This window comes from Accipiter gentilis, chromosome 18 (genome assembly GCF_929443795.1).
Source record: "Accipiter gentilis chromosome 18, bAccGen1.1, whole genome shotgun sequence".
NCBI classification, from domain to species: Eukaryota; Metazoa; Chordata; class Aves; order Accipitriformes; family Accipitridae; genus Astur; species Astur gentilis.
This window is the reverse complement of record NC_064897.1, coordinates 10,850,306-12,003,738: the sequence shown is the minus strand read 5'-3', so window position 1 is coordinate 12,003,738 and position 1,153,433 is coordinate 10,850,306. Positions and strand designations below refer to the sequence as shown.

At 40.6% G+C, this 1,153,433-nt stretch overlaps 5 protein-coding genes across 25 annotated transcripts; 4 read left to right on the top strand and 1 right to left on the bottom strand.

Annotated features, from left to right (window-relative positions):
• Window positions 1–46,832: 46,832 nt before the first annotated feature.
• PYROXD1 (pyridine nucleotide-disulphide oxidoreductase domain 1) lies at window positions 46,833–69,937 on the top strand. 2 transcript variants are annotated; one of them, XM_049822501.1, is made up of 12 exons: window positions 46,833–47,088; window positions 51,299–51,379; window positions 53,557–53,676; window positions 55,081–55,209; window positions 57,049–57,122; window positions 58,067–58,227; window positions 63,110–63,210; window positions 64,495–64,624; window positions 65,537–65,649; window positions 67,842–67,964; window positions 68,260–68,397; window positions 68,915–69,935. In XM_049822501.1, the coding sequence occupies exons 1-12, from the start codon at window positions 47,008–47,010 to the stop codon at window positions 69,161–69,163; spliced, it is 1,500 nt and encodes a 499-aa protein (XP_049678458.1). In that variant the 5' UTR covers window positions 46,833–47,007; the 3' UTR covers window positions 69,164–69,935. The 2 variants fall into 2 exon arrangements, with proteins under 2 accessions (XP_049678458.1, XP_049678459.1); XM_049822502.1 differs by lacking the exons at window positions 46,833–47,088; window positions 51,299–51,379 and adding an exon at window positions 54,192–54,228 and having other exon boundaries at window positions 53,596–53,676; window positions 68,915–69,937.
• A 51-nt stretch (window positions 69,938–69,988) lies between these two features.
• On the bottom strand, window positions 69,989–93,794 carry RECQL (RecQ like helicase). 7 transcript variants are annotated; one of them, XM_049822495.1, is made up of 16 exons: window positions 93,754–93,773; window positions 92,566–93,247; window positions 91,632–91,698; window positions 90,012–90,209; window positions 87,933–88,112; window positions 86,947–87,053; window positions 85,781–85,979; window positions 84,465–84,631; window positions 83,874–83,955; window positions 82,662–82,810; window positions 82,459–82,576; window positions 80,657–80,795; window positions 79,717–79,808; window positions 77,344–77,563; window positions 76,321–76,450; window positions 69,989–76,111 (listed from the first exon to the last, which is right to left on the bottom strand). In XM_049822495.1, exons 3-16 carry the CDS (start codon window positions 91,645–91,647, stop codon window positions 75,923–75,925), a joined length of 1,986 nt encoding a protein of 661 aa, XP_049678452.1. In that variant the 5' UTR covers window positions 91,648–91,698; window positions 92,566–93,247; window positions 93,754–93,773; the 3' UTR covers window positions 69,989–75,922. The 7 variants fall into 7 exon arrangements, with proteins under 7 accessions (XP_049678452.1, XP_049678451.1, XP_049678456.1 ...); XM_049822494.1 differs by lacking the exon at window positions 93,754–93,773 and adding an exon at window positions 90,826–90,943 and having other exon boundaries at window positions 93,184–93,475; XM_049822499.1 differs by lacking the exon at window positions 93,754–93,773 and adding an exon at window positions 92,031–92,143 and having other exon boundaries at window positions 93,184–93,473.
• Window positions 93,795–93,887: 93 nt separating this feature from the next.
• Window positions 93,888–106,114, top strand: GOLT1B (golgi transport 1B). Of its 2 annotated transcripts, XM_049822507.1 has the most exons (5): window positions 93,908–94,150; window positions 98,645–98,736; window positions 100,575–100,753; window positions 104,178–104,259; window positions 105,617–106,114. In XM_049822507.1, exons 1-5 carry the CDS (start codon window positions 94,126–94,128, stop codon window positions 105,653–105,655), a joined length of 417 nt encoding a protein of 138 aa, XP_049678464.1. In that variant the 5' UTR covers window positions 93,908–94,125; the 3' UTR covers window positions 105,656–106,114. The 2 variants fall into 2 exon arrangements, with proteins under 2 accessions (XP_049678463.1, XP_049678464.1); XM_049822506.1 differs by lacking the exons at window positions 104,178–104,259; window positions 105,617–106,114 and adding an exon at window positions 102,340–103,775 and having other exon boundaries at window positions 93,888–94,150.
• Window positions 106,115–117,967: 11,853 nt separating this feature from the next.
• BCAT1 (branched chain amino acid transaminase 1) lies at window positions 117,968–185,419 on the top strand. 2 transcript variants are annotated; one of them, XM_049822504.1, is made up of 12 exons: window positions 117,968–118,085; window positions 136,009–136,080; window positions 153,024–153,224; window positions 154,416–154,472; window positions 156,523–156,633; window positions 157,541–157,660; window positions 159,962–160,125; window positions 161,763–161,905; window positions 167,778–167,863; window positions 169,761–169,901; window positions 171,054–171,128; window positions 177,881–185,419. In XM_049822504.1, exons 1-12 carry the CDS (start codon window positions 118,077–118,079, stop codon window positions 177,920–177,922), a joined length of 1,221 nt encoding a protein of 406 aa, XP_049678461.1. In that variant the 5' UTR covers window positions 117,968–118,076; the 3' UTR covers window positions 177,923–185,419. The 2 variants fall into 2 exon arrangements, with proteins under 2 accessions (XP_049678461.1, XP_049678462.1); XM_049822505.1 differs by lacking the exon at window positions 154,416–154,472.
• Window positions 185,420–285,918: 100,499 nt separating this feature from the next.
• Window positions 285,919–934,229, top strand: SOX5 (SRY-box transcription factor 5). 12 transcript variants are annotated; one of them, XM_049822486.1, is made up of 17 exons: window positions 285,919–285,990; window positions 445,518–445,604; window positions 479,158–479,220; window positions 677,297–677,528; window positions 711,303–711,513; window positions 772,435–772,521; window positions 786,224–786,396; window positions 788,903–788,971; window positions 833,788–833,911; window positions 846,555–846,640; window positions 875,465–875,611; window positions 898,344–898,521; window positions 903,341–903,513; window positions 919,050–919,158; window positions 920,081–920,254; window positions 926,595–926,811; window positions 930,179–934,229. In XM_049822486.1, the coding sequence occupies exons 4-17, from the start codon at window positions 677,298–677,300 to the stop codon at window positions 930,480–930,482; spliced, it is 2,283 nt and encodes a 760-aa protein (XP_049678443.1). In that variant the 5' UTR covers window positions 285,919–285,990; window positions 445,518–445,604; window positions 479,158–479,220; window position 677,297; the 3' UTR covers window positions 930,483–934,229. The 12 variants fall into 12 exon arrangements, with proteins under 12 accessions (XP_049678443.1, XP_049678444.1, XP_049678449.1 ...); XM_049822487.1 differs by lacking the exon at window positions 285,919–285,990 and adding an exon at window positions 287,633–287,728; XM_049822492.1 differs by lacking the exons at window positions 285,919–285,990; window positions 445,518–445,604; window positions 479,158–479,220 and adding an exon at window positions 639,385–639,485 and having other exon boundaries at window positions 677,297–677,423; window positions 833,791–833,911; window positions 903,368–903,513.
• The last annotated feature ends 219,204 nt before the right edge of the window (window positions 934,230–1,153,433 follow it).

Genomic DNA, 1,153,433 nt, shown 5'->3' with positions numbered 1-1,153,433 from the left:
CACACTGAAGTTCTCAGTTTCTGCTGAGCTTCAACTGATTAATCCAAGTGTTTATAGTAGTATATAATGCTATTTATAATAGTATTTCCAGAACTAATATCAATATTAATTTTTATCTTTCTGAAAAATTCTTTTTGTCAAAATTCTTTTTGATGAATGCCAAAATGATAAGAATATCAAAAAAGTTTGAAATCAGCACACGTGTTATGACATGGTCTGGGAAATGGGGAAGAATGAGTTAGGAAGCATGATTTATTAATATTGTGTTTGGTGGCCTTGCAGGTAAAGTAGGAAAATATTAAGGATAGCGTGATGAAAATCAGGAGGCACCTAATGAGCAGCCTGGAAAAAAAGCTCAGAGACATAAGTGAAAATAGAGAATAGCTGAGGTAAACGGGACACTATAGGTGATAGAGCTAACTTTTGCATCTTTTGAGACCAAAATAAATCCCAAGGATACACACCAGCACAAGAACTTAACACTTTCGTCTGATTCTCAGGACTCAAAGATCACAAGCTTTGGACAGGTTTTCTACACAGGAGCTAGTTTAATCCTAGAGGTGAAAATCTCAGTTTCTTCATTTAATCATCATATTAAGTAACAAGTTTGACTGAGTAAAGACTGCAGGATTTAGCCTACTCCTACTACGTGTCATGGAAAGAATCAAGATTGTGGATGATTTAAGAAATTCTCTTCTGTACCCTCTCTTCAGAAACACAAGCAAGAGATTCCAGTGAGATCAATCAATGGTCATAAATTTTACTGCTCACGTATTACACTATATTTATTTATATATCCTGAAAGGGACTGAAGATTGGGTATGTGACTAATGCTAAGGTTATAAATTGCTCAGAGAAGAAATCTAAACATAACTGTGAACTTCCTCCTCATCCAAACACATCCATCACATTCTAATAATATGAAGTGCAGTTCTAATCAAAAGTGATCTGAACTTTTTTTAATCCAGATATCTGCATCCAATGCATATTCACTGACAAAAATATGATTATTCAGTTCGTGGGGTTGTATTACTAGAGAATTAAAGAAATAGAGAACTAGCACAAATCCCTGTGACCGCAGCTTTTCTTGTGTTTTCCATATCCTATAGAATCTTTTTTTTCCCCTCAAAGTTTGTATAACATCTTATAACTGAAATCAAAATATCTATCAAATGAGCTGGCACAGACAGTGAACTTGTTATTTTACATGCTGGGTGCCATCCTATGCCTCAGAATCTCTCTGAAATACCTCTTCAAGAAAATGCCTGATGTTTCGAACTGACAAAGATAAACAGGAGACAAGACCTAAAGAAACTGTGTACCTGCCTCATTGCTTTACATTGTGTTTCACTCTCAAACCCAATAAACACTGTTCATAAATGAACACTGTTAACTACTGCACTGTGGCTGTAAGCAGGCAAGGACGTAGACATAAAAATTACAATGGTGATCTGCCAATCTGTTGATAAAGCCATTTCCTTTGGGCAACGTGTTTTGCTATCACCAGCAGCTTTGATTATCAGACTACTATGGAATTCTCCTTTGGAAAACAGTAAGTTTGATACTCAAACTCATGTGAATCTTCAGAGATTCCATTTGGCCAGATCAACTTTCCAAAGCAAAGCTTATTAACAAAGTCATTTACATCACATACCAGGTGAAGTTTAAATACAAAGCAAGCCCTAATAAAGCCCAAGTGCACAAGCATAAGATAAAGCATGAATATTTTTTTCTAAGCATGTCACTCATTATGACCCAGTACCATTTTCTGTTTATCCTTTTATTGCATCTGCTGGTGTCAGTCACTTATACATACACTTTTTAAGCCTGTGTACTTTTCCCCCACTTTCTATGTAATGCTTTTATTTTTCTTATGTAATGTTTTTACTTTTCAATGCATTAAAGGGTATTGTTGCAGCCACAGAACACTCCTGCTGCACTTATCTTTCCCCAATATGCAAAAAATAGTATTAAGACAGCCTCCTCCCGCCCACGTGCACACAACTCTTCCTCTAAACATTGCTTTCCAGGAGATTTGATCTCTACATCCTGAGTTTACTGCAATCTGTCTTCCCCTGCTCAATCACTTTTAACTAGTGCTCTCACTCCTTTCTCTTCTTAGAAAGGACAGCCTAGGAAGAAATTAGTCTCAGCAACATCCCTGCACATAGACAGGACATCTTATACTATGTAACCTGACACATCCTAGTACCAAAGGTACTAAAAGGAATAGAAAGTGAAGGACTTCTATGAGGGTAGAAGGAATAACAGCAAGCTCTCCCCTCCCACCCCCCCTTTTCCCTTTTTTTTTTTTTTTTTTGAGCAGTGTCAGTCTGAACAGAAACATACAGAAGAAAGTTGAGAACAGGGAAGTAGACCTTGTGGGTATGACACTGACACACTTGCGATGAGACGTTTGGGTAGCTCACAGAAGCAGCTCTACTCCCTCTGAGCTCCCCTTTTTTCCCCAGGTGTTGCAGAGTAGAGGAAGGCAGTTCTCAGTCAACAGCAGGGCCAGTTAGGCTCCACATATTGTCTCCAGATATGAGTGCAACTAAAAAGGACATGGCTGTAAGTTTTAAGGCAACGAAGGGGGCAGAAGACAAAAGGGGCAGCACAAATCCTAGTGCAGTGGAGGCTTCTTACCAAGGGGACACCAGCCACTGGTGTCAGTGTGATGACTCACAGGACAGAAGAGGAACTCAGTGAGGGAGAGGAAGAAGCAGTGGCAAATGAAATCCAGCCTGGTCACAGGACCTTTTCTTCAGGTACAAGATTCCTCCTTCAGCTGTATTATGAAGATCCTTTCCCCATGTCCTTAGCCCCTGCCACCTCCTGCCTCTTATCATGGCCATTGCTCAGCCTGCCCAAATCTACATGGTACCCAATCCTTCCAAACCTTTATTTCCCCAGTACTGGTACAGCCCCTGCTCTCCTGTCCCTCCAGCCTCTTTGCCCCCTTGTCATCCTAGAGGCTGATAGCAGCTATCCTGCTATGCTCTATCTCAGCACAAATAGTGTACTTGAAAAATATAAGTCAGTGCCACCTGGAATAGGATTCTGCTGCAATCAGCCGCTACCACCCAAGGAATCAGAAGAAAACAGAACTGGCCAAACTGGCTGGACACTTGAATACAATTACACAGCTGAAGCCATACACAAATAAAACTGTTATACCCCAAAGGAAAAAAAAAAAAAAAATTACCGGTTTTCTAGTGAAGGACAGAACAGCATCAATTCCCACAAATGAGACTTAGTCATAATCAGACAGGGAATGATTGCTCTCAGTCTATGCTATGACAAGAACATGAAAGTCACTTCTGATGGTAAGGCAGAAGGGACCCAGTGCCCTCATCACATCCCCACTACCAGAACTGATGCCTTTCTCCCTTCTACCTCCACATCATCAGCACACTGCCAGTTCCTCATTGGCAAGCCATGGGGTATTGATTACCATCCACACTCACCCTTGCTCCAGGCTGCACGTGATAGATGAGCTACAGCTGCCCGTCTAAGAGCTGCAGCCCACACTGATTACTGACAGCCCCAGCACTGCCCAGAGAGTACTCCTCTCCTCCCACACCCAAGTCCACTCTCTCCAGCAGAGCAGCAACATCCAAGTTCAGTGTTCAAGCTGCTCTTCTCTCTTTCAAAGAAAACTTAGAGATAAAAGCAGCTGTGAGCCAGGAAAACAGCCAAGTTTGTTTGCCCTTGAAAGGTGGTGGTCAGTCACAGTGAAAGACAAAGCGAACAGAGAACTCCTGAGAAAATATATTCACCCTAGTATCTTCTGAGGGCATTAGTCAAAAACTCCACAAGTTGGGCAGCAAGATACCATTTTTCAATCCCAAGGTAATATTTGTGTGCTTTTTCAACACAAATAAAGCAAATCCTAACATAAGGGCATACACATTGGCGAGGAGGAAACACCTTATTGATGAGTTGATGTTCCCTCTCACTAACGTAATGTGTAAGACAGTCAAGTACTTCCTTTACTTAGTGCCAGAAATGCTCTCAGAATTAATATAGTGGCAACTTCTATAAGCAACAGTGTCAGCAAAGGTGGCAAACATCTGTGCTTAAAATAAGTAAGTCTGAGACAGATACTGATATCATGAATGAGTTAATACATATATGTATACATTTGGCACAATTGCCATAACACCCATAGGTGACTTGCACATCAGCAGAAGGGCATTTCCACAGAATGATACCTTGGAAAATAGAGAAGACAAGGGCAAATAACTTGGTGAGCAGGAGAAATGTTTTCTCCCTGAGGTCACCCCTAAAGTGGGGAAAATGAAGTCACAGAAGCCTTGTTACCCACCACTTTCACTTGAAAATTTCAGCTGATGGCATTATCGTAGGCTGTAAAGGTTGTGAAAGACAGGGAGACCTTCACAGTGTTAACCCTCTGGCCAGAAAAAACTTCCAGGTAGATGACAAAGCAGACAGTAAAGCATGCTTTAATTCACAGCATGCATGCAATTCATCCACCAGGGTACAAGGTTCCCCACTCTCCTTTGCCTCCTTCCTTCTGCCAGGAGAGCAGTCTGGAACTGTCCTCGCTGTTTCCACAGACACAGGCCATGAGTGTCAGCAACAGGACTGAGGTTCACCCTCTCACTCCGAGTGATGAACCACCCCATACAGGGTCACCAGTTTCAGTGCATGGTTGCCATGTGTCATGCTCAACATCTTTGTAATGAGAAAGACAACCTCGGGGATCCTGGACCAATGCTCTGGCTGCCAGCAAACCCTGAAGTCCATATCTTCACTACTACTGCAGTCGAGGCTGATGAGATTAAAAAAATGCAGACATGCGAAAGGCATTTAGTGAACTCATAAATACACACGAGACTATTCCTTTTTTATATTAGTCCCTGATCTTGCACTGAACTTCTATTTTCTCCATTATCCACTATCTCGACAACCAACCAACCCCACTCAAACAACAAAGAAAGCCATGCTACCCAACCTAAGATGGTTGTGAATGTGGAGAAGTTCTTCTTTATTACCACTGCAGCTCTCTTCTTCAAAGAGGTACTCTTCCAAAACTTCCATTTTTGTTCAATTGAACTGCATCATTCAGTAAGGTTTTCTCACTGAACTAAGATTATAATCAATAACAGATTTGCTACAGATTAACAAACTGGCTCCCTAAATGAAATATCAGAAATAAGAATCAACATAACTGATTAGTAAGAGTCCAGCTGTATTAAATACAGGGCAAACAATATCTACATCTACAGATGTTTGTATCTGATGGCTACAGGTTTCAGAAGAACACGAACCATCATGAATTAGTGGAAAGGCTGAGCTGGGGGAGAGCAGGTAGGAAATAATAGGTACTGCTGTAAAATGCCTTTAGCCACTGAGTAATCTAATCACTGCAGTGACACTCCTTTTTTTGTAGAATACATAAAAGCAGCAAAACACTACCAAAACAAAAATAAAAGCCTAAGTGAATGGAAAAGAACAGCAGAAAGGGCTGTAGCTCAATACTGTGGTGTGCATCGTTTATGGGGGATGTGAGGAATGAAAATAACTGTTAATATTATTTACGTTTGTAGCTTACATTAGATATAGGAAAAAAGGCAAAGGAGAAAAAAAAAAGCACTAGGCAATGAAATGTTAATAGAAGTTATATACAGCTCTTAATAAAAATAAAACAATCATATGAAAAGTAGGTGAGCTAGACAAAGGAGAAATTAATGTAGGAAAAAGAAAAAAAAAAAAGAAAAAAGCTGAAATTGAGAATTGTAATATAATTCTTCAGCTCACAGTCTGGAGAACAGAAAGATACCCCAGAGGCTGTTTATATTCCGAATACCCAGAGGAAAGTTAAGAAAAGTTAGACAGGAAGAGACATTCAGAGGATGTAGAAAGTGCTAATCAGAAAGCTTATGAGCAATTAACTAAGGCAAAGAAATGCACTTGTGTAGACCACGCTAAGCTCTGGAAACCAGAAAAAAATGGGACAAGTAGCACTCCAGCCAGAGAGGCTTCTGAAATAATTTATACCATGCCACACAGTACATATTCCTCTGGAAACACAAATAGTAATGATGGGAGCTAAAGAGCTCTATGCTATCAGGGATATAGTCTTGAATATGTTGGCTCTTGTGTTGGGGAAAATAACAAAAGAAACCAGGCAACAGCATAAGTAAAGGCAAAACTTTCCTCCACAAAAGTGCCCAAGGCAATTGGAAGGGAACATATCTGTTCCTTAAATCTAAAATCCTCACGTCCCACATGTTGAGGTATATACTTCTACAAAAAGGGACGTACATTATGAGAATGCCAGCAGAGTTTCATCTTATGACTCAGGCCATTTGAGTGAAAATTTAGTCAATTATTCTTGATAGAAATAGCTTCATACTTCTTTTGTTTCAGGGACTGATTTGGTTCACTATGGAAATTTAATGAGCAACACTAACTTCCAATGGAAATAAAACATTAAAACTCTGCAGTCTCTTTCCTAGTTCATGATGGTATCTGTTAAATTCATTATCTTAGGAGATTAATTCTCTTTTTTAAATTGAGGCATTTACAAAGTGATAAAATCTTCAGGGTTTCCTCCCAACCCCTAATGCTTCAGCTCAGAAAAAAAAAGTAGCATCTGTTGTACTCTGAGGTCTTTTGCAGGACTTGAAGTTAGCTCAACAAGTCCTTTAGGAGAAATCTATCAATTTTATTCCTGTTTGTGTATCTGTAATTAATGCCATGAATTTTCATTAAAAGGCTATGGTTACCATTTACTTGGGGATGAGTTTACTTAAAAATAGAATCTTAACAGTAAAATTCAAGAATATATGGGAGTAAGCTGCTATCACTACACCTTTGTAGCATGGAAATGACAATTCCACAATAATGCTGCCCTCTTAGGATGCAGATGGAAGCAACAAGTGGCCATTTTCATCACAAATGAAAGTAAATTGTAAAAGCTAATAGTGATATTAAGACATTGTAATACCATTCACTTTTTAGTTCACTCTGAACTATCAGTATTTATTGACATTACTACAACTAGCTCTTTCAAAACACAAAGGCCTCTTTGAAAATACAGTTAATTGCACTGGACGCATAATTTGTGAATTAACTTCTGAGATAATTTAAACCATGGCCAAGTAATAAACTGCCTCAAAGCTGATTATTTTAACATTTAATGCATCTTAGGCTTTCCAGCTGCATATGAACTTCACACATTCATGGTACATGTTGGACTTCTGTCTAAATGGAATATGTTCTAAATCTTGCCATAATACACAATAACAGACCTTGGTCACTGTGACCGATAATTTAAAATGAAGTTTCCCCTGCTCCAAAATATAGACATCAGGACTGTACTTTTAATTACTTGGCAGTAATATTAACTACCCACATCTGAAGTGTCAGTGCTCATGACAGCTTTATTGGGGCACTCACTGAAAAAGTGAGCAACGACAAAGCCTAATTGGCTTTGCTTCCTGCTAGAAGGACAAAGTGAGCTGAAAAATTCTGGATACCACTGAAGTCAGAACTGAAATTCACAGGAGCTGTTGATGCTTAACACCTCTCAAAAATGGGTCATTTGTTAAAGCTTGCATATCACATTAGAAATAATGAATCCACCCCCTTTAAAATAGTGCACAAGAACTAGTTTATCTTTAAAGCCCCTCCCCCAATATTTAAAAAACCCATTGAATTCAAAGCAGAGAGCTCTGCTGAACAGAATGCAATTACCCACATACCCAAATCAACATGTGCTTACATATGTTGCTGATGAGAAGTCTGTATTCCTCCCCTACCCGTTCTGCATTCAGTTCTGCCTCAGCTACAACCCTACTCTTAGTGATGCTCCTTGTCCTTCCTCAACCATAACATTGCTCCATGTTGGGCACACTTTCCCCACACTTGTTGAATTCTGCATGTGATTCTGTGTTTCCCTTTTTAGCCAGGTAAGAGATCAGGTGTACAGAACAACTGCTAATTTTTATCTTCCACACCCTTTCTAGACTGAAGCTTTTTTAGGAGGAGGTAGGAATAATGGCACAATCCTTGAAATCCTCTAGGATCCTTTCTACCCCAGGAGAGAAGAGAGTGGGGCAGTTTTCAAATACTGAAGGGTTTCCTTTAGACCAGCCTAGAATATTAGTGGGCAGGAATTTCCTTCCTGCTCACAGGTTGGCTCCAACCTTGAACTTTTGTGTCACCTGGCAGAAAAGAGAAGGCAAGAGCTACTCATCCCATCATGAAGCGCTATTGAGACAAAAAATTGCCACTGAACACTTCGAACACTTGTATGTCAGGTGAGATACATGATAGCTGACAGTGTAATTTTGATTATGTATTAATGACTTTTTTTTTAAACACCAAATACCTTTCATTCAAGCAACATATGTTTGATACCTTCTGCTGACTCATCTGAATTTGAATATGCTTTCTCCATACTCACATGTGCATACACGTATAGACATGCAAAGATTGAGAACACTTCTAAAGTTATTTCTATAGCTCATTAACTGACTGAATTTGCTGGAAAAGACAAGACAATATTAGTCAGAACAAAATGCTGGATGCAGTGAATGTTAATACAACCTCGAAACAAATCTAGCAATAATACCATCAGCATTAGCTAGCCTTAAAACCAGATCAACTAGCAAAAACTGAGTCCCAATTCACTGAAGGAAAAGAATCATTCCTCCCTGTACTTAAAATAGTACAGGGGGTAAGCTGAATCTCTGAGCTTTCTTCCTATCTGTGTGGGTGTCAGTCTCTTTGTGGGTGTCAGTCTCTTCTCCTAAGTAACAAGGGATAGGACAAGAGGAAATGGCCTCAAGTTTCACCAGGGGAGGTCTAGATTGGATATTAGGAAAAATTTCTTCACCAAGAGCATTATCAAGCATTGGAACAAGCTGCCCAGGGAAGTGGTTGAGTCACCATCCCTGGAGGTATTTAAAAGACATGTGGATATGGCACTTAAGGACAAGGTTTAGTGGTCAACTTGGCAAGTTAACGGTTGGTCTTGATCATCTTAAAGGTCTTTTCCAGCCTAAAAGATTCTATGATTCTGTCATTCCTGGGGAATTCTTTCAACAGTCAGGTTTATACTCACATTTCTCCAATTTTCACAAATTTTGAGTAACCAACATGCATAGCATTCACATAAATACATACCTGCCCTCTTATTAACCACACTTAAACATCAGCAGATCCAGCTGAATTTTGCCCTTGCTATGGTTTTCTCTCTACATGATTGTTATCAGTATGAACTTTACAGGGCTTCTTTAAAAATTAGGGCTGACGGCTTTTTTGGTCCACAAGAACAGAACATGAAGAAAAGTTAAAAGCAACAAAAAATTAAAGACATTTTGCTTCAACCCTTATTGCCAATCACAGTAAATTCTGCATTAGTAGGTGTTCCCTTCTCTTTTTCTCCTGAAAAATCTGAAAAAGCTACATGATGCACCAGCACTCCTGCAAACTGTTGTTCTGACAGTTTATTGTCACTTATAGCTAGAAATACCCTTTCCAGCCTGAGATTTTGAGCAGGATTCATGCAGCCAAACAGCCTGCAGGACAGTAAGAAACAAATTTTCATCACTGAATTTATTATACCATTTGTGTAATCATCAGTTATCTTTGAGGAGTCTCTCTTCACGAGAGATACACCTGGAATTGTAACCCTGAAGTCCATACAGGTAACAATAAACAATCATTAGATTTATATGATTTTTCCAATATTCTTCAGGTGTTTAGAACTAATATCAATATCTTTTATTTATTCATTTATCAGCCATATTATCTGGCTATATGTCTCATTTTCTAAGACAAACTGTTTTAAAAATATTTCCATGAATGTATGCTGTGGTAAACCACATTTCTAAATTGACCTAGATTAACATATTTGTATAATGTAATGTATCTTTTACAAAATGTGATTAATTCCTCCTCAGAAAAATGTGTTTATTGGCAAGGGCTTCAGGGTGCCCAAAAAAGTCAACAAGAGTCTTTCTCTTGATTTAAAGCACACCATTCTATTATCATTCTCTACACTAAAAAGGACACTGCTTGCTGTGTCCACATAGCAAACACCCAACAGGAAATAGTGGAGTATATGAAATAGCATATTTATTTGTAAAAATACCTTTAAGGAGAAAGGTTTGTTTATGGATGAGGAGAGAAAAGGTCAAGGGACAGTTTCCAGTTTCTCACTGCTTTACTTGTGGTAACTTTAAAGGGTAGTATACCTAAATAAGGTAAATACTGTCAGAATCAGGCTGCAAAAGATGCATTATTTAGTGTCCTTGGAATTTTTTTTAAATCATATATTAGAAAAAATGAAAATTACAGATCATTTTAAACAAGAAATCCACTCCTTGACTTTGTAAACTAAGATGGCTTGCAGCCAAAAGAACTGTGCTGATTTACACTCCTGGCTCAGTCCTTATTTTTGTCACCAATTCACGGGGATTCTGTATTTATTTAAGAATATTTTCCAAAACTGTTAAAAACAAATGCAAAAAGTGGATGTAACTTGAAAGATGTTTCAAAAATGTGGATTTTCAAAGGTAATGTCCTTATTATTCATACTTACATAAGGCCACATTTTCTGATCCCAATAAGGTGATTGTTAAGGTCATGGTTATTCTGTCAAACAAGGTTTTGATTTTAAACCTTGACCAACATATTGGATTCTGTCCAGAAGTTAGGGCCATGCTGACCTTTCCAGAGAAATTATATGTCAAACAAGAAACCAATTCTGATAGCTTCCTGCTATTAGAAAAAAAATCATGTTCCAAAAACTTGCAATCAAGTTGAGCCTCTGATGTACCAGCAGAGTTAAATGACAGCATCTCTGTTAAAATGAATCATCTGAAGGGACTAATGAAAAAAACATTGCAGAAGAGTTTCTCCATCTGCAAATGATTCAGAAATCTAACCTTAGGGAAGAGAGAAAGAAAAGGGAAAAAAGGATAAAGGTAGAAAGTTGTGTATTTGGAAAGTAAGAGGCCAGAAGACAAAAATCATGGAAACATAGATTGTTTTGGGTTGGAAGGGACCTTAAAGGTCACCCAGTTCCAAACCCCCTGCCATGGGCAGGGACACCTTCCACTAGACCAGGTTGCTCAAAGCCCCATCCAATCTGGCCTTGAACACTTCCAGGGATGGGGCAGCCACAGCCTCTCTGGGTAACCTGCTCCAGTGCCTCACCACCCTCACAGTAAAGAACTTCTTCCTAATATCTAATCTAAATCTACCCTCTTTCAGTTTAAAACCGTTACCCTTCATCCTATCACTACACTCCCTGTTAAAGAGTCCCTCCCCATCTTTCCTGTAAGCCCCCTTTAAGTCCTGGAAGACCGCTATAAGGTCTCCCTGGAGCCTTCTCTTCTCCAGGCTAAACAACGTCAAGTCTCTCAGCCTGTCCTTATAGCGGAGGTGTTTCAGTCCTCTGGTGATCTTCGTGGCCCTCCTCTGGACCCCCTCGAGCAGGTCCATGTGTCCTAGTGTCCTAGTGTCCTACACTGGGGCCCTAGAGCTGAATGCAGTACTCCAGGTGGGGTCTCATCAGAGCGGAGTAGAGGGGGAGAATCACCTCCCTCGACCTGCTAGCTACACTTCTTTTGATGCAGCCCAGAATGCGACTGGCTTTCTGGACTGTGAGCACTCATTGCTGGCTCACATTCAGTTTTTCATCCACTGACACCCCCAAGTCCTTCTCCACAGGGCTGCTCGTTCATCCCCCAGCCTGTATTTATGCTTGGGCTTGCCCTGACCCATGTGCAGGACCTTGCATTTGGCCTTGTTGAACTTCATGAGGTTCGCATGGGCCCACCTCTTCAGCCTGTCAAAGTCCTTCTGGATGGCAGAGTATGCTTTTCTTCGAGTACCACCATTAACTTTTTTATGCGTAGTTGTATACTGGCTATACCTGGTCAGAAAATGAAGCATTGCTTACCACAGTGATTTGTGCAGAGCTTTATGATAAATTCATTTAACGTGCATCAGTATTTCCTCTACTTCAATACTATTCACTGATCAGTCTAAGCAGAACTCATCTAAGACACCAGACCTCTAAAACAGTCTTCCTACAAACACACACCAAAGAAAAACCTGCCATTTTCCTTTATACCAGACTGGCCAGAGACTAAAGACAGGCAATATTCAGTCCTCATCATGTCAGAATTACAATTCCTCTGCCATTATTCATTTCGGAATTAATAAGGCACTCCTACGATAACACAGTAACTAGCAAAAGCAAGGGAAGCAGAATCTGGCCATTAAGGTCTAACTTTTAACGAATCTCACAGTTTAAAGCAGAACTTGCAAACTACTAGAAAGAGGACATATTTGAGTTGCTGAGTGAAATACACACTAGTCTCAGACAAATCTAGGGTACAAAATTCTAAAACTGTCTCATTTTAGTAAATAAATGAAATGTGTTATTTCTAAAGATTTTTATGAAGTTGCTAAGTGAAAATTTCCTTTAAGCCTCAGTCTTGTGCTGTTGAGATTACGATTTGTCAAACTTACTAAAGCATTTTTAAAAAAAACAGCCTTAAAATGCTACAGGGTTTTGTTGTTTGTTTGTTTGTTTTTTCACTTTGTGTGTGGGAGTATTCAATTTGTCTATTGGGATCTCTATGCTAAAGACAAAGATGCCACAAGTAATTTACAGTCATCCAAAACCATGTAAGTAAAGCCACCAAGTATTTCCTATAACTGATAGTAAACCCACTATATTTTCTAAGCCCACTCCTCCTGAGAAGTAATGGCTGTACCAGAATTTATCTCTGGCTGCAAAGCTTTCTGATCAGTATGTCTACTTAGTAATCTCTGGGTCTGCATGTGTAAAAAAAACCCCAGTAATTACACACCTTATTCCACAAGGGGTTACTTCTGGGGTTATTCTATTCTCCTGCAAGAACAAGATTTGAATTTCATATGACACTTGCGGAAGTCTCATATCCTCTGTCAAAATATTTCTCCATTGCTCAGTACACTGTCATTACTGTAGGAAATCATGGTCAGAGGAGAAAGATCAACCTTCAGGTAGGAAGAACAAACATCATTGCAGGCTTGGATACTGAAAATAATACAGTCCTATGTATCTACTTAGGAGCATAACTGCACTTTTCTCTTCCTAGCAACATTCATGCAGTTTGGTTTGAATTCTGCATCAGCCAGTGCTGTTTTTTCAGATGCAAGCCTTGTATTTATCCAGAAATACATGTTGGCAAACAGATATGTTGGATAAAGCTGTGCAGAGCTATCAGACAGTGCAAACTTTGATAATATTCCGTAATAATTTTGGTTTGTGGAGTTCAAGAGGTGACCCCGTAAAGTAAAGAAGAATGTGTCCTATAATGATCCTGTGAGAAAACTACAGTCACCTCAGAATATCTAACACATCTGCAAATAGCCAGAAGCATGTGGTACCAATTTCATGAAGCCCTCAGTTACAGTAAGTTGAGATAGGCTTACCACTTCTGTACAGATGAAAAGGAAGTCACACACAAAAAAATAACAGGATATTGTCTTTGTTCCATTCCTTAGTCTGAATGATCAAGGATGATCAAGCTCCATTTCCAGAACTGCAAATCATGGTATGACTTCTTGCCATCACTTGCCTACCTGTGAAACATGTAAAGCATTTTGAGATGCTGAGATTAAAGTGGCCTTAACACACCACAGAAATAACTGACACAGAACACTGTAAAAAAAAGAAATGGGTTAAGTTAATGCATTTAAGGTAAATCTATTTTATAGTTATGATGTTATTAAATACTCTGGTTTAGACTGCAACCTCTCACTCTGGAAGTTTCTTAACTGAAGACTGAGACCCTGGAAGGTCACTCCATGTTCTCTCTCTAAGTTGATGTGATCGTCAGAGACTAGATGACAATATGGAAGAGCCTTTGAACCAACCCTGTATGACTGCTCTTATGCACACATGGAAGAAGTATACTGTATTCCATTTCTGTTGCACTATATTTTTTTAAACTTACAGAAGAACTACAGTCAGAGTTTTATAAGAATCCACATACAGAATTACCTGTATATATCCCACTTTGCCACACATTACAGATACCATCACAGTTCTATGTTGTAGTAAGAAGCCTTGTAAAGTTACAAACTTAAGATTTTAGAGTTTTAAAAGACTACATAGAAATCATGCACTGAATGAAATTCTTAATGGCAAGGCATCTGTGACAGCAAGGCAGGAAATACATCTAATGTATAATATGCACTACAGTTGTTCATCATAAGCCCCTGGAGAAATGACAGAAATATAAACCAGTTCAAAAAAGAAGTTTATGTCTCTGTTCTGGCTTCATCTATCAACAAACAAGTTTATCTCCGTGACAAGACTAGATTAAGGGAACTATTAAGCTAAATGTGACCAAAAGTTATTTGTTTTACCTATCAAAACTCATTAATGTCAGAACCACTGTCAACATCACAGGCTGGGAAAGAGAGACTCAAAAGCTGGTTGTTTTAACTATTCCTCTAAAAGCACAGCACAGATAGAAGGTTTTCCCCTTACCTTGTGCTACCATGACAAGCCAGGAAATATAACAAAACCTCAAAAAAAAATTAAAGGTTAAATCTTTGTTGTAGATGAAAATAACCCTGGGGAGAATTATATGTACATCACTAAATCACCAGTGAACATCTTACATACATATCTGTGGATACGTAGAGTTGGCTGGCCATATCAACATTAAGGCCATTGCTAGGACTAGCTGGGGAAATATTGCTAGAATGGATAATTAAAACTGATCTGCAGACATTAGATGTTTGAAACACCTGGTTTAATATTATCCACAAAATTAACTTACATGTTATTTATAACTTCTTCCAGACAACAGAAGGACAAGGGGCATCTCTGACTGCATCTAAACTACCAGTTGCCTCCTGGGTTGATGCAAGTAGACTTTGCAGGGAGAAGGCAGCAAAACAATTTGGAGGGTGGCTCATAACACCTTCTGGCAGCAGGCGCTGCAGCAAACTGCCCCCAGCATTGCACCTGTGCTTCATCTCAGCAGGATCTTGTTGCCTAACTCCAGGTGGCAGCCCAGAAGCAAACTAACTTCTACAAAATGAGAACAACCAGAGGACCAGGAGATGGATAAAAGGTGTGAGGAGCTGGAAATGAACAAAAATGTGCAGATAAAAACATTACTGTTAGGCACTAACAGGCCTTAATTTCCCTGATTGGCCTCAGCTGAGACCCCCCACATCCTCTGCCTGAGAGCCCCACTGCAGCTCTGCTGGGCTTTGGTGTACGCGTACCTGTCTCTGGACGGGTCGTGGGCCTCCCGTGTAGTTGTGTCTCCTGGTGGGATTCCCTGGATGGACCTGGCTCATCACATACCACACTTGGGGCTGCTGATAACCCCCTAGCCAGGACCTGCCCTCCATGGTCAGTCCCGTGGGGCTGTGCTGGCGAGTGAGCATGAGTCACCCCGACTCCAAGCTTGTCCTCGCTCTGGGGACAGCTCTGCTCCCACAGCTCCCTCATGGGTCGCTCCAGCTGGTGGAGCTGAATGCCTGGCCCTCAGGCTCTGCAGGACCCGCCCCAGAGCGCAAGAGCCATGGTCCTGGCTCCCAGGGACCCTGGGGCTCCTTGGTCAGCTTTCCTGTCCCACAACCGCCTCCGGAGCTCCTCACGGGAGGCTCGGTTCCCTCCCTGTGCTCGGCTTCAGGGACCTTGGCCTGGCTCCATGGCTCTGACCCGGCAGACCCTGAGGACTGGGGAGGCCGTGGAGGGCACCAGGAGGCCTTAGTGGCTCGTGGTTCCTGATGCCCCATTTTACATCAGGCTGGGGCCTCCAGCCTTGCCCATGCCATGCTGTGGGCATGCCTGACCCCAGCCTAATCTCTGTCCTGCCTCCTGGACGCACTGCAGCCCTGCGCCATTGTTCTGCCTCCTGCTACTCCCCAGCAGCCTCCCTGGATGGGCCCGTCCCCTGCTCAGGGCTGCCCCGTGGGGCCTGCTGCTGCCACCGGCCTGCCAAGCTGCCAGGGTCTGTGCTGGGGCAGCTCCCTGCCCGCCATGCCCCGGTCCGGCAGGCTCTCCCTGCCCCTTGGCTGTGGGGGTAAGGCCTCCTCCTTAGGCCTGTAGCTCAGGATCCTGATTAGGAGGAAATGCAAGTTAAAATATCAAAGCTTCTTGCAGGACAAACTGGTTTTGACTCATCTGGCCCTTAAAGGCTTTTGAAATGTGAGCTCAGCCCAAACCCAGGGTCAGACACAAGGGCAGGTTTACTTAGGAAAAGATGAGCTGCAGCAATTTCTGCTGTTAGTTTCGTGAAAAGCAACCCTGGTTTCCACAACATTCAGTAAAACACCCTTTAAACAGTATCTACAAATTTTAAAATGTTTGGAGGACAAAAAAAATCCCTCTGTTGGTAATTTAGCTTGAATATCTTCACAGCACGGGCTGCCACTGGGACGAGCCGTGCCATGCACCGTGCGTCCTCTGCTGCCCCGCAAGTGAGACTGCTCTCCTCACAGGGTCTCATTCAATGCTTCGCTCCTGCCCTGCCAACAAAGTATTTCTATCAGCTTTGAAAGGACTAGGGTTTTGGTTTACTAGTTCAGAGAAAGTATGCTGGGAACATAATTTCTAAGTGTTCAGGACACCAAGAAACAATGAGACGAAGTGACGCTTGCCATCTAGATGATGCTAGAGAGCAGGGGAGGGAGGTACAAACACATATATAAAAATAAAGCTATGGGGAAAAATTAATTTTCTGTCCTGAAAGCAAATTACTTCCCAAAGCTGAATTGTGAGCCAGACAATTTGCTGAGGTGGCTCTGTGCTTGACCTAGCTGGGGCCAGGCTTCTCCTCATCGATGGCGCTCTGTCCAGGGGCAGTGCAGGTGACAAAGAGAAGCAAGTAGCTGGCAAGGGAGCAGTGTCATGGCCCCCGATACTGTAAATTTCCCTGGCAGAACTAATCCAGGTTAGCACAGGCAGGCACAATTAATGGGAAGTGACATAACTGTGATCTGAAAATAAGTTAACAGAATAGAACTGTCAGAGTGCTTCCTGGGGCAATGATAAATGATGTCATCTCTATTTCAGGATGTTTCAGGTGGAAAGCAAGCTTTAACCACACAAATTACAGAAGGAGAATGAAAATGTATTATACTCAGGAATAACAAAAAAGATATTAGGTTACCGTTATATTGCATTCTTGCTATATACCACCTCATGGTGCATACTGAAAAGCATTGTGCTCTTTTCCCTGGGTGGATCCTGGCTGAACCCACAGGCCTTGTTCAGTATCTAGGTACATATCCATCCCAACTATTATTTTGCTCTCCACATGGTTGATTCACAATGGGTGGGTTACAGAGTGGCTAGGAGCTACAAGACTCAGGCAGTCCTTAAATGTTATTCATGGGATTCCCCATTTCTGGGTTTTTCAAGTCTATAGCCCACACTTTCCTGTGTGCTTTCTATTCCCCAGGCAAGGATGGCAATTTATATATCCATTTTGTAGCTTAACAGATCAATCCAGACTATCAGCAAAGCCTCTAGACCTCGAGTTTATCCGCACTCTGCCAAGCCAAGAATGCTTATGTTGTGCAGCTGGCTGGGCAGCCAAATGCATGAATTACTGGTGACAACTAAAAGGTATGTGTTAGGTCCTACAATTGAAAGGTAAATTACAGGTCTAGCAGGGCTTGCATCCTGTTGAAGAGTTACAGTTGCTCCCCGGGGAGAGGGTCCAAGCCAGTGTAGACTAGCACTGGTGAGGGTGCCTACACATGGGCAGACACAGGTTCACACACCTCTTGCAACTCTTCTTGATCCTCATTAAGCAGTGACAGAAATTTGGGAATTGCAGCTTCCATTGTCAGAATTCACACACTGTCCAAGAGCTCATGAATTCCCTTGAATCAGACAACCCAGAAACTGTGGGGGACAAACATTTGTACTTGTGGTACGACACAATGGTTAAGAAAAGGCAATAAGGGGGAAACATGACAATGCAGCAGCAAGCCCAGTATATTTCCATTATACAGGTTTCCAAATTTCCAGAATGTTTGATAGACTATAAGAAACTATATTGACTTCCTTTAGCAGTCAGTAGGTCCAATTATACTATTCATATGTCTTCTCACATGTTTATAAATTCTGAGTTTGCTTAGGTATTTGCTGTTGTCCAGTCAATCTTAAAGAAAAGGGGAGCTGCCAAGATTTCATTTTTAAAAGCTAGCACTTACAGAAGCCAATGAAATAATAACCCAGTCACACATAGGGTGTTACATTAATATTTTATGTGGCAAATACATCAATCCCAGAACAAATCATATTATTAATGAGGTAAAATATCCCCCATGCAGATTAGCAGCTCCTTCACACCAGGAGGTTAAAAACAAATACATTGTCTCCTTGCAAGAAAAAGTGTTGCAAAATGGTAGAACAACTTGCATGGTGTTTCTCTAAATTAGCCACTCACATACAAGTGCCTTACAAATAAACAATTCACTAAAAGGACTTCATATGTCATGCATAGGAGCATACAGGGCATTAATAATTTCCCTTCTCTCTGAACCCTGGGGTGTTATGGCTAATTGAAGCATTTTCCGACTGTGAATTAACTAAAGAGAACCTCACAATCACAGGTCCTCTCAGCCACATCAAGACCCATGAAAAGTGAGAGACTTAGGCTTCTGTTCTCCCATTTCATGCCCCTTACTGCAGTGTCAACACTTTGCAGTCACTGCAATTTCCACTGTTTTCTTTTCCCATGGGCACTTGTGAGTGCAGCACAGCTGATCAACGCACCTCCAACTCACCAGCTAGGTCTGGTTATGCTCCGAGCCAAGCAGAGTCAATGAAATAGTGCCATAGCTGGAGCTCCTGCCATAATACATAATTTAGGGCAGAGGAGTACCTCTGCCATATGAGTTAATGAGCAGCTATGCATTTACCACTTGACAAGCATCTGTCACCAGTCTGCAGCTTGACAGAATTCTGACTCCCATCCACTGGGTTTGCCTTTAGCCCTGCATATACTGTACAGAGTGCAGCAAGCTGTCATCAGACACGTACCATATGTGGTGCTTGCCCCGAGCACCTGTGTACGTTTTCCCACCACGCTGTAACTGCTGCCAGTGACACTGGGCCTGCTCCTGGAAGGGCATATTAGCTGGAATGGGACTATCCATGAATGAAGCGCTCTTCACAAGCCCCACATCTTTTCTGCTTTTATCTAACATAGCAAAACATGAATATTAGTGTTCCAGTAACAGCCATACTAAAATAAACCTCTCGGAGATCCCTGGTAATAATGTTTACTCATACTCACAGAAATGAAAGCAGAACCCAGTCAACATGTTTTCACTGGCAAGTTCCCGAATGTTTTTGCTAACTGTTGTACTTCCAACTAACAAAAATATTATGACAACACAAAACATTCGTTTAGCTGGAATTTAATGATCCGTTAATTTATTTTCAAGTCCAATGTGTCAAAATTATAATGCTTGGCACACAGACATTTCTCAAGAGAAAATCCTAGTAGCAATTATTTCAGAAATAAAGAAAACATACTAATCTCTGGATATCTCATTACAGAGCACATCAGAATCAGCTAAAAACATACTGTGTTTGAATGCACTGAAGTGACAATAGAATGCATAAACATATTATAAAGGCATTTCCAAGCAGCCTAGTGATGCTGACCTGAAGACCACTGTACACGGAGGAGTTAGCGACCCACAGAGCCGGTACCCTGGCACGGCAGGCACAGCTGTGCGCTGCAGGTGCAGCCTGGCCTTGAAGCTGTGCTGTGCTGCACACACATCGCTTGGCCACAGGATGAACTTAGCCGGCTAATTGCAATCAAAGAGACTGTTGCCAGCTCCCACTCAGTCCTGTTGATTACACCACCTGCGTGGCCTTGCCTTTATCTAAGCGCAGCAACGAGTTCTCATGAGAACATCCATTTTGTTTGACAGTAGAAATGATGAATAGCGATGTTTTCTTGGAGGAAAATCCTATAAGAGCTCCCAAGACCGCAGCGCCGGGTAACCTTTCTGCCGACGGGACCCGCACAGCGTGCTGCGCCCTGACGGGAGACTCGCCCGATGCTGCACAGCCCGGGGCTCCCACCCTCCGGAGGGACGTAAGATTATGCGCGCTTCTCCTCTTCTCCCTTACAGCCTTAGCTCTGACAGACGGCATTTGGCGGGGCACTTCACGCAGTCCGAGCGCCTCTCTTACCGGGACCGTAACGAAGCGCCGCGGGCGGGATCCTGCTGGAAACGCCGCTCTGGAGCGGGCACGGGGCGCCGGGGGGGCTGCGGGTGCCCGGCTGCCCCCTCACGCCGCCGGGGTCCGGCGTTCCGGCCCGGGCGCCGGGCGCAGGGCAGGGCCGCTCTCTCCCCGCGGGCACGGCTCGGCCGCGCCGGGGCTGGTGCGGTGAGGCGGCACCCCGGCAGAGCGCGGCCGAGGCCGGCCGGGCCTGAGGGGAGCCCGCCCCGCCGCGGGGCGCCGCTGCCCGGCCTTCGTCGGCCCCGGCAGGGAACCGCGTCCCCCCGCCGGGGAACCCGCCTTTCGGCGGGCGCCCCCGCCGCTCCCGGCGGAGCGGTGGCTTCCCCGATGGGGGCTGCCCGTGGAGGAGCGGTGCGGGACGCCGTCATGGCTGTGGGGAGAGGAGGGCGGGCTTCGGCCGGAGCTGAAGGCCGCCCGCAGAAAGAGGCTGCCGGCGGGGACGGAGGCGGGCGCGCTGCCGGGGCTGGTGCAGAGGAGCCGCCGCCGGCCGGGAGAAGGCACGGCGGGGTGCGGAGGCGGCTCTCCTTTGGCGGGGGTCCCTTCAGCGGCCCCCCACTTCCCCCCGGTACCGGGCCGCCCTGGGACCAGGATGAGGGAACGGGCGGCCCTTCCCCGGGACGGCTGGAAGGGACCGGGTGGGGGCCGGCTTCTAAGTGGTGGGTTATGATTCTTCAATGGCTCGTCTGTTAGGGTATCTAGACCCTAACTGATGGAAATGCGTCCCATTGCACCAAGAATAAGATGATGAATATTAACATGGGGGGGGGGGGGAGAGCAGACGTTCTCGCAGCCAGAGGGATGGACGGTATATTGTGGGGTACAGGAGCGCCCCAATCTGTCATGGGTGACAGTCAAGCAGGCAAGGCCGTCAATACCTCTGGTGAGAAATGCCTAATTTAATGCCTGGGGGGGTGGGGTGGGGGGGAGGGGGTGTACTCCTTCAGGGCCCAGCCCACCCGAGCCCAGGCGCTGGTAGTTGGAGGCCCGCGGGTGCGGCAGGGTGCTAACCCTGCTCCTCGGCTCGGTGTACGGGGCTGCGGGGCTCTGGGCCCCTCCTGCACTGCTACACAGGGTGCGAAGCAGGGCTGCCGGCGGGCACCTTCCCCTCGGCACAGCCCCGCTGGGTTCATGAGAAAGTGGTGGGTTGTGGCATGCCAGAGGAAAATTTTGGGAGTGAACCTGTAGACAGCATGAGGGCTGGCAGCTGAAGTAAAGCTTTTAGGTGTCCTCTGTCAAGCACCCTGCTGGGCTGTGTTAGGCTGCAGACGGGCAGCAGCTGGTGTGGAGGAGCGTGCAGCCCTCCATCTGATGGCTGATGCAGGCGTGTGCCTCTGTGTCTGCACTGTGTGAGGCTGCTGCTTACCCCAACAGATGTCCTTTTCATCGATGTCTACTTCATCAATGTCCATTTAATCAATGTGCAATTAACACCTAATTAACCCACATGCACTTTTGATAATGTCATGGCCCATGTGTTTTCATACTGCCCTGTAATTGTCTGGCAGGACCAGCCACCCCAAAGAGCTTATTCATAAGTATCTCGGAAAAGGAAGCCCCCTCTCACTACATACATGGAGGCTGCCTTCTTTGACAACATCATTTTCTGTGTGTTTTCATACTGGCTTGTGACTAGTTGGTTGCCATTTTTTGACACTAACATACCCACGTGATCTGAGAGTGCCCTCGGCTAGATTGGCTGCCCATTTCCTTTGGTCCACAAATAAAAATTAAACTTTTATTTTAGGTATATAGATAAAGCATTATATAGGTATAGATATGGATATATGTTGATCCATTTTATATATGCAGAGGAGTGTACAAATATGTACATATATTTTATTTCTACCTAGATATACTTTATATGTATATATATTTATACGTGTGTACACACAGTATATATATATATGCAAAGATATACAAATTCAACATATGTATCCATCAAAGTGTAGGTATAAAATGTATAAAGCATCCTTTAATAAGAGCTAATTAAATGAATCATTGACTGACATTTACATGTCAATAGAAAGGAGTTGAATAAAAGTAAAAAGCAGGTTTGAGGCTGTCAAGAGTCCAATACTCTCTGACCAGGTCCTTTTAGAAACTCCATGCATGGATGGTGTAATGTTTAATATCAAACTTCACTTGTTAACTCCAGGAGTTGAGTAAGTCTCAGCTCTTCCATACAAGAGAAACATGGACATATTGGAGAGAGTCCAACAAAGAGCCACAAAGATGATTAAGGGTCTGGAGTAATTCTTCTGTAAGGAAAGGCTGAGAGAGCTGGGAATGTTTAGACTTACTAATGCATATAAATACCTGAAGGGAGGGTGCAAAGAGGACGGAGCCAGGCTATTTTCAGTGGTGCCCAGTGGCAGGACAAGATGCAATGGGCACAGACTGAAACATAGGAGGTTCTGTCTGAACATTAGGAAACACTTTTCAGGTATGAAGGAGACCAAGCTCTGGCACAGGTTGCCCAGAGAGGTTGTGGAGTTTCCATCTTTGGAGATATTTAAAAGCTGTCTGGACATGGGCCTGGGCAACCGACTCTAGGTGGCCCTGCTTGAGGTGGGGGATCAGACCAGATGACCTCTAGAGGTCCCTTCCAACCTCAACCATTCTGTAATTCTGTGCATATCCCTTGGGTTAGTTTGGGTCAGCTGCCCTGGCTATGTCCCCTCCCAACCCATTGCTCATCCCTACCCTACTGGCCTTTGGGGGTGTTATGACCCGGACTGGACAGACCAGGGAGTCGTGCTGAATTCGGAATTCCCTTGTGCTAAATTAAGTTGAAAGGACACCAAACAATCATTTAAACATTTTATTCATGACAGAAGCAAACTGAACTTGGGGGAGGTATAACAGCAGGTGGTGGGGTTTCTCACAACAGGAATTGGCATGGAGCTATCTCTGTGCCCCATGTAACCCGTGGTAACCATATACATCAATTCAGGGAATAGAGAGATCCCTCCTGTTGAGTCACGAGGTTCAGAGCTGACCCCCTTGCTTTCTAGACACCTTCTCAGAGAATGGCCTAGGGGTGGCTGGATCCACTCTAAGTCCCAGACTTGGTCAACGGCTTTATGTCTTAAAGGGATGAGGCGTAGGGATTATGGAAAAGGAAAAAGAAAGGGAGAACAAGACAAGGAGAGAAAAAGGAAGTGAAAATTTCACTGGTCCTGGGTGCAGCATTGGTTCAGTCAGCCGAGAAGTCCAGTTCTGGTGGGCTTGCGCACGTGGGGCTTCAGTTTGTGTCCTTTTATCATCCTTGCCCCTCCTTCGGGCAGGCACTTGAACTCATTAGGCCAGTTAGGTGTAACCTTCAGGCGGTGGGCTTGGTGGTCGTTTGGGGAGTAACTTCTCCTTCCCTGCAGACTTGACCATTATTTGATCTTTGTATCACAACAGGTTGTCAGAACAGGGAGCTGCACAACCTTCGGCAGACCCTCCCTACCCTGTTGCTTATGTCTGTGCTGATCTGTGCTCAGCTGCCGCTTTTCACCTTGGTTCCTCACTGGACAGGGTTCCTTGTTATGCAGAGTTTGCCTTTTAAGCAGAACTTGCCCCACCACAATGTTTGAGAAATTAACTCTTTCAGTCTCTCACACCTCCCCATGGCTCAAACATTGTCTATATAATATTCTCCATAGTCTTCTCCCAGGCTGGTGATTTAGATGTAAAGAAAGGAGAAAGCAAGAAAAGGAGAGAGAGAGAGAACTTGTATAGAAGTTCAAACTTTCAGACAGTACAAAATGGTATAAACTTTGAACAGTGCAACAGTATAACAATTGCAAAGCCAAGCATTAAGAACAAAAATCCACATAACAGGAGTCCAATGCTAACAAGCCATTTTCCCCACCCCATGAGACCCAAGGATGTTAGGAGAGAGGTCAGCAATGAACCCCCATTAAGTCAGTCTCTTGGTTGCATTGCTTGGAGAAGTTCTCCAGTCTTGTCTATAATTTCTCTCATCTTTCGTGCTTCTTCTAAGGAGGTAGTTGCATTGTATATGATGAGACAGCATTCTCTGTCAGTGAAATTTAACATCCCATGCTCCCCATGTTCTTTTAACAACATCAGAAGATTCAGTTTCCTCCTCAGGGAAGAAAATAAATCTCTGAATAGTCAGAGGGAGGTTTTTTTGGTTTGGGTTTTTATTAGAGCCATAAAGGTCCCCAGGAAGCGTTGTTCCAGGAGGAATTTGGTTTACCAGCTTCTTTTCAGAAGACTGGTGATATTTAGATTAATGAGGCCAAACTGAATTCCTTTGTATGAGCACCTTGATTGTTGTCATTCCAGAAGTGCATGAAACCTTGAATCAAATTCCAAGCTAAATCTGGAGAATCTTTTCCCTGTCCTCCAGTGGAAAGGATCAGGATAAGGGAGAAGGTTCCCCAATGCATCTTTCCCTATAACAGACAGAAATTACAAGTAACAATAAACTGTTAACACAAATAACAATTAATATAGTTAGGACTAACACGGGTCCCTTGCCATCTTTCTCCATTTCTCTTTGGTTCTACAAAGTGTAAATACAAAACATACATAGATTAAAATGAGGGTATTATCCATCGCATGTAGATTCTTGGGTCTTTTCCATGTGCATCAGCAGCTACCCATGAATAGGTGTTCAGCGGAATTTTAAGGGTTAGAGTCACCTCTCGCACTGTTGGGAGGTCAACCAGAACAAGTTGTCCTGGGTAGTATAAGGGCTTTACTGGGTCTTTTGTTTCCCTTTCCCCTGGAGTAGGGAGGGGGGGTTTGGGGCAAAAAGTTTGGGACATCCATTTACTCTCCTGTGACTGTTCACCACTATGGCATCAGGGAGCCATGTAGGCCATCCAGAATTGTGGGGCCTAAGTATATGCTTTAGTAATTTGTTTGTCCTCTTCACTATCCCATTAGCTTGGGGATAGTAGGGGGTGTGAAATACCCTATATATTCCTTCACCCTTTGCCCATTCCTGCACCACCCCGGCAGTAAAGTATCTACCATTGTCTGATTGGATCGACTGGGGTTTAGGCAGATAACTGAACCATAGCTTTAATCCTTTCACTGTATTATCCTCAGTTGCTCTTGCAACTGCTGCCACTTGGGTAAGTCCTGATACCACTTCCACCTCAACAAGAACATATTGCTTCCTGTCTGACTTTTTGAAGTGTCCCATATAATTGATTTGCAAAGTCTCCCAGAGTCCTTTCCTGTCTCGTAGGTGGAAAGGGGGTTCTTGTAAGGGATGTCTTTCCAGCCAGGTCCGGCACTGACTACAAGCAGAAATGATTGTATTACAAAATTCCTGAGTAACAGGCCAACCTCTCCCAATGGCTTCTTTGAAAACATCTCTAACCCCTGAATGACCACGCTTCACATGTAACCGCTCTAACAGGTGTCCCCACTCTTCTTCTTTGGCTCCTGCCGCCATCATAGCTTGTAGCATTCACTACGTATCAAGGTGCCACGATTAGATCACTAGTCGGCCCGGACCAGGGAAAGAGACAACACACACAGTGTGAGCGCCAACTTCCGCCTTTTATTGCGCAGTCAATTCCTTTTATACTAACAAGGGTAGGTGGGATTACAGATATGTCATAGGGCTGCAACTAACCGTCCGTCTTTCCGTGACATTGCGAGATCTTCCGAACGCCGTTCCCTACAGTAGCTAAGTGAGTTAGAGAGTCTACCCAATTATTCCAGATGCATGCCGGGTGATTCCCTCCTTGGTGTGCAGCTACCCATCCCACCAAGAAGGTTCCCCATTTGGCAATATTCAAAATCTCCTCCCATTTTTCTCTTTGCCACACAGGTACCTGGTTAGCCTCCCACTGATTCTGTTCCCAGAAAGTGAGCCACTCAGTGCACCCTTTAAACACCACATACACATCAATCATACAAGGTCAAGCTGACAGGCCCGTAGTTCCCCAGATCCTCCCTCCAACCCTTCTTGTAAATGGGTGTCATACTGGCAAGACTCCAGTCATCTGGGACCTCCTCCATTGACCAGGATTGCTGATAAATGATGGAGAGTGGCTTGGCAAGCACCTCCACCAGCTCCCTCAGTACTCTTGGATGGATCCTATCTGGTCCCATATATTTGTGAGTGTCCAGATGGTGTAGTACATCACTATTTCCTCACGGATCAAGGGGGCTATATTCTGCTCTTTGTCCTTGCCTTCCAGCTCAGGGGGCAGAGTACCCTGAGGATAACTGGTGTCTCTATTAAAGGTTGAGGCAAAGAAGGCATTAAGTACGTCAGCCTTTTCCTCATCTCTGGTGGCAACGTTCCCTTCTGTATCCATTAAGGGATAGATATTCTCCTTGGCTCTCTTTTTATTGTTAACATATTTGTAAAAACATTTTTTGTTGTCTCTTACAATACTGGCCAGAATGAGTTTTAGCTGAGCTTTTGCCTTTCTAGTTTCCTCTCTGCATGACCTAACAGGATCCCTGTACTCTTCCTGAGTTGCCTGCCCTTTCTTCCAGAGATGATAAACTCTCCTTTTTTTCTCTAGTCCTAGCAAAACATCCCTGTTCAGCCAGGCCAGTTGTCTTCCCCAACAGTTCGTCTTGCAGTGCACAGGAATAGCCTGGTCCTGAGACTCTAAGACTTCCTTGAAGAATGTCCAACCTTCCTGGACCCCTTTGACCTTCAGGACTGTCTCCCAAGGGACTCTCTCAACCAGTGTCCTGTACAGGCCAAAGTTTGCCCTCTAGAAGTCCATAGTAGTGGTTTTGCTGACCCCCTTCCTTACCTCACCAAAAATCGAGAATTCTATCATTTCATGGTCACTAAGCCCAAGACAGCCTCTGATCACCACATCTCCCACCAGTCCTTCTCTGTTTGTAAACAGTAGGTCTAGCAAGGCTCCTCCCCTGGTAGGCTCACCTACCAGCTGTGTGTCATGGTTTAACCCCAGCCAGCAACTAAGCACCACGCAGCTGCTCACTCACTCCCTCCCCCGCCCCCCTCCCCCCAGTGGGATGGGGGAGAAAATTGGGAAAAAGAAGTAAAATTCATGGGCTGAGAAAAGAACAGGTTAATAGAACAGAAAAGAAGAAACTAATAATGATAATGATAACACTAATAAAATGACAACAGCAATAATAAAAGGATTGGAATATGCAAATGATGCACAGTGCAATTGCTCACCACCTGCCAGTTGACACCCAGTTAGTCCCCAAGTGGTGATCCCCCCATCCCCCACTCCCCCCAGTTCCTATACTGGATGTGACATCTCACGGTATGGAATACCCCATTGGCCAGTTTGGATCAGCTGCCCTGGCTGTGTCCTGTGACAACTTCTTGTGCCCCTCCAGCTTTCTTGCTGTCTGGGCATGAGCAGCTGAAAAATCCTTAACTTTAGATTAAACACTACTTAGCAACAGCTGAAAACATTAGTGTTATCAACATTCTTCACATACTGAACTCCTAGGAAGACAATTAACTCTATCCCAGCTGAAATCAGGACAGTGTCCACCCCTTATTCTATACCATTGACGTCATGCTCAGTTCCCATACTTTCAGTTACATCCCGGTCAATCATCATCACCTTTTCCATCCCTTTGAGACACATAAACAATAATGCATATATATATCTCTGTATATATGTATACACACACAGAGATATCATTCCTTTAGTTTATGGGTTGTGTTCATAAAATGTTCGTTGAGTTCATTTTGTTCCAGACTCTGGGCTCCATCTGTCATACCAGTCTTTCTGGGCAGGAGGGATGGTGCAAAGTCCTCTCCGTTGGTAGAGCAGGACTGGGCTTCAGTGAGGTGTGACGAGCAGGTGACATTGGATGCAGCAGGACGATGGTGTACACCGTTGGATTGTTGCATGCTAGAGTCAGTTCTGGTTCCACCACGACTGTGCTTTGCTCAGTTTTATCACAGTTCATTCTTGCTTGATCTAAGTGATTCTTACTGTAGTACTATGGATATAGCATATAACAATTTTAGTAATGATAACATACAGTAGCAGGGTTATATAGCAACTAATATCATACAGTTTAATTCTGGCTATTCTCACCTAAAATCAAATCCCCTTGAGGCACACATTGGACTTCCCCATCTTTTCGCATCACCCAACAAGTGCACCCAGGTCCTTGAGCAAAAGCAATCCCACAAATGGGTTTACCTTTGCCTGAGGCAGGAGTAACCCAGACTGTCTTCCATAACATATTTATGTGCACTACAGGGACTTTGTCCCCTTCTACAGTACGTAAAAGTTCTGACTGGGCAGGGCCACCCTGATTGGCAGATCCTCTGGTGTTGACTAACCAGGTGGCTTTTGCTAAATGTGTATCCCCATGTTTGAAGGTTCCACCCCCCATTGCTCTCAATGTAGTCTTTAACAGTCCATTGTATTGCTCAGTTTTCCCAGAGGCTGGTGCATGATAGAGGGTATGATACACCCACTCAATGCCATGCTCTCTGGCCCAGGTGTCTATGAGATTGTTTCTGAAATTAGTCCCATTGTCTGACTCAATTCTTTCTGGGGTGCCATGTCACTACAAGACCTGCTTTTCAAGGCCCAGGATAGTGTTCTGGGCAGTGGCATGGGGCACAGAATATGTTTCCAGCCATCCGGTGGTTGCTTCCACCATGGTAAGCACGCTTGCCTTGGTGAGTTTGTGGGAGTGTGATATAGTCAATCTGCCAGGCTTCCCCAAATTTATATTTCAGCCATCGCCCTCCATACCACACGGGCTTTAACCGCTTGGCTTGCTTAATTGCAGCACATGTTTCACATTCATGAATAACCTATGCAATAGTGTCCATGGTCAAGTTCACCCCTCCATCACGAGCCCATCTATATGTTGCGTCTCTTCCCTGATGGCCTGAAGTATCACGGGCTCACCGAGCCATAAATAGCTCACCCTTATGTTGCCAGTCGAGGTCCACCTGAGACACCTCAATCTTGGCAGCCTGATCCACCTGTTGATTATTTTGAAGTTCTTCAGTGGCCCAACCCTTGGGTACATGAGCATCTACATGACGTACTTTTACAACCAGATTCTCTAGCTGGGACGCAATATCTTGCCACAGTGCGGCAGCCCAAATTGGTTTACCTCTGCACTGCCAGTTGCTCTGGTTCCATTGCTGTAACCACCCCTACAGGGCATTTGCCACCATCCATGAGTCAGTATAGAGATAGAGCACTGGCCACTTTTCTCTTTCAGCAATGTCTAACGCTAGCTGGATGGCTTTCACCTCTGCAAACTGACTCGATTCACCTTCTCCTTCAGCAGTTTCTGAGACTTGTCGTGTAGGACTCCATACAGCAGCCTTCCACCTCCGATGCTTTCCCACAATGCGTCAGGATCTGTCAGTGAACAGGGCATATTGCCTCTCATTTTCTGGCAGTTTATTGTACAGTGGGGCTTCTTCAGCATGTGTCACCTCCTCCTCTGGCGACATTCCAAAATCTTTGCCTTCTGGCCAGTCTGTGATCACTTCTAAAATTCCTGGGCAACTGGGGTTTCCTATGTGAGCCCGTTGTGTGATCAGTGCAATCCACTTACTCCACGTGGCATCAGTTGCATGATGTGTAGAGGAGACCCTCTCTCTGAATATCCAGGCCAGCACTGGCAGTCGAGGTGCTAAGAGGAGCTGTGTCTCAGTACCAACCACTTCTGAGGCAGCTCGAACTCCTTCATACACTGCCAATATCTCTTTTTCAGTTGGAGTATAGTGGGCCTCGGATCCTCAATATTCTTGACTCCAAAAGCCCAGAGGTCAGCCTCGGGTCTCCCCAGGTGCTTTCTGCCAGAGGCTGCAGGTAGGGCCATTCTCTCCAGCTACAGTATAGAGCACATTTTTAACATCTTGTCCTGCTCGGATGGGTCCAAGGGCTACTGCATGAACAATCTCCTGTTTAATTTGTTCAAAGGTTTCATGTTGCTCAAGGTGCTATTTAAAATCATTATTCTTCTGTGTCACTTGATAGAGAGGGCTTACAATCAGACTGTAATTTGGAATGTGCATTCTTCAAAACCCCACAACATCTAAGAAGGCCTGTGTTTCCTTTTCATTAGTCAGTGGAGACATAGCTGCTATTTTGTTGATCACATCCATGGGGATCTGGTGACATCCATCTTGCCATTTTATTCCTAAAAACTGGATCTCCTGTGCAGGTCCCTTGACCTTAGTTTCTTTTATGGCCAAACTGGCTTTCAGAAGGTTTTCAATTATTTTCTTCCCCTTCTCAAAGACTTCTTCTGCTATGTTACCCCATATGATGATGTCATTGATGTATTGCAGGTGTTCCGGAGCTTCACCTTTTTCCAGTGCAGTCTGGATTAGTCCGTGGCAAATGGTGTGGCTGTGTTTCCACCCCTGAGGCAATCGATTCCAGGTGTACTGGACGCCCCTCCAAGTAAAAGCAAATTGTGGACAGCACTCTGCTGCCAGAGGCATTGAGAAAAACGCGTTAGCAATGTCAGTTGCGGCATACCACTTGGCTGCCTTTGACTCTAGTTCGTATTGAAGTTCCAGTATATCTGGAACGGCGGCACTCAGTGGTAGTGTAACTTCGTTCAGGCCATGATAGTCTACTGTTAGTCTCCACTCCCCATTAGACTTTTGTACTGGCCATATGGGACTATTAAAAGGTGAGCGAGTTTTGCTGATCACTCCCTGGGTCTCCAGTTGACTAATCAATTTATGGATGGGAATCAGAGAGTCTTGGTTTGTGCGATATTGCTGCTGGTGCACCACTGTGGTAGCAATTGGCACTCGTTGTTCTTCAACCCTCACCAACCCCACAATTGAAGGGTCTTGAGAGAGACCTGGCAGGGTAGACAGCTGTTCAGTCTCCTCCGTGTCCAAGGCAGCTATACTGAAAGCCCATCGATACCCCTTTGGGTCCTTAAAATACCCCCTCCTGAGATAGTCTATGCCAAGGATACACGGAGCCTCTGGACCAGTCACAATGGGGTGTTTCTGCCATTCATTCCCAGTTAGGCTTACTTCAGTTTCCAATACAGTTAACTCTTGGGATCCCCCTGTCACACCAGAAATACAGATGGGTTCTGCCCCTTTAAAACTTGATGGCATTAGAGTACACTTTGTGCCGGTGTCTACTAAAGCCTTATACTCCTGTGGGTCTGACGTGCCAGGCCATCGAATCTGCACAGTCCAACAGACTCAGTTATCCCTTTCCTCCGCATGGCTGGAGGCAGGGCCCCTCTAATTCCGGTCAGAGTATCCAGTACTCACTTTTTGTAAAATTGGCTCAGAAGTCCCTTCAAGAGGATCAGAAATAAGATCAGCTCTTCTACTCTGTTTGGAAACTGGAGCAGCATTTTTCCTGGTAGAATCCCCTTTTGTGGTGGTTTTTCCTCGCAACTCATGTACCCATGCATTTAGGATCGAGGCAGGTTTTCCATCCCATTTCTTCATGTCGTCTCCATGATCACATAGGTAAAACCACAGGGCACCTTGTGGTGTGTACCTTCTATATTCTGTCTCTTAGGCAGAAGAACACTTACTCCTAATAGCTGAGACATTGGTCCTTACAAGTGGGGAGTAGGAAATATCCTCTTTGATTTGCTGGGCATCCTGGAACAGCTTCTCCACAGCTGAAATGCAAGCTTGTAGGCAGGAGGGAGGAGGAGAGATTTTCTTCGTATTGCCAGAGTTGGTGAGCCACTTCATCCACTGTCGATGCCTCTTCATCTTTCCAGGTCATTATGTTATAAATTAATTTAGTCCCAAACAGGATTCCAAACAAAGTTAACAATTTATTAAATGAACAAAGGCAAGCAAACAGCGCTGGGCATGCCGGGAGCTTCTGCTCTACCAAGATGTGCGCTGTGAAAAACAAGACAGCTTCTTTTATAGTCTAACGTTAGTTACATATTCATACTAGGCTGTTCTTCTCCATCTCCTGGTTGTGTGGGTGCTTAGAAACTTATCTCTGACCAGGCTCCCCACTGTTTGCGCCAGACAGCAGACATGCTGTGACACCTTGCACAGCACCAGCCATGATCACCAGAACCCAAACAAGTTCACAACAGACACCTCCCCCCTCAACAAATGCATACAACAAATCGCCCATCAAGACCTTAAGTACTGCAGTCTCTGAGGCTAAATATACATCTAAATGCCTCAGTTCTCCCCTAGGATCTCTTGTTTAACACTGTGCAGTTAATAACAAAACCCGAACTATATACATATCATCTGTCTCCTCCCGGCCTGCGGTTATACAAGGACCGACAAAATGGTTAAAGATTACATATACAGTGAGGGTCACATTTTGTTATGCGGCCCTAGTATTGTTTATATTGACACGAATCAGATGAACATATTTCACAATTATCACCAGTGAGTTGGCATAGGATGATGGTGCACTCTGTACAAACTTCCACCACATGGGTCATGTGCATGGGACTTCATCTGGATCTTTGGGTACTTGTGGGTCATCCAAGTCATAATGAATCATCTCTAGCATGGCTAATTCTCTCAGATATTGGATACCTGTCTCCATGGTGGTCCACTGGCCTGACTGACATAAAACATCTTCCTTAAAGGGGTACCTTCCCTTCATGCTTGACAGGAGTCGCCTCCAGAGGCTGACGGCTTGTGTCCCTTTTCCAATTGCCTTGTCAATGCCACCTTCCCTGGCAAGCGATCCCAGCTGCTTGGCTTCCCTACCTTCTAATTCCAAGCTATGAGCCCCATTATCCCAGAATCAGAGGACCCAGGTGATAATATGCTCACCTATATGGTGGCTGAAATCTTTTTGCATATCCCGCAGCTCACTCAAGGATAGGGATTGGGTGATTACTTCTGGTTCTGCCTCTTCCTCCTGTTCCTGTGATGACCCTGGCTCATCTTCATCCTTTGCTAAGTGAACTGATTTTTTTGTATATTGCCTCTTCTGTATGGGTGAAACTGATACTGGTGCGGGTTGGTCCACTGGTTCAGTTCCAGTGCCTGTCACCAAGGTTTGGGTAGCCGCAGTGCTCATCGCTGGGGCTGGAGGACCCGCCAGTGCCTGTCACTGAGGTTTGGGTAGCCACAGTGCTCATCGCTGGGGCTGGAGGACTGTCCTGATCCAATGTCGGGGTAGGTTTCGATATGATCCCAAGAGCGAGATTAAGACACAAATGAGGTCAAATGCCGTATAGTCAAAAAGCTTTTATTATCAAAAGTATCAAAAGTGGAAAACGGTGGCAATAGGATAGAATGGAAGAAAAGGTAGAAATTAAGCAAGCAGTCGGGATAGGATTGCTAGGATAGTCACCACCATGGATCCAGTGGCGTCCCATCAGTCCTCAGTCTTCAATTCTTTGATGATGAAGAAGGCCACCACAGCTTGTCTCTATGGGTTTTTATAGGGCATATTTCGATGCTGTCATGTGCTGCACGTTTTGTCTATCACACAACCTTCACGTGATCAACACCAGATCAGCTCCGGTTTCCTCCCCTGGATGCTTCACTGGCCTGGTAATCGTCCTTAGGGACAGAGGAGTGTCCTGCTTAAACAGGCCATCTTAGAGACAAAGGGCTTGAGATAAGCAGTTCACAGTTCCTTGAGAAGACAGCGCAGTCCCTCACACCTAACAATCTGAGGCAAATGGTTCAAGATAACAATTCAGTCTCTTACAAGGACTCGCAGTGCCCATCCCAGAGGTTTGGGTTTATGCAGTGCTTGTCCCTGGGGCTGGAGGGACTGCAGTGCCCATCACTGAGGTTTAGGTAGCCATAGTGCCTGTCATCTTGTTGTTAGATCCAGAGACCTTCTCTTCCCCTTGAGGGTACTGAGTGGTGTTGAATAGGGCTCTATAGGCATGGGCCAGGCCCCAGCACGTTGCAGTGATTTGTATCTCTCTGGAGCTGCCAGGGCGACAGCATACCTTTTCCAAATATTTCACTAGTTCTTCTGGATTCTGCACTTGTTCAGAGATGAATTTCCAAAACACTGGAGGTGTCCACTGTTCTAGGTACTTGCCCATACTACCCCACACACCCTGCCACTGATAATTATCCAGTCTCAGGGCAAATCTCTGGGTGATCATAAATAGTTGTTTAACCTTAAACAAGAGCTGAACCACATTCAGGAGCATGCTAATTCCTAGCAGTAGGGCTAGGACCGTGCTCGTCTCAACATCCCAAGGGAATTCAAATTTTTCAAAGTTCCCAAATGCCATTGTAACTGGACTGAAGGAGAAGGGAAAGGGGAAGAAAGGGACCCTACCCATAGATTGGCTCTCCGAGGAGGAAAGGTAAATCTTGTAATTATTAATAGTTTCCCACAGATTGCTCCCAAAGTATAGAGGTGACAATGCTGAGTGCAAATACCGGATTAATCCCACAACCGATAAGTTTATCATACCATAAACCAGTGTTACACAATACATCAAAGTGAAAATCTTAATCCACCTCCCATGGATGTTCTGCTGCAAGGGCAGAACAGGGACTACATATACAGCAAGCGAGGTGATACATAAAAGAACTTCAAAAACAAGAGCAACAACTCTAAGAACACATAAAACAACAGAGTGACCAGCAACTATTATACCAATATAATGAATGCTTGTAACAAATTTGTTTTAACAGGCTCTGGTCATGTTTGTCGTTATCTCAACCCTTCATGCCCCATGCTGGTGCCAAAAAGGACTGTCGTGGTTTAACCCCAGCCAGCAACTAAGCAGCACGCAGCTGCATCCCAGTGGGATGGGGGAGAAAATCGGGAAAAAGAAGTAAAACTTGTGGGTTGACTGAAGAATGGTTTAATAGAACAGAAAAGAAACTAATAATGATAACACTAATAAAATGACAACAGCAATAATAAAAGGATTGGAATGTGCAAATGATGCACAGTGCAATTGCTCACCACCTGCTAGTTGACACCCAGTTAGTCCCCAGGTGGCGATCCCCCACTCCCACCCCCCCCAGTTCCTATACTAGATGTGACATCCCACGGTATGGAATACCCCGCTGGCCACTTTGGGTCAGCTGCTCTGGTTGTGTCCTGTGACAACTTCTTGTGCCCTTCCAGCTCTCTCTCTGTCTGAGCATGAGCAGCTGAAAAATCCTTAACTTTAGATTAAACATTACTTAGCAACAACTGAAAACATCCGTGTTATCAACATTCTTCTCATACTGAACTCAGAACATAGCACCGTACCAGCTACTAGGAAGACAATTAACTCTATCCCAGCTGAAATCAGGAAGCCCTCCTGTTTATTGCCCATGCTGCGTGCATTGGTGTGGATGCACTTGCGCTGGGCTATTGATTCCACCCCCAACATTGGCATGCCGCCCCTAGGCTCATCTCTGGTGAGACTAGTTTTATCCCATTCCCCCTTCAAATCTAGTTTAAAGCCTTCTCTATGAGCCCTGCCAACTCATGAGTGAGAATCCTTTCCCCCCTTTGAGATAGCTCAACTCCATCTGTTGCCAGCAAGCCTGGTGCTGTGTAAATCTCCCCATGATCAAATAACCCAAATTCCACTGATGGCACCAGCCTCTGAGCCACGTGTTAGTCAGGTGTGTTTTCCTGTTCCTTTCAGTATACTTCCCTGCCACTGAAGGGATTGAGGAAAACACTACTTGTGCTCCCAATCCTTCCACTAATCACCCCAGTGACCTGAAGTCTCTTTTGATTGCTTTTGGACTTCTCTCTGCAACCTCATCACTGCCAACCTGCACAACCAATAGTGGGTAATAATCAGAGGGCCAAACCATACCAGTGAGTTTCCTAGTAATGTCTTTTACCCCGGCCCCAGGGAGGCAGCAGACTTCCCTGTGGGATGGGTCAACTCTGCATATTGGGCCTTCTGCCTCCCTCAGAAGGGAATCGCCTATGATAATTACCCTCCTTTTTCTCTTAAGAGAGGCTGTCAGAATGCATGGGCTGACTGACTCAACCTGGGCAGCCCCCTGGATAAACCTTCATCTACATTCTGATCTTCATTTGCCTGGCCCTCAAGTTCCAGAGCCCCATACCTGTTGTGTAAGGGCACATGGGAAAGTGAGGGAGACCGGGAGGGGATTCGCCTGCCTCCCCAAGCAGGGACCTGTATCCGTTCCCCTCCATCTCTTAGGTGCCCTCCTGCCTGGTGGCAAGAGTAGGGTAGGGGATCCTCTGCTTCTTGTGGGGCCTCCATCTGCTGCCTCCGCCTCAGGGACAGTAGGGTGTGGGTCCACCAATCTATCTCCTTCTCACACTCCCTGATACTCCTCAACCTTTCCACTTCCTCCTTCAGCTCTGCTACCAGGCTGAGCAGGTCATCCACCTGGTCCCACCGCACACAGGAGTTGTCTCTGCTGCCCTCCAGTACCAGTGACAAGCTCAGGCACTCCCTGCAGCCAGAGACCTGGACAGCTGCATGTTTACTTGGGAGCTCTGTCTGGGTCGCCACATTTTTCCTAGCAATGGCTTTCATCCGAGTAGCAACCATAGCTGGGTCTACTTCCAAGAGGACGATGCCCACTGGTTGAGTAGCCTTCTTGAGCTGGGAGGGGGACTGCTCCCTCCCTGCGTGAACTGTCATGCAAACTGCCACCCAAACTGCCGCCCAAACTGCCATGCCATGCACTTATTTGCCCATCCTGTTCGTGGCGGTCCTGGTCACTGGCACTCCTGTCCTGGTTTCAGCTGGGATAGAGTTAACTGTCTTCCTAGTAGCTGGTACGGTGCTATGCTTTCAGTTCAGTATGCAAAGAATGTTGATTACACTGATGTTTTCAGTTGTTGCTAAGTAGTGTTTAGACTAAAGTCAAGGATTTTTCAGCTTCTCATGCCCAGCCAGCGAGAAAGCTGGAGGGGCACAAGAAGCTGGCACAGGACACAACCAGGGCAGCTGACCCAAACTGGCCAACGGTGTATTCCATACCATGGGACGTTCCATCCAGTATAGGAACTGGGAAGTGGGGGACAGGGAATCGCCGCTCGGGGACTAGCTGGGTGTTGGTCGGCGGGTGGTGAGCAATTGCACTGCGCATCATTTGTACATTCCAATCCTTTCATTATTGCTGGTGTCATTTTATTAGTGTTATCATCATCATTATTAGTTTCTTCTTTTCTATTCTATTAAACCGTTCTTTTCTCAACCCACAAGTTTTACTTCTTTTTCCCAATTTTCTCCCCCATCCCACTGGATGGGGGGGGAGTGAGTAAGCAGTTGTGTGGTGCTTAGTTGCTGGCTGGGGTTAAACCACGACAGCTCCCCAGGGCCGTTTAAATCTCCCGTGGTTGCTCCTGGTAATGCCCGTGCCACATCAGCCTCTCTCGCGAGAGCTGCCGGCTCTGGACGGGTCTCTCAGCTCTTCCTTGGGCTTCTTGGGCTCTGGGAACCTCCTTGCCTGCATCAGTCTAGCACTCAGCCGCCAAACTTACTATTGCCACTGCTGGGCTCATCACTGACTGTTAACCTCCACCCTCCATCACACTTTTGCACTGGCCATATGGGACTATTAAAAGGTGAGTGAGTCTTGCTGATGACTCCTTGGTTCTCCAGTTGATGAATCAGCTCATGGATGGAAGCCAGGGAGTCTCGGTTTGTGCGATATTGCCACCAGTGCACCATCCTGGTAGCGATTGGCACCTGCTGTTCTTCAACTCGCAGCAATCCCACAATGAAGGGATCTTCTGAGAAGCCAGGCAGGATAAATAGATAGGTGTTTGATCTTCTCTGTGTTTACAGTGGCTACACCAAAAGCCCGTTGGTACCCCTTTGGGTCCTTGATGTACCCTCTCCTGAGGTAGTCTATGCCAAGGATACAAGGGGCCTCTGGGCCGGTCACAATGGGGTGCTTTTCCCACTTGTGCCCTGTTAAGCTCACCTGACCCTCCAGTATAGTCAATTCTTGGCATCTCCCTGTCACTCCAGAGATCCAGATGGGTTCTGTGCCCCTGTACCCTGATGGCATCGGTGTACGCTGTGCACCAGTGTCTACCAAAGCCTTATACTTCCATGGGTCTGATGTGCCAGGCCATTGAATTCACGCAGTCCAGTGTATCCAGTCATCCCTTTCCTCCTCCTGGCCGAAGGCAGGGACCCGCTATTGCTGTTCCTCATCAGAGTATTCACTGTCTGACCCTTGCGGTGCCAGACCAGAAGTCCCCTCACCAGAATTGAGGGAGGTGGTTTCAGTTCTTCTATGCCTGGAAGATCGCCGATTGCTTTCTTGGGCCTCTACAGCAATGACACTGACAGCCTTCTTCTTGGGTGACCCCTTCTTAACAGCTGTCTTCCCTCTCAGTTCACATACATGGGCTTCCAGCTTAAAGGTGGGTTCACCACCCCACTTCCTCATGTCCTCCCCTTGGTCACGCAGGAAGAACCAGAGTGTACCACGTGGCATACGCCTTGGGCTCCCTTTCCCTCTGACTGGGGCAGGAGAGGACTGATTTCTTGGAGCATCCCTAACAGCCAAGGCACTGTCCTGTAGGGATGAGGAGACACAGAGGTTTTCCTCAAAGTTTTGGAGCCAAGACGACACTTTCTCCACAGTTGGTGTTTCCATATCTGGACAATACATTGCTGCCAAGCTGTTAGAATATGACGCTGGGGCACCTTGAATCACCTTTCGCCACATGGCCCGTGTGCACAGGACATCCTCTGGATCTTTGGAGACTTCCTCATCATCTAGATCACTGTAGATGACTTCCACCACTGCTAACTCTCTCAGGTACTGGATGCCTTCATCTGTGGTAGTCCACTTTTCTGATGAATTGACAAGATCTTCCTTGAATGGATATCTTGCCCTCACGCTTGAGAGGAGCCGGCTCCAGAGACCGCAAACTGCTGCCTCTTTTCCAATTCCTCTTTCAATTCCCCGGTTTCTAGCGAGGGATCCCATCTGTTGGGCTTCCTTGCCTTCCAGTTGCTGACTATCAGCCCCGTTATCCCAGCATCAGAGCAGCCAGGCAGCAATCCGCTCACCTGGCTGGCGGCTGTAGTCTTTCCGCAAGTCCCGAAGTTCTGAGGACGTCAGGGACCGGGTAGTTTCTGCTTCCTGTTTAAGTTCCCTCACTCCTTCCTGCAATTTCTTTATCGAAGGACCAGCTTCTAAATCAAGCCTTTCCTCTTCTTCTTCTTCCCTCACTAATCGATGGTATGGACCCGTTGATCTCCTTGTCCACTGTTTCCGTTTCACTATTGGGGCAATTACTGTAGTTGCTGTTTGGGTCCCTATCTCGAGCATGGTGTCCTTAGATGCAGTCTGGGTTCCTGCCTCAGCCATGGTCCTCCGAGAGTGTTGAACTGTGGCTCAGTAGGCATAGGCCAGGCCCCAGTACAGTGCGAGAAGCTGCTGGTTTTCACTGGAATAGGCAAGACACCCTTCTATCAGGTGGCGCATCAGTTTGTCAGGGTTACTTGCCTGTTCGGGTGTAAAGTCCCACATTATGGGAGTGTGGTGGGTTGACCCTGGTTGGATGCCAGGTGACCACCAAAGCCGCTCTATCACTCCCCCTCCTCAGATGGACTGGGGGGAGAAAATATAACAAAAGGCTCGTGGGTCAAGATAAGGACAGTTTAATAAAGTGATAGCAAAGGTTGCACGCGCAAAAAGCAAAGAAAAAACAAATGATGTTATTCTCTACTTCCCATCAGCAGGCGATGTCTAGCCACTTCTCGGGAAGCAGGGCTTCAGTACGCGTAGTGGTTGCTCCGGAAGACAAAATGCCCCCCCTTCCGTCTCCCTTTACTTAGCTTTTATATCTGAACTGACGTCATATGGTATGGAATATCTGTTTGGTTAGTTTAGGTCAGCTGTCCTGGTTATGTCCCCTCCCAAGATCTTGCTCTGCCCCAGCCTGCCATTGAGGGGAGGGCAAAAATGTTGGAGAGCCAGCCTTGATGCTGTGCCAACACTGCTCAGCAGTAGCCAAAACACTGGTGTGCTATCAACACCTTTCTTGCTACTGATGCAGAGCACAGCGCTATGAGGGCTGCTATGGGGAGTATTAACTCCATCTCAGCCAGACCCAATACAGGGAGGTAATAACTGTCCTAGGAATCTGCCCAAATCCTTCCATATACCCTGCCACCCAGGGATCGGTTGCTTGAGGGCACATTTCAGTATTGCCTCACCTGAAACTTGTCTTCTCTTATACCAGGAGGAGACCAGATTCCACAATACCCATAATATACCACCAGTATTAATTATTAGTATTGAACAGCTCACATAAGGGTGAACAAGGACCTCGGGAGCCTGCATAATAAAACCATTCACATCAATCCCAGAGAGGGAGAGGGAGATGTGTTCCCTCATCTCCTCCACAAGATAGCTCCCACAACACAGCAAAGCCATCAGTGCCAGGACAAAGCACATAGACATTATTTGTATGAGCATGTTCCCGCGTTCCCTCATTCTCACCACAATATAGCTCCCGCAGCACAACAAAGACATCAGTGCCAGGGCAAAGCACACAGCCATTATTTGCATTAACATGTTCCCAAACTCAGCAAGATAGAGATAAGCAAGCAGCCAACAAGCTCTGTGACCTGCACAGGAGCTTGCCACTTAATAACTAGCTATAGAATGCTTAATGCAAAACTGCTGTTGTCATGCCCCACATTGGGCGCCTTCTTGATTGCATGCTCTGCCTTCTGCCTTTTATTTGCAGCATTACTCTAAGGACAAGGTAACACATTCAGCACAAGCCTGTACCCCATAATGGTCTTGCAGGCAGTTATCAGACCCCGCAACCACTGTTGGCAAAAGGAGGTCCTCACCACTCCCCACCCTCTCTGTGTGAAACTTGCCTCAGTTTCTGACTCACAGGGCCTTCAGCCGGTTCTTCTGCTTCCTGTGATCGTACTGGGAAATGCCTGTGGGGCTTTTCCTTATTGTCCCCAGGCATACATTCTTCTGAAGTTGGCATTCTGTTCTGTTCAGTTTTCCATTTTCACCGACAGTGTTGCCTGAGTCTTGCAGCACCATGCAAAACCCAAAGCTTGCCCCAGTTACACTGAATGACCATGTTGTTGGGTTGGGACCAGGTTGGGGGGCCTCTTGGTCCAGCTTCCAGGACTGGTGTCTCTTTTGCACAGGGCCACATAGGATGGGTCTGTAGCCTTCAGGCATGTTCTAACTTGTTTGTGTCCCCCACCCTTCCGACACCCTCTGCCCTCTTGATCTTCCCCCCTCCCCAGCCATGTTAAAGCCTGTTCAGCAGCGTTGTGAAGCAGGGGCCTCCAAGCACACTTTTTACTTTTATTTAATTTCTTTCTATTGTCATTTAAATATCAAGTATTCATTTCATTAGCTCTTATTAAAGCATGTTTTATACCAACACTTTTATGGATATGTATATATTTAATGTATATTATATATCTTTATAGATGTATATATACATACTTACATGAATATACATATATAAAGTGTATCTAGGTATAAATAAAAAATAAAGACATGTTTTTATGCTTCTTTATATATATATATTTTTATTTTTTTTTCTCTCTCCATATATATACATGTATAAATATATACATGTAGGCCCTGGTCAGAGGTCCATCTGATGCTGTATCATCTCAGGGTCCCCAGCATCACACAGAACATAAGATTTTATAACTTGCTATTACCTTTTCTGGGTTATGAATTTTTCCTGAGAGTGGTAGTGCCTTTCTTGTTGGGATCCAAAAGGGAATCAGCATTCTCCTGGGGCAGAACACCCTGAATAATTTAACAAAACAGAAGAACCAGTTTGTATGGGGAGATGACGAAAAAGCCACTTTCAAACAGGCTAAACATGCCTCCCACATTGTTGTGTTAGGTCCCAGTCAACCCCACAAACCTTTGTAAGTCCTAGTATCAGGTGATGATATAACACCTTGGATTTTGTGGTAAAGAGGGAAGGGGAGGCAATACAAGTGCAGAGTGATGGGCAGTGTATGAGGGATGAGCCAGAGGGGTTAGTAAGAGACAAGTGGACGACTGCACAGTACATGGGAAACCATTGTGGAGTCAGGACTTACGCAAGCAGAAGGCAAAAAAAATACAGGAATTCAAACCTGTGGGCTTGACAAGTTGATTCTCATGTCACCCAAGGTGTTGGGGAAGAGGGACCACAATGCTGCAGCAGATCTGTCCCCTCAAATTAGGAGTGTTACTTTATCCGCTGATGCTCTGTCTCCCAGTACTCATTTCCTGATGAGGAAACGCTTACTTAGCAGGCACATGAGAAGTCCAGACACCCTGGTGCTGATGCACATATAAATGTGGCAGTGTGCAGTTTGTGCAATACTGAAAGCTAAGAAGTTACCTCAGCAGCCTTACAAGCAGATTCGGTGAGGCCCTGTTATTGGTCATACTGGACAAACAGATTATATTGGACCATTACCAAAAGCGCAGGGATTACAGAACATACTGGTGATGGCAGACACATATACCAGCTGTGTTGCTGTGTCCCCAGCTGCACATGCCAACCAGAAAGGAACACTGAAAGGCCTGTGGTTACTAAGTGGATAGGGCCATCTGCCTGCATCCAGTCAGACAATGGGTCTGATGGTCTGACAGTGGGCAGCTGAGCACAAAGGACACAGGGTATATCATACACCTACCACCCCAGAAAAGCTGATCTAATGGAATGGACCAATGCCTTGTTAAAAGAGCAGATGTGTGCATGGCTGCCCTCTCACACTCTCCATAACTAGCCAACAGTGCTATTACAGGTTGTAAAGAATTTGAATAGTAAAGCATGCTTCCAGGGCTATATCTCCTATCCTAGCATCTTTTGCTGGGACATCAGCACTGTGAGATACAGCCCATGATGTTGACAGAGCCCAGTGACCTCTCAAGAGTCAGAGGCAAGTGCAAGCACCAGACTCTTCAAAGGAAACTCATCCCTGGAGATGGGACACATGGACCAGGAGGCACACACTTAATCCTAAAGGAGCAAGCAGACTCATTACATGTCTAAACTTACGCTGTATGTAAAAAAAAAGTCTTTGTTTTATCTCATGCAGAACTGCTATGTGGAGCCTCACAGCATTGCTTTTGGTCTCTGCGTGCTGTATATCAGTGAACATGAAGTGCCGGACATCTCTGCCCTCCAGCAGCGCCAAAGCTCATCTTCATCTACTACATCACATAACTGGACTGTATGGTAAAATTTGCACCACCGTGTCTTACGGTACATGGGACTAGGGGTGGAACCTGATGGCAAGACATCTCTGATGGTCCTAGTTCCAAGGTGACTGCTATCCTACACTTATTCTCACAAACAATATTTCGTTTATTACTCTTGTATTATTAATTTTAGTAAATTTTTTTTTGTAAAATAATCTTTCTAGTAGCCAAAAAAACCTTACTGGTATAATTTGCAACTTACGGTACCTGTAGGAAAGGTCAACTGTATGTGGATCAAGGGGTGGAAGTTAGTCATCCTGACCGGAAGATCATTGTACATCGAGGAGTTAGTGATCCACAAAACAGCTGACCTGGGTTGGCCCGAGCCTGTGCTGTGCTGTACAGTGCTGCACATAGAGCCTGGCCTTCAGGCTGGGCTGTGCTCCACACACCCCTTGGCCACAGGATGAACTTAGCCAGCTAATTGTAATGAGGAGTCTGTCGTCAGCTCCCAGTCAGGACTGGTGATTACACCACCTGCGTGGCCTTGCCTTTATATAAAAGTGCAGCAACCAGTTCTCATGTAAACATCCATTTTGTTTGACAGTAGAAATGATGAATAGAAATGTTTTCTTGTAAGAAAATCCTGTAAAAGCTCAGAAGACCACGGCGCTGGGTAGCCTTTCCACGGACAGGATCTGTATGGTGTGCCTCGTTGGAGATCTGCCCGATGCTGCACAACCTGGGGCTGCCAGCGTCTGGAGGGATGTGAGATTACCTATACCATCCTCTTTTTTGTTATAGTATTAGCTCCAATAAATGTCATTTTAAGTGATACTTTACAGAGTCTGAGTGCTTTTCTTACTAGAATCGTAATGAACCAGCACCTCCTGGTGCCAGAACATTCAGGTGTTTTTCCAGAAGCAAGTCTGTAGTTTTAAAAGTCATCACAAGATAATATTATATCGATAATATTACACCTTCTGCTTTTATGTGAACCAAGTGACAAAAAAATCTTCCTGGAATCTTTAATGTTTTGTGCTCTTTTAAGGCTTTATCACTTCTCTGATCCCCTTCGAAAGGCCAATCAAATAGTATGTAATTTTCAGTTAATCTTTATCATTCAATCAGTGGATCGGGCACCTCTTGCCTCCCTCTGCTCTCACTGTATGAACAATTTTTCCATCTGCTTGAGGAATGGAAGACAGTGAAAGAAAAATAATTCCTTATAGTATGTATTGCTAGAAAGGCTTTATTGTCATATTCTGTACATTAATTCATTATTCCTGAGTGATACATTACTCATATTCCTAGACAAAACCTACCGTCTCCGCCCAAATCAATGAAGGCCTACAGACATCTGAGGTGCCCAAACACATTTGCAGAAAAGGAAGGATGATAGAAATGCAAAGTGCATCACCACCGGCAGGCAGTGCGGTCGGCTTTTCACAACAGATCCATGATCTAGCAGGCCTTGCTCTGTGCCAAAGCACAGTGGCCATTTAGCAGATGATGCAGGGTAGCAGAGACCCTGTCAACCTGTAAGCGTACATGTCATTTTTTTTCCTTCATAGAAAAATGATTGTGCTTTACAGACAAGTGGATTTCTTCCAGAATTTCTGTGAGGACTCCTCCAGGTCAATACCTACTCCATCTATGGATTGCATCAAGGATTTGGCTACTGGAGTTTGGGGTGGTTATGACAGTCACATTTATATTTAGATACAAATATTGATTGTGAGTGTCAGATAAGCAAAGTCATGCATTGACGGTTATGCACACACTGATACGAGTGACACAGGCACCATGATGGCTGCACAGTGATTTTCAGAGTTCCTCAGAGAACATTAAGAGTTCTCGTTTAATAAAGAATAAAACCTACTTAAAGACTGCCATCTACTTTCATGGTCTCACATCCTCTGCTACTCCTTTCCAATGTATATGCACTAAGCTTGGTAAGAAGTGTCAGGAATGAATTTGCAATGGGTTAGTGATACTAAAGCCAAGTTCATTACATCCCCTACAAAAATTAAATGTTATTAATCTGGAAAAGTTTTTACAGATCTGCATTTATGTCCTTGCTGTCAATGAGGAACTAAGAAGGTATGCTGTAATTGTGAGCAACTGTTTTCACAGTCTTGATTTACCCCATTGTGTCCAAAATGGCTTCTTACATTTTTTTGTGAATGGAGGCAGTAACAACTTTTCTCAGTTTGCACAAGCAAATGCTCTAGGTAAAATGAGAATTTCTCCCGTCATTTATCATATACTGCAGAATAAAATCATTGGAAGGTATTCTTGTACTTGATGACGCAAGTCTACCCAATTTCTTGCACTGTTTAGGTCAGCTCATTTACTCAGGTAATTTACAGTGGAATGGGATGTGTTCAGAGAACAGAATTTAGTCTGTGACCAAAATGGCCAGCAATTGTCTGGATTGTGAAATGACCTTCAATGGCAGGAAAAAAAGTTACTTCTTAAAAAAAAAAAGACAAACTTAAAGTATTTATAACTAACTGCCATGAGGAAGCAACTGTTTTGAAGACTGATGCCCTGATACCAACAGGAATGTCTGAAAAGGCATCGGCCATAAAATAGCGTAATTTTCTGTGGTGCATGCAATTAGTAGTTTTATCTTTCATAGCTTATCCCTTCCTCCAAGAGGAAAAAAACAACACTGAAGGTCAGTTTTACAGTGAAAATCATACTTACTAATATGCTGAAAACTAAGGTAAACCAGACTGCAAAAGCTTCAACTCATTTTGAGCAGCTCACATCGAACTATAAGCATTGCTGAGCAGTTTATCACAGCAGTTTATTTCCCTTACTTTGACACACTCCTCATGTTACAGTACCACGATTTTCACCCTAGTCTGAAAAACGAAGAAAGAGAGCAGCGAAGTCGCTTGCTCCGATGACTTCAGAGAGAACTGGGGACTGATTCACCGCCACCGAGCCCTTGCAGGGCGCCGCCGGCTGTGTCCTTTGCCAACAGCGACAGAACTCCGTCGAACCGAACTCCGTCGGGTTACAGGGTGCGAAGGGAGGCCCGCAGGTAGGGAGAGGGGCCTCTCAGAAACACCAGCTCGCCGTTCATCTTCACGCCATGGTCTAACCTGTCCTTGTAGTACTGTGTCCAAGACTGATGGGAGGGGCGGAGGCCTGGGGGAAAAGGCAGTCTGTCACATTTCCGTGTTTCTTTTTCCTGATTTCCGGTTAAGGAATGAAGAAAGGCCGGAACGTAATTTTTTTTTTTTTCTTTAATTTTTATCATAACTACTTGCTATCTGTTCTCTTTGCTCCCTTGACAAAGTCCATCGACATCCTCCAGCGTCCAGGCCCGCGAAGTCCTCGCCCCGGCAAGGTGAGAAAGTAAACTCCAAAAAGTCACGATAATAATAATAATAATAATAATAATAATAATAAATTAAAAAAAAAAAAAAAAGGGCAGCGGAAAAGCCTGTTTGGGGGCGGGGTTTCGGGGCGGGTGAGCGAGGGGTGACTCACGCAGCCCCGCCCCGCCCCGCGTGAGGGGCGCGCCGCCCGCGAGGAAGTTTGGGTGCTACCGCGCACCGTAGGCCGAGCGCCGCCTTCCGCGCCCTAGAGAGAACGCGGCGGTGGGAAATCGGCCCCGTAGGGAGCGGCGATTTTTTTTACCTTCAGTCGCTCGGCGCGCTCGGGAGCAGGCGGGGAAATGGCGGCTGCCCCCGGGGTGGCGCGGAGTCGGTTCGTGGTGGTGGGCGGAGGCATCGCGGGAGTCACCTGCGCGGAGAAGGTAAGGGCCGGGGCCCCCTTTGCCCGCCCCGCGCATGCGCGCACCCCCCTCAGCCGCCGGAGGACCCCCCCCCCCCCCCCTCCCGCGCGGGGGCGCGAGGCGCTGCCGGACCCCGGGGAGGGTGGCCGCTTCCGCCATGTTGTCCCCGGGGGCTTCGGCCGAGCCCTCGCTGGGCTCCGGCAGGCGGGAGGGGGGGGTCGTTTCAGCTGTTAGTGCCGGGACTTGACTCTTGGGCTGCCGGAGGACGCTTCCCGGCCCCGTGGCGTTATTGCGGCTTCGGCGGGTGGGGGCCCGTACGCCTTACCGCCGCCCTGCGTGACGGCGTGTGGGCGCTGAACTCGGCCCGCCGGGCGCCGGGCGACACCGGCCTGCGCGGCGGTAGGGACCGCTAGGGCCTTTGTGCCTGCTCGGAAACACACCTGCCTGCAGGGTCGGCTTGTGAACTTGGGGTCATTAGGTTTATACGGTAATTGCGTGAATACCCTCATCTATACAGCAGTTGCACGAACAGTCTGATAAGGGCGTACGACCGCCTCACAAAAAGAGGATTAAAACTTTGTAGCGTGGGAAAGTTGGCATTCTGTACGGTCAGAAACTTGAAGGAGCACTGCATGCGTTACTCCTCATAGCCACGAAGCATTGTACTGCAGCTAAGGTGAAAGCCGCTATGATGCGCTCCTTTTATAGAAATCTTGCTCTGTTTTTGTTGGGTCCATGTTCAGGGCTGTATGCCTGTGGAGATTATCCAATCTCTTCAGCTTTCCATGAGCTCAAGCTCTAAAACCAAATTTGTGTTTCTTGGTTTCAAGGTTTTTGCTGTTTTTAAAGTAACGGCAACTGGAGGTAGTTTAACGTGGAATAAAATAATGTGGATATTGGTTCACTGAAGAACGTTTTATCAGTTAAAACTACAAAGCAGTATAAAGATTGTTCTAGATGCATCTATTCTCTTATCATGAAGTGATACTATTTCATTTCTGACATACTGTGTAAACTACATGCAGACTAAATTAAAAAAAATATTGATATTGTTCTTTATTTTTACGGAATTGGTTTGTTTCTACCATTTATTAGTTTGAGGTGGTTTTTTCCTTTTATTTATGGTTAATGTGATGTGGGCTCTGGTCCCATAGACACTTAAATGCTATATTAATATGAGTAATCCCTTAAAAGTTTATTAAACTATTCACATAGTTAAGGGTCTTGTGTATCCTTATGTGCTTGCAAGAATAAGATTTGGGTCAATGTTTAATATTCCTAGAAACTTTGTTTTCCTGGAAGTAATGTAGAATTGTATCTAATAACTGTATTGTGAAACAGGATCATAGTAATTTCCAATATATATTGGATGTCTATAGTCTTTAGGATTGCTATAAAAGGGACTAATGCTTATTGTTTTCTTGAAAATGCTTTCTGCTGTGCTAGTGCCATAGAGTTTGGGCTTTGTTTTCTTCCAAAGCTTGTAGAGAGTGCCACTTACTGCTGTAATTCACCCCTCTTCTTATGCTCTGCCTTTCCCTGACCATTATATTTTTTTTCTGGAAAACCCAAATCAGATTGTTATGTGGTGGCAGAGACTTGCTGCTTTTTCTCATCTCTTAGTACTGCAGGAAGCACAGTTAGCATTTAGTATTAATGATCTAGCATAAGTTTCAAGTCGCTAAGTCTGTTAAAAGCGGCACTGTGTGATCTAGAAGGATTTCTGTGTTGTACATCCATAGCTGGGGGCACGCTTTATATAAAAGAGGAAGGTTGAACTCAATTTTTCTCAGTCCTGGTTTTGAACAAGTACAACTCTGTGGAACATAGTGGCAATAAACAAGTCCATCGTATTGCATTTTTGGGTATGCCTTATATGATGTCTTGTAGTTCTGACTTCTCAGGCAGCTGAGAACAATCGTTGTATCAGGTCTGTCTCGAAAAAATTCACAGTTAGTTATTTTTTTAGTACATCTTGGAAATACTCTGACAAAATGTCTTAAAAGCTGAATTTTCCTTAAAAGCTTGAGTTAGACTTATTTTGTCACAAAATGTTTCGTCTTACATTGTGACATTTCTATCTGGCAGATTTCTAATTTTAGTATTTTAAAAGGTAAAGACATGCAATAACTTTTAATAATAATGAATGAAAGTTTCAAGCAACCATTACATCTTAATAAGAGGGCAGGGGTAAGCATCTGTAAGTGATACAGAGTACATGATAGCATTCTTGAAATTTGGGGTTACAGCATAGATCTGGTGATTATAACATAGAATCATAGAATGGTTTGGGTTGGAACAGACCTTTAAAGATCATCTAGTTCTAACCCCCGTGCCATGGGCAGGGATATTTTCCACTAAATCAGGTTGCTCAAAGCCCCCGCCAACCTGACCTTGAACAATCTCCGTGATGTGGCATCCACAACTTCTCTAAGCAACCTGTTCCAGGGTCTCACCACCATCATAGTAAAGAATGTCTTACTCATACCTAACCTAAATCTATTCTCTTTCAGTTTAAAACTGTTACCCCTCATACTGTCACTACAGGCCCTGGTAAAAAGTCTCTCTCTGTACTTCTTGTAAGCCCCCTTTATGTATTGAAAGGCCACAAAAAGGTCTCCTCAGAGCCTTCTCTTCTCCAGGCTAAACAACCCCAACTCTCTCAGCCTGTCCTCAGACGGGAGGTGTTCCCAGCCCTCTCCGATCATTGACCATGGCCCTACTCTGGGCCTGCTCTAAGAGGTCCATGTCTGTCTTGTGCTGGGGGCTCCAGAGCTGCATGCAGTACTCCAGGTGGGTTCCCTCAACCTGCTGGCCACAATTCTTTTTATGCAGCCTAGGATATGATTGGCTTTCTGGGCTGCAAGTGCATGTTGACAGCCCTTATCCAATTTTTCATCAACCAGTATCCCCAAGTCCTTCTCTGCAGGGCTGCTCTCAATTCATTCATCACCCACTCTGTACTGATATTGTTGATTGCCCCAAGCCAGGTGTAGGACCTTGCACTTGGCCTTGTTGAACTTCCTGAGTTTCAAATGGGCCCACTCCTCAAGCCTGTGAGGGTCCCTCTGGATGGCAACCCTTCCCTCTAACTAACCGACTGTACCACTCAGCTTGGTATTATCTGTAAACTCGCTGATGGTGTGCTCAATCCCACTGTCTGTCATTAATAAAGATATTGAATGTGGTCATGTGCTTTCCATAGCATTCTGTAGTTTTTCTGAGTCTTATTAGATACAGCTGGGAGCAACTGCTGCAGCGGAGTGGGTTACATGTCAGCCTTTCTCATATTGTCTGTCAGTGCAAAGCATACAGTTAAAATACGTGTTAAACACGTTAGGGATTCATGCTATAAAATATAGATTACATGAAGTTTTACATAGCCTCCTTAATTTGTATTTGTCAATGGTGTGACCATGTGAATCTCCCTTAAACCGGCAACAAGGTTTCACCACTTTCACCTTCAAATTACTATGTTAGTTTGCTCCTATCTGAGGTACAGGGGTACATGCTAGTCCCTTTATAGCTCAGTTGCTTGTGTACAACATGAAATGTGCTTCTCGGTGGCTTATACAACTGTTCTGTTCATCGGTAGAATGCAGGTGACAAGGAACCCTGGGTTTTATCTGTACCTCAGAGATGAGGGGTTTGTACTTGACAGACCTGATTTATTTTCTGTGGCAGAGCAATGCACATTTAAAATGAGAACTCTTCACTTTGGCTTGAGGCCTGTAAAAGTCTTGTATTGCTTGGTAGCACTCTGAAGATGATAATCTATTTATCAGTTTACTAAATAACACTTAAAATAGCCGATAGGAGTCAGCATTTCCTCTGTCAAAATGAAATCTGTGAACAATTAATCATTGCTGTGCAATAAAAAAAATATGTCCAGCAACTGGGTGCCCCCAGAAATCATGTGATCATAGTCCGTTCCTACAGTTGGCCGTTGGAATACTGTCAGAATAGTCTTTTGAGTAGTCATTTATACCATGGCTCCAGTTCTTGAAGATATATTTGTGTGTGAATGAATTAAAATCTTGGGTCTCCGAATTCTGTTCATTTCAGTCATTAATCCTTCCATAATCTTGAAGTAGTATTTATCCAATAGGATTCTGCAAGACTAAAGTAATATAGTAACACTTATTACTTTTCACCAATAATTTTACTGTCTTAAAGTTAAAAATCTATTGAAGGCTGTATTCACTCATCATGATTTCTGTTTCTTTACAAGCTGGCCATGGAATTCCCATCAGAAGACATTTTTTTAATGACAGCTTCTCCAGTTATAAAAGCTATAACAAATTTCAAACAGGTAAGAGAGACTTAATTTTTCTTATGTTAAGACCCCTTCAGAAGTTTGTATATGTGCAGATAATTTAGAACCTAATCCTGAAAATTATGATTCTCAACTTGTTTTCACATTAGTGTGGCTGCAGTGGTGTTAGTAGGTCTGATGAGATATTTTATAGTGATTCATGATCATTAGTAATTAGTGAATATATTCACAACATTCAAGCAAAGGTTAAACTGGGGGCTTAGATGGTTGAAGTATTTTCTAAGTTACTGAAGCTTTATTGCACTGCTCTGTTAACGGGTGCTCCATTTTAAGCACTGAAATGGTATCTTTGGAATAAGTTACTTAAGAAATTTAGCCTTGCTAGTGGTTCTCATGTACAGTAGCATGTTTGAATTTGGGGCAGAAACAGTCTTCTGACAAGTAACAAAAAAAGGGATAGCCTTCTATGGAATTGCCTTCACCTTTATCTACATCTCCAGCAGCTGGTGATTCAATGACTTCTTTCCTGCTGGTTTGAAAAAGAAAATAAAATCCATACATGGGTTCAGATTTTTGGCTAGTAGGTTCATTAAGCTAGTTTCGTAGAGGTACTCAGATCTTGGAAAGCACTGCTCTCTCACTCTGAGGGAACTTTAAACTCTACCATAGTACATGGAAGGAGTTGGAGACTGGATTGCACAGAACTCAGGATGCAAAGCTGCCAGACAGTAAAAAATTAGGTTTTGCCTCTCAGGGAAAGTTAAGACACCAAGAGCTGGGCTTCTACCTGGTATTTATATTCATGACTTTTTCTGAAACATTGTATCTAACAGGTAAGGCATGTCTCATGACAAGTAAAGAAAGACTACTCTGCAGTTTATCTGACAGCTTGGTTTTAAAATAATTTTTCCTGGTATATGAATACCTAATTCAAATCACTACAGGAGGAAAATAAAGTATAGAGAGATTTGAATAGCAGTTCTTTGCATTTAGTGGCTGTAGTTGGCTATCAGCATCTCTTCATTTTTGCACTGTGGTTTTGGTTCAGGGCTAATGGGATGCTCAGAACATAGCTGAGAGACTGAGAACTCTTTGTGAGGCTGGTAGAGTAACACCCAAGTAAAGAATATCTTCTGAGCTTGAGAGTGCTGGCAATATGGTCATATGAGTATCCAGGAAAGACATTTACATGTTGCAGAGATGAAAGTCTGTAATGTACATCGGCAGTTTTAGTACCTGAAGAATAAAGGAATAACTAAACACTATCTGAAGGCAGCAGCATCTAAGTTTTGGACACGAGCATCTTAATTTCTGTCTGAATTGCAAGTATGGAGTGTCTTCTGGTTTGTAGCTGTGTTCCAGACAGAATCTTTGAGTATTCTATAAAGTAGAAGGCCTGGAGGTTCCCATGCAGCTGCTCGCTTCTGGAAGAAACCCAAAATCAACATAACTTGAATGTTTTCCAAGTTCTGGATTGCCTCTTCCTCCCCGCCCCCATCTCTGAAATATCAGATAGTGACTATGTATAAGTTGCTGAGTAAATGCTTTGAGGTGATCTTGAAAAACACTTGTCTTATATCTCCTGCTTACAAGCTGAACAACAGTGAGCACTTTTCCTGACATAGGGGCCAACTACCTGCAACAAGAGGTTTTTGAAACGTTAGGTTTTTGAACAAAATGTCACCAGATTTTTTTTTTAAACTAGAATAAAAATATTTATTCCAGAAAAAAGTGTTCCCATAATTCTTTAAGCTATTTTGACCAAAAATTTTTTTCCCAAAACGCTGAGGAGAGGAAGGTGCTTGCATGGGAGAACATCCTTGAGTTATTTTATCAAAGTTATAACAAACAGAAAAATGGGCGCTTAACACTGCAGGAGGTAAGTTAAAAAGCAGTGTTAACAACTCTAATAATACAGTCTATTTATGGAATAACATTAGAGCAGCCATCAGGGTTCTCCATTTTTGCTTACTCTCTAGGTTTAGAATTTAAATTCTCTTTACTACTTTGACTCTTTACCAGGAATAGGCATGAAAAGATTCTGTATATAAAAAGGAACCTAAAGCAGTAACGTGATAACATGTTTTGAGACAATATGGGCTTTATGTTGTGGTTTCTTTACTGGTAATGAACATAACACATTTTGTTACAAGCTTTAGAAAAAGGGATGGATAGATGACTCATATTTTTAAATACCTCTCTTCTTCCTACAGGTCTCCAAAACACTTGAGGAATTTGATGTAGAAGAGCAACCAAGTTCTTTATTAGAAAGACGATATCCCAATATTAAAGTTATACAGTCTGGAGTAAAGCAGTTGAAAAGTGATGATCATGTAAGCTAATGTTTTGTCTTCTACTTTTATGTGGGTTTTCAAATTATTTATAAAAAAAATAATCTAAACCAGATGAATGTTTTGGGTGTGAATTTCTGTTCAAGAACATTCTGGTTATTAAAGTGTTAAGTTACTGAAATTACAAGTAAACACTTCCTAACTTTAATTTCACTTATCACTTACACATTTTTTCAAGTAGACATGTATACAGGGGACAAAATTGTAGATCAAAAATTACTTGTTAATTAAGAAACCATATCTTTTAGATTTAAATATTTGATGCCTTTAGAGATATTGCATTGAATACCTGATTGGAATAGCAGGGAAACCAGTCAATGAAACCGATACTGTTTATCAATATAGGTGTCTGACAATTTCTGTAACCCTTGATTGGAGATGTCTCTGATTCCTGAATTACTGCTTGTTGCTACAGAGACCAAAATATTAACAACTTTGATAAAAAAAAAAAATATCTTGAAAGAACCAACATTTCCACCTTTTTTCTTTCTTTTTAGCAGGAAATATGTTGCAAGTATGAGCAATGTACAGCAGGTACAGATCCTTCTCAGTATCTCTGTCAACTCGACATGTTATTTTTCACTTCAGCATTCATCAGAAACTCACATTCAGATCCCAAACTGGTTTTGCTTATTTTAAGTCATAGAGATATGATTCCAGTTAGATTCTGCTCATATTCTGAATCTAATTATATTCTTGTATTGTTACTGTAATGGTGTTTTAGTTTAGGTGTGTCTCTGTGGGCACGAATATTTCATGTATATGGATTTGCAGGACCTTTAAAAACTCTGTGCAAACCCACTGTAAACTATTCAGCTTCATGTTTGGAAAACCACAAATAAGGTCATAAAATGTTTAAGTATTGCTTGTTGGCAGAATGATGTAGCTTGTTTAGTACCTACCCTTTTTCTTCAGCAAAGAACAGAATTTCTGGTCCTTCTAAACTGTATTCTAGCCTGTGCCTAGTTAACACAGGTCTACCATGTTGAAATGTTTTGAGTGAGATTCTTAATAGCTAATACATAGTAGTGCATAGGTCTACATCTGTTACTGGGGTGGGGAGGGCATATGTTACATAGTAACCTGTTCTTCTTTTAGCACAGATAGTACAGAGTGCCACCAAGTGGTAATCTTTGTATTTCATCTGAGTGCAACGTGTACACTCCGTTTTATCAGTCGTATGATGTCATTACTTAGCCTTCTAAGTCTGTGGTGAGGGTAATGCATAAAAATGACACACAATCAATGAGAGTATGAAGGCTTGCTCTTTAAGAAAAGCCAGTTACAGCTTTTAGTATCTGCAAAATACTATGACGTTAAGGAAAAAAAATATGCTGATGTTCTCATAGATTTCTCCAATTGTTTTTTCTTTTCTCTTTATAACAGAAAATTTTCACTGAGGATGGGAAAGAATATATTTACGAAAAACTCTGCCTGTGTGCTGGAGCAAAACCAAAATTAATTTTTGAAGGAAACCCATATGTATTAGGAATCCGGGATACTGACAGTGCACAGGTAAATGTGTTTTGGACTTATAAGTGTATAATATATTCCTGCTTCCGATGCGAAATACTAAAAAGGAGTGCAGAGTGAAATGAAGAAACATAAGATGATGTTTGTTACTATATATCCTTAAATAGGAACACTTTCAGGAGCAAAGAAATAGCCTTAAATACATGATCATCTAGAATAAATGGTATTTTACCCTCCAGGCAGAAGCCAATCTGAAAATATAAACAAGAAGTAGGCAGCAGTAGAAACTTCCCTGAGAAGGTGTATCTGGTACACGGTACGAAGGGCTACTTCTTTCAGTGAAAAGCTACTGAAGGACATTTTTTTCTAGTTCTACTGTAGCTTCTCCTCATTGTACAGGAAAGAGTTACTGTCAAAGATGTGGAAAGGTTTTCACATGAGGAATGACTTAATAGACTAAAACTTCAGCTTGGAAGTAGAAAGTGAGTTTTCGCTGCTATAGGTCTTTAGAATTAGAGGAGGCAGGGTGAAAATGAACACTGTTTCTCCATAACATAAGAACTGTAATTCATCAAATGAAGTTTGACATTGAGAATAAAAAGGAGTTACTTTTTTAAGCAAACTGAAGTGAAACTATGAAATTGTTGTTGTTTATTTTGGATACTAAAACTTTACCTGGGTTAAAAAAAAAAAAAGAGAGAAAGAGAAGAAGAGGGAAGAAGAAACACACAAAAAAGAAAGTAGTCAACAAATTTATCTTGTCTAAATTGAAGAGAAAGATGCCATCTGAGGCACCAGTGGTGTCTGGAACCTGTGAGGGTGTTCCAGGATAGTATCATTGTGTGCTTATCATTTTCTGATGGTCTTCCCTGTGCACCCACTGTTGGCCACTGTGGGCAACAGTAGACTGGGCTACCATTTGTCAAAACTGATGTTGAACTTTGAATAAGGCTGAAAATACTTGTTTCTGTGTGTTGGTTTGGTAGTGTTTTGTGTTGTTTTTTGTTTTTTTTAAATGGTGATTGGTTGCATTCACTAGTCCCCTCTGATACAATTTCAGTATCCTTCTTTGAAGGGATTAAAGGACTGCTAGTTTCCTGGTCTTTTACAGTTTAGGTTCCGTGACACAATTAGTCATGTAAACTGGAAGCATGGATGAACAGGGTTTTGAGTAATTGCAATAGTTGGTCTGATAGTCATGATTCTTGATTTGTTTGAAAGAAATACTTGAAGTGGTTATACTGTGATCTAAATACTGTCTGGGCTCTGTGGTTTTTTTTATTTTTATTTTTTTTATTTCTCTTGCCACTAAGATGTGATTTGGAGATTTGTTTCTTTCTGAAATTTGTTTGTTTGGTTTTTTGTGTTTTTTTTTTTTTTTTACAAATAAAACTGGTTCTCAGATTTGCTACAAATTATTTTTTAAATTCCTGATTTCTGATCAGTAATTTTTAAACTCCTAAATTTCTGTATCTTTGCCTTTTTAGTGTTACACAAATTACTGTGAAAGTTATGCAAGTTGTGATAAAACTGGATTAATAGTTGTCACAATGCTAATGGTCTCTAGGACAGGGAAAAGTCTCCTGGATTCTGTTAAGGCCTCTGTCAAATTGGCTTAAATGTAGTTATTTAACTTCTACTGTCTCAATTTGAGACTTTTAAGGCTGTATCAATAACTTAATCCCTTAATGTGATAGAACTTCACGGATTTCATTAGCTTCTGTTTCAGGTCTCAGCATAAGTAAATGTGTATCATTAGTCTGAGAAAATCAAAATAAGACGACTAAGAAAGAAAGAAAATATTGAAAAGAATATAATTGATCAGTGTGAGGGAATAGTGTGATCTAAGTTGTAACTGACTTTTTTACTTTCTTAATGCAGGCTTTTCAGAAGAATTTGGCTCAAGCTGAGAGAATAGTAGTGGTAGGAAATGGTGGGATTGCACTCGAATTAGTGTGAGTAAATGACAAGTTTTAAAGATATATGCAAATAAAATCTTTAACAATGCAACGTTAAACCTAGTACGCATGAGTTTGCGAGAATGTTGACTTACAAATTGTAGCTCTTAAAGCATTTAGTAGCAAAATTGATTGAAATAATGTTTTCACAGTATAGTGGTGCTTACTGTCACATAAAATTCAGCAAGCTTCAGAAGAAGCTGTGGCACATAGATAGTAAGAATATACAGCGTTTTTCTGATTTGGCACCAACAGAGATTTCTGTTAAGACTATTAAGGGCAATATTTAAGTTGTAAAACTTGTCTGACTTCTGGAGACAAAAGATGTAACAGGAATAAAGAGGCAGTTTAGCTTGCACCCAGCCTAATTTAAGTTGATAGAACTTTTGAAGTGTCTGATGTGGCCTTTGTCACAGGTAGGATACTGAACTATGTGGTCCTTCAGTCTGCTAGATAATAGAACCACCAGTATTATGCAATTATATGGTCTTGTTTTGTGTTGCAGGGAATCACTTTTACTAAATTGTCATCTGCATGTTTCTACCAGTTCATGTTCCAGGTAGTACAAACAAGATCCAAATTCCTCTTCTTAGCAGTGGGCAGTCTGGCAAGAATGCACATTTTTTTCACCGTGGGGAGCTGGAAGTACTAAAGTGTTGTTATTACAAATTTGATGTGCCTCCCCACACACCCTGCCCTAGTTCAGTCGAGGTTGTGCTGGTGGGAAAGTATGACCTGTCAACTTGAAGAGATTTTTTTTTTAATGGGTTCCTTATGTAAATATTTAGAAGCATTAGTAGATTTGATAGGTTTAAAAGTCTTGGGTCCCTTATTTCTAGCTTCTGGAATGAAACCTGGCATGCTTCTAGTTGTGTTGCTAAGAGTCGGATCCTTTTCAGGTAGTCAGTCTGTCGCTTTATCCATTGTTTAAATGTCCACAGGTATGAAATCCAAGGCTGTGAAGTAATCTGGGCTATCAAGGATAAAGCTATTGGGAACACTTTTTTTGATGCAGGAGCAGCTGAATTTCTCATTCCAAAGCTAACTGCTGAAAAACGAGAGACTCCAATTGAATGTAAAAGAACCAAGTATACAATGGAAGGTATGGTGGTTTAGTCTCCTAATGCTACAGCTGCAGCATTTAATATTAAAGATAGTCCTAAGATCAATTAATTTAGCAGGGCGTGTGTTCCTTCTTTAAAAAAAAAGTTAAAAATGATATAAAACCTATACAGAATTTATGTAGACACATGACAGCATGTAATACAGTTACCTACGAACTGTAAAAAATGTGCTTATCTTTATATCTGTGCCAAGTTTAAAATTCATTTCCTGTATTCTGTCTGCTGAAGAATGTGTTATATTTTCTGTAATATTTTAACGTTTTTCTGAATTATGTCAGCATTATGTAGGAAGGAGCTCTCCCATAATAAGTTATTGGAGGACCAGATGAAACCTCACAGAATGTTATTACAGATGCAGTGAAACTGCAGTCTTAATAGATAGACTACTGGAATTGCACCCTACCTTCCCTGAGACAGGCCCAACAAGCAGACAGGATGCATGATAGAGAGGATTCCCTATCCCCTCTCTGCCTGGCTGAACGTAGTGACTTAAGGGATAGGGGGTAATGCTGACAAGTTCCTGTCCGGTGCAGCAGGCGCATCTCCTCTGTGACCACCCTACCTTCCCAGGTGCTCTTGCATAATAGGTATAAGGCTCTGCAAGTAGACCCGAATGATAATGAGGATGATGGTTCATCTAGCTTGGAGGTGTCACCGAGGTTAAGTCGGACTATATCCTGAGTCAAAACTGCTTCCATAAAGAAAAAAAGATGGGTTGTTGTAGGAGACTCTCTTCTGAAGGGAACAGAAGGCCCAATATGCAGACCAGACCCACTTCTCAGGGAAGTCTGCTGCCTGCCTGGGGCCCAGGTTAAAGATGTGAAGAAAAAGCTTCCTACCCTGGTACGGCTCTCGGATTGTTATCCAATGTTGATTTTTCAGGTAGGCAGCAATGAAGTTGCAACAGGAAGTCCAAGGGCAATCAAGAGAGACTTCAGGGCCTTGAGACGACTGGTTAAGGGATCAGGAGCAAAAATAGTGTTCTCCTCTATCCTTCCAGTTGTAGGGAATGATGAGGGAAGAATCAGGAAGAGACAGCAGATCAATACCTGGCTCTGAGCCTGGTGTCACCAGCAGAATTTGGGGGTTTTTGGTCATGGGTTTGTTTACAGGCCTGATGGCAAAAGATGAGGTACACCTGTGTCAAAGGGGGAAAAGGATCTTTGCACAGGAGTTAGTAGGGCTCACTGAAAGAGCTTTAAACTAGGTTTGAAGGGAGAAAGGGATAAAAGCAGGGTCACTAGAGATAAGCATGGGGGCAGCACACCGATGTTTGAGGGACAGTGTTTTAGCAAGGCCCTTTGGTCTGCTGCCTCGGTGGAGATGGGGGATGGAGATCCATGCAGCAGCAAAGACATAAGGGTTGATGTGTTAGAAACCATGGAAGCGCCTGAGAATGGTCACATAGGAATTAGGGCTTCTGTCCCCCCAAAGGTGGTGGGATCCATAGCCCAAGTGAAGTGCATCTACACCAATGCATGCAGCATGGGCAACTAACAGGAGGAGCTGGAAGCCATTGTGCAGCAGGAAAACTATGATGTAGTTGCCATTGTGGAAGCATGGTGGGATGACTCGCACAACTGGAGTGCTGCTATGGATGGCTATAAACTCTTCAGAAGGGATAGGCAAGGAAGGAGGGGCAGTGGGGTAGCCCTGTGTGTTAGGGAGTGTTTTGATTGTATAGAGCTTAATGATGGGCTTAAAAATAGGGTTGAGTGTTTATCGGTAAGAATTGGGGGGAAGGCCAACAAGGCAGATATCACAGTGGCAGTCTGTTATAGACCACCCAACCAGGATGAAGAGGCAGATAAAATACTCTGTAAGCAGCGGGGAGAAGTCTCACAATTGCTAGCCCTTGTTCTCTTGGGGGACTTCAACTTACCAGAAGTCTGCTGGAGATAGAATATAGCAGAGCAGAAACAGTCTGGGAGGTTCCTGGAGTGTGAGGAAGAGAGCTGCCTGACACAGAATGAGCCAACTAGGGAAGGCGCCCCACTGGACCTGTTGTTTGCGAACAGAGAAGGACTCGTGGGTGATGTGATAGTTGGAGGCTGTCTTGGGCATAGTGATCACAAAATGGCAGGTTTTGATTCTTGGAGAAGCAAGGAGGGGGGTCATTAGAACGGCTACCTTGGCCTTCCAGAGGGCAGACTTTGGCCTGTTTAGGAGACTGATTGACAGAGTCCCTCGGGAGGCAGTCCTGAAGGGCAAAGGAGTCCAGGAAGGCTGGACTTTCTTCAAGAAGGAAATCTTAAAGGTGCAGGAGCAGGCCTTCCCCATGTGCCAAAAGATGAGCTGGTGGGGAAGACCACCAGCCTGGCTGAACAGAGATCTTTGTCTGGAACTCAGGGGGAAAAAAAAGAGAGTTTATGACCTTTGGAAAAAGGGGCAGGCAACTCAGGAGGACTACAAGGATGTCATGAGGTTATGCAGGGAGAAAATTAGAAGGGCCAAAGCCCAACTAGAACTTAATCTGGCTGCTGCTGTAAAAGACAAAAAAATGTTTCTATGAATACATTAGCAGCAAAAGGAGGGCTAAGGAGAATCTCCCATCTTTTATTGTGTGGGGTGGAACACAGTGACGAAGGCTGAGGTACTTAATGACTTCTTTGCCTCAGTCTTTAATAGTAGGACCAGTTGTTCTCTGGGTACCCAGCCCCCTGAGCTGGAAGACAGGGATGGGGAGCAGAAAGAGGCCCCCATAATCCAAGGGGCAATGGCTAGTGACCTGCTACACCACCTCGAGTCTATGGGGCCAGATGGGATCCACCCAAGGGTACTGAGGGAGATGGTGGAAGTGCTCACCAAGCCACTTTGAATTGTTCATCAGCAGTCCTGGCTAACTGGGGAGGTCCCAGGTGACTGGAAGTTAGCAAATATGATGCCCATCTACAAGAAGGGCCAGAAGGAGGATCTGGGGAACTACAGGCCTGTCAGTTGGACCTTGGTGCCAGGGAAGGTTATGGAGCAGACCATCTTGAGCGCCATCATGCAGCACGTACTGGACAACCAGGTGATTAGGCCCAGTCAGCATGGATTTATGAAAGGCAGGTCCTGCTTGACTGACCTGATCTCCTTCTATGACAACGTGACCCACTTAGTGGATGAGGGAAAGGCTGTGGATGCTATCCACTTAGACTTCAGTAAAGCCTTTGACACCATTTCCCACAGCATTCTCCTGGAGAAACTGGCTGCTCATGGCTTAGACAGGTGTACTCTTCGTTGGGTAAAAAGCTGGCTGGATGGCCGGGCCCAAAGAGTTGTGGTGAATGGAGTTAAATCCAGTTGGTGGCTGGTCACCAGTGGTGTTCCCCAGGGCTCAGCAATGGGGCCAGTTCTGTTTAATATCTTTATCAATGATCTGGACGAGGGGATCGAGTGCACCCTCAGTAAGTTTGCAGACACCAAGTTGAGCAGGAGGGTTGATCTGCTCGAGGGTAGGAAGGCTCTACAGAGGCATCTGGACAGGCTGGATTGATGGGCCGAGGCCAATTGTATGAGGTTCAACAAGGCCAAAGCCGGGTCCTGTAGTTGGGTCACAACAACCCCATGCAACGCTATAGGCTTGGGGAAGAGTGGCTGGAAAGCCGCCCAGCAGAAAAGGACCCGGGGGGTGTTGGTCGACAGCCGGCTGAATAGGAGCTGGCAATGTGCCCAGGTAGCCAAGAAGGCCAACACGGCATCCTGGTTTGTATTAGAAATGCTGTGGCCAGCAGGACTAGGGAAGGAATTGTTCCCCTGTACTCAGCACTGGTGAGACCCTACCTTGAGTCCTGTATTCAGTTTTGGGCCCCTCACTACAAGACAGACATTGAGATGCTGGAGCATGTCCAACAAAGGGCAACAAAGCTGGTGAAGGGTCTAAAGAACAAGTCTTACAAGGAGCAGCTGACAGAGCTGGGGTTGTTTAGCCTGGAGAAAAGGAGGCTGAGGGGAGACCTTATCACTCTCTAGAGCTACCTGAAAGGAGGTTGTGTCGAGGTGGGTGTCAGTCTCTTCTATCAAGTAACAAGGGATAGGACAAGAGGAAATGGCCTCAAGTTGTACCAGGGAAGGTTTAGATTGGCTATTAGGAAAAATTTCTTCACCTCCGCCTTGGAACAGGCTGCCCAGGGAAGTGGTTGAGTCACCATCCCCGGAGGTATTTAAAAGACATGTAGATGTGGCACTTAGGGACATGGTTTAGTGGTGGACTTCACATTGTTAGGTTAACAGGTGGACTCTGTGATCTTAAAGGTCTTTTCCAACCTAAACGATTCTATGATTTTATGATTAATAATAACAGTTAATTAGAACTGTATGAACAAACATTACAGAAACATATATGACCAATATAATAACAAAAAGAAGAGCATGGTTCTAGACTTCAGGTCAGAAGAATAAATTGTAAAAAGAGTCAGCCTAAACATCACAAAATGGCACCCAGCGTTCTTCATATGGGTCATGGTATGTTAGAATTTGTACTTTTGTGCAGTGGAGGGGACAGCGCACATTTGCTAGCTCATGGACATCAATTTAAATATTAGCAGTGATATTCAACAACTGAGTCTACAGTGGGTCTCCAGAACCCTGGTGCTGCTGGGATCTGTCTGGCTGTTAAGGGTCTATGCAGGCACCTAACAGTGGCACGGTTGTTTTGGAGGTGAGTGAAGTAATGAAAGGCATAAAGTTGAAAGGTGTTAAAAATACTGGCTTAGAGTCTGATTTGTCTGCAAATTAATGGGGCTGGGGACATTACACACTTTTGTCTTCCCTTTTGGCAACCAGATCGTATTTCTCTTAGTTGAGAATCCTTGTTCTAAATTCTGCAGGCAATGAAGCATGCACACTAAATCTGATATTCTCATCTCTTTCCTTCAGGAAGTGAGGAAAAAGAAAGAAGTTTAGCAGCATCTGATAAACTGGGCAGTGCCTTAGGCCCTGATTGGCATGAGGGCTTACATCTTAAAGGGACGAAAGAGGTATGGTCATAATCTTGCTTACACATTTATTTAAATGTTGCTTTAAGTGGGTAAGGATGACAGAATGTGAAATGTTCAGGGTTAATTAGAAGAATAAAAATAAAATGTACTTGAACTGATTCTCCTGTCAGACTTAAACAGGAAAATATGTTAGAACAAATAAAGTAATTTTCTGCTTCAGGAAAAAGGTGGCTAATTGGATCCACTGGCATGGTTTTAGCAATTTGCTCTTCAGATTGAAACATCAATGTTCGTTTGTGTATTTCTGTAGGACTGGTGTCAATCTTAGCTTTAACCAGAAGCAGTGGTACCTCTATTGTCCTGATTTTAGCTGCCATACATACATTTTCTTATGTGAAAAATAGGACAGTAGGATTTGTACAGAGGTACAGGGAACATCAGTCTCCTGTCCCAGCAGATTACAAAATGCGAAATCAGTAGTGGACATGAGCATTGTGAGGAGTTTCATGTTTGAAATAAAGTAAAAATCCTCACATTTCATAATTTTTATCAGGTTTTTATTTATTAATTTCTTAGTTGTTAGGTGTTTGCATCTATTAACATGCTTTAAAAAAAAAAAAAGAGGTGATCAGTCATAGATTCTACAGAATTGGCTTTACAATACCAACTAAAGGATGTTTAGGATATTCAGCAGATTAATCAGTGGTGTTTTGGCTGTTGAAGGCTCTGGAAATACGATTGTGTAGTGGAGAATAAAACCATTCAAGGCCTGAATCTATAAAGTAGTTCAGAGACACAGGTAACTTTACAACTTCTATCTCGAGCTCAGAATAGGAGTACATGGTTGAAACATGGGTTGATGAAACACGATATATTTTCTTTTTTTTCCCCACAGCATTTAGAACATAAACTTACTATTGTTATCAGAATTTAATTCATGATAGAAAAATGAAGGATTTGGACTCCTGAAAGATAGGGAAGATGAGTTTACTTTTTTTCTACTCTAAGTTCTGAATTCTCTTCATGTAAACTCAGGGGAACTTGAATTTGTTTTCTGGCATGCCAGAAAAATATAAACTGTCATGAATTTCAAGGAACATCAGATACCTGCTGAAAAAGCAGGTAAATTGTCATTTGCTATGTTAGATCTGTGCCAAAAAAAGAAAAAAGTGTGGGAACTATGCTAATGTGCTGTGCTTTAGGATGGGATTTATGGGGTTTTTTTCCAGTTTAGTAACATCAATTTAGGTGAAGGTTTACTTGCTATTAAAAATATTGTTATTGCTAATCATTATTTTTACAATTTTGTCAATCTTTCTTTAGTTTTGTCATAAAGTACATATTGAAATACTATGTGAAGTAAAGAAAATACACTTACAGCAAGAATTTATACAACTGCAACGGACTTCTTTGACTTTTCCTAAGGAAGAGAAAAATGTAGAACCAGATGAGGGTAGGTGCCAGTGCTGATCAGAAATAATGTGTTGAAGATAAAGCAGTGCTGGAGCATGCTTGATCTTGTTTGCTTTTTTAGAGCAAATAGAGATTTGGAAAATAAATCCTTTATTTCTATAAAATAAATGGAGCTCTAGAAATTTATAGTAGATGAGAATTTGATTTATGGGCTACAATTAAATTATAAAATGTTATGGGTCAGACCCTTTTTCCACAAAGTTGCCTAAATCCTGTGTGCAGACTACTCCTTCCTTGTGACAGTCCAATAAAATAATGTATTAATAGTGGATTTAACACAGAAGCAAAAAAACCCCCAAAATATTAAGTGTCAAAACTGAATTAATCCTTCAAAGAAGGTAGAAGAAAATACCATTTGTTTCATGAATAATTCTATCTATAAATTCCACTGAATGAAAATTAATATTTAAAATTACATTTTAACAGCCAATTACTTTCAGCATAAGATTGTAGGAAGTAAAATCTCTGACATTCTTTTTCCTTTTGAGGCACTTCCTGTGCATCTGTGAAGTTATATATAAAAGAATACTTGCCAATTGTGTACTTGAGAGAACATCCCACATATGTGAAGCAGTGGCAGGACACAGTATTTTTCCCCTACAAATGAGGGCTTTGATTTAGGAAAATTCCAGAGAAAGTTAATAGTAGGACTTGGAGCTAAGATCTATAATCTCATTTTTTTTCTTGTCCTGAGTGAAGGTACGAAATGTTATAGGTAACATCTGATTATTTTTTTCTTCTTTTTAAATTTTTTTTTCCCTACCCTAATCAGTTAGATATCTTAAAAGATTTTTTTTTTATTTCTTTTTATTTCACGTCTTATTTTAAGACATAATTAATAAAATAACTTCTGTTGGTTACATTCTCAGGGCAAAATTTTCCCCTTTTTCAGTGCTGTGGCCTGTATATGTGGAATTAACTAATGGAAAAATTTATGGATGCGATTTCATTGTCAGTGCAACTGGAGTTGTGCCAAATGTTAAACCATTTCTTGATGGCAATAATGTGAGTATCCTATTTCTTTTGAAGTTTAAGGTTTTGGGGTTTTTTAGTAAGGTGAAATAAGCTTTTTCAGCTGGTTTATGCTTCTATTCTGACATGAAACAATTGCTAAGGGTTTTGAATATTTTACAACATTTAAAAATAAAGCAGGTATGTTGATATTGGAAATACCCAACATGATAAGAAAGAATTTCATTTGTTGTCTTGGCTTATTATGTTGCTCCTCATATGTACTGATACACAGTATATATATATAATATACACTGTTAAGATTAAGCCTATACAAAGAGAGAAGAACACTTGTATAATTGGTCAATGTGGTAAAAATGTAGAATAATTTTTATGTTAATTCCGCACCATATTCTTACCTTACAAATCTTATTAATTTTTCCTGGAAGGAACCAGTTATTTCCAATATTCTGAGCTATGAAGGTGCTCATATTCATTGAGGGAAGTCACACTTTGAATCAGCATCCAAACATGGATAATGATCACAGAGTTCATAGCTGCCTTGTGAATTTTCAGGCCTTGAGATCGTTCTTTCTCCACGTTAGGTGTCTGGCTTAACCCTGGCCGGCAGCTCAGCCCCACACAGTAGGTCGCTTACTCCCCGCAGTGGGACGGGGGAAGAGAGTCGTAAGGGTTAGAAGTGCGAAAGCTCATAGTTTGAGATAAAGACAATTTAGGCAAAGCAAAAGCTGCACACACAAGTAAAGCAAAACAAGGAATTGATTCGCTGTTTCCCATTGGCAGGGAGATGTTCAGCCATCTCCAGGAAAGCAGGGCTCCATCACACATAACAGTTATTTGGGAAGACAAAATGTCATCACTCCAAACCCCTCCTTTCTCCCCCAGCTTTCTATGCTGAGCATGACGTCCTATGGTCTGGAATATCCCTTGGGTCAGTCGGGGTCAGCTGTCCTGGCTGTGTCCCCTCCCAACCCCTTGTGCCCCCCCAGCCTCCTCACTGGTGGGCTGGGGTGAAAAGCAGAAAAGGCCTTGGCTCTGTGTAAAGCACTGCTCAGCAACAACTAAAACATCCCTGTGTTATCAACACAGTTTTCATCACAAATCCAAACCACAGCCCTGTATAAGCTGCTATGAAGAAAATTAACTCTATCCCAGCCAAAAATCAGTACGTTAGGGTATTTGGTGTTTTGTGGTTCCTTCTGATTAGGAAGTAAAATGCTATCCTCTGAATAAAGCAGAAGAAAGTTGATGTTGAGCCATGAAGTATTTCAAGGCCTACATTATAAAGTTAGATTAGGAATTAGGTATTTGCAATGGTATTTTCTGGCCTTGGCAAAAATACAAAATGGACTCTTAAGACTAGGTCTCTCTGTAACATGTGTAGTGTGATTTGAAATTTGGCAAGTTCTGTTACTTCCCTGCCTACCTATCAGTAATAAAATTTTAAAAACCTATGCTGTGTTCTAGAAATAATGCTTAATGCTTTGTTTCTTACCATGGATGTCTTGCCACTCTGGATAGTCTCATGTAAAATAATTTTACTCAGTATGTAATTCTGTTCTAAGCTTTTTTTAATACATAGAATTTGAGATATTTTAAAGGATATGTGAAGGTGACTTGTAAAATGCAACACTGATCTGTTCTTAAACTTGTGAGAAAAGAATGCAGAGATTGCTAGGAAATTATGCTTTTGTAGGCTATTTTTTTCTGCTTATTTGAAGGGTTCTAGGTGTGGTAAAATTCAGGAAAAAATCTGCAGGGGGCAGGGTTGCATTATATGGAGAAGTAATACTTAATATGTAGACAGTTGTGAAAAATACTTCATTATGGCACTCTTCAGGGGATCTGTTTTCTACCCTTGAAGACAAAGGAGACTTGAGATTGTGAGGTTTGAACAACATGTTTCTCTTGTGGTTATCATCAGTCTTTCCTAATTGAGTCAGATGAGATGGGAGAATAAATAGCCGTAAGTTGTTTACACTGAATGACCTTTTTCTTTGTTGCTATATGGCAATCAGAAGAGCATCTTGCTGGGTTCCCCTAGTATTTATTCATATAATTTTATATCTTCAAATGTTTTGATTCAGCAGAATAGTGAATTTACTGAAATTTTCTTAGGACTCTGCCATTAAAAAGTAACGAGCGAGATGACTGCTTAACATGGATGAAGTTGAATTACATAGCAATAAGAAAAATAATCAAACTGATCTTTACAAATACTTTAGTTTGCTGTAGGTGAAGATGGAGGTCTTAAAGTAGATAAACACATGCACACATCCCTGCCAGATATATATGCAGCTGGAGATATCTGCACGGCGTCGTGGGAACCTAGTCCAGTGTGGCATCAGGTAAATCAAATCATAACGATTATGTGCTCAGCAGCAGTCTAATCTGCAAAGTAAATTACAGACTATTACACAGATGGGAGAAAAGAAAGTTTAATTGAAGCAGAAACCAGTGAACAAGTAGATAATCCTGGGTATGTTGATGACAGATAATTTTATCTATGTGGCTGAAAGCCAAGCTGCTCAGCCTTTCTGCATAGGATGGAAATATGTAGTATGCATTGATGAGAACAGCGAGTGTCGCTCATTGCACAGGGATGTGTATCTGTGTTTTTAAATCTTCATTTTTTTTTTTTAGATGAGACTGTGGACTCAAGCTAGGCAGATGGGATGGTATGCAGCAAAATGCATGGCAGCAGATACTTTAGGGGAATCGATTGATATGGATTTCAGCTTTGAACTATTTGCTCATGTTACAAAATTTTTCAATTACAAGGTAAAGTATAATAGTCTTAAACCACTGAGTAACACACATTGCTTGCTTATGTTCACTTGCTAACACTGAGCAGATGCTTTAATATTGACAAAACAATTTTCTCTATATAATAAATGTAGCTTAGATTTTCTCCATTCATACTAACTTTGGATGCTGAAACTGAAGAGGACAAAAGATCTTTACAGATACATTACAAATCTTAATTGGTGAATGACAACTGATAGATTTTGCATCTATATATTCTATTTCATTAAGTTTCTGTTCATGGATAAATTCAACACAGTTTGGCATGGTAAGTGGTTCATTATTGGGTTTTATGTATGATGTTTCAAGGTGAAGATTTTTTTAATTCTACTGTGGGTTTGCAAGCCGGTGAAGCAGGGAGGCTCCCCAGGGACAGACATTTCCCTGTTTACATCAGTCTTTTGAAGCTTAGAACTGTTATCAGCAGAAATACTAAAAGCCACTGCAATGTTCTTATGAGTGCTTTTTTTTTTTTTTTTCTTCCTTCTGTTAGGTGGTGGTTTTGGGAAAATACAATGCTCAAGGCTTGGGCTTAGACCATGAACTGATGCTGAGATGTACCAAGGGACAGGAGTATGTTAAAGTAGTGATGCAGAATGGCCGAATGATGGGAGCTGTGCTGATTGGTGAAACAGACTTGGAAGAAACCTTTGAAAACTTAATTTTAAATCAAATGGATCTTTCAGCCTATGGTGAAGATCTCCTGAATCCAGATATTGATATAGAAGATTATTTTGACTGAACAAAACCCCATTTCCATTTTGTATAAAGTTTTGACACCGAGTAATGTGTCTTAAAAAACCTGTTTCCTCAGGATTACCAGCTGTGAGGGATAAATGCACTTCCTTATTAAGATTTTGTGTTGATCTTGTCAAAATACTCACCAGCAAATTAAATCTGTGTAGAAATGCAGCAACAAAAGCAACAAAAGAGTTTTCATCTAAATTAGATGAACATATGAGAAGAGTGCTATAACAGTCTTAAGCCGTGGGCTCCACTGTGCTGTTAAGATGGCACTGCATTTGCCTGAGTGTAAGGTAGCCTTCACTTTTCAAAAGTAAATAAAACATGTTAAATCCTGTGCCTGCCTTATAGCTCCCTTCTTCCCTCAACCTTGCATCATTTGCCTGCCATGGTTACCAGAGCCTGGTTTCCCTATGGCTTAATGCTGTGCATGTTCCTAATCTCAACCAGTAAGCCACCCTTGTAAGCCAGAATGCCTTGATGGGATGGTGCTGCCTTACCTGTGTAAAGCTACCTCCACACTTGGGTGGTGTGAGTACTGGCTAGGGCGGGAAAGCCCCTGCTTCCTAAAAGCACTTGCTCAGGTGAACCTTTACAAGGCAGTTGTGCAGTGTGTTACCCTCCTGCTTGCACCTGTGAGTACTTGTCACAGGTTCAGGACTCCCATTCCAGCTAATGGGACCATCTTGGTGGAGCTGGCTGAGATTAAAGCTGTCCTGTTAGGGCACAGGGTGCTCTTGCTACTTGGAATGTGGTCTGCAAATAATGGCAAGATGGATCTTTTATTTCCCACACTCCCATAAGTTTTCTTCTGAAATACATTTATTTTCTACTCTTAAGTATAGAACACAAAAGCTTTGACCAGTGAAAGCCAGGATGAGATGTACTTCTCCCAGAAAACCACTCCAATTATTTTTTTTTTAAGAGAATGTCTGTTCAACTAAATTAATTAATTCCACTTTGGGCAAAAGTTTCAGTTAAATGACAGGTAAAATACTAAGCTTTAGTCATTGACAAGATTCAATCAAAAATAAAGATGAAGACCATGTTTGTAATCATGTTTGGTTTATATTTAAGTTATTATACATCTCGATGTCTATGCTTGGAGATCCAAAATGAAACCTACCAGAACTTACGTTTATAATGAGTTTGACCTTGCCTTGCTGATCATCAGCTGCTAAGATCTTTAAAAAAAATAAATTAAAAAAAAGAAAAAATCTAGCATTCAACCTAAGCAGTGCTTGAAGTCAGCAGCAGCTGTTGGGTCTTTACCACTCTGGCAGCACTGTTACTTGTTTCTGGAAACACTGATGTTCATCAGAGGAAGTCAACAGGTATATATTTCTACTTCACATACAATTAAGTACTCCTGCTGAAATAGGAGGCAGAAAAATGCTGTAGCTGAAGATTTTCTTCAGTCCAGAGATCACTGAGGAAAGAAAGAGATTGAGACCCTTGGTGTAGAATGGCTGCAGTTCAGCTAGCAGGATGTGGTGTCCTACATTACAGGTTGGGTTAGGCATGGAAAGAAAAAGACTTCGTAGCCCTTCATTTACACAATGCAGAAGGTAGGACTGAGCAAATAAAACAATGTTGATGCACTTTAAATAACCAATTTCAGAGGATATTAATTTTATAACTGTAACTGCTGCTTGACTGGGAAAAGTAGGAATGGAAAAAAGCTTATACTAAGCCCTCCATTGCAAAAGAACTGAAGCTTTTAACATACACTGGCACCTGCCTGGACTCAAAAACTTCAGGTGTTCTGAACTCTTCAAGCATTTTTTCAGGTTTATTTCAACATAAGAAAGTTTTTAAAGTGAGAACAATCAATCGCTGGTACAACCCCTGCAGGGCAGTGGTAGAGTCCTCATCACAGAGGGTGTTGAGACACAACTGGACAGGGTGCTGACAATCTCATCTAGGCTCCCTTTCCCACAAGACATTGGACCACATCTTTCAAGGTCCCTTCCCAGTTGGGCTGTTCTGCAATTGTGTTGTCTGAATGTGGAACAGTGCTAAGCCAGGTAGTTTGCTCCTTATTTAGAAAAGAGTATGAAAATGTGCCATTATTATGAAGATTTTCCTTTTATATAATTAGTCAAATGTAGATATTAAGATGGCAGTAGTGTTCTAGCAACTTCTTGAAGTACATGTGAGAGAAGGGAGGTCACATGGTTCTAGGCTGAGATCAGTCTCAAAGTTGTTAATAAGGGTCAGTTGCTGGTGACTGCATTTATCCCAGCAGCATTTTACAGTCCTCAAATTAGGCGCTCAATATACATCATCTTCTAGTTTAGAAGAAGTTAGAAGGGAAATCCAGAACCCTAAGGGGCAAGGAAAGGACCACTCAGTAGCAGCAAAAGGCCTTATTGGGGTACCAAAGGCTAGGATTGCAGTAGCAGCTCATGTTTTTCCAAACTTACCAAGGTAATAGCTCAAGCATTCTTTCTATCGTCTATCCCTTTGCACCTAGGACACTAAGGTCTTCCCATGTTCAATCTCAGGTCCTGACAGTGTTCAGCTTCAAATAATTTCTTTTTTTTTTTTTGCTAGAAAGGCAGAAAAGTACCAGTTTCCATCTAATTCTAAACCTCAAAATCAAAATTCGACCATAATTTCCTAATTGCCAAATTCCCACTAGTGAAACATCTTAAAAACAACTTCTGCTCTACTCTTACTTTGTAATCCTGACTGATTTTTATCATCTTTCCTCTCTCAACTATTACAGTTTTGACTAAGCTTGAACGTCTGTATTATGGAGAAACACACTCAGTGTTCACCAGACAGGTGTTTAATTGCCATCAGCCTCTCAGCTTTGTGGAATGAGGTAAGAACATTTGCAGCAGTAAGCACTGGCTTGCTCTTACCTTGACGGACCAAGACGTTATGTGAAAGGGATCACAGGCGAGTCAAAAGAGACAGGTTGCTCTTTGAAATGGTGGAGATGCACTAGTTTAAGCCCCAGGCCAGCAGTGATACTCTCCTATAGTTGCTTTCTCATCTCCACAAACAACAGAAACATAAACAAATGGATAGGTAGCATAGCAAAGTTAAGAGACTAGAATTCAGAAATTTAACGTAGCCCACATTTAGGGCTTAAAGTATGCAACTTTCAATGCAGTCATGTTCTAATGCTTATAGAACAGAAGAATATTTCTTAGGATGACCAAGATTCAGTGCTAATTAGAATACAGATATGTAGTTGGAATATAAGCCAATTCAACAGGGGAAGAAGGGGAAAAGAGAAGAGAGCGCTAAGTATTTCTTGAGTGGCATTTTTTCTATATTTCCCAAATAAAGTACAACTTTTACAAAGGGAAGAGCTGAGATCAAGAGTTCTCTTGTTTTTAAACATAAATTTAGGTACTTCTGAAAAGCACATAAGTGGTAATTTTCTATTTGAATAAAAAGCTAGAGAAATCCAGTTCTAAGAGCAAGAGACATGTTTTAAAGGGATAAATACATATAATATTTCACAAAAATCTCTACAAGTCAGAAGTAGTGCAATGTTGCAACAATGCCCTGATGAAATTCTTCAATTAAGCACACTCAAATACGCTGCAGTAGGTGTAAGTATTGCAGAAACAGGCCACATCTCTCTGCTCAAAACTACAGTGATGGGGACATCCACGTGGGCTGGAGCAACCGCCCCTGGCACAGCAGAGGCTTTGACCCACCCATGGCTCCAGAGGAAGGGCGCTGCAGCAGACCAGCTCTCCGGATGCCTGATGTCTCTCCCTGGGGCTGGCGACAGCAGCCTCACCGGTGGGAGTTGTCCTCTGGTTGCAGGGCCAAGTTGCCAGGTGAAGGAGCTGCAGGAGGAGGTGAGCTGCCTGTGCAGCAGCCAGGAGGAGGAACAGGAGGTGACAGGGTCTTCACAGAGATGCTGCAAAGCTAAGGACCACCCAAGTCCTGTGCTGCAAAGGAGGGAAAACCTTGAGACTACCCTCACAGGAGCAGTGGATGGAGACTCCCACAGAAGGGAAGGCTGGAAACCTCTTGTTTCCAGCAACACGCAAGGACTCCTTTTCCACCCACAGTTCTGTTATTACAGAGTAGGTACGGTGCCCTGAGAAGGACAAGGTTGATGAACTCCACCAAGGGATGCATAAATGCCAGCTGACCCCGAGCCAAGTGTTCACACAATGAAGAAAAGGAAGATGAGAGTTACCAGAGAATCCCTCCTGTGGGGGACAGAGGCCCTCATTGCCAACCTGACTTGGAGACATTGACAAGGTTTCTTTCTTACTAGGTGCCCAGATCCCAGATGTTGCTTAGTGACTGTGTGATTCAGAATTTTAAACTTGACAGAGAAGTGAGGAAGACATAGTAGAACCACTACCCTGGACCTCACAGAAGAGCAGATTTCAGCTTGTTCAGGGATCTGCTTGTCAGGATCGCAGGGAGACTGCCCTGGAAGGCAAAGGGGCTCAAGAGAGCTGCTTGATTTCCAAACCACAACCTCCTTAAAAACACAAATAGTCTATTCCTATGCGCAGAAGGTCAAGCAAGGGTGGCAGAAGGCCAGCACAGGTCAGAGAACTCCTCAGCTAGCTCAAACACAAGAAGGGAGGCAGAAGGTACAAGGTGCCCAGAACAAATAGAGACATTGCCTGAGCATACAGGGAGGGAGTTAGAAATGGAGGAACTCAGCTGGAGGTGGAAACTAGCACAGGATGCGAAAAGCAGTAAGAAGAGCTTCTTTAAGTACCTTAGCAGCAAAAGGAGGGGTAAGGGAAGTATGGTCCCACTGGTCAAAGGGGTAGGGGCACTAGTGACACAGGATGTGGAAAAGACTGAGGTACACAACCCATTTTCTGCCTCATTTTCACTAGCAAGGTTTTCTCTCAGACCTCCCAGGTCCCCAAGCCTAACAATCTGCGGGAGTAAAGCAGCAGAGGAAGGTGGAGTTACAAATCACTTGGGCCAGCTGGCCGTACACAAATCCTCAGGACTGAATGGGCTGCACTGAGGGATGCTGAGGAAGCTAGCAGACATCAGTGCAAGACTGGTATAATTTCTGAAAGAACTTGGAGACTCAGAGAGGTTCCTGACGACTGGGAAAAGGCAAGTATCTCACCCGTCTTCAAAAAGGAGGATCTAAGGAGTTACATGCCAATCAGCTTCACCTCAGCCCCCAGAAAACCTAAGGAGCAAATACTCCCAGAAGACATTTTCAGACACACGGAGGTGATCAGGAACAGCCAGCTAGTTCTATCAGAAGCAAAACATACCTGATCAACTAGACCGACTGAGATAACTGCCTGTGTGAATAAGGGGGTAGCAATGGATGTTGTATACCTTGACTTTAGCAAGGCTTTTGACATGATCTATAATTTCCTTGCAGCTAAAAAACATCAGTGAGATATAGACTAGATAAATATACAACAAGGTACGTAGAAAGTTGTCTGAAGCACCTGGTTCAAAGAGTTGGGATCTGTGGCACAAAGTCCAACTGGTGGCCGTTTACTAGTGGCAACACTTACAGATCAGTACTGGGGCCAATACAATTTAGGGTCTTCACTAACAATCTAGGTCCAGGGATGGAGTGTGCTCTAGCCAGTCTGCAGATGATACCAAGGTTGGGAGAGCTGTTGATACACTGGAGGGCAGGGCTGCTATTTACAGGGACCTAGACAGGCTGGGCACATGGGCTGGCCGGGACCTCTAAGTTAAAGGTGAAAACAAAGTCCTGCACCTGGGATGGAGTAACATGCAACAGTACAGGCTGGGGCCACACTGGTTACAGAGTAGCTTTGCAGAAAAAGACCCAGGTTCCCAGTAGGTAACAAGCTGAACATGAATCAGCAGTGTGCCTCTGCAGCACAGACAACTACATAGTAGACTGTATTAGCAAGAACGTAACCAGCAATTTAGGGGAAAGACTCTTTCTGGGTATTCAGCACTTGTGAGATGACAGCTAGAGTGCCGGGTTAAGTTTTGCACTTCCCAGTAAAAGAAACATATTGATACACTGCATATTGATACACTGGATTGAGTCTAGCAGAGGGCTACCAAGCTGCCTAGGTGCTCAGAGAGCAGAAGCAGGGGCTTAGTGAGGAGAAACAGACAACTGGATTTCTTCCAGATCAAAAAAGAAGAAAGCCAGGGGAGAGGGCATGATTGTTGTGATCTCGCTGTTGTCTTCAACTACCTAATGGAAGAGCATAGCAGCAACGGGGCCAGACTCTTCTCAGAAGAGCACAGTGGTAGGACAAGAGGCAACAGACAAGTTGCAACATGGGAAATAACAACTAGCTCTAAGAAACATCCTTTTTCCTTTTTTTGGTCATGAAGGTGGTCAAACACTGGAACAGGTATTGAGAGGGGTTGGGGGGATGGTCAAAACTTAACTGGACACAACCCTCAGCACCCTCTTCCAACTAGACCTGCTTTGAGCAAGAGATTGAACTAAATGATCTCTGGAAGTCCCTTCCAGCCTGTTGATTCTGCAGTAGTGTTACTATACACTATGCTTCCAAAAGACCTAGAAAGGCAACGTGGTAATTATTTACATTTTGTAGTCATTGCTGTATCAAAAGATAATGCATCGGTTATTTTGATATGAAGCATTTTTCCCTTGACTACTAGACTTTTTCTAGATCTGAGGGTTTTAAATATACTTGTTGCCCGGTTAGTTTTTTATTAAAAAAATGCACAAAAGGTACCATTACTAAAACACAAACTGAACTTACACACTGCGTTGTCCATGGAGAAGCAAACATGATTAGATCCTAAATGTAGTCTGTGAAACTCAGTCAAGAACCACTGGTTGCTCATCTCCACCTGCCTGTAGCTTAAGCTTCTTTGCTTTTAAGTTCGAACCACAGTTAGGCCGTTTATGTTCCTGTGCCTTCTTCACCACTGAGTCCTGCACAGTCTTTGAAATATTCTGAGCATTTTCTCTGCTTCCTTTTGAATTTGAAGATTGAGATGGTTTATCCTGTAAGTCATAAACAGTTCTATTAAAATTCTAACATTGTTTTCCTTCTTTTTCAGTGTTCCCCCACAAGAGAGAAGATACTTATGAGGTCTATTTTAAATCCTGTTGATTGCATTACTATGAAAAATATATTGAGCAGATACCACACTATTTAAATAAACTATAGTGGAAAAGATATCTATATAGCAAGTAAGCACAGATATAAATACCTTGTAAACACTTTTGTTGTTTGTTATCCCTTCTATAGTTATGACATGTGCCTTGTTTTTCAGCAGATGTGCTTTTGGTCCTATCTTCAGGTAGGATATTGTAGCGAATGCCGTGAAGCTGAAGTCTTCCCTGCATAAATTAAATCTGTGTTACAAGGGAAGGTTGGAGACAAAGACAGGCTAGACCATGCAGGGAGAAAATGGGACACATTAACCCTTCTGATGGATGTTCCAAATAGCAGCTTGATTCTGCCTTATGTATTCAAGTGGATAGTCCGTTAATTTAGAACGAGTCTGGTCAACACTTAACATAATTCAGTTTGTGGACCTTTACACACACACACACACACACGTCAATCTGTTGGAATACATGGAGGAAAATGAGGAAAAAAAAGATGTAATAAGTCATCTGCTCATCCTCTTAAGAGTATAAGAGGTCACCTATACAAACAGATGCCAAAAAAAATTTAAGACAAAAATGAAGGGATTAAATATTTGATTTGTACATATTCCTTGAACTTCTAAAACTATATGGAAAGACAAAACACATACCACACAGACAACCAGGTTACAAGAGAAGCACTGTTGTTATTTGCACTATGCTTTCTTAAAATTGCAAAGTGCCACTTTCCATATTAGCAAGCCTATCCTGACTTAGAATTCATCTGGGCAACCCCATTTGTTTTGCTAATCCATGGAATGTAAACGAGACTCCACATAAACAGCAGACTTCTCCAACATGAAGCCTGCTGCAAATTTCAAGGTTCAACCTGAATACAGAAAACCCCAGCTTTTTAAAATTGCAAGACATGGAGCATTTCAAACATTCCTCCAACTTCTGTTTTAACATTTTGAAGTAGAAATATAGTGGTATTTTGAGTTTTTTTAAATACAATAATGCATCTGAAATAAAGGCTAAAAATGAGACTACAGAATGTACCCATTAATACCATACAGAAGTAACACAAGAGTAAAGAAATATGACTACTCGATGTTAAAAAAAGTAGTAGTCATCTTACATACTTCAGATACTGCTGCAGCAGTAAATGGGCAATAACTCTCTCCAGTTCCTCTCGAGGGTGCTTTGGTGGAGTAACTTCAGCCACCCTGAATTTTGATACACCTTTCCCAGACCATGCATCGATTAATTTCAGTGGGGTGAGTTTCTCACTCATGTTTTCAGCTTGTTCAAGTATCTTGATTAGATCCCTGCAGTATCCTGTTACATCCATTTTCTCACATGCTACAAATAAAAGTGAAGTAATATTTAAATAGCAAGTTATTTATAGATATTTAGATAGTATCCATATATATATATATATATATTAGGTGTATACATATATATGGACTTTTATATATTTATAGATACATATATCTATAAATATATTTCTATGTGCTATATAATAGCAATGCTTTTTTTATTTTGTTTTTAAACTATAACTTAACAAATAAAACTGTAACCTTCCCTCTGTTAAATTGGGATATATTTGTACTCAAACTTACATGTATCTTTCTATTTCATTATTAAAACTCCAATCCTGCAAACATTTTTACATGTATTTAACATTACAAGCCACACAAATTATTTCAAAGAAGCATTTACAAAGCATAAAATTTGTAAGGTAGCTACTATACTACTCTGAAGCTGGATTGCTTTTCCTCACCCATAATATATATCATGGAAAGATTAAAGAACAAAGAGGAATTGAATAATATAAGCAAGACAGTTCTTCTCTCAATACACTTATGGACAAAACAAGACAGAAAAAGAAGTATTAATTTAATTATACAAATTAGCTTCATCATGAATAATTATTCCAAGCACTAACACATCTGGGTAGTACATAATGATCACACTTATACTGCGTGATCAGATCATGGCATAGAATTACCCCAACTGCCTCCTCCAATACTAAGAATCAAGTACTGAAAAACTAGTACTACTGCTAGGTTTCCTCAGACTTGCTTATATATCAAAAGGCCCTGGGAGTAAACCAGCAGTAAACAGGATATATTTCAACCGTATTTCATCACATGGCTCCTATAAGTCTTGGGTACAAGTCAGCTCCATACTCTTCTCAACCTCTGATCCCAGTATAAATTTCAACTAAGCCCCATTTCCAATGAGAAGATAACAAGATATTGTTATTTGCATGATTTTGCAAAATGGTTTTATTATCTAGATATAATTAACTGTATGAAAGAAAAAAAGAAAATAAATATCTTTGTTTTGTCTACTTTATTCCCCCAAAATGTACAGGGAAATGAAGTCTAGTTATGAAAACAGTTTTGAATACAGAACTGTTCCTAAGTTTTTAAAGTGTTGATCACTACATTATCCAAATGCTTTGCAATGGATATGTGGTATGAGGAGATTCTATTTTTCACATATTACAAGAATTCACCTGGTACTCAAAGAAATTTAAAAGATGGTTTTATGTGTCCAAGAAAGATGTGCAAGACCAACTTTTCCCCAGCACTCTTTTCAGAGCTTTCTAGCCTTGTATGGGATTTCCTGTGTCTAAACCAGAGCTCTCACTTAGTAAGTGCAGCAACAAATACTTCGTGCATCTTCAGAGACTTATTAAAACAAGCTACCCAACACTGGCCAGGATGTTTGTGAGCTAAGCAGCAGAAGAGTTTATGTCCCAGAACCACGTTCTACTGAAACCATCCTCCTTCACCATGCAGCAAGTCTTATTTCAGCACATCTCCCAGTTCCTTCTATATCTGGCCCATATACCTTCCCTCTTATGTTCCCAACTTTCTTCCAAAGGAAGAGCACACGCTAGACAGACATTGTGCTGTTAGGGCTAACACACAGCAAAACCCTATATTTGTGTGCTCAGTTGTTCTGCACAACTGTCATGCACAGTCCCGACACAGGTAGGTCTCATAAGCATGCAGCACTGAAATCCTCAGAGGTTTTACCAGGCAAGTTGTAAAAGGACATGTGCAAACTGTGCCTTCTCAGAGCTGAAGTGTGAACAGTTTGCCATGTAGAGAGTAAGAGGCTCCTTCTCAAAATAAAGCTTTCACACTCGGAGATACCCTGAAACAAAACCTGACACAAAAGAGAATCTTTTTAAAACAGGTAAGCCAATCTCCCCCTTGCCCCAGCTTTTGGGAACAGCTGAATGGTGGAGCCTGAAAGATACCAAAGATACCAAAGTGTTTTCAGGCAAAAAGCCAAACCAGAAAGCACCCTGCTAAACATCATGAATTTGGCAACACTAAGCCACTAAAAACCGACATTCATAAAATTTGCACCTTGGAAACAGGCAGTATTACATGCACTCTTTACAGAAGTTGCTTACAGTTTGTCTAAAAAAGATATTTCTTTAAGCCAACCTTCTCCATGTTTTCTGTCCTTAGTTATAAAAACAATTTACTTACAGCTCTCTCTACAGCAGTTATCACACATTCTGTTGCAGTTTGCAGAATCCCATACTTCATCAAAATGATGGGCTATGAGGACCCGGCGACACCTGAAAGAGCAGAGAGCAAAGAGGGACTATAGAGCATACATGTATAAACCTGTGTTACAAATCATGAGTGTGGCAAAAAGAAGGTCCCTTGGGTCAGCTCATATCTCAAAACAAGCATGAAGAATTATCTCAGGAAAAATCAGAAAACAAGCACTGTGACACAGTATTTGCTGTCAGTTATGCTAACAGGAGTAACTAGTAGCTTTCAGTAATAGTAAACACTACTGTAGGAACAGTTTGGTTAAAGCAGAAAAGTATAATCTGCAATTTCAAAAAGAATGAAAAATCATAAGAATATGAACTAATTCTTAGACTGAGGACAACAAAGACTATACTGAATGCACGAGTTGTCCACAACACAGATACAAGTGTTTTCCATGAAGTATTCCATACAGCTCAGTACACTGGATGAAGCATTAAGAACATGTGAATTCCTGTATGGGCAATAAAAACTGGTACCTTAGAGTAAAAACCAAAGTATTCCAGTTTTTGCTCTGAATGGAATTTGAAATCCAAAGTGTTTGTTGACAGATATTTCACGTCAACATAACTGCTTCCAGAACTTTATCCTGAAGCCGGCAAGCAACGCACCAACACTCAGTTTTATGCAGGAGTACACGTACTGAGCAGCCAAACCACAAACTCCAAACTCAAGACGTTGTTACAATAGTAGCATTTCTACAGTGTGGTGGGGTTTTTTGTTTTGTTGTTGTTGCTTTTGTGGATGGTTTTGTTTGGTGGTGGTTTGTGGGGGTTTTTTCCTTCAAATGCGCTCAAAGAAAAAAAAAAAAAATCAACAAAATTAGCCTATTTAAAAACTAAGCAACCACACCACCACAGTAACTTACTTGCTCATATTCTGGCAGTAAGACACCATATCGTACAGCTTCTCTTGCCCTACGTTTTCCATCACTACCATTGAGCTGATTCTGAATATATCTCCAAAGCCATAGTACAAAATGCAGTCAGCTTTTTGGTCATCTCTACCTGCAATGCATTAAAATGAACAAAAAAATTTAGAAGATATTTACTTTAAGCATAGCATTTTCTGGTACAAATTCCACTTTTTCTGCATGGGCTTCTGCAGCCCCTGTAAGAGAGTGCATAAACTGTAAGAGTATCAAGCATAACATATTAGCCAACAGAACATAGCATGATACAGACTAGAAATAAAATAGATTTAGAAGAGTCTTCTACAACTACAGAATCAAGCAAACTGAAAACAATGAAGATTTTGACCCTTTAACAACCACAATAAAATATTAGTATCATACAGAAAGTCAGTGAAATCATTATTTTCTCACCCTAAAACCTCTTGGAAAATCCTAGCCAAATACGTCTTGAAGCCCAATTCTTATTTGTTTAATAGACATTGTAAGCTTCAAATACCTTATTAGGTATTAATGGTAATAAATAAAGAGAGAATTAGGCATGATTTAACAAAATATTCTGTTTAAAACCAACTGTGCCTTCTATAGCTGAACTTAGATCATCTCTTTGTTCCCGTTGCCCACCCTTCCCAATGATGTGCTGATGGGTGTCCTCCTGCTATTTAGAAGATCCAGAGAGCAGAAAAGGCCTAAAAACCCTAAACTTTTTAAAAAGTTTAACATATAACAGAAAGGAACTACTTCAACTGGATGGGAAGTCAAGGGGAAAAAGGAAGGTTTCATAAGCTAAGTACTATGTTCAGGCAAATGAGCTGCAGTGCTTAATTAATCCTTCCCCAGAAGAATCTCATTTAAATTGAGTTATGAAGAAGAAACACAAAAGCTTGCTTTAATTATGCCAAGTTGATAAACACTGTGAAACAACTATTTCAGCACCTATATGGCCCTTGTCTCACCACTTCAATATTTATACTTCCTGCTACTTCCAGCACTATCTGGAAGTAACCAGGTTCTAGCATAAGCAGATGCAAACTCCCACAAACTTTGATGACTGTTTTATTTCTTAGGCCAGCTAAGGCCGATTTCTATTGCACAGGCATAGTTAAAATCTCAACCAATTGCCCCTCAGGGTCCTTACAAAGCTTTCCTCCACATAGATTCAACTCTGTCTTTGAAAAAGTAATAATGCACAAGGTCAAAAAACCCACACCAAAATAAAACACCACAACCCCTTTTTTTTTTAAGCCATAACAGCTATTTAGTGCTGCTATACATTAATCAATCCTTAAAATTCCCTGCTCCAGACTCCCATCCTACTTGTATTTCAGTGGCCACTGAAATTCATACAGCAATTAGACATCATCTAGAGATAATGTGAGCAAATCACACAAACCAGTTGCTATGCAAAGAAAAAAACAAACAAAAAAATCTTTTCTGTAACATATATCCCATCAGTCAGTGTCACGTTATGAAATTATTCTGGTAAGCCACAGACGTCAGAAAAATCCAGTAATTAAAAAAAACGCTGAGTAAATGGCTAGGTACCCAGTTATTCTTTGCTACACTGCAGTACAGAGGCCTGAGATCATGAACATAGTTTATATTTGCTTTAAAGTCTCTTTACAGAGGCTGAGTGCATTACACACTTTGGAACCTGTCTCAAAGACAAGACACACTGCACTGTGACTGAAGTCAAAGTACAATTTTATTGGTTTAATGGATGTAAAAGGCAACTTTGCAAAAGCCATTTCCTACAATACCTGCACGTCCACTCTCTTGGTAGTAGTTCTCCATGGACTTGCTCATAGAATGATGAATTACAAACCTCACATCAGGTTTATCAATTCCCATGCCAAAAGCAACAGTTGCCACCACAACCTGAAAAAAGATTAAGAAACCGTCAAGGTACCAAAACACAATTTGTTTAAATGAGACATAAGTCTATGAAAAGTATCTGCTTCACCTGGATTTGATTCGCTGCCCATCCTTTATGAACTTTGGTCTTATATTTAGCATCCATATTTGCATGGTAAGTCCCTGCCTTGATTCCCAGTTTCTGCAAACTCACAGTAACTTGCTCAGAATCCTTCTGAGAAAAACAATAAACAATTCCTGCAGGAAAGTGAAAGTTGCCTTATTGTAATGTCTTAAAAAATCCAAACAATTACCAATACTTAAAAACAGCTTTGAAAGTTTTATTAACTTAAAAATAAATAAATAAAACCCAGTAAACAACCTTCGTGCCTATTCAGTCTGCAGTATTGGTAGCCATGAAGGGAACTTCAATTATGAGCTTTGACTTGTAGACTAAAGAGAAAATATGGGTGCCAACCCACATAATCATGGAAGTATTCTATTAATGTTCAAGGAAGACAATGGTTATTAATGCTTACGTAAAGGGGTGCTGTTCCTTATGACACCTGTGACATCTCACCTGATGTTTCAGATAAATCTGCTTTTTCTCATTAGTCAGTCTGGGCTAAGTCAAGGATTACACACAAAGCCATGCGATTTGTGATCATCTTAACACAGTTTGTACTCAGGGAGCTGCTCGTTACAGCCACAGCGTTCCACAGCAGAGACAGGGACACACTGCTGCTCCAGAAAATTGGATTCTGTTGCCTTTGTAATATGGCTCTCCTCTTTATTTGCACTACATAGTTCATTGAATTACACAAAGTCCAACTCTTACAGTTCTGCTTTCATCACGAAAGTACAATTCACCCCACCACAGACCCATTCTGGGAACTGAATAATACATGAATCTTATGATCAAATATGAAAAAGAAGTATTAAAGATAGTAAATATCCTGACACATAGATACTAAATGACATGTGTGATTTAAGAACACAGATAACCTTTTTTGAGCCTTTTTCTTACAGATCTTAAAAATTGCTATTATTATCTATACAAACATTGTTCTATATACATCAACATTATATTTCAATACTTCAGAAGGTATAAGTAAACTGTAAAGACATTTAAACACTAATGAATGAAAAGAGTAATTATTCAAGGTACAGGTCTTACATCCATCTAATGCTGGATGTTTAATGTATGGTGAAGGTAGAATTTCTCTACACGTTTCAGAATCACTTGAAAACATGCCTGTAAGGCCAAAGATTATAAAAAAAATAGCATGCTCTTTTTTCTTTTCTTTCTTTTTTTTTTTACCTGAGAGTCCTTTGTATCTTCCAGTAATGATCTTGACTATGTCCTCAATGAAATCTTCATTATTTGAAGGCTTATGACGAACCTCGAAAATATAATATACACATGCTAGAGAGTTCTTCAAGTGGGCACACCGTCTGTTAAACAATCCTATTATTCTGCTTCTTCCACTAAACATAACTATTCTTCCATTTACAGTCAGATTACATATCAAAAGTCCATAGATAAAACAAACCCACAAGTTTTCCCATGAAGAACAGAAAAAGAACCTGTGACCAAACTGAAAATACAGTACAACATAATAATTCACAACTTTTTGCAATCATATGCAATCTGTTGAAAAATGTCAGCAGTGAGCCTGCTACCTACCTCTCCCCTCTACAGAGTCCTATCTGCTAAGCCTTGCTCACAAAGACAGAGCAGCCCAAGTTCCTCTGCAGATGACACCAAGTTCAGCAACACAAAGTAATGAAACAACACCATCATTCAGTTGAAAAATGTGTAATTGAAAATCTACTCTAAAATTCATCAACTGTACCTTACAGAAGACAACATGACTGCAATGCAGTCAAACAAACAGGTAGTAAGACATACCTCATAGTAAAGATTGGGCCGGTTGAAAGAAGCAGTAAAGGTAATGCACTTCTGAACATGCAAAATTTTCTGAGCATCCTTTAAAACATGATTTGTAGCAGTTGCTGTCAATCCAATCAAGGGAGCATTGGGAAACTGTCTTTTCAAGATACCAAGAGACTTGTAGTCTAAGCAAGAAAACGAAAAGGAGAAAAAAAAAGATTTCTCATACCATAGATCCAAAGTTAAAAAAGATATTCATGTAGATTACTATCTACAATAGTAATTGTAGTAATCAATGGGATAATACTGAAATAAATGTTATTACTGATGAATTTACTACAGTACTAATTTATACATCCAAATTATTTCATAAAGAAGGTTGCACTTATCAAAATAGATGCTCTCTCTTCTAACTGAATTTCACAGAAACAGCCACAATTCAGAAGGCAAAACATATCGAAAGAGAAGGTCTTAAAAAGATAGAAAAATGTAAATGGCATCGCATTAACCAACATTCACGTTATTTTGCAGGTCTGTTTTTACAAACAGCTTTTCAGTAAACACAGCTTTGCTGATAAACAAGCAATGTAGAATTTGGATACATAGACCACAGTACACCAAGGAAAGATTTTAAAGACTCAGTGCTGACAATTACTTGCTGCCTTACTTATTCAAATTCTACATTGCCTGTTTAACTGGCACGGGTCTTTGCTCAGACAACACTTTTTAACAAAACTGCAAAGGTTGATTTTACAGTTATTATTGCCTCAAATCAGGTTTTCTTTCAAAGGCAAAGGAACAGTAACCAGCAAGTAACAGACTTCTACTACTAACAAGATAGGAAACCAACGAAGCACACTTTCTTTCCCTGCAAGTCAAGGGCATTTGTTTCAACTTGCTTTAGAAGCAATTAAAATACAACTCAAATTTACAAAATGCTCTACCTCTGTCACACAGAGTGTTAGGGAGTGGTGTACAGAATGACTTTTCCATGTAACCATAGATTAAAGATGACTGTATTGTCCATATTAAAGACAGCAGCCAAAAACTTTCATTTTACTAAGCTCCAATTAAAGTAAACTTAATTAGGAGTTTTTCAGAATACTGACAGCAAAATCTACATTGAAATTGCCCCCATTTGCATGAACTTAGCTCCTGGGTAAGGATATAGTAATTTGTGAATTTAATTTAAAGTCCCTGAGCTAACACAGGTACTTGCCATACCTTAAGTATTTACTTAACACATGAAGGAAGCACCTGGCTTTATTTCAGGCCTAACTCATTATTTATTGATGTCTGAATAACACTGCAAACTGGATTTCTAATGTGCATACCAGGCCTGAAGTCATGGCCCCACTGACTACAGCAATGGACTTCATCTACGGCAATGCGAGCAAGACACCCTGCTTGATAAGCTTTCTCTAGCTTTGACATGAACATTTTGCTTTTTGCAATCTTCTCCGGGGTCACGTAAATGAGCTTCAGTTGTGAATTTCTGTCTAGCATTTCGGTATGAACCCACTTCACATGCTCCTGTTCAAAACAAAAGGAGAAATCAGGGGCTAACAAACTAGGACAACACACTAAAGTTGCTTAGTGCTAAGATTCTTAAGAGGTTATTAACAATTCATATGGGGCAATTAAGAGAGTCTGATAAATTGTTACACAGTATTTACCGCTACTATAAGTCTTTGTTGAAGAACATTATATATAAAATGTTAATTTTAATACTTGGAAAATCTGCCACAGAACTTTGAAAAAGCAAACTACTGAATATTTGTCTTTGCTTCATCATGTGATATCAGTATTTTTCCAATAAACTATAATGTACCAAACATGCCTGCGGTACTACAAGAGTAAAATAATTTCTTGCCCACAACTGTAGTCTTTATTACTGAGTTTTCAAAGCACTCTACCTCAAAGCAGGCTCCAAGTTTGGCACATTGCAAAAAGCCACGAACCTATCAAATCCAGCGTCACGTTCAAGTTAATGACCACAGCCTCCTGCTAGTCAGGAAAATATATTTCACTGTAAAAAGCAATTGACTAATAAACAGACTGGGAAGTAAGCTGCTTTTTGGCCTCTGGATCAAACAGCTTACCATCCTAAAGTAAGATAAATAATTATATGTAAAAGCCTGCACAACTTAACATGTTACTAGTGGACAAAAGTCATCTACTCCAATCATCTTTTAAGTCTAGAAGCTGAGTAAAAATCTACAACACACACCAGCCAAAGGTACTTCACATCCTCTAAATAGCCCAATGAAATCTATTTATTCCATGAAAGGTGTTGGTTTACACGTGTTCTTGTCATTAAAACAAGAATGCAAAATACTTATTCACATATCACAGCACATAGCTGGCAAAATACTGTTGACAGAATGGCATTAACTGATAAAACTGTGCCATTCATTCAGTATTCATAAATAACATACACAGAGGCAAGATGCCAGCACATACACCACAAAAACTGTGAAGAATTGGCAGTTAAACATACCTTACTGCTTGAGGCATTTAATAAAGTTGCAGAAATACCAAGCTGTTCCAAAACCATGAGTTGATCTTCCATAAGTGATATCAAAGGACATATCACGAGTGTGAAACCTGTAACAATCAATCACTGTGCAAACTGAACAGTTCAGATGTCACAAACATCTCGTCTAACACTTCTTACTAATGCATCAGTCCTGTTCTGAAGGAACTGCCAAACGTGAGCTTAAGCTTCACACACAGTAGCAGAATCCCCTCCTAGAGAGCTGATAAGTGACTGCTGGGTCACATAGGGATACTTCCTATCAACTGCCCATGACATGCACCTTCTCTTAGAATCTAGACCATAAACAACTGAGCTGCAACAAACAGAGTATAAGAACTAATATACAAAACAAAGAAAGTTGGATTCACATCTGTGTTGTGAGATGCTAATTTACCATACAACTAAGCAATGCTAGGTATTGGTAAATTTGGTCTTTGTAAATAAACAAACTTCCATGCAATTTGATGGGTTATTTTTCAAAAAGAAAGCTCAGAAACTAGAACAGGGTAACTTATTTTCAAAAATGAATATGCAAAGTCTCTCCTAAATAACCTGAAGCTAAAGCTTTAGAGTGGAAGAGACAAATAACAGATATCCATACCTTAATAATTTACAGTCTGTATATTGAATTAAGAAAGAAAAAAAGAAGTGACAAACTTTTAAAAAGTTCTTTCAGTATTTAATAATATATTGAGAGGAACACAGATAAATTTTTTAAATCTAAATCACATCTAAAAGGCACATCTATTTTAAAGCTGCTATTGCTCCTTCAGAGAAAATAAAGAGAGCAAACAAAATATTCTTAGTTAATCCTTCTCTCCTATCTTTGCTCTTTTTTCCACCTACTGTGATACTAGACACCAATGTAACGTTCATTCTCCAAATAACTATAAAAGGGAGAAAATAAATACAATTGTTTATATGTGACCTTTTCTTCCCTTACATACCATCAGAACACACAGCTGGTAACTGATAGCAAAGGCTCTTTCCACCACCTGTAGGCATGACAAGAAATATATCCTTTCCTGCCATTGCAGCATTTACTGTTTCAAGTTGCAAGGACCTAAACTTCTGGAGTTTAAATCTGCCCTGCAGTGCAGTTTTTATCTTCTCATACCATGGAAAATCTGTTAAGGGAAAAAAACCAAACATGTTTCACAACCAAGTTAAAATATAAGAAGGAAGGGCAATTTAAATAAACAATAACTAAATCTGGAAGCAACACAATTTTAGATCTGGGAAAGTGTTCAAAGATTCAATAATGGCACACAAAAAGCTACACACAACCCGAGTCTGTAAAAAACAGTTTCTATGGTGGACCTTTGAGAACTCTGAAATGTAAACACAGTGCACCTCCAGACTAAAGGCTCTTATTGCACATAAATGTGAACTAATGCGAAAAACACACAAGCAGATGGAACTTCAAAGTGCTAGTGATCAAGTTAACTGATTAGTCCAAAATTAAAGGGAAATGAGAAGCCCACCCTGAAAATAAATAAAACCAGACACCAAGCCCTACAACAGTTGCCCAAATGCTTCCTCCATACAAATGCGGTGATTACAAACAGTGCAATGAAGCAGGGCTGCCATTTTTTCCATATATTCCAGCGATAGTAAGTATTTATTAAAAAAAAAAAAAAAAAAGGGGGGGGGTAATCTTCCCCCAAATAACCACCCCAACATGCTTATAACAGTTTTCTCTTTTCTTCAATAGAGCTAAAGACTGCATCATTTAACAAGATAATACTGTAAAAACTTAAATTTCAGATGCATCAGGAAATATATTAACCATTTTTTTATTATTAAAATTAAAATGCAGAAAAACTGTGGGAACTCCAGGCTACACTGCATGCAAGAACTAACTTTGGGAATTGAGGTGACATTGCTTCCTAATTTACAGAGAGCACAGACAAGATCCAAGGCTCTCTGAAACCAAGCCTCCCACTGACTTCAGTGAGCTTTATACTGGGACCAAATTTAGCTGCTGCTCTTATTCAGCATGTACACAGCATCTGATTGCAAAGATGTTAGTTTTCAAAGCATAGGAGGAGAGAATTAGGCACAAAGCTACCCAAAACAAATCGATTTGTTCAATAGCATCAATGTGCAATTATAAAGTATCATTATTCTTACATATGCGTAACACTTTTCTCAAACCCAGACAAATATGGATTAGACTACAAAGTTAATTTCATTTTTAAAAAAAGCCTAAAAAGAGAATATATACAATGGATACAGGCAGAAATTAACAATGAATTTCCAAATTGCAAGTGAAGTAAAAGGGGGGGGGGGGGGGGGGGAGGAATTAATAATAAAAAGTTCTGAATCAAATTTGGCTAGGCATAACGTGGTCAAGACCCACCAATTACCCAGGACATTAGTCAATGTTTAACTTGAAAGACAGCACTTCCAAAAGAACAGCAGCCCTCACACCACCATGGGGCACTTGCCACTTGGACTAACTCTACCATACTAATGTATTCCACATTAATTTTGACAGTCAGCAACCATCTAATTTGCATTACTTTGGTAAGGCAGTGAGGCTACATAACCCGTGGCAAACACAACAAATGTCCTACTCGCTGAAGCAAGAAGAAACACAAACGGAGCAAGAAGTAACTCTGAGAGTGCAAGACTGTTATTATCAAATCCTGAAAAGATCCAGAATAATTATTTTTAGAACATAAACAGGGAATATAAGTATTGCAATATATCCAGATTTACTCTAGGATTCCTAAGGCAAATCAAATCAAGTTGTGACTTTGCAACAAGAAAAGAATAAAAGTAGTTATGACAAGCCATTCTTGTGATAATTCTGTCCAGAAGAACTCAGATTAGTATTCAGGAATGTCCAGGGAGTCAAGTACAAACATTACCCTGAGTCATTAAGATGGGAGGTCACCCAGCTGAACAAAATGAAATAAGACAATATAATTATCCAAACAAAAAACTCCGTATGAACACATTTTTCCCCTACTGAATTAGTTTACTTCTATGTTAGAATACTTGAATTTGACTCTGCAAACCTTTTTTGTTCCATGCCTCGGATGAGGTTTCCATGTCTTTACTTCCACCTGCCTCCAAGTCTCCTGAGGACTGCTTTATCAGACTCTTTACTCTCATCTTCTTTTGAATGAGTTCCTGCTGTTTATCCACAAGTTCCTGAATCTGCATCTCCACTGCTTGCAGCTCATTTTCAATGGAAGCCAGTACCTCCTCTAGCACTGAAAGGAAAAGCAAGGTGAACACAGAATAGAGACTACAGTAACATGCTAATTCCAATTTTAAATGATATCTTAATTTGTTGATTGAGAAGAATCAAAATTAAACACAAACCAAAAGCACTTAGAGAAACAGACAGCCTGACAGGCCCACTGATAAGATTATAGCATCTAATATTGTATATGCCATGTAAAAATACTCAGCAAGGCTTAACAATGTATTTCTTACATTAGTAGGTCATATATACACAGGTATACTGTGAGTTGTAACCTCCGATACAGTATATGATAGATATGCAATACTATCATTGCCTGCATTGATTAATAAATAAAAAAACCATATCACAACCCAGTTTCTCAAACACAGTGCCTCTCCAGAGAAACACTCAAAATTATTTTATGTTCTGCAGATGCATATTGAGCAGTGAAAAGCGTATCGCATCAGCCCTGATATTAAAGCTGCAAATGTTTCAATGAAGACGAGTACTCCAGCCAATTCCAAGGCGAGCACAACATTAGAACATTTTTAATAGAAAGAATTTACATGTGAGAAGCAACATTAATCTCAGGAAGTAAAGGTCTTCTGAAGATGGAAATAGGGACATTAGCAAAAAATTACGTTTTGTGCACCCCGATCTCCCTCCTATACAGGACCAGAGGATCTGCTGAATGTCAAGGTTTGAACACAGAGGATGAATGCTTTTGCAAACACAAGCCATTCTTCACATCTGAAAAAACTGAAGCAAATAATCCCCAAAAGCTTGGGTTAGATAAGTGAATCTTTGGTGGGAATTTGTCTCTTTATATGCTAATACACATCTATGTGAATTATGGATTGTGTTCTAGAATCCAATTCCCAGGGTTAAAACAATAATTAACACATACCACAGCATGCCAAGCGTGTATCAGTGTTTCAGAGCCAGGTCAGAAAAGCATAAGAAATAATGTCTTCCTTTTCCCATCCCAAAAATTAAAGAGATTTTTAAAAATGCACATCATAAAGCACATATCATAAAGCACAGCAGATATGATAATGAGCTTATGGAAACAAAAAATGTATAACATGGAAAAAGATATCCTCATTACATATGGCATGAAATGGGGACATTTGTCTTCCTAAATGCCCGCAGTTACTCAGCAGGAAAGAGTTGAAAATATCTTAAAACATGAAGCATATTTTCAAAATAGTGAAAACCAAGTAATTTCCTTGACAAACCTGCTTTTGGTTGAGTTTTTATCTAAGAAACAAATAGTTACCCAGTAGAAGAACTTTTTCTTCAAATCTGAAGTATAATAGCACAGACACCACAAACTCTTTTCTGCATACATTAAATTCATATAACTAACAATCAATAACATCAGGTGATTGTGTCTGTTAGCTAAAAGATAATAAAATGAACATATTGAATACTAATGTTGGATTACCTGCAACAGCTGTCATCTTTGGAGATTACAGAATGTTATCCTTAGGAGGCCTTATTAAACCGAGCAACTGTCACCAAGAATAAAATACAATAAATTAAAAAAAAAATAATTTCATCAGTAATCCTTCTAAACTTAGAACAAATGTACTGCAAGATAGTTTTCATTAATATAGGAAGTGCTAATGTAACAGTTTAAGTACCAGTTCATTTAATCTGCCTATATAAATATCCCCAACTAGATGACAACATACATTTTCCCTTCTGCAAAAGAGACGGATACCAACTCGCAACCAATTCCTAAGGCCATAGCTCACCAGCCTTCTAAATGAAACCAAGTGAGTTTTGACCAACTCATAAATTTTCTGAGGCATGGTCTAATATAGACCAGCCATTCACCTACCTTTGACCTATTTTTTTTTTTTCCATCTCTTCAAAGACTATTTTACAGAAAAGTCTGAACAAATTATGTTGTGCCCCTTAGAAAAGCAGCCACCATAACACCCAGAGGATCTTCTAGGAGGAAGCAAAAACACAGTTTGGTTCAGAGAAGGGGCATCAGTTTTGATTAGATCATCAGTGAGATGAACTTAGAATTCTATTTATTGGCTAATTTTCTGAACAACATTCTTTGTCACATTATATGCTAATAATACAAAACTCAAGAAACTTGGTATTCTCTCACTCTTGGTGAATTCTGAACTATTTGTTATACACATGGGAGCCAAATCTGAGGGAAGGTGAAAGGGAACAAATTCATCTGACCCCCACTATAAGCTGATCTTAACATAACAAATACTTTACTGTGTTCCTATAAATGGGGGGGAGGGGGGGGGGATATATATAAAAAAGAATGTGAACAAAATGCTGACTTTGCCAGAAAAGGTTATAATTAAAAATAAGGTAAAAGGCCCACACTTCAGAAAGAAATTGATTACTGTGTAAGATAACTCAGCAGTGTCCAGGTCACCCACACAATTTGAGTTACACAGTCCTGTTCTTTATACCACCTCCCACTCGCACAAAAGTATTTGGAAATACTGGTCTCACCAAAATATAGAGCAACTAGTGGCATCCAGAAACAACAGTAGGTGCGAAACAGACACACAGTGCAATACACTACTTCTGTTCCCCACAGCAAACACGAACCTCATAAATACCACTAGGCCGATAGCTCAGGAAACCTAAGCCATTTTCTTATCCAAAGAGTGGGAAAAGAATGAAAATTACCTATGAAAGTTTCAAACATCTGAATTGCTGTGAATACACCCCATAACAGCCTTTCTAAATAGCCCACTAGTGGGGAAAAAGAGGCCTCTAAGCAGATAGAGGCCGGCCATGCCTGAAACAGACAGGCTGGTAACCAGCGACACTTCCCACCCCGCACAGGTTTAAGTGCGTGTCCCAGTACTGGAAGCTGTCTCACCTCACGTTCTACCCAGCCTCCACACAAAACTTCAGCCCCAACTCTAAGAAGTGACGTTAATAGTGCATGACCAAAACCCCTTAAATTAGGCAATAAAGCCAGCAAGAATTGCACAGGCAAGATGCGTCACCTTAGCGGTAGCTTAACCAGGTAAAAAAATCGCCCATCCGGCCATAAAACCCCTGAGAAGCCACCTTCAAAAGAAAAAAAACCCAAACAACAATAACAACAACAACAACAAAAACATCATTAAGAGAGGAAGAAAAAAGCCAAACCGGCAGCAGGGACGATACCTTCACACCGGCCGTGTCAGCACCCATCACCCGCAACCCCACCACGGGCCACGGGCACGAAACGCAGGGCGCGACCGCCTCACCGAGGCGGCCCCACGCCTCACAGCGGCGGCCCATAGCGGAGCCGTCGCGACCGGGCAGGGAAGCCGCCTGCCCGGCGGGCCGGAGGAGCAGCGCCGCGGCGGAGGGGCGGCGCGGGCCGAAGGCTGCTGGGGGCCGCGGAGGCGGACGCGGCCGGCAGACTCCTGCCGCCAACGGCCTCGGCCCCCGCCGCGCCTCTCCTCGCCTCACCTCGCCTCACCACCCCCGTCCTCCCGCACGACGGTTACGGCCCCGGCACGCGCCGCTCGCTTCTCCCCCCACCCCCTCCGGCCCCGGCCCCCACCGCCACCACTCCCCGCTCCCACCTGGACGGCCGGCTCCCAGGCCCCGCCCCCTCCCGCTTCCGCCTCTTCCGCTGCCGGCTTCTCTCAAGCCAATCGCCAAGAGGGGCCAAGAGCGAGGGTGACCACGTGCATCCTCTCCCCCCCAATCAGCAGCGGCCCGGCGGCGCTCCCGGCGGCGGTAATGAGAGCAGAGAGGCGGGCGCCGAGACGGGAGGGGGCCCAGCGGTAGCAGCGGCGCGAACAACGCGGCTGCTGATTGGCGCCGGCCCCTCCAATCGGCGGCTCCCTTCCACCCGGCGGCGAGGCGAAGGGGGCTGCGTGTTTCCGGAAGACGTGGCCGCTGCAGCCGCCGCTTCTCAGCCCCGCGCTCCCGGCCCCGCCGCTGCCGCCACCATGATCTCCCTCTCGGACACCCAGAGTAAGCGCCGCCCCCTCGCCACCGGGAGTCCGCCAGGGGAGGGGAGGGGAGGAAGAGGAGGGGAGGAGGAGGGGAGGGTCGCGTCGCGTCGCCCGCCGCGGGGCGGGGGGCGGCGGCCGCCGGGGAGGGGGCCCCGGTGGCGGCCGAGCGGCGCGGGGCGAGCCGGGCCCGGCCCCTCGCCCTTTGTCCGCGCTCCCGCGGCCCGCCGGTCGCAGCCGTGGCAGCGGTCGGGGCCGAGGGCCCCGGCCCGGGCCGCTGTGGCGGAGCGCCCCTGCGGAGAGCTCTCCTCCGTCCTCGGCCCGCGCCCGCCCCGGAGCCCCGGCGGAGCGCGGCGGGGCGCGGAGAGGAGAGGAGAGGCGGCTCTCGGCGCTGGCGGGGGAGTCGCTGAGGCGGCGTCCGGCTTGCGCGGGCACCGGCTGGAAACCAGCGGCGGGCCGGGAACGGGAGGGGCGCAGGCGGAGCTCACCTGGCCGCGCCCGTCGGCATCGCCTCTTCGTGGGGGCGGTCAAAACGGCGCTGGCCCCGGCGTCGGGTCTAGCGGCGGTGCCGTGAGCCGCCGGGTGAAGCGGAGAGCGAGCTGGGGCGCGGGGCTGCGGCGGAGCGCTCGGCAGGGCCGGTCCCCGCGCCCCGGGGAGGGCGCTTCTGCCGCCGCCGCTAGCGTTTGCCTTGGGCTGGGCGATGTTCCGTGTGGGCAGGGGTGCTGCGATGCGGCGGTGGCGAGAACGAAGGAAAGCCGAACGGTAAACAAAAGTAACCATTAGCTGAAGTCTTCCAGCGTGCCTCCACGTGGACGTTAGCGGTTTGGAATCACTGAACTGTGCTTTAGTGGCTTCTCTTACCGTGCCGTTATCACGCTGAGCGTTTGCAGGTGACACCGAGGGGGGTTTTAAGGTGAGGACCAGACACTCAGTCTGGAGGGGGGGTGCTTGCATGTGACCGCAGTTTTGTTCTCACTGAATAGAAGTACTTGGAAATAGAGGTGCTGAAAGGGAAAATACAAAGAAATCAAAGCAAAGGCGTTTGTAAGAGTTTGAACTTCAAGGTAAAGGGAGAACGGTAGGTGTTTGATTTAAATTAACGTCTCACCTATGATGCGTTTCTGGCATGGTTGCCATGAAAGGAAATAAAGTCGCCTTGATAAGCACTGTACTGTCAGTTACGAAGGAGGGCAAGTGTGACAGATGTAGAAAAGAAAGTTAAAAGAACTGAGTTTAACTTGGTAGCAGGATACTGGAAACGGAGGCATTGGAGAGCCACTCAAGGCCAAGCGTGAAGACAGGCAGAGAAGAAGGTTAGCGATGTTTCAAGGTCAATGATTTCTTGAGAAATTTAGGTGCCGTGCTCTGTTACTGGGATGGGTACTAACCCTTGGGGTTAACGTTTAGATTTCTGATTGATTAAACGCTTGCGGGCTTTGCTTTTCCTATTCTCCTGTCCAGAGTATTCATTGTGGAGAAAAAAAAGAAAAATCTCTTCAGAAAGAGAAGATCTGTTCACTGTTTCCTTTTCTTAGTTCCTTGTTTGGGACCTTCAGCTAACTCCAGTGCTGATTCTGTTGGTTTTAACTTCCAGAGCCAAGAGTAGTAAGCAAAGTACTGTGGAGTTCAGGGGGGTTTTTTAGGGGTTTTTTTTCACTGTTTTTTTGAAATTCTGAAGATATTTCATCAGATAGTTTTAAACTTGCTGCGGTCTAGAAAAATATGGAGTTAGCTGCAGAGTCACTGCTGGAGTAGTGTGATAAATACCTGGAGAGGACTGCTGCATTAGTTGACGTTTGGAAAGTTTAAGTTTGCAGCTGTAGTCTAGAACATTTTGTAAGTGATGCATTGAATGGTGTTATAAATCACCAGTAATAGCAAAAGAACGCTCTTAGTTTTTCCCAAACAAATTAATTTTTCAGTGCTAAAAAATACTACTAGCAAAATAATAACAGTTAGAAATTGAAACTTTTCATAACCTATAAACTGCATGAATTTTTGTCTTCTGAGAGCCTGTAGTGCACGATTCCATTCTTATTTTGTACACAAAAGATGGAGGATGTGTATTGTCTTCCATGAGCTTTCACAGTCAATGTATCTTAATTGTAAGTCTTAATATTTACTAAGCTGTTTTGATACAGTGCTGAAGTATTCTTACACAGCTTACAGGATTTCTGCAGAAACATTTGAGAAAGCATTGCTCCTTTGTTTCAGTAAATCATAATTTTTAAAAAAACAGACTAAATGTCACATGGTTAGTATGCATTTCTGCATTGCTAGGCATTGAAATGTATTTGAGTAATATGGGAAGGCTCTTCTGGTGCAGGAGAAAGCATTTAAAAATAATTCACGCCCTCTATAAAAATTCCTAGTCCATTGTTGCAAAGATTATGTACAAAATCACTGTGCTTTTTTTTTTTTTCTTCCCCTAGGAATGCTAGTGAAATATATTTCCAAATTCTGATATGAATCAAGTCAGTAATACCTTCTACTGAGATACTAGCAACAGGGAGTAATAGTCCTGGACTACTCATCTTCTTTCAGCAGTAATTTTGGGACCGTAAGAATGGTGATCCTCTTTTTTTTTTTTTTTTTGTTTTGTTTTGTTTTGTTTTCACTAACCAGAGAATATGCTTGACTTCTAAAGTGAATCTGAATCCGTTGTAGGAGTAGGTGATTACAAACATGTTTCAAGTGAATACAGGAGAAGTGACAGAATAGTAATTGCAGCAGCTGTTGGGAGTTGGCCTCTGCCTTCTTGCTAGATCCCTACTCTGTGCTGTGTCTGCGAGAGGAATGAATACTTGCTTTCCATGACTGCATATTTATCTTATTGGCAGCTGGTAATTCCTTTGGAGTCCTGCCTCCAAGTGTTTTCCTTCCAGAATACAGATTGTTTCTACTCTTCTAAAGTAAAGAGTAGTAGAGAAAAGGGCAGATTGCAATTATTATATTGCTTTCAGTCAGCAGTTTCTCAATACTTGTTTACAATGAAAAATGGAATTGCAAATTGTATTTTCAATGAATGTCTGCAGTAAATAAATTGTAGCAGGTTACTTAGTAGTTTTAATTCTGGGTGGTTAAAATGCTTATAGCAAAAGTTTAAAGTGGCAGGCAGTGCTGTAGAACTACAGATTTAACACCATGTGGTCTGCAACCTTACTCAAGTCAGGGAAGTTGAATGTTGCTGTACAAATCTCTCTACTCTGAGGTGTTTTGAATTTTTTTGCAATAACTAAATGGAAGTTCTGAAATAGGCAGAATGATACTCCTTTACTCCTGAGCTCTTCAAGCAACAGTAAACAATCAACTAGATCTACTCTGCAGTCAGAAGTGCAACTGAAATACATTTATGTAGATCTGGCAAACAGTAGCAGTGAAGGCTATGATAGTGTGGGTGGGGTTTCTTGTTTGTTTGTTTCAGGCTAGACTAGTACTGGGATCTTCAAAATATACCTATATATACACAGAGACACACAAACTGGGCTGCCAGCCTGTCTATAGTAAGTATCGTGGCTGGTTTTGCTAGCTGGTTTTATGTATCCTGTAAGTTTCTAAATTTTCTGGTCACAAGGATAACAATAATATAAGGATGAGTGCATAGATAAATGCAAAGATTTTTGCAGCTGTGTTGTTGTCGTTTGTGTTATTTCTCCCATTCAGTCTGCATGAGAGTGACAGGAAGGCCTCAGAGGTTTCATTTTAAAAGTAGGATGTATTTCTAAGTATGGTCTTCAAGATACCTTAGAGGTTATTGTCAAGTGGTAGCTTTAATCATAGCTTGATATTTTTAACCCTGTTTGTCAGACAGACCTTACATCCTACTCTTGCCTTCACAGTATTTCATGAGCAACCTTTACAGACAGGGAGAATTCAAAGATATGTAGTATCTACAAGTTTTGTGAAAACTGGCAACTGGCTGGAGACCCAAGCTAGTGTTTAATAGCCATCAGCGCACGTGTAACTTGTAAAGAGCCTACAGCATTAATCTGAGTTTTGTTCAATTCAGAAGTTCAGGAAGGTGGGACTGCTATGCAAGATTATGGGAGGTGGAATGTGAGGTCTCCAGAGGATGGAAAGGACCAGGGTACTTATCCCATTATGTTTACCACAGTAACAAAAGAGTTGCAAATGGAAAACAAAGTTTCATTATCTGTTCACAAAACAATCCTTTTCTCCACACTAGCAGTAAATCAAAAGGGATGTCTTTGTGGTATGTATATATGCATGCATGCTTTCTTGTTGCATTCAATTTCAGTATATAGTTCTGAGTGTGTACTTTTTTGATAAGCAGCTTCCAAAGATCTCTCTGTCTGTTACTGAAGTAATTGGTGTCTACAAGACTTACTATATTTGTACACTCAGGAAAGTTTTTAGGTAGTCATAAAATAGGCTGAGTTTTTCTATAAATTTAAAATGTCTGTAGCTTGGACATTCTAAGTTTTTCATAATTTTTATGCATGAGTTTTTCCTGGTACTATGTTCTGTTACATGTCTAAATTTGTTTCTTTTTCAGAAATTGGAATGGGACTAACAGGGTTTGGAGTGTTCTTCCTTTTCTTTGGAATGATACTCTTCTTTGACAAAGCTCTTTTGGCTATTGGAAATGTAAGTGCCTTCTGTTTAGTCTTAGATTCTGCACTGCTTAGAATTAAGTATGTGATATATTAAAAATAAACTGAAAATAGAGCAATAAGTTGTCAATTTGAAACTATCACAAAAAATACTGTGGCAGTTTGGTATAAAGGAAGAGTTATGCTCAGCCATATGAGTGAATCATTTTTCCTGATAAAAGTTAGAACAACTCATGTGAATCTAAATATTGTACCTCCAGGTCAGGCCTGCGGTATGTTGGTCAGACAAGAAGCAGCTTGTTCCGCAGTTATGCTGCTGCAAATACGATTTCTAGATTGGCTGTCATTACTAATGCTTTCTTTTTTGTGATCTTGCAACATAACTGTCAAATTTAAGTATATATTTGGGTAAGAATAGTGAAGTGTTCAGTACATGCTAGCAAATGTAGCTTTGTTGTGCTTTATGACAAAAGAAACAAGTATGAATTGCTGATAGTCTGGCTTTAGAAGAGCCAATCACCCTTCATAGTAGAGAGATTTAACATCTTTGGTTTTTACCAAATCAAACTTCACTTAAAGCAGTATACAAACTAAATCCTAGTTCTGGTACACAAAATTCCCAATTCAAAGCAAATATGAAATGACAGGGTGTTTTCTGAATGTGATAATCTCTGTGCCTCTGCTGTTCTCAGCTTTGCCAGCCAGCCAAGAGCACAGCCTGGTAGAGGTTTGCATCCTCTTTTGCTGATGCCTAGAAGTCTGTGGTCAAAACTGATCAGTTTCATTCTCTGGCAGCAGAATCAAACACTGAGATTCATGAAAGGAAAATATAAATATATATATATTTGCATTTGGGTGCATAAGTTGAAGCAATGTTCTGAACCATCAGTAAAGTGTATAGTGGAAGAGTAAAAAAAAAAAAAAAAAGCTTATTTTTTCTTTTCCTAATGTAAGGTAGAAATAAAACATCCTGTTCAGGGAAAATGACGAAAACATAGGTAGGAAGAGACAATGACAGGCTATGTCATAGCCAAAGATAATGCAAGAAAAGGTACTATATCCTTACAGAAAGCTTAAAAAAAAAATAAAAAATCAGAAAGGGGAAGAGGTGGTAAGAAAGTAGTTTATTAAATAACATACAAAACTTAAATTTCATCTATAATCTTGAGTAAAATCTGAGATACTATCCCCTTCTCAGCAAAAATGTTGCCCAGATATACACTTAGAAGCTGAAGTAAGTACAAATCCTGTTGCTAAAGGACACTAAAAGTAGTTCAGACTAGTTGGGACTAGTGTGATAGGGTTCAGTCTATACTGGAACTAGTAAACAGTAGAAAGAATATACACAGAAAAAAAACCCAAAACCAACAAGTAAAGTAACTGGTAAAGCTCTTCAACCGGTTTCCTTTTTTGCCTTTTAACTGTTCAGTAGATTGGTACAAGCTGTTGAAGATGTCCATAGTATAGAACAGAGGTGCTTTTGTAACATGTCCTCAGTTTTTAGGAACCTTTGCTGTCAGTGGTACTAAGCTTCAGCACTGCTTGTGGATAATGATTGTACTTATGTTATGGCACAGATATAACTATTGTCACTGGTTTTTTTTGCCACGATTGTGTTTGTCAGAGACCACAAAGGTAGACTCTACTTTTTAAACAGCTGAGACAAGAGTTTTGAATGCTAGCTACAAGTACTTCAAGATGGACTTTACCAAAGAAAATCACTAGTAAATTCCTTCTCACCATGTGTCTTTTGGTATTAAAAAAAGTTATGCAAGAAATGCAATATAATTTGTAGAATATATATGTTTACATCCTAAATTTAGGAATATAATTATCTGTTTTCTTTCTTTGATTGGTTTTTGTCTTTTCTAGGTTTTATTTGTGGCTGGCTTGTCTTTTGTTATCGGTTTAGAAAGAACATTTAGATTCTTCTTTCAAAAACACAAAATGAAAGCAACAGGCTTTTTCCTGGGTGGTGTGCTCATAGTTCTCATTGGCTGGCCTTTAATAGGAATGATCCTTGAAATTTATGGGTTCTTCCTATTATTCAGGTAAGACTTGTTTCAAAATACCTTTCTGTATTGGTGTATCTAGGAATAAATGTATTTGTTTAGTGTTGCTGCATTACAGCTGACAAAGCTGCATACTTTAAATGTTCGGTTTTGATAGGTTTTATATAAAGTTACATTTGCAAGGGGTGGCAAGTAGGTAAGTATTTTTCCAAGACTCAAATCTGCTAAGGTTTGTGAGGTGTATACCAAACTGACTTTGGCAATGTTGTTTATGTCTAACGAAAGAATTGTAAAGCTTCAAAATATCTGGGATCCCAAATTGTTAGCAGTGCGAAGTTTAAGTATTTACTCCTTAAAGGCAATTTAGATACTAAGTATTTATTGGTGGGGAATTTTTTCTTTTCTTTAACAGATGGGGAAAAATACTTGGTTACAAACATGCTGTGTCTGTAACCTTACCATTTCATTACTATGGCAGCCCAGTGGAAAGATGTCTTCTGTCGTGTTTCATTACACTTGTGCCCTAGTATAGTCAGAACTGCTGGGTTTGGTTAGCATTATCTTGACTGAGTTAAGGAAAGATGAAAATTCTTATGTTTTGAACAGCAATCTCAATATATGTTATAACTTTCACAATGTGTCATTTAACTTCTTCATAAATGCAGTCATAATGGTGAAAGAATTTAACTTGTTACAACCTGTATATATCTATATTTTATCTTTATTTCCATGGTTGAAGTTCCATACTTCAGTATAGAACAAAGTACAACGGTAGTAAGAAGGAAGGCTTTTAGTTGTTCTTGGACTTCTGTTCAGATGAAGACTGTTTCATTAATGCTTATTAATCTAATAACAGACCCCTAAAAACAGACCTCTTTCCAAAGTGTTCGGCTACTGGCTAAATAGTACAGTTCCTGTTAATCAAAATCAAACCACTATTCTCATGGCGCCTTTTTTTCCACTCAGTGAAATTGTATGTTAATCTTTGTATTTAGTTTAGATAAAATGTTTAAATATTTTTTAAAAAAAATCTTAACTTGGCTCCTACAGAAGACAGTGAGGTTTCTGAAAATCAATTTTGCAGTTTTAATATATGCTTCTTATTGTTGTACTTCGTATTACCCTGAACTCTGTCACTGCAAGTGTTTTGAAAATCAGTGTTTCACTGAATATTGTCATTTCTTGCATGTAGAGCTTGGGTTTAATCAGCCAGTACAAAGCAAGTAGAGTGTGTTTTTAACCAAACACCCCTCCTTTTAAAAGATCTCAAAAGAATTACAAATTACTATGTCCAAGCAGGTATGGTTGTGGATTATCTATTGGTGCTAGCCAGGGGCCAGCAAGGTAAAATTATGTTGAAGAGATTATAGAAGGTCAGTAGTTATCCCTACTAGGTCATTAGGACTATCCTTTAGCCAGAAGAGTATCAATAAGGGATAGATAATTCCAGGTGTGAATGTTTGTCTGATCTGTTTTAATTTAAAACATCTCTAGATCATCTCTTCTAGTGCTTAATAGTTCTTAGAATCTAAATCCCTTGCTACAATGTCAGCTAGTTACTACTTCAAACAAAGCTTTATGTTTTGCTTCAGTCTTGTTCATTTCAACCATTATTGTGTTTTCAGCCACTTGCTTCTTTCCGAAGAAGTTAAAAATGGAGCCTTTCTGAAAGCATCATTTTATACAAATCCTCAGGATCCCGCTGTTTGTTTGTGTAACAGAAAACTTCCCTGGTTATCATTGGTCTCTGAAGTACATAATTTTCTTAAGCCCAAGGAATACCAGATCAATTTATGCACCTTTGGATTTGTTAGGGCAGTGTGCTGTGAGGATGGGCATTTCTATGTATCTCGATGGCTCTAGTCATGTGGATTACCAGGACTTTTATATGGAAAATCTTTATATTTACCAGGAGCAATTTAGCAGTTCTAGTAACTTCAACTCAGACTAAGATAGTACAAATGTAAACCACTGTATTGTACTTTTTTCAGTCTCTTGTTTTTAGACCACTAAAGAAGTTCTACTAGGTGTTCAGATCCCTATAGAATCTTTTCTCGTAGGCTGTTGTCTTGCATATCTAGACTACTTTTACAGTCACCTTTCTTACACCCTGTAGCAGTAATTGCAGAGCCCTTGCTGTCCATAAAACAACGGTTAGGAGCTGGTGAACAAGAACATGTAAACAAATGACAGGATTGCAAAGACTTTTTTTTTTTTTTTAAATATGCATCTGACTGAAGTGAGACACACACACACAATTATTGTTTTACTCTGGTTTAAATCTAGCATGTCTTTCCCTTCTTGTCTTTATTTAACATGCTGCCACAAGTTTGCCATCAGACGTTTAGGTTTTTTCCATACTTCTACATGCTCAGATTGCATTCACTGGAGAAAGCTATTATGGGACATTATCTCTTGTACTCTAAGCTGCTTTTGGAGCCTTGTTCAGATTACAGGCATCCAAAGTTATGGCTAACAATATTATCCTTCCTGTACTGACTATTCCTTATTCTTGGCTACACCAGTTGTTTTAATCTGTTACAAGGGGTTTGTGTGCCCCTGCATGACAATTTACTGGACCACTGAAATGATTCGGTCTTTAAAAAAAAGAAAATGTCCAGGAAAAACTTGCTGATATTGGTACTACCCAGCAAATAGTTCTTACCAGTGTAGTGAAGAGGATGATGACTTGTGAAACTTCCCTGTTTCACTGTGGCTGAGGTCTCATTACATGTTAATCCTTAATCTACACAGGGAACGTATAGCTCAACAAGAGAGAACTCAGAACGCCACCACCAGCTGAATTGCTACAATTGACTGCAAACAGCTGAGCTGCTGCCATAGAAAATTTGTTTTCCTGCAGCAGAAACAAAGTGGAAAGCACAGGGGGCTACACCACAGCAGCTGTGCTAGGCAACATCCTCTGGCTCATGATTTAAATCTCTGACTTTACATAAATCTGTGAAATAAGTGAATACACAACTCTGTTGTGCTCAATTTTCTTTAGTTAATGTAAAGAGTACCATATATGGTTTCAAAGGGGATTATTCAGAATTAACTTCAGTTGTTTTTACATTGAGTATTGAAAGAATGTATTTCCTATAATGTAAGAAAGAAATTACCTCAAAATATGTATGGTAATTTTGAGAAATTAGTTGGGAGCATCAGTTTTGTTGACTAAGTTGGGTATTCTTTCTTCGGTTATTTTTTGAAGAGCTGACTGAGGGTTGCCATCTATGAAGAAAATTAAGTCCGTTTAAAAATAAGGTGTATCTTTCCTGGTTTTCTCCTTTCTCTGCTGAATGTATGTCGGTGTAGTTGGTAAAATTAATGTGCTACTAACAAGCTAAGAGATTTTATGTAACCTGGGTTTAAAAAATAACTCCTATTTCTTCATTTTATAGCAATATGAGAATAGTTTAATTATAAAAACTAATACAATCTTCTGATATCTTAACTAAAGGGGGTTCTTTCCTGTGGTTGTTGGCTTTATTAGAAGAGTTCCAGTTCTTGGATATCTCTTGAATTTACCTGGTATAAGCTCGGTAAGTGTTTGGTACTTCATGCAAAACCTGTACTGTTTTTTTGTTCCATTGTTACAGCAATAGTAGAAATGCATCAGAAATAAAGCAAATATAACTTTAGAGCAATGTCTTTGAGTGTATTCCTGTATAGTTCTTGCAGTGTACAAATCACCTTCGTTCCCAGTGAAAGACTTCTAGATGTAAAAGGAACAAAAGGATACCTTTGCAGAAGCTGCCCTTGCTTATATGTTTTGAAGTGGAAAGAGCCCTGGATTGTGATTTGGAGCGCTGGGGTTCTGCTTTCTGCTTCACTGTTGGCCTTAGGTGACCAAATAGGCAAATCATGACGCTGTTCTCTGCCTCTTCTCCTGTCTGTACGGTGAGGAGGACACTGTTCCTTGCGTAGTATTTGGATATATTTATGAAAAGTTGCCTGTAAAAGCAAACAGTTTAGTTCAACGTTAAGTTGCAGCTTGTATGGCAAATCCAGAAACCCTCATGTGCATAATCATTCATCAGATATACTTTTTAAGGTCCACTGCACCAGACTGCAGCTTGCATTTACTAAGATTTGTATTTTTTCAAATGCAGTTTTCCATTTTCTTAACCAAATAGCCAGGGATTTGAAGACAATTAACAGGTGCCAGAAAGATGGTAATCTAGGGTGTTTCAGTCAACTACTTTTACTGTGCTAATTTCTGTACATGTTTTGACACAAGCATTTTTAACCCTAGTTTTGAAAGCAACAGTTTTAATAGCTACTACTAAAAAATTATAGGGGGTATAACTTAGATGTATACAGGCTGGTTCTTTTTAAAATTAGTGTTCAAGGTCATCTGTTCCAATCTTACAGTTAGGCCAAGTTCTGGCTCATAATTCATGATCAATTGAATGTTTCATTTGTCAATTGATCTTAGTCATATTTAGCTTGATCATAAAGGGGTTAAATCTTGTTTTAAAAAGATAATTGTTAATGTTTTGTTCAAAGCCTACGTAGGCTCAGAAGAGAATCCACAGTAATGGTCAGTTGGAATATCTTACTTGGTCTACTAATGCATGTGTGGCTGATACTGTATTGTTTTGTTTTAATCATTAAGCTAGCAGTGTTATCTGCATTCTTCTATTTCCTTTTTCATTCTGTTGCATCTTCATGTTGCACTGTTAATGTCTATATGAGAAAAACATGTCATGCAGAAACACAATTGCAATGTAAGGTTTTTAATTTTCACAAACTTAAACCATGAGACCTTGGTGAGTACTACTTGACTCTCATTTTCAGTCGCATACTAACTGTGCAAGTAGCAAGTAATATTTGAGAGTAACTTCACTTTACATAAATGTCATGCAGCTTAAAACCTTTTTGTCTCCTTTTCTACAGCTTGTAGATAAAGTTGGAGAAAGCAACAACATGGTATAATGACGAGAGGGCAGAAGACTGATTCTAAACTTACTGTATTATTTATAAAATCCTTTTGAAGAATACTCAGCACAAAGATTAAGTTGTGTACAAAGGAAAAGCTTGTTACATTCTTTACATAACAGTTTAATTTAAAATGTATAGTCAACAATATACATTAGAAAAGAAGCCCTGCAAGTGTGCTTCTAGGAAAGTAACTCCAGAGTTCAGGAAGTATACTGAAGAGGTGAAAGTCATGGAATAACCCATGTTACAACTGTTCAAGACTATCTTTGTTTTGGAAAACATGCTAGAGGCAATGAACCCTTGTGGAATTAACGGTGCCTGTACTTTACCTCCTTATTTTGAAGGTGCAGTAGAGCAAACCGGCCTACATTTTTAAGGGTGACCCAAACTTATCCAACCCTCTGCTTGCTATCCTCAGAGTGCAAAAAAAAAAAAAAAAAACCAAACAGAAAACTTCTTGTGTAACAAGAGATGCGTCTTTGCATGAAGGTTAAGATGACTATTCATCTTTAAGTGTATTATGACAAAAAAAAAAGGAAACCCTACACGGTTCTGTTGTAAACGTTTTTGTAAATATGTGGCTGAAATAAAACATTGTTATCTTAATGTTTCAAAGCCAAATGTAAGTTGATTGTATTTGCCTTCCGTTTTGGAATAAGCAAAAGGTCAATCTTGAATAACCGTGGTCTTAAATGTTGGTTCTGAACATGTAGAGCTCAGCAGGGAACTCTGGAAACTGACTTGCACTCCTTCCAGTTTGTTCTCCTTGAGTCATGTTACATGTGCATCCAGATGAGAATGTAGCCCCTTGTCACTAACATAACTTTGTGAAATATGCGTAGTTCACAAAAAATGCATTTGGTTAAGGTGCTGACATGAACCCTGTGAAATGTATCTTATCAAAATTTGAAACTTTGTTTTTAAGTAGTTTGAAGGTAAGGTTTCTTTGTTTACTCTGGAACTACAAATTGACTTTTATTTTTTACAGTAATAAAATGAAAACTTAAAAGTTCTGTGTACGTGAGTCTCTGGGGAGAAAATTAAGCTAATGGGGCTAACAAAAGATCAAGTGCCAATCTCCATATGTTTTGTAACTTGTTGCTTGGGTTACCTTCAAGTAACTTCTATCAGTCACAGCAACAGCTTTGCTGTTACAGAGATTCTTAGCTAACCTGGAATAAATGTCCCCTACTAATGCAAGGGTCACATTTCTGCTTCTATTGGAATGTTAAACATTGTGCACTTTCAATAGATTTAGTTACGTAGTGTCCTCACCTAACAAAACATGATCATTAAGTAAATTGTATTTGTGCAGGCTTTGGGGGTTTCTGCTGTTTAACTTTCTTTTCCCTTAAATGTAATCTTAAAAAAAATTACCAAAATGCAATGGTAGTATTTCAAGTAGCTATGTAGTCTTAAAGGTCTAATGACTGGGTTTTTTTGTTTGGTTGGTTGGCTGGTTTTTTTCTTTATCATGCAGTTAAAATTGGTATTCCAAAATAACTGTTAAGTTAAGAAGAATCCTCGTATACCAACCCTTTTGGAAATTGCTGTGAAGTTTATTTGTATAAGACATCTTATTTTCATTACAACTGTATAAATAGCCACAATCTACTATTCCAAATGTTTAATTTGCTTCCTTCTCAAACATGCACAAAATGATTAAGTGAAAAAATGCCATTGTATTTACAATGAAAAAGTTACAATGAAAAAAATCAGTGTTTTTATTTCATAAATGACAAAAAATGGCTATATTTGCCTGATGGCACATGTGTTATAGTTTACAGACAGGACTAAATATGGCTTGTGGCTTCTACCTCAAGAGATAAACCAATTTTAACTGCTCCTGTAGATCTGTTGTGTGTTAAAATGACTAGAGAGTAACACTACAGCAGTTTAGCAAACTCATCTTGTTTGCTTTGATAGAGCACTAGTCTGTACTGTGGGAATCAAGTACTGTTTAAAGCAGACAGTGTTCATCATTTACATTGGAAGTCAGCTACCTGAAGGTTTTTGTTCTTGTCCTTTGAAAAGTAATGTGATGGGAAATGTGGATTGCACCCCATGACTGTGGAGCTCTGACTGAAAGCAAATTGCTTGGTAAGCTGAAGTACCTTCATCAACAAGAAAGCTGATGGTACCTTTCAGAGGTGATGAATGTGGTGTTGTATGTGATCTTTTAGCCCTCTGAAACACTGGGATGTAGGCAGTTCATCTCACTTCTATTTAATTCATTGTTTTAAATCAAAAGTCAATTTTTTGTCAGATGTGAACTGTTGTGAAAAGCGTCTGAGGGAACAAAATTGTATGTTGAATTTAGCATAGTCTTTATCCCTTAAGGTAATGTCTTTGAGACAGTTTTGCCCAGATAAGTGTGGGTGGCAGCAAAGGTCAAAATGACAGCCTTAAAGTGTTTCTGTCGTTGCAAAAATATCTCTAACAGAAACATGCTTGGAACATTTCCCCTTTTAAATGTAATTTATAATTGCTGCTTTAAAAATCATGAGGATGGATCTTATTCTGAGCAGATGAATACTGTAAATATCCTTGTCATACCTTGAATAAATGGGTACCTTTTTTCTATAATTTGTCTTTGTGTCTCTTTATATGCATGTTTTAAAAAAGTGTTTTGACAAGTTTTCCTTTCCAAAGGTTAGGGCATGCATGCTGCTATTGCTTCACTATCTTAAACTGTTGTGACTCTTATAGTAAGTAGTGTCTTTGATTAATCTTTAATAGAAAAGTTTCCTCTTTTTCTTACAGTAAACCTTATACATAAACATCTCTCTAGTTATTCAAGCTTCACTATCTTACACTGTTGTGACTTTCATAGTAAGTAGTGTCTTTGATTAATCTTTAATAGAAAAGTTTCCTCTTTTTCTTACAATAAACCTTTTACATAAACATCCCCCTAGTTATTCAAGTTCCAGTTTCAAACACATCACAACAACATGTGGAAATTACAGTTACGTGGGAAATACTTTGTTAAACTACCTCCTCTCTGAGGCAGTAACTGTGAAACTTTAGGAGAAAAAGGATACATGTCTAGAACTTAGAGCAGGTTCTAGTCCCTGCGCTTTCAGTTTAGTTCAAGGATATGAGTGTGAGCTATTGATAGCCTAGAGAGTGGCCTGATAAGCAGGTTTACTATTCTGAGATGGTCTGCAAGCTTGCAGCACACTGTTGAGGATTTTCACAAAGAGAATAGAATAGCAAAGCAGGGATTTTAATTGGTTGTTGAGGTGGTGTGTTGGTGCTATGTGCTAGTTAATGCCCTAAAAACTTATTTGGACTAAAGTTGCAGCCTCTCAACTATTACCAAAGTTGGTTCTAGCTGAAGAATACCAAGGCATTGTCACTTCCTAATTTAAAAGGACAAAATTCCCAGCTACATCTAGTTATATTTGTTAAACTGTGAGAGGTGTAATGGTAATTATAATTGATGTAGCTCATGGCCAGTTACTTTCAGTGAACAGTTGCTGTTTATTAACCAGGAACACTTTGTTATTGCTCACAATATAGTACCACTAGTTCAGAGTCTCTGTCAAAAACGTTGTAAAGAAAGGTATCTTTGCAGTAGATGTCAAAGCAAGGTTTTATTGGATTACTTTAAAATTGTTTCTGCACCAGATTTCAAGGTACAGGCCCATCTAGGTGTTGCCGTTCTGGTTCGCTTGATACCAGGCTGGAAGATAAGAGTCTGCATCCCTAAACCAAATGTAGTAGGTAGCTGTCTCTTCAGATGTCACTGCCAACCCTTGGACTCCTGTCTCTTATTTCTCTGGCTGCCATGTCCTGGCTTGCTTTGGCTGTTACTTCTACCCTTCAGATTGCCATTACCAGCTATGACAGCACTAGTGTGCCCTTACCAGACTAACTTACCCAGAAGAATTTGGCCTTTGTGGCCCATTTGCTCTATGCTTCACCCTTCTAGTATTGGTCTTGGCATATCAAAGCATCTTTCAGAAGACTTGGATATCGTGCTCGGTCCAACAAAGAGATTCTGCAGATGCTGTAATCCTTGGCCAAGCCTAATATCAGCACAATTATTATATGGTGAAGCATCCTCCTCAAATAGGTAAGAACTTAAAGAAAAATGACATGCAGTAATTTGATGTGGAATTTGTTATCTCAAACTAAGTGTTATGGCTGATAATCTGGGGTATTGCTCAAGATCTATTTATAGAAATGTATTTATGTGTTTATACCAGTTGTTAATGTCTAGTTTACCTGTGAAGTACCGCAGGTCTGAAGGAACCCACGTGCTTTTCAGCAAGTACACCTGTATGCTTGCTAGCAGGTAAGTAGTAGTAGTACCACTTTGCTGGGGTATGTAATGGATCTCCTATAAAAATATATAGGTTTGGACTATCTTATTGCATACAATGCTGAAAGCTCATGAAAGCATCGGGTTCCTAGCTGGCTTACCACATACGGGAATTTCTCCACTGAAAGGGCAGCGGTGTTTAGCCTACTGTTCGGTACAGGGGCGTAGATCTCATCAAGATCCGGGAGCCAAGATGTTTGTAACCGAGAACTGGCCTCCTGCACCATCGAACTGGCGGTGCAGCTGACCTCGGGCAAAACGTAGGTGACCCACAACCTCTTTATTTTCTCTTTTTTCGGTGCCCCGCTCTGAACCTCGGTCCGGGTCCGAGCCGGCCCTCCCGCCATCGGGTGCGGCGGCGGTCACCCGGCGGGCCTCGGGCCCCGGCGGGGCTGCCGGCGGCCACCAGGGGGAGCCATGAGGGAGAGAAACGCCGGGGAGGCGGCGGGAAGGGCCCGGGGGGCGCGGGGGATTCAGCGGCGCCAAGCACGGAGCCTACGCCGCCCAGGCTCCCCGAGGCAGCGAGCGGGGCTGTACCTGCAAAGCCGGGGCCTGGAGGTCGAGTGGTGGTACCTCACGTGGCGGAGAGGGCACAAGATAGTGTTTATTGTCGTCTTTTCAAATCAGTCGCACAACGAGCCAACGGTTCGGAGTCCTACAGAGGGTAAGCGGGGCCCAAAAAATGTCGTGAAAGTTTCTGGCTGGTTTGTTGTGTGCTTCTCTTTCAGCGTGATTTAATTTAGACTGGGGAACCACAACGTGGCTATAAAACACGAAGCGGATGTTGAGCTTTTTATAGAGAGACGGTTGTGCCAAAATGCTGCTGCACGTCAGGCCCTGTCTTGGCTGGCAGGATTTGAAGCAGCCGAGTTGTAATTTGGAGATTGGGAAAGCGGGCTTTCCTCTTGCCACAACCCAGCTGCCTCCGTGCGTCCTTTTCTCCAGGCACTCAAAAGCTCTTCAGTAACCTCAGAGAAATCAAGATTTCACATTGATTTCTACAGTTTAACTCTACTGCTTTGAAATGAAAGGCATTTTTGGCCCTAAATGTTTTACACCACCCAAAAAAATCACACTGAGTCAGTCTTTAAATATTAATTTAGTTTTTGTATCAAAACCAAGCAGTTCAGCAGCGCGTCTTCCAGGCAGCCTGGCTGAGTGGCTTTTATCATTAACCATCGAACCTTGTGTGTCCAAAGAAGGGCAACAAAGCTGGTGAAGGATCTCAAGCACAAGTCTTATGAGGAGCGGCTGAGGGAACTGGGGTTGTTAAGCCTGGAGAGAAGGAGGCTGAGGGCAGACCTTATCGGTCTCTACAGCTCCCTGAAAGGAGGTTGTAGCGAGGTGAGTGTCAGTCTCTTTTCCCAAGTAACAAGGGATAGGACAAGAGGAAATGGCCTCAAGTTGCACCAGGAGACGTTTAGATTGGATATTAGGAAAAATTTCTTCACTGAAAGGTCTATCAAGCATTGGAACAGGCTGTCCAGGGAAGTGGATGAGTCACCATCCCTGGAGGCGTTCAAAAACTGTGTAGACGTGGCACTTTAGGACATGGTTTATTGGTGGACTTGGCAGTGTTAAGTTAATGGTCGGACTCTATGTTCTTAAAGGTCTTTCCCAACCGAAATGATTCTATGAACTTATGTGGAGAATTATCCTCAACTTGCTTACTCCCCCCCCCCCCCCACAAAAAAAAAAATATAACAGCCCAAAATATAAAGTGTTTCCCCTCATACTTTTCTGCCAATTTTTAAGCAGGGCTGAGCAGGGGGAGAAAGAAGCAACTTAGCAGTTATGAAATCTTGGCAGTTACCTGGGATGGGGAAAATGGGCTAGCGAGGAATCATGGTGCTTCCCTTGAAAGGTGAAGGATTGGGTTGATTTTGATGAGAACTTGGGATTCATGTGGCCCAGGTGCTAAAGCCTCAGATGGAGCCAGCTGAGGGGGGCTCTGCTGCTGACCCAGCCTCTGAGGTGCTGCTGCCACCTGCAGCATCTCCCTGTGCTCCCATCCCCACCTCTGGTGCACCTAAACTCATTCTAAATGCCTTTTGAAGGCTTTGCTTCAGAAGCGTGATTGACACTTCCACCTTCTGGACGCGAAGGAAGCCAGCCCCATTCCGGCAGGGCTGTGAGGCGGGCAGGGCTGAGGTGAGGCAGGTGCAGCGGCCCAGAACCTTCTGGAAGAGGCCTGCAGGGAAGGCCCTGCCCTGCCCCCCCCACCGCTGAGGAGGCTGTGAGGAGGTGAAGGAGAGCAGCTAGAAAACTGAAGTCTGAAAGAAATGTTGGAAACAAACTCTGTTCTTGGTTAATTCCCAGAGCGTAATGTTTTTCTTGCCTCTCAGGGCAGAAATAAGTGACACATTCACAAAGTGCTTATTTAGGAAGAATGCGTAAAATGCTGTTTCCCTGAATGGGTGGGAATGAAAGGGCAGGAGACGTGTTTATTTGGTTCCAATTACTCTCGCACATGCAGGCGTTTTCTTTTCACCCTTTTATTTAGTGTTTTCCTGGTTGTCAGGTGTTCTGTGGCTGCTTTCCCCTTTACCTTCTCTCACAGCTCTTGTTTTTTAATGTCTTTCTGAGAGTGTAATTATGCAGTCTACTTCTTTGTGAGGATGCCAGCTTAGACACTTCCCACCATTTAGCATCTACAACAATTACTTCCTACCCCCATGCTTTTTGTCTGGGTTTTTAAAACCCAGATCACTCTATTAATTTGTTTTTACAGCAGAACCCGCACACAGCAGAGTTGACATGTCCAAAGAGGTGGAAAAATGGCATAATGATGGAAATGAGCACCCCGAGAAGGTGCTGCCACAAAAAGATCTTGCTTCTCTGAAAATAACATCCACTGAAACCTTGCATCTCATTCGAACCCTTCTGTGAGGTGACGTGTGCCTCTGACTATGAGTGCCACTGTGCCTTTATCTTTCTGTTTCTACAAAGAATCCTGTTTCTTGTTTTCCAAAATGAAGACTAGTAATTGCAACCATCACTTTCTGTGTATAAGGCTTATTATTTCAGCTTCTCCTATCATTCTGTTGTAGCCCAAAATGACAAGACTCTAATGACCTGTCCTTCTCTGAAATAAAAATAATTTTAAATATTATCTTACCCTAATATTTTGTACATATATGAACACATATATAAACATAATATCTACTTTTTTTTTTTTCCCTGTTAGGAAATTTCTACAATACCAACCTGATTCTCATTCAAAGGTTTCTCTTCCCCTCACTCACTTCAGGACTTTAAAAACTTTCCACAACTGTATTCCCATTTCTGCAAGGCAGCTATATGGAAATCATGTCCTTCAGTTACCTTCTTAATTGTTCTGAAGAGTTTTAGTTTGGGGACTGAAATCAGACACGTTTTCCCTGAAGAATATTTTAGATGAAAGTTGATGTTTCCATATTTTAAATATTTGTGCCAGTGCACTTTCATGCAATTGCAGCAACTAAGCACAACTCAGTTTTAGTACAAAAGCTAAGTAGAAGCAAAGTATTTCAGAAATATCAAAACATACCATTCTGATATTTTTGAAAAAGATACTTAAAAAAAAAAAAAAAAGCTTTGGAACACATTTCAAAAGGGCTTATATTACAAAAAGCTTTGAAAATTTTAAAAGATCAAAATCAAACTGAAACACAAATTTTGTCAAAATTATAATTTTTGATTGAATCAAAATTGCTTTCCCCACATTTTAATACAGGAAGTTTCCATTCCATTTCAGAAGGAGAACAATCTCAGAATCCCAGGTTTCTCATAAATGGAAAACGTGGTTTCTACCCATCTTCACTCTATCCTCTTTATGCAGACCAGGGTTATAAGAGGAAACCTTTTAAAGTGTATCAAGCTATGGGGTTCTGCTTTTTCATTCCTTGTAGAATTATGGAATTATACAAGTTGCCTCTTTCAAAATTCCCTGTTTGGCTTTATATCATAGAGCCTTTTCATTTTCCCAATGGTAGTTCCTCGTATTTCTGTGGCTAAAATGTGAATTTATTCAGTTCTGGTTTGGATAATGTGCGTGACTGAAACCCCTTTGGTCTTCTGCAAAAATTCCACTCATGAGCCCACAGCAGGCAGAAGGAATGCTGCGTTCTGCACAGTTTCTGTGCAGACCAGCAGAAGGAATGGAACATACTAATCACAGGTTTTTGTGGCCACTCTACAAACATAATCTGCCTCTAGAGCCCCAGGTATCACAGCTCCTCTTCACCTTGTGAATCTCTAGAATTTTTTGAAACGCTTCAGACTCCAAGTATATAAATTACCTAATTCTCTGTGAAAAACTTACTCATTAAAACTTCTAAAGTTTAACAGAGCTGTCAAGCGTTCACAGAATGCTTTGCATTAATGGAAAATCTAGCATAGAAATAAACAATGGCCTGTTTTATGAAAATAAAATATTCAGAATGTAGAAAATGTATGTTCTTATTGATGGATCAATACAACTGATTGAATCAGTAGAGGTAAAGTCAATGTCCCTTGCGTTATAACTTCTGAAGTGCTACATAAGGAAGTGTAAGTAGATTGAAGTAATGCACGCCAACACTGCAAAAATAGGTGTGTATGCACATTTACTAATGGCAATTTTGGTTTTGGGAGTGTTGCAGCAAGATGCAAGTTTTGAGGTAATTTCTGCAGCTTCTCTGAGTTTTAGTCCCCTTTTCTTGATTTTTATTTACAAATTCAGGGCCAGCTTGACTATCGATAAAAAGATCTCTTTTTAATATATATCCTAGGTAACTTGGTGTTTTGGCTTTGCACAAATCCTCTGTAGTTCAGATAACATTTCTCCTTTCTTTTTCCTTTCCTTCTCCTATTTCTTAGTTATGCCCAGGCCATGGATTCTGCTCTGTACCTCAATAGTTGGCAGTAGTTTAAGGATGATTTGAAGTGCATCTGTATGGTGGAGCATGATGCAGAGAACTAGAAAGAAAAAGGGCTCACAGCACAGTACTGTTCACACTGGCAAAATGAGATCTGGAAACAGTAAAACTGCATTTAAACAGCTCTTGTTCTAGAGGGATTCAGGATACTGAAGTAAGTCTGGAGAAACTGTAGAACTCTAATAAGGAATGCAAAAAGATATATGGATAAACGTCACATTGAGGGGCAGAATCAGCATGACTTTTCTGAAAGGAAATCCTGACCTGACTACCTAGAAACTTCTTTGAAGGATTCAATGAACATGCAGACAGTAGAGGTCCAATTGATACAATCTACTTGGATTTCTAAAGGACTTGACAGGATCCCTTACCAAAGGCTCGTAGAAAATAACGTCCCGTCAGAAAGGTGCTTTTATGGTTGCTCTCATTAATTGGTTGAAAGACAAGAAACAGAAGAGAGAGAGTCTGTGCGATTGAGAAAATAGTAGGGAAATGGAGGCAAGTAGAGAAAGGACAAAGTTTGCTGATGAGATTAAAACCTTCAGAGTAATGCTGTTCAATGGTTCAGCCAAACTAGAGCTATCTGCAAAGAATTACACAAGGACCTTATGAAATTGAGTACACAGTTGTCAAAATAACATATAATAATGTCTGCAAGTATAAAATGATACACATGCCAAAAAGAATACTAAATATATGTGAACAGTGATGGGTTGTGAATGACCTCTTACCTTTCAGGAGAGAAGTCTTGGAATTAGATAGTTTGTAAAAATATCAGTTGAGTTTAGTGCTCAGGAACAGTCAAATTAGGAAACAGAACACCAAGCATTATTAAGAAAAGAAAGAGAGTAAAAAAAAAAAAAAAGTTAAAAATAAATATGGCTACCTGCATTTTGAGTGTTTTGTGTAGTTCATATCCCCATCCTAAATCAAGGATGATCAAGGGTATGGAACTGTTTTTATATTAAGTCTAAAAAGATTAGGACTCTTCACCTGGAAAAAAGGAGATGGCTGACAAACGATTCAACAGTAGCCTGTAAAATCACCAATGACAGAGAGAGGATGAATATTTTGATCTTCATTTGTGTTTACAGTCTCACAATATCAGAAGGGAGCATGATGTGAAATTTTCAAGTGGCAAGTTCAAAATAAAACAAAATTATGTATTTTTCCACAGAACAGATCTAAGTTGTAGAACTTATTAGCACAAGATCTTACAGATGCCAAATTTTACATGGGTTCAAGGAACAACTGAATTAATGGAACAAAAATCCATGAAGAACTGTTAAGCCTTAAGAATCCATCTTTCAGGAAACTGCTGTGGTACAAACCCCTCGAGCCTCAAAGAGCACATCAGGAAAGTGCCCCTGCATGCTTATTCTGTTCTTGTAACTCTTCTGTAGGCATCGTTATTGTTGACTGTCAGAGACAGGATATTGAATTAAGTGGACCTTTGGCCTGACCCAGTATGGTTGTTCCCATGTTGTGGTTGTAATCTGAAGGTAATCCATTGTGAATGGATTGAATTGCTCTCATGACCACTGAGTAGTAGTTCACTGATGATGAATTGCATCTGTCTGATGCTTCTTCACTGCCTTCTTTGCCTCCTGGTTTTTGCTCCATCTTTCTTCTCTCCTAAATAGCCACTAAAACATGACCATTCAGATGAACTTTCATTTTCAGTAGTGTCGTTTACCTGTGTTTCTTTGGAATCCAAGTTTTTGTAATTCCATTAAATATCATTTTCTTACCTGGCTGAAGAGTGGCAGGAACAGCGATCTACTTATGTTTATGTAACCAATCTCTGGCACTATACAAGAGAGAATAATTCACATACATCACGCAAAGCAGAAGCTGACACTTTTGATAGTAGCATGGAGATGAAACAGCTTTCTACAACTACTCTCAAACAGATCAGAAGGGGAAAACATTTATGCAAACAGTAGTAAAGGAAGAAAAGACTTAACCATAAAAACAGTAAAGATGAAAGCAAGCAGATCGTGAACATTACGCTGTGGGTACGCTAGGATTTTCTCTTAAAAAATCATGGTTTTGTTGTACTACTACTGTACGGTTTCACTGGCAGCAGCACTGGTAGAAGTAACAGAGTAGACCGGCCTCTGATGTTTAATCTTTTTTCTTCAGGTGCTGGTCACCTGCCTGCCAGGTACCTACGCACAGAAATCAGAGACAGAGTAGTACACGCCAGCTGGCTGTAAGGTGGGCAGCTGAGGTGTGAAGAGCTGTGAAGGTGTAGCTACGTGGACTTCAGCATGGACTAGGCAGTGGTTAGCAGGGGGAGGACCCAGAGCCCCGTTGTGAAACATCTGGTAATCCCAGCCAGCTCCGAATAAAATGGGTTGTGCGGGCCCCTCCTGCGTTCGTTGCCAGTGCTGGAGGACTTGGCACCAGTGGTGGCCGTAGCGGTGGAAGGCGGAAGGCCGGGGGAAAGCCTGCCTTGCAGCCGGAGAGCTGAAGGGCTTGCTAGCAATGGGAGGGGTAAACTGCGAGGTGTTCGGTGCGCCAGACAACTCGGAGGCAAGAAGGAGGAAATGACTCAGGGACTGAAAATGACGAGTTTCTTAATGCTGGTTGAGGCAGAGGGCTATGAAGAACGCGTTATCCTCAGTACAAATGACAGTAAAAGCATTGAACGGTCTCTGCCGGGCAGGCGCCGCGCACGATGCGGGGCCATTTTTGGCACCGGCCGCGGCTGACCCTGCGAGCCGACCTGTCCCCGCGGATAGGTGCGGGCGGCGGGTTGGCATCCGCCGGCCTCGTCCCCGGCTGGGGCGCTGCCGGCGCGGCGCTTCCCCAGGGCGAGGCCGAAGCCGAGGGCGAGGCGGCGGGGCGGCCCGCCGGGCGGTGTGCGCGCCCGCCCGGCGGAGCGAGGCGGGGCGGCCCGCAGCCCCTCGCCGCTCTCCCCAGCGGCGGCCGGCAGCGCGCCGCCCTCGCCCGCTGATGCAATCGGAGCCCGCAAGCGGCGGCAGCGGCCCCGGCGGCGCCCGCAGGCGGATCGGCCGGCCCTGAGCCCGCGCAGCGCGCCGCCGCCGCCGCAGCAGCAACAGCCGCAGCCGCAGCCGGGGGCTCGGCGATCCGCGGGGCTCCAGCACCAGCGCTGCCCGAAGCCGGCGGCGGCCCGCCGAGAGCCCGCTCCGCCGCGGCAGGGAGATACCCGTCGTCTGCCAGCATGATCAAGGTAAGCGGAGCGGTCTTCCTGCCAAAATCCCCTCGTCCATCCTTCGGGGGACGCGGAGCGGCAGGGGGACTTCTCCTTGGCAAACAAGGAAAGCGGTAGTTTACCGATTTGTATTTACAGATTTCAGTGCTCTTGCTTGTTATTTGTGCTTTGCGAAGGAGATTTCTGTCCCCCAGAGATTTATTGTTTGAGATTCAGAAGCAGCATGCGCGCGATTCTACCTCTTTCCATGTTCTTTCATTGCAGGCAGCATGTGTGGAAAAGAAATAATGAGTCGGGAGGGAGAAGGGGGGGAAGGGGAGGTGTATCATTTGCTCTTGGGGGGGGGGGGGGGATTTCTTACTGTTTATTGGTAACAGGGGACTCTTAATGATTAAAAAGAAAAAAAAAAAAAAAAACCTGCAAAGGGTATGGTCTCCTGGCAGGCATCATGCCTTTTTCTGCCTGTGAGTTTATTATAGGTCTTATGTCTGCCATGGTACTAAAATAGACTATGGGTAATACCCAGTAACATGTATTTAGAGGTTTTGAGTAATTTCAGAAATAACTTTAAATAATGGAAGAGGAGTTGTCGGTAATGAACACTAATGTGAGGGATAAGCATCTCTGGGAACTCTCCTTTTATGTCATGTTTATGTTCTTCTGCTTAGTGAGGCTGATCTGGGGATTAAAAAGAAGTCTTGTCAAGACAAAGGGCATGGACATAGCACGGGTGATTTTCAGTTAGATTGAGGGAACATCACAGCAACTTTATACCCTGTGGAACAGCTGCACTAAGAATAATTCTTGGGTTTTGAAGAAGGTCTGTGCTGGGCTGACTGTGGACTTCACAGTCTTAGCCTGGTGCCAAAGTTAGCAGCTGAGGAAAAATAAGACTGAGTTATTTGCTCTCCTTGGGTAACTGTAACAGATGGAATATAGGCACAACAGGTATGTGACTGGGAGCCATCCCCCCAGCTCCTCTCTGCCAACGATGACAAGTGTTACTCTCATCCCATCCTAGGTCTCATCACCATTGCTCTCTCCTGAGTGGGTCTAGCAGTGGTACAGGTGCTACTGATGATGGCAGGGCTAGAATGGGTGAGTGCTCTGGAGGAGCCTCAGGAGGCTCTGATTAGTCCCATTTGCATTTTCTCAAGTTGGAGGGTGGCAGACCAGCCATGGCAGAAAACCAATCTGAAACTACTCTCGGAAAATACCCAAGCAGCTGCCCCCAGCCAGAGTGGTGTTATCCAGCACCTGGCACTAAGGCTCTGGCATACCCATGCAAAAAAAAAAAGAAAGTAGCAGGCAAGCCATAGACCTACCTGCCTGTTTGCTCAAAGCAGCACTGACATCTCATTGGGTTCTTCCCACCTGCACAAAACCTAATTTTGCTTTGTAATTTTACTGTAGAGTAGACAGCATGAAGCAATAACTACAGCAGTAAAAGTAGGCTCTTGTCACTTGCAAGTGGTGTAGCCTTGGGCAAGTCAGTTCTGTCTGAGCCCTTTACCCTTTATTTGCCTCATCTGTTCAGACTGTAAGCTCTTCAGGGTTATGGCTGTCACTGTGTGTTTGTAGAGCATGTATCAAAGGTGCAGAAAATTACCATTTGATTATCATGATACTTATGCCAAACCCAATAAATTTATAAAGGTATCAGTAAGCAACAGCATTATTACACCTCCTTATCCCTTCATCTCCCCCTTCATCATTTCCTGCTTCAAGTCACAACCCTCCCTTTCTCCTTGAACCATTTCCAGCCCAACCTCAACTGTCTCTTCCTTGCCTGTTTAAAGGAATGTTATGTATAAGAAATGAATTATGCCTCTGGTTTCTGCAGTCCTGCCTTGTCCACCTATTGCACTCATTGTTACTGACAGGCCTAGCGCTCCTGACATTGTGTGATCCAGTGGATATTCTGATTTCTCCCATGGAAATTGAGTATTGAAATCTGCTGCAAAGTCATAGGTAAAAAAGAAGATTGCACAATCATTAGGTAGCTTTAACACAGGTGATACCTTGCTAAACCAGTCCATAGGCCATATCCTTGGTTTAATTTGATAGAAGGAAATAGTTTAAATGGAATTCACTAGTGATGAATTTACCCCTGGGAGGGCAATGTTAGGAAATGAAGTAAATCAGCTCATTAATTGTGTAAGCACTCAGTTACTCTAAATTTGTTCAGCCATTTTAAAACAATTTATTTGATGTGGGCATGCTAAAGAATCAGAACAGACATTATTTTCATTACTTTCTTATGTTATGCCATTTTCCGAAATGAATAATCTTAGCTGAATGTATAGCAAACTGCAGATTATTAGTAGGTTTGAAGGCAGGACCTTCAGTGTTAGAATGAAGGAGCTAAGGGGTAAGTTCTGTTTGGAAATTTTGCACAATTAGCCTTAGGCCACGCATGTGAGGACTGGCATCTTCATGTTATGTACTCCACAGTGCTAGATAAACTCATCAGAGACTTCTATGAGCTCAATACTGATTGTGGCTTTTGATAATAAATTGTGGCTATCCAACTGCCACAATGGCTGTGATGTAGAGATTAAATGCATAACCTTCATCTTGAATGTCTGAATTTTGGTGATATTTGGGCATAAATCAAAGTAGTACATGACCCTAATTTGTTATTCATTGTCACTTACATGTTTGCAACTTGATACCTCCAGTTCTTACATAGGATGAAGTGAATGGGTGGTCCCATTTACCTTCGAAAGAATTTCATTACTTTATGACTTTATCCATTAAAGGGACGGGTAATATTACTTCATAAAATAGAGCACCTGTTGTAGAAGGGCAATTTAGCAAATATTACCATATGCTATTGCAGATGAAAATCCAGTGTTTGGTACGTATATGAAATGATCCAAAAGAGTTAACAAGAACTAAATAATTGAAACTATCTATAAAATGATCAAGAAGTTTTACCCATCTGTCTTTTCTGCATCTTGGCCCATAGTTTATTACTGTTTTTACAAACCAATGTCAAAATACTCTTCCAGTAGAGTTACTTATTTACTTTCTTCCCTTAAGGTCTGCAGGTTGTTCCAAGTTTTATTTTAGAGTATACCTGATGCATTAATGAAGTGCAGCATATGACTTCTCAGTAGGTACACAGCTATTGCTAATTCAGGTTGTCTATTAGAGCATTTCAGACAATATTTGATAAAAACACTCTTAGTAAGCACAGAAAATACACTCTTTTTCCTGGTATATGAATAGGTTTTAATTCCACAAGCATTCAGAGAGATCAGTGCCACACAAGTCATGTCCACTTGTTTAACTTTATTTAGACTGTTGTCTTAGGGGTCATCACTTCTGTAACAAATGCTTGATTTTGCATTACCCTTACTGAGAATGAACTTTTTTTAAACTTTGACACTGAGAGGCTGAGGGAACTGGGTTTGTTCAGTCTGGAGAAGAGGAGGCTTTGGGGTGACATAATAGCAGCCTTCCAAAATTTAGAGGAAAATCAAGGAGATAGTGCCAGGCTCAGCAATGATGTATGGTAGGAGGACAAGAGACAATGGCATAACTTGAAATGAAAATGGTTCAGACTGGATATAAGGAAAAAAAATTCTCCCCACAAGGACAGTCAGACAGTGGAGCAGGTTGCCAAGAGAGGCTGTGCAGTCTCCATCCTTGGGAGCTCTCAAGACCCAGCTGGATAAAGCCTTGAGAAACCTGGTCTGAGCTCAGAGCTGACCCCGCTTTGAGCAAAAGCTTGGACTAGAGACCTCCTGCAGCCCCTTCCAGCCTCAATTTTCCTATGGTCCTGGAAAAAAGTTTATGAGCTAAGATTATTTTTTTTTTAATCTAGTCTTAGTCTATGACATAGTAGTGTGGATTAGTACATGTTTGTCCAGAGCTCTGCTTGCTAGGCTTTTAACAGTACAAAGAACTCTGCGCAAAGATGGTCTTTAAAGTCACCAGTATAGATGGATTTCTTTGGAGAAGGTAATTTCTTTAACATGTCACTATAGCAGAAATATTTTGTTCTTTATTATCTTGAGGAACTCCAAGTGCTTAACAGAAGAGGTTGAACAGTAATGTTGGTGCAAGTCTCTTCACAAGAATGCTACTTTATTTGGACCCTTCGGAGTTGGTTTGTTGGGGATTTGGGGGTTGGTTTTGGATTTTTGTTCTTGGTGGTTTGGTGTTTTTTTTCCCCGGGAGCCTTGTTGCTTTAATTACCTCATTAGAATCCATGGTAAGGTTTATCAATACTCCACTGAGCCAGGAAAGAGGACTGTACCTCCTTCCTACACTCTCAACACCTTCCCTCTAAGTACTGTACTTTTCTTCCCCATGCACTTTGGAGACCCAAGCTAGTACTTTTTCTCATAATCAGAATACATCCTGGTTTTGCAAGACTGTTTTTTTCTTACCATGTATTTTACGAATATTTCTTTAAACAAGGATCATTGTACCAGTAGGCACTGGCCATGGGAAGGGAAGAGTATGTCAAAACTACTAGGGAAGTTGCTAATGTCAAGGGAGAGTTAAGGGCATATCTCAGGGATTCAAACATCTTTTTCTTAAGGTTGGGGGTTTTATAATACTGCTGGCTTTTAAAAAAATAACAGCTTCTTGTTGGTTTTTAAATGAATTCAGCAGGTCTTTTTACTTCTTTTCAATGCAACTGACTGCAAGTAAAGTTCAATGCACTGTTAGAATTCTTACAGCTTTTGAAAAGGTTCTGTCTAGTAGTTTTCACTTCTGTAATAGATGATGCTAAATTTTCTAAATTGTGTAATTTTTTGCTTGATATGTGGAAAATAAAACACTGGCAAAACTATATGAAGCACTGAAAAAAAAAGAGACCATTTTTTATTTTCTGGAATGTGAACTTTAAATTACTATGCCTTAAATGTAATACACAAATACACCATACAAAATTGCATATTCTACTCTTACAACAAAATTGTTGATTCACAAGTTTTTATACAACTGCATATCATCATGCAATTCATTAAAAATCACATAAAGTCCACTTAAAATCAGCAGTAATAGTATAATTTCTGTTGATTCATGGAGTTTCTCACCCTCCAGTAAAATAAAGGAAATTCTTAATCAAAAGAATATGGGGAAGAAAATTCTATAGCAAATTTTAATACTTGCAGTATCCTCAACATATTTAGAAGGCTGCTTGTTAAGTAAGTTTCTTACCAGATGCATGATGCAGCTTTTATTTCCCTGATTTTAAAGTTCGAGGAAACAGGTGGAGAGGTTAAGTTTTTGATCCTGGATGAATAAAAGTGTAAGTCTTTTTTTTAATAGGATCTGTAGTCTTAAAACATTCAGAAGTACCATAATTTTTTTTTTTGAGAACTGAACATCAAGATTTATTAAGATCATCAAGCTATCAAGGTCACAGTCAGTGCTAGTGTTAACAGTCAAAACTGTAAGTCCTTCTGAATCCTGCCCTATACTGTGGCAGTGCCTACGTAGAAACTTGAAAAAAGTCCTTCCTAATTTCTAGAAAGTATTGGCTGAAGTACAGGGGGTGAAAGCTATAAAAAAATGAATAGTTGTCTAATAGTATAAAAGTGTAATGTGAGCCAAGTTTATTCTTACACAACATGAAGTACTAGTTGTTGTAGCATAGGGTATTATAGCATATAGTAGCTACACAGCCACAATCTTTGCCACAGCTGCACAGCTGTATATATACATGCATCCACACAGAAAAAAAACCCAAACCCATATTGTATTCATATGCTCGTATATTGGAGGCATTTATCCGTCATGAGCATACAATTTGTTTTTTAAGCAAGTATGGTGGTTAGATATGCCGTAACCTATTTATACATGCATGGGAACTAAATTGCAGACTCTGCCTTAAACTGGATTAACTGTCTTTAGAAACAGAAGTACAGTTTGGGAGACAAATGAAACAAAGTTTCCCATGCTGGGGGAAGTGTTTTGTTTCTGTAATCATAAAGGAAGTCCATTGGGTTCTTTGAATTTGGTTCAGTTCAGTTTTTCTTCTTTCAGTATCCTTCTAACACAGTTGTGCTTTTTTCTAAATCTGATCCTGTGCTGTGGCCCAGTCCATGGCCCAGGCTTTGTCCTTAGTATTACACAGTGCTTTATAGAATACAAAGACAAGTTCTGTAGTCTATGCTTTTTTCATATTGACAAGTGTCTGTTCTGTTTTTAATACTATCCTTTGCCTTTCAGCACCTTTTCAGATGATTTTTGGCAGGTTGATAGGTTTATATAAACCTATAGTTTATAGGTTGATTCTCTTCTTGACATCTGGAGATAGAAGTTCAGTAACATCAACATTCCTTTCTGGTTCTCGATTGAGCTGAAAATGCTGCATTTACAATTGCTTTCTTTTGGATCTTCTTTTAAGTGATTTTGCTGTAGCCAGCAGTGTTTTCATCATGTCAGTTGGGCAAAATATTTCTTGTGACATACATACAAAATTAATGTTCTGTCCTGCCATTTCCAGGTGAACTGGATTTTGACAGTGGACAAATCAGATCCAACTCTAAACTCTTTTTAAGATGCTTAAGATTGTCTCTATCATTTCTGAATGTAGGAAGCTATTCTAGTCAAGAGCATTGAAATTCATGTAGGTTGAAGCTGGGCAAAATCCTTGGTTCATGGGGATGTTATAAATAAGTCATTTGTCAATTTAGATTTACTGAGCTGAGCAGGGCTGGTTGATCATTTATACATATGTCAAACTGTAAGAGGACAAGCGTAAATTACTTGTCATAGGCCTGTTTATTATCTTCATTATTAGTGCCATTTCTTAGTATTTCAAAGTTATCATTTTTCTAATAGAGACTGCATCACTCTTGATTTGTGATGACCTCTTACCATGCTATAGTTTTGGCAAAGAGCCTCTGTTTGCTTTGCGTGCTTAATGCGCGCTTAATGCTGACACCTCTACAAATACCTCATCTGTGACCATACTTTTTCAAGGCCACTTTTAATGTGCTGAGTGCTATTTTGCTCTCAAATTCCCTGGGCAGAATCCAGTTTGCTCTGGGCACTGTCAACAAATGATAGGGGATTTCAGATGAAGGGCTTGCTCACAGGGTATTTAGAAAGGACATATAGGGTAACTAATACAACTCCAAAATTTTGGAGAGTAATAATGCATGATTTTTCCCTGTCTTAGAGTTGTTACACAGTTCAATATACACTAACTAGGTGGAGCGGCTTTGTCACTCGTTTAAAATATTTTACCTCTTTTGAGCAGACATCATCAAGAAAATCAACTTCTGATGGGTGTTATCTTGGTGTTTTTCCACGTTCAAGGTAGTAATGTGTGATACTGTACAGTGACACGGTAGTTGTGCTCTACTTTTCTTGCTTGTTAGTAACCTTCTGTGTGATCATTTACATTTGCTTGGTGTGGTAGATTATGCTTACTACCTTTCGTTGCACCCACTGAAACTCATAAAGACTGTAAAGCAAGAGAAGTTCCTAGCATATTCTGAGCTGGATGTTTATCATGCATATACATTCCCTCTCAGTAGTTTGTTGCTAATTTGAACACAAGAACACAAACATCATTGTACTTATTGTCTTCAAATAGGTTCCAAGGATTTTCCCTGTGAGTTAGCTCTGTTCGTAATGCCCTTTATGTCAAGAGAAAAGCTTCAACTTCCTTTCTACTTTGTTGAATTGTGTCCAGTTAAATCAAATTAAGGCAGTGTTTGAACACACAACAAAAGACATGTCACAAGGATATAACCCAGGCTTTGGTAAAAGTCAGGGAGAGATCTCCCATTACTTCAAACCAATTATGCCAGGCTTAAAACCCACTGGAGCTAGTATAGGCAGGTCTTCTGCAGCCGTCTCCTGTATGCTGTTACGCAAGAAGCTTCCATAGGGCATAGCTGTGAATAGAGTGCACAGCCAAAACCACATCAATCATTTACACTTGTTCTTCTTCCTTGAGAAGAACTGTAGTGAATCTGATGGGTACATCTCTATAAGGAAGAAGAGCTATAGATTTAGTTCCTGGGGAGGTCTGCACGCCCTATTCTGGCACCCGTCCACCTCTCAGTGAATTCTCTGAAGCGACTGCCAACCAGTGTGAGGTATGCCGATGAGACAATCTATGCCTAAATTTCCTGCCTGTAACAGATATTTCTACCTTCCTTCACTTAGGTGCTGTGACTGTAGAGCCAGTATTAATTTTTAAGGCATCCAGGTATTACAGTGAGAAGATTCGTTTAAAGCTTGCAAATAATGAAGGTCTCAGAGTTCTTTATCTGGAACAAAGAGTAAAATAACTGCAAGCATCCTACAGACCAACCCACCATCAGAATTCAAGAGAAAGCTCAGTATTTGCAACACCTCTAGACAAAGCTTGCTGTCTCTGGTTTTTTTCCTCTACCCTGGCTTGCATCACCCATTTAAAGAGATTTACTAGATCACTCAATCTACTGTAAGCCTTGAAAGCTCAAGTCTGGGTCCTTCTGCACTGTTGTGGCCAAATGTCTGGGCAGAACACATATCTAGGTGTATACAGTTCTGCCTGTAAGCAAAAAACAGGGTCTGTGCTCAGCCATTTGAAAAGACCAACACAGTAGAGAAGCACATTTATAAGGAGTACTCCTCTGACTAGTCAGGCAGAGTGTACCTGCAGTATTGAGCCCATTCAGATCCCCAGGTTAGATTGCTGCTGCCATGCTTTATCAGCTTCATCTGTTGGACACTTAACACTAAACTAACCACTTGGGGAGCAGGAAACAGGCAATAACTGCACAAACAGCCTAATACAATGCAGAAAGTCATGCTTCTTATGGTTTCGCACCACTGGCATTTGAGACTCAGTGATGAATTAAATAGGCCATGCAAAGTTATCGGGGCTAGATGTGATACCAAGCCAGCATACCTCTGCCCTTTACAGAGCAGCAACCACATGGACAGTTGCATAATGTTTTATTGTACTTACTGTTATTTGAGAGCTGGCTGTGTAAGTTACTGTTTTATTATCTCTAGTGGGACTGTATACAGGACTTGTGGTAAAAAAATGTAACTCGTTTTTCCTCCAAAAGCTTTTTTTCCCCCCCAGAGCTTTTGTTTTCAGTGTGTGATTCGTCACTGCTCAGCATCTTATGTAAACCTTTATTCCAGTGCAAAATGGACTTAAATGGGACACGGTCTAAGCACTCTGAGAATAGCTACAAATGACCCCTTATACAGGCCAGTGATTCAGGCCTGACCCTGTGTTTCTTCTGGTTCCACTGTAGTTATGAGGGAGCTTGCAAACAGGAGTATGTCCTTAAATACAGGGGTTTGTCTGCTAGGTCTTTTCTTTAAGCATGTCAGTTCTCATTTTGGAACCCATCACTGTCTGCTGTGGTTTGGTTGGGTTTTTTTCCCCTAGGAGTCTACAGTGATTTATTTGCAAACTGCAGAAGCTTTGGTCTCCCACACTAAATTGTCTGCTTCCAGTTCTAAACCCTCAGTAACTCTTCAGACAATGATTTTATTTGTTTCTGCTGTGTATGCATTCATGTTATTCACATTATCATTTGGTCATTGCATCAAGCCACTTGCCTTGGTTATCAGCTGCAGGATCTTTGTGTAGTTTCCACCATGAGGGAACTTCACAAAAAAATTTGTAAGCTATGTTTTATGCATCTTTAAATCAGAGCTGTACTTTACCTGTACAGCTGTCTCAGGATAAAAAAATATAGCTGGTATAACTGAATCCCTGAGGAAAACAAGCAGAATAATTTTTATTGTGCTTAGGCTCATCTTTGCTGGTATAACAGTGCAGTGAAAAATGCATCCCATAGCTCTAGTTAAATTTACTATAAAATCTTAAAATGCTAATCTAGTACCTGACATTATAGAATGCATAAGCAAAGAGAAATGTTAGAAAAAATGTGATGAACACAAGCTTCCTTATGGTTAACAGCAAAGCCTTTTTACAGTGGTAGGGGAAAGTATGCAATAGCATTTATACCCTTTTTTGTTGCCAGTTTGATGTAAAAGATCTCATATCAAGGAGAACTGGGCCTAAACACAGTGAAACTGTGGTGACTTTCTGAGTTTTCATTTATTTTCTTTGAGCAATAACCATATCACATAACCATGAGACACTATCTAGTTAGAAAACAGACAGATGAATTTATAGGTCAACTAGATCCAGCTGGTTGCTTTAACATGTTTTTCTTTATGCCATTCTAGCAAACAATGCACTTGTTAAAAACCTAATTAATGCTAGGGCAGACAAACAAACCAACAAAAGAGGCACTTAGAGGCAGTGTTCATAGGAGTTAGAGATGGAAGAGCTCCATTAGGTCATCTGCCTATTCCCCTAATAATATGAGGCTGTTTTCCTCAGTCAGAAGGGAAGAGTCGGTTAACTGAGCAAGAGGGTAAAGACAGAGGAAATAGCACTGGGGAGTGACAGAGCAACAAGAGGGTCATAGGAAGGAAAGCAAACAAGAACAATATGAGCAGTGGGCTTAGAAATCAAGGTTAAAGCACATTGCATTTGGAGGTCATTTGCGTAGAGGATTTCTTTAGAGTGCTTGCCTATTTCTGTAAAGAAAATAGGATTGTATGGTTGTGCAGGGAATGTATTAAGACAGAAATAACTATTGAATAAAGGGACACAACACAGACATGTATAGCTGCTTTATGTCCTATATTGGATGGAGCTGGTGGTAGGTTTTCAATATTTTTCAGTTGGGAAGGATCACAGTTTAGACTCCATGTTGTATGAGTGTAATCCACAGCTCATATTGTAAATTTTCTGAAATATCTGGCAAAATAATTTTAGCCTGAAGCTGAATAGTCCCTGGTCAGGTTCTCTTTAGAGTTAGTTACAACAAATTAATCTATTTTCTATTTCTGGTGAACTCTTTCCTTTCCTTTAGCCTTCTTGATAATCCGGTTTGTCAAGCACACATTCTTTTTGGATTTCAGAAGTAGTTATCCTTCACCTTGCCAAGCCTTGCTACGTTTCAGGTGAACTGATACAAGCTTTCTTGTACAACAGGTTAGGCATTATTGAACTCATTCAAATATTAATTTAAGCACTGAGTGAAAAAATTGGCATTATTTCCTAGAAAGGTTTCTCACCTGAGTGCTGACTGCAATGACTTTACTTTGGCAACATGGTCCTGCATTTATTTAACCTCATGAAACCAACTTGGTCTGCTTTTAGAGTTGTGATACAGCTATAAATGTTACTAAATATGAATCTTGAATGGACTAGCTGAATATTTCCATTTCTTTATGTTTTCTGGTTTAAGGTTTTTTTTACCAATAAGTTGTGCTCATATAATCTGAATTGTCTCCTATTTAAACATAATAAAAACAGTGATACTTGTTTTAAGAGGAGCATATTTCAGTTTTATTCAAACTACTCAAATTGCTTTAAATTAAACCAAGTAAACTGCTCAAGCCAGAAGATAAGTGCCTGCACAGTCTTATGGACTAATTTAATGATAATCTATTTAAATTCAACCTTACTTTATGCAATTCAGCTTTCTTAGATAAAGAAAATCTTTTATGTCCTAAGCCCTGATGCTTTCACTCTGATGCAAAGTTATCATTAAATAATGCGGAAGCTTTGTTTTCCTGCTATGCAAGTTGCCTTGTATTTTTCTTTATTGGATACTGTCATTACATTGCCTCACTTTAAGCAACATTAACGCCAGCTCAAGGCTGAACAAGCAGCCACAGTAAAGTGATAACACCCAGGTGACAAGGCATCAGAGAATACATATGTTAGGTAAGAGTAGTCTTAAAGAAATGTATTGGAAGTGCAGAAATCAATACAAATGAGAATTCTTGGCAAACTAAGTAAAAAGCTAAGCACTGAAACTGCGTATGCCAAATTGTCCTTTTTTTTCCTTTGTGTGGTTTTTTGGGTTTTTTTGTTTGGTTGGTTTTTGGGGTTTTTTTTCCAGTGCTCATCTGTGCACACATTGAGGTATATCATTGGAGCTGCTCTGGGATTTGTGCTGTACATGTTCTTTGAATTCATTTTTGAAGACTGGCAAGCCAATACATGGAAAGTGCTCCAACCTAACAAAGATACCTCAAAGATCTCTGTTTGGTTTGATAAGTGGTTAGAAATACAATTTAAGAATTAGTCTTCTTGCTCCTTCTGTCTTGATTTTGAAAAGAGTAGATTTAAAAGAAGTTTTGTGGGTAAGGCGTGCCATGCTATCATGTAAATGACCCAGCCCAATGAACGTACTTGTTGACACTTGCATGGTACCACATATGTATGTGTATGTTCACATTCACATACATACAATATAAAGATAGTATTAAAATATTTTTATATCATGCAACTACCCTCATGACAGCTGAGGTAAACATGCCTGGCCGTTAGATGCCATAAATGATCTTCCTGAGCTCTGGAAGTCTTTCATAAATGTCATTAAGGAAATATCTTTTTAGTTGATATTAAAAGTAGTATTATATGAGTTGGCCCTGCAGCAATATTCAGAATTCTCTCTCAGTCTGACAGCGGGTGGATTTTTTTTTTTTTTTTAAAGCTATGAACTTCATTACTGTTTTTATCTGCGAATTCATCCTTTATGTGGTATGGCTGTCAAATTGTATTAACATTTCCTAGGGGCAGATGAAAACTGTTTTGAAGTCATGGAAGTGTTTTGTATGACTGTAACAATACACAGAATATTTGGCATTTGTGCACGTTGGACTCTATTTCATACCTGGAATTTGTGCACATTGGACTCTATATAACTTGCAACAGAAAGGCAACTCTTACTTGTATGGCTTTGGATGCCGAAGTACCTGTCATCACACACCTGATTTGGCTCGCCTGTAGGCAGTACCATAGAATAAGTCATGTATTGAATTTGTTGATCTGCTAGATTCCTGGAATCTGATAAGTATTCTCATTTCATTATCCTTCCAGTGTAAATCAGAGCATGAAATATTTCTTAGACACTTAGTAGCCAGAAGCAAGCACAGGAAAAAGCAGTAAGACACGGTTTTAGCTTGGAGAAATGTCTCAGAAAGGACTTTCTTCATTGAAAACTGTTTTTCATATGACTTCTGACTGAGAGAAAACTCCCACTCCATCTTTGCTGGGGCCTGATGACTTACACAATAGTCTTGGTTTTAAGTTTCTCTGCATAGCAGGAGATGGGGTTGCCTCAGTAGAAGGAACTATATGCAGCCATAGTTGTGTATCTGTGGCTTATTTGCTTCTTTAGGTTCTCGTCCTCCATGAACAGCCAATGCCTGTCAACAAAGCACTGTCTACAATTCCTTTGTGGGCATGAAACTGGGTTTTCAGATGTTCCCTGTCACTGGTAGTACTCCACCCAGGGCACTGATGCTTTTGATGAAATTCTTACTCAGAATGGAGACATCAGAGCTGTCTGTGACCTGACTTGGATAAGCATGGTGAAACCAAAAAGATGACTAAGGATTTTGTGAAACTGCAGATCTTGAGTTGTTTTGAAAAGCAGCCAGTATGATTTCCTAGCTGAAAATGTGAACTCTGTAGAAATTATTTGCAGTTTATTTCTTTATTCCTACCTTCCACTAGGGAAAGGTTTTTGTTCCCTAGTGGTTAGAAGAGCGATCAGACAACAGGAAAATTAAGTGAGCAGAGAACTGATTAAAGAATTAGATTTCTTTAAAAAAGTGTGACAAAGTACACAGCATATAGTGTTGACTGCAAATTATTTTTTCAGAATGGGTGCCATTTTTTTTTAATTAAATAATGTCATACACCATAGGTTAAAGAAGTACAATTTGCAGCTTAAGTTTACAGTGATGAAGCTTCTGATAATCTTCAGCTCTTATTTCATAACTGAGAATGAGCCTATGGGATAATGGTGTAGCTAAAACCTAAGAACACCTAAGTTTGACGAAAGATCTCATAGAGTCGCAGTTTATAGAACAGATAATTCCAAATGAGAACAAAGACATAGGTGCTACCACTGGGTCTCAAAAGCCAGCAAGAGTGAGGGCACAGGAAAAACTAAGGCAAACTCATGTAGTCTAGGAAGTCTAGGGAGTATAGGGAGGAGATGGGCCTATTTTTGTAGCAGAAGGTCCTTTCAGCTGAAGGACGAGTGATCTGACTGCATAAAAGAGGTAGATTCTCTGTTTTGAAGAAGCTGTGAGATGCAGGAGGATGCCCTAAAAGATGAGCATACCTAAAGGCATGGCAAAATGGTAATAGTGAAGCTGATTGGGTGCTCTTGCAGGTCAATACTTTGGCTACAAGGTCTCATGCCTGTAACACAATAATAGTCAGAGAAGGTGTGCTGAAGACAGCAGGGAAAGCCAAGAGGCATTGACTGGAGCATCCTGATGCTAAAAGATGTTGAAAATACATATGTCTAGTGCAGTCTGAGGACCAAATGCAGGAGCTGAATCTTCAGGTTTGGGAAAGCTCTAGCAGAAGTGCAGGTGACGACTGTTAAGTATAAAATTTCCAAAAGTGCTGGTAAGTGTTACACAGAAAATGGTCCTTCACATGTTGGGAGGAGACTAACCCCCCTAAGGCTTACCTCTTCTTTATATAAGAGTGAGATTGGAGGTAAGTACTAATGTGAGGGAGCACTATTATCTAGCTGAGTATATTGTAAATACTTTTGCAAATGCTAAAGGATTTGCAGTTATTATTACAACATTGAGATATTCTGTAAAAGTAAAGACAGAATTACTCATCACCAGGTCTTTATTTTAGTAGTGTTTCTCAGTGATACAATGATGTATAAAACACATTTTTTAACAAAATTTAATCTAGTGTAATGCTTTACACTTTTTTCTCATACAGGCTTTACAGTAATGATAAAATCAATGTGCAATTTCAATATTTTTTGAAGGAAAACTGTGAAATACTGTCCTATTTCCAACTTAGAAAAAGCAATTACATATACCATAAATAAAATCTTGTTAGCTCTACACTACAACATAGGAAATACTGTCATGCTTGTGTAATTGTATAGCAACTTGATACAGACTTGAGTGACTTTTGAGGAGACATTGGCCCAGTGGCTCAAATGCATCTTTAGGATATCAGTGTTTTATATCTACCATGCTATTAAACACAAAGGGCAAATTTATGCTTGGTGTATCTCCCTTGGCAATGTTGGCACTACACCAGGAAGTAATTTTCCCTATTACATTTAACATGTTTCAGATTTAAAAGCCATGGAGCCATTAAAATATGACTCCATCAATTAGAAAGTAATTGTGGTATGTCTTTCTAGTGCTAAGGGATTAAGTCAATTTGATCTCAGTGTGGTTAACAAAGGCAGTTAGCTACTTGCTTTAAATATGAGTTAAATCTGTAAAACATAATGATTTCATGGAGAACAGGATTAGCCCCATGGCACATGCCCAAAAAATGGGCTGTTGACTTCACTGAGTTCAGTGGGAACCTTGAACTGAAGGGCAACACGATTGAGGCCCTAGGGGCTGTTCCTGTAGGTGGTCCGCACTTGAAATTCACATACAAGTTTTGTATCTTTTTAAAGATCATGAAAGAGAATATTAAACTATATCCAACTTCAGTCCTCTCTGTGTTGATGCCAACACTTGCTTTAGGGCAACTTCATAAAGCAGAGATGGGAAGAAACTGAAGCATAATGGTCGAGTATTTGTCAGTATTTGCTGTCATGAGTAATTATGATTAGAAAATCCAACTTTGCATACTAGATATTAGACAAAAGCTAGCAATGGAGCTGGACCTGCTCGAGAAATTCTTGTTCCACAGCTGGCAGTTACCATCCTGTTAGCTAGTAACCAGCACGCTCTCCATCCTAATTCACTGCAGTGCAAAGAAAAATCAGTTGGCTTAATCTGCAAAATACTTAACTGTTATAAACTGATGGTGTCATGAAGGCCTTCTGGGATTTTACTACTGAATTTGGAAGTATTTGAAGGATTACAGGGAAGGCAAGGACCCATTATACAGTGCTTAGTTCAGACTGTCCATCAGTTTGGGTAACACTTTAGTCCTGCTAGGGTCTTACACTGAATGCCATTGAACACTCTACCAAAAAGACTTGTCTTTCTGGAGTAAAACCGCCTAAGCTTTAAGGCAAATAAAACATTTTTAATAAGGTTTTAAGGTAAAGCATATTGGTACATTGTAAAGAGATTTGTGATTTCTCTCGGCAGATCCTGCTTTAGTTGATAGGAAGGAGCCTGTAGCCATAATTCGGTGTCTCGCTGTAGAGGGTTAGGGAAAAAAAGAGGAACAGAAGGGTTAAAGCTGCTGGTGAGAAAAGGCAGGAGGGATGTTATGGCCTCCCTGGGGCGTTTGGGGGGGAGGGGAGAGGAAATGAGATCTGCTGTGGCTGAGAGTTTGCTTTTTCTTTTGTTGGTAGCAAGCCTGCTATCTGTTAAAGGCCCACTGAAGATACCGCTTTTTTTTTTTTTTCTTTTTCCCTCCCTATCTACTGTATCCCCAAGATCTGCAAAAAGGGGGAAAAAAATCACGTTATTTGCCTTGTGTGCGTCATGCTTCAGAGCCCATGAGCCATGCGGCCCCAAGTCCTGGCCCCACAGTTTGGTGGCTGTTGCAGGACTGTGGTGACTGGTGTCTCCCTGGCACTGCGCAGCCCTCCTTGTAGTGAGGGCTGCTCCCTGGTTAGGAGCTTGGGGCAGGGATCTCACAGGCTGACCACGAAGGGTTTCCTGTGGACCTCCTTCCTTCAGGGGATTATACCTTTGTCCTGGGGCTTTCCCACCTGGGCTGGGGCTTCCCACCCAAGGTGCAGTGAGGGTGAGAGGCAGCCACCAAGTGATGAGCAGCCAGTGCAGGCTTCTGCCAGGGCTTTTCCCTTGTAGGGTTGAAAGCCCCTTGCCTGTCAGCCCTAGCAAGGACATCTCTTACCTCTGTCTTTCCTTCACTCACTTAGAGAGCCCCTCTGACTAGCCTGACTGTTTCCCCATGCCCACCCATCCCAGGCCTCATCTCAGCATCTAGCCATCCCTTCTCTGCCATCGTCTCCATCTTGCCAGTTGTGCTTCCCTTAAGCCATCCTCCAAACCATCCCCTTCATGGCCCAACCCCCAAACAGTCTTGCTCCTGGCACCTTCCTCCCTCTCCCAAGCCTCTCCCCCCACTTCACCTTTCCAGCTCTTTCTTAAAGGCTGCTCAGAGACAAGAAATGCTGTCAGGGTTGTATTTGTCTCTTTTGCTCCATGTTGTTGGGTATAGTGTGCATTTACTGGCCGCTGGCAAGGAAGGTCTAGCTAGTGCAGGAGGGTCTGCAAAGATGCTAGCCTGATGCTGTGGAAACTGGGGATCTTGCTTTTAGGTAAATGGCTTGCACCTGTCTGTGGTATCCCTCTGTTGCTAAACAGAAGCATGCCTAGAACTATCACTCCTTTTCTTTCAGTTCCTTTCTAGCATGGCCAGTGACAGAACCCTTAAGTTCAACATAGTAGATAATTCAAAATATTCTGATTATAAATTTATATAGGTGGGCATTCCTTAATGCTGTTTTCATTTAATGAAGGATTTAACAAAAGCAATCCTTTCCCTTTTTCTTCTGTCCTGCCTAGTCAGGCTTCTCTGAAGAAAAGGCAAAACCAAATCTGTTGGTGGATGTTTTAGTAGAGAAACTGGGATCTGATAGAATTGTGTAAAACCACAATTTATTTATTCAGCTTTGAATGAAAAACTTGTGATGTTGTCCATATCCTTCCACACTTCAGAGAGATAATCTAATCTAAGGCGTTGTCTCTCCCATAAAGCACTGAAATACAGTTGCACAAAATATTGCAACTGAAGTAAAACTAAAAGCCTAGAAAGTGGAAAGTTGTGCTAAGAAACTACCAAAAAATTCTTTCTAATATATTCACTGATGATGAAGTCTAAGTGATCATTCAATACAATCTGTTCCTAAAAAGGATTAAATGAATGTGTATCAACTTTTCTGCAATGTGCATTGAGTTTGATTTCCTCTGTTTTTATTTCTTCTAGGGCTGTCACAATGAGTGCATGGCTGGAGGATGTTCGGGAGAAACAGCAAAGCATATAACTGAATCTTTCAAGGTATGTTGTTTGTAAAAAGATGAGTGTCCGAAGCATTTCAGTAGATTGTGCCAGACAGCATCTATAACATGGTAGTGATTGTTGTGCAGGTGTTCATAACTACTGACATGCTTGAACGTCATAATTCTGTAAATCTGTAAGCTGCATTTGCTGAAGATGTTTTCAATGTAGAAATTAAGAATGTTACAAGAAGAACTTTAATTTATTATAGTTTCAGGTACTAGCTAAAAGGTTAGTAGTCATTAAGCAAAAATTAAAATGGTATGGGTGATTTTATTTTTAACTCTGGTCCGCTTCAAAAGCAATAGAAATAAAGATTGATTCCCCCCATTAAGATTTTTTTCCAAACAGAGTCTATGTAACACTCTATTATTTGTTAAACTTTGGCATTATAAATGGTGTTCGAAAGTAGGTTTTTCCATCTGCTCTCAAAGATGCAGAGCTAAGGATCTCAGAAGGACTCCAAAGCACACCACAGGTCTGGCACATTATCAGCACTCAACAAGCAAACAGGGCTATGATAATAAGGAATGCTGAGCAGCTGCCAGGAACTGACATGAAATTGAATCCCTCTTTTTTTTTTTTTTTTTTATAATTTTAATCTTATGCTTAGAACTGAGCTCAGTTAAGATATCAGTCTTCTCTACATCCTTCCTGAATGCAGTGCTAGTAACTAAGAACTCATCTTAAACACTATATGGACACAGATGTCAACTTTTAATTTTCTGTTGGAAATGTAAGGCCCATCAGCATGTGCTCCTTTGAATTCTACCTTCTGTCCTCATTCCCTTTTTGTTTTGCCTCTCTTTTACACTTCTTTTGCCTGTATTCCTTATGTCACACATCTCTAATTCTTTCTCTCCCTCTCTTTCCCTGCTTTACAATCTTTAAAAAGCTTCATATATATTTTGCAGATGTTTAAAAATAGTACCCAGAAAAAGGTGACCTCACTTGTGCTTTTTCAGCAGTTCCCTTCCTGTTATTGCTGACTATTGTCAGCAGTACATGAGACGAAATTATAATGTTACACTTTGTAACTGTCATGTTCTTCCTGATTTTTTGGGCAGCGTCACTGCTGTGCAGTCTTCTGAATTACGCTTAAGTGGTTATTTCCCTTTTAGTTGCCAGACTTTAACCAGATATGGAAAATAAATGCTGCAGCAAATGTGTTGGATTCCATGGTAAGATTTATTCTGATTCTGGTCTCATTGAAAACAGCAAAGAATTCTTGAGAGTCCATGACTACAGAATTTCCATGCCATGTAGCAATATGCCATTTAATTTCTTCTTCCCTATTCTCAGCCCTTCCCAATTCTTCTCTTCCTCATTTCTGTGCATTGTGTCTCTCTGGCAATTCTGCCCAAGAAGGAAGATTTAGGATGACTTTTCAGCCAGGAAGTCTGATTTGGAAAATGTTGACAAAACCAGGCATGCAACTAGTTTTGAAACCCCAAGAATTCACAAATATGGAGTGCAGAGTTGTTTTGTGAATTCACCTTTAATGAATAGACAAGGTAGGTCTCAGTAGATTTATTCAGTAGAGTGTACTAGTGTATTTAAAAACAAAAATTGCTTTACAGAGAGGAGACTCTTGTGTAACCGCATTGTACTGTTTCCTTTCACTCATTGGTGTAGTCCAGAAGGAAGATAGACAGAGTGGCACCAAACTCTGATAGTGTTTGGGCCATAGGTGAACTGGGCACAAACTAAAGCAGATTTAAGGCAGATTTAATTATATCAGCAGTCAAGCAGGTGCTTTACCAAAGCTCCAAATATTGGGTGGCACAAACTTGGTTTCCTTTCCATCGATACTTGTATGTCAGCCAGAATGGCAAATGATTGTAGTGGAGAGTCTGTGTGAGGGGGAAGAATACATTAGCATGTGGGACAGATGGTCATAAAGGGTATAATACCAGAAAAAACAGCTGGCTCAGGCTGAAGTCTAATTTGTAAGTCCATTCCTGCCTTATGGCTCTGTTTCTGAAGATCAGCTGCAGTCACCAGAAAGAGGTACAGCTTTTTAGAAAATATTGGTACGGGGGGCGGGAATGTATGAAAGTTATGATGGCAATACAGGTACTGATTGCAGTGTCATGCATTATAATAATCAATTTCAGTCTCTTTAACTTCATTGTGAAATTAAAAAGAAAAACTTTATAAATGAAGGAAGAAATAACACCAGCCAATGACAAATAAAATAGCCTGGATTCATTCTAGGGAACTTCATAAACATTTCTGTGGAAGACAGTTATGATTACAACTTCAGAAACAATAGCTAATAATATTTCAAAGTAATCAAGTTGACCCATGGGGCTGATTGTGCTGAAGAAAGCTGCAATTTTGTGCCAGTAGCCCAAGTAATCCAAGATTCTGGGAATGTAGAAAACAGGGCATGGTTTTCTTCTATACTTACATAAAACATATTGTTTAAAGTGGATGATGCCCAACATTTGAATGCCAGATTAACCCTCTGAAGACATTTCTTTTTAGAATGCAGTGCTGTGCTTTTTAGGTGGGGTGTGCTTCTTTGAATCTTACTGCAATTTCTGCCTGACTTGGACAGGTGGACTCAGAGACTCCCTATATACTGGTAGTGAAGGAATGAACGTTACCCACAGCTTCTAGCAAGCAGTGAGCACCTCTCCTAGTTGCTCGCTGTTTTCGATTCTCATGGGCTTCTCTTAAGTCAATAGGTCAGAATTGGCACTTTGTTAATTTAACTGCTACTGAGCTACCTTAATGTAACTCACTTCTGCAGTTAAAAATCTCATCCTGACAGGTCTGGGATTTACAAGATACTTAGTGTATCTCATTTAGAGTTGACACATGACCAGTGAGCTTGGAACAGATAAGAAACATCGAAGGAAATAGTGATTATGCTAGAGTTTCCTGTATTGTAGAAAATGTCAGATCTCCAGGATTTATCTACCCAGCTCCTTCCACTAGAGTGAAATCTTCTTCCCTCCCCAACTGTTGTATGCACATGTTTATATATTTGTTTATTTAAATAACTGGTTGTGGTTTGTGACCATAACCCAAGAAGTTATGCTTGTAATTTCTGCCAATTGTCAGCACTGGATCTCTAGGAGGGGAGTATGAAACCTGTAACGGGAAGTGCCGTCACCTTCTGTACCACTGAATATATTTTGGAATGCTGAATCAAGAAATGCACATATCTGGTTTTGCTCTTATATGTGGTTTTTTTTCTTTTCATTCAGAAATACCATGAAATAGCACACAATTATGTGTAAGGCACATAATGTTTATGATTAAAACTCTAGTAATTTCTTTAATGCATTCATTCTGGTTATTGTACTGTCACAAGACAGAATGAATGTTTGGATAATGTAGCAATCTATTTCCATACATAACTCTAATTTGGTTTCCTTTAATGTATGTATTAGATCTGACTTTGAATTCGTGATACTTGGTCTTAAGAAACTAAAAGCATCTATGATTGCCTTTCTTTCCCCTCATGTTATCAATCCATATCCAGAAAGATAATCTAAGTTTTTATGTAAATTTTTGTCATGGTATACATTGTCTCTTTGAGACACTGATACATAGAACACTTTAAGAAGGTATTACCTACTCCTATTATGTTTCTCTGTGTTTTAATGTTCTGAAGCTATATAGAATTAGTTGGGCGTCTTAATGGTGCAAAGTCCAGTTGTTTTGTCTTAATTTTTAATGGCCTATTTAGTGTATCAAAATGGTGCAGACCTTCTAGGGAATACTGGCTAGTGTGCTACACCAAAGCAGAATAAAGTAGCTGTAGTTTACAAGTGAATCTGGGTTGACTTGCTAATATGAAGACTTCTGGTAGTGGAATGAAAAGTGTTTAAGTGGAGCTTCTGTATCTGAATGGCTCATGTTACTCTAAATAACTGTGAGTGTTCCCACACAGTCTTCTGCAGACAGACCAAACCTTCCCAGGCTCCGAGCCAGTGGGATGTGAGCCCATGGCAGACTGGAAGCTATATAGGCAGGTTAGTGCAGTGCTGTGCTCAAACCAATAATCCCTGTTGAGATCTTGGACTTGCTGGGCTAAATACAGTGCAATGCTAATATGTTTGCATGGTTTCCAGTTTGAAGCTAGCTCACGTCTAGCTGTGTCAGATGCTGCATATAGTGAATTTTCTGTGATGATGTATGTTTTAGTATTTGTTTCTTGTATTGCTACAATGTTTTAGAGCCCAGGTTGTGAACTAGCTGACATTGTGCTAGGTATTGTACAAATTAGAACATAAAGATTGTTTCCACGCTATACGTATAACCTACAAATAAGCAACCAAGATCTCTGACAGGTTTTCCACAGAGTTAAAGCTGTAGTGTGTTTTACCTCTGGATGAAGTATGAAGAAACTGAAAATTTATTTCCAATGCAGGCATTTGTGGTTCAAATTGAGATTGCCCATGAAAGTTTTACAGACATTGATCTTGTTCTTGGAGGTGTCTTGACACAAATGTAGTTGTTCCTTGTAATAGGACCTTTAGTTGCATGTTTTAAAATGTGTAGCCTTTGCATGACATGATTGTGAACTTGGTTGGCTCCGTGCAAAACATATTGTGCTGATTCCAGTTCTCTGCCTTGTTTCATGCAATAGCATTAACAATAAAGAATGGGTCTATATCTTACCCTGGAAACATTTGAATTATAAATAAGGTAGTATTATAGGAGTAATGCGGTAAAGTTGTAGGTTAGATGTTATTGCAATATGAAGCATTTCTTGTTACATAATGTACGCTAGAAAGAGTTGGAAAAATTCCTTTTTTTTGTGGAGAAAGATATGCCTATTTTCAAAACAGTCTTTCAAAGGAAAACCTGACTAATTATTGCATTTTCTATGTTTACATTAATAAAACTACATTACTGTGATTCATTACCATGTTTATACTAATGGAACTCATATGCGTCTATAATTTGTGCCAAATATAGTGGGATATAGGATTCCTCACTCTGGGAATTGGGAGAGGGACCATTTTGAGATATTAGACAGTTTTAGCGTTTATTTTAGGAAACTATGTTATATGTGAGAAGGCTTCTGGGAAAGAATAAACAATTCTTCAATTCACTTTTTTCAAATAAAATTGTTTCTTCACCAAATTTTCTTCATTCCCCTCCAATGCTAAGATTAAAAACCTATGAAATACAGAATAGTCTAGTTTTTTGAAACATTTTTTTAAAATCTGAATTGACTTATCACATTGGCACAACATTAGAGTGACATGGTGGAAGTTTCAGTCCTTGAAGAGTTTAGGAATTACATAGTACTTCTCCTGTGTTTTCATTTTATATGAGAAGTGGGTAAATTTTCTGACATGCTCAGAGCATATGAATCAAGGGAACACTGAAATGTTTTTGGAATGAGGACATATATGCATTATAGTTACCACATTATTTACAAGGCTAGCAAATATAAAGCAGTTTACATGGTTTATATATTTTCACATGTCTTCCTCTCCAGCTTGTTCTCAATTTGTCATTTTCTACTGACATCATAAATTATTTGCCTGCCAAAGCATATGGGCACTCAGTGAGGCTTTTTGTCGTGTTGCAGCTGTTGATTCTTCTGTGGTTTGGGGGCTAGTGGAGGTGTTAGAAGAATGCCCTACATTTCCATTTTAAATTCTATATTAGACCCCATTTTAAATTTTGATTGATAAGATAGAACATTTCCTTTATGTTTATGTGAAGTTGTATGGGCAAAATTTTATTACAGAAATTTACCAATATCTTCATGCTGTGATGAGCAGTAGCTCCCCAAAATGTGTATATAGGAAAGCTGCTTTTATGTAAACTGTCTTGGAGCAGTAAAAGACAGACAACCAATTGGATATCTATATGTGTGTGGGTAACATTACACAATAAGTCATCTCCAAGTGTTTTGTGTCTTAGAACCATAGGCCATCTAGTCCATCCTCCCACTGAAAGTAGACTCTCATCAGCACCAGACCAGGTCAGCTGTGGCTTTGTCCATTATACGCAGTGCTGCACTACTTTCTTTAAGAAAATATTTTTTTCTGATGTCCAGTCTGAATGTCCTAAGCTAAAACTGTCAATTACCATTCGGTAGGTCATCTCCATATCATTTCCATGGAAGTACATAGCTGTAGCTACTGTTAGATCAGGATGCCAAGCTAGAGGCCAATTCTGTTGTTGTTATAACAATATTTAGCATTTGTGGACTGGGCATTTCTTTAGAAAAGGTCATTCTGATTTTATCTTGATTTCAGATGAATCTATTCACTCTAGCTTTTCATCAATGGCAATAAAATTATTTGCTTTTTGTCATGTGTTGAATCAAAAAAGATTGGTGAGTAATAACATTATTAGATCACAGTCCCTTCGTATCACTTGATTAGGCCTCCTAGCAGGGTACGTATGTGCTGCAGAATTACTTCAGGTGATTTACAATCAAATCTGTTCCCTCATGTTCACCTGCCAAGAGGGAAGCCATCTGCAGTACAGCAAAGGTTGAGTGCTGGGTGGTTTCTGTGGTATTCTGCATCCACACAGGTATTGCACAATGCCTTTTGAATATTACTAGTAGCTGGGCAAGGCTGGCTTATGTATCTGCTGCTTTCATTCCACTTATTAGGAAAGTAGAGATGTTGGTCACCATAATGATCAACACACAGTGTGCTTACAGTTGAGCATCCTGTTCTGATGAAAGAGAGAAGAAACAAAGCCCAGTATGTGTTAATGAATGTTTCAGTGGTTGTTGGTTGCTACAAGAAAGTGGCTTTCCTGAAGAAGACCATGCAAGTTGCATGCACAGGTGGAAGGTACACTAATGCAGCTTAGTATTGCTGATTGCTCTACTTGGCACATCTATATTTCTAAATCAAGCTTGTTACCACAGAGTAGCAGCAGTAGTGTCACTGCTTCAGGATCGTGGGAGCCAAGAAATGCTACTTAGCAACAAGTTCTTAGTGCTGTGAAAATAATTCACTATGATTCTTCCATGATATGCTAAGGGATGATTTCACAACAGTCTGCAGGTGGATTTCTTGTGCCAACAGGAACCCATCTATAATGTGGCATCCGAGATATGTGGCAGCTCTCTTCAGTTTTAGCTTGGTGGCAAGTAGTTCCATGTTTCTCTTCAGGTGGGTAATGTGCTTCAAATAGTTGCAGGCTTTTAGCAAATAGGTTTTCTAAGCTGTAGTAGAGAAACTGATTGTCCCGTTATCTGAAGCTGCAAGATTTGTAAATAAAGCTAATTGTCTTCTGCAAATAACAGGAGCTGTTAGCCAAGATAAAAGGAAGATGCTAGAAGGACAGCCATGGAACAGTTTGGCTGATTTATAGCACAAAGAAAGTGATGATTTATCTTCTTTTTAACTAGGAGCTTAAGATGTAGCTGGTGTCTATAAAAGCACAGAAATTGTTCTAGAATTTTGGAAATTCCATTGGCTTGTATACTGGATTTATTTTTCCCAAGATGAAGAATTGCTTTTAGAATGTAGGGCTTTAGCACCAGCCAATGATTCCCAAAGGAACCTATCTGACTCTGAAAGTTATAAAATCCATGATGTCCATACCTATTTCCAAGAATTCTTAAATTTTAATGTCATTGTGATAGCAGGTCCCCAGGTTTGATACTGAATGTTTTCTTTGCTGAACACACATGAATAAAAACTACAATTTAGGAAAAGAATTTAGTCTTTTTTTTTTCCATAGGATTCTGTTGGCCTTTCTGTTTGCTTTTGAAATCATGTCTATATCTTAACTCTCATGAACAGCTTAGAGAGCTGGAAGAGTTTTATCTTAATCCCATATTTAGTGCCTGTTTCTAAGAAAGTACTGAATGGAATGAACTGGCAAAATGTGGCAGTTTCAGTGGCAGATCAAACATTGAAATTCATGGCAATTTGTAAGTTTACCTTGTGTCTACCAGCGTGAGAGGAAGATGGGATAACAGAAAAAGCTGGCTTTAGATAACTGAATGTTTGAAACTATTCCTGTAACCTTTATGTGAGAGACTGTACCATGAAAATATTTTATATTCCCAAAAGTTTTTGAAATTCCATATGAAATGATAAATTCTGAATGCCTTCATTCCATGAATCCACTTCCTTGCATGTCTGCAAGCTTATTAAAATCACGGTAAGAAGATTTAATTGCAGCTGCTTAGGACTTCGACATGTGAGATTATGATTCTATTCTCGGCTATTCCACATAACATGTTTGTGACTGGCCAGGCTACTTAGGCAAAATATTTCCAACTTGTTTGTCTGAAATTTAGACTTGCAATTCATTTCTTCCTTCAATATGGCTACTTCTTTTAGAAAAGCTTCGATGTAAATATCTCAATTTTTGTTTCACTTTCTTCACGTGAAATAGAAATTATGTTTCCCGAACCAGGAGACAGTAGTGTCTCAAATATTTGTGGATACATTTTTAAGTTTTGTTTTCATACAGCGTTATTTGAACATCTAAAACACTGCGCTGCTGTACAAAAATATGATATCAGTGAAATGTCACAGATCTCTCTATTCCAGTTTTGTGTCACAGGCCAGTGTGAGCCCTCAGCTTGTGTTAGGCTCAAACCTTCTCCCAGGCAAACTCTTTTCTAAAAATGGAACATTGTGTTTATGCTACAACGCAGAAATACAGTGGTTGTGAGGCAAGGAGCAGCACAGCATCAGGAATCGCATTAACCAAGCTGTCAGATCTTTTGAGAAGAAGCAGTACATACTAATATAATATGAATAGGGTAATTAGTCAATCTATTCCATTAGTGAAGAATGGTCCTAGTTTTGTATTTATGGAAATGTTTGAGTATGAGTCTGAGAGGACTCAGTACAAGGAATTGGCCTGTTACAAAATTGCAGTCTGTGATTCTCTATACGGAATTGCTTCTTTCTAATCAAAAGCCCAGATACACCTACACTGCAGACATGAAGTGCAGTTGCATGGCCAAAGAGGATTTTTATATAGCTAACTGGACCAACAGTAACAGTGGGCTACAGCAGTGTGTTTTTCAGTCCAGTGCAATGACTGCATTAAAGCCTACTCACACTTCCTCCCTATTCACACTTTCTGATCACCCCGCTTAGTTAACTGGAATAGCTGTTAGTAAACAGAAGTAGTTTATAGGACCAAAATGCAATAAAGTGTCCAGTTTCTGTTCCTAAGTTTAATAGTCTTATCAGCTTCTTGGTGGTTTATATTTCAAAGAGGTAGTCATATTTGAAATGTTTTATATAATTCTTTGATTGATGAGATACTAGATGACTGTTCTTCGTAGATCTGAAAATACCATTAGCTGGAGTAGAGGAGAGAGACCCCATTAAAATCAAATAGATGCTTCCTTAAGAATTCCCTAATATCATGTAGAAGGTTTCCTTAGGATCTGTAGGAACCCCATTCCTTCATCTTTCTTAACTTTATAAAGATCTATTTTCTGAAACTTGTGTCAGTGGAGAACAGACAAAGGAGTAAGGGACAAAAAAAACCCAAACAACCCCAAACCATTACTAGTCCATTTAGTTTTCCTGGAACAGTAGAAAAGGGTGAGGCTATAAAGATTTAGGTAGTTTTGCCTCCCTTACAATCCAAATTTTTACAAAGATGGAGTAAGGGGTCTTGATTAACTTGAATGGGCTTTGGATCAAATCAATGGGAGTTGGTGCAGGGCAACTTTTTAGCAACATATGGAAAAACTCTTAAAACTTAGTTAATGCCACTGAAATCGATGATACTGTGTATTATCCAAGTGCTCGAGTGTTTTGTAGAGCAAGATTTGTTTCTTCAATGCTTTCTCTACAGTCTAGCCAGACTGTAGCTTTCCAACATGTTTATTTCCCTTCTGGTGCATTTTGGGAGCTTCAGACTGCATTTTCAGCTGTGCTGCTGCCCTAGGTGCCCTTTTTATTCTCTAAGGCAAGAAGTTTGTCAATTCCAACCACTTATCTGTTGTCTTGTCAGAGCAGGTTTAATTCCCTGCCCACTGCTCCAAGTCAAACATTCCTGCATCAGAGTTGGAGCATCCATCAGGTCAGGGGAAAAGTTAAACAAGCCAGCAGTATGTTGAGCCCTTCTCCTTTTCTTCCCATTGCTTGCAGAGTGTAACAGAAGCTCATTCTTTGGTTTGACGAATATTTGATAAATATCTGTTATTAACAGTTTGGGTTAGATGCGTTGCAGAGGAAGGACTAGACAAAGTCCTTCCAGCCATATTTTCTGTTGTTTCCGTGATTGACTCACAGCTGATTCAGAGCCTTGACTCCCTTTTGCTTTGTCATTTGTTCTGTGGTTTATTACGCAGTGTACAGTGAACCTGATGCAATGATTCCAGGCCCCAGTCCAATTACATGTGCTAACATATTCTCAGATGAAGTCTCAGGGAAGCTTTGTGTTGAAAGATTTCTCAGTATTCTCCCTGGGGTTGCAGAAGTTATTTTGTTTTATTTTGTTTCTCTTTATTTTTTTTTATCGTAGGAAAATTAAGGCTTTCTTCCTGCTCAAATCTTGTAATATCTTCGCACACTTTCCATTCTCAAGCCTCAGGCTCTGCTGTAAATTTTAAATAGTAATGATGGTAAAGGGATTATAGGATAGCTTACATTAACATTATTTTTTATACTTATAAGCTAGTAATAGATTTCTAAGAATTTATTTAACTCTGTCTTATTCTGTTTTGAGTTGATAGAACTCTTATTGTTCTTACTGTTTCTACTATAGATCTTATTATTGCAATCAGAGCATACAGGGCTTAGCCCTATACAGAAAGTGATGGTCTCTGCCCCAGAAAACTAGCAGCCTTTTCTAAAGAAGATGGGGATGGGAAAAGAAACAGAACCACAGACCTTGGTTTACCCAAGGCCTGTAGGACATAAATCTCCTCTTTTGTACCTAAATAGATGCTGCTGTGGTGTCAGCTAGTGATTAGTGGATAGAGGTGAGAGGTAGTAAGTCAGACAAACCAGACAAAAATAACACCTGCTAGAAGAGGTTGCAGTTGGTTTCTTCTACTGGAGCAGTATTCAGCATTTCTAAGACAGGGTTTAGGGACAGGCAAAACAGGTGATTTTTTATTTTGTTCCAGTGGAGGAGAAAAGTACCAGTTGCCCTAACCCCACCCACAGCCTCCATAACCTTTTCCTACTTTCTAGTTGCATAGCCTAGCACTGCTGCTCTCTGCTCTGATGCCACTGATGGAGGAGTTGGCAGTCATCGCTGATTCCTTTCAGAGTTTGGCACAAGCCTTTTTTTTGAGCAATAGTAGCAGTAGTAGCTGTTAAGCATGATTCATGATTTCTGCCTGCAGAAAGCAGGCCCATGTGGTGAAGGCTATTCCTGGATCAGGTTGCAATTCCCTGTGGGCTGCTCCTAGTAGCTGCTCTACAGGAGCAATTATATGCAACATATAGTAGTCTGAACCCTGCTGTTTGAGGTTGCTGGGCTGGAATATCTAATGGTTGAGCTTCTCCAGCCAGCTAAGATCACTGCTTAGGTGAGTAAGAAAATGGGGGTAATCCTCTGCTATCTGCAGCTTTACAACTGGAAAGTGATGGAGCTGAATGAGTTACACGAGAAAGGTGATAGCTTGCTTATTGGCTGCAAGGCCAAAAAAAACTTCAGAGAAGAGAGGGTTTCAGCTTCCAAAGGTAAATTAACAAGCTGCTTTCTTCAGCCTAGTTAGTATCCTCAATCTAGTTCACCACCACTGCTTCTCTTTGGCAGTGCAAACCTCTTCTCAGTCTGTGATATAGGAGCCTCAGGTTCAGAAGGACAGGCAGAAGGTGTTGTAGGATGAAAGTAGCTGCTCCAGCAGAAAGAATGGCTTCTTAGGATTGATGTGTGTGTGCAGGGGAGGGCCCAAAAGCAATGATGAGAGTGCCACAACCATAAGGACTGAATGGCCAGAAAATTACATCCTCATCCATGGAGCCCTCCTCAAAACCATGCTGTCTAGTCAGAGCCTCGTTCTCTCCAACTCCCCCTGGCTCTTTGTAATCTGTCTCCTCAAAATTTGCTCTGCTACTGCAACCACATTTTGCTGGCAAAACAAGTTACTCAGTTTTGCCTATGCTTCCATGTCTGTTGTTGCATCAGAGGGCCCTGATCTTTCCTAGGATATGCTTACAAACTCAGCATAAGTAATAAAAAATAATAATTGCAGTTGGTTTGTGATCTTGCATGAATCACCTTAACTAGAAGTCAGGGAGGTTACTTATTTCATCAGAATAGATTACAGTCAGTCTCACTGAATGGATGTTAATGTTTTGAGGATCTCTGCTGAAACTTGCTGTTACAGTTAGGTAACTTGTAAGCTATTTTACAGCTGAGGCTGCCAGTTCTGTTTTTATTCAAGTAAGTGATAGAAGCGCTTGGCCCAGCACAGTGTTTGGAGAAGTTTGGGTATGTCGAATGAATTACACCTGTTACAGCTGCTCAATCTACTGCTTATGGTCTAGCATTTTCACTGCAGTGAAAATAACCACAGCCAAGGATCATTTGGGAAGGTATTGGCAAATCTTGATGGAAAGAGTAAGACAAAATATGCACTTGCCATCTGCACCTACCTGAGACAGCTCTCTAGGGTAAGAAAGGTAGGAATGTAGTAATGAGAGTAACAGCTCTGGCCAGAGGCTGCTGTCATCTCCAAATCCACCTAAGGCTATTGCAAAGGCTGTGTAAAGTAAGCATTAAACTGACATCTTGGCTAGGGGCACCAGAATGTCTTGCTACAGCTTTGGTTAAAATTGACACTGGCCAGCATGTCACTTTTAGTTTGACCTAGCTCATAATTGACAAGATCTGTTTTGATCAAATGATGAATTTTAGTTTCAGGAGGTCACAATATATCTTCTTTACTTGGGCTGGGTAAAGCTTCACTCTGGAAGAAGTTGCACTGGAATCAGCAGGCACCTTTCAGATGAAAGACTATTAAAAAAAGTGCATCTGGTTGAGACAGTGGCTGTTTGTAGGTGTACTGTTGCTATATAAGCCCTGAAAATCAGCAGTATCCAACTGGCTTCTCCACAACTCCCTTTTGCCTATCATAAGCAGGGCAATCTGGTTCTTCCTATTTCTTACCAGAATGCTCTGGGCTGGGACCTAGGCACATACATCTTGTACGTACTACACTGCTGCGACATGAAAATTTGCCAGGCTGGAACTACATCTTTGTCATTTTACTTTAGGCAACAGGGAACGAATAGCTGCACTCAATAGACTGCGTTCAACATCTGTTTCTTTCTTTATCTCCCTTATCCTTTTTGTTCTTGCATTTACTGGTTTTCCTTCCAGTTTAATGGTTTTATTAGGCACCGGTGTCAGAAGGTGCTTGAGAGCATGTTGATAAACAAAGCAAGCAAAACACAAAGCTAGTTGAAAATTGCCCTTTGTATTGGCAGTACAAACAGCAGAGATCTGGATGGGTGTTAATGCCAATCTCTAATGCAACCTTAATATGCTGCTTTCAGGGCTGGGGGAATGTTGACAAAGAAAAGAAATAAATTGCCATTTATAAAGGTCATAGGTGATACCATGGTAGCACTGCAATAATTTTTTAATGAGTGATATTAAAGTAATAGGCATAGATACTTAATCAGTACTCCTGGTATTAGTCACCTGGCCTTGATTTGCTCTCTTTCTGGGTGTTCTTCTGAGTGTTTGGTTTCCCTCCTGCTGGTGTGGCTTGAACAGCACCACAAAATACAGGGACAGGACTTCAGTCAAGTTAAGCCAAAAGGGTCTGTGGACCAGGTGAGATATTGTGTAGGAGGTCTTACTACTCAGGGACCTAGAAGAGGTTGAGGGTGCTGGCAATACTTCATGCTGCAGACCAGACTGTGGGAGAGAGTACTCCAAGGGTGGGTTCTCCAACACCTCCCCTGAATACCCCTCTATGGAAAAAAAAGATTCAATGTATTACAGCACTTGATGGTGTCTTAACATAAAAAGCATTAGGATTCTGGTGATTTTGCACACTGTTAACTTGCACTGCTCACTGCTCGGTAAAAAGAGGGAGAAAAATATAATAGAATGACTAAGGGGGAAGAGCCTTAAGAAAGGATCTTAAGAAAGTAATGGCCCAAAAAAATCTTAAATGCATTTCCCGAGAGCTTAACAGGATTATAAGGATCAGGAAAATTGCCTTTTTGCCTGTTTAATGATTGTTGCCCTCCTGGCCTGTGCAGTTTAGCCTATATTTGAGGTCTTCTGCGCGGTGTTCCTACTGTTGTTTGAAGGAAGTGTTCTGGGTCAAGTGTTGTACCTGATATCGTTGAGTCAGGTGTTTGCAAAATGCCTGAATGAAAGCTGGTTTCCCTAAATGCTGAAGGAGGTGAGAAACAGCGGGTGGGTTCCTTGTGCAGAGTGCAGAGCTCCAGGAAGATCTGTGGTCCAGAAACTATTTGCTGCTTTTCTGGATAAGCATCATAGCTACCTACCTCTCTAGGCTTTCTGCCTTCAAGTAACTGAACTTGAAGTCCAGTCCAGTGATTTCTGTTTGTGACCGCAGAAAATCCCCAATCCTTGGGGCTGAGAGCTAAGCAGTGTGGGCTACTGCTCTGAGCCATTGTCACTGCTGTGTGGCCACCCATCACACAGGAGTACCCATTTTATTGAACTTGCAGGAGGGAGTGCTTGGCCTGCATCTTATGTCTAATGAGTCAGCATAGGAGCACTCTGGATCTGGGACCCTCTTTGTATTAACCATTAGAGCATAACAGTGTGCTTGTATTGGATCAGCATAGTTTTATTAAATTATCACTCACATGATAGAGACTGTCCAAGGCGCTCTTGAAGCCCAGGTCTACAAATCTGGAGAGATATCTTTGGTGGAAAAACTGGGTCAAAGAAAGCCCAAATGCTCCCAAGTGAGCGTGTTTCTTCACTTGTGGCTGCAGCTTGCTGCTCCCTCTACATGTGCTTGGGGGCCTGTGAGAAGAGCCAGATTAAAATCCTTCCCCATTCTTAAAACAAAAGCTATTTGTTAACCCTCATGAACTTAGCAAACTGTTTTATAGGGCTGCCTTTCAACTAGTTGTACTACCACAACTGAGGAAGTGGCAAACTGAGGCATAAAACCAGAACTCAGCACACTGATGGGAGTTCTAGGGGATGAGACTCCATATGATAATTATGGTGCCCAGGCCAGTTTATTGTAAAGATAATGACTTTAATGAAAATGACCTGAGATGAGACAGAAGCCTTGACTTCAGGGAGAGCTGTCAATACCACTGGCAGTAGGAGTTCTTTAGAAGCTGTGATTCTGTCCAGAGATAAAGCCAAGGATATAACTGTGTTCTACATCCTTGTTTAAGCCCCATTGACATCCTGCTCCTGCATAAGTGTTTTCCTGAGCTGAGCCTTGCATTGTAGATAATTACAAACACTCCTTTGTGGCTTTTATTTTGATCCACACTGTTCTGTGATATATTTTTTTCCAAAGTGCATGATAAGAGGTTGTCAGGTAAAATTCATTTTTATTTTTAGGACATCATTAAGTAGTGCATTTCCCATTGGAGCATTCACTGTCAGCAGAATAAAGGGTACTATTGAGAGTTAAGAAGAGTAATTGTTATTTCATCAGATTATGTATTAGTTCAACCAGGCTAATGCACTGTAATATCTAGACAAGACCTATAATTGGAGATAGTTTGAAACAAGCTTTTAGCTATTCATGTGCTCTAGCTCTAAGTTAATTTCACATCTAAGCCATTAAGCAAAAAAACCACCAACCAACCAAAACCAACCAATCAATAAAAATAGGCCATTGTTCATTAAAGACATCTTGAAAATCAGGTTGTTTACAGAGATAGGGGTGCACATGTTTTTGTGTTCTTTTTCAAAAGCTTGGGTCTAATTTTTTCTCATTTTGCAGAATGTGTGCTGAGTCTGAGAAGTCAAAGTCAATGATATCTCTTGCAGAACTGCCTTTTTAGTGCATGTGCAAATCATTTGAACAATAGTCTGAACTACCTGCATTCCAGTCTATTCTGTATGTACCCAACATAGAGGAGTAAGATTTCACTTGGGGGTCTGTAATAAGGGTCAATGCTTTCTGAGTCATGTTAGGAAGGAAAATGGAACTTTGAATACAGTTTGTTGTTGAATTCTTCCTTGCCTCTCACCATCACAGTTTAAATGCTCCACTGGCATAGAAAGTGAATGGAGAGGGTAGATCAAGGCTCTGCCCACTTCATAGCCCTCTCTAGTTTTTTAGCCCCTGTCTGTGTATAAAAGGGGAGTGACCTGCCAGAGATCCTGCTTTCCTTCTTCCCTTGCTGTTCTTGAGGATGATTCACACCATACAAGCTACTATAAAGAAAATTAACTCTATCCCAGCCAAAACCAGTGCAAAAAATCACCTAGGCTGCATTTCTGTAGCTAGTCATGGCTCGAAAGAGAAAGTTAATCATGCAGGGAAACATTTAGCCTTCTTTGCTAATGGGATCTTTCTAGGGAAATATGGATGTGAATGAACAAGCTACTGTGACCCAAGTAATCTGCAGACTGCTGGCTCTGATCTTTCACTTTGGTTAAATTTATGCATTAAGGGAAAATCAGCATAACATATCTACTTAGTTGTGAGCGGGATTAATTTCTGATGATCAGCTTATGTTCTGAGGTACAGCAACTGGGTGTTTCTGGAACTTGTATATATGTGTTAATCTAAATGTCCAAGAAATTTTCAGCTCCTAGTTTTCTGTTTTTACACCTTGTACTGCTTCCTCCACTTAACAGTACTTCAAAATACACTAACTACTTCAGGTATAAGCAACACTGCGTATATGTGTGCATACATAGTATGAATACTTTGCCCGCTACTTAGAGGTTAGCTGTCTTTAACTGTTCTGTCATTAAATGTTCCAGCACATAAAATATTGCATTTGTCCATGTTCACTGATGCAGAATAATTTTTAAATCAGTCTGACTTAATTATATTTATAGACTTCGTTTTTGTCTTCATGTTCCTTCAGGCTTCAGACTTGATTATAACCCCAGCTACGACTTTCAAGGAAAAACCAGACCCCAGTGGTTTGGTATTTGGAACTGTGTTCACTGATAATATGCTGACAATTGAATGGTCCTTGGCTTCAGGATGGGAGAAACCTTATATTAAGCCACTTGAGAACCTTTCATTACATCCAGCCTCCTCATCTCTGCATTATGCTATAGAAGTGAGTACTGAATAAATTTGGAAACTGCTATTTTCTTCCATTAGCTCTTGAAGCCATAGCTTTGTAATACATGGACTACTACTGTCTTAGGTTTATAAATATAGTGTTACATATTGTTTTGTTAACTGATGTCCTTCCAGAATAATTCCATTATTTACAACTGGGTTATGTTTAAGTTAGTATAACTCAGAAGCCACTCTGGCCTGTGGAATCCAGCTCACTTAACTTTCTAGCCTATTGAAGGTGAGCCCTTTCTTGTATGGTGACAAATTCATTTGAGAAAGCATTCTAGTCCACTGATGGTGGATCGGTCCAATTACTGTCTCTGATGTAACTTAATGAAGCACTGGATAAGACCACGTGAGATTCCAAGAGTAGCTCTAATTTGGGGACTGAACATGCACTTTGTGAAAGTAATTTTAAGCTGTTTCAAAGGTTCATAGCTTGGATTGCAGGACAGACTAGACAAATGCTTGTTTGCAACTCCTAACAAGTTTCCAAACTAGATCTGATATGTTCAGCATATACAAGCGATTTAAGCAGAGAATATACAGCAAGGAACTTTGGAAAGTGAAATGTTAAGTCGGAAACCAGCGTGGTTAACAGTTTCCGTGCTTAGCTGCTTACTGTCTAAAGCTGCCTTTTGTGTCCCCAGAGCAGCTTTGGCTATACTCACATCTGTGTGAGAGCCTCAGTGGGGCACATATGCTGAAATGGAAGCCTGCTTCTCCTCCCACTTCTGGGTAGGTGGGAGTGTCTCCACTGAAGTTAGTGGAGTTGCTTGTGCTTCTTTTATTATTTCCTTTTTGTTGTTGTTGTTGTTGTTGTTGTTGTTGGGTTTTTTTTAAACCACTGATAGAAGGGAAGGATCAAGCTTTTCCCTGCTTGTCCCTGAGCTCCTGCCTTCACCATTTTTTGTTGTTGCTGTTTTTTTCTCCATCTAGTCACCAAGCCTCCAAAGGTCCTGTGTAAATTAGAACAGGCCACTGTGACTAAGGCTGCAGTTCTTGATCTGCCCAAGAAGTAAGAAACCACGCTGGAGTCCCAAATCTATATTTCACTCTTAGTAGCATATTGCTTTAATGCTCGGCCTCTGGCCCAGTCTGAAATCATTGCTAATATGAATATGCTCTTATTTTTTTCCCATTTTTTTTTTATTCTTTTACCCTTATTGCATCACGTTTCCTCTAGCCAAGAGGACAGACAGAGGAGAATCTGGTGCCAATGCTGTGGCTCAATGAATACACAGTGGGTATAATAAAAATGATGAATTTGGCATTCCCTCCCCTTTCTCCTTGCCCTCCATGATGCAGTGTGATAGTCTGGATCTGCTGAACTCCAGATCCAGCTCCTGTGATGTACGGATGTCAGATAATATTGTTTGCACACCACTGTAGCAGCCAACCATCAAGCAACCACAGCAGTTGCTTTTATTCAAGTTGAGCATTTCTGGAACACATCACTGTCTCCCTTTTTAATGAGTGAAAGGTTTTACTGAGCTCTGGAAGGTTTAAAATATTTCTTTTTGGAGAAAAAGATTTAACAGCTTGAGAAGGCTTTGTGTTTCAGTAATGATGTGATTCTTCTCTCAAACCATTGATCAAACCTTAGTAGTAACATTCCTTCCTTTTCCCTCTCATTAAAAGTTCTGTGAATGTGTTTGGGAGAAGGGTGGGGGGAAACAACTGTTCTGTGATGAGAAAGTAGCATTACAGGAATATGGTATTAGTAACAGACCCAATAAAAATCGTTTCAAAGTATCAACCATATCACCAGCTATGCTATCCTTTATTAAAGGTAGAATTTTTTTCTTGTACCTACAATGTCTATCCTAGGAACAGTTTCTTTTTCAGAACTGTGTACAAAGTTTTCAATAGGGTTGGCATTGCCATAGGAATAAGATAAATTTTGAAGGCAAAAAGTTCTGGGTTCTAATTCTGGTTCTGCTACATAATTGGCATGTAGCCTAAGGAAAATTGGTGGGATTCCTGCAACCTAGTTAGAACCCAATTAAAATTTGTCATGTGGAAGGACCTAGCTCTGTCATGGGACTGCACAAAAGCTTTCTAAACATTGCATTTCACTGATCTGCATGAGAAAATGTTATAGAATTTAATAATAATGAAGCCTTGAGTATACTACTAAAATTATTTATACACAAACACTGGGGGGGGGGGAGGGGGGCAGAGTGTCCAAATAAAAAACCTGCATACATAGACTTCCAGCCACATAGAATGTATTTCCAGCCATTTTTTGTGGAACAGTCAGGAGGAGAATTCTGAGGAGACTGGCAGCAGTGATGCAGTTAAATTCATAGAACTTGTACTGAAATTTAATGTACAAAGGAATGCTTTAGAAAACAAATTATAAAAATCTGAACTCTTGTCTATAAGCATAAGTGATTCTTTAATGCTTAATCTAAATAATACCTGTATATATGTATATATTAATGTGAGCTTATATAATACATGTGTTTTCTGCCTATAACTATAACTGGAAATTATCAATCTGTAGCTGAAAATAACTATGGACATTTTGTGGGCCTACGTTTTTTGCTGTGGTTAGGAGATGCTGTAGAGCATTCTGCTGGGAGTACACTGGTGGGATAAGGTTTTCTGGTAAATTGGTTGTCAACAACAGTCATGTGGATTCTGCAGTTTGACAGGATAATTATGACTAATTTAAGTTTCCTGTAAAGTATAGATAAAACATTTTCATGCATTATTCCTCTAGTGTAAGGCATCTGTCTTTCATGCTAGCTAAACCCCCTTCCACAGTGTAGGGGTATATGAGGGAAATAAGTGACCAAGATTTTGCTACAACTATATCAAGAACTGCAACAGAATTCCCTTAATTACCTTATTCTATGCTTCCTGCCAAAATGTATTTTGGACAGAGCCCTAAAAATTATTAACATATATAATTAAATTCTATAGATCTTTTATGTAAGGGAGAATACTGGTTTGGCTGGATGTGAGAGAATAGTTAAGTCAAACACATGCTACAAATTTTAATTGTAATCAAATTATGAAAAAAATGGTTATCATTAAGTCCCCTGACAGAGAAAGATAGATCCGAAGCACAGACAGGTCGTCTTTGTAATATAAACTTCATAATAGTACCTCACAGGAGTGTCTTGCAAGGATTAACTAGTTAGTATTTATGCTTTGAGTACTGTGAACAGGAAAGTTAAGTTCTTTTATTTCCAAAGGGTGTGCTTTGCTTTTGCACAGATTGTCATGGGATAACATGTCTCAATTATTATTTGATTTCTTTTCCCTCCTTTTTGGCTTGGTAGTTGTTTGAAGGAATGAAGGCTTACCGAGGAGTGGATGGCAAAATCCGCCTGTTCCGGCCAACCCTCAACATGGATAGGATGGCACGATCAGCAAAACGAGCAACTCTGCCAGTATGTAGACCAGGCATCTTATTCTCCCGAAGTCAGAGTGTATTTTCATTTTCAGAGTGCAAATCTCTGAAACTTTACAGGAGTGTAACTTTTATCGAACTCACTAGCTCTTGAATAGTTCAGTTAAACTTTGTTAAGACACCTTATTCAGTGAAGGGAACTGTTTGAAATGCATTTTTCTTTTAGATCACAACAGTATTTTGCTTTCTTTGTTGTCTCCCTACTGCCTCAGATGTACATAGTCTATTTCTGAGGGTTGAGTGCTGTTCTGCAGGTATTTGCATGCAGACAGCTGATGAAGTTTTTCTGGTGCTAATGTTCTTCCTTTTCTTCTTGCCACTTCACTTAAGTGCTTCAGCCTCTGAGTGCCTTCATTTTTGGTCATGCCTAGCAACTTAACACTGCTCTTAGCAGTTGTATATCAGCCGGTGAATTTCCTCCCACACTTAACTAACTTTATTACTGTAAGAACTTTGCAACTTTGCAAAACTGGGAGACTTGGTGGGCCTTTTGGAGTTACAACCCAAAGCACTCTTCTGCAGAAGAGGTGGTGCCATAGCTCGCCGCCTGCCACAGTGAAGGTGCTGGCTGCACAGGGAGTTCTTTCCATGTGCTTTGGACTCAAGAAGAGTCAATGGCTCTTCTTTATGATCTTGGGAGGATACTTTGTAGCAGGAGGAGGGCATTCAGGATACTGTATAAAAAGGCACAGTAGCAAAGACCATGGGATCTTAAATTCTGTAAGAAATGAACTCAAGGAAGATGATGTAGTCCTATGAACCTCTATGGACTGTCACTGTTGCACATCCGGATGAAGTGTTCCCCTTAGCATATGGATCAATAAAGACCACAGAATGTTTGGGTAATATTTCTCCATTTGCTTTTCTCTCTTGCTTTTCCTTCCTAGTGTTTTGACCAGAATGAGCTGTTAGAGTGTATCCGGAAGCTTGTGGAAGTGGAAAAGGAGTGGGTCCCATACTCAACTGCTGCCAGCCTCTATATCCGTCCTACCTTAATTGGAACCGAGGTGTGAAACATTTTTTCCCCTCTTACCTTTTGTGTATTTAAGCACGAGGCAGAAGCCTCCATCCATAAAGGAAAATATGCAGCAGTCACTAGACAACAGTATTACAGTTCAGGGGCAAATTGTTTTTATGCTTTTACTTTTGAGTTAGTCACCTTTAGCTCTACCTCACAAATTTATGTTGACCACACCACCACCTAGTGGACACATTGGTTCAGGTCACAGAAAATAAACTTCGATTAATTCTGAGTGGTAACGGCAAAATTCAGATTAACTTTGGTTTTGTACTAAAAGGATAGTTATTTGTGCCATGGTAATGTATGCCTTTAAAATACTAATAATACAGAGAAAATGTGAGGGAAGAGAAATTTGCTGTGTAGATTTTGTGATTTCATCTCATACCTTCATCCTGACCTTAGTGAGGAGATTTTTGAAGATTCTACCCAGCAAATTAAGATGGCTCTTCTGAGAGAGACTTTTAACAGAACTAAGAACAAGTTATTTTATCGATTTATTCTTGAACCCAGACAAACCTGACTTTATAAGAGGCTCCTTAGCAACAAGGTATTAGTGTGTACTCTGTGAGTTTCATGTGGGTGTGAGTCAAGCCTGTAGTATTTATAAAGGGAATTAGAAACAGGGAGTTTATTTTAATTGAAACTTTAAGGGTGTTTTTTAGCAGTGGCAAGAGAGAAACCTGTAGTTGTAGAGCATAGGACAAGGAAGCTAAAGAATGTATGGTTCCTAACTAGGCAAGTTACTCTTCTGCAATATCCACATCTGTAAGTAGTTAACCATACATGAGCATTACACATTTCACATGTGTTCTAGGACTCCATTAATTTAATGCTTGTAAACTAGTTGCAGATTTTCAGGTGGAAAGATCTCCACTCAGTAACTGTAAAGTATTAATATTAAAAATTGATTTTTTTTTCTCCTCTTTTTTTGTTTTTGGAAATTCTTCTGCTGTTGAGCTTTGTTTCAGGTTAGCCAACATATCTGTCCTTTCCATGATGTCATTTGTTGTTTCTGGGTTGCATGTCCTGCTAATCTTTCATTAATCAGCACAATTATGAAACCCAGTCAGCACAATCTTTTGAATGATCGTGTAAGAATCCAGAAAAATATGAAGATCTCAGTTAGTTAATCTTGTTAGAAGTTTTGCTGAAGGAGTAAGGTAGACAGAAATCAAAAGAACCCTCTCAGCACCTGAGGAAGGCTTGTTTGTATTTTCCAGTAGTTCCATTATTACACTATTATTTTCCCTCCCACCTCCCAGTTTAGCTTCACATGCTTTGCGCAGTGTTTTGCTCATACCTTTGGTCCTAAAGATTTCAGTTCAATAACTTTTTTCAGTGGAGACCTAATCTTAGAAACCAAGGATGAGCTTGTTCTTTTTGCGAGACTGGTTTCTCTGAATGGAGACAAAATACTAACATGTTCCATTGCATAGAAGATTCCAAGAATTGTGGGCAACCAGCTGTACATAGCCCTGCTTGAGCAGGGGGGTTGGACAGAGGTACCTTCCAACCTCAGTCACTCTGTGATTGTGTGGTCAGTCCTGAGTTTTGCAAAGAATCATATAGTTAAGCGAAGTCTCCTACCACAGGATTCAGGCTTTGACCAGTGCCAGACTTTTCACATCCACCTTCAAGTATTGATGGTGGTGACTTGAAGTGTGAGAAGCCATCTCTTGGAGAAGAAGAGGGGAAAAAAAAAAAAAAAGGTGATACATTCCAGGTTATTTCCTGTGCTGTTGTGTGAACCATTTCCAGCAGGCAGATCATTTTAGCTTGTCACACAGCTATTCACAGAGCCAGCACTCAACTCTACCAATGCCAGTTCTAAGTGGCATTGGCTAATTCTCATCACTATTGCAGCTGACAGTGGTTCCTCCATGGTTGTTATTGCTAGCAGTGGTCCTTGCCACTCCTCCCCCCAGAAAGCTTTGCAGGCTTCTGCTGTGATTAATTCATATAATTATATAGTATCTTGTTAAGCTAATTTCTGAATTCTCAAAAGCTTGAAACTGTTTGAGGAGATTAGAATAATATATACATAAATGAAACAGCTGTAAGTGAATGGTCACAGTGGAAAAAATTAGGGTTGTTATGTTGCTTGGACAGGGGGGAAGTTATATAAATATTTTCTCTCCATTGCAGCACTTTGCATTGTCCTGGTAAAAGCACTCTCGTGCTGCAGTTCCTCTGAAAGCAGTGTTTCAAAAGCTAATTGTGCAGCATCTGATGTTTGGAGTGAAGTATACCAGTAACTTTTTATTTTTTTTACATTCCTTATTTTCAGCCTTCCCTTGGAGTGAAGAAGCCAACTAAAGCCCTACTGTATGTCATACTTAGCCCTGTGGGCGCTTACTTTGCAAGTGGAAGCTTTAATCCAATATCTTTATGGGCAGATCCAAAATATGTAAGAGCCTGGAAAGGAGGAACGGGGGACTGCAAACTGGGAGGGTAAGAAAACATAATTCTGCATCTTCTACATGGCTCACAAAGGAGATTTGGTTTTTAGTGAAGTAACTAATCCAGCAGAAGTAGGGGTATTAAATGTAGCAGTTAAACAAACAATGTACTATAACAAAGGTTTCAAAATTGTACTTTGCAAATATTCTTTATTCAATTCAGTTGCATATTTTTGTTCAGAGATTACAGCCAAGTGGATTATTTGCAGATGCAATTTTGCAGCATCTCAAGCTGAGGAACTGGACCTGGAAGGTGTCTATGTAATACTTTGACTGTTCCCCTTGCAGAAGTTGATACTAAAGATATTACTTCTGTGATGCAGCATTCAGTATAGCAGCCTGCTGCCAATTGGGCAGTGAGCAGCATTGACTGCTGACCTCCTTCCTTGGCAGACTGTCCTGATGAGCCATCTGCAGTTAGCTAAGGGAGTATGGGTGTTTAATGGAAAGCATAGGATAATTATCCGCATTGACTTGACCATAGTCTGGCAGTTTTCTGCTGAACTAAGCCAAAGCACTAGTTAGGTAGAAACATAATTGATAATGGCCAAGTACTTGACTTGTAGAGTGAAGCTGCTTAGGACTTGACTGGAGCAAGCAACTTGGATGTGCCTAAATAAATTACTTGATTATACATCCTTGGTCTTTGGTTTAAATGAAGCTTATTGTCTCTACCTGGGAGTTTCTTTTCCAGGCAGGAAGTTAGTAGTTGTCAAATGCTGCTGAAGTGAGCTGGTAGAATAATCAAAGGGCAAGAAAACAGCTTTTCTTCATTCAGTCTGATGTTCTGAGACCTTTACTCTTTGTTTGTGAGTTTTTGCTTAGTTTTAGAAATATATTAACTGTGTCCTGTGCGTTCTTCATATGTCAGCTGTGAAAAAAGAAATAGTCTGGAGTCACTACTGACTTGATTTGTGCCCAGAGGTGAGAAGTCCAGTGTGGTCAGCACTTTGGAGCTGCTGACTTTGGGTCTTGATGGTTGTTGAACATGAGAAGCAAAAAGGGTTTCCCTCCCTCTCAAAGCAGCTACAGAGTAAACACATCTTACTCAGTTATGTTCACTCCATAAGCAGCATTTTAGGAAAACATTTGCTCCTCAAAGATATGGAATTCAACAAGGCCCATCTGCAGCTCCTGAAGCTACTAGTTCTGTGAATATCTTTTACTAAAAAAGAAATAACTCTCCTCTGGTGATTTTTGTGTTCCAAGAGGTTCATCTGACATATATGAGATGAGGTAGATGGTTTTGTTTTGCCTTTTTTTAACACCATGAGCTGGATGGGAATTGTTGCTCTCTCTCCAGGATGCCAACTGCTAAATAAAGAGAAATACTTTCCTAAGGTGTCCAACTGCAATGATTAGAATGTCCAGACAATTGAACAAGGGGTATTTTAAAGACTATTTTGATGGATATGTTTGAGCTGCTGATGTTGTTCAGCCCTTCAAAGTTTTTGGGTTGTAGATACAAATGATCTAGTAAAATGCTAGTAGAGTATTTCCAATGAAAATATTCCAGGGACAAGCAGTGACTGTGCAGAGCACTTGCTCGTAAGGTAGATGTGCACAGAAATGAGAAAATACCCAGCCAGATACTCATAACTGTTTGCTCTTTCTTTTTGTTTCTGGAAGGAATTATGGTTCTTCTATTTATGCCCAGCAAGAAGCCCTGGAGTTAGGCTGCCAGCAGGTTTTGTGGCTCTATGGAGAAGATCACCAAATAACAGAAGTTGGAACAATGAATCTGTTTCTCTACTGGATAAATGAAGATGGAGGTATAGTAACATGAAACACGAAAACTTTAACAGAGTAGACCATAATCCACAGAACTATTATTAGAGTGCAGATCATAAACCTTTTAATGAAGATGATTTAATAAGAAAATCTCTATTCTATTCTGAAAACTGATAGGTGACTCTTAGTTATACCATTGTGAAAGAGGAGATTCTGGAGTAGCTGTGAGTACTGCCTGCTGATAACATACTAAACTGTTGGGCCGGTTGATGTGCTCAGAAGAGTCTAGCCATACAAAAGGTCACACTGCAGGTTTGGTGTCAAGTCTAGCAGCAAGGTTGATCTTGAAGGAGGTGTTGGGTCAGAAACAATGCAGACATACTAAAGACACCATATGGCTGTGTAACTCTTCAAGCTCTGTAGCTTGGGCAGGACTAGTTGCCATCATCACTTTCTGGCGAGTCAAATGTTCCTGAAGCATAGCCAAAAGTATTTCAGCATCCAACTGATGAAGAACTCGGCTCTTTCTTTGAAGAATTTAAAGTTCTGTCCAGTGGAGGCAGAGAGAGCGAGAAACATGTCAGTCAGCGTTCCACATCACTAGTGCTCAAATGGTACGTTCAAGATATACCATCATTCTTGAAGCCATTTTTACCTCTTTGTACCCACAGTCATCTCTGAGCATGTACATGCTGATTAGAAAACTGTCTAGTTAATGAGCAGCCAACTATTTAGGCATCTCAAAAACACCCATTGGGTATGCAAGTATTCAGTGCTTGAGAATTGATAGCTGCAACTGAGAACTGGTTTGGAAGACTACATGACTCTGAGTCCTTAAAGTATTAAGCCAATGTATAGGCAAGTGAATAAAAGGACACCTCCTGACTTCCATGAGTGCTGGTCCTCCGTGAAAATTAAGTTATTGAATTTTTTCGTGGCAGCAGGTGCAGGGTTCAGACAGATATCAACATAGTGCCATGGGTACCCTTGAAAATTGACATTTTTCTAACAGTGCTCAGCTGCAGTACAGAGGCAACATTCTGTGGGGACAGCAGTGTGCTTTGGGTAGTGTGGTTAATGGGAGTCCAGCTACCTGACTCCTGTCTCCAGTTTCATTACTTGTTCTTCTGCAAAATCTTTACCACTTTTGTAAGAAGAGGGATGTTACTCCCTCAGTGTTGAATGAGTCTGTGAATCCTTGTGAATTAAACTATAAATATGAGAAATCTTCTTGTTGTTGTTTTTGTAGCAGCAGATTTGTCAGTGTAGCTAGATGGCCAAATTCACGCCTTGTGTAACTTTGCTGGAGAGACATGAAAATAGATTTTGGATCATTCTGCCCAGGGAAAGGACGCTGAAGGGGGGACGTAATTAGAATTCAATGTTCTCATTGTACTTAAACCAGGAATATGCTGGAATTATCCAGCTGCAGCACCGTGCTGTTCCAAAGATCTGCCAATCACTGTGTTACCAGTGCACTACTGAATAGTACTATTGTGAGGTGGCCGTAGCAAACAACTTGTAATTCATGCCACCCAAGCTAACTGTATACTGGCAAACCTGCCATTTCAAATGACATGGTCATTAGCATCATTGGAGCACTTTGCTGTCTCCCAGTGTGTTGATTAATGCTTAATTTATGATATCTTTGGTTGAGAATCACTCTTGCTGCCAATGTGTGTCATCACATACCTGCCTATGGCTTTACATTGTGGTTTAAAAAGTGTTTGCCATTATGTTCTGTGGTTTTGTTTTGTTATGCAAATTCTGCAGCTGAGAGAGGGATCTAATGTAAAAATAGTGAAACAGAAATTGCAGATCATCATCAAAAGGAAAATGCCCTTCTTTGTGTGTTCAGCAGTCTGGACTGCTCTACTTGCTTTATAACAAATCAAAGACCTAGCCCAGTAAAGCCTAGACTAAAGGATATCTATTCTTCTAATGAGAATAGGCTTTTCTTGCAAGCCTTTGCCATATATTTTTAGTTATAGCATTGTGACTAAACATGACATGTTGTCTTAGGTGGCAGGAGGAGCCTGGAAAAATGTTTTGTTTGTAACATTGACGAGGGATTAGAGGAGGAAACTATTCAATTTCTGGTAAAATAATATGACATGTTCCATGCTGCTCTTGTATGCCCACTGCTGCTCTGGCTGAGGCTTATAATGACCAAATCTGGATCCCTGCTGTTGTATAAATACAGGAGTGTTATCATACATCAAGTACTGTTTACGGTTTATGTTCACAAAGTGAAAATTTTGGTCACTCTACAGTTTCTTTCACCTGCCTCTTCGGAGAACATAACAATCCCAAGAAGCTGTTAACATTGAAACTAATTTCCTTTAATAATGTCTGTTCTGCTGTCTGGAATATAGGCTTGACTTTATGGAAAACCCTAAAATTTAAACATATGTCCAACCTGAAGGTTGCTAACTATGTAATCTGTGTGCACTTTCCAAAAACTCAGTTTCTTCAGAATGATTTGGAACCGTCTGGGCTCTACTTCTAGCCTTAATGTTAAGGCATTGCGGATAGCATTCAGGCATTACTTAATATTTTTGTGCTGTTACTAAAATGGGGATTAATAATGCCCACTTCAAAATAGCTTACATAAATGGTTATGTAATTAAATAAATGGGTTAAAAGATTCTCTGGAACAGCCAGGTAAAATATCAGGCAAATTTGCTTAGTGTTCTGTAGGTAGAGGATTATCTGTGCTGCAGAAGTATCTTGTACAAGTAGGCTGCTAATGAAATAAGGATCTACCTTCTGCTCTAATAGAGAGCCATAGCAATAGCATGGAGGGGAGAGCAGCTGAGATGCCAGACAAAGAAAAGGAGGAGAAAGTGATTGAGGAAAGTAAATTGACAGAGATACAAAGACACAATGATTGTGTGAGGGGACAGTAGAAGAAAAGCCTGAGGGAAATATGGAGAGAGAAATAGAAAGGTCTGGAGAGGAAGTCAGCTGTTAATACTAGTGAAATCAGGGCTGCTGGGTTCTCCTTGACCCTGAAGTTCACCTGGTATCTGTTATCATTTTGGTAAAATATGTGTTGGTAAATTTCTCAGCATTGTTGTAGTGTGACTAGCACTGAAGGCATCCCATATTTGGAATCTTATCTGCTACATGTTAAAAAATACAGGTGTGTAAAAATTGAAGCTGTGTAATATGCAAGACCTCATTTTAAAAATCCCTTTAAACACTCTGATGGAGTTCCATTGTTGCAGCATGCCTATACCATGCCTGGTGTAATGGGGTACTGGACTGATAGTGCTACTACTGTAACAATACCAGTAGTTAACTAAAGAGAAACCCTGACATTTTCCTTCAAATGCTTTCCCACCCCTTTTTGCTACTCTATATTTTAAGGTTTCTAGCCCATCAAAATAATTCAGAAGGCAAATGGATTCTGTGAGCTTACAGTCTGGTTTTTTGGAGATGGACAAACTGATGTCATATGGAGCCTGGTTTGGCATCAACTCACAGAGAGGATGAGATTTTTGGCATGCCATGTTGTATAGCATTATCATCTGCCGGATACCAGGGGAGCAGATGTTCCTTGGGTGGCCCCAGGCTGGTAGGAATCATATGTGTACTTGACAAAATTGTACAGAGCAGGCTGTTTGAAACATTTTGAGACTCCCATGTCCTGTCTGCTCAGTGCTGTTTGGTGGCAGGTTTGGCCTGGCACCTTTTCAAACTATCTCAAATCAATTAATATATGTTGTTGAGCTTAAACAGGTTCTGGCAAAGATCTGTGGCAACATCATCAAATAGAGAACGTCACGTGGTGTGTAGTCACAATCTTTGGTATTAAGGTCCATGTTATTTGAAGTTTTCTGTTAGAGAAAGGGGAGCACTTACTTGTATATGACTGGGTCACAAATGGAGAACATCATGTTTTCAGTATTCAGAATCAGGTGAGCCCTGTGGCTCATGAGAAATGTTTAAGTCCTCTTTTGATAGGTGTGCCAGAATTAGGACCAAACACATATCACGATTGGGAGTGATGCTAGACAGGCTGGAAAAGGAAAAGCTATTGTTCCTGACTGTATGAGAAAGAAGAGACTACTGCTGTACTTAGGAGTCTGGGATAGGTTAGGGAATGGCACTATTGGTTAGTCAAACCAGAGCAGAATATATCTAGCCTGTTCTAGGGCAGCTTTTTTATACATTTTGGCATGGCAGTTTACATCTATTACTTATGCGTGTATGGGTCCTCATAAAAGGAACATGGAACCATAGGTAAGAAAAACTTCTAGTCCAAATGAATAAATCCAGGGCTGGCTGCATTAAAAAGTTAGAGACATTTCCTGAGAGAATGGACAGTGAGTAGCAGATTCAATGAACAATTCCATTTATTTATCCTCCGTTTCCTCTATCCCACCCCAGCTCCCAAAGCACCCTCTTGCAGAGCAGGAGAGCGCCATGCTGTAGTCAGTCTGGAGCAGTGTATGCACTGGCTGGCAGGCAGTGTTTGTGCACATAATTATCTAGCTGATTGCTGAAAACAGAATATTAAGCAGCTGAGCTCAACCTGCTCTCTCAGTCCAAGGATGAATACCGTGTTTCTCTCTTCTACCCAGCTGCAAGTTTTCACAGGACCTATAGAAACATTTTTAAGACAGCTTCTCCTTTAAGACTGCTTCAAACAGTCCTGGATTCAGTGATCTTTAGCAGGTAGGAAGAAGGGGGCATAATAAAAACATGAAGATACATATCTTGTCCTTTTGTGTGACCTAGGTAAAAATTAATCAAAAACCTTAATGGTTTGTGGATTTAATGCGCAGGCTAGTACTAGTATCCTTATAAGATGAAGAAAGATAATGATTGATTCTCATTGGGAAGAGAAGATGGTTAGGAAAAAAAATATGAAGAGTATTACCAGAAGACTGTGGATGTCTTCACTTCTCAGTGCAAATTTGAGACTCTCTTAGAAGAGCACGGCTGTCAGAAAGAGTAAATGCTCAGTGTTCTTTGATAATGGAAACCACTGAGTATGCTATGTGATGGTTTAAAATGAAAGTGATGGTTTAAAATGAAAAAGATTAACTGTGATTTACTGCAAAGGTCAGATGGAAGAACACAGACTACATAAAAACTTTTGTGTTGTAATTTAAGTATTTACCAAGTATGGATTACCATTTATCTACTGTTTCATTAGTTATGTTAGATGAACATTTATCTGATGTTCTTTTAAAAAAGCAAACAAGAAAAACAAGCTAACAAACAACTAGTTGAACAATTTGAGTTGTTGATGCTTTTGGAATTTTATTAGGACTGCTTTTTTTTGTGTAAAGAGAAAATTAGAGGAAAAATAGGACAAAAGATCATTAAGGAAGTCTCCTCTCAAGATGCATTTGGCAAGGTTTCTGCTGCTTTGCTTGTTCAGTAAATGGGCCTCAACATTTCTGGTAGATGTTTCATGTTAATGCTATGAGGTAGGTATAACAAACCCCATATTACTAAATTAAGTAAAGCAGTTCAGGGAAAGTTATGATCTGCCCTAGGATTATTAGGCATGGCTTTCCCTTGTGCCTCTCTATTCTGAATTCACAGACTGGGCCATTCAATGGTTCCCAGTAGTTACACAGTGAATCCATAATACCCTGAGGAATAAAACCTACTACTAAGCTTTCGCCATGTATTTATTAATGTATGAAATAAGTTTCTTCCCCACCCACTGAACTATACTCAAAAGGTTCCAAACACTCAACAACTTATTGGAATTGAATTTGTGTAACTTGTGTTCTTACAGAACTCTGATAAAAGTTGCATCTTGCTGGGTAGGGAACATTTCTGATATCATTCAACTTCTTTTTAATTTTCATGTTTAGTGTAATATCAGTAAACATTATTTTTGTTTCTTTGTTTTTCAACCAGTGTTTCTATTTCTTTTGTGTTTGACAGAAAATGAACTGGCAACCCCACCTTTAGATGGCATCATCCTTCCAGGAGTGACAAGACAAAGCATTTTGGATCTGGCACGCGATTGGGTGAGTGTTTTGACCTTGGCAGTAATGGTTTCAACTATCACATTATAACATCAACAAAAGTTAGCATTCCTGGTGCTCAGTATCTTGAAGTTCAACTGATCTGGTCAAATCCCTTAACCTAAATGGGAACTAAGGGCATGCTAATTCATAGATTCCCAGCAACATCATCAGAATACCCACACCTGTCACACAGAACAATACCAAGCTTGTTAAAGTAGCTCCGTGTAGTATTTAACATGAAAATTCTCATTAAATCCACTGGTACCAGCAACTTAAAGCAAGGAAACAAACAATTACCATGCATGACCACAGCTATACTTCAGTCATCAGCACTCTATTTGTCCACTTAGTTCTCATGGTTCCACCCTTATTTCCAATAACTAGCATGCAGCCTAAAATCCAGCCACAGTCTTGAAGTCATCTGTCTGCTTCCAGATTCCAGTTCTGTAGTGTAGCCATCCAAGTACTTACTTGAACACTTGGGACTAGCTCATATCTTGAAATCCAGCAAACTGTTCACTCTGCCTGTACTGTATTCAAAGGTTTTATTGCGGCTTGGATAAGAATACTATACAGCCGAAGGCTCATCAAGCCAAGTATGCTGTCTCCTGGTTTTGGCTAGGCTTATGTTTAGGGAGGAGGAACAGGAATAACAGGGGCATGTGTGATACTTACTCCCTGGTATTAACTCAGCTTCCAACCACCTGTAACAGAAAGACTTCCTGAAATACAGTCACAGTTACATCACTTAAATCTAAGTTGCAGTGAAGAGAGCTAGGCATGTCCTTCATGGTGCATGTGTGCCACTTGTTGACCTGCACCGAACTCTTATGTGTCCTTACTAGTATTGGTACTTCCCTAGTGCAGATATGCTTGCACACTTCTCAGTCCCCTCTCCTTTACAAGACAGATATTCCCAGTTGATAGGACTTGTTTGTGACATACCAGACTCTCACCTCAGTCCTCTTGAATAATTAGGTTACTTCTACTCTCACAAAGGTTGTTCTCTTCTTCCTGACCTCTGTTCCCTAACGTATCTGAAACTCTGCTTACATGGTGCCCCTGCCTCTTTCTCCAAATACTATCCCATCCAGAGCTAATCATGTTTTCTGCTATCGTAAGCATCTCTCGTGTTAAAAAGTTTGTATCTAAAACAAGGGCTAAGCTTTAGTTTGGTCTGATAGGACAATAAAGTCCACATAATCCATTAAATGAAAATTTCAAAGTTTGAAGTTTGTTTTTGTTCTTTAAACACATCCCCTCAATCAGTTGCTATGCATTCTTCAGCACTTGTAGAAGGTAAGACACTTCCTATGTTAAGACTGTTCAGTGTGAACTGCTTTACTCATACCTGCGGTACAGTTAATTATTGTATGTGACAGCTGTGTGCAGGCTACAGTGTGAAATTTCACCAGGGGTTAAAGAAATATATCACATCTAGTTGGCATTGCAGGTAGAATTAACAGCATGTATTTTGCTTAGGTATTGTCTGAGAGTGGGATGCAAAGATCTCTTGACATAATTGAATAATTTTTGTACAAACTCTAGCATGCTGGAGACCATGAGTAGTCAGATCCTGTGTCACATAACCCATGGCAAATTCTGCTGTGTTGTTCCCTGATGCAATACTGATATTCTGTACCAAATCAGAGGGAAGTGCCACTTAATCATCAGCATTGTATCTGGCAAACCACTGGCTTCCTTGAAGGTCATTCTTTTGATTAGAGACTATCTTGTGTGATACTGGGAGGTTTGAAAAGATCACAATATCACAACCAAAACTTGACTGATTGCCACTAGGCTAATTTTTCTGTTAGAGATGTTTCAACACGGAAAACAAAAATACAAACCATTTTTAAGCTTTTTACAATTTTTATGGTTGATTCTTCTTGTGCAGGAAGAGTTTAAAGTATCTGAGCGATACATCACCATGAGTGATCTGACAGCTGCCTTGGAAGAGAACAGAGTAAAGGAGATGTTTGGTGCTGGAACAGCTTGTGTTGTATGTCCTATCTCTAAAATTTTATATAAGGGCAAGGTAAGAAAAAGTGTCTCTTTTTTTTCTTCCTTCTTTCTTCAGAATTTTATCATTAATTAATTGCAGCTAAGCAAAAAACAAGTAAGATAGAAAAGGAGTGCTGCCAGAGGCTCCTGGAAAGATGAATGCTATCAGTATGTTGTTTCCCAAGTGAGTTACTGCTCTGTTGTCAGAAGAGAACTTTCCCTCTCATCTTTTGGGGGTTTTTAATAGCCAAAATTATAAAATCTCAATTCCTGGGAAAGATAATAAAAAAATATTTCCTACCTCCCAGCCTGTTTGAAAATATACAAAAATACATTCTCCCATGTTTCTTTTAATGATTTTTTTTTCCAAAGTTAAGGCACTTGGGAAAGGTGAGAGGAAAGACTTGCCCAGGGAACCGAATTTCTGAGCCACTGCATTCTTTCCTTTTCAAGTTCATCTCTTCTTCACCCCTCATTGGAGAGAACCCAGCTCTGATGGAAGAGCAGTTTCAGGAGGGTGCGCAGCTGCTTCCACCTAATATATACCGTATGGGAGATTTCTCCTGCACAGGTGGAGTTCCACAGGCATTCCGACTGTTAAGCTGACTTGATGGTATTTAGCTAGCACAAAGTTAGTTCAGAAGGCTGGGTTATTGCAGCTGCATATATAGATGTGCTTTGTTCCATTAAATATGACAAGTACAGTAAATGTCTGTTAGGTGATACTTCTTGAATTAACAAGATGGAATAAATGTATTGATATTATCAGATGCTAAAATAATATGAGAGACATCAAGGTGCTGAGTGATGGTAAGTACGATAAATGTACCTGTTGTGTTTGTACATGGTATACTTTGAAATAAAATACTGTATACAGTGTTACTACTCTTGCCTGTACTATACACCCTCCATTTTGGACAGATCTTTTGGAAGGCTTAGATTAGCCTTTGTTTAAAAATAGCTTAACAGTTCAACTAATGTAACTTTTCACTGGCTCAACATGCCCTCCTATAAAAAACATTATGACAATCTTTGCCTACTTATAAGGAGGGCTAGAAAGCTTGATAAATATATATTAAAATTCTTGGTGACCCTAAGGTATTCATATGTCTATAAAGCTATTATTACATGTTATTCTCTCTCTCTCCCTTCCCTTCCCTTCCCCCGCTTCTTTATTCAATGTCAGCATTTGCACATTCCAACTATGGAGAATGGACCTCAGTTAACCACACGTTTCCTGAATAAGCTGAGTGATATCCAGGTAAGATTCTTTCTCTTCTTTAACCAGATAAAATAATAAAAGGTGAACATTTGAAAACATGGGAAATAATCTTTTAATTAGTGGTGCTATAGGCACCATTATATAATAATATGGGCTCTTTTGTTTGGTGTGATTATTCTATCCATTTTTTTTTTCCCTTGAGAAAGTATGATATGGATGGAGAGTGATATATATTTTTTCCCTGTTCATCTTGGAAGCTGGATGAGAGTTATAAGATGTTACTGTTACCAGTGAAATCCAATACTGTTGTTATAAGTTCCTTTTTAAGGGGAAAAAATAGCGTTATGAAGCATCTGAATAACCATGATCACAAATGAATATAGGCTAACCAATAAAGAGATGGGTGAAGTAGTAAGCACTCACTGGATGCAGCCAACTGATCACCATTTCTGTTTCTCAGCATGTTTCCAATCATACAGTCACTTCTTGTTCTTAAAACAATTCCTTCCTCTGTGATTTGCTAAATGTCAAAGTTTGTTTAGAATCAGTGCTTGACCTCCATGTCTGGGCATAGGAGTCTATACCATTTCAGGTAAAGTCAATGAGCAGCACGTGATGCCCCTTCTTATTTTAGTTGTTTGTTTTCTTTTACTTATTTAGCATAGTTTATGGTGTGGGGGATTTGGGAATAGGAGCAGTTCTCAGCAAGTTACAAGCCCCTTTATTTAAGATCTGGTAGCAGCTGCTTGGCCGTATTGTCATGATTTCTTCAAATCAAGTCTGACAGTTACTCTTCTACATTCTTGGCTTTTGGCTCAAGGTGTTCTTAGATTTGCTACTAAAATGTTTATATTCCTGCCAGTAACCCCTGAACTAAGAATCTTCTTGAAAAATTGTGAGATGTACTGTACCATGTAGCAACTCTATGAATCCCATAAAATAGCAGAACTTTTTAAGAAAACGTCCTAAAATTTATTTTTCTTTCTATTTTACAGGCCTTTTACTAGTGTGTAGAAATAATCTGACACAGGGTTCTTCTGATGAGACCCCAGACAAAAACTACTCATGAATTGCAGTCTGCTGTCATATGTTGACCTACCTAAAATCCGTGATAAACAGATTCATTTATGTAATGTTATGTATTCAGTGGTTTGTGCTATATTGCAGTCCAAGTTTAAATCCTTTGCTAGTCATTGTGGTTTTTTTTCATTGCTTAATTCAAGTAGGGTGAAGCAGTCTTAGACAAAGGGAATTCAGGCTATCTCATATAATTTCAGTGGTTCTTCTGTACTCTTGTTTCTCTACATATTTTTACATTTCACAGCTGCTGGTCTCCAGCGTAACTACTTTTTTTTTTTTTGCCTTCCCCCTTGCCCAAGACTGGTAGCTCAAATGATGCAGCAAGACCACTGTTGTAGTTTAACCCCAGCCAGCAACTAAGCACCACGGAGCTGCTCTATCACTCCCCCTCCTCAACTGGACAGGGGAGAGAAAAATATAACAAAAGGCTTGTGGATAGAGATAAGGAGGGGGAGAGATCATTCAGCAATTATGGCCACAAACAAAACAGGCTCGACTTAAGGAAAATTAACTTAATTTATTGCCAATCAAACCAGAGTAAGGTAATGAGAAATAAACCCAAATTTTAACACACCTTCCCCTCACCCCTTCTATCTTCCTGGGCACAGCTTCACACCCGAATTCTCTACCTACCCCCCACTTAGCGGTGCAGGGGGACAGGGAATGGGGGTTATGGTCGGTTCATCACACATTGTCTCTGCTGCTCCATCCTCTTCAGGGGCAGGACTCCTCACACTCTTCCTCTGCTCCAGTGTGGGGTCCCTCCCATGGGAGACAGTCCTCCATAAATTTCTCCAATGTGAGTCCTTCCCACAGGCTGCAGTTCTTCACGAACTGCTCCAGCATGGGTCCTTTCCACAGGGTGCAGTTCATCAGGCACAGACTGCTCCAATGTGGGTCCCCTGCAGGGCCACAAGTCCTGCCAGAAAACCTGCTCCAGCGTGGGCTTCCTCTCTCCATGGGTCCGCAGGTCCTGCCAGGAGCCTGCTCCAATGCAGCCTCCTTTGGGCATCCCCCTGCTCCAGTGTGGGGTCCTCCCCAGGCTGCAGGTGGAGATCTGCTCCACTATGGACCTCCCTGGGCTGCAGGGGGACAGCCTGCCTCACCAGGGTCTTCCCCACGGGCTGCAGGGGAATCTCTGCTCCGGCACCTGGAGCACCTCCTCTCCTTCCTTCTGCACTGACCTGGGGGTTTGCAGGGTTGTTTCTCTTACATGTTCTCACTCCTCTCTCCAGCTGCAGTTTCCGTACCACAGCAACTTTTTTTCCTTCTTAAATATTTTCTCCCAGAGGCACTACCACCATCGCTGATGGGCTCGGCCTTGGCCAGCGGTGGGTCCGTCTTGGAGCTGGCTGGCATTCGCTTTGTTGGACATAGGGGAATCTTCTAACAGCTTCTCACAGAAGCCACCGCTGGAGCCCTCTACTACCAAAACCTTGCCATGCAAACCCAATACAACCACTTGACTGTTCTTCACTAGGAAGGTGACATGGGATCAGCATCTCTTCTTCTATAGAATAGTGTTGGACATTTCTGGCTGCAACTCAGGGAGGAAAGAATTCCTGATATTCTGGTACCTTTTGTGTTAGTGGCTGAGCCAACATTCATGGGGGCAAGAAGAGGCACTCCCCCATCATGTTTCTGTTGTTTCAGCTGTGCTAGCTGTAACAGCTTGGGGTCTGGGTCTTTCTCCTCAAACAGTAGGACTGATAGCTAGGAAGAAGCATAGGCACCTTTGGTTCTAGATTTTATTATTTGTTGAGAGGAAAGAGAGGCTCAGTATTCTCCCAGCTCAGTTACTTGTAACATTTTCATCTTCTTACTATATGAGTATACACAGTAGCCTTTCTCCAGAATCCCACTACATACCACAGTTTTATTTCATCTTTCTCATCCCTAGTGCCTGATACAAATATCTAAAATAACAGTTAATGTCCATCACTTTATTTTTTTTGTTGTCATATGTCCAGATTTATTACACACTTTTCATTGTGATACATACTGATCACTGTTTCCATAGCGCTCTGCTCTGTGTTAAAGCCATCTTGTTAGTATGTCAAGTATCTATCTTTAATGTCTAAAAGCACTTGTGTAACTCGTGTGTTGCCTTCTGATGTCTAGGTGATGCTGTTGCAATATAAGGGCCTTCAACAATTTGTGATCAGTTTGAGTCTGCAGTGATCACTTCTAATTGCAGTCACGGAACAGCTCAGCATCAGAAAGAGTTGAGGCCAGTTCTAGCACCTTGTTGAGTGTTATGCATGGGAATAGGTAGTGCCTTAGCAGTGTGTCATGAGACAAGCAAGTGTCTTCTCTAGAAGAATGGCTTATGAAATCCAGAATTCTGTTTCAGAAGAAAACACTGGAATAGGTGTCTTTCTCCCTTGGCCAATCGACAGTGAGTGGATTATTATGACAAATTTATCCAGCCTGCTTCCTGAGGCTTCCTCCCATGCCCTCCCCAATCACCCTGCTTTTCCACCCCAACCAAGGCTCAGGAGGAAGCTGAAAAAGTGTGGATTGCTTCTAACCATTATCTTTCTTGGATCTTTTCACTTCACAACTATGCATATGGACCTTTTTGCCTTTCAACTATGTACATACCATGTGTTCATTAGTTACATGCCAAGAGTAAATCCATCACTCCTGAAAAGTGCTGGACTGCTATGTATATGTTTACTTCTGGGTTTTCTTCCTTCTTTAAAAAAGCCAAGAGAATTAGAACACTTCATCATCAGAAACATGATTTTAAAGAGAATGGTGGCTGCTTCCTCTTTAAGAGTCAATCAGTGGTTGCTGATTGTGTTTCTGCACATTTCTTTCTGTGGAGAGATGAGCTCATATCCAAATTAACCCCAGGTTGTCATACGGAAGACAATGCTGCAACACACAAAATAGAATATATCATATTCTTAAAATGTCAGAGGAGTTTTCAGGATCTTTCACAAAGATCTTTTATATATTCTACCAGGAGGGAAAAAAAAAAAAAACAATCGCTTTGCAGTACCATGAGACTACTGTCATATCATTTGGACAGTCTGTGGCTGTTATTCCAAAGAACGTTCAAGTTCTGAAGAATAAAATACAATTGAAATTACAGCCAAACACAGCTCTGGTCTCTGTGCTGTGCTGTGCTGTTGCCTGAAATAAGGCAATGTACCATTTAATGTTGGGTGATGGACATTTGTAAAAAAAGTAAAAATTCTCAGTACCAACATTGTCCTGCATTTGAACCTGTAACCAAGAGGTGCAGGGCTCTGTATCCAATATCATTATACCGATTCCCCTGTGTACAATACATGCTTTTTTCACATTTTCAGATTATCTTCATTATTGTGTTTTCAAGTCTGTTTTCATGCTGCCTGTTGTTCTTTTGCAAGTCTTCTGGGTTCAACAGGATTTCTTTGGATTTGAACAGCTGTTCAGTGGAACTAGAGCTAGAGTGACAAATTAGAAACTCATGGGCAGAACTGATTCCATTTCTCATGCCAATTGAGAGAGACAGTAGTAGCACTGCAATATACATTTCCCTTCCTATCACTGAGTGGAAATAATGATAACTAAAGGCTGATAAAGCTTTTAGATTAAATCATTTACATTGTATACAGTAATGTTGTGCTTATGAATGAATTAGTCATAGTACACTGTCTTCTATAACCATTTGAGTTAGAAGATTTAGAGAGGAGATTCTTTTCTCTGGGAATATACTCACTGAAATACCACTCAGATGTTTTTGTGGTTTTGTATTCCATGCCTTAAGAATAAACAAGCTTTTCCTATACCCTTTAAAGGGTAGATCAGGATGCCACTTGGAAGGGATGGATAGAAGGTAAGATATATTGTTTATACCACATGATATAACATACATTTAAACACTGAAGTCAAGACAGCAGTGAACAGACATTTAGTCAAAAACCTTATCTTTCTCAAAGTTGCACAATCTAAATGGTTAGGTCAGCGGAAAACAACCAGGGAAGGAGAATGTATGTGTTAATTTTTACAAAGCAGGACCTGTGGGGGGGAGGGGAAGAGGAATGGGATTGACTAGCCTGAAGTCACAATGTCTTTGACAGAATCAGAAGAGGAAGATAAATCTGCTTTTATTTCTGGAATGAAAACATCTTGATTGTAGTATAACGTCTTCATTCCCCTTTTAATTCTGGAAGCAGGTTCAAACCCTAATCAAATGGCAACTTAGACCAGCCCTTGCAATTTCTGAAGTCAGCATCAGAGCATTAGAAGATACTACTACCTAAAGCCAGCAAAACTTACGAATAATCCCCTGGCCTTTGCCTTCTTTCTGATTTGGGGGGGTAGGGGTCCCACCTTTTCTCTGAGAAGCAGCGATATGAAGGTCAAAGACATCTCTTTTTTTATCCCTTTGTTCCCATCCTCAACAAAATTGCCTTACATGAGAGTAGTCCAGTGCTTTGTGGTTAAACTAATGATACATCTGTTTTTCCTTGGTTAAAGTTCCCAAGGCAACTACATTGACATCTGGGAATGTAAGCTGGAAATCCTTTGGACAAGTAATTCATCCAAGGTCCTGTGTAGCACCATACCAGCGTTTAGTCAACCACATAGCAGACTGTAGAACAGGAGCAGCAGAATTAGTAATGAAAAGAAAGAGTAGATGTGATGCATGTGGAGGTAATTTAGAGGCTTTGCCTGTTGTAGTAAAGAGTAAAACACAAGCACACTGAACATCATTCCTTTGTGGATCTAGAAGTGTGTTTTTCTGGCTCATCCTGATTTGGAGCTTTTGTCTTTTCCCTGCTTTAATGTCCCTTTATCTGCTTTCCTGCTGATGCAGAACCTGGATTGGAGGAACTTCCTTTTACCCTCTCTGGAGAAATTATCATCAGTGATAAAAAAGTGATCTTTTCAGCCTACATAAAGCCTCTAAAACCAGTCCTCATTCTCTGCTGAAAAGTGTTTTCAAGCTCCCTGAACATGGTACTATGAGGGAAAGGGCTCCTGACTTAGATCTGCCACTAGTCTGTCCATCTCTGCTTTGGTTACATATTTGAGCCCTATGGGCGTTTTTGGGGCTTGCTGGAGCATTGTTTACAGGACTGGTGACAAAGAGCTTTAGAACATGGAACGAGTTTAACAACCAAAAGTGCTGTCTTGGGACTGTATCCTCCCCTGGAAGAGATACAGCTCCATGTGGTAGGTTGCCTTCATTTCTGCCTGATGATCCTGTTGGTTTGCATATGGAAAGATGACTTGTTTTATTTGGGTTACAGTTCTCCCTGATTGTACTCTGTGGTATTTGTGATGGGTTTTATTTCACATTCAATCAGAATGCTGTAATAAAAAGCCACATTGAAAATAAAAAGAAATAAAAACAAATGTGTGTGTTTATTGGAGCTTGAGCAGGGGCATACTTATGCATGAATTAGTGAACTCACCTCAGGGAATAACTGTATTAAATTGATAGAAAGCTCTAGTGAAGCAGGACTATTCTGTATCATCTCTAGTGAGTATCAGTATCACCTCTTCCTAGTCTACTTATTGGAAGATGCATAAAGCTTCAAGCTGTCTTTAGGCTTTGCTCAAATCAAAGGCAGAAGTAAAGGCATAAGAAATAATGTAAACTACTATCAAGGTGGTGGATATGAATCTTTCTGAGGATAGAAGACCTAGGAAGTTATAATTGCTGTTACTTTCAACTTCTATTCTTAAACTCCATTTTTGCTTCATTTCAGTATGGAAGAGAAGACAGCGATTGGGCAGTGCTGGTGTCGTGAAGGTGGAAGAGTTCAGACCCTCCAGACAGAACAGACATGAATAATGACAACTTCTGTAGCTGCCTGTGCGTAGCGTAGTTTCTGTACCAGTTTGCTCCCCAGGATGATTGTTTCCACAATCTGGCAAATGTGAACACAATCATTTTGATTTCTACTGTAATCCTGTTGGTAAAAGCCTGTCTTCTTGGTAGAGGTGCTAAATGTTAGCAATAGAACTTTCCTAATGGTTTTCTTAGTGCCTCCTTGTGTCTTATGTACAGTCTGAAAACTTGTAAAATGCTCTTCAACTGCTCTTCAGTTTGGTTTGTTTTAACTGCCATCACCAGTGGAGCACATTGTCATATAACACAAAGATGTTGCCTGTTAGCTGGCCACAGGGTTATGTTGACATTATTCTGCCTTTTGCTATGTGTTCAGGAAACAATTAAGTTTAGACATATGCTCTTTCCTTTCATTCTCTGCTTGTATGGGAGATTCCTGAGTCTGCATAGCCCTCTAGATCCCCTCATGCATACTCTGTCAAATAACAGCTCTGTCCTTTAGGCTAAAATTCTCTGAGTCAATCTAGCCTGCAATAGGCTCTCTGTTGGCCTATTGGCTTTCCCTCCATGGGGATATGCAGTGGCTGCTTGGGTGGTGCATACCTCTCTAACAGTTGAATACATCCTTCCATATGTCATTTATAGGGCTGAGTCAGGCCCTGCTGAGACAAGAATTACCCTTTGTCTGGCCTAGCACAGAGCTGGGTGCTGCAGACACAGTGTTGCCTTCCAGGTGAATGTCTAGAAAATAAGATTAGACAACTGTGGCTGTGAAAGTTGAACAGCTCTTCACAGCAACCAAACCTTTGGATTGAGGAGTTTCTTTCATCATCCAGTCACATAATTTAGATCACCAAAATATTTTTCTTGTCCCCTTCATGACTCGCTTTGAAATGTATCCAGCCTCCATTGACAGACATGTACTTTAATAGGGCCTTCCTATTAAGGAACAAGCTATGTTGTCACCAGAAACTATCTGGCACAAGAAGGAAAGAGATTTTCTTCAAACCCTTATTTCATTCTAGTTAAGCACATACTTCGTATACAGCTACTCTCTCACATGCAGTCTTGATACTATCTGGAAACAATATAGAGCATGTAGCCCATACTTAGGGAAATAACTTCTGCAAGCATTCAGTAGTGATCATGCTGTAATATTTATTATCTTTCTCTTTGCACATGGTTCTGTCAAACAGCTTTAAGATATCTCTTGCCAAAAAGGATCACTGTATTCTGTATCAATGTTCCAAAGTGCTATTTCTGTGTAAAACTGGTGGAACTTTATTGACGCCAACGGAGTCCTATAAGAAGTAAAAGTGAAACATTTATTGCCATAGTTTGCAGTAGAGATGCACAAGTATCAAGGGAAATATTTAGCACTTTATTTCTTTTGAAGACCCAACAGTATCTCTCCCATGCTTTATAAGTCCTTTGTAGTTACTGGCATTCATTAACATAGTTTTAAAAAGCAAAATATAATTTCTAATAGACAATTCATGCCTTATGCAACTGCTAAAAAGTATCCTTATGGCTTTCCCGTTCATTTTTGGACAGATTTTAAAGACAACCCCTACTTAGCCAACACTTTCTTTTGCTCCCTCAAATAATGACTTTTGCTGTCTTTCACTGCAGTCCAGTCTAATCTTTTAATGAAGAACAGTTGAAGGTTCTCCCTGACAACGTAACCATTGTTAAAATCTGTTGGATAGTTTTCTCTTTAGAATACAACTGCAAGCACAAAGTGTTGTTTCACTTACAGTAGCAATAGTATTGTGTGTCTACTTTTCTGACCATTTGAATCTGTATCTTGTGCTGGTGTTTGTGCAGTATCTTACTATGTATTATAAGCTGCTGTTAGTCTTTATTTAATTAGATGGGTGGAAAAATTAACATGGGGAATATGTCAAGATGCAATGTGGGGTAGAGAGTTTTATCGAATGAGACAAGTATCATAACTGAAGAGTGCCTTTAACTAGAGTGTGGCAAGGAGCTCTCTAAAGATTATGTAATGAGCAACCACATGTGGCTTCCTGTTACTGAACTATCTAATCTGTCCCCTTATGTTCAACTTAGATTTAGCAACAGAAGGAAAAGTGGAAATATTTAACTTCAGATGCATGGCAAAGTGGTTGTACGATACCTTAACATCTCAGGATGTTGATAAAGTTAACAGGTATCATATATCAAAAATCCCCATAAAGGTGTCAGTATACCAGCAATAATCTATTCACTAGTCAGAATGAATAAGGGCCAGTTAGAAGAATTATTTTCCTGCGGTGTAAACCTAAAAGTTGTGTAAAACTCTTCTTAAATTGGATGCAAGTAATTTAATGTGAGGAAACCAGGCAGTTTCATTTATTGTGGTTTGCACTGTTTCCTGCACTGACCGTAGAGACACCTTTCCTTTTACTGCACATTTTGAGCTGATGGAGACTTCAAAATTATGAGAGTTGAAACTGGAATGACCCACAGAAATGTGTAGACTTTTCTAGCAGAGAAGAATGAAAACATGTAGCGTATGTGTGTTAAGTGTTGTCTTTAACATTTTGGTTAATTGCTTTTCTCTAGCTATGTCATCTCAAAGCTGTGCTTGTTTCCAAAGGGGATGCAGGTGAATAGGTTCTAGATTTCAAACTTTAAAACCTAAATAAGGGAGCTGACGGGTCAGTATAATACAGGAAATTCTTGTGATGTTGCATGCTCTCCCCTGCATTATGCCACTGCTTTTTTATCCTGTTAACCAAAGGAAAGAAACAATATGTGTAAATAATAGTGAGTATTTGTTATTGCATTCTCCCTATTTTTGCCTGTAAAATTTAGGAGGGAACTGTGGTATTCCCTGAGCTAATAATAGATTGTAAAAGAACATCTGCACATCTTTTCTCCATGTGCCCTATTTGTTTAATTGCAACAGATTTACATAGAAAGAGTATGGTACATCATAACTAGGCAATTATCCATTCTTCATCACTTAGTTATGGTGCTGCTAATTGATCATTTAAGACATAAGATAGTCTAACATTAGGAGAATTTGAGACTGTTCAAAAAAGATCAACAAATTAATATTGTTGTGTGATATTTGCATAATTGGCTGCAATTATTTAATGTTTAATTGGGTTGATCAAATGAGATTCAGCCTTTCACATGCTTATGTTTTACAAACACTGGTACTTTAAAATGATAATAATGAACTCTAATTTTCGTATGTTCTTTCTTCTCCCCTTCATTCTTTTGATTGTTATTTTCAGTATTGAGCATGTCCTTCATTTTCAGTTTTGGTGAGCATGATTCATGCGTAGGAAAGAAGTCCTTCAAGTGAGAGAACTTTTCATGAAACTGGCTTTTCATATAAGCTGGTGTGATGCCAAGAGTTATGGCTTCAGCAACTGGCATTACTTAACTAGATTCTTGACTGCAATGAGGGCAGATTTGCTGAGAATTTACAGTGACAGACTCTGGTGAGAATGCTAATAAAGGTTCCTGCTTAGGGTAGATAATCTGTTCAGTCTGTAGCAGTGCAAAGCAAACATGATTTTTCTGGGATATAGACAGGAAGTCTGATAAGACAAAAGGAAGATAAGAGAGAGATCTTTCTGCCCAGCCATTGTTTACACCTGTTCGACTATTTCAAGCCAAAAAGCAGTTGTCCTCCACTCCTTCTCTTTCTAGATAAACTGTTGGTTAGGGTTTACCTAATTCAACAGAGAGGTATCATTGATCCTCTTCTGTATGCTTATTTTATGCTTATTTTTCCTCAGGCATGAAGAATGGTAATTTGGAAAAACATGATATTTGAAAGAGTCATTTGGAGTGCAAGTTATTTGAAATGTCTGTGTAATGCATGGTCTTCCAAGGAGTTAGAGAGAAAAACAGCTGGGACTGATCTCATAGCTACCTAATTAGAGGAGGAACCCTCTTGAATTCAATGGCCTCTCCAAAACAATCTGCATAATCTCAACAGATTGCTTAGTGTGAACTGTCTGTTGATAGTGCCTTCCTGTAAAATAGAATACAGATATGGTAGCACAGCCTGCCAGACTATGGCACACTGGCTCTCTCTGCATGGGATTCACCCTACTGATGGTAAGTTTTAATGTTCTAGTGGCAGGCTCATATACTGAGAGGTGGGCAGGTGTAAATGATGGCTGAGCATGCCCTGAGCTGGGCCGTTCCTTGCTGTCTTTTTCTCCCTTCCACACAGACATGCAGCCCCTTTTCCCCAGTCTCCTATCATAATGCCACTTAGTCTCTTATATAAAAGTGACCATTTAAGCAAATTTTGCATTCTTTTTGCTTTTAGCATTCTGACAGGTTTTTTTATTAAAAAAAAAAAAAATGTTTTGTTCATCTTTCAGGTGTTCAGGGATCAGAATTGCACTTTACCACCTGCACATGTAATGCCTGAACAGACTGCCACTGACTTTGTGAGCCTGGACAAGTTATCTAACCTCTTTGTAAGTGCAGAGTAGTAGTACTACCACTTATACCACTTTTAACTCTAATCCAAACTTTTCCATAAAAAGTTACTTCACTACAGATCAAATAAGCTTTCCAGAAAGCTTTTTAAGCAGCAGAGAAGGATGCCATGTAAAGTCCAGTATTTCAAGGATTGCTTTAGAGTAGAAGTATCTTGGTTATGCAGAAGAAAAATATTATTTGAATGGGATATATATTTAAGGTTTGCTGTATGAACCCATAAACAAGTAAAATATATAGTTCAGAATATAAAGTAGCATACACAAAGATCTTTAAAAGAGAATTTACCTCCACCTCTCAAACAGTGCTATCTTATTTAAAAATGATGCTTGAAGAAAGCATTTTACCTCTCAATGCAGAGTCATTAGATTACAACTAACAACTAACAACTAACACTTCATCATGTAGCACTGAGACAGACCTCTTTATCAATCTTCACTACAAATTTTCTGAACTGCAATAGTTAGCAATTGGTAAGTGTCAAAAAGCTATGTTTTACTGTATTTTGTCACTATCCTCAAGACTGGGAAAAGTAACTCGTAGGTCCCAAATCATTTAAGCTAAGTAACTTCTTAATAAGTATTTGCATTTTTAGTCATAATAGCAAAAGAGAGTACTGGTATTGCATTGGTGAAAAATACTGTTGTCAGTCCGTCTGTCCATGCCTTGCTTTAAGCATGATGGCTATTAGTGGGAATTCCAGAATTTTTTCCCTGACTATGCAAAATCTGAGTGCCATCTATAGCACAGTTGGCAAATATATCCCCAATTCCATAAACAAAACTGACTTAGCCATTACCTAGAATGGTCAAGTACATTAGGGCTTAGCAGATGTGGAACAATACTCAATTAAAATAGTCAAGCCTTAGATTTGGAACAAATTTTTGGAATTAGTAGCTGAGATAGAAATAAATCTTGTTAACCATACCCAAGTTTACTAGAAATAATGGTGTTTAAATTCACTAGTAATACCAGCATGTCTAGATCCTCATCCCTCTCTCTGAACATGAATTCATACTGTTTGCTTATCTTTAAAACTTAATTTATTGTGTCTCATTTTTACTACAATCCTGAATTCTCATGCCATGCTTTAAAAAAAGAATCTAAAATTTCATGTTCATAGGAAGATCTTAAGGAGAATTTAAGACCTTAATACAGAATTTTACAGTCTTCAAATTATCTGCTGGATAAAGTTCAGGTAGAAAAAGAGAAGACAACTTTGGGGAAGTAATTAACTACAGTGTTCCAAATGGTTTTCCAACACTGGTCATTTTTGGGTTTTACCAAAGAGGTATGCAGGGAATAGTAGATAAAATAAGCATAGTGCTTTTTTTGCTAAGCAAGAGTTGGGGAAGTTTCCAAGAGCTGGTTCTCTTAATAATGCTAACTCTTTATAGGACTTGATTCTGTCAAGCTTAGAGGAGTCATTTAAGTGTGAGATGGAGGAGCTCAGAAGTTATCTCAGGCAGTACTATCTTGCAGGAACAGACTTTGTTTCATTTTATGATCAAAGTGATCAAGGTATGAATAAGGAATCTTTTAAGTTTTGCACCTTTTTACAAAAATTTTGCTTTTCATTTTAGAATTCTGATATAGTATCACTGAACTATTATCTTAAACTGTTGTGTCTCAGTTGGTTATGAGAAGAAAGCAAACATTCTTATTCTTTATGTAATCACCTTCTTCCTGTATGCCAAATCCCCTCTTCATTATGATGTGGTCACCACTAGAACTGTGACCTCTTCAGATGAAGTAATAGGGTTTTTCTGTACTATACCCTACTAGTGCACTCTTGGGTTTTTAGTAAGTACTAAGTACTTGCAGCAAATGCCAGAGCAAAAAGTAAAGTGAAAAGTCTTCTGTTTCCAGAACAGGCATGCTAAGGAATGAGGGCATGCTAAGGAATGAGAGTAAAATGACCCATCAAGTCAGTCAAGACAGGAGGTCAGAAGAACATCATTACCATTCTCATTCAGTTCAAAACAGAGACTACCCAGGTATACCAAATGTCTAGCAGGATGGTAGATTGCTATTGCTATTTAAGAATGCTCATATTCAGTTGCTTAAATATCTACGTCTGTGCCTGCATTTTCATAACTTGGGCCCTAGTATCTTAACTGAAAGCTGCAACACCTCTTTATATGTCATGAAAGAGTAAAATATTAGATCAAAACAGGTAATGCTTCAGATCATCTAACAGTGAGAAACTGTTTGCTAGAGGTCAGTGGCCTGTTCTGTTCCCATAATTTATATTCATTTTCTAATGGCCCAGTAGTTGACTAGAACTGCAAGTAGGAGACAAATAATCATTAACTCTATTCCATAGTCGAGAATGTTGACAAAGAGTGAATCTATTCCCTCCATCTCCTGGGGAGATGGCTTGGACTCTAGCTTGGCCACTATAGTAGAGAGTGACAGAATGAAAATGTTCTTTGCCATGATGGAGACAAGTAAGAGTTTTATCTGAAGCTATTTGCAAACAATTTGTGTCAAAGCAGTAAATTTGGAAAGATAGATGTCCCAATCTACCTGACCTTTGAGGCATTTAGAAGGGTGCAGTAGTAGTTACTGGAATTGTAGCATATCAGCAGTGGGAAATTAGCAACTTAAAGAGGGAGAATTATACACCTCTGAAGGGTCTCTGTTTTCTCAAATGTTAAAGTTAACTGGGTATTTTATAAGGATCTGAGAATATAAAAGCAGTAAAGGACAGATGTGTGAAAAAATACTGGATAAACTAAAGGAAACTCTACCTCATTCTTCTCTAAAGGTTTTGTAGAAGCACAATTAAGCACTCCTAATGGCATTGTTACGTACAGACCATCTGGCATGAAAGAAACACTTTATATTTGTATGTCTATAAATCCTGTAATAACTGTATTTTGCTGGCAGTAGAAACAGTCTACACTATTTGCAGTTTTCCTCATCAAATCTGTAATTATGCAATGTTTCTGTCTCCAATAAAGGAATTTAATGGGCACCTGTTTGTGGCATGTTATGAAATCATCACTGTTGAGTACAGCTAACTACACATAATTATCCGGTAGATGGGAGCTGTTACGAAATACATTCTTGAAGGCTGGATTAAAAGAAAAAAGAATTACCAAATGAAGAGTGACATTTAAGAGCAGCAAAGCAAGATGCAAGTGGAGAGAGATAAGCTAACTCTATAGTCAAAGTGCAAAGCCTGCATTCTTCCTTCTGGCCTCCACTGAAGTCTAAAGGTGTGACACTCAGAGGGAAGAATGAGGCCAATGGCAGACATGCATCTACCTTGCCAAGCCTAGAGGCTGAGCCACTTGTTTCACTTACAGTAAAATGCTGGACAAATCAAGCAACAAAACTACCTACCTGCTAACTATGTTGTCATGAAACAGCTTTTAACATGCCAGGACTATGTAGCAGTGCTTGAATACAGTCTCTATTCTAAGGGTTTTGGGGTGATGAACTCAAAGGAGAGAAGCAAGCCAGAAAACAACTTTATACTTTGAGCACTTCACAGGGCAGTTTTGCATAGTCACTACTCTAAAGTTTGTCAACCAATGGGAAACCCTTTGAAGACGGAAAGCACTGAAAAGTGAGTGTCATTAAATTCTTGACATTTGCCAGGTGTAATAGGTATATTTGCCAAAATACTTGACGTATTCCCCCTTTTAAGTGCAGGGAGTACTGCGATTAAAGATAGTACTGATTCATGCTGTGGTGAAGTACACATCAGGATAAATTTTCCGTCTGGTTTGGTTCTCAGTGACTTCAGAGAAAACTGGCATGGATACAGGACACTTTAAAAAAGTAGACAGGTAAGTACTAAGGGTTGTTAATTAATGCTAGGGGAATGAGCCTAACATGTCAGAATCAGACTTTATTCCTGTATTTTGGCCTCTCCACTTTCATCCCAAGGGAACCTTTCTTAACTGTAACTCTAGCTTAAGCTTCAGTAAGACAACTTTCAAAACTTGCTTATCCAAAGTAGTAATAACTGGAGGACTGATCCTACAAGGTGCTGAGTGGGAGTCAGAAACAGACAGACCTGTGCCTTATAGCAAACCTTAAAAAGACCCCTTTTTTTCCTCCCTTTTGAAACATCTCAGTAGCTGGCAATAGTTCTGTTCAATAAAGTATGTGCAGTACCACCACCAGCACTGTGTTCTTGGGGGTGGAGAGTATCAATTCTGAGGACTCTGATCTGGGATACATAGTCTTGTAAAGTTGATGTGACAAAAAAAATCAGTTTTAAAATAATACAGGGGGAGGACAAAGCAGAAGGAAAAAACTGCGTTCTGTACATATAAACAGGGCAAGAAAACAAAGTTGGGGATTCCAATATAGGCAGTCAATATAAGAATTACACATGCCAGTTTTGAAGGTATATCAACAAAACTGTTGAATTTCAGTTTTTCTTCTTCCTTTCCTTTTGCTCAGTGTTCTGATATTATGACATGACAATGGTGATTTTAACAGAGCTGCTAAAGAATTACCCTATTACCAAGAAGAGCAAAATGTTCTGTAGTAGCACCTTTGTCGTTCCTGGATGCTTCTACAATGAGGAACTTGTAAAAGAAAATAAAAGAATGTGGATGGTGTCTACTTCTCTTTCTCCTGAGGGAATGATTTTTAATGCCAGGTAAGAAAATGTTTCTTCCTGCTTCACCTGCAGGTGGTATTATATTGTACCTGTACAAATTTAGGATATTAAATTCTGAGTATTGCCAATGCCAAGTTATATAAGACAAAACAATTTCTCTTCACTCATATAAGTTTTTGTGGGTGATTCAGAGAAATTATGTTCTTCTGAAGTGATTTCAGAACAACCTCTCTTTCATAACTTTTTTTTTTTCCATCTTGCTCATGGAGTAATTCTTTTCGAAGGTTCAACTTTGGTTAATTTATGCTCTTAGTGGTATATAGGCATTTATCCTTTACTTTGATGGCAGTGTAGACTAACTTTTTTTAAAGCGAGGTAAAGAAAATTCACATACAAAGAAAGTATCCTAACCAAACTCAGTATTTGTGAGATAAATGCCCAACTCTAAAGGATAAATGGAAAAAACAAAATTTTAAAATGGGTCAGTTCTAACCACAGACTCTGTAAAATGCACCCACACTTCAATTTTAGACAGTCTCCATATTATCAAAGGGACTTAATAATGAAATATTTTGAATTGTCTTCTTATTGGGTGAGATAACAATTGCATGTCTAAGGCACATATGCATATTCATAGTCTACAAAAAATATGCCTTTCAAACAAAACGCTGATCAAGTCAATTAATACTGACTTGATACATGGTAATATCTATGAAGCAGGCGTTTTGTAAGTGCTTAGCAGCAGGCCAGTCATCTTCAGTAGACAGCATGTATTCAAGGACACCTCTGGGTCTGCCCAAAGGCAGATGTGGATAAAACCCTGGTCTAGGTGGGCCTGTGTAGCTGAAGCTGCGTCATGATAGAGAAGCATGTGTTTGCAGGGTTGTATGTGTGAGGGAGGTGATCCTTTAAAGGACCCATCCTTTATAGATATACAAATTAAATACATGCTGGGAGTCTGCCACTACCAGAAACACTATCACCTGTAAAACAGCTAGGCCTGTTCTAACTCTCATTTTGACAGGGATGAAATTCATCTAGTGTACCACACCTAAGTTGACGACAAAGACTGTGATTTACCTGCCTTTTAGGTGAAGGTTGCACAGATCTTCACTAAGCAGAGCCAGTGGAAACACTAACTTCAGTAGAAACTTCAAATTCAGCTGGTGTTAGCTCAGACCCTAACTTGAGGTGACTTTCATGCTCTGAGCATGATGAAGAGAATGGCTCCACTCTTCTTATTTCCAGCTGCTCTATCCTTGACCTTCCCTTTTTGGCACTGCTGGCACTAGAGCTGTTGCAGTGTGACCAGGTCACTACTTGACCACAGGAAGGCAGAAGCATATGCACAGACCCCATCACTAGGAAAAGCAGGACTGCTGTTTCAGCCACAGCAGAGTTTTTAAGGAGCTGAAGCCAGTTAAGAAGTCAAGCCCATATGAAAATCTCCCAGGTGTTAGCCACTTTTATTATGGCTCTTAAACTTTTATGCATCAGACCTTGCTTAAGTCATTGTTGAATTCTGGGGTTGTGTTGTTTGGGTTTTTTTAAACCTTTAGCTCATACAAGCCTTGTGCCTTAGCAAAGACTGTAATATTTGCTTTATTGTGATGTCCCAGGTTGGAGAGAAAACTTCTGAAGATTTTGTATCTTCATCATAAAGGCATGGCTGAAAACTGATTAAAGCAAAGATAGTGAAAACTGCTCCCATCTTTTTAGGGAATCTCAGTGCTTAAAAACTTGAAGAAAAATGCCACAGATCAGACTACTCCCCCAGTACCTTTTACCTCTAGGGATGGGGTTCTGACCATCCCATTGCTTTGGATCCTACTAGCTAAAACTCACGTTGCTCCTGAATGCTTATAAATTTATCATTTATCATCATTCCCTTCCTCCACCACAGAGTCTGTCCTCACTTATATCATGCAAAGAACAGAAAACCTGAGTGGTTTGACAGCTGCTTATATTCCTGTCTTGAAAATGCACTCCCACAAATACCAACCTCTAAGCATAACTTGCGGCACAGGTTCCCTTTGCTATTCCCTCGTTTTGCAGGTGGAATATTTTTATGGCTCTTGAGGAAAAACAGTTCAGTCTGAGCTAAACTCAAGGTTAGAAATCCTTCCTAATCCCTGCTGCCAATCAGTTTTCTACAGAGGGTTCTTCCTCTAAAGGGCTACGGTCAGTAACTCACCCATGGGGAGATACCCCATCTGTAACTGTACTTGCTATAATCAAAATGCTTACTTAGTTGTCAGGTGGTAGCAATCTTCACACTATTATGCAGGCTTGCAAAGTCATTATTAGGATTGTGAAGGTGAGACAAGAGTTGGTTATCCATAATACATTGCCTTAGTAAGAGAAATCACATTTTCTCTTGCTCTGTTTTGGTATCTTCATTTAGCATTGGTGATAGTGTTAGGCTGGGAAGTGCTAATAGCTGCTCTCAGGTGAATCATTAACCCAAAGATCTTCATAATTTGTCAATAGCTGTGCCAAGGACTTTTCAGACTGCAGAGTTTGTAGCCTCTGTGTGTGTTAAGGTGGAGAGCAGAGAAAGGTAGTGTTGCATATGCTTTTCTGAAGTAGAAAAGAAACAGTTTTGGGAATGTAGGGTTTACTTGCATGGCACACTTGAGGATTCCTGAGTGAGGAACCTGCCTTTTGCTGTTTGGTCCCATTGCATTCCTGAAATGAGGCTTCTTTTTAACAAATAAGCAAGCTAAAGAAATAATATTATGTAACTTAATTGCCTGTATTTTGCTGTCATGGAAAGAATCTGATGAGACCCCAAATGCTGATGCACTTTCTCCCTTGTTCAGTATGACCACCAAAGAGGCAAATCATAATTTTTTTTTTTTTTCACTTCAGGAGACCAGACTACAGTCTGTCAGCCTAGGCAGAGGCTTATTTAACAATATGTGCATGAAAGCCTTGTAGCTGATACTGGCATTATGCATATGAGCCGTAATCAATCAGCAGATTTTTTAGGTCAGATGGCTGCTCTGTTTTTGAAAGATAAGTGTTATTGAGTTCCTACCTTGCAACTCATTACCTCTGCTAAGCTGAATCTTAAGAGCTTGATTGTACCTGTTTAACTCTCAGGGTCCCTTGGAAGGATCACCTTTGTCTGTCTACACACTGCTACATCCAAACAGCACAAAGGAGAACTCCTTATTCCACATTTCATTTCACATTCCAACAAAAAGGATATCAACATCTGTACTATTTCCCCATTTTTGCATATGTGTAATATTCACAAGCTCTTTCAGTACTAAGATACCATCAACACAAAAGTTGAGAGTTGTCAATAAGGTCAAAGTTCAGGCTGACAAAAGGGAAATTCTCCAAATTTTACAGGATAAAATCATCTTTAAACACAGACTTTATTTTCTGAACACGTACATATCTCTGCCAAACCTCACAGCCTCTTTATGGCAACTTTTTCCTGGAAAGAGAAAGTTACAAGGCTTAATTATCTGTTACTACGATTTAAGCAGCATGAGGGAGAGCCAACAGTGTTTGACCCAGTGAAACTCTCAGCAAAGCATATATGAAGTTCAGGGCAAAAGTCATCTGCTGTACAGTTGTTTAACCTGCTTTAACCATTTTTTTTTTCTCTGATAAAATATATATTGTCAAGAAAAATAATTTTGTCCTTGTGTAGAGCTGGTAGCCAGAAAAATGTATGGTTTTCATTTTTTTAAAAATGAAAAGTAGTTTTTCAGGGAAAAAAGAAAATTATGACCCACAGATCATCAGTAATCAACCAAGTATATTTTAACAATTACTGTTTCATTCAGTTATAAGATGATACGTTTGAGATCTTTCACAGGAAGACTGAAAATCAAACTGCAATTACAGTAAATTGCTAAAAGCATGTTGGCTTGTAACGATTTATTTTTAAGAGACACTGCTTCTCTTGGTTTCCTCTGCAGTGCATAATATAAGTTTATCAGATAAGAAGTGATTTTCATTAGGGAAAAATTATAAGCAATCTGGAGAGGAAGAAAAGATTAGCAGTTACCCTTGATCAATTCCTTTCCGTGCCTTTGAGCAAGGCAGGTAACTCTCCTAGCTCCTATTTTCCAGCTGTAAAATGGGGGTAATAGTTCTCAGCAAACTGAGAGACTCCTGTGAGGATAAATGCATGACAGGCTGTATGATCAATGAGCAATGGAGGACCATATGGATCCAAAGACAGATTCCACCATGGCTGCCTTCTCCACATTAATTTGTAATAGCATGCTTATTCTTTCAATTAAATCTTACAGTCACATTTCTGCCAAGCTCAGTGTTGCTTCCTGTTTCATTGAAATTTTGCAAGCTGGAACATTGCCTACAGCTGACAGTGACATTTAAATGCAAGGAAATCAAGCTTATGCATGGCCAAACCTTCTATAATTCCAGGCCTTGTCAGCCTACAGGATTGATTCTGGTTTAAACAAATAAACACTCAGCTCATTTTCACCTAACCTTGGAAGAGTTTGCATTGCCTAAATGTTCCACTCTGAATCTCAGGTGATATCTTCTGGGATTGTGAGTGTTCGAAAGCAAATTAATTATACCAACAGCACGCATCTAGGCACAGTGCTATGTTTTTTCAAAAGAGTGCCTGGCTGCCTGAAATTTAAGCCCTTCTCCTTTGTGTATGGAGACCAAACACAACTTGGACCTCAGAGGAGGGAGGCAAGTTGTAAGAAGAAGGGCTTTGGAGACTGCACCAGAAAGTCAAGTTTCTATGCTTACATGTTTAGTGGCCTTATCTTTCACATACAGAGTTTTCTTAGTTGAGGACCAGCTGTTTTGCAAGTACAAAGTTCTTTTATGTTACTAACCAGCACAGAGTAAAAGAATCCACACAGGTGAGACTTGAAGCATTTACTGTGTTTATTTTTGTGACCTTGACCCAAGCCCACACAACCAGGAAACCCCACAGCCATCTGTGGAAAAAAACAACACATTGGTTATTGCTTAGGGGAGAAAAGATGGACTTGAGTTGCAGGTCAGTGACTTAACCAAGATTGTTCTGCTCCGAAAATGCCTGGCTGCATGTGCAGTTCACAGCTGCAAGAGCCCTTTGGTGCCTGTGTGTGTTAGTGAGGAACTGAGCAGTGTGGACTCTAGCCTGGCCAGGCTAGGGCAGAATGTGGTCAGGCTGGCTCTGCTCCCTGTACCTGTAGGAGAGTCCCCTCCACAAGGAGGTTATTCTGCAGCTGCCTTCTGGCTCCTTTGTGTAGCACCACGTTTATTTAGCTGACCAGATAATCTTTGGGTGTACAAGATGAGGTAAGGTGGATGAGACAGGGAAAGTAAGACCCATGTTTGGCCTCTTCCTTCCTGCCCACAAGTGAACTATTTTTGCTGCTTAAATGCACTCTGTAGTGCTGGTTTAAAAGAAAAAAACAAAGTACCAAAAAGCTTCTTCCATGACCTCCGCTGCAGAAGTAAGAGCTGACATCTGCCCTGGAGCCCCTGAAGTCAGTATCTGTTACTTTCATGTCTGTATCTTCTCCCTGCTTTGGCTTTTCCAGGTTAATGCGATTTTTGAATGCCTGAACTGCAGGAACATTCATTCCCTGATAAAACACAAAGCTCCCAACTTTTCTTCATTTAGCTTGTGCCTAAAACCTGGCTTGGCTCCAGCAATCAGGTTGTGACCCCTCTGATTTCCACTGGCAGAATGACTCTAGGTTGTTTATCACAATTTTAACTTTCCAAGCAAATTACTCTCTTAACTTGAGATGCCTGATTGGATCTTTCTTCCTACCTGAAGAAAGATGTCCATCGAGGGATATGTGCAGTTCTCCCCTCCCCTGAAAACTGTAGGGAATAAGAGAAGTGTTGTTTTTCATGCACAAAAGAGAAAAAAAAAGCCTTGCATATTTTCAGTTCACAGTAGCTTCCTCTGAGTAAACACAACACTGCAAAAGAGAACAGTAAAGCCTCTGTGAGGTAGCAATGGATTTTTAGACCTGCTGTACGTAGTCAACCTCCAACTCTGCTTACGACCGAAATGTGATATACTGTGCTCTTATGTCTATGCTTAAGTGCATTTTATCAATGCAGGTATATAGCTGCAGCTCTACCAGTGAAGCTGCATTTTTTGTTTATACAGTAAGACCATACCTGGCCAGAGCCCCACACAGGAAAAGTTATACCAGGAAAAGCACATTTTTGCTAGAACAACGGAGTCATTTGGGGCTTTGGTTGGCAGAGCTATGCTGGGGAAATCACAATTCACCATGCTCCTAGTTGGCATTGCTGTTAGCAGAAGTTTGGAACGGAGTCACAGTCTCACAGGACTCTCATAGCTCAGGAAGAACAGATTGCCTTTAAACTTACTGATCCCAGGCGACTCAGGTCTTTGGTGTTTTCTTGACAGCCCTGGGAGCTTGTGTGAGTTAGAACAGGCTTTTGCAGAGCTTTTGTAATATACCATGATTTGTTTTAAACTAGAATATCCATCCTTCACCCATAACTACTTCTACCACATCACTTAAAGGAGCAGATTTGAGTACTGTCTTCTCCAGAATATAATTTGTAGCCATTTTTACTTTAACCCATAACCACTTATTTACCAGCTGAGAATTTTGCTAATTGATTGGGAAATTGGATCTTGTTCTAGTTACCTTCCCAGCTTTAAACCTGGTGCAGGAAAAAATACCTTAACCCTCCAGACAAAAAACCATCCTCCCTTTCCCCTGCCGTCCAGCACCAGCACCCTGTCCTCAAAAAAAAAAGAAAACAAAGCCAAATATAGAGAACAGAGGTAGAGAGTGTATTTCGACATGAAACGTTCTATATCAGTCCTGCCAAGAAACACAACTGTATTAAATTCATTTTGTACTTATTTAAAAGCTTTAGTACTATGTTTCTTCCAAACCAAACAAAAACTGAAATGAAACCCCTCTTATGCTGAAATAGTGTACAAAGGGGAGCATTTGGGACAGTCTACCTAAGAAGGGACTACAATCATCATCATCATCATCATCCCCTGAGCACTACCTTACAAGTTTAGGTTCTTATGTCACATTCTCTACTTTTCCATTAATACACCCCGGATCATTACCAGTAGTATTCAGATTCATGGTAAGGTAGTTTTTTAATTCTTCACTGTTTGAATTTCAGCCTGCCATTCACTTTTCAGTCTTTATAGTAGTCTGTTTAGTTACATTCTCCTGGTGGGAGGATGCCCTCAGCAGACACAGGGCAGCATTACTGCTCCTGAACCCTCAGTGCTTGTCTCCCAGAGACTTGTTGGATTGGCCAGGTGGCTTTGTACCCCAGCTGTACCTACCGTGTGCCAGAGGTGAGTGAGTGTGTAGGTGCCCTGTCAGGCCCACACTCTTCTGATTCAGTCTCTCTTCATCCCACTGGGGGCTCTGTCTAAGCACCACTGCTGATTTGCTGAGTAGAAGAAGCAGCTACTAATAAATTTGGACAAATTTTTCCCTACTGAGTGTCTGTCTTGCCTTGTCCTTTATATTGGTCTAAATTAGAGCTGGCCAGTGGATGGGCCAGATCTGGTCCATAATAAAGTTTTACTCTTCCCTTCTATCCTCCTGGCAATGCTGGCAGGACAACCTGATTGCTGCCACTGCTGATGTAAGGCTCTGGGGAACAGGGAAAGGAGATGGGGATAAAATAGTGAGTCAAAGTCAAAGCTGTCAGGACTGGCTCAGCAGCAGGGCCATGTGAACCAGGCTCTGTTCTCTAAACACATAGTGGGAAATGAAAGTGGTCTCCTAACTTCCAGGCAGCAGTGAGAAATTATCTGGGCTAGAGTATATTAAACTAAGGGAATGGCAGAGTCTGAAGGAGAACACACTGAATTTATTTGATTCTTTTTTTTATTTCTTGTTCACCCTTCTGTTTATTTGTGAGGAAGAGTTTTTCTTCATTTACAAAAAGCAAGAAGTCATTAGCATGCTGACTACACAGTTTATGTTGACTTTTTTAGAATCAGTAGTATAGCCTAACCCAAAATCATGATTCAGGTCTTACAACCCTTCAAGACAACCTTAAAAATCCTAAGCATATTTTGCAAAATAAACCAAACATTTGGATCTCTCTTTCTTGGCTTTCCTGTTTTTAAACTGCCTGACACACTTATTCCACCTTTTCTCTCCATCATATGTGCTAAAAAATAACATTTAAAAAGAATGTTTTCCTGTCTACAGCATGTAGAGCTTTAAAAAAAGGTACTAGGTGTTATGGAGCTTGCAATAAAACACAGACAGCTGTTTACATTGTATCAGGTATTTTTTCTAGTAGTTTTAAGATGTCCCAACTTTATGGCTGTAGACACTTTGAAGTAGTGTTGCCCATCTTTTTGTCATCTCTTACCTCTCCTTTTCTCAGGAATCTTTGCAGCCACATCTATTGGAGATGTCATAGAGTTAGGCAACATGCTTCTGGTCTTTGCAGGTTGTGTATAGCAGCACTTTGGTTTAATAAGCATTTTCAGATGTCTACTCACCTATCCTACTGACTTTAATCATCATCATCACAAACAATCTTTACCTTTTTGTGAAAAAGATGGCAATATCAGTAGTTGCTTCCAGTGAGAAGCAGAGATTAAGAGCATTATAATCTGGTGCTAACATGTCATGCAACTAACACACATCACTTCAGATGTATTAAAATGTTATATATGGGGCTGTGAAAAGACCCAGCTTTTGCTTCTCTTATGGAAATTGACACACCCTACTCTCTAGCCTTTGTCTCTTGATAGGATTTTTTGCAGTTCTTGTCTTATTAGGGACATGCATTTGTAAATTATTGAATCCCATCCAGGTAGAAGTCCCAAGACCTTTGACAAGCATATAACTTTCAGCTTCATTAATGTCTCTTCAGGAACAGTCCATTCCCCACCAGCCAGCAATGCTGATCACTTAGTCTCCTTCTCAGGTTCTTGGGGTGTTCCTTGGCTGCAGCTGAGCTCAGGGGGATGCCACTTGCTTTCGAGATTACTTGCTTCTTTCACTTCATTTGTTCACAGTCAGAAAGGGGGTACAGCCAGTGTTGCCAAGGGCTTGTGCCTACAAACTGTGAATAAAGAGACCAGCTTTAGTTTGTCTGTGGTAGATGTACAGTTTAGGGGATTGTTACCAAAATACCAGTAGCGTAACAGGAAGAGAGATCAATGCCATAGTATTACAGGACAAATTTTAATTAACAAATTTTTAAAATTTTGCAAGCAAGCTGGTTCTCACAATATTTCCAGGTTGAAGAAATTTGCTAGGGTCACACCCCAGGCTTATAGATGTATTTTCTAGAAAGCTGCAAGGCTTTAACTATCAGTTCAAAGTCGAGGAATTTCTGGTGGCCGTGGGGATGCTTCTGCTGGATTGCAGGAATTCTACAGCCAAGGGTCCAGTAGGGAAAGGGCCCTTCTCACATTCTTACCAAACCAATGTTTTATTAGTTAGCAATAGATGGCGCTAAATTTCCACCTGTCCAACGCCGTCAGCCAGAAAATGTATTTGAAGTAATTAGGCCTGCAAGATAACACTTAAAAGGGTTACTGCTGAAGTTGATGAAAGTGTGTGGGCATAGAGAGGCAGGAGCGCCAAGATGCTTCACCAGCTGGAGAAGTCTTAGGTGAGATAGTCTGGCTGCCAGAACAGGCTGCCAAGATAGTCAAAGGGAAGGAGCCAGGAACTGGAGAACGCTTTGCAAATTCTTGAGAACAGCTATCGCGATCCTCTTGCTGGCTGGGTCAGGTAATGCCTGTCATTATCAGCGATTGAGGATCCTAGGCCAGACGTGTTAAAATCCCACTAGAGATTCTCAGTCTAGTCGGTGGTTTGTCACAAACTCCCCTCATCCTGGGATTAACCCATTCCCCAGCGCAGGCGATACATTCGAGCTGTGTCATTTGGAGTGAGGCTGTGCTGGCAGGACCAGAGAGAAGGGCTTCAACAACTTTCTCACAGTCAGTCCTGCTGCCTCATCACCCCATGGCTCTTGGCGCTTACAGGTGTGGGGAGCAGACATACTCATTTCTCACATGAAGCAGAAGGGAGAGGGAAGAGGCTTCCCTACAGACTTTCTGCTTGTTTTCTGGCGGCAGCAGGGAGCGCCTTCACAGCGTGGGGCTCAGTACTTGCAGTTTTCATTGCACTGGCTTTTTCTTTTGTGTGATAGCCCAGCATCCCAAAGGTGACAGGTATAGGTGAGGAAAAGGACAGGACAGCTTATTGCAATAGTGATTCACTCTCATGCATGCTGTGGAAATTACATTCATAAGAGGAGAGGTTGTCCTGCTGGGAGCCAGAGCACAGCTGGTGCCATATGGCCTTCTCTATACTGCTTGGTTTTCTATCCTCACCTGGCCATGCAGAGCAGCTGCCTGCAGCCCCCTCATGGATTTCTTAATGCTGTGCAGTCTGCCCTCATGCAGGATCATGCCTGAGATCCCTGCTTTTTAAGGTACAGACATGATGTTATTTAGAGAGGTGCGGAGTGGGGAGAGGAGGCTGTGTTTGCCGTGGTTAGTTGGGAGGAGTATGTATTGCATGCTGCTAGGCAGTTGTGGGTACTGGTAGCCCTCGAATGCTTTGCCAAAAAGAGAAAAGCCATGAAGCCCATTCACAAACTTGTTCTCCTGAACAGTTTTACCCCCACAGACACACCTAAACATAACTTGCAGGGCTTTTTTTTTTTCCATCGTGGAAAAATGTTTTTCTGCATTTCTCAGAAGGCCTCTTCTCAGAGGTGTTTTGCACAATGGAGTGAGCAAAGTTAAAGTGTCTTGTGGATGATGGCTGCGTTGCGTGCACTCTTTGCAGTACACTGGCTTCTTTATTAGGTGGGCAGAAGCTGGCACTTCTGGAGCCAACACAAGTAAGGGTGTGCAGAAAGAAAAGGAATAGCCCACAAAATAAAATCCAGGCATAGAAGGTACAGAAACATTGTGTCAAAGCAAAGAACACAGGCAAATTTTGCTCAGAGACACACCATTTGAAAATGAAAATGTAAAAATTCCCCAAATGGAAATCTTGTATTAACTTTGCAAAATCACCAGAAGTTGTCAGATCTCACCCTAGATCCAGTTGCCCATCAGGACGAACTAGACTGTGACTTGCCTTGTGTGAAGAAAAGCATCCAGGTTTATGAGGCTCATCCGGACTTTCAGTCCTGCATCCTTCAAGGCAATTGAATGTTGCAGGACCGAATAATCCTCCTCCTGAATAATGCCTGCTGTTTTAGAATATGACCATTCACTGGTTTGGTACTGTTAAAGCAAAGTATAGTGGATTTGATGCTTGAAATATGTAGCCTAGATGTTAAATGTGGAAGCTCCTCTGCTCCTCTCCTTGCCTCTTGTCCCTCGATAGAGTCTTTCACCAAGGATTTCAGTTCTCTCTCCCTGTTCTTCTAGTAGTACTCACATTACAACAGTGGTGTGAAAATGATTGGTTGTATCTCTGTTCAAAGATCTAATTAGAGCTGGTATTATTATTATTATTATTGTTATTATTACTACTACTACTATGGTATCCCTCTGCAATACTTTGCAAAAGAAAATATTGCCATAGGTTGAAGTTAAAGACAGTCAAAGGAGTCCCCCTGCCACCAACCAGCTGTTTCCTACCTGTGCTTGCAAAGCTGTCTTTTAGCAACACACAGAAAGGGTTGCCTGTCCTCTTTGGCAAAAACTTAAAAGCCCCAGTGCCAAAGGCTCTTAAAGGCTCTTCAGTGGCAGAGGTTTGTTTATAAAGACACTAGGAAGGCCATGGTGCTTATCTAAGATTGTAAGACACTCAGATACTCAGCTGATGTTAAATGTAGGCCATTGCACTTCGGTTGCTGGTCTGCGGCTTCAGGAGCTCTGCTGGAGGCAGCAGGGTTTGGAAAGGCTGGTCTTCGTGCTGGCAACTTGTGCTGTTCTGAGGGGAGAAGAAGTGGCTGCTGCCACGGAGCAGCGGGGCGTTCCTCCACTTTTTCATATCATCAGACAAAGGGTGTATAGAGCAGAGACTTAGACCCATAAATCCGGTGTAATTAAAATACTGAATGTTAACTGTTAAAAGTACTCTGAGCAAAGACTCTGAAAGAGTTATTAGAAAACCACAGAGTTTTCAATTACTGCTAAATGAAGCAATAAATGCACATACAGTTAGTGATGTATCCTAATTATTATGCTGAACTTCTGCCTTATTAGTAATGTATGCTGGCTGGTGAGTGCAACAAGCTGCAAGAGGCAGAAATGATTCTCCAGTGTCTCCCTTCTTCCAGAAGGTGTTGCTATTATACAGCTCTGTTAAAGACACACAAAGTTGTGTAGAAAGCAGGGTGGAATAAAATGTGGTAAGGCTGGATAAAAAAATGTAAACCATACTAAGTATATAGAATTCAGTCACAAGGATTTCTATTATGCAGGGAAAAGAGAGCCTTTAGTGTAGTATGTGTCCACAGTATAAATAGTTCAGCAAAATGTAAACACCAAATATTTCCACCAGAGATCTTTGCAACCTCACATACAGTAGCTCTACTTTTCTTTTTCATTAAGGACTTCTTTTAATAAAGGGGCTTTTGTGGACTGAATTGGGAAAAATAGCAGCCACCTGTACCTTTTTTTTAAAACCTAACAGTACATACAGTACATCTATCAAAAGCGGAGGAATTTGAAACCTGCAGACTTTTTAAAGAAGCAAGTTCCACACATGATATAAAACAAATGCCATGTGTGCACCAAGCCAAGCAAATTAACAAAAGGGCAGGGGCATTTCCAATATTGCTTAAATAACTCAGGCTTAATAATGGGCTCTTTTCACACAAGCTCACAAAAGCTAAAATGTGTTTAAGAAGAAAAACATGCATTTTCATTGTATTGTGTGGCAAGAACCCTGATTTTTTTAAAAAAGCCATTAGCCTAAGCACATGAATTCTCATGGGGTTTGGGGGGGGTGAATGTAGCACCTTCATGTAGAGCTGTTCTCTGTGGTTAAATGGGAAAGAATAGTTTTCCTGGACCGTTATGTATTGCTTGCCTGTCAGAAGTACTCTCTTGAGGTCCCTTCCCCACCAGATAGGCATCACAGTAGTCCCCTGGGTGTTGCTTTGTTTGCTATCAGTATTCAGGGAGAAGCCAAGAGTTATGTGGGTACAGAGACTGATGCAGTGCAGGGGCTGGTTTTCAGAGAGGCAGAACTCACTCTGTTCCTGCTAGAGCCAGGTTGGTGTCTTTGGATGCTCAACAGTTCCATGTGTAAAACTGCGAAAAGTTCCCAAAGGTGGCACCTTTAAGTCAGGGCAAGTGTATTTAGTTAAATTATTCTTCAGAGCTAGCAAGTACCTTATTTTTCACAGCCCCAGATAACTTATAAACCCATTCGTTAGCATGACCATTCAGCTTCCGCTCTTGGTGGCTGATGTGCTAGTGGTGAAACACGGTGGTGCTTTACAGAGATCTAAATTAATTAGGATTTCCTTAAAAAGGAAAAAAAAAAAATTTAACATGATGGTGCTTATGTTTTTCAGTCCAGTGGAGAGTGACAAAGAGACAGGACAAAAAGATACCAAAAAAATGACTCATGCAGGAAATATAAAATTATGCATTGGTTGATATAAACAGTCTTTTGTATAGAACTGTTGTTCCCAATCTTCATTGGCTTTGAATAAGCAATACAACATGTCACATTTTGCTTTTCCTGTTGGCCTCCATTTAAACTTCTCAATTTCCTGTGGCCATAGCAACATTAAAAGGTCTTGTGAATAAAATATTACCGTCCTTCCATATAAAAAACAAAAGGTCTCTACCACAGATCCAGTAGAGATGAACTTGGACTCCTCTGTCCCTGTAACACAGAACTCTCTATTACTACAACACTTAAAAATTACTGCCTTTTGACTCCAGCTCTGCCTGATTGCATTCAGCCTGAGTTTAAGGACTGAGATATTGCTGTGTCAGTGCTATACTTGCCTGGTATCTGAAGCTGTTGGTGGTTTGTTCTGCATCTCAGGTGTTACAGAGGTCTCTGCACCAACTGCTCAAATGCAATTGGCATTCGAGATGTCCCAGAAATGCTCCAGAAAGTTCCCAGGTGTCATTTTGTCAGTGCCAGGGGTCAAAGGTGTGAACAAGAGCCACCTACATCCACCAGAGACTGTGTCACAGCAGGGGAACCTTGAGTAGTCAGGTAGGCTTTGTTATGGTTCCTCTGTGCTTCCATAGTGTCAGCCAAGATTTTCCCTCTAGCTAAAAGTGCTTTGCAAACAGTAACAAGTAATTGTGTGATTTAAGATTTTGTTCTCCTTTGGAAAAAAACAGAATAATGTTAGAGAAGCTAAGATATCCAAGAATCACAGTCACACCAAGGATGTGAATAGAAATTATTAGTTCCCAATTCCTCTTTTCCAGCCATGGGTTTTTTCTTGTAATTTATTCTCAGTGGTCTCCTATTGCCTTGCCATGAAATTAGATACAGCTTTTTGAGGTAGGGACATCACCTTCCTTTTTGTCTGTTCTAGGCCTCACAGATTGTTACCTCTAGGGACATAATGAGTGTCATGAGCATTACTGTTGGGTTGGACTTTCAGCTGCTTGGCTATGTGATTTCAGTGCACTTGAAGTAGAGCCTGAACACTGATTTGGCTTTGAATGCAACAGTTCAGATGTACAATCAGGTTATCCTGGATCAACAAGCTCCTGTGCATCAGCTGAGCAATGGTACCTTGGATGCTGAGGCCTGATGCTATACCAATTTCTCAGTTTTGCTGATCTTTTAAAAAAGATGTGGTTCCATGTACAGGCTGCTGTGGCATTTCCAGCCTACCTGAAGAGCAGCTGTTACTGTTATTCTCTGCTATCATACTAAAAAGAGATTTATTTTTGTTAAGTATTTTGGATGTACAAATTGCATCATAATATATTGGCCTAGTGCGTGTATGAAACAATTGCCTTCAGTGGATAGATTTAGAAATGTCTAACTATCCTGTGCTTGTGCACATGACTTGCTTGCACCGCCCTGGAACGGCTGAGCATCAACAGCCAGTCTCCGTTAGACTTTGTCCTTAAAAAGTAAGACCCACACTCCATGCCACCAGTTGCTGTGGAGTGGTTGTTGTGCACTGGGTGAAGTTCCTGGATGGGTGTATATTTGTTACAGTGTTCATTAGTATCAAACTAAATAGTTTACTGTAATATGTATGTTTGTACATAAGCCAATGTAACTAAAAGGAATGAGCCATTACCTTTTTCCACCGTTGAAAACTTCTTCACCTTTTCCCCTTTGAACAGTATTGGGTTTTTTGGATCCAGCTGTACCAAAGAAGGTAGATTGTCACTATACAGTTCAAGAAACAAGATACCAGACTTTGGAAAGGGGCTTCCGTCAGCTTTGAAAGAGTGTACTCATTTGCTATTACACTGTTTTAATCAGTATCTCTGAAGCAGAGCTGGATGAAATTTTTTTGGTATTCCCACATTTATTTCTTTGCAATTTTTTTATCATTGTTCAAAACAAACAACAAATAAAAAAGAGATATTTGACAATTTTAACTGAGAAATACGCTACATCCTTCTTTTTCAGTACAGAAATGAAAAAAAGAAAATGTGAAAAAATTTAAATAAAGGGGTGAAATCAAGCAGTTAACAGAATTCCTTTAAACTGAAACACTGAAGAATACGCTGTTAGAGGAGAACAGTTGTTTGCAAAATACTCATGGTTTTGAATGAAAAAAAATCATGGTTTTTTTCAATACCAAACCAGCCTTCAGCAGAAAACATTGCAACCAGTTTTACTATACTGTTATCTACACTGGTGCTGTTTTCCCTGATCTGGCTCTGCATTACTTGCGTACAGTAATAAACTACAAAACTGCCTTTGGTGAATGCAGAGTCCTCTCATGTGGCTGGCTGCATTCTTGACCTGGCGTTTGGTCTGATTAAGATGAGGCAGCTGAAAATAATGACTGCCACAAAGTGACAGTAACCCCTTTCTGATCTGAGACTGCCCCTCACCTCTCTGGGGCATGCAAGTCCGACCTCAAAAACCAATAGGCTGAGTATTTCAAAGGCCTCTTCTGGGCAACTGTGTCAATGGATCAGTTAGATTTCAAAACAATCTCTGATCTACCCGTAGCAATAAAATTGGCCCTCTTGAATAGCCCAGTAATAGAGCAATCCCTGATCTCCAGTTTGACCAGCACAGGTCACTGTTGTCTATGTGCAGCCTGTATCTGGTAAGGAAGCTTGCTATGCCACCAGCTGTAGAAGCCAAAGGAAAACAATAGCATCACGCAGGGATTTTTTTCTCGTATGCGAGAAAGGAGAGGCTATGTAATAGTCATCAAGCAGCAGTCTGTAAGGTTTTGTTTTGTTTTTCAGTGCTGAGCAATCTGGTCAGTCATCCGCACTTAGCAACTGAACTCCGTGTGTCCTAGTGCCAGCTGCTTGTGGCCTCTGTGTCTGTCTACTGATCAGTCAGTCGAGACTATGTGCTTTATCACTCTCCAGGCAATCTAGATTTTAACAGGTCTCCTTTGGGGCTCTTCCCCTGACAGTTTCAAACATAGCCCTCACAGACTGTAGGTGTGAGCCCTATCACTCTTCCTCCCTTACCCTATACCCTTGTGGCACCTATAGCAGCACACAGGCAGAAGCCAGCTCCTGCTGTTGCTCTCCCTAGTACCAAAGAGCATCCTGGCTATGTGAGCTTTCCTTGTGGCAGGGAGGGAGGAAGGGTAAGCAGGAGGAAATCCATCTATGATTTTCAATAAACAGACAAATTTTGCTGGGGAAATGGCCCATACATGGCTTGCTGGCTGGATTGAGCAGCAGGCAAGCCTACAGTTAATCAGCTCTGCCTTAGCCACTGGGTTTCACAGCAGCTGGAGCCATGTCCCAGAGGAGGCACAGATGATTCAGCTGCTGGACAAACAAGGAATTAACACAATAATATTAAGCAAGAAATATCACCATGGGCTCCTACTTCTTTGCCCTCTCCCCTTCCTCCCCTTATGTAAGGCTGTATTAAAAACAGACCTTGGCTGGTGGTTTAGAGAGGAATGTTTGACATGGTGAGATGGATAATTGGGGCTAGCACTGGGGCCGCCTTTGGCTATGGCACAGCTGGGAAGGAGGTAGCGGAGCCCCCTCAGCTGTGCTGGGTACTCATACGTGGCCGGAGAGAGCTTACTGTGTGTAGCCATAGCAGTGTTTTGGGGGCAGCCTGTGGAGGGGTGTACATCTGCTGCTTTCCTGCTCTGCGAACAGGTGGGGGCACAGCGGGCAGGTCAGGACGGTCAGCTGTGCCACAGCATCACCTTGTCCCGATAGGGAGAAAACCTTCCTGAGCCTAGGGGAGAGCCCTGTGGGAAGAGGGTCCTTCCCTCCACCGCCCCAACCCTCGTCCTTCAGCAAGCCCTTCAGCGGCTGAAATCTGCTCAAGGCTGAAACAGTGTTAGTGGGAAGCTGAAAAACATGCCAATGCATTGTTTTGCTGCACCAGAAAACCTTTGCTGGTTTTCACAATCTCAGTGTACCAGGGATCCATACTGCTCTTTGAATTGAGCTGACCCTGAAAAACTTCTTTGGCTGGTAAATGAAGAATATCTTGACCTGTTTGTTTAGAAAAAAGGCACAAGAAGGACATCTGGCAGTAGTGCACTTTCCTACTCAGTTCTCAGTCCTAACAAGCAAATGACTAATGACGTACCTGAAGATTGTCTTCCTTTGTGTGATCCAACATACTACAGGGTCTGCTTTTCACCTGAATTGTGAAATGGCCACCTGAGGAAGAGATTTTATTGAGGAAGCAACCTAAGATGGGGGTCCCACTGACACAGACTAGGGAGCCCCTCTGGCATCAGTACCCTCACATTCAGGTCCAATACAAAGCACCTGGGCTGGGCTGAAGTCCTTCTTCACTCAGCTGATACTGACAAGTTTTAAAATACATATATACCACCCCAGATGAGAGAACTGTGCAGGATATTCATACAAACAAACGTAAGCCACAGAAAAATGGTCTCCAAAACAATCAAGCTATTCCTTCTACCAACCAAGGTGGTAAAAAGAGAAGAGGATTTCTGTTGCTATCCAATTAAAAATGCCTAGACAGCACTCAGATGTAGTCCTATGCCAGATACGATCTCTATTTACATAGATAAGTCCACCACATTAGTCAAGAGTGAGATGTTGGGCACCTGAGGGACATGTATTGCCTTCACAGTTGGAAGGAAATTATTTGATTGTAGTTGTCCTTCACTGTTGCTTAGTATTATTTAATGGTCCTATTTCAATAATGCCCCAAGGCTTTGATAAAAAATTGGCAATGAACTAGAGTGCAGTCAAACTGTTCTTGCTGTTACTGCAGTTGTACCCTGTCACTGGAGAAATCACCTTTCCCTTGAATACTCTCCTTCTGTAGGTCTTCCTCTGCTTTTCATAGTCAGCATGCAGGCGTGTCAGCAGCTTGCCCTCTGAGCAGTGAGATGTGCTTACTGGAAAATTATCCATCGTCTCTTAGATATCAGTCACAGTATTTAATTTCAATTTGCATGTGCTTTTGGAGATGCAAAATGCTGAGCAGTTGGGGGGGTCTATTGCTATTATAATTTGATTTCAGATGGAAGATTGTGTCCCTGGCACCCAGTTGTGGTTCTGGCAGTCCTGGTAGGTGCCCCTTGGCAAGTTACTTTCCTATCTGCTTCTTCAGTCATACACTGACTGGTTTGGGTAGCATAAAATAGCTGGTGAAAATAATGTTATTCTTTATCTAGAATTTCACAAATATTAAAAACTGCAATATATTCTTTACATTTATTCTTGTTCTGTAATACCATTAAGAACAGATATATATGTAATATATCTTGGGACTTAATACATTGCTTTGGTTAACTGTCCTTGTCACATCCACTTTGTTTATTATGTTTTATAGTTGTCATGTCCATTTGTTCTGCCCAGCCACTGATCTTGAGGTGAAATGTTCCAAACCTTGGTGTTTACTGTTTACCCAGTAAGTGCCCTCGTAGAATGTGGGTAGCAATAATCCAAGTGACCTCATGCCATTTCCACAAGACAAAACTTTGCTTAATCCGGTCAGTAAAAAAACTTAATAAAACTTATACAATTAATCAGAAGGTGTTTTAAAAGAAGGAAAGCTTGCCACAGCTTACCTGAGCTTGACCACCTGAATGAGAGAGGGGATCTGTCTGAGTATCAGTCTTTTCCTCACGGGAAGTTATCAGGCAATTGTTCTTCTTCAGATGGAAAGAAATCGAAAAACTGTTCCTGGTCAGTTGGTCATCTGGCCTTCAGGACTGGCAAAATTGGTAGTATAACTTGTCTGAGCCCAGAAATCAAGATAGATTTAGTTCCTCCCAGAGCACTCACTGGTTCATCTCTGAACTGAAGCTGTCAAGTTGTTCTTTGTCCTCCACAGCCTACTGTTAAATTAAAGCAGGATGCAAGAAGTACACCAATATCTGTTTCATATCAATTAGTGAACGTTATTCTAGTGCAGTCCTCTGGTCTTCACTTAAATATCCAAAAGGATTAATCTTTCTACCACTAAAGATAAATATGTGATATTCAGTGTCCCTAGGGAGGCACAGGTCATCCGTAATAAGTGGCATTACAAATCTGAAGAAAGCAAAGCTGTTGCAAAACTATCTAGATTAAGGAAGGTATGAAATATGATGAGAAGTACAGGGTAAAGAGTTTAAACAGGAAAACAAATGAGGAGATTGGGAGTATCAACTTTAAGGTCTTTGTTATTCTAAGAAAGAATTAATTGGGGGATTATTATTGTTCACTGACTCCTATCAAAAACAACTATTGCACAGAAGCCCACTTAATGTGTAAAAATGGTTTGCTTAATTTACAAGGCATTTATGAAGCACATGATCACTATGGAATTATAATGCTTACAAACATCACCTGTTGAGGAAACAAAGTATTAATATTTCCTAATTTCACAGGGAGAAATGGAGAATGAGGAGATTAGTCTCAGACTAGAGACTGAAAACCAAGCTTTTCTCTTTCCTGTGTCTTCTTCTGCAGGCGTTAGCCCATGGAATGAAGATGTCCTTTCCTTTACAGAAAATATAGGATGCAAAAAGAGTTCCAGAGGAGTCGTTGATGACAGCTCAAAGAAAAAACATACAGATGCTGTAAGCAGTAAGTACTACACATCCAGTATTTTCCATATTTTGCTTTGCTCATAAATATTGATCCAATCCCATGAATGTATGTAATGTTTCAATACACTATGATGTCCATTTTTAGTTTCTTGACTCACGAGAAAAGTTTGGGATCTCAGCAACCCAGGTACTTGGCAACCCAGGAACTCTTTCTTTGTTTTTCTTCTCATGTAATACACTAAGGCTAATTCAATTGTTGTAAGCATTTTTGAAACTTGAGAAGTCAAACAGTTAATTGAATTATGCAGGTTAAGGGTCTGCTTCTCCCTTACTTTGCATGTTAGTTAGCAACTTACAACTGCTATGAGTACACGAACAACTCTGATCCAGTAATATTTACATGCTGACTTTGTTCTAAGTGATTGTTCAGTGTGCAGTGAGGTGAATAATCTGGTCTTCTGTCTTCTCGCAGCATTGCTGGGATGGGTGCTGTATGGTCCTCCTCTCCCCTGGTAATAATTCAGTGTCATATTTAGAGTGACCAGTTTAACTGAGTACATTCTAATCAAAGTTAGCATAAAACTAACTATCTCTTAAGTTAGATGTCCATGATTTTTTTTTTTTAATGGTAAATGTTGGAACAAATAGTATCCCATATTGGTTCTGTAATTAAGATATGCATATGTTGGCTCCAAAGATCCCTAATTACATCTGCTTTAGGGATGCTGTTAGAGAGAAGATAATTGTATACAGTTGCTGCAGAGACAGTAGAAGAGCTTAATCTGAAGTACAGGGAAAGCTCAGAATAGTAGCTTTGGATCACCATTTATCTTGTGAATTCTTATCCGCAGATATTACTGCAAGTGTGCATTGTCCTACACGTTTTATTAAAAAATGATAGATATTTATGTTTTGGATATAGCTCTTCAACTATGGGCTTCCTCTTCTTGATTAAATCAATGACAAAACTCTCATAGATTTCAATGGTGCAGTAGCAAGTCCCCGAATAATAGGTGCTGCTCCTGCTGAAAATGGCTTTCATTATGTAGCATCTTTCATCCAAAGATTCCTGAAACATCCCAGACTTCATAAACCAAGTTCAGCACCATAAGCAATTATTAAGCCTAAGTGTACAAGTTTGTAAAAAAAAAAAGGTGGGTGTGTCAGATGCACAGTAACAGTCTCCCATAGAAATTCTGCCTTTGTGTTGATGAGGTAAGTCAGAACAAAAGGACCCAGAAACACATGGTATGAGGATAAAAAGGCAGGATGCCATGGAGGTTCAAGCTGCAGTATATTAAAGCCTTACAGCAGATTGCAGAAAAAGAGCAGTGGTGAACAGGATTAGAGGTACCAAGACAAAATGGCCACAGCCTGACAGTGACTAAAAGAGTAATTTTAAAATTATCTGTGGAAGGATACTGTCTGATGATGTAGGAAGAATTTGAAGTGATGCTTCCTGTCTAGGCACTGGCAACCTTGCAAACAGCAAGAGTTAAAAATTAACAATCTGAAGACAAGTCAGAATCCACTCCCTGTCTGTAAATCAAAAAGTACTGCTTCAAACTCAGCCAAATCTGGCTGCTCCCTTATCCCCCACAACCACCATCATAATTACAGCAGCTGATTTTCCTCACACCCACCTCAGAGATTTCTGGGGGTTTTGGCCAGGTTTGCATCCCCATATGATTCAGCCTACTTTTACTTATGTTTAGCGCATTGTGTAATAAGCAAAGCTTACATAAGCTAGGGACTGTGGCTCCAGCTTCAAAAACCTTCATCAAAAATAGGAGATCAGAAGCAGGATAGCAACTCATGTAGTTTTTTTCTTAAGCGCAGATACAGAATTAACTGTCTTTGGGCTAAATGCTCAGCTGTTCAAATCTGTGTAGAATCATTAATTCCTATTCAACTAAGCTAATTTACACCTTGCGGAAGGTCTGGTTCTCATCAATAAGTGTCCCAGTGTTGAAACCTTGACAGTAACTAGTCAAAAAGAACTGGGATGAAAATTTGACACATTAAATTCAGGGAGAATTTTCTCATTACCACCAGATAAGCCCTTACCTTACCCCAGAACAACCCGCTATTCAAAGTAAAAAACAGACTCTGCTGTGTATCTCTGTTCCTGTCCTGAAACTGTTCCCACTAGAACAGCCAGCAGTCCCCACTCCAACTCATTTTATCTGGAAAAGGTAAATAGAAACTGCCAGTTCCTCACAAGAAGATGTTTGAGTGTCTTATTGAACTGATACAAACTGGAATCAGTGAACTACAGCTGCATGGAACATTTTCACATGGTCCAGACCATAATAAGAATAACTGTATTACTTTAGCACCCTAACAGCCAAGGATGTGGGTTTCCTTGCAATAGGTATTGCAAAAATATAGAGTAGGAAAGCTTATGGAGAAGTGAATATCATCTACGTGATATCTACTAGCCTGAATGATGTGATGTTTTCTAAAGGTTAAGTTAATTCCACTGGCATCTTTTGGGGTGAAAATGCTTCTAAAGAAAATATATTTTCAGTTGTTGGGTAAGTCTGTGATCACTGTTACACTGATGTAGATCCAGAATTGTGCTGCTGAAGTTAATAGAGCTATTGCAAAGTTGTACCGTAGTGGAGATCAGTCTATGGTCTTGTGTTTTAAAACATGAGTTCTTATAAATCTAGTGTTTTCCACTTTATGCAAAATAAATTGATAAAGGTATTTCTAGTAATGAAGGAGTTAAAAAATACAGCCCCAGAAAGGGCTGAGTTACAACCCAGGCAGTTTATGTATTTAAGGATTTATTTTTTCAGTGTCTCTGCACCTTCAAGTTTTTTGTTGGGTTTGTTTTTGGTTTTTTTTTTTTTGCTTTTACAATTTAATCTTTCACATAATGGGACAGACACAAAGCCTTGGTTAGAAATCTCCCCCTAGCCTGTTGCAATATTTATAAAGCTGTGCTTTTTAAACATGCTGCAAGATGGGTTTAGTAAAACAAAAGGCATTATAATTTATTGTTCCAAGATTATTGATTCAATAAATTAACAATAATTTCCATGGAGGGTAGGAGCCCTGGCACTATAAAAGTTTATTTATCTGCACTTTAACTAGCATTGATTAGAGTATTCAAATTGTCCCAGTGCTATATAATTGCTCTTTATAGGTGGAATGCCCTCTGCTGTGCAGGAGACAGTAAAATAAACATTCAGCCAGAAGTGACAATGGCTCTTTTAAAAGCCTGGATTTTTTATTTTTTATTTTTTTTAAGAGGGAAGAAAGAGTTTGTGTAATGCTTTAAAAACACAGCTAGCTTTGGCCAAAGTACCTTGTAACATCGCAAGGACAGTCAAGAAAAAGGTTGCTATTGCTATTGTTCTGAGAGGCACAAGACATAAATATAGTAGTTATATCTTCATATTTGACTATATCCAAATGAGAAAGCCTTTTTCTGTTGTTGTAAAGTGCTGTTCCGTGTTGCACTGAAGTGCCAGGTGGAAATTTTTGTTGCACATGCTTTTCCCTTTCTCCCTTTTGTTTCTGAAGTGCCCACTGAACCTGTTCAAGAGAACTATGAAGCTATTGTAGATGTGTTAATAATTCAAGCAAAACAAACCATACTTCTAGATTCACATTTACCATGCAGGGTTGCTCAGAAAGGAACATTTTGCCACCATGGAGAACAATAGCTGATTTAGTTCACAAGCAATTGTTTTCCCCTTATATACAATACTACTTAGGACAGTTATATTTTTTAGACATAGAGTTATGATAGGTCTATCTTCTGATACTTATGATAACACTGCTTTTATTTTACAACTCTGTTGATGTAAAAGATTAACAGTACCTTTTCCCTCTTTTGGTTTTAATAAAACATCCAACTGCTAGAAATGTCACTTAGAACCACAAGTTTGCAATAATTAAAACAAATTATGCATCTTAGTAACCCAAGGTGGATGATTAATGCAGGCTTTAAATGATTGTTTGTGTTAAATTGTTTCTCCAAATGCAATTCAGGAATTTGAAGTTGTCAGATTAACTGCTGTATTTACTGGTCTGTTTGATTAGGTGAGCATAGTTTTATATTCCCTCTTGGAGACCTAAATAGCAACCATTTCCTACCAAAACAGCACACAAAACAAAGGCCCCATTCAGAGGACTATTCAGAGTGGGCAATGCTCTATAGCCCTTTGTATCCTGAAACAACATGGTTACTGAACTGCCTCTAAAAGGTACAACAAATTTTTAAAAGAAAATAATAATGGCTGTTATAATAATAGTTGGAATATTATATTTTTGTTTAAAGGTAAATACATTCCACCATCAATTAATGGATTAATTTCATTATTGAACTTAAAGACATCTCTCACAGCCCTTTATGATTAATACTGTAAAATAGGTTTTAATGAATGCTGTTAAGAGGATGGCAAATATTCATCTGAAACAGTAATCTACACTGCCAGAGTTTGTCCACTCTGTACTCTTTTCATGAACATCCATGGAGTTGAATTTTAATAAGCATTCATAGGAAATGAATTCCAGGCTTGGACATGTGGATTTTTAACCAAAGTGAATTTTAATTTCTTCTTTTGTGGGCCTTTTGCACCAGAAACTTCGTCACTGGAGCCAATCAGGGAATGGTAATAATGTCATGTGTCTTCCTTCTCTTTTTCCAGTCAACAAATGCATAATAAGCACAGCTTGAACTTTGATCATCACAGTTCAAATATCAAGACAAATGAAGTATTTACAGTAGATTTTGATGAAAATCGTATAGTGCCTTTCTATGTCCAGATTAGATACTAAGCATTTTTCTCTTAGTTTGAGGGTAAATTTTTCATATATGCACTTTTCAAGAGCAGCTAGCTAGCAGCTTTGCTGGGACAGTGGAAAAACACTGAGGAATAATAAATATTATTAATAACTTCTTGGTATTTCTGGGCAAAGCCAACCTGATTGCCACATCATTCCTGAGAAGGGAGGGAAATTGGAGGACACAACATCCTTCACCTTCCCTTGATGCAGTTTCTTTCTTTCCTTCCTTTTGAACGATGACTTATGGTAGGAACAACTATAAACAGCAGTGGAGGTGGGAGGGCTCTGCCTTTAGGCATCTTGTGCTAATGGTCAGCAGTGCTGGAGGAAAGCCAGCTATGTATGGTAGAGGCACACTTACATGTAGTTCCACTTGATTGTTTTAAGAACTGGAAGGGCCAAACTGTTAGGCTCAGCACTGGCTTTACACTGTGCAGAGAGGACAAAGAGACTGGGGTTTTTGGAAGAGGGGACATGGTTTCACCAGAGCAGGAAGTTTCTGAGTAAGAAATTGTTGGAAGCTGAGAGAGCATTTTTGAGAAATATCGCGTTCTTGCTCTATTTTTATACTCTTTCCCAGGCATCCACTTATGGCCACAGTTGGAGACAGAACAGTGAGCCAGACAGTCTGACCGACTGAAGGTTTTCTGCTCATATTTTCTTGGGATTATCCTTTCTAGAGAAATGTCATTCCTTTGTCATTCATGTGGACATAGGTGGAGTAAAGCAACATGTGCAACATGGGATTTGGAGAGATCAGAAAATATCTGCCTTCACAACTATTTCTTTTGCTGGTTTAAGGGAGTCAAACATCATATGGGATGATTGCCAGTGAAATTCAGAGAGGTTGATACGGTTTTCCAGCTCAGGAAGCTATAAAGTCTTCAGCAACACTGAATCCAAAGCATCCTTGATGAGGAGAGTTGGCTATTGTTTTTTCCTCATCCTCATGGAGAGATACATGATGCTCTGCCTGGTTAGTGGTAAAAATGTACCTCTGGGAAGTTTTTGTGGCTCTGTGCTCTGGATTGATAAAACAATATTAAAGCAGCAGACTAGTGGAAAAATCTAACAAATGCATTCCCAGCTATGAGGACACATGCTCCTTCTCCATAGATATTTGAGTTATAGAGTTAGAGATCTTCAAGCCATGCCTCTGCAGCCTCCCTTCTAGGATCCTTGATGAACTATGGTGGATGGCTGTCAAAAATGAGCATACTACTTCCCAACCTGCCTCCCAGCCATTAGCAGTAAAGAGAACATAGCTGGGATGCTGGCTGCATCATTACGTCAGGACTGAGACAAGGATGGTATAACCAGGGGTAGCTGTTAAGAGTAGGGAAACTACTTGTTGGAGAACATCCACAGGGTTCTCAAAGGTATCCTGGACCCTGGAGGAAATGAGGCACTCAAAGAGAAACTCTTACACTGAAATCAGTAATGTGATTTGACACAGTGCTGCTATAACTGTCTCGAGGACTAAGTGGCTAATTGCAAAGGTATAAGCAGAGGGAGGAGCCTTCTTCATCGAGCAGGAGTGTTAGAGCCTGGGGGAAAAAACAGGAAATCTATTCATTAAATTTATTAAATTTCAATTAGGAATTTACATCTCATAAGTGTTCATATTCCTAATGAAGAGACAAGTATATTTCAGCTAGTGGTGAACTAGCTATCTAACCTCTTTTTCTGCAGTGCTCAGTGGCTCAAGCCACTTGTACCAGACACATACAGAAAAACAGCTGGGGAAGATGGACAGTGGTTTTAGTTTGAAAGAAATATGGATCATAGGAAACTGCTCTGATGATATCTTCTGCTATTTACATTTAAATTTCAAGTAAAGAGCTTCAGCTCAGGTGTGTTGCTAGAAGTGCTTCAAGCTGAGCAGCTGGGCATCCATTTCCAGGAAAGCCTGGTTTGGTCCCTGGAGCTGGCCTGTTGGGTGCCCTGAGGGTCAGATGCTTGCCATACAGCCACTCACTCTCTGATTGGGCTTGCAAAGGCTGCCTGAGCGTGACTTTAAAGATGACCCTCACCCACTGTTTTTACTTAGCAGTGTACTGATTAGTACATTTGTTTCCCCTTCCTTCTGACTGCCAGTGAAAATGTCCTTTTCCTTGACTGACTATTACTTGCAAAATATGGTCCCTGGGTAGGGACCAGATCCTAACTCACCTCTTTGTTAAGGAACTGCCCGGTCACAAAGTTTCAACTTACTGAAAATGCTTTTCTCTACCAAAGCAGAACAAATCCAGTCACACTGAAGGCACTCAAACAATTTCTGAAGCCTGTTCCACAAGAGCAGCCACATCAGAATAAAGGACTTAAATGTAGTGTTCAAAGACTAGTGGAATGACTCTGCAAGTATGAAGCAGAAGTTGCACAGCCAATGTGTATTAAGCTATTTTGATTGTAGTAGCTGATTTTTAATTTATATTTAAGCATCCAAAGATGACATAAGGACTTCTGATTTAAAAAAACCTAAAGAGATATGTGTTACATATCACAGTTTTTCAGTTTTCCAGTGGGAATTTGTTTCTTTCACACTACCACATATCTCTGACAGGACTAAATGCCACAAAAGATGTCAGTCTCTAGGTCACAGATGACACGTATCTTTTCAGTATTAGAGCTTGAGCCTGAATGCTCAGTGAGACCCACTGGAGTTAGGCGCTCAGCTTCTGCTGCTGAGTGTCATCATATTTTGGAAGCTAATTTCCTTTGAAAATCCCAGCACAAAGGAACATCAAAGAGCCATGACTGAACATCATATTATTGTGAAGTGAAAGGAGGGAATATATAGTGAAGGGTTTTTTTTTGCTGCAAGACTCCATTAGCAGTAGAAAACATAGGGAAAGTGGAGACTGGTAGAGGTAACCTCAAAATATTTGTGGCTAAAATACTCAAAACCTTTTTGTTTCAACCAGGTTTAGATTCTTGTTAAGGAAAGAGCATGCTATTAAAAATGCTGGCTAGCAAACAATCAGTCTTCTAACATAGAAGTATCAACAGAAATCTTTCGGCTAGCTGAAGATGTAAAATTGTTTTGAGGCAGGGACAGGGGACTGAGTTGTTTCTAGCATTAAAGTAGAAGAGGTGATATCTTCCTCTGAAGATGGTATTTGCGCTGTCAGCTAGAAGAAAAGATCCTACAACCGGATATTGTGACCCTTGCAAAAGATCATAAATTAAGGCAGGTTATTTGTCCCTTTCACTGTGCTGGTGACAGGGCTTTGAGGGGCGCTGCCCAGACTCCCTCCCCTCTGCCCACAGCCCAGGACCCCATTTCAGCCCCCCGGGGCCACCAGTTGCTCCCCCAGCAATGCTGCAGCAGGGCTGGTCTCCAGCTCCCCACAGCCCTGCCCTGCCTGGCCATGGGTCCACACCACACTGGAAGATGTTATTGCTGGTAGCTACATACAGCACAGAAATAACTCAGCTACCAGTATACAGGCTGCTTTTTGCAGGGCTTATATTTTTAAAAAAATCTATTACTGAGATTTATAAAAAGAAATATTTCCATTGTCTTTAGCCTGCTTCCACTGCCTGCAGTGAGAGATTTTTTTCCCCCTCAATTTTTATGGGATCAAAGGCAGGTCAGTATTGAGCATTTTTCGAGATCTTGTCTAGTATTGTTGTAAGTTGAAAGCATTTGATACAGAAATCACTAAGGGTCTGTTTTCACTGAAGTATTAACAAGAGTATTGCCCCAAACATGAATCTTACTGACACAAAAAAATCCTTAACTATTAATATGAATTTTCTGTCTTGTTGTGGAAAAGGCGGGGAATTTGCTGTAGTTCACACACCTCATCTGTTGCTAACCCTGCAGCAACTCAAGTACTATTTTTCAGCATGGCTATTCTCACTTAAGCTTCCCTAGCTCTAGAGGTGAGTAGGCAGGTTGAGCTAATTCTGTAGCAAATGTATAGCATGCGGTGGTTAATTTTACTGAATTATTTTACAGTATAACATGCTGAATTATAGTTCATCTTGCATGAACCCAGGTTTATACACATTTGCTTAAAATTCTAGAGTAAGAAGACCCCACTGCACAGAACTTTATTAGAGTTTGCAAGGGACATAGAATTACCTTGAATAAAGAAATAGTATCTGTAATTGGTGACCTTATGCTAAGAGCGGCAGAGTTTGCATGGCTCCTGGAATTTTTGTAGATAACTGTAAGCAATGACTGTTGACTGGATTAACATGCTGCCTTGCCTTCTGCTGATCTGTTACTCATGACCAAAAATGGTTTGCAACTGTGGAGTGCTTGCACTATATACAGTCCTGGAGCTCAGAAGCATTAGATTCACTGGTAACGACTGAATCAGTTAGTTAATGAGTCTGTGAGATCTGGCATTGGCATCCCTTAGTTCACAGCAGTTAGTAATATATAGACTCTGTGTGTATACATGCCGAAGCTTAATTTGCAATCCTATTTAGAGTGGAAAAAAATGCCACACTTTAAAAAAAAAAAAAAGTGCAAACAGGGTTCTTTTCACAGTGGACAGAGAATACTGTTAAACAGAGGAAGCACAATATCCCTTTTCATAGCAAGAGATCAAATGTCTGCAGAAGAGTTTAATTTATACTTCTTCATGTGCCAGAGCTGTGTCTGAGACATTGCAGCATTTCAGTACTTTCAATCAGGTCATAGTTTCCAGCACAGATGACTTCATCCCTTTTAAAATAGAACAAATAGAATAAATGGAATTCCACATAATCATGGTAGGAGCTGGGATTATAGGAAATTAAAACACATATTTAAAAGTAGAGGTCTGTGCGGTAAATAATTGTGACACAGAGCTTGGAAAGTAGTGCTTGGTCTCTTCTCAGTAGTTGATGGGCAACGAGGGTCTTTGGCTCTGCAGCTTTCTGTAGCATGGGGCTGTGGGTGTATCCTAGAGGAGGATGACGAGAGTGGTGGTGGATAATTTGCAGTGTCACATTTAATGAAGTTGCTACCTTTCCAGAAGAAATATTAAAACAACGCCATTTGACTCAAATGCAACCTAGACAAATGCTAGATGTGAGTCGGGTATGGCCTTTATAGTCTGTGCACCTCTATGCAGTTTTGATTGCTTTCCCCAGTTAGGTCCTCTGTTCCCTAGCTGCTACAGAATATTTCACATCTCCCAGCCACGGCTCTGCGTTGGCAGTTGGAGAAAAGGTGTTGATGAATTCTGTCTCAAATTTCTGCATGTCTGAAGAAAGCCCTTATAAAATACCAGCATATATTATACTGCTATCCCCCAAACAGAGAAGTAGCTCACTGCAACCTGGAATGCTTTGAACTAGTACTGTAAGACAAGTGTTTGCAGTATTTATTACAACAGGAGAAAATGAAACTAGAAACATGTTGTTCCTTAATTATAGTATTTGCCCAACAGTGCCCTCATTGTGATCCATTTTTAGCATTAAAAAAAAGAACTATCAATAACTTATTTGTGACATGACAGAATTCCAACTCACATCAGAGCTATTATTTCATTAGGCAATACACAAGCATGCAGTGAAGACAGCCCTTGCCCCCAAAGGACTGTTTTGTCTACATAAGTGAATGAGAGACTAAGATATTACATGTGTTACCTCAAGTCACAGAAGAATTCAGTAGCAAGTCTGGGAATCAAATTCTATTTTCTTGAATCACAATCCTGTGTCATTAAAGATAAGCTCACACAGGTCATGTGTGTTTTATGTATGTGTATATATGCATGAATACAATCACATTTGTCTAGTTTCACATGCAGGCTGGACTGTGGGTCTGTAACTTGCATATTTGTATCCTTTTTTTGCATCATGTCTAACTATGGTAAAGATTACACTGATAGACTAATTCCGTTTGCGAAGGTTTCTGTTTAAAAGCAAGTAAAACTCTGGAAGAGAAGGCAAATTCATCACTGGTGAGTTGGCTGAATCCAGTCACATGCTGTATAATATAACTTATCCTTAGGAATTCATGCCTCCATTGGGTCTGCCTACCAGATAAGCTACACCGAGATGAAAGTGAGTTGCATCAGATTCTGGTGCCCAGAGCACACAGTTCAGGCTCTGTTTCTCCTTTGTTCAGCTGGATGCTATATAAGAAACAGCATTCTCTCTCTCAGAAAAAGAAGTTAATCGAGGGGGAGATATACAGGTAAAAGTTTTATGCATGGCACTGTTAATATTTCTGAACATTTCAAAAGTGTACGTCAAAGTTATTTGTGTTGACTCGGCTTCTTTAAAAGTTTAACCTGGATTGCTTTAATTGCAGAAAACAGAACTCGTTTGTTTGATTTTGGTAAATGCAGTCTCCTACTGACATCAAAGATTATAGCAACTGCAAGGCACTAGTTTGCCTTTGTAGTTCCAAGTTGCTCAAAAAACTTTTAATGTATTCTTGTAGGTGTAACCATGTGTCATAAATATACCCACCAACAAGAGATAAACCCTAACTTGAAAACAACTGTTAATCGATTACTGCAGAAAAACTGACAAACCCGTAGTGAATAATGCTACAAGGTGTTAATTTGTGGATTTCTGTAGGCTTTGAAAAGCAAAAAGTCTATATGGGATTTTGGATGTGTAACATAAACTGTGGGCCATGTGCCTTACTGGTATAAATCAGCATCATTGCACTGAGAGCCAGGAGAGCTCTGCTGCACTCCAGCTGAGAAAGTGGCCCGTGCCTCTGAACACATGGTGATCAACATCAGTTTTTGTTTCATTTATCTGGGGAGGGAGGAAAAAGAATCTAATGGGGATTCGCTAGGCTATTACTCAAGTCCATAATCATTTTTCCTTTTCTGCATGAATGTTGCTCCTACTGACTGGTGCAAACTGAGCGTGAGCTTGCACGGAGCTCTAGATCCCAAAGCCTTTTGGACACTGGCAATCATGCTAGGAGATTATATGATCCACAGCAAAATGATTCCAGACAGGCAGCAGACAGTAGCCAACATTGGCAATCAAGAGGGGCAACGCTGGCAGCTCTAAGCATTGTCCTAGCTTGCTGAATGGCTCCTCTTTCCATGCAAAAATGCAGGCACACAAAACCCCACTTCTCTTCAGAGTTAGGCAGAATTTTTACAGTGAAACTTCTTACCAGCTTTGTATATTTAGCTCCAGAAGAAACAAATTCACAAATCTGTCAAAAAATTTGAAATTTTGAATTTCAAAAAGAAATGTTTTGACTTTTTTATTTGAAGTGCTTTGCTTTGTTATCTTAAATTTTACTTACATTTATAATTTAAAAAATAATTATCTCAACAAAATGAAAGAAGGGTTTTTTCAGGTAGAATAAAATTAGAGGAAAGATGGAATGTAAAATTAGAGGAAAAAATTGCATTTGGTTTGGTCAGCAAAGTAAAAGATCACTTTAGTCATAAACTTCACCACTTGTTTTCCTTTGCTCCATCCTTCTCTGCATGATTTTGCAATGTGTACAAGAACATTTAATGAGGAACAAATTCAGAGGAAAGGCTATTAGAATATTGGCTGAGATGGATACCAGATGACATCTGACTCTAGTGTACTGGAAAGTCAGGTGAACCATACCTTTGACTTGTGGTAGAATTGATGTAGGGAGAGGCAAAGGAGGGAACAAGTAAGGGAGAGTCAGAACCAAATTGTAGGTATGTATGCATGTACAAGTATGTGCATTTTTTTTTAGTACTTCAAGCTAGAATTGCGAAATCTCCTTCAGCCTGCTTTTGAATTATACTTGCAAAGTTTTATGTAGCTTTTTGCCTTGAGTTGGTAAAGAAGAAGATAGAATTACTGTCATGGATCACAGTAGCCATTGAAGTTAACGCTGGGTATGCAATTTAGCATGCTATAAATGGCAACTAACTGAAGCTCCCCACTCACTTCTTTGTGCTGTGAAGTGATAATGAAATGAAACAAGCTTAAATATCCCTAACCAACCTTTTGTCCTACAGCATTGTGAGCGAACCAAGCCTTGGCAGCTCTGGGACTGCAGACCTCTCGTGGACAGTGGGGTGAAGCTGAAGGCAGGCTGGGCTGGAAAAGGTTGGCTTCACCGGAATGCGCTGGTCCCATGGCTTAGGGGCTGCTCAGCCTCACAGGAGGGCTGGTGGCACTGTCCTGCCAGGGGGGTGTAGGAAACCTAGTGCTGCCACTGCAGTTGGCTCACATTGACGTGGGAGAGAGGGAAGCTGCCCCAGGCAGAGAGGAACGTGCTCAGCCTTGCTGACTTGCTGCTGGCTCAGTTTCGTGGCGTGGGGTGGGACTTGGAGTCGGCGGGGAAACATTTTGAGAAATTGATGTATTTTGAAACTTGGTCAGGTTCTTCCAGTGCAAATAGTTGTACTGCTTTAATTTAAGCCGTGGTAAGGGCTTAGGGTGGTTGGCATTGAGATTAGTGATGGAAAGAAAAGTGGAGGGCAGGCATGAAGAGCCTGTGCCTCGAGCACTTCCAACACTATCTACGCTGCTTTAGCCTGCTCTGTGTAGATGGGGGCATAACCTGGAGCAGCGTGAAGCACCTCCATACCAAAGCACTTGTGCCTTCTGTAAGGGTTTTGGTCATTTCTGGAGTGGGAGAAAACTACTTATTTTGCAGCTGAAATTACTCCATAGTTACAAAAACTACTGAGGTAGGTGTCGTGGCCAGCAGGCAGTGCCTGGCCCTTGTCTAATTAGTTGGTTTCTCAAAACAACAACAAACAAAGCAGCCCAGCCCTACTCATCCTGCACTTTTCCTTTTGATATTATTTGCCTAGTTTTCAACCCTGCTGGCTATGGGCATTTTCTTCCCAGCAGGGCCTGACATTGTCATATGAGGGAAAAAAGGCTCCTACTGCAACAGTTAGCTGATCTCAAGGTGCATGCAAATTAAACCTTTTTAACCCAGGCTCTGTTTGGGCCCATTGTACTGAATTTCTCTTTGTCTATACTGACATCAGTGGGACTTTTTTCGCCATCCTGCACGATCAGGACTCAATGTTGCAAACAGTAAATTTACTTTTTGCAACATTGATGTAAAAGACAAGGTATGCACAATGTGGCTGAGTTAATTGTTCAGGAGAAACATGGGGCCAGATGCACAGCGATTATTGATTGAACTGAAGCCAGAGACTCAGCCCCTTAACTTTTCAAATCTCTGACTCCCTGATGTTGCCTCTCCCTCTATCGCACTGCATTAACTCACAGCGTAGCTGGAACGTTCCACAGTTACTTACAAAAAAAGGATCTGTGTGGGAAGGTGAAGGAGGATGGTGGGGGCGACAGGCAATTCATGGGGAGGAAAAAAAAAGAGCTGGAAAACTCAAGAAATAGAAAGAACATAAGGGGGAATTGCATCTTTCCCTATATTTGAGTGGGATACTCTTGGCATTTCTGCCACTATGAAGTGCTGCGTGAAGTTATATATTGGCTCACCTCTTATTCAAATAATTTAAGATGGCATTTCAGAGCAGTCGAGTGTTCCATTATCCAGTCTCTAATTATGCATTGCTCCACCAAAAAACAATGGTGAAATAAATCCATTTAACTCCCTTGCAATGTTGTTTGAGAGTCCTGAAATATTCTGGAATGCGGATGGCATAGGTTTTTTATAATCAGCATCTGCAAATGTGGTCATTCAAAAACCCCTTGGCCAATCTGCCTCAGACTTTGTTTTTTCAACAGGGGCTGTAAAAACTGAAGGAAACTGCATTTGAAGTTTCTAATTTTGTCCATTTTTTTTTAAAAAATGACATTTGAAACTTACAGCAAAAGTGTTTTCCATCCTACTCTGGCAATATAAAATGTCTAAGCAGACTTTCTCTCAAACTTTCTGTAATATGTTACCTTCCATTGAGACCACACAGGGAAAACTTCAGTGCAGAATTTATTTCATAACACTCACGTTAACAGAGATTAGAGTGGAATCTCAGGGTATTTAACTAGAGCACCTGCTCTTCTCCAAAGTTATGTCCCCAACACACACACACGTGCACACACACACACACACAGACAAAACTACTACAACAATGCAAAAATCACCATTTGCCAACAGACAGGGCAAGTAATTGCATTTATTTCCTGTTCAAAGCAATTGAGAGGAACCAGTGGTCTATCAGACCCTACTGTGTGATAAATAATGGCTGGCAAACAGAGAACTGATTTTTAGAATTATGAGTGTATGTACATGCCTATACTCAGAGATGGTGTGCAGTTGCATCTGTGGTATGAATTTGGAAGCTGTTGGTGTACACAGACAATGTACCCATAGATACAGCCAGGAAGGTGGGTAGTTCCCAGAATGTGTGTGTTAGGGGCGAATGGCTTCAGAGAGAACGCTTTGACATCCACTGTGGATTTGCATAATAGGTGGCCACTGAGAGTGGAAGTGCAGCAAAGACTGAGAATTCCCAGATTTCTCTTTATAATCTCCTGAGCAGCACACAGCAAAAGATCGGCCTTAGCATTTATTGCTCCTCTATAAAATGGATGTTTTTCTCCTTCACCAGAAACCTGTGGTCTTAACTGATGCCTCTAAAACATCGCATGCTGGGATGGCATGTGCTGCAGAAATGCAAAAAATATAATTAGCATCGCTGTCCAGTGGTAGAGCTTGATCCAAAGCCTGCTGACTTCCCTAGATCTTGGCTCAGGTCATATAATTTGTAAGCACTACGATTGTACTTGCAGTAATACTCTGCCTCTCTGGTGTTCTGATCCTCAGTTACACAGGGCATATAAGGAGCAGAGGGGAGCAGAAATGCTTCAGGTTTGCTGCTGAACATCTAGTAGGAAAAATTGGTATTTGGATGGGGGCAGCCTGCTATGCATATCTCCACTGATACACTTCTGACTAGGATAAAAGTCTAAGCTGTATCACAAGGAGCCTGTGTACCCAAACGGACTTGAATGTAACCGTTTTGAAAGAGATGGTCCTGCAAGTGAGGTAGCACAACACACGGGACATGGTATTTTTCAAAGAAGTAATTCAACGGAGACTCTTTTCCTGAAGCAAAGAGGCAGGAGGCTACCACTGCATCAAACCTGCGAAAGCGCCAATCTGTGGAGCACAGCCCCTCCACTTTCTTTTAGTGTTTCCCATCTCATTCCCTACTTAACACAGGCTCTAATGCTCCATGACAGCACCTGAGAACATGGGCCAGCCATGAGCCATTCTGCTGAGCTCCTTGGAGCTGCTCGCAGCCACAGCAGCCATCGCTCCAGCGGAGCTTGCCAACCACAGGCAGCACCGGCTGGCTGCGGGGTGTCCGTGCCTGCCAGGGGCAACCTCTTTGAAGTGTGGCCGCTCTTCCCGGCCCTGTTCCCTCCCTTCTGCTAGGTGTTAACACAAACATCGCCTCGTCCAAAGGAGTTTCATTATTTATTGGAGGCTACTTTTCTGCCAGCTGAGTCCCAGACTTCAGTAGTTTTGCAGGAGCCAAACAACTGGATATATGTCTCCAAAGATATCATAAAAACCCGGGTAAAATGCCTATTGAATGTGCATATGGAGCACCTTATGAAAGTCATCTCTTGTGAGTGTGAGAGCACCGTGTGCCAAGAGAAACGGCGAGTGAGCTCTCTCTGGAAAGAGGTGCTGACAGTGACAGGTATTAGTAGGCTGATTACAATGGAAACATTTGTATATTAATTGCAAACCACTCAGACTCCCCCCCCTCCCTGCTTTGCTTTTTTTTTTTTAAAAAAAGAAAAGATGGAGGAGGGAGGTTTTTATTATTGCTGATCAGGGAGTATTACTTGCATTTCTCTCATGGCATATGTTCATACGCCTGTGGGCTCACACACACAGCGTTCTCATTTCAAAGCTGAACAGCTCTCTTAGCTATTTTTCTTTTCCCTTCTTCAGGACTTCAAGGAGTGAGTAGGATGTAATCTCAGAGTGAGGAGGCTTGGTTCTGTGCCAGGCACTACTGACTTACCACGTTGTCCCTGAGTAAGTCACCTCACCTCTCTTCTCCTTCATCTTACCACCTGTAAAAAAAGGAGTGTGATATTTTCCTTCTTTTGTTTAATTAACTAGCAGCACTTTAAAAATTCATAGACTGAAAGCCTTCACGTCACTTTTTTTTTTTTTTTTAATTAAAACCTAATTGACTTCAGGGCATTGTAGGAACCTCCAGAAACATGCAGTTTGAGTCTTATCTTACATGATTACTGTAGCCTCGTTGCTTTAAATAACTTCCATCATTTTAAATGCTACTTTGCCTGTTGCAGGGGATGTAATAAGAAGGCAGTCCTGATCCAGCAAGGCTCATCAGTGGGACAATACTTATATAGGCTGTTACTGAGCACTAGGGGGGAAATGCTGCTTCACTGAGGGCTATGGGAAAGAGATTTCACCCTAAGTAACAAAAAACTGACATCTTCCCAAAGCAGGGATTTAATTTGTACCATACTATATAAGAATCCAAGTTGCCTGCAATAGGTGAGGGGAAAACCATACCGCTGTCACTGAACCCAGCTTTCTTCTTGTTGCCTGTCTTGAGCTTTTTAATTTATCTGTACTTATATCATTGAAGCTTAAAAATTAGAGATGGAAAAGGACACCTGGGTCTCCTAACTTGTTTTTGTGCACTGCAAAGTTGCCTCTTACAACATATCTCCTGTTTTATGTATCAGCATGTAGGGCAGAAAGGAGCAGAGAGGTGATCAAAATAAGGGCAACTGTTTACCCCAGAGACCCCCATTCACACTTTTCCTGTAAGCCCTTCTTTCAGGTAGCAGCTGGGATCTGATTCTGTGATTCCTGCTAATTTGAATATAAGCCATTTTTGTATGCAAAGGATTGCTGACACCAGCAAGTTTCACTGTAATGATTACTATGGAAACGTTTATCTATAAATATAAAATTCTTTAAAGCTTAGCCTTTTATCTTTATAGAAAAAGGCCTGTTTATGTCACTTCTAAGCTTCCAGCTTTAATGTAGACATGAGCTGTTCTCATGCCAAACAAGATAACCTCAGTGTTAGAGCTGTGTGAGCTTTGAAACATGGGAATTTGAGCTAAAACTATTATTTTTTTAATACAATATTAATAGCTGAATGGAAAATATTTTAAAATGCCTTTCTAAGCCCAAAGCTCTAGTTCACTTGCAGTCTTCTTTTCTATAGGTTTTATTGTAATGTTGCTTGTATGTAACAGCTGCTCTCAGAGGCTAGTCAGTCCTTCAACTCTGTGTGTGTGTATGTGTGTGCACGTGTGCACACACACGTGCATGTGCACTTGTGTGTATGCATGGTGGTGAGGCTTTTGGAAGCAGAGCAAAAATGGAGAAGCTACTTATTCATTAACCTTTTTCCTTTGGAATGTTTTTAGATTTTGCTTTTCAAAGCCTATGTAAAAATATGGTTTCTAAGTTTAGGCCCCCCAAAAGACATTTTGGGGTTTTTTTGCTATATAACAAAAAAGAGACATGATTTTAAGTTAATAAGATTAAGGGTTTTGTCACTTAAAACCTACAGTGATAAGGATGCATTAAGAAAGAAAAGGACTAGTATTTTTTCTCTGCATTTCTATCTAAGAATTTTTTAAAACTATTTTTCCTTAACCTCAACATTTACGCTTGAGAAATATCTATATTAACATAGATTTTTTTTTTTCAAACATACGCACTAATACTACAAACACCCACATTTGCAGATACTCTAAAGCTACTCCATTAAAGTTATTCTCAAATAAGATGGAATCATGGGGGTTAAATAATATATATTTAGGGTCAAAGCTTAAAGTGTTCTAAAATGTTTGCAGGATCAGGTCCCCACTGACTTTGGGAACAGAATTCATAACATACACAGAGTAAAATCATAGCTGATGACGATCAGACAGTTAATTCGTTATTCATTGCCAGGGAGCAATTGATAGCAGCAACCTTCTCTACAAGGGCACAATTCATATGTATATGTATTAAACTTTCTCTTTGTGTAGGTTTTGATTATTAATACTGATGATTTTTTCCTTCCACTTTTGGGTGGAATGAGAAAATGGACAATTAAATGTTTCATTTAAAATTCAGCACTAGCCTGATGAGCTAAAACTAAGAAGTTCAGTTCAAGGATAGAAGGGGCTTTAAGTTGCCTTTTGTTCTTCCAATTTTATAGGAGGAATAGGGAGATCCTTGGCATAATTTAGACACTGGGGAGAGTAATTTTTTACATTTAAATGTTTTTCCTGGATTGTTCTAGGGACTGCAGTCCCATCCATAGCGCTTCCTGCGCAGGTGTTTGAGACGGAATCCCATGTTACAGAACTGAAGACACTGCCGGTAGTGAGACATGGTCTCATCTTCCTGCCTGATTCTCCCTTGGTTCATGTCCCTTCCTTGGTTTTTCTCACCAGTGGACTGTTATTAAAGATCTCTGAAATCTTAAATGGAAGTGCATCTGAGGTACAGACAAACCATTGCAGACTTCACTGGGCTGGCTGTACATACCTCTGCCTGCCCTCACTCTGCTCTTCCAAGTTCACTTATGGTTTCATGCTCTGAGAATAGTGGCAGTCAGAGGAGTCACTTGGCCACTGTTAGTAATTGAACAGATTGCCTGGAAATAAAAGATCTAAGAGCCAGCATTAAAACCTTAAGTAGGACATGCAGTAAAAGCACAACAATATACTGTGGCTCCCATAGGGCTGAGGGAAATTCAAATAGTAAAGATCTCATATTGGATTCAGAGAGATACTCCCAAATTTAGAAGCTTACTTGAATCCTATCCCAATAATTCAAACTTGTTAGATCTGCAAAATTAGTCTGTAAATCTCACAGGAAAGGCTGTGGAGTATTTCAGCACTTTCATTTGTGCTCCTGGAAGGAGCATGAGTATTAGTATAAAAACATAAAAATGACCATGAAAGTAACTTTTAAAGCAGTAGCAGCTTTTTATTCTCTTTCAAATCCTACAGAAAGGATTAGAGTTGTGGGAAAAGATTTAGCTTACTTTCTATTCAGTCCTAATTGGCTTGCCCAGCCTTGATATATTAAACCATACATTGTTAATGTCTTTATCACGTCTTTATTTCTTGTCCCATTTCAAGGTTCAGATCACGGTCATCAATCCTCCCCAGAAAACAATCTCCTTTCCTAGAGCATTGCATTGTAATTGTAGCAGTGACTAAACTGGGAGGACTGAGGGTAGGGGCTTAATATGATAACTGGTACCTGGAAGGAGGGGTCTGGATGAAGTTCCCTGAAGTAGACAGGAATGTCACTGAGAGGGACTTACGTCTATGGCATTCTGCTCAGCCTAACACTGTGGGATATTCCTCTAGTCTCCTTGGCATGAGCTGTGCTCACTGCAGTGCTCCAGTAGCACCATAACTAGCACCAATGTGGGGGGTCTTTGGGTTGTGAAGTGTTTTCTACTGGACGTCTCTGTGGCATCTCACACGAGGGGGCAGAGCTCCAACAGGCAGGGGGGAAATGCATGAGTGTGTAGCAGAACCATAGAAGTAAAATCAGCGTCTTCTTTCCTTTAGTAAACTGGAACCAGACTCTTCCCAGCTATGCCCAGTAACAGGACAAGAGGCATTGGGCACAAAATACAACACAGGAAATTCCACTTACACATAAGAAAACACTTTTTTTACTGAGAGGGTGATTGAACACTAGAAGGGGGTGCCCAGAGAGGCTGTTGAGTCTCCATCCTTGGAGATGTGTTCAAAACCTGGCTAGACATGCTCCTGACAATATGCTGTAGGTGACCTTGCTTGATCAAGGGGGTTGTTTGAGGTGATCTTCAGAGGTGCCTTCCCACCTCAGCCCTCCTCTGAGTCTGCTACTGTGGTATGGCTAACTGTTGAATGTACGGGTGAGACGCTGCCTGGGAGGGACAGTTGTTTGGGGACTACGCAGAGCAATCTGCATAGCTTTGCATATAGCAGAGCCTGCCAGACCTGATTTGAGATTGCAAGTATTCACTGCTATCCACAGAAATACCCCTAATTTGGTCTGAGGACTGGCTAGCATTTTGAGAGGATAAGTAGATCATAGTAACCTCTACTACATGCAGATACACTGGTGCAAGTGGGATGCCTTGTTCTTCCTCCAGAGGATGAAGACTATGTGACAGTGAAGAGAAGTCCAACAGATTTTGCCTTCACAGGCAGAAATATGTAATATTGCAAGGCAGTAGGATTGCAAGATGTAAAATTGAAAGGCAGGTCTGCCCTGCTTGGTCACACTGGGATATTCTGGTTTTGCATTCTGAGAAGGTTCATGTGTGTTTTGTGCAACCTGGAGATGTTCACCCCATCTTTCCAGCACAACTGTAAATTTTATACAGAACAAGGCACATGTATTACATGTATATATATATATATTCATGTATATGAATATTAGGCCTGAGGGTTTGGTGGAGAAATAGGTCACAGCTCAGTCACTCAGTTTAGTCAACACCTTCTTTGCTGGGAGATATTGCTGTTACATGATAACGAGCACGAACCTTTCTGATGTGTATGAAGCTGGAGGTTTTTAGCCTTCTTAATCAAGTACACCATAGAAGTGATGATTTATCTGAGGACCTGACCCATCAGGGCAGCCAGATTTAATAGCCAAGAGCTCAAAAGTGCTCCTTCCAAATTAAACACATTGTTGTGTTTCTTTGGGTTCTGTTTCCATATAGTTTGTGATGGAAGTATCTGTTTCCATTCAAAAATGGATAACCACGAGTATACATTTACTCTTCCGACTCTGGGAAAAACATTGCTAGCAGGCTGACATGGAGGGGGCCCAATGTACCTGTAATAATATGAAACACCTTTTTTGCATGTATTAGTTTACATATTGTGTTCAGGAAACAGGGTACAGAAACTTCCTTAAAACTCCAGGAACAATAGCTATTGTTGGTTGTTGATATGGCATGAGCTCATATCCAGGATACCGAGAAAGGAACTCCTGACTACAATAAATAATATACTTCTTAACTCCCGGTGTGAAAGAATGTATTTATTGTTTTTGCAAAGAGAGATGGAGAAATAGGGCTTTAAAAAGAGGGGGTTTGCATGGTAGGAGAAAGGCTGTGATTTTTTTTTTTTTTTTTTTCCTCTTGAAAATTCAATTAAGGAATTTCTTATGGAAGAAAAAAAGTTTTATGGTTGGGTTCCCAACAGTCTGTGTTGAAATCTATTTTGAATTTGACTGCATTATATGAAAATGATAAGATTAGTGTGACAGGTCTATAAAGCTATTCTTTCTGGTTTTTTCTTGCTTACATCTGCAGTGGGGGTGGGAAACTATTCATCACAGAGCTCAAAGCTCTTGGTCAAAGTTATACAGGAATATGTTTCTCTGAATTTTTACAAAGTTGATTAGGGTAGAGGGGCTTCTTTAATGCTACAGTCTGTCTGTCCTTTAGGAGCACAGCCTTAAGCTGTTTGAAAAAGAAATTTGCAGAACCCTGGCTGTTCTATCTCAAACTGACACTTACATTAGATTTAGTGGATACTCATGACTAAATTGTGCACTACAAAAGGAAAGGCCTTGAAGGGAGCCTAATCTTTAAATGGTATGCGCCAGTTAAAACACAGGAGTGGGAGTTAGGGGCTTTGCAGCATTTCTGATACTGTGGCACCAGTCACGTCACTTAGCGGAGGAAAAGGGGAAAGGCTCCTATCTGTCCTGTGGATCCTACACCTCCTAGGAGCGTTACCTCTTTTCATCCCTTTAATGCTTCCCAAGAGAGCCATCTGGAGTACTTAGGTGAAGCAAAACTTTGTCACATACATCATTTTATTGAAAAGTTAGCCTCTGCAAAGCTTTGCTTCGATGGCTTTTGGGTTCAGAGGGAGTGCTTGCTTGGCTTGCTGGAGGTCTGGACTGTGTAACACTGAAGCTGAATCCTCACTCCCCACTGAGTCACTTGGAGCGGACACTCATACCTCAGTACTCCCAGTCTTGCTATAAACACCCAGCTAATGCCTGTGAGGTAGACTCCCCTGGAAAATGGAGTTATCTTTCCTTGTTCCTTAGACAAAAGCAATGGACACTCAAAACTATTATCATTTTTTAAAAATGTTTCCTGCCCTGAAGCCTGATTTTTAACTACCCAAATGGCTATTTCAGATGTTCCATGCATTAATGTTGCTATACAGATGTCTTGTAAAGGCAAGTATTAAGCCTTGCAGTGACACTTCTTAAATGAAATGGTAAATTTTTTAAAGATAAGCTCAATCAATATTAAAAACCCCATAAATTTTAAGCACCAGTGTCCAGCAGTGGTTTTTTTTTTTTTTAATGCTATATATGGTCTGAGGTACCAGTTTCCTGTAGAATTACATATTATTGGCTACTGCATTATATAGGTGTCACAGAAATAAAAATGCAGCATTACAGGCTCCAATCTAGAGGTGAAAAATGGAAAGTGACCTTTAATGGGTTATTTTTTCTTGATTTCTTTTAGTCACTTGCCCCTACTAAACTGAACAATGCTTGGAATATCAAAGCCTTTTGCTAACTTTCTCAGTAAATAATTCTTGGTTAGAGACAACCCAGAATATTTTCTTTTAATATGTGCACTTGACGTGTGCTTCAAAGAGAACATGGGATTCTTTTGGTTCCTTGGTTGCAAGGCTTTAAAAATAAACTCAGTGCAACATTGCAAATGAGGTAAGATGCATGGTTTGACATTTACTTTTGTTTCTCCAAATTTTAATGAGAAATTTAAATAACTTACTATGAAACATGCCTAGGAAGTGGTAAAGCTATGCAGTGTGTGGCTACAAGGCAAAAAGGGTCCAGTTCAAGCTGTTTTCTACAAACAGGCCAGTATTTGCTCAGCCTGGAGTTGCTGACACATTTAGGCCTAGCTCTTGATTTTCCAGGTGAAAAGCAAGGAAATTTGGCTGAGGCTTGTTCTGTGTTTTTTTTTACTTTCTCGTTTTAAATGCACATAGGAAAAGACTGAAAAGCAAACCTAAATCCCTGCAGGGTAAAGTTGTGAAACTGCTTCATAGCTCTTAGGTCCCAAGGCTGTGATCTTGCAGGGATGTTGGGGAGATGCTCTGTACTTCTTCCAAGCCCTCTGCACACACAGAGCGGTCAACCTCCACTCTGCCAGTAGCAAGGTCAAATCCCACTCTTAAAATTTGTTCCCAAACCAACCCCAGCCAGCACTCCCCCTGTAAAAATTAACCCATATACGGTTAACACCATTTACCAGAGGAACAACATCCCTTCTAAGCCTCCCCAAGTGTGCTGGCAGAGATGCGTAAAACCCATAATCTACCAGAAATGGGGCCATGTTCTGGTATCTGAAGGACACTTTTTAAATTATCTTGAGTTTAAAGTGAGTGCTACTATATTTAAAGAATAAGAATAGTTTTCTTCTATTGGCTAATCAATAGCCAATTTCCTACGGGATTTTATTCTAGAAAACTAGGACCAGTTTGTCTTTCAGTGGGTAAAAATCACAGCACTTAGTGCTGAAATGATGAAGACTTTGTATCTAGTCTTATAACATTCTTCAACATTATTGCTGATTCTTTATACCAATGTTTGTAACTCATGTATGATGGTGAGAAAAGTTGTCTAGTTTGAAAAAAAAAAAAAGCATCTCACTTCACAGATAGAATTATATTAAACAATCTTTAAGTATGTGGACACTTTGCTTATACCCTCTTTTAAGTGTTCATATTCCAAGGCAGCCAGCTGGACAGCTCAGCTAGTATAAATCTGAGCAAGGAGAGAAGCAAGTTTAGAATTAATTTTGCAGGACTATTTTTGTTACCTTGGAAAACTACAGGGATGTGAGTTTAGCAAGTTGCAGCTCTGACTAGAAGGTTATATACTCTACACTTTCCACTGTATAGTCCTGCTACAAAAGCTGCTATAAAGGCTGCCTTTTTATGTCCAAGAGCAACCTCACCGAATTAGAATGGCATAACTTTCCTTCCTAATGGGATAAGCCTTGTTTTCCTACCTTTTGATGTGTCTGTATCTCCTCTGATTATTTTACAACAAAAAACCACAGAAGTTGCTGCACCAAAAGTACTGAAAATACTTAATCCTCCCATGCCAGCTTTTTCCTGCTGATCCCGTTGCCAGTTCTGTACCAACATTTTTAGATATTCTTCTCCTTCCTCTCCTGCTTAGATTCCCCTTAGAGAAGCACAGGGAGTGTAGCTGTTCAAGTACTCAAAAGCTGGCTGTTGTGGGATGACACTGAGACAAAGAGCTTAAAGATTTTATTTTATTTTTTAAACAGATTAAGCACTTCTCTTAGTACAAATAGCATTGCAGCAACTAGGACTAGAAGAGAAGGACTCCAGGCACTATGCTCCTCTGCAGGGGACACTTGACATGTGGGGCTGTGACTCAGTCTCTTCAGTATTAAGACAAAGGTCTTATGAAGTGCATAATGAGAAGCTTTTTTCTTGTGACGTACCAAACAGTAACTTTTCTTACAAGCATGACACTAGTGATATATGGTACTTACCCATTCTGTGTTTGCAAGTCTTAAAATCATTATTATCCTCATGATCTAGCAACTCTCACTCCAGAGAGAAAAAGTATTTTCCTTACCTTTACCCTCACCCTTTATCTAGTTTTGTAAGTTTAAATGAGGAGGTTGAAAATTATTTCACACTGATTATGTAGTAGAAGCAGCAACCTAGACTCTGATATAGTTTTGTAAAGTTCAGAGGAAAAAGAAAGATAGGAAAGAAATACGTAAGAAGCTAAGCAATGTTTTGTCTTCTGGATTCTGGTCCAAAGATATGGCTTAAGGAGTTCTCCCAAAAGAAATTAAAGCAGTCATGAAGGGTGCTGTGATATTAAAACACACTCATACAGGTTGTCCAGAGTTCCCAGTCCCCCTTCACTGTGCCATCTATACCAGTACTTGCAGAAGAACAGACACATAGAGCCCTTTATGTTTGTTCTAGTCTGTTTTGTATGGTTAGGGGCCATATACCACAGTTGCAATGTGAAGAAGCTAGAAGGAGTCCCTCCGATTCTAGTTAAAAGAGCTGCCTTTTTAGTATGTGCTTAGGATGTGTGTTAGAGAAACATATTTGTTTTTTCAGAGGTAAATTTGAAAAGTATTCTAAGTGTCTTGGAGTAGTTAAAACATCCCCCTCTACCCACAAGAGGACAGACCCTTTTTAATTCACTTTTCCTTTTGGTCATCTGGTGGCTTCTGTTAATAGACCTTGGATCTCTACTTGGATGACCAATTTTTTATGCAAGCATAATTCAGCTTTTCAGACTATCTGAAGGCAAATTTAGCTGTGCTACATTGCAGAACTCGGAGTAGGTTTTGGTTTATTTTTCTTTGCTTTTTCAAAAAATACAATAGTTCAGGTCAGGAAGAATCCCTCTGGTCAACCTGGTGTACTCCAGAATAATTCAGTTACTGTGGTTATGAGCTTCAGCCTATGTAAAGACAGAAAACATATAGTAAGAAGATAAGCATCAACATAAGATATCTCTGTTATGTGGTTTACAAGAGCATCACCATTACGATGGCATAATCATGATGGAATTGCAGGACACTGCAGAAAGTATTTGGATAGCAGATAATAAGACAACATATAATCCAAAACTTCTTTGTCACAGTCAATATAGATAAGGAAATGGAAAACTGATACTAGAGGAGAAGCCTCTTCCAGCTTGTTCTGTTTCTTTTTAGTCTTTAACATTCAGAGACATCACCTAAAGTAATTCAATGGCTTCACTTTCATCAAAGCATTGCAATTCCTCTACAAAGCTGATGTAGACAATCTAGCAAGGGGAGGTGGATCCACAGAGCTCCTTAGAGGGCACTGAAACCAGATCCATTTGTGGCACCTGCCCTTGTCAAAGCCATGCCACAAAAAAGGCATGACCTTTCTAGGACTGACCTACCCAGTTTGCTCCAGTACTCTTAGCTTTTAGTTTTATAGTTGCAAGCAACTTTGAAAAAAATTATATTTCTGACTTACAGAGAGAGAAGGCTTTACATTGCTGTGCCATGTGTTTGTGGGTTTTTTTGTTGTTGTTGTTGTTGTTGTTTTATTTTAATGCCAAGCATTTGGAAACTCTCCAGTACTTCCAATATTTGCACTTTCTGCATCCCTGTCTACTGCTGCTATTTGGAGCTGCTGTGTTTCAATCCATTAAATTATAACCCCTTTATTCAGAGAGTAACTGACTATATCTCAGCAATTAGGTGCACTGCGGACACGTGAGATCAAGTCTCCAGTGTTATGATTGACTTTTTAATTATGGCAAAAAATGCAACACTTGCAAAAGGAAAACCAAGTATCCCTTTCCTCAGCTTTGCTCCCACCTGTAGTTCTGCATCCATATGCCACAAAAGATATGATCACAGTCTATTAGGACATAGCTTTTTAAAATACCCCTCTAGAAAGGGAGAGATCCAAATGAAAATGCCTGGATTTAATCATACAGAGGAAGTAGAAAAAAATGCAGAACTCTTCAAATCCCAGTTGACCACTCAAATTCAGAAGCTACTGGCTGTTTTGTACAGCTGACCTTCTTTCTGGTTTTCAGAAGGAAGTTGAGATTCTGAATTAATTGAAAACTTTCAAGTTTGTCTCAGTGAAGAGGCAGATTCTGTATTCTCTGTGACTTCCCTGTGAAATTTAGTAAGGAATCTGCTTCAGTGTGCTTGGTGAGCTGATAATCTCCAGCTTTCATTTCCATTTTACGTGGTAGACACCTCTTACAAACAAGGGACTAGGCAAGAAGAGGATGGGCAATAAGGTGTTAATGAGGTGAGAGGAAGCCCCGTGATTTCTGGTGGTAGTTTCTGGCATACCCAGATAGAAAAGGGCAACTGTTCTTCGTAACTGTCGGTCATGGCTTAGCTATATCGTTGGGCACCCAGGAGGAAGCTGTGGCCAGTGTTTTTTTCATTAGTGTTTTTCAAGGCCTTTCTTTTCTCAAATGCAACTTCCCTAAATGGAAGCAAAGACATTCAGCAGAGAAATAAAGCACTAACTCAAAGGCAGATACCGATCCACAATATTTCCTTTGCAGTGCTTTGCACTAGGAGCATGACAGACCAATGATCTCAAGTCTGGTGAATATGCATGTCCATGTGAGTAGCTGTGTGTGTTGGGTGTAGGACAAAGCCAGCTGTTACAGATGCAGAAAGATGTTTAAAAAGGGTGTAGAATAAGAACTTAATGGGCAATATGGGGCTTTTTTTTTTTTTTTTCAATCCAGCTGGTGTTTTTATCCTTTAAGCTAAAAGTGGCTCAGGTGGGGCTGCTCCTTTTAAGGTGAACATCTTGGGGGGCTGGGGGGGGCAAGTTTCCAGCTTACGGTGATCACATGGAAGTAAGGTGATTAGAACTTGAGACTGATGCTCATAGGGCAAAGAGGTTGCTGTAGAGAGCAGGGTGTAAAATCCACAGCCACGTCTCTGGTGACAGGAATGAGTGGTTCCTAGGTACCAGAGGGGACTGTAGTACCTGTGCAGTTAACTGCAAGGCAGAGCCATTAATTTGTTTGAATCCATGCTTGGAAGCAATGACCTACTTGCAAGAATGTAGCTAACAGGAAGTCTTGGGTATAAACCTTTTTTATTTCTGTTCTGCTTTACCTACCCTCTTTTGAGTTTTCTCCATTTAAAGCCAGCTAATTAGTTTATAATCTAATTAAATTTGGCTTTTTTTTTGCTTTTTTTTTTTAGTTTGGTCATCTTTAGGGAGCTTACTATAAGGAAAAGCTCTGGGAACATGTAGCTCAAAGATGTGACTGATGAAGAATCCCATCAGGCTTTCCCCCTACTTTGTTCAGGGGAAACCCAACCTGCACGGCTTGCTGCCAGTTAACATTTGGGCAATGGTGCAGCCCCCTCCCTACCCCAATTAAGATAAGGGAAAGGAAGGAGCTGATAGAGGCCAGAATCTCCAAGCCTGCTGAGCTAAGTCATGCTCCTGTTTCTACCCTTAGCACGAACGGTGGCCCCTGCAGTAAGATCTGCAGCTCACTTTGGTTGTTCTCATGGGTGGAACATTTTTGTGGCAAAACTGAAGAATCACAGTCTTGCCTTTTCTGATATGTGATTGTTGCATATAATGCCATTATAGAACTAACTATAACCTTCAGATGAATTGATAATTACGAAAGAATAACCAAACCATGTGCAATACAGCTGGGCATAGGAGCGCCTGGCTGACATCTTAGAAAATGAAAAAGGGATTTTGGAGAAACATTTCCTATTAATTCATGCTGCCAGTTGGTCCTGGAATTCCTGTGGATATTACTGGGACTCAGTCATCTAATTATGAAGGGTCTTCAGTGACCCATTTGATTCTCTTGCACAATGATGGTTAGAGTCACAAGTTTCAAGAGCATTATTTTTGAGTTCTGCCTCCCTGAAAACTTACTGCTGTCCACTTTCTTCTTAGAAGGAACGATTTTATATTAAACAAAGACATTCATGCAGGTCTTATTGGCTTGCTGTTATGTATTTATTTCTAAAGTAAACTCAAGGTTAGAACTGACTGCAGGCATTAAAGTGGTGATTTCTTACAATAACTAGTATCCATGCAAAAATCTCATTTCCATCTGCTTTTGAAAAATCTTGGCCTTCAGATTTTATTGTGAAGTTCTTACTAGGTCATCCAATTAATAGATTGACCTATATTTATTTTATTTCACTTGCTACAGGTTAATTTTGACCTCTGGAACTCAGCAGAGAAATAAAGCACTAAATAATGCTCCGTCAGATAAAAGAAACTATTGCAACGTAAGTTGAAAAGCCAAAAATGAAGGGCAAAGGTGGCAGGAAAGAAGGCACAGTACATAATTTCTGATGGCAGTATTCATGGCATCTCACAGTAAGTGCATTCAAATCCATTTCTAGCAACTAACAGTTGCTTCTTTTGGATTGGGGGGATTAGCAGTAACAGGAGGTAGGACTTTCAAGTGAAAACATATTAAAATAATCTACTTACAAAAGAGCGTGGCTCCTAAGATCTTCTTTTCAAGGCTTGCATCTTCATTGCTATGTACTGTGTTTGCATCAATACAGCAATTTGTATTTGCAGCTTGTAGAAATTTAACTTAGTAACTGCTACCACCTTATTTAGAGGACTGTATGTTTTGTTGTTGTTTGTTTTTTAAACAAAGTAGGTGGAGTTCTTTAGCATATTTCCTGTCTAGTCTCCAGAAATAATACTCTAGGTCTTAGGCTAATACCTTACTGAGAGGAATCACCTGCCTTTGCTTAGCCCACAAACAGGACTAGTTAGGTATGCGGACTAGCTTGTGTTGGAGCTGGTTTGGGCACCACAGGATTTAGAGCTGTAGCCATTCAGAGAGCATTAGCATTTTGAAAGGTTTAACCAACAAAAGCACACTTGTGGCTTGGGGAATACAGATGCTGAGAAAATGTTTAAATTCATGTAATGATTTGGATCTTCAGGACCGCTTCATTCACCCTTGCAACCTTGTCTCTAGACAGTGCCACAGGCTTAACTCACCTGCCAAGAAGTATGAGCGTTCCTTTGAGTCTCTGTAAAATGCATGTGTGCAACTTTGATAGCTTTTACAAGGCATAAAATTACTGTTCAGAGTAACTCCCTTCAGCTACTTTTAAGTCAAGTGAAGTAAGAGTAAATATTTCTCAGCAGGTTAGAATTCCAAATGCCACTTCTCTTTCTGTCTTTGGAGTCTCTTTATATTTTTGTATGCATATATTTCATGCAGGTTCAAGCTGAGACATATAGGGGTCAAGGGAAAAGGAGTCTGGAAAAATCAGAGAACATTCTTGATAAATATTCACCAATATGGTAAATTCCATGAAAGTGGGGGGGGGGGGTTTAAAGAAATATGAATACATGAAGTGCTAAATCCATATGTAGAACTTATTGTGCGATGGTAAAATGAGAAAAATTTACATTTACCTTGAGATTTTGTTGGTACTCTTAGTATAAAAGACTTCAATTAAACATATCCATTACTGGTTTTCTATGTTGATGAATATAGGCTTTTCTGAGAAGGAAATTATATGCTGATGTGATGGGCATTGCACTAACAGAGTCTTATTGCTAACGTAATGAGGGGTGGGGAATATAGTGAAATACGTATAGTGAAATCGGCTTTGTAGGAAGTCGTGTCTCTCGAGTAGAGCTCCTGTGTCATTGCTCAGTAGCAAAGATTGGCTCGTGAAAGAATGCCAACGGGTGGTGGGGAGGGCTTCCACTATGCTGCGCTGCTCCAAACTTTCAAAAGGGAACCCCACAGACTACTGTGAATGAATTCTTGCCCTGACCAGGAGTAGATGCAGTCTTGATCTAAATGGTGTGTAAGTTTTGCCATGTTGCATAGGACTCTCTGCTATGCCAACTAGTGCTAAAGCCTCAGTACCTCTGTGATGAGTACACACCTCAAGTACTTGGGTATGGCTATGTATGTCTACTTTGGCAAAAGCTTGGGTTTAAGCCTTCTCTACCTTCTGGGGCCAAGCTGTTCAATGTGTAAAAATTTACACCTGCTTTTTTTGCTCCTTCTTTCTCACGTTAACAGGTTCTACGCTTCTGATAAATAGTGGTTAGTTTTGGTTTTTAGACTTTTAGGGAGCAGATTTTAATAGTGGCTAGTCCCGTTTATCTCAGTTCTGCGTGTGTGCTGGTGCACTGGGGAGTGCTGCTCTGGTCAGGGTCAGCTCTGGTCCCACAATGAGTAAGGAAGACTTGCTCCTTCTCTGGTCCAGTGGTGTTGGTTCACAGGCCTAAAAGACTCAAAGCATGGTTCTTACTGTTTCAGTCCAAATCTACCTTCCAGTAAGGCAGACAGGACATTCTGCTCTGAGTCCTCTAGTTAGACCATGAAACTGGTGGTTTATTTTCCCATTTTCAGTCTGAGGGCTGAATCTTTCTTCCAAGGGGCAGAATCAAACGGTTGAGTCTGGGCTCTCCAGACTCTAAACAGGCTCTTTTGCAGTGGCTGTGAGCATAGTGCAGGTAAGATTAACTCTCAGAACAACTTCAGACGGCTTAGGTTTCTTGCATGTCCCCAGTAAATGCCTTCTCATTTGGAAATGACATGATCAAGGTCATGAAAGATGAATTTGTTGTTCTTTGTTCAGAAGGTGTACTGGCTTTGCCTCTTTACCCCTGTCTTAAAAGGAATCTTCATTATCTCATTATGCATGCTCTATTCTGGCTCACATTTCAGATTCTGCTTACTTCCTTACAGTTCCTTAGGTTTTGTTTTCATTTTTTTTAAAGTCATGTTATCACCTTGTGTTAACTGATTAATGCAGAAAAGGGCTGGATGAATAATTCATTATGTATGATTTAATCAAAGAATTTACGTTTCCTTTTGTTTCATAAAATGTCTGCAAATATATCAAAGCTTTCTTTCAGCTATTTGTTTTTGCAAAGTTATTTTGCCAAATAATTGCAATAAATATTCCTTTGTGCTGAAAGTGAAGCATTCTTTGTGCAAGAATTTGACATGGTTATCTAACACCATTACAATGCCAGTAAACAGAAAGTGGAAAGTTGTTATGGGTTGGTTTCATTGGGTTTTTTGAGCTTCACTCCCATAATTTTTCCCGCACCTTACTTGAAGAACCAGAGGAGAATAGGTCTGCTTTGGAAGTAGGTAGGGAGCCAGACTGCTTCCCCTCTAGTTCTGTGTCTGAAGATTTAGGCAGATGACCCTATACTAATTACACTTCAATTCTTCTTTAGAGCTAAAAGGACTAGAAATGAGATGTTGTACACATATCTTCAATATTTACCTTGCTAAATTCTGATTCTCATCTCTCTAAGAGTCAGGTTATTAGGCATGCACCTAATTAATGTGTTTGGAGCAGCACAGACAGCTTCTACCCAAGGAGATAGTCCTGTTATCTGTTTTGTACTGTCATGGATCTCTTGCATTTTGTCTAACAAAGTTAGAGAAGGAAATGGGATTTGTTATTTGCAATGTTTCAATCAGTCTTTGAAATCCACAGACGAGTACTTCAGCTGGTAGGAGAAGATTTGAAATGGCAGAAGCTTATTTGGTAGAGGAAAGATTTACTAGCTGTGCAGAAAAGGCCTGGAATCTGGGGGCAGTGGACAGGCTCTGAGCACTTCTTTCTCTGTAAATGGCTGAACTGATAAGAAACTATTGGTATCTGGTGGTGCCTGTTAGCTGGAGACCAAAGTGTCTTTACCAGCAATTTCCCACTGCAGATTTTGGGTCTTACAGGCACTCTTTTAAAAAAATATATACATAGAAAATTATCCATTTTTCTTTTTTATGTTGTACTCGTATGTGTGTGTGTATGCATATGTGGTTTTTATTTTATTTTCATAACCATTCCTAAGGAGACAGAGAGAAGATTTGCCCTCTTAAAATAATGGCAAACATAGCAAATCAGATGGTAGTGGGGGGAGGAACAGCCTTGAGGAGACTGTTTACGAAGGCTTTCATTCCATCATGTACCTTGGACATAGCTCAAGTGAGGGAGAATCTGCTATGCCAAATCTAAACTTGGCCCTGGTAGAGGCAGATAAGGACCTGTGCCTAGTGCAAGCCATGGGAAGAATCATATTTGGAGACAGGCACAGCTGATTGAATCAAAGATAGTGATAACCTGTGGATCAGCCTATGCATCTTTTTGACAAGCATCAGCTGTTCATTCCCAGCCTCTGGGTGACTCCTTTATACCAGATGCAGTATTTCAAAAAACAATTGCTAGTGATGTGGATTGGGGGGGGGGGGGGGGGGCGGAATGTAAATTGGAAGCGACCCAAGTTCCGACTATGCATGGGTGTCCCATGGGTCAGATGAGAGAGACTGTTTCCCAGGAATCAGAGGCCAGATGACATTTGCAGAAAATGTGGAGGCAAAGGCTATTAGAAATGGAATTGTCTGAATAGGGGGAGGCCACATAAGAGGAATTAAAATTTGCTAATGCACTAAGGTCACCATTAGCAACAATTAGTATCCCTAGTGTGGGCAGCTACCCCTAAACTGATGCTATTATGTGTCTGGAGGCATCAACAGATAAAAGGTTACAGTGGACAAAGGACCCAAATTTGGTGATCCCTGGAAAATGACAAGTGTGGAGGACAAGTACATTTTTGACTGCAGGAGTTAAATAGGTGGCCACTGCTCGTCAGCTACTGCATACAGCAGGAGAAATCCACCTGTTTATCTGATCAAGGCTGCTGCATCGCTACATGCTGTTTCAGGCTGGATGAAGCCAAAGTGAAAGCAAATAGTATTACTTACTGTGAGGTGCCATCAGTCGAAAAATCAGATGTCTAGAAAAGAGTTTGAAAGCCTCTCACAAGAGAAAGAAGACATCAACAGCTTTGGGCAGGACTCACCAGAAACTTCTGATGGCAACTAACAGAAATATACATGCAGTTGCTTTTACATTTTTTTTCCAGGAACAAGGTATTTGTAAGGCTGTGCTCAAATGAGGGAGTGCTCAGACAGATAGCTTTCATGTCCTCTTCCTCAGGAATGGCGGGTATCAGGGAGACCCCAGATGTCTGCCCTGATTCTCAGGTGGGTTTTACAGTCTCAGATGTGCTCTGTGCTTCTGCATCCATACTTCCAGCAACACCTGTTTAGCAAGTTCCGAGTATATTTTTGTGCTCCACAAAACTTATTTACTGAAGTCCAGCAAGATTTGTTCATTCTTCCACTCTCTCCCTGCTGCTCAAATTGATATTCATCTACCTGTGACTTTCCTGTGACTTCTGAGAAGTGTCAGTTCCACCTGAGTAGTGCAGGGGCAGTGGCAACAGCCTCCTACAGCCAGCTACAGAGACATATGATGGAGCTGAGCGTTAGATCTGAGACCTGAGGACTACTTTCTAGAAGGGTGAGGGAAAAACTATGACGTGAAAAGCAGGGGAAAGGTGGGAAATGATGTGTCTTGCAAGAAGAAGAGAAAGCATAGCAATGATCTGGAGAAAAAGATTTTGAATATTTGCTCCTTTCTTGTGGGACATCATAACTAGTCACTTAAAAGCAAGACCTCCTCACATCACAGTGTTTCAAGAAGTAAGGAGAACAAACACTGGGAATAGCTGAGAAGGGATCCCAGAGGTCTGCAAGCAAGGAATTGAACAGCTCCAGCAGGTTCCTGCAGCTCATAGTGTGAGCTCAGCTGTAGGGAAGGAATTGATGATAAGTCCTCAGGACATGATAGTCCTTTATGAATTTACCAGTGCTAAAGCACACAAATACCCTCCTAATAATCTAGAGCCAATCTTGAATGGTGCCCCGTGTACACATGACTCACGGAGTCAGAGCACCAGAGAAACCTGTGGTGAACTGTGGTTACCTGGGTTTGGAGGCACTGCAGCAGTATCTGAACTTCTCATAGCTGTCGTTTCGCACTAGAAATTTGTACTGTCTTTTTTTTTTTTTTTTCTCTTTAATTTTGTCCCTGGAAAAGGGAGGGTGGAAAGAAGAAAATTAAGGCCCGTTTGCGCCAGAACAGAACTGGTAAAACAACTCAAATCAACTGGACTTTTTTTCCTGAAAAAAAGTGGGGTTTATGCTTTAATCTGCCCAAAAGTGTGTATGGTTGGATTTCGCTTTTGGCATTGTGCTCTTCATTATAAACCCTTATGGAAAGCTTGATGTGAATCAAGCTCAACCCCAGCCACAGCCAAGCACAACTCCTACAGTAATAGCATAAGCGTAAGTACTCTGTTGCCAGACCCGCTCAAAAGTCACAAATCCTTTCCCTCAGTATTCAGTTTGGAAGGACAATAAGCAAGTTACAAAATGACAAAAATTCAAAATTATACAGGATGACTGTCTTTTTCTCCCTAATATTCTGAGCAAACCTTTTATATCTTTTTAAATACATTAAAAAGGAGAAGAGGAAGGGCTAGTTTTAACATAACATAGCCACCTGTTGGGAGTCATTGCTGTGGGATAGCTATGAGCCCTGAATTTTAATGGATTTTAAAAAGAGGAGTGGGGATATTTAAAGGGATGGGGAGATTAAAAGATTTAAAACAGAACCACAGAGAGTTGCACTCAGCATTGTGAAGATGAAATCTAAGCACAAATTGACAGAAACAGGCAGATGTTTCTTTTTGGGGTGAATCTTTCTGTAACTGTCCACAAGGGCTTCCTTGCCCTTTCCTCTGAAGCTTTAAAGTGTGACTGCTCTCAAAGGCAGCAGAAGTAGTACTGCTGTAAGCTCTGTTATGAATCTAAAACCCAGCAGAATGGCTTAATGCTCGAAAATAGCAGCTTGTAATACGAGCATCAGAAAACAAAAGTTCCCAGCCATGAAGGGTAAGAAGTGGTAGGTGTTTCAAGAGTAAAGTAAACCAGTTTTATCCAAGGCGTCTACTTAAGGATTCCATTTGAAGGATTAGATCTTTTCTTCTCCATCAGAGTTTATTCTCAGCTTGTACATCAGTCTGCCAGAAACGTAAGACTAAAATTGTCGGTCTGAGTCAACTGAATCCACTTTGGCGTGGGAGACAAGGGCTTGCTGTTTGGAAGAATAGTTTTCAAACTCTAGCACCTTGACCCAGAGTACTTCAAGGTAATGAGAAGTGCACTACTCTTTAAGAGGAGGGATTAGCAAGAACCAGGTAAAGATACTTCCTGGAGTGTCAAGTGTTTCATGTCAGAAATATGACAAGGCAAATGAATAGTTATAAACTTCCATCATGTGAGGGTAAGTATGTGTATACACATATATGTATATTTACATATATGTTCAAAGCTAAATAACACAGATCCTTTCCTTTCATTTTGTTTTCTTAGCATAGGAATAGCTGGTTTGAAACCCGCAAGCAGTTTTATGTCCATAAGAGTATTAAGCAAGAAGTTTCTATATGAAATCATTATCTTCTCTCTTCTAAATCCAAATACTAATTGCAACCTTGCTGTGAGCCTACAATATTAAGGCTATCATAGCCATGGCAACCAAATGCAACATTAAATGGAATACATATCCGCTACACAAGATTGGTTTTGGGTTTTGGTTTTTTTTGTTTGTTTGGGCAGTAGGCACACATTTCTTTTCAGCAGCCATGATATAGAGGTCAAAAGAACTTCCAGTTCATCAAACCTCTGAGCTGTTTTGCCACATATGCTCTGCTATCACTTAATATTTTGTGTATCTGTATAATTAATTTCAGTACAGGAAGGATGGTTTGTTAATCCACAGACACAAATGAAAACACAAATTAAAATTTCAGCATGGATTTTACAATGGCTCATTTACATTTCAGGATTAAACCCATAATAAAAACTTTTGTGTAGTTATAGTTGGGCTGATTTTTCTTAAAACCAGGAGATAAACATCTATGTAAATAGCCTCAAAAAGATATTGTGTTTAGGAAAAGAGCACTTCAAATGAGCTGCTTAAAGTCACCCTCTATGCTTTGCATGATAATTGTAATGCAAAATAATAAATAGCACAGGGCACCAAGCACAGCACTTCAAGGATGATATTGTGCCATTTATATAAAGATAATTAGGCATTTAAAACCAAGCAATATCACTTTAAAGCGTTCCAATTAAAATAAAAAAAAAAAAAGGGGGTGTGTGTGCAAGGTAAGATTATTGAAATAAGCTTCCGTTTGCTTGATTTTCCTGAGGGTATGTGTCCATAATGATCTGTCTGACTCCAAAGCATCTGAGTACACAGTGAAATTAATTGCTGGGGACATGGCAGTGCACCATTGCTCTGTAGGCCACGGGTGATGTTTCAGACATGGATATACTTTACCTCTTTGTGGGTATATATAAAAGTTAGTTTTACCTGGAAAAGATGCTGCTGTGCCTAGATTGTCATGTAGCATAGAGGAAAACTTACATTAGCTGAAGAACTTATTGCTTGGATTGCTTATTCCAGTTTTCAGAGAGAAAATGTGAGAGAGAAAGCTGTATCAACACAAGTGTCTTTATGCAGGTATAATTGTATCCATGCTAACGAGATCTCTCTACCAGAAAAAGCTCTAAAACATTGCACCTTAATTCAACACTACTCTGTCAGCAAAAATTTTTATTCTATAATGTAATATTTATGTATGTTTATAAATGGTTAAGAAAGGGCTAATATAGTCAGACATCATTAGCACGGGCAGAAACTGCTGGGAGGTGTTAGAGATTGGCTCCTTATGCCTGTGATTTACAGCAATTGTCCTGCTAGAACCAGTAATTATCTAGCAATTGATTATTAAAACACCCTTTAGCAAATGATTTATAAGGATGCTTTTCATGTAAATTACACCAAAAGTTGTTCAGAGGAGAGCTTTACATTGATAAATAAATATTTTAATATAAACTATTGAAAAAGAATTTTCACCAGGTCTTGAAGTGTTGCTTTTAATGGTAGAAATGCGTTCATGTAGTTCATCTACGTAACAAGAAAAATAACATCAGTCCATTTCACCCGAAGGAATCTCTCGTGTCCCGCTGTTGTGTGGTTGTAGTTGCAGAGGGCAGCAGTGGAGGACATGCCAGCTGGTTGTGGCCGCTCCGCTCTGCACCTCGTGCACAGTGCGGCGTGCTGAGCCCAGCGTCCTCCCCGTGCAAGTAGGTCTTGTCTGAGGGTAGCCTGCAGAGCATTTGAAATCGTAACCCTTTCCCCAAAATGGGATAAATCATAAATTTCTGTAGATCCTGTCCCACAGGCAACTCATGTGGTTGTTGGGTGTAAACCACAATGTCGCTTCAGGCCTCTGTTTCCCACTTGTAGAGAGAAGAAATATTCGTCTCTGCCTGAGTGGACATTGTGGGGGTGAAGGCAGTGAGGGTGCTCCTGCAGTGACATGGCATGAATTCCAGTGGCAATTTTTGAAAAGACTATTTGTTGCTGGTGAGATAATCTAAACCAGGAATCTTTGCAGTGCTCAGTGTACCCTTAGCCATTAGCAAAGAGCTTAGATGGAAGTGAAATAGTATCTCTGAGCTTTGCATAGGTTCTTGATTCTATGATTCTTTGCATGGGAGGCAATATTAATCTTTTCTGCTCTGCATGACCTTTTTTTTGTGCAAAAATTCAAAAAAGAATTCTTGTGGTGAGTCTGAACTGTGATGTACACTTAGCTGAACAAAAGCTTGTAGACTTGACAGTGGTATTGGTTGACCTAAAAAGACATATTATCTCATCCTGCAAACTGTATCTGTTTGGGTGCTTGGACTATCATGGCTACATCTACACCATAGTTAATACTTGGAGATCAGTTTGTTTAGGGATAAGGGGTAGCTTTTTAATTAACCCTACAAGGGTTCGGTGTAGTGCTCAGCTGAGTTACTACAGGTATTTTGTTTACGCTGGGCACGCTCAGAAGCTTAACTTGAGTTTTGTGTAGCTAGTCATTGCTCTTTTCATGCTGGCTCAGTCATTTTTTTCCCCATGATAATAGTGTGACACCTGACTTGGTGTAATTGTTGCAGGAGGAAGAGTAAAGGCAACCCTCATAAATTCAAATATTCTTAAACGATTTTGACACAACTTGTAAAAATTAAAAAGCTGATTGCACTTTTAATAGCAATCTTGTCAGTAATATTCAAAGTGATAAGTCTCTAGTATTCTAAAGGCACAGATTACCCTAAGTGACTGAAAGAGACTTCAAAGAATCTATAATTAAAATCAGTAATATGTACCGTACGTTTTAAAATACTGAACTCTATTTGAGAGATTAGTTTCTTTATATAGTACCTAAGAACATATTCAGATGTATTGATACCACTATTGTCTTATTTAATGACTATTCCTGCTGAAGACTGGCCTCTGTGTCTGTAGGCTGAGTCCTGCATGTGGGACGATATGCCATTGTACTGTCCCAGGAGGCAGGCTGACAAAGAAATGTGTCTCAGTCACAATACCGTCCCATTCTCCTCTCTCAGTCCAGAGAAAACATAAAAAAGGTGCAGTTTACTTCCCCCTGCCTGTCTATGGTTCCCCTGGCAAGCATGGTATGAGCAAATTCCTCTTAGTCTCCATTCATGTGCAAAGGCACAAAAGGAGAGAACAATATCTGCATTTTCCACTGTAACCCATACAATATCTGGGTAGGCAGTGTGGCTAGACAGGGATTTGGGGAATTGTTCTCCTGCTTGGGACTGAATGACAAACTGTTCTTGCAAGAGCAGAATCTGCTGGTGTCATTATACTGAACTATCACTGACACACCTGGAGCTGCCTGTGGATGAAAGGCACTTTATAACCAAAATTTGTGCCCTTCAGAAGGATTTACAAACCGTTTACAGTGCTGCTAATAAGCTTTTGGTAATTTCACTGTGAGTTATATATGCAGAAGAACCAAGGATTTAGCTATCCTTAAAGGTTTTGAGGTTTAGAAAATGGAAAGAGGCAAGGGGATGGCCTTTTTCAACCATCTGGGACCCCCTTCTTTCCTCCCATCCTCCACAATCTCTCTAAGATAGACAGTATGGAAGTAAGATCCTCAGGTGTGCCACAGCAAACTTCACCTGAAAAATTGGCTTAAATACCTCTAACTTACTAAAATGTTCTTTAGCTCTTTCTTCCCCAGCCTGATCTTTACTCTTATTCTATTATTAATGTTAATTTTGTGGGTGCATCTTGTCATAACTAACATTTTGTGTGAAAACGGGAGCAAGAAAAGACATGAGAATGTGTCAGCCTTTCATCATCCACTGTTTGTTGTCCTCCCTTATTAAATGATGGAATTATTCTTTTCTTTGCCTTCCACTTATATTGTTGCATATAGTTGTAGCAGTAGTGAGAAATATACAACATTCTTGTTTCTTGGGAAGTTGACTTGTTAAAAGTTGAATGGTAGTTGTCATTGGGTTTTTACTTTAATTTTTTAAACTTTTTTTTATTTGAATAAAACTAATTTTCAGGCCTCACCATCATCTGTTCTCAGTGAGATTTTAGAAGCCCTCCCTTTAGTATGGCTTTGAATATGAAAGGTCTGAAAGCAAAATGGGTTATCTCTTAAACTGTTATCACTGGGTTGTTTGAAATACAGATTAGACTAGAGACAAAATAGTTTTGTTGGCTTGCTAGCCATTTATTTAGAGAATGAATTCTTCCTTTCTCCTGAGTATTAAAGTCCAGAGCTGGAACCAGCAGGTCTGTTAGAAATAAGGAGTAAAGCTGAATCCTCTCTTTTTTTTCTTTCATTGTGAGCAATGGGAAGATAATTCCTTATTGCTAGAATTGTTAGCTAGAAGTAGAAGGGAAGACTATGTAAAGAGAGTGGTAAGAAAGAAGATTTGGATTTAAATATTCATGTTTTGGGGACTATTCAATGATATTAGGAATAAATTACCAGCTAAGGACACACTTGATTGATTCTGTCTGAATTTGTTTTATAATATATTCACATAATTTCATTTATTCTTTCCTTTAACATCCATTAGAGGAAAAGAGAAAAAATATACAGCATATGAAAAGAACACGGGGAAGTTTTTAATATAATGTTAATAATAGTTGATATTTAATTGAGATCGTATCTTTAATCTTTTCTTCTTTTCCCCTGCCAGTGTTTCATCTCTATTCTTATTATCTTGTTTTCAGTACAGAATTATCACCCACTGGTTTTCAATTACAGCGATGCCCATATTGATTCTCCCCTTGATTTTAACTCGAAGCTGAAAAATTACTCACTTAAGCCAATAAAAGTAGATGATGTGGTTAGTTTTGGGTTCCTTTTTTAAAATAATAAACGCATAAAGAAGAAGAATGATAAGCTTATAATGATTCTGAGTTACAACAAACTGGTATGGAAATGCATTTTAAATCATTAGAACTCAGAACAGTGTTATAAATTTAGATTTATCTCTTCTCATTGAAGTAAGTGGTCCCTAAGGACACAAAACCTATGTCTATAATTCTAAGTTGCATTTGTCTGTGAGTACTTGGGCACCGAGACCACCTGGCAGATAATAGATTTTGTCTATGCTTCTTTTAGCTTCCAAAACCAGGGTGTCTGTATGCAAAGTGCCTATTGGGAATGGTCCATGGTCCATGCTAGCTCCCAGACTGTGGCCAGGAATTGTCTGGGGGAGCGCCAGCTGGCATGGGCTGAAATCACCACTCTTTTGGTTTAATAGCAGAGATGATCACATTCCTGGGCTTGGGAAAGTTCCCAGGCAATGCTAAATTTACTAACACAGATGTAGCCAGAGAACATTGTCCCATCTAGAAGAAGTTACATTGCTTCTTCAAACACTTCTGTGCATACCTATCTTCTTAACACACAAATAGTCCCATGATACAATGATAACAAGCTTAAAACCAAGATTCAGTGCAAGGTTTGATATTACACAGAGGCAAATGTCAAGGTTGTCATGATATGGTTTTGGTGGCCATGTGCAATTAGGAATCGGTCTTTCTTGATGCTTAGAAAGTTATGATCCAAATGAATTCAGGAGCAGAAGCTGAACAGAAGCTTTCCTGGGTGGTACGCTAAAGGATTTGATTCTGCACCCATTGATGTTAATGGAAAACTCTCTTACTAGCTTCTGTTAGAATAGAATGAGAGCTAGCTATAGGGAAAATCACTTAAAGCCATCAATTTCACACACACAATACAAAATATAGATAGCAAAGGGTCAAAGTTTTCTAACTACAAAAACTAAGATCTTTCAGACCCTTTAATATCACAAGTAAGTTATCTTAAATACTTTTGACAGGATGAGTGGTTTGTAAGGGAATCCACACAGATGCACACATTTAAAGTATTGGTAGGTATGTGTGTAGGTGGGATTTCTCCACAGAAGGAGGAAGGAAAGGTATTGTGTCTCAACTTCAGGAAGATGCTGAATATCTATAGAAGAAAATTGCCTTAACTAACTGCAGCCATAGTGATCTGGGTTTGATATTCCCAGCTGCATCCAACACCTCCTATGTAGACATAGTATAAAACCAATACTTAACTAGTCTGACCAGGAAACACTGAGAAGCCAAATGCTTCTGTGCTGTTGCTTAGATTGCTACATGTAATGTCTCCTTTTCTTTGAGTGTCTTCAGTATTCTTGCCCATGCTTTATTGTGACTCTAACTTTTAAACCCAAGACTACTAATCTTCAATGATACTTACAAATGTTTGAGTCAAAATATTCAGACATGCTCTTGTAGTCCTGGAAACTCCAGAGGACCCCTTGACCAAGATGCCTTTTTTGAAGAGCAGAGCCATCATGAAACTTTTGGTGCCACCCACCTGCTAGGCGTCTGTCCTGCCTTAGTCTCTGGTTGTCCTCTCCTTGCTTCAAACAGACAGACAGTCCTACTTTTTCAGGGGCCCAGGTGTATTTGCCCCATTTCAATATCCATCTCTCATGCTTAAAGTCAAATATTTGCTTTAACAAAGGCAAATTTTTTCCTAGACTTGGCAATGCACAGGGTTCTCTTTCCATGTCTAATTTCTCCACTTTTTATGCATTGTAGCAGCGTTCCCCTCTCTGGAACTGTTCCAGAAAACACCTGCACACACTTGCTCGTTTGTGAAATACCAGTATGGTAGGTTGTAATTTGCCAGCCCATTTCGTCTCCAAGAGTAAATTAATTGAGTTGATACGAGCAGAATTTATAGTTTTATACAGGCTACATGCTATGGTAATATTTTAGCATTAGGATGGGGTAAATGAGTCATAACTGATTATGGAGCAATTCCTGTCTAGGTAGCGATAGGAAACAAAGGCTTCTCTTTCCATTCTTTCTGGGATGCCTGCCTTGTGAGTAAGGTACCTTAAACAGTTGCCTACCTACCCTCCCATTTCTTTTGTACTTAGTGTCACACAGTCTTAGGGCTGGGACCTTTAAAGGGTCTGCGAAACTGCAGGAGACACAAATTTTCTGAAGCAGCTGCAGAAGACACAAATTTTCTGAGGCGGCTCACCATTACGTGACATTGTTTTACTGCCTTTTGTATTTTGAGCAGGTACGTTGATGAGGGCTTCAGACTTGCAGGTACTCCTGCACATCATACATATTCTAATTTTTATCCCTCATCTGCCAATTCTTTAAATGGAATTTATTTTTCTTTCTTTAGGGTTAGGCTAGCAGGTCTGTGGCTCTTTCTGAACCTGCATAGAGGCTCTTCTACTACAGCCACTCCTCCTTCCCCCACCCCCATCACACTAAAACATTTATTTAGACTATAGTACCCTCTATACCTTCAAAACCTTGTTGTTGTTTCCTGTGAAACACCTCGGGTGCCAAACACAACCCGAGTGCAGCCTGCGGAAATGGAGTCTCCCAAAGGGGATGCTGAGTGTGCATAAAAGTGGGCTTTGTTTTTCCAAGGCACCTGCCAGAACCTTGCTGACATTTTCAGCATAGGAAAATATTTGGCACTGGACAGCTGTTCAGAAACTTTTCCCCTTGTAGGTAGTAGAAAATGTTCCCTTTTTTAAACATATTTATATAGTTCTTTTTGGGCCTATACATATGTGAAAGGCTTCATTTTTTCCCCCACTATGATATTCAGGGAGTTTACTTCCTCGGTTCTTCCTATTTGTTCTATCATTCCTCACAGTGAACACATCCAGTTCTTCTTTTTAGTCTCTGTCTTTCCCAGCAACCTGACCTGCAGAATGGTTAATTGCTTTTACTCTGTCTTCCAACAAGTCACCTCAGAAGTCTGGCTCTAGCATCTATTTATTAGTTTTAGGTTCCTCTAATAAGTGCACCTTCTTGAATGCTTAGCGTGTTTGTTTTTAACACCTCCTTCCCCAGTAGTATTGCAAATTGTTTCTCTTCCAGCTTATTGACTCATAAAATTCATGGGGACAAGATTGTACCTGCAAACATGAAGGTTTACCACTTTCTACTTTTCTGTCAGTCGGCTTTTCCAGGTCATGTGCAATTGGCTTGTGTTCCTGTATCCAGTGTAAAATCACCGAGCATCCCATTTCCTTGTAGGGTGAAATTTTAGCAAAGGGTAAGTTGATGTTTTAACTATTGCTTATACAAAGAATTTATAAGAGCCAGTGGCCCTGTGTTTGTCACCTTTGTGTCCTGCACAATTTGCTGGCTTTGGCAAAGAGACAGTCCAGTGCAGTTGCAATTGCCAGGCAGTGTCTTGACTTGTGGTGGTAGCTCTGAAGTGTTTAGCTATATGTTGCGTTGTCCTTCCCCTCTCCTCACTTTGCTTTCCTTTTTCTTTTAAACCCCAGCTAAGAGCTCTGCATGCCTTTCTACCCAGGTCTCTTTTCTTTTAGTATTTTGGATTTTCCATAAAGTCTACTGAATAGATCATATTAATGTTGTCTGTGAGACTATGCTGATGGTGGCTAGATCTTCTTCTATAAACCTTGCTATTAACCTTGTTCCATATGCTGCAAAGTCTAATTGCTCTGTTATGGTTTTCTTTACCTCAGGAGTTTCTAATTGTCTCTCTGAACTGAGTCAGAGTTTTTACTGTCTCACAGCTTAGACCTGGTCACAATAGGTTTTCTTCTTCCCTTCTTGACATCACCCCATCACAGTTGGAAAAAAAAAAGAGCAAACTGTAAACCTACTCTTCAGCCTTGGATCATTTACAGACTCATCTGTTACTTCTCCTGTTTTATACCTTGTTCTAAGACATTTGTAGATAGAAGTAGAATGCAATATTCAAATGCGTCTAATGCACTGTTCTTCAGAACTAGAAGCTGTCAGATTTAAGGTAGTCTTGGAAGTTAGTTAATTTATTTTTCTTTTCTTTTTTTTAATGTGCTTGCTTGGTGAATACAACAGATACTGTGCAGGGAGGAACTCTGATATAGACCTTCAGCACCCTTCAGTTTTCTGGACAGTTTCAACAAACAAGAGTTGTTTGTCTTGTTATTAAGCAATCAGAGCCCAAGATTTGCTTTCCTTCACTGCTGAATTCTCATTGACTAGCATTATGGAACCTCAGTCTTTGTACAGCACAAAAGGCAGCCTATTTTAACAAATTCATTCTGCTGGGTTGTAAATGGGAAGGAGATATTAGGAAAGTCATGAACTGTGTTGTCAGGACATGATCCTTCATTTTATTCCATAAAAAAATACAGATACAATATAGCTAGCTGCTTCTGAGGGAAAATATAGGCTGTTACAAGAGAAGCATATGTAAAGTGTTAGACCATGGGTAAGCTAATACACTTACTTTAGTGCATCGTAATTGAAGAATAAAGTCAGTCATGTTGAAAAGATTTCCTGAAATACCTCTCCAAGATAGTTTAGGGTAGTGTGTTCTTAAATGTGTGCATGGGAACAGCAATGAATAAATAAATAAATACACCATGCCACCCCTCTAAATATTTTGTTGTTCATTCTCAAATACTGTTGACTGAGAGAACAACAAAAAAGTAAGCTTCAGTCATAACTGTTTCTTCTGCACTCATGTTTACTAATTCTGCAACCTGACTTATGCTTTTTGTAGTCAGAAAATAACTGTATCTCTAGTTTGATAAATCTGTACAAGACAATGTAAAATTGAATTGCACAGTTTCCCTAATATTCATCAAAACAGGACTTGAAGCGAGTAGTGGGCAGTGCAACGCACACAGCCAATACCAGTTTCAACCTATTGTCCTTAGGAAAGGACCAAATAACTGGATCATAATAGATGTTTTTTAAAGGGTTCAGGCATTTGTCTAGAAACCGAAACAACCATCAGACAACATGAAATTTCCTTTTAAAGAGGGAGTGGAAAATGAACACACAAAGGGGGTATTTATAAAGAAAGTCCCTCCCCATAGACTAGATTAGCGGTAGTCTGTGGTTTAAATAAGTGAGATGAACTAGCTGTAAATATCAAACCCTTGCTCTTAAAGGTTTGAAATTCTTAGTACTCTGTTTTGCAAACTGGCCTTTTCTTTTTTTTGGGGGGGGGGGAGGGGGGTGGAGAAAAGCTGTACCTTTAAAATGGGGTAGGGTGGAGGGTGGGGGAGCAAGAATTACTGAATAAAGGTTTCTTTCAATTTATTCGCTAAAGATTCCTGGCAGGTAAAACTCGTTTAAAGGAAACACATTTTTTTCATGATCTTCTAAATTCCCATCTGTACTCAGACAGTTGTATTTACACTGTTACATTCTTCAGGAGCAAAAATTCTCTGATGTGAAACGCTGAAGGAGTTGTGCATGAATGTTGCTGAAAAATGTCTATGTGCAGAGTATTTCTTGAAAATGACAGTGGTGTTCACCATGACAGCCTCATGTAATCAAACTCCCAGGGTACCATATGTACTGATCTAGTAAGTTGTTGCAGCCCTAGCTAAGGAGACAGGACTCTTTTCATTAAGTTGTAACAGCTCTTGGTTTTAATTCAGAAGGTCCTCAGCTTGTTCCATGATCTGTCAAGCTCATGGTAGCTAAGATAACTGTGCTAAAGATATTTTTTCTCTGGGATACTTAAATATAAGTATACTAAAAATAAAGCAAGCAAGGAGGGGAACTGACAGCAAGAGAGATGTCCAGTAAGTGCAATCAACAGAAATGATTTGAAATTGCTTAAGTGGCTTTAAAAAAAAAACCAGAACCAAGCCAAAACCAAACCCTAGCTCCCGCTGTTCTATTTGCTGGAACCTTTATACTTAAAATGCCTCACCGATGTCTTGTCCAGATTCTGGGAAAGTTCAAACAATTTTGGATTTGCCAGGTTTAAAACTGTATTTGCTGTTCATTTGTCTCAGGCCTAACAAACCTTTTCTGTCCATGACCTTTGCCGTGGCCTAGATTTTGCAGCATATTTAGGCATTGACTTCAATGCTGCAGCAGAGTTTCTCTCTTCAGTCTCCAATCACCTTCACAGGCCAACAAATCTAGGTGGTATTTGGTATCCAAAGTCCAAAGGAACAAACTATTTTGAAATATCAATAAAAGGGTGGTAAACTTTCATTACAATGCTAACAGCAGTAGCATTACAACAAAACAATCCACTGACAGCAGTTAATTTTGTGGTATTTTCTACAAGACACTAAAATTGTGCTGGTATAGAAAACCTATATAACCGTTTTCCAGGCATGGATTTTGACTTCTTGGATGGTACCATATGCAGGTTGTCAAGATTTCAAGCTCTGTGTATTGTCAGTATCTTTGTGTTGCAATTTCTGAAATACCAGAAAGCAAGAAGTTGTCACTGTTTATAGTACCTGCAGAGTGCAAGACAGTGACTTCACCATTCCTTGCTTGAAATTGTCAGCATATGCTGAGATGTGTTCTTCCAGGATCCTTAGTAGATTAAAAAATTAGATTTTCTTTGTGGGGGATTTATACCAGTGTGGGGAATCCCTGGACTTGATTCACATAAAATAGGGTATCTACAGATGAAGGAAGGGTTAAAACATGTGAATGACAACTTGGTAGTGGAGAATGGATAGCACAATGGTACTTTGTAGGAAGCATGAAAATACTTGAAGATATGAAGCCTGATACATTTCAAAGCAAATGCAGGAGCCATACTGGGGATGGATGCTTATGCAAAGCTTTCTGTGTAGACATGCAGAAGCAATGTAGTGTAGGGGTTCACAATCACAAGCCTAGGAAATTTCCACAATGAATTCCCAGCCAGGCAACAAAGGAGAGCCATGATACATAGACTGCCTTGCTGTCCTTGAGTAAAGTTAGGTATTTGCTTGTTTATGAGCACCGACAAGAAATCGCATGGTGACTGACTCCTGTTTGGGTGACTGGGAAACAGATCCCTCACATGCAACAGCAGCCGCTCTCATTGAGAGCTCATTTGCCTGGCATGGAATTCCAGAGACTGTAATTACAGATAATGTAACTCAATTTTCCTGTCAGGAATCTGCTATTTGTAGTACCAGCAGAACCAGAGTGTGTCACATCCCTGCCACACTCCAGCCAAAGCAGAAGCAGCTGTCGGGGTTGCCAAGCATACTGGGCTAAGAGGGATGCAGAGGAAGTACTATTGTATGTTATTTGGTGGTCAACAAGCCTACAGGATCACCCTGTGCCACACAACACATTGATACTGTGGTGCACAAATGCTGCAACTCAGTCAAGGTGGAAAAGCACTTCATCTGCTGTGGTCTAATCTGTAAAATAAGGCTGTAAAACCAAAACCAAATAGCCCTCCTTGAGTGAAAAGCTCTGGTATGCTCAATATGGTATGTCCCATACAGCAGCAGAATAAGAGGACTTATTTGAATAAGGATGGATGTAATTTATAGTCAGACAGGTTCTCAGCATCAAAGCTACACACAAACTCAAAACCAATGCTGTTACATTTAAGGATGTTGTATTTGTTCTAATTTTTGCATTTCACAAACCAGGCCTCTGGCTTTGTCCTGCATTTGCAGTAAAATATTGCCTTCTTACCATTAGGCCCCAGAAGAAAAGACACAATATGAAATTCTGGGGAGGTACTGAACTTTCACTGCCTGGGACTAAATGCAGAAGCTTAGAAGTAAAATGTCATCATTAAAGCAAGTAGAAATGACAATAGGATTTCTGTTTTAAAAGCTAGCATCAAGACACCTGCTGTTAGTGAATAACAGGTATCGAAGGTTTTTTTCACCAAACAAAGGTCATCCTTTCTCTTCAGCTGACTCTTTGTATTTGTAAAAGTAAAATCGACTTGACTCAATCAAGACTGTCTTTCTCCCCTCTATGCATAAAGGAATTTAACTGACATGAGAAAACCAAGGACATTTCCTCAAATTCCAGAAATCCAATGGCTATTTGTGACTCCCTTTTAGTTTGATTCAGGCTAGAATAACTGGTTGCTGAATCGACCTCTGACTACCCTCATGTTTATACACTTTGACTATACATCCTACAGTTATTTAAAACAGAGACATCTTCACCTGCAGGCACCTGGAAAAAGAATCTCCACTCTCCTATTCCTGTCTTCCATCTTGCCCAGTAATTTTATTCTGAACAAAGATTAAAGTCAACTTAGAGGAACATGGAAGTTTTCTTTCAATGTGCACAGATGCAGTGGCTCTGAAATAGCATTAATAATGCTGTGACAAGTACCTTGTAATTTCTAGAGACGTCGCAGTTCATTTGTTGTCATTCATGTGCCAAGTACCAGTAAGACGGAAAGAAGCAGTGCCTAGGATGTAGAAACTGTTGCATGCTGGTGGGGTGGCAATTGGGACAGATCGGATTCAGAGAATCTGAACAATTCAGGTCACAAGGACCTCTGGAGGTCATTTAGTCTAACCTCCTGCTCAGTGCAAGGTCAGCTTGATCAGGACTTCAGGGCTGTATTTAAGTTTTGAAAATCCCCAAGGATGGAGCTCCTTCAGCTCCTCTGCACTTTTTCCAGTTCTGCACTACTGGCAGAAGGGAGATTTTTCTTTTTTCATTTAGTCCAGTCAGAGTTTCCTTTGCTGCAACTTGTTATCCATTGCTTCTAGTTCTTTTCATGTGCATCTCTGGGACAAGTCTGGCTCAGTCTTCTTTGTAACCTCCCTGTAGGTACAGGCGGGCTGCTGTTAGGACCCCCCCCTGGAGCCATCTCTTCCCCAGGCTGAACCGGCTCAGCTCCCTCAGCCTCTCCTCACGGGGCAGCTGCTCCAGCCCCAGACCGTCGCGGTGGCCCTCTGCTGATTCTCTCTGGTTTGCTGGTATCCAAAACTAGACACCACAGTCCAGCTGTCTCACAAATACCAAGCAGAAGTGAATAACCACTTACTTTGACCTGCTGGCTGCAGTCTTGTGAATGTGGCTCAGGATACAGTTAGCCTGTGTTGTCAATTGATTCATTTTGCCCTGCTACTGGGCTGTGAAGCATGTCAGGGCAGTATGGATAGATACCAGGTTTATGGAGGCAAGGAAGCGAAGAGTTGTTCTTATGGCAAACTATGAGCAGCATATCTCTTCTAGCAAATTGACCATCATGCAAGAGTTTGAGGATAAAAAAAAGGAGGAAAGGGGAAGTGATATAAACAGAAAAACTGAGTGAGGACCAAAGGGAGCTCTTAGGGCAAACACACAAAAAGGCTTAAAAACAACAGCTTCTCATTGCCAAATGTATCCAGAAAGGGATCTGAATGTTTCTAGAGATGTTTAAGAACTGTGCGTTGTGGGTGTGTAAAAATACCTGCGGATTCTGGTTGGTTTTGGTTTATTATATTTTTTTTTTAATTTCCTGCCTCAAACCCACATATGACTTGTCCATAATGGTGGGTTTATATTCCTAATCGGTGAGTACAAACAATTCATTTTCACAAACCGTGCATCAAGTGTACAGTGGGTCAGTCATGCTTTGGCCACTGGCCATGCACATTAATTATCTAGGATAACTGATTGCCCAGCAATCCTAGCAGCTCAGTGTCTAGAAAACTGGTCAAAACTGTAGTCTCCTTCCTAAATCAGGAGAATGGGGGTTGCAGCTTTTACTAGCAAGATAGATTAAAGCTAGTCCTCCACCTAAAAGAACACTCCAAAATATATATAAATGTGGTTTTAGATGGTGTTTACCTCCTTTAAAAAGTTTTCATCCTTCGAAGAAGATGCCATAAGTAGAGTTATATAGAAAGGTTATACAGAAAAGGCAAGCTTATTCACAGTGACATCATACTATAAAACTTGAATATCACTGTATTATTATTTTTTCCTCTTTAGCAATGTCTGTCTCTGGTTTGCAGTATTTATGTCACAGAATTAATGGAATAAGTAAAATAATTAGGTAAGATATTAGTAGGCTTACATCATGCTTCAGTTTATGAGTATAAAAACCAGTAGGGCTTGTTAGGAAAATGCTCCTATTTTTAGGTTTGTGTCTCTTGGAAGACAGTACTGGCATGGAGAATAAATATGTTAAGAATATATAGCAGTATTAAGTTAAATGTGAGGACTTCTCAGTGGCATGAAGTAGGGAAAATTTTGCAATCTTTAGTCACACCTGTTAATTTTTAAAAATTGAAAGTGCAAGTGCATTGTAGTCACAATGTATTTATTTTTAAAGACAGTCTTTCTGGAGTAGCTTACTTTGTATTGTGACGCTGCTTGGAGCCTTCATCAGGGATAGTTATTCCTCTAGATGCCATGCAAATGCTATTGAAAGACAGCACTTTTCCCAGCACATCACATCTGAATTTATTAGCAATTGTGCCCAGACGCACCTGCAAGATCTGACACTAGAAAATAAAAGGTGAGTGATCCTAGCTCTGCCTTTGAGATTGGGAGAATGAAACAAGAAATCTTGTCCACTGAAACAGTGGAGGCTGCTGTAAATACTGCCGGTGTGCAACGGGAGCGAGGGCTTGACCACACTCCACAGCGACGCATGTGAGGAGAGGTTGGTGCCATGCAGAGCCCTTGTGCAGCAGCATTGGCATGGCATATGCCGGCCTCTCCCCCTGGCTCTGCATGCCCCGTTTGGGAATCTGTGTACCACAGTCACTGCTCTCAGGTGTGGTTGTGCCTGGCATGTTTCAAATGATGACTGCATCCATTTTGCAACTTTATAAAACAGGAGTATCATTGCACGTGAAGTGCACTGTTTGCATCTAAGATTAACAGCCTGAATTAGCAGGGGAAGACAGGAAAAGACAGAAGGATAGTTCTCTCTGTTTTGTCACAACTTCTATTTACGTTAGGAAAATGTTAGCGTTCTTTATCTTCTTGGGGTACCCATCAGTGCCCCTGTTCCAGCATTTGCTATATCGCTCCTCAGGGAAACCCTTGAAGCCATATGGTTCCCTTGCTGTTCCTGCGTTTCCGTGTGCCTAAGGAGTTGTTGGTGGTAGTGGTCTCTATTCCTTCTGCTACTTCGCTCCATGTCTCATTTGCTTTTTATGCTTTTTTCAAATGAAAAAGTGACTGTTGCATTCTCTAGCTTTCCTGTAGCTCAATGCTAGCAGCATATAAATACACTTCTGCCAGCATATGTGTTCCTTCTCCCATATTAGAGCAGCCAAAGAGATACGACTCTTCTGGGGAGTGAAGGTATTAGAAAAATCAAGGTTATTAATCTTTTAGGTATAGTTGATCCTTTCTTAGGTAAGTTGATGGACTAGATTTTGGTTCCAGTATATTCATACATATCTCTCCAGGCCTTTTTCTCTGGGACTCTAACCCCATGGGGAGAGAAATCTGTTGTTGTGTTTTACAAAGGCCAAAACCAAAGAGGTTGCTTTAGGAGTGTGCATGCATGCATGTGTGCAGCATGATGTAGTTGGCAAATAATTTCTGAAGAGACTATTACAGGAAAGGCCTTTTGATGGTGTATACAGTGAAAGAGACTACACTATGATATATGAAAACACCACGTAAATGTTTTCACCGGGTAGGGATCCCCAGTGAGTTTGCAAGGGGCGTATTATTCTCAAGTGACAAAGATTTAAAGGGTGCAGAATGACCAGCTACATTTTATCCTGTTGTCAGAGCTTGCTGGAGCTCATGCTTAGACACAATGAATGAAGAAATTCCACTTACATGTCTGTGGATTACTGGTATGCTTATCTTAAAATACGTAAGATTTGGTACAAAGGTTGCATGACATTTAGTCTCTGGAGGCATGATCACTGGAAAAACAAATGCACTATCAGCAACAATTTTCCATAGCTACATGTGAAAGAATTACATATAAATGCCGCAGTAAGTACTACCTGATGTGAAGGTCAGTGTTGTATGCTAGAACTGTGGTTCTGTCCTTCAGGATGCAATTGTTTTTATTCAAAGCAATGCATGTTCAGCAGAAGAACAGGGATCCATGGGCTTATTGCAGGTCAGAATATTGTCCAAAGTGTCAACAGTTTTCAAAACCGGAGCTTGCAAAAAGAGCTGGCAGAGCACTCATGGGAGTCTACTTCAGCCTGAACCAGTGAACCAATTCACATTTTTTCCAAGCAATTCAGTCCATGACAAGAGCTTAGAAGAACCATCTGAAGGCTAACAATTACACTGAACCTGAAGAATTAGTACTTTTAGAGGCATTAAAAAGAGTAAACTGATTTGTGTATCCAGAGATTTGACCATGTATCTCTCAAGGGGAAGGTATTCATGAAAGTACAGTGTCTTTGCAACCAAGAACAGAATGGTAAGTAAGAATGTAAAAAAAAATTAAAAAAATAATTTATCTTCTGTAATGCATTATTTTGGATATTTACATCTGAAATCTGCTTTTCTATGTATATATTTTTCTCCAAGTTCAGACTTGTACTTTACAATTTTATTGCTTATTAACAGTAAAACAACTTAACATTTGACCTTTCTTCTTTTCAATTTAATTTTACTTAAGTCATTTGGGAGAAAAAAGATGCAGAGGTAAACAGAGATTCCGCAAACACAGAGTAGTGCATCTGTTCTTGAACCTACTCATCAGTAATCCCTATCCTAGGAGAGGTGATGGATGCTAAGGCACCATGTCCAGTATTTCAAGGACTTGGGCACATTATACAGCATATCTGAAAAATGGCTGTGTCATTATTTACATTGTACAGAACAAAGGAGTGTTTCAGAAAATGTCATGGATGATTACAGCAGGAAAAAATGGATTCCATTCCCCATACTGCCACTAATTTTCTCTGTCTCCTCATACAAGTCTCACCTTGCAAGCTGTTAAGCACATGCTTTCTGGATGACCCAACTCACTTCAGTGAGACTACTTGAATATATAATACTTGTATGTATTAAATACATGCAAGTGTTTTCAGAAAGAAAGAAGGCCTTAGATTTTGCAAGCCTCATTTCCCATATCCTTAACATCAGGAGGATATATTTCTTAATTTTGTGGGACTATGAGGACATGTTATTGTTTGAGATGTCAAAGGGAAGGTTTTAGCAAGTAAGATGAACATAGAGATAGCAAAAATGCCAGTACACACGGTACAAGTGCAGCTGAAATTAAAATCTACCCTTTTCAGGGATGTAATATATCCACTACTCTAGAATTTTATCTAAACGTTTCATCATCAAATGATTTTAAGCTCTGAAACAAAAGAGTGCTTTAAATAAGACTGCCTGCTAGAAGAAAAAGGACATCAGAAGAAAAATATTTATACAACTTGGGATTATAGGCTTTTAAGGTATTTAGTTCAGCATTTACCTAAAAGGTAGCCCATCCTTAAGCATATCTGTAGATAAAAATGAATTATTTAGTGTGACACTTCGGTGTCATTCAGAATTCTTATTTGATTTGATTCTCAGTGTTAGGTGGACACACAACTATGATGGTTATAGCTGACTCTTAGAGAGACATCCTTTGTCACATAAAATAGGGACAAGCTGAGTGTAAAGCAAATAGCAGGTTCACTCCACATTGTTCCTTAAAAGGAAATAGTCTTTTGAGTGTTACAGTGTTCATTTTTGGGGTTTTGGGGTTTTTTTTCTTTTTTAGTGGTTTATCATTTCTGTGAGGCGTCAGCCTAACAATCCTTCAGATAGTGATCACAGTATGGGTAACGTACAGTATGATGGGAGTAAAGAGAGCAGAAGTTTTATTTGGAGATGGACACTACTGTAAACTGTGTTTTGTTGGTTTAAAGGACTGGGATTTTGCTTGTAGCTTTGCTTACCTTTCCTTGTAGTTCTGTACGTTGGTGATTCTACAACAAAAGAAACTCCCCCAAACACCCTCAAGACATTTTTAGATGCAATAATCTATGTGGCAGTATATTTGTTGTTTTACCACAAAAAGGAAAATAAAATTTTCTAGCAACAGAGATGAAGCCTACACATATACTAAAAAGTAAAATATCTGTCTCTCCATAAATGTGAAAAAAGAGTTTTTCTTCAATCCTAGGATTTCTTTTCTTTGTAGCAGTATTTGTGATATGCCTTGAGATCCAGAATGAAATCCTTACATTTACTTCATGTTGCCCAGAAGAGAACTGTTGGAGAGGTACAATTTGGTCACTTGGGCCCACCAGTAACCTTTCATTGAAATTGGTGTAAGTTAATGCCTAAGGGCTTTTGAGGATCTGGACCTTATTATCTAGTCTAGATGACTAACCCAAATGCAAGAAACCCTGTATCTTGCTACTGCTTTAACTCTCTTGCCCTCAAAAAATGTTCTATTGAGACCTATTTTACTATGAAAAGTAATGTCCACCAGTCACCTTGCAGTCAGACACGTACTGGCACACAACAGGAACTTCCTGATATCTCTCTCAGTTATTAAACTGCTGAAACATGCAGTGCCATCAGTATTTTGGGATTCAAAAAAACTTTTCAAGATAGTTTTGCCTCTGAAATACTAGGGTATTCTTATCCATCTGGGCCTTAATTTCAAGAAAATATGAAGGAAGATAATAGTAAATACCTGCTGAAGGTTACTTTACTTATCACTAGGAGTCCTCTGCTAGAAGCATCTCCTTTTCTGGCCGTCAGGTTGTATTCATTTTAGATCAGATTCCACCAGACAGAAGCAGGCGTGAGGCGAGAGGTGTACCAGCCTTCGTTAACAGGTCAGAGCCCTGTTGCATGAGCACCCAGCCCCTTCCTAAAGAAGAACCACCGGTCTCTGGTGCTGGTTCATGGCAGGAAAACAAAGGCTTGAGCAACCTCCTATCTGTCTATCCTGAGGCACTAAAACTTCTCCCTGAAGGTGTGATTTTCTTCCACTTGGTCCCTTTTATTTTATAAAAAAATAGAATGAGAAGAGTAAAAAAACCTCAATTTACATACTACTTAACATATTGTGGCAAAATTATTCCCTATGAATAGACCCTTCGAAGGTCTCTGAAATGAGTGCTGCATTAGGGTGAACTCCATCCTCTACTTGAAGGCTTTTGGAAGTTTCTTCCTTCTCAGTCCCCCATGAGAATTTTCAGAATAATCTTGTTTGTGTAACATTTAACTATAGTGTTAAAATACACCTGAAAATCCTAGACCTTTTGAAAAAAAAATTGGCTTTATTTATAGGATTGATTTTCTCTAACTTATCAACCCCAAATGGGTACCTCATACATGTTTATTGCTCCTGGCCATGCATAAAATCTACAAGAATAAATGGAAAAAGGCAGAATCCCTACCATTTTTATGTACACAGACTTGGGGTCTGGCACTTGCTCATTTGCACAGTTACCTGTCTGAAGGCAGGCAGGTTTTTGGAGGAGATAAAATGAATAACCTGGCAGTATACTACTGTGTCATGCAGCAGGCACAGCAGCTCCAAATTCTGCTGTTTGCCAGCTAGGACCTCCTTATAGATCAGTCCTGACTGCAGAGCTACAGGTTAAGGTGTAAGTAGGTCAGTTCTGTGGAGGTGGACTCTGTTTTGGGGAAAAGGAGAAGCAGAATTAGTCATGGATACCTCTCCTTTGGCATACAGTTCTTCGAGGTTAAACGCTGTGTGTTATAGCTATAGGTAGGGTGGGATTTGAGGCATGTCACAGCACAGAGCCAGGAGCAGTTGCTGTCGTTTTTAGTGGCAATTCCAGAGCAAACTAAATTTGAAAACCCTTATGGTAAGGGCATCTTTATGAATTTCATCCTTACAAAATTATGGGCTACAGAGATAAGAGAATGGGTGAGAGGAATGTATATGAACATATATATATATATACGAAATGCATGAACTGAATAAAACACGTATCTCATAAATGCAATATAGATAAATAATATAATATAGATTATATAATTATATTTATATATAATAGAATGTATGAACAAAAATTGTGCTTTGCCTAAAGCATGTGGGAAATTGGTGGTCGAGCTAGAAATTGTACAACACCTCGTGTTAGGCGGAAGATCATTCTTCTGTAACTGCAGCAAAAAGCTGAAGGAAGGTTTATTCCTATATTAACTTTCATTTTTCAGGCAGCATTGCCCTTCTAAAGATATCCCTTCAAAAGATGGACCTTTTAAGAATGTCTGCAGATCTGGACTCCCTCAGATTAACTGGGGGCACACATTTCAAAGGGAAGTGGTGTTCATGGGGAATTCTCTGCCAGCCGCCCAGATCTCAGCTGCAGAAGTAAAGGATAAGTAGTAAAGGAGTTTAAATTTCCTCAAGCCGCCTTCTGTTGTGCTTCAGCTTTGATCTGCCAGGATTACCTCTAGAGGTGGGAAAAGTAGTTAATTTTCCACTTTCACTTGACACTTCCCCTTTCTCTAGGGGCTGCTGAGTTAGTGCCCACTACCTACTAGGTGAGCTGAATGCAATACCAGAACTTGCACTTTCTTGGCATTGACTGACTTCACAGGCTGTCAGATAAGGGAGGCATTTGATGATTTTCACTGGTTACAGTGTAGCTGCCAGCCAACTACAATCAGGGAGGTGGACTTTCTACTCTGGTCAGCCCATGATGCCACTGTCTTTACCTTGTCTTTTCCCACATTCCCCCTGTGGTCCCACAGAGCCTTAGACCCCAAGGAACACCCTTTAAATTTTCTTACAATTATTTATTTCTTTTTCTCCAGCTCCAGATTAAAACCATTCTTTGCGGTGATGCCTGCAAAAAGACTTGACTCTGCTTAGGTGACTTCTGCTGTGCTTATAAAGTTGTCTTGTCGTGTTCTTTTACTCCCTCCTCTTTTGTCTTTGGACTTATATTTAGGCTTTTTGATTTATTATTAATTAGGCACCATCTTTTTGCTCTGCTCTTGTAGCACCTCACACAATGGATTCTCAGCCATGGCCAAGCCTCCTGACTTCTTCAGTAACACAAATATTTGGCAACAGAGTACAGCGTGTGTTTGTTTTTAAACAACTGTCACATGGAAGCTCTCATGTCCTTGCACTGTTGTCAGCTGTTGCAAAGGACAGAATAGCAGATGGTAAAATGGACTAGAAAAAATGACTAACCGTGACTTGAGCTCTACTTCTGCACTAGGAGTAAGGGGGGTCAGAAATAATGCTGTCCTCGCCTCCAGGCTCCACGTTTTTGCAAACTTTTTGCACTGGTATCCTGGTTGTGTGCCTACTCGGCACCAGATGAGGCTGGTCCTTGTGCTGTGGCTGGCTGACCAGCCCGCCCGGCACAGGCTGTCCTGGAAGGAGAGAGGTGGTGGTGGAGTGTGATGGCCAGGGTGCATGTCGCCCGCTGGCACCTCACTCTCAGAGGTGCCTTGCTCTAAGGTATACTCCTTAACTGCAGTGTACTGTGACAGCCTTTCAGGCACCATGTGCTAGTATTGTATACCATGTATCTATAGCCTGTCATAGAGCTCAGATGTATACTGCGGACTCTGCCCCACACAGCGAAAACAATAAAACCTGAGATATACTTTTTGTTTCCTCTGTGTCAGGAAGCTGAGGAGACCTCTGTCACGTAAACTGTCTGAGCCAAGCCACTCAGATGGTCACAGCCATCCTTGAACTGATATAGGTATTACTGGCAGCCTCCAGGACTTTCAATATGCCTTAGCTTTCATGGTAATATGTGTTCACATCAGGGACAATTTTAAATCAGGTATGCAAAAAGCCAAATACAGCTCCTTCACTGGAACCATGTCATGTTATAAGGGACCAGCCAGGCCTGCCACCATGGTCTGTGCTTGGGGTAAGCTTTCTCTGGCCTTCTCAGCTCTGCTCCCAAGACGCAAAGGGCAGAAAAAATAGCATTGTGGCAATTTCTAACAAATGCAATGAGTCAGTTCCTGTTAATGATGAGACCCCTGTGAGTCAGATCATTAGCACTGATTTCCATTTCCATCCCTCTTGCTGTTGTTGTTTGTTTGTTTGTTTTTAAGAAAGGGGGATATTTTCATTTGACAACTGTTTTTTAAGCTGCTTTTCTAAGGAAATAGGTCTTATGCGGTGATGATCTCTGCTTGCCTATCCTTCCTTCTTTCCTTTCCCAGGAACTTTTGTGCCTATCAACAAGAATTGGTAAAAAGGTAGCAATTTCAAAGTTGCTAAATCCTTGCAATCTTCATGAAAATAGCTGGCTGGATAGAAGAAAAAGACATTGTTAGCCCTGTGGTGACAGAGATGCCACAAGGGCAACTCACTCTATTAGTCACCAGAGAATCCACACCTCTAGATGGCAGAAAAAGCTTCAGAGTTTGCATGTTATTAGACCTCAAACAGAGACACATCTATTAGAAACTAAAAATAATCTTCACTGCTGCTCCCCGGAAAACTGATTTTTAATTGTATAAAATCCATCCTGTAAAAGAAGTGTCTGTATCTTGCTCTGTAGATTCATACGCTTCCCTCTCTTCATACGCATTAAGATTTAAGGTACTCATCAGTGGGAAATATGTATAATCTCCCACAGGACTGCAGTTTCTCCTTCAGTACTAACATATTAAAGCCAGACTTCTTAAACATTCATATTAATTAGTCTGTAAGGAACCATTATCAAAATATGGTGTGAATACATAATTATGAGGGTGTGTTGTCTGGCAGGAAAATGAGGGTCTGATCCTGCCTCCTCTGAAGTAAACGGCAGCTTCATCACTAGTTTTTGTATAAGCAATAGCGAGCCCTAAAGCAGCAGAAACGGGAGACAATTTTCCCCTTCCTGCCTCACTGGAAACACTGTCCCACCCTTGCTGAGAAAGCACTTCACCCCTCCTGGGAGGGGAGATAGAAAGAAGAGCATTTGGCAGCTATTATCAATATTCATGTACAGCTGCAATTCACAGGCCTTATTCCCCGCTGAAATGTGCCATTAGCTTCCGCAGGGCTCGACCCGCAGAGAGTGGGATGGACCCCTGTTAGCAGCAGTCAGGCATACCCGGCCGTCCTCTAGGTGCATCCAGTGTCCTGCTCCAGGAGAGGACAGCCTGATTCTTCTCCAGTGCCAGGGCTGCCTTTATACCTCGTCCTGGGGCTTGTGAGAAGGGGCAGCAAACAGCCCTGCATGTGATAACGCTTCAGCACAGACTGGAGGCTTCAGACTATTGCAGAAGTTCAAATTCTGCCATTTCAGCAGCCTTAGAACTAGGCAGAACCTTTGTTTGCCCCAGATAAATGCAGTGCCAGAGCCTACGCGATAAGGCAAGCTATGTGTTAATTTTCAAATATCAAGCCTGCAGTTCATCTCAGATTAGGATCTCTTGGTGGTGGTGGTGGTGGTGGTTTTTGTTTGTTTGTTTTGCCTTACGTAAAAATTAGCATGGTCTAGGAAATGCAGAATGGGACTGGAAAACTGGAAAGAGATCTTAGATCTTGTTTTTCTGCCACTGATTTGTTTGCAGCCTTAGGAGAACATGAGGATATTATTTCTCCAGCCCCAATTAATGTCTTGTTTATAATTTGGTGGAAGATCTTTCCCTGCTGTTTCCCATCCCCAAGTTTCCCTTCTTCTTGGCTTAGCCATATGCAAAAGCAGTGGGTTTTGCTAGAACTAGAACATTTCCCTTCTCTTAGCCAGCATTTCTTTCTTTCCTGCAGTTGCTGTCTTTCCCATTCACTGCAGCAAAGTTGCACTGCATTGGGAAGAGCAAGGGTAGAATACAGGCTTGTTCCCAGCTGCCACCTCGCTGCCCTCCCCACTTGAGTGCTGCAGGGGGCAACTGTCCTGACAGAGAGTCCTCAACGTGTCCAAAAGTCTGGATGATCCACCACCCAACATAGCTGCCCTGCTGTTTTAGGGAACGATGCTCTGGCAAGACACCTGCAGAGGGATTCCATTTCACTTACACTCTACTGGTATAACTGGACAGGCATGCTTAAAAACACCATCATGAGATTTTCAGTCTTGAGGCTTTACTGACTCTTATTGAAAGATGGGCAGCCTTAGAGGTGGAAATCTCTAATTCCACACGTAACCTTGACAGTGGCAGTACGGACCTCCCCTTAGTGTCTTGCTGCAACAAGTTCCCACCCCAGTCAATATTAATGACCCTGGTGGTGGTTGGACACTAAAGTCTGGATTGAAATCCCTACTTTATTTTTACCAAACCACCATTGCAGATCAGTAATGGTGAAGGTCAGTTATTGTTTTGAGAAAACTGGATGTATAACAGGGTTTTCAAAAGGGCAGGCATTCAATGGGATTTTCTCCATATGCACAATGGAGAATTTCAGAAGTCCCTTCTAGGTGTGTAACTGTTATCTTTTTTGCATCTAGTTACCTCTAAAAATTTGGCCTTTGGTCACCGATCACTTGAAATGAACTGTTGTTTGTGAGGAAGTGGAGAGGAAGAGAGAACCTATATCAAGCTAGCAGCTTCTTAACACTCAAATATCACCCTTTTTTATTAGGATTTCCCCCACTTGAACATCCTGTTGGCTTTTAGGAGAACAAGAAGTTGCTGTTGGGACCTGAGAGAAAACCTTATTCTCACCCTCTGTCTAAACATTATATGACCTTGGGATTTCAGAAGTGTCCTGAGACTCCCAGTGCCAAAAGCTTGAGTTTTGTCGAGATACACTTAGCCTTGGGTATTTTCACCAACTTTCACGTCTTTCTAAGCAATATTCTTTCTGTAAAATTAAACAGCTACAATCCCTGCAAAATGAGCATTTGCTAATTGGATTTAGTGAAGTCAGGACTGCACGTCGATGATGTGCTCAATAAAGTGCTTTAACCTGGGACCTTTAGCACAGAATTTTACTATGGCAGTGATTGTTTAACTAGAAAATGCCATCAAAACTGCAAGAAAAGCAGGCTGCTATACTGACTGTACCTAGCCACTAGAGAGAGACATTATCCCATGTAGTAAACTGAAATGTTTCACTTTCAAGTGTCCAGGGACCTCTCCTCAGAGCAAAGTATCCTGTTCCTCTGGAGCGGATGATAGAATCGACTCACTGAGTAAACTTTGGAGAGCTGTGGCCATGAGCACACGTCACACGCTGCTTGTACAAGGAGGCCATACCAAAACGGTGTAATGATGACATGGGGAAGGTGTTAAATTTACATTTATATGTTTTCAATTAAATCAGTGCATCTGCAGTTAGATAAGGAAAGAAGCAATTTAGCCGTTGTTCTTCGATGGAGCAGGGCAGATGCTAGTCAAGCCCGTGCAGCTATCTTCTTGCAGTGTGACACTCCGGCATACGCAGACTTCTCCGGTCTTACAGACAAACCAAGAGCCAAATCTTATAAAACATGCGCTGAGCTGCACAAACCTATATATTTTTGTACACACTGTTGCAGAACCTTCAACACCAGAAGTCCTCTATGGTGTTTGCTGAAAATAAACAATGCTGGCCTTGTTCTGAGCAGGTATGTTATAATCCCTGTTTGCTCTGAAGTGCTCCTTTATAAATGTTACCTGCCTCCTTTCAGATGTAAGCGGGGTGGTTGGTGGCTGGCTGAGCCAGTGCCTTTTGCATTTGTAGGCCTGCTTTTTCAGCTTTTCAGTGCTGATACAAGCCTTGTGTGACTACTGGATTTGTAACCCAAACGGGAGAGTGCTAAGGTGCGCTGTGCTGTTGGTGGTGACCTCGGAGACTTCACTGGTGTCTGAAGGGTTAACGTGGGCTGCCCAGTCCTGAGACTAACAGGTGCTCATCTGATCAGAAAGGAGAACTGGGCAGAGTAGAAACTGTCATGAATTGATAGCGGAAACATCCATAAAACTAACACTATGTTCAGGCTGATAAATGTGTGGTGCGGACTTGGATAATGCCCGGAGGTCAAAAGCTGCACTTCTATTTGTAAAGCCTGCCAAAACATTCATGCTTCCAACCACAGGAAAACCTAGTTAAAGTAACAGTGGTGGGAAACTTAGGAAGTCTGAATACGCTAAAAATACATCTGGATACAAAACCGGCTTGTCCTATGAATAAGCAGGATAGTTCCTGATCTGTAAGTGGGGCTCGGTATTTAACCTCGGTGATTTTCTGCAGTCAGGTGCCAGCTTTGAGACCCAGAAGGAATTCCTTGAGAGGGGAGTAAGCACTGCCTTGCTGTTTTGATCTTTCACAGAGTTCTGAGCAGGGATCTGCTATTAGGATCAAGTGGTCATTTCCTACATGATTAGTTTTCTTTCAAGGCAGGCAACGAATGACACTAGCATAGCATGTGTTCTTGTGGATGCTGTTTAAAGTTATTTAGGAGTCATACAGTTCTCCTTTTTGCTAACCTGTAAACACTAGATAACAGGCGTTTGATTTATGACTTCTAATTGATTATTTTATATTGGTTTCTACCTTCGACTTAGAATTTGTATTAGTATCTTTGTTTGCACCTCCACTCACTCTCGATTTCTCAAAATAGAGTAGAGGCTCACATGTGAAAATCCCACTAAATTTCACAGGCTGCTTTGAAAATCCCAGTAGCAGCACTTTAGTGCCCTGAAGATACAGGTTCAGCTGTATGCAAACATGCAAAGAGAAGTCTCAGCAATGGGTTTCCACTAGGACTTAACTAGGTGCATATTGAAAGTGAGCATTCATTTTTTTTGTCTTGCAAATTAGCAAGCACTCAAGGGAGGGGAGTCCTCAATCATTATGCAAATAATAAACAGGTAAAATCCCCTTTTCTCTTCGTTTTATATAACAGCACAGCCTTTAGCACATCCTCGGAATTAACCAGTTTTAAGGTTTGATTACTGTAAGGTACCCCAATCTGCTGTGACATTAAAACGTTAAAATGAAACCTCTTAAAACCCCCTTTTTGAAAAGCTAACCAAATGTGGGTTGCAGGCAGGGGTATTTCCTGGCCAGCTGTGTTGATTCCGAGAAGCTTTTCTAGAATCTGGCACGACACTTTCTAGCATCTTACAACTGTTTCACACTTCTACTTTTGCCACGTTTTCTGAATACTGGAAGATTACCTGTAAACATGAATGTTTAAATGAAAAAAAAGTGTGTAGTACATAGTCACGCATCACAGAGTGGTGCAAACAGCACTTGAAAAGTCTGTAAATCAATAAAGAGTTTTGAGATTATACACTGAGTGAAGAATATAGAATTATATACACACAACTACCATCTTGATGGCTGATGTTAATCTTCTAAGATTAGAAAATGATTTAAAAAAAAAGTAAAGGAAAATGCTACCATCAGTTTCCATGAGAAGAAGAAAAAACACAAGTGCAGGATAGATTCACAGAAAGAAGAATTGTTTTCTGCTTCTCCTCAAAAATGGGCAAGGACAGGTCTCTCTGCTCCTCCTGTCTAACCAGTTGTCCAGCTCCAGTGCAACACAGCATATTGCTATTTGCATTTGCAATATGGATCCATCATCCCACCCTAAAATTCAGCAAGTCCATACTGCTGTGCACAGGGAATAGGAGGAGGTTCAGGAACTTTCTGGAGACTTGAGCTTGGCTGTGAGGGGGCTTCAGTTTTCTCTTGAGATAAACCTGCTGTGACAAATGTTGTGGCATTCCCCGTCTACCATCTAAATAACTTTATTTGAGTTGTGCATAGGCACAACACTATTAACCTGACTTTGCAGAGAGTGGTTTATTAAAGCTTTTCTTTCACAATTATCATTTTGCCTAATGAAAAAAAACCTATTCCTGCCCACTCACCCAAATAGAAATGATTTCTTTTGGAGGTTCAGAGACCTTTTTGTAGTGTATCTAAAAAGTTATTGCCTGTTTTCATTTAGATATGGAGGTGATAGAGTGTTGAAAGAGTGGCTGTCTTTGCAGTACAAGAATTCCTGACGAGGACAAGAAGCACACAACTAAGATGCCATTGTTTAGCGTACCTGGACTAGTTTTCATCTGCATGCAAAGGTGGGGACTCTGGGAACCCAGGTGGCCAGCGCTCTGTGCTTACACACTTGTGCTGTGTATATATACTTAATAACTTTCCTTTGCTGCTGAGTATACACTTCACCTTTGAGGAACTCCGAGAGTAAGTATTTTCACTAGTTTGAAGTTTGGGAAACTGGGATGGGAGAAAGCCAATGGCTTGTATAAGGACGGAAGTCCTGGCTAGTTCAGGACTGTGAGGCTCATAGTTCTGTGTTCGTGCCGTGCAGCCCCAGCACTGTGCAACAATAACATGTTTCAGTTCACTCCCGTTTGTGCAGGAAAATGAGACCATTCAAATAACTAAATAGGCCCCTTCCCTGGAATGGGAATGCATCCCATGAAAACGTATCATAAGAAATAAAGGTAGGCTAAGTTTGTACCTGTTGGGTTTTTTTTTCTTTTTCTCTGTTAATTACATTGTTTCAGCATCCACGTTCTAAAGGACTTTGTAATTAAAGTGGCCGTTTATTAAAAGGAAACTTCTTAGGGTGGCTCAGCTTAATTGTGTTCTCGTTGGGAGTGAAACAGGATGCTTGGCCCGAACCTGATTTCCTTCATTTCACTCTGTTCCATTACCAGCACTTTCCTGCATCCTGCAGTAAAATATCGGTGACGCTGCATCTTTTCGAGCACGGGGCATTTGAAGGGGTGCGTGATCACGGAAATTTTCATTTATCAGTCGCAGAGGCAGTGGGGATCCCCGTGTCTTACGGCGGGCAATTCTGTAGAGCCGCTTTTCCCTGTTTCCACTAGAGGGGGTTGCACGTTCTAGTTCAGAGCGCTACCGCAGCCCCGGAGAAGATGGAGCTGCCTCTTGTCCACCTATATTTTTAACTGATACAGTTAACTCATAAATACAATAATGAGCTGACAGTACTAGGACTTGAGGCCTTAATAACCATTACAAAAATCATTAATTACCAGGAAATTAGAGAGGTGTCTGTTAAGCGCTTAAATTTGCAACCTTCTGTCCACAAACAAGAAATCCAAACGCTTCTCTGAATCATAGCTAACTTCCCACACATTGGTTGTAAGCTATATCTTGTTTATTTCTGCATATATTACTCTCAGTAAATGATTAGATTTGTCACCCATGACCCAGTATGCTGTTTGCAATTATTTCTTATATTAAATTAATCACTACATATTTACTTTGAGAAATTATGTATGATATATCGATGCACGCATGTGTATTAAGTGTATGTGAGCACATGAACTTTCCTGATTGCATTTCCTCTTGTATGGCAAATTAGAAATAACAGACATTAAAGCTGGCAGAGTTATACTGACGGGGATAGTAGCAGAGAGAGAGAGGGGGAAAATAGCTATACAAACTTTTCTTTCTTTTGTATTTTAAGTATTTCCACTTATTTACTGACTTCTAAGGATAAGGACAGTCTAATCTTCATTAGCAGATACGTGAACACTTGGGGCTCGAAGTTTTAGGGCTGCTGGTGCAGACTGCACTCAGCCTGGCTTTTTCCACCTCCCACATCTCGTGGTTGCCCCCGGGTGGGGTGATATGCATGCGTATGGACTCTCACCAGATCTTTGGCACTTTGTGTAGCGGTAATAGTACCCAGAGAACTACTTTGCAGAATCAGACCCTTTGTGAATTACTTACTGGGTGAAAGTAATTCACATGGCTTGTGACTTTTTCCTGGGTAACATAAAGCCTCTCCTTTATACAATAATAATTAATTTGTAGTAGCTTCTTTTCTAGGAAAACTAAAGCTTATGCTATGTATATAAACAGGACTTCCATCAATTTGGACTCCTGTAATGTTGGGGCTTTTTTTAGAAAAAAGCTTTCTATCTCTGTTTAGTTCCATCTAATCTTTCAGATTTTTCATTCCCTCAGATTTCTGTTCTGTATTGTGTTATTTTCCATTGCGATGCTTTCTCTGTCTTCTCTGAACATAATTTCTTCTCAGCAGAATTCAGCCCCACCAACTTCCAACTCAGAGCTGAATTTACAGATCCATTGTGTTTGAGTGGGTTCAAAATGAGACAGAAATATTCACTTTTAATCTGTTACATTTCTGAGGTGCTAATTACTTTGCCACCTCTTATTTGCCACCCAGTTCAAACTGGCAACCCGAATGCTATGAGAAGGTCTTTTAATAATCTTTCAAGAAAATGATATGGAGTAATTTACTTCTGCAACAAGTAACTTGCTTCAGGAGGGGGATCACTGGGACCCAGACAGTTGTGACTAATGTGGATTTCAAATCAAAAACACTTCAGCTTGAAAAGAAACCAGAATTATACCTATTAAAACCCAAGGTTTAAACAAGCTTGTAGGTTTCATTACTTTTGTCTGCAAACATACAGCGTTCTTTATCCACATACAAAGGTGGACTGGAGCCTCCAGCATGTATACATACAAAGTCGTTTCTTGGCTTTTTGACTCTGTTCCTTACTTAACTAATACAAATAATGAATTCAGGGACACTGGGTTTTACATCATCTCAGCGGATGATCTTCTCAGTTACACCTTGTTGTAAAGCAGCAAGGCAGAGATGGGAGGGAAGAGATATTGCTTTGAAAGAAATGGTTTCCTACCTTCACAGAGTGAGTATGTGCTTGAACCCTTACTGACACACAAATGAACTGTGTTTTTTGAAGTATTACATTGTTTTGTCTTCTGGGCTGCCTGGAGTTCTTCCAAGCGCAACTAACAAAGGCTTGAAGATAGGATTCAAGACATCATGCGGGCCGAGGGGGGGGGAATCTTCGCTAAATACTAGAATGGTTTTTTGGTCTGTTGCCAGGTATGCAGGGGGAGGGTGCACCGAGCTCAGGCAGCGGCAGCGAGCCCTGGGCAGGTACCCAGCTGCCCGCACAGAAGCCCTGCAGCTGCCACTTCACCAGCTATGAGTGAGGCCAAGCAGGGTGTGACAGAGCAACAGGTTTGGGGAGGAGGAAGGGGGCATCCCTTCTGGGAAACGCTTTGCTGTGTCCCAGCCAAGACTTTCTCTTTGGCTTTTTCTTGGTGGCCTGCTTGCCTCCCTCCCCTCTGCTCCCAACCGAAAATATGGTCGATCGCTAATGGAAGAACCGTTGGTTCAGGTAGGCATTAGCAAACTGTATGGATTATAGACAGATAGATGTACTGAGCAGAAATCATTTGCTCTCTCTATACAAGCGGGAGAACCTCTAGCACTGAACTGGCTTGCCTTCAGAAATAAAACCAACAGAAGAACCCTGCTAGCCATAGAGCCATAGCCGGGTTTGCTATTCAATTCAAATATTCAGCTCAAATTCTGTAAGACTTTGCTTTCTCCTTTGGACTTAACAGAGGCTTCTATGGACAGTTCTGATGGTAGGTTTCATTGTAGAAATTGAAAAGTCCAGTGTCTGCTCACACGTGGAAACACATAGTTTCATGGAAAATTATTTTACCAGTACGTGAACTTAAAAGTTCCATAGCTTCATTTGTATTTAGACATTTCAGTTGGTTTTGTCAAAAACAGTGTGCTAGTGGTAAAGCAAAATATCACATGACTGCGTATACTTACTTTGTAACTCTGAAGCTTACGAATCTTTCATTAAAAAAGAAATCCCATACCTAATAGCTTAACGTTGGCCCTCAGTCTGCAGTACAAGGATTTGGCCTATGGATTCAGTTTATAGTGGGTACAATTTATCTATGTACTCTGTCAGTGGAAGACACCGTCCATCCTGTCCAGAAGCCTCCCAGTTGCACAAAGCATGTGGGATGAGTTATTGGACGCAGAAGTGTGTGGAAACTCCAGCTGTCACCCTGCCAGGTAGCCCCAACACTAGCTGTGGAAACACGGCTCTTAAAAATGCCCACAGCACCTTCCCACGGGGGCATCTCTGGAGAACTCCTCCCCTTTTAGGATTAAAAATACCAGTAGCTAGCAGTGTACCTGAGGAAGGCCCAGTTAGCACCTTGTAGCTGTTCTGCCTGTGCGATCACAGATCCCATTGAAAACAGCTGCCAAGATCATAATCGCTTTCAGCCAGTGACATTTTTCATGAATGCTACAGTTTTGAGAGGAGCATATTTTTTGATCTGCTATCCTTTCCTCCCCTATCTGTCAGAAGTTGGTTATAATCAATTGGCACTTGTACAACACGTCTTCTAACCAGCCAAGGATCTTTAAAATAGCTTCACCTACTTCTGTTCTCGTTTTTCAGAGAAGGGATTTTGAAGCCAGAGGAGCTGACATGCCTCACTCCAGGTCACGCTCCAGGTCACACAGGAATTGGTGATAGAGATGCAGCTTGAAGTGGGCAGGAATCCTGTTGGTTACTTTCTTACGCTGGGTTTTCCTCTGTGCTTACCTTAAGCATTTTTTCTCCTCCCATTTCTGTCTGACATCCTTTACTAGAAATTTGCTAATCTCAGGATTATGCAAGGGAGCATATTTTCAGTCATAGGATGCTCACATGCTTCACGGACCAGGGTGAACTTGAGCTCTATTGCACACTTGTTGCCTCATACACGCGCGTGCACGCATGCATACACAAGCACCGGCTGGGGATTGATCATCAGGGAATTGATTACACCAAAAGGGGTGCAGATGGGAGCTTCTGAATTACAGTAACAAGCAGGATCGCGCTTACACCTCTGTGGAATAAATCTGCCCAAAAAAAAGTAATTCCTTTTGCTACAAAAATGATGTTCATCTATGTGCATTCTTTTCTGATGAGCTGTGTCACCACAGAAATGGTAATCTTGCCACTTCTCGGTAAGCTGCTTTTTAGGAAAACAGCAGGTGAGGAGGGTAAACAGGTTGTAGAGGAAGGTAACATGAGAGTAGGATGGTGATTAGTTTTCAATGCCATTCCAACTATTCAGCAACTAAATAGATTGTAACTCTGAACAAAGGAAGATGAAATAGGAAAAGATAGCTTTTCCAGCTTCTGAGTGCTTCAAGGGATGCTAACCACTCCTGAGTAAAAAAGCCCTTACCTACTATAAACCAAATACTAATTATTTAATTATCCTTAAATTGGTGAGCCTTTCAAAGCCCCAAAAGGTCAGGAACAGCCTAACTACCATAAGCATTGTGAAAGCTCACGACTTCATGACTGATGCTGTTCAGGGCTCCTGCGAGTCTTCTTTGGTGCCTCTTCCTCGGTGCCTCTTCCTCTTGCCCCATGCCCATTGCTGACCCTTCCCCCCTGCCCCATTAAAATTCACTCTCTGCCTCCTTATGGCTACTACTTATCTCACAGTCACTTTTGTCTTTGAAAACCTCCGTACCCAAAAAGGAAGTTTAATTCATCAGTTGCATGAAGGCCTTTACTATTAAAGTATCAGTATGAATCTAAGAAAGAGAAAAGAATACTCCAGAGATAAACAGCTGATATCTGGGTGAGGACTTCAGGAATATTATAGTTGGAGAATATAGTTGCTGTGATCTCTTGGATTTGCTCTTTGTCTGCAAGCCTGGCTTCTAATCCCTGCTCTGGGTTTACAAATACCAGCCCTGCTTCTGGCTTGGAGGATGAATACAATAGAGTTTTATTGTAGATTTTTTCTGAACAAAACTCCATACTAGAGACCTTCTGGGTTCTTTCCAAACTTTTCAGTTTGCTTTGAAGTCAGTTAAAAGATAAAAAACCACCCCACCCCCACCCCCCCCTTCCCCATCTAATTCAGAGCCCCCTAACTGGTGTGACAAGAGTTCTGTGTGAGGTTTTTTTGATAATGCCCAATACATCCATTTCTGCAGTTTCCAGAGAGCCACTTGACTTTTTGTTTCTATCTTGATTTCATCCTCATGGCCTGCCATCTTCTCTTCTGGCCTTCTTTGCTGCTTTGACTCTTCTGCACAGTGCCCTGAAACTGGAGCCAGGGGGTGGCTAAACCTCGGGTTTCCCTGCCCTGGAGCACTGCCCAGGGGCTCGTCCTTTATTCCAGCAAATGCCGGGACAGTCCCACACTCAGCCATACTGCAGGCCCTGGGCTCTTCACCTGCAGCAGAAGACCACACACAATCAGGTGTTTCAGTTACATGGTCAGAAGAGAAAATAAGCCCATTTAAACCAATCCAAACCAAAAGCTATCTTTTTTACCAGTGAAATTTCAAGTTTATCAATAACAGTTCTTCACATAAACACTTTCAGAAATAGATCATTGGTTTACTCATCTCTTTGCTTCGTTTTGCCTGGAGGGAAGTAGTCCTGTGGGAATCAAAGAAGACAAAAAAAGACTTTCCTGAATGACCTTCATTTTTTGGCAAAAGATTTGCAATCGAGTCTTACGTGTCAGAATGACTAAGAGTGAATGAATGGTGGGACACATGTTCTCCTTGAAAGCTTTTATGGGCTGCAATGTGAAGTGGGGAAGCCGGATCACCAGTCATATGGCATATGTTTAAAAATATTGTTTTAATGAAATGCTTTTAAAAAAATAGTATACAAACGAGTAACATAAGAGTTATTTTGTGACTGTATGCACATACATTTTCTTTGTGTTTTTTTTTCTGGTGACTGAGACTGAGCTCCAGAGAAGCTATTTAGGGACACATATAAGTGCCATTGACTTTCAGTCAGATAGCAGGTATGTAATTGCTTTCGAATAGTTGCATCAGTTATGCGACAAGTAGGATCAATGTATTTAGCACGTGCACTAAAAGTTTTGCTTTTCTGCAGAGAGGCGGCTTCGGATTTTTTAGATGCTGAAATCAGCATGTTGAAATGTTTTAGGAATATCTGTGCCTTTGACTTGATTAGCTGCGATCTCATTCTCGCTGAGGTTCAGCATACGAAACCTCAGAAATTTAGACAGCTTTGTGTGTTTATATATTTTTGCTACTTCGTGTTACTGCTATCTGGCACTTCCTATAGCTAGATGATATTTGCATGTTGTATATAATTACTGTTTATGTAATATTAAGTTACATTTCTGACTTAAATGGATCATTATATAAAGCTGTAAAGTTTCACAAAATAGCTCTGCAGTGTAAAATACCATGATGTAAATTATGGCATACTTATTATGTGTTTCTTATATTGTGAACTATTTTCTTGTACCACAGAAGCATATGAAAATAGTAAGAAAGTAATGTGTTTGGGTTTGTTGTTTGTTTTTTTTCCCCTCATGCTATTATTTATAATTTTCTAATGCCATGTCTTATATCCTGTTTCAAAACAAGAGTCAGATACTCATGTTTAACTGCTAAGAAAGTCTGAACAATTTGATCACAAATGAGGACAGTTCTGATTAGATACACTAAGAAAATAAAAGACAAAACCCAGTCTCCTCTCCTGGATGCAACCTGACTGCCAGAGTAGTTCCCACAGTACTACACAGATAGCTAGGTTCATTTTGGAGCATCCAGCTGTGAGGTGACACACTTAATGCACCAGTGATCTGATCCAGTATAGAAAATCTTTGGGGCCTGATTCTCCAGTGCCTCTCACCTTGTGCAGTCATTTGTAGTGAACAGCCTGAATGCCTACAAACTGTAAAAGTAGAATATAAAATATTTTGCACTGCTTATCCTTCACTACTTACCTGTAACCACACTAGCAGGTGTATGAGGTGAAACAGTTCTGAAGAGAATTTTATTTGTATGGAATTGTAAGACTCTTTGTTTTCTTTAAACATAAAATATAAAGATGTATGAGCCTCCTAGACAGTGATCTTATGAGCATTACTATAGGATACTTGCAGAGCAACAGAACGTGCACACATTTAAAAACGCGCAGGTCTAATAGTCAAAACACAGACTAGGACAAGTGCTAAACCTGAGCCTTCTTTAGAAATTCAGATGTTGCAAGTTGGTTTAAAGTGTTGTTTTCCTAGCCCAGCAATCATTTCAGAAAAGGAGTTCCAATGCCAATTTTAAATCAGTGATTGCCTTGTAGCAAATACAAACAGCATCTCATTGCATTGCAACCTCCTCTCCTCTTTGTTTTTATGATAGTAATTTAGCAAGATTAGGAGCTGTGTTACTCCACAAAAGATGGTAGTGCAAGAAAACAGCTTTACATGAAAAATGTTGTAGCAAAAACTGTACAGGCTCTATGATTTTTCAAACAAAGATCACAAATTAACAGAACAAACTTTCTTGTAAGGAACAGTATCTTTGGCTGGGGATTTGGCCACTTCTTTACTTAATTTTTGTTTGATTTTGTTAGGTTTGTTTGCTTTTCTTGAGGGTATTATTTACTGCATACATGCGGGATGATAAACCTATGGCAACTGTGCTAAATTTTAAACAGGGTCAACACAGGTTTTTTCAGATTTATTTTAATATTAATTACTGCACCTTAGTAGTAAAAAAATACTCTATCTTTGGGACAAAGATTGATTATATTCAAAATTAGAGGCTTTTGGCAATGATGGGAAACTGAGTCTTTTTTTTGTCCTTTTACAGCATTTTTTCTTTTGTTTTCGTTTAAGGGGCACTGTAGAGATACTAATCTTAATAAAACAGTATATACAAATCCCTGTTCCTGTGCTACTGATAAGACACTAAGTGCTCAGTCCTGCTGAAACTTACTCACAGGAACTGGCCTCTATTTTCAGAAGTCACAAATGATTTTGATTACCTCCCTTTTTCAGTCGATCACCAGTTTTAGAAAATGGGGCTAGATTTAAAAAATGAAAGACACCTGCTTTTGGAACACTCTGTGCCACCTGAGGCACCACAACTTCTTCAACTCGTAGAGCACCCAAAGTCCTAATCACTTTAAAAACTTTATGTTGCAGTCCTTGCTTGAATTTAATGTACGCGCTGTGCACAATGCTGCACCATGCACACATACCCGGATTACTTGGGGGTCTGGAAGTGCCACACTTGCACTGTCCTAATGGTCTGCCCTGACTAATTAGTTCTAAGTGACCCCCGCTGAGCCATGCAAGACATATTCCTAGTGGTCTCCGTACCTAAGTAAGCATCACCACATGGTTTCTCATCCTGCAAGTGCTTCCTCCACCTCCAGTGGAGGCTCCATGGAAAACACTATTAATTAACTTGATGGTGGGGTAAACAGCCAAGAAAGGAAGAAAGGGGACGAGAATATATGCGTGAGGCCGCCAGCTGCGATCCTTAACCGATTCTCTGGCTTTTGGTAGGCACATAAGTGAAGCTAGGGTTTGGGTGTCTCTCTGCCTTAGGCTACATTAATCCTCTCCGGTGTCACAGCATATAAACTATGGTCTTGGGATGCTGTCACTTGATCAGGTATTCTGGTATCAAGAAAGGTATATTCTTCTACTAGGGTATAGTTGGGGGAGGCACAAAACATTTTCACGGCCTTTGTAGCACCATGGGGTCACGGGTAGGCTGAAAAGTTGGATTTGGAAATGGAATATATGAGAATATACCTATCTATTCAACTGTTGGAATTTATGGAAAATTTTAGATGATGTTCAGTGTAGACTAAGGCTGAAAGTAAAAAGAAATCTGGAACCTTTCAGTTGGATTTGTGCCTAGGAAAGAAGCAAACCTAAAGGAAGTGTTGTGGGGTTTAGATCCTCCTTTTTCTTGGGGAAGGGTTGAGGGGTGGGCTTCAGCTGTGAGCTCATTGTAAAAGAGAGATTAGGGAGGATCTGCCCTAAATTGTAGCTTTGTAATCCCTGCACTGGGCCCAGTTAACTGCTTGACATGTGAAAATATTGTGTTAATGAAGTTCCAGCCTGCTTCTTAAATCCCTCCTTGTGACTGTCTTTATTCATCTGTGTGTCCTGATAGATTATGCTTCTTTTTATATATGTGAGTAATCTCATTGAAATCTAAGAGTTACTAATGGTAGCATGATAGATGAGTGTTGCTTGGGCCCTTAATCCATTATTGAAACTGAAAGCTGTTTACAGATTCTTGTAATATTTAATTTTTGCTCAGCATGGACAGCTAAAAGCAAGTATCTTAACTTTTTCAGCTGGCTTCCTTTTCTTTTTATCGTTCCATATGCCTGCAATAGTTTAAATTACAGAACACCTAATCAACATTTAATTTAATCAACATTTCCTGTTTCTTCCAGATTTTGTACCCACCTTCTACTAAAAATAAATACATTCCTTATTTAGTTAATAGGACCTAGATGTGGGATCCAAACTGCATTTAAGACCATCAGTTACTCTGCTGAAATATGACTCTATCATTTAGTTTGAGGAACCAGCTAACAAGAAAGTGGATAGACAGCCCTGTTCGGGGACAATACAGCAGTATATGTTCCCTGGGAAGTTATTTGGATGTCTTTTTGAAATATCATAGCTGGGATTCTCTATTGCCTCTGGGGGAAAGGAGACAGGACCTGCACAGAAGCAGATAGCTTCAATTTAAGTAACAGAGGCTTTTCCTTCTAACAGAAATCAGTGCAGGTATCACCCTGATTTTATTATGGAGAAGCAGATAAGCCATGCTGAATGTAAAAGACGAGAACGATACTTGGACTGATTAGGCCCACATAAGGGTGTTCTTGTGCTGATGCACTCTGATACAAAACCAGATGTTTTTAAGTTCCTAAGTGGTTTCTTCATTTTGATATGGCTTTAAGGTTATCACAGTACCTCAATAATTGGATTACTTTAGCACAAAGATAATGTTGTTTTATAGGACTTGGGCTTTGTTCTTCAATGCTGTCATTTATACCTCTGAAAGGTAGTAATAATCCATTTCCATACGAGAAAGGTAGCATTTTACACCAGCTCTTGTGAAAACAAGTGCACCGAGACTGAATGTAGTAGAAAACTGGAGCGCTCTGAATTTTCTAGGAAGATGAGGCATGAAGGTGCACGCAGTAGCTTGTGAACAGTGGTAGTGAAGGGACAAAGTCAGGCAGAACTGAAGACAGATCAGCTCTGCGCAAGCAGAGATCTACCCATATGTTTTTTTCCCTATGAAGCCATGCCTAAAAATGTAATTGTTGAACTCGTACGTATGGGGTGGGGGCGATTTAGTGAAAGTGGACCTGTGTGTAAACCACCTTCACGTAGTATGCACAAATTGATTTCTAGGTGCAGGCTCCTCACTGTAAAGGTGGTTGATACCTTTCAGTTAAACACAGTTGCATTCCATGAATGCTAGAAAAGAGCCAGGCTCAAGCCATGGTGTTGGGAAACTGGAAGTTAGCCAGAGCTTTGCAAATTTCAGATTTAAAATAGGTAGCAATTTTTGCACAGTACCCTACCTTTCATTGGGTAAGTTGCGCCGAAAATTTTCTTTTGTGCTTTCTTTAGTTATTTGGGGTGGAAAAGTGGCTTGAAGCTGTGCTCCCAGCTGTGTCCAGCCCTTGTGTACTAACATTCAACATCCTGTCCTCTCAAATATGCAGAGCTAAATAAGGAGACATCTTTAGGTTCTACTAAAAAAGCATTTGGTTGACTGAAAATTTTGAAATGAGTCAATGCAGAAATGGTAACATCCTTCCTTTGAACAAAACAAAACAAAAAAGCAGAATGAATCCTCAGCGGAAAGTAGTAAAAATTAAATTATTATTGGCATTCACAATTATTGTTTTAAAAAGTGTTTGGAAATAGGATGATAGAGTCCTTGAGGGATGAAACGTCCTCACTATTTAAAAGAAACTCAAATGCAGATAGTACCAGTCCAATCGGGCACTTTTTTTTTTTTTAATTCTCTTTTCCACTGAACACCTTAATCCTATTGTAGACGTAGAAAAATACAGCTCCTGTGGAGAGCATAATACAATCTCACACCATTGTGCTTTTGATCTTAAATAAAATGCACCCACATTTGGCTTTTTTTCTTTGCTCCAGATTAGTTTTGGACCCAGCCACCCTAATTCCTTTCTTGTGTTGAACTGCAAGGAACTTCATGATTGTAAGGAGGAGTTGCCATAAAGCAAGAAGCTGGGTGTGGGGGGGTGCGACACAACACAGTGCTCATGGAAAAAAATGGGTGGGAATAGCATCAACGGAAAAGAGCTCCTACAGATGTGGGGAGGATACACATACCCCTGCCAGCCTAACCCAGAGAAGTCTGGCTGTAGGTCCCTAGGCCTGAGATTACCCGAGATAGAGTGGAGCTACGTGCCCAACATACTTCATTATCCATGCCAGTACTGGGGGTTGCCAGCCGTCAGAGGGGGGCTTTGCATGAGTGGGTGGGGACTGAGGACTTGTGACTTTGATGACCAGCATGAGAACTTGTGCAGAATTTGGTGGCTGGGGCAGTGTAGGGTGAAACTTTGCCATCCAGCGCGTGGGCACCTTTCTCAAATGTCTGAATTTGATCCGGATGAGGCAAGTTTGGGTGGGGTGGTTTTTTTGACACAACTGGGCCATGGGCCACTACCTGTCTGGCCTGCTTGGCTCACTGTAGCCCGGCAGCAAACGAGTCCCAAAGGACCACGCTGCTGAGATCAGGAGTCCCATTCCTCTCCCCCTCTGGCTTTTCCCCTGGTAAGAGGAGTTACAGGGCTGGCTGGGAGGGCTGATGCTCACATCTGGGCAGTGCCGGCCAGCCTCGTGCCAGGCAGCGCTGCGTTAGTTCTGTGCTGCTCCCATCCCACCCACAGGACTCCCGTGGGAGTTCCTGCCACAGAGGTATGGAGGAAGCCAAGAAACATTCCTCCACCTCTTTTTTTTCTTTTTTCTTCTTCCCCCTTTTCTCCTCAGGGTTACCACCCTCTCTCCCCACTCCTACAGAGAGGTCTGAAGTCTCACTGAATCAGCAGTTGTGAATATTATCTGTGCTGTTAATGGTTTGCATCTTTTGGCATCAAACGGTAAAATCACTTAGGGACACACACACACTGAAAAGATCATATACTATAACGCATCCAAGCAGAAAAAAAAAAAAGGTTGTAATGCTCATGAATTCCAGATGATGACTTTTTAAATCCCCGAGAAGGCAGTGAAATTGTTTGATTGTTCTTGTTAATTATTGGACTTGTCCCAGTATCAAATATTTGTAGAAGATAAGACTTCCCTCGTGGAGATGAATAATAACCAAACTTGCTCTTCTTTGAACAATTTGGCTCAGGGTGCGTAGTTCTGCGTTTCCCACTCTCAGGCTCAAACCCCGTCTAGCCGGCTTCACCGCTTCATAAAAGCACGTGTACAAAACGCTCAATTAAAAATAAAAGACCCCGTAAGTAAACAAGCGAGGGAGAGCGAGGGACCTCTTCCTTGCAGAGCGTGACTTTATTAGCGGCGGAGGCGGGCTCCCCGCCACCGCGCCCCCCCACCCTCCACCCCCGGCTGCGGCCGCCGGTCCCGCCGCTCCTTCCCCCCGTTCCCCCCGTGCCCGGGCACCGCGGGCGCGCACCGGGGCGCGTCGCACCCCGCCGGCACGCGGACCCGCTCCCCAACAGCTGTATTGAGTAGAGGCAGAACGCACGGCTGCCGAGAGGGAAACACAAGCCGCCCGCACCCCCCACCCACGCCCGAAGCCCCGGCAGCGGGGCCGGGTTCCCGCGGGCTGGCGGCGGCCGGGCCGCGGGGCCAGCCCGGGACACGGCTGCGCTCGCCCCAGGAGCGGCGGGGGGTGCTGGCGGAGAGGAGGAGGAGGAGGAGGAGGAGGAGGAGGAGGAGGAGGCGGAGGTAACCGGGGGGTCCGGGGCAGAGGCGGGCTGCGGAGCCGGGCGCAACGCTCGCTCCCCGCCTGCCTGCGGGGAGCGGTGACACGGCGGGGGGCTTCCCCCGGCCCCTCCGCCCCGGGGACGGGTTTCAGGCCGCCGGGCGGAGAGCGGAGAGCCGCCAGCCCTCCCGGCCCCGCGGCGGCCACCCCGGGCGGGCGGGGAGCCCGCAGGCCGCCCGCCGCTGAGGTAACCCCGCCGCTGGCGGCGCGGGACGCGGGGAGGACGGCGGACACCGTCGGACCCGCCGCGGCGTTCCCAGGAGCGCCGGGGGGCGTCTCGCCGCCGGCCCCTGGGGAGAGAGTGCGGAGGGGAAGGGCGCGGGGGGGGGGGGGGGGGGGTGGGGGGTGTGGACGCCCCGAAGTTCTGCTTCCCCCCTCGGGTGGCTGCGCACGCGTGGGGGCTGCGCCCGGCCGGGGGTCCCGCGAATTAGGGGAGGGCGCTGAGGAGAGGGGCTGCCGAGGGGGGCGGCGGCGGGCGTCCCCGCGGGCGCCTGTGCGTGTGCGCGACCGCGCCGGTGTGACAGGGGCTGCCGGCGCGGGAGGTGCCAGCGGACACGCACACGCCCACGGACACGCAACTCCCGGGTGTTTACTCTTGGCAAAGAGCGGGAGGGGGAACTCCTCCTCGGGAAGGGACCCGGTAGCGACGTCCCCGGGACCCGCGACAGCCCCGCTCGGTGAAGAAGTTCCCGGGGAGGGGGGGCGGGAAGGGCTCGGAGTCCCCCCCGCCCCCCCCCCCCCAAGAACCGCTCGTTCAGCCGGCGGACAGCCGCCCCCCTCCCTCCCCGAGGGACGGTGATGATGATGATGATGATGATGGTGGTGGTGGCGGCGATGGCCGTTAGCGGACTCCGCGGGGGCGGCGGGCGCGTCACTTACCGTTGGCCGCCCCGCCGCCGCGCAGGGCCGCCCCGGTGCGCGGCGGGGCGGGCGGCGGCAGCCGGCGGGCAGGAGGTCGGGGCTGGTCTGAGGCAGCCCCCGGCGCGCCGGGGGGAACTCCCCGCGCAGCCCCCTCCCCGCTGCCGCCACCTCGCCTTCCTCCTCCTCCTCCTGCCTGCCGGGGTGCCGGCGGCGGCCAGGCGCGGCGCGGCGAGCCTCTCCTCCCCCATTGTTCCCGGTCTCCCTCTCCCTCTCCTGGTGTTGTTCTTTTTTTTTTTTTTTTTTCCCCTTTTGTTATTTGCACTCGCATTGTGTTGTTTGTCTCTGAAGCCGCCTCATGACCAGCAAAGGGATTTCACCTCGTCCTTGAGAGACAGAGAGAGAGAAGGGGGAAGGGGGGGGGAAGGAGGGGGGAGAGAAAGGAAGAGATCACCAAACACCCATCTCCCGGTCCCTCCCCGCACCTCTGCCTCTCCCCACCCCGCCAGTGTCTCACTTAGCACCCCGCGCCCGGAGGAGACATTACAGACAGCGGGTAGGTGCGCGACCGCCGCTGATTTAACTTTCTTCCTCGCTGCGGCCGCCGGCGGCTGCTCCCCGGCGGGCGCTCGAACGCTCGGCGCCCCGCGGGGCTCCCCGGGCGGCAGCGGCGGGGGCGGGCGGGCCCCGGCGAGGGACAGCGCGGGGGGTGGGCGCCGCTGGCGGGGCGGGGGAGGCGGCGGGGCCGGCTGTCAGCGCGGCCGGCTGCCTCCCGGGCGCTCGCACACCTCCCGAAGTTTGGCACAACTTGTCACGCCCCCCCCCCCCCCCTTCCTCCTCCTCCTCCTCCTCCTCCTCGTCCTCCTCCTCCTCCTGCTGCTGCCGGGGCTGGGGGCGGGCGGGGGCGGGCCGGCCGCGGTGCCCGCGCGTGTGTGTGTGCGTGTGTGTGTGGCGGGGCAGCCGCTGCTCCGCGCCCTGCCCGGGCATGGCTCAGCCCTCGGGATCCCGGCGGAGCCGGCGGACAGGAAGCTTTAAATTATTGTAATTGCCTCTCCGTGCGTGCGTGCGTGAGTGCAAAGCGGCGGCCGCCGCCGCGCCGCTGCCGGGGAGGCGCGCAGGGGCGAGCCGGGGCGCTGCGCTGCGGCCGCGGGGCGCGGGGGGCACCGGTGGGCACCGCCACCGGGGCGGGCGGGGGGGGGAGCAGCGGGCAGCGGGACGAGGGTGTTTACATACTTCTGCGAGGCGTGTTCCTCGCTTCTGCCGGAGCAGGAGCGTGGCTCCGTGGAAGGGGCTGAAGGCTCTAGGGTTCGCTCGTTTCGGCTGCTTTCCCCGACCTCCGAAAGAAAACGGGTCGGGGGGAAAAAGGGGCTCCCGGCCAGGGTGCGGAGCGCGGCCGCGCTCGTCCCCGCCGGCCCCCAGGCGGGCTGGCCCAGGCGCTGGTGGTGGGAGCGAGCTCTGCCTTCTCAGAAAAGTTAAGGGACTTTATTCCAGCCCGACTGCGATCCGAGAATAACCGGAGCCGCTTGCCGGGAGGAACGTGATCGGCTTTTCCCTGGGGATGGCATGCTGCCTCAGCCCTGTACTTTGGTCAAGGGTAGAACCAATAGCAAGCTGTGGGATTTTGGGTAATAAGTGTGGGAATCTGCGAGAGGAGTAGGTCTAGGAGTGATTTGTTTTCTTACTGCTCATGAATAATGGCCTCTAGCATTTTTTTTTTTTTTTTTTTTAAACCAGCAGGCCAACGAAATAGGCACGTGGGAGATTTGTAGGCGTTCAACATCGCGATCATCAACAACAACAGCGATACAGTAGGGGCGTCCAGGAGGACGGTATCTGATGAGAACTATTTTCTTGGAGAGGCTAGTATCGCACGCTGGTACAGGTAGCTTTTGTTATCGTTGCTACCGCTTAACTCTCGTAAAAGGAAAGCCAGCTATATCCTAAAATTAGAGAGGAAATGTTTTTGGTTGTTTGTTGTTGTTGTTTGTTTTTTTTTTTTAATAGAGCTGCATTTTGCTCCATCTCTGTCAAAGAACGGAATATTAACTTTAGTTCAAATTAAAAACGGAAGTTTGATTCCAGCTGTAGAACTGTAAGATAATGTGTTCTGGCTTTCCTCCTCCCAATTCAAATACAGCTAGCTGTCTGCAGCCTTGCTGAAGTGAGCAACTCAGATTAAAAAGCAACTTCTTATAAATGAGGAGCTAGTACAAAGTTCTTCATCAAAATATTTTATCACCTGAAACTTACCTGAGAGCAGTTACTTGTATCTGCTACTGTTTTGATATCCTCTTAATCCTTCCCAGCACTGAAAAATACATTATTGCCTCAGAAACGAATTCTTCATCCTGCAAAATGCACTATTGACAACTGTTAAATTGGGATTGCAAGGGGAGATTTTTATTTTTTTTTAATTTAGCCATAATATCTGGCCAGGTTACAGCCAGCCTTGTTTCACAAGGTTTCTCCAGCTGAACAAGGAGAGGCTGCCATTGATGTGTTGCATTTTGTGAATGGATAGTGTGTCTATTCTGACATGATTTGGACACGAGAACCCAATAAACACATGGCCATTATGCATGGAAATCTTGCAGCAGAGCTTTCTGGTTGAACTTAAACTGTTTTGGTTGAGAGTTACACTATAAGGAGTACAAGACTTGAAAGCTGCAAGTGTCTTATGTAAACAGATGGACATTTGAGATGTATTGACTGTTTCAAGTTAATTCAGTTAACATGTGGGTGCACATGTATTTAATTTAGTCTAGTATAAATTTTTGTAAGCGGTGGAAGCTAATACATGCTTTTTAGAAAGAAAATAAAAGCCTGTGAATTTCATCTCTACGTGTTGGAGCTCCAGCTGTAGAGGTTCTTAATGACTGTGATCGTCCTTTTGTCATGATCTCCTAGTACCAGATGAGACTTAACAGAGAACTTACTGTTTTTCACTTAAGTGTGCAGGTAGCTTGCTAATGAATTGTGAAATGGTAAGGTACCCTTCTGAAGTCTCTGTGAAGATATAAAAGTGCTTAAATGTACATCTTGCTGCACTTTTACTGTACGTGCCGCTTGCCAAAACCAGTTAGGTTGAGCAATATCATTAAACTGTCAGATGTATTGTTTACAATGGGATAGTTCCTCAATGTTCAGGATGAAGAAACAGCAGTTTTCTGTTACTCATCGTAAAAATGTACCGCTGCATTCCAAGAAGGTTTGTAAGTGGCGTAGCTAACTATCACTGCATAAAGCATGGGAGGAGATTGAGACTTGGCATCTCTGACAGTGCTGCTGTAATGCAACGTGTGTACAGGAGCTTTGTTTCTGCCTGCAGTTCATACTTACCCTGATATAAAACACTCTCATGTTGGCATATGGATACACCAAAACCCATAGCATTTGTTGAAAAATAAGAATTCCGGCATTTAGGAGAAAGTAAATGAACAGTCCTTCTAAAAATACAACAGTATGCTAAAATATTGCCAAAGCACTGCTGTGACGCTGTTGTAAGCTGTCATATTTTTTGACCATTATAAATAGATTAGTATTATTATAAGGATTTTTTTCTTATTAGCAAAGAAGCTTTTTTTTTTTTCCCATTTTCTACATAAGAATCCTCGCATGTCCCCTGAACGGGCAGAGCCATGCTCACACTGGAGGGGGTGGGAATGTTGCTGGTGAGGAAGTGGGCAACTTCTACACTTTGGGAACGGCCTTTGTAAAGCCTTAAAAGTCTCCTGTACTGTAAACTCATTTCTTTTGTAATCTGTTTTGCTCATATTCTCCATTTGTTCAAGACATCAGGGATGGTCCAATTAATCAGTTATGATATATTACGTAGTCAAGTTCAGATCCAAATTTGATTTAGACAGCGTACAAATTGAAGCCTGAAACAAGAATGCGTTCCTCTTCGGAGGCACTGAAGTGTTGGGGGCTTTTGGGAGTTTTCTTCTTTTTCATGGTGTGCTTAGACCCAATTAGGAAAATTTCCTTTCAGATTTGTGACTAAACTGTAGGACTGGGGCAATTTGAAGCCAGATGTGTTTCCCTTTGTGAAATTTAGTAACAGATAAGAACATTAAGGTCAAGACGAAAAAGTTAGATTCACGTCCTGCTGCTAGTCATGCTACAGTTACACCTTCTTTGGGCATTGTGTGGAGAGCGGAGGCTACAGGTGAAGTGGATTTCCAATGACTTGTGCACAATCTGTTAAAGCAGCTCGAGTCCATGTGCTGCTTGCTCCACTGATGGACATCCTTGATAAGTGTAAGATGATCACTCTTGCAGTACCTTTCCCTATGTCTCTAGCCTTTTCAAGCACGCGGTGAACACACACAGGCACAGGCACATACACAGTACATTCTGTATACGTGAAGTGCATTGTTTGAACAATTTTTTGTTGCTTACAGAGCACACAGCCTTTCTAGTTGCACACGTGTCTAAATGAGGAGACTATACGCTTCATGACAGGTTGGGGAGGGTCTCCTGTAATATTTCTGACAGCTGTATTTTCTGTCTTCTCCAGCCTCTCTTTTTCTTTGAGCTGCAAGCATAGATTGAAACTCGGGTAATACATAAGAGGATTGTTTAATACTGGCTATTTTCAGAGGCACAAAGGACAGTTACTTTCTCTTCCTACTAACCTCCTGCTGGCTTACTAGCTGCTTGGGAGGCTGGTGATTTTAAGAATGCCACTTTATTCAGTGCATCAAATACGGAGCAAATCTTTGCTCACCAAGATCCCAGCTCCTACACCCCGTGGTAGCACCAAAAATTGAACTTGAGTGGCCCAGAGCGCCAGCTCCTACTGTGATGACTCATACAACCATCAGCACTTTTTAGAGTTAAATTTGATCCACTGGCCCTGAGCAGTGCTGACAATTGCCAGCTAAAAGACCCTTCAGTGAATTGTCCTTTAACAGAAGTCTTTCCCCCCCTCCGCCTCAATTTCCCATTGGTTCTTTTAAATAAAAAGAAATCCTGGTGACAAAGCTAATGTGTATTCTGTGATTATTGTTTAAAGAAAGAGTATTTACCTATATTTTGAGGAAGTGAATTGCCTGAAAATTGTGGGTCAAAGTTATTTTATAAGGATAGTATAAGGATACATTATTTTATAAGGATACTATAAGGAACTGGCTTTTGACTTAGGCAGGGTAGAAGGTTGGCTAGTACAGCAAAGAACTGGTGGAATAAAGTGAAGTTGCCCGCTCATAGCTGAGCAATAAGGGCTCCTCCTGCTCTAAGAAGTTGCTTTGGCCACATTTTTGAGGAGAGGGGACAAAATTGGATTAAGCTTGCTCTGCTCAGAAGCATTGAGCTGGCTCTGAAACAGATGTAAATATGGTTTGCAGTATCTTCAGTTTCTATAGGGGCAAAGTGTATACAACAGGTTTAAATTCAACTGAGTGCCATATTGTGTTTTGGAGCAGTCAGTCTAAAGACACATTTAATTAAACTAGTTCAATTTCTAAACTAGGATTATGGAGTCTACCTTTTACACTGCTGTAAAATCCTTGTGTATGAGTAAGCTTTCAGTGTAATGAAAAGGGCTGGGGGACACAGTTGTAATCCTCAGCTAACCAATTAAATATTTACTTAAAGTAAAATACCTGTTATACGGCTAAGTCCGTGCCTTTGGTCAGTGAATAGAGGAATTGCTTTTCTTAGCTGGGAACATCATTTTAATGTGACAACCAACCTTCTAGCGGGATGTTAGTCCTAATGGATGAGGTTTATACTGAGAAAAATTCAGGAACCATTAGAGAAGAGAAGAAATACAGAAGATGAATGGTTTTCAAGTCATTTCAGAGCAGACTAAATTAAAGGCAGATATTGGCTGCTGTATTAAAGAATTCTTTACAAACACAGAGGAAATACCTATTCTGTAAGAGTGATTCATCCACCAGATCACACTCCGGTGGAGTTTCTCCTCCTCCACTGACTCTGGAAGGAGCCTGGAGGCATTGAGGTTCCCAAGCAAAGGCAGCCGTTGTGGCTCTTTGTGTGCTGTCCTTAACGTGTGCATCCAGTAACATACAACTGTGTTTTCACTGAAATGAGATTCCTTCTTAGGCCATGGTATTAAAGATCATGCTTCTCATGCTAGAATATAGGCAAATGCATAAATAATAACAAGGAATGCAATGTATGTGTCAATTACACTTCTGTTTAATAATAAATTGAATGCATCTGCTACGAAGGGTATGCAAAATATATAAGAAGCGTATTCAGTCACAGAAAAGTGAATGTGTTAATGCAGTATTCTGCTTTACGAATTCAAATCTGGAAGAAGAGTGTGTTTAGTAGGAGATACTGTGCTCTTTGCTGTGCTTCAGATTGATTTTATATTTTTAGTTGTATGCAGGCAGTCGCCAGAAGCAGGACATTCTGATTCTGAGAAAACTAAATGATTTGTTCCGATTCCTGGGAATGCAAGTTTGTTTAGTGGCACCATGGTGCATTAAGTGTGTTGTGGTTGAGGCTAACAAGTGGAGGACAATTAATTAGTTCAGGTTTGCAAGTCATGCATAGATTACTCGGTCAGTACATGCACACGTAGGGTGAGCTTTTTAGTTCTCACTGAAACTTGTTGCTGAGATCGGTTTTGTGCCTCCTGCAGATAGTCAGAAAAGACAGAGCTGGAGTAGAAATACTGAAGTACTTGTCACTTCTGTAAAACAGTTTCCAATTGAAACCTGAAATTATATATAATGAGGCACTCCTATAAACAGGGTTGCCGTAGGTAAGTAGCAGTTTGCATGGGCTGATGGAAGTTTTGCGACTGTAGAGGAATAGTATTAATTCTCATGAGAGATTACAAATGAGTAAATGCTGATGAATATGTACAAATATGTATGTGTGAATTTAGTGCTTCTGAAAGGCAGTTGACAGTTCTGGAAACTGAAGGCCTGCCTCTGCCAGGAAAGTGCTGTAGAGGAAAGCAGCACCGTAAAAATGTGTGTGGTGCATCCCTGGTGTGACCTGGGGTGTGTTCTGCGGGCAGCCCCCCCCGGGGTGAGGACGGCAGTCAGGTCTGCACGTGTTTGGGGCCCGCTCACTAAAACGCTTGTGGATGTGATTCTCTAAGCACACGTGTGGTAGATTACGAACACATGTAAAATGTGTGCTTGGGAACTTTACGTGGATGCTTACCTCCTCCCCTGGTCGCAAAATGCCATTAGACCAGTATCTCACTTTATATAAGATATTACCTTTGAATGATAGCAATACCTGTGTTTTTATGAGGAATAATGGTGGGGAGGGAAGTAAGACAGAGTCTTGCACCTTCTACTACATGTCCTGCTGTTCTTGTAATAACTAATGCATTGTGTTGGTACAGAAAGTGGCTCCTAGTGAGAAGTAACAAGCTGAAATGGGGTAGAAAATGGAGAAACCAGGAGATTCTAATCCTTGAACGTGTATTGGAGGTAAAGGTATGAGTACAGCAGTGTGAATAGCAGTGGCAGTTATATACCCAAGCACCTCTGCAATGAACACAAGTATAACATAAAGAAGTAGCAGTAAGAGGCTACATGGATGAAAAATGCTGTTGCATGGTAGTGTAAAGTTTTAAGAATGCAAGATTTTTCTTCTTGCTTTGCTTAGTTTTAAATTCTGTGGGTTTATGTATGAGATAAAGGAAAATATTTACTTGTATAAATACACAGCTTTATATAATTATTTTTATCTCAAGACTATAAGTTTTGCTCCTTCTAAGCCTAAAGTGCTTAGAAATGTTTCTGTGTCTTCACTGTCTAGTTGTAATTAATTCAGAATATGGCACGTGAGTTGTAGAGGTGTGGTTTATGGCCCTGATTAAGACCAATATTTGAGTATAGGCTTAACTTTAGGAATATGGCTTGGTTCATTTAAATTCAGCAAAACGTGAGTGTTCAGTTAGAAAAGTGAGATTTCAATGCAGCCCAAGTCCCATTTTTGAAGGTAGTACAGACAGTATCCTGTTGATTTCAGGGTGCTTTAGGTGCCTAAGTCACTCTAATTAAGGGAAAAAAAGAAAAAAGTTGGTTTCCTAAGTTACCTGCGTTGTTAAACATTGTCTGTTCTGAAAGCCTACAGGGACTGTGACGAGTGTGAGAGGTGGCTTCCAGGAGCTCGCAGAGACTGCAGGATTTACAGGAATTCCGGTTTTAAGGAGTGATACTGAGGGCATTTTAAATGGTTAACAGTAGCAGAGATTGGCTTATCTTAAGTCCTTGGACAGTTTCGTTTTCTTTCATAGCACCAGGGATGTTTGTCAAATTGGACCTCAGGAGGCCATCTGCATGGGCAGGACCGGTGCTAGCAGCAGATCAGGTCAGCCCTGGTTTTGTATAGTTGAGGCTTGAAAGCCTTTGGATGGAGGTGCCAAAACCTATCTGTGCAGCTTTTGGTTTGTTTTAGTGTGTTGTCTTTCTCTCATTGTATTTTGGTTTGTGTTATGTTGCTGTTAAGTACATCTGTGACCATTTTACGATACTTTCTGGTCTTTTTTTCCTGGTTTGATATACTAGGTCAATATATATAGGATCTTTGTTCATAGTTCACGTACAAAGGGTAGCTTTAACCTAGCGAAGCTGATCCTTCATGGCTCCCTCTGTCAACAGAGAGAGGGAGGCTCCTGCAGAAAGTATTGCAGAGAAAGAACTTCCATGTCACCATTGACTGTAATAGGGATGACTCATCTCACGAGGCCAAAGTTGCCTGTGTGACAGTAGAACTTAAGACATGGGAGGTAAGCATTATGGGCCTGGTTTTGTACCCGCTGCCATCAGACCTTGCTAAAACCCTGAGGTGGTGAGCCTTCAGAAGCTATAGCCACTTGAGCGTATATCCACCTGGGACTTCCAAAATTGCAGAAAGAAGTTCAGCAGTCGTGTTCACTGGTGTTTGATGGGCTTGGGAACACAGCTGTTTCCAAATCCAGCTGTTTCAAAAAAACCCAACAACAAACCTTTACAAAAGTCTGAGTGAAATGTTGAGTTTCCCATATTTCCTGTATTTAGTGGGACAAGATTTTGCTGTCTTTTTACTGTTCAGAAAGTGTGGAGTCTTTTCCGTGTCTTAATAGGTTTTGGTTCAGCCTCTTATACAGTTTCCCCTCTAAAGCTTTTGTTTGTTACAGCTTTGGAGAGCAACGAGTGGGGTGTTTCTGTGGAGCTGTGGACTTCTTTTTATTGACTCAAACACACAGTTTAAAGAAAATGGGGATGTGTCTGTGTGGGCAAATGGAAGTGTATTGTTTTTTATAAAGTGTCACCTGCAACGTGCTTTTAAATAAACCCCTATATAACCATGTATGTTTTTTTTTCACTTGAAAGACACTATCTCCTTCTTCTAAACATTTGCACAGCAAAGTAATGCATTATTGCATTTTCATAAATAATTGAAAAGCAACTTAAAAGAAAGTAGGCCAACAGAAAAAAAAAGAAAGAAAGTGTCGGTTTCAAATTTGAGAGAAGAAAATATGTTTCCTTCTTGATAGCAAGTCAGTTAAATGTTATTAAATCCCATTCTCCCACCCTGACATGACCAAAGACAAATCTGACAATTGACAGTTTCATTTAAAAGAAGAGAAACAGGGAAAAAGGTTTTGGAATGCCGAGTCTGGTTTGTTTTGTTTCTTCTTTTTTAATTTTTTTTTTCCCCCTTGGTAAGAAAGGAATTGTGACCCCTTATCAGTTTGCAAGTGACTGAGGAGCAAATCTCTGGAGATCTGCGTGTTGGCTTTTCAGTGCCATTCTCCGTGCTGGGCTGTAATAATGCAAGCTATTTTAGAACTGTGCATACGTTAGTGTTCTGGCGCGGCATGATACAATAATGTGTGAAAAAGCATAAGATCACACCTTGGTGAAACTTGCAGATTTCCTGCATAATCCGACAGTGAGCTCTTGTCAGGTTTTGACTATATGTAAAGTGAGAATAAAGTTTCCAGAAGCAAAGCGCAAGCCTTGGATGCATTTTGAATGGCTGTGCAGGGATTTTGGCCCTGACGTGGTTACTTTAAGCACTTTAGTCCCACCGTAGCCAGCGGGCCTCCTTCAGCGCTTAAAATTTGGCAAATGCTTTAAGCCCTTTGCTGAATTGGAGCTTTATTTTTGCTAGTGCGGAGAAAGATCAAAGAGCCAGTGTAAATAATTTCTTAAAAAACAATCAGTAACGTGAACAGTTTTCATGGAACATACACTGCGAGGTATGTGGCCACAGAACCAGGTGTCATCAGTGGGAATGGTTTATGGCCGTGGGTCTCTTCACCGGGCTGCTGGCATGTCTGTCCTGAGCTGGTGTGGCTGAGAGAAGACGGGCAGGCTGGAAGCGAAAACGTATTCGGTTATAAATGCTCTCGACGCCGGGTGAGGACCAGGGCCTGTATTCCCGCAGGGCCTGTGCGTGGTCTCGGGCCATCAATCTGTGCTATACCAGAAGTTACAGGCACGTTGTGGGAATTACTGGGTGAGGTTCTTGCATCAGGCAGGAGGCCTGACCGGCGGGTCCTAACAGTCCTTTCTGGCCTGGAGATCAAGACATCAGTGATGGCGGGTATTAATGCGTTGGTTAATGTGCTTTAAGATTAGAGCTACTCAAAGAGCAGAGCCCAGTGGGGGGAAGCTTCATGCAACTGATCTGTCCTCCAGAGGAAAAAATGTCAGCGTGTGCGTTCTCTCCTGCTTTCCTCCCAGATTTACTCCATCTCCTTTTATTTTTTATAACCAGCGCGGCTGTATTTTAAGTCACTGCCCACCCTTGCCAAAATGTGTGATACATTTGTTAAGGATTTGGAATTTGGGATACTTTGATATAACTTCGTGTAGGTTTTATAGAAGCACCTGACGTGTATGTTTAGTTCCTAAACACCTTCTGTGCTTGATTTATCCTCACAGGTTGTCAGGGTATTCAGATGACCTGAAACTGAGGAAGTGAGAGGGAGCTCAGCTGGCAAAAGTCTGACATCGAGTCTGACTGCGACTCACATTTGTTTTGCAGAGTTGAGCCCAGGCTGTGTAGGCGGTGAAGAAAGCCTTCTTCACCTTCACCATTGTATCCAAAAAGCTCTGAGCAGCATCATTTTTTGCAGGTGATGAATAACCTAGTTAGCTCACATTGTTTCAATCCAGTGACAGTTCTCCTCTGAGGAGGCATGGTGGTAATTCGTGGCAGCGTACTCATGTTCAGGCTCAGTGGTGGAGATGCTCTGATGGTTCTTTGGTAGGTGTGCTCAGCCAGAGAAACCACGCTGTCAGCCATCTACCATGGAGCACCACGCACTAGTTATATTAGACATTACTTTTTAGTATGGCTCAGTGGGTTGGCTTCTAGTGAAGCAGGCTCATAACTTTTAACTGAGCTGGATATTTTCAAGGTCCTATGGCAGTTATAATCACCACAGGCATGCAGATCTTAAGATTAAATATCTGGAGGATGCTCATGAAACTGTCACAGAGTTTCCTTTCCCTTTGGTTGTCCTGACCAGTGTCTCTTAGGGTGTAAGGCCAGGCCTGTCTGTCTTGGGAGGTTTCTTGTACAGGTTGAAGGAGGGCTTTCTGGGCAGAAGACAGAGTAATTTTGTTGACACAAAACAGTGTGCATCATTGTTTGTGTTATTACTGTTCTACATTTTTTGTATTTGTGAGAACAGCATATTGATGACTGTGTGTTAAAACTCTGTCTTTTAGTGGCCCATTTTCTTTCTGAAAAAGGAAGAAAACTACATTCTTTCTAAGAAAAACCCAGAACTATACTGGAACAAGTACTAGTGCTGTGTTCATACATGATCAAATTCAGGAAGATTAGGGCACTGTGTATAAATTGCCTTTGTGTTCATTGGGTTAGCAGCTGTCAAATAAGTGATTACAGACGTTGGCATAGCTTTTCTTTCCATAATCGCTGTGAAAACAGGGATGGAAATGTAACAGATGCCATTTAATATGGACCAGTACCTATGTTCTGTTTCTGGGTCTGGCTCTTTATTGCCTTGTGGCCAAAGTTTCTTAGCATCTTTTTTGCTTTAATTCCTCACTACTTATAAATGGAGATAATAGTACTCCCTCACTTTACAGGAGATTTCTGAGGCTGTTTGTTAAATCATTTGAGAACCTTTGATGAAATATATGAAGTATACGCAATAGCATTAATGATAAGATTAAACAGAATAATTCTGTTGAGATTGAGGAAAATTATTACTCCTAGATGAGGTTTGCTTTGCTGGGTAGGGCTAACCTTCTGCAGGAAATAATTTGGTCTGAGACTGTGTTGGGGTTTCATTTCCTGGGATTTTTTTGTTTGTTAACTGACAAGGCTTTTTGATACCAGGCATTGCACTTGAAGTCCTGTTGAAGAGCAAATGAAGCGTTTTGATGCTATTTTTTGCAGCATAGGAGTCTATGGTGACTCATTTAGTGTTCGTAATGCCTGTGACAGATTAAAAAAAATCAAATCAGTTACTCCCAGTGAGACGGATACACTCAGCCAGACCCTATTTGAGAATTATTTGCTGCACTGTTAAGACCAAAGTACACATCTTCCCCCTCCCCGCCGAAAGAATCCAGCTTATCGTGAAATGTTTATCAGAGCCATATAAACATTTCTCGACTGCTGAATTTTGAAGGGAGATTCTTTTGGTCTAACATACGTATTGCAAGCAAAGCTCTTCACAGATTTTAAAAAAAAATAATATAATTAACTTGGTTACAGCCCTCCTTATTACCAAGCATGCCAGCATCTGGCAAGGGTATGGCGATCTGGGAATTCGCTGCTTGAAGCCATGGAACAAAGTGTTCTGATCCGACCCCAGGCAGCGAGTCCAGGACTTGAACTGGAATCTTCAGGAGCAGAGAAGTCTTAAGTGTCTGGAAAATTGGCCTGTTGAGTCACCACGCAGGCACTAAAACAAAACTAATTTTAAGCAGGTCAGAGTTCAGTGATTCCCTCTGGAATCTCATTTTTTTTTCCCTTAAAAAAAAAAAGTCTCATGTTTTAAGTGAAAAGGGTCAAAGTTGATGCACTGCTACGATTTTTGAATGCTTTCCCTTAAGAACAGCCACCCAGGCTAGGATTAGCATGAAGGGCTGCTAGGCTGGCACTTGAGTGTCTGGGTTAAAAATATTTTAAAGCAGTAAATGCAGTCAGAACAGAGAGAGATCCCTGGGAGCCTTCCTGTTCAAAGATGTGCGAGCTCAGGGCAGCAACTGCAATGTAATTTAGGGCAGTATATGCTTCATAGCTTTGGAGAATATTGCCTCCTGTTAATGTTACATTGGAGGACAGTGGGATAGTAGTAATTTTAGAAAGGTGGTATTCCTGTTTGTTTTACATTGGAAACTTCAGAATAAATAAAAAGAAGCATCAATTGAGGAAGAAATGTAACTGCCGAAACCCAGCAATGAATCCACCTCTGAGCAGACTATAGAAACAACAGGGGAAAGTGGGTATAGAAACATTTTCGTGGGAATGCAGCTGCAAAAGGAACTTAGCAGACAAAGGCAGAATCAGGTACGTACTTTAAAAGGCATGTGGGCAAACTTTTGTCTGAGAGCCCAGTGAGGAGCCTGCTCACATTAAATTACAGAATGTTTGGGGGATCGAATGACAAAAAGCTTGTATTGCTTTTCCATTGCTGAAGAAGTGGGACTGTCTATATGCAGAGATGATTCAAATAGCTGTTTTAAAAAAACAACACTTATGAGAGTGAGGGAGACTTCTCATTCCCATTCCTTTATTAAGACGATTTCCTTCTTTTTCCCTTCGGATATTGCAGAGTTCCCTTTACATTTGCAAGTGAAAAGGACAGGGTCTAGGCAACATAGGGAGGCTTGAATCTGAACTCTGTGTCAGGCATTGTGAGCTTGGTGATCTCTGTTTATCTCTTAGGAAATAGCCATGCTTGCACAACAGGGCAAATGCAATGCGCAGATGTCAGAACTGCTAAAACAAAGAGGACTGTCTAGGAAAAGCAATGCCAGACCTAATGGCTAGAGTGGAAAAGTAGCAGCTAGGACTTCTGGCTTCTTTTCTTCCCCGTGCCTCTGCATGGCTGTAGGAAAATCTCTAGGCCAAACGGAAAGCTGCTTATTCTTGCTAGTGAGTTTGTAGCTCATGTGGACTGTACTGTTGATAGAAGGATGTTTGTGGGAATGCCTGCCCACATATGGGTGCAAAGACTTGTGCTCTGGTCATCGGTACAATAGTCAGACTGGTCTGTGAAGTACTACCTATTCCATGGGACTTCCCCTTTGATGTGTAGTAATTGCTAAGTATGTGGCTTTTTGAGTGAAGGAGCTATAAGGTTTAAATTTACTAGGAGAACCTCCGTCTGCCTCGCTAGTACACAGAGTTACTGGAATGCTTCTCCTTTGTATTCCCACAGGTACACAACGCATGGGGATTTGAATGGGAGGATGTGTGAAGCTCTGAGATCCAATTTGTCCTCCAGGTTACGGCAAGGCTCCATTTTTCTCAGGCTTAACAAGTAGTGACCATAGTTTACTAAAATATTTATTTGAATTTAGGGAAAACTTACTGACATGCAGTTGCTTTTGCATTTAAGATCACAGTTTATAGCCCTTTGAAGTCTGCATGTTTGAAGGAAAAAGAAGTGCTTAGGATAAGCTGAACTTGAATTAAATTGTGTAGGCAGATAACAGATTGAATTTGCGGTATGGCTCGTTTTGCTAAAGAAGTAAGTCAAGCAATGAGTAATGCTGGGCCAACTCGTATCACAACAGGGGGTGGTGTAGCTTTAGTGCAAGGTAGTGTGGTTCTCTGAGTCTGAATATGGACCAGTTCTCCTGACTTCAGGGATGATGGTGGTTCTGAAGAAAAAAAGTTCATTTATGATTTGTATAACTTTATGATTCACAGTTGTAAAGCTGGGATAAGTCACACAGATTTCCAGCCCTGATACTTTCATCTGCAGTGATTTGAAACTACAAATTGTTTAAAGGTTTGGATTTATTTTTCCTTTTTGAACAATATATTGCTTTTTACTAGTATGTGACCCAGTGGAAACTTTGCAGTAAGGAAGAACTTTAGGGAGCTAAGAGACAGAATGTTTTGGGTAGTTCCCAAATATAGTACTGATTATTTTGTTTGATCTCTGCATTAGTAATTCCACAGTTGTCCTTGTATCGAGCCTCTCTTGAATCTTCTCTTAGTGCAAGAGGGTTGCAGCATGTGCATACTTTGCTGATCCTTTTGGTTAACTGGCGATGCTTTTGCACTCAAACTAGCTATCAGAATATGATGGGTCAACAGGATCGTTCTCTTTATCATGAAGCACACCTGAAATATCTGCTTAGGTAGTGCCTGTGATTTCTCAGCAAATATTCAACCCAGTGGGGAGCTGCAGGACTCACCTCCATTTCCCAAGGGTTAACAGTAACCTATAATAATAATCTTGTGGCACAAAAATGCTTCTTTTTATGCATTACCTATTTCCAGAGGCCTAATTTAGGTTTTGTATCAAAATGGATATCACAAACGCTTGAGCTTCCTGCTGAGAAGGAAAGTGCTACCGAGAGACTTCGTTCTCTGTTATTCTCATGGTGTCCGGGAGGGGTGAGGAGGCAAGGAAACAATTGCTGCTATCTGTAGCAGTATGTATAAATAGTGGCAGGGTGGGTTGCAAAGGTAAAATAGTTTGACAGTATTGTTACTATGAAAGCCTGGCCTTTGCTCTTGGTTAGAATATATATATATCTCTGTGTGTGCGTGTGTGTGTGTGTGTGTGTTTAAATACATGTGTTTTCATATATGGGGCAAATTTACATATCAACAAGAAAAAGAAGAATTAATTTTGTAACTGCACAAGAATTTCACCTGTCATTAAAAGAAAAGAATATTGGAGTAAAATGAAATTATATATTTGTGCTTAAATACACAGACAGCTGTGCTCAAAGATCAGCGTGTGTCCCTTCTCTCTCTGTGTACGTTTCATGCCTGGTTCTGCTGTAGATCCAGTCGAACTGTTTTCATCAGTTATTTTCCTTAAGGATCTGGTTGTTGAATGTTTTCACGTGCAGATAATCGTGTTTGGATTTTTTGTTGTTGTAAGAAGTAGAAACAAGGAAAAAAAAAGCTTGTTTTTAAAAAATAAATTTTTTTTGAGATCAGAAATGCTTCCTGAACACCCAGACAGTTTCTTCCTCCCCAGTATTGATTTTCCATTGGAAGCGTATGTGGGAGGAGAAGGAAGATTTTAGTAAAACCTAAAAAATACTTGTGTTTCTGGATTTCCTGGCAGTTGCTATTTCTTCCTGCTCTTTTGTGCAACACTTGGTTATATCGAATTCGTCCCCAAACTGTCCTCCTCCTTCTGCCGGTGCAGATGCCCTCAGGGATGGAGGGGTTCTTGCCTCGTAGCCTGCCTCCTGCCCAGCCCGCGGGCACGTGCCCCCTCCTCTCTCTCCCCAACCCCTGCTTCGGGTGGGAGGGCAGTTCCTCTTGGGGAAGCCGTTGTCTGTGCTCGGTCGTCGGAAAGAAGGGGTTCCCAGGGTTCCCCGTTGCTCTAGTCTGGCAGGTTCAGGTGCCGAAGTGTGGGTGGGGTGAAAAGCGCTCGCCTGGTCTGCCAGCTCCAATGAGCGTAGGCGCAGTGTTCGACACGCGAGGTCTAGCGGCACAGTGGTGGGGTCTGGTGGGGAGAGGACGAGAGTCCTGCCCCGTCCCTGATGCAGGTCTGCCTCGGCGTGCCGGCAGTCAGTCGGCCATCCACGTTGGACGTACGGTGAGCGTGCTTGGGGGGATGCGTGTGTGTGTGTGTACTGGCTTACGTGCTGTGGGAACAGAGAGTGCAGAGCCAGGTCAGGTCTGGTGGGATTTGTTCAGCTGGTTTCAGCCCTCCACATGTAGGGTTGTATTGGCTTTCACCCGCGGTCGTCTGGCTGAGCATAAAAGTGGTCCTTAAGCAGGCTGGCATTCGCCATCCCGAGTGTAGTGGATGAGTGTGTGGCAGAGAGCGTGGAGGGCGTGAGCTGTGGCCCCGCTCTGCCGCTGAAGTGCTCTGGCATGCTGGGTAATTCTCTTGACCTTTCGTTCCTCAGTTTTCTTGTGTTTAAGGATGTACAGACTTAGCCATCACACATGGGTGTTGCAAGAATTAATTAATTACCATTTGTACGGTTTTGAAGACTTATAACCCTAAATAAACAAGAACTTAATCAGTTATTTTGCTTCGTATTTATACTATAGGAAAAACCTACTAATTTATTTCCAAGCGCATGACACACAAAAACTATCTTCACACTTCTAAGTGGAGCTGGGGCTCGATGCCAACACTTTTTTTTTCCTAGTGAATATGGTATACTGGTACACTCAGATAGAATGGTACAACCTTACAGTTTCACTCATGAGGTGGAAATTTTTTTCTTACTGTGTTTTTGTACTTACAAGCTGTAAATACCAGGTGCTTCTGTTTGGTCAGATTCTTCGTTCTCTCATGACTGCACCCATTGCTAGTGTCCTTTAGCATGTGAACTTACTTTTTTGGAGTGGCTCTGACTAACTAGTAAACTATATGTCTTTTTTTCCATATATTCTGCTGTCTCCTCATACGTTAATTATTGCACTTAAAGAATCTGGGAATTAAGGAAGGAGGATGGAGACAAAGTATAATAGGGATGCTTGTCACCTCTTACGCTGTTTCCTCTGTGTGTGGAAAAGCCCTTTAGTATATTGATTTGGGAAGGAGGAGTAACTCGTGTCCCAGACCTGATGCAGCCCTACAGAAATGTCATACAGTGCCCTGGTTTAATGTGGAACATCTAGGCAAAATGGGGTAAAGGAAGTCAGAGTTTGTGACTGTCTCTGCATTTGCTGTCATAAGGGAGTTAAATTAGAGCTAAGAGTTTCTTCTTTTGTGTTTTAATTTCCTTTGTTTTAAGAAACTATTATTTTAAATGAAGTGGGGGAGGAGAGTAATATGCCACTGACATGCTTTGGGATCTGAGGCTCCTGTGGACCCCATAGGATGTCAATGGACTCATTAAGATTTAGCCAAGTTTTATGCATTATTCATAATATACATTCACAGCATGCACCCTAAAGACTGTCTCCTGTGAATGCTTAGTCAGAATCATTTGCATTCTGTATTATGGATCCATAATATAGAATACATTTAGCTACATTTTGTGTATTATCCTTTACATGTATTTCCAGCCTTTACTGTTCTGGCTTATGTGGGAAATGTGTTTAAACAATAGCATGCAGTTGTGTTTTGTTGCTCCATAAAAACTAATGCATAGTAAGGACGCTGATGAAAATTAATTATTACATAAGAGCAATGGACAGGCTTTTTCCTCTTTCTAGCTTCAGTGGCATTTTAGATTTGCTTTTCTAACATGTTTAAGAAGTGTTTTAAATTCTGGGATGATATTTTGTAAATTTTGTGTTTCAAAAACACACAAAAATCATTTTTGATGTCGAACGTTGGCAGGTGATGAAGCATCGAATTGAAGCTGAGGTGCTTCATAATCATAAGAGTCATTTGCTGTGAGTTTAATCCTATGAACATTATTTCTGCTGTACATGACAAGACGAAAGAGTCAACAAAACACCACATCAGAAAATCAATTCTCTTCCTGTCATCTGAAGCATTGAAGCTTCTCTGTTTTCTCTTTTCCTCAGTTGCCATTACATCACGGTGATTGGTCTGATCTCAGCTTTGCCACCGAGCCACAGAGTGGCCCAGACATGTTCCTTGGCACACCTCTGCCTTAGTTTCCCCATGGGAAATGGTGCTCCTTAAAATCCTCTATAGTAGCTGCCTACTTAGATTTACTCCTTCAGCACCCCGCCACTGCCAATAGAGAACACTCCTGTGGAAAATACTGCTCTTGTGAGAAAATGGGATTTCTTTTGGGGCCAGATTGCAGTAGAGTGAAGTCAGGGAGGCATGAGGATTATCTTCCTTGGGCAGAATCTGTTCAGGGATCATTTTTATGAAGTATCTTCCAATTGGGGGACCATAAAAATATTTCTAGTTGCCAGTCCCTGCACATGAAAACACCAGACAGGCAAAATCCAGGATCTTGTGGCATCTTTTGCAGATCCATTTCCTTTGTGAAGCAGCCCCCGTATATCTTCAGGAAGACGTAGGGAATGTCAGGCTTTCATCCGTTTCCATGTTCAGGGAAGCACTACAAGGTTGTACCGGTTACAAAAAACCTGTTAGTATGGTGATGTCCTTGTCTCAGGAGCCTGGCTCACAGTGGGCAGCAGTGGTTCCTTGAGCCTAAATATATACAATATACATGAAGGATATCAAGTGACTTACTATGTAAAGTTTTTTGCAAGTGTTGTAATACTTAATTAAAAGTCAATGATTATCAAAATACTTAAACGAAAAAGAAAGTCTTGATAGCACGTAAGATTGAAATGTTTTTCCCATCATAGGCTTAACACAGGAGAATGTTTTGGCAAAGCACAGTTGGGTGGCAAATAGTTGGTATAAAATGAGCTCAAAATCCTAAGGATTATTTATATTTACTTTTTTCCACTAGTTCTTCAAGTTTAACTTCAGGCAACATTCAGACATACATGCCCTGAAGGTACAATAGTTAGGAAGGATTTTGCTGTGGCCTAAGCAAAGTGGAAACATGCTATTCTTTAGTCCAAAACTAACTGTCAAGCTCTCAGTAGAGTAACATCTAAAATATAAACATTTTATTGCCTTTCTGTTCAAAAGAGATGACCAGTTTTTCATGAGAATTTTTCACAAGTGAATTTAGAATTGTAAATTTGTAAATACATTTATTTTGCAGCATGACATTGCTGTTACTTGTTCCTTTTGCTTACACGGCAATTGACAGTTCATGATGTTAAAGTCTGATGCATAGAAGCAAAATATTTCTTTCTTCTTTTACATAAGATGTAATGCAGTGGAGTCCTCATCTATGTGTACTGTAGTAATAGTATATGTAGAGTGTAGTAATGTAAAGAAAGGGTAATCACTGTAGAGGGAGTATTGGCTTTGAGAGCAAACATTATCAGATGTGTCGCATGGTGGCTTTATGTCCAGCGGAGCAAAGCTACCTTTCTGTCTTAGTCGCTTGTGTTACTGTTGCATACATGGGACAGGGGACAGGAAAGAAAGACAGCAGGTATGAGGCTGAGATCCAGGTTTCCCCTCAGCTCTGTGCTGAAGTTTTTCTTGTTATCTCCCTTGAATCCTGAGCTTTCCTTCCTTGTCCTCTCCTATTTCCTCTCCTCGCAGCTCCTGTTGCAGCCCTGGCACTTCTCTGCTGTACCCTTTCCTGCTTGCTGTACCCTGAAAGCTCCAGCAAAAAACCCAAACTAATACATTCACTGAAGATTATTAGCTTGGTCTCTGTCACATGCTTACAGCACTTACATTGTTGGTCACCTTACTAGTTGGACATCAGCATCTGGGACTAGTGAGAATGTGTTTTTTCCCGTTGCAAATCAATGGAACAGGAACATAAACAATGCTCAAAAAACCCAGATGTCAAAATACTCCTTTCAGATTCATGAATATGCCATATGTATAAGCCTAACTTCAGAGATTTTCTTTTATTCTCATGAATACCATTTACATTTGAGCAAATTAATTTCCACTTTTGGTACTCTGGAAGCTGCTTCTGGAAAGAACATGCCCTTTAGTCCATCCAGCTCAGGGCCCAGCATTGTATGTATGACACCTGGATCTCCGGAGCATTCGGCAGTTCTGCTCCATCTGATTTTCTTTTCAGCAATCTAAATTCATATTGTAAAATATGCAGGAGTGCAATGAGCATCGTTTTTGTTAGTGTTATTAGGCTTATGATGTGGAAAATAAAGAACTTGCTTCCTACTGTTTAGCAAATTTTCTAGGAAATTCCTAGCAGTTTTATTTAATATTTGCAATAGGTAGCTTTATCTTTCTAAATGATTTTAAACAGTCTTTCTTCAGTGAACAGCTGTTTAAGTAGGAACTAGGGTACATAGAAAATGAGTATTGTACATTAGCTGGACTCACAAGGGATGGTAAGAGAAGGAGAGTTTTCTTTTCCAGTACTAATCTCTGTACCTCCATGGTAGTATCTGGCCTAAAAGAGTACCTCTATACCAGGTTTCAATTCAAGACTCCTCAGGTACTGTGTTACCATTATTAATAAATATACTATAGAAGCAGTGGTTCGAATGGATAGATTTTAAAGGGTTTTGCTGGGTTGCCTACTGTATTGTTATTCTGTTTTACAGATGGAAAGGTTGTGGGTTTTTACTTCTGACTCTGTTCATCAGAGGAAAGCCAGACTTTCCAGTTAGCTGATACTGTTGTACGCTTTGTTCTCTTGGTATTCTTTCTGTCCTTTGTCCAAAATCATCTGCATAGTATTTCTGTCCATCCACAGTGTTAAAAAGTCTACTGTCAGAACCCTCATGCATCATGGGGCTTTAAAAGTAATAGATTCTGATTTCCTTTTTATTAGCCCTGGTTCTCAGCCGTTATAGTTCAGGGTCTTTCATTTTGAAACAGTAAAATTCAGTGCTTTAAAAAAAGAAGTTGAGATTTTCATATGATGACAAGTGTTGAGGCTTTAAGGAAAGCACCAGGTATAAGACAATAGAAAAAGTTCATAGGTATTTGCAACACTGGAACTTCCTGGAGTACACAATTAAAAGGGGCCACAAAGACTCTCAGGTTGCGTGTTCCTCCCACACAGAAGATCTTTCACCTTCTGGTGCTTCATGGGGTGCATAATATCCAAAGAAAAAAAGTGAGACTGTGCCTCTCATATCACTCTTCTCCCGACAGTAGAGTTGGGAGCAGAGGGGTACTGAGAACAGTGAACTGCATTTAGTGAAGATAACACCATCAGATTGTTCTTTCTGCTTAGGTAAAATTATCAGAAGAATAATTTTCCCCAAAACTTAATTGAAGGAGAGGTGCAAATTAGCACAGATTTCTGTACTGGGCATTGCTTAGCCGCTTTGACAGACTCTGAAGACCTGTGCCGTTGAAAGGAGTATTCCTCATCAGTGCTCTAAATCTGGCTGCTTCCACTGGTCTTTGCTTTGTTGCCTGTATCATCAGGAGGGCAGGGAGCAGACCCTTCTCTCCTACTTCCCTGTCTCCTTCCTTAAAAGAGCCACGGAAATCAGCCATGCTTAGCCAGCAGGACTCATCACCTCCCAGTATGGGCAAGGCATCATCTATGTTCTGGATTTTGTTACCTATCTAAAACACTCAGGGCTCTGATATGAGTTTATTCAGAAATAGTTTTCTCTGCTGTTTTGCTGTAACATTTTCTGTGCACATACAAGTGTCTCTTAGGAATAACACCAAAAGTGCCCCCCGCCTTTTCTGGTGATTGCTAGTAAAGCTTGAAGTCATGTTGGGCCTTGCTGTCCTTGCCAGGCTGTTCTTTCACCTCTTCTGTGTCTCATCCTCAGCCCAATTAGCGAGATGTACAGTAGCCTGCCTGTTACTTGTTCCCGAGTTTAAAAACCTAAACTTGCTTTTTACTGTTGTCTCACTTTTTGCCAGTTTTGCAAGAGTGGCACTGCTCTGATCTTACTGATTTGTCTTAGCACTGAGAGTGTTTTGTAGTGACAGATGAAAAAGCAAAGACAAGAGTTTAGAGCTACGTTCATTCATCTCTGTGTTATTTTAATGCTAAATCTCAATGATGAGTAGTATTGTTGTATTACTGCTGGTTAAAACATACAAGAGTCCTGTCTTGAAGATCAGACTATTTTAGTGAGTAGAGGGGATAAGAGCCCTGTTGAAAGGTGTAAAAGCTGAAAAGCCTAGTAGATATGTCCATTTTAAATGTGTGCCATGCGTGCTGAGGGTGACTTGGTTCACACAGAATATTTGCAGTCAAGTCAAAAATAGAACTCATAACTTGCATGCTTGTGCTTCCTCAGTCCAATCCCTTCAGAAACAAATCTCCACATTATTTGAAAAGAACAGAACTGAAACAGGACCGCTGGAGTTTGCATTGCCTGGTGATCTAGAGTGAGAGTGAAGAGGAAGGCAAGGGACAAAAATTGGGACTATATTGGGAAGCTTATGCAGATGTTATGAGAGCTGTACCTGCCCTGCTGAGTAGTACTTTGGTCTTCACGGGTGTCAGTCCATGGGTATCAGCTAGTGCAGTGATACTCTATTACTCTAGTTCACCAGGACTAGCATTTATATGTACTAAGTAAACTGCAGACAATTGCAGTCTTGGTTGCAGCTGGCTTGTTTCCTAAATATTAATACTAATACTACACTGAAAAAGTAAAACAATTTAAAAGAACTGGTTGGAAAATCTGTATAGGTGTAAAAGTTAAGCATATGGCAGAGCAGAGATTGCCAATGAAAATGACAGATGATTAACATTCATTAAAACTTTCCATTAACACCTTGAAAAACTCCATAAAATAATACTGCATGTAAATAATGTGTGATGTCTCCAAGCACTCTTCTACCTGTTTTTAAGGGAAGGAAACAGAAGAGGGGAAGTGTATTCCAAAAGTACTCAGTACAGGATTTTTTTAGTCCTTCATTTGGTTTGGAGTTCAGTGGTCTAGTGATGAATAAATCAAGTTTGAGCTGTCAATATGGGAAAATATTTGGCCTGGGTAAAAGTTAGTCCTTTATGTTCCTAAAGATGAACAAAGATTTTCTTATCTGTGTTATATTGTAAGCATGAGAGAGAACACGTGAGAAACTGCAGGGCAATGTGAAAGATGATCTGATCAGTTAGCTAATTACAGAGATTAGTACACGACAGTAGTTCAGTCCTGCCTGTGTCATTCTACATTGCTCTCAGCTTCAGCGGGATCGCTCCACATTATGGAGAATTCTAGGTCTGTGCCTTCTCTTATTATTGCATACACATGAACTAAGGAAGAAAGATTTGTCTCATCTAAGTAAGCTTTGTGACAGTAAATTAAAAAGTCAGCTGACTTAGATGTCAGTTCTTAACGTCAGCTATTAATTATACTGAAAATAGCTTCCAAAATCAGGCATGCCCTGGCTGCTTTGACCCAAAGAATTGTGTTTCTGGAGGGAAAGAAGCATCTTGGTCTTGTAAAAGCAGGTGTATGGTTTAAACAATGCAAGTAAAATCATGTGAATATTACCTATGGATGCTTTGACACTTGGAATTTGACTTGTTTATTTGAGAAAGCATCCATTGACACTGGTACTTGCAATCTTTTTTCTCTTTTTCATTACTGAGCACTTCTGTGGTCCTGGCTAGATTCAAGACTTGCAGAGCTCTGGGGTTCAGGAGATCTAGGCTTCAGGCTTAATTTCCTCTACTCCACTCCTGTTTGAGGTTTTTGCATTCGTTCCTTTATCATCTTTACCTCCTCTTCATAATCAGGTCCAGTCAAGGCACGAGTGTGGCATTTTAAAATGTAAACCCCCCTTTTCCTTCCTTCTTAAAATGCTATTTTATAGGTTTAGAGTGTCTATATATCACAATGTTTTCACACTGTTAGTGTCTTAGAGCTACCATTTGCCTGAGGTAGCTGAGGACTCATGAAGAGGATGTGATAGTAAAAAATGCTATGAAATAGCTTCATTTGTAAAGCGCTCTGTCTTTGGGGTTGTGGGAGGGATGGAGGGATAAATAAGAAGTCCTCTATCTAAGATACTAATTAAAATGCTCAGTACCTCCTTGGGCCACTACTTTACACATGTGGTTAAGAACTATTTTTTCCTGTTTTAAACTTGGCTGTCACTATGTTCCTCTTACCACCACCTGTAATTATTGACTAGACTTTGCCATATCAAGACTGCAGCTCCTTCCCCACCCAACTGCATCTGCACTCCAGCGTGGGCTGTACCAGGCAGAGAGCTCTGGCCCTGACACCGGCTTCGTGGGTTGGTGTAGGTCCATTATGCTTAGGGCTAACACCCACCCTTCCAGTTGAAGGCTAATTGAGAAAGCTGGGTTGGAGAGGCAGCATCAATTTAAGCATACTTGCAAAGGGCCTTGACCTTCCCATTTGGTCCTGGGGACCCCCTCCCTGAAATAGCATGCAGATGATGGGGTCCTGTTAAATAAAACTATAACTAGAAGCAACAGGAAGGAAAAGAAAAATCTGTGAGTCTGCTATCTTTTTGCATTTGACTGTTCCTGGATTGCTATTTTCAAAAGTGATCTGCAGTGGCATCTCTTGGCTTCCAGGAAGGCAATGGGAATTTTATAGCTGACGTCAATGGGAGCAGAATGAGACTGATGTTAAGTGCTTTTTTTATAACCCCGTCCCTAGTGTACAGTCAGTTTCATTGTTTTCCCTGATATTTTTGTGGGTGTTACATAGATCAAGAAGGAGAAAATAGTACTTAAGAAAGACAAGTTGTGATTGTGAAACCACAAAACTGTCAGAGAGGCTCTGGGGGGCAGCTGTGGGGCTTGGGACTGCTGCTAATTACTGTTACAAATTTGACTAAATTTTAGTATGACACTATTACTTTGAGCACCTTTCTTTCCCGGAGGACATCATCAGTAAAGTCCAACCTCTCTGACACAGGAAAATCCAGAGCAGTTCTTCTGATAAGCTCATGATTTGCTGCAAATAAGAAAAGTTTGGCCCTTTGGATTCCAGTGTGTGTTGTCCACCTGAAGCCTGACATCACTCCTAAGTTCATGAATTTGGCATGGGATATAGAAAGAAAATGTATTTTCCTACTGCATTTTGACAGGCTGATCCGTGGTGAGACCTTTCCACTGGGATGTCTACTCTCCCTTGATCCATGTCTGACATTCACTAACATGAATGGCCAATACATGTGTGTGTAGATGGGCTATTTAGACCCAAGACTTGCTTATCCTAGCACTGAAGCTAATCTTTTTCACTCTGCTAAGGTCAACGTTGAAAGGTGACTCCAAAGAGCAAAGAAAGGGAGGACAGGTTTGAAAATGGATACAGGGAGAACACACAAAATATGCTGCTGTAAATGCTGATTAGTAACCTCTCTCCCTCTCTTGCCATCCTTTTTTCTTTCCCTGTCGCAGGTTATTCATTAAGTATTTATTGAAATGCATGGTAAAAAGAATTTGTCTAACAGTTTGAAGTGCTGATTTTGGATTAGGCAGTAGGTGGTGGATTTAAATTTGGAGAATTCATATTCAGACAGATGGCCTGAAGGTGGGGTCAGAAGTTACCTCTGCAAACTTCATCTGCCTGACAGTACGTATTCTCACATGCTGCAATAGAGTGGTGTTCTCGTGGTATGTGGGGAAAAAATTGTGGTATGTGGGACAAAAAACTGATTAGGCCGATCAGCCTTTGCTGCATCTCCAGGGGATTGCTTTTTAGGTCAATCAAGAGAAATCTGTGTGGAATGTAATGGTATTTGTTGAGCAATCAAAAACTTACCCTTGAGCCTACAAACTGCTCTTGTGGTATTTAACAGGACAAAGAGAAAAAAGATAACCCGTGCTGGTTTTTTCCCTCTCTTTAAGCAAGAAATAATAGATGTTTGGCACTGGCAGGAGTCTGTCATATTGTAGTTCTGTTACTGTTTTTAGTTGAGTGGTTTAAAAATGTGTAAAGGATAGTCGTAGTACAGATAGGTTAGAGGATGCAGTAAGCCTATTTTTCAGTAGTCACGTACCATCATACATAATACAGTATTTTTTGAAATTATAAATGCAGTGTAATATATGGGAAGAAGCCAAGCCTTGCACTGAAAGCACTGATTTCATTGATATATGTTCTGTATATTTCTTGGGGTTTTATTCTTTCAACAATACTAGCCAAAACAAACTCTCTTTGCCTCAGTTTCTTCTTCTAGTAGAAAGAAATAATAAAGTTTCTGTGTGTAGGTTTATCACCTTTATATCTACTCTGAAAACCTTACATGAAAAGAGCACTGAAATTATGATTAAGTGCAGTAGATTTGTAAAAGTGGACTCTTTAAGATAGCATTTAAGTGTGTAAGATGAGATAACTTCCTGCTCCAGAGCTCATTTAATCATACATACGAACTCCTGACATAAGAAGAGTGGCAGAAGTCTGACTGCTGTACTGCAAAGACGGTAGTCATTTCAAACGTCTGCAGCCCCTCAGATGAGTGTTTCTGTCTACCTGTGGTGGGTTTTTCTTCAAAGTGAAATATGTGTTCACTAAAGCCCCAGTCGTGTAAATTGTTTTGCAAGAGGAGGACCTTCACTGGTACTCTCGTAGCAGCATGAAAGTCGATGAGGCTTTGCATGCAGCCATCTACACATATGTCAGGCAGGACTTTGGCCTAAGTTCTCTGACTCGTGATCTGAGAAGAAAGAGTTCACCCTTCAATTGTGAAGAGGCTGTTCTTTCTGCTGTTGTATATATAAAGCCTGAGATTGTCTTTCCTTGAAAATAATTTTTTATTTCTTTTGTTTGGAGCATACCATGTCATAGCATCATCTGAGTTTAGCACAGCATTTGCTTTCAATGTTGGAAAGCCAAAGCTCTCATAAAGATTTTAAATTGTCTGATAATATTTAATCAGTTCATCGACTGTGCGTGCTTGAATAGTAAGCACTCCTGAAGAGCTTGCACCTTTAAAAAAAAAGTGAAGTACACTGATAATATTGCAGAGTGTAGAGAGGTTTAAAATTATTGGAGCACTTAATTTTTTTTCTATAATTGCTTCAATTTGAAGGGAACTAGGCAAAATACCAAGCTGAAAATGAGTTGCATTAATCGAAAAATTCATCAGTCAGAAAGTAGGATGTAAACCAAAATGCCCAATTAGAACAAAAAAAACACACTAAAAATGTTGGAGCTAAAGCCTTAAAGTGATGAGGCTCATATTCCTCCATGTTGGCTGTTGACTTCAGAGGATATTAGAATAGTTTCACACATTCGTTTCACTGGGAACAGCAGAGGAGCTAAGGTGGAGTCTGAGTCACGTTGCTTAGAAAGGAAAGCAATGCACAGGGAAACCCTGGCTCCTTGCGATGTACCAGATTGATAACAATCAAATGTGAGGATAGATCAGTTAAAGGTTAAAATCTTTTTATAGTAAGCTGACAATCAGATAAAATATTTAACACCACTGTGGATACCTTATGGTGGGTAAAGAGCTTTTTGGTACTGCGTAATTATATTTCATAATGATTTAATGAGCCTTCTTTAAAAAAAAAAGTTGTATCACTTGAAAGGTACCACACAAACCAAAGCAAAAATGAGGCACGTTGCTGCGGTTCAAGGCTCTTTTAAAATTTCCAAGTCAATAAGTTTACCATCAAAAGACACATTTGGCTAATAGATAGTCTGTTTTTCTGGTCTGACTTAAATTTAGCATTAAGTACTGATTGTTACTAAACAAGGGAGAGCTAAAAAGAATTTATTTTTAAAAGAGGATGAAATACTAAGTGTGCATATTATATGTAGCTGGAACTTAGTAGGTCCTAACGAGTCTTGACCACATACGGTTTCAGTACACCACATGGTAGATTTTCATATACCAGGTTTCACTCGGTTGTTGGCACTGATACAGTCAAGCAGAGATAGACACCCAGCTTTCAGTATGTAAGTAGTCATGTTTGAATCTGTGGGACAGCTCATGGACTGGAACTTCATTAGGGAGTTGCATATCTTTGTGAACCTTGTTCACCCTTTCTTTGCCATCATGCTGAATATTTCATGATACTGTACTTTGGTAGAATGTGGACAACTGCTGTATTTTCCTATTTTACCTTTTACTTGGCACCACGTAGATGGCTGTGATATGCAGAGGCATAGCAAGGGAGTAGTGGCAAATGTCTGGGGGAAGGCATTTGGTGCACACTCTGTTCTGTGTGGATCCTGAGAGCGTTTGGTGTGCTGGTCACCACCGGGTTGCTACGAAGGCCCCATCGCTTGTGTTTGTCCAAGATCCCCGTGGTGGCAGCTGGCTTCACAATAATGCTGGCAAGAACAATTTCCTTGTCTCAGATCACCACCTGCGTAGCTGCAGGATTGTGTTCTGGTTGTTCCTAATGGTCACGGGGAAGGTCTCCTGCTGTTGATCTTTTTGTCATCTCTCGCACAAAAATGCGTTTGAGCCAGAGTGCGTCACCAGTGGGTAAGTAAGTGGTGCTCACATTAATTTTTTAGTAAATCATGAGTGGAGAAAAACAATGTACTTCTTTTTTATTTAAAGTCTAATAGTTTAATGACTCCTTTCAAAGGTTCGTACTGCGTTTGTTCATACAGGAAGATGCTGTGTTTTGTGTGTGTCCTTGTTGACAGGACTGGGCTGGACCCACCGCCTTTTCCAAAATGGCTTAAAAAAGGTGTGAGGGAAGGAAACCTGCATCCAGGTCCTTGTGTTTCTTAGCTGGGGAACAATAGTCTGACCTGCAGTGAAAGTACCATTACTTGGCTTGAATGCAAAGTGATGTCTGCCTCAGAATTTAATATGGAGAAAAAAATATTTCTAGCCGTGGCCTCCGTACTTGTCTCACTGGGAGGTGCCAGGGGCTGCCCAGTGTTGGCTGTGGTGGTACAAAAGCAAGGAAGCATCATGTGTGGGAGTCATGTCAGAGCAGCAGATGAAGGGGACATCTCTTGGTTGATAAAACCAAGGGGCCTGGAAGACTTGTACCTTTCTCCTCACAGTTTCTTTGCTCCTCATCCTTGTAGTCATGGGAGAACTTGAGCCATGTGCCTCATGCAGAGCTTGCTGGAGCTGGAGTAAGGCAAGTAGGTTGGAGGTGGGCAGCAATGGAGCCTGTGGGAAAGATGACTGCCCAAGTTTTTGGCCAGTTTTTATTTCTGCTCTTCCAAAACCATGTGTTGCTTTACAATTGATGCCACTATGTTCAGATGAGTTCAATATGGGCTCTCAGACAAGGGTCTAATTTGTGAGGCAAATTAAAGGAAAACACATGTAGCTGTGAAAACTTTGTGGTCAGGCCTATTATTATTTTCTAAATATCCTGTCTTATTTACTAGAGATGATGACAGATAATTAAAATTTTGTAGCATTTCTCCAAAGAAAGGAATGAAATACCAGATTTTTGAAGGAAGTTGAGCGTTAATTGCGTCAGGGCTGGAAAAACTTCTCTGAACCACCATTGACATTATGTGTGAGTTTCTATCACACCTGTTTTGATTTATCACCCTTCTCACCTAACCAGCGCATACCTCATTGTGTCTTCTGTGGTGTCTCCTTCTTGTGCCACATATACCTGAAGTTTTCCTCATTCTGATCTTTCACCTGAGGTCTAGCCTGCTACAGATAGTATGCAACTATGAGCTAAGCAAATACTCTGAGGAATTATTTTAAGTATTTTAATGTGCTTTTTTTCCCCAGAAGCGTGCACAATAAATATTAATAATTTCAAATTCTGAAGTACTTGATTACCACTTCAGATGACCCAATTGCATGCCAGATTTTTACTTCTGATATTCTTCTTCCATTCTTTTCTTCCTTCCTCTTTTTCATCTCCCCTTTTGCTGGTGGTAATATAAATCATCCTCAGGAGCACAGATACTCTGCAAGTTGCTGTGCTGAAAGTTAATACTTTAAATAGTCACAGGTTTGGTTTTTTTCCCCTTTCTCACCTGCGCTTAATCCTGTCTTCAGTACAGAATGAAAAGAAGTGAGAGGAACAGCAGTGATGGTTAGCTATATTGCAATTCCACTGCATTTTGATTAGCCTTAGGCTCAGTTTGCATGGGTTTGCAGTCCACTCATCAAGGTGGATACAAACTCAGAGAAGTGAAACCCAGCTGTGTTTTTTGAAAGGATTTTGCTCATTTTGTATTGGAAGCCAAATTCACACCACTAAGCAGTGGTGATGGGAGAGGAGAGAAGAGAAGCTGCTCCCTTTTGGACCTGTGTGCAAATTTTTAGATTAATTTTTATTCTTCCACGTCTCTGGTAGTGTGTGTCTGGTAGCACTGAAAATAATTGTTGTCTAGTACTCTTATTTAAACAATAAAGGTTATTATATTTTACTTCTCAGTGAATGTTACTTACTTTTAAAAGCTCCAAAGCTGGCTTGTGTGATCTCTTATTGACTCTCCTGTGTTAACATCTCTGTAACGTATCTGTGAATACCTGTGAACGTTTACTAAGGTTATACCTCTTCTGGAAGTAAGTATTTTGGTAGAAATACAATAGTGAGTCATAAACATTTCAGTCATTAATCCTCTATTACCCTGCTTTAACATGTACAGTGCATTCTGTTTCTTGGTTTTAATAATCCTTTTTTTGTTGGCTTCTTGATGCTCGTAGAATCACAGAATATTTTAGGGACATGTGGAGGGTTTATGGCTCGACCCCACACTAAAAACAAGGCCAGCTTTGAAGTTATGTCCTATTTTAAAGTTAAATCAGGTTGCTCGGGTCAGCAATCATGCCAAGCACCTCTGAGGATTAGGCACCAGATAAAAGTACGGTTGTACAGGTTTTCTCCACACAGCCTGGCTATGTGAACTCCAGCACTCACACCTCCGATAAGGCTCCCTGAAGGAGAGCTCCTCAGTTGCCAGAGACACGCCGGCATGTTTTCCCTCTGCTCCCTGCGAGGGCTGCGAGGGCTCAAGGACCAAGGGCTTCCTACATCTGGTCCCACAAGTGCTCTGTGGCTGATGGCGAGTGGTACCAGGCTCTTCAGTAGAGACAGTGTGGAGTAGAGACTCCACAGCTAAAATGTATGATCTGGCTTACTTGTAGGAGGAGACTTTATTTTGAATGCAAATATGAATGTTTTCATCCACACGTGCATTAATCTTTCCAAGTCCTGCCAAGCTCTTTTAGCTAGTTTCTCAAGTTAATTATATGTTACATAGTGTCTGGATCTTTTTTTATTTCTTGAAAAAGTGTTTTAATTTTAAATACATTGTATGCCATTTAACTGTGTGTCTTGTGTTAAGGAAAGAGGTAAATACCAGCAAATGATCTCTGCACCATTTACCATTTTGCATTAATGCCCTCTATGGCTGCAGAGTATTTTTTTAGGGTGTCGTGTAAATGTATCCCACACTTCTGAGTATGGGAGTAAGATGAAAGAGGTAGTTTCCAATTTGTCTGTTTTAAGACAGAATAATCAGAACTAGCACCACTGGCAAACATTGTTTTCAAAATAGAGGGCTCTGCACAGAGGATTTGATGGGAAGTTCTGCCAATTCTTTTATTTCAGCAAGGTACAATCTTGTTACAGGAGTCCTTTTTCCAGCCTTTTCAATGAATGGTGAATGATTGTGGACTACTTCAAAGCGCCTGTGAATGGTAGCTGGGAAAAGCAAGTGGTTCTCAATAGGCTTGAATTTATTGTCCAGGGGCCTGAGTTTTTACTGGGAAGTTGTAAGGTTTCTATGAAGTAGTGAAGGTCATAACATATTTTGCTACCTACTAATCTGTCTTAGAATCAGTGCACTAAAAGTGAAAGACTCAAACTGTACCTGTATAACCACTTTAAAGTGGCACCAGAATGGGATGCCACAGTATAAAGCGGTCACATATCCTTTCTAGTGCTTGGCCGTTGTGTGGAGATCCAGAGCAAGGGACTGATCTGGCTGCAAACTCATGTTTAGTTGTTTTTTTAATGACACACCCTGTCACATAAGCATCAGCAACTGTCCTGATGATGTAGCAGGAACATCGGGCTGAGGAGCAAGGGGAGAAAGAGAAAACTCTTTAGCAGACACTGGCTTTTGCATTGGCTCCTGGCTGACCCTGCTTTGATCACAGCCTACCCTGCTTTGAGCAGGAGGTTAGACCAGAGGCCTGCTGAGGTCCCTCTGAATCTGCATTTTTCTGTGATCCTATGGAAGTGATTGTGGAACTGCAGCATTTCTTTTAAATACCTCAGTTGTCTGGGTTTTTTTCCAACTGCATTGACATACAAGGCAAAGACATTGGGGGAACCCCATTGTGGGGCGTTATTCTGTCTCGAATGGCACAGGTATAGTTGGATCCACTTTGGGGCCAAGTATGGACTGGTATTTTTTTTATACAACAGTGAAAATTTGCCACAGGAGGTTATGAATGGTCTAAATTATAACTGTGTTAGAAAGCCATCAGACAAGTGGATGGAAGAAAAGCTAATAGGGGCTGTTGAATACAGACGTAGATAAAGCCCGGAGGCTCTATCTTGGGGTACTTGGGAAGTCTGTGAGCTATAGGTTGCAAGGAGTTGTAGCGATATACCAGAGGAAGAATTGTTCTGTATCTGACTGTCTTCTGTAGTCTCTCCCTGGGTTTATGTTCCTGATTATTGCCAGAGAAGGGAATGGATGGGCCTTTTTTCTTAATGCATATGACTCTGTACAACCCCTTGAAGGTTTTTTAGATCTGTTTTATGTGGTTGTGCCAATTGGAGAGTGTAGCTGAACTGCTGATATTCTTCATGGTGAGAATTTCCTACTTGGAGTTGGAAGTAGGTTTGAGCTACTTGACGATTTGTAGTACCATTAAAAAAAAACCACCACCCAATATGCTAAATATCATTGTTACCTTTTATTATTAGACTTATGTTTGCAGAACCAGCTGTCATTGTGAAGCAAATCAAGATCTTGACTGCTTAAGTTAGAGCCCATTAAAATGGGCTAAAGACGGAATATCCTACATCAGGCTGCTTACTGTTGTACTGTATGCTTGGGTATGAGTACTGTTCCTCTGAGACCTTAACAGAAAACTGGGTGAGACTTTATGAGACTCTCCTACTGTGTAAGACTGATCCATAAAACTGACCGTGCAGCATGGAAATACTGATAAGGGATTAATGATTGTGCATTTAGATGCCATTTGTAAACAACAGGAGAAAAAAAGCTAAACTAAATATTTTTATAAAGTCTCCTTTGTGATCCCATTTTAAAATGGCTCCTACAGTATTTCCTAGGAATGAAGGGTCCAGATCTTGCAGTTAGGACTCTGTGCTTTTGCAGGACTAGAATCAGCAGGGCTCTACAGCAGCACAGGGGTTTGTCCACTGGAATCCAGCTGCAAGCCTGGAAGCAGACTTTGTGTGTTTGTCTTAGTTGCTCTGGACTAGAGTCAGAGTTTCGCCTCTCCTTAAGAGCAGAATTGTACTCTGACAGGCCTTCTGCTGGTGCAAAGAGCTGCTGGGCTGTATGCTGATCCAGTAGGTTTTAAACATATAGTGCAAATTAAATTAGTATCCCTAACTTACTGCCAGCACTTTGACTTTTCCTTCTGAAGCCTGGCCATACTTGTATTAACGTTCATACTCGCATTGAAAAGTTAGTGACAAAGCCCATCTTCACTGTGGGCAAGACCTGGTTTTAAGAGGCATCATTAGGACTGTGTGTGCCTCTGTGTTTCTTTGTGGGCTGTAGGATTTGCATAGCCTCGTTTGTTTAATCTTGTAGACTAGTTATGGGCTTACATTCTTTTTCAATGTCTGTCTGGTTTGTTTTCTCACAGTGATGGGCAGGCCTTTCCCAAACAACTCTGATCCTCTAATTGATCTGGTTTTGGAGCTCCCATTGAATTCAATAGATATTCTGAGCATGGAACAATTACAGGATCAGGACAATGTCTATTTAAGTTCAGTCAAGTCATATAAAAGTGCCTTTTTTCCCTCCCTTCCAGCAGGAAATTGATTTCATGCTTTTCAATCTCCCAGTATATTTATTAAACTATTATTTATTCATTTAGTTACTTTATTATTTAATTCTGTACCAAAATGTGGCTTTGCTCTCTAGAAGGAAGAGTGGGAAACATTTCAATTTTTTTTTCACCCCTCAAAAAGTACTTATGTTCTTGCCTCTTTTTTAAGGTACAACACTACTGTGCACCTTGGAACAACAGTGGCTAACAGCTCTTAACAATAGGAGTGGGAATAATGACAGGGGTAGCAAAGACATGAAGAATTTTGAAAAAGCAATATTCTTCAATGTTGGGAAAGTAATAAAAGGTCAGAATGAAGCTCAATAGAAAAGCCATTAGGAAGGGAATGGGCAGAATTCTGGTTTTATGCTGATGCCAAGGCTTTGGATTTGTTTTCTTTCCATTCTGACAAATTCTATTTAGTTTAATTCAGAGTCTTATTATTATTATTTGCTTTAACTCATACAGTTTTACTAGGTGTGATTTTAATGGTGCACAACTGTAAATGGCTGTGTTTTAGAGACTTCTTTCTCTTTCCCTTTTTTATTTGGAAACTTCTGTATAATGAATTCTTAACCAAGAATTATTGTTTAGTATTATTTACTCAGAGCCAGGCTGTGCTACCAAAATACAGACTGAGTAGTACCATACTCTGCTGTTAGCTCCGCTGACTGCTGTAGGACTGCTTATGAAGGAGGGTGGGTGCTATTGAATGTATTTCATGTACTGTTCAAAAGTCCTTGCCATTAATTGAATTGCGCTGTGTCTGCAGTCAGTGTTGAAATCTCCATTGACTTCCACGCCAGCAAAACTAAATCGGCTGTGACTGCTTTTGATAACATCATCCTAGAATTTACTTTCTTACCCCTAATTAATTAAAAAGACATTCAGCCCCCATTAGTTATGGCAAAAGCATGTTTTGAAAATAGGACTGATAGAAGAAAATATGTGCAGCTGAAAGAGATACATAACGGGTATTGATGCTGGAATCTATCCTCATTTCCTTTTGGTTTTGATCTAAGAAAACAATTACTTGTGACGGGGTGCTCATGTAGAGCAGAGTCCTCCTCTTCCCTTTTCCCTTCCCTATATGTAAAAGCAGCAATGTTGGCCAAGACAATTTAAAATCAGCATTCTTAAGATAAATCTTTTTTCCAGATACATCATTGGTTTTCAGCAGATGCTCAGTCAATATGTCCAGATAGGCAGTAATTTGGTCTATTTCAAACCTAAATAATGTGTAGTGACTACATGTGGGGAGAGCCTGCATAGCTCACATTTATTTCCTCTCTATTGCATTTCATATTTTTTCATCATTTTCATTTCTCCCAGCCATGTCTGGTAATAAGATCCCACTGTAGATAGTGCTGGAAGTCTGGAAGGTCTATAGAAATGTCCTCCCAGAACTGTGAAAGACAGATTAGACATCCATTTCAGCAAAGAAATAGTCCGAACCCTGGACCAGTCCCTCTGGGTGGTTTTATGCGGACATTTTTTTTTCTACAATTTTTTAGAGCAGTTATCAGAGGCTGTTTCTGGTCTTGTTTTGTAGTAGGGGGTGGTGATTTAAAAGCACTCACGATTTCTCTCTGCTGCTATGGAATTAAATACTAAAGCTCTCGTTTACCTCAGAGGCAGATGAACTGTGCCACAGGCTGAATGCCTGGAAATCCTCAGCCTAGAAGTCTAATGATGAGCACCATATGCAATCCCCCACTGCCACAGTAGAGGTTAGTCTCAAATGTAAGCAGTGAGTACAACAGCTGCCAGATTGCTGCTCAAAAGATGCAGGTCCCCAAATAAACAAATTATTCCTTCACCATTTCCTCTTCCATTATGCATGGGGAGGAGTCTTCTGTTTTCTTTTATGTGTCTTCATTTGTTTTTGCCAAGTGCACTTAGCAGATGAGAGACTATCCTTCCTTTCCTTCGCTGAGTATCAGTGTTCTAAAAAATGAACACAAAGTGCATTCGGACTCTTTTTCAGGTTCAGAGGTTGGAATTTCAAATAATTGTAATTGAAAATCTTACTTACATTTTGAATTAAGTTTACCTCTTTCCTCTTGCCAGTTTTTTAATACAAAATTGTTAGACTAACATGTTTCTTGAAAATTTTGTTACTGGGAAAGGGAAATGTTTTTGACATTTAAATCTAATTGAAGACTGGCTTATCCTTTTTCTTTCCTTTTTTAACCTCTCCAAACATGTACTTTTCAGATTCCTTCTTAGCTGTCTAAATTTCCCCTATGCCCTTTCTGCTTGACTTTGTTAGTGTGGTACATTCCTTTTATGGAGTTCTACATTTTTCATTTTTTGTCCTTCAGTGGATTCTTCAGATGGGATTCTTGGCCGCCTGCATCTGTCTCACTCTGGGTACCAGTGTGTACTATCATCTCTTTCATGGGAAATTGGGTTTGCGTTCTTCTTCCCCTAGGGAGTCAACATGGAGAATCAAGATACAAAGTTGTCCCTTGCCTTAACCAGCGCTGCTGGTGAAAGCATGCCGGAGGAGACTTTTTTATATGTCTCATACTTGATAGTACTGGGCATTTGTTCGAATTTCTCAGCTGAATGGGTGATGTACCGGGTTCCTGGGATTGTACACTTGTTGCATGTTTCAGGCTCTCGAAAGTTTTGTCTGCAGTGGTGCTCCTGTATGCACTTCTTACCTTTAAGGAAAGTGAAAGTATCGGAATTATGAGGTTGACCAACACTTGCTTTAAAATGTTGGATGAGCTTAATGGAAAGAACGTGGCCTTTTAATCTAATGGAGCAATAGGTAGCATTCTTGATTACAAAACTGGAAACCAAGCTACCAGCAAAAAAAGCGAAACAATAAAATAAACCTCTAGATTGTATCACAGCCTCCTCTTTTGTTGCAATATGTCAGGGGAAGTTCAGATTGGACATTAGGGAAAGGTTCTTCAGTGAGAGGGGGGTCAGTCACTGGGTCAGGCTCCCAGGGAAGGGGTCACGGCATCAAGCCTGTCAGAGTTCAAAGAGCCTCTGGATGATGCTCTTAGTCATATGGATTATTTTTTGGTAGTCCCTGTGAGGAGCAGGGAGTTGGACTTGATGATCCTTACCGGTCCCTTCCAACTTGAGATATTCTGTGATTCTATGAGTAGTTCCCAAGCTGATGTAAGGACTGACAGCCTAACCCCCACCTATACCACTAGCCCTGAAAACTTCTCTTGTACTACATCTTTGCTCTGCCTTCACATCAGATGGGATTACCTTTCACCGGTCCTTCTGCAGAGGGCTCTGCGTGGATTGTACTGCTGTTCAGTGCAGACGAAGTGAGCGGGATCTCTGCTTTCCCTGTCCTTCAGGGTGCTTTAAGTTTATGGTCCCTCTGTGGTCTTTAACTGGCACACTGATCCCAGCTGGAAGAGTTTACTTGCTGTTTACAGCATGTTCCGGAAGAAGTATTCTTTGCGCATACATGTTAGGTCTTCATAGGGATTGTGTATTTCCTAATAAGATACAAATGATAGACTTGGTACTCATAGTGTTTTTCCCTTCTGCCTTTCTTCAATCCATCCTCCTTCCACATGTCTTTTTTTCCTTTTGTTTCATTGCTATCATGTGTAAACTGCATACTGTAGCAATTGCTGTCTATAATGCATTGTTTCAAAGCAATTAACTTGTTATGAAGAGTAAGATAAAAAGCAATAAACAAATTCCAAGCATGTGGCCACTTGCTTGGTCAGATTTGAATGCAGTCCTACCAATACCATGAAAGGGCAGGTCCCACAAAATAACAGCAGAGTCTACTTTGCCACAGGGAAGCCCTTGCAAGCAAAGCCAATCTATGTGAAATATTCTTGATAGCTGTTTCTATGTTTTTCGATTAAATTAATAGGCCAAGGCTGGAAACCTAATTCTGTGTTGCAAACATTTTTCATGGCAATGTCAATTATGAATCGTTCTTTCTAATCCAGTCATAAGCATTTTTCGTCTTTCAATACAGCATGATTCACTACAATGTACACAGAAGCCAAAAACATAGATGAAATCATAGAGCCATCACTGAAAGCTAGAGTTACAGCTTTAATTTATGGTTTTGGGGTTTTTCCCCCCCCCGAGATTACTCTATTTTCTGCCCCCCCCCCCCCCCCCTCTGATTTACTTTTACATTTAAGTAAATTGTTATTCTGCTCTGCCTACTTCAAGCATTACAGGAAAACTTTGCTTGGGTTTTTAATACATTGAAATGACTGATTCTTAATCTAATTGCAATTTGTTTAACTTTATGTCCAGTTTAGAGCTTTGAACTTCTTGTAAAACACTATATAAAGTACTGGGTGTTCTTGTACTTCCTAATTCTGTCTGGCATTTACAACAATTCTTTCACTATCTGTGAGGGCATGGCTCCTAGCTGTGCCAAGACGGGCTTAGAGTCTGATCCACTCCATTGCTATGAATAGGAGTCTGTCCATGGACTTCAGTGGGAGTTGATTCAGACTCTTTATTGCTTCACCTTTACAAACTGAATTCCAGGCTGTTCTCCATGGTAAAAATCTTGGCAGTATTGAAGTGAATGGGATATTTGCTGTGGAATTCAAAGGAGCCAGGATTTCAGCTAGAATATTCAATATCTCACAATTTAAAATAGCCTATTTTCAGCCTTGGATTTGACTTGGACATTCTGCTTTGAAACAGACACAGGAGATAAGGTGAAATAAAATTTACATACTGAAGCTTGATTAAGGTCAGAGTTACTATTGAATACTTGGTGTTAACTACAGCTGTATGGGGCAGAATTTACTGAAGTCTGTAATTTGCCCATTAAAGGAAATCCTGTGACATGTCTGAGTCAAGGGGATACCACCCAAGTGGTAACTCTGAGTTTTAATCTTTTTGTGTGTCAGTACTTGCTTTTGACTAATAAAAGTGCACACACTCATTGCAAAAAGGAAACAATGTGTGCGTGGGTAAATCTAATTGTAGGTTTATTTATTTGTATTTTACGGGGCAATATTTCATACATTTATGAGCCAGCCAATGAACCCTGAAAAGTCTGATGATGACTGCTCTTGTAGAGGCTTCACGGGGGCCCTGGGAGATTTTCCATTTGTGGGCTGAGTTTTTCTCATGTAACATTAATACCCACCACCAAGTGCAGAATCACACCTGCTTAGGACTTGATGCGGATATAGTATCCTGCTTAAATCTCCCACCCTCAACCATAGCACCTTTTTTTTTTTTGTTTTTTAAAGTGTATGGCTAGTATTAAATATAGTTGGATTTCGTGTCACCTTCCAAGAGGACCTGTTAGATAGCCAGGTAACTAGTTTGCTCTTGGATCCTTAAGGAAGACAAATACTGGATTTGGTAGGAACCATAATCAGGAACCATAATCTTGTCTGAATTGTTACTATATTTTTCTCTTCAACTCTTTCCAACCAACTGAAAAAGAAAAAAAGGTATCCAGGACACCAACTCATTAGTGTAGTTCATGCATCTAATATAGAAATTTACTCTTAAGATCTATCTATGTGTAAAAATATGTATTAGAATATATGCCTGTGCATATTTTTATTTATTACATTAGTCTACACATGTGAAAGTCTCCACTTAAAATTTAAGAAAGGCCAAGGTTGCTTTATATTTCATAATGTTTTAATTTTTAATTTTTTAAAATCCTTTTCACAATTACCAAGTAACTAAACTCTTAAACTGTTTCTGTCTGCCCCAAGGGTTTTTTCTCTTCCTCTATGTGTTGAAGGGAAATCTGAGCCTAAGAACACTAAAGAGGAAAAACATGTCTCATCTACTTGTCACGGCATCTATACTTTGCCATTTTTTTGCCACCCAAATGTGACAGGGCAGCACATAAATGTGTGAAGTCTGTCACAAATGGCAGCCAGAGCTGGGAATTCAGGAAAATGAGCTTTGCCTTTTTGAGGCTTTTGCATTTAAATCCTGCAAAGTGCTGAGTGCCTTCTGAAAGGTTATGCTAAGCCTGCTCAGTGTTAGTTCACGGGAGGTGTTCACCTTGTGGCATTCAGCCTGGAAAAGGCGTATCTTCTACATGGAGCCCTGCGGGGGATGCGTGGGGTAGGAGAACATGACATGTTGCCCGTACTGTCGTATGTCTCATGTATGTGTTGTATCTCATACGTCAGAAATCACAGGTGTGGCTCAGAAGCGTGGGGATGACAGCTGTGGAGACAGAAAGTCTCTCTTCACCCGCAGAAGAGAGCGGCAGCCGTGCAGGCAGCAGTGGTGCAGCCTCACCCAGTGCAGCAGGGTTGTCTCCTTGGAAGTGGAACGGCGTTTCCAGTTCCATGATGTGTGTATCATAGTTCCTTCTTCTAAAGTGCTGTTCAGTGTCCCACATCTGCAGAAGCTCACAATATGCTCAGGCTAAAGAGATTCGAGGGTAATGTGACAACACCAAGCAGGAGGACGAGACCACCATGTTGATCTTTCTTACACTAACATGTAAGTGAGAGCATCTGTGCACTAGTAAAGATGGGCGGTGTTTTAAATCGTTACGTGAGGCTCCAGGTGTTTCGCCAGTCTGCAGCCATTCAGAGCCTTGAACTTCATATTCAAATCCATCTACGTATCTGTCTGCTTCTCTATGTGTCTATCATACGCGCACGTATTTTTTCATTTCATCGGCAGCACCGTAGCAACGCTGATCCTCCCCCTGTTACAGCCAGGCCCTTCTGAGAGAAGCAGCTAGATGTGACCCCAAGAGGCTCTCTTTAGAAAGGGAAACGGCATCATCATAGGTTTTGAAACAAGAACTGACCATGTCACCACGTCCTGCCTTCTAGAGCACATGGCAGCGTGTGCTCCTTTTCTGCTGGGAGGCGAGGGTAGGTCTGATACCTTCCCCTCCCTTCGCCCTCTCTCTCACAAACGCACTACCTGCCGCTTGGTTGGAGGGCGGTTTGGGAACCGGGCACATCAGCGAGCTACTTGTCCTGGGTGTCTGGCAGGACGGGCAGAGCAAGGGATGAGTAGCATGAGGTGTGGAGTGGGCATGTTAACTTTGCAGTCCGCGCTGTCTTCTGTGGTGAGGTATTTCATGTGAAAGGGAGGGGGGGTTAGAAGGAGAAGCGGGGGGAGAGAGTGAAATGCAAACATCACCACTGTCCTCAGTAAGAGATTTAGATCTCTGTGTTGGCATAAAAAGGTCATTTTGGGCCTGAGGGTTTTGACATTGTTCCTTTAAGTTAGACCCACAACATAAACTATTTTCAACACTTGCCATGAAGAACAAATGACCTTTAGTAACTTGCCCAGAAGACAAATGGTACGTTAACACAATAAATATACTTTGCTAGTATCGTGCTTCTTGCTTTAATTTTCAATTAGAAATGTTACCTTTCCCCCTCCCTTTTACCCAAAGGACTGCACTTTCATGCTTTGATTTTGTAACAGAGATTTCTTTGCCCTCTGTGGGATCGGTAATATTCACTGATAATTACTGGCTATACAGGAAATTTCTTTCTGTTCAGGGACAGCATTTTGTACTCATCTGCTCAAAGTGGGCTGGATGGAGGGTATCTGTGAGGGAAGGAGGAGATAGTTAATGAGCATCACCAGACAGGTCTGCTGCAAGAGCAGAGGAAAGGGAGTCAAAGGGACAAACAGTTAAGAGCTGGTGCTGGTAAGTATACCTTCTATTTGACTGAGCTTTGGTAGCATGTAAAGTGAGAAATGGGACTGGAAATTAGAGGTGGAATTATTTCCATTTACATCAGTAAAGGTAGGAGGTATGGATGTCGGTGTGTTGACTTCTGTTCAGGGAAATGAAGGGCTGGCACTCTTCTCTGTGCTCATTTTTATTTCAGTTAGGGTTTCCAGGCTGGGTTGTTATGACACTAGCTGCCAAAGCACGAACTCATTGAAGGACCGGGAAGTGCATCGCTGGTTTTATGAGGGTGGGAGCACCAGGGTTTCTGCTGGGGATGCTCAGGCTGTGGCTTGGCCAGCTGCTGATCTCAGCCCCATGCTCAGGCAACGTGGTGGAAGAAAGGGAAGTCTACAGCGTGCTGGTGTGGAAAGGGAGGACACCCGAGGGAGGAGAGGATAAAAATCATGAGTAGGGATGCACCAGCTCTCTTCCACCCAGTGCTGTGGCTTCCCTAAAAGGGTGGAGACAGGAGGTGGGCATTAGCAAATGCTTCCAGAGAGCTGGGTCAAGTTTTGTCAAAGATATGACAGAAAAGATGTCACTGTCACACAAGCAGTAAACACCTGGAAGAAGGCAGAGGGGGTCTTGGTGGTGGGAAGATAGTAGATCAGGGGATGGCACAGTGGCAAGAAAATATTTAGAAAAGTAGAGTGATTTGTCATCCCTTGCAGTCACAGATTCAGTTCCCTTAACATTAATAGTGTTTGGAAGGTAGGAAGATCCAATGCGTAATGCAGAGGCTCATTTGGCATTCCTTAAATGTTGGTTAATTATTTCTAGGGCTGATACACTGCTCTTCATCCCAAAGGGATCCAGAACACTTTACACAGAAGTAGATTTTTTTCAATCTGCTGATTGTTTTGAGGATTACAGTTATTTCACATCAAATAAAAACATTTTGGAGAAAGGGTTTTTTGGGGGGCAGGAGGAAGACCTTTTGTTTAAGCTGAACAGAATTAATTTTACAGAACCAAAAATTGAAGCTTTCGTATTTAAGATCATAAATCCTTCAGAACCTTACTGAGGGTGTGTTTTAGTAAAGAATTTTTAAGCAAAGCCTCTGGAAATGAAAAAATGAAATACTTTAAGTTGAAATCACCCTTTTACATCTCCAGAAATGTTTGTTTCTTCTTTTGCACCAGACTGCCAGCTGAGCCTGACCTTATTTTATACATAAATTAGTCATCCAATTTTTTTTTTTTAATCAGCTGTAATAATCTCAAATTTTTTTTCCCCAGCTATATGTTTATGCCCTTTTATGATCATTGAAGTGGGAGTTAGAGCTGGAGAAGTGTGCTGCTGTGAGGCAGTTTCATTAGGGAAAAACTGAGCTGGGAAGAAGGAGCTTGAAGTCGAAGGAAGCAAGGGATGAATGAACTGAAAATGAGGGAGAACTGAAAAGAGTTGGACAATGTGAGTAATGGTGACAGTTACTCCCCAGAGTGAAAACAGGAGCGAGGAAATGAGGATTAGGGATACAGAGCTGAAAAGGGGAGTCGAGAGGAAAAAAAAAAGCTGACTAAAAAGACAAAAATAGGACACTCCACCTTTATTTTAGTGAATGCTTTAATTCTCCATTTTCCTCAGAAATGCCATATATTTCTAAATTTGGAAAGGAGGATAGGATGGCTATTTTTAGGAATTACTAATGTTTCTGGCTGCTTGCAATTCTGTAGTTAACCAGAGAAAAAACTAAAACACAACAACGTAGACGTTAGTGGAACTTAAGAAAGTACTTTTGAAAAACAGGACCTTGGTAATGCCTAAACTTCCAGGTCATTGTGCTTCTAAAGGGACAACACAAGGCTTGTATTACTTAAATTTAATGTGAATGTTACAGGCATAATCCTGCAAACACTTACAGGTCATTGGCAATATTTTTCTTTTAATGGAAACTGATACTCCTATGCAATCAGGTGGCTCCAGAAACTAAGGACTTGAGACAAAGACTCAGTATTGCTAGACTTGTGATACGAAATCACAAAAGTTGTGTGTTTTTTATGTTATGTGTGTTTTTAAGCACGCGGAAGGGTGTGCTTTTTTATGCTGGCCTTTAGCCCCATGAGGGAATTCACCCTTAAAAGGGTTTTTTGAGTGATTTTTCTTCAGACGTTGCAACTGTGTGTGCCTAGTTCCCAGCTTAGGGAGCATGGCTTGAGTTTATTTAGTAGACAAAACTATTGGAAACTGGAAGTTCCTTCTGGTGATTCCTCAATCTCATTTTTCCTTGGTTTTTTTTTGTTTGTTTGTTTGTTTTGTTTTGTTGGTTTTTTTTTTAAGTTTTACTCAAAATTAAGCCATTAAAATGAGGTACTCCTCTTACTGGCCCTCCCAGAACCCCAGGGGTGGGTGTTGCTGACCTCTGTCTTTCAATTGTTCATCCTTTTATAGAACAACACTGCGAACCTTGAGGATATGTTTAACTAGCAGCCACAGTCAAGCACTCATGATGTGAGAAGGGGGGAAAAAAAAAAAAGACCTGGGTCAGCAGTACAAACGGGGAAATGACACCAGCATGGTGGTGAGACTGAGGATTTCTGCTTCGCTGGTAATTTCAAATTTTCTTTTTAAATGTGTTTTAGATGTGGATTTTCAAATGAGCTCTTTGAAGTAGAGACAAGGCTATGCAAATTTTTTTTACAAGAAGAAAATATGAGGGAAAATTAAAATGATCCTTGCTCTCACTCCCCTTCACTCTCCCTATTTCTTTCCCCGCCATGGTGTATACAGAGAGGGACATGGTTATTGATTAGTATGTCCATTGTTGAACTACATCCAAGCTACAGGGAAGGTATACTGCAGTTACCTGGGCAGGGGACAATGGTCTTGGTAGCACCCTACTCTCACAGTAGGTCAGTGCTTCTATGTTGGTCTGTTGTTTTTTAATGACATTGGGTCACGATCCTCATCCCATATGGCTCATGTCAATGGGTATTTTGTTGCTTAGTGAAATGGGGATTGGTGTCAGGTATTTCATGGGTTATTCTATGGTTCTGTTCTTGCTTGACAACACAAGGCACATAAACGGTCGTGAGCCTGTTCACGGTCTCTGAGTCATGAGTTCTTAAGAATCGGGTTTTATACAGCACCCATTATTTTTGCATTTGAATGTCTTCATTAAATTCAGCTTTCCATCTCTGTAATTTTTCTTCAAAATCTGAAATTCCTGCTTTTCTTATGGGTCACTATTGAGTTTTTTAAGCCCTCAATTTTAGATGGTAATGCTGGGTAATGATAACTTAGGTAAAGACAGTATTAATTTTGTTTTATGAAAAGCTTATGGAAGTTTTAAGCAGAGCTAAATTCTTGCATATTAAAATTAATTTTCCTTCATGAGTAAGAAATTAAGAAACCTAGGGTGCAAGTATAATAGAAACATTTAGAAATTTGATTTATAGATAAAAATTCAGAAAAAAGTTGTCTGCTTTTGTTCATCAGCTTGGGGAGCAGGTATCTCTTTAAAGAACCGTAGGAAATGGCAGGTTGGCAGCTCCACCTCTGAACTGACCTAGAGCAGCAGGATCCCCTGAAGTCAAAACTGAAGAAAGCTGACAGAAGTCAAAGCATTGCCAGTGGAAGAACAGGGTTTCCTCAGAAACATCTGAGTGGCTGAGCATGTAAAACCAAGCAGAGATAGCAAGAAAACTAAGGAAAAAGAAAAACCATGTGAATATGGGCAGTGCCTGTGAATTGGACAAAAACCCAATTAGGCAGCCTCAACAGTGAAGTCTTAGGAGTTGTCTGAGCTCTAATGATGCAGTGAGCATGTGCGAAGCTGAAAAAGAGGGCAGGAGGGAGTCAGGAGCTGAATGAAAAGTCTCCATTGCTGGGGGAAAACAGATCACCTGCTTGTGATAGTGGCCAATTTGCAGATCGTGAAACTTTAGGCTTCTGGGGAGGCTTGATTCTCCATTGCTGCTGCACATTGCAGTCGTTCAGAGCATTGCAAAATGTATATGCAACAACAGCTTTTAAATTTACTGGAGTCCCAACCCGTGTTGGCACGTGCGCGTGGCGGTGGATGTGCCTTGCTCTTGGCTGTCTGGCAGCAGTCTTCCTCTCGTGTCTTTCACCACCAGAAGCCATAGAACTGCCTTGGCGTGGCACTGTGCTGTGCACTGTGGTTGTGCTCACAGTCTGCATTGCTGTGAATGGGCGGCAGTGTGCATGCCCGTATTTTCTTATTTAAAGAAACTGAATAGTTAATGTAAGAAAAATATAAAGGGTATATTAATGTGGGTGACCTTTCTCTTAGTTTATTCACCTTCTAAGACGGCTACAAAAGGAGGGGACCGAAACTACTATATGGAAAACAGCAAGGGTAGTTGGACCCCATAATCTCCCACGACCTACGGAGATTTACCATGTCATTTGGCATACTGAGAGTGAGCCAGAGTTTTGAAGATATTAGCAGCAAGAGGGCAAGTTGGAAGCCTGTGGGTCAACAGGAGATTTAGGTTAGTTGGGAGGCTTCAGGGGGTTTCTTGATGATGGGAAGAAACTGAAAGCTCATGATGCTTGTTTAGTAGAAATACTGGAGGTGTGTTAAAATTTTGAGTTTGAGGAAAGGGAAGTAAGTGGCAGGAAAGCATATCCAGTACAAACACTTAGGAGAAGTTGGAGCTCTGTTCTCCAGCATGAGCTGACTTTCTGAGGAAAATGGGGCAAATCTGGTCCCTGCAGACCCAATTTGGTTGTGCCAGCAGAGAAGAATAAAACAATGAGGGCAGAAAATGGGACTGCCACCTTGGCTATAAAGGTTCGAAAGTGAGACTGCTCTTCTGAGAGGAAGTCAATCGAAATGTTAATTGGCCTAATATGTTTCCCAAGTTCTGTATTTTGCATAACTTCAATAGAAGAGATTTTTTTTTTTAAGTGGCAAAATTGGAAATAAATGACATGGCAGTAATATTACTTAGTCTCATTGCCTGAAGTCTAAGTGTGGTGTCCAGTCATAAAGGTAGTCAACAATAGCGTGGAGATAAGCAGTGAGGACCCCAAAACCACAGAAGTGTATGACAGGAACTGCAAAGCCATCAAAGTGACCTTTCAGTGTAGGAGAGTGTCGTCTCGTCTCAGGGAGTGTGTATCAGTTTAAGTAGAGTCACAGTAGAAGATCCATACTGTCAAAATTAGCTGTTGCTCTACTGTAGAATTTCATTACATTTTGTTTTTAAGTAGTCATTGCCCAAATGGGATTAAGGTACTAGGTACCTTAACTAAGGTACTAAACACTTCAAATTCCTCTGAAATAGAAACAACTTCCATTTTTTTCCAGATTGTACATTCATTCTCCCATCTGTCTGATTCTCCTTAGTGCATTAATTATTAAGTCATGTGGTCCATTTTTGTTGATGGCTTCTTTAGCTTTAATTCTTTCCTTTCACTTGATTTTCTACACGGAGAAGTTGGCTGGTGTGTCTTTTCAGCCCTGCTAGGCAAAAAGCCATCGTTGTCAATATTGCTGGAAGATTAAACACACGCAGAAACTGGGCTGCTCTCGTCCAGGTAAAGAGGAGTCTTAAACATGAGATGGTGCCGTGAGCTAACAGCTGCTTTGCCTGCAAAAACATCTTCCCCCACTAAAACTTTATTAACAGTTGTATGGCTTCATCAGTGGGAGTAATGGTAGGAGGAGGCCTAATGTAAACAAAGCACAGGTGGCTGTGTGGGGTTTTTATTGCAAGGGCATCTGGACCTGTTCTGAACAAAGCTATGTATATATATATATATATATATATATATATATAAAAGCAATCCCATCATTTCTACCACTGGGGGAACAGAACTGGTTTTAATAATAGTGGGCAATGATAGGGAAAATGAGTTAGTGCCGCCTGAGGGAGCGGTGACATCCCGTCCTCTCCATGTGTCTCTGTAGACCTCTCTTTACCTCGATTTCCCAGCTGGTGAGATCAAGATAGTCCTTACAGAGGTATAGGATGCGGCTCACAGGTAATTAGTATTTTTGAACTTGAAATGTCCAAAAATTGTGAAAGTAGTAAGGATTGTTACTATTCCCCATTTAGCACAAAGTTGAAACGTTGAGAGGCTAAAGCTCTCTCAGCCAGCCAGCCTCAAGCCCCAGTTTGACTGCAGAGGAAATCTATTACTCATTTCCTGCCTTTACTTAAAATAAAGAACACCCTGCTGCCCAGTACCGTGTCTAAGAAGACACATCATCTCTAATTTTTTGCCAGAATAATAAAAGTGACAGAAGGGGATTCCCCTGAATGTTTGATGCTTTTCTGCTGCGCGGCTCTTGCAGTCCCAGAATAGCCACGCAGAATCTGCACCGAAACGGGAAGTTAAAGGGTGCGCGCTGGGCTCACACGTGCCTCTTCTCTGCTTTGGCCTTACTGGAAATGCGTGTCCTTGTTTCAAGAAATAACTGAAGGGGAATGGTAGAAGAAGACCGATGGACTTAAATCCAGAAAAAAGTGTCGTCAAGGAACAGAAGAGAAACTGCCTGTTTTCAAAGAAGATCTTGAGGGGAAGGCACTGAAATGACCCCGGTACAAATTTGCTCTGACAACCTTATTCTCTGACATGCTGAAGGCATATGTGCATTGTTACCGTCTCGCAGTTCTGGATAAGGATGTGACATCTCACTGGTAGGGTTATGCAAGACAAGTCCTAAGGAGAGTGCCGTTGTCACGGACTTGGAGCACATGTACCTGTAGTGCTATGGAGGGTGATACACGTAGAGCTTGCAGAAGCGGTACGCTGGTTTGAAGATGGTTGTGTGAATAAAACCATGTCTATACTTCTGCAGAGGTGAGCAGTAGATGAGTGGGCATAATGGAATGGACCTGTGTAGCTTTAACTATGTCGATACAGATAAATTGGTGCAATTTTTGTATGCTGACAAGATATGAACTTTGTCAGCGTGTGCTAACTGCATTATGAATTGAAGGCATTCAGGTCTCCCTGGCTGATACTTGCAGTTTGTAGGTTTGGCCTCTTTGGAATGAATCTGGCATCTGCAGTGATGCTAGATTTGAAAACCAGCTTTTCACATGTGGAGATTTCAGCATCCCAAGTAGGTAGGCAGATGTGCAGAATGGGAGCTCTTAAGCGTAGAGAGGTCTTGAAAATCTGTGCCTTGTTTAAGTACCTTTGCAGACCCCTCCAAGAACGCTGTTTAAAATTGGGAATGTTGAGCACCAAAAACTCTTGAGTCCAATGTCAATTTTTGCAGTTATTTAAACGTTGGGTTTGAGTTACTAGAGCTTTGCAGTGGGTATTACATGTCGGAGAAATGCAGTGCTGAGGCAGAAGATCAGGAACGTGCCTTCTAATAGGTCTCTCTTGAACATGGGGCCCTCCTAACCAGCTGCTGACAGAGAAATAAATATGCTGATTACACCTGGTGTAAGTGGAAAGCCTTTAAAATTCATTCAAAACTTACAGTGTGCTCCAAAAGGGTGTTATTTCTACATCCTCGTGTTAATTTACAGACAACAGGCCACCACTTAGTCAATTCTAAGAAGTAGAGTATATTAGTACTACTGTTACCATCATGCTGACAACTCGAACATCATTTTCTAATAATTGAAATAAAAAAAGCCAGACCCACAGCCAGTGTAAACCATGTTAATTCTGCAGACTTCACTGAAGCTCCAGTGCCATTCAGTAAGTGCACATCATATGCCCTGTGATGGCCTATGGTTTGTGTTCAAGGAGAAGTAACATGGTGATCCTAGACTTAGGCAGCATCTGCAAGCCACAGCAGTATTTAGTAGTGCCTGTGAGCATCTAGTGCCATACCCTCCAAATCTCGATTTAACAGCATTGGAAGGAATCCCAAAGTGTCCCCTTGCAGCAGCACCACTCCACACAGCAGAAAGGTGGCTTTGCAGGGGAGCAGTTGTCACATCAGGTCCCTGGGCAGACACATACCATGTGCCTCTTCCTGCGTTCCCCAGCGCTGAGCCGAGGGGCTGTGCACAGAGCAAAGCTCCAGCGGCAGAGTTTTGTGCGGGTGAAGATGGGGCTTTGCTTCCAAGAGGACCCCCGTTCTGGCTGCAGCGCAGTGCCGTGGCCTCCTGCCTGTTGCCTCTCTTCCAGGTTCACAGGCAGGGCTGTACGTGCCTTCCCGGACAGGGAGAGACCATGGCCCAGTGATTCGAAGGTTGGGAGATAGAGGCTAGCGATGGGGGAGCGTAAGGAGGGAGCCAGTTGCAGGTCTTGTCTTCACCACATAAAGCTTCACGTTCCTCTCTCCTGTGGGCTGAAATACCCTCACACGAGGGTATCACAACATCTGTTTTCTGTACCTTATATGCCCTGCAGTTTTTGTTTGACCTTGGGTGAGTCATAAGAGGTTACTATCCATTTGGCTTTACTAAAAGTAATAAATAAATAAAGATGGGAAATAAATAGATACAGTGAGAGAGAGAAGCCATAAGAAAGATCTTTAGCTCTTCATTAATATTTTTGATGAGAAGAGGAAAAAGCTGCTCTTTTTACAAACCACACATTTTAATATTGCCTACAATAAATGGTGCTTGAAAGCGTAAAGGTTCTGAGGTAGCTGGTTAGCGTCAGTAATTCCAGAGTTGAGACTGACTACATCTGCAGTACAGCCTCTCCCACTCAGAAAAATACACCCATGCATACATATATGTATGTATTCATATATAAGGCACAGCACTACATATGATACTTTGTGAGTATGAACTGCATGAGCATAGCACCTTCCTTTTGATTTTTCTCTCTTGCAGAAGCACCACTAAAATGACTAAAACGTGAGTTTTGCGCTTTTTTGGGGGAGTCTCTTCTTTCTGAGGAGGAGTACTTTCTTGGATGGTTTCAAGACTCGTTGACTTTTCAAAAGAGCTGACTTCATCTCTCTGATAATGAGCAGTACGTAAGGTTGAATTCTGCCCTCAGCTGTACAGATGCAGCTGCCATTGACTTCAGTGGGAGCTGCATGTACACATTCAAGGGCAGAACGTGGACCAAATTTTTAGGTGCATGTAAATGCTGTTGGAGGCTAAACAGAGGTCTCGTAGTGTTGCTGGCATAGAGCCATGTACGATAGGCTATGTTTTATCTCCCTCAGGACGCTTACTTTTAAAGCCTGTTGTGTTTTTTAGAAATGAGGACATAGAATCTCTTCAGTTAGTTGGTGAACTTTTTAAAAATTCTATCTAATGTGTTAATTTCTTGCTGTGAACTGTGCTTAGGAGTGTTGTGTGCTGTTGATCAGCTCCTGGATTCCTCTTTGGAAGTGGCTGCATTTTCAGTGATGAGACACTATGAAAGTTATGCAACCTGGAAGATGAATATATAATTCTAATCAATATTTTCATTAGGTTAAAATATTTAATCCTTCTTAATGTGAGGATGGGATGAGATCAGGAGAAAGAGGAGTATGTACAGTTTCACTGTTTTATATTAGAAATGTTTCCATGTGGCCAGAAGTGCATTAAGGAAAGAATGCTTATGCTTGTGCGGCATGCCACCAAAAGGTATGCGCCCTTTTTTTTGCTTCGTGTACACTGAAAGTGTGGAAACTAAGTTAAGACCCACACTGATGAGCGACTTCACATGCTGCAAAGTGCTCCTATGTTACATGCTCAGGATCTTTTGAAAGAGAGAGTTTGAGACCTGTAGAAGGATCTCTCCTGAGACCTCTGAGACTGTGCTGAAGTGCTTTAAGAATGAATTTTCAATTTGCTTATTTAAGTGCTGTTCAGGTGAGCTTTGGATCACTGTGATTAAGCCTATTTTAATAAATCTTTAAACTGCAAATCAGCTTCTGAAGTTTGTGAACATCTCATGGAAGAATGTGCAAGAAACTTGTGTGTATGTAGTATAGACATGTATGTGAATACATACATGTGTATATGTATATACACACACTGATGGAGACATTTATTATTTTGATATTTGTAATATTACTGAAATTATTCTGTGTGAGGCAGAGATCCTGCAAATCTATGAAAGCTAGTTCCTCTGCATTATGGCATGGTCTAAGGATATGAATCTTCTCACATGTTCGTGTTTTAAGTTTTTTTAATACATATGACGAATATCTGAAGTGCCAAAATATTTACGCATTCTAGTCCAAATGATATGAGTAAGAAGGATAAGTATTCTTCATTTAAGAAAAGATTATATAGTTGCAATGAATAAAAAACCCCAAAGCTAATTCTGTTACTCTTTGCAAAAAAGAATTTTGCTTCCAAAGTATCTCTTGAAGCCACCTGTGATATTTGCCCAGCAACCTAGAAGAGGCCCCAAAGATGTATTCCCAACAGAAAACGCTTCCTTGACTATGCTCTTTGATTTCTTTTTTCTGTGTCTGTTTTCCTTCAGGAAAGAATGGCTTACAGGGGAAATTCTGTTTTCAGATTGGTTTTTTTTCACTTGGCTGAGTGATGAGAGCAAAAATTCCATACTGGATTGGACTTACTAGGAGCTGCATCTCCAGAAAAGCAGGAGGCCAATCAGGGTATATATTTGAGTAATTCAAACTGCTGGAGAGAACCGTAAAGTGGAAAGGACACTGTGAGGAAAAGTGGCTATAGTGATGCTTTTTTTAGCAAGCTCAATGGAGAAGAACTACTGGAGGGGAATCTAGTTAGTGTCTTATCAGAAATTCTTAACACTAAAGGCTAAGGAGGAATCACTAGTGATTAAACTTATATTAAAGTATGGAGTTTAGGCTTGATTCAGCAATGTACTTTCCGAATCTAGCTATCAGGAATGGCATGTGTTTCCCCTTTTCTTTACATACTGCATGTGAGCTCATGAATGAGGTTTTGATAGGACACTGCTCCCAAGGGTAAGATAGCATCTTCATCTGCAGATGGGGTTCACTGAAGACTCACTTTTGAATTGTTCTGTCCTAAAAAAAGCCTGCTCACTAAGCAATAGTCCTGAGCTGAAATATAACTCCAGTAGACGATTTACAGTGAAATTCCCTCTTTCATAACTCACTTACCTGAATGTCTTCATTTGTGAATGAAACCTGCTGCTTCTGTTGCTGATCCTGCCACTGTTGTTATGAAAGAGTTTAGTATATACACTTGAAGCTCACTGCTTCTTTTCTTTTGTCCTATGCCAAAATCTCATGTTCAGTGGAAAATACAGCCTGAATGGTGTATCTATCTGAAGCAAACATATTTATGATAGCAAATATCATCAGTACAATAATGTAAACTTCCACTAATGCAAGTGGCAATGCAGTCCTGCAGTATTTGTATTGGTAAGAAGATCATCAGGGCTATGGAAGGGTCCCCTGTGGCTAGATCCATGTGTGATACCACGGTGTGGTGCTTACCACAGTCCAACAATGATGACTTGGCTTTTTTTAAAATCTGGGCAGAGTTGTACTCTGCTGTAAAGCTGTAACTAGCGACAGTGCATGGCTTGGCTTTATGGCATGCTATTACTGAGGTATTTTCTCTTAATGAATTCAGAATAGAGGATATGTAAGCTGGATAGATGTGAGGTATTCTTCCTTGTCTCTCTGCACTAAAAATTTACTAAAAATTATAGATCATCATGGCTCAATAAGTATCCAGCTGTAGTTCTGATATGAAAATAGGTTTTCCTCATGACACAAATCAGTGCACTAATTTAGTTCTATTCCACTTTTTGAAACTGCAGTATGTTTGGTGTGTCACCCAGATGGATTTATTCAAACGCAGTATGAAAATGGCCATTACAGAAATAGGCCCAGTCACTCCAGTCGCAGTGTAAAACCTGCCAGAGATAACACTGTAGTGTAATGTAACTTAGTAAAATCACATTTACTGTTCTGCATTCAATAAAGTCCTCTTATTTAGATATTGGAATAAAAACATGATTTACTACTTTTGAGTTTGGCTGAAAACTAAACACAAAGGTTTTTCCAGTGGAAAACATGAAATGTGAAAGAATCAGTGATACTCTATAGGACTTCCAAATTCCAGCATACAAGATTTCTGCAAAGTTCCAAATATATGTTATACCTTTTTTAAGTAACCATAGAGTGTTTCTGCTGCTATGGGAAGAATTCTCTGAAAACCTTTTGGATACAAAAACCCCCACCGAATCGTGGTATACTTTATTGATTGCCTCTAGTTTGTTTTACTCTTGTCCTACTTGTGATTATATTCCCAGTTATTGCCATACTTCTTAGTAAGGTAAATTATGTATTTAATTTTAACAAAAACTCCTAACACAGTATTACACTAAAGTGTACTACTTACTTGAGACTTCAATTTAAAGTCTTCAGATGAAAATGCTTTTGGTTTTTTTTTCAATTTTTTTAATGCCTAGATTTGCCACACTTTTTTCCAGAACGTAATTTTGAGGAATTGCCTTCTTAGGATGGATTATTTATGTTTCCTTTGGAAGAAGTATGATAGCTAACAAGGGTAGTTGGATCTTTGGAGGCAAATTGTTTATGTAATTTGTTGTGCTGTGTAAAGTTGCTGAAAGCCTTATTACCAATGCTGCTGGTACAGTACTAGTTAGCTAGAATTTAACATCTGATTTTAACACAGAGTTGTCCCTTAAAACATCTCCTAGAAGAGAGAAGACTGGACACACACACACTCACACACACAGAGGAGAGAATGTGCAAGCTTGTGTGCTTATTTTGTGTTTATTTTATGGGCTTCAGTTATGTTTGCTAAAATTGCCCTTTTAGGTAAGATGAAATACTGTTTTGTTTTGCAGAGCTAAATCTTGATGGATTTTTTTTTTTTCCCCCTCATGTGACTTAGGCAGGAGGAACTAAAGTCAAATTGAAAAGTTAATAGGTTCTAGATTCAAAAGCCAAGTAGCAACTTTGAAAATTAAGAGCTGTGGTTGTAATTTTTAGCTGTTTGAAACAATTTTCATACAGACCAGAAGCAAGCCAAATTATTGTTTGCTTGTGAGGGTAATCTTTTGGTACAAAAATCGTGACAGATTTTACCAAGAGTGGTACTAAAGTAATTACTGCCTTTAACATTCGGTGTATAACCTGTTGATGCATAAATATGGCCTGAATCTGAAAGTATCAGTTTGGCTGTAGTGAGCTGATAAACCAGCTGCACGTATATATCACTCCTTGCTCTCCAATATGGTTGCTGACATGATGCTAGCAGTAGGATAATGCTAATATCCAGCTTGTTTTCTGACGTACTTTCCTTTTTATGTGTTATTTCCCACACTGTAATTCTTGTAGGCATATTTTGGCAACCTTGGGTTGTGCATCTTGGAAAGCTGCTGCATCTTTCTGCCTGTCCTTTTTCAGGCAACACCACCATTGCTGTTTTATGACTCTGTGGGGTTTTAATGTTTGAAAACCCAACAACATGGCCTCGTCTAAATCGAATTAGCCCAGCTGTAGTCTGTTCTGGCTGCTGATCTGAAAGCTGAAGTCATTCAGTCTGAGATTCCCAGCCAGCAGCACAATACATCGTACTGTTTCCGTAGTAATGAAATTCCCCTACAGTATATACTGATGCTTGTTTTTGATAGGGAATATGTCTGATATTCAGAGTTATATTAACAAAATATTTGAAGGCCAGGGAGATTGTTCTTGTGATGAAGTTCTTCTCTGATGTTGTTATCATTAAAGCTGGCTGAAAATGTTCCATTTAAAACTGGTTTGGGAAAGCTGAGTTCTGAGAAGTTTATGTAGGATAATTTTTACTTTGCAGTTTCAGCTGAAAACAGAAAAATCTTTGTATGTGAATGCTGCTGTGGTGCCTCATGGGAATTTTAGGTCAGCTGCACCCTGCAGATCTGTGTGTCCAGTGCCCTGGCTTTCCTGTGCATCCCAGAGTGCTCAGAGACACTTACTCCTGTAGTCCCAGCAAGAAGAGGGACTGTGAAAGTTTAAGGAGGTGTAATCTGTGCTGTCAGGTCTGTGCCACTTTTCTCACTGCAGTATCTAAATTTCTTGCAGCAGTGAGTTCATTAATGTGGCTAACGCCTGTCACATTCTTCCTTCCCTCTGTTTCATTGGAGAGAAAATTGCGTGTCTAGTGCAAATCTTCAGATCCTTTTTGAGGGGGGCTTCTTTTGTGGTGCGTAGCATTAGGAAAAGCAGGTTGAAGAAGTTCATCCATCAGATGCCATGGGAAATGATGAGGTTTTTCATAGACCCTTATTCCAAGGAGAGCTGCTGCCACATTTTTGACCAGCTCCTGCAAAAACTTTGCCTCCTGCTGTAGCATTACCGTGATAGCATAAAAGCCTGCAGTGCCTAAGTGGAGCAATTCACTGTGATTTTGGAACTTTAAATGATATTTTGAATATGCTGAAAACATGCGGTCTAAGCGGAGTCCTGAAAATAAGGACTGTGTTCTTATATCTGAAGTACTGTGGAAGCCCCTGTAGATGAGTCAGAACATGCTGTTACACATATGAATTAGCGATGCTGAGGAGGTGTGCTGCAACTTGCTGTACGGGAGGACTTCTTATCGAGAGGAGCGTGGGGATGTTGCACACTTGAAGTTCAGGGAAGCATTTCTGAATGGTGATATTCTTTGGAGCCTGAAACATCTACATTGGGGGTGGGGGGATTCATGGATTTCATTAGCGGAGAAAAAGACAAGGGAACTTTTTCACATAACAAGAATAATGCTTTTGCTCCATTGCCTTACTCTGCAACGTTACATGTTTCAATGCACTTAAAAAGCAACTTTGAAGCTATGTTTCAAAAGCAATAAGTGGAATTTGTCTAACAAAAGCAAGCAACATATTGATGCAAAAAATGAAAACCCGTTGTCTTCACTGCAACTCCAGGCTGGATTTCAGGCTCACTGAAGTTAGCCGGAAAACTGGATTGTGTCCAGCACTTGCCCTGCACATTACTTACCAGGATTTTTCAGGGACCTGAATGGTCTTTCTGTATATCCTAGAAGTTGGCAAACTGAGCAGTACAGTGCTGTCTAGCCCCTCTTCTGGTGCCAGGGTTAAGTGCAAGCACAGGGATCAGGGTGCCTTTTTCTTGTTTCTTCCTTTTCTACCACATTTTATTTTCTTGTCAGATTCTGTATAGAGATGCTAACCAGGCTTGTTGTGTCACCTGAAGATTTCGCAAAATCGGATGCCACCAGTGCATACTTGGCCTTGCAGAAGATGAAACTCCTTGCAGGCAGATGCTCAGAAGAGGGGGAGACTAGAGGAAATAGGGATCTAAAGTTTGGCGCTTTCCCACTGGAAGGAACTGTGGCCGTGCCTTGCCACCTTTGGAAACCATTCCCCCTCTTGCTTTGCTGTCTCCCTGCTGTCAATCCAGAGAGTGTCTCAAACTTCATTTGCGCTCATTTCACACAGAGTTTGCTTATCAGTCTGAAAGGCGACTGTCTGATCTTTCCTTTTGCATGCTTTCACTTTTAAGATCTTCCCTTTCTTATGTAAAAAAGGCAATTAGAGTCGTATCTGTTTATTTTAAACAAAATGGCTGTTAATTAGCGTGATCAAAAACCCTGCCATTGTAGACTATGGGTTTCACTTTGTAGTTGCACTAAATTGCGTACAGTTTGGTGCCAGCTGACATGATAGCAACACAAAGTCTAGCTTTTTTTAACTTAATGAACAAACAGATTTATGAGGCTTTGTTATCTTCTGGTTTAGATCTATAGGTTCTGAATGCATTATTTAGAGTTCTTGTTTCTTAATGACTAATGTCATGTTGTTACTTATTAAGAGTGCTTTAACTTGCTGAAGAAGTTTCCCTCTCTTTTGTATCCCCTTTTTTCCCATTTTTCTTCTTCTTCTTTTTTTTTTTTTTTTTGATGGCTTAATTAAACAGTACATCTGTGGTACACAAAACAGTCGAGATGCACTTCTCTAGTCACGTTCAGATGTTTCAGCACTAGCTCTCTAATGGTGTTGTCCTTATGAGGAGACTGGATATTCTCTCATCCCTTAAAATGAGCAAAAGGGCAGTTCCTTAATTTTTTCATTGCCTCCATGACTGCCTGGTATTCGTTCATAATGTCTGGAAAAAAGATGCCCACAATAATCTATCAGTGCAGTATTGCTTTGTTTTGGAAAGGAAAAGATTGAAAATATTGATGGTAAGGCTGTGATACCTTAACTCCCATCCATCTCAACTCAGGCATGTAGACGTGCCATCTTAATGTGAATGACAGTGTGTCCTTCTAAATGAAAAAAACATCTTAAAAATAAAAGACATTTTAACTAATAAGTGAGAATTCTGGGTGCCTTATTTTTTATTACTGTGACTATTATTTTTGGAGGGAAGGTGCTCTTTTCAGAAATTTTAAAGGTCTGGTTTTTGTATTCAGTGTGGTAACTTCTAATTGCCATTGAAAGAGAAACTAGAGCTAGCAAAAATGTGGAGTTGGACATGGATCAAAAGATCATCTACTTTTGTCACCACTGGAGAGCTGGGAACTGCAGTGTAGTTTCCAGAATTTACTTTCCTTTGAATGCACGTATCCCCATCATTGAAGTTTCCGCTGCATCCTTAGCTAGCCATTTTGATGTTAACTTCTTGTGTATGCTGATACAAGGCCTAATTGACCCACTATTTCTAGAAGTAGCTGATTATTCAGGTATGTCATTATTTCTCTGCCTTTTTATCTGTTGGTCATTATTGAAGGATTCAAGTGAAATCCTTATTTGCATAGAGAAAATCAAAATTGAAGTCAAGTCATAAGCAAAGTCAGTGAGCTGGCATAAATTTGATTAAAAGAAGGTGCGATCAGACCATTTTATGGGGTTTGCTTTCATTTAAAACTTTGCATTGAGTGTAATTCTTGGTTATAGTTCTCCAAGTACATGTTTAATTTAAATACATAAGACAATTAGTACTTTTCCACGTGGTTATATTTCAGTATTAAACCATACACACTTTTCTATAAAAATATTGAAGAAAATGTCCTTGCTATTATAGAATAGTAAGGTAATAATAATATTCTGTTTGTTCCATGGAGTAAACGGTCTGTGTATACTCAAGGCAAGTGAAAAAAACAAACACAAAAACACCAGCGAAAGTGGGTATGAAACAAATTGAAAGTACCACACGTTTTAGCAGTGCTCTGATAGATTCACATGTTTGTAACTGCTATACTTGTAATTTCCAAATTAAAGAGAAATGAAAGAAATTTGAAATTTCCAGTAGGGAAGCATTTTTAGAAAGGTTTTTTTTTTTTTTTTTTTATCTGTCGCAACTTTGTATTGAAATAAAATAAAGGGTTTCTTTTCTGGTTTAACACCATAAAATAAAAAGAAGTATCAGGTAGAAGAAATTTTCAGTTGATAATTTGTCTTTATATATCAGATAGCCCTTTTTAGGGCTAATAACTAAAATGGAAAATTTTCAACCTTATCAAGAGGTCTTTTCTAGGTTTTTCAAAATAAAATGTCATAAAAACTTGTGCATTTATTGAAAATGTTGAATATAGATGAAACAGCAATTTACAGTTGAAATATTGCAAGGTTTTTGCATAGATCTGTTTTTTTAATAGTGAACAGAAGAATAAGAAATGGTGTACAGTTAAACAAAATAAATAATTCTGGAGAGAATGGAAGTCAACAGTGTGGTCCATTTCAACCTTAATTCAAGAACAAGGAATTGGTCAATGAAAAAAACAAGGAAGAAATTTTGATTAGGCACTAACTGCAAATAACTTGTGGATCTTATTAATAAAACTAAATTGATTTTCATAAAAATGAAAGTTAACAAATCAAGGTTTTACATGAATTATTGAAGATAAATGAGATGTGCTTTCTGTCTCTGTTTTCTCCTTTTTGCCTCAGAACATGAACTACTTAGTCAGGAGATGGTTTATGAAGGGAAGTCCCTTGTGCCAAGTTATTTCATAATTGTTCAGTTCCAGGAATTTTTCACCTCTTGATGAAATGGCTGATATTAGCAGTTGTTCTTCATATTGGCTAACTGGGATATTCTATTATTACAAATTGTAGAGGGGTATATAAATTTATGCAAGTGCTATTTTTCATGTGCTAGTTAATTTACATGTATTTTACGTTTAATTAACATATATAATATTTTTTTCTGTAGATATAATAGAAATGGGGCTTTGATCCATCCGAGTCCTTCAGCAGATGCTTAACCTTAAGCACATAAATAATCCCATTGTTTTCAGTGTCTTTAATCTGTGCTCTTAAGTGCTTTGTTGGATTGTGGCCTAGTATAATTATATGTTTGCAATAACAGTTGCTTATTAAAAGCAGTTGTTAGATCTCAAAAATAATATAAAAGAAATAACATGAAAAAATGTTTCAAACAGTATTGCAAAAATACATAAAAATTGTTTCAGAATCCTTATTTGCTTGTCATTGCCCATCACATTGCAGATTCTGCTTTTTGAAATGCTCCTTTAATTTATGAGGTCAAGACCAAGACATGTTAAGTAGGATCCCACAGACATTTATGTAAAAATTCAGGAAATTCTTATAAAGTTTTATTTGTTATTAATACTGACTTCTTTGTCGAAGGTGAGATTTTATTAAATGGTTTTCTTATGTATCATTCTAAAGTGCTTAGAAGGACAATCACTAGCTGTTAATTCCTACAGGATTTTCCTTCTCTCTTTAGTAGAAACAACTGAGTAAAAGTAGTGTTCGTATGTTAGAAATACTGGTTTATGTTTTCAGCATTTCATCTCTTTATGTAGTTAGCGCCTTTCACATTTCCTTGCTCTTTTTGTTCCTGGGTCTGTTCTGGAATGTTCCATACTGTGTCAAACCCGCTTTATTTCTTTTAACCCAAAGCAAAGCTGAAAGACCAAAGGGTTAAATATTGTGTTATACTGTGATAAAATATTCTGATGGGATGTGAGTGAGTGACGTTGTTCACCTGACTGCTGCCCCAGCTGCATTTCACAGATCCTTGCTATGAGAGTGAGTAGAATTCTAGAGTATAAATCTTCTGAAATTTAGGGTTGATATTAACAGAGGCACGTGAGGTTTCCATTGACAGTTTAAGAAACCACTTGCACAGGTAGAACACTGATTTTACGATCCAGTGCTTGTGCCTGCAGCTTTGTGCTGGTATCTTCCCTCTCCATAAATTAATTTACTGCTTCCCTGATCTACCTGGTCCTCTGTAATATTTTTTCAGTTTATTTTTCCATGGAAGCTCAAGAAAGACCACAGTAGCAGTAATTTAAAGGCAATTTTCCTTGGCCTTTTGTGTTTCTGAGTCAGAGCTTACGTATGTTTTACAATGAACTGTCCCTTCAGTTCTTCCAGCACAAGCATCTTGCCTGGACTGCCAGCCAAATTTTTGGAGTGCATTTTCAACTAATGGGAGCGTGAGTGAGCAAGCACAAGCATACAGCGGCATTTAAAGGGTAAAAGAAATGTGAAATGATCTGTAAATATCACTGTTGTGTGTGATTTAAAAAAGAGGGCACGACCATCCTAAGTTAGAATATCCAGCAATCTTAAGTAAATATAATACTTACCCAAATAAATTCAGAGTAAATTTATTTCCTTATGTATAATGGAGGTTCTCCTGTTGGTGCGATGGAGCATATGCATACTCTGAGTTGTTTCTTTGCATACGAGCATATAGCCCAGCGTGCCGCTCTGCAATTTCATGTACATATTGTAGGATGCGTCACACACAGCTCCCAACTAGATGGCCTTGTCTGAAGATGCTGTGGATAGCTATGTGAAGTAGTGCTCTTTGGAAAAGGTGAAAATACAGCAAAAGATCGCAAGAAAACCAGAATCTCTTCTGGTTGAAGTGGCAGAGTCGCCTCCTCCCCCACCCACTTGGGAAGTAACAATTTCCCCCCAGAAATTAGTTCATTAGTGTGTATTGCTATTCATGCAGGAAGGTGTGTGATGTCCTGCGGCTGTATGTATTTGAGTAGAAAATGTCACCTCATATCAGATTTGCAATACTCCCAGCCCGTGCTGGCCCAGGGCATATAATCTCTTGAGATCTTCAGTAATGCACAGTGACTGCATCACTACAGCCGAATCAAAACTTCACCGTGTTCAAGGAGAGGATAATGGTTGCCACCTTATGCAGCTGAGATAAATGACAAGTTTGGGGAAGGTCACAGCTCAGTATATAAAGTCTTCCACATCTCACAAGAAAAAGAAAAATCCCTCATACTGCTTGGTCCCCCCCCCCCCCCCCCCCCCCCCCCCCGCCATCTCTTTGCTTACACAGGTAGAAATGCTGAGATGGAACGGGCACTCGGCAGAGTGAGCATGAGCGTGCGGCTGTTGTATTCTGATGTGGTTCTTAAATTGCCCTTCATTGTCAGAAGCTGTTAGGCTGAGGAGTGAAATATACTCCATGAGCGGCGGTAGGAATTGGTAATTATCTTTAATTCTCTACAGGGGCACGCGGAGGTGGGGCGTCTGCCCATGTGTCGGTTGGAGCTGACGCAGAGGGAAGAGGGGCGAGGGCCACCCGTGACACCGGAGTGCGCAGGGGGTGAAAGGGGTCGATGTCCTCCCCTTCCTCAGCAGCCCCCTGCGCAGGGAGCGCCATGGGTGGGTGGGGGACGGCTGGGTGGGAGCTCTTTGCTGGGGCTCCCACCCTGCTTCAGCCCCACTGCAAGGGTAGCCTTGGGGTTGTACAGAGGAAGGGCTGCACGCACAAAGGTGGGAGCATCCCTGATTTTTTTAGCAGGTCTGATCAGCGCTTCGGCATCCCAAGCCCTCTAAGAAAGCAGCCTTCTCACCCCAGGAAAAGGCAGAAGCGTGAGGGAGGTATGTGCTGAAGCTGGGTGGGATGATTGGAGCCGTGGGCAATCTGCACTAGGAATTGCTCTCAGCCACGGTTAAATGCATTTGCAGTGATACAAGGAAGTTTTTGCAGTCACCAGCTCTCCAGTTGAAGCAAGACTGAGAAATGTAACACACCGTGCCCTAATCCACTTAATATGGTCTCTGTCCATAGCTACCCACTTGCTGTCTGACAGTAAAGCTGTTCAGTTTCTCCATGTCCAAGCAGAAGAGGAAGATTAAGTAAGCTGCTGCGCCACATAGTTTCTGGCAGAACTTCTTTTCTGCTACATGGACTGTAAGATGTGCTTTGTTTTATTTTCTCCCTTTCTTTTGAAAGGTACAAAGTACAGTGACAGGAACTATCATATTCAATTGGACATGCTTTCTACAGATTTGTTAAGGATTTATTCTACACATTTGTAGCATTTAGTTGCCATGGCAATGACCTCGGTGCAAGAGGCAACAGCCTTTAGGTTGGACCTCAGATTTTCCTTTCATTTCCATTTAATTTGATTTGACTGCAAAATGTCACTTCCATTGCATTGATTAAGCTTCATTGCGGCCACCAGCTCTGTTAGAAAGGTTAAAGGGCAGGCCAGTGGCTGTCATTTTTCTTCCCCCACCCTTTTCTGATATCAATACAGATGTTTTTTTTCCAGAGGAAGAATAAGGTTTACCCCATGGTGCTCCACAGTAGAAGCAAAACTAATGCAGCAACAGTTTGAAGCTGTGCTAACCTGCAGCTTCCTCATATGATTTTGTAGTGCTTTAAAAAAACAGGAATTTGTTTCTCTTTTTCTTCCTGACATATGCTCCCCCCAGATAAATAAATGTGCCCTCCAATGCTAGCAACCATATTGGAAGGAGGACGGCCGCCTCTTTTTCAAAATGTCTGTTATCCCCAGGGTGTATAATAACTGCCTGCCGGCTTCCGTGAGGCTGGTAATTACTGTGAGCTGGGTGCAGAGAGTTTCCCTTCGGACAGGTTCTTCCTAGTTCGTTTGGTATTTGCTGATTATGCAACAAGTGTAAAAACAGAGAATGGCAGCGCACTGGGATGGGAGGCTCCAAAGAAGACCCAGGCAAAAGCAAGGATCGCTTAAGCAGTTTTATTAACGGCAAACAAAATCAAAACACAACTGTGGTATTCTTCAGTAATAATCAAAAGCATTCTACCTTTGAAAGTGATACTGCCCATCTGTGGAATACAAAGGTACAAAAATTGTTCTGTATTTATAAAGACTTCCCCCTCTTGGTGCCCTAAGACCTCTGCTTTGTACTGTGTGGGCTGTCAAGGACTTAGATAAATTAGGTCTGTTCATTTAGGTATTGCAGAACCTAGGATACCTCTTTTGTCTACATCTCTGTAATAACAGGCACACAAGCCTTACCGGCAAGCTGGCTTTTTGCTGTAAGCCAGGTTTTCTGCCGCATGCTTCAACATCAGCTAAGATACCGTCTTGAAATTCGCATATTGCGTGATAACCGAAGTTATGATTTCTCTTGCATAGTTTGGTCAAAACTTAAGGTAAGAGTCTTATAGCTATGTTTTTCTTTTTTTTTTCATGTATCAGATGTTCATTTTGAAAACACTGAGAAGCTGTTTTGATCTTACTAGTGCTGAAAATAATTCTGTCATTGGGTTTCTAAGTTTGTTTAGTTGGAGAAATTAAAAAATGAATAAACGAGAAATATTAAAACAGCTTGGTATGAAGGGAAGGATATAAAGAAGGCTCATTAAAGCAGGCATGTGAGTATGAGCAAGTGGGTTGGTGAGGCAGAGGCCTGGAAAGGTCAAGGGAGAGAAAAAGTTTGTCCAGCCACAGGGTAAACGATGCAAGGAAAAACCGAAAACCCAAAGTACTACATACGGCTTGAAAGACTTCCCAGCCGAAGGACTGTTTGTCTTTCCTGACTGAACTGAGCTTCAAATTGAGCCTCTTTCTTTTTGGATGGGAGGACTGAACCAGTGTGAGGAAAAATCCAGTTCTGGAGCCTGTATATTGGCTGGCGCGGAGAAATAACTCGCACATGTGTGAGAAGGGGGGAATGCAATTCCTTTCTCATTTCTGCTCTCTTCTCTGACGCGCAGCATCTAGTTATCAGAGCCACCCTCTCACAGAGACATCTTCCCATCGCTGGTGGTCAGGGCCAGGCATGGAAGGGTGCAAATGCCTGGGGATGCACATCTTTACTTCCACAGCACAGTTTGCAGGTGGAGAGGGCTTCGACTGGAGAAGGGCCTTCAGAGGGAAAATGCTTTCTCATGTGCCCCTGTGTATCACGGAGGAGGAGTATGACTTGACCTGGCAGCCTTGAAGCTCAGAGCTTCCTTGGAGATTCGAGTGAAGGAGCGAGGTGCCTGGCTGTGGCCCGAGTTGTACACTGCCGGCGGGCTGACCGCCGGGCGAGGGACGCAGCCGGCACGGTGCGGGGGGCATCACCCGCTCGCCCTCCCTGCGAGCACCGGCCGTGCTGGCTCCCTTTTCTGTTTGCCTCCAAAAAGTTAAATGAATAACTGGGGGGAGAAAGAAGGAGAGGAGGGAGAGAAGGAAGCAACTTCCTATGTCAGAGAGTAAGATGAAAAAAATAAAGCTGGAATAACTCGGGGCGGTCCAGCTGGTGGCCTGTGGGATGGTGCTGTCTGACCTGCCTGCTTTTCTGCTGTGGCCTTGCTTTGGGACTGGGAGTGAAGGGGAGAAGTTGGATGTGAAATCCAGCAGCTGTTGAATACTTTTGCTTAGCCATGCAAATTGTCACCATGCGCACGGAGGGGGAGGAGGAGTTTGGCACTGCTTAAGCCTGGACACTGGCCTGTAGAGGTGCCCCAAAAAATCAGGATCCAGCTCACGGCTTTGGAAGTACTCTATTGTCTTGGCCTGGGTTTGTAAAAGAAAATGTTAACTCTCAATTGCGTGTGTGTGTGTGTGTGTGTGTGTGTGTGTTACTGACGAGGTGTTGCTATCACTTTTTCTGCTTTCCATTGTTTGGAAAGGACACCAGTTTTAGAAGAAGGTGATCAATTTGTGTTTTGAACAGAACAATGTTAATATTCTCAGAGCATAAATGCAGATGCTGTGGACTTCCACAGAAGGTGAGTTCTTCTGCAGTAATGTTTCAAAAGCTCCAAAACTCAAAATTACTTAAACTCTGAGTCAGTATTTGGAGATAAAGTGTGGGACCGTGAATCAGATTAAGAGGAAAGACTTCTCTGTGCACTTTAGATTTTACTTCTTTAATATGGATCGTGGTGTTTGGTTTCCTATGCAAAAGCAATTTGAGGCCCTTAGAGGTTTGTAAATGAATGACATCGGTATTGCTAATTATTGTTGTGATTTATGAAGTGGTTCTTCTTAGGAGAATAGTGTTTAAGACTAAATATTGAATTTGGTGCTTGTTCTTCCTGGCAGTTCTGCCACGTGGTAGGAATACCAGCTTTCTGAACTCTCGTCCACACTCTGTGACAGACAGACGAATAACAAATAGCTTCAGATGTCTCCTGTATCATCCTCTCAGTTATAAACACTGTATAAAAAAAAAAAATGAAGCAGGTGCAGAAAGTTAAAAAGTGTATTGGTTTTGTGTGGCAAGGTTTTGGTGGGGGGGGGGGTTACAGGGGTGGCTTTTGTGAGAAGCTGCTGGAAGCTTCCCCTGTGTTCGAGAGAGAGCGAGCCCGTACCAGCCAGCTCTAAGACGGACCCGCCGCCGGCCAAGGCCGAGCCAATCAGTAGTAGTGGTAACGCTTTTTTTTTTTTTTTTTGACTGCAAAACCTATTGTCCCTTCTGTCACCAAAAGGTTGTCTGTGACTCATGGTCTGAGCAACTGAGATGCTCCTCCGTGGAGGAGCTGCTGCATCTCCTTGCCAAGGCAGGTGTGGAGTGGCTCACCACCTGGCATAGAGCAATTCCCACCTCCCTTGGATGGTGCTCGTGGCAGCAGTGGAGTTGAATTGACACATCCTTTTCTACCTCAAACCCATGTCATTTTATTTTGAGTATTTATGTTACAACATCAGTGAAAGACGCTATCTCACCCAGGTAAACCAAATTTGCCCTAGTCAGTGAAGGGAATCACTATTTAATTCCTTTGCACAAAGTGAGGAGGATTCAGCAGCTCCAGCTCTGACACATTTTCTTTTTCTCTTCTCAGCAGGAGCTGAGTATTGGTGTTTCTTCCACAGCATCATTCCTTGTTGTTTTCTCTCAAGCAAAAAACAACAAAAAAGGAGGAATAAAAGGAAGAAGTAGACAGATTTGAAAGAGGATTGTTAGCTCCAAGGTCTGATGAGACCCCCTTGAAAGTGTTCACAACCCTGTGGCACCCATGCCAAAGTCATACTGCAGTTTTCAGAACCTTTTATAATCTCCAACACATAAACACTGTCTTTATCTTTTTCTGTTTGCTGTTTAACAGAAACAGTTCATAGTAGATTTTGTCTATTTACCTCTCCTTTTTAAAATTTAATAGTTACTTTGTGACATTCATGTATTCATGTCATAGTATGCTATTAATATCTTTGTTTTGTATTAGCCTTCTGAAAGCATTTGTATGGAGGCATAAAAGGAGAGGAGTCTCCCCTAGTTTTAAGCTTAATTACCAATTTGAATGTCAGGACAGGTTCACAAAATTTTCCAAAATAGGTGAGAGTTATAAATAAAACTGAATGTGTTACTGTTTGGGGGGAAAGCTGTGGAACTCAGTTTTTTCTTCCACCTCAGCCCCAGAATAGATACATGCTGTTAGTTTTTCACTTTGAGCTTTTAGATTCCAGCACACCTCAAACTTAGGAAAAAGATAAGAAGAATTTTGTGAACTGAAGAGTGACTTTCATGCAGATATGAATCAGCACTGATATCTTGGCTACCGTCATCATGTGAGTATGCTGTCATTGCAGCTTATATGATGAATTCGGGAATCTTAAACTGAACACACTTGTCCACTGTGCCTGTGAGGCAAAGCAGGGAAAATAAAATTTTTCAAATGCCAGAAATAGTATTTTTAGAGAAAAAATATTTTACCTGTAGTCTCTTAATTCCATCTATAAGCTCCATTCAGATTTTAAGATGCAGGAGGACTTACTGGGGTTTTTGGGCACCAAGCCAATATAAATATTAAAAATAACAGGAAATCATAGAGCTGTTTTCTTATTGTTAATAGTATAATGCATCTTTTGTTGGGTTTCCTCTCTGCAGGACTCCCCCTGCTGCAGTAGGGCTGTTTACCTCTGTCTTCTCCTATAAACATAGTTCCAAGGGCCCTGTTCTGCAGAGCTGCTTCCACAAACTGTACTAAAGGCTGCAAACTCTTGCAGAGAGTTGGACAGATTTGATTGACCAAGTAAACTTAATTCCCAGTGACAACAGAAAAATTAATTCAAGCATTTAGAGAGATGAGATTTGGGGGAGTTTACAGTGTTAGTGTATAATATGTCTTTAATGTCTGATGGCTTCGAGTCTGTGTTTATAAAGAACCCTTTCCACTTTGCCCCCATTTTGAAGCACTTATTTTCCTCTCTTCTTGCAAAGATCTTAAAAAGATCTCAAGTCTTTGTACTTGAGATTGCTTTTGTTCAGAGTTGTCCAGTGTTTTCTCCCCTTTCATGTTTTTTGCACTGTTTGCTTTGCTGTGTGCGAACATGCAGCCTGGGCTGTGTGCACGTTGTGGGTTTTAATGTAAAATTCTGGTGGGTGAAATTGTGCATATCTCCTCCTGTTTCGCCCTTTCTTTTTACTGCATGAACGAACCAGCAAAAGGGAAAATGCTGTTACTAAACATATAAATAAATCATAGACTGGTAGTTTCATAATCAGTTTAGCAGATTTTATTCTAGTTGATATATAATATTGCATGTTTGTATATGAAAACAAAGAGAAAGTAAAAACAAAATTATATTTATCATCAATTTTGTTAATTACGAGAAACTAGTTCACAAATACACAGGAGTACTATCTTCAGCAAATCCTTTGTCTTCTTGTTTGTTTAATAAATTAGATGGATGTACCAAATAGCATGCTGCTGGGGCAACATTAATTTTATTATAGAATAAAAAGTAGAACTATTAGTCTCTGTTTCTGGCATGTTTGTAAGCTATCTGACCTATTTTCTTCTCCGGCCCTCTTCACAGTGCTTACCAAATTCCCCTCTCCTATGCCTAACGTAAAACTGTCTTAGAATTAAACTAGCTGATAGTCAGCCCTGGAGACATTACCCAGTATCCTGCAAATAGATAAGATATATTGTTTTATATATTTGTGCAACAGGGAGAGACGGCTTCAGCACTTTTAGCAAGGGAATAATCTGTTTACATTAGAGGAATAGGCTCACTTGGTTTTCTTCCCTTCAGTTGTGAAAATAATTTCAGGGGGCAATATTTACCTCACTTTTACCAATAGAAATGTCTGGATGGTTTGTCATAGATTTATTACATTTTAAGAGAAGAGTAAGCTAGGAGACCACAGTTCTCAGAATCCTCAAGAAGTGTATGATGCCTAATACAGACTTTTTAAATTGAAGCACTCTGTATGCGATTCGGTTTTTGCTACTGCTTGTCTTTAGGAGTTGGAAGTATCTGGACTGTTTTTCAATGACGTTCCTTGCAAAAAACTCAAACCAACCAGAAAAGATCTACTACCTAGTATTGTGTTGTCACTGAAGATGAAAAGCAGGCCTTTGAGATCGAAAAAATGTTTAATTAACAGTATAGTCATTCCAGGTCTTCAAAAATCATGACTCTGGTGTAAAAAATCTGTCTTCAGTCAAAAATCTAAGACGTGTCAGAAGTCAGGAGTCTTCTTTCCTCTGAACAGCTGCCTTTCCTGCTTTTGTTCTGGGCAGTTGGTGTTGACTTTCAGGTTTTGGTACATGGAAAGAGGGATATATTATTTAAGGTTTTATGTGTGAAAATAAAAGCTACCAATTAATATAGCACTTAATAGAACACGACTTGGAATTTCTGGTATGACCTTGACCTGTTATTTTTTTAGTAAGGGGCATGTCTGCAGGGAAGTGCATGGTCAGACTAGTTGGGAAGTCAAGAAACGCAGTTAATGTATCCCAGCTCTGCAGGTGGACAGAGCATCAGGCTAAGGTGGTCATATGGACCAGGATGGATTCCAGTCGGACAGGTCAGAATGCAAGTAAATGTCTCTGCCCACATCTTGAAACACACGGGCATTTGTGTACTCTTCAGCTTGGCACGACTAACTGCACACTTGGCCCGAGGAAAAGAAGTGTCTCAGTAGCCGAGAGAGAAATGCAGCCCCATGTGGCGTGATACCCAGTTCAATGCCTTAACCAGTAGACTGTGCTGTTTCCTCATTTCAGTAGTCATCAACCCCTGTTCTCTATTTTGTCCAGAGTTTTGAGCCTTTTGTCACACATTAGCAAGGCCAGTGTGTACCGAGGAATGCAAGCTCTCAGGGATGATTATGTTTTATTATTGGACACAATTATAATAATAATTTTCCATGTCCTCTATAATTTTCCCGTTGAAAGCACATTGTAAACTTCATCTTATTAATAGTCAATAATGCATGTATAGTGGATTTTTAATGGTAGTGGAGGGAACTGACATTTGAGAAACCTCACAATGTGTTGAGATCCTAAAATACAACATTGTCTCCTCCACCATCCCTTTGGTTCATACGTTCTCTCAAGATTTGCCAAAACAAGCCTTAATCTTTGTCTTCAAGATACTGTATTGTAGTGTTTTTACAGCCTAGCTGTATTTCAGCCTAGCTAGGCTATCTGGGATGAATTTTCATTATGGTGCAAGGTACATTATTGTTCGTGTGCAATAATAGTGAAAATACTGATTTTTTTTCATTTGTATTCTTTGAGCTTTGTATATACTCCAGAGGTAGATGAAGAGTTTATGAAGAAAGGTTATATTTAAGAGAAATGGGTATCAGTGCTATGAGATTATACCCATGACAGATGGTTGTAACTAAAGCTTCATCTTGGTGCTGAAAAGCTGAATGAAACAGTATTCAGATTTTGAAGTAATGTTGGCTTCATTTCAATGAGACTTTTGCCTGAGTAAGAACAGACTAAAAACTCACTAATGACTCTAATTTTTTGTGTAAGCTTTGAGTAGATTTAAAAAAATAAATTTTCTTTTTTCTTATTTTGGATTGATAAAATTCCAACAGAAAACATGGAGGGGTTGTTTGTTTGTTTGCTTGCTTGTTTAAGGAAATGTGTGCAACATTATGCCTTTGTTCACTGGTATGACAAGATATAAAGCAACATTATTTTATTCACACTGAAAAGCAAAACATCTTACCGGGAATCATGAAAGAGTGGTTAAAGTAATTTCTTTCACTCTCAGTTTCAGAGTTGGTTATGAACCTCAAAATTTCTTGAGGTTCAGTCTGAATAGTTATGTAAGAGTTCAGATGCTAACCTTAAGCAAATCCAAATATCTTGAGGCTGGAAATCTCTACAAGAACATATTTCCCCTTGACTTGTCTAATACAATGAGTTCAGCGAGGCTACACCCTGGGGAATTTTGGCCCACCATGTAGTGTGTGTATGCTTTAAGTGCTTACACTCAGCCATGAGGGTATTTTTAATTTCATCTTGAGAAACTAAACTGAGGGACTTCACAAATGAAACCATCAGGAAGACAAGGTTAATTCTGACCGCTGTTTGTGGGAGTATGGTGCCTTCAAATACCAACACATTTTTTTTTCAGTGGTGGCATTTGGAAGAATAAATGAAGTGTGACTCCCGGCATCTCTTTAGTTGCCCTGAAAATGGAATGTCAAACAGCATATAATCATCTTCCTTGTTTAAAGAAAGAGGAGCAAGTGAGAGACCTAGTTTTCTATTTGTGTCAGTTTTGGGATGTCTTAATATTCTATCTTGTCTAATTTTCCAGAGAGTGATAATAGAGTTCCTGTCAAATTAGAGGTTACCGACTTTTTAACCTATGTCACAAAAAAACCCCTACATTACTTGTTATTACCGTGAATATAATCCAAATAAAAATTTAGTTTTTAATGCTGTTACACTGAAGGTTGCATTCCAAGCATATAATTTTATTCATTATAAATATTAAAAATATTCAGCCTGACATTAGCCTGCTTGCTCCCCCCCATCGCTTCAAAAAAAGGCTGAATTCGATGTGGAGCAAACGTGTTGCCGCTTGGTCTGGGGAGCAGAAGTTTGGCCTCAGCCCCCTGCACTGTCAGGACTGAGCAGGCATTGCCGCTGTGCTGCAAAGTGCAGTGCCCGGGTTTAATTAATGTAGCAAAGAGGCTATTTTCACATGGGCCAGTCTGACGTAACCATCCTCTAGGAGGGAGCGGGGATGAGCCAGGAGGGTAAATTTAATGAAGTATATGTGCCCCGCATTGGGGCTTTGCTATGAGATGAGCCCAATGTGGCAACGCTAGATTTATAGCTAGTGTCATGCTAAGGTGGCTTTTTCCTTTTAGCGCTGAAGGAGCTGCTGTTGAAGCACACTGAATTGCAGAGAGTGGTGCAAAGGCTAAAGTTTCTTTAAAAGTAAAAAGCCCCAGCTCTCTTCAATGTAAGTAGAGCTGTGGCAAGTATGACCTACTGTTTGGTCAAGTTTTATTCTCATTTACATGAATTCCAACAAATTTAGTCCTGCTGTGAAAGGGTCCTACTTTCAAGCTTATAACAAATGAGTAATGAATAAAAGTATCTCATTATTACATATTTTTAGTGCAAAATCCGAATTCCCCGGGACTTCTGCACCAAAGTCTGTGGCACCCAGTGTTCACAGAGATGCAAATCCAAGACTGTTTTTTGGTTTTGTTTTAAATCAGGTGAGAGTCACATGCTTTGGTTTTGTAATGAGAGTTTTTGTACTGTCCTAATTAATACAGTGTGCCTGTCCTGGACCTTTGAAGTAAGTGGGAGTTCTGCCACCAATTTAAATAGGAGAAGGATTTGAGCCAATTTGAACAGAAGTTTTCACTTATCTTAGTGCCTAATCTTCTTTTTAAAGGGATGTGGGAGTATCAGCACCTCCTACGTAACGCTCAGAAGCGTGCAGAAGTAGACTAGTCTGGTCACTTATGAAGACCCATTTAAAACCAGTAGGATTACTCAGGTGAGTGACAAGGCTTTGAGAACAGATTTTAGGGAAGTTAATTCAGAGTGCAAAATGACATTTAACCCATCTGTGTGAATATTACCAGTTGATGCAGGCCACAAATTCATTTAGAAATTGTAAGATTAAAAAAACCCCAAACCTTCTCTATATTTTTCTTGCTTTTGAGTTGTCAGGGTTCACACTTTTGAGGGTGGGGTTTTTTAAGCATCAGTAGCTCCATTTCTTTGTTGAATTGGAGCTGATACTGTCCAATAAGCAGAGCAGATCTTTAAGAGAAATGCCTTTTATGAATCTCATGATAAAATCACAATATTTGACAACACTATGTCTGTGTAAATACGTATGTGTCTTTGCAGTGCTTTGTCCCTGGAGAAACACGGTTGTCTAGACCTCTTCTACTGTCTCCCTGAATTGCAATGTATAGCTCCAGAGTGGCTGACCAAGTATGGCTGATTTATCAGGAAACTGGCAGACTCTGACTGTTGTCTTAGGAGGGTATTGCAAAAACTAAGGGAAATTTACTGTAAGGTTTCTGCACTTCACTGGAATACTTCAAGTATCTGTAAATTGAAGAAGGTGGAAAACTGATGTTCCCTTCATACAATGTCTCTTTTTCTTCATTGAGTGCAGAAGCAGCCCATACATTCTGACTTCCTCTAGTCTGCCCCATGGTCTTTTTAGATTAACCCTGATTTTTCCCAAACTGCCAGTAAAATGATGTGTTGGAGTTTGGGTACTACATGCATCTTCAGTACTTCAGTCACCATACAATGTTTACCTAACTAAAGCCTTGCAGAGAGGAGGGTTAAAAACTTGGTATATTGTATTAGCTTTATGGAAGGACTTTTTGTCCTCCATTCCAAATGGCATGTTACATCACATAATTGACAGTTTTATTAATTTTTAATTTAAAGGGAGTCTCTTTCCCTTAGATGTTCATTTTCAGACTGGTAAGAATAAAGTAGCCATGACTGTAGGTACTGCGGCATGAGGACAGAACTGGGGAAAAAAAACATTTCCTCTGGTGCATCTCTGGCTGCCACTTAAAATAGGTCTGCATTTTAGAAAATGACAATATAGATTTATTTATGCGTTTTTAAATAAAATTTAAAATATTATTTTATACATGCTTTGAAGGAAGTACAGTGAGAGTTTTTGCCTAAAGTTTTTGTTTTGCTCTGTTGCATGGAGGCCAGCTGGTTTGCTAGCTTGAGTGACCTCACATTCCTTAAATGTACTCATAAATCAAGCCAAGGCCATGCATTAAAAGCTCAGCTTTGACATTAATTCAAGGAGGGAGAGTTGGATACATTGTGGGAGAAGTACATAGCTGGACACCTACGGCCAGATTTTTCAATTCTTACTCATATTTAGCAAACCAGTATCATGCTGAGAGTCTCACAGAAGACATGGAAGTCAGCTGGACCCTGTATTACTTAAGGTAAATATAGGTTGAAAAAGCATGCCCTGAAGAACCAATAACTATTTTAAGTAGTGCAAACAAACAAGCTGATTAAAAAAAAAAAAGAAAAGATAGTGAGATGATTATTTAATACTTAATTACTTGAAAGTGTCATTCTTGTGAATGTCTCTAATAAAGGAAGTTTGGTGACGTGTTCAATGACATTGCTACAATGGAACATTTTGGTGTGATTTAGTGAAAAGGATGTAAAGCATCAGGTTTGCATTAATAGGTTAGTATGTCACTATATTTTTTGAAAGTAGTTATGTTTCTGGGTCATACAAGGATTTTGGTCTCTGCAAGTATTTCGTTCTGAGAACCCAAGAAATTATGAGCAAAACTGGTTTGATTTTAGAAGCAGAAAGACAATAATTATTAGAAACATGAAAGTAAAAGACAAGACTTTTAAAAATTCCTCTGCTTTTTAAGACTTGTTGGGTCCCGAGGAATGGTTAATTTAATATCCACTTTAAATATGACAATTCATTCTTATTTACAAAAAGAACTTGATACAAAACCAGAAACAAACTAAGAAATAGTATTTCCAAGACTTAAAGGCATTGTATTGCTGTCTACTTACCACTGCATTTGCCAAGTGATCCCTATTAGCACAGAGCCACTCGTCTTGACTTGGTATGAATGAAGGCAGACTCAGGCTTAGCACCACCATGGCTGCAAAGACTCTGCAGTGGGTTGTGTGTGACTTGTGTTAGGGAGCACAGAATAAGCACATGCAGAGACAGCTCTGGACCAGAGGTATCTCTTCATCAATTAGGGTGGTGTAGATAGATTTGGTCTAACTTGGGAGAGAGGGAAGGACTGCATGAGTTCTTGATGTTCCTACTGGTCACAGTAACTAGGATTTGGTGATAGGTGATTGTGTATTGGTACATGGCCTCAACAGCTTGTACACGACGCCATACAGTCATGCCTGAATGCTCCCTGTGATGCTCTCGATCCCATTTACACTGTGCGGTATCCAGCTATATCTTGAATTTTTGCACAGTGCTCATGCCACGAGCATCTCTAAGATTTCACTGTTGTTTATGTCTACTTTTAAGGTATAAGGTATTAGAACAGTATTTGTCTAGGGCATTAGAACATTTTTAAGGTATTAGAACATTACTTAACCATAAACTTTTTGTGTGGATGCCTATCCACAGGGACTAACTGTATGATAATAACAGCGAAGTAGCACTGAAATCTGGTTGTAGTAACTTCAGGTCAATTCTGATTTACTTTAAGTTGAAGGGGTATATATGAGGACTTTAAATGAATATCAGTAGCAGGAGTCCACAAGAATATTGATAAAATAAATCACATTATTCTGTGAGTGGATCCAAATTAATACCTCTCAAAGCTGAAATACTGCTTTAAAGAGTTACTGAAGCATTTTTAATGGCAAGTCCAAATGAAAATGAAATCTTAAAATTTGGGAATATTTCAGTGGGGTTTGGCTGTCAAAATTGAAGCTCTTGCAGTTCAAAATAAAACAAGGTATTTTAAACCCTCTGATAAAAGAGATAAAGTATATGGGAATGCTGTTCACAAACAGGTGTTATTCAGAGAGGCTAACTTAAGGTTAGCTTTCATCTGTTTCTCTCTCAGTGGGCATGTGGGTAGAAGGTGGTTCAGAGACAAAGTGTTTAGCTTAGGTGCTCTGAATTATTCCTTGCATAAGCTTTTATCTCTTTACTAGTTATGAGTAACCAAGGAAGATTAGCTTCCTGGTGCTTGAAATAACCTTTTTGAATATATTCCTCATTATTGTGGTTTCCTGATTGATTTCTCCACAAGAATAGAAGTGTCCACCTCTTGTAGTTAAAAATGCAGTAACAACGAAATGGAAGTCTTCCAACTTAAAATATTGTTTGGCCTGTATCAAGATGTTATCCTTTTTCTGTACTTACTAAACACTCTCAACACTGGCCATATCAAATGTCTTCTATACAGTCACTCTCCAAGTAATTGTTTCATATACAAAATAGAACATAGCCAAGGGTACTCTAAACAGTTATGTATGTTATGTGTTCCTTCAACAGGTAGGATAAACCCTGCAACAGGGTTTGTATCAGTAGGTAAAATGTCCTTTCAGGTGGACAATAAATCATAGAATCACAGAATGGTTTGGGTTGGAAGGGACCTTAAAGATCATGTAGTTCCAAGCCCCCTGCCGTGGGCAGGGACACCTTCCGCTAGACCAGATTGCTCAAAGCCCCATCCAACCTGGCCTTGAACACTGCCAGGGATGGGGCATCCACAACTTCTCTGGGAAACCTGTTCCAGTGCCTCACCACCCATATAGTGAAGATTTTCTTCCTTATACCTAATCTAAATCTCCCCTCTTCTAGTTTAAAGCCATTACGCATTGTCCTGTCACTACATGCATTTGTAAAAAGTACCCCTCTGCCTTTCTTGTAGGCCCCCTTTAGGTACTGGAAGGTACCAGCAAAAAAATAAGACAAATTATTAACACTAACATTTAAATAGATTATTGTTGAGAAAATTAATTTTATAGTACAGATGCAGAGCTCAATAATTCTTCAACATGGTGTCACTGTATAAATAAAGATACTGTGATAGAAACCATATCCCAAAAGTTTACTGTCTTAGACCACTCCACACTACAGTGGGGAAACTGGTTTAAAATATATAGCACCAGATGTTTATTTCTGCCTTTGCACCTCAATTATTTGCACTTTAACTTGTGCCATTGCAGCTGCTTGTGAGTCCATGGAAACTGCAGCCAGGAGCAGTCTTCAAAGAGTGGCTTCACCATCAAAACCTTACATGGTGTAAAACCTTAACATAGCTGGAAAATGTAAAAAAAACCCCCAGGATATGGATAAGGAGATAGAGGGAATGCATAAAGAAAAATTTACTGTAAAGTAGTCAGCATTGGTTACACCTGTCTTAGCATTTTGGTTTGGAGACTAGTGTGGTTTTGAAGAAAATCTCCCTGGTCTTTTTTACTTAGTATGTGTCAGCTTGGTTTGAAGAATAGTTTTGGTTTATGTTGAACTAGACTCCTCTGGAGGAACATAAAGCAGAAGCTCCTTTCCAGAAACACACCACAGGCGCTCTGAGCACTGATGGAAATACAAGGATTTAAACCAATGGTTGGTCCCTTGAAACAAATGTGAACTACATGCAAAATTCAGTACAGAGGACGAGGCTGAATCTAGCTGATAGTAAACCTGAGCCCCAGATAATATAGCTGTAGGTGCCCCAGTATCAACTGCTATGATCTAGAGCTGTGCCTCTGTTGCACCAAATTGCTTGCTAATGTAGACATACTTATAATAGGCAGATATCTTAATACACCAGCTGCCCAGCAGTCAAGATAGCCTTTGTAGACATCAAGGCAACGAAGGAGCCTTGACAGAAGATTTGCAGGAGGACAGTGAGGTAGCCTTAGTTAATATAATTTAGTTAATTCATCTTGATAGCACAGACAAGAAGAAAATGCTATCACCCCATCAGCCATGAAGGGAACTGGTCTAAGAGAAGCTATGGCTTAGCCATATTGACACCCCTTTGACACAGGGAGACTGGAATTAGAGCTAGGAGTTCTGGGTACCCAGGTCTCTATTTATTTTTCATTTTCTTACTACCTTTCCTAAATGCTGGACATAGACCTTCTCTATTTATATTTGCAACTGAGTTCTTAAATGGATTTTAAAGTAACTGTAAATAGATTAGCCATGTCCATGTAAGACATCACTTCTCTCACTTCATTTAGCTGCTTTCTTCAGAGTTATTGTTTCTTCCTATGTCCCAATTTTTCACACCTTGTTTAGACTCGTGTTTACTGTAACTACTGTTTCAGGTTTCCTACCTCCTTAAGGCCACAAAGCACTTCAAGAAAGGATTTCCATGTATTATATTTTGTTCTGAAAGCTTATCTCATACAGACATATTTGCCATTTTCTTTTTTTTCTATATATATAGAAAAAAAGTTTCAAAACCATTATATATGCAGCATTCTGCTTCCACAGCCTAGGTTAAGATCTCTTTCTGAAACTGCAGACAATAAAGCATTTTACCTAAGAAAAGTTAACAACATGATAAATACTGATGCAGTGTTTCAGCACACTTAATTATTTCTTTTTTTCATTGTTTATCATCATTTTGTCAACTTTCCATATCATTCCCCACAATGCTTTGTGCTAGATTTTCTTTGAAAATTCCTTTCCTCTGAACTTACCATGAACTTCTCTGTAAAATATGGCCATAAAATGCCACCGACAAAACAAAACAAAATCCTCTATTCATTAATGAAAGAACACCCCGTTTCCCTCTCATCCCTCACTAAAAAAAAGAAAAGAAAAGAAAAAGACAGAATTTGTAGAGAAAAATAATTCTTTTCAGTTGCAAGTATGAAGCAGAATGTGAAAGCTGAGTAGAAAACCGAAATAGTAAGTCGTGAGGATGTGGTTTAAGCCATGTGCAGAGTTTGTGCTTCATTCCATTTGTTCTCACTGTACTGATGGCTATTTAGCGGGTAATGTCAGAAGTGTTGGGATTAGACTTGGTGTGATTGAGGGGGAGGAGGAGGATTGTGTTTCTTGAGATGCTCTGTGGGAGGAGAAGGATTATGCATGTGCCTTATGTAATGAGGAATAGGCTGGAGAACTTGCGTGCCTACGAGGAGCAGGTGGGAGGATTAGCTTTTGATGTAAAGGCGAGGGAACGGCCCTGGTCCTGATCCCTGGAGAAGGAAATCAGAAATACATTACCTTCCTGTTTTGTGTATTAGATGGGGGGGTTGTTTGGATTCTTCTCCAAGGTGGGAAGCAGCTGGATTATGGGAGACGCAGGAAGGCAGGGGTGGTGTGGGGAGGCTGGATTGTGCCAGTGCATTAGGTGAAGGTTTACAACAGAGAGCTGGGAGGGGGCTGGAGCTGCCACTTGAGCTACCTGGAATACTGATCTCTGAGGATGGGATGTCCTCATGGTCCTCCAGCGGACCAGCGAGGGGGTAGGGAAGTCCCAAAGTCTCGGTTTCGGTGAGGCTTGGCTCCTGTCACGCTGCCCTCTGACGAGGGGTGGCCAGCCGGTGGTGCAGGGAGAGGAGGTTTCTCCAGGAGCCTCTGTGCGCCCTGCCCTGCCCGGACCCTGCACGTGAAGCTGCACGGCCCTCTGCAGGGCTCATCAAATGCAATTCGCTGCCCTGTGAGGGGAAGGTGGAGGGGGGGGACTGAGGCACCGGCAGACTGAGCAATGGGAATTCAGGAAGGAAGGGTCGTCGGGGTGACCCCCCCCCCTCTGATCTGAGACGAGATCCTGGGCCCCTGTACGCTGTTGTCCATGCTTTCACCTTGTTGGAACAAGGCACGGTGGCATGGTTTTGGCCTAGGCCAAACAGCCTTTACGCCAACAGGACTCAGAGACAGTTCGGGAGTTACCACAGGCCAGGCACGATTCCTGGTCGGCAGTTTGTGCGTTCAGTATGGGCGCGAGCGGCATCCTGCCATTTGGTTTTAAGGCCTGTTTTGTTAAATAATGCTGATGTAGCCCCAGTGGCTGGACCCGTACTAACAAAAGTGGGCAGGACAAGGGCAGGGAGTCGGCACTAATGGCCCGTGGTTTGTGGTGGTCGCTGGTGTGCACTCTGGCGTGGCTGTGGCCCGTGGCAGTGGCCACCATCCCAGCCAACATCTGGGCCTCATTTGGGGGACAGCAGCAAGCAAAGGCATCCCGTGAGGCATCATGGGTGTCCTGTGTAGGGGGAGGAAGGAGCATCGAGCCATAGGCCTGCAAGCCACTTTGCGCCGAAGAACAGGCCCTGGCCCACCTTTGCCAGTCAAGGTGTAGCCGGTGATGCTGGTACTCAGGCTGCAAATGTCTTATCCAGCTTCCCTCAGAGAGCCTGTCCCTGTGGCCTTTTGTCGTTCCCCCCTGGGGCTCCTGCTGGTTGGAAGAGCTGTTTGGGGGAGCACCGGGGGTCCTTTGTACCGCTCTGCGGCCTCTGAGCAGGCCTCATGTTTGCTATGCACTGGCATGGAATGTCCTTCACCTTGCTGATGGCCGCTTGCTTTTCTGACCCCAGGAAATCCAGTCTCAAGCAAACGTGAGAAGAGACATGGGAAGCAGCATGGGGAAACTGGGTAGGATTTTTGTTTTTAACTCTGCCTCTGCTTCAATAACCAACAAAAGTCTGTCGTTTTGACGTACAAGTAAGGGCTGAAGAACATCCATCCCACCAGACGAGTTACGAATTAAGACTCCACAGTCAATGAGGATTCTGGCTTTGAAAACTCAGGCAGGAGCTACTTTTTCAAAGTGATTGAGTTATCATAGCTTAAAAGATTTTCAGAGGCAGTTGCAACAGCCTAAGAGCATCCACACAGAAAGTTATGGCTCAGCTGACACATGGTAGCCCATTACACTGTGGTAAGTGTGTCTCACTGTCATGTCTGCAAATGCTTCATAGATGCATTTATCCTGAACATATTAACATTCAGTCTCTGTAATGTTGAGTTTATGCTTTGTACAGCTGAGTGAAGAAGGCAAAGATAGTCTGAAAGAATACCCTCAGGAACCAAGTAACAATAAATCAGAGCCCGGATGCTTTTATATTCTCTTTATTTTTGCCAAATGCTACTTAGACTATAATAACACCTAATTATGAAATTCAGTTGTTTCATAGTGCTTTTTACTCACAGATTTCAAAATACTTTATCAAAGAGGTAAGTTACTGTTATTCCTATTTTATGGGTGGGGAAATGACAACAGAAGTAGTTAAGATCACCCACCCAAACAAAGATCAAGCTGGAATAATACATGTGTATGTTTTTACTCCGGGTCCAGTATGTTACCCATTGAATCCTGATATTGTTTTCATAAACATGAAATGTTGAAGAGTTCTGAGGAAAAGACTAGGCTGAGGATTTGCCAATTGTTCAGGGGATCAGAGCTGAACCTAAAGATCTCCAAGAGTCAGTGTTGGCTTGCAGATTCACAAGGGAGGAGATGATTAATAGGCCTGTCACCTTGTCAGGTCCACCCTGTCCTCTCCCCTGCATCAGTAAGCATGTCTGCGGGAGCATATGTGATATGTGGTTGAACAGTTTCTCCCTTTCTCTTGTACTTGGCCCTGCTTTCAGTGTGAGAAAAGGAGAAAAGGGATCTCAGGTTAGGCTCACCTCCACTTCCTGACTTGGTCTAGATTAATTACAAAATCTCCACAAGACTCTGCATTGGTGTTTGTGAAAGCCAAACAAAGCCCTAAGAGACATGTACGTTATAAAAGGAAGTGTTTTCAGTGCTTTCAAGTGTCTGAGTTTTGTGCTTGGACCTAGGTTTGGAATTATTTTTATTTTCTGCATAAACCCAGCAATACTTACAGTTGAGAAGTTGTGGAAGATACCTATTTAGAGACTGGAAGAATTTACCACATCAACTTTGTGAAGCAGCAATGATATTTTCTTTAAAGAAGTGGAAACATTTCTGGGGAGCTATCAAAAATAAATCAGACTTTACTGCATCGTTTATGTAGCTCAGAAAAGGTGTCATAAGTAGTCGTGTCCAAGGTGAGGTCAGTGATGGAACAAAGAGATGACAAAGCCCACAACACACCTTTTAATGCCTGCGGAATTACAGTAGCTTTTGTTTCCCTGTGCCATTGTTTTCTTCCAGCACGATCATTTCTCCTTCTTCACCCACTATTGGAAAAAAAAAATACAAAAGGTTTCAATATACAGTAGTTAATTACTATATTACAGCTCTAATTAAATTCTTGGAGACTCTGCACAGTATGATGTCCATGCCAAGAGGGACATATCCCGTTCTTAAGTGAATACATGTTCCTGTCAAGTTAACTTATCCGCATTTTACTCACATGAAATATTCCTCATCTCTTGCTTCTTGACACACGTGACTGATAAATGTTTTAAAGGCACATTTAACATTGATATTTTTGTCATATGAAATGACAATGGCTTCAATAATTCCCAGATTTTATTTTATAGAAAGTGACACATTATGTGATGGCAGACTCCCCAGACCATAATGTAAGCCACACACTGGTAGGAATACATACTACATCAAAACTCGGTCTTTGTGTGATTCAAACCTAGACTTCTCATGTTTCAGCCACATGTGAGTAGTTAAACCTAATGAGTGTTAATATTACAACACATCTTACAAATACCATGGACATTTAGAATAGTCAGAGTGCAGGTTCCTCTATCAGCTATTCAGTTTTCTTTGAGACATTTAATGAAGATAGATTTTTCCTTACTTCTTTGTAATCAAGTAATCTGAGAAGGGAGATACAGTAGAAAGATAGCTAGATTTTTATCAAGTCATTTGCAGATTTAAATGAAGTGTTATGTAGGATTTTATTAATTCTTCTACACTTTTTATCACACATCTGTCAGAGTCATAGGTAAATTTTTTGTTCAGATTTTTAGACAAACATTCAAGTCCTTGTTGTATGTGTGGACGAGTCTGTCTCGAACAGCTTTACTCTTGAGAGAACTTTTGTATTCACAAACCAATAACTATGTTTTCACATTGAAATATATGGGAATGATCATTCTGCTTGACCTTAGAGTTCCATTAGATCAGATGTCTCCAGGAATTGTGTGTGTGTGTGTAGCTTAGTGACAGTGAAATTCAGCTGAATGAGCTTTGTGTTGGCCTCATTAGTAATTCAATATTAAGCCTCTATATTATACCACGTCAACAGTTACTCTGACTTTGGCCCTGATTCAGATTAGTACTTAAACACCTGGCTAACTTTAAGGACTTTAGTAAGCACTTATTCAAAAGTTTAAAGCTAGGCACTTGCTGAATATGGGCCTGTTTATGTCACAACTAAATACTAATGCAATATTTAACAAGTATGTTATGTTGGCAGCAAGCAGATGGACTCACATGTATGGTAGCTACATCTATATCATAATATGCATCTTCATTTGGAAACACTACAAAGTACTGCAGAGCAGCCAAATATCGAGTCTTGATGATGGCCATGATAAGCAGGAAGAAGTAGTTCATGCAGTTAGAATAGTTTATCGCAGGCTTGGTTAAAAGTGTAGTCATGTGCTTTGATGCTTCAATTTGACTTTTTACGTGAATTGTAAGTAAGCTTTGGACTTAAATTGCTGTTCAAAGCTGCCAGAAATTGCTTTGTTCAGTTTATGATGGTGCATAGTGCTGACCAAAGCATCAGTGAGAACTGTGTACAACGGTTTGAGGGTTTATTTATTTTCCTAAGTCTGTCTGTCTTTTCCTGTACTGTTAGATGTGCATTTTTTTAGTTTATTTTATATTTTCCTATGTGGGTCTGTTTGAAAGAGACAAGTTCTACCCCTGATGTTAATATTGACGAGAACGTCAATGTATATAATACATTGACTTCCAAGCTGATGACATGAGGCCAAATAGGCTTACCATACTACTGTGAGTAAACAAGTAGCAGTTCTGTCATGAGCAAGTGAAGCAGAGTTTGGCCTTTTTTTATGTATGCAGTATTTATGCAGTGAAATGTCCTTGTAGGTGAGGAAAAGCTATCACAGACATCTCTCAGGAGCCAGTGAGAATTTAGTTAAGGACATGGGACTTGAGTCTATAGCTTTGCATGGACAATTTTTTTAACGAATTGGATGTGAGGTTTGGGGGTTGGTGGTGTTGCCTTCTTCTTATCTTTGGCAAGAATTGTGGAGAAATTAATTGCTGTCTTTTGCTGATCAGCGTCACTATTTGGTTTTCATTGAACATAAAAAGCCTATATCATTTCTGTTTCTGTTGGGTCAAGCTGAAAGCTAGTCAAGTCAAGAGGGTTACACTGATTTAAATGCAGCTGTGTTGATTTTTGAAAGTTGAAGTGCTGGCCCATTGTCCTTTTCAATAACCTTTTGAAAACCCCTCTGTTCTTGTCTTTTTCTGAATCAGAATGAAAAAGGAAGCTTACATGATTTTCACTTAAAAAAAAAAAAAAAGCCCACCCTCCCAGAAGTCAAATCTAACCTTGAGAGAAAGACACCACTTTGGAGTAGTTCATAGCCCAGAGGTTAACGTACTCCCACAAGACATGTGGAATCATGGTTCAGGGCTCTCATATGAAGCAGGGGTTTGAACTCACAGCTTGGGTGAGCATCTGTTCTGCTGGCCTGTAGGGTATTTTTGGGGTGGGGGGGGGTTTCTGCTTTCTTCAACTTAGTTATTCTGGACTTGAGAATTTTGCTGATGAAACTAGCCAGTTTCCATTAAAAAACATTTTCAATTAAAATGCATTTAATTGAAAAAGTCAGGGTAAGTAGTATTGCTAGGTAAATTTTGGTTAGTGTACCTGATACAGTGCTGAGATGGGAGATAGAAAAGTTGCAGCAACTGAACGAGTAAATCGTTTTAGCCTGTGAGGAATGGACTTTTACCCCCACTGGGAATCCCTTGAACTCCAGTAGAAGGGGAAGAGATCTGCACTAGTAAACTGCCTTGCAAGGCTGTCATCTGCAAATTGAATTTTTGCTGTAGGGAAGAATCAGCACTAGAAACATATGTAACTGGCGACCTTTGATTTTATTATTTCTTGTTACACTTCCATAGATCTTTTTGTTACTGATTTTATTTGGAAGAAGGTACTTCCCCTGGTTTTCCACTTCAAATGATATGTAACTTCACTGCAAATGTAAGATTCTTTCCTAGTCATGTAATTAATAGTTTTTTCCTTCCTTAAAATGGAAGTTATTTGCCCTGGTGTAATGAAATGCCGCTTGCAGAACTGGAGATCCACAGTCTGCATTTTGTTGTTCCAAAGCATAACAGAGAACAATTCTCTTTGCTCAGTCGTCTGTGTTGAAGAACTGTCCCACAGAGCAAGGTGAGATGGCTCAGAGGTTTCAGTACAAGAGAACTGTTTATCTTTTCAGGAGCAATCTGCAGCTTTGCTTATGCCATGAGTCAAAGCACAGTGAAAGAGGGGAAGGATTTCCACTGACTTTCCACATTGTACTCCTTGTATCAAATGCTCCATCCTGTGCTGCTCAAGTGCTCTGTCCTGTGCTGCTGTCCTTTACAGGTGATGATAATCATGACTTACAGCTCTATGTTGTGAATTGTCTGGCGGTGGTAAAGGTGTTTCTTTACTGTCTGTGCAGTCTCACATGGTGAGGCCCTGATTTTGGTTGAGGACTCTTAAGAAGTAATGAAATACAAATGATGTCCAGGAGTAGTGATTTACCCTTCTGTTATAATACCTGTGAAATTGCTGGACCAAACTGGGAGCTTTGGCATAGCTGCCTTAAGTTACAGCAGACTAAATCAGAAGCTTTTCCTTTCCTTTTTCATTTATCCCTTCCTTCTTCCTTTCCCCCTTCACTTTCAATATTTCTTTGTTGAAATAAATTATTGCCACACTCAACCTTTTTTAGTGTTGGTTTTCAAACCCATTGTTCCTTGTTTCAAGAGGAGCATTTCACATGAGGTCCCTATTCAAAGTGAATATATATGATAAGACAAATTGTTTCAACACTTGCTTGCAAGGCCAATAAAAAGAGATGCTGTAGTGCAAATTACCCTTGCAAATGCTCTCTAAAAGGCTAATAACATTCCCCCCCCCCCCAAAGGATAGTTCCCAGCCATAAGGAGAGTTTCTCTTTCATGTTCATTTGCCACACAGATTTATAAAATGATCCAAATCCTTGCATAGGCTGTGAGGGATTGCGGCTTTGAACTGCTGAATTGGAAAAGCTATTAATGGAAAAGTTTTCAATTTCAGTCAGATTGGGTCAGGATGGTATAAACTCAGCCCTCCAAGTTTTGGTGTAAGATGGAAGGCTGTTTCTTCTTTGTTGATAATTTTCATAGTAAGATTCACAAGGTTTTCTGTATAAAGGCATGAAATGAGATGATAAGAATGTAAGGAAAAATCATTAGCATATTCACTGCTTTATTTTTCTTTTTTTTTCCAAGTAAAACCAGTCATTTTAATTTGCTTTCTGTGGAACATGGTATAATTGGAAATTTTTCAAAACCAGAAATATTAGGCAAGTGGTCAAAATCTTCAGAGAAAAGGTCCAACCATTCTGCACTGGAGCTTGTCCTCCATGCAGGCCTGCGGGCAGCGCCAGTGATGGTTGTTTCCCTGTCAGCTTTGTGCACTGGCACATGATATTTTTCCCCTTCTGTAAAATCCAGGGCAGAGTAAAGAGGCAGCCCTGCAGTTCTCACTTGTGTTTAGCCCCGTAGTGATTGGGGGTGGAGGTGGGCCGCCTAACCCCCAAGATCAGCAAGCTGTGTTCCCAACCCTGCAAAAACCCTGGAATTCTTCCACCCAGGGACAGTTTCCAGCTATGCACGCTTTCCCTTTTTAATCGGACCTGTGGTGGCTCCATGATTGTAAAGGACTCCGAAAATCGGAACTTGGCCAAATTACTTCTCCTTCATGCCATTTTGACAGAAGGCTTTCACAAAAATTAAACAGTAAATAACTCCTGTGAAATTGCATCTTGTATTTACTGTTTTCAGTGATGGTGGGATATGTGATCGATTCAAAGCCAAGCAAGCTGAATTTGTGTGTTTATGCAAAGAATGGCTTCCACTAACTTTTCCCACAGAGCTGCTCTACACACCCCAGGTAGTTTGGGAGGGGGACTCTGTCTGTAAATAGAGTGGCCATTTGCAGTCCTTTTTTTCCCAGCCTCTGTTAAGTGACTGTGAAATGCACTGGCCCCTAAGCACTGGGCTTGTAGCATTGACTGATTTTGTACGGGCTCCCACCGCATACCCGGTGGTACCAACTGTCAGTTGTTTCCAGCCTCTCTTGGATTTGAAGGAGTGGTACAGAAGATTTGCCTGTAAAAGGCTCCCTAGCCTACCTTGCATACACTGAGATAAATGGGACTGGTGAAATAGTAACTGCTGTTTCCACTCTTGTAACTGTTCATGACATCCTTTTGAAGCGGAACATGTGTGGCTGTGTTCTTCTGATGGAGCCAGCCCTATCTCCTTCCCCTGTTTCCTTTCTGCTGTTAATCTGGTAACTGACCACTTACCGCATTTATTATCTTTGTAATTGAAACTGAGAAAGCCTCTGGCAGGTAAGCCCTGTGCCTCTGTGTGCTCGCCCTGATTTCTCCTCCCGCAGCCCTAAAACCATAACCCTTCCCCCTCTCTCCGTAACAGCAAGCCCTAAACACAAATAACTCTCAGAAGCCTGACGCTACTCTATATTTGATTTTGTTTGCAAGCTTGTCTTATGACCAGCTCTCAGCGTGGGAAGAAGCAGCGAGTGGGGAGATGGAGAGAGAGAGTTGTTGCAACATATTTTAACATATGTGCTTTAGGCCTCTTGGTGGACTCCCTCTTGGGAAGAGGGGAGGGAGCGTGCCCCTAAGCAGTTGGTTGGCTTTGCTTGTTTCTATAGCAGCCTGAATGAGGAGAATCATGTTTTAACACTAATATATTCAACCAAAAAACCCTAACAATTACAGGAAGAGTCTTTTTTTATTGTTATTAAAGAAATTGCATTAAAGATGAATGAGCATATATTGGAATAATTATGTTTTAAGGTGTGTAACATTAAAAGGTACTGAATGGAATATCGACTGTTTTGTAGGAACAGTAATAATGAGATTTCTGTCACCTAATCTTACAATAATTGGGTTATTACTATGCAAATTAAGGTATTACTTAAAAAAAGAGGAGGTAAGACAGATCCTTGAGGCAGCCATTTATCCATCCTTAAAGCTATGCTGTCGATTCTCTTTAGGCTGAAGATCCCTTTTTAAACAATTTGGAGATGCTAATTTCATTATTTTTTCACCTATGTTTCCTACTAGAATGTTTTTTATTCTCCCCAGGTAGCAGATCAGGAGTGGTGGGTTTTATATATTTTGTGGTCTCTTATGGATTCCTTTAGGAATAATTAGATCAAATAACTATGATTATTATCTTTTTGTCCCCTCTTTCTTTTAAATAAAATAATGATTTGTGTATTTTGTCTGAGATTTTTACAGCAGGATCACAGAGAATATACATAAGTTATTTTTATCCTTCTTTCCCTTTAGCAAAGAATTATTGAGAAGCTTGTTACAGTTTTCTTGATTTCCATTAGTTATTAAAGTTTACTTACTGGCCAGTTATTGGCCTTGAAGAGGAACTGAGGAGTGCTCAGCATGTGCATTTTTTTAGTTTGAGACTTTGATAACTTTTACTGGATCTGCCAGAGGCCTGATGGCATCTGCTCTATTCCTGATTGTTAGGGGTAATATTTAAGATTGGGCTGCTGATGGGAGTTTCCTTGTTTCAGTGTGAGTCTTAGTTCCTTTGTAATGCATAATATTTGTAGAAATTTTGTTTGTGGGAGAAAAGGTGCTCATAAAGGCTTTCTGAAGCCTCGATCTCTGCACTGTGAACACCGTTGTTATCTGAGGTAGTTCAATGCAAACTTGCGTGGTTATGCCCAGGCATGCTGCACTCATGCTTCTGATTGCAGAATACATATCCCCCGGGAGGTGCCAAGCACTTGTAACTCCCACAGACTTCAGTGTTCCCAGTTTTATGTTTGTATCAGGCATATAGATGTGCCACTGCACTAATCTAGAATTTGACTTCCTCTGTCAGCAATTTACTCTGGAAAGCAAAGCAAGATTTAGCGGTTGGATTTCAAGTAATTATAGTGTGTTACTCCATCTCAAACCCTCTTGTAGTGCCTCCCTTGGACTTCTTTCTAGGGAGTTTGTGGTGACTCCTGCTTTCTCCCTTTTTGGTTCACTGCTCTCCCACTCTGTATTGAAGCCTGGTTTTGATTACACTTAGTTTTAACACTTTCAGATCTTTATTTTTTTAAAAAGTGTGACTCCCAAGAGAAGTGGAGGACTATAGTTGGTCAGAATGGGCACAGTATTACCACTTGAGTTCTTATCCTATCACAGGCAGCAGCTTCCTCTGTGGCTTTCTGCAAGCAGCTCAATCGCTCCTCATTTTCTGTATTTAGTACTAGTGGGATGTAAGTATATCTAAAATTCACCTATCCCATGAGTAGTTAAAGGAAGTGATACTACCTCACTATTTACCTACTTATATTATGGGGTGAATAACAGCATACTGAGAACACATTTATTGATTAAAAACCATAAATGAATTGGGGCTTTTAAGGTGATTTATTTCATGAATTAATAACAAGTTTATTAATGATGGTGAGTAATTTTACAAAAATGTGTTTTGATAACCTTCTAGATTTTGCAACACTGTGAAGTATTTTGTGTTACTTGTGGCAGCAGTTGTGAGGTGCTGCCTGTGAAAGAGGGGGGTGTTTATGCGGTATGAGTTACTGCCAGTCCATACCTTATGCCGCCATAACTCCCCTGAAGCATATGCTGTCGGTATCATTTGTGAAGGAGAAAGCTTGGTGAAAGATGTGAACTTCCACAATGTCCTTGAACATAAAAACAACTAACCACACATTAACAGTGATGTGGAGTCACACTTACATGTTTCATGGTACCTGCCATCCATCCAAGAGAAAGCTGTTAGGCTATTAGGGATTCACAAAGAGATGAAGTCCTTTTATTGACTCTTAACTGACAATTTCTCCTATGCTCAGTGTATTAATTCTTGCTTGATTAACAGCTCTGGAACAAACTGAGCCATTGACCTCATGGACCCCGGGTTGTTTGACTTAATAATCAGGAAGAGTCTGTCTGTTTAGCTGGGTGTGTCTGAAAAAATGGGTTGTGATTTGGTTTAGGTCTGAATCACAGCAGCATACAGTGAAAGAAAATTCACCATAATAGAAATAACAAGATGTCCATTAAAAAAAACCTGTGCAATTTCTTCCTTGAAGGGCCATGTAAAACACCCACTTGGTAACCCCTAAGCCTTTGCTGCACCATTGTTCCTAACGTGTGGCATGGTTGAACTAGCAGCAGTGAAATAAAATAACACTAAACCATTTTCCAGAATTCGCAGTAAAAAAAAAAATAATAAAAAAATGTTTGAAGCTCAAAAAGATGATTTTGTTTAAGATTTGAGTTTAACACATATGCATCCTGCCCTGGTGATTGCTGGTGGTTGCCAGGAAGTTCTCCAAGAAATCTGCAAAATGTCTAGTCTGTGTAACAGACGGGAGAGCTGGAAAAATTGTGTGAAAGTCCAGAGAGTTTTAGATTTCTTTCTCCCTTTTCTCCAGAAGGAGTTTTGGACCATTTAGATAAGATGTGTGAAGCTTAAATTCTCTCTTTACACCCATTTTAACAAAACCTCTGAGCCTTTATTGAGTCTGTTCTTCCCTCGCATTTACAGGTTGAGAACAGGGTGAACTCCGAAGCAAGCTGTGCATGGCAGAATTGATGAGTGAACAAAATAAGCATTCCTTAGGCAGGAACTGAAATTTGAGCAGCTACTTAGCATGTTTTGGTTAGTACTGCTGCTATTTTCCACAGTGTGGAAGACCTATAGGATACCTAGCTAGGCAGGAACATCTCCTGACTCTGCCATGGTGCATGTGACACATACTTGGAGCACTGGCACACTTAATGGAGTGATGGGGAGCCCACACTAGCACCAATTAATTGAAATAAAAACTACTACACCAAGGTTGCATTTGCTCTTTACTGGGTGACCATTACTCCTCTGACTGGGGCCATTTCCTGTGCTAGCAACAGATCAGAGCAATAGAGAAAAGACAACCCAGTTTGATTTTATATCTGCTCCAGCTTCATGTACCTCACCAGCTGGGTGTACCTTCACCACTTTTAACTTCTCGTCTTCCAAGGGTCCTTTGACAAAACACCACCCTCCTCTGTGTGGCCCCAGGCCACCTCTGCAAGTCTGGGGAAAATCAGAGTAACAATGACTGCAGTTACAAACTACTGTTTTAGCTAAATGCCAACACCTGAGCTGGGGATCAAGAAAAGCTGGCTCTGCAGCAGGTAAACTCTTTCAGTGGGTGTGTACACTGGGAGTATGGAGGAGATTGTGGATGGCAGTAGAGAAGGGGGCTGCAGGACCTATGCAGGTGCTTAAGTTTATTGCTATTTTTCTTGGTTTAATTTACTGTTGGTCTCTTAAAGCTGTTATATACCTTTTGATAACCATTACTAGGTGGAAGGTGTAAATTTGGTGTTGGTCTGTAATGAACTGAACTTGTTGGTAGGTAGTTTTTCCAGCCAAGTGGAAGGAGTGGCATTTCATTGGTTTTTTTTCTGTTAAAACCCATAATGATTTTTCTAAATCACTTGTTGAGGTTATATACTGAGCCTAGAAGCACTCTATGATCTTTTTGAATGCCTTTAACTGTAGATATCCAGCAATTCCATTAGATATTTTATAGTCTGTCTCTTTTTAAAGGCAAGTGAGAAAAAAAAAAAAAGGCGCTGTCCCATCAGTGTGTCTGAAGTCACTGCTGTTGAGTCTTCAGTAACAGACGGAAAAAGGTTTTAACAGTTGTAAGATGAAGCAAAACTGGCTGAAATGTGTGTTTAGATAGAACAAGATTGGTTGGGAGTGAGATGTGGGAGTCATCAGCACAGAGGTGGTGAATTGAAGCCATCATTCCTCAATGATGTGAAAGTACAGAACTATAATGCATATAATTGCTCATATACTACAGGGACATTAAAAATACACAGTGTTTTATGTAACATAGCCATTTATAAGAATGCAGTAGCAGGTAGTGGGGAAACACTATAATTATTTGGGATATGATGTTAATAGATCCAATGGTAAGCTGAGATGCAGCTCTGAATAATTCATTTTTGTTTTACTTTTTGCAGATTTTGCTGGCTTTCCTCCTTTCTCTCCTTTTATATTTCTCATTTTAAACTCTGTTATCTCTTTCCTTTCTCACTTACTGGTAGGTGATTTCACCCTCCTATGTGATGGCAGGCAGATGGCTCTCTCTGCAAATAATATTTAATGCTGTTCTGTTACTTGGCCACTGAGCAGTGTTGTAGCAGTAGGGCAGTTGAACTCGCTGTGTGAAAAGTATTAATGCACTTGGCCTCTTCTGGTGTAAGGTTTGTGATTCCAGGCTTGCTCATAAATGTGCTTTTTCCCAGGAGACTGTGTAAAACACTTGCTGAGGCACCAGGTCAGCTGTTAAAAGCTAATTCTCAAATGGGTTCAGCTCTCGGTCCATATGTGGATAACCTATAAGTGGGAGTAATTTAGACATTTAACCAGACAAAAATCCATGCTGCAAACCAAATGGAGATGTTGTTATGGATTCACGATGCATTGTTTTTGTGTGTAGTCAAGGATGATGATACTGTGTGCATCTAAAAACAAAGATATATGTGAAGGTGTTAGTGTTTATAGGTTTAAACCTGAATAAATGAAATGCTGTTATTTTAATCTTAGCACCTGACTGAAAATATTAATGGATGATACGGGGCAATGTCCTTCCAACTAAACATCTGGAAGGCTTCATGAATGAAAAGTAATTTCTCTTGACCTCAGATTTCTGAGCTGAGTGAAGTATGAAGAATGACTCCTCAGAGAGAGCAATAGTGAAGATTAGAATTAGCATTGTATGTATGGTTAATTTTAAGTTCCAGGTCTGTTCGTTGGTCGGGGCTTTTGCCCTTCTCCCCACTTCATGAAACCAACTCCTTCTTTTCAGTGTTCATGCAAAACTTATTTCTGTTTCATGTTGCATGGTTTCATGTCCCTTTAGTTTCCCTTAGAGTTCAGGCTTTGAATAAAACCCAAACCCCAGAACGAAACTCAGCTGAAACCACCGCATTTTGCATAGTTTCCACCAAAAACCATGAATTGACCCAGGTTCACTCTATATTTGGCCTGGATACACCAAAAAGTTACTGAAGCCTTACTGAAATTTTCTGTAAAACTGGATTCCTCAGATTTCCTTATATCCTGATACACTGCCTTCAGGCTTGAGTGTAGTCACAAAATTTTGGTACTGCTTCTTAGGCTCTCTGATGACTTTTGGGAACATAGGGTTCCTTTTGACCTATAAAATTGCTAAAGCTGGCCTGAAACATCTGAAGTGCTGCCTTCTTGCATGTTTTGTTAGAAATACAATCGGCAGAAAAGCACACATTGCCATATTCCTGTGACAGGAAGGATGTTAAGTGCAGGCTCTTCTCAAATGTCCCTCTGAATCACCTCAGATTTGGCTATAGGTGTGCTAGTATTTTGTGGGTTTTTTTCTCTTTTTAACATGGGGGGAACCTATTGAAGGGATTAATAGCATTAACAGTAGTATAACCTCCTGGGAGTTCAATTTTACATCAACAGTACTATAATCTTCTGGGAATTAATTTTTATAATTTGAAGAGTGAGGATCACTTCTGTGGTATTTGATTTTTTTGATACCTCCTTCCTTACCCCATCTCCCCCCCAAAAGTCAGTTGTAACCAGACTGCTGGTATTTTTGGATAACCATTCCATGAGAAGTGTTGAGCAAAGATGCACTCTCTGTGTGTATAATCAGTTACTGCTTTGTTTCTCACAAGCTATGTGAAATGCTTTGAATCTGTAGAGCCAGACCTTTACCTTTAAACAGCTTCCAGAGTTTTCCCCTGTTGACCCTGCTTCTGGGCCCAGGAGTCACACTTCTGTTTGTGAGCCCAGCTTCTCCGATTTAATTTTGGTTAGGCTTGTGACCCCAATTGTCAAGGCCTCCACCTCTGAATTGGGAGCCACTGGCTCAGGCAGTTTGTGTGTTCTGGCAAATTGCCATTTGGGTAATTCCATACTGTTTACTTTTGATATCTTCTTTGACTTCAAATCTGGGAGCAATTCTACTTCATTTCTTGTTGTGAAGTGGTGCTGTTGCTTGGTGCCTCTTGAGTAGCTGCAGGGTGGGGGGGAGCGATGCCTGTTCGTAATCTGTAAATGATTGCTGGGTGCTTTGAATTGCAGGGAAGTTGCTGTCTGTGGATGTGTGTGTTCATGTATGTATGTTTATATATAGTTGTTGGACTTGGCCAAGCAACTGTTGTAATGAAGCTAGTAACATCAGGGTGTAACAGCTATGATCTTTAACATCAGTGAATTCGATGGTGAGCTTGTCCTTCTGCATCTGCATTTATGACAGTGGGATGCTCTGTAGGGACATAAGATCTCTATTTGGGTTGTAATGGGAAACTTCATTCATGATGCATGTTTCAGGTTGCTTTTATCCATTTGTTTTCTTTCAGAAAATGTTAGTTTAATTTTTATCTTTACAGCATCTCCCTGAGCAGTGGGGATACCGTGCATTCCCAGGTGCCTTTTTCTTGTTGCTTTGGGAAAACTGGCTTTACAAATGTTGCTGGGGGATTTCTTTGGCAGTAATTCAGTAGATGACAATAATAGAGCCCAAACTCAAATCTTTAATCCCAGACTGTACCTAATATAAGGAATTAGTACTGTTTTGATTGGAACTTTCTTAGAGTTTGTTCCAAGATTTTCTTAAACCAGAGAAACAATTTATAACTCCAATTGGATTTGCAGTTTTAAAAAGGTGAATATCATGCTTATTCTTGCAAAACATCAGTATCCAAACCTTGACCAATATTTGACATTGGATAGAAACAACAGCCTAAATCAGCACTGAAATCTTCCTTCTGACCCATTTGCCACTATTATATTAATAACTGTCATTTATGTAACATCTTTCATCACACTGAATATCCAAGCAATTTACAAACACGTGCCTTGATTCCTCAGAGAAATCTGCAGTTAGTCAGGTTTAAATTTGTCTGGGGTCATGGAGGTTAATAACTCGATTCCTTCAAAAGGTGCCGCAGTTTTAATGACCACAGCCCTTAGGACCTCTGAGACTCTCGTGCCGAACCCAACACCTCTGCCTGCAGGGTGCCTGCAACACCATGCTGGCACACGGACTGACTTGTGCAGACTGGTGGGGAGAGCCCTACCTCTTGAATTAGCCTTGCTTTCTGTAGGATATTTAGAGGTTTGGGTTTGTTTTATTTCCTCCCATCTTTAGAGGCCATCCATCTCCATACTTGCCCATCCTGAGATATGGGTCTTCTGGAGATGCAGGTGGGTCAGATATCAGGGTAATAGGATATGTTTGTGTATGACTTTTTTTTTTTTTAATTAAAAAAGGTGGGGGAAGACAGGAAAACATGGAACCATAATACTTCCAAAGCTGAGTTTTGGGGTGTAACTTACCTGTTGGGCTTTATCCTAATAGTTCAAAGGAGTGATGATTTTAAATTAGCAGAAGGCTGGAGGTGTTTGAGCCCTGGTGTTTCTGAAAATAGATATTTATGCAGATGAGCATGATGTGTGTGTGCTACAATTCACCACTGTCTAACTCCAGATGTTAAGCTCTTTACTGTTCCCGGTGCATAGGTCTAAAATATGTTTGTGCATAACATAAACTTGGTTTTACAGCCACTTACCTTTAGACTGCTTATAGGAGCTGAGCTATGTCTGTGTACTTCTTGCATGAGTTCTTGTTCAGGAAAGTATCAAAAAAGATTACTAAAAGGAGTATTTAATTCATTGCTTCTTAGGTTTAACAGGTTAGTATTTAAAGAAATAGATCTCATTGGGACATATAGGACAACTTTGTTTCATTATGACAGATGTATATTCTACATGGAGTTAAGACCCTTATATATTTAAACAGCATTCAAGGATGTTCTTGAATTGGGCCTTAAATTTTAAGCAGATACAGAGAGTATTGGAATCAGGTAAGTATACTCTCCAAGATACCAAAGGGGGGGCGGGGAAGTGCTAGTAATTAATCTTGTGTAAAATAATTACATCCAAGGTAGCATGTTTAATGTTTACCTTCTCCTGATAACTCACTATTATCTGCACTCATGGGCCATACATAGATAGCTGTATATTTATCCAGATAACTAGTAAAGCAGACATGCAATTGATGGTATTTTGATTGTGTTGAAATCATTACAATGAAGCTGGAATTTTATCCTATATGTGCAAGTAGAGAGAATTACAGACTAATCTATGCTGTAAAATGTCACAGTAAAATGTAGCTGCAAGGCTATTTGAAATTAGTCATTTAGGTAATATAAATATTATTTTACAAGGTTTATCCATTTATCAATATTTCCCAATTCTGTCGTATCCTGGAGAAATGCCTTAGCAGTAGATAGAGACAAATATATATGTACAATTCGGTTTCTTGGCCGGGGTGGGGGGGAAGTTACGAATTCAACTGCTCCAGAGCAGAGTTACTTTGGTGGTTGTCTTCTGTCAGTATCACTGTAGTTTGTATAACCACCGATATTTTTAATAGATGTACTTTTTCTTTTGGCAACTTAGTGCAAAATACAGATCAAAGGGAGAAATTGGTACAGTACTTGTCACTGTGATTATAAGAAAACTTGGCACCTGTGCTTGAGCTGTTGTCTAAAAATACCAAAGGATCTCTCATTAAAAATAAAATGCTATTACCCTTAATATTGCAGTTTATAATAGTATTACTTTACAGCGTTTGGGACTGTTACTAACACTTTTGCCAAGAATATTCTGTCTTGTTTCTAATTCTGTTTTGGGCTAAACAACGCAAGCCCTGTGGTGGGAGCTGGTACTGCCGAGCCCTCTGAAGCATCAGGCCCTTCAGTGTAAGGCAGTAAGTGGCACAGTGCTTGATGCTGGCACAAGTGGAGCTTGATTTGAAAGTGCATGTCACGAAACAGCGTTAGGCCTTTCTATAAAAAGAAGCTTTGTGATAAGTCAAGGCAAAGGAAGACCAGTTAGTAAAATACCCTTCTCTGGTTTGGGAACCTTGGGCATTGCATGCTTGAGCGTTCACTATTTTTCCTGTAACAATCGTTCATCTTGGAAAACTGGTTGAGATTGTTCCCTGAGAGGAAAGTCTGCACTTGGTCCAGTGCTGTGGCCAAGGCATTTACAAAGTAGGTTTTGGGATAGCTGTAGGCAAGCAGCCCTGTGGTGGCAGTGTTTGAAGCCTTGGGCTGCAGTGCTCGAAACAGCCATAGTCTGTCTGCATGCATCAGCAACAGCTGAACACTTAGAGCAGTGCTAAGCCATTGCTTTCTGTTACCTAGACTGTATTTTTACTTTGACATATTTACTATCAAGAGTTTCCAAAAAAAAAAAAAAAAAGTATGTAATTCTCCATGAGTGGGAGTTCATAAAATGCTTGGGGTTAACTCAAGGTTAGTAGGACTTTCACAGGTGTGAGGAATTAGATGCCAAATTGGTTAATGGGAGCTGTGTTCTTGCCTGCATTAAGAATGGAGAATATCTTTGACCCTTGCTAAGTATTGTTTTGTTTCTCTTCTCTACAAAGTGGTGGGAGCCTGAAGGGTTAATTTTTGTTTTCCTTAAAGTTCACTAATTGGGGAAAAACCCCCAGCAAATATCATCTTGCTGACCTTTGAAATCTGTCTGACTGTTTGGGGCCTGGGTTTTGTGCGGGAGCGGAGGGACAGAGAGTGAGCAGTTGTTGTGGTGGCACCAGCAAGGGTTAATCAGCCTTGCCAGCCGGAACAATGGAGATGGGGGCAGCTTTAAACGAAATGAGCTGAATATTTCATTCGGCCACTCAGCTGCCTGCTCCAATTGCCTCCTTTGCTAAAATGAGAGCTTAATCTAAAGTGACAACAACATCAGTTTCTGTGTGCTCCAGTCACACAGAACATGACTTCCTTAACATAAACACTATTTACATGGACCGTCTGGATATAGCAGGGAATCGGGAGCGTGCCCAGCTAAGACAGAGGCTACAATGAAGGACGAATAACAGGCAGCTGAGAATTAACATCGACAAATGAAAGCCTGACCCTCAGAGGGCATGTCCCTGTTACATTTTAAAGCTAGAAAGCCTTGCACCACTAACCTTACTTCCAGTAAAGACTATATAATTTAAAAGAAAATAGTACCTTTTCAGCTTAGATACTTAACCAAATGCATTATGTCTGACCCATTTTCCTACTCTGTATGACATGAGATGAAGGACCCCCAGCTGCAATTACCAGTCATTCAAACAGCTGTAACTGATAAGCCTCCCCCTTCCTTGTGCTGTCATCTCAAAGCAGCTCCTGCTTTTTGGCATGAAATGGGGGATGCTGCTGGGCAGTGGCAGGAGGGCCAGCCCAGTGCCCACCCTATGGCCCTGGCCCCTGTGCCACCAGGGTGAGACCTCTGTGCTGCATGCTGCTGTCTGCAGAAGCTGTCACTGAACCTCAGAGCTGCTGTGCTGCTTCTGAAAGAGGAGGCTGCGCCCTGACTTGCCTTGACGAGATACAAACAAGGAGTGGCCACAGCCTGGTTTCTTCCCCCAGGCTCTGTGGGGACTGGCTCTTTGCAGGAGTAAATGCTTGTGGCCCCCTGCTCCACTAGGGAGCTCTGCCCAGAGGAGGGGTCTGTGGAGGACAGGGTTGGCCTCTTCCTCCTCTCACCCTGCTGTAACTATAAGGCTACTTTGTTTATTCCAGCAGTATCCCAGACTTGCAATCTCTCTTTTGTTTTTTGGGGGGTTGGGGTTTCTTTTTTCTTTTTTTGGGGGGTGGGGGGGGATTTTTTTTTTTTTTTTTTTTTTTTGCTAGGCCATTGAGTTTTAGGCCACTGGAAGACTTAGGTATTTGTACTCCTCTGTGTGTTGACAAATGTTTAAAAGGGGAAGGCTGCCTCATTAGGTACACTCCAGATAATTCACTGGGGGGGAAGGCGGAGCAGGAGGGAGTTTGGAGTAGTGTGGTATTTACCACAGGTAAGCCCAGGAGAGGTTAATGCAACTTCTTTCTGCCCTGGTGTGGGTGCTGTGGGGGCCTGACCTTGCTCCAAGAGGTAACTGTGCTTTTCCCATCTCCCTGGTGATGGATGCTGGGGCTGCCCAGGCAGCAGCATGCATACAGCCATGAGCAGCTTCTCCCCCAGCCACTCTAGCAGCCCTGTTATTCCCTCCTTTCCTCCTTCCTTCCCTCCTTTCCTCCTTCCTTCCCTCCTTTCCTCCTTCCTTCCCTCCTTTCCTCCGGCTTGCTGTTCGTGCAGAGTCACTTGTTCGGCTGAGCAGGCAGGGCACTGTGCAACAGCAGGTCTAGGTATCAATTCCCCTTTGGGTAGTATTAGAAAATTCACTTTTCTTGACAGCTGTGTTAAGCTGACAGTTGCTCAAGCAGACATTACTCACTAGTTATTGTATAGGATGTTTTCTTTTTGCTGGTTTTGCCATCCTCATATTAGAAGTTTATCTTAAAAAAAATAAAAATAAAAAAGGAAGCGTGGGGTATATCGGTGGTGTGTTTAGCTGAGCAGCATGACAGTAGGGTACCTAGATCTTAATTGGACCCTGCAGCTAGCCTTGAGAAACAGGGCAGGATTGTGTGTTTCTATGCAATTTTGTTCTCCATGTAGACATATACATGCCCTCTCATATAAAGGAAGGGCAATAGTTCTGTCCTACTGAAGAAGAAAGTTTCTTTCCCATCATTGGGCTAACAGCAGAATTTATGAAAAATTACTGATCCTGTAAGAATTTTTTTTAATCTTGTTGGAACATTTGCTATTCTGAAAATTCAGAACATGCTGGTACTTATAACATCATTTAATATTTACTTTATTACTGAATGCTAAACTATTAAAATTTAGGAGGTTTGTGGAGAAAATGAGTATTTGTATCAAAATGAGAGGTCCAGTGGCTATAATCCTGTAGCTGAAATCCTGAGCAGGTCATTTTTTCATATTAAAGAGTAATTACTGTTGCCAAGTTAAGTGGACTTTTGTGACACTTTTTTTAAACATACTGTAGTTAACTTTGAGCTGCTGTAGCTTCACTTTAAAGAAGGAACACAGATCACTTATGGTGTCAATACAAGACTTAAAATAGTAGCCAAAATCTGTGCTTTTTGATTCTGTCTGACTACCATCTTTCCTTTTTCCTCACTTTCAGTTCCAGAAGGGAGTGTAAGCAGTCACAGGTTTACAGAATTACAGATGTATTCCTTACACCATCAGAAAACAAGGTCTACTATTCTTGAGATGCAATGCACTGGCATTGGTTCAAGAACTAACACCTCTTCAAAGAGAGCAGTCACTTAAATCAGCTCATGTTGAAGTGCAAGGGAAAAGACAAGACAGAAATTGGACTACAGGGATTTTTAAGGGTCATCTGAAACACCATCTCACAAGTCACCTTTGTTAAGTAATGATGCTGACCATCAGCTGGGAGTGACAGATTACCAGAGGTGCAGGATGTAAGTTTATATTCTTGCTGTTTCATGAGCTAGTCCTTACAGCTTCAACTGAGGGGTTGGTGATCATTTTATTAAGCTTATTTCCTAGAAAAGCCACTCAGTGCTATTTATGCTATAAAGAGCTCCCATAGTTCCAGTTCTAGTAAGAGGCATCATGCCTATCTGCCTTTGGCTGGTGCCTAACTGGAGTTAGGTACCAGATGAGTAACAGGATATGCCTGACCCCTCACAGCCTTTTTTTGAAGAAGGTGCCAAAAAAAAAGTATGAGAAATAAAATAGCAAGAAATGCATCTCTGTACAGCTGGATATGCATTTAGCCTTATTTCAAGTAACTGGAGCCCCAGTCAGTTCTTAGTTTTTAGTGAGATTTGTCTTGTTGTATCCACTTACCCCTTCCAGACCAAGTCCTCTGTCTTGAAAACAAGACTGTGACTTGGCCATGTCACACAGTTGATGTTAGGAAAGGCTGGACTCCTTTCTGGAGAGGTGTGATCTCGGATGCTTCATGGGAATATAAGAGTTGTGGGCAGGTGAGCTTCTTCAGGCTCCCTGTCCTCATTCTGGGGCCCAAAAAGTGTGGATCAGGGAGTGTTAACCCCTTCTTGGCCTGCATTTTTGTAGGCAGGGAAGATGTAACGTGCTGGCCTTCATGTTGGAGACTAGCTTTTGGATGCTAATACAAGTAATTATTAAAAAAATCTCCTTTTCTGAGGATTACTAATCTGTCTATTAGATGTATGCTTATTACATAGTTATTAAACCTGATGAATGTATTTTTTAACATGCAATAATTATCTAATTAAATACAAAGCATTAGATTAAGCAGGCTAGCTCTCATACTAAAATGCTGTCTATTACAAGTAGATTTATTGAGGATTAACAACTACATAATAGAACTGTATCTATTTCATGATTGTTAATCCTCAATGAATGTTTTTAATAATTAATTGGCACTTAACTAAAGGATTATGTTCATTGTGATGGAGTTTATGAAGCAATAGAACGTTTTTTGTGGATGATTAAGTGCCAAAGGGAATATTCCTATGATATAGCTAAATAACTGGGGAGGGATGGGACACCAAAAAAACCACAAAACCCAAGAAACTGAGGGGAATGAGCAAATCGCCTGTAGTAGCAGATTTTTTATTTCTGTTGTTACCTGATAAGAGTTTGAAAGTTTTGTTTGGTTTCTTGCGTAGTATGTCGGAGAAGTAACCAGCTACTTAGGCAGCAAGATATTAAATGCTGGAAAATAGTTAAATGGGAGCATTGTGGTTAAAGATGGTGAAATATTTCAGTGTGGCTGATGAAGATCCTTCAGTATTTAATTTTCATTCTTGAAATCTTTATTACGCATGTGAATTAGTGAACTAGAACATAAATGCAATATACATTTTGATTAAATGAATTCCAGGAACATCTCCCTGTGCCAGCCGTTAGAGGATACAGAAGAAAGCTGCATGTTTTACTTGAGCACAAAGAAGTGCTGTGAATTTTTCATAGTCAATTATGGAAGCAAACAGGAGAAAACACATATTCTGTTGGTTTAGCTGACCCCAAGAGAAGACACTGGTCCTGACATCCAGTAAAAGTTTCAGCTGTTAAGAACTAGAAGGGCTGAGTCAGTGGGATTAATAATCAGCTGTTACTCTAAACACCTTAAGATTATTTTTGTGGATGGAAAAAATTCTAATGCAACCATGAAGCTTTGTAGTGAATATTTAGTGAATTCCTGTAATTAAGGTGCGTACACAGATCCATACACGGATATATGCAGTGTGTTGCTTCAGAAAGAAGTTGTTGCACATATTGCGTATTTTCAAGTGGAAACTGATAGATAAAATATTTACCATTTATTTCAATTTAATAATGAAGGATATTGATAAGTAAATGTTCTGTTGACATTAACAAACTTAACAAGCTTTACTGTTTGAAGACCTTTAAGAGAAATTATTAGACTTCATGAAAAAATGCAACACCTTTTCAGATGAATTGAATGAGGGAAAAGGGAGAGCAAGTTTATGTCTGTTCATGTGAACATATATGCATATATATTTTTCTATTTGCACAGCATAAATTAAATTTTCCTTCTTAAGTGAAGTCATACTGACTAAAATGTTCTGTAGTTATTTGGGGGGGGTTGCTGGGATGCTTTGTAATTCAGACTTCTTAACAAATGACTTGCTGTCATTTGTGTTGAGTGCTGTTGAAATCTGGTCTTTCTGGATTGGAATGTGTTTGAATCAGGTCATTTTTCTGATGGGTTTTGGAAGTGAAGGTAATGATGCTGTTTCTCTTTGGCAGTGTTGGAAGTGCCAGTACTATATGGAACTCAGAACAGTTTGGGGGCGAGGAGGAAGGAAGGTGTGTTAGATATCAAAAAATCACTCTATTTTTGAAAATCATGATTTGTAGTCACTTTGAGAGAAACTTTAGGAGTAATGAGGAAAGTGGAGTGTAGAGCCAGATCTCAGTCTGAGAAGACCTGGTATCCTCTGAAAGCTTAAGGTCTCTGAACTCAAACTTTAATTGGAGAGACCCCGACAGCTCAGAAGGCCCTGAAGGTGCAAGTTCTGCAGATTCCTAGGACTTCAGAGTGTGCCATGCAGGTGACCATTGCCTTCATACACAGCTCTGCAGGCTTTTTAAAAAATAAAAATTAATAATAAACAAAAAAATCTTATCAGGTTAACTGCTATTTCCAAAGGGTGGCAACCCTGACTGTCCACAGGATTTGGCAGACTACGAGACAAAGCCAGGCTTTCCCCCTAAAGCTTAACAGCAGTTGTGTTGCAGCAGCAGCTGCTGCAGAAGGTGAATGTAGTGACGATATTGATGAGATTACTAATTTGTTTAGTAGACAGGGAATGAGGATTTGTCTGTTGGCTGTCATCATCTATCAGCCGTATGTTGCCCCAGGCTGTGGGTATATGCTGTTAGCCTGTTACTAATTTTACTTTGTTTTTTCTCAGCTTAGTTCTTTTCTTTGGTTCATTTCATTCATTTGTTGTCACTGAAAACTAAACAAGAAGGAGGAAAAAAAAAAAAAAGCCCGTTGCTACCTCTCTTTGTTTGTCAGAGCAGGTACCCTACAGTTCCTGCCTGCAGCGTCTTCTGTTTGATTTGGCTGAAAGCTGTTGGTGAGAGATGCGGTGGCCTATAAGGGAAATGCCTTTCAGGGCATAAGAAGTTTTCTCTAGAAACTGGGGTCTTAGCCATATTTACCCTTCAAAAACAGTAGGTGAGAGCTACTTCATCACTACATAGTATTGCACCAGCCTGCAAATGACTTGGTGATGCCTTGATGTTGGCTGTACCTGTGTTGACACACTGCATTGTTGCATGTGCCATGACTTTTTTAAATTTCTGAGACAGTTTAGATTGTGCTAATCAAACTTTCAGTTCTGCAAGGGGCAGGAAGTTTGTGTGAAGGAATTTTGGGGTCAGCAATATTAATTAGAAGCTCATAGAGGGTTTTATCTCATACTGATTATAATTTCCCATTAGGTCAGTTCTAAAGGGGGTATGTGTCTAATTTGTAGCTGCAGATTATTTGACTTGGATTAAACTTTCCAAATTGAGCATCCCTGTCAGAAATGATATTTAATATTGTACCAAAGGGGTCAGTTCCCACTGTTGTCACTAAATCTGTACCATAATGTTGTCACACTCTTATTATTCAAAATGTGCTTAGTGTTGTGTTTATGAGTATCTTCAGAATTTTTTCCAGGTGGAGATGAGAGAGGTGTAAAGGGCTGTAAGGCAGTCTGAATTTCCAGGCTTCATTGTAATGCCTCATTTTTTTATCCTAATACTCCTAGTACTGATTTTCAGTGGCACTGACTACAGCTTTAGCTATTTAGTGAGCTTTGTAGCACTGTAGTACTTTGTAGCTTTGAAAAGTACTAAGGAGCCATCCACAGGGAAGTGAAGTTGATGGTACTATTGTTGTGGAAGACATCATGTGTGAATTTGAAAAAAACGTCATTAAAAACTTAACAGGAGGTAGATGTTGGTAGGTAGTGGGGGAAAATGTAATGTTTTGCGGCTATATTTTCTCTCTTTATCTTTACTCCTGCCTATTTCCTCTCCCAGTGAAAAGTAATTTATGGCCCTCCTCCTTCAGTCTTCATTCAGAGTAAGCATGTTTTGATGATGACTATCCTGTTAAATAGGATTGGTCTTGGGGTCAGTATGGAGTACACAATTGCTTCCTACCTAAGTGGATAGCAGTGGTGGGAAGCCTGTAGAAACCTACTGTTGGTGGCTTTGCTGGGCCTTGTTGAGCTTCTGGGTCTGAGGTTGGTCTTTGCTGCTCCCTTCCCAGCCTCTCTTCCTCTAGCCCACTGCAGGGCCTCGAGTGACAGCTTCCCGGACTCCCTTCCTGGCTTCCTACCTGTTGCTGTGCCCCAGGAGAGGCGAGGTGTCCCTTAGACCAGGTCTTGGAAGAGTTTGAAGATGAGATGTTGGGTGTGGGTGGCTTTCAGTAGTGCCTCCTGTGTACAGTGACTCTGGCTGACAAGGAGTCTCTTGAGTATTAGTGCAGACGTGTCTCTTCCTTACAACCCCTGCCCTCCTCAAAAAAGTCTGGGTTATTTACAGTACAGATATCACACAGACCAAGTGCTCAGTATGATCTTGTGGTAGCAACTTCTTTATGAAGTTATAGGTTATATAGGCAGAGTAGCATTGAACACGCTCAAGGGGATTTCAGGGAATAGACAAGTGAATCTTGATAACACCTTTTTTTTTAAAGATGTGACAGTCTGCCTGCAAAACAAAGGAATTCTACTAATGTTACAAAAGTGCGGTTTTCTAACCAGATCTTTGTATCAGGCTGGTGGCTTAGTAAGCCTTGAGTTGAGTAGAGGGATGACTTTGGGCAGACTTGAGAATCCTGAGGTCCTAACTTTGAAAGCTTGTTAGTTTAATCAGCTCCGCACGTGTAAACAATTTCAGCATGCTTTCTGGGTGGCTTTTAAAATTTACTTTTAATTTTTAGATACAATTGTTGATGTATATCTAGCATAGTTTCATTTTGCTATTTTTAACCACTTTCTTTTGCTTGCATTAGCTTTGCTTGATGCTTTATTCCAGGCTATATTGAATCCCAGATGGGAAAAATAGCTGCGGAAAATGTTTCAGGTAGCAGCGAAGTGGCAAATCCTCTCAAGGATGAGTGGGGCACAGAGGAGCACAGAGGGAGAGCAGAGGATGGCGGAAAGAACTATGCTACAGCTTGTAGATTAGCATTAGTGGTCACAGAAACTTCCCTCTCTATTAGAGCTGTTAGTAACAAGTTAGTGGGATGAGACATGCCACGTGGTCCTCCTTGGGCGCAACAAACTTCCTTCTGTGTCCCTTGGCCTTATATTTGGAAAAGTTGGATGCAGTTTTCAAGCTCAGTGTAACCATTGCAATGCCTTAATATATTTTTTTAAAAATGGATAACAGAAGGAAGTCTTACACATTGCATGTTAGATGTGCCTATGTTTATAACATTCAAATTAGAGGTGGAGAAGCACAATAATAGAATCATTTAGGTTGGAAAAGACCTGTAAGATTGAGTCCAACCATAAAACTTTTCAACATGTCACAAGGATAAACAGCATTCTTGGACTCTATGGGGGAAATTGCTGGCTTTTGGGTTTGCCCTTATCTCTTTATAGTTGTGAAAGTGTCCAGGTACATTGTGATTTTCTTGTCTAAAGCTTCAAATGGGAGCTTTTTCAGCTGAATGTGTGGTGATGATTATGATGAGATCCTTTGTGGTATCTCATAAATTCCTGAGGTGAAAAGAGGTTTTGCTGACTAGGAACTCATCATGATAGTTTGTTTTTCAATAGGCAGGAGTAAAGTTGGTGTATTCTCCTTCTCTCTTTTTGACTGACTTCTGGGGCGGAGGGGGAACTATCAAGAAGTGATGAGAAATGCGAGAGTCCTTTCTGTAAAATACCACTGTTAAAACATGGGAATATTTTGAGTACTTCCAGCTAGTTACAAGTTTTTTATCAAAGTGTTGTTTTTGCAGATTTTTTTCTGTGCTCTGCGTGTGTGTCCATGTACTAAAACAGCAAATTATAGCAGTGAGGGAAGAAAGGCATCCTTCAGTAGGTAGCAGCACAGCGCTGGCTGCGTGTACATGCTGGGGACTGCGGGGTCACATCCTGGGCCACTCGGGGAGGTGAGGGGAAAGGAAGGCAAGGGGGCAAATCAGTAGAAGGAGGAAAAAGTAAAAACAAAGGAAGGGAAGTGGTGGGGGGTGGGTGGGTTTGCTTCTGTTAGCAATGCCTCGAACAGCAGTGCTTGTACCCAGAAGATCCTGGGTAGGGGCAGTGTCTCTTTAAAAGCAGTAGGGGGCTGGAGCTGGGGGAGTGCTCACAGCAGTAAGTATAACACAGCTGTGCTCTGTTTATGCTTAGGCTACAATAAAAAAGCTATAAAATGTGAGATGTCATAGCTCCACTTTGCTTTATTTATACTATTTCCTCTGAGCTCTGTCACACTGCACATTCATCTGCTAAGTTGCAGCAAGAATGGAGATTAAAATATCACAGCTCAAAATAGGAGTCAAGCGGAAGGAGATTCATCATAGCCCTATTAAAAAATATGTAAATATGGGAATGAAGTCATTTTAAAGCTGTATGGCTCTCCTCCTCAGTGGGCTGGGGAAAGCTGTGAGTGATGCACTATGCGAGTGACAGATTTATGGGACTTGTTCTTTCTATTTTTCACTCCATTCCACCAAAATACTTTTAAGATTAAAAATATCATTTGAATTGCAAATTTTCTCTATGCTATATATATATATTTTAAAAAGGTTTTCTTCTTAACCATTGCCTAAACTACTAATGGAAAGAAATATTATTCCTGATTAAAAAGGGTCGGAAGCATGGTCTGATGTTGAATGTGCAATAGATGAGATTTGCCCTTCTAAAGGGCTTTTCATCCAGGGTCCTTGGAGCACTCTGCAGGCGTTATGTCAAGCCTCTGATGCCCTTGGAGATGGAGGCCTGCCTTACCCTCTGTACGCAAAAGTACACTGAACACTTGCAGCTGCAGTTCTCAGAAATGCCCTGTGGTACCCAAACCACAGTATTTTTAATGGAGGTTTGTTCCTTTTCTCCTGTGCAGCTGTTTTGAAAATGGAGCTGGAGTAAGAACTCTGAAGTCCAAGTTTCTGATTGCTTTCCATAAGCACTGTGCAAAGAGAGCTGCTTCTGCTAGCAGGAGCAATGGTCTTCTGAACTTAGCAGCAAGTCTGTGGTCTTTGATGTGGTCAAATTTGGGTACAAGTTTTCCCCTGGAAGAACAAAGCACAGATGTTACAAGATATTTGAGAAATGAGGGATTTTATTAATACCCTGAAGATACAAGAAAGCCACTAAGGTATTTCACCCATGTTTGGTTCTGAAGCCTTGTTTTGAATAAAGGAGGTGAAATGTGCTGCCACTAAATGGAGCTGTGTTTTGTAGGTCAGTGTGGGTAGAGTGCAAGGAGAGGAAAGCCAAAGGGGAGCCAAGGGAGAGGGCTGCTGTGCTTCCCTGTGGTTGCAGTGTGAGCTGAGGGGCTGTAAGAAAAACTGGAAACTTCTTGATGCAAAATGATCAAGGCAAAGCGGTGATTGTGTCTGCATGATCTTTGTAGGCATTCAGTTGGCCTGCCCTTGAAGAATTTTATGTCTGTCCATCCAGGTAGGATTACTGTTCAGCTTTTGATCAGCAACTAAACAGTATGGAGAAATCTCATCCAAAGAAGGGATTAAAATTGATCATTAAAGGTGGTTGAGAAATGCTACCTTTCCTCTTTCTTTTTTCTTAAATGATGGTATAAAAATACGAGAAGTTAACCCAAACTTAATTGACTGACATCCTTAGAATTTGGTGCTTTGTGGATAAAAAAAAATTCAGCTGGGCAAGACCAGGTCACCTGTCTGTCCTGTAACCCTCTCAAGTGCAACACTGAGAACTGAAGAAGTCAGACTGCAGCTTAATCTCCAGTTATCTTATTCCTGGGACTGCCAGCATGCCTCACAGCTTGTGCAAACTGAAGTGCTAGTGCGAGTGGAACATTGCCCACTGAGAATGGGGCTAAACCAACCTACTTCTCATGGCACTTGGTTCATTTCCTGGAGTGGTGCCTTTCCTGATCATGACTTTTTGCCCTATCTTCTACTTCAGTGTGTTGGCAGGAGTAAGGAGGAGTGCCCTTTGGTTTGGGTGTCTGGTTTTTGGTTTTGTTGTTCCTTTTTACCTTTGATGCTGTGAAATTCAGGAAAAGTCAGTGATTTTTACTACTCCAGTATGTGATTCTGGAGTAGTCCTGGGATATATTGATTTATTCATTAAACTCTTATTGGGAGCAGAAAAGACAGATTTCCTTGATAAGCTACTTTTGTGCCATGCATGTTTGAGCATTGCTGCTTCTGGCTGAGGGCAAGGCTTTTGGTACTTTTGAGTTGTTTAACCTGAGAAGAGCTGCGGATATGGGATGCTAATGCTCTTAAAGCAGAAGAATAATTGCTTGTCTCTTTAAGAAGGTGCTGTAGTCAATCACAGCTTATGGTATGAGCATCCAGGAAATGCTTTACATTTACAAACATGCAGCCTTCTCCATACTGGATGCATTGGTACCCTTCTGTGTTCATCAATGTGGCGTTTACCACAGAGCACCTTCCTCAGTATGGGATGAGAGTAACGTGGACTTGTGCAGGGTGTTTGGTTTTGTTTGTGTGCTGTTTTGGCATGACAGTATAAGCCTCTTGACCTGATAACATTAATGTGTATACCTGTATTTTCTTAATGCAGCTATAATCCTGTAAGCTAAAGCAAGCTATAAAAATGTAATTGAGCTTGACATATTCACGACTTCTTGAAGCACCTGGAGGTTGTAGTGTTCTCCCAAATAGTGATCCTCCTTCTCCCAGGTCACTTGTCCTTTTTTCTTTTTCTTCTGTTTGGTTTTGCTTCAATCAAATGATGAATTATTTGGCAGAGGAACCAAGAGTGACATTTTTCAAGATGTAATATGATTTATAAGCCCAAATCCCATTTCAAAAATGACTTGGGAATAATTTAGGAACCTAAGGCTTGTTGGAAAACAATGGTTTTAGACAAAAAAGTGCTTTGTAATATCTTTTTTGTAAAATTTGTTGCCTAAGGTACAAACGTTCAGGATGTATGTGTTATTTCATTTAGCTAATGTTTCACTTGATCTATGTTTCTTGAAAGAAAGATGTTGTTATGAGAAAAGGTAGTAATTTCAATACTGCATTATCTATTCAGCAGTGGGTCTTCTGGTGGGGACCTAGTAAATCCTGTTGTATTTCAAGGTCCAGACAGGTTTAGAAAAACATGTGTCCTTTCATTAAGATGGTGGTAGGGAGAAAACTTACGAACTGAAATTGCATTTCAGAGGTATTCTCAGCACTCTGAAAACCAGACTCAACTCGTGCTTTCTCAAGTTAATCAAATTCTTAGTTCCTTCCAAAATCTGATCCCTTGCATTTCTGAAGTACATGTCTATGTACGTAACCCGCAGTATTTTATTTGCTTGGGTATGCAGTGCTGTGAAGTTTAAGAACTGTAACTTTTTTCTTGCAATCAATTTTTTACATATGTGACTAATTTTTAAGAATAAAATACTGGTGTTACACTAACATAGCTAATAAATTTTATTGCAAAATTCTAAGAATAAAAGTCTTAACAGGTTGAGATTATAAATATACATTATAAATATCAGTGAGTTCTGACTTTTAGATTTGTCATATACTTTTATATACATATATGCTTCATAGGGCTGTCTTATTGATTGATTGGATTTACATATGAAATCATCAAAGTATTATGCAAAGTTGAAGAAGTGCAGCTATAATACGTTTGGTTAAAATTGGAAATTAACTTTGGAATTAGTTCCTAAATTTGAACATCTTAGCCCAGGCAAGAATGTGATTTAATTATTTGGGAGTCTTTTAAGAAAGTCTTAGAACTGTGAATTCAGTTCATTATGAGAACCAATTTGACACTAAACTATATTGACATTTTTTATGATATAACAGAGCTCTTGGTTGCCCACAGTAATCTGTCCAGTTGATACGACCCACAGCTGTTTTCTTCTTTGTTTGAATCTAAGGAAGTATTAGGTAAGAAGTCAGCATTGCTACATGTCTCTTTCTTGCTAGCAATGTCAATTTTCAGCCAAATACAGTACAGCTGGGCTATGCTGAATAATAAAATACAGGTAATCCAGTGAGTCCACTAGAGGATTAATATTTACAAAACATAAGGCTCTCCCAGGCATACTATATCAGTTTGGCTAAATATGGAAGACTATTAAAGCTTGACAATACAACAGGGTAAGTCATTTGCTATCAGTTACATTTTAACAAGAGTGTTTCCCAATGCCAATTGGTTGACACTCATGCTTCGCAGCCTTTATAACATTTATTCAGTATATTTAGTAACAGTCTTAATACTTGCTAGACTGAATATAAAAATTTCTACTAATGCTGCCCTAATTAATATTTTAAAAAAGCAAACAAGAATACATTTTTAGATATTTTTACAGTGAATTTTAAAGTTTTTCCAAAGCAGCATATTCATACAGCACTGTTGATCCAGTGGGTGTTTTTAAATGGATGAATTGCAATGTCTTCATCCACATCAGTGGTTTCTCTCTCTAAAGGAATAAGCCTTTAAAACTATTTAAACTATCATTAGGTTAATGATTTTCAAAAAGGTTGCACTGTTAAAATGTGTATATACAAGTTAATACCACAAAAATAAAATTATTAAACTTTCACTCTTTACAGACTTTTTTGAGACAATTGCTAAATCTGATTTTTTTGCCTATAAATACAGTTGTATCAAAAGATGTAGAATAAATTAATGAAAAGGGTTTTACGATCATTTAGATATAGGTACATTAGCAATTAAAAAGATAAAAATTTGTTTTTGACTTTCCCAAAATAAGCACCAGTCAATTATGCCTGTAATGCTGCCATGTTTCGACAGTACCAGAAAATCTGATTCCCTCCTCTGTTCTGTTATGAAGGTTGTGAGATCTCTTATTACTGTCCTATTACCATGTGTGACTTTTTTTTCCTCTGAACCAGTTGTATAAAGCATAAGACTGTTCTGACTGTGGACATACATCTTGCCCGTAAGAACCAGAATACCTGTGTTTATTGGTTAGTGTTTTATTCTCGTTGCTGAATTAAGTGTAAAGTTGAAACCTTCTGTTTTCCTTTGATTCACAAGCACTTGTGACTCCTCAGAGGGGAGGAAAGAGGGTTGTCTTTTGTCATCTCATTCTCTGCCTCTAGGAATATAGGTACTTTTGGTTTGGTACATTGTATATTTGGCTGGTTATGGGATGGAGAGCATGCTCTGTCTTCAGTAAATCTGCATCTCTTGCATGGCAGGTTGCAGGTCAGCATGTCTTTGTTCCTTCCTGAAGTCTTCTGTGGTACCAAAGGTGATGGCCTCCTGTGCTTAAAGTCATTAGCTCAGTATTTCACAGAATGACAGTTGCTTGCAACCTCTTCTCTTTGATTCACCTTTGGTTGTATTAATTAGTAGCTTACATCTGTCTTCATGTTTGCTTAGTTGCACTGGGATCTCTTCTCTCTTCTATTCTGTCAACCTGCGTAGAAATGAGCAGCACTTAATGTGCAACTTCTGTTTCCTCCCAGCCCTTTTTTGTGCAGCTTAGATGTGGATGGGTTAGATGAGAAACTCTAAGTCCTTCCCAAGCCACTGGACATGATTCAGCCCTGTATATTTCTGTGTCATGTGTTGTAATGCCGTAATTACTTCCATATTATATATTTTAACATGGGTCTCTGCTGGCTACCCACAAAAATTAATTGAAGAATAAGAGCAAGCAAAGAAGCTGAACTGGAAGCTTCAGGCTTAATGTGGAGTTGGCATCTGAGTCAATAAAAGGGTCAATTTTCTTTTTTGATGTATTTGCAGCTCCTATAGGCAGGAAGGAACATGCCTCCCTCATTAGCTTTTGAGGTAGGCTTGCTAGCCATAATTGAGGAACTGCAGGCAGTGGTGGAGCAACTGGTAATAAAAGTGGATGGAATAAATTCTCCTGGTGCCTGAAGCTGCCTGGCTGCTGTCCCACCACTGCCCAGGAGCACCCTTGTTTAAGTTATGAGATCCTGTAGTGGCCACACATCATTTTGGGGACCACACAGATGTGGGTTCCTTGAATGCAGCAAGTGATCTTTCTGGCCAAACCAGAGAGGTTACAGAGCAGATCCAAACACTTAGCAGTTAGTGAGGATGAATTGGGGAGAGGAGAATCTTTTAAAAATACAGTTCTACAAAATTCAGTAGAGAAAACGGAGTAAATGACATTACATGCTACTCACCTGCAACCCCTGCAGAGACAATGAGTTTACACTTGAATTTACAGCTTCCAAGGATAACGAGGAGCAGTAACTACATGACTGTGCCCTGGAGAAAGAAAGAAAACCAAAGATAATGTACTACTTACTAGCTAGCCTAATGATGGCTATGAGACAGTACGCTATTAGTCCGACCATGTGCAACAGTTTATTGAGAGAGAGAGAGGCTCTCTGCCTCTCTCCCTTTTGCTCTCGATGGAGTTGCAGTTACATTTTCTCATTAACTAAACAGGATAGATAAGAAGATAGATCTTTCCTTTGGATATGGTGGGGGTTTTTTTATCATCCAGCAAACATCACAGTTATGTTTCAGAATAGACTGAGAGTAAATTTCAACTGAATTTATTTAGCTGGAGAAGTTTTCACTAGCAATGTGGGAACACAATGTCAGACTTCAAAAATAAGAAAATAAATAAAATAAAGCTGCTATTCTAGTTCAGCAATCATATTAAAAAAAAAAAGAGGTGACTGTTTAAATTTTAAATATTTTATTGACTTTTCCTACTGCAATTTTTCTGGTATAAAAAGATGAATAGGAAAATATTATGTAAATAACTGGGACAACTTTCTAGTGTTGTGAAAGATTATTGACAGAATATCATAATGTCAGACTACCATGTTACTGTATTTCTTAGATTACACTTGTTACTTGGTTTTAATACCTTTATTCAAAGAATCGCTAATGCACTTAATTGTATTATTATTATTAGGAGTAGTAACAATGATAAAATACTTATTTGAATTACAGTAATTACTTTAAGTCATTGTCTCTTATTAATTAAAGTCCGAAGAATCAATGGGAATCTTTTCACTGACTTCAAAGATTTGGACCCTGCCCTATGAGAATATTCAGATATATTCTTAATGCTATTGGTTATGCTACTGTTCACTCTGATAATCATCATAATTTATAGATTCATCATACTTGCCTATAATTAAACTTTATTTTCAGAAGTATGATGATAATTGGATTTCTCAGTCAAGACAACTGCTGACATCAGTACAAGAGTAACAGCACAGAGTGAGGATCCTTGAAGTCAGATAACACATAAGTATAAGTTAGCAGCTAAATTTCAAACAGGTCTGAAATGTGGCAAGTGCAGTGGTACCCAGAACCCTGTGGAAAGTATGGACAGAGTGGTTTGCCTTAAAAAGGAGCTGCGAGAGAGACCTGGTGGGCAGGGAGCAGTCTGCAGCGAATTAATGCTGAGGGTGTGGGGTGTTACTGCCCCTCGGTTGGGTGCTGTTCCCTTTTATGGGGGCAAAAGCCATGATTCACTGTGACAGAAAAAAAAAAAAAAGGCAGCAGCACTAGGGCTTAATGGTAATAGTGATATTTCAAGGATGGTATGCTACATAGTGTTTTTCTTCCCCAAATTACAGGTTAAGTACCCAAAGGACAACCACCAAGCATTATTGAGAAAGCACATGGATGCTGGGGTCACTGCCTCTTGCAGAAGCCAGATGCAATCCATCAGCTGCTTAGTGGTGCTTTGCTTTTTGTGTGACAGTGGCTCACATGGAGTTGCAGCTCTGTCCATCCCAGGGGGAGGGAGCCCCTGTGTCCCTTCTCAGGGGCCCTGTCTCCCTGCTCTGGACTAGGCCTCTGGACAACAGTTCATAGGGGTTCAGATAGATTTGCTAAAGAATGCTGATACTTTGCCTGGAGTGAGCATTTTGTAAATATTTTTCAGTCACTCGAGAAAGTAGCTCAGGATTTGGATGTTGTATTGTGTTTGTTCTGGTCCTGTTTCTTCTTGTGAACCATCCAGATTGCTTCCGTGAGTGGACTGTGGGGAGAAGTGTGGCCTTGATAGTGATCGCTGCTGCTTTTGTGAGGAATCAGGTAGCACCAAAGCTTCCTTTTCCTGCTGGAATCACCAGCTTTAGGGGACAGTAAATTGGATTTGCTCAGAACTGCAGTAAACATCATCTTTGGCAGGGAGTGACAAGCAGGGAAGAACTCAAAATATGTGAGTCAGGATTGCCCCTTGGGTTTGCTGGGGTGAGGCAGCTTTGTGCCACCCATAAAGACTAAAAATTTAGTGTAAAGGCATTGCTAAATTGGGAGGTACTTTCTGCATATCAGTCCCCTGGAAAAAGAGTGGAATGACTGAATCAAGTTTTTATATTGATTAAGGGAAATATACTTAAACTAATGCTGTAATAACTGCTTAACAAATACTATTTTAAATAGGGATTTCATTACTAAGGGGTAAAATACAGTTGTCACCTTTTCTGTACTATATATATGAAGAAATCGGTGTGTTCTGTACTGCTTTTACCGTTGGTACAATAAGCACCTCAGGCTGTATTATATTTATGATGTTGCCACATCACCCAAAGTATACTTGAACATTTGGCACATTTCTTACTTAACACTAATAAGCAAGACTCTTTTCCCTGCCCTTTGATATATGTATAGATATAAAACACTCTAATAAAATTATGTTCATGTAGGCGAATACTGTATTTTTAGGGGTAGACCAGATTAAGAAAGGATTAAATATTCACATATATCATGTTAGATATAGATTTATAAGGTGTGTGTTTTATGGTGTATGCCAGCCACTGGTTGCCTACAGTCAGGAAGAAGTTTCCAGTGTGATAGGCTGTGACATGACTGCAGTATAGCTGATACCTTACAATTCTGAGCCATTGGGTTCTGGCTGCTGTTAGGATACTGGACTGGGAGCTACTTGGTCTAGTGAGCATAACACATCTTTTTCTTTTAATTTCCTCAATAGAAATTATGTTTCATGAGTTCACGTAGAAATCTTTATTAGCATTAGTTACCAAAGATATAACAGTATTACTAGCAGATTTTTTTATCCTGGTTTTGTTTTTGTTTGTCTCCACATCTGTTTGTGATCACTCTCTCATACCAAAATACAAACAATGATAGTGTCAAGTCTGTTTGCACTTGTCTGTATGGATATACCAAATATATACTGAGGAACAGTGCTTGTGCATGTGCTTTTCTTGTATTGTCTCATTAGATAGCATCTGGGATGACATGAACTTTTCTTGTCTCCTGCTAATCACTTGCTTTTTAAAAGTAAAAGAGAAAGTAAAAGGTGTCCTATGAGAGACAGTGGCATCTACGCATGTTAAGTCTGACTGCAAGCATCTAATCTGAGGTCCTAATTCTCTCTGGCTCTTTTTGAAAATCCTCTTTATAAAATACAAAGCCTACAAATGGTAGGTGTGTAATAGCAGTGGTTATTCAGCTTCCCGACAGTATGCTAGAGTTTGCACGCAGGCCTCAGGATGTCCTTGCCTTCTGATTATGTCCGCTGCTAAGTGTGAAGAGGTACCAGCTAGGCTGCATTTTTGGCTATTCCCTGGGCAGGCTAAGTTAGCAGTGTGCATTAATGACAAATTATGGGCTAGGCCAGGGAAGCGATATAGATATATCTTACGAAGAATGCTATAGGGCCAGTTCTGCATATTGGGATGCAGTCACTAGAGAAGTGGTAGCCTGACCCCAGCTTGTATTTCCCAGCTCCTGGTCCTTACCACTTGAGATGCTTCTCAAAACTGGACTCTTGTGCATTGCTATCAGCCCCATTCCTGAACAGGAACACAAGCATTATCTGACATGTTTGGTCTTAGAAGATGCACGTACTATCATCGCAACACTGCCTTCACTGATACCGAACATATTTCTCTGCTACAGCGAAGTACACTGTAAAATCAGAAGTAGCTAAACTTGTTTGGTTAAACCAGCATCTTGAATCTTTATGATGTGGTCAAAATGTAGATGAGGTTAAGAACAAAACTCGGAACGTTTCACTTAAACATATACTGCTCCATCTGGAGCTATTCAGGAACAGAAGAAAAGGTGTCGGTGTTAAAATTGCTGATTAATACATTAACTAATACAACCCAGGGGCAAGTGTATGTTGTTAAGTCCCACTGTCTGTGCTGATCAGGAAGATATGAGCTGCTACAGCCTCCAAGCAAGGGAGTCTCTGCTCTTTGCTCTAAACTGTAGCTGCGCATGCTTCCAGTTTGAGATCCCTGGTCCAGTCCCCAGTGTGTTGGCCAAGAGAACAGCTGTCATACTAACATGAGACAAGAACAGCATCTCTCGCAGTGTTTCTGGCCTGGAAACGGAGAGGGAATATTTAAAATCTCATGAGAGAGCACTTGTCCTGATAAGCTCTCCTCTGTTAAGAAGAGGCAATGGTCGAGCAAGCCATGGGAATGGATGGGTAGCTTTCTGCAGGAAGTCTTGGAACAGAAAATGTCCATGCCCAGCAGTGAATTTGAGTTTCTAAGCTAAGGGGTGCTCACATAAGACCTGAATTGCTCAGAAGAGCAGAACCAGGCCCTTAAAAAAACATACTAAGATTGTGTAATGAGAAAATTTGAGGAAATGGCCATAGCAGAGACCAATATCTTTCTGAGTGCAGCCACTAGTAATCACAGTGTGCTGCCATTAAGTGCAAACAGTGTTTCATCCTGGCCATTGTTGTTGCCAGGGCATTGCTTCTCTGGAACAGTCCCCCAGGAGGACCAGCTTTCCCAAGCGGTGACCTGGTCCTGACAATTATATTGGTGCCATTGTGGGTTGAGTTCCAATAACTTGTATTTGGACCAAATGCTGTGATTTTTCTTTTAATTTTTTTTAAACATGCTTCACACTATGGCTGTGTATTTGCTAAAGCTGGGATGAATTGGTGACTTCTGGATGCCTTGCTGGGGAACAGAAGTGGAGGCAGCTAATCTGTATGAATTTGGTGAAAGCAGAAGCTGGTTGTGCATAACAGCATCCAGGTACTTCAGGCAGCGTGGAGACAAATCTGTGTGTTTGGGTATGCGGTCATCTGGCTGTACTCGTTTCAGAGATTTTCTTCCCCAAAGCTGTTAATCCAGGGTGACAGATAATGACAAGCACATATTCTTTACCACTGACCTACCTTTTCTGTCAGTAGAGCAGAAGACAGGCAAGTTGTATGCAATGGGATTCTCCCTAGCCTGGGATATTTCCCCTGCTATTAGTTCTTCTGTAATTAATAAAGTGTGATGTTAAAAATGGTAACATTTCTGGATAGGTGATGTGCTTTCAGGTTAATTTAAGAATGTCTTTTCATTATGAGGAAAAATTAAATTTCTTGGAGATTTGCTGCTGTCACCAGTACCCAGTATCAGTAAATAACTGAATTCAGAGGAGCCTTCTCTTGCGACTGCCTTGTCTTTAAAAGTACGTGAAGTTCAGCATGCAAAATATTGTGGGAAAGTTGGCTTTCATCTATTGACACTGTTTAATGTTCAGGATTTATGATAGTTTCTTGTGTGTAAACACAATAGGCATTTTATAAATTGGATTGTTCATACAGTAGTATAAGATGTGAATGATATCGTTCCTACTGGTTACATCATATAAAATATATAACCAGCTGTTGAATTTGTAGCACAGAGGTCTGTCATACTGTCTTTTATGTGCTATGGGCTAGGTGCATTGCTTATGTAACTTCATTTACTCCAACAGCTTACTTCTAGAAATACTATTGCATATAGTGGCTATGAAAAGGAGTACCTATGTTTCACAGTACCAAAGGCTGTAATAGCAATTTGCAAGAAGCCTTGAGATCTGCATGTGATTTGCGTAAAATATAGCATGTTTGCATGTTTTTCATCTCAGATAAATATATGCTAATAAGGTATGTATTAACTAGATGTATGTATACTAATATTATTTGTTTCATCAATAATCATTCTGTGACTTGTGCTTTCTATCCAGTGTGCCAGCATTTGTAATCATCATGTAATGTTTAATTCAGAATTATTTGGGGGGGGAGGAGGGGGTGGTGATGTTGTGTTTTTTCTCTGGTATTTTAAGAAATAAGTAGCAAATACATATTTGACTGACCAAGAAAAATCTGATCTGCAGCATTCCACTCTGCATGAGGAGCACATTAGTAAAAAGATGATGAGGATGTAGTTGACAGCAGTATCTGTGAAAGAATCTCTTTCCTGTGGTACAAACCAGAAATGGCATTACTGGCCTTTCTAAAGGGCATTTTAGCACTATCCCTGTTTCAAATCCTGGCTGAAGAGCAGATCAGCAAACAGTAATCAGCAGACATGGATTCTGGAGAATGGGCAAAGTGTCTAATGACTAAATGCAATGATTAGTGAAGGTAGGATCAAGACAGGACTGTAATCCCCAGAACACCCAATATAACTTTTTTCTTTCCAAAGCTAGTTAATACCTTGCCCTTTTAATTATCCTAGCATCAGAGGGAAGTGCCGTCTTCTACCTGGTTTTCATTATTCCATCAGATGCATTAATTTAAATACTTGTGAACATATAAAAGAGGCTTCTGAGCAAGAGGCTTCTTTATTTCTTTTATACACATTTTTATGACTCTGGGGCTTTATCCACCTTCGAACCAGTTCTAAAGTGTGCAGCTCTCGGGTCATTTTAGGTTGTCCAGGGTGGATTTGGCAGCTCCTGCGACTGTAGGGATGACAGCACTGCCCTGGGTAGCAGATCCCTACAGGCATCAACCTGCAAGCAGATCCCCATTGCTGGCTGCTGTGATCTCCAAGGTCTGGTAGAGAGCTAGTGGCTTCACCTGGGAGAAGGTTTGCTTCTTCCCTCCGTCCAAAATTTTTAAAGAACTAACTGGTCCTACCTTTCTTTTTCCAATCCTGGCCAGCAATTTGAACAACCTTGGGATAAAAAGTGGATGGAAAAGAGGAGTAGAGAAGCAGCAGGGGTAAGCTGTGGAAAGAGGGAGATAAAGCAGTTGAGAGAAGTCCTAGGGAATAAGTGAAAGAAATATATATATGCTTGTTAAGCTCCTACAGTTTCAGAGACTTTGTTGTCTAAGACTCATCTTAACTTTTTGGGCACTGATTTCAGTTTATTTTATTCTACCCCCCACCCTTCTCCAATTGTATGGGTTTTGTCCCCCAGGTCTTTTGGGGATGATGGTAATTGTGCTTAATACTGTGAATTGTTATTGTCTGCTGTGAGAAGTAATGTTGATTTCAACAGGGATTGTAAAGCCCTGTTTCATTTCACTTACCATTTTGACTTTGAAAATTCATTTGGCATTGATAATGTGAGCAGAGCATTTTTGCAGGAATGAGAATACTCACCTTCTTTGCGTTACTGGCTGTGAGGAATAGTTCTTTCTGAATTTAATATTTGATTTGTCAAAAAGACTTGTCACTGTAAAGTTTATTCATAGCTCTTCCTAAACAAATCTTAAATGGATAATTATAATGGGTTTAGTTGTTCTTAATGACCTGGCTTTTGTTCTTATTGATGTAAAGGTAAAACTAGAAAAGAAAATGAAATTGAGCTCTTCTGAAAACTGTGAAAAATACAAACATAACAGTTTGTCGAGGCTCAAGATTTTGATGCATCATGGAAGGTGTGGTCTATCTAGGGACCCCAGCCCTTAAAGGAAATGAAAGGCTAGAGGTACACAAGCAACAGTTTTGCTGAAACACTACGGAAGTCTATTCAAGTTTAATTTTGTTTGGCTTTCTGCCATTTGGTGGATGGGAAGGGCAATAATTTGTTTCTGAGGCTTCTTCTTTGTAAAGATCCCCTTATTTCTAGCATGCAGGGAAATACCTGACTAGTTTTTTCTCAAACATCCTTCCATAAGTAGTAGTTTTAAGTAGGAACTTCCTTTGCAGGTGATGGGGGCTGGTACGCTCAGGGAGGAGGACCACTACTTCATGCTTATTTTTGACTGTGGGAAGATAGTTTTTACCTTCCTTTTAACCTGAAACATGATGGTATTGGTATAAAACTGACCTTTGTACAGAATAAAAAACTGTTGCTCTTTAATAAATGCCATTTTTGATAAGGTTTCCTTTTTTTCAAATGGTTATATTTTAAATAGTTACTTCACTTATGGAGGTGTTGAAGTAAGTGAAGACGGCTAGTAAAAGGTCCTACCCATTCTACGTGTGCCTGTTTGTGATCCTCTGCATACTGATAGAGATGTACTCTGAAAGAATTTCCTTGACCACAAGATCAAATGGGGACAAGTAAATTTTAGGCATTTTTTTTCCTAAGTGTGTGCTGTAAATGTATTGTGCTTAAGGGGACAACTGCACAATGGCTTTTGATGTGCAGTGCCTGTCTGCTGGCAATGAATCATGGTGATAGGTGACCTTGTGGAAGATCACTTACTATGGTCAGCTGTAATGCTTCTCCCACCCAGGACACTGCCCTGAGCCATAGTCTACCCTCATGATGGGAAAGAGCTCCCTGTTCCCTTCCACCTTCTTACACTCACCTTTTTTACATTTCTGCATTGCCTTTGAAACACAAGGATAGCAATTGTTCATCCTTGAGCTCAGGCTCGTTAATTTACAGGTGACTGAAGAGTTGCCGTATCTGATTTGTTTGCCTCTGAAGATACTTTCCTAAAATAGGAATGTGAAAAGCATGTATCTTTGTGGCTTACCTGATGTCTGGTATTTTTCTCTAGTCTCATATTTTTCTCTATTTACTGCTCAATATTTCCTTGCATTTCCACTTAAAGTAATCATATATTGATATCCAGTATCTAAACTGATTTTGAACAATGGAGGACTTGGTATCATTTCTAGAAGCCATGTGTGTACCTCATGCTCTGACTTTTGAAGCTTTCATACCCGTGGGTATGACACTTGAGAAACTTTGGGCAAAGATAAATGTCAAGCTAAAATCTAAGGTCATCAATTATTATGATGTCCTGCAGAAGCATGTAAGAATTTAAGTTTTTGTTTTTTAAAATACTTCTTGCTACAAGGAAGTGGAAGAACCCTGGTAACCCTAATCAGATGCAGTACCTACTACAAACATAGCAACTTGCAATTTCTTTAACATGCTGGCAGCCAGCTATATTTCTAGGAAAGCAACATGCTTGCATTTGCTAGCACACATAGGCACACATATACACACAGAGGAGTTTTCACACAAACTTTGGAGAGGAAATGCTGTAGGGAGTAAGCAAGTTGTGCAGAAATCCTGCAAGAGACCCTCCTTGCAGAGTATGTACAGGCCTTGCTTTGTATATGGTAAAGGGTGTACCCTCCTGGAAGTCTGGATAGTGGAGTTTGAAGGTGGCAGCGAGGCTTGTAACCGTTTGCAGAAGAGTTATTGCTAGCTTAAGGCTCAACCCACATCCCTAGTAGATATGCTGTCACTATTGCTTCACACACCAATACTTATCAATGGTTGCCATTTATTTTTGGATGGGTCTTCAGCTTTACAGCATGGTTTCCTAACCTGCCTGATGGACCTCTCTTGGTAACAGAAAAGTCATATTTGTTACGAGGGAAGGAGTGTAAGGTATGTTCAGAGGAATGGCAGAGCTGCAGGATACCCTTGTGAGTGCTGCCTGACCCGTGATGTGAATGCACTGCTTGTGTAAGGTAGATAACAGTTCTTGAAGAGTTCAGATTTTCTGTTCTGGATGCTAGTTCAGATGACTGATAAACACACATTTGCAGCTTCCAACTTAGGCAAGAGTCCACTGTTTCAAACCAATACTGTCCTGTGGTATACAGGTTTTAAACCAGACGTATTTCCAGGTTCAGTGATAATAGCAGGCTTTCTTTCTGTAAGTAGGGTGCAAAGAGGAAAACTTGCAAGGGGGTCATGTTAATTCAGGAAAATAAAATAGTAATATTCTACTATTCCACAATAAGGAAAAAAAAAAATGCTGAGGAAAATTAACAATGGTAGTTGTTCCTACAAAAACTATGGAAGGAAATCAAACTCTTTTACTGACATTTCAATGTTGTTGTTTTTTTCCATTTCCTATGTATTTTTTTTGTTAATTAGATTTTACTATAATAGATTTCTTCTCATTTGTGGGTTATCTTCCCTTTACTGGGAAGGAGCAAGAAGAGACCTTTTAATAAATAAATAAAGGAAGAGTTAAATGGCTATTCAAAAAAATAAAAGTTGAGTACTATGTGAAAAATTGAAATACTTAACCAAATGTAGAAATCTTTCATACAATCTGAACAGCTACACTTGCAAAAACAACCTTGTTTTACTCTTTTTCCACCCCTTACTCTGATTTTTTTTTTTAATCTAGCAGTAAACAGAAATGCAAGACTGTTGATAAAATAAGTGAATCTGTGCTAAGAACTGTGGGATAGCAATGTATATGTCTGAAAAGTCATAGAAGATTTCAGGGAGTAGTAGGTAGCTGAAAAAATTCACCAATATGCAATAATTAGTAGCTGATACTCTTGAAAAGTATCATGGGATTTGCATTGATATCAAGTGGGTGGGATCTCTTTTCTCCAGTGGTATGAAATAATGATAGAGGAAAATGATTGGTGCCCTCTGACAGTGTGCTGGGAGCTCTTTATGATTTCCAATAATAAAACAAAGTTAATCTTAGATATTCTTAGGAAGTTCTGTGTGTATTGTCAGTAAAGAGTTAACAGTAGTTTTTGGTTGACTGCCTGTTTTATAAGCTTGTGTGGAGGAAGTAGTAAGGAACTTGTGTTTCCTCTTGCTTTATTGATGTTTTCTTTCATTTTTCATTCATGAAATTCAAAACCTCTCAGTTAAATAACAGCACATAACAGGCTGCTGCTTTTATTAATAAGTCTTTGGAGGATAATGAAAGGAATGGGTGTAACCAGTTGAAATACTGCTCTTGGACAGTCAATATTGGAAGGCAGTACCATCTCTAGATGAGCAAATGGATTACTTTCCACTCAGGCTGTGCTAGCTCTTTAGGGGGATTGAATTTGCATCTTTTCTGCTGTTTAATAGTAACTCTTACAAACAGAAAAAAAATGTTTTGAGAGAGAGTGAAATCTCAACAGCATCATTTATATGGTCTTTTCCTTGTGGACACTTTTGTTGTTGTTTTTTTTATCCTACCTCCAATTAAATCTATGTGGATTTACACAGTTACTAAAAAGACTCTTTCTTTTGGTCATGATTAGAGATACCTGAAATAATGAGAAAGTGGGGGGCAAGGAAGAGAGTAAAGTTGTGCAAGGATTTGTAACAGTGGAGCATAAAGGGGGTCTTTGTTCATTTGTTTCAAAGGTCCAAAATGTGTCTGGGATTTCAGTACCCTGTTCATCACAACTCCTCAGCCATTTGGGGATGGTGAAGATGTAAGGTCAGTCTGTTCTGTGATGGATATTGGCTGTCAGGCATCCCTGAGAGACTATGGCCACAGCACTGTGCTACTTTACATAGACCTTGGGAGCTACTGAAATTACAAAAAGAAGACTTGGCTCCGTTGCAGCCTTACACCAGCACAGCAGAGAAAGTACGAAACACTTGTGTTTGGCGTGGAAGATGGTTGTAAATGGCAAAGAAATACCATTATTTAGTTTCTCACCAAGCTTTCCTTTCTTTCTGGTTGTGTGGATCAGGCAAACTTTCTGGACATAGACATGTTTATGAGCTTCTGTAATTTTTTTTTTTTTTCCTTTTCCCTGCATTTTTCCTATAGGCTTGTTCACAGCAACACCCACTGGAGGTAATGAGCAGTGACAGTATCACTGCAACTTTCCCCCGCGGAGCTGAACATCATGGGCTCCTGTAAGCCAACGCTGCAAGCAGTGGGGTTTTTTTTATAAAGGGTGGGATGCCTCTGGTCTCCAGCAGCATGTTTTCTGTCAACCAAGAGAAAATGCTTAAATAAAGTCTAATAAACCTGGTCAAAGCAAAGCTGGATTTTGGTTTACTCAGCTGCTGTAATGGGTTATGAGAATGACACAAAGTTTAATGCAATATAGTTTATTTTATTCCTGAAGTACTCTCATTGTAATCCAAGCAAGAAGTGGAGCTGTCATGATAATGTGAGCATGTTCACTAGAAGAAGCATGAGATTCTGTTTTTAAAAGACATTCAACCCTAGGCATATGAAAATGTGGTATTAAGAGTATAAATATAAGAAGCTCCTGCTAAAGACATGGAAATGGCCCTTGCGTGGCCTCCTAATAGAAAGACAGATCAAGTGAACATACAAGACCCAAGAGTTGTGCTGCTGTGAGAGCTGGGCTATAATTTAGTGAGCTGACAGGAGGAGTGAAGTATCTCCTCAATATCTGTGTTTGGCAGAGGAGATGAATGCATACATCAGGAAACAATGTTTAAGTGTTTTATTTCCTTATTTCAACCTGTCAAACTGTCAGCGTAGTTAATGGCCGCCAAGAGAGAGTGAGGAGGAGGGAGGGAGGGGAGTAGGATGGTAAATGGAAAGAAACAAAGGTGCTGTGGGGTCTGGAAGAAAGGAAAACTGGGAAAGATTAGCAGGGTGCTGAAGCATAATGGTCCCCTGGACACAAATGTCCAAACTCCCTCCATCAGCTTGAACCTCCTCTCCCCTCCAGCCCTCCATGGAAATATGTAGAGATAATGAATATCCTGGTGTGCTGCACAAAGTAACTTTATTTTACTGTATTAATTTTGGTGCAGTAGTACCTACGTCCACAGTCACAAGGCACTTCAGCAGGACTTCGTATCGTATTGAAGTTGGGTGGTTTGCTGGAGTGAGATCCAAACTGAACAAGATTGAATTGGCTTGTCTGGACTTGGAGATCTTGGGATTAAGGCAATTTCTTTGTGTTGTTTTACAAACTGTCTGTAGCTGGACTTTTAAACAAACAAGGTTTGAATTTTTACTTTAAGTGTACACGGAGATGTAAGTGTCTTGGGACTTAATTCTTCTGACACACCCATGTACCTTCCACTAAAGTCAGTACAAATGGAATGCTTTTCATAAAAGAAGTATTTTTAAAGCAAAGCCAATATTATGTATTTTCACTGCATGGAAACAAAACGAGTAAAAAAGAATTCTTTAATACATAAAAGACGGTTCAGTAACTGCAGAGAGGAGGATAATGCGAATTATTCCTGTAATTTAGTCAAAGATGACACTTTGTTTTCAATGTCTTGTTAATCATGGGGGTTGGCAGCAAAAGGATTTACTCTGCCATGGGAGGTGGATTTGGCTTACACGCACCTGGATGAAGCAACTTCTGAACTGCATTTCAGAGGTGCAAAGCCCAGATAGCACGTGTCCTGAACAGGATAGATGACAAAACTGAAGCTTTCTGGGCTCTGTGTGGAACATGCAGCTCAGACTGGAGCAACAAAAAGCCTTCCCCTTGTGCATCAAGGCAGAGAGCAGAGCCCCCATGGAGCCGGGGAGTAGCTGTTGGGATTAAACCTTAGGTTATGTAGCTTTGATTCAGAGGAAAGCTTTGGGCATTGCCTGTTCGTGTCAGAGTTATGGGGCCACAACCTTTCATGTGAAGCCACTATGATATCATACAGCAGCATAAGGTATAAAATTGAACTGGGCATGGTAAAAATGGGTTTTCCTTTGGTATAGCATTGTTATAATAGCGTTGTATGTGTTCTATCCAAATATGCAGTTCTTATTAATTATTCCAGTGAAGCCACTTGAATCCTGTAGTTCTTGGTTTTGCCTATCTATTGTTTCTTGTCAAACAAACAAATGGGTAAAATAAGGAAAGAGTGATACAATGGTATTCAGCATAGTTTTTATGATATTATATTAATGGTCGAAGTTGACAATTTTTTGTAGTCATTTCAATGGAGAAGGGTATAAGAGGAGTTTTGAAAGAGAATGAAGTAGTAGCTTTTGTCTTACAGGGTGTTTTTGTTCTGAGGGGAGCTACGGGGAATACTTGGTGTACACTTTTGAAAATATGGTTAATAGGTGTTGCAGGGCGGTACTGCCAGCTGCCTTAAGAGATGATTCAGCCTGGCTGTGCAGAATTGAAGAGAATTAGGCTGGGAGGAGCCTTGGAGGTCAGGACAGCAACAGATGCCTGCTGTGACAGAGAAGGGAAGCCAAAGGAAAATTGTAAAGGCAGGTATGTAATGAGGAAAGCAAGGGATGAGAAGGATGATTTTTGCTGTGGCAAGTGGTAAGAGGGGAACAAGACTGCTTTTGTGGACACTGCAGCTGCCATGTCCTTAGAGCAAGTTTTTAATGGCTTTATAGCGGGACTCAGGTTGAACTCTTAATGGTATTAGAAGTGTTCCGGTTTAGCACCCTTAGAAAGAAGCGTTACTTATTTCTCTCTGTCATTGCATGAGCAAGTGAAAGCATAAAGCCTGAACCCAATCCACAAACTTTAGAAACATTATGTCAGTAGAATACAATAATGCTTTTTTAATGCAAATTTAATCAAACCCATGGACCCTACTTGGCATATGTACAATTGTGTACCCAGGCTCTGTGGTCTCAAGAGATGCAGCTGGTTAAGAGAACAGTATCTCTTCAAAACCTTATTTAGGGATTTCCAGTGACTCGGGGCAGGCAGAGCTGGTGATTGAGTGATATGTGAACTGAATGGGTCAGCCACTGCTGTGCTGGGGAGAACTGAGCTCCCAGTGAGCCTTTCTTTCCAGTAAGACGTGAAATCCATGGTTCAGTGAAAAAGCACATGCTTCATTTCAGACCTGTAGCAGCATTACTAATCTCTGTCTGTATATGGAGACAAGTAACTGTATCTGTATATTTAAATTTTACATATGATCATGATGCAGACTTTAAGTTACCTTGCTATACTAAGCTATGATAGGAGTGAGCTCAATATTAAATAACAACTGTTTCACCCCTGAATTGAGGTTCTTTGCTAGAGTGGACAAATGAGCCCAATGTGCAGGCTTGCATGGCTGGAAAGACTGAAGAGCTGAAGCAGAACTTGAAAAGGAAGTGACTTTGTTAGTCAGCCAGTTTTTCAAAAGGAAAAAGAGTTTATGTGAATCACTGGAAACTACTTCACATTGTTCTCATTCAGGAATATACATAGGAGACACTTTTTGCCAATAAAAGCATTAATTCATGGGTAATGAGGAGTCCTTGCCGTTCCCATGTGAAAGATCTGCCAGATTGGCTCAGATGACTCCACCTACTAAAACTATGTATGCTTATGACATGCACTGCTTTAAGCCATAAATAAATCTGTGGCATTGCGCCTGTAATAATCTTTCTGCAGAGCTGTACAGCCTACTACCCATTAGCTGATGTATTTATCATGCTTAGTGTTCTTTTCCATTATTTCTGTAGTATAAGTATGATGGTATCTGGTAAAGTAATTTTAAAAGTATTGTTAAAAGTACAGAAATACAGATCACATGAAGTACCTGTGAAGGTAATGGAGCTATGTGTGGGCACAGAAGTGATTCTTGTGGATCAGCTTGTTGCTCATATAACTGAAGTTCTTCATCCATATACACACACAGTGTGTGTGTGTGTATATATATATGCACAAACACATTTATCTGTGATATATTCAAACTCTCATACTTACGCATACTTGACTATTACAAAAGCAAAGTGAATATAAATACATAAGATTAAGATGCTACATGTGGAGACATTCACAGGGAGATGCTATTTTAGTATGTAGAAGGAGGTTACTGTGTAATTAAAGACTGTTACAGTTCTCAGAAAGGAGCAGATGTAATCTATATACCTACATAATGTTAGGCATTCAGAAGTAAGGAAATGCAAAGTATGCAAGACTGTTCTGTTGTTCTTAACCTGCTTTTTATAGAAGTAAAAAAAGATTTCTGCAATAAAAACTTTTTGTAATTACGCTTTAATATTAAAGTCCTACTTTAATGAAACACCCCCCCCTTTTTTAACACAAGTGACTGCCATCAGTGCAAGACTGAGATCACAAACCCCAACTTTCTTTAACTGTGGCTGTTTACAGGTTTTCTTCTGGCATTTCTGCTGGTTCCTGGGAATAATAAAAAAAAAAGTCATAACTAACTCTCCCTTGAAATTCAAAACTATCTTGAAGCCTTACAACTTTAGAAAACCTATTATTTCTGATTGTAATTGGGAGTCAAAATCTTGTCTGTCACTTTCCACGGTGTTATATACTCCTAAGGCAGAATTTGGGGTTTTTTTCAGTTTTAATTTGGAGATTTTTATGATGACATCACTCACTCCAAAAGCAAATATTCTATGAATTGTGTTTAAAATTTCAATTTTCTCAAAAGACATTGTGAAGACATTTCACCACGATTGTGCTGGGAAATGCAGGTTGAATATTCTGTTTCTTATTCAACTAAGTTAACTGGGCAGTTGTTTGTATGGGTGTAGACATATTTGGAAAAAAGACAACTTTAAGAGTGGTCATGAAATAGCAGTAAATAAAGAGCTGTGAGCTGAGGATGTGTGTTAACTTGCACTGGATGTGTGTAACTGCTGAGACATTATGAACAATTGCTGTGTTTCTGAAAGGCTTCGCAGTCTTCCTAGAAGTAAGTGTTGGCCTGTGCAGTAATACTCAATTATGTAGTATCAAAACAGAAGTAACGAGCATTTCTGTATCTAAGTATTGCAGAGTGTCCATGTACAGTATGGCGCTTGGGCGTCTCCCTTCTGTCAGCAGCTGTGAATGCCATTAATTCCAAAGTAAAGAAAGGTTTTAGAGCTTGCATGGGACTTCCCTGGAGGAGGAACAGTTCACCAGCGTTGTAGGGAAACTCTGGAGGGCTTTGCTGGAGAAGTCTGCTATCATCTGTCTGATACTGCGCTCCACACTTGCAGTTCTTGATAAATATTGTGATGCTGTGCCCAAAGTTGCTAATGTAGAAGATTTACAAGATTGCCAAAAAAATAACTTTTGTTGTTTGGAGACATTCTTTTGTGGATTTCAGGAAAGGCACAGTTGATGGAAACCTTTCAGAGTTTCTGATACAGATACATCTGGGGATAACTTTGTGCAACAGGAAAATACAAAGGTATCAGTCTTCTGGGAAACATTGATGTCTTTACATTAAGACTAAATCCTAGATATTTTAAGTACTTTGCAGTTATAAAAGCATCCTACATTAGCATAGTAGTAAGTCAGTAGTCCTTTCAAAGTACTCCCTTTCTCCTGAAATGCTGAACAAAAGAACAACATACAGATTAGAGCAAGTTTTCTGCAGTGAGTTTCCATCCTGGAATTTATTTCTTTATGCCCCACCCAGAAAGCCAGTCTTCATCTTCCCAGTTCATTTTACCAACTGTTGCAGTTGCTGTGGTATAAACCATCTCCTTGCCCTGCCACTGCCAAATATTTTGCCACTTGGCCTAAAAATACTTGTGTTGGGTTCTCCAGAAATCTACAGTACAAGAAGTGGGAGCTGACAGGAGCTGGGACTTTCTGGGGATGTCTCCAGAAACCCAGGGGTGCCATCAGTGACAAGTTTTCACATATGCACCAAACCTCCTCAGTTTCATCCACACTGAACCCCAAGACCAGAGTTGAACAAAAATTTTAAAAAGTGTGTGCGAGATATATAGAGATCTCTATATATCTATATAGATATATAGAGATCTCTATATATCTATATAGATATATAGAGATCTCTATATATCTATATAGATATATAGAGATCTCTATATAGATATATAGATATAGAGATAGATATATATATAATGTGACATTTGCACATGTGCGTATATATAAGTTAGTACTTACAAGTGTGTTTTGGTCAGGTCTTTACTGTAACTTACGTGACTTAGTGATTGGCTTAGTGTTTTTAGTGTTGAAAGGTGCAGAACAGAAGTGTTGGAATATATAATGAAATTCATCATGGGATGATGGTAACATTTTCAGGGTAATTTGGGAATGAAAATTATTCTTTTGTGTGTTTTTTCTGTAAGAGATTGATCTTACCAGGTGATAAATTAAGTAGAGGTGACACTTTCTGTGTGATCCCAAGTATGGAAAACAATATTCAAATTAAAGGCTACTTTTTCTTCCACCAAAAGTGATGAAAATATTCCACTGGACTTAAAGGAGGACTATATGCTTTACATTATAGTGGCTATCCTGCAGATGTTTTAGAATCATAGTCATTTAGGCTGGAAAAGGCCCTTGAGATCAAGTCCAACCATAAACCTAACACTGCCAAGTCCACCACTAAACCATGTCCTTAAGTGCCATGTCAGCGTAAGAAATGGCTATCTGTAAGATTTGTTAGAGGCAAACGGGATAACACAATGCAAGAGTTTTTAAAAGACTTTCAAACAAACTTAACCCTTATTTCTTTTTATCTGGATTTTCAGTTTTTGTTTGTTGCCTTAGGAATTAAGTTTGCTAGTTGTGCTTCAAACAGTATATACAAATATCCAAAAAGGGAAGTATATCACATACAGGAAAATGAACACCACCTTTGAGTGTTGCACTCACTAAAACATGTCTTATTTCTTGGGAACTTTTTTATTCATTGTCTATCATTCTGAGACCTTAAGACCATTTTACTTTCACAGTTCACCACATTATTTACTGGTCAAAATTTGGGAAGGGGAGGGAAGTATCAGAGTCTATTCAGAGAACAGTAATTCTTACAGTTACCATCCTGTCTGGAAAGACTGTGATGCTAGGTTTCAACTGTGACCACTGTTTTTACGCCTATTCTGCACTTTCCATCGTACCTCGTGTGTATTGCTGAACAAGTAAGTTAAGCAGCAGCTGTAAGAGCCCTTTCAGTCAAGCAGAAGTCTAGGAGTCCAGATTTCTGGTTTCTAGTGCTGCTTCTGCTGTAATATCACTGTGTTATTTATTTGTACTTTGATTTCCCTATCTGTAAAACGGTAATGGTGATACTTGTCTTGAAATTTGCTGGAGGCTTACAGCCTGATCCAAACTCTGCTCAAGTCAATGGGAACTTTCCATCTCCAGGTCCCTTACTGAACCAGACCTTTACTTCACTGGTGTTTTCTGAGTCTTATGAGATCCTTAGATGAAACTAGCTATGAAATATGAAAAATTACTGCTATTGGTAGTGTTAGGGTGAGAAGATAAATGCAAATGAGTGTCCTTGACCCTGGCTGTGAACAGTCTAAATTAAGACATAACACAGTAAGAATATGGGGGGGGGGGGGAGGCTGTTAAGTGTGGATGAGGAATCATAAAATATATGCATTCTTTCTTCAATCTTCTGAAAGTGCAGCAATAAGGTGCTTCTCAGTCTCTACCTTGTTCATAATTTTACAGCATTCTGTTCATTTCTGAGACTGAAAAAACCCCTCAAAGATCAAAAGCTCTCTTAATAGCTGTGTCTGGTGCTTTGGTTTGTTGGAATGACTGTATGAGCATTGATTGGATTTCTGTACCAGAGGCTGTGCATTGTGACCCCACTGCTGGTGTTTGTCCAATAAAAATCTATCAGTAGCACAGGGTTCCCACTCACTAGCTTTGGATTTGGCCTCAAATACAGCATTTCAAAAAAGAGAGGGGAAAAGCAAGGGCAAAACAGAAAAGAAAAAAGAACTGCCAGGAGGACCTTCCTTTTTGATCATTGAGACAACAACAAATTATCCCTGTTTAGTATACATTTTGAGATTGCTTTTGTGCCAGGAGTTCTGCCACCTGTTCCCAGCAGGACAGTGTGGGGATAAGAAGAGAACTGGTAATCTTTGAGAAATAAAATATACATGTGCACTTAGAAAGTGAACTTTGATAATCTTTTTAGTGAAGGAGATAAACCTTTTCAGTGTTACAAATCACTTGGAGGATGAGCTACTTCAGTGCAGCTCACACAGCTGGGGACTATTTGTTTCATTTATTTAAAGGAACCTGAGCAGGCAGTTTCAAACAGCAAGTCTTGAGTTTTTGGGTTTTTTAAAGACAAACAAAACCCCGCACCTATCACGGTAAAAGTTCTGTATAATATTCTTTCATCTGTATTTTCTTGTATTCTGCTTTTCCTAATGCTTGCAAATGAGACAGTAAAATTAATTCTAAACCAGAAACGATGCTGCTTGGTGTAAACCAAGAAGTTAAGAGTAGAAGTCATTCAGGTTGTATGTTTGTGCTAATCAGTGTAACTTCATGCACCTCAGTGGCCTGGAGGATCTGACCTGTTAGGTGGTGTGTGGGCAGAACCAAATATTTATAACCACTAATAAATTAGAAGGTGCCCTAAGCAAAACTGAGTGTGAGAAAGAATACCTTTCCAGGCTGGGGTTGGGCTGCGTCCTCGGCAGGAAGGCCTACTTTCTCAAAGGCATTTTCCCATTCTTGCTTCCCCCAGCAGCTGTTCAGACAGACCCTCTCTCCAGCCGGAGAAGGGACAAGAGGAAGCAGGGAATTAACCCTTTGCTTACAAGAAACTAGGCTCCTTATATTTGGCAAATAATCAGCAGATCCTACCTCAAAAAAAATAATATATCTGCATTTGCTGTAATTAGAGGTGTCAGAGGTAGCAGATAAGAACATCCTGTTTTTGAAAATGGGTATTTTAAAATATCTCTCACTAGATGGCCACTGTTAAAATGGTGGCAGCGGGGTCTTGGATGCTGGTAGCAATGAAGGGGTTAAATCACTTTTGGCAGCCTATTGATCATGTAAAACCATAAAGCAGTTCCAGTAGAAAGAGATATGTAGAGGTAGAAAATATCAGACCAAGTGCATGCTCTCTGTGGATAATAAAAATTACCCACTTTCTCACAGATGTCAAATCTGGCAGTTTTCCACTAAAAATTTGGATTGCATATCAACTATCCAAATTATTTTAGTGTCTGTTGAAGAGTGTGTTTGGCAGGGTTTCCAGTAGGAAAATAGGAAGTTGATTTGAAAACATTAATACTATTTGAATACAACTGCTTAAGCTGATTGTTCCTTAGATGAACTCCAGTGGAAACACATTCTGCCCTGCAAGTCCCCAGCAAGTCTCCAGGTGGAGAAATTGGAGATGTGAAATTGGTGCTTGAGAGGGCAGGGAGATTTCTACCCCCAGGGGTTTTACCTTCACCCCCACCCCCCATTTTTCTCAATTACATATAGCTTGGTTAAATAAGAGAGGGGGATATAATAGGTGGACAAGCATTTGAGAGGAACAAGAACCAAAAAGGAGGGGTATGGTCATTGAAGAGAGCAAATACGCAAAGTATCTGTATAGCTTTTAGGGTTCTGACTGAAATTCACTGATTTGGGAAAGGGAGGTGAAATCATTGAGGCCCCAGCTAAGATGTATGTGCAATGGGTGGATGCCATTAAAGAAGTAACCGAGGGACTAGATACACCAAAACTGGGAAAAGAAGAAAGCACAGAAAACGGTCAGAGGTACGTACTTATTTAAAATAGTGCATATGGCACTAATCTGCTCCTCCCAGAATAACACAGGATTGCTGGGTTACAACTGGACCTTGCAAGAGGATGGACAAACACTCAGGTGTTTTGCAAAGGGCTTCTTGCATCTTTCTCTGAAGCAGAGACAGGATAACAAAGCAGACGAGTGGCAATACTGCTATTGTTAGACTATAATTGAGACACAGAAGGATGAAGTCAAGAGAGTAAAGTATCAGAAGAAGAAACTGAAAATTTCCTGATGCTGAGTTTGGCTAGGAATGAACTTATAACTAACTATAGGTCATAGATATCATAAAACACTTGAAAACTAAATAACAGGGCACTGATGCACTTACGAAAGGAAGTGATGGGAGTGATGTTCTGGCAGGCACTTCCACTGGCTTTGACAGCCTATTTTAATGCCAACAGAAGTTAGTATTTCTAACTGGGGATATAATCAGAGTAATGTTTTACTGAGCTTTTCACAGAACAAAAATCAATAGGAAAAAAATGCACTCTGATTGTCCTGGTATTCTAGACACCTGGTGTCAGATCTTGAAAATGTCTCATTCCACTGAGCATTATGAAGGATATAAGTCTGGCTTGGGCCAGGAGAAGTGCTAGAATAGAGCCCTCGCATTAATGTGACTTTTCTTTATTAAAGTGGCATCCATTTAAAGCCAGGGCAGTGTTAATAGGGCTGCAGACACGGTAGCAGAGTATTTATCTTTTTAAATCCTGTGACTCTTCTGTTTTCCTCTCCTATCTTTGTCCCCTTACTAGACTCAAATATACTTCAGCAGAAGTGCTCAGTCCTGACTCCCTATTTATTGTTGTTACTACACTGCCAGGAAGATTGGCGTATTGCTGTAGTATGAAGTGTGCATGTGAGAGAGGGAATTTCTGCTCCAGAGAGCTCATGCTCTGTGGAGGTCAGAGTCGAGTTCTTCTCCTGTGTCTGATCTGTCAGTATGCTGATACACTTTGAAAAACGCTCCTCATAAAAATTCTCAGGCTTTACCACATTTAATCTTTTGTTCTGATGCTTTGAGAATTATTGTCAGGCCCTACTGGGTCTCTGATGGATAACAATGGAAATCGGATGGGTTTTTGGTCTGGTGAAATTCTTGACATAGTGAAATTGTTAGAAATTTATTACTTGGATTTTGGAGAGGAAATCAGGATTTTATCTTTCAGAGGACTTCCAGGACTTTTCCAGTAGATGGTCCAGTCTGGTGTTCCCATTTGCCTTAGTTCAAATCAGATTCCTAGAGGTTGTGCCCAAGTGATGTATTGTCTCCCGGGCAGTGTTACGCGCTGCAGGAGAATAGGTCTGCTGGCACTTACTTTGGGGGCGGAGAACACAGCAGGGTCATTCCACTGCAGTGGAGCATAAAGTAAGTCATAGAGGATAGTAAATACACTTGAACTATTAGTCTGGAGCAGTTAGGAGGAGGTGGGGGGGGGAGCAGGGGGAGAAAGAGGTGTTTTGAAAAGTTGTTTGGTTTTGTTTGTTTGAAGGGAAAAGTGTACCTATCGGGTCATGATTAGATTTATTTTTTAGCATCTTTTGTTCATCCTTAATCTTTTGAGTTAGGAAATGTGTTTCCAGATACTTAAACGGCCTACTAGAACTCTACTAGTGCAGAATTGATCTGTGGAGTACTTGAACGATTTTTGACACATCTTGTAAAATGACCACTGTGCCTTTGTGAATAGGTACAGTTTCTTGTATATATGTTAGAGCATTGTCTGTCTTCAGCTATTGTAGTGGCACGTGGGATCCTGATTGTAGGATCCCTACATGCACAACTGGCAAGAAGTAGTCCATTTTTACTGCGCTGTCCCTAGTAGGGAATGCCACCAGCTGAAATGTTAGGTTCTAGTTGAGTATTTCTTCTTTTTGCCAGGGAGAGAATAGGTGAGATAATTCAGTATGTGTATGTGAGACTTGTCAACTTGCTGAAACACTGTCTTACCAGTTTTGATATTTTAATAAGATTAAGAGAAATTTAGGTCAAACCCAAGCAAAGCTATACTTGATCATCCAACCATCAAACGGGAAAAGATTTATTTTTATCATCAAGGAGGACATCTGACAAAATAGCTTTTGGGTCTCCTAATCTGTGTCCATAGTATCAAAACCTCAACAAATCTCAGTTCTGCCTTATGTAATAAAGCTTGTTTGTGGATAAATTCAGACTGTTTGGTATGTATCCTATGTTATTTATCCATCATGAAAGGATGGGTGACTCAATTTGAATAAAAAAAAGTCTCTTCTTCCTAATCCTCAGTGTCAAAATAGGATGCCAACTCTGTAATAGGCCTTTTCGTCTAGATGGTTTGCTTGGACCTGTGTGTGTGATTGGATTTATCTATTAAAGGCCTGTATTACATATTTATTTATCTTTTTTGGTTTTAGGTTTGAGAGAAGGCTTTCAATACTTCCACTGCTTTCTAAATTTTCTACAACCGGGAACTGAAAAAGTAAGAAAGTGAGTCAAATCCTGATGCTGTGGTGGAGTCCGGGGCCAAATCTAATCTTTGTGGCTTCAGCACAGGCCTCCTCTAAAGACTATACAGGAAGCTGCTTTTGTCATTCCTGTCACATGAAAACAGGAAGGTCTAGGAGTTTCATGTGTAATATTTCAACCCCAGTTACAGGAATTTGGTTTTGATAATTTATGTAAGATTATAATGAGACTTTGACACCCCACCCCATCCCCCCCTCTAATTCAACAGAACCAAGTTTAGTGTTTTGGTCACACAGCCAGCTCTTCAGTGCTCAAACATACACAGTCCTTTAACTTTTGGGCATACTTTTATATGTAAAATAGGATGATTTGATTACAGAGCCTTCCCCAAAGCCAGAGGCAATTTTTTTTCCTGCTCTTTGGACACATATATTTCTTCTAGTATGATAGGTATAAATGTCCTTGATCTTCACAAATGTATAGCTGGTGGGCGTTATAACAAGTCTCAGCTTACTGGGAGAAGTCTGTAAAACTAAGAATGTTTTCCGATGTGGATAATAAAATACTTTCCTGCTCCTTTATATAGTTTTAACAGAAGTTCAGGGTTCCAGTTCCTCTTAACCTGCTTTCCAGATTTCTTTGGAAATCAGACTTAAAGTTGTGAGTATACAACTGCCTTAGGTCCAGATTCTGCAGGTTGTAAGCAATCAAAGCTGGTCTGGACTTGCAGTTCTTTGTAGAGTTAAACTATATGGAAGCCTATTATTTGAGATACTTCTACCATCAAAGCTTGGCTTCATCTGTCTAGGACTAATAGAAATGTCATGAAATCTTCCCTTTTGATCTAGCTCTGTGAGATCTGTGGCTCAGTCAGAGATCCAGTTGTCAGGATTTTCAGTTTATTTCATTTTTCATTTTAAAATGGGTTGGTGTATCTTGGTTTTTTTTCTGTTAACCCCCAGTTGAAAACCTTCTCATGTACTGGCAGATAAAATTAACACTGGTCAACCCTAACATAAGAAAATAACATGACCTTAAGTGAATCATTGACAAGTATGTAATGACAATATGTAATTTTCTGATTCTTTTCTCACTCCCCATCCTTCATCCGGGTTTAGGTGAAGGAGATAAGACACGGACTCATCTGAAACTAAGGCTTTCTGTCTTGTTAGGTCTTCCTGTAGTTATTGAATTTAATTTTTCTGTATTTGGGTAGACTGTAGTCTCAGCTAGAGTGTTTGTCTGGGTGGCTGTCTGATATCTTAGGAGGAATTTCTTACCGCTGTTGTCACTTAAGTATTATTCAGAATACTTTTGTGGGTCAGTGTTTTCAGGCTTTTCCTAGTTTTTGTAGCTTGGAGGATTTTAAACATTTCTTCCACACCGTTCTGCCTTGCATGGTGACTTGTAGGACCACAAGGTATCAGTTTCACATGTATTCTTAGTGACTGAGGTGAAGCTTGCCCCATTACTCATTAGGAGTGGCTTTTGCCACCTTTTCATTTGCAACTTAAAATTTGAAAGGCTCACTTCTGCAACCGTTCTGCATTTGAAAATTAATTAACAATTATGGTGTTCATGAACCGATTTGATGTCCTTAATGCAGGAAAGGGGCTTTGCGGGAGAATAAAAAGAATAACATGCAGGAGAAGATTTGTGGTTGCTCAGTCTGAAAACTGGCACTCACAGGATTGTACTGAACCCCAGAGTGCTAGTGTGGAGTGATGGGTGCAGGAATAAGCATCGTCCAGATATGGGTAGGCTTGCAGCCTGGGCTTAGGCAATAATCTGATGGAGATGTACGGGTGCATGGTTGCTTCTGTACGCAGTAATAGCAACGCGAATACAAAGCTGTTTCAACTCTCAGACCTGTTTATGCAGTTAAATGGTGAAACCAGGTCTGTATCAGTCCAGTAAGTAGCCAGCTGGGTCTGCGGAGCTTTCTAGAGCCTGTTGGTTGACTTACCATGTGTCATTTTTATATATGTACTTTTGAAAACCATACCCATTTCTAGAAAATGGTATCCCGTTTAAGTGAAGTCAACATAAGGATGATGTCTACAACTCTCCAGCTACCTTTGAAAGGAAATGTTCACCAGCTCCTCTGTTGGTTGTTCCTTGGAACTGGAAAGTACATAACTAGGTTTTAATTTACAACTTTTCATTTTTTTATATATTTTTTTTTTTACAGTTAATCTTTAGAAGTTTATTTAAATGCCTATCAGAAAAGGAGCTTTATCCTTTTAGCCCTTTGTCATGCAGGGCGGTCCCTACTAGCTTTTGAACAAGATTTGTCCAAGAAAACTAAGCAACTTAGCAAAAGAAAATAAACAAACCAGCACATTTTAAATGAAATGCATTCTAAAATGTTTTTTTACCCACACCACCCACATATATGTTAACATACAGAATTAGTCCTAACCTGCCAAGAGAAGAAAATACACAACACCTTTCAAAGATGCAAATTGACAATTAACAAAACAATAGAGTTCTAGCCTTCCTTTGCTGAGGTGCAAATTGATAATCAGATTGCAATGAAAAACTGGTGGCTTCTGTTTAAGATTTAGTTTGAGACGAAGGCTCCCTACAGAAGAAAGGGAGGGAAAGGGACAAAGTAATGCAACCAGTTCTACACTGGGGAAAAGCTGCATAAGGAGCACTGGGATACCAGGCTGATGTTAACTGTGTAGTTTGCACGTTGTTAATTGTGACAACAGGAATGAGAAGGGAATGGTAAAATTTGGTTATGTTGTAGAATTGCAGAGGGCAGAATCTGAGGGGTAGCAACCTCTTTTTATTCCTGTCCATATCCTATGCTCTACACTGATGGTGATGAGAGAAACTGCAAACCCTGTGTGATAATTTTTTTCACTTATCTTTGTCAGTCTTACCTTCCCTCTGCCCATTAAACTCCATCTCTTGTATTTATCCTAATGTTTCACGCACCCCTAAGCTGCTGCAGGTACCTACCAGTTTATTTTATCCTGACTTGCCTCCGATATCTTTTATCCTTTCCAAATATGAAGTTTTACATAATGATTTATACTTGAAGAGCAAATAAATAATGAGAACCACCATTGGCTTTTCTCATAGTATGTTTTAGTGCCCAGTGCTTGGAAGATGGCAAAACAGGCTTTTGTACTGCAGGAAGTTTCCATGTTATGAATTAGAGAGGATGTGAGGAATTGAAGATTTGTTTGGAAGTTGTAATTTGGATGCAAATTTTGAAGAAACAGTTGTAAACTTTTTTGTATTTTCCTACCATCTGACTTGTGTTTGTTCCATGCTTTTGGCCAACAGCAATGAAATTGGTGCCTTAAATCATGTCCCTCTGTGGCCTGTAGTATTTCTGCTGCTACGTACTTATGAATGTTGCTGAGTTTTAATGGGATTTTTGCTTATTTTTACTTCAGTTTACCAATGACTTGTTCCCAATGCTATTTACTTTTTAACATCTAATCTCTCTTGAAAGATCTGTATTGTAGCATGTGTACACTCATTTGAATTTTGTTCTTCTGATTTCTTTTTTCTTGAAGTTTTGTTACTATGGGAGCTGAATTTTAAAAGTAGAAGAGTAATTTAAGGATAAGACCTTTTTAATAATCTGAATAATTTATGACATTTGACAAATATATAGATGTATAGTCTGGGATTTTTAAGACTGGAGTATTTGAGACTTAGTTAATTTGAATCCAAGCCGTATGATTAAATGTGCTAGATATCTTGGAAAGTTTCAGCCATAATTATACAATTTTAATGAATTTGTTGCTCTTGAAAATGTTGAGTTGACAGCTGCTTAGGATGAAGTCCTGGATAGTTGCAGCACATGATAGGTAGGGGATTGCAGAGCTCTGAGCATGCTGTGCGTTACTCGGCGCTTTCTCAAAATGAAGTTGAACATCACTCAGTAAACAAGCAGCTGGGCCTTCCCTTCCTGTCAACAGAGCAAGTAGATTTTTTTTGTGGACGGCCGGCTAGTAGCAAATGCTTGACATCTTTCTCTCATTTGTGGTTGGTGTGTGTCAGTGCATGTCAGTCCACCCAGGATGGTTGTCACAGCCCTCGTCATGTGAGGAGGAATGGAGAAATTTTGGATGTTGACACTGGCAGTGACAGTACTCTTGAGCCTGAATTCAGGGAATGTATTAATCCCTCTTTCAGGTGTCAAGATTTACACTTAAGTATTTTGATTAGCACTGAATAGGAGATTTTTATCCTTAGTGGTGTAGTGGCTTGTTGCATTTAGATACCATTTATTATGAATTAGATCCTGACATTGAATATTATCTGACTTCTCTGAAAGCCAACCCCTTTTGAGTGGATGTGGTGTTTGACAAGTAAATAATAGTGTATGGTGCCCTATGAACATGTTTTAGCCTGCTCTTGCATAAGTTTTCTTAGGCTTGATGCATGTATTTAAAGAGTGTGGTATGCAAGATACGTAAAGATGAAAAAGTTTGTGTTCAGATTTCTTCTTGGGCAGGATTCATGTTGATATCGCTCTATGCAGCATTTTATTATCCTGCCTCTGGTACAAAGGGGTATGTAATCTGAAGTATGGGGGCTAGACTTATTTTTTCAAGTAAAAGCCACTAAGGCCAGCACTTTTGTCCCTTTTCATGTCATGTGAAGTCTGTGTGATTTCTAGCCCTTTATTTCTTTTTTCCAGACTATTCATGTTTGCTGTCGGGCAGGGCAAATCAATCTTTTCTAAGTACTCTTTAATCATAAATCTAGATGTATTAAGCTTGCTATTACCTAGCCAGTGGTAGTCAGAAACAGAAAAATGCAGGGGGGAATATCTAGTCAGTATGGCTGAACTGTGATTGGGATCACGGGGCTTCTTGCTCTATGCACCTTGACTCTTGACTGCAGCGATGCTTTTGGTTTTGTCAGTGAGCTGTCTTTTTTTTTGCTTTTTAATTTTTTTTTTATTAGAGGCTACTTTAGTATTCTAATTAATGTGCTTTGCGGTGTCTGTTTTGTGTGCTCTGAATGTTCATTTCCCTTAGCTTACATTTCCCCTCTGGTTTTCAATAAATCTTGGTGGACCTTTGTATCCTGCTGTCTTTTCTGCTCTTTTTCCCTAGAGTGTTAATTCCCACCCCCTGAATATCTGTAAAATCAGCATTTTATTTTTTCCCTCCCAAGCAGCTATTGCCATCAGCTGTTATAAAATAATGGCTTTAGATGTGTCCCTTACAGTACATTGACCCCTCTGTCTGATTTATCATTAATTTCTAGAGACTTGTTCCAGGCTTGAACTAATTCCTTCCCCCCAGGGTCTTGAGTTAAAAACCACACTGAAACCCACTTCCTTGTTCTTTTGTACCTGGGATATTAATCATATTGCCACCAGCATCCCTGGCACATGGAGGCATCCCACTACAGTTAATGATATTCTGAGTGTCTTCCATTGTCTTCTTACAACAACATTCAAGCTTCCTAGACTTATTTCTGAGCTTGTATCATATCTTGCCACTCTTTATATCTTGCATTTTACTCCCCAATGCCCACACTCTTAGCGGAAAAGTAGTATTTGTTTCCTCGAGGTTCTTGCCCGATTACTTTCTACTTCTGCTTTGTGCAGTTAAAAGGGGGGGTGCTGGCAGTCTGAGCAGAAGACGTGGCCATTTGCAGTGGAACTTGGGCTCTACCTAACAGTGTAGGGATACTTGTAGGCTACGTTTTTATGAGGCTTGGAAGAGTTTCTATGCATAATTAAGAACATTGGAAGGGGATAATCTTATGAGTGCTGTGACATGGTCAGTCAGTGGAAAGTATTGTATCTTGGGTTGTAAGTTTTCTTCGTCTGAATGTATTGGTCTTAGAGTGGGATGTGTTTGGAACTAGCAGGAAGAAGACATGGTCACTGACGAGGCAGCAGACAGTATTTGCTTGGCTCTACTGACTGTAGGATGCATAAATATTGGTGTGTTCACTGCAGGATTATTGAGAATGCAGGTAAAGGAATGTTAAGATTTGTGAGCCATCACGGTGATGACATCTCCTAAGTTACCTTTTCTAGGCACTGTGAAAGTTATGTTGCCTCTTGAAACTTAAAATCATAAATATCAACTAGTCTTTTGGAGATAATGTCCATCCCAGAGCACATTTACTAATGTCCTGTTTCTTCTTAAAATTGCAGTCAGCTCTTTCTAGGAAAAAGACTGAAAAGGTTGCTGTGCAGGAACCTATTCCTTCATAGCTAAGGCTCATCGATATCTGGCAAGCCGTTACAAACTGCTGCTTAGGATAAGATTGCAAACACGGTGTACCCATATATCTCCCTCAAGACAACAGGAGCTGTCAGTGCTTGCTACTTCTGAAAATTAACATTCCAGAAAACTAAATCCACCCTGACCCTTTTTGAATTTTATACCTCCTGCTATTAAAAAAGAAAAGTTATTTTGACAATGTGAAAATCTTGATACTGAATTGCTTGATTTGGAAGTGCTTTGTACAGCTACTGGAATGGTTTAGTAACCTTTGATCATATAAATAAAGTACGTGAACATCTATGTATATGAAGCAAAGAATAATGAAATGTATGCTCTCTGTTGCTTCTTGTTTGCAAACCTGGTGCAAACTAAACTCGGTTGTAGTCTATGAGAACCCACAGGCATGTTAGCCAGCAGAGCTAATATGTAATAATACAGACAAACATTTTGAAAGGAAAACATCAAGTCCTTACTCGTCACAATGTTTATTGAATTAGAGGCTTTGAACATGGGGGCTGTAGCATAGTGTACAGCTTGCTCCCTGCCTCTGCCTGGTGTCAGAAGGACATGCTGCTTCTGATGCCTGGAGTAAATTTGCCCAAGACCGGTGTCTTGGAAGTTTTGTTTCTTGCAGGGATCTGTGTATAAAGACTCCATTTGTGAGGCAGAAGAAGCTACAAATAGTATGTTGTAGTATGGTTAACAAATGATATCAAGAGCTGTGGAAAAGTCATACTGCCACATTTTCAGGTCTGCTTGCCAGATTGGGGGCATATGTGGGGGTAAAACATTGCTAGTCATCCCTTTGCATTCATGCCTGGTATCCTTGGTTGTTTATGCGTGAAGTCTCAAATACCTGGAGACATTTTCTAGTAATACTAGGCCAGAATTGTTTTTAAAAAGTGCTTAGCCTAAAAAAATTCTAAGATTGATTTAGAAATGTTAAGATGGAAAAAAAAAGCGCGCGTCCTGATGTTTTTGTTTTATTTCAGGCCTTAAGTCAGAAGTTGTGCTTATGCTAGCTTTCCCCAGAAACAGGAGGGAGAGAGACCTAATAAAAATGTAATGCAAGCTGAATGCTCATGTATTCACAGATGTCTAGGAGACGGAGCTGTAAGAGAAGTGCAGATGCAACGGCTTGCGTGCTAACATCATCAACAGTCTTGTGGTGTGTACAGCATTATCAGCCATTGGTGTGTGATAACAAAGCTGCTAAAGTAAAGGCAGCCACTTAGCCATATACTATCTGCCCTTAAGTATCACTAATAGCCTGGCTGTCCCTACCTGGGCTAATTTACCCTGTGTTGCTGAGCTCCATGTTGTGGTGCATCTTTTGGCTACAGGGCAGATGGACCTGTTTTGGTGTTTGTGTGGCTTTTGGGTGGTTTTTGTTTGTTTGTTTGTTTGTTTTTAAACACCTCTGGCAGGTTTTTGTGCCGCTTATCACCATGGACTCCTGCCTTTGCTGGCTCATACGTAGCAATACCAAGCAAGTGGCATGCTGTGAGCAGCATCTTGCACTGTTGTCTCTGTGGACTAGAAGGTCCACTGCTGGCAGTGAAGCATGGTTGCTGTGGGTGATCTCAGGTTTCACCAGTGACATCTGGCCTTCAGCTTCCCGGTTGGGGGTCACTGCCTTCAAACCATGACAAGGTGTGTGATGGTAGTATGGAAACCAGATGCTGTGGTGACAGTGTTTCAGACAAGAAACTAGTATTTCAGCTGTCCTTTATCGGTCAGCTTTCAATTTTTGCTAGCAGGAGGGGTGTGATGGGCAGCAGCCATATAGTGATGGAACAGCACACACAATATTTCTACTACAGGAAAATATCCCATGGTGCTCTATTACTACCAAATCTTTCAGACAAAAGGGTTATTTGAGGTTTTGGAGAGCTGGGTAGCTGTTTCCTCTCTTCCTCTTCCCTGTGTTAACTGCTTCCCATTTGATCTGAGCTTGTGGGAGCACCCATGGTCAGGCATTGGAACATTTGAGTTCTCTCCTTCCTCATCACGGTTGCCCGTTTTCTCTCCTGGAAACCTCACCCATCACATTTCTGCTTTGAAACAGTCATCTCCTGGGCAGAGGGAAGTGCTGCCGGCTGGCTTGTCCACAACAGCATGGATGGGCAGGAGGGGTGACACTGTGCAGAGCATGGGGAGAGATGTGGGTGGTGTGATGCTGAGCCGAGCTAGCTCCAAGGCTGCATGCCTGAAGCAGGACTGGGCTGTGTTGGCCAGAATGGCTCAGGGCAGGCTGCAGGGAACAGTTATTTTGGGCCTCACAGTGGCACTGACACCTAATAATTTTGGCATTGTTTGGGACCACATACATTTATAATCAGAGTCTTACTGCAGGGTCTGTGCTGCAAGGAGAGATTTACAAATAACTTCAAGGGGGGGGAGTCTACTGGAAAGCTGCAGTTTCTGCCTATTTTGGTTAACTGATACAGCCTTTTGAGGTCATTTAGGGTGGATTGATATGTTCTCGTTCTCCGTATGTGCGGCAGTGCAAGGATCCTGCAGATTGCAATAAACAGGGAAAGGGAAGGAGCAGATTGTCCTACCGGAAAGTAAAAGACTCTTTCAGGATTGTGTAGGTTGTGTAATTTGAAGATCAACATTGCTTATGGTGAACAGATGGAGAGGATGATTAGAAGCTACAAGTGCCCTCCTGTGCTATAGGCCCAGTGTCAGATAAACTACCTCTACAGAAAATTATCACTTTCTGAAATTCTAGGACAACTGTAGGTTGTATTCTATGAAATTGAGAGAGAAAACTGGTGTGAGGAGGAGGAAAGGATCTAGACTGTTAACTGTGTGAGACTGCAAACTGCCTCTTGGGAAGCTCAGATTCAAGGTGGTTTTAGTGTCTGTGAGTGCTCAGCATTGTTTTATGAAACTGTGCAAGAAGAAATTCCCGTTATTTCAGTCCTGGAGTTCACTGTGGCTATCATTAGTACAAACCAGGGTGATTTTTCTCTCGGTGAGGGCATGCTTACCTGCCTCACGAGGTCTAAGAATGCAGTATTTATTGAATGCCAGAGCATGTATGCTAAAAACTGACCAAATGATGCATTTTATCACATATGGCTGTAGCAAAAGTGTCTGAACTTCTGGTTGAGAGCTGTAGACCAGAGCATGTATATTGCAACATAGCATGTAGTTAGTATTTAAGGTTGGTTGTGTGAGGCTTTTTGTTTTGAAAGGTGTATTTAAGGCGTTGGTGAATGATAATGTTGTAAAGCAATAGACAGCGATTGGAGCATAAATAATGGGTATGCACTGAGTTGACACATCTTCTGGCTGGCCTTAGCTGGCAAAAATACCTGTGTGTCACAAGGATCCCAGTTAGAATTGATACTGTGAGAACTGGGAGGGCATACAATGGCAGGCTGGAAAATCCAGTAACTGGGTAAGTAAGCACTAGTGTCTGACCAGAGCTTGGCAGACAAAACAGTCAGTCTTGGAGCAAGAAAGCCGATCGAAGTGTCTTAATAGAGCTCTTTCTGCCAGTTCTTTAAGGGCTGGGATGAAAGTTCTACTCGGTAAGTAGAAAAAAATACTGAAATTAGAAGAGGGGGAGAAAAAAGTGTATTTTCCCAAGGATAAACCAAACTGAACTACAACATGTAAAAAGGAAGAATTTGGTCATACTCATGGTTAAGTCAATGGGAGTTATGCCAGTGAGTTAGGAGGGAAGTTGGTCAAGCCGTTTGTCTACCTTTCTGGCACCAATGGAGAGCAGTCCTTTCTCCAGCCCTAGAAGCCGAAGTTGTCTTGGGCACCCACAGTAGGCTGAAGAGCTGTGTGTAGCACAGAGCCAAAAGCAACATCTGCTCTAATCCTACCTCCTTAAAATGCCAAGGAGTGGTCATCTCTGCAGGCTCTTCTTAACAGGGGAGCCTCTGTTCAGGACCCAGGCCGAGAGCTCCGCATATTTGTGTACGTGTGCTCTGATCCACAAAAGGCTCATACACAGTGGATGCTATTTAAAATGTTTTTTAGCAGTGGGTAAGAAGCTGGAAGTGTTGACACATGTTCTGTGTACTTAAAAGCAAAAGGTAAAAGAACATTTTAACGGCTGGCACCCATGAGAAGCTTATTCTTGATGGTGGCAAATATAATGGTGAGAATATGCTGCAGAAGGGGAAAAGGGCAATGGCCAGAATATGACTGTGTATTCTTCTGCTTTTGCAGTATGTCTATGTTCATATGTATGTAAACATACCTTACAGAATCAGAATATGCAGCAATATGGAAGATGTTACTGACATGTGTATATAATGTATGGTATTACATACAGAAACTGTTTGTTAAATGAATGCTAAGATTGTGAAGTCAGGCACTCAAAGCATAGGAAATGCCAGAATTAGATTTGCCTGCACAACCTTAATTCAGCCCGTTTGTGCATATGCATTATGATACAGTCTTTAATTACATGATCACATATCAGACCACTGAAATGATGGTGCTGACAGAATGGAAGATATTCAATATTATTTTTTTAATCCTTATTGTTGGTGTGGCCCTGTGGCAGGCACATTCTGCATACATTCAAACCTCATCTTAAAACCAGCAATTCCATAATTTTATTGGTATAATAAATACATGAAAATTAGTAATTTCCTATAGATTTATCTGTGATGTTTAGCACTGTTACCTGTATATTGTAAATATGTATGTTGTGAGAATCAATTAACATCTTTTTGGTACTGGATCCATTTTACAGACAGGGAAAAAGGTTTTGAAGGGGAAGAAAACAGCCCAATTCATTCAAATCCTACCTATGTAGCCAGTCGACCTAAATCCTGGCAGCAATCCAGTTCATTTAAGTCTGCCTAATTCTGTATATGTATTTGTCTGTGGGGTTTCTGGACCACCTGGAAGTGTTTGAACCCACATACCTCAAGAGAAGTGCCCTTGCCACCTGGCTTAGGGGGAACCCTGAGGAAAAGAGTTTTCTACCCTTCTTCCAAAGTGAAGCTACTGTGCATCCAGGAGGCAAGAGCCATATGGCAAGTCAGGCACCAAGCTGGCCCGGTGATAGGCTAGTAGAGGCGCTGGGCTTTCAGTGGAGTGGTTGATCCCAGGTAGATACAGGCACTTAGCCTTTTCTGTTGGCTTCCCATGATGATAGCTTAAGAGAAGGTATCTAGCTTAAGCAGAAAGGATCCTCTTTGAAGGCTTCTGTTTAGTCAGTGGAGAGAGGGAAATGCAGAGTTTTGTTGGACTAGACTTCTACCCTGCAAGTCTTCAGAGGTATCCCTCTGCCTCCATGCAATGTATAGGGAAGCTAACTGCTGTGATAGGCTTCTAAATGCATCTGGGTCAGATCTGACTTTTCAAAGTGTTGTCTTCACTTTATTATAACTGTTTGTATCTTTAAAATATAGCATCAGTTGACAAAATATGGCATCCACAAGTGTATGGTCAGGTGTACCAGCTGAGAAAGTGGGGCATGTATGACTAAGGGCTTCCTGCAAAGATTTTGGATTCCTGCAAAACTGTCCTCTTTTTGGCTTGCAAATCTCTACCACCTTCAATTCTCATGTTCCAGTACCTAAACTGAATGAGTTAGTGGTCCAGCTTTGTCTTTAAGTATGCAAGTCATGTTCATTCCCAGAGCTGGCTCTTCTTGGGTGATATCCTTCTAGAAAAAATTAGAATGTGATCATGTAATTAAAGAGTCTTGCAATGCGTATGCACAAAGACTGAATCTTAGCTCATGATTTCAATGGCTAAATTGGGAATGGTTGTACAATCATAAGTATAGTATTTTGTAATTTAGTATTTTGTTGAATGCTCACTTTTATTCATCCTTTTTTAACCAAAGGATTTTTATAATGTAAATCTGAAAAATAAGAATATTATCCTGTAGAGCTCTACTGCCCTTTCCCTATCACTTTGTAGTGCTTTCCAGCGTAACACCTGGGAGCTTTCTGATGGCTCGGAAGAGCTGCTGGAGGGAGAGGCTTGTGAAGCCTTTGGGGTGAACAGGTTGGCGTAAGAGGAGCTGTGTAGGATGGAGCATGCTTAGCATACCATGCTATTCAGTCTGTTATACTGATTTTCAGCAGGTCTCTTCTGCATACATGCAATTTGAGAGCTCCCTCTTTCCCAGACTTGGACAGTGTTCAGGTGGGTGGAGGCAAAGGGCAAGTCACAAGAGTCACGTTCTCTCGGACACATTTCAGGGTCATCCAAGAATGGTTTAAGCTATGTCACTTGACAGCCAGGGTGACCTAAGAAAAGACATGTGGCTCAGGTTGTGAATGGTAATGCATTTAGCCACAGCAGTTCAGTTTTTCAATTTTTATACTCACTGTTTTGGTGGTATTGGCTGCTGCATTTATTTTCTTATATATTATATTAGGCCAACCACAATTAAGAGTGTGGCATTTCTGATGAAGTGGTGGTAAAGGTTTGACCAGTCATCGTGTGCTTACTGATGATACCTACAGAAGATATTTGGGGAGAAATGCAAACGGCGTAACAGAGGCTTTACAGTGTAGGTTGGTGAGAATTCTGTTCTCTGAACAGGACTAGTGCAGAGATTTAGAGAATTACTCAAAATTTAACTTTGCCTTTAACTGCGGGGTTGCTTGTGCTGACTGGTTGCATGTACTGCAGTTGCTAAACTAAAAAATATACTGCTTTGCATTCAAGAAAGCAGACTTTCATGGTTGCATCTGAAAAAAATGTCGTAGCTGAAATAAGCAACATTGTCGGCAATATTAATTTACAAAAATAATCTGTAGTAAACTGTTATAATTCAAGTTTGGGGTATGTAAGGTGCAGCTGTGTTTGGAGGTTCTAGTTAGCCTGTTGTATTGGTGATTACATACTGCAAGGAGGGATGAGGATTTGCTGCTTTGCCAGTTTTAATAGAGGCGAGGTTAACTAATTCGATTCTGGATACTCTCATCATGAGTTGCTTGAAGGTGTTCAAATCTGCTTATGAAATAGTCCCTTCTGAGCTAAGGAGATGGAAATGAGACACTAAAAGGCTTTCTTGAAGTGCTTCCATGTTTCTCAGCTCAGAACATCACATTTGATATTAATATTAGGTACTGAGGCAAAGTCATCAGGTAGAAAAGGGAGGAAATGTAGAAATAGTCATTTTCTTGTGTGTTTCCTCAGGATGCTATTTTGAGGCTTTAAAAAAAAAAAAATCATGCTTTGCTGATGAGGCTGCTGTAAACCGGGGAAGTGGCAGATGTAATTTAAGTCCCAGGGCCCTGCCCTAGAAGAGGTCCAATACTGGCAGCATACATATTGCTTATATGAAAGCGAACAGATGGATACATTTGGTCAATTCTGCTGGGTTCATATGGAAACCTTCAGAATTTTTTCTTACTATTTTGAGTGGAATACTTAAATCTGTTATCTGCTGAGAGTCTGTAGTTGCCCGGGTGGGGTGCCTTTGTAGCTTTGAGCAGGGAGCATTGCCTTACTGTGGATGTCTTCAGATCATATGTATTTATCTGACTGATGGAAGTCTCCCCCTATTCCCCCCCCACCCCATACTCCAGGACCAATTCAGCTACTGGAGGAGGGAGCTGGATTTTTTTCAGCTTCTGTGGCATGAGAACTGTCAGCTGAGTCTTAATCATGGAGTTATTACTGGTAGTGAAAAGCAAGAAAGAGAAGAAATCCGTCTTGCTTTTCAGATGCTAGATTGATTGCAGAGGCATGTTTTGGTTACTGTTGGAGTGGGGATGGGAGACGAAGGAGGAGATGGGGAGAACAAAAACATTGTATTTTCTTTAATTAAGAAAACCACTATTTTTATGATACTAATTCATGCTGAATTCTTGCTGAGTTTTTTATGTTTCCCAGTTCAAAACAACTGGAAGCAATCAAGTGAAGGGAAAAGAATGGAGAATCACAGAGGAGGGGGTGTAGCTGTATTAGAAGAACATAGCTCGAAGTGTTAATACTTAGTCAGGGAGTGGGAAGGTGGGATTAATCTGTAATGCCTGAAATTAGTCTGGTTTGAGTGTCCTCATAGGTTAGTGTGTGTGTGTGCGCACATGTGTAATAATGTAATAACATGTTATCTTATAGCATCAAGGAAACAATTGGTGTATGACTAAATCATTCTAAAAGCCCGTCATACAGATGTTCAGCATCTATATTGTCATCTAGCTATCTTTTTTCACGTGTATAGCATATAAAAATGTATTCGTCAAGTGTTTAGACACTATCAATGACAGATCTCTTCAGTATTAGAGATCTTAAACTCGCTCTTTTATTTTGAATCGTGTTAGAAATAAGATACTTTTATCAGGAAGTTTTAGCTTTAAAGCTTTCCAGGAAAGCTGTAAACAAAGCAGAAAGAAAAATGAAATCTCTGATATTAAAAGCATACTTTTATGAAGACTGCAGTTGTGTGAGTGCTCACTTCTCTTCTTTTAAAGAAAAAGATTTCTTTGAACCATTAGTGACAGTAACTTTCATTGAAAATGGGGGCTAGAAGAGTAGAAACTGAGCTCATTGGGAGAGAGAAAAGAAGGCTTGAATTTGACAAAATAGTTTACTCTCTTTTCCTATCTCATCCTCTTGAGCTCCATACTTCTCACAAAAACAACTCCGCCCACTGTTGTAGAAAATGGCCATCTCTTGGTATCTTCTTTGGAGGTTTTGTTTTGATAGGGCTAGTGCTAGTTTAGGGGATTAACATGAATAATCCTATCAAATTTTGTTAAAAGGCATGGTACCAATACAGAAAGATCCATGTATACTATTTAAAATACACTTGTTAACAGAGATTTAACAGTCATTTCATTCTCCACTGTTCATCACGTTCACACATGTGGGATGGGCAGTAACAGATTGAGCTACATCTTTTCATTTCAATTCTGCAGCAGTGCCTCTTTGCAGGAATATTTTATGTAGTAATAATTTTCTTCCTATTACAGACTTTCTAACTATGTTAATGGCAGTAGACTGGCCACAGAGACACGCGTGAGAACTACCTTTGCAGTGACATTTAAACAATTTATTTGATCTTGCTTTAGCATACCTGCTCATGCCTTTTTTTACTCTGTTGTCGACCTTAGGAGAACTTTGTGTATAATCATGGGTCTTTCAATCACATTTAACTTAACAAAATGGTATGCAAATTTCTGTGATATGTCATTTCTGAACTCTTTGGGATTTGCAGTGTGTATGCTATCAGGTGGATACCCCTTGACTGCACGGGCATGTTTGAGTAGTGGCTGCCCAGCAACTCCAAGGCCGGTTGCAGAAGGCAGTGTTTCTTAGCTGAGGATGCTCTCTTACATATATGCAGTTGTTGGATGTGCCTTGACTTATACAAAACGGGAGGTGCTATCAATATCCATTTTTTTGTGTATGATGGTGGAAAAAGCACGGCATAGAAAGGTTGATGGCAAAGGGGGAGTTCTATAGAACTCACATTTACCATGTTGTATTGATCATCTTATTTAGGGAAATTGAAAGTTGTGGATTCATGGCTGAAGTGTGTTACTGGTGTGGGAGTGCTCTTGGCTAAAAGCCTAAAATAAAGACTTTTGCATTGTGAATGCTTATCTTCTCCTGTGCTTGATGTAGCTTCTCCCATACTGGACCATGCGTAAGACTGCTCTTAGGATGAGAATGGTTAAAACTAATTGCCACTGGCACTGTAGTTGTTAACACTTGTATTGGTTTCTATCAGAATCAAAAGTCCTAGTGTAAAGTGGTGTTATACAACCATCCAAAACCAGGGAAATGGAAAGGCAAGAAATTAACTGAATTAATTGGAAAAAATATATTTATCAGCTTGTTGATTATTAGTATAATTCATGGAAACAGATTCTGTGAAATTTTCATTCTGTGACAGCTGATTGGGTGGGAAAAACATAGGATCACTGCTGAATGTTTACATTGACAAGAACATTCCCATTTGTGAAAATCTTGGACACTAACATCATATGTGGGTTACCTGCTGTATTATGTCCCCTATCCGGGAAACACTTAAAGCACATGATTAATCTGTTCAATTTCTGTTGAAATAATAATTTATTTTTTTAAAAAACAGAAGATAAGCTCACATGTTTTAAGTTTGGCTTTTTCATAAACATTTGTAGAATGAGGTGCAACTTACTCTGCTGGCTATGTTTCTTGCCTTTCCATTTCCCAATCCTGGTCATGAAAACAGAGTTACTGCCTCAGTTATGGGAAAAGAAAGCTGGTTGCTTGGATGGGTCATACAGCTGGCCTTCGCATGTGTTTGCACGATGTGTTGTTACTGCATTACTGAACTGGATTCTTTGTCCACATGTACTAGCCTGCCTACAAACAATAGTAATAATGGTACGTGTCACGCTCGGTTCTCTACAGCACTGAAGCTCCTCTGTTGAAGGGGAAAATTCGAAGCAATCTTCATTTCTCCTAAAATTGTCAGTTTGGGTTTCCATGTTCATACCAATTTAGTGTCTAGGTCTGATTTTTTCCATTATCCTGCATCTTGTATACAACTATGGCTTGCTGTCGGAAATGAGTAGTCCAAGGATAAGACAAGGGAAGATCAAGCTTTCTGTCCTTGGGGTAAAGGAAATTATATGTAGTTCAACTTTCTCAAGTGACAACATTCATTAGGCCGTTACTACAGACATCTGTACGTAGGCACAATAAGTTGGTATTTTCTGGGTACTTCCAGTAATAAAATCCTAAATCAATGTTTACAGAAGATGTTTAAGCTTTCTTCAGTGATTCCTTCACATGTAGCTTTTCTTTAAAAGTCTTTGACAGAAATGTGCAATTACAGAAAGCTAAACCAAGGGGCCACGATGAATTTCCTCAGACATCCTTCTTTTGCCTCCTTCCTTTTTACGCAGGTGTGGGTCCCGGTTAATGTGTACTCAACCTGTGCATACGTTCTGGGTGCTCCCTCTGGGGTCCCTATTAGTACTAGTTACACTGTTGCTGTGCAAAGAGTACCTTAGCCATCTCTCTACTGAAAAGAAATAAAACCAGAGTTGAAGATACAAGTGTGGGGAGGGAAGAGATAGTCCTTTCCATTTATTTATTTCCTTGCATGCTTTTTGTTTTGCTTTTTTGGTTTGGTTTTATTTGTTTGGGCAAGTTTCTTGCCATTTACCTTTGCATTTGCATTTCCTATTGATTGGCAATTTTCAAACTGTTTATTGTGCTCTTTTGTTTAGCTGTTCAAGAGCTAAAACAAAAGCCACCAGGCCCTGTGAGGGACACATTTGCATGCGGCGAGCATTGCCCGAGGAAAAAGTAATTGCTAATGCATATTTATGTGGCACAAATTTGCCATTTGTTTATGCATAAAATTATCAATAGTGCAGGGCGGCCCAGCCGTAGAAAATGGTGACCTTTTTAGCTTAATAAATAGAAATCAGCTGTTATTGTGAAGAGATCAGCCATTTATTCTGTGTTGAGGGACACTGTCGGGAAAATGTAGATTGGTGCTGGCAATATCATTAAATGGAAGGCCAGTGACCCTTTCGGTATAGTCTATTATACTTTATCTAATAGGGGATAAATGACTCTGGTTGGCAAATAGATTAAAAAAAAAAGTGAAAGAAAAAAAAAAAACAACCACCACCCCTTCCTGACTTCTCTCTTATTGCTCAGCCACATGAACAGGTAAATACTGAGGAGGTAACCTTGCACAAGCTGGCTGGTATTTTTCTAGCAGAAAAATGATTTTAAAAACAACAACAACAAAAAACCCAACCTGAAGCCAACCACCAGGCCTACTCTGTTTAGACTAGTTTTGACTGGTTTCGAGTGGGAAAAACAACTGGAGCCAGCCTGTGATTCTTCCTAGTTCATGCCATCAAAAGCAACATTCTGAAAGGCCCATATATGCATTGGATTTTGGCTTGTGAAATGAGAACTCATAGTCTGAAAGTGGGAGGTAGCGTCTTTTCTGAAGACAACAGGTTTTCAAAAAGAGTTATGATTTTTTCTTATATGCATTAAGTTTTTTTAAGAGCAGATAAAAAATTTGCCAGATTATACCCCAAGACACTGAAGACCTTATCTGCAGAAGATGTAGCAACAGAGTTTTCTTTATGCTGTTCCACTAATTCACCTCAACCCTAATGGACAGACTTAAGACTTGAAGAGTTAAAAACTAACAGCCTTAAGCCTCAGGAAGTTCTTGTGAAAATGAAAGTATATGCAGAAAACCTCATTTTGCTCTCTATAGTGCACTGCACCGTGCATAACTGGAAGCAGCTTTAACCACCCCACAGGTGAAATGTGAGTCATGGTGACTGTAAATGGTTGTGGGTTTTATGCACACTGTATGGTGGACTGGGCGTTTTTGTTTTTTTCTTTTCTTAATCACTGAGAAAGATGCAGCAGATGTTTGCGATGGCAGTATTTTACTTAGCAAAGGCTATGTTAGATAGCCTTATCTGCATACCCAGTCTGGTTAGGTGAGATGAGATCCTACCCATCGCCACCGTGGGACTGCCCACCTTCAAAACATGGAGGCTGGCCGCTCCTCACTCTTCTCCTTTGTGCCTTCAGAATGTCCTGTTATGCTGGAAAGGCTGATCAGAGTAACTCTGGGGCTTTGTTCTGTTTGCTTCCTAAAAAACCCTATCACAAGCTAACGTCAGCATCACAGAAAAGCCACCACAATGTTTGTCACCAAGTGATGTCTTTTTGGTGGCCTCAGTAAAGAGGCAAAGGGTTGAACAGGACAAAGGAACTCACAGATTGCATCACTGGAAGCCTCTTTCAGGCAGGGTTGTCTGGGCATGATGGTGTGGAGGTTGTTGTCAGAGGTAGGACTTCTGTCTTGGAAGGGTGTTGATCTGTTTTTACCACTATTAAAATTCAGGGAACGTTAAAAAAATATCATTTTAGTAAAATATAATACAATACATAAAACTTACTATAGCACATATTATACGGTAGATGATGTATTACTCTCTATAGTAATGTTGTAGAAGTCTTCATAAGAATGTGCACCCACAGTTTGAGACTTACTCGTACCTAAAATTTTCTCTCATATTGGGACAGGTTTCGGAAAGGGTTTCTTCAGTTTCCTGTTTGTGCTTTTCCATGCTTTTAACTCCTGTGCACAGAGCTCTTGCCTGCTTCTGGAATGCTGCCCTTGCAGTCCTCCCAAATAATGGTCCCCAAACTATGTTGCTGTAGAAACAAAAACATTGTAGGACATATTATGGAAATAGAAAGTCAATGAAATAGCTGTAAGTATAAATTTTCTTAGATACATCCTATGGAAACCATAGTTAAGATGAAAGTGAATTTAATTTCAGAGTAGGATCTAGGTTTCTTCACGTGGCAACAGGTCCTTTTTTTGCTGGCTCTGTCACTCAAGACCATAGCCAAGAACCACAATTTCTGAAGTCTCTATTAATGTCTGGGGATTGTCTCATCCTCTCGTTAATAAACAGTTGTAATTAGGTGGTATTTTACCTTTACAAACACATTTTTATTTTTACTTCAACAAATTAATTCTTGGCTTATTCCAAGTAGATCTGATTTTTCCAAGGGGTCTTTTCCCATACAGGTGTCTCCAGCTCTGCTCCTGAAAGAAAATCTTCCTCTGCATGTCAAAGCTCACGGCTAGGTGTTAGCCTCTATTCTGCTTTTTCTTTTCTAACAGTCATAAAACAACCCATTTGAAGTATGCTGTTTGACACCAACTAGAAAGTTTTATGTAGATAAAATTAACAAGTAGAAAATGCTTAAGCCTATTGTGTGGGAATAAACTGGGGGCCACACTGTTGTAAACTAACCTGGATCCAGCTGAGATTCTAGCTCAGGGTATTATTATTATTACAGCTACTGTTGTCATTAGTACGTATTTTTTGTTGTATCTGTACCTGTAGCTGTCCAGGTCTGGTTGTGGAAGATACTGTGCTAAGTACAGAGAAATAAAAAGTAAGGCTTCTTCACAAATCTAGAAGGTTTATGGGAAATCACAAAGGTTTGTAAAGAGTAGTTGGTTAAGGGAGAACATAGGTCAGAGACAAGGGTGAGCAAGTATCGCCGATCAAAGCTTGTAGCAGCAAACACAAGAATGAGCAAAATGAGTATTACTTTTTCCTTGCGTTCTGCTTATATGAAGAGGACAGGGAGTAGCGCCATGCCTTGATTCCAGGTTGGTGGGAAAGACAAAAACATGGTGGGGAATATTTGTTTACTGTAAACAAATGTTACAGGTCTGATCGTCCTGTGACCTGTCTTCATTGTCCCAGGATCTCAGCCTAAGTGGGAGTGAATTGAGTGGGGCTTGTTCTTTCCTCGGCTCCTGGTGCATGTCTGCTGTATTAATAATGTGTTGGTTAGGGAAGGAAGATAAAGGACAAATTTTATATTATGCTAATTAGTTGATGAATGTTTAATAAGATAACCAAGTAACATGCATTAAGCAATTTATATTTTCTGTTTCTTTGAGATGCTAGTAACCAGGTAGTCTGATAGGTCTTGCAGATCTTGACCTTTCTTTGTAAAAGGAAATTTTGATGACTTATCCGCACTGAAGACTGACTTTTTCCCCCTTCTTCAACACAGACTTATTTGAAAAGCTCACAGAGATAACTCATCTTTCTAAGAACAGAAATTCTGTTTGAGAAAATTTCTATACAAAGTATAGAGGACACATTTCTGTTTCCTCATCTGATTGTTCAAAAATAATATAGGAAATTGAGATTTATCTTCACAAAGTTTGCCTGCGTGCAGAGCTCAGTACGAACCAGGGATGGTTGTCTTTTGAAGCCTTATGCGGCAACCTGATCTTGGTGGTGGTCTTATGTGCTGCCACTTTTCAGAGTGCTCTGAGCTGTAGGGCTGGCAAAGTAATTCCATCAAGTTAAACCAGTAGAGAAAGTGCCAGGTTTTATATATTGAGGTTACTGATTTCAGAATTTGGGTGTTTGTAGTTTAAAAATAAAAAAATTTCTTGTTTATTTTTATTCATGCATACGTTTCATATTACAAATTATCTGTTTTGATGAGACTAGATTGATATGAATAGATTGTAACACAGCATAGGGATGCAAAACCTGACTTAGAGGACAGCCACTTCACACCTGAGATGGTGTGGACTTTGGCTTGTGTGAACTCCATGTGTCATGTCACAAGTATGGTCTCAGAGTTGCTTATGCAGCTGTGTCCGTGTGATCCAGCTAAATAACAGTAGTACTAGAGTTTTTTGTTTCCAAATCCCTGCTTTGATGTACACTTGAGTCGCATAAAAACTTACTTGTCCAGTTTTGCAACCATGTAAACTGAGGCACAAAGCTAGTAATGGCAGGGGGAGCCTATGGCTAGGCAGGGCCGCCTGGGTCAAACAGCCCAGTTGCGCTCTTCCATGCCTCTGCAGAGGATTGCCAGCTCTTACCTCGTGTGTTCCACACACGTACACCTCGTGCCACAAAACACTTCTCCCCTCTGCTGATGGCTTGGGGATAAACCAGCAGCAGTCCTAACTGTAATAGGTGCCCAGAGGGATCTGGGGTGCATCCCAGTCCTGAACTGTGGAGGATGGGGTGGGGTTTGGGAAGTCATGCCATCTAATGTTAGTCATTGAAGTCCTGGGCTGTGTCATACCTGGGGGAGATGCCACTCTGTCACCCATGCAGGAAGCTCAGGTGCAGCTCAGAGAACTCTTAGGCAGGGGTCTAAGTTGTGGAGTAAATGTGTGAGTAACCCTCCTACTCACATGGTGACAGCTGAGAGCAGAGGCAAATGCAGAGGACTTCTTGCTCCCAGTGCCATACTCGCACTGCTAACCATGCTAAGCAGGCTAATCACGCAAGCGTGTTAGGTTGGGGATATAAAAACAGAATCGGTGAGTGTAGGTTAGCTGTTTAAACACTCAAGAGAAACAGGAATATATAGTCATATCTTTCTCCTAGTTCAATCTTTGTATTGATTTATTATGATAAGAGGTGCCACTTTAGTTCCAATAATGTCTACTTTTATTTTCTTTTTTTTTGCTATTACATATTTCTATGGCAGCTTTTCCATGTGATATTTTTTGGGTCACACTTTAATTTACACCAGTCTCTGTTCTGCAAAAAAGAGTTCATGAACTAAACAAAAAGGAATGGGGAGGAGGATGTCTAGCAGAGCCCAGGCTTTTGTTTCATGTTTTGGATGTATTTTCTTTTTAAAATAAAATTGTTGATATGCATTTGCTTTTATTTTTCTAGCCTTCCTCTTGCTGATGACCGGGTTCCTGTTTGATCCTGTTTACAAGCTTACGAAGATTGAAAATAACCCCAACTCCTCTGCATTGGGTAGGAAAACAAAACCATATAAAGACATATGGCAATTACTCTGGAGGGCTAGCAATGTGGAAGAGTGTGGTATGAAGGAAAAGCTTGTGGAGAAAAAGAAGGTTACTAGGTTACCACAAAAGACATTAGTGTACACAATTTTTCTCACCCACTCTTTTGAACTGGGGAGGAGGGGGAGGAGTGAGCATATCATCAAGTAAATAAGGATATTCTCCAGCCGTGTGTATGCCCAGTGTAAACATTTTAAGTTTATACTTTCTGTTACTTATTCAAGCTGCTTTGCAGTGCTCTTTCAATCTCTTCAAAACCTCCAGAAAGATAACCTTAAGATTTTGGGGTTTGGTTTTTTCTTTAAAATTTACTGGCAAGATAAAGATTTTTCCCTAAATTACTATAAACTTGTGGATATATGTGCAATGTTTTAGTAGTATTGATATGAAAGTATATATATCCCAAGAACTAAGTTTTCACAAATACTTTATAAAATGACATTTCTTGCAGTTAGGGAGAGTGGATGGGGAAGAATCCTGTTAAATGTTGTTGTTGGGCTGACAGGAGACTCAGGTACAGGTAATCCCACAGTTAATGTGTCTGCTTGATCCCATAGTAGTCTTTGTGCTTAACACGACTGCCTTGAAGAGTAAATGTTCGCAGAATTAAGGTTTCAAAGGCAAGCACCTCCTTTTGGTAGCGTGGTTTTTATCTTGTTATTGTGGACTTCAGGAACTAGAGTTGAGTATGTCAAATGCTGTGGAGTGTGATGAGTTTGTTCTAGAGTTAGGCTTCACCTAGCATGACCAGGTTGCTATTGTAGTCATGTATTCTGGTATAATTGTTGCCTTTGCAAGGGGAGTGGCAACTGCTACCATATCAGGATTAAAAAATGCAGCCACAGTGACAGGTAACACTTATGTCTAGTTTTCACAGGTGGAAATGAGGAAAAGGTGTGGAAGGCAGTAGAGAGCCAGAGCTGGTGTAACTGAGGATTTAGGGCCAACTCTCAGATGAAACCCTGGGACAGCCTTCTTGATTTCAGTACAATTTTGTCCACATGCAGAAGGCTATTCCACTGTTCTTGTTGGGACAAAATCTCTAATTAAGTTTGAATGCAGGATTGTATGGTTGACAATAGTCTGGTGTAATGACAGTCTGTCATGGTATTTTAAAATGATTGATTCAGATGTGAAAAAGTCTTATGATTCACTTTTCTCTTTCTAACTGCCAGAAGTCAGCTGTGACATTCTTGTATTTTTTCCTCTTCTAAGTAAGCTTATCAAAGAAGAAATCACTAATTTACCAGCTAGTGTTTAATAATCAAGGAAGTGAAACTTCTACTTTAGAGAAAAAAAGAAATCCTTTGCTGAGTTGCTGAATGATTTTTAAATAATAAAAGCTTACCATCTACTGGGCAACTGATTTTTTTTATTATTATTATTTTTTAAGGCTTTCATTCTGAGAGGGGTCACTAGCCTTTGAGAATTGAGCCACTTTGTTGACAAAGCTGTCCTCTAAATTGAACAGCATTAATTAGAACTTTATGTTGCAAATCCTTACTTTTTAATGTGGGTGGTAGTATCAACAAAAATGTCTAATGAATTTGATTGAAGATGATTTTAAAAGGTCTGCCACCTGTAGATAAAAATGTGCATTACTACACATGGTAATTATCAAGACTGAAGGCCATGACATGATCCATTGACCTTTTGAAATCAAAACACTTACTGTAAAGAAAAAAGAAGGCACTGATTTCTCCATCTGTGAATATAGGACACGTCTGTATATTCAGCTATATATATATATATATATATATATATAGGGGGGGAAAAAGGTACTTTGGATTATGTTAGACCCAAGTTTCCTTGTCTTTTCCTCTACAGGCTTGTAAAGCTCTCACTATTTTTATATGTGTTGAGGGATCTTTTTTGATCTAATGAAATAGATTGCTAAAAATATTCAGGTGTCTGAGACAGCAGCAAAACATCTCTGAGCCACCCCACAAAAATAAACTAGTTTTGGGTGTGCAGGATGAAAAAGAAAGTGTACAGGAACAGATTTCAGCTTCAGGCTTTCTATAGGGGCATTTGCAATAAGGGAGGGGAGCAATAACCCAGCAACTATCATTGTAAAAATTATGAAAAACAGTTTGATGGTCCTTTTTAAAGTCAGTTCACTAAACGGGCCAAAGCAAAAGGCTGAAAGGCAACTCGTACTTTTCCATTAACAACCTCAGCCCCTTGCTGCTATTTGCAGTTGAGAATGAGTGCTTCTGCATACAGTAATGGTGAGAAAAACTAAAGGGAAATAAAGGATGCGAATGCAAGATTTTCTGTTTTCATATGAGTACTTGGAACACCAAGCAAGCAAAGAAGCAGCAATTTTAGTTAAGCTAATGTAATAGAAGACCATTGCACCCAAACTGTCTCAGCAGAACTTCCTGCATAATTAGATTGTAAATCTTCTCAACTGAGGAAGTTTTGCCCAGGGTCAGATTGTCTAAGTAATAATCCATTCTACATAAATTAGAAGATTTGAACTGCTGGGATACATTATTACATTAGTTTTGGGTTTTATTCCTAATATAACTAAGGAGAACAAATGCAACAATTCTCTTTCTTTTCTTCTTTTTAATTATGTTATGTCTCTTTAGCTTTTGATTACCTTGGAAGGCCTTTCCTGTAGGTTTTTGGGTTTTTTTCCTGAGCAATGATGATGAAGTTTTCATCTAGGCAAATTAATACATTTTTAATATACTTTAGAAAGTGATACCACAGAATCCTTTGGCCACCGGATTCTGTGATATCACTTCCTTAGTGAAGCATTTAGTCAGAGATGCTGCTGCTCTTTTTGTGCTGCAGTTTTTGTGATGCTGAAGTTTTATCTCCCACTATGACTCCCTTGTTCTGCAAAGAATAGAATTGCTGTCTTCAGGGTAAGAATTAATGGATGAAAATTTACTAATAACTAGTTTACAGCAAGCAGGCTTTTAAGTTTTTAATTCAGTTATTTTCTTTGAGAAAAAGAAGATTGTGGGTACTTGACATGCATATACAGCTTTATGTAAAAGCGACGGGGTAAATCCTGAAGTTGTTATTCAGGCAAAAATTGCCATTGAAATTTCAGTATTTGATCTGCTCGAGGGAAGTAAAGTTTGTAGTGTAGCATGGATTAATTTGTATGGACTTGTTGGTGATCCCCCCCACCCTTACATTTGACTTTCACTATGAAATGGAGGAGTGGCCAACTTTTTCAGGAGAGCCTTTTGGACTTACAGGTTTTGGGCTGGAGTCTCAGGGTGTCTGTGTATACTCTGCCAGTGCTAAAAAACAGAGAGAGGAGATGCGGAGGGTCTTGTGGAAGTGCTGACGATGCTGTGGGCTCCCAGTTCCTGGGGCTATTTCAGGTGTGTGCTAACTCCACAGTCTCCGTTAGATGCACAGCTTAGAGATCTAGACCTGCACAGTGGTAGTAACTGGTGGCAGGTTTGCAAAACCAACTTGATCTAGCTCCGTGATGGGTTGTGTTTTGTTGTTGTTGTTGTATGTGCAAGTGTTGAGAAAAATATTATGAGGAAAAGGTTGGCTTCTGTCATTAATGATGGTTTTAAATATCTGTCCTTACTGAAAATTCGTATGTTCCATAATGGTAATTTTTGGGAAAAAGAGAAGAAGGAAACTATCTGGGGTGGGGGGGGGTACTGAACTCCCTATTTCCCATCTACTTCCTGTGTTCGAGGGTAGGAAATTAAAAAATGGAATAGATAATTCTGTATTTTCAACTATAGAAGTACTGTGATTACCTGATGCCGGTTCTGTGAGCTCAGCTGCTTGGTGAGTTTGTGGTCAACCTACTCTGCAGAGCACTGGCAGCTGAAAGCAAAGCATAAGCTTTGGTGGAAACAGCAAGTGCTCTCAAAGGTCCTGGAAATAGGGGTGCTCCCAGACTCAAGGATGTGTGATCACCCTTCTCTCAACTGCTGGGCAAGAAGCAGACTTCAATGTACTACTTTTTCTCTATTGCTGTGAGACACCAGTGGATGTGAAAAAGGAATAACAATTTAGAAGATATGATGAAAAAAAAAAAAAAGTCCATGAAAGTCCTTTGAAACTGGTATTTTGGGGAAACACCAAAGCATTCAGGTGCCCTTGGAAGCATACAAGAGCATTGGAAGTCAGGAGGTAAAGCATTATGTTTCATTCCACTTAAAATCCAAACCTGCTCTCATTACTGCCATTATAATCCTTATAAAATTACTTTTACATATTGAAAATTTTCATTATTATTAGTAGTAGTACTTATTATTTAACAGCAAGTAGCTGTGCCTTTTCTCAGGAACATCAGATGTAAAGAAAATCAGAAATCAGACCTCAAGACTACTTTTGAGGCAGAAATAATCCAACCATTATTTCTGGTGTAAAAGGTTTGTGAATAGCATCATTTGCCTAGAAGCTGTTTTCCAACCTAATAACTCCCGGAATAATGACCTAAAACTGTTTCCAAGAGGATTAAGGCCCATATAACTATTAGAAAGTATAAGTTTTTGAAAAAGCTTCTTTCTGATTGGTGGAGAGGTGAGTTCTGATTTGGGTTAAAGCTGCTTGCTTAGGAGAATCAGTTTCAATCTCTCTGAAGTCAAAAGTGTTGAAGTAATCCTCTGGAGAAGGATTGTCTGAGGCTTTTTTTTTTTTTCCTTTCTTTCTTCATGTATAAAAAATATATATGTGTGCATATATAGATATTGCTATAATGACCTCAAAGATGGTCATTTAACTGGGTTTTTAATCCATTTGGGAGGGTTTTTTTAATCTTCTGCTTTAGTTTGCCATGGGCAAAACCTGTTCAAAATGGGCTGATTGCAGCTGAACAATTAGCTTGTTGGTTAATCATCACTTGAACACTCTTCATTGGAGAGGCTGTGGAACAGAGACCTTATCTGTAATGATATTGGTGTGTTTTTAAGGTTGTGCACATGTTGTATGTGCTTTACTCTTGTTAATTGCTTTTCTAGCTAGTGTGATCTGTAAAGGGGAGGGAGAAGAAAACATGGGCTCAGGATGACTCGGGGAATATCCACTGTACAGGGGACAGGCAATAAGGGTTAGAGGAATGCATGTATTTGCAGCTGAATCCGTTTGATAAGGAGCTGCTTGCTGAGTTGCACTTTTAAATTGGCAAAACTTCCCAACCGTGCATCAAAACGCTGGTGACAGAAGTTCACTGCAGAAAGCATGTGAATTTACACTGAAATGGCTGTTAACCACCTATTGTCTTTTTTTCACCTTTTTGAAATAACTGGAGCTAATGCTGTGGCTTCTGGCCAAATCCTAGAAATGTCTCAGTAGATCACACCAAAGACCTGAAATCATCAGTGAGTTCAGCCAGCTTTATCCTAGGGTGCCTTCATTGCCAGCAATCAGGATTGGTTTACATCTGTCCCAAGAGCATACTCATGTAAAAAGGTGAAATAAACATCTGGCATTAGCAAAGTAAAATAGAATTATTTATTTTATTTACCTGAGGAACTAGTATCACTGGCCATTCAGGAATTTGTAATAATGTGCATATACTGTATTAAATCAGACCTTTAGATAAGTTTGGCCTTGTGTACAATTTAAAGGTGGTTTAGCAGACCTTCTCGCTAATAAGGTACCAATAAGATTTGGCTGTCAACTGAGTTGTTATGAAAGACAGAGCTAGTTTTGTGGGACACTGAAATCCATCTTTTAAAAAGGCAGAAGGGATTTAATCAGTGATGGTACTTAACATGCAGCTGAACTGGGCCCTGTTTTGAAAAAATCACTGCAATTCTTGCATTGGTTGACTCTAGCCACAATAGAGAAAGGCAAAGAAGTGTTTGCTGATCAGATCTATGGCCAAATTCATATTTCTGATGCAGGATGCATAGTGCCAAAAAGCTGATGCATATGCTTATGAAAGATTTTTCTGCTTCTATATGTACTATAAATACATTCCAAATGGCTTTGTATAAAGCTCTCTGTTATTTCAGTAAGTCACAAGCTACTAAGCCAGATCCAAAGAAGGTGAAGCTCTGAATAAAGTTCTTTAACATTTTATGACTTTGAAACCCTGTTTTAGAGTATATTTGCTTCATTAATTTGTGGCTTTGATCTCAGTTGGGCAAGCATTGAAAAGATAGGCAAAATTTAATGGGGAGGAAAAAAAAAAATCTTTTCACAAAGTTCTCTTGTTGCTGTTAAGCTAGCAGACTGAAGAAAGTTCCTTTTCCTTTTCAGTATTCTAGGTTTTGTTTTTAAACCAGGAATATATAGTTCTATTTAAAATAAATCATTTAAAGGAATGCTGTTGCTGAAGATGGTACTTGATGTGACCAGGTTTGGCAAAACTGCTTGCCTAGTGTGAATGAGTCTTTCCTAGGATTTGGGGGGGGCGGGGATAAAAATTGGGCTCCCTCAACTTCCAGTTCTTGGACTGAGGGTATAATTGTGCAGTATGGTCTTCCTAAGCCCCCAGGCAGGTCTGTCCAGTGTCCCCAAGCAGCAGTAAAATGAAGTCTGGCTACTGTCTAGCTGTTTTCCCTTTTTTATACAAGAACTTTGAATTCTAGCATTATAATTAAAAAGATGAGAAGAGAGAGTGGATTAGGTGCAGAGGTAAACCAAAGAGTTTGTTGAACCTAAGCAGTAAACTAAGAGATATTTTTGCTGTTGCAACAACATGTTGCTCTAGTTCCTCCCCATATATATTTTTTTTTTTAAAACAACCGATATATAGTCAGGCACCAGAGTAAAATGAAGTTAGGAGTGAACGCTCTCCCCTCCCCACCCTTTATTTTCCCCCCAGCAGCAGCTGGATGCTTGATGTTTCCAATGGAAAGTGCAGTTTTGTTCTCAAGATCGGTGATACAAATAGAGTATCATCCTATTTGGTTGCTTTGTCCCTTGCTGTTACTTACAATTATGCCTTCTTACCGTACCTTTTCCACATACATGAGCTTTTATGCTTTCCCAGCATTGCAACCCTAGGAGAGAAAACGGAGTGCACTCCTTGCTGTGCGTCGTCTGGGCAGCCACCAAGTGAATGCCAAGCATAAGGTAGTTTGTGGTCAGCACTTACACCTGTGTAATAGTGGTGGAGATTACTGGATTTGGGAATTGAGAGGTTTGGGACAGTTGTAGCGCATAATATAATGTAGTTATGGGAAGTATGTTGTGGGGGTCTCATGTGGAGGGCTAGCATAGGGGCAGTGACAGCGAAGCTTGGCTTTGGGATCCTGCACCGGGTTGTCGGCAGCTGCAGTCAGAACAAGCACTCTGCGTCTCTTTCCTCAGGTAAGGGGGGGAAAGCGAGCATGAAGGAATACCGACAATCCTGCAGCTGCTTTTTGGTGAACCTCCATAAACTTAGATGAAAGAGGTAAAAAATGAAGATGATAATTTTATAAACAGTCTGGTGTTTTGTGCCTTCCTCTTCAGAGTCAGGCACAAGATAATGTCTAGACTGACAGCTGGGGAGTGCTGAGTCCCCACCCTTGGAAAATGAGGCCTCCTTGCAGCATCTGAAGTGGGGTGCCCCAAGCTGAAGCACCTGAAGCCTCCAGCTACTCCTGAGTCATTGGATGGGAGCCCTCATAAGGAAAAGGGAAATGGGGGTTCAGCAGTTGGAAGTTGTAAGATGGGAGAGCCAATGGCTTCCCATTTCTACACCTTTGAAAGGGTTAATGCCGAGGTGCTCTATTGTATTAATGATGGTTGTTTCTTCGCAGAGCCCGTTGGGCTCTTTCAGGGGCCTCTCAAAACAATGAGTGCAGCGAGGCTGTTCTGTCTAATTACTCCAAGACAGGGATGCTAAAGAGGAATTAATGACAGTTGACAAGTGCAATTAATAATTATAGCAAAGCTGGGAGTCATGCAGCAGGCAGATGACAATAACAGGGTAACTGTACATGACAGCTTTCATCCGTTCCTCCCCCCCGCCTGCTTCTTCTTTCTTTTACCCTTTAATGTGAGCTGCTGCATGCAGCCAGGCCGCACCGTGTACGGACAAGGAATGAGAAGGTGCTGAGATCTAGTTGCTTAGGTTTGTCCAATTTCTAACCTGCCTGCCCCAGTCTTTCTGTCCTAAAAAAAAAAAAATAATAAAAAAAACAATTTAAAAAAATTAGCAACAGCACCAACTTAGCAGCACAGGCTTCTGTTAGCTTTCATGGTCAGGTGTTGACAAGACTACTTAAAATTCATGTTGGGAGATTGGAAGGAGAAGGGGACAGGGAAAGGCAGCAGCAAGCTGGAGTTGAAGTGGGATTTCCATATCAAAGGCCAGGCCTTTGGCTCTGAATGGTAATTAAAGTACCCAGATTTCATCTCCTTGGTCAGCTCATGAAAAGGAAAAAAAAATTAGAGGATTTTTTCACTCCCTTTAGACTACAGTACAGCAAGCAGTAAATTAAATGAAAGTTGAGCTAAAAGGTGCCTAACGCTTCAATCTTTTGCATCTAATAGAATCTATGATGTTTTTAAAGCATTTATTCAGTTCACATCTTCATCTTGCTGTGATTATAAAGGATATCATGTCTGCTTACATTTATTGGGCACACATCTTGGCCTTCCCAGGGTTGTAAAAGGATTTCACTTTGCATTATGTTGCTGTTGTGTTACAGCCTTTTGGTTTAAAAAAAAAAAGGGGGGGGAAGAGTGTGAAAAGGAAGAAAAAAGGCACATTTCTGTGTAATTTCTAGCTGGTCATTGTAGGAACCACTAACAGTGAGAACCAAATAAATGCAAATTTAATGAGGCATGGGGATCTAGTAATGAGATATAACAGCCTCTCACCTTGAGGTTGCTGGTTCAAACTTAGACCATGGCACTGCTGAAAGTGGCCACAAACCAGCAGTCACATGGCAGTAAATGTGCAATGTTTTGTCACCTTGGTCCAGTTCCTAGTGGGTACATAGTGGTGAAACGAAAGCCCTGCTTGCATTTGCTGGGAGTTCCTCTTCAGGGGCAAGGAGTGCATGCTCTCTGGATTTCCTGCCCTTGGCATGGGTCATGTTCAAGTCAGAGTTATGCTGTAACGTGCAGTGTCTTGCCCCGAGCACCTCCTTGGCTGTCTTGGTTCCAGGTCTCCTGCAGATGTGCTGTGGTCTCCAGTCTCTGGAGCTATCGGTCTGGCCTTTCACTGGCAGTGGGTGAACACCCAAAGCTTGAGAGTTTTACCAATACCATTGGTCTCATGGTGTGCCCTTCAGTTTCTCTTTAGATTTGTGCTGGCCAAGCAGTTTCTCAATACCTTGGGCTCCTGCCTCTGGGTTTGTGCCTCAGTAAAACCATGGTTGCACCCTCTTTGGCTGAATGCCCTGAGGGGAAAAAGCAGTTTAGGTCTCTTCAATTCTGCTTCATAGCTATGAAAGACTGAAACCTTAAGTCTCAGAGCTGTACATGTATAATTAAAGGTCACCAGACAGGGTCCCCCTTACCTTGGGGGCTGAGTCAGAACCTGCTACAGGTCACTGAAAATATCTCTCCTGACCCCACTGGATGCTGGATCAGTTCCTTGAGCTGAAACCCTGAAGTCTAGATGTTTTGGTGCCTGTCCTATAGTTACATCTCCACTGTAGCAAATGTATGCCTTTCGACACAACCGTTTTGGTATGAGATATTATAGATGCAGGCAGTGCTGGTGGTGTCCTGTTTGTATTAGTACAGCTGCTGTGATGGAAGGGGTAAGAAAAGCTCCTTGAAACAAAACATGGAATAGTTAAGATCAAAACTGAAAAAAGAAGGGAAGGGGAAAAAAGGCAAATGATTGTTGCTGTAGCAAATAGCAAGAACTTGGACATGAACCAAACTAAATGCCCACTGAACACAAAACCACTGTGAACTTGGGGTTTGCAAACCTAGACTTGTATTCTAAATACTGAGTTTATTTTTCTTCCTCCCCTTTTTTCTTTCTTTCTCTTTTCCTTCTCTCTTGATCTCTAAGGCGTGCTGTTGTCCTCCCCCCCACCCCCTAGCTCAAGTGCATCATTTTCTGCTATTGTGCTTAAAAAAACTCTGCTGCAGGGGCTCTGAAATGAATAAAAATGTAATCCTCAATGTGCCCATTGTGCGCTCTCATTTGTTTTTGCTGTATCGATTTATCAGCGGAGGGAAATTACTTGCTGGAAGAGAGGATGCCAGTCAGAATGACATTTATTTCATAGTACAAGGAGGCTCTCCAGCGTGTTTCCATGTAACCCAGATATTGGAGCTGTAAAAGGGCTTGTAACAAGGTTTAGTGCTATGATTAGATCGTGTGGAGCACCTTGCTTTCATAACAACAGGCACTTGGCTGGAGCCAAGGCCTCAGGTTATGGTCAACTTTTTTTTTAATTCCTTTTTCCTTAACACAGAGTATTTGACTTGCACCCCAAAATATTCCTCTGTTCAAAACTCAACTGTGAAAACTTCTGAAACCTCATTTGGTATTTATAAGGGTCTTGAGCTTTCATGTCAGTGAGTTAAAAAGAGAAAAAAGATAAAATATTTACTTGTTAATCTTTTTGGCTTTGTGTTTCCTTGTGTTTCTAGTGAAATAACCTCATGATTTTAATTCACCAAAACAAATCTCTTCCTCCAGTGATTGTAAGCTACACTTGCTCAAGGCAAACAATTACTTGTAAAAATGAAGCATATTCTTTACGCAAAACCTGTAATAGGTATATATACGCATTGCAAATAAAGGTGGGATTCAGGAGGCTGAATCCTGGCCCTGGGGTTTGTGTTTGGCTGCTGTTGCTGGATAGTTTGTGGTGAGGGCTGTGCTGTACTGACTTGTCAGGTGTCTGTTGAGCTCAGCAGCCCCTTTTCAACAGTGTCCAAGGTCAGGTGGTTCAAAGGAAGATCCCCAAACCCTAGAAACGGTCTTCCTCCACGGGACTTCTCTTTAGCAGATGGATGTTGGCTTATTCTCTGCAGCTTTTTATGTACCTTTGGAAATGTCCTGTTAGGAGATATTCTTAAAATTCTTGACATATTTATAGCTATTTAAGAACCTGTTTCTGGAAATAATCTTCTGGATTGTCAGGCTCTTCCTCCTAGCATGGATATCGATAGCATGTAACCTTCATTAATTTCCTGTGATTTTATTTATTGTCATACACATAAAGTTGTTGCTAACTTCTGTACATCTGTAGTTACCTCTCTTTGACTTACCTGATCATGAGCTTCTGTGGCACTGTATAGCAAGGAGCTTTGGGGTGAAACCTGCCCCATAAGCTGGGAACTGCTCCTGACTTATACAGGAGCTCAAGTGCTGGCAGAGAGCCCACTGCTCCTGACCATTGCAGGAACATGGGGAAGTAGGTAGTAGGAGGTATGGGAAGTTATGTCTGTGTTGAAGATTGCTTGATGCTTTCTATCCTAAAACTCTCTTTTCAGCTGTTTTTATCTTTGCCAAATGATTTCAGCTTTGGCTGATATTTTCCATTTTGGGTGTTTGCCTCAGACGTTTTTAAAAAAAAAAAAAAAAAAAAAAAAATTAAAGAATTTTTCAGCCAAAATGGCTCAGCTGTCCCTAGGCTGAGAGAAAAAATAAGTTGTTTTGCTTTTATTAAAAATATTCTTCCTACTATCTTGATGGAAAGCTCAGCTCCCCAGCTCCAAGCCTCTGAAATGCTGAATTTCTTGTATCCAGTAGTAACTTTCTTGAGTGATAAAATTAACCAGGTTTAACTAACCTGTGGAGTTCTCTGCTAGACTGGCTCATGTGTCTCTGCTGCCTTTCTCTTTAGTGTGGTGGCTGGGGGAGTAATGGTTAAGGGTAGCTTAGAACCAGTTAGCCCATCTGCCTACATCACGCTTTCTGTTTTAAACAGAGGATAATGCTGTTGCTGCAGCTGTATCCAGCTGACCTATAGCTCAGGCTGCATGTGAGCCACAGCTAGCTGAGGGTCTTGCTAGCTAAGCTTGGCCTAAACTGAACTGTTCCTTTCTAGTCTAGATGTGTGTTATTTTCCTCCTAAAGTTCAGGTCGAAAATAGAGAGCAAAAGGGAATAATAGAATGGTTTGGGTTGGAAGGGACCTTAAAGATCACCCAGTTCCAAACCCCCTGCCATGGGCAGGGACACCTTCTACTAAATCAGGTTGGCCAAAGCCCCAGCCAACCTGGCCTTGAACACTTCCAGCAAAGGGGCATCCACAACCTCTCTGGGCAACCTGTTCCACTGTCTCGCCACCCTCACAGTAAAGAACTTCTTCCTAATATCTAATCTAAATCTACCCTCTTTCAGTTTAAAACCGTTACCCCTCATCCTATCACTACACTCCCTGTTAAAGAGTCCCTCCCCATCTTTCCTCTAAGCCCCCTTTAAGTCCTGGAAGACTGCTATAAGGTCTCCCTGGAGCCTTCTCTTCTCCAGGCTAAACAACGTCAAGTCTCTCAGCCTGTCCTTATAGCGGAGGTGTTTCAGTCCTCTGGTGATCTTCGTGGCCCTCCTCTGGACCCCCTCGAGCAGGTCCATGTCTGTCCTACACTGGGGCCCTAGAGCTGAACGCAGTACTCCAGGTGGGGTCTCATCAGAGCGGAGTAGAGGGGGAGAATCACCTCCCTCGACCTGCTAGCTACACTTCTTTTGATGCAGCCCAGAATGCGACTGGCTTTCTGGACTGTGAGCACTCATTGCTGGCTCACATTCAGTTTTTCATCCACTGACACCCCCCCGAGTCCTTCTCCACAGGGCTGCTCTCAAAGAGTGGTACTGAAATGTGGAAGAGAAAAAAAAACAAAGAGTAAGTGCCTGGCAGAAGCAGAGGACAACAGTATTGCTTTTGGTAAGGCTGGGAGCATGCATCAAATAGGCCTGATGGAACTTGTCACAGCAGTGGGAGCATGGCTCTTACCAGCTGTGATGGGCGCCTGTTATTTGCTTGAGACACCCCCTTCTGCGGGCAGGCATTGAACCTTTCAGATTTCCTTTCTCTGTCTCACTGAGGTAGCAAATGGCCAGCGCGAGGAAATGGGAACGTTCCTCTGGGGAGTAAGAAATGGAGTCTGTGAATACGTGGACCTGAGGGAAGGAGGTCTCAGCACACCAAAGACTGAGGAAGATGTGAGGTGGGTTGAAGTAGCCAGAAAATCATCTAGGCAGCTATGATGGCCTACATTCTTGAAGTCTTATGGTTTAGGAATTATCTGTTTTGCCAATACATTGGACGATGTGAAGGTTGATTGCTTTTTTTTTCTTCTTCCTCTTTCTGCATACCCAAGCAGCTATATTTGGAATGAAATATGGATTCTGATAGCAAGAAGATAAATGAAAAAAACTAAGTTTAAATGGTGGTGTTACCTTAAAATAAATGCTTCGGTAACATACAAGCTAAAGCTATTTAAGTATATGGAAATGTATGTAAAATCAATATACTACTATGTCATTTTTTGCGTCAGAATCAGCGTGTGTCTGTGCTGACAAAATGGCATGCATTACCTTTCCCCATCTGTTCAAAGCACATTTAGTAGTGCCTTGAAAAGCTTTTGCAAGTCATGACATAAATACACAACTGGATGGTGCAGTATAGATAGAGCAGCAACCTAGTGAAGCCTCCTTTTAAAGGGAAATTATTTTAATCCTTTTCAACAAAAAGGAATTTGTTTTAGTATAATAATATAGTAGCATTTACCAGTCCATATCCATGTTAAACGTTCTCCCCACCACTATATCAGAAAATAGCTTCCAACATGGATATAATCCAAAATCAATTAGTTCAGTTTAAATTATTTCAAATTTCATTGTTAGTTTTTAAAGAACATCTTCCAGATTGTCTCTAAACTTTGCAGGAAAATTAATTTAGTTAAAAGTTTCTTCCCACTTGCATATTCCAGCCTAGAGGAGCTGAAGATTTGCAGAGATCACCAGTAAAAATAGTACCATTAATTCCCACACAGTAGTACCTGGGTAGTTCTTCAAATGTCACTGTCTTTGTAATTATTGACTTTTTATTGGCTTTTTAGCAGAGCTTCTCATACTTAAATATGTAGCAAAACCACACCACTCTCACTTACCTGATGAGCGTAGGTGTTCATCCATGTGACTTTATTGATGATTTTACATAAAAAATTTCTTAAGTGTCTTTTGCTCAGAGATACACAGAAGGTTGAGAGGTAGCTCACTGTCTATATGGTATCCTAAAATATAGAACTCTCCTTACGTGCCCCTGGTGATTGCCATTTCTAGGGCAGAGTAGCCTCTATCTTTCAGACAACCTGCAGGACCACATAATTTTGAGCTTCTTATCTATGGTTTCCTCCTTATCTATGTAACCTGATTGTAATTGCAGCCATCAACTCATAGTTTTCCTCCAGTAAAACTCCTGGTAAATCTCGGTGTACCTGAGCTGGTGGTATGGGATTGTCATGTCCATCTACATAATCAGAAGGAACTGCAGATAGGCAGAAGTGAATGCCTGAAGTGAGAGCTGGTCAGAGATCTTAAAATGACCATTCATTTGTGGGTTGCTTGTTAGACAGACTGTTTCTGTGGCACCTGGTGAAAGACTAGGAGAAAATGATGGAAGCATGAATAAGTAAATTACTTTGGAAAGTTTCTCTTTAAAATCACAGTGTAGTTTGAGAACCTCCAAACTATTAACAGAGTTGGCTGTGGCCAATGGGAATCAATCAGAGGTTTGTGTGTCTAATCCAGTTCCTCCTACAGCCTTGGAATAGACCTGGCTAATTTTCTGCATCAAAACTACTGAAATGAGAAGTTTTATACAGGTGCAAATTAGTAGTAGCTATTATTGTGACTTTTATCCTCTTATTCTGTGCTTATTATAATGTTATATTTGGAAAGTATTTGGAACAAGAGCCAAAAGCAATGGAAAGACCTTCCTTTTGAAGCAAAATTAGAACCATTAGTTGGAAAATCTCGTGCTGTAATGTTTGTTCATCTCTTCACCATTGCTGAATTTTGCTTTCACTTGCAAGTGTGAACCAGCAGATTAGACACTTCCAAGGGCTCATTCACTGTGAGGTTTTGCAGGTGATTTCAGTTTAATGCAACCAGATAATTGTAGCCCTGGGGCTTGGCTAGGTTATAAAGCTGCTAATCCAGACAATATTATCCGATCACATGTTGTGCTTATATGAGAGACCTCTGCCTTTAATAGTCTCTCCCTGTGCTTGTAAGTGGGGTTTTGGGTTTTTTTTCTTTAGTTTCAGCAGCCCTATAAAAATGAGACGCAGGCTAAGATTAAGCTCCTGAACAAGTCACTAGAGTTATGCAGCACTTTATTACATGTACCCCATACATGAAATACACATACAGCATGTATCAGCTTGTTGATGGTGCCAATCTGTATGTTCACCTCTGCATTTAAGAGAGGGTAAGGTGATGGGTAGTGGCAACTCTGAAAACTGAAGTCTGTTTTTAGCTCTAGGCCCACATGTAGCTGAAGCAAATGTATGGTAATGTTTTATAAGCAGTGTCGTCAAGTAGACAGAGAACAGATACTTTTGTTAAAAAATATGTATTTGTCAAAACAGAAACTTTTCATGGCAATACACTGGTTTGAAAAAAGCTTTTGAGGGGAGAGAAAGGAGGGCGAAATTGCATGTCAGCCTGAAATCTGGACCTCTCTCATTTGGCAATCTTGTTTGTTCACATCTAATGAAACTTCCATTATTTAGTTTCAAGAGAGACTGTTCTTGTAAGTTTGTCATCCAACTCTTTGAAATGTAAGAGGTTGATATGGGTCATGTAAAAACTTAGAGGAAAGCTCATGCCTATCGCTGTCTGTGCTATGGGAAAATAAAGCACACTGTTCTGATATGATACCTTTATAGCATTGCTTTGGCTAAAGATATAAAGTGGAAGGAGGGTCTGTCTTCTGAACTAGCCAGCAAAAGATACTCCTTAGGTTTGGGTGAACTGCTGTGGCTGGAATAAATAATTTGGAAACTGGGAGTAGTAGCATTGGTAAGACTGACATCGTACTGATTTGGCCTGTTACAGATGGAAAGAGATCTCTATACTGCTAATTTTATGAAGTGTGATTGCTTCCAATTACTTCTTTGTACTCCTTTCATTTCTCTGTATGTTGCTTGAGCAAACGCGTAGTCTGGCTGTGCAGGTCCGTATGCTGAGGAATGAGGCAGAGTCCTCAGCTTCTTGGAGGATGTCATCGGGCTGAGGATCATGCCCTTAAGAATAGGAGTGCTGGCTTTTTCCATGGAGAAGTTGGTGGTACCATTGTTTTCTTCTGTGTTGTATTATTAGATATTACATACTTATATAGCTAATGGCAACTCCTTATCAACAAGCATTTGTACGAGACAAACTATCAGAGTAAAAGGAATTGATCTGGATTAATCCGTTTACACTTGTCCTGCTTGGGGAAAAAGAAAAATAACTCCCAACTAGAGCTCTCCCTCTCACTTGAGCTTGCTCTGGTGCTCATTTGACCATGCTCTGCACTGAGTCAACTTGCTGAACTTCAGCCCTTGACCTAGCATCAAGCTTGCTGTCCCTACTCCTGCTTCCAGAATAAAGTGGAGCATAGAGTGCCTGTTTCAAAATGGACTGTATCGGGATGCCATTGCCTCGAGAAATTATGATGGCACCAGAGAGTTACTGAGGTGTAGGAGAAGTCAAGTCACTTGGCTTTTTTGGACTACTTCCAGGCTTGAACTAACTTCAGGGAAGGAGGAGATATGAAAAAACTGGAGGGATTGTGCAGTATTACAGTCTTTGGATATGTTTAGACTATTTTTTGAAGAGAAGAGAGACCCAATGATGTCTCCATGAAATTTCTGTTGCATTCATTTTTTTAAAGAAATATATTTAATTTCCAGCAGTTGTGACGAGGTCTATAGTGTTCACTGTGACAGTCTGGCTCTGATTTTGCAAAGGCTTGGCAAGTGCACGTGTTAGTTTATGCATCTGAATAGTCCCTCTAACTTCAGCAAGACTATAGATGTATGCAGAGTTTACAGGCTTGCTGAAGTCTCTGTAAGATGTGAGCCTAACAAATAACACAGACTTTACGCTGGGGAACGCTAATGTCAAATGTGTAATTAAAAGAATCTTCAGGACAGGCAAATTTCTGAGCGTGTGCAGTATCCTTTTTGTGAACCTCAGGAGCTCAGCTGGTTTTGGTGAAAAACACAGAAAGCAATTAGCTTGCATCTTGGAGGCTAATAATAACTGAACCTTTTGGCAGATTTTGCGATGGGATGATTTTCTCTCAGTGATATAGGCCAAATGAATTACTAAAACAGATTTTTTTTAAAATCACTTATTCTAACACAGTCGTTTTGCTGTCAGAGGTGCATAAAAGCAAAGAATTTGCAACCCGGACTCTGTTACAAAAAGGTCTTAAGTGCAAAGTAAGGATTAATCTAATGTATTTGCGATGTTAAAGCAGTTTTCCCTTTGGAGCTACGATCTTGTGTGTTCTGCTTGAAACTTGAACAAATTTAATAAACTTGAGTCCCCTTTATTCTCTTTTTTTTATTATTATAGAATTTGAGGAGATTTCTTCCATTTCAAAAGTAAAGGTCCAAACAGATCTCCCTGGATAAACAAGATGAGTGAGATTTGGTTCTGAGTCAGGCAGTGGTGGGTGGTGGTGCTTGATCTTGAAATTGATGATGTTTGTTTTCCCCAAAAAGACAACAGTTGTAAGCAGGTTTACTGTCAACTGCTACCTTAATGTGCTTCAGCTCTGAGTCAAAGTGACCTCCTTGCTGCCGTGCCAGGTTGTTCAATCCCTGTGATCACTTGCTCTTCGTGGTCTCTCTGAGCATCACCAGAGATTCAGCAATGCAACAAGAATGGAGAAAATGGTGCCCACATGCACAAAAATGTCACAGTTACCTGCATGGACAAGTCTGCTAGCTTTAAACAAGGGAAGCACCAGTTTGTAGATGGAGGCACAGGAACCCTGTTTGTGAAGAGGAATAGGGACCCTCTGGTAATACTAATCTGGAGTTGAGGTTCAGTTCCCAACTTCATCACAAGCTTTCCTGGCTGACCAAAGGCAGGACAAATCATCTGTGTGTCTAACTGCAAAATTTGAATAGCCGCATTACTTAACCACCCCCACCTTCACTGCTCTCCTTTTAAGTGGTGGTGGTGCAGTGCTTGTGGCCCACATCAGTGCAGCACTCATCAGGGCCCAAGACACAAATGATGCAGTCATCCCTGGGGTGCCAGGTGGGTATCTGAACCTCATTGGTAGAGGACAATGTAATCAGACACAGAAGTTGTGACGGTAGTGTTTTCCCAATAGTGAGAAGCAGTCCTTGGGGGAAGAAGCAAGAGCTGGAACAGAGAAGAGTGAAAAAGCAATGAGATGTGCTCCTAGATCTTTTAGTTCAATTTAGTAAGGATCGAGTGATATGTAGGCAATGCTGGAGAATAGTGCCTGTTACATGAAAACCTAACTATCTGGCACAGGCATATGAGATGCTTCTGGAAAAAAAAGACATCACTTTCCCCTTTGAAAGCGTAGCTGGCTTTATAACACATCTAAACAGGATATAAAATCCTCTAATCCTCTGTTCACCTTATGTCTATTTCCTATCTCTGGATTTAGCTAATGTAGGACAGTGCTGAGACACTAGTTATGGTATCAAAGGATGTTCCCTCACTCGTCCTGTGGTGGGTCAAGCTTGGTGCCCTGGACCAAACGTCAGGGAAGTTTTCTGTGCTTTTCTCCTACATAGCCAAACATGTCTGATGTGTGATGGGCTTTTTTAACTGTTGTTTTGGTCTTGTTAACTGTAAGCCTAGAAGGTTTTGTCTCTCTTGCTGAACTGTGAAACACATGCTGATTCTTCTGAACAGGTAGCCTAGAAACCAAATGTTTATGCCTCTTAGTTTTAAAACATATATAATAGTATCATTTGATCTTACCTTTGAAAAAGACTGGCACCCCTACCCTATTCTTCTGAGCAACCAGAAAATACTGTAAATGCTTCATTCTCACCTGGGGCTCATGTTCCTGTTCCCATTCCTGATCAAAAGCAGTGATGTGCAAAATATGGACTGAAACCATTGCTGCCTAAAGACACTGTCTAGGCTGAGAATAAATCTGGTCAGCTGCAGACTCATATTTTTCAGCAGAGCCTCTGTTTCTTTTTCTCCTTTTCCAAGGGAGATGAAAGCCTCAGCCAAAGTTCACAAAGCACCTACCAGGAGAATTACTCTGTTCCCTTCAGCTTCTCATGCTGCACCCATTGCCAACTCTAAGGTCTGGTGGGTTTGTAGGTGGAGCTGCAGAGTCTTACTGCAGGGCTCGCTCTCCTTGCACAGTGTGACTTCTCTGTGCCTTTTCCTTCAGGCTTGCAGTGGAAACGCAGTGCTGCTTTGCATCCTGGGGTTTAGGCTTCATGAAAATATGTGACAAAGCTAGCACATTATCATTTGGTGCTCAAGTCAGTCACTCGAACATAGGCTTACAATGCCAGCTTAGGTGTTTTAGGATATCCTGTGTTGCATCCAGTTGCCTTTCTAGTAAGGTCCCAGCCCTGCCCTTGTGTCGGAGGGGTAGGCACAGTTTAGCTATAGTTGGATTTTCAGCTCAGTGAAGCTGGGGGCAGCATTTATCTACAGCACCACTGAAGAAGTTAGCTACTGGTGCCATCGTGGCAGTGGGGTGCTCTGCCTAGTCCAGTTAGCCTTGCTGCAAGGCTAGCCTTATTAGCTCAGGGTGCGTGCTCTGGAAATACAGTGAAGTGAGGCTGGGTATCTCTGCAGAGCAGTGTTTGGCTGTGGGTCTCCACTCTGAGGTCTCTTCCCTTGGTCTGAGGGCATTGGAGGAAGCCTGTTAAACCTGGCCCTTTGGTTTCTGATGAGCTGTCAGTGCAGTGCTTGCTGTCCCTCGCCTGGGTGTCCCTGCCCTCGTGCCCTCCCTTTTCATTTCAGTACCCAGTGCAAGTCTTGTCCACAGTGACCTACCCTACCTGCAGCTCTTTTAAAGAGTAATAGCTCACATGGAAGCAGGTTCATAGAAGTTAGAGATCAGTGTAACCTTTTGCTCACCCCTGCCCATCTCTTTCAAGTGGCTGCAAAGAGTGAAGATGTCCTCTCTTCCTTCCCCACTGCCTCTCTGCTCCAGCTCCTTCTCCTTCCTGCCTGGGAATAAACAGTAGATGTTACGTGTATTAACACCGTGCTCTAACACAATGCTCCTGGGCGTGCTCTGTGTGCAAGTCCCTGGCAGCCGTAAATTAATTAAAAGTAGACAGAAACCCTAGGAAAAAAGCAAGTTCCCTTCCCCCTGCCCCTCTTTTCCTTTCTCTCTCTGTGGGTAAATAGCTAATTCCTTTGTTCCTTGCTGCACTATTTCATTTCTGCCATCATTGTCCTCATTGTTCTCTGAAACAGGAGGGGTCTGGGCCAGGAGCAGCCAAGGTCTTAGCTAATGACGGGAAGTCTTTAAAGTTTGCGCTGCATTTCATCTTCTCTGTGGGAGTTTTAGGACGCATCCAGTGTTTGATCCCCACCGTGCAACTTTGCTTCTAGTTAATTAACAGATCCCCATTACACTCTCTCATCTGCAAGCACATGGGAGGCCTATCAGGAGGTAATTCAAGGCCAATCTGAGTGATGGCAGAAATTAGAGAAAACGGTTGTTTTAGGTTTCTAACATTCAGGAATAAAGCTCTCCCTTTGCAGAGGTGCCCTGTAAATTTGGGCTTGTTTTGTTGTATCATTTTAAGTTTTTAAGTGATCTCCTTTTGAGTCGGGTCTGGTTTGGGGGTTCATTTTTTTGGGAAGTGGAGTTGGGAAAGCAGTTTATTTGTTTTGCTACTGCTTTGCCGTGCTGGCAGCCTGCATGGTGTATGGTTTTGAGGGCCAGTTGAAACGAAACCGCAGTGTTATTAGCAAGATGTTTTCACCTTCCTTTCATTCCCAGCTTCCCTGTTCCCACCAAGCCTATTATACAGGTTACAAGTGTCTTATGGCAACTTTTTTAGTGCCGAGTAAAACCACCACAGGCCTCCCAGCTGCAGAGCTTTGTCAGGCTTTCAGCTAAATACCGCATCTCTCAGGAGTGCAACCTTCTGTCGACTTTGAATGTTTAGAGTTGTCTGATATTTCCCCCCCCTTCTTTGCTCTTCCCCTCCCTCTTCCCCACCCTATGAGCAATGACCCCCTTTAACTAATGAATTAGGAACTGCTCCTGCAGTTGCAATTCTCAGTTCAGCACTTGGCAATGAGAATCAAACCAGGGCTATTTAGTGCAGCGTTAAATGGCCCACCACATTAGCCCCCTGGCACGCTAAGCTATTAGGTTGTTTTACTGTTGTTAAAGTTACATTTGTTAGGTGGAGTTGCTGCTCCAACAGAAACTTGGTAATGTGGGAAGAGGCAGACAGCCCAGTGTCTTGTGGATGTATTGTGCGACTACAAGAGACCAAAGTTTCCCTCTCTCTCCATTAGGCTATTGCAGACGAAAGTTTTTAGCTTTGTTGCAATCAAGCGATCTCGATTAACCATTACACTGTAGCAGGGAGTAATCAAATTGTTAGTTGTTGCTTACTTGCTCCTCGGTCAGCTCTCAGCTGGGCTGCGACAAGGTGATGTACCCTTGCAAGGAGCCTCCAGCACTTGGGAGCATCAAACTTCGCAGGCTGTGCCCTCAACTACTGCAGGTGCACTCACCTGGTCCTCTGGGCTCCTCACCGCGTCTCAAGGGAAGAGCAGTGCGTGGGGTCGTTCTCCATTTGCACTTGTTGGGCTGACGTGGGGACCTCTGAACAACTGTGGCTGGACAGCGTCCCTCCAGAGGCTCCTGCAGCTTGTGCACTGTGACCAAATGCAGCCCAAGAAACGGATCTTTCTCAGAAATGCTCCCAAACTCCCTGAAAACAGGCTGTCACAGATGAAGGATTCACCATTTCCTGCTACAAGTGAAAAGGGGTATTACTTTGATCTTGCCATCAGGGATGTCTTGAAGTTCCTGAGCACAGTTCCTGTAGCTGCAGAGGATGTTTATCACACTGGGAGGCGAGAGTCACCTCTGGCCACGAACTTAATGTACAAGTGTAGAAAATGAACTAGAAGGTATACGCACCTTTGGTTCAGTACAGTGTGCTTGACTTTCCAATGCTTATTCTGGGTCTTTATCTAAAAATACTATTACTTGTCTGCTTATTTAAGAAGCCTGCTGTCTTATACTCTGAATGAATATCTAGCTAAAACCTTTACATCTATATATAAAAAAAAAATAAATTGTGCCATGGGTTGAGTGACATGCATAGGAAAAAAAAAAAAAAGGGAAGGGTAGCAAAGGGAATGACTTTAGTATTTGCAGCTCAAATACTAGTTTGAATCCTGACAGGGTCAGCAAAGCCTTCCATGTTCCTGATTTCCCTCCAGCTCCCTGAAGGTTTTATGGACAAGAGGCGAAGGAGTTACATCCTTTGCTTCACTTAGGCATCTATGTTCTGTGGAGCCAACTGTAGGTGCAGGAGTTTGCTCAGCTTGCCTGAGTGATGTCTGGTTGTTTTGTTGTTGTTTTTTTTCTTACGTTGCAGTGATTTGCATCCTCTCTTTCTGCAGCAGCAATACTTTTCCATTGCTAAGTACAAAGATACTATATAGCACTGACTGATTTTTTGGGGCAGGAAGGGGAATCGATGCACCGATGCGAAGTGTAGTTTTATTTAAGCGTAATGAAATGGGCAGCGCGTTCACAGTTGAGGCACCCTGTTGCTGATGTGACTGGGGTAGGCAGGGTCCTCAGCTGCTAAGCAGGGGTGCTTGGATGTGCCACAGGCTTTCAGAGAGAATCCCCCTGCAAAAGGAAGTGTGTGCCAGTATTGTAGAGTGCTTGTGCCAGCCGGCTTGCAGGGTTGATTTTGCATTTGGCATATTGGTGGCGGCTGCCAGTGTGTGTGGTGGAAGAGAAGGGAATGGACGAGAAAAACACATAGGGGTTTAAAATAAAAATGTAAAATTATTTGCTTTGTGCCATATGGACTCCAATATTTTGACAAAACTAAGGCCAAAATTAATCATGCCAGGTTAGAGTTTTAGTTCAAAAACATATGTATAACCGTCCCCCTGACTGTATTTGTTACCATTTTCATACAGAAAAACCTTAACCTTTTCAGTTTCTTGTTCTCTGCTCCACTACCAATTGTTCCAGCCAGAAGAACTTTTCCAATTGTGTGAACTTTTAAAATAGTTTTTGCTTTTTTTGGTAGTTTCTCAGTTAAATGTCAAAGATATTGTTGATTTACTTTTTAAAATTTTGTTTGGAGGAGCTGACTTTTTTTTCCTTTTCATTGAACTAAATGGATTTTAACAAAAGCTGTCTTGTGTCCAGGCTGGACTGTTTGGTCAAAAAGAAAGGAGGAGGGAGTAACCAGGATTGCTAGTAATGGTTGGAGAGCCATTATATGAATAGCAGAAGTCCATCATGCCAGTCCTGCTTGTCCTGACTAAGACGCCATCCCCAATGCACCTGTAGCATAGGGACTTTCAAGTCTGGGATTTAAGTTTAAAAATATGGAATGTGGCTTATCTGTGGATTTTAATTTATAAAGGAACCAATCTGAATGTCTACAGTAATGTGACCTTTTGTGCAATGTAAACCATTGAATTTTTCACCATAATTTTTTCATCAAGTACCCAGCATCTTATTATACCTGAGCATATTATTCAGGCTTACCCTGTGTTAGGTCATTATTGAATAAGCTTGGCTATGCATTGAGGCACAATACTGTTCTGCACTAGTTCCTGATGTGGGCACTTTGCTTCACCACTAAAAATGCCATATGGAGTCTAGCTTAATCCACTTCAAAAGCAAATCTAAACCATACAAAGGCACTCCTGAAAAGGAATAAGGATGAGTGTGGAGTGGAGCTGTTCTGCATTAGTTTTTTGAAGGCTTGTTTGTTATGTACACAAGTCCACAGGATGACATCAAATCTTGAAAGATCCAGTTTTTATAGAGTTCAGGTGTGATTGAATCAGGTATTTTTGTTCATCCCACTACAGAGATATGAGATGGATATAAAATTCAAATATAGATCTCTATCTTTTTAAAGTTTGGAAATGTTCAGAGGCAGGATTTAGGCAATCTTTAATTCATGTGAATGTAAGCAATACTATGACTATGCGAGGACAGTAAATATATCTCTATCTGTGATTGATCTCAAGATCAGCCTATCTATTATCATAAAGCTCCTCCTTTAAGAGCAAGAGGAGGTGGGTGGAAATTTGAAAGAACAAATTTCAAGCAACTGGTTTCCTTTCACTTCTAAAACCAAATAGTGAAAGAGGCATAAAAAAGCCCCAGCTTGGATGATAACGAAACATTGCTTTGAAGTTCTAACTAAATTGCATTTCTTGTTCTCTGCTGTCGCCTGTAAGACTCAAAAAATTGGACAAGCAATGATTAGTATATAATAATGTATGTTCAAATAGCTTATGGTATTATGAAAACAAAAATTCAAAAGGCCAATATACTGACAGTTAAAATCTGTCTAAGGGGCAATAGGGGGAACCTTCACAAAAACAATATGCTGATTGCATGCAGCTACCCTGCCGAGTCAAATCTTACATAAATTATACATACATAGCTGTACTGGAGCTGAGAAATGAAGCAGTTTAAAATGTTCCTGGTTCTGTGCTTTAGGCAAAGCCTATGTCCACTCAGTGCCCGTAATGCATCAGATGTTTGGTCTGTTGGTTTGGGTACCCTGCCACAGTGACTGGGCAGTACTGGGTGCTTTGGAGGCCGGTGAGAAAATCCAGCTTTGTGCTAGATCAGATATAGGGAGAATTGTGGGTTATAATCTTTCTTGGTTCTTTGATAAGGAATCACTTTCTCTCAACAGCACTCCACACCCCCCCACCCCCCCCAATCCCCTCCACCCACTTGTAAAATGTTGATGAAGTACTGAAATGTTGCATGTTTGGGTAGATTTTTTTTATTCCACAGAAACAAATTTATGTATCCAAAAATTCAGTTTCTAAGCAGCTAAAGTTCTTCAGAAATTTGGGTCAAATCTGAGAAGTAATTTCAGCCAAAGTAAAGATGAAAATAAAATTCTTAACATCAAAATGATTCATTTCAATACATATGAAACAAAGCATTTTGATTTCTTGGGATTTCCAAAACGACTCAGTTAACTATACAGCCTATTGATGAGGACTGCTCACAGGCACATAGGAGATCCATGTTCTTATCCTCTTTCTTCCTAAATTTGAGTAAGGTCTTGAATGTAGTTTGTCTTCTTCTCATATTCCATTCTTAGTCTATGTACACATACTCATGCATATACATTCATGGAGGGAGAAACAGAATAATTCTGTAGGTTTGTGAGCAGGCTGATCCCTGTGAAAACAGGTAACGGGTCCACTCTCTATGCCAAGGAATATGTAAGTGTTTATGCAGAGCTTCAACTGGAAAGACTGATAAGTAGGTATGGATGGACTAGTGGTTAGGGCAGATGTTAGGATATGGTGCACACACAGATCCTTGCTCCAAATCATGTTTAATTTAAATTCAGGTCCTCCTAATCTTGGTGAATACTTTAATCCTGAAGACACAATGGTAAGGAGAGTTTGGTAGCAGCATCTTGTTCACAGGATCTACTTTTAAACTGCCGGCAGCACCTTCTTTTGCCTGGCAAAAGTATCCTTAAGCCACAGTTATTTGTACAACTCTACTTTCAACAGTGGAAACTAAGGTTTTGACCTAGGCTAGCAGAAATAACTTGGAAATATTTAATAAACATTAACAGACTTTGCTTGGGTTTTGTGAGTTTCTTAGGATCAAATCATACTTCCTAAACATCAGTTGTCTGAAACCCATGTTAAACAACTGCACAAACAATTTTATATACTACTCAGGAGGTAATGCAGTTTTGGTCTTTGGCGAACAGAATCAATCAAATCACTTAGTTGTAAATATAGCCAAGAGGAGGTGAGCAAAGCATACCGCTGCTCTAAGTGTACTGTCATGAAACTCTTGCTGTTCTATCAAAATCCTCTTCCAAAGTTTTGGAGATAAATCACAGTGAATCAGAGCAAGATTTGGCCCTCACTTTTGGCATAGTTATTGCTTACTTGCTATCTTTTTATTGGTTTTATTTGCTAGAATAGATACTATTTGAACTTATTTTGAAAAGCATATTTCAACATTACTTAGGCACAAACAGAGGCTAATGTGTCTAGCTTTCAGTTAGCTTATTACCATTCGAATACTCTGTAGATAAATTATATTAAAAGCAAAAAAACCCCAAAACCGTTTCAGCTTGTGACTCATTCTAAATGGAGACTTAGCTCTAAGTAATCAAAATTGCTTTGGTTGTGCATAGCAGCATTAAAAGCCTTGTCCACTAATTGAGTGAAGCGGCTCCAGTGAAGCAGCCTTGCCCCCTCATTATGCGATCTTGCAAGTGCTGTTTGTCATCGTCGCTTGCCGGTCTCAATTTAACTGTACTGGTGGTGCAAATTAACGGTAATTCGTTACGACATGCTGTGTCCTTCCAGTGAAACAACAATATGGATCTTGTACCGCCCCTGCCCTTCTCTCCTTTCCTCCCCAACCTCCCAGATCCTTTTCCCACCTCAAGTTATCATCCCTGACTTAGCCTTCCAACTCCTCCTAACTGGTGTGTCAGGGTGTATTGTGGCTTGACTGATGGATAGCACCCTGTGCTCTTCTGCTGACATGTTAGAGATGTGTCAAACAAAAGGCAGTGCTTTCTGGTGACTTGGGCAGTCTCAGTGCTGATGGAGGACTTGTACTTCAGGGGAGAGCTGTGTACACACATGGGTATGATCATCCACCACCTTCTGTAGCTGAAGAACCTTACTGACAGCATGCTTTAGCAAGCAGGAAAGATCAGTGGATAACACTTTAAAATCAAAGTTAGCTAATACACGTGGAGTTTTGATGCATGGCTACTGTACTTAAATTAATAATAACCAATAGTTTATTAAATTTTTACTTCCATCCTGACTGTGAGAAATGTCCTTAAGAAAGAAAGCATTAGTTGGGAGCTCAGAACTCAAGAAATCCATGCCTTGCTTTTCCCCAGATTTCTTTGTCACTTTGTGACAGATGCTTATGCTCCCTTTAATAATAATCTCTACTTCTCATCTGTTGGTTATGCTGTCCTTTTAAATTACAAACTGTATTGTGAGGGCTGTCTCTTCTTTTGCTTGTGTAGAGAGGTTCCTTCAAGGGAGCCCTGATTTTAGCTGGGGCTTCTGTCCCAGATTCTCAGCTGGTGGAAGTTGGCTGAGCGCCACTGAAGTCATTAAGTGTATGTGAAAGGTCTATGGCATGTCACTGTTGTGGCTATTTGCGTTGCTGGAGAGAGGGATCTTCAGCTAGCGTGATCTTAGCCCACATCTTAAAGAATTAACATCCAATTCTCAAAGATACACAGTCTTTTCTCACTTCAGTTATTTTCATTTAAAATTAAAAGGAACAATTTTACATGAAAATTGAACGTCTTTGTTTTGAAATATTAGCTTTGAAACAAAATATACTTCTGGTGGGAGAATTTGTCAAAGTTATTTTCTGAAGGTAATGGTTTTTAGTAGCTCTTTTTATCACATAAAAATCAACCCACTGTAACTTCTCCATTAAAAAAAATATTTGGGGGAGGAAGCAGGAAAAGTAGGGAAGTTCAGATCAAACCTTAGATATTTAAAAAATAAAATTCAGAAGAATCCAGAACTGATTAAAATCAAGGTTGTGGCTCTAGGTTCATCCTAACTAACATTAGGCACTTTGCTGAGGTCACTAGGTTTTGAACATTTTCATCTGAGCCCGCCTTTGTAGTCAGCATAGAGATGCTTTTCAGCAAAAATGTTTCAGCCCCCATTAGGCCTTTATGACCTGTAGGGTAGTGTGTCCACCTCTGCTGGAGGGATCCTGGGCCGACTGTGTTCTTAACCTGTGCAGCTGAATTTAAGTTGTGTTAGTCATCACTTGCCAACAGGTCATTGACTCTGATTTTTTTTTTTTTTTTTTATTGATACTAAAAGGTCCACAAGATGATCTATTATCGTTGAAATATAATGTAGGCCCATCTACAACGCTATTTATCAGGAACGAGGTTAATGCCATTACTCCTATTCCACAGATGAGAAACCTGAAGCAAAGGAAATGACTTGGCAGAGGTCAGCCAGAAAAGATGTGTTTCTACCCACACTGCTCCCCCGCCCCACTCCCATGGTATTTATTAGGAGAGAGCGAAAGCAAGGTTTTCTCTAACCTTAAGTCCTGGAGTCATGTTTTCATATGTTAGACTTTCAGCTAACTTAGTTCTTTCCCCAGTGGATTCAAAGCTTGAAGATGTGATTTCTAACAGTTCAAAGCCAAGTAAATAATCTCCAAGAGTTCATGTATAAAATGTCACTGTACCTTATCACTGATTATGTGATTTCGGGGGGTTTGAAGTATGCCTGACAACAGCACTTCCAGAATCTACTGCATCTTAAAATTTCTGTCGTGGTTGCATGGACTGTTTCGTGTGCAAGACTTGAGGGTAAATATTTTGGAGGCTGTGTCCCTGTGGCTTTATCATAAAAGAGGAGGAGGTTGGGACTTCTGACCACAGAGAGGAAGGGTCAGCTGCCCTCTTCATGTTCCACAATGCACCCAACTGACGGCACCAACACCAAATTAAATGGTTTAGCGTAAGCTCAGGGCTCTCTATGCTACATTGAAATAATTTCTCAGATATACAGCATATATATAACCGGTGATGCAGCCAAAATTACTGCTATAGATGCTTCAGGATCAATACTAGAGGTAAGACCGAATACTCTATCAAATGATTTTGGGAGGCAAAATAAATCTTAACTTTACTGCTTCAGAAGGGTAGAATTGTCGAGATACTTAACTCTGGCAAGCATCTTATCGCCTCTCTATTGAAAGCAACAACAAAAATCCTAACTGATTTCAGTACTGCAGGATCAAGCTCCAGGTGTTGCAGGGCACTTGCATGCTCAATGCAAAGACCTTTGGGTTCTTTGAACTGGGGAAAAAAATCTTTAATTTAGATTATATATAATCATTTTTTATTAGAGCTTTAACTTGGTTAAGTATAATCAGGTAGCTATTGTATAATTTAAATGGCCGGTGATTGTTATTTGATAATAACAACTTACATTTATATAGTGCTGTATATCCCAAAGGGATCCCAGAGGACTTTAAAGACTCAACAATAAAATACACAACAAAGTAAACATTAATTACAATTACACCATTACTAGAAAATATGAGGATATTAAAAATCTGGCAGTCCGTGGCTTGCTTCTGCTCTCATTTGAATTCATTAGCCAAGCTCACCCAGAGTGCAAATGGATTATTAGTGGTTCTGCCATATCTGATTTAAGAAATTTTCTGTACAAGTATTACAGTGAGAGCAGGGGAGGGTAGAAAAGTGTATAAATACCCTTCTGAGGTTGCCTACAAAATCAGCTCTACTCATGCCAGGTCACTTAAGTGGGATGTTATTTTTCACCTCTGAGCCACTTGAATTAAGTCCTCTCTTGTTTGGGTGGTGGTTGTACTGTGTTTAGGCTCTGTGAGGCTGGTTCCTTGTTAGATGGGAGGAGGCTAAACAGGTTGTCTTTCAAATGCCACATGCCTACAACATCAGAGTGGGAGGTCATATAGTGCTTTGTACAGCCTGGTTTTTGGGTTTTTTTCATACATAAGCCTTGAAATAGTTTCAACTTCATCCCTGTTATTGTCATTCTTGGGTTATCAGTGTTAACACCGCACTGAGGTGAACAGAGCAGTTTATACCTCTTGAGCTGCTCTTGGGGGCTTTTGTAGGTTCAGGTTCAAATTTCTTCACCAAAAAGGCTGTCAAGGACTGGAACAGGTTGCCCCGGGGAAAAGGTTTAGTCACCATTCCTGGTGGTATTTAAAAGACATATAGACATGGGGGACATGGTTTAGTGGTAGACTCAGTGGTGTTAGATCATTGAGTCTAACCATTAACCAATACATTTTTTTTCCAACCTAATGATTCTAAGTGTCTGGCTTTGTACTTTCTTTCTTTAAATGCATATTGTCAATGCTGAAGAACAAGACGAAAGCTTGAGGGATGTTAACGTGTTCTGCTGTAGCATCTCGGATAACAGTACCCTGAAACTGCAGGTGGGAACTGGAAAATCCGCTGCAGCAAGCACTTCATGGACAAGTTGCATGAAGGCCGTCCCTGCCTTTGAGAGGTTGCTATTTAGGACTTGAAAAAAACCAGAAAAATGAGAATCCCAGAATTGTTTGGGAGGGGAATCGCTGAAGTGATGGGACTACTTTCAGAGTAAAGTCTTGCTGACCACAAAAATAGAGCCGGGAAGCTGGATGCTTTTTGTGGATGGTTAATATAGGTGGCTTGCTTTGTGTCTTTTCTTTTCTAATGCACAATGAAGTCTAGCCTAATTCTGAAAGATTTCCAGAGCCCCCTGAAATCCTCTTGAATTACAGAGTTTTTTCAACTGTTGAGACAAGTTGTTTATTTGTACCTGAAGATAAAGATATACTCCTATCGAACAGAAAATTGGGGATGTCCAAGTGGGTATGTAAATTACTTTTTTTTTTTACTGGTTTGCAAGAGTTCTTGCCCATCGAGAAGGCTTTCAGTTTCTGAAAATATTAATTTTCTCTTGTTTTTGTCCACAACATATGAAAACACTCTACTTAATTTCTTCTTAAAATCATAGTTCTTTCTTAGTCTCAGAGCTTTTCTTTAGTTTCTAACACTCTTAACCATTGTGTGAAAGTTGTTTCCCGATACTGTCTTGTTTTTCAGATTTGTAATGAAGCATGAGGGATTTTTACATTTTGTGGTGAAAGCTTTGCATGGGTCTTACTGTAAACCTTTCACAATGTCTTTAATTTGTTTATTTTTGGGAGATGGAAGAAAGGGAAATGGTGACTTAGAGACAAGTTTTTTGCTCCATTTCCTCTATACAGCAGATAAGTACAAATGCTGCTATGCCCAAGACACTAAGCTCTAATTTTCGATTATAGGTACATGCACTAGTGGTCTATTTACTAACCTGTGATCTGCAATAAATTTGTTGTACTATAGTTAAGAGCCTAATCTCTGAGTAAAGGTGAACAAACATGCTCAAATAAATACCCAGGTGAAACCTTCTGAAGTTCCCTTCTGTAGTGTTTTGGATTATACCTTTCTGATCCCACTACAGCTGAGCACTGGGAATCAAAACACTTGTAACTCCCAGGGAAGTGCCATAAAAATGTTTCTTTCCGAAACTGTATTTAAGTGTAGGTTGACATAATAATAATGGCACTTGTGATCATTAGGCCTCTGAATAGGACCCAAGTCTTTTCACTCATCAATGATACACAAACTAGTAGAATAATGCTAAGTTGGACAGTGTTTTGTGTGTCATGCTATGTTCAACACAACCCTGTTATAAATGCTTATATATGAAATATAATTGCACCTTCCGTATGGGAAGGTGTAGCTTTCTGCTTGCTGCTCCACAGCATTGTAGAAGTCTCCCTCTTGTTCTGGTTAAAGTTGCCATACATTTTGAAAAGTCGGGATAGATCCTATTAGAAAAGAATCCAGCTGAGGACATTATCTTCTCTGAAAGGAAATTGGTATTCTCCCTTAAAAAGACTTTCTAAAATTATTTTATCTTTTATTAACTTACTTAAAAGAAAAAACTTTAAACCTGCATTTTTTTTTAATGGTCTGATTATGAGTTGGAATTTAGGGACTGAACTTGTAATTACTAATCAAAGTCTACCTGTGGGAGCAGGAACTAGATAGAACCTTGTTTCACTTGTTTAAACATAAATCTCCTCAATTTGAGATTAAATAGAATTCCCTGGGTTACAGTAGTAGCCTTCTCTTTTCTGTGCCTGTAGGCCATCTACTAAAAAGTGAAAAAAAGAGTGGGTGACAGAGATGTCACAAAATGTGACTAGCTTTGTTGCAGGTATCATTAGAAATGGGTGGATTTTGTGGACTAAACATGGAAATGAAAGGCAGACTGGATGGAATATTTTTTTTATTTGTAATAAAACCAGATAACGTTCAAGTAATTTGAAATCACAGTGGTAAGGACTTAGGTACAATGTGATAACTGCAGTGATTTTAGAAGGAAATAAGTAAACAAGAGGTAAGAAATATTAGCTCGAGTCGGAGCTTTAATTTTTATTAAGGTTTGTGGGTTTAGAACAGAGGCAGAATACACATGACATAAAGAATGGCAATGCATTAGTCAAAGTAAGTGTCTGAAAGATATTAGCCTGTGTTTGTGGGAGCATGAAACTGTTGAAAAGAAACTGCTACTTTCACATTGGCATATACAAACCTCACGATGACCCTAGCAATGAAGTGTAGAGAAAGTCTCCATTGTTCGTCCCAGAAAAAAAAGCACATGTCTCATAGTATAAATGGCTCTGGGTTTAGTTTTTGTAGTGTTTGGTATCAGTCTGTAAGACTCAGAGAGATGATCTAAATGAAAACATGAAACTCCACAGATTTTGTTATGAAAACTTTTTTCAAACTTTTTACATAGCACCTTTGAAATATTGAAGAATGTGTTGAAACTAATCTCAAGAGTGGGAAATAATTGGGAATTATTACTGCAAATTCTATAAAGCATCTCCTTTGTATGTTTATAGTGTGCAGAAAATATAAATAATAGCTGATTAGTAGTCTTGACTTAAAGCTCTCTGTTTCCTCCCCATATTGGATAAATCTCCTACTGATGGATCAATCATTTAATCAATCTACTAACGTGGCCTTCAGCACTATGGTATCCGAGTGCCTCCCAGTGTTGGAACGCTCAATAATGCTTGGTTTTTCTCCAGTTACTTTGTACTCCTTAATTTGATTTTGTTCTTAGTTACACTGATGTAAATCTAAATCTACTCCATTGATTTTGATGGATCAAGACAGCATTTGAGCCTGAAGAGCAGAATCTAACCCTCCTCTTGCAGTTCCCCAGCTATTCTTAAGTTGTACTAATAATATTTCTTGGAGTTATTAATCTGCACTCTCATTTATTCTCCCTGTTCCTGCTGCATCTTTTTTTCTTCTGCTGCTTTGGGTATAATCCAAAGTCCACTGAAATTGTTGTCAGTCTATTGATTTCAGCTGACTGTGTCTCCGTTTTCCACTTGCCTCTCTCTCCCCTTTTTTCACCCTCTGCAGACCCTGAAGGTTCCTGTCTGAGTTTGTGTCCATCTGAGTAGAGGCTTCTAATTAATTAAAGTTACAGGTATTCCTAGAGTTCTGTACCTTGCTGTACTGGGATCCTAATCCCCATCTTTTCCTTAATACCCATTGCTTCCTTCAGTTTAGTTTTCCTTTAACGAGATCCTCCTCTCCTCATGCTGCAGGTCTTGCTCTTGGGTTCAGCATCTTGTATTTTAGGGAGAGCTTTGCTAAGGGCCTGACCTGAGTTTTGTGGAAAAATGAGGGAAGAAACCCCACTTATTTCCTTGAGAATTTTGCTCAGCATAAAATGTTATAGTGAATACAAAAAAGCTTTTAGGATGAGAGAGTTATGGCTCTTCCTTTGATATTTTTTTTTCTTTTCTTTCCCCTCCCTGCCTTCAGTGTTGAAAGCAGAAGAAAATAAAAAGAAGAGGAGTTGAGAATTTGAGCTGGGAGACTTGGCAGGTAAGAGGTGTGTTTTCTTACTTGCTGGCAAGGCGTTTCTAGAAGTGCTGATGTGACTTGGCAGTGGGTTGGCTCAGCTCTGGGAGAAGAGGCTGGCCCAGGACCTGCACAGTCAGGTTGAGTTCCCTGTTCCTTCACAGCCTTTCTGCGTAACCGAGGGCTAATGCTTCACTTTGCTGGTTCCTCACCTGTGACAGGCAGAACTGCTTCCCTGCCATGGGAGGGTGGCTTGAGGAGAAATGCAATAAAGGCTGGGAAATAATGAGCCGGTGTAAGAGGTGGCAGCGCGTGTGAGCTACTTGGACAACGTTGCCCAGTTCGAGGGTGACAACTGTGTTGTGTGGACAGCTGGGCTGGTGTTCGCATTATTTCAAGAAATGTTTTACTAAGGTACTCATGTGATATCTGTAACTTCACTGCGTTCTCTTCTTTGAAGACTCATTTGATTACTTTAGTCTCATTTCCTGTTCTACATGTTTTTTAAATAGGGTGGAGGTGAAATATAATATAATCAAGATGCAACTCTTGCTTTCATGTAAAAACTGTGCTGAAAGCACAATTACAACTTTAGAAAGCCAAGCACTCATTGGAGAACAGTTCGCAAAGATACTTCCTAGGGTCTTACTTGAGGCCCATCTGAGGACAAACGGCTTTTCTTGGGGACAAAAGCCATAGCCAGGCTGCCAGACTTCAAAACTTCCTCTGAAGCTTGAAGCGCAGGAGTTTTTTCAGAGGAGGAGCTGAGAAGAAAAGTGTAATATGCCTTAACCTTGTTCTTGGAAAAAGTTGTGCCATTTCCAAAAAGCTCAGCCTGAGGCAGTCATGCATCATAGATAAATCAGCCAAAATGGCAAAACATTGGTGGGGTATGAACAACTGCAGGTAGTTGTTTAATTGCTTGTGTCAAGTGATCTTAATAACAGATGTTGCTACTGATCCAGTCAATTATATAAATTGTCCTGCAGTCTCTCCTGGGTTCTTACTGAGGCAAAGCTATTGATGTGTAAGATGTGTCTGAGTGAGACAGCACTACTTGGCCCTATGACTCTGTCTTAAAAGATAGAGCTTACCCAAACAGGGAGTGACTGACGTATTTCTGCTTCTCTGCCTTTTTCTTCATAGCACACTGTAGCAAGAATCCTTGATTTTACTCTCCTTCTTACGAATTTGTGAGAATAAATTTAAATTTTAATACTTGGAGATCCAGAAGATGTAAATAACATAAATATAAGTATTGCCTGTTTGAAATTCCCTGCTGGGTCCACCTGTTGCACTTTGCCTGACGTAGGGATAATAAGCTGTGTGGGATGGTGAGTGCCTCCCTAACTCATCTGTACAGCGCTGAGCATAGCAATGTTGTGCTGGTTTTTGGAGGGGGCTTCTAGCAACACATCACATGAGACATGAGAAATACCTAACTCCTGTGACTGAGAGTTTGCAGGCATGTTGAGCAAGCTTGGCTCAAACTCAGAGGTCAGAAGAAGTTCGTGGCTGATAAGAGAATAAATCATTTTCTAATCTGAAATAATTTGGTCCTTAGCATTTATGAGAAGACTCATCAATACAAACTAACTGGCAGCATTGTAAAAAAAGATTTCTAGTTGCAAAACTTTTGGTCTCGGAGTGAAGTATTTGTGTTTTCACTATGTCACTAATAGACCTCTAATAAGCTGTACATGAAGATGATTAGGGATATGTTGTTTGGTTTGAAGAATTTATCTTCTGGGTTTGGATGTTTGGTAGTTTTGTTTTGGTTTTTTTTGTTGTTTTTTTTTTAAATTTGCAAGTGCTTTCTTGGTTTCTTGAAATTTTCAAAACCGTATGTTGGCATCTGTTTTTTGCTGTGAAGTTACATCATCTCTGAGCAGACCAGTGTAATGCATCAGGCTGGCTCCCTATGTGTGCTGGGTCATATGTTTAGTATTAAAGCTCAGTTTCTGTGCTTTTTCATAACAGTTTAGTTGTCTGCTAGGAACTGGTAGTTAAAGTATGGCAGACTTCAGATAATTCTTCAGGCTCAGCCTGTTTCCACTGCCTTTGATCAGGATACATTCAACTCTCAAATATTTATAATTATTTTTTCACATGCGCCTTTTGATTTTCATAGATGTGCCCTTCCACACAATAGGAATAGTGAGTGATTTCTTATTATAGTTCCTTGGCATATAAACATTATGTTACTATAAACTGATCAAATTTGGACTGTGAATGCAAGTAAGAATAGAAAGAGATGGATCCTACAACAAAGAGTTTGCAGTTAAAGTGGTAACAAGTGACATGGAAAAGGTGGAGAAGACAACTGTCAAAATACAGCATGTTCATGGATATACAAATACATGTATAGACATATATATCCTTGTTTATCCCTGCAGTTTAATTTAACATCATATTAAAAAAACCCAAACCCAACAACAAACCAAAAAACCCCACCAAAAAACAGTAGAAAGATTAATCTATAAAAAGATTTGAACCATGTGGCAGAACTTGTCTTACTGATGAAAATGAAAAGCAGCCAGAGATTGAAAGAGGGGGGATGTTGGTATTTTTTCTCGATAGGTTGTTTTAAAGTCATTAAAAACAAATTATTCAACCTTTTCCCAAATAAAGTATAAATTTTTATGACTTTTCCCTCTATATGATTTTGATGAGAAAGTGGGTGTTGGTACAGTTGCAGAAACTTCCTCCACACAGATGTGGTAAAGCACATTAAATCTGTAGTCTGCAATTTGTACACCCATTGTAGGCTGAAGAGTGTAGCTCTATGAAACAATGAAAAGGAGTTTGTCTGAGGTTGTATGCTTGCCTCAGATTTTGCTTCTAGTTTGGTAAATAATATAAATGTTCTCAGGCAAATTCTCATTATAATCCCATTTTCTGTTGCAGATATTGTTTTGGTCAACCTGAGAATTTGAGTCTGTGTGGTGACAGTGGGAAGTGGGTTGGAAGGAATTGCTGTTACTGTATTACTTCCCCTCCCAAAAGGTCTCAAAATGAAACCAATTGCTAAATTGGTAATCTGCAAGCTCACAGTATTTGCATGCATTTCTGTGTGGCTGTGAGAGGGAGGAAGCCCCTGGTCTTGCACACATTTGTTTTCTGTGTCATCCTGAACTTTGAGATCTGAATCTTTTATTTGTGTGGATGGCTTTAGTTTTGGTTTGTTTTGTACTAGTTTTTGTAAAAATCCATGACTGAGGCTTGTTTGCAAGAGTGGCTTATGGGTGGGTACCTCTGTGTGATTGATCGTTACACCCACCAGGTCTAAAGAGTATCATATTTATGTCAAAGGAGCAAGTCCAAATTGTATTGTGATATTTTATTGGAGTGTTCATATGTGAGGGTGCTTACTGTTAACGTCTTTGTGGATTTCAGCTGCAGAACTGTTGCCCAAAAAGGAATTAGGATGATTTTATAGCATATGAAGAGACTTAGGATACAGTTCGTTCTTGTCCCTTTATTTTTGCACCCAGCAGTTGCTCAGGTAACTGAGAATCAGTGGATGACTAGTCCCAGATGACACAAGTTAAAATCATGCACACCCTGCACTGATACATCCATGAAAATGGGACCAAATGGGAAGTAACTGAAGCAGCTGAGTGCACCAGAAAACATGCATGAAATGTCCTTTCATGTGTCCTGTTCTGACAAGCAGAAACTATTGGTTTCTGTCTCTCTCTAAAAAAAGTTTCAGTGCAACCAAGACCAGGTTTTATGAAGTAATCTTGATGGGTTTGGGTATTACATTAGTAGGATCGGTGGTGATATCTTGCCTAAATATCATGAGCAATGAAAATCATGTGGCTCTAAGAAACAGCAGAGTAGATGACTGATCAAATGTGACCTCTTCCTAAAAGCAGTGTTGCTAGGGCAGCTGAGGTGAGATTGGGAGAAGGTGGCACTACAGTCGTGGAGAAATGTCATAAACCTAGAAATGCCTTGGATCAATCTGCTTGTGATCTGAAATTATAATCCAGTGTCTTATACACTTGTTTGTGACTTCCTCTGTGAGTAAATTTTGTGTGTGAATGGCTGGATTCTTTTTACTACTGCAGTTTACAACAGAACGCTTCTGGTCATTTTTCTGCTAATGATTTTTCTTGCTCTTTAGAAATGTGTTTGGTTGGTTTTTTAAAAACAAAAAATTCCCACAATTTAAAAGCATTGCTAAGTTGCCCCTGAAGATAAGTGATTCCTCTGCCTTCCTCCTATAAAGCCCAACTTGTTCATATGTCCCCTGCACATGAGTACACTGTGTTAGGTGCGTGATTTTTCTTTCTGAAAACTGGATAATGGGAGTAAGTGGATCGGTAGTTAAAAGTTCAAGTCTTTCATTCATGCTTCCCTGTGGGAAGTCCTGTCACTGTTTCCAGTGCCGGACTGCGGGATCTAACCAGCCCTGGTGTATGTAGCAGGGCAAGCTGAAGGGCAGGGTTTCTGAAAAGCTTTGCCTTTCTTTGGCTTTGAGGCTTACGTGTGGGTGTTAAATTCTTGTTCATTTTTTTCTGAAAGGGGAAATGCTCTTTATTTAGGAAAAAAATTAGTCAAGAGCTTTATCTGGCTTTCCTGCCTTCTGTGCGTGTTTAATAATGTTGCTTTCCACTGGGAGGTGTTGGTTCAGCTTACCTGGAAGCAGTGTACATCTGGACTGTTTTTCAGAGGTGATGAGTAGGTCTCCTTCTGAAGCTGAAGTTGGTGGTATGGGCACCTCAGAACCTGTGAAGATCAGCTAGTGAATGTTTTTCTTAAGTGTCATTTAAAAGTTAGTTAAAATTCTAACAAATATCAGCTCTATGGAGCTGTTAAGCTTTTCTGAAAAAACAGGGTCAATGCAGTGGACAAATCCCCTTGCTCTCTTTGGCCAATATCACGATCACTTACAAAACTTCAGGAAGCTTTTGTCTCCTCTTCTGCTTCTAGTCAGATACCTGTTCAACAGAGGAAAGAGATCGCCTCATTCAGTAAATTGAGTTCTGAAGTTTAAGTAGCATTTATGGTGTTTGCTCACCTGAAAAAAATCATAGTTTTTCATTTCTAGAGTTTTAATCACTTTAAAGAAAAAGATGTTAAACACGGATTAATTTAATCATGTGAATAAGTAAGCATATATAAGTATACAATGATTTAATCAAGCAAATTAACTTGCTTAATGTCAGGATGTGAGAATGTAGATGCACGTGCTTTTCACGTCAAAGGCTTGGTGGTGATGGAAAGGAGTGACCAAACCAAGCCGGACCCCTTGTTCCCACAGGGCAGGTAAGACCCATGCCCAGGGCTTGTAGCTGCAGTCACAGGTGCAGGTGTATGTTTGCTCCATGGCTCCTGCGGAAGGACGACTTCAGGTTTCAGTGCCTACGCTTTGTGGATCAAAGTGCGTTTTGACTGTGGCTTCCTCTGAGAGGAAACAAGATCTACCAGAGTTATCTGGATGATTTGTGTTAGTTATCTGCCACATAAACTCGCCACAGAGTAGCTCACAGTTGTTATACCATTTCCTGATATGGCACAGGGAACATCCAAGGTTGGGTGTGAGAAAAAGAACGGAGAAATATTGGGCAAGAGCTTACAGAATCGCTTTCCGTTGGGAGACTCGGTATCAAGTGAAATGTCAGATTTAGTTGTTGCTGCCACTGCTGTTGTAAGGACAATTATAAGCTTGCCGGTTTAAGTCTGACCCATTGTCCTGAAATGCTGTTGCCAGTTACCATTAGGAAGCCAAGTGTTGCTAACATACTCAAATGCACAGCAGAGTTCTGGCTCTTAAGTATCTGGACAAACTCCCAATATTAGGAACAGGAGTCAAATGGCCATCCTTTCTCCTGTGCTAACACGCACCCTGCCATTAACAGTCTGAAGGCAATTTTAATAAAATACATAGCCCTGCTGAGCTGGTCTCAGAAAATAAATAAGCAGTGTAGAAAAGAAGCTTTTGTTTAAAAGTAATTATTTAAACTGTGCATTACAGGTAATTTTCCTTTACCAGTAAAGCAAATGCTATCAGAATTTCAATAATAGCTTTGTGTTACTTATCTAGATAACATGATATTGTCATTTCCAGGAGCTTAAAATGCTGTTCTATTTTCATTTGTGTCAAATATAAGGGTAAATGAGACCTGAATATATATAAAAAAACCCCATGGGTTTTGTATCATTTTCTGAGAGCAGTATTTTGTTTTCCAACCTTTTAAAGTAAAATAACAATCTAATGATAGCTTCATAAAGTGCGGACTTAAAACAGTAGGGTGAGGAGCGTCTTCCTATTTTCTGTTTTGTGTAAACATGCTGCATTTCACAGGTGACAGAAAACACCATTCTTTGAAGAGGTTTGTCAATAATAACTGTAACAGTGTGGTAACTTTGTAATGTACATGCAGATGTAGCCAAACACTAAGTGCTGCAACCCATATATAGCTCAGAAAAAGCAGAGGTGTCATTTTTTTTACCCGAGATTTTTCACTTTCAAAAATTAAATTAAAAACTTAGCCTCTCTGTTTCTTCCTCTCAGCATTATTTCTACAGTGTAAACTTCTGTAATGATCACAAAATAGTTTCTTATGAGAAAGACAAAGCAGCTGAAGGAGCAAAGCAACTTTTTTTTTTCCTTGAAGTAACCTTTCTGTATTGGGTCTTTAACTAAGAGGATGGACATTTTGTTTCAATGAAAACTTTCTTTATTACTATAATTCCTATTTTGGATATTTGTATATTTTCTATGTCAGTTACGGGTGAGGAAGGGTTGCTGCTTTGAGAGTTGACAGCCTGAAGCCCTGATTGTGCAGCTGAGCCCATGTGGGGTTGTCCCCTGTGATGCTTGGCTGCAGCCTCCGTTTCTAGCTGAGAGCCCCACGGCATGCTTTGGCTGCAAGGAGGTAAGGCAGGAAAGGCGTAAGTGCATTTAGGGCAGTTTTCAACCCAAGTTGAGGCCTAAATTCTGTCTAAGCCCTGACCTAGTGTTTTCTTACTGGATGTCTCTAGGCCTTTAGAGATACTTAGCCAGTTGAAAGTGGAGGCCCAGGGATTAGGTGGGTTTTTAGATCATTTACATCTAGCCGTAGGCTGCCTGCGCCGGAGTTTCCAATTACCCAAAATGGAGAAAATAGCATTTGCCTACTTCAGAGAAGATTTGTGAGGATCAATGTGTTTGAGATTGTGACAGTAGGATATATCTGTAACTTACATAGGTAATAGATCAACTTAAATACTTTTAATAAAAGTGGGCACAATAATTCATTGCTCTGTCACAGGAATATTGTGACGCTTAGTGTTTGTGATCTATGTGAAAGAGGTTGAGATCTTTTGATTAAAAAGTGATATTGATATAACTGTGTGAATTATGATCACGCCTGCTTCCATGCTGAATTTACTTCTTGACCTAGCCAGGCTGGAGTTTTAATCTGCAGCAAGTGAAAATTGTTGTCCCCCCCTCTGGAAAGTTTCACCTGTCTCAAGCCGTGCTGACCCTCTCTCAGCTTTCTCCCATTTCTGCTGTTTGGGGAGAAGGATGGTGCCAAGGCAGAGGGCAGAGCAGGCAGCCAGTGCCAGGCGGGGGTCTTGCTGCTGAAGAGCCTGGCCGATAGCAAGGTAGTGCTGCGACTTGGAGCTGGCAGGCAGAAATCAAAATGCCACCCCTTGGCTGTGGAAAGAGCTAAAGATTTGTCTCCAGCAAGTGGCAGGCGCCAAGGTACTGTCGCCCGTTTTCTAATTTTAGCGGGAAGGCTGGCAGGGATCTTACCTAGACAGACAAGCGTTGTTTCTGCCCGGGCCGATCTGCTGCCGTGGGTCCTGTTCCAAATTGCTCGGCTCAGTGCCTCCCCGACTTTCGGGAGGTGGTGTGCCGGCAGGAAGGAGAGGGGAAACCCCTACCCTTTTCTCAGAAGGCTTGTGAAACTTCTGAGCCTGCTTCAAGACAGTAAAACTCATACCTTACACTAGCTGTCTGAAAAGAAGTATGTAGGAATGTTATTAGTAGCACAGCGATTGATTTACGAAGCCTGTTTGAAGTGCCTGCGACAGTACGTATGGTTGCATGCGTTTGAGAAGCTCCTGTGTGTCCTCTTGCCTGGTGACTTGGGTGTGGTTCCAGTACAGAAGCAGAAGTGGTTAGGGGAGTCCACCAAAGGGGAAAAAGAGTGGGTCTTCCCCCTTCCAAAGTGACTGGGGCTTGTGTGATCATTACACAGCATTTTCTGTCAAATTGCTCTGGTTTTGACTTGATCTTTGAAAATGTCTATGGAAAGGTATGAAGGAGTCCTTGACTCCCAAGTTATCCTCACAGCTTAGAGGCTGTGCGATGCATCCACCCCTCTGTCTCTAGCAAAGTGGTGTGATATTCGTGGCATCACCAGAAACTTCTACAGTAGGGAGCTGTCTGGCTGTTTCCGGGATGGGCTTTATTGGCACTCTAACGAGCCGTTTCAATGGTCTCGGAGCCCTTTAGAAAGGTAAGTATAGTTCAATATACCTATTATGCCCTTGGAGAACTCGAGGCATGAGGGAGAGACTGCAGAAGGTTACAGCAGCAGAGCCAGAGGTCACTTGACGTTCCCTTCTGGTGCGTGGTTTGGTGCTGGACTTGCCCGCACCTACTGCTGGAAGAAAGGGGCAGCCCTGCTCCACCAGCCCTCTGCCCCAGCCACGCACTCCCACAGCTCCCCTTCGCCCAGCACTGAGCTCTTCAGCCCAACCGCAAAGGTAAGCTGGCAGGAAAGTGACTTTGGGAAATAGTGAAGCACTTTCTGCTGGTTTAGCTCACTGAACTGGTTCCTTCTGGGCTCAGACAAATGCCAACAAGGCACTGTTTTTGTACAGTCTTAAATAGCAAACACTGAGTGATCAGTCACATTTTGAAAATATCTGTAAGGATGCTGCAGCTAACAGTGTAGCTGTACTTTTCCTCAAATAGCCCCTATTCAGATACAATCTTAAATTGAAGAGAGCCTATTGGCATTTGTTATTCCTGTACTATTAACACTAGTTTTTATTAATGTGGTTTTTTCATTCTTGTAATGATGACATGACCAGTATTTAGCTGTTCTGGGCATTACGTAAATAATAATTGGAAGTGTTCTTTTGTCAAGTGTGGCTGGAGATGGACAATACAAAAGAGTTGTTATTTATCACATATTTCAAAGGTCATTTTCACCATCTCCACTAAAAGCTATGCTTGCTCCAAGCACATCTTGCTTGATGGTGGATAAGTTCTGCCATTTTGAGAGGGGTAGTTTTTATTTATAATTGTGAATGTGTTTAGCCACATGAGGCTGTCAATCAGTGAGATGAAAGCCCGGTAGGATTATTTCTGTAAGTGGCCAATTTCCCCCACCCTTTCCCTCCAAATCAAGGACAGATGAAAGGTCATGATTAAACCAGTGATTCCCACCCCTCCTGCCTCCCCCCGCCCCTAAATTGTAAGTAACAGTTTGCAACTGTTTTTTACCAAGATGTCAAAACTGTGTTTCGTCTTGGGGAAAGAGGGGAGGAAGAAAATTATAAGTTCTTGAAAATGTTGGCAATTTCCCAAATGGTTGTGTTGAAATTTATTTTAATTATTGTACTTGTGTCAGTTCCTAGCAGGGGTAAAAGGGGGGAAAATAATTCAGTATTATGCAGCTATGGATTAAACAATTAATGGTGAGCCTCTGTATCCTATTAGTATATTTGAATTCATTATTTCAACAAATTGCTTTATGAGTCAGTGACTAGTGGATTTAACCATTTATTTTGTAGTCAAAACAGAACAGAAGAACAATTGCCTTGCTGAAGCACACCTTTATGTGTATGAATCTATCCAAGGAATTAACCTGAGACAGTCAAATAATGCAGAATGTCATTAGGTAGTTACTTTGTCCAAGAGTTTGGTTTTCTTATGTGCATTCAAGGAACTCGCTGTCTGGGCGGGTTTTGGCAGCTGTCTGGTGATCATTGCAACAGCTACCATCCCTAAAAGTGTTGAGGACTTTGGCACAATCAGCATTTCCCTGGAAAATATCTTGGTTGGCATTGTATGTGGTGTTCTTTTCAATACATGCTAACCACTTACAAGTAAGAAATAACGCTTCTTGACTGATCGTGGCATGTAGATAATCGCCAAAGTAAATACTTCTGTGAGCAATATGTGGGCTCAGTTTTGTGTGTAAGACCTATTAACAATGACCAAATAAAAAGACATTCTTAAGAAGTACCACAGGGCAAATTATCTTAGCATGTGAGGACTTCACTGGTGTTTCTCTTTGCAGTTCATATTAGGAGTATGCTAAGACCCTCATGATACCCTCATGGAATTTGGGCCAGATGTATCTTCATAAATATTATTTATGTTAAATATTTTCTTCTCAAATTAGGCATGAAACCAAGATGCTGTCTTTCTATGTCATTAGGTAACACATTTATCTTGATAAAGAAGGTAAAATGGGTAATAGTATAATCTCAATAGCTTTTGGTTTTCCATTTAGTGTTTTTTCTGCTATGCTACAATTTCCTTTTTGCCTTGAAGAATCCTATGCCTTTGTAATGTGTGATAAAATGTGTGTCATCTTCCACCACCACAAGGGATGTGTAATCGGATACTTACTCTATCAGTGATGATGTGAGTGGTACAAGTAATACTGGGTGACTTCAGCCATCTTTGCACTACTACACAGTTAATCCACAACTTTGATAATGCACAGGGACCATGAATTGGGTAGAGTTGACTATTTAAAGGATGGACAGTGAAGTGAGTCATTTTATAATTGCCAAAGTCCTCCTAAAGAAAGGTCCTGTGTTTGAAATGTATGTAGTTTTTATGATCCTTTTTTTTCTATTTACTTTCATTCTCCTGTGCTGAGCTATTGTGTGTTTTAAATATAAGTGAAGAGCTTCCCTTTTTTTTCTTTCTTTTTTTTTTATGTGAGCAGACAAGCAGAAGATGATGGTGCCACCCTCCTTACAAACTTTTAGGTTGGCTAAGAAAATTGACTATTGTTTTTGGTTGTGGTTTGGCTTTTTTGTTGGCTTTAAGTATGCAAATACTTCTTTGGTAGTCAGTTTAAATTATGGGCAAGACGCTGAAGCAACCTCCTAAGTGTCAGTGGAACTGACAGTGTATTCTGCTGCACTTCTGCTGCATGCTGTTCTCTTACTTTCCACTTCTGGGTGAGTCACATAAATATCTAGTGCCAAGCTGGAGGACTAAGAGTGTAGCATGAGATAACTATTCTCAGGATTTCTCAAAAACATCAAGGGTGTTGATGTTGCATAGATGTGGTGCTGTGAGCTGTTTACCACTGGGTGCATTGCTGGGGAGGAGGGGTAGAAGCAGAGGTGTGGTCCTGGATGGTTATGAAGAAGGGTGCTCTGTCATTTTCTTCTCCGACTTTGGTAGCCTGGATTCACTAAAAATAAGGTGTTTCTTGGCTTAGTTCCTTTAAACTGGATTTATTAGTTGACCTCTTTTCAAATGGAAGAATGAAATTAGGGGGGTTTGGAAAGGGAGAAGATTTGGGTGCTAGTTGAGAAGAATGTTTCAGGGGTCCTAATTTTCCATTGTGTATAGATAGTGCAAGCTAAAGGTCAGCAAGACAATTGATGTGAAGAAAAACATGTGAATATGTTGTTGGGAACACTTGCAGAGTATGCCTGTATAAAAATATAAACAGTAGGCCATTTAAAGTGATGAAAAGAAGTGGAAAAAAGTAAATTTTTACATGCACAACCCTTTCCTTCCCTTTTGCTATGGGAGAGGAAAAAAAAAAAAAAAGATTATTTGTTTCAGAACATTTTCTGGAACTCTGTGAAATGATTTATAGATGAGGTGTGCTGTATACAAGAGCTTTTACTGGCTCCCTTGCCAATGAATTAGGGCCCTATTCTACAAAAAAAAAAAAAAAAAAGTTAGCACTTTCTTTGCAGCCATCCTAGGTTTCTGTGGTGCGGAAGTCAAATGTAAATTCTGGCTGAATTGGACCCTTATGGAGGCAGTGTTCAAACAGCCTGTGAGGAGAAGAGAAACCATTCAGGTCGTGGGCCTTTGCGTGCTTCAGAGTCCTTCGATCATTGCTATAATTCTCTGAAAGCAAACTAATAAAACTTCCTATTGACTTGCACTTGTGTGTGCTTTGAGCAGTTATTTACAGTCTACCATCAGCAGATCAAAAATCAATTAAAATCCATAGAAACAGCCAAAGTTACATACTCCTCTTTGCTGGTAAAGATTTTTTTTTTTAAAGATTTTACATTAATACTTACTGCTTGGTATTACTGAAGATAATGAATCAGATTTAGGCAAAGTCTATGCGTTTTTAACTCTATGGGTCTGTGGGTCTTTAACTTTACAGAAGCCCTGCTAAGAACCTCTTATCCTCTGTGCCTCTTGCCCTCTGTAGAAATAGGAGAATTTATGCAATTCATTTAACTGAAATGGAGATGTTGAAAGCTCTCCAATACTATCATGATGGATGCTATTGCAAATGTGTAGGGAAAACAATAATCTTAATGATAAAATGATAAGTTTAATACCAGTTACATTAGAATGGAAAGTGAATTTTAGTATAGCTAATACATTAAAATAAAGGAGACTGATTTGTATTCCTGATTTGCCACGGAAGCCCTGCAGATTAATTTGGTTCCATCCTGCAATTCAGGGGGGAGGCTGTGTAGTCTCAGGGAGGCAGGGCTGGGCTGGGACTGCAGAGACCCGGTTCTGCCAGTGACCTGCTCTGGGGGATTTTGGAGTGTGGGGCCGTTTTTCCTCGAGTTTCCTCTCTATCTGTTTGCCTCCCATTCTTCTCAAGTCTAATCTGTTTATACCATTAAACTCCCAAACATAGTGCTTCTTTTTAATTTCTTTATAGGTATGCATTCCAAAGACTATTATGCCATTGAATAGTTATGATACTTGTTCTGTTACTCATGTAGATTGGAAGGATATAATCTACATTTCTAATTACTGGTTTTATTCATCCTTTCTGTTTCATATCTTAATGCAACTTTTGTCTTAAACAAAATTTACAGTAACTAAAGAAGCCATGACTTCAGTGCATTGCAGTGATATTCAGATATCAACCATAGAAGGCAATGCTGATTACACTAGTAAGGCAGAAGGCCCAAGCACTGAGAAACTGGGGGGGGGGGGCATAGTTAAGGTAACTTGTGCAACCTTAATTTAGTCCTCTTGTGGCTATGCATGTTGGTAGACTGCTCTATTTGATACAGCATCATGATTCCATTGATGGGAGATTGCAGAAAAGCCCAAAAGGAGTTGTTTTATCAGAGAGGACTCTGAATAATGTAGAGTAAATAAGGCCAGGCTTTTACAACAAATGCTGAAAATAAACAAAATATGAAATGACTGTTTGTTAAGCAAGCAGAATCTATCCTGCAGGTGACATTTTAAGTAAAAAAGACTGGAATGATATATTTATAGACTACCATGATACATATGCACAAGTCAACTGAATTAAGATTGCACAGTCAACTTAAATCCTGCAGTTCTCTCTTTCAGTTCTTTACTTTGCAACCTGAATAATGTTTATGTACATGCGTGGGTAAAAAAACAGAAATGTCACCCTGTCCATCATACTGACTCCTCGTTGTTGTCCTTGTGAGAATCTCACATCAAGCTGCGCTGATTTCTGCCCCTCTGTCTATAGGAGTATAGCTATAGGTTGCTGCCTTCTCATCACCCTGGAGAGAGGGAGGATTGTCAGGGTGCTGGGGAAGGAGGGTGATTTTTTGTTTGTTTGGCTGGTTTTTTTCCCCTAAGCCGTTTTCCCTGTTTACCCATCTCCACCAGTCAATTCATGGCTTGTCTATACCATCAATGGCCTTGTTGTCTTAGTGCCTTATTTTCCCATTAAATTGGTTCTGGTCTCCACTTTTCAGTGGATGCTGGCACTCTCTGCTTCTCTTCATCTTGTTCTTCTAGACTATCAGTTCAAGTTTTTCATATTCTCCGTTTGTCCTGTAACAGCCCCCAGTTACCTTCTCGCATGACTCATCTCCCCTAGCTCCAGATGTCAGCAATCCTCCTCTCCTGGTTCTGCAGTCTTCTCGCTTTCCTGATGGTATCCCCCAGCACCTTGTTCCACTGTTGTTTTTAGCAAACTAGTAACTCTCTTGTTTCTCTCGCCCACCACATTTAGCAGCTCAGAAAGCCATGCTCCCACTCTGCCTCGGCGCGGTCACTGACTGCAAAGGCAAGCCCCCTCCCCATAGGTGCCTGGGGCTCAGGGATGCTCAGGGCTCTGTGCAAGCACAGCCTGGTCAGCCTTGGGCATCAGGAATGGCAGGCATCTGCCCACTGAAGGTAGGATCTTAAAATGACTTAATTTTTTTCAACTGAGAATATTTTTTTTGAGTCTTGTCTGTATTTGTAAAGATTGAGACATTTTCTGGTAAATTTGCCTAACTCCCTCTCCAGGTTTGTATTGTTAGCACTAACAAATTAATTTGCTACAGTTAATATATTAAGATACTGAAGAAGTTCTGCTTTCCTTTTCATTACTATGTATACCTCCTAAAATCTGTCAAGAAATATGTCTTTTTGAAGCTATATAGAAATACCATTGCTTTCAATAGCGCTACCATTTCATTCTTGGAACATAATATTGCTCTGCTGTTTTCAGGATTGATTCGGCTACCTTTCTCTAAGCTGAGTCCTGACTCATAACAATTAGCATTACATACGTACTAAATTGATTTCTCAAACAGAGTTGCTTTTCTGGGAGGGATTTTACTTCCTAAGCATTCTCGCCAACTGAGACTGCTCATGTGCTGGGGTATTAGATAACAGAGGGTCAGAGTCTGCCCTCCAATCCAATCCCATTCAGAAAGAAACAAAACCAAACTGATGAGGTTTTTCAGTATTTTATTTGAATCCAAAGAGTTGTATTTCCAGACAAAGGTAAGGTTCCTACATTTCTGAGTTATTGTAACATAAAATATTAACTGCTCTCCTAGAGCTATACACTCTTTCAGTTCTTTCTCAGCATATCATTTCTCTTTTTAGTTATCTGACCTTTCTGTAATTCTTCTAATCTATGGAATAGTGCAATTTATCTTTTCTTTACACATCATCTTAGGGTGGCTGAGTGGAGGGATGGAGGGGACGCATATATCTTCTTGTTACTTTTTTCTGACTCAGTGTTTAGTCATTATTTTCAGTATCATTTAATCTGTGGAAAGTTTCCCCATATGTCAGGCGTATTTTAAACATGCAGCTGAGATCTATACTACAGTAAGCCCTTTTCAGATATGATGCTTAGCAAAGGGCAGAGTTCAATTTCCAGCATTTATGGAAGCGAAGCTTTTTCAAATGTTGTTATTTAAATAAATACCCAAACTGTGTATTCTTGTTTTGATCAACATGTAAATCAGGTTTCCCTATGTACCTCATTTCCCTTAGAAGTGCATTTCTTTGTGTTGTCTACAGAAACACTTAGAAGTATTAGGTGAGCATACCTAAACAGTGGTACCATTTGTTACAACATGTTATAAGTACTAAAAGTTCTTGCAAGAATCCATTAAGTACAATTAAGCATAGGGATGCACCCTGTGGCTGAGGAGGTTGAGGTTCCCGTGTCAGATATCCCTCCATGCGTGTAGCTGGTATATTGAGTATTACTGTATGTTTATCCTTTCTGACTATCTGGTATCCAGTACTGTTTGAGGCAGGCCACTGGACTAGGCAGGCCTTTGAGCTGACACAGTAGGCTTGTTCTGACGTCGAGTTGGATATGTTGACAATTACCAGACAGTTGTAAACTGATAATGTGGTTTTGTACCCACCTCTTTTTCTTCTGACGTGTTTGTTATAAATGCTTCCTGTCAGGTCTATTGTTGAGATTCCATGTTTGTACGTGTGTGCATATGTACAAGAATACGTGAGTGTTTCTATGAATGCCTAATACATTACAAGCCTATGAGGTCCTGATTCAGAGTGCACACAATTCATAGTAGTCTTCCCCGAGATTTCAGTGCATATTGGATCTCAAACTTATCAATAATTGTTTTAAAGATACCGCCTCAATGGTGAAGAGTTTACAGGAGGAGCATAAAAAAAATACAGCCAGCAACTGTAAGAATAATCTCAAAATGATGCTACAGAAGCTCTGATTATTAAGTTTGTTTCCTGCAGAAGTTTGCTATTAGTCTGAGAATGTTGGACCTAAGAGTATTTAGTTTTCTTTAGCAAATATGTTTGGATGTTTAATTGAATGTAGTGGGTTTTGTATGCTTATGGGATGGAGATCACAGGGAAAACAGGTATTCCTTAACCTTCCTCTCTGCTGTAATTACTGAAAAATGCTATTTATGGTAAGGTTGTGTATGTGTGTGTGTCTTGGGAGAAGGATATGGGATTACTTTTTAACAAAGAAATGGAATTCCTTTTTACAGGGAATTAGAATTGTGACTCTAGTCTTGCTAATTTAAATAACTTGCTGGCTAAACAGACTTTTGTAAAGCATTAAATGCTATTATGTTTTGTGAACATTAAACACATTTTCTGAAAATACTAATTTCCCGTTGGTTTTCTTGCCTCCTTGTTGCTTTTGAGACTGGGTGATAATCTATCCTCAACACACCAGAGGTCTGGGAGTTCTGAGACTGCTCTGGTGCCTGGTTTTAGCAGTACTGTTCCCCTCTCCTTATGGCTTTTACCTCTGTTCTTGGGAACAGTAGATGTTCACCATGTGGACTGATTCAGGATGAGGGAGCCAACTGGTAATGAGTTTGCAGCAAACTGATATCCTTGGTGATAATGTAAACCCTGGGTGTGGTACCCTAGCAGCTGTGACCCTGGGTCTTCCCGAATTTCTAAAACCCTGGTAGCTAGCTCTTTGTAAACCCTGAAGACCAGTGCAGAAAGATGATGAGAGAACAACAGATAATCTTGCATTTTAATGAAAAATCAGTAACAAATGTTCAGCTCCAGAGACTGATACGCATCAGTCTTTTGACTTGTATTTTCTAGACTAGTTGCCCAAAGAAGGGGTTGACCTTTTTTGCGAGTGTGTTTTTGGGGGGCAGAGGAGGAAGGGGTTAGAATAAGCTGAAATTCCATTTTTATAACTACATTTTCAACACCTACAAGCTTGAAAAATTTGGTTCTGATCTTAACTGTTAAGTGTGTGGGGAGGTTTTATGACTGCTATTTTTCACAGATTCACAGAACAGCCCAAGTTGGAACGGACCTCGAAAAATCATCTGGTCCAGCCTTTCTCATTAAAGAGTTTTAAGCTGAGATGTTTCTTGGGCAATCCACCATTGCAAGCAGTTTTGTGTATGGGGAAAAATACACTTTAAAATTGAACACCACAGCTAGTGCTTATGCTTAAGTCAAACAGTACTGTAGGCCATGCTCCATCCCAACAGGTTTTAGAAAGTTTGAATGAAATATGAATGTAATCTTGGACATTGGTTATACAGCTCCTATTAACCCGTATTGGCTACTGATTATGTGATTTTTGTGCTGGTCACTTCGATTAGCCTTGATAGTTTGAAAAAAAAAAAATCAATTCACTCTCCTGGTTTTAATTTTGATAATTCAAATTCATGGTGTTCTTCATCTGCTTTGTTTGATGCTATACATAAATCAAGGTTATAGACGAAACCAATTCATGAATGAAAAGTTTCAATTTTCTTTTCTTTTTGGCTACAACTATGCAAAGAAATCATCATTTGGGCAACTAATATGCCTAAGTATCCTTCAAAAGGAGCTGTGATATATTAGAGCTGTTCAAACGTCCTCACAAATCATTTTGCCTTACAGCTTTGATCCTGAAATATGTGAAATGATGTCTGATTTATGCCACTGATCCTTCTTTTAGATAGTTAAGTGTTCTTGCTTAATGTTATTAAATAAGTTCAAAGCAGCAAATAGGCCATCCTGGGCTGAGGACATTTGAAAAATAGCATTCTCAGCAGGCTGCATATACAATATATGTTCTTTAGTTATTTCCTTTGCTTTTTTGTATACAGCAAGCTACTGGAACTTTCTTCTGCTCACATCTTTGGTTACAATGGCTTTGGTTTGGGGTTTGTATTTTGTTTTTGTCTGTTTTGTTTTGTCTTGTCTTGTTGTCCCGTCCCCGTCCCCCGTCCCCCGTCCCCCGTCCCCCCCCCCCCGACAGCTTTCTCCTGCCTTGGTTTTGTTTTCATTTTGGGTATTTTGGAGGTGGGGTTTGGGCAGAAACAACCTTGGGACAATATGGGAAGATGGGAAAGACATCACAGTCTCCCCTAACTGGGAGGCTGTTAACATGTGCTAGCAATGGTATAAAACAAGCTGTGTGACCCAGCTGAAGCAGTACGAGAAAAAAACCAACAAAACTCTGAGGGTGTAAATAAGTGGGTTAAATTCACACTCTAAGGAGCAGAGTAAGTTTGACCTAATTTAATGAAAAACTATTGATATGTTGTGATTTCTCTTTTAACAGGCAAAAGGAAAGAGATGAGAAAACTCTTAATTCTAAAATATTTATCAGTAGAAATATTCCAAATTTACATCAGAATACCAAAATGCAAATCTCTCCAGGCATACGGATTGCATAGGAATCACATCAACTCTAAATTTAGTAAACCTTTTAATGAAAATGTCACACAGTTCAGACACAAGATTTAGGTATTTCAGTATGTTATATGAGCTTTATAACCAATTTTATTCTTGTGAAATTTCAGTGGGAAATATTAAATCACTATTTCCAGTCTGGTATGATCCTTGTTGAAGCAATGAGAGCCATCTCAGTCACCTGCTGCTGGAGAAGACCAATTAGCTAGAGAGAACTTCTTCCCAATGCTATGTCTTCAATACCAGCCCTTAAACATCAGACTTTCAGATGGAAGACTGAAAACAAAGATTAAATTTCAACATGAGACATCATCCTAGTACCTCTCTAGCTGTGTTGACTTTTGTGTCTAGGTTTGGGAATTGAAAGTTGACAACATGATTTTATCCTCACTTGCATGCCTTCCCAGCTTCTGAGCTGGTTTTATGTCTCTCTCTTCCTCACTTACATACTCCTGGAGTACAAATGTAAATGCATACAGTGGCTTTTCCGGAGTCAGCCCACTTTAATAGATACTGGTAGGGTTTGTTGTTCACGACTCATTGTACATGTATGGCGTTAAATGATAGAAGAGGCTGTTTCTGGAGCTGGCTGCATTGGGCATGTCATGGTTATTTCCCCTGTGACCTTAGCAGACTAGCTGACTGTTCCCATCCTAAATTGCTTTCTAGAGGTTCCCAGTAGGTTTTTGTAGAATATTATTCCGGATGCTGGTTACACATACACTTACTTAAGCTTGTGATTCCTGTTATCCTACAAGCTTTTCACAAAGACCACTGACGGTAAGCCAGTAATATAAATGAGACAGTTTTGGCCTCGTGAAACTTGCCATCAGTTTTAGATAACTGCTACTGCTGGTGGCATAGATAAAAATACACGTACACTTCTTGGTAAGGAGGTTAGCCACTGCTGAGTTCTGGTACTCCAGTTGGTCAGTTTATGCATAGTTTGGCCATCTCCATATAATGCTACTACGCTCTTCAGTAAACTGTAACTTGAACGATCCTGTGTTGCTTGGTATTAGCTGCTGGGTCTATCTCCTTTTTCTCAGGAAATTGGGACCTTCCAAAAGTTGACATCGATATCGGTTTTGAGATTTTGCTTTGTTTTATGAGGTTACACTGCTAGCCCTTTTCCTTGTCAAGACAGCTGTGAAAAACACAGAGAGAGTAACAGCACTCTCTGGGAATGCTTTTCTTCTGTGCTTTTCTGAGGTTCAGTCCTCAAAAATATGGCCATCAGATTGCTTTGGAGGAGAAGGCCAGATGGGTTGCTGCTAGGTGAGGTGTTAAAGCCACTGTTTCTTAATGATAACCTAAACCAAGGTTAGTCCGTTACCCAGATGTTATAACGTTGCACTAATGAATGAGGTTTCATGTAAGCAAGACAGAAACTGGCTGAGGTCTATCAGCATAATATTTTAAATTCCCAGCTTTCTTTTGTTTAGCTTTTCTGTCATGAGCACTGCTTATGAAGTTCTCAGTCTTCAAATTATTTGTCTAGTAAGCTTCCATTAAAAAAAAATGAGAGGGACAGTGGAAACAAAAGTAATAATACAAATATTTAAATGTCATGAGTACAAAAATATTTTTAATGAATAAATATGAATATATCTACTTGCTCTTCCCGTATTTTTATATAGCATCCTGAAGGAATCCGCATGAATAGGGTAGCAGGCAGAGGCTCACCAGTTGGTTGTTTTGGTGGCTGTATCTGCTGCTCTTCATGCCAGCTATTTAATTTTTCTTTCATCAGCTTCAGAGAAGTTACTACCCTGGGATTTAGGATGTCTGGATTGATAGTCATTCTCTGCCATGAAAAAACATAATCATTGTTAAATCATTTGATGTCTTCATTATTTGGGGTCATGGGTGTGTGTGTGGGGGGGGGTGCATGTGCTAAAATCACTTCAGACTTTTGTGCTTGTACCCCCTTAAAGCATAGGAGGGGTTCAGGTACCAGTGCAGCTTTAAAGAGCAGTGGAACATAGAGGTGCTTCAGAGGGAATTAAAACAAGTGCTCCTGTCTCTGACTCTGTGCAAAATACTACAGTATTCCGGTTATGTTCCCAAAGGGTGCAATTTGCAATCATGTTTTCACAAGGGTTTAGACCATTATGTTCATGGAGACATGGGTTGTATTGTTCTTCATGTTTGCTTTTTGTATTTCTTTTAAAGGAAGAAATTCTTAAATAATAAATGAAAACACAAAAGATGGTGAGAAGTGTTTTTTGTGGTGGGGGCTGGGTTTTTTTGATGTTGAGAAGCTGTATTTCTGACACCCAGATGACTCTGAGCATTGGACTTTTGCCGTATATGGACAGACAGATCTAATCATTAGTGAATGCCAGAAAGCAGGAGAGCTGGGGAGAGAGAGAGTGTGCAAGAGGGAGCTTAGTTTATTTCTGCGGTGTCACATCAATCTGCCCGGTTAAGTGATTGAAGGGGAGAAACGCAGGCTGCAAAAGAAACTGGGCCCTGATTTGTTCAGGGTCACCAGCAGTGGTTTGAAACCATCTTGTTTGCAGATACCTCTTTCATGTTATTAGGCTGTCAGTTGAGTGACTCTGTAAGATTTATGGCTCGAAGCTGGAGCGCGTGCGTGTGTGCGGCGATGGCAGTGATGGGCAGCGGGCGGGGGGGAACAGACATGTTATTGAGAAGACAGTGATCCATGCCTGCCTTGATTGAGCTTTGCAGCCTTTTGTCTAGTCCTAGTTAACCTCCTTATGCATTTTTTTTCACATGCTGTGTAAGTAGCTCAAGCAGAAGGTGAAGCAACAAGTGGTAAAAGGTTGCTCGTAACAACATAGAACCGGAATAGGCTTGGTGTGGACTTATTGACTGTGTAATGATGGAATAAAGCCGTTTATTGTGCAGGTCCCAGGTTTGACTTACTAATGTCTTTCAAATAATTTACTGTAATGTTGTCAAAGCTGTTGGCTGAGTGTTCCCTTGTCACTGGTAACCTTGTAGGGAAATGTATATTTGAGGGAAAATTTTGAGACAACACTGGCTTATACTGAGAGTGAAAATGTTTTTAAAAGAAAAAACAACAACCGCCCCCCCCCCCCCCCCCCAAAAAAAAAAAAAGGAAGGGGGATGACTTTATCAAAGCAACATATAATTTAAATTTTGTCTGCTTAGTAATAGGAGATTTTATTTTACATATGTTTGAAACTTAGAATACTGGATTTTGAGAAACTTGAATTTTACATTTTTTTAGAAGTTGGTTATAACTCAGAAAATAATGTTTTCTGTTCTACTGTTTGTACAGTTTCTAGTTGTGCCAAGACTCTGTATTATTTCAAACTATGAGTAAGAAAATTTTCAGTGTCAAGTAGACTGTTTCAACTGTGGTGATTCAAAGTCAACAAAATAGACTCCAACAGTACAGGAGCTGGAGAACCTTTTTGAAACAAATTGTCACAGGGTTCTGCTATTTGAGGTTTATAACAGAAAGAATTTATTTGTAATTAGTTTTTCATAGGTTAAAGGAGTAAATAAAAATTGCTGTTCTGTAGTCATTCACTTAAAAAGCAAGCTATATTACTGATCTGGAATAATTTGTATGTTGGCTTTCTGTTTTCAGCCTAGTCAAGTTAATTAACTTAGAAAAATAGACTTGATCATAAATGCGTTGTAAGGATCTGCCAGCACTTTTGGTATCATGGTAGGTTTCGTGTACTTGACCATGAAATGCAAGTGCTGCTTCATGAAGGTGTTCTATCACACTGTTGTTTGCTAATTGATAGTTGTGTGAAAGCTTACAGTAGTTCTGCAGAATTGAAAAGGGAGCTAATATTTGTCTATGAGATTATTTATTCCCTCCCAAATATGAAAATGAGCCCCTTGGTGGCCCAGTCTTCCTAGGCAGTTGTTGTTCCCATGTTGGAATGTCCAACAGGAAGGATGCAGCATCGGTCTTGCAGGGAAAAGAGTATAGCTGCCTGCTTTCCCCTCTCCATATTACAGCAAGAATTGCTTACTGCATCACTTTTACAGCCTTTCAAAATTTTGTGTTGCATAGTGTATAATTTCTGAGAAATTTTAAAATATAAACTGAAAATTAAGGTCTGGGTTTTTTTTTTTAAAAACAAACCCTGAAATCCTTACCCAGTTCCCTTTTGGTTTTTTTTTTTTTTTTTTTTTTGGTAAGTCACCAAGAAAACACCTGTTCTTTTCCTCTGTGATAACTGTACACATTTTGACCCTATAGTAATCTGATACGTTTTAGTATAAATGGGATCTTGGTTGTACGGACACAAAGATGCCATTCTTTCTCTATTTATGGAAGGATATTGATGAGAATCTGAGGTTATTAAGCTGAATAAAATACTGTTTTCAGTAGAAAATTCTGTGACAAAGTCCTGCCGTAATTCCTGGAAAAAAAGATGGTACTATCTTTAAGTCACAGAAACGGGTCTTGGCAGACCGTCACCTTGCCCCGTGCCTGGCATGGCAAGAGCCATGCTGTGTGACCTTGCGCCAGACCCATGCTCCCATCTGCTCTCTGTACTCCTGCTGCAAAATGCATAATGCGTTGGAAAATGCCTGAGATCCTTGAATGGAAAACGATCTGTAGTATAACTGCACTATGAATTACACTGCAAAGTTAGTAGCTAATCTGATTGGTAGAATATTTTGCAAATAAAACCTCAGATTTCTGCCCTCCCTCCCCCTTTTCATTTTTGGTCAAAAATTTTTAGGGGCTTTTAGGAGATTTTAGGGACTTTTTGACAAAAATGTTAAAATTTATGATGAGAATTTAATTTAATCTTTTTTCGTAGAATTCGGGATTTATTTAGCTACTTCTTTTAAAAGAGTGAAGTCATTCTGATCAACCGTAGTTAAACACAATTTTGGGATTACAAAGGAGGAGCTTAAGAAACATTGCCTGGGCACACAGGGATGGTGTCAGGAATGCCAAAGCTCAGCCAGAGTCAAGACTTGCAAGGAGCATCAAGGGCTGCAGAGGGCGGCTTGGTGGGCACCGAACTGGGCACAAGCCAGCTGTGCCCTGGCAGCAGAGGACTTCCAGGACGTACCGCTGGGGACACAGCCAGCAGCTCACGGGAAGAGAGGGATCACCCCCTCTGCTCAGCACTTGTTAGGTCATACCCAGAATGCCATGTCTAATTTTGGCCCCCCAGTACAAGGAAGTCATTGACAAACCAGCACGAGTTCAACGCAGGGCCACGATGGTGGTTGGGTGCTGGGGCACCTGCCCCGTGAGGAGAGGCTGAGGGATCTCGGCCGGTTCAGCCTGGAGAGGAGATGGCTTCGGGGGTCCTAACAGCAGCCCACCTGGCCGTGTGGGGAGGAGGTTAAGACAGAGCCAGCATCTTCAGGGTGGTGCATGGCAGGAGGAAAAAAAGGCAATGGAAACAGATCGAAACCAGAGAGGTTCAGACTGGACAACGAGGGAAGACGCCTTCATACAGGACAGTGAGGTGGTGGGGCAGGTTGCCCAGAGGCTGTGCAATCTCTATCCTTGGGGGCTTTCAGGACCTGACGGGCTAAAGCTGTGAGCAGCCTGGTCTGAGCTGACCCTGCTTTGTGCAGGAGGCTGGACTAGAGACCACCTGAGGCCCCTTGCAGCCCACGTTATTCAGAGAGGGATTCTGTGATCTCTTCAGAGGAATTGGTACAGATTTGTTATTCTGCATTTCACATCTGTAATTTTATGAAATTCTTCAGAGAAGCTTACTGATGTAGTTGTTTGTTGTGCTGACTAGCAAATACGATTCCTAGAATAAATAATATTCTGCCTGTTAAGAAACATTCAGTGTAGAGTTTGGTAGAGTTTGGGGAATATTCAGTATGTGTCTTAAACAGTGAAAACTATTTTAAAGGCAAAGTGTTTGGAAAACAGAAAAGGAACTGTATACCATGTGATTATTTTGGGCACTCTTGTTTTGCTTTTTCACTTGATTCAGTCAGCTCTTGAAAGCTGTCCTGTCTTCTTTAAATCCATGGTGGCATCTATGGTACTACTTCGTTCCTCATTTTAAATGCTTTCTGCCTCTACTTTTCAGTCGCTTACACTTAGGTGAAATTAAGAAACCTAACTGTTGGGTATTACCTTTTAGACCTGCTGAAATAGCTCTTCCTGCTTGCATCCTTATGGTCTCATTAAGACGATGCTCACAGCATGCCTGACTCTAGTGAATATTTGCAGACCTCATTTGCCTGCATTAGAGACAAAAAGCTTTAAAAAAAAAAATCCTTCTTGAGCAATAAACTGTTGAGTTTGTCAGTATCTGTGATCACAGAGCTGGTGTCTCCCAAGGCAAGGGCTCAATGTTGTCCTTGTAGTTGAGTAACTGTTGAAATGCTTCATCCAAGCCCTTTCTGCAGCTGTGATAACACACTTGGTCCATGGCTTTGAGCAGTGGTTTTAAATTGTGAAGGCTGCTAAAATCAGTGAGAAGTGAAGGTATGTGCCACTGTTACAGCAAGCCCTGTACGTCGAGGACTTATGTAGGCAGTATTATCATTCCTGTTCTTACTTTTTTATACCAATTATACAGTTTAGGAATTTATAAATTATTTCTTTATTTTAATGAGTTCCATTTTGTTGAGTCAAGTTATGGTAGCTCATCATAAAGCAAGATCTAAGGTCTTTGGAGTGAAACGCAGATTCCAACAAGTGTTGAGTCATCTTTGTGGTTTACCTTTACAATTGTGACTCAACTGTTTTGTTTTCTCTGTGCTCAGACTTTCAGGCTGAGACTAAAGTTCTCTGGGGATTTAAAAAAATCCTTGACCTGTTCTGTAAGATTGAGGTCATGCTTTAATGCCAGCCAAAATTTCCATTATCTCTCCACTTCATTTCTGCATTGTGTTGTGCTTCAGCTGTTCACCTGCCCACTGCAGGTGGCCCATTTCATTGTTGAATTGATAATGATATATAAGGGATTTTTTTTTTTAAAGCATGTTAGAATGTCTTTGCAATGAAAGACATCATATAAATCTGAAGTAATACTGATGGTACAGTTTTATACAACAAAACAGAACTAGAACCAATTGCAAAAGTAGTAATCACAGGTGATGTAACTGTCATGTTAATGAGAAGTGCTTGAAGATTACTAAGCTCTACTATAAATAGATAATAATCTCATGGATTTCCAACCCTTATTTACTCTATTTAAATCTCATGGTTCTGAAGAACTGGGACAGAAAACTTAAGATGAGAGTTTTTCCTTTGGAGCTATTGAATTTTCCCGACAAAACAGTTTTTAGAGAACTCTCAGTTTACATATGTATTACCGTGAAAATAGCCTTTTTCATGATATTTGAATTATTTTGCTGCTCTTGAGAATATAGAAATGAGAAGCCATTAAAAAATGGCAGTCTTCATTATAGTTTTCTTGTTGAAATGTCAAAATAGAATCATCAAATTTTTAGAGAAAACTTGGATTAGCTTTTTTGATGGAATTGCTAATAAAAGTGAAGAAAGGAAGGTAAAATGGTTTTTCTTCATCTAAAGATGGGTAATTAATGCCTCTTAATCTGACTTTTTTTTCTTAGCTGTTCATACTATAAACCACTGAATGGTAGGAATTGAAATAATTTATAAATTTCTGCAAAACTTTCTTCTCTACCTCAATGTTGTTGTTTTTTCTTTTTTCTTTTGAAAAGTTCATCCCAGACATCGTGGAGAGGGGGGCTACAGAAAAAGAATTTGTCTATGTTCAATTTGGGAAGCTTTTGTTTCTTTGGATAATTGTCCTCTTTACCTTTTGAAGCAGTAACCTGAAAGGTAACAGTTGTGGATCTTTGAACAGATATGTGGCTTCTTTGTCAGGAATAATCCTTATTCTGTTCCTATTAGCATATACTTCGTTTTTAAACCATATTCAGTCAGCCTATAAAAATTAATTTGCAAATGTTCATTAGAGTTTTCCTGATTTTTGCAGATCAACCTCCAGTGCGTCCACTCTTACAAAGCTTGCTCAAGCCTTGCACAGGGCACAGCAGTGGTGTTTTTATTTCTTCAGTCTTGCAGGGCAATAGGTCATAAGCCATTTCACTCTTAGTTCGAGTAGGTAACTGAACCTCAGATATGTCATTCCCAGGTGGTAGTAGTTAAAAATACTCAAATTGTTTACAGTTTGCACTTGTTCCTGGACTAGAGATGCACTGCCCATGCAGCACGAAATGCAGTTGCACAGAAAACAGTATTTCCTAGTTTTTGAGAGGTTGACTTTGCAATTTCCATCATTAACTTTTCTGTTGCTGCCTTCAGTTTTAGCCTTCAGCTTTTACGTGCAACAGATGTCACTGAAGCAATTCTCTGCAGCATCCAATCACTTCTGTTTATTTCCATTAACTAGAAAAATTATTGAAGATAACTGGATGTTGATGTGCTCCTTGAGTTACCCTTTTAGTAGATATCGGACTATTATATGGTCTGTGTAGCAAACCTCCTTCACTTTTGAGCGCAGTGCCTTATTCAAAGAATACTGGGGTCTGGCACTGCCTGGCTCATGAGAGAACCAAATGAGAGCGCACTGGCCAAGATCTTTGTGTTTTCTTGTTGCTTGAATTACCAGTAATGCCATAAGCATTGGCACCATTCAGGTTAGAATGGGAGCAATGCATGTTTATGCTACACACAGGTGTTGCAAAAGAAATCAGTGAAAGTTTTACCTAGAATGTCTCCCTAACGGGGGGGGGGGAGCATTTCCCAAACTATTGCCCTATGATAGGAAAGCTGTTATTAGATGCATTGTTCCTGAAGACGTCAGCGAGCACTGCAAAACACAGTTTTTCTCTGTCTGTAGCAGGGCTAACCAGTCTATAGTCTGTGGGGCACGTGCAGCGTGCCAGGACATTCACCTGACCCGTGGTCCTCTTTGTTCTGTATGCTGAGCCCATTTCAGGGGTGGGCTGCAGGATGGATGACATACTGTGGTGGTGGTAGGTGTCACGCAGCAGAAGAGCTGTATGGTACATGGCCCCGCTGCCATTATTAGAAAAGGCTCAGTTGCTTACACAGCTTGCAAGATTGGGCTGTGCTTTTTAAGAAGATAGTTTTGGGCAGAAGATTTCCTAGCTGGCCATTGTCATGAGATTCATTCTTTGTGTGTGATCTCCTCTCTCCTACAAGGTGATGGTTTTTTTCATATGAACTGAAGCATTTAACCAAAGAGAGTGCTTCATCTTAGGTTTCCCATTTCTAGTCCATGATCACGAATTTGAGTAATACTTCTGGAATTTGCTATGTACACTCATGGAAAATTCCAGTTCATCTCTTCCTCACCTGCATTTCAGCTAGGTATTAGCAAGTTCTGAAAGACTGATTGCATACTCCCTAACAACTTTCATTTCTACTTTATTCTATGTGTATCAGTGCAGATATAATCACTGCAGTGTCCGTAACTACCACAGTTTAAGGTTAAAGTTTAGAGCCGGTCACAATTTTTTTCATCTATGAAACTTATTTTTCTCTGGAATTTTTCTAATGAAACCATACTTTTTTGTTGGAATATGTCAAGTTCAATGAAACTTTTGTGGAGAAAGGTTGCTTGTCTCCAGGTTCTATTTTCTCATCAAAACCAGATGAGAAAATCTGTAAGCTATTCTAATCAGAGTAACTTACAGATATGTGAACTCACTTGTGACTTGACTGATCTGGCTAAATTCTTACCCTACCTGATTCAAACTATAGACTTGTTTCTCAGTTTCCTTCATAATGATTGAAAGCCTTTACCTCTCACCTGTTGGGCTGTCTGGCTGTTACAGGAGGGACCAAAAGACCCAGTGCATGTTCCCAGTAGCTTCTTGGGAAGCATGATTATACAGCATGTGAGAGACTGTGGTAAAGACCTTCATCTGAATCAGTTATGGTAGGAATTTGAAGCTTGTGTTGTATGTTTAAAGTGAATGCTTTAACCACTGGCGTCTATGCAGTTGATTTATCCGTTTGCTCAGGTATGTCGTACTTTTAATGGTGCTGGCATTGTCCCATTTTGGAACTTGAAAATAGTTTGAAATTGCGCAGTTTTCCTCAAGAATGGGAAAACTATTCCCTGCTCAGCTAAATTTGAGAATTTTGAGAAAAATTGTGTGCAGGTCTCTTATGTACTGTACTAACACATGGACTTAACTAAACAAGAGAAATGAGTTTTTTCATTTGTTGCCAGCATAAACAGGTGTTTTGTCCATGGAGGATTGTGATAAAGAGAGCTGGCTGCTAGAAAGCTTTCAGGTTTTGCTATTTTATATGCAATCAGTAGTGGTCTTGTCTTTTATCTTAGGATTTTTGGTAACAGTAGTAGTGGGCAAATCATCTAAAGGTCTCCAGTTGTGTCCCAAGAGTTGAGAGTTCAGCAGTTTTATAAATCTTAAAGTATTTCTTTTGGATGTGATGTTAGTGTTTTTATAATAATATCAAGCCTTTATATATGGCACCTTTCATTCTATAGCACCCCAAAGCACTGTATAGAATTATGAGAGAAGAAGCCTCCTGCCTCATCCCTCCCTGCACCATCGCCCCCACCCCCCCAAAAAAAGGGCAGAGGGGGAACTCCAAACCCATGGGCAGTGATTGTTTCCTTCACTGAATTTATTTTGTTTGCTTCAATTCCCCTCTGCTGTGTTCCCCTCTGTCATACTGCCTGGAAAGGGAGCAAGGAGGAGGAAGAAGGGCTCAAAGTCCCATGAAGGAAGCAGAATTAACACAGTGAACTCCCATGTACTCTCAAGTTTCCAGACACCTTCCCATCCCTTTTGCATAAAGCTTTGTGGATTTGCAGGGACCATGAAGGGAAAAGCCAGAAGCACGCCAGGAAATATTCTTCTCAAAACTATCCATATATCTAAAGAGGATTTAATGCTTGTAAAAAGCAGAATTCTCTCCTAGGATGTTTAAGGGCTTTCAGAAAAGGAAACATGTTACAAGGGGGTGGGGGGGGGGGAGCTTTGGTAAGCTGCCAATTTTAAGCACAGACTCCTAAAGAAAGATTTCTGGTATTTAACCCGCATGGCCAACACATGGATGAAAAGCAAGCAACAATAAATTAGTTTGAAGTGCTGGGATGACATACAGGTTTATGTTTGCTAGCCCATTTTGAACAGGGTGTTTGGTATACAACACCAATATAAGGCATGTAGCATGTGAGTAAATAATCAGGTGGTCTAACCTTTATTAGAAGTAGAAGTAAAAATATGCCAGGTAAATCACTCAATATTGGAGCTATTGGGAATTGTGCAAAGGATCCAAACCAATTCAATTAAGTATGGAATATTTCAGTGATCACTTTAAGTGGCAGAAGACCAATCAGATTCACATTTTGTGCAACTGTAGTATTACAGAATAACTTAGGTTGGAAGGGACCTCTGGAGGTAGTCTCGTCTAACCTCCTACAGCAGGTTGTTCAGGGCTGTGTCCAGTTGGGTTTTGAATGTTTGCAAGGGTGGAGAATTCACAACCTGTCTGGTCAGATACTGGCATAGGCGACCATCCTCCTAGTAAAAAAGAATCTTTTTCTTATACTCACCTGGCATTTCCATTGTCTCCTGTCCTATTGCTGTGTGGCTCTGAGAAAACTCTGGCTTTGCCTTCTCTCTCCCCTCACACTGGGTAGCTTCAAGCAGCAACTCTGCCTCTGGGCTTCCCTTTGCTTTCTCTTCTTAATGCTGAACAGACCCTGTTTCCCTAGCCTCTCCTCGTATGCTGCGTGCTCCAGTGCCCAACCATCTTGGCTGCCCTTCACTGGGCTCACTGCAGTGTATCAGTGTTTTGTGCTGGGAACCTTGAAGCTGGACACAGTGCTCCAGGTGAGGTCCCCCACGTGCCTGCTGGCAACACTCCTGTTTGCACTGCCCAGGAGGCTGTTGGCTGGCTTTGCTGCCAGGGCCATGCTGGCTCATGCTCAGCTTGCCATCTAACTCCCCCAGTTGCCCTGATCCTGTAAGATCAGCCAGCTCCCTCAGATGGACCTTGTCTGGTCCTGCTGTATGTGTCCCATTGGCTTAAGTGATCCCAAACTTGACTTTCATCTGCTGTGGGTACTGCTTTACACTCACAGAGTGCAAGTAGGCTTGGAGACCTGGGAGGTCCGAGGGCAAGCCTTACCAGTGAAAATGAAGCAATAAATGGGTTGAGTACCTCAGTCTTTTCCGTGTCCTGTGTCACTAGTTCCCCTACCCCTTTGACCAGTGGAACCATACTTCCCTTACCCCTCCTTTTGCTGCTAAGGTACTGTATTGGCTTTGTGTGGCAAGGTTTTGGTAGCGAGGGGGACACAGGGGTGGGTTCTGTAAGAAGCTGCTAGAAGCTTCCCCTGTGTCCAACAGAGCCCGTACCAGCAGGCTTTAAGATGGACCCGCTGCTGGCCAAGGCCGAGCCAATCAGCAATAGTGGTAACGCCTGTGGGATAACATTAAGAAGGAAAAAAAGTTGCTGGGACAGACAGAAATGGCAGCTGGAGAGAGAGTGAGAACATGTAAGAGAAACAACCCTGCAGACCCCCAGGTCAGTGCAGAAGGAGGGGGAGGAGATGCTCCAGGCGCTGGTTCAGAGATTCCCCTGCAGCCCGTGGGGAAGACCCTGGTGAGGCAGGCTGTCCCCCTGCAGCCCAGGGAGGTCCACAGGGCAGCAGATATCCACCTGCAGCCCATGGAGGACCCCACACCAGAGCAGGTGGGTTCCCGAAGGAGGCTGTAACCCTGTGGAAACCCTGCACTGAAGCAGGCTCTAGGCAGGACCTGCGGATCTGTGGAGAGAGGAGCCCACATTGGAGCAGGTTTGCTGGCAGGACTTGTGACCGCGTGGGGGACCCGTGCTGGAGCAGTGTGCTCCTGAAGGACTGCACGCCGTGGAAGGGGCCCATGTTGGAGCAGTTTGTGAAGAACGGCAGCCCGTGGGAAGGACCCACCTTGGAGAAGTTCATGGAGGACTGTCTCCTGTGGGAGGGACCCCACGCTGGAGCAGGGGAAGAGTGTGATGAATCCTGCCCCTGAGGAGGATGAAGTGGCAGAAATAACGTGTGATGAACTGACTGTAAACCCCATTCCCCGTCCCCTTGCGCCACTGGCGTGGGTAGGTGGAGAATCCAGGAGTGAAGTTGTGCCCGGGAAGAAGGGAGGGGTGTAGGGAAGGTGTGCTGAGATTGGGTTTTATTTCTCATGACCCTACTCTGGTTGATTTGTAATAAATTGAGTTAATTTTCCCCAAGCTGAGTCTGTTTTGCCTGTGATGGTAATTGATGAGTGATCTCTCCTGTCCTTATCTTGACCCACAAGCCCTTTGTTATATTTTCTCTCCCTTGTCCAGCTGAGGAGGTGGAGTGATAGAGCAGCTTTGGTAGGCACCTGGCATCCAGCCAGGGTCAACCCACGACAGGTACTTAAAGAAGCTCTTCTTACTGCTTTTTGCATCCTTTGCTAGTTCCACCTCCAGCTGAGCTCCTCCATTTCTTTCTCCCTGCATGCTCAGGCAATATCTGTTTGCCCTGTGTACCTTCTTCCATTATCTATAGACTTCTTGTGTTTGAGCTAGCTGACGAGTTTGCTGTTCAACCATGCTGGTCTTCTGCCACCCTTGCTCGACCTTCTGCACATAGGAATAGACTATTTGTGTTTTTAAGGAGGTTGTGGTTTGGAAATGAAGCAGCTCTCCTGAGCCCCTTTGCCTTCCAGGGCAGTCTCCCTGCGATCCTGACAAGCAGATCCCTGAACAAGCTGAAATCTGCTCTTCTGGGAGGTCCAAGGCAGTGGTTCTACTATGTCTTCCTCGCTCCTCTGTGAACCGTAAAATCCTGAATGTCACGGCCACTGTGGCCAAGGTTCCTCTTGACTTTCACATCCTTGACCATTTCTTGCTGCTTCTTGAGTAACAGGCCCAGCAGAGCATCTTCCTTAGTTGGCTTGTCCATTTCTTAATTAGGTCTTTAGGTGTTTTGCAGAAAATTTCAAAATATGTCCCTAATGCTATATACGTTCCTGAGAGAATCAAGGACTTCAGTTCTGTGTAAATGATTTAATATTTATATTGTGTTAGTTGTAAAGTGAATCAATAAAATAATGCACAACCTCCATGCATCACAGTGTTAGAATGACCTGCAGATTAATTAAGTTTAGCAGAACAGTGTGAAAGGTTTGGGTTATTGGAATGGGATGGAGAGTTTTGCTTGTTCTGTTTATTTTTCTTGCAGGGAAAAAGTGACCTTGGTAGGCAGACCCTTTTTGTCTTTCTTTGAGTGTTCTCACTTGGGTTTTCAAACCTCTCTGTTTAAGCATATAAAAGTAAAGTAATACCAAATATATATTATGTACACATAGATGTAAATGCAAAAAGCATCCTTTTTCATGTGGGAGTCAGCACCTTGTTATTCTACAAAAGCTGATACACAATAGCCACGCATTTAGACCCTCTACTACTAACTCTGCTATTGCAGATTATCTTTTCCAGAGCATAGCCGCTTTTCATGGAGTGTCTTTGACACACTTGTGCTGTGTTGGTCAACCACCTTATCTGTATGGTGTGTGGGAGCCATAACCTTATGGAATATGCCAAGGTTTTAGATCACTGCTATTGTACTAATGTTTGCTTTGGTTTTTTCTGCGTAATCTTTTTTTGCATCCATGGCCCACTGAGCTGGTGGCACTTGTGTGCTAACAGAATTAGAGTTAGGGATTAGCAAAGGTGTCTTTATTTTACACCCTCCTTTCTCTTTATGCTTTTTAAAAGAGGATTTTAGTACAGATGCTGGAATTTTTTTTCCTCTGTTTCTTCCCACGCCATAACAGAATTTCAGCCTGTGAAGTCTTGCTTTGTTATTACATGAATATGGACAAGGGCATTCCTCCTCTAGACATTAAATGAAAAAATAAACACGTAAGGAATCATCTTTCTTCGTGAGTTTTAGCTAAGAGTACGCACTTTCGAGGAGATGAACTTGGGCAGCGTGTATAGTTAAAGGTTCTAAATTCAGGTGTAGTTCAAGGAAGCAATCAAGATTTTTATCCAGCTCCTTAGAGTTTGTAGTATGCTGACAGAAATCTTATGCCAACATTTTCTGTCACAGGAAATTTCTTGTTCAGCTTTCTGGAAACTGAGACCAAAAAATCTTTGAACAAAACATTTTAAGGTTTAAAAACTAGTACTGACTATAGAAAGTTACTAGTTTATTTTGCTAATCTAAACCAATTCATGCACCTTCATTGTCAGCATTCATGACCAAAAGTAATGTTTTAACTCAGTCCTTTTGCAGCTGAAATTCCAGGTTACACTAGTAACTTTCACTTGTTTCTAGTTTGCTGGGCAAAGCTCATTCTAGTTATGCATCTCTAGTGATTTTGTCCCAGTGTGCTAACGAGGGGTTAAACTAGCAGCAATTTTTCCATCATCTGGCCATCCCTGTTGTTAAAGGGATGTAAACTGTATTGTGAGGTAAACCTGTCTGCAATTGGCACACAGCAAGAGAACAACACTGCTTGTAAGACACAGTGTTGGTGCACCACAACATTTGAACAGGAAGTCGGAAGAAATAGTGAAGTTTTAGATATTTTAACACTTTGACCTTTTTCAGAAAATGAACATATTCTCCAAAGCACAGAATATGTTGAATCAGCAGCAGGCGATGTGAAACCAGATTGTGATGTAATCTTCAAGAAAACCATATTTGTAATAAGGTTAATTAAATTTGCTGCAAGCTTGTGACAAGCATGCTGTAAGTTTGCCAGTAAATCTGGTCTTGCTTTATCAAACTGAAGGGCAAGAATTAAAAAAAAAAAAAAAGACAGAAAAGGGGGGGGGGGGGGGGGGGGGGAAGAAAAAGCTTCCCTCCTCCAGAACAAGTAGTGTGTTGCCAGAGGACATGCAGACTGGCAACAATAACTAATACGTTATGAGAGGTTGAACAAGTTTAAATGGGATTTGTCTCTGAACTGAAAGGCATATTGTAAGAAATTTCTTTGTCTCCTTGTGATGCTGTTAAATTGAAAGCGCGATGGGAGACTTCAGTAGAGGCAACAAAGGTTGAAATGATAGCCTGCTGTTTGCAGCAAGCATCATGGTTCCACTGATGGTCCAGACATCTGGTAACAACAGCCACTCCTTGTCAGGTTTTGCCCCACACTGGGCGCCTGAGCACTTTGCACTGTTTAACTCATCAGACTCTTCTAGCTCAGTATGCTCTGCATCAAGAATGTTTATGTAATAAAACAGAGCTAATTAAACATTTCAAAGGGAAACATTATTTTAACTCTAATTAGATATGATTACGGTTTCCTTATGCCTGTGCTGGATTGGTACTGAAGCTCTCTTGTTTCGCCTCCTTACCGAATTCTGCAGCATTGTTGTTTCAATTTTTGCATCTGCTTAAATAGGCTTTGTATTCCCCTTGCCCGGAAACAAACTCAAAATCTTTGATCCAAGATCCATGTATTTAAAGTAAACCGCATGTGACCCTGAGATATGTGGTGGTAAGTTGATAACCCAGGCAGCCGGGGAAATAGGAAAAGCCCCCTCCCTTGAAATGTTTGAGGGTATTCTAGGCAACCATGAATGCTGGCAGGTGGGTGCAAGCAATGTACACAACGTCTACTTTCCAGCTATTTGTGCTGTGATGCAAACTTTTAATAATTATTAAATCCAGCGTGAGTGGCGCCAGGTACCACAGAGGTGTTATCGCATGTATAGAAGGGACACAGGTTCTGTGACCTTCCTGGAAGTCCATTGTTAAACAAGGCACTTGTTACAGGCAAATATACAGCATATCCTTCTGTATGTATTTAATCTAGAAAGCTAGCATCTGACAAAGCTTTGGAGACACATCATGTCAGGATACTAAACATCCAAAATGCTGAGAAACAAATACATGGGGAAATCAAAAAGAACAGGCTAATGGCAGTAATAATCAGTGAATATTTTGTCAGTTAAGCAAATGCTGTATAACTTGTTTAGTGTTTTCTAGCTTTTATGACAGAGCCAGTCTGTAGATCATATGGGAGAAGCAGACTGAATATAAGAACCCATCCTTTCTTTGTCATCCCTAAATCCAAGTTTTTATGGGGAATTTCTTCAGCTAAAGGACCTTCAAATGCAAGTTTACTTCAGCTTTTCACTTGGTTTTCACCCCTACCCAAGAATTTTTTAAACTCTAGCTTGGGTTTCAAAAAGAAAAAAAGGGAGGGGGGGGAGACAGGCTTTCATTCAAACTGGTTCTCTGCAGTCCTAATTAAAATAGACTTCAATGAGAAGTTTTCTTTTTCTCTTCCAACTGAAGCTTAAGGGCATAGTTCTAGCTGGAGAGTATATTGTGTTCATTTTACTGTTTGAGTGGTTTGGTAGAGAAGCTGTCTTTCAAACGCAGAGCAACTACTACGATGCCTCAGGACTCAGCTGTCACATCAAGGCTGTTTTCCACATATATGTATTATATAATGTGCATATATCATCACCGTCAGGTAGCTGAAGTTTGTACATCTTACATGGAAGCAACTTTTTCTCAGGTTTAAGTAGTTCTCTCTACAGTGGGATTAGAGGTAAACGTATCATATATTTTAAAGGGAATAATGACATGGGTTGTCGTTTTAAAAAGAAAAGAATGATGCAAATTGAAAGACATACATATAAATCTCTCTGTACATAAATTGAGCTGCAGTACTAGTGCAGTATTCTTTCCTTTGTGCTAGGAAAACTGAAGGGGGGGAATTATTTCCTTTAAATGTTACAGCCAACTTAAGTGACTGCAAGAGTTAGTAGACTGAGAGCAGCACTGGAAAAAGAAACCTCCCATTTAGCCACAGAGGAAATCTTCCATTTAGCCGTTTAATTAAATAGGAAATGGCAGTGCATAGCCCAGTCATTGTCTCGGCCCTCGTGGAGAGGATCAGAAGAAGGTCAGGAGCTTGTTCATTTTTCATGCCCATGGCCTCTGTCCTGAGACCACCAGCAAGGATGGCCAATTAATACCAAGTGCTTTAGGGGGTTTTGGGTTGTGGGGTGGGGTTTTTTTTGTCCACTAGGATCTAGACTGAGGTTGCATGTTCATTTCGGAGAAGCTGCTACACAGTCAGTGACAAGGATTTCAATCACTGCGTCTGAGTAAGAATGAGATATTAGTCAATGAAAAGTGAAAAATCAGTGCCTCGGTTTTTTTTGCAACTAGCACTGCCACAGCACCAAAAGACCCTTTCTTGAAATCTCCTGCAAAGTTTTGGTTTCAAAATTCAGTCTCCTGCCCAGTGCACTGAAAATACAGACAATGTCAAAATGCAACACAGAAAACCCCCAAATTTTCTCAGCTTCAAAGAGCTATTTTTAAATTTTATTTTCATACTCATTTTCTGAATCACCTCTGCCTCTGAGGAGTCTGTACAAAGCTATCGCTGCTTACTGGTGAACTTTTTAAACCTTACTGAAACAGCATTACTGCTGCTGGGCATTCCTTTGCTCTATCCCATTATCTCCGATTATTAAAGACTCAAGTTGGTGCAGTGAAATTCTGGCAAATTTGAGCACTGGGAGTATCTGCAAGCCAGGCAGCAAGCTGTCATTGATAGCGTGAGCATCACCTGTAGCAGTTTGCTTGAGATAGTATTTATGGTGATATCTCCTGGAAATTAGACTGGCAACCCCAATTTGTGTTGCATGCTGTAAATCACCCAGCAGACTTCAAAATGCAGTATTTTTTATTTTTTTAATTTTGCCTACAGTTGACTTGAGCTGGATTCATTCTTTCTGAGAAGCGAAGGTCTGAGTGATATTACTGAAGAAGGATGCTTGTTTTGCTGGCTGCTGGCCTCTTCTTGCCTGATCCAGGTGCAAGTGCTGGTGCTCATGTTGCCTCCCCACCACGGCATGGCAGCCAGGTCTGGTGCCACAGTTCAGGGCTGGCTTGTCCCCAAGTGAGTTGCATAGACTTGAATGCTCTGCGCTGGAGGTCTGAAAATCGGTGAGGTATCAGGCAGGTAATTGAGAATTTAGGAACCTGTTCGACTCCCGCAACAGCCGCTGAGTCTTCTGTTGACTTCAGTGGAAGATGCGTTTTCAGTTCTGTTTTCAAAACAATCTATGCTTTCAGTCGGTAAGTGCTTGGCTATCTATGGCTGTATGCTTTGCTGTGTATAAGGATCTGGGTACTACTTAAACTTATTTTGAACAAATATGCAATTGTAGAGATAATGCTGACTCTGTATTGTCTATCCTGGTAGGAAAGAAAATATTGTGAAGACTTGTAATACACACAGGGCTTTTCAGGAGCTGGATTGCCTTCACCCTGCAGTGTGACTCATTGGTGCTGTGCGACTGTGCACATATAAGTACTGTACACACACACACACAAAGCATACATATATTCCGGGTTTTGGTGGTAGTGAGCAGAGGTTTGGAGATAACTGGGATTTTTTTTAAAATAAGTAATTAAGGCTTCAAAGAACTAGGTGACTGTACATGTAAGAAAAGCAGAGACAGTGTGTGGTAGCTTAATCTGAACAGCGCATAAGGTTAGCTGTTATCTTTCATTGCCCATATTTAAAAACTAGTTCTAGAAGCCCATCTTTACAGCTAACCTTTATATTACATTTGAATTCCCTGTTGGGAAACTCAACTTCACTTACGAATGTATCTAAATGATAAATCATTAGAAATATAAAAAGGAGGGAGCATCGGGGAGATACCCTGCTCGCCTGCACTCGTGTAACTCAAAGGCAGTCTTGGCTGAGGGAGCAAGTACGTAGGTTGGTTTTGTACAGGTCCAGTCTGCAGTGAGGTCTGGGGTCAAGCAGTGGGGTTACACTGGGATTGTCTTGGTGAGATGAAAGGAGATGGTGAGGCACGGCTTGCTACTTCATTCATCCTCAGTGCTGCTGTGTGCTCTGCCCAGCATCCCGAAGGGTGTGGGACTGACTGCTACCCGCCCTACCCACATGTTTTATTTCAGCATCTGCTGGCGCTGGCCACAAGCAGTTTGCGGCCGTGCGGCTTGGTGCTGGGGAGCAGCGAGGCCGTGCCCAGGCCCTTTGCAGCCCCCCGTGGCAGGGTCCGGGGTGCTGGGCCGCCGGCCAGCGGGAGCTGGGGAAGAGGACACCAGGACGACCCTTCCTCCTGTCTTGTGCAGTCACAGAATAGAAATGCAGCCTGACAAGTCTGAAGCTGTATATGGAAAGAGATAGATAAACTCTGTTAACCACAGAAGCAGGTTTTAAATACATTAAAATATTTTATCCCATTATTTGTTTTGACCAATTGACCACAATATTAAAAATTCAATCATGGAGCAGCTGACAAGTGCAGTTGCCTAATTTTATTTAAGGGTTTCCCCCCCCCCTTTCCATTTTTCCATCCTGTTAACGCTGCTGCCTGTGCCCAGACAGTAATGGGCTTCTTGTATGCCCACGACTGTTATGATCATGTAAATTTATTGGTGCTTAGAAGAAGCGAGCTATTAAAACATTACAACAACCATTACAGCCAGGCTCGTGTTGGCTTTCGCTCCCAATGAACATATGCTTCCGAGTGAATGCCTAAACTCTTATTTATGGATTTAATTTAATATGCGGAAAGAATTCAAAATTAAATTTTGTGTCTGCCTCCAGAGAGTGTCAGTGTATAATAACATGGTAATTTTTACACATCTTTATGAGAAATGGGAAAATTAATTCTTTCTGACAAGTTGTAATTATTCGACTTGGAACAGTTGCAGCTGAGCAGTTTGCATGCCTGTTGTCTGTTGTTCCACAGTGTAAGGGGAAAACGTGGGGATGGAGATATATTGTGTGTCTGAGAGTTTCTAATAGCTTCTGACATTTTAGCCCTGCATATTATCAGGGTGCTCTTTAAAGGAGTGGGGAGTGTAATCTGCTGCCTAGCCGGGGACACACATGCTGCAGTGGACCCAGTGTCGGGAGATGGAGCGGGAATTATTTTAGTCTGTCTGAGGCTGAGGAAGGGCGTCTCTCCGTTACTTTGCAAATGGCTAAAGCTGAAAGTGAGGTAGCATTCTTTGTACCCTTTGGCTGCACATTTTTTTCCCCTTTAGTGACGATACAGGTGGAGGAGAAGTGTTTATTTTAGCTGTACACAAGCAGGGGTATCCCGTTTAAGTGTCTCCTCTTTCTCACCAAAATAAATGACAGTTGAAGGCACTTAGCACCTCTCAACCTCTAGGGACTGACCCCCCAAAGGTTAGTGGTCTTTTACAGTGAGAATATTTAAAAATAAAACATGTTTCTTGTTGAAACGTGAGCTTTCACGAAAAATATTTTCATGAGGGTAACTTTATTCTTAGCTAACTTAACTTCTGTTTCAGAGTTTCTGCTGAAAGGTAGGACATGTTCATCAAGCACAAGCCTGAAGCATCACTGGATGCATTAGATAAAAAGGAAATTTATTCAAGTGAATGAAGTGTGTATTCACGGCTTTGAAGGCAAACCTGGCAGTAGTGGGTGCTGCATTTTTTGTCCTCCTAGAATGGTCCCTTTGGGATAAACACATACTAAAGGCAATGCTTAGAAAACATTTTATCAGGCACACATTAAAGGAAATAAAAGTGCCACAAATAAAACAGCACTGTGCTTACTTTTATTCCCAGTGATTTATGATAGTTGCACTAGCTAGAAGGGTGCTAATAGTTTAGAAGGTGCTACTCTTTCCTGTAAGACACTGAGGAAGTTTTGTTGATGTGGGTACTTGGCATATGAAGAAATGGTTTAGAAATATTTATTTCTCCAAAATGTAGCATGCTAGCTCTGATTTACGTCCTGGTTGCAATCTGGATTATTGCTGAATCTAGGTAATTAGTGCAAAAGCCTGTGAGTTCACAACTGCTTGTTTTTTGTAGGCATTTACATTGAACCAAAGAATAAATCAACATCTAAGCTTTCAGGAGTCCGTTTGTGTCTAGTGGACACCTTGGCCTGGCAAGACACCAGTAGTTCTGTGGGACGATGCTAACAGCCACTGCAGCAGAGTGGGGCTTAGCTGGGACCTGAAAACTGCTGGAGGAGAGTAGAAGATGATGCTGGTTTCATCCCAGCAAATGTCTTCTGGGAGTCTGGGGCTTTAGGGTATTATATGGATGAGTGGGTCCACAGAGTTCTTGTACAAGGTAATATGCTTGTAAGAGAGACGGGTGTAAATCAAATTTCATTGGGAGCAATTCATGCCCAGAGATCCCAAACTCTTGGGATATCACTTATTTCATTTAGACCTGTATAGTGGGCTCATCAGCAAACCTTAAAGTTAGGGATGGTAGTGAAGGAAATGCTTCCCAGCTGGTGCAGTAAGAGCACAGGGTGCTTCCCTAGGGAGCTGCTCTGCTCCCTGCTGGGCTCACCCGTGAGCCTGGAGAATAGCCTTGGCAGCACACCCCGGCCTCACCTGCCGTGGACTCGTGGTGCTATTCTTCCAAACTCAGCAGTGAGAACCTGTGCTCTGAGATGGTTGTCAGGACTCCCTGTTAATCAATAGCGAGAACAGATAGTTTGCAAGTTCATCTAATCCATGTTAGATGCTAAAACAGCTCAGGTGAATCATACCCCAAATTGCTTATTTCTCTACCATATAACTCCCCAGAGAGTTAGAGAAATGTAGGAGTCAGATGGATCCTGTCTTGAGGGACCAGACAGAACAGAAAAAGTTGAATCTTCCCTGTAAAGATGTCTCCTCTCTTTTTTTTCTTTTTTTTTTTTTTTTTTTTTTTTAAAAACCAGTGAAGGTTTTATTTCCAGTTGCAGTGAGCCAAGCATTACACAAAGAGAGACCATCTCTTTCACTAGCATAATAAATAACCTCCAAAAAAATCCATACATCCCGAAAGTATGAGAATCACTCCTTGGCAAGAACATGTGCAACAATTGGGATATGCGCCCGGTCTTCATTTTTCTTTCCTTCCAGGAAAGGCTGCAGTTTATTCCTGCTCTGGAGAAACCCGTCCTAACTGTTGTCATCTGGCAGTCTGAGCCCTTTTATTCATTCTTTGTTACCTTTAAGGAAAGGGCTGCTCAGACCTCTTTTCTTCCTGAGAACATGTTCTTCTCACACTGTACTGAGTTGCTGTGCTCAGGAAGACAATAGTACCAAAAGATATTGTCGGTTTTCTTCCAACTCATTTTGAACTGCAACAGGAGACAAATTTAATGATAAGGCAAAGGCTGGGCTTATTTAGCAAGACTTAGGAGCAGTCTTGTAATTACAAATTGGAAATAAAATAAATAAAAAAAGGCAAATAAATGCTGCAATTCTATCTTAACAGCTGGAAATATTTATATATTGGGTACATAGAATATATACAGCATATATATGCATACATTTCTGTAGCTGGCTGACATCTTACTTAACCTAGAATCACCTAGAAAGGTCCCAAGTTGGTGAGAACTCGAGTCTCAATACTGTCCCATGACCTGTGAGTGCTTCCTTCAGTTTTCACTGTCCTTGTCTTTTTATTTTCCCTTTCCCATCTTACTCCTCGTTGGAATTAAATATTGGACTACCACTGTGGGGCTTGTGGTGTTTAACAGTCGTAGGTATTCAACAATGACTTGCCCTTGGTTCACGGATACTAGCCAAGGATATCTGTGAGCTATGCAATTGCAAAAAAACTGACCGCATTTAGCTTGGAGCTGACCAACTGCTTTCCACCTACTCTTACCTATTCCCCTTATAAGTTTATAAATGCATCTACATTAAGGATGTACATAACAAAACACCTGGTGACCAGATTTTATAGTTTTTATTAATGAGATGAAATGGCTGGTTAGTGAGTCCTTCAGCCAGTCATGTCTGAAAAGTAGGTGTGCAGTTGCACTGCACTGTTGTGGCAGCTCAGCCCTTTTTCTAGTAGTCTTTCCACGTTTTTGCTGTGAATGAGGAGGCTGGGGTCAAGGTCTGTGAATTCCCTTTGGCTGGCAGTTGTGCCGACTGTGCTGCCTGAGGGGCAGAAGGAGGATGGTTGGGCCGTGGCCTTTTTTGTTGGGAGGCATTGGGAGCCTACGGAGCGTTTGCTGTGCTGTCATGTTGACTAGCACACGCGGGTGATACTAGTCATGTCCAAGAATTGGTGAAAGAGGAGTGTGTCTTATGGGCATCCAATTCAGGAGGATACATTTTGTGCTGGTTTTGATCTTGCAGTGCATATGAGTTACGTATAGAAGTATTATGGAAAAATCTCCCTCAGAGTATCATGAGTTTTTGTCAAATGGTTTCACCTAATAAAAGCTTGGTCAGCTTAGATCTCATTACCTCTACTCTCATGATACTTGTGCTGGATGCTATTTCTTTTCAACTCCTCTCCCTTCCCAAAACAACAAAACACCCCCACAAAAAAATAAACAAAAAACCAGCCCCTAAATACGCCAGAACATCTTTCAGCACTGAACTCCTGTCAGGTGGCAGCTTGAATGATGGCCTTGTTTCATTAAGAAAAATACAGCTTCTGGAGAGGTTACTGCTCATTAAGTAACACATCTTTTTCTTAAAATAGGGGAGCTTGCCCTTCCCGTCTGAGCATGGGTGAACAGGAACACTTGGGGAGGTCTACAGGCTGTTTTGCAAAGCTCATTCTAGAAAATACTCCTACATTTGTAATCCCTATCCTGGGTATAAATGATAGAGATGTAAGCAAAGGCAAAGCACCAAATGTGCTTAATTGTATTTGTTTATTTAATTCCCAGCTATCACCAAGCTCATTTTGAAATGTATTTTCATGCATGTTGCCCAATGTAAAAACTGTTTTGTGTTATTTCTTAAGGAAAAGAGGGGAGAAGACGAGGGATTATTTGTATTTTATTCCCATAGTTTCCCAAACTATCAGCCACACAGGGTGCTTATGCTGATATTGGTGTTAGCATGGTGCTGTTCAGTGTGTGAAGTCCAGAGAGTTTTCAAATATTATTTGTTGTCCTATCCAGAACCATATCTCACAAGTGCAAGTTTTGCAAAATGGTCCTGATTGCAGCATTTCTTCTCCTAATTTGTTTAAATTATTTGTGGAACAAACGGTGGTTTAGAACAAGATGCAGGGGCTTCATAACTTTCCATAGTTCATGAAACATAGAAATTGCTACTTAAACATAAGTGAGCTTTTATCTGTAATAATGCCTCCCTTCTGTGGGGCATTTTCCACAAACCCAGTTTCTCCGCACCACTTCTCTCTTTTACAGATGGCAAAATGAGATTCAGAGCTTAATTACTCCAGGACTCACAGAAAGATAGCAGCAGATTAAGGAATAAATTATGTTTCTTAAATTGCAGTCCAGTGTTTGAAAATACAACATCTTTATTTACTGTGCTAGATCAAGCTTAGTGATGAGTGACTAAATCGCCAATACAATAAAGGGATCTGGTTCAAATATACATTCAGAAATTGGGATTATTTTTTTTTCTTTTTTTTTGAAGTTGCCGGACTTATCTGAGATTCTTACATTGCCAAACACATGCTTGTGCTCTTCTGGAGTGATCCCCTTGAGAGACTTTTCTATACTAATGACATCCGATAAAATATTATTCATATTGCAAGATCTGGCTGTCTTCTGGTGGTTTTTGCTGACTGAGCAGCAAACTTGCTGAAGAAGTTGGGTAGACGGCTGATCATTGCTACTGATCGTTCTGTGGCTTATGGCTGCTAAATTCATCTATCGGTTTTCCTTCTGTAAACCCGAAGTAACACCTACTTCTTTGGTGTGTGAGGTTTAATGAGTTGTATTGTGTTTGATGAGGTAAAGCACTGTAACAGTTTTATCATGGTGCATCTGCTTCCATTTTCGGCACGATTCAGGCATGCTACAGAGGAGCTTCAACTGTGCAACAGCAGTTACAGGAAGGGATAGAGAAGCTTTTGAGCATGCTGCTAAAATTCAGTCTGGGTTTGGAGGATCACGTTTGTATGTCCTTATCTATGTATGCATGGGACCAAGCACCATCCTGGTTCCTGCCTAGTCTGAAGCTTTGTAACTTGACCTGATTTTTTACCCAGTCACAAACCTTTAAATTCAGGCCTAGTTAGAATTTCGGTGCACCAAATCAGCCCGCTCTTCCTTGCCAATAGGTAGCATTTCCGCCAGCCTCCCAGTGCTGCCCGGATTGAATTTCCCTTCTCCATCTTTTTTGGTTTGGCATATCGGAACGTGATTAAAATTGTTATATCCCTGTCTATATCTTGCTGTCTGTTTTCCTTTTAATTAGGTTGTAAAACAATTAGTTACCACCATGTCTCTCTCTTCCCCCGCTCCATCTTTTTTTTTTTTTCTTTTTTTTTTTTTGTGACTCCTTCAGTACGCCCAGGGCTGTTTGTTCTCCCCGGGCAGGGAGGAGGGGGCCCTACCGTCTTGCTTTATTTACAGCAGGGTGAAGGTCAGATATAAACAGTTTTTGTTCTTGTGCTGTTGCTTTCTTTTGTGACCTATCCTGCATTGTTTGGCTTTTTTCCTCCCCCGTGCTTTGAAGTGCCGCACACCAGGTGTTCCTGTTCTGAATTACACATGAAAGGACCACATCCCTGGACTAATTAACTAGTAAACTGCACCCTCCTCCCCTGGGTTTAATTGATGCTGCTCTTAAAAGGGGAAGCCAGTTTCTTATTCCTCCTGATTTCACACTGTAGTCATCTCCTCTTTATCTCCCTAAATACGGAAGATACTCTTGAATTTCTCACTCCTGGGCCACGCGGTGCTTCATATGTCTTCTCATTTCGCAATTAATAAAACAATTATCCGATACGAAATTTTTGAAAGAAATACTTCACGTTCTTTTTTTTTTTTCCTTGGCTCCTAATTTCTTTGTGCCTAATGGTTGCAGCCTCTCTGGGGAGCACAGTGTGCAGAACTGCACTGCTTCCCGAGAGCTGGAAGATCCAGTATCTTGCTGCTAATTATTTTACTTGATTGTCTTGACCCAACAAAAGCATTGGTGTATACCGACATCTTCCATGGCTCACAGTTTCTTTCCTGGGGCAACATTTCTTGCAGTGTAATGAGCAGGAGCCTTCATGATTTCTTTGTTAGGCCCGGTGGTAGCACACTGATATGCATCCAGCTTGTCTCTGTGGCGGGGTGGGCCTTGTTGATGGCAGAAAACTGCACAAAGTGATCAAAACCGGTTTAAAATCAGCAAGCCTAAATCTCATACAGCTCATTTCTCTGGGCCCTCCAAAACTGCTTGGTGCAGATTTATCTTAAGCTGGTAAAGACCCATCTTTGGCTGAACGCAGGCAGAGCACTGGGGGGAACGGAGAAGGTTATCACGTGGCGGTCACCGTGCCATTTATCCGAACTGAGGTGTGTGTGTATATATGTCTGTTATACTTCCCGCACTCCAGCTGTGTCCTGCACCAGCTAAAGGGCGTTTTGGGCTGCGGCAGAGCCAGCGGCCCCTTGTGTGTTCGGCGGGCGCTCCCTGCGCACCCCGACCTCTGCTGGCCTCCCCGCTCCGGGCAGACGTGCTGCCAGAGCTGTGGTGGTCCCCGCAGGCAGCAGCCCAGCCAGAAGCTCAGCACATCACTAATGATACGGCGTATTGCAGAGCTGTGCAAAAACAAGCGTCGTATTCAGGCTCGAGGACCTTGTGTGCTGCTGGGGCTGTGTCCGTGCTGGGGTGCGGGGAGGTCCTGGCCTGGTGGCACTGGCAGGTGGACTTGCAGCAGGCGGAGAACAACCAGACGTGAACGTTTGCATAATAGTTCATTAATTTCAGACTTGAGGTGTTGGGGATGACTTCATTCCCAGATTTTTTTTTACCCCAAATAGGTAATTTCTTCAAAGGGTACTGGTTTAGGTTTTTGGTCAGGTTATGCTTGCCTATCTGTCTTAAGTACTTATTCGCACACTGTGAGCATCCTGTATCTTCTTTTAAATGAGGACTTGTTAAGTCCAGTGAAGTCTTTCCACTGACTTCAGTGGGAGCCAGCCCCTATTCATTTGATTTGAGTTGTTTTCAACTTGAAATGGAATTTCAAACTTAACAAGCTTATGAAATAGAGGAGAAGGATTCAGAATATTACCAGAAAGTGAGTGGGATGCAGCAACATTTTTACTTAAAAGACATTTTTCTCTCTGGGTAGGTGCCACAGTGTAGGTATTAGTGTATCACATACCTGCCTCTTTCTTGGATATCTGGCAGAGAGAAAACTGAAACACTTTGCTGTATGTGAGCATTTGGTGTCAGAGGTGGGACCTGAATGTTAGTCATATGTGTATATCTTCAAGGCAAAAGATATTTCTTGAAGATGGTGTCTACTTAGTAACAGCTCAGGGCCAGATTCAGGGTGGCCAAGAGAAATAGGAGCTTTGCTGTTAATGCCACAGGGTTTTGGATGAGGGGTTTGGTGGTGTTGACATAAAATGCAGAAAGGAGAACGTGCTGCTTTCCTTTGAAATCACGGCTGTTCAGTGCTGATGTGAATTAGGACTGTAGTAGGGCTGATATCAGTTTTTGTTGTTGAAGATCTGGCAAGATTCCCCACTCTTCCTCCCTACCATGCAACAGCCAGCAAAATCATCACTCTGTTCTCCCTAAGGAGGGTAAATTTTGCACTTTTCTGGGGTGCAAAGTGACTTTTGTGGATCATGCCATTTTACAGAGCACAATGGGACCTTAGGCTTTGGAGTAAGCCAGCTAGCTGACAGTGGAGAACAGACCTCAGAGCAATTAATCGTAAACTGACTGAAGCTTATATGTCAAAGACAGACTGAACTTTAATTAACATGCAGCTTAAGACAGGCATTTTTATACTCTAAAGCAGCTATTTTAAAACACACCAAAAAAAAGCAGTGAACTCACTGAATTTTAGCAGAAGGTAAAGGTAGAACTTTGGCCTTTATAAGCTTCATAGCTCTATTGAAATCCATGCCTTGCTGTCTTGATTTAAATAGCTTAAAATCTGGAGCCTCTTTTGCATTGTATTTGATTGGTTAGGTTTAGTATTTCCTGAATTCTTACATTTCTTTTAATCAGTTTTTGCTAACATTTGCAATAAATTCCTTTTTAGGGAAATTTTGCTTTAAAAATACCTTCAACCTGGTTTTGCTCATTTCCTATCTTATTTTCTAGCAAAGATGTTTTCAGCTTAGGGCAGATACAAATGAAAACTCGAAAAAAGACATTTTATTGCCAAAAAGCACTGGTATAATTCAAAAGCACCTCTTGCTAAATCAGTTGTGAGTGTCTCATCAAAAGCATAGGATATGGTTTTGTTAGCGCAGATCAGGTCTTTGAGAATGGTTGTCATGCACTTTCTTAATCTTAGTCATTTTAACCCTTTTACAAGTCTTTCTACCTTTCCCTCCAAGCTCTGATGGTCTGTAATTTTTTGCTGCCTTCCCCTTCAAAGGCAAGTTTGCCAGTGTTTTTGTGATTAACTTTTATATGTCTGAGTTTTTCAAAACACTACCAGGTTATAACATACTGCTTAAAAGCTCATACTCATCTTTTTCTATTAATCCTACCTTTCTTTATCAAAACTGAAGGTCTTGTCATAGCCTGTTTACATTTCAGCTTTTTTTTTTTTTTTTTTTTTTTTCCTTTTTCTGAAGGATGAAATAAGAAGCTGGGGGAGAATCTGAAAACTAAGAGAAAATTTTCAGTGGCCCCTGTTGTTCTTGCAATCTGGCAACTAGCTGGGTTACCCCACTTCCTTTCAAAGAAATAGTAGTCACGGATAACTTATTTTTCTAATTGTTTTACATTTCCTTATCTCTCAATTATAATATCTAGAGCTATGACACAATGGCATTAAAAACTTATAGGAAAAAGATATATGGATTTTGTTGTTGCTGTTTAAAGAAGATGCTGGCAATGTTTCCACTCAAAAAACATACATAACACTTTATTTTTAAAAATTTCCCTTGTTCCATAAGTTTAGATGTTGGGCTTAAAAAAGTTTGGCATTACCATTTTTACGACGGTTGCAGAACAGCAAAAGGTTATTATAACTTCATGTGTGGAAAAGCAAGGCATAGTTACTGTTGTGCTGCTAGATTTAAATGAATAAGAGTTAATATTTTATATATAATTGTATTTCGGCACTTTACTCTTTCCAGCTGGCTCTTCTCCCTGAATGTGTCCTACCTGCTTCTCATCTTTGCTGTCTCCCAGCGTCTGCCCTCCGAATCTCTGGACTGTGGCATATCATGAGGAGAATGCTCTGAGCGCTCACTTGCACTTGAATGAAAGAATTGATTTGTTAATTTGATCTCTTTTTAAAAATAAGACCTAAATTAAGTATTATCTTAATCAGCAATAAAATACATTCTTTCAATTGCTTGTTTCTCTGACTTATTAAGAGAATTCTAAATACTTTCAGCGAGTATTGTTGTAATTGTTTCCTCCTTTGATTTTCATTTCCTTAGTTGTCATCATCTCCTGGCAGCGGCAGCAGCTGTAAAGCAGATCTTTCAACAGCCTTGTTAATTGTGTAGAAATTAATCTGATTTTAAAAACCTTATTGATATACGGATTCATGTGCCTTAATGTGCATGTGCATATGCCTGCTCACCTCTTTTACTTAGTGTATTCTTCTGCATTTCATGCCAACCTAATGCGCAGGTTGAGTCATTATCTCTGCTTGCCCATGAGGACGTGTACATTCCTGTGGGGTCAGATTTCATTTCGGTGTTCCTATCAAGTGCACTGGATACCTCCATGGAAATACAGAAGCTTGCATGAAATATGCTCATGGCTTTTATGTGTGTAAGAAACGTTGTTTTTCAGCCACTCCACCTTTCTTTCATTTACTTCCATTCTGTGTGTGCAAGGGGAGATAATGTAAATTATGTATGTACAACTTCATGAAAATGTGTTGCTGTTGTCCTGTCCAGCTACCTATTGCCATAAATCAGGAGATATACTTGGAAGTAGCTAGGAGCCCCACACCCACATTCTCTGAAATACTGACCAGCTAGTAGCCAAAGTGTGTTACCAGAATAGACGTGAGGTTTCATTCTTGAGAGGCTTTCAGATGAGCTGAAAGTACATAATGCCCAACATTCATGTCATGCAGGCAGCCATCCATGTTTTCCTGAGACAAAAGATAAGGCTTCTTCATGGAATAAAAATAAAAAAAAAAATTAACATATTAAACAATCTTTTGTAATAAAGAAAAAAAAATATTATGATAGCTTTCTACAACTCCACAAAGAATACTGAAAAAAAAGTTTTTCTGTAGTTTGTACTTACTGGCATATGCCCCTAAGCAAATGAGAAGCTTATTGTTACATAATGTGAGTATTAATATAAGTTGTATACAATTGAACAGTAGATTCTCTTTGTGATCCTGTTTGTGATCATTACAGCTTTCGTGGTACTGGTTATTAATTTTAGCATTCTATCTTAATTTCCAGACTATAATCTGTATACCTTAATTGTGCTGTCTACAATAAAAAGTTACCTCTTTCTTCCTGTCTTCTATCAGCGGCCTGCTAAAGAGCAGCATCCTCTCAGCACGTTGGTGAAATGATAACTTATACATCATTATGTAAAATGCTGCAAAGTGCTTTGCATTTCTTTAGGATAAGCAGTGACATAGAAGGATAAAATGTTACCATTTTAGAGATGGTAAAACAACAGGTTCTCTATGCCAATACAAGTAGTGGAGGCAGGCGTAGCTTTTTCAACTTCAGTGAGATTTGGGTCAATTTCTTAAAAGAAATTCAAATTGAAGCTGTCCTTTCTACATGTGTATCTTGTCAGTAAAATGAACAGCAATTCTGTTGTGTAGAGGAACTTCAGGTGTGGAGCCCCTGCACTCACTGGCTGATGACTAGAGCTAGATTAGTGGGTTTGTTCTTTGAAGCTGCTATTCAGTGTCTGTTAGCCCAATGAGAGATGAAGGCTGAGTGTTTTCTTCTTCTCATGCTGTCACGTAAAGTTAGGAATCTGGGGAAGAAACTTCACATGCAGTTCAGGCTTGTGAATACCTAAAAGAAAGTTATAACAATTATTTTTGTTTGTAGAGTTGCTCTTTATCTCGTTGCTTGCAATGCCAAACACCAAGAAAAAAATTACAAAAAATGTAGTAAAAATGCTGTTTGGGATTCGTAAATAAACTCTCCGTGAAAATCCCAGATTCAAGTCCCAGCAGAATAGGCTTAGCTTTTCATCCCTATGAGACAGATAAATTGAGTATCATGCTGCTTATAACTAGCGTTTCTTCTGAATTAGAGTTATAAAATCAGCGTCCCATCTTTCATGCGTTGACACCAGACTGCTTGATGTTTTAACAATGATGATTTGTATTTGGGAGACTAACAGCTCTTCTTCCTTATACTAAGTGAGAGTTTTATTTCGGTGGTTGTATATGTGCTGTATATATTTGCAAAAGACTTTGCATTTGTTCAGATGAAAAGATATGCCATAGTATTAAGTTATATATATAAAACATGAGACCAACTGAAAATTCATTCCTATTGTGAAATGCAGTCTTTTGCCAGTGACTGTTCATTTAAGCTCTGCACATTTGACTTGAACAGAAACACAAAAATGGAGAACAACCCTGTGCTAAGGCATGTCTTCAGTCACCGTGCTGAAGTAGCGTACGTATTCAAGCAAGCCTTGAATTCATTAGTTCAGCGCTGGTAGCGATGTAGGTGTGGCTGTAGTCTGATACATGCAGAGGCAACTTTCTTTTAGAAGTGATGAAAGAATAAAGAGCAATGCTGGAGTATTAAACTTGTAGCCATGGGTGAGACTACATACGTACACATGTATGCACACGTTGGCTTAAGGTTGCTTTCTAAGAGTAGATGACTTGGGCTGCAGGAATTTTTTCCGTAAAGTGTTTGGGGTTGCTGCAAATGCTACAAGGCAGTCTTACTGAGAATGATATGCCTCTTTTCCTCAGCTTCCAGGGACTTTTAATTCTGTCCTGTATGAACAAAAAATATTACTGGTCTTGTGTTTATGGTGCTGTAAGGTGACAGAAATGAGGAGATGTTCCAGGGTACTGCCTACATGTCAGTTGTCACTTGTCAAGTGGGATTCGTCTCTCATTGATTCAGCAATTTTTCTTTTAGGTGCTTGAGCTAAGCTAATCATTTAAACTTGTTTTGTTGTGGATAGATATAGATATGCATACATGAAGTGAACAGTTTTTCCTGTCTATCTTAGATGCCCATTTTCTTAGAGGCTCTCTCTCTCTGTTCATTGAAGGGATAATTTTTTGAAATTAGGCACTAACTTTCAGATGGTCAGTTAGCTAGGACCAGAAAAATCCTTCAGATTTTTCATCTTGAGTCTTTCTATCTGTATTTATACTACCTCATAGCTGCCGCTTATGTATTACAAGGCAAAGAGTCTAAAGCAGGTTTTAAAATCATTTTGTTTTTCAGATAGGGAAGTGTGTATTTTATTTTGCCACTTTTTCGTTAAACGTATCTCAAAACCAGAGTTGGACAACCACACACAGCAAGTCCACTCAGGCAACATCCTTGTAGAACGGCAAGGTGCTATCTTGAGACTAACCCGCATTCTGTAGGGTTTGGGAAAGAGTAGGAGTCAAAATTCTGGGATACTTTGAAGCTCCTTCAACACGTGAATAGTTTGAAACCCTTTTATAAGGTGGGTTTATCCACAAGGGCCTATGTTAATACATTGCCTCTTCCTCACAAATGCCTGCTTAGTGTCTCTGTGTGGAATACTTGGAAAATAGAAAATATCTTTGAAGGGATCATGAGGGCTGCCAGATGATATCAGATGAGTCAGAGGTCTGTTACTTAAAAGGAATCCTGCTGGACTCTTGTTTCACTGGTTTCCATTCTCCTCTGGTCTCCACTGGAGACTAATGGACTAATTGGGCTAAAATATTACTCAAATGAAGCTGCTGCCCTTTCCTAAACTAAAAGGGGTTACTGAGCCACTGTTGTAATTTAGTTATTCAACACAGAAGAAATGAAGAATAAATTAGTTATAAATATGCGTGGGATGGCTTTTTAATATACAGTCTGCTCAGTGTTATTTTGCAGTAGGTGCTCTGTTGAAAACAGAGGAACTTTGTGAAATAGAGCTGGTGCAAAGTACCGAGCTGGGATCTGCATGACAAAACCTGCAGGGTTTTAAGCTTTTCTGACCAGTGCTGGTATCTTGCATACAGCGTGCTTGGCTTGTGCAAAAGACAGGAGTAATTTTCAGATTTTAATTTTAAGTCTAGGCTTAGATTTTGGGCACCCAGATTTGGTTTTGTCTGTATTGGGGAGGGTCTTGTCTGTTTATCTAAGTGTGTGTGGGATGCACCAGATGAGACTATACAGGATGATCGTATGAACACAAATCTGCTTTTACTGCTGACAGAAAATACTTTGGATGTTGTCTGCCAGAACCATTCTTTACTGGGAAAATGAGGGGTGGGGGACGTGTCACAGGATCTGACTTCACTTCCAGTGTCAGTAGGAAAGGACAGAATAAATCAACAAAATGTGGAGTATCAAATTGCCAGGACCAGACAGTATTCATCCATGAGCTCTAAAAGAATTCAAATGGGAAATAGACACCGTAACAGACCATTTGGAGGAAACAACGGAGAAGAATAGGGTTAGTAAACACAAAGGTAAATATGTTATATTGCAGAAGAGTTAATGTGGTTTCTGTTAACAGAAGTTGTGTTTCACAGATTTCTGCAGTTTGTAGAGGAGTCAAGGAGAGATCCTGGTGTTATCTACTTTGATTTGAAAAGGCATTCAACAGGTTCCTCGCCAAAGGCCAAAACTTAGCTGTCATGAGATAAGAAGTAAGAGTCTCTATGGATAAATAATTGGCTAAAGGGTAGGAAACAAAGGGCAGGAATAAATAGACAGTTTTGACAGTGTAAGGAAGCCAGTGGTATAGTCTCATAGGATGTCTGTGCTGCTGGGATATCTGTTGTTCAACATATTGTAAATGATCTCAGAAAGGAAAATTGAAAAAAAGGTTGCAGCTGCTAATAGGTTATTCAAGGAGTTGAAACCAGTTGCAGAGAAGGATCTCACATTAGAGAGTGACTGGTCAATAAAATTAATGGCAGGTAAAAATCCATGTGTATAAATTGTGAAGTAATGCACATGGGGGAAAAAATAATTCTAATTTTGCATACAAAGTGGTGAACTATAAACTAGCTTACCACTGAAGAGTGTCAGCTCAATGCTTAGTACCAATGAATAAAACAAATAGTATGCTAGGAGTTATTAGGAAAGGAACAGAGAACAGTATTATGCCACTGTATTTATATTATTATTATGTCATTAGTGTTGTATCCATGTTTCAACCACATATGGAAGACTCTGTTCCTTTCTGGTTGTTCTTGCTCCTCCCCCTCTCTCCAAAGTAGAAAAGATGTAAAAAAGGATGGCAACTAAAATCAACTGTACAAAGTGACTTCCACATGAGGAAGAGCAGATTGAGGTCCTTAAGTCTGCAGGAGAGAAATAATAGCAGCCTCTAAAATTGTGAGTGGCTCCAAAGAAAGTGAATAGCAAATGCTTGTTCATGCTTTCTTTTAGTAGAGAACTAGGTGACAGCAAAAGGATCTAGCACATCACAGAGCTGGAACTGCTTTTACTTGCAACATGTAGTTAAACTGTCGATCTTGTTGCTGTGAGATGTCACGGGTGCCAAGCACTGGTATGGGTCAAAAAAGGGGTTAGACAAATTAGTGGAAAAAATGCATCAAGGACACCAACGTGACCACCAGCAAGTTGCTGGAGGGTAGGAGAAACATACCGAGGAAATGCTTCCCTGTGATGGCCCTATTTTTCTCTTCTCTCCTTACCATCTTTTCGTGGCACTGCGTAAGGCAGAAGACAATGGAACTGAGCAGCTCTGTGGTGTGGTCTGGTCTGGTACAGTCGTTCCTGTGTTATAATTTCGCGTAAGGTGTCAGCGGTTTAGAGTGCTCATGTGTATTCCAATTCTTTTTAATTTACCAGTTTGTAGACAGGAAAGTATTAATGATTTGCAGTTTTGGGGGCTTGACAGGAAAGGAACTGTAAAAACATAGGAATGTGTGAATAGGTATAAGACTTCATTGGTTGTCCTCCTGATAACAGAGCTCTTTCATCATCACCCTGTAGTTGCCTGCTCCATTGTTGCAAGCCATATTTGGGGGGAGATCAAACTGCCGAAAGCTGTGGTATAAACTTTTCTTTTTTCTATCAACTTCACAAATAATACTGCCCTAGCAGCTGGATGGCCATAGGGGCAGGGGATTATGTTATAAAGAGGGTCAACCCTACGGATACATAATGCCAGAGCTACTGAGAGACCCACTGGACTTCCATTCACTATGGTCTAGATAATTTCTCAGTCAAAATAGTAGATACCTAGTCTTGCTAAAAACCATGACCTTTTCCCAGTTGATGCCAGTGAAGCTAGATTCGCTCTTGTTCTTTCTTTTAGCTTGAGTATGGTCTAATTTGTTCAAACAGAAGTTGTGTTGTATATTTTCCCTACGCTTTCTCCTATTTCCATAAGCAATGGCTGGGAGTCTTCAAGGAACCTGAAGCGTAAGAGTGATCTGTTTCAGTGGGACTGTGTATCTATCTCCATCAAGATCCTTTGCTAAGTCCTTGGCAATGGATTACAATTATCAGATTGCTTAGCTTAGTGTTATTAATGGACCTACATGTGCCTAGTCAGAAAAGCACCAATAGTTTATAGCTAGTGCAACCCTTTAGACAAAAATAAATGTTAGACTATATTACGTTTCAACTTCTGATGCCCCTTTATTTGTTTGGAAGGTTAGATGTTTCAAATGTAATGTGACACACGCAGACTAAAAGTTAAATGATTTTATTTTGGTGGCTAGATGTGTTGTAATAGCTACAGTCAAGAAATGTGAACTAATCAAGGATTAGATCCAAGAGTTTGTTAGAATACCAGAGAGAAATGACCAGGAGATCTAAGAGAGATCTAAGCTGAAGGAGGCCAGGTACAAGTTAAAATAGCTCATTAAAAACATCTATGTTAATAGGACATTTCATTGCCTAACTGAAAATGTCTCTTCTATTTTACATAGTCATTAACTCAATTGTTCATGTTTCTGCTCCTGGTGTAATAGGGGCTTTTAACAGGTTCTTTTTGGAAGGGAATATCATTTGTGCTTTGTTCACATAATAATATAGGATAATATACATCCCCATAATCTTGTTAATGTATTGTCATATTTAAAAGGCAAGATGTTGAAACTGTGTATGAAAATACAAGAATGGAAGGATCTTTGCTAGGTTGGCATATAGTGAATCTTATTTCCTATTCCTTGAGTCCCCAGATTAGTGGTGAGGGCTCCAGAGACTTTTGGATACATACATGCAGCGTAGTTGATTCTGATACAGGCAGGTCTCAAGCTGAGAGAAAAAATTATGTTCAGAAATAGTTTTCAAGTAATAAAATACATAGACATTTTTAATTCTAAGGTAAAATATATGACAGGGTCTCAACTGCAGGACTGTGTGTTATTTTGCAAAGTATATTAGGCTTTTTGACTCTAATTGCACTGATACATTATTTTGGTTTGGTATCATTTGTGTGTTGTTATTTTAGTACTGCAGTTTGAAGAAGATGCAAGCAATCACACGAATAATTACTGAAACCAGAAAGGGGAGGGGGGAGGGAGGGAAAAGACATCTCTGGACAAAATTCTTGTCAGTGCTGATAGTGCAAGAAGTACTTGAAGAGGAAGTAGAAAAAGCTGGGAGTGCAGCTGTCTGTAATTAATTGAAGGAATAATATAATAACTATTATTAGAACAAACCAACAATAGTTTTGGCAAATATTTTTGTAGCAACTTAAATCAGCAATGAAGATGATAAGCAACTGTCGTAGGGGCAGCATTAGTGTACTAATGATGATCAAAGCCGGCAGTTGGCAGAGGGTGACTGGCACGCAACCACAGCGGAAACCTGCCGAAACCCCTCCTCGCTCTCGCCTCCCCTTATCCTCCCCTCTCCCGACGTGATGTTTCTAGTCTTTCATCCTGGGAAGCCTCCCCTCGCCGTCCGCCAGCCAAAGCGATGCGGGGTACGTAGCGCGCACCCGTGCAGACACGCTCGACGCTTTTTGCCGGCTGAGAAGTCCTCCTGGGTCTCGGAGCGGCTGCCAAGGGGCCTTGCCCGCCCTTCGGTGGACCCGTACCTGCTTGCTCTTGGCTGATCCCGCTCCACAGCGAGCGGGCAGCCAGTTCCAGCTGCGTGGCATTTAAATGTTACCATAGCGATGAGTAGTGGACACTGCCACCTTTCTCTTTTTAATTAAAGAACAGATGCAGGGAAAGCTGATCTCTTGGTGACCCTCTTTAAGCTGTGACATCAACACGCTAATTGTTTTCAATTCTTTTCTTCCCTCAGCAGTCGCAGCTCTGTCCTTCGTTCCTATCAAGGTCTTGCCTCCGGTTAGGTTAAAGAAGCAGTAACTCTTTTCAGAGGCTCCCTTTGGGGACCGTTTCAAGCAGTGGCTGCTTCCGAGTGACTAAATTCTCTCCTCTCCATTAGCGAGGCGGGTACAGAGGAACGAATGCTCCTGCCTGTGATGGGAAACTTCTGACTTTCCTCTGCTAAAAACAATCCTAGCAACAGCGCTAAGTGGGGATTTGCTCAGGGTATCCAGAAAAGTATATGATTATGAAATGTAGGCACGCATCCTTCCCACCTCCCCTCACCTTGCACCATTTCAGTACGGCAGAATCCTTGCTAAACAAACAAGGCAGTTGTGGCTGGGATGGATTTGACTCGGAAGTCTCCTGCCTTTTAATCCCACTTCAGCCCTTGACTCACAGCCTCAGCTTTCTGCCTTAGTTTCCTCTTTTATAAAATAGCAGTAGAATTGCCACTCACCTGTTGTAGAAAATAATTGTGCTTTGTCCAGGTGTTTTAACGCATAAAATATTTTATAAAGAGGAACTGCTGCTAGAGCAGTCAGTCTTCATCAGCAATTGTTGTGTGCCGATGTCAGAGATTGTTATGGCTTTTCTTTAGGGACTGAAATTGCACATGGTATTCATGTTAATGATAGGCAAAAAATGCATTATTTAATGGCTTCTGCTGTATTATCTGCCCTTTTTGCTTAGCTTCAGGCTAGAGTCAATAGGCAATTTAGCTCGAGAAAAACAGTCACCAAACAAGAAAAGGGATATTATTCATCCCGTGCAGGTGTGTAAGTAAAACAAAAATAGTCTCAGATATCAAATTCAGACTTGCAGAAAGTGCTTGCATCACGTAAGTTAACTGATGATTGCCACTGGATGTCCTCATTGCTGAAGTGTAGAGTTCGGCTACAAGATCCTAAAGATCATCAGTGACAAGAACCCTTGAAATGCAGGAGGCTATTCAAACTGTTTATACAGGGAGATGGAAGGGCTGATATTCTTTGTTGTTGTTGTCTCCCTTATCTCTGGGCTTGCTTGAGTTGGAGCAAGATCTCATTTTCATGATAACCTTACAAGGCAGGAGGTAATTTATACATCTGAAATACATCATTCTAACACATTCACAACACTCAATAAAATAATTACTTTAACTGTAGAGTCAAGCTATCTAATGAAGCAAGATTTACATTTGGGGTCATGAATTGCTTTGTATATGGTGCACATGGCTTCTTTGCTTAGCATTTTGTCTATTGAAATGTAAAACAGAAACACAGAATTTGTCAGTTGATCTGTGAAGTTCAGATCACTTTGTCCGCCATGTAAATACTCTTTTCTGGCAGTTCTTGGTGTTTGTCATCTAAGAGGAAGACAAAACCATCTAAAATACTGCTAAATATTTTGTTGTTCCTGGAAGGTAAGACAGAAATTTTCTTTTTGCTATTGTCAACCTCAACTGAGAATTGAGGTTGAAGAATAAAAGACTGACTGACCCTGTCAGAATCCACCTAGCCACTGTTCTGTGACCTACAAATGGATGCGGTCCTTCTTAAAATGCACCATCAGTGTGTCCTCAGTAAGCGTTTAAGACAAATGCTTCTCTACACACAGATTTCCTTCATATGAAATAGGCAGAAATTACATAGCAGTGTTGAGCTGCACAGTACAAGCTCTAGTGAGCTTCCCCAGAGTTTGCTGAGTTTTAGGACGTAGGACTGTATTTTGCTGCATCGTGAGAATAAAGTGAAGGTGTGAAGTTCATATCTGAATGTCAACATCCCACAAGTAATCTTTTAATGCATTATGCTCCCACTTTAATTTGTCTGTAGGCATTTGAATTTTCTGTATCAAGTTAGGGAAAACTGACAGGCACAGCCAAAAACGCATGTTGGCCTTCTATTCAAGTGAGACAGTGTGGGGTTTCCTTTCCCAGCAGAATTTGGAGTCTCATTTATTCGACTGTAGCTGAAAAATGGCAGACTATTCATTTAAACCAAAATGCTAATAATAATAGTGATGCAGAAAGACCTTTAATAATTTCAAACAATGGTGATTTGTGACTTCATTTATGCCAAGAACACGACCACAGAGAGAAGTGCTGTGTGCTGTAATAAAGTACAGAACATAAGACCTAGCTTAAGTTGGGACTAAACGCTCAGTAGGTCAGTACGTTCTGTCTTAATTTGAGCTCATCCACAGTAAGCCTTTTTTGTAGGATGTGTAGCTGAAAGGGCAAGGCTTCTTACGCCTCTTCTAGGGAGAGCATCTGCACACTTCTGGGGGTTTACTGGAAATTATTTGACGCTAGATGTTTGCTTCATTATGACTGATTTTAACAAAATTTTGGAATGAAAATTATTTGAGCAGATTAGTAATTGGACCACCCATTTCTTCAACATCAGAAGGCCAATTTCCCTTTGAGAATTGTCAACTGCGAAGCCATAATGCTTGAAAATTTATCCTAAGTTACATATTTGGTTGTATTTATTTCCTTTGCCTCCAAATACTGGTTTGGTATTTCCTTTGTTATTGACAACATGCCAAGGAAATAGGGTCGCAGCTTATACAAGGGCCCCAGGTTTTCTTACATTTTTCTTTAAGGTCATTCCCATTAAGCATCTTATTTTTGTCATGTGCAAAGGTTCTGAAGTCAGATTCTTTAATATAATATGCTCCCATATTCAAAGACGACAAAGAATCTGTTTGGCACCTTAGCAATGATGCAAGGGGTCTTACTGGTGGATTTCAGAAGGTTGTTTGCCACTCTGTAGTTAATAGAGATGTGACAGGGTATTTAAGCACTAAGTTCTTGTGAACATAATGCACATTTTAAACACTTGAAATTTGGTTTTATGTAACTCTTGCCCCATATAATGTGAATTTCTAACAAAAGCACGTAGAGCTAAAACTCTACATCCAGTTTTTGTCATGCACCGAGCATCGGGTCTATAATCAGCTCCCCGTGCTCATGCACAGCTGCAGTTCTGTTTCGAGATGATTTGCTGTGTGTCACTATGGCCAACAGACCATACAGGGTCAACAGACCAGCTGCATCCATTCTTGTGACTCCTGGAGCCCCTGGTCCTGCCCCATCTTACCACCAACGTAGCCAGCTTAGTTTCCTGGCACACTTTCAACGCACACGATGCACCTCTGTCGCACAACCCTGATGCTCCAGAGGCCCTCCACGTTGTGTGAGGGGTTTCGTTCAGGGGGAGGAAGGAAACTTGGGAGGTGTGCTTTTGCTTTTCCCAACTGAGGATTTTTTTTAATTGCTAGACAAGTAGGTCCTCAAATCCATATACAGCTGTTCAAATTGGAGCTCTGACTTCCTGGGAAGTTGTTGAACACTTTGGGGTCTTGAGAATTGAGTCCCACGTTGGAGCGTGGGACTGGGAATCTGACTTTACATCATGCCTTTGAAAATACTGTAGCTATGTGTAGTCAGTCCAACTAACTTCTGTGGTCTAAAAGGGAGTCCACAAGGCGGAGCAGGAGGAAACTCTCCTTGTCTATCGTAAAGTATTATCCTGTTCCTTGTCAGTATGGAAGAGTACTATACAGATCCTCTGCCAAAAATAGGATAAGTTGGCATGACGGAAGGACGCTGTTCAGAATAACTGCTGGAGATTGTCTGCATAAGGTTGATTTGCTGTGGGATGTATAGAGCGATTTTCTGTCATCCACAGCTATTGGAAATAGGAATCCCAGTTAGGAAGCAGGCATTACACAAGTATGCAGTGAAAAGACAGAAACTCATAAAGCTGCAAGGGTCCTTTTGTAAAATGCGTGTGAGTAGCCAAGTGGGACAATAGTAACACTGCTAATTCATTTAATTAATATGTAATTTACTTGGAGTAGTGTTCATTCTAGTCTGTCTTTCTTCAGAAAGATGTTTTCTGCTGTGGTGAAGCTGTGATTCATTTCCATTTCACTACTTTCATTTTCATGGTCTCTTTGTTAATTGTCAAGGCCTGTTTGATGATTACAGTGGCTAGTAAATGCACTGCTAAATTATGGTCATAAACAACAATGGAAAAAAAGACCCATTCATTTAGTTGTGTTTTCTCTCTCTCTCTCTCTTTTTTTTTTTTTTTTTTTTTGTCCCAAGTGAAAGACTGTGTTCTGGACTCTACAAAAACAAACAATGTAGTATTTCTCCTACCCTGTTCACTTTGGAGCTTATTTGTTGTTTTCGCTTTCATATGCTTTTCCATGGGGTTATGTATATTTACTCTATGACAACCTGGAATGTACAACATGAAGTAGAGTGGGAGTTTGAGTACATGGAAACTCTGAGGATGCAAGGGGCGCACAGGTATCTTGGCACTCCTTAGAGGGAACTGCAAATCCCTGAAGCATCCCATCGCTCCTGGTGCGTGCTCCTCAGAGGAGGTCTCCCTGAGGAGGATTTCCAGCGAGGCTTGAAAGACGCTAGCAAGCAAATTGGATAATTTTGAACTTATGTCTGCTCTGCAGCAGAAAGGATGGATGTCAGTCACTAGGCCAGAAGTTAGGGCACAAAAATTGGGGGGAAATGTAAGCACCATCCATATCGGGTTTGTGCTCTCTGTGTGTGTGTGGTTGTATTAAGTTAAACTGTGCAGAAGGAAATACAGCTTGAGACTTTTGCCAAGTTGGTGTCAAACTAGGCATTACCACAGGCACATTAGTAAAAACTCTCCACAGAGGATGATATTTGAATGCAAGCCTTTAATTTTTTTTTTCCTTGGTTTTGCTTTTGATGTTTTGCTCCTGCTCAACAACAGCAAGTATGAAAATAACTCCCTTCAGTCTGGCTCTAATTTCAGTCCTCCTCCTTTTTTCTGCAGAATCGTGGCATTTTGAGCTTAAACCCAGCTTCACTTCAGAATATATGAAAACTTTTTTGCCCAGCCAAAGATGAGAGATTATTTTTGGCACACAGTCAAAATATGGCTTGATCCTGTCTAACCCATGAGACTAGTTTGAGCAGTTGAACTCTTACATGGGTAGTTTTCCCAATGCTATAGTTTTTCCTCTTATAGATAGAATCTGAATAGGTTTCAGTGTAACGGAATATTTATTTTGTCTGTTTTAGAAATGGTGTAGTTTGAGAATATATATCTTTGTAGCAGGGCTTATATCATTCATTCTTTAAAGCAGCACAATATTGGATAAATTTTAGATATTACAGTTAAGGAGTTGGGTTTGTAAATGAAATTTTTTGTGCTTTCTATTAAATGCAGTTCTGATTGACTCAGCCAAAGCGATTAGTGCCCAACCTGTGTTGTCCAGACGTTTGTCAGATATTTTATTTCATTTCATTTCATACATCTTGAACTACCAAGGCAACCTTGTCATTGCAATTTTCACACCCTTTCTTTTTCTTTGTTCTATATGTCAGTGAAATCTTATCTCTGCAGTCTTCTGTCATAGGTTAATAGTCTGGAACAAACTTCATTTAAGACTCTTACATAGGAAAAATGGGGAGAGATTATAGAGAAGAAAGTTGGTGGCCACAACCACTGTTAGATAGATGGTATCTCACAGACTCTGGTAGTTTTGAAATACCAGACAAAAGTGTGCAAGAGGCAGAGAAGAGCCGACCTCAGAAGATTGACTTACTCGGTTCAGGTGCCTGGCTGAACCCCTGGGACCTCCTTTCATGTCACAAAGTTCAAGTTTTGAATGGCCAAAACTGGAAGTTGTTCGGGCCTTGCGAGGCTTTGCTTTTAAGGATGGAACAAAGCCACAAAGGTCAGGCCTGGATTTATATTTGTTCAGTGTTGTTGTTATTGTACATATAAATCTACAGAAGTATGCGTAGACTCCTGGAAAATCTGTGAGATAAAGTTTTCTTATTTCACAGTCTTAGAACAAGACCTGCACTTGTTTTTCTTCAGTACATCCTTCGTTGACAGGTCCAGGTACCTCTTTTAAACATGGAACTGTCTTGTTTACATGTTCCTCTGTTTCTCCCGTTTCCAACTGCAGTTTCAGTTTAAAGTGGCTCAGAACAGCTTTTTAAAAGCAAAGCATTATTTTTGCACAGAAGGGTAAACCCCAAGCAGACAAAAATGTTAAAACAAAAAGGGAGGGTCTGGGATAAACTGTTTGACCTAGAATCCCTGCTTTTTGCCCGAGAGAAGCAGAGAGCCCCTGAGTAGCATCTTCCTCTGTCCCCTTCCAGTATCTGCTCAACTGCTCTCTCTGTTAAGGCTGTGGACTTTTACTATCCTCTTTGATCCTGTGTTCAGTCCTGGAAAGAATAAACTTTGCTAGGCTAGATTCAGACAGTGAGGAGGCACTCTCCAATTAATAACTGTTCTACTGTTTCTTCCAGGACATTGTTATTAACGAATAATCTTTACTCTTGCTTAATTTCCTGTTTGTCTCCCTGTCCGTTCCTGTAGTTTAATTGTTTGCAGTTAGACAGCTTAATAATAATGACACTGTGATCGACATCAGGTTCATAAAATGCAACATGAATTTTCTTTCCTTTTTCGTAAGATGCATCACAGACTACAGACTCAAAACTCTTGGAGTCCCTGGGGACCTTCATTCAGATCCTGGTAGAAGAGCCTTATATTGTGCCTGCTCTCAAAACAATTCAGCACAAGTTGCTATTGAGACTTTGCTTGGGTAAGACCTTATAAAACAGAGCCTCTCAGCTGGTCACGCGGGTGGATGTTTACATACAATTTGATAAGGAAGTCGGTAGTGTTATGCTGGTGACAGTATTGGTTTCCCGAAATGAGGGCCAACATTTCCCAATGCACAGAGGAGAACTTGGGAACCTCTGGTAGATACGAAGCCCAGATTTTTGAGCTGACCTTCATCTGCTGATACTTGTAGTTGTCCTCTAATCTGGACCCACAGCAGTCCTTGGCTGGGCAGCCAGCTGTGGTGTGATAGGGGAAGAACTGCAGTCGCGGATAGCGTGTCTGCACCCTGACTGCCTGAACCCAGTGGAAGGCAAAACCCCAAGGCTTTATACCAGCAGGCCCCCTGGGTGAGACCTGGGGAAAAAAGCATAAATCTGCTTTTCAGTGGCATGTTTCTCACCTTTTCTTTGTAAGGTTGGCCACAGTCTTCATAAAACACTGAGTCACATGTGAGAGAGATCCTGGCAGACTCACTTGTCTTTCCCACATCTGCTCTTTGCCCTGCTTAGCCTTTCCTCCTCTCTCTGCAAATATTTCTAACCTGTCTCTCCTCTGAAGACACAGAACAGCATGGCGCTGCTGCCGGTGCAGTATCAAACACCGGCGTGCCGCCCCCATGGCACATCTCGCAAAGGTCAGGTGCTTTATGTGAGCGGCTGTGGAGGAGCAGCCACTGGGGAACGAGTCCACAGCACTGCTGAGACTTACAGGTGCTTTATCTTTCTTCTGACCCCTCTGGTTTCATTTTATATATAGTTTCTCCACCCCCCCCCCTCCCCCAACCTCCCCCCTTTTTGCTCCATTTTCCCCTCATTTCTTGTATCTCTTATTCTGATTTATTTTAAAGAAGATTCATAGTGAATGTTGAAAAATGTGTTACTTTGCTGGGCAGGCCAGAGTCAGTCAGAAATCACTCTAGGTTAACCAAGAACCTGGAACCTTTGGGAACAACCTAATAGCGATAGTAGCTCGGGTTTGCAATTGTAACACTTTACCAGTGTGGGTGAGTTTGCATCTTCAACCTTAGGACGCATAATACAAAACCACAAGAAGGCCTGCTGCTTTGATGAACAGGCCTTTTTCTTTAAAACCAGGTCTGCATTAATTGTATGGGAGTAGAAAGATGAGGTGGAAGATTGTGTATCTTGGGGAAGGAAAATATAAGTTTTGATAAAAGTGAACTTCTTGCTGGCATCTTTTGCACAAGCAGACAAAAATGATAGTCTGGAAGGGTGGGTGATGTACTAGAAGCATTATTGTTCATATTCTTTGAGGAACTGCCTGTTTTCTCCTCGTATATGCTACTATCTGGTCTCAGCAATTACGGTCTCTCCAGTGGAATTTTGTGAATGTATCTAAGATTCATAGGGTGCTACGGAAAAAAATATTTTTGAAGTTGTCAAACACTTCCTGTTATAAGACTATAAAGTGTTGAATATCTGCCTCAGGCAGAATTATTGATTTATTTAAATTTGCTGTTCCTAGACATCTGCTTTGGTCCCTCTCATAGAGAAGATGCTGGGCAAGATGAACCTTTGGTCCGACCTCACACTCTCATGCTTGTTTGTTTACTGTTCTTATATTGAATGATATAAGAGAAAAATACTTGGTTCACCCATTTAACAACCAAAAAAAAAAAAAAAAAAGAGAGAAACTGGTATGCTTTTATTCAAGTAGTCTTAATACTCCACAGCAGTGAAGCAAAGACAGAATTTCCCAAGGGGTCATCTCCGAGTCATGACTTTGAGTATGTGTCCATATACGTCTACTTTATGTGCTTTTTAGATATATATGCTGAGGTAGAGGTGTAGAAGTAAAGGGAAAGATTTGGGTTTGGGCAGTCAAGATAGTGAGTCAATACTGATAGACAAGAAGACTAGGACTGAACTGAAAGAGGAGTGGAGAAAAGATAAAGTAGGAAGGGTTTAGGGAAAAGGGCAGAACAGGTACCTTTAATCAGGAACCTGGAATGGATCCCCTTTTGCTGGCATCAAATGTCTCTCAAATTTTGGTGGAAGATTGACTGTGTAAGAGCTACACAGGTATGAATTTATTTTTGCTCTTGGTCACTGCCATTAGCAGAAGAGCGGAGGTGCAGGAGGTGGAGCTGGAGGTCCTCAGCCAGGTGATGAATACGTCATTGGCAGCATTATAAATATGGTGAAACCACTGTTTTCTCTGTTTGCCTTTTTCAGAAATGTAGGAAATTACGTGCACAAAAGCTCTGTTAAAATAACATTGCTTGCAAAGTCAAGCACTCTAATTACATTGCTCAACGCTGTGTTGTCTGTGTAATTTCATTTCAGGATTCTTCTATCTGTAGGTATGATACAGTCTACGATTATATGATCCTGTACAATTTTTCTTCTACACACAGCCTCATTGACCACACGGAATGAAGATGGTCAATTAATGAGCAACTGTTCAATTTTGCATTATTCCTTATTGTACAGTGTACAGCACTATCCCTACCGTTCAATCACATGTCGTTCTTGCTCTGAAGACAGAATTATTTATTTTTTTCATAGTCTTTTGTATGGCACTGTTCAAGAGAATAAGTACATCACAAACTTAATTTATCTTCACAATAGGTGTGTTGGGAACCTGAGGAATGGGGATGTCTCCGTTTTACAGATGGGAAACTAGGGAGCAGAAAATTTCCTAATATGTTGAATCCAAGACAATTTAAGATACTAAAAATTATCTGAGTTTATGTATTCCTTTTCAATAGTAAACCTTATCTAGCACTTCTCATGTTCAGAGTAATGCATTGAGTGACTCGGGTTGCTGCTGCGAGTGCTCAGTCGTTCTGTGTATTGGTTTTAAGTCCCAGAAAATGAGGAAGACGAACTTAGGGATACCTGGGAAAGTTCAGTTACACAGGTGACTGAACACAGTTCAAGTGACTTCACGTAGGCTGTGGCAAGGAGGAGATACAGCTCTCCTTAGCAGGTTCCACCTGTCTGTCTGCTAACATGAGCTTTTGTTTCCTTCCACCCCTCACCTCATTCAGAGCATACCTTCACATGTATCAATGAATGTGAATGAATCAAACCCTCAAAACTGCATCCTCACAGACAACCCACATTTGATTAGTTCCATGAGAAGATTTGTTCTGTGCAATGGTACGGGGATGTTGCAGAAAGACAATCTGTGATTGTGCAATTATTGTATTGCAATTCATCTACGTGATGGGGCCAAACAAAGTTTGTATAGGCTTGAGCACCAGATTTTGAAGCCTCTGTAGGATTTTGGGAGTATATTATTTTGTCTTTTCAGACTAGGCATGGCGTATAAAACAAAACTTTCTTCTCCCTTTCATCTTCCCTTCTTTGGCCTCCCCTGTATCAGGTGATCTTTTTATTTTGTTTTTTTGCTACTTTTTACAGCTCTAGTACAGATATTTCAATGTCCTGTAATTTATTCTCTCTCTAAATGTCAATTTCCTTGCTGCTGCTGATTTGCTTTCAGACATAATGCCTAAAGCAGACTGTCAGCCATTCTGAAAGTATATGATTCTTCTCTCTCAATATCACACAAGCCAAGTCTGGCTGGAAGGACAGGGGAAAACTAAATTGTTCTCATAAAAAAGAAAACATAGCGCTAATATATCTTTATACTTATGTTCAGGTATTCCCTTTGTGTTATTAAGGGGACTCATGATCTTGTGCATTTTCTCTACAGGGGATCACATTAATTTATATTTATAAGGTCTCCCGTAATAGATGCTTTCGAGAAACATAAAAGTGACTCCAAAAGTTCTTTGGGTGCTATCAAACCAGAAATGAGCATTGCACTGTATTATCCAGCAGCAAAAAAAAAGAGCTCCTCAGGATTCAAAAAATGAACTGATAAAGTTGTGTATATTAACTAGAGGCTGTTCCCTCCACCCTTGTGGAGCTCTGATGATTTCAGCGCAAGAGAGCTTTGAAATCAAGCGTCTCTGAAACCTTGGCTCTCCCTGAGATAGAGGCTCTAAGATATCAAGTGTGTGTATACATTTTTGTATACACAAAGACTTAAGTCAGATACAAATGATTTGCTGCAACTCACCAGGTTACCAGGTGGAGCCGGTGCCTAGTGAAGGTTATTGTTGGTCCCTGTCTGGTGTAGCCTGTCCCAGCTTGAAGGTAATGACACTTAGTAGAGTAAAAGCAGTTTAAACTAAGTTTCATTACCTTCTAATTGTGGAAGGTTGCAAGTCATTTTGTTCTGGCTTGGCTGGTGGACTTACATACCCAGAAGCCCTTCTCGGTTTGCACTTCGACACTCATAAATATCCTTTCACTTCAGAAAACAAGATTTTTTTAAAAATTTAGAATATAACTTTCTTCATGTATCACTCTGTATTGTGCATGTGTGTTTTTAAAGGTGTCTCAGTGTTCCGCACTATATTAACATCGTGGATGTAGACAGTTTGAAAAAAACCCATCAATTTGCTTGCCTGTCTTTCTTGGTGGTGCTTGACATCCTTTTAGATTTTGCTGACTGTGTTTTAAGCAAAACAGTGGGTTACTTTGTCTTTTTTTTTCCCCCCTCTCTCCATAAAGGGCATGTCAGACAGGTGCCTGAATCCCATAACAATAAAGGCACAACTCTTGAGTCTAATCCCAGTTTAAAAGGGCAATAAAAGTTGACTCCATTTCAGTGATTTCCAAGGTGTCTCTAAGTAGATTATTATGAACAACTTAAAGGAAAATATAGCTCAGTCCCTGTTATCCTGCCCTACATGTTCCTACCACTGGAACAGGCAACATTTTTCAAGCGTTGTTGGCTGTTGTCCTATTGAGACTGCTCTTCTCAACTATGTGCACCACGTTTTTGCCTTCCTAGGAGTGATGCCTACTGCAAACACAACAACTGCCCTATAGTGGTTTCATGTCAGCAGAAATACTAAGTAGCACTCACTCCAACGCTGTTACAGGTCAGCCAGGTGCCTATAGGTTTCACTTGGTAGAAGAGCCTCAGAGTTCACCCACTTCTGTTGGTGGCCTCTGAAAAGCCTGTAACGCTCCCTCGTTGGTCCTGTCTGCTGGAACACAAGTTGTCGCTGCTGTGACGAGGGAGCAGCCATGTTGTCACACAGCCCTCTCATTGCAGCTCCCAGCCTTGCCTGGCATCCAACCTCTCATGGGACTGTGACTCAGCTAGAGTTTGTGGGAGGACTTCAGTGAGCTTCCCAGAGGAATAGAAAAGGCTTTTAAACTCTGCATCCAGGTTTTTCTTAAAGAAACAAAGACTTTTTTTTACATGTGTAGATATATATTTTAAAGAAAAAAAACCCCGAATGCTCAAAACAGTTAGGTTAAATGGTATAGAAAACCTGACGTGAGTGTATCTCTCCTGCCTAATGGCTCCCTGTGGTTTTGGCTCTCCCTTTCAGTCATGCTTTAAGCCTGGCAATGCTGTGACTTCTTATAGCAAACTGTCCACAGTCCAGTCTGAAACACCAAGAAAAGTCTCTTTCCATCACCTGAGGGACTTGGCTAAGTCATCATCTCCTTGCTCCACCAGCGTGCTGCTTGTGATGGAGACTCCCTGGGAGTTGTACAGGCATAATCGGTCCAGGCTCTTCTCTCTCACCCCCTCTGCCTGCCCCTGTGCGGTGTACCCTCAGAAAGGGGGTGGTTTTTCCCTCCAGGAGAGGGCAAGAAGCACAGAGAAGCAACCTTCCTTGCTGCCACGTGGCCCCAGCCTTTTCAAAGCAGCGTAACTCTATAAGCACCCAGCCCACAGTCCTTCAGATACCTGTAGGATATGAGCTGTAAAGGACGGAGGGATTTTTCTAGCAATGCTCTAATTAGCCCGCATATGTGCAGCTACAGAAAGGCACAATAAATTTCGGCCTAAAGATCATCAGTGCCCTGTGTCCTCATATCAGACATTTGTTCAAGCAGTTGGTTGTGTTGCTAAGTTAATGATGTGCACTTCAGGTGGTGACAAAAATTGAGGATGAAGGGAGATCTCCTACTAGAAGGCAAAGCTGGACTTCTCACTCCTGCCTCCTGCCACTTGTTAAGTGCTGTTGTATAATGGAAAGAAGAGTTGGGTCTGAAACAAGAGAATATAAATCTGAGTTCTAAAAACAGTTACAGTCTTGATGAAGGGCTGTATACTTTATTTAGTTCACTTGTAATTGGTTTTAATTTGTTGCATCTTTTTTTAAAACGTGTGATTTGAATATGAATGTGGTTCACATTAGCTTTTGATTATAAAAATAAATAATATCAGATTCAGTAGACTCAGCAGTTTCTTTGAGAGTGGTACTTCCTCAGCCCACCCAACAGTGGTTTTCTCCAGAATGAAGCATTTGAGCTTGTCAAGCCATAACTAGGAGGCCATCACCTGGAGGGCTGCAGTCATCTTCAGGGCTGAGTATGCACAGCACCAGCAATGGCTAAGAAAATAAGTACGTTTTCTCTGGGGCATCCGCCTGTCTTCCACTCGATCATTGCTGGTAACAAGTAGGGATAGATACAGCTGTGATCCAGGGCTTAGTGTAAAAGGACAGGTTGCATATTTTTAGTAAATATTTCCAGATTCCTTCTGTGATATTTTAGATCAGTGTCTGAAAAAAATACCCATTTATAGGGAGCTTAGAGTTGTGCTCCATCTCTTTCTGTGTTTTCCTTCCTTTGTCCCTGTGTTATTTGATTGCTGGATGGAGTGTTAGCTGCATAAGTTTCTTCTAGGACCCAGGTTAACCTACTGGAGTTGTACAGATTTTTCTCCATAAGTTTGTTAGGTCTAGTAGAAGTGTAGATCGCAAAGAGTAGGGCTAAGTAATTATGGTTTTGCCATGTGTTTTGGGGGTTCAGGAGAGATTTCAAAGTCAACTTATCTACTAGGTAGTGAAAAAAAGCCCTTAATGTGGCTTAAAGGACGACCTAGTACAGAAGCTCCAGAAATTAAGCTTTCAAAGAGTATATGGTCCATCTCTTGAAGATACTGAGATATCATTTTATTTTTTATTATGAAAAGTGAATGATAGCAAGTAAAACATGTTAAGAAAATACCTAAGCATATATATATACCTAGCTGAGCAATTTTTAAAGGCAGGTTCAATACAGTACATGCATCTTAAATGCTGCGTTATCATGTGGTTTTTGAAGTAGCTTTTTTTATTCTTGTATTCTTTCATCGGAACGTCTTTCTTTTTAAATGTGCTTCCTTAATTTCATTTCATTTATTTATTTATTTAAACAGAAAGAAATGCTATTGACCAGCAAACTTTCAAGAAGTCCTCTTTCTGGCCTCTTAATTTTTTCCTGCAGTTTGACATAGACTTCCATTCGTAGGCAGAAACGCTTGGCTATCAGCCTATAGATGATGCTCACATGTATGACCAGATAGTTAAGTTTTACTCTATCAAATAAGAATGCGCTAATGGTACTGACTCACTCATTTCTGGGTCTGCATACAATCAAAATGTGGGGAGCAAACTTGGAAGTAACTTAGTGGTATTAAAAAATTGGCTGTCTTTTCCACGTCTGGAACCTATGAGTCAGTACTCCAACACATACATTTTGCTGTTTAAATAGAATATGCTATAGTTATTTTTTTTATATATTAACAATATGGTTTATCATTCTATGCAACTTTTCATCCATAGATCCTCATGTGGGTTTATCAGCTGAGTAACTCATTCCTGATGGATCCTGAGATTCTCCTAGACCTTAATACACCATTTTTTCAGCCTGAATTAGACGTTTAGTCTCTCATTCAGATGAACATTCATACTGGGGAAGGTTCATAAAATTAAGCCCATACTTAGGGGATTTCCTAAAGTGGGTTAGGATTTAAGTACTTGTTTGTTTTCCTTGTGAGTGAAAGCAGAATTTAGTCCCTAGCATCATGCTAGTTCCTTAAGATAACTGTTCCAGGGAGGCTCAGTATCATAATTCAGTTAAAGTATATTTGATCCTGGTGGGAGGAAAAAAAAAACCACCCAAAAACCCAAAACCAAAAAAACCAACCACAAACCAGCCATCTAGTTGAAGCCCTTGTTTGGTCATTCCTCACTGTCCCAGGTGATCATGTATTGAAGGTATGGCTGGCTGTGCATGTGGGACCTTTTGAGAAGTGTTAGAGCACAGCTTTCAGGTTTGCTCACCATGGCTGTCTCCCTTCCAGCGGTGTGGGGGGTGGAGAGGGGGAAGCAATGCGCTTTCTGGTGCAGGAGCAGCTCCTAACGGTAGTGGGATTTGTCTCATGAGGCTGGGGGTCAGTTTTTTGGGAGGGGAAGGCAGGAGTCTGCAGCAGCTTAATGCCATGAAAACAGCGTGGTGCAGAAAAGGGAAAAATTTGCCAGAAGGGTCAGGAATAGAAATGAAGAAAACCTGTCGTCTGGTTATGGGGTGAATACTCCTAAATTATTCTCTAACGATGAGTTTAATGGCATTTGACTGTCTGCGGGTTAGGTTGCCGTGCTCCCTGTTGTCAGGCGGTGGGGTGGGGGGTTCACGATTTCTGATTAACTGAAAAAAGATGTGTGTGTGTTTTGGAGGTGCGTGGGTGAGGCAGTGCAAATGTCAAGTTAAGTACTGGTTATAAACAGTCTTTTTAAACAGCAGCACATTTTCATTCAGATCTTTTTGGGTTGTGAAGAATACTGTATCTCTAGTGCATATTTAAAATAAAAATCTTTCTGGCAGCAAGCTCGCCATATCTAGTGCAACGTTCTCACTCTGTCTCTCTCTCATCCTCATCTGTTGAAGGAGTAAAACTTCTGAGGTACATCTTCAGAAATAGCAGCAGTAGCCAGTGCAAATGTGCAGTAATTGATTTGCTGCTGTTGTTGTTTGCAAGTGAAGCAGTTAAACCTTTCCGAGCAAAACCAAATCGTGCATGCGAGTTGCTGCATTGTTGTTCAAACAGTGAGTTTTCTAACGCGGCTAATGGCAAATGATACGATGAAAAATAATAGCTTCTGTTTTATCCTTGGTTTCCATTTTGCACTAAACTGTATACTCAGCTATGCATATGCAGGGTGTAATGTAGCATATTTAATCTTCCACTTTGTCTCTTCAGCTTCTCCCTATATACCAAAATAGCAAGGACTGGAGTAGCTACTCTCTCAAACAGCACTTGCTGTTCTTAGACGGGCTTTTTGTTGTTTTTAGAGTTTTCTGTTTTTAATCTGAACTAAGTTTGAACAACTGTAATGGTGGGAAAATCTATCCAGGGTTCATTCTTTTTTACCACGGAATTGGCAAACCAGGAAGAATAGACTTTGTCATGTGCAAATATGGTGACCATAAATGGTGCTGGAGGCTTTCTCCATTGTCCTGTGACTTTGCCACGAGAGAAAGCGCGCGCGAGAAAGAAAGACACGTTTGATAGAGTTGTGAAGAACGCCTGAATGGCTATTGGGTGTTGGGCATTGTCTGGCGGTGACCTCAATTCGGTACAGTAGAGACCCTTGAAAGCACTGTCTGAAGTCACAATACCACTATTCTCCTCCGCTCCCCAAAAGGGATTAGTTAAAAGGGTGACGTTCCGTGCAGAGAGTTCCAAGTATTCCCTGAAACAAAGGGCCCTGAAATGTTTTTGAAGTTATTTTTAATTGAGTTGAACTAATTTAATAAAGGTCCTAAGAAGGGGGGGGGGAAGGAGGGGTAGGAAAAAAAATATAAAGGAATGTGATTGTTTTATGATTCCTCGCAGATGGAATGGACATTTATAGCATACTTCTTCTTTAGTCTTCCAGAGAACAGTAGCCCCATTTACAGCTACTGTTAGCAATTTAAAACTGCTCCAAAATGAAGTCTTTCAAGAAGTTGACAGCTTATAAATAAATCTGTCTGATAAAATTGAACATAAACTGCATCTGTGGTTAGTTTGCCAAAATTAATTCTACATTTAATTAGAGATAGCAGTCAAACATATTTAATAAAAAACAGTCTTGGAGAGTAAATCAAATGAAGTCAGATTTTAGCAGACGCTTTGCTTCCCCCCCACCCTTTTTTCTTTTTTTTTTTTTTTTTCCCTTTCCTCCCAAGGAGTGATGAAATGACCTCACCTCTATGATCCTCAGATTATCTAGAAGAGGAGGCTGAGGAGAGGCCTGGGCAACCCAGTGAGGTTATGTAGGAGAAGCCATGAATGACTTGTCTCAGAGAGGGACAATTATTATGCTGCAATTTTTATTTATTCTATAATTAGGATTTTCAGTCATGCCACTGTGTGCTGTAAACGTTAAAATGAATTAATATGCTAATTATTAACCAAAAGGCAAAATTTGGGTTTGGTCTGGACTTAAACCCTCTGCAGCCCCACAGTTGAGGCATATTGGCACAGGTAGACTGGAAGTTAGGCTGTGCTGTAGTTATTAATTACTGGCATTGTGAATGAAGTTTTGTTGTTACATTTTCAAATCGAGGAGCTGGGTCCCCACATGCAAAATTTATATTCACTACTTCACATTCTTTTTCATGTGCAGCTCATTCATGTCTTTTCAAAAATATTATTAGACTCCTTAGCTGGAGTAAATAGGTGCAGTTCCCACTGTGTAAAGGGAGTCTGGCTCTTGGCAACAACTTAAAAAATACGAGGAAATAAAATAATTCAGTGTCCCAGTTCACCAAATAAAGTTAGACGAGCTGTATCAAAAACATTTGATCCATTACATTTTAAAATTAAGTGGAACATTTTTCTTTTGTAATCCTCCCTATCAAAGCAGCTATATCTCTACCACCAAAACCAAACCAAACTTTATTTAATGCTCAGACCTTGTATAGGATATTTAAGTCCATGCTGTAAAGACATTCAAAACTTGTTAAGGTTACTAGACAAATCCTGTCTGCTTGGCCTTTTTTTTTTTATTATGGTGTAGAAAATGACATGATTTTTAGGCATAAAGTTGAGTGCATGAGCTGATAATAGACTGTCCTTTTAGGAGTTTAGGTTGCTTTTGTATATTTTGCATCCCAAAACAAATATTGTAGGAACTCGCCGTTTCCCGTGTGGAAGGTATTGATTAACCATAGCTACAGCATTCTTCCTTCTCCTCATCCTTTTCTTTTCCTCCCTTTTTGTTTGTTTGTTGTTTTTTTTTTTCTTTTCTAATCTAGTCATTGTTTTCAGAAGAGTTTTAAGTTTGTAGAAATTAAAAAAAAAACAAACAAAAAACAACCAAAAAACCCCATATAGAATAGGTAGTGTGGCTTAAACACCCCTGGAGGGTCACAATTAAAACCTTGTTTAGTTAACCTTGTTAAAGTTCTATTGTTACTGAAATCCCACGTGACCCAGCTATACATGGGAGCCCCTAACTGAGAACTGTGGAACACTTTTGGTACACTTTTGTTATGTGCTGTTGCAGCAGCACAGTAACTTGTGGACTGAAATAAGTATTTGTTTCTGCTTTGAACTGCAACAGAGCGGGATCTCTTTGCTTTCCTTTTCATCCTTAAATTATGAATGGTAATGTTGTTCAGCAGGGACTGGTTTTTAATCCAGTTTATGAGGATATCATGCATGTACACATGTACATCTCATTTTAGGGAGGCTGCAACTTGCAAGTCTAACAAATCACAGTGCGCCCAGTGCCTTAAAATAAATTGTAGTGGTGTTGACTTGAACTTTCTAGGAATTGTGGTTGAAATTTCCAGAATCACCTAGGGAATTTGAAGTCACCAGCCTTTTTTAAATAACATGGGAATTTAGATATAAAATTCCACAGGCAGCTCTGAAATACTCGGTTCTTCATGTTCAAGCAGTGGAGAATTATTTTCTTATTTCCAAAATACTTTGTATTAGCTGGGTCCTCAATCCTTAGAGTCAGCATGTTAAAACATACATTGATTAAAAAAATTGGATTTGACCCTACTGACATCTGTTCATGGCATATGTGTAGTTATTTTTGAGAGCACTCCTTGAGTGAGACAGTTGACTTGAGCGGGACTTCATATGGTTAATTATGCTGAAACAAAAGCACTTTGCTGAATCAGAGGCTTTAACACTACTGTTTTGTGAGCATTATCTTTGTAGGAGTTTTAGGAATGATATATATGCATATGTTCATTACCTGCAACACACGTTCATACAAATACAGGTCTTTTTAAGAACAACTGATTCTCTAAGATGTAATGTATTTCTCTGAATATGGCCTAGTGATGATATATATCATTCTTGTCTTTAGTCTTCATAATTACTTATTCAAATATTTCCTACTTACCCACATTTTAAAGTTTTCAAAGGCTTATCTTTTTAATGTGATGTTCAAAAGTGCTATGTGAAGGTCATTAAGACTTAAAATTGCCATTTTGAAGCCAAGCTAGAGATTTTACTCTTCACTTAACACACAGTTAGGGTTTGAATTTGGAAGAAAAAAAATATCACTTACATAAAGATGTCTTTAAAGTAGAGCACCTCCTTATAGAAATTAGCTCTTTCTTTTAATTGCATATCAGTGCTTGAATCTGGTATGGATTTCTGAAGTAATAGGAGGCTTTGATGTTTTATTAAATATTTTTTAAAAGGTGGGACTTTCTGAGAATTAAGAATACATATTGTAATTTGTGTACCAGGAACATGATAATTTCTTTCCTGTTAGCAGTACTCAAGGACTAATTTGGGACAGTTTTTCCAATTTTTATAGTTCAGTTTTAACACTTGATGTGTAATAGCTGTTTTTCAAAAGGATTAACTTAATATGAGTAAAAGGTAAGGAGATTCTTTATGTAAAAGAAAGCAAGGATACGCTTTCCTTTTCCCCTCCCTCAAAGTGAGAACGTCCATGCTACAGTGAAGAACACATTCTGCACAGGTTGCAATTTTAGGCAGAATGGAAAATCTCAAGGTTTCAGTCATTCCTCTGCAAAGGAGTATACAGCAGAATCTCTCAACGTCTCAAGATCTTCTGATCCTCTGTTGTTAGAATATGACTGAAAATTTTAGGAGGGTTTGGTTTATGTTTTTTTCTAAAAATAATTTGGTACTTGTTAATTGCGTCCAGTATAGAAATAATATAGATTGCTAGATCACTTAGGTTCTCCATTGTGAGAAGAAGGCTGAGGATCATCAACAGCCACTTTCCCACCCTGTACTTGCTTTGCAACACCTTTGGAGCTCCATTGCTCCATCTCCTTCTGCTGTTTTCCTGTTATTGCTGTGGTTGAAAAAAAAAAAGAGGTTCTTTGTTACGCTGTTCATGGAGGGTACACCTAGGAGTAGCAATAAGAATCCATCCAAAGACTAGGATTCAAATTTTGGATGAATCTTTGGGTTAAGTGTGTGTGTGTCTCTCAAATACATGGGGACTATTACACTGAGTAATTAAACTGAATTGGAAGTGGGTGGAGGCTGCCCATAATACCGTTCCCCATGTGGAGTTTACTGTAATGAAGGCAAAGTAGGATGATGGCTTGTTCTGCAAGAAGCTTCAAAATGTGAATGAAAGCGTTATCACTCTACTTAGAGCCTGGTTTGGATATTTTGGTAGTAGTCTGAGTGGAGTTAGTGAAATCATTTTAGGGGCAGATGATGCTGAGCTGGAAAACAAGGGTCTCTAATCTGCCAGGCTTTTCAGTAAGCTGCACTTCAAGAAAATGTGCCTGCAGGTGCAACAGAACTTGAACCTGATTGCTGTGTTATTCTTTCCAGAAAACTGGCTTTGAGTATTTTCACTGTCTTATTAGCTTTCCTTCCTGACATAATCTAAAAAGTTGCCAGAAGGGTAAGAGGAGGTTTTTGGGGAAAAAAAAGGAGGAAGACATGCTCTCATGCGGTTTTAGCCACCCCACCAATCTTTATCACACTGTAAGCGCTTCTAAATAAATAATATTTTAAAAAAGCAAGCAAGGATTGAGTGGTTTGGGTGAAGATGCTCAAGGAGCATTGGCAAATGGATTGAGTCAGATGAGTTTGCTTCTACTACCAGAAGATAAGGGTTTTCATGAATAGAGAGGAATTACAGCAGGAGGCAGAGTAATATATGGAAGATCTGTGCATGTGCTGCTTATGCTGGTTTTTTTGTCCTCCACCCTGTGCTTTGCAAAAAAAGAACTGCTTTGAGTTGAGCATGGTATTCATTTACTCTTTCTAACTATCTGGCTGGTCAGTGTTCCTGAGGCTGAGAAAACCTGCAGGCATCAGAATGAAGTGGTCCTGCTGTATAAACATGGCCGGGAAACTGCAGAGTAATGCCAAGAGACTCGATCTGATATTCAGCGAGACGTGATTTGCACCACTCGGAGGATCGGGAAGGCCAGTCAGTGTCCCACAGGGTCTGCACAGGTGTAATTAGAGAGGCAGAAAGCCCAGTTTGTTACTGAGGAACTGGAGGCCATCTCTGAGGTGTTTTTTGTGTTTTTTTTTTTTTCTTTCTATGTCATCTCTGAGACTATAAAAGGTGATTCAAAATCAGAAGGGAAAAAAAAGTTTTGAAAGCTTTACAGCTTTTTGTATGAAATTTTTGGTCCCGTTTAGAATTGCTGGAACATTTCAACTCCTGTATGTGGGACCCAAAAAACCGAGTAAAAACATTCCTCTGTACCCCTGTTTGAGGGAATACGGTGTTTACTACTTCTGGTGATTACTGCCTAGCTTGGATGAAAGGGGAGGCAAAAAAGCAGTGGCTGCAGAGATCTGCATGCTCTATCTTATCGTCATTATAGACAGGTCACTAGTGGCAAGTATTTGCAGGATATTATTGCCTAATGTCTCTAAGTCAAACAAGGCTGTGTCACAGAAATGAGCTAAGAGGACAATTTCAAATCTGAGTAAAGCTGGAGGTCTGGTTTAGAGAAGAGGCCAATACTGCTGCAAATGCAGAAGTAGTTTGGAGCTGAAAAAAGCAGAACTTTTGACTCGGACTGACTGAAGGTTTTCAGGACTAACAATTTTAATTAAACTTCTGCTGTTTTGGGAAGAGCTTTAACGGGAGGAACATTTTTTTTCTTCATTTATACCAGTGCTGGAAAATGAACCCGTTCTGGTCTCGGATATGGTCCGCATTCAGTACGCTAATGAGGAGCTCATATTGTGGGACCTTAGTGTAAACCCATGATTTAATTCTGTGTAATTCTGTGGGGTCTGGGCTGTGGGTGGGATAACAGTTTTCAGCAGTTCCGTTTCAAAAACCTGCCAGGCACCATTTCATGTAAAATGTCCTGTGTACTACTGGACTTGATTTGTTCATGGAGTCATTAGAGATGCCTCTGAAAATGAAACCAACCAGCAGCCACTTTTCATCAAGCCACTGGAGGTTTATTTTGTATTGTGGCTTCACTTACCTTGCTTTTAGCTGAGGAGAGCCTAAGCCTTAAGGCAGAGAAAGTACCGGTCTCAGTGCTAAAGTCCGCAGCCAAAATGAACATCCATTCAGCCACTGAATCCCTTTTTGGGCTAGTACCCCAAGGAAAAAACAAGTTCAGGTTATCATGGAAAACTTAACCATGGTATTGCCAATTTGCCCACAATGGAAAATACCAAAGAAGTTTTTTGTTAAAAAAAAAGAAAAAGAAAAAAGAAAAAAAAAAAGAAACAAAACAAAAAAAGGCACTCCATCCCTGAAGAAGCCTGTTTCTGAGTGATCCCTAGGTCTGAATCTTTTTGAAGATTCAAACGATTTATACAGTTTGACTAAAGTTCACCTAAGAACCCACATTTTGGGCTTCCTTCTTTGAACTGATGAGAGCCTTCTGAGGATTGCTCATCGCACCTGGAAACCAGACAAATTTTCCTCCTCTGTGCTGGAAACTCCTATACTTTTGGCTTCACTCCCATTCTGCATTTAATTATTTTGAATTCCAGCATGCCAAGCCAAGTTTAACTGCTACTTTCCTGCAAGTACGCTTTATTCTCCGGCTCTCGTGCTGCCCAGCCTGTCGTGGTGTGCAAGTGAGCAGCAGTAGTGTGACAGGGAAGAAGGTTTGTTAAATTAAGACCCTCTTAGTCCCAAAGGAAAAGGGTTACTCACTCTTCCATAGATGAAAAATGACCTCTTCCTCTCCCTTTGCCCCTGAGGGATATTTTCCTGATATAACAACATGAAAACTTGGCAGGCTCCATGTGTTAGATGACACTGTATGTTGATGAAGAACATTTCTGCGATATCTCAGCAGGGGCAGACAAGATGGTATTTGGAGAGCAAGAAGAAAAGAAATCAGATGGGGGGTAGAAGTGGGTTTGCAAGGGTCACGCAAGCTGCTGGTTATAACTCGTAACCTGCCAAGACCCACATGCGTGACAGGGGCCTCTAAAAATGTGTGACAAATACCTCAAATGAGGGACAGGTCACCAAAGCACAGGGGAGGCAAAAAGCTTAGAATGAATGTGGAATTTGCGCCCTTAGTATATGTATGAATTGTAACCTCAGCCTGAAAAATTTGTTATTTCTGATATTCTTAAGCTTACAGGATTAAAAAGTGAGAGTGCCAACACGAGGGGAATGGAGGTAAATTGTTATTCTGAATTATTTATTTCTTAGGAAATGATGCTTGGGTACAATCAAGGATCAAATCCATTTGTGTGGAGCAATATACATTCACAGGCAGAGGGGAAAAAAAGCAGCAGGCGCTGCTGCAGAGACACAGTAATCAAAACGCAGCTAAACAGAATTGGATATAAAGTTAGGGGTATACTTCATAGTGAGGGAGTGGAGAGCTGTGTGGCTCTCCTACTAGTAGAGAATAATGCTGCTGACAGCAAATACTATTGAGATAATGGAATTTCTTTCTTCCTTTTTTGTGGAGGGATGAATGAGAGATTGAAAGAGATACTCAGATTTTAATATGTATTTAACGAGCTAGATTCACTCCTGGCACAGGTCCATTTACGTCAGATTTCACCCAGCAATTTTTTCCTTCCCCCTGTCCTAGGTTTGTATCTCTACACATCTTTCTGTCAGTCAGGTCTGATATACTGCATCAGTCTGATTGCTAACAAAATGCGTGATTATGTATGTGGGGAGAAAATATTAATTCCCCAAGATGTGGAGTACAGGTGGATAGTTAGTCATCTAACTGCAATTTCGGGTTATGCATCCCTTTTAACTCTCTTCCACTGTATTTTTGAAGGAAATCATCAAAGCAAGTGGCAACAAAATAAGCTGACGGCTCTGTTTGGAAAGTGGGACCATGAATATTAGTTTGCTGTGCATCATGCTGAGCTGGGGAAGTGCTGCCCTCCGACCCGTGGTGCCGGCAGTCGGCTCTGCTCCTCCCCTGGCGCAGGCAGAGTGGCAGCTAGAGGTGGCGCGGCCGGAAGGTGGGGTTGTGTTAATGCTCATTTTATTTGTGAAAATACCCCTCTCTGGTTCTTATAAAGCAATCACCACAAAACGCTGCCAACGCAGCTCTGGGACCCGTCTCGCCTGTGGTTGTGCAGGGGCACATCCCTGGCGAGAGCAGTTCAAGGTGGCAGATTTAGGAGTCTCATCACTGAGCAAGGGGTGGAAAAAAATTGCAGATGCAGTTCATGTGAATTTCACAAGTTGAGGAAACCACTTTTTGCTAATAGTTGATTTAACAGATTTTGATAAAGGATTTTGTCCTGTGAGGCCTCTTCTAACCTGGGTAAGCAATTGGAAGTTGAGGTTTACACATTAGGATTTTCCCAAAATTCCTGACATTTATCAAGTGCTTTTGACACGATAATGGCAAACTGAGTTTTATTTCAAGTGTGGTTGAAAACCAGATGAACTCTTGCTATCCAACCACATCTGTTGTTTGCTCCTTCCAGAATAAATATTGCAGTTCCTGATGCTGAAACAGCTGGAAATCTTGCATTCATTTGTTTTCCGTGAGATGAAGTGTGTCCTGTGGGTTTACCTGGCGACACTGCTTATGTACTATTTATTTAAGATGGCTAGCTATGGAAAAAAATACTAGGTGCAAGACTTCTAATGCTCGTATTTGTCAGCCTGGACATCTAGAGTAATGTGCCATGATCACTTTTACCTAAATGTCTCTAGGCAGATTCAGTTTTTGGAGGTGGTGAATATTTCTAATGCCAGTGGCTTTTTATAGGAGACAAATGGGAGCTCTCTAACCAAACCAGCTCATCCTGACTTGAAGTTGCACAATGGGAGCTTGATCTAGGTGCCACTTCAGAATAAGTAACTGAAATAAATTGCAGTTGAGGGAGAGTAAAATATGTAAAATACGTATTTCAACCCCAAACCGACAAAGTTTTTGTTTTGATAATATCGGTTTAGGTGATTTGGGTTTTTTCCCCCTTTGACATGACAAAGGCTGGTTCAATTTGCTGTCGCAAATAATATAATGTGTTCATTCCAGTTGTGCGGTGGGTGAGAACGTGGGATAAAGGTGAGGGGACAGAGGTGCAGTGGAATAAACATTTAAACAGTACACAGGGGTGAAGAAAGGCATCTTTTGTCTGCCTGGTTCCAGCAGAAGTTCTTGCTTGTGCTGCTGAAGATAGCCTGAGAAGATTAGAAGAGGCTCAGCTGGGGCAAGACAAAGGGAGACTGTGTAAAGCAGGATCAAGCCTGTTTGCTTAGCAGAGCTCTCTGTCTTCTTGTTGACAGATGTAGCTGGTGCAGTATCAGACCTTCCAGGCTCCTCCTCTGGATTGTCAAGTGACAATGGTTGCAGTAGTAAATGACAGTGTAAAGTACTCCATGAATCCTTTATTTGTTTGGCAGTTGTAGCCTGGGATGAGGATTTAATATTGAATGGACTCCAGATTGTCTAAATTGCAATCACAGTGTTTGTTTAAGCAGTCTGTGGGGACTCCTAAAGCATGTTAACTTTTGCTTCCATCCTTTTCATGTTGCGAAGTACTGAGGTAGGAAAAAAGGATGAAGGGGATTGGAAAGGAAAAGTTAGCACTGTAAAAAACATGAGGATGCTCGGAGTTCTCCTTAGCTGCTAAGGAATTGTCAAGAGTTTCAGGTCACTGGATTAACGTGTAATATGACGGACAAAAGCCTGCTGCTGTGTTACCTAAATAAGAGCTTTCCCTTTTGCCGGTGCACTAATCTGTCACAGAGTACATGCCACTATCTCAGCTCAGTTAAGTTGCTTTCAATGCCAGATCACAGCTTGTAATGTCAGCAAATAGCATGTACAGTAATTTGTACTTCGATAGCATTGTGGCACCTAAAAAACCCCAGACCGAGTCCACAAAGCAAAGCAAGGGACTGTGGACTGAAGTCATCAAAAATCACCAAAAATAATCAGCTTTCATTGATTCCTATTTCAAAATATAAAGGAAAACGCAATCCCTTTTAGGAGCCAAAAGTACTCCGAGTGTAGCCTTGCAAATAAGCAAGCCAGAAGGGTTAGGAAAAAAGCAGCCAGATGTAATGAATCCTAACTATAGAAAAAAGTGTTATTACAAATTCTGGGACAGAGAAGGGTTTTCTTTAGCAGAAAGGGCCCTTTATTTCATATCGTGGCTCAAGACACACGATCACGTTGGAAGTGCTAACAAACACATTCAGTAACAGGTCGCTGCTTGTTCAGTCAATAAAGACCCTTTCTTGCTCCGTGTTTTGCAGGATCCTATGCCTCAGGTATCTCTGACAGAGCTGTAAACAATTATATGTGGCTATGTATTTGCACAATCTGATAAAGAGGACTTTAATAACCTTGATGCCACGTCTGGAGCACAATCCATCTTTACTGCATCGGGATTCTCTGCAGCTCCTCTCTAATCTTACTATCCAGTTCAGTTGCTTTTCCCTACCTACACGCTGATTTGCAGCTTCTGTCTCTAAAAAACCCCTCCAAGTCACTGCACTGAGCACAGTTCCTTATCTGACCCATCTGGAGCAGGACAAGGGTGTAAAAATAACTTTTTTTCCCACATAATACGTGGTTGTTAAGACTTTAGCCCTGGCAAAGAGGGTATGCGTGCAGCTTGTCTGAAGATAGTTGTCGAGATCTCCCCAGTGAGCTGGGGGTTTTGCAGGAGCGTCCCCTTGCTTGCAGAGTTACAGGCGTACAACAGTGGCCTGTGTTCACCTGCAGCAAGGAGAGAATGCTCTCATTTTCAGGAGGGTTTCTTTCTCCGAGCACTTTGTTTTCCCGTAAAGCAATTATCCTTTTCAAAGCTAATGGAGTTTTTCAGTGGGGGAAGAGGCTAGTAGTAATGACTTGATGTCTCAAGTGGGATAAGGACCTTAATGTTTTAGCTTAAATCTTAGCTATACAAGTTTTGCTGATCCTATGCACTTTGTGTGGCAAATACAAAAGCACCCGGAGATGATTTTGTGAAGAGTTCTCTCTTGTGTTGAAAACCAAGGAATGTTTTGACCTTTAGTTTCAGAATTAATATTTTTCTTCATTTATTACACACAAATTTAAAGTGTCTGTTACTGGACTTCTCTGTGTCTGTGTATGTAAATATACAATAAAAAACTGGCCAGGTGACAATTTTTTTTAAAGGTTTGGTATTCATAAATCACCAGTCACATCATCCAGACTTGTACTGGAAGCCCAGTTTTTAGTAGGCAACGGTAGCGTCAGCTCTGCGAAACTGAGACCCCAGTTCAGAGAAATACCCCTTTGTGTGAGTACACATTTAAGTACTTTCCTACATACAGATATATTTAAGCATGTCCTGAAGTGCCCTTTCCATTTAGGGACTAAGAGGAGGTAATCAGTCTTAGTAGGTGGACATAAAATCTTGAAATGTAGCACAGGCTCCGCTTGAAGTTTGGTGGCTGATGTTACTGTAACAGCATCAGTACCGTTAATTCTGGAGTTGCCATCTTTTACTCTTACAACTCTGAAATAGCTCAATTTAATGACAGTCCACAGCTTTTATTTATAATCACATTGTACATGCTTTCAGAGTTACATGTCTCCAGTACTTAAGCAAGGATTAAGTCAACTCTAATGTCTGAGTATTTGTTTTTATAATTACTACTGCCATTGTATATATGGAAAGCTGACAACCAGTATGAAGTATCTTTGAGGTCTGCATCCTCCCTGCTCTGACATCCAACTTCATCCTTCCTTCCTTTTTTCTTCTTTTTCTCTCCTTTTTTTTTTTTTTTTTTTTTCCCATGATGTCCTTTTCTCAAAGGAACAGGAAGAACAAATCCTCCTGTCCTCTAGCATAGATCCTCTCTTCTTTATCCTCAGACACATGGTGTTCAAGGCTACAAACAGTAAACCCCCCTATTCATTCCTTCAGTCCCACGGCAACACTGGTGAGCAGGAAAAAATCTCCCTACCAACCCCAGCAGCAATTTTTCATCCTCAAAAATAACTGATGTAAATGTGTTTTTAAGAGGTTACTGGACATTACGTGAAAAGGTTGCTTCTGTGTGCGGTTGTCACTAACTCTGCACAGTGTTTGCACGCAGATAGTGGCTCTGCCTCCAAGTCCTCCCTGGTTGTTGCAGGGCCTCGAGCTGTCCCTGCCCCAGCAGCTGGGCAGCAGGGACAGCAAAGCCATCAACGAAAGGAGCAGTGTATGGGACAGCAGCTCTGCTTCGTCCTTTCCCCCAGCCCACCTGAGGGCAATGTGAGTGCTGGGATGTAGGGCTGCTATCAGACCTGGCAGTCCAGCTGAAGTCTGAATTTTGGTGATTGCTTGATGGACACACCAGTTCTGCTGAAGAGTCCAGTTGTGCACAGTTGGGTCATGCTGACTGGACAGGCTGCCCTTCATTCGGTACGTGCTCATCTCTGTTTTGCTAGCAGCTGTTTGCACAAATGTGAGAAACAACTGCTTTTAAGGTGCGTATAAAACAAATCACATGGGGTTCTCTCTGAAAAAGGTATGCATTGGAATATATGAAAGTGCATCTTACTCGGTATGTGGGCATGATATTAATCCATTATTGCCAATAGTGGGATATGTGATACGATACCAATTTTAGATGAAGTATGTACCTAGTGCGTTCAGCAGCAGAGCAATTTCAGGTAATGTTCGGTGCTAAGATCCTGACTCAGCAAAAGATGCTAGCCCTGTCTTCGCTTGCGCTGGAGTCAAGCTAAGCATGTATTTATGCGCTTTGCTGGTCACAAGTAACTAAATTACTCGGACTTTTGTGTGGCTTTGGTGGTTTCCTTTTATTTTTCCTTTTTAACTGGTATTTTTTAAGTGTTGTGCCAAAGAGATAGTAGTGCCAGCTATGACTTTTTAATGTACAGATGATTGACTCAGTAGACCACAAACACTTCTTTGGAGCTGTTACAATCCAGTGCATTAAAGCCTGCTCAGGGATGGAGGGATGCTATATTTCCCACATTACTGATACAGTGGCTCTATTGTGTTGGAGTGGCTGTTGCGCATGTGTATCGTTTCCATCTGTCTGCTGAGACTCCTTAGGAAACTTGTGATGAGAACTAGTTACTGGGCTTGTGCAGCAGCCGGATTTGAATACTTGCTTCAGAAAACCGTGGAAGAGCATGAATCACAAGACTCTGAGAAAGAGCATCTCTAATACACAAGTCAGCCCCGACCTTCCCTATCCCATCCTTTCACACACACACATATTATTTTATTGAAATATCAATAAAAATATATCTGATTTTTAAAGTAGCCCAACATTCAGAACATTTTCGATATGGTAGCAGTGTCTCAAATATTATTTGTTTAATCTGTTTTGAACAATGCATTCGTCCTTGTTATAACCGGTGAATATGAGGAGCTGTAGAGATCAGTGCAGAGCCAGAAAGAACCATCATCTGGGCCGTACATTCTTACTGCCTGATTTCCTCCTTACGATAGGCTGTAAAACTTCAGATTATAATTTTATCATCAAACTTAGAACCTTTCTGTCAGTTCCAATATATGAGGAGTACATTACATAGAAAAGAGTATGTTTTATAGCACTATGAAAAGTATTGGCATAGTAGATCATGAATAGTATCTTGCATGTTATATAGGGAGAAAATAATGTATGTTTTAAAAATGTGAACTCTAATAGAGGGCTGACCTTTGGCAAAGCCTATTACCTGATTGGGAACTGCAATTTTCAGCCTTCCCCCTCTCCCCCCCTTGCAGTGTCAGCTTTGAAAATGTTCAATCAATATAAACCTATCACAGGGGTTAAAAGGAATAAACAACCTACCAGTCTTTCAGCAGTGAGAGGGTTGGGTCATGACAGTTATGGAATTAATGACTCAAAACATCATATGGTTGGCTTCTGTTTAAAAAAAACCAAACCAAAACAAATAATGATTTACACCATGAGTCCGTGACTTTCATTGTTACTATACTTAAATAAAAGGAAAAAAAAAGACCAATAAAGGAAGAACTTTAATTGCTGTTACAGTTGTGTTTTAAACAGAAACCAACCATACAAATTTGAGAAGCACTATCATTTTAGGAGAGGTTCAGGATGCCATAATGAAAAATTAGATGACTTTGAGGAACAGGGGATTAACAGTCAGATAAAACTTTACAGCATAAACAACAAGGTCATTTGGTTAAGGAGTAATGACAAGAATGTTTGCTATACCTTGTCATCTCCTCCTTTCCTCAGAGTGAGAGGGAAAGACCTGGACATTTAGGTGATCATAGGATTACCCTGAAACATTAAAAGTGACAATGTGAAAAAGGCAATATAAATCCAGGATGTATCAGGTTTGGTAATTCCAGCAAAAGAGGGAAGAAAGCCATTGTACAAAGCACGTAGAATGTTGTGTACAGCTCTGTTTACATGTGTTTAAAGAGATTAATTTAAACTGGAACCCACTGAAGAATAGGTACAAAAATTATCTGGGAAACAGAGAGTCTGTTTAATGAAAAAGAATAAAGGGTTTGATTTGTTTAACCTGGCAAGATCAAGTAGTTACGATTTATCTGGTATGAATACACCAAGAAAGAGAAGAACAATTTAAGTTAAGGGATAAGAAAAAAGATTTTCATATGTACAGTGATCATTAAATTTAGGGTGGAAATTAGAAACCATCTACAGGTAGGCCACATCTCAAGAGAAATGCCGCAATATAGTTCCCCACAGAGGTCTTAGCAGTGAAGAATAGAGTGAAAGATTTTCTTTGTGTACCTTCATGTATCATATGATGATACGTAGCCCAGTGTGATGCTGGCCTTTTCAAAATATCATCATGTTGTTGACTTGTAATTCACTGTAACACCCAGATCCTTTCCCAAAGAAGTGCTCCCTAATCACTTGCTCCCAATCCTGCATTTATGCAGTTAGCTGTTCTGCCTAATTATAGTTACATCATCTTGTCCCAGTTGCATCCTCCAATTTTCAAGATCATTTTGAATTCTGATTCTGTCTTCCTACTTGCCATCTCTGTCAGTTTGATGCTATCTGTGGATTTCATAAGAACATACTTTATACCATCGTCCAAGTTGTTAGTGAAAATATTGAGTAGCACCAGATTTAGGGCAGATCCTTGCAGAATGCATTCTTCCATTTTAGTAATGAACCATTAATAATGTTTTCTTTGTAATAGTGTATTGTTTACCTTCCTGCCCTATGATAGTTCCAGCAAGACCATCTCTCTTGAAGAACATATAGTTTACTTATGTGAAGGTAGTGTCAGACGGTTTCAAAAACTGAACCACAATCCAAGTATGGCAACTACTACTTCTGGTGCACTGCACAGAACTGTAAGTAACAGCAAGAAATGGGATTCATTTAGCAAGATATTTTCTTGACAGATCAATACTGATGTGTATTATTTATCTCTTTGTTACCACACATGAACTTACAAAAAGTTTATTTATTTTTTCAGATTTTCTGGGAATTGAAGGTAAACTGAAGTTTGTAATCCCCCCAATTTTAATTTCTTTAAAGCCAGGTACTATTTTATTCTTTTCTACCTGTACTTCCCCTGCCCTTTGTAAGTTTTATGCTGACTGCTCCAGAATTGCTTCAGTTGCTTGCACAAATGCCTTAGGATAAATACCATCAGGTATAGCCATTTGCAGGTAGCTTAAATATACTGAAATTTTTCAAATTGCATTGATCTTGCCCCCAAATATTTGATTTCATTAAAGTATTTTGGCACAATCAAAATTTTCTTATAGAAAAGTTTGATTTAGTGAAGACTATTTTTCTGTCAAAAAAGCATAACAGACAGCCCTGGACATCCCTAAGAAACATGGACTATATGGTAATTTCAGCTTCTGAGCAATTAATATTTTAGCTCTATAAAAATTATTTCTCTTATTAATGCAAGTATTAAACTCTCCTAGTAAAACATATTTAGTAAATATATGCTGGAATATTGACCGGCGTCCTGTTTAGCATCAGGATCTTTTCTTTGCATCTTCCGAACAGTGCTGTCCAACTGGTGCTGCCACAAGCCTGATCTGGTGAAACACCTTCTAGGAGTATTTGGTCTCTGAGCTGAGACTTTCAGAGTTAGTCAACTAATACTGTTTGTAAAGGTGATTGGCCAATTGTAATGCACATCCTATAATCAGTCCTCATAGACACCTATCCTCAATCTTTTTGTGTCAAAAACAAATTCAGAGTCAGGATTTAAAAATAAGTAGATAAAAGAATGGCTTCCTCTAGAAAGGTTCTGAGGGCTTTTTATTGTTGCCGCTTTTCTTACCTGACCACGAATTTCCAGCGAAGGACACTATAACTGGTCCTTGAAAGTTTAGAGCGGAGATGATCGACGTTTTGGATTGGAGAGCTCAGGGAGGCTGAATATCGTCCTGGCTGGCTGTTGTGAGGTTGATAGTATTGATTTCTGTTCAAAGTACCCATGGATGCCTACAGATGTATTCTGCGTCGATTAGGTTCTGAATGTGGAGCTTCTAGTTCTTGGTAAGTAGCAGCATGGTGCATAGGCAGGCTTTGCCCTGTTTGTTTTAGGCGTAAATAGATATAATACCGTGTGCGTCCATTTAAAATGAATTGACCTTTTGTTAGAATGAGGGTTGTGCATTGCTTGTTATGGAGTGACTCTACTTGCCCATGCAAATAGGTGCAAAACAAGGATTCTGTCAGGCTACTGCAAAACTGAGAGGTAGGTCAGATTTAATGGAAACATCAGTCATTAACCCTTTTACAGCAGCTGCCTTGGGAAATCCTTGTGGATGAAAGTTGTGTTATGTTATCTTACCTAGCTCTGCTGAGCCACAAAAAAATGGTAAGCCTAATGCATGTGCTCTGTTTAGCAGAGTTTACTTAGAAGCTCTGCAAGGAGACAAATGTAGACCTTTTCTTTTTCTTTTCACAGAATATGAATCAATTAAGGCTGCAAAGTTCCAGGCTTTTACCATTACTCATGGTCCTGCTGCTTTTCCACTGCTGTGCCAAGACAGTGGGGATTAGGTATGGGGTGGGCAAAGGCACAGAACAGGAATCACAATGTTAAAGTATGTTGCCTTTTCTGAATATAAAAATGAACAGTTTCTTGAACTTGCAATTATAACAGAAAAGGGACTACATTTTTTGCAAACTGTTGGGATTACCATGCTTCCATGTGATTTGCACACCAGCAATAATAAATCTGGGTGGTTACGAGGACATGAATAAGATGAATTTAAAAAGCAAAATGATTGTTCATTTCAAAATGATAGTAGCTCTTAAAAACAGATCGTTGCAAATAAATAATAGCTAAAGTGAATATTATTTTTAAATACTATCTGCATGATGATTTTTTTTACAGCACAGAAGCAGGCATGGTCTCTGTCCCCAGAAGCCTGCGTATTTTACACAATAGAATTAAATAGTTTCTTAGGGTTAGGTCAGAGCTGAGGGCTCAACTGAGGAACACTAAATCAGGTATCATCTTGAATAAGATGCTAAAATTAGAAGCCTGAACCACATCCTTTGTTGAGTGGGAAAGCATGTCCTGTTCAGTCCCCAAATTTTGGTGCAAAGTTGGTTTCACGTTTCTTTGTTCTGTGCTTGTCGTGTTAAGTGGCAATGTTACAATACATGGAAACTAAAAGCATTGATTGTAAGTTGTAGGAAAATAGAGGGTTTTTGTAAGCACTCCCACCCATCTGGAACTTGCTGCTCCCTTATAATCAGTCACAGATTGTTAAATAAAGTAGACTTTACTTCACCCTGAACTCTTGCTTTATTCTTCTGTAAGTAGTCCAAAATAAGTATTGGATCCCTTAATTAGAACTGAATAACCAATTGGCTTCCATTACCTGCTGGCCTTCAGAGGTCTGTAGCCACTTTTCTATTTCCTTCTGATCATATTGTATTTAATGAAGGGGTTTGCTGGCCAGCTTTCACATAGGGTGCTTGCATTCTTGGTGACTGCAGTTAGTGTTTTTATTTATAATTTGTGCAGTGCTGCTTTAAATATTTTATTATCCAAAATGCAAATGATCTCCTTTAGCTTCCCTTTGTGGACGAACCTGTTTGCTTGACTTTCTGTATGTGTGTCATCTTTCCAACTGACATGTAGCAGTGTGGGATCTCACATTTGGATACTTCTCACTTGGCGCCGTGCTCATCCTTCCACTTACATTTTGAAGAGTAATTTCATATTTTCTTCTCTATCATTTTGTTTGCCAGCATGGATGAGAGCCATTCCTGGAAGGGGGTGTGCATCGGAGCTGGCAGCGAGCGAACCACTGGCATAGGGAAGAGAAGCTGTTCCTGTGTCAAGAAGGCTTGGGCATGTCTAGGTTGTGCCGCCTATTCCACTCTCAGCTCGTTGCCAAAATTCTGTGTGCTTCCTTATGCCAAGACCTATTGAGAGAGAGACTGTCTGTGAGTGTGTGAATTTATAGATATTTAATTAATAATCGAGCAGATAATTTCCATAGTAATTGCCTCACTTAGGGTGAGGGAAGAAAGGGAAGGCACGTGTGCGTGTCACATACTTCACCCTCGACTTATAACTAGAAGTTGATTTCCAACCTGAGTGTGATAGGTGAGGGATTTTTTGTTAGTTTGTGCTCTGGTTTTTGTTCGGGGGAAAATTTGTGAGGAGTTGTTTGTTTTGCTTAATTGATGCAACACAGGGTTCTTCCAAACCAGCCCCCTCATCAGAAATCTTTGTTACGAGAAGCCTACTGGAATAAGGATTTATTGCGCATAGCTCTGTTAATGTAACATGTTGGTGAGAGTGTGCCACAGATACTCCTCTACGTTTGAGCTGAACATGAATCTTTCAGTCCTAGCTGGTGAGCCATGACTGTTTAGTTTGAGCTAAGCAGCTTGTGTTTTTAGTGGTAGCTCTTCATTAGTCATTATGAATGTTAGTCATTATGGTGGCTAAAACTAGACTCTATTTTTTGGCCCTGCTGCAAGAAGGTGAGTCAGGGTAAGACGTTAGGTATAGGTACGTGGGGTGTGACAGGGATAAATATTTACTGCAGAGTTACTGAAATAGTTTATACTGGCATTTGTTAGATGAATTTGCTGCAGCTGCTGATTTTTTTCTGAAATGCTGACAGGAGACAGCATTGGCTCCAGCCCTGGTAAGCTGGATAGGTGCTGCATATCCTCTTCCCAGTGGAGACCCGCAGCAGTGAGCTGTGGCCCCTCCTAAGGAGACCCAGAGACGTGAGATCTAGGAGGGGAGCTTAAGAGGCATCATGTAGCTGAGACCTGAGCACGTTCCAGATGAAGTTCACACCATCTGGATCACTTCAGGAGCAGTGATCTACTGGCTGCTTTGTCCGCTGTCCTCAGTTGTCCTTTCACCATTCAGAAGTTGCTGTTTTTTCTTGTGGGATTTTAGGTAGACTTCAAAATAGTTATATAGTTTTGATGTCATCATTATCCTTTGGGTTATTTAGGCACTGATCATCTGGAAGACTCAATTTCCATCTCGTCACAACAATTTTTGCCATTTTAGCAGCCCTGAAGCCAAGGAAGTTGAGCAGAGACTCTTCTCTCGTTCTTGGTATAAAGCTGCCGTAACTCTTAAGATTTCTGTGTAAGATTTAGCTTCTGGGCTAACACCATGTCACCTGCCTGTAATTACTGGTGAGGCGGCATATGACACTTCTTCCATCACCCCAAAGCTCACCAGAGCTACAAGAATGAGGGAGAGAGGCAACTGTGGCCATTTATTGAGTACTGTGTGCATGTTCAGCAGTGTGTCTGCCTGTCAGACTGGGGGCACTGGGCAAAGCACTGGAAAGAAGGACTACCAAAAAAACCATCTAGACCTCAAGGCCAAGTGAACAAACAGCAGATAAGAGGTGGACTGTGAAACAGCCGCGTTTTGCAGAACTTCAAAGTGATTTTGAACAGTTGTAGTCTAGTCACTGACTCATCCCCTCCTCCCCCTTTTCACTTTTCCTGCCACTCCACGAACAGCATGTGAAAGCACTGAAAGAAAATAAGAATCTTAAACTCATAAACATACCTGCCTCCCATTTGGCACTCATCCCAGCAGCCTGGTGATCTCCTTAGTTGTCCAGCAGATAGTTGAAAAACAAGAGTCCTGTGAAGATTAGCATGTCACCATATCCCTGCCAGATGGCGGTTAGTAAAACATGGGCAAATTGCATTGGCTCTGCTTCCATGATGACAATCACAACAGAAACACTACAGTGTTGCAACATCACTATTTTTTAAGCTAGGAAAATGAAGGGACCGTAAAGTAGGGCAATCGTGGAATGCTAAACGCTACTTAAACCTAATTGCAGTGAAGTAAGTAGACTGAGGGTACAAAGCACCAGTGAAGGTGACCCACAGTTTGTAGCTTCTCTCTCTAGGAGTATGGGGGTGACCTTCAGGAAGACGGCACTGGGCATGTTTGCCACACCGCTCTGTTGAAAAGCTCTTGCCAACTTTAATTCCATTTTTAATCCATTTTTTACTAAATGGCTGTTCTTGACTTGATAAGATTTTGAGTCTCCAGACCTCAGCAAAAAGGGTACAGAACTGGACCATAAGGCTTGATCATGTGCTTTTTAAGCCAGAACACCGAGAGACTCCTTATTTCATAAGGATAAGCAATTTGGAGTAATAATGGCATAGAAAAGAAAGAAACTTCGTCATGCAGTAGGAAATCAGGCTGCTGCTAGTGTCCTGTGCTGCAGTAAAACAATGCCTTGACACCTCAGCGAGAAATTTGCACCCCAAAATGCAAAGGACAATCTCTGCTCTACCCACCTTGTCATGTAGTGGTACAATTTGACGCTCAGCTGAGCCGATGTAATAACCTCCTGCTGCTGAAAGGGGAGGCCCTGCTCGTCCCTGCTTGCAGCCACTTGGTCCCGTGCTCTTCCTTGTACCAGTTATGACGTTTTTCAGACGCTTCTCTGAGCTGTGACTGAGTAAATGAGATATTTGAATCAGTGTGTGCACAATCCTTGTGTTTCTGGGATGAGGAGCAAGAACCATCTCCCCAGATACCATCTTCCAGCTGGTAGAGAAGACCATTTTCCCTTAGGTGAGAGGAAGCCGCCTGGCTGCATGTGGGAGCATGATGTGATGCTCGGGAAGCCGAGGTCTGGGATGTTGCTCGGGATCTTGCCCGTGCAGGTCAAAACATCACAGGGCAGAGCACTGGCTTTCTGTACCGCACAGAGCCGGCCAGTGTTTGGCACAGGAACGTGGTACTGACCCAGTAATGTGCCTTAGCGTTTGAGGTAGCAAAAGGCTACCATGAGGGAGCGTGGACTGCTTTTTGCTATTGACTTGCAGTGCTGTTAATGCCCGTTCAGGTTGTTTGAAGAGCCATCCTTCCCTTCTCCTCCCAAGGCCCCAACCCCATCCTGAACAATTTGTTTTGGCTGGTATTGGAAAAAAGTCACAAAAGCATCAGAACTTGTGCAGTTATCCAAAGATGTTTGAGCCTCTGTAGTATTGCTGGTTAGTAGCTAATTTGTGACTGTAGGCTTTCAGCAGGCATTTCAGTTCCTTCTGAACCATCATGGGTGAAACGCTGTGGGGGATGACTTTGTCAGAAGTGTCTTACAAAACAAAATTCGAGATCAGCCTAAGATAAAGAATTCAGTCTGGAAAAGGTACTTATTCTAGTGTTTGGGTGTGTTTTAGGCAAAAGTGCCCATTACCACTGTTCTTATCTGAAGCTGTGAACAACTTACTTCAGTCCAATTTCAAGGATAAAAGCAAGTAAGTGGGCAGGCTGAAGCTGCATTCCCTGCTCAGAGTAAATGCACTGCAGGCTGGGATGCTGGCAAGGTACGTGCCTCTGCTGGTTGGAGAATTAGCTTGCTTTGTTGCTTTGGATTCATTTTAGGTCAGGTATATGGGGAGAGATGGGGTTTTTTAGCCCTTTGATGAGTCAAAAAGCAGTTTGGCAGCTGCAAAGCTGTTCTGCTTTTGTGGAGCGTGAGTGCCATGGGTTTCAGCAGAGCTGCAATGCCTAGCGCAGAGCCTGCCCCACCTTTTACAAGTTAATTTACTATGTACTCAATGACGCTTTGTAGGCAAAGACTACAAGTACCAGAGGAGCTCAAATGTGATTCATTTAAAAACTGATGTTTGTTTTTAAGCATTTATATGTTTGTTTGTGTTCAGCTTGCTTTCCTCTTAACCACAGATGTATTTCATGTTTCTGTGCTGCTTGTTCTGCTGAGCGACCAGAGAAAGACTGAAAATCTTCAGCAACATTTTTAAAATTCTTGTATCAATTTTGGGAACTCTTTTTCTCCTTGAATTTATGGTCTAAATTACCTGGCAGTGTCCTGCTTCAACTGAGAACGTTAACGTTACTAGCTTGGCTTGAGTCCGTATCCAAGAGTTATTCCGTAGCAGCAGTTCAGCTTATTGCTGGCTGAAGAAAAATGGGAGATCTCCTCCAAACCAAAACTTTTTACATCACATCTTAATTTCTTACCATTTCTTCCTCTCCCCTCTGCCTTCTATTCTCTTTTCTTGCCCTGAAGCCTTCTTTATCCCCTTCTCTCACCGTTGCTCTTAAATATGCCTGTTTCCCTCTGGCTTTGACCTTGCGCAGGCAGTAAGCGCAAAGCCGTGTTATTTGGAGTGAAGTAACACCAGTAGTCAGGAAGGAACAATGTAGTTCAGGCCAGATAAAATAAATCTCGCATTTCCTGTCAAGAAACTGGGCCAAAAGCAATGATGAGAGACAGAGGGGGCAAACCACGCAGCTCAAAACTAGAGACATATGGGTTAGAAACAACCACAACCCTCACTTAAAAACAGAAAACAAAAAGCAAAGGCATTAGATGAAAGAGAAATAATACCAGCTCCTCGGCAATAAAAACCACACAACGTGGGGTCTAGCCAGCTTCCAAACCCAGTGCATGTGCGGCACAAGCGGGGTCTGAATTTTCTGCTACTGTACAAGATATTAATTGTCCTTTGATTAATTTGTTTAATTCATGCTTTGTGTTGTAAATTAGAGAGCTGTTCTTACTCTGACTTGTTTCCTTACCAAACTCCCTTCCAGACCCAAGCAGATGTGCTGACTAGAAGTTGTTCCTACTTTTGTTGTGCTTTACTAACTCTCCGGCTGGTTTGCATAGCAGTGAAAGTTTCAAAATCATGTAGGTTTTGTACTGCGACTCCCTTGTCCCAACAGTCAGGCGTTCCTCCAGCACTGCTGGTGCAAGTGACTATTAATGAGTATATGGGTAAAGGGTTCAGGGACTATCCCCAAACCAGTGAGAGGTTTGAGCATGTGTTTATTTATAGAAAAAGGTCTGTAGTACACAGCCAAACTACTGAGTTAGGATTTGGAGGATTTTTTTGTTTTCCTTCTCTGGGAAGGGTTTTGATGTGTGTGTGGAGAGTGATGTCATCTGGGGAGCATCCCAACAAGGCAGAAAGCAAGGGTGGCGGCCGGCGCTCTTTGGGATGGTTCCCATGGGGGACGGTGTTGGATCCTGATCAGTTTGGGAGACTGAACCGAAAGCAACACAGCGGGTGGTGTAAGAATGTTTAAACAGATATAGCACTGTTCATCTTCAAAGTACTGTGCAAAGATTAACTAATTATATTGTTTTTCCTCCTTCTTAGGAAGAGTTTGCAAAATAGTGGTCGGGGAACAACTGGGGATATGATTTATTTAAGTGCTGAAATGCTCTGTATAAAGTCCCTCACGGGAGGCCATTAGGAAAATGCAGTTACTTTAGGATGTGAAGAAAAGTCCTTTGCAGTGAAGAGGCAGGAAGCAAAGAGCAGTCAGTTTTATTATGGACAAAGATAATATTTAAGCACCTCAGCTGTAAGTGCTGAGAGTTCAAAATGGGTCTCAACAGCATACTGGAGAGGCAAAATTTTCTATCACCAAACATGTTTGAATGAATTCAGTACGGGAGGGGGGATATTTGTGAAGCACTTTGGGGGAATTTGTCCGTTTTCAGGAGTTAAGTCACATGGGTGCAGAGGAGACTGGCAGGATGGACCTCCTTCTCCTGTCCTCCTAGAAGAAGGTTAGGCATTGACTTGAGGAGGGCCTATTACACACGTGCCTTCTGATTTTAAAAAAAACAGTAGAAAATGAAAGCCCCAGAAGGTAGCACGAAAGGACACAAAAGGAAGGGGCTGTTTGGAGCAGGAGTAACAGGCTAGCAATAAGGAGCAGCAGTGCACAAACATCTAGCGGTCGAGTCTCCGTGCTCTGCTCTCCTCCGTGGAGGCAGTGAGGGTGCCCCGCGGAGCGCGGCGTGCTCCCAGGGGTGCTGAGGGAGCTGCCCCTCGCCTGGGCAGCCCAGGAAGGGGGAACGCAGCAGGGCTTGTGCGCAGTACGGTCCCGGAGCTGCCCCTCGCCTGGGCAGCCCAGGAAGGGGGAACGCAGCAGGGCTTGTGCGCAGTACGGTCCCACCGCAACCTGTCGCGTGGGCTTGCCTGTGCAGACAGGCCCAGGGTTTGATCATAGCCGAAGTGAGCATCCTGACGGAAAGCTTAACTGATCTGACACAAACTCCAGCCGTAGAGTTGTCTAGCAGGATATCAAATAGCAATATATTCAGCCAGTGAACCACTGTGTTAGAACAACGCATCTTCAAAACAAACTGAGCACACCCTGCAGGTATCCTTTTTTCTAGGTATTTCTGAAAGCTTCCCTCACTCTCTTAACCCTTTCAGGTGCTGTACATCTGGCACAGATGGAGAACTTGCACTGAGACAGGCCCTTTGCCTGGTTCAACGCGGTAACTGCGTTGTGCTGCCTGGATTTTCTTTGCAGCTTTAACAGGATGTAGGTGCCTGCTCATTTCCCACTGCTGTGCGTTGTGAGCTGGAGAGGGAGAAGGAAGGGAGGTAACGCTTTAACGGGGCGTGATATGCAAATATCAGGCGTGGTATTTGTACTGCTGAAGTTCTCTGCCACTTATGAAATCTAACATAAAAACGGTCCAGTGTTGATAACTGAATGCTCCAAAATGGATATGTTAACATTACTGTATTACTGGAACAAATAAGGAATCTTTGGACATTAGGTTTATAGCTTCTTTTAGGAAAAGAATAATCCAAATTTCCAGCCAAAGCTATAGGTAGGTCAGAGAAATTTGCATCTAGAGTAGGATCTGTGATTCCTGGAGCCTGAGAGCATCTAGATCTGCACTTACTTAAGCTCATTTTTAGCTGAAACCTGAATTTAACTCAGTCCCCACTCATTTGGGATTGAGTTAGCTTGTGGCTGACTGGCATGTATGTATGCATGCTACAGTAGGGCCTGAGGACAAAATTGTCACACCGTGTAACCTCATCTAATTTAGATACCTAAATAAAGAGCCAAAGCCACCTGTACAGTTGATAGAGACAGGCAGGCTCCTCCAAAGGGGGCTTCAGATCAGCCCCCCTAGGAACCTCCGTAGACTCTATGAACAGCCCAGTTAGATGCCTGAAGTTAGGTGGTATGAATGCCCTCTTGGGTGCCCAGGGAGTGAGTTACGTCTTTTGAGTTCAGTTTTCAAAGGACCAGAATAACATGAGAAACTCTAGCTTGCACTTGAACCAGGAATTGAAGAATCTGAAGAACAAGATTTCCTCCAATTTAAAGAAGAAAGATCTTGGATAAGAATTCCAGATTTCAGTGTTCCTTATAGCAGAGTTCAACATGCATTCCTGATCAAATTTAGGATTAAATTTGCATTTTGATTGTGCACATCTGTTAAAATATTAACTTGTTATATATCAGAACTTTCCAGGTTTCCTGGCAAGTAATGCTCGGGATGAAGTCTTTCCAACTGTGTGTATTCAAGGACATGTTTATATATATATATATGGAAATACAAACACACACATGCTGTAGACAGTGTGTAGGTGAGTGTGTTGTTACAAAGAAAGACTCTTCTAAATTATTTATTGTAAGATACAGTACCAGTTTCCTGCATTTCGATTGCCTCGGTGCAAATTGCCTTTGCATTTTAAAAGATCCTGTCGGACCTAAAAGCATTAATGTTTGCTCTGTTTTCAGCATTCTTTAATAGTGAAAAAAATTCTAGGTTTCAGAAGACAATTTTGTTGTGCCAGGAGGCTGCCTTCAAAACTGTTGGTGATACAAGCCTATGAAAGTCACTATTTCACATTCATTGTTCATTGTCTAGGAAGCATGTCACAGTGTCGCAACATCCACCAAACAGGGGTGTTACAAGGAGCTGAGCCCAGCTGGTACCCAACCACTTCCATTCCTGCAGCACATATGGCACTAGGCAGCCTTGGACCTGCCAGAGCAGCTGTAGCAAGACAGGGAGCCACGTGTTCTCCCAGCCTCCTCCCTGGACATCCGATTTCCCCTTCCTCTCCCTGCCTAGGCTGGAACTGGCTGGAGTTTCCCCAGCAGTGTAGCTGGGAAATGGGAAAAAGGGGTGAGGTGTCCTGGCTACAGACCAGACTGTACCTTATTTTCTGCAGACTCCAGCTTGTACCCTGAAGCTGAAATGGTAGACTTCTGTGCGGAGGGGCAGAGGCTAAACCTCCTGGCAGGGAGGTGTGATTTGGAAAGCGTCACCAGTTGTATGTAATATATTTAGGTTTTATCTTTTTTCTTTTTTTTTTTTTCCTTTAGAAAAGGAGGAAAGTTCATGCAAAAACAATGTTTAAAGCAAATTGCAAAGCCAAACATTGACAATTAAGGCCAAATTCAGGTTGTCCCTCCAATCACACTTCTGCCCTCTTGTGTGAATGCCCTGTGATACACTTCTGAACTGCAAGAACTTGGGCTAGTTTTTCCTCTTCAGTGCAGACGATGGAGACACAACAAGACAGAATTAATGGGCAAGTTGAATACCAGTATTTCCTTACTTTGAAATGCTTGACTTTAACCTTTTTTCCCCCGGTGTTTTTTGAATGTGTGCTCTGTTGTTATTGATTTCAGAATAAACACTTCATTAGATCTGAAGAGAGATATTCTCTCTCGTACAGCTTCTCTGAAGTTACTGGTTTCATCAGGGCTGAATTTGGCCCATTACATCTAATGAATTGTATATTTCAAAATCAATATTATAACACCGGGTGCTCTTTTTAAATAGATTGTAGGCATTCATATAGTCTGTGTAAAGTTCATATGAGATGATACTTGCCTATTCTTTATTCATCCTTTTGGTTAATAAATAATCCTTTAGCTCTTCAGTAGTTGATTTCTGGGATCCTGTTGGACATCTGTGTTTATCATTTAGGAAGCCATCACCGGTAAATCTTTCTCTCTTCAGATTTTTGACAGCCCAGGGTTTTCAGGATTATTGGCTACTTCTTATTGTGTTTGGGGTTTGTTTGTTGGGTTGTTGGGTTTTTTTAAATATATTTATAACCTATTCTATTGGTGAGTCGCAGTTTATCAGTTGAGAAGTTGTTTAGCAAAATGTACGGCATCAGTGCGGCACTGAGAAGGAAAATCAACCATCCACTTGCTGAATCTCTGCATTTGCTGTGAGGCACCGTTTCATCTGGGGGATACGAGTGACTCACAGAGGTTGGAGGGACTCATAATTTCCATACTACAGCACCGTTTGCTAGGATTTTCTGACTTTTGTATTTATCATTAGAGGCAATGTTACACAATGTCAAAGGAAAAAAATCTAGCCTTCATAATGTGCTTTCCTGATTGTAAATGGGGCTGGATATCCTGTACTGAAATGTCAGGTTAGATCCTTTGTAAACTCTGAAGCCTGCTCTCAGAATAGAACACTTCTGGAGTGTATTAAATTGGTGTTAATTGAGAAACACATATGCCAATGACATTTTAAGCTACGCTAAATAAAACCAAACCTTTAGCAGGTCCCTATCACAGAGAGATCCTGAGATTTCACTGAACCTGCTGCTGCCGTCATCTTTTTTCCATCTATGCATATGTTGCTTGCAATGATATATGGTAACTCCTGATGCAAATACCACTCATGCTGTTATAGCTTAAAAGGCCCAGAAATAGAATGCAAACACAATGTCTGGTTTTTTCTGCTCCACGTTATAAAAACCTATGACCAACAGCCTAAAGTTTGATTCCTTTTCCCTTCAGTTTTCACACCAGCTGACTTCAAAACATACGTTTAGTGCTGCAAGTCATAAAAAATTCATCGTCTCTTTCTTTTTTTAGGGGGACTAATTCTGCAAGTGTCTCAGGGTTCTCTAGCTCCTGTTGCAGCTGAGCCACAGGTCAGCACCTCAGGAGGGGCCCCGTCCTCAGGCGACCCAGTGCCCAGTATATTCACTGACTCCACTTCCCCGACGTGGCTGGCCCCTGGATCAGGCCCTAAGCGTATTGGTAAAGTACATGCGCTTTATCTTAAGATAAATAAAGCCATTTGAAAAACGCAAAGCAAAATTGGGGTTGAAGTCCCAATTGTGTCAATATACTCATGGGATGTGGCAATGTTTTGTTGCACGGTTGACTTGTTACAGAAAAGGACAGCCTGGAAGTTAGCAAGGGCTGGGTCTCAGCAGTGCTGGCCACACGGCAGCTCAGCGGAGCAGCAGCGAAATCCTGCTCTAATGCAACCACACAAACTCTCCCAAGCTGTCTTTGCAGGACCGCTCTTGTTAGAGCAGCTGTCTTCTGCTGCGAGCTAGGGCAAGAGGTCAAGAAGAGTTTATGAAGAGTCTGGTACCATTAAGCTGGCATGATATAGCTACAAGTGAAGCTCTCACTGGCAGCTCATTGATTTCCAAGTGTCAAAGACCACTACTGCTTTGCCACTCAGTAACTTTTTGCCTTTGAACCAAAAAAAATCCCAGATTTTTTCCTCCAATAGCTCATGGAGCTTTTCTTTTTTTTTCTTTTTTTTTTGACTCACAGAAGTACTTTTGAAGGGACATTGTACTGCCGCTGTGCGGTACATTGTAGGACCTCTCTTGATGAGAAGATAGTTTGTGGCCATCTCCTGACTATGTCCTGAAAGTGCTTAAGTTTATTTCTGACTCACTGCCTTTATGAGCATAACTAAATAGACACTAAATCCTTGAAAGGAATTTGGTGTCTATAAAACGCAGACTTGTAGGTGCCCGGCTCCTAAGTGGAGGGGAACAGGGGTCTCTTCCCCGATTGCTGCCCCAGGTGTGCAGCTTGAAGGAGCAGTGAGGGGGATGCTCCTCTTGGGATGGGTGCACAAACTGCTGAGCGGTTGTGAAGGTCTGCCTTATCATCCTGTGTCCCCCAGTAAATCTTAATTTCTTTACTGTACAGTTTCAGAAGTTCATCACGTATGCTGCCAATCTTCTTCCCAACTTACACTTATTTCTGGTGTTTCAGATGGGGCCTTGGGTTGTGGGAAGTCTGGCGGAACTGCATCAGTGGGAATATGGTATCGCATGGGACATGGTCAACTGGTAGCTGTGCTCCAGGTCCCAGTAGGCTGAATGTTGGCCCGTGGTGTTTGTCAGGAGCAGGGACTGGGGTTTATATCTCCAGTTATCTGATAAATGGAAATGAATGAAGCCATTTATTTTTTGCGGAAATAAGTGCCTTTCAAGCCTTCTCCTGTGTGAGAAGTATTAGACCGTGGGTTTGGTAGTTTCTAATTCAGGATAGGTATTTTTCAAGGTCAGTCAGGTTTTCCTGTTCTTGTTTGTTAGGTACAGCACAACATGTGGTTTTAAAGTGAATATGTACCTACAATGTCCTACAAAGATGGTAGCATCTTTATTTGCATTTCACAGATGAGAAAATGCAGAGTGATTGAGTGCTTTGCTAAGGCCAGACGGGAAGACCATGGCAGGAGGAGGGAGGATTCTCCGACCGCCCATTGTGGACATTGTCTGTTCAGCCTGTCTGACTGTCCTTCCTCCTCGTGGCATGGCATCCCACCACCATCTGTTGGAGCAGCTCTGGAGCACAGGAGACTGGCACACTGTAATGACTGGCCGGCTGTTATCCACGCAATCTTTCACAGGGTAGCTGTGTGCAGAATTTGATTATAACTCGCTTAATTGTCCACTTCCTTGTAATTGTTCTTGCTGCTGCCTCTCCCGTTAATGGTGCCTTCACGTTGGCAGGACCAGGAGGCAATGCTGTGTTATCCCAGAGGATCCCTCTTTTCTCCTTTTGCGTGTCTCTCGGACATAATAGCTGCCTTACAGCCAGTGTGTGACCACGCCATTACACACTCAAACATGCTTATTGACCCCGGACTGGGGACTCCTTCGGCGGTAGTGCTGTAGATGCAGTACTTGGGCTGTGCAGATTTTAATGTAAAACATTATGATCTCTTTGCCGGCTTGCCCATCTGTCTATCTGTCCATCTATCTAATGGACCTACGTGCATGCTGGAACAGCTTGGGGAAGGTCAGAGGGAGTTCAGGATCACAGAAAAAAAGGTCAATTTTGGTGCATGTGTTGATCCAGCTAACTGATGAGGCGCCTTGGCAGGGCGTTTTGACTTAGAGACAGCCCTATCCGTTCAGAGGACGCGAGCACCCTTGTGAAACGTGGCTGAGAGTTATTTGCCAGAGGTGACTTTTTTACGGCTTTGCCAATGATAATGTTGCCTTGCAAATATCTCTGCTGGAAACCCGCAAATATCTCCAGCGATTCTGCTGGACTTGTTGGAGATAAGCGTGGTATGCGCAGCGGGGCCCGAGATTTGGTTTGTGTTTAATTGGGACATGTGCACATTCGCACACATTATAAAATGGAGAGAGAAGCTGAGTGTGTGCAATGGGGCTAAGAGGGCTTGAGCATCTCAGGATGGGTGCACACGCGCGGTGGGGTCTGTTAGACGTACAGCGTGCCAAAACAGCTTGGAGATGATTCACTCAGCCACTTTCTGGTGCTGAGCACTCTTGTTCGATTTCAAGCAAGTTTTTGTAGGTGAGCTGGAGATTAATTCCCGTCCACCCCCCCGCCCCAAGCCGAGGATTCGATGGCCGGCGTGGTGCTGGGGTCCTGCGCTAGGGAGCAGCCGGGTTTCCAGCAGCAGCCCCGGCTCACAGAGCGACCATTAGGCAGGCGGAAGCCCCCGGCAGGGTTATGGACCAGACAGTCTATACCAAGGCAGGTCAAAGGGTGAGCTTACTGTTTACTGAATCGTTAAATAGCTAATTATTCAGCCCGGCAACAGGGTGAAACCCCACATGGGATGTAAATCCTCGGCAATTCAGCGTTATCTGGCGGGGAACGGATTTGAGATCCGAGGATCCCTGGCAGTAGCAAAGGGGAGCTCTCTGCACTTTAAAACCTTTTAGGGCCATTGTACGATACCGCGGAGCCATTAAGGAGCCCTCACGTGCCAGAAGCAGTTTAACAGGCCCAGTGTTGGGCACTTAATTGTGTCAATAATTATTCACGCATTAGCACCAGCTCCTCCTTAAAGTGTGTACTGCGGTGACTCATTAAGTTATTACTGGTATTCATTACCAGTAAAATTAGCCTTTTTTTCAAAGTGTAAAATTTATGTTTTGTAGAAAAATATTGCTAGGAGTGCAACAGCTTTGCTCTACTCCCTGCTTGGTGTGGAGGAAAACAAGACTGTGGAGATGAAGCAATGGGTTTTGTCCAAAAAGAGGCCCTCAAATTAAAAAGAATCCTGTGCTGCTCCCCCCCGCCCCCCTCTTTTTTTTTTCCTGGTGGGTTTTATGTACTTAAAATTGGGGTAGGGGAGAAGCTACATTCCTGCCCAGCTTTGGCTGTCGGTCCTGTGTGCCTGAGTGCTGTTTTCTGGTATCAGGAGTGAGAAAGATACCCAGTGTCTTTTGATTAATAAAGTGTTAATGTATATGCAGCTGTCTTTATGTCAAATGCTTCATGGTGCACTTTGTTTCTTTAAATGCTGATTATTTACAGTGAGCATGTACAGTATATATGCCTAGAGGGAGAGCAATTGTTATACAACTCTTTAATCCGAACCATGATTAAAATCCCTTTTGTTCCTCCCTCCCTGCATTACTCCAGCCTATCATCTTCTCTGAGAAATCATTTGGCAAGTAGATACGTGTGTATTTTAAGAGAATAACTCCTTTTAAAGAATCAGTTTTGCTTTTGTTCTGCTTTTAGAACTTAGTTTTTTGCATTTCAATATACAGCACTGTTCGAAAGGCGTAGGAGGGTCATAGCCATTTTTTGCGTGAATAAGGTATAATTGAAATATGATGTATGCAGATATCATCACTTCTACAGCAATTATCCAGATTGTTTGTTTAGTGGGAACATACTTTCAAGTAGGGGTTGGTCAGTGGCAATCATGTTGCGCCACACAGCTGAGAGAAATGACAAAGAATACGTGAAGTCTCACTCACACTGTGAAATTTTACATTGCGCCAAGAGTGTCTACTAGGGGGAATCATTAGAAATTTCGACGGTGAGGGCCACGGAGGTTTCAGAGAGAAATGTAATGGAGGACAGGGAGACTGGCGCTTAGATCTTGGGGAGAGGCTGGGGTTTGGCAGTCTGTTTCATGTGGAGACCAGCAGTTAATGTGGTCCTTGTTGAAACTTGAAACAGCTCTATTAGTAGCTTGATTGGGGAGAGGAGAAGAGACCAAGAGTAAACAAAATTGTGCGGTCTGGAGATGGGCTTAATTGTGCACAATACATCTTGCCTCTGTGCGGCTTATTCTAATCACTCCAAATGGCAATACACACGCTCACACACACACACACACACACAAATTTGATCTGCTCAAGCAGATAAAACTGCTATGTGTATAATATTGCCAGGCTAGAAGAAAAAAAAAAATGGACATCTGTTTAACAATTCTCTATTGTAGGCAGGATCATAGAAACACTGTTGCCTGCCTGTCGTGTTCAATCAAAATGAATAAAATGCTGATTTAAAAAAAAGAAAAAAATCAGGCGGAAGAGAGCCTTTTAAAGTATTTCCTTACACTTTTTTTGTTTTAATTTCAGCAGCATGATGTGGAGGGGGGAATCCCAGGGGCAGGAGGAGGTTTCAGGAACAGTGAAGGGAAGATTTTGTTTTGTTTTGTGTTGGGTTTTATCCTCGGTGCAGCCGAGAGAGAGGCGAACAGCAGTCGGAACTAATTGTAGCTCGCTCAGGAAAGTCTTCATTAGCACTTGCCACACATGGTTACCAGATGTGCCGAAGAAGGGGTGGGAGGAGGGGGGAAGGGGTATGTGGAGAATGGGCTACATACTTAAACCTAATAATCTGTCTTTTGTTTTCAGGTCTATTGTGTTGGGGAGGGGAAGAATGGGGAGAGGGAGAAATCCTGGCTGCTTTTTGATGCAGCCAGTCCCTATTAGCTGAATGGCATTCCTTGTCTTGCAGCCTCCTCCAAGGGAGGAAAAAAACCCTCAATCATGGCCAAGTAGAGAGGGATTTATTTATTTATTTATTTTAAGGCTATCAGTGAAGTATTATTCCACTGAACCCAGCTGAAAGTATTTGGGTAATTAAACTGGTAAACCCCTGTCTTTCTGGCCAGCTCATGAATTTGAGCTGGGGTTTTTTTGTGAGCTGGTGGGCTCCCAGAGTATCAGTGGGGCTGTTGAACTGTCAGTTCAATAGCAGCCGCATCTCCCTAGTTCACGCGTACTTTGCCAATGAGTGTAAGATGTAGTCGGCGACGCCAAGCCCATCAGGAAGGTAAGAAGAGCTCTGTGGTCCTGTCAGTCAGTCCTGAGGTTGTCATCTTGGTCAGATGCTTAACCTTCTGCCTGTTGCTATTAAAAAAACCCAGATATATCTTCCATACATAGCGGCTGTCTCTGCTGCAGACCAAATCATGGTCTTGTTGCGCACATAGATGATTTTCACAGGAACCAGCGTTAATTTTACTGCAGACGTTACCTCAAATGTCACTAGTTGCTGCTTAGGAAAAAGTGACATTAGGAATGTCACTAGTTGCTGCTTTTGAACTGGTCATCTCCAGGGGGATCCCGCACGGGCCGTCCCCACCGTCTCCCCCTACTTCAGCAGCACTGCAGCTCCTTTCCCCTCTCAGCCCTTGAAACCTTCCCACAAGGTGGATGTTTTTCATACTGGTTTCCTCTGTGCTTGGACATCCCCTTTCTTCCCAGACTCCCCTTTTCATTCCAGTTGTAGAAGAACATCACTGTGTCTGGACAAGAGGGCTTAGATGACTCTCTGAGCTCTGAATAATCAGGGCTGAAGGTTTAATTATGGTACTACACATGATATCCACAAGATTGGGCACTCTGGTCATGTGAGAGAACAGCACTAGATGAACTTTTATTAATTAAGCACTCTGTTTCCTTTCCTTCTCAAAACTGCAAGGAGGAGGTATAAACGTGGGAAATCACTTATGTTAAATAGAGACATTTTTGGAATCTTAAATAATCTGAGTTGAACCTAAATCTTTGTGGCTCTAGCCTTGTTTTATCCTGCTCAGTTTGCCAGTCTGTAATCTCATCCTGCTTTGGAGCCTGGAAATGTTCTTGCTCGCAATCTCAAAGCAGAGCAGATGTTGCATAAATAGAAAATAGGTTGTGTGCACAACCTAATCTAAGCACAGGGCACAGAAGGAGGTTTGGATGAATGTAAGCTAATCAGGGCACAGATCTGCTATACTTTGGGACTTAGGACCAAATTTTTTTCCGGATATATTCTGCCTACCAGATCCCAAATATACTGTTCACTTTTTCCCACTGCATGGCAACTCCCACTTGGAGCTTTTTTAATTTTTTGAGAGTAGGGTAATGCCTGTCAGCTCAAGCTCACCAAAGTAAATGGCTGGTAAGAATTAATCTAATCCATTCTCTCTTCTGTGTTTGACTGACTTCTCCATCCAATTATCTTGTTATTCCAGGTCCAAATTAATCAAAGTCCAGGAATTCTTCTTTCAGATTCCCTCAAAGGAAATAATAAAGCCAAATCACTTAGCTGACTTACTTGTATCTGCCTTGCCTACTGTAGGATTGTAGAGTCTCCTTTGACCCTGTTGAAATTGGTTGGATCAACATAACTAGCATAGGCAGAGTCACTGACTGTATGGCTTCCATAAAGTATCTTTATTAACTGTCAGAAAGGCCCAAGGAAAAGTTTGGTAAAAATTAACCTATTTACCATCCCAATTTTGCTGTATTGCATCAGTTGTTTTCTTTAGTGAAATTAAGTGCTGTACTTGCAATTTGTATAATGCTATCCCAAATTATTTACACAAGAATGAACTGTGATTGTGCCAACATGCATTATGTAAAGACAATATCTCTGCTTACAATAATTCACGTTTAGAAAAAACAACTCTGCAAACTTGATGTTTCTGTCAAATTTTTTTTCTTCTGGAGACGCATGTACATTTATTTAGTTTTCCAAGTGTTACCCACAGAATGAGTTTCACATATACGTGCTATTGCCTTCATGGTGAAATCACAGCCATGCACAACAGGTATCATCTTAGTTGATTTTTATCGTCATGTATTCCACAGGGACACTAAGTAGAATTTGAAATGGGTATTGACGACTCAGGTGCCTGTGCTCTCCACTCAACAGGTTTTCAGTTACTTGGGGCTTCAGCAGAACTTAAAAGTGCTTTCAGAAATTTGACACACTGAATGTAATTTTAAGACATTCTTCATGTTATTAACTTCATCTTTAATTATTATGTTAATTATTTAAACATTTTATTAACTTGGAGATGGAAAGCAGAATGATCAGATTTATTTCCTGCTTTTTGTGCATTTCCCCACTGAAGTCAAGGTTTCAGGCAACCAGGCAAATATTTTTATGCAGATGCAAAACTAATCAACCAAACATGAAAATACTCCTATGGGGTTTCCTGGAGGCCTTGCTGGGGATGCTGCAATGCAAATAATATATAATGCAAATAGTAAATAATACAGCATAAGTATTATAAGACAGTAGGATTCAGTTAGGGACCGAACGTAATGGGTGATCCACGTGAGCTGGTACTACCATCCTTTTTATGATGTTCAAAATAGCATGTTTTTGCTGCCTGGATCTCCTATCATGCTTTTTTTTTACCCTCACAATGTTCTTCTATAATGTGCTCCATCAAAATGCATGTTTCCTCACAGATGATGTCATTTAAGCGGAAAAGAATTGTAAATCCTTCTTTGGCCTCCTGTAGTTTTTCCTGGGTAGCCAGCTGAGCTCAGACTACTTCTCTTTCCAGTACGATATATAAATAATCAATATGATTTTTTTTTTTATATGCATGTCAACAGTATTCTATGTAATTAGAGAGTATCCAGCACTATTCTAATGCTGTGCAGTAATTATATATGGCAGCATTTTCCTCTCCGTGAATTGCAATTTTTCCAATAGAAAACAAGTGACCAACACTACAGGCAGGGAAGTTTTGTTGTAATGTTAGGAAAATCGAGAAGAGCAAGTTTACTGGGGAGAGTACAAATAGCTTTTCTCTTTTCCAGGGTAATGACTTGAAGATAGATATGCAGTGCAGCAACATGAGGTCCATCTTTTTGTCACCTCAAAATGAGGTTCCCGCGGTGTGCTGTCCAGGAGGAACCTGCAGGCTGCTCAGGGACAGACGCTGGTGCAGGAGATTGCAGCCTGGTTTGTTTGCAGGATTGCGTGATGGGAGAAGAGCAGCCTGTTGCTCCCAGCCTGCACTGACTTCCAATAAGTTTCTGATACTTGCAGTGGATTTGCAGGTGGTGGCTCTAACCTGTAAAGTTTCCAGAAAGGTTTGGGACTCAGTTACCTTCTCTTGTTGGGAATATTGCTACAGCTGAGACCAGAGCAAGGCTAGATGGAAACTTAGGTACAAAGGAGGGTATAAAGCATCTTGGCATAAATACCCGACACCTGGCCACCACCCCCACCCCCCTTTTTTTTCTTTCTCTATCCCTAAATCTGCTGAGAAAGATATGGGGTCAGATGGATATATTTGAGTGATCGTTATCTTTTTAATTTTTAATGATCGGGCCTTTACAGTTTCATCATACACAATGGAAGAAACGTAGCTATGAAAGGAGAAGCGGTCTTGACTGAATGATTATTTTTATTTTGTTTTACTTGATTCTTTTTCAGTGACAAAACAGATTAGTTTCCCAACACCACACGTGCAATTTTATCATAAAGCTTACACTGTGTGAGGTGTCTTGTAAAGCCCCATCCTGAGATTACATGAATGTGTGAGAATCTCTGCCTCCACTTATGTAAAAAATTAAATTTTTACTCCAATGAATTGCAGTGAAAAACTCAAAAATACGACATGGGGGCACCCTAAAGAAGTAAGAGAAAGATTAAAAAAAAAAAGGATCTCAAATGCATTGGAAGGCATTTGTGTATGTTTTAGGGTCCTGGGGGTTTTGGGGTTTGTTTTTTTTTGAAGCATCACTATTTATGGCAAATCTTATGATTTTAAGTCTTGGTCTGATGACTTTTGGGGGGTTTGCAGAGGTAGTACCTAAAATATCCTTCAGATTATTGGTCCTCTCATCAAGTTGTTTAGTTTCTGCTATCCCAGAGCTGCGTGCCTCATCCTGGTTGGTCTTGCCCTTTCCCCATGCTTTTAGATCCTGGGTCCTGGCAGTGCTCCCTTACTGTGGCTGCGGAGGTCTTGGCTTCTCTCTGGTCCCAGTGAAGCCAAGGCGGCTGGGAGAGTAGCGCACTTCTAGTCCTGCCTTCCGCTGCCCCGGTTTCAGCTTCTGTCGTTTCCCTGTGTGTCGAGCATCTTCATTTAGATTTGGCCATAGGAACGGTGACTTGTGCTGAAGAGCCAGCTATCTTTGGCTTTAAATTTTAAGGAGAACAGAAAGCAAATGACAGAGTATAAAATAAGTACTTAAGCAAATGTAATCTCACTTGGGGCAGTTTGACAAAATAATGAAAACATACCACGTGCGTATGGGTCTGCACGTAATCATTGTCATCGTCATTTGCTTTCATTGTCAGCCAAACTACGGAGCGGAGCATTTTAGGGAAGGTTGTGCTTGCGATTTGGCAGCAGTCCTCGGCTCGTGGCAGGGGCACCCAGCCTTTGCTAAGGCAACCTGCAGCGTATGAGGTGAGCCATGTTGCTCTACGGAGCCTGTTAGTTTTAAGAACAGCCTCTGTGTGTGGGCAAGTACCTGCTCTTACACAACATGAGGATCAAGGTCTCAATTGCTGATTCTTCAGTTTCACCTGAAGGTATGGCTTGCCAAATTTCAGCCTGTTTCTGATCCATGATGGAGCAACGAAAGCAATAGTGCTTTCTAGAGGTAAGGTCATACTGTAATCCAAACCAGAAAAAGAAATTGTGTCTCAATTTGGTTTGTATTCATTTCAAATTCTGTCCAAAAGTTTGAGTAGATTTTTTTTTTTTTCACCAGGCAGTGCAACTATGATCTTTTTTTGTTAAAAGGAAAGAAGCAGCAGCAACAATAATTCACATCAGTGCATTATCAATTCTTTGTACCTTTAGTGAATTTAAAAAAAAAAAAAAAAAAAGGCGCTAAAAAAAGATAAGTATTTGACTACAAGGACAGCAATTTCTAGGTCATTTCTTGACTTCTGTGAGCAAATTTCTTCCAGTTTAGGAAACTCAGGATTATTTTCATTTTTATAAGAATGGAACATCCATTCAACAGACAATAAAAGCTGTTTAAACCTGTTAAATACTATGAAATAGATGTGTACAGCTAATTAAGGTATGTGTTGAATAGTAATTATGTCATCCTGAGGGATTTACAAATAGAGTCTAGTTAAAATTTGATTCAATCTTCTATCATTCACAGAAGGTGCAAATTATTATTCATTTAGCATCCTCTGATTTCAGTTCTAAAGGTAATCCAGAAAAAAGGGAGAGGGATTTCTGTTTTATCAGCATTGTTTAAGAACTAAGATCCCTTAATTATCACACTGTACCAATAGTCTGCTACCCAACTTACTGAAGCAGTCATTCAGCTTTGAAACTAACAATTTACCCTCCAAGCAAAGAAAGATGTAAGAAAAAGCGTTTAGTCAGCAAGCAAATATACCAAATTGTATGTTTTGGCTTTTGTTGGCGCTCATGTTTCTGAGCTGCGCAGACGTGAGTCACACAATACCTTTCAATCAAAGCAAAGGAGACAGATTTCACAAGAAAAAGAAAAAAAAAAAAAGGTAAAGGTGAAAAAAGGCTCCATGGGATCCAGTTCTGTCAAGCTTCTGGAACCTCTTTCCAGGCTCTTTCTTTTTAGGTAACCTTGGTAGACTCTTGGCTTTACTTCTTTGTGTAATTTCTTATCATAGTAACAAAGAATTAGGTAAGATTCCTGATCACCTTGTGAAAGTATTATAGATTCTTTTACAAGGAAGTTACTTTTAATGATCTTGAAAGAAAAACTTTACTGTGTTTCTGGATTTATAACATTAATTGGCAATCTCTGTAGTTACCATCAAAGCTGGCCTAAAATGAAAAAAAAAAAAAAAAAAAAATATTTTTAGGACTTGGAATGAAAACTGTATCTTTCAAGGAAATTGTGAAATTCCCAAGAAGCCTGAAGACTTCAGGAGCTACAGTGGTAGTGGTGGTGTGGTAGAAACACGTTAAGTTTCTGTTCTGCCTGATTTGCAGGTCCAGCCTCTCTATCTGCTGGGACTTCTCTTCTGCATGTCTGAGCTGTCATGGAAATTGTGTCAAAACTGAGATATTTTCTTGATTATTTTGTTTGTTTGTTGCATTTTAAGTTTTTTTAAGTAGGAAGAACTTTTCCCACAAAATTTTCTCACTAAACCTATTCTGTTAAGAAAAAAAAAAAAAGACAATAGTCATATTACCAAAGATACAAGACATTACTCCAGGTTTTCTGTAAATTAAGAACATGTAATCCATGCGGTTATGTTGGCAGTTATTGTTTCGGCTTCTTGGAAAGTAACTTCTAGTGTGCTTAGACTGGATATATTTGTTGTGTGGTTTTATTGCAGAAAGGTAAAGGTTCTCCTGCACTTTTTTTACAGTATATGTTTTCCTGTTGATATCAGCGGGACTAATTATGTATATTAAACAGCTTTATGGGAATAAGGATTGTGTATCCTGCCCTGCTTAATGCCAGCCAGTACTGAGGAGCAGCCACCTCTGAGAGGGAGTGCAGCAGCTGCCCAGCAGCTCTCAGAAATGGTGTGCAATTCTTTAAGTTGAGCTTAAGCAAAGGTGCTGGACTTCTTTGGAAAATTTATCCAGAAGTAAAACCTAATTTGCTGTGTTCTGATTTTATCTTTCTAATCGAGGTGGCATTTTGGTAAGGTGAATAGAAGAACCTACATTATCTTTGGTTGGTTGGGTTGGGTTTTTTGGAGAGAGACAAATGGACTTGACATAACTGGTTTTCTCTGCACATTCCCTCATATTTAATCTTTTGATACAGCGCTTGCTTACAGTATGGTTTGGAGTACTACCCACTGAAAAACTGTAGTCCTAGTTGTTGCTTGGACTGTGGCAGACTCAGACTGCTTTATAGGGGTGGGTAATATTGTAATAAAAGTGGAAAGTGTTCCCAGTTCTTAGCAAGATAAGAAAATGTTGTTTGTTATCTGTGATTTGGAAAGAGATGAAGGGTCAGTGAGGTGGAGATACATGAAAGCTATTGCACACTTGGTAGGAGCTGTTGAGGAGGAATGTCTCTCACCGGTGGCTTGTTTGAGCGGAAGGGAAGAGTAAGAGGCAGCTTCTAAGTGAAGGGAGAGGATTGGAAAAAAATGTCAAGTAAAATCAGAGAAATTTGTCATTTTATTTGCTTAAAGTAACAGGTACACAGCTTTGAGATGGTTACTGAAGAGAGCAAGCAAATTGAGGGCAGCTTTAAATGTTTGCCTGCTGCTGATGCTTTGGGATTTATAAAACTTCATAGGCCCCTTGGGTCTTTGGAGACAGCTGAGAGAAGCAAGGAGAATGGGATGGGCTCTGAGCTGCTTTTGATTTTGAGGGATTGCACAGAAATACAGGGCAGTCTGCTGGTCCCCAGGTGTAGCTTAGCTGGGGCTTGCCTTGTTTCCCACCTGCCTCAGCGTAGCCTTGTCAGAGAGGGAGGCAGTTGTGCTGGAAGTGGTGTGGGGAAGGTTTTGGGCTGTGCCTGTCCCCAGCCAAGAGTTAGCTGCTTGGAAGCTGGTTTTCTCAGCAGCATACACAGGAGCTAAGAAGATGGGCAAAGTTTGATTTCAAGACACAGAATACATCTGCCAAACTTGGCGGTAGGGGCTGGTTGGGTCTGCAGCCGCTTAAATAAGTTCTTTGCCTCACCATCCTCCGCAGATTTGTAGCTGATTTTCATGTGATGTAAGCTGCAGGAGCTGCTGGCTACGTGGCCTGTGGTGGCATTTGGCTTGGGAGTGGAACAGACGCCCTGATACCTATCTGTTCCTGCTGCCTTCTGTAGAAAGCAGAGCGCGCTGTCTTAGGTGCCTTTTTGTGTTACAATAGCAGTGGATGTATTTGGTCACCACAGTGACCTGAGCTATTTTTTTTTGACACATCAGTTTTCATCTTGCGTTTATTTGCACACCATTCTTGGGTTAGAGGTGCATGTCCTGTACTGAGAGGAGTAATGACATTTCATGGGCCTGGGGACCAGAGCTATGAAATTAGGCCCTAACATTCATGAGTGTGTGCTAACTGTTGGAGAAAATCTCGTATTTGTTCTTGAGTAATTAGAATACATTGGAAATGTGTGGCCAGTCTTCTTCCTGTTAGACTGAAGGCTACAAGCTTCATTAGCTTTAAACATGAAAGTTGAAATTCTTCTATATTCAGCTGATGCAAGAAGTTGAACCTTCATGTAAAACGGTATTGCAGGATGCTGGTGTGCAGCCTGAGGAGAGTCCATTTGGATTTTATGGAAGTGAGCCCTTTGCTTGCCTTAAAGAAATAACATGAATGTATACCAACATCAGACAGTCATTTTCCAAAAAGGTCCTGTAGCGTTTCCCGGTGAAGATATTTTACAATGGAGTCAAGAATTATAAAGTCTTTGACCATACTCAAAGGCTACTGTCATTTATCTATATGCAATGAATTATAGTTTCATATCACAAAGTAATAATAACTTCAGGTTCAGAATTTACTATAAAGCAGGAGGATTTTTCCAAGAAGGTGTTGTCTCTTTGGGTCAAGGAGATGAAGAACTGCTCCACAGAACTTGTATTGAGAGTAATGGAATAGGATAAGCTTCTTACTGGGATGTGCACACAGGTTGCCTCCTTTTACAGACTAGTAAATGGGCTAAAGTTTTGGAGCTGCACATTTAAAGCTTGTATCTTACTTTTGCACTGAAGAGTGGAAGTAGCTACAGTAACTGGTAATGCATATAAAATCATTTGTTGCTGAGCTTCTAACAGTAACAGATTTCAAAGATTATGCTTACATTTTGGAGCTGGTGGAATGTTTGAAAGATATACTTCTAACAGAATTTGCATTCCTTGTAATTTGGATTTAATGACTTGGTGTAACACAGGCAAAAGGATTTCTGAGTATGTGACTCTCCTTTTCCATGGCACAGTAGGTGTATTGCATCTTAATTTTCGGTTGCATGCTAAGAAATCAATATGTAAAGCAAAAGTCAACAGATACATAAAAGGAAAGCATTAGAGAAGTTGAATAGTCATTTACTGGGTTAGTATTGAAAGCTGGCATATATTTCTGAGTGGGAAGGGCCTTCAGAATTGGGCAATTCACAAACCACTTCTTCCCCTTCAACAGCTAATTCAGAGGCAGCAGGTGTGTAAGCAGCTCCTTGGAAAGAGGACCAAGTGTAGTTTGTGACAGAATTGAGTGGAGATGATCCCAAGCTGAAAGTCAAAACAAGATCTTCTTTTAAGTTCACTGAGTGACCTGCAATTTTATTCTGGCACCCAACACAGGTAAGAGGCTTCTACAGAATCTGCAGTTCCCGAGGTATTTTAATATGTGAATCCTAACCCTTACTCATTGGTGCCTTCAGGTTTTGAAACTATGGATGCAGTGCCAGGTACCAGTACCAGGTTTTTGGTAGTTTTATTGGGCTTTAAGGTATCTCTGTTGGCAAAATCAAGTCAGAAAGCCACAGTGTATTTGTCAGCAATGCTACAGTAATGAATACATATGCAGAATATGTCTGGGACCAGAATTTGAGAGTAAAAGAGGACGGTTTCTTAAATCTTTGTATCTCATTTCCATGTAAATCAGGAGAAATTTGTTTGAGTTAAGCAAGAGGTCTACATCAAGGTGGGAGGTGGTGTTGGCTCTTGGCCCCTTGCTGGAGCTGATTCCTTGAGAAAGTAAATTTGGTCCTGAACTGTGTTGCTGTTACAGAATACATTAAAAACAAAACAAAACAACAAAAAAAAAACAACAAAAAACAAACCACAAAAAAAAAAAAACAACCCAAAAACAACGGAGAAATTCAAGCGTACCTTTTGAAATGTTGTGTATATACACATCTAGGGAACTGGCTGAGAGAGAGACTACCTGCACCGTCCAGGCTGGGCCAGTTGCAGGCAGCTGTGTGGCAAACTGATGTTACTGGGCTGATGGGCAGAGCCCTTCAGGAAGGCAGTGAAGGTGGGAATGAACTCCGTGTTGCAGGTCCCCACCCTGCAGCTTCTTCCTTGCTCCTTTTCAGTTTCTATAGGCTGTTATACTTGCTCTTGGGCATGAGGTGCCACGTTCCTAGGCAGACCTGGGCTTTCCTTTTTTTTTTTTTTTTTTTCATATAGGATGAGCTTTGCAATCAATGTAAATGCCCTGCCGTGCGAGTTGCTTGAGAAGTCATGTTCAGTGGGAGTGGGGGACAAGCTCTGTATCTGCTCACTGGAGGGACAATGCATTTTAGATCATGAAAACTGAGGGCTGCTTTGCTCCGTCATCATTTCATTGGGAGCGAACAGCAAGAAAACATGCGAGTCTGTACTCTGTGGCTTAATTTCAGTCAGAGATAGGTCTTCAGGGCAGTAATACACTTCTTCCTCAGCTAACGTACCCACAAGACCTCTGTATTAAGATGTAGGCAGTGCATTGAATGTGTGCAACGCATCCAATTCTACCTGCCCCGCTCCAACCCGAGTGCTGTTACTTGTAAGTGACTGCATGATGCTGAGGCGCAGCACTACGTGGCTTCTGCTGTCAGAGAATCCCCCCCTCAAAATGAAGAGCTGCCTCTGCAGCTGCGTGGGCAGTGAGAGCCGGGGTGCTTCCACAGGGCAGCAGCCGCAAAAGCTGCTTTCTGACAGATAGTGTCCTTATTCCTTAATCATTAGCCCTAATGAAGAGGTTTTGTCATATTTTTTAAAAAAAAAGGGGGGGGGGGGAGAAACTGAGAAAGAAAAGAAAACGAGAAAAAGAAACATCCAAGGAGGAGAAAAGATGGGGAATAGTTGGGATTATCTCTGTGCCGTCTCTCAGGTCCAGTGACAACATGACTACAATGGGTAGCTTTCAGGACTGCATATGGTCTTCCTTCCGAGGGAGTTGATTAAGCGACTCCGGATGAAATTGAAATCCTGTGATTTGACCTTTGTCTGGCCTGGGAGGACTGCAATTCGCATAACAATTTCCTTTTGTTCTTTGTTTGGAGTTATTAATCCAACATGAGCCTCGAATTAATCAGGGGTAGTGCGTTGTTACATTTCTAATTCACAGCTCCACTGCTTGTGTCTTTTTTAATTAAGGCCGAATGATAGCAGGCCTTAGCCCCTGATTGCAACACTTACTAACCACACATTGAGGGATGAAGAGGCTAAATAGGCAGAATGAGATTACTTCAAGGTTTCACTTAATTGTTTTCTTCCTTTAAGTAAAGAGCACTGAATGAACATTGTTAATGCCAGGCTGGGAGTATTTCTTTTATATATGTGTTATGTGCATGTGTGTATGTGTGCGTGCAGGGGTGGGGGAGGTTATGACGGCTGCGCCGAGGACTCGGAGCTCTAATGGCTCAAGGGTTTGTAAAATTGAAGCCTTTGGTTATTGATTTAAACCATTCCTCCCACCTCCCCTGGGGGGCAGGGGCAAGGGTAGGGGAAGGAGGAAAAGAGTTGAAGAACATTAAACTTAAGTTAGCTGCATGGATTTTCTTGTATCCTGCATGAACCCGTTTGTTTCTGTAGTTTTTCTTGCTGTTTGCTAGTGGTTCAAAGGTGGAAAATGCAGGAAGATTGAAGGCTATCAGAGATGCTAAAGAAATGTGTTGAGAGACACAAAGCTCTCCAAAGCCTGGGAGTGGTAATAATGATAATAAAATAAAGGCAAGCCAGTTGTGTCACACAGCAGATTTTGCTCATACTGAAGGATGTTTGAGTCATGTTTCAAAAGCTGTTTGTAAATTTGTATTGTCAGAGCAGTTCAGGGCCACAAAGGCGCAGGTGCTATTCCAGGGGAATGGTGTAGATGATCTCAGTTAGATTCATGCTGGATAACAGCCTGTGCCAGCCACTGAGGATGTTGGAAAAGAAAATGCACTGAGCGTCCAGCCTTGCAACATTTATTTGCACAAATAGTTCCATTAGCTTAAAAAAAAAATAAAAATAAAATAATGCAGTATTCATATTGCAGGATCAGGCTCAGTGTTTTGGTTTCTTATGGTGCAATACATTGGTTATGATGGTTATAGAGAAAGGTTAATATTTAGGGTCCCAAGCCTTCAGTTGCCGAACATATACAAGTTCTATTGAATTCAATTTGTGCTGTGCGCCTGCAATATCAGATAGAGCTCTGTAATTGTGGGAAACTAACTCTTCCTGAGTTATTTCATCCATCCAAGGAGCTGGATGGATGGGGGAAGTGCTTGCTTGGAAGAGTTAATGTTTCTGTGTAAAATGGCAAGCTGGCGTTAATCATACCAGGCTGCACAGATACAGAGCTGCCGTTCTGACTCTGGCATGGCACATACAGGGCAGCAACGCTGTTCCTGCTTTTCTGAATTCTCGATGCACAGTGGCTGTTCCACACAGGATTATCTAAGAATGCAATGGTAAAACCTCTAGCTAGATTAAGCAAAAGTAGGGTGTAAGCTCCAAAAGAGAAAAATGCTCCAGGTAAAACCTTATTTCTGTGTTTAGAAATCTAAATTGTGAACTGAGTCTGCTTTTTTAGATGAGCCTGAAAAGAACAGGCTATATATTCAGCATTCCATAGAAACGTATATAGTATCTGGAAACAAAAACAAACCAACACACAAATCTTTAGGTCTGGCCTTCAGCTGGTGCAAAGAAGTACCAGTGACTCCATCTCTTTCCATGCTCAGTTGTGTCAACACAGGATTTACGCTGAATTGGGTTCACAGGTTCAAAGCCATTTTCTTGACTTTCATGCTCTTTTCTTAGGTGTTGCCTGATCCTGTGTGTCAGGTTACTTCTGGTAGATTGCCAGCTCCTGTGCTGGGAGAAGCCAATGGGATAAGAGGATGTTCAGCATTTGTTGGAGTAGGGCTGCCTTACCAGCAGTTCAAGTACCTTACACATAATTTTGTTTTTCAGAACCAGTTTTGATGGTCTTACACTGAATAACACCTTGATCTGCAAGTACTCCTATTGAATCAGACTTTGCATGGAGAGAATAGTATTAAGTATGAGTAAGCACATCAGAATCTGACCATCAATCACTTATTCTTGTTTATTTCCATTTAAAGACTGAATGCTTCACATTTGACCGTCTTGTTCTCTTTTTCCTAGAAATCTCTTCAGACCAGGGTATGTTTGTTTCTAGCAGACACAATTCCAGAATCAAAACCTACTTTTAGTGCTGTTCTGTGTGTTAAATCTGCATATTTCTTTTTTTAATTATTGGTTGATGGTTCACTGTTGTTGATTTAAAGGTGTCTCGTTACACTTCCAAAGAGTCTCAGGATGAATGGGTACCCCCATGTGTTTCTTGTGTGAGTGTTTTAAATAACATCTTAAAACCCAAAGTCCAGTCTGTTCTATCTCCTGTTTAAAAATCTCATGGCAGTGGTCATTAGAATGGGTATATTTGGGGAACTTCTAAAATCTGCTTCTTGTCCTTATTCTTGTATAGCATAATGTTCATCACTAATGTATTCAGTAGCTCTCCTCAGCAAGCTTATAATACCATTTAAGTGCTTTGAGATCCTTAAAGATGAAAGAAGTGGTATAAACAGATGGCAGCAGTATTATAATGCTTCTTTGGATGGTTAACCCTCAGTGTAAAGTGTTTTGCAGGACCTTGCTGTACAGCTAGAGCCAGGTACCTTGTCAGTAGTTTTCAGCAGTTGGCTTGCTCTTTGGGTGATACGACATTCTGAGTCTTTTCAGAATGTTAGGCTTCTTGCCATACTCAGGAACCAAAAGACCAGGTCAGGGTGCGTGAAGACGCTTTCCTGTCCTTGCCCAAAGGACAAGGCTGTAGTTGCACTTATTTGAGGGACAATCCATCAATCAGTAGTTCCTGAATATTTGCAGCTGCAACAGTCAGTGGTGATGAGTCCACAAATACATAAGGAATGACTTTTGTTGTTGCTGCTGCTGTTATTCCTGACAGTTTTAGACAATCTGTTGCTATTTATGAAATATTTCTGTTGAGATCAAAACTGCCCTGAACTCCCCTCTCCCTCTCCCACAGGGATGTGCTCCTCACATCGGCAATGACAAGTTGCCCTTGTGCAGCAAAATGCCAAATTTCAGCAGCAGCGCATCGGCCGTGCTGCTTCTCCACTGCGCGTGGAGGTGCTGACACTCCTTCTCCTTGAAATCAGTGGCAGGTCGTCCCCGGCCCGTTATATTTCTCTGCTCTCCTCTTTCGGACATAAGGTAGAGATTACGATTAATGGTCCTTTGAGTTGCTCCGCGCTCCTCCCTCTGCGCTGTCTCCCCGCAATCCCCCTTCCCGCGCCCTCCCTCTCCCCCCATCAATGGGAGCCTTTGATGTCGCACAAGAGAAGACTGTTGGCTAACAGTCTGGAGGCTGCTTCGTTTGAGCTAACCACCACATGAAAACAAATGCGATCCATCATATTTCATTAACTAGCTGCCCCCTGTTCGGGTGCCCTTTTTTGATGTCAGAGCGCATCCTGACAGAAATCAGAAAGATATGTGTGATTAAGACCAGTAATAATAGTTAGTGCATTGTATTGTAAATTACCTTTCTGGGCCCTGGTACTTTATCAGCACCACTGGCCTTGGCTTGGGTACATTTTTGACTACTCTGTATATACAGTGTATTAGCGCAATGGAGATCATTATGTGGCCTGTATTTGAGTCATTTTTATTTAAGATGCCAAACAATAAGCTGTTGATTGGGGGAACAAGAGGCGAACAATAATGTTCTGTGTCACATAATACACCACCATTTTCCAGCTTTGCTTTAGAAGGGCCCTCTTTATTGTTTTTGTATAAAAATGGTTCTTAGGAGGAGGAATATTTTGCTGAGGTATGTCATTATTTTGCAAATTTCTATTATCTCATCATGTTGTCTTCATTGTAAATTGCAGCTAATTAGGAACCTAGTTAGAGCCCCAGCTTTGAGGCTGGCTTTTTTGTGAAAAGAGCCCACCGATTACCGCACTACAAGAGAGGAAGGGAGAGAAAAAGGAGATTAATCTGGTTACCTAGGCGACACTCGCTTCCATCTGCGAGGAACAATACATTTTTGTTTCCTTGGCTCAGTTCAGATCTGTTTTGTTTAGGGGGAAAAAAAGAGAGAGACCGAGAGGGAGAGGGAGAGAGAGAGAAGGGGAGAGAGGGAGAGGGAGAGGAGGCAGCCCCACAACAATGCTGGACTCTGTCTGGCCCCGGCTTACCCGCTTCCATCCCTCCGAAAGTTCGGGGTCTCGGGGGAGTGGGAAGATGAAAGAGATAAGCTCCAAAGTTGTCAAAGGTCGTAACCTTGCCACACAAAGCCAGCAGTTTTACTTCTAAATCCCCTTCTCCCGAAAAGCACTTAATGAAATAATATACTGTGCTTCTCAACACCCCGTAGTCTTTATTAAGCAGCAAGGCCCCCGAGATGGTGAATTTAAGGAGTCGGTTAAAACTTCTGACTAAACAGTCGCTGACTAGGACCGTCTACAGAAGACGTGATGGGTTTTTTCCGAGAGAGACAACTTTTCTTCCACTGTCTCTCGTTAGCAATATTGCGGCTTCCCTGACACGTGTTTTATAGCTGCCTTCACACAAAAGGCAGAGGTCTCTGAAGGCAGGGCAGTCTGATTTTTTCCTTTTTCTTTCTTTCTTTCTTTCTTTCTTTCTTTCTTTCTTTCTTTCTTTCTTTCTTTCTTTCTTTCTTTCTTTCTTTCTTTTTTTTAAAATTTCTTTTCAGTTACCTTCACAAGGTCATAGTTTAACAGACGACAGCGACCTGTATCTTTCCTGTTGTGCGTCAAACTATTAAAACCTTGCATGGCTTTTGCATAGGGTAGACAATGCAGCCACATTAGTTGCTTCTTATTTTGGAGCAGCTTGCCAGAAAAAGGACGGAGGTAATAACCAGAGCTGATAGAGCCTGGCTAAAAGCTCAGAAATGCTCACGAGCTCTTGAACTGAATTGGCTAAACCCACAGCCTTTTGATAAGCATAATGCTTTCTCCAGGTGTTATGTCATCATGTATAATGTTTTGCTATCTGGTAGTGTTATGGATGATGACATAAAGTCACAAAAATATCAAAGTTACCAATTTTAGCTTATCTGAGCTTTCCAAACCTGAACTGTACTGATAAAATCACAACATGTATCAGGTTAACAACCCTAAACCTCCTGTTCTGCATTGCTCTGAAGTACTACTGTTCTTATATTTTCTTCCTCTAAAGAAGCTTCTAAGAGCTGTTTCAGTGATGGTGCATTGCTCCCTCTGACTGGAAATGACAGTCATCATGTTAAAAAATTACAAATATTCAGGAGGAAAGAATGAATGAAGGTACCACAGCTTTTTTGTGGGGGGAGTGTGAGGCATCTTGCAATTGAAGTAATTTGAATTTCCAGTTCTGACACGTGCTTTCTGTGGGATCTTGGCCAATTCATTTGGCATATTTCTGCCTCAGACCTTGACTTATAAAGTAGGCAAAACTATATTTCTCTAGCATGGAGGATAACTTGAGTCTTAATTAATTAAGGACTTATGAAGAGCTTGAGATGCTTGGATGCAGGGCTCTGTATAAACACAGAACATTTAATCCTTACCTATTCTGTTCCAATAAATGCCTTATTGGGTACACCTGGACCAGTTCTGAGAAGAACTCTCAAGTGAAAATTAAATCAATCATACTTGACTTTGTTAATTGAAGAGACTTGCTGAGATGTTTTGCAGATATTTGGATGGAGCGGTTGTCACCTCACAGACAATTAGCCCAGCGTTAGCCGTCATTTTACAAGCTCTGAGGAGGATGTCCTCAGTAATTCTGCAACACGTTAAGATGAGGCAGAGGAGGAAAGTTACTTGTGTGCAAAAAAGAGAAGGGACAGTACTCTTCAGTACCCAATTGGTACTGTTTGAGAGAAGGATTTGGGAAGTGAAGTAGCGAGTAGAGACTGTTAGCAGTATAAAGAAAGGAAGAGGAATATTTTACAAGTTTGTTTGAAAAGCATTTTTGTATTTTAGTAGCAATGTTCATTCTGAAGGAATGATTAAGAATGCTCCAAAATTGTAGGGGGAGTGGAGATCTTCACCTGTTACTAGAGAGAACCAGCATGACTCCACATAACAAGTTAAAGATGTGACTTTGAACTATGTTCTAATTTGGACATACTCTAGGGTTAGCATTCCTATTCTTAGAGGTGGGCGGGGAGGGGGCATTTAATAACTTTTTTTGGCCTACACTGTTCTTACATCTTGTGGAAAAGGTTGCCAGTGACGGACTGTGGACAGAGCCCGTTACTTGTTAAACAAATATCATAATGTGAAAAAACAAAGTCATATTACTCTTACTGATATGTGCTGTGTATGTATTTAGTCACGAAAGATCATTATCTCCAGCTAGGAATTATCAAGGAAAGAGAAAAATAAAGAAAATGCAATGTCAGTTTAAGTGACTGCTAGGGAGAAAAAGAGTACATTTTAGTCTGATATGGTTTCACTTGGGCTCAGAAAATTAGGAATCAAGAAAAAAACCAAAAAAAAAACCAAAAACCAAAGCTTTTTAGAAAAAATTTCCAGGGTGGCCCAGGCTTGAAGAGCTTTGCTGAGTCCTGAAGCACAGAGATGGAAAGATCCTCCTGGGGAATTGTTAAAGTTTTAGGAAAGATCAATATCTGCTTCATCCCCAATATAAAAGCTGAAGCATTTATTGGCAATTCTGTGCCACTGTCATCACAAGAAGGAATTCTGTTTCTATGTGTGCACTTCTAATGACACTTAGATCTGTTTCATGTTCTTGAAATGGAGGAGATCCCTTATTCCAAGGAAAGGAACTGCAAAAGACCACATTTCTTTTCATGTCCTGGCACTGTTGCTAAGGTCTGCAATGCTATATACTTGTCTAGATAGACCTGGTTTACAGTTGAGACTTCTTAATGCCCCAACCAGCTGGTGTTTTAGAGATGGTGAAGGTAAGATACTCTGCACTGCAGCCTGCAACTTCACCAGCTGTAGCACCAGTGGACTGCTGCCCACCTAAAACCGCCTGGAGCATGGGTTGGGGACAGATTTCTAGAGAGGAGTGCCACAACCTTACTCCTGGAAACTCTGATGCTGCCCTGGAAGGTCTTTCTGTCTTTATTGCTAATTGGTATAAAGTCTGTGTGGGTCTGTCAAATCTGACAAAACCCAGAAGGGAGTATTGCTGCAGCCTTACATCGCCACTTCTGTGTTGCATTTTGGAGCAACACAGAGTGTCATCTTGAGCTGTTAGTCTGAAAGTTCCTCAAAGGGTTTCTGTTCAGGCCAGTCCCTTATCAGAGCCAGTTTAAGAAATTTAGCTCTTAAATTCCACTTCTTTTGAAACTAATTTTTTCTGTTGTGTAATGGTTTCCCTGCATTTCCAGTCCATTACTGTCAGTTCTTTTGGGGAATGTCAGATTGCATAAAAGTTGATATGAACGTTCAGCAGAGCTTGAAGCAGCTCCTGAATGAATTCTGTCTTGGCAAACCTACTCCTTTACCAAAACAGTTTCTGAATAATCATTGCAAGGACAAAGATCTGTGTTATTTCTGTGTTATTCTATAGTAAAGAATCAGTAATTGGTTTTCGTATAGGAGTTTAAGGAGATGTGAAGAACTCGGAGGGACAACATACAGTAGTTCATGTTTCTTGGTCTAGCACTTCTTTAGACAATTTTACCTTCTCTTTCAGCTTAATGAGAAATTTCCCTGGGAGAATAGGACATGTTGCAAATGTGCAACCAGTCTGCCACATAAGCAACCCCATAACTAGCCACTAGCAGCGGACAGTTTGGCTGTTTAAACCATAGTTAGAGTCAGAATTTTGGTTGGAAAGAACCTCTGAAAGTCATCTGGTCCAATCCTTTACTCAAAGGAGGGCCAACTTGGGAGATAGTTCAGGGTCTTATTCAGTTTCTGGGCACCTAGTCCAATGCTGTGTGCCACCCTTACTGTCAATAATTTTCTCTATATATCTATTTGTTATTTCCCTTGTTGTTATTGTTCTACTTAACGACATAGGCTGGATCTAAAAACATTTTAGTCACATTTCTGGACAACATTAAATCCTGTATCTGTTTGGTAGAGGGAGTTTATATGGTAAGGGATTGAATGTTAGTGCAGTTATTGGCAAACATGGAAGATGCTCACCGTGGCTGGATTCACTGAGATGACAAAATTATTGGTGCATGTTGGCTGTCAGACAACGTGGTGCTAATGAGTAACTACCTCTCTGTGTCTGTCTCACTAATACAGCTATCTCTTTCCTGACAAAAGAGAAGAAAGGAGGGGAGGCAAAGAAAGTTAGGAAATCCTTCTTCTGTTACTTAGGTAGCAAATACAGTATAAGAGACCAGTGTGCTATATACATGAGCTGTAGATGGTCATGTGGTTTATCCCTTTCTAGACCAACATCACATCAGTGGCTTGGCTGGTGGCAATTGAAAAGGAGTTAAAGGAAACAGTCGCTGATCACTTTTACTTCTTCCTTACTTTATTTTTATCCATGGTTACCCAGTGCCAAAATGAGAGAAGTACTTCTTTTGTGTGTCATTTTTATTTTCTGTGTGAACAGGGAGCTATGTTTAGATTCTCGTGACTGAATAAATTTCCTACAGATAAGAGCTTTCTTGAAGACAGGCCCTATCATGTGGGCCCTCTGTGAGACTCTTTCTCCATTCTACTTCTACCCCTTTCTGCTCCTTAAAAAGTGAAAAAGACCAGTAAAAACAGATTTTGAGGAAATATCCTTGGTATAAAGGGTTTCCAAGGTAAATATGGAACCAACAGAATACCTGTGCCTTCCTCTGCAAATGAAATTGTTTTCTGTTAGCTCTTGAGAGAAGCTGACAGATACACCCTCTATTTCTTCACAAAACATATGTTAGAAATCTTTGAAGAGGAGTTCAGTATAGTGCACAGAGATTTTATTGGCTGCTTCATTAATATGCTTTGGTTCAACAGTCCATAGGAGAAAATAGAAGTGTTGCCAGCAAAGACTCTTCAAAAATCATAAATGAAGTCCCAAAATGTAAACTTGACATAATAGTCCTGGTATTGTAAACTAATATTTCCTGCATCCCTTTTCTTTGCCTTTTTGTTTCTGAACTTCTTCAGTGCATTCAGCTGATGCATTCTGGGCATTAACACTAAATCTCAAGTTTTAAAAAGTGAAGCCCAATGTGATCTAATGTGATCACTTGATTCAAGGAGTTGCAGCTTTGAGAGAAGCACAGACACTGGAAGATTTGTGAATAATGAAGGGTGAATCTTAGAAGACTCAGAAAGTCAGTTCAGTTTGGATCAACTCCTGAAATCTTGAGTGGCTGTCTGTAAAATTCAGGCAGTTAAATGGCTTTTCCTATGAGCTTGCTAGGATTTTGTCTCCTGCTTATTGTTTACCAACATGCACATACTTCCTGTGATAGATGGTGACAGGAGAAAGGGTTCATTTTCATGGAAGTACTATGAACTTTGAAAAAAAACATTTCATAACAGAAAAGTAGCAGTCAATTGAGGTTTTTTGCAGTAGATACTTCATGGTACTCTGTTAAGTCACATCCCACAGCAGTTCTCCTTGAGCAGGTTTACAGAGCCATCTTCTAAGTACAAATAACTTTTTTTTTTCTTATATCTTGGAATGTTGCACCCGCTATAGTTCATGTACGATAAATAGCTGCGCAGGAAAAAAAAAAATAGTTTTTCTGTTTGTTGCTATCTGTTTGTCTGTTGCATACACTTTTGAGAGGTTTTATTCTTCTCCTGATCCTGCTAATATTTAGTTGTGTGCTGGGCTGTGTGTAGGTCAATAGTTTGCCAGTCTGGGGTGCCAGTTAATGTCATTCTTCCTGAAAACACCCTTCTAGACAACAAAAGGGGAGTGCAAAAGTAACAAAACAGAATGTAAAACATAGGCATTTAAAGTATATACAACATTTACCGGGCACTCAATTTGAAACATTTTATATATGTATTTATTTTTAATTGAGCTGTTTAAAAATGTCAAGTTGATTGGCTTCCTTTTAGAAGATTGTTTGGTGGTATTTTCTTTACTAGTGCCCCCTGTGGACCTGCATACATTGATTACTCTTTCTTCAAGCTTTCAATCTGGAACTTTTCATCACATCAATGACCAGTAATTAAAAAAAAAAAAAAAAAAAAACAAAACAAAACAAAAACCCCAAACCCAAATGAAAGGAAATGGAGGGATTAATGGTCTTCCACACTTTGAAAAGTGACAATATTGTAAGTCAGATTTAAACAGAAAAAGACAAGGAAATGAAGATTTCTCAAGACTTTTTCTTTCTCAGCTGTGCTTATATATGGTGTTACAAAATTCCCCAAACTAGGCTGATTGCATACATTGCAATGACTGAAGGCTTTGGTAATTTAGCTTGAAAATCAAGTACACTATGCACTATTCTCCATACTTTCTCAACTCTTTCTGCCATCTCATGTATATTCTGGCCTTTAAGGACAGTCTTTCTAGAGACAGTGCTTTGTAGTATGTAAATGTTTCAGCAGCTAGATGAAGTCTTTGGCCAGCAAGTCAATAAAACTTGCTGTGAATCTGCACATTTTCTATTGCATTCAACTTTTATGCTTCCAGAGTGAAGATGATTAAGTTTTAAAAAGTTTGGAGAACTTGACTTTAAACATTGTTGACAGTTTCAGGAATCATTGGGCAGCCTGACATAATGTTATTCATGATGAGAGAGCTGTCAGCACAGATCAGGAGTGGTACCAGAGAGAAATGTAAGGCGATATTTTCGCTAGAGTATGTGGGGATTTAGCTGTGCGACTTCTATTAATAATGGGAGTTTTGCAGTTAAATCCCCAAGCATCATCCCCACCCCCCCCCCCAAATGCTTAAAACATGCCCTTTAGTGTAGCTTGAATTGAATTTTATGTTGGCTGTTGTTTGGACATTGAAGATCATCATGTCTGAGCACTGGCTCTGGTTCCAGTTTCCTTCAGGTGCTGCTGAAGAGTAGGGAACTGCAGTAGTGGATGGATAGAGACAAACTGCATGACCAATTTGTGATCTCTGTCTCTTTTTGTGCATTTAAGCATCAGCAGATACATCTGTCTTCCAACAAATGTGCCATCTTCGGGCAGCTCTGATCTATCAGTATTTATATACATTATGACTGGTCCATCGGGATTCTGTTCTGCACATCATAGTTGCACGGCAATGCCTATAGTCATGTTTGTCAGAATTTCTGAGTGAGTTTCTGTTTGGACCTTTCTTTTCGTGGGTTATATTCTTGCTGAGTTTCCAGCATACTGCATAGTACCTTGCTCCAGATGATGCAAATGACGTTAATAACTGGCCTGGAAAAGTCAACATGAGCAAAGGGATGAGATAATCTTCTCTGCAATCATTTTGTCTCTCTCTCTCTCAAACTGACCAAGATTATGCAAGGCTTGGGACATCAGGCATAGGAGAGGGCAGTCTGTGTGAGTATCACCTCAGCTTGTGAAGGCAGCTTGTTCTGCCCTTGCATTCAGAGAGGGAGCGGAAGGCTGCTGGGAATGACCAGCAAGCCTCAGTAACAAGGGAAATCCATAGACTAAAATGTCTGAATTTGCTTTTAAATTAGTTTATTTTTATTCCTATGTAGGTTCTATAGAAATGCAGGGAGGTTGGGAGCTTTCCTCTCTTGCAACAGCACGGAAGAATCAAGGAAAGCAAACCAGTTCAAAAATATTTTGTAACTGGCATTGCATATCTGAGTTAATATATTTCCACTACAGAAACAACCATGCCATAAAACTGTGGCTGCGTACCATTAGAAAGCTCACTTCTTTGGCTGCACAACTGACCAGTGAATAAAGCCATAGGTATTGACTAGAAACCCAGCCCAACAAGTTACATTTTTCAAGGAGGTACGGGTCCTCATTCTCATTGTCTTTAGAAAGTTTTGGGTTTTTTTTTTAGGAAAGAGATTATATCTACGTGTTTGTAAAGTGTGCATTATATTTTGAGTGCTAATGTAATGTAAACAGTAATAATGACAACTTCAGGATTTTTTATGGCCACTAAATCTTTGTTGTCTAAATGAGTCCATAGATATTTTTCCTTTTCCTTACATTTTCTTGCTCATTAAATTTTGATGCAACTCTATAGGGGGAAAAAAAAGAAGAGGAAACATAATGTATTAATCCATCAAAAGCTGTGCTGAAAGTGTTTGTGTGCTTCTACCGAAAGGTCTCCTACCTCAATTTTAAGGCATAGCCTCAATCTACTCTTGTTTCTGTTTACCTTTAAAGTATTTTCAGTCATTGTATACTTATAAAATAATTAGCATACTTCAAAAAACTATTTTTGTAAAGCCAAGGTTTCTATGGTATGAATTCTTCCCAGCTGTGAATAAAACACTCTTGAAATTAACAGGAGCTTGATCTATATGGGACTTGGTAAACCAGAGCAACCTTTGTGCCGCTGTAGCTGAAGTTACCTCAGCAGTTCCCACTGCAACCTGAGTTTTCATGTGATTGTTTCAGCTGTCCGGGTATCCTCTGCAATGATGTTTATTGTACAAAATTTCAGGTTTTGAGCACACGTCATCTATCAGATTTAAATATAAAACATTTGACTGTTTGCTAATTATTCCCCCCTAGAAGCTGATTTCTCTCTTTATATCATTATGAAGATTTCCTTTCTTTTAAAGTAATTTGTTAGACTCCCTGGTTATTTCTGATGTCAGTTACCTTTGGTTTTGTATGCACGTCTCTTAAATATTTCATTGAGGCTTGATCTTGCAAGGTCCAGAGTACTTACCTGATTAAATATGAGTAAGTGCTTTGTAGGATCTTTCACAAGAGTGCTGGGGCAGAAGCAAGCCCTATAGCAGAAGCCAAGGTGAGCTTTTGGCTGAGGACTGGCACTCAGTACTCCTGTCAGTCTGGGAGCCAGGAATTCTCTCACTGTTGGGGTTTTACCTCACTTTACTCCACTATAGAGTAGATATGGGAATATTTATGTCCATTTCTGCAGTTTTCTTTGGTTAATCAACCGATGCTTGAAAAATTCTTTGAGTTCTTACAGAAAGGTACACAGTGTACATATTTGTACTTTGCGTATGTGTGTTTATAAGCATGCAAAATATGTATTTATTCCAATTTGATGTAGTGATAGTCCCAGCTTGAAAGTAGTCTCCTGCAGATGTACAGTAAAATGACTAAAAAACCCCTTTTTAATGCATCAGACACTGTGATGTGCAATCCGTGTCCCATCCTCTAAGCTGTTAAGATGCTAAAACTTGGAATGGCTGCAGAATGCCAGGTAAAAATCATCTTTGTCTGTGTATAAGAGTTTAAGGCAGTTATATATGTTTATGCTGATCATGAAGAGTTCTAGTCTCTATGGTAAGTGTTTTAATTTAAAAACCTTTTGCGACAGACTTAAAAGTGTTTTAAAAACGCAAATACAAAGGAACTTAGCGTCCCCGAGATGCTATACTCCTCCACAGAATAAGACTGGGTAACCGCTGATTCTTGGAAAACTGAAGTGTGGCTTCCAAGCCTGAGCTGTGTCATGAGATCAGCCACAAGTGCACGCTATCACAAGGTCTGAAAGCAATCTAAATCTGGCATTACCAGGTGTCTTCGGGATTATAACACATGCTCAACCCTGTACTGACATGGGGTAGAATGCTGAGGTTCCTGGGGGAACTTTGCCATCTCCTGTCTGAGTTTCTCCTCTCTTTGGCTCTCAAACTATGTGACATGAGTGCTGAGGATCCTGGCCAAAGAAAGATTTTGGCGTATGATTCTTAGGGGCGAGGTACTAGCCGCCCCAGCAATAATGCGTCACAAGCAGAGTAACTCACTGTGAATTTCCCTCTTATTTTCAAGGAGAGCTGGGATTCTGACTCCTTTAAAGACTGGAGCAGCATATGTATTTCTTTTGAGTGCTCTGTTGTGGACTGTTCAGCTGATCTCAGTTTTCCTGGGTGTATGAGAAAACAACAGGATGATAGAGATATTCTGATTGCACGGAGGCACTGGACTATGGTGTTCAGCTTGTTACATTGCTTCTTATACCATGGTTTCGCTCGTGTGTGATGAACAGACTGCCAAGACAGCCTTACGTGTTGGGAGACATTCTCAAATTTCATGTACCTGGTTTTAATCCTATTAGTCAGCAGTGTACTAAAATTCCTGACTTTATTTTGATTAGTGTCCAGGGGAACAAGGAGGGTGATTCTTCCATCTACATCACGCTGGGCTACATGACAAGGTTTGTGTTCTGTAGGTTTTTCTTCCCTCCAGCAGAACTCTGCTTTGGTACATGAATTAATTCTTTGGCGTGGATGGGTTATTTGGGTCTGGGTGATGATGCGCTCTTTGAAGGCAATTCTGTGTGGTTAGTCTGCTTGCAATTATTGCACTCAGACTGGATGTATCTTCTTTGTCACAGGAGATAAAATAACTCTTTTTGGTTTTCCCCAGAGACCAAATGACCGTCTGAAAAAAACCTGATTATATTAATTCCAGATGAACATGAGGGTCTTTCTAATAACTAGAAGTTACAATGCATTAGGCAACAAGGGTTTTCTGTTGTTGATTATCCCCTGTTCAGCTTTTGATTCCTTTCTGCTGCCATCCTGATTGCCAAATTTACTCAGATATTGACTGGAGTTTGTCCAGGTAGACCAAGCACTGAGGTGAGAAGGCTTATATTGTGGAGTGACTTGCTTAGTGTCTCAGTCACTGAGGACGTGGCGATACAGATTCTTTGTACCATATATATTCATTTCCTTCATGCCCCGCTTTTAGCCCAACTTGTATCCAGCTAATAATTCAATAGACATTAATTGTTATAATCTGGCTAAGAAAAGCACACACACAAAGCAAGTTTTTAGTGCTCAGTTTGTATTGGTGTACATGAAAGATAACCCCCGCGGGGGCTCTGTCTACAAGCACTAGGGACTTCTCAGAACAAAATGTACTGACAGATCTCAGGTCAATACCATGATCATCCCTCACAGAGATTGATTCTGGACATACCGTAGGTAACGGATATATTTTTGTTCTGTTGGGATTTATGTCACTTTGTGGTCCAATTGTTCTAGACGTTTTGTCCATCAAAGTAGGAGCATCTACACAGAGCAATAAAATAACAGCTTGTCTCCTTGGATCTAACAAACAAAAAACCAAAAATGCTTTCTGATCATTCAGGCTTTCCCATGTCTGTAGCACTTAAAAAAATTTATTGCAGTAGCTTTCATTGGCAAGAGTTGGCTGCTAGGGGCTTTCTTGACTAGGGATGAATGCAGTTACCTAGCATTGTATCTCTAAATGTGCATCTGGAAAAAGGTAGCGGTTTTACCTGACTCCTTTCTGGCGTATCCCCCTCCTTGTATGGCCTGTAGTGGCTGGTGCGTTACTGCAGAGCAGCTGCAGGAATCTAAAAGTGTGACAAAAAAGGCAAACCCTGCCAGGCCCGGTATGAAAGGAAACTGCTCAAAGAGGGTTAGGCCTGCAGCAAAACAAGATCTTGGGTGGCCTCAGTGCCTCTGGAAGTAGTGTAAGGGATCTCTTTGGGAAGAGTCAGTCCTGCCAGACAGCAGAATGGCAGAGCAAGCTGCATGTGTTTACAAGTCTGAATAAAAGAGGAGACTGACTGAAAATTTGAGGGCTTTGGGTATAAACTCAGTCTCTTGCAGCTCAAATTCTTGTCCCATCCTTGCTTGCTATCTACATCTCCTGTAGTTTTCTTTAACCTCTTTCTTTCTGCATTTCCCTTTTGCCTCCTTCCAGCATCCCCCGCTGCATGTCCATTCTTCTTCCTCTTTCATTGGTTCTTTCAGTCTTCCTTAGTTTCTCTAAGGAACATCTTTTTCGTTGTTATCTAGCCAGCAGGAAGAGCTGCTTCTAGCACTGTAAGTTACTCTGGCTCTGGGGTCATTGAATCTGGCCCATCGAGGTATCTAGGAGAAACACTTGGTATGTTGACATACTAAGATGAAGTTGTCATGATGGCTGTTTGGAACACTGTCTGATTTGACAGTATTTACTTTCTCTGCAGTTTCAGTTGAAAAGGAAAGCAGTGCATCTAGGGAGTAAAGCTGCAACTTGTAGCCTGGACCTGGTGCTCTTAAGAAAAGTGTTATTTTATAAACGGAGAGTGAAAATGGTTAGCCATCATAGAAGATAAGATGTTATTGATCTGTGATAATTTTCTGAGGCTATTAAACTTCCAGGCATCATGAAAACAGCCTTCACGTGTTAAGCCAGACCTTTTTAGGTGAGGGTAATGTATTTTTAATCGTAAATGTTCCCTGTTAATAGCCAGATATCTCCAACTAAAATATATGAATGTAGTATGTTCTGTTATATTGTATGTGTATATGAAGCCAATAATACCTGTGAAATAGTCCCGTTCTTACTCTGTTTCAAAGAAATAATGTTAGTGCTTGTGTAGGCTAATGAATTGAGCTCTGGGGACTGAAATTCTCTGTTCATTCACAGAGCTGCTATACCACACTCAGCAGCAAAGTTCAGCCACACTGTATTACAGAAATGCCCTGTTTTTGATAGATTTCTACTATAGTCAAATAGGTAGTTCTCCATATGATTCATTCCTTGGCCCGTTTAGTTCCTTGGACAAAATTAGGATTATCAGTCCCGGTCCTGAAGATAATTTGCTGAATGTTGCAAACAAGCAACAGTCCAATTATAATCCCTACTCAGAATTAGTAACAAGAGAGTGATATATTACTTTGGTACATTTCCCCGCTTTGGGAGTATTCTTAGCTGGGCTTTCTCCCAGTCCTGTCATTTGTGCTACGTAGTGTCAAGAAAAGAGCAAAAGCTTCAGCTGAAGGCTGGTTCACATCTTAATTTCCACTACAAGTCATGTTTCTTTTCTCTGTCCTGAAAAAAGATTTGAATCGTTTGAACAGGAAGAATATCTGATTAATGTAATATCAATAGACTATACTAATCCTTAAATGGTGCCAACTGCAAATTCCTACCTCTTTTGATGTGTTACTTAGGCATAATTTCATTTCAGCTGGAAAAAAACCAGGAAAGGGTCAAATTGTGCCCTTACAGGCAAATCCAAAGGCAACATTTACATCTAAATATACAATTAGGTCATAACAAATCACTTGATCAGGCAGCTCACTGCCTGATCTTTTCTGCCTGGCAATCAAAGGGCAGATTCTGATACACTTTTGATAAGTAGCCAAATTGGTTCCATCGACATGAACAGATTCACAAGAACTTTAATTTGAAGAAACTTCTTAACTCACATTTCATACATGCGTGAAAGCCTGTAGCTCCCTTATAACATGAGTTCTCAGATCTGAGTATTGAAACAGTGCTGGAGTCCTGGCAGCCCACAGAGTTTCATGTGGATATAAAAAGTAGCCGGGACTGTAGCCCTGAGCAGTAACACCTTACATCATAAAAAAAGATGTAAAAAATTTATCCCCCAAGTTCCCACAGTTAGCTTGAACAGCTCTGTGAGTGATCCCGATTCCAGCTGCACTTCCAGAGGTTTTCCAGAGCTCTGTTGATTCTTCTGTCAGCCGCTAACTCTCCAGCTGTTGACAGCAACTTTCTCCTCCAGTACGTATTCAAACCAGAGCCTAATAATACATTTTAAAAAACTTTATAATTGCTCTTTCGTGCTACTCTGACATCAAAATCCACAGAGGGCCATCAGAAAACTGGGGACTTCTTGTCCTCATAAACCTCCAGGAGTGCCTGCTACTAGTCTGCTACGTGTTGTTCTAAACTTTACTAGGTTTTATAATCAGTTCAGCTGTATGGTCTCCTGTGATCTGCAAACATGAAATATTTACGTTAAAAATCTAATGCATATCACAGGAATAGGAAAGAAAAAGGCATTTTAAAACTTCTCAGAACTAATTACATGAAGTGGTTAGGAAACCTCAGAGAGTGTAATAACCACGAAGACTTTCTTCCTGTCTTTTTATTGAGACCAAGTGGATCGGCTGGATTAGTAGAGCGCTGTGCATGTCAAGTAGGAACAAAATATTAGCTATGTTAAAAGTTACCTGCTGTGTAGATGGACTTAGGAGGTACGTGAATTTAGCTTGAAAGCTGGATGGCTTGCCTGTACTCTTTGAGGCCATTGGGACTGCTTTTCATGAGTAACGCTGTCTTTTTTTTTTTAATTGAAAGGGTCAACTTCTGGAGCATAACATTTATTCAAATAAGCAAATACTGCTTCAAAGCAAGTGCTCTGAAGAGTAGCAAAAATATACCCCATCTTCAATTTCCTACCTTTTCTTTCCCAGTGCAATCCATTATATAATATTGCACACTTCAGCTGGGTGAGCACACTGGCTAGTATTTCCACCTTTTAATAGTATTAACTATCTCTCTGGTTGAGATCAGCTTCATATAATGCTTTTGGAATGTGATGCTCTTAATTTGCTACGTTTTATATCTCAACTATTGTGCATTGGCCACTGACCTGCCATCAATCAACTCAAATGCCTCAGTGCCCTTTCCATCCATTTGTGTTTTCTGTGTGTGTGCTGAGAATTAGATTTAAAGCAATGTGCCAGTGATTAAACAATTACTCTGTCCTCTCTCTTACATATCAATAATTTGAAAGAGAAAAAAGCCAGCTATTCTTTTGTGTGTTTGACTGTGGCCTCTAGCTTTGAATCTAGTATATGATGACGAAGTGGTGTCTGCTTAAAAAAAAATAATAATTGTAACACATGTGGCCTTTTCAATTCCATTTGGGGACCTCTAACCATCATAAAACAAAGAGAGCAATTTAATGCAGGCTTTGATAATGTCATTTTCAGTCACCTTTTAATTAATAAACATGAAAAGCCTGAAATTGGATAGATCTTCTGAACTAACAATGGCAGCAATGTGAACTCATTTTCAAAGACAATTTTAAGGGTATTTGAAGGTGAGCATTACTATTTAGGAAAAGGGCTGGGATGACAAGCTACCAATTAACAGCCACTAAGATGTATTTGGGCTGAGACTGCAGGACACTGATACTATACTGCTGTTCATGTGAGCAACTATTTTATGCTGTGTAAGAACTAAACGGTAGAAGTTTATTACTGGGAACTGAAGGAAAGCACGGGGTAGCTGACTTCCCTACCAAGTTGGAATAAGGATTGGCTGTGAGCCTGAGACATGTCTAATGCATGTCTTCTCTTTGTCTCCACAGACCTTACTGAAGGGTACCGCTTCTCCATATGCTCACTGTGGAGGCAAAGGCATAATCCCTGCTACTGTAGCCTGTATCAGTGTATACACTAGTCTTTTGGATGCTGTTAAAATAATCATTCTAAGTGGATAAAAGTCCACGGAAACTGCATGTTGGTTATTAGACCCCAGGGCTTCTGTTTTGTTTCCTGGTATTTCTGGACTCCATAGCAGCACTGCTTCTTGAGGAGGCCTGTTCCCAGACTTCCCCTTTCCAGGAGCTCATAAAATAGGGGAGGGAAGACACGAGGAGAGGCAGAATGGCTATGACACTGGAGATGGCTGTGCTTCCTGACTTCCCATTGCTTTTCCATTTCTGTCGCACACACACGTGTGATTACACATGCAATGTGTAACCTGCAGCCAGAGCTTAACTCCTGGTATTTTGACAAATACAAGTTTAGTCCAAATTCTTGCTTTGAGCTAAAATATACAAATGGGCAGCACTGTGATTAGGAAAAGTAAAAGTACTGTTTCAGTTTACATACTCCCGAAAAAATGATCTTCAGTGGTGTTAATTGGAATATCAAGTGTCGATTACGATTATCAGGGGAACTTGTCTCTCAACAATGGCAGTATTGTAACAAGAAGACTTATTCTTTTCCTGAAGGATCAGTCTACTACTGGTAATCAGGGGTTTGCCATGTAGCAAAACAATGGCATTGTAAGTTGTGCGCATCTTGCAAAAAATGGGCAAACCAGTATTTTTAGGTTATTTTTAAAAGCCTCAAAATTCTATACATTCATAAAATTGAATTCCTCAAATGACACAACAGAAAAATCCATCATAGTCCGTCTAATTGGACAGATAGTAACCTAAAGGATGATCTCTGTATCAGTGTTCCTTTTGATCTGATATGGGAAGAACTGGTGCCCTTTGTTATTGTGACCCGAAGGGGAACAGTTCCATGCGCTGATGTAAGCTATTAGGGAAGCGGATGAAGAGGTCCTGAATCCACATCCAGGAAAGTACCTGTTGTCAGTCTTCCACCTATTCAAGCCAAATATGTTGAATTTGAATCCATCTGTTGACTACAACTGTGAGGTTTGCACATGGAGAAGATGTCTGCCTGCCATGTGTCAAGTTGTTCACCGTAAGTGTATAGATGATGCTGCTACGCCATCAGTGATTCACCAGCCCTAGGTGAAATGTAGAATATGTGAGGCCTTGTTTGTAAAGTAAGCAGGAATATTCTCTGGTGACTGTATTTGCCAGTTGGTTTCAAAGTATAATACTTTTAGAATTCATTATATTAGACTAAATCCCCAATCCTTAAAGAGATTTAAATTCCTAAATTCCATTGATTTTGGTGGAAGTTAACACCTAACACAGTATGAGCATAGTTTTCTAAGTGACTACAATGTTGATATTTATAGTACAGGTTTCATTTGAAAGGAAAAGTTGTACTCTGCCTGGGAAGAATGAAAAATAAATACCACTGAGGAAACTTGAAGGATGTGCTCCTAAGAGCATTATCAGTTCCCACTAAAATAAGGATGTTCAGTACCCCACAGCCATGAGTTGAAAATGCTTCACAGATACTCAAGAGTGGGATTTGGCTCAGCCACTAATGAAATAAGAAGTGAAGACATCATTGAACTGAATAGAAAGGCCACTGAACTGAAGGAAAGGCCATATCAATTTGAAGTAGCAGGCACAATTTAAAACCTACAGCTGTCTAGATTTTTCCCAGCAGTGTTACCTCCTGATACTACCTGCACTCACACTGGTGAATCTGCAAGAACACATCCCAGAGTAATCCATTTGCAAGCATCTTTTCTGAACTAAAAAAAAAAAGAGCAGTTAATACATATGCAGAAAGGAAAATATTCTTATCTCATTAACAGACTTTCTTTAAGCTTGCTAAGATTAGAATACTTAGTTATTTCAAATTGGTAAAACATGCATTCATTATAAACATGATTATAATGATAACTTTGTAGATAATAATCAATTATTTAAATATGAATTATTTCCCTACATTAGAGTCATGTTTTCAGCTATAATCACCTCGGGTGCTCAATTCCTACCTCCTTTACAGCACCTCTGGCTGTGTGTAGAGCATTAACCATTTGCTTCCAGACAGAGACTGGGAGAGTGCCAAGTCCAGAAACAAAATTTACTGTGTTGTCTTGGCTAACAACTTAAACATGTGTCTCCTTTCTACTTCTATAGGTAGGAAAAAGGGGAAAAAATTAATCCATGCAAATGGCCATCTTAACCCTCAATTTTTTTCCCTTTCATTTTTATAAAAAGCTTGCAAAAATGTGCTGGGAGCAATGCTCATGGGCTTCGTAAATCAAAAACTGATGCCCTGGCTGTTTGGAAGAACATGCAATCATCTATTTTTAATAAGAATTCTGAGAAGATTAGCACCCTGCAACAAGAGCTTCATTTACACTGTTGCAAGGCTTCGCAGCACAATAAACTCTCCTAGCTTGCATACGCTCCGTAACTCTCAGTGACAATTTAACCAAGTTCTTTGCTTCTCCTCATGGTGTGGAGAAAATCCACCTTGAAATATTAGATCTCTTGAGCCATGTGCAACATGCTAAACATTTGTAAGATAGACTATTCACAACATTTATGTGCAGCGAGTGCAATTTAATCTCTTTTATTCCTTGCTCCAAGTCTTGTCAGTTGTTTTCCCCATTCTTAGTAGTGTCTTTAATATGGTTTGCACATATTTAATATATTCCCTCTGAGGTTCTCAACACACTTTCAAGAGCTAGTTTTGCCTTGCTATGACTCTGCAGCATATCTAGAATGTAATAGCACTATAATATACCTTTTTTTTATAGATACATAAACTGAAACATTGAGAAGTTAAATGATTTGCTGGTGGTTATGTTTAGAGTCAATGACAGAAAGGAAGGAATTCATAAAACTGGACTATTAACATCCTGTTTTAACCTCCAGACACAGTGGTGCAATCCATCTCACCTAACTTCAGATGTCTTCAAAGCAGATACTATGCTGAAGTTAGTTATTTGTTCTTCCTTTCTGGGCAAAGCAGAGATACAGGCGCTTCTGAGATGTAACTCACCAAATCCTTTAGTAGTTATTTAGAATGGGTCAAATGAATTCTGTCCTGTGAGACCCCACTTCTCTCCGCTAACTGCGAATGGATCCTAGCTCAGATATTGATGGCTATACTAAAGATGTGTAATGTTAGGTGAGACAAATCCCGTCCGAGCCTTCTTTCCTATAAATTTTAATTCTGAGTGCTAAGTGGCTCTTTATCAAGGTTTCAAGAAGAATACTTTGGCAATAAGATTAATTAAATACTTAAAGGGAAAACTTGGCTGCTACCAGATTTAACCCAAGAAGAAAGGGTTTATTATTGTCACAGAGCACTGAGCTGTGTATGGGGAGAGGAGGAAGCTCTGAGCAAATTTTTTAGCATGATGGGTCAGTGCCTAGGATATTTAGGCACTGGGGGGTTCATCAAAGTGTCAGCTGGGATTTTAAAAGGTGCTTAAGCCCTACTTCTGTAAGCAGTTTTGAATACTAAAAGTGATCTAGTTACATTTTAAGGCATTTTTGAGAATCTGACCCTAGGTACTTAAGAAAAAAAAAATATCTGTGGATATCATAAGGGAGGTTGAGCAAGAGAAATTCATATTTCAGAGGGGGAGTAAAATATACTAGAGAAACTGTACCGCATTTGGGCATGGTGATTTATAAGCTTGTAGGGATTAATAACTTCTTTACTTCATAACTGCTTCATAGCACAGCTGTGTCTGAGTCTGTACTCTCAGCTTTCAAAGTAGCAGTGACAGCCCTGGATGGAAGTCCATTACTGCAGAAGGTGAAATGGTACAGTTCAGCCATTCCTAAGCAATAAACCACAAAACAATGGTATTCTGCAAAGCTTGACAGTGAGGTGTATGAAGCTGTTGAAACTGTGGCTGGACTTATAGTTTGTCTTAATATCTAAAAAAGCTTGATAGGTTTTTGTGAGACCACTGCATAATGATCTTGAGCAAATGTATTTCATTGCTTCCATACTGCTGCAGTCTAACTGCTGCCTCGTTTCGTAACTTGCAAAATGCCTGGGGCAGGATCTATGATTTTCTCTGTGTTTATATAGCAACTACCATCCACTGGTGGCTGAGGTTCCTAGGCACTACCATTATAATAGTTCTGGTCTGATAATTGCATAGGCATAGAGGTAGATGCTCAAAATTTCATATATTCCTAGATGGTTCACTGAATTAGAGGAACATAGAGGAAAAGAAAAGAGAGAAAAAAGCAAAGAAGGGAAGAGTGTTTTTGTATAATGTGTCAATTTTTTGAACAATGTATATCCCTAAAAATATGCACTTATGTTTAGAAGGTTTTGGACTTGTGCAGAGTATGGAAAGATCCTATGCTGATGTCTGAAAATGTTTCTAATGGAATTTGGCTTGCTTCAACAGAATACAATGATAGGTGTGTTTTATGTTGGGCTGGAAAAAGAAGGTAAGAATTTCATTATGAATATCTTTGTAAATAGACCATTAATCATCATGATGGATATAAAGTCGAAAACGTGGCATAGCTGGCAAGCACATTCCTTAAGTGAATCTAACCTGAACTTAATAAAGAAATGCCAAAGTAACTGCAAAACACTATTCTGCCACGATTCAGACTCTGGTCAATCATCCTGCCAAATGACAGTGTGTTTAATGCTAGGACAATATATCACTAACAATATCAGCTGTTACCAACTCAGCAGAATTAGACTATTTACTGAACAAAAGCCAGTAAAGTACTGCCAGTGGCACAGAAGTTAGAGCCACTGCTATTCTTAGAGGAAGATTGTGAACTATAGCCTGCATGGAAAAGGAAGTAGGAAGATGGGAAGTAGCTAGCATTGCTCTTAAATGCCCTTAACAGGACACAGTGGCAGCTCTATCAATTGCATCACTACTCAATTTGGCTGGAAAGTGCAGAATTGAGGAGAGCAAGGTTCCACGCTTGTGGAACTTCACTGTGGCTGACGGTAGCGCTGCTGGTTACGCGCACAATTTGTATGCCTTCAAAACATGACAGATACTCGCTCGAAAGCTGAAAGAGGTGGAATGAGTCTTGTCCCCTTTTATAGTTTTTGAAGGAAAAAGTAGAGATGGTAGTCTTTGTCTCTCAGTTAAGCTCAGATAACTGTCTTAACAAAAAACTCAGAAAATAAGTTTGTCTCAATTATTTTTCATTTTGAAATGTGCAGAGTTGCTTGTAGTTATCTATTCTACCCTAACCAGTGTGTTGCATTTATGTGTATTTACTCTCTGACTAATTGAAAACGTTTGTTGAGTCCTGAAAATGAAAAAGGTACGTGAATTTGAAGCAAGTGCAAGGACACATGTAATTATTTTGAGTGAATTTTTCTCTATAATGTGTGTTTGGGCTCTGGAATTGCCCACGTGCCCCTGAACAGAAACTCAGAGTTACAAATCAACTTGCATGACTGAGGAAGTTTGTATTATTTCCCGTGACTTTGCAAGCTTCAGGGAGTGCTAAATGCTATTTTCTTTTGGTCCTTTCCCTCCATGCTAGAATTGGTGCCCAAATTGGGATATGGCTTTGAATTCTGGACAGATTTTTAGGATAGAAGCTAGGAGCTGGCCACTCGTGGCATCAGTACCATAGGGCAGATTTAGAATGGCACACAGGAAGGCCAGTGCAGGAGGTGTCTCTGAGAAGCACTGGCTCCTACCAAGATCCTAATTCCCCGGGAGCCCAGAGCCCCTGCCTCACACAGAGGCAAGATACTGCCAATCAGCTGATTGGCAGCATGTTGCCTCTTTGAGAGGCAGCGTCTGTTGGCTCCTGCAAAGTTCCTGCCAGCATTCTTAAACTCTAATTTGGGAAAGAAAATTACAATCTGGCACATCACCGTTGGAAGGTTGCCGACCCCTGCTCCACACTGTACGAGCGGCAGCTTCAGAGAACAGTGGTATGAAACTTCCTTTGTTTCGTGCATCAGGAGCAGGCATCTCAATGTGGCTCTTCCACATGGCTGTACAGCCCCACTGAAGGCAGCGAACGCAATGGAGTTGTCCACGTGTTGACAGTGAACAAATTGTCTATTCCTATTGTTGCTGGATAAGCCACTAGGTAACCAGATTGATTTTATGATCCCTTACTGAGTGTTCAGGACTGGTGCTTGAAAAAGACATCTTTTATCTGTCAGCCAGTAAATCTCACATTGAGTTGCAAACATACTGGAGAGCTAGAATTCAGCAGGACCGTTTTTATGAATAGAAACATTTTCAGAATAGACATTCTCCTGAACACACAGTTGTTTTACAGGAATTAAAGAAGTCCTTATGGTGGATGGATAAGCCAACTCAGGATAAAATAAGAACCAGACTATACTTTGAACTGCTGTTTGAACAGAACCTTTTTGAAGAACTTAAAAAGTTCTGAGTTTTGTTGGTCTTTTTGCCTTCTTCCCTGCTTTTCTCTTTTCAGGGTTAATTGGAAGCAAATAGTATACAATACAAGATAAGAGGCTTTTTTTTCAGCATTATTGACATGAAATGTATCAGATATGCAACAAAGGTTTTTCTGGTTTATCAACATATTTGACATGCATATAAAGCAAAATCCTCCGTTGACCAAAATCCAAATACCACACCAAACAGCATATCAGCTACAATGGCCACCACTGTTAGCCTCATCTCTTCAGAACAGCTATAAATCCAAAAGAATGCAAACTAAGTATGAACAAACATTGAGTTTTCTTCAAATGAATGTTCACGACAATTCCAGGTCATCCAGTCAGTAGTATTCCATCCTTTGCCCCATCTCTGCCTTTTTAGTAAACAGATGATTCATGAGAGGACTCCAGAGCAAGCTGCAGAATATAGCCCCACAGAGATCCACCTCTATTCTGAACTTTTGTCTTGGTTTCCACAAATCCTTGCCATCTATTAGAGAAGTTAATAACACAGTAGCAGTGATTCAAAGAAAACGGTCTCTCGATGAGAGAATCCAGATCCATTCTTTTAACGATTCTGTGCACTTATGCAGTAGCCTATATTTTGAAAGTGCTGTAAAAAATTGACTAGCTGATTCTCTTGGAAGCCCCACAAAATAGATACTAACTTTTTTTAGAGTTGGGCTACTTAGTGCTAGAGTTGACAAGACCTTAAAGATCTGAAAGAAGCTGGACCAGCACTGGCATTATAAATTGGGGAGTTCCAAACTATTAGGCAGCTCATCTTCACCTCAATTACATTTGCTGAATGTGGAGATTACATGGTATGTATTTTTTGGTGATGCATATTGAAATCAAAAAAGGGTTAATTTTATAGTCAAAATCGCTCAGAAATTACTAAGTAAGTGTCTTTAGAGTGTTCATTTGAGAGAGTGTCCTGATGATATAGTAGTACTTAGCTCACACCATAGTGCTGCTATCTTATGTTGTCTTGGCTGAGTGCATTGTTTAACTGTACTGAAAGAACCATGTGATGAGTTCTGCATATATCCTAGCGTGGTTTGACAGTAATACTTAACAAAAATTAACTGTTGCTACTCCTTGAACATTTGAATGGCTTTTAGCAGATATTAAAGTTGTAGCGAGCATGTATTTTTAGGAAACAAAGATACTAATTTGAAGGGATTGCTAAAAGCCAGGTTCAAACTCTTGAGTTTACATGTATTTCCAGCCTGTTTCCTGTCTGGGAGTTTTATTCCAACCACATCCATTTTCTTTACATAGGGAATATCTTGTTCTCTTTAATTGGAGCTGCACTTAGGCTCAGATCTGCAAGTGTTTAAAGTGAACAGTGACAGAGCCCAAGTGCCTAAACGAAATCTTGTGATCCCAAGAACCTCCTCTTAGCTTCTTTCTACTCTGATTGTGCTGAAACTTCCCAATTGCATGAGATCCTTAACTTAAAATAAAGTGGACTCAGAAGTGCTGCTGTCTGGGTAGAAGTGAACAGTGTAGCACTTATCTTCCTTAGAGATCTCTCCAGATCCACAAATTAAGTGCTGCTCTGTGGGGGTTAGTCTCTCCTCTTGCCAAAGGGGGATCAGATGTATGTTTCCCACTTTTGAGGAAAGTGGCCCAACCACCAGCATGTAGGAGAATCTCGGATTGGCTGAGATCTGTAATGCTTTTAATGAAATTGGTCAAACTGGCCAGAAAAAATAGAAGACTAAATTGGCTGCAGAAAGAGATTTCTCTCTGAGCTTAATGAATTAGGTAATGAAACAGTTTTAATACTTCATCTATGCTCATTTAATGTAAACTGAAGGAAGAGGCCATAGAAAAGAGTGTGGAAGCTAGACAACCATCTTCTCGGTTGCGTACCTTACCTGCTGTGCTAGCAGGTCGTCATCGTGCTACTTAACTTTCCCATCAAAGTGAGTTTTCTGCATCTTGCAGCAGCTTCTAGAGAGACTTACTGCATTTGACTGGTCAGTAGTCACAGCTTTAATGCCTGGCAGTTGGAGCAAGTCTTGAGGAACAGCAGGGTGTGGGTTTGTAGCCTTCGGGCAGAGGAAAGCTGGCCCCAGCTTCTCCATTTCCCAGGTGAAGTCAGTCATAATCATTGAACTGGTAGGTGTGTGGGACAGGGAGAGCTGTAGGCGCTGCTCTCCCTTCCTCCTCCTCCTCCTCTGGCAGTGTTCAGAGGAACTAGGTGGTCCCTCCTCTCCTCTGGAAAACAATGGTCTGGGAAGATCCAAAGGCAGAAGCTATGGTTGAATTGTGGGGCCCAAGGGCAAGGAGCGGTTTCTCAGTAGCAGTGAATTCACACGCTGGGGGGGATATTATTTAAGTACTGTCCCCGCTACTTCCTTGTTGTCTGCCACCGATCAGTCTCTGTCTAGTGTTTAAGGCACCTCATTCTGTATAGAGAGAACTTAGGCGTGTAACTGGGAGCAGTGCGTTCACCTACGAGCGGCGTGTTCCCACTCTCGTCTCCATAAGGAAGGTGCTTGTGATTAAGGATTTTTATTTGGTTTAGGTATCAGATGTTATTGGGTAGGTTTTGTTACTGGCATTCGGTTATCGGTTGTGTTGCAGGTGGGTGATGACCTAGGGCCGATAGTCAGGTTGCCAGCAGGGGCTGGCGGCTCGCTGGGGACCAGGAGCTATGGGGGCTCCCCCCAGGCCGGCAGGGCCTGGCCCGGCAGCCAGGGCCTGTCCCACCCGCAGCCAGGAGCAGCGCAGCTGGGGGCACCGGGGCAGCTCCAGCCCCAGGCGTGGGGCACCTCCGTGGGGCCCGGCCGAGGCCAGGCCAGGACGCGGGGCCGTGGGCGGGCCTGGGTCGGGCAGGGCAGGGATGTGGGGAGCTGGAGACCGGTGCTGCTGAGGCATCGCTGGGGCTGGTGGCCCTGGGGGGCTGACATGGGGTCCTAAGCTGGGGGGGGGAGTCCTGGGGGTGGGCAGGGTCCATCAGGGCTGGCGGTGCCCTCCAGACCCTGGCACGTATAGCGGTAAGTAAGATAAGCCCACCTTCCCTGCCCAGCTCCACCAGATGAAAATGGTTCATTTCTTCCTGCTTTACATTTTCTGAATAGTCTAACGATAGGTTTGCTTTCACATCCTTTGAGATTAGTCTTTATTTCAGACAATGCTTTCAACACTAAAAGGGTCATAAAAATAGACAGTTCCTGATAGCTTAGAAAGAAAAACTGCTAGTCTCCCTTCCTTCTCCCTCCCCCAAATTATTTGATAATGGAATGGGAAGCCTTCCCATAATCTTTTGCTTGATTTTTGCTAATATGAACCTGTCAAAGATCGTGGCGTTTCCTTACGGTGTGATGTGGAGCCAGCTGGAACCAAATAATCCACCCACGTTTTCCATCATCTTTGTATTCTGGTAGGAGCTTCTGCTTAGCAGAAATGAAAAAATACCTGTTATTCCTTCCTTGCTGTCATGGTGGCCACACTGAGGCAGTTTCCTACTTGGCTAAAGTCTGGCTAGATCTGAATAAATGTGACCAGACCAAAAATAATGGGTTTTCTGCCTGGAACCCACACCCGACTCTTATGGCAGTTCAAGAGGAAAGTAATTTAAGAAATGACGCTTTCCTTTCCACTCACTGCCCCAAAGAAACACTTTCAAGGATGAATTAGGAACATTCCTCCTTTGGCTTGAAGATGCAGAGATTTGGGTCTATAAAAATACCTTCCTTGATCCTCAACCTTACTCCTACAGAAAGGAGAAATACCACTTTTATGTGAGCATGTGGACCTGCTTACCAGAGAACATGAGTAACTTCTGTTATAATTTGAATTGTACTCTTCCTAACGAAAGCATCTACAAGGGTGGGCAGCCAGTGCAAAATACAGCTCCTCAGGCCTTTGGTTTCCAGGCCTGATGGCTCTGCAGCTGGAGGAAAGAATCTCTCCCACTTTGCTTTCCCATTTCCAGACTCTCTTTTGGTCTGTATTGCATCTGTTTTAAGCATTAATGTTTTGCATGTAACATCTCTCAAAGTCTAATCCATTACTATGGACCCACCTAGTGACGGCTTTATAGATTCTTTATATTCATAAAGGCACTTCACACTTATCTTTTAATGATTTTTGTTAGGTTTGTATTTTTTTGATGTTTGAAATGGATCACAGTACCCAAACTGAATGCTTTCTGTGAATGCTTCTTTCATTCAGCTCTGTATTTAAACACTTGATAAAACAATGATACTTACATGGTTACCTGTGAATAAAGGCATAAGTACAAGGAGTATGGTCACACTGTTAGGGAGATGACCTCAAATATTATAGAGTATATTTTAGATCACCAGAAGTAAGAATTGTCTGTAGTCTAAATGTGAGGAAACTTTTACTCACCGGTATGGGAATGGAAATGGTCAGTGTCAGCTTCCAGTTTAGAATGATGCCAGGAGACCCGCATGTGTTGCTTACCGGGATCCTCTTCTGTATTGTAACTGACTCAGTGAATGTGCTAAGTCCGAAAGCTTCTCTAGACATGCAAACTGTAAAGAACCGGGCAATGTGCTATGGCTTTCAGTGATAAGCTGCTTCATTGCTTTGTGCAGTGATCTATGAAATTTTTGGACAGCCAGAAACAGCTCAGCAACATCTGACTCTTAAGCAACCGATGCTGAACATCTGAAAATCCTAGACAGGTGCTCCTGGTTTATGCAAAGAATGACTATGTGCAGTCAGGCTAATGCAACAAAGATGCATGGGATTCACTGTCCACGTGATGTGGGATCCTGTTAAGCATATATAATTGGTCTGTTGCCTTTGTACTGCCCACATAGGTGGGGGAGAGCCTCCTTTCTGTTATTCCTGGTGTTGGTTAACCTGCGAATCTGAATAGTCCAACAGATTGTTTCTAAGATTGTTTCTCACTGTAGTTCTCCCCATACAGTATACTTACTGTGTTATGTTAATAACTGAATAGTCACATATGAACAGCCATTGCCGTATACAGATTTTGTGTGTAACAACCTTTAAAAATACAGTACTGAGAATTTTTCATTGAATATCCTGTATTTTAGGGATGGGTCACATTAGAGGTCCTGTATGGATATCAGACAGAGTGGCAGGGAGACTATGTATATTTGCCAATAATGAAAGCAGTGTTCGCAGCTAAAATTCTAATGCAAGGAAATATTTTGTAAGGTTTATAAAAATTATGTAGTTTTTAAAAGAAAAAAAATAACCTGCCAAGTTTCGGTTAATGTTGAAACTTTTCCATCCTGGTTTCACATGCTTTCTTTCCCGCCTATGAAAATAGTGCAAGATTTGCAGAGTAGTCACACAAAACTCTGCAATCAGATTTGTAAATGCAGGTCATTGGATCATTAATAAAAAAATACTGTATTTCTTCTATGGGCTAGTCCAACCATGCACAGAGACTATCAAAACTCTTACATGGTGGCTTCATCTTGCAAAATCCCTGGCCCAATTGCCTGATGCAGGAAGCTATAGTTCCCTCAGCTTTAGAAAGCTGATGCTGTTCATACTGCCTTGACAAAGACAGGCTCTGATTTTATAGGCTCCCTCGGTAAATCAACGTATAGTGAAAGTCTGTCAACCCCTGAGGGCTTACCAAGTCTAGGGGATGGACTTGGTTCCAAGTTATTTGAAGACTTGGTTTGCACTGCCCAGTGTACAGTATTAGGAAAGGAAGCATGCTGTCGGAATAGGTGTGGCTTAAAACTGGAGGATGTCATGATTATTGCTAACCAGAAATGCAAGACAACCCCATCCAAAACAAGCATAGTGTCTTGAGGATGGGTTGTTCTGCTTAAAATACGAGGAGTAAATTCAGATATTTTCTAAAAGGCTGTCCACGTCAAGTTTGTAAATAATTTTTCCCTCAGTACTGTAACAGAGAATAATAGTTAAGGATTTTTTTCTTGGTATTGTAACACAGACTAATAGGTAAGGAGGATAACGGGCTTGCTGAGAAACCAAATTATTTCATTGTCATATTCTATCACAGAAGACTTAAGAGGGAAATCTAACCTGTAGCCATTCTTTTGCAATATTAAGGATTAGCTGCTGTCAAAGAAAAAAGTGAAGGAAAAGTAGGTGCTAAACTTATCAAATGAAGAGCAACAGACTATCAGGTAAAGTTAGACATATCAGAATGTGCTACTGGAAATTGATGGTGAGCTCAAATAGGCCTGCTGACTTAATGTGTAGTCTTTCCTTTAATATTGGCTTCTAACCTGTAAGGTTGGAGAAAGCAATTTTTCTGCTTCTCTTTAATTGAACAGTAGAATTGATGCTGAAAATTAGTCTAATGAATTTTCTTTCCTTACTTGATAAATTGGTTGAAATAGTAATAAAAAATAAAATTAGGAGACATACAGATGAGTATTGTGATACTATAGCTATCCATCAGCATAGCTTTTGTAAAGAAAAATTAGGTCTAATGATAATTCCTTGAGCTTGTCAACAAATAGTAACAGACAATCATTAGATTTTTTTTTTTTTCCCTTTAAAGAAAGTTTTTTAAACAGACCTTCACAAGGGCTATTAGAAAAGTGGTTGTGGGATAGGAGTACTTTCAAGGATTAAATAGTCGTCTGAGGGACAGAAGACAAAACTAAAAGTATATTATCAATGTTTGGTGTAGAAAAACTACAACGGGGTATCCAAAGTCTGAGTGTTGCAGGTCTTGCTTCACATATATGTATGAATGAATTGAAAATGACAGTGACCAGTGGTACAGAAACATTTGCGTCTGAGGCAGAATCATTCAAGTCAGGGCTGGAGAAGATAGTAGAGGACTCCATGCAGGAAGACGGGAAGGTTGGCTACACAAGTGTGGTGCTGACAAATGCAGAGTATTGCACATCAGGAAGAAAAATGGATGCGATGATGTTCACTGCTCTGTTCTAGCATAACTCTAACCACTTGGTAGTGGAAGGGAAGACGACCTATGTTTCCTTATGGAACACTTAATCAAAGTAGGTGGAATGATCCAAAGACAAGATCCAGTTGTTGAAAATGGAATAAGAAATAATGCTGAAAATACTAGAGTGGCATATGTCAGTAGCAAGCCCTTTCCTGTAATACTGAGTTCTTTATGGCTTAGGCTACCTGAGGAATGTATGTAGCAGAAACAGAAGAAATTCAAAGAGAAGCAGTGCAAATTTTAATCTTGAATAGACTGACTTCTATATGAGAAAAAAGCTAAGAGACTGTTTCGAGAAAAGATAAATAATGAAACCAGAAGTTTATGAAATAAAGGAAGATCGGTTCCTCATTTTTACTCTTTCAGTAATTACAAGTCATTCAGTCAAATGCAAACATACAAATACAAAATAGGAAACCGTTTTCTATGCAACTTGTCATTCACTTTTGGTCCAGATTCCCTGAGTATTTCAATATTAGAGAAATAAAATAAGACTCACATGTTTATCTCTGCATTATGTGTCCAAATACAAGATTTTGGAGTTAGCCATGAAAAAAGTTGCTCTCACCCTGTCTTTGCAGACCACACCTCTAACTGGTGAGGTTCTGTAACACGTGTCAGGCTCTGTCTGTCCAACTTGGCCTGCGTAGCCATGAGCTCCAGCCAGGAGTGCCTGGACCTGCACCAGGCCGCTGTGGTCTTCCGAGGGATGCTGTGGGGTCATGGTGCACCTTGGTTGGTACTTCACGGTATCAAACTCGGTAGTGCGCTTGCCTGTTTTTTCTGTCTTATAAAAATTGGTTTCTTTTGTATTTTAAGCCACTTTATACTTAGGCCAACCTTTTATGAAGTAATGTATATGCCAGAGTTAAAGCAGGCCAGCAGGAGATGAGGGTCAGGAATAAACTTCCCTCTCTGTTCCCACCTTGCTTTGAAACATCTAGGACATAATATAGTGGAGAATTGTCTCTTGTTTTGACAAAGGCTGTAGTTTCTGTGTTTGAGGCAGAGTTCTCACTTAAATTCTGTGGTGATTTTTCAAACTATTGTAAGAAAATTTGCTTTTAATAAATGTTGTACATTTTTATGCAATTAAACACAAATCCCTGGTAATGTCATGGGCATTTTTTTAGTGGCCCTATGTCTCATGGCCCACAAATCACTCTAAAGACTGTGATCTTTTTACAGATTGTCGTCACAAAGCTCTATGGTTGCTTTTGTGCCAAAGGCCTGTCCTGACTGCATACATTAGGTTTTACCTTTGACTACAGTATTGAGACCCCTCTGAGAAATTCATGGCAAGTTGCAAAAAAAAAAAAAAAAAACCAACAAAAAAAACCAAGGCCAGTTAAAAAAATAAAGTAGGTGTCTCTGTCTCCTTTTGTTTTCCACTCAATTTGCACTTCTGGAGACACCTGCTGCCATTCTATTGCTAGCTCAGAATTCATTAGAAAACAAGTTTCACCTGTGACATTCTCACATGTGATATCTTTGCCCAGATTTTGAACCACATTGCTCTCAAGAAAGGGCAGTGGCTACATGCAAATACCATGAGAGATGGTTGACAGGATTGATCGTGTGGGGTCAAATGCTAAAAAGGTATGTACGAATGTGATTTTGTTTCTTGAAAAAGTGTCAAAAGACTATCTCTGATATCTGATGTGGTGACGTTCACTGTTTCCGCGTTTTGACATTTTTCTCTGTATGCTTGAGGCTGTTAACAAGCAGAAGTTATCTAATTTATTTTATTTTATTTATTGGACAGGGGTCAGGCACTTTGTAAATTATGGACTGCATTCTCAGTGAATCAAAATATTTAGGTTGCTTGTGAGGTTCAGTCCTTGGCATCGTGTCACTAATTACTTTTACATAACTCTGAAATAATGACAAAAGGAAAATGCATCAACAAAGAAAGAGAAATTAAACTTTGTAAAACAAAACAAAAGCCACATCAGAAATAGAAAGTGTTATTTAAGGGGAAAAGTGGGTGACCAAATGTGTAGTCTGGATTCAGTACAATGTTACATGGCAAGAGAAGAGACACTCAGCTTTGGATCTTCTCCAGGCAGAAGAAAATTTATAACATAAATTTTCTTTGATAAACATTCCTGAGAAACTTCTTTGTATTTTAATCTTAATGAATGTTTGTCTCAGTCCAGTGGGGTGTCTTTTTTTTTTTTTTTTTGTTGGCTGTGGTTTTTTATATCTCCTTTCTGATTCTTTTATATTCTGAATATACCTCAATGGCAACTGTTGAAGATCTGTCTTGCTTGCAAGCTAATTGGTAATAGAAGGTAGTCAACCCTGTACCTGGATTGCATTAGGGATTTTGAAGAATGTCCCCCGATACTCTGATTTTCCTATACATATGCTTCAGAATACTGTAGCGATATTTTCTGGTTTTCCCCATACAAGGTGCAGAAGCATTCCCCGGGGCCTTCAGCATGCTCCCCCAGCAATGTTTCTAGCCTCTAGCTGTCCCATGTAATGAGGGATGAGAAGCAAGAGTTAAGCCTCCATAGAAACAGCAATAACAACAAGCCATTGGTCTGTTTTATACCGTACTTACGTATTTATTTCTCTATAATAGTGGCTGAATTGGAGTCTGTGTGATGGAAGTAGGAGTTCAGCTTTTTGCTTCGGCAGAACCAAATGGCACTAGTTTTGCTTTTACTCAAAAGTGGAAAATCACTCATAAAACTGCATCAGAGCACCGTTGAAATAAATGAATGGGTAAGGTATGCTATTGTAACTTTATAAATGAAACATAACTCTACATCCTCATTGATTGCTGTTTCAGTGTGCAAGGTGTAAGACAGTGTTTTAGAACTCCTTCCCTTACAGGCATGTATTTAACATCATTAGAATCATTGCTTAATTTACAGTTAGATCTTCCCAGTGACATGTATAACAAGTTAAATATCAGTAGAGTGCATTTAATACACGCTAATTTGTAATAATCTTATCATAGACTGTATATGTAATGTAGGGACCTTGTGTATGGTACAGTAGAAAGGGAATATATTTACAGATTTGTTCTGAATTTAAACCCCTTATATTTCAGCATCTATATTTTTGAAACATTTACTAGATAGCAGTTACATGAATTCTTATGATTATACAGACTAAAAAGGAATAAAATAGATAAGCAATTTACAGAATGTAAGAATGTTACCTTTTTTTGTGTTCTTTGTCTAATTACAATTACAGTCTAAACTGTAAACTGGTTCAGATAGAGGCTATTTCTTACAAAAGACCTAATTCTTCACTGCTTTTCCAGTACAAAGTGAATAGAAAATGGTCATATTATTTGGAAGTATTTTATATTCCCATTTTTTCTCTAATCCAACAGAGTATATAAAATGGAGGGCAACCATGAATTGAGCTATATGTGTTTGTGTCCTGCCTACTGCCAAAGAGCTCAGTCTGGTTAGCTGAGGGTGGCTGTAGTCAAATGCTAAAAGTATAATAAACAATCGTAATGGCACTGAAAGACAACCGCTTCTAGTGAAGAGAAGCAGACAGATGTACCTTTGGGCATGGAGAATTTTGACTGCAAACACCAGAGCAAACCTCATGACCACAAGAGGAAGGCTGGAATGCCTTCACAAAACACACAGGACTAGGTGCTGTGGATTACTCCAAAATACCCTTGCACTTATAATTGCATGATGCTTGTTTTACATCAGACAATCAATGGTAGCAAATCTGTTTGTTTTAAACCCAGCGTCCTTGATACACAGGTTAGTAAGAGCAGACTATAGTAGAAAAAACAGTCAGATTAGAAATACAGAGACAAAATGTGATGACTCTAACCCTGTTCAGTGGATGTGTTAAACAAAAAGAGACAGAATTGTTATTGGGAAAGTGAGGAGAATGTGGTGATAAAACCTGCAAGAACTATATAGAGAGCCATGCAGAAGGGCTCACTGGGTTAAGCAGAAAGATCTCAATTTCAGTGCACTTGGAATCGCGCTCAACAATTATTATGTACTTTTACAAGTAGATCAAAGTTGTGGTTTTAGGATACTTAGGCTCAGAAGCTCATGTTTGGCTATAAAACTTGCCTGTTCAGAAGAGACTCGATTTCTACCAACCGCTCCTCCACACATGCACGGGGGGGAAAAGGGAGTCATTTCCTTTTGATGGGAGTTGGTTATCTGTATGAAATGAGTTAGGTTCATTGTCGGGTATATTGTGGCAGTCATTTACATGTTTGTAACAGTCATTGCAAATGACACCGAGGAGGAATGTTCCTGCTGGCATTGTCATCCAAGAGGCTGAAGATCAGATGGGCACTGACAGTAAACAGGCCTGTCACTCAGAAAGTAATCATCCCAGTCAGGATGGAGGCAGAGTAGGGAGGCTGTGCGTCAGGTGAGGCTGTGGGCTTTGGCTGGGACAGGAGGTTCCGTGCAAAATAACTGCATTGAAAAAAGAACATAGAAGAAAAAGGCTTAGAGCAACAGGTTCCTGTTTTAGTAACGAGAAACTGTAAATTTGAAATCCAGTTAGCTTCTTAAATCATTTCAAGCACAGTTCCTATCTATGGATAGGCTATTTTTGTCAATTATTTTTTAAACTGTGCTGGTTTTATTTAATTTTATTTCAAGCTGCTTCTGTGCAGACCAAGGCTACTAAGACAAACAGTAAAGAGACCCTGTAGCTAACTGACAGCATAGAGAAATAATAAAAAAAGTTGTACCCAAAATAAAGGAATGGGGGGGTGGGGACACACGACAACAGGATAACAGGACACAAAATCAGGAATGTCCTCTCTAATTTTTCCTGTTTTCACAATTACAAATTACTTTTAACCAAAATATATATGTAATTTAATTTTAATTGTATTTACATATACTATTTTTATTTCTAAAACCCCCATTTATATTATAGTTTAAATCTGTATTAATGTTGAGGTTCCTTTACTGTGGCTGATGTAGAATGGATAGGATCAAAGAGTGCCGACCTCCTTTTAAAAATGATTAGGAACTTTATTGTAATATTTAGTGACCCTGAGGGAAGTTTGAATTCAAATTTTAGATGAAGGTTCAGGTTTCTTCTTAAGGGTAGTGTCAGTTCTCTTTTACAGGGAGGGTTGCAGATGGTAGGCCCCTGCTGAAATTGCAAGTAAATAGCTGATAAATGAGGGCTTCCCACTTGCAAATGAGATGGTTTTACTTTTCCTTGAAGAAATACAGTAAATTGAAAAACTCTAAATAGCACAGAAATTTCAGTCCTCCAGACCGCCTTCTCCTTCTCAGATTTTGCTATACTATATTCAGCACTCAGTTTTGCCAACACCGAACATGCCTGATGTGGCATTTACATGCTTTAAAAAAAGCATAGATTAGTTATATTTCTAAGAGTTAACTTCTCTTGACACATGTACTTAATTCCCATTAATGGAAATGGCAGCTAGGCATGCACACTGAAAGGAAAAATCTGTTCCTAAGCATATGATCCAAACTGCATTGTAGCTAAACATTTCCATACTCTGAAGTAAGCACTCATTATTTGCAAGATATTCTTCGTAGTAAATGCATCAACCCCACTCTATTCTCCCTCTGCTCTCTTGTAACCTGTTCCAAAACACCCTTTCTTAGAAATCTTACAGATCCATTCTTAATGCTGCAGTTGTTTTGGATGTGTGCCTAAGAAAGAAAATCCATTTAGGATCTTCAGAGTTTTGCATATTTTCTGTGAGAATTTTCCAGTAAATCATTCTGTGGAACATCTTACATTTCCTTGAACTTTGTAGGTCTCTATTATTAAAACCTACAGTGGAAACAACAAAACCCAAAAAGCTCTTTTTTTTTTCCCCAGCACTTCCTTTACTTACTGTATTGCAGTATCTGCCAAAGGCACTGGGCTGACGTGCTATAATTTGATGATTAAAAAAAATAAATAAATTAATGTTTCGTTTAAGGTTTTCCTTCTGCCAATATGCTTGTATAAAGACCTGTGGATTCTGTGTATGCAATGTTCCAGAGTTACGGTATCTCTAACTTGAGCTGGGTGGATAATTGATTTTTTGGTTCACCTCTTGAACTGGAAAACCACAATAGCGACAAAAAATTCAGTTAAGCACAAAAACTCAGATAGGAGTTTGTGATTTGAGTTGTTTCTCCTCACCCAAATGAAAACCAGAGCTTTTTTGTTTAGTTCAACTCAAATTGTCCTCTTTTACCTGGACTGGTTTGTTTTGGGCACCTCTTAAAGGAAGCAAAGCAAGAGAAATGCAGATTCACTGAACTGCTGGGGGAGGGGGGAGGGGGGAGGTTTCATCTTTCTCATCAGCTGAAGATATTTGAATTTATATCCCGAATTCTCAGTTCGAGAAGAGAATTGAGAGACCTGAACATAGATCTCCCAAGCTGCAAGTGGGTTTTATAACTGTGACTCACTTGGTAAAAAGGGGCATCAGGGTTTGCTAGTACTCATCAAAAGTTTCAGGACAAGATAAAACTTTGTACCTTAAAAACTGGACAGTTGCATATTACATACATTTTCTTCTTTCTCGGTCAGTGGTTATTTATCCCAATTCCTCAGTTTTTCCACTTTCTGATATGATAGCAGACTTTGTGATATGACCTGGCAATTTCTAAAAATCAAGCCAGAAAGTTAATATGAAATGATTTGTAGAAAGGTTTCAGAGATTCCCTCAAACCATTTAACTTGCTTTTTCTCCCTCTTGCAACTGCAGTTGAACTTACTATGAGAACATATTTTTATCAATAAGTCTATACAATGGGCTGTTAATAATCTAGTAATAACAATACAATAATACAGTAGTACAAAACAATATTAATACAATAGTAACAGTAACTTTTGTTCTCCTTTTTGGACCCAACTCTGTTCCCTGCTGCCTCCCCCCTCCCCCCAAGCGGGGAGAGGGAGCTCAGTAGTTGCAGAAAACATAACATGAAGGAAACCAGGAAGAAGGGGTAGGCACCTGAGCGCAAAATGTCTTGAGGTAAGAGTAAATGTAAACTCGGGTAAGGGAAAAGAAGGGTTCATGTCAGAAGCATGCAGGGGAATGATTTCTACTTCCTTCCTTTCTTCCATTTCCACTTGCCTTCTCAGCTCTCGCTCTTGCTCAGTTATCTTTTTCTCCCCTGAACATTTTTTTTTTGCTTTTTTTCTCCCCTTTTGTTATGGTTCTTTGTACTTCTTCCTAGTCTAGCCAATGTCCTCTTCCATAATTCCTGATGTTGATGGTGATTGCTCTGGTTTATAATCATATTAGCTGAGAGGCAGCAACCAAGGAGTCCCATTGTGCCAGGCATAATACCAGCTTGGAGGGAGTATGTGACCATTGCCCTGAAAAAGCTCAAGCAGGAAATGATAGAGGAAGGGGTAGATGTATGTGAACAGATGAGGGAAGGACATGGAAAAAGAAGAAGGGCAGTTGGTGGAGTGGAGCCGAGTTGAAATGTGTGGTTAGAGAGCTGAGTGGAGCTAACATGCAGTCAAAATACAGTAGTCCTGCCAAAACCATTGAAATTTTTTTTTAATAAAAGGTGGTCTTAATTTTCCTCCAGCTGGGGCTTCTGAGTGGCTTCTCTCTGCAAACTTCTCCTGAGGCCGAGTGTGAGGAAATAGGGGAAGCAAAACAAGAAGTGACAGAGAAGGAACAGCAGTTCTGGACGGGCAATGGTGCATCGAGGGGGAAATCAAAGACCAAGCAAAGGGGCCCTGCAAATGGGAATATAGCAATGAAATGTGTTTTAACCAAATAGTAGATGTAAAAATCATGCTTTTGTGGGAGAAACAGCTAAGTATACATGTTTCAGCAGCATAAGGACTGTTGTCGACTGTGAGGCACGTGGCATCTTTGTTTCTCATCCTTTTGCTGGAGTTGGCTAACTGTGTCAACTTGGGCAAGCTACTAAGCCTGCCTGCATCTCGGTTTCCTTATTTGAGGCCAAATTCTCCTACTAAGTAGCCTCCTACTCCACACAGAGATTTGCTGATTTGAATGGAGCCCCTGTGGAGTGAGATACTTTTCAATACAAATAAAGTTTTGGAATCGGCCCTAATTATATTTATTACCTGCAGAGGAGTAATGTGAGACTTAACATGGTTTGAGACCCTCAGATGAAAGAGAAAGTATTTGGAATTGTTCTTTTTAATCATCTGCTGCCTTTTCAATGTCTACTTCATAGCTGTCCTAAAAGGGCTAGCTACTAAATAACAAATGAAAAATCCTTGTACGTATTAACTAGGTTTGTCAGACTCCTATGAATGGACCTCTGTGGAAAATATTATTTGCTAGGGGCTACTGAAGGAAGTCAGTTTACCCTGCCCCACAGTGAGGAGCCATTAGATCTACCTCATGCCAGAAGTTGACAGATTGTACGCGACTCCGCTCCGAGCGCTGTGGTGGTGTAAGGCAGACCGGAGGCAGCCTTCGCAGATCCTCTTTTATGAACTGCGGTGCAGGCGCTATTGCAGACTTGGCTTCGGTGTTTTGTTTCGCGAATGGTCTGATGGACTTTGGGGATGACGTGCATAAGTTGCAAGCGGGTTTGCTACTCGTGGTTAAGATGATCATCCCAGGCTTCTAGCTGGTGATGCCTGCATGCCAACACGGGACTGACGGGCCCCTGTGTGTGAGCCTGCTGCTTTATAACATAGGCATCGAGAGGGAAAAGCAGTGAATTAAACAGTGTAGCTGTTGGATATTAATAAAAATAATAAGCTTTTCTATTTGGCATTTTTTTAAGCCAGCGGGCATGAAAATGTTGAACATTTTATGGCCGCTCTGTGCGAATATGGGTATATATTTGAAAAAGTAAACTTGCTTTCCCTGTGCCGCTGGGAGGTAGGGATAAGAGGGGAAGAGAGGGGGCAGTGGACCTAATCAAACTGTTGTGGGGTCAAAACCTCGTGGTTTTTAAAGGCCCTTAATGTTGTCCAGCTGCAAATTAAAGGAGAAAAAAAAAAGAAGAGAAAGGAATTAGGGCTGGGGAGCTGGAAAGAATGGAGTATAGATATGTGGTTGTGGGTGGGTGGGTGTGCATGTGTGTGCTAAAGAACAGGGAGACCGGGTTTTTTTCTCCTTTTTTTTTTTGTTTCCCTCGCCCCCCCCCCCCCCCCCCCCCCCCCCGCGAGCCCAGTGCCAGGCTGGACACGGGCCGTGCAGACTATCGCGGCATTGTGCGCTCCCGCTTCCAGAGTAGCCCCCGGCTAATCCCCGGGGCTTGGACGGGAATTTCCCCGCGGCGTTCTGCCGGGCGGTGCAGCCCTCCCCGCCGGAGCGGAGCGGAGCGGGCGGGTGTCCGCGGGCGGCGGGGCTGGCCCGCGGCCGCTGCCCGGCCCGCGCCTCCGTCCCCGCGTGTCAAAGGTCCATTACCTGATTGCCTTCCTCGTCTGCCAGATTTTTATCTCGATAATTGGAAGTGCCGCGGAGGCTGCGCTCCGCCGGCCGGCCGGGGGGCTCTGCGGCCGCGCTCGGTCCCCACCTTCTTACCGGGGACTGTCTGGGCGGGGGGGGGGAGGGGGGGGGATGAGAGCGATCCACAGCGGAGGGGCTCCTCTGGCTCGCCCGGGGGAGGGGGGTGTGTTTTCAAAAGAAAACAAGAAAAGCCCTAGCAGACGAACGGAAAGTTTATTTTGGTGGTTGTTTGCGCGCGTGTGTGTGTGTGCGTGCGTGTGTGTGCGCGCCCGCTGTTTTGGCATGTGGCTACCTTTTCCCTTGCACACAACAGGGCTGTTTGATGGAGTTTGGAGCTGAGGAAACTTTGGGTTTGTTGCCAGGACGGTTCGCAGCACTTTGTGGAAAGCAAGAGCTAACAGTGAGACCGACAGAGTGAGTGACAAGTTGTTTACAGGTTTCCTTGAAGGGGCCTCTGCTATATTTCAATCTGTCAAAGTTGCTTTTCTTCCCGCAGAACAATGCCTGATTGTTGTGCGGGGTGGGTTTTTTTTTTTTTTTCTTCCCTTCTTCCCCTCCCCAAAGAGAGAGAAAGGGAGAGAGAAAGCGAGAGAGCGGAGAGGGAGGGGGGAGAAAAAGGAATGAAAATTCTTCGGAGCACAAATGCCTTTGGTAACGTTTTTATGTGTCTAATCTTTTCTCCCCTATTTCAACTCCGAGAGAGTTGATAACTGTTTCAATTTAATCAGTCTGCTCTTGTTTTATCTTCTTTCTCCACTGATCTTCCTCAGCGCAGGGGATTTGCTCCCGGTTTGCCGGTTTAGGTGGATTGTCGGGCGCTCCCCCCCCCCCCCCACCCCCCCCCCCCCCCCGTTTTGTAGGACATCGAACGAGTCGCCTTTTCCCGTTTCGCGGCGGCGGGCGAGCGGAATTTAAAGGAAAGGACAGGCACCCTGAGGTTGCCCAGCGCCTCGCAGCCGCGGCGCGCCGCGCCGCTGTGGGGGGAGCTGTGCGAGCAGCCTGCTGCGAGGCGCGCTGCCCCTTTAAGAGACTGGTCAAGGAGTCCTAGCTCAGAGCGAGCGAGCGAGCCGGGAGGGAGGGAGGGAGAGGGAGGGAGGGAGGGAGGGAGAGAGAAAATCAATCGGTTTAGAAGGTTTGGACTCACTTGACAGGTTCAGTTGGAGGCGACCATAGGTGGCTGCTGTGACAAAGGGAAATTGTGCTTTTCCAGCATGCTAACTGACCCTGATTTACCTCAGGAGTTTGAAAGGTGAGTCGAGTTTTTGGGGCGGGGGGCCGCTGCCTTTTGCGTTGGGGGGGGGGGCGGGGGTGTCTCCCCCCCCTCTTTTTTTTTTTTTTGTTCTGTTTTGTGGTTTGTTTGTTGTCGCATCGTTCTTCTCTCTCTCTTTTTTTTTTTTTTTTTTTTTTTAATTTATATGACCACGCGTGTTTGCGCGCGTGTGCGCGGATGGGCTGCCCGCCGTGCAGCTCGCACAGGCACACGGGGACGGGCGCGCAACTCCGGCGCTTGGCGGCAGGCCGGGGAGATGCTCCCCCCCGGTGTGTGTGTGTGTCCCCCCGCCCCGCGCGTTACCTTGGCTATTCAAACGGCGTGTCAGTTAGCCGGGCGGGGGTGGGGGCGGGGCGGGGGAGCCCCGCGCCCGCGGCGGGCGCCGCCGAGCCCCCCCCCCCGGCCGGCCGCCCCCCTCACCCCCCCCCCCCCCCCCCGGGCCGCCCGTCCCGGCGGCGCGCAGCTTTGTTCCGCCGCCTCGGCGGCCGCCGTGCCCTCCGGCAGCCCACCTCCTCCCCTGGCCGGACCGGCCGGCCGAGGCGCGCAGGGAGCGAGCGAGGAGCCCTCCCCGCCAGCACCTCCCCGCCCCTGCCCGGGGAGTCCCCGGGCGCCGGAGGATGCCCGGTGGCGGCGGGCGAGGCGGGGGGTTCGACTTCCAGCCTCGCCCTCCCGTCAAACTTGGGACGGCGCTCCGCTCGCGGAGCACATGACCTTTTGTTGATCTAGCGGCAGCGATTATTTTTAGGCGAGTTAACATCCCGGCCCTCCGTCAGGAGAAACATCCTTCAGCCTGAGGAGGGGGGGGGTGGGTGGGGGGGTGGTGGTGTGAGAGAAGGAAAGAAAAAAAAAAGTGAAACTCTCGCCTCCAAGTTTTGGCCGTCGCCTCTCTCGTGGAGTGTCAGGAGCCGGGTTTGGGTATGACGAGTGGGGTTTGGGTATGACGTAGAAGCACCCGTCTCCCCCTGCCCGGAGCGGGAGCCTTCCCTGCCCGGAATTAAGTTTTTGCTGTCACTGGCGACAGCTTGTGACCTCCGAGAGTTTAGTCCTTATTTCAGATGATCTGGCGCTCCTGAGAGGTTTTGAAGCGTTTTCTCAGGCGCTCGTACGCACGTCCATCGATGATCCGGCATCCCTTCCCGCTGGCTTCATTTTTAAAGGTTATTAATAGTCCCTTGTGTGGCTGCAGTAAACAATCCAAACTTTCATTTCTAAGCGGTAAATAAAAGAACGCCAGGACGCGCATTACTTAGGTTTTTCTCGTCTTCGTGAAAGCTACCTCCTGTATAAACATTTGGTTGTATCTGACTATGCAATACAAGCTAGGTGCTAGACCAGCTGGTTAAAAATATGCTAAGTCAAGCTGTTCATCGTTCAAACCTACTGAATTTGATAGTAAAGGCATAGAAAAGAAGGCAAGATAAAAACATTTTAAGTGGGCTGAGGAACACGCATGCAGAGAAAGGACAGGAAAGAACGCTTGAATTAAAAGATCGAAGAAAAATAAAATTGGGAAATGCAGGAAAGAACTATTTTAACGCTTTCAACCCTCATTCTGCGACTAGAACGCTTCCTTATTAGAAAGTGGAATTGGCATGGTTGCAGTGCTCCAAGGTCGTCTTTAATACAATTTTCCAGACTTGCTGGGAATACTTGGCGTTTTTCTTTGGTTTGTTATCATTACAATAATAGAACAAAATTAGTTTTGTTCACGTGCATTGTATTAACTTAGTTCAACTACCTGAGGAAACTGTTACTGTTTCTGGTGTTGAATCTGATCTAGCACCATGATCATGCATTTGTCTTGTTCATACAATTAATAGATTATGTATTTCATATGCTTCACTAAGATTATATATATACATTTATAAGCAAGTGATTTCTGTTATTCTTTGAACTTTGTGATGAACAGATTACTTGTAAACTGCGAAGCAGAATGAAGTCCTTTCATTTTCCTGTTGGGGGACTTTTTTTTTTTTTTTTTTTATCTGGAGTCTCTCTGCATTGTAAATATATATTTGTATAAATTTTATATATAAACAAATAATTTGGGACAAAACATTTTCCTTAGAAATAGAATGACCTTCTCTACTCTCTCCCCCCTGCCCCCCCCCCCCAGGCAAACGTTTCATTTTCAGAGATCCCAGCTTTCCTCTTGTAAACATTCTAGTTAAATAATCAATACGCTGCTCTCCTTTTGCTATGCAGATAATAGCAAGCAGTAGAAATGGGAAGCAATAAATGAACCTCAGGATGTATAATTTTTTTTTTCAACAATTTTCCCTCTGCAGTTGAAATTGGTAATACAAACCAATACCTCTGTTAATCATTACCATTTGTTTACATTGTGTGTGTTTGACTATAGTTGCACACACATACACAGAGTAGATACTGTCCATGTAATATACGTGTGGTTATCAGAAAACAGCCATGAGGACACACTTCCTCTTACACGGAGATGCACAGATCCTCAGACACACACACACACACGCTCGTAGAGTTCATGTGTGTGTGTATATGTGCATGATGCACAGGTGATTGTTTTTTAGACATTTATGGCAGGTTATTTTCTCAGATTCTCACAGTAAACACAGTTCTTGGAGCATGTTTCTGCAGTCGCTGGGGTCCAGCATGTCGTATCTGCATCACCGACTTCAGTTTTGTTATTACTATCCATCTCCTACTATTCCCTTTTAAACTTGAATAGCAAATTACAAGGAGGTAAAGATTTACCAGGCGAAGTTGTTTGCAGTTCAGATCTCGGAGCGTCTGTGTATATCTCAGGAGGTTATTCTTCTTTCCCTGTCGTCTTTCCCGTGATGTTTCAGTGTATCCCGGTAAACTGCAAACAGTTCAGAAACTTTCAGTCACCCTAACTGAAGGGATCTGAATCAAGGGGATGTCTCTTATGTGTCTGTGGCTATTATCAGGGGGCATTCACGATACACACTTGGAATGAAAATGATCCTCAGTGTCAGATGAATAAGCATTCATTAATTCATTCACCATCACTAGTAAATTGCAGTAGGTTTTGTGAATTAGCATGTATAATTAATTACCATACCCAAAATGTGAGGGTTTTCGTCCTTTCCTGAGAAGTTACTTGCATGTCGTTATTTCTGTTTGTGGCGGTTCAGCTGCTTGATTGAGAGGAGCATCAGAATGCGTACGCTGAGGGGGATGATGTTTGCAGAAACGTTGTAGGAAGAAATTCTAACTGGAATCTGCTCTGTTTGTTACACAGGGAAAGGATGACTTCTGAGTTGTACTTTGTGATGTACCTGTGGCACTCTGAATTGGCTTTAAAGGTCTCAAAAAGAATAACTCTTTTGTTGTTGTCTTTTTGTGTTTTGTTTTTGTGTTTTTGTTTTTTTTTTAAAGATGGGTCATTACACTTAAATATAACAAGTATGGCCACAATAGAAAGAAAGTTTACTTCATTGAGGAAAAGGTAGAGACAGTGTGGCCAGAACCATCGTAGACAGCTGTGAAATTTACAGAATGATAAAATCTCAGAAATGCCCAACATAAAGTTTTAATGTCTTAATAAAATCTGATAAATGAAAAATAGATAAAGTGACTGCTTAACAATGTCCCTAGTGTATGGAATGTTCTTAAACCCAAATTAATTACTGCATATTTACATTTCTCTGTAGACTGAGAGAGAGGGTACGCTAGGCATCCGGAGTGAGTGACATCCTTTCTTTCTCTTTTTCATTCTTTTCTTCTTGCTTTTTTTTTTTTTTAATTTATTTTTTTTTTTAATTTATTTTTAACATGCCCGTTCAAGGTAAAGAGGTATGCAGTGTTTGTGGAAGAAAGAAGGATGGGTTAGTGCTTCCACACAAAAAAAGGAAGAACTAGAAAATACAAAAGGCATGGATGGGAGCAGTGGGGATGGGGATGGTAGAACAAGGTCAACATTTACAGTCACCAGTTCTGTGCACTCGAAACGTTCTCTGTGCTAGTGGATAGCTTGTAGAGAGAAAGGGCTCAAGGATGTAAAGCAAGCCTCTGCTGGGAGGAAAAAAATATACTTAGCTGCTGCACTGCACGAGTCATTTCGGACTCCCACTGAATTTATTTTGGGGTTGTACCAACACTGTCAAATGGAGAAATCATTTTCCTAAAAGGAAACTTTGCGTATTCCTAAGTGCTTTTCTTAGCTAAAGTTACCCTAAAAGCGTTCTTCTTCTGCTGCGTTTGCTGAGAATTTTGGAGAAAGAATGATACCTTTCTATTAACCGGCTTGCTCAGAATGACGTCCTACTCCTAAAATCTACCTGTAGAAGTAAGAGTGATTATTCCTTCATTAAAAAAAAAAACCCAATGAAATTTCTTTAATATCGGGCTGAATAGCTTTTACCTTCCACTGAGATGTTTTGAGAAAAGGACTTTATTGCTTACATTTGTGGGTCTAGGGGTCCGGGATCTGAAAAATAAATACAGTGCTAGTTAAAAGTTTCAGATGCTGTTTTTTTGCAGTGACGAAAATTAACACGATTTTATTTCTCTGAGAGAAGGCTGAAGGAATTAATGCGTTTGCAGACTACTCATTAATGTCCTGTGTGCGCTGATTTCATTTGTTGTGCTTATGCTTAGAAAGGAAGAAGTTGACTGTTACAGATTACGGATTTTAATGAACATCTCAATAATTTACCAGTTGCTGAAATTGTGAACTAGACTTGGAAGGCCAAATGAGAGAGCTGATGAGTGACACACCAGCCCGCACAATTTGACTGTTGTATCCATTGCATTTGAATCAAATCGGGAGTTTGGCATTACTAATTCTGGGTGGCTGGCTCATCATATGCATTCAAGGAGTTAATTAAAACACACACAAACACATACACACGCTCTCCCACCAAGCATCTTGCGATGTTTATGTGCATAGTGTGTTTGATTGGTACCTTTAGATAGGAGAGGAATTGTTTTTCCTTCTCTTGCTGTCCAGAGATCTTAAATACATAACTCGTTTACAAAATATTTACTGCTTCTCAGGGAGCTTTTAATGAGCATTTATGGCTTTATCATTTAGGAGGTATATAGTATCTGGTTGAGTTACTTAAATGTGAAGCTTCCCTGATAGGATAGGGATACGTGTCTGTGTAATGTGATATATCTGTAGCTGTATAAAATACACTTTTACATATTTATACAGGAAAAAGACTGTCTCCTCCCAAGGTTAGATTTATAGTTTCTTCTCATGCTTTTCATACTATACTTTAAAAAAAAACACACCATCTCTTAATGTTGAATAGGGTACCTGCATGTTTGCGTGTCAGATACCTCTGCCTTCACAACTCCTGCAGAAGTCAGTCTGACATCCTCTTGGCTTTTTTTTTTTTTTTTTTTTTTTTTTTAAATTTTATTCTTGCTCAGGCCTGGTTATAGCATAACTAAGTCGTAAGTCATGTTGTGCCTATACACACTGGAAATACTCAATGCCTGTGAATTCTGCTACTGTAGTCAAGAGACAAGAAGCTCTCACAGCAATTAATCAATAGCTGTAGTACGTCTCTGCTGATGGCAAGGAGTTCGTTTAACAAGTAGCATCCTTAGAAGCAAAGCGCTTTTCCCTTTCAAAGTATCTGTGGGTTTTTATCTAACTTGGAAAACGTGTGAAGTCTCCTGTGCTTCCTACGAAAGGTAAAATTATGTTGTATTTGAGTATGTTAAAAACTATGTTGCAAATTAAGCAAATCCTTGTCACCTTACCGTATTACGTAAACCAGAACTTACTTCTCGAACTTTTGAGTCTTTCTCTTGGGCTTTCGGCTTCGGACAGCGGGCGAGCAGTCGCGCGTGCCGTACCTGACGGGGATTTACGGCGTTTGTACCTTGTGCGTCCCCTCCCGCAGACCCCCTGGCGAAACCCCGCCGCCGTCAGCGGCCATAAAGTTTTCACCCACGCCTTCGCTGAGGGTTATGATGCTAGCCTGCGGTCTGCCACGCGTCCCACCTCTCCCACACCCTACCGAGGGGCCGACTTGGTCCAAGTGGCTTGCGCCTCGCCTGGGGCCGGGGCCGGGCTCTGCCTGCGCCGGGGGGCAGCGGGGAGCCCCGCGCACGCCGCAGCCTCCGCTCGAGAGACGCTGCTTGTCACCTCCGCGCCGAGCCCAGCCTTTGCCAGCCTGAGAAGCCAGGAGTCTCTAGAAGTTGTTCCTGAGCCCACATGTCCTTGTGACAGTGTGAAGTTCTGCGCGCGGTAGTTGTTGGGAGAGAGCAAATTTAGACAAGATTTTGGAAGAATTTTGGTGAGCGCTGCTTGAAGGGGCCATGGTACTTGAAAAGGCTGTAAGGAGTGAATGGAAATTGTGAGATGTGCAGTGGTAATTCGGAGAAGCTGTCTGTCTTTTTTTAGGATAGGTGCAAAATGTATTTATTTTTTAAACAGAAGAAAGAGGAAAAGAGAAAGACTGGAGTTGAATTCTGGTTGTCAGAATCATCAGATGTTAGTATGAAGTTTAGGAGGGTTAGAGGTGCTGCCTGTGGTATTGGGGTGTGTGTGTGTTTGTTTGTTTGTTCTGAAAGAAACTCGCAAACATTTTCCTACCCCTTATTTTTGATCCGGAATGGCACTTCTCTTCAACTTGTCCTTTGTCACCTTGTTTAAGAAAAAAAATAATTCAACATGATGATGCTATTTTTGACTTTCAGAACTCTGAGAGTTGAAATGAAAATGAGGGAAGGCTTGGGGCTTGCTTTGAAAGTTTGAAATGGCTTTGACCTTGTTTCCCTTAAAAGTATTGTGGGATTAATCAGGTAACATTTCTCAATTCTCAAATTGTAATTGTATTTGCTATTTTTTAAATTTGTGTTTGGTATTCTAGATTTCCTTTTTATACTACTTTTTTGAAAGATCAAGTCTGGAAAATCCTATCAGCAACTGCTCTTTGAGATCTATAATAATTTTATTTTATTTTGGTTTACTATGTACTTCTGCTTTTGTGTTTTCTTAAGTTCATGTAGACTGTCTTCATTACGTTTTGCTTTTTTCCTAGGATGTGGGTGTCTGCGTGCTATTTGATCTAAATATACCATAAGATGTTACCTTAGTGCTAATTTTTCTGTGTGGTTGTATTACAGTCTTATTACTACATATTTGTTTCTGTCTTACTAATCTTAATATAATTCTGTTACTTTGGGGGGCAAAAATATAAGCAGAGTGAATAGAAATTTAACTTTCTTGTCTGAATAATCAGAGTTCTTTTTAGTGGTGAGGAACTCTGCGTGTGGGGGGGTATGTGCTATTCTTGCATAGTTAAGACCATTGTCTACATCTAATGTTCTTCATGAACTTTTGTAGCTCTAGTGAAAAAAGACCTAAGAATGTCATGTGTGTAAAGAGAAACCCATACAGTTTGTCATCCTCTTGGTTTCTTTGCTGCTGAGCTTGATTTTTTTTTAAGAATGTGGGAGTGAAAAAATGCCCCATGTTTCATTCATTCATCTGGCAGGTTGGGCATGGGCAAAGATAATGTATCTGACAGTGAGCTGGAGCTACTTGCCATTGCCAACTCAGTAGATAGCGTAAGACCAGGAGTAGGGAAAATGTTAGTGGTTCCAAACAATTTTTAATTTTGTTACTCTTTTTTTACCATAGTTAATGTGAAAAGATTTTGCCAAGTTTTTTTTGCCAATTAAAACAGCCTAAAAAAAAAAATGTCAAGAGTGTGTGTACCCATACGTACAGACGTATTCATGTTTGCTCGGTATAGTTTGGTATGTTCATTTACGGGGTTGCATTAAGTTGCATTATCTTCAGTTTGATGGGAATCCTAAAAAAGACTGTGCTTTAATAGAGTGTGATGCAGCTAAAATTCATCACAGTCTGAAAGACCAAAGTGCATCTCTGCATACAATTTTTATGATTTTGAGGTATTCCTTGTTTCAAGAGAGAGAATGTTTAATGAAAGGTGTGAAGCGTATGGTGTCCTCTCACCTTCTGGGGTGGCCTGCCTTGAGTTAAGGCATTTCAGCAGAGCTTTGTGCTGGGAGGGAGCATTGACTTGCTGTACTTCTGCCCATGCTGTATTTGACTGTAGAGGTCTTCTGTTTTCACAGAAATTCCCTTAGCAGCCTCATTACATTCACTTTGTAAAACAAGACTGAAAACATTTTCTCCAAAGGTTTAGTCAAGTTTCTATTCATAGGGTTTTCTCCCTAAATTTTGATGCTGTGGCCTCACTGGGGCAGAGGCTTTTTTGGATAGAAATGAGATGTGTGGGAAGGTGATGGTTGGTAAGGGCGAAGGGAAGGATGTTCTTACCCGTTTGGCATGTCTATTAACAAACTGGGTCATTTTGTTGTGTTGTATTTACATGACTTGTTCCTGTGCTGGTGTGAAATGTGAATCACCAAAACATGATGATTATTTAAAAAAAAAATAGGCTAAATGAAACAACACTGAAATAGAACTGAAAGGCTAAATGAAATCAAATGAAAACAGAACATGCAGTGTTATTCTCTTGGTACAGTTTCCTTCTGCAGTTGCTGAGTAAAGCCAAATAGGTTTCTTTTCCATGTCTGTTAAAAATATCCAGGCTTTTGAGTTTGAAAATCCCAGAGACATAGAAAATACATCTTTATCTTCAGGTTCAGCGTTTGGTTTGTCTTTTGCTCATGGGTTTTGGAGATTTAAGTAGATGTTTATGGTCAGTGTGTTGTAAAGAAGGCTATTGATTCTCATCTTTGTTGCAACCATGTGAACATCAAGTTGATTCTGGTTTTGCAACTGAGATTAGAATTTGGCAGAATTTCTCAGTGGAAGGTTCTCATCCTTTGCTTATGTTTTTTAAGTTCTGCTCACTTTTGCTGTTCTTGCCTGAACTCTGAAATTAATTGTGTGACTCAGGAAACCATGTTAGGCTATAGAGTTTGCATGCAATACCATGCAAACTAGGGGAAAAATACTGTGCCACTCTCAAGTATGCCGTGCATCTCTTTTATAGATAATCTGCATGTGTATTGCTGTCATTGATTTAGTGTGTTTTTGTAGAGTGCAAGCATCCTGAATCAGGACCCCATTATGCTCGTCACTGTACAAACACAAAAAAGAAGGTTTCTTTCCATTCCACAGAGCAGCCTTTGTGCTTAGAGCTGAGAGTAATATCAATGTGTCTTTGTATGGCGAAAATTCAGAAACGGAGAGGAGGTAAGAGATCCCTAGCATGGTTCATGAATGAGATTTCAGTCCTGAAGCCATGCTTTAGAATTTATAAATTGAGCAATATATGTGCATGTGTATTCTCCCTCTGTATATTTTCTACACATATGTATGTAGAAGTTGCTTTAGAAGTACTGATAATATTAATAATAGATTCATACTTCCTGTAAAGTCCTTTGATTAGGAATTCAGAGCATTTGGAAAACATTAATATACAAATCATGAAGATTTCTGTGCTCTTTAGATTGAGAAGCAAGATTAGTCTCAACCTATAGATGAGAAAACTGAGGGATGGTGTCACAAAATCATTTGCATGGGTGAGTATAAAAAGTAGAGATACCAGCTGCTAGTCCTATTTTTTAACCTCAAGACCCTCCTTTTCCTTCTTCAGATCCTAAGAACTGCAAATCACAGACTTAGTGTCTGTCCAATTATAATTTCCAAAGGTCTCATTCTAGCAAGGTGAACTATAATATTAAGATTACTTAAATATGTACAATAGGGACTTTGGAGTATAATCAATAATATAAAGTAAAGACATATTTCCAGCCCCAACCGCATGGGTTAGGGCTGGGAGGGAATACTTTCTGTAGCCCCTCCAGGTGTCTGAGCAGACTTCTAAACTAACTCCCTGCCTGGAGGCAAGTTTGGAGAACTGCAGTTAGGTAGCAGCACCTGCAGTGTTGAAGCAGTAAATTGAGAGACAGTGTGTGCTACTAACGGTCAGGTAAAGGTTTCATCCTGGAGAACAATTAACATTTTCAGCCATAGGTACAAGAGCTGTCATATGTTTTATAAACTGAAGACCAGGCGCTAGGGCAGTCCAGGAAAAAATTCTTCACATGGAGAGTATTAATGTGAGGAACAGACTCTCCTGAAAGCAGCAATGTAGGCAGCCACGGTGAGCAAACCAACAGCTTAAAAGTAAAAACGATGCTGCAGAACACAAAACGCATTGTGATTCTTACCCGTCTTTTAAATGTGTGACAGAGATCCAAAATGAAGGAAATTATATAAGCTTATTAACAGGGAGGAATTATTTTCTTACTCATGTTAAAAGTTCTTCTAATCTGTTTTAGTATTTTTTTTCTCATTTCCAACTGTATGCTCAGCAAGAGTAGAGCTGAATCGCTGGGGTCTGCAGGTAGATTTAGATCTAGTCTCTGCGTTGCATCTCTTACTACACACTGTTGAGAAAATGGGTATAAACTAAGGGGTCCTGGGTGGATTTGATCTCTGTAGCCTGTGAATATTATGACTGAGCTATTAAGTTATTTGATAAGCTTTTTAAGAGGGAGACTACTTTCCAGATAATGGATTATAATCAGGCATGTTCCATAGTGTTTCAGTAGTAGTTATTCAGCAGTGTTCACAAAGACCTATTTTGTGATAGGGCTAGTCAAGGCATCCTTTAAAATGTGGCCATTCATTCTGAGTGTTTGGACTCGGTGGGACTGAAGTTCAGTGTCAGATCCTAAAAATGTAGGCCTAATTAATTAATGTTCTGCTCAACTCTATGAAAAAGGCTGGCGTTTTTCACCCCAGTAAACCAGCATGGCATGAAATGGTGACTCACGAGATCACTGAGCAAAAGCCTGACTTTCCTTAATCTGCAGCAAACTTCCATCAGTTGCAATGCCGCCAGAATTTCTAAAGCATCGGGAGAGATTTCGCAGGCTTCTGCAAATCTGTAGATTTCAGAAGTTCTGTGTCGGTGTGCTTTAAAGACACGTTAACTGTCTGTTCCTCCTAAACAACATGTATCCCTGGCAGATTAGGATGATCAGAACGGTGGTGATGAAAATGTACCTGAATTCTGCCAGGGCTAACATCTGGGCCTTAGTGGACTTGGCACTGTACACAAAATCAATCTTTGTTTTGAAACTGTGTGTTTCCTAAGGTAGTAATTCCCAGTTGTGGCCACCAAGGTCTTAAGCAAGACTGCTGCACAAAAATGCATTCTTCCAAATACACATTTGTTTGATAACCTCAGTTGTCAAAAGTGTGACCTCTGTTAATTTGTCACCAGGCAAATTATTGTCACCAGTTCCCAGGTTCCATGAGAACCCCAGGCAGACAGCAGAGCCCCATGCTGGTTAGCATTTCTGGTTTTGCTGTTTGTGGTAATAAACAACTTACTTACAAATGAGTTGACTGCCACTGAGGTGACTTGCCATGGGTTGTCCGGTGTAACAGCCGCAGATTCATCAGTGGATTCTTGGAGGGCTCACTGCCCTTGTCTGGAGCTGGTTCCTCCAGAGCAGCATAGCCTGTCTTATATTTTCATATTAAATAAACTAAATGGTTATCAGATAAGAAAGACAGAGCCTTGTTGTTAAAATGATTTATAGAATTTCCTTCTTAATGTTTATTAGAAAGATGGTAAGATGAATGAAGTTGCTGCTGTTATAGTTGGGTAGAGTCTCACATGGAAGCCTGTATTTTTAAAAGCAGCTATAAAAAATTGGAGCATAATAGAAGTTAGAACATTATTTTCAAAAGAAGATAAATAAAATAGCTTTTTACATACATGTGCAGTCTATTGAAAGGCCATCCAAAGCACTGATACCAATTTAAGAAGATGATCTTTTGCCTTAATTATACATCTGGGAGATATTAGCTGAACATTTTGTGGAGAACTGCGAATACCTTAGTTGCCAGTTGTCTAAAATGCTGCTAATGATTGCTTCAGTGCCAGTGTTTTGATGGCTAGAACCTAGGCCTGAATATGAATACAAAGAACTCAATCTAAAAAAACGCATGTGCGCACACACTTTTTATACAAAACAGATTTCAACCATCTGCTTGGCACTTAGCTTTGCAACTATAGGCTCTGATATGAAAGGGAGCACTGTCCAGGTTATGAATGGTATCGCTTTTATTGGTACCTTAGAAAAATTGTAGTGTTTTCAGAAAGCTTGTGTATCCGATGGTTTCTTCAGTGGAATAATGAAAACAACTGCCTTAACCAAAATTTTGTGCCTTCTGCCGTTCCTTCAACGGTGGCATCTCCTTACCCTTGCAAAAGGGATTTTGTAGTGAAGAAAAGTTTCTGTTCTGCACCTCAGCATTTCCAAGTGTATCAGAGGAGTTTAGATGAGTGGCCCTTAGAACTGACACCCCAGATGGTTTATGACACAAAGCACTGTTTGCTTAGGAATACGTTGTATAGCAGAGTCTGTTGCCCAAGCACTGCAGAGCGTGTCAAATCAGCATGGAAGTTAATGGACCAAAAGCCCTTCTGAATTTAACACTTTCCCATTTGATCTGAATTTACAGCTTTAAATCAGGACTGCAGTTTTCCTTTAGTGGTGCAGTGGTGGAGAGTAAAGTTGATAGCATAAATTACAGGCGTATAATACAATCATTTTGACCCAATTCATCTGCTTAAAGGTTTAGAATGAATGTAACGGACTAAAATCTTTGGTAAAAGCCTATTCGTGAAATACATAAAAAAAAATTTAAAGTTAGGAGAAGATTTGAGTATGTATTAATTTGATACTCTGACCAGTCCATGTTTTACTCTTAATAGGTTAAGCAGAAGAAAATGCACTGTACAAAAAATGAAAAATCGTTGGAGCTTTCACTCTTTTTTTTTTAGCAATTGTTAGCAATTTAGGTACTATTTCTTTGCCTTTGCTAGAATTATCCTTAAAATATGCAGGACAAAAATATGCTGCTTCTTTGCTTTTCTTCTTTGAAAGGGTTTGATAGTATTTTCCCTTAGGTGCACGTTTGGAAAAAGGTGACGAAAATGCAACCTCCTGCATGTAACAAAGCCTCTGTGTTTGGCCATCCATTTAGTGCCGTGTCACATTAGTACTGCATTGTTAACACCTTTGGACGGGGCTAAAGGTTCCTTGCTGCTGAGTCTAGAGAGTTGCTTATGTCAGATCATAATGTTGCTGGATGCTTTTCTCAAGAGATGTACTTTTCATTTAAAAGTAGGGCTGGATTGTTTGCTTCTGAGATGTCAGGAGGGTGAATAAAAGGACTAATTGTTACTTACGCCCTCATTTGATAAAGATTTCCTTTTCTCTTTGTTACGCGGTCTGGAGAAAGTACTGCTTTTAACTGTTGCGGTTTATTTGCCCGAGTCTGTCTTTTTGTGGAGAACATCCGAGATGTTGAAAGAAAGATAAAGTTGGATCTCTATGGATAAAACGATGATAATACTGGAAACTTAAAAGCTTCTGCATCGTTTTAGATGAATCATAATGTACGGACAGCAAAAATCCGACTTTTTTAAAAAATGCATGTGAAATAAGCCTTAACAGTATTAAGGCTGTAGCCCTAACAAGCTAATAGACTTACAGCCCTCTGTATTATTCTCGTCCTGTCTCTTCCTTCCTCAGCTTTTCTTCCTTCACCTTCTCCCCACAAGCAGTTGGGCGTGCTTTCTACATTGTTATGGGGAGCCCTGTTATTCTCACAGGTAGAGATTAAAACAATAAACCTATTAAGCTTAAGAAAATTCTGAGGCCTTTAAAGTGGTGATCCAGATGGAAAGCAAGCCAGTTCTCCAGCCACTGTGTCACCATGCCTTCCCTACTGAAGATACTTCACCATCTTCTTAGTGAAGCAGTTCTTCACATTGCGTGCCGTAAGATGGGTGTTTCTTCAGGAGTGGGAAATAGCAGCCTATCTGCTGTTCAGCATTAATGATTGCACAAGAATAAGCTGCTGTGTTCAGGGATGGGTGAGAAGAAATTCTGTATGAAACACCATGAGTGGATTCATAATGAAACCTTTTTCTATTCAGCACCCACGTTCTTGGAAAGTTTAGAGGGGAAGGTCTCCTTGACCAACGTCAACAATTTGGTCATTTTCTTTGCTTCCCCTCCTCCTCTCTTCAGGTAATATAGTTATTGTCAATTTATTTTCTGTAGATTCCTCCAATGCGCAGTGGTTGGAGGGGAGTTCCGGAGTGAGTGCATGGCAAGGTAAATTTGAGATGGCAGTTGGTGGTGTGGGAGGGAGGGTTGGGAGAAGGAGGCGGCAGAGGGTACAAGAGTGCAGCTACAGTTTTAAACAACCTTGCAATTGTCCCCCTTTTTATTGAAATGGCAGCTTTCAAGCCAGGTCCCTGAACTGTTTAATTTTATTTACACTGTTAAAGCTAAGTTCCCTCATGCTGTTAATAAGGACTGGACAAATACCTTGCGCTCTCCCTTTTTTTTTTCTTTTTTCTTTTTCTTTTGTTTTTTTTTTCTTCTTTCTTTTCTTTCCACCACTAAAATTCTAGTTGTGTCTCTTTCTGTTGGCTTTAAACAAACTGCTGCATTGTGTCCCCTTAAGTTTAGACATCTGACTTAACGAAAAGCTTGAGATGGAGAGAGGATGGTTTGCGGAGGAGAACGCCCTTGGTAGAACTAGTATGGCTCCTTCTTATGATTTTCAGCCGGTTCAATGTTACCATCAGGTTACATTTGCATTTGCATTAAAGCGAGGTATGAATGACCACGTTCAAAGGTTGGACTTCAACTCTCTCTGTGGCCTGTCATTGTCATAATCTAAAATAAAATGACGTTCATGATATGCAGGTGCCAAATGGCTACAGAAAATCAGCCTGCCAGTTTCTTTGACTGTCTAGCTCCAGTGTATGAGGGAAAGTGAGGTCAGGCACATGTCAGTACAGGACTTTGGAAATCCTTTGAAGCATTATGTGCTGCTTGTGCCTTCCAGGAAGCCGTAGGTACAGATTTGAAAGTCTCCAGAATGAAGTTGGCTCTTACATTTCGGAGGCTATATAACATCTGTATTTTCAAAGTTTCTGATGTTGCATTTAATGCTGAAAGCAGGAGGAAAGGATGAATGCGTGTGTAGGAAGAGTGCATGATTTTCATAAAGAAATAAATGGTGTGTGGAAGAATTGCATGCGAGTCAGCTAGTACAAAAAAACTTGCGTGTCCTTTTAAAATTTTGGGGCAATTAAATGTTTTTAATAGTTTGGCTCATGCATCTAATCTATTTGGAAATACACCACTTCCAGGGGCGTTTGGGGAGAAAATCAGAGCTTGTTTTTCTCTCTCCTTATTTTTATCTGTATGAAACATCAAAGTGAGTGCCTGAAATAAATTGATCTACATTTTTAGACCCATTTATCAGGTAGAGTTCAATAAAGCAATACATGTGCATTGTTAATTGTGAACTATTGTGCAGATGACTTGTTTTTTCTTTGAGATGAAAATAACCCTGTTGAAGTACATGTACATGGAGGGTACATGTAGCACCAAGTGTGGGTCTTGGTTTGTGGTTTTTTAATTTTTAAAAACACTTCAGGAGAGTAATAGGTAAAAGTTGCATCTCACCAGGCACCAAGTGCCTTGTGTCAGTCCGGTTTTTAGGAAATGAGTTTGATGCTCTTATTGGTAGTCTTTGGAAAGAGGACAGGACCCGAGTAAGTCCGGAGAGCAGTGTTTGCCCTCACCTCCAGAGGGCTCACCTCCTTACTGGGTCCTCCGCAGCTCGGGGTACTAGGAACATCACGGGAAGTTTGTTCTTCCTCTGTCTTTGCAGTATCGTTGTGTGAATAAACAGAGGCTATGCTTGTCATTCAGCCTCCTTGCACAAGCCCCGCATTCACGTATGATCGTAAGGCTCTGTCCAGCTCCTACTAAAACTAATTGTAGGATTCTCATTGACTTGGGTGTTGGATCGGGCCCATTAAATGGCAAGAAAATAAAGTGAAAGCATTGTTAATGATTCCTATTGATGCTTTTCCTGGCACAAAGTACTGCAGATAATTGTTTTTAGATGAAATACAGTTGCATCTGAGTATTACATTTATTAGCTTTTTAAAGGAGGAATAACCAAACTGGACATATGGGGTGTTTGAAGTGTGATTGTGTGAGACTAAGATAATTTCAGGAGAATAGCTTAAGTCGCAGGATATGTGTGATGCCCTTTGTATACAAGATGTGGGGTTGTGGAATTTATTTTGCATGCACTGGTTTTCACTGAGAAAGAATCCAGAATGCAAATATATAGTCAGAATATATAAGGAGTGCAGCCTCGCTCCTGTAGACTTCAAGACCCATTAATCAGGCCTGATAGTGATGTGATCTCTGCAAATACTTCGGTTAAGTAGGTTTAATCCTTATTAACAGTAAGTTGCTTGAAACCATTTTGAGTAAAGTCTGAGAAGGAATATGGTAGATTGAACACACAGATAAAGGCCAGCCCTGTTAGGCTCTGAGTGGCTTTGACTCCTTTGAAGTTCTATAGGTTTTAGACTTGCTACAAGATCAGGACACTAACAAAGAATTTTCACCTTATCTTCATATTTTTCTGCTGTAGTTGACAATGTCATTTCCACATTAAAATGGGGTCCTACTCATGTTTTTGATATAATTTAGGTGTTGCCCCAGCCCTCCATAGGACTTGGTTAGAACATGTGGTATAAGCAGATACTAAACAGTCCGTTTTTCTTAAACCTTATTCTGCAGTGTTCAGGTTAAATGATGTATGTAATTTGTCCACATTTTGGAATGTTTCCTGTTGACTTCAGTGTGATTTAGCTGTGGATGACTGTGATCCAGAGCCTTTTAAGAGCAAGGAGATAGGAGAGGTCACTGCCTGTTTCACTGCTTTCTTCTCATTCATCAAGAGGGTGGAGGGAAGGAATGAAGTGTCAGAGCTCTTGTTGCTACTGTTTTTTGGGAAATGTGTTCAAAGAACTATTTTGGAAGATGATGGTGAAGTTGTTCCTACTATTTGCGCTGCATTGCCAAAACATTGTACTCTTGTATGAGGTAATAGCTGTGGTTTGTGGCGACATTATGAAAACATTGGTTTGTTATGATGATTGCAGAAAAAATCCCAGATACATGGTAACGTATTTGTAATATTTTATTGAAGTGAAACGTGGAAAAATACAGCATAGCTTGGAGTCTCCTTGGACTGATTCATGTTTCAGGAATGAAGAAGCAATTGTGCAAAACTTAAATGGCTGTACATGACATCAATTAAATAGTAGATTTTTGGCCCATCTTAGTATAGTTTAGTCTTTTTTTTTATTTTTTTTTTTTTTTTTAGTATCACTATTATGTGTTGCATTTGGTTGGTAGTAGGATGTATTTTACGTTGCTAATAATCCAAATTAGAATGTATATTTTCTTCTTGTCCTGTGAAATACAGGCAATATTAACTAAAAGATAACGTTGCTGCTGGATGCTGATGTAGAATGAGTGGGACATAGGTAATACCTTACAGGTTATATGTTATAGCTGTTGAAGGCTATCTAAGCATCTAGATGGGCAAGACGACCACAGACTTTCCTCTCAACATCTAATTTTGAGGTAAGGCACTCAGCATAATAAACAGAGATTCATAGTGTCCCTTTACGCACTTCAGCTGGACCAGCTAAGCTCCTGCGTTTCCCAGCTATGCTGACTGAGAGGTTTGAAATTAATTTTTTAACTTCTGATCGCCTCTTTGTTTACGCAACATATTTTTGTTTCGTCTTTAATGAAACTGCTTGTTATCCTATTTTGACAATTTTGTATGCTTGCTAGGTATATGGGTCTTTCAGTTCAAAAGCTCTGCTTCAGTTGTGTTTGGTGTCTTCCATCGTGTTCAGATAATCAGGCCAGAACCTCTAAATGTTTAGTAGAAGTCAGCTGCAAGAGAGTGCTGGTGATAAATGCTATCAGATTGTATGAGAAACAAGTCCCAAAAAGAGGTGTATTAGAACAGTACATCACTATACCAGTAAACCAGCACTGTTGTTTGCTTCATCCTCTTTTTTTCTGTGACCGTTTTCATCTTTTTATCACACATTGCAAAAGACTACTCTAACGTATTTATCTTTTAGAGAGCTGAAACTTCTGCAGTATTTGTGTAATGCCTGTTGTTATGACATGTCTCCTATAAAGCAGAGCAGGATCTACAGCAGCGATGTAATGAATGACCACAGTCAATTACTGTGATGAACAATTGATTTCTGGCTTTTGAAAGTATACCCTTAATAATTATTCATTTGGCTGAACTATCCTATTCTTCTTTATATGAGTTGTGTACAGAAAGAGGCATGATACATGTTATTAGTCATATAGCTGTGTCAATAATGATATAAGCTACATAGATGTGACAAATGGACTAGAATAAATAATGGCAAAGAACTGAACTAAAATATTTTGCTTTAGGTAAATACTGGCTCTTCTTGATGTGTTAAAAAAGCTACACTATAAGAAAAACATAATCTCAGAACAATTATATCAAAATCTCTAAAGATGTTGTAGTCAAGTCAGTGGGGTACTTTTTCTGGGTGTCTCTTTTCCTGCTTTATATGGTGATTTGTCCAAATAGGCAGCATTACATTTATTCTGTGCAAGAAAGAAATATTTAGGGCCATACTCTGTTTGTACAGGAGTGTCCTTTTGTAATGTGGTAGATAGTACCTGACTAACAAAGCAGAACAGTTAAGACTCACAAGGTATGGGTTTATGGAAAATGACCACGGATTAATTAAAAAAGAGATAATAACAATTTATTATCCTGATATTGTAAAGCTCAAAAGTGGAGTGCCCAGAGTTTCCGTTGGAATTGGTGGCAGCTGGAAATGCTGAGAACTTTGCAGGGTTAGGCATCCTCCTCACATGCTTCAGAAGGTGCTAAAGTCAAAAGGAGCTTTTAACTCTTGAGGTCATACGGCCTCACTATGAAACGCTTGTCTGCAGAACATCCACGTACTTGTGGCGGGGTGAAAAAGGGAATGGGAGAAGGAATGGCAAGGGAGGGAAGGCAGGGGATGGGACTCCTTACATAGGTAAACTTGTATGAGAGATAGAGCTAGCTGCCTTCTGTCCTACTTTATCTGTAAACAGGTAGTGGCATGACATTGGGCACTAAGTTCTTCTTGGATTTTCTTGTTATTCTTTTTTTTTTTTTTTTTTTTTTTTTTTTTTTTTTTACAGTAGTGGTGGTGGATCGTTTGGAGTTGCTTCATTCTGTTCTGTAACCAGGGTGAACAGGAGGCTTTGGTTGGCAATTTATAGGTTGGGAAGGGTGCAGCTGGAAATCTACAGGAGTGGCAAAAAGGAAGAAAAAAAGGGAAATGAAGGTTCTTTAATCTTTTCTAAGGTGCATGGCTATACAGGTTTGGGGATTCACTGTCTAGTGGAAAAAAGTGAGAGATGGACCAAGGGAAGTTATCCTATTTATTTGACTAGGCCTTCCCTTGACTCAGTATGCTATAATCATCATTATGCTGGTTGTCTTTCAAAGTACAATTATCCTGGAAGTGAATGTGGGTGGTATGGCAAAGTATTTCTTCAGAAAAAAATAAAAAAGAAATGGTCCGCTGAAGAAAAAAAGTCATGTGTATCTTTCCAGTTTTTTGGTTTGGACAGTGTATGTATGTAACTCCAGAAGCCAAAGACGTCCTGAGTCGAAGTCCAGAGAGAGTTCACTTGAAACAGTCTAATTGGAACATGCCCCAATTTATTACAATGATGATAACACTTTGTGCTTCTATTGTGCCCTCTGTGCTAAGATCTCAAGGTGCTTTACAAATATTAAGGGATTAACTTGCACAATGCTGCTGACAAATAGGTATTATTACTGTCCCCTTTTACACAGCTGGGGAATTGAAATACCGAGGAGTACAACAGCTCAAGTTGTGCAATGCCTATGCCTGGAGAGAAGAATTTATGTTAAGTCACCCCACTGCAGCCAGAGGTTTGAACGTAGCAAGAGGAAAACTTAGTACCTGCATCCTCCTCAGTGTTTGCAGCTCTCCATTTAGCTACATTCAGATTTGTTTTGCTAGACAAACTTGCAACCTTAGAGGGACAGGAGGCAAAGTTGTAATTAATTCCTCCTTAATTGGCATAGCAGTAAGTAATTCTGCTTAATCCATTCCTTGCTGTGAGGATGAAGTAAGGCTAAACATTTGAATTGTGGAGAGGACAAGGGGAAGAGGGGGAGTAGGCAGTGAAGGATGGTCAGAGACAGACATTTCTGATGATGTCGTACACACATGTTAAATAAATAAGATATCTTTCTTATTTTTCCCTCCAATTGCCTCTTGACTTAATTAGGTGAAACGCAAAGAAATAGATGATTCAGTTTGGAAGAATTCACTAAATTTTCCCTACCCTTTCTTGTCTTTCATTCAGTCCGTAAGAGTCTCTGGAGTGTGAAATGTGAGGACACCAAATTGGAATTAATTTTGCTTTTTCATTTAACAGATTGTGTTACATTAACACCACACTATTGCCAAGCAGCAAACCTTTCCTTTCCTCAGATGTTAGCTACTAATACAGACTAAAGATTGCTGAAAGAATGGTTGTACTGAAATGCTTTATTTAAGTTTATCCTCCCTTGTGGCTCGAGCAGGCCCTGATTCTGCTAAGATGTATTCACATAAGCAGTCTCACTGAGTTCGCTTTTATTGCTTCCTGGGAAGTAAACTGGATTCTATTTCATATAACATCGCCCAAGTTAGAATTTCAAAGCTCACTCAATCCTCAAAGAGACCTTTGCAAGACTCTCTTCTCCTGTATCTACACAGGCATTAAACACAATTGAATTAATCAGGACTACTCATGTACAGAAAATCAACCAAGATTGTGTTTAAGAGATGACAACTTTGATATCATATTGTTCATTACCAGCCAAGGAATTGTTACTGCTTATGTAACCAGATTATTAAATTGTTTACTGATGATGAGTCTTGCTTCCAATATTAAGCATGCATTGAAAGTGTAGTTCTACTGGAAAGAACTAGCTATAAATGACATCACAGGATTTATTTTCTCTCCCTAAATTGTGTTTTGTTTGCACTTCTGAGTGCGTTTTGTAATTTTCAGTCCTGCAAGTTTAGCCTGGGATCTGACAGTCAGGCTGAGTTCTCTCATGTGCTTGGATGGTGACCAAAATTCAAATTCTGCAGGTTAAATTCTTCTCCTGAAGATACCTGCCTTTCTGTAAAATGTTTATTTTGTGCCTTTCACAGTCCTGATAGATCCTGGAAGTAAGTTATGCAGATCGCAGGGGGTTAAATCTGATTCCGCAATTAGTACATTATTCTATGGTATGTGACTAGAATGAAATGCTGTTCAGTGGCCTGTGGAGTAATTGGTTCTGCAGGACTTGGGAAGGTAGTAGTAGTAAAAACACCTCAAATTAGAAAATGGAACAAACAAGCAAAAAGATGTACATGACTCTCTGCGCATCCAGCGCTCAGGACTGTTTGTCAAGGATGTGTCATTTGACACTATGTGGGACAGAATTGAGCCTTAATAGTTTGGATCCCTTTGTTTTCTTGCTGAAGATGGCAGCATTTAAAGCTCAAGCTCCTTCAAGAGCAGTTGCTCATTCATTGGCGCCAGCTCAGTGAAGAAAATACAAGTCTATTCCTTTCGTTTTTAGCAGAATTGCGTCTCATATCTCTGTAGGAGACGATTCATTTTCAGGCTTCCTGCCCTTTGAACTAGACTTTTTATATACATTATTTAAAAGATCCTGTGCTACAATTGTAAGCCTAAATTATATGAATTTGAGAGAACTTGAGCAAAACTGTCTTTGAGGGATGGTTCTTCTTTCAGCTGTGGTACTGTTGCCTTTTTCCATCTTTATGACTGTAATGCCATTGCATTTGGAATCATCAGGACTCAGTGTGGGAGTCGCTGCCTGTGGACCTGGGTCATAACCTGAATGAGCAGTCAGTCCTCTTTAATGTGAACAAAACTCTTCTACTTTGTGTGTGCGTGTATGTTAAAGATGACGTGGTTGGACGTGTGTAGAATTATCCTGCATTTCATCTGTTACAAAAATAGAGAAATACGTTACAGTGCTGCTGGGACTGCCATTCTCAAATGCAAAAGGCTTCAGCTGCTGCTGTGTTACACCTACAACCCATGGTGGTGGGCACTTCTTCACCTGTTTATTTATTATTTTTTTTTACCCATAGACCATTTTTAAAGAAAAATACAGTCATGTGCATTGTAATCATAGCCTTTTCGAAGGATACTACATTTCTAAAAATTTTCATTATCTGCCTATGTCTTCCCTGTAATGTTAATTCTTTGTTTCCTTAAACTATGGTGTGCATGACAATACACAATTAAATGGTCGCCAGGCTTGCAGTTTATTGCTGTCATGGTTGGGTTTCCTGGTTGGTGAAATAGGTTTTTAAAATACGATATGTCAGGCGTGTTTGATCCCACTGAAGATGCAAGGCACGTTGACATCTAGGGCTGCTCCAGTAAAGATAACTGGTGACTATCCGTGAAGTTCAGTGGAGTTAAAGTAGGAACTGTGAGAATGTCATGTGTTTTACCTTGGACATAGTATTCCCCAAATTTCTGAAAATGATGTGTAATTTATCATGCCCAGCAGTTCTGGGAGACATTGGTCAAAATTTTTATATCAAGGCTCAACTGCATTTTGACAAGCAGTCTCTTGTACAAAAAGGTCCCCTTCCGTTTCTGTGCGACGTGGGCCTGAGGGTAGCTAATGCTAACCTGCTTTACTTGCAGCTATCTCTTCCTGAGTTCTTTTTCACAAACAAAGCATGGAAAGATCTTTTTAGATTTTTGCTGTTAGATTGTAAGTGTTCACTTCTAGTTAAAGAAAATCAGAAAACTAAAAGGGAAAATGAAGTTTCTGTACATCAGCTCAGGTTTGTCAGTACAAAATGACGTGTGCTTTATTGAGTGCAGCTGAATGGGTCTAAATTACTTGTAACTGCTACTATATGTGGGAAGGTATAGAATGTAAAATATAACATTAATAATGAATGCTTTCCTGTTGGTGGATAACTAATTTTTAAACTGCCTGGAAAATGAAGTTGCTGGACAGGATTCACTTAGCGAGGCTGCTGCCTACCATGTAACTTTGCTGGGTTCAATAATGGCTGGTTACACAGGTGGTAAGAACAACTATGGTAGATTTTCTGAGAAATGCATTATTTTCACAGTGCTGCTGATGGAAGAAACGCTTAGTAGCAGCTGATAATTAATGATCAATTTGGAGATTATCACAAACAATTTACAAAGGTTGACTTTCCCTTTAGAAGTCCCTTTGGATAAACTGGATGGTAAATTACCTGCCTAAGGCTTTTACTTTACTTGTGCTAATAAGATGAAAATGAATGTGTTTGAAGAGCTCTGAACTGAACTTTCCAGACTGTCTGATAATCCGTACAACTCTTCTTTAAACATCTTAAGTGAGTGAGCAAATAGAGACTATAATAAAATTGAAAACCATCATATGGGTGCATGTTACCACCCGGTTTAAGTAATGGGGCATGACAAATAAGAGGCACTGCTGTAGAGTTCATATTTTCATTTTATGGCATACATTAAATATTTGATCACCAGCCAGCAGATAGAAACAATTGGGCTAAGAGTATCATTTGCAAATAGAAGGGTAAGATTTAGACTGTCACAGTCTGAGCAGGGGATGGAGAACTTCTATATTTTAATCCGTGCTTCAATATCGCCTCTTTACGTTGTGGTGTGCAGACCACTTAAAATCCTCTTCTGTATTTCCTCAGTCTGTAAAAAGGAGTTAGTAATCCGTATTTGCTTCAGAGGGGATAATAATCCTTATTTACTTCACGAAGGGATATGTGAAGAGTAATTAGTATTTGTAAGTGCTTTTAAGGATGAAAAGAGTAGTGCAAACATAGAAAGCTCTCTAGTAAACTGTATAAAGGAAAGAAGTAGGATGAGGTTTGTAGAGGTATGTAGGTGTTTTAGAGACATAGATGGGCTCCTAGTCTGATATTCAGAAGTGTATAGGTATCTTAATATTGGAAGCATATTTGAAGATCTCTTACAGCTAGACAAGCTCCGTGGTTTTGGCACTTTAATATGTTTATATATCTGGCTCATGACATAGCGGATGGGAGGGAAAAAGGGGCATAGGGGTGTAAAGGCCTGGTAACAGCTGCACTTTCTGATCTTCCCCCTCTAAAGCAAGGATGGAGATGGGGGTTAGAAGAGAGTAGGAGAGAAAGGAAAAACCTGTGTACATCTGACGAGCTTTTTTACAACGGGGGTTTTGCAGACTCTTAAAAATGCCAGTCGGGAATCCCAGCGTACAGCTGTATGCTTGGTCCACGTTGTGAGTAGATTGGTGGAAACAGAAGCATGCTCTTGGTTAAAAATGTTCCCCTAGCATTAGTTTTATATTTTTAAGACTTGATTTTATGATTGACATTTTTAAAGCTTAAAATCTGGTACACCTGTGTGAGCTACTTAAAAGAGAGAAAAAGTAAACAGAAGGATCTTTGCTTTGTAAATGAAGAGATGGGTGGCTAGAAACAAGTTACAGTAATACAGAAAGTACTCTTTCCAGGGAGTTGTGTCTTTTTACTATGCCTTTATAATTAGTTATCCAGGGCAGAGGTTGGAAAGGGGGCTGGTTTTAGCGTTCCATCATTATCTTGATAGTGTGTTTGATGAATGCAGTATGCCTCATTTTCATTGTACTGGGGAATTATCAGAGCTACTGCATAATAGAGGAAACTGGAAATCAGAGCTTGCAGCTTGCTCTCTGGATTTGGCCCCGATGTGCTGTGAGAGGGTGGGTTAGAGCTCTGACTTTCACTTGGGTGCCAGTATTGGGCAGTTCTGTGGGTAAACAAGAACCAAACTGGTGTCTGTAACGGTTCATCTGTGAAACGGGTGTTGCCATTAGTATTTAATGATGAAGGTGTGTGAGATGCCTTTAGTTTTTCTGAATGAAAAGCGCTCAGTAATTGTAAATTACCATGGCGTTACCTGGCAAGGGGTGAGTTTCCTTCTTGTGTGAAGGACAGAGAAGGGGACCCAGTGAAACTGGCCAGTGTAGTGAAAAGGATTCAGTGACATTCTCCTGCTAAGTGCTGTTTTTCTGGTGTAGGGGTTTGGGGTTGGATTTTGGGTTTGGGGGTTTTTTTTGCATTGTCAATGCCCAGAAGAGAAAGATGAATAGATTTTTACATTAAAAAAATAGGCAAATAGGTTAAAAAAAAATTTCTGAGAATCTGTTGGCAGGACTGTATGAAGAAACTTAGTTTTGCAGTTTCAAAATACAGTAGCTGAATAGAGTACTTAATTTTTGCCCTTGCTTATGTGTCAGTATGCACGAAACCATCAGGTAAATTAATGATACAAGCAAGTAATACAAACAGCGATCACCAATAAAATGTTTTCTTTAAAAAAGAAAACCAGAGCTTGCAGAGCTTTTTATAAAGGCAGTTAAACATTCTTATCTCTTATGTAGAAATAGAAAAACTGGGAGCCAGAAAGATTCAATAAATTATTTGGGATCACACAGGAAGTTGCTGTCTTCTGAATTCTTAATGTTGCGTCCTGGTTTCATAGGCCATGCTGAGGCGGAGAGGGTATTCAGCAGTAAACTACCTGGTCATAGTTTCAATGTTTGTGCTTCTTGCCAAAGGATGTTGCTGTACTGCAGAATTAGATTTCTGTGATGTATTTCGATAAGCCAAGCAACTCGGTATCCTAGGTGTCATTCGAACAACTGTAGAGCTTGCCAGCTGATTACTTACCCAAATAAAAAGCTATTTATTACCTTTTTGAAATTAAAAATGGGATGGTGGACCTTTCTTGTTGCATTTTGTATGTAGTTCAGGATGGTAACCTTGAAAACATAGCTTATCATCAGCCTGTTGATATGGAGGTATTTGTTAATGTCCGGTACAAATGAATCCATGATTTCTCTGAAAGTCATAGCTTAATGTGACTATAATTATTCCTAATCAGTTACTTTCATTGCAGTAGGTAGCCCATGGAGTGACTGGGCATCCTCTTCCAATAGAAGAGTGTTCTTTCCGGTGTCATCTTCAGATACATCAGAAGGCTTTCTTGGGAGATCTACTTTCTGTTGCCTGTGCACTATCTTTTTATAGGGATTCATGCTTGAGTTGCTCTCAGTGCCAAATCCATGTAGTTAGAAAAACAAAAAAGTGGTGTATGTGCGGGGAGTGTAGAATGAAAAAAGAAACGGGAAGTAAGGAAGTTTGGTGGTTCATTTTTGTGTAACAGAGAAGTTAATTTTTGAAGATGCTCAGCACCTCTACCTCTTGCACCTGAAAGGAATCTGAAGGTCCTCACTCTTTTCAGGGCCAGTCATGTCCTTTGAATGCCTCGTTCTCCATGCAGTGGTCATTTTCCTCATAATACTCGTGACATACGTTTTAGATCTGAACATCTGGATTCAGATTCACTTATAATATAATTAGGTGTATCCCCAGCGGGGAGAAGGTTTTTGATTGAAGAAGTCTTTTCAAGAAAGCTATTATACCACTTGTTATGGCAATAGCAGCCAGGTTTACTTTACTGTAATGTGTATTTATTTTTTTCAGAAGACTATAGCTCTCATCTGAAGTTGGACCTCCATGGCAATATGTGCCTTAGACTGCTAAATTGTTTTAATACATCTCAGTAAAAACAGTTCTAGGCAAGAACATTTTAATGGTGATTTTTTTTAAGTGTGTTTGAAGGCAGTGTGTGGACAGTGTGATGTAGGGGAAGAGCCAAATGTTTATTTTAAGATGTGTCTGAATGAATCTGCCTACATAAACTTGCCAGTGTTAAGAAAGAGGGGCTCTGCCCCTTTTAGATCACAAAGGCCTCTCAGTGGGGGATGGTTTTGGTAATGGAAAAAACAAAAAAGGTTCCAGTATGTGGTGGAGGAGGTAAAATAAACAAACAGCAATGGATGATTACTTCTCTCCATCAAGGCTTCTTTATCCTTGCAAGCTCAGTCAGTGGTCAGCATGTTAGACACCCCTCCCTGTTTTATCCATCCCTTAACTGTGTTCTTTGACAGCATTGGTTTATACAGCTGGTCTTTGTGGGGCTGGATGGGAATCGCTGTTGAACAACAGACACGAAGGTAGACAAAGTACCTATGGAAGGGTGAATGGCAGACATCCTCCGAGCTTCCCTGGAGGGAAAGATACTGGTTTCAGGGTTTTTCTCCTCCTTTCCACCCCACCTTCCAATTGCCAAATATTTTTAAAGTGGATATCTTTTTGTGACGGTGTGCCAGTGCCTGCCACTGCAGCGTTTCTAAAGTAAAATTGAGCCTCCTTATGGTCCTAAAGGTATGTTGTCTGTTTAGAACGGTCTCTCATTTTTGTATTTGTGGATTTGTTTTTACTTCGCATACCAATATGCATTTGTTTGCGCAAGGGTATATGTGTCTTATATGACTAATAGCTATATTTTTCTTAGCTAACAACTCCAGCAGTATCTAGGGTTAATGTTTGTTAAGCTGGGTAATTATCAGCTGTTCATGGTTGTTCTTTCTCTTGCAATTTGACAGGCATTTCTTGCATCAGGTAAAGCAAAAAATCAGCTTTTAGACAGTGGTGAGCTGAAGGCAATCCACTTACCTACCTGTGCTGTTACAGTGGTGAGGAAGCATGTTAGTATGTGCAAGCAACAGTTTTGAGAAGTGTTCAGTGGCGTTTTAACTGAACATGCGTGTTCAGAAATCAGAAAATTACAGAAATGAAAGTAGCTTGTACAATACTACTGAGAGTTTGTTAATGTGGATTTTTAATTCTCGCGGTTTTATGAACAGAACCTGGGAAAACAATACAACAACTGTGAACCTTTCACAAGACTAGTGAAGACGACTTCACAGTAAAATATGCACAGTGAGTGAGACAGGAGGCCTCACATCATACCATAAACTTTTTCTGGTTTATCCCTCATGCAGTCATCTGTTGGAACAGAGGTGGCATGACTCTGTGGAAGCAGGAGATAGGAGTGCGAAACTGCCTGAACGCTTGAAAAACATTAATCTTCTCTTTTGGAATATCAGAATCTCTGAGTAAAATTATTTTTATTTAAACAATTTTTGTTTTACTCGATTTGTATTTCAGAGTAATTTTCAGAGGCAGCAATTTTCACTAGTTTCTGAAAGGCAACATCTGGGCTTTGGAACAATCTCTTTTCAGCTTTGAAAATTCTACCTCAAATTGCTTAGGCGTTATAAATGTTCAAAATTTTTTGTGTTTTTGTTTTTTTTTAACACAATAGAGAGGCAATAATGATTTCTTCCCTGTCATTTTATCTTGAAGTTCAGTTTGATTTTTCTTTCTTGGGCTCTCCAGGATTATTTGTTCCTGGGCCAAGAATGCACCTGTCATGTATAAACCTTCCAAAAAGAGGGGAGCACACACATGCATGTGAAGAAAACAACAACAAAAAATTCTAGGCAGCTGGAATTAACCTGTTGGAAAGAAAATGTTTACATCCACTAGAGACCTTGCTCTGCCTAAGTATATATTTTCATACACGTGCACACACACAGACACAAAAATGTTTCACCGTGCCTGTAATTCTTAAAGGTACACATGGGTTCTCTGAGGCCCCAGTTCTGCTCCCAATAAAGTTATTTTGAGGCCCAATATTTCAATGATGCAAGTTCAAGGTATAAATGGATATGTATACATACTTTACTAGCATGATCAGTTTTACCAGGAAACATACAGTATATGTATGGATGTACGTGTTTATGTATTCCCGTGTTTATTTGCATTTTTCAATAAAGTGATAGACATGGTGGAAATGTGTATGTGAGTGATGGTTGGAGCAAGAGTTTATATAATAACGGTAGAATTATACTGTAAGCTCAGATGCAGAAACATCAGCGGGTATATTGAAAATCATTTCACAGGTGCAATTATATATACATTTACTAGAAGCAAATGTATATGCAATATAAACTTATTATTCTGAACTTACCAGTAGGGGAATTCAGAGTGAAGTGGGGAAAAAAGAAACTTTATTTGGGTTTGGGTTTGGGGTTTTTTTTATTTCCTTGTTTCTGGTTTGTTTGTGATTATACACAAATGCTGGTGAGGAAATGTTGTTTAAAAAAAAATAATCCATTTGTTGAGTTTGAAATGTAAGTAAGGAAAGAGAGGGGAAAGGAGAAGGGGGCTTGAAGCTTGATAGCTGTTTCTTTGGCACTCCCATTACTGAGCAATGGTGTGATGGAAGAGTGGGAAAAGCTGTGTCATACTTTACCAAGATCTCAATCCAAAGAATGGCTTCTCGTGCTGAAATCTGGGTGTCTTTTGGGAGAGAATTCTTACTATTAATGTTGATTCTACTGAAAGTAATTCATCATTTAATAATGCTTGAAGAAAATTTTATGTCAGCTCTATTAGACAAAGACTACAAATGACCAAGAATAGGCTCCCTAAATTGCAAAAGTTTTATTAGCTAACTTTGCAGAATCAGCCCGTGCTTCCTCAGATTTCTTTGTAATAAGTAAGTCATTCATAATTGTCATAATTTTAAAGCTTTTTCAACTCCTTGCCTTCATTTCACTCAATGTCAATGGAAATTAGTTATGCACGTCTGTGTGTGATGTATGGATTCCTTGTAGCATGCAGCACAGCTCTCCCACTCAGCGTCTGGAGACTGACTGACTTCTTTTCTGTCATTTTCAAGTATTAGTTTGTACAGTGAAATTTCAAGGCCTGAAATCTCTAATTATTTGACTAGATTCCTCTTTGTAGTTCAGCAGGCAGAAGAGTGATGATTACCTAATGTCATAGTGATTGCGATACTAGTTTCAGCATTGAGCAGTTCCTAAAACTTGACATGAAAATAAAACCAAAACTCTGCTGTTTCTGCTGTGACATGAGGACAAATGTAAAATAATAATAAAAAGTAAAAAGCAAGATGTATGAGAAGCTGAAGAGTGGGGGGAGGTAAGTTTCTAAAACATTGGGGGGGGGGGGGGGGGGGGGGGAGGAAGCCAGAGTTAATTTGAGGATGCACTGGAAAATAAATGAGCTTGTGGATTTAATTCAAAATCATCCAAGCAGAGTCTTTTGCATGAAAGAAGCCAGTGATCAGGCTCAGTTTACTTGAAACATCAACAATGACTGCATCCTGCTGTTTCAGAGTTTGTGCTGATAGATGCTCATCGTCTTTGACACTGCACCATTACGGTTGTATGTTGCCTGTGCTGTAACCACATTGTCTCTACATGCCTCTTCAGGTTCTGAGAAATTCCAAAAAAATCCAGGTTTTGGAGCTTGATCTTTTAGAAACATACTTTTTCAGCAGAAGTAAAATCTGATCCTGTAGTTTCTGGTTTATAAACATATTATTAGATTTTTTGGGCCCTTTTAGTTGACATACACACTAGTGAAAAACAAAAGGTTTATGAAGTTGACAGGTACCAAACAAAAATAGGATACAGGTTCTCGTGCTAAAGCTGATTTTGAATGTGTGTCTCTGGGTAAATCACTGCTTAACACCTACCTACTAGTTGCTGTACAAAACAACAACAATAATGCAAAATCCTGTATGAGATCTATAAAAGAATTAAGTCATATTCTTTGCAGTAATAGAATATAGTATCTTGATAGGAGTTCCTTCATCACCTTACAAATTCTGTTTTGGTTAGAGGTTGGTTTGTTTCAGGCTAGAGTATTTCACTAAACAACTTAGTCATGCACAAAGAATCTTTCCCATTTACCTGCTTCAAAAGGTCAATGAAAATCTTTGCATAATGCACGTTGGGAACATTCCATATATGATTTTTTTTCCACAATGTATTGTTACTAGTCTTGATTTTACAGTGTTTTTTCATGCATAAATTCCTTGCAAATGTGAGAAAGTGGAGTTGATAAATTTTTAGTTGAGAGCATAGAGTTTATAGAAAGTTGGGGTTGTGTTTTTTTTTTTTATTTTTCTAATAAAAAAAATACACAAGGTTTTTGTTAACATTTTATTGAAAAACACTTCTAGGAACTTTCTTATTTGAGGGTTTCAAAACTTGTCAGAATGAAACCATTTGCCACTCGAATTTTAAACTATACCTTTTCTCAAAAAACATTTTCCATAGCATGTGGAATATGAGGTTGATCAGCCAAGCTGCTGATACTTTACTATACTGTACTTTAAAATGCAAACTTTAAAATAGATAGGGGATAGCATATTCCCTGCCTATTTTATATGCAGAATCTTCTAAACTGGTGGACTAAAAAAAATTGTTAACATTACCCCATACAGGGATGAAATCCAGAAAGGAGAAAGTGAGTTGGGTGAAATGGAAATTATTGGGTGGTCTTAACCATAGGTTTACTTGTGGCAGCTATAATAGTAGACAGTGGCACAGAAATATTGCACAGGTTATGCCACAGCCATCTTGGTTTCTATTAACAAAAGTGAACAGAAGTTCACCAAAACCTTTTTCAAATAATGCAACTTATTTGTAGCATATATATGTTTTTAAAAATGGCCAATTGATACAATCTTTGAAAGTAATAATTAAGAGATTATTCCATCTCAGTGTGACAGATGAGAGTATGTTCCGTGCATATTTTGTATTGATTAGCAGATTAGAGGTGTTTGCTTCTCCCCCCCCCCCCCCCTTTTTTTTTACTGTAAAATTACTTCAGTAAAGAATTCCAAACCAGGCTGTAAATGACTCAAAGATATTGCCAAGTGAAGTCTGTTTTTAGTGGTATGTGTAGAAACAAGTTGGGCTTGCATTTCCCAGTGGGACAGAGTGTGGGAGTCTGCCACCCTTACTCATGTTGAGTAATACCTTATTATACAAGTAATCCTGTCAAAATGAACAGAGTTGAGTTTTTTTTAAAGATACTAGTTATTCGGTGTACATAAATAATGAATGAATTTGGGGCCAAAGTGGAATGGAGACAGTCATTGGTTTTAACTAGCACCTTTTGCTTGGACTGTCTGTAGAGAGATCATAGCTTCAATAAACCTGGGAATATGAACCTCATTATTTATTATTAGTTATTAGTACTAAACATGGTCAGAGATGAGGCAGATGTATTGCTGACATTTTGGATAAGCTTGTGTTTGTGCTTCTATATGTGTGTGTGTGTACATGCTTACACATTAGATATATGTAATATTGCTGCTGTCTGTAATCGTATTTCCTGTGGAAAAGCAGAGTCTGCAGATTTCCAACATGTACTTTAATTAGAGGGAAATACCCCTGCAGATCAGGAGGAGAGTCGGATTGACTCCCATTGAAGTTCAGGGACTAGTTTAGCGTGTAACATTTGGTTTGGACGTAGGCTGTGTGAGTGAGTAAATTCTTGATGCTGTTGGTAGCTGGAATGACCCCTCCGCGCTGCTGCTGGAGGATCAGATCTGCTCATCTTGTCCTTGTGCATCTCTTCAGAATGCAGCTCTGTGCCTGTCTCCCATGTACGGGGCCGAGTGATTTAAACTCTACCCATGAGAAAGACTTAGTTTATAGCTGCCAGAGAAACTCAAGGGGTGAACATTTTCATGCCGATTCAAAAACTGGCTGTGCGACTCCAGTCAGGCACTGTCACGCCTAGTTATGGTGAGAAAACAACAATGCCTCTCTTGATAAAGGAAAAAAAGAAAGTCTTGCACAATCAAAATTTTGACATACAATTTAAATCATCTCTCTGCATCCTGTGGACTTGGAGCTGTCAAAAAGGCAAAGCCTGTGTTTGAATGGAAAAGCTTTTTATTTCTTTAAAAAGTGTACCAACTATAATTATCCATAACTATGCAGGCCTGTTTTAATGCTGTTTTATAATTACAGGTCTTAATGCTAGATTATACAAAGTCATTTATAAATAGTCAGAACAGAGGGACTTTGGGAGTTTTTAACCTGTAGATTGCTGTGGGTTGTGGCAGCTGATGGGATTTTGCCTGTATACATATGGGGTGAGCTGTGTAATGATTGATGAATCCCTTAATTAACTCCCAACAAGTTAAGATTTATGGCCTCATATCTTTTTCTCCTGACACATCTGTGTTTGTCACTTCTGAAGACATGGATAAGCCATTTCTCCAAAAGCTTTTGTGGGTATCAGAAATGTTTCTGAGGTATTTTGCTTAATGTAACAAGATTAGAGTTTTATGACATGAAATTTATGAAATTTTATGGCATGAGCAATCAAATTGGGATGGATGCTGGTTGTGTGCTAGAGGGCACTATCTCCTTGAATACTGGATACCATTTTAGATTTATTTTGGGTATACAATCATGTATGAAATGAACCAAAACCAATGAACACATGGAAATGTAGTAGGGACACTTAAATGAGGTTCTGTTAAAAATAATAATAATAAAAATAATAGAGCTGTAGAAAGATCACTTTTGTGAGGTATTGAACTCTGGGAGAAAAAAAAACCCAAAACAAAACCAAACAAAATAATGTTATTTGGTAGCCTGTTATTTGGATGGAACCAATAGTTGTAGATGGCACGAGGAAACAATTCATGTGGATGCAGTGTAGCTCTTACTCTCTCCAGTGGGAAAATCCAGCCTTGCTGAAGTCAGTCCAAAACAACTGAGATCAATAGACACAGGGTATCAGTTTAAGCCTACAAAGAGTCTGTTGTAAATTGAAGGGGAGTAAAGAAATACGTGGAGAAGCTATTGTAAGATGAATCGCATCAAATATTTGTGGCATAAGAGTGAGTTAGAGGACTGAGATTTTACTTTCCTGAAACAAACGTTCCTGCTACCAGGAAAAGCATTTATTTAATGAAAATTTTAAAAAAGGTATGTTTTTTACTGCGATTTCTGCATATTAAAAAGCCTTTCCAAAAACAGAAGACTCTTTTTATGAGAAACAGGGTCGTATTTGAATTCATCACCAGAACTAAATCTTCAGTTCCATCCTAACCACTGATAAAAATCAAGTATCGGGACATGTTTCATAACTCCAATGTGTCTCTACAGTGGTCTGAGTACTGCCTGTGTCCCACTGTGTCTGAACTTTGCAGATTTAGGTTGTCTAAAAAATTACTATTTAACTATCCATATTCAGTAGGAATGATTAATGACAGTTCAAAATGCAGCTCCTCTTGCAAGTCTTAAGTTGCAACAGATTTCATCTGCAGAGACACCCTTTTACATTCAGAATCTGGTCCACCGTATTGCTGCTTTTCTGAGAGTTATATCTTGGGGTTTTTTAATCCTATCCATAAGTTGTTCAGGGAAACTGATGTTTCCTCTCTCATTGTAAACCTTCTTTCAGAGGGGCGTAATTGAAAACCCTTCTGAGTTTAAACTAGTTTGAGGAAAAGATCTTGAAGTCATGTAAGTTGTAAACTGTCGTGTTATCGTTGAGGGTAGATCCAGGATGTTTGCAGTCCTTTGTGAGATGGGATAACTCCAGTCCTTCATTAGACTTAGATCTGTTTAAAAGAGCTCAGTTTCAGATAACGTTGTTACTCAGAATTTAGCAGTTTCCCTTTCTTTATTGTTTATAATGGCAACTCTACTTGCATCTCAGATACAGAATCTGTTAAGACCTAGTATTAGCTCAGTAGGAGAATGAAGATACATGAAAAGAAGAGAATTTAAGGATACACAGTGTGGGAGCATTTCAAATTCAGAAAAGGGACCCATAAAGCTGTAGAAATAATGAAAGACCATCTGTGAATGTATTTACCTTGTATTGTGTTGTTTTCTGCTTGTGAACCTATGGGAGATTTGATCCTTTACTGCTACAGGCTTTGATAGTTACTGTCCTTTTGGAAGACATTTCCAAAAGTAGATACAGATTTAGTTATTTATGTAAACCTTCCATTTTCTTGTGGAAATTTCCCAGATATTTATAAGGAGTAAGTAATTTCTGCGAAACTCTGATGTTTGTGTTTGATGTTAAAGGGGACGATGAGATTTCTGACAAGGCCAGATTATGCCTAACTCATGTTGCTATGGACAGAGCTACCTGAAAACAATTCGCGGTCATCTGAGCTGTGTGACCCTTATCTAGGGTTGTGCATTCATTTCTTTGAGTGTCCTAGTCACTTGGAAGATTAATGCAGATTAAATCCTTAACTTCTGTGCCTTAGCCATTTTAGCTATTTGTTAGCCTTCTAGGACTGTGATGGGCATGTGGCTTGTAATTTAAACTGGATCTTTTAAGAGCTGCATGAGGAAGGAAGAAGTTTCTTCTTCCCTCTCTAGTATGGCTGTAGATTGGCCTACAGTCCAACCCATAGGTTTTCATTTTAGATTAAAAAAATAATAATCTCTGTTATTGCTAGTGTATGGAGGTGGTCACCTCTATTAAACCGCAACACCTTCCTTGCCTGTTTTTATAAATTCCCTGCAGAAAATGATATCATCCCTGTTGGGAACAGTGACAAGCAGAAGGAGATGATCTGCAGCATGCTAACTGAACACGGTAGAGGAAACCATGTATTCACTTACAAAGTTAGCAGAAGAGCATTATTTCAACATGATAGTCAAACTTTCCTTGTGAAGCAATGTGACAGAATCTGGATTATTCTGAGTTAACAGCAGTAGGAGGTTTTAACACAATTTTGGTATATCGTATATAATACAAATCATCAATACAAAGGAAGGCATCCTCTCTCTATTTGATTGTTGAAGGGAATTGTAGTGGAGACTTCTGTAGATGGTTTACAATATTTTCAGTCATCTTATCGAATATAAATGTCCTAAAGTGTAGAACATTATTGCGGCATGATTGACAAATGATTTTGAGTTCCTCTCTTTTTGTTTGCCAAAATTGAGACAACCACTTAGTGCTGATGTTCAGAAAGAGAGATTGTGTAAAAACCCAAGCTTCTATTAAGGCAGTGTTGAAATGAGTAACCAAAATGTTACACTGAGAATCAATAGCAAATGTGTATCTTGGTGCAGTGCAATGCAGAATATGAATAATTCACATTAACTTCAGAAGGGAGTTGCATGGTTTCTGCAGAAGAAAAGCTTGGGATCTGTCACGTCAAACATAGCTGTAAAATGCTGAATTCAGTGGGCTAGTAGAAAACTGCCAGTGAGAGTCTATCTGTTGATCTCTGTCTTTATACATATGCTTTGCTACAGACACGTAGGTGGGAAAGCCTAGAAGACAGAATTCAGGTAGGATGTATGAAGTGTTAGTCTGTTGGACTAAGTCAAACATTAATAGAAAATACAGATTGCTTCTCTATGTACAGGCAATAGGTGGTGTTCAGAACAGGCGATGTGCAGCTTAGTATAGGTTCTGGTAGGGATTTTTTTGTTTGAGTTTTGGTTTCGTTTTATTGGGTTGTGTTTTTGGTTTTTTTTTTTTAAATATCTAACTTGGCTTAGGAGGCAAAGCTCAAAATGAGATCATTAGAAACAAAATAAGTCCTAACAAAGGGCTGTTTAAAGTCACTGTTTGTTTTCAGACCCAGTTGACTGCTGCTAAGAACCATTTCGTGCTCAATATGCCAAATCCTATGGACATGCTCTACCTCACAGCAGCCCCACACATGGTTCAAGAGGCTGCTGGGCTTTTGAAATGCAGTCCTTTAACTGTGAAGTGGAAAATCAAAATGGGGTAATTAGAATCATAAATACTAGATTTTTGAGGAGGAGCAGTTATTACTTCAGACTGTCTTTTCAACTTTTACATATAGTAGTCTTCAGTTTTCTTGTTCCTAACTTCCTATTTTCTATGAAATGTTTCTGGTTTTTTCTTTCTTTTCTTCTTTTGACTATGCCTGCAGGATTTCTTATTTCTCGTTCCACTCCTTATTACAGATGCCCCTGCTTAGCACAGTGGCCCGTTATACCATCCATGCACATACCCTGATTTTCATGAACAATGTTGCTGTAATTAATCCCTGAAGTCAACTGCATTTTAATACTTCACTGGACCCCCTCTATTTTGAAGACCAGGCTGGAAGTGTTCGGGGTTCAGATTGTCCTGTAAGATTTTCAGTAGTGCCTGGTTTGGATGAAAGCTGGATTTTCCGATGACATAAGGATTCTTTTAGTCTTTCTAAAAGTTGAAGATACACACATGCTATTAGAACAGTGTTATCAAGCGGTGTCAAAAAATTTGGAATGTGGGCCTGAATTTTAAGTCAAGATTTGTGTGTGGTTTTTACAGTGTGTGCTGTAGGTATCTTCCTTGTGTATCCTTTTTTATATAGATACAGATATAAATTACACGTGAGCTTTCCTGATCTGGCTATAGGTAGGAAGTACGGGGTATCTTGACAGCAAATCTTCATCTACTTAAGTGCAACCCTGAATTTGTCTTGTCAAGAAGCTTAGATTATTAATGTCCAAATGTTTAATTGCTTAACTATTCCAGATTGGTGAACCTGAAAAGATTCTTGCAACATGACTGTAACACTGTGTTGTTCACATGGGTGAAGTTTTATAAACACAGACGTTTTGGCTTGCTAGCAAGTTATTTTATTTTATTTTACTTTGTTTATTTTTTTTAATCAGTTATGGTTAAATACATGCGGCTGATTATTCCTTAAAAGCTAAGTGGACAATAGCTTGTATCGGGAGACATTCTATCTTCTTACAGTCTCTTGCAAACACAAAACCAGATGGGTATTTTTTTTTAAAGGAATTGCATTTCATTATACAGTCGTCTTAGGTGAATTTTCATGTTTAAGAAGCCAGAATACAAGAGAGTGCTATATTAGTGTATTATTCTCACAACAAACAAGCCACTGTTCTGTTGCTACCTGCTTGGCCATTGTTCCCAATTGTGTATGCTTTGCAGTGGTATTTGGATGGTTTCCTGCTCTCTGCCAGCACAAAAAAGGCATTTCTGTTACAATGGCCCCTAACCACACAATGACGGCATTAAGGATTTATTTGGAGGTTTCATTATTTTCTCCTCTTTTGTTCCTTCCAGGATGTCTTCCAAGCGACCAGCCTCTCCGTATGGGGAAGCAGATGGAGAGGTAGCCATGGTGACAAGCAGACAGAAAGTGGGAGAAGAGGAGAGTGACGGGCTCCCAGCCTTTCACCTTCCCTTGCATGTGAGTTTTCCCAACAAGCCTCACTCTGAGGAATTTCAGCCAGTTTCTCTGCTGACGCAAGAGAACTGTGGCCATAGGACTCCCACTTCTCAGCACAACACAATGGTAGGTTTGCTAATGGTCTATTGTGCTTACATCCATTCTTTGAATTCTGCCTCTACAGTAGTTTGGCATCCAGATCTGTACTTTATGGAGTATACAATGCACAGTTACACGTACAGAACATGCTACAATAATGTGAAAGCTTTGACCTAGCTGGACTGCCTTTACCTTCTGCTACAAACGCTAAATCACTTGCAGTGCAAACTCCACTTTTCCTCACCTTTGCCTGCTGGCATTTAGGGTGATAAATTTTTTTAGCTATAGTGATGCGAATTTGAAGTGTACATGTTCACCAAACAGTAAATGGTTTTGGAACACTGTAAGTGAGAGTCATGTTTGGAGTGGGGTCTGAAATATCACCCCAATGCCAAGTTTATGCAGTAGTAAGGCGCGGAAGTCTGTGTAAAGGGTAAAAAAATAAAAGCAACTTTGGATTCTGCCAGTTTTAAAAATTCACGTCTGATGTGTATTTTACATACCACAGACACCTATAAGAAAATTTGCTGTGCTTATGGAATTAAATCAGCCTTCCACTTTTTCACTTGTGAATTCCCACCTTTTTGTGCACTTTACAAGTGACACTGTGCACTTAATTCATTACGTTTAACAGCCCACTGGAAGTCCAGAACTGGCTTTATCGAAAAGCAGACAAACAAAAGAACAAAAAGCAATGCCATGTTCCCCACTAGTGTCGTAGTGTCACTATTGTAATGTGACGTGTTTGGGCCCTTCATGCAGAGTACTGTGATTCATTTTTATAAAGGTTGAAAGGTGCAGGGAAAGGCATTGAAACCCCAGGAGGACTTAGGCACCTCGACAAAGCCGTCTATTGTGAGCACACTTACGCAGTTCTTGCCTGTTTACAAATTGACTGTAACTTTTCTCTTAGTCCCCCACTTTGACAAGGGCACTGACAATTTCACTTTAAGTGAAGATAATGAATGGACCTGCATATTTGAAGGCTTTTAAAGAGGCATTGCAAAATAGGTGATAGTGTATTCTCATAAAAGCCTGCAACAGCTCCATAGTGGTATTTAAGCCCTTACAGCTCATTACGCATAAAAGCCCTTGGGGATTATTATTTCTCATAGGACCAAGTCACTGGATGTTCACTGAAGCTGCTCTTCGAGACAAAATATCTCACGATCCTGATCCATTTTTGTTCCTTTTTGGACAAATGCTTAAGTTCAAGCAGTGGTTTGGAATATTTAATTTTATTTTGTGTTATTGGAACTCTAAATGAAGAAGGAAGGCAATTGGAAAAATTACTCATGGGCAGACATGTCATTATCTTTTTCTAGCTTGTTTACCTCTCATCCTTTATCATATATTTTATGGAGATGTAATTCGTTCATATACAGTTCCAGCCAATGGGATGTTAGGATATGTAACCAGTGTATGAGCTTTGCTGTATTTTGGCCTATTTTAAGAGAGTGTATTGAAGGTAAGGCGTTGTTCCTGAAAACATTTAAGTCAACAGATAAACTTCTGATGACACCAGTACTGTAGAATCAGAGCCTAATGAAATAAAAACTCATTGTCTTCTAAGGAACTCAGCAGGAGTATTTTAACTATGCCTCACTGGAACACTTAACTGCTCTTTAACGGATTTTGACTAACTTCTTTATTCTTTTATATTTTTTAAGACCAAAAAGTTTAGCTGATCATCTAGTGTTACTTCCTGCTAGGAAGGCTATATTTAATGTGATGCCAAAACAGCGTGTTCTGTGTCTTTATAATACAAGATACTGAATTGTTGCATGTTTTATACAGTTTTGCTGTAGTAGTGAGATGATGTAGGCTTATCTGAAGCATGTTTGGAGCATTGTACAGACTAGTTTTGTCTTCATATATATTTAAGAAACTCTCCAGTTTGTATGAATGTGACATTTTGGTAATACCTCTCTCTTAGTGAGGAGTGTCTTGTAAAAATCATTATCAGGTAGGTCAGAAAGGATGTAGCCTGTGTGTCTCCAGAAAGAAGGAAGTGATCAGTATAAATGAGTAAAATATACATAATCACTCCTGCTGTTGTGGTATGTAGTTACAAGAAGGAAGTAACTGAACCTGGTGCTTGCATAACTTTTAGATGACTTCAGTTTGGGTGATTAGCAGTTACGAAAGTCATTCCCAAAGGTTATTCACTTTGGTAGCATTATAGAGGTAATTTTTATACTGTTTGAGTTGACATTCTGTGCTATTTTCTAGTCTCTGGGAAGCAAATCCAGGCATATGCACATATGCACACACCACCACAAAGTGCGGTCCAATACAGTTTTACTGATAAAGCTCCAGCAGTGTGCTTCACGCTACTTAATAGCTTGTCAGCTGTACTACTACACCTACTGACCGAGTCTGCAAGTGACTATGGAGTTCTCGTTTTGCAGCTGCATGCTGTCCTTAGCAGGGTACACCTTTACAGGTCTCTCTCCAATCTCCAATAAGATGGGATCAGACATACAGCCAGTCTGAATCATTTAGTGCATCACTCTGCTGCACCCTCCTCAACTATACTACTTTGTGTGTGATTGTTGACTAAGACAGTTCTCTAAAGGGATTCTTAGATAGACATGGTATAGATCCAGAGAGATCTTTCTGTGCTAGCTACATGTGCAACATCCATTTGTCTTGGGGAACAATCTCAGCAGAAGCAAGCCACAGCCAAGGGATCTGGAAAGGGTATGGACTTACACAGCTTTGTCTCATCAGTAGCTGCATAGCTGAATTCCTCTTGTCACCACAGCCATCCCTGCCTCCTCGTATTTTGCCTCTCACCACTGGGTCGTGAAGGGGCAGTTAGGAAAACAATTTCAACCTCGAGAATCAATTTCTTGGCCTCACTTTTCTAGCTGCTAATTGGCCCTCTCTTTCTTAGGTTACTTCTAGCTGTGCTTCCTTTTACAAGTCCTGCCAGCTGGAACATCCTAGGATCCTTAAGGTAAAGGGCTGATTGTACCAGAGTGATGATAACTCGACAGTTTACCCCCTTAGACTTTTGAAAATTCACCCTGTTGCACTTCACCAAGTTGTAACAACTGCCAACTTAGAGACACAGCTCAGGATGCTGGGTAAATTCTTATAAAAGGAGGGCAAAATCCCTAGAAAGAAACCTTCAGACCCAACCAGAATTGACAAAAAGCTGCAAACCCCATCTTCCCATCAAAATGAACAGGTTATTTCTGAGGATGCTGGAACTGCAGCCAGAGAAGGGTTAGTGCTGTGGGTGCAAACTGAGATGCAGAAGGCTCCATCTGAACATCAGGAAACGCCTTTTCCTGTGAGCGTGACTGAGCATAGGAACAGGTTGCCCAGGAAGGTTGTGGAGTTTCCATCTTTGGAGGTATTCAAAAGCTGTCTGGACACGGTCCTGGGCAGCCGACTCTAGGTGGCCCTGCTTGAGGAGGGGGTTGGACCAGATGACCTCTGGAGGTCCCTTCCAACTGTTCTGTGGTTTTGTGAAAGGCAGGGGCAACTCTATCCCAAACTCTCTTCCTCTTGATAGAAGAAACTAGATACTTATTATAAGTAAGAAACAGTATTTTGGACAAACAAAACAATAATTTACAAGACTTGAACCAAAGGCTTAGCAGAAAATAAAAGACAAATAATTTGACCTAGAATATATCCGAGAGTCCCTTTAGGATGTTTGTAGCAGGCAATGAGCTTAGTGGGGAAACACTTGAGGATTACAGTATCAGTCAATATCTCTTCTGAAGAAACCTATTAAGGCTACAGTATTTGGATAGCACAGGTAGTTGTTAGCTCATCTAAGTTGGAAGGATTTATTTTCTTTATTTCTATTTGTCTGCCTTACCATGTTGCTTTTGCCACTCTCAAGACTACTGATCTCGCCAGCGGTGTCTGTGTGCTAATTTCTGAAAATAAGAGATGTCAAAGCTAAAAGCGCTAATTGAAATATACCATAGGCATGGTGTACTGTGGTCAAATTCGACTGTTCTTGTTAACTGTAGAATATCAGTCAAATGCTGGATGAGATTCAAAAAAAAAAAAAAAAGGAAGTTCTGACCAAAAGATCAAACTGGTAAAGTATAATTTTGCCACTGTCCAGTTGTTCCAAACTGTGTGACTGCACTGCTAGCCCACATTTGTCCTCCACTTTCAGTGGGATTTAGAGTTAATTTTCAGCAGTGCTGTTAATTGATAGGAAATATTTCAGTGCACTGTTAAGTAGCTTTATTGCTTCACACGAAAAAATGTTGCATTTCTGTGGTGGATAAAGTTATTCCTCTGTAACTTGGGAATAATATTAAGAAATTTTGGTCATATTAAGAACAACAGTACTACTGGTCAAAGAGCTTACTGACACGTTACTTCATGTTTTTCCTCCACTTGACCAAAATAAAAGGTTGTTTAATGCTGCATTTGAATTCTCTTATCACATACATGCTGGCCTGCACTTCACCTGTTGGTCTGGGGTCATCAGCATGTGAATAGTACTGGATCAGAACAACATGCGGCTAGAGCATTTAGCTACTATTCAGAAGTTGTGAAGAGAATGGAAATATGAATGCATATAGCTTTTTAAAAAGTCAAATAGGACTCTAATTATACTGAGCTAAAGAATGCCTATTAAAAAAAACCACAGTGGTTTTAGAGAAATTTTAATTTCCAGTGTACCTTTGTGCATCAAGCTTAGGATAAGTTATTGTGATGGTACAATGCACAGTGTTGTGAACACCAGTGCCGTTATTGTGCCAGCTCTAATAATGAGAATTTCATTGTTTGGGGAGAGCAGTCTCCTACACTCTAGACAAAAGTGTAATTACTTTTGAACGATGTGGAATGTGCTCAGTTTAATAGCACGGAGAATAGATTCACAAAGATTCAGATAAAGCTAGCTTGGAAGCCATATGTGCAATGTGGCAGTATGAAATTGTTAGCAGGCACCATAATTACAACACACGCACACACAATTTCACAGTTTAAACTATAAACTGTTGTTTTTGTAAGAAATAGAGAGGCTTATCTGAACAAGACTAGTTCAATTAAAACAAAGCAGAAACGGTGGTAAGTTTGCATTTGTCATCTTTTGATGTTATTTCCTTCCTCTCTTAATGGTAAATTGATATTTATAAGATGATGAAATTGCATTGTTAAAAACATTGCATTATAAATGCCATCACAAAAGTAGCACATGAAAGCAGTTTCCACAGATACAATTTCAGGCTTGTATCAAGAATTTGATCTTTTCAATCTTTACACTTGCACTGTTTCAGAGAATGACTCTGCGGGCTATTAGGAAAGGGAACAAATAAAGAAGAATCAGCCAGGACCCATCAAACAGCTGTAGAAGTTGCCTACTGCATCATTTAGTCCAGACCCTAGAAAACTCTGCAGCCCTTGAGAACCAGTCATGATGGAGCCAGAAAAAGCTTTGATGCCTCTCATATCTGCCTGACAAAGTATCTTCCATTTAAGTTATTATAACGTGCTTATCCTCCTTGTCATGATCTGTATTCTCCTGGCTCTCCAATCCTATCCCATCTATGTATGTAAGTAATGCTGACAGTTTTTAGCAATTGCTTGCAAACTACTTGTTGTGCAGGTCCTGTATAGGGCAGGTAAAACAAAAAAAAGTTTCATTCTTCAGGTGAGGCAGGGATCAAAGCCATAGTGCAATTCGGAAACAGCAGGCTAGTTTATGGAAGTTCCCTTGTTTTTTTCTACCACTCTTAATACAGTGAGTTTTGCTTACTTGTGGCCATGGAGAAATAGAGTGGCTATATCATTCCAGCAGTCAGTGGGCAGAAAGACTGGGTGAAGCTTGAAATGACACATTGGTGTTTTGATCAGACTCTGAAAGGTCCAAAGGTTGGTTAGGGGACAATAAATAAGTAATGAAGTAGGAAAACATTTTTTTTTTTCCCAAGCAGGAGGGTTAGAACTACATTTAAAACAATAAATTAACAAATCAAGACCAGACTCATCATCTATAAATTGCCTGAAATACAGGGTGCAGATGACTAGTTTTTAAAGGCCACGAAGAGAAGTGGAAACAGCAGTTGTTTGTTTTTGCTGAAGATCATCTTACTGTGAAGCAGTCACGTTTTTAATGGATTCATTTGAATGCAGTTAAGCAGAAAATAATCAACAGAAAAGTAAACACCTTTGTTTTATGGAAGTGCTGGGAACTGTATGTATCCATTGTTTGCAAGTGATTATATGCCTAGGAATCAATTCATTGACTTCATACTGGAAAATATGTTCATTTAAGCTTCTTGCATAAATACTAGTAAAATCTAATTCAAGTGAATAGCTGAAAAATTCCACAGGAGAAAAGATAGGTAAAACCATAAAACCCACAGTCGGTAGAAATATTTGAACCAGATGGTCTCTCTTACAGTGAAGAGAAAAGAACTATTAAGTGTACTATGAAAAAAATACATAAGCCTTAAGAGAAAAAAACGGTCATCTTTCTAAGCAAAGTAATCTGCCCTAGGACATCCACAGTGGACGCAGTTGTTTCCTTCCAAATTAATATCTCAATCCAGACTGCCTTCAGTAAGTAGCTCAGTTTGGGATTACACACATTTACTGAGATCTGCTAGGTAATTTCACTGAGGATTGTATGTTTTTACTGGAAATAGTGCATTGGCATCACCTCTACCAGGTCATCCTAGTAGTATGTGCAGCTTTCATGGCTTGGAAGTGCAGCAGCGTGTCCGCAGCAATACATTGCAGCCAGTACCCAGAAGACTGGGACAATGATATCTTCCAGAGGGAGGTAGGAGATACCACAGATTTGGAACAAAATTTTGAAGCTACCAATTTGAGGAGCGCTGATGAAGAGGAAGACTGGGGTATGGAGAAAGCCCCAGCACAACTGCAAGATTAGTTTATAGCAACAACGTAAAGAGACTGCATTTAAGTGTTCCTGCTTCTTGACACAGCTTTTGCTTTCAGCAGTCAGTTCCTAGCTGTGACGTAACCTAGGTAGGATCTATGGTATGTCCATTCTACCAGAACTCGAAACAATAGCTGTGGACTTCATATGGATTTTCCAGTCCAGGTCCATCACCTGTGGCACTCAGCCCAAATTTACTCTGAAACACTGCCTTTTCTTTGTTGATAGTGAATCTTTACAGTGTTGTAGTACGGCAGAAACCCTGCTGCCAATTAAACACCCAGTTCTCCATGGTTCTGGAAAGAGAAGGCAACAGAAATTTAGTTAAATTTTCATGCTTTCACTTTCAGCCAATGGGGTTATCTCCTTTGGCCAAGCTTCTGCACTGTTAAGAAATTTGTGGCCTTGGGCTGGCAGCGTATCTTCTATCAGAATACAGAGCAGCATACCAGACTTTCGTACTCTCATCTTACGCATGCCTCAAGTTGATTGTATTTTGCCCCCTACATAGTGCAAACTTCTACTTTTTGCACACCACCTTGAGTCATTTTTGCTTCAGTAGTTGCCTATTCATTTTAGAATTTCCAGAACGTTTTCCCCGTGTGCTTTCTCTCTGCAGCATATGCTTTTCATATCCACCTTACTTTCTCCAAGTGGCTGGTGTGGCTTTCTCCCTTTCTTTTCACTGCAGGTGAGAAAGCCTTTTTCTCTGTTTCTGTCTTTATAAGAATAGCATTACTCTATCACTTTCTGTCTGCTTGCAGTTGTCCTCTGAAAACCTTTTTCTGCCTTGCCCATTTTCTTCCTCTGCTTGTAGTCATATTTAACTTAGTCATTTTTATTATTAAATCCATTCTAAAGCCTTTTAGTAAATAGCTCATATGAAGACATTGCACAGTAAAAGAAAGTATTGCGCTATTTGCTTGGACAGAATGTCGATAAACTAGAGGATGGTTGTTTTTTGATATGCAGTTCTGCTTTCAGTAGAGGTATACCAAGACTGAAATGCATTGTGAAGTATTGGTGATGGTTTCTTGAGTTTCAGAGTTGCAAGGAATCTCTGTGATTATCAGCTCTGGCTCCTAGAAGTGCCAGAACCTTCTGCTACTCTCAATACTCACAGTCTTGTTTTACGGTCTCTTCTCTCGCTATCAAATGTTTGTGTCTGTAGCAGGATGTTACCCATTGCAGCGACAGTTTGAAGCGTTTCTTTCTTCTCTGTTCTTTTAATGGCTGAGTGAAATGCTTTATCATGTTTTTTGCCTTCTCTCTTTAAGTATGTTTTCTCAGGTTATACAAATTTAAGTTGGATTAGGCTGTGCCAAGGCCAGCTTGCTTTCTCTAATTTTTCTTGCCACTGCTAATGCTTTTGCAGATTCACCAAAAGTAATGATGGTTGGAGTGGTAATCAAACTGTGGCTTCAGGCAGTTGCTAGCATTTAAAGTGTCATGTCATCCAGTCATGTTTTTTTTCTTTCATGGAGCTAATGACTTCCTCTTTTCTTGAGTATATCAGTGAAATATCACCACCTTCTCCACTGTAATAAAGGGGTTTATTAATTTTCTCTAGAGATTCATGGCTGGAGAAGGACCTGTGGTAAAACAGACTACAGATTTCAGTATGTGTTCGCTCAAGTATGGGCATCTAACATAGGTGGGTTAACTCCTAAGGCATGTGCAGAAACCTCCCTACAGGAGAAGATTGACATGGTGCAATGTTTCTGAACCAACCAATGCTCCAAAGAGTTTCAAGACAATTAATCGGAGGACACAAAATTTCTTAAGTAAAAAGAGTCCTTTATGTCTGGGGTAGCAGGCTTGCCTAAATAGCTTGGCCAGCCTCATTTCCAAATTTTCTTTAACACTGCTCTTTGTTTCTTTTTCTGGTTTAGGTGCAGTTGTGTGACCAGATAAGGTATTTTTTGGTCTTCGTAAAGGAGAAGTAGACTTGATGAATCCTGTGAATTTAGCATCACTAGATAAACCAAGGGGTGTAACTGAGTAGAGTTTGTGCCCAGTTTAACTAAGGATAATTTTTGCCAGAGCAGTGTAAACAAGACTGTCATTATGTGTGGAAATAGTCTGCTTCAGCATCCTTTTTTTTATGCTTTTAAAACTGAATCCACCCCAAGGAAAAAAACTGCTATAAAGATTAACTTTTTGTAGTTTGTACAGGCAACAGGCAAATTATATAGATTGTCTGAAACAGAACAATAAAATCTAACATCAGACTGTTATTATCTTTATTTATATTGTACCCAGAGCGTGATTTATTTTTATAGAGACAGAAAAAAGAAACATTCCTGCCCCAGAATGCTTAGCTTATGACCCTGTTCCTGCAAAATAATCTGGTTGATTGGAACCTAATGCTGATGGTAGCAAGAGGGAGGGAAGGAGAGGTCACTGACTATAACTCCTTCTGCACATAGCTTTTTGTAGGATTGAAGTTTGATGGCACAAAATAAGAAATATTATAGCAAAAGGTAAAATCCTTCCAACGTCTCAAGTCTGAATTGCTGCAGTAGATTGTATGTGTATCTATACGCCAAGTTGTGTCAGAAGTAGAAGCTTGCACTGCTTTATTAATATTGCTGGCCAGAAATAATACAAAATATCTGTGCTTCAGACACTCCTCTCTGTTGTTACTCAGATTGAATTTAAAGTGTGTGTTTCATTTCTGAAACTGTAAGTGAAACTCCTGTCTTTCTCGTTCTTTTCATTTTAAACTGCTGCAGTTGTAATCAGGAGACTTGCTCAGGTTTGGATCCATCTGTGTTCAAAGGCAGTAGCATTCACTGAGGTTAGCATCTAGCTGCCTAGGATCTGTGGGTCCCCAGAAAACAGCCATACAAACGCCGAGCTTAGTGGATTTAGGACTGTGTAGGAAAAAGTTAGTTTCTTGCATAATTTTCAGTTAAATCTATGGGCTTTTTTATGGTATATGACAGCAGGCTCAATAGTAAATTTCTGTTGATTATAGGTCTCTTGGCGCAGTAAGAGAACATTTTGGCTTTCATACAGGAAGGAAGTTAGCATAAGTGTGGTCACTAACACATAATGTCATGTCAATCACAGTGTCACTTTTGGGGTGAGAATTCAAGGGTGAGGACTGGTCAGACTACATGTTTACAAAGTGTATGTTCAGAGGTAGGCTAGTAACTTCAGGTTTAACTTTATGGTTAATGGAAGTAAATAGGGAATAGCAGAGTGTGATTCATTTCGTCCTAACATAGCTTCTAAGTAGGTCAGAGAAATCACACCCTAGAAGTGCCTATTTTTCTTCATAGGTTGGGGCTTAGGGTTATAAGCTCAGCTGTTGATCCCTATAGTTTAGAAATCTGTAGTTAGATAACTTCAACCAAAAAAGCCTTGAGTGAGAGGTAATTGCCTGGCCAGACGGTTTGCTTTTTTGTAAGTAAGTATTTGCTACGTAGTGCTTAGCTCTGTTAGGAATATAAAGCATTCTGTACCTCAGAGTTCAAAACTCATTTGAGTTTGTGTCCTGTGTCTGGCTGATGTTAAAGTGTGAGCCCATGGTACAACCTTTACTTTTATAAATACAAAGTCTGCAAATACCCCCTTTTTTTAATTCTTAAATTTACAGTCTTGACACAGTAATGCACGTAGAGTGTGAGGGAGAACAGATTGATCATTCATGATAGTTACACGTGTAAGACTTGTTTAAGTTCTTTTTAAACCAATTTGATAAATTCTATTGGAAAACAGGTTTTAGAATTTTATATACCTACAAGCAGAATTGAAAATAATGTGATTCAGTTCTGCAAAGAATACATCTCTGGTAGATGATGTACTTTTCCTGTTTGCTTGTGGCCAGTGTAAACTTAGCTTTCGGGCAGAGACCATCGCTTCAGTTTTGAAGCTGTCAACATGAGTATTGGGTAATACATTGACACAGGGCCACAGTGAATTCCCTCGTTTTCCATGTGGATAAACTAATTTGACTGAAATCTTACTTTTATATTTAGGGCCTGTATCTTTATTTTGCTCTGTAAAATACCACAGTTGTTGGACTCCATACTTGTAATTTCGTAAATATTAAAAAAATGGCAAGTTTTCAGTTTACTGGATGAAATTAGACTGTATTCCCAGATTCTCAGTTGTTGATTTATCATTGGTAAATCCTTTCTCTTGTCTGTGCCTTAATTTATGTGCTAATACAATGGAAATGATACTTGTCCTTCATCCATGGTGGTCTGTCTGTGGTCTGTTAGTGTTTCCAAACTCATGGAAATTCTTGAATGCCATACAGTGAGATTGGGGTTCAGTTGACCAAAGTTTAGGCACATAAAAGTTAGGTGTCTGGGCTCTCTTCACAGTTTACGGAAAAAGATAACCACCCTTCTAGAACAACCTTTCCAATCTTAAAATAAGCATTTAAGATAAGAAAGATGAATTACCTTCTGAAAGTGCTTGTCTATTGACTATAGAGGGAGCTTTAATGACTAGTTTAGACTAGTGTCTAATTTGGGGCTAAAGTTAGGTGAGAGTAATTCCATTTACAGTACACAGTGGAGTTAAAGAAATAACACGCATTCTTGTATAAATATCCTCTCGTATTTTTGTAGAAGTAACCATGTTCAAGCTCATCATTTTTTTGGGAGGTGTTTGTGTGAAAATCCTCGCAGACTTCTTTTTTAACCAGCACTGATGGTATTTAGTGGGGTTTTAAGAATTGCATATTCCCTAAAAGCAAACCTTTTGTTGTTTATCCAGGCAGCAATGTTAAGTGCAAATAATACATTTTACACTTACATGTACAGTTTGAAACGTGTTGGTTAGCAACATGAATCAGAGAACAGAAGCAATCCAACATGCCTTTAAAAGGCTATTTTGAGAAGATTCTCTCAGTATTGAAAAATGGTATTGACTCCAGTGGTTTTCCCCATTTTAAATTTAGGGAATTACGTCTCAATTATATTAGAAATGTACGTGCTTAATAAAGCATTCATCATTCTTACTATCAGCTTCAACAAATGTCTAATTTTATTATTAAATTCAATTCATTAAGAGAACATAGAGTATGTAACCTGTTGTGTCTGAAAGATTTGATTTAGCCTTGCTTGGTCATTTTTATAGCAGTATTGACAAGTCCAAATGGCATGCAGAGGCTTAGCAGATAGACTTAGCAATATATTAGTTAAGAAACTGTAGTTAAGTTCCAGTCTTAGTCTGTAGAAACCTGTCTGCTGTGCTTGTTTTAATTCTATTTATGTCCTCATCTATGTTTAATCCAGAAAGTGGGTATATATACATGTGCGCAGTTTCACATTTTGGCACCGTATTTGGTATATTGTGTGCTGTGACTTGTATCATGCCTGCAGGCCATAGGAAAACGACACAAATTAAATGTGAAGTAGAGAGGAGACATAATTTAAAACTTGCATGATCTAGAGATGCAGTATGGCATATGAGAGTTGCAACATATTGCAAAAAATTCACCCTATTTCCCCAACAACAAGACCATGTTTTCAGCTGTGCAGGCTGCTGGAGACATAGGCAGCTTGCTTAGCTGTTTGCTTGAAATAGCTGTGATTGCATTTTATTTGAGGCAGTATCATGACCACTGCTACACATGCTCTGTCTTCTTTTCGTTCCTGTCTAACTACACAGGTCAGTGTTCTCCTCTGCCCTTTTCTGTGATTCTGTAATTATATTTATTTTACATAGACATGTGAGTTCCCTTTTCCCTTTTACATATGTTGTTTTGCTTCATGCTGGGAAAACTCCACAGCCTGACAGGGCGCTTTTTTTTCTTTTTCTTTTTTTTTTTTTTTTTTTTTTTTTTAAGCACTCCAAATTCTATCCAGCTTTAAACTCTTATGTTTATAACCCTGAATATCTCTAAAACGTCTTTACCTAAAACACTTTATGGTTTTATTACCAGGTTTATGCCAGTAATAATATTCACATCAGCTTTCTTAGGGATAATCTTTAAGCAGAACCTAGCAAGAAAGGCTTTGAAAACTATCATTCCCAGGAACGCAAATCTCGGAACATGAAACATCGGTTTAATCGCCCTCTCTGACAACTTAACACGACAGATTGAAAAATACAAGCCGATATGGAAGTGGGATCAATGGATTATCAAAGTCCTAAACATCTTCTCTTGGGGGGGGGGGGGGGGCGGGGGCGAGCTTTGGGGTCCATTGGCATGCATAAGACATGAAGTTTGCATAGCTTACCGCAGATCCGATGCTGTCTGACTGGCAGGGAAGTTGAGAGGGAGAGAGAGAGATTTACATGAGGGAACTCAGGGGGCTTTGTCACGGCAATTGTATAAAGTGATATACAGTGCAAATCGACTCGAGCATGTCCCTGGATAGCAGTCGGTTTACAGCCTCTTCGAGCAGAGATTACTGCTTTATCTTGTCATACTAAATTAACGTGGCAGCACACTGTTAAACAGTGGTGACCTCTTCATCTGTGGAAATTGCTGCCTAGAGGAGAGATGGTATTTAAGACTCTGTTTCTCTCTCTCTTTCCCCCCTCCCCACTTTCTCTCCCTCTCCTCCTCCCTCCCTCCCTCCCTCTCTATATCTTGTCTTTTTTTCCCTGTAGGGCCCTGAGGCATTTTTGGGTTAGGTTGTAACATTAAAGACAAAAAGAAAGAAAGAAGGGGGGAAGGGAGAGGCTTTTAACATCAAGGTGACAACAGCTATGTGTTAATTGGGCCTTTGTTGTTTGATTAATAGCCACTTTGGTGTAGAATATTAAGACAGTTGTTTGGACAACTTTCTAAAAATGACATGTCCTTTCAGTAAACTGGGATTAAGCAATGTTCTCTGGTCTGCACATTTTAACTCCTTATTGTTATTGCCTTTAGTCCTAAACTTACTGTTATTTAGGAGCGAGCATGCCATCCGCCTCTTCTGGCACCATCCTCAGCTGGCATACGTTGACATAGCTCTCTCCAGTGGCACTCCAGTGAGCGGCCCTCATGCTGGTATTACTGAGGGTCAAGGTGATGAAGATACCACTGAAACATAGTGGGGCTCTTGTGTTAGACTGTGACAGAGGATTTTTAGAATTAAATAATCATCCTAGAAATACAGTTAAGTGGGAAAAGGGCCATAGCCCTTGCACCCATCGGCTGGCAGTGCGATACAGAAGAATGGGAAAAATCAGTCTTGCGTTCCCATCTTTTTCAGTAAACTGAGGCGATGAAGGCGAGAATGACATCTCTTCCTTAGACCAGGTTTTCTGTTCCTGATTTTTCTGTTTACTATGCAGTGATTCATTGTGGGTCCAACGCAAAACTCTTTGAAGTCAGTATAAAGACTGCTTTGTCTTTAATAGGCTTTGGATCAAGGCCCACATGACCTTAGGCAAATTATTGCAAATCAGTGTTATGAAGTGCTTTGAAATTTGCAAGCATACATGTCCAAAGGACTAATCTTTGCTATAATTTTTTATAAGCAGTTGGGAGGCCAGGTGAAGTCACGTTGGCCAGCCTAGCATTGGGGATAGCCATGTACTGAAAATGGTAACATTATGGCCATATGTTTGGGTGAAGGACTCCTTCCCTACCTCTTCCTTTGCTGAATCTTTTAGTCTTTAGCAGGTCCTGGTGCTATGTTGTTGAGGTTATCAGCAGACAAGAGAAAACGCTTTTATGCTAAAACCTCAGCACTTAATCTGGGGTGCTATAGGACTTTGACTACTTCAGTCATATGAAGAAGGTTATGGAAGTTTAATGATCTGAGATGGAAAAGGACTTTAAGATCAACTAGCTTGGATTTTTCATAGCTGTAGACAATTGTTCCTTACTGTGAATTTCTTGAGCTGCCACCTACACAGATTCATGCAAAATTCTGTGCATTTTGTATTGTACATTTTGTATGTAACATTTTCAGTGGCAAGCTTTTATTCACTTCTCTGAGATGCCAGCAAAGCTTATTTTTGCAGTAGAGTATTTACCATCTGAGATGCAATGTATCTGTGAACACCGATGTTGTTATTGTTTTCTGTGGATGAATTTTGAAGGCCATTGAGCTAAGGACTTACACTAGAGATACGAAAAGGACTGACTTCCTGATTTATTATTTTTAGAAATCAATGCATTTGATAATTTATGTACAGCTTACAGAGGCCACGTAAGTGGCTCATGAATCGATCAGCAGCCAGCAAAAAGGAAAGCTAATGAGCTCATTTCAATAGCAAGTTGCTCATTAGCAGGTAGGCTTACTGATCTTTCAGGTTTTCCAGTTCAAAGTCACATGGTCTTTCCATGTTCTTGGAAGAAGTAGCTTCCTTGAAAAGAACAAAACAGAAGGCGGCACAGCAAGGTTTTGAACATTTTCTCGTTGCTTTGACATATACATTTACAGTAAATGCTTGATATTGGGTTGGAGAGGCAGCCACCTGATGGTCTGCAGGGCTAAGTCTGTGCCCATCGCTACAGTACAGACAACTTTCAGCAGCTGAAATTGCATTTACTAGTGAATTTACAAGATGTATGGGAAGAGGAGTATGGAGGCCTCTTCTCTGCTTCTGCATTGAAATTGATACGTTCCCAGCACAGCACTTTTCCCAGGACAGCATTTTCAGCCCAGCTTTTATCCAGGTCAGCAGTCAGATGTGGGATGCTAGAAACTGCATTACCACGCAGGACTAGGCAGTACGCGCTTCCCCCTCCCTGTTCGCAGTCGACACTGTGGCCCATCCTGGTCAGCTAACAGCAGGCCTATTCCTCCTCTCTCCTAGTAAATAATTATTTGATGCCTTGTTTGAAAGACTTTGGTGCTTCCAGTAGGATTTTTGTAGGGTGTACGCAAAAACTTGCTTGCTCATTTGGCCCAGGTGTTATCCTTCTTGGTAGAGATACCAAGAGCTGAAGAAACACGGGAATTAACCTCCCCCTAGGAAGTACTCTAAGGGGCAGTACTAAGAAGTATTGTGAATTTTATGTGCTAGGGCTCATAAACCTGCCGGAGAGCAGGTTTTTAGCTTTGTGCATTAATAGAGTACCTTGGTGTCCAGCACGACCACTGACTTTTTTTTTTTTCCTTTTAGTAAAGAAGCAAATTCGTTATTAATCTTTTTGAAAAGCAAATCCACTGCTTTAATTACCAAACCTTTAATAGAAAATTATTGAATCCTTATGTTATTTATATATGTAAGTATATAGGTAAAAATATGTAGGTGTACATATATACAAACACACGTACTTTAACTATCTGCTATAGACATGAGAAATATCCTGCACCTAATCAGACTGGAAGAAAACAGGGTTGCCTGAGGCCCCTGCAAAAGAGGGACTCTTGAAACATATTTTTAAAATAATTTTTAAAAAGACAGATTTTCCAAATCTCAGGAATAGATATTCAACTGCCTGATTTGGCTTGAAATGAGTTGGCTGAATCAGTTTCTTTTTCTTTTAAGTAAGTCTATAAAGCTTTGATGAATCTGGCTCATTGTTTAGCACTTATCTCATGAGTAAAGCTTGAGAGGTTTGGCTTGAAACTTACCAAATCACATCTTTGGAAAATGGCCCAAGCCTATTGTTTTATTTGGGGGGGGGGGGAAGCTGAAGCAAAACACAACCAAAAAACCCCTGATCCAGCTTAGTTGGTAAGTCCCTTACAGACCTATAGAGCCCCTACTGAATGAGCCCATCTATTTCTCAGTGTATGTGAACCCTGCCTGCACTTTATGGAACTGTAGGGCTGAGAGGGATTGAGAGAGGTCATCCAGTCCCAGCTTCAATCCAGGGATCAGCTGTACCAATGTCATTTCTATCAGATAATAGCCTAACTTCCTAAGTTACTCAGTGCAGGAAACTTAACAACCTACCAGTCTATCTGTCCTGGAGTATTGCTGTCGTTACCATTAGAAAGCTATTCCTAATGTGTAACTCAAATCATTTCTGCTTCAGTTCTAGCCACTGCAGCAAGAGAAAAGTAGTTCCTCTTTTCAGCAATTGTTTTTGTGTTTGAAGAGTGATACCACACCCCCTCTTCTCAAACTTGTCTTTCAGTATGTGGAATTCTTGTCTCCACCATATTTTTCTAAAAATTTTTTACTTTTTTTTTTTTCTTCCCGGAAACGAGTAGTAGTGGAAACATTTAGATTTTAACAGCTGTGTCTCCTGCTTAACAACAGATGATTTTCCATTAATGACAATGATGTCTGCAGCAGGTGCATCTGAGATGCTACTGAAAAACTCTAACTCCAAGTAAGAACAGACTCAGGATGGCTCAGTCACGGTTTCATAAATGGTGCTGAGTAGTTTTGTTCAATTAACTTGCAGTTAAATCCTCTCTGGTACTAGTCTGTCTAGTTAGCTGTGGGTTAATTTTCGAATGGAAGGAAGGCTTTGTGTGCCACTGTCTTTTGCTTAATTCACTGGTAGAAGACAAGTTTTGGCGCTGCTTAGCTTTGCAGAGCTCTGACTGCATAGCTGTGGAATAGCAAAATGGATTATAGTGCCTCTTGCATATCAAAAGGATTGCCAGTGAAGTCTGACTACAGGATCTTTTCTTATAGGGAGGAGGAAGAAGAAACGTTGAGTCTCGGGTCCTAGAGTGAGTTTCCAAGACAAGGAGTTGGCAGGGAAGAAATCTTTTAAATTTCAGACATTTGATCTGGAAGTCAATGGGGAAAAAATAAACATCAGACCTCATGATATCAATGATCTGAGGCGCGTTGAAGAAGTAGTCAGTCCTCTGAACATAATTATTTTCATATGTACAAGATAAAGTGTGTAACAGATTTAAAATAAAAATCTATTTCCTTTTGTGATCTTCAAGGAATCCACTGTTTGTACAAGCCTAAATAAGGTAACTGATATAATGAGGGTTATGCTTTTCTGCGTTTTATGGATTTAATAAATCCTCTGTTAAAAGGAGTTACCAAGTCAATCTTCCCACTTTATTAGAAGACACTTAGTGGAAATCGACCTTCATATCAGTCAACAGTTCTCTTTTTACTGTGTTTTGGACTACTTGAGAAAAGCCACATTCCCCTTAAAGCAATTCTTTCTCCCTTGTCTCTCTATTTTTACATTTTGAGTTTTTGTCTTGTGACCACCAGAAAGAAGGTATATGTATGAGCCATCTGGAAATCATAGCTGTTTGTGCTCAGGAAACTTGATGCATTTTACAAAAGCAGTGAAGTAAGTACTGATCTTAAGGGAGAGTGAAGACTAGGAATATAGTTACTTTGCTGCACACCACTGCTTTTTTTTTGGAGCTCTGCTGTGTTAGCTACAACTCCAGTGGTGAATACTTAGTGATTTCTTCCCATCTGTGCAGCTGAGAGAGGCTGGAGGTCAGTCTAGGGTACAGTGGAATAAAGGGGTGTGCTTTACTGCGAAAGGAAAACCAGTATGCAAGATAAGTTGGCAATGATAGATAAAATTTCCAGTTGATCAAGAGTGAATCTTCATGTAGTGAAGCCCTTTTCTTTCCGTTCTCCCTCCTGACACTTTTTGGTGGAAGGTTTTGAGCAAACTCCCCCTTCTTTGGAAGTGCAGAGTGCTACTGCAGTCAAAAAGTCTAAGTAATTGGTGGCAGATGACAGCTACTGCTGAACATCTCAACCTCATGCTTCAGTTAGGAATTCGGGTAGAATTTCACAGTATAAGGATATTATAGAAATCTTACAGAATTAACAGAATTTCAGGACCACATGGTTATAAACTACCATAGGTCCTGTAATAAAAAAAAAAATATAAAGTTTATATAGTGGTAGGAGGAGGATGGTCAGCTCATGAAAACAAGAATATTGTGAACAGGCGTGGTCCTTGGGCTGAAAATTAAAAGCACGTAAGAGTAGATATGACCAGACATGTCAGAACTCTTCTGAATTTTCTGCACGTGTTTCTGAGGGAAGCCTTTGAAGACTCCTGTAAATGCAGGATATTAGTATATATTATTTCCAAGAAAGAAGATGGAAATAAAAAAGAACAAAAAAGCTCTGAGGTTTTGTCAAAGCCAATGTGAATTAAGGGACAGTCCTTTAAAATGGATGGATGTGTTAGAAAACTGACTGGAGAACTTGCCCCCGGAATTGTGGTAGGAAATAGCTCTTCATCACTGGCAAAGGATCAGTTTGTTCCATTACAGTTCCGTTTTTCACTTCCAGATTTATCAGTTCTCTGTTGGGTACTCTTTTGAACTGTTTTGATAAATAATTGTACTTGTGAAGGTTAATGGAGTGTCAGTCCCTTATTTACTCTCAAGTCAAATGTGGTGCATACTAGTCAGAAGTGTGGCTCATGCTTCGTGACCAGCTGACCTTAACGCTTTAAAGTGTAGTTATAGTCAGATAAATGACTGTAAAAATGACATTAAAGGGTCCCATGTTTTCTGTCTTGCTGTGGCTTTAGAGGTCAAATTTAGTTGCATAAAAATACGATACTTTTATTAATTGCCTATAATGCTATAACTTAACCTGGGGTTTGAAAATAAAGCTGTGTCTTTTCTGCCTCATGTCATCTCTAGTAATAAACATTTTGCAAATGGTAGTTAACTGACTATTTTGTTGATGATATGTCTGCAAAGCAGAGTCCAGTTCCCTCTTTTGTAGGCAGTATTGACTCTTTACTGCTAATGGCAGTTAAAAAAATTTAGTCAATAAAGCAAACAGATAGATGTGATTCAGAAAATACATGGGGAGCAAATATGTTGAATAAAGATGACATTTTAAAGCCACTGTTCTGCTTATCCCCATACGTTGTAGGAGGTTCACTGGTTATAGAAGCAGAACACAAATGCTTCCATGTAAACTTCTACTAATCTGTGCCAATCTCAAATTAATTGCAACCCGTGCAGTCACAAGTATGGCTAGCAATTTCCAGACATGTTTGTTGCTGTCTATTTTCCAGTTTATTTTCATTAGTATCTTCACTGGATATTGTAAGAGAGTGTTTCATTTCATCTGTGCTTAAGCAAAAGAGTAAAACCTAAGACAAACTAGTTCTCCTGAGAAATTTTCACGGCTAATTCTGGTTGTGTTTAATTAAGTGTAGACTGTGCGTAAGCTGACCTCTCTGGTACTAAGACTCATTCTGTTACTTCCAAGGAAGAAAGTTCTACTTTTTATTTAAGTGAATAATAGCTGCGATGAAAATTAATAAACTTGCACACAAAGGCTTAAAATAAAATGTGTTCTGGAAGTGAGATTTCCAGAACAGTTTAGTCGTCTGAACCAAGTGATCCTGTTTTCACTGAAGATAACCTGTGGAGGTAGATGCAATTTGCTGATGGAGATCTTCTGAAAGTCTTGCTAATCGTTCAATATTCTGCCCAGCTTCTTTAGAGAATAAATATGTGCTGAAATCAGGAGAAGCAGGCTGATAATTAATGTCTTAATGGAAAAATGTTTACAAAAGGGTGTTGTTCAGACAGTCCTCAGAAGTTCTCCATTTAGTCAGTGAAAATATAACTGTGCATCCCCATTCTGATCTGTGGGCCTTCCTAATCCCAGATTTTCTCCTTTGAAGATGATGTTTTGGCTGATTGGGGTACCTGTGATGTATCATCTAATCTTTTTGCATTACCAGCTCCTTATGTGATAACAGTACCTTCATTTGTATAGGCTTGGGGTGAATTTGAACCTACAATGTAAAGACTTCTTTATTTTATGAATCTGATTCCTAAATAATCAGTGAAAACTGATGTCATGATGAAGTTGTGTAACAGCAGGTTGAAAGACAGGGTAGCTGGCAGAGTATATGTGTGCTCCTTCCAAACTTTTTTAATTTTTCTCTAGCGTAAGGCCTGGATGGAGGGAAGAAAGTACGTTACATTTCTATGAATGACACAAACGTGCTTCCTGATAAATATGTGATACTGGTGAAAGAAACAAAATTGTCATATTATAACTATTGTTAATACTAATAGCCGTGAACGTGACTGTGATGTACTACGTTAACTACTCAAGAAAGCAGTCAGTGGTCAGGTATATTGGACTTTGCAGCATAGTGTTGTGGTAACATCTTCTTTTGGCCCTCTATTTTTAAAAGTTTCTTTGAACCTTAAGTTATGAGACACTATGTAGTTTTTGAATAACAGAAATGTAATACCAAAATGTATTGAGAAGAGCTTTTATATAAATGTGTAAGTGCAACCTCCAGTACTGTCAAAGATACCATAAGGAACATCGGATGCCTATCAGATGGACTGGTCTTACGTGTCAGAAACTAGTTTTTGCCTGCTTTGTACCTTGTAAGTACAAATAAGCTGTCAGCATAATTCCTGTTTATAATGTCATTTGCATGGGATTTTCACTCTCACTTCACATAATTTAATTTATTCAGGCAATTTATTTTTCAAACATGTAGTCTCCACATACGTGCACATCTGAAGATTAAAAAACTTAAATTAAGAAATTTTATGTAACTCTTTTGAGTATGTTTAAATATGTATACTGTAAGTGTAGACACTCATAGACCAGAATAGAAGGGAGGAAGAAAATAAGGAAACCCTCCAAAATGTACTGTAATTTCTTTTAATGTGTGTGTATGTTTGTTTTTATATATATATATAAATAAAAAGATGAAGTGTGACTCTTGTAACCAAATACCCTGTCTTTGTGTTCACCCCCTGTCTGTGCTCAAGGTCTCTAGGTGCTCAATAGGAGCTTTTTAATTATTTTTCCCTGTTTGATGTTGCTAAGTATAATGAATGGATTGCAGAGAACTTTTTGTTAGAAACCTTCTGTACATCAGCTCACTGCTGGTAGGCACAGTGATACCTGGCTGGATCACATCCTGAGACTCACTCTTGATAAATTTAAGGTCAGAAAAAGACAGATTTTGTATAAACCATGCTCTATTAGTCAACCAATACTTCCTCGTCACAAAGTAGGCTTACATTCTTTCCAGCTAAAGTGGAGAAAATTGTGTCTTTCTTATTTGGGTTGGGCAATTCTGTGGGTTTTTCAGCATCACTTCATGATGACTGAAAACTACAGGGAATACTCAGAAATCAGTGATTCAAAGAGGAGCTTGGAGAAGAAAGGCTATTTCCAGCAAAAGTTATTCATCCTTTGCTGATGGTGGGTAGTTGGCTATGAGTGTATAAGAATATATGTTCTTTGGGTTTTTTGTTTGTTTGTGAACATGACATACAACAGTGCACAAAATTAATTGTTAAGGAAAATACATAGTGGACTTAATCAGCTACAGGAATATGAATTCTCTTAAAATATGGCATAAAAGAATGAGACTGAACTGCCTTAAAGCTAATAAAGATCATTTGTATTACTCAGAATAATTTAGGTAAGTGATGAGAAAGGGGAGGAAAATTAGCATTTCTGTACAGTTTGCTCACTGTGTAATTCTTAATCAGGAGTGTCACAACATCCCTTGATACCATCTTATCACAAAGGTCTCTTCATAGTAGGCAATGTATGCTACTGACTGCAGTTTAAAGGAACAGAAGAAAAAAACTCTGATCTGCAGAGTGAGAACAACTGTGAATCTGTCATAAATTAGAATTTATTGGGTTTTTTGCATCACTCAACCACGATCTAAATTGGGTCCTGTGTGCAGGGTCTATGTGCATTTTAAATCTTGTTTAAGACCTGCCTGAATGAGCTTCAGAATGGGACTTAAATGATAAAATGACATCATGCCGCTCCCCTGAGCAGAACATAATGTTACCATTTGAGGAGTACTAAGACCCAGAAGAGCGAACAGGGAATGGGTTCTCAGTAACCCTTGGATGCTGAATGTGCTCTGCCATTGCCTTACTTTGGAACCTGGCAAGTCAGTTCATGTAATTTCCTGATTTGCCCTATACGCAATAATCACAAAGGGATTTTGTGGGGATTAATGAACAAATTTTTAATAGCTCTAACACCTATTACATTTATGTACCAGTGTTATGGGGACTGACCTTTGTCATTAATTTTTATTAATTATTCTGATATATTTGGCATTCTCTGATCAAACACCATCGTCTGTTTGAAGTGCATATGATCCAAGTAAGATTGTTCTGTGGAACTGACTTTCTGTGAATGTCTTATTCTGTGTTGATAAACACAGAATATATATGTGTGTGTGTGTATATATATATAAAAAATTAGTATTTCCTGTGCAATCTTTCCTCCAAAGTTCAGAAAAGTACTTTGGTTCATACCAGAATTCCAAATTCTATCTCACTAAAATTGTGGAACAGTCGTTGATAGAAGGAAAATCAAGTTATAAAAGACATAAAGAGAAGAGCAGGTGAAATGAATTTTGGAGGGAAAATAAGTCTTTTAATAACTGCTAAAACGGATGAAAACAGTTACTGCTTGGAAAAATCCTATAAATTATTGTTTGTGTAGCCATTACTTAGGAAGTGTCAGAGAGTAAGTAGTAGACAGTAATTGGTGAAGTCTATAAAAAGCAGGTAAAAGAAGAGAGAACTTGGGTAAAAGCAGATCCATGAGTCCCATGTGCTAGATGATCTGGATTTCGAAAATAAATGAATGAGACAAACATATTTCAGAACCAAGAGCATTTGTTTTGAAAAATTCATGTTCTATCTGTGGCATCTTATGCTACAGTTAATTCCAGTGGAGACAACGGGGCTATTTCTCAAGTAGCTATTCCGTTTTAATAAAGTAAAGTAATGTTTTCTGGCCCTTCTAGAAAATGAGAACTTCCAGAAGATTGGTTTTGGAAAAAGAAATAAAGTGATACTAATTTCCATGGAAGCAAAGATGATTTTGACAGTTATCATCCTTTAAGTCTAGTTGTAATCTTTTGAAAAGCAAGAGAACAAACTATGGTACAAGTAGATAAACAGATGTGAAATGAGAAGGATCATGAACAATATACAACATACATAAAGCAGAACATGATTATTTTAAAAGTGTAGTAGATTTAGCCACACACTTACCCTTCATGTAGGATATGTGCAAGATTCCTGATATTAAATGTGTGGGCTAAGATCTTCAAAAGTATAAAGAATAAATAATTCCAAAAGAGTTGATTATTGGAAGTTGCATGGAATTCAGTCCATAAGCACGCATGCACTGCGAGGTGCTTCCTTCATACAGTATTTCATGCATCTCATTTGAGTGTTCCAGATAAAGTAAGTATAAAAAAAACCCAGAAATATAGTAATGCATTAACTTGTTGAGAGAATAGAATGATCTTGTACAATGTGATTTTATTTAGTAGAAAGAGGCAGATACACTGAATGTCAGAAAAAGATGGGTACCTCTTGAAAAGCCGCAATGGCAGAGATTGTCAGAGGAATTCCTTCAGTAGAAATGAGGAATTTCCTAGGGCAACATACACTGTACAGGTGTCCTTCGTTATGTTATCTCTTTGCTTACCCTGGCCTGTCAGAGCCTCCTAGTTATGTAGCAGCATCCGTCTCTTGCGTTATTCTGAGGTGGCTGGAAAAAACCGTGGACTGAAAGGAATGTGGTTATGGTAGTTTTTTGCCTGCTGTAAACTGCCTGGTTCTTGGTACAGGATTCATGGGACAGTGAGCGCCTGTAGCAACATTTTAGAAACATGGAGGAATAAACAGATTGTTTTATAAGTTTGAACAAGTGAATTACAATACACTCTTTAAAGTTGCCAGTGGTGCACCAGGGAGACTACAACCATAATACCAAAGAAATCAAAGGGAGACTGCGTGGCAGGAAATACTCCAGTGTAAAAGTACAGACTGATACAGCTGGATAAAGTAATCCAAACCACAGATAATCAATGGGAGTAAGGCACTTGGAAAACAGTAATGCTTAAAAAGATTTAGATGTGTTAAAACAAATTGGATACGAGCTTGTCATGTAGCAAGGCAGCAAAAAAGGCGGTAATGAGGTAATTGTCCTTCTCCTCATAACTTTGCTAAGATTACATGTGAAATAATGTGTTTGATTCTGGCCGCGTTAGAGAAGTCAGCAAATTGGAGGGATTTCAGATGCAAGCAACAAATTACTGAAGAGTTGTTGGAGCTGATTTGTGAGACAAGACTGAAAGAGGAGAGGCTAAACATGGGCCAGTAATAACAAAGTAAATATATGCTAACTGTCCAAAAAGATGTGGATGGTGCAAGCTCTAACAGGGAAGAGTAATAGTGCAGACTGCTGGAAGAAGCAGCTCTATAAGAAGAATTTTGGACTGAAAGGAAGCAAATACAAGGCAATGTTTCAGAGCAATGAGGGTTTTTTTTACTGTGTAGAATATCCATAGGGGGAGTGGGAAACCTCATTGTCGGAGACATTTTACTAGCCCAAATGAAACTGGGACCACACCAGAGGGCTGAGTGTGCTGTTTTGTTACACACCTGCTTTAGGTACTTGGCAGAATCACACTGCCGTAAGATAAACATGAGCACAGGCCCTTATGGGTGCAGGATATTTTCTTTTCTTTTGTTCCCCAGTTTGGAGGGTTGTTCTCTCCAGACAAGATATCCTCCAAATCGTCCTCAACAAAGAGGGCACATTTTTGATCAAATCGTACGTGGCTTGTCTTTCCTCTCAGCCGACCAGACAAAGGCATGAGGTGAGTATGTCTGCCTGGTATGATTTTTTGTAGGCTACCAGAGAACAGGTGAGGTGATCTTGCATCCCTTTCCCATCTGAAAACTGTGGTGAGTTGTAGTGTGAAAGCTAGGTAGCTGGGAACAGCCCTGGAGCCATTGCTAGCCTATGGCATTCCTTTTATTGTATCACTAAATTCTGCTCAGATGGTTCCTCTTCCATCCTTTCAAGGAGTTAGCACAGACAATGGGTTTGTTTCATAGTAAGAAAGCTGGTGATGAAACTGTTTCTGACACTCAATGTAGGTTTTATTATGCTTACAAAACCAGAGTTGTTGTATATGGTTAGTAAGCTTGTATTTTTACAAAGATAATAGTTTTATACCACATAATTTCCAAACTATTAGAAGGATTTAATGTATGCTGAAGACTCTACCAAGCTGTTTCGATAAGTAGTCTTATTTTTTGTTTAGCAAGGTCTTAAGGGTGATCTTTAGTCCCCCAGGGAAGAGATCATAAAAGTCTTAAAAGTGCTTTTGCAGAGTTTTATTTATTATTTTTAAGCATGAAGATTACTAGCATGAAGATAACAAGGCTGTTATAGTACAACATGTTCTTTGTTTTTGCAGGTTATAGCTAACATATTAGGAGTTCTCAAAATGCCAGTTTTGTTTGTTAAGTATTTTGAGAGCAAATAGATGTAATCCTATATTACAGTCTTAAAATGAGTTTTGCTGGAGGAAGAGGCAGTAGGAGAGATCTGGTCTGAGGATGGGTGTCAGGAATTATGTCACTAACTACATTTACCCAATACAAAGCAGTTGTTACTATTTCACTACATGTAATACCTATATTCTGTAGAAAGATTTGCAATTACTTTTATTTAGGGGGGAACACTTCATTGCAATGAATGGGACAAAGAGGTGGGCTAAAAATAAAACCAAAATCCATAGCACAAAAGAAAATAATGTAAAAAAACCCCTTAGACATCCAATGTAAGAGGTTCTAAAATATCACTCACAACATTTTCTCATATATTTTTTTATTACAAACACATCCACAGTTTGCATGTAATTCTTTGATTTGTAATAAGTCAAGTTGAAATGGTGTGATAAACAGTAAGAAATACTAAACTTGTTCTGTATGTTTGGGGATGGGCTGGAATGCAGAACTGCCAGAGGAGAAGAAATATTTGTCTTAAAGCACTGGTTATCAGATTGTGCTCTGTACTGTAGATAGTCTGATAACGGTCTGTTGAAGAAGCACAGAGAGTCAGCCAGTCGCACTGTGCTGGTTCCATCTCTTTATTTTCAGGGACCTATAATGAAATCTGTGGGAATTAAATGAATATATATTATTGTGCATTTTCAGAAATCCCACTAGGCACCTCCTTATATCTTTAGATACTTTAAATCTTTGAAAAATCTGCTCCTATGTTCTGTAAATCACAGAGGATAAAGTTAGAAATCAATGCAAAATGGATTGTAAGTTATTCCTTTTGTGTGAGTGCAACTGAACAGTTTCTTAAAACTCATTTCCAAACCTTGGAAATACTTGAAATTTTCTTTTGCTCATGCAGTTATGGCAGCAGTCTGAGTATCAGGGTATTTGGAAAAAATCAAAGTACATTTCAGTGTTACTCTCTGATACTGTGGGGTGGCGCTTGATATATGAGACAGTTCCCAATTTCTAGTTTCAGATGATTGGGCTGTAGTGCACCACAGAGAAATGTAAGAGCTGAGTATTTATTGCATCAATAAAAATGAAAATACAACCACTATGAGGCTTTTGTCCAATAATCTTCAGGCTTTTTACATCAATTATAGAAAATGCCCTAAGCGGCAGGAAATATTTATTTTTGTCTCAGTTTTACATACGGAACACAAAGGTAGAAGAAGGGAAAGTGTCTGATGTAGCAGAGTTCATAGAGCAGATGGTCTTCTCTTTGAGCTTCAAATCATTTTCAAAAAGGTTCATAGATGTCAAACACTGGAAATACCTGTTAGTCTTCCCATTGAAACCTCTGCCAGTATATCTTCTGCTTCATCAAAAAGAGGTCATTAATTAGATACAGCACTTGACATCAAGTAAATACAACCTGAAGGACAAGAGATAGTAATGCTTGCCAAAAAAAAAAAATCCAGTACCAAGCAAAGTATTAACATTTTAGAGAGAGAGTTAGATGTGATCAGGATTCTCTGATAATGGGTAATACTTCCAAAATATGAATCATGGAGACCCCAATACATCATTTCAGCAAAACCAAGACAATATTTGACTTGAATGTATTTCACTTGAGTGTAGCATGATCATACATGGTAAAAAGAAAAAAAAAAGTGCATCTCTATTTACTGTGTTTATTTCACCTAATTCAGGTAAAATTCTTCTGCCATGATGACCTCTTCAGCTGACTCTTCAGATCCATTCATCAACTTCTTCACTCTCCATTACATTTCATTTCTTTGTAATCATTAAAATGACAGTCCTAGAAAAAAAAAAATTGTGTACGAATAGCTTTTGGTTTGTGTGGATCTAGTTGCAGAACCATAGCCTGTGGATATATATCTTTATAGGTTTCTTTCCGTAACACTCTTCAACATCTCTTTTATCCCTCCTTGGATTATGCGTTATTGTCGGTTCTTGCTTCCTAATAGTGTATTTATCCTCTTCCACTTTTTTTTCCCCCTCTATGCCCTTTTACATAGTCTACCTTTTTCTCACTGTCTCCTCCACTGTTTCTTTTAAATCTCCTTGGGATCATTCCTTTCTATTACTGATGAACAACTTTGCTCCATGAAGGAAACCTATAGACAAAAGACCTGTCTAAATGTAAGATAGAAGCAAAGAAATTCTGAAGCGTAAAAAAACGGTGTCTGTTGGGAAGCCTTGTGGAATATGTATTTCATCTTCCTGAAGGTGCCAAGTTGACAGCCACCATAAACCATACAGCTTTGTGGTAATATCTGCCCTACAGCCCCTATGACATAGAATGTAGAAGGAGAGAATTTTTCAAATCACTTAAGTGATTTGAAGGTAGGATTCCCATTGAAAGTTGATGGCACTTATGCTCCTAAAGTAAGTTAATTATATTAATTAAGGCAAAGATTGTAAGCGGAAGGTTAAGAAAAAATGAAAGATCATTCTTGCTTCGTGAATATTGTGTATGTGTATTGTTTCTTTTAAACCTTAAAAAATATTGGAAATGTCAAGTTTGGTTTTCCTTGTAATTGCTGGTGGACCTCCTGTGGGCATTGGCAGTGTTTTTATAGCTTTCAGATTTTCACTTGAAGTAGCTATGCTGTTGAATCTTAAACATATTCATTCCCTAAAAGTTTATTAGGTAAAGTAAATAAAAATAAGTAGCAAACAGTATTAAACTCCTTAAGAATCATTTGTCTTCAGAAGTGTGAAGTATTCTGGGTTTTGATTGTGTCATACTGTTACCAGCTTCCTTGGTCACTATGGAGACTATAAAATATATAGGCCTACATGTGTAATGTAGAAAGCAGAGCAAAAAATTTGCTTTCGTCTCTTCTTTATACATTCTAAAAGAGCAAAGTATGGCAAAATTCCAGCTTTGAAAAGAGAACTTGTTAGGTTGCGTTTAGGATCACAGGCTTCTTAAAATCAGACAATATCAGTGCTAGTTTTAAAGGCACAAGTATTTTATTCCAGGTGTTTTTGGCTGCAAAGCCAGAAGCTCGATTCTCTTAATAATTATTTTTTTTTTGCTGCAGATGCAACCTCCTTGCATACCATATGGTGGTAATTAACAGTTTCAGACTTAGCTCTCAGTTTTCTTCTGGTTTGATTATTGGTTGGTTTGGGACAAAATTTTAATGTCACAGAAACAGAGTTTTCTGTCTGAGTTTAATTGCAGATAGGAATAATGTGCATCTCTAGATGAGGAAGGAGAAGATGAGATCTAAGATGAGCAGGAAGAGATATGTCGGAAATCTCCCCAGGTACAACCTGTTTGTTTCATTAAGTGTTTCACCATCCCTCTGTAGAACTGAAATAGGCCTCGATTGGACCCTGGAAATGGAGAGAGACAATTTGAAAGATACAGTTGGAACGAATAGTTTCTTTTAACTGCAAAATGTTTGTGCTTTTTATGAGAGCAAGGGTAACATTGTGTAATCTTTAAAAAAAGATAATTGCTCAGTGAGGGTAAGTCCATTGTCCAGTGACATGACTTTTCCTGTCAATCACAAAGGTGACAAGGGGGCTAGATTAAGTAAAGCTTGCCCAAGATTAACAAAGGAAGATTATTGACCTCATCCTGAAAGGGCAGAAGCCTGTTTTATCATTAAACCTTGGAAGAGGTATTTCCTCCATAGGTGGAAAGCTGTTTGGCAATACAGAGACAACTTTCTTGTAAATGAACAGGTCTTCCTGTGGATTCTAGCTTGGAACAGAAGCAGAAGAGGCGAAACGTGGGGCAGTCCTCTTTTTTGTTGCTGTTGTTGGCGGGGAAAGAAGGGCCTAGTGTTTGATCCGGCAGGATCTGTGTCCTTGTCTGCCTTTCCGAAGTGGGAAAAGCAAGAAGCAGCAGCATCAGGTGTTGGTGAGTACAATCCCAGCTCAGAGTTCCATGAAATGTTGTGCCAGCACACATTAGCAGAGCAATTCGCAATGCAAATGAACAATAGAGCCCCATCCACGAAGCAGCTGCTAACTGCATAAAACTGTTACCAGGATTAACAGTGCCAGAGGCTGGAATGTAATCAAACTTGAACAGGTGAAATTGTTACGCAGCTGAGACAGACTGTTCTCTGGTAAAGGAGTGTCTGTTTTCCACTGTTTTGGTGACAGAGAGGTAGGTCTTGTGTGTGGCTTGATGGACTTCATTTTGGCGTGTCAGTAGTAGATATTTAGGTTCTTTAATACCACTCCTTACAGTGTTGTTGGTTTTCTCTGGGGTAACTGCAAAAAGTCCTGTGAATTTGTCCTTTCAGAAAAGGAACCTACTAAATCTCACCTGTTGGGAGGGAACTTCTTTCTCAGGGGATTAATTTTAAACTGTTGCTGACATATCTTTCTTGCCGTTAAGGATTTCTCTGAGTGTTTTCGGGGGATAGTTAAACTCTCATATGTACAATCAGAGGACTTTCCTTGCTAGAAGTTTTTTAGCTTTATACAACCATTGACATGAGTAGGTTTTATGTGAAAATGTCCTTTCTGTTTACATGTTAAAAGTAGAAATCCAGAACCATTGAAAGTTTTTTTTCAGTTTCACCAGTAGTAGCATAAGAAAGAGCAAAATAAAACAGAGGGATGTAAAGCGAAAGCATAGATAACAGCTGAGCATTTCAGGTTGTTGTTCCGAATGACAGAATAAAAAGGTCATGGACAAGTGGGGCAGACAGATTCTTGAGGTGGTGTGCTAGAGGATACATGTTGAACTCTCATCAACAGCAGTAGCTGATGTGTGTGCTCATCCGCTGGTATGGAAAGAAGAGGATTCCTCTTAGACTGCAAATCACGCAGTGGATGTGTGATTGCTACAGATCTTTTTGAATGAATAATTCACTGGTGTACTGTAATTTAGCCCACTGAGATGTGATTGCAGCTGTTCCCCTACTGTATATGTGTTTTGATTAAGTGGAGTGTATCTTAAACCCCACAAGTGTATAAATAGCCCATGTATGTGATACGCAAACACTGCATACATGTACACCTAACAAGAGCAGTCTAAGGAAACATTTTGTTTTGGGGATGATTACTTAGATGTGTATATTAATATATAATTTCTTACAAAAAACCCACCTGTGTAGAACATTTCCCTTTCCTTTTTTGTCCAGCTATAAAGTCATCTTAACTGTGATGCTCTATAAATGCTTTTAGACAACATTGTAGTAGCAGGGCGCCTCTTTGTTATTAATGAGTTTATCGTTCCAGGACCTTTACAATGTAAGAAATTACTTCTTTTGTGCCTGTTTTACAGGTAGGAAAATGAAATGTAGAAAGAAAAGTGACTTTTTCCATGGTTACGTAGAACATTTGAAAGAACTAGGAATTGAGTATCCAGAGTCCTTGCTTTATCCACAAACTACTGTCTTGTCCTCTCCCCCTTACAACTCCATTTCCCCTGAAAGAGAGGCAGGGAAATTTTAGTAGTTGGGTTCCGTTTGAATGCCAAGCAATTTGTGATTTTGAAAATCATCTTGTATTACTTTATGTATCATTCAATCCTTGTGTTCTTATATTTCTTCTCTTATAACAAACTTGTTTTATACTCAGGATATATTTGTATGTATAAAAACACTTGGATGTACCCAAAATGTGCATGGAAACAGCAATGATGATTCCTGAAGCTTAGGCAGCTCTTGCAAGTGCTTTGTGTCTGTGACCAGTGTGTGACATACACAGAAACACAAGTGAGTGTCTTTAGGGCCCACTTTGGAATAAAAACAAGAAACTGGTTCCTGGTAAAATTAGGAACGATACTATTCCCATACATAATTGATGGTATAGGTGGATTTAAGAACTGTAACTAAGGGTGGTATTTGGCTTATCTGTCTTCAAAGTGTGAATAAGAAAACAGCTTTCAAGATATTTCCTCTTTTGGCCTTGTCTGTAGGAAAGAATTGCCACTTGGTGATAATGGGTTTGACTGTTATATAAAATCTGAACTGATGCTGCAGTTAACTATTTTGCTCGTCACAGTTAAAAACCACTTTCTTCAGGTCTATATATGTGAAAAAAAATTACATTCAGCTCCAACTCATTTTTTAAGTCCACTGTTAGCAAGTAGTAATTTTCCAAGTGCAGAACAAAAATGGAGGGAGTTGCAAGAAAAAAAAAGGAGTATTTCTTTTGACTGGAGTCAGAACATTTTTTTAGGGCTTGGTCAAAAGCTCATTGACGTCAGTAGAAAGTCTCTCATTAACATCACTGGGTTTGGCTTTTGGGGCATATGATGGCCCAGATTGTAATCTCAGTTAAATCCGATTCTGTTAGGGAATTTATTCACTAGTATAACACATTCAAGCTGCTCAAAACTGTTTGCACTAAAAGTTTTCTTAACCAGAGGTAATCTTTTTGACAAAACAAAGTAGTCTGTGACAGCAAACACATTCTTTACTTCATAACTTCCCTGTTGCCTTATTTAAATTTTTTGAGATAATTTTTAGCAATTCATGTTCTATTTATGGAAAGACACATTTTTGCTGAAATACTGTGGTTTATTAAACCAGAGACACCAAAAAATACTCTGGAAAAAAATGACAAAATTGTAACATAAATCACTAAAACCAGTGTATGTGTCGGTTTCATACCCTATAAAATGAAAACAATTTAAAAATTACTAAGACTTTTTCAACAAAGTCTGTAACTCAGATCACAAGATGGTCCAGTGACTTCTTTAGAAATAGTGTTCATTAAACACCTGGAATACAAAAATGTAAGAAAATGGGATAATGAAAAAGAAAAACAACTCTGGAGAATCTGATCAAAATAAAAAAAAACTGTTCATGTTTGCAGAATTATATTATGCGGTATATGTACTCTGCAGCAAGCTTTGTTCGGAGACATTGACCTAAGTTTTGCAAGGTATAGATAGCATATGTTAGCAGAGAAAAAACAAGTGTTTCAGAGATGTGTACAGAAGGGTAGGGTATTAAAGAGACATAAAAGGGGAAAGGAATATATGCAGAGAACATTGCTTTATGTAGGAGGCGGTGTGGAAGAGAAGGCTCTCACATTAATGAAGGCAAGTTTGAAGATGCTGGAACCAGTTTTGGTTTCCATTAAAATTAATGAGTAGACCTCTGTGGACTCTCACATGAGGAGAATTGTGTGTATGTTCCAGGGAGTCACAGAGTTTTGCCACTGTGCTGCCAGTGAAAGTCATTAGGACCACCTTTGTGAAAAATACTGTCTCTACAAGAAATGAAGGTATGAGATAGAAGAGGAGTATAGAAAGAGAATTGGAAAACAGAAAACAGTTGCTTCATCCTTTATAGATGGGAGAACTACTTGAACTGCAAGTTAGTCATATGGCAAAGAGCATTTAATATTTGGTTACTATTTCATTTCTTACAACTAGCCATCAAGGCATTCAGTACTTTATCAAGTTAGGAAATTAATGGTCCTTGTAAAAATTGAAGATTTTTTCGAAAGAAAGCTGTAAAAGAACAAACAATTAAAGGTAATCGATACCATTGTTATTGGGAAACCTGCGAGTACAACACTTCTTCTCAATTAGGGAAAAACTGTATTTTATGTTTCTCTCTTGCAAGCTGATCTTTGTTCACTTCAGCCTGTAATCTTGGTTTATGCTTTATGGATAGGCTTTGTTCTGGGTGCTTTTGAAGCATTGCATGCCTTTTTAAAGGTTTCAACAGAAGAACAAACAGCAATGAACTCAAAGAACAAAGGATTGTTCTTTCTTTCCATCTTTATTTTTTTGTTCTCTAAGAAAAGAAAGAAATGTTTCATCTCAGTTTTCTCCCCTTTCAGGAAGTTGATGGCAATAAAGTGATGTCTTCATTTGCCCCGCACAACTCATCTACCTCACCCTTGAAGGCAGAAGAAGGTGGGCGTCAGAGTGGAGAATCATTGTCCAGCACAGCCCTGGGAACCCCTGAAAGGCGCAAAGGGAGCCTAGCGGATGTTGTAGACACCCTTAAGCAAAGAAAAATGGAAGAGCTCATCAAAAATGAGCCAGAAGGTAAGGCCTGGGAAACGGGCCAAAATTTTCTGTTTTGTTTTCTTTTCTCCAGATTCTTTGGATACATATACTTTTTAATCTTCCCATTTTCTGCTCCATTTGCTTTTTGTTGCTAGCAAAATTGAAGTAAAGAACTCATAGTTCTTGTCTACATTAGAGATAAATTTCAGCAATATCCCATTATAGCTAACATTTTTAGCTTTTCGCAAATGAGGGTCTTTGTCTGACATAACAGTCTTTTTGACACAGACACAGCAACATCCTCAACATGGGTTCAACGAACACTGTGATTTTAACAGCCTGGGGATCATTTACACCTCTACTCTCCCCCTCCCCCACTTCTAGAGCAAAAAGCGGTGTTATCAGCAATGTCAATGTTTTTGTGAAATTGTCTTATAGGCATGTCATTATTTGAAAGGTAAGATGTTAAATTTGGAAGTCATGAAAGCTTTTGTCTGGATCATGTCATATCATGTCATCCTCTGTTTATCTGTAGTGCAGGTACTATACAAACAGACACAGTATTGGCTTCCTCTGCTTTATGTCTGGCCAGCAAGTTTCAACCTTGGCATATAGGTATCATCTCTGGAGAATCAGTTTGGTTTTGAGAGTGTATGTCCAGTCGATGACGATGTCACTTGTGCTCTGTGGGCTGAGACTAAGACCAAACATCTCGCTTCTGAGAAGCCACTGAACGGCTTTCCATTAAGTAAGATTTCCAGTTCCTGCCTATTTGGGGCAGAGTCAAACCCCTGACTGGAAGAAGAAGGTCTCACTGTATTCTCCATAGGTATCCAGCATGCATATTTACAGCTAGATTCCCAGGGGACTGTGGGCCAGTTGGTGTTGTGTGAACATACTGAGCCTTATTCCCTAATGCACAGCAGTAAGACCATTTTCATTTACACCCACCTACCCTGATGTAGAAGTCTATTTCAAATGTTTAAAAGCATGGCCCTCAGAGCCCATCTCAGTGTTGAAGCATGAATTGACAACACCTACAAGAAAATTTTAGGACAACCTGCATAGGGAATGAAAATACAGATGAAAACACAGCCACACTGTCACATACATGAGCATGACAGGATTGTAAATTAGTCTTCTCTTCTTGACTGGAGCACACAGTAAGGGTCTGCTGGGAAACAAATTCTTTGTCTAAGCATTTTTTTGAATATTACATATAATCATAGCATTTCTTTTTGCATTTACATTGACTTAATGGTCAGTGCCGTGACCTACCTTGTGCCTTTGAATGGAAAAGATCTTTCCTGTGTATGGTATGAGGTCAGGGGGAAGGAGACCAGAGTTCTCTATACGAGAGAGGAAAGAACAGTGGGTTCTGAGCAATGCATAAATACTCCGTTGAGTATGAGGTGGTGCAAACTGTACAGACTCCATTAAGGAAAGGCCACAGACAGACATGAGAACGGTTACAGAGCCTGTGCATTATCTCAGCTCTACTAAAATGAAAATATACAGTACAAACAAAAGATCTACAGCTTTGTGAAGAGATTGGGAGAGAAAGGAGGGGGAGAAACTGAATGTTGGGCTTTGCAAATGCATGCAACAGAAAATCTTTTCTTCCCTCTAGCCATTGTTCTATTGTCTTTCAAAGGCCATTAAAATGAACAGCAGGTTGTGATGAAAATTTCATTAAGCCCTAGTTAAGTCATTATGAGGGTGCCATATTCATGTCTGCTTACTCTCTGTCCAGGAAAAAATGAATAGGAAAGGGTTGGGGTTTTTTTTCCCTTTCTCCTTAAAAGAGAACTAACAAAAGTTCAGAAGTTAGAAGAGAATGGGAAATGGGACATGAAACAAAAGGAGGCCAGAGAGGTGAGCTGGCTAGGAAGAAAATTAGACTTGCATAAGAGCACTGAAAGGTGGCGAGGGACAAATACATCATTTTGATAAGTCTCCCTCCCTCTCCCCTTCAGCCGACATGATTGTTTTTAGAGTGGCTAATTAAAAAAAATAAATATTTCTGGGTGCAGATGTTAAGACTGTTCTTAGACATCTTCCACAAATATGGTCTCTTTTCCTGAAATAAGTAAGTACTATTGCAAGCACAGTGTCTTCTCTGTTTGAACTCCAGCTGAAAATTTACTTATTGTGATGTCTTCTTCATGTAGTGCTAAATTAAAGTTGTCAGTCATTGCTGGTTGCTAGTCAGGTAATTAGAATATTAACGAATTTCCCCATGAGTAAGATAAGTTACAGGTGGGAATCTTTGGTAGTACATCTAGGTAGCAATTCAACAATGTATGATTACTGTGTGTTTCAGTAATAATTTTTAGTCTTGCTGGTTTGTGGGGCTTTGTAGAGAAGACCAAGAATCTTGGTTAAGTTTTGCTGCATTATGTCAACAGCAATAATATAATACTTTATTTCTCTTTGGGTAGAAAGGGAAACATTTGCACCAGTAGCTGAGGTTTAATTAAATGAATTTCCTGTGAATTTTTTGAAGACCAGATATGAGCCAGATTCCCATTTCTCTATGTACTCATAAGTTTATATATTATTTAACTTGTACAATGGGCTATGTTGGCTCTGTTTTATTGTTTGAAATTGTCTTCTGAATTACTGTGGGAAATGTGCTTTTGAAGCATTCTTTCTCAAATGGCCTGTTTCTTCAAAACGGGGAAAAAAGAGAAGGGCTGGGTAAACAACTTTAGGTCTCGATCCAAACCTCATATCAGTCAGGGGAAGGACCTTTCTTTTCTTAAATCGGTTTTGAGGACAAGTGAGATATCCCAAAATACTGATAACAGGTCTGACTGTTTTTAAGAAGCTTTGTTGATATATAAGGTAAATGGTTTTCTTATGTTCGTTAGAAAATAAGAGTTTCTACTTAGTGAATTTTGTCAGTAAAGGACAAGAATTTTTACAGTGTTATAAAACTTACTGCTCAGAGTGCACAAATGCACACCTGTATGTATGCATGTATGTAAGCACATACATGTACCCACACATGAGCTAACAAGGGAAGCATCACTGTTGATTAAATGTTTTCCATGCTACCTACTCATTCTTAAGAACTTTCCAAAAGCTTGGCACTTCCTTTTCCTCCTTGCATTTGTGTATGGTTTTGGTTTTTGTAGGGGTTTATGCTTAGCTCTAAAGCCCCAAGCTCTTCCCTGCCCTCCCCCCCCAACCCCGCTTTGCCGTTTTACTCTTGCTGTATGAAAGTACGTGACTGACAATGAGTCATGCTGACAGAGACATGGAGTGTTTCAGTGAATCTAAAACTTGTGGAATTTTACTCATTGCTAATACAGTGCTCATTTTTCTTCCTTCAAATTCTGCAGAAAATCCTTATATGCAGCTTTAGCATTAGGCCCCCAAAGGCATAAACCTATTACTGAAGTCACACAATGTTATTTTACATGAAACATTCTGTCCTTTCTAACTTGAACTTCAGAAGAGGAGTCAGTCCCCTTTTATTCCTGGTATACAATAATGAAGATAATGGAGTGGGTTTGGAGAAGCCTTATATACTGTGACAGACCTCAAGCCCTTGCCCTGAGGGTCGTCTGCCGACCATGGGATTCCTTTTGCAGCTAAAATCATTAGGCGAATGAGATACAGGCATGTTTTTCTTCTGTTTTCTTAAGGCATCAGAGGATGGCAGAGACTCTCTGTCTGTCTATTCTCTTCATTTGTAGAAATGAAATGGAAATCTCTTTGAAGTCACTGAGCTTGACACAAGTTCATGAAAGCAAAGACCAAAGCAGCCACTTAGCTTTTTCTTGCACTATTAATTGGATTGGATTGCTGTATTTTAATTTATGGTCTGGGCTTGTGGAAAATTAAATCTCTTGAAATCTGTGTAGCCTTTCCTCTAAATGTATGTCTTGGCTTCTGGAAAAAATAGAGGCAAGCAAGTAAATTCTCTCCTATATTTACAATAAGCCGGAGTACTCACCAGCTCTTTACACCTCCTAATTAAGAATCAATCTTCTTTTTCCATTGTGGCAGTGTATGTTTGTAACAGGTTATGTATCTGTTTATCTTTAAAACTTTCATACTGTATCTTCTAAGGCTAGATCTATGTTATTGTACAGAATTTATAGGAATTCTGGATAAAAGGGATCCTATGGGCATCTACCTGACCACAGAGACTGTGCACATGAGCATGTGCACATGTGGGTATACTCATTAATCTGCATGGCTCATTCTTCTATAATAAGGACCTCTGAAACTCAATTCTGTTTGGCTGTTTAAATGAATACTTTGAATTTTATAGAAACGCGTGTACACAGATATACATATATATAAAGTGCATATATTATATATATATATTTAGACATAAATATGTATAACCATGCACACACAAGAATTGTGTATAAATAGCATTTAGTATTGTTCCTACTTCAGGATTTCGTTCTGCTAGTCCTTAGGTCTTCTGAGCAGGAACAATTAATCTCAAGTGTTTAGTAAGCAGGTAATACATATGTTTGCAGGGCTTTAACAGGTAATGTGAATACTAGAGCCTCATGTATTATAGTATGCTGCAATACTGTAAGTAATTACTTTGTCGGAAAGAAAGGGATGAGAAAGGCCTCTGGGGCATGATTTTTGTCTTCTGAACATCCCCCAAAGGCTATTTGTGTTTGATGTTTAAGTTTACATTATAAATCACAACACCTGTTCTTGTGGTAATTTCAATGGCTGTTGTTTAAGCAGTTCTGTAGTCTATAAAAGTGAACCATGTTGAATTCAGGCTCTCTAGATGAAATAAGATCCCAGAATATCTCCTAATATTATCAAACTCTTAATCAACATATTTTGTAAAAGAAATCAAGAGGTCTCCCTCTTCTTAATCCATAAATTCCAAATCAGACCATTAATGGGCACAAGAAGGGAGGCCTTTGAAATGCAGACTCTTGTTTTTAAATCACATTTGATGAGATGGGAAGAAATAAAGTGAACAGATTTGGGAAAAGCCTAAGGATACTCTAATTGGTTGAGGTTTGAATTTCTTTTATTTGGTTCTTCACTGTCCGTTTGACAAAGTATGTGGTGAAGAGGCTTTGTAACGCTGTTCTACTGAAGAACAAAAAAGGATACTTTGCAGTTGAGTACTGTTAAATTTTGTTCATTCACTCCTGCTGCTGTGGAAGGATGCTTCAAGTGTGTTGTGGTTCCATGTTCCTCTATGCAGTCTGTCACCAGAAAATGTGTCTTTTCTTGTGGAGCAAGTGAGCATCAAACTTCCATACACCTCTTTCAAAGACCCTGCCATATGGAAATGTGCATTCATATACTGCTGATAAAAATAAAAAATAACTAAAAAAAATTAAAAGATGAAGTTTATGAAATAGGCCTATGTGAAGAGAAGGCACTGTTAAATGCTGTGGTAGCTTAAACTTTTATTAACAAGTGCTTTAACTCTAGAACAGAGGTAGCCTAGTTTGAAGCCCTGCCAGTTCTTACTTGCTCAAAGTGAAGTTTATTCATTTGTCACCTTCAGTTTTTAAGTGTTTTCCTTCCTAATAGTTTAGCCTGATAGTCATGGTTTATTTCAATGGATGTTTTCAAAATTTGCTTAGATTCCCTTCCAAGTCTCTCTTGCTTACATCCTCAAAGGTTTGTAGCTTTTGGATTTTTCTTTTCTCTTTTGATAAAGGCATCTGAGGTGCTGATACAGCATCTTAAGTATAGAAGAAAGCATTATGGTCAAGTGAGATTCAGGAAACTTGTGCTTTTGGAGAGAAGATGCAGTCCTTCTCCCCCTCCCTGTTTTAGAATGAAAGTCTTCTCAGATGGATCTCCATAATTAAAATTTCTTTCCAGGGTACATTCACTCCTAAATATTGAACAAGCAGCAGCCAAAGCAAAATGCTTGATCTGTCATCTCCCATCTTTTACTGTGCAGCGTACAAGTGGTTCACCAAGACCAAAATAATTATTTGGGCTCCTGTCTACCTCTAACTCAACAGCCATGATTCATTTCAATAGGGATTTTCAAAACTTGCTGCCACTCTTACCCCCAGATCATTTTGATGTGCCTGTTGCCCCCAGTGTATTCCAGCTAGGTCAGTTTGCAGTCTGCCTTCATTTTTTGCCCCCCCCCCCCCCTTTTTTTTTTTTTTTTTTTTTAATTATTTCCCCCTCCCCTGGAAAAGCCATTAGCTTTCTGAGTTTCATTTCAGTCCTTGGATTACTCCTGGAAAAACCCCTGACCCAGACTGGTAATATACAAATATACATGAGGGAGTGTGCCAGCTCTTTCTGTATGCTTATGTGCCACAGCTTTTGGGGATGTCATTTATTCAAGAGTGAAGAGCGAGCCACCTGTTTCTCAGGCCTCTTGTCCCTCATATTAAAGGTTCAAGCCCTTGCTGAATAGTAACATCTTAATCTGGGCAACATACACAATATTTAGCTGAAACCTATTTGTCAAGCTAGCGGGGTTTGTGGGATTTTTTTTTTCCCCTCTCTTACCCCCGAGGCGCTTGTCACGACCGTGCATATTAAAATTAATCAGACCTCCCAGGCTTGTGTGACTGTGTGGTTTAACATGAAGAAGTGGATATCAAGCATTTGCCCTAATTAAATAGGCCTGCTTGGTTTTGTTCTAGTGGATACTTGGTGTTTTTTTTAATAAGAGCTGCTTATGGAGGAGGCACGGCCAGCTCTAGAGTTAGTGGAGAGCTCACTTCAAAGTTTTCCCCACCACCTGCGCCCAGGATGCTGAGACCTGAAGGGCTCCCCGCGTTCTTTCTTAACAGCACAATTTGTGGGAAGTAAGTGGAGGGGGAAGGGGAAAATACGGCCAAATGAGCGAGAGAGCGATCAGGGAAGGAGAGGCGAGATGCTGGGACGAGCATGTGGATTGGCTTTTTGAAGTTGATTAAGATGACCTATCATCCTGTCTGATTAGCTTTAGATCTCAGTCTGTGCCATGAGCTATTCACAAGGCTGTCTTGTGTCTTCTGTTTACCAGAAGCAAGGGAAAGCCTCTAGTATGGCAAGGAGCAACATTTGCAGCAACTCCCACTTGCTTGTTTAGCTGATGAAGTAGCCTTGTAAAAACACTCTGAAGTTTGAAGCTGTTGCTTACTTTTATTAGTTATGTGTCTGTTTAACGTTGATATTTTTAAAGTGGTTTGAACGTTGCCAGTTTTACACAACTTTATGCATCTCCTGCATTGTAAATAAGCTGTACTGGGAAGATAGAACTCCTTTCATCATTTCTTCTCATACAGTTTAATTGTATTGTGGTTTCTGCATCGCCTCAGGAGAAAACATGCTATATGCGTGCGATTTCTATACTGTCATGTATAAATTCAAAAAGCGCTCAAAAGAGAGTAAAGGAGAGTTGGGGCGGGGACGACACCCTAAAACCTGTTAAATAGTAATTAAGGACTGATAGCATGCAGCAATTCAACAAGTTAATTTTAGCCAAAGATAGTAGAAAATTTGGAACGGTCAACATTTTTAGACAAAATGTTTCATTGGAAATGATATTTTTTGTTTTTAGATGTTTAAGATGATTAATCTGAAAGAGAAATGAAAACATTTCAATTAGGATTAAATAAAACATTTTGGGTCAGGTGGAAACAGCTTTTCCCCTGACTTGGTTTGGCAGCTGAAATGAAAAAATTCAAACTAGTCAAATGAAAATGAGTTTCAAATCCTGGAGAGGTTTTGGGAGTGTTTTTGTATCTGATGACCTGAGGAGGACAAATGAGCAGTTGTTATAAAGACACTTAAATGTATCTGAATGTTATGCACTGTAGTTTTGAGGGTAAACTAATATTTTAGTCAGAAAAGCTTTCAGAATTTTATTTCCTCCAAATGTGCAAATTTCTGTGACTTCTGAAGCCTCCGTCAGAAAAGTTTTGCAGCACCTAGGGCATTCTATTTTGAAACAGATTTTGGAAGTTTATTATACCTCATATGTTAGACATACTTGGCATGTCTTTGCAGCAGAAACCTATGAGTGTATTCTAGAGGGCCTAGAAATCTGCAGTCGTTACACCCCCAGAATTTGATTTTGCTTTCTATTAAAATTCTTGCAATCCAGTACGCAGGCAAAAAGCAAAGCTTTATTTATCTGTTTCTGTAACCGTTTAAATCGCTGAAGTAAAACATCAGCAGGTAGGATGATACTCTATTGATTTAAAAATTTATTGCATGTCCATGCACTAACATTGCTGTCTTTCTCTCTTGAAGTAGTAGTAGTATTCCTATTTTATTTTTTATTTCAAACCTTGGCACAACCCAAATGTAAAGAACCATATTGACACTGCCAAGCATCTGTCTGGTGCTTGACAGCATCATAGAAACCCTTCCACTCTTTCATCTGGGTTGCTATTGGATATTTAACAACACAATGCAAACGGTGCAGTGTGGGTGTATATGAAATGGAAAGAAAGGTTGAGGTGGGGGGAAGGAGCCCTGTACAAGTAAATACATCTTTCATCATATCTTTTGTTTGGTCTGTTTGCTGTGTGCTATTCAGTAGTCAATAGAGTTGTTTGACGGTTCTGCAAAAGGGTAAGAAACCTTTTCGTAAACTTTTATTCTCCTGCATTTGTCTTAGTCCAGAAAGTTTTCAGCTTTTGTTTTGCTTGCCTTGCTTCGTTGTCACCTGTCTGTTGTTGAAGGGTTTTTGTCGTTGCTGTTTAGCTGATGTGACGCAAGCTGACACTTATGAAATGCTCTTTATTGAGCAGTGATCTTGTACAGGTGAAGTGGGCATTTAGAGAGCTTATGAAAGGTTTACTGTGGTAGTCTTTGGGGCAATAGAGTTCTTTAAAGCTTGTGTTTTAATTTATTTATTTAGCCGGGGGATGAAAGTGAAAAGTGAATGAAGAGAAAAATCAGTCTGTGCTTTCTGCTGAAGAATGCCCTGTTAGCACTTGTGTGACTCGGTAAGGTTTTCTGAGATGTTTAGCCTTGATTTAATTCGTATTTAAGATCTCTCCTCCCAGCACATTAATATAATGTCAATGTAGAATGCATTGCATGGTGTAATTACTGAAGAGAGCAGTAGTTGGGAAAACAGACGGTAATTGAACACATGGCTGTTTATTACAACAGGACAGTGCTCCTACGCTGGTATTTAGGGCATTAATAGGGAAGAATTGATTTGTTGTTTTAAGATGAATTCAATCACTGTTGCTTAGGCCTTTGTTTGTTCAGGCCGAGTTATGCTTTGTTTGTGTTATGTGCCCAAGAGGTTTACACACCACAGCGTGGCATTAGTCATGCAGAGGGCTTGGGAGCAGAGAGCCATTTAAGTGAACAAAGGACATTTTTCTTTTTGGCTCTGTTTATCTTCCTCTAGTTTTGTTACCCTCTAATCTATCTCCATCTCTCTCTCCCTCTTTCTCCCCGCTCCTTTCCGCCCCAAACATTTTTGATCAATGCAGAGGTCCTCCTGCTTTCCTCCTTCCCCCTCCTCTTGATTCCCCCTCCTGAAGACGAACGGAGCTCTGATTGACAGCTGGCGACGCGGGGTTGTGGCACAGTGTAAACAGGAGTGGTTGCTCCCAAGTTTGTGCAAGGAGGAATCGGGGTCGGGGGCCGCAGGGGGGAGGAACGTTCAGCTTGGGGGAAAATTACTAATTTCAAAGCAAACAGAGCGGGAGCGAGGTGTACCACTGCACGTCTCAACTCCGGTGGTTGTGGGAGAGGGAAGGCGCGCACCTTTTGTGGCTCCTGCTGGGTTGCGCTCCGGTTGGGCCCTGTGCCGGTCACATCCTGGGATTTAACGGGGCTTCTGCCCTCTTCTCCTTTTTACTGATGCAAGTCGGAGGGAGGAAGAGAGAACCACCTGACTGCCGTTGAACTCCTGGTCTCCCTGTTGTGAGCGGTGTGGTTTATATTTTAGGCTCATTGTGCTTGAGAGGCATCTCGTCTTGATTTATTTCTGAGTGTGGGAGAGTTAATAGACACTTCAGAACTATGTGGGCCAAATTCTGCTCTCAGATGTAAGTTCACAACTCCCGCTGAATACACAAGAGCTTTAAGAAGGCAACATTTGACCCAATACAGGATTTGTAAAGAACCCAACGTGACTTGTTTTTTTTTATCCCTATACAGACAGGGATTAGGCCTGTTCCTAGAAAGAGCGTTATTAAGAGAACTGAAAGGTAACAACAACAACAAAGTCTGTGCAGTCATTAATTGCCAGAAACTTATATTTCCTAGATGGTGAGGTACTTGTATCTAAGTAATAAAGTGCATGATGAATGAGCACGCGGGCTTGCCTTTTGGAGGTATAGAGAGTACTAGCTTATACAGCGCAAGGAAGGAGAGCCACAAATGTGTGACATGGAGATCCAGCTGCTTCTTGTCAGGGAGAAATAGCAATTTAGCGCACATGTTCATACACTGCAACATGCAGGGAAGGATATGAACCTCAGTTGTTCATCTGAGCCTTTTAGCCATAATTAATTAAATTATTGAATCTCTGAATAAATAACAGAAGCACAGGATGATAGCTAGAAGAGGATCTGAAGTCCAGCAGTGTTTTTATCCATGCCTGCAGTCATAGGCCATTGGTTGTGTATGGGACACGCTACTTGGCCATTACTTACAAATCTTTTCCAAATATCTAGGAAGTGTAGTTGCAAAGGCCCAGCCCCTATGCCCAAGGGGAAGTTTCCTTCCCACCTCAAAAAGCCCCCAAGCAGTTATTGTATTGTACTGCCAATAAGCAAGAATGATCATGGCTAAAGATTTATACAGCCCCGAAGTTACAATTTCTGTCCAAGTGCTTTATCAGAAAGGGAAGTGTCTCTCCTGACTTGGAAGTGGTTATCCAAGTGTCCTGTTTTTCCAGTACAGTTTGGAATGTTGCGTAAGTTTTGTACTGTAGATTAGTCCACACAATCTCAAGGTAAATAGTCTAGAGACAAAGATCACATGGAAGAAGAAAGCCTCTCAGTTTTATACGCATTCTTGATCATTTTTTGCTAAACTTTTTTTTTTTCCTTTTCTGTTTTGCCCGCAACACATATCCCATTTCAGTAACTGAGCGTCTTATCTCCCACAGAGTCAGGCACCGGGGGGTGGGGTGGAGTGGGGGGAGGGAAGGCAAAAAAAGTCAACAACTAACCAAAAAAATGGTTTTGACTGTAGTCATTACTGTGTATTCACTACATCCTGTAAGAGCACTGTCTTGTTGCAAAGCGTAAAGCACATTAATGTGTTTTTGCTGGGATGTATGTATAATAGACTTAAATAAAGCAGTGTATTTCCAAATAGTTCCCTTTCCTTGTATGTGAAATTAATATATGAAGATGAAACTAGAGGACAGCAGGCTTTCGCTAATGATTTTCAGCTGCAACAATTCTGGATTCCACACTGAGCTCATGTACAGCCTTAATCAGCAATGCTGTTTAACTAAATATGGAGACATTTCACTGAAGATTATTTTATTTTAAGTCTTTTTTTATGCATTTCCTCTTGCTGTGTCATCTAATTGATTCACAGCTCCTATGAAGCTTTGGGGTGTGGGACGCATATCCAGGCAAAATGCATTCTTCCTTTACAAGTTTGGCCAAGTCAATCCTATCCGAGTTCAGAGGAATTAAGAAGCTGTCATTGGGAATCGTTCTGTAACTAACCATAAAATTATTAGATGAATAATACACATGATGTAGGGCGTTAGGCTATAACCTGTTCTTCCTGCTGAAAAGAAAAAAAATGCAGTCCTTTTGAGATGATCATGTTATTACATTACCATTTTTATCAGTATTTTATTGCTAGCCAGGTTACTGAATGGGGGAACACAGTACCCAGTGGATGTTACATGGTGCGCGTGACCCAATATTTTAAAGTAATGGGGCCCACAAAAGACAAAAAGACAACATAATTAGTGGTGATTTCTTACATTGCGAGCCTGAAAAATTTTCCCAGTGTTTCTAATGTAAACTCTTTGTTGGTTGGTTTTGTCCTGCCGTTATGCCTTAAATATAGCATGGAGCAAACTGCCATTAAATTGCTAGAGAGAGTGAGTTCAGCTGCTAGTTCCGTTTCTTCCTTGGTTTCTCATGTGTCATTGCTTACAATTGATCTGCTTACATTGGACATTACAAGTGTTCACCAGAAATCAGTCTAAATCTACCAACCACCACACTCAGTATTTTCAGGAGCAAATGAGATGCAGTGTATGGCCATTTTTTAACTCATCTGCTTCAGCTCTTTCAGTAGACAGGTCCCTGTAGACATAAAGACAGGTGAAAAAGCATTAAGAGGAGAGGAATGAAGACGCCTTCTGCACTTGCATAAACAGTCACCATTGTGGGAAAATGAAATGGGGAGACAATTTTTGTAAGCTTTTCAATATAACTCTGTAAGAGAGGTTAAAAGATGTGGTGTGGTATTCTTCAGACCTTCTCTTCTTCCTTAGGTTGCACCTTTGCAATCTGATTAATGTTGGGGTAGTGAAAATACTAGTGGGGATTTGTTTGTTTGATTGATTTACTTTTTTTGCAAAATCTTGTTCCTACTAGAAGAGGGCATTGGGATTGTTTAGGCAATCCCAGGTAGCTTTCCTCCCAGGCTGAATGCATTCCATAAAGCTGTCAGTTCTTTAGCTTAATACTGGGTCTTAGTGTATTAATTCAAGGCTTTCAGTGATCTAGGACACAACATGTGCCAGGAGTAGGAACTAAAATTAGAGGCAGACTTTTGGCTGTGAAAGCTGCTTGAGGCTACTTGGGGTGAAAGAGGAGGGAAGAGGCGTGACGTCAGTCACAGCCCAAGGACTGCAAGATGTCCAAAACATCCCCTCAGATACAGGTTTTTCTGCAACACGCACTGCAGTGAATGACCCTTCCTTTTTTGTCTCATCCCACTCACTGATACAGTACTCGGTGGTTCGTTTCACACACCAACTCCTTATCAAAAGCTCTCGTAGTTCACTTGTTATAACAAAGCCCAGTTCTTGATATACTGGGATTGTGATTTTATTTTTTTCTCCCCTCTAAAAGAGGAATGAAAACTTAAATAGTAGCTAATCTTTTATAACATGGACCTAAAAAAAAAAATTGAAAACATTGTGAAACAAAGTGAAATCCTTACGAAGGATTCAAAGTTTTCATTCACAGAAAACAGCTCTTGGTGCTGTAACTTAATGGCAGAAAAAAGATCAGGCAAAATAGGGCTGAGCGACAGGAAAATTGCTGCTTCTTCCTTCACTTCAGTGAATATATTTTATTCTGTAAAATTTTATGCTCTTGGCTGTATGCAAGAATAATTTTCCTGTTTTTTTTTTTTTTTTTATATATATCATAATTCTGTTAAGGACTATGAATGAGGAATAATTAGGCATTATTGTTTGGTTATGTAGATAATCTTGTGATCCCTTCTTGTTTACTTCATTTAAACTGCCGATACTGTTCTTGCCATGTAGAAGTAATGACTGTGTTACTTCATGAATATGAGATTACAGGGACAATGTTTTAAATTGCTGTGACACTTGTTCCTCCTGTGTGATCATTTCAGGCCATCTGAAACATATTCTTTCTTCGTGAAGAGATAAATACTCAGAAACACAAGTGCATAGACATTTACTCTTTACTAAAAGATCTTCAGTCTTTACCTTATCCTGGCTTGTCTCTTTCTAGTAAAGTCATAGGGCTGCACTTTGGCACTGTTGTAGGATTCACATAACTAAGAGGAGATCCTGGTCTAAATAAGATACATAGAGGCCATTCTGCAATGCAAGAGTTTTGCCTTATATTCAAACATAGAAAGATTTGTAAGTCTTTATTGTTAGGGGAGAAAACCTCCTCTGAAATCTCTACCGTGTAAACTCTGATATTTTGCTCCTATTCATGTACAGCACTTTCTTTGATGACTGTTGGAGTTCTGATCTCACAGGGAGAGGAGAATATTGGAGTTAAGATTTCTTGAACAGGGCTTAGGGGATAATACTGTGTTTAGTTTGTTTCACTAGATGCAAGCTAATCAGAGAATAATTAACAGTCGAAATGCCAAGGTCCTTATTCATGTAAAGGACCTGGTATTGAAGTCCTCGGTAAAGTAACACTGAATTCAATGAGACTTTAAACTGAACAAATGCTTCAGGATTTGTCCCCAGCTATTTTCTCCCTGTCAGTTTTTAATGAGCATCCCATAAAAGTGTTCAACAATTGTACTGACTTTGATTCTTCAAGGTTTTGGAGAAAATTGCTTTCTCAGGTTGTGAAAAAAAAAAAAAAATGTTGAAATAAAAAAAGCACATTTTTCCATCGTGATGTCTAACATCCTGTAAGCAGATTCAAAGACTGTCTCACCTCATGCTTTCTGATAGGCAGTATGCTAAGGACGTTATAAAGAATATTGTATAGAAGTTGCTGGGAGGAAGAATTACAGCTGATGGAGGTATTTTAGACCTCATCTTAAATTCTTGGGATTGAGATAAAATTCAGCTAGAGAGGTAGTTACAGATGCTGGTACTTTGTTTGTTTGTTTTATAAATGAAAGGGGAAAAAATGCCATTGTTAAGATCACCATACAGAGCCTGGTGTTTAAATGCCATGATTTTGTGTCAGAAGAAGCAGCTAGTGTATCTGGATTCATCCTTTGCCTTGCTTTCCTCGGTTGTCACTGAGAGCTCCCAGGCTGAGACAGATGGCTGCTGGTTTAGTTGTGTGCGTGGGAGACAGGAACTTCCACATGTGATTTTTTACCATTTGGTAGTAATTAGTTTGTTGTATAAATTAACATTAACTGAACCATTCTTGAGGCATTGTTTGTAATTATCTTCTTTGAGCCTCTGAGTTGTGTAAAGAAATAAAAAGCGGGGAAGAAACTGCTTCTTATTTTGTACAGGGAAAGGACTCTGTCATTAAGCAGAACAGAGCAGCAATTATCATCGCATGCCCAGTAGACTGAAAACTTCGAAAAAAAACCTTTAAAAAGCAAGAAATTGTTTTTTCTGTGATTATTAATGGAAATTAATGATTTGGAAGTGCAGATAGATTTTATAAAATTTGCAAGAATGAAGTATGAATACAAGCAATGGTGATCGTGCCTTCCTGACTTCATCATTGTTACTGCTACTACAACTACCACTGCTGGTACTTTATTTGATGTGTGTTCATAAGGAGTAGAGGGTTTCTTCATTTTTTTAAAATACATGTTCTCTCAATTTTATTCCAATTTTTTTTCCCCATCTTTGAAATACTTCCTGATTTTTTTTTTTGTGGTAGACAGTAAGGATCTTGTGTCTGCATATCGGGCAATGAACTGTCGTTAGTGTTGGTTTTCTCTGGGGATTTCTGTCACTTCCAGCAACCAGCCAAATTGGAATTGTCAGGAGAACAGCCTCTCACATGTTCCTTGGCACTTCTGTTTCCAGACTTGGCCAGAATCCAGACATGCAGAGGTTCGTGGACGTGAAAAATAACAGCGAAAATGCCCTCTGGTATTAGCCCCATATTTTAGTAGCGTATTGGGCATCTCTGGGTTCATTTGCTGGAAAAGTTCAATGTTTCAGCAAGTAAGAAAGTTTATATTTCATTAGACTGAAGTTCTTTCCTTTCCTACCCAGGAGTAGGGGAGAACTGGTGTCAGTGTCCGTCTTTTAGTATAGCTCTCCTGCCCCGGATACAAAGCTGGCAAGATGGGCAACACAGCACTGTGCAGTAAATCCTCTCGCGTATAAACTAAGTCACAGTAGTAAAACTCAGGTACGGTCCCTCACAAGGCACCTCACAGCTTCATTAAAATTAATTTTGTATCTGAGGTGTACCCTCTAGAGAAAGGTTCACATGACTTGAGTTTTAAAGTGTCTTGGCATTTTCTTGTGAAACAAAATGAAGACAGTTTGAGACCCAGACTTGAACTTGTCTAGGTAGATTGGTGCTGACTGTGGTTTTACCTAAATCCGTTGATACAGGGCCCACACCTGAGAGGTGTGTTTGGGTCGTCTTTCTCCTGTCAGAATTGCCATTAATACTTACATTTGTCCAGATAAATAGTTTTACCTGGACAATAAATGCTAAAAGAGGACTCGAAATTCTGAAGTGAGTAAATATAGATGCAGCTTAGTTAAGAATTGTTCTCTTTTTCTTGGCACGGCGAATTAGCCTATATGAAGCTCCATGCTGTTTGGGGAAGAGGAAGGTGGGAGGAAGCGTGTGGGAGCTTTAGTGGCTGGAAACGCACAGAGAGTACGAGCTGAGTACGCTGAAACCTGCAGCAAGGAGAAAGCTACTGTGGATGGTTTTCCTTCTCTCTTTTTTTCTGGCAAGGGTTAATGCTGTAACCGAGAATATCTGTGATTCTCCAGCTTTTCATATCAATGAATCAAACATTTTCTGAACCATTCTATTGAACACTTTTTTTTCTTTTTTCAACTACGAAAACTGAAGGTGCCAAACATGCTTTGATATTGATGTGACAGCGCGGTGGATGGGCTTGCAGTTAGCTGAAGTGAGCACGTGAGCTTTTCAGTTCACCTTCATCCTGCTGAAGGGTTGTGGAACAAGAAGGAAGAGCTGAACACAGCCTTTTGTTGTATGAAGTATACAGCTGCAGCATCATCGTACCAACTGTAGGGCTGTTTTTTTCATCCCTGGAGGAGTACAAGGAGGAAAGATTGGTCCTGTGGCTAAAAGCACAGAGCAGAGTCAGTAAATACGATTTCTTCTGGTTTTTGTTTTGTGAGGGGGTTTTTCGTAAATTTTCCACAGGAACTTCGTTCTCTGTGTCCAATTTCTGCGTTTTTAAAGCATGGTTGATGATAGTAACTGTGTACTTCTTCACAGTGGTGAGATACAATTACTGCTTGGGAGATGCAGCCTGACAAGTCCTACTTACAAGAAAGGACTAGACATAGGTCTGAGGAAACAAGCTGGCTGGAAATATGTGTCTGTTACAACTCAGCCCCGTTCGTCTGCCTAACCAGAAATGAGATTGCAGGTTGAGTTTGGAAGCCTTTGGCCTGAATTCAGTAGCTTCCTCACAGGCAGAGCTCACTTTTGCCTCAATGGGATTTCTGCAAGCGGAGCAGCTGCTGCGTTGGGCCCGTAGGGTTGTTGAGCAACGTGAAGTTGGCACTGTAGCTTTGTGCGGTAGTTACACTACTAGGAAAAGATTTGGTTTCCATACCTCCTCCTAGAGTCTCCTTTCCTAGACCAGGCAATTAGTGTTGAATCCCGTGGTGCTCTTACCTGGAGCAAGGGCTGTGCTGGGACGTCAAGCTGGGGTCCTCCCGGCTTGCAGTCCTCCTGGCGCAGGACCCGCCACACACGCGGGAGCAGAGGATCGTAACCGCAGAGGCAAACGTAAGATCATCCCCTCCTTGCCTGCCACAGAAGACAGTTTCTTGCTGTTTCACACGCTTTTCCTCACATGCCTTGTAGAATTTATTTATTTATTTTACGGACATGCGAGTTACAAGCTTTGGCATGGCAAGAAGGTGAGGAATTTTTTGTTTTGTTTTTAGTTTGGGGAAGAGGCGGGTGGGAGGGAGTGTGTGGGAGCTTCAGTGACTCGGAGCTCAAAGAGAATGCGTTAATTAACCCAGGAGGATTGCTGGGATGCAGCAGTGAGAAACTGCAGCTTTAAAATCCAGTGATCTTTATCCATGGTTGGGTTTGGGTCAAAGACCTTGGATAAGAGAAGGGGGAAGAAGGGTGAGAAGGAGGGTGGGCACAATGGGAACCAGATGTTTCAGGCTGACGGGGGCTGGCCTCTCTGTTATTGTGTGACAAGCCACCCATCTCCCCCGCACACCCAGCCTTCAAAAGTATGTCATTCTTCCCTGACGTCCTTCTGTCCTCTGCAGAGGGAGGGGAAGAAAAAAGGAGGGGGAGGCGCACACGCGCGTGCACATACATACACGCACACATACATGCACGCGTACATGCTCGCACAGACAGCCCTGGCTCTGCTTTTTTCCTTTGGCCTACCTTGTCGAATGGCCCTGGAAGACTAAACAGGTGTTATCTACTTTTGATTTCAGTGCATTTAAATTAATCCTGTCAGCTCAGCTGTTAAAACAACTGTCATCTCCAGCTGTTAGTAATTTTCGACTGGGCACTTTTACAGGTTGCCAAGTTCTGAGCCTGCATTGTGAATCTCTCGCTCCCTTTCTCTCAAAGCGCTATAGTAACAATTTGTATTTTTTTTAAAGGGGACTTGCATTGCACTGTTTTTATATCAAACCCTGTTTATTATATATTGAAATAATAATATCACAAAACCCAACATCATCATGCCAGACTTTGGAATAAAGAACTAAACCATGTGTGGAGTGCAGTGCATATCAATCTTCTGTGGGTTTGTTGCAGCCTCTCTGTGCATTTTAAATTTGAATGAGAGATGAATCAACCTGAGGGTTTGGGAGGGAGGGAGAGGGGGGCTCTAAATTTTTACTGCCAAAAATAAAGCCTCCTTTTTAGAAGCACTGGTCTCTTTTTTTCCTTTTCCTCAATGTACATTTAATTTTCATAACTCGTATTAACAGGAGGTACCTTGTAATGAAAATACTTAAAACACCTTTCAATTGTTAGATTAATAAGATACACATGGTAGCCTTAAGAATTGTAGGGGGAAAAAAAATCATAAATTGGATACATGTTATTGATTTCAGTAGACACTCTCTAATGTGACTTATTCCTATGTGGTCAGGATCTATAGTCCATTACCCGTGCTTCAGAGTCAGATAGCACTTGTGGATTACACAGATCTGAATCCTGACAAGGAGGGCTTTCTGTGCCTTTAAGGTTTCCACTCGTTACAGTTGTCTGGCCAGATTTTCAACTGGTATAGAACTGAGGCTGCTCCCTTGACTTACATTGCAAGCCATCCTTAAAACACTGGAAAGGATTATTATTCAGGCATTCTTTTGCATGTTCCTAGGAAAAGGATGCACTTAAAAAGTGGCTCTAGGTAATCATTTTCTCAGCAGACCACAGGTGACTTTAAGTGTCAGGTAGCCAAATAAAAGGGATGCTTTAAAAAATTATGTTTTGTATTGTCTGTCTCCTACATAAATAAAGGCACTGTTTCTGTATCTTGTAGTAAAATAAAGACTTCAAATTTGAAACCTTATTTCTTAAGCTTTTCATTATCTTTTAGTTTTGCATTTCTTCAAGAAAAGTCTGTTAAAATAGGAAATGCTCCTCAAATAATACCAGTATAATTCTTTTCGTTTCACTCTTCATTCTTACGCTTGGATGAAGAATTTTACTATTTAAGAAAAGAAAAGAAGCCAAAAACTTTAGTAATTATATGAAAGATAAAAAGGAAATGTCAGATGCTGAAGTGCCATCTAATTCATCAGGGCAGGTGCTGATCTCATTGCCACCTTTAAAATGCATCTCTGCTTTTTGGCATGTTCAGCTTGTAATACAGAATTGCAGCTATCTGAGCAGTATCCTAAATTCCAGTACAGTTGTGGCTGGTTTTGAAGGCCCCTGTATTAATGTCTTCCTAGAGGAGTTTTGAATTCTTTATGAATAACTGTATTCATATGCATCAGTTTTCAGGTGAGCCATCATTATTATCTTTCTTCTCAAACAGTGCTACCATTTAAGTAAGAGATGAAGCAACTTCCTCAAATTTCCCATATATTAGTAAACAATTGTATTTTTCAGTTAACTGTGAAACGATTACTGAAGGTCCCATTTAGGATTAAAATCTGGAATACTAGTTATGAAGTATGCATCTGTGCATGTGAGGCCATGGTTATGTAGGACCAAATTACATACGTATTTACATACATACATGCAACTACTATTGCTACTAGCAGGAGCTGTCGTTGCTTATCTTGAATTCTGCTGTGTCTGTCATACTGCGTGGATAAATATCGGAGCTACAGCGGTATACCAGACATACTTTAGTAGAGAGTTTAACGTGATTTCCTTAATGTAAGAATTTAATCAACAATATAATAATTTAAAACTCTGATTTCACAGAAGCTGCTATTGGGCAGGAATGTCATTAGATCAAAGCAAGTACTTTCTACAAAATACTGCTTTTTTGAAAAACAAAGTAAAGTGACTGAAAATTCAAATAAAAAAAATATACACCATGATGGAAACCTTTTTCTACGCAAAATCCAAGCATTTTATTTTAGGGAGATTGAATACTTCACACTCCAATGCAGTTTCATTTGGTCATTTATAGCCTACGGGATACTTCACTGTTTAAACCTGCATCAATCCCTGCTGGAAGATGCATTGTCAAATGTTCTTGCTTACCAGGATTTATCAGTGTAGGTTTAGTTTCTGCTTTGCAAGATGCCCCTAGCTTGAAAACACAACTGAACTTTGAAGGCAGACATGCTTATGGTTCCTGAGGTGGACTGCTGCTTCCTTACTCCTTCCATCTCCACATCTCTTCCCCACCACCTTTCGCACCAGAACCGGCATTTGACTTATGGCTTCTGCAACAAGCTGTCACTGTCTCCTTGGTGCCAAATACCATTAAAGGTACAGCATTTCTTAAAATTAGATGGTGGTTAACTTAATGCTGCAAAGGCTAATGTATGCATATTTTTCTCATTGTCTTTTCTGTTTTGCAAGTTCTTTTACTTGTAGCCACATAGCTTGAATCTCCTTTGGCATGACACCACTGTAAAAGACAGGCAATTCCAGTGACATCAGTAAAATTGAAGTAAGTGAGACTGAATCAGAGCCCGGTGTCTTCAATATACAAAACGCATGTCTACTTTGCTTACTCAAATGAAAAGGTACTTCCAAACCTTTGAAGGTTTTGTGCAACTTGAAAGGTTCCATTAATCTTATCTTTATGTAGTAAAACCTTGTCAATTCACACTAATGATTCTGGGAGTTAACAGGTAAGCACATTTTTCAGCTGGCTTCTCCTTGGGTGAGGGACTGAACCTAAACTCTTGACCCTACACATCTAAATTTAGGGGTATTCAAAATCTGAATTTTGCAACTCGAGTCAATATTTAAATTTCTCTGGCTTTGCATTTAGTAGTTTTGGCCAACTGATTTATGTTTGACAATCCAAAGGTGTAAGAGATATCTGCATACGCTATTATCTTTTAGAAGATAGACAGAGCACACATACGAAGGGTGGGGGCTGTGGAATGCTCTAGCTTGGCTGAGGAGTCTGCAGGCACACAAATATTTGTGCTGCTGAATTAATAAAACCTGTCCCTGTCATCTAAGGGACTAAGGAGGCCCTTTAGTGGCCCAGAATGTCCATCCATTTTTTTCTTTCTTGTGTGACTGGAGTAAGTAGAGGAAGATTTACCTGAAGTCTGTTTTTTGAGAGGAGAGGAAAGATTACTCTATTGCTTTTTTTTCACGATAGACAGAAAAAAATGTATAACATGAGGAAAACCAGGCTCTGGTTATTTATTCCTCTTTAAGTTTCCATCTTTCAGTTCCATAGCTTATTTTCCCTTTCTTCTTACATTCTTTTCCGATCTTTCCTCTTGTATTCTTGAAAGAGCTCATTAACATCAATTAACTAGATTTGACGAGCATGAACAAGCATCTTCAAGGCAAGCAAGAAAAGCGACAGTAATAGCAAAAATAGTAGTGAAAATTTGATAGCAACAGGACATGGCTATGTAAGGTGCACTGCAGTGTCAGTATAGTGTAGAATATTGCTAGGCTCTTAATTAAGCAGCGGTTTCTGTTAGATGAAATATTAAATGCAGTTCTTGACTGTTTTTATGGATCTCTAACCTGGATATATAGTAAGCTATGCTTCTAAAGTTCATGTATTCATAAAATCAAAAGTGCAAGTTTAAAATTATCAGTATATTGCCATGACCTGCTGTGTGGTGGTTTTTATTTTTGGTGGAAGAATGATATTTTCAGTTTAGTTTGTTGTCTAGGAAGGACTACAAGCTAACCTGAAAAAATACTCATTTGCGTTCAAACCTGTAAGGGTAAATTTATAGCTTAAATTGATAAAACTTCCCCAAGTAAACAAGCAAAAATTCTGTGTCCTGCTACCTATTGCCAACTATCTTTGATAGATATACCTCAAAGTAAGCGCATTCGAATAGCTGCACCTGCTTTCAGTGGTACTGACGTGATTTGCTTCCAGCGTGAGGGAAGAGGTGATTTTTTGCTTTCTGTAGTAAAGTTGTTTTGGTACCTTTGAACAAAATTTTCTTTATCCAGTGTTGATGGGTGTCCAGTTTAAGTATTTCTCTCCTCTTCAGGTGGACTGCTTGTCAGTGGTCATGTGGCTAGATTTTTCTGATTCCATCTAGGTCATGGAAGATGACATTTTTCAGTGGGTTCAGAAAAACACAGGAGATAAGCACATTTACATGGCATTGGTGGGCTGTCACGAACAAAGTCAACAGAGCTAAGATTAGGACTGTATATTTCTCTGTGTGTGTACACATGTGCATGTGTTTATGTTCCTGTGAGAAGCTAACGTAAACTGATGCCTATTTCAGCTTTTCTGTGGAGGACAGGAAGACGAAGCCCAACATTTACACTATTTTTTAAAACTTGGTATTTTATAAACTCATCGAGGCAGAGACCATGCTTACTTTGAGTTTTCTTTACCAGTAACTATAATGTTAGTGTTATAAAAAAAAATAGCTCACCTCACATAATGTGCACTAGTAAAGGTAATACTTCTTTTTGATTTCCTTCAAAATTTTGCTTTAGAATTTCCAAAATGTCAACATTTTCTGACCAGTGACAAATTGATTTTTACCTTGGATATTGTCTTTTTAGGTGGATTTTATTTTTCAAGTTGTGAAGAATTCACAAAATACATAATTGTAAGTGACTTTTCTCCCACCCCATTTCTGTCCACCTTTTTCCACAGTCAGAAACTCTGGATTATCCATAGGATATTTTTCTATAAGAGAAATGCCTGTAAGTACTTCACCTCAAGTCAAAACAGTTAGGGCAGACGCTTTTACGCTAAGCTAGAATAGTAAGTGCAGCTTTTTCCCTGTGTAGCAAAACCACTTTAAAACAAGTTTAATGTATAATTACTGCATTTTTCTGCAGTTTCAGAATATGGTCATGAGCAAGTTATGATGAGGTGAACTAAAGAGAAGAATTTGCAACTTGTCAACTACTTCTAGTTATTCCCTGCAGGATTTGCCTTTACCTATTGTAAACTGATGTAGCGTTGTCTTCTTTCATCGATCATAAGTTAGCCTGTATACTGTGGAATAAGAGCATGTGTGCAAGCAGTTACCGATGAATGGCCAGTGTTCTGCAAGGTCATATTGCAACCTGTCTTAAAGAAGATGTTCAGATGTTTTTAATTTGGACAAGGTCCATGGCTGCTTTAGGGGTATTTCCTTTTGAGATTGCTGTATCATACTAACGTAAGCTGTTACCCTACCAAGTCAACCATATGAACCTTTTGGAGTTAATGCTACTCTTCTTTAATGCACACTATTCAGTTCATTTTTTTCCTGCTAGAGAACCAGTCAGTTAGTTTAGTTCTCTTGTACGAATTATTTCCTTTCATTGGTACTTTTTACAGTTGTCACCTCTTTGTTTTTAAAAGTGTATGTTGAACATTCTGAGAACATTGTGATGTTATTACAACTATAGGGAGTGTTAACAGGGAGAGTTAATTGCCCTGGTTAGAGATCTTCTCCAGTGCTCTTGAGGAGTGTCAGTGGAAAGAAAACTCATGCGAACAAGAAGGTTCATGTGCAACTGTGAAATACAGGAAATATAAACAGTAAAATGTACGAATTTTACTTTGATCGTATTCCCAGAACTGTGTAACAGTTTGCAAACTATCTAGTCAGAACCCCTTCCATGCTTTTTTGGACTTAGCTGAAAGAAATTTAATGGTAAATAAAAAAAGTTAATTGCAAGCCTTTTTCTAGACCCAAGTTCCTTCCTGTAGAACTGCCCCTGCCCTGTACCTTCTCTCTTTTTCCCCACTTCCCCTTCCTTGAAGCATAAAAATCTGTGTTACAAGATGAAAATACTTCATGGAAGAATTCTGATTTACTATTTCTCTTCCATATTTTAAGACGGATATTTATACTGCTAGGTGTCTAACTTAGGTGGGCTAAATTCAAGCTCTGACAACACCTGCCCCACTTCATCAGCTCCATGGGAGACTTAACCCTTAACCACCCAGCTTCAAATACCTTGAAACCAGCTTAGATGCATGAAGAAGTGTTACCGTAAAAAGCCTAAAGACACTTCTCCCCATCTAGCCAACCATTATGTATCATAACCATAATTCTAAACTTTGAATTTGCCCTTACATATGCATGGCAAATGCAGATTATATCAGGCAGACTAGATAATCTTGGCCAAGAGAAAATGAAAGATCTTGAAGCATTTTCAGAATCAGTGTAATGCATTGTGCCATGACATTTCATTGTGATATGATCAGACAATATTATGACGCAGGCAGTTTGACTTTTAAGTTTTGCCTGCAGGGCAAACTCAACATGGTATAACTTCCCCTCCCACATATCTAACAGTAGTTGCAGGACACAGTCACCCAAACTCCGTAAAGCCAACGGCTACGCTGGCCGTGCTCCAGAAACCAGAGCACTGCAGCTAATGCTCGTATCTCCAGCCTGCACTGTGAGTGCTCAGAGTATCTGACTTCTGGGTTGCATTCCTAGGCTTGCTTCTCTCCCAACCCTACCTTTCCTTGAAGTCTGTGATATGAAAGTAATATTTGAGGGACATGTTGAGACTGTTGAGACTGCTTGATAGAAAATAAGAGTTGAGAATCCAAAAATTTTCTTTCTTTTCAGTATGTGTGTGAACATGAACAATACTGTCTTTTATCTTCTGTGATAAGTGATTTCAGCTAATCTGTTGACTATTCATAGCATTAAAAGAACCACAAAAGATAAAATAGACCCATCGTTAAATTACCAGAGACCATAGGAAGTCGGTTGCTTGACTTTCTGTGGATCCTTTCTAAGAGAACAGTAGGTACTTTAGGAGGGGGCTTTTTGTTTTGGTTTGGGGTTTTTTGTGTTTTTTTATAGAGTCACTGGTGACAAAGAGACGGATGAGCCATAGACCGACTGTATCACATTGAATGATGGCATCATGCTGGCTCGTGGCACTAAAAGAAGTAACCATATTAAATAGAACCTTAACAATCCAGCCTATTCGGCACACTTGTTGGCAAACTCGCCAGAAAAGGGGCAGGAGAAAATAAGCTAGGGATACTGTGTTGTGTCCTCTTCTTAGTTGCTCTCCTTCAAAGATGGCTTGCTGCCTGAAATTACACTGGTGTTAGGTTGGTTCTTCTGGGTGAATAAAATGGAGAATTTAATTCTTTAACACTTTCAAGAATTCAGCAAAACCAAATTTATTAACTGGGATCTTACTTAGTGATTGTCTAAGCCTACTGAAGTCAATGGAAGTCAGTGAACTTTGGATCAGAAGCCCAGAATACCTCCTGCTGAAACTGTGTTGTGTTGCATGAAGGGCTCCAATATCATTTAAGCTGTTGAAGCTTTTTCCCTTCTTTGGAAGTGTCTTCTCTGTGTCAGGGGTAGAGCCTTCAGGCAGTGCATAGCTCATGGAGTAATTGTATTACACCTGTGTAAAGCCTGCTGGGGGGAAGCTCTTGTTTGGTGCAGTGGACAGACTTGAGGGATGATGCTAAGACATAATAATAGTAAAAATAATACTGTGCATAGATTTTCAAACCTGACCAGTTTCAGCCAGTAGAGTTCTGAGGCAATTTCTAGACAACCGCACTTTGGAAAAATACATAAATGCAAATAATGTGCTAGGCAAGACCTTGAGCAAGAAAGCTTTGAATGGAATGGTAGTGTGTTATTCTAGTTGTAAACAACATGGGCTAATTTTGCCGTGACGGGATTCAGCCAAAATAAGTTGTAGTTAAAAGGATTTGGTGTGCCGTTCGGTACAGATAGCTAACAGTTTGGTGGTTTGCAAGGTTTCCTTTAATGTGGTTAGGCTCAGACTATGTATCGGACAGCTTCAGACTCTTAAATTACACTCTTCTTGCTAGCACTCACTTCTCAGCTTCTAGAATATTTTCCTTTCTGTTTGTGTATTAGTTAAGCACCGTCTCAGCAATTCAGATGCCAAAGTGAACCTTTTTCCAGAATGATTTCAGGAGAAGGAAACTTTAATCCAGTGGTATATCACAAGTAGTTCAATGTTTCATTTTGTTTTTTCATGAGAATTTTTGTTCTGTTTGGTCTTTGTCTATTTGTGCAGTGCAGAAAGTCCCAATGGTGAATATGTTGAGGCTCATATATTCTTTGCTCAGTATCTGCCAGTAGCAAAACTTCCAGGTTTGATCCACTTTATCCAGCCCATACTGGAAGCAACGGATTCCACAGGTGGAATGGCCACCCTCTCCTTTCAAGCAGTGCTGGTTTCCTGTAACACTGTTCCCTTGTTTGAACACTAAATCATCAGGACAGCTTCTAAAGCCCTACATTCTACCAGCACTGTTGCGCAGACGCATGCGTGTTGTGGGACGGTGTTGACACAGTGCTGCTGCATACAGGCCCAGGAAGACTCATCATCAGTTTGCAGCAGGGTAACGTTTCCAGCTGAAAACACAAAGAATATAACACAAATGGCTTGTTTTTACCCTCGGTGTGATGGGTTAACCCTGGCTGAACACCAGGTGCCCACCAAAGCCGTTCTATCACTCCCCCATCCTCAGCTGGATAGGGGAGAGAAAATATAACAAAAGGCTCGCGGGTCGAGATAAGGACAGGAGAGATCATTCACTATTACCGTCACGGGCAAAACAGACTCAATTTGCAAAATTAACTCAATTTATTACAAATCAACCAGAGCATGGTAATGAGAAGTAAAATGAAATCTCAGAACACCTTCCCACCACCCCTCCGTTCTTCCCGGGCACAACTACCCTCCCGGATTTCACCACCAAGCCCCCCCAGCGGCACAGGGGGACAGGGATGGGGTTTATGGTCATCACACGTTATTTTCTGCCGCTTCACCTCCTCAGGACGAGGGCTGATCACACTCTTCCCCTGCTCCAGCGTGGGGTCCCACCCACGGGAGACAGTCCTCCACGAACTCCTCCAACGTGGGCCATTCCCACGGGCTGCAGTTCTTCACGAACTGCTCCAGCATGGGTCCATTCCACGGTGTGCAGTCCTTCAGGAGCACACTGCTCCAGCGTGGGTCCCCCACGGGGTCACAAGTCCTGCCAGAAAGCCTGCTCCGTGGGCTCCTCTCTCCACAGATCCGCAGGTCCTGCCAGGAACCTGCTCCAGCGCGGGGTTCCCAACGGGGTCACAGCCTCCTTCGGGAACCCACCTGCTCCGGCGTGGGGTCCTCCACGGGCTACAGGTGGATATCTGCTCCACCGTGGACCTCCCTGGACTGCAGGGGGACAGCCTGCCTCACCAGGGTCTTCACCACGGGCTGCAGGGGAATCTTCGCTCCGGCGCCTGGAGCATCTCCTCCCCCTCCTTCTTCACTGACCTTGGTGTCCGCAGGCTTGTTTCTCTTACATGTTCTCACTCCTCACTCCGGCGGCAGTTTCTCTCTGTCCCAACTTTTTTTCCTTCTTAAAAAATGTTATCACAGAGGCGTTACCACTATCACTGATTGGCTCGGCCTTGGCCGGCGGCGGGTCCGTCTTAGAGCCAGCTAGTATGGGCTCGCTCTCTCTCGAACACAGGGGAAGCTTCCAGCAGCTTCTTACAGAAGCCACCCCTGTAACCCCCCGCCCCGCTACCAAAACCTTGCCGAACAAAACCAATACACTCGGATAAAAGAAAAAAAAGAAAAACCACCCACAAAACCCACCCAGAACCTCACAGATAAGAATAAACCCCTAAGGTGATGTTATTTTTTTTGAAAGGGGTTAGTGATTTAAAAGGCTGTGTCTGGTTTACGGACCAGGCTGATGGGCATAATGAAGCCATTTCAACTTTCAGTGCAACTCAGAACCAGGAGTATTTACCTTAATATTGGACTTGGTCTCCCACATGGTTTAGATGTTCGAATGTTACATTTTCATAGTTCTTTAGTATTTATTTCAAGCAAAGTGCAACCCTGCGTGTCTTTCACTTACATTAGAAAAATCAACAAAACTGATATTGTTAAATGTCTTATTTTAAAAAAATATTTTAAAATCACCACTATTCTAGAAAAGTGGTTCTGTCACTTTACTAATTAGCCAGTAATAGCATATATTCTGGACTACTGCAATGTTTCAGGTCTGGAGTATTTCTTCTCATGGAAGAGACAACTGTCACCTAAGCCCAGTATTGTCAGTGTTTTTATTTAATGCCAGGTGCAGTAACCCTGTGGGGTGCAAACTCAGACTGGGATCCTGTGTGCTAGGTTTTGTGTCGGCAAACTGTAAAAGCATTTCTTGCCTCAGAGTCCGTAGGCTAAAAGTAGTCTGACAGTAAATGTGAGCCAGCAGACAGAACAGAGTGGGGACCTGAATTTGGATCACCTCGACCTCTCTCCCGTATTCTAGCCAACACAGTGCATTTCCAGATACAGATTTGAACCTCGCAGCTTGGGCCCACACCTAATTAAGTTTGAATGTGGCAGAGTGAATTAGTGTGTGGGTGTATATTGTCACGTGTGTACCAGGGGCATCGCTCCATGCTACGCTAATTAACCAAGTTTTTGTGAGAGGTGACAAAAAACAACTCTGGTATTTCTGTCTTTGGTGCGGTTGGAATCTAAGTGAGAAGAGTAAGACAGTAATGCGCATTGATTAATACCTGGCTCACTTTTAATTGTGGATCCCATTTTTCTTATAAGATCCCTTTGTCTGTGCTATTTGGTTAATGAAACAAGAGTTGAACTGTGACATGGCATTATGGGTATAAATAGCACATATCAATTCTGCTCTTGTTTACTCCACTAGTCCCATTTGGAGTCAACAGAAGGGAGTATTTAACAAAAAATGCAGAATTTACACCACTTCCTAATAGGATGGATTCGAAAACCTGATCATATAATTTCTCTCTTTTTCATTTCATTTTTTTATTTCTGTAAATTAAGATTTAGCTTATTGAAGAGAGTTTATTTAAATTCCCCAAATTCTTCTTCACAAATAAACAACACTTCTAGAAGAGGTGCTTCTTAAAATACTAGAGTGGTGCTTTTCACACCACTTTTGTAATAACCAGATCTGATAAGTGGTTTTGTTCAAACCCCCGACATTTTATGACAGTATTAGCTTCGCATAAAATTCACTTAAACTGGAGGCACTTAGGCCATGCTTTACAAAGGTGGATTTTAGCAAATGTTTTGAATTAAGCATATACTACATGACTTTCTGAACTAGGGCTACATATACTCAGCAATAAGAAGAGTGGTGGTAGCTATATTTATGTGGTGTAGGTAATGCTGAAGAATTAAAACCTGAGCTGTTTAACTTTGAAATATGCAATATCCCTATTTCAGCTGCTACATTAGAAGAAGGACTTTGTTGGATTTATTTTAATTTTGAAAACAGTAGATTTGCCATATTCAGCAGTAGATTTGCCATATTCAAATTGGTCATCTTTTACATGTTGTCTTTTGCCTCTGGTAGTACCTAATAACTGGAGATGAGCAGGGAGATCTTCTAAAGAAGAAAAATGGAGGGGAAAAGATAAATAAATGCTTAATGCACCTACATAGACATATATGCACTGTTTTGTGTTATTGGGAGGAATTCCAACCTGTTCTTTGAAAGGAATCGCTTGATGTCTAAAACAAACATACGACTTGATCACTTTTAGCTTAGCACTTATACCCCCAAATATTATTCTTGGCCATACAAATTCCTAGATTCTTTGGGTAGTCTCACAGCTGCAATGTTTTACTTTGTAGTATCTTGTCAGTAGAAACAAGGTTGTAGTGCGCAACAACCTGGGCAAGGAAGTGAAAAGCTGTAGTTGAAATCGGTACACAAAATTAAAAGCTGCACCCAAGATGCACGTACTCTACAAATTTTGCCGTTTGTGTTTATAAAACAGATTAAGGCCTATGTGTCAAGTTTAAATTTGCAAACTTCTGTGGTTTGTGTGTAAACACCAAAGTAACACTAGCATTGCTTTAAACATGGTTTTGTTTGCTTTAATATCCTATAAATTTTACTCTGACATTAAATGTGTCGTTGAGTGTGATGAAGCTGGAGGGTAATATCTCACTCAAGTGCAATTTTTGTCATCGTTCAAAACTATGGTAATGCATTTGATGATTCTTATCTGTTGTTCAATGTATGTGGTTATCTTTCTTATTTTCATTCTCATACATATCTATAGCACTGTCTAGATCTGGAAGATTTGATTTACTGTGTATGTTGAAAGAATAGAAAAAGCGATCCTCTGTTTTTATTATATTTTTCTGCAATCTTGTAGACCTTGAAATTGAAGCTGGCACATTCGTAAATACAGTTTTCTGTCTTGGCTCTTTTGAAAGTTGATTTTCTTCATAGGTAAATTAACCTGTGATTCTAACGGTGACTTTGGCAAAATCAACACAGTGGGGTATGGATACAAGGATTCTTCAGAGTTCTGCGTTAATAATGCCACTCTGCTCCTGTACACGAACCTATCACTCAGCTAATTGTATTTAATGGAACTGACAAAGAGCAAGCTTTGCTTGTTAGGAGAAATTCTGATGAGGATTCAATGTTTGGGTGGGAATTGAATGAATACTCAACCTGTTCCTGATATGTGAGTTTAATTGATCACCTGCCTGTCTATCTCTAGGAGTTTTTTACTGCATTACAAAGACAGAATAATTCCACAAAGCCACAAAAGAATATTTTCAATCTTTTTTTTTTCTAAAATGCTTCCTTGTTCCAAGCAGTATGCTCTATTTGACCTGCTTGAATTTTGAAGTCATTGTAAGAGTAGAAAGATTTTTCCATATACATACTCATATACGTAGTGATGCCCTTTAAAGTCTCAGTGTATGAAAAAAACTATAAAAGAAAATGTTTCTTTTACCAAAAAAACCCAAAACCCAAAAGAAAAACATTTTTCCCTCTTGTGCACATGAGATGATTATTACAGCACTGCAAGGGCTGGGTATGTCATATTTATTAAACTTTTCACATTGGAATAGAAGTACAGGTTAGCATTATTTATCATACTTATACTTTTCTTATTCTTGGTAGTAAACATTAATAATCTGTTGGAAGTGTGCATGCAAATGTTGGACAGAAGAACAGCACAAACCCTTCTGAAAATGAATAAACTTAGGAGTGAGTGGTAAAAAGCTTCTGCGTTAGACTACGCATTGATTTTGTTGCTGCTTGTATCCTAACAGCATAGCCACATGTTAGAATAAAGCCAGAGGTAGTAACATTTTCTATGTGAAAATTTATTTCTGTCTTTCAGGTATTTTCACATGCATGTTGTTAGAGTTGAGCCATGCTATGCAATCAGAGGATGGTCATCAGGCATTTGGTCTACTTAAATTCAAAATTTGAGGTACATCTATCCTGTCAGGTTAGTTCAAGGCTTAAGATAACACTTGAGCCAAACTATCTAGTTCTCTGTATTAACTGATTGCTGTTTCTCCCTTTCATTCTACTATGGAGCAATCTGACTTCCTCTCCAAATGTGTCAAGGATAGGGCAGGCTCACTCTGAAATACTGTTTCTGTTGACAGTTCACATACAACTGGGTCTAAGTCTGTAAGACCTGAGCCCAGATTTGAGCACTAAAGAAAAGAAAGAAAAAGCCTCCAATACCGTAATATTTACTGGGCATGTTTATGCTTAGTTGCAGTGGAATTATGTATAAATGCTACAGAAATAGGGACTTTTCATAAAAATCCAGTGGCCACCTTTCTTCCATCCTCAGTTCACTGCACCTTAGTTTTGCTTATCCTTTATCCTTGTATGCAGAACATTTTACTAGTTGTCCCACCTCCCCCCAGCAAATTCCTAGTACCTCTCTGTTCCCCCAGTAACGGCTTTGTCCTGACAGCGCTGTATGTTTCTGTTGTAGCTTGTGTACCTTGTGTTTCAGGATTTGGAATCGATCTTCATTTGTTTTGGGAAAGCATCCAACCTTTCCTTTGTGTTAACCACAATTAAAAATCCTAGGTAAAAACAAACGCTCACTATTGCTGCCTATACCTTCTTAGACAGCTGTGCACTGGATCCAAAGTTCTCCAAACAGGAGAGGGACTGGAAACTAACCTTTTACTTTGATAACATGAATAATAGTTATTGGTAGTGATTTCTATTTTGGTTTGGTTTTAATTGGAATACACAGTTCACGAAAGTACATTTTATAGTTGCATAGACAAATGGCAGTGAAGGTTTTTTTCTGAAATATTTTATTTACCTGGCTGAGTCTTCTCTTTATTAGTAACTTTCAGTTGCTACGTTAGCTTTTTTCCAAATGGTCCCTGTGTAAGGGATAATAATCTGTCTAGTAAGCTTAGTTTCAGGAAGTGGTGTTTGTCAGCTGCAGGAAGTGTGCTCCGAAGCAAACAGAGGACAAATTCTACTTGTGAACTCAACTGTTGGTCCTCTAGTAAGCCAAATGCATAATCGGGGTAACTTAGAAGTTAAGAAATGCTATCCCAAATTCTTCCTGTTTTCAGGAGACATAGGCAAGCATCAGTTTTTATTGGACATAAATGGCAGTGGCCCTACAACAAGAAAGATTGGCTTTGAATAAAAGCGATCTGGAAATAGAAGGTTTTTAATCATTAAAACAGTTGGGTTCTAGAGCAGCATGTTGGAGCAAAAATCCCCCAAACTATTTTTACAGAAGAGCTCTATAAGTTAATGAAAAGCATCACATGACATGCTGACTGTATCAGAGGGACAAACCTGATGACCTAGAAGGCCCACTGCAGTGCTGTAGTGCTATGTAATACTTGTGTGCAGTTATGAAGAGAAAAAAAATCAACAAGCCATTAAGATTTACTGTGTGTGCTTCCAAAGGGCTGTTACAAGTCCCAGGGATTAATAAGAATACAGAATATTAAAATATGTATTACAAATATTAAAGTGTGTCACAGCTGTCTGCATTCTTCTAACTTTCTCTGAAGACAATACTGAAAGAGGTCTGGACTCATTTAATCTTCACTTGACAAAATCTTACATTCTCGTGCAGCATAGCTGTCTTTTACAAAACAGTTGAAGGAAGTTAGACACTAAAATCCAATGCAAATTTTGCTTAGAAATCGCGGCTTAAACTGTCAGATAGCAAGAAAGTAGTATTGCCCTTGTTACTCCTGTGTTTTCATTTTTTCCCTAGCTCGGAGGCTAAGCATTTTAGTGTGGACAGTTGAAGCTTGCGAAGTTAAAAGCAATTGAAAACAGAAGGACAGAAGGGAAATTTTAGGCAGTCCAATTAGTATGAATTATTTTCAGCATCTTGTGTGGCATAAATTATGTTTTTCTTTTGTTGGCACTTGCGAAAAAATAACAACTATTGATTAGGCCTGTCAAGCCCTTGTGGCCTGACAAGATATCTTTACTGTAGTCATGTGGGCACAGGCTAGAAATGATACTGAGAGAGTGAGATCCTCTACAATCATCTCTTCTCATTGTTATTTTTAGTGGGCTTTTTTTTAGATGTACTGTATACAGTAGAACCTTATTAAAGCCTCACTTAAGATTCTCAGATAATCACCCTCACCAGGCTGCTTCTGAGAAGTTTTCAGGAAACCATTTTTAAACACAGCAATATATTGATTTCTGAGGGGGAGCAAGTGGGAGGTTGCTAATCTGGGCACTTGGGTCAAAGCTAGTGTTTGTGTCCCCGATTCCTTATTTTAGTGGGAGTGGGCAGCAAGTGTAGGCGCATCTCTGTCACTGATTAGAACTTCGTTGTTAGTTTTTGGTGCTGGCAGTCTGAAAAACTGTGAATGTTGTCTCTTAAATGTAGAACAGATGTAGATTTTTACTCTGATGAAATGAAATGGAGGACCAACATTGACAGTGGTATGAAGAAGAATTTCAAAGGTGGCAGTGAGAGGATACAGTGTTTTGTTTTCATTTTCAGATCTGAGCTGAGGAGTAAATATTGTAATGCTTGCAAAGAGCCTGTACTTTGGGGCTGAGTATAAGCATATTAGGGTGAGATGGGCAAGTCTTTAGACTTGATGTTGTCAGGTGAAACGGGTGGGAGGGACAGGGACAGGGTTTTGAACAACTTGGTTTCTTGAAATTTTCTTGTCCCTCTTATTTTGGTGTCAAGATGTGGAATGGGAGGGAATGCTCCTTGCCTTGCTTTTTGAGGAACTTTTTTACCAGCATAGTCTCTGTTTCAATCTAGCAGCAGCCTTTGATACTTGGGCAGCAAACATTGTTAAATCATCTGTGATCCCTTCCCAAAGTGGATGGTATCGCTCTTGGGTGCTCCTTTATTTTCTTTTCTAAATAATCCTAGACAGTTGTGGTCACTTGTTCATTTGGCAAGAAAGGCCATGAATTTCCTCATTGTTATCTATTCAAAATCCCTGGGAAACGGTTCAAAGATAGGTAGTGTGTGATAAAACCCACAATATGCAGACAGAAGTCATCAACATATTGGTGGATGGGAGAATTCATTATATTTTTCCTGCTTTTCTTCACTGGAGTTCCAAATATCATCAGGAATGATGTCTTGAGTCAGAGAGAGTTTGCGTTGCAGTGAAAGGACAGCTAGCTCTGGTTGCTGGGACATCTTTGTCTTTGGTCAAGTGGTGTATGGAGTTAAGAACAAACCCCCCGGAAACAGTTCAGATGAGAGAGTAGTCAGACATCAGGAAAGGATTTAGGTGCGATGAAGTGTTGATTCCAGTCCCCCTCCCTCATTCACGATGGTCTTTTTCTCTCCTTTGCCAAGAAGTTCATGCTTGGAACTGTCTCTGATCTGTCATCTATTCCTGGAGTTTAAGGTGGCTTTAGTGGCTGAAAATTCCCTTTGCTTGGCTGGAAGACTGCAGCCTTGCCTTTCACACCTGGACCCTACCACTGTAATCCCTGTCACTGTGATTTGTAACTGAGATTATTACAACACATTGTGCCGAGGACTGATGTTTAGACACTACAAAGAAGATAATCACTCCTACGGAAAGCCCTTCTGATTTCTTATGGGTGACATTAACCACAGGGGACACACTGGACCTGCTTTTTGACAACTTCACTGGCTTCTCATTCATTTCCAGGTGCAGCTCAACCAGGTGCTAGAGGGTGACAGAAAGCTCTGATTATTTTGGCACCTGGCTCAGCTTTAGAATAGAAGACCTTGGCTCTGCTGCTGGGCCTTTTTGGGTGACCTTGGGCAGGCCATTTCTTTTTCTGCCTTATTTTCCCCACTTGGGAATAATGATGTCTTTCCAACTAAAGCTGTAAAATTACACAACTGTTAGGACGTACAAAGTCGTCACCACATTTGACATGGGCAAGCAGACATTGTCAGTATCAGCTGATCTAATGAAGTTCTCTGCTTTTCCCTACAAATCTTACTTCAGCCATATACCCATAGACTAGGCAGCTACAACACTACTACTGTCATGATAATGACCTCTTTTGTAAAGCACTGAGATCTAATGATGAAAAGCACTATACTAAACTGCCTGATCAGTTCTAATTGGGACCCTCAGAGAACAGCCCTCAAAGTAATTGTCTTGGACCTGCCAGGAGGAAATTTTGACATGTGCTGGTTTACATCTCCCAGCTTCCCTAAGTCTGAGTTTGCTGATTATTCAAGGTATGGTGCAAGGACTAATTCTTAAGTTTTCCTATCAGGAGAGTGATTGGAGTGTATCAGTTTGCTTTATACATTTTTAGAGGTATATTTAGATACTGAGCTGGAATCCTAGGAGTTACATAGTGCAACAGTTGAAATACATTTATCGCTAACACTCTTGGTTTAATTGCTGTTGCTATTCCATAGAAGACTTGTATCCTTTCTGTCCATACAACCACTTCCTTAAAATACTGTATCCATAACTCTCCTGCTGAGATTTTTGGTATGCCTCCTTTATTCCTCTCCCCTGTTGATTTTCAGACTCCTTCAAGGACTAGATTTAAATCAAAAGGCTTGTCTTTGACTTTAATAAGCTTTTAATAAAATCTGAAAAAAAAAAAAAAATGCCACCAACAACCCTACAAGAGCGGTTTTTATGAGGGTTTGCCTCCCTGCTCTAACCCCACAAGACCCCATATTCTGTGAGTGCTGCTTCCCTACACACCTGGCCATAATTAAGTCGTCTTTGTTTTTCTTTCAGTCTTAGCCTTGTTTTACTAAACATGGTGTAATGTAGTATTGGGGAGAGCTTATAAAAGAATTAACTTCAAGTAAAGTAAAGCCTGACTGCCTGGTAAACATGCCACCCAGTAAGAGACTTATTTATTTCAAGGCAAGTTTTAAAATGGTGACTGTTTTGAAGCCTTGGATTTCTCCCTTTACAGGAGGATCAGTAATTTTCTTTTCATTTTCTGTCATGTTCCCCATCCTGATTTTTTTGTTTGTTTAATGGAAAGTTACAAGTAGGTGAGGATTTGCTTAGAGTCCTAGAAACCTGGCCATGTCAAGTTGAACAGCAGATAAACTGGTTAATAAGAACAGATCCCCCAAATTAAAGCACTTCAGTGGGGTTTGGATTGAAAAGGAAAACATGAAAGAGAAAATGAAGGGAATGCAATATGGACATCATGTGTAATCTTGCACTCCTTTCAGGTAGGAGCTAGCACAGCAGTTTTTAACAATCAGCCGTTGTGTGTTTGTGTGTTTTCCTTCCCTCCATGTTGTTTCACAGTTATCTGTTAGTAACAGCAGTATTATTACACACAGATTAAAAGACAGGCAGCTTTTAGGCTCCCTGACAGTTGGCCAGAGCAGAGATTAGAGATAAAAGTTAATCCCGTGAGGTAATAGCAAAAAAAGAGTACAAAGACATGAGATGAGCCGATAATGGTTTGTTTAGGTAAGAAGGCTTCCCTTGCCTTGGTGATTGGCTCTTGCTCAGTGGTGCTCTGAGTGATAGCTTCCCAAATCCCTTCGAAGGTTTATAACAGTTAGCAGTGGGCTGGGGAGAGAGCTAGGGGAAAAATATGGCAGCCAGCAGTGGTAAAACATAATGAAATCATTCTAACCATAAATGGAAGGTGCCGGACCATGGGGGAGATGAGAGATGTTTTCTTCCACAGCTGCAGAGCTATTACTCAGTTAACACTTGGACAGAGGGAGGTTAACACAGTCTCTAAGTCGGGTTTAAAATATCAAAGAAACTTATGTTTATGTTTCTTGTAAAGGGAAAATAACTTGAGAACGTAACAACATGAATATGACTGAGGGTGGTTAAAATGTTAACAGTCTGATAGATTTTAAGTTACGTTTCTCTTAAGTTTCACTGTTCCTGGCTGTTTCATTATACCTATTGCATGTTCAGAGAGAAAAGTTTTCAAAGGTTTTCTTGTATTTCATATATTTAGGAATGCTCTTAAATCTGCATGACATCACAAATAAAATTCAAATAAATCCATCACTTTATAGTCAAGTTATGAAGGGATATTCAGCAGAAGATTAGGAACATGAAACAAGTGAATCTTTACTTCTGTACAGCCCTATCATTTTGCAGCTAACAGATAAATATGTGTTTGAAATAGAAGCTGTCTACCAACCACTGGCAATTCAGCACTTCACTGCAGTCTCAAAATTGAAGAGGTGGAAATTCATATCTTTGTTTTTTTAAACAAAGATTGATGAAAGCGGTAGCATTCCGATTCTTGACTACAATAATAATATGATTCTGAAATAACTAATTAGCAAGCTAGAATTACTGGACCTGCCTTAAAACTGGCTATTGCTAACACTAGGCTAAGAAGTGAACTGTAACAGAAATAAAAGCGTGCTGTATTAGGGCATCTAGCCATCAGAATTGATGGAAGAAAAAATTTGCCCTCACATTTGCTTCTTTGTACTTCTCTTTTGATGAGGGCAGGGGAGTAGCATGAATACCAAAAGGCACAATTATAAATAGGAGAGCTCTGGAGTGACCATAAAAATGAGTTCTATAAAACACAATTTGTTCTAATCTCTGAATTTCTTTAGTTCCCCTAAGAATCTCTTTCAAGGAGTCAGTAAATCAAACTCGTGATTTATTCTTCTTTTCTGTCAAGGATTGAATAGCTAGATATTAATTAATATCTCACTTTGAATATTAATGAAAATTATTTGTGTGATCACAATAAGGAGGTCTTGGAAGGAAGAGTGCTGAGGAGGTTGGAAACTAACCAGTCAGATTTTCTCCCTAAGCTTAGAAGAAAGTAAAACTATTATTTTTAAGATTTTTTTTTTTTTTTTAATATCATAGCAAAGTACTTTGATCACTCACTAGAGTGTTTGCCACTCTTTCAGGTTCTGTGGACTGTGGGACAGACTGGGCTAGTAACATCTCTAGATTAGTCTTCAAATTCATGAAATCCGAATCGTTCATATTCATTGTTCGAGAGAGCTCCTTTGAGGTTTGAGACAAACACATTAGTTAGCAATCAGTAAGTATTGTACTATGTCCTCTTTCTGCAGTTACACATAACTGAAGTGTTAGCAAGAAGCCATCTAACAGTGGAATGACAACACTGCTCCACAAATCAGTAATATGACAGTTTTACTTGAGAGGCCCACTATCTTTCAGGAAATACCAGTTTCCTCCAAATACAGAAGCACAGATTGCTATAGGTACATTACAGAGTTGTAGACTATCATCTTCTGATGCATGAGATCCTAATATTGCTAAAGTAACACTAAGATGTCAGAGAAGTATATCCTCCTACAGAACAGTGCATCTGAGAGTGTCTTGTGTGGTGACCAGAGCTGCAGACACTTGCAAGATACTAATTTGTGAATAAAAAGGAGTGATAGGTGGGAATTTTCACTTTCGGAATTTCCTGACAGAAAAAAGAATATTTCTTATAACAGTATTTTCAAGTTAGGCCTTCCTTTGTTGCAAGTGTTTGTCCAAATATGATGCAGTTTTGCATCCTTCTCTGTCTGAAAGCCTGTAAACTTGCCAAGGTGTGTCATGTCCTGTTTTGTTGTTTTGGTTTTGGCCATAGAAATTCCAGCCCCATTTTCTCCTTTTTTGTGCTTGAATGAGCAGGAGAAAGGAGTCAGATTTTGGAGAATGGCCTTTTCCAAAGGCTCAGCTGAGTTGCTCTTCCTTAAATAATTCTGAAGCTCCTTGCTTCAGGCTTAGTTAGATTAGTACAAAGTCCAGTTATGAAGTTGTAAAAAGTTGGAAGAAACTGTGGTAACAAAATTTAGCCTCAATTTTTTTTTTTAGAACAATTAGACAAGAGAAGGAAACAGAAGGGAAAATACCTGCCTCTCCACTTGCCAAAAGACTTGTCCCATTCCTCTCTTCTGTTCAGAGGTAATTCACGTTTTTGGATAACAACTTGCCGTAGCTTTCATAAACAGTGCTAATATGATTTGTTTCTAATAGAATTTCATGGTGCACATAGCTTGCAGATAATTGGTTTAGGAGTAAATTGAGGGGAGGGGTTTTCTCCAGTCTCTCTTTTTATCATTTGCTGCTACTGTGTGTCATTCAGAGTCCAACTCAATCAAGAGTCTATTACTGATAGCTGAACAATGTGGTGCCTACAGATCTTTTATGATGCAAAAGTGGGCAGTTGCATTGTGCATGTTTCAAAAGGCATGACATAAAGAACGAAAGAAAGAACTTTACATACAGGCTTTTGGATAGGAAAGTGATTCACTGCAAGTAGGTGTTGGCTATAATTTTCTTGTTTAGAATCCTAAAGTGAGTAACAGCTTCTTGAAGATTTTCATTTTTTATCGAGAGTCAAAGAAATTATGTGAAGTTGGGGTGTCTCTCCATTTAGTATGTCAGAGCTGTTGTGCTCCTCTCAATCATCTCAATGCTTCACATATCCCTAACTTTTCCCAAACTAAGGAGTGAGGAAACAAGATCATTTAAGCTCCCTGCAGCAGTTTGGTACCATCACATGCAATGGTCTGCTTAACTATGAGGGGTTGGTGTTAGAAGCCTTGGTACTCATCAGAAGGGAAGTACAGATTATCCGAAACCTGTGTGAAGGTTTTTTTAAAAAAGCAAACCAAACCATTTTTTGAAAGTCTTACCCCGATGAACGACTTTCTTTTGACTGAACAGGTTTGTTCCCTTCAGGGCTCGTGTACAATTTACATGAATAGTATATTGGCAAAATATTATATGGCAAAAATTTTCCATTTTCCATTATTGCAGTCAGATTTCACATAATGATGATGAGTTAATATAACCCTCAGTTAGATGATATTCAAGTATTTGTGCATTTTTTATTGATGGATAATCCATAAATAAACAAATAGATTCCACAAAACCAGTCTTTTTAAAAACATTTCATCTGTGTCCATTGACTCTCATGGTCAGACATGCCAGAGAAATAGGTGTGTTTTTGTTGTGCTTTAGTACATCGGTCTGGACCAAAAAGATGAGGACTCAAGACCCAGGAAAGTGAGGGAGAATAAAATAATATCCTCAAGATTTTTACTTGTCAGGATCAAAGCCTTTTATCTGAACTGCCCTATTCATAACTCTAAAAAGCTGTAAAGTTAAATGAAAATCGGCTTTTGTGATCAGGAATCAAATTGTAATTTGTAAAATATATGTAGCTTCACTGTGGTACCATTGGAGATCCCCTGCCATGCTGCTCAACTCGAAAGTTGTACCTTTCTCCCAGTGATATTGTATAGGCAAACAGCAGTGATTCATGTTGCTATTGTACAGCCCTTCACAAGTGTGTGTGCCTGGAGGTACAGTCTGAGCACTGATAAAATACCTTCACTCTGAACCAAACAACTTTCGTATGCTGTATAGTATGAAATCAAAAGATAAAATTCTGTCTTTGGTTTCTCATACCGTTTTGTGTTAATAGGGCAGTAGGAAACAGAAATGAAAAAAGAACAGGAATCCCTTTATCTTAAAAAGTGAACCTGTGGAAGATTTTGAGTCATTTTTTTTTCTTGCTGTTTTCAGAAACAAACTTCTATACAGAGATGATCAATTTGATCAGAGCAAACAGTCTTTTGAAAAAAAACAAAATGACTTTAAGCAAGATCTCCATCAGTCATTCACAGGAAGATGTAGGGGATTTTGGTTCTATTTTTTTCCAGTCTTTTCCAGCCTCCTACGCGTCTGGGTTATAGGTGGGGTCAAGTTGGGAAGCGTTAAAAATCAGAGAACAACAATTCTTGGAATGGTTAACGTTTATCTGAAAGTGAGAAAAGCCATTCAAAAGACTTCTTTAGTGAGTGAACTTTCCTGGTAGTTTAAGAGACCCAGGTGATTCGGGGAGTCTCAACAAAGTCTACAATTTTAAGTAATTATCTGAACTTCCAGAGTTTTAAAGGTTATTCCCGTCACAAATGGTACGATATGTTCACCATGACTGGCAACTTTAGGGAGCATGCAGTTTTTACTCAATTGACTCTTGGCTACCGTTTTGTTCATGCGCTGCTCTGTATTCTTGACAGCAAATTGATTTAGCTTGCTGCAGGAAAGAGCGTGCGTGTGTGCGTGTGTGTGCGTGCGTGTGTGTGAGCGCGCGAGCGAGCGTGCGGGAGAGCGCGGGAGAGGGGGAGAGAGAGAAATGTGCCTATGTGAAATGTACCGGGGAGCAAGGCGAGGATACTGAATGGCAACATTTAGGCATTGACTGTGACATTGTATTAACCTTTTTAATGGATGTATGTAATAAAGTGACATGTAAATGGAGCACAAGGGGAGATATGACACTATATCTGGAAAAGGATAAAACAGTCAGTGAATACTGGGCTATTATAGCAGTTTGCAAACCTTGGATAAACTCAGTCAGCGGTTGTATAATTGGTTATTCAATCCCGACCCTTGTTCACAGCTCAAAGCCAGGAACACTGAGACCTGTTGCCAATTTGAGTGAATGCAGTGACTGTACTCGGCCGGGGCCTAACACTGGAGCCAGGCCTTTTCCTGTGGGCTGGTTTCCACCATGTCTGGGACTGGCGCGGTGACAGTAGCCCTTTTGTTGTGAAAGGCTGGCTGGTACTCCCCTCCTTTGCAAAATGTCTAACAGCTACACAAATATAAGAAAATAGGAAAAGGGACTTACTGTAGCTTTTCTCTTACCGAGTTAAACGTAGGGGCTTTGAAAAGGAGGCAAAGTCCAAGCAATAAGGAAAACTGAAGCGTGTTGTGAAGCGTTACGGCCAGAGAAGGAAAGCGCCATGTTCTTCCGAGGTATGGTACGAACCCCGGGGAAAACTGGATTCTCTTAAATCACGTGAGACACAAACTGTACATCCAGAGCGATGTTCTCCTGCTCCCTTCCGAAATACGCGCCCCTGCACGTGCCGTTGTCTCCCAGCCCGTGCCAAGCGGCCTGGGAACGCGCTCTCTGGAGAAAGGATTCCTGCGGGCCCACTGCGGTGGCCACTTGCACGAGCGCAGGAGCTCCTGCGTGGACCCGCTCCGTAAAAAAGTTCAAAAATGTTGACGTTGTCGTCATGGGTTGGTTTGAGAACCGCTGGTACGGAGGTTGTCTCTTGCGTTATGGAGGCAGCATTGTATAAGCCAGCTGGAGATGAACGGAGAGAGTGTTACAAGTACCCTGGTTCCCTCCACCCTCATCCCTGCACACACAACTTTCCAGTAAAAGCAGGGAGATATTTATGGAATGTCCTGACTCAGAGGCCAGCTGTTTCTCTTCTAGTAAAATGGTAGTTAGAAATAAATCAGAAGAAGGTTTGATTTTGGTTGATGAAATAATGAATATTCAGTAATATATATAGAAGATGAGCCTAGATGAGCTAATGGTCCCTTCTGGTTTCCAGCTTTTTGTGAATGAATCTGCAGTGCTATGAATCTAGAGTTTTCCCGCTTTTCCCTCCCTTTTTTCCCCACTTTTCTCCGGTTTTCAGTAGTGGGATCTTGCTCCTTTAACAAGCATTATAGTTTCTAAATGTACCTAGGTCACACAGTAATATTTTTGTCATGTCATCAAACTCTACCACCTCAGAGGGAAGGCAATTATTGACACAGTAGATTATGCACAATCTTTTTAAGTTACAAAATAAAATCGAGGTAATGGTTAAAAATTATATGCCTCTAGATCACAAAGAGATGGGCTTGGGGGCTAATCTCTTTGCCATTCTGATTTACTCTAGTTCAGAGAAAATAATACAGAGTGCCCGATTTAATGAAAGGCTGCAATTCAATCAAGAGGTTCTGCTGAGGTCATATAATATAAATGGTTACAGCACCTCTTGACTGAGTTACAGCCTTGATAATTCAGTACTTTGTTGTTATTTATGAGGGTAACTTTTCAAAGCAATCTGCATATCTCCCGCTAAAACCTGCTTTGAAAATTTTATACCATGATGTCATTGAAAAAGAATTTTTTTTCTTTTGGTAAGAAAAGAAAAAAAAAACAACACACCAGCAAAATGAGAGGGGAAAGGAATGCATTGTTTTAGAATAGAAAATTAATCACTTGGAAATGGACTGGTTATTGTGAAGCAAATGCAGAAAGAGTATTGAACTTGTGATACATGAGAAAAACTACAGAAACTCCTGCCGAGGCTTTTAATGGAAAATACACCCCACCATCTCGTTATAAACACAGCTTTGGGAGCGAAAGGTTGTAACAGTGGAGAAAAAAATGGCATTGTGGAAATGTGTATTTTTTTGATAATCATAGTTAATGTAGCTCAGCCTTAATTGAAGTATTGTATGGAGTAGCGGGAACACAATGTAGTAGGGACTCTTTGAATTTGGGTGTTTGGGGTGTTTATATGAAGAAGGATGTAGTACTGCATGCTGGCAAAACTAGAATGGTTTAGTTGTCAGGAGAACTCCATTGAATCCATTGAAGCCTCTCTCTACTGACGTTGAAAAATCCACTCAACATATACCTCACCTTCTTAATTCCCCCAAATATTATCTGTGTTTTACATTACAATGCAATATTGTCTGCAAGGATAATGCATTGATGTCTCCCTTAGGTCAATGTCTCCAATTTAGTGAATTGCAGGTGTCTGACTGGAGAGTCTACACTCTTCTGTAGAAGAGTGAATGCTAGAGATGCCTCATTAATTTAATGTAGCTAAGAGACTACTGGGCTTAAAGGATTTTGTAGTAGCCCCACAGAGAACTACCCATACGTAATTTAAATAGGATGGAGGAAACTTTCTATTCCTTTATTTTCTCTGAGTTAGAAATGTTCAAAGTGGTAGTAGCTGCTTTTATATGTTTTAAACTTAAATTATGTGAAATACATAGGGAAACAAGTGTTTCAATTAAACTCAGATCAAGGCTTTGCAGAAGCATAGCTTTTGTGCAGAGCGCTCTAGCGATGCACACCTATGGTGCTCCTTTTTTTTTCTCTAGCAAAAGGTAAATGGGAAAGGGCAGAAGGGTAAAAAAGTACAACACACAGCCTACCAAGTAAACCACAAATCACAGCTGAGCTCCACTTCTTCAACTCAGGAGTTCTTGGAAAGCAAAGCAGTTTTCCTCGGATCAATTGTTTTAGAATTAAATATCATTCACAAGATTCACCGGGAACCGAAGAATTCCTGTTGCCAAGTTTAGAACCCACTAATAGGTTCCATCCAGATATAGTAGGAATTTGAAAATTTAGAGGCCAAGTTTCACAAAGATCTTGAAAAAGTTTGATTTTGGGGTTGCTGCATTACTTTTCTGCATTTCCCTTCTCTGGCTGAGTTAGAATGAGATCAAGATTATTTTTTTTAGGTAAGAATCTGTTATTCCCCTGAAGAAATTGTAGCTGATTGAGAAATGTATATTTCTACCTTTTCTGTGAAAAACAGTTATTTTATGTTTTCCTTAATCTCCTGGCCACATAATAAATAATATCCTGGCTCTTCTGTTACACATAAAGCAAAAGCTGATGGTGCCATTTTTAGCACTGTTCCATTTTCCACTGTCTACCCTGCCATCCTCGCCAGGATAGGCATAACGTATTCTGTATGATGCCCTAGAGTGTGACCTTTACTTTTTTAATTAGGCTGCTTTTTCTGTATTCCTCATTCAGCTTGTGTTGAAATAACTAGAAAGATGCTCTCTTTGATGTACCAGGAATTAGATGGGACCCTCCGGCTCCATCATCTGCTATAATAGGGCTCAAGAAATACATGAGCAAATGGGAAAGTTTCCCAACAACATATGATGCTTTGTGAGAGACTTGGAAGGTTAGCCTCCATTTTACACCAAGTGTCTATTAAGGCACTTCCATTTCTTTAGCAAGGGAGCAGGAAGCTGTGTAAATTGGTGGTATAGTCCTTAATGGCTGTGTTCATATAACCTGGAGGCTCCAAGTTTAGTTCAGTGGTTAGAACATAGGAGAGAAAGGAAGCCAGCACAGAGTAATTCTTTCTTTCTCTCTCTTCTGTTCTTCCCTGTCACCATTGTATTTTATGTGGCATTTGACCATGTCTGTCATTCATGTGGCTTATTCCCCCCTCTGCCCCCCGAGTACATTGGAAAATGCCGTTGAAGAGGGAAAGGGGGACATGGGAGGGCGTGATTGTGTGGGTTTTGCCAATTGCAACTCTTAAGATTTTGCTGAAAGCTGCAGTCGTCAGTGTGGTTATGTGATACAGAAATTTATTCCATCGGCTTTCAAGGTATAGACTGCTTTCATTTATGCCATAGCATCCCCCCAGGATTAAGTCATTTGTTGCTCTGGCATTCTCTTAAAGCCTGGTCACAAAAGAGAACTTTCTGAACAATGGGCCTGTTATCCTATTCAGCCTTTTCTGATCTATTAAATTCCCTGTTACACCATTCTGCAATTACTCCACACTCCACCTTCCCAGACCCCCTGTTCTCAAGCAATCTGGGAATTTGCCCTTGTCATTTGCCTCACTCCACAGGAGCCCCACATCCCTCTTTCCCCACACCACTTTTGATATTGACTCTGGGTCCTTTTCTGTGCTTGGCGTACTCGCGCATATTTGGTATGACTCTCCTTTGTACCTGCATACCAGAGAAACATTTAATGTATGTTTATTCAAAGACTTCTCTACCTTATTCAGAGAGAAGTAGGTTTAAAAGAAAACATTTCAGTCCGAGCACCAGTTTTATCTCAGGTTTGAAAAAGAAAAGCTGAACTGTGTGCGGTTCTTTTTCCAAACATCTCTTACTAGATAGGAAATACATCTGTGCATAAACTGCATATTGTTGAGCACTGTGTCCACGAAGAGAGGTAGGAACCATATATGAGAGGTCAATGTTAGTCACAAAATTAAATCACAAAAAGATATGATTCCATATAACAGTTTGATAATATTATTATTCAGAGCTCATTAACATATTTTAGATGTGTCAGTGTTAAAATTGAGGTACAGTTGATAATGGACTTGGATTGATTTCTTTTTTCACAGCAGCACCAACAGTTCTGTGACTGAAGTTATTTCTGTGCAAACATTAAAATTTAGCTGAGTTTCTTAGGGACTTGAAGGTAGTTTGAATCAACGTTCAGAGTTACCCCACAAATACAGAAGAAGACAGAGCCAGGAAGCCCAGCAGTAAAGCTGCACAGATCTGTGCACCGATCTGCTCTTCGGGTTCTTTCACAGATCTGTTATTTGGTCCAATATGCTCTTCATTTACAGATTTGGTCTTGATCTGAAGGAGCTATCGCTCCCCAAAAGCACCCACTTTTACTGATCATTTTTAGGTCTGGCTGGATTGCACTCCTGAGTATAGGTCCAGCCCCTTATAAGGATTTGTCTTGCTAATTCTCAGATCACGCATTGTGATCCCTGTGTCCTGTTCCTTTAGTCAGTTAGAACCTAGTCAATCCTTGAGATTGTAGTCACAGAGGGAAGTTGGGGTTTGTTTTTTCTTTTGATAGGTAGATGTGGTCCCACTGAGGGTTTTAAGTATGAGGCCAGAGTCTTAGGAGGGACATGGCAGTGATTAGAACTTCAGATTCATGAAGGCCCGTGTTGTTAACCTAGGTGAGATTTGCTGCTTTCTGTAGCAGTCAGAGCTTTTCAGAAGATGCCTTGTTCTTTTGTAACCATGGAAAGTGGAAATAATCAAGACGAGAACACAGATGTGAAGATCACTGGTACCAGATTTCTAGGTGATAAAACGAAGTGCAGCCTCTGCCCATTTACAGTAGAAGTCAGATGTCTCTTACCACCACACCTAAGAAGTGAAGAATGGATAGGATCCTGAACTACAGATGTTGCAGAGAAAGTAGTCCCTTCTAAGTGGTTCTTTCTTCATCTGAACTTCTTCATCCTGCTTCTTCAGGTTCAGTTCAAACCTCCTCTTTACTGATCTTACAGGACTACACAGGTGAATGCTTTGGAATTGCAAAAAAGAATTGATTTTGTTTATGAGAAAGACCTCATTTCAGTCATCCCCAAGCACTAGAGGCAAGCCTTCTCAAATAGGTAGTTTGAGAGATCTGGGAGGATGAGCACACCTACTCCTCCCTTGTTTTTCGATGGAACAAATTAGGTCCCAGAGCAACAAGGACAGGTTTGTTGGACAAAGTAGGAGAAGGCTAACTCAGTGGTGAGGGGACTGTTTCTTGTTTTAAAGTAACTTCCCTTCATCAGAGGAAATGTTGACATTCTCTCTGTTTCTGGGGTCTGCGTTCTTTTTACCAGGGAGAATGTAGTGCCTCTTGATTGTCATCATTGTGTAAAGAGCTGGTCAGTGAATGACCTTAATTCTTGGGAAGGTATTCTGTTCCTGTCCTGCACTCACCTTCCTGGACCTTGGTGATTGATGAAGCCATCCTGAATGCAGATGATCTTTCTTGTGGAACTGGACAACTATTTCCAGAGGAAGTTTTCTCATCCTGAGGTGAATAGAGGAAGTCTAAGTTTTCTAAAATAGTCTGAAAAAGTTCTGCTATAGGGTATGAGTAAGATTCCTCTCTGATAAAAAAAAGAAATATTTTGTGCCTTTAGAGTGCTTGCAATGATTTGAAGGCATAGTTTGTGCTTGAGTCTGAATCCTGTTTTTTCTGATGGCAGAAGTTGATGTTACAGCTCTTTACCTCCTCTCTTTCATGTTTGCCCAGGCTGCTGCAGTTATCTTTTGGATGGTTGGGGAGTGGGGGAGCTTGGTGTTTGTGATCATTTTCAATAGTCAGGGAGTGGCTGCAGGGTTGCCCTGACTCTCCTACTCCTTCAATGCATTGTGTAATATAAGTATGTTTTGGATTTTGACAAATGAGTCCCCTTTCTTAGTCTTGTTCTCAGTATTGTTTTCTTTGTCTCTCTTTTCTTTTCCCCTCTTTGACTTTTCTGCTTTTACTTTCTGACTTTCTTTTTCCCTTGTCTAGAACTATTATGTTAAAGAGCTACGCATAACAGACTCTCTGATTTCTCTTCACTTATTTGGGGATTACCTGTCACAACTGTTACACGGCTGAACCACCCGTGTATCTCGATGTTATTCCCTAACTCAGGAAGAAAAATGCTCGATCAAAAGGAAACCCAGTGTATTTCCTCTCCCTATTTATGCCGAAAATAACAGAGTCCAAAAAATCCATGAATGGAGACAAGTGAGAACAAACAGAACAAGTTGTCAAGGCAGATGGAATGCTGTACTTCGGTGGAGAAGCCTGTGTGCAAATCTTGGAAGATTATTTTAAGCAAGTCCAAAGATGACATTAGCTTTAATAATTTCTACTTAATTTGATATAATGATTCCATGCAAATATCGTTTACGTCACAACTAGCAGTCTGATTTACTGTGAAACTACCTGCACTTCAGAAGCTTTGATTTATAGCGTACATCTTCTTTTTATTATTATTATTGTTCATATCTTTCTGGCATCTGGCAATCGATGATTGAGATTTTGTTTTCACATATGTTGTGCAAGAGGAGTTCAGGATGTGTAGTTGTTTAGCATCAGGCGTATGTGCTTTAATTCTCACTTCCAGTGGTAAAACAGTCTGTCATATTTTTAAAGAGAATAGAAAACTGAGCCTACTGTGTGTTTTCTTAGTTGTTTCAGGGGGATATCCTTTTCAGTTTTCTATTTTCAATTTTTTAAATCCTTTTAATGGTTTTATTAACATCCCAAATGAGTGTTTTGTGGTTCTTTCAATGTTATCATTAGGTTCAAATTATAATAGTACACATTTACTCTAGGAAGTACACAGACAACCTGATGACTGTAGCCCTTTCACTACACAATTATGTCAACTTACAATTTAAATAAATAGGTCCAGATGATCAAAAGATGTACATGCTCTTACCTCAATTTGATTGATAGCATATGACTCTAAACGAACCAGTTCTATGATATGTCAATATTTTGATGGGTTTTAGCATTATATTTTCAACTTTCAAGTGTATTTGTGCTTCCAGGTGACTGACTTGCTGGTTTACTGATTTTGTTTGGACATGGAATTGCCTGATTTGCCTTCATATTTACCTGGTTTGCCAGGACAGTGGTATAATACAGGGTTTGCATTTGATGGAGCTTGTCTGTTATATACAGTTTGTTAATTGAGTAACCTCAACTAGTAAATATATGTGTACAAATGCACGTATTCATTATTAGGATCAAAAACATTTTGGCGCATTTTTTTGTTCTAGCAGTAATAGGTCCGAGTACATCGTTTAAATGGGTGCGGCCATTTTCATTTAAGGGAAAATTAACTTTTCTTCCATCTGCCATTGTTCTCCGAAGAGGATTATAACATGGTCAGTGAAATGCTAAGAAGGGTAGAGAAAAATTATGTTAACCTGAAAAGAGGGAATGTCTTAAATTTATCGCCTAACCTTGTAATTGTCCTGCAAAAACAAATCTGGGGGAGGTGGGGCCGGAGGGAACCTCTTCTTTCTGTCCAACTTCCACCTCCCCACAGTACTCTTACTGCCACTCCTGGCAGTGTAACTAACAGCCGTGTCTGGATCTGGCCCTCCCCACCTCCGCTCCACTGACATCATAAATTATCCAGATCTAAATGGACAACATTCATTAGCTGTGCACTTTACAGAAAGAGCCAGCTCAGGAGCTAAGCGCTCGCCCATTTTTATTAAAAGTTAAAAAGCTCCTTGCTGTCACGGAAAGGGGAGGTTGGAGGAGGTACAATGGAGGACAGTGCTGCAGAGCTAATAAATAAAAATAATAACTATTACCATTGGTTGAGTGACCCGGGGAGAAGAGCACTACCAAGCCATTTGTTGTTCCCTTTCACTTGTCAACAGCAGTGGCTTAAAAGCCTTCGCCATTGTTCGGGGCCTAATAGCACCTGTTGGGAAGATAGGAAGACAGCTGTCAAAAAAAGAAAAAAAGAGGCTGGGGGAGGAGGGGGGGGAAACCGACGATTAGTTCAGTAACATGCGCTTCGGTGCAGCTGCGGCAGGACATGTCATGGCTTCCACTGGGAAGCGGGGCTCTGCCCTCCCGGCCCAGCCAGCTCCGTCCTCCGCGCTCGGGGCTGCCAGGCGCGGGGAACGGAACGGAGGGGCGCGGGGAACGGAACGGAGGGGCGCGGGGAACGGAGCCGCGACAGGCAACCCCAAAAACCCCCAGAGCCCCACGGCAGGCCTCAAGAGCGGAAGTTGCGGCTTTGCGACAAGAGTGCTTGTTTCACTTTCTTGTTTCCTTTTTTTTTCTTTTTTTTTTTATTGCTCTCTGCGTTGGCAGATAAGGCTCCTCTTCCCTCTTTGCGGAGGTGAAGGGGACAGTAAGGAAGGCCGGGAGGTAAGGAGCCCCAGGTATCGCGAGCTCCGTTTGCAGCTGATCATCTGGAGGCCAGAGCAGCATACTTTTTGGTGGCGGGAAATAATGGCCGTGGCAAGGGCTGAAAGATAGCCTATTTAGAAAATTGTCTCCTCAGCTTCATCACATACAGTCCTTGCTTCTGTCATTTTGAGGAAAATGACGAGCGCTTCAGGACTCTTCTTTTTTTTCCCGTTTTTAAAAAAGTTGCTCTGAGATTTTCAGGGAAAAATGCTGTAGTAACTCTATGTGAAGGGTTACGTTGTTGCTGTTGAATTTTGGATTTGAGAAGCAGAGTGGTTGAGCTTCAGAAGGATTTCCTTGAAATTCTAGCCAAACGCTGTAGTTCTCAATTTATGTTTTACGGTTATTTAGATTATATACTTTTTGGCTCTCTTGGGGTTTTGTTTTAGGGTTTTTTCGAGAAAGCATGTAATTACTTAAAAAGAGACAGGTCGGCACTAAAGATCTTTTCTGTCAAAGGATAAAGCGTGGAATCTTCCTAGAACATCTTTAATGATGTGTCAGTACCCATAAAAAAGTTAGTGTATGTATAGTCATCTCGCTGAATGCCTTTTTTAAAGCCCTCTTGCTTATTAAGGATGTGCTGAAGATGTAAAAAATTAGCAGACCAAAAACATTGCCCTCTGTTAATATTAACAAGATATTACGGCCCTTTAATTAGAAACTGGCTCTGTTGGTAGCATAATACAAAAATGTATTTCAGGGGAATATGTATTTCAGTGGAGTATCTCTGTCCAACTGAGACAGAAAAATAAAACTGAAGTGAAATTTAATGGTATTTAATTCCAGATGTCTCTGTTTTTATGTTGTTACTCTTGAAATAGTCTCTGGAAATATTAAAACATCTTTGTGGTTTCAGAATTTCAGTGAAGCTCAGGCTTGGTATAGTGCCTCCTTCTGTCAACTGACACAGGGGTTTTTTGCTGGGTGGGCCACTCCTGAGAAAATCAATTCCTTCTTTCATTTAGAGATGCCTGGAATTAAAGAGGCATTAGGATGTTGAAGAACACAGATTAAGACAAAATTCTCTTTTTTCATGCGTAGGAGAGGGTTTTTTCATTGTACTGTTTCCCTTCTTTTCATAAGGATTCCTACTAAGTGTAATTGTAACATCAGTGAAAAGAAAAACATAAAGGTTGCTGCTCAGGTGTCTGAAAGTGAGTTACTCTGATTCTTTTATTAATTCATTTTTTATGTATCAGGAAAGTATGGGGAACACTTTTAAAATTTAACTTTTTAAAGTTTGGTAAGGTTAAATAACTTGCTTTATTCTTGTCTGTTAATTTAATTAGGGGTGAAGAACGCAGTGGTAGCGGGGACTTAGGACCATTCTAAAGATTGTGTATGCTGAAAAAGATGTTCCAGCAACAGTTGTGCCAGTGAAATGCCACATTTGGCAGAATGTGTTCATGATCGGCTCTTTCGGCCAACTCACTGGCCTGGATCTCCAAAGGCAGTCAGAGCCTAATTCCTTTCCAGAATGAGATTTATGCTCCTGAATGCCTTTGGGAATCCAAAGCACTGAGTCCCAACAAATTTCAGTGACAAAAGATATATTGTCCTGTGCATGGCATCCAGTGCCATTCACAGTGCCTCTGTGTCCCCTTCTCTGGGGGACACAGTTGCTCTGCTGCAGAAATCGGAAAGGCAGAGGTTGAATCAATTTTCGAACTGGCCATATCCTACTATGTATTTGCAAGGACAAGGATTTAGATGGAGGGTAACAGCAGTGACTACAAACTACGCTGTTCCAGTCTTTCTTTGGAATAATTAAGCCGTAGTGGTTTTGGAGGTATCCTGCAAGTAACGCACCCCCATCTCCATACAAATCTGAGGCAACCCGCAGCGGCTCCAGGCTTGATGTGGAAGGCCAGATTCACGGAGGTGCGAGTGGAGCACGCCACTGTCCAGCTGCCCGGGCACACAAATAAGAATGCTACCCCCACAACAGTGGAACAGGTGGCAATTATCATATAGCAGCTTGCAACCCTAGATTATTATTGTTTGGAGGGTAATCAACGTACACTTAGTGGCCTTGATGGGGTCTGTTGTCACTAAGGTATGTAAGGCAATGAAGTATGTACACTACAAGTTAGTGTGCTGGAAATAACAGAGATTGAGCTGGAATTCCCTGTTGTTCTGAGGTGAGAGAGGGGATGCAGGCTTGTTCCCTGACTCAACGCTGTGTTTGTGAAAGAGGTGGTTTTGTCGGGTATGCAAGCCTCGGAAGGGCTTCATGGATGTTTTATTGACATAGACATTGTCAGTCCAGAAGAGCGTATGACAGACAGACTTTTAGAAATACCTGAATTTTTCACGTTCTGAAAGCAGACTCTGTCCCGAAGCTGTATACCAGTGAAAGGGATGCAAGCTGAGAAAATCTTGACTGTTGCCTGTGTAACCCCCAAGTGATCATAGACTCTGCTGCTGGGAGATTGAAGGACTGGGAGAAGGCATTACATGGCAGGCTTGATGTCTTTGCATTGTATGTGTCGTATCTGTAGTGTGACACTGCTCCTGGAGCAGGTGACCGTTTGTTGAAACACGACAGCCTGAAAAGTACATAGCTAACGGTGCAACTGCCAGTGCATTCAGGTGATGGAAACTAGAAAAATTTCAGACAATAGCCTGACTGTTCCTGAGGGTGTAGTTGAATGAGATGCTGGTTTTGGCCGCAAACCTAGCTTAAGAAGTGCCCCCCCCCCCCCCCCCATCCTGCTTAGCCATGTGTTCCTGCCTTGTGCTGTGGTTTGCTGGCTCCTCGCTTACATCCTAAGGAATAATTAGTTCAACAACTGGTAGTATAGTGTATCTGAAGACTATTCTAACCTTTTCTTCCTAATAAACGTCCGTGTGGTTTTAGGTAACTTTCTTGTAAGACTGGCAGTATGCATTGGTAAGCAGTTGTAAAAATAACTGCTTGTATATTTGTAGATAGAGTAAAATAATATTTTTAGTGGCATTCATAGATTACTGATTTTGATTTTAAAATCTTGAATAATTTCTTTATTGTGCTCTGGAACCTTTTCTGGCTATGTGAATTATTTTTTTTAGCACAAGAAGCAGCACACTTGTGCCAGAAATCACAATAAAAATGTCTTATCATTCATATAGTATATACTTCATTAATGCAATATGATGGGTATTGCAAAAGAGAGCCAGCAACTTGAAATCAACTGTTGTATTATTAAGCATACACAAAATTATGCAAGTATGTGCGACAAGAATATTATGGTAACCTGATGTCATTGTGCACCACAGGTAACTATGGTCATCTGTGGATACAGAAGTTGATTTTGTCCTCTGAAATAAAATGCTGTGGGAGCTAACATGTGGCTGGGGTGGGACTGGAGATTGCAAGAGCAGGAAGGCTGGTTATCCCTGCCAGAGAAGGGAGCTTTTTAGTAGGTTTGGAAGCCACCCATGGACATATGTAGCCCAGCTGTTTTCTGCACAGTGGTTGCGATGGAGTGGTGTAGTAAGAGTCATACTATAATGTGCTGGCCAGAGCACCATAGCTTCCTAATATCTCATTGAAACTTGAATATTTTGCTCGGCTCTGTGAGTTTGTGCCCAAAGACCAAAAAAACATATTGTGTAGAAAAAAAAAAACCAAAAAACAACAAAGAACCCAAGAACACACTACTTCCTGTCCAGTCAGAGAAGCCCCAGGTAGTATTGTATTTAGCACTACATTTTTGCTTATCACACCTGAGCAACTACGTCCTACATTTGAACAATATTTACATTTATAGAGGTGTTTCCTAGTGTCATCTCCAAAAGTTTAAAATGCTTTTAGACTGGTGAAAAAATGCAGTACTTCCTGGAAGGCAAGAGAAAAATGTATGTCGTGTGGTCTTTGATTTCCAAATTTAAATACATTCTGTGTTGTGCCTGCTCATGATTCATAGTGTCTTGCCTAGCTGCAAGTAGTTCCCTAAAAGCATGGTTCTGTTGATGGAGAACCATATGTGTATGCAGATGCTGTATGTCTATGTAACCTGCTGATACTAACCATTTCTTCATAATAGTTGCTTTATTTTCTTTGCTATGAAAATTGTTTCTCATTTTGTATAGGTAAGGCCTTCATAATAAAAAACGGGTGCATAAAAAGAGAAATATCTTGTGTCTGTATATGTGCTTGTCTGCTCTTTTAGAAGAAGAGTGAAAATCTGCCCTTAATCTTGTTTCCCGATTTAAACCAGAAAAGGTTTGTTGTGGTGCATGAATGCAGAACGGAGTGCCAGTCGGGTGGCGCAGCAATAGGTGAGGGTTGTAGAAACGGTGAGTGGGAGTGTGGCCAACAGGTGTAACGTATTTATGACCATAGCAGAAGAAAAGGGTGAATAATGGATGGAGGGTATTTGCCAGCTCTTTCATAACATAAAGGGAGGTGCTTGCCAGAAGTGGAAGGTATATCAGCCAATGCTGAAGTTTATTCATGATCATTTGTGCCGACCAAATACTCCTTCCTCTAGGAATGACATGTGTTGGCAGGAAATGTCTGGTGGTCTGGCTAGGTATTGAGCAACTGCTGGCTTCTCTCCACTCTGCTACACTTCATGTCATCATCCTTGCCGAGGCCAAACATCTTTCTTTTACTTTGTTCTAAGGAGTCTTTCTCTTTCATCCCAGGACAAGAGCTGTTCACGGTAGTTACGGAGGAGGGAGCACTTTGGGCATCTCTTTGAGAGAGCACCCATGCTTGGACACCCAGACACCGTGCAAGTGGGAGGCTCCGGGACTCATATTGTTCCTCTAACTTGTGGTCGACTTAACACCAGCCTCCTTCCCTTTTATTGTAGTTGTCTCTTCCTTATAATGTCAGAGCTTTGCTCTCCCCTTTCCTCTTCACATATGGCTCTTCTGGAGAGCCTCATGTGGCGAGCCCCCGTCCCGCACCTTGTTACAGCATGATGGAATTACATGCCTTTCTCTGGAAGCAGGCAGCTGCATGAGACCAAAGTTTGCTTTTAGTAAATAATCAGCAGGAGCAGAAAGAGGTAATAGGAAGAGATCTGGCAGTGAAGACCATTCTAAGCTTTTATAAGTGGATTTCCAGGACTGTGACCCTGGAGCATGGATTGAAAAGAGCTACCGGAGAGGTTAGGCCTGAAGGGAACGCTGCGCTGTGGGACTGCGTTTTTGGAAGGCTGCCGAGGCAGGTTCAGGTACACGTGCATCTGCGCTGCCGCCGAAGTGAGAGTAGGATTAGGTCACTCCCAAAGGGGAGTTACAATGCCTGAAAAAATTAACACAACTTCTGGAAGTAGACTAAATTAAATAGAAGTCTAGCAGACAGTGCTAAAAATGGTGCCTCTTACTACAGCTTTGTAGCCTCGGCCACTTCCTGGAAACAAACCGCTCCTTTCTCAGTGTGAAAACTTTTACGTCTTTTAAGCAAATAAGTCAACGAAGCTATATTTAAACATCAAATACAGAAGTAGAGAGACAGTGGCATGCTTGTTAGCATACAAAAAGTTAGATTAAAGAGCGATTTTGTGTTAACTTACTTACATGCTTTGCTTTCCAGTACAGTGAGCGCAATTCAGCGTATGCGTACGTGTGCCCCAGACGTACAGATCGATGCACACGTGTGCCCATGCAGGCAAATCAGAGCGGTTAACGCGGGACTATTACACCACCGAGAAAGCGGTTTGATTCCGTGCGCGGAAGGCCTGCGTGAGAATTACTGGCTGCTGGCATCAGTCTCCAGGTCTCGTTGTAGATGAGAGAGTCAGCCTCGATGGCGCTTGGCACGGGAGGGAGGAGGGAGAGCGGCGGGGCCGGGGGGCACCGGGGAGCCAGTGCGCTGCTGCCACAATGGCTGGCACAGTCAGAGGGCCGTTCACCAGTGGGTATTGCCATACGCAGTGATGCGAAGAAGCATATGCAAGCAACAGAGGCAAGGGTGAAAAACAAAATGCGCCGTAAATGTCTCTAGAAAGAGCTAATGACTGATAAACGTGCTGAATAGAAGCAGCAGAAATAATTTTTGTGGATTAATTTGTATCTCTGTTAATTCAGTCAGTCTCCTCTTCACCAACATTTACTTAATGATTCCTCTTACGCTTTCCGTCTCAGTCTTTCTCTTTGGTGCCCTACCCGTAATCCTCTTCTGTAACAACACTTAACACTTTTCATAGTGTTTCTGGAAAGAAAATGTTTCCCAAACATTAATGAATTACTGTTCACAAACAACCTGTGGACAAGTCTTTTTGTCGATGTATTCATACTGTGCTGTGGCTAGACTTGGAATTGTTTTACCGTGTGCTGTAGCACCTACGCTGCAAATAGGTACTGGGGGGTCTTCTCGGCTCAAGTGGGGCTTGGAAGAAGAAGTGGGGCTAATCCCAGGTTCCTCTCAAATATGGAATTGGGAGACGTTCTGAAGAGTCATGATAATCAGAACAGCAGAGCGCACTGTGTATAGCTGTTTGGAAATGCTAAAATAGATTATCATGATGCACAGTTGTTGTGATGCAGATCCAAAATCCGTCACGATATACTTCAGATTTTGGATGTAGCAACGTTGTTCTAGTGAATCCAAGAGAAGAGGAAGTGTTGGAGTAGGGACCAGGAAGAGCAGCTCCTGCGTGCAGGCCACCTTTCCCAATTTCAAGCTGCGCATTATATGTGCAAGCATTAAAAGTTTTACTGACTTTCTACTAAATCCAGAGAACGAGCGCATGGCAAACAAGATGCAGTGTTTATTTCTTTGCTTAATTTGAGAGCATCATCTTCCCAATGAAGTTGAAGAAAAAAAAAACCCTGAACAAAAGATGACTGTTTCTGTCTAATTCATGAAAGCTCTGCAGTTGTAACCTTTTAAACAGTTATTTAAGATGTGTAAATTTCAAATCTTTTTTTAATGGGGTCCATAAGTGACATAATAAATGTTTGTTTCCACGATACGGTGCATAATGTATTTCACAAGCAGTTACTGAAATGTGATAGGTTGAGTACACGAGTAGCGTGTTTTATGCAAGTACAGTATGTTAACACTGTATATAACAGAATTAAACAAGCTGTAATTTAATATAGCTCTAAAGCTCTATAAAGCTATAGGGGCGGGGAAGCTATTGTCTTTCAGAATTAAAGTTCTGTTTAAGTATTAGCAGAAGGACAATTATTTGCTGATTCTCTATCAAAATTCTGTTGAAGCGCCTCATGTAAAAATCGCAGTTCAAGTCAAGAGAGGTTTGAAACGAACTTAGTACATCGATTAAATCTGATTACGTGGGTTTTTTTAAAGGCAAAGGAATCCCTATAATATTATTTTAAATAGTTAACATACAGTGTTTCAACAGGGGAAGCGCTGATTAGATCACCACAAATCTATTTTATGCCATCAGGATTGCTGAGGGGCTTATAATTGTGTTAAATTTTCATATTACTCATATTCGCACATTAATGAACAGATGCATTGTTACTATTGGGATTTTGCCATTTGGCCTTTCACATCTCTAATCATGATTTCCTACTGAGATCTTTACCATTCTCGCAGAAATCCAGTCATTGATACGTGGCCGTCCATCGCACCCATTATTCCCCGCTCGTTCGCCGCAGCTCTCCCGGAATCACCGCCGGAGTCAGGTTGCAGGGACACTCGCTGTGGGAACGCGAGTCCCGTAACGCGGCCGGCGACGCCGCCGCCGGCTCTGTATAACATTTTTATGGACGAAGCCGCCCGCCCCCCCCCCCCCCCCCCCCCCCCGCCGTAACGTAACGCAACGCGGGGCCCCGTCCGGGCGCCGCTCCCCGAGCGGCTGCCGCGATGGCTCGGCGCGGTCCCCGGGCTCCGCCAGCCCCGGCCGCGGCGGGAGGACGGGGGGGGGCGGCGGGGGCCGTGCCTGTGCCGCGGCCCGGGCGGCGGGGCCCCGGCCGCCCCGGCGAGCGGCTACTGTAGCTTTAACGCGGCAAGTTAGACAGAAGACTTCTGTTTCTTTACGAGCGCACCACGGCGAATATTTTGTCTAGCTGCAGGGGAAAAGCTTTGTCGTGGACTTTGCTGACAATAGACTTAAAAGTAAGACGGGCTGCTTTTGGTGCCTGGAGGCTCTGGAGCCTATTGTCAGCTCACAATGGATTTCTATTGCCGCATTCCTGCTTTGCAAAGGTTTGTTAGCTTTTAATGACTGACGGCCCTCTACTGCAAATACCGCGTTTGCTCTGGCCTGTTTACACGCTGCTAGAGAATTTTTAGAAAAGCGCAGGGGAAGAGAGGAGGGGGGGAAAAAAAAAAAAAAAAAAAAAAAAGGCAAGCGGCGGCGTTGATTTGACCCATTCAGATATGTTTGGCAAAACGGTTTCTTTCGTGGGTGCTTACGGGGGACGCCCGAACTTCCGAAGTAGCTGTGCAAGTGCCTGGAGCGTGGCGGCACCTCCGCGTCGTCAGCCCCGGCACGGAGATGTTCGTCGCACGGCAGCTTCTCCCCCCTCTTTCGTTAGGATTTAATTGCAGGTTTAGGGTGTCTGACCGAAAACTTGCGCTCGGGCAATCCCGGGGGCCCGAGCCGGCGGTGAGCGCGAGGGGCGACCCGTCCTGCCAGAGCCGGCCGCTCCCGGTTACACCGGAGAGGATGGGAGCGTTGCAACGTGTATAAAAATGTTAACGGGGCGGGGGGGGGGGAATCGCCTGCGCTGTAAGTGGGAGCCGGCCAGTTGCTGGGCTGGCAGCGCCCTGCGAGGGGCCGGCGCGGGGCTGCGTCTCGGCAGGGGTGTCTGTCTGTCTGTCCGTCCGTCCGTCTGCCTGTCCCCCCGCCCGCCCGCGCACACCCCTGCGGGCGAGGCACCGGGGGGGGGGTGGGGGGGTGAAAACCGAGAGGGCATCCGTGTGCCCGCGTCCCTGTCGTTATCTCTGCATTAACACGGCACATCGCGGGGTTGGTTTAACGGGAGTTCGGGCTCGCTCAGTCGGCGGGGGGGGCACAGGCTGAGGAGGGGGGGGGAGCCCGGCGAGGGCCCGCAGCGCTGCTTCCTCCGAGCTCCGAGTTGGGGCTTCGAGAAAGGAGGCAGAATTAGCCAAACAAGATAATGAAGGTTGCTCATAATGGTTTTTACTGTGGGGAAAATTAACCAGTTGCTAATAATTGTATGGTCTCTAGGCCAGACGGTCCCTTTGATAAGTTAACATGTACTCCCTTTATGCTCCTGGTAGGGGGTAAACAAATGCCTGAACAAATACAAATACACATAAACACAAATGTGGAGAATAGCAGTATATGTCTTAGATCCAGATAATAAGTGTGGGTATTGTTATTTAGATGGCGCATACTGGGACACTTATCTTTTAGTACACTCCATTTTCTAACTGAATGCAGTGCTAATCGTGGGATTGAAAGCTATTGTAATTGTGTACCCATCTAAATGCTGACAAGAATATACAATTACATTGTTTGGAATTGAGTTTAATGTTCGCTGAATTTTATTAGCATTTATATTTACTTATGCATTAAAATTCTACACAAAAAGAGGTCAGAATACAAGAGTTATAAATATCAGACCCATCCACACCCTCGCTGCGTTTTTCCTGAAAATACTGAACAAATATATTTTATTTTATTTTATTTTTAAAGGAAGTGATAGAATCTGAAATGAGCAAATAATGGGTTTCCATTCTAAGCAATGCCTTTTCTCCCTCTGGATTTTGCAATCTTTTAAAGCTTTTTTCATACCCAACTTTTTATTATTATTTATAATGTGCATGTTACCGGAAAATCTTTCCACAGTATGCTTACCACCACACGATGTTTAAACACACATTATAAAGTGGATGTAATTGTAAACACTCAGAGGGATATAATTACATGTAGCAGATTTAGGAGCTAATTCTTTGCTTCTCTCTCTCTCTCTCTCTCTCTCTTCCCTCCCTCCCTCTCTCTCTCTCTTTACTCTGCATTTTATCAACATAATTATTTTTTGACTGCAGACTAACACCCAGAAATTGACAGGCATCCATTATAGGCAGCAACTTGTTCACCAAATTGAAAAACAATGAACTGCAGGTTTATATGTGCCCATTGTCATACAGAATTACCGGGGCTTTGTTCCACAAGAGGAAAAAGCTAATGGTTTTGAAACAGCAGGTGACAAAACACGTTCTTTTTCCTTTTTTTTTTTTTTTTTTTTTTTTTTTTTACCCCTCCCCTCTTATCAGTTTGTTGATGAAGTCATTATGAACTGGGGGCCAGAATAGGGTTGGCCTTATTTTTAGCAGATAGACTTTTAATGAGTTCTATTGTGGAGACAGTCATGTTGATTTGCTTACATTTTTTTTCCCCCCCCTTCACTCAGAAACTCCCAGTATTGAAAAGCTACTATCAAAGGACTGGAAAGACAAGCTTCTTGCCATGGGATCAGGGAACTTTGGAGAAATAAAAGGTAATGCTGTTTCTGTGCTAAAGCAAATTGAGAATGAATATACAGCTATCACTGGCTTTATGGAACTTTTGTTTGTTTGCTTCTCTTCCCCTCCCCTTGAAACACTGTAATTTGGCGCTTAAATTAAATGTATGCTCTCCATCTGTGATAATACAAATAAATGAAATGGTATATTGCCCTAAGTGAATGAACTTACGTAAAGCTTTTGTTGCATATAGCTTTCTGTGTATAAGAGGACACATCTTATTGCTGGATTGGAAAAAAAAGTCAATTCACATATCAAACACAGGCTTGTGTGGGATCAGAGTATAGCAGAGCTCAGCTTCTGAAATCTGAGGGTGATCAGAAGTCCTTGTTAATTTTTGGACAGATTTTGATGATGTAGATTTTTTTGACTTTTCTGCGTGCAGGAGGAAAAAAAAAAAAAAGAGCAAAGTTTGTGTAACGATACCTCTAGGTACCGAAATTAGCCAGTGCAGATTTTAAAAGACAGTGTACAACATCTGTGCACTAAAGCATGTTCTTTTAAAGCCATACTCCAGAAGGAAAATGACAAAATTTGACCACTCTCCAGCAGCAGTAGCTTCTGCTTTGCCAAGATATTTCCCCATTTTATGTATGTGAGGTCATTTTAGGGAACCTGTAGTTGTTTGTTTTTGTGTAATTTAATATTTTTATAGTTCTACTTCAGTGCTTGTGATGAGGAACCAAGTCAAAATGTATGTGTGTCAAAAATTTTAGTTTCTAGAGCAGCCATTGTCACTCTGAAAAGAAACAGTGACTCTGATTCTTCTCCCATTTATATCAGCGTACATCTGGAGTAGCAAAATCCAAGCCAATGTTGTTTCGGAAATGTGAAAGTAGAAAGAGATTAAAATTAAACCCTTCTTTTATGTTTATAAACTAGGTTTCATTTCTCTCCGTTATTTTTGGTTTGTTTGCTTACTGATGGTGTTCCTGATACTGAGATCCTGGTTCAGGCAGGCTCCCAAACCCCATGTCCGACAGGTTTAAGGGCCTTCTGCACAAGAGATGGGCAGTATTCAGTAAAGGATACAACAAGACACGCTCTCAGAGGTTAATGTATTGGTACGCGTGCAAAGACAATGTTATTTTAATTATATGTGCCTTCCAGCTTGTCACCGATAAGCCACCAGCATTAGTTTGTGCTAGTCCACTGACTTACGCAAGTAGGAAAGTATGCCACTTGCTTCCCCTAGCTTCTCCCTAAGAGGCTGTAATTCAAAAATATATATTCATTACATATGTAGAATAACTTTATAACAGAAGAGAGTGCTTCGGCCCCAAATAGCCTGAGATATTACTATAACAGAGGGCCAAACCCTGGGTTCTTTATTTCCGCTGAGCACGTTTTCTCCATGTGCGTAAAGCAACAGGTCGTAAAGAGGTAGGGTAGCCACTGGGCTTCTCTGCTGGTTTCTAAAAGCATATTGTTTGAAAAGAACATCACCGCCTGCCATGAACGGCTGCATCTTTAAGATGCCCAAAGTACGGGGGCGGCTTTCATACCCACTTTTGGGTGTGTATTCCAGCAGTTCTTGCATGTAGTTTGGAGCCTCTTTAACCCTTGGTATGCTGGAGCCTTTAGAAGGACTCCCAGTGATTCACCTCTGCCTTTGGACTCGGTAAAGCTGCTCTGAACAGTGCAGCGCGCCGAGAAGGCGGTCTGTTCCCAGTCCCTATGATCTTGTTCTGTTGGAGGGCAATCTTTTTTCTCCCTTCCTCTCTTCCCCTTTCACAAGCTAAACTTGAAAGCGGCAGCAGCAGCTATATGCTAGCACGAAAGAAATTCAACAGTCCTTTCAGTCTTGCCTGGGGGGAGGATGGGGAGCAACAGTAGAGCCTCAAAGAAGAGTTTGCTTTGCTTTAATTTTTGTTTTTTAGCTTCATATTTTGAACACAAGTCGAGTTATTGTTCTGTAGCTCTGTTCAAAAGCCTCACATCTGAGGCTTTTTAGTGCAACTGTGGTGTCTATGGTTGGGGGCATGGTTATTAGGTGTTTGGATCAGGTTTGGCAGTAAGCTGTGAAAACAGGCACTGGTTTATTTTTCCTACTGACTGCCGTGACAGTTGCAATTATTGTCCATTGTTCCTAGGTGGCTAGAAAGGAGGGAGGATACAATAGAGCGTTGCCCTCTGGGGGTAAATGAATTTGACTTACAGGTTCTTGGGGGGTCAGGCAGGCCGATTATTTAGCGCCCAGGAATGCGGTTTTCATGGCACCGCCGGCCATGAGCGGCCAAGGAACAATGGCTCAGCTGTGTTGCAGCTGTATTTAGCGAGGCAACATGAAAGGTGTGCAAGTTGAGCTGCTTTATACTTGCTTACGCGTGTACAAACACACATATATTATGCTGGAAAATGTTTTTGTCCGTCTATAGGAACGTAGGGTTATTAAGTTTTCCAGTTGTGATTTTTTAATTAACTTCCCTCTGTATTTGGCCTGGCAGCTGCATTTTTTTTTCCCTCATTTCTCTATTAGTGATATTTGGAAACCCTGCACAAGTAGTGTCTTATTATTAATACACCCTGGAATGCGGACAGCACTAGAAGCTGTACTGCCCAACTGTCTTATGCACTGAATAGTTTTTTCCGTTTAACTGTTCAAAATTTCATTGTGTTTTTCATTAGATCTGGGGGAGTTTTAGTACGTCATGTGCTAAAGTCTCAGCACTAGGCTACATATTGTTAATGCCCAAGTCTGTGTTATTACCATTGAGTTTTATTCTCTGGGAGAGATTAAAAGAAAGGGAGATGAAGCGGAAGACTTTATTTTCTATTAGTGTTATTTCTTTTAAGTTAGAAAGCAGTAATATTTTATTAAAGATAGGGGAGTTGGTGAATGGCGGGAAGTCACCAGACTCCCACGTTTTGTACTCGGTTGTTCCTCTTAGCTGCTTTGTTACTTTCGGCAGCTACTTTAAGCCCCCCTTTCTTCATCTGCATGACTGTAAAAATGGGAGAACCATCACGGAGTATCTGCAGAGGTCTAGCTGCAAACTTCAAGATCAGAGTTGGAATGATCTATATATGTCCAGTTACTAATGGAAAAGGAAATGTGGTATTTCATTCCAGGGCTTGACTGAAAGGTACTGTAATGGAATACTCTTATACTTAAAATGGGGTAAAATCTTGAACCTTTCATGTCTGTAGAAATTTTAACTTCGATGCCTCGGTTTGTTAAGAGAGGTAGTCTGGGGCTAAATAAAGTTTGGCACTGGAGATTTCTTAAGAAATTTCGTTTTGGAATCCATGGAATTTTTACTCTGTTCAAAACAAGTCAGTCTATAGTAAAGCCCACAAAACAAAACATGCCGTTAAATTGAAATATTTTAAAATAAAGCTGTTGAACTGTGTATTGAATTGGTTAAAGCCTGTTCAAACTTACTTATATGCATATTATTCAAGAACAGGGCTCAAAAGGCCTCTGGATTATTCATGGATAATGCAGTTTATTGGATTCAGTGGAGCAGAGAGAACTTCAGGTCTCCAACTGATCATCTACAGGAAGGAAAATTATACCCCCTTTCTGCTTTCAGCATAGCCACCTGATACCTGTGCATTGCAGGGTGAAAGTGGTTGCTTTCCTCCAAAGCAACATTATCGACTGCAGCCGATGCAGCATGTAGGGCAGGCCGTTGATAGGAAAAGGTGCAAGAAGTGTATTTCTGTGCTCTTCAATGTCAGCGGCCATCCCTGTACTTAGAAAATAAACATGACATTTCTGTTTCACTGGTGCTGGGCCTCCTCTGAGCAGACTCCGGGAACGGTGCTGGCCCCCCGGGTGGCCAGGTGCCTTAGGAGGTGAGGTCCGCAGTCCTGCTAACGCTGGTGTGAGTGAAACGGCTTTAACCATGATGAGAACTCTTTTTAAAACTTTCTTGGTGTACACAAAGCCTTTCTGCTAATCTTGTCCATCTCTCACTTATCGAGAGTTGTCAAGAAATAATAATACATATTTTATATGTTCTCCACTTAGCTGATTTTGAATAGGTGTGTGGAACAAAAGTCTGAACTGACTTTTGCTTCTAATCTTTCTGCGTTGGTCTTCTGTTGAAGTGAAGGCATTGTTAACAATGATTGCGCCTGAATCTCCCAAGAAAGACTGGGCAAGCCTGAACCTGATTATGTTTTTTTGCTGTTTGAAAATCCTTTTCTGTTGTACAGGTTAGTTCCTAACCAACTCGGGTGAAGTGTTTTCTGCACTCACTGTGAAAGGGATCATCATTAGGGTGAAATCAGCTCTTCGTTGTATCCACTTAAATCTAGGTGACTCCAAAGACTGTACTGGAGTAACCACAGGTTTATAATGGAAAGCAAGATTAGCCCACCAACCCTAATCTTTAATGCACGATAACACAGCCATTTGTTTTGTGTGAGAAACTGGGTTCCAAGTTACGTGCAGTATCAGGTGCAGGTATTATACCAAGCTGTGTTTGATGTGTGTTAGAGCTGTGTTTGCTGAAGACTCTGATTTTGCTTATATGTTCGGAAGATGGGGCATGAGAGAGTACGCAGTGAACGGTCTTACGACTGCCAATAATGGATAAAGGGAAATAATCCATTCAGCGATACTATAGCTCATCAGAGCCCATGAATTAAAGACATATGTTATGTAGATTCAATGTATGGATTAAAACGGATAATCTGGTAGGTGACACACAGAATCTTGAGATAAGTGGGCTATGCAGATTCGGTATATGGATTGTGACGGATAATTCCATTTAAGTAATGCTGGACAAGTTGAAGACAAGTAAGCTCCGGGTAGCGCTCAGGTTATGTGCAGTAATCCAGTGAGTGACACTTTGGATCGCATAATCTGTAAACTGAAGACAAGGAAACTGGGGATTCTGCATTTAGATGTGGACAGGAGGAAGGAGGGGGAAGGGGGAGAGAGATTATTCATGGGGAATACACTGGGTTTAAACCTTTGACTAATAAAACACAGATCCCCAGGAGATCTGTGAAAGCTGCACGCTTTCTTAAGAGCTGTGTGAAGTTTGCATTTGCAAATTAATGGTTGAAAAACATTTACAAACTTGTGTCAGATGTGGACGTTTTGCATTATTTTTTGTGGCTAGTATTGTATTTGGAGTGGGGAGAGAAGGAGGGTGAGAGAGTCATAAGTGAAGGAGGTAAGAGATGTCTGGTTGTCGGCTTTTAACTGTGATAAATTCAATATTTATTGCAACCTACTTAGTATCTTCTTCTCTGTGTTTATTTTTTGGGGGTGTTTTAATAGTAGCAAATTGCTGACAGCTTTAGTCCTTTGTTAATACTTCCAAAGTGCTGGCGGGGGGGGGAACCTGCGCAGTGGTATGCAGGGGAACCTAAGTTTTGAGAGGAAATTTGGCAGCTGCTGGAATAGTGGAGGTTGATCACAATGCAATATGATACTCTCAGGCTGCAGAGAAGTAGACAGTGCCAACTGAGCCACACCAACGCAGAACTTCTTTCAGGCCAAATGAAAGCCTGAAATGGAGACTGTGACTGGATGGAGCTGCTCCTATTTGACCCTAGAACGGGAGGTTAGTTGAGGGTAGTATCTGTGGAAGGAGGGTTGGAGGAGTCTTTTTTAAAGCATGTAAAATGCAAAAAACCTGTGAATTTGTGAAAAAGCAGCAAATTCGGGCTGTTGCAGATTTGTATTTTTTTTTACGTAAAGGTACTTAATTTGATCAGAAAAATATCAAGTTCTATTTAAATCAAATACAACTTTTATATTTAGGAAGTGATTATTAATAGATAAAATAGAATAAAATCGAACTAATTAAGTAGCAAATGCCAATGGCTTTATTTTGTTTGAACATACGGAGGCCAAACTACTATATTTAAAAATCGTTCGGAGGGTTGGATGACAAAAGGGACCTAAAGCAGTTCTTTGTACTAAAAGTACCTGAAAGATGTGCTGATAGAGATGAATGTTGCTGAGCTGCAACTACCGGTTTGTCAAAACAAAGGAAATATACATACACATGCATATTTTTTACTGTTTTTCCTGCTGCTGCATAAAATTCCAGCAGCAAATGCTATTTCTCTAGCCTTGTTCTAGCTTGTTGTCTAGACAGTAAAACAATGAATAACCTCTGAGAAATAGTCTCAATACAAATGTTGTCTATTCCTTTTGTAACCTTGACAATAAGTTGCTAACCTGGTTGAATACCAAGCTTTGTTTGCAGTCTACTGTACCAAAACTTTTTCTGACAGCAAATAAAGAATACTCAGTGACAACTTCTTTCCAGCGTTGCGAAACAGTAATGTGCTGGTCTGTTATAGAGCAGACGGCTAAGTTTTTGTCCCCACAGAATATTAATTCTTGAGGGTAGTAATGGCAAAAGATGGTAATTGTTCATCATTTGTTTTTATTCATTCTGCAAAGTCTTCCACTGAAACCTAAAAGATTAAGACTGTCCGTATGCTGAAATAAATAACTTCCTTGTAGCTTGCTGTTCTAAAAAGGATTTTTGTTTTTCAAACAGAGAAGATTCATTGCATAAATCTGTAGTTACAGGCAAATCAGTTTGAATTCTGGGCTTTTCTTTCCTTGTTTCTTTTTCTGGTGGCTGTGTCTTGCTGAGTAAAAAGCAGTCAAAGTTTTCTTTTATTATACTGACTTCCCATATCAATCAGATGAAGTAATTTAATTTAGCTAGGTGGGTAGTTGTAAGTGATGGCAGTCATTGTGTAGTAAAGTTGGCTTAAATACTTAATGAAAAATGCCAATTTTTAGATGTTTATGTCCTGACAGCTCCAAGATTTACTGGCCTGAAAAGCTATGTGCCAGTCCATAATAAAACACTCTCTGAGGTATTGATTTGGGAAGCATCAAGGAAGTTTGCACACGTGCACAAGCCCATACCCACACCCACCCACCAATATAACCAGCAAGTACGTAATTTAAAGTATATACTCATTGCTTGGTCGCAAACATTTGACATTTCTGTTCAAAGACAGAGGAAAGAAGAGTTTAAATTCTGAACTTACCTCAGCCAGTTAGATCTGTTTATCAGACTATGTTTCCTGAAGGCACGTAACATCAGCTCCCCATTGCCTCACATATACAACTTCGGGTGACGTCAGCAGCACGGCCGTCTGTGCAGCAAGGGGAGAATACTCCTCTTGAAAACATTACTGTGTTATAAATAGATTTTTTTAGGGGGGGGGGGTATGACAAAGATTAGTTCGCTTTTAAGTAGAAGACAACTAGGTGGCCTGTCTATTTTACTTTCCTGATTTCCTTACTGAGCACGGTAATGTTGGGTTTGGATTTCTAACGTGGCAGAGCAAAGGTAAAACTGGGGTGGGGAGTGGAGAAAGAAAAATAGTTGACAGTGGGATGAGAATGAAACTCAAGAAAAGATACTGGAATAAAACCCTCAAGAAAAGATACTTATTTCATGGACTGCTGATGTTTCTATTTTTCCTGGATATAATAATGTTGGTGCCAGTAGGAGTTTAATTCTTCTGAGGACAGCTTAGCTAATAGGCTGTTCAGTTTGAAAAACCTCCTTCTCGGCTCTTTTTCAGTTTTGTATGAAAACTGTTACGTCCCTAGCTTAAAAATCACACTGAAAAAACACACCACTGCAGGAAATACTTGGAGGTGACTCAGTTTTTAGCTGATGTAGGGGTTGTAGTTATGGCCTCATTACACTGTTGTTGTATCAGAGTAAAGTTACACAGAAACTGTGTCGTGGCATGGCTCTGTTGCTTGGTTAGTTGGATGGCGTCAACAATTGTTTCATTCATAGGGTCCCTTTGGCTAGAACCCTACCTGGTATCAAACTGGGTCAAGCAAAGATTTAATTAATCTATTTTAATGTGTATCCCTGCTAAAGTCAGTGAGGACATTCTTGGCCTTAGTGAAATAGTTCTAGTGGTGACTTCAGCGAGGCCAGCAATAAAATGGCTTACGGCACGTAAAGTTAAGAATGACTTAAGGCAAGTTGCTAAAAACTTCATGCCTTCGTTTTCTCTTAAAATGAGTAACGCATACCACTACCTTTCTACCTGCTCAAAGTCTTTAAGAAGATCAATTAGCTAATGCTTTGAAATTAAAAAATGGTCTATACTGCATGCTCTTATTATTATTATACATCTTAATGTTATTTGAATACGGACTACTTCAAAATAGTCTTATTTCCATTTAATGTCGTTGTCCGTCCCCGTCCCCCCCCCAAAGCTTTGCAGATACAGGAGGATTTTTTTTTTTCTTTTGTAACCATAGTTAATGATATGAATTTAATACAATTTTATTGTGTCTTCCAGGCTTTGTACTTGCACATTGTTTTCTTTGATTTTTCTTTGAAAGACGGATACTGACAGTTCAAAAGCTATTTACGTAATTACTCTGATAGTAAACTGACTCGGGGGATAAATTTCACTGTCTGTATGGGTGTGCTTGAGTGTGCACGTGAGCACCCCTGATTGATAACAGTCCTAGCAGTTTAATTGAGACATGTCAGAGGGATTGAGGACAGCCTTGCCGCGTCCCTGCCCCTTGCAGAACACGCTGGCTGCCGCGCGGCTGCAAGTGGATCCGTAGGCTGGCTGCAAGCAAACATTCTCATTGCTTGAGCATTCGCAGCAAAAGCTTAAAATGACTGTTAAAGAAAATATTGGCCTTCCTAATTTCTCATTTACATTCTCATTCTGTCTAATAAATTATAATAAAGTATTTACTGTTTTGATCGCAAAAGCGGTTTCTCTGCCTTTTTTTTGCTTTGGTTCTGTTTTGGGTGGATATGCCAAGGTTTCTCCTGCTCGTTTTCTCACTTTAAGTGTGTCATTTGGTCATATTGGTGTCTTCATTCTAATGTTTATTAAAATGTTACTGTCACTGCCAGTCTGAGACTGTGAATCAGAACTAAGAATGTGTAATAGTTTATTTCACATTTCAGTAAATTTCTTTTACTACTTAAACACTATTATGGATAGTGTTGATCTGAGATGAAGTTTAGGTTTGGCGATACAGAATGCCACTAATTTGAGTCTTCTTTTATTGCCATCTGCTGTGGGTGTTGCATCCACAAACATGGGGTTTTTTTCTTTCTGAATCTCTTTTCGTGGTGATAGAGAATAAGCTGACGCATCTGGAAAGCATCTTTTCTTGGGCCATTCACTATATCAACCCGTAGTGTATACTAAGATGCTCTCTTGCCTGAGTTGTTTTGATAAGTTGTGAAAAATCCACATTTTGCCATTGCAGTGATAAAGTACAGAGAGAACAGTATGAGCACCTACTGCAATCTCCTGAAAGGCAGGTGGCCTGGTGGTTAAAAGCTGTGTTAAACATAAACTGTGCAATATCTATTTGTTGTGGATCTGACGGTAATTAAGAGTAATTTTTGAGACAGCCATTGATGCAAGCTGCTGTCCTTTTACTCCTCACTCAATACCTGTGTGAAGTGGTCTAGCTTGCTGTCAAGTTGTACACTGCAATAATGGGCACTTGTTTTTTCTCCCAGCCATGCTGCATGGCTAGCGTGAAAGCACTGCAACCATACAGACACTCTGTGTAGAGCTCAGGCCAGCTCCAGAACCATTCACAACTCTGTACTACTTGGAGCAGCTCTAAGCGAGTTTAGTAACGAAGCGGCTGAAGGTAGCTGCTGGGGCTGGTGGCTTACGCTTACTGAGGTTTGCACCGCCTCCCAAGTTCTAGCAGTGTTAGCAGCCGCGGGGATAGTTCATTAATTCCGAAGTAGCGTGATTTAAGCAACTGTCTATGCGGTTGGTGTTGTGGTTACTTAAAATACTAATGTGTTTTGCCCTGTAAGCTGCAGAATTCTTAAAATGGAAATCCTTCAGCTGCCAAGACAATTCACACGATGATAAAGGTTTTGATCTCATGCAGGTTAACAGAGAAAATAGTGGTGATAGGACAGAAGTCCACCATCCTTGCCCACCCACAATCTACAGCATCTAGAAAGGGATACAAAAATGGCAACTGGTGCTCTAACTCTGCAGTGCATTTTAATATAGCAGAAAAAATTCCCATCATTGAATGTACTTACATAGTACATTCAACAACTGCTGCCCTCAGCTCGCTATAACATAAATAACGTCAAGTATCCTTTGGCCTTCATTTGTCATGCAAACTAAGTAATGGCAACTGTGAAATGGCAGGTTTGTTGGCCATTGCCACGAAAGAAATTATTGAAAAGGTGTGCTAGGTAATAAGGGTAACATGAAAAATACCAAACTTAAACTAAATGCAAACACTTTACGTTATGGTCAGGACAGTCTGATTCAAGTACTTTTCTTCTCTTTAATTTTCATACTTCTATAAGCCACCAGTTGTCTGCAAAAAGCCTCAAAACTACCTGTGACTCATCATCAGTGGGGCTTATATGGATACGTGGGTAAGGCAAGGGGAAATCTACCCCAAAACTCACCATCTCCCAGCAGACCTACACATCTGATCTGTCTTGCCTGTAGTTTTGTGCAGATGACTTGAGAATATGGCTATCCGAGTACTTGTTTTGCAAGGAATGGTACCTTAAAGAATTGAAATTATAGTTAAGTATTAATGAAGTTATTGGAAGGATGGGCTAATCACATGAAAATATAGTGCCTACTAAGCCATGTTTTCTAGAAAGTATTCTCCAACAAAAATGTTTTTTTTTTTTAAAGTTGGCAGTGATAAATTCTCCCTTTCAGTTCATTAGCAAACTAAAACTGCTCAAGAAATAAAATGCAAGAAGGCTGCCTTTTGTCAGACTACTTCCACTCCAGTTTATAAACCAAAGGCATTACGTATTGTACTTACTAAGTTAGTACATAAAGCACCCACTTTGCCCACCTCAAAGTTTCTTTAAAAACTGAGTAATAGTAAAGAGATTGAGTTTAGTGGATTTGTCCCCAGCTGCACGGCCACCGTGGGCCAGCAACTCTGGTGTCTGCACTGGCTCTTCATTACCCTTCATCCAGACTTTCCTCTTGTTCCTGCCATTTAAATAAAGATGTTGTTTTTCCAGGGAGGAAGTTTTTTTCTCCTCTCTAGGTAAATCAGATTAAAGAAGAAACTGTGGTAGGCGGATGGCCCTGCGGTTGTGCAGTTTTTTCGTGTCGCGGTCAGGGCGGTGGCACGTGGAGCGTTTTGCTTGCTCTCCTGGGAAGCGCAGCCTGAGCTCCGGAGCACAGGGCTGGATATCAACATTTCTTTTTCTGCCGCTGTTGGTAACTAACTCTGTGACCCCTCTGTCTGTCGGTTTACACATATGGAAACATTTTTCCACCTTTCAAAGGTGTGGTGGGGATTAATTTAACTTTACAAAGTGCTTTTTGATTCCCAACTGAAAGCTACTGTAGGAGCTCAAAATACAGTGATGAACCAGTACTGGCTGAAGATCTTTGATGTGTGTCAGCGTATTTGTCAAACAGTTTAGTTGACAGTGGTTTCTTTTTGCTTACTCTAACTTCAGGACTAAGCCAATCCTGTGTATGCCTTCTCTCTAGTTTTTCTCCTTCTCTCTCTTACACACACCGATCAAGTTTAGAATAAAATATCTGCTGAATAAATAATTAAAATATTTAGTTTTCAAATGTTTCAGTGTGCCCTGCATGTTATACTGCCAGTATCAATATACTGGTAGTCTTCATTAGATGAGCATTACAGTAAACCAACGTGCTGGCTGCAGATAGGACAAGGAAGGGCTGCTTCTAGTATAATTCTTCAGTGCCCCTTGGACACATTGCACCCTTTTTCTTAGGGAAGAACAACTGAAGGATGGAAGAGTGGCAGTAGACATTTCTGATTAATTGCATGGCCAGGTGACAAATGTATTACTTATAGCAGCTTTCTGTCTCCAATGTTTGAAATAAAAATCATACGTTGAAAGTGTTTTCTTCAGCAGTGTTAGTATTTTAGCACTGGCTTCCATTCTTTCTCACAGCTTTTAACAGAACAGGTTTAAAGTCCTATGGTTTCTGTTTCAGTGTGTTTCTCAAGTTTCCAAGCTTTTGTACCACAGGTTTTTTGGAGGCTATATCTGAGAATATTCTGCTGTAGCTCTTTGTTATGTGGTGAGAATATTTTCACATAGATCTCTACCATCTTAATAAAAAGTTAATCAAGTTACATTTTGTTCATATGAAAATGTTGATTCATTGTGTTTTCCCACATGTGTATGGCTGCGTACAAATGCATTTAAGGGCTTGGACTTGGCTGACGTAGGAAATGGAACGTTGCTTGGGAGCGCAAGATTGAAATTAAGTAAATGTAAATTCAACTATCAAGCAAAGAGCCCTAACAGTGACACCTCTAAGGCTGTGGTACAGTCTTCCAAAGAAAGCAGTAGATGATTCACCATTTCAGACATTTCAATCCAATCTAGAAAGTTGTAGTAAATATATTGTAGGGAACATTTCTGCACTGGCAGGGGGGTAGACTAAATGATCTATTACCAGTAGCTCTTTTCCATGTCTGACTGATAGTTGGCTAGGAACATGTTTAGTATAGTCGCCAATTTTTCTTCTTTTTTTTTTTTTTCACTTGGAGAGCACTGGTGACATTGGCAGAAGAATGCTTCCTGTGTTTGAGAAAGGTTTGTGTGGCAGGGTTGTCCCAAAAGCAGGCTATTTTCAGAGGAGACACAGACACTGATAGCCTTAATCCTTTCCTAAAGCTTTTTTGAGAAAGGGTTTCACAGGATCTGACTCATGTGAGAGGGTGTGGTGATATTGAAGATATCTGTGGATTAGCTGCTACACATATTTTTTGGTCTTTCAAATTCAAAATAAATGATCCTGGGTATACTAATAGTGCCATTTTTTGTTTTAGTGATGAGTCATTGCTCTTGATTTTTCTTGGAATTTTTTCTTCCCTTCCCTTATAACCACTGTCCTTCTGGGTAGAAGAATTTTTACAGAATGATTATGAGAGCGAGGTAGTCAGTTCCTCTGTCTGTCTGCTGAACTCTCCTATAAAAAGCATCTAATGACAGTACAAATGGGAGAGATGGTGAGTTGCATTTAACTCAGTTTTTCTGATATGTTTATGCAAGACTTCTTCCTTTAAAAATACTTGTCAGTGGCAGCAACAGCAATAGTAGTTAGTGACAATTTAAACACTATGTAATTTCATCCTAATCAGGGCAGCTGTAGATGATATAACAGGTAGCGTCCTGACAGCTGTTGTGTGCTGAGCTAGTAACAGTGAGAAAGCTGGGTGTGGGGAGCTAGAGAGGTATCCAGCACCCAGGAGACTTCTCTGTTTCCCCTTGATTATAGAGGGATGTTAATACACACCTTACAGTTGTGGTAGGCGTCAAAAGCATTCATGTGTCTTTGTCATAAGTTTGTGACAAAAATGTAATTGTCTTTCAAAACTGGAAATGTCAATTTTGATCTCTATGAAATGTAAACAATGTTTAAAATTTCAAAACAGGCAGTATTTTCCCCCCTGTTAATCTCATAAAAAGGTGACGGAAAATAGATGAAAGGGCAAGGAAACATTGAAGGGGGACACCAGATCAAAGCCTGTGTACAGAATTATCTTCCATGGCTCATTTTCCTGTAGAGGGGCAGGTCTTAACGCGCAGTATATTGCAATACGCTCCTGCTCTTTGGTTCTACTAAGACTATGCTAATAGTGAAGCTGCAAAATAAAAATCTGGCTAGCTCTAAATTTCCTCTCTTCTCTTTACCTTTTTTTTTTTCCCACCATATGATGCCCAGGGACTCCAGAAAGCCTCGCTGAGAAAGAAAGGCAGCTCATGGGTATGATCAATCAGCTGACCAGTTTGCGAGAACAGCTGCTAGCAGCTCATGATGAACAGAAGAAACTGGCTGCATCACAGATCGAGAAACAACGCCAACAAATGGAGCTGGCTAAGCAGCAACAAGAACAGGTGAGTGATTATTATAGTGGCTTTCAGCGTAAATAATTTTCTAGGAGGACTTTCCAGTCGTTTATCTTTTAGGGTTGATACTCTCGAGTTTGCTCTCCACCCAAAATTTTTTTCCATTTGTTTTCTTAGGTGAAGGAAGTTTGAACAAAAACATATTGGAAGAATGCTTTAATTTGCAATATATAAAACAACAAATACTCTTGTCTTATTAAGATACACCTTCCATTTTGGAGGTATTCTCTTCCAACAGGTTTTTTTTTAAATAAGTGTAAATAAGCATGCAAATTCAGCCCTCCTGAATAATCTTCCAATGCTGCTTGAATTCAGTGATGCTGAATAGGTATAAAAGGAACAAAATGCAGCACTTGGATTGTAATGTGAGAAACTAAAAGGTTGGTTTTGCCAACTGTGGAAGAAAGTGGGGGAGAAGAATATAAAGTCAGTGAAAAAGTGTGACTTTCTTCTTCTACACTTCAGAGGCTTGATTTTCAGCTCTTGCAAATATGCCCTCCACTGAAAATGGAAACGTTTTTACATGTGAAAAGTTCCAGTGTGCATACACGGACACTTGACATTTTATGCAAGAACGTAACTTCTGTAACAGATTTGCACCATGCAAGTTTTAACAGAAATGAATGTCCATTTTTGCACCCAAACATGAGCAGAGAATACCTAGACATGTGGTTTAAAATTCTGTCAGGAGTCCATGCTGATACTTCTTACCTGAAAGTGTTTTGGTCTGCCTGACCATTATTTCAGCTTGTAATGAAATTTGAGTTTATATCATAGAATTGCAGCTATGTGAATTTTATGAAACTCACAGAATTCTTTGAAATCTGTCATAGTTGTCATACTTCAATGTTTGTATTGTACCAAGCAAGTCTTAATTTTCTAAACTGCTGCGGACATCTTCAGACATTTTAGCCTTGGTTTTTCCTATTTTTGACTGTTTGAAAATCTTACCTTAAATACTGTGTATTTTGGCCTCACACCTGAAATGCTAGATAGGGACAACAGGAGAAGTGACTTACCTGTTAAACTAGAGAATTTATATCACACTGTTGTTTACATGCAGAAGGTAAATGAAGGTGTGAAGGTGGAATTGGCAAGATTCTTCCATGAGGAGACATCCTGCAGGAGCCATTTCCTTTGCCCTTACCTTTTAAAGTCACTACTGCTACAGGATGGCTGAATGATCTGAGGGTAAAAAAGAAAATGGAGAGAATGGAAAAAGGCAGCAAGAAATCCTGCAGGTTTATTATTAGGATTCCTTTTAATTTAAGAAATTACGTATAATTCTGCATTATATAGAAATGAAAATAACCAAACTTTCAAAAAAAGGTATTGATAAAAATTATGTTGGCTGCTTAAAGAGAGGCTCTAGAAAGAAAACACTTATTTAATCTTTTAGGTGTGGGACTAACTATGAGTGAGTGTTTCTTATGGTAATAGTTTAATAATAGAAGTGAAAGAGAATACCTAAGGGGAAGAATGCACAAAATTCCTCCCAGTAAGTATGTGTAAGTTCCCATCTGACCCTGAGATGTGTACACATACCACAGGGGAAGGGCAATACTCCTAATGTTTGTACTGCTGCGCTAGCTATTGGTGAGAGCAGAGATTCTGTTATGACTCAAATGAAAGTTTTTCAAGTTTGCTTTGTAAATTTGAGGTGTGTCATGGTTTATCTCCATCAGTCCTCTGAGAATTCTAATTTGGTTCCTTTACTGTCTGCTTTTTCCTTCACTGTATGTAAAATGTGTCTACAGTAAGGTTCCCAATCATTTAGTCAATGGAGAGGGAGGATGGAAGTCCTTATGGAAAAGGCACATGACTGAGAGGAGACTTAAGATGACTCCATCAACTTCTATAAATCAGTTTGTGTTGAGCTGTGTAGCCTTGCACTGCCCCCTTCGTTGCTTTCAGCTGATAAACACATTGAAGAGTCAGTGATTTTCCCAAACCCAGTTCCAGTCTCTTTGTGTCTGTTTCTGCATCAAGGAAATAGGCATGCTAATACCTTCCTTCTGGGTGTCAGATTTCCTTTTTTTTTTTTGAATTTTTGAATAGGTGGTGCCAAACATAAAAGGAATATTACTGTCCATCATACCTTTTTGTCTTTCCTGCCTTTTCCTGCTATTTTCCAGTTTCTCTGCCAGTATTGTTCTTCCTCCAGCAAGTTGGAGCACATGAGTGCTCACTTTTGGGGGATTTTGGCAGTGCCATTTCAGATAGTGAGAGAGGAGAGATTTTTGCATCAGTCCTTCTCTTGATACCCAGCACAACATTTTCCATAATATTCCCTTTCAGACTAGTATTAGCTATGAATTGCTCCTGTACATGAGCTCCTTGCTTCAGCGGCAGTCGAGGCTGCTGCACGCGTACTTGAAGGTTTCTTCGCTTAATAGAGCAGTTTAAAGAACCAAGCAGGGTGGAAGTATCCTGCATACCAGCTCCAGGAATGGTGATACATACCTCACATTTCTTCTGTGCAATTTCTCCACAGATTGCAAGACAACAGCAGCAGCTCCTGCAGCAGCAACACAAAATTAACCTTCTTCAGCAACAGATCCAGGTCAGAGACTGCATCTCCACCCGTGCCCCTGTTATGTCTCTTTTCTCCTTTCCATTTCCCCATGCTTTCCCTCAGCCATTATTGTCATAGTTTCTTTAAGAATGTCTGCAGATGGCTTACTTATTTATGGAAACATGTGAGTGAGGATGTTACCTGTCATTAAGCAGAAAAGGTCCATTTCTGGAAGGCCTTGAATGATTAACGCGGCTCCTATGGCATCAGGGAGCAGATGTGAGAGGAGCTGGTCATGTGAGCAAGGGTTTGCTGGACCAAGTCCTCTTTCAGCTGTAGGTCAGGAATGGCAAAAGTGTGTGACCAGAAAGAGTTGGGTTGGAATGGGTCTCCTACAACTCTGTTTTTGAGATTTTGCAGAAGCAGTTCTCTTCAGTGATCGGTAATCAGGTATACCACCTTCCCTCTGCCCCAGGTGTTCAAAGTCCGGAAATTTTCAGCACTTAGGGTGAAGTATTGTCTGAATGAGAAACTGGTGAAAATGTTGGTTAGGTTCAGGAGAACAACTCTGTAAGTCCTAGGTGTCTACAGTTTTACTCCTAGTAGTAGAAAAAAGCGGTAAACTCAGCATTATCAGTAAACTTTATTTAACCTTATTTTTCCTTAAAGTATTCAGAAGTTTCTTTTCATGCCATTGACTGTATTTCACTACTTTTCTTCCATGTGTATATATGCATGCCCCTGTTGGGAATAATGCAAATCAGTTTGCCCATGAAGGTTTTCACAGAATGACAAAGGAGGGGTTTGACATTTTCTAGATACCTAGAATGATGGTGAAATCTCTGGCTGTTTAAGTATGCAGTTTTGTATAGAGCATTGCAGGTCACTGTGGAAGTGGATGCTATGTTCTGTTTGTTCAGTAACAACAGGATTTTCCTTCCAGAGCTTCTCTTCAATGTTTCAAAATTAGTTGCCTAAAATTATGGGCTGTAACTCATCTAAGAAAACTTAATTCCAGCAAAATCAGAGGAATTGTATGGCTTCCCACTAGCATAAAAACTGACTCTACCATTTCAGAGGATATTCTGTCAGTATCAGGACTTGTGTAACTACGATAAACCTCTGGGGAAGGTCCACCCCTCTGTTGTAAGGCAACTTCTGTATAAGATGTGCTTTGCTGAAAATAATTTTGAGATTGATAAGGCCTGGCTTGGTCTTGACCTGTTTGGGTTTTTTTCTTCTTTAAATTTGTGTGTGGGAGGGATTTTTCTTTATTGCTGTATCTTTAATAAGACTTTAAAAGAAAAACAATAGTAGAACTTCTACAATAGCAAGGAAAGTATTTACATTTTTAGCATTTAGCTATGGCAGTGAGAGAGGAAGTTGTTTTATAACCAGTAAACAAAAATAAATTGAAGTAACATGATTTGACCCCAACCCTTTTAAGTTTTAAGGCCTTGTAGATAAGAATGAAGTATGTTGTTTTTAGGGTAGTAGAGAACGCTGATTATTGATAATGAGATATAGAGCCTTTCATCTCCTGATCCCTGGTCCAAGTTTGACCTGAGTCAGTAGTAAATGAAAGTCAGCTAGCTACTATCTGATACAAGCTGCAAGCCTAAGAAATGATTTGGAGGTCTGTCTCAAGGGATTTCAGATGAAATATTGACCCTGCCGAGGTCAGAATTTCACCTCCAGGGTCCACTTCACACAAAACCCATCAGATTTGGGGCACCCTCCTTTTGGATGGTCGCACGATAAAGGTCAAGAACTGAACAGGCAGAGACACAATACTGTCCTCTTATTCCCACAGAGATGATCTCTATGTAGTGAAATTTTGCTACACTGCCTGCCTCTTGACCATTCCATGGTCTGTATGGTCCTGAAGTCTCATGAACCCTGGTTGCAGTTCAGTTACTGTGAAGTCACTGATAGGAAAAAAACCATCTAAAAATAAAAATAATCCTTATTGACAGTGAATACAAAGCAAAGCATTCCTTCTCAATTGCGTGCTTAGTTGACTGTTAGAGAGAAGAAACAACTCCTGAAGAAATCTTCCTTTATCTATAAATTGAGACAATGAAGTCACCGTAACATGCCCATGTTTAAAATGGTGTGTGAGTTTACAATCAGGTTATGGTAGGTGGAACAAAACTGTGACATGAATGTAGCTGTGAGTTCAGCTTTTCTGACCTTGCCCTAATTAATCTAACAGGCTCCTGTCACATTGGCCCAGAGTTTTTAAATAGCATTAGATTTATTGACAGGGAAATATTCGTAGAAAGTCTGGATAACTATTTGACTTATGTGCAATTGAATGATTAGGCTGCATTTATGAACACAACCTATTTATGACAAAGGATTCGTTTTACTTGAGCCAATTTTTTCTAAGCTTGTAAGAGTTGCCATAATTCCAGATAAATTATTACATAGAAAAAAGCTATTGAAATATTGTATCGAAAACATAATACCCTAAGGTTAAAAAAAAGCACAACCTGCCTGACCCCATGATTTATGACTCCTTTCTCTAAGTGCGCTAACTTGGAAACGGTTCCCTCTCTCCTTACCCCAGCATGCAGTCACCGATACACAATACATAAGCAGGGAGAGACTGCAGCGTCTTTCCTCCTTACAGGACTGCAAATGCTGAGTATAACTACAGCTCGATTAAACTAGCCACTTCTGTGATGCTGAAGAAAGATGCTACTTGAGCTTAGAAAAATGTACCTGGCACATGAGTCTCTAATTGACGTTATGTCTTTTTCAACTCCATCTCTTCTGAATTAACCGGAAGGAGGTGTCACTAATGCAGAAGACAAACAGCTTGTCTTCGTATAGAGAGTTAGTAAAGAGATAACGCTAAACTGGAGAACGTTTGCAGTTTAGATTAAATTTAAGAATCTGTATGACCTCAAAATGCTAAAATGTGATCTAGACAGGATTTTGTGTGTTAGTAAATGTTTATAATTTTTTTTTCTGCTTTTCAGGATATTCTAGACCTAATTTGTGAAGAGGTTTGACTTTCTTTGAATAATTAACTAAACCTCCCCCCATCTTATTTTATGCCATTTTGAAATGCATCCTCCCATGCACACTGCTTTCTGTTCTATTTAATCTTTGTGTGTATGTGTATTGAAAAGGTTTTCGCTTTTAACAGTTTCTGCCTGCTGAGTATTTGGGGTCTTCTTCCCTGCACAGCTCAGTCTTGTTCTTTTTACCAGAAATGAAACTGGAATGCACGTTCTGTCAACTCCTGTGTATCGACAGCCCCAAAGGTCTCAGGCTGTGTTTCAGAACAGCTCTGTAGCGATCTGCAGCTGTAGAACAGGCTGAGGAGAGAGCATGCAGACACCAAGTACAGCTCAGCAAGTTTTTGGACTAAATCTAGTCTTGTCATTCAGGGCCTCAGGGGAACTCTCATGGTGACCTCCTCATCTTCTTTTGGGAGGCCACAATCTACTTCCTGGTGTCCTTGCTCTAGAACATGGCGAAGTCTGGGGCTCTGTAGCTGTCACATCAGGTGGGCAGAGAGTGAAAGAAACTTGAAGGCTAGATGCTCCTTTTTGATGACGCTGAGGTCGTCCCCATGACAGGCAATGAGCGTGCGTGGTGTTCTGCCTTGAGGGGTGTCTCTGAGATGCAAAGTTTTGTGGGGTGGTGCAGTTTACACCTTCCACTTGCTCAGAGAAAAAGTCTAGCCCAGGTTGATGATTGAATAGTTTTCTCTGAAGCTCAGTGACGAATGTCACTTTAATTGAACTATATTTAAAATGAAATATGGTTGTTAAAATTCATAAAGCAATTCATATTCAGTAGGGCACTGTTGATAAAATAGGTCAACCTTGCAGCCTAAATTGTGATAAAACCGATGCTGCTAATCTCACGATTTTGTGGAAAGCCTGACAGTGTTTTATGTTTTTCCCTGAAGCCCCAGCTCTTGGAGTCATGTGATGACAAAAATGCCAGCTTTCATTTCTTCAAAATGTAAACTTCCAGCTCTCATATTTCCAGGCAAAATCTGAAACCATGAACACTACAAGTTCCAAAATTAGAAGGCAAACAAAACGGAGGCCAAATGTTGTTTTTTAAACTGTTCTGATTTTTAGTCAAAATTTTTTTTGGAGAGCCCAGCTCAAGATCTTGGAACACTTCAGGTTGCCAATAATGTAAAACGAAGATCGCAAAGCAGCAAGAAGCAGCAGCACTGCTTTATGGTGTCTCCACCGTTTGGGCCACAGTTTTCTTTGACTTTTTAGTTTGGTACTGCCGGTACTTGGTTACTAATTTGTATTTGTTTCTGAGTGACGTACTTAGCCCAAGGACTGGGTGCTCTCTGAAACTTCAGAGCAATTCCTGCCAGACAGCAACCGTTTGACGACTCTGTGTGCTCTCATTTCTCTTTGCTTCAGAGCTAGAGACTTGCCAGGAGATGTTCTAACAGGACACCTTTCCTGTTAGAGAGGTTGGGCCTCTGAAGAGCGAGAGGATCCTGACTAAATTCTGATGCAAAGCTAGACAGGCGTGCCTCTAGCCCACTCCCCCTGCCAGGCGGGACGTTACTTCTGCCTGGTACCTGGCCGGATGGCGCGGGCAGCTCCAGAGCCTGGCGGCAGCGGGCCGGCCTGCCGGGGGGCCTGCTCCCAGGCGAAAAGCCTACCGTGGCCTAAACGGCCTCGGGCTTTGCAGACCCTTAGCAGCTTGTCTGGCAGGGAGTGTTCCCTCTCTCCTTACCCCAGCACCGTGGGCACCACGGCCCGCCAGATTCCGTGCCCCTTTGGGCTGCAGGCTTCCTGGCTCTCCTCAATCCCTCAGCTGCCCTGGGTGTCCTCCCAGCTCCAAAAAAGCTTTCCTTTTTGAGTCTGGATCCAGATTTCCATCCTCCCCCACCCCGCTGTCAGCTGGCTGTGTCCCTTTCCCCATGAGTCGTGTGTTGGTGGATGGAGAGGCCTGGCTGCGCTAGTATGTTCCCAAATCAGAATATTCCCATTCTCATTAAGTTCTGAGGTTTAAGGTGTTGTTCCAATTTGGAATGTAATAAAATCTTGAACACTTGGAATTTCCTGCAGGATGGTTAGTCCCTTTTGTAGCCAGATCTATTTTTCAAAATCTAGCTATAGTTTTGGGGAGGAAAGAAGGATTTGGTTTCTGAGTTACACAGAAGTTCAGAAAAATATTTCTTAAGCTTAACACGCAAAGTTTTGAAATGACACAGTTGTTATTGTCAAAACTTTCCAAGCACCAAGAGTCTCTGGGTTGATTCCAGTCTTCCAAAACACTGGTAAAGAGACCTGCTTCCAGAGTGCTTTAGGTATCATAATTTACCCACACAGTTATCTGTGGTGATAACTTTTTGTTGTTGTTGTTGTTTAGATTTATTGTTGTTTTTGAACTCCTCAGGTGAGCAATCATCTGTTATCCACAACTGGCTGAATGATGTTCAGGCCTGTTCGTGTTCTCTTTGTCTGAGAAAACATTGAGATTTTGATTGACCTATTTCAGATGAAGTTTAGTTGTAAAAAGTACCAGTTTCTCTTTCTTGTTGTGAGAAGGCACGGACCATTTGACTGTACATAAAGAAATGTGAAGATTTGCTCCCTGCCACAACAAGTTTGCACTCTAAATTATGCTTCCAACACAGTTTATCCTTCCGTTTTCTGTCTCCTGCTGGAAAACAAACTCCAGCAGGCCACTCTATGAGCTAAATACTTGGAGTACTTTGTGCCTATAATAAAGAGGGTAGAGATCCTTACCCTTAGTCCTTGCCCTGTTGGTGTCTCCTCGGTGCAGCCATAAGGACTTGTAACCCACAGTTCTCTAGGAGGCTTTAAAGGGCTGTAGATGATGAATCCTTCATTCGAGATACAAAAATGAACAACCACTACACAAGCACTTGGTTACAGATTTAGTCATGTCTGTTGCTTCTATATTACCACTTTTCCTGGGAATTCTGATTTTCTAAGAAGTCAGTGACAGCAGAGCAGTGCTTTGTGGTGCTACAACCCCTTTGCAAGCCATTGCACAGCGGAACAGTATTAGTTCTTCTGTAATTAGAGTCCTCTTTGCATATCAGAGAGAGGTGAGGACAAAAGGTTTCCTTGGTAGACAATAAAGCTGTTGAAGTGAGGGCCTGATCCAACTCCCACTGAACATGGTGAAAAGGCTCTTATTCATGTTAGTGGGAGTTTAATGAGACCTTTCTTCAGTAGGAAACTGTGAGAAACTATCTTCCTTCTCACTCTGCAAAATGTTTTCAGAACAGTCTCTGTCCACTGAGACGGTTTGGTTTTTGTTTTGTTTTTTTGCCAGTATGGATATGACAAGCTGTGACTGCACAGTCAAACCGAACAGGCTTGTAGATTGGGGACATTTTGTCCAAATTCATCATGTGTCAGGAGCAGCTGTTTTCCTGCAACTTATAAACATGGGCATACTGGATTCAGTGAGACAGGCCCAAGAAGGAGTCACACTGCAGCCTTTCCCATGACTTTGCAACCTCTTCCCAAACAACTGAGGTTGCCGGCAAAGAGGCTAAACAATTGTTTCTCACAAAAGCTCTGCAGCTGATGTCCTATCAGTTATCAGAATAGCTCGCCTGTCCCTTGAGCAGGAAGAAGCCCCTGGGAAATTAATTATTCAAAAAAAACCAACCAAAAAAACCACACACACACAAAAAAAGAAAAAAGGCAAGGTTGGGGGAGGAAATAGGGAAAGGGAGGAGTGAAAAGGAAAAACTAGGCTAGCAGTCAGAATGAGTTAATTGCTTTCTGGCCTCTCAAGTTCAGCAAATGACCTGTCTGTTTGGCTGAAGGGTATGATGCGTGTACTTCAGACTAAGCTAGGGCTCTTCACTTTCTTCCATTACTGTATAAGTTAAATTACATAAAAAATTGCAGAGGTGTTTATCTACACTTATTTTGGTGCAGAGCAACATTTTGCACCAATGTACCACATCTTTACTTCCAAAGGTTACCTGTAGAGCAAGCACCTACAGATAATTTGGTCTCAGGCCTTTCCTACACTCTCATACAGTCCAAATTTGCTGACTGGTGTAGCTGCACCAGTGCCGACAAGGAGAATTTGCTTGGGATTTGTACAGCTAGAATTTATTGAGATTGCAAGGGCATATTTTCATCAGATAAGTCGGCTTTTTTGCCTGCGCGGAGCTACATGATTGCAACAGCACTTCCTGATAATGAAGCTTTCTCCAATGTTACCAGTCCAAATGTTCTAAAATTATGAGATTGTTTTGAACTTCATGACTTTTTTTCTTGCAATTTTAGCATCTTTTCTTAATTTCCTTTTTGTTACTGAGCTTTCAGTGTTCCCATTTTCCAGTTCTCTCACACAATCAGAAGGGAGGGCCAGAAACTTATTTTTATTAAAAAAACCAAAACAGAACACTGAAACACCCAAAATAATCTAGCAGCTAGGACTGTAAGAAAAATGCCAGCAGTCAAATACAGTCATCCCAGCTGGCAACGTTGTGCTCCAAGGCCTCATCTTGGTCCCTCTTCCCTTGGCAAGCGTTCTCTCAGAGACCTCTCTTTCCAGGGCCCTGTCTTTCTTTTTGTTTTCAGATCCCCTCTCCAATTTCTGCATCTCTTTGAGGCACCCCACAACTTTGACCACTTCCTTCCACTTCCAGCTCCCTGACCTTGTGCTACTGAGCAATCTTCCTTATGCAGCTGCCCACCCTTTCCCTCATCATCTCCTCCTTTCTTCCAGCCCTCCCTTTTCTTTTCCCTCCTTGTCATTATTTCCACAGTCTTTTTAATAATTTTGGTTGGCCTTTTATTGGCTATAGAGCACATGTATGTCATCTTGGGAATGTTTTTGTTCAAAATGCGTGGGGTGGTGTACCTGTGTGCTGTGTTCATGTTTGTGTACCCGTGCAGGTATTCACACAGCAGGCGGCAGAGGTACAGAAGGTACCACGGTAGTTTGTGTAAGTGGCCTGAGAAGCTGAACGTGAACTCTTCATGGCGTGATCTTGTCCGTATGGAGTGTGTGTAGTCATGAGCACTTTTGTTGTGCAGCCAAAAAAGGCTGCTACTGCTGCCTCTGCAGTAAGGTAAAGCAGGAGATAACAATAAATTTTTTACTGCTGGCTGGCGGAGGTGTTTAGGATGTGTTTTCTTTATATCTTCATCCGCCCCTAATTGAAGATGCTTTAAAATTGAATGACTAGCAGTCAAAACGTGTTTGCTTCAAGCTGAGAAGAAAAATGCTGGTGTCTCTGCTTCCAAACTGATTGCGCTTTGTACACAACTGACAGCCACAGTCACTTTGAGTGACTGATAAGTGGGAAGCTTTGCCACTTATCAAGGAATGCACGCTGAAAAGAAAGGACTGGAGCCGTTCAGATGCTTTGGCATGTTCAAAATAACATCTCACATCAGTCAGACTCAGAGGCACTAGGAGACATTTCAAAATAAACTTTATATCTATCTATCTATCTAGAGGCAAAGATTCAATTTAACAGACAAATCACTGTGTGGCATCACATTGGCTCTGAAAATGAGAACATCATTATAAGGGTCACCAGTTGCAAAATGACTCAGCTGCATAATTTGAGATCTTTTATTGTAGGGTCTCCCCCCCAGAACAAAACTAAATTTGAAAATTCACAACTGTGTATCATTCTTGTGATTTCTGTAAATAGGGGGTTTTCATCCCTGTTGACCAAGTAACACTTGGCTTATATAGCACGTGACATCCTGAAGGATCCCAAAGAGAATGAAACTCTAAGCCAAATTTGGATCTCATTTATTTCCTTTTCAGTATTATGGAATATGTTTAGGATTGCCTGGCTTTAACTAAACTCATAAAATGTTTTTTAGGGTTATTTAGGAGTTACTGTGCTTTTTAGTGATGCATAGAATGAATAGAAGATGGAACGGCTTTTGGTACATGTTTGTTCATGATACTGTTTGCTGATACGTACATTAGGTGATTCTGACCTGCAGGAGCTGAGGTGTGAGGGTACGTTTTCTTGTGCTGGCTCTGTAATGACAGCAGTAACAGCCAATGTAGGGTTGGGTTGGTCCACTGGAGATCGTAATGTTTCAGCCTGCCTTAGCAAGCATCATAGGAGTTAACCTGATGAGAGCACTCCCTGCAAACATTGTGTAGAAATACAAGGACACATACTCAGAGCTGAGATGGGATGTGGGTCTTCGCGTAAAATGGAGAACAAGGAGATACAAGCAAGTAGTGTGTAATTTCCCAAATTGGAATTTGGACAGGAGATACATAGTGTTGACCTGTGTCTGCTAGTAGTACTTAAACAAAAAACTGCTGCCAGGTTTACACCTCTTATCCTAGCAACATGGGGAGTGTCAATGTATAAGGACCATTATCTTTTGTTATGATTTTAAGCACTGTATCAGGGCATCTAACTTTGCCCAGCTCATTCTATCTAAAATGGTTGCTTTTCTAACCAAAGTGGCTCTATTTGAAGTACAGGTTATATTTGGCATTCCAGAGTTGCTACCAGCACCCATACCTGTATCAAGAGGGAGAAATTTGAACATCATTGAGTTTTTACTGGAAATTACTTGCTTTTCTGATTCATCTCTTGCCATGTGAAGTGGTCACGACTTCATTTTGATAGCTCATTCAAAATAGAGTACTTCAACCTCTGCTGGAATAATGGCTAAAAATGATTCAGAGGGAAAAGTATGGTTCCACCTACACCACTGTCTTCATGACCTTGGATTTTCCTCAGACATCTGGCATCCAAAAGCTGATGATGCCTTACCCTGCTGAGTTTAGGAGACAACATGAGTTCACCGTTGGTGGTAATAGCATGCAAGAGGCCAAGGGGAACGGTTTTGTTTTTGTTGTCCGCTTTTTGTTGCTTAACTCCTACTGAACTGTATTATATAAATTAAAGTGGAGGGCAATTACTTACGCTTGGTATTTGTAAGAAGGGTAAATGAAACAGTTAAATCACTTAAAGGGTAGTGATTGAAGCGGCAATGTGAGTGAAGCCTGACTTGGAACTTTGGAGAAGGAGGGGGAAAGGTACAGTTGTCTTGTGGAAGTCTCTGTTGAGCAAAGATGAACTGGAGAGTTATGGATCTCATGCTAGCTGTCTTTATTTTGCATATTGTATATAATATCCATTTAAGTTCAACTTCCACATACGAAAGTTGAATAAAATGTGTAATGGGTAAATAATTGTAAGGAACCATTTCAGATTTTTGTTCAAATTGGTTTTAAATATGCTTTGAAGAGGCTAAGAAGTAAATGCCAGTTTCTTGTATTTAGAAGTTAAATAAAAGAATTTAAGTTCCAAGAGAAACATAATAAAGTTACAAGAACTGAAATGAAGACTTACGTGAAAGGTAATAATAATAATTAAATGGGACAAATTTAATTCACAGTACTTGGAGTTTATAAATACTTGACACAGTGAGGAAACTAATTTTAAAATATGTATATTATAAAATAGTTTTTATCAGGTTTGACTTCTTTGAAAGACTGATAGTGATAGTGTTCAGCAAATTATTCTAAATTTGAAACTTGGATGGTTTCAACAAAATTGTTCATAGATGGCAATTTAAAATGGATTTACACAGAAATGATCAAGAGATTTCTATACTTTGGTATGCTGTGAAAATTGTATACAAGGAAATAGATTAGTTAGGTGATGAAGCAAGACATTTGAAAGTTACAAGTGCCAGAATTAGGTTAAATAGGTATCTTTATTTTATTCCTACGTGTGTCTGTCATACATATTGAATAAAAAGTGGTATCCCAGGGGAGCAGAATTATGTGATAATATAACTGTAGACCGTACTCACAAGAGGGAAAATGAAAATTATGTTGACAACCTTAATTCTGGCATTCCCTAATGTCTTGAGTCCTTGCTTTTTCATCCAAAGTAGCATTATTTTAACTGTGTTTCTGTGTGGTTTTGATGGCCATGAAAGCCCATAATACTGATACACCAACCACCTATAGCGTATTGCCAGCACAGCTTGAACCCTGAAATGTCAGCATGGGAGAAGTGCCAAATGTCAGTTGAGTACAGGAGAAATGCTACGTTCTCCTGGGCTAGCAGGAGAAAACAGTTCTCTGGCTGTGGTGGATAGGAGCCTGTACTATGAAGCCCCTCTCTTTCTGTATCCTGTTTCCTTTCTTCCTCCTTTTTTTTTTTTTTATTTTGGCCTCCATCAAAATAGAGAAGACATTTTTCTATTGCTGTCCATCTTGGAAAATGTGATAGATTACTTGAGTGCTTTTGTTGAGTTTGGGCTGGCTATGTTGAAAGTGGAGTTTGAGTCTTTCTTTTCAATGCCCTTCGTTTGTCCACCCTTTTCTCCCTCCATTGGGGTTAGGACCAGATTGGTTGTTACCACAAGTTGCCACTGATCAATTCTTTCCTCCCAATTTACCACGCTTTGTATGCTTTAGCAAGAAAGCTGAGGCTGAAAGTACAAAATTCAAAGCCACGGATCTTTTAGTTAAGGAATCTCTTGCTTTGAGTATTTGATGGAAGCCTGTTTAATTATTTGGCCCTTTAAAGCTCTGTGTGGTGAGAATATGTTTTCTTATCTTGCACACTGCATGTAGAATCTTGTCTGTGGTTTAAGAATTACTGAGCTGCAGTGTGTCAGTGAGAGGGGCTTTTTTATGTACTGTGTGTAATGAGTTTTAAGTTCTTAACAACCTTAAGAATCACGTATGTCTAAATTAAGCATCATTTCCGGTTTCTTTAACCCTGGAGTCTGAATTTGTAGTCCAGGAACAAGTAAGCATATATTTAAACAGCTGATTGATTATGTTCTCACCTTATACACAGAAATAAGCTGTCTTATACAGACATAGGCACACATTTTCATGCATGCTTTTGGAAGACCCCAATTCAGATATCTATTACAAACTTGATTACTTTTCTGGACATTGATTTTTAATGTCTCTAAAGGATTTTGGGAGGAAGGAATAGGGATGTTTTTCATGTGGGGGCCACAGGTTATTAATACTTAACCAAATTATAGCTGAACTTAGATGTGGATTGTTCAAGGCTTTATGAATTCTTGAGCCCTGCTGACAGTTCCTATTCAGCTGACATCACAGCAAATAGAGAGAACCCTTAGAACGCTGATGGTCGCAGTATTTCCCAGTGATGCAGACAGACTGATGCATGCACCAGGAGATACAAAGTAAGCAGTAATGGACTCATATTATTTGAAATTGGAAAACTTTAAGGAAATAAAACTTTCGAGCTTCCTTCTTTGCTCCTTCTGTGATTCTTTGGATGGCTCTATAGCTGTAGGCACCCCTATAAAGGTTGCCTTTGTTCTTCCACAGAACCTGGTTCTGGCAGCAGGAGGTTTCCCTGGGTAGGATAGCTCCCCAGATACATGACAGATCCAGGAGTTTCTTTGCCACTGTGTTAGGAAGCAAAGTTTTGGAGCGCTGATATATTGGAGTGACTGGAATTAGAATTATGCTCTATTTCTTGTATTTCTTCTTTACTTCAGACAAAAAGCAGATTTGAAATGTTATTTTTCAAGAATTTTACCTTTCTGTGCCAGGAGTTTCAGGGTGGCTTAAGTTTATTTCCCTTGTATTATTTCTTGTTGCACAGTTAAGAATTCCTGCCATTTGGTACAATCAAAATAAAGAAATTCAAATTATAATCAATTTACTGACATAGAATTCTGTATTCTATGTTAATAATATTCACGCTTATTATTTTAAAAGGAGCACATCCATTTAGGTGTTCTTTACATCCCCTCTGTGTATCGAGGTGGATTTGTTGAAATCACAAGTTTGCTTTCTGTGTCTTTTGTGAGGGTTGTTTGAGCTCAGTATCCTCTTAGCAGAAACTCCTGCAAAGGCCCCGTGGGAGGAAAATTGTCCATTGTGTTCTTTTGAAAGGCGGCTATCTTTTTTCCTGGAGCTGGGCTCAAGCAAGTTTATTCTTCCACTCAGGGATATCTTAGGAGGTTCCTGTCCTTTCTGGTGCCTAGGAAGCAGAGCTCAGATACGTATATTGTATTTGTTGCCATCATATAATCTGTGCAACTTCCCTGCAAATATAAAGAATTATGCTTTCCCCAGCTGTTCATTTGATAGGATTCTAGCCCTTCATTTAGAGAAAACTGTGCTTCTCCGATTCACATTGTTTGAACCATGGCCTCCCTTCTATACCTATTGTTTGTTTTGTCTTTTTTTTTGTTGTGCGTAACAGGTGTTTCTTTCAGACAGCCAAGGCAGCAAGGCAAGGGCTTCCTTTATGGCAGATCTCTTGAGACTTTGATTAAACTCTTCTTTGTGATAAAAATGCCACTGCCTTTAAATGAATTGCACACGTAATCTATGTTTGCACAAATGCCCTCCATGCCTCTGCCCTCGTTGCCGAAGTCTGTCTTTCTTTTGGTATGGGTGTATTTGCCTTTTCTCCTGTCTTTCGCCACAGAACTGATTCTTTTTTACCTTCCTGATACTGCACTCCCCTCAGAGCCTGGCTGCAGCTATGGGAATGGTTTAAAAAGAGCCAACTGTTTCTGCAAAAAGAGCTCCCTTTTTTCCAGTGTTTCCTGTTGCTGCCTCCACAAATACCATCATCACATGGCTGGGGGAACCTTTCTCAGAGTTTCTCAAGGGCGAACCAAGGCTTAGAAACTAGGCACCTTCTCTGCATCTACTGGAGCAGGCCTCAGTCCAGTGGGTTGTAGGTAGGACAGATATTTTCCTACCCGTCTTACTTTTTTCTTGCACACAATCTCACCTGCTGTTGAGGAGGTCCCACTGCTATTAAGCTGGGTTTCCTGCCTTAGGTATGGGAATACCTGGGGAGGTCTGGTCAGCTGTGGCAAGACCTTAGGTGTGTTGTAGGCAGAAGATGTGTGTCAATCAGTACCCCATGCTACCAACTTGTCTAATGTACATTTAAGGTTCTTTCTAGGTTTTGTTTAGAATAGGACTTCCACACTCTCCAGTATGATCCTCTTGACTCTCCAGTCAAGATCCTCTTGACTATCTAGATGTTAAGACAGCTAGAGAAGCAATGCAAACCAAAGAGGATCAAGAGGCTGGTACCATGGTTTTTAGTGGCTCAGATGGTGCACACTGTTCAGGTATCCTGATGGAATATTGCTCACCTATAATGTTATTTTCATGCCCTTCTCTTTATGCCAGGACATTTATTGGTTAGACGCCCCAGGGGTGAACAGATACAAATATGCGTTAGTCAGAAGAGATGTAATGGATGTCCTGGGAGTTGTGCCAAACAATTAAGAATATAGGCGTAATGATTTACAGGGTTAGCAAAGCCTCCAGAGAATGCTACATCTGTACAGGCTGCCCTGTGAATCTGTGAGAGTCGAATAACTTGCATCATTTCAATCTACCAGAGATAACACATATCTAGGCAACAAATATGGAGGGACTCTTGCTTTCAATCTGAGATATACCTTCTGCTGATGACTGTCTGTTGCTTTGATCAGTTGTTAGAGCTTCCCAAATGTCACCTACAGCGCCTCTAAGATCCTCTCTATATAAAGTGTGTTCTTCCTCCTGGTGCAGACCGACCGGCAGTTACAGTGGCAGGGATATCAGCACAGCCTAGATGTGACACTAGCATTGTATCTATTTTAGTGCCTAACTTTGTGGCAGTGGCAGCATCTGTGGAAAATATGAAGATAACTGTCAGAAAGCGTGTTTGAAGGGCGTTTAATTTAGAAACATTAAACCCCCCCCAAGCTGACATTTGCTTTAGCGTGCAGTAGTTAACAGTGGAAGATGGGACTTTAATAATGCTATATGATATGGTTTCCTAAATCCGTTCTTTCTCTTAAAATGTGTTGTCTGGTTTTGTTAGTGTTTAGTTACATAGAGCAATAAACATAGTTCATTACATTACTTGACTCAAAACCCATGAAGTTTTATTTTATTTTTTCTTAACACATAGATCGCAGGGCCCTGAAATTCCCTCTTCCTGTACAAGTGTAAAACATCATAAAATCAGAACATGAGCATTTAGAGACACTTTGTGCTGAAATAAATGACCAAGATGCAGAAGAGACTAACATGATGTAATAATTTTATCAAGTTCCACACAGCTCCTTCTCTGTGTTAATTTTCTTTATGTTCAAGGAACCTGAGCCACTGTTTTAATACTTAAATACACAAAAATAGACTTTTAAAAACCCAAACTGTTCTGAAAGCAACCATTTCTTACTTGCTTGCAGGCAGCTCTTGTTAGAGTATGGGCACATTTTCTACAAGCCTTGCACCCGTTTTTCTTTCAGACATCATCTCCCCATTCCTTCAGGAGGTGCCCTTTTGTAGGAGGTTAAGCCTTCTTTCCACCAACTGGGGACTTGAGGAGGCTCCCTTGGAAGCCTGTCATTGCTGTTCTTGGATTTTGCAAGACAGTGATGCTTCCTGAGACATGTGTGAAGCTCACCTGCCCAGAAAGATTGCTACTCAACAGTCTGCTTTAAGACGGCTTTGCATGCGAAAGACTGATTTTCTTCGTTTTGGGACTATCACTCAATGGAAATGTCAGAAATATGGAAGGATAAATACCGAGTTACATTAAAAAGAGAAAAAAAAGCACTCTGAAATTATCTCCTGGCTCCATGTTTTCTGAGGTTTTGCATTAGCGGGGACGAAGTCACGGTGTGTTGACACAGTCTAATGTGCAATGACATAATACCTGGAATATGGAGACAGCGAGAGGCGCAAAATCAAACTTATCTGAGTTTTCACAGGAAAAGAAGGGATTAAACTTTGCTGGTTAAAATATGGATTTTTATTTTTTTTAATAAAAACTATCCTAGTTCGATTGAGATAAACCTACTCAGATCTAATTCTATCCAGTCCCTGGGAAAAGTGGGCCTTAAGATGTTGAGCCTATTTGCCCAATCCCTTTTTTTAGAAATAAAGATTAGGGTAGGAAGTTTGGTCCTTATCTCTAAGGTTCTTACCGCTTCAGAAGGAAACTGAAATACTTACATGAAGGACACTTTCTTGAACTCGTGATTTGTCTTCACTCAGATTATTTCAGAAAGCTTTGGCAATGTAGATTTCCCACAATGCTTGGCTATTTTTGTTTTACATATCTTAGAGGAACTATGATAAATTGTTGTTACTGCCTATTAAATAGTAGAAAGAGATGTCAAAATACTCTAGTGACTTAAAATTCAAATGTTACTGCATGTGCATGGAAACTTTGATCTGGAAGCATCATCCCCCATTTCATAACTGCCAGGTGTGATTCTTCTCTGCCTTTTCATCCCTTGTGGTTACTTATAGCTCTACAAAATAACATTCAATCACTAAGTTTTACTTGCGTTTCACAGCCTGTTTGCATGGATATTAGTGTATGATCCAGATCTTACATAGCACCGTCATCACTGGATCTTGGAATAGTTTTTTTTTCCTTTCTTTTTCTTTCTTTTTTTTTTTTTTTTTTTTTTTTTTTTTTTTTTTTTTTTTTTTTCTAAAGCATCCTGTTTTTCAGACCAGGGGAATTGAGGACAGAGGGGAAGCAGCTTGCACATTGTTAGGCTGTAGCTCATTGCCAGAACCAGGAACAGAACCCAGATTGTCAGTCGTCTCCCATTGGGCCACAATACAAAATGTGAACTGAAGTGCAGAGTTATCTGAGATTCGGCCTTCTAGGTTTTTATCTTCTGTCTCCATTTTTACTGTTTTTCTATAGAATTTCCCGTTTCAGTGATAGAAATTGAATACAGATTGTAGTGGTTGTGGGGGGAGAATGAGGCAGGGAAGCACACAGAAAACAATCCCTGTTAGTTTCAGAGTCAGATTTGCATTGGTGCTATTCCATTGAATCACATCAGTAGAATTTAATGTGGAAAATCTGATCTGATCCATCAATAAAATGTGAGTGAATAAATGGTAAAAAGTTTGTGAGGGTCAATTTCTGTCCTCTTGAAGGTGAGAAAACAATTTTCCTTGCATTTTTAACATTTTCTGTTTTAAAATTTTCCTAGATCCATTCATTGTAACAAAGCCAAGCCTTTGTTAGCACATACATTTCTTTTTCAAGCATCCCTTGATTCCATGAAAACTGCCTAAACAAATCAGAGTGTAAGGCACTTACCAGTCATTATGCATGAACCCTCTCCTCACCTTGACCACTGTTAGGTTTTTATTCCATTCTGGCTGTGCTAAGCTGTGCTAAATGTCAGTGGGATGCCTGCCCGTGTTTTTTTGTCCTGGATTGATCTGCTCCAACTCAGAGTGGTTCATTCACTGTCTTGCTTTCTTTTCAGTTCCTGGATACTTAACCTGCTTTTATGCCAGTCGCAGGGCTCTGGTTACCTAAGGCCAGCTTGTTGTATTTAACAGGCACAAATGGCTGTGCCTCAGGCCTGCTTTTCCCTTCTCCCCTCCTTCTTCTTCTGTTTTTCATTTAGTGGCTTGCTAATAATGAAACCACAAAGGCAACAGTAGGGGCAGCATAAACACATGCTCACCTACGGGAGAGTTGCTGATGTTTTAAAATTAAAAAACAAAACAGCATTATTACGATAATAAAAGCCAAGACAGGTGCTGGGCACTTTGTTTATTCACTGATTAAAACAGTCACAGTGTGACATCTTTTCATATAATAAACTAGAGAGGGAGGTAGATTATTGCATTGCCAAGGCTTTGAGTATACCTTAACAGAAAATGTTTGAGGACCATCTGATTTTAAGGGTCAGTGTGTATTACTGCGTGCCAGGAATATACCTGCATTGGAGGGTGGTGGGCAAGAAGTCAAATATTCAAAATAATTAGTCAGCTGCCAGAGCATTCATTTCCTTCTAATTTGGCATGGTCCCTTGTTAAGTCCCCAAGAAACAAGAGGGGGGACTGTCCAAATCTGTGCCTCTGCCACTGAATAGGATGTCAAGTAGTGGAGGCAAGACATATGTTGCCCTTCTTGTTTCTCCCATCTTCATAGTAAGATGCCCAGCTTCTGCTAGGTGATTGTGAGCCCTTATCCTTTTTTAAACCAATGTTAAGGTGTTTTGGATTGAGTTTTAAAAATCTTTAATCCCATGCATCCTTTTCTGAACATATTGTGCTTGTATTTTTATAAAAATGCTTTCCTGTTTTTTTAATAAATTGGTTACTTCGTATCTGGTAGAATTTTATTTTGTGGAAACAGGTTTTAGCCATAAGTGTCCTCATTTTCTGTCCTTTAGGCTCTTTACACTTGCATAAAGTTTTGGCATAGCAGAAACTTTGCTATGTTGGGAGTTCCATCTTTACACTTTTACGTGCATGTGTTATATGAATTCTCTGCATTGTGCAATTAACAGTTCCTTCTCGTGCCTGATGCTCTAAATCTGCAAATGCAGTACATAGATACTTTTTTCTTTGTCAGGCTGCTTCAGGCTAAACGTTTAGACTGCCACTCTGAGTTAATTAAACACCTATTTGAAGTTAAGCTGTGGAATGGCAAATAAAACAAGATAGTTGTTCCAGCCCTGTGGAATGGTTATTGAGGCTGACACAATACTTTTTGCTTAGTCCCTTTCTACTTTTCAGTCTCTCTACCTGCTCCGTATGCTGCTTTTCTAGATAGGGAAACAATATTTGACAGACAAGAAACTACCTTTGGCAAAGGGTGCTAGGTGATGTTTCTGGACGTACACGTGCAGAAACAATGCCAGTAGTCCTTGTCAAAGTTATGAATTTCACAAGTGAAAGAAACACAACCTTCTTCATGAGAACTGTGTAATTTTATCTCTATCAGTTACAGCTAAAAATATTGATCAGAAAAGGCAGCCATAGATCCAGCTGTAACTGTTAACTGTAACTGTTAACCCTCCGGAATGAATGAGTATAGTGGGCACTGCCTTTTTTCCCAATTTGTTTTCAGTTTCCACAGTTTTTATCATCTCCTGCTGCCATGGGAAATAGGTGTTCATAGGGTAGGCAGCAGTCTTTTCACAAGACAGCAATGCCTGTCTTGCTACTTGTAGAAGTATTGGTTTTCTTAGGTAAAAATATGTTCCACTGAATTTGTGCAGGAAACTTAGGGATTCAATATTTGTTTTAAAATGGGGTGATAAACAGGCTAAGGCATAAAAACTTGTATTGATAAAATTTTTCATTTAATTTTTTTTTTTTTTTTTTTTTTTTTTTTTTTTTTTTTTTTTTTTTTTTTTTAGTGAAAGACTAAGATTTTTAGCCATAAGCATCTTAAGCACGAAGTCTTAGAGAGCAGGGAATTGTTACAGCACCCATTAAAAGCAGTAATAAAATCCTTCATCTTTAGCAGGCACTGTTTTGGGAGAATAAATTTCAGAAGACAAGTGGTCAAGACAGAAGCCTCTGGGTGTTTGTTAAAGTTTATTAGTTTCTTTAACCTCCTTTGCACGCTCTTTGCCTTCTCCGCAACATACACATACTCACAAACATACTTCTGCATTTCTGGAGTTCACTTATGTTACTTTACAACATGTGCTGATTTTACTTAGCAGCCTCATATACTGTGAGAGGGATAAAAGTGCTCTTGGGCTTCGGAGGAAAAACAGGATAAGAATTAATTTATTGTTTAGTTGGTGTCAGAAGCAGCTAGACATATGAAAGAAAGGGGGATCTTCTTAGACTGCCTGTTTGATTTTAGAGGAGGCTTAGATGTTTACTGAAATTTCCAGCCTTCCGAGATTCACTTGTGAGTGCTTTATTCATAGCTGCCACTGAAAAAGGTATATGTCGCCAACATAATGCAGATTTTTCTCCTGGGCTAACATTTCTATACTGAACATTTTGTGTGTGTGCACGTGTAAGTCAATTCAGCAAACCAGTAGGACAGACGTGCTTTTAATTATAATAAATTTCAGAATGTATCAAGTGCAGTTTGCTTAACTTTTTCTTAGATTGTAGCGTAATAAAACTATAGATGGTTTTGTTCACATCTTTCTTGGGTATCATAGTGCTGCTGAATGCCTTCTTGCAGCATTTATTTCCATCATAGAGGACTGGAAGAGGTGTGAATGATCTGGAGAAGGCAAAATCAGTGGAGGGACCAATGTTTGTAACTTCTTTATCCACTGAATCCTGCAGGAAAAGCATCTTCTTTTTGTACTGCTGCTACTATATGATCTAGTTCAGCTGATTATTTGTACTTCTGCAGACAAGATTTCAGCCAGCTCTCCCAAGCAGTTCTCCTTAGAAATGCAGGGGAGCAGGCTTTAAGTTAACGAGTACAAACTTGGATGTGAGTTTTGGATAAGTGCTTGCAGGTATGCCTCCAAAGCCACTAAACTTCGGGAGAATGAGTTTCATAGGGTACTGGGCAAGAGAACCCTGTTGTCTTCAAGTGTGCGTGCACACATGCATAAAACTCTGCAAAGGCAAAACTATTTTAACTTCCCAGGACATTGCTGAGCATAAGCATTAGTCTCATTATACATATGGGAAGGTGAAGTTTGGAGGAGTTAGTCATCTTGTTTAAGTTAAAATACAGAAACCTGATTCTTATAGCTAAGCAAGACAAGACCATGTCTTTCCTCAGACAAGACCAACTGGAAGATCTAAATTATCTCTGAAGGAGCTATTTTTCTTAAACAAAGGCTGTCATTCTTTTCTGTTAAGCAGTATGATCATATCACAATGAGATGGGGTAGGGGTTAGAAAGCACAAGGCAGCAAAATATAAGAAAAATCCTCTTCTATTAGTTACATCATTGCTTTTTAATTACATTCTAAAGCATTGATATATCATCCCTTTCTTCCTTGAAATACATAGGATGGTTCAGATATTCTGTAATATTACTGTAATCCTGTCCATGCCCAAGATACTGTTTACAGCACATTATATCCTCTATAGAATCTCAGACCTTCTGAACTCTTAATTACTCAATGAGATTTAGATTTAAACCAATAGGATTGTGTACTAGATAAGATACCAGTTTAGTCCTGTCTTCACTCTATAATCAAAGTTTATATGGTACAGAGTTTATCTGGATGTTGACCTGTGTCCTTTATCAAATTTAGATGGACTCTATAGGCAGTTAGCTGTCAAGCCTGAATATAGGGCACCAGTCTGGAATACCAGGTGTTTTTCCATGGCCAGCAAGTAAGAAAGGTGATAAATGAGTTGTGATTCAAGTGCCTTAATCTCTAGCTAGAGGGAACATCGGTCTTGGACACAGACACTAACCTCAAATGAACTCATCAGCTGTCTTCTCAAAGCTTCTCTGCTTCCTCTATTCTTTATTATTGGTAGCAACACCCTCTTCCTCCCTATCAAGCAGATTCATATTCCAAGAAACCATTTGGACTCCTTCCACTGTCTCCTATCCCAAATCTTCTTTATTATTTTGGTATGACATTTCTAAAATCCAACTTTTTCTTTTCTTCCCCCTGAAACTTTCTTTGTCAGTCTTACAAATTGATTGCCAAGTCTTCTGTTGTCATTACACCTCCATTGTCTCCCTGCTTCCCTGGCAGGACATTCCCCAAACGCTTACCATCATCCCTTTGATTCTGTCAGTGTTATTGAACCCAACTCCTTCCTTCAGCCTAGGCATTAGCTCCTTGTTTTCCGTAACATGAAATTAAAGTTCGGTGGTGTTTCTCCAAGGTTATTCACAGATCTGTCACTCATATTTTTTCTCTTATAGTTCATTCTGATTCTGATCTGCTCTGCTGATGATGCTCACCCCACTGTTTTGTTTTTTCACTTTTTTTATTCTGTCTTATGCTTTATTCCAAAGTGCCCTAAATGTGTAAAGTAACCTTTCCAGAATGGTCCAAGCCTCCATATTGCCCAAAATATTCCTCAGATTTTAATGCTGCTGTTAACTGCAGGCAATTAGCAAATCCATGAAATCTAGATTGGAGCCAAGCACAGCACCCTAAATAATTTTGGTAGACATTTACTCTTTTCTACCTTATCATGTTGCACACTTGTGGTATCTTGTCTTAAAAAAAGATACAAGAATGCGCAGGACTCTCTTTGATCATGCGCAGTCAGATGTTGGACCTCTGGAATCCTTTGAACTTTCTCACAATATAACTAATAAATGATGACAGTAATAGAAAGATTCACTTAACGTCACTTACTTCCCTCTCTGAATTCACCTGGATTCAGAGAGTTAGTGCTTTTGTGTGACACAGCTTTGTGTTAAAGAGCCTTGGCTGATATGGGCATCAGTGTGATCACGATAGTCACCTCCCACCAATTACTTGCTACTTTATTGCACGAATCTCTAAATTTCTTCCTTCTGGTTAGATAATTACCCAAATGAACTCTGTCTACCTACTCGTGGATCAATCTGTTCATGTATGTTCAAGGCTTTTGACATTATTTAGGTTGAGGATTGCTATGAAATACGTACCCAAATTTGGTTGTGCAGCATCAGTTTCTCTCTGCTTCCTACTGTTTGCACACTAGACTTTAAGTTGCTACTAATGCCCGGACTCAGGGATGCTGAGTGAAGGAAGCTTCCTTTATCAGAAAAGATGTGAGTAAATTTAAACTCATCAAAAATGCACTTTGAATTGTAGTCTATATCACACACAGCATTCATTCCCCTTATGCCACAGAAAGCAAATAGTGGCAAAAGGCAAGCTGTAATAAAACCAAAAAGTGCCTGATGTTATCTGTTCCCTCTTGGGAACTCCTGCAGCTTTCAGTACGTTTGTGTGCAGCTGAGTAAAAGAAAGGTAGCGGTGGGATTATTAGTGAAGAGAGCAGCTTAGGAGAGACATGAAAAGGGGACCAGTTCTTATTCTGATTCCCTTTTTTCCCATGCAGTTAAAAAGAGAGAGAATCATTTAAACATGCTTCTGTCAAACTCCTTTCATTGGTCTCTTTTTCTCAGCAAAGTTACCAGTGGTTTCATTCATAAGATGATCTTGAAGGTTGTTTCACTGTCACTGGGATATAGTTAAAGTATTTTGTAAAGGGTACCACTCAAGTGTAAAGATGCCTGGTAGGAAAAATAAGGCCCTTGCAGAAAAAGAGCAGCAGCCCATCAGATCTTGCTTTTTCAAACCAGGCAGGTTCCCCCATGGAAAGATTAATTACAGTCAGGTTTGGAAGACAGCCTTGCTGTGGTTTTTTTCTCCTAACATTAGAAAAGATAAAGGGGGTGATTAGTGTGCACAAAGCCTCTGATCAAACCAGCACTGAGGTTTGTGACAGGAGGTTCAAACACGTTATGGATCACTGGTGCTGACAGGTAGATCACACAAGCCTTAAACAGATGTTTAGTGAGAAGATGAATGTGTGAGATCTCAAACATGCAGGGCTCCTTTGCTTGGCCATAATAGCCTGTGAAGCATTAAAAACCTTCTGTTTTTTTTTAAGCTGCCCCACTAAAAAGGGAAAAAGGAAAGTACTAACAAGCTTGCATTAAATTTTGGATTTTTTTTTTTTTTTAATTGAAATTAAATATGGCTAGCTTCTTAAAGTTGTTAAACTTTTTCTTTAGGAAATGAAGGCTATTCTTTTGGGATGTTGGCCACAATTTACCCTCTCTATAAAATTGTTGCTGTGAGGCAATGAGTGTGCAGGCTCTAATGAGGTGCGTATGAGATGCTCAATTGGAATAGAGAGATGTTCAAATTAGATTACAAAGGTCTTTGTACCAGAGAGCTTCAGAGACAGGATGCTTTTTGTGGGATATGTGTACTCTGTGGGATACACTACATCAGCACGATGACTTGAAAATACAGTAATTATGTACGGCTTGTTGAGCAAACTGTATTTACTAGACCTCTTTGAAACATTTTGAGTTGTTGATACGAAGGGAGGAAAATATTGCATCAGTGCCATTTATTATGAAAATTCAGAAGTTCTGGGCATGATTTTTAGTACCTTCTCAAGAGAAATTATCTTTAGCCTTGCACTTTGTAGTCACAGAATCCTCTCATTTGGAGGTGAAAATGTCCTGTGTGGGGGACAAAAGGAGACCCTCCCTATCTAGCAATATATTAAGACCTTGGCAGAATGTCTGATGAATGTCAGACACCTGGAGGGATCTATTCAATTTAGAAATGGGCTCAAGCCAAAAAATTCAGAACCCAGTCTCAGATTTGAACACTCCGGAGTTCAAGGATTTTTTGGATAAAGGGTTTAAGCAACTCTATGTAAATAATCAAATTACGGAATCTGGTCTGGGCATGGTTTACAGGCACCCCTAAAATCCAAGAGTATTCTTTAGGGTTTGATTTAGTTGGTCTGGAAAGCCCTGATCCAGGGTTTGAAATCTTTGCCATCAACCTCGAAAGCAGTTGGTTCATAAGTGGTTTTTCTCTTATTTTTCCCCCATTTACTGTTTTTTAGTTCTTTTTAAAGAAATGCAGAAGAAAAGGTGTTTGTAAGCAACTTCCCAAATTATTTTTTGCCATCCACAAGCGTAGGGCTGCCTGTTTGAATGTTTCCAAGAAAGTATTGTTCTTATGTGACAACAGGTCAGAAAGACTCTGCATTAATTACACTAACATATGGTTATTAACAGATTCTAGCTCAGGGAGCAATACTTTACAATGTTATCTTCCACATAGTCAGATGTTAGCCATATTGTCAGTGCTGGCAGCTATTGTTTCACTCATTTACTTCACAGAGCTAATTACTCCCTAATAATAACTTTACCTTGGAGTTTTTCACTTGCTTGTGCCAGCAAACCTGTTCACACTACATATGCTAATTATTGGCACTTATTCATTATGTTAAGATAGCTTTAAGTTCAAGCTGTGCAGCCTGGCTTTCGGTATGGAGCCAGCTGGCTGCAAAGTTCCACCTTTTTTTTTCCTTTTTTTTTTTTTTTTTTTTTTTAAACTAAAGTCATTAAAAGTTTTAATATGGGCCTATCTTGTTCTCTTTACAAGATTCAGTCTTTCAGGAATTCAGGCGCATAGTTGGTTACTCATGGACAATTGCAAGTTTATAAGGAGTTCCTGATTTTCTTAAAATATTTCTGAAGGCTTGCAGTGAGGTCTTTTCTGTTAAGTGGATTGTAAATTCATTTGTAATTTGAACTACGAGGCTATTTACCAAAATGGATATTAATTCCGCCCCCACTGCCAGTTCTAGCTCCTTGCCTATTTCATCACTCCTTATACTTTTCCACTGGGAGTCCCAAGGCCTATTCAGTGCCTGGTGAGGATGCTCGTTGATTTTGTTTCTCTGCGCTTTCAACGTTCAGGGGCCTAAACCTTCAATGAGCTTTGTATGGATGGATTCACTGATTTGTCCTGGGCTCAACATAAGTACAGCAAATCAGATCATTCAGATTTGCAGCCTAAAACAGACAAATTTGATGGGATTTGGTCTATTACATCTTTCCAGAATTCTCAGTGATCCTTTTTCACACTCTAGAATAGTGCATATTCTCATAAAACCCAGAGAAACGTGGTGTCTTCTAAAGATAAAATACTGTCCTTGATTTGCATGAAGAATTTTATGAATACCAACTGAACATCTACAAGGGCATCAAAGACAATTGATGGCTAATCTTGGTTAATTTTGTATATACAGGATGGGATGTTACAGAACTGTTTCAGTTGTGACTCTTAAGTGTCCTGAGTCACATCATTGTCTAGTGTAAATCAGCATAAGTGCTTTTCCACTATCTGGTGAACTGGTCTGACATTTTGTGAAGTTCTTAAAGAAATGATTTTTATCCAAGATAAGGTGAACCTATGTGAAATCCCATTCATTTTTATCAGTAGGAAGAGGAGACTGAAATCTTCCGTATGTAAGAATTTAGTCTATATTGAAAAAAAAATATCTATTTCTGCCTCCCCATGAGCTGAAAGCTTTGAATTCCATGAACTTTTGAGCTACCCTGACTTTACAGTTAAAAGGTTTATTTTAAGTTGTGGTCTGGCTAACTTTATTAGATAAAATGCATACAGAAGACTGCCATTTGGCCATCTTACCTTCTTGGTGTGCACATTACATACATTAGGATTTCTCTGCATGCTAGTTGTAGTATCGAAGAAGACATGGATGAATAAAGTAAGATTATTTAAAAATCAGGAAAGGCTAAATCTCTCCTGTCCTGCACACTTGTGTACTTCTTCCAGTGTCAGTATGAACTGGGTTTGTATACCTCAGTGCAGAATTTGGCCATAAAACAGGAGAGGAAAAGTAGGACACATGAAACTGAAAGAAAAGGTTTACTTAAAATAAAAATATTATTTCCTGCAGCATCCCATTTTACAACCTCAGAGCGTTAGACTAGATTGCCTCGTGTGTTATTGTAGGTCTGCTTCAGTACAATTCCAGTGATATCAATAAACAGTTTGAATACAATTCTTACAAAACTGAAGTAAACACACTTTTAGTTGAGCAATAATAGATTATCTTTACAGACTTTTTTACTTCTGGTATTCCTTGGCCTAAAAAGTCAGAGTATTGTTTAGTAAAAATACTGTAATTGTGACTGTATATTATGATGTCCAGTCTACATTTTACAAAGGTCAGGGTTTGGGAGGGCTCCTATCCTGAAGTGATCTGGAGCTATGGTGGGAGAGGAGAAACTCCACATTCTGCTCCTGGCACACAGCTCACACAGCCAGTGGCTGCATTATGTTAGTAAAGCATGTAGAGTAAATCTAGCAGTGGTTCACTAGGTCAGAGGTTGGTTTTCAGTTGGAAAGAAACTACAGATGATTTCTAAAATTTTATTCTCAGCAGCGACCCTGGAGCTGACTGTTTGGTGTACTGTCTGGTGAAATTCCAGGTCACCTGAAATGAGGGGAGTATGGGGTGTTGGTATCTACTAAACAAATCATATTGCAATGAAAGAAACTGTCATGATGTTTAGAGAAGGTTTGAACCAAAACCTTCAAACTGTCGTACAACTTTCTTGGGAGCTGATCTTCGCCTGTTTTTATGAAAGGCTTAGCCTAAATCTCAGATCTGAATTCATTGTGGAGATTTGGATTGAGACTTGAACTTTGTGGTTTAGACCTGTATTAAGAGAGTCTGGGATCACTGCTCAGACACCACTCAGTTTCTACCTTGATGGCCTTCTGCTTTCTTGATAGACTTAGAACATTACCAAAATAGCTGTACCACCTAGCAAGAGAATATTAATATTTGGTGCAAGGAACTGAAGTGGAGCATGGCTGAAGAACCTGTACTGGGAAGCTCTTGTAGCATTACAGGGCTGGGGCTGGGAACCCTGTTTTAAGAACAATGGAAAGGGGAACCCAGAGAGCCTGTGTGGGCAGTTAGATTGATCTCCAAGTTAAGTTTTCCAGGATTAGGCGTGGTATTTCAGGCCAGGTAAATGAAGATAGAGGAAAGACAATCATTCTGGATTTCCCTTCCTAACTGCTCCTTCTGTTTGCCTAAATTGAAATTTATATTTCCATACCCTTCCCATAACTAGAAGTTTGACAACTAGTTATTGAATCCATTGGATGTGAGAGTAAATTGGAATTTCTGGAGGTAATGTCAGTATCTGTGTCCATCTGACCAGTGAGCGTGAGAAAAAATAGAGGAAGAAGGTTGCAGGGTATTTTATCAGGTGCTTTTATGGCTGATGAAATGGGGGCTATCTGCCAGAGGTGATTAGGACAGACAAGAAAAAAAACAACTTAATAGCAATTAAGAAAAGTCATCCAGAAAAAATGCTGTAACAAAACTCTTGTTTATATTTTTAAGGCTGTTTCCTCAAGGAAAACCATGAGAGAAAACTTTTTTTTTTTTTTTAAATAAAAGCTTAGTTCCTCCTCAGATATTTGGCACTCCTTAAAATCTTCTGGAGCCTGACGGATTATTCTGACGTCCTTAATGCACCTGAGAATTACTTCCCAAACATGCCTTTCCTTATGCTAGATCTTGCCAAGATCTTTTGGATAAACCTCATTTGAAGTTTGTAGGACAGAGCGATGTGGCATGAAGGAGCCCTAGAAGAATTTTCAAAATACGATTAGCACCTATTTCTAAATCCCATATCACAAAAAGATCTTGGCCAAATCACCTGTAATTCAGCTGAAAGTATGTTCTTTGACAGCCAAACACCTGTAAAGACTTTGGAGGATAAATGACCTCTCATGAGATGGGGGAACTAGTCGAAAAGCATCTAATCTAGGTATTTATCTGTGCTTTGAACCATGTACTTTCAATTCTTGGGTTTACAACAAAAAGACAATCTTGGTCTTAACTATGGACAGCCTATCTGTGTTCTCATACATAATGCATGTGGGAGAACAGTAAATACGCACTGGACTGATGCAGTAGGGAAGCTTTATTGACATATTTAGGAGAGGTGTGCTACTTGCCACTCGTGCATTATGCTTGATATCTCCAACTAATAGCAATAAAACCTTTATGCTACGTTATACTGTAATGTATTGTATGAAAGCAGCATATTTTAAGTATGTTTTGGAGCATTTTAGAAGAACCATTGGTACACATTTTTGAGTCCCTCTGCCTGTAAAACTGCTTCATACCGTAAGTCAGATAAATTCACCTCAATTAGTTTTTCCATAAATAGTGTTGATTGGAGTCTAATGTCTTGAGTTCTTTCAAGGCAAGTGTTGTGTGCCACATTAGGAAACTGTGAATCCTTCACTTCTGTTAATAAAAAACCCTTTCATTTTAGCCCTCTTGGGTTATAAAATAGAGAAGCTCAGAAGTCCCTCTGGCCTAGGACTGAGAATGGGCAATACAGCAGCACAGTAATATTAGGTGAAAAGTTGGGAAGGAAAAGGCATGTGTCTGTCAGTTGGCTACAGAGAAAATATGCTTCTGAGAGATTTGGGGTTATATGATTCTGTCCCTGTTCAGACAGGAGGGTGTATGCTGTGCAAGTGAAACTGTCAGAGGTCTGTGATAAATACTGTTTGCATTCTGTTTTAAATTTTCCTTTGGGTATCACCATCTCTTATATGGTGCATGCCTATATGCTTGCATATGCATGTGGACTCCTGTGTGTGGGGCATCTGTTTCGTGGGTACTGTGTGTATATATATATGTGTAAATATCAGTACATGTGCACATACACACACATTTACATTTTAAAATAAATACCAGAAATGAGATTTATAGATAGCTTTCCTCATTTGCTTGTGTGGTGTGTGAGACGTGTGCACACACATCTACTAGAAAAATGTGTGTGTTTATAGTTCTATATGGGCACAGATGATGCATGTGTGTATACAGACTCAGACAAACATACACTCACATTGTAAAACATTAGATGCACTTAGATCTGTAGGACTCACTGTTGACTTCAGTTAGAATATCAGCGTATACTTCTTGTGAAAATCATTAACTTAGAGTTATTCTTGCATTTTCCTGAATACATATTTAAGGTATTTCCTGTCTGAAGTGAGATGTAGTGGAGACTCATTCCGCTGGTTGAGTCTGAGGAAAGTTAAGTCCCTGGAAAAATCAAGGTGCGCAGCTAGACCAGCCTGTGGGCGTGCTTTACTGGTCCTTCCCTAACACTCAGTCGTTTCAAGCCATGACAGACATTGTCACATCATTCCCTTGAATATATGCTGTTCCAGGAGAGAGCCAAACCACTGCAGCTCTTGAAAAAGGCTTCCAAGCAGAACGTAGGCATTGCAGTGCTTCTGACGTTAAAATAAAGGTATCAAAACCGTTTGATTAACTGAAGATGCTTCTTCATGATTACTTAATGACAAGGTGGGAGTTTGAAGCTTGTCATTAATATTTTCATTTGCCTAAAAATACCTTGTAAGTGGTGCTTGGCACTGAGGTGACTAAGCACCACATTATTGCCTGAGCCTGGGTCTGTCTCGAAGTATTGTTAAATTTGTTGCGTCAGGACATTCTGCCGTGCAGCCCTAGGGGACCCTAAGAAAGGCATTTGCAGGCAGGAACTTGAAATAAGCACAGCCTCAGCGTAATTGTAGCCAAACGGTTCCACAGAAGGAGTGTCTGTCTGTGGAGTCTGAGTGTCCAGCTGTTCGGAGGAGGATTACGAGGGCTTTAATGGAGAGCACAGATGGAATCAGTACTATTGTCCGGAGTATTCTGGGGCAGAGGCTAAAGTGTGAAGGATGATCAGTGGAGAGCTGATTGGAAAGGGGAAAAAAAAAAAGGCAAGAAAGAAAGAAAGAAGGGGAAAAAAATCCCCTTGTTCTCTAAAAAGCAAAGGGATTGATGCTGTCCAATGGTGAGGGTGCAGAGGAAATAGTTCCCAAAGCTTGCTTTCATGGTTAGCAGGCATTGTAAAGATGGCACAGGTCATGTGTTGTGTGCAGCTGTTTAGAGGTTCTTACAGAACTGTTAGAGACTTAGCAAGGCCCATTATTCAAGGCACTAAGGCAGTTTTACTGGATATGGACTACTGCAATTGTATAAGCTCTCCATTGTGTGAGTACTAATTTAGAGTGCTACCATAAGCCAGCCATACAATCCATGCTTCCCATGAATGAATGAGTCATCTTGATGAAAAGGCTCAGAGCACACAGCTCTGACTTTTAGTCTTAAAGGGACCTGATGTGTTCAGAATGGATCACATTTTAATGAACAAACTTGCTGGCAAAACATTTCGGGGTTGAACTGCTAAAATAATCCATTTCTTTTTGGAGAAAGGTACTGTTCCCAAAGAGTTTAGATAGGTTTTCATTTGCCTTACCACATGTTAGATGTATTTGTAGTTACTGATTTGTTATGGGATATTAAAGTGTTACTAATGCGCTTGTATAAACATAACAGGTTTCAAGGCCACTCGGTAAGCCAGCAATTTATGTCCTAAATCATTCCTTTAGGTGCCAAGGAGCCCCATGATTGTTTTATTCAAAACCATTTGGCTGCAGGAATGCAGCTGTTTTTCGTTAATGATGTCTATGCACATACACAAGCAATGTGTTGTTGTATAGAACTGCTGTCTTTTTATTTCCTTGCCTGCGAAGAATATGAGAACAGGATTAGGACCTCTAATGTAGTTGCAACATTGTTTGGTAAAGTAATTTTCCGTAGAATTCTTACCTGGTTGGCTTAGGGTCACATCAAAAAAGAGGATTTACCCTCTGGTAACAGGACTTAGATAGCCTTTGGGAACATCTAAATTGAGGGACCCAAGAACGCTTCCCGAGTTCATATGTGCATCCTCTCCAGCCATCATTTAGACCCTCTAAGAGCCTCAGTTCAGATATGAGATCTGAAGCTTTGGGGGCATCTAAATGTACAACAGTACCTGCTGATGTGATCCGAGAGTTTTCTGCATTTCTCCTCCTGTGCGTACCCTGAAACTGCTCTGGTCTAAACACCTAAATGCTGAGCTCTTGCCTAAGGGTCATCGCAATCCAGAAACACGGCAGAGCAGCGTTGGCATCACCTGAAAGGCTCAACCAAGAGGCATGGTGCCTGGAGCACAGTGGCAGGATTGTGCAGTGTAGCTGTTTCCTTTCCAACATAGAGCAGTCAAAGAAGGGATAGTCCTTCCTTTTCTTTTTGTGCAGTAGCCTGGTGAAAGCTTAGCAGTTGCCGAAGAAATGGACAGAACTTCTGTTTCCTTAAAGCAACTCACGTTGTGTATCCCACATCTCAGGAGAGACAAGGCCTTTCTCCACCCCTGCTGAAACTGGGCTTCAAGCAGAAAGAGACATTCTGTTCATCTCATAAATGGAGCAAAAAAAGAAGTGTCATAGCTCAGTGTCCTGCTGCTGATGACATTTGAGCCTGGGTTCTGCTCCACTGATGCCTTGTGGTATTTTTTTAATTAAAGTTATTTTTTTAAATGAAGTTATTTCTGCCAAGTACTATTGGGGTCAATTTGTATTGACTTCAGCAGAGCAAGGACTCAACACAAAGTTCCTACGTGTCAAATTTTGTCCTTAAGAGAAAATAATGATTATTACAAAGTCCCTTTTCTGAGCTGAATAATACTTAAAAGCTAAAGGCCTTAAAAAAAATCAAATATCACTTTAAGTTTTCATCATGTTTACTGCTAGTTTCCTTTTTGATCTCTCTTACTATCAAACTAAGTTTATTGAGTCAGCTTCGTTTAATTAGTTTAATTTTACTTGTTCAGCAGCATTGCCAGAGTTGTACCTTTCAGATTCATGGCTCTGAATGAAAATATTCCCTGTGACTGGCAAAATAAAACCAAAAAAAGTGGAAAAGGAATTAATTAAAGTGTTTTTATTTGCTTAGGTAAAATGCTTCCAGAAGTGAAAATTGGAGCACAAAATATATAAGGATCCTGATATTTAGTTATCTAACTTAAATCTATTCTTACTCAAGTGTCAGAACTTTCATTCGCTTTATTGTGAATCAGGTCTACCACACAAAGCGTGTTAAGTGTTAGGGCCTAAATAAAAAAAAAAAAAAAGCGCCCACTTCCACTAAACATTTGCAAAATTGTTTACCTGGCAAAAATATGGGGGGTTTCAAATAAATATGCATATCCTCAGTCCTGCCAGTGAGTGAGTGAAGACTACTCAAGGGCTTTTCCCACTCTCCCTTCAGCCAAACTCAGTGGCATCAAGTACTGTCATGTTGTATGACTTGATGAGAGCTGTGAGGTTCATCGGTTCCCACCATTACATTGGATCTGCAGCTGTCCCATACTAGCATAAAATAAAATTGCTGATTTGCATTAGCGAACCTTAGTAAGCTCCTGATTTTCAGTTGCACCAAGCATCCAGCCCCAGAGACTGTGTTCTGGATTAAAACTTTGTTCTCTGTCTCAAATGGTGCTTAAGGAGATCTCAGGAGTACTCTAGGGCCAGCAGTGTTTTGGTATAAACAGTACTAGGAATAAATCAATTGATCAGAAAATTCCTTTTATTGCTAAAGAGAAATGGATGGCTGAAGAGCAGAGTTTAAAAATGAAACCTGAATGGCCATGGTTTATGCTTAGACTAGAGTAGATGGATGATATCACTGTAGTATTTTCAGAGCATTTTACAGTGCTCCGTTGTATCCCCCTCTCCCAGACACATCACATCTACCTTTCTCTTTAGTATGCAAATGCACAATTAAAAGCATTCAACAGATAGAGATGAATAAGCTAATACAGTGTGCTGCTAGTAATTTATTTTCATTAACTGGGAGTATGTGAAAGTACCCCAAAGAGCAAAGAGATGCTGGAAAGTTGTAATAGATAAGAATCTACTGATTGCCTTTATGTAAGACAATAGATCTTGTGAATATTCTGCTTCCTCTCCAAGCAGTGAGCTAGTATGGTTAACCAAAATTGTTGAGTAATTGTTCTGTGGTTGAGAACAAAATGCTGAATTAAACTGTTCCCAGCACAATAATTGTGTGATTACAGCATTTATGTTGCTGGCCAAAAGAACAGTCATTAGGTTTGGAAGACTTACCAAAACCACAGGCACAGAAAAAAAATGCAAATCACATGTAAATTGTCCTTTAATACCTATAGTGGCTTAAAAATTGAACTAGGAGTATGGTATGTGTCTATTTAAAGGCAGTCAAGCCAGAAAAAATGATTGTACATTCAAGAACTACTTCAGACTAGGAAGAAAATACCCAAAGATTATTAATTTTCATTATGTTGTACTTTTCCCCCCTCTTGTGAGATCCTGCACTTAATATATTATGCGTGTATTCTGCTTTGTGAATGCTATTATATTTTCCCCCACTGCATACCAATCAGATATTGTCTGGGAGTTGTAAGGTAGGTAGGACTCCCACACCTAACAAAATCTTGGGCCAAGCTGATTCAAAGAGCAATATACAGGGGAGGCAGGCAGCAAATGTTTATCTGATTGCTGTAATCCACCAGTAAAATTAAAAACTGATTTATGACGATAGGTGCTCTTGTGAGGGAGACAATTTTCTTCTCCATTGTATGGTCCATACCTAGAAGTACCAAAGAAACAATTACATTTAGTCTTTCTTATTTTTTTTTCTCCTGTTGTTTTTCCTCATATTTTTAATAATAAAGGGGGTGGAGGAAGGCAAGGAAGAACTGAAGGAGACAGCAAACTAAAAAAAGACAAAATGTTTAGGGCAATCAAAGTTTTTGTGCCTGCAATTCAGTGCAGTAACAAGCTGCAGGATTTGGGTAGCTGGCTACCTGGCTGTACACAGAAATCAGATGATGAGATGTCTAAACTTTCTCACTGTATCTACAGTTAAATGTGCTTTAACTGTATTGCTGTCACCAAGTCGTAGGCACAAAATGAGAGACTGTCTTCAGTCCTATTCAAAAAATGTTCCCAAACAAAACTTGTGAAAAACATTTTCATATGAGGATTTTGATAACAAGGGGGAAAAAAAACCATCAGGACATGAATGGAGGAGTGGCTATGTATCTATTTAAATAGTCTTTCTTCTGCAACTTGAATCCATTTCACTTTTAAAATTGAACTTTTGATGGTAAAACTGAAGTCTATTGAGGAACAGTTCCCCTGGCAAAAGGGACAGTCAGAAACAAGTCTGAACAGCTGAAAGATTGAAAAGAGGTCTTTATTGTGCATTTCCCTGGGCAGTAATTAGCGGCTATCCAATACTAGAAATGTGTTTTCCGCAGAGGTTTCTACTAACATTTGGTCTTAGTTTTCCTGGCCATTTGTCCATCATGTTTAAGTTCAGGGGGTTTTAAGATCATGTAAAAAACAATAAAACTCAATATAAAATAATAATTATAATAATAATGTTGTCTTCAGGAAAGAATTACACTGCGTTGTTGTAGCAACTAGTGCTCTGAAACTGATGTCGCTGGAGACCAGACATATACTGAAACATGTATCTGATTTAATAATAATAAAATTGGGGAAAAGAGGGGGCATTCCAAGGGTTTAACCAGTAGATTTAAGTCTAAGGTTTTCTGAGCAGACCCAATTCTGCCAAAGTCTACACTGATCACTCCGTGAAGAATGTTTCTTTCCCTGTACTGTATTAGATTGTATACGGTTTTTATTAACTGTGTCCCTTAACCTTTCAATTTAAAGAAAGAAAGGCAAGGTACAAACTTCTAGTGCAGAATTTGTTTTACGAGTCCTTTATGTCTGTTTTTTCTTTCTCTTTCTACATAGTATGATTTTAAGTGGATGACTTTGATAAGACTTTCATGTTTGTTTATACCATTGCACTATTCAGCAGCTGAATGGGTTTTGAATTTCTGCCCACTACATGATATTAAATAACCCCTGTTTCTTGCCCACCGCCTACATATTAAAATTGTTGTGTTTGTTTTAATTAATGATATTCCACTTGTCAAAGAGATACTGAGTGAAAAACACATCTTGAAACCTTAGGGGTTTGTTTGAAAGAATACCCCTTCCTCTCTATATAGTAATATTACCTTAAATCATATTAACGAAATTGGCACCAAAAAGCCCAAACCAAAACAAGAAGTAGTTATTATAAGGCAGAATTCTGATGATCTCCTTGTCTTCTGTGTCAACTAATTTGAGTAAGCAAGATTTCTGCGTTAAGGGTTATGAAAGTAGAATTGTTTCATATTAGTTGATGAGACTTAAATATTTTACTGTAATTATGTATAGAATCGTTACAAGCAATGTGTCATGGGTGACTCATAATGAGTGGCAGTGGAAGAGTTGAAATAGAAGTCCAGATTGTGGTGATACTGCAGTGCAAGAGCATTAGAGGGGGAAGTATCGCTTCAGGAACAGAGGAAAGCTTTGGGGAGCTATCACCTCCCGTGACTGATACCTGCCATGCCTACTGGAGTGGGGATGAAGGGAGACCAGGGTGAGAGATGGGCTTGCCTTGCAAACCTTTTACTTCTCACTGAAGTAGCACAGCATACCCACTTCCTTCATACTTCATCCTCTCTTACTTTGTGGTCCCCTATTTCATCAAGCAGTGTTTGAGTACTACTCTTGATTCATAGCTTTTCTCCAGGAGCGCCACAGGGTCGTTAATAAAATAATGAGTCTCTTAAAGAAGGCAGGGCACTATTAGTAGTTCAGGCCTTAGATACTGATCTATTCATGAATTTGGACTTTACCATTGTGTCAAAAATGAGGTCATGGCACTTGCCTTCATCTATACACCATCTTAAATACAGTGGTTTCCATATTAGAACGGTTCACCCTGTTTCAGGGTTAAAAAATTCTTTTTTTGGAACAGTAGACGGGAAAAATATTACTACAATTTATACCTCAAAATTATTAGTTACTGGTGTTTGAATATGTTATGGAAAAATCAACGATGGGTAAAGGGGGAGGTGTAGCAAACGGCCTTAACACAGATGCCTTTGAATAACTTCATATGACAAAAAATACCAGTCAGCCTTGCTTAAGTATAATGGCATCAGCCCTGCTCTTGCCACCCACTTCCGGATCCTTTTGGGAAAATGCACTAAAGAAATCTTTAGTGAGTAGGTTTACACCCCGAAAGCTGCATCACTTCAGTCTACATAGGGGTCGGAACCACAATTAGAATAAACATGTTTCTTTACCTAAGATGCATTCTTAACCTGAAAACCATCTTGGGCAGGATTATAGCCAAGCATTTTATGGTCCTGTTTGCACCCCTTGCATGAAAACATTCACAACAGTACTTTGGTGTCAGGATGAGCCCAAAGGCACCTCAAAAGGGCTGAAGAGATAGCAACGTGGGGCGTTTCTCCTAGCTCACAGAATTTATCTGTCAAAAAGGAGCCAGACCTGCTGCCTGTGATGGTGTGTAACACTACAATTTATTTTCTTATCTGAATCTGTTGACTTCCAACATTCACAGAAGTTGTTCTTGAAAAGTCAGTTTTGGATGATTCCTCTTCCTCTTCTCCGTGCCGCCCCCACCACGTCCCATGCTAGTGCTGAGCCTTGCTTTCCATTCCTACTTTTTTTTGTAGTCAACCCATTGATTAATAAGATTTGCAGAGTCAACCTTGTATATGTTTAAAAAAACCTGTGCTCTTAAAGGAAAAGTCCTCTAGATTCTGCACACCTCTTCTGACTGTTGCACCTATCACTCTTATTTCTAACAGCCTCATATAGAAACGGCCCCCATTTAACACAGAGCTGACACAAACTGTCCTGTTTGTGCTTCCCTGCTTCCTCTGCAGCAGTAGTTAATACTGCACCTTCTTTCCAGAGCTCTTTGGACAGCAGTCCACAATACTGTTGCACAAAGACTTTTGATCTGGTAAAATGTGAGCATTGGGTGTGCCAAAGAAGTGACTTTGAAAAGAAAGAGCTGGGTTAGCACACACGCACAAAAGCTAGCCACTTCAGTCTCTTTAAACAGAATGTGGAAAATCAAAAGGAAAAAGTATACAGGTGACTTCTGGAAGGCTGATATGAACAATGGCAAGGGGAGTATACTTATTTTTGTCTCTGATTCTTTGTGGCATGTACAAAACCCTCCATAGTTAATTATAATTTGAATAACTGAACCAATATGTAATAGATCAGCTAACTGTAGAAAACAGGATGCATGTGCGGCTCAAGAAATTATCCTACATGCTGTCATTTAAAACACATCAGGAAATCTCACACCTGTTTTCTTTTCACTGACAAATGTTTCACTCTATAGCTTACTGCTAGAGAGATCAGCACTGGTCCAGACTTCATTGGGAAAAGCATTAACCAAGCATCTGGGAACTGTGTGCTCCATCATACACAGTGAGGTAGCATCAGTCATTGATGTAAGTTCATAGATTTTCCGATTTGAAGGGAGTGACTTTGCAGATTAACTCTTGCTACATCACAGTTATATTTAAGAGCAAGTTGCTATTAGTCAGCAAAAATGCAAACAGAGGACAACATACCATATAAATGAGCAGTTTTGACAGCCACAGGTTTGTGGCAGGTCTCCGTTATAGTCCTGGCTTATTCTTCTAGGGAGGATACTAACATTTAAACAAGGCACCTAGGTGCTTTGAAGCTATGGCATGAGAAACACATATTTGTGTGGATATTAAGTAAGGTGAAATAAGTCCGTTTGGTCCAAACACTGGTCATCATACCTCAAAAGCCAGCTTTGTGTTCTCTGCTAACTTTAACCTCTTCATGAAACAAATGGCTCAATCAACCAAACAGTGGATCTTTTTCTTCTATAAAAAGGAAAGAGCAAATTTTTCTGAGTATTGCTCTTGAGCTTGGATTAGAAAGGGCTCTTCTGAGAGTAGCTGTTACCTGAATTACAGTAGCTTGCTCTGAAAGTCCTGGTTTTGCCAGAGAACCCCACACACTGGGGTGGTGTATAGTCTGTAGCAGTCATTCCTGCATGAACTGTTAGGCTTTTGACTTTAGACAGCTACATATTGGAATGAATTCCAGTTTATGTTCTTTTTATTTAGGTAGCCTCTTCCTTTTCAGTTAGGCTATTTGTTCAAATGCCTTTGTGGCAGAATTGACCTGTAGATAACTTACATGCTAAGTGGCACAAGCATGAATACTTATTACATGTCATCGCAAATGGGAAAAAGTCATCTTAGTGCTTTTCTCTCCTCTGTATGTTTTTTCTATACCAAATCAAATATAAAAGAAGTGTTCTAAAGTTCTTTATTTTAGTTACATAAATGAATAAGTAATACTGCTTTTTCCTTTGGAAGTATCTGAGAGATGTTCCTTAATGCAAAAGGTCCTTTTGGCTTACGTCCTTCACATTGCTGCTGGAGGTGTTTGTCTCTCACCAGTGCAATTTGTTCTGCAGTATGAGTTGGAGGAGGGAAGTCTTTGGAAGCAAGTTTTTGACATAGAAGCAGCTACTGTCTGTATTATTTGGCAGTTTAAGGCACTTCTCTGCACTTTAGTTAAAAAGGCTAAGCGTGTGTTCATTTAGTAGTACTTACAGACTTTATGATGAGAAGAATTTGAGATGGATTCTGGTAGTGACACCTGAATTCTCTTGCAGGACTGAGCAAAGACGGGTGGTTTTCAGCCTTGAAAAGCCTTGCTTTTTTAAAATGAAAAATATTTACGTCATTCTCTGAGATGTGTTTCAGTCTTCCTGAAAGTTTGTTCCTTGTGTTTTCCATGAGCCAAGCTGCGTACATATCAACCCGTTAAGGATTGTTTCCATATTCCATCAAACTAATAATTTTTTCCACGCTATAGCTCCAAATAGAGCTCTCTTCTGCTAAAGGAGTTGTAATGGAGGGGTGGAAGTGTCTCTTTAAATAGCCTTTTTTATTCTTCGTAAAAGATTGCCACTATAAGAGCATGTTTTTCTGTGATCAATATCGCTGTCTGCAAACAATTATGAACAGTGAGGTGCTACTATTGAGTGAACTGAGGTGTTCAGACAGGATGAATTTTTATAAGTACTGGTATGAATTGTATAAGCCTCTTATGCAGCAAAGGGAAGAATAATATTCAGGGCCCAAATCATCCACTGCAGAAGAATTTTCAGGTAGAGATTAGGAAGAAAAAAAACCTTCACAAAATCCGTTGTCGGGATCCCCTCTACTGAGTATGTCTGGCAGAGGAGTGAGCTGCTCCTCAGTAGTAAAAGCAAAGCATTAGGTTAGAACATGGGGTGGAATGGGTGTGCTGTCTGTCTCATCGGTGTCCTCTTCTCTGCATCTCTGCTTCTTGGCATCCACCTTTTGTTTTGTGTCTCAAGCACTCACAAAGCACCCCATAAAAAGCCACCTCAAACTCAGTAGGAGAGTGATCATTGCATTACCCGGATAGGCAAGGTTCCCTGCCATGTAGATTTAGGACACACTTAGGTAGGGGAAGAGAATGAGGAGAACAACATTTTCTTTTCTTATTTTAAACGTCACTGTAAGGAAAAATAGCAGATTGTAGTTATATGAGGACATATATTTTTATTTCCCTTAAGATAGACGGGGGGGGGGTGTGAGGGAGAGAGAAAGAGATGGCCAACACATACGCTAATTAAAGAATCTGGTCCTTCAGTATAGTGTGCGCCACCATGAGCCAAGTGTTTCTGGAGGAAGGAGGACCGATGCAATTAAATATGTCATTTTTGAAGGACAGATTTATGTTATTGCATGTTAAATGTACATTACATTTTTTCATATACAGTAGGAGAGATGCTTAACTTACAAGTTGCAGGCAAGAAGATATTCATACAACAGTTTGAAGTTAATAGAATCATTCATGTGCATCCGCTGTTCTAGGAATGCAAAATCTGAACTTCTTTGAGGCAGCTGAGAATAACTCAAATGAAAGTAAACATTAGCCATGCTTCTACATGAAGAAGCCATGCAAGAGATCATTTCAGTAAAGATGCTCCTACAGCTCTTGAAGGGCATCTTCTAAACAGCTCGAGAGTAAAGTACTGCTCAGAGTTTTGTCAGTTTGTAGAGGAGGGGAGTGTTGCTTTTAGCAACCGTTCTAATTCACACTGAGTAGTTCGTTACTCCATCACCAGTCTCACCAAAATGCATAGAATTGCTTCTGAAGAACTAGAGGTGGGTGGAAAAGCAGTATTCACCCCTCAGTGGAAAGTGTTGCATATGGATGCTGGGAAATGCACTGAGGTATTTACCTTGGAGAGAGGAAAACTTACATAAAAGTTTATGCTAATAAGCATGTAATGAGCAACTGCAGAAATTAAATTGGTGGAGGTGTATAAAGATAAAATAAACAAAACTAATAGCAGCTGCTATGTTAGGGACTTAGATTTGTTGAAAGTATGGGTTTATGTTACTTAAGAAATATTATAAGCCTGTTAGATTAAGCAAGAGTCACGTGAGGGGGGAAACTGTGAACTTTTAGTTAAAGACTCTGTCAGGATGCATGGGCATAAAGGACCAAAATAAGGTCATGCATGCTATCCTGATTCTGGCATTCCCTAAGCCTTGAATGCCTAACTTTGCAACCTTAACGCTTCCTTGAACTATTTTGTCTTTGTAGCTATTTATATAGTGACCCAAAGTGCACGCGACATTTTAGAGAAAATAGAGTAGAACTATAGTTGTCAAGTGTTTGCAATCTAAATTTATATAAGTCACAGCAGGAGCTAGTAACAAACAGTAGGGGTAACTGTTAAAAACATACTGCTTAGTGCTTAGGTAGCTGTGGTAACCATAATATGTTCCTAAAAGTAGGTAGGAAACCAGAATTTAGGCAGTAATACTACAATTATAATGAAGCTGGGAATACTGGGAACCTAGCTGTGGCTACACTGAATACATGTCTTCGTGCAGTTGGATTTGTTATGGTCCAGTCATAAAGGACATGCACAGATTCGTGAAGATGCTGGCCCAGGCTTTAACAACTTGAATTGGTTCCAAGTTTAATAACAAATTTATTTTGATACGGATATGTCATTTAAGGGCAGATTTTTCAAAGACAGTGAAACAAATAAAGATACAGTGAGGCACTTCCCAAAATCTAAAATCTCTATAGACAACTGTGGATGTCTCAGTTTCCCACTTGGACAGTAGATACACTATTAGTTGCTTGTTCTGTGCTCATGCTGGTTTTTTTCATGGGTAAGTTCTTTAAGGCTAGTCTCCTTTTTGGATTTCCAGTGGCAAGTTTGAAGGGTCCCTGATTTTGGTTTCGGCTCTAGGTTAAACTTGGTGGCAATTTCTTCCACTCCTAAAATACTTCGCTGTTACAGAAGATGACTTACTATCCTCATTATGAATTAGAGAACCTTTACTTTCTTGAATTGTGTGAGCTCTTGTGTATCTGCTTCCTTAAGGGGAATTATTTTTCATAAACTAAATGTCAAGTGGTATGGTTTATGTTTTTCATTGCAGCATGGGCTTCCCTCTTGCCCCAAATTACTTGTCAGAGATATGTGAATGAAAGTATGAATTCCTTGACTAGCAAATTGATTGTATAGAATATTATGGCTCTTATGACATTTGGTTCATTTCTTTATTATTTTATGTATGTTGTATGCCTTTTTTGTGCATACCATGCCTCTACGGTTTGTTGTGCAGTACAAGAATACTTCCGATTAATCTGATATGTGGTGACGGCATTCAGATTAAAAGAAAGATCAGAGAACTGTGTGATCAGTTGACATCGTGGCAATAGTATGTGTAGTGAAAAAACAGGTCCTTGGAAGATTGTATCTGTATCATCCAGACTAACATAAAGTAGATAAGAAGTTAGAAGGTGAAATTGTAGCCCATTAAATCCATTGGGAATTTTGTGAGGATTTAAACTACAATCTTCATCTTTAGGAAATTACAACTAAGAAGAGGTAATCACATAGAGAGACCGGCAAGTGGAGAATCTTGACAGCTATGTGCATTTTGAGATTGTTAAAGATGTATTTCTTTTTATGGACATATATATGCCCATTAGCAGAAAAAATTGAATGGCCTGAAAAGTAGCTCTGATTTGCAGTCCATTATGTTCAAATTAGAAATGCAGTATCAAGAAGTTACCATCAAGAAGGTACATCAAGTATGTAAACTATATAACAAAAAACATTTGTGAGAGATGTAACTGACGTAGTAATAGCTTAAAAAAAAGGAGGAAAATACCCTTTGTGTAAAACTCAGAAGGAGGGCCTCTATTCTGTGCCACTTGAAACAGTTGTACCCTGGCAATTCTAGGTAATAATAATAAACATAACAAAAGTTAAGATGTAGTAGTTAAATGAGTCATAAAAATGAAGGGTCTGTAATTTGTATTGTATTGTGTCAGGTAATCGGATTAAAATTAACTAATGTTTGCACTTACTTGTATTTGGGAGAAAATGAAGTGTAGCTGTTTGAGTGGTGCTACATACGTTCCATCCTGGAATGAAAATCACATTGTTTTGACTGCGTTATTTCTGTATCCATGCAAACCATCCTCATCACTCTATAGTTCTTACCTCCACTGGGGTTGTGTCATTTGAAATTAGTGGGTATAAGGCCCCTTGGAGAGATAAAGAGGAGCAGTGATTTGAAAAAATGAAATGCAGCAGTCAGAGTTAAGAAGAAAGGGCATTTTCCTGGTAAATGTTTTCCTAAATGGGAATTTTTCAGTGTGGTGTTTTGCTCGTGTATTTGGCAGTCACTTGGAATCAAGTGCAGACTTGTGCTACATTGTGGGCTTGGCAATGACAATTTGTGTGTGTGTGGTGCTTTAGTTATATTAGCCCTGGAGGCAGAGTTAACACTTGCAGTGGGACAAGAGTATTTGCAGTCATCAGAGAACTTTGCAGTCAGCTTCAATAACATCACTCCATTTTTTTCACTTTTTTTTAACATTTTTTTTGGCAGCAAAGCTCTTAGTAGAACCATCTGTCTTTCTATTAGTGTTTTTGAGTCCTGTTTTGAAGCTTCTTTGCTTGGCAAAGTCACTTTCATCCTTGGAAACCATTTAAAAAAAGTTCTGTGGCTTTTTGCCGAAGAAGAGTACTATGCAAAAATTCCACACGGCTGTTCATTTTTGTTCTAAAAGAATACAGTTACTTTGTCTTTGTCTTAAAAAAAATAAACAAACAAAAAACCCAAACAACAACAAACAAAAAATAAACACATGAAGAAAAGGCAGATATTGGGCACTTCTAGGGTGACTGAGTGGGGATAGAGAAGAAATTACATTTTATACATATTTTTTTTTCTCCAGCAATCCAGTTAAAAGTATGTATGTCTTCTAGTTAACAGGATCAGAATAGAAAGAATACTGAAGTAACAAAAAATGGATTGAGTTAGTTCAGTGAGTGGAGCTACATCTGCTCTAGCTTCAGTCCCAACCTTAATCTCCCAGTGCAAGAATCTCTGTCGACAGCACTCCTGAACTCCATCCTTGCAAATTGTTTCAGGTTATGAAGATGCAGTCAGCACACAGACAGGTGTTGACAGGTCCTGGCATAAATGAAGAGGTTACCTTCCCAAATTTCATACCACTCTTCTGCCTTGTAACAGTGTTGGGTAAACCGAGACATCTCCTGGATCTTCAGGAGAGTAAATTAAAATAAAATTAAGTCAAGATGCTGTAGTCTGAACTGTGGCAACCAAGGAGCTGGCACAGGTTCTTTTGCCAGTTCTGCTATGCAGGCAGTAATGAAGGGAGTAACACCTTCTTACACCTCTGGCCAAAAAAGGTTGTCTATCAACACCCTTAATTCTCCTTGTTCATTAAGGCTACAGACCACAAACTAAATTTTAGTCTTTGATAATGTATCTGTACCTCCAATGCCTTAGCTTTACAGTGCCGTTAAAAATCTAGATGACCTCTCTTAGAAAATGAGTCAGTCTCCTTTTACTGACTGATCTGGTCAGTACAGTAGAGTTTTTTAATTAAAAGCAGCCATTTAACATTTTAATCTAGCAAGCTTTTTGTTTCTCATCTGTGTGAAATAAGAAGATGATGTCCATTTCTAGCAATTAACAACTCTGACAGAACTGGGTAAAAGCAATAGTATTAGACATTGTGCCATGGCCAACTTCCAGTTTTGATGACTAATTTCTGCGTGTCTTAAGTCCCCTGCAGTATCCACTTACAATATAATATTTTCCATTTCCTGACTTGCATGGTTGTGTACAGTTGCTGTGCAAAGTTGAACAGCTAACACTTCAGACATAGATGTGTTTTATTTGTGAATAAAGTGTCTCATCCTTTTTTCTTACCATTTCAGAGACTTTCTCTTTTCACATGTACAAACAAGTGCATGTATATGGGCAGAAAAATAGTACTGACTGTGCTGTATGCTACTTACGCACGTTTGTACTTTCGTGTGTGTGTATCTGTGTTTGGGCTCAGTCAGAGTGAAAGCTACTGTCTGAGACAGAGATGGTTACACAGTGCAATAAAAGAGAAGAAAAACCCACCCTGCCGTCCGAGCAGTGAGGCATTATGGACTGCGGGGGGGGGCGAGGGGGGAATAATTAATTGGGATATAGGTATGCGTTAGTGGAATCTTTCGATTTATTTTGGATTAATGTAATTCATATGAAGTGCTTTGGTAATTAAGATGAGGCTGAATAGTTGATGCTACTGGAACACCCCATTATGGAGGAGCATATTCAAACCCGACCTCTCAGATCAGAATTAAGACAAAGTGTGTAAGCAGACATTTTCCCCAGAAAAAATTCCACGTTTGATTTTCCCTCTCCTGTTCAGCAGGTCCAGGGTCAGCTGCCTCCATTAATGATTCCCGTATTCCCTCCAGACCAACGAACCCTAGCAGCAGCTGCACAGCAAGGATTCCTTCTTCCTCCTGGTTTCAGCTACAAAGCGGGATGCAGTAAGTCCTGTAGACTTTTTTAGCTGGAAGTGGGTGTAGGGCACAATTTCGTGCCAATCTGTATAAAAGTATCACCTCCCTGGCCCGATGGACAAAGCTATTAACTTGCACAGATGAGTGTAAAATACAGGATTAGTCGTTACTGTATGAGAAAAGATTGTCAGAGATGAAGTACGTGTTTCAACGTAACAGCCAAACATTTCACCCAGGAAGTCGATTTGTGCACCTTCTTTCTGACAGATCTTTTTGACAGGTGAACATGCTTATGATCACGCATACTTACATACCCCTGAAGAAAAGCTAATTGAAATTTCCCAACAAATTTCAACACTGTTGTAAGAAAATATATTTTTTTCCTGAAGCAGCCTGCTTACTATTTGTGAACTGATGGCCTATTCTAGTCTCTTTCTTCACACAGAACTCACATTAATCTCAACAGGGGTTCTGCACAGAGATCAAAGATAGCATATGCCTTTCAGTTTGATGGACTAACACAAACTATGAGTATATTTATGAGAGCCTAACACTAATAAAACATAGCATCTCCTTTTTTAATCCTTGAAATATCTGTATTGTTCTCTACAGTCCCCAGATTTTTTTGGAAGTTTTATTTAAGCCTTCTATAGGATTTCATGTTCCTGTCAACAGGGTGATAATAAATACAAATTAAGGAATAATCGAGGAACTCCATTTCCATGAATAGGCTTAGCTAGAGCATGAATTTCATAGACTTGTCTTCATGCATTCGTGCTTGTATAACTCTTCTGACATCAGGTTTTTACTGAGTTATCTCGGACTTGCTTGTTCTACCCTTCTCTGTTTCTAGCATGGGTGTTTAGCTTTATTATGTCCATGTCAGTGTATCCATCTGTATCATTGACTAACTCATGAATTCATCAGTTGTTTTGAGTTACTCAGCACTTGCCGCTGCAGCAGTTTCATAAAATTAGAACATAAAAAGATTCCTTTAGTTAAACTGGCTTAGCCCACACTTTCAGATTTCTTTCAGTTTCTGTAACATTGTAGATACAGTACTTGAATGTGAACTTGAGTTTCTTTGGCCACTAATCCCTTTTCCCAATATTTTACAGACTGGGACCACTACTGAAAATTACTGTTCAAAACACTTCACGTCCCTCAGCAGCTGCAGTGCCAAAGCTTAGGCTCATTCAGTTCTTCCAGTGATTTCACACTCAGTCTCTCTCAGATGGGAGAAGTAGTGATTCACATTACAGAATGTTTAACTGAAAGCCACACTGAATATGAATGCTACCATAACTGTAGGCCTGAAAAAGGTCAGGAAAGCACCCCGTTAGATATATCTGGCAGATTAAATTAGTTTCATGCTAATGAAGTCTGGTTTGGCTAGAAAGAGTTGAGGTTGGTTTTTTTCCTATCTTTGTACTGCATGTACATTAACTGTAAGACAGTCCTGTAGTTCCTCACATCCATGAAGTATATATGATATTGCATGTTTGTGTAACCTTGAAAATCAAAAAGGAAAAAGAGCAAAGTTGCTGCTGCTCCTGGCAGTAAGGATTGGAATTAACAGCATGCCAAGGTCTAGGACTGAGCAGAAGCCAGTGGAAAAAGACAGCTCTGTGTTTGGTGATTCCCTGGCATGTTTGACTGAATTTGACTGAGAAGCTGAGGAAAAGTGATAAGTAGTCCAAAGGATTTTTTCTTTTCACTCACAGTTTAGTGTAAACAAAAAAAGCATGTAAGGATTTAGCAACACCTAGAAAGCTTGTAGCGATGAAAAACGTAGCTGCCTTAAAACTATAACATGTTCACATCAAGTAATGTTTTTGACAGGCCATTAAAACATATTTCTCCCACTTTTCTGCTTGCCCTTATGTGTATCAGTCCTCTTGACAAAGATGTGGTAGATTGTAAAGCAAAGAGCTTTGGATAAAATTTTCTAAACCACCTGAGTGATTTTGGAGACTAAACCTTCATTTGAAGAGTGACAAAGACACTGGGATCCAAGTCTGAGGGATATTTAGCAAATGTTTGTATTGTAAACTTCAGTACAGTAACCTATGCTAGCTTGAACTGAACTAAGGTGGATACCAGTATAGCACTGCAACAGAGAATGTACAGCAGATTAATTTGCTCAGCTTCTCAGCGCATTAAATGCCTAACTTTCACTGAGTTTGCTTTTGGATGCAAGGCCTTCCTATGAACTTCTGAAGACCCCACTACCAGCATCTTTTCCTGGCTGCTGTTATATGTTTTAAATTTGGCTTATGTACCTTATGGAAATGGAACCTCACTTCTGCATCTTCCCTGTCCTTTTGGAAGACCTGCCCTTTTTTCTGGACTGATAGATTTTCACAATTATTTTGTATGGCTGATTGATAGGAATTTTTTAGTGATGGTTCTGTTATTTACTAGCATTAACAACCTGCATATAGGAATGAGAAAAATCTCCATGGGACAATTCAGTTCCAGTCACAAATAACAAAGAACTATGAACATTTTCATATACTGTTTCTCAATAAAAGGGAGATTTGAAAATTTGGGGGAGAGGAAGAGGGAATTTTGGGATAACTGTTATTTTCATAACTAACTAATGATGCTGAGTACCTTGATTATGGATAGCTGGTTAGGGACACCTTCAAAGGGAGTTACACAGTTACATGCCCTGCCTCTTTGAAAAGACAGATCTCCAGAAGAGTGTCTCAAAATCAGCAGCATATCATCTAAGGCACTGCAGGTCTTTCGTTAGTTGTGCTATTGGTCGCACCTGATAACTGGGTTACTTGCCACCTTCTGTCTGCAGGCCAAGTAGCTGAAGAGATCACCGTCTCCAGTTGCTCATCACTGTGCCTCTGACTTCAGACATACTGGCCAGGCTGCTTGGTTAAGCACTCCCTAACTTGCTTCTGTCCAGGCTGTGATAGCAAGGACTTCTGTTGAAATTGCTTAAACTGAGCTGGCTCATTTTAATGGAAACATGTCAGGAAGTGATTAAACAAGCAGCTTGGTCACAGTGGTAACCTTTGGCAGGGGGCTCTGATTGGAGATGGTGGCCTCTTCAAGCCAGCACAGCTGCAGCTGGAAGAGACATTTTGATCAAGCCTCGAGGTCAGTGAAAGAGAAAAAATGATGAATACCTAGTTGCACTACTATTTTTCTTTCACTCAGCTTAGATAATGAAACCAAACTAACTTATCCAATGCTTTCTGATTCACCTGTCCGTGTTAGAGCAACAGAGGGTCAAATGTATGTCTCCCAATGGCTTCCGAGAGTGTATGTGGTAGGGTTCCTCAGCCAGTGCTTCCCACTTGGACTAATGACTTATCCAGAGAGAGACTGTGGAAGGGAAGAGTACTGTCTTCTGTACACATACTTCTTTTTCCAAGGATTTGACTGAAGATAACACAAAAATAGTTGTAACAGTTCGTAGCAGGGGTCCATTTAGATTCCTCTCATGGCAGATACCTAAAGAAGTGTAGAAGAACAAGGCAAGAGTATACCATTCTGCCAGGTTCCAGTGGTTGGCAACTTGGGGACCTTCTGACCCTGTGGTGGCATCACTGTGTGAGAGCTATTCTGTCTGTTATTGAAAACAAAGAGGTTTCTCTGCTTGGGTTCCTACCTGATTGGAAACATTCTAGACAGCTGAAATGCTCAAAAGAATACAACAATATCAATCTCTAATATGTGCAAAGCAAATTATTCACTTCTCCAAATATTTTGCAAAATTGGGTAAATACAGGGAGGAGGGGGTAAATATTTTCCCCATGGTTACATGGCAGGTCATGGTCTTTGGCTTCCAATTTGATGTAGTAAATTTCCTTTTCTTTCCTTTTCTCCATAGCAGATCATGCTTGGGGAGTGGCTTGGGTTTTCATTTTGTTTTGTTTTTTAAACAGATGGTTTGCATTACATAAGGGACAATTTACACAAGTTGACACTTCCCCTTTTTTCTCTATGGCATATTGTGTGGTGGTAAAGTTGGCAGAGAAAAAGGAAGGAACTTCTATTAGGATTACATTTCTGTTTGAGAAAAAAACCCTCATCATCTATGGGTCCTGTTGATTTTTAACCTCCATAGCTAGATATAACTGCATGGTGTGTCAAGTATTTAATATTATTATTTACAACCAAAGCCTTTTTTTCATGTGAGAAAAATAAGTTGGCAGTATGTGATGGACTCTATTGTCCACAATTAGCAAGAAAAATGCTGGTTACCTACTTAGTTGCTAAATACCTGATTATCTATTCACTGTGTGCTATTTGGAATTTAAGTATTTTGATTTTTATGCAAGCCTCTTTATATGTATTTTATTACATACATAATATGTGATATTTATATAGATGTATAATGCAAAGCTCTTTCTATAAAGAGTTGATGCTTTCAAAGTGGGGTGTTAACTAAATTAGTGACCTGTGGCAGGAGCAGATGTTGGGAGTTAACCCCAGTATCCTGAGTATATGAATTGGTTTTAGCAGCAGGTGAGAGTCTTCCATTTCAGCTGATGCTGAAACCAAACAGAGCCAGATTACTGCATTTCCCAAAATGTGGTGAAGCTTCTCCCATATTTAAGCTATGCAGATTGGCTCAGGTCATTTAACCCTTCTCCCTTTATTCTCAGCCAGTATTCCTTAACTCTATCATTTGTTACTACTGCTATTACTAGTTCAGCTCCGCTTGTGATACTTGCTAGATAACATACATGACTCCCAGCATTTTAGTAATGGCGAGTGAAATGTCAGATCTGCTGAGGTCTGAGGAGCTGTTGCTGTTGACTTCACTAAAGTCAGATTTCACACCAGATGATACAGATCTGCTAGGGCCACTCTTAGAAATAATTAGAATTTATTTAGAGCTAATTAATATTTGTGAAGTGCTTTGAAAGTATAAAAACAGTGTAAGTGATGAGAAGAAGTTTTGTATTGTGCCCTTTAAAAACTGCATAGTTCTGCCTCAGAGGCGGCTGCTCTTCAGTCGTAGGTAGTGTGATCTTTTTATTAATGCACATATGTATAGATTTGTATGTGGAATATTAAGGCATGATTGTCTCTCCTGGGCCAGGGAATGAAATAAAGATTTTGGGAAAGCAAAAGGGGCTGCTTCTGGGGAGCTATTTACAGAAAAGGCAGAAGGAGTTGGGCTGAGAACAGTGGTAGATTTGGTATTCTTCAACAAATATAAGTAGCAGAATGCACCAGGACAGAATGCTTCCTCGTCCTTCTTCTGTGGCTTTACATTTGCAGCACCGTTTACAATTAGCTTTCCACTAAAAGACACAGAACAGCCCAAACTCTGTAAAGAAGATGGGTCCTCTGCAGTTAATGGTGCTAAGTAAGATTCATTTTGGAAACTGCGCTCCATTGCTTAGTTAAGCGTTTGGTGCTCACGTTAAAAGGGAAGTGAAGTGTCGACTAGCCGCTTAGGGCGGTGTGGTATGTTGTATCGGTCCTGAGGCTTTTCAATACAGTTGAAACTGTTGAGTTCCAGACAGTTTCTTCTTTGGAGGATGAAGAACAACGTACTTTGTTTTCTAAACTGAGGTGTGCAAGAAATTGAATTATACGGAGGTTTTTAGGATTTGTTTTCTTTCTCAGGAAACAATAGTTACTAAGTCTATATTTCTGCAGGTGGGATTTACCCCAAATATATTTTCCAGGTTATTCGCAAATTCTCAGGAAAGCTTCTAGGTAGCCTTTTATTTGCTGATACCTATGTTATTTTTATGGAAATATGCCAAATTTTAGAAATGAGAATTGTTTTTCTTTGCCCATTCCTCATCTCCCCTGTGGATAACTTGTTGTAACAAATCATATTGTGTTCCCAGTCAGATGTCATCAACACGAGGTTTTCTGAAAGCACTTTAATCACTATTTCAACCATATCCAATTAAGGGGGGAAAATCTGAATATACAATAGGTGCATTGTATGTGTCTTACATATTAGCTCGTTGCTGCTGGAAGCGTTCTAAATAAAGTAACGCACACAAAGTTATTTATGAAATATCTAATTACCTTTTAAAATCAGCAAAATTGTGTGAGATGAACAAGCCAAGCCTAATAAAATCAAAATATGCTGAATTTACTGTTCATCTATTTTCTGAACAATAAGTCTGATGTCCGATAAAAATGAAACTCTCAGTTAATTGGTTCCTCATACAGTACAATAAAATTAATGTTTAGGAGTTAAATACCATGAACTTCCTCAGGGAAATTTGCTGATGTATCTCTGTTTTTTAGTCAGTCACATGTTTCATTGTTTAATGGAGTATCATGTGGACTGTCTTATAATTTTTCTTGTGTTCAGTGTCCATGTGTCTGGCTTCTAAAGAGACTGAGCGCTAATTTCTGATTTAACTGTGTCAGCTTTATCAGCTGACATACAGGTCACTGACAATCATCAAATCACAAGAAAAAAATATTGACATTGCTGTGCTTTTATCAGAATGATAAAAATAGGAACCATGTGTTGTGAGGACCACATACTGTAGCTTCTTTATAAAGATGCTAGTCATCTTTCAGGGCTACTGTTTATGCCTTGGAAAAGAATGAGCATATGACTAAACCCTCATGTTCCCCCCAGGATAAGAAAAGAGTAATACCATTGAGGATAGAAACAGCAAGAAGGAGGAATTTTTGGTAACAACGTTGCATTTTAGCATACATGAGAATGTGTCAGTTCTGTAATGCTGCAAATGTAAGAGAAGGCATCAAGACTGCAAAAAGTAACACCACAACTAAGGACTACTTCTAACTGAAAGAATCCTATAGCCCCTGATCTATGTGTGGCTTCTCACAATAATGCTAATAAAAACAAAACAGACAAGCAAAATAATGGGGTCCTGTGAAAACAGGCTGATAGTTTCAGTTCCGTTTCTAGGCCGTAAAAGATGTCTGTTGTTCTGGCAGTATTAGCCATAGTTGGGCAACCAAATAAAAGCCACTATTTAAATTCATGGTAGTGTGTACAAACCTTTGTGGAAATACATAGGAACTGGAAGGCTTCTTATGGGTCCCTCCAAAGCCACCCCTTCTGTAGACTGAATTGTTCCTCTAAAATACAAAATCCCTTGGAGGCAGCACCAGGTCAATGCTCGCCAGAACTATCCTCAAAGAAAGTCAGGGAGCCAGTTTGGATTTCTTTTGGAAGCCACTGGTGGTATCGTCTTCATACTCTTTATCTTATTTGTCTAAATCCCTAATGCCTACAGCCAGAAGTCAGGGAACACTGCTCATGTCTTTCACAGCCTCCTGTTACTTTTACTACATGTCCACCATCACACCAAAAAAATGAAAGGAAAATGGTGATGAGGATGAGAATGAGTGAGTGGAGAGAAGAGAGGTGCGGTGGCTTACCTGTCAGTTAGCCATCAGCTGTGATTATCCATTATAAATATACTTAAGTGATAAATTGAGTGTAAAATTACTGTGGCTTTTTCTAGAGCTTGTCAAAAATGGGGAAGGATAATGTAGAATTCCTTTTCATTCAACAGAATCTACTATAAGGAAATGTTTATTCTGGTATTTTTCATGGAATTTAGTTTAGCATACTGTTTTGGAAATTATAATTTAAGAATTTGGTTTTGTTTCCTACTCTTTATATTCTTTACACTGTTTTCTTTTTTTCTTCTCCTTCCTTGACCTCCCAACTTTTTTCACTTGCTGTCCCTGAAAGACAGGTAGGAGGAAAACAATAAGTTTAAAAAAATCATGGGAAATAAACCGCCTACTTCTCCACTTCTGGTATAATTTTTTTTTAAAGAAGAAAATTTCAGGGAAAAAACCCCCAGTGTTCTATTGTTTCATATAATCAGGTTCAACTTAAAAATCCTGTCAAAACATTATAATTTAACATTCGTATGTAACTTGATTTATATAGCAAGTAAGACAATTGTGCCTGCTCTGAAGAGCTTGCAGCCTGTCAGAAGACAAGACAAGACACTGGGGGGGATTACACCATGAAGGAGAATAAATGAGATGACTGACAGAAAAAGGAATACAAAAAATATCTTAGGAGTTGAGGTGAATTGTGCAACACACATAATGTTAGCTCCTATGCTTTATTTTCTCTTTTAAAAAAATTCTAAATGTTTTTTAACTTACTAAACTCCTTTGATAAAATTTTCCAAAACATACAAATAGTTTAAGAGCCAGTGTTGTATTTCCACAAGTATACAAGCATTTAATATCCATGACCTCGGTAGCTAGTCAGTTGGAAATCAAATTCCTAAGCACAGAGTTGTTTTTTTGTGTTTTGGGACAGGATGTCCACTTGGCTCTGTACCACAACTTACTTTCGCAGAAGAGTGTTCTCAGTGGAGGATGATAGGGAGAGTTCATAGAAAGAGTGGTTTAAAAGTGAAGGTACTTCATGAAAAATCCTCTTGTAAGCAGATCTTGGAAGATTATTTTGGGCAAGGATAAAGGTGTGATTCGAAATTGAAAGAAGTTGCAGCGCATAAATTATCAGGAAAGAGGTTCTGGGTATGTTTGTGGAAGACGGACCAAAAGAAGCATAGAGAAATAAAGAATTGGCACGGAATTGAGGGTTCAGCCTTGCCTTCTTTCTTCCCTGAGCCACTGGCGTTCTCCTTTGCTCACAGTGTGCACCAGCACCTCTAATGTACCCCGTGAGCTCCCTCAGGCTGACATATCCCATTCACTTCTTTAGGTGCTGTATCACCAGTACATACGTCCTTCTGTGCTCTTTTCATGTAGTCAGTCTTGAATAATTCTGTTCTTCAAAGTGATGTCACCAAGTAGCTGGGAAATAATTATATATTAGAGAAGAATATGTCAGCTAATGAAATAATTTTTACCTTGTTCTCACGATAAAAATCCCAGCCTGTGACCTGCTCCAGATTTTATCGTACAGTGTACTAAAGAAAAGCAACAACAACAGAACTTCTCTCTGATGCTTTGTTTATAAGAAAAGTCCACACATAATGAGAGACAGTTTGGAACATGAAAGGACTGCACAAAATGTTTCTTCTGGTAGCTGAAAGATGCAGGGAGGTACACTCCTGCCTGCATATGCATTAGTAGATTAATAGTGAACTTTGTAAATTGAAATGTAGCATGGTTGTTTGAGAATCTATTGGTGTTTTCAGTGATGCAAACTTGTGAATGGCTTGGGAAATACCTGTTTCTAATAGCTGTATATCTTGCCTCACGTTCCTGAAATGTTCCCAGAGCTTGGGTAAAAAAAATGTAGCGACTTTTTACATCTAAACCCAAGATATTTACTGAAGAAGTAATGAAAGAGTTAAGACGTGCATTTCCCAGACTTCAGAATTAACTAAAACTGCTCAGGCAAAACCTTCACTCCGATATGGGAATAAATTTAAGGACAGTAGAAAGATGTATCATGTTCTAGAGTAACAGCAAAGAATGAGCAGCTACATATTTCCTAGAGGAGACCTGAGGCCTTTGTTAGTATTTTGAGGGGCGTCAGTTGCTCCTGCACCGTGTGATACGAGTATGTAAGTGCTCGGCCTGGGAAAGGCACTGTCTGAAGAGTTGTCTCTGAGTTTTAATCTTGGCTCTCCCACTGGCCTGTTGAGTGACCCAGGGCATGGCACAGCATTTGAGCATATTCCTTTGCTCTTTTGTGGTTTGCCTCCTGCGGACGGTAAGCTCCTCCAGACAGAGGCGATCTTTTGCTAGACTTTTGTACCAGGGCAAACACCGTGGACCCACTAACCCTGATGGTGTCTCTGCTCGTTACTGTACCTTCCTCCAACTTCTTCGTTGCTACTGTGTCTGTACCGTGGGAGCAGTAATGTCGATATACAGTGTATGAGTAGCACCTGTGAAAGAGTCACAGCACGGGCAGGCTGTGCTTTTCTTCATAAAAAGAATTGCTAAACCCCTACATTAAGCACAAGATAGCAGAAGGTATTACCAAGGCATAATGATCCAAAGGTTCATGCTAGGTTACAGAAGCCTTTCGGTTTTGTTTGTTGGTTTTGTTTGTTAAAAATACTTTGGAGCCCTGGAAAAATGTAAAACCCTTTGAAGAATGAACTAACAAAAAACCAACCTGGTAGACAGGAGAGCCCAGCTCTGCACAGCTATAATTTGGTTTTAGGATGAATTTGAGCTTTTTCCTTAGAGTTCTGAAAAACAGTGTTAGCATGTACTGGTATAGTAGTTGCTTTCCAGCATCATGTCCTAAAGAGTCCCAGAGGCATTACCTACACCACCAGAGCCAGTGGTTGTGACCATGCCCCTGGCCGTGGGGTATGCATGTCCATGTCTTCTCTCGCAAGCATCTCCTTGATATATCTACCAAATGAACTGTAAAGGATAGGAATTACCACAACAGATGAGGGTAATGAGAATCTGCCTAGCTGCTTAGGAAGGTGAGAATAGTGGGATGTATTAATTAGCATGAGGTTGTGGGACGATGGCCTGAGGCTTATACATGTATGTGGAGAAGAGAGGAATGTGGGATAGTGCATGGAAGTTAATCTTCTAATAGGTACATTTTAATACAAATAATTCGTAACTAAAGATTTTAATGGGCTGCAAAAACAACATTCTAGTGAAAAACTTTTCCCTTGTTCTTTTCTTTGCAGTTGAGAAATTAATAATTTTATATTGTTTCATGGCTGGTTCTTGGAAAAAAAGTCCTCTTGTGGAGAAGAGTCTCTCAGAATGATACTGGGATTAGCCTTTGAGCTGCTAGTGGTGTGGAAGCAGCTAAACACCATTGACCCTGAGTCTTTGACCACAGTCTTTGTTCTTCGTGTCCTCAAATGTTTAAGGCCCACTGCTTGGATCACAAGATAACTCTGCAGAAAATTTCAAGTCAGAGAAATTTTTAATTCAGTCTGTGATATGAAATGGAAAGTGGATGCCTCAGTTAAAGCAAAGTAAAATTGGAAATTGTGAAACAATGGCATCCTCTGGGGAAAGAAACCCAAGCAAGTCAGGAAATCTGTTGCCCCTTGACGATAAATAACTAAATGGAGAAGTTGTGGCCTGGTGCTGGTGCAAATCCCCATTTGTGAATGGGGATGCCTGGCTGGACCTTTGGATTCCCATTGCTTGAGTGGCCAGCCTTGAAAGGCTGTGAGGCTTCAGTCAGCAAAGCATTATTCAAGATGTTCTTAAATATAAGCAGGCGTGCTTATTGAAGTTAAATATCAGTTAAGATGCTTTGCCAGCCCAGTTTTTTTTCTGGCCCTCCATTTCTAGAAGTTATGGTATTTAATTCTTAACAGGAGATCAAAATGCGTGAATGAAAAGATCTCTGTAAAGAAGGTTGCATTATAAAAGGGAAAAATAAACATTAGCAGTTTTCCTGAATGTGTATACACCAACACAGCTTCTTTCTAACATTTCAAAAACATGAGATAAATTTCTTTCCCTTTGTTTTCTGTTTCCTGTAACTTAGGCTTGATACCATTATGAACTTTAATAATAACTAATAATGATTGTACAGAACAGCCTGCATTGCCTTCTCAATTTATCTTTTTTCTTCCCAGTTCACTCAAAAAAGCACAATAAAGGAAGAAAACTTTTAATCTACCTCTCTAGTGAAATGTACAGGAACATTTAGGTAGATTTTCCTGATAAAGTGTTCTTCCCTTTCCATAGTCTCATTTCAAGTGGCTGTTTTAATGCTACAGAAATCATGCACGCTACCAGAACGTAGGGACATACAGAAATGCCCTGGTGATCCTTATTTGAGTGGAAAGTGCTTAAACATTTTATCATTTGGAGAAGCAATATAATGTGTGTAACTTTTTTTTGTTTTTAACCACTTTTCTTAATAGTTTTGTTGATGGGCTAGTACGAAGTTTATTTTAACAAATCAGGTATGTAGGGAGTGACCAAAAGTGAGCACTCCATAACATTAAAACATGCCTGTCTCCATCTTGATTTTTGCCATCTCAGGTAATTTTCCTTTATAAATGCCTGCAACTTTTTCTTAAACCTTTACTGGGTCCCTTTATCTCATGCAGCACAATGCAGTTCTTACTAAAACTAAAGTAGTTTTCCCTCAGAAGAAAAATTGAATCACAAGTCATGAAGTGGAGTTGGCGCAGGGATTTTGGAGGCTTGTGTCTGATTCACTTAACCTCACATGCTTTTTCCTGCTGTAGGATCAAACTCTGAAACTAAAGCAAGATTTTTTTTATTTTTCCCCTCACCTAAAAGAAAACACAGTAGTCAAGGGAGTGCCATTTCTGATCTGTGTGAGGCTCAGTTTACTAACAGGGAGCAGAATTTGGTTAACTTCATATTCTGGACAAGCTTGTAAATTTGTCCCCTTCTAACACTGTGATCTTATCAAGGTTGTACTGTTTTCCTTTTCTTCTCCTCCACCCCCATCTTCTTTCTTTCCTTTTTTTTTTTTTTTTTTTTTTTTGAAGTGCAGCCTTCTGATCAATGTGCACTTTTTTTTTCCATTTCCCTAAATACATCATGAAAAAGGATGAGGTTTCCGCCTTAATTGCTTGTGCCTTTTATTCACATTCCTCTCTCAGCCAGAATTGTGAAAAGAGTGTTAGTAAAAGGCTGCACAATAGAGCTTTTCATTAGGCCTCAACAAGGCACACAAAAGAAGGCTTTTGGAAAGAGTGAATGCAGGACTTTAATTTGCAGGTGGAGAGTAGATAAAAGGTGCTGACGCCTCTATTATTCTCTTACTTAGGTGACCCTTACCCTGTTCAGCTGATCCCAACTACCATGGCAGCTGCTGCCGCAGCAACACCAGGCTTAGGCCCACTCCAACTGCAGGTAAGTCCGAAAACAATGCAGAAGAGGCAAAGGTTAAGTAAATACAAAAACCAGTTTTCTCTTCCATTTGAACACAATGCAATTAACAGGGGGTTTGGTCTGTTCTCTTGGCATAAAGTTTGCATCTGAAGCAAAATAATAGTCAAATCACATACATTTTTCTTTTACCTCGAGAGAGCTTCTTGTTACATTTTTGTGTCTTTATTGTCAAGTTAACTACTTTTAGGTTTGTACTTCAGATTTCTGCAGAGCAGTATGTTTGCTTGTCTTTTCCATTAGACAGTTCTGATGCAGGCTGTAGAGGCTGGCTAGGTGTAAACCAGCAAAAGGAAGCGCATTGCCGGGCAGCAAAGCTCTGTCCTGACAAGCACTTTTAAACTGCTTAAAAGTCGCTTAACGTGATTATGTCCTTCTAGGCTGTAAGCTCTTCAGAGCAATGATTGGCCCCTCCCACAGTGTTTTATGGTACCCAGCACTTTTTAGGCACTGCTGTAGTGCAGATAGTTAGCGTTTATACTATTTTAACATAGTAAATTAGAAAACAGGTGGAAAGATACTAAAGAATTTTATTTTTTTTGAGCTATGTGAAAGAGTTGGCCTGGTAGCCAGATGTGTCTGATTCAAAACTCCCAATATCATTCTAAATTTAGGAGGTATTAGGGTGTCCATGGGTCTTAATGATAGCAGTGCAGGTGTTCCTCAGGTATTCCTGATCCCCGCAACCCTTGTCCAGTCATTGGAATTAAGCAAATGTGATGTCCATCTCCGCAGTTTGAATTTTGTTACCTGCCACGTATGCTTTGCTGGTAGGATGAAGCCAGGTCAAATTTGGAACTAAAATGAAATCAAGATCCAAATTATCTCTAGTTCTGCAAAAACTGGATTGACACTCTTTTGTAGAAACAAAAAACCCTCCCATACTCTCCATTGCTAATTTGCCTCCACGCTCATTATTATTTGCCAAGTCACATGGAACAGCAGAGCTTTATACCTGCTTGGAAAAGCTCAGCATTTATAAACAGTACGTGTAAAATGCATTCTCAAACTCGGTTTGGCCAGCATCAGTATGAAGTAGACTCTCTGCAACATCAGATATTTCAGTTGTTTGGCCAGCATTTGAGAGCGTGGGACATAGTTCTGGGGAAGATTTTTTTTAATTTTTTTTTTATTTTAACACAGCCAGCGGAAGTTAGCTGAGTTTCACAGAAATAGCTGCCAGTGTGTAAGCTGACACATTCCATGCACCGCAGAGGTTAATACATTCATTCCTATTGTGCCTTCGTATGAAAAGCTACACTGTCTGTGTGTTAGTTTCTGATTCTGTGAGTTACAAATACTGTAGGCGGCTTAAGAATCATGGGAGCCATAAAAGTCATCCCTCTGAAATGAATTTTGAGGAGTAACGTCAGTATTGATAAAGTGTTTATAATAGCCCAACACATATGAACACACATATGGAAGAAGTAGGGGGGGGGAGGGAGGACAAACAAAAATTGAGCTAGTTAGCAATGAGAAAATAGAGGTCTGAGTCTAATTCTACTTGTTTTTGCGGTCCTTCAAGCTAGTGCTAAAATAATGCATCAGTGCTCCAGTAAGTTGGGAGGATCGTTTACTTTCATTTCAGGACCAGCTTTGGGCTGTATCTCTGCATGTGGTGGGCTGAAGTATTCTGATTAAAATACAATTTATCCCAGTGACAGTTTCCTTATAAAAAGGTGGACTTTGTGCAAATGTGACTGACTTCATAAATATCTTAAGATGAGTTTAGGTTGTGGAAAATTTGAAAACCTCAAAGGCCTCTTGTTTCTGTGCAAAGGAGAACATTAAAATGCAAGTATTGACCAAGTTCACCTATGTTGTTTTGCTACACATTATTTAGTCTGGAATTAAAGGGAGAGTTTGGCAGCCAGTCGGTGGGAGAGGTTGAAATTACTAGCTCTGTAGACTCCTTCAAATATTCCAGACTTGATCTCTAAGGGTGTGTATATGCTGGAAGAAATTTAAAGTTGTCTTTCTTCACATCTTAATGGTGATTTTTAGCTATCAGTGCAACCTGTTGAATAGAAATTGGACACGCCTCTTAATTTCTGGTGCCATTTGAAAGAGTCAGGTACACTAGATGTGCTTTGAGAAAGGTTTTATGATACAGTACTCAGAATGGACTCTCACCCATGCTAGCATGAGTGGAGCTGAATCTAGTGTAGCTGCTAGCCTAGAAGGATTGTGTCTTCCAAACTCTGTTCAAATACAGTTTAGCTCAGTGATGACTGTTTCTTCAGTCAGGAAGAAACTTTTATGATGTTTGTCATGAAGAACTGGTCCAAAACCACCTTTAAATGGCATGAGTGAATGTGCAGCCATTACAGTCTCTTGCAAGGAGGAACCCTTCTTATTTGAGACATTACATGTAACCATAGTGTTCCCTGCAAACCCTCTGTCATCTGGTCATCAGACAGCAGAAGGTCAGAAAAGTACAATGTTCCTTCTTGTCTTCTTTTTCTATCCTCCCTATCACTCATCTTTCAGGCTTTGTATACTAAAAGCAGTAGTTTTCAGGGGAGATCAAAGAACCTGACACAATGCTCAGTTTGTTGCTCCCAGCAGAATTTGGTACACAATGTTATCTTGGTGAAGACAAAGCCAAGGAATTTTTCTTGTTTGTTTATATAGCGATAAACATTTATTTGTTATTTCATTAGAGAATTTTAAGTCAGGCATGGCTTTAGTAGTGTACTGTGAGATCAACAGGAAGTACTTTTTTATCCCTGGTTGTCAAAATTGAATTTTCATTTTGTAAATGAAGTCCACGCTGTATTTATTACAGCTAACACCTGATTGTTTTCCTGTGGCAAAGATACTCTTTGTCAGTGAAAATGTAATCTCCCATTTTGAAATGCCCTGTTGATTCCCACTGACGGGTTCGTAATCTGAAGCCCTCCGTTGCTCTCCCTGCCTTTGAGTCCCCACTGGGGTATACAGATTCTGTCATCCGATATCTGCCACAATTAGCCATACGTGATTGCCTTTATTTCCAGTATCCACAGAGAGACTAATGACTCAATAAGAATGGAAACTAAAACTCACATTGTTAGATGTTGCAAAAGGAGTAGATGGATGGGGCCATGTTGGAGAATCTGGAATTAACACCGTGCATGCTTGAACCTGTCCTCTGATAAAGAGCTGTCTATCTGCCCTGCATATTCACTCATACCCACATTTAATGACATAAATGCCATTTGAAAAAAGGTTTTTAGCTCTCTAATGTTAATGGGGAGATTCAGTCCCAAACATTGTGTGAAGTGTCATTTTAAAATACACCCTCATTGCAGTAAAGTCCCTCTTGGTTAGCACATGAGTTTCTTATGTTGGTTTTTCCCCCTATAAATTTCATATGGTCTTGTTCTTCAACAGTGATGCAGCATAGTGATCCTGTTTCAGAGGAATGGGAACAAAACTGAGCTTAGCCTTGCCACTGTGTTTTACTGAATAAGGCTAATGAATCGAAAGTACTGCTGTACGCATTATATGGACATGATGTTTTCCTATATGGTTCAGCCCATGAGGGATTTAAATTCCTCTGTCTTGAAGATCAGCATTCAAAGCTGTAAGCACAGATATCGTGTAACAAGTTTTACACAAAGTAAACTGAAGTGATTATTCTAATACTGGTCATCTGGAGCATACGTAGTATGAAATAGATGTTTCTGAGCAAATTCAGTATAAAATTACATCTGGCGGTTTCTTTTCTGCGGAAAAAATAATTCCTGAGTTCTTTCTGAGCAGTAGGAAACAAAGGACCCGATCACCCCATCTGAAAATTGAGAGGAATCTGCACCACTGGGAGTGCGAATGGTTCAGATTTCCCAGATTGTTTGTTTGATAACCAAATAGTGACAACGACTGATTAATTGGCAGTAATACAAATGCTGTGTATACCCATAACTATACTGAAAGATAACGCTGGATGTATAATGACAGCTGACCGTGTAGTTACTATATGGACATTTTGTGTCCTGTCAAAACAGTATAGTAGTCTGATGCAATACAGACTTCCTGCAAACATCTGCTCTTGGAAAAACACCCCAGAAAGTTTTGAGTGCCCACAGTCAAACTTTCTTCCTTCTTCATCTTAGCATGAAGCTGGATGTCATGATTAGTGGTGGTTGTGTTCAACGTTATGACCAAACCTGTCACTATACAGATCAAGAGAACCTCATCTCAGCATATGAGTGTGAAAGCATTTCAGCTGGGTCTCTGTTCTGGAGACCAGCCATTTGAAGAATCCTGTTTGATTGTCTTTGGCTATTTGTATAAAAACAATGAGCAGATTTACACCTCAAACATATCTGGAAAAATAATTTGACCAACTTTTTTTACTCTGCACTTTCTTTGTTAAGTACTTGGGTCAATTTTTTTTTCTTACTACAAACCTGTTCTTTTCAGTGGTGTGGGAAGATGCGTAACAAGGACTGATTTTCAGTGGAATTTATCATACACAGTCTGGACCACATTTTCAGAAGAATTTGGGCCACATGCAGGCACTGACATAAGTGGCTAGATTTTGAGAAAAGTTAAACCCATTTGGAGTTTAAGTGCTTCTCAGAGTTGTTCATCTTGCTATTATCTAGGTGTCTGACTCATTAGAATTTTTCCTTCGGAAAACCTTGCTTCTAGATACCTTAAAGGTCACATAATCATCTGTGGTCTCCATGTTTGTTTTACTTGAAGGAAACAGAAAGCATAGAGCTATTTAACAAGTATACAATGACTGATCAGAAGATGGACTGTTCCAATGATCATATGAGTATTACATAAAATATCTGTTGCCCATGAAACAAAAAGCATGAGGACTGCCTGCTCAGTCAGATACCATTTTTTTTTCTTGCCTACTAGCTTCCTTTTGGCTTCTGCACCATTGCAGCGATGAGCTACATCTCTCCACTTGCCAGTTCAGGTTATTTCACTGAAGCATCTCCTTAAGTTTCATTTGTTCAAGTGTTGCTGATGATAGAACTTCACCTCTCTTAAAGAGATGGCACTGCATTTTCATGCATTAATTATCAAGCACTTTTTTTTTTTTTTTTTTTTTTGGCATATCTCTTTCTGATTTCTTACTATAATCTGTAGACATAACCAGTTTTGACCAGATTAAGCAGTTGGCCTTCCAGTGTTATAATGCCTCAAATCTGTGAAAGAAGACCCTGAAAAAATCTGTACGAACACTGTAGTGGTACATCTGAATACTGAAAGCTTTATTCTTTCCTTGTATTGGGGAGCCAACTTGCCAGAGCTGCAAAGGCATATGAATTATTTCTGATTGAGAAGAAAAGTCTGATGCCCCATTATTGTCTCTACGGAATGTAGCCAAGAGATGGCAATACTTTATCCATTATTCATTTACTCTGTAATTTACATTCATGACCTCTTTGGGATATTACTATAACCAGTTCTTTGCCTACAAGAAGGTAAACCATTTCTTAGCAGTGCAAGGTTATTCCTTCTATTTGCTGGGCAGTCTCTACCTTTAAATACAATCTAAGCTGTTTCAACAGTGAGAGTCAGTATCCTTTCACTGTTTGCTTTTCTACTTTACCTGTTCTCATTAATAGGACTCTGACTTAATTTGTAGGGAATGAATCATTAATGCGCAGTTTAATTACAGTATTATAATACTCATACAAGCCACTTAAGCATAAAAAAAGTAGAATTAGTTTTTCACTGTGAGCGCACACATCTGGGGAAAAAACCAGCAAAGTACATGAAAAGCGACATTTCATATTAGCATAACCAAAAGATGGCAGTTGTCCATCTGCCATTAGCTCAGTGTATTCCTATGCTGTTTCTGATGGCCATCACAAATAATCATAATAATAGGAGTAATAAAACAACATAATATGTATACATTTTTTGTTGGATGCCCTTTTAAATAGTTTTAAAAATTGCTACATTCATGCAGTTTCTATATTCCCTACTTCTGTCCACTACTTGTTTCTGGCTTTGTAAGTGAATGTGTTGGCCACTAGATATTCACCACCTGTTCTGCAAATGAGTAGCCAAGATGGCCATTTTTATAAGAGATCACTGAAGACCAAGGTCCAGTTCTTCAACTAGAAAAATGGGACATAGTACTCTTCATGGAACTGAAGCTACAGCCATCTAAACAGGGTGAAGATCTCTCTGTGGGCGTGGGGTACATTGTCTTCAAAAGTTTGAGCTTTCTAAGATTTCTTATTTATTATGAAGTCTTGATGATTTGAAAATATTCATTAAACTGTCTAAGTAAGGTGTTGAGTGAGGGGCTGTTGAGTGCCAGGAGCATTTCTGAGCAATCCCTGTTTTTAAACGGAAAAGGTTCTTCCCAGTTAACTCAAAAGCAAGCCTCACAACACCAGGATGCAACTAGTCCTCACTTTCTGGATGCCTGCTGAGAGCTAGAGATTGTGATAGATTGTGTAAAAGCATGAACCACCAAACATATCAGTTCAAATAAATCTTGTTCATGGTGCGTAAATGTGCTTTGTAGTTGGTGTCTAAATAGCCCATACTTGCCTTTGATATAATCTTATACAATGTTATGGGTAAACACAATATATTGTATCAAAGTAGATTTGAATGAAAAGCTTGATCGCATCATTTTATTGGAATCCAATCAATTTACAGAAGACAATCATTATGACAGACTATATATAAACGCTTTGTATTTTATTGAACACTGTGAGTGTCTGAACATACAGTGGACATTTACAGGCAGTAAATACACATGGTAAAACAATATCATGGCTACTCTGTGGGTTGTCAAATTATAACTCCCTCCCCAGCCCTCCAGGGGAAAGAATTAGCAGTGGTAGCATATTCATTTTATCTAGATTAACAGTCCTTTCTGCATAACTTTCAGATTCCATCCATATCTATGAAAAATGAAAAAGACTGAAAAATGACCAGCCTATCTTCCTTCCAGTTGTAACTCAGGCCTGCTGTTTGCTAGCAGACCTCTGTCTGCATGAGTGAGTTTTCTTGTAGGTTAAAGAGACTGAATTCCCTCTTCCCCCTCCCTCCGACCCTGAGCCTGCAGGGCAGACAGACAGAAGCACACATATGATTAATACAGCACAGCTGCAGTAGTGACTCATTTGCATATGTATTAATAGAGGCAAAAACAACAATTCAATTACATACAGAGACATTCTGCATACTAAAGAACATATGCAAATAGCCTGGAAAAAGTGCAGCCAGCATTTTCTCTGACTTTCCTGAGCCCATATGGGCTAGCATCAGAGCCTAGCAGTTTTCAAGAAATCCCCTTTAGGAAGAACCTGTTACAAGATGCTTATACAGCTATTACTCCTCCTCCCCCCACCCCCTGGGTTCCCAGAAGGCGTTTGACATTTGGACAATGGAAATAGCACAAGCAGTGTCTTTTCCATGTTACTTCCTATTTGCCTGCCTTCAGCTTCATATTGTTGTCTCTTTACATATAAGCCCCAGCGTGAAGAAACCCAGTCCTTCGCCTTATCTTCCATATGCGTGCATTTATTCTGTTTTTCTTTCGCCTCATCTGTTGTGTTGTTTCCATTTTCCTTTGTATTTCTCTGTCTCAAGCTTTCTCTTACCTTCTTGACTTCTGTGAATTACCAAAAGATGACCATTTCTGTGCCTTTTTCTTGTAGTGACCTTAAATATCTCATAATAGTATAATTCAGTGATTTTCTGCTAGGGGGCCATTAATACTTTTAATGGGTCTGAAAGGTGTCTCAGAAAAGTTAACCTGTTGTAGATAGGCTTTTATATCATGATACATTAGTCTTTGTCTCTACTAAGAAGGTTGTGGAGTTCTCAAAGCAAAAAGGTTGAAAATCACAGGTATTAAATAGTTCATACTACAGGTGATGCGGATCTTCATAACTGGTACGGAATCTGATTCTAGTAGTAGAAACAGATGTTCTCTAAATCTCATGGGAATTTTATGGGCAATAGTTCTGAGCATCTTTCAAAAGCAGGTTGAAAGTATTCCAGCCCTGGAACTTAGGCTATAGGAAGGCTTACTTAAGCTATAAATAATTTCTTTAGCTATAAGTTATTCCTTATGTTAGTATGTGTTCTAACTAAACCACCGAGTATACTAGATGTATGTACTTGGTATACTTCTTCACACGGGCCATTCACACACTGTGATACGCAACAAAATATTAGGCTGTGATCCATACCCAGTACACCAAATTCTGGAAGAGTGTGACATTTGACATTATCCTTTACGGACTAGACAAATAGAGCTCTATTTCAACTTGAAAAGAGATAACAAGTCACTAAAAACTTTTGGAAACCTGACAAAGCCATTAAGATGCCCAACTGTCTTGTTTGGGTGGCAACCCTCTGTGTTTCAAGCAGTCTGAATTACTGGCCATTTGTTTGAAACATCTCTGCGGTGTGAGCAGGGAAAAATAGGTCATGCAAGAAAGAGTGTGTAACTGTCTGGCAAGCATACTTGCGAGGTCAGGTCATCCTTAATTTCTTTTCTCTCGCAAAAATGTTACACTTCTTTCTTTTTGGGGTTAGCCTGACAGACGGAAGCAGATTACTCCTTGATTATTTATAAGGCATTAATTTTAGATGAATATTGCTGAAGTAACTGACATCATAAGTAGTTTTAGCAGCCAGCAGAAGAGCCTGTTTGCAGATTGGAATATGACAGTCTTCACTTACACAGCGTCCTGTCTAGGAGAAAGTCTGAAGCGTATAAAAGAAGAGCAGACTCGAGGAGTGGAGGCATATATGTCAGCTAACACTTTGTTTATTCTTCCGTGCGATATAACTGGGACTTGATGGTTAGAATGGTGGTGTCAACGTTATGAGTTCAGCCAGCTGCGGGACAAAACCCGTGTCAAAATAGCAGCAGTGGCAACACCTGTCTGCCAGAGTCTTAAACCGGGGGGGGGGGGGGACCAAACATCTGAGAATTGTCTTATACTTCCCCGAAGTAGCTTCTGTTCAGAAAGAAGTAAATAGCCGCCTTCCTACATACACCTTGAGATAACCAAAACGACGCCTCCCTCCCTCCATTGGCCACACAGCAAACCTGTGAAGTGTTTGTGTTTCACAGAATGCGGTGTTTCATGGCTTGCATTCGTTTGGAATTAATTCTCCCTGGAAAAGTCTGGATGAAAAATCTGGTAACAAAACCAAAAAAACATTTTTTTATTTTATTTTTTTTTCCTACTTTTTGCTCTTTGTGCATTCCAGACACTGGGTTTTGAAATAGTTGGCTTATGCTACTGGTTTTCCTATTATGTTGTTTGCTCTTTTCAGAGGGATGTTGCTGAAAAGAAGATTATATAATCATGCAAATAAGATTGTATAATCCTGAGCAAATGGTCCATGGGGGGGGGGGGGGGGAACGGGAAACCACACTGAGTGGGGCTTGGCTGGCTGCGGGGGGACTCACTCGGAAACCATAAACTGAGGGCTGTGGGCCTCCTGTAAAACACGAAGCTGCAGTCAGACTAGTGAATTTTTCTGGATATTTTTGGAATTCATTGTCTTCGTGCTGAGCTCTGCCAATAGTGTATATTTACAGTGCCTCAGCAGAACATCGTGACAGACAAACACACAGGAAAACTGCAAATCACTAACACGCACACTCTTCAGAGCTTGCAGAACAATGCTACAAACAACAACAGTGAGAAAAGCTGACTTGCACAGAACTATTTACTGACACTCACTCTCTCCTTTAGGTCCACAAATCAAATTACTACATTTCATGCATCCCAAAAGTTAACACAAGAAAATCTCCCTTGAAATCTTGCTAGCTTTGATTGTACCTAGGTCATATGACATGGTTTGTTGTTAGATGCAGATTGGTCTAATATAGGAACGTGTAAGAATTTCAGTTTATGTGTTATTTCTTACTGCAGTCTTGTTTATGACCATTCTTTTTTCTCCAAAGTTTTAGGTCATTGCCAATTGACGGGGCAGAATGGGATAGAAATAAACAAACAGCATACTAAATGTGTACATGGGGAGAGTATCACTGGCCAGTAATATACATTGCATACGGCAAAAGCAGTGCAAGCCATTAAAAGTCCTTGTGCTCTTATTCTCATCCTGTCTTTCTTATGTCTGATTCCTTGCCACAGTTATCTGTTACCAGCTGGGATATTTGAGCACCCTTTATGAATGGAGGCTAATATTAGGCACAGTTTGAAACTGTGAAATACGTAGTTACTGTAGATGTAAGTATTAGACAACAAACTTACTGAGGTCAGGATGCTTGTTCTGTTTGTTTTCTTTCCAAAGTCATCAGTTGAACTTGGCTCTATCGAAGATACCGTAGTATCTGGGGATGTAACTTTCAGAGTGTCAAACTTAATTATTCTGTCAGGTGTAGATAGCATCAGCCTGTTCCTGAGGTTAAATTCAGAGTGCAATTATTTCCCCAATACCTAGGCTCAGTTTCCTCAAATTCTTTTTCTTCTTTCAGAGGTTCTTACCGTTTTCCACTCCAGTGGATTTTGTAAGATCAATCTGAACAAGAAAATTTGGAGGCAGCAGTACCTGTAGCTCCTAGTGGTCCTCAGGGCTAACTTCTAAGTTTGTAACCCACATGAGCTCTGCTGGTCTCTTGAGTTTGAGTCTAATTCCTAGACTAGCTTCTAAGTATCCCTTTCGCTCTGCATAATTACCTTATTTGTTTGCCGTTTTTACCAATGGTCTGCTTCTGTTCCTGTCCATTCATTAAACAGCTAAGGAGAGAAGTATTGCAGACTACTGGCTTTACATGCCTTAACTCCTTAGCCATAGAGACTGGTCACATCACAGATAACTTGCCCAACCAGAAATATACTGCAAATTTGTTAAGTCATCTATCTCAGAGACTGACAAACTATAGAATTGCAGAGAGCAGGGCTGTCAGCAAGCTACTGTGTGAATTGTCTTTCCCTAATGGACAAACATACAAACCAAACTAAAAAGCAAAATAAAAAGCACATATACAAGAAAGAAAAACGTACTTGAAAGTCAGTGTGTGTTTTTAAGCTGGAAGAAGCTTTGAAATCAGTATCCTATGATTATCAATACAACATGAAAGCAGTAAGAAAGTTTCAAATGCTCTCACGGTGGTAGAAACTGAGATTTTTAAAAGCATTTTCCAGCTATATCTGCACCTCTGCGTCTTGCTGTTTAGAGTGATTGCTCTCCCTACTTAAAATCCGCACTACAGCAGAATCTTCTACCCATGTTGCGAGCCGTACTTGAGTTTAGTAACCACAGCTATGCCACATACTGCACCAGCAGCAGCTGACAGGGGCAGTCTGTTTGTGGCATGTTGAGGGAGTCGAATTGTCTTGGGGGACTGCTGCAGAGTGCCTTTTTTCAGCTCCTTCCTATAGGTAAGGTATCTGTCTCTCCCAGAGGGGCCTGGGGCTGGCGGTTTGCGTGCAAGGGAACGAGGTTGGTCCCTCAGAGACGTGGGGTGCTACGAGGGGTGGTACCCGCCCCCGCCTGGTGCGCGCAGGGGCCCGAGGAGCAGCATCCCGGTGTGCCCCCGCATGGGTGCTGTGCTGGGGAGGGCCGGCTGGCCCCCAGCACACCTGGGCAGCAAGGCCAGCCGCTCTCTGCCCTTCTGAAGGTGAAGTGTCTGCTCTGCAGGCTATACGCTTCGCTCCACGCTGGAGTGTGAAAATAGCACCTGGCAACAAAGCCTTTCCACTTTCTTTTCCGGATTTTTCTTTTCCCTTTCATGGCTCAAAACACTCTTTACAAATTACAACAGTGTATTCGCCGTTAATGCACCAAAACATTACAGCTTGTGATAGTGTTATTGAAGTGTTTGGGGCCATTTCCCATAGAATACAGCAGCGTACTTACTTCATTAAGGGAACCAAATGGATCTAGCTGACTTCGGCAAAAGAACATGACGGAAGTCCTATTTTATCGCCAATGTTGATTTTACCATCAAACTCTGGACTTCTGAAAATTAGAACATTCACAATAGAAACACTAATAGGTGTGCTACATTTTGTAGTAGGTTAAACTGTCCTTACACATCTCTGACTTTCTCCACAGTAGTTCTGCACTGGTATTTGTTCAATATTTCAGTGTTTACTTTACAAACTCAGGGCTTATTGACGTTTAGCGTAAGCAGTATGTCACATATGTATAGCTTACATTTAAATCACTGTCCCGCTGTGTCACCAATAACTGCCTTGGAATATAGTTCGGTTTAGGCCAATCAGTCCTACTCATCCCATTCCCATTATCATGGCAGCCTCGCTTCTTGCTGGTCTAATATACTGGTGGCAAAAGTAATTCGGATGGTATGTATCAATGTATGTTTGGATAAGATTTTTAAAGAGGCCTGAAGGGATTTGGGAGCCCAGAAATAATTAATTTCTTACGGTGGCTTTGAAAATAGGATATACAACATTCACACTTAATCCTTCCTCCTTTCCACAGCTGTTTTATTTTTCCTGTGATTAGTTTTGTGGAAAGGAAACGGTCATCAGAATTGTATCAGAATGTTTGATGGTGAGGTGGCGTTCATTCGGTAACTCAGTTTTCACTGGATACAGTGAAAGATGTGAGTGCTCAGCATTTCCTACCTCTAGTCCAAGCTGGCCATGCTCACATTTGTGTGGTAGCTTGCGTTTCAGTGTGTGGTGCTTGCTTTCCCTTTAAGTGGGAAAAAGAGAGAATGAGCATAATTTCCCAGCATTTCGTGTTGTGTACTAGGATGTCATATCCCATATACTCATGCATTAGAATTTAATTATTGCACAGGTGTGGGAGTAAGCAAATAGAATGCTGCCCCAAAAGCAGTGTTGGGTACCCTGATTTTTATTATACTGAGTGGGTGTGGGTAGATGAAGTTGTATACATGACCTGAGCTCAGACAGAAGAAGTTAGAGAAGAAGAGATTCTACAATGAGCCATGGCCTACCCAGTTAAAACTCAAAGTGTTATACTTAAATGTAAGCAATTTCTTAAGTCTGATTGATTTTTTTATTTTTTTTTTTTTTTTGCATTGGTTTATTCAGATAACTTCATTTCACTTCACATTAATTTCTGCTCTGAATCAGGTCTTTAATGGATGTCGGATAGGTAGATGCTTGAATGTCAAATGTTTCTTTCGTATCGGACTGGGTGGCATTACAGGTTTGATTTCACTAAAAGGTATTGTTCACGATCAAGTGTAGAAAGGAATGAATACTAAAAAAAAAATGAGGAAATGTTAGATTTAAAAAAAGCTGATTTGTCACTTTGCTCATTGACTATGAACTGAATAGACTTCTAACCCTTAAAATACTTTCTCCCCCCTTTTCCTTTTTATTGCCTGGAATCTTAAGAGCTTTATCATTTGCAGTCATAAAATGAAAATATACACCAAACCCTCAAAGGGCAAGTATGAAATTAAATTATATTTGGGCAGCTGTAACCTTTTAAAACGATCAGATTCCAGTTAATGTATTTCTTCCTGTTCCGAGTGCTGCCATGGTGTTTGATGGTGGGAAGCAGTCCAAAGGGCATTGGGAGATAATAAATTCACTGGAAATTTCACCCTGAGGCGAGCCTCGATACACCAAGGCTTCCATTTAGCGGGACTGACCTAAAAATCTTGTCACATCCAAAGGTCACTTAGGTTGGGGTTGGTGTGTCCCATCTATCTTTCCCTGGCGCAAAGAATGACAGCTGAGCTCATAAACAGCCATCGGAATATGGAAGGCAGGCAGGGGGGAGAGGGACAGAGGATAATACCGCTGACAACTTCTTAGATTTCCTCTAGGCCAATGAGAATAGATATCATCTTTGGGGTTGCTTGTTTCTGCTACTGCAGAAATGGCAATTCAATTTAAAGAGGTTACAGTTAACTGTGGAAGTCTAAAACAAGTCATTCCCCCCGCGACTCCAGATGCCATGTGGTCCTGCTAGTACGCATTATACTGTCCCTGAACACGTCATATTTGTTACCAGTCTTGTTAGTCAAAGCAATTTACAGTTTATACAATGCTTTACTTTCAAGGAGGGTCAAAAGTCTAAAAAGCTGTTAGTGATGACACTGATAGGTGTCATCTATAAGAACAGTGATTCTAAGGGAAACAATTTGGACAATGACACTAACTATAAGCAATACTGGAAGGTAAGATTTTTTCAGTCTTATGAGAAAATTTGTGATGTATGTCCTCTAGGACGTTACTTATCCTAAGCTCATTAAAATCAGTATAATCCTCCTGCACAGCAAATTGAAGCAAAAGGCCTTTCAGGATGACTGTTGTCTCCCAGTCATAGTTCTTACTTCTGCAAAGGCAAGCTCCAGTGGATCCTTCCTGTGCTTGCAGTATATTAAATACTGGGGATGGGGCTGAGAGTGGCATAATAGAAGTATACTTGAAGGACAAAGATCTAACTTACCATAATTGGTCTTACTTAATTGGGGATGAGCTGTGCGGCATATGTCCGTTGTATCCTAATGGTGTGAATCTCCTCAAAATTCCCTACGAGGAGGATGAGAGAGGCTGTCTGCCAGTCACTACTGGGACGCAGGCGGCAAAGATTCCCTGTTCTACATCCTATCTTGGTTGGAAAAAGAAATCGTAGTTGGTGGTCAGTGTCCTTCTGAAATGTGGTAACAACCCACTGTTGGAAGAAAAATGCCATGTATGGTATAAGCATTGGTCTGATTCGTTTTGGAACATTAATTGAAGATAAAATTTAAGAAGAAATGATTATATAAAATCAGTGTAACCTTGGACATATGCAAAAAACAATCTGAATGAAATAGCCATGTTCCAAAATTTACAAGATATTGAATAAGTTAGTTATCTATCTAACTCCTCCTGGGAATTTGCTGATGTTTCTCCATGAATTTTAGTAAATCAGACTCTTCTGAAGGGAACTGTAAGTTGTATGTTCCTTTGCTTGTTAAAACTAAATAGAGTATAACTGTTTTTTCAGAAGTACTTCACACATTCTTACAAACATACTATATTTGAGGCAAACACAGTAAAGAAGGGCAAGATTGGCCAGCTGTCAGTGTTTGTCTTCATTTTCCTTGGGTTCACACTCTACTCTATGTTAACATGTATGTTCTCTACACAAATCCAAAGTAATTTGCAGGCAACTGTGGGGGGAGTTACATGCCCTTTCCCACATGTTCTGTGCTGAAAATGTAGCTGTATGCCTTACCAGTTGTACAGCTTTGAGGAAGACAAAGTCACTTTCCATCTTACTTGTGCAGCAAGAAAAAAGGAAATGTGTATTTTTCATGAACTTCAGAGAGGACAGATACATTTCACTTTAAAAAATTAACCTGCAAACACAAAATTTAACAAATGACATAGACATGCTGAGCACAGACTAGCTAGTTTTTTTCCTGGTTTATACTCAGGACAGTGGGATGAGAGTCATCTTTAGCCATGGATGCCTAACGTGTATAATTCATCTGGCCTAAAGTTGCAGGTTTCGTTCTAGTTTTTATAAAGGGAGCTGAGGGTGATTAGCTCAGACCTAGTCAGGTGGATTCCCCACTTACCCCCACTTTGTCTCACGTTTCTACTGTGGTTCAGTTATCTTTTTCATTTGCCCAGCCAATTCCAGTTAATAAGCAAGTAACAGTGGACAATAAAGTCAAAGTATTTCTGTGATTGCTGGTGGGACATGGAGCGGCAAGGCCAACTTTGTATTTCTGTAGTGTTTGGAATTTGTGAAAGACACCGAGCTGGAGTCAGTACCACCAAATATGTGTAGTTTCCCTGTGTCATCTGAGTTTTCCATCCTTGGGAAGAGGTGATGCCCATTGTGCTAGTCAGTGCATTGCTCCCCTACGTTTTTATAGCCATTTTCATTCCATTTCATGCCAGATGACTTCAGACAATTGACAGTGATCCTGAAGTATGTTAATGTTGTTAAACACGTGATGGAAAGATAGATGGTGAGAATAAGGATAGTATTTAATGCCTGGGATATTGTGAAGTGCTTTTATGTTACCTTAGATGCTCCTTTTATTGTGGTGAATACGATCACTTTGACCAAAAGCCTGTATTATGCCGTGATATTAACTGGAGAAGTTGAGAGATATTTTACAGTTGCTGACTTTGGCAAAAACAAGATGTGTCCCTGCGTAATGGAGGACTGTACTGTTTCTTGCATTATTCATGCTTCCCACGCTGGAGTCACAAACATTGGGTAATGTTAATACTTGTCATGGAAAAATTTAATTGGCAGAAATGTTTAATATATTAGCGATAGATGGGAGGGCCCACAAGAGACCCTCCCTGTTCTGGACTGAAATGTGAGATGTAATTAGCGATAAAGAAAGGCACTGTATGGAGTGGATTGTTGCTATACGGAGAGAAGTGAGGAGGATCCCTGCTTGATGTTCCCAGTCTTTTCCGAAATGGAGATATATTTACCAGTTGCTAACTGAAGAAGCAATGAGTACTGTTCACCCTGCCACTGTAATGAACAGCCAGTCTTGGAGCAGCATAAAAAGGGTCAATCAAATAGGTCGTACATCATATGAGGAGGCAGATGTTAGAACATATTGTAATGGATTGCTGTGCAGTATGTGAAGATGGCTTGTGGAGCACAGGGATGGGAGGAGAGAAGCTATCAGCGATGTTTTCTGTCATGGTCACTGTAAATATCCAGGTTTTGAGGAAAACTTCTGAATGCAGGAAATCAAAGCGTTAGCATTCCTGCTATGTTAGACTTGTGGGTAGAATGACAGAGGTAGAAAAGGAATAGAAGCGTGAGTCCCTCTGTAATACTCCGTGTAATATGAATATGTCTAGGTATTATCTGTGCTCTGCCAAAGTCAGTGTTAGCCTTGGAACGTGTGAGTATTTTACCTGAAAAAAATTTACAGAGCTTCAGACTATATTAAACACAGAACTGTTAAAATAGCTTCTATTTTAGCAGTGCCCCTAATTCACACCCACTCAAACACCTCCTCGCTCGTTAACCCCATCATCAGACCCAAGTAACTCAAGTGAAATGAGATGGCATTAGGAATGAGGTAATGAACAAAGATTTCTGGATAATGTTATTACTTCATGATAGCAGCTCTTGTTAGTGTGACTATAGTTAAGAGCTTCTCGGTATTTCCATTGCAAACTCTTTGGTACTCCCACCCCTTCTGCTTTACAGACAACTACTCAGCCAGAAGCAATTTACAGTTTGATTTTACATCAATTTTGGCTGTTGTTTTGAATTGAAAAGAGTTTAGTGTTTTGGTACTGCTTTCTAAAACATAAAAATTGCCGTTTTTTTCCCCTCCTAATCCAAATTTCCAGATGAGCAATTTAAAATACGGATTAGCTCTTTTTATAACCCAGCCACGTTATTAACAATTGAAAAATGTCTCCTAAGCATGCACAGTAATTTCAGTATTTAATGTTTTTGGACAAGCAGATCCACCTTTATGTTATAAAAAATTCCATACTAAAAAATCAGTGTGAAGGCGACAATTTTCGAAAAGCACTGTTTTCACTCAGGAGTCTACAGTTTTTATGTCTTTCTTTAAAAATTTACTCAGTGCCTCAAAAAAAACGTGGAAATCAACTTTAATAAATGGTTATGGGTGGATCAGATATACCAATGGATTATAGAGCTTGTTACTAGTTAAGTAGTGTTAATACAGTGCATGTCACTGGTTGTAGAATATGTGGCTATGTAGAATCCTTTAAGAGATGAGTTAGAGGTTACAGCCCTGTTGCCAATGAATGGCATCCGTTTTGCCTGAAAAACAGGAGTTCAGAGAGATGTATTTCTGCATTCACCCTATCTAGACTTAAGAGCAAAATGCTGTAGAGTTAAAGGAGAGAGAAAACACTTCCATAGGGTAACCCAGGTAATCTGGGAGAGTCTGGGACTTAACAGCTTCCATCAGGATGGAAGGGTGGCAGTGGAGAAACAGGGAGAAGGTTGCATTTCCCTTCATCAGTTTGAACCTAAGAAGTAGAACGCTCACACTTGATACGGGAACGTGAGGCTCCAGCAGCTCTTCGTTATCCATGTGGATTGGTAAAACTAGAAGCAGCCATCATATTCCTCTTAGCTGAATGTAAAGTTCCACAGTTCATCATATAAGCTCTACTTGTGGTTCGGTGATGCATAGCATGTGAGGAACATAAAAGTTAAAGATGTAATTCCCTTTGACCTTCAATCATGTTATTGTGCCTACAGCTTCTTTAACCTCCAGTGCAGCATGTGCCAAAAGAGGCATACTGGCGTGAGTTTCAGGCTAGATTTAAGGCTTTTCATGCGTGGGCTGAAGTCTGACCATGCAGTGTCATTGGACCTTGGTGTTTGCGGTTTCATTGTAGTGAGAGTCAGAAACTGAATCCTGAGGGATTTCGGATGTTTTCAGAGACCACTTTTGGGGGAACAAAGTCTCTAAGAATTGAGAATTAAACTTCTGTATGTGTCCTAATGGAATATGCAAAGTGTCACTCTTCCCATTACATCAGTGTAAGCATGGAAATAATGAGATGAACCAGAAAACAGCTTCTTATGTTATTTCCTGAGAAGTTTGCCAAAGCTTCACAGAGGTTTCAGGCTCTGGAGTTTTATGGGCTCCATTGGAGGGGGAGTTTTACAGACGACACCCATTTTATTGTAAAATCAAAGAATAGAAAGATTGAACAGCTATTGAGTTGTTTCTACTACTTCATTTTGTTAAAGGGGGACTTTTATATAATGAAGGAAGCTCCAAAATAATGTAATTGAGTGCTTTTCTTCTCTCTCAGCTCTCCTCAGCAAGTTTGTTAACAAATAATGGTGCTCTTCTCCCCATACTCTAACATCTCCTCTTTGTAGCCTGTCATCTGCTAACCTTGAGCATCCCAGTTCAACAAACATGCATTTGGATTTTTAAGCATCTAAGTTACCCAACTTACAGGAATGAGGCTAGTTTGAAGTTAGGCACTTTTGTGAGTTTAAAGTGGGTAGGACTCACTGTTGAGAACATTAGGAGGAGCCTGACCAGAGCAAAACTCAGCTGGTTTCTGGTTTGGAACACAAATCAGATTTTCACTGATTCAGTAAGGCTCAAAATGTTCTAGATGAAAGTGGCACCAATTTCTATGTCCTTGGTTGGAATTACAGTTTCCCTACAGGTCTAATAAGTTTGATCGACCTTTTCTGCAAGCTTTGTCTTTAGTGATACCTAGCACAGAAACACTGTTTTAGAAGAAGAAGGGATTCCATGTGTGTTAAAGCCAAAGGAAGAGTACATGTGAGCTGGAGCCTTGCACGGTTCTGGTCGTGTATTCTCCTCTCACGGAAGGAGATCACAGCATGCTGCTGGGAAGGAGAACTGGTGCCCTGTATTGATACCATGACTTCACAATGGGATCCCATAGGACAAGGTAGGAATTGTTAGCTTTCTGGGGGACCTGGGTGATGAGCAATGAACATGAACAAAAATTACATGAGAGGTAAATGGATTGCTGTTGAACTCTGATAGAACTTACTTGAAAGTTTTCTGCCATACAGACACCCTTAAACTGGAAAGCTAGCACTGCAGGACTGACATTCTTCTTCCCCAGAATAATAACTTTGCTCTACTTTTCCCTCCTCAAAAAATAAAATAAAATAAAATAAAATAAAATAAAATAAACTGCTGCAGCTGAATAAAGATGCCGCGTCACATCCTATTAGTGCTCCCTACTAAGGAAAAAGGAAAGGGGAACCAAACCTCTTCAGAACTATTCTAGGAATCAATTTGTTGTAGTTTAGCTCTTGGAATAAGTTTTCTTCTGCAGCTCGGATGGTCTATCCATCACTGGTCCCTCCCTTTCAATATTCTTCTTCTACCCTTACTTCCTCCTTTATGTGTTCTATTCAGGGAGGCTTGGCACAAGGGAAGCAGCTCAAATGCAGTCCTTATTTCCCCTTTAAGGCACAAGCGTCACATTCTTTCCTCTCTACCCAAACTGGAAGAGAGTAGCTGTGGCTGTCTGAGCCTGTGAAAGTGAGGTCTGTTGAAAGTTGCTTATGATGGACTAAGAGTTTGTCACTCTGTCTCCTGCGCCTTTATCCAGACCCTTTGACCACATAATACAACTCAGTTCAAAGAGCAAATTAAGCTTTTGAATGAGCTGAGTAGATGTCACTGAGCCCCTGTACATGTCAGATAACTGAGGAACAATGTTAATTTATACTTCAAGGACAACAGATACAATTGCACGGTACTCCAGGTTCAGAAATATCCTTAATGAGGAATATGTTTCTTGTTTCACTGTTTGATATCATGAAGATATAACCATGGGGGAGCTTTAGGAAATATACTGGGAAAAATATCCAAGTGAAATTTTTTCAACTTATTTTGTTGTTTGATTTATTTCTTGCCCCCTCGCACACACTGTAATTTGGTAATATGACCCCGTTGCTTCTGGTAGGTGATTATCATCCTTCTGCTACCTTTCAGGAGGGATTTCAGTATTTTAGGACTCTGTTCTTACAGCTTGTCACAAAAGAGTTTCTAGAGCAGGCTGAGTGCTGTGGCCCGCGTGTACTGCAAAATACCTATTTCACTACTTTATTGCTGAAGAAGAGGAGGGACAAGTCACCAAGAAATCTTATCATCATCAAGATACAAGAAGCTGATACTATATCAGCATTCAAGTGAGCAAATCCATGTTCTCAAAATAAGAAATGCAGTTGACCTTAATCTTTCTGCTGTAAGCTCTTGCACTTAACTTAAGGAGAAACAGAGTATTCAGATTTGAAGTAATTAATTCAGTATCAGTCCTAAAGCAGGCACAAGAGTTTTCCTGACTTAATTCCCTGTTGAATACAACAACTTAAAATGCAAACAGAAAATCTATAAATAAAAAGTGGAGAAAGAGTCGCTTAAGGAGATGTGTATAAAATAGTGAAATGCCTTAATTATAGCTCAGCAATCTGAAATATATAGAACCTTATTTACAGTAATTCTGCTGGCAGTGTTTGCTTATTAACTACTCTAGTCACTTAATGGATAACAATGAATGATTATATACAGTACCAGTCAAGTAAAGCAATGTAATACGAAATAAGTATTTTGTCAAATGGCCACTCAGAGAATTTTGTTCTCTCAAATGGGAACTTACGCTTACTGGAGTCAGGTGCTCTGAGCTAGTTGCCAAAAATCTGGATATATCAAAAAATAAGCTCTTGGGAAACATACTTGTGGTAAACAAATAGGCAGTAGTGAGATTTTTCCTACAAGAGTATAATGTCTGTGCCATTTTACTGACTTCAAGCTTCTAATTTGGAAAAGCTGTACTGGGACAGAAGTCTCCATGTGGAACCTTCATACAGACACTTCATCTTCATTACAGAATAGTCAGTGATAAAGGGAATGCAGTTTACAAAACAAATGCCCCTTCCTAAGTTACACATCCCTGTTGTTTGTTGGTCTTCCATCTGCCCATCTTACTGTATACTCCTTAAGGAGTATGCCATCAAAAGTATGTCCTTACTTTAAAGAAATTATTTTATCTTTTTTTCTAAAAAAAGAAGTTCTGTTGGTGTAAAAAATAAATAATAGTAGTAGCAGCAAGAATACGTTATATTCTGGTGCTGCACAACAAACTATAGAAATAAATCGTTGCCAGATTATATATATTTTTTTAAAATACGTACAATATTAATTACTTTCCTCGAAGGGGACACTGTTCATCTGCAACATTTCCTCCAGCAAGCTTTTTCCAGAAGACATTATCAAGTTTCCTCTCCAATATGCATTCCATATAGTCACTCTATTTCAATTACTGTCACATGGTGTGAACATGGTATGTATGAATATGTAGGCCACTTGGGCAGTTTTCCAGTTAAAAACTCTTCATTTGTAAAGAGCAGGCAATCTTAAACACACAGTTTACAATGATATTTTATCACAGAAACTAACAGATCTTATTAGCCTCTGATAGGAAGTGTCTATTGATAAGTTCCTACAGTTACATCCTGTAGAAGGATTGTCTTCTTGTTAAGGCATGGGACAAAGGAGCCGTGAGGTCTAGGCTCTAATCAGGAGTTTCCTACAGTCTTCCTGTGTCACCAGGAACAGTCAGTTGATGTCATGGGTTCTGATTCTCACCTTGCTAATATTTGAATAGCATTTATCCATTGACACTATTAAAGACAGCTTTTCCAGGAAAACTGAATTTCTTAACATTTGTGGAGCGTTATGGTTAGTGTCTTTCCCATAGAAGCCAGTATAAATACAAATATAGTTGTACTTTAGCTAAAATGATTGTCCTATACATCAAAATCACGTTCGTTTCTGACAAAACTCAGAGCTACCATAAATTGTACCTACATTTTTTACTTTATCCACTGCTTTACAAGCAAAGCAAGCATTGTTTTGAATGTACTGCAGCAATGGTAGAAGTCTTTATTACTTCAAATGCAGACTTAAAGCTCATTCAGTTTTTCAGTGACCTGGACTCCAGCCTTGTTTCTGGATGCCAAGGATCCCCAGTTGGTCATAGCATGGAAGTTCCAAATGAGAAAAGAACTAGTGCATTCAGCCTGGCACGGGCAAAGCGGTCCTGTTGACTACAGTGGGATTATTCTCAGGAATAAGGGCTGCGGGCCTGGAACCCTAGAGATCAGCTACCAGAATCATATTTTATGGAGTCTTGTGGTTACTGATTCTAAAAGTGATGTTTTTCTAATATGAGAGATGGTGGTTACAAGGCTGTGCTTGTAACTTGCATGCTAGAAGTGTATAAATGAAGCCTTGTTCTGTTTGTGAATGCTTTACAGTTTTTCTAATGAGAACTTGTTTTCCTTAATGTTTCTTTCTAAGTCTCAGGGTTTTTAAGGCTAGAGAGACTGTTAGATTGTCTAGTCTGACAAAACAAGATGTAAAACATTATTGGGCATAATAAACTCTTTGTTTAAAGTTCATCTTCCAGAAACACATCTGATCTTGACTGAAACATCAAGAGTCAAAATCCACCATTTCTCTAGGCAGTTCCTCCAAGTGTTACCAATACTCTCTGATTAAAAGCAGCATATTACTTACCTATTAATTCGCCCAGTCTTAACTTTCAAATATTTATTATTGTTCCTTGATTGATGATTTACTTACCTGTCTTCCTCGCCGAGGCTAAATACAGAGCAAAGCTAGGATGGGAGTTTGCAGAGGAAGTTAGCTGGTTTCTGTGGCCACAGGAAAGAACAGTGCAGCTTTTCAACATTTAGTGTATCTTCTCTAGTCTCTGTGTGGCCCACAATTTTGGGGTGAATTCATCCAGCTTGCTATTTTTTACTTGGTGAATAAAGGAAACACTAGTTCGGGCAAGGTCCTCTGCCAGAAGGAGTCTCTGTGGGACACACGTGTGCCTCAGCACCGGGAGCCAGGGCAGTTTCTTTTAGGAAATGGGTGTGATAAAGACATACGGTAGGTAGAACAGTAGTAATTATCCAACTCTGTTCAGAATTCTGAAGAACAAAATAAAAGAAAACCAAAATAAACCAAAATACTCCTAAGTGCATCTCAGGATCTCGAGCTGTATTGTTCTTATCTGGAATTAGCTCAACGTGAAAGCTAGCAAACTCAAGCACCGAAGCTGAGTAAAATTCACCTGGCAGTGGGGTTTTGGGGCAAGGTTTTAAAGGAGCTTATTGAATTTGTGTTCACATATTATCTTTGTTTTCTGAAAATCGCCCAGTTGGTGCAAACAAATGGCACTTCAAAGCCTTTGCTGAAGTTTTGAATGTACAAATTAGTGTGTCCCTTTGAATAGTTTGACTAAATCTTTGAAAGAGACTTAGACACAGAAAAGATGAAAATATGGCATTTGTACCTTTCAGATATGTAATGAAGAGCTAAGTGAAGAACTTTTTTTCATAGAAGATCTAGAAAGCATTGCTACCAATCACTAATGAGTGCAGCTTTAATTCTCATTTCTATAGTTAACATTTTATCTATGTTGCCACTACCTTTAAAAACCTATCTTACAGTAGGATGTATGTCAAACGTTTGTTTTAAGTGAATTCTTCTTTTTTTGTAATTCCTTGTGTCCTTTTTTTAAAATAAAAAACCCACCTGAACAGATCCAAAATTAATTCTTTCTTCTGTAATCAAACACTTTGCATACCTTCTATAAGCATAACATTTGAGGTAAAGAAAATGAAATTCATGTATTCTGAATGAGAGAATCTCAATTTATACCATTTTTTCCCCCAGATTATGCAAAAATCAAAGAACAGGGCCATTCATGTGTATATTTTTAATGATGGGTCTCAGAATGACAAAGAAATTGAAGCGTTGGATCAGTCAACAGTTCAAACATTTAAGCACAGTGGTTTGTAAATTCATCACTGTGGTAATTCCACTGAAAAACTAGTTTATATCAGAAACATATTTACTGCAATAACTGATTTGGTTTCCAGTACCACCTGTCTCTATCTCGCTGTGTTTTTTTTTAATAACAGGTCTTAATCTCTACTGTTCACTAATAAAAATATTTTAATAAGAGATAATACTGTAATCCAAATGCCTATAGGTGCTTGAATCAACTATCTCTGCCTATGTAATTGCTAACACTTTGTTCAACCCTTTTTAAAATTGCTATTAAATCTCATTCTCATTTTCTGTATTAATAGAACAAGAATTCATTTTTAGTGTACCCTCAAAGCAGTAATGAGCATTGTTAACATGTAACAACAATGCCCAAGGGGAAAGTTTTCAAAGCCGGTCTAACCTTAAGGCTTTGCTATTGATGTACTACAGAGTCATCAAGCCAAGAGCTGTTAGAGCTAGTCCATTTGGAGAGTTCAGCTGAGTATTTCTGCTTAATATATTGGAAGAATTATAAATGGTTTAGGTGGTGACCTAGGGAGAAGGGGGAATTTTTGTTTAATAGCTTAAGAACAGACGAGCAACAGTAAAAAAATAACTGTACCTCCTGCCCATTTTAAAGTGTATCACATTGTGCTTTTGTTCTGATGATTTTGCTTCCATACAGATTTTCATAAGAGGTTAATGAGAAAACATTAACAAGGCATGCAATATTGCACATGGGGAGGGGAGCTGAAACATAGTTATTTAGTTATAAACAAACAATAGATGTTACTTTTTAATTGCTTTTTCAGAAGCCCAATTCTGCCTTCTTGAAGAAGTATTATCTATCTTATTAAATTCAGAATATTATCCTTATTTTATTCATTATGTATAGCAAAAATAAACTTGTCTAAAGCAGTAGTGCTTCACTGTTTTCAGCTGAATGCCTTGGTCACGATAAAACAGCCAAGACCCTATAGATTGAATGTCCTGTAGGAGTTGTACTGCAGCAAAATGACCTCCTTGAGTGCTAGAATTTGAGATTGAGCCTTTAGGTTAGCTGAAGGTAGTGGAAGGTAGTGGAAGTGGGTTCAGGAGTCTCTGTTTGGGGTACAAATTAAGAAGCTCAAAAACAGTATATTACAGCAGTGATACAGGATAATGTCATTTTCATTGCACTTTTTGAGGTCTTGGTTTCATTATTGTAGAAAGTATAAGGGTGCATTTTAGGTGATGGTTGAATGTCTCGACAGAGACCGATTCATACACTGTTCCAAAATCTGAGTTCAGTTTCTCTATGAAATGAATGCATAAATTGTTGTCACTTAGCCATCTTGATTCATGGCACTTGGTCACACCATTGCCCTTTCCTTGGGTATAAGCTAAAGGTCCTCATGTCCTAAAACAAGTAAATATGAACAGACAAGTTCAGTAAAGTCAAAGCTCAAAAATATTGACAGTCTGAGAAATGTGGTGCGTGTTGTATATTTCTGTCCATTTTTTGAAAGAGGGAGTGGAAATATAAGAGCAATCTTACTGCCGAAATAGGATTCAGACCCTTGCAATTTCATAAGCTACATGTTTTTCACTTTGGAGCTGGGGCTGATGTTGCTTTTCAGTAGAATAGCTGGTTTGTGTTGCAGGAAGGGACTTTTTAAGAGGGTATTCTAACAAGGGATCTCTTATAAGATTTTATTTAATGTTTGTTTGTAATTCTCAAAATTAATTACATAGAGGTGAGATGTTGAATCTGATAACAGGAGGACAGAAGTTTGTATAAAGCATGAATGAAGGCTTTATAGGTTTTCTTCCACCCCTCCTTCCAGATTACTCCACACTGTACTCTTGAGGTATATCTGTCCCTGAACTGAGAATAAGGCATACATTTGACATTCCATATATTCCATTTCTTACCTAAAAATGCGGGTTTCTGCTGGGCTGTTGCATAGGGAAATTCGTTCTCCATGCTTACATTGTCATCGTCTGCTTTGCATGCATTGTAAAATAGGTGGTTGATGACAGTACTGTAAGGAGGAACCATGGCTTCCAACACATTTCTTAGTGACCGCTGAAGAGGTGTAAGATGGTACAGATTCTTGGACACGATGTTGTGCATGTATTTCACGTAGTTTAGTTCTTGTGATTCACTCATTGGACCTCAGCAGAAGGTTGAGAGCTGTGTTTGAGGTAGAGATTTCCCTCTTTTCTTTTCAGGGTAAGGATTCCGTTTGAAAAGCCTTCCCCAGAGGCTCACAGAAATTTCCGGCCTGGAAATCAGCCGACCTGTCAATGATCTCCAGTTGGTTCAGGACTGCTAAGAGTCCAAACTGACTATGTTATTTTTACTTTCACTTGTGGACTAGACATATTCTCTGATATCTAACCTATAGATTAGCAGCAAGCTCAAACCTTTCCTGCTTGATGGCTGTTTGACTTTCTTTTGTCTTTTTCCCATAGTTGCCTCAATTTGTAAAAGGAGAAGCTTTCCCTAGATCTGCTCTGTCATCACCAGAGTCCAATTATGTTTGAGCTGTTCCCTAGTCATGTATCCTATTTCTTAAACAACTGTTACCCTTCTGATACATTAATTCATACATAAAGCTGGCTTGGTTTTCCTTGAGCTGCCTGCTAGTTCTTCTCTAGTTCACACAGACCCTTGTTCCTTTCTCCCTGCTGGATTTAGTCTTCTTTTGAAAGAATGAATGGATATGAAGTTCAACTGATAAATACATGCATTTGAATCTGTGACTGATTTGTGGTTGGATTGTTTTTGATGACTTTTATCTGTAGTTGATTTGCATCTATTTGGCTCAGACTCGCTGGGGGTAACACATAGAATAAATGAATAAATAAATTTGAGGAAGAAGCAAGGACAGAATGGAGGAATGAATGGGCGATAGGGAAAGAGAGGGAGACTAAACAGAAAGGGATGGGTAAATGGTGATTGAGAAGTACAGAAAAATAAGGAACAAGCAGTGATCAAAGTAGAGAAAAGAAATAAAAAGGATTCAAAACTGAAAAGAATAGAAAGTCTGAAAAGAATAGGAGTGAAAAAGAAGTAAGAACTTGGTGCCTGATTACACCTAAAAGAGCAGAAATTGATTACTTTTAATTATGTGAAAGGGCTAGGATTGTGCACCAGTGAAGGGAAGGGTTTGTACAGGGAACCACAGGACAATGTCCAGGGTTGTCTGAGACTCAGAGCAGTAGATCTTGCCCATTTGATCAAGTTAAGTGTTTGCTACAGGGCTTACGTACTCTGAACTCACATTAGCAGTGTCTGTCTACCTTTTGCACAGCTCTATGTGGAATACTCAATGAATCCTCATTTTCCTCTTTTCAAACTTGCTGGTTTGTTCTTTCATCAGCATATACAATTAACTAAAAACCAACAGCAAAACAACTAAGCACCACTAACAAGACTTCCTAGGCTAGCCATATTGAAGCCCCCTTGTTTTTTCACATCCGCTTCCATGTTCCCGCATGTTTGCAGCTCAGAAGCTCTGTTAGCACCAGCAGGCAGAGAGCACCGTCGTTCAGTGTTACACATTACACATGTACTGCACAGCCAGATAATACTTTGAAAGTGATATTGTTACTACATTACCCGCTCTCTCAGGCATCTGACTTCTATTTGGCTTCACCTGAATTCTCTATTCACAAGGCGGCCACAATTGCCGCTTCTCCTGCCCACCATGTTTATTTTCTCCACTTTTTATTTGGAGGTCAGAGGAGCTTCCAGGTACTGCCAGTTGCCTGTTTTCTCTCTGCTTTTAACCTCTGTCCATTAAACTCTACTGTAGTGCTGAACTTTAAACAAATGACTGTGATTATAAGTATTTACATGCTAATAATCAAATATGTGTTTAAAGTGCCTTACTGGTTGAGTTCTGAAGAAAAAAACATTCCCACCGTGTATCTGCTTTGCATCTATCACAGAAAGTGTTCTTAGTCTTAACTGGAGCTTCTAGTTGCTAATGGACAGTACATTACCATCGATCTGTATATATTGACTGTAGTGGTTCTCCAGAACCCAACTGAGAGTGGACCATCACAGTAAGTGCTAAACAAAATTTTGACATTCCCTGTCCCGAACACCTTACAGCCTGTGCAAACAAGGCAAACATAGCAAGTAAGGTAAAGAAGTGAAAAATGGTAGTACAGAGACCATCATATCAAACGTGAATTTCACAGGGGTCAATTCATATTATCGGTGGAGATGCTGTTACGCCTAAGTCATCTCAGGAAAGGAAAGATTGCCCAGTGGCTCCGGCAAACCATGAAGATTAGCTTTTGTTCCTTGTTTTGAATCCCTGGACACACAGGGAAGCTGGGACATTTCTCATGGTGACGTCTGTCATTCATCCCCTGAGGAATGAGTCATAAAAGTTGAGATGACAATTCTTGTCTTGAAATACGCCAGTGTGCTAAATAAAAAATACCCATCAGAAGAAAAATCTATCATCTGCAGTAGGAGAAGTTTTGGGAAAATTACTTATTTATTGATGATGTCTCTTTCTCTCTCCCCTCCATTTTTTCTTTGTTTGTTTTTACAGCAGTTGTATGCTGCCCAACTTGCTGCGATGCAAGTGTCTCCGGGAGGCAAGATACCTGGCATACCCCAGGGTAACCTCGGTGCTGCTGTATCCCCTACCAGCATCCACACAGACAAGAGCACAAACAGCCCTCCACCCAAAAGCAAGGTACTGTACCAGGCCCTGCAGCGTTGCGTTTCTGACAGTGTGGGTACTTGCATGTGGGTTTGTTTCTGAAGGGTGTCTGTGCGCCTCTCGGTTGCAGGCAGCTTTGTTCTCAGGACGGCTTCCTGAAATAGGAGGATATTCGTAGTGCCGTTTTTCCAGTGGGAGGACCCCAGCACAGTAATGCCAAACAACCATTCGTACACGATGGCAGTAACAGACACCACCTCAGCTGAGATCCCGTGGGTTCCCTTGCTGTGTCGTAGGTGTCCCGCTGCTGTTTCTTCCACCTGCAGTAACAGGTAGCAGGCTGAGGTGACCAGCTCCTATTCCGGCACACAACTGTCATTTCCTTTCAGAATGCTAAAGCGGAGTCAGGTTAGCAGTGTGTCAGCGAGAGAGGGCAAGTGGTGGGGCACCTCATCGGTGGCCAGATCCTGTCCTGGGCTTCAGTGGGAGTTTGTGGAGGAACAAGTCTCCAAAGCAAGGTCTGTTGTGTCATAGAACAGGGCTGGAATCTGTCCATCAAGCGATGGGCTCTAATGAGTAATCTTGGTCATAGCTGGGCAAGAGGTCAACCTAGCAGCTTGTAGTGACATCTGTGATGAGTTTTACCTAGAAAAAAGACACAGATATGTCCAGTGGAAGAAGATGAGCTCAGCGTATGCCAGAGCTGAGCAAAAGTAACAGGTCAAAATTGAATGGCACATCTTAGGTGTTGCAAAACAACTAGGAAGAATTTAGCTAAGGAATGCAGGGAGAAAGCAGTCCCATTTAGCTGACAGCAAGAGCTTGATAAAAATGTGTCCTTTCTTTTTGTTAGTGTCCTCTAGCATGCTGTCCATGTCCTTTATCGTGTCAGAAAAGATTCCTTGAATTGACAGTAGTGTCTTGGGTTTACCCTAACAGTAAACCAGCACAGATTAAAAATAACCAGACAAAGAAATAATACCATTGTCAGTTCAGTGAGATACATGTTCAAAGAACAAAATAGATGGTGTGGAACCAGTAGCTGTTGTGTTAATGAATCAAGCCCTGGGTCTACATTTTCTTCTATCCTCAGTGTAGACTTTCTGACTTCCTGAAGTTTATCCTTGGCTTGGCCTCTTCTTTTATATACTATAGAGCAAGGAATCACAAAGCCATGTAGTGCTCGATGATAGTTTTGTGGGGTTTTTTTTCCAGAAAGTCCTGTCTGTAGTTAATAAGAGATTTTTGTGCATTTTACAAGGGGTTTTTTGTGTGGTTAGCAGCTTGCAAGATCCTCTACACTTAAAATCCCAGTGTTGTTTTTGGATCTCTTGTGCACGAGCAGAATGTCTGATGAGATCTAAGGGGACACATTATTTATGTTGTAGCAATTGTGAAACTAGAAGGCCTGCCATATCTACCAGTAACATCAAGCATAACCGTCTTACTGGCAGCTGTCAAGATCGGCTCTGTTGTCCCTTGTGTTTTATTGCTTTTTCATATTTGTAGGTGTTCCAGTGCCTTTGGCTTGCAGTTCTGTAGGACACAAACAAAACTTATTTGCAAATTGAAAAAAAAGAAAAAAAAAAAGTGGGCCAAAAGGAAAGGAAGGGGGCTCCAAAAGGCTGTAAAATTGTGCAGCGTGAGCCCTGTGATGCATGCTGTTTTCAATCTGCTGTGTGCCAGTTGGAGGCTCAGAGAGAGAGCGAGAGAAAGAGAAGGGATAATGCTGAGAAATGATAGAGTGGCTGTGACCTCCAAGCTCAGCCTGGAAATCCAAGACATTGATTTCACTTAGCATTCCTGCTGAGAAATCCGGCGGAGTTCAGTTGTAATAAAAGAACAAGATTCTGTTCTAATGGTAATGGCGTATGACAGACATATCACTTTGTCTGTCCTCAGCACCAGAGAGAGGAGAATTGGAGAAAGGTCACCTGACCTGCCTGTGGTGTTGTGCGAATGCTATACTGAGCTTTGAACTCCAGCCTGGAAGCACAATTATTTATAATACTAAATGGTAAAGAAACCTTTATAGAGCCTACAGTAATTAGAATAAAGCTTACACAATAGTGCAGCGGCCTGGCTCAGAAAACACACTGGCAAATCCATCACAGTGGCAGAAAATGAAGCTTATGTGTTGAACTAAACACCTTCATTTGTGTCTGTGTGGACCTTCCTTTGATTTTTCAAAGCTTGTTTGCGTTCAACAGCTCCAAAAGTTTATTGTGTTTGCTGATTTTATTTTTTGTTAATTTAATTTTTTTAGCTGTTGACAGGGAGTGTTTGACTGAGCTTCACAGCCATTTTTTAATACTTTTTTTGAATCCCCAGCTGCAACTTGGTTCTTGAAGTTAGTTTGCGGTGGTCTTTCTCACTGTCACTGAATGTCACACCTCCACAGATGAACAGTTAATGCCTTAGACAAGCTTTCAATAGATGCTGTTTGCTGAGTCTCTATTTTCAGCCCACAGTTTACACTGGCGCAGCTTTGGTAATACGCTCAAGTGTTTGGAGACAAGGAGACAGCCTTACCTGAGAGTGTGTCAAGCTACTGGCAAACATCTAGGTCACTTCTGAAAAGCTGTGGTTTTTTCCCTCTTGTATAGTGTTAAAGTTAGTGTGCTGCTCTTTGCAAGGATTCTTCAAAGTCGGCCTCAGCAGCAGATGGAACAACTGTTGGCTCTAGAAATGCTGAGAAGCATCAGAGGGAGTTTGCCAAGGATCATCCTTTAAATCTAGTAAGACTTGAACACATCCCTGAAACTCCTCTAAGACCTTGGCAACTCCCATTTTGGCAAACCTTTTATCAGTGGCCTTCACCAGTGTTTGAACATTGTGCTGGGCAGACTACCCTGGCATCTTCTGTTGTCTCCCTCGCCTTTCAGCAGATGTGACCTGGAATAGTCAAATTCACTTCCTAGGTTTCTGTGCTGTAACTTTTAGGAAGGCATGAAGTAGAGATGCCATTATGCTGTGCTGCACACATTCTGTCAAGTTTTGGTTAGGAAACTGAGCTGGTGTCGTACATTCTTCCAAGAAGAAATCTGTGCCAGAAAAATTGATTTAAGAAACAGAGCTAGTGGAGCCCATCCAAAAGAAAATGCGTGTGTCTTGCGGAAATGGATTTTAACACAGCTTCTTCTTGAGCAGTTTTAAAAACAGCCGGTATGCTAATCATACCATTCAAATTTACCAAGGCCTCCTCCACAACCCATTTGAAAGGCAACTATCTTTGAAGTTTGCCAAATTGTGCTGGATTTCCAAAGTCTGTCTTAAGCACATTTTGCCTTTGATCGTGTAAATGCTTGCATGCTGCTCTGTTGGGTGTTCAAGGTGGTTACACACTCCCAAGTAAGTATGAGAGAAAAGGCACAGGTGCAGATAAGGACTAGGCAGAATAACCTACCAGTCGTTCTGGTGATTAACTTCAAGCCTCTTGCTTGTACAGGGCCATGCAGGAGGTAAAAAAAAGCAGTGTTACAGAGAATACGTTTATCTGAACAGTGACCTTTACCATGCTACCAGGATTCTCACCTGATAGCCACAGTCTTCACTGACTTCAGATGATGTGCATTATACTCTTGAATAAGGACAGCAACATCACCCTCACTTGTAAACGGCCAGGGCCCTGTTCATTCCTGCCTTTGTTCCTTGCTTTTTATGTTGCACATATAAATATAGCATCTAGTGCCTGCATGATGCAATATCCTAGCCCTTTCCATGTAACCTTTCAAGTACAGTAATTCTGGAGTGAATTTTCAATGTAGCTTGTAAATGTAGCTAAATGATTCCCTGTATTTAATGGAGCACAGTGCAATGTCTGTAGCATCTGCTGAAAAACAGGAGCAATTCAGTGTGAAATGTGACAGGAGAGAATTCCTGGGCACTTTTCTTTTAACCTTGTTATGACCTCAGCCCTAACCCTACTCACAGTTGTGTCTCCATCAATGGCAACAGCACACAGATTGTCCAAATCAATTTTTTTGTTCTTTTCAAATACTTCTGGCAATGATGTTACTATTTGCTCAGCAGTAGCACCTGGGAGTTGTGACAAGGCAAGGAAATGTGTTTCAGACAAGCCAGAAACAGCACTAAGCAGTTGGATATACACCATCAGATTCTCCTCAACTGCAATATCCAGACAAATAGCAGTGTGAATCCTTAACTGAAGATGGTACTTTATTTTCACATTATCTGATCCTCTGATTACCAAAGTAAACATTGGATTGAAATTTTTTCATGTCACCTATAGTCAGCTATAGAATCGCCCTTGAAAGACTTAGAGCTTGCCTCTCTACCGCAGCATGGATTGACCTTGTAATGGCCAGAGACTCTCTAGGGGAACTTCTTCGGTTTTTGAGGAATATCTGATGATGATGCTACAGTTGCTGCCCCATGCACCAGCTGTGTCTTGCATGCTCTTTATAGTATACGAAGGATAGAAAGGGACCAACAGTGTGCTTGCTCCATTCTCACCCAGGCAAAGTAAGCCTGGATACAAAACTACAACTGAGTCACTGTTGACTTTCTTACCAAGTACCTCTGATACCAGGGACAAAACAAAGAATAAAAGTCTTTGGAAATGGGTATTTTAATTCAGACACACCACAGGCTATGTTATTAAGAAAAATAAGTAAACTGTTTACTATGGGGAGCTGGCTGGGGATTCTCCTGTCCCAGTCAAAACTGATGATGGGACTTCCCACTTCCAGTAGGAAAGCTTTCTTGACTCAGGATAAAAATATGTTTTTAAAAAAAAAAAAAAAGTCTGAAGGGAAGGAGAAGGGGAAAGGCCCTAAAATGGCCTGGTAATAAGAACACTCGTCTAGAGGATATTTCTGATTCTACTTCAGGGAAATAGTTGACATGAACTTCATTTTTGGTGACTACTCTTAGGAGCTTTGTTAACTTGGGTATATTTTTCTCTCTTTCCCTCATTTCTCTCTTTTGTATCATAGTGCAGAACGTGAAAATTTATTTTGGGGACATCGTGGGGAAAACATTAAGCTCCATTATGTACATAGCTGCATCAGCTTGCTTGCCACATCAGCTATGGCTGTTGCAGAAGTCTAGTTGATAAGTAGACATACAGATTCCTTGTACCCTCAGAGCTGCCGTTTTTGAACACATTAAAGGAAAGTGTTTAATTTCAGCTCTACAGATGATAGATGCATTGCTTGTTAAATGCAGAAGGATATTGGTGTTTCCTCTTCATACCACTTCTTTTTATTTAGTGATATCAAATATTTTTGGAAACATGAGCTAATTGTTCTGCACAGCACTGTGAAGTACTTCAGCTGTAAAGGGGACGGCTGTGTGCTAAAGAAGACTGATCATGGCTGCTTACAGGTGATCAAAGGGTGTGACTGCTTGTGTTAGAAGGGGCCAAATTCTTTTTCCTGCAGAGTAGAGAAGAGGAACCTGTCTGAAACTAACCCATGGCACATGTTAGGCCTCACATACTAATGGCAATTACTGTCCTCTTTATTGGTTGAAGAGCTCAGCAGCTACTGAATGCCTATCCAAGCAGCAGGAAATTAAAGCATCCTTATTTTCATTAAAGAGGGTACTGAGGTATTTTAGAGTGGAGAACAAGAGTTCTCATTAAAGTGATGTAAGACACACCATCCCTGCGAGAACATTGAGGCTATGTTTACAGAAGGTTTATCCCCAAGATTTGCAAGGCTCTTTTATTTTTGAGAATTTCTGGGCTGGACACAATTCTTTATATACCACTGATTAAAAAAAAATCCTTGTAAATTAATCTATTAAGCTTTTCGGCACCAGAATAACAGTTAGCAGTAGAATATTATAAATCAGTAAATTCAAAACATTTTTCAGTACTTGCACTTCCCAGTCCCCTTGTCAGTGCATCAGACAGGTTAGAAAGAGCTGTAAGATAATTAAGGAAAAGTTTATAGTATGGATGCAGTGATGTACAGGGAGCTGTAAACTGAGACCTCATCTGCCTTATTTGTGCTATGCTGCTTGGTGCTATGCTGCTTCTTTAGTGTCGCTGTCCATTCTTAATGGAGACCTTGTAGCTAATTAACTCTTTACCTGGAAGCCTTTTCCCTTTGCTGCCCATGCTTTAAATTTCAAATATCAAAATGTGGAGTTGGTGGCAGAATCTCTAAAACTATTTTCCTGTTCCTTGCTCTTCTTCCTATACATGACATCCAAGCACATAAACAATGACTTTTTAAACCATTTGCTGGAGCACAATGAAGTGTCGTGTATTAACGGAACTTCTTAAGATGCTTTTCTAAAATAGAGAAAGTGTTCTGAACAATAAAAACAATGTTAATAGCAGTATCGAAAAAGCAGCAGTAGTAGGGACTTGCACAGCATTCTGCCTGCCTCCCACCCCTCCCTACTTTCCTAAAAATAAATTAGATACATGGGGGGGCTCCCAGGATGTTTTTTCAGATTAACTCTCCACAGCTCCGTTCCCTGATATGTCTCTCTGGCAGGAGCCTGTCTCTCAAGCAGAGTTGCCAGCCAGTCAGCCCTTGTCAGGCTCAGCTGGCACTTTTTATAATGAAAACTCAGAATAAAACATAACAAAAAGAAAAAGGGGGAAAAAACCTCCTCTGAAATCTGTGATCATGAAATTAAAGCTAGATACACAGATTAAGCAAGATTTCTGAAAGAGAGGTCTGTCGAAATCAGACAGAGAACAACAGAAATGTAAAGCAAAGTGGTAATGTCAAACGTGCAGTGTGTGCTTCTTACTAGTTCTATACTGTTCCTTGCTACTAGTGCCTTCCTTACCTGGTATGAATAGATAAAATACCCACTTTTTCCTGCAAAGTTGGTGGGGTGGGCAGCAGGTAGTAGTTTGCATTCTTTTTGGTTAAATGATCCACAGCATTGGCTTCGCATTGAAGACCAAGGCGCTACTACTTTCAGGAAGCAGGTACTAAAGCCAGGTTCAGTTACAAAATCTCTCAGTGTTAGAAGTGCTGGGACCTGACATTTTGTTTCTGCTCTGCATCTTACTCTGTTACTTAGAAATACCTAAGCATCGACTTCTGCAGAAGCTTTTTGACAGAACTGCGCATCTAGTGTCACTTGGAACAAAGAACTTGAATGAGAAAGCAGCATTTTGCAAGAAGAGACTGGAAGAGTCCCAAACAAGAAGGCAGTGTCACTAAGTCAAGGTTTTTTAATGCCACTAAGATGGCTGTTGAGCTGATGTTGCCAGTTGGCCACGCAGTCCTAAGAATAGCAGTAAAAGGGCTTTAGGAGAGCGTGGAATCTGGAGCTGCATAATTAAACAGAGAAAAATTGGATTTTTCTGGTTGCAGTGTTTTTTGTTGATCCTCCTCACATTTGGGGGGGCTTGTTCTGTAGGGAGAGTTGGAAAATATTTAGGAGAGGGTCTTTTTGCTGAGGAAGGGGAACCAACCATGAGGAGAAATACGTGAAGTTCAGCTTGGGACGTAGTGTTCTTCACTGGGGGCTGCCGAGTACCACAGCACTGCAAAGGTGAAGGACCAATATTAGCGCCAAGTTAAATATAGATAACAAACCAGCCAGTTACGCTAGTATGAAATTAATTTCTAGGTTCCTTCATAATACAAAATTCCTATAAAGTAAAGGTCATTCCTTATTCCAGAGATTTATTTTTCAGACTCCAAGCTGTTAGACTCTCTAAATCAAGGAATGTGTTTATTCCAGGAGCACAGGCTTGTGCAAAATAATAGTACTGTAGCGAGGCACCTATTTCATGGATTAGGAGACAGCTTGAAATGGAGCAGAGGACTCTCATTCTACCAAATCCTTCTAGAAGGGAGCCAGGTACTTCACTTCAGGAATTAAATCTTCCCTTTTGCGGTTTCAGTTTAGGTCTTTGGGGGTTTTGTGGCATGTGTTAATAATCAAAAGTAAAGTGCAAAGGCTGCATTGGCAGGGGTGTCTACTGGACAGCAACGTAGTTATGTTTTACCAAATGTAGAACTTCTTTTCAACACAAAAAGTAAATTTCTGAGGTGATTGAATCAAATTCTAATGTGATCAGTCTAGCAGCTTCCAGAAACTGCTTGCTTTGTCTGCAGAAGGGTGGTTTGCTTCCATGTTATGTGCTAGATTTGAAATTAGCTCCTCTTGACACATTCAGGCAGAATGCAATTCAAACTAAGCATCAAAGAAATATATTTTGCAGTAAGTATTCCTGTACCCACAGCTGAATGATTATCATTTAACAAGGGAGCTCTACAAATTTTTTTTAATCTGAAACACTTTAATCTGTAATCGCTGGTAGCTGTGGATAGCTGAAGAGAAGCAACATTTAGCAGCAGAATGGAGAAGAAATCTATTTTATTTTCAAATTCAGAGAGACAGATTCTTATAGGTTAGTATTAACTCTGGAGTTACATGAAGCACTTGCAAATTTTTCACTGAAGTTTCTCAGAACAACGCATTTGTTGTACAGAACGCAGTTTGAATTGTTTAGTGTAAAATGAACTGGTGCAGAAAAGAGTTTCAGAGAAATTACGTGGAAGTCGTGACTTTAGAGTACACACATTTTTCAAAGCAGTGTGGCTACATCTTGTGATTTTATAATGGATAGCTTCCTTAAAGTCCCAGCTTCCTTAAAGTCCCAGCTCCTGGAGTCATGTGAATATGTGAGAATCTCATTTAAACAAAAAGCTTCAGGCTGTCATGGCTGAAACTTAAAGATTGGTATAAATGTATCTCAAAGGCTTAGAAAGCAGCTAACAAAATGAATCTACGAGTTACTATTTTAATCAAGTGGGATTAACTTTCAGTCTCAAATCATAGAAGACTTCATGTTGGCAATTCTGCTAAGGCATAAATATTTCTCAGCAGAGTTAGAATTTTTCCTATAGTATCTCCCAGTAAAAGCGCTTCAGTAGTATCCAGAGAGAACATTCAAGAGCATCCAAAGAACATCAGAGGCAGGCAAGCTGATGCAACAAACTTCTTTGATGTAATTTGACAGGATTTTAATATATGAAAACAGTTTAAAATTTTGATCTTGATCATGCGCCTTTATCCACTAATGCTGCCAGACTATTAATTCAAATGTGTACTTTTAGTACTAATGAATGTGTTTAGTTTCTGTTTGTTTCATTTCAGTTGCTATGTTTTTCCCTGATGCTTTTAAAGGAAAGATAAGCTAATGCCATGACTGGTATCTCTGGGAGAAGAAAATATTACTAAGAAAAAAGTCTTTGATAAAAGATTGCTCAGTATCTTGACACATGGAGTGCATGGAGGGGAAGACCTTGTCTCTCTAATGGGAACACTGGAGAGAAGGCTTTTCAACTTCCAATCATGATGTTACAGAAAGAATATAACTTTGAGTATTTCGTAAGTTATTAGTGTTTCTTAAACTTTTTTGGGTGGCTGTGCCAGCACCTGCTAGTAGTTTTAAAATAAGGGGCCATTTCAAAGAGCTGTGTGTGTATGGAGATATGTAGCACATGGGTTCGTACAGGGTTTCAGCTGACATGCCAGGCAGTGACATGTCACGTCATGAATCAGCCACATCGTGTTACGTGATTTCAAGCTAACAGAACACAACAGGAGTTACATAGTGACAAACACAACCCAACATGACATATCCATGGGAAAATTGGCAAAAAAGCTTCTTAAAGTTGAGTTTCAGGGGTACATTTATTCATCTCCAAAATGCTCCGGAGAAAACTATGAAGCAGTGTACTGGAAAAGGGAGTAATGTAGTGACAGAATTACTAAAGCAGCTTTAATTCAGTGTACAATTAGGAAGAAAGCGTACGTATATAACAGTTCTGGAGAGTATTTTTGTTGTGTTGGGTTCTTGTGAATTTCTTTCTTTCCAAAGGTAGCTCTCTCAGGGCTGCAGTCATTCCAGGCCAATGATTATTTTTAACTTTAGCCATGCTAAGAGCTCTATAGACTTCAGGTTACAGCTGTAAGTTAATAGATTTTGAATTTAGCTGTTGGTTGCCTCAGTAAATCTTGAGTCCTTCTAGTCTAAACTCTGTTGTTTTTTCTGCTTTGCTTGCAGATCAGAATGACCCCCTTTTGTGCCTACTTCCAATTTTCTTCATCTTCTCTGAAATTATCTTCTTTCCCTTTCTGGGTACTCCGATCCTAGTTTCTGATGTCCACTGCACATAGAGTCTGCAATTAAAACTCTGGGGTGAATTCATTCATCTCTGTTGGCTTGTTATTCATCATAAATGTGTGGATAGCCTGTGCTTTCAGTGTTCTCTATACAAGGCACAGGCCTAATTTGGGGTCAGGGAAATTCAACACATACATTTGGCTGAGAAATGCATATCAAGTAGCATTTCGTTCATGATATCAGAAGTTAAAATCGTGTCATATGACTGTTTGCCCACTACATTTCATGTCTGGATTTACAGTTCTTAATTTCACAGCCTTTGAAATACCAATTTCTCTACACAAAACGAGTCCTCCCAGTAAACTGCAGCTTGTAGGCAGAATGATGTGGTGGTGTAACACCCGGGAGATTCACTACTGTACCAAACAACTGATGTTTACTGGGGCTAGTGGGTGAGGAAGACAACAGCCACGTCATTTTGGCTAGCCTAGGCGAGAAAAATAGCACAGATACACAGAGGCCTGCAGAGCAGAACACAGTAGATACTTTCTCTTCTGCTTTCATTTTAAAATGAGCAAGATGCTCCAGGAGTGCCAGAAGTGGTGAAGCCTAGTTTCATTTGTGACATCTCACAATATTTGGACTCTCGATGGAAATGTAGAATACCTCTCTCTGGGGATCCCCTGGTGTCTGTTAAAGTGTGGGTAAGCACTGGAGGCTTCTCCTGAGGGGAGAGGCTTAGAGCGTTCCCCTCACCTACCCCATTGTTCCTCTACACAAACGGTGGGGGACCTTTGAGGACTTCATCAAACATGATGGAGATTGGCCAGTGCGCTCAAAATGTCTATAGAGATGAAGATTGACAAACATGCATACGTGTGCACAGACCTCATGTACACACTCACACACATGCACACACACAAGTTTTGAGGCTAAAATGAATCTCGTATTTGGACAGCTCTCAGGGGTTGTACCGGCATCTTGAATTTCAAAGGGATGCAGTATGTCTTGCTGTTGCTTTTCCTGCACTGTTGTTCTTCACCCCCAAATGATGACAGTTCAGTGCTGGGTGGAAGGATTCCCATGATAGTATCATTTGGGACTCACTTTGTAAATTGCTCTGGGCTCAAACAGAGCAAAATAATGCTATATAAATACATGTTATTACTGGTGAAGCGATAAAATTATCTTATGCTTACCAAGTATTCTAGTGTCTTGTCTTGATCATAATTAACTGGTGACATACTCGTTGAGTCAGTGCTCTAGGATTTGTGCCCAGAATAAGTCACAAAAACATAGCAGCTTTAGTATGGGGGAAAAGGATGAAGGGGGCTTTTTTCTTCTCCCTTTTTTTCTTATGGATAAGATATAAAAACTGCCCAGAGCTGGCCCTGTTCAGAAATAGCGAATCAGCCTCTTGGACTTTTTTTTAAGATGTCAACTTCCCTCTCGTATACTTCTGTGAAGACAAAGAATGTCTTAACGTCTGTATTGAAGTCATCATTAAAATAAAAGGAGATCTGTAGACATCAGCTATAAATCATCAAGAAATAGCTTGTGGGTAACCTTTGACACAATTGAACCTACTTGAAATGAGCTAGGGCTGGATTCATTGCCTTTAGTGAAGCCAGTAGGTGGACTAAAGGTCTCCTCTCTCTCTCCCTCTCTCTTTCCATCTCTTACAGTGTTAGCTTCTGGGAGGTGAATGTGTTCTGGCTGAGTGATGGAAATGCATTTGGATGTGTTCTTAAATAGACATTTGTTTTATGTCTGAAAAGAATAGGCCAATCTTAACAGTGTGATGCTGGGGCTATTTGAAAGGTATTTTTTAAGGCAGTTGTCTTCTTTCAGCTTTACAAAAACTATTTTAACCAATTGTTTAGGCTTGAGGAACAGTGTGGAATATCTATTGTGTATGGATGCATGTGTGTTCTACGGAATTAACAGGAAAATGGTAGATAAAAATCTGCCTAATTTTACATAATAGATTTTTGGCATTCTTGTGATCTGACTTCAAATTCATGCTGAGTTTCTACAGTATAACAGAAATACTAGTTTGCAGTTGTTAATTTTAATTTCTAAGATGCTAGGTTTTAAAAGGAGCTGAAAGTGTTCAGCATCTCATGGGGACAAACTATGAGTCTTACTAATGAATCCAGCAATTAGTGGTTCATTGTGCCTGCTAGCAATTTGGCCCCAATACCGGTCCTGATGGTGATTTCATTTTTGCTGGTGTGAATCAGGAATAGGAGCTGAAGTCTATTCACCAAGGGAGGCTGAATACTTCTTCAACACTGTTCTGCCTGTGATCTGCATTCAGTACTGACAGCAGCAAATTAAAAAAGAAACTACAATATATTTCAATTTTTATTATTATGGTTGATTAATATGTTCATTAGGATAATTATATAATATCAATAGTACTTATTAAACTTAAAGGGTTGTAAATGGTGGTGTCCCCATACAGTTAGATAAACATATATATGATGTGTGCCCAGTTTGCATAGAAGAAACCTTTCTCATAGGTGAAAGGATGTATTTTCTCCAATTTTGTAAGTAGAGAATTGAGACAGAAGAGGTGGTCCTTTGCTTTCTGTAGCCATTTGCACTTGTGCAAAACACTAAAATTTATATTTGGTAATATTTTATCGTAACTTCGCAAAGATGTCAGTGACCGTGTGCAGAAGATTAGATAATGAGCGACTCATTTAAGTTCACTGAGAAAGTTCGTTGGAAAGTCAGGAACTGAACCCAAGTCTCTTCGGCATGACCTAAGGAATCAGCAGTAAAAAAAGGCATGACTGTGGCACAGGAAAAGCAATGACCCTTTCCAACAGGTATACTTCTGAGTAGTTAACCCCATGTATGTGATTATGGATGGGGTATAAATATTAAACAAATTCTTCTATGAGTGCAGTACTCAACGATGGAGCAGTGTTTGCTTTGAACATTCCCTGCAGTACGTTAAACTCCCTCCAGTTTCTGGAACTGCTGATTAGATTTCATCTTACTGCTAAAGGGAGGTGAAATGAAAAAATATCCAGCAAGACAGAGTTGTAAAATCATTTTGATTTTAGTGATCTGGAATGTTGTTAATAGCATGCAAGCATTAAAGACGGATGAGTTTTGTGTTGATAGTTTCCCCTTGAAAAGCTTTTAGTTGGAAAAACAAATTGTCAAGCAGGTCATATCTACAGTTACAAAACATATTTTGACAATTTTCTTACAGTTGTATCTATAAATAAAAACAGTGCATGTTATCTTTGCACTACTTACTTGTAGTGCTGCATACATTGCTGCTTCTTAGTGAAAAATCTACCTGGACTACATAGAGATATCCAAAGTCAGAGAAAGCACAGGTGTTTTTTGAAAAGGAATTTCTTAGCCCACTGCCAGTTGTCCAAGCTGTTTGAAATCTCTTTTCATTCAAGCTCTTTTGACTTGTTTCTTCTAAAGTTTTCAACAGCTGGGGTTTTTTGGTTTTATTTTTTTTCCCCCTGAATCTTAGAATCTGTGCAGCATCTTTGCTTCTCCTGCCTGACCACAGCAGGAGGAGGGGTCTGTTGCTAATTTGTTTTGATACGGTACACTTTGGTCTGTATTCTTTTTGAAATTAATTCCTTTTGCAGGTGTGGGGTTAGAGGTGGTGGTGTGCTCCCAGCGAAGGTGTCATCCACCACAGAGAGGAGGTGGGAGGCTTTGATCAGTGTGGCTTCTGTTTTCCTGTTGTTCATTTAAAATGTACCAGTTTGTAATGCTGTTTGGCTTTGCAGGTCCTTGTTTTATTTCCTTCCAAGTCCTTCTCCGTCCTTTCAGGTTTTGTTGTTTTCATTGCTGTTCATTCTGCTTAACATTTACTGGGGATTATTCGTTGGAAGGTGGTGACCCCAAGTTCAATTAAGGCAGCAAACAAAATCCAGTCTAATGTCTATTTCCATTTTTTAAACAGCCTTGTTATGGGTGGGAGAGTGCATTATTAAGGACACAACACCACATGTTTGGACTTCTGGGTTTTATTGGGACAGAATTATATAGCAAGGATTTAAAAAAAAAAAAAAAAATCTAACCAAGACCCAAGCTACAAGGCATCATGCTTCAGGGCATGGGCCACTCCAGTTCCTACCCAGCACAAGTTCAGGAATACATGCCACAGATCAAACTGTCTGACAGCTATGTACTTTTTCGTGCAACTTCTTTTGAAGCAGCTGGACATTTTAGGAACTTAAGTGCAGTATCAAAAGGAAGCCAAAACATTGGTCTGAGTAAGAGTGGTGATTGCTCTGCTCTTCCTTATGACTCAGCTGTTTACTCACTGTGTGAGATTAGGCAAATCATTTAGCCACTTTGAACCTTATTCTTCCCATTTGTAAAATAAGGCAAAAGCTGTCAGAGTCATCATGATTTTTAATTAATTAATATTCCTATGGTACACTGGAGAAGTGATTTTTTTTTCCCTCTTGCACTTTACTACTTGCCATGTATTTCAGCGGGGGCAGTTTGGAAGAAGCATTCTTTCTAGGAAGAATCCTTCCCCTCCTGTCCCCCACAATTTTGTGATCCTCTCTAATGATTTTTATGTCATGTAAAGTGATTCGCATGGTTGAAAGCATGAAAAATGAGTTGTTGTCTTCTCCTGAAGTTCTGCAGTATCTGCGTCAATCCCTGCTGACCTGTGCCTAAGTCACTCTTCCTGCTTAGCAGCTGGCTTGAGCCTTCTTAGAGAAGCGCTTTGTAAATAGCATTATAGCAAATAAATAGGTACAGCAGTGATGTGAGAAATACAGCTGAACAATAATTATTAGAAGCAAAAAGATAACAACAGGACCCAAGTTTGGCATGAAGTATGGACTAGCAGAATCCCAAGTGGCTAGTGTCTCTGCACTGGCTCATGATTTATCTTTACTCAACATGGACCTTTCTCATTTCAGACCAAACCTGGCAGGATTTGCTCAGAACAAGCTTCACTGAAGTTTTTCTTGTAAATGAGGCTACTGAGTTAAATTTTCGCTCACTCAGAGATGCAGAATGAGAAGGAGCTTTTTCATTATGAGGTGCAAGCAAATGCTAAAAGCTCTTTGCTCCTGCAATTTTGTTCCATGCTGTACTGAAAATCCACACACTGGGTCCTAAGCAGTGTGTTGAGCAACTCTCACTTCTGCTTGTTTCAATCTAACAGCAGAGCAAATGCCCAAACAGCAGAATAATGGCAATAGAAGTAAGTCAGTTAGTTACTTTTTTATGGATGAAAATGAATGTTTGAAGTTTGGATCTGCGTTGGGATAAGCATCCATAAGTCGTCAGGTTTCCCTAGAGGTTGTGTGACTGAAAACTCATGATCAAGCAAAAATAGCCTAGAAATCTCATACCAGCCACTTTCCTCAAACACGTTGTGCTATTTGTCTGTGGAGATTACCAGGAGACATCACAAGGATGGTGGGCGTTTTGGCAGTCCAAAGCCAGCCAGAAGCTGCAAGTATGGTTTGGAGGATGCTCCTCTGAGGATTTGAGAAACTAAATGAATGAATTTGGGGTAAACACATACCAGTCTGCTCATTTTGCTAAGCTGCATGCCCTGGTGTATTCTGTTGGCCAAACAGCGTGCCTTGTGCTCCAGGAGACCCCGAAGGGCTAGGTCCCAGTGCAGCACTTGTCTTTCCTGAAGACTTTTAAAGAGTTGCTCTTAGGCTTCTGTGTGCAGAGGGCTGACCAGTTGCTACACAAAATTAAGGCCTTTGCCCCAGGTCATCGTTGGATGTAGACTTTGAAGAGGAGCTACGTAGCTCTCTCCACAGACGCTGCTTTTAGGCTGCCCTGCAGCCGAAACAGCCCACACTCTTCCATGTCCAAGCTAGCTGGAGGACTGAAATGATCCTAGACTTGTTTGGCATTTGGTCCTGTTACTTCAGCGTCTGTATTCTGTGGCTCATAGAACAGAGCTATACTACAGAGTAAGCGCTGTGCATCAGATAAAAAGGTTGTGGGGAGGAGGGGAAGGCATCCAGCTCCTAGGGCCTTCCATGTTTATAGGCAGGTCATTTTGCGTGCTCCTCTTTTGTTCTGCCTATATCTGTCTGTGAATCCTGTGTGCAACTTCAGGAAACAACAGTAATACAAAGGGAAAACCACCCAGCAGCTGTCTTATTTTACTGTGACAACATGTGGACTAGACAAAATCAAAGCTTGGGGTTTCCAGGGCAGCAAATTAGTCTTTGTAACTGCAGACTTCTTTCCTGGCAGCTAGGCTTCCTGTGAAGAAAAATGAAAGGGGAAGATGTTAGGGATCTTTCTGAGAGGACAAAGTCCCCAGAGACTATCCTCACCGAGAGCCCCTAGTGTTGTAAAAAAGGACCAGGGAAAAATCCTGTCTGTCCCTGGTACTATAGAACACATTAAGTTGGTGTGTTCCTGCACCACTTTTCCCCATGAACGGGAATGGAGACTGTGCAAGAATACTCTCAGTGTATAAATCAGCATTTGGGAGTAGTTTATTCCTTGAGTAGTCCCGTAAAGGAAGCCGATGAGAGAACAAAAAGAATATTTGTCACAAATATAAGGCAGCTCAGTTCCCCCCCTTTGTTTTGAGTCCCATGAATAGGAGTATTTGGGCAATATCAGTAAAGTCGGGAAGTCCCAACTTTGGTTGGGTAACATGTGCTGAGTCCAGAAAGTGTCTACCTTCTGAGAGGAACACATTCAGGGAAAATTACTCAACATAGCAACACCATAAAAAAAATCTGCTCTGGGTATAGATAGAAATCCAGGCTGAGATGTTTCTGCAGCTATCACAGAAGGAAAAGTCTGTGCACTTTGCAGGATCAGAAGGAAAGAAGGCAGTTCTTCCTAATATTTGCCCCCTGCCTTGTCTTTGGTGCCTTTTCTTTTCCTTTCTAGCTAGAGTCTAGTTGTACCTTCTGCTTTTGGTGCTAAAACTCATGGGCAAGAGTAGGATAAACTGACTTCTCTGAACCTGAAGAATAATTCTGTTGTGTTTATTACGATATCATAACCAAGATGCCTGTTTTTCTGTCTCCATCTCTTTTTCTATGTAGTTAGAGAAATTTCCACCTTTGCAGGAAGGGACACATTATTCTTAATCAAAACTTGAGAATGTGGCAGGAGGAGGTACAGCTGCAGATGAGCATTATCTAATTCACCCATCCTGTCATGTGAACATCCCTGCTTAATTTAATACAATTATTTCATCAGTGAGGATAATATCAGCAGCATGATTCATTTATACAACATGTTTCACAACTGCCTTTACCTCTCGGCTTCTTATTATCACTACTGATAATTTCACCATGAGTGGCTTCAGAGGAAGGGGAGGGGATGTGAAGGAAGCTGCCAGTGTCTTTGTGCGAGTGCGTGGACAACTATAGTCTTCAAGGACAGTCATGCCGAAAGATTTTCGTTGCATATGCGCTGTTGCACCTTGGTTTCTGATACACTTTGGTTAGACATTTCTGGATGAGCACAAGACTGAATGGATAAGCCACTGACTGGCTGCATTGTTCAGTGGGCAACAATAGCCCACTGTCTTCTGCCCCAGACGTGCCAGTAAGTGCTCCATATTTTGCATTTCTGTTGAAATGACGATCTCCACAAAACAGAACCAGGGCGGGGGAATGAGGCTTTGTTTCTAGTGAGGTGGCCGAGGCATTCTTTTAGAAACCCCCTCTCTGGCTTCTTATTTCTAACTGATTTGGCTGTAATTTGTACTGTCAAGGTCATTTAAATAGGCAGCAAGATGTGGCGAATGTGTTCCCAGAGGTCATGAAAAGCCTCTTTAGTAGAGCATGCTAGGCTGTGCTTATGCCAGGTCATTTAAGCACATTTGTATTGCCAGTCAGATGATACCCAGAGTAGTTCATGATTTTGTAATAAACCGTGCAACCTGGACCTTCAGTGTGTGCCACAATGGGATACAGCACTTGGATTTAAATGACAGTACAATAATTCAGTAACTGTATTTTAATAGTATACTAATCTTTAAAATATGTGAAAAGAAGTGAGATTATGAAATCCAAATGAATTGTCTGGGTTCTTCCCCACAACTGCCCTTTTTTTCCTTTCTCTGTGACTGGTTCATTCATCTGAGCTATCAGTCTTTTATTCAGCTCTTGGTGTTGAAATAGTGCCATTTTTAATAAACGGTTTAGAGAGATTCTCAAAATCAGATTTTATTCCCTTCTTTTTCTGTATCCATTCTCCATAAAGATAAATTAACCTTTTATCATAGGAGGAAGTAAATAAAGACAGCATGATTGAAAGATTAGAAAAGACACCATTTCAGCCAACTATTTGCAACATAGGTGACTGCAAGTCAGAATTCCTGGGTCTGTCTGAAACTGCCACTACGTTACTGTATGACTGTGACCAAATCCTTTCCTTTTTTCTCTCTTTCTTTTTTTCCTCCCATATTAATAAGCACTTTGTGTTTACCTAGCATTTTACCTTTTCAAAGGACCATACAAACCTTATAAAAGCAGTGCGATGTACACTCAACTTAGCAGCACTTATATTTAGAGATTTCCAGTGTCTGATGCTTAAATATAAAAGCTCAAAGTTACACAAATCCAGCTTGAGTAAAGCTAAAAACTACAGCTCTTGAATATTTTGTTTACCCCCAAATTCTGGTGTAGGTGAAGGGTTTTTCTTTCTTCCCTCATATGTCTAGAGATCACCTGGGAAAAAAAAATCTAGAGCAAATCAAGGATTTAAAGTTCCCCGAGCTCCAAAGTTTTGGTTAATGACAGTCTTCCAATCCTGGGAAGGAAACCACCAGCTCTTCCTAAAATGGCGACTATTCTGACACTGCTGTGATACAGGGGAAGGGAATCTCTTTACCAGTGCTTTGCTTTTGCTGCGGGTACTTTGTTTTATTAGCCCTCCGTCATGTGTTTTCGCTTATGCTTTATTCTCTACATTTATTCTTTTTGTGTGTGTTTTGTTTTGTGAGACAAATGCACTACTTTAAAGGAAACATTTCATAACCTTTAATCATGATCATATTTTACTTTTCATCACATCTATGTTTATATTATTACAAGCCTTTTGGGTCTTAACGTCCTCTGGTCTAAGCATTAATCATTTTGGCTGATATATAAAGAAATGTTTGACTTTGTTTAACTTTTTAAAGATACTGGCTTGAAAAAAAAACCCTTATCAGTGGCATCTTAGAGTAACTGCATGTCAAAAAAAGGCAAGGACCAATCAATACTGAGCTTTCTCTAATAAAAACTAAGTGCAGGGAGTACTTCTGGATTCCGTGATCCCACTGTACAAAATCGAATCTCCTGGCTCTTGAAAGTTTCCATCTACCTGGAGTGAACATGCTACATCTGGGTTTTTTTTCTTTTTATTACTCTTATTTGCCCTAGCTGTCATGCTGCGCTTACACACAGCCTTGATATAACTGAGAGTGAAGCCTGCTAATCTATAATGTGGCAGAATGTTAGCTGGGAGATTCTATAGTTAAAAGTAAAGGTAGGCCAACACCTAATTCTTGTCATGGTTACGCAGCCGCAAATCAATAATGAAGACTGTACTGTTCTTGATTTAAACTGGAAGAGCAGAGAATTTTGAATTTATGTCCACAGATGGGAAAAAGAGTAAAATGGCTCCCTGACTATAGGAGTGAAGATCCTAACAGTCATCTTCACACTTAACACAATTGTATATTATTACCTGTTTCCCAGATATTTAGACTCCCATGGAATAAATCAGTGTAGTTCCACTGTGGTAAAGGAAATTACTTAAATTATTATCAACTCATGATCCTACATAGGATTTCTAAACTCTCTGACTGAATTTTTAATGTATTTGACTTCCAGCGAGGATTTGAGAATGCTCTTTGAAATAACAGAAGTAAAAATGTTATGAAGACCAGACAGTGAAGTAATATGATTTTGTAAATACACATAATAGCTGAAAATTGTTTACTTATCCTCCTTTATGAGAACCAAGCTTCTGTGACCTCCGATTAATTTACCATTAGCCTGAATACACAATGAAAGTGAATGAAGGGGCAATTTGGAATGACATTTATCAGCTCTGGAACTGTCGACTTCTATTATTTCCACAAGGCCTTATACTTCTTGGCTCCAGAGAAGGCTGTGCTGACTTGAATGAAGAAGAGCATTCTTACTACTAAGAATAGTTACAGCACAGACGACTTCATTGCTGGATGGCTATGATGGAAAAAAACACCTCCCCCATTTCTAACTTGCATTAAATGAGACCAAACCCACTGTCCTATAGTGGACGTGCACAAGACCTTGCCTTCACACCAGGCTTAAAAAAAAGGAACAGAAGAACTGAGGAAAGGGAGAAGGAGTGAGGGAAGGGAAGGAAAGAAACTTTATAGGGACAGGATAGCCAAGGGGTTGAGTCAAAAGGATGAGACTGAAAAGAGTCATTCAACACGAGGATGCAGGTTGGAATCCAAGCTGACTTTGCAGTGAGGGAGAGCCATTCACATCAAGGACTGGTTGCTGCTCCGTATAAACCAAAGTGCTGCTCTCGGTCAGATTTCCAGTGGCCAGAGAGCACACTGCAGCTTTTACTGCCATATCTGAAACTAATCAGCCCCTTTTGTTGAGACTTAGAACAGAGGTCAAGAATTGAATCTACATGGAAACTAACCCCCCTTGGATTGAACCGAAACAAGCCTGTGGGCAGGTTGGCTTTGCTTCTGATACTGTCTTCCAGATACGTAACTTTGCTCTTCAGGGATCCTTGTCTGGCACAGGGTCGCTGTGTTTGGTCGGTTCGTTGGCTAGTTTGTATTTACACTTTTATGCAACTATCTCAGTACTGATTTTACAACATTATAGTTGCACTGTTGTGGGATTACTTTTTATTTTAAATTGAAATCAGTGGAACAGCAGAGCAAGTCTCCTTCCATTTGGCTAGTAGGTTAATCTATTTTATTCTGATACAGATGGATTTGTATTTCTGTAAAGTAATGGATACCTTCTTAAAATGTCAAATGCTGGTTGAACTGGGTGACATTTTTAACCCCGAGGCTTAAGTCTCCTAGAAGATCAACAAAACTCTGCCTTCTTGGTGCCTAAGTTGCTTCTGAGAATACAGAATATAGGCTCCTAAGGCAATTTTGTGCATTGATTTTTTTCCCCATTATTTTATGCACAACTTGCACCTAGGACAGCTTAAATACCACTTTAAGGATGACAGCTTTGTTCATGATGTCCCTGATATGTTTATCTGCTAAGCTTTAATTTATTTTTAACTGTGGCTATTACAAAAGTGTAGAAATAATCAAATATAACAAAAGTGCTTTGCTCAGAGCTTGCTTCTTTAAGGTAATGGAAAAGTTCTACGACAGTGCTTTGTAGAATTGTCCTGTGTTTGGAGACATACATCTACGTCATACTTCCACAAGCGACAGGCAACTATAAAATTCCTTCTTTACTGCAGCACACCACCCTCTGTGGAAAAGAATCAGTATTATATGATAGTAGTTAAAGATACCTTAGTGGTAACAGTAAAACACTCAAACATTATGAGTGTAATTCCAGTCAGCTTTGCATTGCTGTAAGTCAGGAATAATTCTATAAAACTGAATGTACTTACAACTTAGGGAGATCAGAACCAGCTTCTTCAGTGCCTAGAGCCAAAACCCAGTTGTGTGATGTAACGCTTCCTGTAGCTAAAGGATGGCTGTCCTAAGTCACAGTGTCAGAGGAGAGCTATGTTAATATGTGATGGTTGGATCTAATACCATATCCATTAGTTGTGGTTATTTAAAAGTGAGTTAAAATCACTTTTAAAATATCTGACTTGTTGAAAAGCTTTTTCTCCTGTCCCTGGGGGTTTTTTTCCCTTATTGTATTTTATTTTGGTCAAAAAAAAATACATGACTTAGAATTTTAATGTGTTTTATAGCACTGTCTGTTACTCTGTGTAATCAAGCCAGGTTTAGGAATAATTCCAGTTACCCTGCAAAAAATGTCACTCAATTTTTCTATTTTTGCATAATAATAATTACTGAAATGTTGGAAGTTCAGTTCTGCAGAAGATGAAGAACTCTAGGGGCTTACGCAGAATTACCCAGGTTATTGTTTCAGATTTTGTGGGAAGAAAGGGCTCTCTTGTTGTGGTGGAAGAGAAGTACTTATTTCCTATGATATTTTTGTGCTTGGAATTCTAAGCCTGGGAAGTTCAGAGGAAAGCACACAAGTTAAAGAAAAAAAGAAGAAAAACAAAAGATCAACAAAAAAAACCAACTGAAAACCCACTCACTCAAACATGTTTGCCTATTTTGGGTGGTGGGTTGAATTTTAAGTGAAAATGCTCTTCAGTTCTTATTTAATTCATCTATATCAAGTTTAAAATAACAAAAAACCATAACTGTGAAATTGCTCTTCATTTTTATCATAAAAGCATATATCTTGTTGATGTGAGTAATTTCTTCAGAGACAATTCTTACATACAAAGTGCAAATGGAGGATGTTCTCTGATCATGTCATGCTAATTTTCCAGTTTATCAGTCATTTCAGTTCCAAACTGGAATGACAAGATGATATCACATTTGATCTTAATATATATCATACAACCTTTCCGGTTTAGAAGTTTGTATGAGCTGAAGACAACTGTCTTTGCTTGGAGGGTGTTGTGCCAACAGCAGTGTTTTAATAACATTTTTTTCTCTTCTGCTCATCGTAGGATGAAGTGGCCCAGCCTCTGAACCTTTCAGCCAAACCCAAGACATCTGATGGCAAGTCTCCCACATCACCCACCTCTCCTCATATGCCAACTCTGAGAATAAATAGTGGGGCCAGTTCACTAAAGTCCTCTGTGCCAGCAACTTTAGCTAGTCCTTCGGCCAGAGCTAACACAATAGGTAAGCTCAGTTTCATTTGTCCCTCCTCATAACGATTAATAGGTGTTAATGGAAAGTGGGCACTTATCAGCCAGTGCCAGACAGTGGTCTATGAGCTGTCGCAGGTTGACCATAATACTACATTTGTTGATGTCAGTGAAGAAACTCCCACAGACTTATGTTCATGAAGAGCATCTTAACTTTTACAGACTCAGAAAACAAGGAGCTGTGTAACTTCAGATACTGTTTTATCAATAAAAGTTAATAAATGCTGTTTATTTAATGACATACATTGAAGACAGCAACCTGTCTAATGGTGGGCATTAAAGACCCACGATATTGTACTGTCATCTAAAAGTGATGGATAAACTTCAAAAAAATTCCTTTAAGTTAAAAGTCTACGTATGCAAATACATCTTTGCAAAATTACAGGTTCAGTCCTTAGTCTGCTAAAAAGCTGCACAAAGCATTATTTTGCATTGGTCTAGTAAGCAAAACAATCACCAGATTAATTCAAGAAACCAAGTTTGATGTTGTATCTTGCAGAAAGTCTTGACTGGCTGTTTTTAACACTGTTCCAGAAAACTGTTAATTCTTCCTCCTGCCAAAATTACCTCTTTGCCTAAAGACCATCTAAATAATAACAGTCTTAGTGGTGATTTTACAAGTCTGGTGTGTTAAAGGGACTGCTCTTTGTGTGTATAAGTAAAATGTGTACACACCCCATTCTTCATCCTTGTAACTGAAACATTTTATTCCATGAAGTGATTGAATATAACCTGAGTTAAGATTTCAGCATGTAAACAAACTCTGTTTAGGAAATTAAGTGAGGTGGATAGTTGTACCTTTGCTACTGTGTGTCTAATTGCTCCTGAAGCATCTCCTGCTGGCCACTTTCAGGGATGGTACAAAAAACAAAAGCCATAGGTCAAACCTATCAGAAGCTGTTTCTGTGATATCTTAGTGCTATGTAGTAAAATCTTTTCGTGTCTCTATGGGTCTCTCCCAAGCTCATTGTAGTCCATATTCCACCTACACAGACACCAGAAAGACCCATAGTTATGTCCACAGATCAAAATAGATCTTGCTTCCACTGTATTACCCTCCTACTCTGCATACATGATTATTGCTACTGTTGATGAGAGTTACATATATCAGACAGGGAGTACGCTTCTATGCCTTTTAGAAAAGGAAATAACTTTCTTTAGTATTATGTTACAATTATATAAATATTTTGTAAATATCACGTTGTTAATTGTCAATGTATGTAGTATTATTAGCTCTACACTCTTTAACTGTGGTAGGTAATAATGTATTTAATCTTTAATTTGTTTGGCCCTACTGCTCTCCATGTACAGTGAGTGCATTAAGTTTCAATTTTTATCCTGCATCACAGTGGCAGGATATCTCATGTTCTCTCCTCTGCAATCTTCTTTCCCTCCATACCTGATATTTTTTGTAGGTGTGAGACCCCTGCAATTTACTTCTTTTAACAAAATGCAGATTTTGAAATGCTGTACCTGTAATGAGTGATAATGTAATTGGATAAAAGCTGTGAGGATGAATGGAGCTTTAAAGGTCACTCTTGTAAGAAGAATTAATGTGTTATACCATTAATAAACCATGGAAAACTGTGGAGCAAAAGATAACATACTTAAGTTATTGTTAATGACATAGAGTTCACTGCTGTATATCTCTCGGCTACAAATATAGAAAGTGACTTTTTGAGGTTGCTGAGCAGTATCACTGTGCGTACTGTATATATAAGATAAGCAGTCTTTAACTGGTGCAGGAGCTGGATGGACATAGCCTACTTCTAACAAAGGTTTATCCTTTAATGGAGGACTAGAAGAACGAAAGGCTTGTGAACAGCCTGCGGAATCTTTTCCTGCTAACTGCTAGGTCAAATCCAACCAAAGTTAGAGCAAGTAAAACTCATTACCATGTTGAAACCATTTGGTGATCTTAAAAAAGTGAGCATGAAATTTCAAGTCACCCACCAGTAGGAGCTACGCCACAAAAAATTTTTTTAGCATTTTTAGCAAAGGTACTAAGGTCCCTAAAAATGGTAGAGAAACTGGATCACTTTTTTAGCTCGAGAGATGAATCCCTGTACAGAAAGTCATTGGGAAACATATAGTCATTTGCCAAACAGTTACTTCCACTATCTGAATGATTTGAGCTGTCAACGCAAGGCACAAGTTGTCTGTCCTAGGTATGCACAGCCCACCTTGCTGGGATGCAGTTGAGCTGTCACTTTTCACTGCCACTAACTTCAAATTAAAACCGTTCTCTGAAAGCAGTTCTTCAGACTGCTTGGTTCCCCTGGCATGGAGAAATGCTCAGGTATTGTTCAGTTGTCTCTGGAGGATGTAAACGTACAGCGTCCTATGATTAACAGTGTAGCTGTATTCGGGCATGCAGATATGTAGTCCTTTTCTAGAGCTATCCTTACAGCGTATAAAATACGCTGCAGACTGAGCAGTCACAAATGTCATGGCTTCATGTATGACTTTAAATCCAAGCATTTCTTTTTGGGAACAGGCATATGTCCGTGTACTAAAAACAGAAACAACTTCTCTCTGCCCTTTGCCATTATCTGCGACATCTCTATGCTAGTTTGGCAATCCTTGTAACTAAGTGCATTTTATGTGATGCAGTTCCCCTCTCTGTCAATAATTCACCACCTACCCTAAACAACAATAATTTACATTCAACTCGCTTCTATATTAATCATTTCCCTGCACACCAGCATCTTGGCAGCTACTGAAAAACATAAGGAGTGCTTGCTTTTATTCACTGTCATGTGCCAAACTGTCTCAAAGATAGCAGTATCCAGGAAAAGCCAAATAGTCTGGAGAAGGGCATGAATTCCAGTTCCTCGGCACATTCGGCTGTATTACAGATTGAAAGTATTATACCTAGCCTAATCAAGAGCACAACCAGCAGTAATACCACTGTTTGTTTGTTTGTTTGTTTGCTTCCTTTTTAATTTATTCTGACTACATGCAAGCTTGATCAGTAACAGATGCAAAGTGGGGAAGAAACTAAGCAAGTTGATAAAATGGAGGTAAAAAAAATAAATCAGCGGCAGCACTGTGCTGGTGCAGGTTATATCCTTCCTTCTGCTGGGAAAGCTGGAATTACTGGAATTCCATTGGCTGGGAATTACTGAACTGGGTCATTTGATAAAAGCAATGTGGATCAAGTTATTTCATACAAAACTCTCAGGGTTCCTGGGTATTTAGCCAAAAGCTAGCTGCTAGTACAATTAACAACAGTCAAACCACACAGAAACTTTTCTTTCTAGTTTTTGCGCGCCATGGAACATGGGAATACCATTCCCATTCTGTCTGCAGTCTAAAAAAACAACAATAAAAACCCAAACCAAACTAAAATCCTGACAGCAGCGCAGCACTGAACTAATCTGACATCAGCTTCTTCCCCTGAAATGTTTTAAGCAGCAAGACAATGTCCTACGTTTTTTGGCAATCAGCAGATCAGATAGAAGAGTCTAGCAATACAACAAGGATGTGTAATCTGACATGATTAGACAAGGCTCTTTAGGAACAGAACATTCATAATTGAGACAAAGAAAGAGTATTAATAACACTTTCCTAACACGGCAGTTAGCCATTTTATATTTCCTTTCTTTAATCTTAGTGTTTTTCAACAAATCATGGGATTTAATAGCGTGTTTTGGCAGATTAGAGGATTTATGGCCCAGATGTTTTTTGTTCTAAAAATGGATTAGGGTGTAAAGTTTGCTGGAATCCATGGAACATGTTGAGGCAAGCCGGTCATTTTGTGTGTGATTAGTGCCTGCCTTCTGTCTCACAGTCCCTCCATCTGTCACAATTCACCAATGGATCTGGTTAGATTTAGCCTCATGTCACAAACAGAAGTCCCTTTTCTGGGCAATTTCATATTACAGATTCATTTTATGCCGGTTTTATGCCCTAGTTAAAAGACAGAAAGAAGAGTGTGCGTGCGCGCGCGTGCGGGGCTGTGGAGGGGGGAGGGAGATTGATAGATATTAGCCTCTCCTTTAATGTTTGAAAAATAGACTGGGGCTTGGAGTCTCCCATCAGTATTCTATCCTACAAATCACATGCAGATCATAATAAGTATAATCTACAGTACGCTAAAGGAAAAAAAATGACAGTGTCACATTTAAAATTAAATAGTATTAGCTGTGCCGGTGATGCTTGTAACATTTTAAAAGGAAATAATTCAGTGACTACTAAGGCTAAGCCCTAGGCTGTGAATTTGCAGCAAAACAGTGGACATTTGACCTACTATTAGCAGCATGAATAGGAGTGGGAATGTAGGTCCGTGTAGCTGTGGTTTCTTATACATTTCTGAATGACAGGTGGTGGTGGAGAGCATTCAGTGGATGAGGTTTCTCTTCCCAGCCATTATGCATTTCATATCTATAGCAAACCACCGCCACCTGTGGTTTATTTTAATGTATTCACAAGTTTTAAGAAGGGGAAGAATGAAATGGTCTATTTTTAAGAGTTTGGGATTGCTGGCACGATCAAAGCTTCCCCTGACTCTTATCCGGTTACATCCTGCTGCATACAAACCGCAGGACTAACCTCTGCAGCGGCAGGGAAATGCTGAAACTAATGGGATCAAATATCGGGACGATGATTTTGGCACTGAGGTTTCTCATGCTTTCTATCCAGGTGGCTCTATCATAACAGTAACAGAATTACAAAGCATGGACGGGTTTCTGGGCATTACCTGTTAACTCTTTCTCATTAATAGTGATAAACTATTGGTGCAGTTCATCGATGAAAGCTAAAGTGTTTTCTTGTAACTTTCTTTTTTTAAGATATCCTTTCTTCTATCACGTCGTCAGGTTATTTAAATGACCACGATGCTGTTACTAAGGCAATCCAGGAGGCCCGACAGATGAAGGAGCAACTTCGGAGGGAACAGCAGGTGCTGGATGGGAAGGTGGCCGTTGTGAATAGCCTGGGTCTCAATAACTGCAGGACAGAAAAGGTGAGTTTCCAAGACTGCCTTTGCAAAGGGTCAGAGATTGCATTTGGCTCACCTTGGAGATACATAGGTTCTTCCCCTCTTTTTTTCCCTCACTTTTCTTGCTCTATTTTCTTCTTACCAATCAGTTTTTAAAGAGAATAGTTGCTTCTTTCAAAAAAAAGGGAAAGGCAAAATGAAAACCACAACCAAAAGCTGACATGAGAGACCTGGGGACCCCTGGGGGAGAGGGGGGAGGAGGAAGAGATAGTTAAAGCCCTCACGAGAACTTTGGAGGCCACTAATTCTCTGTTCCAGCCTGTCAACGTGTATTATGAGAAGGTGATCTTGGAAATCTCTGGGTCTAAGTGGAAATCTTGCTTTATGGAAATGCTTACATGTGTTTGTGAGATGAGCTGGATTTGAAAATATTCAAGCTTCTTTAGGAACATAAGCTTTGCTGATACTCAGGCTCAGCTTCTGGGTATTTAGCCTTGTGAGGTTGTCATATATGATATTTTGTGACCATTGCAATGTAGCACTGTCATGTCACGTTAGATGACTTAACAAAATTGAAAAAAATGGAGAATTGACAACACAAACTGCACCAAATATTCGCAGTGAAACTTAGAGGCAGCAGAATGTATGGGCCTTACCACCTTCTGCTTTTGAACTGGCCTGTGAAGCTGTGCTATAATAAAATATCAACAAAGTGAATATTCACTAGTAAAATGTGTATGTACTGTAACCGTCGCGTAAGTCAGAGAGGTTGTGATTTGCTGCTTTTCTATAGAAATACCTGATGTCTTTCTGTGCATTGCCCTGGCTTATGGAGGATAAATAGACCTGCCAGTCCTTGCTGCCACATTTATAGTGAGCTGTCCCTATAATACAGCCACCTAAGATACACATCCAAATCCTTGTGTGTGTCTCAACATCATACGCTTAGCAAGACTTTTTCCTCAATTCCTCTCTTCCCCTGCAATATTTTCTGAGGTGATAGAGCCTTCATCATGCAGTATAACCAAGATGACCGTTGTTGCATTTTGTGCAAACTGAATTTTATTGAAACAGCTTCTAGTGGCTTTTCACTGTAAGGCCTTGTGTGAATCACTGAGATAGGCAGATAAATAGAATGAATAAAAAAGATCAGCTATTTAGCAGAAACTTGAAAGTCAGTCATCCTAGGAAGCTTGTGAGTCAAACAATATTGTCCAGAATGAGCAGATTGCTAATTTGGATAGCTTTCCATTTTCCCTGTTTTTAGATGGAGTTTGATCAATAAGCTGTGAGAAGCCAGCAGTCTGGGTAATGAATGTTAAATGTACATGTGAGTCTCTCGCTACTGTACTTTTTTCATCAGCCTATCCTGGGTGTAAGTGATGTCGAAATGACTCCCATTTCATGCACTTTCTTGAGAGGAAGGGGAAGGAAAAAAGAGGTCAGTGTAATAGGTATCTGGCAGTACATACAACCTCTCTTAAAAGAGTAAGAGCGCTGGTATGGGGAGAGAGAAAGAAAGAGAGGGATGGAGCATGTTTATGGCATTTCACATAGGAGAGTACCAGAAGGGAAAAGGGAAAAGCAGAGTGTCAGATATAAGAAGAAGTGATCACAAGCACAAAGGAATTTATATTCAAATATTTAAGCATTCTTGAAAGGATGCTCGGAGCAGAAATTTCTTTTCTCTGCTCCCCATGTCGAAATGACTTTAACACTCAGCCAGATGCTAATGCAAAGTGACTCAAGCTATTCCTCGCAAGCATAGCTAAATTGCCGTTATTTGTTAAGCGCATTGAATTCAGCTGTGGATACAGCAGTTGGTTGCATTCAGAAAGCATCTGTACCCTTTTTTTCCTTTTTTTTTTTTTTTTTTTTTTTTTTTTTTTAATCCTCCAAAGCAGAGACAACTCTACCTATCTCCCCCCTCTCCTCCCTTGTGCTGGCTGGGAATTGTCAAGTGACAACCGACCAAATCCTTTTGGACAGGAAGCCTTCATCCTGAGTTCTATATACTTGCAAAGCAGGCCTTGTGGTTGGATCAGGAAGCCCATTAAAAGCACTTTGATGGTATGGAAATTCATCTTCATGAAGCACCCAGGCCCCTAAGCAGCATGCTGTTTAGCTGTGGTTACAGATCAGTCATTCACATCGGAGGGCAGTAATTGTGCTGACGGCTTGTTCGGCAATGGAAGTACATAAAATAATCCCAGGCCCTCCACCATGGCATTGCGAGTTAATCTTCTTTAATACAGATCAGCTGTTGTTCTAACACATGACTTTATGCTGGCTCTAGTGACTCTGCACAGCCTTTTGATTAAGTAACAGGAGTGGAACCATCTGCATTCACTTTATTCTGTTACTTCCCTATTGTTGGGATTCTCCTTACCCCTTCTGTTTTCACTTCTCACCCTCAACCCCAGTTGAAGTTTATTTTCCTCTCTAATTCATGCCTCCTGGTGGGCTCGTGGAGGGCGGAGAGGGGTTCTTTTACAAGGTAGCAGGAAGAAAAAATTGTTTGCTCAATGGTAAATTTTTCTAAAGCAACTGTAGGGTTTGGGGTTTTTGATACAATAAATGCCAAAACTTTATCAGGGCACACTGATTTATTTTATTTTATTTTATATTTTATTTTATTTTATGTTAAAGTGGAGACAGGAAAGGACAAAACCACATCTGAGCTCTCCTAGATTATAATGGCATTTGAGTTGCTTGGGGTGACCACTTAAGCCACTAAGCACTAATTAAGAAGCTGCACTTTTTAACTTGTAGGGTCTCGTGAGCTGTCTCTTGCATTTGACCCAACAGGAGAGAGACGTAGGCTGTAAAGCTTCGGTACTTGTTCTCCCTTCTCATACATGCTCTAGGCCATCCGCTGACTAGCCAGCTGTGAAGTTCAGATCCAGACAAACACCCCAACTTCTCTAAAGTTTGTGTCTGTTTGACCTAGGACTTTAAAGTTTTCTCTCTTACTAAGAGCAAGATTTGAGAGGAAGGCAAGTGTTAGCATTTTGCATGAAATTTTATTTGGTTTTTCCCTGTTTTCGAGGGAAAGGAAAAGAGATAGTTGGGAAGGTGGGTAGCGAGAAGTGGAGTGCTGCAGTGTTACCAGAGAGCGTTTCCCTTCAGAAGCTCAGGGTCCCACCGGGGGCCTTAGAGCAGCCCCCTGAACTTTGGGGACTTTGCATTTGCTCACCGGTTGCTTCCTGCAAGGGAAATTTTGAGGTGGGGGGTGGAATTAAAAGAGAGTTAGGCTAAGGTAGCTATCTGTCCATGGGCATATTCGTTCTTAGAAATGTACATTATATTTATAGTTACGTACGGAAGAAAGACTCTCCTTCCCATAGAGTGATCTCAAGCTTTATAGGCAACAAACACTCGTCTGGGGCTATCCCCAATTTTCCTCCCTTCTTTGCTGCAGTGGGTAGTGTAGTTATGGAGACCTATGGTTCTCTGAGATGTGGTGAGTTTTTTGTTGCATGAATTGCTGCTGCAGCCTGCCAGCGAAGGTCGGCTCTGTGCAGTTCTGAACACGTATGTTAGGCTCTTGGTAGGGATTTATCTGCCAGCGGTAGCTGGGCAGGCTCAGGGCTGGAATTCACCTTTGTGAGTCTCTGCTAAAGCTCTTGGGGCTTTTCTCCACACATGTACATGACCTGTTATCTGTCTCCTGTTCCCAGACGGGTTGATCCCTGTGGACAGCCAGCTGTAAGGCAGTAGTCAGACAGGCATTTTGTGGAATTGGAGAGAAACTGTATAAAAGGAGTCACAAATGAGAAAAGATTTTTAAAAATGGCTAGGATGATTTGGGTGAGTCACTTTATGGGCATCCAACTTGGACCATCTTGAGGGGTTTGATTTTCAGAAGATTACACTAAAAACTGTGAGCATCATGATGAACATGGATTTTACTAAAACCTATTTTAATTGCAAATAAAACATATTTTTACATTACTTTTCTTGGAAACATTTCCATGTATAAATGAGAAGTGTGTGTATATGTTTTTCTGGTTTCTTGGAAACCCAGGAGCATAGTTTTATTTGTAATTGTCATCTACAGTTAATTATAGCTTGATACGTACTATACATAAACAGTGTTACCTTTTATACATGTAGCTTAGAGCGCAGATTGTCATCTAGTGCAAACACCACGACAGGCAAAACCAGCAAGTGGACTCTGGTCTATTTGTTCGGCCCCAAAACCGCCTGCTCCCCCGCAAAGGAGATGTACACAAACACAAAGAGCCAGCATGTGTGTGCATGCAGACGAGCCTACAGTGCGCTCTTTCAGAGATCCACAGCACAAACATGCACCGAGCTAGCCAGTGATTTTCTGACTGCAGTCGGACTGTCAGGCATTCGTGTACGTACCCTGGTGACTGTAAAAAAGGAGGAAGGGGGCACGCGAGCAGGTATTTGGGTATGTGTCTGCGTACGCTGGCACAAACGCAGGTACCGGTTTCCGAAGGCTGGCCCCGCTGCTAAAGGTGCGGGTGGCTGGGACAGCTGCGTGAGTACCCGCAGCCACACAGGCGTTTCGGACGTGGACGGACGCAGTCACGCTCGTAGCACGCTCTGAGATGAGTGCATCCGAATACATACACCTCCTGTGCTGAAGTGTTTCTTAACCCGCGATACAGGTTCTCCCTGTTATTGCTTGGAGTGTGTCCTGTTAAAAGGCTCTGACGTGCACTTGTCTGCTGGGCTGTAACTTAAGAGGCTATTTGTAACAATATTTATTCCAGCATTGTAAGCAAGAGCCTATTTATTACTCATGCTTACGGAACACCGGGTTCAGGATGTCTTTCCTCCCATTCCCACCCACCCCTCCTCCCACCGTCCTCCCCACTCCCACCGCCACCTCCCCTCTTCCCCTTAAGAGAGTGCCAAACGTGAAATGACAGTGACCAATGTTGACTTAATGTGGATGTTTAATAATGAAAAAAGTGTGTCAGTTCCAGCGTTAGTTACAAATGGCAGTAAGTATATCGGGTGGCAGCCCTGTAATAATTTTACATCCATCATTCCTTCCTGATGCCTCGCTGGCTGCCTGATGGATGGGGATAGCAGAGTTAACTCTTAAGAAACTGCTGTGATCTGCTGAGCTGAAATGAATTCTGTCCCTGCTCTCCCCTCAGGGAGGAGGGGGATATTAAGAATCTCAAACCCGCAGATCCTGCTGTCTTTGAGAAATAAAACACTGGAGCTCACTTTACTAAAGGCATAAGCAGGAGCTGGTTTAACACATGGGATTTAAATTTCTCACAGTAGAGAATTTTCCTTCAATAACATTTTTTTCTTCCCCTAATGGTTAAATTTGAACCAGAAAGTCAAGAAAAAACTGGAGGAGGAGAGAAGGGCAGGAGGAAGAAGAAAAGAGAAGGGTTGGTAAAACAGACTCTGCCCCCCGTGCTTGCTGCAGACGCGGACAGTCCGTGGGTCGGGCTAGAGTGAATATGTTGTAATGATTGAAACTGGGAAGAATGGGACCTGGCGCAAGGCCGGGCTTCCCAAACAGGAGAAACCCACTGGAAATAAGTCCAGAGATGCAGTACTAACATCATAAACCAAATCACTTTCTAAGAGTTGAAACCTGCCCATTTTCATAATCTCCGTATTATTTTACTGGAAAAATACTTCAGCATTCTTAGTGACTAGCAGGGTCTGTATTACCCACAGACATTATATACACACACGCTTATCCCTGCAAGTTCAGCAGGCCACTAATATCTGTGTCCTGTAATTTGCAGCCCACTCTATTCCTCACTGGCCTGTAAAACACTGGGAAAGATGATCAGTGTAATATTTTTGTTCTCACAGTGCGAGCAGAGATCTGTTTGGAATAATTATTATCCAATGTGGGGACCGGGGAGTATCTTGCAGACGATGGTCTGCTACAGTCCCACAACACAGAAGTCAACATACTACCCTAACAACTATATTTCCCCTTCTTATTACCCTTTTCCCTACCCTCTTCCTAATTTTGTTTTACTGAGGTTCTCTGCCAGCAGAAACGCTGGTATGCGGGTTGCAGTCCTCTTTGTTAGTGCTATCAGCACAGTTTTCAAAAAGCATGACGAGGGCGAACAGATATTATGTCATCACCCATCCATCACCCTGGATGTCAGCCTTTCAGTAAGTCCAATCAGCAGGCTCAACAGGATCATTCATGTTCAAGGAGTCCTCTGTTCAACAGGGCTACTGTATCCATTGTCATTTCTCCTGAAACTTTTCTCAAATTTAATTAAAAACATGTCAAGTTTGCACACTGCAAAGATCAAAATTGGTTTTGCCCAGCACTGGTAACTAAGTATTAAACATTTTGATTTCCTTCAGCTGAAAGTTTATTCTCCCCCCACCCCTTTTTTTTTTTTTTTTTTTTGCCGTTTGCTTTGTGGAGCTTGTGTATATTTATATTTACAGCCTCTGCATTTAATGGCCACATGCCTTGTTTTCACAGATGGCCAGTGGAAGAATTCCCCTCCCCCCTTTTCTTTTAGTAAAGCCTGCCTTTGGTTTTGCTACTTCTGTCACAGTGCCACTACTCTCAGTTAGCAAGTGTCTATGCATGGGAGGGAGAGATTCTGCAATAAGGGTTCTTTTTATTCCCCCAAGGATTTTAGCTCTTTATTTTAGAAAGCCTTTTTTTTTTTCTTTCCTGATTGACCATAATCTATTAAATGCCCAGATACATTTTTCAAAGAAAAATCAAGTGTGTATGTTTGTTTGTGTCTTTAGTGCATCATTATGGCAGGGATGCATGGGCAGGGTTAGCTAATGAAAAATGAAACATGCAGAGGGAGGGACAAATTCTGCCCACGGATGTGTGCATGGAAGTCCTGTTGAAGTCAAGGAGAACAGCAGGCAAAGAGGCAAGGCAAGAACCCTGGATCCTTGCAGCTGCTGACGGGGAATGGGAATTTAAGTCTTCGTTCACTCCAAAGGGCAGAGATTGGAAACATTCGCAGGCTAGCGTGGATCAGGGAGGACTGCAGCTGTTTATACCTTAGTGGAAATTTTATTAAGTCCAATAAAGGTGGATCAACTTCCTCCTGAAAAAAAACCCCATACAATTGATGCAGAGTTCTTGTTATGTCTTTTGAGCTTTTTGAATCTCTGGGTTTAAGTTCTAAGCTGTGCCCTGCAGCCACAAGAGCTAATTATTTCCTGAGATTTTATTGTTATTTTTACATAATCACATGCCTCCAATAGCTAGGGCTTTCAGCACATTCGTGGGCACCAGCATCAGTGCAATACCTCTCTTCAGTGTAATAGAGGCTGAGCTTGATTGTTCTGTGAATTGTGCCCACTTAGTCTCCTGGGGGATCAGCCTGTCCTGTTCTGCCCGTCCTAGTAGGCAGGTGTCCACTTAGCTGAGTGACAAACAGCCACTGGTGTCTTTTGGGGGTGCTGAACTTTACCTTGAATTGTATCGATGCTGATGCTGGGGAGTAGACAAGCTAAGCCTTACTTCATCACTAGAAAAACGTTGTGGTTTCTTTCTTAGGAGACAGCCTAGATAGTATGTCAACTTCTTCATTAGGGCTCGACAAAATGTAAGCAAAGGTACAGCAGCCTTCATAATTCGCATACCTTTATATCTGTTTTGCCGCTACGCAGTTGAGTCACCAGATGTTTAATAAACAATTGCCAGGAAAGCAGAGACTGTGCTCTTGCCTTCTCTTCAGGTGTGTGTAGACCCTCTTTCCCAGGTTATCCTGCGTGGGTTCTAATTTTCATCTTGTTTCATTTTTGGTGTACCACCTCTCTTCCTCAAGTAACCCTTCCTTTCCTCACTGATCAGCTGTAGCAGCTCTTTCTGACTCGCTGTGAAATCCTTCATTAAAATTTACACGGCAGATTTCATCCAGAGATCTCAAAACTCTTCCCAATGGCAGGAAGATGTCACGATCTCCATCCTGCTTAGTTGGGGAAACTAAGGTGCAGCGACTGAACAATTCATGCAGAGTTACAGAGCACGTCAGCCCAGCCCCGAAAGCAGTCTAGATGAGAAACTGGGTCATGTAACTCTTAACCTATTTGCAGTCAGCGGATTACAGCTGGATCTGGTTGAGGTCAATGCCTATGCCCGCACTGTAGAAACTTTTCGAGGAAGGAAGCAGTGTCTCATCATTCTGCTTTGATTTTGCTTTCCTTTTGATTTCTTCCTTAAAGTAATGGGCTGGGCCAGCTCTACCTGCGTTTTCATTTAAAAATCCTGACTTGCACTATCTCTCAGAGCTCATAACCAAAGAAAAGGAGGACCTCAGTGTCTCCTCTTTTCCTCTAAAATTGCTACTTTCCATCAGTTTGTTGTCAAGTCAAATAGTATATTTTACTGAGGGAATAATTCTTTCTCAAATAAAGAACTTTTAAAAAATATATATTTTAGGGGCCTGACCTCTGCCAAGTTATTGAGGATTTTCCTCTTTTTATTTTAGTGGACTCTGTCTTGCCTTCAGTGTTTTGAAAGGCACTGACTTGAGAGCCCTTAGAAACTAAAAGCCTACGTCCACAACATATAGCAAAGAAAATGACTATACAAATTTCAGCAAATTCCCCTTGTGACTGGGTGTCTGTTCATGGGAGGAGATTGGTTAAACATCTGGGCCTGATCCATCTGATTTTTTTTCCTATAATACCTCATACGGCACCTCTCTACTGAGTCCATATAGCACTCTGTATAGATTACAAATCAGATGCAATGTTTTCTAGGCACTGTTGAACCAATCTGGATTTGAATATATACTCTAAACCAAAAGATATGGTTCCTTTACCAAGTGATGTAGCCCCAATTAAAACTGAATGTGATAATTCTGAAAGAAGAACCTTAAAATCAGGAAGAGCCACAAATAAAGAATGTTCTTTTATTTTCTTGCTTCTAATGTTGCTTTTAGGTTCTGTGGGTGGATTATTCCATGAAAAAAAGAGATCTCAGATAAGCAAGACTGAAAGTGCTGAGGGGGTGGTGAATGCATTGTTTCTTCATACTCAACTTTGATGCAACAACAACAAAAAAAATCTCCCAAATGATAAATTGCTGTGACATTATAAATAATCTTTCATCTTCTTTGGTGGTCCACAGAGTTTATATAATTGGAAGGCTAAAACCCTTCTTTGTTGTTTCTTCCCTTTTCATTAGTACAGTAGAAGACTATAAAATTGTGCAGCCAGAAGGGGTTTAACAATTACTGAGTCACCATTTGAAAGTCTCACTCTATTTTATCATTTTATGCATGTGCTTTTTATGAGTTTTACAGCCCTGCAAGCGTTACTTAAGCAAGGTCCATTGTAATGGTGGATCTGTAACTGCTCTTACTTTTATTTTATTTTGCTTTCCCTTGTAACATGTGCCATCAGCAAGAGTCACAATTGCACACTCACAAAGAACTTAAAAGACTGAGGTTATAATTTTTAGATAAGATTCAGGAGTGCTAGTTTCAGTTCCTAAAACTACCAGTGTTACTAAGGAACCTTTGGCAAGTCACATAATACATGACTCAGTTTCCCATCTGGTAAACAGTTAATAATACTGCCTTTCTTTGTGAAATATTGTGGCTAAATTCACTGGTGAGTGCAAAACACTTGGGCAATGTGATCTGTTACACAGAAAAACCTAAATCTAAATAGAAGATCCCTCTGAAAAGAGCTGGAAATTTTCTTACAGCAGTTATAGGTATAACAGGATCTAGACTGTAACATGGTTTGGACTGGGACATACAGCGTGCACAGTACCTATTTTGAAATACCATGGCATTCATATACAGGAGTAGAGCCTGGACTCCAAGTAATTCATCACGCGCAAACCTCTGGGCACACCTCTCACTACCGCCAGTGGTTCCTCTAAGTTCTTCCAGCTCTCTGTCATCCATAATGCCTACCTGCCTCATGTTTTCCACATTTTGAAAGAATGTGGATGAAGATTTTATAACACAAGCTATTCTGATGTTTATTATTGCCAGAGGCAGAGGAATTGCACAGAAAGATTACTTTTACAAAGTCTTCACTGATGTCAGATGTAGGATAAGACTCTTCACCTTTTTGGAGAGCTAAGGAAAATATCATAGTGTTGAATGGATAACACCTGGCACCACCAGTGTGTCTGATAATTAAAGATGTTTTTCTGTCGTAAACAGAAGTGAACTTTCATTGCGGGATCAGAGTCTAGCAGCTAATCTGCCTCGTACTTTAAGATTTGGTGAAGAGTGACCAAGGTATATGTTGGAATGGTTGATATTTACTGGGGCTTGCTGAGAGAAGACTTGTGCCTCAGCACCACAAACCGCATTAGATGCTGTCACAGGCCCTGCTCACCCATCTAAGATAAAAACGAGCTGATCAAAACTCAGTCTATTTGAAAATACCACCTTTAGAGTTTAGATGTGGGAATTTTTCCCACAGAACAGGATGATAAATAGCTGGACGAACTGCACTTGGGAGGGGGAGGGAGGAAATGGGACACTAAAAAGGACAGTAACAGGCAGCCATCTGTTTCTTTTTATGCATTGACACTGAAGGGAACAAAGGTAGCAGGCACTCTGTCCATCAGTGTATTTGTAACTCTTCAGTGCAAGAACTGGTGAGCAAGTTTCTCCTCGCAGTCCATAGGTAACGGTGTTTGGCTCTCTCCAGCTCCTCTACAAACACATTTTTTTCGCCTGGCCTTTCAGTTCACTTGGAATAAGAAAAGCAGGAATGTGAAGAGATGTGCCTGAACGCTCCTCCTCTGGTATTCTACACTGGCTGTATCTCTGCAGGCATGAAACTGAGAGGAAAAATATTCATATCAGGGGAAATGGGGGTAGGGTTAGGGGAGTAGAAAAGTGAAGAGTGGACTGCTTCAGTAAAATTGCTAACCTTGAATTATGCAATCGGAAAAACAGCTCTTGCCAAAATACAATTCTAACAGAGTTCAGAGTACTGTCAGTGTTTGCCAAATACCCCAGCCAAAAGGATGTCTCGAAGAGGGGGAGGAGGGATCGGTTACCATATGCCCAGCATTCACAGAATTCTGGAAGAATTGTGGAGTCCTTCAGGAGTGGATGCGTGTGCATGGTCTCAGGTGCACCCTGAGCGTTGGTACCATGATCCAACACAAGGTAGGAGCAGTGAGGGCAGAGGGGAGGAGGCAAATATATCAGAATGTCTTTATTTCTGAGACCTTCCAAGGTTTTGCTTCACATTTGTATAGTAGTGGGAGGAGTTCTGGCAGACTTTATCAGGCTGTTCTACATATGTTTTGACTCTTCTTGTTTTATGTTTCTTCTATGAAAGAGACTGCAACCAAGTTCTTGTCATTTTTAGATCAATGTTTTGTTAAACTATGACAGCTATCCATGACGGAGAGCCAAGTAACTTTTGCAGCTGACCACAAAACTGAGTCTGACTTGCGGTGCTTAGTCATTTTTTATATATTTTTTTCCTACATGACACATTCCATGTGTGTATGTGTTTTTCATTGTTCTTTTAAATATAATTAGAACATTTCTAGGAGCTGTGGTACAAAACAATCTTCTCCGGCAGATTACTTTCTTTGATTAATAAAGTTTTAGAAACTTCTCATCACATCGTGGCTATTGATGAAACCTCTCTGGTTATACTTCGAACAGTTGGGCTATTTTGGGGTTGATTGCTCTCTACAGTATTATCTTCTCTGGTTTGCCCATTACGATTTTAAATGATCCAGACAACAGAGCTCTCGCTGCCCATATGAAGAGTCTCTCCTACAGTCCAATAGAAATGACATTAGGATAGTTTTTCCCAACCTCTGCCGAAGTTCTTCATAGAGGTAAAAGATGTTTATGTTTTTCAGCCTTCTGGGGCCCAATCCAAAATTCAGAAATTTAGAAGAAAAAGAATCACTTCGTTTTTAGCATGAGATCCATTTTTTCTTCTCCTGCAAGAGCAGAAGCGTTCCTTCCCGTTTGTTTTCGCTTTGTACCGTCTGATTTTTAGCAGGTCTGGGGAGCAATTCTTTGCACTGCTTCCCTGGGTTTGGACCAACCTTGCCTGTTCTTCCCAGCAGTATTGGTTCTAGGTTGCAGTTGATGCCACTCATGCATTGCTGATAGGATGAATAGCATTTTAGACCTTTGGGGTGTGGGCAAATCTGAAATGAAGGGATTATCACTCTGTTTACTTTCTTGTAGCTTTAAAAACCTGAAAGCAAGTACAATTTCACCAGCTGAACTCTCTTCCCTGTTTCTTTCTCTGCCCAGCAAGAGGATTGGATGTAGAACTTCATAAAATGATAAAATAAGTCTAAGGTATAGTCCAACATAGTGTGCAGGAATGTGCCACTGCCTCCTGAATTCTAGTGCTGTATCACAACTGCTTTAATAAAGTGTGCTGTTGAACCCAACGTGCGTGTACTCCACCTGTGATCACTGGATGGTATCACAGCTTGCTACTGTTTACACAGCTAATCCAACACAGCGGAGTGGTGGCAGTTTTAAGAATGTGTAATTTGCTATTGAATTAAGATAATGATGATAAATAGATCCTATTTTTGTATAAACTTGAAACCATTGACCTCTTGTCTGAAGTTCTTAAATAGGTTCTGTGAGAGGAGGCTGGGCTAGCAAAGTCAGTAGGTTGCCAGTTTATTTGGTGTCAGGGAAGAAAAGATTTTTTTCCATTGTTTCTTTGGAGCTTCCATAACTACTTTCTCCATAAACTGAAAGACTCTGTAGGAAAGGTAAAGAGAAGCTTCCATCAAACGAAAAGCAGTAAGTCATCAACTGAATGCTTTCAAGCAAAACAACATGGGAATGCTGCTTAGCCCCTTTCAAATATTTTGTAATTGTAAAAGCGTTTCTGTACGTCAGGATTGCAGAAAATCAGCTGCCTTATGTTTAAGGGGAAGAGCGTAGGACAGGCAATCAGAAAGCTACTTACGTATGGTCAGGCTTTTGCATCCTGCCAGGGTGTTGCTGATCTCTTTCTGCTCTCCTAATGCTGTTGCAGAGGCTTAGGAAAGAGCCAGCCTTAGATTTATTCTTGTCTGAGTACTTTTAAACTTAAACATCTCTAAACATTAACACAGAAAAGTACAGCTGGCTGTTTCGACATCCTCTGTTTCAAGAGCAACCTCGCGCAGAAGTTCTTTTTCACTGCCGCCTTGTCGTTGCTGATGGAACTACATTGTCATTCTCTGTGTTTAATTAGCAAGGAGTACATTGTCACCGTGTTGAAAGGGTGCTCTCCCCTCTCGCCCATCTTTCGGCTGGCCAGAGCCACCTCCAAGCGCCGGGGCTGAGCGGCGCAGCCTGCGAGCTCAGCACTCACTGCCATTCCTTCGCGGCCCCTCTTCGATCATGCCTGCGCGCACTCGCTTCAGCTAATGTGGCTTTACCTCAAAATGCAAAACTTTGCCCAGGATGGATAGCGGCAGAGCATCTGTGGGCTTGTTAAGTCAAACTCTGATAAACGAGCCGTACCCGGTGTGTACCTTGCAGACAGCATGCCGGAGCATTCACTGACCTTAAGACTCAATCAGATCATGTCGGCAGAGTGTGGTTCTGAATGTAACTGCCTCCGACTTCAACAGCTGCGTTTACTGCATAAAGAAAAAGCTGTTAAGCCTGTGCCCTTTGCGCTCTCAGCTCTGTTTCTCTAAGAGGTTTATACATGATTCAAGAAAAGCCTGCAACAGAATAACTCCCCTCCCCCATAATGTACCCAACAAGAGGAGATGTTCTTGTATATTTTAGGTTGGTGGCAGCATTTTTAAATGATTTCTGACATAAAAATTTTTGAACTCTATCATTATGAAGTTGACGGTAAATAAATTTTTTTCTGAGGAAACACTGTTGACTTCCATTATATATCTGAGATCCATTTGGAAGAAATACAAAGTCAGCTTATTCCTGACTTTCTGTCTGCTGACAGGCTGCTTTGGAAATGAGAGCTGAGTTAAAACCAGTAGATCAAAGTGTTTGGTAAAGCTAAATGCCTGAACAGTTCAGGTGCTTATTCGAAGCTTCTCCAAGCTTTCTGGATCTGCTGTGCCTGGTAGTGTTGCAGAAAACTTTTTGCTTGTGATAGGTTGACTCTGCTACATGAGCTTTTCCTGCAAAAAACAAGAGGATAACTCATCTTGCATGCTTTCGGTGGTGATGTGTTTGGTTATAGACAGAGCACCAGGCGTGCGAAAGGGACCCACAGTGAAAATGAACGTGAGGAACAGGAAAGTTAACCTCATGTTCCCTAAACCGTGCGAGTGTACGAAGTGGAGCAGATTAGCCTCGTTTCTAAGTCTTGTTCACAATAAAATTGTTGTGAAATTATTTGTGTGAATTGGAACTCTTCTTTGAATTGCAGATGCAGGGACATGACATTACAGGAAGCGTTTCTGTTTTCGCATTGTTCTCTTTTCTTTTTTCTTCTGTAGTACAACCCAGTGACATTATTAGGCTACATAGAATAGTCGTAAAGTCTCCGGTTGCTATGTGAAATCTGAAAGTTTTTTTAGTTTGTTGATCTTTTACAGTCATCGGGAGTGGAATAGAGCAACAAAACAGCAATCTTTCTTTCAGGAAGAAACTCAAGAATTTTTTCAACTGGAGCCACTTTATTATCATGCCGTATCATGTCATTTTCTTAGCTTTGCAGAAGGCGGCACAGTGCCTAACGTTTTGAAACGTTAGTATTGCTTTCCTGAAAGATTTATTTTTAAACATATGATTGTCAGGAAGATAGAATGTTTATGGGTGAAAGTCATTGGGAAAACAAAAACAGTTGGAAAATGGAACACCTTTGTATTTGTAGAGTCAAACAATTCAGGGGGAAGCGAGGTGTTTTGAAGAGAACATTGGAATTAATGGCCCTGGCATCTTGTTCTGGCAATGTCTTTAGACACCGCTGCAGCCTGACAGATTAATTGGCAGCACGCACTAGCCTGTTGCAATCCAGGGTTCACAGATAGTTCTGACTAGATGAATGACGGACGGGGTGTTAGTAGGATTGGGCAAAACAGTCTGGACAAGAACACAAACTGCTGCCCAAGTATCACGCTTAATTCAGGCTGACCCTTTCCCAAGGCCTGAATAAGTTTTCACTACAGGGTCCTGTGGGTTTTTTTTCCCTACGGTCTGCTTCCTAAAATACTGTCTTTTAAAAATGAAGAAGGGCAAAGTCACCCATGTCTCTGCACCTTAATTGCAGGCTGGAAATAGAGTAAAACAATAAATATGTTGCAAAAGAGCGTGTATCATTTAAACTTCCAGTCCAGCTTTGCTGTCCCAGGGATGTAGAGAGTTGAAGTATTCTTCAGATGTGCAGCCAATTTTGTCATGCCTAGCTAAACCAATCTTTTCAACACTATGAAGTTTGCTCATCACTAGCTAATAAGCATGTTTTAAAAAGGACTTGGTAGAGTCTGCAACCATATCCCTTGCAGAAAAAATATTTTTATGTATCCTTAAATACCTGGCTCAGTAAACTGTTGTGAATGAATTGTTATCCAGCTTCCTTATCAACCTTCGAAATTACCTATGAACTTTGCAGTTACAATGTTTAATTATTTTCCTGATCCAAATCCCGTCATCTTGCCCATATAGGACAAAACAACACTGGAGACCCTGACTCAGCAACTGGCAGTAAAACAGAGTGAAGACGGGAAATTTAGCCACGCAATGATGGATTTCAACATGAGCGGAGATTCTGACGGTCAGTACAAATGGCTTATCCTTATTTCCAGGTTTGTGAGTACATGTCAATGGGATCTGGAGGAGAATCCAAGTGCTTTGGAGGCCTGTGAGGCGTAAGAGCGGTTAGCAATAAGTGGCTATGAAACAAGGCAGGAAAAAATGATTCATCATGTGGTGTTTTAAGTCTGGAGGTGATTTTTAGCCTTCTCTTCTGTACACTGCAGTTCTCAAGACTGGACCAAGAATGTATTTCTGATGGTAAAAGGGAATAAAGGAGGCAAGTCGCTGTGGAATAAATGAGATCACACAGCGAGTCCATGAGTTACAGACCTGATTATCCATAGGTGTTGCACGCTCTGCGTCTGTAAGAACTGTCTTGGTTTGATGAAGCAAGCGTAATGTTCATTTCTTTCTCTGCTATTGCTTATGTTGTTATGGAGAGGTAAGCACAAAAGCAGGCAGATGTGTAAATGTGCATTTGCTACTTTGAGAACTGCTTAAGAAGAAACACCTGATGTAGCCATATATCACCCCCTTCCTATCACAAAAAAGGTAGAAGATAGGTAACGTAATCTGACCAGCGTTCTGTAAGCAAGAAAGGAAGAAAGTGAAAAGAAAATCTACATTGATAAGTGTTGGGTTTATGTTACTAAGTAGTAAAAGATGGTTTAGAAAAGCTGTTTAATGCTTTGTGTTGAAAAAAACAATTGAAACTCTTCATCAAGTCTATACTATGTGCTACTGAATCAATAGAATAACTAAAAAACTAGACAATGTACAATATATGGTATTTCCTACTGCTTCAAGTAAAAAGAAGAAACGCCACTAACCTATTGTGAACACTGACTCATTGAATGTGCAGCACCTGACATAGGTTATTGATAGCAGAGGAAGCTGCATAATGAAACACAAGCTGGGAACGTTTTTCTCTTTCTTTTTAGGAAGTGCAGGAGTTTCAGAGTCTAGAATTTATCGGGAATCCAGAGGGCGTGGTAGCAATGAGCCCCATATCAAGCGCCCAATGAATGCATTCATGGTGTGGGCTAAAGATGAACGGAGGAAGATCCTTCAAGCCTTCCCTGACATGCACAACTCCAACATCAGCAAGATACTAGGTAAGAATGATAAAGCACTGTTCTTTCAGTAGCAAAACTCAAAAAACTTTTGACTGAATAGAGCTGAGCACCTGACACAACAGAATTACGGTCTCTAGAATGTGTGTTTTGCTACTTAATGACTGCACCAAGGACGTACAAGCTTCCACCGTGCTGCCCAGCGGTATACATTAACCATAACCTGAAATGTTCTTGTGTCTTTGTAATTACTGAGATTGTGGTGGTGTGTTTGGTGCAAAAAACATGAACCGAATAGACAAAACCAGTTCATTTCATTAGGCTTTGAACAAGCACAAAACGACTGCTATTGTTTATTTGCCCACATATTTCAACTAACTAGATTCTATGGGGTAGCACACCACAGTATGTGATTTGTCCCATAGCACTTTCTGTTGGAATCAATGGCCATAGGGAAAATCCTAAAATACATCCTTTTATTTTAAACACTGACAGTTTTAAAGGATTTTTATTATGTTCCTGTTATATTAAATTTCCCTTTAGTACATGATCTCTATCACAAGCTGCTTTTATTCTAAATATTCTGAAAAGAATCCTGGAGTCAAAAAACGACACATCAGAACTGATTGCCATCCCATCCCAAGCAATATTTGTCATGAACATCATCTACTGAATTTCATGCTGTAGTCTTCCAACTTTTCACTGCTTGCTCAAATTCCCAGGACTGCATTCTCTCCTAAGTTACTCCTCTGTGACACGCTGAATGATACAGAAGGTGAATAATGAGGATCTCTGAGGCCAATGAATTACTGTTCTGCAGGAAAAAAAAAAAAAAAAACCTGTGACCAAATTGGACATGTTGCATTTTTACTGATAAGGACTGTGTTACAGGACCTAAGCGTCCCTCAGGCCAGTGGGTAATAGCTTAAGTAGGGACCATGTTTACCTGAGCTGCAGGTCTCATTGGTTTTGCAGACAACTCGAGAGATGTGGCACAATTGTAATGGCAACATTAATCAGCTGCAGGGCTGGTAAATATGCTGAGTTTAGACTGGTCAGAGGTTTGAAGCTTAGCTTGATTAGAGTGGTATTATGAAAAGTTAGCAGGGGGCAAGTGGAAATGAGATAAATTGGTGGGAGAGGCAGAATGTATTGGCTGTGGATGGCAGATGTGGCGATATTAACCCATGATTAAAAGGGTGGTACGAGATGATTAGATTAGTTATGGGAACGGGATTAGAAGGCTAAATTGGTTATGTTGATGGTCAAATAACCTTATACTGGTTAAAAGGGATTATACTGGTCAGAGGTGTATGATGTGATTAGACTGAGGACAGGGCAGTAATGGTTTTGGTCTGTTTCTAAATTGAGAGTAGACCTGGTTAAACCTGTTTTTAAATAATCAGCTTCAGAAATCTACAAGATCATTCTGAATGGCCCTTTTCATATAGAAAGTACAAAGAGAGCTTGATGTTTTCCCTCTTAACTGATTGTTTTGGATAACAACCTCCGACAGCACGCTGCTAATTCATTCTGCTTAAAACAGGCGCTTGAGCTGGGCTGACATTTTACGCAGTCTCTGGGGATCCTGGTTGACATTTTAAAGGGCTTCTAAGCATTTTATAATACCCTAAAATCTGGTTTTAATAAGCCATTCTGCTGAAATTGTTAACATAAGGAATCACCTTTTACTATTTGGCGCTAGATCAGGGAGATATGGGGACATCTTTTTCTGATTAGATATACAGTAGTTGGAGTAAAATGTGCAAATTCATTACAGATCCTGTTGAGGTGACAGACAGTATAGCTGACTCCAAACTCTTTCTGTTTCGCTGCCAGATATGGGGAAAAGCAAGGTCTGAGGCAGTAAGAGATGATGTTTCTATTTCTTTCCAGTATCACGTTTAATTTTTTTATTCCACCTATGCAATGGAGAGGGATGTCCCGACGTCTTCTTTCTCGACAGAAACGTTACAAAGGTCTTCCCTCGATTGCAAAAGGCCAGACTTTTGAAGTCAGCAGGGAGCTCTCTGTTAACTGGCGTAGGGTGAGCAACTAGAAGCTTACAGTTCAGCCAGGTATTAGGGTCTCTTTATTAGAAAGCCACAATTTTTCCTTAACCCATTTTTTAGCAGCACTGCTACACGTTTTGGTCAGAGAGCTCGTTGTCATGGGGAGTAGCTTAGATGGAGTTGTCACCGATCGAGGGTCATTTTTATAGTAAAATGAGAGGAGGTGCCCTTCCCAGCACTAGAATTCTCTAGGGATTATGTTTGACACTGTGGTATTATGTTTTGAGCATAAAAATTAGATACATGGATTTGTCACTAAATTCATCTGTGCATACGTTTGTCATCCATCTGTTCATTGCAACTTAAACTTGTGGATAATGATTTTTTTTTAGTAGATGTTAAAAAAGTGCTAAAATGGGTCTGCTGGACCCTATCAATTTAATAATGCATTGTTTAGATATTTTTGTAGATATTTTAATAAATTTCACTGAGAAATCTACACGAAGAGATTAGGAAAAGACGAAGTTAGATACTACCTTCAGAAATTCCCTCATGGATGTGTGTGAATACAAACCTATACACGTACCTGTACAGTATACAAGTGTTTGTGTATGTGACGGTATTTTTTAAACGTAAAATCAACCTGGTTCAGATAGTCAGATTCAAAACATCAGTCTAATGGGCTAAAAGTTAGGCAGTATTACAAACAGGTGAAAATTCTTGTCGGAGAAACTTTGCTTAAGGTGATCGGTAAGCAGAGCTCCGAACCCCATGTGCGTGGGTGTGCGCGAGTGCCGGGGCACACGTGGGGCCGTCTCTTTCCTGCCCTGGACTCACATAGCTGGTCTCCACCGCCGAGTCCACAGGCGTTACGTGGGCACAGCTCTGACTGGTCTGGCTCACTTCGGGGGCAGGAGCCCTGTTGGGTGCTGCAAAGTCGTGACATTTTCTCATTTATTTCCTAAATACTTCAGCCACCAGATCAGGGAGAATTGTGTGAGCATCCTGCTTGTCGTTATGTATGCATCTGGGGAGGGGAACGTGTTCTTGTTTCCATAGTCAAGGAGAAAAGCCTTGCATACTTGACCCACTCAAAGCTTTCTAACACAGATGGTGAGCAGAAAGCTCACCCAAGAGTGTAAATCTTCCCTTAAAAAGAAACACTTCTCAAGATTCTTCAATCACACCTTGTTCGGGCTTGGGCTTGGCACTGTGCATAGGTACCCGTGCCTGCCTGTGTGTGTTTATAGACACGTGAAACAATGGCAGATAAAGCTATTACAAAATCAGGTTATTTTTAACCAGTTTTGGTACATTGATTGACGATACTCATTCATAGCTTAGCTTGCCTGTGGGTGCAGATTCAAAGATCAGGGTTATATATTCTTCAAACTTTCAAAATTTCAGATTAAGACCGATCAGAGAGCTGGTTGTATTTTGTATATTACTAAGAAAATAAGTGACAATGATAAAATGCAAAAAACCAAGGGTTTATCATCAGGAAATGTGCCCTTTTTCAAAATTCGTTTTGACAGCATTGTTTGTTTAATTATTTATGATACTTCAAAACATACTAGTAAATTATATGTAGTGTATTTTGTGAAAACCGTAAAGTCATAGTAAGAGGAGGTATCACTCTAGAAGGCAGCTATTAAAAATGTGCTGGTAAGAGAGGTGAGACTGCCAGGATTTTTGTTGTATTGAGTTTGCAGCTTAGGAAGGAAAAACATAACGAATTACATTTATGTATAAATATTGTATGTGTAACTGTATGTACAAATATTATGCATCAAAATTTCAGGGTTTATGGCCCTGATCCTGCAAAGACTCATGTGTTTGCTTAACTTCACCCACTATTTACAGATCCTTTCACATGAGGGGTAGCAGTCTGCCTGCCCAGATCTGACTGTAGGATTGCAGCAAGCGAGCTAGTACAGCAAAAGAGGAATTGTGCTGGGATAGAACATTTTCATGGCAATTTTGCAACAACTGATTTTAATTTCTACCTTTCTGTCTGTCCATCTGTCTCAAAATATATCAGAGTTTCTACATTGCAGGTCCCCTCAGAGCATGTAAAGCAAATGTCAAGATTTGTTTAAAGACCGGGGTTTTCAACTTTATTATTCATAAATAAAAACTGATTCATCAACAGGAAATGGGTCTGGGGCTGTTTTTCTAAGCCACTGGGACTACAGCAGGTCTGTGATTAGAGGACTAAATTTAGACTAACTTTTATGATTTTCTTCATATGCTAAAACACCAGTGTGCCAGTGTCTACAAGGTAGAATTTGAAAGCAGACCTACATCTGGGGATCTTCCAGTGGAGCTCATATACTTTACCCTGAATTCTTAACATCATTCAACACAGGCCCTATCTATGTTTCCATCTTGCGCAGCACTAGTAGGTGTTAGTGTTTTGGCAGTCTCCACATGTTTATCACTGTGTCATTTAGCCCAAAATCTAAGAGGTACTACATGTGGAAAGTTGGTGTCACTTTTTCTAGCCACCCTCTTTGGCAGAAAAAGCTTGGAATAATTTCTCTGCAGGAGACAAAGCTGCTGACCAGGATTCTGGCTGCAGAGGCTTGCTGCCCTGTGTAACACCGAGCCCCGCCACAGATCCCCGCACACAGACACTGCCCCTGTGTGACATACGAAGTGCCGTGCAGGACTTCTAGTCTACATCCTAGAAACCATCTAGTCACACTAATATGGTGCTGCGCCTAAGCTAATAACAGTGTAATTAAGCTGTTTCCCAGTCCAGAACTAGCTGGAGGACCTCTGCATGTTACGTGTTGTAAACGTCATGAAAAATGATGGGTTTGACACCAAAGTAATGTTTGCTAAGAAAGGGATGTCCATTGCTCCTCTTCCGAACAAAGACATCATTATTTACAAATCGGTTATCTCTAGGTGTGAGGTCAGGCTGGGCCAGCCTGTTAGCCCTTCACTCCAGAAGCCCAAACTGCAGCTTGGAATAAAGATTCAAAGAGCAATGGGGAAAATGGTGTCAATAATCCAAAGGGGCCTTTCTAGAGGGAACCAAACTGTTTTCTTTCCTGGGAAGGGATAACTGGGATAACTGTGCTCTCTATATTGCGAGTCTTAGGGGCACAGTGAGGTAAGACCAGCCTAAGTAATAGTATGAGCTAAGTACTGTATGAGTAACCATAAAAAATGAAGAACAAGAGGAAGTCAAGTATGACATACGACATTATGAACCCACTAAATTGAGAAACTATTCAAACTTTTTTTCCAGTGGGAAAATTGACTATTTTCCAATAAAGTTTTCCTTCTAGGCCACATGTTTCACAGCTTGGACCATTCCTGTTACTTGAAATGTATCGTACCCTGAAGCACTTCAGTAGTTCGTGGAAAAATAAAATAGGGTAGCTGATGGAAGAAATTTTACTTTCTGCTCCCATATTGTCCTTTAAGAAATACTAGTTTATAAATTTCAGGAGATATTTGAAAACAATTGTAAAGTCTCTATTATTTCCCTAGCTCAAGTATCCATACTAACACAGGCAGTGTCAGAAACAAGACTGCCAGCAATGAAGCCATAGTGTGGCTCCGTGGAGAGGTGTGCCAGTGTCCCAGTGCTCTTCCCTTCATGACAGATACTAAATTCTTTAAGTTGGAGCTGGCAGTGTTCACCAGGACTTGGTCTTGGAGTTAAACCCCCACTGAGACATATGGGATAGTTTATAGCTTTTAGAGGCACTGCTTCAGGGTCTTTGCAGGCTCGTGTACCCAGCAGCATAGCATTTACAATCAGTTCATATTCTGCTTCTCACAAACCTGGATGCTAGAAAGAAAGGATATTTGTCATGAAAGACTAAGCTGTAGACACATGCATATCCGTGATCCAGCGGTGGTGGAGCACAGCAACTAGATCGCAGCACGTGGGAGTGGTGCCTCCTTTAGAACGGGAGGTGAAAGCAGGCCCATGGCCGAAGGAAGGCAGGGGGGATGTAGCAGAGCAGACTCTGTGTATCTAAGGGGTCTTTGGCCATTCCACTAAAATACACTGCCTTGTTTTCTACAACAAAGTCTCAAGGACTGGCTCATTGTCAGGATGGCGGGTTTACTTCCCACCTGAAAGACATTATAATGTAGATAAGTTTCAGTAAAATACTGAGTCAAAACTTCCAGTATCATCCCTCTCTGCCTCTTGGCCATATGCAAGAGGTTTACCAGTCAAATACAAACAAGACCTGACCCCTGTCTAGAAGCTCTGACAGATTCCCAGCCCAAAGCGATATGACCGTAGGTATCTTGTTCTGGGTGACCTACTTGTTTCTCTGCCTTTCAGTGTTTGTGGATGAGTAGAATCTCATTTCTCATTCTTCTTTTTTTTTTTGCGACAGGATCTCGCTGGAAAGCTATGACAAACCTAGAGAAGCAGCCATACTATGAGGAGCAGGCCCGACTTAGCAAACAGCACCTGGAGAAATACCCAGACTACAAATACAAGCCGAGGCCGAAGCGTACTTGCCTTGTAGATGGCAAAAAATTACGCATTGGCGAGTACAAGGCTATCATGCGCAACAGACGCCAGGAGATGAGGCAGTATTTTAACGTTGGGTATGGGACCTTTAAAAACTACTGCTCATTTCAGCAAAAAAAAATTTCAGGGAGAATTCTTAATTCAGTGTGGTAAATGTTACATTTTATTGGCCAGAACATTATATATTGGTAACAGAATATGAAGCTTATACTTTAAAACAGTGTGTTGCAGGAGGAAGTTAGGCAGTTAGGGATTTTTTTGTTGGCTCTGCTATATACTCATCTTACAGCTTCGGCCAACTGTCACATGTCCACTCTGATCATGAAAAAGAAAAAAAAAAAAAAAGCTGAAGATTTTCCAATGAGAACTAAGTCTTCTAATAAAACCTTATAAGTATAACTCTATTATGAGGCCTCAGAGAGTATATCTGAATGAATCTATGGTAGTGCCTCTTGATCCAAAAGCCAAAACTACAAGTTTGCATTCAGTATGATCTGCAGCAAGTGGTCTGCAAAAAGACTGCTGACCATACTGAACTTGAGCTGGAATATGGACTTGGCTCAGTTAATTCATGTCAGGAGTGAAGTTGTCTGCGTTGTCCATCGTGACAGCATTTGTCACGCTAAGGAGTGTTTTCCAGTACAGTAAGCTAAATGCTTTGTGTTGAGCATTAATTTCAAGAAGACTGGTTCTGATAAACAGCTAGTAGATGAGCTTGATACGATTAGATTAAAAACTGCCTAGAAAACTAGCATGTATTTTCCTTCCCCAAAGGCTCCTTGGTTTTGGTTACAGCAGATCAAAAGAATCGGAAGTAATCAAATATTCTGCAATATTTTTGTGTTCACTCCAGAAAATTAAAAGCTGCACAGTGATCTTAAAAACAGCAAAGCCAGCAACAAGAATGACCCTCAGAAATAGTGGGATTTTTGTTCTGTTTCATTTGAATTTGGAATCATTTTAACATTAACTGAGTTGCACATCTCTCTAGTTAACAGCTAGAAGTAGCAATAAAGGAGAGAATATCTGTCCAGCGACTGTTAAGTGTCATCAGACTGTGTTTTAAACAGCTACAGTGTGCATTGTTATAATAAGCTGCTCAGCAGAGAAATTTGAGCTGCTTAACCCTGTGGTGCTGGCAGGTCCAGTGATCCCAATGGTAAGCACTGAAACAAACACAGGGAAGTCAGCCAACATTTGGCATCAAGAGATTAAAAAAAGAGGAGGGGGGCCTTCTGGAAAAAGAATAGGTGGCAACAGAGCCCCCAAAAGACTGCTTATCTGGTTAACATGCATGCTTCATCATGGGAAAAAAAAATTAACCTTGTAACATTCTGCATATTATTTAGCTCTCCAAACAAGGCTGACATTGAAATCAAGACATTTCTGGAGATAATTTGCACTGGGGCATTAGAGCACAGAACCCCGGGGTGAAATCTTTATAGAAGATTTACTGACAAAGCGGCCGATGACTGCAACGGGGTCAGTGTTTGATGCTGGCAATCACAGCACTACAATTGCGTTCCCAGTTTTAGTTCCCCATCTGCTGCATCACCCAGTACAGGTCATTTAGGGCTAAACTTCCAAACACCAGTCCAACTCCTGCCTGGGCACCAAAATAAGTGACTGGGTTTACAGGAGCTGTGGCTATGCCAGCTGTTGGGACATGCTGAAAGCCAGTCCGAAGGCATCGCAATGGGAAGGATTGGGCATTTTTTGCAACTCTTGGACTTAATGCTTCCCTGTCTCAGTGTCCTCGTCTTTAATGGTAGTGTGGCAAACGCACCTCACTGGACTGCTGAGAGCCCTTAGACATTAGTATCTGAGGGCTTCTTTGAGGTCCTCTGGAGTGGACATCCTATAGAAGTGGAAAAATACTATTCTTAAATTATTTAATATTTGAAAAGCACCATTTAAGTGCAAAGTGTTCCTATTGTTAAATATTAAAAGCAATTTAAGTGTGCTGAATCTTGTTACAGAAATGCTGACTCCAGAAAACAAAAGCCTTCCTATTGAATTAAGAATAAAATGCAAATTAGATCCGCTCCCTACTTTAAGAGCTATATCTTCAGCTGAGACAACTTCTACTTGTTTCAGAGACACGGAAGCAGGACTGTGCGGAGGGCGGCCTCGCTCGAATGGCAGGCAGGAAGTAGCTGAAAATGCAGCGAGCAATTCCAAACAAATGTAAAGCTGTTTGGCAGAGGAGAGTCTTTCAGGATCACTGTACTGTGCAAGGCTTACTGTACAGCCAGGGCACAGGCAGGCAGGGGAACAGGGGAGGGTTTCATTCTTAATTAAGAATGTTCATCTCAAGAGACTCTCCCCTGTCTCCTGTGGCAAGGCTTTTCAGTGCAGATGGACACACCGCTGATGATATTACAATGTGCAGCATGTACTGAAGAGTATTACTGCAATGGAATTACTTCATGCAGCAAGGAAACAAAAGGAGCATGAATTTTAAACCTCTAGGCTTGTTGGGACCCTGAAGCTTCTCAGGGAAACAAACACTGCTCTAACACAGCTAGTGTTCTTGATGCAAAGGGAATTTCTATGGCCTGGAATAATTCTTCTTTCATTACTGCAGACAGGTTTCCAAGGCTTAGGCGCCGTATAAAGGCATCCTGTAGAGGATTTTCTCAAATGCTCATGTTGCTTGCTTGCTTTTTATTTATTTTTAAATAATGCGTGCTTCCATTTTAAGTCTGCCTTTTCCCGAATTTATCCACCTTCTTTCAAAGGTTTTGCTTTTCACAAGTGCTGCTCACTGTGGAAACTATCACCTTCCAGTGGGAGGCCCTTAGTGATCATCCTATAAAGCCGTCTTGGCCCCAGAAAGCCCACTGTTCCTCTCCCTCGTAATGGCCAGGTCTCTGAGTGAATGTGGAGTAAACATCACCTCTTTGGAGAGACCTGCCTTGCTTTCTCTTCATCCACTGGTACTTTCCTACAGCACCTCCCCATCCCCGTGCAAACTACCTAGCCCTCGCCGCATCTCGCCTGCTGGCGATGTGTTACTTTTATATCTACTCCTGCCAGCAACTTGGATTAGTTAAAGGGAAGAGTTTCAAAATATGTGGGGTTTTAAGTAGGATCATAATTGAAAGGATGTTTATTTTTTGCTGGCAGCTCATGGAACACCCAGTTTACCCAGTAAAGAAGTCTGCATCACAAGCAGGCAAGCTGAAGCTGTGTAGTTCAGGTACAGCTAGAGATGTTCACAGAGATTGGGCTTTCTTATCAGTGAAGTTGGTTTGGGCTTGATGTTCATTTCAAAAGCGTGAGTTGGTGAGTCTCGAATATTGATAGAAGGGTTGTCTTGCATGGGCCATCCAGGAGCTTCCTCTTCATGCCCAAGAGCATATGCTGTGGGCTTGAAAAGCGCTGTGGTAGTTGCCCTCCCTTCCAGTATTCAAACATCCTTTTACTTTTTCTCCATGGCAGGCAACAAGCACAGATTCCCATTGCCACCGCGGGCGTAGTTTACCCAGGAGCCATTGCCATGGCAGGAATGCCTTCCCCACATCTGCCCTCGGAGCACTCGAGCGTGTCCAGCAGCCCGGAGCCCGGGATGCCCGTCATCCAGAGCACTTACGGCATCAAAGGTGAGGAGCCTCATATCAAGGAAGAGATGCAGACCGATGACGTCAATGGAGAAATCTACGATGAATACGATGAGGAAGAGGATGACCCCGATGCGGACTATGGCAGTGACAGTGAAAATCACATTGCGGGGCAAGCCAACTGATCAGGGTCCAAATATCTCGTGACCTACAGGACTTCAAGGAGAAAAGAAAAAATAAATAAAGCCCCATCTGGTTTATCCTTGCCAGTGGCCAAGCACATTAACTTTCTCATACACTGACTGTTACTTTAACTGTTAGTCTTAACTAGTTGGGACATCAGCTGACTAATAGACATCAGCCTGCATCAGAAGAAAAAAGGCTCAGAAGAAAGGAAGCAAAGACAACGACGACAACAACAACAGAATGATATAAGCTATGGGTAAAATAATGCCAGTAATTCAGCTGCTATACCCAAGCACTGAAGTCTTACCCGTCGACCTTTTATTATTATTATTTTTTTTTTCAAATAAACTTTATGGCTGTTTGTTCTACAATGTTCTAGAAATTCTCACTCAGGTACACAGTGCCAACAAGTGGCTTGTGAATGTGTTTTGTTGTTTTGTGCTACAGTTTAAAGAGAAATAATTTTTTTTTTTTTTTGGTAATGCACCTGACAGGAAAGAAAAAAAGATAAAATTCCTTTTACCCCCCTGTCTCCTCCTCCTCCTCCTCCCTGGCAAATCTGGGTCAGAAGTGTGTGTGTGTGTGCGTGCGTGCCTGTGCGCGTGGCTGGCAAGGAAGGAAGTGGGGAGTCTGTTTCTGTTAACCCCAACAAGCAATTATTTCCTTTCAAGAGAGGACTTCTCTTCATCAGTTGCACACCATACTGAGTCTTTGAGCAAGTGCCAAATTTGTACTAATGCGCTGAACTAGTCCAATTTGCTTTTTTTTTTTTGGTTGGTCTCTTCTTGTTTTGTTTTTCTTTTGCTTTTCTTTTGCTTCCTGCTCTGTCTTAAGTTAGGACAGTGTTGTATCTTAGACAATCCCTTGAAGAACCTGATATACCAGCAGCTGGTGAGATTAGACATATATTTTTGGTTTTGCTTTTGCTTTTTAAAGGAAACTGTAGGTGCCGTTCTCAGGTGAAAAAAGAGAGAGAGAGAGAGACATAAGAAATCTAGAGAAAAAATATTTTATGGTCTTGGATTTTCATGTGTGCGTGTTTATGGTACTAATAAGAATAATATTGGACTATTGCGAGCAAAAAGCATGTTCCAGAATGAAGTCCCACACCCTCCAAATGTCTTGGTCTGTAAGGAGCCTTTGCTTTTAATTTACACTTCAAGTGGCAGCGTATACAACATAAAATGTGATTTGTTCTGCACAGGACAGGGCAATTGGAAGTGTTACCTCCTTGCTGACCATAATTAGGTTACCATGATGTCCAGTTTTGATGAACTCGTACCTTCAGGGTGGCTGAGTACTGATCTCTGATTCAAAAGGTGATTTTTTTTTAAACTGACTTTTTTTTTTCTCCTTTGCACTTGCAGAAATCCTTTTTTATCAGTGGGATGTTTGTGTAGGAAGGAAGACTAATAGCTATGAAGAGATTTCCATATTCAAAGTGGGCATGTAAGAACCCAAACCTTTGCGGTGCTGAGTTTCCCTAGCTGCTGCCTCTCACAAGTGACAAATTGTTCTCCTGGGCTAAAATACTTTCGGCGTTGTTCTAGAGCCCTTAGATATGTTGCTTGGGCAGTTTTGCCTTCCTTGGGCAACAGCAGCCAGCTGAGGAGGGTGGATTTACACAAGCGTTAGCCTCTTGTATTTCCAGTAAGGTAACTGAATGTTACACTTTATTTCAGAAAAAAAGAATGTAAATACAAGTGGATCAGAGAGTCTCTTTTCATGTCCTCGCTCCGATCTTCCTGTAGAAGGAGAGGACCCAGGTTCGTGTAGCAAGACAGAAGCATCAGTTCTAAACCAGCCAACCAACCAAAAAGGCTACCCCTAATTTCAAACAGCGGCTGCCCAGGAGCTCCTCTCTGGCCAGGGAAGGAAAGTCTTAGGGTCGTACTGAGGCAAAAGCCTTCCTCTGAGTCGTTTTTCTAACTGAGGATGCCAGCTTTATATTCATGTCGCTCCCTGGTAAATTCCTACTCCTAGATAGAGAGACTCATTGCTATCGTTATCACTTTTAACTTGGAAAAACAGCCCTGTGCATCTTAATGCCTGTGAGATCCCAGCGCAAGCATTCACCAGCACTATGGTCTTCAGTACTTGGCAACATTGATTTTGCAATGGTCCCTTAATCAGGCAAATTTAGCCCTTGGTGCAATCAGCCATTTAAGTCCAGGAGCAGGATGAAAGGGGCAGGGAGGAGGAGAGACTGGGAGGAGGACAGGGGGGTCTTTCTTTGCCTCTTGAAATCCCACTTGAAGTGTAACTTGACCTCTGCAGACCTTGTGCAAAGCAAACAAGCAAATGCCGTTGAAGACTTAGGACAATACTCCGACGAGTGGTTTGGACGTGCGATAGTTTTACCCTGCAACATCTGTTTTATTTTTCTCCTGTTTTCCCTTTTTTGATTTCCAAGTCTGCCTCAAAAAATTCTTTTCTATTTTCTCTCTCTCAGAAGATTTGCTCTGAAGTTATGCTTGGAGTAGCTGATCATATCCTCCATGTCAGAGAGGGTTCTTTTTGTTTGTATTTTATGACTGTGTTGGTTTTGGTTTTTTTTCAGTTGAACTGCCTCTTCTTGCTAGTGTTGTAATGGTAATTATAATAATAATAATAATGGTCAGCTGTTCCCAGATTAGTAAATTATGTATAATTTATTTTATCCCCCCCCCCCCCCCCTTTTTTTAACTTTATTTTATTCTGTTCTAATTTGGCAGTGCAGCAAGTGAAGCTGTTAGGCTATTTAAAATGGATACCCCTCCCCACCTTGCCTTTTTATATATATATAAATATATATATATACATATGAAAACAAATCGCTTCTTCTTCTGCTCACACCATTCCTCTTTCTTTTATTTTAATTTTGGCCCCAGCCATGTCAACTTCTGATGTTTATTATGATGGAGTGAATTAATGGGAGTGTTGTTTTCAATCTTAATTAACTTCTGCTCTCTCATCACTCATTTTAGTTATTTAATTACACCAGTCATCTAGAGCCAATTTTTTTTAAGCACTCTGTTTGGATAAGAAGGAAAAAAAAAAATAGACAATTGTTTTTATATCATTATTATGTACAATGTGAAAACAGATATTTGTTCTTTTTTTTTTTTTTTAAACTTTTAAATTTGTTCCCTGTCTTTGTGAACAAATTACTTCTGACTCTTGTGGGTTCACCTCACATTTGCTGGATGCTTGATTTCCACCGCGTTATAGAGACTCTCTGGTTTAATTGTGTCACTTCGGGCTACCAGAATACTTTGTTTTAGCTCCAGGTAGGTGCCACTGCGGCAGGCGTGATTGGAGCAAGTCTTAGACGCGTGGGCTGGAAAGCCGGCCGCGGGGAGGTCAATGGGAAAAAAGGCCCCTTGACTTCAGCAGCTCCGAATTTCAGCCCCGGACGATGGGCTGCGCTGCAGGAGACGCTCCTGGAGGTAGTAGCCCCGTCTCCGCGGGCAGGGTCGGTCCGGCGCCGGAGGAGCGCCTGTGCCGGGGCTGCAGGACCGAGCTCTGCTCTCGGCAGTGGACGGCGCGACAGAGCCCTTCTCCGGGAGCGCTCTGCCTTGCTCGCTGCCTTGGCCTGGGCTAGGGCTCAGATGAACGCTCATTTTGGTACCAAACACATTTCCCTCTGAGAGACTGCGCTAGAGCCTGGGGTTCCGTCAGGCTTTTCGAATGGGTAGCTTCAGCAGACTATCCACGTCCTGCATTTAGATGTTGAAACAGATGCAGCAACGTTAAAAAAGGCAAAAAAAAGGCAAAAAAAAAAAAAAAAAAAAAAGGCTCTGGGGTCCCAAACCAGCAAAATACTTAACGCCTGTGCTAACGTTTTGTTGGGTCCGAGGATGAGCACCTATATATCCTTTGGCAGTAGAAGACCAGATTTGAAAATGAGGCCCTGTTTTTCCCTCTCTAATTTCTTAGAAAAAAGCAAAACAAAGCAAAACATATATTTATAAAAAGATCTTCTTGTCTTGTTTCTTTTTTTTCCTGGGTTCTGTGCCCTGGAGCATGTAGAAAAACCAGGTTAGAAGAGATTAGGATCGTATTAACCTAAAAGCGCATCGAGGCCCTAATGCCGAGGCGGGCTTCGTTCCCTCTTCCCTGGGAACCTGGCAAGTGAGGAAGGTCTTGGGGATCTGCCGGGGGGAGCGTACAGGCCACCTCCTCCTAAACGGGGGGAGCCACTTACGCCATGCGTCTCGCAAACTTACAAAAGAACACCACCAGCAGTGGGGAAAAGGGGAAAAGAAAGACGAAAAAAAACTGAGGCACTTGCTTCTAAGCTCAATTAAATAACACAGAGTATATCCTTTTTCAATTTATTCATGCCTTATATTAGTAAAATAGGATTTTTAAGTGCATTTAACATCTTTATTTAACCGTTCCGCTATATTAATCAGGCCCCCAGAAAAGAACACTAGCTATTATTATAGCATTTAATTAGTTTTGTAACCAAATCCTCTTATTACGAATGCATATGGAAGAAATTCTTTCTTCGAAGACATTATTTCAAAGATTTGGTTACTGCAGTAGACTCTCTCTTTAATTAAATCATTTTTTAGAAAGTAAATTGTCTTTAACCTTTTTACAGCACATTTTCAGAGCTTTTTCTTTTTAATCCAAAGAGATGAGCTGTTATTGTCCCCGAAGAAGCCTCTGACATCACGTTCGTAACATCAAAAATAATTATACTCCGTGGAAACGTAGACCTTACTTAGCAAGAATTCATCTGCTAGAATGAATGGCAACTATATGATATCTCATACGTTTTAAGGGCATGATGTATCGGATAGGAAGTATTTTTGTCTGCCCACTTCTCTATAGAATCATACTTCAATTTTGCAAAGAACTGTGTGTAATTCACTAGATGTGGATTCAAGTGTATCCTCAATTCACAGGGCATGGGCTGGCTGTTTAGCTTGGTTTATATTTACATTTTTTCAACTTAACTTGTCAGTTTCCCAGATTGAAGAACATGTCAAGTTCGTTTTTTCTACTGACTGATTTCTCTACTCCCCAGTGTTTTTGTCACTGGTTTGCTGAAACAGTATTTATATAGCTCCATTGGCTCTAAAGCTCTTACTCCTTCTAACGTTTTGGATTTTACAAGTGAAATGAAAATAGAAAAGAAATAGAGACAATCAAATGCCTGGAGCTTAAAACAAAGTATGTGCAACCTACCATCTCACTTGAAATTTAATAAAAGAAATAATTATGTAAATATAACATAGAGTTATAGATTTATATTTTGTTCATAACACATAGTGTAATATAAGTTGTATATTTTCATGTTTTGGTTTTATGTTATCATTCATGCCACAATAAATAAAAAAAAACAGGAGTTGATGTACTCTTTAAAAAAAATACAATGTGGGTTGCCACCATCCTGGGTTTTTGGTTTTGGTTTTTGGTTTTTTTTGTTTCGTTTCTTTTGCATTCCCCTTTTTCAGTATTATTGCCCTGCAAGGCACCAATAAAACAGCAAATGTGTTCTTTACCTATCCTGTGGTCTGTTTCCCACTTATTCTAGCGAAGGGTGTGCTAGTTAATTTTCTTGTCAGGAGAACAAAACAGCTGGGCTTAAGGAGCAGAAAATGAGATTTAGATTCAGCTTACCAGTCTGCTCCAATATTCAAGGTTTTCATCAAATCACAGGGAAAAAAATCACCCCATCTTTAAAAAATCAGCATTGAAACAGAAGAATGAGTTGGTTCCTGAACAATGTAGTACAGTGCAATTTCCAGTTCAGAGTCGGGGATGGCTGAGTCCAGAGGTTTGGGCTGTGCCCACTTCCCAGGTTACGTTCACCTGCTGCAGGCTTATCTGTTTGGAGACCAGAGCAAATTCAGGGAAATACCCAATTATGAATGCCAATGACACAAAGCTATGAAAAAAATAGCTCTGCTCATAGTTAGTCAAAATGTCCCAACATGCTGCCTAAACAGTTCATGAAGTTTTGACAGCAGCATATGGCACGAAGTGGGATGAAATGAATTTGTACCTGGTTTTGACAGTAAGTTATTCTGATGGGTGCTTACTCTCAAGTGCCTGTGGCTTGACAGATGCCATTCTATGGTTCCAGATTTCCTAAAGGGAAAAGGCAATATTTGGGAAAGCAGGAGGTAGCTGGTGGAGGTCCTACGAGCCTGCCCGCGCTTCTCTTGCTTGCCAAGTTGTCCTCTGTGCAGGGTGGCCCCTGAAACATCCCGCCAGCAAACCGGAGGGGTCACGGGGCAGCTTCCTGCTGCAGCCTATAGCACCTGTACAGCACCCGTCCGGTGGAAGTCGAAATGAACCTGAGCAGAACCATACCATGTGAGGCTCAGGCTGATAAATGTCGGCATCCTTCAACCCCTTAAAATCCCTTTATCGGGTACTGTCATCGACGTGTGATGAAGGGAGCACCTGTCTCCCTGAAGAGGAGCAGAGGAGCGAACATGACCGTGCCGGGCAGTGCGGCTGTCAAATTACGGTGTAGTTTGTATTCAGTGTGCCCGACACCTTCCTTTTGCTTCTTTGCCTTTTTAACAAATACGACCCTAAACCCAGGAATACCACTGCCGAAGCCCTGCTGGCTTGTGCCCTTGCTGGCCTGGCACGCGCTGCCCGCCTGGCCCTGAAGCATCACGGCACACGTAGGGCCTTCTCGCCGCCCTGCGCTGGATGGAGGGACATAGGATTTCTTCTTTTTTTGGGTGTGTGGTACCTAACAGGAGCAACAACGTTCCCTAGGGCAGTGGGGAAAAAAATGTCTAGGAGAACATGAGAAAAGCTAAGCTGAAGATGTATCTAAATTGCAATATGAGTGGACAAGGCTGAGCTTTGCAAAAACAGCAATGAAGACCAGTTAAACCCAAAGTGTGCAGCTGAAGTAAAGAAAAGGTTCTTAGAGTGCTGAAGTGATATTATGGCCTAGACTTGGGAGTAACAATTCTTTCCCTAAACAAGTTGTGGAGGGTTTGGTTTTTTTTTTTTGTTTTTTTTTTTTTTTCAAAAAATGCTAAAGCATTCCAGCAATTGCCTGTAGCAGGAAGGAAGAAAATGAGGATAATTATGACATTAATCTATTTAAAAAAGAAAGACGTGTGACAATTAGCGCATTCCTACCAAGAAAGTAACATACAGAGCTGTATGTGTGTAGGAAAGTGAAAAGACCCCCCACAGAAGCCATGAAAGGTTATGGAAAGCGTATGTGCCTCACGAGGAAGCACAGTGCTGTGACTTCAGGATCAGCGAGAAAGAGTGCACGGGAGCTTGTCAATAAGCTTTCAGTTAATAAATATTCAGCAATACTGTAGAAAAGCAATGTGGGAGAAGAACAGGCAGTGTCTGTGGGGCCAACCAATGGAAAGCGTACACTGAAAAGGTACAGAAGGTCTTCTCAACATACTTACCAGAGTAATCTAGTGCCTGAGACCGGTGGGCTCCAGATAGTCGTAGCAGCTAATTTCAGTCCCTGGACGCTTGCGCTCGAGTCTGTTGGTGTTACAGCAGCACTGATGGCCGTGCACTCAAATCAGAGGTTGCTTGCAAGCTAACAACGAGAACAGGAAAAAGAAAATGGCACCGCAGCTTTGTTGGCCTAGTTCAGAAGGGCCGGCAGCCTCGGCAGCTCTGTGAGCATCAGCTACACCCCACCTGCAAAACCTTCCTGCTCATGTGGCTACCAAGGCAGAGGGGCGGCAGCTCCGGGCTGGGTTTGCAAGGCTGGCGGTTAGCAGACGCTGGGGGGTTTTGGTGCGGGTTTTTCTCCCGTAAGTGAATTTGATCTGAAAGCTAATGCAAAAGACATCCCAGAGGTTCGCCGGTATCGTCTGTAACAGTTGCTCTCCAGCCTGCAGCGGCGTGAACTTTGCAGACATTATTACGCTCTCGGTCTTACGGCGCGGTTCAGCCAGGTCACGGGTTCCCACTCGCCGCCCGCTGTGTGCTGTGCACACAGACCCCCCCACACCCCCACGTCACCCTTGCTCGCTCTCTGCCACATCTGGCACGGCTACTCACAAATCCTGTCACTGGGAGCTATCTGTATCCACCACTTTGGGGGATTAGCCAGTGCTTATTGGTTTGGGGGTTTTAGGGTTTGTTTGTTGGGGTTTTTTGCCTTGTCGGAGCACGGCCGCAGCCTGGGGCTGGGCGAGCGGGGAGAGCACCCAGCGCTCAGCCGGAGTCCTCCTCTGCCTCAGACCAGACGTGGCTCAGAGCACGGTACGTCCAGCTAACCCGGCTGTTGCCACCACGCCAGCGCTGTGTACAGCTGACGGCGTGACAGCAGGACCAAGGAACGGTCGTTCCTGACGCGTAACCTAATCAAAGCAAACTGCTTGGCATGAGAGTACGGATTTATTGGTTATGGGTTTGGTTATTATTTGCAGGCCTACACCAATTTACCTTTTTGGATGCTTCTAAAACTGCTGCCAGAGGCAGCGCGGAAAGATATTTTGGCCAAATCAGGCTTGCCCCTGCCCCTGTGGAGGCCAAGTCAATTAGGAAGAGGTTAAAGTCACACCAGAATACACCCCTCCACAAAATCCAAAATACTTCAAGCAGGGAGCCTTTCTGTAGAGCTGGGCCTTAATGGCGCTAGAATGGGATATATGTAATTGAAAATATAATTAAAAGCACAAATGTAAGGTTTAGTTAAAACTCTGCCAGCCCCGTGTGGCAATTCAAGCTGCAGTTTGAATGGCTTTTTGAGGTAAGTTAGACTTGATTTAAGTCCCGACTGTATCTTCAGCCTTAGTTACCAATGTCGGGAAGGAGGGCTGGTCCATCACAGATAATGTAAACTGCTCGCACATATACACATCCGAAGGACCTTTTACAGTGCAAATTATTGCACGTCGAAAACGCCACTGGCGATTTCAGGCAGCTGCGCTGGTGCACCAGCGCCTAGGGTGGGTGTCAGCCGCACTGATGTAGCTGTACGGTACTGAGTGTGTGCGCGTGAAGACAGGGGCTCAAACTAAGCCCTGAAAAGCCCCTCCTATCCCCCGCAAGAGCATCCCCACACAGGGATTTGTGTCGGTTTAACTTCACGTTATCAGCGCAACTTTCACAGACAGTGAATGCCTAACCCACCAAGGATAAATCAATGCCTCCCCTTGTATTTAACAGAGATATGACTTAAATACAGTAAGTAAATCAAAGTAATTATTTAAAATTAAAATGATTTAAGAGACTTAGTCTGGGAGAATGGCATGGTGGTTAGAGAAGCGGCTGAGACGCAGGACTTCGGCAGGCTATTCCTGACTCTGTCAGAGACTTGCTCTACAACTTCAGGAAAATTACTCAGCCCATCTCTAAGACTGCTATAATAATACCCACTTCAAAGGGGTGTTATGAGGCTTAATTCATTAATGCCTGCAAAGCACGTTGAGATCTTTGGATTAAAGGCACTACAGCACTGCAAAGTATTATTAGCTACAGGGAAAAGCTCTCAGGCAAGCATGGCATTAAATGTCTGAGGTTTAAAAAAACACGAAGGGGGGGGACGGACCCAAAGATGGGCAAATTGTGGGTGGTTTGGGTTTTTTTCTGTAGCCAGATTTCCACTAGTCAGATCTGTGCTTTGCTAAACCAAGTCCAGGGCAGTACAGCTCAAGACCTAATTTTGCTCTCACTCCTAGAGCTCCCGGATTGCATACATAACTGTTTGAATTTGGGGCTTCTTTTTATCAAAAATCCTCACTTTTTGGCTCAAAAGCATGTACAACTTCCCTCTAAGGATGTACTTACCCACTGAATTAAACAGGAAGAAGAAAATGTACCTTGTATTGACTACCTACATTTTTTTAAAATTCAGTTTAAGCATTATTTACTCTCCCAGTGAAAAGTCTATTCCATTTGATTTAAAAGGGGTAAGAATTCCATCATGGGTAATTATTTTGAATCCAGAGGTATTCAAAACCTGGCCTTTTTTATTACCCTCCAGTAGAGCTTCTCCACCTACTGTGAGCACAATTCCAAATGGACAAATTGCTATGGACAGTCGCAAATGGACTAAATGGAGGGAATTTTTTAATGACTGCCTTGGTCCCAAGTATGAATTTCTTTCTGATGTTAAGTTTTAAAAGCAAACAACTAAAGATAGCAGGTTTTTCTGTTGGTCCAAATTTAAATCTTGTCTGATCTCATCCTTCATTTGGTGCCTGTGGCAGCACCCGTGCGCTAACTTGGGGTGCATCAGAGCCCCACAGGGCAGGGGTGAGTGGGATTTCTCCCATCAAAACCAGGCAGAAAAGGTGAGGACACAAGCAAGGTTCCCAAAACAATCAGCTGAAGAATAATATTAAAGCTGTCATGTTTACCTTCTTAACCAAATCCAAATTTTAATTTTTTTATATTCTTTATATCTTTGAATCTTTTCAAGTACAACTACTTAAAAATAAACAAAATCAGCCCCCCCCCCCCCCCCAAAAAAAAAAAAAAGTCTGTAACATATGGAAATTTATTTTGGGGTTTTTTTACAGCATTTCTGACTTTGGTGAGGAAAACCTTTTAACTTCACTTTGTTTCCAGGTCCCATTGAAAAAGAACACAGGGGAAGTGAAGTATAAGTGATTCTGGCTCCTGGAGGTGCTTTGTTTCTCTTCTGATAGAATATGAAACTTCATGTAGGTGGTGGGTAGAGCCATCGTAACCTGCTTTCTTCTGAGTGAATGAGGGAGGTCAATATATTATCGTATCAAGGAAGAAGAAATTACATAGGCAATTCCCCCACAGACAATAAAGACAATTCTGACAGCATGATCAAAACAACTGTATAACTTTTCTTTTCTTTTCTTACAGACACACCAGTGTTTAAATGACAGCTGAAAGAGGATGATGGACTAAACACATTATTCTCTGTTCCATCTACTTTTTTATAATAGAAATATATCTTGAAGACTGTATTCAAGTTGATCAAATAATAAGTCAATTTGTCAATAAAACAGATTAGGCAACCTGTCTGCTGAGATGATATCTGTCAAACAACGTATTTTGTTAATACAATCTGGAAGCAAATGCCTTCACGAAAGACAATACAAAAAAACCGGCGATGCCACTTTTAAGTTTATAGAAACAGAGCGCTGACTTATTTCAGTTATAGATGTTTAGACTTTTTTTTACTTTAAGTTCCAGTTGCTAGTTAGCAATCTGCAATTTGGAAAAGACTAGAAATAAATGTTAATGGCCTGGTGGGCACTGTCTGCTGCTAAGAATTTCCAAGCCTCTTGGCAATGCCCACCCTGTGGGCACAAGTCATCATTATTGGGGTGGTGGAGGGGTATCTCCATTTCTCCGTGCACCGTTTTTTCTTCGCCACTCCACATTTGTTACCCCTGTTACCTACTGCTGGCAAGGCATCTACAGCATCGACTGATCTGCCGTGTCACATCACGAGCCCTGTCACTGTGCTCACCAGATTAAGGCATGATGCTTTGACACATCGTGTACGCTGATGCAAATCATCCCTTGGAGATGTTGGGCCACAGCCTGATCTCAGCCGCACGGGGGGATCTCTCAATTTACCCTGTGTGACAAAAAATAGAGGAAGAACTAACACGCACGAATGCACAGTGATCAAATACAAGTAATGTGGAACTAAATGGCATAAAGCTGAAGACCCATTGCTGAACTCACAGATTCATAATGCAGATAGAGCTTGAGTTGTCCAATATAAGGTATAATCAGTGGCTGGAAAAGGCCAGCGAGTGGACTAGAAAATTTCCATTCTGAACGCTGGAAACTTAGATTAACCAGTCTCAGATATTAACGGTTTTGCCAGGTAAAGTTCAAGCCAGCTGGTTTAGTTGTGTGGTTTTCTCTCACTCCTTTGCTGTGCTAATGCTATGTAATGCTCAGGAAAGTGGCTGGTTCAGAAACTCAAATTCTTCTTTCTTCTCCATTGGAAAAGAACATGTCATATGCACTAATAGGCTGGAAATTGTCTTGGTTTTGATTTATGTTCTTTTTAAACACAACTTGGGAAGCATTTTGTTGCTGAACTATCTGATGCAAAATATACAGGCTGAGGAAAACTGAAGCTACTCAAAAGTGTGAACAGGCACTCTAACAGGAGGATCAACTATGGTGGCTGGAAACCAAGCAAACAAAAAAAAGAGCTTAAATGCTGACAGAGATTTAAGGACTTTCCCACCCAAGCTTGCCTCTGCAGGCTCAGACTGCTGTTAAGAATTAATGAGCTAATTTGCTGTTGCTCTCAATAATGCATCAACACCTTGTGGGGCAGAAGAGGTTTCATTCAGAAAAATCTTTCCAAAACCTACAAATATGGAAACTATATTCTGAAAGCTATAGATTGTTAAAAAATAATAAATCTCTGTGGCGAAGCTGTGAATAGGTTTAAAGGCTGCACTGAAGAGAGATGGGTATTAGAAAAAAAGAAGTCCAGAAAGCCCTGACAAAAAATTATGTCAAACCGTTAATTTTTGTGGCAAAATTTCAATAACAGTCAAAGATATTCCCATAAAGTCTAGTGTGGAGTTCATTCAACTTCTTGTAGTGGAAATCCCCATTTACAGAACTGGATGGTACACCCAGTAGGAACCTGAGCTTCCCCATTATTTTCTCCAACCCTCTGAGTTTATGTGACCACACGGCGATGTCAGGAATGCTTAATTACCCACCCAGCCCTACAAACCTTGAAGCACAAGATAGCCAGCAATCCACTCTCATTCAGAATAGTTTGGCATGTGTCCACATTGTAACTAACCAGTGTTACCCCTAGCAATTGCTCTTTAAAGCAAAAACATGTGCAAAATGTCTTCATTCAGCCTAGTAGTATCATATGTCAATCAGATTCAGGATGCAGAACTGGCCAGCAATATCCTAAAAAAAAAAAAAAAATAAAAAAAAATCGTCTTTCTTGTTTGAATCACTTTGAATTAACTTGATTCTGTCATGTTACTGGCAAGAATATTCTCTCTTGAGCATCTGATTTCTAATTTTTTTCTTTTTCTCTTTTTTTTTGGTCTTTGGATTTGTCTGCAAGTTCCAAGGATCTGTTTTAAGCTTTACAAGACCAACTTAGCCTGGGGCTTTGGCAAGCAATTTAACATTGTCTACAGCACACTGAAGTTTATTAACACCTTTCAAAACCTCTGCAAGTTTGTAAATCAAGCAGTGGTTCATTCTCCAGAAATAATAAGGGTCTGGTTTTGTTAATGTATACAAACACAAATGACATGTATTTATGATAACATGTGTGCATAAGTATGACATGTATACTTATATTTAAGTGACATTAGGTATTTGCTGTATGTCATAATGATGGCATTGAGAGTTATCGAGCTAAAGCCACAGAAAGACAGCATCTATCAGACTCTAAAAGTCTATCAGATCCTCCGACTTTTTTTTTTAAGAAGGCGGACTTTTTTTGGTTTTGACCTTAGCATCCAGGTCCTATGCCTCTCTTCTCTGAAAGGGAATGACACTGCTGACACCTGATGATAACACACGGCAAATCCCAAGTATCTACAGCGCAACATATTAACAGGAATCAGTTATTCTAAACTGATTTCCTCTGCTCCCCAAACCACGTTCCCTCCCCGTTTGTTTTTTTTTTGTCCTAGCTGACTTTATTAGGATTCACAGATGCACAAAGGATAACTCACCATTTTTACAGTGTTTCTTCCAGACTTAGAGGAAAAGGTATTGCTTTACAGTAAGGCCCCACTAAGATACCACCCCCCAAACAGAGCGAGGAGAGCCATCTGTAACCCACAGAGGAAAATGCATGCTGCTGTAGTTTACGACAAATCAATAAAAGGTTCTTTTATTAGTATGCCTTCAGCCTCCATGATACTTTCATAATCCCCAGCATAAAATGGTTGTGTGGGCTGCTCACAAGCCCTGGACCAAGGTATAAGCAGGATGTTACATGAGGTGGCTTATATGTCGTTGTAGTAACTTGTGTCAGGAGCCATCTCCTGTGAAACCGTCACGTAAACGGGAGGAAAAGTACAACCGTAGCACATGCAGCGTAGTACTGCATACGCATAGAACAAGCCATTGTAACTAAAATATCACTGTGATGGATGCACATTAGGTATGCTGTATGCACATGCTACTGTGAGAATAGTCCTACATTGACAGAAGCAAAGTTTCAAAAATTGGACTACCTGTGCAAACTTAAGTAGGCCTCCTCGGGCATGTGCTTTATGCTCTTGTCTCCGACTACATGATTAGTCGCCTTTTTTATTCCGGGGGCCTTGGCTTAGCGCAGAGCACAAAATATACTGACTTCAACGTAGACCCAGAGCCAGCATTTCCCTCGAAGCTCCCTGCTCCGACCACGTCTCCCGGCCTCTGCCATGGCCCACTGTGCGAGCCCTGCCGCAAAGGCAGACGTATTAACTCCCTTTGGCACACACCGCTACATTATTTGCATTCTTCTCAACTGCTTGTTGTCTTCATCAGATCTCTGGAAGGTCAGAAGGTAGGATAAGCATTGTTTTGTTGAACAGCAAAGGCATAGTGAATTTAAGGTCAAATAACTTCACTAATTTTAAGCATGCAAGTGGATGAGCCCTGAACCTGTCTGTTGGTTAAAGCAGTTTAGGAGTGCCAGCCTGGGTTTTTTGCCCTTCAGTTGCTACCCCAAGCACCGAGCCTTTCCACCAGGCAGATTAAGCCCCAGATTCAGAAAATGGGGACTATACAACCAGTGGCAAATTGTGACTCTTTTGTCAAGAACAGCCCAGGTAGGTAGAGAATTCAGACATCTATTTCTTTATTTTTCACCCATTGAAAGTCTTTGCTGCTTAAACTCCACCATGACCACGCTCTGCAATACGGGAGGCAGAGATCTCACGGAAAAGCAACTCCTTCACTGCATGGCTCCTGCTCAGCCCTGAGCAAGGCAGGGCTACTGCAGTGAAATGAGATGTCATCCTGCCCACACTCAACAGAGGTTGTGGATGAAATGTTACATTGAACCGTTATCGATAAAACTTGGCATTTCCTAACTGCAGAAGGCTTGGCCTTGCGAGCTTCATCGTGCTTCTTAACATTGCTACGTATCCACCATGTCATGCACGCCCACAAATAAATATCTATACACACTCCTCATGCTCTCTGAACATTTTCTACACTGTATTTCATGCTAGTTTTCTTCTTTTCTCTCAAAATGTCTCCCTTACACCTGGAGATGCTAAAAGTGGTATGCAGTTGCTCCCCCACCGAAAAATCTCCTGGCCCAGCACAGTGCCATCTGATGTCAGTGTCGGCATAAATCCTTCCTTTGACCTCAACTGGCAATACATCAACCCACTGGGTTTTTTTGTGGCATTTCTGGAGTTGAGGGAAGATTATTTATTTTTAAAAGGCAAGAGTTACTGAATTCGCTGTACCTGGATGCTGCACAACTCTTTGTAATCATTACCAACAGATGATGTCACTGAAAGTTATTTTTATGTCATTATCCTCACCCAAGGTAAATATGGAACGCTGTCATGCCGTTACGTGATGTAAATATGTCATCATAATTTGTCTTTACACATCATAAATATTTTATTATATGACATTATTACACCTCCAGATATCTTTTTCCATATGAATAGTAATTACTCAAAGTATTTACTGTAATTATGTCACTTGATGAAATTACAGTAATTACATCGAAAAATGATAGCCCATGACTAATGAATTAAAATAGCATGGAAATTCGCATAAAAATTACATTAAAAATGTTAAGGATCTGAGGCAAACTCACAAAAGCAAGGAAATTCATAATTAAGAATTTAATCTCTAATAACATTGCAGGGTGCCACATTTTTAGATTATATCACAGAAGAAGGGGGAAAAAAAAAAAAAAAGTAAAGAGATATTACCTGAACAGGAATAAGGTGCACAAGTGAACTGCTGCAAAGTGTAACCTGGCATTTTGTATACGTGTGTACAGTAATATAGGCAAGTGCTGTATAGCAGCATTCAACAATGTTTCATCAGGATCAAAAGGCAATGGACCAAAGTCAGAGCCGGGGTAAGGAGCTGCCACTTGTGTGGAAGTTTTCTACGCAAGAGCCATCAGGGAACGTAAGTTTGTGACAGGTGAGGACAGGATCACTGAAGGACTGCAGTGCCAAACTCAGGAGCGAGGTGGCTGGCGGATCCCAGGAACACGTGTGGGTCTCACGGCAGACCTGAGATTCGACACCTAACCTGTGCTCGCAGCTTCTGTAATGCCACTCACCTCTGCAAGCAAACAAGTATTTTCATAAACCCAGCTACCCCGAGCAGCCACACAAGGTCCTGCTCTGGCACGCACACTGTGTTCTTGCCACCTCTTGCATCCTGGGGAGGCACAAGGCCCTCTGTTGCCGACAAAATTCACGAACAAATCCTTTGGATTTGGGCCTTCGTGATGACAAGATGATTTATTATTACATTCATTTTTAATTCCATTCTTATTTTCTGCATGAAAAGAAATTATTCTGTGGCTAAACACTGGTGGTGCCCGAGAAGCAAAAAAGGAACTGCTGATACCAATTTTGTTCTTTCGCTTCCTAGCTCCGGAGCAGGCCAGGAGCCCCCACCTGCGAGAAACTCAGTGTTCATGTCCCCCTCTCGCAGCTGGCTCCCTTGTTGGTCCCGGGGGGTACGGCACCTCCGTGGACTTCACTGGTTTTTGAAGTGGCCCCCAAGCTGCCTTCAAACTGAGCCGCCCAAATTACACCAGACCAGGAAACCCCACGGAGCTGAAACGGCTCCCTACCACATGTAAAGGAGAAAGCTGGGATTTTAGCTGAGTTAAGAAAGAGTCAGAGAGACAGACAGACAGACTGGGGCAGGGAAGGGGGGACAGGGAGTCAGTGGGAGGAAAGGAAAGGAAAGGAAAGGAAAGGAAAGGAAAGGAAAGGAAAGGAAAGGAAAGGAAAGGAAAGGAAAGGAAAGGAAAGGAAAGGAAAGGAATAAGGAAAGAGGGGAAGCGAGAAAGAGAAATTCTGTTTCCAGTTAGACTATCCAGTAATAATTTAATATATGGTGCCATTTTAGAAAATGTGCTATTCATATTTATGAAAGGCTTAATAGATGCAGCTGCATCCTTTAACAAATTATTATAAGGCATGGTATGAAATGCATTAGTAAGAAATGCTTAACAGATGATGCTGTGACAAGCTGTTACAACGCGTGTTATAAGACGTCAATATTATTAAATCTATGGGCTTGGTTAGCACATGAATATAAATAATTTTTATGCATGCTACAAATTGCCATGCTTTATTAATAATGAAGTGTTTATAAATGGAACCTTACTGTAAAGCATTATTAAATGCAGCTACTCAGAAGACCTTAGAGTAATACTGTAGTACCATTATCATGCTGAGAAACAGACTAGAAAGCCTGCTTTATTTTACTGTCTGAGTTGACACGGGTTCAAACACACTGGGCTTTGATTCCTGAAAACCCATGTGGTAGGGGCCACCAGTAGGCACCGGTTGAAAGCTGCTGTTGTCGCATTCTTTGTTACTCTGAAATCACTCTGGCCTCACTTACGTGGGATTTACACCAACATAAGTACTAGCGTCAGTGGAGTAACTCCTGATTAACCCTGCTGTAAGTGATACGTGCTGCAGGCCACATTATTTACCTTCCCAAGTGAAAGCTGGCTGAAAGGTAACTGTGCATTGTAAGGCATTCTTCTGGGGGAAAAAGGAAAAAAAAAAAGGAAAAAAAGTATGTAGATTTGAAACGTACAATTCCCTGCATCTCAGATTCTGCCCTTCCAACAGATACCTTCTACAAGGTTATTTCTGCATTAAAAAGAAACATCTTTACAGGGTTTTTCATTGCAAAAAAATCACGTTGCTCCAGAAGTTACCATGACTCAGTAACACACAGGAGTGGCTCAGTTTGTCTGGCCTGAGCATCCTGTGGGAAAGCATCATTTGCTTTTATTCTTTTAACCAGTTCATGCCTTCATGATTGATGTTGTCTGAGTTTCCAATACCACATTGAATTGGACCAATATACTTACAGACAGAGAGCTACAACAGAACATATGTCTTCGCCTGTAGAGATTGAAGCTCATTAATAAAAAGACATAGCAAGTCTAGGACCAGATAGGCAAGAAATGCTTGCCATGTAATGATAAACAAAGCCTTTTAAATTCTTAGCTACATTTTTTTCCAAATTCTTAGTGTTTGATTTAATGTTTAAATGGGGCTCCCTGTTTTCAACCACCTGCCTATTCTACCTTTCAATGCTAGCTTTTTTAAAAATAATTTTTCACAACTCCTGGGTTATTTGGATGATCACCTCCTCCAAGCTGTAGCTTACTATTCTTACTAAGGACTTCTAAAAAGAGCGGGGTTCCTGTTACTGAACTGGGACAGTTGCATAGGAGGCTCTGCCTTTCCTGTTCCCAGTCAGCACAGCCTCTTCCCCTGAGCCAGCCTGCGACCTTGCGTCAGCAGCCAGCACGTACAGGTTTCAACTCAAGGCTGTGCAGCTCTTTGCAGGGGAAAACTTGCACTCATCAAAAACCACCGCCACAGGGAACTGCAGGAGTAGGTGAAAAAATGCTAATCTTTTGGGTAAGCTTACAGTGTCACCAGTATCATCATCCGCATGCACTTTGAGAGGGAGACTCCATTCTGGTATAGCAAAGCTTTACATGTCTCTGCGCGGCTTTGTGTATCTGTACTCACACGTGAGTTCGTGGGCACGTCCCACTTCGCTGTTCACCTAAAGCACTTTCATGTCCACTGGTACTGCGTTATCTCAGCACTTCAGAACAGAAGAGCTTTAACTCCACTTTCCAAGGGAACCTGAACCACACCAAGAGGGACACCAACGGCCAGGTGCGGAGAGGTGTGTAGGAGCCCACAGCTGGTGGTTTCAGTGGAGGCAGAAACACTCAGGTAACCTGGCATTGCAAGCCATCTGGGGAAAAAGAGATGTGACCCTGCATCACTTGAGCCCTTCCACAGCGGCTGGGCAATCCCTCTTCTCTTCCAGCTCTGCTCCATTTAATGCCAGCAGCCAGAGCAACCCTCTTCACAAGTGATGTAGACCACTTCATTTATCACCTCTATTATCACCCAGGAATTCAAAACACAAAACAAAAATATTACCTAACTGCATGAAGCTCATAAATGTTGCAGATGGGTTCATTCTAAGTTCTGGGCAAATGTTCAAATAGATTAATTTTTTTAAACAGATATATACTTATAACTGACCAAAGCCTTAGTCTTGACTGTTCCATTTCTTTTTTTTTTTCCCTCCAGCGTTTCATGGCAGACACAGGCTAATGTCAAACAAGCATGCTGAAGGACTCATATTATATTTATCTATTAGCCTTGATGTGATTGCAATCTTCAGTATCTTCATGCATTAGTTTCTGGTCTAGTTTACAGTTCCTCCTGTTATAATTCATCTCATATCACTTCTTTTCTTTGTTTTCCCATTCTTCATCATTAATTTCTGAGCCAACTTTTTACTTATTCCATGACTCCTGCGCCCGAAACGTTATTATTAACCTTGGATGTGGAACTTGGTCAAAAATCCTCTCTGAAGTGTAAACAGCTCTGGCATTTCATTACAAAATTCACCATTGTGTTCCAAAACACTCCTTACTATAAACTTCAAGGTCACTCGCATCTTCCCCCTGTAACCGTTTCAGCCCCAGGTGGAGCCTCATCCGTCACGCTGGTGCTGGAAAAGGGAGATGTCGAAACTGCAGGAGTCAGCGCTTCAGAAGTCGCACCCAGCTTTACGGTTTGGCAATGGGGCTTCATTCGAGGAAATCCGGAGTGGGATTTCCACATTGCGCTGCTGAACAGAACAAAAAAAGGGCAAATGCTGCTTTTGGGTCAGATGGCCCTCCCTCATCCTTCAAGGCTTTCCAAGAGCCATATGGGGGGTCCCACATGAGTGTGAGTGATGGGCAGAGACAGAAAGGAGGCGTGAGTCCCACTAAATGCCTTGGTTGGAGCCGACCTGATCCAAACCTGAGGTCCAAGGCTGAGGGCAGGACACTGCATGGTGGGCTACAGCCCTCCTGCGACTGGCCACGTACCCTGCGAGCTTCCCACGCTGCTGGCTTGCGGCGTGACGAGAAGCCGGCTCCTACCTGCTCTCTCTGCCCGTGCATCAGGTTAAGTCGCAGCAAAACCAAAACAGTCTTTGGTACTTTTTGAAGCACCCCTTGAGCTTTTCCATGCGTCGGTTGATTGATAGCCTTATTACTTAGCACGTCTTTATATCTACAGTAACTGTAGCAATCAGTGAAACAGCAGACAACTGTATTAACTACGACTGGGGAAAAGTGAAAATAACACCTGGCATTTAGCACAGTTCGTCAAAGGATCTCAAAATGCTCAGCAAACTTTAATAAAGACACATGACACCCAGTGAGTCTGGAAATATTGTGACAGCCATATTAAACCCAGCCAAACCGATAAATCAAGGCACGCTGTAGCGGCAGTGGCGCAGCAGTGATGCTCTCGCGTTGGGGTAGCGCACTGCCAGGGTACCACCTCCGCGCCCCTCTGCCATGGCTCCTGGGGAAGCCTCTCTCTCTCTGCCCAGTGCTGCCCTCCAAAATTTCTGGGTGCTGGGCCAGATCCGGCACTCAGCTGCTTGTGGTCCTGCCTGCATCCTGCAGGCATTTACCCGGGAGCATCGGGATACCCACATGCCTCTATCTTGCTGGCTCCCCAGCCTTCCTTTCTGTGGCATGGCAGATAGATGAGCAGGAAGGCAGGACTGCCAATGGTCCTGTTTAGCCTTTATTTACACGCTCGGTTCATTCTGCATTTCTATTTTATACGTTTCTCTATTTAGATGATGTGTGAATTCCATGTACACTTTTTTTTTCCTCAGAGTCATGCAGCTAGTGTTTGTTTGTGCATCTGTATTGTGCTCTACTTTTCCTCATGTTCACAGATTTTTATTAAAATATTTCCATAAAACAGGTTGTTACCAAAAATAAATGAACACATACAAATTAATACATAAAAACAGATGAGTTATATAGAATATTTACAAACAATGGGATGGAATTCAAAACTTCTCATAAACACAGCATATAAATAAGCATATACATACCCCATGTTTACTACCATTTATTTTAAGGGTTGCTTCGTAGATCTGAGGTAGGCTAAGGCTGACAGACAAGCTTTTTCTTCCCATTGCAGATTACAGGTGCATCAGAAAGATCTCATTTAAGAGCCAAATGAAAAAGATCTTATTTTACACCCAGCTTGTGTTTCCTCAGCCTGCAGAAATAGACACACACGGTGTAAAAATTGGGTTCAAGAGCAGTACTGACATGACCAAGCCTCAGTCTTCATGTGTGGTAAACGAAGCAAGGAGCTTTAAGTGATCCGGCCGCAGTTAGGCAGCAGGTAAGCGGCAGCACCAAGGGTCCAGTCTGCTGACTGCTGGGCTTTCAGCTCGTCTGGTTGTTACCTAAAACATTTGGAAGAGACAACCGTCGTCGTGAATAAGAAATACCCACAGCAGCAGCCGGCTGAGCATTCAGACAGAGAGGGGGTGTGCCACCAAGCTACGCAAAGGGAGAAAAATCCAGAAAGTTAATGACCGGCCCAAGCTTCGGTCCAAAATTTTATTAAAGCAGATCCACCAAAGGCGGTGGGACTAACTGGCCGACGGAAGCTCACATTCTCTTTACGTGAACCCGCGCTTGGCCCCGCAGCTCGGGGCCGCGGTGCAGCTGAGGGCTGGCGGGCAGCGAGGGGCCGCGGCCTGGCCCGAGGCGGGCGCGCTGGGCCCAGGCAGGGCCTCCGGAGAGCAGCACGCCCCCGGCCACAGCCCAGCCGTCGACCGGCAGGAGCTGGCAGAGGCACCGTGTCCCAGAGCCGAGGGCTGGAGCCCCACGGCCGGGGGCGGCCGGAGTCCTGCAGCACCGGCATTAGGCGCAGAGGGCGGGTAGCCCTGCGCACCAGCACCTCGCCGGAGGGTGGGAAGGTGGGCTGGGACCCACGCGTTTCCGTGACGGGCAGGGCCCGCCGTACGTGCTCGGCCACCCCATCGGCATTGCCGGGCCTCTCAGGTGTGAGGTGTGGAGCGTTATAGTGGCATCGAAGCTAACACAACCTTCTCTACAAATTGCCCCGAGCAAATATTTGCGCTTCATATCCTCAAGCAGCGGAGGCAAAGATGGACAGAGCTTAATGACGGTCTCCTGCGTCTGCAGCGCAAGATCGCTTTCTGCACCCTTTGACAAACTGGAGGCTTATTAAAAGCTGGGAAAGGCAGGGCTGACTTTTTCTCCGTTTCCGAGAGGAGGCTGTTTTGTCAACGTTTTGCCAGAGTCTAGGAGTGTGAAATTGGCTGTTCATGTGCAGCCTGCACAAGTACTGTAGTTTGAAAGTGAAGGCAATTAATTTTAGTTGTTGACTTAAACTGCTGTTGAGAGGTACTTCATTTCCCGATTCTTCCTCCTATAAATAGATTAAGGGTTACATGAAAGTCAAGTTGTGCTCGTTTGTCCTCCCTCTAGATAGATTTCCCATGACTGCTTATCTATCAGCTCCCCCCCCTTAACACAATTTGTTTCTCAAATTAATTTAGCTCACTCGCTCTCGTTGGTCCACAGCCAAAAAAATTGTCTCCTGTTCCTTTTTTTTTTTCCATTAAAAAAAAGAAACAAAACAAACCACTTCTTTAGAATTAACATTTTCTGGAAGGGAGATTGAGCAATGTGTGTCTTGAACTTATGATTGAGAGAGCTGAAGAAAATGTATCTTTTGGAGGGATAAACATTTGTGTTAGCAGTCTGGAAGGACTGCACTGGAGAGTGGCGGCTCTGCACACAACATTGTAATGGCTCCATGCATGTGCTTTTTCATCGATACTCATGGAAGCTGCATGTGCCCAGCAGCTGCAGTATAAATCCCTCTGCTTATTAATCAGCTATTACTTTTGGCAAGTTTTCTTATTATTATTTATTCGTGTATTGGTGGCTATTTTTTTCCTTGCTTTCTGGTATGACCCGTGAAGACAACCATGATATCTACAAAAGTAAAGGAAAATTTTGTTTCCTGCCTAAGCTTATTTGCAAGAAGGGACATTACTGATGCTGAGGATATTTAAAGTGTCAAACTGGAACACACACACATTAACACTAGAGAAACAAAGTTGCTTGATGCACACAGATGTGCCTGGAGATGTTCGGACTCCATTCTATTGTTTAATGCAAATAAATCAGAGTGCTTGCCCATGGGCTACCGCATCTCTCCACAACAGTTCCAGTCCCAGGACCCAGGCTATAGAACACACACAGTAAATAATAGCTAGTGCGAGGGTTTGAAGGACAGTCGTATTTTTTGATGCAGATAAGGACATCTGGGTAAGTATGAGTCACTGTTCTGAGGGCAGAATTTTTATTTTTCATGGAGTGCATATTTAAAGAAAAAGAATTCCTTGATCTAAAGATTCTGCGGTTGTCTTTCTTACTGCTGCTCATCTGATCTCTGATCTGGAGCTGCAAAATTAATTTACTCTTCACCATGTAATATAGAGCTGAACAGAATTAGAAAAGGTCTGTGTTTTATCACTGGAGATGCCAAATCCTTATCTGCTAACACTGCACTACAGAGTTCTTGCCAAAAGGGGAGGAGAAACTGAAGTAATTTAAAAATAATAGTGGATATTTGGGGATATTTAGAGATACTTATCTTTCCAAGAACGGTATTCTGGGATGTAGGAATTTCTGCTTATTCAAGGTGCCTAAAACATTTTGATACTCTGAAGTATGGACCCATGGATTTTCATATGTGAAAGGACTGTGCCATACATTTCAGAACTATCATGCAGATAGGCTTCCTGGTCGCAGTGCTTGTTTTTGTCTTTGACTATTTGTGATGTTAGAACTGGAGGGTTTCATGCGGCTGTCCATCAGCTTGGCCAGAACAGTTGTTCCTTCTGCACTGCTGGCTATTCAGAGGTGTCAGGTGTGTGAGGCCACCCTGCTACACCTCTCCAACAAGCTGGGCGCTTCCAAGAATTAACAGACCTAGTGCTGCTACCATGTGGTGTGGTAAGTCTGGCATGCCACAGACTCACTAAAATTAATGCGCTTGTGCAGATAACTTGGTGGTACAAGAGCAGCAAGCCTGACGTCTCCCAGAAATATTGGGCTCATTGTACATAGAGACATTTGTCCATCCAGGAAACTCAACAAATATACATTTAACCCATTTCCTGTAGGGTCGCCTTCTGCAGGTGTCTGGAGTTGGGAAGCTTGTATATCTTTCAAGCACAATGATGTTCTGGGGCCATAGAAAGAGGCAATAAAAAAGAAGTAGTGGAGTTTGCCTGTGAGCTAAAATAAAATACAAATGTTGGTTAAATACTCTTGAAGACAATATGTAGAAGGTGGCATGATTTTGTGCTATTCCTTTTCTTGAAATATTTAGATAGAATAATAGAACACGAAGCAGCTGAGGCATTAATCAATGAACTGCACACTCAGATATATGTATCAGTAATCTTGTGTTCCAGTTGTAAGATTAAACATTTGGTGGGAAGCCGCCCAGTAAAACTATCTATGAACTAAATCGGTGTCGTTACAGCAAAGTACTACAAGAGTAAAATCAATGCCCACCTTAAGTACTTTACTTAAGATATGTCAAACATGTCAGGCAGCCACTATGCAGCTAAAGACCTAGGTCAAAGCATGGATCCCAGTGGATGCTGAGTGTCACAACTACTCTATGAAGAAAGAAAGTGGAAAGCCTGTTTTTTCAATAAAGACTCTTCAAGATAATAAACAAACAAAACTACCATTTAGCTGTCACGTTGCATCATTTTATGTCCATCTCACCCGATGCTTCTGTAATCGTTGCTAGTGATTCCACGCATGAATTGTGTAGTGGGGCACATAAAATTATTAAGGTAATAGGTCAGGTTACATCATTGCCACCGTAGGTTTTCAGGAGCTCTCAAACCCTGTTCAGCAGAAGTATGCATTTAAATTAGGCTCATGCTGAATTTCCAGAAAAGCCTATTTAACTATTGCTTGCTCAAAATCCACAATAGAGAAACAGTACTAGTATCTAAATTCAACAGGCGTTATAAAATAGATTTTGGTCACCTCCATACATTTTAGGGTTTTGGTGTACAAATGTTCCCTCTGCCCATTACTACTGTGAATTGGACATTGATCTATTCTGAGGTAACAATCATCATTCTGCTGCACCTGATTTTAGGATTTTTTTTTTTTTCTTTTCAATTTTTGCTTCAGAAAGGTGAGAACACACAAGAGGCTTGTTCCTTCTTTCTTTTTAAATTATCCCTGCAGTGAGAAATCAAGATTCCCTGTAGAGGTGATGTTCTGGAGTCAACCTCTGGCCCTTGTGAGCTTCTTTGCTCTGTACTGAAGCACGCAGTGGAACCCAACTTACTTTCACCTCTTCCTCCTGGCCCATTGCTTCGTCTCCAGCACTTGGCTTTAAAACGATGATGACACAAAGTTACTACCTTCCTGTGAAGCTCAGTCTGAACTCATTTCTTGCCCTAGGTTCAATCTGTCCTGGTTGAGCTTCAATGCAAAGATAATTGTTGCAGTGCTAAAGTTTTATCTATCAGCTGATGTGTTCAAGACTACGCTAATGACTGTTCAAGATATAATTTTACACCTGGACTAGCTCTTTCTTTATTCCTTCAATTTGCTTCTTTCTGACTGCAGCTGTGTAAGTGCAGCTGCAGATTGCAGTAAAATTTTTGACAGATGTTTCATCTGCTGAGAAATTTTCAGATTGAACCTTGTTGTCCTGCTCTCCTTTTCATCAAAGCGAAAATAAATCCTCTTACTGGATGCTAGGGAGTCATTGCATGTTCTCAGTATCTCTCTGGTTTTGCCCCAAATCTGAGGACAGGCTCGATAGAGCCATGGGACATTTCATGCTCAAAGCACTGCAGCTCACAGAAGTAGATCTCACCTCAGTTTAAACTAGTTCTTTTAGGGAATAATAACACAGGACTTGCAAAAGCATCCCACCCAGAACGGGAAAGGCATCTATATGTGTTTTACCAGCCCTTCTAGAAAGTTGGTTGAGCACATGGCTTCTAGCAGTTATGCTGCCAGCAGTACCCAAGCTGTCAAAATGAAATGATACTTGGGCATAGACACACATTGTGTGTATATATATGTATGATAGACATATACACATATATGATATATACATACAGGATATTGCACATCTATGTATACATCTATATACACATATACATTATATCTATATTATTATTTTTTAATCTATGTGTATGGGTTTATATATAGCTAAAAAGGACAAACGTCACCTTTGCTCCCACCTTTCCACTGTTCTGTCAGGTACAGCACAGGCTGAAGGGTAGATTTTTCTCCCAGTAGCTACATGAAAGTGTACCTGGGATCTCCCCAATAGGTAGCAAACAATTCTCTTACATGGCATGCTGAATCCAAATTAATGTAATGCAATAACAAGCAAAGAAAATAAACCTCTTCAATATGTTTTTCGTAATTTTGTGTCTCCAACAGTTTTTACTGCTTTGGTAAGTCCACTGTATTAGCAAAGTCAAGAATTGTTCTTCCTCTGCGTTGCACAGCAAGTGCTGTAGTGATGTATAGCATCAATTAATATAGCATTCATATAGCATAACGCAATACCCATTAGCACAATACAAAGTAATATTATGTGATTTTATTAGCTTGTATTAGTAAACACAGATTGCATTAAAAGCTGTTTCAGTTTTATTTTTTAAATGTTTATATATGAAAGAATAGCCCAAACTACAGAAGTTGATGATTTTCTGACACTACAAAAATTAGTTACCTGCAGATCAGCTTTATTTAAAGGCTTTCTGTCTTCTTTGAAAAGGTTAATAAAACTGTGGCTAAAGAAGACCCTGTGAACCTACTTATTAGGATTTCAAAAGCTTTTGACAAGTTCTTATAAAATGAGAGTATGAAATAATTACGAATCAGTTGATAGACAAAGCTCATAAAGAAATTAAACCCCACTTTAAAGTCTGACAGTTTCACTTTGTTTTAATAATTTTCTGTCACAGTCACATGTGGCTCCATAAAAAAAAAACAACAGTGACTACTGTACAATGTTTCTTCATCTGGGCTTCATGCTACTGTATGGAAAAGTGCATTTTAAAACTTTCCAGTCCATACTAGAAAAAGAACTAAAAGGGCACTATCTTACCAATGGTAATGTTCTTAGGAAAAAAAACCCAAACCAACACAACAAATTTAATTTTAACTTCAAGTTTAGTAATTTAAAGTTTGTGTCATGCAAGACACAACTACCAGGCACTGTCATTAACCACTGCCAGATGGCTGCATTTGCAGACTCTGCAGAGCAATGGCACTTGATGCTGGCTCAGGATTTGGGCTGATAGATAGAATAATGCCCCGTACATAGGCTGAGATATCCAAAGACACAGAGAGAACTGGAAAGACAGCCTCCATAGAAGATGTTACATGTTTGTTGTCAATACCTTGAATGAACATTTGCCCTCTGGACTATATATATTTCAATAGATAATTGTCTTTTCCAAGCATTTCCATTTTGCCGTCAGTATTGTACATGACAAGTTTTTATTTTGCTGCTGATGATAGTGCCTCAGACTGTGTTGTGTTTTACAGGAGCAAACTGCAGCATAATGAAGACCATTCTGGCTCAGCAAACGATGGACAGGTACAGCTTTCACACAGCACAGTAATTTATTAAAATATGAAGTAGATACTAATGCTGCTCTTAAAGGCAGGCAAAGCACATTTCGTTGTATTCACTATGGGCTTTTTCATTAATTTTATCTGGAAACAATGTAAAGGTATGCAGACATGCACACACACAATTACTCTCCACATAATCACAGTTTCACTGCAGGGACAATGGCCTTGGTATGGAAATCACCTTGACTAAAGCAGATAAATGGTTTCTATACCTTGGAACAGCTTCCTTGCTTAGAGAAAATAAAAAGAAGTAACACCAGCTTTCTGTTTACCAGATAGAATGAATGCATTATAAAACCCTAGAAGTCTTTTCAAAATAAAATTATTTGAGCTTTTCTTTAACCCATGGATGCACACATCTCTGAACCATGATAATACTTCACGTGTATTATAAAATAACAAAAATGGGGCACGCTGACAATAGAACATTGCATCCACTAAACTCACATTCCCCACATTGCTTCATTTACACTGGGTATATCACAAGGGATTCCAACTATGTCAGAAATATCAGGACACAGTGACATGCCCCAGTATTCATCTTAAACCCCGTTTTACACGAAGTGTTTTGCACACCTATTGCAGAGTGAAACTAGGTCTATATTGTGTACATTTGCATGGACAGGTATGCCTAGCCAGCTGGGAGAAGAGATGCCATCCCACATCGTACATGCCAGCAGAGACCACAGTTTCACTAGTGTAACTCTGTCTGTGCTGGCAATTTTTTCTTTTGTTTAGGTATACCCATAAAAGTTGAAAATCATTAAATAGGAAAAAGCACAGTTATACGTGTATTAACTCCACCTAAACTAGCAAAATTTTGATGGTCACACTAACTATACTGTTAAAGTGCTCCCAAATTAGCAAAATGCTTTCTTTCAAGCCCCTGGAAAATGATCTTTTTAAAAGCAGAAATTGAATCGGTATTGGTGTAACTGGATAGAGAGAGGCCCTGTTGATCCGAGCGGTCTGCACCATGCGGCAGTGGCTTTTGCCCAGTCAAGCAGAAAGGAGCAGCGTGCTGGGATCCGCAGCCCCCAGCCTCGCCGGGACCCACCTGCCCCAGCTCGCCTTACTCCCCCAGGGAAGCGTACAGGAACCAGTAAGACTCCCCACCTGCAGACCCCTTTCTAAGACTGTTTTCATTCGGCTAGTAATTTCCTGTTGCCTATCCGGGGACATGAGAGCAGCGTTACAGCAGATGCCCTGGCTGGCACGTGTATTTCGTTTAATTCAGGCAGCGGAGGAATTACGGCAGTGAGCACCTGAAGCAATACTCAGCAGAGCAGCCTGGCCGATGAGGCCACACTTCATCCAGAAGGATGAGGAGTTCCAGCTCCTCATCTGGGACCTAATTCCTTGGCTGACCGAAAATTAAGAAACCTATAAATACCCAAGAAAGCACCATTTTGTGATCCTTCCATAAGAAGCCTTCCACAAGCCAGCTTATGCTATTAGAGCACTCTGGAGGCTGACTACAACTTTTAATAATTGGTGTAAAAATCCCGCAGAATCCTGCTGAGATGCAACATAATGAAATGCCAGACAATGTCACTGTGAGTCTATAGTGGAAAATATAGGCAAAACAATGTCAGTGGATGTCTGCGTAGACAATGTTATGATTCGAGGAAAGGCAAAATGCTGTCAATGGGAGTCTATATGCTGTAGATAGCATTACCACAGTATGCGAATAAAGGCAAAATGATGTCAGGGCAATACACAATATGCTCAAGACAGAATATATTTAGTCTGAATAGAAAATCTGTCATGTAAAATAGCTGCATTGATTCTCATCTTCCACAGTGATGTGTTGTCATTTTTTACACTGACTGTCTTTTTTATTTAGATTTACCCTATAGTCTAATCTGGGTTTTTTTCCACATTAACACTTCCTTTACTTGCCATAAGTGAACCCACTACCATTGACTTTTTTACCTTTGGATTATTTTATTTAAAAGAAAAACAAATTTGAACCAAAATCCCCACTAAAAAACCCACCAGCTATATCCACACTAGAATTAGCAGGTCCAAGATTTGGATGTCTATCCTCTCATTGAATTTCACAGACAGAAATAAAATAAAGTTGCCTATAAAATACACGGATATATGTATGCACACATATGTGCCCAGGCAGAATTCTAATCACCTCTGATCACGGGAAGTAATGTTATTAAGGGGCAAGTAGATTAGTATTTTTTCATAATTGTATGGCATTTCTGCCTAAAAAAGCTCCAGTTGTGACCTCACATGATTTACACTTCTGTAAAATGTGGCCTAATGTCCAAATTAATTTAATTTGTATACATTTCATTATTTTTCTTAAGTACAACATTATTAGACTCTGGTTCCAAGTAATTTCTAGTTTTCTCTACAGTCCTCCTAATGTCAATCAAACCTTCATGTCCTAAATTGTCGGGTAATTTCTGTTAGGGCAGTGATACTTCAGCTGCCAGGGGAAATGAAATGTTTCCTGTGTATTTTGGGCCCAGCCTGCCCTCTTCACTAAATCACAGCTCACTTCAACTTCCAGCAGCCCCAGTGCTGTAAAGGTTAAATTTCCCACAAACCCTACTTTGCAAAGCAGGAGTATCTGTACTTATTGATGAAAGGCTCTAAAATATAACATGCAATTATCTAAATTATGATCAATCAAGGAGAGCACTGAAGCTCTCTGCCTTCTTCAGCCCAGTTATAGCTGACATTATCGTATTCAGTGTTCTCTTCTCAAGAGTGTTTTGACTCTGGCCACCAGCAAATCTACCTACATCTACATTAGCAGGTAGTTTGGTGTAATCAGAGCGGATCAGCAGACCGAAGCTGCCGATGGCGAGATCCATGCAACTATGCTATGTGTGGTGGATGTTTTTCCTTTGGATGAGATTTAGTCTGCTCTCCTTGGACAAATGACTCTCCCACCTATGTGGGTCATAGCCTTTCCACTGCCCACCCGTTTGTTCACATCCGTGGGATTTTGACTTCTTAGAAGGCACAATTTTGACACTGACATTTATCACACACACCTGAGAAGGGTCATCTAAATTAACTGAATCCCCATGGGATCTCACGTGGACATTTGACAGTCCTGTGAATCAAACCAATGTGCAGCACATAGGGAAAAATGGGGAATTTGCTTTGAGTGCCAGTGTTACTGCTCTGACTTGACACCCAGAAGGAGGTGCAGCCTCCATTTCAAAGTTTTTATTTTCTAAAATGCCAGTTTCATGCCGATTCCAAACTAAGATTTTGAAACTGTGGAGGAAAACAGTCACAGAGTTCAGACTTACCTGGTGTGCTTCGGTTGGACATCCAGACTTTGAAACTTGGCCTCTCTACTGCAGGGCCCTCATGACAGAGGCACCTCTGAAGCACAAGCTCTCCAAAGCAGCAGAAAGACAAATTTCTGGGGAGCTGCAAACTGGCTTCTTCTCCTCCCACCTGAAGTGCTGAAGAATTAGAGTTTCGAAAGCGTGGCTGGTATTAGGAGCTGAGGTCTACTGAGTCATTAAGGTGCAAAACTGACAGCATCTCAGAAATAACTGGCAGGAGGGGTTGATATGATCTTGGGAACTAGGCCATTCAAGTGGGTTGTTTAAACGGTGGGAAGACGGATTATCAAGGAAGAAGGCCAATTTTAGACAGAGCCTTGACTGTATTCCATCTTTCCTGCAAAACATTTTTATTTTGATAATCAGCGTTCTTTGGAAAAGATAAATTCTGTAGGAATACATCTGGTGCTCCACCTATATCTTTGCAAGAGTGCTCCAGCATGTTAAAAAAAAAAAACACAACAAATTCAGATCCAGCCACAATAGTCCTTAAGTTGTTGTGTAGAGAGTCTTAACCCAGATTTTTCTTGCTTTTTCCGCTTTGCATTTCAACTTTTACATTACGTTAGCATAGTGTTCCCATGCTTAATTTGCCTCTCATCTGGATAATGATAATAAGCTGTTATTGACTAGCATTTCCAGTTCAGTGCAGTGAACATTGGGTAGCATTCATAAAATGTTCCTCTTATGCCAGCTGAAATTGGTAGTGGTTTTGAGGCAAAAGGCCAGATTCATCAAAAGGATAATGGGCAGATATATTTTTTGTTTGGTTTTTTTTTAATTTTAATGACTGAATTGCATTGCTATTCTTTGTTTATCTATTTTTGAATTCTATCAGATAGCTTTAGGGATAACTACCTAATTTCTGTATTTATAGGAAACTGGCACAAATCGAGAAAACAGAACAATTCCATGTTTATGAAGCATGAATTCTCACAGTAAATGTCAATATATTGTGCATTAATACACAACAATTCTACAGTAAAGCACATATATATTAAATATGTGTTTCTTCTGCATGGAGCCTCCAGCTTGGCTGTTTTGTATGGTAGTGGTTCACACCAGAGTCCTTCTGGGGAGTATAAGACCCAGCTGTATCCACTGCTGCTTATCTGGGAGAGGACCTCCCCCTGGCCGCCCCCGTCCTCTTGCATTTACCCCCCCCCCCCCAAACCCTGCCGACGGAGGGCCCAGGTCAGGGGCTGGCCCTGCACCCCAGTTGGGCTTTGGGTCCTGCAGGACCGTGCTAGCGCAGGAGGGGGGCAAGGGGGTGCAAGCAGAAGAGGGCTGGTCACAGGTACAATGTCCACCTCCAGTGATGCTCCAGGAGTATCCAGAAAGCAGGATGCTCCATCTATTTGAGAAGGTGGGAAGGAGATTTGTCTGAGCTGGCTTTGCAGGGAAGGCTGATTGGGTTTAAAATACATCATGCAAATGTGTATTTTGAAGGTAACTGTGGTCCATATGTGGCATATTTGCCAGACCATTACAGAAAATAAGACAAGGATGTCGTTTCGGCAGTTTGAAAACTACGTTTGTGGTATGTACATCTTCTGCCAGTGCCCACTTTTATCTCATGCTTAAATTTGGCATGGAATCTCCTCTCCTCATAGATGCCTTGGAAATATGAGAAAACGTGGGTTTTTCCACACTAAAATTGGTTGGGAGCCCACAGAGCCTCCTGGATTAGGCAGCAAGAGGACTGTGTCTGTTCAAGTGCAGCACCAACAGGGACAGGCATTTGCCTAACCATGGCCACATACAGGACCAGCCTGTCCTTTGGAGGCTGCAGAGGCATAGAGAAAGCTCCTGTTAAAAAAAACCAAACAAACAAACAAACAAAAAAACCAAAAAAACCCAAAAGGCAGACTCCCCACTCCCCATCCCCCCAATCAACTTTCTACCAGCATATTAACATGAAAATCCAAGGGACAAACCCCAGACCTTGTATGAACTGCAGCAGGACTGGATGGGGAGGGGAGGCAGACCTGAAGGTGCTGCAGAGCTGTACCCAGGGCTTGGTCCAGGCTCACCCCATGAGGCCAGCATGGGGTTGGGCAGACAGGGGAGAGCAGGGCTGGACCCATCGCCATACGTTCTGGTATACACCTAGTCAGGCTCTGCTGAAGACAAGATGCTGGTTTGGACTTATGGAGTGTGGCTTGGAGGAGCATGGTGATAGCAAGCAGCAATGTAGGACACGAAATCACAAATATAAGGGGACGTCTCATTGGCAAAGGCACGGAAAAGGCAGCGGCTCACAGGTGGATGGGGCTCTAGGAGGATATGTGCAAAAATAACAATGTGCAAACAACCCAGGGCCGGGACCCTTGTTTTATGGCACAGAAAATGCCATATTCAGAAGCACAGCACCTCCCACCACTGTTGTGTGATGACTTTCAACATCACCTTACTGACAATATTCACTCTTTTAAGGAAAACAACAATTTTTATACCATTTGCATGTTATCCCTGAAGCACGGCAGTCCAATCAACATTTCTATGGGCATGCAAGAGACATATTGACAGATGAGGAGGAGAGCATTCACGTTTAAAGTATTGTCTGGGGTCACTGGATAGGTCCTAAAGAAACTTCACATCCCTTGATCTCCACGTCCTGTGAGAGGGGTCAACATGAATATCTGGAGGTTTGCAGAGGTGGGCTTTAAGCTGGTCATTAGACTCTATATAATACTGTGCTGGGCTTTGGCAAGCTGAAGCACAAGTATTAGAGGATAGGTCATCCAGTAACTTAGATCTTCAGTTATTCATATTTTGCCTTGATTCATTAAAGTCAAAATCCTTTCTACACAGCTTATGTATGTGAGACAAGCCCTTAATGACCTATTTCTTCTGCTTCATGGAAATGTGGCCTCTCCAGACTCTTCCGCATTCCAGATAAGGAGACAGAAATGATGCCTGGATCACAGAAATCTCCCAGAGAACGTGTACCCAGCCAAAAGCCTGGCACTTTTAGCTCACAGCACAAATGTGGCTTCTACCGTCTTGAAATCTGTTGAAATGAAGACTGTGTCAAGCAGAAAAAATATTCCACCCCTTAGGTAAAGCAATGGCTGTGCATAAGCTACCTCAGCTGAAGAGACACGAGCTGTGTCACGTTCTCTTCTCCTCCCTGATACACATGCAATGATCCACAAAACACGGCAGCCTCCACCGCTCTCCTGTAGACGCTAACCTACTGGTGACAACAAACACAATGTGACAGACAGAAGGGTCCAGAGGAAGGGTTACATGAACTTTGGCCCATGTGTGATATGGAGCGTTTTCTTTACAACATCATCTGAGATAATCCACTGTGAAACAATCTTTTGGATTAACTGCCATGACCTTGGGTCCTCCTGCACAAACAGACGTTTGGTGCAGCTGGAATTAGGATGCTGTACTTCTATGTCATCTTTGGGGAGGAAAAGTAGAGGAACAAAATCCACGCTTGCCAAAAGTACCAGTTTACCTTGATCAAAGAGCAGGCACAAGCTGCAGTATGTAATCATGTGGCAGTCAGTCTGGTCCTGCAAGTCAGAAGTCTTGGAGATGATGGCAAAAATGACTCACTGCATGACTCTGCACTAGTCATTTAATTTGCTTGTACCTCAATCTTGTCCCCTGTAAAGCATGGTTAATAAATTTTTTATTTCCTGTCCCCTAGTTATGGGGATAATGAGCAAAAATTCCAGGAATTTCAGCACAGTTGATCAAAAAGTCTCAATAACTGCAAAATGCTGTGTGGGTAAACAATTTGGTCGTTGATGGGGAATTAGCTGAACAGAATAGCTGGGAGTCTTTACAAAATGCCTCCTCACAGCTATATCCATCAAAGCTCACTGAAGTTGCAGGCATATGGCAATTCAGAACAAGGGTGGGTGAACATGTTTAACCTAGTTAGAAACTCAGTGGAAGACTGCAGATTCTAAGGCATTGCTCAGCCTATACTGAGCTCTCAGACTGCTTGGGAGAGCTTCAGGAAAACAAGCATATGAGACAAGAAAAAATGCTGGTCAAGAAAAGGTCGTCCTAAGCATAGCAAGTGTCTAGCATTTATAAGTGATATTTGTTCCACAGCAGAGATGTGCAGTGCTGAGTTAATTTGATGATGGAGTTTCAAGGGATTCTTTTAGACTGTAATTAATCCTTGACAAGAAATACAGGGAAAATATTCATGAAATAAATTCAAAGGTTCATAAAACTTCTGCCTTTGTGAATGAGGCTTACCTTTCTTAATTCAAAGTGAGCTCTTCTGCCTTCCTGTGTACAGAAATATGACTGTGAGGGTTATATCAATCCACACATCTTCCTAAAAGGAGGAGCTGACTTCAGTGCGATGAGACTCTGACCCATCTAGAAGCTTTTTGTGCTACTCTTCTATAAAAGAAAAGAAATTACTTCAAGATAAAAGGCTTTGACTGCGTTTTAAGAAACATAAATCCTTTATTAAGGATTTGAATAATAATTGTGGGAAACAGTTTAGTTGTTCGGTTAATTATCCTTTTTGCTCTCAGGTCTTAATGTGATGATGTCGGGTTCACTTCTAGGGAAGTGCTAACTGGATATGACTAGTAAATTATGTTATAAAGAGAACAGTTTCAGAAATAAAACCTTCCAAGCTATTTTAAACTCTGCCATGTATACACAGTAGTTTTTGGCAACTAATTGGTATCTACGGAGATAAAGCTATTGCTCTGACCAAACATTACTAGCTGTTGTTTTCTTTTACTGTATATGCAGCACGTCCAGGGCCTCATGGAAAACATTGAAAAACTTTTGTAGCTTGATAAGACTCTGCCACAGTACCAAGCATCTTCTTTATTTGTTTTCCCAAGCATTTTATTGAAATGAACATTTTTGTGTCCACAGTGCAGTTTCCCATTTATACAAAAAGGCTCCATCCCAATGTCCTTGCAATTCCATTTGCACCCCACCTCGGCATCCCCTTCCACTGCCAGAGCTGGATTTGCACAGATGAGAATGAGACACTAATTTCAATCTTTGTGACATCCTGATACCTCCCCCCCCCTTAATTCTGTGTGAAAATGCTGAAGTTATCTTTTGTTTGTGATGATCTGCATTCTGAACACCAGCTGTGGCAGTTTGTCTTAAACGAGGTCCAGATCCTGAAAATAGTTATTCTTGTGCATATATTGGATGTGTGAGCTGCCCCACTAGTGAAACTGTCATTCAGAAGTGCAACTTTTCACCTGATTTACCTTGACAGGGATTAGAAAGATGGGGTCCCGGTCTAACTTGCTGTAGAGGCTTGACAACGTAATACACATTTTTTATAGCTGAAAAGGCAAAAAGCTATAACGCACAACATGCAAAACCTAGATACTAAGTATCTGTAGTTTTAATTCAGACCTCTTTCAAGTGTATACTTTCATATTGCCCTTATATATATGATAAGATTCCAGTTTTACTAAAATCCTTAGCTCATTTACTGAACAGTAGGTACTGAATATTTTTCATGGAGTTACTCAGCTAAATACCTCTTAAAATCTTCCCTCTTTTGGAAGGGACAGAGGCAACATCCAAATCTCCAGGAAACATTCAGCTACGCAAAGTACAAGCAATTTTCCCTCTTTCTTAATTCCCATGCCTACTCCTCCTGAGTGGTTGTCTTTCAGATTCAGCAAACAAATGAGTCCTTCTTCAGTGTGGGCTGCACAGGCCTGTCCTGTGCCCTGCATGAGGCCAGGTCCAGTGGGGAAAAAAATCTGTATGCGATCATGTAATTAAATATAGTATGCTAAGGTTTACATACAAGGTGGGGGTCTAATTAAGGCTACCAAAGCAACTTTAATTCTGGAATTTCCTAACTTTTTCCACATCAGCCCCTACTGAGTTAGAGAATTTAACTGTCAAAGTCTCACAGTTCTCCATTAAGCATGAGTTTAAGTGAGTTTGGGGAGGGAGGGCCACAGGCTGACAGTTTTCTGGGGGTGCAGACAGAGGCAGACCCCAAGCAAAAAGCAAGTGATTCACTGAATTCTTGAAATCTCTACACCAAAACATGGAGCTGCTAGTGCTTTTGAACGAAGTGCCTGTAAGAATTCTTTCAAATGGCTAAACCATGGCATTTTTCCTTAATTGCATTTTCAGAACTGTCTAAACTAGTCTAGCTGAAACTTTCCAGAAAAATTTTGCTTGAGACACCTGGCATGGAAAAATTCAGTCCAAGTAATTTAAAGCTGCAAAATTATAAGCAACTAAAAACAAAATCTTGTAATGGGAAATGTCAGGCAATTTTAGCTACTGATGATACTACCAGCTCTGTCTGTTACAACGTGAAAAATAAAGAGAGACAAGAAAAAAAAAAAGACAGACAGAATTATAAATGATAAAAGGAGAAAGTTTGCTTACTGGAAGAGGTGAGTTTTAAGAGATTTTTGGATGTGAATAAAAGGACGCTTGACAGATGAGGTCATGGAGACTGTTTAATGTGTTAGGAAGCAGCATGAGTGAAGGCATAAAGCTAAGAGTGAGTAAGGGGAGGAAAAGAGCAAGGTAAGGCTATTGGAGGGTGTTCTGAGAAGGCAGCTATAAGAAGAAATGTACAATAGTACAAAAAAAGATAGCATCAGAGTTCCACTGTTATGATCATTAAGTTAAAATAATACGTAGAACATCTTCTGACTTCACTTGGGATGCTCTGGTACTTTGTTGTCAGGTAGGTGGATGAGAGTATGCCTCCTTAAGAGACAGCCTATTTAAATGTAGGCGCTCGTAAAATATCGAGGGGAGAGATAGCCTAAACTCACTTTTTCTAAGTCATAGCTGCAGCTCATTTCTAAATAAAATTTTTCCCAAGGTCCTTATTCCTACTAGTACTGCTGACTTCAGTGGAATTCAGCAAGAAGCAGAAAACATCTCAAAGGCACAATTTGACGTCCAGATAATTCTTTAGATCAGAGTGCCCAATCCTGAATTCCTTGACTTCTTTGGGGACTTATGAAGATCTATGTACTGCAGAGCCAGCTATCATTCTAAATCTTTTTTCACTTGCCAGGGTCCAGTCCTTCAACTCTTGAGAGGTGGTCTTTAATCATTTGAGAAGTCCTTTTGACTGAGGTCGGTCATGTTTAGTTTTGTGACAAAAGGTCTCAAGAACTAGCCTTTATTCTCCTTTGTTTTGCAAATGTATGGGCTTTAGTCTTAATTGAATATTGAAATTCATACTAGCTTTGGCTCTTAACTCTTCTACCTGCACCCTACCTCAGGGCCCAGGTTCTGCGAACTACTTATGAAAAGCATTTTTCTCCATTTACATGCTAGGATCATATTTATTTGGGAACTGCTTGGAAATCTGTCATTATGGTGTTTGTGACAGCTTGACAAGGCCTGTTGCCATGGAAAAGCTTTGTGATGTTGTATAAATATATTCATAGGTCAGAAGTTCTATGTATTTTTTGGACATGGATGCTAAAGGGAAAAAAGAATGACTAAACATTAAAAAAGCAGAATAATAAAAAAAATAACAACAATAACTAACATTTGATACTATATTTCTGCCCGGTAACCAAACAAAATATTTCTCAAAGCATTTCATTTATGCTGCAACAATCCTGCTAGCAATGAAAGTTCATTTATTTCCAAGGTTCACCCCTGTCCTTAAAATATTCTTATTACCAGTCATTTTGCAATATTGATGGTTCCTCTATTAATAGACCAGCAGACAAGGGAGCTATTATTCTCACCCTCTATCTGTTATTCCATTAGGTAAGGCTGACAGTCTCTGACTGCTCGTAGTTCTATAACCTACCATGTGCTCAAGCCACTCACTAAAACTCATCCTCACATGTTGTTTTTGGTGAAAATTGTGACTAGACAGGAAAAGAGACAACAAAAACATGTAGAAAAGTATGAGAGAAAGCTCAATATAAGTTTGTATCCAAAATAGCAATATTTTTTTGACTCAGACAGAAATGAGGAAGTGTCGGCACAACGACGTGGAAAGTCATCTGAGACTGTCTCTGCAGTTTGTCCCTGCTGATGACTGATGCCCTATGCTTTAGTTCCAACTGTACCTTCATGCTGACACAGAAAGAGTCTTTCCAGCTCTTCTTGCTGTCTGTAATATAATATTATTTATGCATTTTGTAAGGGGATTCTTAAGGATGGGCAAGTTCAGGCTACCCTGAGCTGATGCGGCCCATGGGCATGAGCCTTCTTTGTTGGGTGCCAGCAGTAGACTCCAGAAAAGCCAGTTCTCACTCAGTTTCCTTTCTCCCCCTCTCTCCTATACGTTTGAATACAGATGTTTTGCAAGGATGATAAAATGCTTCTCTGAAACAGCATCTGAACTGAAGGAGTGAGGATAGGTTATAACCCTACCTTTGGAAAAGGCTGAGGCATAAGTACAAGTCAAAACCCTGACTGGGGATCCTGGCTCCTGCTGAGCTCGGGATCCGTGAAGACCTGTGGGCCAGGGCTGCTCTCTCTCGGGATGGTAACACACCACTGAAAAGCAGACTGGCTTGGTTTTACCCTTGAGAAAGACAGTGTCTCCCAAGCCAACCAGCTTGACAGGGCTCGCAGGAAACCAGTGCGAGCAGCCGACCATGTACACCTGGCCTCTGCGCAGAGCGGTGACTCCTGCTGAGTTTCTCCTGTTACCCTAGACACAGCCATTTCCAAAAGAAACAACGTACGTGCTGGAGTTCAAGATAAAAATGTGGCGGTGTGGCACAACACAGTCTACCACTGTACTTCACGCCTGACTCAGGAACATGTAGTAAACTCGAAAAAGCTTTGACCAGGTTTCCTCACCCGCTGCTCTTGGCTGCTGCCTTCCCCACCGACTGTCCAGCTGTGAAAGCAGCCAGGGGAAGGTGCTGTCCTTTGGAGCGTTAGCCAAAAACAGATGTCTCATGACTCCCTGGGCCTCCTTAGTCGTCTCTCAGGACACAAATAGTTTGCAAAAATAGAATTATAATCTGTAAAAAAAATCGCAAAGAATGACGAATCCTCCAAATTTGCTCCTATCTGTGGATGTTGTCAATTAGCCAGCTCTTTTTCCACCATAGGGTCTCTCTCTGATCTACTTCTTCCATAAGGGTTTTGGCTTCTGTTTTTTTTATTTTCTTAATTATCTTCCATCAAACTGTGAGGTACTGTTCTGAGATCCTTAAACATCAAAATACCATGTATTTTTTAATTCCCTGCCATTTGATCCTTATTTTTAAGTGCTAACTTAAAAGAAGGGGGAAATGTCTGGAAGTAGAGAAATGAGAATTGATCTATAGTTTGAATCCAAGCCACAAATATGCCATGAGAATATAGACACATGCACACAGTGCCATCAAGAAAAATATCCCAACCCTCCCACACTTTTTACACATTACAACATATTACAAAATATTTCTGGTCATAGTGAAATATGTTAAAATAAAAAAACTACGAAGTTGCAAATACCTCCAGAAATTTCTACAGGCAGAGGTGCAGAATTAAACCAATTCTTGCTCAGAAAAACTTCCATGACAGTTCATTAACCCAACCTTTATTTTTTGGAAGCTGTGGTCTACCAAAAAGAATGTGAACAAAAGAGAAGGAATTAATTTGCTACTAGTTTAGCTACTACCTGCTCTGGTAGGAATACCAGCACTTCTATAATAAGAATTAAGATACCACTGGGCAAACAAAGTCCACCTCAGGTACCTGTATGCTGTGGCGCACTAAAAGATCATCGTTTGACTGCACATTTCACCTGCTCAGTGTAGTGCCAGCTGTGCTGGTCACCAATTCAGGAAAGCATCCTTAAGTGCTGTTTTAGACAAGAATGAATGGGACCCTTGGCTGAATAGCATCAATGACCATGAATATGGTATGTTCGGTACACACATATGCACGTGTGTATCAAAAGCTTGAAACAGAAGCATCATTAAATCTGTCTAAATACTCTGGGAAACTGAGGCATAGGATGACGTGCTCCAGCCAATGCAGGATATCACTAGCGGAGCTGCAGCTGTGAGGATGTGACTCATGGTCCTGTGGCCCATGGAGCAAGGCAGGGGCTTTGGTCTTTGGAGAAGCGTTGTTATATACAACACTGCTCAGCAAATATACTAGAAACCTCCCCCGGTAATTTATCTTTCAGCTTGGTATCCGTGAAAGCTGAAAAAGGGAGAAGATTCTAAATAAGGAACCAAAAAATGTTGTTGTTTCTCACTATAATTGTAAACTGAAAATAAGCACTTATACAACCTAGCCCAAATATTTAGTTAAAGAACAGGTTTATAACTAAGGATATCTTAAAACGTGTTTGAATTATTACACACACTACTTAAACAGTTAAACTGTCAGCTTAGAGTTTTGTATATCTACCTCATTAGCCTGCCTCCAGGGCCTGTGGTAGGTGAATCTGCATTTTAAAATTTTGTATTTTTCCATGCTTTATGCATCCTGTAAAATGCCTTGAGGACTTTATGAGGGATGTTGCATTAAAATGTGTGATTATAAATATGATTTAAATATCTGAAACATTACAGAGTGATTATTGTTCAATAAGGCAGCGTGCATAAAAGGGTTATCTGCATGCTGTGCTTAGGTTTCGACAATATAATGTAATGAATTGTTCAATATAGTTTGTATGCTATTTGTCTCTGTTTCTTCTCATACTCCAGAGATGCCTGATATGCAGTACTCTAACAAGGCTATCATAAATTGTTGAACAATAAACAGCCCTTGAGATTTTTAGATAGTATGTGGTTAGTATGTAATCCATCTTGAGGAACTTGATTTAGTGCCACAAAGGAACATCCTTGACAATGCTCAACATTGTTTTAAACTGCTGCTAAATCAATTACTGCGTTTGGGAAATGGCACGATTCTTCCACTCCCTGCTCCATGCCGGTGGCCTGGCTGCTCAAGGAGAGATTTAGGGAGCGATGCTACGGAGGCAGATGGGTTCCCTGGAAACTGCTGAAGTAACCCAGCTTGAAACAGTGATAAGTAAGGCCTCCTAAAATCTGCACTAAACTGCACAACTCAAATACCGTTTGGCTGGATTGTCTTAGCTGTGTCTAGCAATAAATGAATAATGAAACAAACAAAAATGCTTCCTTTCGGATAGGCACTGTGTCATGGAACAACAATATCCACACTCACTAATAAACTTTGGTGCCTGCACAAAGATTGTTGTGTTCAGTGTATGCTACGTACATTGACTAATTTTCCCCTGCAACATCCCAGTGAGTTGGAGAAGTGTTACTACCCCCTTTTCACAGATGACAGACACCAATTACTCAGGCAGTGAGAGGCTGCGGGGGGGGGCCTCGTGGACCAAAGATGAATGCTCTTTTGAATATAATCATATTACAAAGAGTGACCCCAAAAGTTAAACAAGACCAAGGCCATTTGTATTTCTTTAATGTTTTCTTCTGCTCCTGTTGAGGCAATTGCTGGGGACACTGAATGCAAGAGGAGAAGGGCACTTCATGTATCTAAGCTGTAACCTTGCCCTTCTGCTTTAGAGACATAAATAAGGATTCCAAGGCAGTATTTTCTATATCCCAGGAGACTGCACAAGGAGGAATATTGAGATGCAGTTATTACAACAATAATGTTCTGACATGTTTCAGGGGCTATGACAGTCTCAGAAATATCACTCTTTTATTGTGAGAAAAGACTAGAGGGAGGGAGAAAGGATCCCAAGATCAAAAAAGGGAAACTAGATGGTCTTTAAGGTCCCTTCCAACCCAAACCATTTTGTTATGATTATAAATGATTATGATTATTTTTATGATTTTATGATTCTGTGGTCAAGGTAAAATGAGGCAAATTGTGCGGGATTCATTACTGAGAACCACATGATCTAGTTTCTGAAAGATTTACTTTCACAATCTCTACCCTACAGATATCACATCATCTGCCAGGGGGACCCTACAAGCCTGCCTTCAAATTCAGCATCCCCTCCCGGTTTTGGAGTTTTGCTCATCTCTGTCTAACTTCTGTCCTTAGAGGGTGGTGGAGTGGTGGTCCCCTCTTTTTTTCATAAACAGCCTTATGTTCCGCTGCTGCCGTACCTCTCACAGAGTGGATCTGGTCAGGTATTGATCTTTAATCTACAGCATTGCTGGAAATGGCAGCCAGCTGTAGCTGTGAAGAACAACAACTGGCAGACACTCTGGTTAGTGTTGGCACTGTCCCTCTCTTACAAGATCCAAATTCCTGGGAACCAAATGTTCCTGTGATTCTGGCTTTCTGCTGCCAATAAAGCTTATGATACAAAGCTAATTGGCTTGTAACTTTTCTTGGAAATCTGGAAGGGAAATGGATAGGTTGCCTTTATTTATACACCGATATGCCGAGAATCTGCATTAAGATAAGGGGAAATATATATACAGCAGTAGCCATAAAAAAGCCAATGTTTACCCATCTTCACTATGAAGTGGTTTCAGAGACATATAAGTAGCTCTTATTTCATATAAGCTTAACAAGATTGTAAGAGTTCTTTTGGCCTCTGTTATCCCTGTAAAGAATAATGGCAGGCAGAGTTCACTGCAGAAGGGTATTTGTATAGGCTCCTTCAGGGAGGGACTTGAGTTGGGATTTGGGTCCATTGTGCATCAAAACTGTGGCCAGTCATCACCTAGAAAATGAGAGTTAAAACCTGCTGTGAGAAGGATGCTTGTGGGAGCTTCCCTTTGCTCAGCGACTGATGATTCCTATCTCCCTTGACATGTATGTAAAGGATGAATTTATGACTGAAGAATACCTTATTCATCTTTGCCTGCTTCCTCCTAGCCAGTCAGCTCCTATCAGTTGACAGCTGACAGTAACGGCAGTAAAATTCACATCTTCCAGGGATTAGAGGAGAGGAATTCTCCCAGCCATAGAAAAGTTGCTTTAGATTTGGCTATCATGTTAGGATTGGCTTTTGCTAAAAAAAAATCATGAGGACCATTTAATTTTGAATGCTTTTTAAAGCATTTCAAGAAGTGTAGTCATAGAAATATAGCTCCCAGTCAAGTGGGAAAAAAAAATAAAATCCCTGTGGGATAGAAGGAATTAAGATTAAAATTGGCTTGGAACATTTGTGCCAAAATCCAAACAAGCTACTACTGAAAGTTTGTGGGTGAAAAAGCACTTTTTCCTGTGAAATGGTTCCTCCTGTTATGGGCCAGATTCTGTTTTCACCCGTGTAACTGAGAGCAGTACTTGGATCCAGTTCAGCAGACATTTTGTTTTATGGGGCTTCCTGGAACCAGAAGAAAAGTACTTGAATTGTGGAAGAACAGTTTTTTATCTGCCCTCCTGAAACAGTTTCACAAGGCCTGTTGACCAGATTGAGAGGACCAGAGGAGTTATACCTGGAACAGAGCTGGGAGGACATGTCTCAGTATAAATCACAGAGGGGCGCACAAGGAGGTAGGATCCAGCTTCAAATGTTTCCAGCTCCTCCTTCTGTTCACAGCATACTACTGTTCTCACGCTATTACTAATTTGCCTCTTTCAAAAGCAACAGGGAGAAATAGAAGGAGCTCTTCTACACAACGTGGGACTGAATGGGTTAAAGTCACACAATTCTATCATTCTTGATGGGTCTTTTTATTTTCTTCTAGTTCATCTTTCCCTCAAAAGAATACACACATTATTTTTACCTTAGGTGTATCTGCTTCACTTGTTTTACTTTTCAGACAGTTACCTGGCTGTAAGCCAGCACTGCAAAATCAAATCCTGCCATTTATTTTAGGATTTGCTTTTATTATTCTTGCCTGAATTTCATATTTTTTCATTTCTTATTACTTTATGTCATGCCTTTTTTTTTTTTTTTTCTTTTCTTTGTTAGCTTTGTTTGCTTCCTGTCACTCACTGTTTGGTAGCTCAACTATCAGAACAGAATGAAAAAGCTACACGCTAACTCAGGTTATATATATTACTGTCACTTTCCTACCACTGAAAAATGCAAGCAGCAACCAGAAAGCAAGCAGATCTGAGGTAGGTCAGCAACTTAGACTGCAGTTCTTTGAGCTACGCCAAGTCACAAGGAATCTTGAATTGCAGATACAAGAGGCGTTGAGCTTTTAAAAAAAAATATTCTGTTTATCGAAGATGAAAGCAATACAATAACAATGAGAGTAAGCATGAACATGATGAAAAGCAAACAAGAAGCAGCCCAAGTCTCAGCCCGAGTGTAATATACACACAGATTCTTTTTATTCCTAAAAAGAACAAAAAAGTATTTGTAACAGCTGGTCTCAACCCAAAAGTTTGTTTGGATCACTGAATCATGCCCTCACACTGTTTAGGACTATACATAGTCGTCGCTGAAATGGTCCTGGAAAAATCCGCATCTACTGCTAAGAATCTTTTTTCTTCTTGCTGCTAAACATATTTTGTTGTTAAAGATGTACAGGGAAATGAAAAACTGGTGGAGAAACAAAGGCCAAATTTCTAAAAATGGCCACTTAAAATTAGTTCCTTAGACTTTTAAGAAGCAGCCTGATTTGATTTTTCACAAGAGCTGGGCATCTGCCAGCTTCCAGCACACTCTGGGGGAAAAGCAGGAGACGTAGACCCTCTGAAAACCCGCCGGGTGCCTACGTGCCACCTCGGACAGCCATATTCTTGCTGCATATCGCTGGCTGCGCTGGTCTGAGGATTAATGATAAATCCAACTTAAAGCTTCCACGCTGAAAATTTTTGTCCCAGCTTTTCCTGTGGCCCAGAAGCCTACAGGAGATCCATCCCCCTTTGTAACACTGGCCTGTGCCTGACAGATGAGACAGACTCTCAGCTAGAGCACCAGCCCAGGACGAGTGTAGGGAGTTGCATACGGTTTCCCTCAGAAAATAGGGCACGCTTTGTGGGAGTGTTTCAATTGCTGGAATATTTCTGATATCCCCATATTTTCCCTTAATTTTATTTGATTTCCTGTTATTCTTCCTGTCATTCTAAGGTGCCTTCTTCTCTCTAGCTGTTGGAAATCTCTTCGCGATGGTATAGCTGATACAGCGTCTGCCTTTCAGACCCCTTGCCTAACCATGTAATATCGCACTTGCATGGAGGCAGTGAAACCTATGAGTGGTGTGAGTTTGTTGTTTGAGCCTTTCAAGTTCTCATCCCTTTCTCTGGAATAATTTGCCTTTCCTCTGAATGCAAAGAAATCCACTAACCTCAACCACGTGCACTGCAGCTTTCTCTGCGTCTTGAGAGAAACAAAAATGGTTTTCGGTGGTTGGAACAAAAGGGTGGGAGGTAAAGAGTAAGGGTATTTTAGCCATTGAGTAGCTTTGCATTCAGCCTGTTGGAAGTTTGCTGTGGCCCAGGAAGAGACGAGTGCCCTTCGCCAAGGCAGTGCAGCTGGAGAGCTGCTACAGCCACAGGAGATGGCCCGTCCGGCATTCAGTGTGGCATCTGCTAGCCTAAGCTTACTCCCACGAGGGAAGCCCCTCACAAACAGGTTCCTTTTTCCCAAACATCCCCCACAACGACAGCACACCGTGCTCTCACGGCATCGCAGCTGGTCTTCTGGTGATGAGTCGCTGTCTCCCACCCAACCTGGCAAAGAGACACTTGTAAAATTTACCAGTCAGCGTATATATGTGCCATTCCACTCCCTGGCTTGCTTTGGGTTAGTAACTCATAACTGTTAATCGGGGAAATCTGCCTCTGGACAGTTCTGTAAGCAGACAAGGACAGTGCTTTCTGTCCTGCACTTCCTGACCTTATGTGCCAGCGTAATATGCAGGAGTATGTCAAACGCCATTTAATCTTCATAATCCAAGCAGATTATGTTCATAACTTCACCTCTATCTGCTCACAGCATTATCTCCTTTCAAAAATGCCACACTGCTTTTTTTAGCCAAGATTTGCCCTTTACAAGATGGATTTATTCTTAGCAGCCCGGTCTCATGTCCTACCTGCACCAGCGCAGGCCAGTGAACCATATGGGGCTCCACGCTCCTGGTGTACTCCTCTCAATGTGCAGTATGGCACTTCATCATATTTGCAGTTCTGAACTTGCATTTCTGAAATCTGTGGTAGCTGAAAGTAGCAGCCTGAAATAGTAATTATTCTACGGATTATTGTTTTGACAAAGCAGACCATTTACATTGTTATTTAGAGAGGTTACAGCCTAGCTCCAGGCCCCGGCCGCTCATTCCTACCGCGGCAAGACGAGTCCCACAACAATAGACTGCAGCTACACCACCCGATGATTTGCGTTTGGCATAACCGAGAGGGTGAAAACCTCGTCAGGGAGGAAGAGGTCAGGAAACCAGCGGCTGATGGGGAGGGAGGACGCATGGCTGCCTGCTGACGCGGGAGGAGCTCCTCGCTTGGCAGAACGGCCACGCTTGCAGGCCCCCACCTCCGGCCACGCGCCCCTGCGTTTCCTCCAGGGCTTCTGCCTCCTCCGTCGGGCCCGACGTCAAATACGCTGTCTGTGTGGCTCGTTTTAATCGAGGACGCCAATAAGTCCAGCAGAGGGGACAGGAAACAGCAGGAGGAGGAAGGGTAACGACAAGATGGCGGGGTTTCCCCCTTCTGTGTCTTTCGGTTTTTTCCAAATGCTCGCTAGCCACGCTTCCACAAGAAAATTATCAGTCCTGTTTAAGAACATTTCTGGGGTGAAATCTCGAAAAGTTTTGTCATTGAGTTCAACTGAAACAGGTCTAAGTTCTAAAAGATCTCAAATCCTATTCCTTTTAGTTTTCTCACGTACTTAATCCTTGCTGTGAACTGAATGAGGCAATGATCCTACAGAAAATAATGTATTATCACATAATTACAGATTGCATTATATAGTGTATTCATTATGGGGGCTAAACTGAGGTTACACAGACAGCCTTAATTCTGGCATCTCCTCGCTTTTTAATGTTTGACTTTACATCCTTTATGACGGCCTTTGAATGAAGTTTGCGGTTGTAACTAATGATTAATTTTGATGTAATTATTACAACTTTACTTTCCATTGGTATCTTATGAAGAATTTCACAGCTGTGACCTTCATAAACAATGAGGCTAGGAATTTGCTTGTCCATGTGTTTAAGTTGCCGAGTTTTCTTCAACATTTTTTAAAGAGAGCTTTGATGACTTTGGACATCCCTGTCACAGCAATTCTTTTACTGTGATTCAGTAACAACCTGCATCAATCAAAACAGGAGCAGCATAACTGATTTTGGTGGACCAAAGTTGGAATATGCCCTTCATGAGAGAGAGAGAGAGAGAGAGATGGTTTTTTACAGATACTTATATCTGCCTCCTGCATCCTTTGATCTCTTTTTACTGTCACTGTTGTTTGGTGGTTTCTTGCACCAAATCTAGTATTGAAGTGCTGAGAGCTGAATCAGTTTAAAACTTTTTCTGTTCTTATGAATAATTATAATTTTAACAAAAAGGTCATGTCCCATTTTCAAAGCACAAAAAGTGCCAAGGATTTCAAGTTAGGCATGTTCAGAAGTTCTTGGGGTTTGGATCTACATGTAACTGTGGGCATAAAGGTCATCCTTCTGACCTTGAGGTTTCTGAAGGGAAGTTACTCTAGATGTAATATTTGTAGGATTGGAACCTTAATTTGAAATCACATCAAGGGACCCTAATTTGAGATCATACTATATCCCAGTCACTTCTTGACCCTGTATAATATACACTGTTAATACTCTACTATGTAGGATAATGAGGTGCATATGTATGATGCATGAAGCAAAGTATGTCAGCTACGTAGCTATTAAATTAATCTTTGTGCTCCTGTGTCTATTGTCCCTTACTCTCACAATTATTAAAAGAAAAAAATCAGAACATCAGGAGAGAGCATTAATGTTCATGTCATATTAAGTTACAACTGTGCTATTTGTAGTTTATGGTAGATAATGTTACAGAAGACAATAATCTCACCACCTGCTGGAGAAAGTAATTAGAGGAGAGTAATATTCAATAGTTGTTTGTCTTTGCACACATTTTTCATTGATGATACGTTAGACTGTAAGACAGTTTACTTTGAAAGAAATATAAAATAAAATCCAGAAAGTTCAAGTTCCTTTGGTTTCAGGCACAGCAAAACTGGAAGAAATTTCAAGTAGGTATACTTTACAGTAGTTCAAAGGATTGTCTAGCAGAAACATAAAAAGTCTTGAATTAGACTAAATATGATTTAAAAATCTTAGTTTCTATACTTGACTAGTTCTACTAGTATTAAACTACTCTTAGAATAATTTTGCCTGCAGACCATCCCCAGTGACAAAACTTCGGTTTCGTCAGTGTTTCCGTTATTACTTTTGAGTCAAATTTCCAGTGGTTTTAAAATTCATTCATAGAAGTGTTACTACAGGTTAGAAATGAATGTAGGATGTCCCTTTCCCATACTCCTTCCTCAGACACTACCATTGAAATTGGTGGTATTGCCATTGAATTGGCCTGGTCAGACCTCCATCTTACTTGGGACTTGAGTCATAATACAGCAGAAATCTCTTAGTTCCATCTTAGCTTTTATAAGCAATCATAGTCGCTGCTCAAGATAAGTCAAGAATGTACTAGAAGGAGCCAACAATCTTCTTATCACTAGGTTGGCTGTTCAAATCTAGCAAACTTCGCAGTGACTAGAAGTAAATCACAAACCTTTGGAAAATTTTAAAATATAGATTTGAATTCTGCTCTAAAATGTGAAAGCAGTTTTTCACTGTCCTGCTCAATTTTGGCAAATATTTTCATTTTTTCATCCAGGAGGAATCACCTCAAATATCTTTAGTGGTGTGTGATATGGTCATTGAGGAAATGTGGAGTGCAGGGTAATATTAGTGAAGGTACTGCTGGCCTTTGAACAAGCAATGGACAAAATCATAGCCAGGCCTTTCTCGAGCTGAAAGTGCCCGTGCCAGACTTTGGCAGCATGGCACAGCCACCTGGCTCCAGGTACGGCCCAAGCCTCCGGTCACCCAAAACTGGCAAGAGGGATATGAGTCACAGAAGAGTTTTATTGTGAGGGAGTATGTGTTAAAACCAAACCACTTAAGTTTTGAAAAAAACATCCAAGGAGAAGTTTTCCTTGGCCCAAGATACAGGAAGAGGAGAAAAGGAGAGGCAGATAGAAGGGAAAAAACCCCAAACCCTTCTTGACAGCAGCTGCTGTACTTGCTATTGGAGTATTATCCAGGGGTATAGGACTCCAAATTTCAGGCTCTGAATCCAATCTTTGGATGTGTTGCTAGTAGGAGCTATGGAAGCTTCTTGCAAATATAGATGTATTTTAAATTCAAAGTGTCTTAGTTTTATTTTGATGCAGGTTGAACACATATTTTGAAACTACTCCATGTTTCAATAAATTAAATTACTTTTAATTAAAACTCTTCTGAGACTACTGCTTAAGCATAGTACTCCTCTCCCCTTAGTATTGCTCTGTCTTCAAAAAAGCAACATTACTTTTTCTGAAATAGGAATATCAATGTCTTTTAATTACTCTGTATACACAATTGTCTTTAAAAAGTCTCTGCTAAATAAGCCTATGAACAAGGCTGGGCGTCCTGTTGTTGCCATGTTGCTGTTGCCATGTAAGGTGGCAAATTCTAATAATACTTTTTGAAGGCATCTATATCCATTTACTTTTATTTAAATATGATAATCTCCTGTGACTGGTAGCTTAGTAGTCAGAATTTTGCTCTTAATGACTGTCCAGAAATTATATATGTATTTAGAATTCATTTTGCATGGTGAGACTTCACCTATTCATTATCTGGGAACACTTTTAATAAAAATGTGGAAAAAAAATGTCATAAAGAAAGAGTCTTTACCCTTGACTAAGAATACTAGCTGTACTGTAAGGAGTACACAGGACAGTAGATGTATATTCCTAAAGGTACTGATCTCCTCCTCATTTAAATCTTCATTAAAACAACTTTGTAGAGCTCTTCAATCTTCTTCAGTATAGCTTTGCTAAGTACACAGCCCAAGCACTTGGGGTCATTCTCACAATTTATGCATGCTTCGGTGTCATATGGACAGGATGGACTTCCATTCCCTAGACTTCAGGACAGCTTTGGATGGTTCAGATTCCCTTTGGCATCTGTTTTCTGGCCAACGCTGCAGAACTCAAGGGGGTTAACAGAGAGGAGATTATCTTCAAATTCCTGCTTGAGGGTATGCACCCAGTGCCTTTTGGAAAAGAGAGTCTATATGTTGGGAATCTGGCTGGAAACTGCTTAACCTCAGCTGGCACTGAAACGTTAGTAACAACATTCGCCGATACTGCTTGTTGCACTTTTAGGGACAGACAGCTAGCATGTGAATTTTTTAATTGCAGAAAGAAATCTGTTTCTCCTGTGCTTGTCCAAGCTCAGAGAAGATTTGTTAGTAACTATACTCTCTTTGCAGCTGACTTAAGGCTCCCAGATTTCCCCTGTTGCTAAAACTACTAAAAACATGGAAAAGGTGCTCAGACTTTGTGCATTTTTTTTGCATGCTTATTTCAATGCTGTACTGTGTTTTGCTGAGTGGAGTGGGACTCGTTTACACCCATGGTCCAACCTGCTCATATATCGGACAAGATAAAGCTGTCTGTGGAAGTGGGAGTACAAAGAAATTTGTCTTCAGAAATGATTATGTCTTACTTGCCCTCACCAGTTGACACATGGAGTACATATAGAGTACAAATCTCAAGGGAAACAGAGAACATTTATTGTGCAACTTATCTCTGCAATCCTTTTTCTTGCCATAGCAAAGAATTCAATAGGGCTTAACTACTGATGCCTACCCAAATATTTCCTCCTGTTGGATGCTGTGCCCAGCTTTATATCCTTAAAATTAATTCTTGCGCTGGATCCTCTGCTGTTTCTCTCAGACCTTTTGTGGTATGTCCCAGGATATAATGACAAGTGCATCCGTTCTGTAGCTTTCTGCACTGTGCCAGGGAGGGCTAATAACAGGACACACTCTGCAAATGTTGTATCAACCATTCATTTTGCAGAAATGCGGACAGATGGCCTGAAGATCATTTCAGCAGGGTCCACATTTTGGTTTTTATTCTGTACCTGTAGTTGCTGTCCTTGTTTTTTTCATAGTTTTCCCATATTGCGAGTTCTTGGGGAACAGTATCTATGTGGGCATGACAGTATTTCTCTGATCTCTAAATTCTCTGCTTTGAGCAACAGTCAAGTTTCAAGATTAATTCCTGTCTGCTCAGAAGATGCGTACCTTTCCTGAGATCTTAGCGATACCTTTCTTATCATTGATGTCTGAAACATTCAAAATTTCTCTTTGGACAACTGGTCATAACATTTCTATGAAGACAAGTCATTATTAATACAGTCTCTTCTTGAAATCAGTGCATGCTTGCTTCTCTATGTGCTTTCAGTAGCTATGTATAGGCTATCAACACTGTTTTGCAAGCTAGCTGACCAGCTGACAAATAGACAAAACCTGTCCAATTAACACTCTCTGTGCATATCCAACTATCCTCAAGAACAGCAAGTACACATTCAACATCTGCTCAGTCTCAGTGAATCCTAGGTATCTAAAAATATGCTTGAGTTGAACTGCAATTACGAAGTTATATTATGTTTCTCCATTGTGGTACTTACTGACTGCCCTTGATTTGATAGTAAATCCATATACATCTTTGAACCTGAGCATCTTTCTTTATTGTCTCCTCAATGATCTAATATACTGGGTTTTTTTCCCCCAAGGAGTGTTAAAGAACCAGTCTAAACCAAGAATTCTCCACATTTATGATAGAGATGAATAAATCAAGAGCAAATAATCAGAAGACTCATTCGTACATGGCAGATTTGCAAGTGTATGTAAAAGTCCATGTGTGCAAACTGCGTTTCAAGGTAGTGTCAAAGTGTTCAAAGGTTGTTTTAATGCCTGAGCAAGAAACCATCCAAACCAGGCTCTTCAAGCACTGCAATCCTTGGTCCTTCGCCTGACACTACTGTCTCTCAGAGCAATGGTAATTGTTCTCTGTTGCTCTTCAAAGCATTACCCAGGGGCTTTTCTTGCTGTTACCTAGTGAATAGAGGCTGCAAAGCAGTGCTGTATCTTCTCTGTGTACTGTCTCCTCAAGTCTCTCAGCATGATCACAAGCCAGTACACCACACACATGGCAGACAATGTATGGTGACTGTACCAGCTCCTCTTCCGAGGCTGATCCTAGCTTGTAGATAGAAAGGGCTGTATCAGCCTCTTCAGTTTGAAATTTGCCATATCAGAGTCAAATAAGCTCCACATTGCCTCTTAAAGACTGAACAATAAATAGCAGCAAAATGTGCTTTGCTGGATGATTTCTTTCAGCAGGTGACTGCATAAACTAAATCTTGGCAGTAGAGCTTCAAGTGAGTGAAGTATTATGGTTGATGGGCTTAAATCTTTCTTCTGTTAATGCTGTGCAGGAAAGACTGTGACTGAAATAGGTATAATTAGTGAACCGTGATTGAATTCTCAGCATCAAGAAGACAACAACTCTTTCACAGTTTCTACTTTGATGTCATCTCTCATCTGTAAAGCTGTTCTACTCAGAACCACTTGAAGGTATTTTTCTTTTGAATTGGCTGCTTTAGACTGTCTTTAGTGCTAGATTATCTGTGTCAGGTTTATCACAAGCTGTCTGGATACAGGATGATTTTTTCTTTTCATGGTAAAACACAGCACTCTTCTAAACTCTGCTTCCAGTTTATGATGAAGGTGCTTCTTGGTTGAATCTTCTGTTGCTCGTTTCCAAATACCCAGAATCTGGATCAACAATCTTACAATCTTCCACGTTCGCTATTTTTGTTTTATTTACACTTCACAGTAACAACTTGGGTGATAATGACTTGCTACAGTCACTGTCTCTCTGCTGACAAGAGCAAAGATCTGTCATCATCTTCTATCTAGTAGCATTTTGCACTTTTGAATCTGCATGTAGTGTATTACCAGCACTTCACAAGTCCTTAGTCTCAAGCACTTGTTATATTTTGGGTTTGGGTTTATTCTTCATGAAAAAGATACTGTTCACCTTCTATGTTGTTCCTTCACTTGGAGCTTTCTTGGTGATTTCCTAGGAGTGTCTTCTGAATCAGGGAGCTGCTGGTTTGCTCTTTTGATGTAATAATATGCAAAAGATTTTCCTTGTAACTATGCTGCAGAATTGCTGATAACATATGTGGTATTTCACCAGCATGTAAGTTTCTGCCATGCCCGTACCTTGAATATTGAGGAAAATATCCCATGATTTTACGCCTTAAAATTATATTAGATTGGCATTTGGGTCTTACTAAGGTTTTGAATTACACATTGTGCATGTGCATGCTTGGAAAGGTGCTGACCGGTACCTTCTTATTTTCCAGTTCTCTCTACCTTTGCTTCAGAACTATAATGAAAACTGCATGAATTTGTGCATTACAAACAAAAATTCAGCAGCATTATGGAAGTAGAAGCAGTAGTAGCAGACATATAGAATGATTGATATTGTGGTATCCAATTTTCATTTCAGCAATCGTCCTGGGAAAGCCACTCATGCAGAAAAGTTACCACATATAAAAAAAACGTATAGTAAGCCATACAAATACACATCCCTGACTCAGACTTTGACCCCCCCCTTAATGCAACCCAGCCTGTCTCATGGATGAAACGACTAGATTCTGAGTGGATACGTGGATTGGAAGTATCTAGTTAATAGGATACACTTCCTGTTTGTATCTGAGAAAAAACATTCACTAATTTTCCACTGGCCATTTTTAAAATAAATCTTTGACATCTTATTAGTCATTTTCTTTTTAGATAACATCTTTTGTCGTTGGAGTATTCCATTGTCCCTGTGAAATGCAAGAAGTCTTGCAGAACTAGAGGCTGTGTGAATGAGGGAAATAATTAAATGAGGTCACCATGTTGATGTTTTGTAGCACGACATGGAACTAACACCCACTTCTTGTTTTTTAAGTACTAAAACATTCTTAATCTAATTAGTTTCTTTAATCTGGCAAGCAAAGATACCTCCTCGTGACTCCATCGCTTTCTTACAAATGCGACACCTTGAAGATCAGAAATGTTCAGTGAGGGATTGTATTAGGCTGGCTAATTGAAATAAGTCAAGAGAACCTGGAATCAGTCTGACTCTCCACTGCAAGCAGCGGTTTTGCTCTTAAGCCGTCTGGTACTGGTGGAAGAGCAGCAGAGGTGAAAATTTCCAAGCACCTCTGTATCGTTTACCTACACATAAAACAAAATTTACTTGTGCACTGGAATCAGTTGACAGTGAGTTTGAATAAACTAATTCTTGGTCTGTGTCATTTAGTAAAATACAAGTGGCTAAGCACTGAAGTGGGGAGGAAAGAGCTGCCTGTGCAGGGCCACAGAAAAGCCTGAAGGCAAATTTGCATGGAGTTTACACATAATTCTCTAAAACCAGCATTAAACATTGCACAGTCGCATGAAATGAAGTCTCTGTTTTAATTTTAAGTGCACTTCAGGAGGGATTGCCACCAGGCAGGAGATAAAATGTATGTTTTCCTGCCAGGTGCAGCTCCCGTCACCCTCCTTGCCGAGCGCAGGCTGCTCCTCTAACCTCTCCCCTTCCCCCACTTTTTTTACTCCAGTTTTTGTCCTTTTCCTTCTGCTTCCCCTTTTCACGGGCCAATTTTGAGGTGGAGGACTGGGGAAAGACAAAGTGATGCCTTTCCCTCCCTGCCCAGGGATCCAGGTGCCCTCTCCTCAGCAGTGGACTGGCAGCAGGAAAGCAAAGGGATCCATCAAACTGAGGAGGGAAGAGGAGTAGCAGGGTGGGAGGGTTAACCCTGGTGTCCCAGGGAGCTCTGCTGTGACGTTGGGGATTAGGCAAATCTAATGAAAAAAATGGTAAGAGCTTCTTCCCCTGTGCTGTACATGCTTGTGTGACTGGCATAGTCGGTGCCTTGGAATGATTCTGTACGGTTGTGATAAGCATTTACCAACTCTAGATTTTAGCCACGAGTAGAATCTGGATGGCTGAGAATACGCCTTTTTTTTTTTTTCCTGGCTTGGGGAATTTAACACTTAATTTAAAATTCCGCTGCAACCATCCAAATTTAATATGAGTTTCCATTATTAGTAAGTACAACTTTTAGCTTTTCCTCTCTTACAGGATGAAGTTCACCTCTCCACCAAAAAGCCACCAAATCCCAAATTTGTTCACACATTTGGTGCCAAGAAAATACAGATTGTGGTTAAGAGGCTAGAATGGAGTTTGCAATGCCATCAAAGCCGAGAGCTGAGTGCAGCAGCATTACAGCTTGAGACACGGCTCATGACTCAAACACGTTATTAACACAAGCGCTTCAAATACACACATCCGCAAAATTCAAAATCTGCAGCTGACCCTTGCTCACACCAAGCCCATCCTTTGGACTGATCTGTACAGGTGTATCATTGTAAAGGTCATGGGACAGGCACAGGGACAAAGCCAGTCCCTTAGACCTCCAAAGTCAAAAGGCAGGGGAAGTAGCAACACTAAGGAAAAAAAAAAAAAAAAAAAAAAAAAAAAAGGAAATGTTTCCCACCTCCAAGCACCCACCCTCCACCTGCCCTGTGCCTGGACTGCCTCAGTAGCTGGGGCAGAAAGCTGTCGGCGGACCCGTGGAGCCGTGGAGGATGAGGATGCAGTGCGGAGGTGCGGCTGCAGGCAGACTCAATCTCCCCAGGAACCGCTGCTACGCGGGTGCCTACCCCACCACGTGCAGGGAGCTGCAAAACTACTGCGACATGGAAGGATGGGTATGAAATAACAGATTCCTCCTGCTGCTCTGGTGGCTGTCACATTTCACACCATACCTCTCTCCTTTTCACAGGCACTCTGGCTGGATTAAACGGATTAAGAACTGGTTGATAAATATGAATGGAGTTGCAAGTTGATGTGGAAAAAGGTTTTCACTGTTTCTTTCTCTATGAATGAATCATGAACGGAAATTTCTTCAAGTGCATTAGAAATTAATTCCTAGAGACTCCTCTTTTCTCCTCAGGCTGAAAAACTGAAGAGCCAAATTTTGCAAGGAAAAAACCCCCACATTTTAATTTATCTGAGAATCTCTTGCTTTGAACCCTAACTTCTAAGGGCAATATTCACTGTGTAGATTATTCTCATAAAACAACACAACTTTCCAAACCATTTTGACTAAAAGGATCTACTTACAGTAGAAAACTTCAGATTTGATAGCATGTCTTTGCTGTATCAAATGACTACATCTGATCAAGTCTCCCCAGTGTTGTGCTGCACGCTTTAGGTCGTCTAAATCTGAGATTAATTGATGCAGAGGAATTTGGCTGCAGATTATTTTTTTTTTCCCCAATACCAGGCTGCTGTCTCAAAGTTTGGAAATGCTGGTTTACACCATTCATAATTTGACAGCAGGTCTTATCTTTATAGATACGTATATACACACACACATATATATATATACACGTATAAAATTCAAATTTAATTTTAGATTTAAAGCACCTTGCAAATTCATATGTGTTTGTGTCTAACTGTATGTTTAGGTAGGATGGCCACTCACTGGAAATACATTTTGATGTGGAATTTGTCCATTTTCCTTACATGGATAGTATATGTCAATCCCTGGCTAGAAATAAAAATACCGCGGATGTAAGCACAAACTTCTGAAAGTTGCTAGCATGTATGAAGAAACTCACATGGACTGAGTAAAATCTTGGGAACTTTTGGTCTGATTTTCTAAGAAAATGGGGCTTATCACATTGTCCGATATGTGAATCTGTTCAGCTGTTTGTCTGTCACTACCCCCACGTCTTTTCCCAATAAGTTTTGAACACGTTACCTACTGTCAGCCTAATCTGTCAAAAGTCTTAAAGATCGTGAGATAGTGAAAATCAGCAGTGGAGTAAAGGAGCCATCGCTGACTGCCAGATACAGTGAACACTTCTCTTTTCCAGGCCATTTGGCCGCCAAGAGGCAATGGCTAGCAAGACAGCGGGTAACACACATATGGGCAAAGTGAGCTTCAAACTTGATCCAACACCAACAGTCCTTTGAGTAGCAGGGAAAAACAAAAAGGGAGGAGACCTGGAGGTAACTGTGGGCATTATGGGTGCCCGTGCCCAGGCAGGAGAAAGGAAAATGCATACGGAGTATGGGACAGCAACGAGATCCTTGTGGCAGAAGAGAGCACCGAGTCTCACAGGAGATTAGGATAGAGATTGGATAACAGGGGGCAGGATGTGAGGGAAGACTGGGGTTTGGGGGGAGGAACACAGGAGAGGGGACACAGATCTTTAGAAAACTGGGTTTTGCTATTCTTTGGCTCACAATATTTGTTTGAAAGGTGGCAAGGGGAGAGGCTTCCCCCTTTTTGATATCTCTGAACTCCCTGGTCATAGCAGTTTCAGTGGCAATGAAGTCTGCTCCCAGACAGTTTAGTCCTGGCTAGAAACCAGCACTTGTGGAAGTCCCATAAGAAATCCTCCTGTGAGATTTCCAATTGATACAGCAGACATGAAAAGCTGAAACAATTCAGTAGTAACTGTAAATGGTCTGACCTGTACAGATGAGCTCGATTCACCCTTGGGATGGCCTTCTACACCTCCTCAGAGGAGTGGTGGAGTAAGGTGGTTTCAGCAGCACAGACCACTCACATGGCCAAACACCAACTGTTGGAGGAAGAGGAGTGGCAGCATATAACCTGACACTGAGCCTGAGCTTCTACAGCTGTGCTTGCAGTGGAGGAAGTCCTGAGCTTGATGGCTACGTGCCTCCTACCAAACCTGATGGCAATTACCACCTCCCTGCATCAACAGCTGGAAACTGGGCCAGCTGTGAAGCCTGGAGTAGTGTCAGTCAATATATGGTATTCAGGCTGAATTACCTAACCAGTTTTCTGATGTTTGCTCAAAATGGTTTTGGCATTAACATTGTACCCAGGATCAAACCACAGTAAGGACTAAAGGCATTAGTGGTGAACACAGCCCTCATGCGGTACATGCTGATAAAACAGAAATACTGGGCGGTGAATGCATACAAAATTGCATCTTGACAAGGGATGCTGTATAGATGTCTCTCTTCCATATGTTGCCACACAGGAGGGAATTCAAAGGGCGCAGAGCAAGTAAGCTATTTGAAGATTTGGAGTGTGATGCATCACACAGATCAGCACTTCAGTGAAGAGGCTAGCAAAGGAAGAGAGCGAGTCAGGATGTGGATTTGTAGCATATCAGACAGTCTGCGATAAGTCCAGCTTGGACACTCAGTGCTCTCTCACATTACTGCAAGAAACGAGAGCTCACGAAGGCAATTCAAGCATAGCAGCTAATGCCATGGGAGAGTAGTAAACCCTTATCCTCGTTTTCTTCCCAGTAACAAGTCTGTGTAGTTATATCCTTAATGTGCTTTAGATAGAGTAAGCCACAATGCAATTAGGATGTCCATATGGAGAGTCAGTGCAGCATAGCTAGTACACTGTAAATTCATCTCCTCGCTTACTGAGAATTAATTATCTTGTAGACAAGCCATGTGTCAGTGAAATCCATTTATTACTTTATAGGATATGTGGTCTTCTAGGAAGACTGGCCCAAAAGAAATGGGGGACTGAAACTATGATTGGCAAAAGCAAATATATTGGTAGAAAATGCAGTTTTATGCCAATTCATTTGATTTAAAACAATCTGCCTTGGTTTTCAAACCCACCTCCCCCAATACTCTAATTTGGGTCAAACAAAGCCAAACTGAAATGTTTTGTTTTCATTTTCTATAGGAAAAAATAGACTTTCAAAATGTGAATTGAAATTTTCATATGGAATTTTTTTCAGTGTATGTTTCTTTTGTAGAAATTGCTTCTTCTGTCAAAATAACATTTCTAAAGAAATTTTCTATTTGGTTTCACTTAAAAAACTTACTTGTCCAAACTTGTACCTGCTATACATTCACAGAAGTCAACAAAGTTGAACCAGAATGAATAATCCTCTTACATGACATGCTTTGCAGGAATGACAGCCTTATTTTCCTCCCTGTAACCAAAATATCACTGAAAGTAAATCTGCGTTGCCATTGCACCTATATAACAAAGAATGTCTTTAGAATTCTTGTGATTTGAAAACTAGGTCAGTAATTGTCCAAAAAATAATAAAAAAGGAATGGGGAATAACTGTTGGAAACAAATCCATATTTCAAATTTCAGAGAAACTGCTCTTGATGTAGTCAGGCTTGGTTATAGTTAATAAACCTTTGAGGTGGAGATTGGGTTGTGTGTCTCTTATCTTCATTCTGTGTGATTTTAGAAAAACATATGCATGTGTCAGGGCACCTCGTTGTTCCTCTGATGATTTATCATATCTTTGTGGGATGGTTTTGTTTCCCACTATGAAATGCAAATTTAGCTTGCAGTGCTCCTGCTGTCTGTATAAAGGTTAAAAAGATATATAGATATACATTTAATGCTATTCTTGCTACTTTTAGAACTGGCTTTGAATGATGATTCTAGCACAATAAAGATTTTTCACTGTCTACTATTTCTAATTTTAGTTGGTTTTTTTTTAATTACCTTTTTTTAAACTTTGCAGCCCAGCTGCTGACAGACCAACTCCCAGCGTACAATCGGTGCCAAGAAACTGCGGTTTACTGTCACGAACATTCAGGCATTGCTCTAAGGTGTCTTGAAGGGGAGACTGCAAATACACTAACTCCAGAGATAGTAATAATAATAACCCCATATGTATTTAGGGTTGCAGGCACTGTTGGCATAAAAAGTTTTATAATCCTCGTGTGAGTAATCAGCTGAACTGTTGACAGTACCTCAAGCGTTTGGTGCCTCAGCAAAACTCATGTACGATGAGACAGGTGGCTTTGTTACTCTTTGAGCCTCTCCCACTACTCACGTTTCACCCATGCAGGTCACCGAAATGAAGCACCCTCCCCAGAGTTTCTGTAGAGCTATGGTTGTGCATCTACTTAAGGTTGAGCTCAGCTCTTAAGCAGCTGGACATCGCACATATGACTTTGAGCTTCTAGGCCTAGCCTTCTTCAATGATGGTTTTTCCCAAACACCAACCCTTTGCTTCACTGAAATGAAGCCCAGTTCATAATGAAATGTACAGCTGTCCCTGGTGTTTATTTCATTTTCTCATGCAAGAGATGGAACAGGTAATAGCACTGACATTTATATCATCAGTGCTAAGATCTCACTGAGATCAGAGGGACACAGCATAATTTTCTTGGTTGTTACAAAAAGTGGAAGTGAAATTCTGAGTATTGAAAACCTAGATAAAAAACAGGTTTCTATATATCATAAAACCATCCTGTGGACCAACCTGAGCACAGAATCTTTATGTATCCGCTGGTCATATACGTTCAATTTGTTTCCATTCTTTTCCTTACAGGCTCCATGCCAATGAATGGGGATATTTTTTTTTTTGGTTGGTTTCCATTGCTTCAGAGTGGGTTTCACACCAGTCTTGCTCTTTGCCTTCTTGACAGATAAAGGCAAAAACTGCTTACCACTTTCTTTCTCTTACAAGATGTCTACTAGTAGCTAGCGTTAATTATGAATCTGTTCTTTTAGGTCTTTTTTTCCCCCTCTGACTCATTTTAACACTTAACCAGCTTCAAGTTCTGGTTCTCTCCAACATCTTGCGAATGCAGATAAAATTTCCTTTCTCCTAAACTCCAATCCTTTGCTTTGTACCTTGTTATTAAGATAGTATACAGTGCAACATAAGCTAGGAGGGAAAGCATGTTTTCTGAGAGTGGCTTGACTCACTGCTCTCTGGGTCTGGCATTAAAAGTGCTGAACTCAAATACAGAATCTTGTCCTACCTTGCTATTATGACAGTTGCTTTAGCTAACATTTTAAAAATCAGATACCTAAAATTATACATCTACTGGCATAACTAGTATCAAAGGAAATCCAGCCCCAAACCTTATTTTCAGCAGTTCTTAAGACCTTCACCTATCACCTGCACGTTTGGCCCAGCCCTAAGTGAAGGTCTCAGTCCACCTGCACTAGGATGCAATTAAGATTGCATTCAGATGCAATCAAACAAACTTCCCATCTGAGAAGAAGATAGGACACAAGATGAATTTAAAGCTATCTACCGGCTGATCCCAGCAGCTGGAGTCACACTCCTCTGACGAGAGTTTACACCATGCTGTTTGACTTTGCTCTGGAGCAGAGGGGAGGAGGGGAAATTCTCATGCCATCAGGCATTCATGTCAGCTGGGGAGCAGAGAGAGACAGCCAAGTGCAATACATTGGCTGCGAGAGTTTCCCTGTGATGCTGCTGGTGCTCTCCTGGGAAGGCCGGGCCACCTCCCACTGGGTTTCCAAGCAGAGAGAATCCCTTGGGAGGCAATCAGAGCAGTTTGGGTGGTCAGAAAATTCAGCTTCTCATTTGGACAGAAGCCTGGTCCTAATTAATGGTGTGACCATTCCCTGAGTTCATTTTCAGCATTGTTCTGATGCTGACTGATGAAGGGCTTCAGTCCCTGACTTCTTCCTAAACTTGCCATTTCACTTGAAATCAGGGCTTCCCGAGTGAAAAATGTGTGTACCGAGGCTCTTTTTCAGGTCATGTGCCAAGGCATGGCAAAGATGTGCTACAGAAATGAATTCTGGATTCCACATGAACTGCAAAAAACCCCACCATCTTTTAAAATGATCATTTAGCCGTTTTTAAAGTTTAAGCTCACATAAGACAAATATATCCATTTAATTTGCATGCTGGCAGAGTTTTGCCTCCAGTGAAACCAGGTCAGCAGGAACAGCTTAAACAGAGGGGAGTTTGCATGTCTGATGCAAAGAACCATGTTTGTTGCTTTTTCTCATGGCACTGTAAATATTTGTTCAGAGAATAAACTTGTGTATTCATTAGCACCATGGCCCCTTCCACATGGGGTGCTCCTTGGAAAAGTACCAAGCAAGCATGACTATTAATTCAGATCAATATGTGACTCTGACGGAGAACGTGAAGCATACCTAACCCAGCTAACTATGCCCCTGATGAATGTCGTGAGAGCAGTGTGTCACCCGTGCCTTGCCTTTCTTTATTTCCATTATCCATCAGGACAGGCCATGAGGGAATGCCTGGGAACTGTGTCGTTCTCTGCAATAAGCCACAATGCTAATGAGGCATAACAAATTGAAGAAGTATCATGTATAATCCTGATCCCTCATTGACACTATTACCAGTATAGATTTCAATTCACCATTTGTTACATGCTTAATACAGACAAAGTGGGAGGGTGTAGAAGAATTACTCCTTCAGTCACTGCATTTTTTAAACAGTTGTCATCCTCCAAGACAAAACTCTCTGGTAATACCCTCTGTTTTTGCTACTGCTGTTTCTCAGCAGGATTTGCTGCTTGTTCTCGTAGGGGGTCAGCCAGACTTTGTCTTTCTCACAGTTTCAGTTTCCTACTGGGATTAAGGGTCTAGCATATTTTTGCAACAAATCAACTGAACCCAAGATAAACAAACCTACTGAACAACATGGCTTTGGTACGTGACTGCATTTTAGGATTCAGCTGCAAAGTTTGTTTTTTGTAAGGTGTTCCAGAGGGAAACCGAGGCAAATGTACGATTTTAGTGAGTTCTCATCAAAATTATGGCATGTTTTGTAGTTTGTTGGGGGGGGTGTGTGTGTTAGGATGTGAACTGTTTCTTCATGTGTGTTGTTTTTAGTCAAGCACTCTGTGATTCTTCCCAGAAATGGTATTTTGCATTACTTCGAAGAATTCCAGTGTGCCCTACAGACAATGAACAATGCTTCACTGCATACTTATGACAGAAAATGGTAAAGATTCAAGTACAGATTGAAGAATCCAGTTATTGGGCCACCCTATTGGCTTTCACGCCTTCCTCTTTTTACCCTAGCAGCTCAGCGTTGGCTTTTGCTGGTCAATGGAGAGACTCCTCGTGGGTTGCTCTTCCCTTACAACCCTGCTTGCAGGTCCTACTGGCAGTGGACCTCAGGAAGGTGCTCCATCCCTGCCCTGTGACCAAAGGGACAGGGACAAGAGCCAGGTTTTCTTACAGGTAGTAAGTGGATGCTCAGCCTGCCCGCTGTAGGGAGCTGCCCTCCTTGGTCAGTGTGTCCCCAGATGGCCTTGCCTCGTCCCCGACGTGGGGCCAATATCCCTCCGGCTTTCCCAGCCCCTCGCTTTTCCCATGGGCTTCTGTTTCCTCCTTTTTGGAGCTCTTCTGCCTCTTATCACCCAGGAAAAGGGAACCAGGGAGGCAGGCTGACAGCTCACCCCAGCAACAATACCCCTTGATCAGTGTTACTCAAGTCTGGGGGACACTGGCTGCCAGGAAACCTACTTCTGCCCCCAAAATACGATATAGTAACCAAACCCAAGTGCAATGATGTACACTGCTCTCAGACGAAGTGGTACTTCATTGACAGTAGAATAACCTGCAAACCAATGCCCCCAAACAAAAGATTAACCTCTGGTTTAGACTTTCTTTAAAAGGCATTCACACCACTGCAACACTGATATTCATCTGGGTAAGAGTTTGGTACCTATAGACATTTTAAGTGACACACTTGAACTGCTGCTTAATCAATAAATAAAGAACTTTTTGAAGCGGAGTAGAATTTTTTCCATAGTAGTGAATGCATTTTAAATGGGGAATAGGGTGAGACTTTCACAGAGATATGACAAAATAGAAGACTGATAACAGAAGTAAGGTATTTGACAATGAAGTATAAAGTTATTATTACCACTTGATTAGGAAGATTTTTATTAGTCACTTCTGATTGCTCCTCATAAATAGTGAGATCGTCTAATACCCCTATAACGATGGCCACTACACATGAATATTGTGATAGTCATAGTAAATGTGCTATGTAAGAGAAAGCGCACTTGAATCTCTTTATAAAACCAGACCTGATTAGGAATTGTACTCCAGATGTGCTTGTGTTAAACTGTGTATAACTTTCAGGCCATATATTCGTTGTGCTGAGTGCTTGCAGCTTTGGGGTGAAGAATTAGTTCCCGTTCCATTCAGTATTTTATTTTCTGGACAAATGCACTGGTTTGAGAGAAAAGGTATTAACTTTGGCTCAGATATGACTATTTCCATAGAAATGTACTGCATTTGAAAGGTCTTTGATTTAAGTTCTTGACATGCTTTCAAACGATCAAGTGTCACAAAAAGTGGTAACTTTTGATCTCATTAATGAGCTAACTGAACGATAGCTTAAATGTAGCATAGCATTTTCATGATTTAAATTTTTATCAGGCTGTTTTAAATTGAAAGGCTGATTAATTTTAATAGGATTTCTATCATAAATGGGAAAACTGTCCAAATTTTGTAACCAATACATTTTTCACTTGAAACACTCTAAAGTAAAAAGCTACTTAATCAGGTGACTCAAGCCAATATAGGGCAGGTCTACACTGCTAGCTGCTGTCTCATTCATAGGTCTCCCTTAAATTCATTTCCAAGTGTTATGGACAACCAGAGATGTTCCACATAAAATGGCAGCTCTTTGGGTAAATTCACACCACTTCATTAGTCATATTAGCCATAAATTACAGCTAATTTGAAGTCCTGTTTGAAAACCTGTTACAAAAGCTGTCAGACTTTATATTAAAAAAAAAAAAAAAAAAAAAAAAGAAAAAGAGGGGAAAAGGCACTTGTAGACTGATAATACTGAATTTAACCAAAAATGCTTACTGCTGCAGAGGTAGAAAGACAACTGTTCATTTGACCCAAATTTATGATTCAGCTAACAGCTTTGGACAGTTGGCTGTAGAGATCTGAAGAATCTGCAGAGTTTTTAGACCTGATTTCTCACTTACAAAAAGATGGGTTTCTAGCATCCTGACTGTGGAAGGGTGTCCTCAGGTAAATATAATTTTGATCCAAGAAGTTTAAAAGATTGAAGTAAAAATGCAAATCTAGCTGCTGGATTTGTAGCAGAAATGATTCTTTGGGAGGCAATGAAATACTAAATATCACATTGTTTTCCACTTGTTTTTATTTACTTACTGGTGATTCTTGCTTCTTTTCTTGCTTATCTCCCCCACCTCCCATTTTCCTTATCTCAGTGTCTTCTTTTATCCTGAAAAATAACTGAAAATTCACTGTTTAGTATGATTCAGTAATCACGTACCTACCTGAAATACAAGGACATCTTCTAAATAGAAAAGAATGGTTTGTGTGTTATGTTGTGTCCTGCATTCAGATAACAATAGAAAATTAATAACAAAACATGAAAGGAAGGTAATAGATAGCTAATATGTTTTGGTTTGTAAGACTATCAAGTTTATTAGCTTTTAAAAATTATTTTATTACTGACATCCTGTAGCAATAAATGATCAAATCTATTACACATAATTAACTATCATTTATTATTGTATCCGCTATTTGTAATTCAACAGATAATTTCCTATTCATTATATACTACGTTAGACATTCAGCAAGCCCTAAATCTGCATAGTAGTGTCCGTATGTAAATACAGTTACACCACGAAGATAAGCTAAGCAGACTGGAAACCAAAAAACCATGTTTCTTCAATTTGTCGTTGAGTTTACATTACACTCAAGATCAAGCCACATAAATTGTGTGCCTCGGTTTCCTCATCTGTGCTCTGGTAGTAACAAAGCCTGCCTTTCTGAAGTGTTTTGATAGTCTTGGATGAAAGGCTCTAAGTACAAAGTATTATCTGTTATAGCTGTGGCTTTGCTAAATCTTTGCTAGTTAATAATGCAGTGTGAGTTGCTGAAAATTGAGAAAATTTGCTTGCAAATAACAAAGGATGTCTGCTTCAGCAGCCTTACCTCTCCCCATCTCCTTTTTTTTGGTCATTGTAATGGTAGCTATGAATATCCATCTTTGTTGCATTAGAGCAAGAGGCAGTTATTTGCCCCCTCTGCAAAAGCAACAGATTACATTTCAAAGTTAACTCAGATGGCATTTTTTTTTCCTTTCTGTTTTTCTTTTTTAAAATTAGTTTGGGAAAACTGTGAGATTGTACATAAACTCGCAAGGTCTGTGTACATGAAATTCAATGAGGGAGCAATACAAATAAAACCAGAGAAGCCAGAAGTTCTCCTCTATAAACTGGAGCTTCACACTGATGTTCCAGCATTTTAGCTATTTTAAACATGGATTTCTACGGCAAAGTCAAAGCAAAAGATAATCAAAATGGTAAATAGTAAAGAGAAGACCAAATCACTAAAGCCTACTTACTCTGTGTACAGAGATACGCTAGTTGAAAGCTAGTACAATGTCAAAAGTAATTTCTCAGCAGTGCTCTGACACATACAGAATCACAGAAGGGGGGTTGGAATGGGCCTCCGGAGGTTGTCTTGTTCAACCCCCCTGCTCAGGCAGGGCCATCAAAAGCAGTGGCCCAGGACCGTGTCCAGACAGCTTTTGACTATGTCTAAGGGTGGAGACTCCATGAGAGTTGGACAAACTGTTCCTGGGCTCAGTCATGCACACAGTAAAAAAGTTTCTTGATGTTCAGCTGACATGTCCTGTGCATCTCAAAATTCATAGGTTTGTTAAATCCAAGCAGTTTCCAACTGAATGTTAACACCCTGTTACTGGATTTTCCCTCTCTTAATTTTATTTAAATGTAAAGATCCTCTGTGAAAACAGGTATCTGATTTCTTTGCAGCTACTAGCGACTTGAGTACTGATTCGATTACATAATGGGGAAACAGATCACCCATTATTTAGCCAGAAATAGTTTCCATATTGCAGCATCTTCATTTAGGTAAAGCTTCCAATAGTGCTGCAGCTGTCAGCATTCACTTACTCCTCAGGCTGCACCCAGCTGCAATCTTTTTCCTGGTTTGCAAGAGAAAGGGAGGGGGCTGCCTACCTGTACCTTTTTCCTTGGCTGGGAGAAGAGCAGTGAAATATTCTTTAAAAAGATCTTTGTAGATGGGTATGGAGATAAGCTGGCACACGACCCTCAGCAGCCGCCTGCCATTAAATGAGGCAGGTGCTGGGTGACTCAGGACAGCTGGTCATACCCAGGCAAAAGACTGTTTGGGTCATTTCCTCTTGCAAACCAACAAAAACCAGCCTTCAAATATTCAGAAGATGTGGCTTTCCCCTTGATCTGTCAACTCCCCGTTGTGGTTTTCATGGTGCCCAGCACTCCAGTACTTAGCACTTCAGAGCAAGAAACCCATAATGTCACAGCCCAAATGTGCAATACCTGAGGGGAAAAAGTCTCGTCTCCAGGCCATGAGGCAATTTTCTTCTACTCTGAAACATGAAGTGTGATTACCCTTGCTCTGCTTCGGTGCTCTGAATTTGGCAAGAGTCCTATAAAAGTGAGGCATCCTTTATCTTTTTTGGAGTCTTAAAAGCAGATTTACAGGGTGCCATGTGAAGAGTTAGCTGCACAACTGGCATTAACATTAATGAGAGATTTGGGTGTAACTTCAGTGCAGCAGGTAGAAAATGTTGCTCTAAGTGACTTGTTTCAACTTTTTGCTTAAAGTATGTTTCTATACTATTTGGCTAAGGAAATCACTATGAGTCAATCACAAATATTTGAAGGCAGCACAAGACGTAATTAAGTTAAGGCTGGCAAATAAATATTTTTGACCTGTTTTTAATCCATACGGGGACCAATTCACAACAATATATGAAGGGAAAGGAGTTGAAAGCGGGTGCAGAGACCTTCACAGTCTGTGCTTACATTGACAATTCTTCTGCTGTTCTCATATTCTCAAAATAATGTATATCACAACACTTTGGAATCTTTCCTTTTTTTTGTCGGTACCTTCATAACATGGCTTTTTAAATAGCTGACCAGGTTCAGCCCAGGCTTTCCTTTAAATCTTGGGGGAAAAAAAGAGGCTGGCACAAGAATGTGAATGATTTAAAAATGAGATGCTTTCATCTTTTGAACATTTCAAACATACTGAAAAATAGATTGCAATACTAAAAAAATCAAGATTTCAAAATATTTAAAATAAGTTCATCTTCTTTGCACTTGAATTACTCTGCAAAACTTGTTGAGACCTAAAACTCCTTAAAGTATTCGCGTTGTAATTTCTTGCTTATATAACTTCAAGAGAAATCACATTTTCACTTAAAGTGTGTCGACTAAATATTTATTTGTATTTTTTAACAGAAAGAACTAGAGCAGGTAGCAAGTAGAATAAAAACATCTGCAACATTTCAATCTGCTTTTCTTCTTATTTAAATACTAAATTTTCACCAAGAACATGTCAAAATGTCCCATTCAACATCATTGTCCAGCTGCAGCTGTATTTTCAAGAATACGCTCAACGATGCAATATCAAGATTTTGAACCTTCCTTCTCTTCTTTAATCTCCATTTTTCTGAGGTTTCCTGTTCTCACCTAAAGATTGCAGTATCAGTCATTCTTTTCCTGGTACTGCTTTTGCCTTGGAAGCTACATCTTTTATTTTTAATTATTTTTTTCCATAGACCATATATATATATATATATATATATATATAAAATACACACATACACACCCTTGCCTACCACTTTGGGATGGTACCTGCCTTTCCTGAGACTTCAAAACTGAAATAAATTAGTGAAGAGGGCTCCTGAGAGGGGATGGTTGATAACCACAGCAGACGGCAATTTGGATAATCAAGATTTTTGGTGGCTTCAGTTCAGCCCTTGATCTCTACTATTGGAGTGGGTTTGGCATGTTTTGATTTTGCTTTGTGTCCTTAAATGTGCAGGAGGAAGTGTGGCTCCTGACGTGCAGTACAGCAAATGGTAGGCGCTTAAGAGATCAAAGACATGATAGCTTGAGTAAAGGACTGATGACATTTTGCCAGTTTGATTTTAATACCTGGCACATCTGTGGCATCACCAAACAGCCTATGATTTAGCTAAAACATCATAAAGATATTCAGTGTCATAAAAGTAACATTTTATTTAACCTTCCTGTAACAACTTTAAGAACAGTAATCTGTTAGAGTAGGCTGCATGTCTGGCACATGATAGTGGATGAGAATGAGTAATCAAATCTTAAATATGTATTTGTAGCAATATTGCCTCAAAGTTTTTGCAAATATTGCTAAAAAGTGTGTGATGGGAAGGAATAAAAAGAGCTAGAGGAAGTAAAATAAAATTTCACTGTCCTTAACTGGGAGTTGAAAGAATAGAGTTTCCCAGTCAGGGAACATCAACGGGGTTTTTATTTGTTGCTTCATCTCGCTGTATGCCGATCCCACGACAGCTTTCCCCTCCTCCGCTGCCACAAGCAATGGAGATAAACGATATCTCTCCACAAAGAGAAACATTCTGAGCTGGTTCCTGAACTCTTAATTTTCTTCCTTCATGACTCCAATTATGGACCTCGGTCCAGCATCTGGCATACTTTGTGTCTGAGAACAGCGCCCAGGCGAAGGCGCGTGGCACATCTTGATGCTTTAAAAGGGCAGGCGGTGGCACCGGGGCTTGGGAGTCTCGCCGCCAGCCGTTCCCACCCGCGCTGCCTCAGAAAGGGAAGAGGCATTTCGCAAGCCTTGCCAGGCCCCGCTGGGATATGTGCCATGTCCCGCTCGCTCGGCTTTAGACCAGCTCATCTGGAGAGGTCCATGCTAATGGTATGGGGGCAAATACAAGCAGAACCAAAGCCCCAGCTCCACAAATCTAAGGAAAATCTGATGCCATAATTAACACATAGAGGGTTGAAATAGGCATCTTACTGTATTGTAATTTATTTTTATTTCTTTTTCCTGATTGTTTGGCGTTTTCTATGGCTTTCATGTGTATTTGATATCTTTATCTGCAAAGTAAGAGGGAGCAAATGATACCTATGTCTCAATTCTGTAAGTGCAGAAGCCCTGAGAAAATGAAGAACCTCAGGAGAGGACTTTTTATCCTGCTGAAATCCACACTGCTCTGTGGGATCTTTATGTTATTAGCAGCTTTCCTAAACTTCCTCCTGTGCTTTGTATGGCCTGGGTATTTCTCAGTGCTGTTTACTGCAGTTAACTCAGACATCCCCTCCCCGGCCTCATCCCTACATATCTCCCAAATCAGGGTTTCTCCATGAATCCTCAAGAAGAAACCTCCTGGCGCCTACATGTGTACACACCGATATACACTGACTCGAGTATACCTCTCATGGGCAAAAGTCTCTGTGCTGGGCACGCACTGGTCAGCCAGTGCTCAGATATGCTGGTGGCTAGGGTGGCTACTTAAGTTACATTCAGCAATTCGCACTCCCTTTATGTTAGACAAAGGAAGCACAAGCCAAAGAATAGCAAAATACGTGTATGAAGTAGCGTTGTGCTTTGGTAGAACTCATGATGAGAACTGTGTGACTTCTGAGGTATTTATTTTTGTTGCCTTAACCACAGCGTTCCTGTTCTTGTTTTTATGTATTTCCAAATAGAAGGAGACAAAGTCCTCAGTTTGTTACTGACAGACGTGCTGGTCACACGGACCTTTAACTGTTGCAGGCACTGGGCACACTACGCAGGGAGATATGCAGTGAATGCCAAGTAGATGCGCACATAGACATGTGTAAGAAATACCTCTATGTGTTTTAAACATCTTTCTGAAAGTGCTGTATCTTTGCTCACGTAGAGCAGAAGTGAGCAGAGGCACTGTGCCTCCATCGGTTGAGTTCCATGCTAATACCACTGTGCACACAACACAGGCTGCTTAGCACAGCCTCCTCCTCCCTGAAGCATCCATCTATACCCATCTGTGCTTAAAATAATAATCAGTGTGTCATTCAGGCAAGAGCTGACAGTTCAGGAGAGAAGATAACCATCAATTTGTGTACCTCTCAGTTTCTCTCACAAGTAACATTTGTTAACCAGGTCACAGCACAGGCATCAACTGCGCTCCTTCTTCCTTCTCCTGTGCTCACCTTTGCAAGCATATTTTGGTCTGTGTTGTCTGAAAGAAACATAAAATGATCATTTGAAATCCTGCCAGAGTCTGTTACTGTGCTGAACCTTGACAATCACGTAAAAGAGGATGTTGGTGTTTACTGTCCTCCTAACAAAGCGGCTGGTCTCACCCCATAACCCCATCCCAACTTGTAAGAAAATCAGCAGGTTGGGACTGACAACATGCGCAAGGTGATGGACAGTGAACGTAATCACTGGATGTGTCAGGGAATGGGTTTCTAGGAGACACAGTGAATTATCATTGCCATCGTAGAAGGCACTGGTGAGGCTTCATCAGGAATACAGAATATGTCTTTTGGCCATCAAAGTCTGCAAAGATGAACTAAAGTACAAGGAAAGAAAGACTGCCAGGAAGATGAGGGAAATGAAGAGCACATCATATGAACAGAGACTAAGATCTTAATTCTTTTTGCATTGCAAAATAGTTCTGTGAGGGTGATGACTCCTTTCTGCCTACATCTGAGGATAAACACTAGGAGGGAGAAAAGCTCATTAGGTAAATGATAAAACTGATACAGTAAAAACTTGCTATAGTCTGGCCTGAATAATTTGGGGCTGAAAATGAGAAAAGATTATTAACTCTCAGAGCAGTGAGACTCTGGGTGTGTTTTTGAAACAGTTCATGGAAAGTGATTGCCTGCTTTTCCAGAGAACCCAGTTCACTGAGCCTGGGGATCCTTAGCCTTTGTTCCCTTGCTCCTTACATGCTTTATAATAATGGTGAGAGAACTAAGATGAAAAAATTAAGTAAAGGTAAAAGTACTGCATTTTTTAATGTGTAAATATGCCTTATTCTCCATTCTCAGATTCACAAAGCAAAGGCAAAATCACTTCCTGATTTTGAAGGGGGAAAGGAGCAATAGGATCACCTGTTTGTACCATGGTTTCATCTAGTTACTCTTGTACGGTGCTTAAAAACATGTGTTTGGCTAAAGCATGTTACCTGCTTGTTACCTGGGGTGAAGACAAGGGACCAACTCTTGCACCATCTCACACTGATTGGCTCACATGAGGTTGTTCTTATCTTGTCCAGCCTTTTTGAGCGCTTTGGATTAGGTCTCTAGAGGTCTAAAAATCACTGATTGAACTGCTGTACAAATGTAACCCATTCTTCAGGGTGATGACTGGATTTCCCAATGACATAAAAACATACATAACCTGAAACATGATGTTTTACATGTGCTTGAAATAAGAGACAAATGTTTTATGGCTGTACAAGGCTGGCCTATGTGAATATCTCTGCTGAGGAGCTAATAAAGTCCAGCAATGATGAAAATGTGTTGATGGTTACAGCAAGGGCTGGTATTCTGGTTCCTTTCCTAGGTTCTGCATGGACTCTGTATGGTGCCCTCTAGCATGCAAAGTCACCGTCTCGGTATGTTCATCTTCATGTCTGTAAAATGGACTTGTATTTATCAGCCTCACGTTCTGTTTCAATACGAAGCCATTAATACCTGTGAAGGAATTTGCACTACAGCAGTGCAATGTAATACTTGTGATAATGAGGAAGAAACCCTATAATGGGCTAGGTTTTGATTTTAATTAGAAGAAATCCAAAAGAACAATAGTGAATCAAGCGACTTTTTAAATTTACTATTAACTTACTAATTTAACTAAGACTAGAATTTGCCCCAGTGTCAGAATCTAGAATATTAATAAATAATGACATAAATAGCAACCACAGAATTAAGCAATTAATGAGTTCTTTTTACCACATGAAAGGCCCTGATACAGACCCTTTAGCTCTTGCTAATGAGAAAAGCAGACAGTTTCTCCCACAGGCAGTCTGTCAGCTTCCTTCAGGCATTTCATGAATTTTGGTCAGAGCGCCCATGATACACAGTAGGTGTGCAGGATGGCAGATACTCTTCTCCGTGCAGAAGGATGCCTAGAGCCAGACTGAGGTTGGCCAGCAGTCCAAAAGTTTGCTTTGTGGTTTATCAAACTTGGGTAAAAAGGGCAGTCTCGCAGTGTGTTTAGAAACATAATTATTTGGTCCTTTAAGTTGTTTCATAAGATCTTTTCTTTCTTTTCCACGTTAATCCACTTTATGAGAACAGACATGAGCAGAAGAAAGCCAATTATCTGACAATTTAAAAGGTGGGGGGAGTTAAAACAGTCGCTAAACAATAATGAAACTAATGCTGAATGGCATTCAATTAATATTTATAACATGCAGCAATATTAACAGCAGAATTAACTTATTTTTGTACGTCTGACAGCTCTCTGGTTGATTAAGAATTGCATGATGATATTTTGCATATTTCCCATGCAAATACAGTATTATTTGCAGAATTATTTTTATCCTTAATTGAAGTTTTGTTTTGAAATCACTGTTTTCTGCTGTACTACAGCTCTGTAAGTGATCTTATTAGGGATTTGGTTTTTTTCTGTCACCTTATCATGCAAATCTACATTTTATGTGCTGTGTATTGGTAGGGTCCTCTGAAGCATAGCGTAGACCTCAAAAATATTGGAACTCTTGCTCAGGGATTGGTGGGAAGACTTCCCATAGCTGTAGCCACAACAGCAGGAACAGTAGTAACATGACAATCCTTCTGAGCTCCATGAAGGATGGAAATCTTGTTTGTATTATGACATTTCAGAAATACAAAAGAAAGGTGGTCCTTGCCTCATACAATCACAGTACAGCCCCTTCCACTTTTACAATGCTAATTTAGGAAATAGTTTTGGTGAAACCAGCCAGAACCCCTTGACTGCGTGCAGGGAATTATTCAGTTAACACTATTTTGTAACAATACTTTGATCTTTACCAGTGTGCCGCCTTGTCTATTTTTATCTGACAGTAGCTAGCCTTTTCAAACACATCTCTCTGATTCCCATTGCTGTTAAAGCTCCCAAGTTATTTCGATGAAAATTTACATATAATGTATGCCTAAAACTGCAGATAACTGTCTAGTCAGATTTATGGAAAGAAGCAGTCCAGGAGATGCCTAACTTCCACTGAAAATCATGGGAACTGGTGTTTAGCCTAGTTTCCGTTAGATACCTATTGCGTCTTTACACAGCTAAGAACTCTTCTAAACCTGGGTTCAAGCAGCTTTGTAAAATGATGAAGGAAAGGAAAATGAAGTAAGGGCTTGGAGCACTTCACCTTAGCTCCTCATATTTTACGTAGTGTGTTGTGAGCATCCCACAAGACAACAAGGTCCCCAGAAAAAAAAAAGCAAAACCAGTAGCTTGCCACACACAGTATGATGAACATTTGGCAATACAGCTTGATGCTGTAAGGATGGGGTGGCCAAATACAAACAGCCTTTCTTCACCACTGTCTACCAGTACAATTTTGCACGTTTCACTTCCTACAGGGAATAATGTTCATCACTTTTTGGTCAGACTTACTTGACCTACTTCTGGTTTCAGTTTCAAAACCATGTAGGGATTTGACTGAGTTACTGGGTTAGGACAATGGCAGCCAAAACCTAAATGAAATGTGGCTGTAATGGCAAGAACAACTAAGTAATATAACTTAGTCCATTCAAATATAATTTCAGAGGAGGGGTGGAAGCCTACATGACGTGAGTAATTTCAAATTTCCCTGGAAAAGGCACTGGGCAATAGACAGGTTCAATCCTGTACTGATTCAGTATGATAATATAATAAACTTTTCTTTCTCCCACACTAGCGATTCTGTGCTAAAGATCTGCAGTGGAACATGTTTCTCTGCACCGCTCTAAGAGAGAAGAAAGGATAAAAGTGGAGGGAGACAGAGTGAACAGAGAAGGAAGGGTTTTGCTGGTGGTTTTAACTCTTTTCCACTCTCATCATGATTTTTTCTCTTACAGCCCTGCCCTGCTTTCAACAAGCAGGAAAGAAAGGCTGAATGTGGCAGCAAGAATTTACCTCCTTCTCCAATTCCTTCCTTTCCTCCTTGGATGACATTCAGATGCCAGGCTGTGAAAAAAAGCATCTTCCAGTTGCCAGTTTTTCATGCACTCCAGAGACAGCCAGGATGACAAGTTTTAGATCTACATCTGTATCTTCATGCTCTTTTGCCATTCCTTTTCTTCCGAGTCATTTACATTATTTTAGATACGGTAGAAATTATACCTATCAAGTTATTCAGAACACTCTATTAAAGAATAATAATCAGATTTTTTTATAATTCACAGAAAAAAAGCTGTAAGAGGGAAAAAAGAAAATGCCTCGGCTTACCCAAGCAGACAAGTATAAGCTCAAAAAAGCTGAATTCATGCCTGCTCTGTCAGAAACTTTGTTTATGACATTGGACAGATCATAGCCTCTCTCCATCTCTGGTCCCAGACTGCAGGATAGGAACACTATGGACATTTTCCTTCTTGACTGCAGTGGGCTGGGTTAAGGGAAACCTTATGAGCCTTATGAGAAGTCGTAAACGCTTTCTGCAGAACAAAAAGAACAACACAAGTAAAAAAGGTACTCAACATTGTGAGGCAATCAGAGACTACTGTAATGACAATATATAAGTACCAAATTAAATAACCGTTCAAGGCTGTAACAGTCTTAGCTGTAAAGTCTATTAAAACACATCTGAAAATACGATACGCACATTCTTTGCTTGGACTAAGTGTAATGCTACCTTATATTAACAATACAGATGAGGTGGCTTGCTTGTATGTATATCCACATGTAACTGACTGGCTTAAGCGAACAGCTCCCCTGTACCTAACTTAAATTTTCTCAATATATAAATAAATCTTAAAAATTATTTTCTTCTGACAGTGGTGCGTACTTTTCCCTACAGACAAAAAAGTTAAGCCGAAAAATAGTAAAAAATCTGGAGGTCAAATTCTGCTTTCAGCGATACCTGGGACACTTTAGACAGTATTTTCAAAGACCAGGCTGTCCACAAACACCGCAGGAGAACGTAGGTGGTTACAACACTCACCTTTCTTCTTTCTTCCCTGTATCAACAGACCGGCTACAGCAGGGGTTGTTCTGGGGCTACTGCGCAGGCCAGGCAGCAGGCAGTAACGCACCTTCCCCGCTCACGGCCTGGAGCCCTGCCCTGGAGGGAGGCAGGCACACTGGCCCCCTCGTCCAAAAAAGGGGCCGGGGAGACCATCTTAACACACTGAAGGAGGAGGAAGGGTTATCTCTCTTTAGCAGTTAGAAGGGGTAAGGGGGAGAAGCCAGGGCAGCTGCCCACAGCCCCCTGCCTGTAGACTTGAGGGACGTGCATCTCTACAGGCAGAGTGAGCTCTGACTACCAGGCTAAAGGATATTTGGGAATGAGGAAAACTCAGCAGCTCCATCTTGCTGGAGTTGTCCTGCTGTTCCCTGTAATTGAAGATCCATTGGTTCACACAGAAGAGAGGGAGGGAAGGATTTCAACCCTCTAAACAATCAGACAGGAGCTTCTGGATCGCAGCCCCTACTCCAAAGACTATATAAGCATTTTTCCAATAATAAGTTATCTCATATTGAATAAAGAACTATTCCTGGGATCAGGACTTCTTCCTTCCAGTCACACATCCTAACCTTTAGGCTATATTCTCATATACACTCTTATTCTCTTTGATAGATATATAAAAATATATCTATAGTACAGTGCTTATCGAGAGGCATTCTCTGTTTCCCAGTTATTTTTATTTTTATTATTCCCTCACTAGCTTAAAAATGCCCTCAGACGTGCCCCTGATAATGAGGCAGGACCTATCCTCAGAAGCAGGAGCCGTGGGCTCAACTCCCTTAAGAATAAGAACAGAAATGAAAATAAGTTTCCCACACCACGACTGAGTGCTCCAGCTCCTGACCCGGGGAGTGGAAGGAGGAAGGGGAAGGCATCTCCTTTACTGGCATTTGACGGGAGAGCAGCCTCCACGGCTGCGCCCTGCACCCAGCTCTCCTCTCTGGCCGCTTGCTGGGAGCACCTGCCTGCGCACACCTCCGGCAGGCACTCTGGTCTCAATTTGGGAATGAAATAGGTACTAAGCAGGTCAGCCCAGTCCAACCTCAGGAGCCTCTGGGCCTGAGCAGAAGCTGAATTTGGAGATACGGAGGTCAATGGTGAAAAGGCAGGTGCCTCCGGGGCTGCACCTGAGGTTAGTGGCGGCTAAGTGAGGGCTTAGTAAAATCTTACTGAGGGCACCTAAGTCCCCGGGCAGGTCCTGTGAATAGATGTGTCAACGAGAAGCACCCGTGCCTCATGCTGTAACAAGGCTTGCTGGCTCCTGGAGAGGGAACCAGCTGGTGCTTGCCCCTTTCCCTTGTCCCTCACCCAGGTGGCAGCTGGCTGCAGAGTTTTGGTGCCCGCAGGGTAAGGTAAACCCCTCTGCCAGCTCCCTAGCACACCCCCCTCCTCCAGGGCCTCGGGTACTGGTGACGGGCAGGGTTTTACACCGGTGCTGCTGGGGGCTGCACCTCATCCTCGTGGCTGGGGACTTGCAGGTCCCTCCTGCCTGAACGGCCCTTTGCCTTGTGCAGGGGGGCTCAGAGGCAGGCGCTTGCTGCCATCAAAAGCCAGCTCACTCCTGAGTAATGTCTGCTAGCTGCATCCCCAAAACCTCTTTTTTGGTTTCCTTCTGCCAGGGAGGAGGCAGGCTGGGCAGATGTCTGTCGAGGTGGCAGGTGATGGGGCCTGTGAGTTCCCTACCTGCCTGCAGGGCAACGCCACCCTGGCACTGCGGCCCCGATAGCCCTAAACATACACACACATTAAGTGGTTTGCCTACCACTTAAGGAATCCTATTGATTTAGATCCTAAATTTATTCAGGTTGAATGCAGTTGTGGGATCTTTAATAGGTGGGAATGGCTTGCATGTGGCATTAACAGCCGTAACACTGAGGTTACAGAAGGTATCATCGCACCAGAGAAAAAAATCCCACGGGACTGTTTGTTTTCCTTTCTCCTTCAGGGAGAGGCTCGTTGCTGGGTGAATGAGGTGGCTCTGCAGACAGCCATCCCTCGGGCCTTAGCAGAAAGTCCTGGAAATGTGAAGAGGGTCCCAGCACCCTCCCTAGAGACCTGCCGCCCAGCCCTGTGGGACTGCATCTCACTAGAGCATCCAGGCTGTGGGCTGTTCCTTTGAACTGACCCAAACTGAAGCTTTTGAGGTTCCCCCACCCCACTGCAGCCTGATGGCATCATGGGCTTCTTCCTTCTTCCGAGAGGAGACAGGGGATGGGACGTGGTGGTCAGACAGCAATAACAAGTATGAGAGAAACATGAGCTTCAAGCAATTGAAGAAAGCAGTTAGATCCCTTTTTGGTCATGTTTTGAAAGCAAAACGAAAGGGGCAACCTTCATGATTTAAATTGTTTAAGAAAAAAGAAAAATAATAAGAAAAGCACACTGTGTATACCAAAAAAAAAAAAAAAAAAAATCTAAAATTTGCCCAAGTGTAAGTATGCTAACGAGTGCAGAGTTCTCCAAATATGGACTTGATGCGAGTCGGAGGGGCATGAGCCAGGTCTCATGAGTAAACAAAATAAAAATACCAGAGGGAATGTTTTAATAGCTTCTTTTAATTCCCAGTTCAAATAGATTCCTCGCCTAATTTGTTCAAGTGAAGCCGTGTCGATTTGGTAGCTGTTATCGGTTTGTTTTACTGAATGCGCCGGGGCCTGATCCCAGGCTGTGTTATGGTGAGTGTACACCAGCAAAACTCCCCTGGCACGAGGAGGTTTACAGCTAAACCCCTCCCCCCCCCACCAGCAGCAAGCCAAAGAACCAGAACCATTATTTCCAACAGGCTGTTTTGCAAGTAAACCTTTAACCACTGGAAAATCACTGCACCTCTAACTACCACAAAAGCACGAGATTTAAAGCTTTGCTGAGACCACGCAAATCTCATACGCTGAACTTTCCCAGAAAAGCATATTAATCTGTCAGCTAAAGGAGTTTCGAAAAGAAATGCTGACAACGTACTGAGCTGAGATTTGGGAAGCCCACGTTCAGCTCCTGGCCTGGCTCTATCGCTGGACCACAGCAATTTCTGACCTGACTTTTCTCTGCATAGTGCCTCAGTTTCCGCACTTGGACACTGGAGGTGATGAAACTGTGTAGAGTGATTAGAGATCTACTGATAGCAGCAAATTTTACCAACAGTGGCAAAGCCTAGGAATTGCTGCCTTCTAGAAATCTCTCTGCTGTTGCATCACCAAATACCTGCATACAAGTCACTGAACTTTGCTGTTCCTCAGTGTAATTGCATGCCAGTTGGACACAACGTGTTTTACCCACTGTGCGGATGACTAGTAGTATCAGATTACATTTGCAAAGTCCCTTGGAAGCATTAATTACTAAAGGTGATCATTTGAATCAGCACAAAGCATCAGAAAGTTGGCCACGTGCAGCTAAAATGCAAGGTACAGTTTCTCATTCAAATTACTGCCTTTTTTCTGAAGTGAATTTTAGTGACCAAAGCCTGACTGAAAAACTGTTACTTGTGAATGGTAACACCACCTACAGGTTTTAAACCTGATACCTTTCTTTTATCCTCACACTGGTTGAACTAAGTCTCATTTCCAGTTAAATGACTCCAGACAGCTATTATTTCTATCTGGCTCTATGCCTACTGTCCAGTTGTGCAGAGAGACATTTAGTTAGTAAACTCAGTGCCATTTCTTTGAGGTTTCTGAAGAAGGATATGTAGAAAAGAAGAAAATTGGCCTACTGCCATGAACTACTGCTCAAAACTCATAAATAATATCTTCTGCTGGACCTATAATTTAAGGAGGGAGATTAGCTATAGCAATATGAATTATATTTTTGTCTCCACCCCACTCTCATATCCTTTGCTCCTCAGACACATTTTTACCAGGTGGACAGGCAGGTTTTTAATGTGAGCAGGACTCTGGCTGAGATCTGGGTTTTACCTCCAGAGCTGGATGAATGTGATCAATTTATCCCTTTCCTGCACTGATTTGTCTGCTGGCAAATCACCAAGCAATTCCCAGCTAAGAAAATGTCACTGTAAGATGATATATAGGGTGAAATGGAGAGCAGTTCCGTCCTCAATATAGTTGCAGATGATGTAGTCAATGATAGCCATTTTAGGTGGAGAATAAAATTCACCCATCTAGAAGGCAGGCTTCCATCTTGTTTATACATTCTGAAAAAGCTGTTACACTGGAAACATTTTATTTGCATGGCCAACGAAAGCTATTTCAGATGTAGAGTAAAGTTCAGTCTTGTGGAAGGCAGGACTTCATTTTTTAACGTCCTGAAAGGGCTCTTACACTGAATACATTTTACTTGAGTATTCATAGTCAAGGGGCTCCTGTGTTATAAAGGCAAGGGAAGAAACAGCGCATGTGAGTAAGCCAGGCGTACCTGGGCTCACTTCACAAATGGGATTTAGGCTTGGCATCAGTCCCTCCAACCTTTGAGTGCCCTGACCCCAGGGGCATTCAGCACCTTGATGGCAGTAGCGGGGAGACCGAGGTGCCTGTCGATGAGACGTGCTGAGCAAGCAGCAAATCTGAATCAGCCAGTAGAAAATATGGGCCTTAAGCCTCTGCCTCCTATGTGCATGACTCCAGGTGTTGGGGAAAAAGTATTGGTGTATATTCCAGTATTAAATGGGGATTTTGAGGGTCTCATCTGTGCACTCACATTGTAGCTAGGCATCTAGGCTCCCTTTTGGTCTAAATCCCTTGTCTTCAACCTCCTCCTGGCTGAAGTCCTCTGAGAAAACTCCCAAGTTTGCTCTGGGTACAGATGAATAACTAGATCTGACTTTCTGGGAAGTTTGTTCAGCTTAGGACTGCCGAACTCAGCCATGAGGTTAGTTTAAGAACAGGCATGAGGTGGGCAAACTCAGGCAGATAACACTTTCTATCTTTCTTTGGGGGAGCTCAGAAGCCAATCCTTTCCTTGGTAGGGACTGCTGTTTCATTTTCAAGTGGTTGTGGCTTTGCACATTTCTTTATTACAGAACAAATCTAATCCAGCAAGAACCACTAGATTTGGAGAGGAGGCTGAAAGAAAGGTGAGGGAATGATTTGACCTCGAACCAGGAAAAGAAAGAGTACTCAGGATTTTTCTGGCAGAAATGGCAAGGAAAAGAAGATCCCAACAGTCTAAAACTGGGTTTTGCAGGGGTCACAGTTCATGTTTTCTCTCTGCGTTTTCTTCCCTCAATGTCTGGAGAAGTGGGCTTCCCCCCACACTCTGCCTGAAGATATGATCACAGTAAACCCAGTGGAAATAGCATGCCTTTCCCAGATGTCAGAAGCTGCTGAACAAGCACAAAAGAAAGCTAGGATGGAAGAGTCATGAGGACATGAGTCATGAATTTCTTTCAATCCTCATTTCAATTACTTCCTGCCCCTTAACAGGAAAATAGCTACCACAGAGTAAGTGCAAGAACATCCATAGACACAGAGAAATCTTGGAGCATAACAGATATTATTTAAGAAGTAGCTGCTGATTTAAAGAAATTACATATTATTTATTGTATATTTGCTTATAAAACATCATAAAGGAAAACTCTTACGTAAGCTTCCTAATTCAACTCACCGCGATCGGTTCAATTACCTAGATTTGCACAGTGTCCCAGTAAATCCTGTACCGCGTTCCTTTTTCCAGCCCCACCCCACTGGTGCTGACAGGGGAAGAACTGGTTCTTTGCTGTCTATACCATGAGGAATTCCTCACAGAGCTGAGGATTAAATGTGGCTGTTTTAAACAGATTGCCTTTTCTTTAAAGTGATGTTAGTTAAACAAAGCTATCGTTTCCTATCACAATATTTATGCTTGCTACTAGCTCTTCTGTCTCCAAGTTACTTGGTAGTGCAAGGTGGCTATCGGAAAGGAGGAAAGTCTATGTTTTGGGCCTTTTTTATTTATGAAACACTGGAAGAAAGATTAAGTAGCATTAATTCATCTTACAATGTTTTCACAGCAGAAAAAAAAGTTGGCAAAAAGTATATTATACAAGCTCAGTCAGCCAGCTCCCAGGGTTGTACTGCTATTTGCCCTGGGCCAATTATATTTTACATGATCAACACACCCAATAATTAAATAATGAATTGGTTTCTTTTGGAAACTCTATAAAACGTCATGGACCAGAGAATATTTATCTTGCCTCTGTGATTCCTGCTGAAGAAACATCTGGTTCTTTTTTCTTCAATCAACATGAAGCCTGAAGGGGCCCAAATTCAAAAGCAATTATATTTTATGTCATTTATGTGCATTACAGGCTGACAAATTTAACTTGTTGGAATATGTGATCCCACCCTCCCTATCCAATTTATGTTGATCGCATTTTCAGACAGCCATGGAAAGAGCTGTTGCAGCTTGATAAAAGTTGTTGATCTATCAACTCCTATAACTTCATTGCCAGAGTTTACAATAATGATGCACTTGTTCTAACAAAAAAGGTGCTGCCAGACTGTGCTTCCCTTCTGCAGGGATTATTGTCAGGGAAAGTCCCAGGAAATGTCTCTTTGTATAGACCTTGTAGCAGAACCTTCAAGCACTTTCAGCCTGCATCCGATTTTGAAAGAGAAGCACACTTGTTTCCTTTAAAAACAACTTTTACTTTGAAAATGATAGAAGACTTCAATGAAAAAAGACCACAGATGCAAATTCTGGATGGTATAACTTTCCACTCCTCATGGGAGGCCTATTTTGATACTGAAACTTTGCTCTTTCAGACACTGTGTTACAGAGCAGTGGTACCTATAATGCTTGCTCAAAAGCAATAAGGCAGGTGTGTTTGAGCACATTACCTGCCATATGCTGCTGTCCTAGCAGAGCTCACAAGCTAAGCTGGCGAGGAGACCCTGTGGTACCTCTGGTGTCACAGTGAGGGGTGCTGGCGATTTAGTAAACGGTAACATTTCTTGCGAGCTTTATCAAAATCCCTTGGACTGTGCCTGGAAGCTTAAATAGCACCATGACAATACTCTCAGTAACGTCTGATGTGGGTGGATTAAATGTCAGGCTGCTAGAAGTACTGCCTTTGAGAAGAACAGAAAAATAAATGCACTTACGTCTTCTAGAAGTATTGTCACGTACTCAAAAAAGACAAGCTTAGCCTCCTCCAATTTAGACAGTTGATCTCAAAACTCGTAAGATTTAACAAACAAACATACAACAAACAAAAGAATAATACATGTTGGGTGAGCTATTGGGATTACCCAATCACCACTTTGAGCTTTTCTCCCAACTCATCAGAAACTAACTTAAAAATTTTAACTGCCTTTGTGAAACAATGCAGCCGGAGCTCGCCACCTTGTAAACGAGATGTCACGGCTGCTCTGGTGAGAATTGGAAAAACCACCTTATGAGTCACTTTATGAGTCTTATGACTCAGTTCCAGCATGGGTAATTACATTTGTCAATGTAATACCCATTTTCGGTGTCTGCTAGGCCTTTTTTTCCCGTCTAGTATCTTCTACTGTTTTACCATAGAGGGGATGAAGTGTTGGGGAAGATACAGAGGGGGATATTTGCATTCAGATAAATGCATAGGTCAGTTTCTTAGCTTTGGAAAGTATTTTAGGATTCCTTGTCTTCCTTTCTTCTCCATGTATATATTCAGATCACTTACGTTTACTGAGAAATCCCCTTGATTTTGCTACAGCTAACCTTCCGCAATGCAAATTATATGCAGACGAGCGATCTGTAGCTAGGCCTCACTTGGCAAAAACCGCATGGCTTGCTTGCTCCAGCCCTCTGCCCTTCCTCATATGCTCTGAAGATGCCACTGTTGCTGCCTCTTCCCCCCTCCCTGGGGTGCTCGTCACCTCCTTTCCACTCCTGCCAGATCTGCGGTCTGCTCCCACGGCTCCAAGGCACACACCCGGACCTCGGTGACACCCTCCGGAGCTGCTGGGGCGAGTCGGCACCCCGGTCCCCCTCCGGGAGCTGTGGGCGAGCCCCAGGCTCGTCCCAGCAGCGAGGTCCTGCCCTGCGCCCCCGCTGCAGCGTGCTCACGCTTCCCTGGTGAGCTGCCTCACCGCTTGGAAACTGCTTTGCTAGTGAATAACTGGAGATGAGACGTGCCCAAGGATCTTGGCCATCTCCGCCTACTTGCAGCTGCATGGCTATACATCAGCACACAGCATCATATAGCTAGACCACAGTGCTCCTTGTTTCCAGCCTCTATACTGTATTAAAAGGCAGCTAAAAATACCTTAAATACTTTCCTAATGTTCCTTTTCCATGTAAACAACTGCTGTGGGAGGAAGTGGCTTGTTCATTTTTGTCTGGTAGGGGTGGTTCACACTAAGAAAATGTTTAAGAACGCCTATACGAGACCATACTATCTGATGAACAAACCGACTGCCAAATCTGTGTTAAAAATAAAAAAAATAAATAGGCCTTGTATAGCTGCCGAAGTTCAGAAAGCTTCTTGAACTGCCTAAGTAACTTTTAGGCCATCCTATAACAGGAAAACTGTTGTTTTCAGAAATATTCCCTCACAGGCATACAGAAACAGGCTGTGTTGACAAGTGGGAACTTCTGCTTGAGCCAAAACTTTGGCAAAAGTTTTCTTCTGGAAGCCCGGGCAGCAACATTTCTCCAGCCCTGGCAGAAGCAGCAAAACATTCACTGGTCCAGTCTACCACTCCTGACATATTTCTAATGTCACAAAAGCGTCATGGGTGCAGTGTCAGGCGGTCACCAAGGGAGGTAAATGTCCCACAGCCACCATTCCCAGCTACAGCATCTGCCCTGGCACCCCTGCCCAACAAAGCTGGAGCTCCACATCTTGTGGTTAAGCCGCGTTCCAAATGGGTGTTGCGCTACTTGTGATTTTCTGCAAAAACTTTTCAAACACAGTAACGCATATTTCTTGTTGACAGTTTGAAGCAGGAGAGAACTGTCTGCCAGGCTGGCATAGAGACCCTCAAGCGCTGCCTGATGCCGTAATGCCTGAGTCAGTATTGAGCCTCTGCCCTGGATATGCCTTGATTTGGAACAGGCACAAGATTATGAGTACTTCATCCCATCACCCTCCTCCCAACAATGGTAATTATAAGTCCTGTGGTATTTTTTCACAAGAAAAGGGCTGTTAGCTTAAGCTGTCCTAGCCAAAATTCCACTTCAGGTCATTTCCTTTGTCTTCCCACACTCATTGCCTCTGTAATTTAAATCTTACATTAATTCTCCTAAGCTATGTAGTGTTACTTTTCTCTGATCTAATTAAATGGTGACTCCATTGCAATGGATAATTGAGAACTCTGTTTTCAGAAATAGGACCAAAGCAGTTTCACCTTCCTTGTGTGTTCAGAACACTTTGGTGAGTAAAGCAATATAAAAATCGGGCCTGATTTTATTAAGCAATTCTTTAATTTGTCAGTTTGTTGCAAAATTCTCAGAAGTTACAATGGATTTGCAATATTGTAATTTCAGGAGAGGTATGTGTAGAGGTAAGAGCTCAAGCAACAATTATCTCTTGAGGGTCTCAGCACCCACTGCTCATAGGCGTTAGTGGGGACCGATGGGGTCTCAGCACCTTTTAAAATCAGGCCCAAAATATCTCAAGTTGGTCCTCCAAAAGCAGAAATAATTTCTGAAATTTTTTACTTAAAGAAACACAAGTTTTCTGAGTAAGCTATTGCAAGCAGCACATGAATGAGGCAGTCCTTTGTATAGAGAAGTTGCAGCAATAGTAAAAAAGGCAACTTGTCTAGGCAGCTCGTTAAGCTAGCATTCATAACACCTTTGGAATATTTCTTATCTCACCCTTGTGCCATATGTTTCAGCCAGTCCCAGTCAAGATTGAAAAACTATAAAATAATCACAGCAAATGCTTAAAATACTGCAGGACTCTGTTTTACAGTCAGTAACATTTCCTGTAACCATTCTGTATCAGCCAGAGTTTTTGCTGATACTAATTCATAATATAGGCAAAACACCAAATCCTTCATTGAAATCAATGGCCACATGCTTCTTGATTTTAATGAGATGATGTGTCTATTCAAAGTAAATTCAGAGAAGGAGATATTTTTTTTTCATTTAGGACCTTCACTTTACAGCATTGTTGAGACTACTCATCTATTCTGCTATATTTAGCTCTTCAGGTAGAGTCATTATGCTGGAAGAAAGTCAGGCCTATTTCTGCATAACACGTTTGCAGGGGAAGCTCTTCCAGAACAGCTCTGCCAGGGAACTTCTCCACATTTGCTGGTAGTAGTTCACAGTGACTGAAAATCTCAGCCATTTGGTGGTTCTTGGGAGCCCATTGGAAACAAGCAGCTCCCTTGTTCCTGGTCTCACTAGGTACTTGTCTGCAGCTCAGCTGGCAGGAAGCAGGCACTGTGGCAGAAGCGGCAATATACTGAACTATTTTTAGCATCTCAGGAGGGATTCCTAAACTAAACCTTTGAACCACAGTGGCAATTTAGGTGAGGAAAGCTTGTCCTACCGATGCCTGTGTTGTACCTGTTCTACATGGAGGACACAAGCCTCCACAAAATACAAAGCTGTTCCCAATAAAAAAAAGTCTCCTGCCACACCAGCTTGAACTATATTACCCATTTTTGTCCCCCAGATTGGTCTCCATTACTGCTATAAGAGCCTCAGTGTTTTTATTCTAACACCTACCAAGAGTAAAAGAAATCAGAAAGATCTATTATCCTGTTCTGCAATCAAAGAACTAGAGACATAGTAAGGCTCTAGACAGGCAGTGTCTTCCTGATTCAGATGTGTTTTAATACTGTGCCTCAGGTGCTCTCATACCCACCAAACCCATAAGTTACTACTGGCTGACTGGTTGTTCACACCTCCTATCGCATTTAAGCTCGGTCACGCTATCTGCAACCACTTCTTAAAGCTCTATAAGCTGAATTTTGCCTGTTCCAGGTTAAGTGCTCACAGAAACTAATGAGGGTACTAATACTGGCAAAGGGAAAAAGCAAACAGGTGAATGATGGCAATTTGTTAAAGCACACAGTTGTTTGCTAAATTAATGTCTGTCCATGGCATAATGGCAGACTTTCAAGCTGATTTAGCTGCTAAAATCTTGCCTCATTGCCTCTGTGAATGATGAAGTCTCTATCCACAAAATCTCCTGTTGGCTACTAGTCCTTATGCAGTTTAAAGGCACACAGAGCACCTACATTTTTCTCAGCAACTTTCTTAAGTATTTGAAAGGTTGCTTTAGACTTGCCCAGGACTTCAATTTTTCGTAGCAGCAAGTAGCAAGGCCTGCTATGGGATCGAGGGCTGAAGGACATCTCCTTGCCCTGCCCATCAAGATTTGAATTTGGATGGCATTATGGAGCACTCCTCTTGGACTGAGTCTTCCCACACAACCCTCGAGGAAGGTCCAGAAGAAAACCCTGTCTGCCCTTTCCCCAAATACCTCGTATCTTAGGGGTAACTTGGGGGTATCCATGAAGGCTTTAATAGGTTCAGGTTTAATTCTACCCTCTGTTTGGGAAGATTTGAACCCACAGCTCCCACTGTGAATTCTCTAATCATGGGACCATATTGAATACGCAAGGAGGGCTGTTGCAAACCTTTTTGAAGCAGTTCCAGTGTGCATGGACTAATGAAGTATTCATTGGGCCAGAGAGAGTACAAGTGAGAGAATAAGCATGACTCCATTGCCTTGTGATTAGAGCATTGCCCAAGGGGGGAGATCTAAGTTTTGTTCCTGCTCTAATGGCTATTTAATGTTATAGCATTAGCTTATACCATATTATATCAATACACTTTATATTACATATACACACATGTATGAAAAGAAAACGTAAAATAGTCATTAAAGTGGGGACTGGGACCCAGATTTCTTCCTCTAACCTCCTCTTCAGGGGGTGCCATAATTACTGGACTATGAAGTCATACTTATTCTCTCACTCTTGCTTTCTCTGGCCAATTAACATTTAATTATTCCAGCCCAAGTGAAACATTTTTGATAGGAGGATTTCAGTCCCTGCAGTCTGTTGTAACCTGGTGGTTAGAGCTTCATGGGTTGAGTGCCTCCTGGTCAAGGAGGAAAGGTGTTCTCACCCCCATGGCTGCTCCTCAGCAGTTCCTGCTAGACAGCCTTGCCCCGTGACCTGACATTAGAGGTTCCCATCCTCAAACACCTAACTCTCTCTCCATACTGCATGGGCAGTAGTGCGCCAGCCATCTAGGAACCTAATGCAGAACTGTAGATGCCATTACATTGAATAAGTGTTGGATGCTATATTGCCGGAGCTCTTTTCTGCATCCAACTCAAAGCTACCTGCTAAAGGCCAGTCTATTAAGCCAAGCAGAGTCCTAAATTCTGGACCATACTTCCTTCTTTTTCTTTGATTCCTCAAGTTCGGCAGATCTGTGTCTAGCTAATAAGCAGATGGGTGAGTTCAGAGGAAAACTGAAGTGATAACGTTGCTAGGAGTTTCAAAATTATTTCATAGTGGTTGCAATGTTTTAGGGAGGGGTATCTGTAATCATGCAGCTTATGAATCATGGTTGATATTAGAAGGTTGTCAGTCTGAAAACTATCAAGACGTTGACCTAGCATGGACGTACGTATGTGGGTAAGCGAGGAACAACTGAATGTCATTAGGGAGAGCCCTTTGGACAGTGGACTAGTTATTATGCATTTGTGATAGTTAGTAAGAGCAGAACAAAGATACCGAGTAGTGAGCGTGGCTTTAAAATAAATGCCTTGCAGGACAAAAGCCATGCAAGATGGGCATAAAAGTTAACAGAATAAAAACAGACCTTCAAGTCAAGTAAGCAAAACAAAGGCAAGGTCCCTCTATCAGCAAATAATGCACTGCCATAGAAAATGAAAGCACCCCAGCAGTGCTGGCTTCAGCTTAAAGAATACCCTGTCCTGTTCCAGGACCAGAGGTGGTGAAGCATAAGCATGGATATATTTCTTGCGTTACCAAAACCAGAGCAAGGCGCATGACTTATGTAAACCCTGGGGTTTTGTTTCCTTGTACCTACTTTGTTTTGGTTGAGGGAGCCTATATGAGAGGGTTCACACCTTTTGGAGGTTCTGGGACACTTAGCGTGTCAGTGACTGGGATGGTGGTGTAGGGCACCATGGCTGGCATCCAGGCCAGCTGGTGTGGTAGCCAGATTGTAGATGCCCATTCTCAGAAGAAAAGCAGTAGAGGATGCTCCTGCTGGAGTATCTAGACTAGAGAATGAAAACTGGAAGCAGGGACTGAATATTGGCCACTCTGAAAACTTAAAACTTCTGGGGATCCGGCCACCAGGTCTCTTCAAACTGGCAGCGTAACTTCCTTTAAGAAACTGTAACAATGAGATCTTGAACAAACTACAGCTAGGGCAATGGCTACCTATATTTCCCTTAGGTTTGATAGCACACACTTTTCTATTTCATTTCTAAGCTGGGTGAGAGCTATGAATCAGCCCTGCCATGAATACAAAGAGGTGTCTGTGTTTTCTTAGGGGGGGAAACATATGTCTTCCTACAGCCTTCATGGTTAATGTTAACAACACTGCCTAATGCCAGTAAAGATCTATAGATAGACAGGTAGACGTAGAGACATCTTTTGTAATTAAACATGATTACATAAAACTTCAACTTTAAGAACTCTATTGCAAAAAGATCTCCATCCATTGCTTAACATGGACTACTGCACCTTGCTTATTTTTCAAAATGTAAAAAAGATCTTGAAAGATCAAACTGTCTCTGTGCTTAAAGGATAATACTTTTTTTCTCACTTCAGCAAATGTTGATCTGTAGAACATTTTTCATTACACATCGGGTCAGTTAGACTTGGTGATGCTGCCCCCAACACCTGTAAATCAAACAAAAGATGTGCAGGGCCATGCTGCTCTGACACCTCATCTCTTCTCTGACCGTCACATTTTCACCTGCTCATTGTGTGAACATCAGTGGTGTGCTGGCAATGCAGCTGGTCGCAAGTTCAGTGCTAATCTGAGCCAGGCACAGATTCTGTGTCCTTTCAGCACTGGTTTGTCTCCTGGCCCCAGGTCACTTCTCTGGTCCTGATCCTGCACTCAGGCCACGCTGCAAGGATTTCAGTTCTGGACTGAGCCTGGATTGTCCTTGGATCTACACCCCTTTATACATCTTATTTGTACAAGTATGTGAAACATACATTTTAGTAAATATATTAAAACCCAAAATTCAATAAAAATTCTCCTCACCTTTGGAAATTACTTTAAAATATCATATACTAAGAACTTACTCACTTTCATCTAATAAAACTATTCATAAAGTAAAAATTCTGGAATGTAGCAGCCGTATAAAATAGCTCTTTTTAACTGGGAAAAACCAGCTGTCCGACCTAACCTGAACTCATTATAGTCAGGAGCCTTTCTTTCTTGTGAATGAGCCCTGAGTGAATCTTGAGAAAACAAACACCTTCCCTCCTCACCTCTCAGGCACATGTGCATACACATACATACATACCCCCCACTTCATTTTTTTTTAAATGCAAATTTCATGCTGATTCAGGCTACTGGACTCATAACCCTAAAACCATTTGAAATAGGAGTTTGACATTCTGCCCCCTGTCCAGTCAATGGATTATTTTTTATTACAGCATAAATTTACCAGACCCTTCGCCAAAGTAATTTTATGTACATTTTTGTTTAAAGATTTGCTGTGTTTGTCTCATGAGGATATGCTACAGGCTGATAAACCCTGCTCTCAAGAGCGTTCCTATAGTCTTCTTTTACCTTGCTCATCTTTAAGTCAGGGCAGATACAGCACAACATGTCACAATCCCTTCTCCTACACTATAGCCATGCATTGTGAGATCTGCTTGTAGGGGCAAACAGCTTGTACATACCTGTATATACGAACAATCTTTAATTTCTTCACACAGAAAGGAAAAAAAACTTGTCTCAAGTACAGTGGGACTCCTTAATGCAGAAACATCTGTCTACCAGAATTTAAATCAAGAACAAAGCTCATTTATCATAAGTTCTACCAACACCAGCAGCAGGCATATACCATGCTTCCTGTCAGGATGACCTTTATCTTCAAGTAAGAGAGCAGCAAAACAAGAAAAGAACAAATACAAAGTTCCTAGAGGAGAGCACAGCATGTCCTGCTCCTGCAACACATTACAGGAAAAGCCAGAATAAAAAGCCTTAAAGAAAGACATCACAAAGGCAGACGCCAGGGCAAGAGCAGGCAAAGCTAAAGGAAGAAAATAGAAACATTTAACCTACCACACCCTCTGAAACACCAATTTTTCTCTTTCAAGAGCAGTTGTGGGACTTCAGGAAGTTTTATGCCATTGTTTGTGGTAAACATCAACCTGGTCACGGCTCAGTATCAGTAGAAGATTTGTCGTTCTGGTGATTGTCTCTATTTTTTAGGAAAACAAACAGGGAACTGATGAAACCAAGTCCTGGGACTGTGCTGTCACTGAAACAGAAGACCAGTGCTGAAGAGAGGGAAGTAAAGGAAAACAGAGAAACAAAAAAGCGTAACAAAAATCCCAAACACACAGGCAAGAAAAGGGGAAGCAGATAGGAGAAAAAGACCCACTCATAGTTAATCTCCAATTCAGAATTTTCCTTTTTTACCAATTTTTTGGTGGTGGTGGGTTTTTTTACTGGTAGCTTGCTTTCCAGCAGAAATTGCTCCATGTTCAGCCTGACACTCAGGGTATTGTTTTAATATTGTTCTTTAAAACAGGGAGAGGTACTTCAGTAACAAAAAGCTATGTAATTAGCTCAATTAGCAGACAACGTATTATGCCCTTTTTGACAAAAGGCAAGAAGCTGAAACAACAATAAAAGAGAGCCTAGCAAGGCATGCCCTACTGTGGTTAAGGCTTCTTTATTTGCCAATATACACAAGCCTTTGCGTACAATGATGTACATGAGTACCTGATGTACAGAAGCTCTGCTTACCAAGGCCACCTAATCCTACATCTGGTTCCTCAATTTCAATGTTAGAGTTCAAGATCCAATATTCCCTCACAGAAGCTCTCTCCATCCTGATTTTGGAAGAAGTCATGCTGCCTTCTTCATGCTGTCAGCAAATACTCCTCTCATGCCTGTGTAAACTTTTTGGGATTTAACCTGTTTACAGCAGAATCTGATTTCATATACCCCCAAAGCAATTAACACAAACCCTCTACAGCTGGGGGGGGCAGAGTGTGATGCAAGTTCCCAAGTAACCTGATTTCCAGAAGCATCAGCAGCTCAAAATTGCTCTTTGCCACAATCTCTTCAGCAATTCTGGAAAAAGAAGATAGATTTTTAAGTATCAAATTATGAATTTAGGACACTAACTCAGGATGCTCTTTTTCTGGTGCTTGAGCCAGTAAAAGGCTAAATTCTACCTTCAGTTATCACACTGCAGCCCCTTGGTCTTGGGAGGCACATAACTGAACTGCACGTGCAGAGCATCTTCTTAAATGTACACAGTTGGGGCATTTCAAATTTCTCTCCATTTTGCAGATACAGCACCAGACACAGCCAGTCTCAAAGTTTAGTCGGAACAGGTTCCTGTAGAAAACTTGAAAGCAATAGCTTTACATTCAGCTGTAGGAAAAAAAAAAAAAAAAGAAAAAAAAGCCCATATACTGTGATAGACTTCACTTTTCACACCTACTCAGTGTCAACACCTGTTTAGCTGTAGATTTTTGAAAAAGCAATGACTTACTTTAATATTGCTGCAAAAGTACTTTATTTCTACATAAATGATTTATTTTAATTTTATTTCATATTATTCAACATAAGCTAGTTCTAATATATATCTATAATGTATTGTGGGTAGAAAGAGGATCTCTGATGAACACATACTAGTGAGTTCTAGAAAGGCAGATAATTTCCTTCACTTAATAATAGTTTTCTTTCCTCTTGGCTGCAGACTTTCATAACTAGCACCATGCCAAACATTCGAAGATTGGATTATGGCCTGTCGTACTTGATTATTTTTGTCAGCATGCTGACCCAGGGTGCCCTTTTCTTGTGTTGTTCCTTCTGTTTCCATTTTTCATGTCATCCAGCTTTTCATCTTGTCAATCAGCTTTTGACTTCCTGATTAAAGTGTCTGTCACAGGAGCAGCCTGGTCTCCAGTCAGTTGTTTAATTTGTTCCTCATGGCATCCAATTGAGTTATTCATCTGGCCCAGCTGTTCCCAAGTGCTTCCAGCATCACTTTTTCATGTGTTTGGGTTTAACCTCTATATCTATGTACAACAGTGTGAATTGTTCCATTCATTCTGTTGACTGTGGATTGCTTTGCCTCCGTCTAATGCCTTGACATTGCTAGGACGGCTGCTACTGTATTCTGCGGCTTAACCAGCTGAGAGAAAAGCAGTATTTCACCCTGGTGTTATGGTAACAAGTACAACTAAACAGACTAGTTCTCAAGTATTATAGCAGGCCCAATTTTTAACAATTAGGAACGTGTAATGGAAAACTCTGCTCTCAGAGATTTGAATCCACCCAAAAAAATAATGTTGATGACGCTTGGCAGGAGGAGAGAAATGTTACTTTGCCAGGAATTTTTAGCATTCACTTGAAATCAGTTCGCTTCATTATCATGAGGGATGTTTGCTCAGTGCCAAGTCTAGGCCTGGTATAACCCAGCCATAACTCCCAGTGACTTATGTGGGAGTTGCACAAGCTCACAGCAGGGCTAAATTTGGTGATCTGACTGAAGTCGTACAGGCATCCAGTTGGAACAATGGAATTTAAATCAATTCAGTGTCATCGCAGTTAAATGCTCAAATCTTGTTGTGTTGTTTTAATCACTGCTTTTCAGAGAGAATTAGGGGAAAGGGATTAGCATTAAATTCTGACTCTACTCTGTAAATTTTTTTTCCCTCTGGAATAACAACTGATATGCCTCAGTTTCCCTACTGAATATAACAATACACACATCATATCAGGATGCAGGAATAACTGTTTATTAAATAAGGTGAAGCTGAAAAATGCTGAGTATTATTATATATGATTACTGGAAGCTAATCGAATTGAGTAGAATGCTGGAATAGTTTTGAACTGGGTATCACAGGAGGAAGACATTTTCTGATAACCAGCTTCTGGTTTTGACAGAAGTCAAGCAAAGTCCATGCTGTGGGGCACATGTTGGTTGTTTTAGGGTTTGGGAGGAATATTTTTTTCTTCCCATTTGCTCTATTGTTTCACCTTTTTTTTCCTGTCTTCTACCGCATCACGAAGTATTGCCACTTGCTAATGTCAGGATGACTTAATGACCTTTCTCATATAAGAAATTCTCTGCTTCAGTGTAAAAGCATATTGTATTTATATACGTTTTATCTGATAAAGATATAGAGCAAAAAACTTGATCCCAAGCTGGGTAGATTTTCAGCAGACTGCAGCTTTTTTCCTATTGTGCTAACATTCATTTCTCCACAGACACATCAAGACTTGAAGTGCTGATTCCATAGCACTATGAGTTTTTAGTAGAGTTTTATATACCAGAAGAATTTTATTAAAACAACATTAACTCAGTCAAGTCCCTGCTGGATGCCTGTCCACATCATAAAACCCGCTAGCTTGACTGGCACTCACTGGCACCCATATAAGAACTCTCAGTGGGGAAGCCAAGGACTGAATGGACCTGGGTCCTGAAGTGCCCTTTCATCCCTACAGGTGGTCCTTCCAGCTCAGAAGTGAGGTACGTTCTTGGAGCAGTACCATACCTGTTCTGGGGCTAAACAAATGACTTCAGCTTTCATCACCTTCATGCCAAAACTTTTCAAGATTCTTAATTTTTTCTTCTCTTTTTTTTTTCTTCAAATAAAGAATCCAAAGATTTGTTTGCTTGTTAAGAAGACTGCATTCTTTCCAGTTGTAGTTTTTGCATTTATTTAGAAAACAGAGGTATATGTAACAGAGGATCGGGAAATATCTCCAGCAGCTTTTGGGGTTTGGAGCCATGATATGTCTAAGAGATTCCTGCTTCCCTCTTACTTTCTCACTGACTTTGTAGAAGCAGCCACAGGACCCTTGTACAGAATGCAATCTGGCTTTAATCACCACTAAATGGCTTCCATCCTATTGGAGATTTGTTTGGGAAGGACTGTTCCTGAAAAACACTGCTGTGAAATGCATGCTATTTGGAATGAGTTTGTATTCAAAATGCATTCTATTTGGAATGAATTTGTATTTTCTAACCTCACAATATTTTAGTATGGGTTAAAAAATATGGCAGAACAGAGTGAATATGTGCACTGGGCCTAAGAAGTATGCACTTTTCTATTAGTATCTGAGTCTCTCCTGGGTGCAAAAATGGAAAAGGGAAGAATTAGTTCTGAAAAGTAAACTGCATCCCATGGCTGCATGCAATGCACCCATTCAAAACAGGCTGTGCAGTTAGTACTTCTGGGCTTGCTTGGAAACTTTGCCCAGAGTCCTCTGAATTTGGTTCCCTCTTACATTTTCCATGAGCTTGACTCCTTCTTGGTTAGTCAAGAAAGTAATTGCACGATGTCTCAAATCTGCCCTTCCCCCAGCTTCTTGTATCATAAAATAACTCCAGGCGCAATATGTTATGCAAGTCTGTGATCATCCCTCTAATTTCTTATAAAAGATATGACCTCGTTATCAATGAAGATATTTTTAAAGTACTGATCATCTTAGCTAAAACCTCACGGATAGAAATGCAAAATACGTTCTAATGCCTCTTAAAGCTCAACTTCATATTGGTTATACTCAATTGAAATTCCATGTGGTTTTCTTTGCAACCAAAACCAACTACACTACTGTCAAGATACACAAAATATGAGCTGAAATTTTGGGGTGCAGCTAGAACCTTGAGAGGTTATGCTACAATGTTTGGAGATGTACTGACTTTACTATCACTTGAGAATGAAATTTGGCTGTCAGGCACACATTTATTAGGATCGTTCTAAAAATTTGTACAGTATAATGCCCAAATCTGGGTGAGCTATTCAACTGCATTTCTGAATCATAACCTGAGCTGATTCTCTTTATGTATAGAGAAAGGAGTATGTAGCCGTCAGATTGTGACACCTTTTGGTTTGTGTATTATGCACTGTACTTCTAATCAGTTGGGAAGCCATTTTATTCTCAAAGCTCAACATGGACTGCAAAAGATGTATACTCAATACTTTTCCACAGAGGTTTTACATCTGTTCTCTCCTTCTTTCTTTCTTTTTTTTTTCTTTTCTGTTCTCAACCTAAAAGAAAGGTCACTTCAAATGATGCTATATATATTGTGCTCTTTATGCACCTAACAGTAGAGCGTCTATGCTCTAAGAAGACGGAAGATCTGCAGCCTCTCTTTCCTTTTACCTTTGATGTCTTCAAGAAGTGACTGAAATATCAATATGTTTACTGAACATAGAGGAAAAACTACTTCCCCCAGGGTGAAATAACTGGGTTTAGGACAGCTTACAAGACACCTCCCCTATGGAAGAGGACGAGCTTCAGGGCACATATAAATATGCATCATATACACATAGTCATCCTCCCAGCCAGAAGAAATGCATGTGTTTAACAAGCACATTTCTAATGCAACCTGGTTTAGCTTCTGCTGCACTAACAACTCCTGCAATTAAGCAGTGTTGGTAGCCAATTAGCTCACATTTTTTTCATATTGAAGGAGCAAATATAGGCAAGTATTTAACCCCTTTTGTGCCCTTGGGCCATCAGCGTGCCTAACACTGGGGAAACTGTAATTGTAATCCTCTCAGTTACAGTTTTTCTTCTGTTATATTAGGAGGTGATAAAACAAAACAGCATGATTGAATATTGAAAAGGCTGGATAACTTTATGAGTATTGCTACTACTAATAGCCACCTTATGTTTAAGTGAAATCTTTTGCATGGGAGGATCTAAAAACTTCCCAATATGCATATAAGGATAATTTCACTTATCATTGAACTTCTCTGAGGCAACCCTGGTGCGTAAAAGGAAGACTCCGTTAGATGTACAGCAAGCCTGGTACTTAGTGGAAATGTTAGTGATACTCTATAGCCTGTACAGAAGGACCTACTTTGTAATGGGGAGGTAATATTATGTGCTCTTCCTCAGACTGTAAGCCACTATGGTGGTTCTAGAAGTTGTCACCAAAAGGTACTTTATTCTCCTTTGTACTTTCTGAGTAGAGGCAGAGGCTTAAGGCCACAGTCTTGTCCTCATATGTCATATCAATTTTTCTAAAGCAATATAGAATGAATATTATGTATATAATATTAATGTACTTCCATCTTCTGTGCATTCGGTTTCAACACATCATCCTACAGCTACCTATTGCAATGCTGGACTAGGTGATATTTTAATGCAGTCTCATTTCCATTTAAAATTCTACTGGAAAAGTGTGAAATATCTTTTTTTGTATGTGTGTGAATAGAGCCTTTAATGCTCAAATTTAAATGAATGGTGTGCTTTTTGGCTAGGTGTCAAAGACTTAACAGAACTTGTACTATAGTCTTCTCACAGGAAAAAACAAATAGTTTCACACTGAGGTATTTGGAAACAGGTGTGCCGAACAATTACAGAATGTTACAGCTCTTGGAGGCAGCCCTCCAAGAAACTGAGGTCTAAAAATGTATGATAACACTATCACATTGATAAAATATCTAGTACTGAATCCCACTAGACAGGAGAAAACTGACTGGAGCGCAAGGAGAAGATGTGATCACTATTATGTCAGGGAATGAAGCAGCTAGAGTTGTTGCCAGCAGGTCTGGAAGGAAAACAATAGAAAAGCTTCACTTGGGATGTGGTTTGGAAGCAGAGATCAACACTGTCCGCTCCCACTCTCACGGCCACCACCCTGCCCCGAGCAGCAGAATGCTCTCCTGGCCACACCCAGCAAAGTGCCTGATGGAGCCACCGCTGCTTATTTAGCGTGCAGCTACACAGCTCTACAAAACTGAGCAGCAACCTTTTTTGCTGATGCCCCTCTCTCCTAAAGCACCAGTTCCACATTTCTGTTTTACCATATATCCATCTCATTTCGATTCTCTGCTGAAAAAACAATCTTTCCGTGCTTCTCTTCCTTGATTATGATGTCAGACAAACTCTTTCATAAAAGTTGTAAAGCCAAGATTTCATTTCTACCTCCCAATTTCCAACAAACATCCAGAAACAATAGAAAGCATTTCAAAGTTGTTGTAAATCCACAAAAAGGAATCCAACCTTCAGTCCACCCCCCTGAATTGTTCTCCTGCTCTTACAAAAATGATTTGTGTCCCCGGGCACATCTGCACAGCAAAGCTTTACCAGGACCTCTTAGTTTATTTTGCACTTTCCCACTTTGAGACAAATATTCTCAGAAATTAGAAGTGGTCTTGTCCATCAAATCTGATTTATCTGCTACCTCAAGACAAGGTGACCCCGCCTCTTCACGCCCCAAATCCGCCAGCTTATGTGCGTAGTGCTTCCGCGTCGCATAGAGGGGAATTCCTCCCTGACTCTCTCCACATTCAGGTTACAGCCCTATCATTATTTTAGCATGTGTAGCTATGCACTTTATTACCGGTCACAAAATTATTCCTCTCCGTTTTCAAATCCAGCCGTACTGTTTGACTCCATGACCTCCTGTGGCAGCAGATCCCAGAGACAATTCTCCGCCTTTGCCAAGACTGTAACAGAATGTTTAATGTCAAAGGATGAAAACACATTATCCCATCTTTGATGTTTAAAGAGAGGGGAGAGACCTCAAGACCTTTCTGCATATTATACAGTGTAACACATTTGTATGCTCTCTGCAGAGCTGGCATGTCTTATTCAAGGTCAGCTCTGCTCCACACTCCAGTCCAGCAACCTCCCTCCCTAAGTTTTCATATTCCAGTTACAAACCAAGTTGCTAAATTGTGAAGCCAAGGCAAAAGCAAATGAACAGACAAATGCTAAATAGAAAAAAAATCCTCAGGCTTCATACTGCTGTTGTGTTTCTCTGAAAAGATCAACTCAGTAGCACCCTGCATTCATGGACCTCAAAGATTGTCTCTAAAAGTGGGCCAATGTCTTCAGCCCCACTACCAACAGAGCTCTGAAATGCACATATGCTCACAGAGGACGGGGAAAGAAGTAATTTTACTGGTATTGCTGCAGAGACAATGGTGAAAGTTTGTTATATATGTCAGGAGAATTAGGCTTACAGAACTTGAGGCATGGAAAAGAATTTGACCCACAGTCACCGAGCTATTTAGCAGCACAGTAAAGGAAACAGCATACATCCCCTGGCTTTCAGTCCTCTCCTCTCTAGTTGCTGGGCAGTACCACTACTGTTCCCATAATAATTATTGTATGTGCTTAAAAAATTGTGTGAAAGCCAGTGAATGGCAATTTAGCCTAAGGGGGGTCTTCAGGCCCCAAACAGCCCTTCTTTTTCTTCTGTAAGGCTTTATCCTTAACAAGCTGAGATTGGGTCATCAGCCACTTGAAACGCCTAAGAGGCAGAAAAAATAACAACCAAGTCAGACTCCAGGTCTCTTTATGATCCTCTTTGGGCTTGTCGGGGGACGGATGTTCCCACCCAAGTTTGGTGAGACTTCCTGATCTTATTATGGCTTCCAATGGGTCAAGAGTCTTCCTAATTCTTACTTTACATTGCGAATTCTGACCAGATGTTGTCCAAAGAAAAGCATATTATTCTTGAGAAAACTGTCCTTTATTTCTAAAAGAAACCAAAAAATAAGACCACTGTCATTCTGTTTTGTCCTAACCAAACTGCTGTAGAGATTATTTCCTTAAAAAAAAAAAAAAAGTAGGTCTCCATCAAATGACATCTACTGTGTCTGGCACTTCCCCTGTTTATGAATGCTATTTCATGGTTTTCCTTCTCAAAAATCTTTTGATTTCAAAAATCAGCGTGTACTGGAATCAGCTTTGCACCTCAAACATCAGTTAATGAAGTTCAGTGATGGAGACTGTCCTCTACAGAGTGGACTGTTCCCCCCACCTCGATCCTCTTTGCTGCTTTTTCCTCTTTCTCAGGTGACTGAGAGTCCAAAACCAGCCACCAGACTTCTGGTTTTGCTCAAGGAAAGCTTGTGTTATGAAGCAGTGTGGCTTCCCAGGCGGGTATGAACGCCAGGCTCAGACTCAAGAGGTCACAGGTTCTGTTTCTACCTCTGCTGTTGCAGTTTCCCCTTTGCTACAGTACTAATGACCTGCCTTGCAAAGCAGTTTAAGATTGGTGTTGAAAAGCCAACGTCACTGAGGTATTATCTCATGGAATATGATCATTTTGGATCTGCCATGCTGTTCAACCTCATGTTCGGCTGGAAAAGTGCACGCCAAGCTTAGCTTGCCTACTGATTTTGTTGCTGGTATTGGAGGGGTGGATAGAGAAAATAGAAACTCAGTACCAATCTTAATGATAAAACATACACTGCCACATTATAATATTGCATTACATATATATACACACACAAATATACACTCACACACAAAAACTCTGTTACATCCGTTCTTTAGCATTCCTTGTCGTATGTAAATGTAAGTCATTATAATCCCCATACAAAATTAATTACAGTCAGAAATTCCCACATTTATATTTTCAGAGGGTTACCAGATATTCTTTTAATTTGGCTCTACCGTCTTGTCAAAATAAAAGCTCTTTGCCTAACATTTATGAGGCCTCTAAGCTTAATTGCATTCATCTTTATCAAGTCTTGAAACTGGCTGATATATTTAAATGAGCTAAAATAAAAAGGTTTGAGGCAACTGAAGTCTCTTCAATAAACTGAAGAAAAATTTCCAAAAGACTATGGAAGTAGTAGTGACCAAAGCTGTAAAGAAGAAAGATTTTAAAACTAATAAGTTGCCAAGTGGATCCTTTTCTTAATTAGTCTTCCTTTCAAAGAATTAGTGAGTAAAAGGCTTAAAGAAGATGAAGTGAAGTTTGAATGTTAGCCACAGTCTATAAATAAGACTTAAATTAGTCTTTCATTTGGCCCATGACAATTCTATTATATGTCCTGCTATATTCTAATTTCTTTGTTTTGCCTTCCTACAGTTCTTCACCACCAAAAGATACGACTTTGACTACTGGAGGAGACTTTAAATATTTTCCAGCCTATAAAAACAGCTGAGGTACATTGGTACTCTTCTCTACTTGGGGCTTTTTGGGGCTTTCATTGTTAAACGTAAGTATTTTAGGGTTTACGCTTGGAAATGGTAGTCAGAGGTGGTGGGTTCAGCTCTTAGCTCTGTCGCAGACATCCTCAGCAGGCTTAGGAGGTAGCGGCAAGGGACCACACCGAGTGGAGGTGGCTATTCTCCCTAGGGTCCAACCCCTCTGAAGTAGGCACTGTCAAGCTGTGGTTTGTGGAGCCCTGAGGGTCAGAGGGTCTATGACAGTTAATGAAGAAAGACAAATATACTGTCAAGTTGTACCAAAAGCAGCACCATCACTGGAAAATTGCTGGAGGACTCTGAATAGAGCCAGGTTGTCTGTAGTTCAGTGAAAAGACACTTGCCCAGCAAAAAAACCTCCTCTTGTTGAATAGCCTGCTATGCCTGAAGGTAGTTTTAATTTTTCTGTGACTGAATTCCCAGCCAGTAGGGGGATGGAGTAGGGGGAATACTGGGAATGTTTTCCACCCCATCTTCCCTGTCTATTTTATAAAACCATAAGCTCATAGATTTTATTTCTGCAGAGTTTCTTCTGTCTCTGCAGGCAATGTTGCTCTTCCATCTGCTGTTATGAGTAGTATTGAAGTGGTGATCACGAGTGAGCTCCCTCTCCATTCAGGGCTCAGCTCTCCAGAGCTTGGTCCATGGGTCTGAGTGGAGAGAGCAGCTCTGGCCCACACCATGCGTGGTAACCCTGGTCTCGGGCTGTGTCAAGATGTGACAAATTAGGATAAATGCAAAACTTCGAGACCTTCAGAGCCCCTTCTTTCATTGTCCCAGACTTTTCTCGAGTGAATCCTGGACCAGAGCAGAGCTGGACCTAGAGGGCTGAAATTTGTGGGTGTTTATTAAACCACTCTTTGGAGGCCAGGAACTAACATCTGCTTTATTTCAGAGCTTCATATCGCTATTGTCCACCACACAGTGTGGTCGATAGCTATACCTGTGAAATTTATTCACTGCCATAGAAACAGGTGATGTAAAAAACAGCTTTCATTTAAATCTGTGACAAATTCACAGAAGAGCCGAGTTTCTCTAATGGCTGGAATGAGAAGATGCAAACTATAGCAGCTCTAGGCAGATTCTTATTTTGACAGAAGCAATGAGTCACTGTGTGACCACGGACAAGTCGTTCAATTTTCTTGTGCTTTAGTCAACAAAACTATAAAATTATTAAAAGACAAAAAAAAAAAAATCCCCAGATTTTACTGAAAAACAAATTCTTCCTCTGAGCTCAGTTGGTGAATAAATGACAAAAACAACAAGATGAAACATGGGTGTAACCCACAGCTTTGCCAAATATACCACAAAAATATGGAGAGGGTACAGAGGAAGAGAAGGCAGGGGGAAAAAAAAGATCAGCAAGAACATTGAAATGCCCCAAAGCACATGAAATCATATGAACAGAAACAACTTCAACAAAAGAGACTATAGATGCCCACAGGGTGGTGAGTAGGAGGGTGTAATCCAAAGAAAAATAGCAATCAAATGATCTAATGCTCTTTTCATCACAAGCAGACTTTAAAACTAGATAGTGATTGTCTCACCCTTTCATGGGGTACAGTACAACAACTATTTAAATGTGCCTGGAAACAACACCAATCAGACTTTAAAACAGTTAACGAAGGATGGTTTGTCCAACACTAACTGTAGGGAGAAACACAGATGCCTAAAAGGCATCATTGCCTACAAGTGATGGTCTCCTCTTTTAGTCTGCTCAGTGACACCTGCTTCGCCAGGGCCCATGCAGAAACCAGGGAGGCTTAGGCATCACTCAGACTAGTCTGAGCGAGTCCTGAAGGAACCGCACCACCTAGCAGGGGGACTAGGGGCTAACTTTACACACTCTCTGGAGTCCCCTGCGCATGCAAGAGCTACACTGTGCTGCATGGGTGCAATAAGTTTGACGCAGCCTACAGAAATCCCAGCTGCATGCTGGCATCTGGCTTTCTCAGCCATCGTTACAGCTGGGGTCTTAGGTCCTTTGGCCCTGGCTGCCCCACTATATCCTCGGTTCTTGTCTGGGATAAGAGAATGTGAAAAAAAGAGACACCGCCTGAGACATCAGCATTATTTCTAGGACTCATTTGATGCTGCCTGGCCACGGCTGGTTTGGTTTTCTGCACAGAGTGAAATTGCAGGAGAAGGTGCTGTTGCATTGGACTGCTCCTCAGAAAGAAAGCAGGATGATGCTTTAGCCCTGGTTGCAGCAGCCAAGTGGCTATAATGGAGTGAGAACATGAAACACAGAGGAAAACAATGAACAGCGGAAAAGTCAGAGTTAGGCCTGCAGCAGAAGAGAGGCTACAAAGGTATCTTCAAAGGGTTTTCTGGAAGAAAAAAAAAAAGGAGCAGACAACATACATATTAATGAAGCAGAAACAATATTGGAAAACAACCTATTATCCTTACTCAGATCAAAAGAACATGAAGATTAACACCTCAGACATCAGACCTCTGCAACAGGAGAGCAGGCTTAGCAACAAGTCTGCTTCCCACAGTCTTCCTTTGTTTTTGTGACTAGGACCAAGCAAAGAGGGGGCAGGTTCATTGCGAGTAGCTGTGGAAGTGAGCCTACAAGCCTGGCAGCTGCACAGCAGAAGTTTTTAAAAAAAAAAAGAGCTTTAAACCTGAGCAAAGACTCAGTAAAATCTGGATGAGCAAAGGAAGAAAATGAAGATGAAAATTAGATAGGCTACAATGCAAAGACAAGATTTTCTGTCTTGCCTTGCTTGAGGGGAGTGCTGGTGTACTCAGATAGATGCGGCGTTATTTGCGCACTCCTCACTGAACTGCTGAAAGGCTTCCCGGTGGCCATCAATCTCCTCTCGCCTCCTCCCACCCCAGAGCCCTCTTCTCCTACAAGCCCGTGAGGCTCCCCGGCTTTCCAAGAGAAACACAGTCCTACGGTGCTTGTCCCTGCAAAGGCATTTTCATCTGAAAATCAGAGACGTTCTCTGCTGGGGATTGTATCCACTTGCAATGAGAATGGCTCAATGATCTGACAAATCTTTTCCATATTTGGCAAAATAGCAATCTGATCAAATTAGATTTTCTCTTAATAATTTTCCACAGCACAAACTGTTATTTAAGGACTCCTGCCTGGTGCATGAGATGACATCTGCATGGTAAAGGCATTTACGATAATGGAATGAAAGCTACCCCAGAAGTGGTTACAGTGAAGGAAAGGTACCTCTAATAACGACAATGGGGAGAGACACATTCATTCTCTGTCAGAGACTTCATAACAAAAATTACTCTTTCTACACACCTATCTTCTATTAGCAGCTTACATTTGCTAGGGGCCTTGAATTTCAGACCAGCTTCTTTCTGATTTTTTGCACTCACGTTCATACACGCACTGATGTGAAAAAGGGCCAAAATACAAAGTTAGAATCCAGCACATTTTTCATAGCTACTTTGATGCTTCAGAAATTATACAATCCAAAAAGAGAAAACAAAAAAACTTCATTTTGCCACAAATGTGACTGAACAAAATTTCAGCCTTCCTGAGACCAACAGAAGTTTTACTGATGATTGCAAAGGATTTTCATTTGGTTTCATATGCAGGATTCACTAGATATGAGGTAGCTATGCTGTTTTTACTGCACTCATTTTCCTGATTCTAGCCATTTTAAAAATGATCCAGACTTCTTCCAGCTGTAATAGGACGAGAGTCACTGGACACAAAGTAGAACATAAGAAATTCCAGTCAGATTTAAAGAAAAACTTTTTCAAGATGAAGTGATTAGCCACTGGAACAAGTGGCCAGAGAGGCTGTGTGATCTCCATCCTCCGAGATATTCAAAATTCTGTTGGGCACTCCCCTGAGCGACCTGCTCTAAACAGAAGTGCTTTGAGCAGGACATTGGACTAGATGGACTCTGGAGGTCCCTTCCAATCTTAATTGTTTTGTGAATCTGCATACAGGGAGCACAGTAACCTACTACATAACTGCACTGTGTGGATTGGATCTCTGATCCTGCTAGTCTTCAGATGCTACAGAAAACTGCTAAATACTAAGAATAAGGCCAGAATTCATGAATATTGGAATTAAAACCATTTACAGGAAGATGTAGATTTCGGTCCAAAATGCTGTTTTGCATAGTAAAAATGCTGTTGCTAAAAGGCTGATCATTTAACCTGTCCCTCATGTGTTTTACTGAAAGTTTGCATGGGTGGTTTGAAACCCACTCCAGTCTTTTCCTTCTACATAACAATAAGATCCTAGAAAGCTTTGGTTTACCATCAAGAAAGTGGGCCAAGTTCTGGGTTGATTTATGCCTTCTGCAACTTCAGTAGCAAAGAAATTTCACAAACAGTGAGGTAGGACAGGACCTGTTCTAGTGCTCTTTAAACTTGTAAAGCTTCTTCCTTTTCAGACTGAGTGGGAATTTTTGCATGAACAGACTGATGCCTGACATTTCTAACGCTTTTTGGTTAGGCCAGATTTGAAATATCAAAAACATTTTTCTTGGTATTTTTGTATTCCTATTTCCAATTTTCCCCCCTCTCCAAATTTTCTTACCTTCTCTTGCCAGATATTCCCCCTCTGCCTCACTCCTAAGAAAAAGAAGGTAAGAAAGAAAGATGTAGAAACTTGCATTTCTGTGTGGGTGGGAGGAATTAGCAAACCAGTTTTCAAATTTCCATCCCTGCTGCAATCAGTACTGTTCTAGTTTTATACACATAATCTGCAGATCCCATTTTCCTGTCTTTCCTGTAGCAGTAAGTAGCTTTCAGATACCTACTGAAAGCCACTCAAACTACTGAAGTTTTTATGGGTTAACCCATCATAAATTACTGTTTATTCAATTATGATTAATGCCAAGCAAAAATATATAGCAACTGGTTAACTGTATGGTGGAAAATAATGAACAAAAGGCTTAAGCAGATGACTCACAACAGAGCATTGTTTCCTAAGGTCTGAGACATATCCCCTTGTGGGGTATGAAGAGCTAACAATGGGTCACAGAAGATGAATACATTAAAATGGGTGTGTATTTAACAACATGTGATAATTTAGCAGGAGAAGCACAATTATTTTTCTCTTAATGCAGCAAGGCTTAGTTTTCAAAAATTTGGGGAACAATCTGACACATCATGGTCCAAGGCAGCACGTTTCTACCAGCCCATGGTACAGGAAGACTGTTTTTATAAGAGTTTCAGTCAATTTTTGTATGTAATGGAGGGTCCCATGATCACTGAAGAAGACAAAAACGTGAACACACTTATCTGACCCAATATGCAATTATTTTCTGAGCTACCTGTGATCTGCTACCAAAACAAACAAACAAACAAACAAACAAACAAAAAGGTTTAAAAGATAGATGGTAGCCAACTGCAATCCCTCTCTCTTTGGCTGTGGTTTCAGAATGGGCCCAGAGGTGAAATGACCCAGCTGTTACTGCTCGTGCATGAAACTCAACAGCTCTGAAATTCCTCCTTAAAGGCTGCATTCAAACAGGAGCTTAGACCTACTAGGGAAGGACTGTTGCTATCTTGTTCTTCTGGAAAGTGGCATTACTCTCCAATGCAAGTTGTATTTCTGTATAAAATATGTTGCATCCTCCTGACATCAGTCAGGAGTCAGAGTTTTCAGCTGTCTCCTTAGGACAGATTTTCAAGAGCACCCATCCACAAATCAACAAAAAAAGTTGTTAGATTTTCAACAGACACAAGAAAACCAGGCAAAGTTTTCTCACAAATAAGGCCACAAGTCTCACAAGAAAACTGTTGGGGCAAGAGGTCTGCTGAAAACGTGGCTCCCCTTGTGGGCATCAACACTAGACAGTCTGGCACTCTAGTGCATGAAGAGTATTGCCTCTTTTGTCTCTCTGACCTGTCAGCCTCCTGCCTCATTAGCAAACATAACGGTCTTGAACTTTAAGGAATTAAAATTAACATTTGCTTACACATATCAAGTTCTGTGTCAGATGTAGGCCGTTACACATGACACACGTCATTCCTCCTACTACCACAAAAAGAGATCCTTCTATTGTTATCCTAACCTGAGTGTAATTTTCAAAGCTTGTAAGCAATTTGCAGTCAAGGAAATGTAAAGGCCAAATTGCGTTGGCCATTTATTTCTGAAAAGAAATGTTCATCAATTCGTAGCTCAGTTTGGTCTAACATAACAGTTCTCAAAGTATGTTCTGTTGGCTGTTAGCAGTCTCTGGGATCTGCCACATGATCCATGTTTGGGTTTTTTCCTTCCAGCTATGCAATACCTTACTAAAAGTTAACTTTCAATTAAAAAGTAGAGACACATAAATTAGGGCAGGGAATGGACTGAGATTAAGAAGACTTGAGTTTTGTTCTTGGATGCGCAAGAACCAAGCCACCTCCTCTTTGTCTAGCTTATTTTGCTCTTCTTACCTTGCTACATTTTGCCTAGTTGAATAAAGAGCCTTCAGTGAGTACATCATGCCTGACCAACTTGATTGCTTTCTATGATAAAATGACTGGATCTGTGGAAAAGTAGAGAGGAGTAGATGCCATTTACCTTGACTTTAGCAAGGCTTTAAGCACTGTCTCCTACAGTACACTTGTATCCAAGTTGAAATTTTACAGTCTGGATGGGCAGACAAGTAGTTGAGTTAAAAAAACTGATTGGATGTTCAGCTCAGAGGGTTACGGTTAATGGGTCATACTCTATCTGCATGCCTGCACTGTTTAATATCTTTATGAATGAGCTGGAGGAGGTGATGGGTTGCACTCCTGTCAAGTTTGCAGATGGCACCAATTTGGGGGGAACACTCAATACACTTGAGGACAGGGGCTGCTATCCAGAGGAACCAAGACAGGCCTGATGAAAAGGTCCACAGAAACTCCATGAAATTCAGCAGGCCCAAATGCAGAGCCCCGCCACTGAGGAGGAAGAGCCCCTCAGTGACACTGACAAAGTAGCACAAGTTCAGCAGAGGGCCACCGTGATGGTCAGGTGCTGGAGCACCTGCCCTGTAGGGAGAGGCTGAGGGAGCTGGGCTGGTTCGGCCGGGAGAGGAGATGGCTTTGGGGGGCCTAACAGCAGCCCACCTGTACCTACAGGGAGGTGATTGAAAAGACAGGGCCAGGGTCTTCAGTGGTGCGTGGTGGGAGGATTAGAGGCAACAGACTTAAGTTGAAGAAAGAGAGATTAACATTGGATATAAGGAAAAACTTCTTCCCATGAAAGCAGCACCCACTGGGACTGTCCAAGAGGCTGTGCAGTCTTCATCCTTGGGGGGTGTCAAAATCCAAGTGGGTAAAGCTCTAAGCAGCCAGGGCTGAGCTCAGAGCTGACCCTGCTTTGAGCAGGAGGTTGGAATATAGACCTTCAGAGCTCACATCCAAACTGAACTACTCTGTGATTGCACAAGGTCCGGTGAGCACCAAAGTAGATCCTTAGTCAAGGATCGGAGTGCACTGACTGTGCTCTCTTGCCCTCCCTAGAGGTCCCATGCTCCTGCCTGTGACTCCAGGTAAGAAATATTGGTGTACATCCCAGGTTATGTTGGGCTGACAGTGCAGATGCCATGTACCTGCACACTAAGTCTCATTCAGCTCATTTCATTGCACATACATTGAATACGTGAGTAGGTCACAAACAGTAGGTACAACACACCTGAGAACTCACCTTCCCCTGGACAGAGTTGAGAGAGACCTTGATCTGCCACATACGCCTCTGCCCTCACCGTGTGTCTACAGGGTATTCAGGGAAGCGGCTCTAAATCCTTTGAGAGAGCGAGTTGTTCCATGTTATTATGAAGCTGAAGTATTACAAGGTGTTTAAATAATCACTGTGGCAAAGAGCAAGAGAGTGTTATGGAGAAAAAAGCTTTTTAGCCTGGTGGCTGAGGCAGCTGCATTCAACATCCTGCTCCACGCAGTCCCCAAGACAAAAAAGAAGAGACACACACACAGAACATGGAGCACACCTGCTTTCACAAGAGCTGGTAGCCAGGTGAAGCAGGAGTGCTTGCAGGATGTAGAGGCTCACATCAGATGTGGAAGGAAACTTTCCTTCTGCCTACTGTGTTGTGGGCACAAAGATACCTGGGGAAGAGCCCTTTGCCCCTGTGAAAACCTGTGCTTTCTGTCCCTGTGCCAAGGTCACATAATGAGCCAGGGAGTCACTTTTCAAATAACAGTCATGTATATATATTTAACACCCCTCATACCAGTGCTAGGTAAAAAGCAATGCCACCTCTGAAAACCTGGCAAATCCCAGCCCTTTATTTCCTTTACTTTTCCTCTTCATGCTTCAAAATGAACATTTTTGTTTTGGATGAAATGGAATGTATGTTTGCATTTTACACTAAATAAATGTTTTCAGATTTCCATTTTGGCAAGAAAAACAAAAAACGAAGTTCCATTTGGTTTGACTCTAACTTATTTTTTCTCCCTCTTTTTTGGGTTCGGCACTCTAGCTGAAAAAAAACAATTATTCTCACAGCCTTAGTCACACGTTTTCCAGGCAGTGCCTGAAATGTTTCCTTTCAACTCTTTGCAAGCATTTTATAGGTTGTCATTTCGCTGCTGCTTCAAGAACAAGAGACTGCAATTCTTCCAAGTGAACAGCTTCGATGACTTTCCTGACTGATGCAAATGTGTTACACTGTTGACAAATACTAACCATGGGAGTTGACTTGGCTATTGCTGTTTGCTGTAACTGGTATTTCCCCTGAAAATTCTCCTCCCACCCATCAAATGGAGCATTCTGTTTTATCAAGCTAGTTTTTAATAATCTTTTTGTATGCCTTATCTTTTATCTAGACAAATAAGAACTAATCAATTTTCAAGAACCATAATTTGCCACTTAAACGGCTGTAAACAATTCCCTGATGAGAGGCCAGGCACTGAATGCACATGGAGGCCAGAATATCTCCTACCATTAAAACTAATCCTTTTAGTCCCCACTGAAACACATGGACAGGGTATCATGGACATTTCAGCTATATCCCTATATATCTTCATTTCAGCTATTTGCAGCTTGGTTTGAGAAGAAGCAGGGAATGCAGTCAATGCCCCAAGCCTGTCAGTGTTTAAAAGGCATTTGGACAATGCCCTTAACAGGCTTTAACTTGGTCAGCCCTGAATTGGTCAGGCAGTTGCACTAGATGATCATTGTAGGTTCCTTCCAACAGAAATAGCCTATTCTATTCTATTCTATTCTGTTCATTTCCGTAAGTGTTGCCAATACCTATAGCACACAAACACTGACATAGTTCCTGCCCCAAGGAACTTGCAATCTAAATTAACACATGAAAAAAAGTATGAAAGAGATGCAGTAGATTACAGAGGCCAAAGTCTCAAGCTGTACAAAATGTAACCCTGCTGCTGGTCAAAATCTTGTTCAGGAAAATGTAGGCAAGCATCTATACTATAGGCCCAAGTCCTGAACAAGCTGCCCAAAATATATGAAAATATACACACACATTAACAGGAAGATAGCAATTGCAATTTGTCACTGTAGGTTAGCTGCTAGAGTTGGTGCTAGCAGGCTTCAGGAGGGAGCAAATCTGGTGTATCCTAACTTTGACGCCATCTTCAAAAGTGGCACTCAACCTCATCAGAATTACTACAAGGAAATAAATAAAACAACAAGTAAATTACTTTTTAGAACTACTAATCCACATAGATTAACAGCCATAACTCAATTTCAGAGAGATGACTGGATTTTCCTGACACATGCACACACACACAAAATAGCCACCAGGATATTGGGGCTCAGTTAAATATTTAAATAAGATCAAATAAAATTAAAATAGTTTTTGTATTTCATATTTGTATTTTTAATTGACTGGAAAATGGAAAGAAGACATTGAAATACTGTGTTAATATCTACGCTATCTCCACTGGCTACGCAAAGATTTGCTTCTGATTTTAAAGTTTCTCAGCTCAAGAAGATGTAGATTTTCTTGGCAACAGCTGCTGTGTAAAATATTCTGAGATAGAATTTTTTATCATAATTAATAATAGATGAAAATTTCTGCGTTTTTGATGTTCTAAACTCTATGCTGTTTGATTTACGATGTCTTTATAGTTGTTTTTCTAGTAATTCTATGCCTCTTTCTGTTGGTATAAGGCTGGTCGTCTCTTTTATTTCCCTAGTGGAGTTGGTACAGTACTCTTTTCTTCCTTTTCTCGCCTTCTTTTTCTGTAAATATATTTCATAAAGTTCCCCTTTCTTCCTTAATGAGACTGATCCCTATGTTCTGTAAGTTTGTTGCTGTGGAATTTTTTTCTTTTGCTTTTTTTTAACTCCACACAGGGCAGTAATAAAACCTTGGTAGGGGCTATTGCAACGAGGAGAGTGTTCAGTGCGTGCTCTTGTAGAGCTGGCTGTATTCTCTGTAATGAATGTTTTAAAATGGATGGTGACTAAAGAGGTATAGTCCAGTTTGGGGGTTGGATTTTTTTGTCTTGCATTGCAATTTTTTCATTTGGTGTTGGGGTTTTAAGGAAGTGTGTCCTCCAAAACTTACTGGATAATGCTCCATGATTGGTATTTTGTGAGAAGTTGGATACAGGTGCTTATAGGCTATTATTACAGCGTCAGCAGTCCCAGCTCTTGTGACAGTAGAGGACCATATGTCATCGGTGGGATGCTAGTGACAGCTGTAGTTAAAGCTGTCAGAGTTTCCAGTAGAACCCCTTGCTTTCCTGTCATTCATAACTTCCTGCAGAGTGCAAATTTTCCAGGAAACCTTTATACCTCAAAGGGAAATTTTTTGGATAAGCCTGGCCAGTGGCTGACACATGAGGATTAAAAAAAAAAAACCAAACCAAAACCAAAACCCAAATCAACCAAAAATCAAGCCACCTTCTATCATGAAATCAAAAATATTCTTTTTTTGAACCAGCTATTTGTCAGGCTGCGAAATAGCCTGAAACATGTCGGGGACACCTCACATGGAAGAAAGCGGCTCCAGGGAAAACTGTTGGATACTCGATGGGGTTGGGAGGCTCTGACTTACTGCAAACCAGGCACAGGCAAGATGTTCCTCAGCCCGCTAGGGACAGGCTGGGCAGGGTGGGTACTAATAACTGCATGGAATTTTTACTTATAAATAAACAAAGAACCTCCAAATCATCCCCAAACAAAAATAATAAATACCCTCTCTGGCTCTTTGTCAGCATTATTGCAGCACGAAAGCTTGTAAAATTTCACCAGAGAAGCCACCGCTGCAAGTAAAAGGCAGCAGTAAGAAATCCCGTCTGTTCTCCTGCACTGCCTGCTTCCCTGCTTCAGTGCCGTGTAAGTTTAAAAGGCCACTTCCATCCCTACTCCGTAATACCCTTTAAGTAGCATTTGTGCATCATGACTGTCAATTACCTCATAAACATCTGCAGCAGCATCATTGTTTGGATAGCTGGTTCTCAGTATATATCCTTACAGAAGAGTAAGCTTTGCCTCTTATATCATTCAGCTTCTGCAGTTTGGGGTGTTTTTTTTCAGTAAGATCTATATAGTTGCCTATACTGCAACATGCCATATGGGTGTAGTCATGGTAGTGTGGCTTTTTCTACTGACTGCATTTTTATTTGTAACACTGCACTTTCCATAAAAGATTTTGGCAAAGGCAATGGAGAATCATAGTTTAAATATAATAATATTAATTTACCATCCTTTCTTCCCTTTTCTTTTTTCTTTTGGAGTTATAACTTAACAAACAGCCTCTAGTGCACAGACACTAATTTCTTCTTTGATAACCCCAGGAGATAACATTCTGGCATTCCTTAGTAAATTGGGCCTTGTAAAAACTATGCTTGGGTGGTCCATGATTATCTTTCTAGAACCAGGCTGTTCGCAGTCAGCACGGTTTTTTTCTTTAATAAAAAAATGCTCACTGAGAAATATGTGTCCTTCAAATCAATGCAATTTTAAATGCTGGTTAGGAAATAAGAGTTAGACTTACTATATAGTACTCACTTTCATTTTTAAACTATCATCGTTACTGCCTTAGACGCGCAAATTTGACAAATCTTAGTACTGCGTTAATACCTTATATTTATGCAACATCCCTCATCCTGAGGGATCCCTTCATGTTACTTGGAGCCTGACCAGGCACAGACTCATCTCCAGATCCAAATACGCACTTCCTGAGTGGTTCCTGTACATACATTAGCATTTTGCAACAAGTTCTGTGCTAAATAAAAAGAAGGGCAGAAAGAGGAGGAAATCTACCAAATACATGCGGCAGTCTGAAACATCAGTGACTACATAGTGGCACATGCTGCTTAATAACAGAGTTGACAGTATTACAAGCACTATGGTCTGCAGCTACAACTGAATGGGACCACACCTTCCCAGCGAGGACCACACAAAACCTACCTAACCAAGGCAATTAAAAACGCCAGGCAGGGATTTAGCCTCACCCTTTGTGGCAGGGAAAATACACGCATGCATCATACAAAATTACTTTGTCTGAGTGTGGTGAGAGAAAATTAATTTTACATCTGACCACAGCCTCTGGTATTACAATAGCTTAATATTTCTAACAGTAATGCATCTGGCAAAGCCTGATTCAAGTAGGCAGGAAAAGACAATTTAAAAATAGATACTAAGTATTCTCTACTCTCACAGACCTGGTTCACTAATGCCAGACACTTTCCATACTCTTTCTTTTTTAGCTCATCAAAGGTCTGCGGACCAAACTGTTCCTTACTCTTCTTTATGCAGTTACACTCAGTCTGCTGGAGAACATGAACAGTACCAAGCCATAAAAATGGCCCTGCTTATCAACGTAGGAAAGACCACAAGTGAAGGAAACCATATTTGTGAGCAATCCCAAAGATGCCCCTTAATCGCATGGTGTAATAATAACAGCAGCAACAATAATAATAATGAATGATCACATTTATAAAAATAAGAGAATAAGCAACAAAAATTGTATGTATCCTTATACCAAAAAAAACCCCCAAATTATTAACTGTATGAAATCATTGACTACTGCAGTCAATCACAAATTATAGCCACCTTGTGAAAGAAAATAATTGTTTCTTAATAGTTCTAGCAATGCAACACAATAGCTTTCTAACACTGACTTGTCTGAATAAGTGGTGTTCAAGCAGTGTACAGACTCACAGTTGCCCCAGTGGTATTTTAAAACTGAAAAGAGTGTTTAATACAGATAAGTGCTTGAGGCATTACAAAGGCTGAGAAGTAGCTCACCAGTTTAAAAAACCTGAGAGCCACTGGCTTAGGTGAAGAGCAACCTTACAGTTGAAACTACAGGAACATATGCAGAATAATATTTCCTATGACAGATTCTGGTTGGGTTGGTAGGATGTCTAAGCACCCCATGATTTTTAAAAACAGAAGTCCATTTTATGTTTTACTTAGAAACGTACCTTCTTGGCAGTTGCAGATCCATTGATATCATTTGTTCAGCAAAACATTTGCTTATTAATGATTCAGAAGGCAGGCCAAAGATTCACTTGGCAATTCTCTATGTCCATTATCCAACTTCAAGCTTTGCTCAAAATCACTCCGTTTACGAGCTCAGATGAGATAACCACCTACAACAGTATGATGGATGCCAGAAGTCCAGAGGTGCTCACTTAGTCATAAATGTTTTGGACATAATTTTTAATCAGAGTTAATAATATCCAGAGCATAATTCTAACAGTCCAACAGTTCATGGATAAGAATTGCAGAATTTATCAATAAATGTGAAAGTTCCATTTGTTCTATTACTCCAAGTGGGACCATTTTTCTATGAAATAGATTTCTTTTATGTGTCCATTAACGTAAGATTGGAAGGGATCTCTTGAGTCATCAAGGCCAGACAACCATCCAACTATCATAAGCAGTCACATCACATATTATACAGAGATTGACTGAACTGTGTTTTACAAGCAGTTCCATTTTTATTCCCACTAAAACTCTGGAGTTGCTATTCAAAACCTCAATAGTTTAATGTTTGAGGACTTTCTTTTGTCTTCTAACTTCCTGCAGTTTTTGTGACAGGTTAAATGTATTTAATCTTTTCTTTTTGATACTGAGTATAACTATCTCTTCTCCCTCCCTGGCATATGCTATCCTGATATGTTCATAGATATTCCTTTGCGAAGTTAAAAAAGCCAGGCTGGTTTTAGTACCCTCTCGAAACATAGGTAGTCTGCTTCTCTCCTGGTGGCCCTTCTCTGAACATGCCTTTGCTTTGTGTTCCCTTTTCTTGAATGTGGTTGACCTCATCTGTACACAGTCTTTCAGGTGAGGTCTCAGACATTGCAGTCATGTTAATGCATACTTATCTGCATTTTATGTGTCCATTAACGTAAGATTGGAAGGGAGCTCTTGAGTCATCAAGGCCAAACAACCATCCAACTATCATAAGCTGCCCATGTTGCACTGAGAATACAGTCATGCTCAGCATCTTGTGGTTGGTTTGCTGGAGTCTGAAGATACAAGTAAACACCATTTCCTGGAGCTTAGGGAGCTACGGGAAGATTGATTGACCACCATTCATCTTTGCACTCCTGTCAGATTACAGTGACCCACTACAAAGGTGTCCCGAGAAAGTGCATTAAGAATACTCCCTCTGCCTTTGTGGTGGTTTCTCTCTAGTTTAAAAACAAGCTGTACAATAACAGATAGGTGATGTTTCATAATGACTCCATTGGTTAACTATTTTGATGCTGTAAGTACAGAAATGGTGGAAAGACCGCACAACAAAAATATGCAGCCCAAATAGCATCTCCATCCCTCTTCCTTCTAATTACCAATGAAGAGGAGAACATAGCAGGGAGGAGTATATTCATTCAATCAGTTCAATCATTCTTGTATTACTTCTGTGGTGCCCTTCATTCAGAATGATCACAAGGAACTTCACTTAAACTAAACTCAAACATTTACCAAACTACAACAGAAGGAAAGCAGAATAAAACAAATTAGTCTAGTCAAGACTAGGGCTTAAAAATGCCAAGGGCCCTATTAACTATAAAAAGCTTACAGTGTCTCTGTGTGTACGCAGGCGCAAGCATGGGAGAGAAACGATATACGCACATGAAAAAAAAGGAATTAACAATCCATGCTGCTTCAGAGAGATTGTGCACTTCACTCTTGATTCACAAAGAGAACTTGCCTTAAAAGTGACCCACATTCAAGAATTCGAGAACTTCTTAGGCTACGATCCAGATTAACATAGGTAACAAGGCTGGCCGGGAACAGCTAAAATCTCTCTCAGCAATTCAATTACGATCCAGCGCATGGACATGTGTTTCTGCATGGATTTAGCGCTGGGCCTTATCCGTTGGGATAGAAAAGCATGGCGCAGCATTCCTTGTGCTCATAAATACTGGAAACATGCAAAGTGCAAATTAGCTGGAATTGGCAGGACCAATATCTGTTACAACATCAGATTAAAAGCCTGCAACTACTGGCAATTTTATGGATCATGCTGCGTTAACATTTTGTTAATGTTTTGCTAGGGAAGTAGGGAAAATAATTGTAAAACTTCCCTGTATAAATGTATACTTGTATCTTAACAGAAAGCTAGGGCAGAAAATCAAGGAAGGAAGCAACACAACCAGCTACAGACAAGCAACCTCCTAAAAAAACATTGAGGGCACAATCACAGACGACCATTTCTCTTCTTGTCTACCCCAGCCATCGTGGGCTGTTCTGCCCATGCTGGAAACTAAGAGATAAAGAGGGTAAAAAGGCTCTTGCGGGAAAAGAGAAGTGCTCAGGGAAGAGCGAGCTCCGGGGAGAGCAGTGGGAGGTGAGGCGACCGCCCCGACGGCGGGAGGGCAGGGGGGCAGCCTTCGGGCTGAGGGGCTCGCGCTTGAAGAGGTTTGGAGATGTCAGAGGCGAACGCGCTTGGGTGCGGTAAGGGGGGAGAAATATGATATAGTGATATTTCTGTTATGATACAGTATTTAAGACAGCTGAACCAGGTAAAGCAGAAGACCAATAAGTCGCGGGACAACAACTTTGTGGAGCTGTAGAAAATACACCCACGATTCGCTAGTGAAACTTAGAGATCACTGAGAAGGCTCACAAACGGCACGTTTCCCACTCACACATAAAGTTCCCACGCAAAAATGGAGGAAGAGATCATAAGCAATGACAAAACAAAATGGAAACTTCCCCCAGCAGGAGGGAATTATGTCTGATTTTTAGTTACCATAAATCAGGCAGTTTTAACAATAGCTAAGAAGGCTTCTGAGGCGCGGTAGTCCCAGAGCATGTTTCTATGAACACAGAGCCGGAATGAATGTTGCCTGGCTATTACTGTGAAACTGCAACCCTGCACTGTCGGCCAGTGTGGACACAGCTACTGTGCACCATCAGGAACAAAGCTGATTAAAGTACATCAAAGCAAACTAAGTATTTCTGCCAGGGGTACTTTTATTATGAAATAAGGGAGTGCATCTCTTAATAATATTTAAAATAGTAATCAAACAAATAAACAAACAAAAAACCTACTATGGAATAGCTTTTAAGCTTTAAAATTGTACCACTGTTTTTTCTCAGGGGTTGACTCTCTAGAACAGTCCTTACTGAGGTACGATAACCTAAGGAAAAGAATCCCACTTAAATTTAATTTTAAATGGCATCAGAAGGAATTTTGAAAATGTTCCCTGTGTTGCAGGGCGGTGGTCGGGAAGTAGTGTCTCTAAATAGCTTTTTTCCCTGGAAGAAAAGTATTGTTGTAGACTTTTAAAAAAACTTTACCTATAGTATTTCTTGGGTTTGCTAGTTCAAAGAAATTTTAGAATTTAGAGATTTAAAGAATGGGACAAATTTCAAACTTAAAAAAAAAAAAAATTTTTTTCAGCTATTGAAAGAATGTAACCAGGGTTGCTGTTAGCTTAAAATGCTGAATAGTCTCTATGGTAATTTTCAATGTTTCTTGTCACTGAAAAAAATCATATTTTGAAAAAAAAATCAAAATCAAACTGTCTAGAGAACAACATTAACCGGATTACATCCCTACAACTAATTAACAGCACAAGTAGTAAACACTTAATAGAGGCAAGCAAGTTACACAAAAGTGCAAAATGGCTTAACATGGATTGGTACATTTTAGGGTTATTGATGAAAACTCTGCTGACTGCCTGAATAATATAGGCCACATAATTTTATCTAGTGATTTTTGAATCAAAATATAGAAGGTACAAATGAAGTCAAACATATATCTATGTAAATGTATAGATAAATTTATAACTATGTCCATCTGGGTTTAAAGCCTTTAATTAACAGAAAACTTACAACACCTCTTGCTTCATCATTTTAGTGCTCACAAAGTAGAATTTACACCTTGTGAAGAACAAGCATAGAAGAGAAACAGTTCTTATTCTAGGAAAAAAAAAAAAGTTACATGAAATCATACTTCAATTAATTAAAAGCCCTGGTCATAAATCTGGAGGGGAAATTATCATGTTAATTCATAAAAAAAAAAAGAATTTCAAGGCAAGGCATTATTCTTACATGTATTTGTCAATCAGGAAAGATACTCTGCACAAAATTCCAGTGGTAGAAAATCACTGCTAAAACATCTTGGCTACATCAGATTCTCATAATAGAAGGATGAAACGTTTTTTGAATACACAGTTTCTGCTTTCATCGCACCAAGTCAAAATTTTCTGAAAACATATTGCTTCATAGTTATTAAAAATAAATCATAAAATGTACTACTTTCTCTTATTACAGATATACACATGATAATAGTTTGTTCTCTGTTGCATCCAAATCTTCAGGCTCAGTGACATAATCTTTTAGCAGGGTGTCTACTAGTTCTCAAATGGAAGACAGAGTGTACTTTTTTCAGCTGTAGTTACATTTCACAAGAAGTGCCCAACTATTTTGAACTAAGACATTGTTTGGAAACATATTCCATCCTTTTATAGAAACATGATTGCCAGCTAAAGCCACGCATATAACTATTATACAAGATGAAAAAAAGCACATCTTCACAAAGATTTTCCAATTGCAAGTGTCCCCCTTCCCATACTTATAAATGGTTGGAAATCAGCAACTCTTAAGTTTTCCCAAACTTCATTTATTTAAAAATAAAGGTTACACCCAGGACCAAGTCCAACAGTGAAATCAGCCATGTAAACAGGATGGAAAAATCAGTTATTCTCACATATGGAGAGTTATAAAAGGTATGTGACATATGGAATCTGTATTTCAGGTCAGTTTTGCTCTAACACTTTCTTTTACTCTTTTAACCTACTAGGAAAATGGTTTTCAGTCAAGGAAACAGAGATGAAAAAGAAAACCTATTGACTGTTGAATCTGAAGCCCTCTCAGGGCAGGATGTTTGTACCCAAGAAAGATGTGTTAAATAACAAATATGTAATGTGCATGGAGGGTAAGTTAGATAAGTGTGTAATGTGCTTGGATTAAAAAGCAAACAAATAAAAACTTAGAAAAATTAATCCTTGTTTACTGTATTATGAGAAACTCCAGGTTCTTTAATATTCTGTATATTCATCAGAGTAGGAAAATATGAAAACTAAAATTCTTGTGGGATGGGAAAACTGTTTCCTGCCCATCTCTGACCTCTCAGTGTAAAACTGCTAAGCGCTCTGGTTTACAGTACAAATATTTCTGGATATGGTATCCATCTGTTATGTATTAGTGAAATGTTTCTGATATTCAGCATTCTTTTAAACAGCACTATTACAATTTCATCGAGAAAGGTTAATAGCTAAGTAATAGTCTGACAGGTTTACAGTGGATGGTATTTCTGGAAAGAGTATTTGCTGTTTAGCATTTCTTAAGCAGAGCTGTTAAAATTTCAACCAAAGAGTTTTTGAAACTTCAGTATGATGTATCATATGTGGGGTGATTACACAAAGTATTACTCTTAAAATGTTTTTTCAAGGAAATTTGACTATTTTTTAACACATAACTAAAGGCTTTAAATGGTATGCTTGAGTTCATCGTATTTATCCATAAAGATAACTTGGTATCAGTTTTTGAAACAGTCCCTGTCTTGGCTACATCTTGATTGCAGGTCTTTATTTGCTCAGTAAATTTTATAGGTATAACCTCCTTACAGTAATGGAAGAGATGCTGTAATCCCAAGAAGTCAAAGAACACACAGAACGAGAAAGGAAATGAAAAATCCCAAACTGAAGACCTACAGGAAATGTCTGCTAAAACCAGTGAATGGGTCCCATTTCCATTCCAATTGCTTTCTAGCTGCATGCAATTACTGTGGCTGAATGTTTGCTTGCCAGGCTTTCCAATCTTGTATGCATGAATGATTGGGAAGTTGTTTCCCCAGACACCTATATACCTGGAGGAAAACGATACTAAGGTGCAGAAAGCTGTCCAGATGCTCCTCACCAGCTCCTGGCTCAGGGCTGAGTCAGAAACTCAGATGCTTCAGAGTCTTTCTGTCAGGATAAAGGTCCCAGGGGCTTGCCTCTAGCTTGACGTTTTCTCTGAGGTCCTTATAAAATCTTTAGATACTTGGCTCCTTGGCATCAGCAGCAGATTTTGGCTCAGCACACTTTTCCCCAAGCAGGCTCTCCCAACACCCTGGTGATGCCGTGGCCATGGAATTTTGATTCCCCAGGGGCATGGGAAAGGAGAGATGGTCCCAGATTCCTTTTCAACTTGTTCACTGTGAGGGTGACTGAGCACTGGGAGGTTGTAGAGTCTCCATCCTTGGAGACATTCAGAACCTCACTGGACATGGTCCTGGGCAACCGGCTCTAGGTGACCCTGCTTGAGCAGGGGGGGCGGACCAGATGACCTCCAGAGGTCCCTGCCAACCTCAACCTTTCTGTGATTCTGTGTGATCCTGTGATTCCTTCATGCCAGCCTGCACCTCACCCCCATTTCTCCTTCTCCTTCGTGTGTGTGTGAGTTCCTAGTTTTTGGCTGATACTGATGGTGGTGACTGGTGACTTTTCTCAATCCCATTAATGGTAATGGCCAATAAACTGAGCACACATGATACGAAGCCAACATGTCCAACCTCATTAGCTGCAAAACTACAATAACTATAAAAATATTCCTGCGTGCTGCTCTGCCTCCTCTTCTCTCCTCCAATTCTTCCTGGGGATTGGGAGTGCTGCCTGCCAAGCCTTTCTGCTCCAAGAAAGGCGAGGAGAGAGGAGGAGCTGAGGGAGACACTTCCCATTCCCCGTCTCCAGCCAAGAGTGCTGCTCCCTCTCTTCCTGAATGTGCCGGAACAGAGTCAAACACCTGCTTGTATCCACCACAGGGCAGCTCTAGGCACAAGGAGGCAAGCTGGATAACATTTGTGCTAGTACATGGACATCTCAAACCCAGTGGGGAGAGCACAGCAGAGGAAGGTCCTAGACACCTCACTGCCACTCCTGCTCTAGGGCCAGGGTAAGGACTGCCAGGCAGAGGCCCTAAATGGAGCAGCAGAGAGGACCGAGGAGAGAGGAAGTGCAAGATCCTCAGCACCAGCACTGGTCTGTCAAAATATCTCCGTGCCTTTGCTTCCAGAGCTTAGTAGTGTCATAGAAACTGGTGATGGTGAGATGCCTTTTCTGCATTGGTACTGTGAAAGAGTCTAGCAGAGCTGCCCATCGCTACCTCACTGGGTTTCTTCCTGAAGGAGTACCTTTTCTTCCAAGTTCAGGTTCAGCTGAAAATGAAGCTACTGTTCAAAGGTTTCATGAGCAGCTTTGGTTGAGGAGTCACCCCCCGCAAGCGGGCCTGTCTTTATGCAAAACAGCACTCACTCACTTTTCACAAGTTCTTCAGCAAAATGTTGGCAGGGCTGACAAACAAGTGGGAAATCTCACATGCAGGATTTATAATTTTAAACTAAAGAGAAACTTTGGTTTAAATGTACATATTTTTAACCTGGAAAGAAAATAAGCAGCCATGGCAAAAAGAAGAGTTCGCAGATAAACTGCAGTAAATAAACCTTATGTACCGAGAAGTCTGCCAGGATAAAAGGCACTCTGGAGTTTCACCACTAGATCCGGGACCGACACTTAAAGCACCGCGCGGCTGCAGAAAGGAGGCAAAATGAACCTCGCGCTGTTCTGCAATCAAAGCAACAGACCTATTTCACACAAAGAACCAGCTTATCAACCTAGACTGCAAAACCAATGTGATAGACCCACATATCAACTGTTGTGAAAAGCTGCCTATGTGCTTCACTGATTAAGTTGGCTGAATACATATGCAACTAATTGGGAAAGAAAATTCCAGCTGCAAACAAAACATATTGTCTGTCCCACCGTGTATGGCTGAATGTAAGCCATATCACAAAGCTGAAGAAGCCTTGAAAAATACTGAAAAAGATCACAGCTGCCCTCTATACAGCCATGTGCCTGATGAAAGCCAGCAAAGAACAACTACCTTCATCACTACAGGAAACAGTTTGTGCTTCTGTCAGAAGCACTCTTCGAATGGAAATTACACCCACCAGACTCTTTTTCATTACTGCTCCATGTCCAGTTTGCCTTTTCTGCCCAAAATACATATGAAAGGGGTCATCAGCAAGTTCCTGGCATCCTTAGGGCCTGACAATAAAGTTTGGGTGGTGGCACAAAACAGAGCTGGATCTATACAAGACTGGAGCCACTCTGCTCAGAAAGGAAAGTGCTGTGAAGAGCTACAAAATTATGGTTTTACTGGAGGAATTTATTTCCCCACTCACTGGGAGGTCTGAAGCCACAGGGCACATTTGACTCTCTGCTAAGTCTGGAGGTCGGGTATCCAGGAATACCTTCAATCAGGTTGAGGAGTGTGAAGATTTGAGACCAACGCCTGGGAGATTCTCGCATCACCGCTCTCTACGCTGGGTTACTACCAGTAACTTCAATGTTGTAACTGAAGCTGAAAATGAAAATAGCACTGTACTTTCTCCAGGAAGGAGAAGGAGCTGCCTAGCTTGTCCACATGACAAGCTATGCCAAGTCTGTTCTCCTGTCACCTTCAACTGACTCCTGTCACCTTCGGTTGGTTTCTAATGCCTATTTAATGCTTTGGTCTCAGTCTTCAAAAGCATGACTCGCATATGAATGAAATTTGACCTCTGAACCAAAGTGGTAGATGCATCCCTCTGCAGCAAGGCAGATCACAAAGCACAGAACAACACAAAAACTGTGCACAAAATATATTCTGATAAAGCCCACTTATGAAGCCATTTTCCAGAGAAATCTCAGTGTTATCTAGCACCTGACCATCTTACCGAATGGCACAAAACTTTCTTCTGAAAAAGCCTTTCCCCTCTAAGAGATGCTTGTTTCATGTAAACTTTATTGGGTAATGTCATGAGAAAACTGAATTTTTGCAGCCTGGGACTGGTTTCTTAACAACTTTTTGTGGAGGTACAACAGGCAAGCTTCATAGTCACACTTGTTTTCCTACTCCTAAAAATTATTCTATCAACTTCCATATGTGACTCTCAGTACTTCCTTCTCCTTCTACATCCCTGTTAGCCCTTACTCAAACCTCTCACAACACGCCCAGACTCCCCTCCCATCATAAACAGCCTTGTATCTTTACTCCAGACAATGTTTCAATGCTGAGAATCGAAACATAGAGAGTCTATTTTTATTGATTTTGTCTACTAAGATTGGTGTCTGTTAAGATTATCATTAGGATGGCCAACAACATAAAACATAAAATAGTATCCTTGGAAGGCCTCCCCAGGTCACTATCATACTTCCAAAATAGGAACTACAGGTAGGAGGAAGAGGTTAAGTCACTGAAAGTATTGTACTGATAAAATGTCAGTAATTTTCCACTTTCAAACCAAAGCATAATCCTGTCCAGATACAAAACAGTTTGCAGTAAAGAACATACTAGTATTCACCAAGAATCAGCTGTGAAATGGTCTGTGAGATCTTGGCAACAGGAATAGCATAGACAAAAATGTGCAATCCACCCTGGGGTGTCTTTTGCAAATGTCAGCAAAAAGCACTGTATCTCTCCCTTGTTACGACCTGCAGATACATGCGGTAATTATAATTGGACTTGACCCTGCCCCTTGTATTTGGTAAATGAATGTCAGACCTTCAGACAGAAGGAAGAAGGCAGTTGTTTGAATATCAGAGTGTTTCACAGACCTCCACCATGAGTATTTCTACCTATTGCATTTCTTAGAGCACTTGTCAGTAGGAAATGGTGAAGCTAAATTTACATAAAACCAATAAAAACCCCAGATAATTCCAGGAACTCATGAAAAGAAACATCAAACAAATTTTTAAAGCTCAGGAAGCACCATGTGTAATGGCTCATACATATAGCTGACAAGGTCCAGGTTAATGAAAATATTATTTTAATGGATAACAGCCTGAAATATCAGAAAAACCTTTATTCAAACAAAGCAGTCTCACCTACAACACAGCATAGGAACCCAAGGCATTTTAGTGGACAAAGAGTCGAGAAACAACAAGAAAGAATGAGAGTTAGCAGCAAGTACTGTTCAAAACAGGTATGGCTGAAACACCTTGGTCAAAAATTAGAAGTTTTAGCATCTTTAGAGTTTTTAGAATTCTTCTATTTTTAATGAAAAAATATAATTCCAATCCTTTTTGTTTTAAAAATACATAAATAATATAAAACCTACACATTTTCAATTATTTTTGTGTAAAACAAGCAAGTAGATGGTATAAATGCAGATTTTCTAGCATAAAAAACCAATTCTTCCAAAATCTGTGCTACCTTCTATTGTTAAGATGAGCTTCCATCTTAAAACTGAGATTCCACTTAATAATTTGCCTTCCTGGTCTCAGAGTAATTCACAAAAAATGCCATTGTACTGTGACACTATCTGATTGTAAATGTTTGGTATTTATTTCATTTACAACTCATCTGGCCATTCAGACCTCCTCAGAGTACAGAAAACAGAGTTGCATCAATAACTAGTGGAGGAAGGCAGAAGTGGAAATGAAGGAGATGAGAGTAATAATAATCTAAAGGTCTGTTTGTTAGTTCATGTAATCCGTCAGCTCTTTGATGAAACAGATAACTCTTCACTAACACGTTGCCTACACTTAAGTATACAATAACTCACCATTAATTAAGCTCCTACTTAATTTTCTTTTGATAAACTTTTTGTGTTCTCTGAGAGCTACTTTACAGAACAGAGCTAAAAAAAAGGCCCTTCCTACTTTCACAAGTTACTTCCTACTTTTACTAGTTACAATTTTGATATTTAAATATTAGATTAGCTTATTCAGGCTATATGTGGGGAGAACAGGCATTGGAAGGGGTGTTTTTTTCACAAATGGTTCTGTGCAGAACAAGGCACAGTAGGCGTAGGTGCTGGTGTTGCCATTGCATCTCAGTCTTACAAGCTGCAAAAGATCTGTTATGCTTCCAGACTAAAGCTGTCAATCAGGAGGGACTGCGAGAAGTGATGCAGTGTTTGGTGATGTGGACTAAAGTTCACAAGAGACCAACTGATTTGCTCTTGTGACCCAACACAAATTTGAAATTCCTGTCTCCAGAGGTAAAAGGTTAATGGAATAACCTATTTTTTCATCTAGCTCCCTACTACAGAACACCCTTTTAATTATTGCTATTATTTATTGATTTATAAAGTAACATGTAACATAAGGTACTCAGCAAGGAAATTATGAAGCATATAAAACACAGTTAAAATGATCAAAGAGATGTCTGATCTGAAAAGATCTGTGATGACAAATATGGAAAAGCACTTCTCCATCTTGGAGACAAACATCAACTTCACTGTGTCTGGTTATGCAGACACAGAAAACACACACGCACACTAAAAAAAAAAAAATCCATCTGTAAGATAAGAAAGAAGAGGGATTTTAAAACCCCACACTTGCTTTAAAAATGTGAAGACTGTTACATTAAGAGTCCAAATACTAAGGAATAAACATTTTAATTCTTACCATAAGTCAAATAACTGATCAGTGACCCAAACTTCTTTTAGTGTCCAAAGAAATCACTTTGATTATTTTAATGCAACAATAGTTGAAGCAGGATTTCAAGCCATATTGCCCTGGAGTAATAAACAGAGAACCAAACCCAAATTTTCCCCGCATCTGACTGGAGTCAGATGTGATGTTCCAACACTATTACCCATAGCAGGGCTCCTAAAGGGTGCAAGGGTGTCATGAGAAGTGGTAAGAACTGGAAAATATTAAGGGTGTTGATGTGTTCTCAATGCATTGCCAGTACGAAATGGGAATAGGGGCTGCAAAAGAAAAGAGTATGCTGTGATGGAGACCCGCTGTTGTGCTCCCCTGCATTCATTTGGCTGCCACAAGCATGTTAGGTGCCCCCAAGTCCGGTGTGCAAACACTACATGCTACCAGATTCCACACGCAGTGCTAAGGCTGCATTTGATGCTTTCCTAATGCAGCCTCGAGCCAGTAACTTCAAAGGAGCACATCAAAGCTGTTATTCACAGCGGAGAAGAGAGTATGAAGCTGGGTGGCATTTTTTTTCTCCCCAGTGAATATGAAACTTTAGGGGGCTTCCCAAAGGACATATGAGTGATTAAAAAAAAGGAAAACTCTCCTTCATATCCTAGGGAAAGGAGGGTAGAGGCCCCATAGAGGCAGATGGAGGAAGAAATGAAAATTTCTCTCTATTAATACATCTCCTACATAGCCTGCTATGCTGCGAAGGGAGGGGGAAGGGTGGGAGAAAAAAGAACTAAGTTTCATCTTTGTTTCATTGGTCTTTTTTTTTTTTTTTAATCTGAGTCACAAAAGCTTAAAATGATGAAATGAGCATGTGCAGTCTGACTGAGATAGGAGACAGGCAATTACTGAAACTCTGTGCCACAATATCAGCTGCCTGCTGACTTCTGCGATTGAATTAAAACTATCATAAGAATAATGCAAGGACTTGCCCTTGTCCTGCTTGTCTATGTGTTTATTTAATTTTCTGTCCAACTGACTCTCAAATAAATTGGAAACAGCTGCCATTTTTTTGATTCAGTAGCTCCATTACCCCCCAATGACATCATTCTGGGCACGCTCACCAACAATAGGTCATTATGCAGCAATTACTTTATTGATTTATGGAAGTTTTTAAGCTCCACCAGGAATATGCACATTCAAGGAAAAAAAGGACTTTTCATTCTGCGCTCTTGTAAGTAGTGAGTTGCTGCACTAGGCAGGGATAGTATTACGGACACAAAATTGAAATTTAGATTACAAAGGGAAAAGGAGGAAGCCTTTTTGCTATTGGTTACATCACCAAAAAAAAAAAGATTTCAGAGAAGGATCCTGCTGTGAACTGATGTTTAGAAACCATGATTTAATGTGGTAATTAAACATATGACGCAAGTAAAACTGCTACGTAATAAGCTGGCAACAAAAGTATGCAACATTTGCTATAATCCACCCTAATAAAAGCTCTGATGCATGGGCTCTTTGAGGTACTGCAAAACAGATTTAAGAATTATTATCAAATGGAAACATTTGCTTTCTTCTATTCCTATCAATATATTAGATCAGCCATCATTTATACATTATACACAATTCTAAGGGAGGAATGCAAAAATCATATAAAGCAGATCTGATCCATTATGGTCTTTCAGCCTTTAATCATCTGCTCAGTTTGAAAGCGTGGAATTTTGAAGACGACCGACACTGCAAATTAAGACAATTTGTCATTTTCTGTATTCAGAAAAAACCCTGTTGGAATACTCAGGAAAAAGTATTGCTGTGGTTAATAAAATAGTGGTACGCAATGAAAAATTTTATAATCTTTTGAAATAGAATGGACGTTAAGCTCTGTGTAACATAGATATAGATATCCCTTTTATGAAAAGTTTAGAGGTGGGTGAATCCCTGCAAAAGCTGTGTCTGAATGTGTATTTAAATATTTGAGTGAGGCTCATACCTATACATCTTAACATTTACTTCTAAAACTTCTGTCCTTTGCTTTTCTTTTCACTAATGTTTGGAGTCTAAAAATGGCCCGCTGCAATAATCAGTAGGGTAACTAGGATTTTCAAAAATCTAGAGGAATTGGGTGCCTGAGCATCACAGTATTTAGCAAGACCTGAGTGAGTTACTTGGATATTCAAAATTCACTCTTTTTTCTCTTTCTGTTCCTCACTTTGATGCTTAAAATGTTTCAGTCATCCACTGAGGGTTAAGAAGCCAAATCATGTGAGTCATGCACAACAGAGGCTCTGATCTTCAAGGGCAAATAGGTGATAGCAGCAGGTTCCTAATTCAAAGGATGACATATACAAACCAGCAACATTTCTGCAATGATTCCAGTTCCTTTTGAAGACCTGGCCATGCTGCATAACTGAAATGTACAACTTATGATCGTCATATAGTCAGATATTCTTTCACATTAACTTTTCTATACCAGTTGCACATAACAGACAGAGTCACAGAAACTAGCCTGAGCTTGTGAACGATTCATAAAGAGAAAAAAAATGGTTGGATAATTTAATTATAATGAAAAAAAAAGTGATTTTTAGAAAACACCTCAGGGAAATGTCTTCAGGTCTGCAATCATCGCCATGAGGGTATATTTCTGTGCTTAGCAGACTCTCATATTATGACTTGCAGGACTGGGGCTTAGCTGTAGATTGCCATCACAAGTGCTTTGAGAAAGTATCGGAACAATATTTGTGAATTTTTCTTCATTTTATGGATGCATTTTACAATCAAGTCATTTCATTTGTTGTGATATGTCCAATGTCCCTTTCCACATCACATACATGTTAATATTTGAAAAGTTGGGTGTTTTTCAGCAAAATGATCCTGGATGAAGGAAATATCTTAATTTTTAGGAGGCCTACTTTGAAATGCAAAAAACCCTAAACAGCTCATTAGATCTGCTGGTATCACATTAGAAGGAACTACATAAAATGCAGTAAGATATCATGATTAAAATAATAACATATCTCTATTTGATCATATTTTTGCATTTCACACATTAAAATAAATATAACTGAATGATCACGACGTTCCATTGGCATAAATTCAACTCCTTTTCTTCTACTTGTGACACACTACCAATTGCACTTTAATTGAAAAACATGAAATTATGTGAGACGCCTTTTCCATAGTCTGATTATTCTTTTAAATTTCTCTAATACAGCTGTTGTATCTTACTTGCATCATCATGAAGAATATGTAATGAAGTCAGATACAACACCCTTTTAGTAATGTGCCTGTAAAGTACTTGAAATACAAGCCTGGACTCTATGATGTCCACACAGTGGCCATGCAGTTAAATGACCTGGTTGTGTGCTTATGCCATTTTTACCACGTTCAACACAAATGTGAGATCTCTGTGTGGCTCCGGTGTTGCATTAACAAAGTCACACCAGCAAATTGCATTACACTGACCTTTTTGGTTTTGTTAACTTTGCCAGACTCCTCCTGTTTATAAGAACAACTTATGAGGAAAGACCTATCAAAATTGACCAGTCAATCATCACAATAATTAGCATTTAATTCATTTAAGTAGCACTTTCAATAACACAGCACTGCAGAGAAGTTAAAAAGCCAAAACAGCTGCAGAGAGAGCGCCTTTCACACAGACAGCGAGGGACCCCAATTTCATTTCTTCCCCCCGTGTATCTCCCATGGGCTGCGTGGGAGGTTTTCCTGTGTGTGGAAACTGTGGTTAGACCACAGGTATTGAAATTCAGATTTCTCATTCTGGTCACAAAGTTGGTCAGCAGTACAGAAAAACAGTACAGCAGGCATTGGCTCGCACAGCGGCGAATGAAACAAGAATGAGGAAGGGTACAAACTGAACATCTCTAACACTCCCACCCCGTGGTTCTCCTCCAAATGCTGCTCCCAACCCCCCGAGCACAACTCTTGCTGACTGCATGAGGTGAGACTCGGCAGCTCCGTGAGCTCCGGGCAAGTGGGGTGACAGCACCGTGCCGAACCGCAGTGGAGCTGACAACGGATCAGTGCAGCTGGATGGGAAACAGGACAAATCTGCTGCGGACCCACGGAAACGGAGCGCAGGGATAGGGCAATGCTGGGTGCTAAAATTCCCCTTCGGCTACTGGAAATCCTTCAAAGCCAGCAAACTGGCGTACTACCAAAACCAATTGCTAGTGCCAGAACACATTTCTATGGTAAATCAAGTGACAGATTTTGCAGTCATACTGTAAATAATGCACCTTCTTCTCAAGTGGGGTGAAATGTAGTTCTACCGAAATTAATAGCGTTACTTTGATTTATAGTGGCTGAGAATCTGGTTCAGCATGCTAATATCTCCATTGACACCTTCTGGTTTTAAGTTCTGACTCCTCAATTTAGAAATGCCACCTGGAATTATTAGTAATAAAAAGGAAATTCTCTCTCTTCCACCATTCCACTGGTATTGAGAAGGCTGCAGAGGTTACAAAACTACACATTTTGTGCCTTTACAATAAATAGTTTTTCTCATGAAATGGACATTCTTCTTGACAGTAGAGTGACCAAGATGAAACCTTGTGTTTCAGCCAACTGATGTAATTACACTTTAGTCAGTGGTACAATGTTAAGCCTCCATTATATCCCTGTGGCATTTTTCTATCTTAAAGCTTTAGGTAAACAGTCCTCTCTATCATTTTTTATCCCCAAAAGGCACAGTAGGTAAGAGAGGCAACAGTTAAATGAATTGCCTGCCGCTACAAAGGATCAGTGCCAGAGGTAGGATCAAAAGTCATGAATTTCTGGATCTGCTAACAATTTCTCTGTGTAATTATATTCACCATTTACAGATATTAAAGATATGTAGATGTTGAAAAATGACAGAAAAAAATAGCCGCCTTCTATAATGGTATCTGTGTCTGTCCCATTGTTTCTATATACTTTCCAGGAAAATACATGAAGATACAAAGGTGAACAGCCAGTTAGCTAGATAGTTATAGAGACAGCCAAGGGATGCATTAGCAAAAATAATCACTGGTTATCCTCAACAAATGAAGAATTAAATTTTGCTCTTTGGCCTAGGCAGCCTGGCTTTCAGTCCTATGTTTTTCCTCTCTCTCTTTGTACAATTTCCATTTGCTCTGGATGCTTTCATCACCTTTATGAATGGGGTTTTAGCTTCACAGTAGCCTGTGAGGCAAGCCTACTTTCAGAATTAGGAAAGTAAGGCATGGCATATTTTCGATCGTAAATCACAGAAGCTGAGTTGCAAGAGAGACCCAGTTTTCTCGCGTGCCAAAGCAGCGCTCTGTGCACAAGATCATCTCTTGCAGCTCAAGAGCACCACAGGTTCTCATGTATGAGAGGAGTGAACCATGCAGCACCCAGCTGAGCCCTCACGGGTACAGCAGCAGCATCTTGCCTTTGCGCTCCCTGCTGCCTTTCCCATGCACAAGGCTACATACAGAAACACGGTATCGCAGAGGCATCTCGCTGACTGTAAAAGTGAGTCTGAGATCCAAACTGTGGACAGGGAATTCAGTCTGTCCTGCTCTGAACTGGAGAGCCATTTGGAAAGACCATGGTACCCTCTCCCCCAAGGATGACGCTGGCTGATGCCGGCACCTCTCCCTGGGCCTGGGGTTGGACACCAATCCAAACAGAGCTGTGCTTTTTCCTATGAACCGCCAGGACCGTCACTGGTTCTGCAGCCATCCCTGTGGCTGATATAGCTCAGATGTCACAATAAAAACTGATATATGCAAATTGGCAAAGAGTGTTTGCTTTTTACCTTAAACATAGTTTTTCAGCTGAACTTTGCATTCTATAGAGATACATTTTTGAAAAGCAGAACTGAGCATAAAATTCCATTATTTAAGTGGCATATACTAGGTAGGTATGGTCTAAGAAACCTGGCTGTAACTTACTCTGTTTGTGGTTTCTACTTTGTTAGACTCTGTGGAGCCATGAATCTATCTTGTCCTTAAAAAACTGAAAGAGGGGGCCTTTAAAATGAATATAATGCTAAATTTATGTGCCACAGGAGCAGCATATCAAGGCCTCTGTGCTGATTAGACCCAGATGTTGGTAACAATGTTAGTGTTATGGACCAACTGCAGGTGTGGGAATAAATCCCTTTCCCTGGGACCCTCAGCAATCAGACCAGTGGTTTCTTCTGGCTCTCAGCTCACAGTTTTCAATTAGCACTACAATGGTATTGTTGTTCTCCAGCATTAGATCATATGTCATGTAAATGAAGTTGAATATACACTTTAACTTGACAAGGTGATTAAGGCCAAGGATACATATGTTCACTATTATAACACGATCAAGGTTAAAAAATAATAATAAAAAAATAGTCCTGACATGCCATAAAGTTTTTATTATTTTGGCTTATCAGTAGATTTTCACATTTTACTTTCATAAAACAGAACATAGTGTAAAGCAGGGCTAGACCAGAATTTGAATAAAAGGCAGACAAAAATATCGTATGTGTAAAATTATATATACGTGTGAGTATAATGCTTAATTTTGGACTTTTATATTTTTATGTGACAGTCTGACATCTGACAACTTGGATCGCTCTTTATTTCCTTTCCCAATTTTCTGTCCACTCTCCTTATCTCTTCCTCTTTCATGTCAATGAATAGCGCGTGCACAACTATTTCCAGAGGAGACAAAACCGGGATATTCCTGAAAAGCCATCCACCTCAGAGCAATGAATCCAGCTCATCAGTGCCAGAGGCTGTTTCCTCTATCTCCTTTGGGTTTCATGATATTTAGAACACCACCATGGCTCACTAAAACATATTAAGGACTCTATTAAGTAAAGGGGCCATACTCCTCTTCCACACATGCATAATTCCCATTAATGTCAATGGCCATTACCTTTGCAATGAAGAGTGCAGCCACTAATATTTTTCTTATATGTTCACTTTCATCAGGTTCTCTGTGCCAGAGCTGTGGGGCTGCACATTATTCAGTGGTAGCAAAACAAAAATAAAAGGGAAAGCCATGGAAAAGTAAATTAAAGGAATGACACAAACCACCATAGAGACAGGTTCTGATTTATCGTTTGCAGGGGAACAAGATGATTTCTCTTTTCTGGCAGTACAAGGGAACTGCAGACACAAACCCATTAGGAATACAGAAACTGTAAGAGGTCCCCAGGGTTATCAAGTCTTACCAAAGGTTATCAAGCCTTGCTTGGTGGTTATCTTGCCACTGTAGGCCACCACAGAACAGATATGGGACCTATTCTGAACTCAGAACAAATCACAGAATGATGGGACCCCACTGCCCCCACAGACCTGATGAACCCCAACACTGACAACTACATTTGCTCTCTCAGAGGGTGGAGCTCAAAAGCTCATCAGTTTATTACTGATGAACACAAGAAGGACTATCAGCTTCTCTGTTGCTTGCTTACACTTTGGCAGTTGGCATTGTAGGTGCCTTTGAGTATTGCTGGCTAATTTAACATGAAATCACAAAGAAAATGTCCCTGAAGGAAGTGCACCTTGGTGTGAGAGCAAGACGCTGCAAGTCTTGGATGCTATATTCTGCTCTGATCCTTTGTTATTCTGCATACGTCATGACCTCCTCTGTGTCTCACCTTCCAATAAAATGGATACAATAGCTGATGAACGGAAATTAACTTCTTGTACTTTGACCACTTACGTACTTTTCAACCCAGAAGCCAGAAAAAACTGCATAGCACAGGCCATATAAATATTCAGTGAATAAAAGTGATTCTGTGAACTTCTATCAGTAACAAATATTTTCTATACATTGTTTACTTTACAGTAATTCTAAAACATCTGTTGTGTCCACCTGCCTTAGGTATGTCCCCTACTCTTGCCTTAAACTTTTCCTGAAAGGTCTTTGGAACAGAGACTGCTGCATCCAAGGGCTGTGACATGATAAAGAATGAAGTACTGAGTCTCTAGGTTTTGCTGTTATATAGCTACATACTACTGCTGCTATTAATAGATTCATGGTTTTGCATCCCAACTTTTGTTTCAACAGCACTGAGAAACATGTATTCTACCTATAAAGAGTAGTAATTCAAGATGGCCAGAGAAAAGTGAGTCTAGTTCATGTAGGATTTGAGAACACATTTCTTTTCTGCACAGATTTGAAACAAAACCTGAGAAAACTCATGTATTTCTCTATGAGGAGGAGGACTTGCAGATCCTAGGAAGTCTGGGATTCCTGACTCAGAGTCAGAGTGGTGAAGAACACAGCACAGAAGTGGCAAAATTAAAAGAAGAACAAAAATCCCAGAAAGACATCCGAGCTAGAATCTTACCTGGGCTTCATTAGAATTTACAGTTCACCCCTGGAAAGCCTTTGAATTTCCATGAGTTTAGGTGTATTCCAATGAAAAAAATGTTGACTGACCTGTTTCAACTATTTCTGGCTATAAAAATAGTAAGTACTACTCTACAGTGATGAAGCAACCTAGAAACTTGCCTCATACAGTTTTATCCACCCTGTATTAACTCAGGACACTGGAAAGTCCCAGAATAGGCAATGTGGGAAAAAAAGAAAAACTCCAGCATTAATGATGAATAAATGAGGATAGCCCAATGACCACTGGCATGCTCATTCACAGGTGACAGGTCTCAAACACACACTCACACAATGTCCTGTTTGTGGCTTGTATGCCGGAGATGCTGTGCGAAAAATCATTCACTCTTATTAAGAAGTACTGCCTTTGTAACAATGTCAGCATACATTAACTAGAGCATAAATGTAAGCAACATAAGTTAGCAATGATATGTAAGATTTAACTTATAAAAAGGCTTCAGAAGTTTGTAGATTTTGAGGCAGGAAACCATAAACTTATTTTAGGGACAAGGTTCTCCCTGCTCGCTTTATCTTCTGAATATTCCCTCAAATGGTGTGCTCTGTATGCCTAACAATTCTCCTGAACAACAATTAATCCATGCTGACAAATTTGTCAGATGTATTGGAGTTATTAGCCAAACTTTCAACAGGTTACTCCCAAGTTACCTGAACAGGGGTCTTTGTGTACAGTTGTAACAGTAAATCATAATAATCAAAGTGCTCATACTGGTATATAATAACTTCTAACTCCTATACGGAACCTTTAAAGTAATTCAAAAGTTTCAGGGGAGAAAATAAAATTTGGGGGGAGGGAGGAAGAAACTATCATAAAGATACAAATATGTTCACTTAATATGAGCAACATAAAGAAGAACTCATAAATGGTCTGCCTAGGAAACAAACATATCAATCAAGGAATAGTCAAGCTTACTAAAATCTATGCAGCACAGAGGAATACAAAACACTAAACAATATTTTGATCCTATGACACCTCTTCTATCTAGTGATTATAAATGTTCTACAATGCTTGCAAGAAGGATCTGTCTTGTTTTGGATTCCGATAGAACAACGTAATGTGCAAGATAAAATTTTCCTCTCATCCACACGCTGACAATACCTCCAGCTCAATGACCCCAAATCCTGCATGCAAGAGAGCAGTAGGAAGGCACCTGTGTAGAGGAGAAAACAGGGGACAAAGACCTGGTCTCAATCCAAGGTAGAGAAATCAGCTTTCTGCTGTATGTGAAGAAGATGGGCTTGTTCCAGGAACTGTATCTCAGAGGATCCAAGGCTTGTCTCACCTCTCATGTAGCTGGATATGTTCTTTGAACTGGGGAATGATAAAGGAATTTCTACATAAACTTTGTCTCCTGAAGCAGGAGTCGTCCTCCGGGACTTCATCCTACCAGCCTTAAAATCAGACTCAGGGTCAGAGGAGGCGGTACAAAAGGTACGTATATTAAGATCAAATATATCTCCAGTAGCGTGGCCCCAGTGAAACATAGAAACACAACTAGAACTCTTAACATAACTTCTGGTCTTTGTCTTCAACCATTCCATCTTCCTTTTGTTACTTTACTCACTACCCTAAACAGCGACACACCTTTTAAACTTATGAAAACAGTGACCGCAAAGGCAAAGTTAAAGGTGTAGTAGTAGCATGAAACCAGTAAAGGCCAAGCTAACAGAAGTTTATTGTAGCAGGCATTGATTCATAGTTGTTAACCACTGTGAATAAAATATAGACAACAAGTGTGCCACTTAAAACTGACTAGGTGTGCCATTTACCCATTGATTGGAGGGAATGAAATCAATGGTGCGGGCTCTGCTCCACAGCAATCACACCACAGACGGAGGAATATATTTCAACAAGGCACCAATTAAATGGATTCTTCTGTTGTTATAGCCCCATCATGATCTGAGTGGGTTTGGTTCTGAGTAAAAGCAATGGGCCTGTGTTATCACAACCTATTAAAAAACCCAGCAATCTGTAATTTAGATCGTTTCAGTGCAGGTGTCAAAGCACAAAAGTTAATATGAACTTAGGATATGTAATAAACTTAGGCCATGATAGTCCTGTGTAGTTATGTTTCCAAGCTCTGCCTCCTATTAGCAAGGCAAGCACTGAGGAGCAAGGCCAACCCTTGCATCTTAGGGAGGACAAAAGACTGGAGAAATTGAGAAGAGACTATTATCCTACTGTTTGCTCTCTGTTGACAGGAGGTTAGTGAGTTCAAAGGGAAGTCTGTAGAGGCAAAAGCTCATTTCTCTTGTTATAAGAAACTCCCAGCTCCTTCCCACTCCTCCGCCAATGGTTTATAATGAAAAATGTAAGAGTGGTTTAGGCACTTAAAGACTTCTTCTAAGTGTAGGCAAAATACCTTTCAAATTAAATACAAGTACTCAGATGCAAGCCACCAGCACAGCAAGCACTGTAAACAATACTTACATAGAGTGGGTTTAATGAGTCATATATCAAAGAACTAGAAATACCCACCTCAAACAGACCCCTCATAGTAATCACTAAGCTCAGTGGCTGAGCTGTTTACACTAAAGGCCATTCGTTATGCATGCCCTAGCAGTGAACAATAGCAATATTATGCTGAAATGTTGAGTAAATCTTTCCCACCTTTCACCAATACCTTCATGAACCAATGAATCCATGGGGATGGATGGCATTATTCCACAAAGTATTGTGAAAACAGGCACCATTGTTAGACCCACAATACATTACTGATAACCAAGTAGAGGCAGAGCGTAAAGGAACATATCATTATTGCAGGTGAGGAAAAGAGAAGTGTTCTGCAAACACATGCAGAGCAAAGAATACGCTTTTTGTGCTTCTCACTCATGGTTAAAGTATAACTGATTTTCACATTTAAGCAACAGATTTCTAAATATAGCCTCGACAAACATCTGCCTTTCCTTCACTTTCCTGTCTGTTTTTGGAACAAATTCTGACCAATGCTAGAATGAGGAATTTAAAATTAAACGTAGGATGCTTGAAAAATTGGATCTTTTTTGAAGCTCTATCTTACTCGTACTGGGAGATCTAGCCTGAAGGCCAACAGTGGCTGAGGTTGGAAGGGGAGTGGAGGGAGGTGAAGGAGAGAGGGGTGGAGACGAAGGAAGAGGATGAGATTGAAGTCGCTGCATGGATGTCTTGTTAGTGCAAGAGCATCCCTCGCTGGCCAAGAGGAGGCAATGACCTAGAATAGGTTTTGCCTCTCTTCTGGATGAAATACTAGTCCTGAAGCCACCAAGAGCAGAAACATCTTGAGGTGTAAGAATATGTGTTATAAAAGCACGGATGATATCTGAGCAATTACAGACAACGAAGGATTTCTCTGCCTCATATTCATGCCTCACACATTACCTGTGTTTATGCCTGTATTAAATGCAGAGAAACACATGAATAGAGTATTTCCATACAGATAACACACATATTTCTAGAGAGAGTGAGCATACAGTTATTTCTATTTAATCCAAATTACAGAAATTTCTTTTTATATGTTACGTTTAACTTAAATCAATTAATCAGGTAAGGATATAGCATGATCTAGATTTTGGCAGTTCCCATGGGATGAACATTAAAGCAGTGAAAGCAGCTGTAACAGCAGTTCTTACAATTTAATGCAACTGTTCTGGAAACGAGTATACACATCCCACACTGTCTATTTGTAGTCTAGAGAAGGCATAGAAGTAGGAAATGTAGATAAAAAAGGACTCACTGTCCAGTCATGCTAGGCACCTTACAACCACATGGAAAAGCAAAGTCCCTGGCTAACAGAGTTTATAACCTCATTTAGGACTAGCTGTAACTTACAGTAGACCTCTCGACTGCAGTATCCCCCTCTGTCATTTATATCTATTGGACATATGTGCTGAAAGTGAACATAAAGTAACCACATCTTACTCAAATGTCATACACCCCTTAAGTGAAAATTAACAAGGCCCTGTGTTTATTACAGTGGAGCTTGCTAAACCTCCTTGGGTTCAGGGTCAGTTGGTGTTTCTTTATGAACCCCTTTATGAAAGTTTTCAGTGCTTTATAGCTCAGCCATTAAATTTTGCTCCAGGCTGAAGCTTCTCACAAAAGGTTTAATTCCAGAAGCATTTTTTTTTTTTTTTTTTTGGTAATATATTTTCAAAGAGATGTCTTTGGTCATTTTTAAAACATAAAAAGAGTGAAAAAAAAAAATTAATTGGTTTTAGGCCGTCTTCAGGGCTCGCCATAATTCAGAAACAACTTAGAGTTGGCCATTTTTGGTGTTTGAAGCTTGTCTACTGAGTTTGTACTGGGACTTTTTATTGAATCTCTAATATGCATTTCTATAAATAAGTAGTCCTACACCTTTTTATGGTTATTACAGTTTGTTCTTCACCCCCATAGGCTGAAATACTGCTTCTCTGACTCATACAAAGTAATCCGTATCGAGTATGATAAGTGGTTCTAGGCCTCCGTTGTTAGAGATTGAATTCTAGAGAACTAAACCACCTCTGCTTCAGTTAATTGTGCAATTTTAGGATGTTCTTTACATTTCATGATTTCATAGAATTTCAGTAGTGTTGAATGGTGCATGGCACTTCCATATTTATGATGAAATTAGTTCCTGCCCTGGCCACACTGGTGCTTTTATTCCAGTTCTAGGAAGATGAGCTTGTTGGCAGTGCTGCCTAAAACCAATCCCTCTCAAACTGCCCTGCTATGAATGATTTCTGCGTGTTTCTGGCTCCTGGAGTCAGGGAAGTTTACGGCTTGAACGTTTAATAACACCCCCTTCATATGTGACTAGCAAACAAACCGAGAGGCACGGCTTGTCCTTGTGAGGATTGGTGAGCTTCACAGGAAGGGGACTGGGACTGACGTTCGGTCTCTGCATGCTGTGTGACCCTCCCCACATGACTTCTTCCAAAGAGCTATAAATGAAATCAAGACACATTTGCAAAAGCATCTATGTGACTATCCACACTGAAGAACTTGAGAGCGAAAAGTGCTGAAAGTGGTATCGAAAATCTCCACATGGCTGACTTCGGCTATGGATCTCGAGAGCTGTGAAACCCCAACAGCATGCTCTGCTGCCCCAGTCCTGGCGCAGCTTGTACATCCCTCCCTCACCTGCTCTAACAGGGCCCTAAGCTAGTTTTAGTGCAGAAATATGTGTCTTTAAAAATGTTTTAGTTTCCTTTTCTCTCATCTGGGAGCCAGCCAAGGCCCGTCTTCGACTGGGCTTCCCCACCCGGGGCCCACCTCCTCTCACTACAGACTGCTGCCCCACTCGGACCCTTATGCCTGCCCATCCCTCCTCACTCCTCCTGTCACCTCCACAGCTCTCTCCACCAGCTCCACTTTCTCTTTGTCTCACAGCTCCTCCTCCCCAAATCTCCCCACCCCAGCCCCACACTCTCACCTGAAAGAATCAGTGTGCCACAATGTTAAATGCTGATTACAGGCAAGAACAAGTTGGGGCCAACTGATAAGTAGTAACTGCAACACGCAGGCTGTGCGTACCTGTGGTTACCATGATCTGAGTGCATTTATCATGCACCAGCTGGTACGGGGCATGCAGAGAGCGTGCACTGTGCATCCTGCCAGACCAGCGACATGGCAGCTTGATGGGAGGAGATGCCCTGCAAGCATGAGTCCAAAGCTCTTGTGCGTGTTATGCCTACCTAAGGGTGACCCTGAGCTCACCCAAGCTAGGAGGGTTACACTTAAGGTAGTTAGCATTGCTATGCACATCATCTGATTAACACAACGTGACTGATATCAAATTAAAGGAGCAGCAACAAAGAAAAGTTCCTTGTAATTTATGATAAAAGGAGAAACAGATGTTTATAAAAAGACAACGGAAGCAAGGAAAAAATAAAGAAATAAACTTTCACATGGTCTATTTTTGGTAAACCTCTGGGGCAAAACTCAAGTTTAAGCAGGAAAAAAATATCTGTGGCATATTAAACTAAGATTTATTAACATTGTTAGGACCGCCAGCATAAATACAAACCCGTACTTTACCTGTAAACTTAAGACTTTTATTAGATGGTTTCATCCTAGAGCTGAATCTCTCTCCACAACCACCCCTTCGGGCCATGTCTCTATCTAGTGGATTCTTTCTGTGGAACAGCTCTAATATATAGCTCTTGCCATCCACTAATCACAGCACATCCTGATTACTGCAACATTCTTTTCTCTGGCCTTGACAAAAGCAATCATCCTCATGTCCATTAAGAATATGCCTGGCAAAAATTATTTTCTAGCCTGTTTCTTTTAACCATTTCACTCCCTCTTTTCATTTTCTTCTGCTGGCATCCCTTCCCTAGTACCTCAAATACAAAACTACTTGTTATTTTGAAGGAACCTCAGAGCTGATCTCACTCACACTTCCTATCAGCTTTTCTTCATTAATGAGTTGTTTACTCCTGTCTGGCCTATTAAAATTTCAAACAAAGGCCTTCATGGTTTGTCCCATAGGTTGTCCTCACAGTCTTCAAAACAAACGGCTTTCACGGTAGTAAATAAATATAATTTCAGTGTTCTTCTTCAAACTTCTCCTTAAAATATTCCTTCCCTGTGAAATCTGGAAAAACTTATCAATGGTTAAATTCACAGTGTGCTGAGACCACCATCTACCATGCTGACCTATATTGTCCCTTGGTTTCCCTGAAATACCCTGAGTTATGTCTGCAGCCATACGTTGTCTCTTGTCTTGGGCTCAGATGCATCATCAAATTGCCACAGCTTAATGAGTACCACGTGTTAGCTGAGCCAAAGTAGTAATTTGCATAGTTTTAAGCCACTGCACATGCAAGTTAATGCATTTTAACTTAAACCTCAGTGAAATGGGTTTAAGAACATAAGTTTACATTATGACAGCAGCAAGTCATCGTGGCAACTTGTTAGACCATTGCAACTTAATCATGTGTCTGGAGCTTTACACATTGAACAGTTTGGAGCAAAACCTGTTTTTTTCATACATCCATGTAGCGTTTAGAGGTTCTGTCCAGAACAGAGCTTCTAGGATTTACTACCATGAAGTGAGTAACTACAAGATATGGCACTACATAAAGACAGTGTTGTTATGAGAACAGCCAGATGCACTGTTCCTGAAGTGGACTGATCTGCCTCTGTTCTTATGACAGCTCCCTTCTCAAGAGCTGATAACACATTATCACATTGTTCAGAGGTTGAATGTTTCTCTCTCTACACATAGTCATTTTGACCATGTATTTGACTTCCACATTTACATCTTGCTCTCTCCTTTCCTGCAGTTTATTTCCCTCCCTCTTCTTCTTCAGTACCTAAACCACATCCTCAACATACTTTCTCCTCTTCTTCTTTCCTCCACCTTTTTTAACTCCTTGTTTGTAGCAGCAGCTTTGGGAAAAAGAAACTGAGGAAGTGTTTTTCACCCTCTAAAGCTCTTGAGAGTTGGTACTGCCAATGGACAAGGTAACACTCTCCTGGAATAAAAAAAAAACTTTTAAAAAGTTTTTTGTATTGGAGTTCCCATTGTTTGGGTCTGAGTTGCAGTCGCAAAGTCACACAAGACTGTGTGGCCAAGGACATGTCAATAAATAAAAGTACATTCTTTCACTGGTGATACTGGAGGCAACACAGGCAGAAGTTGAGGACATGTCTCAATAAGACCTGCTGAATAATTTGAACATATTAGAGGATAAGCTTTTTTGTCAATGAAAAAGAGATAATTGTTATGCTTCCATTCTCCCATTCCACAAGTGCTACCTTCCAGCTTTTCTGCCTGGTGTATTTATCTCTCTTCTCTGCCTGTTTAAGCCTCAAAACTGCCTGCAGCAGGAATCCTGGGCTGCAGTGGTATAAAGCAGTATATCTTTATACATTATCCAAGTGGCCAGGGAGAGATGAGAAAGTTAATGATTCATCCCTTGATGAGCTGGAGAAGATATGAACTGGCACATTGGTTTTTAAATAAAGAATTTCCTCCATCAGCAATACAGGCTTGTACAAGCAGCTATCAAATACAATTCTCAGAATTGCTAAACTGTCTTTGGAACACAAGTCCAACTAAAAGTATTATTAAAACACGTACTCTCCTAAATTTTTTAGCCAGAAAATGCAACCAGAGGTTCTGAATGCCTAAGGAAAAACATACGCACATGTTCAGTTTCAAACACTCTCAGGAACAAAATAATTAATTGTCTCTGCAATCTAGCAAAGCACGCATTTAACCCTCTGAAAAGCAAGAGGAGCAGGGGAAAGGAAGACAGGCAGAAAGAAAGAGGAGAGGAATCAGCCTGGCACAGTTAAGTGATTTGCTCATGAAAAAGATCAGCAGCAGATTTAAAGAATGATTCAGCTTCCACTGAGTTTCACAAAATGAGCTTAGAAGCTCCAAGCATCATTCTCAAACACAAGGAGTATGTGATCCTTACGTACCTACATAATTGGTTAAGAGTTCTTTGCATAGTACACATAGTTTAGGCCAAGAATGAAAGACTACGGGGTTAGTTATTGAGGATCTTTTTCCAAGATTACTGTCAAAAAACAATACTGAAGCAAACATTGCAAGAATACAAGCTAAATCATTGGCATTCCTGCAAACAGAATAGCCAAATACTGATAACACTGCTACTATGGATTTCTATATTCAAAAAAACCCCAAACCCTAAAACGTGATCATGGTCACAACTGTTGCTACAATCTGCAATGGCAGGTGGAGGTCTAACAGGTTAAAACAGAATGTCTAAAATGTCACTAATAGCTATACTTAAGGAAGTGGATTGACACCTTAAAGTCAACAACAAAATATCTACTGATGTCAAAATACGTAAGTTGCGTTCTCACTGGGTATCTCCAAAACGCCATAAAACAAATTCTCATATAAGCCATAGACCATTCCTGCCCAGCTGAGGCTACCTGGGCTATTATGGTGACAGAATCATATTTTGGAGCTGAATTTGAACCAATGTTACCTTTATCATGCTGCTCGTTGCTGGTACCTAGGCCCATGCTGAAAGCCTACAGCTTGGCCGGTCTGTGTAGCACTTTCTGACTGAACCAGTGAGCATGGATACAACACGGTCATCTCATTTGTGCTCTGTTCAAATACTGAGAGAAGAAAGGGGGTCTCATAAGGGTAGAGACTCAGTGCACAAAACATCAGAGACTCTCATTGCACAGTCCAACCCACAATCAGCAGGACATGGATTGGTTTTACAGGTTCATGTGTAACATGGCACTGGTTTCTTTCTTTTGCAGTTCCCGCATTACAATTCCTGTCCCAAATAGCAACTGGACACAAAATTGAATTATTCAAACATTTTGAAGCCTGAGAAATACATAAGCCTGGGCCCCACACTTCTGAGTTTTAATAACTTTTGCATTTAGATATTTATTGTGTAGCAACCACCACCCATGTAGTAGGCTGAGAGGTGTTCCTAGATCAAGGACCCCAGTCTTTAGAAACATTAAGATCTAGATCCTTCCAGCTTTATCAATATTTCCTTTGAGGAGGGGTAGCTTTGGCTTTTTCAGGGGTTGATTGACTTTCTGAGGTGACAGAAATCTTGTTATTTTCCACACCAGTTCACCTAGGTCTGTTTGTACTATAAGAGACAACCCCTCTAATTACACATTTTATATTTTTCTAAGATTCTAAGCCAATTTGTTTCTGCAGAAAACTGTATCTTTAAATTGTGAAAATCACTCCATAAATTCTGAGTTAGAACAGTCAAGGTCTGATACCTTATCTGTGCTCTTACTGTGTACAAGGTCACATCATCAGCATGTAGATGTACAGAATATTTCATGAACTATACAACGTCGACAGGTCATTAATAAAAACTGCAAAAGTAAAAGCCCTCTAATTAGCTCCTGAGGTAACTTCGCATGTAACATTTTCACCTCAGATTCAACACCATTAAACAAAATGACTGGTGTTTGCTCCCTAATGTAGCCAGAGAACCATTCTACTGTAGTTAAACTCAGCCAAATTGAGGGAAACTTAGATAGCAATATGTTGTGATTTATTGGATCAAAGGCCACAGTCAAATCAATATAGATAGTTCCAGCATAAAAAATTATAATGTATGTCTATAACAATATCAAGGTTACCTTGAAAAGAGCAATGTAGCAGGCCAAAAACATGACTAAAATAGGGTCAATACATTATCTTTGAAAGGAACACTCATTAATTTTTGAGCAATTGGGAAAAAACAGAGAAAACACAAATAGGTTATAATTAGGGCAGTACAACAGGGTTACTATAGCATCATTTAAAATGGTCGGTTATCTGAAATTAGAAAGTAGATATTATAATAAAGATCCAGCAACAGGTTTGAGAAGAGCTTACAGAAGGTATTTAAAGAAACACAGGGTAATGTCCCCAATGGCTAGCACACTGACTAGAAGGTGGGCTGAGAGCAATGAGGCCATGTTTTTTCTGGACTCAGTTTCTCCACTGCAGTACAGATGACTGAGAGAACATTTTCATGAGCATTTTGTGAGGCACAGTAAAACAGGTGTTATCAGATACAATAGGAGTGTAGAAGGCAAAACAGGAGATTAAACCATCAACTCTTTCTCCTTATTTAAAAAAATGCTTTTGATATGGGAAGGGAGGAATGCAAGATTAACTCAGTGACACAGGCTGGGTTGAAAAGGAGTAAATTCTTCTTCCTGCATTAACTGCTTGTGATTAGGAACAGCTTGCTAATCAGAAATGAACTGCTCCGAGGTCTCCAAGGCTTCACCTCTGCTAGGAATTAAAACAGGGCAAAGGCACGTTCAAAACATCAGCAGGCAACATGCTCTGCTGTTAGCACGCTCCCTGCCACAGCTTTGGCCCACTAGCATGTCCCATCTGATATCTAGGTACACCTCATGGGGTAGCATGTGGAAGGATTATTTCCTATTGGCATCGTGGCTTGTTTTATTTAACGGTTTAGATCCACCCCTTGAGTCCAATCAAGCTAAGTGGACAGAGCAACACTTTCCCTGTGTGGAGCAGGGAGAACTCTCTATTGTAAATAATATGTTTGGTAAATGTCACCCTTTCTTCTGTTTGCAAATTGCCACTGACCAATTTTTCATTAATGTGTTTGTTATTTGATCCTGTCTGATGAATAGGTTGTGAAAAAAGATATTTCAGTCTATGTTCTGGGGGCTTTTTGGTGAGCATATTACTGTTTACTGTTTGCTATTTGATATTTATAGTGGTTGGTCACCCAAAATACATTTGCATTGCTTCTGCTTTGTGGATTACTTGAGAGAAAGAGATTAATGAGAATTTGAGATGGCCAGACAAACTAATCCAAGTGTGAAGAGATTAGCATGCATACCCATGAATTACATTCTGTAACCATCCTATAACCTTAAAGTCCTTAGTGTAAAAGGTATACAAGGCCTTTTACATCAGTACCTAAACTTGAAAGGCATGTTGACTATTTAAAACAACTGGAATTTATTTTAAAGCCAATTAAAAACCAAATAACCTACTTCACTCTGATATAACGGAGACATTAAAACTGAAATTAATTAATTTGTGTCAGTTTATAACAACAGTAAATTTTGACACCTTTCCATCAGATAACTTGAACAATGTGAGGTTTTATGTTTTTTAAATCTCATAATCCTTCTAAAATGTAACATGAAAGAAGCTCGGGCCCAACGTTTTCACATTCCCCTCAGAGGGGCAAGTTGCCAGTCTTTAAATGAGACTGTCCCTAAAATCACACCCCAACTGTTCCTTCTGTCACCCCTCATATTAAAGACAGGTTATTTCCACAGAGGGATGGCGGTCGTGAACATGGAGCAAAGAAATGGGCATAGCTGAAGGTATGGAAACCTCAGGTCTCATCCAGGGTCTCATGCTGGTGTCCACCCACCATGAGGCAAAAAAGATGAAGGAACAGAAAGGACAAATTTTCTTTCATGTCAGTGACTTTTCATGATCGTGAGGCAAATTTATCAAACATCTGAAGAGTTTTTCAAAGGGTGCAGAGTCATTGCTGGGTCCTAGGCAAAGTACAGTAATGGAGAGTGTATTCCTGGGAATCATTCTGCAGCAGCCCATAGAGTGTTCACTGCAAGACCTAACGGCTCTTTAGCCAAATGTGTTTTCTTTCTACTTGGGCTTAATAACTTTCTTAACAAGTTTCTTTGTACAACTGTATATGAAGCTGGTTTTTTTGGTTTTTTTGTTTTTGGTTTTTTTTTTTCCCAAGTGGTAATTGCCCAAAATATACTGGAATAGAGCTATTATCACTACCAGTGCGGTTGTTACCATACTTCCTATAATATCCCAATATCCCAATAATATCCCACGACAGCGCTGGTCCTGAGCACTCAGGCTGTGTGTAGAAGTCAATAGATCTTCTTCGTACTCTACCATGGACCTGCCAGGTGGTGGTCTTTGCCTTATGTTCCCCAGTTCATAAATGGGTAACAAAAATATAACCCATCCACATAAAATGCTTTCAGATTGACTGCTGAGAAAGCTGTATTTCACTCTTGCATTCATATGATTGGACAAAAAGAAAATAAAATTTATATTTATTCTAATTGTTTAGCCTAAGTAGGAAACATGGAATAATAGTACTATAAGAGAAACTCCTTACGGTGTTAGTCAAAACAGTTGAACATTACCCAGACATCATTGAAAAGTTACCTTCTTATATCTGAATATGAGATACATAGAAATAAATACAAATTATTAGAACTTACCATAGGTGTTATATTTGATGAGGAAAATGCTGAAAACACAGGCAATAAAAGTAAAATCATTTGTTAGTTGGCAAGAAATTATTTCTGCATTATTACAGTATCAACTTATTAATCATATTAACAATTTTCTACTATATTTAATGTCACGTAAGTTCTAGACTAATTGAGTCGTCAGTGTTGTCTGTGGCAATCGTAAGAAATACTAACATCTACAACTAACAGTAGAAAGTTAGTGGATAACTTTTACTTTGAGAGACGATATGATTGAATAGTTACTACTTGACATGCTGAAGTCTTTTCTTACTAAATTTAATTTAGACAGTGACTAATGTAGTCACATGTAATGTAGACTAAGCAGCACAAATTTTTGGACAAGCAGGTAAGTAAGGGTTACACCCTGCAGGCAGCTCCCATTCATGTGCTTGTCCAACCTGAAGTCCATCTTCCATGTCTCCATGGCTATGGCTACCCTTCCAGATGCAGCATAGGTGTATCTGTCTACACAAGGACAAGCTCCAAGGTACCACCCAATGAACACAATACACGACCTAACCAGATGTCGGCCATGGTTTCTGTCTCCAGATACTGTTAATCCGTACTAGATTTAACTGAGGGAGAAAGGCTTATAAGTTTCAGCCTATCAATCAGCCCCGTTTTACCTCATGTTTTGCAGACATGTTTTGATTTTGATGGTTGACTAATGAATATGCACCTGTATTTACTCCAGAATTTGTAGCTGAATGTTATTTAATAGGCACTTCAATACTTTCTATTCAAATGAACATACTTTTCTATAAAAGTAAACTAAATGTCAGCTCAAAAGATGATTAAAAAGGATGCTGAAACAAATTGTAAGTTGTTAGTGAACATGCACAAGGACTATAATCTCTTCCACTGAACAGCTTTTTTTCCTTCTGGAGCTACTGAGATCCAGGGATCGTCAGTCTGACTGTTTTACTTATGAGAAGAGACATTCTTACATGCTGTCTTTTCAGTTGCCCAAACTGGACATCTGATTGATTGCCAGGGCCCTAATTTCTGCTTTAATTGCTAACAGAAGAATAATCTTTAATATGGATAAAATTCTGAGCAAAATTAGAAGACAATCAAAATACACCTAAGAGTGGTGTACTACTACTGGCTCGCATTGCTCTTTCCAGCAGAAGACACATTTGACAATGAACACAAGATCTCATATGTGGAGATGATAACAGAAAGTGTCTACAGACTTGAAGGAATTTAAGCAAGAATTATATGTGTGGAGCAATGCAGACACATTGCAACAATGAGATTTAGCCACAGGAGGCAGCAAACCAAATGGTAACAGGTTAGGTGGAAAAGGAGATAAACCAGTTTCACCTCAGCTGTCATTTGTTCCTTTTTTTTTTTTTTTAGTTTATAGCTGAAAGCAAAGTATTCCCGTTATTGAACACCAAGGGCCAGTTCTCTTTGTTTGGATGAGCTGAGCCCAAGTAAAGAACAAGGCATTTAATCCAACAGAAATACGCAAATAAAGAACTGCAATATAATATACAGAAGAAAATATTGTGTTGCTTTCTTCACCTAGATCTAAGCCTTCACAGAAATCTGATGATCTTATTTAGTCCATAGATTAAGATCACAGCAGAAATGTAATAAAATTACAATAAAGGTTATGTATCAATAAGGTGTCAGTTGTGCATAGGGATGAAGTATTCTAGTCGTAATTAAATTTTAAATCTAATTATAATTTGAGGAGTCCTTTTAATTACATTGCAATATTTTGCTTTTGTAGGAAGATGATTGCTATAGCATCTTTTATCTGTAATTTTCTTTTAATTAAAAAATGTAAATAAATCAAAACCACTTACTTAAAATATTTACATCTTAAATGAAAACAAACAAAAAATGCAGGAATTTCTCCATCCAGGTCTTATCTACTGAATCACACCTAGGTGTACTTTTCTTTTTTTCCTAATGAAGTGGTGAGTTTTACATTACTACTTATTTCTTTCATATAATCAGAAATGGCCAAATTACTTTGGCCAAAGGAGAAAAAAGAGCTTCCTCAAAGCAAAGACTCCTAGACAGGAAAGATATCAAACCTTTTTTTCAAAAGGTGTTGGGACTGTAGGGCATCCTTTGAAAAGCTGCTGGTTGCTTCCCTACACTGAACTCCTCTAGCCAGTCCCACCAGACTCAACTGTTCAATAGCACAGCAAATTCAGGTGCCTCTGCTTATTAGTACTTACAAGCCTCCTTGTGCTTACATTTTTTTGTCCTCCTTGTGTTTCTTTGAAGCACTTAGTCATGGTCAGCTTATATCACCTGCCTGTGTGCTAACTTTGTGTGTTGGTTTAAGCAGTTCCTTTCCCACCCCCCACCCCCGCCATTAGGCTTCCTGATGTGATGGCTTGATAAGAAAAATCTTTCTTCTTGGCCTTCATTTCTCTAAGTGAAACAGGCAAGTGTCCTTTAGTCTTTTAAGACAGAATCTCAGTTTGCCTAAGCACCTCCTCCAGTTTGAGTTAGTCTTTCCTGAATAGAGGACACCAGAATTTTACCAGGAGAGACTAAGATACTTCAGGCAGATTCCCCAGGGCCTCTGCAGTGGCATAGATCCTTCACTGTTCCTATAGCAAATACTTCTCTTACTACGTATTAAGGCCAGTTTTGCCTTTTCCATAAACTCCTCATATAGGTGGCTTGTCATCCAGTCATTTCCAGGTGACAGCTAGGACACATGCATTTTCTAACGTTCAGCTTTATTCCATCTCTACTACATAAGAACTCAAGATCTAGTTCTGGCTGTAAGATATTTCTGCTGTTCTTTTTGTTTCCATCAACAAGTTTCATTGCAACATTTAAAATTATTTAACCAAATCAGCCCAGCACTTGTAGAGGAACTCCATTAATAATTTCTCTCAACCTCGACCCCTCCTCTGCATCTCTGCTGTAGCAAATTCCTTACTCAGTTGTTTTAATCTACTGGAGTAGATTCCTTACTCAGTTGTGTTAATCTACTGTTCTTTTGTTTATCTTCCTTTCTCCAGTTGAAAAAAAATGATTCAAAAATTTTAATGAAGCATTAACTACTTACTGAAGTACTAAATATCAGTACAGATAGACTGAATATACCACTTTTCCTTTGCTTGGAGGACCAACTATTTTATGAAAGCAAGCTATTAATTTAATCTGACATAATCTATCTTTTGTAAACTCGTGTTATATTCTATCTCGTTTTCTATTTATCCCACATCTTCACTGTATTCTACAAACTCTGCTTTAAAGACTGACTCACAACTGATGCCAGAAAACGAGGCTTATAATTGTCCAGATACTCTTTTTCCTACTCTTAAATATATATGTATATTGCAAATATGTATGTAAACACATATGTGTATATAATTGTGTATATATACATATATAGTTACTCTCTTTTCACACAATACTGTCCTGACTTGGCAGCTGTTTCTGCCATGACACATGAGAAATCAGATACCATTTCTTCAGAGTACTGGAGTGGAAGTTATCTGGTACCCCAACACTTGAACAGGTTAAACTCTTTGAGCCTTGTCACTTTCCATGTGATAATCTCTATTTTCATTTCCATACCTTTGTTCCTATTAGCTGACCTACCTTTGCTTTCCATATTGAATAATATTATGCTAATGGTAAAAGACAAATTCTTTACCCTCCTTTTGGGGCCTTACACTGTTTTTCATCTTTATCCCATCCTATTGTAGATTAACTCTGTTTTGTCTTTCCCTAGTCTCTTCCTAGTTATAAGCTTGGGTAAAAAAACCCTAACTATTTGTTTTAATATTCTTTGCAAAGCATACTGTAACTTTACTACTCGCAATTCTTGCTTTATCAACACAACTCCTGACCTTTAAGACATAGTTTTTGTTGCTGTTCACTCCTCTCTTTCACTCCTCTTAGGCTTTGCATTTTTCTACTGTACAGGTAGTCTGGGCACATTTTTTGTCAGATAATGTTCCCCCTTTTGCTGAGATAAAAAATCTTAATAGATTTTAAAATGTGGATTAAATTCTAAATTTCTTCTGTATTTAAATCCATAGTTTCTCAGTCCAACTCATTTAAAAAACTGTATTTATCAATTTGTCTTTTTTAACTGAACCTTTGAACCTTCACTTATCCTGCCATTTAATTTAAATTCTATCAGTTCATGGTCACTCTTTGCAAGGGTTATTTTCCACCACCCCGCTTCCCTCAAGTCTAAATAAGTATTGATTCTCAGGTGTTCAGTGAATTTTGTTGAAAGAAACAATCTCCCACTGTATTCAGTCATAACTAAACTTTATCATTATTCCAAGGATTTGATCTCCAAACTAGCAGTTCATCTGTTAGTCCATAATTGCTAGAATGAAAACAAATATAAGCACCACTTTGGAAAGGATTAGGCACAGAAATTAAATAATTCCTTTAAATTCACGTAGACTATTTACATGTATTCAGCCAGTCATATGTATCAGTTATTCCTGGATCATGACAGTCTTGTGGATTTGTGTCTTCTGGACAAACCAAGCAAATAAAGTCTTCGTGAATGTGCAAAAATGTGTGATAAAAAAGTGTGAGCATTTGATAGTACATTCAGACAGGTCCTTGGATCATTCAGAATTAACAAAATGTGATCTGATCCTTACCCAGAAATTTTCTTCATCGGTAATAGCAATGGAGATTGCTTTTTCACTTCCATGATCTGTAATCTCTGTGCAAGTGAAGAGCAGCTGGCAAAGAACATGTATTTGTGTTTCTTAATCTATACATTTGTCACCAGGAGAGCAGGGAGGAAGCTCTAGATCTGCTCCTGACCCCGACAACTCTACTGAAATAATGGTGCAGGAGGGTTGCAACACGGCAGGCAGAGGAGGCAGGCAACATAATCCACATTAAACTGTGTGTACTCAGAGACCTGAGAGTCACCACTACATACCAGCTGTCATACAGAGATTTCTTAGGCTGTGGGTATATACCCAGTTTATCAATGTTGGTGACACTTAAGACATTAATGCTCCCTAGCTGCTTGCAGCCATTATTCTTCCAGTGGTGACCAACCCCAGAGCAGACCCAGTGGTAGGAAATCTATGAGCAGTTCTTATTTGTTTCAGCACAGATTTAGACAGATTAGTTTAATCTGCTGATGAATACAGTTTGAGCTGACCTTGCTGAGTCTGCACTGGGGCTGACTGGGGTGCATTCACACATTGGCTTCCCAGGCAAGACTGTGAAAGTGAGAGCTCACAGCTGGTAGGCAGCCTCCCAAGTAGCTGGGAAGCCCGTAACATATTCACCACACAGATGTTTGCAAAATGAGTATCTATCTACAGCTTTATTTTCCAGAGGAATCAACCACAAGCTGCGGAGGGTCTGGGGTGGGTATCATCGAGGCCATGCCCCTTCTCTGTAGGTTCGACCCTCAGATGTGGGATACCTTACATGCAAAATGAGAGGGAGGACAAAAGTATCTGTACATCTTGATGCCCCACCTAATCCCTGGACTTCAACATATATATGGTTCAGACTCCAAGGAAACACAAAACATCCTTAAGTAGCTGGCTTAGTAGCCAGTGGTCATTAGAGTACAACAGCAATCCAGGCTTGGCTTTTTCCCTCAGACTCTTTATTTGAAGTTACAAGAGTGTAACCTACATCGGATAACTGCAGTGTTCTACTTAGATAAATGAAGTTATTGGCTCAATGCCTATTAGCATTACCTAACAAAATCTTAATTAGGCTAGAATTGCAAATATTATTGAAGTTCATGTTAGCACATCAAGTGACTATTGCCAGACAATTTTTTTAATCAAAGTCCCAACTTTCATTTTAACAGTTTTGGGTTGTTAGCTTTTACCTTTAACTTTAGTACTAACATTCTCTAATTTTCAAGTATAATTTATGTGTCTAATGCAACATTATGTCATTGTGCAGTGGTGGTCTACGTAGAACCTTAAGATTATTTTAATAAAGTTCTTAACTAGGACTCTTTTTTTGCAGGCAACTTTTATAACAATATGTGAAAATGATGTCTTCACATCAGCAGAAAGAGATTATAGATTGGCATTCATATGCAGTATGTGCTTTGAAGGCATTTCTGAAGCACTCATAAACCACTGGATCACATGAGGACTTTAAAAACTCTTCTTGTCTTGAATCATCCATAAATTAACACTTCTCTATTTACAAAGTCATCCACAACCAGCAAAAAACTTTACTAGCTGCAATAGATGTGTAACAGAATGAAAAGAGCCAAATAACTCAAATATTTGACTTCTACATTTTGTATACGTTGATAGCATTTGGCCTTGGAAAGAGAAAAGAATAAGCCAAACCTGGACTTTCTAGGTCAGATTACTAAGTTTTTCAAAAAGTCCAAATATCTGACCCTGCATTACTCCCTCTTCTAGGAGCAGCTTGCTGATGGTGGTCAGACCTGAAAAGCAACAGCACTATGTTCTTCCTCAGCACAATGCCATAGGAAAAAAACGATCACAATTATTTTTGGACTTGTTGGAGCTGAAGTAGTTGCCATCGCTCAGACGTACCTCCCACCAAAGGTCACCAGCCACCGAGGAGCTTGCACGGTACGTGCTTCTCACCCATGGCAGCGCACAGCCTGGTGCATTAACAGAAAGTGCTATAATCTTCCTTTTACTCCTGCGCATGGAGAAGGGGCAAAGACAGAGCCCTTTCTCCCAGTGCAACCACTGCGGAGGTGACCTCCCACAGAGGCAGGGGACATAGCTGGGGAGGGAAGGTGTTTTGCTGCCACAGCCACATCCAGCCAAGCTGCTTGACCAGAGTCCTGGAGCAAATGCAGCCAGAAGGACGTTTAACAGTACCACAGTCACTGTCGTACTGAGCTGAGTGAATACCACTGCCATGAATGTTTTAATGGATAGTTTAAGGTACAAATGATTCTGAGTGGGATCCTTTAAAAACATGTGTGGTGTGACATCCCCTTAAAAAAAATCCTCCCAAGATTTCACGTGACTTCAGCAGGAGCAGAATTAGGCCAAAGCCAAACACCTCTGAAAACCTGACCTTCGCACATGCTGAGCAGGGCAGGAGTGGAAAAGGAGCAGTGTTTTACATTTAGCATGACCATTTCAGTGCCAGTTTGCTAACACAGTTTTCTAAAGATGCTATCTTTGCGGAGCTGAGCTTGCTCCCCCCCAAATTTTTTTTTTTGCTTCTTTTTTTTTTTTCTGGTTTACTTTGGGGGTTTTTTAAAGTGACTTTTTTGGACTGGAGAAATAGTTACTGTAGTGCTCTTTTGCAACTTGGCTCTAGCCATCGTCTCTGGGTGATCGCAAAAGCTTACGCTATTTTGCAGTAACTCCCATCCCGATTCACAGTATGAGCGCGGCCCTCTCGCAGAGGAGCTCAGGAGTTTCCTACGCTAATTGTACCCCCGCCAGTTGCCGATTTCCCCGCAGCAGCACAAGCCAGACTTTCTTACAGGCTGTTAATATTTTCCACTCCAGTACCCGGTGCCAAATTCTCCCACGGCTTGCTACAAGTTTCCTGACAAGATACGCTTTTAGCACGACATAGAGGGGATTCACACAGGCAGCCGAGGCCGGGCTCCCGCCACCCCGCCGGCTGGCCCCAGAGGAGAGCCCAGGCACCAAGGTGGGGCCCGGCCTCCTCGGCCTTCCCAGGGAACTCCCCGGCCATGGCGGGTTCGCCGTGTGACTGAAATCCAAGGGCTGCCCGCCGGGGCCCGCAGTCGCGCCGCCACCCGCCCCGAGGCGCGAGGACGCGAGGTTTCCTGGGGAAAGCAGACACGGGTGCCGCCGGCAGCCGGGGCGGAGGGGGAACCGGGGCACGGCTCCAGGCGAGCAGCGGTGACTAAACCGTGCCAGACCCGGAGGAGCCCAAGGGACACGGTGACTCAGAGGCACACCTCTGGCTCCCTGTCCTTCCCCCATGGAGGAGGGCTGGCCACAAACCGCGGCGCGCCCCCACAGCTCCCTGGAGGGGGCACAGGCCGCTGCAGGGCGTCTGCGCCCAGAAATCCCTCCCTGGCCTCCTCTGCACGCGTCTGGAGCTGCCGCCGAGCCGGGCGGCGGTGGGACACGGGCCAGCCCGGGGGCAACGGCCTTGTCCTGCGGGGCGGCTGAAAGGAGAGCTCGGAGCTGCACCAGCTAAGGGAGCCCCGCGATTAAAAACCGACCTGGCTGGAGCAAGGAGGCAGCGGAAACTGTGTCTGTGCTGGCCAGGAGGCAGAGAAAGGGACACGTTGTTGCCGGTGCTTGAGAGAAAAACAGGCCTGACATTGCACCAGTTTTGGGGGGCTCCGAATGATGCCCAGCAAGAACCGTATGACCGCCAATAAAGGGGACAGGCAGCATGAGTCACCTGAGTCCACTCATTCTTACTGTAACACAGAGGACAAAGAAAAGTTAAAAAAAAAAGGCCCAAAGCTGGTTTTGGAAGTTGTGTTATTATTTTCCCAAGGAGGCTGGGCAAAGCAGCGACCTGCCTGGCTGTCGGCATGGGGAAGAAGACGCCCGGCGCAGATGCAGGACTTGGAGGGGGGATGCGGCAGAGGGCTGCCTGCCGCCTCTGCCCTGCCCACAAGCATCGCCCAGTCAGACACGGCCACGATTACACCGCTCCATGCAGAAGAGGTCAACCAGCTGCCGCCAGCCTCTTGTCAGCCCCAAGCCCCAGGGAAGGGTGGCAGAGGCAGGCGGGAACATCCCCAGGAAGGGCATAAGCTTTGCTGACAATGCTTTTGATGTTGCAAAACTTCAAGCTCCAAGGCCTGGAGGTGAGGGATGACACGAGGACCTATGCTTTCGGTTTCTTATATGCTAGATTTTTAGCCCCAAAAAGACCAAAAGTGTGATTTACAAGTATGTTGAAAGGTATGCACAAAAAAAGACAAATAAATACACAAAAATCCCGAGCTAACCAATGCTGTAAACACTCGTGACTTTTAAATTGGCCTTGAAATTTTTAAGTGGGTCAGTTTCTAGTTCTGACTTGCAGCTCTTTACTTCCTAGAGTTAGTGATACCACATACCAAAAAAACACCTCAGAAAAAGCTGTAGCATGTAGTGCCCTCATTCTTCTGCTAGTAAACAGAGTGTTCATTTTTAATAAAAGCAGTAAGAAAGAACAGCACATCACAATGAAAGCAGTAGGTTTGCAACACTGCACGTGCATTTTCGCAAGACATTCCCATCTTCCTCTGTCACTGGCACACACACACACACACACACACACCACATCACACCCCTGAAGCAGGGGGTCTTGCCTGTTCCCTTACAGATGCAAGCCAGGACTGTGGGGTCCACTAGATCAGCATTTAAGTGGAGAAAAATGAGCTCCGGGAAGCGTGGTACACTCCACCTCTCTTACACAGGAGTAGTCAAGAGCAGGTACGCAGTAGGTAATGCATACTGTTGCATGTTTCCCCAAAATTATGTATTTCTTCATGTATCCTGCATGCAGCCTAATCAACACAGAGCTGTTTCCTGGTCTGCCGCAGCCTGCTTGGTTCAGTAGTTCCCACAATACCGTAAGTGTCAGTTTATCTTTGCTGGCTACAACTCTTTCAGTCTCCTGCCCTTTACTCTCCGCTCACAGATCTCTTTCCCAGACAGCTACTATTTTCCATGCAGCAGAAGCAGCCACAGTCTCTCAAACATATTATGAGTTTCCCAGTACCATTGTCTCTGTGTTTGCTGCTGCTTTGGAAGGGCACAGCTTCTCCCCACTTGCTGATTTCCCTCCAGTCTTCCAGACATCATCTCACATAATTTTGCCATGGCTTTACTGCCCAATCACTTGCCAAACCACTTGTAGCTTTTTTTCTGAGCTGCTCTGCAGAGATTCTGTGCTTTGGTTCTGTACATGCCTCTCAGCGTCAACTTTTTTCCCTTGTTCTCTACCAGCCAAAGATTATCCATATAAAGCAATGTAAAACACACCATTAAAAGGCCTCCTTGCCGTAGTGTTCCCAGTTATTTTAGCTTTAGGCTTCTGTCCTGGGTTACTATAATATTTTTTTAAGTTCATTTTTCCAAGATCGAGTCCAAAAATATCTGATCTGACAGGCTCTGGTAGAACACTGCAGAAATACCTCCACAAAGCTCAGGAGCGTCTGCATGATTTACAGCTTTTGTTCCCTGTTTAGTTCAAAGTTTGGAAATGCTGCGATCTAAGCATCTGACCCCAGCTGTTTTTTCTAATTTGGTTGACAGTCCTTTTTGGCAGAGATGTGCCATCTTCTCAGTGCAAAGGACTAGACTGGTTCTTTAAAAAATTGACAGGTAGAGTGACACCCCCAGAAATCAGGTTACTCCGCACGTAGAAATATTTAAGGAGTAGAACATGGTAGCAATGTTTGGGTCTGGGCAATAACTAATTCAAGACCCTAAAGAAAGAAGATGTGCTAGCATGAAGATGGACCAATGGCTGGAGTTGAGAAGGTTACCTAGACTGTACAATAGAAAGTTTTACAAGACCCTGAGCCAAACTGAGCACGAGAAGTGATGCTCATGCATTGGAGTGGTGGCATGTAAAGCTAATTAACACTGCTGGTGGTAATGTTGCTGTCCAAAAGGCTCTGCACTGAGCCATGTGGTGCACCACTTCTATTTCTGCTACTCTAAAACTGTGCACCATACCCTCAAGCTCTCTAACTGCTGAGATCCTCAGATCAAGTTCAGACATTTGAATTGAGGGAATAGGCGATGGCAAAGGGAATGAACTGAGAGGACACACAGATTTTATTTTCTCAGGAATAAAGCTTGGTTTTATGAAGCAAAATGAGGAAGGTGGAGACACAATGTCATTTCATGAAGGGACTAAAATAGAAGACAGAGCTGGGCAAGAGACCACATGTTAATCTCTGAGCTGTTAGGGTACTGATCTTAGAAGGGAGGAAGCATCCAACAAGACCTATATTTCAGTATCATGTAACAAAAACTACTAAGCTCCATTAATGAGCAATCTCTAGAGTGAAAAGGACCTGGTGTCAGGTTACGACCAAGGATTTTATTGGACTGTAGGATCATTGAGGAACATATTTAAAATCTTGATTAATTTTTTTAAACTCTAATTGTGGACTCTATTTCTTTTGACATATGTAGTTTGTGTCTTTGAATAGGTAATATGACATATTTATGTGTGAGATTATCAATTACTGTGTGATGAGTGATTAAATTTATATATTCAAAACCTGATTGACTTTCACTGACTGTTTTCCATTTAAAGAAACCCATGCTTATATGGAAAGCATAAATCATCAGCCCATTCTTAAAAGGCAATGATTGCAGAATAATAATTTATAATAGCAACATTAATATCAATTATTCTGCCTGTAAGAACAGTTCCCACATATACTAAAATATGAACGTGAAAGAGGTAATAACTAACTAAGATTATATGTTCTTTTACTTGTGATTGTGTTTGCAAAGACTTAGGCACTAGCATCTATGAAAGGGGCAAAAGCTTTCTATGGTCCCATCTAGCTACACTTCTGACAATGCAAATATTACTCACTTTGAAATTTTACCACTAGCTACACTAAATTCAACATTGTGTTGGTTCGCTACCAGTAGCTCAGCTGGAATTGGAGAAAGATTGCAGAGGGAGAGAATCCAACAAAGAACTTTGGATAGGTAAAGTAATGCAACAGAGTCCCAGAGAACAAACTAAATCTCTTGTTTTCGGAGCAATAGGTAAAACAGATGTGCATATAGATAATTCGCTAGGATATTTTTTTGTTCTTGCTGCTAAGATTAAAAAATACTTTGGGTTGACCAGACATTTAGGACAGAGATTTCTGAACGATGAGAGAGCTGTGGGGTTTTCCCCAAGGACAAGTGATGCAAAAGACCTAACACATAAACCAAGACACCTACTGAGAGTTTCTGCTTAAGGCTAAGGGTCAAAGGCACTGTCGTTTCAGTAGGTTTAGTCATTAAACTGTCTCATGTGTCATTTTCCTCAATTTTAATCCTTATGATTTTGAAGGAAAGCTTGAAAACATGAGATACTCATGTAAGATTTTGCCACATCCCCATATATAGAGAGCCCTAAACAATTGGGCAGATGTCTTTGTGAACCTTACATTGATCTTAGCTAGAAGACTTGTGTGATCTCCACCAATGTTTTCACACTGGAAGACCTTGGCAGGGCAGAAGATAGTAGTGGAGCAGGCCTGATCAGCAACTGACTGTCAAAAGAGAAGCCTCTCTTTTGACCTCTGAATCCTCAAAAGAGAGGTTTCTCTTTGTGACACATGATTGCAATGCAGAGATAAGAGCACTGAGAGGAGCAATACCTCACCTCTGCATACTAGGAACCCTAGGTATCTGTTGGTCCTGTCTCTCTCTTACTACCCACCATTTACCCCAGTGCTGTCACAAGAGGAAAAAAGGTAGGCGAATGATCCCAGGCTGCTGAGAACCCACTCTTGCAGGAAACCTTCCCAGGTAACGTAAATGGCCACAGCAGCAGAGAGGGGAGAGCATCCTCTATCTCAAGCAGCCTAAGTAACTATAAATTACTGCAGATACAGCCTGTGGTCATTACTTAGTCCCTCTTCAAGTAAAGCTTTCCTTGACTTGAAGGAGGGAAGTGCTCTGATATTAATGGAAGGTATCTGAGAGAAGAATATACCCCCTTGGCTTGCTATGATCATATTGGACACTAACTTGGCAAATATGTTCCCAAACTTAAACAGCTAGTTTTAGCAATAGAAAAGTACAGCCAAGAACCATGTTGGATTAAGAAATGAGTATGTTCACATAAAGTAAGAACTGACCTAAACTAGATCATGATATTCTCTGAGATTTGTAAAAAAAAAAAAAAATAAAAAAAAAATTGTTTTTGTATGTCTCTGCACTTCAACACTCACTGTAGAGACTGCAGTTATAGGTTCTTTGGAAATGCAAATTAGACAACAGTGCCTGATTTTGCCTGGCACAAGGAAGGGAAGCGCTAAAATATTTTGTGATGGGTCTGAGCCAGAAGTCTAGAAGACTAGATTTAAAGCTAGAGGTTTAGATCGATCTTTAAAAGAAAAGCTATTGTCACAGATTTTCTATTCCCACTGAATTCAGGGCATACTGAAATCTCCTGACAACTGATATTCTCTTGAGATTTTCTATCTCCCAGTTTCCATCGAGTTTGTACAAAAGCGCTACCTCATTTCATGGCTAGTTTTAAAAACTTGCATAAGAAATATGAGACCAAACCACAAAGTTTGGATAGTGATGTGTACTTTCTGCAAGTTTGTGGGGGGTATTAGGATCACAACTGCTCTACTTTGAGTAACTCCCACTAGGGCTGAACTGAAAAATAAAACTAGGCTTATCTGCAAACACTGGAACAAACTCTGATCCAAGTTACGTCCAACAAAATAATGGGGGGGGGGGGGGGGAAGGGGGGAGTGTTGTAATTGGACTGTTTCCTCTTCCTCTTGGGACTACTTAATAGACATACCTCTATTCCATCACTGAACATTTGGAAATTAATGTCCATCCATTTTATAATGCTTTTCCAGCACTGCCCTATACTTCTACGTCAACATACATATTTCTATTCAAGAGATCATTACTATTATTTTAAAACAGATGGTTTGAACATAATCCACATAAATAGTAGATTGGCACTGCCAGTCATGATGGCATGTGTAGAAAAGAGCTGGCTGATGCGACAATATTTAAAGATTAGCAGTCTGGGACACTACAAATGACAGTGTCTCTTGCCACTGAACTTAATGCTTGTGCTATGGCATTCAAATAAAGGCACAGCATCCATCACGCCAAGAGGTCTGATAAACTCACAGACTAAAAAAAAAGTTAAGTTTTACTGTAGGTATCTACTGAAAACAGTGGGGGGTGGCATAGACCCCTCTGTGGAAAGGAGGCATGAAACTCACACTCCTTCCTATCCTTGTGTTGGCATCAACAGATGGAGGGCTCGTGAAAATCTGTGCCCTGACCACTTCTGTTAACATGCCAGGCATGGCTTTGGCTTTTTCTCTGGGACACTAGGAAATTACCATTAATATAAAATATATAATTGTTTAAAATTACCTATAATCAGTGTCCAGTAGAACCTGTGAAAACACTGCATATTTTAGAAGCGCTCTTGGTGTATGCGTGTCCTGCAGCTGACCCTACCACAGCTGTAACTGTCTCAAGTTGCAGCTGATCAGGAGGAATGCGACATCACCCCAAGCCATCAGTTGTGTCCATGACACTTCATCAAAATACCCACTTAATAGCCCACATCTCTGCTGTCTGGCCAGTTTATTCCCTCTGCTTGTGTTGCCATGCTGACTCATGTCCCAGTCCTAAGCTTGTGCATATTAATTCAGGCAGTTCTCTTGGGTCTGGCTTGCTTGCAGGCATGTTAGGTCTTCTTGACCAACCTAGGTCCAAACTTCTCCTAGCTACAAGAGCATCTAGGACCTGGTTGCATTTGTCAGTAGGTAGTGGATGCATGTCCAGCTTACTGTTTTGACACACGGGTCCTTATTTTGGCTCCAAGGGCAACATTCTCACTGAAGTCAGGGAAGAGAACTGAGACCCATGTGACACCCCGTAAATACTAAGAAACAGTAAAACCAGCAAGGCTGTCAGTGTGGCTTCCATTGCTGGTTAAAGAGAGGGGATAATGTGCTAGTTCAAACAACAGAGCTAATAAAGGACACATTTTGAATTTCAGTAGCTAGTCAAAAGACCGAAAGCTTCGAGGGCACAACAAACCCTTTGAGGGTTTACACGTGATACACATTCACAAGTCATGAAGTCTGCCCACAATGCTTGTTTAACCACATGACACTTCAGTAGAACAGCCAGCTGCGTGTTCAAAGTGCCACTGCTGCTTTCCTGGCCATGCACTGACATGCCTCAAGGGTACTTGAGGGGGTTTACCCAGGAGCTAGGGAAAAGAAAAAAAAAAAATAAAAGAGAAATTGGTTGAAGACTTAGCTTGCGGACTCCTAAGACCATTACAGCATATGTGGAAATGTAAAACAACTTCTTGCACAAGCTGTAACACACCAACAGAAAAACCACTTAAAACATCTTCAAACTATCAAAGTCAGAGACGATTTGATAGAACTTCACAAATCCCATAATCTACTGTAAGTAGTAGCTAAGATTTTGGCTTCACCCATGTGTCTGCAACTGGGGAAGAAGCAGGAGGATAATTTATCCAAGTCCAGGGTAATGAAGTGTTAACAAAAACCATATGAAGTTATTACTACAACCACAGGCTGCAGAATGTGAAGGAAAGAGGATCTCAGGAGACCCACCTATTTTCAGTCATCTCCTGCTTCATAGTTCATCAAAAGGTGTTCACCAAAACAGGAGGCAAGCAACAGAAATTAAGTGATTCATTAGACCTAATGAACAATGCTGATCAGATCATCTCTAAAATACAGTCAGCCAACATTGATATATACATACTTTAACTCATTCTTCCCAACTTTATTAGGTACATATGTCTACAGCAGACACAAATGAAACATTCTACAACTAGGCTCCAAGCCAAAAACTAATTTATTCTTTAATGTGGTAGTGATTACTTGGTGGTTCCTTGAGCAGAGATGACAGGTCTGAGCTAATGGAGTTGTACTGTAAGTTAATATAAATCATGACAGAGCAATTAATTACAGAAACCACTGCAAATCCCTTTGTTAGTTTTCCCCATCACCAGAAGGATTTAATAATGTTCATTTTGCTAAGTTCCAGTGACATTTACAAGTCTTAAACCATTTTTAATCAAATCAATATCTCTGGCTGCTAAATTTAGTTGTGCTTTGCTAGCAAGTCCTGGAATGCATCGATACTAATGTTTCTTACCTTCTGTTCAAGTAAATTGTACTGAAGCCCCACACTTCCTCTTCATTTGTTTACATTGAGTAATTGGGATTATTTTTTTAATGAGCAACATAAGAAATAAGTGCATCCAAAGGAGTTAGGAGACAGTGAGCTAGACAGATATACAAATATCAGTGCTTATGATGCATATCATGTAGTTGAAAAATTTAAGGAAATTTCCCTTAACTGGCTGAAAGCACTCCAAACCAAAGAACTGTAGCTTGTTTGGGAACCAGGGCACCCAAACAGAGCTATGGGTAAGCCCGTGTGGCTAATACAAAATACAGGGCACAGTGACTTCTTTCTGTCCCTGTGTGTTCTTGGATCTGTTACCTAAGAGTCCAAAACGCTTGAATGACACCTCATTTCCATTTATCTCTGTGTGAACTGAACGCATACCTAAATACTGTTGAGGACTGTGGGTGGTGATCTCACACATTGTTTTGCACGGGAGAGTCTCTCTTTCTCTGTGTCTCATATTTATAGCTATAATCTAGGGATAATCATACTCTGTTTGTCATATCCACTTAGCTTTTAAGTCCTTTGAGGTACGTGTTATCAATAATTTCATGTGCATAGTATGCCTAACAAAAAGGGAGCTGTGAGGCCAATTGCATTACAAAAAATTACCAGAAATACCAATAACAGTCCTGTATGATTGTATCTAGGGACCTTTTCCAGATAAGTTACTGTACAAGACTGAATATTTGCAAAGCAGTTTGAAAAGTGTCATTACAAACATCAAGAACAATTAGGTCCAGTCTGTGTTTTCCTAAAATGGTTTCAGTTTTGAAATGAACTTTTCTAAGATCAGGATTAGAACCATTATCTTTTAGCATGGGTTTTTTCATTTACATGTTTTTTAATATTATTGCCATCAACACCCACCCCCCCCCCCCCCCCAAAATACAGCTGGTTTCTGAATTTTTCAGTAAAGATATTTAATTTTGCTCTGCAAAAACAAAGCACAGAAATTTACCAGCTCTGGATTGTTATTTTGCTCTGTCCTTAACAGCAACAACAACAAAATCTGGAGAGGTTTGACATTCTGTTGCATTTAGATCAGTATCTTTTTCTTCATACCTAATGAACACATTCACAACAATGGCTCTCAGATCTCTGACATCCTCAAGGGACTACGCATAGGTCATGGACTCTGAACACCAGCACATCAGCATGGAATAATAATAATAATAAAAAAAATAGGAAGTAAAACTTCAAAGTCGGTGCTAGCTGCAAGGTTTCTTCTTTAGAAACCTTGTAGCAAGTTCTACGTTATTTATTTCATTTCAAGTACTTATTTCATTAATTTTGGTGAGATTCAGCAATAATGTAGTAATATAGTTCCTTGGTTTATGACCTGTGTGCTATTCCCCATAGAGAGGAAAGAATTGTTGTAGCTTTTTTATTTTTCATTTTTTCTGCAAGCATAAAAACAAAACAACAAGATCTAAAGAAAGAATGGGAGAGAAGAAAGAAAAATCCAGACTTTAAAAATAGAATTACTCCCACTGAGGTTCAAAGGATGAGCTAAGCCAGAGTTCCTCATCTGCACTTTCCATTAATGTTGGGTCTTTGTGTAAATAGTATAGATTGGCAACTAGAGTTTCATTTCTTTTGTTCTTCCTCTGGACAATTGCTTTCCATTTTACCTCAGATGACACCAAGTCATTGTGACAGAGGCCCCCAAGACCTTGCTGTGATTCTGTAATGACTTAAATTCCCCACTTTCCCAGAGTGCACTAAGACATCAGGCTTTTATGTCTTGAGCTGCTGCATTAAGTCCTAATGGAAAATTTCTCTCCTAACTTAAGAACTACCTTATCCCCCATGAATAAACAATGACAGCATATGGATCAAGAATGACCTCTAATACATCTGTCTTTAATGGAGGAATCACTGTAAAAATTGATTTCCTTTCACCCTCAAGCAACAAGGTCTTCCCTGTGCAGAATTAAACACATACAAAGCATAAGATATATTCAAATGCAGAACTGCAAGTAGAGGCATTTCATTTAATATGCAGCTATGCTGGAGGCTCAGACCAATCTGAGATTCAATTTGCATTATAATTCTAAAAATAATAATTCTCTAATGAGAATATTTGAGTGTATGTAAGTGTGCAGACATAAAATTCACTCTAGAAAAAGGAAGACCAAACACAATTGATTTTCTGTGGGGAGCTTAAAGGGAACTTAAAGATGAAAAACAAAACAAAACACCGAAAAAAACCCATACCAGAAAAACACACCACCAAAACTTAAAGGAAATCAAAAGCTGACCTTTTTTGAAATTTGCTTAGTTGCCTGTGTTTTCTGAAGTAAACACTGAAAGACATCTGAGCAGGGAATATATTCCCTTTTGTATAAGGACAATATACATGGCATAAGCATGATTTTGCTATTATAGGTATGGAAAAATCACGTTCAGCACGTTGTTGGCTAAACACAGTCTAACTTCAGCTAATTACAATCCATATTACCATGCCCATTTTAATCATAAACAGTACATTTCCAAATCCACACTAAAACCAGGTTGAATCCTGGACTGGATCCAATAACATTACATCTCTTACGGTTTTGTAAAGATGCTAGAATTTCTCTGCAGTGTACAGGAGCACCTATTTTCCAAGTTAGTATTGCACTTACAAAGGGATAGATATTAACAGAATCAATATTTGATTATTGGGTATTGCAAAAAAAAATAATGGCTTTTAGTCTTCTAGTACTAGTAATTATTATTATTGTTGTTTACCCTTCAGTCAGGAAAAATGTAATTTCTTAGAGAAAAAAAAACCCTCTAATCTAAATTCTGGAAACTATTCATACCCCACCTCTCTTTTCTGGATGGAGAATGGACCAAGAGGCAAAAATTATTGCATTTTCTAGATGTAACCAGTAAACAAAAATGAATTGAAATATCATATCCATCTAAGCAGCTACTTTTTCCTATTAATATGATACTAAGTCCCCTCCTTCCCCTATCACAGCCTATCAACACATTGTAAAAAAATAATAAAATATTACTACTGAATTATCAGAATACTAACTAGGACTAATAGGTTTCCTTCTCCACACTTTTCTAGGATTTGTCCCTCAAAATATTGTGGAGTAAAGTGTCAGCCTATACTACAAATTATTTATATAACATCCTGTTTGTCTAATAATGGCTTCAATTTTAATTCAAAGTTTATATGCACATGCAAAGAAAGCATGATGTCTAAGCTAAAAGAAGAAAACGAAAGGTGTGCTATTTTAAAAAGACTTAGGAACATATCCAGGTTTTAAATGTGGCCACTCCCCGCAGCAGTATACCCAGTTCAGCACTGAATTTTTAAGCTAAATATTTAACTTGATAGAATTCAAGGGTATGTATGTATGTGTTTGTATAGTAGGTAGAGATACTCTTGTTTTATCTCCTGTATGCAGGGTTTTTTTTAATTTGAAAGGCATTAATTTTCTTTCAAGATGCTCTAAGGACAGAACATGAACTCTCGGGCTGCCTTGGAGCTTTTTTTGCCTCCTGTGAAAATTCTCAGAATCTCATTCTGGGAAGATGCACGGCCAAAGCCTTTCACCCTCTTCTCACCCTATGCAAAAGCTCCGACAGAGCAGATGGTTTCACAAAGACATCCTGCCATTTCCACCATTGTTTTTCTTTCTAAATGGAAGGAATAATCTGTATAGCTCTTCTTCCAGTGGCAAAAAGCTTAAATTAAAATTCACTGCCATACTGCCACACAGGTATAACATCAAACACAGCTAGGCTTCCTGGTCTTTGCTATCCCTAAGCTCCACAATTATCCACCCTCCCCTACTTCCTTAGGCTCCTGCCCTGGTCAATATGAACTCCATGCTCCCTACTAGAGTCATGGATCATCTTCTGCTCCCTCTGGCAGCATCACTTGCAGAGAAATGGGAAAAAGGAGTTTGTGGTTGCTCAACGACCCTGAATAAGCCACTTTTTCCTGACTGCCTAAGCATGCAGAGCAGAGCACAGCCTTGGGTGCCATTGAGAACTCTGGGCCATTTCGTATTTCGTATTGCTATAGATATTCCAAAGTATGTGTGGAAGACCTTGTCAGTGTAAAAACCAGACAGATAAAAGCATTAACATATAGATCAGATATCAGCCCAAATAAACCCAGACTGTATTCATGATGGATTCATATGGCCACATCTGGGGTGAAAACACCAGCCAACACAGCATGTAGCTGTAAGGAAAAAAACAGTATTACCTGACTTCTTTCTTCCTTTTTTAATTCTTGCATTGTATTTACTGCTTCTTCAGACACACTGGTAGCTGACTTGGGCAGCAACACGCGGGGAAGTATTTTGAAGGTGTTGGCGTTTGTTATAGGCTTCATTGTTTGATACTTAATTTGTTTGTGTAATTTCCAAAAAAGCAAGCTCTCTGTTGTCTATATTTCCAGTAACCTCACGCTCTGTATTTGGACTTAACTTCTCTATCAGCAATTTCCACATATCAGGTCTCCTTGCTCCTCTAAGTGAAGCTTAGGATTAGATTTATCAGCTTGATAGCCTTATTTTCTAGATGATGCTCGGATGCCATAGGGATGGGAGTATCATGACTATTTAAAGGCTTTTAAGTTCTCTGTGGCAATGTCTGTCATTTACCATATATTTGTGCAGCACAGAGCACAGTGGGCTGCCAGCATAACTGAGACCCCAGGCAGTAGATGAGAAAAGGTTTATAACTGGCCACCAGTATATGTCTATCAGCAAACTCCTCTTGAAGTGGCAGCTCACCGTGAAATCAAAAGGGATCAAAGCTGGCATTCAGCTCTGGCTGGTGTCAGTGCAAAGAGCAAAGCTGGGTACAGCTGCTCCATAAGCAAAGGGTGTTTGCAAAGAGACATCCACAGGCTCGCTGTGCCAACACTGAACACATACGTACCCTACTGAACAAGGAAAGGTATAGTCCTCCATGCTACCAGCCCAAAGAAAACAGCACCAGCATTTAAGGAGGTTTCCATAAAAGCACTCAGCAAAGGGTAGGATTACAAGTTAAACTGATACAGACCCGATTCAAAGCCCATTTGAGTAATGGGCAAGAACCCCATTCATTTCACCACCTTTTGGCTGGTTTTGGAGGTAGCTTATAGTAAAGTGAATGGCGAAGAACTGTCACAAAGACAATAACCACTCAAAGGAGGAAGGAACAGACGTATTTTGCATGGTCAGATCAAACAGATTCACAGCTTCATGGCTGCATTTCTTTCTTAGTATTGCAAATTGCCATTTCTAAATTACAGTACTTTAACATCTGATGGGTAAGTTTTCCTCCAAATAATAATATTGTCTACCTGAATAAGTTGCTTGTAATGAGGTTTACATTTTAACCTTACAATGCCTTTTTTAATTCAAATAGTGCTGACCATTGGAGGGAGTTGAAGAATTCACATATACTAGAAGATGGTTTGATTAGAAGTGGTTGTTATATTTTAAGATCAGAGTGATTCCTTCTGCTCCTTGCTCATTCTCCTGCATTCTCACTTTACAGGAAGCTCATTAATAGATCAGTTTGCCCAGTTTGTCATCTGTTTCATTATGCAAAATACATACGTTTCATTTACCTTTCCTGTGGAAAAATCAGTTAGCTTCAGCTAGATAAAATGACTTCTTTGGCTTTCTTTTCAACCCCTGAACAGCTCAAAAATCTCTAAAATCTCAACTGGTGGTAGAATATCAGGGAACCCTGATGTGTGCCAATTGCAATGTAATGATCTTTATGTTCACATTTAAATGGGAAGTGCAATAGCTTAGAAAGCTGACCACTAGGCAAACCTTACATTGACCTGAAAGGAAAATAAAATAGTTTAAAAGCTCTCTGAACATTATCAAAAGATCTATTTGACATAGAAATTAAAGAAGGAATTCCTAAAATGGAGCTTTAGTTCCCAACTCATTGGTTTTTCAATATCTACGGGAATTAAGTGGAAAAAGTTTTTTTTGGTTGCTTGTCTTATTTTTTTACTTTACTATGAAAAGTTCCATCTTTCTCTTCACTAAGTAGATCAGAAACTCCTAGGGCTATGGATCTGCTTCAGTATTTTTCTAAAACAATGGAGATCGCATCTGACCAGTTTCTAATAAATGCACCAGCACCCTACAGAGATAGTATATTCTATTTATTTCTATTTCTTGGAGATGCACTGCAGACTTATAAAGTTGTATAAAACAGTATAAATTTTAAAGAGTGACAAATTCATTCCCCCTAACTTAAGTTCAACGAAGCATTTAAACACGTGGTTAATTTTATGCAAGCATCTTTGTCCCCCTGACTTCATAGGAACTAGAAGGGACCTCCAGTGTGATGAAGTTCAGTCCTTGCATGTAAGCTTAGCATCCTGGTAGCTTTGATAATTTTATTCCCTGATAAAGGTATTTAAGAGTTTTGTTGTTTAAACTCTTGGTCATGTTAATAAGTATGTATGAGACAAATTCATTGTGCAAATAACCTCTATGAATTCAGCATGAATTGCTTGCCTACTTGCAAGACCAAGGTTCAAATGGATATGACAATAACTGAAAGACAGGAGAATACTGAAGTGGGGAAGGACAGAAAGGAGTCAGTATGTTTACAAGTTCACTTAATACATCTATAAGTTAATGGGGCTTTGCCACAACCAGAGAAGTGAGTTGTTGTCATATGAAGCCCCTATTAACTGCAAATTTATGCATTGATGAGAGTGGTGGAAATAGGAACTGCAGGACAAGCCCCGCTGCCAGTCGTGTGCCATCTCACTTCCAGGGAAAGTCATAGGAGAATGCAGGATATGCACTGCCCAGACACATAATGGTAAAATTATATCTTGTGTAAGGAAAATAAACTCTTAAAGTATACTGCTGCAGAAAAACTATACAGAGTGATAAAATATTAGACTGAGTTTTTCTCTTTTCAGCAAACCATTAGATTTCTTTCACTTGACTCTAGTTTCACTCTCAGTCCTGAAAAATGGGTGTTTTATAGAATAGTGTATCACAAAAAAACAGCTTCATCATTCCAGGATATTTAAGCTACACCTCAGATCTGCACTGTGCAGGGATACCAGAACAAGTTTTCAATGAATTCCCTTGGGCAGCAAACAGATGAAAGCTCTGCCCAGAAGAATATGCCCCATTTCTGTACAGGATAACTAGCCATTAACATGTATCAGCAGACTTCTTCATCCAGGCTACTGATACCTCAGGAGCTGTTTCTTTCAGCGTCACCTTAACTGCCTCTACACTTGGCCACAAAGACATACTCCATAGCTACATACAAGAGCAACCCATATGTGACTTTTTCCATTTACATAGCTTCTTACGCAGTCACAATATTGAGCACCTCCTGGTTAGATGGAGAGAAGGCAAACATATCATTGTCTTGCTTTTGTTTCTCTCTTCTAACAACAGAAAGCTTCAAAAGGAAATTTTGTCTGACAGCTTCCTCACTTTGGTGGGCTGAAGTTCTAAGCTGAAACTCATGATTGTCGCTGGAGTTGTAAAGATAAAAGAGCTATGTACTAAAGAAACCAGAGAAAGAACTCCATTTAATTCCATATGAGAATACGCATTGTTCTCCTGAGGTTTGTATGATCCATGAAACTAGTGCAAAGTTCATGTTAGGATTAGACTTCCATAAGGTTTTGGAAAAAAGCCAAATGTTTCAAGATGCAATCTCTTTATTTTTTAATGGAGAGAAGATATTAGCATGACCTCTGGGACTATGCAGATCATAGGAACTTGTTCAGTAAACTTCAAACATAAGCTTTATGTATAAAGGCATCCTTGCCTGAAAAGCTTCAGGTGATGAAGAACTATTACATCCTTACATAAATTGTTGCAACAGCTGACCCTCTACCATGAAAATCTCCCCATTATTTGGTTTGAATTGTCTAGCTACTGGATCTTGCAGTACCTTTTCTTCAGTTATTTTGTTTTGTTTTATTAGATTAAACAGCTATCTCCTAGAAGTCTTTTCCTTATGCAGATGCTTAAAGCCAACAATTACCCCTAGCCTTGTCCCAAATAACCTGATAGTTTATGCTTCTGAAGTTTCTAAGAGGCATGCTTTCTGGACCACTTTTTAAATTTTTTCCAATTTTAGTGTTCCAGCTGCAACTGTTTTCTTTAGTCTCCCTAATTCTGAATACAATGACAATTTTACATTCCTACTCCTACATAATGGTTTTGGCACATGCAGCCAAAGATCATTTTGTCCTCTTTACTCAAGTTTCATTCTAGGAGCTAATTTTCAATTATTAATTCTAAAGACTTCTTATTGCTGTACTATCCTGCATACAAACCCTTAACCTGTAAACATGGTTTACATTTGTTTTGGACAAATGAATATATGTTTAACAGTGTTAAAAGGTATGTTTGTTTAAATGTGCCCATTATGTCAAGCAATCCAGACCTCAGTGTAACAGGTGTCCTGCTTCCATTACAGCCTCTCACTTCACAAACACTTGTATTATTAACAATGTCAGCCAAGAGCTGTTTTATGTTTTCCAGACAAAAGACACTGACTAACCAGATATGACCTTATAAATGTCGTCTTTACGTGACGATTCCTGGTTTTGATTCCTTTAGAGACAATTTTATAAGATTGTAATTAAATACGGATGCAGTTAATGTAACTCAATATGACTTATTTTAAGTTTTTACTATTTTTTTGCACAAGTATGTCAAATACTTAGAATAATTTTTATTATATCAACACAGCTACATTGTATTAATACACAAGAAAATTAAGAGAACATCAGGTATGCTTGAGGAAACATTTTCTTACATACAGTAATTCCAACAGGCAATAATAAGGCACCTATCATTCCACTCTTGAATAGTAATGTCCACTTCAACTTTTCCACATTTTTTTCCAGGATCCCTATCTTAACTAGCTGGCTTAGGTATTCCAATTTATTTTTTTCTTAAATGTTGGAACAACATTACCTTTTTTCCAGTACATTTTGCCCATCTTTAAGGACTAATTCAGTGTCCACAATCTTACTTTAAGCACCCCTTGGCCAATTCTTTTAATAAAACTGCATTAACTTATTCAGTTCTGAAGATTTTGAAACTTTTCATTTAAACCATTCCTGTTTAATCTCCTAAATATTAGCTGAAGATATTTCAGTATTGTGCTAAAATATAAACCTGCTTTTTTCCAATTATAAAATATAATATCTATTGATTACATCTTTATGTATATTGCTAGAAAATGTTGTCATCTTTATCCAATAGTGGGCATATATCATTACTAAGATTTTATTTGTTCTTCATGTGCTTTAGAAATACTTTCCTGGTTTTGGTACCTTCTTGGGCACAGAGGGGTTTTTTTATTGATGTATTTAGTTTTCTCTGCCAGTTGATTTTATTTCCTAAATGTTGGTTTATGCTCACTATGACGAGTGTCTCCTTTTTTCATTTGCTACATGCTGTTTTGTAGGTTTTTTTGATTTTCAGAGGGGGGTTGTAACTGTCTTCACCTCCCTTTTCAGCAGGACTTTTTTGAGCCATAGAAACCTTTCTTGATTGCAGAGCTGGGTTTTTTTGGCATCTAATAAAGCATTCTTAAACAATTCCTAATTATCATGCACATTCTTGTGCTTAAATTTTTCCTCCCACTCAATTTTGCTCATGATTGTTTTCCGCTTTGGGAAATTGGCCTTTTTAAAGCACCAAGAATATAATACTGTTTGCACAAAACAAATAAAATTAGATCATGATTGCTTGCACCTAGGCAACCATCTAGTTCAGTGATCAATTCATCTTTATCTGTCAGAATATGTAATTAGGAATGTCCCAACTCGGCTGCAGTGCCAACACTACTACTTTTAGAAACTTACCTTTTGGAAGTAGCAGCATGAAACTTCCAACACACACACCACAAACTAATACAACAATTCTTTGTAGGACAGAGAGGTGTTTTAAAAGTTGCCTCAAATGCTTCCTTTCCTTCATCTTGTGATCTGTAACATAATTCCCTTCTTCTACATAATCATGAGTGAGACCCTCATTTCTTAGATGTTCACAATCTTTGGCCAAAAGCTGGCAAACATTAACATGACATAATGAAGTAATACCTAAATTGAAACCGTAATCAGAAAAGACGCCCTCTCTGGTTTTAATTCAGGACATGAGCTAAATATTTTGGTGACAGATCCTAGCACAGGGATCCAATCCAGCCCCTCTAATACAGGGTTCAGTATTCCAGTTTTTATTCATCATTTATTTTACCTCCAAATATGGGAAGCACTATGGTAAGTTTTCTTTGTCATCTTGAAACACAGACTATCTGAAAACTGAAATTATGTACGTTCTTCAACCAGTGTCTGCTCTCAGGGTTTTACGGAACTTCCTAATCCCTTAAAGACACATTTCTGCATTCCGAGACTGTCATTGTGTGGTTAATATTCAGTATATTTTAATGGAATCAAGTCAAGACAGAATAAAACCTCCCATTTTCCATAGAAAAATCTAAAAATGTATACAGCCCTAGCTTTCAACTTTGGGGTTTTTCAGAGAAACTTTAAAAATGCATTAGAGAGATGATCTTCTGCAGCATCACCTATTTTACAAAATAGTTCATTTGTATTTTTGTGGACAAAATCAAAGAACGCTAGATGAAGAAATTTGACTCTTCTTGTAGTTTTAATTCTTGGTCTTTTCCTAAGTTTGTGTTGCCAAGGCATTAATAATTAAACCACAGAGATTGCATAAAAACAGAACGCCCAACTCATGAAAAATGCTGAAAAGCCAAAACTTTGTTCTCCCCCACCCCCGCCAAGACAGCTTCAGCTTGGAAATTCCAAAATGTTCCCAAGGTAGGAACAACCTGAACCAAAGTACACTTCTCAGATTTTTTGGCTCCTGCTTCCCCAGCTGGCAAGCTGCTCAGCTCCCTACCTTTGGGGAAACATAGAACCCAGGTAACAACACTCACTCCTGGGGAAACTGGTAGACCAGAGGAAGGGTAACAGGCAGCTCCCTCACCTAGCTGGCAGGCACCAGCCAATACGAGGCTGGGGGGAGCTGCAAGCGAGGCAGCCCACCTGGCAAGCTGCAGGGTCCATCCCAGAATTTGTCATCTGAAAATCTGGAGATAAACTATTGACTGGGCTGTAAGGTTGGCGGAAATCTTGCTATCATAAATTGTGGCAGGGGCAAGTGAATAACATATGCACAAATGTAAACAGCTTGAGTGATGAGGCAGCTTTTGTTTTAAAGTACTGGTATGCAGAGAAGCTCCTGTCCCAATGACCTCACAAAACGCTGCAGCATCTTACATTTGCCTGAGGTGCATTTATTATTTATACATAGGTGTGCACAGATCTTGAGCATGCCATGGTCTGTCTTATGTCTGCCACCCTCCCAAATGAATTTTTATTGTAGAAATCATTCAGAGTTCATCACTGGTGGGGAGCCTGTTCATTGAAACTCATTATTGTTCTAATGAATTACACACGAGAGCTGTAAGTGATTACATTATAATAGTCAGACTCAGCCATTCAATGAAAATTTAATTACAGAGTACAGGGACATGACAAAAAATCCATGCCTGTGTTCTGGAATGCAGCCTCCCCAGCCACAGCTGACTATTGAAAGTCTTCATGCAATTATACTCTCTCTTAATCACGCCCATTTTTTAAGAAACGAAACGGGAACTGAAGTACACAGCAGTTGTAGCAGCTCCCCTGCCTGCCCCTCCGCTAGCAATTCTGAATATTTTTTGGTCATTCTTTAGGTGATCCACATGCCCAAAACCTGAGAATATCCCAATCCTGATAAGTAGAAAGGATGGGATCCTGCAAGCCTGATGTAAAGTAATTGACAGCAGCAGAGTTACACCAACTTACTGCAAACGAGGATCCACTCTTTATGGTCATAGAAAAGGATTCAAAGGCACCCTACTGGATATATTTTAAAGCACTAGTGCAGAGACATTGCCTTTGGTCTCCTTTTTTCTTCTGTAAAACACCACATAAATCAATGGATTACTGTAAGTAACTAGTAGGTTGCTTTTTCAGTAGGGTCCGTAGTAGGATCCATGCTAACACTTATGTCTTGGTGCTAATAACAGTGCCTGATCGGCATGGCTCCCAGACATTAATCTGGGGCTCTCTGAAGGAGCCCAAAGCCCTCCTGAAATGGCTTCTCCTCCTTGACTGCCAACTCCATTTTACAACCAATGAAGAATTTCCCATCTCCACTGCAATAACTTGACTACAAACCAACACTATGTGAGCATCAACCAAAGCATCCTCTTAGCAGGCAGCTCTGTGCTGAAGTAGTCAACCACCAGTGTCACATTATCCTTGACAAGTAACATGAAGAGGTTGAGGAAGGAGAGATCTACCATCCTGAAAATAATCCCTGAACTGAGGGTATTGCACTTATATCCAAGAAACACGAATTTGTTTCTTATACAATAACAATAATAATCTCTCTGCATCAAACCAATCCTTGTTAACAATTGTGAAAACAACCCTCACCTTGTATATACGATGCTCTGAAGTTACTTCCTAAATCACAGTCACTGCTTCCCTATTTGTGCCTCTTTACAATGCCGTTGTGAAAGAATAAAAGCTGCTAAGAAGAATTTTTTAATTTTTCCAACAGTTTTGGACATCCCCTTTGGAAGTTTATGGAAGATCTTGCTGGAGAAGTGTAAAGTAATTATTGACTATGTCTTCTTGAATATCCACATCATCCTTTTTTCAGCAATCTTTATAAGATGAGAAACAACTTCACCTTACACTTGAGGTGCTTAAGAGAAAGTCCTTTTTGTCCAAGAGATTGGGTAAATGGGAGAATAGGGGTTATAACCATGACAAACAGAGCCCCTGTTCCCTTCAGCGAATCATTTACAAGTCAGAATTCCTTCACTTGCCTTAAAAAAAAAAATTACTCTTCACATAAACTTGAATTGTTGCTAAAGTTATACTGCAGTCTAATGAGATAATATAATTACTAACACATGCCTCCGAATCACATACTGTGATTAAAGCTGTGTATGTTCCATGAGCGCACTATGGAGTGTAAGTCTGATATTAGCCGGTCAGTGTTATTAAAATAGAGAGGTTATAACCTGCTAACATAGCATCCTTGCTGTGTTTTCAGTTTATTCTCTTTTATATATGCACACAAATGCCCTCCCACACAGAGAGTTCACATTAGCTATGTCTGTGGGCACTTTAACGGTTAGAGTATTTGACAACACATTCACATTAGGAACATTTCCCAGTGGCGTATCAATGGTGTTCAAAATTAAATCACATCTGTTTAACGTTGCACTTGTCATAGTCTGCAAACTACAAAGACAAATTTACTGCATTCAAGTCACTATGGTTTTACCTAAAGAAATGGGCACACCAGAAAACATCTGTAACCATGAGTGACAATATAGACAGCATCTGGATGTTGGGAGGGTGTTACTGACGTATCTCATCATCAGACCCCCTTGGAAAGGGCCTTCTATATTTTGCACAAAAGTAGCTGAAAGCCTGTGCCTGATTCTTGTTTCCACCTGATGTGTAATTATAAATAGTGTGTTACTTTAAATACCAGAGTTTTAAAAAGGACCTATTTTTACAAATTAGTTTCCGGTACTTACTGGATGTCAGGGGTATATTGCAAAAGTCGAGACCAGCATCACCCAACTCAGCTAAGAGCTGCTTTAAAACAGGCTGGAGGTTTCTAAGGTGGCTGGGCTTCAGCTGCAGCTCTGCTGTGATCACTTACAGATGTGAACTGATTTAGGAGGAGAATGAGGAGGAGGTTGTTGGGTTTTTTTCCATTTCCAAGTAAAAGTGAAAGTATTCATGAAAAAATAAAAGCCAACATAATATTTTTGCCTTCAGAGAAAGATGGCCAGATCTGGGATACTCCTAAATAAAGAGTTAGGACCTAGTGATGGCTGACCCCAGGTGAATTTTTCACAATACCAACACTTTAAGAAACATTACAGATAAGCAAGGAAGAGGACATCATCAGGACTGTTATTTGTAGTTCCCCTTGCACGGAAGATCATAAGACCTTGCTGGGGGGCACTAGCCTTTCTTCCCATGGTGGCTGCTAGGATTCTCATTTCCCTGGTGCCCAGGTCCTGCCATCTCAGACCAGTCAGCTTTCTCATCCACTGCCTGGGGACCCACCCAGAGCCCTTCTCAGCTCTAAATATGTTGCTGAAAAGAAGAAAGAAGGATGCTGGCCAGGGTAGAGAAGGAGTATAGGCAGTGAAAGCGAAGGGAAGTGGGAAGGTACACAGGAGTCCCTGAATGAGAGACAGTTTGGCCAGAGGCAGAGCAGGGCATGAAACCAGCACCGTGACTATTATGATCCTACCAGTACCCGATAGCTTTGGCATTATACTCATGGAGCACTTCAATATTGCCATGCCCCTGCTTTAATGCCCGTCACATTTACTTCGTGAGAAACCTCAGAGGATGGCAGGAAGATATTAAACAGTGCTGGATACACCACATGCAGATGTTAACAAAAAGCCCTGGAGAGAGGCTCCTCAGAGAGGGCATGATTTGGTAGGTGTGCGGCACTCTGCCAGAAGTGACACTGATATTTCAGTCCAGGAGAAAATTAGTCTGGACCCAAAAGCTGGGACCCTACGGCAGGATTTATCACAAGCCACAAGACTTGTTCAACACTACATGCTTTCTAGTTTCCTCTGCTTCTATCCCATGTGGATGCTAGCACTTCTGCATTCATCAAGTGCAGATTTTTCCTGGTGTCCTGATCTCCAGCTTTACAATCAAATGACAATTAAAACACAGGATTCCTGGCTGCTGGTTCTCTCTTCTAGCCCAAAGGATGCCAGAGTCCACATACTCAGCTCTGTGGCTGGGACACAGTTGATAGTTTGCTCTATGACTGCCATCCATAACACCTGTCAGAATTGGTTATATTTTGGATATCAGTTGGATATGTTAGGTATCTATGTGTCAGGCAGCCCTCATAAAAGGCATGTAAAATAAGGAGCAAATCTGTGGAATACTGAGTAAGCTGAAATCCTAAAACTATGGTCCATGTGAGTGGTATACAAGCAGAAGTATAAGTACACTTACATGAATTCAATCCAGTGATACCACACAGTATAAAAATATAGAAAGGGTCTTTCAAGCTATAGAAGAAACTTTTTGTATCAGTACAAATAAAAAAGTATCCCAAGCCTGCCTACACTGTGTCAGTGTTTATCCAACTTGAGAAAAAGCAAAGGTATGTGGACTGTTAGAATAATATTTCCCACTATCATAAGGCAATCTTAAGTTTGGACATTTTTCATATAAATAGGATTTTATAAGTTGGTTATGATCCAAACCAGAGTATTTTAGTAAGTGAACCTCTTCACTTTATATACTAGAGCAATTAATTATCCTTTTAACAAAATTGATTGTAGCAAGAGCACATTTTTTCCCCCAAGGAAAAAAAAAAACCTACAAAATTTTAACCAATTAAAATCAAGGAACTAATAAAATCCAGCAGCAATTAACATGCAAAATGTTTTGCTCTTTTAATATGATTTGCTCTAATTCTATTTGAAAAAGCAATACAGAGGAAGTAAGTTCTTCGCTATATCTGGCAAGGAAAGAGAAATAAAAGAAATAAAGAAAGAGATGAATGAAAAAAGTTGGGTTCTTTTAAATGTAGATTTGATACAGTAGTGATAATTTAACTTGGTTCTAAGTACACTGGGCAATGAATAGCCTCATAAACGTGCTGGGTAAACTCTGAGGATACAGCAAGGAGCCATTTATTGCCTTGTAACTTCAACAGCAAAATAAAATTATCTCCTAAATAACGGATTTTCTAGTTGCACTGAATTATTGTGTAACAGAGGGGCAATAACTTCCCTGTATCTCTCCCCTGGTTACTAGTAAAATGAACAGCATGAATTAGTTCCAGGTAATGTTAGGTGTCACTATTTTTAGCAAATTCAGCCTTGAAAACTTTTCCAAGTTAACGGAAGTGAAAGCCAGGCTGGATTTGGGGTGCATTCATGTGGTTTCCAGGAAAAACATAAAGCAATTGTTACCTCTGGATGAGACTCCGTATCGAAATTCATCTATGTATCCCCTGGCAAAGCTGGCAATTAAGCTATGGGACACCACGGGGTAACAAGTGATGCTAACTGGAGACACCCAAGCGTCAGCAGCTTCTTGGGGTTCACTGCTGGTGCAATTCAAGTTCAGTCTGACAAAAATCAATCTGAAAATTTCATGAGATTTTTACCAATTCATTCTCTGATCTGTCTTTATGTCAGATCTCCGGGGAGCACTTGAGAGCTGTGTGGGCGGACGAGCTGCCCCTCGGAGGTGCCCAGGGTGTCCCCCACAGACCAAGAACCTCCACAGCTTCCCCAGCAGGTTGCACTCAGTTGTAGTGGATGAGGTGATCAGATAAAGACTACCAAGAGACAGACGCAGGGGGGTTCTTTCTGGGGCGGGGTGGGGCAGGGGAAGCTGAAAAAAGCCAGAACTGATAATACAAGAACTCACAGATTACATACATGGGCATATTAAGTTCAGACAGTCTAAATGTCTCTAATCAAGGTACTCTCCTCCTCCAACCATTACCCAGTGATACTGAAGTATGCACTAATGAAAATAGTGTTCTCACGCACATTTCTGAGCTTCAAGCAAAACGTAGTTCAAGTTTTGGAAGAAGATTTATTTTACCTAAGCTATCTCACCCTAAGTTATCTGCATCTGCCAGTGTTTTTACAACTCACTAATATTATAACTAGGAGTTAACCAGTCTTACAAAATTCCATATATGGAAAATACCAACAAATAGCATAAAGGGGTAGAACAAAACGTTCTTTGTCAAATGCAAGTTCAAGTTTGCACTCAGAAATACACAAAGATCTATAATAATAATATTTATCTATCACTTATCTAGTATCTTAGACATTTTACAATGAAACAAACAGATAAATTAATTCCCAAGTTACAAGAGTAAAAGAGTCCAAGTTAGTATAAAACCATAAATAAAATCAAGATATAATGCCAAAAGCTTTCTGGAATGGAGATGTTTTTTATTTCAAAACAACTAATGCTGTGTTGGTTCGCAGGTCAAAAAGTCATATAGGCAAAAAAAACCTGGCAAGACGTCAAGTGCTCTTGAATATGCCAACTGTCCCATTTCTTTCTTAAAGGGATGAATATTCACATAAAACAATTTTTGCACTTTGAGGTCTTCTTGGCAGCAGAGGGAATTGTAGGCCTATCTGAATAAGAAGGTAAATCAATAAGCAGGTAACTTCTTGATGCTGGGAATGAGCACACAGATTGGAGGGAATGCAAATCTAATTGGGTTTCCCAAGCTTCAAACACTGCTATGTGAACAATCACCAAATACACTGTTTTTTTCACATGGCCTGCATGGATTCTGGAGAGAAAGCAAGGCAAGATAGGCAGCATAGGTCTGGTAGGATAAGGGAAAAATGCCTAGCCCGAGGCTTTGGCAAGAAGAAAACCATCTGTGAGCTGAATGTGCTGCTTCTGTTCAAAGGCTCAGACTCTTCCCTACATTTTAAATATATGGCAATTATGCTAAGAAAATACACTGACTCCATGACACTTTTTTTTTTTTTTAGCCAACTAGAAACTGACTTCCAAAGCTCCAAATTATTAATTAGTCTAGGAAGCAAGAGTATAATGTAGTCAGAGACCACAAAAAATGTCTAGAAACAAGTTCTTTAAAAGCCTGAAAGCTAAAAACTACCGCTCATAAAATTGAACTCCAGCTTTGCTGGAATTTCATGGCACTCTCTCGGCATATCACAGTTCCTTACATAGCTGAGTTTTCAGGTGCCCTTCAGACCTTTTCTGAAAAAGTAAACGGTTCTGTGGGTAAGTAGTGACATACAGGCTTCTTCTTGGCAGTGAGATTTGCCAAGTAAAGCCACTGGATAGACTTAAGACCCTCCAAAAGATGAAACGCCTAATCAAAGTAAAAGTTCAGGCATGACACAAACAATATTATTAATTATGTTGGACAAGCTCTGCCAAAAAAACAGTTGAGCAGGGGAGAAAGGCACAGAATGTAAAAGAGAAAAAGAGACAGAAAGAATACCGTCCTGGAGATACCCCGCCAGCATCTGCCAGAGGGACTAGAGAAATAGCCAGTTTGGATAATGGCCAGTACCATCTGTGTAATATCTTATACTATATGAAAATGAGACCCAAACGGAGGCGCTTTACTTCATTTTAAACCAGGAGCTCTCCACTCCACCTCTGATTTTGTGGAACATCCCCTTCCAAACTTCCTTTGAAAGTCCCAATGCAACAAAATAACACCAATTTCTTACCAATAGGAGAACTTTGAAATAAATGAATTGGACAATCATTTGATGGTACATTTCAAATTTTGAAGCTACAGAGATGAAAATGCTTAAATCTGAAACACAGCTGTTTCTGCCTCTTATAAAGACTCTAAAATTATGGATATCCTCTTATTTAACAAGTACATCCATAAATGGGTGCTATCAATATGGTCAAATCGGATAACAGAAAAAACTCCCAACATGTGATGGGAAAGTGCATCTTTTCAGTAATTCTGTTGAACTCAATGCTTTTTTTTGACTCCTTAAGTTAATTGTAGCAAGTTCTTTTTTTCAGTCAATGAAAAATGTGAAAGGACAAACATATTTTGCAGAAGACAGAAAGACTCTTTTGGAAGGAGGATTAATAAAAAAGAAAAAATAATGCATTTACTTTTTGTTAGTGGGAAAATGAAAAATTGAATGGAATCAAGTCCAGTGTGTATCAGCAGTGCATTTCTTTCTGAAATACTTGATGAAGCACATAGATCGCCTTACCATAGCTATTATATTTTGTCTGGTATTCAGCATACCTCTTAACTTCAGGAATTTGACACACACATCAACCTTCTGGAAATGTTCTGAAGATTTCAGAAATGTCCCCAAAGACTCAAGACTTTTGACTTCATACTTACATCCATTAAAATAATATGTTTGCCCAAGACATTCTTGTTGGAAAGTTGTAGAAATTTCTATGCCTCATTTGAAAGTTCTTGTAGGACTTAATCCAACAAGGCAGTCAGAAAACTACAGTAGAAGGACAATCAGTATGAGTGCTTATCAAGTCATTTGCTCATTCAGTGAGAGCACCTCTGATGGCTTATTTTGCCACAATGTACAGACCTAATAGAGCAACCTTGGCAGAAAATAAAGGCTCTGAAGCTCTGTGAGGAGCCTATACTGTCCTCCTCTCGAAGTTCAGTCTTCCATTTCTTCAGCATCCACCTAAGTCTGCTAGGGATATTGCTCCCTCCTAAGAGATTTTAAATTCTCCCCTTTCTCCATTTTGGCCTCTTCAGACATGCCTGGCTCCTTCCTGCATCAGAGATTTGTCCCTAGAGGAACAAACTGTGTTGGGCACGTTTAAAGTGCTTGGTGCTGTTAGTATACTTAGCATGCTGGTGAGTTGTTTTTTCACTGGTATTTACAAAATAAGACTATCATGGCAGCTCTCAATGTGAAATTTGAGCAGTTCATATCACTGAATCACTAGTCAAATCTGTTGTTAAGTACATTATTTCCCTTGAAAACAGAGACAACTGAATGAAGTTTGGCTTGGACAACAAGGTGCCGTGAACGCTTTCAATGTCCATCTTGTAATTTTCATCCAGGGAATTTTAATTAACATTTTCTGAATGCAAGCTTCTATGCTAGCTAGAGCCTTTGACTTCCCCCAACGCCAAGAATTTAAAGTGCATTTCTTCCACATTGGCTGGAGGTGCACATAGATCATTGCCACTAGAGTCTGCCAATTTTTCAATTTATATTGAGCAATTCTGCATTCTCAGTTCAGTAAGTGACTTGAATAATCCTACTTACGAAAAACTGCTTCTCTGGGGAAGTCAAATAAGCGAGTCTGTACAACATCCTCCAGGTAGCAAGTCAGTATTATGCCTAAAAACCATATATATATGTATATATGTACATATGTATATAGGTATGTTTATATGTTTATCTATTTATGTATATTTACATGGCCCTCATTAGCACTCCAAAAATGATGCAAAGTTCACTGAAGTCTGTGGAATAATTCCTCTGTGTGCCAAATGCAGACTTCAGGTAAGCTATTGGAATTGTTCCAGATTTGAAATGCATCCACTTGCAAGTGATATATGGAAATCTGAATCACAGTCTCATAAGAATTAATAATTACACACACTAACAAAAGTCCAAGGATTGTGAATGTTATCATAGATTCTCTAGTTAGAAGATCATACCTAGATACTCTTACAGAACAAAAATACGTGGTAAGAAGTTCACACATAAGTAAATTTACTCCTTTGTCATAATGCAGTTCAACATATACAGAGGAAGAAATTATGTATTTATAAAGAAAAGCAATGTGGTCACTGCCAGTTTCTAGTTACCAGTTCAAATGAAAAAGCTGAGCAAGTTAATACATGAACTTCTCCTGCCAACCAATATAAAATTGATTATACCATGCCAATTCCAAAATGCAGATTAGACACTCTTATTGCTGTTCTTTGCCTGTGACATTTTATCCAGTTTTTAATCTCCTCTTACAACCTTATCTCAAGATTCAAATCCTGTGCCATTTCCTGTCCTCCTTACAATCTTTTCCCCTGGAATAAGGTTTTTAAATCCTTCTTTTTTTCTGAGAAAAATAGCACTTTACCTGACTCACTCTGACCTTTCAGTGTTCCTAATTTACTTGGATGGACAATTTCCTTCCCTACTCTTCTGTCTTTTTAGCAGGCTATGAGAAAGTACTGGAAACAGCAAGCCCTTATGGGTTGCCAGCACTTAAAAAGTTAATGTGCTGTTTTCTTCCTAGAGGCTAGGTAGGATGGCTGAGCCCACCATCATCACCAGGACACCAAAACTGTGCAGTCCTGATTCCCTGTTAACCAAGGTTCCAGGAAAAAAAAGTCCCCTAAATATTGGATCCAAAAATCTAAAAAACAAAAAATTCCCATTAAGAATAAGATATTCCAATAACTGTATTGATCTAGACAGAAAGGAAAACTCAGTATGAATCAAAAGGCATCTATCATGGCAGTTCTGTGATATCATTCAAGGCACAGAAAATGTAGATTGTCAGAAAACCAAAGCATATGAATGATTTGCAAAATTTCAATATGTAGTAAGTTAAAACCTTATAGGCCACTTCTTAAGCACTTTTAATGGACTGTTAAAAATAACCTAATAAACCATAATATTTTACTTTCTCTGCATTGAAAAGTGATCTCCCTCAACATGATTTTCAACATGAGAAGTTAACTATAGAGAACTGGTCCTGCTCTGGGTTACTAGATTACTATGGCAGGTAAATGGTGCAGTAATTAAGAGCCAAACTTCGCCTCTAGATAACAAAATGCAACTCCCAGTGAAGCACACAAGAAGCTTTGTGGATATTAGATGACTAGATTAGATTACCCAAGAAAGTAAAATGTATGTTAAAGGAAGATGGATGAACATTTTTTCTAAGGAGTTTACTGTGGGCAAGACAAATGCTTAGCAAAGCCCCTGGTAGTCCTGTTGATTTCAGGGAGCATTAGATGTTCCCTGGATCTGAGAAATACATTCAGTCAAGAACCCTGTGGAAAGGAAACTAGGAAGAGATTTTGTAAACTGTATATTTGGGTTAGTTAGGTTATATATACACTCACTATGAAATAAAGACCTTTGCTTGTCTTAAATAACAAAGCTTATCAGTACTGTCTTTTCTAAATCTTTTTTCTATTATATTTTCAGATTCTTCCTTTTGGGATGCTCTGTAGATGTTTGCAAGCTGTCAGGGCTGCTGCAGAGGATTGATCAGTGAGGCGTATACAGCAGCATAACGTACACCCCACGGCCATCACCTTCCTCCCTGAAGCTGATTATCCAGGAAAGAGCCCGCAGTTTTTTTTTTGTACAAAAAAATAGACACCTTTGACATGATTCTTTTGTAACTGCCTTTCCAGAAGAAAAAAAGATTTTTCATAAACAAGTTTGCAATTAAAATTCTTCCGAATTTTTAGATATTGAAATTATAGCATGAATATTTCACTGACATCAGCTTTAAAAGGCAAAATAACCCCCAACAAAATATGCTGAGAGTTTAGCCACCATAATTATATTCCTTAAGGCATTTATAAATACGTATAATATCTAAATATTTATCATGAAATTCTATATTTTAAAAACTTGTTTTATTTCTCTTAAACATACACTTCCCAGTTTCCTATTTTTCAAGTATGCCTATCTTTGCTCTATGTTGAAACTAAAGAAAGAAAAAAATTCTGCACTCAAGTTTTTCTAGTTGCCAATAGCTTAACAATATTTTTTAGCTTTTGTCAGGCCCAATTTAAGGTTTCTAAAAGAAGATTGACTTTCACAAAATGGATCTTAGGCATTTTCTGACATTCAGCCATATTTTAAGGGTTTCTAACCAGGAGACAAATCCAGGGATACTGAATCTGTAGCCACTTCAGCCCTTGGTAAATGGGGGTTAGTGAACGTGGCCACCTCGCTGTCGTACAGCCCGCCAAGGAGTTCAGGATCCTGCACTGCAGTGTAGGCAGTGTACTCTTTGTTACCATCAAGTTTTGCTGATCATAGCACTGCAGACAAGGATCCAATTAAGCCAATAATATTACTTCTTTCAGACATCCTCATTTGCCTTTGAAAAGAAATTAAGAGTTCATCCGGCATCATTAATTTTCTATCCTGTGCTGCTGAAAATAAATGTGGCTTAGTGTAGGCTTACCCTTCTGAGTCTACTGAAACTCTTGCTAAGAGAAGTATGGGACTTTATCTCAATTCATCTTACCTGACTCTGAAATTAATGACAGTTGGCAGTATGAACATCTCACAGATATCATCCCTTATCATCTCAGCTTTTGGACCTCAGGTGAAGACTGTAAAATAACAAGTTTCTCCATCTAATGAGCCTCATTATCGATGGATCCGAGATGCAGGAGGAATATAAAAAAATGAATGCAGGCACTGTCGTGTCAGTAGATGAACTTTACAGGGTACTAAATCTACACGCGGCGCTAAAAATCTCTCAAAAAATTAAAAGACTTGCCTGCTTAGCTCTGAAGCCAACCCACCCTACATGATGGAGCGACAGCGAGTAGCACCACACAAGCAGAAGTGGAGAGCTTCATGCTCCAACGCTGCCTGCTCAGAGAGAGCCGCTCCGACAAACACAGTAAGCCTAGCTGTGATGGTGGATGCTGCTGCGAAAGCAGCAGGGCAGTGCAAGCGCAAGGCAGTGAAGTGGGGCTGATATCATATATTCAGACTTGAACAGGATTTCTGGGGCATTTCTGCTGCGGCGTGTCAAGGGATTAGTTTAATTCCAACTCTCTCCTGACCCAAACTCTTCTTCACTCAGATCTCATCCTAAAGATGTTAATAGTAAATTTCTGTAGTCGGTGGTGAAAGGTCTCAGAGCGCACCATGGTACTGAGCCTGCCACTGAACGGGAAAGGGAGAAGAGGGAGGAAGGAACACCAACAGGCAATCGCCTGGAGCATTTATTCAGGATGCAAAATATCTACTAATGCCTCAAGCAACAGAGATGCATGTTTTGTGCTTCCAAAAGCTATGCTTGCACAACGGAGGGGAAAAAAACCCTGGCAGATGACCTATCTGACCTGGGGCAGAACCCCTTGGGTCTGTGATGAGTTACTTGTTCATCCTGCCTCCCTTGTTGGGGACCACCAGCCCTCCTTTCCTACCCCCCTCCTAATGCACTGACCATGATGACCAAGGGACAAGGATTTTGGCACTTGCTGCCGGAGTGAGGGCTGTCCGTGCACGCTGCTGCTATGGGAGGCAGGGAGCAGCCACATCTGAGGAGCTCAGCGGTAACCTGCAGTGAGTCCCATACCCCGAGATGGCCCCTGTTGCTGCCGAGGCTGGATTATACGGATCTAATGCGTCATACGTGCCAGGCATCGCACAAGGAGTCCAACAATTTAAATTCTGCTAGAAACTGGGGAGAGCAGAGAGAGGCTTTAACACAGATCCTCTTCCAAGTGTAACCCGACGGGCTCACCTATAACAAAGGAAGTATAAACACAGAAACAGCGGTGGAGGAATATTGATGGCAATAGAAACCATATAGCAGGGGGTATAAGGATGCAATTAAAAAGAAGAATCTTTCATGATGTATTTTCTGATATCTTCAAAATACAAGTTGATCTGTAAGGGTGGTAATTAGAGTTCTGACACTGGGAGGATGAGAGATCTGAAAACGCACATGGGACAGACTCCTGAGACTCAAACACTCATCCTAATTAAAATCTATTATTACAAATCAGTATTTCCTTTTTCCTTTCTTCAAAGTTACATCAATTTAATAAAACAAGCAGCAGAATTTCGAATGTTAATCAAAGAGATAACAGTTTCACAGGACAGATCTTTAAAAGTCTCCCTCTTATACTTTCACAGAGAAGACTGGAGCTGAAAAAAAAACCTGAAGAAATGTTTTCCTATTATTGCTTAACAAGAAATAGGCAGCTAATCAAAAGAAGATGCAGTAAAAACAAAAATACACAAACCCCCACATCTGCTATCTCAATAAGGTATCAGAAAAATCCTCTTCATTTTTGTGTAATGAGACAGCATAGTTTAAAACACAACAGAGTAAATTCGCAAAGCAGCAAGCTGCTCTAACTATACAGATCCTATTGACTCTACGCTGGCCACACAGCTAAATCCCTGAGTGAATCTTTGACTACATATCCCTAAAGAAGATTAAAGGTGCCAGCTGATCTTGATGTTAAAGATGTGGACTGCCTTGTGGAAAACCATATAGCAATAAAAATTCATTTTCATAAAATCATAAAAGTTAAAGTAACATCCATCTCCCTTTCACAGAGGATCATTCCTTTCTGTGCACCAGAAGAGAATTTCTCTGGGGAGAAGAGAAAATTATATTTTTAGTTACAGGCCACAGACTGAAAACTGACTTTGTCACTCTGACCAACTTTGTATGCAAGATCTGAAACTAGGATTTGTAGGTAATAATTTTGCAGCTATGGTTAAATACCATATACAAGATAATTGATGTGCACTGATCTAGCCTATTATCAGGTACCGCAATCCTGCCAGACCACACTACTCTGCTTGCTTACACTCATTTGTTCCTATATGGTAAATGTAGGTTATAACAATGCTTGAATGTAAGGGAGATTTGCTCTTTGAGAGAAGGCAGAGATGGCCCATAGGTGAGCTGTTATAAAGCACTGAAATAAAAGTGATAACATAGTAATGATTTCCACAGAAAAACATATGTCAAGAGAAAAAAATGAAACAAATAATGAAAGAGATGGTCTTCTGGGTTTTTCACTACCTGTAGGGGAATATATCTGGTAGCCTTTAAAGATCTTATCATTAGCTTTTCACAAACAGAGTTCTGCATAATTCTGCTTTCAGATCATTCCAGGGAGCTGTGTAAATATTTTCTTCAGCATGAGTTTTTCAGTGAGCTTCACACTTCTGAATTTTACTTTGAATTTTGATTTTAAAAAATCATGAAGAAAACTAATTTTCCACTTCTGAAGGTTACCTGGTCTCACCTGGAATTGTGTAACCAAAACTATGTCAAGCTCTATAGCTTGTAAATACTTTCAACCATTTGAGATTCAGGATTGTATTAATATGTGGTTTCATGCTTTGTTGTCAAAGTATTACGTGGTTCTGTGTAAATAATGTATCAGGGTTGAGACAAGGAAGAGGAGTTCTCAAATCCAAATAAATTATTTTAGGACAAAACTCTCGGAGGAACCATGCCACGTGGCTCAGATTAATAAAACATACAAACTTTCACTCATTTTCCAATCTGAAACAATCAGACCCCAAACTATCCTGGCATTTGAAGAAAGTTTATCTAATTATTCATGGCTTTGGAGGGCCTTTAATTATTACAGAACTACAATCATTTTTACTTATCTTTCTCTTTTATACCAGAGAAACTTGTAACAATGCGCTAGCGGAAAAGTTGTTCTTGAAATATATTTTAGCTAGAAGTAAGAAAATATTGATCACCTCTCTAGAAGGTACACTCTCCTGTTATCTCCAGCCTAGTTTTTTTCACCCGCGTTTCAGGTACATTCAGCCCTACTCTCAAAGAAAATTCAACTCTAATCCCCAGATCCTAAATAGCAAGCACTAAGTATTATGCTTTCACAGATTAAAAATAAGCAAATAAAGGGAAGGTGTCAAAACGACAGCAAACAGAACATTTAAATGTCGGTCTGCTACAAAATTGAAATGGTAAACAAATATTAAAAGTGGCACAGAAGCTGCAGCCTTCTCTCCTTCACATAAGGGCTGCTAAATTACTACACTGCCCAATCTCGAAAACTGTTAAATAGAACTTCAAACTAAAAATAAGTGCTGCCAGAAACACTGAATTTTGGAAAGGAAAATGAGTCCAACGTGTAAAGACATTTTCAAACCCTCCCACAGCTCCAAGCAGCTCTGCAGGCTGAGTCCCCGCTTCCCCTCCCCGGCTGCATCTGCACCCCGGGGGCTCTCCCTCCTCCTGCCCTCCAGGAGGACGTGCCCCGCTCACCTGCCCGGCCACCACTCTCCTCTTGTCCATCGCAAACCTGGCACGGGGAGCCCTGGAGAAGGAAGGTGGGGGAAGGAGTGGCATATCGAGACCCACGGTCAAGCGAGGGGCAGAAAGCAGGGGGATGGAGACCAGCCTCGGGTGTGCAGACGGCGAGCGGGGGCTCGGGGAACGTGGTGGGGAGCAGGGGGTGCCCGCAGGGAAGGAGCCGCCCCGCACAGGCACCGAGTGGGACAGCCAGGCCTGTGATTCTGCAACTCGGTGACTTTCGGAGGAAGAAAGGGTGGGAGGCTTCCACCCACGTACTTTTTGTTTCCACTCACAGACCTGCTTGTTTCTTCCCCTTCCACGTTTGTCACCCCTCCGGGGGCAGGTGGGAGCAGGAAAGGGTGTTAGGCTGACCACGTTGTTTGCTCAGCCGCGTGCCAGGGCACGATGCTTTTCAAACCTGAATGGGGTAATTTGTCAGGTATCACTTGTTTTCAAAACAAATGGGAAGTTCCTCTACGAGTAAAATTGTGATAGCAACACTATGGATTAATTTTTTAATGAAAAAATTGTATCGGGTTTTGGTAACACTACCAAAACCTTGCCACATAAACCCACTACAAAAGTATATGTTGTGGGTTTCGGAATGGAAAAGTCTGCTCGGAGGCAAGTCTTTTCCCCTCCAGATAAGCACTGTACTGCATAGAGCCTTCGCTGTCTGTACTCCACAGATCATATCTTGCCTGATGCCAACATCTGTATGGTGAACATGAAGATTTCTCATTAAAATAGGGCTGGTAACCAGGGTGGCCATTAGTTCTCAAGGAATTATTTTTATGGTCACGATTTTGTCAGTGGAGAAGCTGACAGGCAGCAGACCTGAGGCTAAGGCAATGCAGGAAAACAGCTTGCTAGTCTAAAACACCCAGACAGAGGGATCCAAGCCCAGACCGCCCGAACTCTGCCATTGTCTCATGAGGGCAATGAGAAAGAACAACAGCTCTTTCTGCATGCACGGATGAGGACAGACAGCTGTTCTGGGTGTCTCTATTAGTAAATCCTTGCCCCTTTGATTGCAGCCTTCTCTTTTGTTAAGCAGTTACCAGCAAGAGAAACCAGCTGGCGTATTTGCTACTGGTGTGTTTCATCAAAGCCACTGGGATTCCAATAGGTGCAGCCTTGCAGTGGCTCTGGTTCAGAGCACTCTGTGCTGCTCCTAGGCTCTTCCTGGAGAGACCTCCCCACCTACCTGCAGCTTTTGGTCCCTTGGCAGACCTGCTTATGAGTCAGTAACTTAATGTCCTCTTCAGCACAGAATTTTGGAGATCCTTAGTTTGCCTCAACCATGAGCACCAACAGTTCCCTTTAACGTACATCTGCACACAACACATCCTTTCCATTCAAAGCATGGCTGCCAGGATCACCTTCTCTGCCCAGAATTCAAACCATGTTATTTCCATCTTTAAACCTCCAAAACAGGAAATCACTTAAACATATGATTAACCTAAAGTGTGTGCTTAAGGCCAGCACTTTTGAAATTCATTTTCAATGAAGCATGGTAGTTCAGCTTGTGCCGGATGGCTTTGCAGACACAAGGGCTGAAACTTTCCACAAACAACTGCTATTTTACAGCATGAGTCCAAATACCGTTTGGGTTTAGGATTAAGTCCTCACTATATTAAATACATTTTTAAAATTGCCAATGATTTCAACAGAACGAATGTTTGGGGTTTTTCTTTTAAGTTGCTTGCTTCAGAGAGAAATATTTTTTCTCCCCTTTTCTAACTAAAAGTTAGGAAGCAAACTAAAGCTTCTGAAAAGATGAGTAAAATATTCTTATTGCTTGTAATCCACAGCCACTACGTCAGAACATGACAGGAGTAAGCTATATGATATTCATGTTAAAAATAGGGCTCAACAAAAAAAGTAAGCTTTTCCTCACAGTGAGTTGGCAGAGTTTGTTCGCCACTGACATTTTTTGGAGAGTAGTAGGAATAGCATTGGGCTGTATATATTGTACTGGTCAGTAACCCCCTGGTAGCACTGGGGTGCAGAGTTCATTTACTGTTTCACAAACAAAACCCCATCTGTGACCTACTAATCCAATATTCCAGGACTCGGTTCATAAAAGAGTAGATTCTCCACATTAACTCTTCTTCTTAAAATGTTTCCATCTGTGAATCTCTGCTCATGGAGAATGCCAGTTACTAACACTGTACTCTGGCAACCACAGCTCTAATTTCTGCAATTCCAGCTTTTCAATGCTTTAAAGATTAATTTAAAGTATTAACAGAAAAGAGTTTACAATTAATAAGTGGCGGAGGCAAAAAGAGAAGTGAAGCACATCCCTAAAAAGAAAACATTTATAAAATGGTGTATACACCATCACTTGGGCATGCTGAGTCTCAAAAGTAATGCAAAGAGACAGAGTTTGTTTTCCTTTTCTTCTGCAAAACTACAATGAAGTGATAATGACCTCAGGAGTGTATGTGTGTGTTTATTCCATCTTTGGCCCATTTGATGTGGTTTTGGCCTAAGGAAAAGCTAAAGGCTAAATGTATTTTAAGTGGGCTAAAACCAAGATAAACACATGTCCCTGAGGTCATTATTTCCATTAGATGACAGCTTGCATAAAATATCAAAAGCATTGTAAAAACAGTGTAAACTTTAAAAAATATATTCTTTCGTAGGTCAGCACATCTTTTAGAAAGTGTATACTGTTTCTAAGCAATTGTTTCTTCTATTGTCAAAGTTCCTTCTTCAGGGACAGAGAAACCAAAGTTTATTTGGACTTTGGCTATGCATGAGATAGTCTGGGCTTTGTAAATCCTACACATAGCACTGTAAAATGCAAACAGTGTATCCAAGCAGCAATCATGCTCATCATGCACATAATAACTGTGTACATAGAAATATCTATCAGCTACACTACAACTTCAAAGATTTGATCTACATGAGGAAGATTGTCAGTGCTTTAGAAACATGCTAGGACTTGATTACGGGTACACAGCAATTTAATAAGATTTGTGCCTGGTGTGCACAAAATCCATGTTTGTAACTGAGAAAATGACGTTAGCACAGTTTTGTTTTCCTTTTTGGTACGTATTTTGAGGGGAGTGATGATCAGTGAGCCAAGCAAGCTGTTTGAAAAAAACACTTCTTCCTCCACAGGTGAGTCAGAGGAGCAGGGAGCTCTTCCCTGGTGTCAGCGCTCCAGCTTCCCCTGCAGCCTCAGACTGTGCTAGCAAAGTTTGTCAATACAGGGTTTATCGACTCACACCACACACACACACCCCCTTTTTCTTCTCAACTCCCCCACATACAAAACTGGCATGCTTTCTATTGCTTGCACTTAAGCAACTCCATCCTGCTGATACCCTTAGAGTGTTTTAGTGGATCACAGTTTGAAAACTATTTTCTACATAGAAGATTAGTGATGGAAAGATTCACTTTTGGGGAAAAATAACATTAAAAACCCTGAATAATTCTTTTTCTCCCTTTCTTTTTAAAGCCCTAATTTGTAGACCCTGTATTTACCCAGAACTTCTTTTTTTCTCATTTTCTGCGTTCTGAAAATCAAAAAGGAACCCAAAATTTTACACTTGTTTTCTCTAAATTGCTTTGCTGAAGCCAGGGTTGAATTAAAACCTGCAAGTATTTCACAGCTCCCAGCAACTGAAGCAATTTGGGAGGCATTGTGCCTTCGAGATGTCAATTATGCTGCAGTCAATTTACAACTTCTCTTTCCCAGCCACTCATAATAGAAAAAAGTGAAAAGATGAGGCTTTTATCAATGAGCATGTCACAAGACAAAAGTACGGCTGAGTCTAAATCCACACCTGGGTTTCATCTGTTTTCAGTCTGCCCCCTTCTCCTTAGTCCTGTTAGACTTTAATGTTGTCCACAATGTTTCTTTTCTGTAATATTATCAGTTCACTGTTGGTTTAGGCAAAATGCAGTAATTTTTTAACCTTCCCTGAGTGACATATAGAAGACCTTTCTGCACAGGGGGCAGGAATGCAAGGAGAACAGACAGCTTCTAACAATACCATCACTTTGCTCCTGAACGTAACTTTCCTAAAATTAGCTTTTTGTAACTTTTTGTTTGCAATAGACTGGAGGGCAGTAGACCATTTCAGCTAAGACTAGTCTTCCTTTTCTTTGGATTATTCATCCCTTCAAAGATGACCTAATACTACTACACCATACTTTTAATAACTTAGCTCTTTTTTACCTGGCATTAGATAAGTGACTTGCATTAAATATGTGGATTAATTTGTGTAATGACTGAAGAGCTGTGCTTTTTGTACTTTTATACAATTAGAGAATATAAAAGCATTGTTATGACTGAAACAGCGGTTGGGTTCTAGAATGAATTTTAGGATTCAGATTGGAAGATTATGTGAGGGGCTTAGCAATATGACAAACATTGCTAACATGACCTTAAAAGGCTTAGAGCAGATTTCAATTTTGTCATTCCAGGAGAAATTTCTTCCATTATTCTTTGTTACAATCTGCTGAACTCTTATTAGCCTCAGTAAATCAACATTCACACTGAACTGGAATGATTTGCATGTAAATCTGCTATTGTCGCTTCATTTATATGGATACAGTTGGAACCCTGTTCAAGTAAGCAACAATTACGGTGTCCATTTTCACTGCATGTACAGCTCAGCTTCTTCTTCTACACAGTTACAGGCAATGATATGTTATTGCTCCGTTACTAAAATATTGGCCCTGGTAAAGACATTTTAGGGGCCAGATGTGTCAAGTTGCAATGAAGTGGTGAGCTACAGCTCAGCATTTTCCTTCCAAGTTCACCACTTGGGATAACTGGCACCCTCACTGTCACTAGTGCTTATGATGGTTATGATTTCATTTGTGGGCTTGTTGTTTGGCCAGTTTTTGGTTCTGCCATAAAATGTTCCTCTTGTTGGTGAATGGAAAGAACCAACAGCTGCCTGCCAGTTGCGTTGGCAGTAATGAGCAGAGATACTAACCTGAAAGTGCTGAGAGGAAAAAAAAGGGAGAAAGAATGAAAAAAAGAGAAGGAAGAAGTAATTCAGTAGGGAATGTCATGTGTGGGGTGGACAGCAAAAAATAGGGCAAGTGGAACAAGGACAATGAAGAGCAAAGGAAATTTGATCTTACACCAGAGGAAGTCCATTGACTTCAGTGGAGTTACTGTGACTGCTGTCCAGACTTTTGTTTTCAAAGAAAACAATGAGAGGTTCACAGAAAAAAGGGAAGTGGAAGAAAGTACATAGAGTTTAGAAAGGAAGAGGAATTCCTGAGATAGTGTGAAAAAGAACCCAAATACTAATGACTGGTACAAAATGCTGTTTCCTTCTCTCATGCTCTGCTCCGGCTGTTTCTTCAAACTACCTACATCCAAGCAATATTCTCCTCGTTAATTTGTTGTGGTTTTTGTTTGTTTTGTTTTTTTTTAATTCCCCAACATTGCATAGGCACCTCTGTATATCAAAATACTGCAAACGTGAAAACAATAACCTTCCACCGTAGGAAGTGGAGGAAACAAGACTCATGATGCTGTTGTGAGTATACACTGCTCTATTTAGTGCAGGAATGGAAGTAGTAAACCTACCCTCTTAAACTTTTGCTAGCAGTTGCACATTTCTGAGGTGTTTGCATCTGTAGTATTTTGGTTGCTAGGATTCCTGGCCCCCTTCCCCTCACTTCTCCCTCTCACCCCACTACTTATGAAATGACACTGAAAAGGAGAAGGGAGGAGAGATGGCTTTAAAGCTTCGCTCTTATTTTCCATTCTCTTCTTTCCATGTCTAGTTGTCCTAGAATGGCAAGAGCCAGGCTCACTTTTTTCTTCCTGAAACAGTCCCGTTCTGTGCATTTCCAGTGATATCCATATTTTTGTTTTTATTAGTGTTTCTCTAATTCCTCAATTTCTTTTTATGGTCTGATCTTTATAGCATCTTCCCCTGACTTTTTTTGGAAAAATATACGATTGTGTTTAAACTTCGTCCTTTTCTCTCTCTCTCTTTTTTTTCTCTTTTTTTTTAAGAAAGGACTAAAATATGCAGGGAGGAATAAAAACGCCTTTGAATAAAAGGCCAATTACACTTATATAACGTTACATTTCCTGCATTGAATTTGCATACTGCATCAATAGTTTTCAGAAGACTTCCAAGAAATAACAAAGAAAAGAACAAGAACGGTCTATGCCAAGAACATCCCTAAAGAAAAAAAACAGCCATTCTTTTTGAATACTAAGAAAACAGTGTTTTACTGCTCAGAACTCACGATATCCTCCCTCATTAGGGAAATATCTGCAAGCTGTAAAGTATCTGCCCTGGCAGAGGATTCACAAATCACAACAATTACCTGCTTCTTTTGGATATTGAATCAGCTAATTACCCACCAAAGTTTGGATTGGACATCTGCTACCTGACTTATTTTAGTATCCACCACTGAGTGCTTCTTGGCAAAGGTTTTCAGCTTTTCCCCTCACCCACCTCTCAACAGGAAAATGGGAAATTATTTGAATGCCATCACTAACCATTAAGTAAAGCTAGGATACTCTGGCTTAGGGTACATGATCCCTGGATGACTGATAGGATTTCTCTGTGCTTTGGGCCAAATGAGTATTAACGCAGGTGGAAGAAAAGTAAATGACAGGAAGAAAGAGTGGGGGGAGACAGGGAAAAAGAGGTAGAGGAATAGTCAGTTAGACTTCTAGTCAGCTGAAGAATAAATAACCAGTAGCCCCTAACGTAATATGAATTACAGTTTGGCAAGGACTAGGGATGAATCACAACATCTGGCATCCTAGGTGTTACTGTTTATCTAAACTACCAATAGCATCTGTGTAAGCAAGTCCTGCCAGTACCATTGCCTAATATCATCTTTTATGTTAGGAAAAGAGTATAAAAATGTTATACAAGGCTCTGTTAGAAACCCACTTTTGAAACTCTGTGCCAAAACTTCCTCCCCAAGGAGAAAATGCACCCGTGTGTAGGCAAAGGGCACTCCCGCTGAAATCATAGGAAGTTCCACCCACTGAGACGAAGGATGAATTTGCCCCCAGTCATAAAAATTTCTGTTGCTTAAACCAACTAACTGTATGTAAAGAGCCAGTGACTCACGGCAACACCAGGGTAGGACCCCAGGCATCCTGACTGTGATACATGCACCCTGATATAGACACCCATGATATATACACCAAACAATATGCCCTTCCTGCTTTCTGTTTGAGCGTACCAAGTTTAACGCTCCATCTGTATTCATTCTCTAAATTTAATTCTAATGATTAAAGATAAATTTAAAATGGCAATATAAAAAAGAGGCTGATTTCTTTACATGAGGAACACATCCACCATAAAAACTATTATTCACATTGAGAAGATGAACAATGGGACCTGACATGACTATGTCTCTAGCTTCCACAGTACTAGAAAATGTAGAACAATGAAATGTAAGTGGGTAATTTGCCCTGGCATAAGAATTAGGACCAGAATGCCATTGGTTTAATGCTATAAAAGATCAAGGCAAAACACTGACTATATTGCTGGGACTGACATATTCTGCTTTTGCGTTTCATTGAAACTCATGCTTACATTAAAGGAGGACTCAAAATTGTGCTTGCAGCTCCAGAGGTCTCCAGCTGAATTTTTTGTAAGCCCAGTTATTTTCTTATTAACCAGAAAGAAAATGATAGACCCCATTATAAAGTCCTGGAAAGATTTCATTAATTACATGGCCACCCACTAGGCTCAGCAGATATTAAGTATCTGTTCCACTAGGAAATACACAGAGATACTTTGATAACTTTTAAGCATATTCCTATGTATTTTGCAATTTACATTGCAAAACATGTTGTAGAACTATTCCTATCAAAGTAATTGTGAAAGACATCACCTATTCTTAAAAAGAAAGGGGGTGGGTGGGGAGGAACAGCCATCCGAGAGAGGATGTGTCACTCTACCGCACACTGAAAGCTTGTGAAACCGCTAGCTCTGCATAGTCAACTCTGCTGCTGCACAGTTGCGGACAAGTCACTGTGTTTCTCATTGCTTCTCTTTTCCACGCAAACTTTCTATAGGAAATGAGTTTACGCATGGGTCACTCCTGGGATCAAGGTCTATCCCGACTTGGGATCTGTATGGTATCACACGTAATACAGTGTTACATTGCATAGCACTGCATCAACAGTCTCCGAAAAAAATTGCAAAATATAATGTTAGGTCTACAAGTGAACTATGGCTATTTAAATGTCAGCATTAACTATTTTCACCTTCAAGAACAATTATAAAACTGTTCATTCAAGACACAGTACTGAACGTAGCAGCTGGAACATTTGGGTTTTATCAATTCACACAGGCCCAGAGAGGTGGCTTTTGGCCTAAAGCAAATGAAAGAGGGTGAGAGGACATGTACCAGGTGTCCAAAACCCAAATTATCTCACAAACTGGATATAATGAATCTAAAGTGTATCCTGCACAGAGCTATGATTTTTTCTGCTGAAAAGTTTTACAGTGCAGACATACATTATCATAACAAAGTTTTGTGGCATGTTGAAAATATAGGGAACACATTAAAAAAAATCGTATTTGATAATGTAAACTACAAGGATTACTGTACCAATTGTATTATTCATGTACATATTTAATTCAGTAAAAAGGAACTGAACCTGAATTTATTTGTAGCTGCCACAGAATTCCCATTTTATCACAGGATTCCCCAGGGTGCTGCAGGAACAAGAGGGCCTTGATGCAGAATTTAGATCTAGCCTCCACACAGCACACGGAGTACGTGAAGTGCAAACCAAGAGCAGGCAAAAAAGTGGATTTTTTTCTCCATTTACATTACATTATTGAAGTTAACGACACTGTACGCACTCACACCTGCCTGAATCAAAAAACAGGCCAATGAACATAATTTAAGACCCTTTAATTTTGAAACGTAGCAACCAGTGATAAGCAAATCTACAGGGACAAGAGATAGCTTTAGGCTTGGGATATAAACTAGAAGTGGAGTTGTTTATCCAGAGCTCATTCTCTTTATTTGGGCCTCCTCCAGTTCTTGATAATTTTGCATTTAGCTGATGTTACTATTGTTGAGAGTCATGAAACACTCTTCCTAAATTAACCACAGCAATGAGCAAAGCACTGTATTTGTCGTAAGAGTTTCTCAAGATCTGCCAGAAGGTACCTGCATTCAGATAGAGATTTAAATTAATGAGGAATCATTTGCTCTCTTTTCACCAAGTAAACTGTAGGCATCAACCCTAGTAGTCACCTCTTGCTATAAATGCACACTTTTCCAGACCATTTCCATGGTCTAGTTAGAGGACAAAGAGCAAAAATCCTCTTCATTCCACGCACAAGTAAAACACAATTTCATAGCCCTTCCCACTCTTTCCTGTCCCCAGTCTCAAAGCACAATTTCCTCGTCCAGCTGGTCAGAAAAGGCACAAGTTACTCCCACCCAGCTCCCCCAGGCCCCTCCTGTGGAGCTATCTCCCACGGGGGGGGTGGAGCAGCAGCTCCCCACAGCCCCCCGCTGCACTCTTGCCCTGGGGTGAGGGTTTGCAGCAGGACTTTGGAACCCCCATGACAGCAATGCAGCACCACTGCCAATGCAGGTCTCGGGCTCTACACCGCCACTCCGGCCTTATGACCCACAAGGGCATTTGGGACCTTCCTCAGAAATGTTCTAACTGCCCACCATTAGTAGGAGTAAAAGTTAGAGAAAAAGAAAAAATGCTACAGAGTTCCATTTTTCTTAACATATATAGTCATTTCTCCCTTAACTTTAGAGGACTTTGGTATACTGAAAAGGCAGAAAGACTAGCACACAATACATGTAGGCATTTACCCAGTCTTAGTACTTTAAGGACAATATAAAATCTGTTACGCAGCACCAGAAGAATCTTGCTCACTCAGAAAGACAGAAGGATGGACAAAGACAGACAGGCAAAGAACGTAGGACAGAACAACACTCCTTCTAACCATGAGAAAAGCTAGAAAAAACAATTTCTATTACTCCTTTTTTATCCTGGATTTTTTAAAAACATCAGCTAAGTACTAATCTTCTCTGGGATCTGAGGAACTAAGAAATACGACTCACAAACACTTACCCTTCATTAACAAAAACATAAAAGACAAGATTAATAAAAATTAGCCCTAACCTGCTGTTCAGCTTTAACTGTCACCTCAGGGGCTGACCACAGTCTCTTTTAATTACAGAGATGACTGATTCAGGATTCCTGCCCTGATTCTGTAGGTTGGTTGCATTCTAAACAATTAATAGTAAAGAATTAAAGGTGTGTGTTACCAGTTGGGGGTGAGGTAGAGCAGGAAAGCTCAGTAAAGCCTTCAGGAGTGAAACGGCCGGTTCCTGCGTAACACAGCACTCTGAAGAAAGAGACGGCCAGCATGGAGGCCTGTCCCTTGTGCAGCTCTTCTGCCATGCTAGCATAACCACACTGGGTTGCAAAGAAAGGCTGCCTTTCAGTCATGGAAGCAGGCTTATTATCTCTGTCCGTTGCACAACGTAGGCAGTTTTGGGTTTATATGGCACTGAATCCTGCTCCTCATCTGAGATGGTGTCAGGTGAATGAGCATCAAAATACTTCTAGATGTCCAGACCGAGACAACTGATTCAAGTTCAGTGTGCAAACAATTAGCCACGTAATATTTGTAGTGTCTTTGCAAACACTGTCAGAGATCTCTATGCAATTATTTTTTTTTCAACTATAAATGTGTATCAAATACTTAATGCTTCCATAAGAACATTTGAAATCTTCCACAACTTATTATGTTTTAAATGGCTTGATTTCTTTCAGTGGAAGCAGCTGTAAAGATGTCTATCATGTTCCTCACCTCAGCTGCACAGTTTGAGTCACCAGCCATACTTCCTCCATAAAACTCTAAAACGCCTATTCTTCCTCACATATTTCTAATGACAAAGCATATGACCAATGGTGAGTGGAACAGAGCCTACGTTCAGCAGTGATGAGAGAGCAAGAAATGCCAGCGTCAGTCAAAATGGCATCTCGCCATGAATCATGATAGTTTGTCTATGCAGGGCACCGATGAGACTGCTCCTACAATAACCATTTCAGTTTGGGGTGCTTGACATCAGAAAGAGGTTCCAGAAGAGGAGAGTCTTTATTATGATACGACATGAAAGGAAAGAAATGTAGGTGGGAATATGGGCATATAATAAACAAGGATGGGAATGTTTATTTATGGGCTGGAGTCTGAAAAGAGTAAACATATGAGAGGAATGGGAATAGTTTAGCAACAGCAAGGGGTGAACTAGCAGCAATATGATAAAAATAAGCAAAGGAAAAGTTTAGTCTGAATAGGAGGAAATATTTCTTAATGGCAAGGTACGTTAGGCTGTGGAATAGCCTCCCCAGAGACACCTCAATTGCTTGAGTAATTTAAAACTAGATGAGACAAAGCACTTGAGACTTCATTGGGGGAACAGTTATGCCCTGCCATTATCTAATATGTGTTTTCCATCTCTAACTTGTATGATTCAACTGACATTAATTGGCATTAGGGTGTGAATCAAAATAAAATACAACCCCTAAATGTTACCAGACACCACAGTGATCAGTTTTCCCGTTACTGCTTTTCAGCAAAATGGAAGAAAGCAACAGTAACTTCAGAGACCTGAGTGTCATGATCAGTTACAGCAAATTTACGTCATGCTAAGAAATATTTTTAGAGTAATTCTGTGCTGGTATGTTACACTGACAGCTGAAATCCGTAAGACCTACAAAAGTGCCTTTCAGTTGAGATGCTCCTGGTGCTCCACAAAAGTAACTCAATCATAGACTGAAGAATGTCGGGTAGGAGTAAAGAAACCATTTTCCTTACAGAACTATGTCCTGAAGATGGAGAAGGAAGATTAAGGTTTTCAAATACAACAAGAACAAAATCAGCTCTGGAAAGGGCTATTTGCATCAAAGACTTTTCTCCCATAGTCTAACTACTAGTATGTTTAACATCCATGTCTTCAGTAGACGTCTGAAGTTTACATGCTGCACCGAACTCCTATCGTTTTTTAGTCACTTTGCTTACATTTTTGCTGTACCTTCTACTACAGCTATAACCCAAGAACTCTTTTTTCTTAGCATAATCAGTTCTGTATGTTAGCTTAGCTCTTGCTCCTGCAAAAGTCAAAAGAATAAAACATTAAACCTACACTAAAGACATTTAAAGAACTTAGCCTCCACACATGATATTGCTACTGAATATTTTGAAATATTTAATATTTTAAAAGCAGTGTCTATCCAGGCTAGTTAGTAAATTTTATTAAAACATTGAGGGTAATAATAGTTCTAATTTCTAGAATATGGGGATGGCAGAACATTTTGAAAATCCTAGCAAAGCAGTGTGACGCACTGTGAAAACTTTTCCCTCATTTTAGAAATGTAGAAACAGAAGAAAATCTAAGTAACTTGCCAAAGATCACTCTACAAGGAAAAGAAAAAAAAAAAGTCATCCATTCAGATACTTGCCCTAGCAAAGTTGGAAGTCCATATGTCCCTAGCATCCAACTGCAAAGCCTTTACTGCAAATAGACAGAGGAGGCAGCCAAGCCCCAGTGCAACCACAAAGCCCAGGAAGGAACTCTGGAGCAAAGGTTCCCAAAATCAGAGGAGCCCTATGCTGCCAGCTTGTAGAGTGATGGAGAAATAGTGGAAAGGACCAAAGAAGCATTTCTGTTGAAAGGAGACTTATACCCTGAAGTGAAGAAAATCTGCTAACTGTAAAAGCGCAATGAGCTTCAGGTCAAGTAATTTTGTCTGAATGTGCCTGGGGAGTGGTCACTTGAATGGACAGCAATAGCTTCCAGCTTTGGTCTACAAAGGTTTTCTGGAGTTCTCTTTTCTCCCTTCCAAATAATACCATTTCTTTAAGCAATGATTCATGTTTGTGAGTTGGGAAAATTAACTCATTGAGCACCGGAATTTTGATTTTTGCAGGTTTCAGTATAGGGCTTGAGGTAACTTGTTAGTAGAAATCTCCTGAAATTTAAGCCCGAGCCTTGCTAATGTCAATCAATTCCTGGTGAAAGAATTAAGAATTATATGTACTCTCAGAACAGGCCTGTTTATGTTATTACCTTAATTTTGCAGGAGATGCATCATCATAAAGAGATTAAGCAATTTGCCCAGAGTTGTGCAGAAATCTGTGGCAGAACAGGGAACTAAAACTTAGTTTTCCACAGCCTGCCAAGTACTCCAGTGCTTGGATCATCATTTCTCTCCTTCAAACAGTGCAAAGGAGGAATGTATCTATCAGCTTTCTGAAAACCTTGCAGAATTTGGATAAGACTTACATCTCAGGCCAGGAACAGAATAAAGAGTTTGTATAGGAATTCACCCATACTGGCAGATGGAAGGATGGAAATGAAAGAAACAAACACCAGTAGTTACAGTTCAGTTTTAATTTTTTTTCTGCAGTCTTATCTGTATATAAATCTCTCTCTCTCTCTCCGTTTTTCCATTTTCAGTGGGAGCAACAGTTAAAAATACCAAACTGTTGCAAAGAGAGTGACCCTTTTTGTCATAATCCTGTCAGAACACAAGATGCAACCACGTAAATCCTTCAAGAATGCTGATTTTAACAATGATCCTGTGTCTATTTTTTAGGTAAAGTAAATCATGATGGTTCAACTTAGCATATGGTTGGTTTCAACTCCTACAGGCAAAGTATTACCCATTTTTTGCAGTCAAGTTAATGCTAACCTCTCTTCCCAATGATAAGAGCCCCAGTGAGAAGGATTACCAGAGACAATTTAAACTGCCCTGCAACTTAGAATCTGATTTGGCCCAATTTTTAAAAAGATTTCCCAGAATATTATTGTGTATCTGTTCTTTCAGACTTTTTGTGTCAACCAGGAGCTGAACGATGCCAGCCCAGTGCCACAGCTGAGACTGGTGGGGAGAACCCACCACCTGAGAAAAGGTCTCTGACATGAAGACCAATGCTCTGAACCACCACCAAGGCTAAGATTACAGGAGGATCTAGAGGAGGACAGTAAGCATAACTTCATGTCATTAGAGAACAGAGAGCAATCTGTATTCAAATATGAAGCAATGTGCATTTCTCTATACTGCCTCCCTGACACCCCTCATCTCAAATGGCCCATCTTCTCCAGGATACTGGAGTATTCTATTTCTGTGATCTAATGTCCTCAGGATTTTTTAACTTTCATTGACTGAGTTTGTCTGTCTACAATGGAAGTGCACAATGTGGTCAAGAGTCTTCTACCGGAAAATGCATTCCCATTTAGCCAACTAAATTAATTTCATGCCTGCTAGTGAACCCTACTCAGACAGTTTTAATGTTCAGTGTCTTTTCTGACTTAGAGCAGATCTGAACTAGCAAAAGAAAAAGGCTCATGCAGTTAATAATGAACCACCTGAGCCACTCAGTTCCCCATCTTGATGCAAATTTACATTTTTAGGAGCCATTCCTAATTTATAGTTATTTAAATAACCTTTGTTGTATGAAGGGCTCTGTCTGAGACATCCATGCCATACAAGGCACCCCACATTGAAAGTCGACTCTTTGACCTTTTATTCTCAGGCCGGGGAATGAGGCATGCCATGCACTCATACGCTCTGCCCCTGGGCACTACTCTGGGTAAGTTACTTGGACAGCACCTCTTGCCAGCTGATTCACAGAGTGGAATCTGCATAAGCTCTTGAAAAGAAATGCTCATTAATATTCCTAGCCAGAGGCAAGTGTGCTACAACTCAGTGAGAGGAAGGGTCAGGGAAAGGGAAAAAAAAAGGGAAAAAAGAAGGGAAAAGAATTGAAGGCCTCATGGAACAAGTCAATACCCCAAGACAAGTGGTCCCTTTGTTGAAGGAAGAAGAACAGACCATTCTGCTCTAAGAAGAACTATGCAAATAGACTGAAAACAAGGAGATATTCTCTATTCTATTTTTATCAATAACCCAAGAGTATCAGACACACTAGGACAGCCCCTTCCCCTAGGATACTTGAACAATTTAATGGAACCAAACAAAAGGATCGGGTATTTCCACAGAGCATTGGCCCTCCTTTAGTCAACAAAGCAATTGCAAAATCTCCCTATTCGGCTCAAAACATTCTAGGGGTATGTCCCCTTTCCCCAGTATGCTCTCTTCCTCTATTTTCCACCTCCTTTTCCCCTTCACATGCTCCATCCCTGGAACTATGCTTCCCTTCAGCTACAGAAATTTCCATCTCTCTACAGTAAAATGCAGGGATTTTGCTAGTACACGGAATCATAAGAAGATTGCAATGGTACATATGTTTTTATCTGAAAACATGTATTGCCTGCCATTCCCCTCCCCCGCTTCTAGAAAAAGGAAAAAAAAGTAGAAAAGAGGTGGTTATGTTATAGTTATTCATTTTCTTTTGATCCAAGTGATATATCACTTTTCCTATTAGGATTTAATTTGCTTTAGCATGAAGAGATCAGCAAGTGAGTTCTGTTTTAATTAGACAGGTACTAAACAGTTTGATAGTAATTTGAATACTGACAAGCTGGAGTGCTCACTGGTCCATGAACAGAAATGATATTGCAGTGTTCAACCTGCTTGAAGAGAAAAAGTCCCTTAAATATTTTACATGCAAGGGAAAAACAGAAGAGAAAGATATGCCGAATGGTGAGATGAAACATGGGCAATATGATACTAAGGCTGACCTGTAACCCACCTGCAAAACTTGTTAGCTACCTGTCTGTAGTTTCTGCTCCTTATCAGGAGGCTCAATTTAGCCGCATTTACTGCAGGTAGGGGTGTAAAGTTAGAACACAGAGCCTGGAACACTGCCTCTCATAAACAAGATTTTGGAGCAATCAGTGTAGATGCCGGCAACCAAGAAGAGCGAGTCATAAATGTGTCATAAAAGACAGCTGCATGCACAGAAAATGAGAAGCACACAAATGTGAACTTGTGCGGGTAGGCTTGCTGCTCCTTACTACAGCACAGCCTTTGTGTGCTCCTTCAGAGCATCCATAGTTATTGTCTCCTCCTGCTCCACATAGTTTTTCTACTGGAGCTTTCTACCAGTAACCCATTTATGACAGCAGGTTCTCCCACCAACCCTTTTGCCTCACACAGCCTGTGTACCAGCTTGCCAATGATTAGTTCCTTAAAAAGAATGCTACCTAGGAGCCTTTTCTGGATTGCAGGAGACTCATCTCCTCACTCATCTGTCTTTTATTGGTCCTACAGGAGCTACTTCTTTCCTTCTCTGCCCTTCTTCAGGCAAATCATGCTTCCAGGAGTGATGTTGCTAGGCCAGCAAGCAAAGGCTGTGTTTTATTTAAGGTTTCTCTATTACTGCTTTCCAAAACCCAAAACTAAAAGCAATGCACTGATATTCTTACTGAATCAAATAGAAACATACATACATATATATACATATACAGACCCACCTTCATCTGTGGAAAAGGTGGCATCTCCAGCTTCTGAATATATCAACATGAGCCCTTGTAAATAGTATGAATTCAGATATGCTAGTCTGCATTGCACCCACCGATAAGGTACTAACCTGATCTGGGAGAGACTCTGAATCATTGACTATGTCCCTTGCAGTACAAGCTATTATCTTTCCTGTTAACATCTGCATCAGATGAGGTATTTCCCATGTCACTCAAGCAATTAGATGAGTAATATTAAAGATCCAATATCAGGAAAAAAACAAAGCAAAGCACCAGTGAAAGTACTAATGCAATATAAAAAGTACTGGGCTAATGAAAGGTCTCCTCAAAAGATATCCAATAGCCCTGATCCTCCTATAGTGGGCAGAAATGGAGACAAACCAGTGGCTCTAATAGCGTAACAACCTGGTGTGATACCCAGATTCACAAACTCCCCTTTAGCATTTTGAAAGAATGACAAAACTGCTATCTTTAGGAGTGAGAGCTGGAATTTCAAAGCTGCCAGAGCCTTTTAATTTCTTTGGGTTATGAATGCTTAACTCCTGCAAGTTTCTTTGAAAGTCCCATTATAATATTCAAAACTGGGATGTGTTTGAAGATACTACATAGCACTCGTGAGAAGCAGAGCTGCCTAGTGACTGGAAGAGGACCGTAGAGCAGTCACTCATTCATTACCATTCAGGACTCTTGTCTGAATCACTATGCGACCATAGGCAATATAACCTCATTTCCTCAGTTCATACACACATAAAATAAATAACATTTTTTCTATTTCCTCAGAATTATATTGTAAACCTTATTTAGTTACAATATGTAAGGTTGTGTGTTTCTCACATAACCACCTGGACTTAAGCCAATCACTTCAGATGGAGACCTGCATCATTTAATACTGCTCAAAACTGCTCAGCCTGTGTAGTCATGATTTCCCACTAATTAAGGACACAGCTTCTAAAAACTTCACTTTCCCACACTTTGGATTTACCTACTGAAAAACACTAGAAACAAAGGATTGTATACTCTAGCTACTTTTCTCTCTCTCTCATTCCATTACCTTAGTAAACTCTTCATGTCCTTCCTCTTAATTTTTTTTATTGAAATGCATTTTCTTTGAAGTTATTTTTAATTTGCTATTTACCACTGATGGTCAGCCCACTAAAACTTCTCTGGCTGATTCCAGCTTTTTGTCCAAAGCACATATATATTGTATTCAATGAAATCAGAGAAAAAGTAAAGCCACAGAGAAAAGCAGACTAATGCTTTGCTCAGGCTGGTAGCTTCCCCCAAACACAAGGTACACGGATATGTGCTGTTGCTTCTGCTGTCATGTCCAGAGTTGCTGCAGATCTGTACTGCATACACATCTCCTAAAAAGCAGCAGAGTTTCATGCTGGTTGCTGTAATAACAGTCTGACAAGCTGGCATGTTTGTAAGTGAGACAGATATTTATTTTCTGGCTTCAGTAACCTGGTGTTGGTCAAATTTTAGAAAATTCATGGCAGTTCAGTTTATCAAATGAAGAGACAACAGTGCTAGAATACAGGAATGGCACTTACAAACGTGTAAAGACATGTTTAAATCCCAGTAGAGGTAGACAAGGATTGACTGTTTCGCTGAGTTATATGTCAATCATTTTAATTTACAAGTTTCCAATACTAATTTTTCAGCCCTAAGTTCCTCTCCTCTTGACTTTCCCATAAACAACCTTTCTTTTTCCAAGTTCTTTCCTCCTCCTTTTTAATTTTCTGGAATTCTTGTTCTATCTCAATAAAATCAACTCTAGGTAAAATCGCATCCTGCTGTTCTCATCCCTGGAAGAATCTGGCTCTGCCTTTCTGTTACTGCCTCTATGTCCATTCTCACTTATAGCCATTCCCCCTCCTATTTTCCTGCCCCTTACAGTGTGGAAAAGATATTGTGATGGAAACCCACAGTTAAAAAAATCCTGATCCTTCAGCTCTCAGCATTTTCATATCCTACCTACCTCACACTCTGTTTAGTTTACCACTTCTGCTAGTTTTTGCTTAGCTTTCTTTCCAGGCTCACCTTTCCCTGTGGAATAACCCTTGGGGATCTAGAAATCTCTTCCAGCCTCTCCCATTGCCTTTGACTGCAAGGACCACTTGTCTTACAATGGCTGGAACGAAACTGTCAAACAGTAAAGCACAGGTAGATGGACAGTAATGACTAGTCATACTTTTTGTTTTACACCACTGATTTTGGTGATTTAGAGCCCTCAGTTAGGCTCATCTGCTGTCTAACACTTTCTCTGATTTTATTCTCCTGCGAATGTCAGTCTGGAATTGGATTGCAAATAAAAAATTCCAGACAACTAAACACTTGCCTTTAAAGGGACTACAGGAGCTTATTCCCACTGTTTGCAATATATTCAAAGATGATAATCCATCTCCATCCTGCTTTCAAAAGTGAGTTGAAATTCAATAGAGTGTAGGTTCCTAAGTGCCTGAATCACTTCTGAAAACAGATTTAGGAGGTTTTTAAAATATTACCCTCTTTGGATTAGACATTACCCTCTTTTTTTGTCCTTGCTCATAATCAAAGCGTAGGTCAGAATGGTGACCACTATTGCAGAGCAAATAATATCAACACCGCTCATTATTTTCCACTCTGCAATATTTAAATGTGTAGAAATAAAACTTCCAAACTATGCTTTTAGCTACAGACCTATCATGCCTAAAGGTTTGGGGTTTTTTTTCTAGAAGTAAAAGGTTATTTTTAGTCCCCTGTATATATGTATCTTACATGTCACTGCTCCCCTGATTTATCAGTGCTACATAATGACACCTGTTGCTTTACCTGTGTGAACTAGGAGGTCCAGCTGGGTCATCCTCAAACGAATCAATCCAAAGGTTTTCTGAAAACTAAAATGCCCAACAATTAGGCATGACTAAAATCCTATCTCTGTGAAGCTTCCACCTAATGCTGCAGTCCCCAGCATTTGGCAGGAAACTTGCCTATTTCACGTGGAGGTCCTATGCCTGTAGCTGTCCTCAGAGCATAATCGCCAAGTCAAGCCACCTAGGACAATTGGGATAAAGAGATTCAGGGGTTATTAGGACCTAGTAAAATTGAATGTTTGCACATGTACATACATATTTTTATTTAATAGTCCCATGGCTATTGAATGTTTATGTATGGAGTTATTTAATAGCCACACAGCTCTGCTGCTGGGCTGTAGGAAACCCACCTTCCTGTCTTCACTATTTGCAGTTAATATAGATACTGAGATTCAGATCACCTCAGCCACGCTCAGTGACTGCCCTATCTGTTCTGCAGCTTGTGTGCTGGGGAAATGTGGGAGAGGAAGGAGGGTATCCCTTGAGTCTTCAAGGATGGTGAGACATGAGAGCCTAAGAAATGCCTCACTGGGAGCCCCTGTGGTCCATGCAGCCCAGGATTCAATCTGTGACAACAGCAAGACTAGATGTTGTTTAGGAAGATCATGCCAGCCTGGCCACTTCTGCCACCCATGCTCCTTTCACTCCCCCAGCACAGCTAACTGCTATATTAACAGTATCAGAAGGAACTTCCCAGACCATTTCCTTCTGCATATGTTGACAGATCTGGTGCCCGCACATTTGTCCAATCCCTTTTTGAATCTGCTAAAACAAAAGGCTGGCACTGTTCCAGCAAGCAGCAGGACAGGGTTCCTGAGAAAGAGCCCTAGACAGGGAAAAACACCTCATTCTGGTCTGAAGCTAAGTACCAAAGTAATTCTGAGGGAAAAGGTGTAGGCTTGCCCCATTCCCATATCTTTTCCTGTTAGCTATGTAGGGTGTTCCACACTCATCTGCTGTTTGGGGTGAGACAGTGGTTAGAAGCTAGCTCCTACGTAATCTATGAAGATTTACAGACTAAGAAAAGAAACAAATGAAGGACTGGTACATCACAGCTTTTAGATATAGCTGAAACATGAATGTTAAAAAAAATTAATTATAACAATTATTTGTGGGAGAACACTAAGAAAAAGCAAATTAAGTGATGCTTCATCCTACAAAAAATGCTAATGTTTTGAAGTCAGACAAGTATCTTCTGCCTAGCAAAAAGAGGAGTATGAACCTGTATCTATCTGAAGAATGGATGCACCCAAGAGAGAAAAGGTTACTTACACTTCAAATATCGTTAACAGAAAAGGAATTCAGCAGTGGTAGCATGATATGAGACCTGTGTAATTCTTAAAAAAAAAAAAAGCTGTAATATCACTTTGCCTCCTGAGTTACAGAAATCATTGACAAAGGGCAGAATCTTGGCTGACCTTGGGAGAGTTAGAGCCACGATGGCACCCATTAAACTGCCCTTTCCTTCCTTGCCATTCTCCCGGCACCTTCAGTCATCACAATTTTGCTCAGAGCGTATTCTTCTTTCTCCATATCTTTGATTCCTGTTTTATTTAACCCTGATTCTGAATTTCCTGAATAAGCCATGCTCACCTTCAAAGAATCATGGATGAACAGAGCTGGAAGGGACCTTGAAGGCTCACCTTGCTCCTTTTCCTGTGCCAAGGCAGGATCTACTCCTGTACCATTCCTGATGTTTGTCTAACTTTTCTGTAAGAGACCAAATGATGGAGTTTCCACAACCTCTCCCGCATGCTCCCTCTGCTTTTATGTAGTTGCATACAGTTGTCATGTACTCCCCAGTCCTTGCTTCTTTATCTTAGAAGAAAATTCACTTACTCTTCCTTTGTAGGTCACATTTCCTGGACCTCTGATCACTATCACTGTTCTTCTCTGGATTTTCTCCAGTCAGTCCACATCCTTCTTGAACAGCACTACCCAAAAGCAGATACAGCCTTAAAGCTGAGGTCTTACTGATGCTAAATAAAGCAGGAAAATTTCATGGGTCATGTAGGCTATACTCCTGTTTATACATGCCAATATGACATTTGCCTTTTTTCACAACAGCATGACAGTGTTGATTTATGTTTGGTTCATGCTCTACCATATATCTCAGATCCTGTTCTACAGAACTTCTAGCAAAGGCTTTTTTCCCCCATCCTGTACGTCTGCAGCCAGACATACGAGCCTGAGTGTGACACTTGTAGCTCTTCCTATCAAATTGCATTTAATTTCTTTCAAACTATGAATCCATTTTGATGAGGGTCATTTTTTATTCTAATCCAGTTCTCCCATGTACTCTCAGTCTCTCCTAGCACCATGTCACCTGGGAATTTAATAAGCATGCTTTCTGTTTTGTCACCCAAATTGCAATTGAAATATTGAATAGTCCTGAATCCAGTACAGACTCCTGCAGAACACCTTCAATCCACACTTTTATTTTGACAGCAAACCCCTGATAATTCTCTGCATTGGATTTTCTAATTATTTTGTGCCCAATCTACAGTAATTTCAGCAATATCAGGTTTCCCTAGCTTATTTAACAAAATGTCACAAGAGACAGTGTCAAAAGCCTAACGAAAGTGAAAATATGACATCTGCTGCTTTTCCTTTATCCACAGGATCTGATACCCTCTCACAAAAGGATATTAGATTGGTTTGACATGATTTGTTCTTGACAAATCCATTTGGTTGCTATTCATCCTGTTAACTTCTTTGTGCTTACACAGCATTTCACTGGTTACTTGTTCCAGAACTTTTCTGGGAGTTAAAGGAAAGACGACAGGACCAAAATGCCCTAGCTCCTTTTCTTCTCCCATGCAAATGCTGACAGAACACATGCCTTTCCCAGGACTTTGGTGTTTCATCCAGTTCTCAGAGACAAGCCAGTGACAGCTCTGAGACTACTTCATCTATCCCAGGAAGAAGTTCATCAAGCTCAGCTGACTTTAAAACATTTAGGTATTTTCTGTCATGTTTCAGAAATAAAGTAAACACAGTGAGAGTGTTCTTTACTTTGAATTATCGATCATCAAATTGCAGTTTTTGCATGGAAGTATTTATAAGTCTGACCCAATCTGTGATCCTGAATCAGGCTGCAAGCCTGACCCCAAAGGGTGGCAACTGCTTACAAGTTCCATCGTAATTAAGCCTGTTTAATTGACCCTGTTACGGCTCACTTTCTCAGCTCTCTTGTGACTTGAGAGATGATATTTTCCTATTTAATGTCTCTGAAAAACATGTGAGTGGTATTTGTGGTGGTAGGTCAGCTCTCTCTCGACTGTGTGAAGAGTCACAGACAACAGCCTAGTGTACTTGCACTGAGTTAATATTTCACTGCCTCCAAGAAAAAAGAAAAAAAAAACCAAACAAATAAACAAACAACAACTCCTTTTGTTTGCTGTCCTTCTTTTCAAGTAACAGATATATCACAAGATACTTGAAGTTAATAAAAACAGGGACAATAAAACCAGACTAATGCCAGCAAACCAGTCATATGCTGCTTGCTTTTACACAGCCCGATCATGTGTTGTCTCCTGCAGCTAGATAGGATGCAGTTTTGTAGGTACTTCAGATCTTTCTGAGATACTCTGACTGTGGTTATCAAAGCTTTTTTTCCCCTAAGATTTGTGACCATTACCAGGACATATATACTGGCAGTTGTTGCTAGCTTTGCTCACACGGGAAAAGCCCAGAGGCATTTTTCTATAGTTATTTTACTTTCCAGTTCTACTTTCATTTGGATGAGGGTCAATCAATGGATTAACTTCTGTTCCCTTAAACCCACTGACTTCAGCCAAGCAATGGAAGGCTAATCTCTTCTTGGAGTAATGTCTTCTTTTCTCCCACTACCATCAATTAACTAAACTTTCTGGAAACTTGCTTCAAAACTTGCCTCCTTAAAACAGAAAGTCATCATACTGTGATGTTGTCCAGCAAACCTGTCTTGCCACCTGCAAGTGAGACGGGCACACTCCTTAACCAAGACAGTCCTGCACCTTTCCAAAGACAGGTATGTGATCCTGCACAGGGTTACCATCACGTGAAATGGTCACTACCCCCTCTGTCCCTTCAGTGAAATTAGTGAGGTATTCAAGGTCCTAGTAATCCTCCAAATCAAAAGTAACTGCTAGCTTTGGTAAACCTCGAACGAAGAAATGCCTAGAGACAGCAAATGTGATCCTCCACTACTGAATGGCCTGTGCTGCTTTCCTCCCCATACAAAATTCTATTAAAACCAGCTGTACATAGTTGTGCCTTGAATTAATGTAGTGGAAGTATCCCTCTCAGATTCCTAACCAGATCTTGCTGGATCTTCCTGACTAGCAAGCTGAAGATGCCTCCAATAAATGTGTCTGCTTTTCTCCCTCTCTTTTTCAGACAGGACAAAATTGAAGCCGTTTCTGCTTGGTAACATATCCTCACGGCTGTTGGGAAGAGAAAGCAGTTTTAGAATAACAGAACCAGGGAAGCTGGAAGTCAAACTCCTCATTACTCTAAACCCCAAAGTTTTCTCAAAAATACGATTCTTTATTTTCCTTCTCCCCCTGTCTTTGATTCTTTCAAATATTTGGATGAAGCACTTATTTTGCAGTCAGAAATAACACTCTATTTGCTTTTTGCCTTCCCCTGGATCAGCATAATTTTTTTTTTCTTTAAAAAAACCAAAGCATTCTCGAGTTGCCGCTCTTGACGGGCAGCAATGCCGCATCTTTCTATCTCTGCATGTACACACAGCAAGAGCAGCAGCAGCTGCCACTGGTGCACAGACCTCCTCCCCTTGGACTGACAACCTGTCTTAATGTTGAAAAACAGTTCAAGGTAGCACTTGAGACCAAACGTGCCATTTTCCTTGTCAAAATGAAAGCTGTAAATTCTAAGCCTAATGCTTAATGTATCCAGATATTGAACAGAGGGACTTTTATCCGCAGCTTAATGGTCTGTCTAAAATCATCAAAAAAGATTACTTAAAAATTCAAGGTCCTCAGAGGTCCCATAAAAATTGCGTGAAACATTTTTTCAGGTTTTTGGGGGGGTTAGAGGGTCCTTCCTTCCTTTTTTTTTTTTTTCTTCCTTTTTTCCACATGCAGTGGAAAAACATGTATAGAAAGATTTTAATCTTTTTTTTTTCCTGAACTTGAAAGACTTACAGACAAATCTGACTATATTCAGGGGAACCAGAGCTTCAGCTGGAGTAAATCATCCTAGCTCCACTAGTTTGTAAGAAACAAGGATGATTTACACCACTAGCCGTTCTTGCCCTAGCCGTTTCCTTTAAAAGCTGCACAGTGAAGTGAGATCTAATACTTCCAAATACTCCTCAGAGACTCAGATTCTAGAAATCATGTCTCACTCAACCTGTCTGCTTTGTGGGTTTTGTTTATTTTGCTAACGTTGGTTAGATGTCTAAGGATTTGAAGGGTTAGTTTTCAGATGTGAAATTGGGAGAATCAGCGGTATTTTCTTGCAGGGATTTTAGAAAGGGTTTGCACAAACCTACCCTCTGTTGCAATCTCGAGTGCAGCGGAATTACTGACAAAGCATTTGGTGTCAGTGCAAACTTCCCCCCTCTCCCTAAAATAATGAACCATCTCCCTTTCCCCAGCATTGCAGCACCTTCCAGTGCCCAGAGGTACCCGCTGTGGGCTAGAACGAGGACGCACACCAGGAAAAGGCAAGCAGTATTTGGTAATGGTGCATTCAAAAAACTTCAGTTTTAATACACATTTACGAAAACCTCCCATACACTAAAAAATTGCATAAATGTATACCAACAAATCTTTCTCCGTTATTGCTGTAGTGTGGCAGAACTGAAATCCAAATGTATTTTAAATCTATACAGCTAAAAGCTTTTGAAGTGTGTCGGCATCTGTCCATACCTACGAGCCACATTGTGTAGCCTGTATTCAAACATTTGTCTGTTTGTCTGTAGCTTGCAATAAAAAGCATTATTAAAATAACAAGTGTACACGGATTATAGGCTGTATTTTGAAATGTTGGTAAACACAGTGTTTATATGTCAGACCACAATGCTTCCAGAGAAGCTGTCGGTAGGAGTCAGCTTTACAAAAACTTCCTAATTGTTTCTTTATTTCTGTTCCCACCTTTTTGTTATAATTTCTTTTAAAAAAATAGGTACATATTACTCACACTGTGGCAGCCTCTTGGACAAAACACATTCAAATTTAAGGCTGATGTGTATCTGTAAAGAGCAGTTCCATGAGTAAGTAGAACCCGGAAAATTCCTTGTTCAGTTATGCTTTTACAAAAAGCAAAAATATCAGGCAAGAACTTCGCTTCATCTGGTTTTCCACACATGAACTGAAATCTTGCCACGATTTTAGAAAACAGGGACATGTAAATCTCAAAGTTTAAGGTTATAATCCCTTTAATCAAGCATAGCAATTTGTGTACATGCAGCTTCAGTGAACTAATAAAACATACTTAGCTCCCTGTGTTCAGCTGCTGTAAACCTTATTTTTTCCCCAAAGTCTGAGCTGTATCGATTTATATAATCTGGGGATCTGTCCCTGTCTCTACAAAATGGTGCTGCAAACTTTACCAGGCTTATCTGCAAGATTTCTAGCACCTCCACTTTCTATTTTTGGTTAGCAGTATCATATAAGCAACCTGATTTTTGTTTTTAAAACAGTCTTTCAGTCCTTCCATGTCCAAACTGCTTGCACACTTTTCTAGCTGTTTAAATCACTGAGAGGAATTTGGTCTCACTTCAGATCTAGATAAAGGGCAAAGATTTGGAAATGTGTTTGTTGGTGATTTGTTGGGGGGGGGGGGGTGGGGGGGGGGTGGGTCCCCCAAAGGTAATTTTTTGTGTTTGTTACGTTTAATGATGGACATTATATAAGAAAAAGTACATTTTCCACAGCTCTGGCTCTACAGATAATGCTATCTAAAATATACAAATTTGAGTTTAAAATTAATTGCAAATATTATATCCATTTTGTAAGCTTTTCAACAAAATACAAGAGTTTGTCGTTAATGTTTAGAAAGGAAAATAAGCTTGTCTTTACAATAACTGTCTGTCTCCAGAGACTGCGAAATATACTTTTATAGTGCCAGATCTCCTACCCTGGGAAATAAGACAATTCCAGGGAGGAGGCAGATGTGCCACTCAGAAATTCTGCAGCAGCCCCAGCCATGTGTCACTCAAGACGAAGTGTCAGGCAAAGAACGGTGTGGAATTGCTACTGTCTATTACCTGTGCCTGTTCCTCTCGGTTCAGTTGAGCATTTTAAAAAAAACTATAATAAATGCATTCAATAATTGTTTGAATTGCTGCTGTGCATTCTGTCATAAATGGTTTATGGATAACCATCAATTCGTTCTGCTCATCACTCTAACAAGTTCAATGTACTCTTCGGAGCAAAGGATGACTATTTATTTAACAGCTTTTGGCAGGAAAATTTGTTGCGTGCCACAACTTTACAAAGAACATTAAAATCAATGACAATTTATAAACCAAAGACTTGGAATTATGCTTTGGATTCCCATAATTCATCAGAATAAAGCTGTCAGATACCTTTTATTATAAATTAATAGCATGTTGTCTAGAAGCTTGGCAGCAGCAGCTGTTTTGCCAGGTTAGTAGTGACATCTAGTGGGTATTTGTACCCATTGCTATTGGTTTACTGTCCTTTCCCATAAATGCTCACTGCTGTATTATCTCCTGGCAGTACAGAAAATGTGCAAAGAAAAAAATTTATTACACCGTGCAGACATCAACATCGCTTAGGTATTTTAATTACAAAGAAAGAGTTGTGGTCTTGGCTAGCGTGCTACTATTAATGTAATCTAGAAATTTGGACTATTAGAGAGCATTTTTATATAGTCCTCTTGCCAGGCATGTTCGATATTTATTGCTCTTACATTACATTTAATAGCGAATTTACTAATTTCTGAATGGACAACTTTTGGTATCTTTATAATCCACAATTATTTAGTGTGAAGATGGGCATTTCTCTCACATCATATTGGTTTTGGAAATTCACCTTTCAACTGTCTGAGATCCACCCTTTTTAGACTCTTTCATTTGTATGTATTCTTTAACCATTTGTAAGTGCCCCCCCCCCCCGAAACCACTCCTCTTTAATTTCTCCTTTCAGGATCCACTTAAATTATGTACAGAGAAGTAAAAGGCATTATTGGATACTGCAGGATGCAGGATTTCTGGGGGGGGTGGGGGGTGTTCATATTCTGCAGAGCAGTTACTCTTGGTTTAATGTTAATAAAAATGAAGGAGTGGTCTTTAATACATTCCTGGTTTTCAGGAATTTTTTCCTCTATTTCCTGTGACTACAGAATAATGCAGAGAAGTTGTAAAGAAACTATATCTGTTTCCAGCAGCTTTGTTGGCTTACAGAGGTCCTGATGATAAAAAGAATACATGAAAAGATAATGTGTGAAAATTTTCTTTCTACTGTATAATGTCATGGGATATAGAGCTGATAATCTCCCAGCCATAGGAGTGAATAGTAGCAGATGCATATACAGTAGTAATCTTTACATACTCACACTCTTATTTTTCTATGTATTCTTGTCTTATTCTATTCTTAAGAAGAAAAGTCTGTGTTTCTTTCTCCACTGAGAAAACTAATCGCTTGTGCAGCGATTCTCAGGCTAACACGCTCATCCGTGGCACGCACAGCGATAACTGGGCACTGGATCAGCGGGGGCAGTGAGGGGTGATAGCCAAGGGGATACATGCCCAGGTGCCTATGGAAAGCTGATGCCAAGTGCCACATGCAACCTGCTGTCAACAGTGGCTGCCTCCCATCACAGGCATCTTCAAAGTCATCTTTTCTTAATTTTTCTGTAAGCAATCTCTAGCTGTCGTAGGGGTGTGCTATAAATGGGTTGGGGAGGTTCTCATTTCTATAAGGATGTGATCCCTGCTATTAAAAAGCATCTGAAAGTCTGGGCTAGCGACACGGCTCCTGCCCACTCACAGTACTCCTACTTCTGCCTCTCTAGTTACTTATGCTGTTCCCAGTTTTGTGGGCGTTTAGCACCGCAGAGTCTTAACTCCTCAAACACTCCTTCCAGAGAGGGAAAACATTATTGTCCACCCAGGCAATGATGTGGAGGGTCAGGAGGATGAGCCCCAAGTCAGTCTGGAATTGCATGGTGGAGTTGAACTCATATTGCCCTAAACCAGTGCCACAGTCACGGGAACATCTTCCCTTTCCTCTTGTAAGCTGTTCTTCATAGTTAACCTCCCAGCCTGCTTCACAGCCCAGCCAGCCTTTGCAGAAATACCAGAAGCTTCACTCAGTGTCAATGGCATGCCACCTTATCAGGTTAGAGGAACTGCTTCCCTTGCTCCCTGTCCATAGCTAGAAAGTCCAATTCAAAAGCACCTAGTATAAGTAGTAAACATCCTGCCTAACTTCAGCCATCTAAAGATAGACATCTAGTCTGAACTACCTCTCTAGGATTCTTCTGTTGTCAATGGGAAGGCATATGCATCTCCAAAAGCTGATTTATCTCACCTTTCTGAGATAAAACACTGTCTGGAGGTGCTTATCTCTTTCCATTAACTACAGAGGGAATCCAGATGACTAGCTTAGACTGGATACTAGAAAGCTGAAATTAAGTCAAGTAAATCCCGCCCATAGACAGGGAGTTGCATGAAACAAAGGTAGAAAGAGTGGGGTTTCCAAGGGGCCAGAAATCAGGCAGCTGCCTGACAGTCACTTCACTGCCAGCTCCCAAGTTTTCATTTAAACTCCAACCTAGCATTTCTACAGCAGACTACAATGACCTTAGAAAAATATCAGCATTTTAACAACCAAAAGTACACTGTCAAAAACTAAAACATAATAAATATCCCAGTAGACAAGCCTCTTAGGAGGAATCTACACAAAAACAAGAGCTTTTAAAGTTTTTATCTCAAAGGACTTTGAAACGTTGCCTGTGTCTGCAGTTTTGTAACAAATCTTATGCAGGGGTGTTCATCCTAAAGCCCCAGCTCTTTGAGCATGCAACACTGTAATATTTTTGGGAGGGAATAAGGAGGACTACTGGGAAAACAAAAAACAAAAAACAACCAACCTCCCCCCCTCCCACTCCACTATCAGAAAGTTACAATGGGAAGATGCTAAATCTACTATGAATGTCAATATTTCAGGTTCAAAGGGCAAATAAGGAAAACTCCACACTCATTATTTGAAAGAATCTCATAACTTGTAACACAGTCTTCTTATACCAACACAGCTGATTTATGATTTTTCTCATGCAACATTCAGAAAACATTTTCACAGGTCTCAGAGGCCCCTTACTGGACAGAGGCATGGATTATAATTTCTGACATGGATTATAATTTCTAATGTATCACTCACAGTTATATTACTCTTAAATGGAGTCTATCTGCTCTAACTTCCAAGATTTGTTTACAGCTACTCACACACTGCTGAAATTTATCCCCAAGAACATCAAACCACCTCCTTTGCAATGTTTTCATGAATGATTTTTGCAGTTATCCCAAGGCTTTAGCTCATACCCGCCCTAAGAATTTTTGCTCTCTCTGCTCACTTCATTGATTCTTCATAATTCATCATGTCTGTCGTTTAAGCACTAACTTCTAAAAACTGTATTTAGCCCAAGCCATCAGGACATCCCCTGGGCCTCCCTGAGGACTCCTACCACTAGCCTGGCAGGGCTGATGGGGGCCATTGGTGTGTTCAGGCAGCTTGTGACAGAGTTCTCTGCCTACGCCAGCCTTTCTGAGCAAAAGCACAGGCTAGTGTGGGTGCTGGCAGTTTTATGAGAGTCCTAGCCCTAATAATATACAATTAAAATCATAAACAGAAATACTAATACACACTAAAATGGGACAGAATGGCGATAACCTGCCATAAAGAGCAAAGCGACTGGCGGGATTAGCCTGTGTCCTCAGTGCGCACATATGTCTGAGAAGGACTGTCACAGCACGTTTTAGCAAGAGATTTAGCAGATTTGGTGAAAGACATTCCCCACCTGTCCCCGTTTTAGCCACCGCAAGGCACAGAGCTCTGTTGCGTGGCGTGCCATGCAGGGGACAGTTTCTGGAAGAGGAGAGATGGTCTCTTTGCAGCAGTCATCCTTACAAATCAGAGCTCTTCAGAAGGATTCAAGGGGCCAAATTCAGGAGTGATGGGTAAAGTGGAATATGCCAGACCTCTTTTGAACTATTTATACCCTCTGACTGATATGCAAACTAATGCCAGGATCTCTGCAGTGGCAGAATTCACACAGGAGGGAGCTGGAAGAAAGACTACACTGCAACAGCAACCTTCACCTTTAGTGTCAGTTTTCTCCCGCGCACCCCCCCCACACACACACAGTCCTCTCTTCTGGTCCATTACAATAAAATGGCTGTGTAGGCTCTTTTTTTTTTTTTTTTTTAACCATTTTCAAGTTCCATGCAGCAACTCTGGTCACTCAGGCTTCATGTAACAGCTGCGTAATAAAGTTAGAAAATTACACAAAAGGAATAACCTGCAATCAACTAAAGCACAGCTGCAGAAATCTGAACATCCCTCACTGTACCTTTGCCTTCTTCATTTTCAACTTAAACAATCTGCATTGTTTCCAAATCTTAATTTCAGCCTGGGGTTCATACTTATCCTAGAAAGCTTTTAATAGCTTATTTTCTCTGGCCTTCTGAACAATGTGGGTAGCCTCCCAACTCACCTCTGGTTCCCCACAGCTAAAGGCACCCCAGTGAGTCACATCTGCAAGTCTTGCAATAGGCTGAACCGCGTGTTTGGTTTGGTGTGGCAAAGCACCCAGACAGTAAAGGAAGCAAAAGAAAATACTTCATTGTTCTGCACAGAGCATTGCTACGAGCGTTACTGAGGCACAGATGATAAAACCAGTATAATTAAGTAAAGTCTTGTGGTTTACGCCATCCATCACACACAAGCAAGAAAGAGATGTAGTCTGTTATGGGCAAGACTATGCAACAATTGTCTCTTTGGGAGTTTCTGGAATTGCTGCCCAAAGGCCTGGTTCTTGCCCTGCCATGGCAGCACCCTGTAACGAATGGACTGCTGGTTAGAACCAAGCATGAAGGTTCCTACTTTCCTAAATATGCATCTAAAAGCTTAACAGAGCATATTTGCAACAACTGCTCTCTTCTAGAAATCAACCCAGAAATACTGCAAACCTTCATTTCCTATGAGCCTGTTCTGTATTTCTGGTTCTAGTAGGGCTAGAATTACTGTATCGCAAAAAATAGCTTTATAGTGATAGAGGACAAGCTAATGAATTCCTCAAGGGTGCACACGTATACACATACCGTAGCCCCAACTCTTTCGGTGCTTAGGTGTCTTATTTTCAAAATTACTGGGGGGCGGTGCTGGGGGGGGGGGCGGGGAGCGCTGGACTAGAGATACCCGAGACCAGCTGTTTGAAACAGAGAGCATGCTACCAGCAACAGCAGTCAATACAAGACGTAAGCAGTGACAAACTCTGGAAAGCATATCAATTGTTGAAATTCAGGCAAATTAAGCAAAAAAAAGTTATGTAAAGCCACATTTCCTAAAACCTGGTTTACATCCACTTTTGCTTCCAAGTCCCTGTGTATTACGCAGGTCATAAAAGCATGCTGGGAAGCTGTTTGAATTCCTCAGATGAGAAGTGCCAAAAGCTTTCTCCAAGCTCAGAACTAAAGCTAGTCAGAAAACAGGAAATGTTTTGCATAACATTTTTGCAAGCCAGGGAGCTGAACATTATCCATTATTAAGACAGCGATGAAACAAGTTTTTTTTAACCTATAAGACAAGCAAATTTTTTGTACAGGACCATACTTTTAGGCTCAGGCCAAGAAAGAAAAGCTAAAGTACTGACTACAACTAGTTTCAGCCAAAATAATTTTTTTTAGTCTACTCTAGTCCTATCCCTTGGTAATGGATTTTTTCCTGGGTCCCCAAGTAGTCAGAAAGCATGAGCTTTGTTGTCTGTTGTCACCTAAAGAAAGCTGAAAGGGCACAAAGCCAAAGCTTGCAAAGCCTCACCAACAGGGCTTTGCTCATTGCTCCTGGGCAGCAACTCTGCCTCTTTATGGACTCTTCAGTCTTTCTGATTTCCAAATACAATTTTACATTACAAATATGTTACAGAAGAAATAATGACATAGATAACACACGTCACATGGTATAGAATACACCGTTGGCCAGTTTGGGTCAGGTGCCCTGGTTGTGTCCTGTGCCAACTTCTTGTGCCCTGGCTGGGCATGAAAAGCTGAAAAATCCTTGACTATAATCTAAACACTACTGAGCAGCAGGGTTATCAACATTCTTCGCATACTGAACTCAAAACATAGCACTGTACCAGCTACTAGGAAGACAGTTAACCTATCCCAGCTGAAACCAGGACACTTTGTTAAACTGAGTAGAGCATATGATACTTGTTCTCTTGCAGCTAGTCACACTAAGGACAGGGAGAACTTCCAGCCCCAAGGACTGTCTCATCAGCAAGGACAACAGCAAGGGGGTACTACAAATACTACCCCTGAACCCTTCCATTCCCAGCAAGGTCTCAGCAACTACTGGAAACAACCGTCTTCATTCACAGCAACATTATACCTTTTAGTTATTCTGCCAACCACATAGAAGAAAAGGCTT

Bases quoted from the DNA above. Each gene is read 5' to 3' on its own strand.
- PYROXD1 (XM_049822501.1), top strand. From the start codon at position 47,008: ATGGCGGCTGCCCCCGGGGTGGCGCGGAGTCGGTTCGTGGTGGTGGGC. The intron at 55,210-57,048 runs GTAAATGTGTTT...TTCTTAATGCAG, and splicing joins GGGATACTGACAGTGCACAG to GCTTTTCAGAAGAATTTGGC. The intron at 67,965-68,259 runs GTAAATCAAATC...TTTTTTTTTTAG, and splicing joins CTAGTCCAGTGTGGCATCAG to ATGAGACTGTGGACTCAAGC.
- RECQL (XM_049822494.1), bottom strand. From the start codon at position 90,925: ATGGCTTGTGTTTGCAAAAGCATTCATCCTCTGTGTTCAAACCTTGAC. The intron at 82,577-82,661 runs GTGAAGCAGATA...ATCTTTTTTCAG, and splicing joins GGGCAGCGAATCAAATCCAG to GTTGTGGTGGCAACTGTTGC. The intron at 77,564-79,716 runs GTAAGTAAATTG...TTTTATTTGTAG, and splicing joins TAACTGCTGTAGAGAGAGCT to CATGTGAGAAAATGGATGTA.
- GOLT1B (XM_049822506.1), top strand. From the start codon at position 94,126: ATGATCTCCCTCTCGGACACCCAGA. The intron at 98,737-100,574 runs GTAAGTGCCTTC...TGTCTTTTCTAG, and splicing joins CTCTTTTGGCTATTGGAAAT to GTTTTATTTGTGGCTGGCTT. The intron at 100,754-102,339 runs GTAAGACTTGTT...TTGTGTTTTCAG, and splicing joins GGGTTCTTCCTATTATTCAG to CCACTTGCTTCTTTCCGAAG.
- BCAT1 (XM_049822504.1), top strand. The intron at 153,225-154,415 runs GTGAGTACTGAA...CGTTTCCTCTAG, and splicing joins CTCTGCATTATGCTATAGAA to CCAAGAGGACAGACAGAGGA. The intron at 156,634-157,540 runs GTATGTAGACCA...TTTCCTTCCTAG, and splicing joins CAAAACGAGCAACTCTGCCA to TGTTTTGACCAGAATGAGCT.
- SOX5 (XM_049822482.1), top strand. From the start codon at position 639,448: ATGCTAACTGACCCTGATTTACCTCAGGAGTTTGAAAG. The intron at 786,397-788,902 runs GTGAGTGATTAT...ATTTCTCCACAG, and splicing joins CTAAGCAGCAACAAGAACAG to ATTGCAAGACAACAGCAGCA. The intron at 846,641-875,464 runs GTAAGTCCGAAA...TTGTTTTTACAG, and splicing joins TAGGCCCACTCCAACTGCAG to CAGTTGTATGCTGCCCAACT.